At 35.6% G+C, this 973894-nt stretch overlaps 1 protein-coding gene, 2 non-coding genes and 3 pseudogenes across 3 annotated transcripts; 4 read left to right on the forward strand and 2 right to left on the reverse strand.

The window, feature by feature from the left end:
• The first annotated feature begins 218601 nt into the window (after positions 1–218601).
• UNC13C (unc-13 homolog C) lies at positions 218602–761079 on the forward strand. The gene is given in 33 exon segments (XM_038580464.1): positions 218602–221593; positions 331536–331558; positions 332143–332207; positions 403288–403366; positions 404512–404517; positions 405640–405711; positions 426013–426232; positions 437302–437529; positions 438479–438620; positions 472768–472937; positions 476067–476182; positions 478023–478186; positions 494778–494934; positions 506718–506786; positions 508429–508518; positions 513745–513873; positions 558607–558740; positions 577817–577902; positions 628836–628962; positions 639153–639249; positions 639909–640052; positions 647373–647450; positions 652341–652418; positions 665438–665526; positions 670830–670979; positions 675037–675160; positions 684512–684568; positions 688708–688731; positions 688733–688789; positions 700804–700951; positions 754143–754235; positions 755740–755899; positions 759254–761079. Coding segments are annotated over 33 exon segments (6654 nt in total). The 3' UTR covers positions 759540–761079.
• On the reverse strand, positions 306990–307332 carry LOC102152810 (annotated as a pseudogene).
• On the reverse strand, positions 315071–315182 carry LOC119866975. The gene has a single exon (XR_005381924.1). It is a non-coding gene; the product is annotated as a U6 spliceosomal RNA (small nuclear RNA).
• On the forward strand, positions 464854–464959 carry LOC119866978. Its single transcript, XR_005381927.1, has one exon. It is a non-coding gene; the product is annotated as a U6 spliceosomal RNA (small nuclear RNA).
• Positions 761080–846555: 85476 nt separating the features above from the next.
• On the forward strand, positions 846556–847642 carry LOC119866852 (annotated as a pseudogene).
• A 6760-nt stretch (positions 847643–854402) lies between these two features.
• LOC119877758 lies at positions 854403–854506 on the forward strand (annotated as a pseudogene).
• Positions 854507–973894: the final 119388 nt, after the last annotated feature.

Here is a 973894-nt window from a genome sequence, read left to right on the forward strand (position 1 = left end):
AATGGGTGGGAAATTCAGTGTTTCATTGAAAACCAGAAGTCACACGTGAAACCAGCGTTCTAACCTGAAATGAATGGACCAAGTACCACAACTGACTGGATTTTTTTTTTTTAATAACATTTTATCTATTTATTCATGAAAGACACAGAAAGAGAACAGAGAAGCAGGGAACTTGGTGTGAGATTGTATCCCAGGACCCTGGGATCACTACCTGAGCTGAAGGCAGATGCTCACTCCCTGAGCCACCCAGGCTTTTCCTTTTAATTAATTTTGCAAAGTACTGTTCACCAGGAACATGATTTTCTCTTCCTTGTTACTCTCAATCAAAGCCAAACAGAGCCCACTGACTGGATGTTTTAAACGAAAGGGACGGTTTGTGTTTTCTGAGGATTCTCAGTCATTTTGATTTTACTTATGAAAATCCTGTGGGCAACTAAGTCCTGAATTCTAAGGCTCCAGGAAGCAGGCGGGGAAAGATTCTAACCACACTTTCTTTTCACTGATACTTGGCTTCCCAAGAACTAAGGCTGTTGGGTCAGGCCTCCACGAGACCACAAGTTGTAGGTCTCCCTTGAGGGCAAGCTTCAGATATCCTGGAGCTGCCTGTGTGAAGCCCCTTTGACTAGGATGGTTCTCTCCCCTCCATCATCCTCTGCATCTCGTTAGTTCCGCCATTCATGGTCCATCCAGAATGTCACTTCCTGCATGCTGGTTAGGAGTTCCTGCTCTGCCTTCCCAAGACGCCTCACTTCCTCTGTCTTAACACTTGTTACAACTAACTGCAGTTGTTTGTTGCATTGGCCTCTCCTGCTTCATTGAAAGTCAATAAAGGTGGGGACAGGTGGGAACAGGAAAGGTGGTGTAGTAAATATAAGTATATAATAAGTCAGACAAAGACAAATACTGGATGCTTTCACTTACATGTGGAATCTAAAAAACAAACGAACAAACAAAACAAACAGACTCATAGATATGGGACACTGTTGGTTACCAGAGCAAGGACGGATTAAGTGTTGAATGAAATAGATGAAGGAGATTTAGAGGTACAAACTTCCAGTTATGAAATAAATAAGTCATGGGTGTGTCATGTGCAGCGTAGAGAATATAGTCAATGATATTGTAATAACTGTGGTAGCACCCTGGGCCGAAGGCAGGTGCTAGGTATAGTTGGTGATCAGACTGGCGGGGATCATTTTGTAATGTATTTTTTTAAATATTTTATTTATTTATTCATGAGAAGCAGAGAGAGAGAGAAGCAGGCTCCATGCAGGGAGCCTGACATGGGACTCCATCCTGGGTCTCCAGGATCACGCCCTGGGCTGAAGTGGGTGCTAAACCGCTGAGCCACCTGGGCTGCCCTGTAATGTATTAAACTATCAAATCACTATGATAGTTTAATACACAAATCACTATGATACACCAGAAACTATTAAGATACTAGTATGGCCATTGTACCTTTATTACTTTGTTAAGTTAAAATTTTTTTTAAAGTTGTTTAAAATAAATAAATATTGGCTGATGACATGAATGTAACAGTTGAATGTTAAGATGCCCTCAGACCCCAGTTTTTTAATGAACTTCTCTCACCTATCCCTACCTTTTAAATCTACAGGATTTTTCTTCAGAGTTAATAACCCCATCCCTATCCCTAGCCACAAGTTGTCATTTTATCTCTTGAACAGAGCCTTCTCTTTCAGTCTTCTTAGGGGTGCAGGTGTGGTTCCTTTATCAGCTCTTCTTTAACTAGCTCAGTAAACTTAAAGGCTGTTGACCATGCTAAGTCTCAAATTAGGGCCCTTGATATTTTTAGGACCGATGAAAATGGGGGGAAAAAACCTTTAAAGTTGAAGAAAGTTTTGGTAATATATAATACTAATTTATTGGTCTTTATGCCGATGCAGTCAATGACACTGTTGAACTTTCCAAAGCCTGTAATCCTGGAAAACAGTAAAAGTACCCTTTCCACTTCTTTGTTTTCCAGAAAATGGGAAATGGTTTACTGCAAAGAATCTTCTTTCCCGAATGACTTATAAGACTTACCTTACCGATAAGACTTACCTTATTTATCTGTGACAGAGCTGGACACAGATCCTCCACATTCCCATTCTTTGCAGTTTAAGTGATTTGCTGAACTGTTTGTGCTCACTAACCAATCTGGACAAACTATCTACTATCTTGACCTGATCAAGCTTTGGTTAGGCTTCTCTTTTTCTCCCAGGCCCTAAACTTTGACCTACTCTCAGCCTGAACCAGCATAAAACCCTGCTTAACTGAAAATACACTGACCTCTGGATAAAACTTTCTCTTTTTCACTGCAAGATCATGCCACTCCGGCTCGTCCCACTTCTACTTCCTCACTTTCTGTTTTTTCAAGCATTATGTATCCCTCCCTAGAACAGAAAGGACATTTTTTTCACCTAACTTTTTTTTCTAAAGATTTTATTTGTTTATTCCCAAGAGACAGAGAGGCAGAGATGCAGGCAGAGAGTGAAGCAGACTCCATGCAGGGAGCCAGATGTGGGACTCAATCCCGGCACTCCAGGATCACACCCTGTGCCGAAGGCAGGTGCTAAACCCCTGAGCCACCCAGGTGTCCCATTTTTCACCTAACTTTTGAAAGGCTTGCCAATTTAGGGATTAAGTCACTCTCCCGTGGGTGCCTTGGTGGCTCAGTCGGTTCAGCATCTGCCTTTGGCTCAGGTCAAGATCCTGGGGTCCTGAGATTAAGCCCAGCATCCAGTTCCCTGATCAGTGGGCTGCTTCTCCCTCTGTACCTTCCCCTACGGCTCTATTTGAGATAGATCTCAAATAAATAAAATCTTAAAAAGTTTCTAAAATAAAAAATAAAGCATTCTCCCTATTGCAGTTTGTCCCTTGTAAAATCGTTTTGGATAAAGTCTCTCCAAATTTTTATTTTATCTTGCAAAATATAATTTTAATATTGTTTATGGAAAAGGGGGTCCTGAAAGTTAAAAGTGCCTTTCCTCAGGTGTCTGTCTATAAAATGGAAAAGTTGGATTAGATAGACCAAGATCATTTTTTGGCTCCAAAACTAATGAATTCAGAAGCAGAATGCCCCCCCACCCTCCAAAAAAGAAAAAAGTAAGACCATATAGAATCAGCAGGAAGAGTAAGCTGGGAGCTGGGAGCCAAACTGAAAGCTTCAAGTATTTTCTTTGGCTGGCCTGGTATTATTGCTGTTTGCTTGTTTGTTTTTAATTGAATTTGAAGTCTGATCCTCACCACTCCCTATAGTCTTCACATTTTTATTATCCGTTTGGCCACCAAAAACATTTAAATTTGAGTCCCTAGAATATTTCTGTGCCCTCACAAAAATGAGAATTACAAAATTCCCTTTCCTCTTACCACATCAATAAGGATAGCCAGGCACCGATGTCTGTTAATCTTTATACTGTACAATTCAAGTGTTTGAATTAAAGGACAAATATTTCATTTACAGTTGAAATGTGTTTCTTTGGTGATAAGATGCTATCCAATGCAACACTCTCTCCTTTTTTAAGCACTGAAAGGTTTCTACCAGATAAAATAAATTCCCTGGTGGGTATGTGATAATTTAACTTCAAATCAGAATAGATTCTCTGACATATTGTAATATGAATATGAACAGAGAGAATATGTAAAGAAATTGGTTTGGCTAATTGCGTGAAATAATCAAAAATATCTTGTGATGGCTTTAACGCATGTCTGAAACTTCTGATACTTCTTCCTTTTGATGAATCCTAATTACTCTCCCCTTGAGTTTTGGCTGTATTTAGTGACTGGCTTCTAACAAAAAACAATGTGATAGGAATGGTGGAGAGTAAATATCAAATGTACATCATAAAATGACATAATCTTCACCTTATTCTCACTGTCCCTTGAATCACAGAAGCCATCTGACATGTTGTTAGGGTATTTAAGCAACTCTATAGAAGAGTGCTATAGTCCTATGTGATTAGGACTGAAGTCTGCAAATAGCCTGAAGAGCTGAAGCCATTTTTAGAGTTGGCATTTTTATTTATTTTTTATTTTTTAAAAGATTTTATTTAATCTGAGAGAGACACAGAGAGAGGCAGAGACATAGTTAGAGGGAGAAGCAGGCTCCCTGCAGGGAGCCTGTTGTAGGACTCCATCCCAGGACCCTGGGATCATGACCTGAGCCAAAGGCAGACACCACTTAGCCACCCAGGTACCCCTAGAGTTGGCATTTTTAGATCAGGCATTTTTAGAGTTGTGTTTTTGTTTGTTTTGGTTTTTGCATTATAATGTCTTATACATCTTTCCAAACCCTTTTGATAACCTCAACTATGTGGACATTTATCTTTCTTTTTAACTATCCAGTACTTGCCTGTTTCCTATGTTTTGGAGAATCCCACGCTTCTTATAAGGCAGAGCCTATGTCTCTTTGAAAGAGCTATGAAACCGTGCCATTGCATACTGTTTGGTTTTCCATTATACATAGGCATGGACACATGCTGTTGGCTGGGCCAGTCAGATTCAGAGGCCCAGACAAAATGTATCCTGATGTAGGAGGTGGCAGCAATGCAGCTTCTCCAAGCAGCATTCAGTGACCAACAGTAGAGGTATCAAGATCTGTGTCCGCTGTTGGTGGCAGTGATGCCTCTCTGGGAAAGTGCTGCAGTATGATTTTGGATTTTGTCATGACTGCATAATATCTAAACTTAGTTTTTCATTTTCTGAGAGAGATCTAATATCCTTTTACAGAATCCTTTTCTGCCTGGATTACCAATTATTATTTTTCTTGCACACAATGAAAAACCCGGACTGATGCAGGCAGATACTATCTCTATTTTATAGATGAGAATGTTGAGGACCAGAGTTGTTAAATGATATGTCACTAGATAGTTTATACAGAAGCTGTATAAATAATCAATGAAACAGAATTACTAGTATAGATTGAGTTAAGCAAACATTTAAATTTAGCATTTAAAAGATAAAGGGCTTAGATACTTAAAAAAAATGATTTTCTTTAAACCAGACGAAAAGCTGGCTTTCCACCCTGACCCAACATTATAGCATTGAACCTGTAATTGCTACAAAATGACCATGCTCTTCCAAACTTCCTTGATACTGTACAGATACTTCTTACAAATGATTTTCTCTGTCCATCTTTGCTTTCCACACATTTCAATCAATTTGCTTCTTACTTTGAAACCCAGATTTACTGATGATTCCACTTTGCAGCCTCATCTGAGCCCTTAGGAAGAGGTAATTATTCTCACCCATTTTTTCATATTCTCCCAGAGTTCTGTCTCTATCCATGATAAAATTCTTATTAAGCTTGATTACCTCTCTCAACAACCCTACCCCCTCCGAACAAAAGAAAAAGAACTACTCCAGACTCTGCCCAACTAACAAAAGACTCCTGAAAAATAAAGGCCTTAAGACAAAAAAAATCTACTTATTGAACAGGATTCCAGTGCTTTATTGCCATCAGGAATAGGAATGGTGACAGCTAGTTAGATCACCTCATGCAGGACACTAGAGACATTTTCTCAAAATAAAATTGATTCTAGAAAAAGACCTCAAGAAAATTCATATGCAAATTTCTCAAGTAAATCATTGAGTATTCATCTATGAATGTCACTACTTGACAAATCTAACCCTTATGGAGAGTGTCACTTAGATTTTAGTATCGTTACTTTTTAATGAAAAACAGAGGATCATCAGAGTTTTATAGAAAGTCTCTAACATGAAAGAGATTAAAACATGCCAATTGTAAAAGGGGAAAAGAAGAAACACAATTAAGGGAACATAATAAAATTTCAAGTGAAATATTCTCAGGAAGAGGAGGAAGTAAATCCATTAAGAAAGACTAAGATACTATATTTATTTATTTTTAAAGATCTATTTATTTATTTTAGAGAGAGAACAGAAGTGCAGGCAGAGGGAGCAGGAGAGGAAGAGAATCCTTAAGCAGACACCCTGCTGAGTGGGGAGCCTGATGCAGGCCTCCTTTCCAGGACCCTGAGATCATGACCTGAGCTGAAATCAAGAGCCAGTCAGCCGCTCAACTGACTGAACCACGCAGGTGCCCCCTAAGATACTATATTTTAAAAAGAAACAAATAGAGAATGAGGACGTTCGTTTAAATTAAAATAACACTAAAAAGTATACATTAAACATTTTTTAATTCCAATATAGTTAGATACAGTGGTATCTAATATTAGTTTCAGATGTACAATATAGTGATTCAACAATTCTATACATTATTCAGTGCTTATCACGAGAAGTGTACTCTTAATGCCTTTCACCTATCTTACCCATACCCGCACCCACCTCCCTTCTGGCCACCTCAGTTTATCCTCTATACTTTAGAATCTGTTTCTTGGTTTGTCTCTTTTTTCCTTTGTTTGTTTTGCTTCCTAAATTCCACATATGAGTGAAGTCATATGATACTTGTCTTTCTCTGACTGGCTTATTTCACTGAGCATTCATTATACTCTAGCTTTATCCATGTTGTTGCAAATGGCAAGATTTCATTGTTTTATGGCTGAGTAATGTTCCATTATATATGTATTTCTATCTATAGATATATTTATGTACGTATATCTGTATCTGTGTATCTATTTCTATATATCTCTACCACATCTTCTTCATCCAATCATCTATCAATGAACACTTAGACTGCTTCCATAGTTTGGCCGTTGTAAGTAATGCTGCAATAAACGTATGTGTGCATATATCTTTTTGAATTAGTATTTTTTTTTCTCTTAGGGTAAATACCCAGTATTGGAATTATTGGATCATAGGATAGTTCTGTTTTTAATTTTTTCGGGTACCTCCATCCTGTTTTCTATAATAGCTACATCAGTTTGCATTCCCACCAACAGGGTACAAGGGTTCTTTTTCTCCATAACCTTGGCAACACTTGTTGTTTCTTGTGTTTTTTATTTTAGCCATTCTGAGGTGTGAGGTGATAGCTCATTGTGGTTTTGATTTGCATTTCCCTAGTGATAAGTGATGTTGAGCATCTTTTCATGTGTCTGTTGGCCATCTGTATGTCTTTGGAGAGATGTCTGCTCATGTCTTCTGCCCATTTTTTCTTTGGATTTTTGTTGTTGTTGTTGTTGTTGTTGTTGTTGAGTTGTATCAGTTCTTTATATATTTTGGATACTAACCTTTAATTGAATATGTCATTTCCAAATATCTTCTCCCATTCCATTCTCCTCTCCCCCATGATGTTTTAGATGTTTTAGGTATATGGTGTCATACTTTATATCCTTTTATTTTGTGAATCCCTTGACTGATTTTTATCTATACACTTAATTTCTTGTTTTTGTGCTTTTGATTTTTCCTACTTATACTTATGGTGTCTCTTTTCTACTCGCAGAGTCCCTTTTCACATTTCTTATAGGACTGGTTTAGGGGTGTTGAATTCCTTTAACCTTGTTTCAGGGACTATTTGTCTTCCTATTCTGAGTGATAGCCTTGTTAGTCTATTCTTGGTTGTAGAATTGGTTTGTTTGTTTGTTTTTCAGCAAATATGACTTCAAATATGTCATACCACTCCTCTGGCCTTCAAAGTTACTGCTAAAAACTCAGCTGATGGCAGTATGGGGCTTCCCTTTTATGTAACTGTTTTCCCTGTTGCTCTTAAAAAATCTCTCTTTATCACTACATTTTGCCATTTTAATTATTGTGTGGCTTGATGTGGACTTCCTTGGGTTGATTTTGTCGGGGGCTGTTTGTGCCTCCTGAATGTAGATTTCTGTTTCATTCTCCAGATTCAGGAAGCTTTCAGCTATTACTTTTTCTTTTTTTTTTTTTTTAAAGATTTTTATTTATTTATTCATAAGAGACACACATACACACAGATACAGAGAGACACAGGCAGAGGGAGAAGCAGGCCCCATGCAGGGAGCCCGACGTGGGACTTGATCCTGGAACTCCAGGATCACGCCCTGGGCCAAAGGCAGGCTCTAAACCGCTGAGCCACCCAGGGATCCCTATTACTTTTTCAAATACATTTTCTTTCCCCCTTTCTCTCTCTTTTCCTTCTGGGAACCCTATAATGCAAATGTTATTACACTTGATGGTGTCACTGAGTTACCAAGGTCTATTTTCATTTTCATTTTTTTTTCTTCCTCTTGTTCAGCTTGATGGTTTTCCATTACTTTGTCCTCCATGTCACCTATCTGTTCTTCTGCTTCCTCTAGTCTACTATTTATTCCATTTAGTATATTTTTAATTTGAGTAATTTATCTCTGAGTTGTTCTTTTTTACATTTTCTGTCTTTTTTTGGAGGTCTCACTGAAGTCTTCCCCTCTTTTCTTCAGCCCTTTATGACCATTAATTTAAATTCTGTATCAGGCATATTACACGTCTCCATTTCATTTAACTGTCTTTCTGTGATTTTGTCCTCTTATCTGATTTGGAACATATTCCTCTGTCTTCTCAATGTGTCTAACTCTCTGTGTCTGTTTCTATGTATTAGAAAAGTCAGCCGTATCTCTTGCTTTTGAAAGTGGTGGCCTTATGAAGAAGATGTGCTATAGTGCCCTGTTCATCCTGGTGCTTCAGGGGTGTCCTATATGTGTGATGTGTACAGCTTGCTGTTATGTCTGACATGTTTTTGCCTTCAATCTAGTTATCTGCAATAGCTCTCTCTATATGTTGTGATTAAAAGTTTAGTGCCTATGTTGTTAGTTGGCCAGTCTGAGGATACTTTGGCCATGAGTTGAATCAGACCAGGTGTTTATCAGAGATCCAGTAGTACTGTACTACATGTTTTTCTCCCTGTGTTATCTCTTGAGAAGTTTTTGTTGGTGGGCAGGGCCTATAGTCAGGCCAGATATCTTCCCCCAGACCACTGCCTGGGCCACAGTTGGACTGGTGTGTGTGGTTATCTTCCCCTCTCCCTGGGGCAAGAGTCACTTTGGTGTGGAGCTGACTCCTTCAGGGCTTCTTGCACACTGCCAGGCTTATGACACCAATTTGAATGGGCTTTGGCCAAGGACGTATTGGAGGGGACAGGTCCACTGGATAGTGCAGGGGTAGGGCATGTGGTGTTAGTAGATTTTTGCAGGTTTATTGTGGGAGGATATCTGGAGTTGCTTTAGAACACCCCTGCTACAGGGATGGAGGGGTGAGTCTGCAGTAGAGTGGGGGGATTAGGATCTTGTTGCAGGATACCTGTAAAGTCCATGCTGATCTGCTGTGGCAGGGGACCTACAGTCCCCCTTATGGAGCCTTGCTATGTTGGAGGGGCAGAGCATGCTGTTAGCAATTTAGATGGAAAATATTGACGATGAGCTTGTCCCTGTGTCTAGGTTGGGAGGTGGAAGAGGGATATAGAATTGACCAATTCCTTTATTCCTGGAGAAGTATCCTAAAGATCCTTGCCCCTCCAAGACATGCTCTGAGATTAGTAAATAAATCTTCCTATATATCCCAGGTGTTTGTCAAACTCTTTGTCAAACTGTTATCCTGTATCTTGATAGGGCTATTTATTTTACTGTCTCTTTAAGGGCAGAGACTCAGATTCCTATCACTCTCCAGCCTCTGGACAGCTAAGCCAACTGATTTTTAAAGTTCCAGTTGTTAAGCCTTACTGATTGTAAGAACTTGCAAAATTAGGCCCCTCTGGTTTCAAAGCCAAATGCTATGGGGATTAATCTTGCCTGAGGTGCTTAGTGTGAGGTCTCTCTCCTCTCTCTGTGTCTGCAAACCTCCTATGGATAGTCCCACAGCTCCAGTTAGTTCCTGAAGGCTCACCTCTGTCCTGCTTACCCTTTTTGATGTGGCCTCTTCTCTATAGTTTGTTGTAGAGAGTCTGTTCTGCCAGTCTTCAGGTTGTTTAATGGGTTATTTGCACTGCTGTGGATGTTATCTAGTTATATCCATGGACCAAGTGAGCTTAGGATCTGTCTACTCTCCCATCTTCCTCAGAAGTCCTAAAATGTATACATTTTAATAGAAAGTTTGAAAAACAAAGTTAAGTCAGTCTTTCTGAAAGTAAATGTAAAAGATAATGAAAGTGACATTGAGAATGAAAAAACAAAGCTAGGAGTTAATTCAGAAGTTCCAACATATTACCAATCATTCTGAGAAGAAAGAACAGTGAAAAATGTAGACTGAGATTGATAGATCCAAAAAATAACCAAAGAAAATCTAACAGAAATAAAGGACATATATCTTTGATGAAAAAGCCTTCTGAATGCCCAGGAAAATAAAAATAAAATCCTGTATGCAAATATTTATTGCAGCTTTATTTATAATTAAAAATAACTCAAATGTCCTCAACTAATGAATATACAAACTCTGATATAGCCATGTATGCATACATCTAGGGAAAGACGCAATATTGTAAAAATTCTCCCAAATTATAGTTTCCATGTAATCCCAATCAAATTTGCAGAAATATTCCCATACAAAATGGCAAACTGATTCAAAAAATTATATGAAACGTCAAAGGAACTAGAATTCAACAATTTTAAAAAAGAAGAACAAATTTGGAAGACTCAGGTTCATTGATTTCAAAACTTATTATCAAACTATAGTAACACACTGTACTGTAGTGGTAGTCGTGAAAGGAAAGACAGAGACATCAGTGAAGTGAAGTACAGGGTACAGAAACAGAACTGCAGATACACAGTCAACTGATTTTTTTTTCTTTTTAAGGTACAAGGCAATTAAATAGAGAAAGGATAGTCTTTTCATTAAATGGTCCTAGAACTATTGTCATCCCTGTATTAAATGAATAAATGAATGAATGAGTGAATAGATAAATAGGTAAGTGAGTGAACTTCAACCCATGCCATGCACTTTATACAAAGATTAATTCAGAAATTAGATCTAAATCTAAAACACTAAACTATAAATCTTGAAGAAAAGGTAGGGGAGAAATTTTTGCAATCTTGGATTAGGCAAAAGTTTCTAGATATGACACCAAAAGCATGATCCTTAAAAAAAAAAAAAGATGGAAAAGTTGGATATCAAATTTAAGAACTTCTGGTCTCTAATGAATACTATTAAGAGAAAATAAAAGTCACAGGTTGGGAACATTTTCAAATTATGTATCTGATGGAGTTCTTGTATCTAGAATATAAAATGAACTCTCCAAACATTAATATGTAAAGTAACAACTGAATAAAAAAAGTGCCAAAAGATCTGGCCACTTTACCAGAAGAAAAAAATTTACATGTGGAAAATGAATACATGAAACATATGCTTGACAGCAATATTATTAAAGAAATGAAAATTAAGCCACCATGGGATATCTCTAAAATCCTATTAAAATAATAAAATTAAAAAAAAAAGAAATTGACATTGCTAAATGCTGGTGAAGGTACAGAGAGTGTGAAATTCTCCTCTGTTTCTGGTGGGATTGTGAAATGGTGCAGAGCTTTGGAAAATGGTTTATCAGTGTCTTAGAAAGTTATACACTTACTTTATGATGTAGCAATCTTATTCCTTGATATTCAGCAGGGTTGAGAGTTCTGCTGCCTGTGCCCAACAGCTATGACATACATCTCCACACTGCAGTCCTAAACTTGTAGTAGCTGTACTTGGCAGTGTCCACAATATACTTTAATGAATTAATTTTCAGCTGAAATATCTAGAGTGTGTTACTGTCATTTACAAGTAAACACAGCAATGGATAATAAGAATTTAGCATTTACTATTGACTTTTCACTTGCATCCTTTTACTAGATTAAAATCCCCTAAACCTAGACTACATGAGTTGAGAACTGTGGTAACACTTGGAATGGCAAAAATGTGTAGAGACTGAAACACTGGGAAGGGAAATCTGGGACTTGGAATTTTATGCAATTCAGTTAAAACTCTTAACAATTAAGGAATTTTATACATTATCAAGTCCAATATGACATTTTAACTGGGAAAATGGAAACTTTAAAACGTTAAGGGATTCACTCAAGGTTGTGCATTTGTTATGTCAGAGCTGGACTCAAATATCAACTTTAGTTCAGTGATCATTCCACCAGCTCACATCATCTCTGCAGAGATTTAGATCATACTAGTAACTTCTTGCTCATTACTCATATCAAACACTTAATGTTTGGGGGGAAAATGTGTTAGAAAAATAAAATTGAATAGATAGCCAGTTGTCTCTCTGTGGGGAGGCTGTATATGTGTGGGTGTGTGTGCATGTACGTGCTTTTCTGAAATGGAAATTAGATTGAAGATCCTTCAGTAACTTAAAAAAGTTACAAACCTATGAAACTAGAAGGTTGAAAAAATGATGACAGATCCTTGATTATAGTAATTCCACTGAGCAACCTTTAATATAATATTTTAGATGAAAAGGTAATATTTAGACAGGTTATTTTTCTAACACTTGATCTCAAGGTCAAATATATTTCTTCTTCCGGTTTTAGAAGTGTCTACATTGAAAGCAAAATGAGAAAGGACACATAAATATATTTTTATAATAGAATTCTTGATCTTAAAAAATATATATATTGAAGCAATTTGGAGTTCTTACTACAGCAGTAATCAAATTTAGTTATTTTCCATGCTCTAAGTGCTTGATACAAAAGCAGAATAATCAACTGAGACTGTGTTATAAAATGAATGACCCAGATGCAGTTTGGATTTTGCAGTCTTCTTGTGTGTTCTGCTCAGGTGTCTATATAAATGATTGTAACATTGTGTACTTAATCATCAGCAAATGGAAGTTTCCAGAAGAAAAACTGTCCCATAGATTTTAGCACAGTCTGACACGAAGGGAAGGTTCTTTCCCAGAACCTAATTATGTTAACATCCCAGAAAGGGTCAAGGAACAGAATGATCTAGAGTTAGTATCCTGGTACTATAGATGTTATTCTGAGAAAATTTATAAGTTAGTACTGAGATCCAATTTATAAAAGCAGTACCTTATGTTTGGATAGTGCTTCTTTAAGAAAATTTCATACATATGAATGTTTATGATATGTGGATAGTGCTTAAGAAACTTTAATAATATATATTTTTAATGTACCATTTTATTATATAATAGTTTTATTTATTTTTTGTTCATCTTTAATTATTTTATATGAGTATAGTTGGGATACAATATTACATTAGTTTCAGGTGTAAAACATAGTGATTCCATAGCTCTATATGTTATGCTTTGCTCATCACAAATGTAGCTACCGTTACCATACAACACTAATATAATATCATTGACTATATTACGTATGCTCTGTCTTTTATTCCCTTGACTTTTTAATTCCATAGCTGGAAGCTTGTATCTCCCATTCCCCTTCACCCATTTTACCCATCCCCTCTCCTTTCCTTCTGGCAATCATCAGGACTGATTTTTTTTTTTTTTTGCTTATTCATTTGTTTTGTTTTTTAGATTCCACAAATGAGTAAAATCTTATAATATTTGTCTTCCTCAGTCTGATTTATTTTACTTAGCTCAATATCTATCCATGTCTATCCATGTTGTCACAAATGGCAAGATCTCATCCTTTTCTAACACCATACTCACAAATAAACTCAAAATGGATTAAAGACCTATATTTGAGACCTGAAACCAGAAAAGTCCTAGAAGAGAAAAAAGGCAGTAACTTCTTTGACATTGGCTGTAGCAACATTATTCTAGATATTTCCTAAGGTAAGGGAAACAAAAGCAAAAATAATGAGTACTGTATCAGACTAAAAAGCTTTTGCACAAAAAGGAAACCGTCAACAAAACAAAAAGGCAACCTACTGAACAGGAGAAGATATTTATAAATGATATATCAAATCACATGTATATTTTAACTGATAAGATATAAGGAGATGTTCAAATAACAGAAAAAGGACATGACTTAGAAATCATTTGCTTTTGGCTTTGTATTGCATTTGGAAATTCTGCATGATATCATTTTGAAGTGAATCCTAGTTATCCTAAGCAATTGTTTCCTTTAGATTATCTTTCATGTCTTGGCCCCTTTAATTGAATCCACCTCAATCCATGCAAGGTACAAATTTCCTTCATTTCTTAACTTTCCGTCCTTAGAAATAATCCAGATCACTTCTGATTTGCCTATTCTCATCTGTTGATACATTCTTTCACTTTCTGTGGTTCTTTAGTCTTCTCTACTTTCACCCATGACACTCTGTTTGGTTCTAAGTTTCTCCTTCACTCTACTGTTTACTTCCCTGTCCTCACTTTTTTCCTTTAATGGCACATACCAATCTGTGATTATACATCCATTTCCTTGTTTATTTGTTTCTCCTCTTTGGGTTATTGTAAGATCCATGATGGTAGTGATTCAATCAGTTACTTTCACTACTACACATTTAGTTACCACCAGAGTGCTTAACACATATAGGTGCTTAATAAAATCTGTTGAATAATTAAATAAATAACTAAACTTATATTATTCTAGTTAATTGCTTGTAGGGATATTAAAGTTATATTCTAACTCACATCTTACAAAATAAATTATCAATGAATTAAAATTTTAACTTTAGGGACACCTGGGTGGCTCAGCAGTTGAGGGCCTGCCTTCGGCCCAGGGTATGATCCTGGAGTCCTGGAATCGAGTCCCACATTGGCTCCCTGCATGGAGCCTGCTTCTTCTCTCTGACTGTGTCTCTGTCTCTGTCTCTCTCAGTGTCTCTCATGAATAAATAAAATGTTTAAAAATAAATAAATGTATAATTTTAACTTAATTTAAACTGCAGAATATTCTGAGTTAGATAGTAGTAAATATTTTAAAACTTTGGTGTGGCTTTTCTTTGTGATATTTCTTCCTCTTCCACCTCTTCTACTTTTTCATCTTCCCCTCCTCCTCATACTTCTTCTCTTTCTTTTTGTTCTATTTTTAGATTGGAAACCTAAAACTTATACACATTTATTGTCTTTTAAAAATACAAAAATGCTGTCAAGAAAATGAAGGTTTATTTGTATTCCATCCAATCATTTACTTCCACACCCCATACAAACCATGATAATATATTTTTTAAGATTTTATTTATTTAATCATGAGACACACAGAGAGAGAGAGGCAGAGATACAGGCAGAGGGAGAAGCAGGCTCCATGCAGGGAGCCTGACGTGGGACTCGATCCCGGGTCTCCAGGATCATGCCCTGGGCTGAAGGTGGCGCTTAACCCCTGAGCCATCAGGGCTGCCCCCCATGATAATATTTTAATTTGTTTTTCATTTGAGAAAAGCAATCTGTATATGGGCCAGAAGCTGAAATCATCTACAAAAATACTGATAAATTTTACTTTGTAGAATTTAAAATCAACTATGCATCAGACCCATTATAAGCATACTTAAAAGGCAAATGACAAACTTAGAAAAATATTTTAAAGTCATGTTAAAACCATTATGATGTGTGGTAGACTAAATATGGCAGTACACTCTGTCACTTTTACATTAAAAGAGAATTTATTTCCCACTATCTTGAATATGATTCAACTCTATGATTTCCTAACAAATAGGAGGTGACACAAGTGCCACTGTACCAATTTGGACCTAAGCCTTAAGAAGAAGGCCTGGTAGCTTCTACACTTGTGTGCCTTGGAGAGTATTGAGCTTCTATGGAAACATGTAATTACTTTGCTGGAGAGATACATGAAGAGACTACCTGGAGAAGCCATGTGGAAAGGAGAGACTCTGAGATCTGATGCTACAGTGAGAGGAAGAGAGGGCCAATTTCAGAGTCTAAATGACTTTAAGACAACATCTGATGGCATCCTTGTGAAGGATCCCAAGCAAAAGTAGTAGAATTATTCTTTGGAGCACAGTCAACCCCAAATTCAGGGCCATAATAAAATGATTGACATTTAAGGCAGCAATCAACAACTGAAATTAAATTAAGTAGCTCTTAGTCTACGTGGGCTCCTTGGGTGGTTTCTAAAGAACAGACATTTATTTCTCACAGTTCTGGAGGCTGAGATATCCAAGATCACATGGATCAATGCCAGGTGAAGACCCACTTCCTGGTTCATAAACCCTGCCCTCTAGCTGTAACCTCCCATGGTGGAAAGTGTTAGGAAGCTCTGAGAATCCTTTCTGAGTACAAATTTCATTCATGAGCTGCACCCTTATGACCTGATCATCTCCCAAAGACCATCGATTTGGGAATTAGGTTTCAATGTATGAATCTGGGAAGGAAACAAACATTCAGTCCATAGCAGTAGCTAAAAATGCTACTGAATCAAAAACCTAAAACAAGTGGTGTTGGCCTTGAGACTGGATTAGAGGCCAAAGTTGGATTGACCTCAGTGAGACTGTAAGGGGACGCCTGGGTGGCTCGGTTGAGCGTCTGCCTTTGGCTCAGGGCATGATCCCAGTCTGGGGATCAAGTCCCGCATCAGTCTCCCTGGGTGGCGCATGCTTCATCTTCTGTCTATGTTTCTGCCTGTCTCTGTGTCTCTCATGACTAAATAAAATATTTTAAAAAAGGAGACTGTAATAGTTGGTTGATCATAAACTGAACTGTATCCCCACACGTAGCCCAGTGTTCAGAAAATCATATAGTTGTAAATTAATATCTGATGAATAGACAAATGAGGTCTTATAAACAAGTAAAACAAATACCCCAATTTAAAAATGGGCAAAGTGAATAAATAGACATTTTACCTAGAGCACAGATATCAGTAGATATATGAAAACTTGCTCAATTTCATTAATATTTAAAGAAATGTTAATTGGAATAGTATCCTGGCTGGGTGTTTGTTCGCCTGTCAAATTGACCAAAAATATAATGACACTAGGAAGGCATGTGCTCTTATATTTGCTAGCATGAGTGAACATTGATAAGATTTTTGGAGGGCAGTTAGCAATATGCATTAAATGCTTCAAAAATGCATATGTTTTTTGACCCAGTAACTTAATTTTTAGAAAAACTTCCTGAAAGACTAATTAAGAATTGTACAAAGCTTTAGAAATAAAGATGATCTCAATGCAACATTTTTATCGTAATAAAAATCTATTTATGATTATTTGACTCGAGGAGATGAATTAAATTGTGGTGTAGCAAAATGATGTTGCAAAATTATATTATTGGCTTGAAAAGATGTTCATGATATATTTCCTTTTTTAAAAATATTTATTTATTTTAGAGAGAGAGAGAGAGAGAGAGAGAAAGCACAAGAAGGAGAGGGGAGGAGCAGAGGGAAAGAGAAAATCCTCAAACAGAATTCCTTCTGAGCAAGGAGCCTGACTCAGGGCTCAATCCCAGGACCCTGAGATCATAACCTAAGCTGAAGCCAAGAGTTGGCTACTCAACTGACTAAGCCACCCAGGCATCCCTCATGATACATTTCTGAGTAAAAAAAAGCAGGTCACATGATGATGGGTTTGGTATCATCCTATTGTTTAAAAAGATTATATAATTATATAAAATTATATATAATTTTAAACTTTTTCATATATATGACAGATATCATATGTCATGTATATGACATCATGTATGTGATACATATCATGATGTAAAAAAGCCTGAGAAAGCAGCCTTCGGGAGTGTTATTAGGTAAACTGCATAGTGCAAGTGAGGCAAGAGAAGCATGCAGGTATTATTCAAGGCCTTTAATTTCTAATAGAAATTTGGTTATTTTCCCAACAACAGGATGGCACCATTGTAAGATTTTAAAGCAGAGTAAAAATAAGATCTGGTTGTAAAGATTGCTATATGGAATATTTTGGAGGTGAACAAAAGAAACAACTGTAACAGTGACTGAGAACTTGGACCCCAGAACAAGAGAATCTGGAGTTGAATTCAAGTTACCTCATTTAATAGCCATATAACCTTGGGCAGTGGCCCCAGGTTTCCTCTTCTATAAAATGATGAGGATAATAGTGCTTACCTCCCAGGAAGGTTATGAGGATTAAGTAATACTGTATAAAGTGTTCAGAGTAGGACTTAGCAACTGCTGAGCTCTATATATTATTGTATGCCCCCTCCCTTTTAAAATAAGGAGACTTGCAGTAGTTAAATAACTTGCTTAAGGCTATGCAACTGTAATTTTGCAGTAGCAGTGTAGCTTCAGTTGATGATGAGGTGGAATGATCACATGTTCCCAGGTTGTAGTATGGCTCACTATATCACCAATTAGTATCCCAAAGGGAGAGGACCTCTGTCGAAGATGTGATGATAAATCATGATGGTACTTGCATATACATTCTTGATTCCAAGTACATTAAGATATATAAGACATGAGTGGAGTTCTATTTTTTTGAGATAACTGTAAATATTACATATTTTTCATCAAGGTAAAAACTAAATACAAAGACAAACTACGTGTTCTATATCCTGGAAGTTTTTGCTTAATCTATCTGATTAGCACCTTCCAATGGAATATGTCTGCTCTTGAAGTGGGGAGAGAAGGGATGGATCTCAAATGGGGGAAGGAAACACGGTGACGTATACTCCTTCTGTGGGATTTAATACGTCATCTGCCTAACTGTGAAGTTTATGCTTAGTCCATTGATTCATAGGCTTTGTCGTCGTCTTCTCCTTCTTCTCCTTCTTCTCCTTCTCCTCCTTCTCCTCCTTCTCCTCCTTCTCCTCCTTCTCCTCCTTCTCCTCCTTCTCCTCCTTCTCCTCCTCCTCCTCCTCCTCCTCCTCCTCCTCCTCCTTCTTCTTCTTCTTCTTCTTCTTCTTTGACTTTCTCTTATGTTAAAATGCATTGCTGTTGTTGATTTAGAGCTCCCTAGATAACGTTAATGAGCATCTCAAATCTCTTTGGTAACCACAAAGTGACACTGCCCAAGATGGTTTACTAACAGGTCTGGCTGCTGACAAACCTGTCAAGTGGGAAAAGTTGGGGACCCGGACCCTTCAGGAACTTTCAGCCAGTTTATTTGTTCTGGCTCTCACTTCAACTTCTTACTTCCCTGAGGGCATACTTATTCCTAACTTTCCTCCCCTAAATTTCACTTCATCAGAAAGGGCATTACGACCTAATTTATCAAATTAACCTGTGCTGATGAGTCAGTGATGCTGATGGGCTATCCCATATTGTTGTGCATTCAAATTCAACAATCAAGAAATGTTTAGGCTCTTATTATTCGCTCAATAAATATGTAGTGAACATATGTTATATTTTAGGTGCTGGGGGGGGGGGGCGGTGGAAGCAATCCATAAGACCTCAGTGCTATGTTGTAGACTTCGATACCTTTTTTTCAAATAGAGAGTGTGAACACCTAGGAAGAATTTCTCCCAAGTCAACTTGATTCTAGTGCTTCTTTCTTCTTCCTTCCCTAGTACTTGCGCTCTCTCTCTCTCTCTCTCTCTCTCTCTCTCTCTCTCTCTTTCTCTTTATTTTTATTATTATTCCCCATTATGTGTCATAGGAAAGGCCAGAGGTATTGGAAGTTTTTTTGTATCCCAGTGGATTAAGGTATTTTTAGCTGGTACACTAATTGATCACTGTGCTTACTATGTTTATCTCTCTTCCTTAGAAATATTTTAATTCTCAAAACCTTATCACGATCTTCTCAATTTTAGGCTATATTTCATTATTGATTAGTTCTTCCTTCTCTACTCATTTCCAGATAATGGCTAAACCTCACTTAAGACATTAATTTGGGTCTTTCAGGGATCTAGTGTATGTGCAAGAGTCCTAAAATGTCATTTTTAAAACCCAGAATGTATTGGTGAAATTTCAGATATCCTAACAGGTCCAAATAATGAGAAAGATTCACATTCAGAAAAGGAATCCAATTGTCTGAACCTACTGAGATCTCTCCTGGAAACAAATAAAAGTAATGGTCATAAAAGTCTAGTGAACTTAGGAAGCCTCTGCTTCTTTTGTAGGATGATAGCATAGCGAAGGGTCTGGAAAGATCATAAGCGCTGCTGGGGGCAGTGCTACCACTTAGGGGTATTTTTTATGTGATCCCCAATGCCTAGGGTTGCTTCTGGCATTTAGTTTCAGGGGCCCAGAATGCCCACAGCACATTGCTTACCACAGTAGTATAAGCAACACTATTAGTTCGTTTCTTTGCCAAGGGGACAGAAACACATGGTGGAATAGTTTCCCCACGGTCATATGCCCCAGCTAGTGCCACAGCTAGAGACAGCTTGGAACTCCACTCTAGGATTTTTCTCACTAGACCAACTTTTGTATGTAACTGCTCCTCATACAGCCAAAGGAAAATTGTCCCATTCAAAATAGTTTGTCTAAAGTGTAATATTCTCATTCTCCGCAGATGTATTCCTCACATTCTAAATCCATTGTGATGACGTTCAGTGATATCTCAAAAACTACATGAGAAAATCAGTCTCATTCTATAGCAGTAACTTTTTAAAATATATATTTTTGGGGGTGGGAGGTAAGTTATGTTGTTTATCCCCTCAAAAGTGCTTTTATTAAACTTAGTCATTTACTTTTTTCTCTACTTAACCCAGAAATATGTTGACTATTTTAGGAGATCAAACCTATCTCAAATACATATAATGTGCTGTTTTTAACCACTGAAAGGGATGAACGGGTAGTTCTCATTTAACATATGGCATTCATTGCAAGTGTAGCATGTCCCAGATGTTGTGTTAGGTTCTATGGATGCAGGAGATACACTGTGAAAAGAAAAGAAAAGCAATGATTCTTCCCTCAGGCATGGGAGAAGGTGAGTCCAATATAGTAGTTACAGTGACATTATGGGGTGCTATATGAATATTGAGAAAGGGCACTTAAATTCCAGTGTTGGCGGTCAGAAAAGCCTTCTAGAGGGTTGATGTCCCAGTTTAGAATTGAGGGGTAGCAGGTGATAATCAGACAAGTGGTAGTAAGGAGGTTGGGGTAAGAAGAATAGGAAATGGAAATCTAGACAAACAATAGTATCTGAAAAGTTTGAGTTAAACAGGGAAATGTGTTGCATCTGTAGAAAAGCAAATAGCTTATGTTGGCAGAAACATAGATAAGCTTCTTTGTCAGTTGAGAAATGGAATGGAAGGGGTAAAAAGGCAAAGATGAGACTGGGCAGATAAGCCAGGCCAAGGAGTTTGGGTTCTATCTTGAGGGAAATAAGTAACCATTGAATGGTTTTAAGAAGAGAATTGGTAATTGTAAAACTAGAATTTTCAATAAATCAATAGTTTTTAAAAATCAGAGCTTCAAACGATACACCCATAAGATGCAATGTATTCTGGTTGACATTCTTGTTGAAATCATCTCTGCCACTCTCATCGATGTTGTAAATGTGTTTCTGGTTCTGGAGTGAGTTTGGCACAGATCCTATCCTTCTACTCTCAGTGGCTAGTCCCTGCTCCCAACCAGTACTCCTAATTAGTGTTCATTATTGCTGGGGAGAGATGTTGTCTTAGTAAAGAATGAGGAGATGTTAGTTCAGAGTGCACAAGGACAGTGTCAAAGAGGGAGGATTGCATTATCGTACACACAACCCAATTAAATATTAATTAAAAATGCCACTTTTCCTATCATTACCAGGATTTTGTTTTTTATTTATTTATTTATTTATTTAAACATTTATTTTTTTAAAGATTTATTTATGATAGACAGAGAGAGAGAGAGAGAGAGAGAGCGAGGCAGAGACACAGGAGGAGAGAGAAGCAGGCTCCGTGCCGGGAGCCCAACGCAGAACTCGATCCCGGGACTCCAGGATCACTCCCTGGGCCAAAGGCAGGCGCCAAACCGCTGAGCCACCCAGGGATCCCCCAGGTTTTTGTTTTGCAAAGATAATCTATTAAACCAAATGGTGGGAGATATATAGCATTACTTCTATCTGAATGAATGCTGGAGATGTAATTAACAATGTTTTTAAAAATGTGTTTCACAAATTACTGAAGGATAGGTAGGCAAGAATGTGTTTCACAAATTACTAAAGGATAGGTAGGCAAGAAGTGTCCACTGTATATACATGCAACAATCACAGAGGCATTTTGAATGCTGACCAATGAATTTTTTTACAATAGTAGCACTTTATTGACATTTTTCTACATCAAATTAAAGCACCAACTTTACTCAAATGTTTACTTTGTAAGAGTTGTCAAATTTCACATACTGATATAAAAGCAAAAATTCAGTTTGAGCCTCAATAAAATGGAAGTAAAACATTCTTCAGAAGGTTGGCTATGAAAAAAAGTAATAAACATGGTAGGAGTGAAAGAATGAAGGTTTTCCCAAGATAGAAGACCCTTGTACTCATTTAAGATCAGATGGCAAGAAGACAGGTGGCAAGAGATTAAAGATACTGGAAAAAGGAAAAGAAACACGACATTTGTTTTTTTCCTGAGACAACATGAAGGAATGAAAGAAATAAAATTGAGACATGAGAACATAGAGGCAAATGGGTGAGAAACAAAATCATTGTTTGTTTACACCTTTTCTATTTTTTTAAAATTTTATTTATTTATTCATGAGAAACACAGAAGAGACAGGCAGAGATGTAGGCAGAGGGGAAAAGCAGGCTCCAGGCAGGAAGCTTGATGTGGGACTCGACCCTGAGACCTCAGGATCACACTCTGAGCCAAAGGCAGGTGCTCAACCGCTGAGCCACCCAGGTGTCCCACCTTCTCTATTTTCTAAAAGAATTTTATTTTGAGGCAGCTTATAATAAAGGACAAAGGAATAATAAAGTTAACTAACAGGAAAAAAAATCCCTTGAGAACTTAGAAAGCAGGAAGCAGCAAATATGATATCATGAGGTTTATTTATTTATTTTAAAAAGATTTTATTTATTTATTCATGAGAGACAGAGAGAGAGAGAGAGAGAGAGAGAGAGACAGAGAGAGAGGCAAAGACACAGGCAGAGGGAGAAGCAAGAGAGAGAGGCAAAGACACAGGCAGAAGGAGAAGCAGGCTCCGTGCAGAGAACCCAATGCAGGACTCTATCCCGGAATGCGGGGATCACACCCTGAGCCAAAGGCAGATGCTCCACCACTGAACTACCCAGGCGTCCCTAATGAGGTTTAATATAATTTGAGTGATTGAGCGTCAGATTTGGGTCTGAAGTTTTTGGCAGTTGAAGAAAAGGGAAAAAGTGATGTTTCCAGTTATTTTGCTACATAGCAAGCCACCTCACTCTAGTGACTTACAACATTACCAGTCGTTTATGATTATCTCTTATGGTTCTGTGTAAGTTCTTATAGTTCAACAGGGACTTTTCTGGCTCTTGGTCTCTTATGCAACTGTAGTCAGTTGCTGGAGTTTGAATCATCTGAAGACTTGCACATTCACATACCTGGTGCCTGGACTGGGAAGACTCAATCAGATGGGCTGGAATAGCTAAAGCTCCTCAGGTGTCTTCATCTCTATGTGGGTTCTCTAGTATAGCTGCTTCAGGATGCTTCCAAAGGCACAAGGTCCAAAAAGAGGCAAGCAGAAGCTCTATTCCCTTTTGACCTAGCCTTGGAAGTCACTCAGCATCACTTTCTCTGCAGGTCTTTAGAAGCAAATATCTAAAGCTGATTCACGCTCATGTAGAGGGGAATTAGACTTACCTTTGTGAAGAGAGGAAATGCCAAATAAGCATTTTTATATATGCTATATAGATATAAGCATATATACTGCTATATTTTATTATAGCATGTTGTAAAACTATCACATGATGCAACAGAATTCTCGTTGTCAAAAAGGCATTAGTGTGTCAATTGTTCTTGCCAGTTGTCAGTTTGTTGTCAGTTTGTCAGTGTGTCAGTTGTCCTTGTCAGTTGTCAGTTGTCAGTTTGTTGTCAGTTTGTCAGACATAGTAAGGGAGAAGATCACCAATGGTAAGAGTAGAGATGAACAAAGAGTAATATTAAAGAGAAAGGTGTGGGTTTGGAATTTCTCTACATAGGAAGCATGTGACCCCAGCACAGTAGAGCCTTGCTTCTCAAAGCATGATCTAGGACCTGTAGCATCTGCATACATAGAGTTTGTTAGCAATGCAGAGTCTTGGCCTCTACATCAGACCTACTGAATTGGAATTGCATCTTAACAAGACCACAGGGGATTCCTTTACAGAATAAAGTTTGAAAAGCACTGCTCAAGAAATCAAGTAGAATTGTTGAGTCATGGGGAAGAACAGGTTATTAAAAAAAAAAAAAAAAAAAAGAACAGGTTATTCCTGTACTCACTTAGAACAGGCTATGCATCCTTCTTTATGGGACAGTAACAGAATATGAGTGGGATAAAAATACTAAATAGAAGTCATCTGAGTTTGAGAATTCCACACATTTTTGACCATTATGTTTAGGATGGATGTTAGATATCTGGGTGGAATTGAAATGGGAATAAGATCTAAATGGATTGGCAGAGGAGAGGTTAGTTATGGAGGATAAAAGCTGAAATAAGGCTGGGGAGCAGAAATGGGGAGACAGGGCAGACAACCAGCAGAGTGGTATCAAATATTAGCAAATTTCAGTCCATCATAACTGATATTTCAGACTGTGGTTTGTATTAAGAGTGAGGAGCTTGGAAAATGTAGAGATACTTGAAAAAAAATGGCTGATACCAATTCTGGGCCAGGAAATGCATAAAATATGTCTGGAATACCTTGTCATATTGAAGGACAAGGGGGTTATTAAAGACAAGTGGGTTCATATCTAATGGACACCAGAGCCAATTTGTAGTGGTTGCACTTGCCAATGATGGGATAATATTAGCAACAAAAAGAATAATAATGATAATGGATTTAGACACATCAAATATATTAAAATCCATTAGTTCTTAATGATACTTGCACACAAAAACTCTCATTAGTCACCTTTGAATATGAGATGGAACCAATACTTTATTCTGAAAACTGGTAAATGAAGTGAAACAATCAAGCATTTATATCACATTTCTTGTACAAATAGTATTTAAAGGTGCCAAGTAGTTAATTAGGGAAAGACTTTCTAAAAGAATTTCTGTGAATAAATATGGAAGCAATGGCAGAATTAGAATATCACCATTGAACTCCTAATGAAATAATGGATTTAGGCCATGATCATCAGTGGCTATTAAAACTATTAGGTGACTTGCTTATAGGGAGCTTTGTAATGGTGGGGCAAGCTGATAACTGCAAACCCACTGCACAGTCTTAATGTCACAAAATGAACTAGATATTATGTGTCTCCTAATGGAACTATACAACACTCTTATAAAATAGTCATGCCATAAATCTGGGCTGAATCTGATCAAGCCTTTTGCTTCCCAGAAAATATAAGAGCCAGAAGAATGTGTGAAGAGTTCCCAGAGGGAGAGAGTCAGCAAAGTTTAGAAGGTGGGAATCTACTTTCTTCAACAAATAAATTATGAAGGAAGAAAAACAGGGAAAATTTATAGATTGAAAGATATGTAAGAGATACTTTGGGTTTCAGTTCTGACAAGCAGAGAGCTAGGAAATCATCACTCTCATGCTTACAACAAGACAAAAATGCTAAAAAAAAAAAGGCCTATTAGAGAGCTGAGTTTATAGGGCAGCTGTCACCCCCAAATCTGGAGAGACAGGTGAATACAGAGAATCTTCACTGGATCAACTTACATGGAGCCCAGACCACTGGAACCATAAAAGCACCTAAGTGGTAATTGTGATGAATTCCTGAAGGCTCATTGTGGACAAGGAAAAGAGTTGAGAAATTCCCATCATCCTAGGCTTAGGGTGTCCCCAAACATTTGGGGGTTTTACTTCCAGAAATTGATCAGGTTTTCTATGTATAGATCTCAGGAAAGAAACATTTTGGGTAGGAAGAGGGTAAATTAATTTTTTGAATTATGCCTATGGGAAAAGTAACCATTTGATATACTCCCAGAGTAAACTCCATATAAAGGGTTGCCCTCCTTAATTGAAGCAAAATAAAATACTTTATCAGGCTTTCATTTGATCCAGGGGCAAGGAAATAAGCCAACATTAGTCCCTCTAGCTTTCCTTTCTCACCTAAAAGGAGAAAAAAAAAGACTAAGAAACATTTATGAAGGCCACAGCTCAGGGACATATATTTTAAAAAGACCCCTAAAAATACTAAAAGCCTGAGATATAATAATTAGATTATAGAACACTACCCCTTCCCATACCTTACCATCATATCAACAGGGCATCATATAGTAACAGTGGATTACAAGTGGGAAACCTGGAAGATCCTGAATTAATTTAAGAAATTGTACTTAAAGAATCACCTCTTCCCCCCAAAAGAGAAGAGGGTAACTTAGAAGACATTAGAAGAAACCAAAGCCTTTGTCGACTACAGCTATAACAAACTTTTAGCAGATCTCTCTACTTACATTACTCACCTTTTCTTTCATGCTGTCTTCTGCTTCCACTGGACCACATCACAGATTAATCAATGAACATAGTTATTTTAAATTCCCTATCTGATATTTCTAAAATCTGTGCTATATCAGAGCCTGGTTCTAATATTTGCTTTATTTCTTCAGACTGTTCTTTTTCTTGCCTCTTAGAATGCTTTGCAATTTCTTGTTGACAGCAGGTCATGATATGCTGAAAAATGGGAATTGAAATAAACAGGCCTGTAATGTGAGGTTTTTTGTTGATCTAGCAAGGAGTGGGACTGTGCTGAAAGTAAAAATAGAAAGGAAATGTTAGAAATCAAAAACACTGAGAGAGGGATCCCGGGGTGGCGCAGCGGTTTGACGCCTGCCTTTGGCCCAGGGCGCGATCCTGGAGACCTGGGATCGAATCCCACGTCGGGCTCCCGGTGCATGGAGCCTGCTTCTCCCTCTGCCTGTGTCTCTGCCTCTCTCTCTCTCTCTTTCTGTGTGTGTGTGACTGTCATAAATAAATAAAAATTTTTTTTAAAAAAAGGAATATAAAAACACTGAGAGAAATGAAGAACACCCTTCAAGGGCTCATCAAACTGGACATAGCCAAGGAAAAGATAAGTGAGCTTGAATGGAAATTGTTAAAATTTCCCAAATTGAAATGCAAAGAAAAGAAAAAATAATGAATAAACAAAATATCCAAGAACTATGGGACAGTTACAAGTGATATAACATATGCATAATTGGAATACTAAAAGAAGAGATAGAAGAGCAAGAAATATTTGAAGTAATGGTTAAGGTTTTTTTGTTTTGTTTGTTTTTTTGTTTTTTTGTTTTTAAATTCATGACAGGAAAACTGCTACAAATCCAGGAAACATAGAGAAAACTAAGCAGGATACACACACACACACACGCAGGACGTATCATATCAAGTGGCATAAAATCAAAGATAAGAATATTTTGAAAGAAGTCAGAGGAAAACAAAATACCTTACCACTAAATAAACAATGATCAGAATTACAGTGGTATAAACCAGAAACCATATAAGCAAAAAGAGATTGGAGTAAAATATTTAGCATGGTGAATGAATAAAAACCACCAACCTCAAATACTATATTCAACAAATTTATCCTTCAAAAGTGAAAGATAAATAAGCACTTTCTTAGAAAACTAAAAGCTAAGGAAATTTATCAACAGTACATTTATTCTGCAAAAACTGTAAAAGAAGTCCTTCAGAGGAAGGGAAAATGGTATAGGCCAGAAACTTGATTCTACATGAAGAGCCAATGGATTGGAGAAGGAATAAGCGAAAGTAAAGTAATACAATGTTTTTCTTATTCTTAATTGATCTAACAATTAATTGTTCAAAATAATAAATGTAACATTAAATGATTATGGAAAACGGATAAGTAAAATGAATGAAGCAGTATTATAAGGGATGGGAGTGAGGCCTTAGGGAAACTCTTATAAAGCTACCTGTGCAACCTGTAAAGTAGCAATAGTGTTATTTGAAAAGTAAACTTAGATGAACTGTAAATGTATATATATTGAACACTGTAGGGGGGAACCACTAAAAAAGTACAAAAGAAACATAATTTATTTGCTGACAGAAAATGAAATCATGTGAAATGGTCAATTAAAAACACAGAAGGGAGAAAAAGATTTTAAGAAAGGAGCAAAGAACAAATGTCACATATAGAAATCAGTTGAAAACATGATATATATTAGTTCAACTATATATAGTCGCTTTAAATGTGAATGTTCTAAATATACCAATTAAATGATAGAGACTGTTACGGTGGATAAAAGCACAAGGCCCAACTATATGTTGTCTACAAGAAATGTACTTCAATTAAAGAGACACAGATAGATTAAAGATAAAGAATGTGAAAGGACATACCATAATAACACTAATAAGAAAAAGATGGGTAGTTATTGTTAATTTCAGACAATCCTGACTTAAGAACAAGGAAAATTACTAGGAATAAAGAGGACATTACATAATGATAAATCATTCAACTCTCTAAGAAGACATAACAATACTTGACATGTTTGCTTCTTACAACAGTGCATCAAAATATATAAGGCAAAACTGATACAATTACAAGGAAATATAGACATCTATAATTAAAGTTGGAAATTTCCACATCCTTTTTTCAGTAAGTGATAGATCCAACAGGCAGAAAATCAATAAGTATATAATTGAACAAAACAGTATAATCAAATGCATCTAATTGATATTTATAGAATATTTACTCTAATAGCATTATACATATTCTCAGGCTGATTGAGAATTCACCAAAATAGGTCATGTTCTAGACCATGAAACACACTTTAAATTTTTAAACCATAGAAATCATCCAAATTATGTTGTCAGACCAAATGGAATCAAACTGAAAATCAATGAAAGCAATACAAATATAGATTAAACAACACATTTCTAAATAAATAACACATATCAAAGAAGTGTCTTAGAGATATTAAAATATTTTAAACTAAATGAAAATAAAAAATCTTATCAAAATTTGTGGGTTACAGGAAAAATAATGCTTAGAGGGAAATTTATAGCACTGAATGCACATATTTGGGAAAATAATGTACACTAAAATCAATTTAAACTTCCACTTAGGAAAGTATAGAAAGAAGAATAATATAAGTCTAATCCAAGTAGAAGATAAGAAATAATAAAAATTAAAGATGTCAAATTGAAATTATAAACAGTGGTTTAATAAAGAAAATTCTTATAAAATAAAAGCTGATTCTTTGGAAAAAGCAATAAAATTGATAAATCTCTAGCCAAACAGAGTAACCAAGAAAAAAGAGATGATGTATATTACTAATATCAGAATGAAAGAGGGGATATCACTACTGATATCATGGATATTACATGGATAGTAAACAAATATGAAGAACTCAATGCCCACAATTTTGATAACGTAGATGAAATGGACCAATTACTTGAAAGGTACTGTAGAGGAGGAAAAATAATTTACTCATTTTAGATTTTCAGCTATAACACAACACAGATTAACAAGAGAAAAGCATTTTTTCACATGTATACCTCATATTTACAGGGGAAAAACTCAGAGATGAATAGCTTGAAGTGTTTTATATAACTCTGGCTTATATAACATTTTAACCAAAGAACGATACATCTTGAGAGGAAAAGACAAAGGAAAATAGTTTTAGGCTTCCAATGGTGGCAAACTATGGGAAGGTAAATTTACAGGGGAAGCTAATGGAGTAAGGTTTTTCTTCTGACTCCTCTGGTGCCATTCTGGGCTGATCAGAGTCTAGGTTCATTTTCAAAAAAGGCATATATATATATATATATATATATATATATATATATATATATTCTGCCTTTAAGGAGAAAAAAAGAGCATAGAGAGAGCTTGTCTTATGCTTCTCACTTGCCTTCAGCTCAAAATAATTTCTATGTCAAAGACGCATGTTCTGATTTTCTTGAATACAAACTACCAAAATGCATACAAGGAGAAATTGATAATCTAAATAGGCCTATATTAATGAAATTGTGTCCAGAATTTATAACCTACAAAAAGGAAAGCACCAGGCCCAGTTGGTTTCACCAGTGAATTCTACCAACTATGTAAGGGAGAAATGATACATTTTCTTTTAGAAATAAGCTGCAGAAGGAATAATTTTTGGTTTATTATATAAGGCCAGCATTATCCTAATATCAAAATTACATAATGACATTACAGAAAGAAGATTGCAGACCGATATTTCTCATAAACAAAGATGTGAAAATTCTCAACAAAATGTTAGCAAATTGGATCTAACAATGTTTAAAAAGAAATTTACACCATGATTAAGCAGGATGTATTCTAGTTATACAAGGCTAGTTCAACATTCAAATATCAATTAATGCAATCTACCATATTAGCAGGCAAAGGAAGAAAAATGTTATATCAATGATGCAGAAGAAACATTTGACAAAATCTTATACCCATTCGTGATAAAACTTCTTCAACTATGGTTGAGGGAGTTTTTTTCAACTTGGTAAAAAACATCTGAAAAACCTATGATTAACATCACACTTTATTGGTGAGAAACTGAATACTTTACCCTAAAGTTAATAATAAGGCAAGCATGTCTCTTCTCACCACTCCTGTTCAACACTGTGCTGGAAGTCATAACAAGTACAATAAAAAAAGAAAAGGAAATTACTATGCAGATTAAGAGGAAGGAATAAAACAAATTGTTTTGGTTTGCAGATGATATAATAATTGTCTGCCTAAAAAGTCATAAATCGACAAAAGAATATCCCGGAACTAACTGGTTATAGCAAGGTCATATGACATAAGGCTGATACACAAAAGTCAATTGCTTTCCTATATACCAGCAACAAATAGGTGGAATTTGAAATTAAAAATGTAATAGTGAAAAAAAAAATGTAATAGTGTTTCCATTAGCACCAAAATAAATAAATAAATAAAATTAAGTATTTGGCATACATATAATATCCAAACGAGAAAACTACAAAACTGTTATGAAAGAAATCAAAGATCTAAATAAATGGAAAGATATTTCATGTTTATGAATAAGAAGGCTTAATATTGTTAAGATGTCAGTTCTTCTCAACTTGATCTATAGATTCAATTTCATCCCAACTAAAGTTTTAGTATGTTATTTTTTGGCCATTGGCAAACTGATTCTAAAGTTTATATTGAAAGGCAGAGACCCAGAATAGCCAATACAATACTAAAGAAGGACAAAATTGGAGAACTGACACTATCCAACTTCAAGACTTATTATAAACCTACAATAATCAAGACTATGTGTAATATTAGTGAAAATATAAACAAACAGATCAATGGATGAATATAGGGAGTGAAGAAATAGACGCACACAAGTGTTGTCGGCTGATTTTTTACAAAGGGGCAAGAGAATTCAAGAGATAAAGAGTAATCTTTTCAACAAATGTTGCTGAGACAAGTGGATATTCACATGCAAAATAATCTAGACACCTTGCATATTTCAACAAAATGGATTATAGACCTGTATGTAAAACATAAAACTAGAAAATATCTGAAAAATCTTTCTCCTCAAAACCTATCAACCTTGCCTAATCAGGATTAAACCTTAAGGTAATTTCTTTCTTTTCTTTTTTTTTTTTTTAAGATTTTTTGTTTATTTATTCATGTGAGACACAGAGACAGAGAGAGGCAGAGATATAGGCAGAAGGAGAACCAGGCTCCCTGCGGAGAGCCCGATGCAGGACTTGATCCCAGGACCCCGGGATCACACCCTGAGCAGAAGGCAGATGCTTAACCACTGAGCCACCCACACATCCTGCTTAAGATAATTTCTAATAGAGAGGCATTGTACAATATACCTGACCATTACTCTTGAAAATTGGCAGAGTTAAATAAAAAACAAACAAAACAAAACAAAAAAAAAGGGATCCCTGGGTGGTGCAGTGGTTTGGCGCCTGCCTTTGGCCCAGGGCGCGATCCTGGAGACCCGGGATCGAATCCCACATCGGGCTCCCAGTGCATGGAGCCTGCTTCTCCCTCTGCCTGTGTCTCTGCCTCTCTCTCTCTCTCTCTCTCTCTCTGTGACTATCATAAATAAATAAAAATAAAAATAAAAATAAAAAAATAAAAAATAAAATTGGCAGAGTTGTAAAAACCAGGGAAGGCTGAGAATGTTATAGCCAAGAAGAGCAATTTTTGTTTAGTGTTGCCTTTTATTTACATGTGTTACTTCAAATAAAACTATTTCTCCTAGTGTAACTTTCTGTGTCATCCCCATTTGGACTTCCTTGACTTCATACCCAAGCTCATACTCATACTCTGTCCCCTCCGCAGTTAATAACTGACATTCCCTAAGATCTTTGATTTTCAGGCCCTCAGGTTTTGTTTTATTTTAGGGGAGGTTTTGTTTTTGTTTTTGTTTTTGTTTTGTTTCATTTTGTTTTTACTAATTCCTCTGGTCTCTCCTGTAAATGTGAGTTTAGTGGTCAGCCAACACTTCAGGTCAATATTGGTTACAATATAGGGGACTTGTTCCCTATGTGGTTCTTCCCTTCTAAGCTCTCTTCTGTAACTTTCTGTTCGCTCTTCAGACCCTGAACTCTGGCCTCCTATCCTTCAGAACAGTGAAGCTTTGGCATTCTGCTGCACTAAATTGCTGTGTAGATTGGGAATTATCCTCAGGCAAGAAGCTACAAATTCCCCAATGTCACTAGGTACAATTCCTGTTTTGCCAGAGTAGATTTTCTTCCAGTTTCTACCTGTTTTTGATTGTTCTCCAGTATCTCCAAATGGGTTTTCTTCTTGAATAATTTTGTTCAAATTTTGAAACTTTAATCTCTGGATCATTTGGTCTATCCAAACTACTCTACCATTATCAGATCAAAGAGCCAGTCAATGAACTCCTTTTGGAAGTTCTGTCAAGTTTACCCTACTTTAAAGTGAGAACTCTGCCCTATTTTCTTGCTCATTTTTATTTCATAAGCATTTATTTAGTGCTTACTAAGTATCAGGAACTTTTCTTTTTTTTATTTATTTATTTATTTATTTATTTATTTATTTATTTATTTATTTAAATTTATGATAGTCACAGAGAGAGAGAGAGAGAGGCAAAGACACAGGCAGAGGGAGTGCAGGCTCCATGCACCAGGAGCCCGACGTGGGATTCGATCCCGGGTCTGCAGGATCGCACCCTGGGCCAAAGGCAGGCGCCCAACCGCTGTGCCACCCAGGGATCCCTCAGGAACTTTTCTAAGTTCTTTGCAAATACTCATTTATTTCTTAAGCCCTATGGACATTGCTACTGTTATTTCCATTTGCCAACAAAAAACTTAAATAAAGAGAAATTGTTACTTGCCAGTGTTTACACAGCAAGCAAATGGGGCTAATTGCTGAAGCCAGTCCACTATTTAGCCAGAGCTCATTCTTCTCTATTAAAGAAAACCAGGGCAGCCCGGGTCGCTCAGCGGTTTAGCACCGCCTTCAGCCCAGGGTGTGATCCTGGAGACTCAGGATCGAGTCCCACGTCAGGCTCCCTGCATGGAGCCTGCTTCTCCCTCTGCCTGTGTCTCTGCCTCTCTCTCTGTGTGTCTCTCATGAATAAATAAATTTTAAAAATCTTAAAAAAAAAACACCAAAGGTTGATGCAGGGATTCTTTTTTTTTTTTTTTTTTTTTATTTATTTATTTTTTTTAATTTTTTTTTTTGATGATGCAGGGATTCTGAATGCCCCTCAAATCATGCCATCACGCTGCCCTTTATAATATATGGAAGTAAATAAAATAGAAGCCTATATCAAGATATCCTGATATAGGGCTGGATCTTCTGCTAATTTTACACATGACTTTGATATATCATGTCTCTTATCTCTCAGCCCCAGTTTTCTTATCTATAAAGTGGAGTGGTAGTAAATTTAACTCTAGCAGTGTGCTCCAAAACATCAGAAGACAGTGTCATCCACCTGTATATTTCCTCTTTGTCTTCAGTAGAGGAGGGAAGTGATACCAGATAGTTGTGGTTAAAAGAACTGAAAAAAACTCCCGTGTAAAAGTTATCTTTTAATTTTTTTCTGACTATGTAATACTATTCACTACAAAAAATGTAGGACATATGGAAAAGCATAAGTAGAAAAAAACCACCTAAAATACCACTGTTGTGACCATTTTTTATTCCATTTGGCTGTCTTAACTACTGGACTCCCTTCATTGTAGAGGTAGAAGGCTGGTTTCTAAACTCTCCCTTTCAGCTGAGGTGAGTACACAAGACTCAGTCTCTGCCCTAGGTGGAGGTCTGAAGACACAAAAAAAGCAAAAAAAGCATTCTTTCCTTTTCTAGGAAAGAATCCAGATTGGTAGGAACGCCAGCCCCAGAGTGTTAGCTCCTCGTACTTCTGAGGCAAAAATGTCAGTGACACAAGGGACACTGATAAAGGCAGCTCCTGTCCACTTTTCAGTTTAACCAGGTACTGGAATTTATTGAATGTCTTGAATCTATACATTGATGTCTTTCAGTACATTGAAGGACTTTTCACAAAATGGCTGTGGCTATGGGGACTTCGCTGAACTGGTTTTGGGATGATTTTTAACATTGCTTCTTGCTTCTTAGTTGGCTTTTTTAGCCTTATATGCTCCCCACTCTTAAAATTCAATGAACTATGTAAAATCTTTTAAAAAGAGTAACTTTTTTTGTTTAAAATGACTAGAATTTTTTTTCTATTGCTTGTCACTATAAAACTTACCTGAAGCACCCTCTTCCAGAGACAACTCCTGTTGCTATTTGGTGAATTTTGAGGGATTTTAAGGGTTAAATTTTTTTTTTTTAATTTATTTATGATAGTCACAGAGAGAGAGAGAGAGAGAGGCAGAGACACAGGCAGAGGGAGAAGCAGGCTCCATGCACCGGGAGCCTGATGTGGGATTCGATCCCGGGTCTCCAGGATCGTGCCCTGGGCCAAAGGCAGGCGCCAAACCGCTGTGCCACCCAGGGATCCCGGGTTAAAATTTTTTAATTAATTAATCACAATAATTTAATATATTGAAAATCAATTGATAAGGCAACTGATATTGATAAAGACCTCTCCTGGAAACCCCAAATTTCTTTACCAAGTCAGCCAGGACCTTTGTGGAAATAGTGTCAGCCTTACAGATTATACACTGAATGACTTCACTAAGGTCTTATGACCTAGCAAATACTTTCCTAGACCTTTTCCAGACTTCTGAATCATCTGGGGGAATTTGTTAAAAAGAGAACTATCTGGTCCCCAGACACGTTTCCCAGATGTAGTTTTAAATGTTTCCCAGGTAATTATGAGATCCTGATATACAATGTGTTTGGAGGACCTTTCATCCTTTAGATATCTCCACTTAAGTGTTCTTTTCCATGGATTTTGTCCCAAACTGAGTCCATCCTCTCTACATAAATATCTGCTTTGTCTCCTGGATACTCCCTCTGCCTCCCCCCTTTTTTGTGTGAATGAGAGCTTTTAGATCTTTAAGTCAGATACCTTGGAGTCATTTTTGCCTATTGTCTTTCCTTCACATTCTACATTTTTTGGCTACTGTATTATCTGGAATGTAGCTGGAATTTCAGCTGATTTAGAACTGGATTCTAATGTGGATAGTGGTTACAGGTAGTCTTTCCCTTATCTTCTCCATCTCTAATTATTCTAATTGCCCAATTTCGATGAGTGCTGAGAACCTGATAGATGTAAGGCATGAACTCTCTCCACATTTGGAGTTCAGGCAGAATAGTTCAGGCAGAATACCAGATAGAGAATGAGAGTGCAGGCAGGGAGAGAATACCTTCAGAAAAAAAAAATTATTCTAAGCAGAGAAATTATCGAGGATGGGCCTTTCAACTCGACAAGAGGGACTCAAGGCTGGAGTGCAAGGTTCAGGGTGCAAGGTTCAAGATAGTGACTGCCTGTGGACTCATGCCAACCCAGCCAGAGTGGTAGCATGTGTGCTACCTGGGGAAAAATGGATGGTATGTGTCCTGGAGACCTCTCTCACTACAGCTATAGCACATCATTGCTCAGTCTACCTTGCTTTGGACATCTTGCAATTAAATACAAGACTGGAAGGGGTTGTCAGTCGGACACTCCTTCTCAGTTCATAAGGTGTTGTGGAGCTTCTGCTATACTTTAACACTGAGTGCACAGGTGGTCAGGGAAAACTGGCATATTTCTGGATTTTAGAGCAAAAGACTCTGGTGGAACATGGCACCCTGAAATGTTTACTGTTCTCACACTCAGAAATATTTTGCAAGAATGTACAGAAAAGGGGGAAAAAGGGAAGCTCTTGAGCAAGTGAGGCTTGGAGCTAGCAAGATTGGAATATGAGTTGGTATGGCTTAATCTGCCCTCACACACATATGAGGTTTGGAGGTATCCACTTTTCATAGATGTCTCTTTGATTTGTCTCCTTCTCTGTCCCCCTCATGCCACTTCCTTCTTCATTTTTCACCTGGACTACCATGCCAACATCTTACCCTGAATCCTGCAATCTGTCTTTCTCAAGTTCCAGTCCACATGCCTGCCAGATTGATTTTCTGTGGTGGAAATTTGATTATGTCACTCTTCTACTAAAAAATCTCAATGGTACGCCATTTTTCTTTGGAAAAGCATTTTATCTGCTGTAGTGACTTAGAAGATTTTTTTTTTCCTAATTTGACTTCAGTCATCTTGCATAGATCTTTGATTCACCCTTCCCATCTTGCACCTTGTGGTCTAGTCACATTTAACTGCTGGCAATTTTATGAATGGACCATGCATTTTATTTTGTGCATTTCATTATATTCCTTATCTTTAGGTCCAAGTGCTTAGTACAATGTCTGTGCATACGATAGGTACCCAATTCACTGAAAAATGAATGAACAGTACATGTTCACATGTTTTCTGAGATTGAATCAAGAGTGAAAAATTGCAAGACTCAGACATTTCCAAAAGGTGATGAAATTCAAGGTTATAATAATACTAATAATGATAGCAATACTATTACTAACACTACTGGTAATAATGAAATTTATTGAGCACTGTATCAGGAACTCTTGCCATAAGATACCTTGTAGTATCTCTTTAACCCTCACCACAATCCTGTGAGGAAAGTACTATTATATCCATTTAACAGGAAAGAAATCTGAGGCACAGTATATTTCAGTAACTTGCTTAAATTAGCCTGACCAGCAAAAGATCAGACCAAAATTTGAACACAACCAAACCGACACCAAAGCCTGCATGTTATACTACTCTGGATTATACCCTAGGTGGAGAACTCTTGTGACATGAAAGTGAAGGTCACTGGTTTTGAGAATTTTGAAGAGTTGTAATGTCAAGGTGATAAACGGAATATTGACCTGATTTTTAAAGTGCCTTTTAATTATCTTCATTCCCTTACTAGAAGGAAAACACCATTGGACAGCAGAATCTGTCTTTCATATGTCATACCTACTGCTTAGAAAGCATATATCAATAGTGGGTATTCCATAAATATTTATGGAAAGAAGTAAGGAAGAAAGGAACTACAAAGGATCTTTCAGAATTATAAAAGAACTATTTTAGGCTTTACCCTTATTTTCTCAAATGTATTTTAAGTTCCTTAAGTATATGTGACTTTCTTTTCTTTTCTCCTTAGTTATTCTGGCGTTGTGTGTAATTGGTGTTTAATAAGTAATTATTGGTTGAAGAGTGTCAGAAAAGTTAATGAAAGACTTTGAAAATGGGTACTCATTCTAGTTGTCTCTACCTTTCAATATATTTGGTTGTTATACAACACAATGAGTTATATAAAATTAATAGTAGTACAAATGATTTTGTCCATAGAAATGAAAATTAATTGTGTCTGGTGTAATGTAATTAAGTGTCAATCCATTTTATTTTGGCATTCCTTATCTGATTATACATATATGTTCTTTGAATTCTTCTTTGAATGGATTATAAGAATTTATTGGTTTTCTCAATGATTAATGAATTAAGTAATATCTTTAACACAGAATCATTTTATATCTGTATGAGTCCTAATTATACTCTCTTTTAGCAATTATCCTTTAACAAAATAAAACACACAATTTGATTTTTTTTTTTTCATTCACAACCACAGTTCTCCATAGAAATGAGCATTAACACTTTGTGGTATCTCTAGATCTAATCATTCAATTATGAGGACCCACCTTGAATAGTCCTTGAATAGTTTGTGTTTGGGATCAAGCATTGCATTTATGCCCAATTGAGGCACAACTTCCTTTTTACATTTCAACTCTTTCACAACCTTTTTATTTTTATTTATTTATTCATGAGAGACACAGAGAGAGGCAGAGACACAGGCAGAGGGAGAAGTAGGCTTCCTGCAAGGACCCGATGTGCGACTGGATGTGGGGACTCGATGTGGGACTGGATCCCAGCATCACGCTCTGAGCCGAAAGCAGACGCTCAACCACTGAGCCACCCAGGCTTCCCTTTCACAACTTTTTTTAAAAAATAAATTTATTTTTTATTGGTGTTCAGTTTGCCAACATATAGAATAACACCCAGTGCTCATCCCATCAAGTGCCCCACTCAGTGACCGTCACCCAGTCATCCCCACCCCCCGCCCACCTCCTCTTCCACCACCCCTAGTTTGTTTCCTAGAGTTAGGAGTCTCTCATGTTCTGTCTCCCTTTCTGATATTTCCCACTCATTTTTTCTCCTTTCCCCTTTATTCCCTTTCACTATTTTTTGTATTCCCCAAATGAATGAGAACATATAATGTTTGTCCTTCTCCAATTGACTTATTTCACTCAGCATAATACCCTCTAGTTCCATCCACGTTGAAGCAAATGATGGGTATTTGTCGTTTCTAATGGCCGAGTAATATTCCATTGTATTCATAAACCACATCTTTATCCATTCATCTTTCGATGGACACCGAGGCTCCTTCCACAGTTTGGCTATTGTGGACATTGCTGCTACAAACATCGGGGTGCAGGTGTCCCGGCGTTTCATTGCATCTGTATCTTTGGGGTAAATCCCCAGCAGTGCAATTGCTTGGTCGTAGGGCACAACTTTTAAAGATGTGGGGAGACAGGTAGAAATTTACGCTACCTTGCTAAACGTCTTAAGACTCTCTGTCCACCAGATGTCGCCCTTACATCTTAGGCTCCATAGAAAACAAAAGAGCTAACTTGCCTTTTATAAGTAGGTTATTTTTTAATAGCACATATATAAACCGGTGGTATTTAATTTCTTAATATAGGGGCTGAGGCAGGCAGGATTGGAAACAAAACTCAGGTCTTTTTTTTCTTAAGAGTTTGTTTATTCATGAGAGACACAGAGAGAGAAAAAGAGAGAGAGAGAGAGGGGGGCCAAGAGAGACACAGGCTCCATGCAGGGAGCCTGACATGCAGGGAGCCTGACATGGGACTCAATCCCCGGTCTCCAGGATCACAACCTGGGCTGAAGGCGGTGCTAAACCGCTAAGCCACCAGGACTGCCCAGGTCTTGATGTTTCTCCACTGCTTACCTGACATACAATTTTCCATATAACACTGCAAATTTTTCTCTCACTACTTAGTTACGACATACCCTTTTATAAAAGTACTCTCTTAATTAAAGTATGTTTATTAACAAAAAAGTCTAAAATGCATGGTATGCATGGTTATTTTCTAGATCATGTAAGAGTCCTCTAAATTCCTGAGTGGTATTCATTTAGACATCATCCATGTTGACAGTTTTTGAGGATTATAATGAAGACTCTTCTGGATCAAACATTAGTCAGACTCTTCTGAACCATCTTTTCAACTAGGCCTTGTCTTTGTCCCATCTAGTCCATTTATAGTAAGAATCCTACAAACTTAGTTTAGTGGCAATCCCCCACCCTTGATATCTGATCATCTTGACTTGCCTTCAGCAAGAATCCTGTTATTTGGTTTAGCAAAAATCCCCCTAACCATGATGCCTCCTCTTAGAAATTTTTTATCCACTGACACCTCATTCTGCTCCTTTGCTATAAATTTCCAGTTTTCCTTGCTATTATTTGGGGTTGAGCCCAATATCTCTCCCATTTTGTTGTAGTCTTCATACCTATTACGATAGTACTAAAATATATATTTTAACAAGACTGTTTGCTCTATAATGAGAAACTAAGATTGGCCTTCCTCAACAGCCTTTTTCCATCATTTTCCAAAATTCGTATTTCAGCATTTTAATTTTTTTACATTAATTTTCTGGTTTTTCAAGGCAAATGATACAAAAGATAAACAAATACATTTATTTATTAGTGTTCATTTATTAGGAAAAAAGAAAGGCATATGGACAGAGAACCAAAATCTCCATAGCATCTAATACATGTCAGGTACTTTACATGTGTAATTTTTATGTTAAATTCTCTTGAGTTTTTTGCAATTTGCTTGAGATGTTAAAAAACCCTGTGCTATGCACAATAAGGAGTTATTGTCTGAGGATTCTTGTTGGGGGACAGTCCTAGGTATCACTCACATTTTCTTTTCATCGCCTCTGGCACTATCGTCCTCAATTTTTTTATGTTTTTATTTAAATTATATGTAGTTAACATGCAGTATAATATTAGTATCAAATGTATGGTTTAATGATCCAACACTTACATATAACATCCAGTGCTCCTGAATTCTTGATCTTACTTGTATTTTTCTTTCTATGATTATCCTTCTCTATGGTCTCTAAAGACCCAGTATGGAACACAAAACATTTTCTTTTATTTCCCTTCAAACGCCAGTCATAAAGAGATTCAGAAAGTTTAAGAATTTGCTTAAAATACAGTGATAGAGCAAATATATCTTCAATGTTGTCTGCCTTCAAAACCAGAGCTATCTCTATTCACTTTTCTTTCTGAAATATTTGCCAACTTGATATGGTGGGCAGGAAACTAATAACATAAAATTGATTTGACTTATTGTGAGATAGGAAACCATATGAATATATATTACTAGACTGCACGCCCAGCATGGAGCCCCACATGGGGCTTGAACTTAAGATTTTGAGATCAAGACCTGAGTGGAGATCAAGAGTCAGACACAACCAACTGAACTACCCAAGCACCTCATATAAATTTGTATTTCAAAGGGAAACTTCTTTTGTTTAAAGCAGTGATTGCCATTTCAGTATCCATTAATTGATGTGGTTATTCTTACTATAGGTTTTGTAATAGTTAATTGTATATGAAATAATCTAACATTCAAACATGTGCAAAGTAACTCGGTAGTCCTGCAATTCCCTAAGAATCGGTCACCTTTCTACCAATGACTATACCAGAATGGGCCACTAGGTGTCATTCTGGCACAGAAATTATCTAAAAAGGCCCTCAGAAAACATGTGAGCTCACTTTTCAAGATAGAAAGATGCTTTATTTTGACGCTTTTGTGTCCATTCAGCCCTGGATATCCATCTGCCCTAGGGAAAGATTAAAATTATTTCACTGAAGTAAAATTATTTTACTGTCAAAAGAATTGTAATAGATAGCTTTTGATATTCAAAGTAGGGTTATTCCTAATAGATTTAATAATAAAGAAAAATCTCTTTTGGAGTAGTAACAAAAAAGACAATATACTAGGGAATAAACCTAACAAGAATGTGCAAAACCCATATGAGAAAATCTTCATAGCAGTCTTGAAAGACACAATAGACTTGAGCAAATTAAAAGGCATCCTTTCTTTATGAGTAGGATGTGTCAATAACATGTAGATGTCAGTTCTCTTCAAGTTAGCACTTATATTTAATGCTATCCCAATTGAAATACCACAAGTATTTCTGGAGCAAGAGAAATTGATTCTAAGTTTCATATAAGAAAATAAGCTTGCAAGAATAGTTGTGAAAGCCTGTTTAAATAAAACGAGTCAAAAAAAGATGAGGGATCTAGCCCCATCAGATGTTAAAACATGCTATAAGGCCTCTGTAATTGAAACATCATGGTATTGGTGAATAATAGAGGCTAGTGGAGAGAATATCAAATCCATAAATATACCAAAGTATATATAGATGTATATTATATAATACACGTGGCAGCTCAAATCCCTGAGTGAAAGATGGGCTTTTAAATAAATTACAGTGTGGCAGTGTAAAAGTCATTGGGTCACCATATATCATATGAAGAATGAACTCCAAATGAATCAAAGGTATCAATGTAAAAATATCACTTAAACTAGAAGGAAAGAATAAGTTAGAGTAAAATATAAGAAAAAAACTACCCTAAAGAATTTTACCCTGAAGTGCTTATCTATTAATATGAAATAAAATATACACATGGTTATTTGTTCCAGCATTACTTCTAAGCACAAAAGATTAGAAAGAACTTTAATGTCCATCATAAGAGAGTTACTAAAAAAGTAGGGCACATCTACACAACAGAGTTATTTGTGATGAAAAGATAAAATGAGGAAGACATCTAGAAATGGAAAATCTCTGATATGGAGTATATCCAGACATATTTTTAAGTTGGGAAAAGAAGTATAAAGAATATATATAGCATACCAACTGTTGTATAAGAAAGAAGGGGATATAAAGATAAATACACCTATTTTTTTGTAAAAAGGAGGAGGAGGAAAAGGAGGAGAAATTATACAGGAATTATAAACTAGAAACTCTTTTAAAAAATGGTTACCTAAATGGGAAGAGTGGGAACATGATGGCAATGAAACTTATCTTTGTTTCCTTTTTTTTTTTTTTTAATTATAGTTTAGGCCCGTGACCAAATTTTTGCAAAACAATTGATCTAGACTCAAAAAATATTAACGTCATAAAAGACAAAAACAGTTGGGGAACTATTCTAGCATAAAGGAAACTAAAGAACTTTTTTTTTTAAGTGCATGAATTATAAAGAAAGGCTGTGCACTTTTGATGTGTGCACTTCAATGAAACTTTCAAAGTTGTCAGTTCTTTATGATGCCTCCAGAGAATACTGTGAAAGAGCATGAGTAACCTTCCTATGTCCCACCTCATTTTGCTGATATTTTTGAGTAGTCATCAGTTCTGTATTAGCATTAGAAGACATAGAAAATAATCCTCCAGTATGAAAAGAAAAAAAGCTTGCTGTTGCTGTAAGATGTCACATGTCCTCTTTTCAAATTTGATCTCAAATCTCTGGAATTCAGTAGATTAACCTAGTTTTTAGAAGGCAGGTTGTTTCATTTAAACATAAAAATCATGTTGAAATCATTGCTTAAATTGAGAAAAGAAGAGGTCTCTGGGTTTTAGGAAACAACACATTTAGTTACTTTAATTAAAGTACCTGTGAAAATTTTTGAGTTTCCTCAAGTGAAAAAATATATTTCTGTGTAAAAGTTGGAAGTGAAAACCTATTACTGCAAAATAATTTGAGCCTATATTATTTGTTTGTTAAGCTACAGATAGTATTACCTGATATTTTTGCCTATGACTTGAGGTAAGACTAAGCTTGTAAGATGATATTTGTGAAAGAAAATTGCTATTTTAGGAGAGTATGAGAAATCAATGTATTAAGTACTGCTACACAATCCTGCATCATCATAAGATAGATCATTTTCAGTTATCTAGTCCATCAAATTAAATTTAAGAAAAATTTTGTTCTTTATTAGTCATATTAGGATCCAAAAATGAAAAGCATAAATCCATTGAAGAGTTCAAATTATATATTAATATTTATTGTGGTAAATTTCAACATGTACACAAGTAAAAGGAATGATAAGATGAATAATAATTTTAATCCCATATCTAATCTTGTTTTATTTATACTGACCTCTGTGTCCCTCCTCTGAATTATTTTGAAGCAAATCACAGGCCTCAAATCATTTTAAGATTATATTATATATATACATATATATATATATATTGCACTCAATATATATATATATATATATATATTGCACTCAATATATATATATATATATATATTGCACTCAATATATATATATATCATTAGGATCTCTATAGCTATTCCTGTTATTATAAAATGGGTACATCTAAGATATTAGCATTAGTAGACCTAAAACACAGAATGATACATTGTGTTTCTATAGATTTTTATTAAACTGTACTAGTACCTTGTGGCATATGTCACATGAACTTGACAGCTTTGCATAACCTATTTTTTTTAAATGAGATCATTTTCTATAACAACAAATATAATTTGTTTTATTGTATAATAAAACATCAATTTTGGGACATCTGCAATAGTTTTATGAACAAATAGTTTACAAATGATAAATGTATGGTAATACAAAGTCATGCATGAGTAAAGGATCCGTTCAAAATACAAGATAGATGATTGAATTTTAACGCAATGAATATGAAAAGTTCAGTGACATGGCTTCATACTCCACATTGCAACTAGCCTAAAATACTGCCATCTATTGAGATTTGATACAGTGTCAAAGTATAGTAGAATATTTATAATTATCTGAAAGACAATTAAAATGCTGCTCCCTCTTCCAGCTACATATCTGTGTGAGGCCAGATTTTCTTTTTATACTTCAGCCAAAACAGCATATTAAAACAGATCAAATGCAGAAGCAGATGTGAGAATTTAATTGTCTTCTGTTAAGCCTGATATTAAAGAGTTTTCAAAATTGTAAAACAATGTCACAATGTTTTTATTTACTATTTTTTTAAAATAAAGGTAATTAAAAAGATTTTTCAATGTTAAAATGTATTATTATTGTTACTTTAATATAAATAAGTATTTTTAAACTCAATTTATTTCCTTAATAAGGTAAATATTGATAGTTATAACTCATATCAACAAAAATTCTTTGTGGTCGGTCCTCCATTAGTTTTAGGTGTAAAGGATTCTTGAGACCAAAAAGATTTAGAATTACTTATCTAGGTTATCTCTCATTTGAGAGAATGGAAAGAAATGGATATAGGCATACTTTATTTCATTTTGCTTTGCAGATAATTGCACTTTTTACAGATGGAAGGTTTTTGGAAACTCTCCATTGAGTAAGTCTGTCGGTGCCACTTTTCCAACAGCATTTGTTCACATTGCATCTCTCGGTCACATTTTGGTAGGTCACCTAATATTTCACACTTTTTCATTATTATATTTGTTATGATAATCTGTGATCAGAAATCTATTATACTTGATTTAAAGCACAATGAGCCATGCCCATGTAAGATGGAGAACTTAATCAACAAATGTTTGTGTTCTGACTGTTCTATCAACTGGCTGTTTCCCTGTCTCTCTCCCCCTCCTCTGGCATCCTTCTTCCCTGAGACACAACAATATTGAAATTGGGCCAGTTGATAATCCTACAATGCCCTCCAAGTATTCAAGTGAAAGAAGAGCTACATGACTCTCACTTTAAATTACAGGCTAGAAATGGTGAAGCTTAGCAAGGAAGGAATGTTGAAAGTTGAGATAGGCCAAAAGTTGGTCCTTAGCATCAGTTTGGCAAGTTGTGAATGCAAAGGAAAAGTTCTTTTTTTTTTTTTAAATTTTTATTTATTTATGATAGTCACAGAGAGAGAGAGAGAGAGAGAGAGAGAGAGGCAGAGACATAGGCAGAGGGAGAAGCAGGCTCCATGCACCGGGAGACCGACGTGGGATTCGATCCCGGGTCTCCAGGATCGCGCCCTGGTCTAAAGGCAGGCACTAAACCGCTACGCCACACAGGGATCCCAAAGGAAAAGTTTTTGAAGGAAATTACAAGTGCTACTCCAATGAACCCACAAATGATAAGCCAAACAGCTTTGTTGTTAATAGAAAGTTTTAGCCATGTGGCTAGATTAAACAAGCCACATATCCTCTTAAGCCAAAGCCTAATTCAGAGCAAAGTCCTAACTGTCCTCAATTTTATGAAAACTGAGGGAAGTGAGGTGAGAAGAAAAGTTTGAAGCTAGAAGAAATTGGTTTAGGAGTTTTAAGAAAAGAAACCCTCTCCATAATATAAACGTGCAAGAAGAAGCAGCGAGTGCTGATGTAGCAAGTTATCCAGGAGATCTAGCTAAGATAAATAATGAAGGTGGCCACACTAAACAACAGATTTTCAATGTAGCTGAAACATATTTATATTGGAAGAAGATGCCATCTGGGACTTCCGTAGCTGGAGAGAAGTCAATGCCTGGCTTTAAGGCTTCCGAGGACAGGCTGACTCTTTTGTTAGGGGCTAATGCAACTGGTGACTTTTAGTTGAATCAATGCTTATTAACCATTCTGCTAAATCTACTTTACTTGTGCTCTATGAATGGAACAACCAAACCTGGATGACAACACATGTGATTTACTAAATATTTTAAGCCCACTGTTGTCACCTACTGCACAGAAAAAATACATATATTTATTTCAAAATATTACTGCTCACTGATACTGCATCTGGTCACCCAAGAGCTCTGATGAACTGCACAATGAGATTAATATTTTCTAACATCCCTGCAGACCATGGATCATGTAAAAATTTTGACTTCGAAGCCTCATTATTTAAGGAATACATATCATAAAGCTATAGCTGCCATAGATGGCAATTCCTTTGGTGGATCTTGGCAAAGTGAACTTAAAACTTTCTAGAAAATATTCACTGTTCTAGATGTCATTAGGAACATTTATGATTCATGAGAAGAGGTAGAAATATCACATGAACAGGAGTTTGGAAGAAGTTGATTGTAACCTTTATGAATGACTTTGAAAGGGGTCAAGACTTCAGTGGAGGAAGTAATGACAGATTTGGTGGAAATAGCAAGAGAACTCAAATTACAAATGGAGCCTGAAGATGTGACCAAATTGCTGCAAGGTTATGATAAAATTTTAACGGATAAGGAGCTATTTTTTATGGCTGAACAAGAAAGTGGTTTCTTGACATGGCACTAACTCCTGGTGAAGATGTTGTGAAGATTGTTGAAAAGATAACAAAGGATTTAGAATATTACATAAACTTAGTTGATAAGGTAACATCAGGGTTTGAAGGAATTGATTCCAATTTTGAAAGAAATTCTACTGCGGGTAAAATGTTATCAAACAGCACCTTATGCTACAGAGAAATTGTTCATAAAAGGAAGAGCCAATCTACACAGTCAACTTTATTGTTGCCTTACTTTAAGAAATTGCTACAGCCATCCTGTTCTTCAGCAACTACTACCCTAATCAGTCAACAACCATCAACACGGAGGCAGGACCTTCCAGCAGCCAAACGATTACGACTTTCTAAAAGCTCATGTATTTTCAAATATGACTCTGTTCTTTTTTTTAATTTTTCTAGTTTTTATTTAAATTCAAGTTACTTAACATACAGTGTAATATTAGTTTCAGGTATATAATTTAATGATTCTTCACTTATATACAATACCCAGTGCTCATCACAACAGGTGTCCTTTTTAATACCCATCACACATTTAACCCATTCCCCCCACCCTCCTCTCCTCGGGCAATTCTCAGTTCGTTTTCTGTAGTTAAGACTCTGCTTTCTGGTTTGTCTCTCTTGTTTTCCCCTTATGTTCACTTGTTTTGTTTCTTAGATTCCACATATCAGGGGAATTGTATGGTATTTGTCTTTCTCTGACTTATTTTGCTTAGCATAATACTCTCTAGCCATTTTCACGTCTTTGCAAATGACAAGATTTAATTCTTTTTTATGGCTGAGTAAAATATATATATATATATCATATCTTCTTTATCCATCTGTTGATGAACATCTGGGCTCTTTCCATAATTTGGGTATTGTTGATAATGCTGTAAACATCAGGATGTGTGTATTTCTTTGAATCAGTATTTTTGTATCCTTTGGGTAAATATCTAGTAGTGCCACTGTTGGATCATAGGGTAGTTATATTTTTTATCTTTTTGAGGAACCTCCATCCTATTTTCCAGAGTGGCTGTACCAGTTTGCACTCTTGATTTAAAATAAATCCTGTTTGGGCAGCGCCTGAGTGGCTCAGTTGGTTAAGCATCCAACTCTTGATTTTGGCTCAGGTCATGTGATCTCAGGCTTATGAGATCAAGCCCTACCTCAGGCTGTATGCTAGGTATGGAGACTGCTTAAGACTCTCTCCCTCCCTATTTATCCCCCCCGCCAAAAAAAAAAAAAAAATCCTGTTTCAAGTAGGAATTCAATTTGGTTGACTGCGTTTTGGGGCCAGGAGAATAAATAGAAGACCCAGATAGAACTTTAGTTTTATTTCCATCCATTCCTTGCCATAATTTATGGGCTACAGATTGAATTTGACCTGCCTTGGAATATTTTTTTTTTCATTCTTCCCATTAGGAAGATCTACTGACTCTTGTTCAAGATGGTTACTTATTAAAAAACATTCTCCTTCATAACTTGGACACAAAGAAACCTTTAAATTTTAAATTCCTACTCACAGCTTAGTGTTTTGGACTCCCTTCTCATCATAATCAGAAAAACACATAGAATGTGAAAGGAAAACAAAATGACTGAAACAGTCATCATAATCAGAAAAACACATAGAATGTGAAAGGAAAACAAAATGACTGAAACAGTCATAGATGGAATTAGAAATCATCCATTTAGGAATTAAGACATTTCTACTTGGAATTAAGACATTCCTACTTGTTACTATTAATGAACACAAAATTAATTAAAGATGCAAGAGTTTCTTGGGGGACCTGGGTGGCTCAGTGGTTGAGGGTCTACCTTTGGCTTACATTGTGATCCTAGGATCCTGGGATCGAGTCTAGCATCAAGCTCCCCATGAGGAGCTTGATTCTCCCTCTGCCTATGTTTCTGCCTCTCTATGTGTGTCTCTCAGGAATAAACAAATGAAATCTTTTTTTTTTAAAAGATGCAAGGTTCTCTTCTCAGTGAGACTCTTTGGAATTGCAGCTGCCTTATTCTGTTTGGTTAGCCTGTTGCTTACTCAGCAAATGAAACACAGAAATTACTTAATTCCTATTTGTTTTGTTTTTTTTTTTCTATTTGTTTAATTGTAGAATAAAATTGACTTTAAGGTGTACTTTTCCTCTAATTTAAAAGCCTTTTTATGCTATATAATTTATCTCATTATATAGCATAGATACTAACTACCAAGTTACATAATGTATAATTTTGAAAAAAATAATAAGGTCAGGATTGATGCATTGAAAATCCAAAGAGTCTCCTTGTACATAATTTACGTTTTCTAACAGTTTTTAATCCCCCCTTATTATTTGGTAAGAATAGGAGAATTTTTGTTATTAATTTTAATTAAGGGAGATGGTTAATTTAAGTGGTGAATGGGTATTGTTGGGGAAATATAAATACAATCTCCTCTAACCTAGAAATCCTCTTCACAAAGTTAGCTTAAAATGAAGACACTTTACTATTGAATAAGCATTAAAACAGTGTGGTGTGCATGTTAGTTGATCAGCTAAGAGACTGCAAAGACAGAAACCTATCCTCTACCCACTTTTATATAGTCATGCAGACGCAACCCATTATATACATGTTCTCAAGATAAACAATAACTAGTCCTCAAGTAGGGGGACTTGACAGCGCAATTTGTTATACACAGTTTCCTAACCTTACTTAGAAATTGGGGTGACCGTCTGTGCTACCTAATTAGTCTTATCCAGAGGAAAACCAAACTTTTCATGTCTTTATGACTAGAGATAGTTTTTGCAATGTGGAGCAAGTGCGCAGGGAAGTTACTCTTCCACAGAAACTGAGAAATAGTGGTGCTATCTTCCTTGATTTTTACATTTTGAACAGATGGCTCCATGTCCTGGAGAAAACATTCCTAGATCATAAAGCCAACAAAATGTTGATCTAGTCTTTAAAGGAATTTATATACGTTTCAAAGTAAATAGTACTTAAAGTTATAATTTTTCTGAAGTAAAATGCTCAAAGAAAAAGGAGTTTAGGGAAATATCTTCCTTTGTTTTCAACAGAGAATTAAGCCTTTTAGTTTTCATTTGTATTTGTCCCTATAGTACCTACTGTCTGGTTACTTCATGCCGATGTTTATGGCAGGTGAGTGGGGTGGTGAAGAGAAGGAAGTAGCACTACTCTCACTACTCTCATCTCTTTCATACCCTGTTTTGTTTGCCTTTGCTTGTTTGTCTTTTTTTCTCATGTTTCTGAATGTTAAACTTGGCACTTGTTGGCTAAGCCATGACTTGAAGTGACTACAGCTCTGCCAGTGAAAAAGATACCATTAAATTTGTTCCTCAAGATCCTGGCATGCTGACACATCTGGAAATAGCTTTCTCAACTTCCTCTTCCTTGATCTCAGGCTCAGAACCCCCCAAATTAACCTGTGGTTAATAAATGCCAGGTTAGTAAATAAAGGGATTAAATTGTCTTTTTAGCCATTATCCAAATTATTTCTCTTTTTTTCCTCCTTTTACAAAATCATTTTTGTGTTTCTTATTTAAAAATTTTTTTGCATTGCAGGTATGAGCCACTAAAATACATGGTTCAGATAATCATGTTAGTCAATGTGTCTAAAAAGCTTTCTTCTCTTCCTCTTGTGATTTGTGCTCACCTGGTTTTCCTCCTGTGTCACTAGTAACTTCTTGGTCTCCTTACAGGCTAGTCTTCCTCTCCTTGACACCCAAAGGAATGAGAGCATCTGAATAGAGTCAAACATTCTCTCTTTCTTCTTTATTATGTCATAGGTGGTTTCTTCTCGTCCCATAGATTTAATACCATCTGATATTGATGAATCTAAGTTTATATCTCCAGCTCTTATATCTCCTATTAGTTTTATATCCAGTAGCTTACTTGAATACTCAACTAAATAGCTGAAAAGCAACCCATACTTTACACATAGAAGTAGAATCTTTTTTTCTTTAAGATTTTAAAAGATTTTTATATATTCATGAGAGACACAAAGAGAGGCAGAGACATAGGCAGAGAGAGAAGCAGGCTCCCTGCAGGGAGTCATATGCAGGACTCGATCCCAGGATCCTGAGATCATGACCTGAGCTAAAGGCACACACTCAACCACTGACCTACCCATTTTGCTCCCTAGAAGTAGAATCTTGATGTCTTCCCAGTTTTACCCTTCCTCCAGTCTTAAATCAATAAATGACACCATTATTTATTCAATTGGTCAAGAAAAACACAAAACAAAGCAAACACCTAAGAGTCATTCCACTGACTTACATGGTTTATCATAAATTCAGTTAATTCTACTTCTAAAATGTATTTCAGGGCAGCCCTGGTGGCTTAGCAGTTTAGTGCCGTCGTTAGCCCAGGGCGTGATCCTGGAGACACGGGATCCAGTTCCACGTCAGGCTCCCTGCATGGAGCCTGCTTCTCCCTCTGCCTGTGTCTCTGCCTCTCTTTCTCACTGTGTCTCTCACAAATAAATCAATAAAATCGTAAATAAATAAATAAATAATAAAGTATTTCATATCACCTTCCTCTCTGAATTCTTATGGCAATCAACCCCAGTCCACATACCATCTTTTCTCAGGAGAGAATGAAAAACTACCTTTCAATCAGTTTCTCAGCTTTCACTGTTTAACCTCTTTCCTCATATATTAACCACCATGATATTTTGAATGTGAATCTTATTACTTTGATAATTTTATCACAAACTTTTAAGAGCTTTCTATTCACTTAAATTAATTCATTTTTAAAAGTTTTTATTTAAATACAGTGTTATAATAGTTTTGTGTGTGCAATACAGTGATTTGACACTTCCATACTATACTTGCTGCTCACCACAATAAATGCACTCCTTAATCCCTATCACCTATTTAATTTACAGCCCCAATCCATTCCCCTCTGATAGCCATCAGTTTGTTCTCAGTAGTTAAGTGTCTGTTTCTTAGTTTGCCTCTCCCTTTTTTTCCCGCCTTTTCCTTTGGCATTCAGAGAAAGACAAATACCATATGATTTTACTCATGTGGAATTTAAGAAACAAAAAAAACTAAAATTCTTCAGTGGAATATTCTTACTTTTTATTCAAGTATCCCTAGGTATTTAAAAGTGGACAACTAAGAGTAAATATTGGAGAAAATTTACTTGCTTTAAAAATGTAAAAATTAGAAAAGGTTACATAATTCTAAATATATTTAACTACTCAGTTATTAAATCCAACAAGCAAAATTACTTTGTAAAATCATCCCTTGGTGAGATAACACATGGCGATTTTCTTCAACTGGATCATATTTATGTGGGTTGTAGCATTTTTTTACAACTAGAATAAGATAGGATTCAAGATTCAACATTAGTTCTATTCTTATTGTATACTTTAGGACTTTTTTGCATAGCTAAATTTTGATTGTATAGGCATTCAGATGCACCTTCATAAGTGTGATAGATAGATGTACCCCTAAGAATTATTGTATATGGCTACATTTCATTTCATGTAATTTCATTTCATGGTTAAAATTATTCATTTATAATTATGTATTTGATGGAACAAGTGCATCCCATCAACATCTGAGAGGGAGGAATCCATCCTAATTGACCAAAGGTGGTTTACTATAGTTCAGAACATGTAATTTGAGAACATTTTGTTCTACACCCAGACTTAAATGAATATTATGAGTGCAATTTAATCAACTCTCTACAAATTAACAGCAGAAAGAAGAGACAGTATTAGTCATTATTAAGTGTGTGCTTGCAAAATGTGTACTATTTACCAGAGAGTTTGTAACATTCTTGTTAATTTAAATCTAATAAATGAATCGCAAGAATATATAAAATACTGGATAAGTGGCTGAGTGACAACAAGCAGGAGGCTTTCAACCGAGTAAAGTAAGTATGGCTTTGTAGTACTCAGTGATATTTTGGCAAAAGTTAATAAGTTATATATTTTTCAACTCTGAATAAATATTAAAATAATTTTTTAAACTGCTATCTTATTTCCAATGTATGTATATTTTTCTTCATAATATGATGTTTATTGAAAGTAAACTCAAAATATCTTTGACTTTGGGGTGCCTGGGTGACTCAGTCAGTTAAGTGTTCCACTCTTGGTTTCAGCTGAGGTTATAATCTCAGGGCTATGGAATCAGCTCGTTGCTCAGCTTGGAGTCAGCTTGAGTTTCTCTCTCCCTTTGCCCCTCCCCTTCCTCTCATTCTCTCTGGCTCTCTGCCTCTCTCTCTAAAATAAATAAATACAACTTAAAAAAAAATCTTTGACCTCCTCTTTAAGATCATGCAAAACATGCAGCCGAGACACTGGATGGTAGCAGTATATAATATCACTTTGGCTGTATTACCAGACTCACCCAAAATTATGGTCTTTCTTAGACCTGGATCTAAACTGATTCTTGTGTAAAAATGGAACTTACAGTCACTGATTCTGCCTGTATATATCATATACATATTTCAGTATACTCCTTTCTCTGTGGAATTCTTTCCAAAAAGGCTTATCGTTATTGAGTTTCAATTGATATCACAATGTCTTGTTTAATTTTTCCTACTTAAAGATTGATATTTTTTCAGAAAAAATGTAACATTTAAAAATCCATACTTTTTAAATGATAAATTTTCCCTGGAAAAATATTAAAATTAAAATAGAATTGGTTAATGATTTTAAAAAGATAAAGTGGCTTAACCATTATTATTTTTTCCAAATCACATACTTCATGGGACTGTAGTTTTCTTTTTCTAGCTTAATTCTTTTGAAAATTGTGATTTAGGCTGCAGATGTAGTCACAGCAGGCTATCTTTCCAAGGTATGGGTCATTCTATCAGGACATATGCGGTTGCCTGTTCTTTAAAAACAGTCTCAGCAAGAAATAGGCAATGGAATTTTATTTATGCAAGGCAGAATTCTATAAAACAGGTTGTAATTTAAGGATATATTTTGTACATCACCTTTAATTTGGTATATTGATCTTTTAATACTATTTTATTTTTCCATATGACAAACAAGAAATATGGATAACCTTAATTTTATTTCATTGTTAAAGTAAAGCATGCTTATTGTATAAAAAGAGGGGAAACCAAAGGAATAAAATACCACATTTTTGACAATATGTATGGTAGGAACCAGCTTTTAGTGTCTAATTGGCTATCAGGTTCAAATCCAACTGTGTCACCAACTAACTATATGATGCTGGGAGTGTTACTTTACTTGTCTGTGCCTCAGTTTCTTTATTTGTAAAATAAAGATGATGTTAACAGAACTGAGCTTTAGAGTTGCCGTGAAATGAAATGAGCCATTCAGATAAACCATCTGATTCTAGTTATTCAGTATTAGATAACATCGTCCTAGACGGCCACTTTTGATGATTTGCTATTATGCTTTTTTCTCATGTCTTTTCAACATTTGTTATAATAATAATAATAATAATAAATGTATGTGTATATGTATATCCTGCTTTTCATTAGAAATTAATTTTGAATAATTTTTATAACTATAAAATTATTACACACTCTTTGTGGTAAAAAATACATATAACACATTGACTCGAATATTGTTCTGATCATGGAAGCCATTTAAAATGCTTTTTCTAAAGTATCTTAGAACGCTGATATAAACAGCCCTCCTCATCTGTGAGAAAGCATAATATAACTGAAAATTAGATGCTTGTCTCAAGGGAAATTAAACATCCTTCCCCACAATGTCTTCAGAGGGCTCTTATAATGGGGTCCTTATGCTGGCTGCCTTAGTGATAGATATGTGACTAGAGCCACTGTCTCCAAGGGAAACAGTCCCATTTACTACTCATCACCAGTTGCTATCTTGTTTCACTCAGGACAGAGTTCCCAGGTGACTCCTTCATCAGGAAAGTAGCTCTAACATTTTGGGGAACCGAAATACCAGACGATTCCTACCTTACTCAGCTCAGGTGCTATAACAAAATACCACAGGCTGGGTGGCTTAAACAACAGAAATTTACTTTTCAGATTTCTAGGGCCTGGAAGTCTAAGATCAAGATTATGACAGATTTGGTTTGTGGTAAGAATTCTCTTCTTGACTGGCAGATGGCTACCTTTTTCTTCACATGGTAAAGAAATAGAGACAGAGAAGCAGAGGGACCCAGAGAGCTATCACTTCCTCTTTTTAAAAGACTATCCTCCTATCTGATTAGGGCTCCACCATTATGATCTTGTTTAATCTTAATTGCCCCCTAAAAACCTTATCTCCAAATATAGTTATATTGGGGGTTAGGGCTTCGGTGTATGAACTTTGGGAGGACAGCAATTCAGTTCATTGTAGCTCCCATCTACTGTGCAGGTGAAGTGGAATTCAGGGAATGTCAGTCCTACACCCTGGATGAGTGCATTTTCCTTGCCCTATCATGTGACAGAAAAGGACTTTCTCTGTTTTATTTACTATCTATCATCATCATGAAAACATTTAATGAACATCTTCCTGTGTGTTAGGAAGCACACAGTGTGCTTTGTCCTGGAGCTTGAATTGTTTTTCAGAAAATCTATTGCCTCTATTTGCAAACTCATGATATGTTTGAAGACTCTTGATGACTTTTACTTCATCCATTTGGCCAAACTTACCTCTCATATATTCCAGTATGAACCACTCACTGTACTTCATTTCTTCATTCTACAAATGCTTCTGAGTATTAATCACATGCAGGGTATGTTGTAGGCATTGTGGATACAGAGGCAATGTAAACTAAGTTTCTGCTTTCAAGGATTTTAAAGCTAGTATGGGGTTCAGAAAATGAACAAACAAAATAACATGCTATCAGTTAGTAACCCTTATTGTGAAGAAATAATAATAGGCAGATAGAGAGCAATTTAGGTGAATATGTGTGCTATTTTGGATAAGGTGGTTACGGAAGTTTTCTTGGATCATGAGGTCTTTGAATAGGGACTTGAGAAATTGAGGGAAGAAGTTGTGTGACTATTTAAGGAAAGGACATTTCAGGCAGAGGGTAGAGCAAGTGCAAAGCTGTTGAAGTGGTAACATGCTTGAGGTATTTGCAAAATAGTAGCTGACCAAAGGGGATGAGTGAAGTAAACTAGGGAAAAGAAAGATTGAGAAATTTAATTGAAGAGATAGCCAAGCACCAGAGCATGCAGTATTGGGGGTAGGGCATGATAAGTCTTTTGAGTTTCAAGTAGGTAGGAAACCCTTTGAGTAGAGGAGGAAGGCTCATGACTGTTGAGAATAGGAAGTGGCAGGCAAGTGTGGAGAGAAGTGGTATTCTTGGTTTAGCAGTCGTCCAGTCTAGAAGACCTATCTCTACCACACTGGTATGCATCACTGTATTCCTGTTTCCTCATCTTTACTCTGATATCCTTATTCAGCATCATTCCACTTCTTTCCACTTACTCAGTCCTTTGTGATCCTTAGCTCATCTCATTGACTGATTTAATTCATGTTCAACATGTTTTATATTTTATTTAATTATTGCAGGTGACTTCACATCTTTCAAATACTTTAACATTCTCGGTTTCTGCCAACTAAATCCGTTCTTTTGACGATGTAAATTTGTATTATTCTATCTTACTAAAGTAATGTTTTTCTTACTTGGAGATTTCTGACTCCAAAGTCTTATCTAAATGGAATGTGCAAGGGAATCCAGAAAAATAAGCTTCTGGGCTGCCACAAATGATACCCCAAATCCATGCCCTAAAGTCGCATGTTTTCCTCTTACAATTTCATCTCCACAAATGACCATCAGACGAGATATGTAATAAATGTCCATAGCACATGGTGACAGGAGGTTTCCCTCTTTTTCTGTTTTTAGGAATCCCACTTATTATCCCACTGAGTGTAAAGGAGAATTTGTTTTTCCTTAGCTAACAGTATAGACCATTCAGCTCCCTCAGCATGATGTAGGATAAAGTCAGACCCATGTATCTAAACCACTACATCAGTAGGAAGTAGTGTGGATACCCAAAGGAACTGAATAGGACATTTTTCCCAGAAGAAGGAAGGATGTACCTGACATTTTTTAAAGTTTAGAAATGAGGTATCCTAGGAGAGCTATAGTTTACAAATTCAAAAGCATTTCTAACTCTTCAGTGTTCTATTATTCTCCTCCACTCCCATTTCTTTCCACTATCTACCTTGCACTTTATTTAACTCATTTCCATCTCTCTACCTGGGGGAAAAGAGAATAGACTTTGCATATCAGTCTATGTAATCAGTTTGTTATTTAAGAACTAGAGAGAAATTCCTGGAAATAGTGAAAAAATAGACAAAATACTTAGAAGTGTCTCAGGAATTCCTGCTAAAACATCAGTCTTTGTAATGGCAACTGCATAATACATTAATTTCAGTTTAGCATCTATTTTTTATGTTGAATAGTTGCTATCTGAATTAATCAAGAATAATAAGCTGAGCTGGCCCTGAAAATAATGAGCAGTGTCTAAACAACTGTGGCATAGGTTTTCAATGAATGTCTCTTGAAGTGAATTCCATTTCAATACTGATCTGTCCCATTAAATGAATTATATAAATCCTGAGAAAGACAACTTACATATCCAGCTCATAATTATCACAGCTGTGAAACATAGGAAGGCCCTTGGTAGATTCCTTAAAGAGAGTGAAATGAATGTTATATTCAAGTTTCCAAGAGGCTCCTCTAAACAAAAGATTCATGGCTGCCGTACTCAGTTTTGAAGGGGATAAAACCACTTTATTGATGTTATAAAAATCTAGTAGAATCAGAAAGAAGAAAAGGGAAATCTGTATGTAGATGAGGGCAATAGTAAGTGGTAAAGAAGAATAAGATAATTTCATCAAATCGGGTACTTACATCCAGCTTCACTATCTGAGGAAGCCCCAGGGAGACAGCCAGGTTAGAATCCTCATGCAGAGGCCTGTGCATCCCCCCCCCCACTCAGGTGAAGCATCTAACTGACCATGCCCAAGGGCCATATTTATAGGGCAAATAACAGGATATGAAGCTAAACATTTGTTTGCTTATGTGCAGTTTGGAGCAAGCTGCATTTCTGTTATCATGTCTCATATATTCAAGCCTGGGCTAGGTGGGCTTGCCTACCCTCCCAGATTCCATTCTGGGTGGCCAGCTGAACCTGGAGCCAGAAGGGATGCAAGACAAAACTTATAGCTCTTAGCGTCCAGACAAGAAGGGCCAATTCTGACTTGGAGCCCAGCTGATGTCAACTAAACAGGCTGCCAAGGTCACTTATGCAGCACAAGTCTCACAAACAACATTCTTTTTTTTTTTTTTTTTTTTACAAACAACATTCTTTAACCAGCCTGTGTAGGTGCAGGTCTGGGTGGTCGGTTATGCAGGACAAATAACAGAAACCTCCATCCATACAATACAGAGGCCCCTGAGCTTAAAGAGATCTGGCTTGAAACTTGCTACTACCAGTTATCAGTTGCATGAGGCATATTTTTTCTAAGTATTTTCTTATCTATACAATGGTAATAATGATTGATACCTCTCTTAGACTTTTACAAGAGAGATCCCTGGCCTGGGCCCCACCCCAGACCTTATCTGACTATGACCCTCCACAGGTGTGAAGAGTTAACAGGGCCAAAGAGCTGTGTCTACCCAAAGGCTGCAGTGCCCCAATTCTGCCCCACGGCCCAGCTTTGAGTATTGAGGCCTCCAGAATTTCAAGCTTGTGGAGCTCAAAGCCTGCCTGAGATGACCAAGGAGGGGTTGCTTCAGAGGTGGAAGAGGTATGGATGGAGCTTGTATGTTCTACTGGGGATCCATAATGTGCATTTTAGGCATCCTGTGCAGGGTAAGTGGAGCCTGAGGCAAGAAAAGAGGAGTGTACCTGGCATGGGTACCCTAGAGTAAAAAACCCCAAGGAGTAAAGAGAGTATGAAAATGGAACCTGGAATTCTAGGTAGTTTTGAAGCATATTTTTTAAGGTAGGGGATAGACTATATTGTATTTAGCATATTGTTAGCTTGATTCATTATTATTTTTAAAGATTATTTGTAATTTGAGAATTACAGATTCACATGAAGATGTAAGAAATAATACAGAGGGATCTCTTGTATGCTTTGCCTAGTTTCCTCCAAAGGTGACATTTGGCAAAACATAGCATAATATCATAACCAAGATATTGACATTTATACAATCCAAAGATCGATTTGCCTCATTTTACTTGTACTCATTGTTATGTATGTGTGTATTAAGTTCTGTACATTCTATCACCTACATAGGTGTATTTGCTATCACAGTCAAGACACTTCTCCTATCACAAGGACTCCTTGTGGATTTATTATTTTTAAATATACAGACAGGTAGACTGTCCCATCAAATGAAGGGAAGTAGTATTAAAAGTAAATGTTTGGACTAAATTAAGAGTAAAGTAAAAGATCAGAATGGAGAATACTTTTGAAAGGAAAAATGCTTCCTGAGACAAAATGCTACTGTGAACCCTGTCATTTTTTTCTCCCACCTACATTCAGAGATGGGATTGTAGGAAGATTGTACTTGAAACTGCTGCCTCTGGGCAGCCTGGGTGGCTCAGTGGTTTAGTGCCGCCTTCAGCCCAGGGCATGATCCTGGAGACCCACGTCAGGCTCCCTGCATGAAGCCTGCTTCTCCTTTGGCCTGTGTCTCTGTCTCTGTCTCTGTCTCTCTCTCTCTCTCTCTTTCTCTCTCTGTGTCTCTCATGAATAAATAAATAAAATCTTTTAAAAAACTGCTGCCTCTGATTCTTAGGACAGGCTGTTTGTCCATTCCTTATTGCTCAACACCCCACATCTGTAAATTGTTTGCTCAAAAATCTTTTTATTCTTTATTGTTCAATACTCTGCATCCATGAACACAGGAAAGCTGACACTATAACCCTCATATTTCAGCAAAGCTCTTGGGCTTCCTAGGAACTCTGATTTTCAGTTTATTTTATTATTTTTTGTATATATTTTTTTATTGGAGTTCGATATGCCAACACATAGCATAACACCCAGTGCTCATCCTGTCAAGTGTCCCCCTCTGTGCCTGTCACCCAGTCACTCCAACCCCCTGCCCACCTCCCTTTCCACCACCCCTTGTTTGTTTCCCAGAGTTCGGTATCTCTCATGTTCTGTCACCCTCACTGATATTTCCTACTCATTTCCTCTCCTTTCCTCTTTATTCCCTTTCACTATTTTTTATATTCCCCAAATGAATGAGACCATATAATGTTTGTCCTTCTCCAGTTGACCTACTTCACTCAGCATCATACCCTCCAGTTCCATCCACATTGAAGCAAATGGTGGGTATTTGTCATTTCTGATGGCTGAGTAATATTCCATTACGTACATAGACCACATCTTTTTTATCCATTCCTCTTTCAGTGGACACCGACGCTCCTTCCACAATTTGTCCATAGAGTTTTTAGAAGAGTTGAGGACCATCCTGCTAATCTTATAAGGACTTATAAACTTCTCAGGCCTACATTCTACCTGAATATAGGTTTTTAAGGCAACTCATAAAGCATAACTAATAAGGCTAACTCATGTTCTACTGGGGCTATTAAACAAGGCAGAAAGGAATTTTATTACCTGTTAATAGTGAGAGTTACTGTTGAAAAGTTTAGAAAAGGAGAAAACACTATGAGAGGAAGAGATAAAAGGTAAGACCCTCATGGAACATAATCAAGTGAAAAGAACTGGACTTAGATTATGTCAGGACTCAGGTTTGGAATAGTTCAACCCTTGAACTCCTTGTACCTTGTCCCAGATGTTCTGTGGTCTATCCTGAAATCCCTGTGATGGTTGGCAGGAGCTCCCCTCCACGAGATACAACTTGTTGGATAGCTGACAGGCTGGCTCATTCTTCAAGCTCTTCTTTTCCAGTCCTTTGGCTTCTAAGTCTACATTTTCAGCGTTGGTTGACTTCTAGCAGAAGCCAAGACCTAATCTGGGAATTAAGCCAGAACCCAGGGCATCCAAAAGGCAAAAATTGGCTGTGAAAATAAATTTAGTGTTTCCCTGGGGACTCCAGTATGTTAACAATGTTATAGAAAGAACCTGTTATTTATTTTGGGGTCTGAAGTTTTATACATGCACACACACAAGTTTATATATATATGAAGTAAAAGAAGTTTAGGAAAGATAATTTCTTTTTTTTTTTTAGAAAGATAATTTCTGATCTTCTAGAGAAGGAGCTCAATAGATAATGTCTAAAATTATGAAATCAAGAAGTAGCAGCACTGTGAGTTATAAATAGGGCCTCCCTTATGGTATGTAGGCTTATAGGATAATACTTTCACGGTGCCTTTTTATAATATAAATAATTCAATTTAATATATGTGATAAAGTTCATGGGCCCATGTGAGATATCCAGATTTGATTAATTGCAGATGTAGAGAAAAGAAGAGGTATTTACATTTAACATTGTATTTTGTCAACTGTGACATACTTGCCTAATTTCCTATCTCCCCAAACCCCTAAGAAAAAAGATAGCAATGCTGTTACTACTCATAATCCATTATTTTTTCAGAATATGTTTGTATTGAAATAATATAGATCATGCTTTATAGTTCCCTAATTCTACTTATTTGATGCTGGTTAAACCATTACTTTCTGCGAATGCTGGTTTCCAATGACTGTGAAAAGTTGCTAGTGTGTTACATTGATAGTGATCACAAATGCAGGTCTTACCTAAAGGACACAGGAGTATGTAAATGAAAAGTAATTTTATGGTTTTGTTAAAATTACAATTCAGAATTTTATAAGGTAAATGTGTAACAACATCCTTCCAACTGTCTTCCCTGAAATGCTTTAAACTGTAATGCCTTTGTTCCTCAGATGTGACCTATTTTTATGTTGGCCACATCTCTACTTTCTATCTACCATCACAAGTAAAAGGTAAATAAGGGGAGTTTCATGGAGGAAGAAGAATAGTCCCATTCATAAAAGGACTGACTGCCTGTCTCTTGTCTATCACAGCTTATGTCTGATCCTGGGGCATGATATCTCTTCACCCATTAGAGGCAATTAGAGAAAATTGGTATGGGGGGCTATTGGAATTATGGAGCAATAGTGTCAAGGAATCTGGAGGAGATGGTGCAGCACTCCTGCAGGACTTCCTGACAGTGGACACTACCAGTGGCAAGGGGCATACAGGCTAAAGAATTCCTGCCATCACTACCAACACTACACACCCCACATTTGGATGCTATAGACCTGAGGTGGTAGGATAATCAGAAGATGGATAGGTGAGATCCCTAGAACAGGCCTATATATGTGGCTCTAGGCCAAGGGCCAACAGTGCAAAGTTGGTAGTTCAGGGTCTGAACTCATCCTGTATCTGATATAAATGAAAAGCAAGTAAGCACCATCTTGATTCATCAAATCTTATAAGATCCCAAGAAAGAAATACTTGTGTTGTCCAGCAGGAGTGATCTGATGTTAGGCTGCTGTCCTAGAAGTAGATCCATGCCTGTTCTAGTGGTGGTAGTGGTCTGAAACATGAAGTCAAATGCAAGAAGAAACAAAGAATTTAAGTATTCTTTATTTCTGATTTATACTTAGAGAAGAGCTAGGGAGGAAGAAAGGTAGAGTCAAGGGATTACTGTATTTCAGAACAAATTTTTTACTAGTATATTACTTTTTAAGTTCTACATGTATTACTTCCAAAAATAAAAATTAAAAAGAATATATAAAAACAAAACAAATTTGAGTTATAGTATGGAGGCTTTTTTATAACCTGCCTTTTCTGTCTAATGACATATCTCAAACATTTCCCCATATATAAAATTATAATTTTATAAATTTATAAATTTATAAATTATAAAATGTGACTTGATTAAATCATAATCTACCACACAGATGTGCCATAACTGACTTAATAGTTTTCTTACTTTGGATTTTTAAATGATTTCCAGTTTATCATTGTGGAATGGAAATCAGCAAGAATTCAGCACTTCCACATTCAGTGTCAGATGGACTTGCTAAAAATGACTTTTCATTCTGTCTATTGCTTCCAGACCTTGCTGTTTCTGGAAACTTGCTGTATCAAACCTCTCCCCTTTTTCCATTAAGTGCATAGATCTTATCATACAGCGATGTAGTTAAGAGGGTGGCTGCAGCAAGGCCAGGTGGGCCTGGGTTCAAATCATAAACCTCCCATTTTTCAGCTCTCAAAGACTCAGTTATCTTATATTTAAAATAGGATTACCATAAGGATTGCATGAAACACTATATCTAAACTTTTGGAGCTACTTAGTTGATAATAAACTTTTGGAGCTATTTATTGCAGTTGATAATAGTATCATTTATTGACTCTTCCTTGACACCTATTTATTGAGTGTTTTTAATGTGGCAGGCTTTGTGATAGATGCTGAAGATGCTAAAGTTGCAAAGATGGGAGAAATAAGCAAGCCCTGGCCTGTGGCTTTACAGTGTTACATTATAGAAAATTACCAAAACATCATGTTTTAAAATTTTCAAAATTGGGGAAGCCTGGGTGGTTCAGTGGTTGAACGCCTTTGGCTCAGGGCATCATCCTGGGGTTGGGGCTCGAGTCCTGCATTAGGCTTCTTGCAGGGAGCCTGCTTCTCCCTCTGCCTATGTCTCTGTCCCCTAGCCCCCCCCCCCCCGTGTCTCTCATGAATAACTAAATAAAATCTTTAAAAATTTTTTTCAAAATTGCAGCTATGCCAAATGCCAAGAGAGAGACCTTGTGCAACAAGTACCTGTCAGAGGAGATTTGATATAATCAGAGAAGGACCTTGTGTTCTCACAGAGGTATTACTTTGCCCTGTGATTCTGGACAAGAATAGAGGGCTGCAGGAAGATTGGCATCCATGAGAAGATAGCATTTGGTCTAAGATTTCCTTTTTTTTTTTTTTTTTTTTTATTTGGTCTTCACTCACATATGAACTGAAACTCTATGAATGTGACTTTGCAATGAAGCACTGTAGGCTGGGACCAGCAGGACATGTCATCAACTCTTTCTTGCCCTTGGTGCATGCCCTCTGGTCATCTTTCCTTTTTACAGCATCTATGCTTTCATAGTTTTTTCACATGCCTCCACAATGGACCATTGTAATGTGCTTCTTTGACAATGGTCTGTTGTCTTCCAGCTTCTTTACTGTGCCACCCTAGCAGTCTTTGTATCACCAGGGCTTAGCAGGATACCTGACACACAATAGTTCCTCACAATATGCAAAGCAGGTTGATGTTAATATATTTCAGGGCAGGACAGACAATACGTGCCTAGGAAGATGTAGGGAGGAAAGAAGGGACTTCTGGTGCATGATTATACTAGAGCCCTAAGACAATTAAGTGTGAAAAGGAGTGAAAGGTAAATATCAAGAGGCAGCTGCTAGAAAGGGTTCAGTGGAAAAGATGGGAAGGGAATTCCAAATAGGAAGATATGAGGTACATAGGGAAGAAAGGACAGGCTACATTGTCTACCATAGGAGTATCAACTTATGACTGTGCCAGAACCAGGGAGAGGCTGAGGAAAGGCTGTTAGGTAGATCAGTAGAAGATGGCACTGGGAAAGTAGTTGGAGCTGAGTTCTGAAATACCTTCTGTCATTAATATTAGAAACAAATTTTTACATACAGGCTGGAAAAAAGCAGAGAGCTTTAAAAAGAATTTAAGTAGTGCTAATTATCTGACAGCACAGAAAAATAACACAGAGCAAAACAAATCCTCCCCGCTGTGACTAGCATGCTTAAGGATCTTGAACTTCACACGACCCTCAGGAACTGAAACTTCCAGGATCTAATATCCTTGTTCTTGACCTTGCAATTCCAGAGTTAATATCATCTTCAGTGTATGAAGGTAAAGAGATCTTTAGACTTGAAGAATATTGCATCTTATTTTTTTTTAATTTGTGGTTAATTTTTCTATCTTTATTTTTAAAACATGTAGACAATAAGATTTTTTAACTTGATGAGTAAATTCCTCATTTTTAACATATTTCTTCAATACACCAAGAACTTAGAAAGCTTATTTGTATAAACTTTCAAATTTATGCAAGAAAGTAAGAAATCTGTTACTGGAATAAATAGGGGTTTAATATGCTTGATTCCATTGCATGGTCTGTGGTGTTATGTGAACATATTCCTGTGCCTTTAACTGTGGATCCCAAGAACTCACTTCATTACCTGTCGTCCTAATTTCTTGAAATACACATTTGTGTTTATATTGGCTGCTAACTACCTAATTCTTGTCCCTTCTCTGAGGATTCAGAATTCAAGACCTCGAACAGAACAGGTTAAACCAACCAGTAGACAGTCATAGAGATTTTGCCATCAAACATTCTAATTTGGTTCAAGTCTGCAAAAACAAACAAATGAACGAATGAACAAACTAGCGAAAGAAAGAAAGAAAGAAAGAAAGAAAGAAAGAAAGAAAGAAAGAAAGAAAGAAAGAAAGAAAGAAAGAAGAAAGGAAGGAAGGAAGGAAAGAAGAAGAAAGAAAAAAAGAAAGAAAAGAAAGAAAAAAAAAAAGAAAGAAAGAAAGAAAGAAAGAAAGAAAGAAAGAAAGAAAGAAAGAGAAAGAAAGAAAGAGAAAGAAAGAAGGAAGGAAGGAAGGAAGGAAGGAAGGAAAGAAGAAAGAAAAAGAAAGAAAAGAAAGAAAAGAAAAGAAAAGATTAAATCAGTCCTAAAAACAAGTCACAACTCAAATTAGGATTATTTGACAAAGGTTTATTTATGAGGGCCTAATTACAAAAGTTCAAAGGACTGAAAGTCATATAAGAATTTCTAAGAGTCAAGTAAGTCCTTTAATGCCCAGCTTTGCATATCATTGTCTATTTGGAACATAAAATGCAATGAACCACTATGCATCTATCAATTATCTTACATACAATTAGAATGAATTAAGGAACAGAAAATTAAGGAAACCTGTCATAGCAGTCAGAATGTGTTGAAACAAATCATGATTCTTTAGTTTAGAGTATTTTGCCTTAAGTGGGAGCACAGTTCTGGAGAAAAGTAGCAAGCTCTTCTTGTTTACATGCACACCTGTCTGCTGTTGCTGGAACATACCGATGACATCTTCATTCTCCCTTTCCAGCTCAGCTCTGTGTCTGCTTTATTTTTTTTTTTTTTAAGATTTTATTTATTTGAGAGAAAGAGAGAGAGCACACGCGGGGGTGGGGGCACAGAGGGAGAAGCAGACTGCCCACTGAGCAGGGAGCCTGATATGGACTCCATCCCAGGACCCCGAGATCATGACCTGAGCTAACGGCAGATGCTTACCCGACTGAGCCACCCAGGTGCCCCATGTCTGCTTTATTGATTGGCTGCCCACCAAACCAAGAGTTGATCTGCCTTATTGAAAAACCCAAGTGTTCACAATATGTTTTCATATTTACTGAGTTTACTAAGTGGTATTAACATTTTAATCTTAACCAGCACTATATAGTGCCTGCCCTGGCATTTCAAGTTAACTTCATTCTTGTTCTCAGTCCTGACACTGGGCTTTTCATCCACTAAAGTGAATGCTATAATTTTGGCTGCCTTGTTTTAAAAAGAAGTGCCATGTAGCACAGACTAGCACACAGTGAAGATTAGGAGACAGTGGGAGAGGGAGGCGACAATCTCTTCTGAAAGTTTTAATGTTTTGTTTTTGTAAAAGTAAATTTACATGTCTGGTGTTACTGGCTTTTGTTTAAAATGTGAGGTAGGGATCTGATTTCACTTTTTTTAAATGAAAATTTTCCCTAGCATCATTTATTGAATAGTCCACACTTTCCCCACTGATTTGCAATGTCACTTTATTAGAGATCACTTTTCTTTGTATGTGCTGGTGAGATTCTGAGCTCTGGATTGTGTTCTACTGGTTGTTTTATTTCTAAATCAGTGCATTCCTATCAACTCTCTAAACTAATTTGGCTTAGTAAACTTTGCTATTTTGTTAGGTGATGTTTCCTCCTTTAATCATCAGATTTTTGCAGTATTTTTGTATTCTAAAAAAATATTAAATTGGCTTATAATTTTCCCTGAAAAAATAGTTTTAGGAAGTTTTCATCGCAGTTTTACATAAATTTATAGGCCAGTTTGGAAAGATCAATATCCTTAAATATTATCTTCCTATTATAAGCATGATATATCTATTTATCAATATCTTCTTTAATACTTAACAAAAATTTTACAATTTTTTTATAATTTTTTTTAATTTTTATTTATTTATGATAGTCACAGAGAGAGAGAGAGAGAGAGAGAGAGGCAGAGACATAGGCAGAGGGAGAAGCAGGCTCCATGCACCGGGAGCCCGATGTGGGATTCGATCCTGGGTCTCCAGAATCGCGCCCTGGGCCAAAGGCAGGCGCCAAACTGCTGCGCCACCCAGGGATCCCAAAATTTTACAATTTTCTTCATAAAATTGTCACACATATTCATTCATTTGCTTATTTTTTTTAGAAGGCTTACTTTTCAAGTCAACAAATTTACTAGCATAAATGTGTCATTCATGATTTTAAAGATGTGTTGCTTTTTAAAAAAATCATTACTAGTGATGTTTACTGTAGGTTTTTTTAGCTATGTTTTTATCAAGTTAAGTAAAATTCCCTTTTAGACTTAATTTTTAATATGAATAGATGTTAAATGTTATTGAATTCTCTAATCTGTTGAGATGGCTATATGGTTTTCTTTATCAGGTAAAAAATTATGCTAATAATTGATTTTCTAATATTAAACTATTCTAACATTTCTAATATACATTTAAGTTAATTATTATGAACCATTTTAATATATTTATGTTTATCTTGACATTTTATTTCAGATATATGTATTATTTTGTAAGAGACATTATCCTAAACTTTTTCATTCTCATACTGTTCTTATCTGATTTTAAGTCAAGATTTTGCTATTCTCATAAAAAATTTAATAAAGATTTGCTCATTCTTTGTCCTTTGGAAAAATTTATAAAATCATTTGAACATTCGATATAAATTACTAGTAAGTAATTTTATAGGAAATTTAAAATTTGTCTAAGTTTTCAAAATCATTGGCATAGTAATTAGAAACATCTTGTTATCTTCTAAATGTGATTATATCTCTGCTCTGATCTTTTTGGATTCCAAATATTTGATATGTGTCCACTTTTTTCATGATTTTAAAATATGTGTATGAGATATGTATATGCATGTCTATATGGGCATGCATATACATGTGTACATGTATACTTGTGTGGTTTCTGTGTGGTTGGATGTGTGTTCTACTGTGAACAACCTGGCTTCCAACAATACCACATTTACTTGATTCTATAATACATCTAAAGTGATATTAGAACTGCTTCACTATACTCTCTAGTGACAATTTTTATTAGTAAGAATACTTTTGTTCTTTTTTTTTTAAGATTTTATTTATTTATTCCTGAGAGACACAGAGAGGCAGAGACATAGGTAGAGGGAGAAGCAGGCTCCCTGCAGGAAGCCTGATGCTGGACTCAATTCTGGAACTCTGGGATCATGCCCTGAGCCTAATACAGAAGCTTAATTGCTGAGCCACCCAGGCATCCCAAATACTTTGGTTCTTAAAGATGGTTATGTCTGCAGGTGACTGGGTGGCTCAGTAGGTTAAGTGTCTGCCTTCTCTGCATTGGGCTTCCTGCTCAATGGGGAGTGTGTTTCTCCTTCTCCCTCTGCTCCTCCCTGCCTCTGCTCCCTCTCTCCCTCTCAAATAAATAAATGAAATCCTAAGACAAAGATGATTTTGTCTGACAAAATATAGCTTTGCCAACTTTAATACTTTTTCTGCACCCTTTCAGTGTCTTTATGTTTTAGCTTTGACTCCCATAAACAGCTTGTGAATTGTGTTATCTACTGTGACAATCTCTGTTTTGAATCTGTTATTTTAGCTCATTTGCATTTATTAAGATTATTGTATTTGGACTTATTTCTAATATCTTATATGGTGCTTATGGTGCTTCTTATTTATTCTTTTTTTTCCCCCTATTTCTCCCTCTCCTATTTCAACTTCATTGAACTGATATTCTTTGCTCTTCTTGTTTGGAAGTTACATATATTATTTTTTGTTTTTTTTTTAGAGGTTGCTAGCCAAATTTATATATATATATATATATATATGTATATATATATACACACACTTTAATAATGTCTAATATTAATTAATAACTCTGCATGAGATCTTGAGAACACTTAACTCTAATCAGCTTCTCATTTTATTTTTTTTTAAAGATTTTATTTATTTGTTCATGAGAGACACAGAGAGAGAGAGAGGCAGAGACACAGGCAGAGGGAGAAGCAGGCTCCATGCAGGGAGCCCGACGTGGGACTCGATCCTGGGTCTCCAGGATCACACCCTGGGCTGAAGGCGGCGCTAAACCGCTGTGCCACCAGGACCTCACTCAGCTTTTCATTTTAAAGTGTTATTGCTAGCGAGTAGTTTATTTCTGTCCTGTCTTCTGTTTCTTCCCATCTATTAAGACTCATATCTCTAGTTTATGAAAATTTCAAGTATTTCCTTTGATTATTACTTGCAACCAAATGAACTTTTAAAAGATGAAAGAGCAGTCTGTCCAAGTTCACAATTGGGTGTCTCTGCTAAGGTCCCACTCCCTCAACACTAGGTAAAAACCAGTAATTTATATTATTATTTCTATTATTAGGCATACAGAATTATTTTGAATAATGAAATTATATTCAGAGGAAAAAATGCGTGTTCAATATTTTAGCTATAAGGATACCAACTATATTCATGAAAACTCTTCCTCTTATTCTAAAGTTCAGAGAATTCTCTCATTAGAATTTCAGTTCTACCAAAGAGAGATGATGTGCTGAACTAAGTAATTTATTGATAGCTTGTTGTGAAGTAATTTAGCAGTATTCTGTGGAAAGCCGTAAAGTGAGATCTGCTTTTAACCAGGTGAACTCTAGATCTACAGTCATACTGAAAAAAGCCTGGAATAGAAACTTGTTAGACTTGAACAGACATAACACAAGGTAATAGGCACCAAAGGTGGATCCTGAGGACAGGGTTCAAAATGGTGATGAGCAGCAAATGGTTAACATAACCTCATCTTCCCTGATGTCTAGGTCTTAAGCACTTGTGTGATTCTTCCATTAGCATGTATGGGTCCCTTTTGGCTATGAATCAAGGCATTGAGGAAGTGTTAGTGTGAGCCCTCAAAGCTGGGATGGGAGGGAAAGAGGAACAAATTTGAATAAGCAGGAGCTGTAATCTGTGAGCAGAGTAGTGTAGAGGGCATAGCCTGGCCCAGCAAAACATATTTCTGGATGCCAATCTTCCAGTGCAGTATTCTTAAGTGTCAGATTCAGAGGGTGAGTCCAGGCTCAAGCCATCAGAAGTGTGCAAGAAGTCCAGGAGCTCAGGTGTTGGTGAAAACAAAGTACAGATGGTCTCACAAACAATGATGGTTTGTGTTCCTTTGCCTTTTTTGACCACCTAGTGCATGCCAAGCAATTCATATATATTATCTCTAATGTTCTGAGGAATTCATATATATTATCTCTAATGTTCTGAGGAAAATTGGGATATTTCCAATACCTATTCTACATGAAGAAACTGACATTAAAAGACATTAAGAGACTTGATCATTTTACATCTATCCATCAGAAGAACTAGGATTTTTTTTTTTTTTTTTAGAACTAGAGTTTAAATACTAGTTTATTTCACTCCAGAGTCCGCTTTTCCACTACCCTCCACCATGTCTCAATGAAATGAACTCCTGTTCTTTTCACCTGGGTCTTGACAGTTCCAATCATAGATTAGACTGAAAAATGCACATTTTTCTTTTTTTAAAATATATTGTGGATGGATTTTCTTTTTCTACACTCATTTCACATCCTGTTTCTCAAGACATTTTTATTATGCATAAATCTGGAGGCAATTAATAGACACCTAAAAAGTGAGGTCAAAATATAAGATAGCTTAGAACCAATGTGTGGGAAGACTACCTACTGTATTCAATTTAAAAAAAAAAAAGTTAATAGCACATGTGATAAATAGGTACTTTCCACAAGATGTGCTAGGAATAGGTTTGTGATTTTGGTTTGGGGAAAATTATTTTCCTAATAAGATCCGTGGTCTTATTTAATGGAAACAAGTGCTGGAAGATTGTCACAGTTCTTATGTAGATTTGCACCACTTGCCAGAGAGAGTAAATAAGATTGTCACTGCAGCTGATTAATTTTCAGGACAAAATTTGCATCTCCTCTCTTCAGGGATATTGTTGCCATGGTGATGTTATGACATCAAGCTTTGCAAAGCTTACTTATATAGACTTTGGCCTGTGCTGCATAGGAAGAATTTCTGGACCATTCGGTGAAATTTTTTGTATATGTTAAAGATAGGGTAAGGGTAGAGAAATGTCCATTAAGATGTGGACTCAGTGACTATTGTAATACCTTTTTCTATTTTGATATCCATTGTAGTATTCTGAACATCAAATAAGTGAGAATATCAAACTATATACTTGTCTTTGCATAAACTTAAGCTTCCAGTAAGGTGTTTTCTTTTATACTCTGGAAAATGTCATCTCATTTGTAGGAGAATTGGAATCATTGCACACTGGAAAAAGTATTGAGTTTAGGGTAGGAGATGGAAATTAAAGTCTAATATTACTTTTTACATGTGACTTCTAATTTAATCCCCCTGAATTTTGTTTTGTTCATTTACAAAGTGTGAATAATTTTTGTTGTTGAAAAGATAAAAAACCACTTTCCAGGTATAAAGTATCATCATAGGTGAATTTTCTGACAACACATCACCCTGATTTACTGTTAGGAAATCTATTCTTAATGTATGATGTTCAGATGAAGCTGACAATTTCCACAGCCCTTGATGAGATTGTGACTCAGAACTGGCCAATTAATAGTACTAATATACTTGATCATAGTAAATGGCTCAGGATGGACTCATGACAGAAGCCAAGCCGTTGAAAATCCTTCTTGAAACTTCTGTTTGCTCTATCAAAAGAACTATGCTCTGTTTCAGACATAATTGCTTAGCTGGATATAAGCCTGAGTTAATAGATATCTCTGTTACCAGTTGGAGATACTCGGTCTAAAAATTAAGTTGACATAGAAAAACAGCTGAGAGAGAAGATGACGCATTTTGACCAGTTGAACCCAATAACATCTGCTCCTTAACTTAAAAAAAAATATTTTATTTATTCATTTTAGAGAGAGACAGAGAGAGTACAAACAGGGAGAGAGGCAAAGGGAGAGGGAGAAGCAGACTCCCTGCTGTGCTGGGAGCCTGACATGGGGCTTGATCTCAGCCCCTAGAGATCATGACCTTGAGCTGAAGGCAGAGGCTTAACCATCTGAGCAACTCAGGCACTCCTGCTATTTAACTTTTCAAAAATTATGTGAAGTGACTTATTGTTTAAGCCAATTTGAATTGAGTTTCTCTTGCTTGAAACTGAAGAAATTCTGAATACTAGAATCATCAATCTACTCATACATATATACAGGTTATTTTTAATTAAAAATTTTGCTAAACACCTAGAATTTTGCTCATAACTAAAATGATCAGAGATCAGCCATTTCTGACTTTGATGTCCTATCCCTTTAGATGTTTCTCAGTTGATTTTTTTTATTTTTGCTATTTTAATATTTCTAGTTTAGAGAAATGAATTGGGTCAGTTATTTGTTAAGTATGGCTTTTCTCTCTCTCTTTTTTTTTTTTTTTTTTGCTGTGTTTTTTGGATTTCACTGATTTTTTTTTCAATAAGTAATGAAACAAAGAGACTATGATATTGTTCATGGAGAGACCAATGGGTGGGAAGAGGAAAACTGGTATCAGTTTTTTTTTTCCATATCCATATATGGAGAAAAAAGAGACCACAAAGGAGAATGAAAATGAAGCCAAAGCATATATTCTCAGAGTCAAGAGAGTCAATGAAAAATTTCAGGAATAAGTTAAAATTTCAGGAATAAGTTAAAAGTCATTTAAATACAACACAGGGTCTCAATAATGTGAGCTGAAAAATTTCCCTTGGGATTAGCATTTAGGAAATTATTAGTAACAAGAGCAATTCCATAAGATTTGTTGAAGACTGTATTTCAGTGAAGTGAGAAATGAGTGGATATCAAAAATTGGAAGTTGAAAGCAGAGATCACTACTGAAAAATCATGGATAGAAAGAGGAGAGAAATCTGATAGCATTAGGAGCAAAACATAGGACCAGGGAGAATTTAAAATCTTTTCAAAATGGAAGACCCTGAGCCTACTTATGTTGATAGGCTAAGAACAAACTAGTTTAAAGATGTGGTATATATAAAAAAGGAGAATTGACAAAGGTAGGCCCCTGCTGAGGGAAAAAATCAATGAACACTAGAGCATATGTATATGTGTTGGCCTAGAACAGGAAAGACATCACTTCTAAAATCAGAAGAAAGAAGGCAAAAGTGTTTGTCAATGCACACAAGTGTGTTGACTAGGAATCAAAAACTGAACGAAGTCAACACTGATAATTTAAATTTTCTTTGTGGAGTAGAAGGCAAGTTATATGTGAGACAGGAAAGTTTTGCCACTATAAAATAAAAATAGCTGGCCTTTTGTTAAAGGTGGCAAGATAGATTTTATTCAGGCTACTGCAGTAGGGGAGAGACTTCAATGTTAACTGAACTCATCTCTGCTAATACAAAAGATGGAGGCTTTTTAAAGGCTGGAGTATCCTAAAATAAAAGTGCTGAAAGGTATAGGTTGGGGTGGGGGAGGTTGATCTGCATGATTAAGCCAGCTGTGTTTTTTCTTGATGATTGCATCTCAAAATCATGGCTCTCAAGTCTTTGGAAAGACATTCCTGGGTTATAGAAGATAATCTCAAAAGGATAGAGAAAAGATTTACAATTGCAAATTTTCTAAAGTAAATGCTTTAAGGAAAAGGAGGTCAGGAGCCCATAGTCCTGGTTTGGCTAGAATAAACAGTAAATTATTTTGGTAGCATTGGTCGTTCTTAGGCATTTTGAGGAGACTGGGGTCATCATCCTAGGAACATGGCTGAGTTAGACGTCTTGCTAGAGTTTGGCCAAGAGGAATGTTAGTCACCATATTGGTGTTTGACTTTTTCAAGATCATACTGATTTGGATCATTCAGGTGTGAATACATGTGATGAAATAGTGACTCTGATAAATAAGGTTTAAGCAATTTCAGAGAAAGCTCTCTAAACTGATCATATAAAAATTGATGAGAGAATGTTCAGTTTAGAGCAGTGTGGAGAACTGAAACAGAAAAATAGGTTAAAAAATACACAACTACAAAACTACCATTATTAAAGAAGGGACAATGAAGCAGAGCTAGAAGACAGGCACACCCCTCCCACTTTGCCTGTAACCTTCAACAATGTCTTGTAATATAGAGTTTTGTTTTTTTTTTAATTATCAGAGCATATTAATTCCTCATACACTTAATGTTCTGATCATTCATGAGATTTATTGAATGCTTACTATATGCCAAGGACTGGTCTGGCGATGAAAAGCTCAATATAATTGTAACTGTTTATTAATTATATTTATATTCATGCTTAATATCACTGTCAGTAAATTGTATGTGATTCAGTCCATGAAGTGATAAAGTTCTATTAATGAATCTTATAAGGGACTCTTTTTTTTGGTTTGTTTACTTGCATTTTATTTAGTGTTAAAGTAACTAATGAATCCATGATATTAGTGATAACACAAACTTAGTTTGAATTTTAACAATCTTTGAACTTGAGCAAGTTAACATATTTACAAAAAGAGAGATTTAGTATTTACCTTATATAATTGTGTGGAAATTAAATGAAATAGTATTTTAGGTTGCTAAAATACTGAATAGCCAGGCATATTCATATATTAATATGTTGATATTGATAGTTACTTGCTTTAAACTGCTTTTAGGAAGTTTTAAAGAATGACCTTTTTTTTTTTTTTTTTTTTTTTTGGTAAATGTACAGCATGTGCTGTATGGAATAGGTGGTACCAAAAAAAAAAAAAACAAAAACAAAACAAAAAGGAATACGTGGTACCTTATATTCTTTACATCCTAATCCAATTTATTTTCAGAAATAATGTTTCTAGGGATTCTAAGTTCTTTTAGGGAGAGCCTTTAGTTATGCTTGATAATATATAATAACCAGGCTATGAAAGAGAGTCAGAAATATCTCAGAACATCTTCTCAGGAGAGCAAGGCTCAGTGACTGTGAATATGTGAGCTAGCTCCAGAGAAGTCCAATCTCATAGGGTAGGCTTAACTATAGAGCTGAGGGTTGAGAATAGTAATACTGGAAAGACCTAGGCAGAGCCATGGTCCTAGCCTATGGAGACTTGAGTGCAATATTGGGCCATGATATGAGGACCAAAGTAAATGCCCAAGAAAGGTGTACTTGGACCCAAAGTCAAAAAAAAAAAAAAAAAAAAAAAAATGGCTGAAGAGACCTCATGCTAAAACATTTTATTTTATTTTTTTTTATTTTTTTATTTTTTGCTAAAACATTTTAATTGCTTCATTTTCTAGTCACCAAGTTCAAGATTGATCTTAGAATTTGGAGCAGAGATGGATTTGTGGGATTTTAACTTTTCAGCTGTTATCAATTTGTGTCAAGAACTATGGAACATGTCAAATGACCTTGGCTCGCAAAAAAAGAGAAAGATCATAGAGCAAGAACTAGGCAAAGGATTTCATTGGCTAATTTTCTACATTTTTCCCTGGAGGCATGAATAGAGAAATTGACTTAAAGACTGGTACCCGATAGTACAAATGGAAAAGATGAAATGGTAAGGTTAAACATGGATCATGTGGTAAGGTTAACATGTGTTGTCTTTACCTACTCAGTACCTTTCTGGTATTCCTAATCCATGTAGTTTGAGTGAATCTGAACCTCCAGTGAAAGAAGTAAAGATGTAATCAAAAGATCAAAGGTGGACCAATTGAAACACTTCATAGCCTTAAAGTGATTGATGGAGTATGGGCACATCACATTTCATCTAGGTTGTCATATTAATAGTCATAATGCTATTTATAATTTATCAGTCTTTTGGTATCTGTAGGATCTCTAGTGATATTCTCTCATTTCATTCTTGATGGTAATTTGTGTTCTCTTTCCCAATCTCTCTCTCTGTCTCTGTTGTCCCTTTCTCTCTCCCTGCTTATCCTCTCACCTCCATTCCTTTTTTCTTTTTTTAATATATTTTTTAAATTTTTATTTATTTATGATAGTCACACACAGAGAGAGAGAGAGAGGCAGAGACATAGGCAGAGGGAGAAGCAGGCTCCATGCACTGGGAGCTCGAACGTGGGATTCGATCCCAGGTCTCCAGGATCACGCCCTGGGCCAAAGGCAGGCGCCAAACCGCTGCGCCACCCAGGGATCCCCATTCCTTTTTTCTTAATCAGAGTCTTGTAAGAGGTTTTTAACCATCTTTTGGATTGATTTCCTCTATTATATTCCTTGTTTCTGTTTCATTGGCTCTGTTCTTATGTTTATTCTTTTCTTCTAATTGCCTTGAGTTTAATTTGTTCTTTTACTAACTTCTTCAAGTAGAAGCTTAAGTTACTATTTTCAGTCTACAGCTATGCCCCCTCATATTATCTTGGGCTTTAATTTTCATTTGTTTAAAATATTTTCTTCTGGTACTTCTTTGTGATTGAAAGTGGAAACCAATTTACCTGTTTTCTGGGTACTTAATGGTGAAATAGAGAAAAGAATATTGTATATATCTGAGTAAATTGTTGGAAAACTCATTGGATCTAAAGGAGTCTTTTTGAGAGAGGGAAGTAAACCATAAAAAACTCTTAAGGATAGAGAACAAACTGGTTGATGGAGGGAGGTAGGTGGGAGATGGGCTAAGTGGGTCATAGATATTAAGGAAGGCATGTATTATGATGAGAACTGGGTATTATATATAAGTGACGGATCACTAAATTCTACTTCTGAGACCAATATTACACTATATGTTAACTAGAATTTAAATTAAAAATTGAAAAAATAAATAAAGGGCAATCTTTTAATACCTGATTTGCCGTACAATCCATTGGGTTAGCATATAAGGGAAAGGTAAAAATATTTGATTAAGATGAACACACATACCTAGCACATCCAGGCTCATGAACCTTGAATTCTTGAACCTTATATGTTGTGATTTGGCTTATGCCTCCAGCTTCCTCGGACATGTGTATTTGGTAGGAGCTACTTGCCAGGAGTCGCTTCCATAGAATTTATCCCTCATCATGGTCATGCAGCAGGGGATTTTGAATTACAGCAATTTAAAGTTTTATTAAACCAAGTAATTTTGAATTTTAGATGGGAGCCTTTAAACTGAGAAACACCTTTGAGCCCTAAATGATTTACTTTGATGTTGCTTTTATAGTTACTGTCATAGGCAATGTTGTTAAGAGGAATTTGAACTAATCTGAATTGAAGCTAGAATGGAGGGTGAAACAGCTTGGTGGGAGGCTAGAGCCCAGGTTATGGATTTTTAAAAATCAGGAGCAGTGATAAGAAGGAAGGAAGAGGGAAAGGATAAGGGAGGAGGAGGTATTTGAGAAAGAAAACTCCCAAATATTGAATGTTGTGTTTCTGTGATGTAAATATCTCCAATATCTCAAATCCTTAGTAGAGATTGCTAGACACAAAAGTAAACGAATGAGTAAATTTTGAGGAAACTAAGGGAGAGTGTTGATTTCCACATCTGCATTGGCACCAAGCAGAACATAAATAGCATGCATGAGGTGGAAACTGAGCTAAAATTAGGAGTAGAAGCTTCGAGTCAGATTTGGGAATATAAAGTCCTGGGAATTTTCAGAAATCTGAAAGAAGGTATTAAACTTTTCAAACTCCATGGAAGAGCTATCTAGCAAAATATTATTGTAGACTTATAGAGCAGAATGACCCTAAGTGGCCTCTGTGTTAACCTCAGGCCCTGTGCTGCCAAACACCAGTAATACTCTGTCACTGAGCATCTATTATTAACCTACTGCTGCTGGCAATGGCAGTCTGCTGGGGGAAAACTATGCAGAGTAAACGTTCCATTTCTTTCTCAGATTTTGGCAGAGGATTAAGAGGAAAATTATGTGGAAAAATGAAACTATTTCATTAAAATGTTATATGATAAACCAGCTTTTCGAGGTGATACATTATCAGGCTGAAAGTACATGACATGAAGGTTTTCTTCAACCTATTTAAAATTGTGAATGCAAAGTTATTTTTAAAACAACTTAGTCACCCAGAATTTATTTTATTCCCAAAGACAGTTCACAAATTAAGATTTACACTTAACATGCTGCTTTCTTAATTTGGAACATGTTAATATAAGAAAATGACACACATTATTTTGGGACTTCTAACTTAGTTCTTGCAGAAATGCTGTTTTTATGCTTTATATGAGTGTTATATATCATATTTTCTTGTTTAATGTCTTCATTTTTGATATGTACATCTGTAATATTGGTAGTTATATAGATATTAGATGAGGCAATATATTTTCTAGTATCTTATCAATCAGAACTCTTATAGCATGTTTACACAGTGAAAATTAAAGATAATAATATAAATAAAATATGTGATTTGAATCATTTACTTAAGAATATTATTAAGTTATGCTTGAATTCATCTTAGTATTTTGATATGACTGATAAAATTTTCAATGGTTAAAAAAACAACACAGTTGTATATCTTCCATTGTCTTATTTTTTTCTCATAATGAAATTTGGAAACAGTTTCAGAAAAATAATGCTTGTCTGTGGTATAATGACTGATACACTGCCTCTTAAATTGTACAAGTGTATATATGCATAGATCTGATATTCATGATTTATTTGTATCCTCAAAAGAATTGATGTATTAGTTTGAATAAGTACCCAGCCGGGCTCAGTCAGAGTTTACGATTCAAACTGTAATTTTATGCTGTAGATATATTTTATTTAAGATTGAAATATTATAAGAAGTTCTTATATGCATTTAGAAATTTCTGTTGGTAATGTTTAATATTTGAAGTCTGCTAAATTTAAATATTGAAAATTATTAACTGATTTTTTCTTTTTCTTTGTATTCTATAAATGAGTATATACTACTCACAGAACAATAAAGCCAGTTACCATGCATTCACCAACACAGTTAATAAGCACAGAAAAGCAACGACAACAACAAAAGAATTTTAGTCAGTCTTTATACTATTTTAATGTTATTTTAAGAATTTGAACATTTAGAGGTGCCTGGGTGGCTCAGTCAGTTAAGTGTCTGACTCCTAATCTCAGCTCATGATCTCAGGGTCATGAATTAAAGCTCCAGATTGGGCTCCACACTGGGTGTGGGAACCTACCTAAAAAAAAAAAAAAAAAAAAGAATATTTAAACATTAATAAGGTTATGCCATATAAATTAATTTGTAGTTATTGATTTCATTTGCCAAATTATTTTATTTTTTTCTTTTTTCAATTCAAACTTAATATCACTCTGACTGCCTCACAAAATCAAATTGCAAACACGAATAGATGTTCTGAGCTGGTTGTTTCCAGATTTTTAAATTTCACAGACTAGTGAAATTAAAAAGAAAACAAATGAAGAGATTGGCTCAAGTTTGTTAGTATTTCCTATTGCCAGTGACAGTATTAAACAAAAGAAAACAAAATTATTTATAATTACCATTATTTCATGAGAGAGAGTATATACAAACAGCCCCCCCTAAAAAGGAACAAAAAGTACAGTTATAATCCTCATACAGAAGTTGTCTTTGAGAGTAGTTCATAAAACAAATTCTCTCACATATTTATTTTTCATTTTTCATGCTATGAACTTCTAATCTCATATTCAGAAAAGTATCTAAATAGGTATCAAGGAAACATATTTCTCAGCTATTACCCAAAACTGCTTTATCTCCCTGGCCAGATTCTTGGCTCCAGACTTCATTCCTGATACCTGTTTGTGTTGTTTTCTATTGCATAATGACTGACTTTTAATTTCTACTTCCGGCTTTGACGACGTATGCCTTCTGTAAATGTTTTGGGCTATGCACATTCCCTTGGTTTTATCATTCTCTGCTGCTTTGGGGTAAGAAAGCCCTGTGCTAGGCTCCTGCCCTTTGGAATTCCCATCGTAGCTGTGATAGCCTCAGCTTTGATAAAAAAGTCAGATATATTTTCCCAACCTAAATCCAATTTCAGTTCTGTTAGTTATAGCAGCACGGTGCTTCTTCTCTTCCTGGATATTAATTATTCCTTGTTGCCAAACAAGGAAAATAAGGAAACATTTAAAATAAGAACATACTTTGTTCAATTGTATAATATAGTTGTCTTAAACTTTGAAAATGTATGTTTTTTTAAATAAATATTATTATTTTTCTTTTTATAGAGGGGTTGAGAGAGAAGATAGGAAGAGAGAGAGGGAGAGAGAGAGAATCTAAAGCAGGCTCCCTGTCTATGAGCTCAGTGTGGGGCTCAATCACATGAACTTGAGTGAGCTGAAACTAAGAGTCAGAGCTTAACCAACTAAGCCACCCAGGTGCCCCTATAATGTTTTTTGTTTGTTTGTTTTTAAACACAATTTACTGAGGTGAGATTCACATGACGATATGTTTTAAATGATATTTTAAAGGTTGTTTGTATGACCTGAAATTTTCAAAATGTCAAAATAAAGAAGGGCGTTTTGAGGATTATTCAGCAGGTAACTTAGAGGTCATGTTCCACCATTCCACACATAATGCAGAGTAATGATGTCCAAATTAAATGGTCATCCAACCTGTATTTGGACACTTCTAGTCAGGGAGAGGTCATTGCCATGTAAGTTAACTTTCTGTTTTTGGGCATCATCATTGGAAATTTCTTGCTTAGAATGACCTGAAATCTGCAATTCTGAATCTATTTTCTAATAATAGCCCTTCAGCTATTTACAGATAATTATTATCAATTCCCTCATGGGGCTTTGCTTCTCTAGGTTAAATATTCTTAATCCTTTCAACCATTCACTTTTCATACAGTGTATTTTTTGGACCTTAATCTTTTAGACTGATTTTTTTTTAAATAAATTAACCGTTTTCAAAGTGTTTTGATTCATGTCAGCTCTTAGAGCTGGTCATCACATTCCTGAAGAAAATCTTACAAAACAGATCATGGTTGACTATTTCTTTTGGATCACTTGGATAAAAGTACCCCTATTAACACAGTATAAGACTGGGTTAGATCTTCAAAAGTGTTCACATGGATTTTGTAATAAAAAATATCCCTAGATTTAATCTTTGCTACTGAAATAAGTTCTTTCTATCCATTTTTTGTTTGAATTTCTGAACCAAAATGTAAGACTTCAGATTTGTCTTTGTTAAAATTAACATTGCGAATACATTTTAGTACTCACTGTAAGATGGAGACACTTTACATTATTTAAGTAAATATCACATTAAATCTTATTTTTATTATTTAAAATTATGTATTTCTCCATTTCCTCCTATTTGCACATTCAGCTAAGTTTTTTAAAAAACAAATATGCGTCAGTGATAAACAACATGATGAATCTGCTCAAGGACTCTATATTTGAGACTCCTTTTTTTTTTTTTTAAGATTTTATTTATTTATTCCATGATAGTCACAGAGAGAGAGAGAGAGAGAGAGAGAGAGGCAGAGGGAGAAACAGGCTCCATGCACCGGGAGCCCGACGTGGGACTCGATCCTGGGTCTCCAGGATCGCACCCTGGGCCAAAGGCCGGCGCTAAACCGCTGCGCCACCCAGGGATCCCCCTATATTTGAGACTCCTCATCAAGTTTTACTCTGTCATTAATTCACATTTATTGGATATAGTTTTCTAAAAGCCATGAATACAATTAAATATATTTATAAATATATTTTCTCGTATATTTTATTATTCAGCCCATGTTTTATTCAAGGATATAATTGGAAACTTTATTGTTGTATAGCTGTTCATAATATGTTTTTAAAATCGTTTGTATTTCCTTGGTGTTGGTAGTGATCTCTTTCTCATTCATGATTTTATTAATTTGAGTCTTCTCTCTCTTCTTTTTAATAAGGCTGGCTAATGGTTTATCTATCTTGTTAATTCTTTCAAAGAACCAACTCCTGGTTCTGTTGATCTGTTCCACAGTTCTTCTGGTCTCGATTTCGTTGAGTTCTGCTCGAATCTTTATTAACTCCCTTCTTCTCTTGGGTGTAGGATCTATTTGCTGTTTTTTCTCTAGCTCCTTTATGTGTAAGGTTAGCTTTTGTATTTGAGTTCTTTCCAGTTTTTGAATGGATGCTTGTATTGCGATGTATTTCCCCCTTAGGACTGCTTTTGCTGCATCCCAAAGATTTTGAACGGTTGTATCTTCATTCTCATTAGTTTCCATGAATCTTTTTAATTCTTCCTTAATTTCCTGGTTGACCCTTTTATCTTTTAGCAGGATGGTCCTTAACCTCCACGTGTTTGAGGTCCTTCCAAACTTCTTGTTGTGATTTAGTTCTAATTTCAAGGCATTATGGTCTGAGAATATGCAGGGGACAATCCCAATCTTTTGGTATCGGTTCAGACCCGATTTGTGACCCAATATGTGGTCTATTCTGGAGAAAGTTCCATGTGCGCTTGAGAAGAATGTGTATTCAGTTGAGTTTGGATGTAAAGTTCTGTAGATATCTGTGAAATCCATCTGGTCCAGTGTATCATTTAAAGCTCTCGTTTCTTTGGAGATGTTGTGCTTAGAAGACCTATCGAGTATAGAAAGAGCTAGATTGAAGTCACCAAGTATAAGTGTATTATTATCTAAGTATTTCTTCACTTTGGTTAATAATTGATTGATATATTTGGCAGCTCCCACATTCGGGGCATATATATTGAGGATTGTTAAGTCCTCTTGTTGAATAGATCCTTTAAGTATGATATAGTGTCCCTCTTCATCTCTCACTACAGTCTTTGGGGGTAAATTTTAGTATATCTGATATAAGGATGGCTACCCCTGCTTTCTTTTGAGGACCATTCGAATGGTAAATGGTTCTCCAACCTTTTATTTTCAGGCTGTAGGTGTCCTTCTGTCTAAAATGAGTCTCTTGTAGACAGCAAATAGATGGGTCCTGCTTTTTTATCCAGTCTGAAACCCTGCGCCTTTTGATGGGGTCATTAAGCCCATTCACATTCAGAGTTACTATTGAGAGATATGAGTTTAGTGTCATCATGATATCTATTCAGTCCTTGTTAGGCAATCTAGAAGAAATGGACGCATTCCTGGAAAGCCACAAACTACCAAAACTGGAACAGGAAGAAATAGAAAACCTGAACAGGCCAATAACCAGGGAGGAAATTGAAGCAGTCATCAAAAACCTCCCAAGACACAAGAGTCCAGGGCCAGATGGCTTCCCAGGGGAATTTTATCAAACGTTTAAAGAAGAAACCATACCTATTCTCCTAAAGCTGTTTGGAAAGATAGAAAGAGATGGAGTACTTCCAAATTCGTTCTATGAGGCCAGCATCACCTTAATTCCAAAACCAGACAAAGACCCCACCAAAAAGGAGAATTACAGACCAATATCCCTGATGAACATGGATGCAAAAATTCTCAACAAGATACTGGCCAATAGGATCCAACAGTACATTAAAAAAATTATTCACCATGACCAAGTAGGATTTATCCCTGGGACACAAGGCTGGTTCAACACCTGTAAAACAATCAATGTGATTCATCATATCAGCAAGAGAAAAACCAAGAACCATATGATCCTCTCATTGGATGCAGAGAAAGCATTTGACAAAATACAGCATCCATTCCTGATCAAAACTCTTCAGAGTGTAGGGATAGAGGGAACATTCCTCGACATCTTAAAAGCCATCTATGAAAAGCCCACAGCAAATATCATTCTCAGTGGGGAAGCACTGGGAGCCTTTCCCCTAAGATCAGGAACAAGACAGGGATGTCCACTCTCTCCACTGCTGTTCAACATAGTACTGGAAGTCCTAACCTCAGCAATCAGACAACAAAAAGACATTAAAGGCATTCAAATTGGCAAAGAAGAAGTCAAACTCTCCCTCTTCGCCGATGACATGATACTCTACATAGAAAACCCAAAAGTCTCCACCCCAAGATTGCTAGAACTCATACAGCAATTCGGTAGCGTGGCAGGATACAAAATCAATGCCTAGAAGTCAGTGGCATTTCTATACACTAACAATGAGACTGAAGAAAGAGAAATTAAGGAGTCAATCCCATTTACAATTGCACCCAAAAGCATAAGATACCTAGGAATAAACCTAACCAAAGATGTAAAGGATCTATACCCTCAAAACTATAGAACACTTCTGAAAGAAATTGAGGAAGACACAAAGAGATGGAAAAATATTCCATGCTCATGGATTGGCAGAATTAATATTGTGAAAATGTCAATGTTACCCAGGGCAATATACACGTTTAATGCAATCCCTATCAAAATACCATGGACTTTCTTCAGAGAGTTAGAACAAATAATTTTAAGATTTGTGTGGAATCAGAAAAGACCCCGAATAGCCAGGGGAATTTTAAAAAAGAAAACCATATCTGGGGGCATCACAATGCCAGATTTCAGGTTGTACTACAAAGCTGTGGTCATCAAGACAGTGTGGTACTGGCACAAAAACAGACACATAGATCAGTGGAACAGAATAGAGAATCCAGAAGTGGACCGTAAACTTTATGGGCAACTAATATTCGATAAAGGAGGAAAGACTATCCATTGGAAGAAAGACAGTCTCTTCAATAAATGGTGCTGGGAAAATTGGACATCCACATGCAGAAGAATGAAACTAGACCACTCTCTTTCACCATACACAAAGATAAACTCAAAATGGATGAAAGATCTAAATGTGAGACAAGATTCCATCAAAATCCTAGAGGAGAACAGAGGCAACACCCTTTTTGAACTCGGCCATAGTAACTTCTTGCAAGATACATCCACGAAGGCAAAAGAAACAAAAGCAAAAATGAACTATTGGGACTTCATCAAGATAAGAAGCTTTTGCACAGCAAAGGATACAGTCAACAAAACTCAAAGACAACCTACAGAATGGGAGAAGATATTTGCAAATGACATATCAGATAAAGGGCTAGTTTCCAAGATCTATAAAGAACTTATCAAACTCAACACCAAAGAAACAAACAATCCAATCATGAAATGGGCAAAAGACATGAACAGAAATCTCACAGAGGAAGACATAGACATGGCCAACACGCACATGAGAAAATGCTCTGCATCACTTGCCATCAGGGAAATACAAATCAAAACCACAATGAGATACCACCTCACACCAGTGAGAATGGGGAAAATTAACAAGACAGGAAACAACCAATGTTGGAGAGGATGTGGAGAAAAGGGAACCCTCATACACTGTTGGTGGGAATGTGAACTGGTGCAGCCACTCTGGAAAACTGTGTGGAGGTTCCTCAAAGAGTTAAAAATAGACCTGCCCTACGACCCAGCAATTGCACTGTTGGGGATTTACCCCAAAGATACAAATGCAATGAAACGCCGGGACACCTGCACCCCGATGTTTCTAGCAGCAATGGCCACAATAGCCAAACTGTGGAAGGAGCCTCGGTGTCCAACGAAAGATGAATGGATAAAGAAGATGTGGTTTATGTATACAATGGAATATTACTCAGCTATTAGAAATGACAAATACCCACCATTTGCTTCAACGTGGATGGAACTGGAGGGTATTATGCTGAGTGAAGTAAGCCAGTCGGAGAAGGACAAACATTATATGTTCTCATTCATTTGGGGAATATAAATAATAGTGAAAGGGAATATAAGGGAAGGGGGAAGAAATGTGTGGGAAATATCAGAAAGGGAGACAGAACATAAAGACTGCTAACTCTGGGAAACGAACTAGGGGTGGTAGAAGGGGAGGAGGGCGGGGGGTGGGAGTGAATGGGTGACGGGCACTGGGGGTTATTCTGTATGTTAGTAAATTGAACACCAATAAAAAAAAATTAAAAAAAAAAAAGAGAGAGGAAATAAAAGAAGTGAGGCAAGGAGAGATGTGGAACAGAGTGAGTGGAACAGAGGCAGTAGGCTGCTCAGTGGGCATGTTTGCTTAACATTCAGCACTTCCCAGAAGATTTTAAGGAGGAATCCCACCGTAGATTAGTCCATGGAAGAGAGTTAAAAGGGGGAAATAGATCTTCCTCACTTTGTGCTGCCTCCTGCTTTGCATCAGTCAAGGTTCACTCACATTAACTCTCCCTAACTTACCAGCTCAGCTATCTTGTCCTGCCAGTGTTGTTCTCAGCTGGTACATCTGTGCCTGCCAGTACACATTAAATTAGATACATTAGTCTACTCAGGCCACCCACCATAGACTGGGTGGCCTAAACAACTGATTTCTCATAGTTCTGGAGGCTGGGAAGTCCAGGATTGGAGTCCAACATGGTCAGGTTCTGGTGAGAGGTCTCCTGCTGACATACAGATAGCTACTTTCTTCCTGTATCCTCACATAGCAGAGAGAGACAGACAGCTCTTTGATGTCTTTTCTTATAAGGGTACTAATCCTATCATGAAGATCCCACCCTCAGGGCTTCAGTGTATGGATTTTTATGGAACACAATTCAGTCTATAGCACTTACTCCCTAAAATTAATGTCCTTCTTACACAAAAAATAAATTCACTCCATCCCAACAGCCCCAGTACTTAAAAAAAATTTTTTTTTGTTTATTTATTTGAGAGAGAGCGTACAAGCAGAGGGAGAGGAAGAGGTTGAGCAGGGAGCCCACCCCCAACATGAGGCTTGATCCCAGGACCCTGGGATCATGACCTAAGCCAAAGGCAGATGCTTAACTGACTGAGCCACCCAGGTGCCCCAACACCAAAAAATTTAACTCATTCTACCATCAAGTCTAAAGTCTAGAGTCCAAAGTCTTATCTAAACATCCTTGAAAGCAGATATGGGTGAGATTCAAGATTCATCCTAAGAAAAAATTCTTTTCTACCTGTGAAAGTACAGGTTCCAAAATACAGTGCTTCTAAAATACAGTGGTATTCCCATTCCAAAAGGTAGAAATGGGAAGGTAGAAAGGGGTGACAAGTCACAAGCAAGTCTAAAACCTAGCAAGGCAAACAAATTATATTAGGTCTCCAGGTAGGAGAAAAATCTTCTGGTTTGATGCTCTGTACTCTGCATCCACTAGAGTGGCAGCACACCCACCACACCATCACCACCATGACCCTTTGGGGCAACCCTGTCCCTTTTACTCAATAATGGATAGGAAACAATAGAAATAAAACACATTGTATTTGTGTAAATTAATGTAATCTTTCTAGGGAATAACTTCATGATGCAAATCCAAAGCCATAAAATTTTGCTATCCTTTGGAACAGGGATTGCAAGTCTAGCTAATTATGATAATAATATTTCTATAGTTACACAAAATACTTCAAGAATGTTTATCACAATTTGTATATTACGTTTTAAAGATTTTATTATTTATTTATTTTTTGAAAGAGAGAGCATGTGAGCAGGGAGGGGTGGCGAGGGGCAGGGAAAAGGAGAGAGAATCTTAAGCAGACTCCTCACTGAGTATGGAGCCTGATACAGGGCTCCATCCCATGACCATGAGATCATGACCTGAGCCGAAACCAAGAGTTGTTTGCTCAACGGACTGAGCCACCTAGGTTCACAATTTGTATATTATAATGAAACTTGTGGAAACCCCAAATGTCAACAGAGATTGATGTAGTTACTCAATAGCTTTATATGCAGACAAAGAAATGACCATTAACATCTTACTCAGACCATTTAATGTCATATAAGAAATCCAAGGTATAATAAATAAATGAAGCAGGTTATCAAATAGCATGTGGATTTTAGATGCCACAGCCATGTACCTTCACCTTCACTATTTCAGTGTATGCATGCTATACTTCCAGTTGCCAGCATCTACTTCTGTTTACCTGAGGGTTTTTTTGATTCATGTGCTTAGCAGGCTGGAAGTGCTAAAGAATACTGCTCCTGGGTGGGCACTCACCCAGTAATCGATGAGATTCATGTATGGACAAGAACAGTCTTCTGTATTGACTCCCAGAGTTCCTCATTGGCATCAGCTACAGGGATCCACGGCGATTACTTCCCAGTTAATGTACCCTCTATTGGCTGCTTTCTTTTCCCTGTCTCACTTTTCTACTCTTCTACTTGTGTTTCCTGAGGTCATTTCTCAAGTGAACTATTAGCACTTGAATCCTTGTCTCAAGGTCTTCTAGGGATATTCAACCTAAAATACCAATTCAAATAATTTCAGTGAAAAATTATGTGTGTGTGTGTGTTTGTGTGTATATCTGATTGCAAATAATATACATTGAATTAACAATATTGGTTATTACTGGGGATGGTGAGATTATAGATGGATATTTTCTTCCTTTTTATCTAGTTAAATTATCTTTAATGAACCTGGAAGAAGCAAAAAGTAATAAAAGTTATTTTAAACAGGAAAAAACAACAAATGCGTTTTCTCTCATTCACTCTTTCTTAATCCCATTCTCATTTCAGTCCCTTCAAAGGAAAGCTACTTAATATGAATTCCATTGATTTATAGTGCAAGGACTTATTGTGTAATTATATAATGGCTTTTAGTCAAAGGAATATTAAATGTAATAGGCCTCAGGCAGTTCCTGTAGCAAGTGAATTTCAATTTTAAGCTTTCAATATTCTCTCTGCCTTGGCCACATTTTTAAATATTTCAGAGCTAAGAAATTCTGTTTTCCACCAGAAGAGGATTGACCTGTATAAATGAATAGTGTTTTCAGAATTGTAGGTATAGATATGCCTGAAAAATACCCTCTTCCTCGATTGTGTTATTTTAAAATAATCCTGATTCTTTTTAGATGAAAAGGTATCAGACCTTAGAACTTCAGAAATGTCCATTTCCATAAAGCTTAAAGATCAATTGTTTGTTTATCATGCAATTCTATTTGTAGGGTTGGAGAGAAAAGTAAATTCTTTAGACAAATGAGTAGTGTAGTGAGTGATAAATGACATTGAACCAAGAGTTAAGAGACCTGCATTCATAGCCTTGGACCAGCTAGTAACCTGTTTGTTCAGCTGTGGATTTGATAAACTTTAAACAGAGAGAAAAGGATGTGCAAATTAGAGAAATGAGTTAGTGTCTGTTGGGAACAGACAAGTTACATAAGTAAAGTGATCTATTTGGGACCATTTTTTAAATGTTTGTTAAGATATGAGTACTGAGAAATAATTTTTACCCTAAGAAAAGCAGTGGTTTCAGTTGTGACTGATAAATGTAAATTCACTTGGCCTGAGTTATGGGAACTGTGATCTGTGGTTAATTGTATTACTTTGCTAGCACTGCCATAATATCATGAAGTGGGTGGCTTAAACAATAGAAACTATTTTCTTCTAATACGGCAGGTGGAAGTCCAAGATCAAGACTTCTGCAGGTGTGGTTTCTCCTGAGGCCTCTCTCCTAGTCTTGCAGATGGCCCATCTTCTCATTAGGTGCTCTTATGGCCTTTCCTTTGGGGATACACACCTGGTATCTCTTCTTGTAAGGACACGAGTCCTACTGGATTAGAACCCTTCTCTAAGAGACTCATTTTAACTTCATCATCTTTTTAAAGGCCTTATCTCCAAATAGGGCTACATTCTGAGGTACTAATGGTTGGGACTTCAACTTTTGAATTTGGGGGGATACGATTAGGTGTAAAACAGTGATGTAGGTAGGAAGATGTAAGAATGATGAAGGCTCAGATTTTGGGACCCCTGAACTCCCTAATTTAATGATATATCAAAATCTGCTTTGAATCTCCAGCTATATTTTTCTTGATATAGCTTTGAAAATCTGTTTTTAAAATATATTTCTATTTATCTCTTTTGTTTCATTTGAATTATAAATATAGAAAATTGCTGGAAGTTGAAGTTGGCTTCACTTAAAAGTAAGCTGATCATGAAACATTCATACGCAAAAAATTGATTACATATTAAGGCTAAAGAAAAATGCTAATAATTCCCTAAAGTGGAATTCCTGAAACTACAGAAATAGAACAGGAAATCAATGACTAAAATATGACAAAAACAAAACCAACAAAGTAAAGGAAGATAGTAAAATAACCACAATGAAATTATGTTTTTTTTAAATATTTTGTTTATTTATTTATTTGAGAGAGAGAGGGAGCGGGAGTGGGAGAAGCAGTCTCCTGCTGAATGCAGAGCTTGATGCAGGGATCCATCCCATGACCTGAACCAAAATCAAAAATTGGGTGCTTAACTGACTGAGCCACCCTGGTGCCCTGAAATCATTTTTAAAAATGAACTCTATGGGATCCCTGGGTGGCTCAGTGGTTTGGTGCCTGCCTTTGGCACAAGGCGCGATCCTGGAGTCCCGGGATCGAGTCCCACATCGGTCTCCCGGCATGGAGACTGCTTCTCCCTCCTCCTGTATCTCTGCCTCTCTCTCTCTCTCTCTCTCTCTATGTTTATCATTAATTAAAAAAAATTAAAAATGAACTCTTCTAAAGACTCAGCCTAAAGAGGAAAGTAAAAAACCTATGTGGTAGACAAGGGTAGTAATAAAACTTTTCAATTATTCTTCTTCAGTTCTCTGAAATTATGATGTCATTAAATATTATAATGTTATTAAATCACAAATTAATGTTTATAAATAAATAGCAGTAAAAAATAAAACATTAGAACTTCATATTTTTTGAAAGCAAAAAAATTCCAAAATGTGTATGCTATACATTCCAATTTAGAAGTAAGGTAAGTTGCAATACTAAAGAAATAGGAATAAAGGAATTAATGACTACAAGAGCATAAATTAATGAAATAGAAAGGAAAATATTAGTCTGCAGAGCTATTTTTTCTTTTTTTCAGAGCTATTTCTTTAAAAAGATCATCTAGACAACACAAATAAATATGCAACATCAATTATGAGGAGGTACTTTCTCAACTAATGAAGACATTTAACCATTTTAAATGAATACTGACTAGACATTTATATCAAAAAATTTGAAAGTATAGATCAAATGAATAACTTTCCTGTAAAAATTAGTAATTTGGGCTCAAGAATAGTTGGAAATTCTTTTTTTTTTTCTTTTTTTTTAGTTGGAAATTATAACTAAAAGAACTATGAAGAATAGTTAGAAATTATAAATCTCGCCCTCTTTACCCCCAACCTGTAGGTATTAGATCCAAATGTTTGAGCAGTAAGTCCAATCCCATTTTAAGGCACAAAAAATTGAGATAAAGTTATTGCAAAACTTAAAGATAAACAAATTAGTAATTCATATTGTGTAAATGTAATGTTAACTACTTCCAAATAAGTTGGAGGATAACATCGAAAGAGAAGTTTGCAGACTTATCCCATATGTGAACTTAGAAACAAAAATATTAAAAATAGCCATCTAATTCAGCCTAGTACGCTATTAAAACAACACTGTGGCATGCTTCAGAAATACAAAGATGGCTTAGCATTTGGAAATCTATTGAAGTAGTTCACTACATCAATAATTAGGAGAGAGAGTATATGATAGATGCTAGAAAGCCTATCTGATGAAGTTTAACATCCATTTCTAAGCAACATCTTTAGTAACTTGGAAATCAAAGGGAATGTGCTTAATTTTAATGTTATTTTTTAATCAGTAGTAAAGAGTAGAAATCATACTCATTGATAAATGATAAGAGGATTTTCTATAAATTTACGAAAAAGACACGGATGCCCACTCATTACTGTTATTTACCATCAGACTAAAGATCAAAGGACACGAATAGACAGTTACAGAAGAAGACATGTAAATGAACAATAAACAATAAACCTGAGAAAACATGCTCATCTGTAGTAATAGTAGGAATAAAAACTAAAACTACAATAAGATATAATTTTCACTTATCAGATAAAACAGTAATAATGCTTGATTTTGATACAGTTGCTCTTATTATGTAAGCCTTCTTATGTTCCTTCCTTTCTTAGTGCCCCCACTTCTCTGAGGATTAACCAAGATCACTTTACAATTACTCTTTTTTTTTTTTTTTTTTACTTTACAATTACTCTTTACTAATTCCCAAACCTCAAGGCATCCACTGAAAGTCAATGGTTTTCTCTTCTGGAAAAAAAAAAAAAAAAAAAAAAGGGATCCCTGGGTGGCGCAGTGGTTTGGCGCCTGCCTTTGGCCCAGGGCGCGATCCTGGAGACCAGGGATTGAATCCCACATCAGGCTCCCGGTGCATGGAGCCTGCTTCTTCCTCTGCCTGTGTCTCTGCCCCTCTCTCTCTCTCTCTCTCTCTCTCTCTCTCTCTCTCTCTATCATAAGTAAAAAAATAAAAAATAAATTTAAAAAAATAATTAAAAAAAAATGCAGACAGCAAAGATCTGAGTAGTTGAGGGAGGGGCGGGATGGAGTGGGGAGAGAGCTTTGGTCCTGTGGATGGTGGTTGTTTTTTTCTAAATTGTCTAAGAATAAATACACCTTGCCACTGTGAGGATTTATTTCCTCCCTGCCCATTAACATAACTTGAATCCTGCTTCCTGTAAAATAATAACCCTTATGTTATAAAGGTGGAGGCTTTTCTTCCTTGTTCAAGGTTATATTACAAACCTTTATCTCATTAATCTATCTATGAATAGAAAATGGCCAACTTGCTGCTCTCTAATCCCCAGAAATCTCCATTGACCACCTGACTGGATTTGCAATAGGCAGGGAAAGGTGGAGGACATTTCAATGCACTCTCACCTCACTAGCAATTGGAGAAAATAATATATTACATGATGGGACTGATCAACAAAAAATGCAGCCAGAGGCCATTTGGACTGGTAGTCTAAGGTTCTTAATAACAAAAGGACTAATTTAAATGAAGAAAGGAAGTATAAAGATTCATCCAAGCCTCTGAGTTATCCTTTCTGGATCTGGATACTGAATGCTGGACTTGTGTTGTTAACTGTGCTGCAGGGGTCAGAAGAAGGATGCTCAGGGAAACCGTATAGCTTGTGCATCCTGCCCCCTCAGGGTTCTTCTCTCTGCCTGATGTACAAGGTATTCTTGCTTGGGAAGGTGTTTTGTCCACAAAAAGTCATATATCTTTTGTTATTGAAACCACAGGTAGTTAGGATTGTTGATTTTTGCTTTTGGCCAAACCATAAAGAGCTAAAAATGACCCATATAGTCTGGAGGGATGAAAATAAGATAAATTCTGAGTTACAGACTCAATTCCATTATTCAGGGATGTAAAAAAAGTGAGGTTTTCCATAGAGACTTCACTGAGAGCTAGATTTAATAACAAGCATTATCATCAGGACAGAAAGCTATCTGATAGCTCACCAAATTGGATCAGAGAGAGATCCTGGATCAGAGTTTAGGGTTTGAAAAGTAGAAATCTTTATGCCAGTGGATAGTTCCTGCAGTCACAGAGGACTACCACATGGGGGCGGCAAACCTTTGTAATCATGAAGTGCCCAGCACCGCTCGGAAGTTGGGAGTCTCAAGTGAGATCACATACCTCAGTCATGGGCTACCAAAAAGCAATTGTTCATACACTGGTATAAACATGCATGATTTGTGTGTGTGTGTGTGTGTGTGTGTGTGTGTGTGTGAGGATATTTTCTGAGTTGGAGAAAATCATTAATATTTTCCTCCATGATGTTGTGTATTGCTTTGTAAAAAGACAAATTCATAGAGACTCTGTCGTGAACTTACTCATTTTTATCTCAATATTAGAATATATTTCCCCCTCCCCTGAAAACAGTTCATTTAGCATATGTGGGAGTTCCTATAGCTTTGTTACAGATATGTTACCTGATTCTCTCAATATCCTTGTTATATGGAGATCAAATCTTTTGAGTTCTTCATTATCTTTATATAACATAGTTTTGTCCAAATCCTTTTCCTTCAGTAAAACATTGGAGATATTTTGTGTCTTAAATTCACCAAGGCTCACCCACAAGAAATTATTTTTTCCTACTTTCTTCTTCATTTTAGCAGTTATTTTCTATCTTTACAACATTGACATACACTGAATATTGTTGGCTGCTAACTGTCCCCTGATAATGCACCTCCCCTTTTTTATAGTGACATAACTCTTACATTTCAGCTGTACATGCTGTTCCTTTTCACCTTTCTTTCTTCTTTTTTTTCCCATTAGCTGAAATGGGGATGTCATGGGCCTTGTGCATGAGTGCATCACCTCACTGATAGCAGAACAATGAGATGGAGGAGCCCTTGGCCATCCACGCTGCTAGGACTGTTTACACCTGAATCTAAAAAAAAAATGCATTCTATTGTATTTAAATCACCATGGTTTGGGAGCTTCTTTTCTAGCAAGTGTGCCTATATCCTAACTAATGCCAGCCTCTGATACATGCCAGGTGATAATGGAACACATTGTGTGCATTATCATATTTAATCTTCATAACTACTCTATAAGGCAGTTCTTATCATTATTGCCATTTTACAAATGAGTGCCTCAAGGGACAGGGACTTAGGAAGTTTGGCCAAAATCATACAGCTAATAATGTGGGAGAACTAAAGCCTCTGCTCTGAACCACCATGCCATGCAGATACTCCAGGATGACTCCATCCTTTCCCTCATTTCTCACATGTAATTAAGACTAAGGGCTGCAAATCACTCTTGATACTAGTGTTGGAATCTATTCCTTTCTTCTCAGCTCCACCATCACAAGCCATTTTGATTCTTCCCAGGTCGTTTCCCCGTTGCCAATCATATTCTCCTTAATTCATTCTCATTTAACTTCCAAAGTCATCTGCCCCCCAAATAGAATCAACTGGTTGAATTCCTTGTCAAATCCTTTTACAAAGGCCTTCATTTATGATATGGCTTCTGAAATGTCTTTTTTTTTTTACTACTATGTCTTTTTTAAAAATTTTATATAAATTTTAGTTAACAGTGCAATATTGGTTTCAGGAGTAGAATTTAGTGATTCATTGCTTACACACCAAATAAACATACAACACCCAGTGCTCATCATAACAAGTGCTCTCCTTAATACCCATCATCCATTGAGTCCATCCTCCACCTACCTACTTCCATCATCCCTTAGTTTGTTCTCTATCCCTAAGATTCTCTCATGGTGGTTTGTTTCCCTCTTCCCTTTCCCCTCTCCTTCCCATATGTTCATCTGTTTTGTTTCTTAAATTCTACAAACTGGTGAAATCATATGGTATTTTTTTTCCAATTGACTTACTTCACTTAGCACAATATGTTTTAGCTCTATCCATGTCATTGCAAATGGCAAGACTTCATTCTTTTTGATTAATAATCCTGGAATGTCTTTTTGACTTCCTTATTTTTGCCCCACTTCCTCTGCCATCCCCCACCCCCTCCTTTCTCTAGTACCTATTGATCTAATTGACTTTCCATGCTCATGCCATGTTCAGCCATATTTATTCTTGCCTTAGAGCTCTTGCATGTGCTTGAAATATTAATTCTTGATTCCCCCTGACTGATTCCCTCTTCTGCCTCAGGTTCAGTTTATGTCTGAATTTTAGAAAGTATTCTCTGATTCTTTGAGTCTGCACTGGCTAACCACTTCCATAACAACCTCTGGTCATTTGTATCAGATATAACGCTTTGCCTTATGTCTTTGATGCATTCCTGACAGGCCTAGGAACTCTTTGAGGGCAAATTGATTTTGTTTATTGCTATATCCAATTGAGATCACAGTACCTTACACAAAATGGGCCTTTAATAAATATATTTTGAATGATTGAATAAATGGATGAAATTGGGAGATGGCAGCATTATGTCCTTGAGTCTCCCTCGATCTGAGCCTGTGGCCTTGGTTCAGGTTTGAAATTGTGAATTCTGGAAGTTGGAAACATTGATTTTGTGTGATTTCCCCTTCACCTAGCATCTTGACTAAAGCAAGCACTTAAAATGGCCTACTCCAACATCAACCTATTAGGTTGGGAGAGTGATTATTATGAAAGTAAGTGCTTATGCTTTAACTTTTCAACTTGTAATTATGCATCCCCTAACCCACCAAAAAAATACATGAAGGGAAATATTCTCTGCTTTTGGTTTCTGGAGCTGGTGGTGTTGGAAATGTCCATCCAGTGGACATATGTGAAGTGGATGAAGCCAAAAGAACCCACAGAGAGCTACTATTAGGATGTGCTACAGTGATCTCTGATCTAGGCTTCAGGAAATCTGGCTCATTGTTCATGTTTCTGAACTCACAGTCAAATGTCCTAGAGAGCAGTGTGTCTTCTTTATTTCTGCATTAGCATTCATTATGTTCCACCATACTACACCATACTAGGCCTGCCTCGACCCTGAAGGCTTTGGATTGAGGAGGTGGCAAGAAGATGTTGGTAAGATGGCTGGAAGGTCAATGTTATGTCAGGGTAGAGATTTTTCAAACAAACAAGTCATGGGGGGGGGGGGGGGCTTGAGTTTTGGGAAAAAAAGGTAATGTGATTGAAATTGCACTTTGAGATGGTGGGTCTGGCAGTGGTGTGTGAGATTGAGCAAAAAGATGTGGGGTTCAAGAAATCAAGATTCCATGTGTTCCCATGAAGCCTATGGTATAGGTAGTTCTACCTCTCCAGCAGTCCTTGTGGTCTATGTCACAGTTAGGCCCTGTCCTCTATTTCCTATTGTCTTCTGTTGCAGCATTCTTTACTCAAGCACTGGCGATCTGGGGTTGTGTCTTGTATCTCTCAAATACCTGAGTATAGAATGTGTGTTCCAAAATGTCTTTGTTTTGTGCTAGTCCAACGTAATGACCTTTGATGCTAAATAATCTTTCCTGTTCAATATAAAATATCTTTCTTTTTCAAGTCTGACATACATATGATCTGAATTATTCATGATTGTGTAAGCTCATGTTGCATTTTGAAGTCTAATATGCAGAGACATTTTGACATAATGTGGTCTAAACTCACTCATTAATACATTGGAGTCTTCTCCTAATTCAGTGGAAAGTTAAAACCTATAACCTCAAGTCCCAAAACTTCTGTTGAGTCTCAGGCAGGCACGTTCTCATTTGAGTTCTTCTCAAAATCAAACCTTCCTATTTCAATACTGTAATTAAAAATGAAGGCTTGGGGGCACCTGGGTACCTCAGTGGCTTAAACATCTGTGTTTGGCTCAAGTAATGATCTCAGGGTCCTGGGATCAAGGCCCATATCCTGCTCCCTGCTCAGCGGGGAGTCTGCTTTTTCCTCTCCCTCTGCCCCTCCCCCTCACTCATGCACTCTCTCTCTCTCTCAAATAAATAAATAAAATCTTTATTTAAAAAATGGAGGTCCAAAGGACTGACTCAGTGGTATGCTGATCTTTGTTGGATGCTGGACAGGACTCATAGTATAGCTGCCCCATGTTATCTACCACACTGTAAAACTAGAATGTTATGATATTAAGAAAATGCTGTCGACATAAATTGGTTTCTTCTATAAAAAGATTCAAGTCTCATAATGTTCACACAATACCTGCTCTTGGACACCAAATAAGAAGCACAGGAACTGCTGTCAGGGCCAGGTTTTATTTTTGTTTGTTTGTTTGTTTTTCCAAATGGCTTTTATTTTTATTATTTTTATTATTTTTAAAGATTTTATTTATTCGTGAGAGGCACAGAGAGAGAGAGAGAGAGAGAAGCAGAGACACTGGCAGAGGGAGAAGCAGGCGCCATGCAGGGAGCCTGACACGGGACTCGATCCTCGGTCTCCAGGATCATGCCTTGGGCGGAAGGCAGCGCTAAACCGCTGAGCCACCGGGGTTGCCCATCAAATGGCTTTTATAACACTATCTTGGACAAGTTTCTCCAGGTTTATGTTTTTCATGAAGTATGAGCAACAAAGTTATAATTTCCTATTTACCTCTGTTCTTTTTATCCTAGAAGTATTTTTATTGTATCTTTAGACGTTTTGTAATTATAGAAACAATATGCTAATTGTAAAAAACAAAACAACAGAGGTGAATAGGATAGAGTAGGCTTCCTGTGATTCCTGTCCTGAGAGACAACCACTGCCAACTGTTTCCTTTTTTGATGTCAAATAGGATAGGCAGCTAGATAAGTGGGATTCTTTGTCCTTAGACCAGAAGAGTAAATAATGGTGTTTCTGTAAGTCCAACTATGGCATAGTTTTCAGGAATCATTGAGGCAATTTATTTAATATTTGGATTTTATCTTGCTCTAAGGTCCAACAAATTCCATGGAAGATGTTTCTTACTCCATGACTGTGGAAGGATGACTCACTGACTAGAGTTTAGATCTGTTAAACTCCTCTGTGCAATAATTTAAATCAGTGGTTGAATAAGCCTGATGGATAACTTGCTGGATCCTAGAGATTCTGGAAGTAGTTTCCGTGGATAATTTAGGAAGTAGTCAGGATACGATCCTTCTGGGATAACATAGCAACATGCCAAAAGTCCAGCTTAAAAAAGTCATTTTAAGATAATTATCCAACTTAGATGAATCATGCAAATGTTTCAGTGATCCACAGGTAGTTTGTAGCAGAGCTAGAAAGAGTCCTGTTCTCCTTTTACCTTACTCTTTCAAATATTTCCTGTGCCATCAATCTCTTCAATCCAGTGGAGTTCTGAAATCATTTAAGTAAAAAATAACTTTTGTGTAAGTGTCCTGTTGCATTGCTGAACACCTACTACTGTTTTGTTCATGGAATCAGCCAATAAATGAGCCTCTGGAGCAATTTATTTATGCAAACTGTTTGGTATCTGGAGGAGTGATATTCTTTCAAAAATTTATAATGTTATGAGCCCTTTAACTTTGATTTTAAAATAATTTTTGCTTTTGAACAATTAAATCAAATCTGGAGATGGTTCTCATTGAAAAGCATTGCCTCCAAACTCTATAAAGAAGTTATGTCTTGTACATTTTGATTGCCTTATATATTGAAAACTAACAAAACAAAACAAAACAAAAAATCCTTCCATGATTTTAAATAGGTTTCATCTTTCTAATTTTTTAAAAAATTATTTTTTAAAATTCTAGTATGATTAACATAGTGTTAATTTCAGGTGTGCAGTATAGTGATTCAACAAATCTGTACATTACTCATTGCTCATCATGAGGAGTGTGCTCTAATCCCCTTCCCCTATTTTACCCAACCCCTATCTACCTCTCCTCTAGTAAGCATGTTTGTTCTCATACTTAAGAAAACATTTATTGTCTCTTTTTTTCTTTGTTTGCTTGTTTTGTTTCTTAAATTCCACATATGAGTGAAATCCTATGGTATTTGTCTTTCTCTGTTATTGCACTTAGCACTGCATCCATGTTGTTGCAAATGGCAAGATTTCATTCTTTTTTTTATGACTAATATTCTTTTGTACATATCTATATCACATTTTCTTTATCCACTCATCTATAGATGGACACTTAAGTTGCTTCCATGTCTTGGCTAGTATAAATAATGCTATAATAAACATAGGGGTGCTTATAACTTTTCAAATTAGAGTTTTTGTTTTCTTTGGTAAAACTCAGTAATGGTATTACTAGGTTATAGGGTGGTTCTATTCTTAACTTTTTGAGGAACCTCCATGAGGTTTTCCACTGGCTGTATCAGTCTGCATTCCCACCAGCAGTGCACCAGGGTTCCTTTGTCTCCACATCCTTGCCAACACGTGTTGTTTCTTGTGGTTTTGATCTTAGCTATTCTGACAGGGGTGAGATGATATCTCACTGTTGTTTTGACTTTCATTTCTCTGATGAGTGATGTTGAACATCTTTTCATGGGTCTGTTGGACTTCTGTGTGTCTTCTTTGGAGAAATGACTGTTCATGTCCTCTGTCCATTATTAATTGGAGTAATTTTTATTAAAATAATGTGGGGAAATATCATATATGTTAATGGTTACTTATAGACTCCCTGAATAGATCAGGAGCTTTGCCCTTGTAGCTCTTTAAAGTATACCTGTGACTTTATTGAAGTAAATTCTGATTTTTTAAATTAAAAACATATATTCAGGTTATATAATCTAATGTATAAAGTATGACAAAAATTTTAAATTTCTTATGCTGTGTATGTAATTTTTCTTTTTCATTTGTTTTTAGACAGCACATTTTATCAAGGATGACTGGCATTTTTGCTTAAACTGTGCAGTTACTCTATAAAACTCTGTGGGTAAATAGGACAAATACTGTGCTCATTTTACAGATGGGAAGGTGACCGACCCTTCAATATGAAATTTCTAGAAAGATGTGAGGTTGGAACTAAAATTCAGCTTCCTCTGAGACAGACATTTGCCAGTATTCTCTCTGCTGTACTTTTTTTGTTTGTTTGGTTTTGCTTGTCTTTTTTAGTTTTGGTATAGTAACTCAAGAAAATAATCAGGAGCAAAGTCAAGAACAAAAAGAGTCTACAAATGTCATAATGAGAGTTCTGGATGAATGGCATTTTTACTCAGATCTGAGAATTAGAAAGCTGGCCGAAAAATTGTATTTATAAAGATTGAATAAACTAGATGGCAAATCAATATTCCTTCAGAATAAACTTTATTGGCCAATTACTTAAATTTCAAAGAAGTTAATTAGTATTGCAGGAGCACCTTTGCAACTGTTTTCTGAAGAACTGAAGAAATAGTCTCATAATGTTGGAACTGCATGTTTGGTTTTCAGAGAACATTGTGAGCAGTACTTTAGAGTCCACCTGCAGGTCAGTATTTTGGTGACAGCATAAAAGGGCTTTAGCCTCAGGAAGCTTCCGTGAGGTCAATTAGGGGTTCTTCTGGGACCAAATCCTGATCTAGGATTAGGATAACCCACTCTGCTCCTGAAATGAGATTTCTAACAGGAATTAAACACAGCTTCTTCTTCCTCTCTTTTAAAAGCAAGCAGCTTTGTCATCCTTCTCTTACTGAAATCATCACAAAAAAGAGTTTTGAGAATTTTCCATTTATGACATTGCAGCAGACTACACAAAATCAGATGTAGGCAATTGCTCACTGTCCCCTCCCAACACCAATGCTTCTTACTCCCTTTAGAGATTACCAAGTGTGTTTTAGGATAACAATGGCTTAGCTATAATGTTCATGAATAAAACAAGGAGCCTGTGAGTGAGAGTCTGAATTTGGAAAGTAATAAAGAAACATATCAAGAGAGAAACGAGACTTGGGGCGGAATCAGAAGCAGAATATAGAAGAAGCAATCTTTCTTCTGTATAGCCGCCAGTAATGTTGGCCCTGTCAGATGCATCACAGCTTTTACGTCACACTGCCACATAGTCTGTCAAAATACAGGGAGAGCTGTATTAACTTCTCTAAGCCAGTTGGAGACATTGTGTCTGTGCATGCAAATTTACAACTAATTGGTTTTGTTTTGCTCTGTGCAGGGGAAGGAGTGATACTTATTAAGTGTCTCTGTTCTTTTAAGCCTCAAAGTAGCCAGGCCAATTGGAGAGATTTCTGCTTACCCAAGTCTCCATCATTAGGGAATGTTAGAGTTGAAAATCGCATCCAAGCCTGTGCCAGTGTACTGCATCCCTATCCCATGGCCATAGTGGTCATTTTAAATATTTGAAAATTACAAAGTTTCATCTTATACTGGGAACACAACTTCTGATTTGAAGACATTTGAAATGGAATTCATGTAAATTTTGAAGATATTTTGCTCAGCCATCCATCACTTCCAGCCACTTTAAACCAGATTAGCATGAATGAGAAATAATATAGAATGTCCTTTAGAGGATGGATAGGGGTTGCCGAATTCTTCATCCTCTTCCCTGGTCACAGTTTAATTATCCAGCAGTGGGCATCTGACTCAAGCCACCAAACTGAGCTTTTAACCAGCTGATTAGAACCTCTGTAGTCAGTTTTCCTGGTCATGGAGATTGTGAGATTTGAAAGTTGATTTTGTCCCTTGCAATCAGAGTTCTGATCAATACATTCATTTGTTTGGAGAGTATTCAGAAGGCTATGTTCTCAAAAGCCTTTCAGTAGCTTCCAATAAGTGAATTATTATTCCTACATTCATTAGATAAAATCATAAAGGGCCTTGTTAAAATACAAATATTATTGAGAAGGACTGCACATCAAGCCTCTAGCCTCTGTGATTTCTTTAACACATGCGATCTTTCTGATTATTCAGCAGCCTCCTCAAGTCTTTTTTTTTTTTTTTTTTTCCTCCTCAAGTCTTAATAGAAAAGTTAGCACAGGTCATTTTCAAAGGGAAAGAAAGACCAGAAACAAACATCATAGGAGGTAGGGAAAAGACACCTTTGGTGTGAAGATGCCCAGAATGTGCATAATGGTGGGAATTTAACCTCTGTTAAATGAGTATAAATAGTATTTAGCTCTGAGAGTTATATGAAATTAATTGGAATAATGCATTTTAAGATATTGAATAAGGCGCCGACTCCTTACTTTATGTTCATCAAATGTCAGCTATTGCTATTAGAATAAAATATTAAATACTTAATTGAATATGTTTTTAATTTATGAAGTACTTGAAAATCTTCCATTATCTCATAGTTATTTTATTTTTATTATACAGTTCTCTATAAAAATAGAGTATTATATTTCAGATTTGCAAGTCTGGAAAGTATTTTTTTCTATAGTACTTTTGTTTATGATAGTTTTGTATATATATAAGGTTATCATACTATAACTTATTATTCCTGTGACCCAGAGTCATTACTTCTATCTCTGTTCATGTATTTGTGTAGAATTAATTTTATAATATATCAAACTTATTATATATATCATGAAAGGGAATTGGAATTATTCATATTGACAAGCTATGATGATTTGTATGGCCCTTTGAGAAAAGACATATCAACACTTTTTTTTTTTTCCACATTTCTACACTTTTTCAGCATTTAAGAATCTAACAGTTAGGGGATCCCTGGGTGGCGCAGCAGTTTGACGCCTGCCTTTGGCCCAGGGCTCAATCCTGGAGACGTGGGATCGAGTCCCACGTTGGGCTCCCGGTGCATGGAGCCTGCTTCTCCCTCTGCCTGTGTCTCTGCCTCTCTCTCTCTCTCTCTCTCTCTCTCTGTGTGACTATCATAAATAAATAAATAAGTAAATAAATAAATAAATAAATAAATAAATAAATAAATTAAGAATCTAACAGTTAAGTGAAGCATGATTACATTTGTTAAAAATGGATTTGGTGATGGTGGGCCACTCTTTTCCTTAATTTCCTAAAATTTTGTCTAATCAATATGTCTGAGAAACAGTTTCGGTGGAGAGGTCCTGATTCCAGATTATATATTGGTTGATCTTTACAAAATTGTTAGGCATTAAATGGTTTGAACACTCTATTCTCTACTGATATTATTGTTATTAATTATTATTATTATTTTAGTAGACAACTCTGGTTCTTTTGTTTCATTACCCAGAGAATCTGGGAAGAGCTATGTATCTTTAGCATCTTAGAAAACCTATATTATAGGAAAATATGTAGTGGAGAGCCAGCAATTGACTTTCTTTTAACTTAAAGTGACATAAATTTATTATCTTACCATAAGTGGATGCCAGCCTTAGAAAAGGGTAAGGTAGCTGGTGTGGTGTTCTGGGTTGTAGGCTATAAATCTGGGAGACTCAAAAATGAGCAATTTGTTTCTTTTCACTTCTGACATTAAATATTGTTGCTGTTTGGTTATTTTTCCTTGGTGTCAATCATAACCTGCAAGGGCCGACAAGTAGAGCATATTTCTCAGTTTTTTGGGTGGAGTTACAAGCAGAACTCTTAAAAGATAACTGTCTTTTTTGCATGAGATTCAAGAGTTTAATTTTCTTAAACCAAAAAGAGAGAACCAAATGCCAGTTTGGCTCTATCAAATGCCCTTTCATAAGCTGTTGGTAATACAATTAAATGCATAAATGACAGAGATGATAGATACAGGTTCTGTTATTGCTATTTCATGCAGACAGAGTATGTTTCCCCAAGATTAGATTTTTATGACGATTTTTTTTAGTCATAATACAGAACTGTTATTTGTCAAAGAAGTTCTATTTGTTTTTAGCTGTTGGTGAAATCTCAAAGGAAAAATTTCCAGCTCCATTTTACTTTTAAGAAGTACATAAACCTGAAGAGTAAATTTTTTTCTTTCAAAATAGGTTTTGTTTTGACTTTAAAAGCCTCAGACTTTCACAAAGCATTGTAATGTTTGGAATAAGCATAGAAAATATTTCAGGGTATTGGTATTTTTTTTTAGGGTATTGGTATTTATCTTCTTTCATAATTCTGGGCAAAAATTCCTAGGGTAAATTAGAAGATAGACTTTTTCACTTTCTCTCTACTATTTCCAGTTTTCCAGGTTGCCTTGATGCTGAAGTTTGGGGGAAATGCTTCAGGTCCAAAGCATAGCCAAGTCTAGGTGTGCACAAGACCAGTCGATAACCTCATTATTGTTATTGTGTTTAACACAAGAGATGCACACAGTGCTTCAGGCTGGAAGAGATTGTCCAAATCAACTCTATAATCCTATCATTTTTCAAATGGGAAACTGAGGCCCATGGAGATAAAGGGACCTGTCAAGTTTCAGCTGATCAGCTAGTGTCAGTGTTTGGATCCAGGTGAACTGACACTCCGCTTAGCAATTTTTTCTCAGTAATTTCCCACGATTCTTTTAAAATTCACTCTTGATTTGCTTCTGTTCCATTCCATCCAACTGGTCCCTGATCTTGACCTGGCTGCTGTCTGAACTTCAATCCTGCTCTCTGGCTGTATTTGTCTAAGATTTCCCCACTAGGAATCTTGGCATTCTCTCAGTGTTTCGAACTTAGACTTACTCATCCAGAGGTTTTAGTTCTTCCCGCAGGCTTTGTGAAGGACTCTTCTTCACCTCTTGGCCTCGACTACCTCTGCTGCTGCTGTTCCATACCACCACAGCTTTTTCATGTCCTGCTTCCTGTCAGGCATTGTGCTTGGCAATTTATAAAACAAGTTCATGTACTTATTTTATAAAGCTCATTAAGGTGGATATTTTATCACCTTGCAGTTGAGGAACCAAAGCTCAGGAATCAAATCACATCTGCATCACCTTACAGTTGTTGTGCAGACTGAGCAGACTGAGATTAAAACCCACGAATGTCCAAATCCCATTTTCTTCCCATGACACCTCTCAGTTCCAGTCTGAAATGCTTAAAGCTCAGATCTTGAGTAACAAATTGTCGTAAACTGCCCTGCCTGGAAGACTCTGGCTCCCATTAATTTGTTCTGTGAAACATCTTTAACTATGTACTGACTCATGAACCTTCTCTGTGTGGGCTTGTCTGATGGTAAGACTTCCCAGCTTTCTGATCTTAGAGCTCTGTTTTTCCATATTCTGTCTTGTTATAGGTTCTGGATGTGGGAATGGGAACAGTTTAATGTCACTCTAATGGCTGAAAGGGTAACTTCCTGATTGAAACTCCAGCTGAAAACAGACCCTCCAAATGGCAAGATCATAGAGTACCCTGATATGTTTGATAGAACACTACTGAACATTTCCACCTGCTTCTCTTCCTCCCACTTCTGCAATTTAAGGAACACATTCACTATCATGGTCAGAAAGGGACTGTAGCAGGATCGATTCCAACAGCTGCCAAAAGACGTGAGCTGCCTTAGCAATTTATATCTAGTTTGCCCTTCCTTGTTGCAGTTCCTTAGATTTAAAGATACTTAGAAGGCCCTCATGTGATAGCCTTACATTAAGTATTTCCTGGTAGGATACCTCACTGCAGGAATGGAAAGGAGGGGGAAATATTCACTGAGTGCTTATTATGCACATAAAGATTTGTTAGAAATTTTCACATGTATTACCTCAACTGATCCCCACAATAAGTAGTACATGAGGTATGGAATTTATTCTCATTTTAGAGAGAGTTTAAATGGCTTATTTGAGATCACATGATTAGAAATGAGTACGACTGGCACTTGAATCTAGGTGAGACTGACTTTATGTATATTACCAGTCTATCCCTAAATACTCCAAAAGTCAGGTCCCCATCATCCTATCTACCATTACTCACCCTATGTGGATTAGATAGGGACCATGATCTCAGTAGTCCTAACAAGAATCTTCACTAATCTTTGAAATTTTTGTCTCCATTTACACAGAAACTAAATTACAAATCTAAAGTTTTCATTTTCCCTACACCATTCAGTGACTAGACCGTTTTTGGTGAAGAATGATATTTCTTGTTGCTATGTGCCCCTGGGAGGTATGGGAGGGTGACACTTTTTCTGCCTTGGCAAAGTTTCCCAGCACATCCTTCCACCTGGTGGCTTGATAAAAAACCAAGGTAATATCTGTTTTATCTATGTGTTGAGTCACTAATGGAGAAAAATCCACTTGACTAGAGTAGCTAATTCTTCTTTTTCTGGATTGATAGCTGCAAACCTGAACTTGGAAAGAAAGTGAATCCATTTTTAACCACTATAACATTCACTTGTGTTTTTTTTTTTCTTTCTTTCTTTTTCTTTCTTTCTTTCTTTCTTTCTTTCTTTCTTTCTTTCTTTCTTTCTTTCTTTCTTTTCTTTTCTTTTCTTTTCTTTCTTTTCTTTCTTTCTCCTTGTCTCTCCTGCTTTCATCTCCTCTGGCTAGCTCTTTACCCAACTCAGCAACACCTTAGGCCCACACATGGTAATATGCACTGACTCTGACTCTTCTTTTTAAAAGACATTCTTTCCTACGAAGCTGAAGATAATTTATTTTATTTTTATAATTCAGGTCACCTATCTAAACTTGAATTTCTTTTTTTCTGAAAAATGAGGGGATTAAGCTGGAAATATTTTAGGATTCAATATATTTGCCAAAATGGTTAAAATGAATGAATCTTAATGAGCATTTTAAAATTTATCCTGTATGAGGAAAGTTTTAGCAGTGGGCCTTACCAGCCACAGATGACTTCCTCTATCGAGTGCTGTGAGGCAGAGATTTGTGACTGTTTCTCTGCAGTTCTGTCGGTACAGAGCCTCCTTCTTTCCACCTCCTCCCCATGGACATCCCATTCTCTCTACAGTCGTCTTATTTGTTTCTCAGTCATTCACCAGTGCTCTCTGCCTCTGCCTTAAGGGCTTTACCAAAGGCAGGGTATTTGTCCCTAGATTTCCCTTGACACCCCAATTAAGTTTGTTCCTGTCCATACTTGTTACAAATTTCATCAGACCACATTCAGTTCAACAAATGTTTGTCCAGTGCCAATCATGTGCAAGCCTGTGATGGTTGTTTGCATTCTAGGGGTACAACCTCACCAAGGAGCAAGTTTTATAGAAAGAAGAACCTAGAGTCCCTTTTGAAATACTTGTATTTTTTTCAATATTCAAATACAAAATGATTTAAGAAATAAGCTTTTTTCTATAAGAATCTTGATAAGATAAGATATGTATGACATGTTACTTACACAGTTTAAGGTTTCCAAAAGGGAGATATAATATACTTATCTACTGGGTTCTATATCTTACACATTGTTTTCAAGAGTATCCATGTCTTACTCATGAGCATAAGAATTTTAAAAGCCTCCACTTTGTGTTTAAGGAATTTGATAAGTTATGGGAAAAATGGGATCAGATAATTCTGGTTACTTATGAATTATGAATGTATTTATCAATATATTTTATTTCCACTAAAATGAAATAGTAAAGGCAGCCTATTAAAGAAAAAGAAAGTCAATAATAGTTTATATATCTTAAATTAGTAGTAATGGATAATATACTATTCCTTGCTTAAAGAAACTCATTTTAGGATTTTACCCCTCCAAATTTTAATGAGATACTTATTAATTTATTTAGTGTTTTTGTGTATTATGTGGGCTTATCCTCCCAAATTGGTATTTGTTCCAAAAGAAATTGGATTGGAAGTGTTAACTTGTACCTTTCAGGTCTGCACAGTGATTGGAGAAACACACAGTAATTAATGAATGAGATGAAACAAATACAGCATCAGGGATTCTTCAGCATAGCTAAGGAAACATTTCTCAACCCTAATAGATTATTCCTCTTATTCTTTTTATGACCACTTTAGGCCAAAGCACATTCTAGAAGCTCCTCTTCCATAAGACCTCTCTTTTTCTACTGAAAGACCCTTAAATACAGCTTTAAAGCTTGGTGTTACTTTCCCTCTGATTTCTTTGTTAATCTTTGGAATTATTATAGCTCCTTCACCCCTCCAATTGGATGTTACTTCTTACATGAAAACATTCCTGAGCTTGGAAATTTGGAAATTTCCTTTTTTGGAATCCCACTCATTCTAACTTCTGGTACAATTACTTTGGTAGTTGTCTTATTCATCTTCATTATATTGTAAGCTTGTCAAACTCTATATTCCCTCATCTTTGTTTACCCAGCAGCATCTATCTGGGAACCTGTTGAGAGTGGCTACTCAACAAACATTGGCTGAAATGAATTATTGAGTTACTGTTTGGTACCATTGTGTAAGCAGTGGAAAGCTAATATTTATTGTTCAGAAAAGAATGACCAAAGCATGCCCTTTGTCTAATGTGTGATTGTTTCTTTTCAACTTTATACTGTATTAGATTGAACCATATTAAATTGTCATTTTGTAGTTCAAAATTGGCAAAAGTTGAAAATATTTTTTTTTTTTTTTTTTTTTTTTTATTTTTTTTAAAAGTTGAAAATATTGACAATTTCATATACTTCAGTTTATATCATTAATTTATTTTCAAATGTTTCACAGGCAGTGATATAATTTTTGAGTACTTGGATAACAACCATTAATTTTTCAGATTCTAAGGAGATTTTTATAGTATAGAATCTAATTTTGTAAGGATTCAAACTATCTGAATACTCTCCATTTTTTTCCTTTAGTTTTTTTTTTCCCCAAACAAGCTCAGTTTCTTTATAGTGATTAACATAATTCTCAAAATTTCAGAAGCATTTGGAATTTTAAGTAAATAGAATGGAATTTTACGTGAACTCATTGTCATTCAGTTATTTTTTTCCCTTTTTTGCCTATAATAGAGATTTATTTGGAAAAAAATTATATGGGTATCAGACTTTTGTGGCTATCCAGCTCAACATACAATCTCTGTTAGCAGTCTGAAGATCCATATATCAAAAACTGAACTCATGACCTGCTCCTCCCCAAAACCTTTCTCATGTCAACTAAGAGCAACTTCATCATTCAAAATGAGCAGACCAAAAAGCATGGGATCACCACTGGGTCCTCTTGTTTTCATAATGATCAGAAACTCCCTTGTGATTCTACCTTCACTTCCACTTCTCCCCACCGTGGCTCACCCACCATTATTTCTTATCTGCTACAACTACAGTGACCTCCAAAAGCCTCTCCTTGCTTCAATCCTTTTTATGTTCTTGAAAACTAGTCAAAGTAACACTTTTAAAACATGAGTCAGATCATGTTACTCGTCTGCTGAAAACCTTACTATGGTTCTCCATTTCACTCAGAGAGAAGGCCAGAATCCTTGCAATGATCTGTGAGGCTTTACATGATCTGCCTCCTCCTCCTAAAACCACCCCCAGTCCTGCCCCATCACCTCTTTGACCTTCTTTCCTCTCTCATTCTGACTCAGCCACTTAGCCTTCTTATTTTTACTTGAACATGCCGAGCACTCTCATACTAAGAACAAAAATCCAAACAAGTGCACAGCACATAAGGAAAACATCATTTTGGCTTCTCTGATGGCCAGTGTAAGAATATATGTTTATTTTTGTCTATGCTTGAAGTGCTTCACCTGGAACATTAAGTTTCTTAATTTATGAAGTTAGTGTTCCCTAAGGACATTATGAGTAATACTCAGAAATGCATTGCTTTTAAAATTTTTATAGTAATGACCAACAATTTGTTCATAATAACTATGTTTAATTATTAGTACATCTTCCAATTAAGGTAGACAAATGCATTTCTTGATTAAAAATTTTCATTTATAGCATAAAAGATTTGGTTATGTTTATTTTTTGTTAAAAAAAACAATCTCTATTAGGCTTGAGCAAGATTTTTATACCTAAGTTAGAAATATCACTAGTGACTAAAATACTTGGTAAAAAAATTTTGAATTTATAAATAAAATTTGTCAGTAAACACATCTAATTCTATATCTTTTTAAAATATTTAGATGAGTTGGTATTTTGTAGGCTTCAAGAAACTGTGAAGATCTAATGATTTTTGAGAAAAGTGAAAATATAGGCATTAATCTTATTTAAATGTAGGCCATACATGCCAAGATTTTAAAATTACAACAACAGCAAAAAAGTTTGCATATTGATTTAAATGTATCCCGAGTAAGGTTTAAGAACCCCATTTATGAATTGTACTGAGAAAAATAATGAAATTTGATAAATCTCACACGGTACAAAGCCCTCTATCATAAGTAAATGATCAGTTTCTGGTTTTAACTTTGACATATAAAAAGCTTGGAAGTCATCAATCAATACTCACAAGAAAAAACACAGTGAAAATAAATGACTATTCTTCAATCCATCAGATAATTTAGTTTATAGGGTAAACTGCGCTTTGAAATCTGGGGAAAAAAGAAAATCACAGAAGCAATCACTTACCTGGAGCAGAAGTCACTAGAACCATAAACTTGTATCTTGCCAGTCTCTCCTGGTAATGATCCAAGAAAATCCTCTTGTTTCTGGCAGAGTGAGGGAAAAAGTAACCATTATGAAATATGCCCAGAGGTAAGAAACACTTGTGAAGGTCACAGCACAAGGACACAGGCCCATTAAAAGTCTGAGATTGAATCATAAGATTACAGAAAACCTTTCCTCTCCAACACCTTACCAATATAATAGCAGTGGATTACAGCTGAGAGCTGCAAGATGCAGATGCTGTTTAAGAAGTTCTTAGAGAAACAAAACCAACAGAAGAGACAAAAAAAAATCACCAGAGGAAACAGAGGCTTCTGACACCTGTAGCAACATTAAACACAGACCAACTCCTATCCAGATTAACTGAAACATCATTGTCTTTGTCTTCTTAGTTAGAAACTACCATAACAAAAATAATTTACACTGAGTGGTTTAAATAACAAAAGTTGATTTCCACTCACAGTTCTGAAGGCTGGGAAGTCTAAGATCAGAGTGCCAGCATGGTTCATGGGCAGTTTCTGTTAAGAGTTCTTTTCTTGGCTTGCAGAGGGCTCCCTTATTGCTATATCTTCATATGGCCTTTCTTCTGTGTGTGTGCAGAAGGTGGGGGTAGGGGGACAGAGAGAGAAGATGGGTAAGAGGGAGAGAAAGAGAGATCTCATCTTACAAAGACACCAAGCCTCATTCCTATCAGATTAAGACATTACCCTATGACCTCATTTAACATTATCTCTCTAAAGCCCCTAGTCCAAAGTAGAGTCAGATTGGAGATTAGAGTTTCAACATATAAATCGTGGGGGTCACAACTTAGTACAAAGCAATCACGATAAAGGCACTTTTATATTTTATCCTATTACCCAATGCATTATGTCTGATATTTAACAAAAAACTTCAAGGCATACTAAAAGACAGGAAACCTTACAGACTGAAAAGACAAAGCAAGTATCAAAACCAAACTCAAATTCAACACAGATTTTGGAATTATCAAATAGGAAATTTGAAATAACTATGAATAATATGTCAAAGGTTCTAATGGAAAAAATAAACAATACAGAAGAATAGGTGGGTAATGTAAGCAGAAAAGTGGGAATTCTAAGAAAGAACCAAAAGGAAATGCTAGAAATTAAGAGCTGTAAAGGAAATTCAGAATGTCTTTAATGGGTTCATCGGTAAACTAGACAAGATCAAGGAAAGAATCAGTGATCTTGAAGATATGTGAATAGAAACTGACAGAACTAAGATGAAAAGAAAAAGAAAAGCCCAGAACAGAGTATCCAAGAGCTGAGAACAAGAGTCTAAATGCAACAAAAGATGTTCCCATTGCTCTTATGGCTTAGGAAACTCCAAAGATTTTGGAAGCTGTGAGCCAGAAAACATGGACAAGGACCAAAATATACAAATCACAATATCATAAAAAATATACAGATTGAGGAGGAAGAAATAAAACTGTTTTTTTTTTTTTGACAAGATTGTTTATGAAGAACCTCACACAGTTAAAAAACCAAACCTTCCTTGAATAAGTATCACAATATCACAGGATACAAGGTTGATATACAAAAGCCAATTGTTTTTATATATGCCAGCAGTGAATAATTGCATTTTTAAGTTAAAAACATACTGTTTATATTAGCACCAAAAAAATTGACATACATAGCTATATGTCTTACACAATGTGTAAAGGATCTATATGTGGAAGAAATTCAAAATTCTCATGTAAGAAATCTAAGAAGAGCCAAGTAAATGGATAGATTTTTTTATTTTCAGGTATAGGAAGACTCAATGTTGTTCAGATGTCAGTTCTTCCCAACATGATCTATAGATTCAGCACAATCCCAATCAAAATCCCACAAGCTATTTTGTGGACATTGACAAACTAATACTAAAGTTTTTATGAAAGGCGAAAAGCTCGGAATAGCCAACAGAAGACTAAGGAGAATGAAGTAGGAGGACTGATATTAACCGACTTTAAGACTTCCTATAGAGCTACAGTAATCAAGACAGTGTAGTACTGGGAAAACAATAGGCACAAAGATCAATAGAAGACAATATATGAGAAAATTTGGGTGACCTTGAGCTTGGTGCTGAGTTTTTAGATGCAACACCAAAAATACAATCCATGAAAGAGATATTAATAAGTTCTACATTACTAAAATTAAGAACCTGTGCTCTGTGAGAAGACACTATTAACAAATTGAAATAATAAGTCACAGACTAGGATAAAATATTCGTTAGACATAGATCTTATGAAGTTGTATCCAAAATATACAATTTCTAAAACTCAAAATAATAATTAAAGAAACTCCACACTTAAAGATCTAAAAAGATCTCAATAGACATCTCACCAAAGAAGATACACAGATAGTAAATAAGCATACAAAAAGACTATCAACATCATTTAGTATTTGGAATTATAAATTAAAACAACAGTGAGATGTCACTAAACACATATTAAAGTGGCTAAGTTCCCAAAACTTATGCTAGCAAGGATCGAGACAAACAGGAACTCTCATTCATTGTCAGTAGGAATACAAATTGGGGGATCCCTGGGTGGCGCAGTGGTTTGGCGCCTGCCTTTGGCCCAGGGCGCGATCCTGGAGACCCGGGATCGAATCCCACGTCAGGCTCCCGGTGCATGGAGCCTGCTTCTTCTCCCTCTGCCTATGTCTCTGCCTCTCTCTCTCTCACTCTCTCTGTATGACTATCATAAATCAATAAAAAAAAATAAAAATAAAAATAAAAAAATAAAAAAAATTAAAAAAAGGAATACAAATTGGTACACCTACTTTAGAAGACAGGCAGTTTCTTACAAAGCTAAACATAGTCTTACCATATGACCCAGTAATTGTGCTTCTAGGTACTTATCCAACTGATTTGAAAACTTATAGCCATGCAAAAGCCTACAGCAAATGTTTATAGCACCTTTATTATTAAACATGAAAAAATGAAAATAATCAAGATACCCTTCAATTAAGTGAATGGATGAAGAAATTCTGTTACATCTGTGCAATAAAAATTGATAAACTATCAAGCCATGAAAAGATGTATATAAACCTATAATGCAATTCTAAGTGAAATAAGCTAATTGTAACAGATTATATATTGTAAGGTTCCAATTATACGACATTCTGAAAAGGAAAAGCTGTAGACAAAAAGATCAGTGGCTGCCAAGAGTTCAGGAAGAGAGAGAGAGAGGGAGGGATGAATAGGTGAAGTTAGATTTTTTTAAGGCATAAAACTATTCATGTGTGATGCTATAATAGTGGAGTCATGAGATCATGCATCTGTCAAAACCTATAGACCTTTATAACACAAAGAGTACACCTTAATATATAAGTAATTTATTTTTATTAAAAATCATTTAGAAAGTTATGGGATTCCAGGAAGCAATGTGGACTGTGACAAAAGAATAGAAATGTACCATAAATGTATGAAACAATCTCTCTGATGGGGATGAGAGGAAAGGTGCTGATACAAGTAAATTTGGAAGTTAGTGGAGTCTAACACCAAATACACAAAGAAAAGCACATAAGAACTGTAGTCTCATTAATAAAGGTTTTTTCCATCAAATGCAGGTTAACAAATATGATATTGCTCTACCTGTAAATTGCAATTGAATGATTATATGAATAAATGATGGGTGGGGGGAGGCAAGTTTCTCACTGTTGGGTTGACAATTTATAGATAATTAAGGAGAGGAGGCTAGAATGATCTATATGATAATGGATAAGAGTTGGAAACATAAGTAAGAATTCATGTTTAAATGGTTATGTATAGATGTATTTCTAGATCTGCATATATACATTTATCTCCTTGCCCTGTCAGCAGAGAGGGCCTGAAAACAGAAAAAAACAAACAAACAAACAAACAAAAATACAGCCTAGCACTAATGAGTGCATCTAATACCCAGTTGTGATTTCTAATACCAGCCAGGTAGGAATACTTGATATTTTCTAATACCAAAGCTCCTTAGAGAAATAGCTATTCCTAGGGGAAAAATATATTCAAGATGAGGTTGGAGCTCATCTTTGTAAGGGTGGGGAGACAAATCTCTCATGCAGAAATTTTATTAATTTATGAATACATGTCATTCTAAAGAAGAGGCAGTGTAATTCCTTAAGAATGGCTATGTATAGTAGTCACATTCTCTCAAAGAATACAGTATCTTAAGTGAGGGAGGAGTGACTATACAGTGAAGAAAACTAAAAAACATTATTTGAGCCAGATGATCAAGGTCAGCATCACCAGTCATAAACCAGGTTGATAGGATGTACCATTGGTATGATGTGATGAAATTGACACTGTACCTCAGATTTTCCTCCCCAAACCCATAACTCTAGTCTAATCATGAGAAAAACATCAGAAAAATTGCAATATGGAAACTCTTTGTACTATCTTCTCAATTTTCTAAATCTAAAACTCTTCTAAACTGTTCTAAATCAAGTTTGCTTAAAACTTGACTACAGGGGCACCTGGGTGGCTCAGCGGGTGAGCATCTGCCTTTGGCTTAGGGCGTGATCCTGGGGCCCTGGGATTGAGTCCTGCATCAGGCTCCCCAGAGGGAGTCTGCTTCTCCCTCTGCCTATTTCTGCCTCTCTCTGTGTCTCTAATGAATAAATAAACAAAATCTCAAAAATAAAATAAAATAAAAATAAATAAAGCTTGACTACATTAAAAAATGCCCAATATTATCTATATCCTTGTAATTCTTTATTCTTTAATATGTTTATTTTCACTATTTTCTGCAGTTTTACATTAATAATGATAATGCTTCCAAATTAAGTATGTATGAATGAACCTCTTCATGAATAAAGCTTTTTCTTTTTTTAAAATTTCTTTTTCTTTCTTTCTTTCTTTCTTTCTTTCTTTCTTTCTTTCTCTTTCTTTCTCTTTCTTTCTTTCTTTCTTTCTTTCTTTCTTTCTTTCTCTCTCTCTCTCTCTCTCTCTCTCTCTCTCTCTCTCTCTCAGAGAAAGAGGAGGGAGAGGGGCAAAGGGAGAGGAGAGGAGAAAGAGAATCTTAAGCAGGGGGCATTGTGGGGCTTGAGCTCAGGATCACCTGAGCCGAAACCAAGAGTTGGATGCTTGACAGACTCAGCCATCCAAGTGCCCCAAAGCTTTTCTCTATTATTAGGATTATTTCTTTAAAGTATTTTTTTAGAAGTGAAATGATCAAGTTAATAGGTAATGGTCTTCATCTTTTGAAAGATATGTTGTAGAAATTTTAGGCTTGATATGATACCATTTAAATCTTAAATGAAGTAATTGAATATTCATAAATTGACAAAATAAAAATATTTTCTGTAAAATGTATTTTGGAATGCTTCTATAAACATAATTAAAATATATCCCAGCCTAAATAAGCTGTATATCTAACTAGTAATACCTATAATCCCTTGTAGATGAGTTTTGTTTTCTCCAGATGTCTGTGAGATTAGAATGTGTTCAGATAGCTGAAGAATGAATACTGCTCTTTGTGTTTTTTAGGAGTTTCTTGGGAGTTACAGATGAGAAGGATTTACCCATCTCAGGATTCATTATACCATTAATATTTCCACTAGGTTTATAATGTCTACTCCTAATTCTTAAAAGGTTTGAGAAATTACTGTCTTTTGATAAGAATTAATTTGAATTGCCAATGTAATGTACTTCTGTGGAGTTCCAAGAATAGCACTTTTCCATTCATCTACAAAATATATTGGAGTATCTTATAAAGTTGTAGATTGAAGAACACATAAATCTCATCGCTCCATTTTGTGTTTAATTTTTAACTTACTTGTGATAAAAGTGAGAAATATGACAAACTTGACAACGTGACAAACTTAAGTGACAGTCTAGATATACTAGTCAGTTGTGTTTTAGTCTTTCATTGTATTTTCTGCCCCTGGATGCCGCCGAGTAAGCATCATTAAAGTCTCCTCTCCCACCGCTGTCATATCTAAGTCAGAGTCTCCCAAAGAGCCTGAGCAGCTGTGGAGGCTCTTCATCGGAGGTTTGAGCTTTGAAAAAACCGATGAGAGTCTGGGGGAGCCATTTTGAGCAATGGGGAACGCTTATGGACTGTGTGGTAATGAGAGACCCAAACACCAAGCACTCCAGAGGCTTTGGGTTCCTCATATTCGCCACCGTGTAGGAGGTGGATGCAGCCATGAACGCAAGGCCACACAAGGTGGATGGAAGAGTTGTGGAACCAAAGAGGGCTGTCTCACGAGAAGATTCTCAAAGACCTGGTGCCCACTTAACTGTGAAAAAGATTTTTGTTGGTGGCATTAAAGAAGACACTGAAGGGATCCCTGGGTGGCGCAGCAGTTTAGCACCTGCCTTTGGCCCAGGGCGCGATCCTGGAGACCCGGGATCGAATCCCACGTTGGGCTCCCGGTGCATGGGGCCTGCTTCTCCCTCTGCCTGTGTCTCTGCCTCTCTCTCTCTCTGTGACTATCATAAATTAAAAAAAAAAAAAAAAAAAGACACTGAAGAACATCATCTAAGAGATTATTTTGAACAGTATGGGAAAATTGAAGTGATTGAGATCATGACTGACCGAGGGAATGGCAAAAAGAGAGGTTTTGCTTTTGTGACATTTGATGACCATGACTCTGTAGACAAGGTTGTCATTCAAAAATACCATACTGTGAATGGTCACAACTAGTAAGTAAGGAAAGCCCTACCGAAGCAAGAGATGACTAGTGCTTCATCTAGCCAAAGAGGCCGAAGTGGTTCTAGAAACTTTGGTGGTGGTCATGGAGGTGGTTTTGGTGGGAATGACAACTTTGGTCATGGAGGGAACTTCAGTGGTCGAGGTGGCTTCGGTGGCGGTCGAGGTGGTGGTGGATATAGTGGCAGTGGGGATGGCTATAACGGATTTGGTAATGATGGAAGCAACTTTTGAGGTGGCGGAAGCTATAACGATTTTGGCAATTACAACAATCAATCCTCAAATTTTGGACCCATGAAAGGAGGAAATTTTGGAGGCAGAAGCTCTGGCCCCTGTGGTGGTGGAGGCCAATACTTTGCCAAACCATGAAACCAAGGTGGCTATGGCAGTTCCAGCAGCAGCAGCAGCTATGGCAGTGGCAGAAAGTTTTAATTATTGCCAGGAAACAAAGCTTAGCAGGAGAGGAGAGCCAGAGAAGTGACAGGGAAGCTACAGGTTACAACAGATTTGTGAAATCAGCCAAACACAGTGGTGGCAGGGCCTAGCTGCTACAAAGAAAACAAGTTTTAGACAATATTCATGTGTATGGGCAAAAAAACTCAAGGACTACTCAAGGAAACTTGAGGACTGTATTTGTGACTAATTGTGTAACAGGTTATTTTAGTTTCTGTTCTGTGGAAAGTGTAAAGCATTCCAACAAAGGGTTTTAATGTAGATATTTTTTTTTGCACCCATGCTGTTGATTGCTAAATGTAATAGTCTGATCATGGTGCTGAATAAATGTGTCTTTAAAAAAAAAATCTTTCATTGTAGTTTTAACATTTACTCTTAAGTTGGTTGCTACTTTGCTCTTCTGGTTCAGGTTAGTGGAAGGTTTCTCTGATCTTTCATGGATTGTTCTTTTTCCAAAAGTATCATTTGTAAATACTTTTGTATGAATCAATATTTTACTCTTAATGCTGGATACCAGTATGAATATTGTTATTGAAATATTCAATATTATTATTGCTATAATAATACTTTGGATGCTGAAGTAGACATATATTTAGACTCTAAGCATTATGGCATACTACTAGCTAACTCAACTTCTACTCAACCCTTCTTCCTTAAATGAACCAGATTCAGGGCAACTGAATATTTTTAGCAGAAACAGTCAACTGAAAAAATATTCATGTTTCCCAGCCTCCCTAAAGATGCAAGGGGTTTCTGGTGGGGATTTCTAGGGAAGTCACTTTCCTAATGCAGACACTATTCTGTGTTCCTTCTTTCCTTGCTACCCCTGGAACATGAATGTGAGACAGCTCTTTTTGCACGAATGGCCATGAACGTAACATTAAAAATACCCAGGACCCTAGTGAAATCATTAAACTACTCCACCAGTCCTAAATTGCCTTCCTCCTGTCTTCTTACTAAATGAGAAAAATAAACTTCATTTGGGGGAGCCAAATAGTTAATTTATTTGGGACTTACTTTGTCACATACAATTACTTAAAAACTATGAAGATTACTGATGGAGTCCAGCTTCCTCATCTTGCAGAGAAAGTAACTAAGCCTAACTCTCCTCCTTTACTTTGTAACACCCTATTCCAACTTTCTTCTTCTTCATGTTGTCTAAAATCAGCTGAAATTATATATTTATTTGCTGCCTGTCTTCCATACTAGAATGTAAGTTCCATGAGGTTAAGAATTAGTTCTTTCTTGTTCATTGCTATATCCTTAGCACCTGGAACAGCATTTCAGACAGCAGAGACATTCAGTGTTCACTGAATAAGTGAATCAGTGAGACCTCAGAGGGGTTCAGTGACTAGATCAAGAAGGTGATTGAAATAGGAATTAAAATCCAATCTCCTGATAACCAGTTAAGTGATCCCTCATTATACTACTTGATGCTGTCTTAAGTCCTTGGATAGCAATGATAATTCAGTACACAAAATTAAACAGCAACACATTACAATTCTATTGAATCTACTCTTTATCTTATCAAACGTTTGTAGCATCATCTCTTCAGACTTGTCCATCATATAATGCTATTATTGCCACTTTTCCTGAATAGCCTTGACTAGAAGCTATCTCTTCAAGGGCTTTATACACAGATCCCTTCCTTGGAAAATCACAAAGCATGTTAGCATATTAAAGATCCTGATATCTATTATAATAAAAAAGTCCACTTAACTTTACCTTAACACTTTCCAAATTTATTTTCCTTTAGAATGACCTCCCTATCTTCATTGTGTGGCTAATCTCTACTAAAAGTTTTGAGGAATTAATGTTACATTTTAAAAAACTGTGGGTCTTGACCACTGTAGTTCAGGACCCCAAACAATCAAATTTTAAATTTCTCCTCTTTCTCCTTATTTTCGACATCCAATCTATTAATAAGTCCTATGAGTACTTCTTCCAAAATATATTCAAACGTGACAGCTTGAAACCACCTGCAACTGATAAATCCTGATCTAAGCCACTTTTATTTTTTTCTGGACTATTTTCTGTTGGCCTTCTTATGGATCTCTTGAGTCCATTGTCCTCTCATGTTCCATTCTTCATATAACCAAAGCAGTCTTTCCAAAGGTTAATCCTGCTGCTTAAAGCTCTTCAGTGGCTTCATAGGTCAGTGACAAAAATATTGACATCCTTATTATGGCTAGCAAGTCCCTACATAAGCTGGTTCCTACTTATCTCTGACTATACCTCCTATCCTTTTTTTAAAAAAAAAATTTATTTATTTATTCATGAGAAACACATACAGAGAGAGGCAGAAACACAGGCAAAGGGAGAAGTAGGCTGTGGGGAGCCTGATGCGGGACTTGATCCCAGGATCCTGAGATCACGCCCTGAGTCGAAGGCAGATGCTCCATCCCTGAGCCACCACCCAGGAGCCCCCACATATCCTATCGTAATGTTAATACTGACTACTATATTTCTGCAACCTTGTGTTTGTTTGTTTGTTTTTTCTTTCTTTCTTTTCTTTTCTTTTTTTTTCTTTTTTTTTTTTCTTTTTTGTCCCTTAAACATACCATACTCATTTCCTCATGGGATCTTTCCACTTCTTCCTCTGACTGTGATATCTTCTCATGTACAATCTTATGGTCATCACTGAAGACTCAAGTCAGTGTCACTTCTCAGAGAAGTCTCCTCTGGTCACATTAACTTCAGTAGGATCCTGTACACACAAATCACTCTATTCTGTAGCACTGCTGTGCCTACTTATAAACATGTACACTATCTGTGTATGTCTGCTGGAATATATCTTTGAGGTCAAGGAATTTGATTATTACATATCCCCAGTGCCTAACAGAGAGCCTCTCATAACAAGTGTTCTATAAGAACTTGTTGACTGTGAATAAATATGTATTGGTACAAACACCTAGTTATTATCTTTGTCTCTAATCTCTTCCTACAAAAAAACATTCCTTCCAAATTAAGTTTCTTGAAACATCGACTTGTATTCAAGAGCACAAATAGTTTCCTCAAAGATTAAAGTCCCAAATTCCTCTTCATTAATTTCAAAGTACTAATTTTCTTAACCCATTTTTCTTTCTTTTTTTTTTAATTTTTTTTATTTATTTATGATAGTCACAGAGAGAGAGAAAGAAGCAGAGACACAGGCAGAGGGAGAAGCAGGCTCCATGCACCGGGAGCCCGACGTGGGATTCGATCCCGGGTCTCCAGGATCGCGCCCTGGGCCAAAGGCAGGCGCCAAACCGCTGCGCCACCCAGGGATCCCTCTTAACCCATTTTTCTTATGTGAAGTTTTTAATCACTCTTTCCCAAAATGAACCTCTGCTCTAACACTAATTCCCTGAGAAAGTTTCTCTCCAGTCTCTTAACTTTACTATTCCTCTCCCAATAGGGATTCTCACTCAATTTCACACAGTTCAACTTTTCTTCAAACAAACATTAGTCCAGCCTATAAAAAGCTCTTCTTTTTCTGCTGTGTGTTTTGTACTGCTGTATATTTCTGCTATATTGTTTTTTATATTGTCATGAGGTTAGTATAGTATGTCCTTATCCTATTTTATTTATGTGTGGGTAATCCCCTGAAAGTAAAGACTAATATTACAATGCCCCCTTCATCTTCTAATACAGTATTCTACAGATAGTACATGTATTTGATTCCAGTTTCACTAGACATGGGTGACAAAAAAAAAAAGTTATTTGCTGTAAACACTTACTGTAAAATAAATAACTAAAATATAATAAAATAATAATATAAATATAATTTATATTTGTAAAGCAAGGATGATGAACAAAAAGCAACTGACATTTAATTTTATTGTCAGGGAAACAAGGGAATATGGCGGTGAGGATTATGGATAACTGCAGTCACATAATTCACCTGAGGAGGGCAGCCATAGCACATGTCCAGGGGCCTATTACTGTATTAAAATGGAGGCCCAGTGTTCATTGAACTTCTGTTTTACTTTTTTTCAAGAAGAACCAGAAATGCATATCTTTTATGTTAAATCATGCAATTTTTAAATGTTCAACATATCTGAGGCCCAAATCTGCAATCTTTATTTTGAACTTTTGCAACGCTGACTTAGAAAATGTCCAGTGTTGTTAATTAATTGAATTACAGGAGTGTGCATTTTATTTTATCCACTTTGTCATTTCTATTTTCACTTAGAAACTATTCTTTTTTTTTCTCCTCTCCAACATTAATCTTAACAATTTACCCAAAGATTTAAAAGAAATATTTGGGGGTTGCCTGGGTGGCTCAGATGGTTAAGCGTCTGCCTTTCGCTCAGATCATGATCCCAAAGTCCTGGAATGGAGCCCCACCTCTGGCTCCCTGCTCATTAGGGAATCTGCTTCTCTGGCCCTTGCTCATGTGCATGTGCACATTCTCTCTCTCTCAAGTGAATAAATAAAATTTTTTTAAAAAAGAAATATTTGGTATGTGCTTTCTGTTGATGGCAGTAATATACATCTCTGTAGAAAACTTGGAAAATACTAAAAAATATTTACAAAAATGTAAGAATAATTCTATATATTGCTATCATTTTATATATTTTCTTTCTATATTTAGTCTATGATATATTTAGTTACCATAATAAAGTCATTAGATTTACTTTTCATGAAAGAAATTCTCCATGAAATTAAAAATTCTTGATAAGCATTATTTAAATGTCTACATAGATTTGGATTGCATGGACATACCATGATTAATTAATTTAATTAATAAAATTTGATTTATTTGTTTATAATTAATTAAAATTATTTAATTTACTTATAGAGCCATGTCTCTATCATTGGACAATTAGGCTCTTTCCAATTCTTTCCCCATAATGAGTAATTTTGCAGTGAACATTTTTGTACATAAACTGTCTATATTTTGAATTATTAGAAATAAAGTCAGTAGAATCAGAATCAAGTATATAAATATTTTTGAGGCCAAATAGATTTCCAAAAACACTTTGCCATACTGCCAGCAATTTGAGAGTGTATATTTTACTGTATCCAGAACATTTGGATAATCTCATTAAAAAAAAACAAACTTAAGGTAATTGATGATTCTGTCTCTACCTTCTCATTTCTTCTCTTTTGCTACTAATTTTAGCATATGACCTTTACTTCTATTTGAAAAGAAAATTGAAGATTCTTATCCCTCTACCTGTAGTTACATATTCATTCTTATTCCTTTCCACTTGCTTCAATAAAATAAATTAGGCTAATAACTTCCACTTGTGCTGTAGCACTCATGTCTTTCTATGTCCTCCAAGACCATGCATTCACAGCTATACCCCTGCCTTCAGTGTCTTCAATATTTTCCTCTCTTGGGTTCTTTCCTCATAACTTATAACAATACTTGAATTTGGTTTATTAAAAAAGCCTTTCTTCATCCTAGTTTCCTCTTCTAGTTGCACTCTTATTTCTCTTCTTTCTTTTACAACCAAGTTTCTTTACATGGTCTTAATTCCCTACCTTTAATTTCTCCACTTCTAACATTACATTTTTCTGAGCACCAATGTCCTTACTTTTCTGGAACAAGTCTTGCTCAGATCACCAGTGATCTACTATATGTAAATCCCATCTAGGTGTACTTTTCTACAGCTAAGGGACAGACCAATCAAAGGAAGTTGCAGCTGAATTTTGACCTCAACAAGATGGCCAGTTGTGGCCAAGGATTGGCAGAAATGGCAGAGAAAGAAGACTGATATGGTCAGAAAGTGCACTGAAGAAAGTAATAATGTTATCAGCTAGTGACTATGAACCACAAGGACCTAACATGAGTAGTTTGGGGCAGCAGAAACCTAATATATTAGCAGAAGGACTAATTAGGGAGAGAAGAGACCACTGTAATACCACATAGGGGAGAAGAAAATAGCTGAGATTAACAAGTTTGACTTATCCATTCATTTATTTAATTAACTCATATTAAATACTTTGTACATGCCAAACAGGGAATATAGTTTTCAAGGGGTAGGTAATTCATTGTTGATATCAGCAGAAGCAAGAAATGTGTAGTTATAGAGGCTGATGCAGAAATAGTTTGGTTACTGGTCTTCAGGGGACTTAGTCACTGCATAGTGACTGTGGCATAAATGGTTCCCAGTATCATCAGCAACAGAGAAGGTAACTGAAACTCATTTTGGAATAATATAAGGTATGGAAGAAGGAAATAATGATGTTAATGGAAATAAGGGGTCATAGGAGAGAGAGGGGGAAAATCAGAAGCAGTGGACATTTCAAAGGTGGTAGTGATAGGTTAGAATGCTGAGACATTTATTCTAATAAAACTTCCTTTGGAAAATGCCGATGGAAATTACAGCCGATCCGAAGTTTTATTCTCTTAAAAATAAAGACAAATAATGTTGAGACAATCATTTGTTTGCTTTAAAAGTATTCTCTTAATACAGGGGATAAGGTCTTCATAAAATATTCAAATAAGTAATGTTGATATATAGATACTAGTTTCCAATTTGGAGCTGTAAAGCTAATACAGACTGCATGACATCAGATCAACTCAGAATTCAAGATTTCTTTGACCCCAACAGATGTAACACATTAGAATATCCTAGTGTAAATACAGGAATCCAGACATATTGTTCTACATCACAAGATTTCTTGATGGAGCCTATCGAAATAAATCAGAAGCACATCCATCAAATGTCACTTGAAATATTTCAGAGTATAATCTCTCAAGAGAAAATAATTTCCATTCTAATTAAGTTTCCTGAATTTGAAATCCAGCCAGAGCAAGACAAATCTGATCAGAGTCTTCTTCATTAATTTAACATTTGTGTTGATATCTCCAAGTGGAACTGGATGGCCACAAGGCTGACCAGATGATTTTGCCTTCTTTCAATCCCATTGCCTCCAGCTAAATCAAGAGAGTGGCAATTCTCACCAATCTCCAAGCTATCCACAATGATCAGACTGGGTACACTGCTCTCCAGTAGCTTTTTTCTGTAGCCTGAGAGTAGGCTTATGGAAGCAGGCAGTAGGCATGATCTGGTATTGGCAAACTGGAAGTTGAAGGGCTGTTTGAAGTATAGGTCAGGCAGGAAGTCATATGTGCAGCCTAATTGGCTGTAAATGAGAAGGGATTTAGTGACTGAAGACCTCTCTGAGAGCTGCTTTGGTGATTAGGGGGTAGTGAAAAAGTTAGATGATGAAGTTTCAGTCTGAGGTAGGGAATGCTTAGTATTTAGACTTGGAAGCACCTAAGAAAGGAAAGATAATGTGAAATAGAGATGACCTTGTACAGTGACATAAAAGGTCAAAAAAACCTTTGAAACTCACTGGGTCTTTAACATGGGTATCCACATATCTAATGATTCTTAATTGATTGGCTAACTGATTGATTGGTCTGCTTGGCCAAATTCAAGCTTCAGAATTATTATTTTAAATCTTGAAGGTTCAATAAGAAGACCTTTGGGGCAAATTGAACTTTTCCTGCTGAGATGGTGGACCATGCTTTGTTCCGTTTCCAGTTTGAAATAGTGCCATATTTATCAAATAATACTTTTAGGTATCATTTGAGGAATTTGTGGGATCTTCACTTTTCTTATTTATAAATGATGAAACCTTTAATATATCCAAAAGAATTTATACAAATAAATGCACATTTTAAGGCATTTAATTTGGAATATAAATACAATGAAAAATCTTTTTTTAAAGATTTTATTTATTTATCCATGAGAGACAGAGAGAGAGAGAGAGAGAGAGAGAGAGAGGCAGAGACACAGGCAGAGGGAGAAGCAGGCTCCATGCAGGAGCCTGATATGGGACTTGATCCCAGAACCCCAGGATCACACCTGGGGCCAAAGGCAGGTGCTAAACCGCTGAGCCATGCAGGCATCCCTACAATGAAAAATCTAATTTTAATTTTTATCCATATGAACTATCACCTTACAATGTATAAACACAAGAATATATCTTCATGTAAATATTTTCAATAAAAATGAACAAAACCATTCTTTCACTGTTTGCTGGATTACTCTAATAACTCTAAATTATTTTTTTGCCTTCAGGTCATTAAGCATATTACCACATTAATTTCACAAAGTAACATTCTAATTTACAGAATTTAAAATGTATTCACAAAATAGGTTACTCTGAACTTTATAGGAGAATCTTAAAATCCTGAAATCTTATTCTAAAAGCAAATGTTCTTCTCACCTACCTCAAATCAGATCATTGAGAAAAGACTCTATGTTTTCTTGGTAATGAGCATAAATTTTGGAATCAGCTTATAATTGGGTTTATACCCTAGATCTACTTATTAGTTATGATACATTGGGCACATTACTTAACCTTTATGATGCCTCATTTTGATCAGGGGAAGAGTAGTTTTATAATAGTAATTCCAACCTATAAGATAAGTGTTGCTGCGAGAATTAATGAAATCAAGAAAACATTAAAATAGCAACTTACCTAGTAAGTGTTAGATATTCTTATAAAAATATCTCAAAAGGAAATAGATATTCCCAGGACCTTAGAACTGAAGTATGCCTAGAGTGGAAGCCATAACAGAAATTATTCATATTTGTTGGACAATGAATGAATGGTACATGGAATTCCCGGCTTCAGGGTAGAGATTTAAAAAATAGAGGCATGCTGCTACCCTGGACACATTAAGCAGATTGAAATTGCAAATACTCTAATAAATATAAGTATCCATTGTCCCCAGCTCTTGCTAGAGTGAAATGTCTAGAGCTTGGGAGAGCCCTAGGAGACCATTTAAAGTCTCTATAATGGAGTTCTTTGAATAGTCCTATTACCACCCCTGGTGTGTCAATCCAACAAGGACCATTTACATTGCTCTATCTAAATTTCCACAAAATTCTGATGTTCAACATTGACTTTATCAACACCTGGTTAGGGCAGCCCCGGTGGCCCAGCGGTTTAGTGCTGCCTGCAGCCCAGGGCATGATCCTGGAGACCCGGGATCGAATCCCACGTCAGGCTCTCTGCATGGAGCGTGCTTCTCCATCTGCCTGTGTCTCTGCCTCTCTCTCTCTCTCTCTCTCTGCATCTCTATGAATAAATAAATAAAATCTTTAAAAAAAAACACCTGATTAGCTGGAATATGATGATTCTTCTGGTAAGTATTCTCCATTCTTCTAGTAATGAAGTCTTCCCTTCTTCTTGGCATGTAGATGGACTAGTCAGTCAAGATGTCCCATTCTTCTCCCGCCAAGAGATCAATGAGGATCCCCTGGAGAAGCTTGTAGTTCTGACTTAGTTATGTATAAAAACCTAAAGCATCAATGTAGAGCCCTCTGGAATTTGGTATGGTTGGAACCTGAGTGAAATGAGTTGCTGCTGCAATTACTAGCATTATGCTGGCCAGTGCAAAGGAGAGGGATTCCTTCTCCCTGCTATCTAGCCTCACCTCATGGTTGTTCCCTAGTGTGCCAACCTCAGAGGGGAGTGGCTCCAAGGCAATGACACTAGGGACTGTGGAGAGTCCAGGCCAACTCTGCTAAAAGTTGTTCAATTCTGGGCCTGAGCCCTGGGGCCCAGGTCAGCTCAGTTCACCAATCAGTGCTCCAGAGGCACTTTTCACAAAATCACTCTACCTAATTAGGCAAGATATTTTGCAAGCTGAAAAATCTGTGGGGATATTGCTTTTTTCGAACACATTGGGGAGATAATCAGTGTGTGTGTGTGTGTGTGTGTGTGTGTGTGTGTGTGTGTAGTAACACCTTGCTTTCCTCCTAAGCCAAATCAACTCACCCATGACAGATGTCATAAGTTCTATCTGAAAGCTCCATCTATCTACTTCCCACAAAACAGCTACCCTTCTTTATGGAGACTTTTCTGAGTATCTTTAGCATAACACCACTTAAATTTACTTATAACTGTGAATTTAGAGGTATACCATCTTTATGTTAGAGTACTAGAGTTTATCACAGTAAGAATTTGAAACATTGAAAGTATTTAATAAACCTAATGGATCCTGACTTCAACTTATTCTGTAAAAATAATTTTGAGAACATTCTTGGTATCAGTCTCTATGCTGAAATTAGGGCCAGCAGGGTGACTGGGCAGAGTGAGTGATTAATAGAGTAGTGTTTCTACCCTAAGGAGATCAGACTCAAGCAAGGAATCCAACCCATGCATGATTAGCTATAATACAGAGGACACCCTTTAATGCTCACTTAATCCTACTGGGTTTTAAAAGAGGAATACAATAACTGTGCTGTAGAGAAGACAGTGTCTTGGGTATTATAAAGGCCTAAGGAGAAATTTGAGATGAATGCAAACTCTATCTTAAATTCTAGTAGATTAAATGAAAATTAGGGAAAAAACAACTGTATATTTATCAAACATCTGGAGAGGAAATAATTCTATATGCCAAGTTAAAAAAAAAAGCAGATGATAAATAAAAACATTTACAAACGGAACTACTTAACATGATTTTTAAAATGTTCAACTGTATGAAACATTTTAAACCACCAAAGTAAAAATACAGACTACAAGACTGAGAAAATAATTTAGCAATTATGATCAACAAAGAATTAACAATTTTTATATGTAAAGTGTTTATAAACAAAAAGTCACAAAGGCTTCAAAAGACATATGGACAAAGGATTTAAGTGGATATTTAATAAATAATGGAATACAATTAATAACCAACTATTGGAAAATCATGTTCAACTTCACTAGCAATAAATGTAAAAATTAGGGATCCCTGGGTGGCGCGGTGGTTTGGCGCCTGCCTTTGGCCCAGGGCGTGATCCTGGAGACCCGGGATCGAATCCCACGTCCGGCTCCCGGTGCATGGAGCCTGCTTCTCCCTCTGCCTGTGTCTCTGCCTCTCTCTCTCTCTCTCTGTGTGACTATCATAAATAACTAAAAAAAAAAAAAAAAAAAAAAAAAAAAAAAATTAAATCACAAAGTTATATCACATTTTGCTGATTACAGCAAACGTTTTAAAAGAATATACATCAGTAGTGTCACACTGTAGTATATTAAATATTTGTTAATGAATAAAGAGATAAGTTAGTGAATATTAGGGGGAATATAAGATACAAGTTATTTTGTACTATGATTGAATCTATCCATGTGAACAAAGGTACATATGTGAAAAAATACAGTTGGAATGCTCTTCATTGTTCTTTATCCCAGTTTTCTAAGTTGTAAAATGGAGAAAAAGGAGTGTATTACTTACAATATTCTTTCCTTCTTTATTTATTTACTTATTTATTTATTTATTATTTACTTATTTATTTTAAATTTTTATTTATTTATGATAGCCACAGAGAGAGAAAGAGAGAGGCAGAGACATAGGCAGAGGGAGAAGCAGGCTCCATGCACCAGGAGCCCGATGTGGGATTCGATCCCGGGTCTCCAGGATCGCGCCCTGGGCCAAAGGCCCGCGCCAAACTGCTGCGCCACCCAGGGATCCCTCCTTATTTATTTTCATAAGTTTTATTTCCCTCCCAAATTTCTATTATGATATGAATAATGCTTTTGAAGTGCAAGTCTGTAAAATAAGGCTTCAAAGTAAACAAAACAAAACCAAAATAGAAACACAAAAAAAACCAACTTATTTTAAATATAGATTATTGTACAAGAGGGAGCAGTATAGCAGGGTAGTCTGAGATCAGGACTAGTCACAGTTCAGGGAATGGTAATGGAAGAGCTGGCAGCTAGGGCCAGGGACCACCAAGACAGCTTAGGGCATTAGCTGTGCCTAGGTTTGGAGAGCCGATTAGGGGGAGCTAGTTCTAAGAATATGACCCAACTCAGGATTGGTGGCAAAACATTCAGGTCAGTTGAGGGTGGTACAATGTTATTTATCTGAGAAGGATGTCCTGAACAATGAGATTCCTACTTGTGATCTCAATCTACCATAGCTGCATTTTCCATGAAAAAATTTGAATCTCCAATGAAGTTTTTTTTCTGCACTTGAATCTAAAGAGTAGGCTGTCCTGGAATGGAAGCACTTGGCAGGAGTTTAAGGGGTGTGGGGTGTGTGTAGAGGGGGAAGAGCCCTGGGGAAGGCACCACAGAAAGAATAGGAAAAGTCATGGCTTGGAAGGTAAGACTGAGAAGAGCTGGGGAGTAGAGCTGCCTGCATTGTACAATACACCAAAACTATGCAGTGCTGTGAGCAGTGTGCTCCTGTTTCAGAATTACTGGAGCTGCTTTCTAAAAGTACAGTTTACTGTAGCCCCAATAGTTTATTTTTGCTTTTGTTTCCCTGGCCTGAGGAGCCATATCTAGAAAAATGTTGCTATGACTGCTGTCAGAGAAATTACTGCTTATGTTCTCTTTTTTTAAATTGAGTGTTATGGTTTTAGGTCTCATATTTAGGTCTTAATCCATTTTGAGTTTGATTCTGTGTATTGTGTAAAAGGGGCCTCGTTTTATACTGTTGCAAGTAGCTGCCCAGTTTTCCCAGCACCATTTACCGAAGAGACTGTCTTTTCCCAATTGTATATTCTTATTTTTAAAAGATTTTATTTATTTATTCGAGAGAGAGAGAGAGAGAGAGAGAGAGGCAGAGACACAGGCAGAGGGAGAAGCAGGCTCCACGCAGGGAGCCCGACATGGGACTCAATCCCGGGACTCCAGGATTATGCTTTGGGCCAAAGGCAAGTGTTAATCTGCTGAGCCACCCAGGGATCCCCCCAATTTATATTCCTATCTCCTTTATCACAGACCATTTAAGCATAGAGGAAAAAGGTACCCTTGTGCTCTGTTGGTACAGCTGGAAAACAGTATGGAGGTTCCTCAAAAAATTAAAATTGAAATGACATATGATCCAGTAATTCCACTACTGGGTATTTACTCAAAGAAAACAAACATGCTAATTAGAAATGATATATGCACTTCTTTGTTTATTGCAACATTATTTATAATAGCCAAGACATGGAAACAAACCAAGTGTCCATTTACAGATGAATGGAAAAAGAAGAGGTGGTACATATAATAAAGAAGAGGTGGTAATCTGTGTATAATAGAAGTTTGGTTCTTTTTACTTTGTTTTTTTTTTTTAATATTTTATTTACTTATTCATGAGACACAGAGAGAGAGAGAGAGGCAGAGACACAGGCAGAGAAGCAGGCTCCATGCAGGGAGACTGACGTGGGACTCGATCCAGGGTCTCCAGGATCACACCCTGGGCTGAAGGCGGTGCTAAACTGCTGAGCCACCCAGGCTGCCCGGTTTTTTGTTTTCTGTTTTTTTTTTTTTTTTTTACTTTGAAGTTATACACACACACACACACACACACACACATACACATACACAATATTACTCAGCCATAAAGAAAGATAAGATTTTGACATTTGTGTCAACATGGATAGACCTAGAGAATATTATGCTAAGTGAAATAAGTTAGACAAAGAAAGACAAATGCCATATGATTTCACTTATATGTAGATTCTAAAAAAAAAAAAAAAGAATGAACAAACAGAATAACAGATTCAGACCTATAAATACAGAGAACAAACTGATGATTGCCAGGCATGGAGGAGAATGAGGAGGTTGGGCACAATAGGTGAAGGGGAGTGGAGATTACAGGCTTGCAGTTATAGAGTGAGTAAGTCACAGGAATAAAAGGTACAGCACAGAAAATACAGTCAGTGATATTGTGATAGTGTTGCATGGTGACAGATGGTAGCTACACTTGTGGTGAGCACAGCATAAGGTATAGAGTTGTTGAATCACGATATTGTACACCTGAAACATTTGTGTGTCAATTATACTCAAGAAACAGAAAAAAAGGAAAGAAAAGAGAATCTAAATAAGTTAAAAAAAAAAAAAAAGCAGATAGGGAGTCTCATCCAGAATCATTGAATCCTAGTCCAAAGATAGGCAATTTATGCATCTTCTCAACATGATTCTCATGCACTTTAAAGTTTGAGAACCTTTCAAACATCAGCATATTTAAGAAACATCAGGAGGATTATAAAGAAACTATGCACTGCTGGATCCCATCCTAGTGATTCTTAGGCACTGTGCCTGGGGTACTGTCAAGTTATCTGGATCTGCATTTTTTTAGCAAGCATCTTGGGCCTTTGAGGCAGGTGATTCACATATTGGATTTAAGGTGACGGGCACTGAGGGGGGCACTTCATGGGATGAGCACTGGGTGTTATTCTATATTTTGGCAAATTGAGCACCAATAAAAAATAAATTTATAAAAAAGAAAGGAAACAATGTTACACAGGCTCTTTGGAAAAAGCTAAAAAATGGCAGGAAAAAAAAAAAAGAAGCACATGACCTGACTTTGATTAGATAAATATTAAGCAGAGCATCAGAATGTCATCCTAGTCTTTGTTTGATACTCTAGTCCTGGTGAATTCAATATTTACACATAATATGAAGACTTTGCAAGAAAATCTTGTCCTTTCTTATTCTCACACCATCATTACTGGTTATCATGCAGGTTGTGAGCATGCAAAGGGGGTGACTTCTGTAAGTTCACTTCTTGAATGTGAGAAGTGATTTCACCTAATTGAGCCTCCTGAAATTCTTTCACTGGTGGCTGTGGCTAATCCCTGAGGTAGATGTAGCCAGGCCCACGGCACCCAACACCCCCTTCCATCTGGCTATGCCTATAAGACTGGAGATGGGAATAAAGTGGGAAGGCACTAGGCTCCCAGAGATTTCAATAAATACAAGGGGGAAGGAAAAGAAGAAAGCAAAGAGAAAGTTGAGTTCTCTTACTGTCTCAGGAGGGAACTTGTACAAATGAGTATACCAGTTCTTAGATATAAGTGTACCTCAATTGTCATTTGTTTGAAGGCACGCTTGATGTTGATGGAGATTCAGGACAACCAGCATCCCAAGACTCTTACAAGGAAAACTAGGTTTAAAGCAGCATAACAAAGTGGTAATTCAGACTATGGTGAGAAATATGACACACAAGGTATGGAGGCCTCTTCACTCCTTAACACACATAGAAGTTCATACACATTTTAGTTGTTATTCTTTAGAAGATAGGAAAGCACCCCGGGTAAGATACAAAGCAGAACCAGCTTTTTCAGCTTAGAATAATAGGATTGGGTGCTGTGTAAAGTTTTTTGGCCACTTCCCTGACTATATTGGAGAATTTTATTTTTAAATGATTTGCTAGCTACTTTCATTGATTTTGCTTGAGAAATAGTTGTGTTCTGTTTTAGTTTTTCATTTGATTACCATTTCCTTTTTGGCCCCCTGCCCATCTTAGAGGGAAGAGAAAGAATGGCGGTGTTTTTGTAAAATATGGTTTCATTTCACAGGTTTCAGGGGAGTAAGAACTTAGAGGGGGGCTTGGGTATGCTGGTAGTAGTAGGATCAAAAGAAGAGAACCCAGAAGGAGATGTGAGGCTAGGAGAAAAAGTTGGGGATACTTTGTATAAGAAAAGCTCCCCCATGGGGATCCCTGGGTGGCTCAGGGGTTTAGCGCCTGCCTTTGGTCCAAGGCCTGATTCTGGAGTCCCAGAATCCAGTCCCACATCTGGCTCCCTGCATGGGGCCTGCTTCTCCCTCTGCCTCTCTCTCTCTCTCTCTCTCTCTCTCTCTCTCTCTCTCTCTCGTCTATCATAAATAAATAAATAAAATCTTAAAGAAAGAAAAGAAAAGAAAAAAAAGAAAAGAAAAGAAAAGAAAAGAAAAGAAAAGAAAAGCTCCTCTTGCATCCAGCCAGAGGGAGGCTCCTGCCAGAATTCTAGTTGCTGACAAGTTGGATGGCTTTTAAATTCTGTTTTAATGAGGTCAATTGATTATCTACTTTCAATCCTAATTCATGTTTTTCTGCTTGTTTTTGCTTCAGAAAGCCCTTCAATTGCTGTTGTCACAGGTCACACTAATTAATAGCCTTTTGGGTTGAGGCTGAGGTGAAAAGAGTCTCTCAACCTTCAACCTTTCATAGCTGGTAAATGATCTTCCATCTCCCTCAGAGGAGCATTGGTCTGTGACACTGATGTTTTTGTCCCTGTTTGGTGAGTCTTTGCTGTGTCGGGTCCCTGCTGTGACAGCTGAGTCCATGCTGAGCAGATAGACTGTCCCGGTCCTCGCAGTTCTCACAGCTGCTATTACACGCCATCTGGGGTGCTGGAGATGGCACACTCCCATTGCCTGGTGACGGCTGGACCCACAGGGACTAGCAAACTGGCTGTTTTCCAAACCCAACACTAGTAGTAAAGGAAGGATCGTCAGCTAGATGCTCCTTCCCGCAAGTGCCTGTCATCGGAGAGCCTCTGGCCCACGTACCATGGAATTTACTTGGTAGTATTAATTATGCACTTGTGAATTTGGGACATTATATAATGCTTTAGAGTACTTTTAGAAAAGATGGGGACACAAGGGATTTTCCTACGGTCACAATCACGGTACGTATGCTTCCCTGACTCTGCAGGAGGGAGAAGTGAACAATGGGATGTCTTCTCTTCTCCAAATTTAGTTTGCTTCTTATGAGATGTGGAGGTATAAGCAGCTCTATAATTCATGTGAATTTAACCATATAGAATTGAAGCAGGCATTTTCTAGCTTGACATTTTTTTTTCTTGAAGTTTTGCAAATCTCTCATTTTCATGATAGCATGTGTAGTGGTTAAATGTGTGAGCTCTGGGTTCTGTTCCTGGCTTGGATACTCACTGGCTCTGTGACCTTGCATTGGTTATGTAAGCATTATGGTATCTCAATTCCTTTTGTTAAAAAGTGGGGGTTAATAATAATGCCTTATCTGCAGAGTTGTGAGGGTGAAATGGAGTAGAATGGTTGGCATACGCAGAGACCTGTCTGGCGCATCACAAACATACCAGCATGCCTACCAGAAGAGAGTGTTTTCCTAGGAGACTGTGCATGCCTCAGTGAACCAGTGCTGTTAGGGTACAGCCTCCCAGGTAGGATAATGAATTAACTCCCTGACTGGAATCAGAGAGGGATTCTCAAAGGATGGATCCTTGTAGCTGCTTGGGTGCTGATTTCTAAACAAAATTTAAATAAGCTCATCTACATTCCAGGCTGGCACATAGCCATCACCAATACCATCATGTGAGTGGAGGCACACTGGAATATTCCAAGAAGCTGACAGAATCTTCTGTTGGAATGGTGTTAATTTCAGATTCTAGCCAAGTAGACTTAATAGTTGTAAATCTCAGAGTTTCTGAGAGGAAGACTGGATGTCTGTGAGTACTTAGTCTACTCAAAGGCATAACCCAGTTGTCCTTTATACTGGAAAATATGCTACATATAACAAGATACAGTATTCTCAAGTATTTAAAGTTTTGGTAAAAAAGATTCTACAGCAAGCCTGAGTATTACTATATATATATATATATATATATATATACACACTTTTAAATGATTATCTTGATACAAATAGTACTTTAAAAAATAAAGTTTTTCATTTTAATCTTACCACCCTTATTATATGGTTGTATATGACAGTCTTATATCACATTGCTTTTCTTTTCCATGTTCTTTTTAAATCTTTATACCTAAACATATGCTTTGTATATATTATACAGTATAATATATAATTTTGTGTTTCATTCTTATTTAGTCCTGCTGAACATTTTTTTCCTTTTGTAATAAAATCCTTAAAGTTATTAATTTTAATGTATAGATAGCATTCTGCTGGATAAGTGCATCATGTTTTATTATTATCTTCTTGTTGGATATGAAGGTTATTTTTGTATTATTGTTAAGATAACCCTAGAGCATATTACTTTGTGCATAACCTCCTTCCTTTTCTTTGGGATTTTTTTTCTCTATCCATCAATTTACAAAGTAATAACAGTGCATGATTATTAGCTGGATTGTCTTATTATTTTTTTTAAGATTTTATTTATTCATGAGAGACAGAGAGAGAAAGACAGACAGAGAGAGAGAGAGAGAGATTGAGAAAGGTAGAGGCAGAGGGAGAAGTAGGCTCCCTGCTCTAATGCGAGACTTGATCCCAGAACCTCAGATCATGACCTGAGCCAAAGGCAGACACTCAGCCTCTTAGCCACCCAAGGACCCCTAGATTGTCTTATTCTCATAAACTATTAGCTTATTTGTATATAAGATTCTTTCAGAATAGACCTCAGACATTAAGTTGAAGCATGTAAATGAGAATGGTTGGAGTCTTCTCTAGGAGAGAGCCATTTGTTAACTCTCAAAAAAAAAAAAAAAAAAAGTATTTTACATGTTCCAGGTACTCTGTTAGGCTCTGAGGATATTATGAGCAAAAAAATATGGTCTTTGTCCTCTTAGACATTGCATCTAGTGAGAGAGTCATCTTTAATTAAATAATGCAAAAATAAATCACACTTCTAACAAATAGCTGCAACAATAAAATGTGTATATGCTGTGAGGGATTTATTATGGAGAAGAACTAAGGCAAGGACTCAGGGTAATTGTCTGAAGAAGTAATATTTGAGCTTTGTTGTGAAAGATGAACAGAAACTAAATTAAGGGGCCAGGGTGTTTTCTAGGTAGTGGGAAGAACATTTGAACCAGCCCTGTGGCAGGAGGGAAAAAGATCATTGGAGATGGGAAATGCTATGCCAGGGTAGCTGGAGCACAGATACTGAGGTGTCTTCCATTTTCTGGGACAAGAAACCGCATTGCTCTAAAATATTTACTCTGAGTGAGAATGGGTGAATGGATTGATTGCTTTTATTACTTTTTTATTCCACAAACTTCTCATTGCTACTGTAAAAACTGGCTCTAATATTGGTAAAAGCCTTCAAAATTGCTTGGTGTTCTCCATATTCTTATTAAAAATAATATTTCATTTATAATATATCAGAAAAGGTTGTTATATTATTTATATAGTTTAAGAAAGGAAATTTAGATTTGTGATTTTATGTTGATAAAAAGCGTTTCATTTTTTAATGGACTTCTGAGCCAAGCCAAGCAAATATAAATATTCTGGTTGACATTAAAGTTGGCTAAATCTCTGTAGAGATAATATATTGCATGTGAAAGGAAGTCAAATTGCTTAAATATCTATTTATTATTCTCATAGCTCTCCAATCTAATAACTTCTTCAGTGGTGTATCAACTTTCTAAATGTCAGAACAAATATGGCTATTTATGACTTAATCTTTCTCTGAGCTATAAAAGACTCAAAATGCCTGCACTTTCACTCTGGCATATAGGCAGTGATGGGTGGAATTTGTAGTGCTTTGAGTCCATACAGATGGATAGATACGAATAATGGCATGCTATGGCCACCTTCTATCCTCTCGGCACTTTACCTTTTCTAAAGAATTTTAATATCCCTTATTGTATTAAAAATCCAGTTTTAGAATCAGAATGGACTTTAAGATTTTGTCTAAAGGTGATTTTAGCAGAAAAGGCAACAGGCTTAGAGAACTATGTTCAAACTGAAGCTCTGTGATCTACCAGATAAGTGGCTTTGGGCAAGTCATGTAAACTCCCTGTAATGCAGTCTCCTCCTTTCTACACTGGTATTAACTAGTACCAAATATGTGAGATTGGACTGAGTAATAATTGAGGTCATAAATGAGAAAGATTCCCAGGAGATTTTTAACCTATATAAATACTTTTAGCAATACAACACTTGGTCACGCCCAAACTAATATAGACAAACATACAAGTATATGGTTTCTAGCCAAGTACTACTGACTCGATTTTACAGATGATGAGATGGAATCAGATAGGGACAAGCTGCTTCTTCAAGAGACTTATCAAGAATGAAGCACAACAAAATGCAGGTCTCCTGACTCTCGGTCTATAATATTTACCTCCATTCTCCTTCACCTTTGGAATTTCTTTCCCTGCCCCATTTGGAGATTTATTCCTTTTCATATTAGGCAGAAAATAAATAGCAACATCTATGGGTTTTATTAACATGACCCTCTGACCTCAAACTACTACTGTGATGTCTTACAAAAGACATCTCTGACCATAAGCTAATGGCTTACAGTGACAGAGAATGCAATATTGCAGAAAGAAACCAAGCTGGACATTGCAGTGAGTAACTGTATGATTTTTAAATAAGATGCTTAACCTTTCTATGCCTTATCAGAAAAAAAAGATATTGTACTGGGATAGAGCTATGAACTTTCTGCCCTTAATATTTGTAGAGTCTATGCATAGAAGTAATAATTAAAGTGACCATTACTTACCAGAGAAGTTATCAGCAGTGAAATGCTTGAGGTGCATTTCTGTAGTTAGTATTTACTAAGCCATTCTATACATTGTTCTAGAGGTTTCTTCTATTAAAGTATTTCAACACTAGGCTGGTGAGGACTTCCCATGAGAACTGATGTATTCACTTTGTATTTATATGTTTGTGAACCACAATAAGAATAAAATAGTGTCTTTTCTACTCCTTGATTACTGAAATACTACTTAACATACAAGAACCAGATCAAATGACAATTTTTATGATGCCTTTCCATTCACCCAAGTGGAAACATTGACACTCAAAAACACGTGGTTATACCACCCAGCAGGAAGCAGTGTGATTGTTTGTATGTCTGTCTCCTATGTGGGACTGATATATTTTCAGAATCTAGTCTAGAGCCTGGCACATAATAGATGCTTGATAATCATTTACTAGATAGAAGACTCCAGAAAAATTTAGTAAGTCTACACGTGTCTGTCACTGAGTGTACTAAACAGAACACATTTCAGATTATTCTAGGTTATCTTCATTGTGTATTTGATACTATGTGGTGTTTATGGCAAAAACAAAAATGAAGAGGGTTGTGACAATTCAAGTATACAACCCTGAAGAGTTACAGAAATTGCCCCTGTGACCCTTGATTGATACTTAGAAGTGACTGTAAAACGCTTATAGAGGTTCTACTTACAGAGTTCACATGTTGATTTGTTTTCTGGTGGAAACTATTAAAAGGTGGAACTTCAGAGAGTAGCATGTGATTGGAAAGAGATAAGCACACAGAAAACCTGGAGCATATTGAGGGAGAGTGTGGTTCTTCCTTGAAGTGGAAATACCACCCTGAAAATCTCTTGGTTTTTAAGTGCACCACAGCTGCTTCTCAGGAACACTCCAGCCATGGCTACCAGATTTGTAGAATTAATGCTAGAGTTACTTTGCAGCAGCAGACTAGCAACCAGTTGTACTTTGGGTGCTGGATGGATTATTCTATATAACAGTAAAATTTATTCAGGAGAGGTAGTATGGTGCGATTCAGTGCCAATAGACTGGATTTGTATCCAATTCTGCCATTTACCAGCTGGATGACCTTGCAGAAGCCCTGTCTTCTGTTTGAGACTCAGCTTCTCTTTGTCAAAGGTATTAATGACCCTTTTCTTTCTCTTTCATAGAATTGTTGTGAAACTCAATTTAGAAAATTAAAAAATTAGTGTTTGGAAAAATAGAAGATGTTATTATTTACCTCTTCAGTTTATATTTTACTTTCATGAATTAAGAAAATAATGACAGACTCCACTGTATTATTAGCTTGTGACTAGGGGTAAATTTTAGCTTGGGACAATTTGGGCAATTACACTGGTTTATGATCTTGTGCAAATTTAGATGACTTTGGTTTGCCATGCATACAGGTTTTTAGTCAGAAAATTAAAAAGCAAGAGATCTCCTTTCCTAATCCCAAGAAAGCCTTTGTTTCTTTTGACTAAATCATAGGCTGTTGAACACTGAATTATCTGAATATACCACAATCAAAATTTGTGCAAAATATTTTTAAACACAAATAAATAAACACTGTTGATTTCAAAAATTAGTGTTTCCCCTTGAAGATGGAATGTTTATAAGCTGTGTTGATGGTATACAGCTATATGTGTTTGCTGGCCTGCTTATAACTAAGAATCCCAAGGTGAGATGGGAATTAGCTATCAAGAGAAAATTGTGCTTTCACAGCTGTTCTAGACCAAATATTGAATCAGAGTATTGTTTCAGTCAGTGGTTTTTATAAAGAGAAAGTAGCACTTCGTTTCATGGAGAATGTCCCAGAACAAAGAGAATTTGTTTGCATTATTCTGCTTTTTCAATGGAGGGGATAAATGTCACTCAGTGATTCGATTGGGTATTCATGGACTTTTATAGCAATTACATTAGATTCTTATTTCAGATAGTTTCTCAAAGGGTAGAAATTTTTCTAAAAAAATAAAATAGACCATGTTGTATTATATCTATAATTTTTTGTAATGTAAAAACACTGTAGTTTATGAAGAGGAGACAAAAACAAGGTACTTTTGTTTGGGGCCTGTCAAGATTTCAAACCCCAAATGGTCTGTTTGGCAATACAGCCTCTCTTCCCCAAGGGAAAGGCTTGCTTTCTCTGTGGCAATTAGCATTTGCCACACACCTGAAATTGGAAGGCCTTCAGAGGTGAAGAAAAAAGTGTAAGAGCTTTAGTCGTGTAAGAGCTTTAGTATAAAGCCCCTTAGTCAAGCAAGACAGAAGGGTTTTTGCATTTTAAATTCTGGCTTTTCTTAAACTCTTTGGAAAGGTAGGCTAGCCTAGCCCTCTTGTTTAGATTTTAAACATACAGTTCTCCTGGTAAAATTGTAGGGCCTGGGAGTCTGGCTGCCTCATTTAATTTGTAGTGTCAGGAGAAACAATCCCCAGTGAAAATGTAAACACAAGACTATTATTTACCAGTGACACTGGCTCTGAGCCTAATCTTCAGGTGTCTCCAAAGCTATTTTTTAAAGAAAGATCTTCCTTGTTTAGATCTGATGAAAAATTTCCATGCCTGACCAGATGCTTTGTTTTTGTGACCATTCCTGTCTGGTTCTGTAATATATGAAATGACATTGCAGACGAGGCCTCCTTATCTGGTTTCAAGGACTTGGTGCCCTTGGATAAGACACATAGATTTTGCTATCATCCTCATGTGAACACGAAGGAATTTACAAGACATATTTGTGAGAAATGAATGCATTTGGCTAAGAACAACACTATTCTTGTTGATTAAAACACAATAGTTTAGTTTTCTCTTTGTGAATCTCACATTAAAACAGAGGTATTTTGTGAAGAAGGTATAGGGGATGGTATCATTAATTTCCCAGTGTAACTAGTACAAAATGATCAAGTAAAAGGTAGAATCTGATTGTAAGGGGTGGTGGCGGGGGAAACATATTTGAAATTATAAGCCCTGGATGGCTAATGGCTGCATGATCCCAGGGAACCCACATAACTCCTGAGACCTCAGTTTTATCAGCATATCAGCAGTAAAATTTGCATATATTTTGCCTTTTATTGTGTGGTTCAAAATAATATATTGTGTCCCAAAGTGCTTCATGAATATTAGAGTGGTAAGATATTACTACTACTACTACTGCTACTACTGCTACTATTAATATTGTTTAAATCAAGATTCAATTGAGTAAATTTGAAGATCTAGGTGGCTTTATTAAATAATTGGGCAGCTTTCCATCTAGCAAGTAGAGGGGAACTTGCAGGAATTGTACAAAATGGCAGGTTTTTATAAGAAGGAGGGTGAGGTAAGAACTTTATTAGCAAAAGGAAAGGATTTTTCCAGGCAAAGTTGCTTTCCAAAGGGAAAGGAAAGGATCTTATCATGCAGATTATCTCATCTTTCTTTGAGGGATGGAGAGAGCCTGTATGGCAGATGACTTCACTGGAACTATTAAAACTGCATTTCTGGGGAGATTGAAACCCCAATTAGATTACACATTAAGTCCGTTTGGGGACTTTGCCTATGTGGTTCCATTCTGGGCCTGTGGTTGTCGTCGTCGTCGTCTTCGTCTTCTTCTTCTTCTTCTTCTTCTTCTTCTTCATCGTCGCCATCATCGTCATTGTCTTCCTCTTTTTTTTTTTCTTGTCTAGATCAACCAAACTGACTCCACAAAGTCACTCTTACATATAGTAGGTGCTCACTAAACTCAATTCATGTGGATGACACTGCTTTGGGAAAGTATTCTTAGAAGCAATGAATCAATGTCTAGATTATCAATACATTGTGGGCAGGAGCCATCTATTCTATCTTAGACCTTATATTTTTTAATAAGCCTTGCACAAAGCAGGGATGCTGCATTCTTTTGGTTTTTTTACACATTTTTTATATTTCATTTTTGTTATTGAGTTGTAATTAACATATTATGTTCTATTAATTTCAGATATACAACATACTGATTCAGCAGTTCTATATACTACTCAGTGCTCACCACAGTCAGTATAGTCATCTGTCACCATTCGTTATTAGATTATTATTGATTATATTCCCTAAGGTACACTTTTCATCTCTGACTTATTACATGGCTGGAACTTTGTATCTCTTAATACCCTTTATCTATTTCACTCATCCTCCATCCACCTTCCCTTTGGAAACCATCAGTTTGTTCTTTGTATTTATGAGTTAGTTTGTTTTGTTTATTTAGATTCAACATATAAGTGAAGTCATATGGTATTTGCCTTTCTCTATCTGACTTATGTTCCATAGTATAAGACCCTCTAAGTCCATCTATGTTGTTGTAAATGGTAAGATCTCATTTGTTTTTTATGGCTGAGTAATATTACATTGTGTGTGTGTGTGTGTGTGTGTGTGTGTGTATGTATCTTCTTTATTCATTCATCTATCAATGGACACAGGTTGTTTCTATATCTTGGCTATTGTAAATAATACTGCAGTAAACATAGGGGTGCACGTATCTTTTCAAATCAGGGTTCTGATTTTCTTTGAGCAAACACCTAGTAGTGGAATTACTGAATTGTATGGTATTTCTACTTCTCATTTTTTAAGTAACTTCCATACTGTTTTCCCTATATTCCCACCAACAGTGCACCATAGTTCCCTTTTCTCCACATCTTCACCAACGCTTATTATTTATTGTCTTTTTTATTTTAGCCATTATGACAGATATAAAGTGTTATCTCCCTATGGTTTGATTTGATTTCCCTGATGATTAGCGATATTGAGCATCATGCATCTGTTGGCCATCTGTATGTGTTCTTTGGAAAAATGTCTATTCTAATTCTCATCTATTTTTAGTCAGAGTGTTTGTTTTTGTTTTGTTTGGTTTGGTCTTGGGTTGTGTAGGTTCTTTATATATTTTAGATATGATCCCCTTATCAGATATATCATTTGCAAATATCTTCTGCCTTCTTATTTTGATGATGGTTTCCTTTACTGGGCAAAAGATTTTCTTTTTAGTATAGTCCTAATAGTTTATTTTTGTTTCTATTTCACTTGCCTGAGGAGACATACCTAAAACATTGCTAAGGGCAATGTCTAAGAGATTACTACCTTTGTTTTCTTTGAGGAATTTTATGGTTTCAGGTCTCACATTTAGGTTTTTATCCATTTTGAGCTTATTTTTGTGTGTGGTATAGGAAAGTGGTCCAGTTTCATTCTTTTGCATGTAGCTGCCTAGTTTTCCCAGTAGTGTGGTTTTTCTTTTTAACAATACTATTGGGAGAGGAAGGAGAGAGCCTAAGAAAATAAATAGAAACATTTGTTTTATCCTATATTCTGTCATAGATATTGTGCTATTCATTACAGATATAAGAACACATGATACAGTCTTTGACCTGGAAGTATAAGCCTGGTAGGAGATGTAGGTTTGTCAAAAATATAACCGTAAGCAGTGTGGTAAATGAAATAGTTGAGAAACCTATTGTATCCCAGAATAAAATTAAAGGAAGTGAGTAGTTTGGCTTGACTGAGTGTAGAAGAACTTCCAAAGGAAAAAGACATCTAATTGTTTGATGCTTCAAGGATTGGTAAGATTTTACTCTTCTCCCATGCAGAAGAGGGCACTTCAGAAAGAAGGGCATGGAAGAATGAAATATCAAGGCAAGTGCAGGAATCTGCCAGTAACTTGCTATGTCTGGCATTCTGCCCTTCTTTGGGATAAATGGAGTGAGCTGAGGCTAGACAGGTTAGCAGGTGGCACATATGGAAGGTTACTTTCCCAGAATAAGACTTTCCTCTGGGAAAAGGTTTTAGGCAGACAAGTGGCATCCATTTATTTAGCAGATACTTACATTGAACTTTCTACAGGCACTGTTCTAAAAGCTTTATAAATGTTCATTCATTTCATCTTCCTAACAATCAGGTGAAGTAGATGTTTTTATTTCCATTTAACTCTGGGGTAAGTGAGCATAAACAGGTTAAGTAGCATTCCCAAGATGACATAGTTAGTGAGTGATGGAACCAAAATTCCTCCCAGCCTCTGGAGTCCACATTCTTGACCACTCCACTATTCTACCACTCTGGATTAGTTACATGTTTTAGAAAGATCACCCTGGCTACTGGGCAGGGAATGGATTGGAGAGGAAGCAGAGATATAGGTAGGGAGACCAGATGGGTACAGATGCAAAGTCCAGGCACGAAATGATGTATTAGCGAGGTATGAGGGAGGAAATGGATGGGTTCAAAGAATGTGTTTGGAAGAAGATTTGATAGTAATTAATCTGGGCTGACTTTGGAATATAAAGTAGTTAAGAATCTCAGGTTTGGGGATAGGTAGTAATTAAGTTAACAAGACGGGAAGTTTTGGATTAAGAATAATTGTTTATATGGATCTTAAAGCAGCTATGGAATATGCAGGTGGTCAAATACAGAAGGCAGATGGTTATACAGAGCTGGAATTCAAACGGAAGTTCTAAGTCTGAAATTTAGATTTGGAAGTCATCACTGGAAACTGTAGGTACATACATGATTGCCCAGGGAAATTATAAACAGATCCCTCCTGATTTGATCTGGCTTGGAGATGTAGATATTTAAGTTTGCCCTTTTTGGTATGAAGTAAGAAGAGCAAAGGGTTTGAATAGGACTCTAGGGAGAGCCAGCCATCATGATCTCTTTAAGAATGATTGAGTGAGCAAATTATATTAGTGTATTCTGCCAACTATTATTATTATTTTTTAAGGATTTTATTTATTTATTCATGAGAGACACACAGAGGGAGAGAGAGGCAGAAGCACAGGCAGAGGGAAGAGAAGCAAGCTCCATGCAGGGAGCCCGATGTAGGACTCGATCCCAGGTCTCCAGGATCACGCCCTGGGCTGAAGGTGGTGCTAAACTGCTGAGCCACCCAGGTGTCCCTGCCAGCTATTTAAAATAGGCTATTTGAAATGTTCAACTAGAATTTAACAACTATAGAAATAATAATTTATAAAAAAAGGAGGAATAAAACATGGGTACATGTTGGGCCAGAGGTAGTAGAATATTTGGCTATTCAAAAGGATTTTGTTTGGATTCCCTTGGGAAGACACTACTTTTAGCTTTGTTAGGAGGAAGTATCACTGTAGGCTCTCGCAGTTGGAATTTATAACATAGGGTAATTTATGGTGAACAGCTTTCCAGAGACTGGCTAGGCAACATTCCCGGAAGCACTGTTGCTTTCACAGAGTACTGGCAGGTCTAATTTACTATTTTACCCATTGTATCCTAATGTACAAAAGATAATTTATGGCAGTGGAAGAGTCAATTTCAGAGGTGGGCCGTGCCCTTTCTTGTCTCTTTGGGAAGACTTTATATTGATATTCAGCCAAAAGAAAGAGATGAAGATTACATCATGGCAGGAGTCATTGAAGAAAAAGATCATAATTAGTGTTCACTAAGATGTTTTATACAGAATTTACCTTATTGTGCCAGGTTATTTTGAAATGCTATTAAGTAAAATGATGTTGCCAGAGACTTGATGAATGTATCTACCCTAAGTAGTTTTAATACTGAAATTTAGAGTGATTAGAAAAAAATATAATATTTAGATATGTAGTTAACCATATAAAGGATCAGCTTAGACCTAAAGGATTTTTTTAGGTGCATGTAGTGGGGACAGGCTACATTAAATTTGGGCTTTGAGCTTGTGCTGACTACTTAAATATGAGCAGAATTTTATGAGTAAAACTTCTGAGTATTCGAATATTTCAAGTTTAGTGAATTTGTTTATAAGCACTTTAGGGACAGATTGTCTCCATTATAATAAAAGTCATGTTGTCTGGCACTGGACCCACTGAAAAGTTATAGAAACCAGCATTTTCCAAGTGTGGCTCTTTATTCTTGAAAATGGTTTCAACACTACAGTTAAACGAAACAGAGGAGAGTTTCTATGAAAACAGGGAGAAGTGGAATGTCATTGATTTTAGTTACCTAATACTATGGAACAAGATACTCAAAGGAGGGAATTAAAACAATGGTTTCTTTAAGATTTAGCAAAATTCTCCAGTGAAACAATATGGGTACACCTGCAGTGTTTTCCCAGAGATTGGTATATTTCATTAAAGCTGTCAAATTTATAGTGAAAAGTTAATCAAAGTGTACTCTAACTACTCTTTACTCTTTTGATGTCTGTAGAGTCTATGATGATAGCCCCTGTTTTTTTTCCTAATGTTGGTAATTTATGTCTTCTCTCTTTTTTTAGTTTGTCAGTCTTACTTGAGATTTGCCAATTTTACTGATGTTTTTAAAGAACAAACACTTCATCTCACTGATTTTTCTCTGTTTTCACTGATTGTTTTCCTGTTTTCGATTTTATTGATTCTACTCTTCTCTTTACTATTTCCATATTTCTGCTGTGGGCTTATTCTAGGTTCATGAAGTGAGAGCGTAAATGATTGATTTGAGCCTTCTTTTTGATTATATGCATTTACTGCTTTAAATTACTTTCTCAACACTACTATAGTGTTTTTACTTAGTTCTATGTACTTTTTAAATTTCCTTTGAGATTTCTTCTGTGACCCACTAACTATTTTTCTAAATAAATGGTTTATTTATTTAGAATATGGTTTAAATTCTAAATAAATAAACATGTGGTTTAGTCTCCCAGTGTTTGGAAAATTTCCTGTTATCTTTCTGTTTTTGATTTCTAGCTGTGATTTATTGTGGATGGAAAATATATGTGTTTTCTACTGTTATTGGAGGATTGTTCTTCAAATGTCAACCAAGTTTTGTTGGTTGGTGCTATCGTTGAATTCTTCTTATCTTTGCTCTATTACCTAGTTGCTCTATTCGTTGTTGATAGAGGATTGATGAAAGTTTGCAACTAAAAATGTGAATTTGTCTACCTTTGCTTTCAATTTTATCAGTTGTGTGACATATTATGCAGATCTGTATTTGATGTAAGTACATTTAGTATTCCTGGTGGATTGACCCTTTTATCTCTCCTTGTAATCTCTCTTTCAGTGTGTGATAATTTTCATTGCTCTAAAGTCAATAGTCTTATCTGATACTAATATAGTCACTCCTGCTTTCTCTTAATGTTTAAACATTAAACTATCGTTATCCTTTTACTTTCAACATGACTATATTGTTATATTTGAAGTGAATTTCTTATAGATAGCATATAATAGGATCATGCTTTACTATACTCTGTCAATATCTGTCTTCCAATCGATATATTTAGATGATTTACATTTAATATAATTATTTGTATTTAAGTATAATAAATATAAACTGGCTTATCCTAAGATGGCTCCAGGCTTTCTAATTGTTGCTGTTGTTTCTTTAAGTCATAAAAAAATATTTATTTTATTATTTTGAAAATTTACTTCGTTTGGCTCAATTTTTAAAAAGTTTTTAGTAGAAAGCTTAACAGGTTGTAATAAAAGTTCTAATTTGGTATATTTGGATTGTGGGCAAATAAATGGAATAGCAATATTTTCTCTATTTTTGCAAATAGAGAAATATTTGCAAATGTAAATAGAAAAGTTCTTCCCTATATTTGCAAATGTAAATAGAAAAGTTGGTCCCAAACCTCCAGTGATAAGTTATGCACAGTCAATAACAATCCATATGGCCTGCTGTGGAAACTTTAATTTATGCTCTGATGAGTTCTAGGATTTGAAAAAAAAAAAAAAGAAAAAAAAAGCAGTAATGAAGTAGATTCAGGATTTTAAACTCTAAGCTCCATTAAAGCAGAGTTGTGTATTTTTTGTTCACCACTTTATACTTAAAGCCTAGTATAGTAGGTGCCATAGAAAACATGTGATTAATGTTTGTCAAATGAATGAATTGACAAATGAAATAGAGAACTGATTTATTAATCCTCAGCTCAAGAATAGTCCTCAATTGTTAGAATATCCTTTCTTGAGTTTTATTTTATTTTTTAAATTTTATTTAATTCTAGTATAGTTCACATACATGTTATATTAGTTTCAGGTATACAACATAGTTAGATCAATAATTTTATACATTACTCAGTGCTTACCATGATAAGTGTACTCTTAACACCCTTCACCTACTTCACCATGTCTTCACCTACCTCCCATCTGGTAACCATCAGTTTGTTTTCTATAGTTGAGTGTTTTTTTATTTGTCTCATATTTTCTTTGTTCATTTGTTTTGTTTCTTAAATTTCACATTTTTCTCCATATCCTCACCAACACTTGTTTCTTGTATTTTTTATTTTAGCAACATACTGACAGACGTGAGGTGATAGCTTATTATAGTTTTGATCTGCATTTCCCTGATAATGAGTGATGTTGAACATCTTTTCATGTGTCTGTTGGCCGTCTGTATGTGTTCTTTGGAGAAATGTTTGTCCATGTCTTCAGTCCTTTTAAAAATTGGATTACTTGTTTTTAGGTGTTGAGTTGTATAAGTTCTTTATATATTTTGGATACTAACACTTTATTGGGTGTTTCATTTGCAAATGTCTTCTTCCATTCAGTAGATTGTCTTTTAGTTTTGTTGATTGTTTCCCTAACTATGCAGGTGCTTTTTATTTTGATTTAGTCCCAATAGTTTATTTTTACCTTTATTTACCTTGCCTTAGGGGACATATCTAGAAAAATGTTGCTCTATCCAATGTCAGAGAAATTACTGCCTGCACTTTCCTATGGCATGTTTATGATTTCAGGTCTCATATTTAGGTCTTTAATCCATTTTTGGAGTGGTGCATGCCCCTGTAGGGGCTGCTTGCACATTGACTGGCTTGTGGCACTGCTTGGATGGGCCCTGGCCAAGGGCATTTTGGAGAATTTGTCTACAGGAGACCTCAGGAATGAATGCACAGTGCCAGCAATGTCCTTGCTGGTCTGCTTTGAGAGGGAATCTGTAGCCATCTGAGAAAATTCCTACAGAGGCCTGGCAGGGTTGGAGGGGTTGGATCTGCAGAACGGTATGGGGGTGGGATGCACTGTTAGCAAGCTGTTGGAGGGTGTTGGTATTGAGATGGTTCCCACTCTTATCTGTGTATCTAGGCTGGGGAGCATGGGAGGGAAATGGTGCCAGCTAGGTCTTTGGTTCTTAGAGGAGTCTCCTGTAGAATCTTTCCCCTCTAGCATGCACTCTGAGACAAGTAAATAAATATCCTTCCCATATACCCCAGGCATTTTTTTTAAACTGCTATTTCTATGCTGTATCTCAGTAGGGCTATTTATTGTGCTGTCCTCTTTAAAGGATGGGACTCCACTCTCTTAGCTCTCTCAGGGCTGAGCCCACCGATTTTTAAAGTTCCAAGTGTTAAGCCTCGCTGACTTTTAGGCCTCTGGTTTTCAAAGCCAAATGTTATGTGGATTCATCTTCCCCATGTGGGTTCCCTGTGCCTGAGATGCCTGGTGGGATTTGCTGCTCTCCTCTCTCTGTACTCCTGGGTCCTTTCCCCTTATGGTTGGTCTCTTGGGTGTCTTTGGCTCTGGGTTGCATCTTTGCCTTTCCTACTCTCTTTGATGTGGCCTCTTTTCTTTTTAGCTTTGAAGAATCTGTTCTCCCAGACTCGCATCATTTTCTGATTTTTTACACCGATATGGGGTATTAGTTGTACCCAAAGGACAAAGTGAGTTTTAGGATCCTCCTTTTCTGCCATCTTCCCAGGAAATCTGGACTATCCTTTCTTTCATCTTCTCCTGTCCACACCAAATCCCCATCCTCAAAGACATAGCATAAAGTCTAAGTTTTTCACAATATTTCCTGAATCCTCTTTCCAACAGAAGTAGTCTCTCTCTTTCTTTAAATTCTACAGTACTTATAATGACACTGATCACTTTATGTCTCTTTTGAGAGATGTGTCTTAATATCTCTACAGCTCTTTATTTCCTGAAAGGGGCATCTGTGTCTCCTCAATCTTGTCACCACAGCCCTTAATATAGTGTTTTGTACTTATTAGAGGCCTTTTTTGAATGTCTACTGCAAAAGGCTGAGTACATGAGGTGGTTGTTGCTCTTGTCTGGGAGTCCTTCAATGATGATGGTGAAGGATTGGCAAGGTTAGAAGATGACCCTTCAGTCTTCACTGCAGAGAAACAGATGGGCAGAAAAAAACATCTAGAATCAAAACTCATTCATGGTGTCAAAATGGCTTTGTTTTTAGAACTATATTATGACAAATTTTGGAAAGTAACCATATCTTTTGAATAAAAAGCTTAACTTTGTCAACAGTATTGATTTGCTATGTAATTCAGTAGTGAAAATAGGTGACTATATTCTAAAGGTAAATGAGTAAGAAGTGAAAATAACAAAAAGAGTAGACTAAGGGTATAGTTCAAAACTAAGATCTTGATTTAAAATATTCCCCATCTCAAAAACTACCCAGATAAGGACTACTTAGACTTTCTAACTTAATAATTTCTGTTGTTTACTCTTTTTAGTTTTTTTTAAAGTGCCAGTTCACTGAATATTATTTTTTGAAGGTGGTTCTCATGGAGACTTAGAAGACAGAAGGAAAAAAAAGATACTGCTTTCAGACAAAAGTGCTCTATTGAGAAAGCTTTCCCACAAGAAGGAGCTTTCATAAGTGTCAAAGACCAACAGAAATTTACTTATTACATTCTAGCAGCGAAGGACCCTTGTGCTCTTACATTAAAAATAAAGGAAGGAAACTAGAAATGACTTTAGAAAGATGTGTAGGAATTAGTCAGGTGAAAAAATAGACTTTCAAGTAGAGGAAATGGGGTGAGCTAAGCCACATCGTGGATTCAGAGTATGATGTATAGAGGAGCTTAGCATGAACTAAAGACAGGGAAATAGTAAAAAATAAGACTAGACATAGCCAGAGCCTTAGATATTATGCTTAAGAGCTTGGGATTTATTCTTTATGTGGGATAAGCTGCTAAAGGTATTTCCCGTTAATCCATTCACAACTATTTATCATACTTGGTGCTATTTTAGGCATTGGGGTGATGGCATTGGGCAAGACACAGTGCCTTTCCTCAAGGGATATATGGTTGAGGGATAAAGAAAAATAGATAGAAAATTGAAATATAACAAATGCTTTATATTTGTCTGAATTAGAGAGGCTTGGCACCTTTTAAGGAGTTAGGGATATTTTAGATTGCTTACTCTTGGTGCCATTTGGAGATGGCTTTAGGTGGACAAAGTGTGAGATGCATATGTTATTTAGGTAAAATACCTACTGCTATTAGCAGATATTTAGTTATTGTCCTAAATTCTAGGCCATTTCCTACTTATTAGAAGGGAGATTGGCTTCTTTTTCTTCTTTTTTTTAATGCACTTGACAGGAGTTATTTATTGAGGTACCAGGAAATCCATGTGGTTTTTGTTTTTGTATTTTTGTTTGTTTGTTTGTTTTTTTTTTTGGTTTTGTGTTGTGTTTGTTTTTTTAAGAGAGAAATAAGAAAGAAAGCTGCAGATCATTTAAAGTGATTTGTGGAGAATAATTTCTCAAAGATGTGTTTTATTATTTTCTGGAATACGTAGTCATTTTTCCCGATAGTACTCTTTATAGACCTTCATTAGTATTTACTGCAGTACTGTAATACATCTTCTCATTACATATACCAGGGTTGGAGGTTTGTGAACATTCAAGGACTCTAAATTGAGTCCTAAGCAGATCACCTGTAATGTCAAAGAGATACGTTTCTCAAAGCATCATCCCAGTACTATTTAAGGGGTATGAAAAAAAAACGCAGATTCTTGGAGCTCGCTCCAGACTTAATCAGATTTTATTAGGAGGGCTTGAGAATTTACATTTTAAATATAGTTCTCAGAAAATTCTTAGGCATAGCTGAAGTTTGAGAATCATTTAATAAAGGCAATAAAATGTTGATTATGAGCTGATATTCAAGCACTTACTCTCTTTGAGTGAAGAAGGTATATTATAATAAATTTGGGTTTACCTAAAATTATGTTTCATCTTAAAAATCTCCACTATCTATTTTTTGCCACTTTTCATATTTTTGGAACTGCTATCCTCAATATCAGAAACACATGTAGGAAAAAGATAACTGTTAATACACAGGAATTCCTTCTAAAAAAATCTGTTACACTCTTTTTTTACCTTAGTATATTATATCAGTACGTATGAGGAGGACATATTAGGCCCAGGTAGGCAACTGAAAATCATCTCTGTGGCAGATTATAAATTGAAAATATAAGATCATCTTAACTGGGTTGATGATCAGGTACTGAGAGACCATGAATTATATTTATGAATTTGTTTTCACAACAGCCATGCAAAGTAGATTTTAATTCCATTTTATAGACAGGTAATTGATACTTTGAGAGGTCAAGTGATTTTCCCAGAGAATATCTTTATTGTTGTTGTTTTTATTTCATTTTATTAAATAAGTCGAAATTTTTCCATTTTGCTTTTTTCCTTTGCCTGTTTAAAAAAGTATCACCAATGACAAAAATAGAAGCTAACAAATATTTTTGCCTCTGTAGGATTTGATGTTTAAGAGCTAATTTGATACCAGCCTTTTCTCATATAAATCTGCAGTATCCTAACATTGTAGTAATTTCTCATCTTTGGCAATAGAAGATAATAGTTGGGAAATCAAAAGTTTCAGCTGATAGTCTAGGTTTTTATGTTTCAATCTGGATTACAGTTAACTGAGCATTGTTCTGAATGCTTCTGTAACATAGGAAACTGATGGGAGAAGGTCATATCTCATTCTATACTTGGGACCTAAGACAGCAACTGAATAGCAGCCAGTGACTATGTATTTTTCTCTTAGCTGAGAGAGCAAACTCAAGATTAGCATTAGGCTACAACACTTTGTTATGCTTAGCTGAGGCATGTTTGTATTCAAAGAGACTTCTAGAAAACCAGCAAAGGTAAGAATATTCCCTTTGTAAACATATTCTCAGAAGTTTTAGTTTTTAATGTAATGACATTTTTGATATATTGCAAAAAGAAGTATAATAATTTGATGGAAAGACCCCTGGAATTTACTCCAATCTTGAATACTCATGGTGAGAAGAATATGGGAAGATTTTTCTCTGATCTTTCCTAAACTATAAAATATGGGCAGTGGATTGGATAATTTCTAAAGTCTCTTTTGTGAAGAGAAACTCTATATAATGATGGTTTATATATGTCTGTAACAATGTAAAAATGTCTTTCTTTTCTCTAAATCCCAGTTCAACTCTCTGTAACTCAATAAACTGATATTAATGGATGACTTGGCACAAGAAATGTCCTGTCAAGGTATTGACATACAAGCTGAATTGGGAGGAATGTATTCCAACTTGGCTCAGGTCAATGTTTTACTCTGATTTCACATCTGTCTTATCTATAAAAGCTGTCTATGGTATTTGACACTGTACTGTGAATAATCAAGCAATTTTTGTTGATGCCCACTAATTAGGTTGACTATTATCCAAGTTTGACAGGGAGAGACCTTGTTTAACTCTACTATAGATTCATTAAAACCTATCAATGATTGTAGTGACCCATTTTCACTTTCAAAATTATCCTGGTTTGAGTGATAAGTTATGTGGTCACCCTTTTCCTCACAACATCTTTCTAAAGTCTGTATTGGTCTCTTGTATTGGTAGCTGGCTTTAAGAGATTAAGGATTTGCTTAAACTAATAAGAAGTAGAGCCAGGTTGAGAATTCAGTTCTGTCTGATGCCAAAACTAATGTCTTTAACCACTGTCCTTCAAGGATTACTTTTCCTACCAAATGCCAGGACATATTACTTAAAACATAATGCAGAAAATGTTATTACATCCTCATTTTTCTTTCTTTAAGTGCAAATAACCTTCACTCCTGGAACATTTTTCCTTATATTAAATCCATCTTGTTGCAAGTTCAAATGATTCCTTTGGCTGGAAGAGCTCTACACCAGCTGGACATGAGGATTTTGTATTTGTTCAAGATGTATTTATCCCTTAAGTCTCAATAAATTGAAAACTTCAGCTGCAAAGAATAAAGTATAAAAATCACACATGATGATATTCTCTTTGGGTCTCATATCCACTGTAGGACCATGTGGGAGCTTCAGCAATGTTGAGGGTTGTATTGTTAGGCCAAGGTGATATTTTGAAGGCAAATGATAGAGTAAACCATTCCTTGAGCAGTCATTGTCCTGAAAAGACAAGAATAACCTTTCCTAGAGTGTAAGGATTCTGACCTTGGATGCGTAGCCTATAGAAGCATGGTAGTGCCCTAAAGTTGTGCAGATTTGAAACAAAGCAGGAGCTCCATAAGGTGATTAAGAAGTAAATTTGGTAATGGTGATTAAGATGAAGATGATGGTGTTACTTGTTAGGACATATTTTTATTTTGTTCACATAAAAAATGAAGTAAGAAAAAAAAAAGAAAAAAATGAAGTAAGTTGTATGAATTTATAACTCACTTGCCCAATGGCACACAGAAATAAATAAGCTAGATCTAGAACTCAGGACTTCTAACTAAGTCATTGTGCATTCATATTCTCTTCCCTCATCAATCTACCTCCCCACTCATCAATTTATTTTATACCGTGATTTTTTATCAAATATTTATTGAATACCAACTTAGTGCTAGGCTTATGCTAGGCTAGTGGTTCTAAATGTTGATGCCACTTTAACACTCTTTTAAAAGTACTGATTTCTGCCTGGCTGACAACTTAGAAATGCTGATTTAATTGGTGGGCTCTAACCTGGGCATTGGGATTGTTAAAAGCTTCACAGATAATTCTAATGTGTAACCAAATTGGGAATCCACTGTGAAAGGCACTTGGTTAGGAGCTAGGAATAAATGACCTGGGCAAGCTGACACTCTTTCAAAAAATGCACATTTACAGAGAAGCCGTTAAACACAGGCACCAAGATGTTCATAATATTCAGAGCATATGTAATAAAAAGTTGTGAAATTTTACAATCTCTTAGAATGTCATTTTTGTTTTTGTTTTGAGAAGTTTGGTGAAGAACATAGCAAAATGAAAATCAGATTGCTAAAGTGCCTTGTATTTATTTGAAGTGCAAAATGTGAAATGTGTTACTCTATGTTTAAAACATTAAGTAAAATAGATATGAATAAAGCAAATTGTTACTGAATTAACACCTCATAACAGCTGCTCTCAAGGGGTAATTTAGACTTCTTTTTATATTGTGTTTCAGACTTTGATGTGATGAGAGGATTTTGAAATGCATTTTGAGAGTTCTTCTTTTCCTCAGGTTCACATGGTTAAATGATCAGAGATTACATTTTATTTCTATGTGGAAAACCTCTATTAATTTGATACAAAGAAGGCACTCTTAAATCCTGAGGGAAATGAGAAATTGATGGCTTTCCTTCTAAGAACATGATGGTAGTCAGGAGGTAGGTTGTGCATGCTCCAGGGCTTCCCCTTAGAAGGGCCTGAAAAGTCAAGGCACATTAGCAATGAATCTCTAGCTTCTGTCCAGCTCAACCCTGAGGAATCTTTAGACTCTGGCATATTTCTGGAGTGGCAATATTTTGGCATCACCCAAGAGTATCATAGGACAAGGAAAAATGAAGATTCTTCTTTTTGGACTTGGTTAAATCTTAAAAAGTTTAGTCTAAAAATGAATGCATTACAAATTGGGGGCAGTTGTTCTGGCAGGGACTGGGGGCAATGACTCAGAGTCAGAACAAATACATAGATACAATCTATGTGTCCCATAGCATTTGTAATTACACTTGCTAACACATTAGTTATTGAGTTTGCTTGTGGAATTTTAGGATTGAAAGGGATATGGGAAGATCTTAGGGTTTTCTGGTTTTTTGCCAAATTGCCTTGAAGCTGAATGATAGATTTCCCCATCACAAATCTCTCCTTGCTCTTATATCCGCTGGAAGCAGTATCAGAACAGAATCCAGAACTTCTGGTTAACTAGCCAGCATCTGCAATATGCAATTGAGTGTGAACAGACATGTGTTGTGACTCTAAGGGGACACACAATAGTTAGGAAAGTATACGTGACTCTGATCTTCAAACAGAAGCAGCAGAGGAAGGGGAAACTCTTCTTTTGCCCACCATTGTTTCTTTTCTTTCTCATTCATCATTTATTACCAATTGTTTAAAGAGCCTAAATTTCTTGTAGTGAAGGGTTGTAGGAAGAATAACTACACTGTGTCTGTCGTTTTATATATGCCATCTCATTTAACTCAAGTAACCTGTCAGAAGCTATCATCATCATTTCCTTACCCAGTCTAGGCAAGGTGTTTCTCTGCTGCATTATCATATATACTCTATGTCTAAATCTGTATTGACACAACGTTTTAATTGTCTATTTATCTCACTAGACTGTGTTTCTTGAGGGTAAATGCAGTGTTTCTCTTTGAACTATAGCTACTTAGTATAGTAATTTCAAGTAATAGGTGTTTAGATACTTAGAAATTTATTGTAAATTAGTGACTAATATTGGCAAAGGAAGTATTAATGTAATAAATAAAGAAAACTAAAGTCCACAACGTTTCAAAAGTAGTTTGCACAATGTTACACACAGGTATAAATTGACCAACCTGGTATTTTTAGATGAGGTTATGAAATCCAGAATTAGGTGTCACCATACATTTTCACAACTTGCTATTGATTGAACCTTCTGGATATTGTCTTATAACTTTAATGAAGTGAAATTTATGCTTCAAGTGGAAGTTATGAGTTACATTGTTTGTTATAGAAATATAATCTTATTTTATTAATTATTTTTAAAATTTATTTTAGAGAGAGAGAAAGCATGAGAGGGGGAGGGGCAGAGGGGGAGAGAGAGAGAGAGAGAGAGAGAGAGAGAGAAGTAGACTCTCCACTGAGTGTGGAGCCCAACATGAGTTTTGATCTCAGGACTCTGAGATAATGACGTGAGCCTGAATCAAGAGTCAGCCACTTAACCAACTGAACCAGAGAGATGTCCCCAGAAATATAACTATAAATGGCTCCTAGGACAAGTTTATGAAAGAATGGTCTGGTTTCTACTCAATGTTTTGGTTTATTTTTAAGAGATAAGGCATTCTCACTTTCTCAAACTTAAGGAAGAAAATTTATAAAAACTACAAAATGCTATGGCTAAGTTTATATTTCAAAAAATTACAATAAGTAACCTTTCTACCCTTACATGGAGTGTCAGTGTATTATCATTTTGTTACTTGAAGCCTCACATAACATATGGTGATACCAAAGTCAAGGTAAAAGGTCAATGCTATAGTCAAAAGGATCAAGAAATCAGCGTACTTTCATGTTCTACTTATAATCCTAAAATGAGCTGGCTAGGACATTTTGAAATTCAACTTCCTGGGATCCCTGGGTGGCGCAGCGGTTTAGCGCCTACCTTTGGCCCAGGGCGCGATCCTGGAGACCCGGGATTCGAATCCCACGTCGGGCTCCCGGTGCATGGAGCCTGCTTCTCCCTCTGCCTATGTCTCTGCCTCTCTCTCTCTCTCTCTCTCTGTGTGACTATCATAAATAAATAAAAATTTAAAAAAAAATTCAACTTCTTGATTCTACTTCTGGCATTTTGGCAAATATATACAGAGAATTAAAGCATATAGGTTCAGTCACAGAGGCAACAAAATATAGTACCATTGAATGCAAGGTAATTGGGGATCCCTGGGTGGCTCAGTGGTTTGGCTCCTGCCTTTGGCCCAGAGCGCAATCCTGGAGTCCCTGGATTGAGTCCCGCATTGGCCCCGGCATGGAGCCTGCTTCTCCCTCCTCCTGTGTCTCTGCCTCTCTCTCGATCATAAATAAATAAATAAATAAATAAATAAATAAATAAATAAATAAATCTTTAAAAAAATGCAAGGTAGTTTCAGGTGGATATATATTTTGAGTGTTAATTATCTAGATAATATCTTCAAGTATCTACAATATATCTCCTGTGTAGACAGAGACTCTCAACTGCTCTCCAAAGACTTATTTTTATACAATGGGATTAAAATTATGATTTTTTTCTAAGAGTAATATATATCAAACCTAGCAAAAAAGTCATTATGGGAAAAGAGAAAGCTAGAAATAATCTTTAATACTGAACATGCTGAATTAAGGAATACAAAATTATAAGAGACAAGGTTAGTAAGATACATGATTTTTCAGTTGCTGTATTCCTGTTATTTCATTAGAACGAAAGGAACTACGAAATGAGAAAAATTGAAACTGCTCCAACTAAAATGATGTGGGTAATTAGAGCAATCTACGTTTGGCTGAAATACAATCAAAGTGACAGGGCTGCTGAAATTCCATCACCAAAACATTAAAATACAGTTAGAGTATTCTCTACAGAAATTAGGGGCAGTCATGATGTGGTGGGGTATAAGTAGATGGTGGCAGAAGCTCAAGAATACATGGAAGGTGTAGTGCATGGAGAGAGAGAGAGAGAGAGAGAGAGAGAGAGAGAAGTAGTTGGTACTAAAAATCCTGAGGCTTTATACATGGAGAGTCGGCTAGGTGGTAGGTGGTCTGGCACTATCACAACCACCTACCTGCCCCATCCTGCTGCCTCTTCATGCTGGTCATTTTAATCAGATTTCTTCCATTTAAGAATATTAAGGGATGGAATGTTCACACAGAAAATGCATGCTTATTGCCTACAACATGTGGGCACTAGGCTAGGTGCTCAGAATGCTCAGTGATCAAAAACAGACATACACCATCTTGCTCCAGATTCCTCTTCTTAGCTATCATCTTAGTGATCTTGTCTTAGATGGGATTTGTCTACAAGGCAAAAACTAAAGAAGGTTAGGCTTTAGCAACAGGATGTTATTGAAATGATAGGTCTTAGAATTTAAGCTGTATAATTTGGCAACTGACAAAAAGGGAAAATTTGTGGATTGGGATAAAATTGGAGGCTCAAAGGGATGGGTAGCTTACTGAGTTTGCAGATTGGTCACATTGGGAGGAGTTGAACAAGAAAACTGATTGAAGCTTTGAGCATAAAATCATTGTGGAGGAAGTATGGATGATAAAAATGTCATATGGTCCAGGGGATGGATAGTAGAAGTAGAATGGAGGAAAAGATCATCAGAGTTGGACAGGTCATAGAGTGAGCAGCAGCATTGTTGGCCGGGTTATTCATGGGACTGATAAAGTTACATTGCATAGTGTGATTGTTGCATGTGTATATGTAAAACATGGACACCCTTCACCTCTGTTTGTAAAGTAGTTCAGGAACTGCTGGGTACTACCCATAAAGCTCAAAATACTCTGATATTGCCTTCACAGGAATATTTTATCACTAAAATAAGTGCCAAAGTATATATACTATTAGTATATATATATATTCATTATGACAACACTTACTCTGAAATTCTAATGTATGCAAAGTGGGGATTTACAGAAATGAGACTGTTCTCAAAGTTGTGTTTTTTTTTTAAAGATTCTATTTATTTATTCGTGAGAGACACGGACAGAGAGAGAAGCAGGCTTGCTGTGGGGAGCCTATGCGGGACTCGGTCCTAGGACCCTGGGATCATGACCTGAGCCAAAGGCCAATACTCAACCACTGAACCACCCAGGTGCCCCTCAAAGTTGTGTTTTTAAAGAGAGTAGTTCTGTTCTTTGTTAATACTTTATTTATTAAACTTTAAATATAATTTAAAAAATCCTCACAACACTATGAATGTACTAAATGTTGTGCAGTGTAAATTCGTTATATGTATGGTACTACAATTTAAAAAATCCTTCCCACTCCAAGCAAATTTTTATTTTATAGTTCAATGATTCTGACACTTAATATAAATACCAATTCTTTTCTGTGGTTATTGTTCAACATTCAATTACAGAATATTAAATGAGTAAGGAAAAAAGAACTTGACCTTGTTTTAAATTTGGTTTAAGTCAGCACATTTATTGAACTTCCACTGTTTCCACATGCCAGAAACAGTGCTAAGCCTTGTGTGGAAGGCAGCAGCAAACACCCAATAGTCCCTGGAGCTCATAGTCTAGTGGGAAAGAAAGAAGCGTCAATAAGCAGATCTCGCAGGAAAGAAACTACAGTCAAAGATTACAACATGGGCTCAAGCAGTTTGTGCTGGTGGGTGGAGAAGGAGGAGACTGAGGGTGATCTTGCTCTTCATTTTCAGAGCACTTACAAAGCAGTAGTCCTGGTACTGCTAAGTTAGGTTTCCCAAATAAATTAGTTGATGCATGACGATTTACTGCTGCTTAAAGAGAACTGATGTGCTGTGTATAATTTTTGTACAAGGTTTGTCATTCAATCTCCTTTCATCATCCTAACATTAACAATGTTTAATGGATTGGGGTTAGTTTCTAGAGTCAGAACCACTTCACTATTGGACAGTTCTTACAGATATATCACAATGTCTTTTCCCCCAAAAGTTCACTCTAAATTTCAAATGCACTCAGCCTCAGGGTTCCACATGACTGCTTAATTTAGAATTTTTTGTCTCCTTGTTTTCTTCGCTGCCAAGATCAGAGTGAAATGAATGCCTGTGTTCACTGTTCTCACCTGTTCCTAAAGCTTTTGTGTGGCCTTACCTTCAGAGACTGAGCTAATAATCGGGAAATCAGAATGCTAATGCATATGCTCAACTTACTGATGAAAAAAGAGCTCTTGACTTGTTTAAAGTTGTCTGATCTTTTGATGAGTTTTAAGACTGGGTTTTTGATCCTCATCACAGGCTCCTCTTGTTGCCCCTGGCTTATATCTTCTTTCTTACCCAGTGGTTTTCATGCTGGTGGCCATCTTCATTTGACCCACCTCTATCTAGTAGCTTCCCCATAGTTTTGTAGGGTCGAGGATATGCTTTTGGATTTCAGGGCTCAAACAAAGATTTTCTAACCTAGTGTGATAAATTATCATATGTGGTGTTACTTGAGAGGGGTTTCATGGCTATGCTTTGTAGGTTAAGCCTCACAATGGAAAACTCCCTGGATAAGCATTGTCTACTCCCACCACTCACCTTTAATTTTTTTTTTTTTTTTTTTTTTTTTTTTTTTTTTTTTTTTTTTTTTTTTTTTACATCTTATACTTACAGAGAACATTGAGATCACTCCTTTGCCCTGGCTAACTGCAGAAACTAAGGAGGTGAGCTATCCCTAAGTAGTATCCCTAAGTATCCATTTTCACCCATTTCATGTAGTTATTAAAGGGCCATTTGCATTTGAGTAGAATTAGATCTGGGTTGACATCTCCACTCTGCCATTTGTATTTTATTTTATTATTTTTTAATAATAAATTTATTTTTTATTGGTGTTCAATTTGCCAACATACAGAATAATACCCAGTGCTCATCCCGTCAAGTGCCCCCCTCAGTGCCCGTCACCCATTCACCCCCACCCCCTGCCCTCCTCCTGTTCCACCACCCCTAGTTCGTTTCCCAGAGTTAGGAGTCTTCATGTTCTGTCTCCCTTTCTGATATTTCCTACCCATGTCTTCTCCCTTCCTTTCTATTCCCTTTCACTATTATTTATATTCCCCAAATGAATGAGACCATATAATGTTTGTCCTTCTCCGATTGACTTATTTCACTCAGCATAATACCCTCCAGTTCCATCCACGTTAAAGCAAATGGTGGGTATTTCTCGTTTCTAATAGCTGAGTAATATTCCATTGTATACACAAACCACATCTTCTTTATCCCTTCATCTTTTGTTGGACACCGAGGCTCCTCCCACAGTTTGGCTACTGTGGACATTGCTGCTATAAACATCAGGGTGCAGGTGTCCCGGCGTTTCATTGCATCTGCATCTTTGGGGTAAATCCCCAGCAGTGCAATTGCTGGGTCATAGGGCAGGTCTATTTTTAACTCTTTGAGGAATCTCCACACAATTTTCCAGAGTGGCTGCACCAGTTCACATTCCCACCAACAGTGTAAGAGGGTTCCCTTTTCTCCGCATCCTCTCCAACATTTGTGGTTTCCTGCCTTGTTAATTTTCCCCATTCTCACTGGTGTGAGGTGGTATCTCATTGTGGTTTTGATTTGTACTTCCCTGATGGCAAGTGATGCGGAGCATTTTCTCATGTGCATGTTGGCCATGTCTATGTCTTCGTCTGTGAGATTTCTCTTCATGTCTTTTGCCCATTTCATGATTGGATTGTTTGTTTCTTTGGTGTTGAGTTTAATAAGTTCCTTATAGATCTTGGAAACTAGCCCTTTATCTGATATGTCATTTGCAAATATCTTCTCCCATTCTATAGGTTGTCTTTTAGTTTTGTTGACTGTATCCTTTGCTGTGCAAAAACTTCTTATCTTGATGAAGTCCCAATTTTTGCTTTTGTTTCTTTTGCCTTCGTGGATGTATCTTGCAAGAACTTACTGTGGCTGAGTTCAAAAAGGGTGTTGCCTGTGTTCTCCTCTAGGATTTTGATGGAATCTTGTCTCACATTTAGATCTTTCATCCATTTTGAGTTTATCTTTGTGTATGGTGCAAGAGAGTGGTCTAGTTTCATTCTTCTGCATGTGGATGTCCAATTTTCCCAACACCATTTATTAAAGAGACTGTCTTTCTTCCAGTGGATAGTCTTTTCTCCTTTGTTGAATATTAGTTGACCATAAAGTTGAGAGTCCACTTCTGGATTCTGTAGTCTGTTCCATTGATCTATGTGTCTGTTTTTGTGCCAGTACCACACTGTCTTGATGACCACAGCTTTGTAGTACAACCTGAAATCTGGCATTGTGATGCCCCCAGATATGGTTTTCTTTTTTAAAATTCCCCTGGCTATTCGGGGTCTTTTCTGATTCCACACAAATCTTAAAATAATTTGTTCTAACTCTCTGAAGAAAGTCCATGGTATTTTGATAAGGATTGCATTAAACGTGTAAATTGCCCTGGGTAACATTGACATTTTCACAATATTAATTCTGCCAATCCATGAGCATGGAATATTTTTCCATCTCTTTGTGTCTTCCTCAATTTCTTTCAGAAGGGTTCTATAGTTTTTAGGGTATAGATCCTTTACCTCTTTGGTTAAGTTTATTCCTAGGTATCTTATGCTTTTGGGTGCAATTGTAAATGGGATGGAGTCCTTAATTTCTCTTTCTTCAGTCTCACTGTTAGTGTATAGAAATGCCACTGATTTCTGGGCATTGATTTTGTATCCTGCCACGCTGCCAAATTGCTGTATGAGTTCTAGCAATCTTGGGGTGGAGGCTTTTGGGTTTTCTATGTAGAGTATCATGTCATCGGCGAAGAGGGAGAATTTGACTTCTTCTTTGCCAATTTGAATGCCTTTAATGTCTTTTTGTTGTCTGATTGCTGAGGCTAGGACTTCCAGTACTATGTTGAATAGCAGTGGTGAGAGTGGACATCCCTGTCTTGTTCCTGATCTTAGGGGAAAGGCTCCCAGTGCTTCTCCATTGAGAATGATATTTGCCGTGGGCTTTTCATAGATGGCTTTTAAGATGTTGAGGAATGTTCCCTCTATCCCTACACTCTGAAGAGTTTTGATCAGGAATGGATGCTGTATTTTGTCAAATGCTTTCTCTGCATCTAATGAGAGGATCATATGGTTCTTGGTTTTTCTCTTGCTGATATGATGAATCACATTGATTGTTTTATGAGTGTTGAACCAGCCTTATGTCCCGGGGATAAATCCTACTTGGTCATGGTGAATAATTTTCTTAATGTACTGTTGGATCCTATTGGCTAGTATCTTGTTGAGAATTTTTGCATCCATGTTCATCAGGGATATTGGTCTGTAATTCTTCTTTTTGGTGGGGTCTTTGTCTGGTTTTGGAATTAAGGTGATGCTGGCCTCATAGAACGAATTTGGAAGTACTCCATCTCTTTCTATCTTTCTAAACAGCTTTAGTAGAATAGGTATGGTTTCTTCTTTAAACGTTTGATAGAATTCCCCAGGGAAGCCATCTGGCCCTGGACTTCTGTGTCTTGGGAGGTTTTTGATGACTACTTCAATTTCCTCCCTGGTTATTGGCCTGTTCAGGTTTTCTATTTCTTCCTGTTCCAGTTTTGGTAGTTTGTGGCTTTCCAGGAATGCGTCCATTTCTTCTAGATTGCCTAATTTATTGGTGTATAGCTGTTCATAATATGTTTTGCCATTTGCATTTTAGCAGATAACTAACTAACTAACTAAATAAATAATAAATAATAAGTCTTAGATTTTTGTATTGTTTTTGTTTTTGTTTTGCCTGTATAATGAGGTAAAAACTACCTTAGAGGGTAGTTGTAAGAACTGTATAAGATTCTATGGTATGCTACCATGTGTGGAGCCTACCACATTATATCTCTTCCCTCTAAATGGTAGCTTGGGTTTTACAGGGTTACAGGAATGGCACCAGAGTGTCCATATTCTTTTGTGTTCAAAGTTTGACTATCTTAGTCCACTAGTGTACCATTTAAGAAAAGCTTTTGTACGTAAGAGGCCCGAGAGCTAAACACTGGATGTAAAAATAAACTGTGACAAAAATGAAACTCTTGAAATTACCATGAACATGTATCCATTCAGTGTGAAATAAGAATGTGGTTTGGAAATGACTCTGATTGCTAGCTCAATAGTAATTAACCACTTAACAATTCAGATCCCAAAGTAGATTAATTATAGGTAATGGGACATAACTTGTCCAGTTTTATCATTTTAATAGTCAACCCTTTCATATCTATTTTAGCTAATCCTAATGGCAAATCATCTGTCCAAATTCTATGTAATATGTACTCTCACCCTTTGTGCAGCCAACTTCTCACCCTCTTTCCAACTTTGCACATCCTATTTTTCTTCCCCACACATCTGAGTTTTCGTTAGTGTTTTCAGTGTATTCTTCCCAGCTTTACTGAGATATTACACATAACACATGTAAATTTAAGGTATACAACATGAAGATTTGATACACACTGATAATGTAAACCTTATTACCACAATAGGTTAGTTAACACCTCCATCTTCTCATATAATGACCATTTGAGTGTACGTGTGTGTATGTGGTGATAGCATTTAAGATCTACTCTCTTAACAACTTTCAATATATAATACAGCACTATTAATTATAGTCACCAGAACTTAGTTATCTTATAGTTGGAAGTTTGTACCCTTTGACCAATACCTCCACATTTTCCTCACCCCTAGCCCCCAGCAACCATCATTCTCTCTATTTCTAAGGTCAGCTTTTTAAATTTCCACATGTAAGTGATATTTCCTAGTTTTATGGAGTATAGAACATGCAGAGAAAGCAATACAGATGTTTTAAAATCATTTAAAATCTTAAAAAAATCATTTAAAACAATTATTTAAAATCATTAAAACTTTAGTGATGGGTACATTAAAAATTACAGAAAAAAGTTCAGAAGTGTGTGTGTGTGTGTGTGTGTGTGTGTGTCTTCTATCTAATTGTACAGATCTTCTCCCTTTTCCTTATCCCTGAGGCTTTGTTACAGCCAGCAGTCACTAAACAATTCCCTGGAGCTCTCTGGGGTGCTCCAGACAAAGGAGCATGGCTCAGCAAAGGGATGCAGGTTCCTGCCAAGTCCTGCCCACTCACCCAACACCTGGCCATGAATCCTCTGAGGCTTTGGTTCTATTCTTTGTGCCCCAGTGGAGTCTGCTCCGGCAGGTATCGCCTCTGAATCATTTGCCCTCAGTACATTGACCTGTTTGCTAAGAGTTGCTATAGTTCTATCTCTTTTGTCTGAGAAACACTGTCCTCACTTCTTCATAATGAAGGATGAATACATAAATGAACATGGGGATGCTTTTATCACTAGGGCCTCCGGGAAATAGCACACAGTTGTTAAGAACACGTTTAGAAACTGCATTTGAATCCTGATTTTGATACTGTGTGATCTCCCTAAGCCTTCATTTCCCTAATAGTAAAACAGAGAAAAAAATGAGGTTATTGGAAGTATTAAATTGGTTAATGTATGCAAGTTGCCTAACATAAGAAACCATTTTTATAATTGGGTAATGTTATAACAAAATATTATAGCACCTGTTATAACAAAACCAGTGTTTCTGAAAATCTTATCACTAGCCTATTCACTGCAAACATATGAGATAATGTTCCTTATACAAATATGCACTGTAGCAGAATAAACTGTATTTCCAATGATGTATCATCAAGAGGAGTCTACAGATTAATCTCAAAGTGTCAAGAATTTGGGGTAAGAAGGCACAAAAATTATAAACTCATCTTTTACTCTTCATTTATTCCTCTTTCTTATTTTCAATGCCTTCACTTATTTCTTCACTTTTGTTTTTATTATCACCCTTGAGGAGTAATCTTTGATTCCTGCTTGCATTTTGTCTAAATTCTGGTATCTATCTAATATCTTGCAACGCTAAGCATTTTGCTGGATTAAGAAATATTTTCCATAGTAACAACTTTAATGAAGAGATCAGACAAATGTATGGATCATTCATTATATGAGAAATGAAACAGGAAGCTCAGATTGAAAGTTACTAATTTGCTAATCCTTTTTTTAGATGTTGCTCTTTAAAAATGCTTATGGTATTTAAGCAAATATTTTGATATATTCATCATTTTATTATAAGTATATGATTTAATTCAAGTGTGTGATTTGATATTTTAAATTTTATTTTACAGTGTATTTGTGTGATTACATTCTGAGCCCATCTCAATTTTTTGTAGATCACATGTCTGATGGATTCTCTTAGCTCCAGTGGAGACCTTAGCAAACTTAGTGACCATTATCTGTTACAAGAAGCAGACAAACTCATAAGATGCTGACTGCTCCATTTCTGGGTTTTAGCATTCATCAGGTAACTCTTGGAAAAAGAATACTGCATTATTAAAGAGAGGAGAGGAATGGATTGGAGCAAGGTTTTTAGTGTCTTTTTTTTTTTTTTCTACAGACATAAAATGAAATCACAGAGGTGAGCTTCTGCTCTAATTAATTCTTCCCTTGGTTAGAATAGCAGCCTTCTCTTCTCCACTGCTCTCATCAGAACTACCTGAAGGGAATAGCTAATAAGAGTTCATCTGCCATCTTTTGTAAATGACAAAATTCTGACTGCCTAGAAATCATGGGTAGCAAGTTATCACCATCTGCAAAAAAAGTCATAATAAAGCCTTTTGTGTAGTTCTTACCACCACATGATTTTTCACAGTGGCCTCTGGAGATGAGAAGGCTGATGTTGCTGTCCTAATTCTAAGCTGACAGAAACTAAGTTATGTTTTAAAAATCTTACAGAAGGGTTCTAGTATGCCTTTGAAACAAAAATTAGGTACACCAGCAGGGGGCGAGCATTAGCCATGAGAAAGGCTCAGATGTAACCATCGTTGATAGAGACAAACACTCCCCTATATACACTCACACACTTGTACTTGATTATTTGGGGGCTTTTAAAACCTCAAAATTCATATTATATTTCCTCTGTTATCAATGAAGACCCTCAACTGATTTCTTTATAGTGTACTAAAATTATACCCAGATTTTGCTGTAAAAATGCTTCCGGTTTTGGGGAAGACAGCCTTGCATAACAAGATGCACCCAGCTTTGAGATAAATCAAACCTGTTTATGTTTGATCCTCTGGGAGCTGTGTGACCTGAAGCAAATTCTGTGACTTCTCTGAGCTTCAGTTTCCTCATTAGAGAAATAGGATTGATAAGGGTATTTCCCCTCTTGTGCTGTTGATATACGTATATGAAATAATACATGTAAAGGATTTAACTCTATCAGCCATGTGGTAAAATCCTGGTATTATATATCATCAGCAATGAGTACAGATTCTGGGAAAGAGTAGACACACAAAAATAGGAATAATACCCATTGAGAAGCCCTGCTAAGAGTAGATTTGGAAAGGCTTATTACAGGATGAGTCAGCAGAACTGAAGGACAGACCAAATGCTCAAGAAGTGTGATATATATTTCAGTTAGCAGAGGTGAATCTACATAGGAGTATGGAGCAAATGACTAAAGTTCACGGTTCACAAACCTAAAATGACTAAGAAATTGTGAGGGGAATTGAGTGCTGCACATGGAAATGGAAATAAAACAGCCTGGATGGTTTTATATCTAGAAACATAATTTACAGTTAAGCAATTGTGTCGGGACAGAGGGATTTTCTGCATCTATTTTAGCACCCCAGCCCTTTCTGGCAGGATTCGGGGAAGAACATATCTTTTGGAGTTTGGCAAATCACAAACAGGCCCATCTGTTGTGGAAGGAAATAGTCTTTACCCATTGCTCTTTTATAGTTTGGAGTCTTGTCAGATGAAAGATGTGAGCTTGGGAACCAAAAATGGGTTACAATCACAGGAAATAAAATCAGAAAGGACCAACATGTTTATGAAGTTGAATGAGCCCTGAGAAGTCTCCCAGGAAAGACCATATCTACCTCTTCATCCTGAACTATGTATTCAGGGAACCACTAAATCAAACAGCTTGATAAAAAGAGTTTGGAAACAAATTGACAATTTTGCAGGGACGTTCATTTCCTTGCTGAAAAGAGAAATTGAAAAGAGTTAATCTGTCTTCCTAAATCCTGAACACTCTGTAGAAGTAGTATTTTAAGACTAAGAATTATATTTAGTGCAAACACTATATTTTTGCAGCTATTTTACAGAGCTATCCCAATGGTATATATGAAAAGTAGATAAAAATGACCTTTCTTCAAATAATTACTGAGTATCATTCCGTATTTCTCTACATTCTGAGACCTGTAATGTATCTCACTCAGGCAAAATAAATTCTGAAGTGATGCTTAAGTATTCTTCTGAGATATTTAAATACACATCTAAATAAAACAGGTCTGAGTACTTACCTGAGCTAGAAATTATAGATGATATATATAGGAAATGTCATTTTTTTTCTCGAACACTAATGTTTTAGAAATAACAACTCATCTAGGGTTAGCCGGTTAGCCTGTGGTGAAGACTTGACAAGCAACAAATTTACCACCCTTTGGGTCCTCAGGGGCTCTGACAGAAATCAGTATCACTGACAGGAACATAGCTTAAAACCACATTGTCAGCCACAATCATACACATGTGTTACATGCTAAGGTGATTTCTGAATTTCCATACTTTCTGTGGAGGTAGCACCTTGGAAAAAAGACTCCCCACCCCCACAGAGGATTAGGTCTTTTTTTTTTTCCTTATGAAATTTATTGGTTAAAGAAAACCGCTGAAGGGTTACTTGTTTTATAGAGTTTTTACCTTCCGGATTTTGTTGGTCTAATCCCTGTGGGATAGTTAACACATTCTATGATTTATATATCCTATAGATCAGTACTTGAACCTATTGGCTTGATTAGGCTCAGGTTCAATCATCTTTGGTAGGATTATTTCATAAGTGGTTGCATATACCTTTCCATAAGAAGACACATGGTATCTGATTGTGTCTCTTTTGTGATGTTAACAATTGATGGTCGATACTACCAATTTTTTATACCATATCCCCATTCATTTTGATTATCTGAAGTTCTTTTATAGTGCATTTTTCAGGGTAAGATCACAAGAATAATATCTGGAGTTTTTATATGTTGAAAGCTTTATATGTGTTTATAATGTTTTATATGTTTTTATATGTTTGTACTTCAAAATACAGGATTATATTATTTTCAGGTGTATAATATAGTGATTCATCAGTTCTATACATTACTCAGTGATCATCACAATAAACATACTTTGACTTGCCTTCACCTGTTTCATTCATTCCCCCCACCCACCTCCCCTCATAACCAGTTTGTTTTCTGTACCTAAGAGTCTGTTTTTGGTTTTTGTTTTCTTTCTTTGTTCATTTGTTTCTTAAATTCAACATATGAATGAAATCATAAGGTATTTGTCTTTCTTGAATTATTGTGCTTATAGTATTATACCTTCTGGATCCATTTACATTGTTGCAAATGCAAGATTTCATCCTTTTTATAGTTCAGTAATATTCTATTCTACACATACACACACACACACACACAACACTTCTTCTATCAGTAGACACCTGGGTTGCTTCCATAATTCGGCTATTATAAATAATGCTATAATACACATAGGGGTGCATATATCTTTTTGAAAGAATATTTTCATATTCTTTAGGTAAATACTTAATTGTGGAATTACTGGACCATATGATAATTATATTCTTAATTTACTGTGGAATCTCCATCCCGTTTTCCACAGTGGCTGCATCAACTTTCATTCCCACCAACAGTCACTAGAGTTCCTTTTTCTTCATATCCTCACCAACACTTGTTCCTGTTTTTTTGATTTTAGCCATTCTGACAACCTTGCTGCCATTCTCATTGTGATTTTGATTGGCATTTCCTTAATGATTAAGGCTCAGGAGCCCTTTTCATGAACCTATTGGCCATCTGTATGTCTTTTTGGAGAAATGTCTATTCATGCCTTCTGTTCATTTTTAATTGGATTATTTGTTTTTTTGTATATGTTGAGTTGTGTAAATTCTTTATATAGTTTGAATATTAACCCCTTATTTTCTCTCATTGGTAAGTTGCTTTTTGTTGAAGTTTTTGTTTTGTTTTGTTTGTTTTTTTGCTGTGCAAAAGCTTTTTATTTTGGAGTAGTCCCAATAGTTTAAATTTACTTTTGTTTCCCTTGCCCAACGAGACATATCTAGAAAAAAAATGCTTCTATGGCTAATGTCAAAAAGATTAAGATCCATGTTTTCTTCTTGGGATTTTATGATTTCAGGTCCATATTTATATCTTTAATCAATTGTTATTTTATTTTCTGTATGGTGTAAGGAAGTGGTTCTGTCTCATTCTTTTGCATGTAGCTGTTCCATTTTCCCAACATCATTTGTTGAAGAGACTGTCTTTTTTCCAATTGTGTAGACAAATTACCAAAAATTTGTCTCCTTTTTCATAGATTAACTGACTATTTAAATGTGGGTGTATTTCTGGGCTCTCTATTCTATTCTATTGATGTGTCTATTTTTGTGCCAGTACCCCACTGTTTTGATTACCATAGATTTGTGGTATATTTTGAAATATGGGATTATGATACCTCCAATTTTGTCTTTTTCAAGATGCTTTGGCTCTTCAGGGACTTATGTGGTGCCATACAAATTTTATAATTATTTGTTCTAGTTCTGTGAGAAATGCTTTTGGTATTTGTTTTGGGAGTGCACTAAATCTTTGGATAGTATGCTTTGGATAGTATGACATTTTAACAGTATTTTTTCTCCCAATTTGTGTGTATGGAATATTTCCATTTGTTTATGTTGTCTTCAATTTCTTTTATCGAGAACTTTGTATTCATTATTCTTCAAAATGTTTTTATATGAATATCAAAATCATGGCTTTTATTTTCATTCCTTAAGTATTGTAAATTTGTTAGTCCATTACTTTCTGACAAATGTGTCAGAAATTCTAAAAACAATCTTTTTTTTTTCCCTTATAAGTAACATGGTCATTTTGTCTGGATGTGCAAATTATTTGCTACGATATCTGCTGGTATTGATTTTTATGGATTAATTTTTCCAGGTATGCAATATAACCCCCTCTAAACCACATATTTCAATTTTTTGTTGCTTTAAATTTGAAGAATTTTTCCTTCATTTAAATTTTTACTCTTTTTTTTCTTCAGGTACTCCTATTACATGTATATTATATTTTCTTTGCCTAGCTTTTAGTTTTAATTTATCTTGCATTATCTTTACTATTTTATACCTTTTTACTTAGAAAAAATAAAAATTGCATTTCGTTTAAAATAATTTCAGTCGTGTTTATGCACTTAATGTTGTTTCATTTCTGAAATAATTTTGCTTTATGTTGTGCCCAAGATCGCGAATCCGAGAAACCACCAAGGAGCCGACACCGATGCAATCACAGCGGGTTTATTTACAAGCTCGAGCCTCGGCCCAAGTATACCCGCCGCAGCGGAGCAGGGACTTGGACCCTGACGCTAAGAGGCTTAGCAACTTTATAGGGGCCAGTGGCCAATGGGATACGCAGAAAGTTGCACAGTCATGCTGGTCGGCTGAGCTGGATTTCCCGTTAGGGTGTGTCCTGGTCTTTGATTAGGGCGGGGCAGTGCCCTAAGTAATAAGCAGGTCAGCACGAGGCGGGTGTAGCCCAAAATAGAGTCCGTCCTGCTCTGCTTGTTCAGGGGTAGGGGCTTTGTTCAATTTCCTGGGTCCCACGCTTTATTTCTAACTTTTTCTGACTTTTAACCTTATTTATGGTTTTTCTAATTATAATTTATGCTACTCTTTCATATATTGTATCATTATCTTAAATTTTTTTAACTTCTTTGAAATGTTAGCTTACTGCTTTTTTATTTAGTGTATTTATTTATTTTTAGGTTACTTTTAAAAATCTGTTTTGTGGGGTTGTTTTCATGTCATAGTTTTACTCTCTAGAGGTATGTTCTGCTTCATATACATATTTTTAAAAAATTTTGTTTTGTAACAACTTGGGGAATTGTATTTATTTTATTCTCACTGTTTTCACAAAATTAGTTTTCAAGAACATAGATTTTTGCAATCATTGTGAGTTGAAGTATGCAATTGCTGTTCTCAAATAATTGACTGTTTTTGAGAAAGTGCCTTAAGTAAGTTCATTTTTGGGTTCTCCTCTAAACAGGGCTTTTTTTTTTGTTTGTTTGTTTGTTTGTTTGTTTTTAATTCATGAGAGAACATAGAGGCAGAGACATAGCCAGAGGTAGAAGCTGGCTCCCTGAAGGGAGCCCTATGCAGGACTCCATCCCATGACCCCTGGATTCATGCCCAGAGCCCAAAGCACTCAACTATTGAGCCACCCAGGTGCCCTTGTTCTCAGATCTTTTGTGTGTTGCTTCCTTCTCTCTCTGCTCATACAATAGCTGATACTAGGTGCATCTTATAAGCTGTTAATATTTTGGGATGAATATATTTTGTCAACTGTTTTTCTTTGCTGGCTGTTTGTAGGATTTTGGTTTTGCTCTCCAGTTACTCTGTTTTCAGTGCTATTCTCCTGAACTAATCTCGAAGGACAGCTCATCATAAAGATTAAGGTGGAGGTAGGAGGGGAAGGAGAAACATAAATTATATTAAATTCTTTTACTTTGCCTTTCTTGAAGATAAATAATTATTTTTGGCACAAGTCAGTTTTTTGATACTGGTTTTGTGGTTTCATGTATATAGTAATATATGGGGCAATATCAATTGTGAGGAGTTATTTAAAGAAAATCTATCATAGATCAGCAGATTCTATAAAGTATTTGTTCTTAGATAGGTAACTTCATTTTTTTTCCCGTAACCTCCATATCTCAAAATATTTTACATATTTAACTTGGAGAAACTTCTGAGGATGAATAAACATACTTGGATTTTTATTTGTGCGTGCATTCTGTGAACAATGGGGAATGTATCTAATGGTAAAATGGGATTGTTTTCATGGCTTTGGAAACTTGGCTTTGGATACTAAGAGGAAAAATATCCTTACACTCTGGGCCAGGGACGAATGTGACCAATTCACTGAATATCAGAAGGTTATAAGTTCATTTCTCTAGGCAGCCCTGGTGGGTTCTGATTATTCCTGTGAGAACTGGTTCCTCAACTAATTTTAAAATTTAGCTCGTAGTTGCCTTTAGTGAATTAGGCAGGGGCCCCTGATATTGAAAGGCTTCTATCAATCTAAGAGTAAGACTCCAGTAAGAACTGGAAACTTGGAAGATATCAGGATAAGGAAGAACCTAAGGAATACAGTGTGAGCATGCAGAAATGCTCAGGACATTAAGTGACAAAGGAAAGAAAGTTTCAGTATAATCACTGAAACTCTGTGTGAGAAGCTTTTGGTATCAAAGCCTGTTAACTAACAATAGCTTGTGAAAGCCATTGATATCAAGAAGAAGCACCAGAAACAGTGTTGGGCTAAGGAAACATCTTAAGACCCAAAGTCTCATAAGGTCCCATATTTGAGTTTCTCTATAAGAAAAGCAGAGTCAGTCTTGTTTTTGTATGTAATCTGGGATTGGAAGAAGATCTGAATTTCTTATCTTTTTGAGCTTTATAGTAAGAAGCAAAAACTGGTGGCCAATAAGTAAAGAACTCATAGATTTTTGTTTTGTTTTGTTTTGTTTTGTTTGCATTTTGTTTTTACATGAAGATTATTTTAAGAATTGCAAGAATTTACACAAAGTTCCAGATTTCTGGTTTATTTTGAAAAACAAGCAGACTTTATTGTTTGGTGCTCCTATCATTAGGCAGCTATCCCTTTTATACAGGTCTTGTACTTTGTGGTGTCCTATAGTCCCCATATGTTTGAATTTTGTCACACTTAACTGACTCAAACCAGTCAAACCAATGACATGAACTTCTTGACAGTTTTAAGTATTTGTGTTTGCAACCTGTGTCTTGAAGGAGAAAGAGAATATATATTCCAAATACTTGGATTGAGTTTGCCATCCAGAAGCTCTGGAGTTGTAGAGATCTCAGATTATTATAGTAGAAGATACAGCCAAGGCGAAATGTCTGCAAGTTGATAAAGAGGAAGTGAAGAAGAGTCAGAGCAGAACAACTGATCATTGGAAACAAGCCTAAAAGAGATGACAGTAGGGAGAGAGAGCACCTGAGAAATCTGAGGCACCTTAGCCCCTGTTTCTGCTTTTAAGGAGCTTAAGTTGGAGGCAGTTCCAGCATTCTGTTCTTTACTTCGAGCAAGAACTTGATAAACTAATTTCTGAATGTTAATATGTAGTTTTACATAATATCCCCTTCACTTAGCAGTATTTTTGAAAAATTGCAAAAACCCATAACAAAATTTATCTTCATCATTTTGAAGTATATAGTTCGGTAATGTTAAGTATATTCATATTGTTATACAACAGATATTAGAACTTTATCTCATGAAACCGAAACCCCATATCCATTGAATATCTTCTTACTTTCCTTCCTCCAGCCTCTGGCAATCACCATTCTAATATTTTACAATTTTTCAAAGTAATTTGGCTACTTTAGTTAATTCATATAAGTGGCATTTTACAGTATTTGTCTTTTTATGACTGGCTTACCTCACTTAACATAATGTCCTCTGGTTTATCCATTTCATAGCATGTGACAGGATTTCTTCACTTTTTAAGGTTGAATGGTATTCTATTGTATGTGTATACTACATTTCCTTTATCTCTTTCCGTTGATGGGCTTTGGGGTTGCTTCTACCTCTTGGCTATTATGAAAAATACTGCAATGAACACGGGTTCACAAATATACTTTTGAGATCTTGCTTTCAATTATTTTGGATTTATATCAATTTATATCCAGAAGTGAGATTGCTGAGTTATATGGTAATTCTATTTTAATTTTTTTGAGAAAACTGCATAGTGGCTGCACCATTGTACATTCCTACCAATGGTGCAGAAGAGTTACAGTTTGTCCGTATCCCCATTAATGTTTGTTATTATTTCTTTTTGGCTAATGGCCGTCCTAATGTAAGGTGATGTTTCATTGTGGCTTTACTTTGCATCTCTCTAATGATTAGTGACACTGAGTATATTTTTATATGTTTGCCATTTGTATGTGTTTCACATATTTGCCATTTTTATACGTTGGCCATGTTTTTTTAAAGATTTTATTTATTTATTCATGAGAGAGAGAAAGAGAGAGAGATAGAGGCAGAGACACAGGCAGAGGGAGAAGCAGGCTCCATCAGGGAGCCCAACATGGGACTCGATCCTGGGTCACCAGGATCGCTCCCTGGGCTGAAGGTGGCGCTAAACCACTGAGCCACCAGGGCTACCCAATATGTTGGCCATTTGTATATCTTCTTAGAAAAGTGCCTTTTCAAGTACTTTGCCCAATTTAAATGGAGTTATTTGTTTTTCATTGCTGAGTTGTAGGAGTTCTATATATATTCTGAATATTAACCCTCTATCAGATAAAGACATAGACCAATGGAATAGAATAGAGAGGTCAGAAGCAAACTCACATATATGGTCAAATGACAAGTGACAAGTGCCAACAGTGCCAGGACACAGGAGAAACAACAGTCTCTTCAACAAATGGTCTAGGAAAACTAGATAACACGTGTAAAAGAGTGAAACTGGACATTTACCATACAACATATACAAAAATTAACTAAAAATGGATTAAAGGTCTTAAACATGAAACCTAAAATTCTAAAATTCCTAGAAGAAAACATAGAGGGAAAACTTCAAAACTTTGGATTTGGCAATGCTTTCTTGAATATAACACCTAAAGCACGGGCAACAAAAAAAAAAAGACCATGAAACTACATCAGACTTAAAAACATCTGGACATCAAAATAAACAAAAGTGAAAAGGCAACATACAGAATGGTAGAAAGTATTTGCAGGTAGCTGTATTTTTAATATTGGATGATCTATTAGTGAAGAAAGGGTCTCTACTAGCTGCTGGAATTACAGGTGTTGTTAAGAGGATAATGCTTTTAAGCAGACTACCTTTCTGGAATTCTTTTAAAATGCTTATTTTGTTTCAAGGTATATACTTGGGAACTGGCAAAAAGTTCATCTGCATGAAGAAAATTTTTATTATCTCTCTTTTAATTCTTATATGATACTATCAGATACTGCTTTTGTCTACCACTTCCAGAGGTGCCGTCCATAAAAAAATGAACAATGATAATGATGATAACAGTAATGACTCTGATACTCAGTCAAGCCCTTTGTATTTTTCATGTACTTAATTTTTAAAACAAATACATGAATGGGTAGGTGGTCTTTATATCACCTCTTTTTATAGATGTCCCATAAATCAAAATTACCAACTGTACCTAAGCGCTATGATGTCAGAATTACTCTAAAAAGACTATGAGTTCATTGCTTTCATTTTCTCTTCCTCCAAGTGACATACTTGATTGATTTACAACATAGCCTTGGTTACTTACCAGAATCTTTCCTCAATAGAATATCCAGAGTAACCAGAGAGTTGCTGAAGAAGCAATTAAAAAAGGGCAAAGACATGGAAAGTGAAGAGCTCTAAAGACCAACTTGATGTAGTTCACTGTTGACCTAGAGCCAACACTTCTGTTGATAGTTACCAGAGGGTCTTTCTCCTTGGCTACAAACCAGAAAGCATGGTTTTGGTTTTGCCTTTTCCCTTCTAGGCTCTGCAGAGGGTGTAGATGTGCTTTCTGGAGAAATACAACTAGGAAACAGCAGAATATGAAATGCCATGAAAAAGAAGAATATTATATCCAGTACTATTAAATAAAGTGTTCTAAGTGAATCTTTTTTTGATACAAGAATCTTTGACTATTTCAAAGAAATATGTTGTTGAATTGCTTCATGGTTTGTATATATCCTAGACAGTTATTAATTTAGGTGGAAAAGATCATTAGTATGAATCATGGATCATTGCTTATAACCAGAAACTGGGAAATTAAAATCACTTTAATACCCAATATGGGTTTAAGACTGTTAGACAAAGGACATATCTTCATGAATTTTGAATCTGTGCAGTTTCTGGTCAATAATGATACTCATCCAGTCATCATGGATCTTCTATTGAGGTCATTTTCATTGCTCTTGGAATCATCAGCACATACTGAATAACTCCCAAAATACTGGCAAGTAATATTGTGATTCATAATTAGACTCCTTAATTTTCATGAGAAGAAAAGAAATCATTGCTGTTCTTGGAAGGAAGGGGAATCTAAAAATCATTTGGTTATCACTGTGTACATAAATATTTTATCTGAGACATTTCTTCTAATGTTGGGCAAGATAAGTTCTATTTATATATGAACTTTATTATCAAGCATATAAAAGGTCTAGTGGGCATACAATGTTTAGCAAGCAAATATAAGCCATTAAAATCATTTTTGCTTTTGTCAAACTCGGTTGAAATATGCATATGAGAATCCAGAAAAGATACAAAAGGAAAAATGGAACATAATTATTGAACACATAGCACACATAAACACAGGAAACTGAGGCTCAAGGAGTTTACGTAACTGGTATATGACCATATAGAGAAAAACCAGTAAAGCTATGAATCAAAGGTAGGGTCTTTGGCATTATTTGGTATTGATATTTCAAAAAAAATTCTTAGTAAAAATAAGAATTCCACTGAAAAGTCAGCAGGATGAATGGGGGTCAGGTTAGTAATAGTAGGAAATAATGACAATAATACCTGGTAAAAAATTTGATAATTATTCATTATTACTAGATAATGGTTATTGAGTACCTAGTACATGTTCAAGAATATACTAAAATGCTTTACACAGACTTTGTCATTTGATTCACTAGCAAGAGGATAAATAAGAATTAGTTTATACTGTTTTACAGATGAAGTAACTATGGCTTAGAGCATTTACCAAAGATAGATATTTCATGCTAGGACAAAGCTTGGAAACCAGGCACCTGCTTTCCGAGGCTAGGCTTTTCAGTCCTGTGTTGTATCTTTAAATCATAGTTTCCTGAATGAAGAAAAGTTGAAAGAATAAGGGAATGGAAATCATTTTGCTTGATACTATCCAAATGTTGTGTCTTTCTAGCAATTAGAACCCCTTTAAAAAAACTCTTCATCTGATGATTTGCTTGAGTACAGTGCTGACATGAGTTTTACAGAAGCAAAGAAGAAAATAACAGAATGGAGGTTTATAGATGCTTTACAACAAACAGCATTCAACATCGCCTGATGGTTACCCAAAGTCAACCCAAGTAGACATATTCTAAAAGAGCATCTGCTTAAGTAATTTACTCTTTATTAAAATTTTTAAAAGATTACAAATTTTGACATTGATTATGATGTTTAACTAAATACCTGTCAGCTATGTGGTGGAACCAATTTTAAAGTAAAAGTTGAATGCCTGATTTCTCATTTACTTTCCACCACTTATTAGTTCTGTATAGTCAAGTAAGTCATGCAGCCTTTTGGAGGCTCTGGTTCATTATTATAGTAGGGAGCAGTCACAAGACCATTATAATATCTTGCAGGTTTTTAAAGATAAATATCAAATGAGAAAAGATATTTAAAAACACTTTGTAAGAGGGTTAAATTTTAGACAGTATTATTGTGTTACTGGCTTACCACTGTTGGAAAATGTAGTTAGGTGGTTTGTTCTGGCACACATTTGTGAGACAGCTGGTGAGAACCAAGGGTGCCATTTGGACCAAGAAAAGAAACAAAGCTAATTGGCTACACAGGACTCAACCCATGTCCTATCATTAGCTCTGTGCTCTACTAACTAAACACACTGTTTCTCAACCTACCTTTCATGAGTCTGGCTTTCAGCTGGGCATTGGTGATATAAAGATGAATGAACTATGGTCTCTGTCCTCAAGGACATCACAGTCTAGCACAGAAAGGCTTAGGTAAATGAGTAAATTAATAGTTAAAATACCTTATACTAAACTAATACTACCATAGAGGTTTATCAAAGTGCTAAGATCACACAGAGAAGAGAATTATCAGTACTGGCTAGGAGAGTGTGACATTCTCCTCTTGTTCCTAAATTTGTTGAACCCAAAGCTTTTACATCTTTTTTTTAAAGTTTTATTTTAATTCTAGTTAGTTAACTTACAGCATTATATTAATTTTAGGTGTACAATATACTGATTCAACGATTCCATACATCACCCAATGCTCATCATGACAAGTGCACTTCTTAATCCCCATCAGCTATTTCACCCATCCTCTCATTCCCCTCCCCTCTGGTAATTATCATTTTGTTCTCTATAGTTAGGAGTCTTTTTCTTGGTTTGTCTCTCTTTTTTCTCTTTGCTCATTTGCTTGTTTCTTAAATTCCACAAGTGAAATGAAATGGTATTTGTCTTTCTCTGATAGTTGAATAATATCCCTAAAAACAAATATATCTATATCTATATCTATATCTATATCTATATCTATCTATCTATCTATTTATTTATTTATTTATTTATTTATTTATTTATTTATTTATTTATTTATTTATAACACAGCTTTATCTGTTCATTAGTCACCAGATGCTTGTGCTGCTTCCATATCCTGGCTATTGTAAATAATGCTGCTATCAACATAGGGGTGCATGTATCCCTTTGAATTAGTAAACCTTTTACATTTTAAGACACTTAAGTGTACTTAAATCCACAAGCTGTAGAATAATCCATATAATTTCTCATTTGGAAATTCTAACAGTATTTTTTTTTTTTTACAGTGAACATTTATTATTAGCTGAATGTTTGTGCTTTAGGGTTTCTCAGGTGGTTTCATTCAGCATGTCAGCAGGGGCTGTCATCCTCTCAAAGCTTGAATGTGGGTAGAAAGTCAGCTTCTAAAATGTCTTTTTCACATGATTGTTGGAGGAAGTCTCAGTTCCTATCTGTCTAAGAAGAGGGGACCTTAGTTACTTGCTCTGTGGGCCAAAGAGAAAGCTGCAGTACCTTGTATGACCTAGTCTCCAAAGCTACACACTGTTACTTCCTTTCAAAGCTATGATTTTTACATGACTCATAATTTAATGGAAAACTTTAGAACAGAGCTTAGTGTATGCTTTACTATTATGAAATCAACATTTTGCAAATCTTTCCAGATTCCATATGATAGTTTATTCCCAAATATGTGTTCCCCAATATATTATTCAGTTACACAAAGCTAGAAACAACAACTTGCTATCTTTGATGTAATCATGTTTTTGTTTTTGATTATCTTGACAATAATTCATTTTACCAATTCATTTAAATGGATACTGGGAGCCAATGATTGTTCAGCTTTGTTTTTTTTGTTTTTTTGTTTTTTTTAAATGTGAGATCCAATGATTGGTTGCCAATTCCCTAAAATAAAGAGCAAGGTTTTCTAGACAGTTAAAAATACAATTCAATACATGTAAGGTTCAATAACTGCTTTTTCATAAATTTTTATATTGCTTAAAGCCAAATGCATAGGCAGTAACAATTATACAAGAACATTCCTTTTGCTTGATCTTTTTGGTTTAGTTAGGCTTTACTACCAATAAAAAAAGACCAGTGACCCAGACATCTTGCTCTTCTCCCACCTGAATCAATGAGACGAATAATCTGGCCCACCTTATGTCTTGGGATATGGGAGCTAAATGTACCCTAGAGGTTTATTCCCCCTTGAAATTATGCTGAAAGATTTAAAGGAGAAATTGTCTTATTGTCTTAATCAATCTGTAAGTAAGTACGTATCTCTAGTGGTATAAGTATATAAATGGAAATCACGCATTTTCTATCGTGTGTTGTTTTACGTTACTAATTTAAGAATTAGAAAAGTTCTTTGGAAAAAGGGAATGTGTCTTATTGATAAGAATGTGTAGAAATCTAACCAATTGCTGTATTCATATGGTTGTGATCATATGTTATTCAGATCAGGTACTTAGCAGGTGAAAACTACCCATCAAGAGCCATGGAAATTTTGTTAGGGATTTTGGTGTCCCTGCAGGTCAATAAAGTCATAAAGCTCTGTCACTCTCTCCAGTAGTGACATATTTCATTAGCAGCTGGTGTCCCTCAGATACATGATTTCCTGCCACTCTCATAGATGTAAATAGTTTCTATTTTGAAATATATACCCAGAATACTGATGATTATAGCTAAGCAGTGCATTTATCAGAACACACATGTTGACTTTGGAGTATTCATGAAACATTTCTTCTTAAAAAGTTTGATGATCACTACCTCTGTTATTTCCTCAGTGAGAGTATTTGAATTAGACCAATACTCACACACTTCTTTTCGTCACAGTACATACACGTTCTGAGAATCACACAGTAATAGGATCACTTTATTTGTATTTCATTCTATAGGTTTTAACATTTAAACCACTGACATTATATCCTAATTTACTGAGGACTCCTCTGTATTGCCCTGTTCTGGGTGCTGGGGGCTCTCAGCTGAGCATAGCTTCAGCACTTTGTTCTGGGCATTGCACACTAAAAAAAGAAGAACAAGCCCTGTAAATAGGTGTTCTTCCCTCTGTGTATTGAAGGGCATTCTTCAAAACAGTGTACTGGCTAGCCTGAATTTTTTCTGTATAAAAAGTCAAGTTTTGCCCTATCATCTACTTTTAGGTCTGACAGTTTTCCTATGCTACTCTTGAGTGCTTACAGCCGGGGGCAGCAGAGGTTTGTCCTGCTTACCACTCTGGTGCTGTTGAAGGCAGGGATAGCACTGCCCCAGTGTGAACCCCTGATGCAGCTCATTAGACCTTGAGCAGCTGTTCAAGTCCATTAACAGTCACTTGAGCAGCAGGTTGAGGAAACTGTGCTGCTGGGAGCTCAAGGTGGGGCTGAGAGCCGGGAATGGGTGGGTGGGGTGTGCTCAGCTATTGGCACCTGGCACATATATTGTGTTAAATTGGGGACAATTATTTTTAATCATAGAGGTGATTATTTATTGGTTGTCACATACAGTAGGTGGAATGTGTTTTGTCACAAGTTTTTACCTAAAATGCTGTATCAGGCTTAGCTGTTCACTTTGCTGTCAGCTATTATATAGTGAATGTTTAGGTAAGGTAGAGTCAATTCTAAAGTTGGTCAAGGCACATTCATCCTTTCATGTACTGAAAAATGTCACACAAATCTATGCATATGTTTCTTCTACTGTTTGATCTCAACTAATAATAGTTGATTCTTCTTCAGTCCTGGAAATATCCGTCTATTTTCTAAAAGATGAGGAAAAGTAGGTAGAAGAAAGCCAACAGACCAGATGCAGCCTAAAATCTATAAATTATTCCAGGACTTGAGCTTCTTTAAGGCTCTATTTTAAGATCCAGTACTTTTTTTGTTTGTTTCAACAGGAGGGTTAGAGGAAAGAAAATGCTTTATTGATAGAAAGTGGGAGCTGTTACTCCCTCCACCTCCTCGACTCAGCAAAACTAAAAAAGCAAGCCCATCCAACTCCTAGTCAGATCTTTAGAACATTAACATCAAATGGAAAGACATTGTTTCTAAGTGAGAAGCAAAACCTTTTTATCACAGTAAGTTTGTCACCATTTCCTACTTTGATTTGTGGATGTGTCTTTAATTTTAAATTTATTTATTTATTATTTATTTATTTTTATTTTTTTAAGAATCACCTTCAAATGGCTTTCCACACGTTAAAAAGAAGAAAACCATCCGGGATGAGATACCAGCCTCTCTTCCCTCTCTATACGGGGTCCTGTTAGCTGCCTCTCAGTGGCTATTTGGGAATTATACTGTGTGCAGTGTACTTTTCATGATTCCAAGCACAGCCAACTGCATGTAAACCAGTAATTATTAAATGATCCGTGTTATCAAAGAGGTTGCAAACAGGGCGGCTAGTAGAAGCCGTACAATGGTCTCCGAGGTCATCCCTCGGCGATAAAGAAAAAAAAAAAAAAGGCTGAGGAGCTCGGGCATCCAGGCGTTTCCGCCAGCGATGGAGCTGCGTCCCCCAGTTAGTTGTCAGTGCGGTGGTGACGCGGGCCACACCTGGCAGCGGCCACGGTGCACCTCCCGCGAGCAGGGGCGGCGGGGCCCAGCCCGGAGGCGCTGCTCGGTGCAGCAGGAGGGGCGGCCGCGCAGGGAGCAGAGCGAGGCCGGGGATCGCGGCGTCCGTGCTGCATTCCCCGAAGCCGCCGCCGCCGCCGCCGCCGTGGCCCGCGCTCTGTGAAGTTCCCTGCGCGCACTCAGCCGCGATGCTCCTCACCCTCAATTATTGATGAACCCCGGCGCTCGTCGACGCACGGGAGACAACCCACTTTGCGTTCTTAGAGACAGTGATGAGGAATGAGCTGCCGAAGGAATTTGGCAAGGAGGGGAGCGAGAGGCAGTTTCACGCCAAGCCGCTAAGTTGTAGGGTTGCTTTGGAGGCTGCTGCCTGGGGAGCACCGTAGAACTGACAAGAACAGACCCCGTTGCAGACCAAAGGCATGCCTGGTTGCACTTGAGGCACATCCCTGGGATGCAGCCTCCTCTCCTGCTCGAACTATTTGTGGCTGAATAAAAGAAAGGAGACTGGAAACGGAATTCCAAGTGGTATTCCTGAAAGGAAAACCCATACTCTCCAAAAGGAGGGAAGAAACAGCCCAGCTGGTGTGTACATTTTTTTTTTTTTTTTTTTAAGGAGAATCCCTCAGGTATGTTCTCTTTTCCCTGTATGCGCTGCCCCATCTGCATGTGATTTCGTGTCTGTATTTTCTTGCTTCTTTTTGTTTGCACTTTGAATCACAACCATGGGGCTTCTCCCAATGTAGTAGATGGCATTTGTAAATGCTCAGCTCTTGGATGTTTATAATGTGGGTGGCTCTGTGTAGGATCATGGACTTCTCAATCACTGCTTTATTTTAAATGCAGAATGATAAATGATTGCTTAGTTTCCACTCAACTTTCAGGGGAATATCGGCTTAGGGACAAACAAGGCTGGGATAAAAGGCTGGGATATTTCCTAATCCCTTGGGCTTTCCGGGGCAAAATTAGAGCCAAAACAGAAAAGTTGAGGGCTTCTAAGAAGGGGTTAAAAGCCAAAATGCCATAGACTAGCACTATGCCATTCAAGTGTTTTTCCAGCTCAGCATCAGTCTGGAGCAAATTGAGGTTTACTAGTGGTTCTGCATCTCGAGCTCTTGATCAGTCCTTCAAGATGAAGATCCTGCAGATTTGCTTTCAAGAGATGAATTGCTTCAATTGTGCACTTGGTTCTGTTTTACAATGGTTCTATGGTGCTGAAGGAGGCAGTCTAAAAAATTCCTTTTGCTCCAACAGCTCGAGTAAACCCTAACTTCTGCAATTACATCATCGATATACTTGTATAATAAAGAGAAAGACAGATATGGCAACAATAGTAATGTTGGCTGCCTTTAGTGCCTTAGGCTGAAATGACAAAGCTTACAGTCAATTTTCCTCATTAGGCTTTTTTTTTTTTTTTTTTTTTTTTTTTTTAAATTTTTTTTATTTATTTATGATAGGCTTTAAAGACAAAAAGGAAAGAGGTGGGTGGATAGCACACATAAAATGAGTTTTTGGAAATACTCTGCATTTCTTAAAAGCTAAGAATAGAAGTTTATTTTCAAATTAATAGTAAATGTGCTTTTAAAAATCTTGCTGTCTTTTACACTTCAATACATTACTTTAATAAAGTGGGTACAATTGGGAATAAATTACACATACATGTTTTTAAATTCAATGAGCTTTACTGGAGGGGAGAAATAAGAGAATGAGAAAGTTTGCTGCTTTTTTATATATATCAAAATACAGATTTTTAAAGTATAAACACAAAGAGTTAATGCCAAAGCTCTAGAAACCTGACTTTAAATTATTGTTGGTACTATTTTCTTATGATTTAAAAGTCCAGATGGAGTAGAAGTAAATGAAATTTAAATTGTAATTTATTCATGCTCTAAAGTAAATCACCATCCTGCTCTTTTAAGACTAAAACCTCATTTTTACCAAACGTTAGTGACCCAGAGCACTAAATTGGGCCATACAAAAAAAAAAAAAAAAAGGGTAAATCAGGTGTTTCAAAATTCCACACATTACTATGATAACAATATCAAATATTTTAAGTAACTATAAGCAATTCCTGGGTGAGAAGAGTAATTCAGAAGATGGGCAAAAAGTTGAGTTTGCATTTTTTAGCAGAGTGTGGAAAAAAATGGTGTATTTTTTCTATGTTGACATGTGACGTGAAAAGTGTTACAATATCTGTAAATGAAACACCATAATAAGGACACCACAGTTATTTTACTGAATATATTAAATTATCAATTTTCAAACTGTTGAATAAACTGATGATAATTTAAAAGACTATTTGAAACTCTCATAATTGAAGTTGCCTGTTTAGACCACAATGGAATTCTGCTAAGAGTGTAACTTCAGTAGAATTGTGAACTTGGATTCGAAGGTAAAAAAGCAGATATGGGTTTATTTCCTAGCATGATTATTTGTTATCAGGCTTCCATTATAGAGATTTGGAAAGTTATTCCAGAAATTGTCATCACCATGTGCACATGTTAAATATGAGATAAACATCTTAGATAAGCCTAGAAAATTCACTTCCCACGTATTTTTTTAATTAACAAGGTAAACTGTTTCTCTTCCTTGGCCATATAATACTTTTCTAGCTAGTCTTTAAATATGAAGCAGTGAAGTGTATGATACACAGAACTACTTATTTAAGAACCCATGGATCATGGTAAACAGGTGACAACTGTGGTGATTCCCCTTTCAAAGACAAATTATACGATGTGTGTGTGTGTGTATGTGTATGTAAAAGTCAGTTGAGAAAGGAATGTCCTTTGTATCTTTTCTGATTTAGGGCAAATCTGTGATTTTGAGTATCAGTAAACTTTTGGTATAATACTGTCTTTTTCCCAATGCTTCATGCACTTTCAGTTCTATTGACATATGCAGCTAATGTAATGTTAAGTCCCTACCATAAGTTTTCTGAGACGTTTTGCCACCTGTACATTGTCTTCCAGTTTTAATACCATCAGCTTTTTTTGTTCTTCATTCTTTCCATCCCACCCATAGTCTTTACTATGGAAGAACTTTCCCCAGAATTTTTGAAACTCGAGAATCATGTTCTTACATGAGAAAAATACTCCTGCTTTTCACCTGGAATTTTTTGGAATTTTAAATACACGCCAAATTTGTTTCTAAAACACACTCTTACATATAAAAAGCCACTTTCTCACTGGTCTATATCTAATATCAACTTATTTGATAATACCTTTAAGATAATATCACATAAGCAATAATTGCAAAGTCAAGAAATTAAATTTGCATCATTTGTTGTAATTTTTATTATTACAAATACTTTCTGGATCTTAAGTGTCCTCTGCTTATGGCTAAGCTCCAGTTTCCTTCCAGCTTAAAAAGGGGATATTTATTAATAGCCCTCTCAATTTGTAATTTTGAGTGTGCAGAAGACCGAGTGCTCAGTTCTATGGTCTCTGTAGAGGTAATGGATGCCACAGCAGTGTTTGCACTGTTTGTAGTATTTGAAGGCATAGGTGGTCTTCTAACCTCTGTATCAGTAGTCCTCCAGAGGAGAAGTAGAAATGAAGACACATTGAATCATTTCTCCTTCTCTTGTGAAAATGGCTGTGATCCAAGAGGCATAAATGTTTCCCGTCTCTTGCATATCCTCATTAAGTAGTTTAGCCTCAGCATATAGAAAATACTATAATTTGATGTGGGAAATATTTTATATTATTTGTCCTGCGTTAGTGAGTTAAAGGATTTTGTGGAAATAAATAATGGTTAGCAAGATATAAACTTAAAATTATGAATAACACTCAGGGTTTGGAAAGTAGTTTTAAAAAGTGATCAGAGAATATGGATTTTCCTCTAAAATATTTTCTTGTCTCCCTTAGAGTTTTACAACTTCACCTTCAGCCTGTCTCTATTCTCAACAGCCAGTCTCCCTGAGTCCATGTCCTGTGTTCAAGGTAAGATATGCTTTTTTCCCTGAGTATTCTGGTTTTTGAGAAGCTAAGTGCAATGTGTCTTCTTGAGAAACAAAAAAAAAAAATTTTGAACGAAAATACTTTGCTTCATGTGTTTCATAATTTGAAATAACATAACCCAGAAGTAGCTTTTCCAGGCACATTAAACCTAAGGGGAAAAAAAAAGCAAAAGAGTAGTTTTCAAATAGGGGTGATGATTTCTGTTTTATAGATGGAAGAACTGAAGACTTGGGCACAATCACTGAGGTATGTTTCTGAGCGGGGACAATGTTGAACTGATCCTAGAAACACTGGAGACAGAAGGGCCATGTTTTAAATCATGTCATTGTTAAGAGGCACATAGCTAAAAACATTTTTTAAAAAAACTTTAAATAATTGCTTTATTTGTGAGTACCATTTAGTAAAAATTGCCAGTCAGATAAAAATAGAGAATTAATGCATGCATTCTAACCAGAGTCCCATGCTTTTTTGTTGTCTAGTAGAAAATACTATAGTTAGTTGAATCCTGGTTCATTCTCCAACTGGCTGGATAAACTGGGGCTGTCGTTTTCTAAGCATTAATTTTCTCATCTGTGAAAAACTTTGATGCTCATGAAGACATAGTTCTTAGACTCAGAAATTCTATAAAATATACATATGCAGACTCCATGGAGTTTGACTCTATTTGAAATGTAGCTACAGAATTACTTGATTCTGGTTTGCTTATCCTGAGGCTAGCGATTTATAAATATCAATTCCTGCCTGACAAACTGAAGAAGCAGTTTTGATACTTTTAGGACTTTTACAAAATTTGTCAACTTGTTTTCCTTCTCATACAAGGCAATGATAAGTATTGGCTTGATCATATTCCATGAAACTGTATATTTTGTATACAAAATATAAAACATTTGCTGCAACTTTGATAGATGTTAAAGTGCTGTCATTTTGTTACAAGAAACAAATGGTATTCAGGTACTTAGTTGCTCACTTTATTAGCATCATTCGTAGAACAATTTTATTGAGACTCAGCTTTTAAAAATAAAGTGTATGTGCATACTCAGTCATTTGAGTGGATTTGTTCTCTCTTCTTTCAGCTGTCTTCCCCTCTGGATGGGCACACTTGTAAAAATATGCTAGAAAGGGATTTCAGGGCCGTCTCATGACTGAAGGGACAAACTTAACTAGGGAAAGTATTTCATTTTTAATTTCAAAGAAGGTTGATTGACAAGAGGCCAAATCTGGAGATTAACTTCCAATATATAAAAAATTAAAATTTAATTCTAGTTACTTCTTGGAAAATAATTGACAGGATTAGAAGATTATGCTAAATACCCAGTGAATCATCATAGTGTTAGTGGATAGTAGGTGAAGAATGGCTTTTAAAAAAAAATAGTAAATAAGACATAAATGAAGCTTGATAAATATAAAAAACTATACTAAATGCATATATCAGTTTCTGTTTTCCTCTATTTAGTTTAGCCTTGAGTAGGAGCATTCTTTTGATTCTCTGTCTACTCTTTGTCCTGGTGAACTGGATTTCTTCCGTGGCCTATAATACCTCATAAAGGGGATTTACATTATATGTCTCATCAAAGTGGAGAGATTCAACCTTCTAGTTTCTCCCAAACTGCTTCTTTTCCTGATCTCCCGTCTTCCAGGCTCAAATCTTAAGACATTTGCACTGCCTTGTTCTTCCTCATAACACATATTCAATGACTAAATCTTGTTTTCTCTTTCATACATCATTTCCAGCCATGCCTTCCTTCCTCCTCCTATTGTACCACCTTAACTCAAGTTCTTATCTCTTTATGAGTAAAATACTACTTCAAGCTTCCAATTGTTCTATCTTTATGAACCTCTCCTCTGAGCATCTGCTCTACATACTATTGCCAGATTCATTGTCCTAAAAAAATGCCTTGATCATGGCACATGACATTTTCATTTCAAAAACTTTCAAGGGCACCACACTGTATATAAAATCCTAAATTACTTAGGGTGGAAAAAAAATAAAACAACTGTTTTACAACCAGGTTCTGGACTGCCTTTCCAGTTTTACTTTCTTTCAGTTACTTACCCAATCTCTGACCCAATTAAACAGATTATTCACAGTTTCCAAATGCTGAAATTTTATACAATACTGTAGTACTGAATTATTTGAAGAGTTCATTTGCTAATGTATCATAGACTTTCTTATGAGATTCCTCTTTTTGTCTTGACCTATAGTTTAAACATTTATTATTCCACATAATGTTAAAAAATGTCTTAGCAAATCTCTAAACAAATTAACTATGTGATCTGAATAAACTTTGGCAAGTTACTCAAAATTTCTACGTCTTAACTTCTCAGTCAGAAAATAATGGCACCATAATAAGCATTGCTTCAAAGAGTTTTTATGAGAATTAAGCAAAATAATACAAAGTACCTAAGGAATACTCGCTATCATTAATCATAGTTATTTATGTTCCTATTCCTCACTACTTTATGTATAGAAGGTGAGTGCTCAGTAAATGTTTACTTTTATATTTAATGTGAAATCTATAATATTATTGGGTATTAGAGGAAAGACTACTAAGGAACGGAGGGAGACCAGTATACAAAGTAAGAAATAACAAAAAAGAAAAAATGTCAGAATGAAAAACATTAGATGCTACTGTGACATAAGACAGTAATTACCTTAGCAAGAGCATTCAGAACAAATTAGAATAGCTTTGAACACCCTATTTTTAATGAAATTAAGGGCCTTGAAATTCCAATATTCTCATGTGTGTTTTTCATAGAATTATGAAGCAACAAATCTTAATGACTTTTAGTATTACTGCCGATAGGGGTTTTGTGAAGAGTACTACTGCAAAACGTTTCTGGGAACAAGCAGAGAGATTATAGTATGACCAGTGATCCCTGATTTATTCTAATTTTTCAGAGCTCTGACTTCAGGAGGCCCCCAACAGCTCTATAGCAAATGTCAGGATCTAGTGCCCATGTACCTCATGAATAGAACCACTAAAAGGTAGAAGTATAGCTTCAAGAAAGGTGGAAGATAAATAATTAATAACAGAGAAGATTCCTGCCTGCTTTTACCGAAGTCAGAACCATGTCGCTCTCATTATAGATCCATGTCAATTTGGTCTGGTGTACATCTTCCTGTTCTTTGATATTTCTAGTAACAATATTTTCCTCATTAGCTCTGGGTCTCATATCCTCCCCACCTTTGATCCAAATCTTCCCCAATAATCTAGAATGTGGTCTGTGACTCCCCTATTTTACTACTGCAGCACATCCCACTTGTGTCCACTTTATTAGTTTTTATCACCCTGATTTCTGCTTTGTGTTTCTAGTTTCCAAAGGATCCAGCAATAGCCACAATTATGGAATGAAATCCAGGGAATTTCCAATGGTATTTTTTAGTTTTTGAAAGGAATTCTTAGAGCATCTGTTTATTCTGACACAGGAGGAAATATGGCTAATTACAATCAGGTGCTTTCACCTGCAATATTTCATTTTGGAGGAAAATTTCCCAAAAAAGAGTGAATGAGGAGTCTGAGCAAAAACTGCCTTAATTCTTTGGATGTGCTTAAAATCTTTAAATTTCTCAGTAACAATAGTAAGGAAAGAGACTGCCTATTAGGGGCAAAGTATGGTCAACTCTAGAAACAATTGACTTGAGCCTAGCTTTGTAAGTATTCTTTGTGAGTTTCTGTGTTCCTTGTTAACTTTTTCTTAATGTACTTGACACTATAAGCCTTGATGAGTTTCTCTTAGTTGGTTCCAGTTGTCTGCACTTCAGGCCCTACCTGAAAGATGCTATTTGCTGATTGTTGTGTTTAGAATTTAGAGCTTCGTTCCACGAGAATGAAGATGTTTCTTAGTTTGTGGAAAACTGTAAAAGTTCATAAGATGTGACATAAATTTCAAATGTCAAATCAGGATTATAAAATTCTAGATAATGGTTTTAAAAAAATAACAGGAGCACCAAAAAGGTACATATCATAGTAATTATAGTTTCTGGATGTCGGGTTTTCAACTATTTTTCAGTGAATCTACATATTGTCTCCGTTTTTATTATGAACTCAATTTCTGAGTTTGGTTATCTGAAACTTGTAAGACAATTTACTGTACTGCTTAATACTAGTTGGAAATGGACCAAAAAGTAAAGCCTTTTTCATATTTTTATGCAAAGATATTTGTTACTACATATCTGTAAATATTAATGAATGAGAAAACCAAGCAATTTGAAAACTTATGGAGAGATACTATGAACTTCTATTTATCATAAATTAAAACATTAGTGAATAATTAACTAATTTGTGCCAGTAGCTTTGAAACAAGAATAAATGCAATAGATATTTGTTGGTGGTGATATTACTTAAAGATTAAGATGTCATCTTGTGTCTACAGTACTATATAGTGATAAATATTCTTTACAGCAGCTTAGAAGATTTCCAAGGCTTCCCCTTAGCACTTTTCACATTGTAACATATTAAGTTATGTTCAGCATAATTGATCTTTATTTAATACTTTCTAATTATTTTGGAAGTAGGTATTTGGGATAACTTTTCACATTGTAACATATTATGTTCAGCATAATTGATCTTTATTTAATACTTTCTAATTATTTTGGAAGTAGGTATTTGGGATAAATAGGCATTTCATATTTAGTTAAATAACACAATGTTAATGATGAGAGGTGGCTGGGTAATTAGAATTCTATTTATTTGTTTTGAGGCATAGTAGAAATGACCTTTGGAAAGTAAGTTAATTCTTATATGGATTGATTGTTAGCATTAAGGGAAATACTCTGTACTGAGATCACAGACTGGCTCCTAACACATCATATTGTAAGACCAATTGTAGGCAAACAATTGGTCATTAAGAGGAATAGAAAAGGAATTAATGTTATGCAAAATCCATCTCTCTTTCCAGAAGAGCAATTCAAAGCCAGAATCCTACTGATGGGAAACTTGGATATCAGCTCTATGCATGAAAGATAGTACATTGTTAATATTTCTGAATATTAGCAGGTTTATATTAATTACATTTTGTTTAGTTCACTACTGAAAATTCATCTGAGGGTCCTGAGGCCTCAACAGATGGGTACATACAGTGGGGCTGAAGTGTCACAAACAATAAGAGAAAGTCAAGCTTGGATTTGAAATATGTCTGCAAAATTCATGTTTCAGAAATCCCAGCATGCCAAAATGATTGTGTTTATATTTTCTGTTCTTGCTGTATGCCTTAGGCTGCCTGAGGGACATCTCCTGTACCTTTCTGACTGAGAAGTGTATATCCTGCTTTTGAGCTGCTGCCTTTGTCCTAATTAGATGAGCTATAAAACATTTGGAGTCTAGGGGATTCCTTCTGGGTTAATTACAGAGCTGTAAGCAGCTTTTGCAGAAGAAGAAAAGCAAATTCAATTTTAGACAAGATGTGTCCGTGTGGCGTTAATGTGTGGTTGTCTGTGCAGAGGCCAAAAGGTTTGGCTTTTTGGATGCCTGTCTCCCTCACCACTTAATCTGGTCTTAACTGGTAGTGCCTGTACCTGTCTTATTTTTTATTCTTCACTAGATTATGAGTTCTGTGAGAGCAAGATGTATGCTATTGTTCTCACTGCCAAAGTGGTAGAATGCTCACATATATTTTATTAGTTGAAGAGAAAAAACCCTGGTGAATTAAAATTATTCTGATGGTTACAATACAACAATTTCCTGTGTTTTACATTATTAATAGCAAAATATAATGCTTAAAAGAGTTTTTATTGATATTTAAAGAAGAGGGGACAATGTAGACTATGATTATTGGTAGACAGAATATTCCAGGCAGAGGGAATACTTGTGGGGCAAAAGGAATTAACAAAATTGTGAATGGAGAGCAGGAAGCTGTTTTTGTTGATATTTAAGACACTTTGGGGGACTTGGCTAGGATCTATAAAAAGAATGAGGAGGGAGCCCTGGTGGCTTAGCGGTTTAGCACCTGCCTTTGGCCCCGGGCGTGATCCTGGGATCAAGTCCCACATCAGGCTCCCTGCATGGAGCCTGCTTCTCCCTCTGCCTGTGTCTCTGCCTCTCTCTCCTTCTGTGTCTCTCATGAATAAGTAAATAAAATCTTTAAAAAGAAAAGAATGAGGAAATGAATACAAAAGGGACTTGCCACCAAAAGGTCTTACATCTACTGGGAGAGGGAAACATGCACACAAATTATTATATAAGATGTGGATTAAGGGGGGCGGGTTGACAAAGTAGTGAATGTGAGCTAAATAGGAACTATAAATTGAAGGAATGAATTATAAAATTCCACACTGAGACAATTATGGTCTGGGGAAGTGGAAATGAAAGCACACTCTCTTTAAGTAAAGAGGTAAAGATATGTCTTGGAGGAGCAGAGAATATATAGTGAGGAGTAGGACTGTTGATAAGTCTGAATTTTACAGTGTAGGCATCAATAAGTCACTTTTTGATGGAAATAGTTGGAAAGAAAATACTGTTGTTTATTGAAATTGCTTGCTTAAGTAACTTTCTCTGTTTATATTGATCTTACAGAGAGCAATTGGGGATACCATTGTATCCCCCAAACTTGGTGTAAGTCACAATACCTAGCTGGTGCTCAATAAATATTTTTTGAGTGCATGAATAAAATATTGATAAATCCATACTGTCAGTATTTTTTTAAGTTTTTGAATTCAAATTCAAATTTATGGCTAGTTAGATTCCTCCTGAATATATCTGCCACTTTTTCATCTTCTCTGGTAACCAATTCTTTGCAGATCACTGTGGAGGTGCCAGGGCTACACAGAATTGTCTTTCAAAGGTGAGGCTTATAGCTTTATTAGGGAAAGAAGATGCAGACACATAACATGCTTGGTGTAAGTGAGAACGTTACAGAGTAAATTGAGCTGTTCCTCTAATGTCAGCATATAGTTCAATATTTTCTATGTTAAATAAATACTTCCCTTCCAAATTGTGATCAGATATTTCTCACCTGAACACTATGGCTCAATTTGCATTTGTCAATGGAGGCAAGGTTATGTAACCTCAATTACACTCTTGGAAAACTGTCAACAAATTCTGATTAATAAGTACTGCTTAATTGTTAAAAAAAATATTAAGCAATCTTTCTTGGTTTCTGCCTGAAATAATAGCCTGGGAGAAAATTCAGAGATAAAAATAGAAAAAAAAAAAAAAAACAAAAACAAAAACAAAGAAAGAAACAAGACATTAGTTCAGACAATTCTAAAAGGCAGGACAAAGGTCTTAAATTAAAACTGCAAATCCTTATGCCATTAAATCTACAGGTTTTTTTCTTTGGCTAGTATAGGATCTTGTGTTTTGCTTACCATGCCATGTTGAACCTGTTTCTTGTACTATTATAAACACAGCCAAATACAAACCAGAGGGAAGATTATTTCTGATTATGTGTCTAGGTATTTCTTAATTTATACACCATCTGTGTTTCCAAAATATCTGCAAGCTAATATCAATGTTAAATTCTCTAGAGAACTGGCTTTTTATTTTTGTGAAATTTGCTAAATACTTTTATAAAGCAAGTGTCACCCCATTGAGCTCCCTATTTTTTGAATGTAAACATACTTATCCTGATTCATAATTGATTTTTTTAAACAATGGACAATATGGTCATTCTGTCTTCCACAGTTAAAAAGACCTGTCCTCGGTGCTGACATGTAACACTGCAATAACTCTGCATCTCAATTTCAGCAGAGATCTCTGGCACTGTTGTAAAATGGAAATTAGAGGAAGAATTGGGCAGAGAAGTCTAAGATTATATTCTTGTTTCTTTTAGTGATTCTGCCTATGATTCCTAATTAGGATAATGAGGTAGGAATTATTTCAATGGGGAAGAACTCATAAAGGGAGAATAGGCCAGCTTGTCCAAAAGGTAAATAAGCCATGAAAAATATGAGTATATGAGTACTTGTTTTCTCACCTTAACCCAATTTCCCATCCTGAGGGGTGTGTGTGTGTGTGTGTGTGTGTGTGTGTGTAGATTCTTCTTCCTATTAAAACACACCTGTTTTGTGTCTCATCCCCTTACTTTTTTGGAACTCTTCAAATTATTCCAAACATGCAGATACTTATTCCACCTATCCACAAGGTCATCTATGAAAAAGAGAACATTAAATAAAGAAAAAAACAATTACAACACTTTCAAGAGAATACAGCAAATGATTAGGAAGATTAAATGAAGAACAGTAGAGTAGGGAACTGTCTTGTTTTCCTGCTGGCCAAACAACTGGTGATGCAATTCTAGCTTCAATTTTCTTACTCATATCTATGTATAAAGGACATATTAGAGTCATGACTAAGTGTTATATGATAAAGTTTTTAAATCTTTTATTTTTTAAAAGTTTTAGTAGCAGTAGATGCAAATATTTTTCCTACTTCATACTCCCTTCCAAAAATTATAAATTTTCTTTAGTTTCCTTTTTATTGTGTAAGTAGATTTAATTTTTACTACTAGTAAAGTTTGAGCCTGTAGAGAAGGAAAAAATCGTTTCATGGAAAATACACTAGATATGTAAGAAGTAGGAAAATAGTTTTTGTTTATTTGGTAAGATTTCAGGGCCATGAAGTTCTTATGTCTGGAAATAAGAACAAAAATAGCTATTTTTCTCCCCCCCCCCTCTCAGAATACTGATGCTTTAATTGGTACTCTAACATTCTTCCAAAAATCCCAGAAAAGTAAATAAGTTAGGCTTCACTGGTTATTAATATCTATAGTCATCAGGTTCTTTCCTGAAAGTTGCAGTAGATAAGGTAACACCTGAGTAAGTGGACACTTGAGGCAGAGAAAGGAATCATTAGGTGGAACAGAAATAGTGAACAGAGAGGAGGCCAGGTTGTGGGGAACAAAATTTATTTACTTCACGGACTTTGTATTTATAAGGGTTAGGTATTTCTGTGCCCCTCACCTTCAAGACTCAGAGCAAATAGCTAAGAGCACTAGTAGATGCTAGGAAACCTTCGATTTGTAGCTAGAAGTTTGAGTCTCATGACTCCTTTCACTTTCTGTGTTCATCCTCCCAACCCCACTCTCTTCTGGGAACTATCACCTTGTTTTTTGTATCTGTAAGTTTAGTTTTGTCTCTTCATTCGTTTTGGTTTTTAGATTCCATGTAAAAGTGAAATCGCGTAGTATTTGTCTAATATATTTCACTTAGCATACTACTCTCTAGGTCCATCCATGTGATTGCAAATGGCAAGATTTCATTCTTTTCTAATGGCTGAGTCATATTCCATTGTGCACACTGACATATCTTTATCCATTCATCCAATGATGAACACTTAGCTTCTTTCCACATCTTGGCTATTGTAAATAATATGATAAAGATAGGGATACATTTTTAAAAATTACTGTTTCTCTCTCTGTTTCTCTCTCTCTCTCTCTCACAAGTACTCAGAAGTGGATCTGCTAGACCATATGGTAGTTCTATTGTTAATTTTTTTATTATCACCATATTGTTTTCCATAGTGGCTATATCAGTTCACACTCCTACCAACAGTGTGCAAGGGTCCTCTTTTTCCATGTCCCCACCAACATTTGTTATTTCTTGTTTTTGTGATGATAGCCATTCTAACAAGAGTGGGGTGATATCTCATTGTAGTTTTGATTTGTATTGCCCTGATTATCAGTGATATTGAACATTTTTTCTTCTTTTTAGTTTTAAGATTTTATTTGAGAGAGAGAGAGAGAGAGAGAGAACTAGAGTAAGAGAGAGCACAAGCAGTAGGGAGGGACAGAATGGAGAGGAAGAAGCAGAATCCCCACTGACCAGGGAGGCTCATGTGGGGCTCAATCTCAGGAACCCAGGATCATGACCTGAGCCTAAGGCAGATGCATAACTGACTGAGCCACTCAGGTGAACTAATGAACATCCTTTCATGTGACTATTGGCCATCGGTAGGTCTTCTTTGGAAAAAAGCCTGTTCCTGTTATCTACTTATTTTTTAAAACTCAAATTGCTATTTTTGCTATAGAATTTAATGAGTTTTTAAATATAGTTTGAGTATTACTCTTTTGTCAGATATATGATTGGAAAATATATTCTCCCATTCAGTAGGTTATCTTTTCATTTTGTTGATGTCTTTCTTTGCTGTATAGAAGCATTTTAGTTTGATGTAGTCCCACTTCTTTATTTTTGCTTTTGTTGTCAGATCCAAATATTATATTCATCAGCAAGGCCAATGTCAAGTAGCTTACATCCCATGTTTTCTTCTAGGTGTTTTATAACTTTAGGTCTTACATTCAAATCTTTAATAATTTTGAAATAATTTTTGTGTGTGGTATAAGATAGTGGTCTAGTTTCAGTCTTTTATATGTGGCTGTTCAGTTTTCCCAACACCATTTATTGAAGAGACTGTCCTTTTCCAGTTGTATATTTTTGCCTTTTTTTGTTGTAAACTAGTTGATCATATATATGTGTGTTTATTTCTGGGCTCTCTGTTCTGATTCACTGATTTTATACATGTCTGATTTTATATTGCTGACAACTATTGCTTTTTAATATAGTTTAAATAGAGATCATGATGCAGCTTTGTATCTTTATCAAAACTGCTTTGGCTATTTGGGGTCTTTTGTGGTTCCCTACAAATTTTAGGATTGCTCTATGAAAGATACCACTGGAATTCTGATAGGGATTGCATTAAATCTGTATTTTTCTTGGATAATATAGACATTTTAGTAATATTAATTATTCAAAACCATGTAAAATATAGTATCTTTCTATTTATTTGTGGCTTCTTCAATTTCTTTAATCAGTGACTTTTAGTTTTCAGGGTACAGGCCTTTGACCTCTTTGCTTAAGTTTTTTCCTAGGTAGTTTATTCTTTTTGATGTAAATATAAATGAAATTGTTTTCTTGATTTCTCTTTGTAATAGTTTGTTACTAGTACATAGTTACACAACTGTATATTGATTTTTTTACCCTGCTATTTTCCTGAATTTATTTATTCTAACAGTTTTGGGGGTGTGTGTGTATGTGTGTGTGTTGTGTGTGTGTCATCCTCAGAGTTTTCCTTACATAAAATAATGTCATTCACAAAGTTGACAATTTTATTTCTTCCTTTTCAATTTGGACTTTTTTTCCTTGCCTAATTGCTCTGGCAATGGCTTCTAATACTATGTTGAATAAAAGTGGGAAAAGTGGGAATCCTTGTCTTGTTTCTATTATTCTTGTTATTATGTTGAGGTATATGCTATCTACATTTACTTAGCTAAGAATTGTTACCATAGGGACACCTGAGAGGCTAAGCGGTTGGGCATCTCCCTTCAGCTCAGGGTGTGATCCCAGGTCTAGGGATCGAGTTCCACATCAGACTCCCTGCAAGGAGCCTGCTTCTCCCTCTGCCTATGTCTCTGCCTCTCTCTCCCTCTCTCTCTTTTTGTCACTCATGAATAAATAAATAAAATCTTAAAAAAAGAATTGTTACCATAAATGGATGTAGAATTTTCTCAAATGTTTTTTATGCATATACTGAGATGATCATATAATTTTTATCCTTCATTTTGTTAATGTGGTATATTATGTTGATTGATTTGCAGATACTGAATCATCCTTGCATCTCTAGAATAAATCTTACTTGGTCATAGTGTATGATCCCTTTAATGTATAGTTGACTTCAATTTGCTAATATTTTGTTGAGATTTTTTCATCTATGTTCATCATGGATATTGTCCTGTAATTTTTTTTTTTAAAGATTTTATTTATTTATTCATGACAGTCACAGAGAGAGAGAGAGAGGCAGAGACACAGGCAGAGGGAGAAGCAGGCTCCATGCAGGGAGCCCGACGTGGGATTCGATCCCGGGTCTCCAGGATCGCGCCCTGGGCCAAAGGCAGGCGCCAAACCGCTGCGCCACCCAGGGATCCCAGTCCTGTAATTTTTTTGAGTTTGTGATGTGCTTGTTTACTTTTGATATTAGACTAATGCTGTCTTTGTAAAATGAGTTTGAAAATGTTTTTTTCTCTTCAATTTTCTTGAATTTTGAGGAGGATAGATATTAAAGTGTTTGGTAGAATTCACCAGTAAAACCATTTTGTCTCCTTACTAGTATTGGTCTATTCAAATTTTCCATTTCTTCCTGATTGTCTTAGAATATTATATGATCGTAAGAATCTATGTATTTCTTCTAGGATGTCCAACTTTTTGGCATATAATTGTTCATAGTTTCTTAAATGATCCTTTGTATTTCTGTGGTATCAGTTGTAACTTCTCTTTCCTGATTTTATTTTTTGAGCCCTTCCTCTCTTTTTTGTTGGTGAGACTAGCCAAACATTTGTCAATTTTCCTTGTCTTTCCAAAGAACCAGCTCTTAGTTTCATTGATCTTTTCTATTGTGTTTTATTTTATTTATTTCTACTCTGGTCTTTATTATTTATTTCCTTCTACTAACTATGGGCTTTTTTTGTCCTTATTTGTATAGTCCCCTTAGGTGTAAAGTTAGGTTGTTTGAAACTTTTCTTGTATTTTTGAGGTAGGCCTATATTGTTATGACCTTCCCTCTTAGATCATTTTTTGTTGCATTTTATAGATTTTAGTATGTTGTATATCCATTTTCATTTGTATCTAGGTATTTTTTTAAATTTCCTTTGTTTTTGTTATTGACTCAATGGGTTGTTCAATAGCATGCTGTTTAACCTCCACATATTAGGATATTTCCAGTTTTATTCCTGTAATTGATTTCAACGTGTACCTTTATGATCCAGAAAGATGCTTGATATGATTTCAGTCCTTCTTAAATTTATTGAAACTTGTTTTGTATCCTAATATGTGATCTATCCTAGAGAATATTTCATGGCCACTTAAGAATATGTATTCTGTTGCTTTTGGATGAAGTCTTCTGTACATATCTATTAAGTCTATCTTATCTATCTCATCTAAAGTGTTATTTAAGGCCAATATTTCTTTTTTGAATTTTGTCTGGATGATATGTCCATTGATGTAAGTGGGGTGTTAAAGACCCCTAATCTCTTTAGGTCTTGAAATTTGCTTTATATAGTTAGGTGTTTTTATGTTGGGTGCATATATATTTACAAATGTTATATCTTCTTGTTCAATTGATTTTTTAATAATTATGTAATACCCAATGTCCATCTTTGTCTCTTACTACAGTCTATATTTTGTCTAATATGAGTATAGCTACACCAGGTTTCTTTTCATTTCTACTGGCATGAAATACCTTTTTCTATCCCTTCACTTTTAGTCTGTGTGTGTCCTTACATCTGAAATGAGTTTCTATAGGCAGCATATAAATGAGCCTTTTTAAAAATCCATGCAGCCACTCTGTCTTTTGATCAGAGAATTTAGTCCATTTACATTTAAAGTAAAAGTAGGGATCCCTGGGTGGCGCAGCGGTTTGGCGCCTGCCTTTGGCCCAGGGCGCGATCCTGGAGACCCGGGATCGAATCCCACGTCGGGCTCCTGGTGCGTGGAGCCTGCTTCTCCCTCTGCCTGTCTCTGCCACTCTCTCTCACTGTGTGCCTATCATAAATAAATAAGAAAAAATTTAAAAAAAGTAAAAGTAATAATTGATAGGTATATACTATTGTCATTGTGTTAATTGTTTTCTGTCTGTTTTTGTAGTGTCTCTTTGTTCCTTTTTTCTTATTCTCTTAAAGTTTGATGATTTTCTTTAGATTTAGAGTCCTTTCTCATTTTCTATTGTGAATCTACTAAAGGATTTTGCCTTGTGGTTCACATATAGCATCTTATATGTATAACAGTTGATTTCAAGTTGACTACAACTTGAGTTTGAATGCACTCTAAAACTCTCCATTTTTAATCCTTTCCCATGGCTTATGTTTTAGATGTCACATTCTATGTCTTTTATTTTATGTATCCTTTAACTAATTATTGTAGCTTTAGTTAATATTATTACTTTTATCTTTTAACCTTCATATCAGCTTTATATTTTAGTATATGTGCTGCCAAGGTGACCACTCATACTAGCTTTATAAATGATTAATTCACTATCTTTACTATAAATTTATATTTACTAGTGAGATTTATTTTTTTACTTTTGTACATTTTCTTATCATTAATTAGTGCCATCACTTCAGCTTAAAGAAGTCCTCTAACACTTCTACTAAGGCTAGTTTAATGTGACAAATTCCTTTAACTTTTGTTTGTCTGGAAACTTAATTTCCCTTTTAATTCTAAATGATATCTTGCTGAGTAGAACATTCTTAGTTGGCAGGGCGTTTTTTTTTTTTTTTTTCCCTTCTACACTTTAAATATATTGTGCCTCTCTCTTCTAGCCTACAAAGTTTGTGCTGAAAATTCTGCTAATGGTCTTATGGGACTTTCTTTCTATATAACAAGATTTTTTTCTCTCTTATTGCTTTTAATAATCTCTTCTTGCCTTTAAGTTTTGACATGTTAATTATAATGTGTTGTGTGTCTCTGTTTTCTGTCTTACTGCAACTCTCTGGGCTTTCTGGATCTGGATGTATTTTTTCTTCCCCAGGTTAGGGAAGTTTTCAGCAAAAATTTCTTCAAGTAAGATTTCTATCCTTTTTGCTTTCTCTTCCCCTGAGAATCAAATGATGAGAATGTTAGTTCACTTGATGTTTTATAAGTTCCTTAAGCTATCTTCTTTTTTTCATTATTTTTTTCTCTTTTTTGCTCTGATTATGTGTGTTCCACTGTGCCGTCTTTAAGTTGACTTATCCTTTTTTCTCCTTCATCTAATTTACTATTGAACACTTCCATTGTATTTTTCAGGACAGTCATTATTATTTAGCTCTGTAAGTTCTGTTTGGTACTTTCTTGTATTGTGTATGTCTTTGTTGAATTTACTGTATTCATCCGTTCTCCCAAATTTAGCAAGCATCTTTCATTGCCAGTACTTTGAATCCTTTATCAGGTAGATTACCTCTCTGTATTTCATTAAGATCTTTTTCTGAGGTTTTATTGTTTTTGTTTGTTTAGAACATATTCCTCTATTTCTTCAGTTTGCTAGGCTCTCTGTGTTTCTTTGTATTAGCAAAACATCTACCTTAAGAATAGTTTCTGAAATTCTGTACAATATACCTATATTCTGAATTTCTATGCAATATGTCTTTTCGATAGAATAATTACTAGATTTATATTTAGTATATTTAATAATATATTTAAATGTATATACAGGCAGTTTAAATTCAAATAATTTTTCCCTGGTATAAGTATGTACTTTTTACATTTTGCAGATTGTCTGTATAATATAGTGATATAAGGTGAAGGCTTTTGGTATTTTATATCCTGTGTTCAAATGTAGGCACTACCACTTCCTGCAATTATGGTGTTAAGAATGGTGCTTAATTGTGCCATAGTTTTCTCCTATCTGCAATTGGGATAGTATAATACTTTTTTTTGATGACTGTTGTCATGATTAAATGAGATTAATTAAAAAAATATTCCAGCATAGTGCTGGGACACAGAGCAGACAAATATTAAATGGCAAGTACTACATTATTCTGTGTTACTCATTAACTTTTGATATACTGTGCTGTTTATGATATATTGTGAAAATAAAGATCATATATTTTGTAGATGTTGAGTCACATAACCTAAAGGTCAAAACTAGGGCATTTTCAGGGACAGTATGGAAAAGTTGTGAACTGGTGTTTCACAAATATTCCCTTCAGTTGAGGGCCATTCCCAAAACTTGGCTCGGGGGACTAAGTACCTTGGTCTTGAAGGTATCCATCCTAGCATCCATTATAGTCTGCTCTGGGTATCACTCAAATCCACTGGCTTCAAATGACAGATTAACATCATTTGGAATAGTTGTCTTTTCTCTTTTTGTGGAGAAACTTAAATGAAGCTTACTGGAATAACTAGAGCACTTTTAATTGCACTACTCTCAAGACCACAACACATTATCTTCTTCTGTACCTTCCATTATATATCTCTCCTTCCCATAGCTAGCACCTCTGTTTATCCAGTCTAGATAGTTTAACTGGTGGGGTGACTGAGATTATAATCCCTAAAGGGTCTGAGTCCTTTGTCATTTTACCATGCTTATTCACTTACCATCAAATTGGGCAGGGGAATTATGAGGAGTTTCCTTAGTGAGTTTTCTTGGTGCCATACATATTCTTCCTTGTCCCCATAGTGTAATTTCAGCCCTACACTCTCCTAATGATCAGAGTCAGTTCTTCCTGCCATAAATTAGAGTGACCAGTTGGCAACCATATTTTAAGACTCATGGTACTTTCACTGTGTTCTCATAGAAACAGTCTTCCTCTGGGACCAGGTGCTCTTGTAATCATAGAGAATAAAATTGTAGGGATAGGAAGTACAAATACTCCAAGTGGGATATTGAAAATTATAATAAGTAGGACCACTACTTGGTTCCCAGACACATCTATTATGTCTACTGGGGACAGAATACCATGTGATGATCATAGATTTAGTACATATACTACATTCTGAAGTATGATGTTCCATCCTATTAAGGTGTCCCATCCTATCAAGGTATCATTTCTAAGATGGCACTTCAAATATTTCTTCAAAGGCTATGTTTAAATTTTATTAGCCTATGCATAGTCATGAGCCCACTGCTGCATATCCAGTATATGAAGTAATCCTCTTGATCTAGGATGAGATTGTGTGGGTAGGAAAGGCAAATTGATATCTGGAATTGTGTTGATTTCAGTTGAAATAAAGATTCTCCCTTTATAGAGTCGAAATTTAATGTAATCAATTGTTACCAAGTGGCTTATTGATCTTAAAAGGTGTATTAGGTGCTCAGCATTGTTCTCTGTTCCTGGCAGGTTGAACATTCAGCAGCAGCAGTACCTAAATCAACATAGATAATAACAACCCCTGCTGAATCCATGCATTATCTCTATTTCAGCTACAATTGGCCAAATCATTCTCTTTATGTGGTTATTTATTGCTTCTTTCATGCAGATGCACTCTGGTGGGCATCAATGTACAAAATAAGTTTTCATACTTTATGTCCTTTTCCTTAAACTATCTCCATGCTCTTTCCTGGTCCTTTTTGACTTTGATATTCCAATTTTTCTTTTTGCAGGTTCCTGAGAAATTACCCAAGTGATATTCACAATTGCTGGTGAGTCCACATATATTCTTACTGTGGGCCACTTCTCTTTCCACACAAAATGGGTGATCAGATAAATGACCTAAAATTCTGCCCATTGGGAGGATTTTCCTTCACTGCTGTCACTCAGTGCCATGATGGTGTAGCAATAGTCCATTTTCCTGGACTTCCCACATATTGAGACCCCCACATGCTGAGACAACCCATCCATACACTAAGGTCAGATTGTTTTCTTCTTCCCTTACTTGTCCTTATGAGATATCTTACAATAAGTAGAGGCATTGGTGTAATAGTAGTAGATGACAAAGATCTATACTATACTCATGAAACTTACTTGTGCCCTGTGACACTGTTCGTGCCTGATAATCCCAGGTATACCATTTCCATTTTATAGTGGATTACTACTGGGTCCATCCCATCTTATGATTTGATGAGTCCAAAAGAACTAAGCTCATGATAAGTAGTTCTGGCAGCATGGTCAGTTGATGCCACATATTCAAGTGCTCTGCATGTATTTGGGCCCAGTTGTAGATTGGAGAATAATTTTTTGCATAGTGCATAGGTCTCCATTGCAGATGGTATGAACTTTCTCCAGAATCAGGGAGTGAATATTGTGATTCTCCTATTGCGTCTGACCATAATTCCACAAAGTGACTTTTTTTTTTTTAACCACAGATATCTCTGTCCATAGTGTCTGAACCATGTCAGACTTTGATATTACCAGCATATGGACTATAGGAATATGTTGCTTCCAGAACCCACCAAGGCCACTACATTTTGAGGCAATAGTTTATTTTTTATTTTGGAAAGAATGTCTGGGTATCCTCTAAACCACTTACTCTGAAAAACTGCATTGTTGTGGACTTCTGAATTATCATAGGATTAATTTTCCTCTAGAGCTCATATGTCTTATTCAGGCCTTCTTGTTCACCTTCTTGCCACTTTTTGCTCTCTGATCCAATTAACAGGCTATCATCAATGTAGTGATATTCTTCTGAATACTCAGATGGTATAGGTCTCAGTGGGGGAATTAACACAATCCCTGGGCAAGACTATATATTCTTGTCTGCCCCACTTGAATGTGATCTGCTTCTGAACTATTTTCCTGATATGTATAAAGAAGAATGACCTTGCCAGTTTAATGACCATATGCCATGTATCTGATGCTGTATTAATCTGCTCCAGCAAAAATATCACATCTGTGAACCAACTGCAATTGGGCTGGCCTACCTAGTTGAGTTTATGGTAGTCAACTTTCATCTTCTAGGATCTCTTTGGCTTTTGTAGGAGCAAACCTGGTAAATGAAAGGAGATAAATATAAGTATGATGGACACCATGACTCTGCATCACTCAAATCTTTATGTGTAGTACTGATCTCTGCATTCCCCAGAGTATGATAATGTTTTTTATCAACTTTCTTGGCCTTCTCTACTATGATAGCTCTTATCCCAAAGGCCAACTAATCAATGTGGAATTTCTGCCAACTACCACATATATTCATTCCAATTATACATTTAAAGATTGAAGAAATTATTAGTGGGTGAGTTTACAGACTCAATGGATCACTGAGAATCATATCTGAACAAAGACTATATTTAGTATATATTCTCCTAATGCCCTTACTCTAAAAGAAGGATATAGTGGTGTTCAGGTCACTTAGTATCAGTGTCAACTCAGACTTATGTTTCACAGTCCTCAGAATGTCTCTTCCCTAGAATATGATTATACAGGTAGGTCCCTTTGGTGAAGGTCTATGAGAAATCTTGAGAAATAATTACCATATTTATTTGTTATGATTTAGTGAGGTCCAAACTTCATTGAGACCTGGTACCTCCTTCAGTCAATAGGTTCTGGATTGGAGTATTGGCTCAGGTTCAAAAACTGGGTAGGAGATATATCTTTTTATTGGTGAGGCCTCAATCTCCTGATTATCTAGCCAATGTTTCTTTGGCTTTTCTAAATTAAACATTATCTGTGGAAGAGTGTACATCTAATTTTACCTCTAGGAACTGCATTATACTAGTTATTTCTTCAGCTCTAAGTTGCCTCATGGTTGCCATTCCTAACATTGCAACTTATTGTGATAATTGTACCTACTATGTTTCTGATAGTTAAATGCTACCACTTAACTTTATTTGTTCTGCAATTCTATCATTGCCATTATTATTAGAGCCTAGTTCTATAAATCCCTTGCCTATAGAGTGCAGTCATCACTGAGATGTTCAGTGATGCCTCTGAGAAACTTACAGTTGAATGATGTATCCTCCCATGCAACATTTTTGGCTGATGAGTTTTCTGGCTTTATGTAGTATATCCACTCTAGAACATCCAGTTCTCTGAGACTTATTATCCCTTTCTCTACTGTTTGCCATATTATTTCTACTTAGTGCAGACTATAATTTTTTCCAAGCTTATAAGAACCACTGTAGTTCTGTGTTACACTGTCCTCTTGTCCCTGTGAGGTGATAAATTCAGTGTCATAGGAGAGTGCTTCCATAGCAATACATTCTTCCTTATTTAACTTTTTATACCTTTCCATTGATCTGGTACTGACAGATTCTAGTTAATAAGTACTCTCTCAGTTCCTATGAGTACATATGAGGGCATAAATGTTGGTGAGGTCTCACAGTTCTTCAACATCTAGTCTCTTTCCTCTCTTAACAGATCCCACATTTACTCAGCTGAATTATGTCATGACTTTAGCTTAGTTATCGATCTGAAGGTTATGAGAGTATTTGTAGTAGGTCTTGATGGAGAGTGCAGATTTTCCTGCAAGTTAGAGACCTCTGCATTGTCTTCAAGCAATGATGGAACACAAGCTGCTAATAGGGAGTGGGCCAGTTTTGCAGTCTTGGAGAGTCCAAGAGAATATAAAGATTCAAGAGTTTCAAGTGAATTGACTCAGAAGTCCCCATCTCATGACTCACAGTCCCATTTTTTTCCTAATTAAGGCCTTGACTTGGAATAGCCAACCTGCCTAAGTTGAGAATTAAAACTTCTCTGGAACTCTGCCACTCTTATGATATATTCCTGGGTCTGGTGTTCAGCTTTTTCTGTATCTGCTGCAAAAGGTGAGAATTTATTTATCTGATGACATGGACATCCGTTGTATTTACATTTAGCCCTACATTGGTGATTAATCATGTTTAACTTTTGATTATGTTTCTTTACTGCATCCAGAGGCCCTCACATCAGCTGTCCTATTCCATTGCTTCCTCTACTTAACCTCTCAAATATCTTGAGATATTGCACGTATGAATTCATTTCCTTCTGCAGGTATCACACCGCAGTCTACCACTAGTGAATATTTTAACAATTGCACTGCTACAGTATGCCACAGGCTATCAGTTTTCCATATAGCATTAGTCATTAGATTCTCATTGCCAGTCCAACAGAGAAAAATCTGGATAAATATGTCAGTTAGAATCACTTCTTCATTGTTTCCTTGGTTCCAACTTTAGTTAATCAGATTCCCTGGGGAATAGACTATGAAAAAGATATATATGCAGAACTCTTTTTGGATTTGTAAGAATGAGAAGCTGAACTGTAATATATTTGTGACAGAGGCTGTAGCTAATTCCACAGGAAGCTCTGATGCTGGAATGGCACCTGTAGTACAGCACAGGGGCTAGGTATTTTAACACTCACATCAATTAGTCATTGATTATGGGTTGCGCTAGAGGAGAGGCAATAACTCCTTGGCCATAGGCCATTCTCAGGGAGTGACTGAATCACATGCCTTTGGCAATGCACACAATACTCTTGGCAATTGAGAGAATAAGTGATTTAGTCCTGAAGGGGGTATCTCTGTGGTATATCACAACTGTGCCATGCTTATCTTTTCATTAGTTCTGAGAGTAGATTCAGATGGGAGGCTGGAGTGCAAATATTATGATTGTGATTGATTGATACATTGATTTTAATTTCAAAGGTATACAGAGGGTGTATGTTCTCTGGGATACCTTTTTTATGTCCTTTCTCTGAAGGCATAGAAGTTTACTTGGAAGGCTTTCTCATTGATTATTTTTTAAATTATTTTTTATTTATATTTCTTTTTAAATTTTTTTTAAACATCTTTTTTTAAAAGATCTTATTTATCTGTTCATGAGAGACATAGAGAGAGAGGCAGAGACACAGACAGGGGGAGAAGTAGGCTCCATGCAGAGAGTGTGACACGGGACTCTATCCCAGGTCACCAGGGCAAAGGCAGCGCTAAACTGCTGAGCCACCTAGGCTACCCACATGTTTTAGTTTTAAACTGAAGAGACTTTACATGTACAATTTAGTAATCCATAATAAAAAGTATAAGACATTTTAAAGAAATCCCTTGATATTTTGAGTTCTTTATTGGTGGCATCTATTATCTATTATTATATAGAACATGCTCTATCTAAAAATCTAAAGCATGTCTTGCTCTTAGTAATTTTTTTTTTTTTTTTTTTTAGTAATTTTGAAATAATTTCTTTATGGCTTTTCTTAAAAGCCACCTTGTGATACAGGAAAAGGATAAAAGTGCAGGTCTGTTTAGTGAGAAACTAAATTTATTTTAGTTTAAGTGCCACACCCATTTTGCTTGCATGCTTTGAAGCATAAGTAATTGATTTTCACCTAAGAGTTAGAATCAAATGAAGTTCCATTGTGTCAAGAAAATTGCACTGCATCTAATACTCTAAAAGGGAAAGGAGCAAGGATATTAATTATGAAAGCATCTAAGTTTTGGTCTGTTGCCATGTTGTGCCATTTGTTAAAATTTAAAATTCTCACTTTTACTACAGAACAAAGTTGCATCTAGAGTTATGCACAATTGCTGAGATGAGAACGGCTAGGAAGTCTTATCAATAGTCAAGTATGAAAGTCTCTGGTGAAGATTAAGTGAATTATGTTTTTTTAATGTGTATGGTATAATAACTGGAATATATTAGGACCTATAAAAATACTTAAGTTTTTGTGAATTCTTGTTTTCTAAAAGAAGATATATTGACCTAACATGAACACTGATGAGGGCCTGACCAAGATGCTGGCCCTGGAATGTGGAAAGGAGTTATGGAGAATGACAGAAATTATAAAGTTAAGGACCATAAGATCTAGAACTGGCTAGAAGTTTGGGACAAAGAAAGAGAGGAATTAAAGGCCCTGAAGCTCTAGTCTGTATAACTAAGAGAATGTTGATTTTGTTAATTAGTACTGTATGAAAAATTTAGATAATATAGTTTATGGATAAAGATGAACTGGAAAATATTAAACCCAAGATGTTAATGGTCATTCAGACCGCACTGGCCAACACATAACTAGGAATTAATGCAAAGAGGAGAAGCTAGATGCAGATATATTAATTTGGTAGTTAGAAGAAAGAGGAATAAAAATCCGAAAAGAGAAAGAAAGGCCAGTGAAGGACTTCATTCAGGTTTCTTTGTAAAGGAGAACACTTACTGAAGCTGATATCTCATCATACCTTAGACAAAACTCATAATGGCCCCAGACCTAGGCACAGAGAACGGTCAGAAACACAGGTATTTTCTCCCTCTGTGGCCATATGTTTTCTCATTTCTGCATTCTTTCTTTCTTTCTTTTTTCGTTTTTTAAATAAGTCTTCATTGCTCATTTTTTCACAAGCTTTAGAAGTTGACTGCTCAGGTCACCACTTTAAGTCACTTCCTCGTTGAAATGACTAAAACCATCTGACAAACTTGAGGTTCCAATGCTCAATTCCCAAGAGAGGCCCTGATTGGCCTGTTTCTATCATGTGATAACTGATCAAAATAGCTATGTCCAGAGAGAGACCAGTTGGCCATGATGTCATGTAAATACATAGAATGATTTAAAGAAAGGCCAAGTGGCTAATGGCTTCAGATTCAGAAGATAGTTGTAGAAGATTTACATCTTATACAATCATTTATGCCCAATAAAAGAGAATTTTAGTAGAGTTCTGGGACTGGAACCAGATAGCCAAGAAGTTGAAGATGAATGTACTCCAGAAGTAGAGACCACAAGTCTCCTCTATTCTTTGGAAGACATTGGTGGAAGGTGCAGTAGCATGAGGAGGTAACAACATTAATTCTGATCTTTTTAAATTTGAGCCATTTTTTTCTCTATAAAATGACATATCATTTTGTTTTTTAATTTGCACTTTTATGATAATTAATGCTATTGAACAAATTCCATATGCTTATTGGCCAGTTAGAAATAAATCTGAAAGTGTCACTAATTACTAATCCGTTATACTACTTTTAAAGATGTGCTCTTGGCATTAGAATGCATTTTTGGATAGGTCAAAAGTAATAAAACCAAGCAAAATGAGCTGGCAGCACCTAATCATCTATGAAAAACATTTTGTGAACAGATTTTTATTGAGACACTTAAGGTATAGAGATCTTTAGATTTCATTAATTAGACAAGTGGACATCTAATCAATGTACCAGTTAGCGTAAGACATAGTTTTGGCTGAAATACTTAATTGTATAGAGAGTTCTTGTAGAAACACAGTAATATCTTACAAAATTGAACCTTATTCTTTCAATGGGTGATAATTATTTCATCTAGGAAAGTATTAAATTTGTATTAAGAGGAGGATAACTCTTTTCCTCTTCTACTCTACAAACATTTAGGTTAACTTCTATTCATGGTTGAGCAGATTAATAATAATAAATTATTTATTTTATTTCTAATGAAAATTAATTAACTAGCTATTAAATATCAGGCATTTGATATATTCCATTAGGGGAAACATGCAAAAATGAGGGATTATATTACCTCATGATATGTGCTTAATACATGTAATGCAATGTAGAAGAAGTGTACGTGTATTTCAGAGAATGTATCCATGATGTCCAAATAAGCCCATGACACAGCTGGAGGAACACATTAACTCCTGCCTGGGCCATCAGGGAGACCTCTACAGGGCTGTATTGCCTTACCTGGACATAGACTCCAGCTACCCAAGTAAGAAATTCAAGACACTCTACCTGTCTTCATGAGTTTTGGTTTAAATAACCTTTTGTTAGGGCAGCCCCGGTGGCCCAGCGGTTTAGCACTGCCTTCAGCTGGGGGTGTGATCCTGGAGACCCGGGATCTAGTCCCATGTTGGGATCCCTGCATTGGAGCCTGCTTCTCCCTCTGCCTGTGTCTCTGCCTCTCTCTCTCTGTATCCGTCATGAATGAATAAAATATTTTTAAAAAATAACATTTTGTTAGAATAAGGAAGGGAGTGAATAAAAAGAATATTAATAAAACCAAACAATGCCTCCCACCAAGAAATATTATAGATGTGTCATTTTTTTAAAATAAATGTGTCATTATCACATTATCCCACACATCTTGCAAACATTCCAATGAAATAGGTCATATTATTTGTGGTCCATACATGAGACACATTAAGTTTCTGTGGTCCAAATCCCGTTTTCTGAAATGTTAAAATGTATGTCTTAGAACTAATAAAGTACAATAAAACCATTGTGAGTTTCTTAGAGTATGCAACATTTTAAGAGAATTAACTTTTAGCTAGGTAGAATAGTGCAAATTTTTATCTTCCTCACAAACCTTTAGAACTAGTGTGATTCTTACTTTACCTTGAAAAAATATTGGGCCATCTGCATTAGTTAAATGAACACAGGAGAAAGGTGATGTTACTATGGAGTTTTCTTGGCTGCCCTACAGTTGGGCAAAGAGTAGGAAGAGGGAAAAAATGTCTGCTCAGATGAAAATCTTATTTTTACTTATTAATAACAATAATATGTTGAATACTTCTGATATTCCAAGAGCTGCCCTGAATTTTATTTAATTCTTACAGCAACATGAGGATGAGGTACCATTATCTCATTTGTCAGATACAGAAACTGAGAAACAGAGAGGTTTCACTGAATTTATTGTGCCTGGCTGGTGTGTGGCAGAGCCATGACTCGGAGAAAGCTATCTGACCAAAGCCTCCACCCTATGCTCTTTTCCTAAAGTAGTGAATGGTGTATGTTGGAACTCAGCTGGGCACCAAGTAAAATATACCCCTTACTCACCAAGGACAGAGGTGTGCCCTGATAGAATTGATGGAACCCTGCTTGGACAATGTGATGTGATATGTTTTGGAACTATGCAGAAATTGTTGAAATTTTAGCCCTATTGCTTGAGTAACTGTTGAGTAAATGACTTAGGATCTCTGAGTCTTGTTTTTTGTTTCTGTTTTGTTTTGTTTTTTAAATGAGAGTAAAAGGGGCACCTGGATGGCTCAGTGGTTGAGCATCTGCCTTTGGCTCAGGTCATGATCCTGGGGTTCTGGGATTTAGTCTCACATCGGGCTCCCCACGGGAAGTTTGCTTCTCCCTCTGTCTATGCTTCTACCTCTCTTTGTGTCTCTCATGAATAAATAAAACATATTTTAAAAAATGGTAATATTTTACCTTGTGAGGTTATTTTGAGGACAAAGTATTTTAGCATATTGAAGACCAAGTAGACCTTGCCAAAAACTGTTTGGAAAGCACAGGTGTGTGTGTGTGTGTGTGTGTGTGTGTGTGTGTGTGAGGTGGTTTGTCTTACAGGAATCTGGGACCCTGCCTAGGCATAGGCCCCTAGGATGATAATGTATACATTCAACCTAGTGGGACAGAGATGTGCAAAACATTAGAAGTAGTAGTAGCTTTTTTCCAGAAAGGGTATTCCTCTTCAGTGACCTTACCTTTATTCAGCTAAATCTCTAGGAAAAATTCCAACCATGTAAAAATTGCTCACAAGATTTTCTTTTAGACATCAAGGGATTTCCAGTTCCAAAAAAATTGCAGACATTACCTGCAGAAATCAAGGTAAATGTCAAATTATTTAGGATACAGTTAGATTATCATATCAGAGAACATTGGGCACAGTAGGAAGGTGCCAAACCCTTGGATGAGATTGCTTAAGGAGGCAGCATAGTGTAGGGAGAGAAAAACAAAACAAAACAAAACAAATGTAAAAAACAGTGGTGAAATCAGGGCAGGAGACCTGCATTTTTGTGTGAACTCAGGCTAGTGTTTTGACCTTTCTGGGTTTTCATTTTATGCTGTGCCCAATTTGAGGATTAGTGTGTCTGTAGCTGTATTTCCCAAGCCCTAGGGTCCTGTAGAGAGGCTATAATGGCTGTAGCTCATGTGGAAGCATCAGGTAATGTGGGATTCCAGCTGTATTCCTTTAAGTCAACCCAAGGAACTCTGCTTTATTAATTTTATCACTGAGTTTCCACATCTAACTTTGTTTGGAAAAAAAAAAAAAAAAGGATGGATTTTAAGGATAAAACAAAAACGCATAACTTGGTGCCGGGATGATAGCATTCCAAGTTGCTCATCTATAAGCCAGGGCACCTATGCTCCACTGTCTTTGCATGTAAATGGGCAGAAGTTGCAAAGACTGAAATAGACATAGTTTTTATCCTTAAGCAGTGTAGCTGGGAATAGGGCAAGGCCATGGGCAAATAGTGAATCAGCAAAGCTTATTGTAGGTTTCTCAGTCTCTCCTTTCTGACCTGCCCTCGTATTTGTCTCCTTTGGTAGTGATTCTTTCCATACTCAAGCTTTTCTGTGTTCTCTCTCTTTGTGATCTGCCTCCTATTCTTGAGGAATATTCACATAATCCCTTTATACCAAGATACAGAATGACTGATAAGCCTTAAAACATACAGTGAATTTTGATACATAAATAACCATAAAGTGGTGAGATTTTTCATTTCAGCAAGAACCAAAATCTTAAATAAAGGGAGTAAAGCACTAATAGTAGTAGAAACTGGTATAGACTCTTCTTGAGGGACAGTTCTTCCTTAAGCATAGTACATAGAAAACCACCTTTTTCTCTAAGGTTGGTCCTTATGGGCTTAACAGTACAGCATAGTGTTTTTTAATAAGGACTCTGAAGCCAGTCAGTTTGGTTTACAATTCTAGCTATGTAACTTCCTAGCTGGGTGGCTTTGGGCTAGCTAGCTACTCAGGTTCCCAGTTTCTCAGTTTCTTCATCTGTAAAATGGGGATTAATAACAGTATCTATTGCAGAGCTAACAATCAAACATGAATGTAGTAATTTAGACAAAGCACTCAAGACAGAGTATGACATAAAATAAGCATTTAAAATGGAAAACATGTAAAAGAGCTATGTGATGAATAGAGGATAATTAAAGACTAAATATCATGGTTCAGATTATAAAAATTACGTGAAAAAGAGATGTTAAGAGAAAGTTTTGTGGAAAAGATTAGTCTTGATCTATCCTTTAAATGATTGAGATCAGTATAGCTGGACGGCATTCTAGGCAGGGTGAAGAATAAGCTTAGTGATCCATGGAACCATAAAGTGGCCTAGTGTAAAGGATATGTCGTAGTCTGTAGTAGGAGACTAAGAAGAAAAAAAAAGTATTTAGGGAAGTGTGCATGGAAATCAGTTCAGAGCATGGTTTCGATTGGTGAGGTATATTACTCTAGAGGTCAGTAAGCTATTGCAATATTACTTGTCTTAAGTAAGGAGAATGTACATTGTTATAATGAAGGAACCAAGTTTTGGTTGCAGGCAATTACTTTAGCAAGAGACTTACCATCATTAAATGTGAACTGCAGGTAATAACTTTACTAGGCTACCATGCAGATCATGTGAGTTGATACACACAAAAGTACTTTATGGATTCCAAAGCTCTTATAGAATTATCAGTACTAGAGATCATCATTTACTCCTAAAGTGGCAGTAATGGGAGTGAGTAAAAAATGTAGATGGGTTATAGTTGGATGAAGAAATTCACAAAATATCTACTTACCAAGAATAAAGAAGACACAATTCATTTGACCTTCATTCTTGGGAAATGGACTTTTCTGTTTATTTTGTAAAGGTTATTTATTAGCTTAGGATAAGCCTCTTAATCACTTTCTGGCTTGATCATTTTTGTTGAAAGAATTTTGATACATAAATAACCAGTTCACCTACTTTAGTGCATTTAGTAAGAAACATAAAATTGTTTATTGATCTGAAAATGCTTTAACTTAATTCTGGTAAGGATTTAGCAATAAATTACTGTTTAAAGGTTCATTAGCTCTTTTAGCCCAGTGGGGCACCCAGCTTTATAGTGATATTAAATAGCTCTCTTACAAAATGATTTTAACATACCTGCAAAAAATATCTTACTTCCCATTCAACCCTAATAACTGTTTCAGAGTTTATACACTTGCAGTCCAACTCTGGGGTTGGAGTCAGGTTGTGTTTCTTGTTAATTCCATGACCGGTCAAATTTCCTAAAAACTTGGAAGTGTGGGATCCCTGGGTGGTGCAGTGGTTTGGCGCCTGCCTTTGGCCCAGGGCGCGATCCTGGAGACCTGGGATCGAATCCCACGTCGGGCTCCCGGCGCATGGAGCCTGCTTCTCCCTCTGCCTGTGTCTCTGCCTCTCTCTCTCTCTCTGTGTGACTATCATAAATAATAAATAAAAATTAAAAAAAAAAACCTTGAAAGTGCAGCTTTTTAATCTGGAAAATAATAGTACATATTTTACACAATTATGGGAATGAAATGAAATGAGGTAAATTTTAGAAAACTACACACATGTGGTGCTTGGCACATAGTAACAATTAAATACTATTACTAGCCTTTCCATAACAACATAGTTTAGTTTTTTAATCTTTCTCAGATCTTCTCAAACCCCTTAATTTTACCCCCAAACTTTATTACCAACATAAATGTGTGGCTATGTTATTAATACAGGCAACACAAATGATGGGTACCTGTAATATTTTGAATAGAAGTAATTGAGAATCATATGATGATATCTTGATCTCTCTCCATGTCCTTGACCCCCCTTCCTCATAAATGGAACTTCTCAACCTAAGTCTCAAAATTTGTCACATTCTGTTACCATTTTGCCCATCCAGGTTCCTCTCCCTCTTCCTCCAGGTGGATGTTTCTCCCTCTTTGGACAGAATATTAATGTTTGTGATATATGCCTTCTGCTCAGACTGCTTCTCTTTCTCTGGATTGTTTAAGGCTCAGCTACCTCAGGCTCCTTGGGTCTCTTTTGTTTATCTGTTAACTCATGGACTTATTATATGTCTATTCATGCATTTGTTTAGATACTTACTCATTCGTCCAACAAACATCATGGGTCTACTATGTAATAAGCAAAATAGATATTTAAGGTTAAAAAAAAAAAAAAACCACATGGCCTTAGCTCTCCAAGAGTTCACAGCCCTATTTGAGAGATAGAGACATAGGTCGCATATTTTAAATAGTTACTGTAAGAATTACCACAACAAAGATACATTTAAGGCTTATGGGAGCATACAGGAAGAAGTGCAAACTTTGAGGAGGTCAAACAGGTTGATGTTGATCTCTGCTGGAGCTAGGATATATAGATATTCTAGAAATGTTCATGAGAGAGATATGTGGAGGTAGAGGAAAGGAGAGAGGATTGGACACAATGAACAAGATGGAAAAAGACACATTGGTGAGGCAACAGTATGGTACTCAGAAAACTTACTACCTCAGTGTGACTGGGGCAGACGTGCTTGTGGGAGTGACAAAGAATGCACCTGCTAAAACTTTCAATGTTTTTAGTAGGAGGATTTATATCTTTTACTAATTTTAGAGAGTAGTATTTGAGAAAAGGGACAAGTTAGAGTCAGGAAGACCATCTAGAGTACAGTGGTAATAGTTTGGTTGAGAAATTATGGAGTTCAGAACTAAGGTATTACTAGCTGAATGAGGTGACACATTTACATCAGTGTGGACACGTGCAAGGTAGAATGACTCCTAGGTATATGTCCTAAGGAAGTGGATAATTATGATAATAATTGAGATTACTACTTCAAGAAAATGACTAGGTTAGATGGAGTTTAATTTTGGGCAACCAAGTGAAGATATTTAGTAAGTGGCTGAAATGGAGACCAATTCTTTTTTATTTAAAATTAGTTTAAAATAAGTATATATTTGTGAAACCATCACCACAGTCCATGCCATAAACATATCCATCATCTCCAAAGGTTTCCACCCACCTTTTTAAATTACTATTTTGTGATATGAACACTTAACATAAGATCTACCCTCTTGGCAAACATTTTAAGTATACAATACAATATAATTAACTATTGGCACTATGCTATATAGCTGATCTCTAAGATTTATTCATCCTGCATAACTGGAACTTTGCACCCGTAGGTCAATTCTTCAGTAAACATTTATTGAGAGTTTATCATGTATGCTGAGACAATATATAGCTTTTACCCTTAAAAAGAACATAGTGAGTGGAGAAAGGAACGAGATTGTAATATAGAAGAGTTCTAATTGCCTATGAACTGAGTTGTGGGAGAGGATGGCAAAGAGAGAGAAAAAAGCTTAGTTTGTATGGTTGGTGAAGTCTTCACAGGACAAATGATTCTGGAGTTTAAATACAATTGCCACAGACAGAGTGGTGAGATACAAATGATATTCTAGGTAGAGACCAGAAAAGCTACCGAGGTATGAAGGAGCATAGACCCCTTAGTGAACAGCAAGTCACTCTGTGTGGCTGGAATATAGAGCAAATGAGTTTGTAGGTTCAACAGTGGACACATGCCCTTGGGTTCATATTTTTTGAGACAGGACTTCACTTCAGTTTGAACTTTCCTGCTCAAAAATTGTCCAATAATTATTGCTTAGAACAATAGTTCTGAACAAATAATGCAGGTCAGGAAATGTAGAACAATTTCATGAAATATCAGAGGCATTGACAAAATTGTTGCTCTCATTTAAACAAGAAGTATTTGTTTTGAGGTTTGATAGACTCAGGATCTTAGAACAGGATAATCTCAGGATTAGTTTATTGTGTGAACAGTTTATTGTGTGAAAATCCTTTCCTTACTGTCACTTAACTTTCCAAAGTCTTCTCTCCAGAAGGAGAGGTTGTGTAGGGGTACAATAAATATTTTAAATTTAATTCAGGAGTCAATTTCTTGATATTTATGTTAGTAGAAAACAGGTCCTGGCTTGTAATTATAAATGAATACCAACTTGTTTTACATAAGAGGAATTAGATTCTAACAGTTTATGAAACCCAAAGACAAGGACTTCTGTCTCTTTCTCTTCTCCATCTTTATGTCTCCCCTTCTCATTTACATTGCCCTGTTTCTTGTGAAGTTTGGCTCCTGGCCAGAGCATGTTTTCTCCCAAGTCCCTGCAGAATGTGAGTGAAGTAAAGATGGCAGATTTCCAATTAGAGGGAGCTTATCAAGAGTCAGCCAGCTCCTAAAACCATATGCAGTTTCTGATGTTACTCTTTAAAGAATTGCCTAGATTATTTACCTATCTAAATATATAGCTCAATGTTAGCAAAGGCTTTCGGCTGTTACCATTATTCTGTGGTATCTTTCAACTGTAAAATAGTTAAGTTCAATTGAATTTTATTTCAATACGTACGACATACAAAGCATGGTGATGGTGAACCAGGAAAATGGATGTAAACTTTCTTCTCTTCCTTTTCTGTTTTCCTCTTCTGCTATTTCATGTAATTCAAGATAGTAACCATCATATAGATTAGGTGCTGGTGTGTCACATGTGTTATAAAATATGAAATGATTGGATGAATTATATCTGACCAGTTTTTGATTATCTGTAGATATATCTTATTTGTAGCAAAATTTCCCTTTGTAATTTGGTACTCAACCTCCAGTCATAATTCTACCCTGGGGACGCGTTCCCTGTCATCTGTCACAGGGCTGTACCACTTAATTGGGATGGCTCAACTCTTTCAAGTCATGTCCTCTCAAAACTTAGATATATTATCTGAATTTTCAAATATATTTTCTCTTGATATTTATTTCATTATATGAAATATTTCTCAGTTGGATGACTTTATTTATTTAAGAAATTTCCAGTCATTGAATATCTAGGAAAGTAAAACGTTATTTGAATAAGAAAAGGTCTTAAATACATGAATAATATTAATTTGATAAGTTTTAAATGCCTAGGATAGGGAGAAAATTTAATTTTAGATGCTTATGTTTGTATAAAAAATGTACTTTTAGGAAAGGAAAGAAAGTGGAAATGATAATATTGTGTAGTCAATGTAGCTTCTAAATTTGCCTATTATCTTACATAGCCTTTCCTAAATAACCATTATTACCTACTATTTCAGTTCATATATTCAGTTTAGTTGTGTCCACCCATAAATGATTTAGGAAGACAAATATAATTTAAACATAGTAATGGGTACAGATTTGCTTTATAGTTATTTTAAAAGTAACTGTACTGAAATTCAGATATTCCGCTGCCCCTTCTATAATTTGCCACACACTGTGTATCTCGAATACTTCAGAAAAATGTTAGAAATAGGATAAATCTAGAATTGATTTCTGATACTCATTTTAACCTTCCTTTCTTTTAGATACTCTGTGAAGTTATGTGGAAATGAGAGAGATTCATGGAACCTCTTCTCCAGGAGAGAATGTCTTTCATAAATGGAGCTTTGCTTCTGGTTTTCACAGGACATTGACACTGCAGCAGAGCCCCTCCTGCTATTTTCAATAATTCACAGAACATCTGAACAGAGATGCTCGCCTTGGATTTACAGATTTTCATCCTGAAACCTTGTTTACTTCCTTCAGGCAGAAAAGTATGTACTAATTGCTCTCCATGGTGGCTAATCTTTTCAAGAGCCTGATCTTACCTTACATACATAAGCTTTGCAAAGGAATGTTTACAAAGAAATTGGGAAATACAACCAAAAAAAAGGAAAATCGTCAGCAGAAAAAGGATCAAGATTTTCCTACTGCTGGCCAGACCAAAACCCCCAAATTTTCTAATACCTTAAAAAGCACTGTAAAGAAGATAGCAAAGTGTTCATCTACACGCAACTTATCCACTGAAGAGGAAGAGGCTAATAGAGAATTTTCCCTCTCACCAACATTCAGTTACCGAGTAGCTATTGCCAATGGCCTACAAAAGAATATTAATCTAACCAACAGTGATAATGAGGATCTGCCTCAAGAATTATCTTCAATTGAGAGTTCCTATACAGAATCACTCAATGAACTAAGGAGTAGTGCAGAAAACCAGGCACAATCAACACACACAATGCCAGTTAGACGCAATAGAAAGAGTTCAAGCAGCCTGGCCCCCTCTGAGGGCAGCTCTGATGGAGAACGCACTCTACATAGCTTAAAACTAGGAGCATTACGAAAACTGAGAAAATGGAAAAAGAGTCAGGAGTGTGTCTCATCAGATTCAGAGTTGAGCACAATGAAGAAAACCTGGGGAATTAGAAGTAAATCTTTGGACAGAACTGCACGAAACCCAAAGACAAATGCTCTGGAGCCAGGATTCAGTTCCTCTGGCTGCATTAGCCAAACACATGATGTCATGGAAATGATCTTTAAGGAACTTCAGGGTATAAGTCAGATTGAAACAGAACTTTGTGAACTACGAGGACATGTCAATGCTCTCAAGCATTCCATCGATGAGATCTCCAGCAGTGTGGAGGTCGTGCAGAGTGAAATTGAACAGTTACGCACAGGGTTTGTCCAGTCTCGGAGGGAAACCAGAGACATCCATGATTATATTAAACATTTAGGTCATATGGGTAGCAAGGCAAGCCTGAGATTTCTAAATGTGCCTGAAGAAAGATTTGAATACGTTGAAAGTGTGGTATACCAAATTCTAATAGATAAAATGGGCTTTTTGGATGCACCAAATGCTATTAAAATTGAATTTGCTCAAAGGATAGGACACCAGAGGGACTGCCCAAATGCAAAGCCTCGACCCATACTTGTGTACTTTGAAACCCCTCAGCAACGGGACTCTGTCTTAAAAAAATCATACAAACTCAAAGGAACAGGAATTGGAATCTCAACAGATATTCTTACTCATGACATAAGAGAAAGAAAAGAGAGAGGGATACCATCCTCCCAGACATATGAAAGCATGGATATAAAGCTGTCTACTCCAGAGCCCAGAAGCAAGAAGAATAACTGGCAGTCACCGGATGACAGTGATGGAGAGCTGGAATCTGACCTCAATAGAAACAGTTATGCTGTGCTTTCCAAGTCAGAGTTTCCAACAAAAGGAAGTACTTCCAAGTCATGTTCAAAATCACACAATGCTAGAGCCAAGAATAAAACTGCTAGTAGCAGCAGAATTTCAAATAAATCTGATTATGATAAAATTTCCTCACGATTGCCAGAATCAGATAATTTGGAAAAACAAACTACAACCAATTATGCAGATGCTACACCCCTCTGGCATTCACAGAGTGATTTTTTCAGTGCTAAACTTAGTCGTTCTGAATCAGATTTTTCCAAACTGTGTCAGTCTTACTCAGAGGATTTTTCAGAAAATCAGTTTTTCAGTAGAACTAATGGAAGCTCCCTCCTGTCATCTTCAGACCGGGAACTTTGGCAGAGGAAACAGGAAGGAACACCCACCTTGTATGACAGTTTGCAGGATCAACATTTGAATGAGGTTGTTCAGGGTGTCCAAGGGCAGAGTGAAATTGAGAACACAGAAACTGTGGAGAGTGGAATGAGTAATGGCATGGTGTGCGCATCTGGTGACCAAAGTCATTACAGTGATTCTCAGCTCTCTTTACATGAGGATGTTTCTCCATGGAAGGATTGGAATCAAGTAGAAGAAAAAGCTGACTTAGGTTTAGATTCATCCACCCAGGAAGCTTTTGACTATGACACAAACAGCCTATCTGATACACAACTAGACGTTTATAATAAAGACCTAGAAGACTTGGGAAAGTGCCACAGTGACCTTCAGGATGACTCTGAGAGCTATGATTTCACCCAAGATGACAACTCATCTCCATGCCCTGGGTTGGATAATGAACCACAAGGCCAGTGGGTTGGCCAATATGATTCTTATCAGGAAGCTAATTCTAATGAGCTGTACCAAAATCAAAACCAATTGCCCATAAGGTACCGAAGTCAAAGTGAATTGCAAAGTGATGACTCAGAGGATGCCCCACCCAAATCTTGGCATAGTCGATTAAGCATTGACCTTTCTGATAAGGCTTTCAGCTTCCCAAAATTTGGATCTACATTACAAAGGGCTAAATCAGCCTTGGAAGTGGTATGGAACAAAAGTACACAGAGTCTCAGTGGATATGAAGACAGTGGCTCTTCCTTAATGGGGAGATTTCGGACATTATCTCAATCAACTGCAAATGAATCAAGTACCACGCTTGACTCTGATGTCTACACAGAGCCTTTTTATTACAAAGCAGAGGATGAGGAGGACTATAGTGAACCAGTGGCTGATAATGAGACAGATTATGTTGAAGTGATGGAACAAGTCCTCGCTAAATTAGAAAACAGGACTAGTCTAACTGAAACAGATGAACAAATGCAGGTATATGATCACCCTTCATATGAAACACCCTATGAAACCCCACAAGATGAGGGTTATGATGGGCAGGGAGATGATGTGGTCAGTGAAGGGGGATTGGAACCATTAAATGAAACATCAGCTGAAATGGAAATAAAAGAAGATGAAAACCAAAACATCCCTGAACAGCCAGCGGAAATTACAAAGCCAAAGAGAATCCGTCCCTCTTTCAAAGAAGCAGCTTTAAAAGCCTATAAGCAGCAAATGGCAGAATTGGAAGAGAAGATCCTGGCTGGAGGTACTCATGTTTTCATGCTACATTTTGAGATAGTTGTGTTTTAACATTGGGTGGTGATTCTTTGGAGCATGTTCTGTGTTGACTTTTGGGAGAAAGAATGTATTTGCACAAAATTTTCATGTTTATTTTGAGAAGGGTGTTGTTTTACTCTGCTGCTCCAACAAGTTGGGCTTGATAATTTAAAATCAAAGTGTTTTCAAATAGTACATACTAAAATGAGGTGTGGATCAAGATTTCTCTGTTAGCATTGGTACTAACCCCATTTCATATTAACCAACTTTGTTGCATCCATTATGAAAAAAAAAGGTGAGTAAAGTCAAAGAGCAGCCTGGGATTGTTCCTTGGTTCTCCTAGGTTTATAGGGATGAGGAAATGTTGTAGTTAATCTTAAAGAATTAGAAAGCATGGATCTCCCAGACTTACCACTTCCTTTACCATCAAATCTATAGTTTGGAGCTTGCCAGTAGGAAGAGGTGGGTCTGCACAACCAACCCTAACCAGTCCCATAAAAGAGCATTACCTCCTTCACTGCTTATTGACGCAGCTGAGGGAGTATAATAGAGCCCAAACCCTAGGCCATGTCTGAATGGTCATGAGTCACTCTTTGAGTAAGAGTCAATATTGAGTAGAGTCAGCTTCCCCTCTAAAGAGTGGAATTCTCTTCCCCCTTATGGAAATGAAAAGAGTAGTTTATTTACAATTTTATTTGATTTTCTCAGGGAACAATTTTGGATCATACACCTGTAAAAATGAGCCACTATAAATAAAAACATTTTTTTTACTTTTTATTTTTAACTGAACTTCACCCACACTTACCCCAATCCCTTACCATTTATTTTATTTGCATGCTTATCACTTTACATCCCTGGGATAGTTTGATATTATCTCAGTTGTAATGAATTATGTATTTTACAGTTTTCCTTATTTATGGCACTGTAATCTTTAAAGTATTTGCATAATATCTCATAAAGGTATATATATTTGTGTGATCAACTGGTACTTGCCATTATGAAATAATATAACAATTTCTGAAGGCAGCAGCTGATTATATCATTTTGTCCTGAACAGAATTGTGATAATACACTACTCCATACTGGTCGTTTTCTCATTGATGGGGTGGATTCTTGAATAGTCAGAAAACTTTATTGTTAAACTGTTTCAGGACCTAAGGCAGTTGGAATAACAAGATTGTCTGCTCTAAAAAAACCCAAAAAAACAAAATAACCTCTGTCTATATAAAACAACACACCTTATGTAATTAAAGAACAACCTAAATCAAAGGGATCTTGGGTGCGTTGGCTGTGACTTTGTTATTATTTTCAGGAGGCAATTTTCAACTATATTTAAAACCGATGTGAAAGTGCAGAGTAGTCAAAATTTTATGGAAATAATAATTCATATTGGAATAATAACTATCTTATTTAAGAGTGATGTTTAATAGTTAAATATCCTTATTACTGAAACTCAGTTAATGTTTCTTGGGATAAAGACCAGCAGTTTGGCATTGTATTTTTATTTGCATTTTATTTGTATTTTATTATTTTTATTTGTATTTTATTTGTATTTTATTTGCTGTGGGCAAATAAAATACAGAGGGCATAGTAAGACTAACCAGTATGTGTGCATGTGTGTCTGTTCTGATGCAATAGATGTTTCAATGCCAAGTGGTTAAAGAATCTGAAATATTAGGCAGCATTATAAAAATTACAAAAAAAGTATCTTCATTAACTTTTAAAAATTTCAAATTAGTGTCTACAAAATAGATTACCATTAGTATTGACCCTTCGAGTAGTTAACAACCTTAGTAACAAACAGTGACACTTAATCTTAGAGAACAGAAATACACTTAGTTGACTACACATTACCAATTTAAGAATCCTAAAATAGGTAAAACAGCGTTGTATCATGTACCTGACATACTAGCCCTGGCTAATCAGGACCTCGACCCCTTCCATCATCTTGGAACTAGGCTTGTTATCCTTGAGCCAGCTTTGAATGGAATCTGTTGGGGATCATCTATCTAAAGGAAATCAGACACACATCTTTAAGATGCTCTCTGGTTGCTTGAAAGGCACCAGATTGACTACCCAGGAGGCCGCAGTAGCCTAGATTTTAAAGGCCATCTTTTCTCCCTTTGGCAGGAGCCAGGCAGTTGTCTCCCTCCTGTGCTACCAATATGCCTCAGGAGGAAGGGCAGCCAAAGAAGGGCATTTTCAGGCCCCTTCACTGCTCAGAGCATCCCAATGAGGTGCCAATTGTCATGATGGATTTTGTGCCTATGGCCATCTGCTTTCTGGGCTTTGGGCAGATGCCAATAGATTTTCCTCTCCGTGACTACCTAGTCAGCATTAGGTTGCAGTGCTGTCTTTTCTCCATTACTAATCTGGCAAGATTAGACTGTAGAGCTCTTGCTGTAAAACTCCATGGGATGCTGTTTCCCTGATAGAGCTTTATGGAATTTTAAGCTCACAAATGTAAATTATTTCAACTTTTGTCTTCAGGGTCCTTGTAAAGAGGAATTTTAAAGACCCTAGTGTTTATACATATAAATATTTGATCATAATGTTCTTGAGAGCCTTCACCTTGAATAGCATGCTGGTGGGAAAGAGATTTTGGAACATGTGTAGCCAGAAACTTCAGGAGGTCATTTTCTTCCCTTGTTGCTGAACCCTGCTGAGTGGTGCCCTTTGTGTAGCTGGCCTGAACTCCACACCCTGATAGCGACTCCGATCCCCCACTTCTAGCCCTGTACCACCCGTCAACTGGAATTAACTGTTGTCTCTTCTGAATTCCCAGATACTTGCCTCTTATGGCATAATCTCAGTTTGTGCACATTTCTCATTTTCTCTTCTAAACTGTAATCTGGAGATGAGAGGTTTGTCTTTTTAATTCTTTCATTTGTACTATCCCCAGATCAGTGCTTTATACAGAATTGGCACTGAGTTAATGTGTTGAATTAAAGCCTGAATTAAGGGAAACAGGATAATAAATAAAAAAACACAACAAGCCTCAAAGTCAAATCAAAATCTAAACTGTGGCCTTAATTGCTAAGACTATGACTTTATCTTTTGAGAGTTCAGAAGTATGGTGAGAAATAAAAATCATCATTATTATTATATTAATTTTTTTAATTTGATTATAGTTGACATACATTCTTACATTGTTTTCAGGTGTACAACATAATGATTTGACAAGTCTATACATTATGCTATGCTTACCACAAGTATAAATACCATCTGTCACCATACAGTGCTATTACAGTACCGTTAACTATGTTCCCTATGCTGTGCCTTTTATTTCCATGACTTACTTATTCCATAACTGAAAGCTGATATCTCCCACTCCCCTTCACCCATTTTATCTAACCCTCTCTGCTCTTGTGAACATCAGTTTGTTCTCTGTATTTGTAGGTCTGATCTGCTTTTTGTTTGTGTATTCATTTTTTTTAGATTCCCCTTATCAGTGGAATCCTATGGTATTTGTCTTTCTCATTCTGACTTATTTCACTGATTTATTTCTTCATTCTTTTTCATTGTCACAAATGGCAAGATCTCATCATTTTTTATGGCTGTCTAGTATTTGTGTGTGTGTGTTTGTGTGTGTGCACATGCCCACAAATCCCCCACATTTTCCTTATCCATAGATTGCTTCTATATTTTGACTATTATAAATAATGTTACAATAAGCAGAGGGGTGTATTTATCTTTTTGAATTCTTATTGAGCACTACTATATACCAGATACTGTCCAAGCAGTTTATCTGTTTTTATTTTTTTCTTACAATACCACTATGAATTTGATTCCATTATTATTCCATTTTACCAGTGAGGAAACCAAGCTGCAGAAAACTTGCATAATTTACTCCGTGTCATACAGATAGTAAGGGTTGGATTTAGAGTTAAGCAGATGGTTATTTTGGTTAGAAAAGCTATATGCTTACTCACTTCAGAGATTGTTTATTCATGTTTTAAGGTGGAAAAACATGATGAATAAGGGATAGCATTAGCCACAGGTTTATTACAACTAAAATTTTCATTAAAAAACAGTAATCATATGAAAGGCACTGAAGTTTTGATATAAAATAGTTCATTCTCAGTTTTTCTGCTTCAAGTCTCCAGTACATATTATAAATCAAGGCTTGTCGAGCTCAATAAATACAGTATAATAGCAGCTTGAAGGATGATGTATTTGAAGTCTGAGTATACTTGATCTGGAATTAAGAGGCTAACAGCAATTTGAAGTAAATTTTCTTTAGCAGAACAAATCTTGTTCTGTTTTGAAATGTCTCCCAGTCTGTGGATTCTGAAAGAGTCTATGACATCTGTAATTAGCATAATAAATGATATTTCTACCATGGTGTGCATTTTGTTTTCTGATAGTGGTAGAACTTTGTGGAAATATTTTGGCTTCAAAAATATGAAATTGAATGTAAAATATTTTCCTAATGTTGAGATTTTATTACATTAGACCAGTGGTTTCTAGTCTGGCCAATTATTAGAATAATCTGGGGACTTTTTGTAGTACTTGTTGTATCCAACAAGAATTGCTGTAAAATTATTAATTATTAGGATCTGGTCACTAAATGTGTTGATTTTGTGCTTCTGTATTGGGGCCTATGGATATTTATCCAAAACTGTAGGTGCTATTGATGGATTATGTGTACCCTTATAAATAACACCACACACACACACACAAAATAAAATAAAATCCAGAAAATTCCAAAGTGAAAAGTAAAATTAACAGCTTTCTTCAGAGAAAGATAATTTGTTCCTGACACTCTATAAACACACATACCTCCCTTTTCTTTTTAAGTTTAATGTAAATGGTATTACATTTCATATATTCATGTTCTGCACCTTGCTTTTTTTACATGAAAATATATGTTATATAATAATATAATATGTAATAATAATATAATATGTATTTCATGAATATATATATTTGAAAGATCTTATTATGCTGTTACCTGCTATATTATTTTCAGTAACACAGAGATTTCCACTATAGTTATTGCATAATTTATTGAGTTGGTGCCCTATCATTGAACAGTGAAGTTTCTTATAAACTCACAAAAAAATGCAGACTTACTAGCTGTCTTTGAGCAAATGAGATAACATGTACAATTTGCTACATGTGAAAATTACTTGGTTAATAATGGACTTCCTCCAGCTTTGGAGAGTTAGGAACTCAGGAATTCTAGGTCAATTCATAGCACCTATTATAATTGTAAATTTATGTTTATGTATATAATTATTTGATTAATGTAGATTTCTGCTACTGCACTAGCTGGTAGAGTCAATGAGTGGATTTTTCTTTCTGTTGCTATTATAATGCTAGAACCTAGGTCAGTGGCTAAGAGTAAATAATAAATATTTGTTTACTAGATAAATATACACTAGCCTATGTTGCTGGACTACCTAGTTTCACATATGGTGGATAACTCATAAAATTCAAATACACTTCAGTGTTTTTTTTTTCAATCAAAAGGGCATTTTAAAATTATGTATATTTTAACATAATATAATAGGCAAAGCATGATTAAGAATGAAAGCATTACTTCTCCTCCTTTTGCTTAATCACATCTGTGAGAAGGCTAGCTATTCTATGATGCTATAACCTATACATCTACATAAACTTAGTTGAATTTACTCAAATTCCAGGCTTAATGTTTAAGAAGAATAAATATTACAACTAAGTTTTGGGGCTCTTCGGGCCCAAATCTATCAAGAGGTGCCTCTCAAACTTTAGGGTCCAGGTCAGGAGGGATGGGGTCTGCCTTTTTAATATTCCCCATAGGTACTTTTAGTGCAGGTGATCATCAGAACACATTTAAAGAGTGATACTAAACACTATGTAGCAAATATTTCATGTGCCCACACAAATATTTCACCTTCTCTTCTTTTCAGATTAGAAGAGATAGAATCGGCATAAGAAAGCACAGGAACAATTTTCTTTTTTCAAAAAAAGATTTTATTTATTTATTCATGAGAGACACAGAGAGAGAGGCAAGAGACACAGGCAGAGGGAGAAGCAGGCTCCATGCAGGGAGCCTGATGTGGGACTCAATCCCAGATCCTGGGATCACACCCTGAGCTGAAGGCAGACGCTCAACCACTGAGCCAGCCAGGAATCCAAGGAATAATTTTAATAACTTAAAAACAGATATAGAATGATTTCCTAGTTCTTCAGAGCAGTAGGTTATTATATTTATAAAAAGATTTTGGTACCATCTATACATTAAAGCATAGGAAAGTAATAGATATATTCCTTGAAAGGTGTGTGTAAACTGTAAGTTTTAGAAATCATCTATTTCGAAAGTTCTAGGAGATTTTGCTGTAGAAACCATTCAATGCATATTTTATCTACAGATAAATTACCATCATCCTACATGTCCCACATTGTATCTATTTTTGCAAGTTTGAGGTTTGTTTATTATTATTTTAGTAGTAATAGTAGTAGTAGTAATAGTAGTAGTAGTAGATCTTTACTCAAAGTAAGCATAGCAGTACTGATCATAGTAGAGAGCAACCCGTTTGTAAAATGTTCCATCAAAAAGTTATGCATAGCAATAAACTTTTAGTTTAGTATTTTTTGCTTTTTTAGTAATTTAGGATTACCTATAATATAAAGTGGTTGTTTTGGTTTTTGAAATAAACTATGATCTAGAAAGGAGACTTGTGAAGAGTGAAGTGGGCAAGGGCCCCTAGAAGCAGCAGAATCAGCTGGCATCTCTACTTCTTGCTAGACCTAAAGCCCAAATGCACAAGGGGAAATTCTTCTGCATCTTTCTAGAATACAGGACTGGGAACTCAAAGAACATTTGAGGAGGGAGACATAATGGTGGTGTATATAAGATTAGTTCCAAATGGAGCTGAAAGTTTTCTTTTGTTTTTCTTTTCCTTTGTTCCTTTTCTTTGTTTGTTTTTTAGCTTTTGGTTTTATTATTATTTATTTATTTTTTAAAAAGATTTTATTTATTTATTCATGAGAGACACAGAGAGAGAGAGAGAGAGAGGCAGAGACACAGGCAGAGGGAGAAGCAGGCTCCTCACAGGGAGCCTGATGCGGGACTCGATCCCTGCACCCCAGGATCACACCCTGAGCTGAAGGCAGATGCTGAGCCGCTGAGCCACCCAGGCGTCCCTTATTTTTAGTTTCTTTTTTTTTTTTTTTGTAAATTTTTATTTATTTATGATAGTCACACACACAGAGAGAGAGAGAGAGAGGCAGAGACACAGGCAGAGGGAGAAGCAGGCTCCATGCACCGGGAGCCCGACGTGGGATCGATCCCGAGTCTCCAGGATCGCGCCCTGGGCCAAAGGCAGGCGCTAAACCGCTGCGCCACCCAGGGATCCCTTATTTTTAGTTTCTTAAGTGAAGCTGAAGGTTTCAAAGTATATTTGGTGTGAGATAGAACTAAGAGAAAATTAACCAATACATACTTAATATCTTCCTAACAAATTCAATTCTAGAAGTTTTAAGGACATACCTAATTCTCGCTATAATCTTGGGAAGATTTTATATATATTCACATGCTATTATCTATCTATCTATCTATCTATCTATCTATCTATCTATCTATCTATCTAATCTCCACACTTTAAAAAATGAGATGACTGAAAGAGAAGCAAAACCAGGTCTAGGTCATACAGCTAATAAGAATGTTGATGGAATCCGATGTATATCTGACAGAATCAAAGTCTGATGGTATTTCTGTGACATCCCATTACATTTGTGGGAAATTCTTAGGAAAGGGCATGGCCCATGTGCTTCTTGGTCAGCCAGTTTTGTGTTTTTGTGTTAGGTGCTATAGTAGTGATATCTGTTAACACAAAATGAGTAATAATGATCTGGGGTAAGAGGTAGTATCACATTTTTAAGAAGTTTAGAAATCTAGAAGGGTGACCCTTGTCATATTAAAAGACTTTATTAGGGGTAAAGAGGTGCTAATAACTAGTTTTTGCGGAATGAAACCATTCTATAGGAGGTATGGAAGAAATACACAAGGATACACAAAGGCCATTTATTAATAGGAATAATAAAAATGTGGAGTTCAAAGATTTTGTTTAATTATGATTATTAATGGCTCCCAAACTACATACCTGGAATGCTTATCTTTGTGAAGAAGCTAAAAATGGAACACATTTTTCAAGAAAATATTAACTGACAATGAAAAATGGTGATTTCCAGATTGTATTAGGAGACTGCAGTACAAATTTCTGAATTCCAGAGATTCAAGAGTGTTATGTCAAAATCTCAGCTAAATAGGTTTTTCTTTGTTTCTGCTGATGTCATTGTCCATGTTCTTCCTGCAAGTTCAAAATGAGAGAGATATTCTACAGAAATTGTTACTCAATTGTGAGCTTTCTACATGGAATGAAATAAATTCTGAGCCTGATGTAAGACACAGTAATGTATAGCCTAATCAGTTGTTATGGATTAGATTAAAATGGGAAATACCAGGACCTAGAATAGATGTACCCATTGAGGTAATTCAGGATCTGAAGCTCAGGAGCAAGTGAGGGGAGAAGTCCAATGTGGCAGAGAAAATCTGCCACCTAGAGATAATATTTTGGATAATGGGTGACTACTGAACATCATCTGGGAGTCTAACTCTGGGTGTCAGTTAAGGAGGTAGAGAACTGCTAGGAGCAAAGAGTATTGAGGACTGAGTGAGGTGGGCAGGAAGTCGCTTTTTGCTGATAGGGCCTTGGTTACTTGGTTAGGGACTAAGGACTAGGGTGTTGGGAGGGCTTTAAACATCCCAGAATGTGCACTCTTAAGAGAAAAGCAAATCCCAGAGGGACCTATATACTAGACAAGTTATTAAGAAGTGACCTACTTACCTGAACGAGGGTTCAAAGTCAGGAATGAGTCTCTAAAATAGATTACAAAATAGAAAAAAGCTTTATTTTCTCTGCTGGCATCCAAAGACTGAGTCTGATTTGTAGGCAGAATGACTTGAGGCTGAGTCCCAGGTTCCTGGGATACCCTGACCCCAAATAGAACTATTCTTCATGTTTAAGTTATTAACTTAAGTTGCCTCCATAGACTCTAAGTTCAGATAGAACTACATGCATTAACAGACTTTTTTTTTTAAGATTTTTATTTATTTATTCATGAGAGACACACACAGAGAGAGAGAGAGAGAGAGAGAGAGAGAGAGAAGCAGAGGGAAAAGCAGGCTCCATGCAGGCAGCCTGATGTGGGCCTTGATCCCGAGACTCCAGGGTCACGCCCTGGGCCGAAGGCAGGTGCTAAACTGCTGAGCCACCCAGGGATCCCCTATTAACGGACTTCTTATGTCTTATTTCAATTTATAGCATGCTGCTGCTTCTCCTTTTTAAAGGAAAATATGTTACAGAATCTTGTCAACTACTTCATTCATCAAACTTGGTTCATGCTGGCTCTCAGCTAATCCTCGAAATAAAAGAAATCTTAAAAAAAAAAAAAGAAATCTTCAGAGGATAAAGTAGCTACCATTTAGCAGATTCAAACAACTGTGCTGTGACTCTGTAGGCAATCCCAAAGGGTCCTAAAAATATATTAAGCAATGCCATTTTATAGGAATGTATCTTTCCCTACTCCTCTAACAATCCTTACTGTCCTCAACTTACCCTCACTTTTTCCCCAGGTCAAGGATGGTTACTACTTTAAAAAGGGTAGTACTGGGATCCCTGGGTGGCGCAGCGGTTTGGCGCCTGCCTTTGGCCCAGGGCGTGATCCTGGAGAACCGGGATCGAATCCCACATCGGGCTCCCGGTGCATGGAGCCTGCTTCTCCCTCTGCCTGTGTCTCTGCCTCTCTGTCTCTCTCTGTGACTATCATAAATAAATAAAAATTAAAAAAAAAATAAAAAAAAAAAATAAAAAGGGTAGTACTTATTTTGAAGTATGTAATTTGATGTTTTTGTGGGTATATTTTTAAAATGTAGTATCGATACACACAAGCACACAAGTAAGTTTTCTTAAGAACCCTATAAGGTAGGTAGTTTAATAATGGATAACATTTATTGAGTTCTTTGCTGTGTCCCAGACACTATTCTAGATATTTTATGCTGTAGTCATGTAACCCTCAAAATAACCATATTAGATGGGTACTATTATCTCCATTTTATAAATGAGAAGCAGACATAAGTAAGGGGAGGAAAAAAAAAAGTAGCAGAACCAGAATTTAGAATGAACTGTTTCTCTTCCAGATTCTGTGTGTTTACCTACTGCAGCCTAGTTTAGGATTTTGGAAATTAAATGTTGGTATTCAACCAAATAAGATGGAGACCTGAGGTGATAAAATGTTGATTTACCTGACAGCACTGACTTGTCAGCAGACCTGTAATTACAAACTGTTCTCTCAGATCATAGGCTAGCACCCAAGCTACCGGATCATTCTCCCATTTAACATAATATTATTACCAGCAACATGATTATCCAAGTGTCATTTCTGTGTAACTTGTGATAAAAGGAATTGTTGACTGCATGTAACAGTGGCAACAATAAATGACATTGAAAATGATCTTATTTCTCAGAGATGTAATTTAAGCTGCTTCTCTTCTTAATGCCTTTTCGGATACTTAGTGATGTCTTGTGAAAAGTCCAGGATTTTAGCCATCTAATTCTGTTCTTTAGTGATTATAATTAAAGATACACACACTCTCGGGCAGCCCGGGTGGCTCAGCAGTTTAGCGCCACCTTTGGCCTGGTTTGTGATCCTGGAGAGCCGGGATCCAGTCCTGCATTGGGCTCCCTTCAGGGAGCGGGCTTCTCCCTCTGCTTGTATCTCTGCCTGTCTCTCTCTCTCTCTCCCCCTGTCTTTCAAATAAATAAATAATAAATAAATAAATAAATAAATAAATAAACCTTTAAAAAAAAAGATACACACACTCTCATGGGCAGACACACAACACAGAAAATGTGAATTCACTGAATGCTTGGTGTGGTATTTACTTTCTGAGGGAAACCAATAGGAAATTCCCAAGTTGGTCAGCATTCCTTTTGGCTTCTCTAAACACATAAAGCAATTTTAATATTTTTAAAAGTTAGCTATCACATATATTTAATCCTTATAGAACATCAGTGAGATAGATTATAGCCAACCTCCTTAAGTCTCTAACCTCAAGGTAATTAGCAGTAGTTATATAGTTATATAGCAAGTGATGGGACCAGGTATCAACCTAGGACTTCTGTATCCTTCTTTTGTGCTCTTTGTACAACAAAACTTTCTTAGCTAATTGTGTGGGTTGTGCTTCTTTCTCCTGGATGTTAGAGCATCTGATCTATAAAAACCTCTGGGGTTATGTCAAGGTATTTCTCTGCCAGTTCTTAAAGTTGGTTATTGTCAGATTTTAGAATGCAAAAAAAATCACCTGGGAGTACTCAGTTAAAAAATGTGAATTATTTGATCCAATTTCTGTTGATTCCAATTCAGGAAGATCCTGAATTGAGAAATGCTTACTGGCTAATAGTTAACAGATCCTAAGTGCTCTCCGGCCTTCATTCTTTCTTAAGTGATTTCATTTGCTTCTTTGTCTTGAGTTCATATCTGTATGCTAATGGTCCTAAATCAGTGTCTGTGGGCTAACCCTCCAAGACTAGTCCACTATACACATTAATTCTATCATCACTTCACCTGCTAGTGAATTAATTCTTCAGTAAATATCAAATTGCCTGGCTGGGCATTGGGATAAAGTGGTGGCAAATCTTTGTCAAGTGGGTGAGGTGAATTTAAATTAAAAAAATTACAGTAATATATCATTTTGCTAAGAGAGCATATTCTAGTTTTGAGGTTAGCAAAGACTTCCTATAGTAAATGATATTTGATCTGAGAACTGAAGATTATACTGAACTAAGCTAAGAGGATAGAAAAAGAGCATTCCAGGCAGAGAAGATAGCATGGACCAGGGTCCTATGGCAGAAGACAGCTTGATATGTTTGAGGAACCTCAAGAAAGCCAGGTGTGGCTGACATACATTAAGCAAGTCAAATAATGAAGTGACACAAAACTGGTATAATAATCAGAGACCAGATTTTTCTAAATCTTGTGGATCACTTAGGCATTTTGTTGTGTTTTCTCTTAGTAACCATGGAAAGCCATGAAAGGGATTGCTAAATGAATATAGGACTTCCATTGAACAGGATCTCTCTCAAGCCTCATGCCTAGCACTGAACTCTTTTCTTCTTCTGTGTCCTAATGTTGCTTCTTCTCCTGGGTTTCCTATCTCAGTAAATGACACCATGATCCTCTTGTTTGCTCACCATGATCCTCTTGTTTGGCTCCTTCCTTGTCACTCTATAGTGGACATTTGCTTATTTTCTAACCCATAAATAATCTGAATTTCATTCCTATTGGTATTCCTGAGTATGTGAGCCCTTAGAGGGAAGGAGTGCCCTTTATCTTACTGCAGAAACTGAAGGGAGCTGGAACTTCCTTCTCCCCATGCCTGGCAGTCTTGGCTTGAGCACATACATGACTGAGAACTGGCTGATGGGAAACTTCTGCCAAGGACTTTGAGTTTGAATCCATCATTTCACAAGCCCTGGCATTTTTTTTTTAAGATTTTATTTATTTATTTATTTATTTAAGAGAGCATGTGTGCACGAGAGAGAGAGAGAGGGCGAGCACAAGCAAGGAGGAGGGGAAGAGGGAGAGGGAGAAGCAGACTCCCCACTGAGCAGGGAGCCCAATGTGGGACTCAATCCCAGGACTCTGGGATCATGACCTGTGCCAAAGGCAGACACCTAACCGACTAAGCCAACCAGGTGCCCCAAGCCCTGACATTTTTGCCACATGATTATCTCTCAAATACAGTTCTCTTATCTCCATTGTCTCTACCCTCGTTCTAGCAACTGCCATCTCTTGTGTGGACTATGTTAGAGCTTCCTAACTAGTCTTTCTGTCTCTTTGTCCTGTTACCCCTTGCCGTCCCTCAATCTGTCATCTCTCTGCATCCAAAGATACATATAAATCTGCAAAACTACAAAAAGAAGTAATTGTAGTTACTTTTAGGATGAAGTCCAAACAAACAGTAAACCCATTGTATTGGAGATGCCTGTTTGCTTACTGTTCTCCTCACACGAGGTTATAAGCTCACAGGAAGTAGAGGCTGTGCGGTGTACCCTGGCATTTCTTAGGATGCCTACCATGACCAGCAGTGAAAAGCAGAATATTGTGGTTAGGAGCATGATCTCTGGAGTCAGCCTGCAATTGTGCAATCTTAACCAAGTTGTTTAATTTTTCTGTGATTCACTTTACTTACTGAGAAAATGAAGAGATCATAAGAGTATCTTTGTGAGAATAAAACAAAAATAAGATGGACTTTCAGCTGAACCAATAGGTAATCAGTAGGGAGCCAATCTACCTAAGAAGCATAAAGACTTCTTTCTATGATCTTAAATAATTTCTAAGAAACATGAGCCCAAAGCCAAATGCTACAATTACCTTCCTATATATTTTTTAACTGAACTAAAATTACCATCCAGCATGCATTTTGGGAAGTGATCAATTATGTGATTATTTTTGTGGTTTGAATCCTTGAAAGACTCTGGGCACAAGCTGCTCCACACAGTATTAATAGCTAGTTATTGATGTTTTCATGAAACACAAAAACATGCAACTGCCTGAACTCCCTGGCTTGTTAACTGTTTTGCCTTAGGGCAGCTTCAACATAGAGAACTAAGTAAGTCCATCAACATTTATTGAGTGCTTAGAAGTGTGATGAGCTCAAAATTAGGACTCTGGGAGGAGAGAAAACAGGATGCAAAGACATAGATTCTTTCCTTGATGAGGTTACAGTCTTGTTTAGATCACTTAAGCATTATTTCTTGAGATAACTATTGTGAGAAGTCTTGTGGCTTATAACTAAATATTACATCATTAATTGTTCATTCACAAAACAAACAAACAAACAAAAAAACACAACAACTGAATAGCATGTACCTGAATGTATACTGTCAGGGTCACCATAGCAGAGTCGACACAGAAAAGATAATTTATAAATAGATGACTAATGACAATTACTTTTTAGTTAGTAATTATTATTTAATTCATAGCCGTTAATTATTACTATTAATAAGCTTGAGGATAAAAAGGAGTCATAACATTCAAAATAATAACTGACATTTATCCAACCCAAAGTATGTATTAGAGGTAAACACTTTGTATATGCTTACTCAACTGAAGCACTTGAGAGGTGCAGCAGATGTCTCTGGAATTTCATGTCACCCTCCTGAGACTTCCTCTGATTTCAGCTGTGGCTGTGGTGGACCATCCTGTGGAAGCTCAGTTTCATCCTTCACTGATAACCTACCACCTCAGCAGGTGCCTTCATTCTTTCGGATTTCTGCTTTGAAATCTCCCTGACATTCAGGGATTCTCTTAGGCACCCTCAACAAGGGTGTTTGGTGGTTCTTAGGTATATGCAGCAGACTTCTGCTCTGTAGGAGACCACACCTCTGGAGGTCCCGAGTGGAGCCCCTATTGTCTGCAATAAAGCACCCTTAAGTTGGTGTTTCCTCCTCCTCTGCATCATTCTCCCTGTTCCTCATTCCTGCTTCTAGATCACCTCCCAAAGAAACTTCCTATCCTCAAAAAAAAAAAAAAAAAGAAAGAAAAAGAAAAAAGAAACTTCCTATCCTCATGTCTTTGCCCCAGCCTCTGCTGGGGAATCCAAACCAAGAAGTGAGGCTAAGGCTATATTCTCATTTTATCAATGGGACGACAAAGCCTTGGACCATTGAGCTGAGTGTCACTTACCTAGCTGACTCACCTTAAGCAGAACCAGTGTTTGAATATCTTTTCTTAATTATTACCCCCTCCTCTTGTGAACAATAAAAAGGTACTTGCAAAAAAGATAAAAATGCCTAGGTTGCAGGGACCTTTGATCTCAGGAAGTGAGGTGAATTGGGTTAGAAATTTTTGTTAGTGACAGTAGTAAGTGAGCAAAAACACTTCTGTATCATTGAAAAATATCATGGCAAAATTGTGTAGAAGTCAGTGGGGCTTCCATCATCCTCTTTCCCCCTGCCTCCCCACCTTCCCACCCCAATCTCCTGGGCTGCCGTGTGGTGTCTTCTGATGATTAAATGTCCTGTGGACACCTGCTCTCTGCTTCATCCTCTCTTGCCTTCTCAACATTCCTTTGTACAATGACTCTGATTTTTATTATTATTGATTTTTGGTTAATAAGCTGCACCTCCTGGGAGTGTTTGCATTTTTAAGCCTTTTCTCTTCTGTTACACAATGCCAAATTTGATGAAGGCATTTTGGGCCATGGCAAATAGGTTGGGTATAGTTTTTGGATAGCAGAGCTTGTCCAGATATCCTGAAATCATACCATTTTAGCAATGAAGCACACAAAAGGCTAGGCTTGAGTGGAATCATCTTTGAACAATTTGAAGGTTCTACATTTTGAGGTAGAAGGACTGATCAAAAGAAATGGAAAGAAACAGCAATCTTTCTAGCCACTTACTTGGGAGGGACACAAATGTATGCATTTGCCTGTGTGAATATGCATGTGTGCATGATGACCTAAATGCAGGTCTCTGGACACATGATGTTCATTGATGACTTCTATAGACAATGTAGAAATAAAGATCAAATATAGTAAAACTCTGATCTGGCTGCATAAAATTAACCATGATCATAGTCAAATATGTTCTCAGCCTCCTATGGTCACATTATTTTTAAAACAAATTTTTAAGCAAAACTAATATTTTGATGTCACTCATGAACTTTGTCATAAATGTTGCTTGTTACAACACTAAATTTTTACATGGGTGCTTGACACTTATGGCCTCCTGCTTGGGTAACTCATTTTCTGCTCACAACTTAAACAGATAGTGAAGTATTAATTAGAGGGATTTCCTTCTCTTATGGAAAAGACTCTATATGTCTTAAAGCCTAAGGAAGAGTTACATCAAATTTATAGTTCAGGATCTGATGATTGCTTTGTGCTTAGTATTATTGGGTTATGATGTAATCATTTATTTCTGTAGTTGGATTCTGTTGGTGGCTTTGATTACCCTGGCATTGTTCAATGTGAGTGTAAGTGATTTAGAAAGAAGTAGTTTGGGGAAAGGGAGTCATTCCCATGTCAAGGTAAATCAAATCATGTTGATAAGAAAACAGTTTGATTACAAGACTGAATAAACATGAGGAATGCTTGAACAAGCCTAGAAGAGAACTCTTCAGAGAAACTTCGTCCACCTTGTTGTCCTTCCCCATTGCATTGGGGGATGATGACTCAAGTTTGAAGTGGAAATTCCTTTCAGAGAATTGTTTGTCATATTCCCTGTGCCACAAGGTATCTGAAGTTTTGACAACTCATGCTCACTCTTTTTAAAGTCAACAGCAGAGCAGCCTGGGTGGCTCAGTGGTTTAGCGTCACCTTCGGCCCAGGGTGTGATCCTGGAGGCCCGGGATCGAGTCTGAAGTCTGGGCTCCCTGCATGGAGCCTGCTTCTCCCTCTGGCTGTGTCTCTGCCTCTCTCTTTCTGTGTCTCTCATTAATTAATAAATAAAATCTTTAAAAAAATAAAGTCAATAGCAGGAAACAAAAGAAGGCATGTGGATTTAATGTGGCATTTCTTAGACTCATGGGTTTCTAGGCTATTAGGAACCTTTTAAATCATTTAGGCTAGTTCTGTCATTTAACAGTTGAGGGAAATGAGGGTCTAGAGGTCAAGTGGGGTTTTTTGTTTGTTTTGTTTTATTTTTGTCCAAGTTCACGCAGTAGTTGCGCTCAAAAATTTATTAGAAACCGATTCTCCTAAAAAAAAAAAAAAAAAAAAAAGAAACCAATTCTCCTGATACAGTCAATGTAAAACTGTATGCGGCATTGCAATAGAAGGATGCTGCTAATCAGATAGCTGCTTCCTTAATGATAACATAGATGCAATTAATGACTAATCGCTTCAGAGTCCACTACCTAATTTGTAGAAATACAAATAAATGCAAAATACTCAATGCACTTCTATTTACCAATATTGGAATGAAAATCTGAAAATACAAAAAAATAAAAATATAAGTAAATGTTAAAACATTTTTGAATGAAGTTAGAGAAACATTACTTTTGATACCTCTTAATTCCTAATTTTCTCTATCACGTGATAAAAATGATTCTTTCGGTTAACTTTCTAACTTTATATTGTTGTCGTTGAATTTTAGGGCTGAAATGGCTGCAATGGGTCTTGTAAATTTTGAGTACATTGTTCACAAGCCCAGATGTGTGCCAACATCACTTGCATGTATTTTACATACAAAGGTTCCAGGGTCACACTCCTGAGGATTCTGAGTTAGTAGGTCTGGAGAAGGACCTGGGGATTTGTATTGCCACTAGGATTCCTTAAGTTTCTGAAGACCAGCCAGGTTGGAGAGCTAACCCAATCCCCTTGTTTCATATATGTAAAAAGCTTAAAACTCAGATATTAATATGCCTGGGTCTTTTTTGGGGGGATGGAGGGTCAGCGCATTGAGTGATGAGAGAGGGAGCACATTCTTTAGAAAGCTGATCCAAGTTTCAACTTCATGAAAGCTCTCACACTGAGCTGCTTGAGCACATATAACCTATATTTCCTTTTACTGTTTATTTTTGCAGTCTAGAAAAAGCATCTAAAAGGAATGAGCTCTTTAGTAAAATCCCTTATTATATACAATACAATGTCATCAGAGGGTCATTGAATTAGTTCCACTCTTCGGGAAGAGTGAGAGGGAGAGAGAGGCGAAGGGAGAGAGAAATTTAAATAGTGCCAATGATGCTTCTTGCCAATTCATTCAAAGAGCTTTTGACCCTGAGTGGACTTCTCTGGTTTGCTCTCTGCCCCAGGAATCTGACCTCTGCCTACTGTATCCAGTCTCCTTTGCCAGCAGGCTTCTGGTTGGGTTTGCAGGAGGTCAGATGGAAGAAGGGAAAGGAGGTCAGGATATCTCTTCTCTCTTTCTGCTTCAGTGCCTTAGCTCTGGCTAGCTGTATCTCCCGTGTTCATGGCTCTGTTGGCCACCATAGCAGTTCTCCCCGAGTACTGGTCACACTTGGTCCTAAGCTAAACCCCAGACACAGTAAGCATTTCCCACAATATCTAGACTCTAAGACCTTATCATCCTCTTTTTGTTCCCTTAACCTAGCTCTCATTCTGTGATTGGTCCTTTTATTCTTCATTTGAATCACTGGCATTAATTCTGTTTCCCACAGGCACTTAGATTAATAAAAGAAGGGAAAAAAATAAAAATAAAAGAAGGGAATAGAATTGTTTAGTCATTCTAAAGTTCCTTTATAGTGCCAATATCTCCTTGAAGAAAAAAATGATTTATCTTTAAGAATACAATGATGTGAAATTCTCCTTTGCAAAACTACTTGATTTGCATTGCATATTATTATACATTTTTATCATTTTTGAATACGTATTTTTAAAATATTTTATTTATTTATTTGAGAGAGAGCATGGGAAGGAGAGGGAGAAGCAGGCTCCCTGCTGAGCAGAGATCCCTATGCAATGTGTGATGGGGGGCTTGATCCTAGGACCCTGGGATCATTACCTGAGGTAAGGCAGATGCTTAAGTGACTCAGCCACCCAGGTACTCCTTGAATACATAGTAATGCACAAATTTGTTGATGGAAAAGTATACAAACTGTACTTTGTGGACTATTTAAGATGTTTTCAAAGGTAATTTGATGACAGAGGCTTTCCTTCTTAGATCCTGATTTAAGAACTGCCTTCCATGGTTGAGTGCAACTTCACTGTCCATATCATAACAAAATTTAAAGCTGGAAGGGAGATCATAGAGCAAGAGAACCAAGGTAGAAAAAAAAAATCAATTTATCTAACTCCATAAACTACACTTCTGTGTTCCAGAAGTCTGAAACAAACCCTTCAAAATACCCTAAAGGGGAGTATAAATTGGTATAACCACTTTCAAGGACAATTTGGCAATATCTACCAGAGTACCAAATAAATATATCCTTCCTTTCATTGTTTTTCCCTTTTATGAATAATGCTTTGGATATGTAAGACTTCATCTCAGCATTGTCCTATGTAATACAGCATATAACCTAGACATCCATTGTCAGATGTAACTTAGTATACAAACTAAATATTCAGTGTCATGAAACACAGTGTATAGGTTAAAACTCCATCAAAGGAGACTTGTTAAAAATGTATAATGTATTCAGACAATGGATGAGTCTCCGGACCTTGTAAATAATGAGAAGTATCTTGATGTTTGAGGTATATTAACATGGAAAAAACTCCAAGATGCAGACAGCATGTTATGTCACCCTGCTTGTGAAATATGTCCTTTTTTTCTTTTTAAAATCATAAGCATGTATTATTTGTATAATAAAACAAACCATATGCCATGGTGATGATGATGATAACTTAGAGACACTTACTGCTAATTAACTGACTTCATAGTGACTAATTATCTCCAATTAAGAGATACCCCTTCAAATTCTACTCCCTTATTCCAAACACTTTCAATCTAAAACGCATTGCTGGGTATCTATACCTTTGTCATCTGAGAAGGGACTTAAGCTCTGACTTCATTTACAAAGAAATTCCTGTTTGGACCATCACTTGGGAATGTGGAAGCTGATTTCTGCAGGGTGATGAGAAAGTTTTTATCATCCAAAATGTCAGCATCACAAATGAGATAGGAGAGTGTTATGCCAGGAAGTGGGGAGAGTCCGGGACCACTGGACAGGATTCCAAAAGCCCGAGCAACCCATAGAGAGGTTTCACATAGAGGAAGGGTGTTAAGTCAAAGAGAGCACAGTTTATATTCTTTTTTTTTAATAATTAATTATTATTTTTTTAAATTTTATTTATTTATGATAGTCACACACACAGAGAGAGAGAGAGACAGGCAGAGGGAGAAGCAGGCTCCATGCACCGGGAGCCTGATGTGGGATTCGATCCCGGGTCTCCAGGATCGCGCCCAGGGCCAAAGGCAGGCGCCAAACTGCTGCACCACCCAGGGATCCTGACAGTTTATATTCTTAGATGAAGACATCAGCTGCCAGAAAGAGATGGAATAAGATGACTATGTAGTCATAAATTCCTTTATCTTATAAAGGCAGTTTGGGTAGTAATACTTCAGCGATTTTGTAGGCTGGCCATCTGGGACTTGAGGTTGTGAAGAATTATTGCCATGCTAGGGACTTGCAAGCCAAGTTGAAAGGTTTGCCTCCAGACCACAGTCTCTTTCCTTTCCAGAACATGTCTCTACCTATCTTCAACCTTTTATTCATTCCCAGAGAAACTTCGAACAGTAAGCATTTGTCTCTAAATGCTAAGTAGAACCCTTTCAGGGGAAGGCATGGGAATGTCTTTTATAAATTGGACAACCATCTTTTAAAGTGGACACTACATTAAAAAACAGGCCAAACTAATTTCTAATGTGAGAAGTCAGGTTAGTGGTTGCTCTACCCAATAGACAATCTGCTACTATATTTCAAATGTATGTAGATGCTAACATAATTAATACATTATAAACTCATTTCAATGTGTAATTGAATTAAAAGTTGCTATTGCTACAATCAATAGATGCTAAAAAAGGGAAATAAATATTATTGACATTTTCTGATTGCTTACTCAATGGCAAGCATTGTCATTATCTTTTTAGTTGTATATTGAGATAAATATATGTGTGTATATGTGTGTGTGTGTGTATATATATATATATTCATTTGCACAATGATCCAATGAGGAAAATACAATTATTACTTTCATTATATAACTGAGGAAGGCAGAGAATAGAGAGTTTAAACTACTTGCCTAGAGCACATTATGCAGAAACTCTGAGTGAAACACTTTGGTCTTTTTGACCACAAAACACTTTTATCCACTTCACTGCAGTGTCCAAAAGTACAACTACTATTGAAAGGGAAACCTGAAAAATTATGTGAATGCTAAAAAGAGCAACCAGTACTCAAAATAGCTGGAAAAGGTGATGTTAAACTCAAACCAGCTATTTTTCTTTCAAGAGCATCAGGCTTGGGATGCTTTTAAATGGATAGCACAGAGAGTACTAGGACAGGTCTCTGCTAAATGTTAGCTCCTTTGGTTAGCCCGAGCAATATAAAATATATCACGTTTAGCCTTCACACCAGGCTCAATTTCTTAGCGGTTCTGCCTTTCATGTGGGCAGAGTGGTCTGCTTCCAGTATGTAAAGTAAGGGCAGAAGGTTCATTAGTTTAGTGATTCTCTTTACTGTACCCAGGATCCTCTGATCTGAATCATTGGAGTTTTTCCAAGTTTGTGCAGTCATAGAAATTTAGAGGTAAAAGAATTTTGAAAGTTCTTCATTTTGTTCTGGTGTAACACCTCACATTACCACTTGGAAAAGTATTTTGGGGGCATACATCCAGCAATTTGTTTCACTTGTGGTTTTTTGTGTGTCCTGTTAATTTTTTTTCCCAAAAAACCTCATATACATTTATTATATGCAATTTGACAAATGCAAGAGCATCTATTCTTTTACCCCAAAATAGGAAATATAAGTAAGCCAGTTTTGTGTGCATGTGTATGTCTCTGTGTGTTTGAGGACAACTTTTGAGCAAGAAAATCCTATTTACATACATTGTTTTAGAATTAATATTCAATTCATTAGTTATAATAAAAAAACAGTTTTTCTTGTGCTTTTGAATTCAACCTGTGTATCTTATTCTATTTATAGATAAAGTAAAATTTTAAAAATCACTTATTAGAATCAAAGAGATTTTTGAATTAATGTTATCTTCCGTTTACAAATGAGGTTAACTATATAACTGTAAATGTTTAAAATTGCACTTATACATTAAAATAGTTAGTGCACTGGGTGTTATACTATATGCTGACAAATCGAACTCCAATAGAAAAATATACATATTAAAAGATAATTAAAAATAAATAAATAAATATAAAACAGTTTTATCTTTGAGCATTTTAATAGCCTAACATATAGAACCTTCCCAAGTGACTAAGTAGTTCTTTAATATATAATAAGTTAAACTTATAAATAAGGTGAGTATTAGTTCTCTTACACATCCCAACAATGTTTAGAAACTTAACTAAAGGGACACCTGGGTGCCTGAGTTGGTTGAGTCAGACTCTTGGTTTTGCCTCAGGTCATGATCTTGGGGTTCTGGGCTGTGAGCCCAGCATGGAGTCCACTTTTCCTTCTCCCTATTCTCTGCTCCCCACTCACATTCTGCCGCTCACTCTCCTTGTCTCTGTCTCTGTCATAAATAAATAAATAAATAAATAAATAAATAAATAAATATTTAAAAAAGGAAACTTATTAAATTCTCTTTGAATAACTAAGATCACAAGTCCAAAATTAATTATGTTTAAATTTAGAATCCTAAGTCTTATATATATATAAGCTTAATAAATGCTTTTAAATGTTTCTGATAGTTTACTAAATACAGATTGTTTCCATTTTTACAAAATCATTTTCCTAAACTTAACACTTTTTTCTAATTATAGATTTATCATCTCCATGCTAAATTCTCAACATTACTGTTTAAGGCCAGTTGAGATTACAAATCAGTGGGCAGTTTGGGACCTGGATGCAATATCTCATCTCCCTGTGTTCCTTACCTACACACTGACCTGCTTGTTATAGTTGCTATAACAACAGAGACTACAGGTCCTTTAGAGGACATTGTCATCTCCTGGGGTTCAGACTATTGTTATGTAATATTCCTGTCTCCTCCTATTGAGCTCATTTATAATTCTCTTCATGGCTTGCTTAGGTTTCATACTTGCTTGATTCTCTTAACACATTTTAATGTTTTCCCTAGCTCAAAACATTTTTGCTTTGTATGCCATCGAATATTTCGCACACATATGTAATACATTTGAAATCTCATTTAACTTTATTGCTCTTTTATATTGTTGAAATTTTGTATTCTTAAAAATATTGTTCCTGTGGCAAAGCCACAATGAGACAGAATAGCATGGCATTGGATACTGTATGTCCTTCTAGTCTTCGGCTCCACAGAAATAACACTGAAGTCTAGCTAATGACAGTAAGAAAAAATAATCATCACCTAGAATCCCTCTGCACAGTCACGGCTACTGTTGACTTTGAGCTCATTGCCTTTCAGTATTTGTATGGTTTAAGTGTTTCAGGGCTCAGTTCTTAGGCTCTTTTTATGCCCCTGCTTACACTTGCCTTTTAAGCATCCCATTCAGTTCACGGATTTTAAATGCCACATATATGCTGATGACAGCCTCTTTTATGTCTCTGACTACAGAGCCCTTTCCCAAACTCTAGACTGTTATAATCCAACCTTTATTTGACTATTAGAATCAAACTAAAGTCTAGTCTAGAATCTAACTTCTTCTCACATAGCCACTGCCAGCCATCCTTACCCCCTACTGTGTGCCTCCATCATCTCTGCCCTGGGTTACTACTGTGGCCTCCAAACTGACCTCATTGCTTCTGCCTTTGACCCTCACTAGTAGCCAGGATGAGGCTATTAATCTTAGAGTATGTCAGATATCATCCTCTGCTAAAAACTCTACAATGACCCCTCAATGTATTGTGGGTCAGAGCCAATACCCTTACAGTGGCCCTATATCATCTTTTCCCATTACCTATCCAAACTCTTTCCCTGCTGCTGAGCCCCTCACTTACTCTGCTTCAGCCACACTGGATTCTTTCTCTAGTTCACCTGGGGCACTCCAGTATAGGCTTGTCTTCTCAGTCCTTAAGACAAAGTGAATGCAGTGAGGTTTTTTTTTTGGTTTGTTTTGTTTTGTTTTGTTTTGTTTAGTTTTTAATGGTGCCAAGTTAACACTGTGAAAGAGAAGAAATAAGTCAGAGATGAGAAGGAAGCCAATAAAGGGTGTGCCTCTGTTGTGGTCAAGTGGATCCAGCTGTTCTGAATAACTTTAGAATCTCACTACTTCATGCATGGACTGTGAATCAGCAGCATTGGTATCACCCAGGAGTTTGTTAAAATGAAAATCTCAGACTCTACTCCAGACCTACTGGATCAGTGTCTGCATCTGGACAAGGACTCCAGGTGACAAATATGTCCTAACTGATGTCTGAGAAATGCTGCTTTAGGAACTAATGTAGAACATGCCTCAGAGTTATCCCACTGAAGGGCAGGGAATCAGGGGGTGTTTGTTTATTGGCTCCTCGGTTGTCATTGGTCGAGTCCTGATTTCAGAGCCATTAATTTCCAGACTCATGTGCTGACTGAACCTGCTACTGAGACTTTGTGCTAGTTGTGCTGTGAGCCTGAAATGCTCTTCCTTCAGGTATTCACTTGGCTAACTCTTCTACCTCCTCTAAGTTTTTGCTCATATCTTACTTTCAGTGAGGCTTTCCTCTATTAATTTTGTGACCTGCATGCACCAACCTGGAATTCCATTTTTTGTTGGTCTGTTCTCCCCTTTAAAAAATAATCCAAAAAATTCAATTGTACTTATCCTTCTAATTCACTGTATAATCCATTTACTTGCTGTATTCAATGTTTGCCTGCTCCACTAGAAAGTTAGCTTCACCACAGCAGGGAATTTTTTTTGCTTGTTTATTTGAAGAAATAAATTTCTGTATTTTTAAATATAAATAAGATAGTATTAGACATAAATTTTACATTCTGCATTTTGTTGGGCATTATATCATAAATCTCGTATTGTGAAAACTCTTAATAAATGTCATTTTTATTGGCTGTCAAATATTCCATTGCTTCTATAAATCATAATTAAACATTCTTTTTTGTTGTTTTGTTTTGTTTTTAATTTAAACATTCTTATAATAGTTGGCATTTAGGTTGTTTCCTATATTCTTTGACTAATTATATATAATGCTTTCATGAGTTTCTCTGTGTATAAGTCTGTTTCATAAGAAATACTATTTCTTTCTAATGGATTCTTAAAGATCAGAATATTGAGACAAAGGCTAAAAATAACTGTGAAGACTTTTGATAAATACATACAAAATTAACCTCTAATCAGCAATGAATGAATGTATATGAATTGCATATCGTTTCCATCAACCTGAAGCAGCATAGTATAGTGGTTAAGAGCATGTGTCTGGAGATAAACTGGCTTGGCTTGAATATCACTTGATCTTAGCCAAAAGGCTGAGAAGCGATTGAATATCAATCATAAGCTAGTTCTCTGACTTATGACAAGTTGTGCGACTTTGGACAAGTTACTTAACTTATCTGTGCCTCACTTTCTTTACTTGTTAAGTGGGAATGATAAAAACAATATTATTTACCAAATAAGGTTGTTGTGAAAGTGAAATTACTTAGTATAGGTAACACATGTGGATGAGAAGCTGATACACGTAAGGACTATGTAGTCATCACCTAGGGTTGTATTTAACCCCTTTTAAATTGGGTAAGTGAATCAACGGTACTTTGCTTTTGCTTTATTTCCATTTTGAGGTTGCATCCTGAAGAAGTTGAAAATTTCTTTTTATATTTGGCATTTATATTTTTTGAGAATTTTGTGTTTTCCTACTGTTTTCTAATGAGTTTACATAGTAAAGATATTATTCTGTTATATTTGGGGCAAATATTTTAATAACTAAATAACTAAATAAAATAAATATTTAATAACTAAATATTTTAATAACAAATATTTTAATAACTATTTTAATAACTAAACATAACTGTTTGTTTATGTTTGATACCTATAAATTATATATCTTAATATATATGGTAATATGTTAATATCTCCATATCTTCATTTTTAAGTGTAGAAGATTTTCCTCATTCAGAAATCAGAGAGATGTTTGCTTACATTTTAGATTTTATTTGTATCATTATTGGTTTATTTTTGATTCTTTTATCTTCCTAAAATGCATTTCAGTGTTTTTTAGGAACTAAATTCTCACTTGGTTTTTATTTCCAAATTAGTCTACTATTTCTGAGGAAGTTGAATAAGAGCAGAAAAGAAATTGGGCCAATTCTCTAATTCTGGCACAAGAAGCTGTGGTGACTTGAACTTTCATAGGAGAGCTCTCAACATTTTCAGAGGAGTTCCCCGCCTGCTTCTTGGAGTTACTATGCAAAATTTCCCATAACATGCTAACTAGCAGTGGGATTAACTATGCCTTTCTCATAGTTGAGAAGGTAGTGCCCAGCGAGTTTTAACTTGAGGGTATGTTCTGGAAGAGTCTATGGAACAGGCATTCTCAAATGCATATAAAACATCTGGGATCATATGAATAATTTGATGTCATCAGTCAAAGGAGGCCGTTGCTGGGCACAGTTCTGGGTAATGGACTATTTCCAACACTTCATCCCTATTGATGCTTGTCTGTTTGGGGAGTGTAGTGTTGTCACTGGTGAAAGAGATTATTGGTAAGATTTATGGAGACTTAAATGTTTCAAAAACCTAGTTCTTTACTTTTCAATTTAGCATGACAAAAGTTGGGGCTTGCCATTATAGGAAATCTCAATACTACAGAACCAGGCTTCTGAGCCCTAGATCCAAATAATTGCTAGAAAAAGTTTTCTTATTTTCCGGAACTTTCACTATTGATAGGAAAAGATTAATGAAAATACATTGGAACTTATTGATAAATAATGAATTTATCACTGAAAATTCAAGTCTGTAGGTAAAGCCTTAACCATGATTTTTACCAGTGACATATGAGGGTGCCTATTTTGTAAGAGCCTCAGCATCAGGGTGTGTTGTCAAGCATATTTTTTGCCAATCCATAGGTATGACATATTTCATGGTCATTTTAATTTGCATCTCAATGTCATTTAAATTTGTATTTCTCTTATTGTGAATAAATACAAACAGCTTTTCACATATTTAAGTGTCATCTACCTTTCTGTTTTTGTAAAGTCCCTAGTCATACTTTTTGTCTTTTTTCTTTTGCCTTCAGTCTTTAAGGGCATTCCTTATGTTGATTTTTAGTTCTTTAGCTGTGCTTTAGGTTGCAAATATTTTCTTTCAGTTTTCTAATTTTTTAAAATTTTGCTTATTGTGCTTTTGTTTACTGTCAGGATTTCACACTTCTTCAAGTTTATCAATCTTTTATTGTATCTGGATTTCAATCATGTTAGAAAAGATTTCCTCATGCCCAGATTCTAAAGGAATAGACTCATATTTTCTTCTGGTAGTTTTATGATTTCATGCATTCCATTTATATTTTGGATCCATTTAGTGTTTATTCTGGTGTGTGGTATAAGGAAGTGATCCAATTTCATCATTTTTCAATGTCTATTTAGTGTCTAATTACTAATTATTTAAGAGTGTATATGTATTTTTACTTAGTGGATTAGTTTAGCATACTATACCAAACTTTTATATATATTGGGACTCCCCTGACCCCCCTACTGTTTAGTCTATGTGCTGTATCACAGTTTGTCAATCATCGAGGCTTTGGCTTATATTTTGGTCCCTGGAAAGGTTTGTTGCTGACCAGGTAGCTGTGTACTCCATGGTTTGACTTTTTCTGGCTTTCTTTTCTATTTCTACCTTTTTTTTCATAAGGACTTTAAAGCCAGCTTGTTGTCAATCAACAATATATGTCAAAAAAAAATAAAATAAAAAAAAACAATATATGTCAAGAGATGATAAATGACATGTTAATGGTGGTGTGATTACTATACAAAAAGAAAGGATGCTTTTCTGTTTGTTAAAGTCTATTTTAGATTTTTATATTTAAATAGTTACATGTTAAAAGTTCATTTTATGGGTTATTTCCTTTCTTGGATTGTAAAGATTATGTTCTACCACCACTTCCTGCCTTTTTGTTTTCTTTTCTTTCCTTTTTTTTTTCTTTTTGTTTGCTTTCACTTACCATCTAGGACAATGTCTTCAATATAATTGCTTAATCAATATTATAGTTATCCAGTGACAGAAACAGGATGCTCAGTGAAGTGGTTACTGTCTAAATAAAAGGATACAGAAAATGAAATTTTGGAACCAATTGACTCTTAAAATCTTGCATCTGGGGACTGGACTGTGTGTTAGAAATTTCTGAATGGGATGCCTGGGTGGCTCAGTGGCTAAGTGTCTGTCTTAGGCTCAGGTCCTGATCCCACGGTCCTGGGATCAAGTCCCACTTCCGGCTCCCTGCGGGGAGCCTGCTTCTCCCTCTGCCTGTGCCTCTGCCTCTCTCTGTGCGTCTCTCATGAATAAATAAATAAAATCTTTTTAAAAAGAAATTTCTGACTGATCAGTACAAAAATACAAATATGAACCCCACAGGAACATTTAGCTTGAGTATTACATCCTTTATAAAGCTTTCAGAAGCATGTGCTTTCCTGTCCACCTATGATTTTATGGCTCCCTTCTCTGCACCTCCACTTACCTTATAGATATTTCCCTGAGAGTTCCCGCCCACTCTTTTACTCTTGTCAGTCACTCTCTGAAATTGTAAGCTTCTGGATGCCAATGACCATGACTGATATGTCTCTATATTTCCTATCACAATGCTTGTCTTAGGACTGGACCTATTATATATTTAATTGTGTGATTTGGTGTAGAGTTTTGTAAATAGACTTAAACATTATTAATCTAAGAGTTTGTGTTTTAAAAGTTCTTTTACTTTTGCAGAATCAAGAAGCTTAGTCATTAAACTGGATGTTTAGCATCCACTCTTTAAAATTTAAATATGGATTCAAATTTGACAGATCCAAATTTGACAGATTTTCTTTGCTCCTTAATAACTTTCCATTGATACTCTGCCAGTTTTACAATGTTCTAAGTAAAGTATTTTCAGTCATAAAGGCATATCACAATATCAATTATTTATTTCAAATATGTATTTTCCTTTTATAGGCTGCCAACTAGATGAGTGTCCAAATGAGATTTTCATGAAGATATTTATTTTTTGGTTTTCATTTTATCTTGTTGGCTCTTAATGAATGCTAGGCATAAACTCAATTAACTTCTGCACAATTGACTTTTATTTTTCTTTAATGCTCATGATGTCTCCTGCCCAGTGATTTGGATCAACTCTTGCAACATCTGAACCAACTGTGGCCTGTACTGTTTGATCAAAATCACTGGATTGTTTTATTTATTTTCATGTTTTATAACTACAGTCTACAGATAAATGGGAATTATTTTAGGGGTACAGTTTGCTTTTGCTATGTTCTACATTACAAGAATCACTATCCCTACAAAAACAAAATGCCTTGATTAAATTCATTAAAATAGGATACCATCTCATTGATTTATTATAACAAAATATTCATGCCGTGCTTCTAAGTTGATTAAAACATATCATTGGTAGTATGTGAACAAAAGACAAATGGAAAAATTGCATTTCTGTATATTTGGGTTTCCTTGAACACTAAATTAGCTTCTTAGGAGTTCATCCTTACCAACTTGATTATTATATTTTGTCCTTTTTTGTCATTTCTCTGGTATAGTTATGCCTTACCAACTTGATTATTATATTTTGTCCTTTTTTGTCATTTCTCTGGTATAGTTATGCCAAACTAACCATTCAATTATACTTTGGTAAGTGTTTTCTTTGGGGAAATATTATTTCTTAAGATTTTATTTCTTGCATGTACATCTTTTGATATGTACTGCTACAAAACACACAAGTACTATTGTTGTAGTGATGACTGAGATTTATTTGGTGTTTTAAGCTGATCAACTGAGGTATTTTAGTCTGTAATCATGTCTAGACAAAATGCAAATGTGAGTATTTGATTTTTTTTCTTACTGTCAGTAAACATTTGGAAAGTACTAAGCATAGTTCTCTGAGTTAATTGTTTTATGGAACATCTTTGTATTAGATGGTGTTTCATTTTTCCGGATGAACTTATTCCTACATACATTTTATAGGGAAACATTGATAGAGTCAATCAAATAACAGTATGGGACAGAATTAAGGTGACACTAATAGAAATTGAAAGGATATGAAACAGAAATATTTGCTTTGCTTCCAGGAAGTACAATTTATAATTGACACCAAGGCATTTTAGGGCAACTAAATGATGGAAGAGGTGAAATCTACAAAATAATTGTAGGAGAGGTGTGGGTGCTCTCCTCGCCCCACTGGATACCTTTCATCAGCTTCTGAGGACCTCTAGATGGGATTTCTTTGGTTGAAGGAGCATATATGGTCCATCCAAGGACAAACTAGAAATGTTAGGGAGTTTGTATCTTGGGAGCAGCCCTTCACTAATGTCTAGAGGGAGTTGGCACCTATGTCCCCCCCACTTCTGTGTACTTTGGTGGGACAACTCTGAGGTGTGCTCTATACCATTGTCTGGAGTTCCCAGCAGTTTTGAAACCCAGTTCCCCCTGGGGCTAGCTCTTCTGTGTTGGCTTTTTTCCTTTCCCTTTCTCACTTTCCCAGCCCTCTGCCACTGCTTTCTAGGATTGCCCACCAAATAAACTGCTGGCACTAACAGCCTACTTCAGGGTCTGATTTTGAGAGAACTCAATCTAAAATGGTGACTGATGACTGTGTTCCCTTGGAATCCAGGTTGCTGGAAGAAAAATAATACTCTACCAAGTACACTTTGGTTGTATAAACAGAGGAAACTCTTTCTGCTCTAAGAACATTGCTTACCTTTATCCTAGACAAGAGATTTTTCCCTCACTAATTGGACCACTGCTCAATTTCCCTTAATACCGGATCTCTCTCTAGTAAAGCTGGGTTGAAGCCCAAAGATCAGCCTAAAGGCCTCTGGGAAAGTATACAGTTCTCTACATCTATGTCCAGATCTTGCAATCCCACCTCCTTTATTAGTGGAATGATACAGTAAGCCCCTTAGACATGCATAAATGAGAAAAAAATAAGAGGAGGAAGGTAGTGAAGAAGAAAAAGAGTGAAGAAGAAAAGAGTGTATGAGTGCCCCAACATGGGGACAAGAGAATGTAAAAGAATTTCATTCCACAAAACTTTTCATGCACAGTCACCTTGTTCAGTATAAATACAGCCTAGATATGAGTCTGAAATGCCTTTGTCCCACCCAGACATACTGAGAAATTCTGGAAATCCCTAGCAATCTGTGTTTTTTGTTTTGCTTTATTTTTTGCAATCTGTGTTTTAACAAGCCCTTCAGGTGATTCTGATACACCATAAAATTTGAGGAGTACTTTTTATTAACTATGACAACTACAAATATTGGGAACTGAGACCAAGGAGGTCCTGCTGTAGTTTGGTATAAGGCTAGACATCCCAGTAGTTCTACTCCAATCCCCGTTAAAAGAGACAAGATTATAATTAGGAAAGCTCACTCATCCCAATTCAGGAAGTTAGTGAGTAGGAGAGAAGGAATACATGTGTACACACACAAAACACACACACACACACATACACATTTATTCCTATCAGGGAAAGGTATGGAGAATTGTGGTGGAGATGGATGAAGAGGGAATGTGCAGTTTTTGGTTTTTCCTTTCCTAGAAAAGAGAGAATGATGCCTTCCTATCCCAAAATATCTCCACTGAAATTTCACCAATTAGAGTTAATAAGAAAACATTCCTGAGTGGGTTAAAGAGTATATGGGAAAATGATTAGTCATAAACTTAATGTGAATTAGCTTAATTAGCTTTCATTCTAATTTGGCTGAGATGCCTAAAGAAGATGAGAGTTTTGATTTAGGGGAAAGGTAATTTCAAAACAAGACATACATGAAGATGAGTAGGAGGTATAGTCCTTCATAAGGGGGAGGAAAGGTGATGGGGAAGGATTTAGATAGGGGCCTTGTTGATTTTGCAGAGGGCACCCAGAGGGAGGAGGAAAGTATTGAAGTATTTACTAAAGCAAATACTACCTGTTTCATAATTTCATTTCTCACTTTTTTTTTAGATTCTTCTAGGGAGGCATCAGTTTCAGTCAAGGATGGGTGCTTTATTTTTTGTTCTTTGTTTTGCTTTTTAAAAATATCCCTACTAACTTTCCCATCACTCATTTCATTTTACTGGATTCAAGAGACAAGAGTGTATGGAAGCAAATTCATATTTTTCTGGCAGGAGCATAGATGAAAAACATCAGAGGAAGCTCTCTCATGAATGAATTCCAGGTACCTAGTAAATGCTACAAGAATGACTTGACCTTTACAAAATGACCACTCTTCGTATTAAGTATATGGAAGAAATTCTATGCTTCCACTGAGTTCTACATTTTGTGGTGTGTGTGTGTGTGTGTGTGTGTGTGTGTGTGTGCAGAAAAATGCTAATGGGACCCACCATAGGTAACAGGAATACCAAGATAAAGGGCATCTTCTCTTTTCTCTGTCATCAAGGAGAAGGGGAAAGTGATAACAGACAAATAACTGTACTACAATCTGAAAATAAAGGATTTTAGGAGGAGCAACAGGCAATAGGAGTTTAATAGAAAGAATGATCATTGTTGCCTTCTGTGAATTCCTGAGATCTAATCCAGAGCCAGGTGCAAAAGGAGCTAGATGGAAAGGATGTGATAGCTTTTATGTCTAACTTCTCGCCATCTCCCTGCCTCAGTTTCCCTCCTTCCTTTAGATTCTTAAGATATATGACCTTTTGTGTCTAACTTTAGTGAAATTGCTCTCACAATAGATTCTTAGCCTACAAAGGTAAGGGACAGAGAATTATTTAGGTATACTACCTCATGGTCCTAGGGCTATTTCATAGTGACAGAGAACCATGGCTTCATGGTCTACCCATAATTTCATTTCTGTTATTTCCACCTATAAGTAGACTTACTGATTCTGCATTAATGTGGTCAATTTGTTGCTAACAAGATTTTAAAGAAAAGATCACATCCTTGAAACCTCAATAAAATGTCCATAGTTCATTTAAGGAGACAGTGGTGAGTCTTTTTCTCCTCACTTTAGAGTTCAGTGTAGGGGGCTGGCAGGTCAATGCCTCAACTTTCCATTGTGCTGTGCTTAGTTGAGATCAGTAGAGAATGGATTAGTATTGAAACTGCATAGTATCATTCAATATGCAGGTGGGAATAGTGAAACAAATTCAGTGTGGCTGATTTCCCAAGAGATGATGCTAACATGAACCAGAAGCTTATTCAGAGGAATTAAATGGAAATCTTCCAAATACATATTTACTCACATCCTTCACTTCCCTCTCTTATTTCCTGTGCTTCTTGCTCCTCTGCACTCAGTTTATCAGCAGGAATCACCACCTAAAGATCTTGTTAGGAGCAGTTAAATAGGAACAACCAGAGGTACTGTTTAATTTACCTTTAGGAAACAGGCTGTAACTGAAGTGTCCCAATCTCTTTGGATGTGCTTGCCAGAACCTTAGAGGTTTTAATTTGCTGTTTTAGACCATCACCAGGCTACAAAGCTTTCATTGAAGAAAGTCTTATCTTTAGGTCTCAAAGTTGGAGAGGGGTAAGAATATTTGAGAATTGAAATATGTAAATAAATTCATTCTGCAGGGATTTCTAGCTGACTAATACTTTTATATTAGAAAACAGCTGAGGTTTAGGATGCATTCACTCCAATTTTATACTACCTTTGAAATTCTGAGCTAATATTTAGGCCTCCAAATTAGATGTGCAAACCACAGTGTCTTTCTCCACGTGCTGGACCTATTGCAGTATACATGTCAACTGACCTGGCTATACAGGAGCTCACCTTCTAGCCTGGATCAGAGACCTAAACACCGGGTACAGTCAGGAAAATCCTTAGGGGCTCTTCTCCCTGTTGGTGGCCTACCTAACAAAGAAGCCAGCTCGAAGATATGTTCTACAACTCTCCATAGTCCTCTACTGTTTCTGCCTTTGATTTTTTTCAATAGTCTTGACCTAGGTTCTCAACACCACACTCTGTTTTGCTTGTTCTGCATTACATGATTTATGCTGCCAACCCTCACTGTTCACCATTTCTTCATTGCTCCCTTTAGATCTAAGACTTTTTTTCTGTAAAGATGAGCAAAGCTAGGATGACTCAGAATATTGGTTTTGAGTGAGCCTTTTCCTCAATGTCTGGTTAATGCTGGTAAGCTGCTATAACAAACAGTGCCAAAATTTGAATGGCTTTACATAAAGGTTTTTTTCTTGTTCAAATGAGAATTTAATACAGTTTAGAAGGGTATATTCCAAGTTGGACACAGGCATCTGGCAGTATTTTAGGGTGGCTTCACCATCTTGGAGTCCTTTGCAGTTAGTGAAGTAAAATAAAGGGTTCTTAGGAGTAACTTTTAGGAGTTAGTCTGTTAATCTCAAGGCCCCAATTTAATTGCAAATGAGACTAGGAAATGTGCTCTTTCTGTGTGCCTAGGAAGAGAAAATCAATCAACATCAACTACTCTCTACCACACCTGTCACTGAATGATTTATTGACTTCCAATAAGGGAAACCATATTAAGTGATTGTAATACCAGCCAAAGGGACAAAAAGCAAACACAGTTTGAAATTATTTTCCCTTGAATGATTAATTAACCATACCCACAAATTTTACTCTCTATTTGCATAAACACCCATGTAAATTTCTGAAGATCTGAATTTCCTTATCTCTAACTTTAATGCTACTTAAGTCCATCTCAAGCATATAGAAAAAAGGGCCAAAAAAAAAAAACCCTTAACCCAGTCAGCAAATCCAACCCCAGAGCAGCTTTGGGAATACTTTATTCCACTTTTTAAGGTTAGTGTCAGTAAAAGATACTCACAGATCATCTAATTTAATAAGTAAGTAGTTGTAGATTTATGAACGTTTTATGTAAGACTTTTCTGTCTCCTGTCACAATGGACAACAGCCTAGTATATAATAGGTACTAGATGAAAGTTCATTTCTTTCCCTTCATCATTTAATGAATCTGAGTTAGTCTTGTAATCCTTTCCTAGCGGCATTGGGACTTATATTTATTTAGAATCAGTTTATCTTGTACCACAAATTCAAATGTTTTTTCTAGGTTTGGAAGATCCTGTTCAAATGCAATGTTATCTGCACACTTACTATGTTAAATACTCACAGAGAGGTGCTGTGAGCCAGTGATCTCATTCAGCCTCCTGACTTCAGACCCACCACAGAACTCTCAGCAGAAACAGAGGCCTACTGCACTGAGATTTGAGATTTTGAGGGGATCACTCTCTAAACCTTCATTTCCAGGAAGATGTTGACCAAATTAACAGGTTATTTTTTTCCTCTGAAAAGTGAAAACCAGAAATGAGGCCAATGGGGATATTTGAACACTGAAAATTAAGGAACGGTAAAAGAAGTCCTAGACCTGTTAGGGTCAGGACATCCAACAAGTTTTGTCCAGCATAGTATTCCAGAAGGCAGATCCTTTCCCACAGAAATATCTAAGTTTGATCTCTGGAATCTAGGCATTAATATTAAAGAGGAATATAGAACTTTGCATTCAGTTATTTTAAAGCTACAAAGAATAGATATTGCCATGCTAATTCAAGGTGTTACCATACTCATTCCATTGAATGCTTGCTTATGCTTATGTTAACAGTCTTTTTTTTTTTTTAGTTTCAGAGTTGTTTTTTTTTCAGTTTCAGAGGTGATGTCCATCATCCAATTATCCCTTTGCTTCCCTCTAGCAACCCTCAGTTTGTTTTGTAGAGTTCAGTGTCTCTTATGGTTTGCCTCCCTCTCAATTTTCATCTTATTTTATTTTTCTTTCCCTTCCTCTATGTTCATTTGTTTTGTTTCTTAAATTGTAAATATAGGTGAAATCATATGATATTTGTCTATCTCTGCCTGACTTATTTTGTTTAGCAAATGGCAAGATTTCATTCTTGTTGATGGTTAATATTCCATTTTGTGTGTGTGTGTATATATATATATACATATGTGTACATATATATGTATATATATACACACACACACACACACACATATGTCACATCTTCTTTATCCATTCATCTGTCGATGGATATTGGGCTCTTTCCATATTTTGGCTATTGTGGGCATTTCTGCTATAAACATTAGGGTGCAGGTGCCCCTTTGAGTCACTATGTTTGTATCCTTTGGATAAATATCTAGCAGTGCAATTGCTGGGTTGGAGGGTAGCTCTATTTTTGACTTTTTTCTTTTAAGATTTTATTTATTTGAGAGAGAGAAAGCACAAGCAGGATGGAGGTATAGAGGGAGAGGGAGGAGCAGGCTCCCCACTGAGCAGAGAGCCCAATGTGGGGCTTCATCCCAGCACCCCAGGATCATGACCTGAGTGGAAGGCAGACACTTAACTGACTGAGCCACACAGGTGTCCCTGTTTTTAAATTTTGAGGAACCTCCGTTCTGTTTTCCAGAGTGGCTACACCAGTTTGCATTCCTATCAACAGTGTAAGAAGGTTCCCCTTTCTCTGCTCTTCACCAACATCTGTTGTTTCCTGAATTATTCATTATAGCCATCCTGACTGGTGCAAAGTTGTATCTCATTGGTATTGATTTGTATTTCCCTGATGTCCAGTGATATTGAACATTTTTTTCATGTGTCTGTTGATCATTTGTATGTCTGCTTTTGGAGAAATGTCCCCTCATGTCTTCTGCCCATTGCTTGACTGGATTTTTGTTTTTTGGGTGTTGAGTTTGGTAAGTTCTTTATAGATCTTGGATACTAGCCCTTTATCTGGTTAGACATTTGCAAATATCGTCTCTCATTCGGTAGGTTGCCTTTTAATTTAGTTGACTGTTTACTTTCCAAGAGCTTTTTATCTTGATGAAGTCTCAATAGCTTATTTTTGCTTTTGTTTCTTTTGCCTTTGGAGATGTGTTTGTTTGTTTGTTTGTTTGTTTGTTTGTTTATTGTGGGGGGTATGTGGTTAGCAAGAAGTTGCTGCAGCCAGGACCATAGAGGTTGCTGCTTGCATTCTCCTCTAGCATTTTGATGGATTCCTGTCTCACATTTAGGTCTTTCATCCATTTTGAGTTTATTTTTGGGTATGGTGTAAGAAAGTGGTCCAGTTTCATTCTTCTGTATGTGGCTGTCCAGTTTTCCCAACACTATTTGTTGAAGAAACTGTCTTTTTTCCATTGGATATTCTTCCCTGCTTTGTTGAAGATGAGTTGACCACAGAGTTAAGGGTCCATTTCTGGGTTCTCTATTCTGTTCCATTGATCAATGTGTCTGTTTTTAGGCCAGTACCATACTGTCTTTATGATCACAGCTTGGCTTGAAGTCCAGAACTGTGATGCCTCCAGCTTTGGTTTTCTTTCTCAACATTACTTTGTCTATTCGGGGTCTTTTCTGGTTCCATACAATTTTGGGATTATTTATTCCAACTGTGAAAAATGCTGATGGATTTTGATAGAGATTGCATTGAGTGTGTAGATTGTATAGAAAAGACATTTTAACAATATTTGTTCTTCCAATCCATGATCATGCATGGAATGTTTTTCCATTTATTTGTATATTTGTCAATTTCTTTCTGAGTACAGATCCTTAACCTCTTTGGTTAGATTTATGCCTAGGCATCTTATGTATTTTGTGCAATTATAAATGGGATTATTTCCTTGATTTCTTTCTTCTACCTCATTGTTAGTGTTAATGAATTCTGTGCATTGATTGTATATCTTGCCATTTTGCTGAACCTGTATGAGTTCTAGCAATTTTTGGTTTGAGTCTTTGGGGTTTTCTACATAGAGTATCATATCATCTGCAAAGAGTGAAATTTTGACTTATTTGACAATTTAGATGCCTTTATTTCTTTTTGTTGTTTGATTGCTGAGGCTAGGACTTCTAGTACTGTGTAGAACAACAGTGGTGAGAGTGGACATCTCTGTTGCGTTCCTGACCTGAGGGGAAAAAGCTTTCATTTTCCCCATTGAGGATGATACTCGCTGTGTTTTTTTCATATGGGACTTTTATGATATTGAGGCATGTTCCTTCTTTCCCAAAACTGTGTAGAGTGGTTATCAAGAAAGGATGCTGTATTTTGCCAAATGCTTGCTCTACATCTATTGAGAGAATCATATGATTCTTGTCCTTTCTTAAAGATATTTTTTTAATTTTTATTTATTTATGATAGTCACACACAGAGAGAGAGAGAGAGAGAGAGAGGCAGAGACACAGGCAGAGGGAGAAGCAGGCTCCATGCACCGGGAGCCCGATGTGGGATTCAATCCCGGGTCTCCAGGATCGCGCCCCGGGCCAAAGGCAGGCGCCAAACCGCTGTGCCACCCAGGGATCCCATTGTCCTTTCTTTTATTAACGTGGTATATCACATTGATTGATTTGTGGATATTGAACCACCCCTGCAGCCCAGGAATAAATCCCACTTGGTTGTGGTGGAAAATCCTTCTAATGTAGTGTTTGATCCTATTAGTTAGTATATTGGTGAGAATTTTGTATCCATGTTCATCAGGAATATTGGCTTATAATTCTCCTATTTGGTGGGGTCTTTGGTTTGGGGATCAAAGTAATGGTGGCCTAAGAATGAGTTTGGAAGTTTTCCTTCTATTTCTGTTTTAGAAACAATTTCATAAGAATAGATATTAATTCTTTAAATGTTTTGTAGAATTCCACTGGGAGGCCATCCAGCCCTGAACTCTTATTTGTTGGGAAATTTTTGATTACTGATTCAATTTCTTTGCTGGTTATGGGTTTGTTTAGGTTTTCTATTTCTTCCTGTTTCCATTTTGGTGTTTATAAGTTTCTAGGAATGCATCCATTTCTTCTAGATTGCCTAATATGTTGGCATATAATTGTTCATAATATCCTCTTATAATTGTTTGGTGATCACAGCATACATTGGTATATCTTTGGTGTTGGTTGTGATCTCTCTTTCATTTGTAATTTTTTTTTATTTGGGTCCTTTCTCTTTTCTTTTTGATAAGTCTGGCTAGGGGTTAATCAATCTTATTAATTCTTTTTTTTAAAGATTTATTTATTTATTTATTTATTTATTTATGATAGACACAGAGAGAGAGAGAGAGAGGCAGAGACACAGGAGGAGGGAGAAGCAGGCTCCATGCGGGGAGCCCGATGCGGGACTCGATCCTGGGACTCCAGGATCATGCCCTGGGCCAAAAGCAGGCACTAAACCGCTGAGTCACCCAGGGATCCCCCAATCTTATTAATTCTTTTAGATAACCAGCTTCTAGTTTTGTTGATCTGTTCTAGTGTTGTGGGTTTTTTAAAATTTCTCCTCTAATCTTTAATATTTCTCTTCTCCTGCTGTATTTAGCCTCTATTTGTGTTCTTTTTCCAGCTCCTTTAGGTATAAGGTTAGGTTGTATATTTGAGACTTTTCTTATTTCTTAGGAAAGGCCTGATTTCTATGTACTTCCCTCTTAGGATGGCCTTTGGTGCTTCTCAAAGGTTCTGAACTGTTGTGTTTTCATTTTCATTTGCTTCCATGTATTTTTAAAGTTTATCTTTACATTCCTGGTTGACTCATTCATTCTTTAGTAGGATGCTCTTTAACCTCCATATATTTGTGTTCCTTCCAAATTTTTTCTTGTAATTCAGTTCAAGTTTTAAAGCATTATGGTCTGAAAATATGCATGGTATGATCTCAATCTTTTTGTACTGGTTGAGACCTAATTTGTGACCCAGTATATGATCTAATGTGGAGAATGTTCCTGTGCACTCGAGAAAAAGTGTGTTCTGTTGCTGTGGATGAAATGCTCTGAATATGTCTGTTAAGTCTGCCTGGTCCACTGTCATTCAAAGCTGTTGTTTCTGTGCTGACCTTCTGCTTAGGTGATCTGTCCATTGCTCTGAGTAGGGTGTTAAAATACCCTACTATTGTTGTATGATTATCAGCGTGTTTCTTTAATTTTATTATTAACTGGCTTATATATTTGGCTGCTCACAAGTTAAAGGCATAAACATTTACAACTATTAGGTCTTCTTGTTGGATAGACCCTTTTATTATGATATAGTGTCATCCTTCATCTCTTATTACAGACTTTAGTTTAAAATCTAGCTTGTCTGATATAAGGATTGCTACTCCAGCTTTCTTTTGATATCCATTTGTCATGATAAATGGTTCTCCACTTGTCACTTTCAATCTGAGTATGTCTTTGGGTCTAGAAATAGTCTCTTGCAGACAATATATTGATGGGTCTCATTTTTTTGAATTCAGTCTGATACCTATGTCTTTTGATTGGAGCATTTAGTTGATTTACATTCAGAGTAGTTATTGAAAGATATGGATTTAGTGCCATAGGTACAGGTAATAACCTGTAAAGTCACTGTTTCTGTAGATTGTCTCTGTTCCTTTCTGGTCTTTGTTACTTCTGTGCTCTTCCTACATTCAAAGGATCCCATTTAATATCTCTTACAGGGCTGGTTTAGTGTTCACAAATTCCTTTAGTTTTTGTTTGTCATGGAAACTCTATCTCTCCTACTCTGAATGACATCCTTGCTGGGCGAAGTATTCTTGGTGGCATATTTTTCCCATTTAGCACATTGAATATATAATGCCAGTCCCTTCTGGCCTTCCAAGTCTCTGTGGACAGGTCTGCTGCCAGCCTTATGTTTCTTTTTCCCTTGTTGTTTAAGGTCTTGAGCTGTTTTCATGATTTTCTCTTTATCTCTGAAATTTGCAAGCTTCAGTATTATATGTGAAGGTATTGACCTATTTTTATTGATTTTGAACTGGCTTTTCTGTGCCTTCTGGACTTGAATGTCTGGTTCCTTCCCCAGATTAGGGAAGTTCTCAGCTATAATTTGCTCAAATAAACCTTCTGCCCACCCCACCTTCTCCTTCTTCTGGATCCTCTATTATCTGGATATTATTTCACTTTATAACATTTCGAAGTGTTCAAAGTGTCCCTTTGTGTTTAGTAGCTGTCTTTCTCTCTTTTTTTCAGCTTCTTTATTTTCCATCACTTTGTCTTTTCTATCACTGACTCTCTCTTCTGTCTCATTTATACTTGCTATTAAAGCCTCCATTTGTGCCTGCATCTCAGTAATAGCATTTTTAATTTTGGCCTGATTCTATTTTAGTTCTGTTATTTCTGTGGTAAGGGATTTTCTAGTGTCTTCTATGCTTTTGTGAAGCCCAGCTTGTATCTTTAAAATTGTTTTAAATGCTGGTTCTGGGATTCCTGGGTGGCTCAGCAGTTGAGCCTCTGCCTTTGGCCCAGGGCATGATCCTGGAGTCCTGGGATCGAGTCCCACATTGGGCTCCCTGCATGGAGCCTGCTTCTCCCCTTGCCTATGTCTCTGCCTCTCTGTCTCTGTCTCTCATGAATAAATAAATAAAATCTTTTGAAAAAATTAATTCTGGTTCAGATATCTTACTATATCCATATTGATTAAATCATTGGCAGTTAATATTACCTTTGTTATTTATTTTGGGGTAAAGTTCTCTGTCTCATCATTATGTCCAGAAAAGAATAGAAGAGGGAGAAAAGACAACAATAACAACAACAGAAAAAAAATATAAGAAAAAAAAAATGAGCAAGAAACAAAACAGGAAAGTAGGCCCTGGGTGTATTTGATTTGTTTGTTAAAAGAAAATAGGTCCTAAAATAGGAAAGAAGGAAATACACACACACACACACACACACACACACACATATACACACACACACACAAAAAAAATAGAATAAAATAACATACCTCCTCTTCTGGAGGAGAGGCTTGTTGCACTGATTTGCTGGCACCTTTGTATTTGTGGAAATGCACCTTCCTTGCCAGGGCCCTGGGCTCAGGTTAAGTGGCTGGAATTGCACTATGGGTGCTGTTTTGCTCCATGAAGCCTTTTAGCACCGATGGGTGGGAGGAAAATGGCGGTGCCCTGCTCTCTAGCCCCAGAGAAGGGGGTGCCCCTACTCTTCAGTGAGCCCTCACAGAAAAGCAGTCAATCACTTTTGCCTCCTTGGTTTCCATCCAAACTGTGTTCACCCAGCCTGTGATGCAGCATTTTGATCTCAGGCATGCAACTGAGTTTCAAGTCCCCAAATTTTATGGACTCCTGCAGTGTGCACCCATTCTACTTCTCTCAGGGAAAGGAGGGTGTTTAACCCTGCTGAGAAAGTGATCACAACATTATGCCAAAGTTCATGGTTTATGGCAACCCAGAGCTGAGAGCCCAGTCCTGGGCTCACTGATTGCCTTTGGCTTCCCCACTCTGAATGATGGGAACTCTGCTACACTTGGGCACTCCCATTCTTTCTGTGACGTCTGGGATCCTGAGACCACTCTGTCCCACCTGGGACTCTGCCCCACTTCACCACCTGAGCACCTTTAAGCCAGGGACATCCCACACTATAGCAGACTTCTAAAAATTCTGATTTTTGAGCTCCACTATTTATAATACTTTGTGGTAGTCTGCTTAAGCCAGCTCTCTCCTGACTGCCCTATCCTTCAATATATAACCCTGGATTCAAGTCTCTGCACCTCCTACCTTCCAATAAGTGGTTGTTTTTCTATTTGTAGAATTGCAGCATTTCTTTTTTCAGATCTCTGATTGATTTCACAGGTGTTCAGAATGATTTGATAACTATCCAGCTGAATTTCAGGGACCAAACTTAGGGTCTCCTTTGTCTTTTTTTTTTTTAAGATGTATTTATTTATTTGATTGGGAGAGAGAGTGAGACGGGGGGAGAGAGAGAGAGAATGTACACATGAGTGGGGGAGGGGCAGAGGAAGAGGAAGAGAGTGAATCTCAAGCAGACTCCCCAGCTAAACGTGAAGCCTGACTCTGGGCTCAATTCCACAACCCCATGAGATCACAGCCTGAGCTGAAATCATGAGTCAGATACTTAACTGACTGAGCCACCTAGACGCCCCTCTTTTGACAGACTTTTTAAGCTTATAGTCCTGGCTGATGCTGATATTTCTCAAGGTAAATGAGTTTCTAAGATTATTAAGACAGTAATTCTTCCCTATACCCTTGTTTAATTCAATTTGATGACTGTTCTCTTAATTGTGGCTGAGTATTCCTAAAAGTAATATTGTCTCAAGTAATTACTTTTACCTCAAGGAAAATTGGAGTGTCTTCACATAAACATTATTGAATATTTATGTCAATGCCATATTTAAAATGCCTTTCCATCATTTACTTCTGAAAGAACAAGTATATCTGTTAGGTTGTCTTTAGGGCAACACACTCCACACCTAATTTTGGATTCTCTATTCTCAGATTTAATTAATGTGTTATAAAATTGTTAAATATTTGACTTTCTTCAATTGTTTAAAAAAATTGTCCTTTCTCCCAGAGTAGGAGAATTCATTATTTCGGTCAATAAGTCATGCTGTGACAAGTAATGTTTGGGCCAATGAGGACTTGTTTGAATATTATATTAGGAAATAGCCATAAACCATGTATACAAAATGAGAAAAAGAGAAACTGAACTTTTATACTTTTGACAGATATGTCTTTATGAAAGTTGATAGAAATTGCACAATGAATTCAATGTTTATATATGTCTGGAAATACTAGGGGATAATCACGCTTATCTCTGACCTTGGGTAATTCATAAGCCCTTGCACTACTGCTTTTCCTTGATGAGAATGACAATGCTTCCTACACCCAACAGGCGGAGCACTGTGAGACAATAAAATTAATACACATAAAAATACATCTGTCAAAGTACCTGCAGTTTGACTCTTTTCTCAAATTAAGGAATTGGAGTAATGCTGCCATGTGAAATACAGGATATTCAGTTAAATTGCATGTAAAGAACATATAATCAATGCTTGCTAAATCTGCTATCCCTAGATTGAGGTTCTTGTGAAGCTGCAAAAGGCAGTCTCTGTTATTTTCCAAGAGGAAGATAAGTTTTCTATCCCTTCCTGTTACCTACGTTGGTGACTGATATTCTAGTGGGGGGCTTTGAGGAGCTCATTTGGGCAGTCTTAAGGAAAGCCTTGATAAGCCATTTTGAATGTAGCAGTGGTGCAACATGAATAATTCAATAGCCACGACTGTTTGAGAGATTTTGGCAAATGGCTCATAGATATTTTGAATTTGAAGTTCAACTAAAAATCATCTAATATGCTCTGGTTAGAGGCGAAGACTCCAGCCCAAAGTAGTGAAGTGATTGCTTCCCTTCATCTGGTAGCCAGAGGGAGGACCACAGCTAAAACTCCTTTCTCCTGACTCCCGGGCCAGTGTTTTTCCCACTCCGACATGCTGTTTCTAAGGGCTAAATTCAGACACCTATCTGTTTTTGTGAATAAAGTTTTATTTGGAACACCACCGTGACCATTTTACATATTGTTTGTGGCTTCTCTCGCTTTGCTATGGCAGAACTGAGTAGCTGTGACAGAAACTGTGTGGCCAGCAAAACTTGTTATATTTATCATCTGGCTCTTGACAAGAAGTCTGTTGAGAGTTGCTGGAGAAAGTATTGTCTTCAGCACAGGGTTTTAAAGATATAACTGGGTTTGCTCTTCTGATTATCACAGGCCAATCATACTAAGTGTATGATTTTCTTTTTAGAAATGACAAAGCATAAGCTGCACATAGCATGAGTGAATACATGAATTACTTTATCTGGAGTAGTGACTGAATTTCAGTAAGGTGCTCTAGGATTATCAGAACTGAAATGTTTTTCCCCTACAGTTTTGGTCTCGTAATTTATGGGCAAATGATTAGTGAATTAATAACATTGAGAGGTCATTGTGCACAAGGTGTTAGGTCTGTTTTAGGCATTCTAAAATAAGGCACACTACATGAGTTTTGTCTTCAAGATGACATGTAAAAAAATGTACTAGTCTTACACTATAATTCTATCACATCTTAACTAATTCCTGGAACACACTGGGATATACTGTATCTGCATGCAAAGTTGGGTGCTTACACATTGAAGTAACCTGTGTATCTGTAAGACCAGACTAGGGGACAAGAGGAAGAAGCACTAAGGAAGCTGATGTTGTCTCAGCTTTGTTCCTCTCAATATGACAGTTCATCACGGGAAAGAGCAAGTTCCCCTTCACTTGTAAGCATGTAAGCAGCTCCAGGATGACCATCAAGAAGTTAAAGAGATAAGAGCTGGAATAAGTGGCTATTAAAACCCTTTCTGTGTTGAGATTCTGTGGTTAACAGCCCATGACATTTTAGGAGTCCTGTTTATGGTCTCCTTTCTATCAGTTACTGGCAATCTTTGTTCATGCAGCCCATGTTGATAGACATTAATAACATCACAGATGTGTCTATGAATACTGAACCACAGCACATGCTTTCCTAATGAGACTATTTTACAAATTTATTACTTACTGCAAAAATAATGCTGGAGACCAAATCCTTGACTAAACTATCTGATGCATATATTGAAAATCACATGTGGCTTTATGCTTTGCCAATTTTGCCTCAAACTTTTTTTTTTGTTGTTGAAACTGTGAATATCTTCTTGTCACAGGACTTGCACTTGCAGAAGTATTTTGATTGCTTTCATAGAAAAAATGATTTTTCAGGGCAACTCAGAAAATCATCGCTGATTTGAAATCACACAGATAACACTGTGAAGTTAGATCACGTCTTGAGCTACCATGAAGGGTATCTAACCCTTGGGGATTCCACAGCAATTGTTAGACTTGATTTTCTGTTGATGATGAAGAACTATATGAGGGGTAGTCTTCAGTCTTCTGTAAGAATCTTTTCCTTTCCTTGGCCACATAAGCAAGAGAATTGATAGTAATGGACATCTGTTCCATGCTGCATACTTTATACAATATTTCATTGAACCCACAGAAGTGTCATTAACCTTCCAACTTACAAATGAGGAAATTGATTCTCAGATAAATGATGTGATAAGCTCAAGGTCATATAGCTTGAGGCAGAGATGCTGGCATTCTGGCTCAGGGTGGCTAGGTTCCAAAGCCCCTGTTAGGTAATTTTACCAGTGTCTCCCACTAGCAGTGGGAATCTAAGTATCTCAGACTTGGAGCTGTTCTGATTTAGCCTTAGCTATTTATAGCCTGTTTTAACATCAATCCAAATGTTTTAATTAAGTCCTTGCTGTGTTCAAGGCACTGTGCCAGTTGTTACAGAAATTCAGAGATATATTGCCACCCTCAAGGACCCTCAAGGATCTTATAATCTAGTTAAGAATAAAAGACATGATAATATGAAAAGATAACAAAAATGGAAGGCAACCCATGCTAACAGCTGACTAAGTGGAATGTGTAAATTTTTATAGGATTAGAGATAGATGGGTCACTTCCAGCTGCAGGTACAAGCATAAGAGAAAGGACTTGGGATTGTCAATGTAGGAAAAGGCATTACTACAGCTCATCCATCAGTTGAGGCTTGCAGCATGGAAATCACATTTAGCCTACAGATCTGTTTTGTTGGATTGCATTTTTTTTTCACTTGAGGTCAGTTCATATAAAAATCTGATTTGGGGGGTTTTCTGAAGAGATTTTTAGGAAAATCTGAGTCATGCATGTTCTCGGTAGCAAAGATTGAGCCTGTATTTCCCAATTTGCTGCCCCTCTGCCCTCCCAGAAGCTATTGCTACTCTGCTTTTCCCATAGCATGTCTTATCTGGCCTGATGAGCATGTAAGTTTATAACTGCTTGTCAAGATGAGGAAACTGAGACCCAGGAAGTGTGAAATAAGTTTCCTAAGTTCTCAAGTAATTAGTAACAGGATTGATTTGCCTCAAAGACTCCTGACTATTAATCTAGTTTTCCTCTTAGGAGACCACACTATCATTTATGAGAATCAGTTCATACTTTCAGAGAGAATATGGATTTGGAAGAGGTATACTGTTCATTCTCAAACATCTGTGGACCACATATGTTTAGAAAATCAGAATATTTTAAACGTTTAGGAACAACTTCAGCTGGGTCTGAGGCTATAGCCTAAATTAAACAAAGTAATACTTCTGCCATGAAACGTATAAGTATTAACTTTAAGTGGGACAAATAAAAATTTTGCACAACTACATGTCAATTCAGGTCAGGTTTTGCTATCAAATCAGTTCAGGTCAGATTTTATTTATTTTTTTTTTTCTATTTCTAAACACTTAGGATTTTAGAATTACAGATATGAGCTTATGCAATAGTTGTTTTAGTACTCTTATATTTATTGTATCAGTTTTCTTGTCTATGAAATGGGGATGATAATAGTTCCTACTTTAAGATAGACTTAACATATGTAAAGAACAGTGCCTGAAACATAGTTAGATATATATAAGTAATGGTTACTACTATTTTTAAATCAGTATTTCTGTTTAAAACATTTTTTATCATAAATCAGACTCTTGGTTTATTTTTCTATAACCACCTGGTAAGTGTCCACTTTTAAGCACACCAAGGCACTCTGTACAGTCAATTCTGAATGGTTTACCCTGAACAGGAAGAAGCAATCCATGGACAAGATGTGGCCTTGTGCCTCTTTGTAGGTCCCATGACTTAAGTATGTTTTTTATGCTTCAAAATGGATGAAACCAAGGGCTCCTGAGTGGCTCACTTGGTTGAGCGTGAGACTCTTGGTTTCAGCTCAGGTCGGATTTCAGGGTTGTGAGATTGAGCCCCGTGTTGGGTTCTGTGCTCAGCATGGAGTTTGCTTGTGTGTCTCTCTTCCTCTCTCTTTGCTCCTTCCCGATGTACACTGTCTTTCTAAAATAAATAAAATAAATCTATATAAAAAAAAAATGAATGAAAACAGGGGCTCCTGGGAGACTCAGTTGGTTAAGTGTCCAACTCTTGGTTTCAACTCTGATCATGATCTCTGAGTTATGAGACTGAGTCCTGCATTGGGCTACTTGAGATTCCCTCTCTCCCTCTCCCCCTCCCCATCCTTGCATGCTGTCTTTCTCCAAAATAAATAAATTAATAAAAAAATTAAAAATAAAATGGATGAAAATAAAAATCAAAAGAACAATATTTTGTAACATGTGAAAGTTATATAAAATTCAAATTTCAGTGTATATGTATAAGATTTAATAGAAACACAGCCAAACTCATTTATTTTCATGTTTTTTATAGCTGTTATAATGGCAGAGTTGAGTAGCTGCATCAGAGACCATATGTCCTGCAAAGCCTAAAATATTTATAATACTACAGATTACAGAACAAGTTGGCCAACCTTTGCTCTGACCTATTCCTGATCACACATTCTCCGTTGCTTGCAGTTTCTCTGGCTACTGACTTGGTTGCTCTTCTTCTATATCTTGCCCTGCTAAGCAAACCCATATCACTGTGCCTGCTTACATAAGATGACCTGGGACTTGCTTTAATTATGATTTGAGGTATCTTTCTTCCCTTTTACAGAATTTGACCCTCATCTTTCTTCCCTTATCACTTCTATCCTGAAATTTCTGTTCTGGGATAATGTAGTCTGCAATTTCAGTTGTTATTTCAAGCATGTCAAAATCTAAGCCCAGAAAAATCCTGGTAGATCCCTTTTTGAATATCTGTACTCCCCACACTAGATATTTTGCCCCCTAGTCTATGTGTAGAAAAAAAAAAATTGATGGTAAATGCAAATCCAGGGCAACCTGAAATCTCCATCAGAATGGTTAGAAAAACCCTGGTAACACTTGAGGCTGTACTTTACACCCATCTCTTAAATGGAGTCAATAGAGCATGAGAAAGGGAAAATTGTGCCTGCCACCCAAACAGTTTGGGTGTTTGCCATGTCACTATTACATGAGTCTTGATTTGCATAGACAACACAAAGTCTTTTTATTCTCCCTGTCTTTTGAACCAATACATTTTCTTTTTTCATACTGCAGTGATTTTAATGGAAAGTTCAGTTTGGGGGTAGGCAGTGGTAAATTGAGAAGAGATTTGAATCTAGGAACTCTTAACAAGAGAGCTTTGTCCTCATTTCTTTTGGGTAATGTGCACTTCCAAGTCTTTCAGGCTGATATGTATAAAAGAACATTCTACTACTTGTAGGTGTAATTATATAACTGAATAATGAATTTACTAACTAAACCTTAAATGCTTGCCAACAATTTAAATTGCAGTAGATCTACAGCCTTTACCTATTCACAGTTCTTTAAGAATTGGTCACTTCAAAGGATTGTCTTTTTGGGGATGTAAGTTTTTAGTATCATCTGTACTGTATAGTTGGAGTCAGGCAGACCTCTGTTCCAACATTTATTAGTGGCCAGAAACTCAATTTCCTCATCTGTCAATGCCTTAATGCCTCACAGAGTAATGAAAGGCTTATGGGTAGGCATAAACTGCTTTGCCTAGCATCTCAGATTTAGTCAGTTTTCCATAAATGATAGGTACTACTATTGAGAGTATTGAGCAACCATTGTGGACTGTCAGACCGGCCAATTGTACTATAATTTATTATTTCAAATAACTCATGGGTAATTAATCACTTAAAAGAAGCATTATTGTATATTATTGGTTGTATCATCATTCATGATTTCAGTGTGCACATATCTAAAACCATTCCCTGTATAACTACTATCTCCGGATATAATATTGTCAGATAACAATTTCCAAACATTGGAAACATAAACATGTAAATTATAATTATTTTTTAAATCTAAAAACTGAAGAGGAACTTAGAAACCGTCTAGTTAATCGTCTTCATATTATAGATGAGAGTGTTTAGTAATTCTCTCAAAGTCACACGGTTAGTTCATGGCAGAGCTTGGTTCAGAGTATAGTCTTCTAAGGTACTTCTTTGTGCTTCTTCACTCAGATTCTTGCATTTAATTTCATTTCCTTAAATGCTTCCTCCTCTTTCATTTATTATGTAGAAAAATATTTATTTATTTATTTATTTTAAAATATTTTATTTATTTATTCATGAGAGATGCAGAGAGAGAGCCAGAGACACAGGCAGAGGGAGAAGCAGGCTCCATGCAGGGAGCCCGATGTGGGACTTGGGATCACGTCCTGAGCCGAAGGCATATGCTTAACTGCTGAACCACACAGGTGTCCCAGTGTAGAAAATATTTAGATAAATTATTTTTTCAATGTTTATACCTGCCTGGAAAATGCCACATTTATTGAGTCATAGAAATATAAGTTGTTCAGTTTTCTACCAGGTGCCCAAGAGGCTGACAGAGTAAAGGGAAAGTCTCTATTTTTAATTCATAATGAGTTTGCTTCAACATCAGGAAACTATGAGTTGCAATAGTGATCATTTCCTCCCAGTTGAACACATACTAAATGCACACATAACTGTAACTTTACTGCCATGTTCTTAGGTCAAATCTATGTGAGGATATTTTAGGTCAAATCTATGTGAGGATATTTTTTGCTATGAAGTAGGGGTGTAGAGGAAAGAGATGTTTATAGCTGAAAAATATTTCTGCTTGCTTTCTACAAACATTGAACTTATGATTAGAGTGATTTACATAAGTGATTATAAAAGCTAACTTTGCATCATGATCTTTACAAATTATTTTATTTATTTATTTATTATTTATTTATTTATTTATTATTTATTTATTTTTAAATGTATGATAGTCACAGAGAGAGACAGAGAGAGGCAGAGACACAGGCAGAGGGAGAAGCAGGCTCCATGCACCGGAAGCCCGATGTGGGATTCAATCCCGGGTCTTCAGGATTGCGCCCTGGGCCAAAGGCAGGCGCTAAACCGCTGCGCCACCCAGGGATCCCACAAATTATCTTAATATATGTTTGTAATGTGTAGAATGGACATTTTATCCCTAGATGTATGCATAAGAAAAAACATCTGAGAGATGAATGATTTATCAAGGTCACATGCCCAGTCAGGGTTAAACCAGGTGTCAGATTTTGGTCTTTAGGCAGTAAGTCTAGGGTCATCCTGAAAAGACCACGAGTCTTTTTCTACCTGTATTCATGCATCTTAGCCTTGGTGATAAAGGAAAAGAAAGAACAAGAAAACTCCCCAACATGAAGAGGCTATTTCTTACTGAATACATTGCTTAGAGATATTAAATATACATTCTTAAAACATTATTAAACGTTTTCTTTCTTATGATATATTTTAATTGCATTCTTATTTGCAAATTATATTTCTTCACCAAGATTTAATCTTAAAATATCAGTTTAGTAATTGACACAAATATTACTGCCTTATTGGTTCCATTGTATCTTATTAAATTTAATAGCAATAATTACAAGTCAACTTGCTAAATAAGAAATTATTACCTGGTCTTATAATTTTATTCTTTCATCACCTTTTTTTTCTTAGTTTATATTTATTCCATTATTCTATTCCTTTTAGTTAGATGGATCTAAGTTCCTCATTTGTAGCAGAATGAGTGGGCTTTCCATCTCTCAAATATCCCTTTTACTATCACATTTTATGGATTCATGAATCGTCCTTCTAACTCAGGAACAATGAATGTGGATGGAGGCATATCCATTTTCCTTTTTTCTTAAATTAAATATTTCATTTTAACTATTGATTTCTGGCTTTATAGATTTCCAACCTCATGTCTAAATTTTTTTCCACCTAATTTCCTACTTTCAGGGGTCCTGGGTCTGAACCTGCCCCTCTACTGCCATTGTCATCTTTCAGACATGTGGTCTTGGATGTGTTATTTAACTTCTCTGAACTTTATTTTTCTTATTAGTAAAAGACCGTTAATAATATCCACTTCAAGGGACCCTGGGTGGCAGAATGGGTTGGGCATCTGACTCTTGGTTTCAGCTTAGGTCATGATCTCAGGGTCATGAGATCAAGCCCTACATGGAGCTCCCCACCCACCAGGGAGTCTGCTTCTGTCCTTCTACCTCTCCATCTTCCTCAGCCCCTCCCCCAACTTGCACACACACGGGTGTGCTCATGAGTGTGAGTGTTCTCTCTCTAAAATAAATTAATAAATCTTTTAAAAAACCTACTTCAAATATATATAATATATATTAAATATGATAGTATTCATAACAACATATACATGAGTACAGGAGTACTACAGCATATTAAGGTCATATACTAAAGAATCTATTATCTTCTTTTTTGGAAGGAATCTCCCCTCATACACATGAGATGCTAATGCCATTTAATCACTCTTTTTTTGTTACTTAAAATCAGGATCTTTAGGTTTTAATATCACATTTGCAAGAATTAAGAAAAGATGATGCTTTATTTGGGATTCAAAAACAATGGTATTTTTGAATAATAACAGAACATGATTATTATTTAGGGATAATTTTGATATGTGAAAGGTATACCCTATTATAGATTAATTTATTAAAAGTTGATTTTTTATAAAGCTAAACAGTTTGCCTAAATTATTATTATAAATAGACTCTTGGGTGTCAGTTATGGAGATTTCTACTGCCCTTATTGGTGGATTAATAATTTGTATTAATTCTCTTTATGAGCACAAATAAAAAATCTGGGCAAAATTATTTAAATACATTAGAGAACCAGGTATTAGAGGTTTACAGGGCTAAGATCCCAGGGGAGACAAAAATCCATAGAAATGTGCTCAAAATTTGGGGTTATTTTCTCATGGCACATTTGTTGATTTCAGAGGAATCAGCCCAAGGTGAGGTTTAACTGCACTGTTGCCAGTGGAATACAAAAATTGTAGTTTAGTGTCTTACCACTAGAGCCGCTGATATAGGTCTTCAGCCTAGTCGGTTGAGATCTCTCAGAATTTGGCTCAGGACAGACTTCCAAGGTGCTTTCAATCATCTCAATCAGTGACTTTGGATTAAGAAGATTCTGGATTGCCTGTGCCTGAATGCCTAGCAAAAACAAAAATATTCTCTAAAAGAAGATATACCATCCTTGGCCTCAAATTATTTCTACTTTTTTTTTCTAAATGCAATATTTAACACACAATAAAAAATAACCAGGCACATGAGGAAACAAGACAATATGAACCAATATGTGAAAAAAAAATCAACAAAATAAAACATACTCTTTGTAATTTCAGATATTAGAGTTATTAGACATAGATATAGGAATGTTTTTATTGTCAAGAAAATAAAAGGCAAGATTGAGAACTGGAGTATAACAAAGCAACAAATAATATTGAAAAGGGACCAAGTGAAAAATCTAGAATTAAAAATACATGAAATAAGTCAGGTTTTATCTATCAAAGTTAAAAGGCTTGTACCCTATGACCTCATAATTCTGATGTTAGATGTGCCTAAGTACATTTAAGGGCTTAGACATGAATAAGAATATTCAGAACAGTATTACTTGTAATAGCTTCAAACTGGAAGCAACCCAATGTTCACCAACAGTAGAATGAATAAATTATGATATAGTCATACAGTGAAACATTGTACATTTGTGATTCTCAACAGGGTACAGTTTGGACCCCTGTTTAGCAATGTCCAGGAATATTTTTGGCTATGACAACCAAGTATGGGGGAGAATGCCACTGACACTTGGTTAATAGAGGCCAGGGATGCTGCTAAATATCCTACAATGCACAGAATAACTCCTCAGAGGAAAGAATCATCTGGCCCAAGATGCCAGTAGTGCCAAGGTTAAGAAACTTGTTTTATGGTGATAAAATGAGAGAAAAGCAACTATACAAACAACTGGGATGAAATTCATAAACATAATTTCGAGAGGAAAAAAAGGCCAATCTCAAAAGGATACATATGATTTCATTTATAGAGTTAAAAAAATAATCTAAATTATATGATTTAGGATTAACAGCTCATGTAGTAAAACAAGAAAAGTAAGTGAGTAGTATAGAAGTCTGGATGCTAGTTACCTTTCAGCTAGTAATTTAGACAGGGCACAAGATAAGTTGCAAGAGTACTGGCAATGTTGTTTCCTGACCTGTGTGAAGAGATACATTGGTATTTACACCATGACATATTTTCATTCCATATTTTATTTCATGCAGTACACTTTTCTGTCTGCATAATTAGAAATGCTTAGAAAGAAAATAAATATTATGAAATTATTTTGGAGAGCTTTGGAGAGTAGTTTAGAACTCTCTCTTTTCTTTTTTTTTTTTTTTTGTTCTTGTTTATGTTTTTGCATCCCAAATGAAAAGTTTTTGCACAGCAAAACCATTAACAAAACAAAAAGGCAACCTACTGAATGAAAGAAGCTATTTGCAAATAATAAACCTAATAAGGGGTTAATATCCAAAATCTGTGAAGAACTTACATAACTCAGCACCAGGAAGAACAAAAATCCAATTTAAAAAATGGGCAGAGGACCTGAATAAATGTTTTTTTGTTTTTTTTTTAAAGACATATAAATGGCTAACAGACGTAAAAAGATGCTCAGCATCACTAATGATCAGGGAAATGCAAATCAAAACCACAACGAGATGTCTCATTACACTTGTGAAAATGGCTAGAATCAAAAAGAAAAGAAATAAGTGTTGGTGAAGATTTGGAGAAAAAGACAACTTCATGCACTGTTCATCCAAATAAGATGTTTTGTCTTAATGGACAAAAAAATGTCCAAAAAACATTTGTTAAAGAGATTCATGTCTAAGATTCTCAGAAATGACACTTCTTATCTCCTTGAGGGTCATATAGCATAACCCAAAATTTCTCAGGAAAGTGATAAAATCAAGGTTTCTAGGCCACTCAAAATGTAAATCAGAGGGCCTGGAGATGAGTGGATTTGATACACCTCTATCAAAAGAACATAAATCTCTTCTTAGTTGTTGTATTTGTTTTGTAACCTCTCTAAAAGGAGAGTTCAAATGAGAGAAAGTGAGGTTAAAAACATGCAAAAAAGGAATCACAAATCTGTTTAAATGCAGCAGTATGCTGTCATGGTAATTGTCTTCTTTGTTGTAGGTTTGAAACATTACCATTGACTTCACTTGTACCACAGGAGCTGCTAATTTTCTGCCTCGGTGCTTGTCAGTTGCTGGAAGCACTATTTCCTTTTCTCCTAGCAACGTAAATTGAACTTACCTGATTCAGACAAGTGTCCTTCACCTCCTCTGATATATTTTTCTTATTGCTCCCATTTCAAGCACTATTTTTATAAATTCTGTACCAGACAGTAGAGCAGGTTTAAAGTCTGGTTATCTCTGTGCTAAATATTGTAATGTTAATTCTAACTTCTGGAGGTGGATCATTTGTCTTAGCATGTGCTATGCTCCGGGGAAAGAGGAAGAAATCATATATTTTTTAATAGAATCAAAGAATCTTGCATTTTAGAGAACCCATGGAAATCCTCTAGTTCATCAGATATGACAGGTGGATTTCTAGCTTGTACCTGAACACTGCTGGTGTCAGGGAGCTCATTATCTTATGAAAGTCTCTCTTAGCATTTTTGCAAAGCTCTATTTACGAGATAGTTATTTTCTGTATTAAGTTGAAATATACAGCCATGAATTTTCCACTCCATTCTTATCCCCTTTCTTCTATCCTAATTATAACATTCGTGATAATTTTAATATCTATTTTTCTCAGTAATGAACATATGCTAATTAGTGTATACAGATTGTCAAAGATTCCCTCAAATCTACAGCTGTACAGGCCACAGACTTAAATTTGATGACTTAAATTCACCGCAAGTGAATTTCCTGTGCTCAACTACTTCAGTTACCACTGAGAGAGATGCCTACAGAGCAGTTGCTTTAGGCAGAGCCCTGTCTAGGCACAAGGGAGAGTCATTATAGATTAGCCCCAGCACCTAAGAAGCTGAATTGAAAAGAACTTTCTATTTCATATTCTTCAAGCTCATTTTCTCAAGGGCCCAAATCCCTCATCTGTACCCAGGGACTTTCCTGACTGGGGAAATTCTCACATAATTTCTGAATATAATCTATTCTGGAACTTGGATATTGAGAGGGAAGGAACTTAGAGATAATTTCCAATGGTATTTATAATAAAACTAGTCAAAATGTAGATGAAATGGAAAGAATGTAATTTGATTAATTTAAAATTGCATCCAATATTTAAGAATACATCTATTGTTCTAAAGACACTACTAAAATGTATATAGATGAAATTCATGTAGCTTAGGAATCCAGAATATTACATCTCATGATTTTAAAATGGTCTTAAAATGGGCTTCTACGGATTTGTCCTTTAATGCATGCACACACATGCACACGTACACGCACACACACATACACACACACACACAGCATCACTTAAGAAGCAGATGTAAACTTTTTCTTTTTCTTTTTTTTAGATGTAAACTTTTTCTTGTTTTCTTTATTCAATCCCTAAAATTTTCTACTTCCCTGCCCCTAATTCTTAGGATCTAAGCCCGGGATCACCTTCCATCCCTATCCTTACCTGTTTCCCCAACCTTCAGTTTGAAGGAAGTCAGTCTTTGACTCTGGAAAAGTTAGGCAGTGAAAAAAAGGGGCATGTGATTTTGACTGCAGAGGGGGTTAGCATTCTTAGATGGCACCAGTCAAAATGTAAGTGTGGATGAGGTTCCAAACAATAAATGCTCTTAAGTGGACAGGATGCTGTGCTGATTGATTGGAATTTGATTTTTTTTCTCACAAAACACTTTTGTTGTTGTTTTGTGCTGTTGTTGATACTGTTGTTGTTTTAATCAGAGCTCAGCTACAAACAGGTTTACCTACTCCTACACTTTAGCTCATACCAGCGCTTGCTGCTTCTTTTCTCCAAAATATTCTTTTAAGGTTAAATTTGACAAAAGCGTTAGGATCATGGGTTGAGAGGAAATAAATTTCCTCAGTTTTTCTTTTACTTTTTTTTTTAGAGATTTATTTATTTTAAAGAGAGAGAAAGAGAAGGAGAGCAAATAGGGGGAGGAGCAGAAGGAGAGGAAAGAGAGAATCCCAAGCAGACTGTGAGTGTGGAGCTTGAGGCCAGGCTTGATTCTGGGACCCATAAGCCAAAACTGAGTCAGAGGCTTAACCAGCTGAGCCACCCAGGCACCCCTCTCTTTAACTCTTTAATTTCTAAGCATACAGATAGAGTGGAGACAATGTCATGTACAGTTTGACTCAGCACTCATATTCCAAGTAATAAATGAGGATTTAAACATTTTCTGCTTTTATCATGAGCAATTTACTCACCATTCCTTCAGTGCTGGAGGGAAGAGAAGAAGGAACTAATTTCATACCAGTGAAAAGGAGAAAATTCAACATTGCCCTCACCCGGCTTTGGGGCCAGATAGCTAGAATGAAACATCACAGAAGTTCCAGAAAGCGGATGCTGGGTTTGCAGTATGCTTGCATTGTATACCACATCTTCATGCCCTCCAGCCTTCTCAGCAGCATTGTTCCACCCTTCTATGCTTCATCAAAATGCCTGCCTTTGCTATGTCCTTTCTGCTCCTGTAGGAGTGGGGCTTTCACAGGCAGTTGGACTTCTAAATGCAGTGCTTCAGTTCTGAGTGGAATGTAGGAGAGGGAACATGGAGCACAGCAAAGCCCTGACCCGTATTACTGGGAAGGGCTTTGGCCCAGACACAAACAGCCTGGGGCTCACATGTGTCTCCTTTGCTGATGTACAGGAGAGGTCTGACATTGGTTAAAGTTCTTTCTCTGAGGGTATATATCACCTGCAAATGTCAAGTGATAATTTTGTGCTAGCCAAAGGGAATCAGCTCACTGAAAATAGAACCAGTTCAGGATTGCAGGGCAAGAATACATTCTAGATGGGCCTTCTCTTGGGGCTTTGTATGCCATTATGAAAGATTTCTTTAGATACGGTTTTGAAAAAATGATTTGTCATTTGTCAGTTGTCAGTTAGGATGCTGCCATTTCTGTAGAAAAAAAAAAATGTTGTCAAAAAGGCTTATGGATGAAGGGACTAGAAGCTCTGTCTACCCAACACTAAGTGCCCTATTTAAAATAAGCAAATGCTTTTATAGAACTTTATATAATAAGCATGCTTCTAAATGCTTTTTAATTTTGATTATGATTCTCATAGCATTCTTACAAGATATTAACCCCAGTTTACCCAAGATAGACTTAGAGAAATTGTGACCATCCATGTTTAGAAAGTTGTAGAGTTGGGCGTCAGACCCATACACTCTGGCCCAAGTTCATGCTCTTAACAAATTAGTCACTATTTGGCCAGGCATCGAGAAGTTGATTCTGCACACTTCCAAATATTGAAATGTTTGAAAAATTCTGAAGGATAGGAGCTATAGCCTCCTTTTTTCCATTTGGATATTGATAGTCTACAGAGATGGTGGGTGACACAGCTTTTGAAAGCTCCCTGTGGAGAGGCTCTCAGCCTGGAAGCGTGCATCATGGGGTAAAGCCACCTGGGGCTTAGGCAGGTGCACCAACTCTGGGAAGCATTAACATGGTTCTGGCCCTCCATGATGGACAGCGTGCTATGTAACTGGCACATGTGTGTAGGGACCTGGCACATATTGGTAGGTAGACTGGTAGGTACTCAGGATTTGGAGCCTATGAGCAGGGGTGTGAGAATGCTGCTGGTGCTTGGTTAGCCTCTATTCCATCAGCTTTAACAGTCATCCCCGAATGCCCGAAAATCACACAGCTTCCACAAAGGCCAGTAGGGCTTACCCCAGAAGCCTCGACAGCCCTTCTCACTGGGGCTTTTCTGACTTCCTCTGACTCACTCTGAACTCTTGCTTTGTGCTACTGGTTTGATCTCGCCTCTGTATTCCAGTTTGGAATGTGCACTTGTCCCTCCTGCTCTTAGAATTTCCTTCTTCCCTAAATGGCCCTCCCGTCTCTCTAGCTCTTCTTAGCTTGTACTGTCTCAGGTAAAATCTCTTCCTAGTTCTGTCCTTGTACTGCCTCAATACCATTTCTTTCTTGACTATTTTTTCCATTTATTCTTCCAGATGAATTTCAGAGTCTTTTCATAGGTTCTAAATAATCCATTCCAATTTATATTGGAGCTGCTTTAAACTTACAGGTTAATTTGGGAAGAGTTGTTATATTTGTAATGGTTAATCCTCTTATCTCTACCATTCTGCATTTTTACATTTATTTGAGGCTTATTTTCTATCACTGTATAAATCTTTGTAGCTTTTAAATGTAGTTCCTCTGTATCTATTGATATCTTTATTTCTATAGGTTTTATATTTTTATTGCTCTTATAAATGGGGAATTTTTTTCAGTATTTCTTCTGGTATCTTCAGTATTTTTTCTGGATATTACTGGTATATAGAGAATCTATCAATGTCTGCATATTTGTAATTTGCCCTCTTTCTGAAACTTTCTATTTACCTTAAATTTTTTCAGTGGGTAGACTTTTCAGGAGGCATAATTTCATTGTGTTTCTGTTGAAAAACACTTGAGATGTTCCATTTGCCCTGGTTTCTTCTACTAGCATTTTCCTCTTGAGATTATTCTTTAATTTTTAGGGTTCCCATCATTGGCAAACCTTGTTTATTATACATCCAGCTATGTTTCTTTCCTTATCTATCAGAAATTTTATATCAATATTGGCTTATATTGGATGCAAACTTACTGTGCCTCTGAGATGTAGGAATTTGGATGTGGAGCCTCTCTCTTAGAAGCTGGGAGGGGCGTTGCTGTGTCTTTTAAATTTCTTCCTATCACATTTCCATCCTTTGAGGCCTTGACTGTGATTTGCTAGCCTCACTGGCAAGACTTGAGATCCCAGAAACCTCCCCTGAGGTTGTACAGTTTAGGATGCTACCTGAACAAATGATTGAGAGATTACAGGATATGATAACATGAATTCAGGTATTTAACATCATTTATGCTTATTGTAAACCTCTATAATCTTTGAAATTAAGGACTATTACTGGGCTGATGGAGTCACAAAACACATTCATTCAAAAATATTTATAGTTCCTGCTGTAATTTTAAAAATTATAATAATGATAGTGATAAATTAGTAACATTTTATAATAGCTGTATCTGGTACTATCTAAATCTTTACATACATTCTTCCATTTGTGCTCACACCAACACTGAGGTAGTGTTATAATTCCTCTTTTAAACTGTCTTGAAGAGTTTTACTAACTTGCTTAAGGAAACACATTTAGTATTGGAGCCAAGATTTGAACCTAGAAAAATCCTTCTCTAAATTACCAAGAACATTGCTAGTTGCTGGTGATATAAAGAAGTTGAGAAATGCTGAAATTCTTCAATATATTTAGAAGTCTACTGGGGAGAAGTGCCTAGGTGGCTCAGTTGGTTAAGCATCTGACTCTTGATTTCAGCTTAGGTCATGATCTCAGGGTCATAGCATCCAGCCTTATATAGGGCTCTGAGCTCGGCAGGGAGTCTTTTTGAGATTCTCCCTCTCTCTCAGCCCCTCTCTGCTGTGCTTTCTCTCTCTAAAATAAATAAATCAATAATTTAAAAAATAAGTGTTTTGGGGAGATAAATATTTAAATAATATATAACATGTAAAATGTAAATATGCTGCAAATGGAAGTATATATAAGATGTAATGGGATTATAGAGAGGATATTTACCTATAATATCATCATGGATTTATTAGTACAGATTTTGACATTACTTCATTGGAAACCTCAATAAAAATAGCTTTTAAATTTCCAGTTACTCTAGGAGAAACAGGAAAATTTTTTCTTTGCTTAGAGTGTAAATATCTGACAATGTCTTCCTCTCTGAGAAAGATGAAATGATCTTGGAAGAACCCCCCTAGCTTCTGAGATTACAGTGTCCAGGCTCCTTTTTGCCTGTAATCATTCATGCTGCATGACAGTCAGTTCCTTAGGAGTCTGTTCTTATTGGGCATCTCTTCTTGATTACCAGTGTACTCCAAATTATATTTATGCTGCCATTATTCATCCCTAAAGCTATGTTTACAGGATGCTAAAAATTGTGACTAAAATGTTTTTTAAAAATATGTCAATCTTGGCTATTTTGACAATACCATCAAAGGCAGTTTCCAAACAAATAGTTGAGTCAGTAAAATATGACTTCTTATTGCATAGATAAAATGAGTTAATATTTCACTTTCCCCAGAGCCTTTTAGTTTTATGTTCATTTATGTAGATATGGCTAAAGGGTTATACTCGTGTTTGCTTTGTATCAGTTTTCTTACCTTTTTTTTTTTTTTTTTTTTTTTTTTTGCTTTTGTGTGAAGGTGTAATTTGATGATTAGCACCTAATAAAAAGCATGGGTCATAACCTTCGCCAAGCTGTATATTAGTGATGCTTTTTTAAAATAAACAGTTTAATAAGAGCATCTTTTGTTTTTAAGTGAGTTTTTATGCTGAGATATTGTTCATATCTGTAAATAATTATCAGATGCTACAGAGGTTACTGCAGTGACCTGACTTAGCTTGATCTGAGAGTCCTTGGAAATCCATACTTAATTTATTCCTGATATAATTTAGATATCTTCTGGACTCAGTGTGACTGCCTCTTGCTGTTGTTGAGTATATGCCCATATTAATAAAACCTTTTCAATTCTGATGAAGAGGAATAGTCACATTCAGCTTTATAAATACATTGTCCAAGAGTGGTTCAATAACAGCTTCTGAAAATATGACATTATGAGCCATGGTTCATCCTCAGAATGCTGTTTTCTCAGTTCAACTTCTCATGGCAAAACAAAGTAAATAAATTAAAAATCTGCATAACTACTCTATGAGTTATGAGAATCTACCTCCCTGATCTCTGTGAGGACCTTAATTGACCTACAGCCCCAGCTGCTGTGCTCTGAAATTCATTCTGCATTTCTGCTGAGGCCAAGCTTCCTGTTGGCTATGCCAGCCAATGACAGGGCAGGGCAGAGATGCAAAGGCAGACCTGCATCCTGAGTGACATAGGACTCCTCTGACTGGTGACTTTGATGTAAGGACTCTCCAACATCTCTGCCGAGTTCTCAGAACTACACTGCTATCTAAGACACTTCCACCCAAACTTCCTTTTCTCTCTCCTTCATTCACGGTCAGGGTCAGTTCTGCATCTCCACCTGACAGCAATCTCAACTTCTCCTCTTTCCTTCTTTATTTTCCCTAACAAATGTTGCTCCTAATAAATCTTATGTAGCTAATCAATCTTATCTTGACACCTGTTTCCCAGAGGACCCGATTAACATCATCACCTTGAGTGAGGGTAGCATCAAGGCTTAATTTTCAGGCTGATAGAACTCATTAGTTTGCATGTTGTATCATGCTTTGAGGTGACTGTGTAAGTATGTCCTCCAAATCCCACTCTTGACCATTCTAACCTTTCTTGCACACTAGAGGAGCATTTTCTGCTCCATATTACTAAATTAGTGTTAAGAAACCTTCCCTGCTTTTGGGGTCCCACTTTAGAATGTGGGAATAGTTGGCATCTATTCAATAGACTGATGGTACCAGTAACATCTACACGTGTAAGCTTGTAAGAATGTTGAATCTCAAATCCTACCTCAGGCCTGCTGAATCAGAATATGCATTTTAATCTGGTCCCCAGGTGATTTATACTTAGAGTAACTTTTGAGAAGCACTAGCCTAGACTCCTCAGCTGAAACAGAGGTAAGAAGTTTCCTATTTTACCATTCTGCTACAACTGCAGTTATGATTTATTCAACAAATATTTATTGACCTCTATTAGGTACCGGACATATTCAAAAGGCTTCATTAGAGTCCTGAAAGGAAGGTGAAACATGCTTATACATAAAATGCAAAGAATCAGATTAAAGTGCTAAGAGAATAATACAATTCCACACAATTTTAGAGGAGGACAGATTACATTTTGGCTGGAGATTCTGAAATTCTCCAGATTCTCAGTTGACTTGAGCCTTGAAAGATACATAGCACTTGATCACATGGAGTTGAGACATTGTGGAGAGATTAAATAAAGGCACAGAGGGGTAAATCGTAGGAAAATGCACAGAGACTAGCTGCATTTGACTGGAAGAGAAAGTATGGGAAAGCATACTGGGACCACGCTAAGGAAGATAGAGAGGAGCCTTGAATGCTGAGTTGGAGTTTATACTTCATTTAGAAATGAAGTGAAGGTGTTACTCTTGTGGTATAGAAAATTATTTTCCTTAGCTTCTACTCTCTTCAGCAGCTACTAGTGTGTTAGAGGAATAGCTTAAAGCTTTAATTCAGTTCCACACATCAAGAAATCCTCTGCAACACCATCTGAGCATCCTATAATTCAATTAAATTCGACACATCAGATCCCACAAGGTGAGGGCTCAGTCCTACAAGACTGATCCCACATCAGATACCATTTGTAATTCCCAGGTCATCGCCTGTACTTCTGACAGCCTAGCTGTATATTGAAGCTCCCACACCATTTCCTTGGGTTCAATAATTTGCTAAAACGGCTCACAGAACTTAGGGAAACATGTTTACTGGTTTATTATAAGGGATATAACGAAGAATGTGAATGAACAGCCAGATGTCCCAGAGATAATGGAACCTTCTTCTTCTGTGTCCTCATACTATTGTGGTTATAGCTCTACTCTAACATTGCATTTATTCTACAAATGTTTATGAAAGACCCAGTATACATGTAGCTGGCTAAGATAGTCACTGCCCCTTCCTTGAAGAAGATCACTTTGCATAATTGTTTTTAGTATCTCTCTTAAAATGATTTTTATGTATACTATTTGTTTTTCTTCATTTTCATTTTAACAACATAGCTTAAAGTTCTTCCTTTTACAGGAGATATAAATCTACCTTAATTTTTTTTACCAATGTGTAAGAAAATTTGTTATTTTAATGAGGAACTTGGAATAAATATAACAAAGAATATTTTGAGATGCTGACAAATTACGATGTCTGGTATTTTGTGTAGCTTGATGTCTTTCATAAACTTTTTCATTTTTTCCTTCTATAACTTGTAAAGGAATCTTGGGCCTAAAGTAATGCATTGCTCTCTGGGCAGAAAATCTTGGAGGCCCAGAAATTTAAATAGCTCATTTATTCTCATTGCAGATTCTAGGAGTAGACCTATTGGCCTCAAGTCTATCCGCAGTTCATCTGGTGGTTGATCTGCCTGTCTATCCTTCTTGGTCTACTAAGGATTTGAAGTAGTTGATTGTATCTAGCAATGAGACTGATAGTCATAGATGACTGACAAACCATTTCTAGGAGGAGCTCATCAAAATAACATTAAAATCGTTGTTGGAAGAACTTGCTTGCAAAATGAGTGTTGTGAAGGGACCAACACTTATTAATATGTAGAGACAGAAATTTTAATAATAAGTGAGTCTCTCTCCTATAGAACTACATTTCATATATGCTAAATGGCTATGAAAGACTTTCTACTGTCTTGGTTTAAATTTGCACCATCTATTTTGTAACAATGTAGTTGAATGTGTTTTTACCAGTACAGAGGTCAGTAATGATGCTTGACAGATTCAGTGGTCTCAGCCAAGTGGAGTGGATAAGGAAGGTCCTTCTAGGGAGAGCTGGATCAAGTGACTCCTTCTACCTATATTTCTATCTTCTCAACTTCCTAGAACTGCAAGAAACACCAAATCTCCGGTCTTGCATATGCCTCCATGTTCTTTCCAAGGATAAAGATCTTACATGTTTATTTCACATGGGTGTCTTTCGGTGGATTATAAAGAAAAGAATGGTATGTTAGCATACAATAGGTACAGATGTCATAAAAAATTATACTTTTCCAATTCATATCACAGCAGGCAAATAATGTACACTGTTGAACCTTTCCATAGGCCCATTGTAAAAAACTCACTTCATTAGGAAACATCTGTAACCAAGAAATTTGGTGTTTTATTTTTTGATAATTTGCAAGTAATTATCTTCCTAATACAGATTTCCATCTTCATCAAATGCCAGTGAATCTCTAAAGGACATTTATGACAATCCCACAGCTAACATCATACTCAGTGGTGAAAACCAGAAAACTTCCTCTCAGATCAGGAATAAAACAAGGACACCCATTCTCAATACTTATATTCAACATAGTATTAGGAATCCTGGTCAGAGCAATTGGGCAAAGAAAAGAAATAAGAGGCTACAAATCAGAAATGAACAAGTAAAATTGTGTTCATTTGCAGATGACATGATATTATATATAAAAAACCCTGAAGACTCCACCAAAAATATGTTTAAACTACTAAACAAATTCAGTAAAGTTGCAGGATGCAAAATCAACATACAAAAATGAATTTTGTCTCTATATACTAGTAACAAATTATTTAAAAATTAAGAAAAAATCATTTTACAATAGCATTAATAAGAATAAAATAGAAATAAATTTATCCAAAAAAATGAAAGATCTATATACTGAAAACTATAAAACCTTGATGAAAAAAAATGAAGAATACACAAATAAATGAAAGTATATTCCATGTTGATGAGATAGAAGAATTCTTATTGTTAAAATGTCCAAACTACCCAAATAACTAACAGACTCAATGCAATCCCTATCAAAATTTCAATGGCATTTTTCACAGAAATAGAAAAAAATCCCTTAAATTTATATAGAACCACAGAAGATACTGAATAGCTGAAGTAATCTTGATGAGAATAATAAAGCTGGAGGCATCAGAGTTCCAGGTTTAAATTATATTACAAAGCTGTAGTGATCAAAACAGAATTGTACTGGCATATAAACAGACACATAGACCAATGCAGCAGAACAGAGGTCTCAGTATTCTTTTGCTATCCCCTGTTCCTGAACCCAAATACTAAATATTGGTGCCTTTTAGGACTCAGATGTGGGTACTCTTCTTCATTTATACTCTCTCCCTATGTGATTTTATTTGATCTTATGGTTTTCTTTAAATACAGTTTTGTTTTTGTTTCTTATTGAAACCTTAATTTATACATTTAGCCAAGATCTTCACTATAACCTTCATACTTGTGTATCCAGTTGTCTAGATAGCAAATGTTTCACTGACTTCTCAAACTGAACATTCCAAAAAACTCAAAATCAAAATCTCTCTAAACTTGAAAATTCATCAGCAGTCACATTAACATTATTTCAAACTTTTTTCACTTATCACTTTCTTCCTCACTACCATCTGATCCATGCCATCATCTCTTTGTGGGGCTGTCTATCTTTTAAACTGAACTTCCTGATTTTACTTTTGTCCACCCCTCTCATCACCTGCCCCAGCCCATTTTTCTACACAGCAAGAGGAATAACCTAAAAATATATTTATAAGGATGTGACATATGATGCACATAGAGTGAAATGTGTGAAAATTAAGTATATACCCAAATAATTAGCATCTAAATTAAAAATAGAACATTATTAGCACCTCAAATGCTGATATTTTTTGTTAAATTCACCTGTTTACTTTTTTGGTAATTTTTAATTCTAGGATTTCATTTGATTTGTTTTATATAGGTTTATGTTATATTATGAAATTCTTCATCTCATCATGTATTTCTTTCAACATATTTATCATGTTTTAAAAAACAGTCTGTCTTGAGAACCCCGATGTCTGGATAACCTGTTGATTTCTTCCCATTGTTTTTTGTTCTTTTTATAGTTATTTGGTCCTGTCTCCTGGAATGCTTGGTTGTTTTTGATTGAATCATTGTTACTATGTATGAAAGACTGTACAGGTTCTAGATGATCTTATCATTGTCTACCAATAATTCATTTTTCTTACAGGATACATTAAAGTAGGTTCAGGTCATTTTGCTCTATTAGAAATTGGTCTATTTTCATTTTTACTCTACTCCTAAGAATAGATTTCTTCAGGGATTTCAGTAGAAAACCTACAGCTCTTAGCAGTTGTATTCGTAACTTTGGGCTGTTATAGCAAATTACCATAGACCGGGTGATTAAACAACAAACATCTATTTTTCATGTTTCAGAAAGATGAAAATCCAAGATCAAGGCACTGGGAGATTTGGTATCTGGGAAGGGTGGCTGTTTCCTGGTTCACGGGTGGCTTTTTTTGTTTGTTTGTTTGGTTTTTGGTTTTTGTTTTTTGCTATATATCTACCTGTTGGAGAGCAGAAAGCAGGAGCAAGCTGTTTCTTGACTCTTATAAGGACATTGATGCCATACATAGGGCTTCATCTTTATGATCTCATCTAATCCTAACTGCCTTCCCAAGACTACTCCTAATATCAGCACATTGGGGAATAGGGTTTAACATAGGAACGTTGAGGAAACACACACAGCAGTGTTCCCTTCCTTTGAAGGTTCCTGGATTTTAATTTTTATCTACCCAGAACCACAGAAATAGTGAAACATCTGCTTAGCTTTTTAGTCTCTTTGCTGCTTTCTGTTTGGTTTCTTGGTGTCTCGCCCACAAATGTGCAACTTAGAAATTGACAAATACCTGTAGGGGAAATTGCATAAAGAATTTTGGGCTTCCTATAATGTTTCTCCTTCTGTCTGGAATCTTTTTCCCTTGAATCCCAATATTTTGGTCATTACCTAATGCCTTCATATAGTTCTTCTTTTTTAAAACCCAAATTTTATATTTGTTCCTGGTGGGAGGGTTAATCTAATATTAGCTACTCTGTCATAGGCAGAGATAACACTTTCCTCTGGTTTAAATGTAGAAGTCAGAGCACATCACTCATTTGCTTTAAAGTTTCCAACAACTGTCCATTGCACTTAGTATAATCAGTACAGGTCCATACCATGACATTTTTTCCAGGACTAAAATTAATTTTGAAACTAGAGAATACTTCCTTCATGTTACATGTATGGAAACTGAGGTTTGTATAGGTTAAATATACTTGGCTGGTAGTATAGGGGAAAACTAGAAACCCAGTTTCCTGGTTCATAATTACTTACTATTTTTGCCATCCTTCTTTGCTATGTTGTTGTATTAGAATAGAGGTTTTTTCCCCCTTTGATCTGTTCTCTGAGTGAGAATCCCCATTTTTTATTATTGTAATTCATAAATATTTTTAAAGCAGAACAACATATATTTTTCCTAAATAGAGTAAAACTAAATTAACATAACTAAAATCTTATTTGTAATTCTAATATATAGACAAGTGAAGTGGAGTTAATTCAGATTGAGTGCAGGTGCCACATGGATTCCTTGCCATCTGGTCTTCCTCATTCTCTTGCCCACAAGTCCACTTCTCAGTAACTAGTGAACTAAGGAACAGAATTTGAAAAATCCTGGTAGAGTGAGTCAATTAAATTATTGAACCATCTGCCTTTGCTTAGTAATTTTGCATTACAGAATTTTTGTGCATATTTATCTCTTCTGATGCCCATTGCATTCTGGGTGAGGTGTCTAAGACATGGAATTTTAGTATGTCCCTTTAATAGGTGAGAAAATCAAGACTGAGTTCAAACAAATTTCTGTAAATTATGAAAATAAAGAAATGAATGAAGTGACATGAAAGTATTATGGCTTTGAGTACAGTATTCTTCCTTCCACATATAAGTGCAATGCATATCAGCTTTTACCAGACCCTTCCTAAATAATTACCTGGAAACTAGAGGCCAAGTCTAAGAGAGTTTATGGTACAGTATTTTTATTAAAATTCAGTTTTCCGACTTTTGAAGAAGATGTCAAAGGGTGTCCAGAAGCACCTTGAGAACGTCGTGTTTTGGCTGGAGGATTTTCAAGTTGAAAACTTCAGTATTATTGTGGAACTTGTTCTTGTACATCACTCTCATGATGCATAGTCATTACTTGCCTGCTTGCTTCCCCTTACCTCTTGAATCATATCGGGACACCTGTGAATATACTGCCATAAAGAAAGACTCTAACCTTTGGTGAGTGCAAGAGCAAAACAAATTATTTTTTAAAAATTACAATAAATGCAATTTCATTTCTTTATTATTGGAAAGAATGAAGCAACATTGTTTTTATTAAAAGAAGACATAATGTATGTGGGAAATCCTACAAAATTGATTTAAAATAATTTAACAAACTAATAAGCAAATATAGCAAGATCTCAGGATACAAGGCCAACACACAAAAATCAATTTTATTTCTGTATTCTAGAAACAAATAATTAGAAAATTAACTCTAGGGACACCTGAGTGGCTCAGTGGTTGAGTGTCTGCCTTCGGCTCAGGGCACAATCTCTGGTCTGGGGATCAAGTGCCACATCAGGCTTCCTGTGAGGAGCCTGCTTCTTGTTTGCCTGTGCCTCTGCCTCTCTCTCTGTGTGTCTCTCATGAATAAATAAATAAATAAATTTTAATTAACTAATTTATTTATTTATTCATGAGAGACAGAGAGAGAGAGAGGCAGAGACACAGGAGAAGGGAGAAGCAGGCTCCATGCCAGGAGCCTGACATGGGACTCAATCCCTGGTCTCCCTGGTCATGCCACAGGCTGAAGGCAGGCACTAAATTGCTGAGCCACCCAGGGATCCCCAATAAAATCTTTAAAAAAAGGAAAATGAACTTTAAAAACATGTATAATACTATTAAAATATAATATCTTGGAATTCATTTTTAATTTAATTTTTTAAATACAGGTACTTTTATTATATTTTGTTTTATTTTACTTTACCTATTTGAGTATAGTTGACATACAATGCTACATAAAGAACACATACAGCTCAACACCAAGAAAACAAGCCATCTGGGCAGGAAGACTGAATAGACATTTTTCCAAAAAATGCATACAGCTGGCTAACAGACACACAAAAAGATGCTCAACATCACTAGTTATCCGGGAAATGTAAATTAAAACCACGATGAGATATCCCCTTAAAATTGTCAGAATGGCTATCATAAAAAATAAAAGAGATAATAAGTGCTAATGAGGATGTGGAGAAAAAGAAACTCCTGTACACTGTTGATGGGAATGCAAATTGGTATAGCCACAATGGAATACAGTATTGAGGTTCCTCAAAAAATTAAAAATGGAAATACCAAATGATCCAATAATTCTACTCCTGAGTATTTGCCAAAAGAAAATTAAGACATTAATTTGAAAAGATAAATGTACCATGTGTTTTTTCTGCATTATTTACAATATAGAAGCAACCCAAGTATTCATTGATATATGAATGGATAAAGAATAGTGATAGAATATTACATAGTCATAAAAAGGATGAAAGCTTGCCATTGTTGGCAACATGAATGGACCTTCAGGGTATTATGCTAAGTGAAATAAGTCAGAGAAAAACAAATACATTAGATTTTACTCAGATGTGGAATCTAAAGTATAAATTAATAAATAAAAAGGAGAATCAGCTCTATAAAGACAGAGAACAAACTGATAGTTACCAGAAAGGTGAAGGGTTGAGGGGATGGGCAAATGAGTAAAAGGGAGTGGGAAATACAGGCTTCCAGTTATGGAATGAATAAGTCATAGGAATAAAAGGTACAACATAGGGCATATAGTGAATTATATTGTAATAGTGCTAGTGTCACCATAATGGTGACCGATGGTAGCTACCCTCATGGTGAACATAGCATAGAGTTGCTGTGAGCATATAGAATTGTTGAGTTAGAAACTATGTTACATACCTGTAATATTGTGTGTCAGCTATAATAAATATGTGTTCTGTGTATATCTGATATTTTCTACTTTCTCAGCTTGGAGTATTAAATAAAAGCACATCATTTTAAATGTTTAAATTAAACACTTGATTGTCCATTCTACTCTAAAGAAAAATGTCTTTCCTTCTTTACATCTCTCTTCTCTGCTCTCTTCATGTGCTTAAAACAAGAATCACGGGAGTGTTCATTCAGTCCTGGTGATTCTTGCCTCATAGAAGGGAAATAAAGAAAATCTGGTTAGTTCTCCTAAAGAGCAGTATTCTCTGCTGCTGTTGTTGCCATAGCCCTTATGTCACTATTGGAGACAAGAGATCCCTTGGCCAGATGCAGTACTAGAATCTTGCTGGAAGATTCTTTATCTTGCTGGAAGATGGCTTTAGCAGATCAATACTCCTAGCCATGGCACCTGTTGTTCTGGAAAGAAGGCAAATCCTGTGCTCTGTGACTGAAGTTCATGGTCTGGCAGTTTCTCAGGGTACCAGTCTGAGAAAGATCTTTCCATCAGTGTTTTGTTTAGCAGTGATTATTTCATGCCCATCACAGACCTGGGGTCCAACCATGATGGCTATTTAATGACTCACTTGTACATACACTAATATAACACATTCACACAGTGACACACACATGCAATTGTACAGTCTCTCTCTCTCTCTCTCTCTCTCTCTCTCTCTCACACACACACACACACACACACACACACACACACTTACCCTGACACACACTTTTCCCTAGGGATGCAGCAGGGTGACTGAGCATAACCCACTTTTATCAACTTAAAATTTAAGCCTTTCAAACCTGAAATCTTATCTTGTTGGACCCAAAGCAAACTCTATTTCCTGATCAAAGTGAATAATATTTCTTTCAAGAAAAAAACATATCTGTGCTTATTGTATAGAACATCATATAGTTTTGTATGTATTTATTATTTTATTTAAAAACAAAATAACATTTTTATAGATTAAAAATACTCAGGGGCATTAAGGGATATTGCCCAAGGGCATGCCACTTTTATAAGACAAACCTCTCCCTCTTTCTTATATATACTCCAATTTGGGGTTCTTTAATTTAAAAATATTATAAATTATTCTAATGTAAAAATTATTCATACATAAAATGTAAAAGAAGAATGTAATGAGTATCCACACACCTACGATCCAGTTTATTTTATTTTATTTTTTTTTAATTTTTATTTATTTATGATAGTCACAGAGAGAGAGAGAGGCGCAGAGACACAGGCAGAGGGAGAAGCAGGCTCCATGCACCGGGAGCCCGATGTGGGATTCAATCCCGGGTCTCCAGGATCGCGCCCTGGGCCAAAGGCAGGCGCCAAACCGCTGCGCCACCCAGGGATCCCTACGATCCAGTTTAAATAATAAAATACTGCAGATAGAATTGAAGCCTGTGTGTGTCTCCATCCATCCACTTTCATCTCCCTTCCTGGTAAGCAACCATTATTCTCTATTTAATACTTATCTTTTTCTTATATTTCTTTAATTTTTACTGCTTATGTATGTATTCTACAAACATTCTTGTACATGTCTCCATAGAAGAAATCCTCTAAGGGATATATGAAAGAATGTGACTGTTCAGTCATGGAAATTCACATCTTCAATCTAACCTGATATTGTCAAATCACATCCTAAAGTTTAACCCAGTTACACTTCACTGGAAGCATATAAAACTGCATAAGTAGATGCCAACTTTTTAAATAGTTCTCTTATGCCAGTCTGATGGAATACTTAATTCACATATTTTGTCCTTTTTGTAATAGACTATTTGTTTTATCTATGAGTTGCAGAAATTTGTATTATACTTTGGATTATACTTCGGATTATAATCCTTCATCATTTAAATTAGCTAATTATATCTTTTCTTACTCTGACATTTCTTTCCACTTTTTGGGGGTGACTTTTGTTAAGTTTTGCATTTACTGTAGTATAATTTAACATTTTCTTCCTTTACGAGATGTAGTAGGGCCATATCATCCCTTAAATTTTCTTCTAAAAGTTTTAGAATTTTAATTTTTTTTTTTTAGAATTTTAATTTTTATAAGTCCCTAATTTTTATAAACTTTTAAAGGAATAACATCAAATGGAAATCCAATTTTATTTTTTATATATGTATATAATTGTCTCAGCATAAGTTATTCAATCTTCCATTCTTTCCTTATTGATTTGTGATGCTATTCTGTCTTAAACCATGTATGTTTATACGGGTTCTGTTGAAGGCTCTCTCTTCTGTTCCACTGGGGTTATTTGTCTCTGAAACAAATCCACAATCTTACTTTATCTTAACTATTACATGAAGTAATATTTATTATAGTTTTTGGTTTTTGTTGGATATTTTTAACCCTTTGCTCTTATGTAAAAATGTGAGAATCTGTTCAAATTCAATGAAAAAGACTATGGATATTTTGATCATCATATTATTTCCATCACTCTGTATTGCCCTTTTTCTGCAATAAAATCCTTCATTCTTTTTATCTATTTTGTATCCAATTTAAGATAATATGATTTTGGTCTCCTTGAGGAGGTCCATTTTGGATCTAGATTTGTGTGTGCATGTGTGCACCCGTGTGTGTGTGTGTGTGTGTGTGTGTGTATGTGTGTGTGTGTGTTGGGGGCTAATATATCCAGTAAGTGATAGAGCCTCAGATATTTGCCTTAAGAAGCAGGGTGTGGGTTTCAGAATTTAGGTAACTAAAAATGACCCTCCCATCAGCACTTTAGAATTAACTAAAAAGCCAAAGACATAATTCTATTTCAGTGGCTAAATATCAGAAGGTTAAGTTACATACTAAGAACTATTATCCTCTTAGTATCATTCATACTCCATCTTTGCTGCAATAGCACACAGTGGGATGCTATTGAAAGAACACTGACTTTATAATTACTTGCATCTTCTTCAGACACAGACTTTGCCACTTACAGGTTGATGGGGAATCACCTATTTGAGCTTTTGTTTCTTATCTGTAAATGAAGATAATACCACACAGCTTACAAGGTCTAGGTAAAAATAAATGAGATAGTAACCGTGAAATGCTGTCTCCTATTTCGTAGGTGTATAATAAAACATTAATTTCCTTCCACTTTAGAAGAACTCAATTCAGGATATTGTACCCAAATCTTTGCTGAGAAACAAGAAGAAACATTATTTTCAGGTGATTTAACTACCTCAACTACCTGTTGAGGTAATGACAGTAGTGGTTCAATTAATTTTTAGTGGCTAAAGGATGATTTCTTTTACATTATGTAAAAATTTTAGGTGAAATTAAAAAGACTTTGGAATAAGAGAGTTCTCTCTTAGAATCCTGACTTCACTCTTTTACTAGGTATGTGATCTTAGGAGAACTCAGGTTTCTTATTAAAGATATTGAGAGGGATGCCTGGGTGGTTCGGCAGTTGAACATCTGCCTTTGGTTCAGGGTGTGATCCTGGAGTCCTGGGATTGAGTCCTGCATCAGGCTCCCTGCGTGGAGACTGCTTCTGCCTCTGCCTATGTTTCTCCCTCCCTCTCTCTCTCTCTCTCTCTCTGTGTCTCTCATGACTAAATAAATAAATAAAATCTTTTAAAAAGATATTGAGATAATTTCCTTAAGGTCTTTATAAAAATTAAAGAATTTTTTTGAAAAGTACGTTCAACTCTGCACTGCATTGTCTGCTAGAGTAAGTGCTTAATAATTAGTAGCTGCTATTTTTATCATTTTATGAGACTGAGCTTTCAAATGCATTGACATGGAGGAAGAACTTCTAAATCTTCCTGCCTGCTTGAGAACAATCTCATTGAGATATGTGCCAATAAACAATAACTCATTTTTTGCTTTGTAATAAATTGAGCCCTAATACCTGAAATTTTTCATTGTACCTTCAACAGAGTCATCATTCAATAAATACACATAGGACAATGGGATAATGGAAAATAGGTATTTGTTTATCTCAATTATTGCTGTCAGAGGTATGGTTGACAAATTATAATCTTATCAGGACACCTGAAAAGATTAGCAAATAAATCATTAATAAAACACTTTCAGCTCTGGGTTTCTAGTGGCATAGAACAAAGGAAAAGGGATCCTGGACCTCCTCAGGGTTAAATTGGAGGGAAATTTTTATGAACGAGCACCATTAAAAGAAAGTCAAGAAAGGACAGGTACACATTTTCATAATCTCTTCCACAAAGAATCAAAAGGATTTAAATTTTTTTTAAATCTGCCACAAATATTCCCTTTTGGCAAAGCACAAGAAACATGAAGAAAGCTATATCAAAGAACACCATAAGCAAATTGAACAACACAAATGAGCAATTTTTTGTAAGTTTATTGTATTATATTTTGTATTTAAGTGGAGTATGTGGTGATTGGAGGAAGACTATAAACAATATAATTGGTAGTGTTTTTTTCGCCAAAACGCAGCTTTTAGATCTTTCTTTCTTCTGTGTTAGGTATTCCAGGACCCGTAAATATTGCCAATAGCTCTTCTCCCTTGTGCTCCCCACCCCCTACCCCACGCACACGTGTGCATACACTTGTAGCCTGATGCCCTGTTGATGACTGGGGCTCCCACTCCCAATCTTCCCTGTGCCAGGCCAGATCTCAGTTTGCTCGCTCCCACTTGAGACCCTGCCTCTGCCTTCCCCTGCTCCGTCTTCTGCGCTTTAGCATCCAGGCATTGCAAGCTAGAGCTATGGCCCTCCAGCCCAAGCACCTGTGGATAACTGGGCTGATGAGGAAAGCTCTAGAAATCCGCGAGGAAGCATGAGTGGATGGAGAAACTAAAACCGTGGGAGGCCCTGAGGAGGTAGGTGAGAATGGGCTCTGAGACCTTAGGGAAGTCTTAGGGAGAGAGGAAGTGGAGGCTGGGGGTGGGGGGAGCTGAGGAGCCTAGATGAGCACAGAGGAGGTGGGGAGCTGGCTACCAGACAGGGACAGAAGGGAGTCTGTTGTCACAAGAGGTTCTCTGAGGAAGACTTGGCCACTCCCCGAGGCCAGCAGGCCACTCACTCCGCCAGCTCTGGAGGGAGCATGAAAGCCCCTTCTTTCTACCTGCGTACCCCAAATGACCCTCAAGTATCTAAGTGACTAAACTTGGTTCCCTCTGAAGGCTGGGCTCCCCAGAAGTGGTGAGGTTCAAGGGCGATGGGACTCGCCCCCCACCTGCATTTGCTGATGACTGAAATCTTAATTTAAGCAAATAAGACCTTCCACTTCCATATGCAGAAGACTGAAATTATAGCACAAGGGACAAAAGATCCCTGACCCCAAGCATATTCATAGTAACTTGTGACTGAAATAAGATCTATTCCAACACTGACAGAGGTGCAGAAAAGGGACATGTCCTCTAGTGACATGAGATGAGACACTGTGGTCCTAAAAGACCCATATCCCCAGTCTGGCCAATTTCTCCTAGGCTCTGTTTCCCCAAAATCAACCTCAGAGTCAGAGAAACAGCTGGGGCAGAGTTCCTGGTGTGAGCAATGGTGGTGGTGTTAGCTGCAGTATGGACCACTCAATGATTTCAGCTGCCTGAAATCTCACTTGAGGCTTCTGTATAGACGTATTTCACAAATCTCTGTGCTGCAAAATATTCCCAAGTATTGAGTTCCTCAGAAAATAATATTCATGGCCATGAACTCAGAAAATATGTCCCAAAAGGGACAGGCATAAAAATGAAGCCTTTAATTACATTGGTTCTGTAATTAAATATAACACTATTTTTCTGAGTCCTACCGAATCTTTTCCAGAATGACCCTTTTTCCCTCTGATGCAACCTCTTCATCTTCTCGGCTTCCCCTGCCAGCTCTGTGGGGATGGCCTCATCCTGAACCCTGTTGGCCAGGTTATGGGGACTTGGAAATCTCTTCAACTGGTGGAACACAGATTTTTTTTTCCAGCCCCTTTAAAATGGTCATGTACATACATACAACCATGGTCAGAACAGTGACTCAGCCACTGAAAATATTTTTGTTCCGTGACAAATGTGTCTGAAAGCTGTCTAATTGTTCCCTCTCTTCCTAATTAGGACACTGGCATGTGCTGGAAAACAGAGTGCAATCAACCCATTCTAGAGTCCCTTATATTTATAGTGTTTTTAATTCTCTTTAATATATTTTCATGTTTATTGTCTTATTTTATTCAATTCTAGTAGAGTAGCACAGGTGTCATTTTCCTTAGATAGATAAAAAGTAAAACAAAACTATATAGCAAGGGTTTATTTTTGGTCATAGAGTAAATTAGCAGACTTGAATCTAAAAGTGAGGTCAGCCTCTTTGGATGGTCCTCTGACCCAAGATAGATACAATTTCAAAACTTTGTGTCTAGACCTGCTGAACTCACCTGAATCTCACTACTTCTGACCTACAGGTGATTTTTGGAGACACTCCCTGGCCTATCAGGAGTATCAGAGAGCCAGTAGAATGGGTGCAGATAGACTAGCTGCAGTCTGTCTATCTCTGAACCTGGGGTTAATGGGCAGTAGGAACTAATCAAATTTGCACTTTCTCATATAACCATTTTGGGTTCTCAATCTGGTACTTGTAATAAACAGTATTTTCAAAATAACTTAAGTATCAGCAATGGATAAAGTTTTCTAAAGAAATGTGACAACTAATTAGAAATCTAATGTATCCAGGTGCTTTTGGCTTAGAATACCACTCTTCATAGGACGCTTGCTAAAGGTTCTTTAGCGAGGGTGGCTATGTTTTGTTTTGTCCCTCAGACCTTATTCTGTGTCTTGATCAATTATTTTCTGTCATCCTCTGTACTAGGTATGTATGTATGTATGTATGGGAAAGCAAAAAGGTTGGGTGTGTATATGTAAATTTTTATCAATATATCCAGAGTCTGGTTATTCCATTACAGAGGCTACAAAACTTACTATTTTTTTCTTCTCCACTCTATCCTGAAAGATTTTTATCTCAGATCATTGACTCTGCTGCTTATATCAAGCAGCAAGTTCAAGAAGAGAGAAGCTGTTTGTCTTTCAAGAAATGTTATAGTTTAGGTGGTAAAGATCTGGCTCCCTGCAGAGCCCAGAGAAGAAGATCTAAGAAAGAAAACAGTCCTGTATTTCTGGCATTTTCTGGCTGCCCAAAGCATCCCTCTACAGCTGACATTGATAAAATTTCATCAGAGGCATTGGTCAGACTGCAGGTTTTTTTTTTTTTTTTTTTTTAAAGCTATAGGAGTCATATTAGCATTTAAGATATGTCTTTTTTTATGCAGAATATGTGGTGTATATTATCTCTGTTTTGCATGTTATATTACTATAAACTCATGCAGGCCCCAAAATAAAATTTAAAATGTAGTTTGACATTCCTGACAGACCCAAATATTTTTTAACAAAAAAGCATTTTGTAGTCGAATGCTCTACCCACGAGCTATACCCCCAGGCATCAAAAAAGCATTTTGAATAAAAAGATACTTCCCATTCTTGCATAGAGTGACTCAAAATAATAAAGATTTCATCTTCCCTCAGTTGATATATTTGAATTTTTATTTAAAATTTTTTTGATATATAATTGACATATAACACTGTGTAAGCAGTATGGCATAATAACTTGGCTTTCATATAAAGTGAAATGATTACCAAAAAATTAGTTAACATCCAGTATTTCATATATGTACCAAAAAACTCCTCAGGATTTCCTCTTAAAGATTTTCATATAAACCATACAGTGGTGTTAACTATAGTCATCGTATATTACCTCCCTTGTACTTATTAAAACAAAGTTTTGACCACCTTCATCCATATGTCTTCTGTAGTGGCTGTATCAATTTATTTTCCTACCCACAGGTAATAAGGGTACATTTTCCTCCCTGTCCTCACCAGTGTTGGCTATCACTTATCTTTTTGAGAACTATTCTAACATATGTGAGTTGATACTTCATTATGATTTTTGATTTGCATTTCCCTGGTGATTAGCGATATTGAGCACCTCTTCATGTACTTGTTAGCCATTTGTATATCTTCTTGGGAAAAATGTTTTTCCTTTTCTCTTACTAACACTAGTTATTTACTGTCTTTTTTGATAATAGCCATTGTAACAGGTTTGAGGTGATGTCTCATGTGGTTTTGATTTGCATTTTCCTGGTGATAAGTGATGTTAAGAATCATCATGTGTCTGTGGCTGTCTGTTGGTCTTTAAAGGAATGATGGGCACTTGGGTGGTTCAGTGGTTGAGCCTTTGGTTCAGGTCATGATCCTGGGGTCCTGGTACAGTCCTACATCAGGCTTCCTGCAGGAAGCCTGCTTCTCCCCTCTGCCTATGTCTTTCCTCCCTCAGTATGTGTCTCATGAATAAATAAATAAAATCTTAAATGACTATTTAGGTCTTCTGCCCAATTTTAATTGGGTAGTTTGTGGGAGGTTTCGCTATCATGTTGTGTGCATTCTTTATATCACTGTATGTTCTTCTTTTGTCAAAGATATACTGACTATATAAACATGGATTTCTTTCTGGGCTTTCTATTTTGTTCTATTGATCTATGTCTCTCTGTGTCACTACCATACTGTTTTGATTACTGTATTTTGTATTAGAGTTTGACATCTTCAGCTTTGTTCCACTTTCTAAAGATATCTTTGCCCTTCAGGGCTTGTTATGGTTTTATACAAATATTAGGATTATTCTAGTTCTTTGATAAATCCCATTGATATTTTGATAGGAAATGTATGAATCTGTAGATTGCTTTTGGGTAGTATGGACATTTTAATGATATTGTTCGAGTCCATGAACATGGTATAACTTAGTGTTTATTTGTGTTGTTTTCAATGTCTTTCATCACTATCTCATAGTTTTCAAGCCATAGGTCTTTAACCTCTGTATTTAAGTTTATTTCTAGGTATTTTGATGCAATTGTAAATATGATTGTTCTCTTAATTTCTCTTCTACTTCATTATTGATGGAAATGTAACAGATCTCTGTGTATTAATTTTGTATCCTGGTATTTCACTGAGCTCATTTATTCTAACAGTCTTTTTGATGGAATCTCCAGGGTTTTCTGTATCTAGTGTCATGCCATCTGCAAATAGTAACAGTTATATTCCCCCCCCCCCCAATTTGGATGCCTTTTCTTCTTCTTGTCTAATTTCTATGACTAGGACTTCTATTACTATGTTGAATAACAGTGGTAAGAGTGAACATCCTTGTCTTGTTCCTGATTTTACAGAAAAACTTTCAGCTGTTCACTGTTGGTTATGACAATAGCTATGATTTTGTCATATATGGTCTTTAATGTTTGAAGTGTGTTCCTGCTGTACCATCTTGAGAGGTTTTATCATAAATGAAGGTTAAATTTTATCAAATTCATTTTTTGCATCTGTTGACAGGGTTAATGATTTTAATCCTCCTCTTTGTTAATCCGGTATATCATATTGATTGACTTGCAGATAGTGAACCATCCTTGTATCCCTGGAATAAATCCTACTTGATTGTGGTGTATGATCTTTTTAATGTATTTTTCAATTTGGTTTGCTAATATCTTGTTCAGGATTTTTACATTGGTGTTCATCAGGGGATATTGGCCTGCAATTTTCTTTATTTTGTTTTGCTTGTTCTTTCTTTCTTTCTTTCTTTCTTTCTTTCTTTCTTTCTTTCTTTCTTTCTTTCTTTCTTTCATTCATTCATTCATTCATTCATTCATTATTTGGTGTCTTTATCTACTTTTGTTACCAGGGTAATGCTGATCTCATAGAATGAGTTTAGAAGCATCACTTCCTCTTGAACTTTTTAAAATAGTTTAAGAAGCATATGCATTAAATCTTTCAAAGTTTAAAACTTACCTATGAAGCCATCTGGTCCTGGACTTTGGGGAGTTTTTGGATTGATGATTCAATTTCATTACTAATCATTCTATTCCAATTTTCTGTTGTTTATTCAGTCTTGAAAGATTGTATGTTTCTAGGAATTATTCACTTTTGGGTTGTCTCATTGGTTGACATATCATTGTAGTAATATCTTACTACCCTGTGCATTTCTGTGGTATCAGTTTTGACTTTTTTATATTTCTTATTTTATTTGGAACCTCCCTTATTTTGTGATGAGTTTGGGTAAAAGTTTGTTCATTTTGTTTTCAGAAAAAAAGCAGCTTTTAGTTTCAATGATCTTTTCAATTTTTGTCCTTTATTTCTGCTCTGATCTTTACTTTTTTCTACTAACTTTGGATTTTGTTACTTCTGATTTCAGTCTTCAATTTATTGAGACAGATTTTGTGGCCTAACATGTGATCTGTCCTGGAGAATGCCCGGTGTGCACTTGAAAGAATGTGTTGTGTGTTGTTCTTAGATGGAATGCTCTGTATATATTAAATCTATCTAGTCTGCTGTGTCATTTAAGGCTGCTGTTTTGTTTTTTTGTTTTGTTTTTATTTATTTATTTTTTACAGATTTGTCTGCCTGGATGATCATTACTTCCATTAATGAAAGTGGAGTGTTTAAAGTCCCCTTACTATTTTATACTGTCCATTTCTCTTTATAGCAATATTTTCTTTATGTATTTAGATGCCCCAGTGTTGTGTATATAGATAATTATCTATATGTTAAATCTTCTAGGATTGATTTATCATTAGGTAATGCCCTTCTTTGTTTCTTGGTAGTATTTGTTTTAAAGTCTATTCTGTCATGTGTATTACTGTCTCAGCTTTTTTTTGTTTGTTTCTTTTTCTATTGCTTTATCTTCTTTCTGTATGTGTCTTTATATCTGAAGTGAGTCTCTTGTAAGCAGCATATAAATGAGTCTTCTTAAAATTCAACCGCCCTATGTTTTTTGATGGGAGCATTTAGTCCATTTCCATTTAAAGTAGTTATTAATAGATACATACTTATTGCCATTTTGTTGCGTTCTGATTGTTTTTGTAGTTATGTTTCTTTCCTGTTCTCTTCCCTTAGAATTTGGTGATTTAGTGTTCTATCTATATTCCTTTATTTATATTTTTGTGTGTGTATATCTATTACCGGTATATTTGGTTTGTGGTCATTATGAGGTTTATATATAATATCCTATATATAGCAGTCTATTTTAGGTTGATGGTTGTGTAAGTCCAAGTGCATTTTAAAAGCACCACATTTTTATTCCCCCTCCCTCCACCATGGTTTATATTTTTGATATCCTGTTTTAGATGTTATTTTGTTATTTTGTGTATCACTTAACTAATTGCCATAGGTCTAAATGATTTTTACTACTTTTGTTTTCTAACCTTCATAGTAGCTTTGTTCGTGATTGGTCTACTATATTTAACATATGCTCATCTTTACTAGTGATACTTCTTTTTTTCATAATTTTCTAATATCTAATTATGATCTTTTTTTTCCTGTTTAAAGGAGTATATTTAACATTTGTTGAGGCTGAATTGGCGTTGATGAAATTGTAGCTTTTCTTTGAGAAACTCTTTCATCCCTCCATTTAATTCTGATAACCTTGACAGATTTAGTACCTTTGGTTGACAGTTTTCTTTCTTGTGCTCTTGCTCTCTGGCACTTTGCACCTTTTCTTGAAAATAAGAAATTATTATTTCAGAGAGCAAGCAGGGGAAGGGACAGAGGTATAAGCAGGCTCCTCACTCAGTGGGGAGCATGATTTGATCCCAGGAGCCTGAGATCATGACCTGAGCTGAAGTCAGACACTTGACTAAGTCACCCAGGTGGCCCACTACTTTGCACTTTTTTTTAAGATTTTTTAAAAATTTATTTATTCACGATAGACATAGAGAGAGAGAGGCAGAGATACAGGCAGAGATACAGGCAGAGGGAGAAGTAGGCTCCATGCGGGGAGCCTGACGCAGGACTCAAACCCAGGACTCCAAGGATCGTGCCCTGGGCCAAAGGCAGGCGCCAAACTGCTGAGCCACCCAGGGATCCCCTACTTTGTACTTTTAATATATCCTACCACTCTCTTCTGGCCTGTAAACTTTCTGCTAAAATATCACCTGAGAATCTTATGGTAGTTCCCTTGTATATTATAACTAGTTTTTTTCTTGGTTGCTTTTAATATTTTCTCTTTAACTATTGGCACATTGATTATAATGTGCCTTGCTATAGGTCTCTTTTGGGTTCATCTTATTTTGGACTCTGCTTTCTAGGCTTGGGTGTCTGTTTCCTTCATCAGGTTATGGAATTTTTTAAAAAGATTTTACTTATTTGAGAGCAAGAGAGTGTGAGGGAGCACAAGCAGGGGAGAGAGAGAGGGAGAAGCAAACTCCCTACTGAGCAGGGAGCCTAATGTCGGGCTCAATCCCAAGACCCTAGGATCATGACGTGAGCCAAAAGCAGATGCTTAACTGCTGATGACTGAGCCACCCAGGTGCCCTAGGTAAGGGAATTTTTCAGCTATTTTTTTCCAGATAGGCTTTTAACCCCTTGCTATTTTTCTTCCCTTTTTGAAACCTCTATAAATTTAATGTTATGTTATCCAGAGTTCCCTTAAAATACCCTCATAAAAGTTTTTAGCTGTTCTTATAGCTTTTAGCTTATTTGTTGATTTCTACTGTTGCCTTGAAGATTGCCAATCTGATCTGCTATTGATTCCCTCTAGGACATTGTATAGTTATTGTATTTTATAGCCCTTACTGGTTCTTTTTTATATTTTCTGTCTTTGTTGAAGTTCTCACTATATTGGTACATTCTTGAGTTCATTGAGCATCTTTATGACCATTACTTTGAACTATTTATATGGTATGCCCATCTCCATTTCATTTTGTTCTTTTCTTAGATTTTTCTTTTATTCTTTTATTTGGGCATATTCCTCATTGTGCCTAATTCTCTTTCTGTGATTTAGGGAGATAAATTAGATGCCCCAGGCTTGAAGGACTGGCTTTATGCAGAAGGTATCCTATGGGGCCCAATAGTACAAATCCACCTGCTTACCTGAGCCAGGACCTCAGGATTGTCCCCTGTGTGACCTGTGTACACTCTTCTATTGTGGCTGGTTCATGATTGATAGGGAATCTGGTATGCAGAGCTGTTTTCTGGCATGGCTGTCTGCAAGGTCTAGCCATAACTGTGGCCATGCTTGTGAGCAGAACTGACAACTGGCCCATCTAGCTGAGAGACCTGGCTGAAACTATGTAGGCATACTGAACAGCTTGCCATGAGATGTGGCTGTGACTTTGATAGGTGTTTTATAGTGTGGTGCTGGCTCCGCAGGATGATGGTGCTTGGGATGGGCTTTGGTGGCAGCTAAGGCTATCTACCAGGAGCACTAGAGTGGGGAGCCACTTAGGAGGGTCTCTGGTTCTGGTTGAGGATGCCTGCCAAGAGTGCTGGGGAAGGGGGCTGCTTGGAAGGGGCTTTGGTGCTGGGTAAATGGTGCTAGCACAGTAGATGGCAAGTGTCAAAAATGTTGCTCACCAGTGCTAGGCCAGCTAGATAAAAGGGGAGTGGGGCGGAAGAAGATGCCTGCGAGTGCTTCTGTCCCTGAAGATTATTCCAACATATCACTATCCTGGCATATACCCTAAAATTAGTCAATGGATCTTCTTCAGATGTATCCAAGGTACTTTTCAAAATGCTGCCTGTGTACTGGGACTCAGAGCAAGTGGAATTGTATGCACATTTCATAAGAGTGGAGTCTCCATTTCCTACTGCCTTCTAGCTCTCCTGAACAAAATCTCAACTGGTTTTCAAGACAGACTTTATAGATGTTTGCCTTACAGTGCCTCTCCAGAGGGCCTTGAAGACCAATTTAGACCTTGGGACTCTTCTTCTTCAGGGAGGCCCTCGTCCTTGTGTGTTGTCACACCAGAGGTGTGGGTCCTAGCAAAACTGTCTTTGCCTCTTCTACTCATCTCAATGTGGCTTTTTCTTTATATCCTTAATTGGTTTGAATCAATTCCTCTAGAATTTGTTCTCAGAGATGGTTCTACATGTCATTGTAGGTTATGTCCCTGTGAGCTCAGGATCCCCCCACACAATCTTGATTTTTTTTTTTTTGTCCATTTTTAAATTGATTGCTTTTTGCTATTGAGTTGTAGGAGTTCTTTATAAAGTTTGGGTATTAACCCTTATTGTATACATTGTTTGCAAATATTTCCACATAGGTTTTCTTTTCATTTTGTTTGTAGTTTCTTTTTGATGTGCAAAAGTTTTTAGTTTGATATACTTGTACTTTTTGTTATTTTGTTACTTGTGCTCTGGGTGTCCTATCCAAAAAAAGCCTTTTAGACCAGTGTCCAGAAGATTTTTTTCTTCAGTTTTCTTTTAGTTTTATGGGTTTTGAGTTCACATTTAAGTCTTTAATCCATTTTGAGTTTATTTTTTTGTGGGTGCTTTAAGATAGTGGTCTAGTTTCATTGTTTTAGATGCAAATATCCCATTTTCCCAGCACCATTTATTGAAGAGACTCTTTTCTCCATTAAGTACTCTTGGCTTTCTTCTTATATATTGTCAACTAATATTTACCATATATGCATGGGTTTATTCCTGGGCTTTTGATTCTGTTCTATTAGTCTATTTGTCTGTTTTTATGCTACCACTATACTATTTTGATTACTCTAGCTTTATAATAGTAGCCTGAAATCATCTTTCTCAGGATTGTGTTGGTTATTTGGGGTCTTTTATGGTTACGTATGATTTTGGTTGTTTTTTATACTTCTGAAAAAAAATCTTAAAAGCAGCTAGAGCGTAAAAGACATTAGGAAACGCCAATCAAAGAAATGTTCAAGGAAGTATTTTAGGAAACAGCAAAATCATACCAGAGAGAAATAGAAATCTACACAAAAGGAATGAAGAGTGATGGAAATATTGACTACATGGGAAACATGTAAGATGTTGCCTCTGCATATAAAATCTTTAAATCTATTAGGGAAATAAAACATCTTGGTTAACCAATTTATAACTCAACAAAGTTGTACTAATTTATCATTAAAATAACATATTCAGAGAATGTATTTTATTTTTTTTCTCTGAAATGTCAGTTTTATTCCTCTGGCTAAGAGATCCAGAGATAACTTGAGGTTTACATTTTTTTTTTTTTTTTAAATAGTTCTTCCATCAAGAGTTTAGGTGCCTCCATTGCGGTAATAAGCTGATAGCAAATTATTTGACTCTTATAAAGCCTTAATTTTGTGTATGTGTGTGACACATATTCATGAAAAAATCCATATAAGTGAAAGGAACTCGCATGACACAGAAATAAGCACTTAAGTTTTTGACACATATACACATATGTGTATATGTACCCACGATTTGAGATTTAATCCTACATATGTGAGCTGATACTAAATATACTGCTTTGCAGCCTGTTATGTTTTACTTTGCAACATAGAATGAATATAATTTCATGCATATGTGTGTGAAACTTTCCAATTGAAAAACTCTCAAAGAATGTGTCAAAATACAGTATCTGATGAGATTCTGATAATGAGGAAACTCCCTAAGATATAATTTCACCAGATGATTAAAAGTAAAATGAAAGTCAAAGATAAACCAGAAAATACTAACAGAAAGAAAGCAAGAGCCAGATTTTAATATCAGACCAAGAAAAAAAAAATTCAAAGCCTAAAGCACACAGGATAAGGATGACTGCATGAATGTCTTTGTTTCTACTGCATCATCACAAACTTATTTCTTTTTTCTCTTCACTAAGCCTTTCTAACTCCTCTCTACCTCTTATCATTTCTTCAGCTCAAATGCCTCATGAGAATGTCCTCTTATAACCCCTGATCAGATCTGGTCAGCCCTCTTAAGAATTCCTTCTGATTCTGAGCTTACACCTTCTTTGGAAGGTTGAGAATTTCTTTCTGCCTCCTGTGGTACCTCTTCCAAAGGGCAGTCTCCCTCAGCTTTGAGCATATTCTGTGGTTTTCCTTCATTTTCTTCAAAAGACTTTTGCATGTTGTGTATTTTTCTGTTATTTCGTTTGAATAAATTAATCCTGTAGCGATCCAGGGGATTTTTCCTCCCTCATCCTTCACTTGATTTATGTCATGTACAAAAGATCAAGAGTCCTGAAAGGATCTAGGGCACTTTTCTTTTTCTCCAGCACTATGGAGCTCAAGAATGTATTGTATTAATCCATGATCTAAAAGACATGTAATGGAATTAGACTAGACCTTATTTTCTCTCTTTTAATAACTTAATTTCACAGAAATCTCTCAAAAGTATCTTGGCTTTCATATACCACAATAATGGTTTATAATGCTGTCCCTTGGTTCTCAATATTAATTAGTATCTAATAGTTTTTATAGTAGATAAGCATTAAACTCAACATATTTCTCCTCTACTCACCTTTCCATTGCTGTATATTTCACATTTTAATTAAAATAGTTCTCACTTATGTTTATCATGATATGAATATAGTTTTTACTACAAACCCAAGAGAATTCTATTAAGTTTATTTACTTGAACATCTTTCATTTTACTTAGAATTATCAATTGCTTTATTCATTCATTTGCTTAAACTTTTATGTCCCAATCATTTCTTCCCTATAGGTACCATTATACCTATAAGACAACTATCAGTATTATTGGTCCTGGGCTTATTGCTCTGGAACCCTGGTCCATCACTTTTCCTAGGATTTCCATTGGCAACCATCCTAGGAATTCCCTTTACTCTCATATGCTGCCTGGATTCGATCTCTTTTAGGAATTAGTTCTTTGTAATCATGGAGATCAATAACTTCCTGAGAAGGAATCCATATGACAGTCACTTTTTAAAATTTTTTTTTTGGGGGGTGGGGGGCAGTGGGAAGGAGGGAATATATTCATATTTGGAAATGTTTTTGTCTGTAGTAACTTTTGTTTCCCCTAAAGTTCTTGAATTGATTTATTTTCCACAAATTTTGTTCCTTTCTGTGGAATTGTTTTAACTTGAGAGTGGACATGTAGGATTGGTCTCTAAATTTATCTTTTTGTTGCCCTTTTCTTCCTGTTCTGACTTCTGGGAAATTTTTCTCACCTATATTTCTCAACACATTAACTGAATAGCTTTTAAGAGGCATTGCCTACTTTTGTGGCTGTAGAAGTAGATTGAGTAAGCAGTCTGATAGTTCAATAGTTCATATTAGGATTTTATTTAACTTTGCTGTTTTTATCTCATGCTCACTATTTTCCTGGAGTTTTGGAGTCCATACCTCTCAGATTTAATCTCTCATGAGAATAAACCTTGTGTCTCCTTCCTGAAACAGTGACAGTTTAACTGTGTATGGTGGTGAATGGGACCTATTGTATTCAGATAGTAAATCATCCTCTTGCTTTCAGCTCCTTTCTCTTGGCATAGTCCTTGCTGCCCTTCCGCACTCCTGCTCCCAACACTTTTCAGTCTGGAATCTGTGAAGCATTCTTCAGAATAAGTTTACTGTCCACTTTAGGTTCTTTCATGTTGCTTCCTTGATTCTGAAGGTTTTGTTTTTATTTTTTAAATATATATATATATTTTTATTCATGAGAGACACAGAGAAAGAGGCAGAGACACAGACAGAAGGAGAAGTAGGCTCCCTGCAGGGAGCCTGGGACCCTGGGATCACACCCTGAGCCAAAGGCAGACATTCAACCACTGAGCCACCCAGGCATCCCTATTCTGAAGTTTTTATATATTTTAATCTTTTATTATCACCTATGTGACAAAAAGGAGAAGAGATACATGCTTTTGGATGATTCATTTTTAAACATAAGTTTAATGTATCGTAAAGCCCCCACATGGGTAAGGAATAGTAAGTTTTAAATTAAACACCCCCTACTACAAACAACAAAAGACACTTCTATCAGTTTGTGATGAAAATTCAAAGGGAAGAAAATCATACTATTTCAGAAATCATGGAAATCTGAACTATGGCAGTGATAGGATTAGGTAGAAGAGTGTGAATATGAGAGGGATTTAGGAGATGGTTCAACCAAATTTAGTGACAAGCTGAATTGGAGGTGAATGGAATGAATAGAATAGAAAGTTGAGGGTGACTTCAGAGCTTTGACTTCATGACCGGATAGAAGCCATTACTATCCTTTTCTCAAAGAGAATGCAGGAATAAGATTAGCAGAACAATAGTTTACTTCTATTTTAAAATTTACTGAATATGAGATGCCTGGGGCTCACCCAAGTAGCGATGATCACCAAGTAGATACTTTGTTCTTAAATGCAATAATGACAGCAAGTACTAGGTACTAGGTACTTCATGATATAGTTGTAATGAGCTATAATAATTCTATTTGTTGATATAGCAGTATTTTCAGATCCCTTGGCTCAGCAGATATAAGTAATGTAGTGAATCCATCTCAGAATCATTTGCCTTCATTTGAAATGAGAAAGAATTATAAGACCTCTGAGATTCATGTTTATAGCATTAGGAGATAATATATAGAGAGCAGAATCTGAAGCCTAGAATTTGGGTTTATCAGAGTGGATAATTTCCTTTCTTATAAAAATGAATTATTACTGGTCCTCCAATCATCTGGAAGTGAATAAATATTAAAACAAGAACTCTGAATACCCCCCTAGGACCACCTAAACTCTTCTAACCTCTAAATATATCAAGTAAAAATATTTTCAGGTTTGCTGCTGATGTGTTTAAGATTTGAAAGCTTAACAGAATGGCTTGTGATGGGCTTGCTTAGAAGAAAAGTAGCATGTAAGCATCTTGTTGCACATCCTTTTTCTCTTATTTTCTTTAGTTTCAGCAAAAAAGTCATCCTTTTATCCTTTCAAATAAAGTTATTCTTTGCTGTTTTATATGTCTTCATATATTTTTACCCAACAAATTTGTTTTTCCAGTCATTCTTTTCTTCCATTCATCCTCTGACAAGACATTTTATAGATAACCACCATATGACTCAGGGTTAGTCTGGCCAGAATATCAAATCAGCATGTGTATTGTTGGTTTGCAACCCTCTTGGGAGCTATCCCAATTTGGAATTGGCCCCTGTACTCAGGGCAGGGGAGATTAAAGATAGAGACAGGCCATTCCAGGTTGGTAGGTGAGAGTTGTCTTGTGTTTATTCAGATTTCATTAGCACATCACTATCTCAAAATTATGACCTTGGAGTAGCCTCTGGGAGCAGGAAAGGTAAGTGGAATCCACACTCTAAGGACAGGGAAGAATGTGAGGGGCCTCTAAATGCCCTTGTCCAGTTCACAGGTGAGACAGCTTTCATGTCTTTTTAATGACATTCCCCAACATGTGTTTAATGGCAATTAGAGCAGTGAAAGTTGAATCAAGGGTGATACTGACAGTAGCAGGCAAGACAGAAAAGACAGAAAAAGCGTTTTCCTTGCTTTTTTTCATCATAAATGTTACTATACTGTATAATGAAAGATACTTTAAGAATGATGTTGCAGGGATCCCTGGGTGGCGCAGCGGTTTAGCGCCTGCCTTTGGCCCAGGGTGCGATCCTGGAGACCCGGGATCGAATCCCATATCGGGCTCCTGGTGCATGGAGCCTGCTTCTCCCTCTGCCTATGTCTCCGCCTCTCTCTCTCTCTCTCTCTCTCTCTCTCAATGTGTGACTATCATAAATAAATAAAAATTTTAAAAAAAAGAATGATGTTGCATTCCTAGAAAAATGAATTCTCCGTAGCAGCTTCACAGATTAGTAGACATAGAAATCAATTGACCGTGTTGAAATTAGTTTTTTAATAAACAATATCAAAGTTAGCCAATCTATTACTAAAATACTTATTTTCATTGATAGAAAATTGACTATTTTTATTTTCTTTGTTTTATATATTTCCCATATCAATTAAATGCCAACCCATGTTCTGACTTCCTGATTTTTTTTCAAATATTAATTTGTTTTAGAGGGGGGGAGAGAGAGAGAGAGAGAGAGAGAGAGAATGAATGAGTAGGACTAGGGGCAGAAGGAAAGAATCGCAGACTCCACTCTTAAGCATGGAGCCCAACGTGGGTCACCATCCCACAACCCTGAGATCATGCCTCAGCTGAAATCAAGAGTTGGACGATTAACCTATTGAGCTACCCAGGCATCCAACTTTTTTATTTTACTTTTTTTTTGAAATAGCAGTCATTGAATAGAATAAGGCTGAAAAGGACTATCTGGTACAAGGATAGGGGGTAGGTTATAACAAAAGAGAACTTGTATTTTAAATGATAATCATTCAAATAACAATATAAACCTTTCCAAATCGGTTAAACCCAGTTTCTGACACACTTGCCATACTTTCATGTATGGCTTGATATATACAAGTATGTGCCAGGCATGGAGTTAGAATGTAGAGTTGGTTATAAAGATAATCACTGGTTCCCATTTTTGAAGGAGCTCACAATCTGCAGAGAGGTAATAAAATAAGGCAGTCTTTAAAATTTATGGTATTAATCTGACTTTGGAACCCACTGATAACTAGAAGAGAATTGGCTTTCAGTGGCACTGCTCTCCTACAGAATGAGAACTCAGCTATTAGTTTAAAGGGTATTAGACTGATATACAACACTTATGGAAGTACTTTTCTCAAACTTCTATATTAAATAGCGTTATTCCCATTACTTTCAAGTGCTTTTGCCATCTACTTTTAAGGAAACGTGAGAATTGTTTAGACCATCTCTTAAGGCCTCTTTATTTTCATTCTAGAATTACATAAAAAGAGCAATGCATAATTTGAAATGAAACTTCTCATTAGAAGATTTGAATTGAATCTTGAGAGGATTGAAATTTTAATCTTTTATACTGAGATACTGAGAACTAGTATAAGCAAAAGAAAGAATGATGTTTCTGTGACTCTGTGTGCTCTGCTACACTTTATAAAACAGTAAAACATACTTCAGAAAATTTTTTCAAGAGTATTTTGGTTTTGATTCTGTAAAAAGTTTTTGAAGTTTTTCTGTTATTTCTACAAAAAAATGTTTTTAAATCTTTTAAAATCTCAATGTAGGTAAAGAAAAAAATAGTATGTAGTAGATGTGATGTCAAGTTTCAAATTTCCTCTCCCAACCCCCAAAGAGTATAGATTTTCCTCCAAAACTGGGTAAGAATTATTGATGATCAAAGGAGAGGGGCTTGTCTTTCACTTACTTGTAACTTGATGTTTCTCTCCATTTCTATTATTTTGACTAAAGACTAGGGGCAATAGATTAAAGCTGTAAAAATATATGGTTATTTGGATTTCTCTCCATGGTTTGACTCCGTGATTACAGGAGAAGAGTCTACAGTTGGGAATATTACAAAGTCAAGCAACTCTGTAGACAGCAGATTCAGAAGAGGAAGCAAATTCAGAAGAGGAAGCATTCCATGTGGCTGTTTGATACTGGGGTGGTTTACTTTTATATATTTGGCTGGGAGGAAATCTGATATATGGAATGAGAGAGTCAGAACCTGGCATGGGTCCAGACTTTCAGTTCATTTCCTGTCTTTTCCACCTGTTTATGGGGCTACCCCAACCACCTTTTCTGTCTTCTGTACCCCTGCATTGACAGATGTTTCCTAGGATTAGAAATCTTTTCCGTATATTGCTGTCTCAGCCTCCAACTAAAGGTTTACAAAACTGAGAGTTAAAAATATCAACTTCTTTGCCAGGGGAGACAAAATTTTTACAAACTATATACTCTGACTAATAATTTTATAATTAATCTCCATTCAGAATTCTCCAGATCCCCTTAGCTCTGTGTATACAGACACTCCTTGGTAAGAGGTAGAACCATGAGATAATGTGGATTGTAACTCGCAGGGGTGGGGATGGAAATACTATGGGTGAGTATTCCCTCTCCTGCCAAATCTGTTCAGACAGATTGTGAAAACAATTTCCTATCAAAGTCCCTCTACTTTATGGCTGCACCATCTTCCCTAGGCATTAGCAACGAAGAAGAGATCTATTTTAAACATCATCTCTAAGTATGGTTGCAGGTATTCTAAAGTAGAATTATTAGTAGATAATTCTGAATTTTGGAAATTCTAAGAGACAATTTTCAAAAATTCTTTATCAGGATGAGTAGGAAAAAATGTCATTATTCTGTTAGGTGGAATGAGATCTGAATGCAAAATCAACTTCTGTGTTTTTAGGGTATATCCTGGGAAGTGAAATTGCTGTCCATGTTTGGAAGACTTGTAGCGAAGATATTACAGGAATAAAATAATGCATTTTGTGGTAATTGGTTTCAAAATGATTAAAAGTGGCTTTCGCTCATTAGAAAATGTGTAATATTATTTGAACATTACAGCTCTAGCCATATGACATCTTTTGTGAGAATTAATGATTATTAGTTTTTCAGACCATTAAGCAGAGCCTGGAGCAAAGATCAAAGTTGTTTTGTTGTGAATTTTCTTCCTCATGAACTTTGGTGCCTAATATAATTATCCGTTTTTGTGATTTCCTTGAAGAGAACTTATTAGTTTCATGAATGACTTCCATTAGAGGTTACCTAGCTAATGACAGGGTTGGAAAGCTTGACTTCTTCTTCCTTCTTCAACTTCATACTAGACTAAACAATTGCTTCCTCAAAGCTCACACCCCATTGCATGTTCTTTAACACATAATGCTTATTTACAGGGTTACACTAGGTTAAATGAATCCAAGAGTTGAGGAGGACTCATTCTTCTCACTGAGAGAGCAGGGAGCGATGCACACTGCCTAATTTGAGGGAGCAAATTCTATCTTCTCCTTCTCCCTGAATTTATACCACAGTTGCTGTGTTGGTACATTAACATAATTATCACTTCATTTTGACTTGACACTTGGAAAAGCACCCTCCTTGTTTATATGTTATGATGAGCTCCCATGTACCTTCCTGAGCGGTTTCCCATTGCACCGAGAATTCTCTAAATATCAAATCAGTTAAACATAGAAGAGTTATGTGACCTTACTAGAAAATGGCTCATTATGTTCTTAAAAAAATAAAATTAATGACTAAACTTAGGGGTTTTCATCCTCCTTCTTAAGAGCACTGCTTTCAGAAACACAGCCTTCAGACCCAGTTATAAAGCAGATAAAGTCAGAACCTCTGCACTTGAATCAGAGGTAGTGGGTGCAGAGTCCTAGCTGCCAAGCCCTTCCTCACCCAGTGAAGCTCTCTTAGGAGCTCTAGGGCTTCTCAGAACACAATTTTGAAGCCCACTAGGCAACATGATCTCTAGAAGCCTTTGTGTTCTGAGATACTAGGATTCCAACAAGCCATTTTTGTTTGCATGCTATTTGCTCTATACTCTGCAGTCCCGTGTGCAACTTTTTTTTTTTTTAAAGTTTATTTATTTATTCATGAAAACACACAGAGAGAGAGAGAGGGGCAGAGACACAGGTAGAGGGAGAAACAGGCTCCTTGCAGGAAGCTCAATGTGGGACTCGATCCCGGGACTCTGGGATCAGGCCCTGAGCCGAAGGCAGACAGACGTTCAACCGTTGAGCCACCCAGGCGTCCCTGTCCCGTGTGTAATGGATGGGATATCATGAAAGTATGATAAGATTTGGTAACCAGAGAAACCAAAGAATATCTGATGGCTCAAGGAGCCAGTCACTGGAGGCAGAGAGGAATGTTTTTTCTTAGTAAATAGATGCGAAAGGAGCTACTGCTCTTCTTTTAAAGGTTATTTTGCTCTCTGGTCTTTTCTTCCTTTCTTAGGGACAATCACTATAAAAAAAAAATCTCCTGTATATATTCTTCTAGGATATACTATAATTTTCCAGAAATAATTATCCATAAATCTAGAAATGATGCCATGCTAGATAATTCTGTCATCCTTGTGCAGGGGCCATGCTAGTTTTCTCTGTATCATTCCAACTTTAGTCTATGTGCTGCCAAAATGAGCATTCCATACTAGATAATTCTGCAACTTGCTTTTTAAACTCAATGTTATATTAAAAACTACTAGCATTGATGTCTATTTGTCTAACTAATTTATTTAAATACATTTTACCATACAAATATATCAAAATTATTCCCTATCAATAGGAAAAATATGGTAGAGTATTCCGTTACAAATAATGTTGTAGTAAACATCTTTTTATGTGTAATCTGCTATATAAGTGTAAGATTCTCTTCATTTTTTTATAATAAATTTATTTTTTATTGGTGTTCAATTTACCAACATACAGAATATCACCCAGTGCTCATCCCATCAAGTGCCCCCCTCAGTGCCCGTCACCCATTCACCCCCACCCCCCGCCCTCCTCCCCTTCTACCACCCCTAGTTCGTTTCCCAGAGTTAGGAGTCCTCATGTTCTGACTCCCTTTCTGATATTTCCCACACGTTTCTTCTCCCTTCCCTTATATTCCCTTTCACTATTATTTATATTCCCCAAATGAATGAGAACATACAATATTTGTCCTTCTCCAATTGACTTACTTCACTCAGCATAATACCCTCCAGTTCCATCCACGTTGAAGCAAATGGTGGGTATTTGTCGTTTCTAATGGCTGAGGAATATTCCATTGTATACATAGACCACATCTTCTTTATCCATTCATCTTTCGATGGACACCGAGGCTCCTTCCACAGTTTGGCTGTTGTGGACATTGCTGCTATAAACATCGGGGTGCAGGTGTCTCGGCGTTTCATTGCATCTGAAATAAGATTCTCTTCATGTTACATACCTAACAAATTTGTTGAGCAATTGGGTGAGCAAATTTCCACCTTACTAGAAACTGCAATTTCATTTTCAAAAGTGGCCCTATAAATTTTTAACAGTTCTTCATGGAGTTTCCATCCATAACAACCTGACAGTCTCAGATATTTCTTTTTTTTTTTTTTTCCGTTTCAGTGGTTGTGAAATAAAATATCGGTGCTTAATATTAACTTTCACAATCCCCATAGTCAAACAGTTTGATCACCTTTTCCTTTGTTAATTTCCTCTTAGGAAATGCACTTAAACATGCAATTTATTTTTCTGTTTTTCTTCAAATTCTTTTTATGGAGGCTAAGCTAATCCTCTCTTGTATGTTGCAAATACATTTTCCTGCTCTCTCTCTTTACTTCTGATGTGATATATTTGTCATTCCTATTCTTGATAATTTGTGCTTTGGATCTTATGGCAATTTATACATAGAACATATATCTATATCTATGTAGATATAACATATTCTATATATATTTGAAGTTTGTCCACATTTAGGTTTTAATGTACTATGTTTAGATTTTTTTCAGGGTGGCTTTTTAAAAATTTTAATTCTTTAAATTCAATTTAATTAACATATGCTATATTACTAGTTTCAGAGGTAGGATTTAGTGATTCATTACTTTGCATATAACACCTTTTGCTCATTACTTCAAGTGCCCCCTTAATGCCCATCACCCAGTTACCACATTCCCCCCACACCCTCCTCTCCAGTAACCCTCAGTTTGTTTCCTAGAGTTGAGTCTCTTACGATTTGCCTCACTCTATTTTCCTTATTTTACCTTCTCCTCCCCTATGTTCATCTGTTTTATTTCTTAAATCCATATAAGAGTGAAATAATACAGTATTTGTCTTTCTCTAACTTATTTTGCTTAGCATAATACCCTCTTGTTCCATCCATGCCATTGCAAATGGTAGGATTTCATTCTTTTTGATGACTAAGTAGTATTCCAGTGTGGGTGTAGGTGTCTGTATAAACTTGCATCTTCTTTATCTATTTAACGGTTGATGGACATCTGAGATCTTTCCATATTTTGATACCATGTTTAAATTTTTAAGAAATAACTGTTTTCCAATGTGACTGTAGCATTTTACATTCTCAGGGTAAGCAAGTTTGAGTTGCTTCACATAGTTATCAGCACTGTTTTATGTCTTTAATTTCAACCATTCCACAGTATATATCATAGTATCTAAAGTAGTAAATTTTATTTCCCAAATGATGACATGACAAGCTTCTTTTTTGTCCTTTTTGGCCATTTATGCATTTTTCTTTTGTGAAGTGTCCAAATTTTTTTGTTCAACTTTGAGTTGGATTGTCTACTTAGTATTTTAGATGAAATTTTATAAATGTATACATAAATTTCATATTTTAATGTTTTAATTTTGTACCTATTTTATTTTTTATGGTGTCTTTAAAGAACAGAACTTTTAACTTTTGGTTAAATATAACTAATTTTAAAAAATTTTTTAACTGCTTAATTAAAAAAATATATATACATTAACAGGATATTGAAAGGATAATATAAAGATCACATATACCCTTCCCTCCATTCCCCCCAATGGTTACATGATATATAATTGGAGTACAATAAAGACTAGTAATTTGTACACAATTTGTACAATGTGTACACATAATTGTCATTTCATGTAGACTGTCTAACCATAGCTACAGTCCAAATACAGAACTATGCCATCATGCTTTGTGCTATCATTGTGTAATCATTGTGTAGTCTCTCATCTATCTCTCCCATGCTTAACCTTGCATAACCTCTGGGAGCCACTAATCTGTTTTTCATATGTATAATTTTATAACAATGGAATTGTATCTGTCATCTGGATATTGGCTATTTTTCCACTAAAAATAATGCCCTTGGGATATAAATTGCTGTGTATATCAGCTTATTTTTACTGTTGATTAGTATTCCTTGAGAGGGATATATCACAGTTTAGCTGTTCCCCTATTGAGGGACACCTTTGTTGTTTCTAGTTTGATGCTATTAAAATCTGTTAATAAAAGTCATTTGTAATTTTTTATGTGGATGTGTTATTTTTCCAGGCTGAATTGTAGATGTATATTTAATTTTATATGAAATTGTCAAACTCTTTGAGAATTATTGTATTTTACATTTGCACTAACCATGTATGAGAGCCAGTTTCTCTGAAGCCTTTCTAGCACTTAGTATTATCAATGTTTTTGCTATTTAGCTCTTCTAATAGGTACATAGAAACATTTCATTATGGCTCTAATTTGCACTTCCTGAATATCTAGTGACATTAATCATCTTTTCATGGACTTGTCATTCATATGTTCTCTTCAGTAAAATGTCTCTACATCTCTTGCCCATTTTTTGATTTTGTGTATGAATGTTGTTGCTGTTGAGTTTTGAGAGTTCTTTATATATTGTAGATACCACTCCTTCCTTCAATATGTGGTTTGCAAATATTTTCTTCCAGTGTATAGCTTTTATTTACATCCTTTTTACATGAGCTTTCAAAGAGTAGAGTTTTTTAAGACAAGATCACTGGCTTTTCATTTTTTTGTATCATGCTTTTAATGTCATGATTAATAACTCAAGTTTTATGTCTTGAAGACTTCCTGAGTTAAGATTTTTATAATTTTTATTTCATATTTAAATATGATTCATTTTAAGATAATTTTTGCATTAGAATGTGAGGTTTAGGTTGAGGGTGTGCTTCTGCTTATAAATATTCAGTTGCTTTGAGCATCATTTAAAAGTCTATCATCCACTGAGTTGCTTTTGCATCCTTATAAAAAAATGAGTTGTGTAGGTCTTTATCTGGGTTCTCTATTTTGTTGCATTTGTCGATGTTTTATTCTATCTACTGATATCACAGTCTTGGTTATTAGAACTATAAAATTATGAAAAAAAAAAAAAAAAGGGATCCCTGGATGGCTCAGTGGTTTAGCACCTGCCTTTGGCCCAGGGCGCGATCCTGGAGTCTGGGGATCGAGTCCCACGTTGGGCTCCCAGCATGGAGCCTGCTTCTCCCTCCTCCTGTGTCTCTGCCTCTCCCTCTCTCTCTATCATGAATAAATAAATAAATAAAGATTTAAATATATATATATAAATTAATTAAAGATTTAAATATATATATTTAAAGATTATATATAATTTGGAGAAAATCAACATTTTGGTATCTCAAGGGTCTCAGTTCATGAACATGGCATAACTTTGCATGTATTAATATTTTCTTTGATTATTCTCATCACTGTAGGGTGCGGATTTAAGTAACCTAAAATAATTGTGAATTTGTCTACTTTTCAGTTACATTAGCTTTTGTTTCACAGGCTTTGCAGCTCTGCATTTGGTTCATACTCATTTTGAATTGTTATGTCTTCCTGGTGGATTCACCTTTATATCCTTATACAATGTGTCTCTTTATTAGTTTTCTTTTGTTCTGAAGTCCACATTATCAGTTATTTAGCTACTACTATTTTCTTTTGATTGTATAGTATCTTTTTCCATTTGTTTATTTTTAATCTGCCTATATCATTACATTTAAATTGAATTCCTCAGCATATAGGTAGGTCATGATGTTTTGTTTTTATCCATTCCATTAAGTCTTTTTATTTGATATATTTAGACCATATACATTTCATGCAATTATTGATAAGGCTTAAATCTGCCACTTTATTCTTTGTCTTCTGTTTGTATTTTCTAGTTTTTATCTTTTCTGCATTTCTATAGATTATTGTACATTGTAAGTTTTTCAATATGTCTCTTTGTATAACTTTTGTAGTGGCTACTCTAAGTATTGCATTATGTATTTTTTTATTGCCTCCTTAAAAAATGTCAAAACTAATAGTTTTTTTTTTTTTTTTTTTTTGTAAAATCTTGAAGGTGAAAGATCTGTTACAGGTTCACTGGACTAAACTCAAGGTAACAGTACAGCTATGTATTCCCTTCTGGAGGCTTAGGGAAGAATAGGTTTTGAAGATTTTTCCAGCTTTTAGTTACACTCAGATTTTTTGGCTCATAGACATTTTCCCTGTCTTCAAAACCAGCAGCTGTGTGTTGAGCATTTTTAAAAAGATTTATTTATTACTTGAGAAGAGGGACAGAAGGAGAATCCAGTAAGACCCCCTGCTGAACACGGAGCATGACCCAGGACTCAATCCCAAGACCCTGAAATCAAAACAAGCTGAAACCAAGATTTGGATGCTCAACTGACTGAGCCACCCACGCACCACTGTGTGGTGAGCTTTTTAATATTACACTACTCTGACCTCACTTTTCTACCTTCCTCTTCCACTTTGAGGTCCTTCTGGACCCACCAGATACCCTGGATAATAAATAATCCAATATTAAGTCAGCTGATAAGGAAACTTAGTTCTATCAGCAACTTTAATTTCCTTTTCCATGTTAAATAAATTATTGAGGTTCCAAGTATATAGCATGGTTGTCTCTGGGGGCCATTAACTTGCCCACTATGCATTACATATACATAATTTGTCAAAGTTGGCTGGGGTATACATTTTACAAGTTCAAATGAAGTACAGAAACCTTATCTACCACTATATTCCTTTATTCTCTCACATTTAAAGTCAAATTGTCTTAAATATGTCCTCTCTATATATATTGAGAACCACATTACATAGTGTTAAACTTATTGTTTCAACCATCAAACATAATGTAGAGAACTCAGGAGGAAAAGGAAAGGATACTGTCTACACCCATAGTTTTGCTCTTATCATTCATTCTCTTTTCTTGATGTTTCAGGATTCCTTCTTTTTCCATTTCCTTTCTGTTTAGAAAAAAAAATTTTAGCCAATCATTTAAAGTAAGTTAACTGATTATAAAGTCTCATAGTTTTCCCTCATTTGAGTATGTCTTGATTGCCTCTTCATTCCTAAGGATGTATTTGCACTGAATATGGAATCTTGGGTTGATCATTTTCTTCTTTCAGCACTTAAAAAGTGTTACGTCATCTCTTTCTGCCTCTTTGGTTCTGATAGGAATTCCATTCTCATTCAAATTGTTTCTCCCTTATAGATAATGTGCCATTTCTCTTACTACTTCAACATTTTTTTTTTCTTTTAGTTTTCAGGAGTTTATGATGTGTCTTGACATGAATTTTTCTGTTTGTCCTGTTTATGGTTTATCAGCTTATTCTTCAGATTTGTGTTTTAATTTTTGCCAAACTTGGATAATTTAGTCATTTTTTGTTGGATACACTTCCAGCTCTGTTATAGACTGAATGTGCTGTCCCCAAATTCAAATATTGAAATGCTAACTTCTAATGTGATTGAATTTGAACATGGAAACTTTGATAATTAGTTAGGTTTAGATGAGGTCATGAGGGTAGGGCCCAATGGTGGGATCAGTTTATCAGAATAGGAAGAGAGACCAGAGCTCAGTATGTCATGTGAGGACACAGTGAGAAGGTAGATCTCTGCAACCCAGGAAGAGAACCTTTACCAAGAATCAAATCTGTTAGTAACTTGATCTTGGACTTTCCACTCTCCAGGACTGTAAGAAGTAAATACCTGTTGCTTAAGCTACTCAGTCAATGATATTTTGTTAAAGCATTTTGCATAGACCGAGAATTCTATTCTTTTTTTCCTGTCTTTCTAGGACTCCAATGAGATTAATATTATATTTTTAAATATTTTTATCATAATCTCACATGTTCCTAACACTTCTTTATGGGATCTGTAGTTCAGACTATGTAATTTCTACTGTTTTATATTTCAAGTTCACTGATTTTTCTCTCTAGTGGCTGTTGAGTCCATCCACTTGGGAATATTTCAGTCACTATATTTTTTATTTCTAAAATTTCTATTTGCTTTTCCTATCTTCAGTTTGAGAGTGTCTACTCCTTGCGGGATCCCTGGGTGGCTCAGTGGTTTGGTGCCTGCCTTCGGCCCAGGGCATGATCCTGGAGTCCCGGGATGGAGTCCCGCATTGGGCTCCCTGCATGGAGCCTACTTCCTCCTCTGCCTGTGTCTCTGCCTCTCTCTCTGTGTGTCTCTCATGAATAAATAAATAAAAATCTTTAGAAAAACAGAGTGTCTATTCCTTCAGTAATACTTCCTATTCATTGGTTCCAGGTGTATTTATAATTGTTGAAAAAAAAAATTTTGGCTGCTTTAAAATCCTTGTCAGATCTAACATCTGGATTATCACATTGGCATCTGTTGTCTTCCTCATTCAGTTTAAAGTCCCTGGTATGACAAATGATTTTAATATGGACATTTTGAGTATCATGTTATAAGACTGGATCTCAAGTCTTGTATTTTATTTTGTCTGACAGTGCTCCAGTGCTTGAATGAAGACTCATTTTTTTCAAGGTGGAGATGGAAATTTAGGTTTTTGTTTTTTTTTTCCCCTTGGTTTCCATAGATACCCAGGAGGAGGAATTTTGTGTTATTGCTGTAGGCATGACTGGAAGTTGAGGCTTCCCTCTGGGTCTCTGCTTATACCACCCTAGCTTAGAAGGGAACAGGTGCCTAATTGCTGCTTCCTGTGTCGCCACCAATCACATTGAGGGGGTGATTTTGTTAGAGCTGAGTAGTGATAAAAGTCCTGACTTGCCACTAGGCCTTTTCTAATACCATTCCTGTAAGAAGGGAAAGGGAATCTCATTATTACTTCTGTAGGGGAAAAGTTCAGGCTGTGTGATTTACAACTCCCTACTTGGCCTTCTCTGACAGCACTCCAGCCTATATGGGGGACTGAAGTACCTCATTACAGTCTGGCAAGGGGAAAAGTCTAGTCACTCCTTTTGACCTTCACCGCTGGGAGTAGAAAACAGTGGCCACAGGGTTTTGTGTGTTTGACTTTTGGCTAGAGTGGGTTAATTATTATCTAAGGTTTCTGTCTTAGTGGCCTGTCCCTTCTTGTTTCTCCTGCTAAAGAGTTTTCCTTGGAGCCTTTCCTTGTCTGCACCATTGAGATCTCTGGGTTGCAGTTCAGGATATTTGAGGCAAACAGAAAACCCAAAAAACTCACCACTGTATTATACTTTGAGTTCAAAGTTACTAGCCAGTATGCCATCTCTCCAACTTTCAGAACTTTATATGTGTTTATTTTATATATTATGTCCAAAGTTTTTAGGTGTATTTAATTAGAGTAATAGGGAGAGTAAATACATCCTTTTTTTTTCCCCTGGAAGCAAAAATCTGATATATTTTTACATTGATAAAGCAATATTTTATTTTGGGAATAAACCCGACTTGGATAAGTGTACTCACACTACATCAAATGCAAAAATTTTCTTTAGGAATTTGCTTATGAGCCCTCCTATATGATGCTATCTAATCTTAGTTTGTACTATCATTTTCTGATTTTAATAATAAGCTTATACTAGCCTTAGAAAATGTACCTCTTTTTGCATTCTGTGTGTTCACTTTACTTCTATAGTCAAATTTGTGTTATTGATATTATTTACTTATACTTGATAAAACTTTAAAAAATTATCTAGTGTTCTTATGATTTTCCTACTGGATAAAGTTCCTTAGTAATAGCTTTAGTTTTTTCTATTTTTGTAAAATATTATTTTTAGAAATTATATTTTTAATATTTTTGGAAAATTATCTTTAAGTATTAGCATTAATTGACATAAAGATATTTATAGCATACCTGTAACTTTTTAAAAAATTCACAGCATCTTCAGTTTTATCTTCTTTACATAATGATATTGTTCATACGTACATTCCCTCTTTTTAACCAGTCGTCATAAAGCATTATACTTCACCCTCCTCCCCTGTAGCCACCATCAGTTTGTTCTCTGCATTTATAGGTCTGATTTTGCTTTTTGTTCATTTCTTCTGTTTTTTAGATTCTATGTATGAGTGAAACCATATGGTATTGGTCTTTCTCAGTTTGAGTTATTTCACTTAGCATTATGCCCGCTAGATCCATTTATGTTGTCACAAATGGCAAGATCTCATCCTTTTTATGGCTGAGTAATATTCCATTATATATATAAAATAATATATAATATACATATTATATATATGTAATGACTGGGTATATAGTTTATTTTATAGCTGAGTAATATTCCATTATATATATAAAATAAGTTATATATATTATATATAATAAATTTAATCTTTTCCAATTTATGAATCTATGGACACTTTAGTTGCTTCCATACCTTGGCTATTTTAAGTTATGCTGTAATAAAAACAGAAGGGTGCATATATATTTTTTAAATTGGTGTTTTTCATTTTTTTTGGGTAAATACCCAGAAGTAGAATTATTGAACCCACATGGTATTTCTATTTATAATTTTTTGAGGAACTTCTATACTTCTTGCCCTAATGACTGTACCAATTTACATGCCTTACCAACAGTGTAGAAGGATTCTTTTTCTTCATACCTTCACCGACATTTGTTATTTCTTATCTCTTTGGTTCTAGGATAAAAAAAAAAAATTCTACCTTAGATCAGTGGAACAGAATAGGTTTACTTCTGGTTCTCTGTTTATACAGTCAATCTATTGCAAAGGAAGCAAGAATACACAATGGGAAAAAGTCTCTTCAACAAATGGTGTTGGGAAAACTGGACAGCTGCATACAAATGAATGAAACTGGACCACTTTCTTATACCACACACAAAATGAACTCAAGATGGACTAAAGACCAAAATGTGAGACCTGAAACCATAAAACTCCTAGAAGGAAACACAGGCAGTAATTCTTTTATATCAGCCATAGCAGCATTTTTCTAGAGATGTCTTAAGACAAGGAAAACAAAAGCAAAAATAAACTGTTGGAACTACATCAAAATAAAAAGCTTTTGCACAGAAAAGGAAACCATCAATAAAAAAGGCAACCTAAATGGGAGAAAATATTTGCAAATAATATACCAAATAAGGGGTTCATATCCAGACTATATAAATAACTCCTACAACTCAATACTGAAAAAGTCCCAAATAATCTGATTAAAAAATGAGCATAGGACCTGAGTAGATATTTCTCCAAAAAAGACCTAGATGACCAAGAGACACATGAAGAGCTGCTCACCATCACTCATCACCAGAGAAATGCAAATTAAAACCACAATTAGATATCACCTAACATTTCTCAAACTTATTTTTTCAGAAAATAATTTTACATAATTATTTTGCATCTTTACTATCCTGATTTTTACTATTAATTTATTCTATGATTCTTGAGTTGAATTGTGATATAGAGGAGCCAGAGAGCAGAATCTTTGTGTATCATCTTATTCTGCCTTATTGTCCAGAGGACTGGCCTAGATTTTTAAAAACAAAATAAAATTCATGTTACATGTCAGTCTTGTTTGAAAATAGTCTGTGGTTCTACACTATAATTAGAGTATAATTTAAATTCCTTAATGGAATCTATCAAGATTTTTATGCAATAAACTCTATTCATCTATATTTTATTTCATATAATTCTTTAGTGTCACGCTCTCATGTTTCAGTTCCTAATACTCTATACTGTTTCAAGCTTCGGTGCCTTTGCAAATTTTTTTCCTCTAAGAATGGCTCATTGAACTGACAAATGCCCATTCATAAATCATTGCCCCCATGAATTGTTTACAAACCCAGTGTCCTCTCTGGCTGCAGAGTTAAGAGATCTTTTCTCTATGCTCCCATATCAACTTGTTCATATCTTTCATATATCTTTATTGTATAGTCATTGTTTTGCAATTTTCCATGTTACCTCTCCCAGCCCATAATTGAACAAAAAAGTATGAGATATGGGCATTAATATCTCACTCAGCACCCAACTCCTTATGTCCAGAATTCCAACAGAAATGTGAGCCAGCCTGGCAAGATCTATTGAATACTGAGAGCCTCACGAGAAAGTTGACAAGATTGAATAAAACAACAGGTAAAATACTATGCAAAATACCTAACATGTAGTAGGTACTCTGTAAAGGTCAATGGCAATTCAAAAACCCTCTGATTATAATACAGGCTTTTCTCTAGTTTGTTTTCAGCTCCCATCTCATGACTTTCAGGCATAGTACACATGCCTTAAAAGTCAAATGTATTTTGATATGCTGGAAAATAAAGCAAACCTATTTCCTAAGTGTATAGTGAACAATATTATCACTAGTGGGAGATTTATATTATCCTACTAGAGAGCAAAGAAAGGCATTAGAGCAATGAAGTTTAAGGAAATTCCTAAGCTAGATTGGCCTCCAGATATCAAATTCTTTATAAACTTTGAGAACTCTTCCATCTAAATTGTCTTTGAAAACTGTTATAGCAAGGTTAAAATACCAAGAGAGGAAACACAATACAACAATCTTTACTTTTATCTTAGATTATGAGATAATTATATCTCAAATTTCAGTGGTAGGTATTAAAATTTTGGGTGGTAACTAGTGAGTAAATAATTCTCATTACACTGAAAATTACATCTGGAGGAACACAATTACAGAATTCAGAGCTAGAAACTTTAGATATATGCTGGCCAAACCCTCTTACTTCACTTACATAGGAGGAAAAACTGAGTGCTCAGGAGGTCATGTGTTGCTGTAAGTCACATTCAGAATTCCTTCCTGAGGATGTTCACATGAGTAACATTGATTTTAATACTCAAGATACACACTTATTAAGCGTATAAGAATATATATATCTTTTCAGGTCCCTAAGCAGCATGGTTGAATAGAATGATATTCACCTAGTAAATATTTTATAAGTTAAAAAATTTTTAAACACTTTATGGAATTTTGAGACATTAAAAAAATGTACAAAACCTTCACTTTAATCCTATTTATAGAGGAGGTTTCACTATAAAGTAGATGGATGCATTGTGATCTTATATTAAGGACATTAAGTCACTGAACTGCAAAATGACCTTGCACAATGATAGGACTTTTGAGACAAGGGGCATTGGGAACAGCCTTATAAGGAGCATCCAGCATGTAATTACAGAGGTTTGTTTGTTTGTAATTATAGAGGCTTAATCAGAATTTGACTAAGCAAAAAGAACTACTTGTAGAACAACAGGCAATTTGTCAGGGAACAAAGCCATTGTGAATGTGTGTGTGTATATGTACTGGTTATCAGTATATGATAAGTTTATGATGTATATTAAACCTATATTTGTAAATATATGAGTATTTTTTACATTTTTGTATAATATTTAAGTGTGTTTATATTAATGGTCACAAATTATTGAATCAAGGTCATATAATATAATTTTCAACATATATTTCTATACTTGATCATATATGTTTTTCCAGGGGTTTTGTGTGTATGTGTGTGAATAATGAAAGTGCAGATCTTTACACGTTATTTTTTTCATGACTTATATTAGTTTGCTAGATCTGATATAACAAAGTACCATAAACCAAGTGAGTTAGGGCAATAGAAACCTTGTCAGTTCTGGAAGCTAGATGGTCTGAGATCAAGGTAGGCTGAGAGGGCAATGCTCCCCTCTGAAATTTCTAGGGGAAAGATCTGTTCAGGCCTCTCTCCTAGCATCTGGTAGATATCCTTGGCTGTGGCAGTGGAGCTGCAGTCTTCAGATGGCATTTTTCTTGTGTAGTACATCTGTTTTCAAAGGTCTCCTTTTTATAGACAGTCATACTGGACTGGGAACCACCCTACTCCAGTATGACCTTATCTAAACTGCAATGACTCTATTTCCAAAGAAGGCTATATTCTGAGATTAGGACCTCAGCATGTGAATTTTGGGGAATATAATTCAATCTGTAACAAAAAAATATTCTGAGCATCAACTTCAAAAGAATATTTCTCATCAAAACAGTATGCTAGACATCATTAAAAAATTTTCTAAAAATTTAATTAGTTTTCACTGCCATCAATCATGCATCAGAGTGTCAGATTAATGACACCCTCAACAGTATTTGGTATTATTTTAATATTATTAAAATGTGATTATCCTGATTTTTACTAATTTTGTAATCTGATGAGGCATAGTTTTAATAAATAGTATCATTTTTTCATGCTTATTTACCATTGTTGCACTCTATTTGTGAGTTACCTAGTCACATTCTTGACCAATTTTGGGGAGGTATTAGGGTCATTTTTTTTTTTTTTTGAGACCTGTAAGAGTTCTTTACATACTGAACATATTAATGTGCTTTTAGCAAATACGTTTCATTTTCTTTTTGTTTTTATATACAAATTACTACATGGGTATAACAAACTTAATAAACTTTACCTCTATCTATAAATGTATCCTCTTATTCCATAGAGTTAATAAATATTCCTTCATATTTTTACTTGTTTTTCTTTACATTTGATTATTTAGTATATCTGCAAAGTTATGGGCTATGTGTGAGATGAGGATGTAAATAAATATTACAGATACTTGAACTTTGTTCTAAGCATAATTTATAGACCAGTATGTCTCTTTGTATTTGATAATAATCCATCCTTCCTTATTTGTTAAATTCTTAAGTACAAGGGTTTGTTACTTGGCTAATTTTGTTGAATTTATCTTTCGATCTATTTTGCCAGGACAATAATGTTCATTAGTATAGATTTTTAATATTCTTACAAGCTTCCCTCATAATTCTCCTTTTAAAAGGTCTTAGATCTTTTGACTTATTAATCCAGTTATACTTGAAGTGTTCTTTATCCTGCAACAACTTGCCATTAGGATTTTAACTATTAAATCTATAAATATGTTATAAAATAATTTTCCCTGGGATGCCTGGGTGGCTCAGCAGTTGAGCATCTGCCTTTGGCTCAGGGCATGATCCTGGAGTTCTGGGATTGAGTCCCATATCGGGCTTCCTGCATGGAGCCTGCTTCTCTCTGCCTGTGTCTCTGCCTCTTTCTTTATCTCTCGCTAATAAATAAATAAAATCTTTATAAAAAATAAAATAAGTAAAATAATTTTCCCTGTACAAGAAGATGAAATAAATTTCATTTGGATTTTTAGATACTTCCATAAAGTGTTGTAGCTTATTTAAAACTGTTCACTCAATGTTCAGCAAAAATGTATTGTTCGTCTGCTATATTTCAGAAATGTAGTAGAACTTAGAAAAAGGAGATTGAAGATAGATAAAATCAAGGAGCTTTTATCTGGACTGCAGATGAAGAAACTGACAAAAGATGAGGATTAACTGGGAGGAATGTAGTGTGCAGGGCTCATGCATGCAAGCCATGAATCCCTGAGAGATTACAGGTTTCCAGGAGAGGGGGTTATGCTTTGAGTGAAAATTTGGATTTTGGAGTCTGATAGATAGCTAGATGAAGAAGGGGAACACTTGTTTTAAGGGAATGGAACTGAAAATTCAAAGGCACCCAGATTTCAAGGAGTACACCACGAAGATGAAATGGCAAGAACTTAATTGTGATCAAAGTGTAGAATGTGAATGAAGACTCATGAGCCTGCAGTAAATATAGATCTGTTTGTTCTCTTGTGGGCACTGGGAAGCATTAATGTATTTTATCCAGGGAAGGGGAGTGGTGTGATTTTACCTGTGTTTAGAAAGGTTTACAGGGGGACAGTATAGCAGGTAGACAAGAAAGGAGTAGGAGTGAACAAAAATATTTGTTGATAATTAATAAAAATATTTATTCAGTTAAGGAATGAATGAAACATTGAATAATGAATGAAAAAGTTGAAATGTATTAGATTTAGCAGCTGAAAAGTTGTTGACTTTAAGATTACCTTTACTCAGTGGAATGGTTGATATAGAATCTAATTATTAATAGTGTCAAAGTAATGCATATTTGAAATCCAATTCATGCCAGTGTTTTTCAAGCTGGTTATTGTGATTTTGTAGAAAATTATTGTTTTTTGTTTAGTTTATAAATTGCATTATATCCTCACTTCTACCTATTTTATTAACCTTAATAGTTTTGCAGGTGATTTGTCTTTTGAGTATAAAATTATAATGCCTGAAAAGAACAGCTTTGGGTCCTGTTTTCTAAAATTTATATTGTTTATTTTTGCTTCATTTGGTCTGCCTTAATCTATTGATCACAATTTCAGGAAATACATTAAAATGTTGGTTGTAAACATTTTTGTTTTGCTTTGAGTAGTAATGGGAATGCCCTAGTATTTCACACTGAAATTTATGTTTCTGGAGGTAACATTTTTTTTAAGATATTAAAATCAAGATTCATTCCAGCTAATTTAAATATGTTTAAAAATTATTTAGGGGGTTTTGAAATTTTATCAAATACTTTTTGGTACCTATTAAAATGTAGGTGCATATTGTCTGACCAATTGGTATCTCAAATTATTCTATGATTTTAAATTATGCTTGTGACAATCTTGATGGATATGATATATTCTTAATTAATGCTGAATTTTCTATGTTGCATACAGTACCTTAAAATTTTTATGACCAAAACAAGATTGTTTTTTATTACTTAAAATTTTATTCTGTTTTCTATTACTCTGTAATTTTGTTCAAAGTCTTAACTCTGAGATACCGTGAAGTATCTAAAATTTGCCAAAAATAGTTACAGTAATTAATCAAGCCATACTTAATGAGTCAAAAAACCAATACATTTCACATTTTTATCAATAAAGGTTGCCATTGAGCCTACAGACCTAGATAAATCTTTATATTGCTTGGGCTCATCCATAAAAATGAAAGGTTTTGAGAATGAACCCCAAGGTCATTTTAACTCTAGCTGTCTGACAACTTGAATTCATAGAGTAGTCCTTCCAGCTTTATACTAATAGGCAAAATGGAATTAATAAGTTTAAAAGCAATACTACTATGTAAGGTAGAAATGGACCATGCCATGAGGACCCTGGCAGATTCAGACCTGGGTTAAAAAAAAAAAATCCATTGTTCATCATTGTTTATCTTGATTCAAGAGCAGTTGAAACTGAGATGTTTACCCTGTGATGTATCTTAAATTGCACTGGAGAACTGCGGACCAGTAACTTGCTTTCTGTTTTGTTCAACTTACCTGAAATATGGGATGTAAAAAGCAACAGATGGAGGATGAGGGGCCCTGGAATTTCCCATTTCTGCCAAGCTTTGTGATCTAAGTCATTTAACTTCTTTCAGGCATCAGATATTTTGTTTTTGTTTTTTGTTTTTTATTTGTAAAGCAGAATATATTTGATTAATCTTTTAGCTCATGAGTTCTATGACAAGCCATAAATAAATAATCCCTTAATAAAACATGCTAAATGTATATAGTCACCTGAGGTTTACTTTGACACGTATCCATCTCAGTTGATTTTTTGAAGAGTGTTTAGAGGCCAATAAGCAAAGTATTCATGACCTTTTTGTAGAGTTGGGTCTAGACTTCAGACTCCAGAGAATTTAGTGTTTGCCCCATGTGCTTACTAAGTGCCAGAGCCCCAGCTGGATCTTAGGACTTCTGATTCTTCAACTGTGTTCTTTTCTTTATATGACACATTATCTTTCATTAAGCTCTTTAATCACCCTTTGATACTTTTCAAGCATTTCACTATATTTTCCAGCTCTTTAAATTATGAGGACCAACTATCCCCCTTCCCTTGGGGTTCAGCCTTGAAATTCTGTTTATTGATGATTTTTAACAATGAAAATAGTAACACTTTGTGTATATGTTTAAATGATTTCTTAAAGTACTCCATCTAACATTTATTCCTTCTTTTCCTGATTCTCTTTCAGATAGCAGTTCTGTGGATGAAAAGGTTTTAAATCATACTTTTTCTTTTCTCCTGAGGGATCTTGTCTCTTGTACATGTTTGTTTGTGACATATTAGACCTGTTTGGGTTCCTCTGTTTTAGTTGTGAAATGTGCATGTTATCCCAGCTTTCCATTCTTTGGTTGTCCTTTAAGTGTGCCCCCAATATGTTGCATTTATGAAGAGGTTATACTTTGCCAGCTGCGCTTCCTTTAGCTTACTCTTGCCTACGTAGGGGTCGGCTACGGTCAAACTCAGCATCTGTTCTTAAGTCTGGCTAATCATGATCTCCCTGACTGATTCATGATGTTCACTGCACATAGCAAGTTTTAAGGGCAAATAGTATTGGGAATGATATATTTTCCTGGACTGTGCCAGTGCTTTTGTTTAAATGCTGACGGCTAATTTCAAAACCTCCACTCACAAAAACATATAGTAGCTTTGACTTGGAGCTGACCCTGCTTAGCATCTGTCATCCTGGGTGTTACATGTCTAGTGCAGTTGACTTGTGTCCCAAATTCACGTGTATGTAGCTATAGTATGCTAAAAGCCTGTTGTTTTTCTTGTTTTTTTCTTGTTTTTCACTTCAGGCTCGAATAGTAAGTGGCAGTGATTTGGATGCTTCCAAATTCTCTGGACTCCAGACGATTGGTGGGTGAGTACATTCATAATCTTTTTAATTCATTCCATTCATCAATGGTATTTGGCTGTGCTCTCACCATACACATTTTGAATGCAGGATGCTGCATGATATAATTAACTAGGCTTACTGTTGCTTTTTTTTTTTTTTTAGAAAAAGTAGCTTTTATAGTTTTTTATAAATGTAATGTATAATTGCATGTGCATGTATATAATTATGCTTACATGTATTTGTATACAAAAAAGTCAAAATCACCTAAATGAATCAGTTAAGATTGTCATTCTGTATACAAATACACATAATTTTTCATAAATGAGTTCACATTAATACAATTAATACTATCTTTTGATCTGCTAATTTGCAGTTGATAAAATGTACATGAATGTTTTTCTATCTTCCTAAGTCACTGAATGTAAACTTCATTACTTTGTATTGCTATTTAATGGTTAGATGAAAGTATTTAAAATTTAATCACAAAATAATGTATGAATCATATCTTGCCTGTAAAATACTCAAAACGCAAAGGATCTCACTTAATGCCTATAATTACATGTTGGTATGAGTTTGGCATGTATGCTCATAGGCCTTTCTGTGTCACTTGCATACATGTCTATGTTCCCATAGAATAAGTAGTTGTATTGTCTATCTTTACCATAAACTGGGCCATTCTACATACAAATAAATAAGCACTAATTTAGTAATGACATTGTAGTAAGTATTATCACAGTTATTTCTTATATAATGACTGATCCGATCCTTAAAATGGCCCTCTGATGTAAGTACTAACTTGACCTTCATTTTACAAATTAAGGAAATGTTATATGAAACAGTTTTAAAAAAACCTTTCCCTTCATACAGCTAGTAAGTGGCAAAATCAGTATCCAAACTCAGCTAGTCTGGTTCTAGAATCTGTGACCTTTCTCAATAGGCTATCCTGCCTCTGCAACTTGTGGTTTTTTTTTTTTTTTTTTTTTTTTTTTTTATTTTCTCTTTGCCATTTAGCAACATGCCCTAGAAAACTTTCCACTTCATTTTTTCTAAGTGAAGTAAATATTTTAAACATTTATAGAAAATTTATTTATCTTCTGTTAATGGATTTTCAAGAATATTTCTAGGTACCAGTATTACAAATGGTACTATAGCAAACATAATAGATTTTTAAAGTGAAATTGTCAACCAGAGCTTATGCACAGTATAGACATACACAAAGATAGATAAGTTTTCTAAGTGTTGACATTTGAACACTTGTATACAATATAAATAGAAGCAACATTTAGATAATGTATTAGGTATTATTTAGACAAAGAAATAGTTTTACAGTTATGTTTTATAATACTCTCACTATTTGAAAATCTTGTGTTAAATACATCCACATGTTACTTTAAATTAAACATATAAATTTTCAAATTTTAAGTATGGGCCTCCTGGAAAATAATATACACCATTTTTGGTTTGATATTTTTCAAATAAAAGCTTGATTTTTGTCAAATAACTCATATCTTCATTACTTTTATATCTGTAAACTCTTCAATGTTCTTAAAATACGTGAAGAACTACTCACATCCCTACTATAATGTGAACTTAGAAAATAATTAGATTGGATTCCAATTTTATTATGAAAATATGTGTGTCATGATCTTGGATTTATCTCAGTTTATAATCTGAGAGTTCCTGCAACTCCTCCCCATGGCATCCAATACTTAATAACAACTTGTTTTCCTATTCAAAGCAGCAGAGTTAATCTACAACCATGTATTAAGTGCAAGCTGTGTAAAATGGTTAGATAGATTATCCTTGCATTTTGAACAAATCCCTTCCATTTCACTTTTCCAGAAACTTCTTTTCAAAGAGACTTTTGCATTATGATGGTATGGGAAAGGGGTGATAATTTTCAATCAAGAGAATATGCCATTATCTGAATGCTTATTTCCTCTTGAAGAAACAGAAGGGTACATTTAAATATAGCCTTCAGTTACAACCTCTTTAGCAAGATTTACTTATTTTACTTTTCTGTAAATATTTTACATTTCCAATAACATTTTACTTTTTCTATAAGTATTTTAAAACATATTGTTATAGAATGAAACATTACTATAAATCTAAATATTTTAACTTCTCTTGTCCTGGAAAACAGATTGGAGCAGATTTTCAGAATGGAGTCACCACTTCATGACAGTTCTCCATCCCTGACTTCTCTATCTTCAACATTTCTAGCTAGTTTAGAGCCAAACCATATCAATCCTTCCCTCCCCCTTCTTAAGTGTCAATGAAGGAATAATCTATACACACTGAGACCAGATAATATAGTTAACAGTGCTCCTGTGATTTCTACTCCTCTCTCTGTAGAGTCTCTTGTAAGTGTTGCTAGAAAACACATAGCAAACTTATTTTTCTCATCTCTCAAAAAAATTCAGGCAGACTCTGAAAAGAAAATGGGAGAGAGAAAAGATCAGAACAAAGGAAGGGAGAAAGCTAGAAAAAATATATACTTCAGTGATAGTATTTAACATTTTATTTCTCCCAGTTGTTTTACAAGAATTTGGTCACTATTTTCATATTTGTAAGCTAAGAGTCCTACCAGAAGCACACACCAAGATATTAGAAGTATAAGAGCTTTTTCAGAGGAGATATCTCTGAGATAAATGGAGAGAGAGCACAAGTAGATGAGAGAAGCCTTAGGACCATGACATGGGTCTGACATCTGTAGGAGGAGAGAGATAAGGAAGGAGAACTAGGCATTAAAAGCCTTACACTGACCAATGAGGCTACAAGGAAGTGCCAGACCAATGGGAAACCCTTGGCTTACTGTTAGAAGAGTCCCACATTGTGCAAATGTGACCATCTGTATTACTTCTGCCATGCTGAGTTATTGGTTTGGGTCATCTTGATGAGTGTGGCATTGGGGTGAATACTGCAGTGGATTCTGTGAAAATGTGGTGGTTGAAGATTGTCATCCAACTATACCTTTCGCAGAAAGGTTTAATTTAAAGATTTTTTATTTCTTCATGAGAGACACAGAGAGAGGCAGAGACATAGATAGAGGGAAAAACAGGCTCCCTGTGAGGACCCTGATGTGGGAATCAATCCAGGTTCCCGGGATTACGCCCTGAGCAGAAGGCAGATGCTCAACCACTGCACACCCAGGTGTCCCCCTCAGAGGGGTTTTAAATGACACATGCCCATAGCTACCTAACTTCTGATAAGTGAATTTGGTGAAACTACTTTAATAAATGATAGTGAATGAAGTCATGCCAGTACTTTCTACAAATATGAATCACTTTTTAAAATCAGAATGACCTTCCCTTGGTTCTTTGATTGCATATAACTTAAGTTCCCCCTTGACTAAACATCTAGTTAGTTCCTTTGGTTGCATGATGAGAAGCATTTCGAGGCTTTTGTATATTCTTTCTAGTCTTAAGGTGTACTAGCTTTGTCTGCACTAGAATTCAGGGAAGTCCACAAAACAGTGGTGAGAATAAGGAGAAAGATAGTTTGGGAGAGGAGATTCTTATTTTCTCTAGTTCTCTAAATTCTCTACATGATAGCTCTCCTGGAAATAAGTTCCTTAAGCTTATGTGAAGGAAGGTTTATTCTCTGTCATGGTTCTGAATGAGGCTGCCACTGCTTTCTTAATCCCAGGAATCTGGTGGTGACTTGGCAACCACTACCAGGATTATTGAACCTTGGCAGGAAATAGGTGCTATTGAGAGAGGTGAGAAAAAGAGATTGTTGAGCAGGACACTGAGAGATAGCCAAATAGAAAAAGAGAAGCTTCCATTTTGACCTAACTCTTAAATAGGTACAATTACAGAAAAAAGAAGAAAAAAGTGTATGTGTATGTGTGTGTATATGTATATGTGTGTATACATGTACATATATAAAAATTTTTGCTGAAATTTTCAAGGAAGTTCAATTATTGACATAAATGAATAATGTGGTGAATATGAGCAAGCAGTTGTCAGCTAGAGTTTTAAATAATTCCTTTGCTTTTAAATTTACCTTGATTAAAATAGTGATTTTTTTTTTGTTGTTACTGTTATAAAACCTGACATGAGTTAGGTTGCACGATATGTGGATATAGGTGGTTTAATATACTTCTGATATTTGTCAGGCTTCTAACATTGCTTTTGTACTTCTCTCTAAAGTTGAAAAGGTTGTATACTATCCGGATGCCCTATTTTCCACTCCCGGCCTTGACATTCATATTTGGCCAATGCCTAAAATCATTTAAGTTGGTAGCTAAGGTTGTTCTTACTCTTCAGAAGCTCTTAACTCCTCTTTTCTCATTCTCCTTCTCTTGGGTAGCTGAGAATTTTTTGCTTAATTTTTCCTACCTAGCCTATAAATGAAATTCTCTCTTATCCCCTCATTTAACTTCCTTACTTTTAAGGAAAGCCCCAGGAATTCTCTTACCTAGACGATGGCTGTTTCCACTTCTACAATCCCTTCCTTGGGTCAGTGGTTCGTGCTACACAAATACACCTGTATGCTCTGAACCAAGTGTGTCAAGTATTAAGAAAATGACAGACCCCATGTAAGTGTGTTTCAGTAACAATGGGAGACTACTCTTTGAAGAGAAATGGAAGCCTTTGTCTTTTACTTTTCAGTTAGCTGTTTTTTTGTAAGAGTTCCTTTCCTTTCAGTGGATTTTGTATAGAAGGAGTTCTTATAGATTTAAGTAAAAATGAATTTGGATTAGAACTTATTAATTATTATAAGAGCTAGCAGATGCGGACAGCTCTGCATTCCTAATTCATTATTGGATAGCAATTCAAATCACCATTCCCATAATTTTTCAACTTATTTTTACTTATATTGCCATTAATCTAGTTTTAATCCTCAATCCCTTTTACCTAGGTGAATGCAAACTGATCTTCCTTCATTAATTCTTCCACATTAAGTTCAATCTATACACTGTCAAAGATTAATCTCCTCAAAGCACAGTCATTTCTACTTAAATGTGTTTAATGGTTCCTCAGTTCTGCAGTATAAAGTATGGATCTTTCTGTATGGCTTTGAATATATTGATTTCTATTTCTCTATATAATAAGGAATTATTATCTCCCCTTTCTGTTCACATTTGTGTCATTCTTATGGTACATATGAGTTTAAATTGCATAAATTAACAAAATTTTAATCTTCCAACTTGATTTTAAACTCTTTAAAGGCTTAGGGTTGGTCTTTTTCACTTAGATTTTCTTCCACAAAGTATATAATAGTGCCTTGCCCATATGAGGACCTCACTTCTAAATTAATCTTGTCTTGGATTTGGCAGTCTCTTAGATGAGTTACTTTCTTAAAAGATTATTTCTTTTCTTTTTATTTTTTTTAAAGATTATTTCTTAAAAGATTCAGATCTGCTACATTTTAGGAAAAATGATAATCCTGAAGCTATCATGGATTCATGGTAAGTCCTACATGAGAAGTACGGAGAGTACTAAAAACAGCTGGTCCTACCCCTCCCCCCAAACTCTGTGTTACTAAATCCCTACAGAAAAAAGAAAAACACAAAAACAAAAACAAAACAAGGGACTTTTCTCAAACTAGATTTAACCCCAGTTAATCAGAAAGCTACTTTGCTTTTCATCTTGAATCCCCGTTTCTCTATTTGGGAGAAGCTTGTGAAGGTTGGGTTGAACGAATCCATAAAAATACTACTCTAATTATGCTTAGATATAAAATTTGCCCCTTTATTCTCCCATCTGAAAACCTTAGCACTTTAGAACACCCTAGATATAAAATCACACTGGATTAAAGATTTCCTTTAATAAGTTCCATTACTCCAAGAAGGAGACCATTTGTAATTAATAATTGAATGACCCTTTTTACCTTGCTCTTTATAAAAGTAATAAAGTGAGTTGTCTTGCTTAATCCATTAAAGGTTGAATGAAACCTGGCATCTCTTAGCTAATGTCAGATGCAGTCATGCTCCAGGGAGTTAAATGAGCCAGAAAAGAATCTCACGCAAAGCTAGGGGAAGTCTCAACCCTACCATGGACTCTTGATATTACCAGGCCCACTAGGCCCCAGCATTCTGCCTGCAGTCATCCTACTGGGCAGACACATTATATCCTTTATACCAAGGTTTGGCCTAAACAAAGAACCTCTTAATTGGGAAAGCTGACAACAATAAGGCAACCAACTTTCTAAAACCCATGTATTAAGAGCTGGTTACTAAGCTTCCATTAGCTTCCTTGCCCTCTTCTCCCCTTAACTACCTGGCCAAAAAAAAAAGCTTATCTAATTTTGGCTTACTACAGGCAATCAGTTCTCTAGTTCAGGGTCAGCTAAATGCTTCCCAAGGCTCTCTTAGAAATTACCCAGGAACAACTTAGTATCTTTTTTATTTAGAAAATCATGGAGTGATTAGAGTATATCATGACACTAGTCACAAAGGCCTGCTGTAAGCCTGAACTCCTTCAATGTGTGGACCCTACAAGACCACAGCCATGACCCTGTGGGAACCATGGAAAACACATTTTGGCATGGGATCTATGGAAGTAAGATTGAAGTTACTGCCATCTAAGTCAGCTTTATAAACTTCATAGTGTTTGTGGAGTGGATTATAAACCATTTTCTATAGGCATATTGTTTTCCTACACAGACATGGCAAAGTACTTACAGTACTCAATCAAAGGATTAAGAAAATGAAGCTATTAAGCTCAGGCAAGTAATAGCTTACAGTTGACAAAGTTAGAGATTGACACATTATCATCATCTCATATTCAGGCCTGAGTTTGTAGACTAAAAACACAGAAAGAACCTGTAAGTATTACCCACAGTCAATCCAGGGATATTCTAGAAGATCCCCAGTTCCAATCCCCAATGATAGTGTTGAACAGTCTGTCCACCTTTATACATCTACAAGAAACCTGATTTATACCATTATAGAAGCCTTATTCTGTGCTTAGATGGCTGGCCATAGAAAATCCATTTTTATTTTTGTTACTTAATACTTAAGGATTAAAAAATATATTCAGTAACATCCTGGAATGCAGTCAAGGGCAACTCCAAATTTTACTCATTGTATAAAGGCCTCTCTTTTATTCTTAGAGATAGATTTGTGTTTTAGATTCAGAGAATGTATACAACCCCTCTTATGTATCAACCCAAGATACGAATAATGTTTTCATTTCAGGTAAGGAAACCACAGCCACTATCAACTCTGAAAATTTTCCTTTAGCTATTTCCTTGCACTGGAGCTTTCCATAATTGTGCACTGCATTTGTTGGCTCCTCAGAAAAGGCTGGCTTTTCCATGACTAGCAGTTGAAAAATACACCTAACACCTGCCTTTCTTTAGTTTCTAAGATCACTAACTCTACTTCATAGTACCTGAGACATACTTTAAAGGAATCCCAAATCATACATTTTCCAAAGATTAGTATTTGTTAATGTCACCTTAGTTTTAGTGATAGAGGTTGTGTCCTATATCCAGCCCCCGAGGCCACATGTTTTCTCAGTTGGAAAAGTAAGGCAACCAACATAAGTTTAAGCGTGGTACTACTGCTACCTTCTCACCTTTGTGACCCTTACTCAAGTTTTTTTTTCACCATTCTGGGATCTATCTCAAAAAGAAAACATCTCTCAAGCTAGTGCTTGTAATAATATCTCTGTATTCTGAACATCATGGGAGGACCCATCTATTTAATCAAGCAGCTGCTGAGGACAATCTGATCTCAGAAAAATAAATTTCCTAGTTATGAAATTTGAGAACATATTTGTTAAGGGGGGAAAAAGGCTTTGTAGAAGTACATTTTTCTAAAGCCTTCTCTGTGTTCAATTTGCTTATTGAACATTTGCATGTTACTTATTTCCTGTTCTTTCAAACAGATCTTTAATTATGATGTCTAAGTCTCTGTCTTGGCTTAAATTTATTAATCAGTGTATCTTTAGGGATATACCATACAGAACCAAGTTTAATCCTCTAATGCTTTCCAGATAGTTTGTCTTTGAGGAGTAGCAAATTAAAATCACTGATAGATCCTTTACAAAGAGAATATTCAAGTAGTCAGTCTTAAAATAGTGCCAGGTCAGTAACTATGGGAAATATTTGTTACACTGAGCAGAATAATCACTTGTGTTAGAAAGGTTAGATTACTTATGTACTCACCAGTTTTAGTAAAAAAAAAAAAAAATGCTGTAAATAATCCTGTTAGATAAAGATGGCAATTTTATAATGAATATCATCATTCCTAAGCCTGCTAATTCTTTCCACAATGTAATTAATATGGCTATTGAGTATATTGAACATACATAAAACACCTTAAGAAAAGAGGAGCACTGACTGTATTGCTTTTCCAAGGAAAGCATATTTTGAGTGTGTTTTTAAGTATTTTATAAATGAATACCATATTCCATAAAGATAGATGTTTCCTATCATAGGCAGACTATATAGTACAATAGAACAATAATCACTGCCAGCAAAATTGGTATTTTTCCATAACCTTATAATTACTGAAAATAACAGGTTTTAGAGGTGCCTGAGGGGCTCAGTTAGTTAAGCATCCAATTCTTGATTTCTGCTCAGGACATGATCTCAGGGTGGTGAGATCAAGCCATGTGTGGGGCTCCAGCTGGGTGTGGAGCCTGCCTAAGATTTTCTCTCCCCCTTCCACTGCCCTTCAGGTTTGTTTAATCTGCAGTTCTTTATTAAATACAAAATAGCCTGCTGCCAGAATCATGCCACAATTCTCCGTTATTGACTTTTAGACTTCCTTAGCATTTAGAAACAGTGTAGGGTATAGAGTAAAAAGAAACATTTCAATATCATTTTAAAAATGGGATACGTTCTCATTTCCCAAATTTCCCATCAAATTCATAATTATTATAAATACATAATAACTAATACCTTTTGAAATGTTATATAACAGGCCCACATCTAAGTATTATTTGTGCATTACCTCCTTTAATCCTCATCACGATGTTTTGAGGTAAATGTCATTCCATTTTTCAGGTAACGTAAGTGAGGTGTTTTTTTTTTTTTTGATATAAAATCTTAATATGATTAGAGAAATCCCAACATTATTCATTATATAAGTAACAGCACTACTGTAGGATACAGTACACTAAAGGAAAAGAAACAATGTGAACTTGGAATAAATTATTTCATGTAAGCTAACTCCTTCAAAATGAAGGTGGAAGCAGAATGGGGGGTAGTGGAGAGGACAGAGGGAACCAAACAGGAGGAAGAATGGGGGGTGGGGAGGGATGTCAGATAGGATGTAAAAAATTATTCCTAGCATAAAAAATACAGAACTAGGATGCAGATCTGGGGACTGCTGTTTCAACTATTTTCCAGTACTAAGAGGCTCGAGACCGCTCTGGAGAGAGAAGAATGGCAGGTCTACTTTAGGACCAACTTCCTAAACCATTATTGTTTCCAGGTTAATTTAGAAAGCATATATTTTACCTTAGAATCTGTGACTTGGTTATTTGCCTTTTGCTTTAAAACGTTAGGGGTAAAATAATGAAAAAACTACAAAATCATACAATAACTAATGTAATAACAGAAAAATATATAGTGGCATTAAATATGGCCAAACAGTGGCATTAAATATGGCCAAACAGTGACTGTCAGAGCTGAGATGTGAACTGGGTCTACTTGACTTCAGAGCTTGCTGCTTCACTGTTAGATCAAATTAATAAATTTGCAAATAAATTATACTTATTTCTGCTTTAGTTTTTTTTTTAATTAAATATTCTATTTTCAACTAAATGTCTCATTATGTATTGGTCTCATAAGATTTCTAAGTAGACATATCAATTAAATATTGTAGATCTATTTCTACCTAGATCCCAGAAAGGCATTTGCTAAGGATTTTCAGAATAACCCCTCAACAATGACCCAGATGAATTAATAATGAATTGAATGATTAGACCCAAAGTATGATAATTAATGAATAATTTCGTATCCAGGTAGGCTCTTATGGAATGCTTCAGGAATCACCTGCAGACAGACTACTTTCAATTGAGATGGAAATATGAAGGATTTGATTATACACTTTGGAGGTAATATAAAACTAGTGTTTTAGATGATGTAATTAATATCCAAAAGATCTTAACATAATACAACAATCTGAATATAACAAGAAGTATAAATAGTGTACCAGTCAGGTTATGCTAGGTTAAAATATAGTAACATTTACCAAATCTCTGCATATTAATCAAATAAAGGTTTGTCACTCCTGCTACAATCTTAATGCATATAAATACACAGGAGAAGGATGCACTTTCCTCTTCATGGTCTCTTGGGGTACCAGACTGGCAGAGGTTTGTTTCAATACATGCTTTCATGAGTGTGCTGCAGAGGAACTAGAATATGGCAAGCGGGGCTCAAATTCTAAAAACTTAACATATAGATGTGATCTACCTCCCTTCTGCCTATATTGCAGTGGACAAAGCAAATAACAGGGCAGTAACTAGGTTTGAAGGGAAGATTGAAGTGCAATTCCACCATTTCTGGAATGCTTTCTGTCTGAGAGCAGAAAAGAACTGGAATGTTCTTTTAGTCTGTAGAAGAAAGGAAAATATGTAACGTCAACACATGAAAAGATTTAAATATCCATTGTGTCTGGTGACGGATCAAGTAAGATTGTGTTCATAGTGCAGTGGTCTGGCAAGGAAAACAGCCTTAGAGTGCACAAAGTGCCACATCCAGAGTAGAGGCAAGATCTGCTGTTTATAGAGCCTGCTACTTCTCAGGACCTCTCTACTTGATTCAGGACACAACAGAGGAACAGATGCAGACAAAAGAGAAAGCTTGCAGATCAAACAAGCAGACTGAAAAGAGATCTTAAATCATACCATAGGAGAAACCACCAGAGAATCAGGGATGCCACATCTGGAGGAGAGAAGGTTCATGTGAGAGCGTGTTAGAGGTCTTCAAATATTGAGGAGTGTAGGTGTGGAAAAGGGATTAAATTGTCTTGAGCTTCCCACAGGGCAAAATATAGCAGACAGACTTCTGCTCAGTATGAGGAGAAATTTCCAAAGTGAGAGCTGCCTTTGTGAAAACTAAGTTCCTCATTTCTAGAGCTATTTAAATAGCTTCTGTGATTACTTGTTAGAAACGTTGTAAAGGGAAATTTAAATATCAGATGCCTGATTTTTTAAAGCTTCTTCCAATCTCAAGATTCTATTATATCTTATACTAATATTATATCCCAACATGATCCCTGTATCAGATGAATGTTGCTATGTAACAAATCACCCCTAAAACTCAGTGGCTTAAAACAATGAATCCCTGGATTTTCTCTGCATTCACTTAAACAAGTGTGGTCAGCTGGATAGGGGCTGCCTCTCATATGTCTGTGAGTATCTGGCTATTGTCTGGGCAATAGAAGGGATTGGACTATCTGCTACTCATTGTCCTGCTGACAAGACCAAGTTTGTTTATATGAGTGGCAAGATTCTAGGGAAACAAGTGGAAGAACACAAGGCCACTTGAAGCCAAAGCTGGAACTGACAACCATCCATTTATCTACATTTTATTGTCCAAAGCAAGTGACAAATCCATATTCAAGGAACATGGACATGGACCCTGACTCTTCAAGGGAAGAGTGAAGAACCAAGGCCATGTTTTTTATGATCAACTGTAAGCATATGTACCTATAATTAAATGTTTTTCAAAATTACTTATTTCTCATAATTTGAAGAATATAGAATGTTAGTTCATATATTTACCTCCACTTATGACATCCTCTGTATGTGGAATGATAGAAAAATAGCAATTGCTGTGAAAGCATCAGAATCTCATTTTGGGCATTTACCCAATTATCTCATCTACAGTACAGGGGTGAATTACTTTCTCTCAGATAAAGTGCTCCAAAAATTTAAGAAAGGAAGATATTCCTGATTTGGAGTTTTCAAGGCAGATTTTATGGAGAAGATAACATTGAATTCAAATTTGTTTTTTTTTTTTTTTTTTTAAAGATTTTATTTATTTATTCATGATAGTCACAGAGAGAGAGAGAGGCAGAGACATAGGCAGAGGGAGAAGCAGGCTCCATGCAGGGAGCCCGATGTGGGATTCGATCCAGGGTCTCCAGGATCATGCCCTGGGCCAAAGGCAGGCACCAAACCGCTGCGCCACCCAGGGATCCCTTGAATTCAAATTTGAAATTTGAAGTTAAATTGTTATAGGTGCATATGGAAAAGAAAAGGCAGAGCAGTATAAAAATTTGAATAGTTTCACAGGCAAGAAAATACATTGGAGAATAATGTGTCAGAGTATATCAAGGAGTGCAATAGAAGGTATAGTTGGACAAGTTGAAACTTTGAATTTCTGACTAAAGGTATTAAACATACTAATCTTTTGAATGTTGTATCTATAATTTTGAATACCTGCATCTTGTGAAAATGAATCAGGTGTTCTGGAAACATAGTGCCTGAAAAATAACAATTAGATAATGACAACAAGAAAAGAAGCTGTGAATTTCTATTCAAAAGATAGTATACTTTTCATTAATTAGAGCAGAGTTATCTGCCAAAAGTATAAAAAACTTAATTTTTAGATAGACATTAGTCTCCATAAGCAAGTGCACTCAGGCATAGCAGACATCTCTTTTGCTCTGAGTACTTCTACATAACTCTGTCAACCATAATAAACATCACTGTAACTCTAGCTCATTATATTGGTGTTCAGGCTCTAAGGTTGCAGGTAGGAAAGGCCAAAGCATGAGATTGGTAGAAGCCATCACTAGACAGATGACACCATCTGCCAGATAAGGTTTACTTATAAATATCCCTTCAGGAAACTGTACTCCAAGTGATTGTTCCAGACTCAGAGTGGCAACTACAGAAACTCAGCTTTTTGAAGATTTCCCAAGTTTAATAAGAAGGTGCATCTATTTTTTATCAAGTCTGGGAAGTACCAAAGCTCTAGAGTGAATGAAACCATGGGTTGGCATACCACAGAGTACCCTGAGTCTGAGCTGAGACTCAGATTTGTCCAATGTGATGAGATCTGTAAAAACTCTTCCCAGTGTATATATTTGTCTCCAGTTTATGCAGAATCTGAAGAGAGTACGTGGACAGTATCACAGTTGGGGTTTAGATTAAGACCTATTTTGTGAAAGACTGGGTTAGCAGTCATGAAATTGATGGACCACAGAATTCAGGAAGAACATGGAGTTTCTGTGAGAAGTCTTATGACAGGGAGAAGAGAACCTGACATGACAATTCAGACTCAGTAAGATCTTGAACATCCGGGGAAAGGAATTCTGGCGTGTGTGTGTGTGTGTGTGTGTGTGTGTGTGTGTGTATTTGTATCATGTCGTATAAGTAACTTTTAAGGAGAAACAAACTATGATATTGAGCTGTTTCTTTGGGAAGCAGTTCTGAAATCCCTCCTTGCCAATTGGGTGCAAACAACTCAAAGGGTACCAATTAGATACAAATCACTAAGTAAGGGCAGATAACATCTTCACTTCTTCCACTTGGTTATTGGGACCTAATGAAGGGAATATTCTAGATAATCTCTGAAAAAACGACTTTCCTCTTCCTTGGGATATTATTTCATTAGCATAATTTATCCTTTTTAAGTAAAACACCAGTGTGAGAGAATCAGGAGCCAGGGGAGGCATTTAAATAGCAAGTTAAAAATAAATATATTTTTGTACAATGTTACATATAAGTGGAAGTTATATATGATATATACCAGAAACCAGACAATTGAAAGCCTTTTGGAGTATTGACAGAAGGAAAGCATAGGGGACTACTTTATCAGTATAATTGATGTCTTTAGCTTTAGGCATCTTCAACTTGGAGAAAATATAGAATGGATGGTCAAACAGAAATGCTGGGTGGACCACTAGAAGTGAGGGGCTAGACCTTGGATGACAGTTTAACACTGGCCCAGATTTTTGAGATTTAACTCCATGCAAGTGCTAGCTAGATAGAAATGGCACAGGAAGGGAGACTATAGAAACCTAGGTTAAATGTTAAGAAAAAAAGGATGTTGATAAGCCCTCATAACAAAGCATACACCTTCTTTCTTCCCTATATCAAGTAGCACAAACTTAAGGTAACTGCTTGTGTCTTAAAAACTGTGGCAAGCTATTGATCGATCACTCTAGTATATCCTTAAATTATTAACACTTGTGTTCCAAGACTAACTTAAAGATCTGGAGTCATTCATTCTCTTTTTTGCTTTAGAAATGGAATTCTTGAGCTTTGAATCTGGCGTATGATTCTGATGTCTAAAATTAAATCCTAGCTAAATAGCTATTCAGCAGTATAACCACATGCAAGTTGCCAAATTTCTATAAAACCATTTTTCACCAGTATCAGGGAAAAAGTCCAATTTCTGCCTCATTCTGTTGTATTAAATGAATCAACATAGACATTTCACACAATGTATAGTTCAGTGTTTGTTACAAGCTGGTCACTAATTATTCCCTGTTTTCAAACGTGTTTTCATATTTATATCTCTGATAGTTTTTTAATAGTTTAGATTTTAAAGACCAAGCTATATTTCCACGAGAATTTAAGTGCTCACATCAGTGAAAACCCTTTGTAATGTGAAAAATACCCAGATCGGCACATTCAAATGGGACTAGGGTGCATCTGTCTAAGATAAGCTAAGAAAAGCCAATGTGAGTAACAGGACAACCCCACAACTAAAAGAACTCAGCTGGTCCACACTCAATGGCTTGTTATAAATAGCTCTTTGGTTTATATTTAATCTCTGTGTCATTCTATAAATTGAATAATAAACAAGAGTAAATAATCTGGCCAATTTGGGCACAGGATGGAAATCTAGGCTAGCATTAGTCATAAAGCCATAATTTGCTACCTGGCACATGTGCCTGGTTGAATGGTGGTACAAGGCTTTCTGAGGTCAATGGTTTTGTCAAGGGAAACTGCAACTGGGAGATTTAATTATTTATGAATATTTCAGTGAACTGGGAGAATTAATAACACTACCACAGTTTCTCTTACAGTGGTACTAAACATCTCAATATTTTTAGAAATTCAGAGTTTTCTTTGTTTTGGTATTTTTATGTTTTGTTTTATATTTGATACAGTAGGCTTTTTGTAAATTAGCAAGCAAATTGCTTTTTCTAAGCAACTCCATGTCCCTGCCATAGATGGATTTGTGATTTTGCTAAAGCACAGATTTTATGTTGTTGGTCATCTAAAATTCTCATTTCCATTCTGCTTTGCCCTCTAGTTATTAGGAAATTACATATGATAGAATCATTTTGTATAAGTAAATCTCTATGTGTGAGTGTGTATATGAGAGAGAATGGAAGTATCTACTGCTCGAGAGGTTTTGTTTTGTTTTGTTTTGTTTTCTCATTTAGCAGATTACAACCTATAATTCTAAAAGGGCTAAGGTGATCTCAGACAAGTGGCTTGAATATAATCCTTGTTAATTTCATTAGGAAGATAAAGACACATCCATTTTTCTGTTGGTTCATTCTGGGCCTCATCCCCTCTAGTGGCATAATTTAGGGACCCAACACCCTTGATTTATGCCATTATGTAATAATGGGTGAACTAACCAAAAGACATTTAGAGAGATCACCTGGGCCAGCCTTTGTGATCAGAGAGAGATATTTGAACTGTTGTGTCTCCATGCTAATAGATAGCCTAGCAAGAATATTTCAAGACCTCTCTCCCTTTAAAACATTCTGATATTTTACCACCTTCACTATCTGATTAAGGGTCTTTTTTGTCAAAACCAGAGTCCTTTTAAATCAGTTTTCTCATGTCCTTTAAACTTTTTATTTTATTTTTAAAATATTTTATTTGAGGTAGACTGAGAGAGCAGGGGGAAGAAGCAGGGGGAGAAGGAGAAGCAGACTCCCCACTGAGCAGGGATCCTGATGCAAGACTCAGTCCCTAACTCCAGGATCATGACCTGAACTGAAGGCAGACACCCCTCCTCTGACCTTTTAGACCACTTCCAGAATACTGATATTTTCTGGATTATTAGTGAGCAAGTTCTCTTGGGAGTCTCTGGACTCAAGAATCTTTCCTCATGCCTTTCCATTGCATCTAAAGCAAAGCAGTTAATATTCTGTTTAACATGTTTTTTAGTTTCCACTTGATTTATCAGCTCTCTAATCTTGTATAGAGCTGTGTTTTAAAAATTCTCAGTTTAAAATAATCCCTAAATAATCCTTTTTCAAATCCTACCAGCTAAAGTATAAAGAGAAAATCTAGAGAAAACATATGTTGAACAATCCAAATCATTGAGTTTAGTTTTAACTTTCCAAACAATGTTCCCTAATCAGGTGAGAGACGAGACCTTTTGATAAAGTAAAATTATGCCATATTTTGGGATTTTCTTGTTTTTCTCTGTCTCCCTATATAAATATATATTATGATATATAATAAAATAACAGCCCTGCAAATATCTCCACATCTTAATCCCTAAAATCTGTGAATATATTACTTCATTTGGGCAAAAGGAATACAGTGGTTGTGATTAAATCAGGATCTTGAAGTGGGGAGATTATTCTGAGTTATCTATAATTATGTAATTATAAGAGTTTTTATAAGAGAAGCAGGAGGGTTAGAGAAAGAGATGCGACAATGGACAGGAAACAAAGGTCTGAGTGATGCAGTGATAGGACCAGAAACCAAGGAATGCAGGTAGCTTCAGCCCCAGAGGCTGGAAAAGGCAAGGAAATGGATTTTCCCCTAAAGTCACCAGTAGGAACATAGCCTGCTGAAACCTTTATTTTATGACTTCTTACCAGAATGTTAAGATAATAAACTTGTGTTACTTTAAGCCACTAAATTCGTGGTACTTCGTTATAGCAGCCAATAGGAAACTAACTCTCTCTCTCTCTCTGTATGTGTATGTGTATATATATATATGTGTATGTGTGTGTGTGTGTGTGTGTGTATATATATATATATGTGTGTGTGTGTGTGTGTGTGTGTGTATATATATATATATATATATATATATATATATATATATATAATAAACTAATGGGTCTAAATCACCTTTAAACCTTGCTACCAGAGCACTTTGCATCTTCTGGAACACTTACTGGTCTTTTCCGTTGGTCATTTACTCTGTGGCCTTGAACTATGCCTCAATTTCCTTATCTGTAAGGTGGTCATTAAGAATTGAGACAATGAGATAAAAAATAGCAATATCTGGCGCATAGTGCTTATTGCAGTTTAGTTTTTAACACTCTTCCAGAAATATTCTTTTTTTTTTTTTTTAAGATTTTATTTATTTATTCATGAGAGACAGAGAGAGGCAGAGACACAGACAGAGGGAGAAGCAGGCTCCATGCAGGGAGCCTGACATGGGACTCCATCCCGGATCTCCCGGATCAGGCCCTGGGCTGAAGGTGGCGCTAAACCGCTGAGCCACCTGGGCTGCCCCTTCCAGAAATATTCTAAATACATGCATGTAATTATTGTTATACATTTAAGTGCAAATAGTTTTTAAATATTACACTAGACACGATCACATTCTTGTTGAAAACCCTAAATAGGGAAGCATCTGTATTTTTAACTTCTAGCTTTCATATGTCCTATAACAAAAGTCTATCACTGCCCCTATTAACATTAGATGGAGAGAATTTTTTTCAGTCATTTTGTTCTTGGACAGCTCAGGCTGTGGCTTGCTTTCTGTGCTTGTTCATTTTTGAGGTAGTTTATGAATTCTATAACCCCAACATGTCTGTTAAATAGAAGCGTGAGTGCCAAAACATGAAGAACTTCAGGAAGTAGAGTTCTAGGATTAAACTGAAAATGAAAGAGAAAATTATACAAAATATTGAAATATTATATGAAATAAAATGGCAAGCCAAATACTTGAAGGATGTGGATAAGTCTTGCAACACATAGCAGTGCGTATGCAATCAACATTGATTGAGAATCAATAAAAATGATTAGTGAAATGGAAAAATATTAAAAGATGTGGCTGGAATGTTTATGTCAATTTGGTCACCCATTAACCGAATGTTAATTTAGAAGAAGTTGAAGCATAGTAGAGTCCTGCTGACGAAACAGATGTTGGCCATAGGTTGGATAGGCTAATGGCCCATCCACAGAGGCACAACATCAAAATGAAAGATGATAAGGAAGCTGTTGCAGGTAACTTAGCTATTGAAGTAGAACTTGTCAGAGATCATCCAAGGAGGTGGGCATTTGCTTAAAACTTTTAAACATAGATGAAAACTGTCTCTTTTAAAAAGCCTGAGAAAATGTTTAGAAGACTATGTCTGGTTAAACAGCTTTTTCACCCTGCTTATTTTTAAATTCCAGTCTAGTTAGCATGCAGTGTTATATTAGTTTCAAATGTACAACATAATGATTCTGCAGTTGTGTACATTGCTCAGTGATCATCAAGGTAAGTGGATTCTTAACCTCCTTCATCTATTTCACCCATCCCCATCCACCTCCCTTTGGCAACCACCAGTTTGTTCTGTAGTTAAGAGTCTTGTGTGTTTTTGTTTTTGTTTTGGGGTGGGGTTTTTTTTTTTTTTTTGGTCTTTTTTCTTTGTATGTTTTGCTTCTTAAATTCCACATTTGAGTGAAACTATATGGTATTTATCTTTCTCTGACTGAACTTATTGCACTTAGCATTAAATAGTTTTAATGAATTAATTCTCAAGCCGTTTTGGTGAAAATACATGTCATGAGCATAAGCTTAAATTTCTCTTAGTCATTTTTCATTTATATTACTGGAATTACAAATAACTTTTCAGAACCCAACTTCTTCCTAAGTATGGGATTTTCTCTGTGTAGAAAAGCTATTGATTTTTTAGCATTTTGCCTATTACTGGCCATCTTACCGAGCTCTCTTGTCAATTTTGATAGTTGCTCAATTGACTACTTCTCTTTCCAGAGTCATTCTCTGTAAATAATGGCATCCCATTCCACTTAGTATTAAAGTGCAATATGCTGAACGTGACTGTAAGCCCCAGGGTGCCTCCTCATTCTGTCTGCTGCCCCTCTTTTCTTCTGTCACTCCACTGCCCACCATTCTGGCCTGTTTTATTTCCTTGAATGTGATGATTCTATTTCCAAGGGTTGGGGCTTTAAGCTTGCTGTTCTCATTACCTTAAGTGCTCTCTGACATTTCCTATACCTCTCTTCACCACCTCCTGTCCATATCTTAGATCTCTTTTTCTGGTACCATTCTTCCAAAAAGCATTCCCCTGCCCTATAGTTTATATTAGGTCACCCTGTTCTCTCTCATAGTGGCAGTGCTTTTCCTTCCAGGAATATTTCACAGTTTATGAATCTCTATCTTTTATGTGATGTGTTTGATGTCTATCTCCTCTCCCACAAGGTTGTAAGCCTCATATCAGCAAGGAAGGTTTTTTGTTTTGTTTTGTGTTTTGCCAGTCACTATACTCCTACACCAGGCAGGGTACATGTTATATGTTAGAAGCTCTATAGATACTGTTTAAAAATTGGATGCTATCAAAATGGGTTCCTGTTTCAGATAAGGCCTTGCTCTCACCTATCTGTTTAGAAAGAAAGAAGAAAAGCTTGTCACTAACATAATATGCATGTCTGATAGTGACTTAATAGATTTATACTTGAGAAGCAGTTGTATTTGAGAAGTATACAACATGTTAATGGAGAGTTTTTCTAACGATAGAATTCTCAGACATAAAGCTATGGGTGCTAAAAGAAGAAAAATAGGAAAAACAAAATCATTTAGCTCATAGCCACACACACAAGTGACTGTTCCAAGTTCACATTTGGCAAAAGGTAAGATCTCCTGATATATAAACAGTAGAGAGGGAGTAGAAATATATGAAAGAATATGATCTATATACTTTGGGGTATTAAAAATGCTGTTGACATCATATGTGGTACTGAGAGATTGTTTTTAGAATAAATACATGGGTAAGGGTTTTTTAAATTGCCTTTTACCTTACAATGTCATATTTTTCTGAGAAAGAGCCATTTTATTTGAAGTTACAGAATTTTATGTGTTCTAACATACATCCTGTACATTAAGTTCTTTGGACTTTAGAGGTGATGCTTGGAAGTCTCAGTACTCTGCTAGAGGGATCTCTGCAAACAGTACTCCACAGGTGAGCCTTTTTTGCTAGGCATTTTTTTTTTCTTTTTGACAACAAGACACTTCAGGAATCCCCCTTCTTTCCCTTCTTTCACAGATATCTAATGAGTAAACAAGCCTAAGGATCTAAGCCACTATTTTAATCAGGGTCTGAGAAGGAAGCAGACAATATTGCAAAACAGGATAGTTGAAGAGATTTGTTTATAGAAGAGACTGCTTAGAAAGTGTGGATAGAGGAATACCACAAGGATGAGCATATACATTATATATGATAGTACAAACCCATTTGAAGTGTACAACTCAAAGAATTCTGTCAAATGGACACATACTTGTGTAACCAATTCAAAAATGTAGAATATCTCCATCATTGCAAAACATTATCTCCTGTCCTGTTATAATTGATCCCTAACCCTAAGCTGTGGGCAATCACTGAGCAACTTTTACTATGGATGAATTGTACCTGATATATATATATATATATATATATATAGAGAGAGAGAGAGAGAGAGAGAGAAGTCAAAGTACTCTAGCTTCTTTGGACTCTAGCTTCTTTGGCTCGTGATAATGTTGTTGACTCTATCAGCAGTTATTTCTTTTTATTGCTGAGTAGTATTTTTTTAAGCTATTCTAGGTCCTTTGAATTTCCATTTCTACAAATCCTACTTAAAAATGTCTGCTAGGAATTAAGCAGCATTTAAATCCTACTTAAAATGTCTGCTTCTTAAGATATTGAATCTCTTGATCAGTTGCTGGTTGGTTGTCAGCTTAAAAATAATGGGGGATCCCTGGGTGGCTCAGTGGTTTAGCACCTACCTTCAGCCCAGGGCATGATCCCAGGGTCCCAGGATCGAGCCCCATGTTGGGCTCCCTGCATGGAGCCTGCTTCTCCTTCTGCCTGTGTCTCTGCCTCTCTCTCTCTGTCTCTGTCTCTCTCTGTCTCTCTCCCTGTGTCTCTCATGGATAAGTAAATAAAATCTTAAAAAAAAAAAAATAATGAGCGTTCTCATCAAAGGACATGAAATATCTCTCCATTTAGGCTTTCTTAATTTCTCTTTGTATTTATTTATTATTTGTAATTTGTAGTGTATGGGTTGTGCAAGTATTTGTTAAACTCATTTCTAAGCATTTGATGGTTTTGAATGCTATTATAAATTGTACTTTAGAAAATTTTACTTTCTAAATTTTTGTTTCTCAGAATTAAGAGATTGAATTTATTTTTGAAATACTGATTTTATATTCTGTGACCTTGTCAGCATCATTAGTTTTTATATCTATAGCTTGCTTAGGATTTTCTATGTATACAACCTTGCTGTTTATATAAATAGTTTTATGCTTCCTTTCCATATAAGGCTGTTGCATAGAGGATAAGGAAATACTATTTCTATTTTTGTGACCTTATTTTGGATATCTGGGTTATTATATTTAAAAATAATAAGAAAATAAATTATTGCAACATGAAATACAATTACATCTTCTCCAGGAATATGGGCGATTCTACTACTAGAATCACCTAGTAGTGGCTTATTTATCTAATCAACTCTCATTTATTTGCATATAGATTATTCATAGAAAAGTCTTTTAATTTTTAATCAGATCCCTTCTATTTTAATTCATATCAAAATTCAGCAAATGGTTTGGTTCATGTGTGCTATAACCATATTCTCTAATGTATAATGCCAAGAAATAAAACTAAAACACTGAGATTAAAACCAACTTGCACTTATAACAAACCAACTTCTTAAATAAACTATAATTCCACCTTAGTCTCAAATTCTTAAAGCAAAGTGAAGCCTGAACCATACATTAATTCCATAATTATTTTTGGACCTTGGTCTCAAGGAGCAAATAGACTAATAGAGGAGATGGACTCACAAACAACTAATGAAAGTAGCTTTAATAAAAGAGCAGACCTAAGAAGGGGCAGGAGGGAGGGCTATATTCCAAAAGTGGTAATAAAGATGTGCTCTTGTGAGCTGGGTCTAGAGGAATGAATGGGGATTTCCACAGACTAGAGGAAAATTTTTCAATGCCAGAAACATAGGATTTTTAAAGAGAGAAGGTATAAACAGACACAGTGAATCTGGGAAACTACAGGAATTTCAGCATGGAGATAATAAAGTGAATATGTGCATGCACAAATACAAGGTGGGGGTGTAGGTGAGTCTACATTGTGAATGGTGTACCATGCTTAGGAGCATGGGTTTTATACAGAAAGCTTTTTAAAACTCATGTTTTAGAATTTACACAGATTGAATTGTTTCTAAGCATGAAGAGAGGGAAAGCAGTTAGAATGCTGTTGTAAAATGGGTAAGGGAAAAACCAAAATGAGGGTCTAAAAAAAAAAGTAGCAGTGAGAATAGAGAAGAGGATAAATTCTCTACTTATTTAGAGAGAGCATGGGGCAAAGCTAGGTTTAAATTCCATGTGGCAATAGATGAAGAAAGGAAGAGAACAATTAACATATATTTAGAAGGGTTTCAGCAACTACTGTCAAAATCATATACCCTAGAACTCCCATGCTTACTCAAGGACAGTGGATCAAAATCGTGATTTAAATACAGAGATCTTTATAATAGCAGAAAAGATAGCTAGGTCTCTGCAGGTTTCTGTGTATACCACATCCTACAGTGCCTATAGGATGTCACTAATTCATCAGTTCTATGAGATAAATATTATCACCCACATTTTAAAAGGAGTTTCTCAGAGAGATTAGTTATCTACCCAAAATCACTCACCCAGTAGACAACAGAACCCAAATGGGAACCCAGCTCTGTTGAAATTCATGTAATTCACAGGACTCAAAAAGAGATTAAGTGGTATGAGAATTGAGTGCAGGACGGAAATAACAACTGTGTTGGATTTATAATGTTAGAAATAAAATGATGCCTTGATATCATTTGATTTTTGGTTTTGTCCTCTGATATTTTCCGTGAGTATAATCCATCACCCCAAACTTGATCTAGAATCTTGTTATGAAGTCAATAATATAAACCTTTATTCCTAAAGGCTATATAGGTTTATAAGGTGGCCACATGTAAGACTTATGAGGGATATTATTAACTAGTATGATTTGAACATTATTAATAGTATACCCCATTCACTTTCAGAAGAATTTCCAATTTGGGTGTTATATTTTATAGTTACCCTAAAAAGTTTATTTTTAAGACTTAGAAATTTGGCTGTCCATCATTATTTAATAATGTGACTTGTAAGAGGTTTAACACAGATTTCCTCAAGGTGGTTTGAATTTTAAGTAAAGTCAGGCTATTTCCCCAAATTTAAGATTTAATGTAATTTTCCATAATCTTATATCTCATAGCTAATAAACTTCCTGCTGTGGTACAACTAAATTATTGAATGAATGCAAAATTGATAAATCTCTTTAGACTTCAGGGTGCAATTTAAATTGCATTTACTTTTAATAACTTAATTCCAACAAGTGTTCATTTAGGAGTTTGGCTCCGTATGGGGCTCCTACTGCTGTAATTTTGAGGGATTTCAATTATGCAGAATTGTTCTTGTCACTTTGTAAGTTTGTAAAGGTAAGACAAGCTTATTCAGGGAAGCTTAATCCCTATGATAACTGGGCCATGCTATACAAATTTATCAGAAACTGATTTATTCTGGAAAATTGGAATATATACTTATAATTAAACTACTTAGGTCATTTACTTTCTCACATCGTGAGATATAAAATAGTCAAAAGATGGAATAGAAAACAAAATGAGTAAAATGAGGTGGCTGGTCTGGATTTTATTGTTAAATACAGTAGTCATTAGCCACAAATGAGTATCAAACATTTGAAATATTAGTCCAAATAGAGATGTGCTAGAAGTATAAAATATATTCAATTTCAAATAATTGGTATGATAAAAATGCAAAATCTTATTAATATCTATATTATGTGTTAAATATAATACATTGTGTTAATTAAATACATTTTTACTTTATTAATACAGCTTTTACATTGTACTCCTGTTGAACAATGCTAAGGTCTAAAGATAAGGTCATTAGCTTTTGTGAAAGCTTGGTTAATTATCTCTGCCACATGAGGGGTAGAGGTGAGATTTTAATGATTTCTGGGGATAAAGGAATGTTGTGATCTTTCCTTGCCAAACATCCCTCTTTATTCCCCTCTCTATTTACAATATTAAAGCAATTATAGGAATTAAGTTCTATTGTAGAAAGAACTGCCTGGTACCCAGTAACCCCCAATGCAGACCTTTCAGTGAAAAAGCTCAATTAGGGAACATTGCTGAGGCCTTGCTGTTAAAATGAGGCAACATAACAACAGTGATAATTAACATTTATAGTATAGGAGGACTATCCTAAGAGTTTGAATAGATCAAATCATTTTTTTAATCCTCACAGTAACCCTACAAGAGAACAATGAGCATCTCCATTTTACAGTGGTATAAAATGAGGCACAGGGAGGTTAAATAAATTGCCCAAGCTTATCAAATAGTTTCAGAGTTAAAGATATGAATCCACAATGTCTGACTCCCAAATCTGGTCTCTTAACCTCCATACTGTATTTTGTCCCAAGGCCAAATGTGAAATTTTAGGGCTATACTGAGGCCAGACTTCAAAGAGTCCATGAGAAAAACAGGAGGAATTGTGCCACTTGTTCCAGAAAGCTGGACCTAGCTGAATTAATCCAGCAAGCTATATGAAAGAAAATTGGGAATTTATTAGAACATGGATTCTTGGCTTTTAGTACATTTTGACTATGCCCATTGGTACACATAAATGTTTTAAATTTTAACCAGTCTAAGCAGGTTAGTAGCATCTCTTCCTAAAGTGAAATGGTGGACATGGCCTTGGGGGAGGGGGAGTGTATAACAGAAGAAATATCCTGATGTTTTAAAGGGGGAAAACAGTCTCCTTTCCTTACATTCTTCCACTCCTTTTTCTCTCAATCCAGTGGGCTGAAGTCTAAGTTTACAGTTACTAAGGGTGTCCAACTCTCACATTTAGAAGACTACTTTCCCAATATATACTCTAGCTCTACTACATCCTAATAAACCAGTGTGATTCATTATACTGAGTTAACTTCACGGCCATTTTGTACTGTAGACCAACAATTCATTCATATCAATAATTCTCAACTATGTTATCTGACTATATTATTAATCAGAGTATAACACAGAAAAGACTGAATGATAACCTGACTACAAATCCTAAAAGTGCAGCAATATAAAAATATCCCACATTTGACTAGTATAAACTCTTATTATTAAATTCTATCAGAGAGTAAAATAAAAACTAATTTTCTTCATAGAAACTGAATTCTCCAAATTATTAAAATTTAAAATTCTTTGATTTTCTTTTTTATATTTTTCACTGGTCACATGATATGCAGTCTGAGAGGCTTTAATACAATCTTGATTCCTTGCTTCAGGATCAGTAGTCCAGGATATTGTTCATGGGAATAGGTGAGCTCCTTTTAGCATCTCTAGAATGCAGTTAACCCAGGGCTCTATCCTTCCAGAGTCCCACTTGTTCAAAGCACTAATGAGTCAACCGGACATAAAGCCTGTCCTTTATGGACACCACCAGCTCCAAACGCACACAATTCAGAACCCATTATTTTCTCTGAAGTAACAGCACTTCTTAACCAAATGTATATTCCTCTGTTGTTGTCGTTGTTGTTGTTGTTGTTGTTGTTTTCTAGTTAAGCAGTTTGGGTATATACACAGAAAAAGCAGATGATAATAGTCCCAGTGGTCTTGATTTTGGTTTCACTAATAACAATCATCCAAGGTTCACACACTCTGAATTTAAATTCATTCAGAAGAAATCTCACATGAGATTAAATTTTCCAAATATTTAAAAATCCTTTTGCCAAGATCAAGCCTATTGACACCACATTCTTCTACGTATACTTTTCAAGTTGTGAATCTAGTGAGAAGCAGGCTTATCTGTGCCTTTATCTTCACTTACCTCCTTAACACTCCGGGATTTGGCTGACTTTCATTATTCTAATGGGGCCAAAATATTTCCTTTCTACAACTTGGTTTTTTGGGGGTTTTTTTGTTTGTTTGTTTTTTGTTTTTTTGTTTGTTTTTGTTTTTTGTTTTTTGTTTTTTGTTTTTTGTTTTTTTTGGTTTTTGGGGTTTGTTTCGCAGCAGAAATTATCTTACCTTGGAAAAGCATGCTATTGATCATCCCTAAACGAGAAATCAAACTAAAGGAGGAAAAAAACTTCAAAACAAGCACAAAAGTAATAGAATCTCTAATCAGTCTAACATCAATAGCTACATCATATTTACCCTACTCGTGCTCATAAACCAAAGATTTGTAGTTTTGAAATGAGTTTCCTTTGGTGAGTCTCTTCTATGCATCTATTAGCAGCTGTTGTCTTAAGTAGCTTAACTTAGAGCCTGATTGTCTCAATAAGACTTAGCTCCAAATGCTGGCTTATCATGTGAACTATCAAAACTCCTCCTTTTTTATTTTGTTTTAAAATTATTTTCGATGGCAAATGATCAATAATCTTTTTTGGGGGGAGGAGGGGAGAATCTCATGGTGTTCAGATCTCACAACCCTGAGATCATGACCTGAGCCAAAATCAAGAGTTGGAGACTTAAACGACTGAGCCAACCAGGTGCCCCGTGACGAGTAATCTTTGAAGTTCCTAAACCTCATCTCTCCATCAGCTTCTTTATGAGGAATTCCAAGTTTTCAATACAAACAAAATAGTACTTAGTATCTAATTAGTGTTTGATACCTTAATGTAGGATTCTCCTGAAAATCTGATACAAAGCCTGTAGCTTAGGACAGAGACCTAAGTGCATCTCATCTTCCTTGTAAAGTCTGAGTAAAAATATCAAAATCCTACTATTACTGGCTTCAGACAGGTTGGGCATTTAACTGAAGAGGAGATGATAGCACCAGCTGGGTAGGACTTGAGTTTACCAAACCATCCACTTTCTTGAAGTAGAAGTTTAGGGGGAGAGCCGAGAACAGAGGCAGAGGGAGAAGAGAAGGAAAAATAAGATCATTACCTAAGTGTATAACCACTACATGGAAGCCATATTTTAGTGTGAAATGATACTAGTCTGTTATAAATAGTGCCAACCTGACATCTGGAATTTGACCAATTAGAATAAGATTCTATCCTCTTGTGAAAAACTGAGGATAGAGTTGAACAGAGAAAAGGTTAGAAGAAAATAGGCAGCTCGTTCTCCCAAACCCTGCTGTGGTCCAAGTACTGTTACCATTTCACAAAATGTACAGAAGCTGAGAGTATGGGACACCTGGGTGGCTCAGCAGTTGAGCGTCTGCCTTCAGCTCAGGATGTGATCCCGGAGTTCTGGGATTGAGTCCCATATCAGGCTCCTCACAGGGAGCCTGCTTCTCCCTTTGCCTATGTCTCTGCCTCTTTGTGTGTATCATGAATAAATAAATAAAATCTTTTTTTTTTTTTAAAGAAGCTGAGAGCAAGGATTTAGAAAATGCTATTACTCCAACAATCAAATCCATCATCAGCAGACTCATCTGATTAAATAGGGGTAGAAATTGTGTGGTGTGAACTGCATAGTGGTCTATCATGGATAGAAATTTTAAAGGTGAAATCCTGCCCTTCATCATAGTTTGTTTGAAAAGCACTACTACGGAACATATTTTTAGTGCCTAAAACATGTTTGCCATGTAAGGGATTTCTCTTCCCCCACTCCTTAGACAAAATATCTGCCCTTTAGATTCAGTGTAGATGTCCATTCAGTACTTAGATTTTGTTTAATATCCTTTGTATTTCAACCCCATAGAATCATAGGTCAATCCTGTCATAAATCAATCCTAGATCATCCTGAAAAGAATCGGAAAGGACAGGCAATCCAGCTTCTTTTTCAGCCACAATCTTTGAAGTTGTAGATTTTTTTCCTCTTAACTTTTCTGATGGTTCTTTCCAATGATGTATAAGAAAGCGTTCTCCACTTTTTAGTAGATTTCTAAATCACAGAGTGGAACAGTGCCTTCTGGAAGATAAGAGCCAATTCCAGTGAAGGCATTTGGGTTATTATCTTTCATTAAAGAAACTATATGCCATTTCACTTGGGTTGTCTGTTCTGGCTTTCTGCCTCAATCTTTGTTAAGTTTTGAGATCTGGCTTACCTTGGCCTTATAACCTACAATTACCTTTTTATAGAACTTCTATTTAGCTTTTATAATAATGTTTCTATAAATATTGCATATCAAAAAATGCAGTCGGATCAATTGTTGAGAGACTTAAGCCCTTTAAAAAGTTCTTAGGGAGAAAATTAAAATAATAATAATTTATATCCATAATAAGACCAGAGAATTTAAAAAGTTAAGCCTATAGATCTTTCATAAATTTAACATTTAATGATAGATTTAATTTAAATAGATTTAATATTTAATATTCAAATAGGACCTTAAAAGCACAAATATGATATGGGTTTAATATTTCAGGACTAAGATATCAGATCTAAAATTAAATTTTTGATTTACCACACAGTCATGATTTCCACCTTGTTCTATGAAGCAAAAAGAGGGACAGTGTATAGGAGATGTTTTACAGTGCTATAAAAGAAGCATAGATGCTACCAATAACAAAATCAAGTAAAGGTGAAGAAAGGTTAATATTCTCTATCAAGTGAACACCAGTAGCGTTGAGACTGATACTACTAAACTCTGTTTAGGCAGTTAAATTAGGTGATTGAGTTGCCTAACAATTCATGTCCCAGATAATCAAAGGCATTTGGAAGGGTGATCTTAAAAAGTATATCTAGAAATATGGACACATATTTTAGGAATGCACTACTCACTCATCTAAGGGTTAACACAGAGAATTGCTTCTATAAAGTTACTATTCTATAAAATCCTGCCACTACAAGCCAAACCACCAACAGTAATAAAAAATTGATAGTTATGGTAATAGTTATCAGAGGCACTGCAGGTAGAGACTGAGATAATGACACCGGTCATTTGGGTTCTTTAATATGTGAACAGGCTCTTTATAATTCAGGGTTTCATAAGTGCATGCTCTCTGCCACATACACAAATGGACCATGATGACTTCCCATACTCTGGGAAAGGACTATATGCTACAACTTCTATTAATATAAACAGATATGTAGTAAACACATACAGATAAAACTAGATTTAAGTTATGGCATGGGCCAACAATCTGTCCTTACTAAAAGGCCAAAGACAGACCACCCACAAATTCAGAGGAAAAGCAGAATAAAACAAGCAGACCCTTATTTTCCCCACTTTTGTTCCTGTATGTACTATCCTCTATAAATTTGTTTCCTGATGATTTAACTTAGAAATAAGTTTTTATCTAGGCATCATGTGGAATGATATATTATTAAATAAATCTTGGGAATAGTGTTGCCCACCCCATACCACACAGTCTCCTGAGTTATGGGGTATTTTATTGGCCAGAGGTCCTGGGTAGAGTTTACTTAGAGGGTCTTATACTATTTCTTCGGCTTCTTGATAGATAGGTGGCAAAAGTGGAGGTTTCTCCTTTAGGAAAGCTTAAAGACCATTTACATATCTCTATCTCGTGAGCCCGTGAAAATATAAATGCAGTCTTCCTTTGAAAACACTTCCCTTTTATCTTGCAAAATTCAGACATGCAGAAGCATTTTTTTTATAGTCAGGATAAATTAATATTTTAAGCTTTTATATTATAGAGTTGATTGTATGACAGATTATGCAAACAACATCCATTTTTTAAGAATCTCTCATAGGAAATTCAATTACTGTATTTTCATCCTCTTCTTGAGTTAGTAAAGTATAATAGCCGTGTTAGTTCATTCCCAAGAAAATAATTTATTATAACAGATAAAATCCCATTTCATTCATTATATGTAGGTAGGATTATTAAACATTCTCTTCTTTTTTTGCCATTTTTTAAAATAGTTGGTGGCCTGTGAACCTGTTGAGATTTATAATGCTGAAATTTTTGCTTATGCCATTATTCTTTTTGCAGACTATTTTGGTAAAGTACATATACTTTACTTTTCTTCATCTTTCCTGTTAATTTCTGCCATATATTGTTTTTAAAGAGTTCATTCTTATTTGAGAGAGATCATGAGCAGGGGGAAGGGCAATTAGAAAAGCAGACTCCCCACTGAGCAGGGAAGTTCACTTAGAGGGTCACTTTGAGTGAACTCCCAGGACCCAGGATCATGACCTGAGCCAAAGGCAGATGCTTAACCAACTGAGCCACCCAGGTGCCCTCTACCATATATATATTTTAAGATTTATTTTACAGAGAGGGAGAGAGAGTGTGTGAGGGGAAAGGTCAGAGGGACAGGGAGAAAAGAATTCTAAGCTGACTCCATGCTGAGTGAGGAGCCCTATGCAGGGCTAGATCTCACAACTCTGAGATCATGACTTGAGCCAAAATCAAGAGTCAGACACTCAGGATCCCTGGGTGGCGCAGCGGTTTAGCACCTGCCTTTGGCCCAGGGCGTGATCCTGGAGACCCGGGATCGAATCTCACATCGGGCTCCAGGTGCATGGAGCCTGCTTCTCCCTCTGCCTATGTCTCTGCCTCTCTCTCTCTCTGTGACTATCATAAATAAATTAATTAATTAAAAAAAAATAAAAGAGTCAGACACTCAACCAACTGAGCCATCCAGGTACCCCTACCACTATTTTTTGTTTTCTTTAAGCAGAAAAAATATACTGATTTTCAGCTATGGCAAGCCAATTAATGTGGTCATCAGACATGGTTTTCAAGCTATAGAATACTGTATTAAATAGCTCATTGGAAATAAATTGAATTTCTAAAGCCATTTAAAACGTCTATTTTGTTCAAAGTGGAATTTAGAAACCTCTTTGGGGAGACAGAGGCTCCTTTCTCACCATAGCTTTTCTCTCCCCAAGTCAGGATAGGTTTGATAAGCATCTAAAGCAACTCAGAAATAGATTAGGGTGCTGGATTTAAGGTATCCCCAAATTTCAAAACAAAAGGTATCTGCAAATACAGAGGAGACTAACTCTTTAGAGACTTAAATCACCTGTGTTTAATAAGTAGTTCCTAAAAAGAGAGATCTGTGGAAACAAAGAGGATTACATAAACAAAAAATCCAAGAGAGATGGACAAGCCTTTCTAAGGTGCAAAGTTGAACACCTGTTGTTTTCTTTCCTGAGAGTAATTACCAGTTCTCAGTATGAGTTAAGGATCAGGCTGTGCTCACATAAAGAAAGTAAAATTAGCAAATTCTACATAGAACTTGAACAACATGTTAGAAATTCTAGAGACCCTAAAATTCTACCTGTTTTTCCTATGGCCTATTTGCTGAATTTAGGGCCACATTGAAGGCAAGAGGTTTTATAGAGGTGTCTAACATTTTCCCATAGTTTCACAAAATTGCGGAAACAAAGTTCCACTTGAAGACTAGGTCTGACTCCAACATACAGTTTGTCTTCTTAAGATGTTTATTAAATTTGAAGGCAACAATGGAGTGGAAGGGCAAACAGCAAAACTCAAAACCTACAAAGGCTGACTGAATCTATCTTAGTGTTTTAAGGATAAGATTGTAGAAACCTGTTTATCTCTTGGGCAATACCCTGGGAAAATGAAAGAATCAGAAATAAACAAATTCTTGTTAAAAAAAAACAACCTCGGGCAGCCTGGGTGGCTCAGCAGTTTAGCACCGCCTTCAGCCCAGAGCCTGATCCTGAAGACCCGGGATCGAGTCCCACGTCAGGCTCGCTGCATGGAGCCTGCTTCTCCCTCTGCCTGTGTCTCTGCCTCTCTCTCTCTCTCTCTCTCTCTCTCTCTCTGTATCTCATGAATAAATAAATAAAATCTTAAAAAAAAAAGAAACACCAACCTAGCCAATAACCCACCTCAATCCATGATTGAGTGGAAGCAATTAACCACCCTTCCAACCCTCTCTCACTTACAGAAGAAAAAGGGAACTCTATCCACGACAAAATATACACATGCACACCCACCCCAACCAGAGCCTTTATGCTTCCTTTATATGTAATATACACATAAAATAAAAAATTATTAGACATGTGAATAGGCAGGAAAATGTAACAAATAACAAAAATTAAGCAGACCAATAAACAATACAATATCATATTGAGGAAATACAGACTTTCAAATAACTACTTTCAATTTATTAAAGAATAAAAAATATATATAAAAGAATAGAAGAAAAGGTACATAAACATGTGACTAGATGGTAAATTTCACTAGAAAATTGAAATATGTAAAAATGAAACCAGTTGACATCTTAGGAGATACACAGAATAATAAATCATCAGATGGGTTTATAAATGGAGAGGCATGGAGAAGATGCTATTATAAGGGTGTTCAAAGATAAGCTGATTGAAAAGATCTAAATGAAACTGAGGGGAAAAAAATAAAACCATAAGAAAAATGTAAGCTACAGTGAGAAGCTTTATTTGCAATTGGAATCTCAGAAGAAGAGAGATGTTCAATCTGTGGAAAATCAATATTGAAAAAAGAAAATAACCACAGTATTTCCAAAAAATGATAAATGGCATCTAATCACAAAATCCAAAAGCACCAAAGTAGGTTAGTTAAATAGAGAATCTCACCGAAGTACATTGTAGTCCAATTGTTCAATACCAAAGAAAAGAATAATTCTTTAAAGCAGTCAGATACATTATTTTAAAAGAGAAGCAATAAGATTTAAAGTTGATTTTTCAACAGAAACCATGGACACTAGAAGAAATTAAAATGACATCTTTAAGTGCAACATTTGATGTGTTTTAAATGTCAACCTAGAATTGTATTCTGTAGAACTATATAAGCAAGAAAAATATCCTTTAACAAAAACTAAAAGAATTAAGCATACTTTTATTTCAACAAATACAAAGTATAAAGAACTTTAGAAAGAAAGAAAAATAATTCCAAATCAAAGCATGGACACTTAGAAAAGACTAGAGAGCACCAGAAAGTGAAAATATGTACAAAAACATAAAAGGTAAATAAAATACCATGTTTGGTCTACAACATATGTAATAATAAGTGCCACATATACTGTGTAAATAAGGTTAAAATATTTTTTCCTTATAGTTCAAAACATAAAATTACTAATTGTTAGTAAGTTATAATTGTTGTAAGTTGACTTTATTAAAGATACAATATTAAGATATAGAATAACCACTAAAATAATATACAACACATAGAAGCTAATAAGGAGAAAAACAGAGTAACAAACACTTCATCCAAAAGAAGGTAAAAAAGGTAGACTAAAGGAACAAAAGAGAGATGACAATGAGTACCACATATTAATACATCTTATAAAAATATCAACGTGAAGTTTATTTTATAAATACACTTAAATGAAAAAAAGTAAGTTTTATTTAAAGAAAAATAATAAAAGTGGTACAGGGGTGCTTTGGGTGGCTCTGTCAGTTAAGTGTCTGACTTCGGCTGAGGTCATGACCTTGGGGTCCTGGGATCCACCCCTGTGATGGGCTCCCCACTCAACAGGGAGTCTGCTTGTCCTTCTGCCCCTACCCTCACTTGTGTTTTTTCTCTCTCCCCCTCTCTCACTCTCAAATAAATAAATAAAATCTTTAAAAAAAAAAAGTGGTACTGATTGTATGTAGATGTTAGAAATCTGGAAAATATCAGCATTAAATATTATAGAGAGCTAAGGAGGCTACTTTCTGAATTTAGGCAAACTGGATCCAGTACTAACTATGCTATTTACTATTTGTATAGCCAGTAGATAGCAAGTTGTCTTAACATAACTTTTAAATACTTTTCTTTAATATTTATGGTTCTTAAGTCATCTTTTTCCTGAGGAAATGTGTACTACTATTTTACTTACCTACATATTTACATAAGAAATGACAAGGGGTTACTGAGGGCCAATGGATATGCTAAAAATTAGAAATATATCTACATAGAGGATTTATGCAATTGAGGGAATAAGTTATTGAAATGACATTCTGGAGAATATGAACCACGACTTGAAATTCAGTCATTCGCGCAATGAATATTTATTGAGCACCTGATGTATACTAGTTTTTGTCACAGGCACAAGACATAATGAGATGGTAAAACATTTTAGTCTTTTTCTGGTGGAAAACCATCACTCCAGACAGTGATAAGTATGGGAAAACAAATGTCCCACATTGAGGAGGGACACAAAGAGAAGAAATGATTTTGTTAGAGCAACACGTGGAAGTTGTCACAAAGGACTAGGCACATTAGCTGTTTTTTAAATTAACTGAGTTCAGTTGATGAAGGGATATTTAACCAGTCTTGGAAAAAAATTGCAAGTAGGCTTTTAACTTTAAAAAAGTATAAACATTCTCTTAAAATATATGATATTTTTTCTGCATTATAGTCTATGAAATACAGACCAGGCTTTTCCATCACAATGTGTGATATTTGATTTATTTGGTTTCTTTTGTCTTGTTTCTTAAGTAAAAGATGCTAATAAGAAAGTTAACAAGAAAGCAAGTCAAGGTGTTTTCCTATGGGGACTTTTTAAACATTTCTCTATTTGATTCAGTATGCATTTGCTTTGTGGCTTAAATTTCTTTCATTGGAAGTAGATGGAGAAAATAAATTCTGTTATATACTTGACACTTGAAAAATTATGTCTTAAGCTGCAGAATAATTGTGTGGGATCAGTCAAGTAGAGCAATACTAAAATATTCTCTCCTCAATTATGCGCTGTATTTTAGGATTCTAAAAACAAATTTATCTCCTAACTTTATATTATACAATATAACTTTTCTCAAGGCAAATAACTTATGATTCTTATAACTGAGAACAAATTCACACCCACTGTGGGGAAAAAATTTATTTTAAATTAGTAGTAAGGATGGATCAATACTATCTCAATGTAAGAACAACTTACTACCTTCGGGCTTTTGGAGAAAATATTATGTGGTTGAGAAAAGAGTGTGTCTTTGACTTAAAAATTACTTAATGTGCATTGTACTTACTAAACTATTGTAATATATAGCACATACACAAATAGCTGACATAGTATTTATGTATTTAAGATATATACATAAAAGAATATATAACCTTGTGAGGATAGTTTTCAGATTAAAACAAAATTCTAATTATCTTTTGGATCTGTTTCTCTCCATTACCACTCCTCTACTCTACCTAGACTTCAATCAGTGTCTTCTATGTGGCATCCCTGAGTCCATTCTTGCCTCACACTCAGATGGTTCCCTTACCATGGCTAGAGTGGACTTTTCAAAATGCCATTGTGAACAGGTCATTCTCCTCTTTAAAATTCCTTACTGACTTGCCCTTAAAGATCAAAACCATCTATAAAATGGCCTTACACTTTACCAAAATTCTATAGTCCTGCTCTTTGCATTCCAGTCACACTGAATTTTCAGTTTCTAAAATATGTCTAGCCCCCTCTACCATGGTATTTTGTGTCTGATGCCCCCTTTGGGAAGAATAGCCTGTTTTTCTCTCTGCACAGTTAATTCCTATTCATCCCTCAAATCCCAGTCATCATGTCCTCAAGGAGAGCCTTTCTGGCATCTGTGATAAGATTTTCTTCAATAATAATTTCTAACAGCACCATGTATGTCTCTTTTACATCACTTAGCCAGCTGTATTTGTCCCTTTATCAGCATAATGATTTGATAAATCTCTCTCCACTACATAGTGACGGCCACAAAGATGCAGACTTTGTGTTTCTATCTTCCACTAGTTCCCCAAGATCTGGTCAGAGTTCCTGATACATAGTAGGACTCAATAAACAACTGATTAATGTTCTTAAATTATTTAAACCAAGTAGAAAGTCATTATGATGGAAGTCCATTCCAGTGGTATAAAAAGACATACACTGATCTTATTTTGGATAAAATTGAAATTTAATTTTCCAGTGGTGATGTATAGAAAAGCAAAATACTTATGGAGCTTTTATCTCATTCATGTACTGGAAAAGGGAAAATAGGAATTCTGTAAGAAGGGATTTTATTTATCATTGTCAAAAGCTATGCAAATTTAATAGAAGAATTGAATAAAATGATCTTATGATGATGATGGAATACAGTCAACTACATTTATTTGGAATTCATTCTGTGAGTGGAATCTACTAAACTGTTCTCAAGAATTTGTTCACTTCTCACAAGTGCAACTGTGAATGAATCAGGTTGCCTTCCTCCATAGCTTATGCTCTTAATGATACTACTGCTTTCCTGTAGCAATTTTATGTATATGATATTATCCATCTTTTGTTAAGCATCTCTTATGTCTCAGGCACTCTGCTGAGGGCTTTGTGTACATGATCTTACTTGAACCTCATTGCCAGATAGGTATGAATTATCATCCCTATTTATTAGATGTCCTCTTTGTGTAGTTATATGTATTGGAAATTTTAAAATTGACTATCCTAAATTAGGGAAATTACTAATGCTAAACTATCACTGCCTTTTCCAAATAGGAGCCTTTATCAGGAAGAATTGAAAGTTCACTCTTCCATTGTTAGAGTTTACAAATTTTCCAGCAGCAGACATAAACTTACATAATACTATTTTGATAAAACTGTATTAAAGATCAGGAGTGTTGTTGATTTGTAACTTGGTTTGGGCTAAATGATATTCCCCCAAAATCAGTCATTCCTAGAAAATTTAGAGATTTCTCTACCAAAATATTTGTATATCGGGTATTCCATTGACTAGTATGAATACTGGTCATCTACTCTTTATATATTAAAAGCTCATTTTCCTTTGCCTGCAGATCAGGGTGTAGAATCAGGATAGAATGTATAAAAGTGACTCAGGAAAATTTCTTTTCTCCTAACCCAGAAAATAAACATTCCCTCAGCACACAAGGCAGAAAGAAGTTGGAAGATGTGGGTGTTCAGCTTGCCTGTTCATATTCTGTTTAGAATTTCTTTTTTTGTAAAGTGAGCTCTCTGATGTTACCATTTTAAAAAATTCAATTTATTTTAATAGCAATTTCAAGAAAAACAGTGCCATCATAGCACCAGTAGCCTACTGAATCTTTTATAACTATTAGGAAAATGAGCTCCATAAGTAGTGACTACTTCAATAGAAGTTATTAGGAAATTTTAAGAGTATCTTAGGGTGTGTGGAGCTGTGTCAACAGAGGCAGAATGAAGAAGACAATTGAAGCAATATTCTAGATAATTTGAGCAAATAGAAGCAAGATAATTAAGAAAAAATTGAATTATTGAACTCAGAGGGCTTCTTGGTGACAAGTCAATATTGCAGCAAAGGTTATAAGACCATGTGCAAATGGAGTTTTGAATGCCATCCATGGCTGCCTTGTAACATCATTATTATTTTTTGATGCCACTGGATACCCATTTCAGTAAAGAAAAATCCTACTTAGAAAAGAAATGGTACTACAAAGAAAGAATTGGCTTAGATAATTTGGGAAAAAATCATAAATGTGTTGTGACATTTCAGATAACTATTTTTTGTTCTCATTGTTAAGTTTTTGCATTTGCAAGAAGGTTTTAAGGGACAGAACTGATACCAAAATTCTATGAAAATGTCCAGTGTTTCCTCCTTAAAGTTGTAGAGTAATGTATAAGGCCAATAAGGCTAAGGTTCCCAGTATTCAGGCCCCTGCAGTTGGCTAAAACAACTACCTTTGTGAATATATATTTATATAAATAGAAATACATTAACCAACCATATGCATTAATATTATTACGCTCTGCAATAGACTGAATATTTGTGTCCTCCCACTCCTCCAAATTTGTATGTTGAAACCTTATCCCCATTGTGAGGGTATGTGAAAGTGGTGATTTAGAGAGAGGATTAGATCCTGAGGGCAGAGCCCTCCTAATGCCATTAGTGCCCTTATTGAGCCCAAAGAGAACTCCCACCATATGGGATAACAGCAACAACTTGACTGTGTATGAACTCAGAATCTGCTAGTGCCTTGATCTTGGACTTAACCAACCTCCAGAACTATGAGAAAGAAATTTCTGTTGTCTGTAAGCCACTCAGCAGCCCAACCTCACTAAAATACCTCCATTGCAATGATAAACTTCTGCATAACAACTAAGTCCCCAAGCCAAGTTTCCAACTTAAAACCTACCAACTTGAAAGCTTTTGCTTTAAAAAAAGAAAAAGTCTACTTAAAAAATAGTCAATACACATACACAAAAATTCAAATGGCAGCGAAAGTACATAGCAATAAGGACATCTCTTAAACCCCTACTCCTGGCCACCTGTTCCTTTTCCTTGGAGACAGCCACAGTTACTCATTTACTTATGTATCCTTCTAGTGATCATCTTCTTTTATGTATACCATTATGTGTGTGAAACTTATGGTAAAATACCATATAAGATATCCTGCACATTTTTTAACTTTAAATATCATAGAGCTTCTTCCATACTAATAGATATAGGGCTGCCTTAAATTTTCTAGAAGCCATGTAGTAGTCCATTCTATGATGTATATTATCCGTGAAGGATGTTTAGGCTGTTTCCAGTTTTTATTACTTAAAATGCTGCAAAGATTTATTTTAATATATGCCATTGAGTAATTCTGCTTTTGGTGTATCTTTATGCATGTAATAGTGTTAAATTCTGCTTTTTGACTTAGTGTTATACTATCAAAACCATTTATATTTATTGATTTTTAGCTGGCCTAGTTTCATCTTTTATCATTTTATGTTTTCTCTCTTTGTAACCTATGATTTCTTTCTTTTGGCAGTCTGTTTATATATTTCTTTAGTAATCTGTTAATTTTACATTTTGGGGGTATAATGATATATAATGTTACATTGGTTTCAGGCATGCAACTTAGTGATTTGACAAGTTTATAAGTTCTGTGATGTTCACAAGTATAACTACCATCTGTCTCATTACATCATTATTACAATATCATTGACTGTATTCCTTATGTTCTTTTTATTCCTCTGATCTACTTATTATATAAGTGGAGGCCTGTATCTACCACTCTCCTTCACACATTGGTTTGCTGTTTGTATTTATAGTTCTGATTCTACTTTTTCTCTATACATTTTTTAAAGCTTCAATTTAAGAATGGAATCATATGGTGTTTGTCTTTCTCAGTCTGACTTATTTCATTTGGCATTATACCTTCTAAGTTCATCCATGTTGTCTCAAGTGGCACAATGTCAGCCTTTTTAAGGCTGTGTAATAGTCCATCATGTATATACACCACATTTTCGCTATCCATCTATTGGTGGACACTTGGGCTGGTTCCATGTCTTGGCAATTATAAATAATGCTGCAGTAAACATAGGAGTGCATATATCTTTTCAAGTTAGTGTTTTTGTTTTCTCTGGGTAAAGACTCAGTAGTAGAATTACTGGATCATATGGTGTTTCTACTTTTAACTTTTTGAGGAACCACTATACTGTTTTCCACAGTGGCTGTACCAGTTTACATTCCTACCATCAGTGCCCAAGGGTTCCTTTTTCTCCACATCCTTGCTAAGACTTGTTGTTTCTTGTAAGTTTATCTTTTTAATCTGTAATTGGTCCTCTAGTTTTTGAAATACCATTATCTATGTATTTCTTATGATAAACAATGATAGAGTAGCTTAAATCCCATTAGTTTAAATGTAATTTTATTATTTATTTCTTAAAATATACTTCTGAACTTGTACTTTAAATGTTAGCCTTGCCCAAGATTATAAAAATAAAGAGTTCAGCTAACTTAAACCACTTCTCTCCTTCTGTTTCCCTTCCCCTTGCAACTTTTGTCAGTTATATCCTTCTGTATCATCAGGGATTATATTTACATTCTCTTTTGCAATTTCAATGCTTATTCCTATTGTAGTTGACTTTGTGTAACAGTTAAAATGACCCCGTGCTCCTTCCTATTCCTTTTGCCATCATTTCTCCATTCACTTCTTGGTTCATTAAGATTCATCTCCTACTATTTCCATGAAGAGCTCGTAATTTAACTGTTTTCTCTGAATTCTCAACATTTAAAAACAATTGGCTTGTTGCCTTCATAACTGAACAATAATTTAACTGGTTTATTAATCAGAACTAGGTGTAGGAAACAAAAATCACCAGGAGTATTGTAAATATTCTTCAGAAATGTCTTGCAAACAATTCAGAATTCATTCAACAGTAGAGTTATCACCTCGGAGGCAACCACTGCAAATGCTGAATTTGATCCATAAACCTATTGCTGTCACTGAGGGTTTAGGAAGCCAGAATTAAGAAGTTGCCAGTGTTGGGGCTCAGTCAGTTAAGCGCTGGACCCTTGGTTTCAGTTCAGGGTGGCGAGATCCAGTTGCACGTTGGGCTCAGTGCTGGGCGGGCAGTATGCTTGAAGATTCTCTCCCTCTTCTTCTGCCCCTCCCCCCCCAAGCACTTCTTTCTCTCTCTCTCTGTCTCTCTCTCTCTCTCTCTCTTTCTCCCCGCCCCAGTAAATAAATCTTGAAAAAAAGTTTCCATTGCTGTTTAATATTATCACACCTCCCTTTGAAACTGGAAACCTGAAGAATGAAAAATGTAATGTTGCACATAAAAAGCTGTAGCCATGCTTGATGAAAAGAGATAGGGAATAAACCCTGCCATACTTATGCCTTCTAAATCTCACTTGAGTGAATATCATTGATGGATCCTAATTTAATGTCCATCTCTGCTTGTGAATCTGGGAAATGGAGATTTACTTCACTCATTGACAATCCTGGAATTACATACTAAACAGAAGATGGTATGAAGATCAAATTAACCAACAATATCAAACAGTTCCCAATATCAGGGTGATAAAACATTTTGGGGTCATATTTTCTTTTCTTGAGAAACTTATAGACAATTATATGTTCTGAATGCTGCTGTGAAGGAATCTAGGGATAACTACTTTTCCCCCTTTATCTGTATGTTAGTATCTTTGCCTATTTACTCCAAGAATTCTTCAGATTTCAGTAATTTAAAAAAATATTTATGTTATTTAAATAATATTCCGAGGTTTTTGAAATTAGGAACATAATGCACTTTCAATGTATTTTGAAGCTTCACTTATTTCTGAAATATTTTAATCTATTTTAAAATATATAATTATTGTTGTTATTTAATCCTTTACCTTTGGAGCATTGACTATGCATGGATAGGATCTCTCCTTATTGTTCCTCCTATCTATCTTTTTATAGACTTTTAAAAAGATTTTATTTATTTATTTGAGAAAGAAGAGAGAGCAGGAGGAGAGAGAACCTGAAGCAGACTTCACTGAGCACCAAGTCCAGCACAGGGCTCAGTCCCATGACCTTGAGATCATGACATGAGCCAAAATCAAGAGTTGGATGCTTCACTGATGGAACCACCCAGATGTCCCTCTTTCTATTATTTTTTTAATTTTATTTATTTATTCATGAGAGACACACACACACAGAGGGGCAGAGGCATAGGTAGAAGGAGAAGCAGGCTCCCCACGGGGAACCCGATGCATCACCCTGGGATCACGCCCTGAGCCGAAGGCAGACTCAACCACTGAGCCACCGAGCATCCCTCTATTATTTTTTATACTGAATTTATTTCCTACATAATTTGGTCACTCTCAATCTTATCCTCTTTGTCTCTTTTCAGGAGTGTCTGTTCTCATTTTAATCTAGTCCTTGATTTCTGTAATGTTTTTACTTCCACTTTTTAGTACTGTCTTCTAATGATTTGTCTCTAGCTGCTATACCTGTATGTTCTTTGAACTTTTGTATGTTTCCTGTGAAATCTCATTTTACAGAAGCAATTGTTTCATTATATTTCTTAAATTATCTCTTACATGCAGTTCTTATTTCTTCAGGGGAAATCTTGTATACCTTGGTAGCATTCTTTCCTGGCATATTGTTTTCCTGTTCCTTTTCCTGTTCCTTTTTACTATATTTATATAATATCTTTGTGTCAATCCTCTGTTTTCTCTTACTGTTGTTATTGTTATTCAGTTATTTTTAAAAAGATCTGAGTTCTTCTTGAATCTTTTACCAGTAGAGATGCGTCTCACAGGGAAATGGATTCTACATGATTTAAAGTGGCACCTGGTAACACAGAACTGGGTATGCATGATTTCTTTTAGCTTTGACCTCACTCCCAACAACTGAGGCTAAAAGCTCCCTGACTACTCACACTGTAGCCTTCTTCACTTTATTTCTCATTATTACATCTGGATAATTCCTCTTTTTGACTTTATCACCATATAGCATGCAGGATGTATCTTTTTTTCACCATTACAGTGGATTATTTGCTTTCTTATTTGGAGTGGGATGTCTGTTTTTGCTTATTGTGTTCTGAGAGCTTTAGCCATAGAACTACTCTTTTAGCTCCTTTCTGTACGTTACTTGACCTTCACTGCATTTGGCAGATCTTTCTCATATACTGTGATCTGGATTACAAATATCTTCTGGTTTTATCTAAGATCAAATTTGCTTCTCCTTCTTTCTCTCATTAATTTCAGAGGAAAGGGGGAAAGAGGCAGTGCTATTTCCTTATTTCTTTATCTACTTTCAAGATAGAAACCCGTGCAACTCAAAGCTCATATTTTCAATTCCTTTGCTGCACTACATGCTCCACAACTATTTTTCTAAATACTCTATCATCTTACATTCTTTCTAAATACTCTATCATCTTACATTCATGATCATTAAAATTGGGGATCCAGGTATTTACACATTGTTTTCTTCTCCTTTATAAAGTACTAAATGAGATGACATTTAATATATGGCAAGTGAGAAAGAAGTTAAGGTTTGGGGCTTTTAGGCTTTTTAGAATCTTCACATGCCTCTTTGGGAATCAGAAATTCGGCTTCAGTATGCATGGTCCCTAATGACTACATGATTTGCTATCATGATAACCTACACTTCATGACTCTATTCTCTATAAAGTCAAGTATATAAGGCACACATTTCCTACCATTACCCAGTACATGTAGACAACTACTCATAGAGGAAATCACCCTTTGTTTCAAAGCTTACCCTTTTTATTTTTATTTTTTCCTGTAGCCCATCACTTCTCACTATCCCTCTTCCTTTTCCCCAATTACTACTTATATATTTTTAAGATTTTATTTATTTATTCATGAGAAACACATAGACATAGGAAGAGGGATAAGCAGGCTCCATTCAGGGAGCCTGATGTAGGACTCAATCCCAGGACCCTGGGGTCACAACCTAAGCCAAAGGCAGATGCTCAACTATTCAGCCACCAAGGTGCCCCTTCCCCATCTGCTTCTATCCCAGAAGCTTCCATCTATGTTGAGGTAACTTTTTAATGTTTTCTCCCATATCAAATACCAAAATATACCTGTACTCACATCTTCTGACCTTTAAATCTACACTGCCATTTTTATTTTACTGTTTACAAATAAACAGTTAAAAGCTAGGCAACCTAGTGGTGTCTATCTTTATTTCCATTTTGGTGATAAGGGAACTGAAGTAGGAAGAGGTAAAGTGACCTAGCCTTAACTCAATATAAGGCTTTATCTCTTTTTAAAAAATATTTTATTGATTCATTTATTTTAGAGAGATTGAGAGAGAGCGTGCATGAGTGGGAGGAGGGGCAGAGAGAAAGGAAGAGGCAGAGAATCTTAAGCAGACTTCATGCTGAGCATGGAGTCCCAACATTGGCCTTGGTTTCATGACCCTGAAATTATGATCTAAGCAGAAACCAAGAGTTGGATGCTTCACCAACTGAACCACCCAGGGGTCGCTCAATATAAGGCTTCATCCTAAGGAAAGTTCATTCTAAGGAAAGAAAATCTTTCCATGAAGATTACTCTATTACCTGTATAATATCATTTCCTAAATGTGCATATCTGACTTGATTTTTCCTTTCCACTTAGGTCTCTTTTATGTTTAGTGAATTAAAAATGAAGATTTTTTTAAAAGAAGATTTTACTTATTTAGAGAGCACACAAGCAGAAAAGTGGAAGAGGGAAAAGGAGAGAGAATCTCAAGCAGACTCTGTGCTGAACGCAGAGCCTGATATGGGGCTAAGTCTCATGACTTTGAGATAATGCCCCAAGCCAAAATCAATAGTCAGGTGCTTAACTGACTGAGCCACCCTGGTGTCCCCCAAATGAATTTTATTATACAAATGAAAGTTAAATATTTAAAAATATATTATTTTTTCTTCTTTATTTCATACAAAAATAGTTTTTAGTTTTTCTCTAAAAGTTACTATCCTGCTTACTTGTTTCCTAAGTCTTAAAACTCTGATAATACTGTTAAACTCTTCCATCTTTGCTACATGACAGTATAAATTCTCTGAATGGTCTATCTTCGTTTAAATCCAGTTTAATAATGTAATTCACCATAGACTTCTGCTAGGCTTCATATTTTGTATTTACTAAGTCTAAACATATTTTTATACAAGGGTTATGTATATGTGAACAATGTATTATATCAGTTCCTTGCTCAGAAGTTACAGTTATTCTCTACTAAACGTAGGAGAATATTTCATTCATTCATTCATCCAAAAACAGTTATTTACCTCCTACAATGCTTCATGCATGGTTTTAGGCTCTGATGTAGCTGTCACAAGACAAAATCTCATGTTCATGGAACTTTAATGTACAGGGAGAATTAAATACATAAATCAGGAACTAACAGATGATGCTATATGCCACGGAGGAAATAAAACAAGATAACATGCTAGAGAGTGCCAGGGTAACCTGTTGCATTGTTTTTCAATATAACCTGTGAATTAATACCTGGATAATGAGATTTAGAGCCTTAAAGGCGCTAGCAAAGAGAACAGAGGTGAGATGAGACTAGGCAAATAGGGGAATAGAACAAGAAATAATGGGGTCCAAATATAGTAAATCAAGAGAAAGAATGTTTGAAGATGAGTTTGGAAAGGCAGACTAGATCACTGAGGGTTAGACTAGAACATACACAGTATGGGCTTTATTCTAAGTTTAATGCAAAGCCTTAAGGAGATTTTAATTAGGGAATCTGATACGAGTAGTGATCACTGTGGCAGCTCTGTGTAGAACAGTTAAGAGATTGTACAATAACCCACACTAGAGGGAAAGATGGTTTAAAGTAATGATAGATGTAACTGATCGTATTTTGAAGATTCTTTAAGTTTATCCATCAAGTCCTGCTTCATGAAGCTCACTTCATGTTTTCCCTGACATGCCCTTAGTTTTCATCCTTATGCAGAGGGATGGTTTATATCTTATGATAATGACATCATCTTCCACTGGTTGAGTATTTTTTTTATATTTCAAAATTCTTTGGCATTTTTCGTGGCAAGAATAATATTGATCCATAATTTTTAAAAGATTTTATTTATTTATTCATGAGAGACACAAAGAGAAAGAGGCACAGGCAGAGAGAGAAGCAGGTTCCTTGCAGGGAGCCTGGTGCAGGACTCTATCCCAGATCCTGGAATCATGTCCTGAGAAAGGTAGAAGCTCAACCATTGAGCCACCCAGGAGTCCCATATTCACCCATAATTTAATCATAACCTTTTTAGTGTTGAAAGATAGAAACTTTAAAATTGAAACTTTTAGATTATCATTTATAATGAAGAATGAGGCTTTAATGTACTTTTCTATGTTGACTGCCATGTAGAATTTTGTATTTTGCGCAGTTCTATGGATTAAAATGAAAGAATGAAAAACTCCTTTGAATTCAAATAGTTTGAAAGCTTGTTTGTGAAAATACAATGTAAAGTCTGGGTAAAATGCCATGAGGTACATTTACCACTGTATTGGGAGGGAATCAGGTATAAGGTGTGGAACAGGATACTGCCTAGGAACAGAAGCCATCCACACACTCCCACATTTTGGAGAAAGGACATTCCTGCTTAGTAAACCTCAAATTAGCCCCATTGGCATGCTTGTCTACACACACAGCTGAGGCCTCTGAGTCGGTTTCTGTTCATGAGATTAGATAGAAAAAAAAAGTAACTTCAGAAACTGGACACATTTATTGAGACAAAGGATAAAAGAAGAAACCATCATACAAAATCTTCAGTGAAAGACAAACAGGAAATGATGATAGAATTCATAGTTTAATGTTCCTCTACATGTAATCTGCTATCCTCAGCCAAAGATTGTGATTCACTGCTGGCATTCCATGTAGAGAATATTGAGTTCAGTTAGTATATCAGGATTTTTGTGTGTGTTTATGATTTTTTGATTCTTCCCTCAAAATCTCTGATAGTGAACATACAAAGAAAGTAGAATTTCAATCTTAATTATTCTCCTATTGTTAACTACTCCATAAACAACTCTGCTGGAAAAAAGAAAAAGCCTGTGCCCCTAGTAGGAGGCAAGTTTATATTCTACATTACTATTTAAATATAAGTCTAGCTGGCAGACAAAATGTAGGTGCAAAGAATAGTCATTTGATAATTTTTACAGTGCAAACAAATACTACCATTCCAGGCTACCATTCCACTGTAGCTTTGATACTGACCCAGTGCATAATAAATGACAATGATTTTGAAGAGAGCCACGGGCATACTAATTCATTTGCTGAATATTATTGAGTAGCCAACTTTCACTTTTTTCTTTTTTAAAAAGATTTTATTTATTTATTAGAGAGCACATGAGGGGGAGGGGCAAAAGGAGAAACAGAAGCAGAATCCCCTCTGACCAGGGAGCCCAACATGGGGCTCAGTCCCAGGACCCTGGGATCATGACCTGAGTGAAGGCAGACACTTAACCAACTGAGCCACCCGGGCACCCCCAACTTTGCACTTTTTGATCAAAGAATATTGGAAGGAGGATAGAAGTAGCCCCTGTGTACCACAGATAGACCAATAGAAAGAGCATTAATATGACAAAGATTCACAAGTACAAAGTTTGTCAACTTTACATAATCCAAGCTCCTCTGATTATTCAAAATCTTCTACTCCTTGCTCTTCAGTCTCCATACTCTTAGAAAATCAATGTATCATTCTATTTGTATTTTCTTTTCAGGGATGTTTATCAATATTGTTTTAAGTGACAAAGTATGAGAAGGTTTCAGGAAAGTAAAGCCAAAGGATGTAGTGCTGATGACCATAGAGAGTTTCTACTTGCTGCAGTTGGCTAAAATTGCCCAAATTAGCCTGTTGCTCTATAATAAACTGAAGTTGACTATTTTTTCTTATAAAGGAGATATCATTTTTGCTATATTAAAATATAGTCAATGACATCCTCTAAGACCCATTTCATATCACTTTCTGAAATTTTCCCCTTACTCTTTTCTCCCAAACACATTCTAGAACATTGTCCAGAATTCCCATCCCATAAAAACTCTCATCTTAACATATAGGGTTTTTTTCTCAATTATAAAAGATATATAGTGGGGAAAAGATGATCTCTTTAATAAATAGTTCTGGAAAACCTGGACAGCCACCTGCAAAAGAATGAAACTGGACCGCCATCTTATACTATACACACAAATAAGTTTAATGGATTCAGGACCTAAATGTGAGACCTAAAACCATAAAAATCCTGAAGAGAACATAGGCAGTAATTTATTTGACATCAGCCATAGCAATGTTTTTCTAGATATATCTCCTAAGACAAGAAAAACAAAAGCAAAAACAAACTGTTAGGACTAATATCCAAATAAAAAGCTTTTGCTCAGCAAAGGAAACCATCAACAAAACACAAAGGCAACCTACTGGATAGAAGGAGATACTTGTAAATGATATACCTGATAAGGGGTTAATATCCATAATATATAGAACTCTTACAATTCAACAAAAAAATCAATTAAAAAATGAACAAACAAAAGTTGTAGAAGGGGATGTGGGTGGGGGGAGAGGGTAACTAGATGACAGGCATTAAGAAGGGCACATGATGAGATGAACACTGGGTGTTATACTATATGCTGGCAAATTGAATTTAAATAAAATAAAAATACATAAATAAAAATTGGCAGAGGACCCGAATAGGTATTTTTCCAAAGAACGCATACAGATGGCCATCAGATACATTAAAAGATGCTCAACATTCAGGGAAATGCAAATCAAAGCCACAATGAGCTATCACCTCACACCTATTAGAATGGCTAGAATCAAAAGACAAGAAATAGCAAGGGTTGGCAAGGATGTAGAGAAAAAGGAATCCTCGTGCACTATTGATGGGAATATAAATTTGTATAGCCACTGAGGAAAACAGTATGAATGTTCCTCAAAAACTTACAAATAAAAATGCCGGGATCCCTGGGTGGCGCAGCGGTTTGGCGCCTGCCTTTGGCCCAGGGCGTGATCCTGGAGACCCGGGATCGAATCCCACATCAGGCTCCCGGTGCATGGAGCCTGCTTCTCCCTCTGCCTGTGTCTCTGCCCCTCTCTCTCTCTCTGTGACTATCATAAATAAATAAAAATTAAAAAAAAATAAATAAAAATAAAAATGCCATATGATCCAGTAATTCCACAGCTGGGTATATTTACCCAAGGAAAACAAAAACAGTAATTTAAAAACATACATATACAGCACTATGTTTATTGCAGCATTATTTACAATATCTAAGATGTGGAAGTAGACCATGTGTCCATCAATAGATAAATGGATAAAAAAGTTGTGGTACATACACACACACACACACACACACACACACACACACAATGGGATACTATTCAGCCATAAAAAAAATGAGATCTTGCCATTTACAACAACATGGATGGCCCTAGAGGGTATTACACTAAGTGCAATAAGTCAGGAGCTGAATTAATTTAAAATAAGCTATAGAGTTTGCATACCACTGCTTCATCTTATTTTGTCTAATTACTAATGACACCTTGTAGATACATATGCTCTCCTTCTTTCGTAAGTACTACATGGTCATACCCATCTTCTTTGTTTCATCCCAAATTCACCAATTCTATGAATATGTTCCTATAGTCATTCAAGCAAATTATATTTGAAGGTTAGAAAGCTCTCCTGTAAATAAGATAGGGTTTTTCTTTCTCTTCACTAAAGGTATAATACATACTCATTTCCTAAATAAAAGATAAAAGTCAACCTCTTAAATATATGGCTGTGCTTACAAGAAAGCAAGGAAAATCCTCATAATGACCTGATAGTGCAAATCCAGACAGATAAGCAATAATAAAGTATCACCTATCCTGGAGGCATCTGCTAATCTCAGAAGACTAGATTTTTAAATTTAGCCATATGCAGGCAACAAGAAAACAGGACCAAGGACCTCGAAAAACGAATTTTTGTAGTAGAGCTTCCTACAAAAAGCAGACCTTAGGAAGGCCCACCCTGTATTCATTTTTACAGATAATAAAAAAAGAGGAAAAACTCTCCCTTATTTATGGAGCTAGAATAACCTTGATAAGCAATTCAGACCAGTCAAATAAGCAAGAAAGTTACAGGCCATGTTCACTTACGTGTGTAGATTGAAATCACTAGAGGCAATATTTAATAGCATCCAGTAATGTATAAAAGGATGACATATCATGGCTGAGTTAGGTTTATCCCAGGAATGAAAGTATGATTTAACAGTAGGTAATCTATTTTATCTGAGCTGATTAAAAGAGAAAAATTACATGACCATTTCAACAGATGGTGAAAAATCATTCAGTAAGATTCAAAACACATTAGTGGTTTTTGAAAAAAAAAAAATCTTAGTGCATTAGAAAAAGAAATGTCCTAACCTAAGGAATTTATATAACAACGTCATGCCTAATAGTAAAAAAATTTCACTTTAAGACCAGGAATGAGAAAACATCTATTTTACTATCTCTATTCAGAACTGTTTTAGGGTTTCTAAACAGCACCATAAGAAAAGCAAAAGAAATAAAAGCTGTAACGTTTGAACATAGAAAACAAAACTTTCATTATTTGCAGATTATACTCTCTCTCTCTCTCTCCCCCCCCTTTTAAAACTAAAATTTCAAACAGATTATTAGCTTTAATAAGCCAGTTTAGAAAGAATACCAGAAAATCTTGATAAACAAAATTGCATTTCTCTATTTACCACGTTAATAAGAGTGCAAGGACTATAGGAACACTCTAGTGGGTAGGTGTGCCATTTTTGGAGAAATACAAAACTTAATTGAGAACATTTCAAAATGTATAAATAAATGGAGAGATATGCAACATTTATGGACAGGATTCCTCAATGTAAAGATAATGAACTCTCAGTAAACTGATCTATAGGTTCAATATAATTAAAATCTCAATAGGTTTTTAAATTTAATTGAAAAGACCTAAAACTTTTATGGAAGACAAAGGAAAAAATAGCTAGCACAATTTTTTAAGGAAATGAACAAGGAAGAGGCACTTACCTTCCAGATAAATAACTTATTTTTAAATTCTTGCACTGTTGGGGAATTTACCCCAAAGATACAGATGCAATGAAACGCTGCGACACCTGCACCCCAATGTTTCTAGCAGCAATGTCCACAATAGCCAAACTGTGAAAGGAGCCTTGGTGTGCATCGAAAGATGAATGGATAAAGGAGATGTGGTCTATGTATACAATGGAATATTACTCAGCCATTAGAAATGACAAATACCCACCATTTGCTTCAACGTGGATGGAACTGGAGGGTATTATGCTGAGTTAAGTAAGTCAATCGGAGAAGGACAAACATTATATGTTCTCATTCATTTGGGGAATATAAATAATAGTGGAAGGGAATATAAGGGAAGGGAGAAGAAATGTGTGGGAAATATCAGAAAGGGAGACAGAACATAAAGACTCCTAACTCTGGGAAACGAACTAGGGGTGGTGGAAGGGGAGGAGGGTGGGGGTTGGGGGTGACTGGGTGCCGGGCACTGAGGGGGGCACTTGACGGGATGAGCACTGGGTGTTATTCTGTATGTTGGTAAATTGAACACCAATAAAAAATAAATTTATTAAAAAAATTCTAGTAATTAAAACAGTAGTGTTGAGGAAAGCAAAGGAATTTCTAAAACCTCAGAATAATTGCTCTGGAAGAAGAGAATACAACTTAGGAGAGTTGAATAATACTGGAAATATTTATTTGAACTGAGTAGTAAATCTAAGAATGTTTATATCACATATATGTCACATTATTACACAAATAAGTTATTTCATCTTAAAACAAGTAACATATAAAATTTTATTTCTTTTAAAGATTTTATTTATTTGACAGCGAGCATAAGCAGGGGGAGCAGCAGGCAGAGGGAGAGGGAGAAGCAGGCTCTCTGCTGAGCAAGGAGTCTTATGTGGGGCTCCATCCCAGCGCCCTGGGATCATGGCCTGAGCCAAAGGCAGATGCTTAACACACTGAGCCACCCAGGAGCCCCTGAAATAATTTTAATCCTAAAATAGGCCTTATTTTTTTAATATTTTCTCTGAATTCTTCAATCTTAGAAATGGTAGATATTAGAAGTGATAGTTCCTAAATCTGATTCATCAGAGTATTGAAGGACTTTTTACAACATAGATGTCATTGTTCTCTGTAGATGTCTCTCTCTCTCTCTCTCTCCCCCCCTCCCCTCCCCTCTCCCCTCTCCCCTCTCCCCTCTCCCCTCTCCCCACTTTTGTTACAAAGGCATTTAGTTTATTCTCATCAGTATCCATAGATCTCTTAATCAGAGAGATTAAGAGAAACCTAAACCTTGGGTCAGGAGAATATGGTAAAAGCAGTGATGATTGGTAGTGGAATACTCTTAAACATCTACTTCCATTTTTTTAATTCTGTAGATTATGATGATGATCAACCACTGAATGGAACTATGTTTTTTAATTTATCCTCTCCCACCAAAGTAATATTTTTTCTACACTATCGTACTAGATAGTCAAAATGTCTCCGCTTGTTTATTTCTGTTGGTAAGGAAATCTTTAAGCAATTCTTCCAAGAACATTTTCCATTTTCCCTGTGGATCAGGATAGAGGGCCAGGAGGATCCTGCAGACATGTGATTCTTTCTCACTGGTTAGGGAACCCCAAACAAAGGGTGCTAGCAGTTTTATTGACCTTGAGGTATGTTTAGGTGAGGAGGCAAGAGAGACACATTAGGAGTGGAAAAGCACTGAATACTGGGTCAGAATGGGGAAGAGTGTCTTCTGGGTTTGTCTTTCCAACCCCCATTCTCCTGAGAGTGTGTTGTGGGGTACAGCAACACAGGGAGACAGTATATGGTGGAATCATCAAAATTGGATCACCAGTGAGATGACAAAGAATTAAGTCACTTGAAATTACAGCTGTGCATCTGAGAATTTATGACTGATGAAGGATTAAACTATGCATATCTAAGGAAAGTTCTAGCAAAACTATTAAGTTCTTATTTGATGAATCATGGTAAAATTTTTTATGGTATAATTTTAGATCAAGTATTTACTCTCATCTAAGATAACAAAATATAAAACAAGGATATTAAAGTATTAATGCATAACAAATCAGATTTGTAGTAAATGATCAATTTTTAAGGGCACCAATTTTCCTGACGTTCTACTCTTTACCAAAATTTTAAAAATCACCTTTCTAAAAATATTTATAGATGGTTTTTCTGTTTTTGGTTTGGTGGGGTTTTTTGTTTTGTTTCGTTTTATATATTTTGTTTGTTTTTTAAAGATTTTATTTATTCATGAGAGAGAGAGAGAGGCAGAGACACAGGCAGAGGAGGAGCAGGCTCCATGAAGGGAGCCTGATGTGGGACTCGATTCCAGGACTCCAGGATTATGCTCTAGGCCAAAGGCAAGCACTAAACTGCTGAGCCACCCAGGGATCCCTGTTTGCTTTTTATCCTGTAATAGTATCTCTCCTTCTCATTGCACTATTCATTTACCACCCACTTGCCGTGCCTAAATCAATCTTCATAAGATTCCTACGCCTCATTCTCAACTTAAGTGTCTATTTACATGAATAGAAGTTTCCATAATAGCAAAAGGATTTTTTTCATTGGAAAAAAATATTCTGAACTCAGTTCTACTTTTTTAAGCAGTTCAGAGCAACCTAACATTCCCTTTTTTCCACCCAAGTTTTTATTTAAATTCTAGTTAACATATATGGTAAAATTGGTTTCATATGTAGAATATAGTAAGTCATCACTTTTGTATACCACCCAGTGCTCATCAAAACAGGTGTCTTCCCTAATGCCCACCACCCATTTAGTCCATTCCCTGCCTACCTCCCTCCACCAGCATCCCTTTAAAAAATATATATATTTACTTGACAGAGAGAGCACATGCAGAGGGAGTGGGAGCAGGAGAGGCAGAAAGACTCCTCACTGAGCAGGGAGCCCAATGTGAGGATGGATCTCAGGGCCCAGGGTCATGACCTTAGCCAAAGGCAGACGCTTAACCAACTGAGCCACCCAAGTGCCCCTCTATCAGTATTCTTCACAGAAAATGGTTCACAAATTAGATTATTGTCTCTGGTTAGAGACAGCTATTAAAGTATGGGGCATGAATCAATGTCCACAATATTTAAGGACTCTCTCACTTTGCTTCTACTTCCTAAGGTAAATCAGATCATCCTCACAGTTGGACAGTAAATGAGGAGCAGGTGAAGGAAATGTTGTCAGGATGCTGTCTAGATCAGACAGTAAATTGTGTTAAAGGTATTTGTGGCACTTTTTAGCAAGTGTAATGTAAAAATGGGAACCTCGTGGCGCTTCTAATAGATGAAGTGATTATAAGTAGTCAACTCTTACTGTGGTCAAATGATCACAATATGGAAAATTACAACAAAGTGAAATTGCAAAGCAAGAGCTCTTGGCTTATGAAATTGCTCTGGCAACACAGTTCATGAGTGTCAGAAGTCTATAATGTGGTGACCTCCAGTTATGTTTATAACTCGCAACATATAAAGCATTATGCTGGTATTGTTAAAATATAACCCACTTCCAGTGGGAAATAAAACTTAAGGTCTCTGAAGTAGCAAGAATAATGCGGGCCTTCAATAGAAGTTTTGACTAAAATTCTGCATTGCACAGTATTAGAGGAAGCATTCTTACACAGGGCAATGACCCAATTTATGATAGCAGTGACTTTGGTAGTGGTGATGATGGTGATGATAATGATTAGAGAAGAAGGACAGGATTGGAGCAGGAGAGAGAAGAATTAGGGGAGGGAGAGAGGGAAAGAAATTATCGAAATAGAGATATGCCCTCTGGAATTGTAGAATTATCCAAATATGTGAGGGAATGGGATAACCCATATAAATTAATTACCTAGATAACTGAAGTGCCCATTAAAGATGCCTAAATAATTTATTACAATAATTTTGATGTTTCTTTCTAAAATGTAATACATACATTTCTGCCTTCTTAAAACATTCAGAACCTATTTGTCTTTTCTTAAAATGGCTCTGGTTTTTATAATGAATATTGATCACTGATGTGGTAGGTAGGAAGATTGGATTTGAAACCAAACTTCCTGGGTTTTAACTCAGCTATGTAATTATTAGTAGTATGATTTTGAAGGAAGATACTTAATATCCCTGTATTTCAGTATGCTGACTTCTAAAATAAATATTTTCATCTCACAGATTTATTGTATAGATTGAATGAGTTAATGTGTGGAAAGTACTGTAACAGTGTCTGGCAATAGTGAGATCTCAAAAGATAACATTGAACAGTTAATTGCTGTTTACTAATTTATTCCCATAATATATATTGAGCGATTATGTGCCAAGCATCATTCAAACCACATGGAAACAAAAGAAAGATTTGTTCTCTTTGTGAAGTTTGAATTCTGGTAGGGATGACAGGTAATAATAAACACAACTAAGATATACAATGCATAAGATGGTCATAAGAATTCTAGAAATAGAAAAAAAGTAGAGCAGGATGAAGGAGATTGAAAGTGCTGAAGTGGGGGATGAGTTTTCGAGGGGCAATAGGGACAGGACACAGGTTATAGTCTGCATAGAGCAGTAGAGTGGGTAAGGTTAAGTAAGTCTTATTGAGAAGAAGAGATTTGTTGTTTTTTAAAGATTTTACTCATTTATTTATGAGAGACACAGAGAGAGGGAGAAGCAGGCTCCCTGTGGGGAGCCTGGTATGGAATTCAGTCCCAGGACCTTGGGATCATGACCCGAGCTGACGGCACTTAACCACTGCGCCACCCAGGTGCCCTGAGAAGAAGAGATTTAAACAATAATCTATATATAATAGTTCTAAACTATAATATCTTTGAGTTCATGTATACATTTTTTCATGGAAAAAATAAAATCACATCTTGATTCTTGTGTATTATTTTAGCCCCAATATATTTGTGCTTACCAGTGTTTGTCTACATGGTCACACCAAAATGGAGCAAGAACTCTTGCTTTGTGTGTTTCAAAGTCTCCAAGAGAGAGTCTTTATGCAAGGTGAATCCATGGTTAGCTATGCAAGTTCTTGGACTTTGAACACCTTGTCCTTGTCTTCCTCATGGCTCAGGGGTCCCATGCTAAAAGCGAATGCCCTTGGGATACTGAACATTGGTCTTAAGCCTTTGTCTTCAACACCTCTGCCTTGTCCTATTCCATTCTGAATGTTAGACCTATGGAGAAATAAGTGCCTGAGAAGGAAGAGCTTCAGGGTTGAATTGGAGGTACAGTGGGGTAAATGTCCCAGAAACCCAAAGAAGAAAAGAAGATATTTGCTAATTCTCCCATTTGTGGTTCCTTACTTACTTTAGTTGAAATCTGATAGGACATTATAAACAATTGGGAGCCCCAGCTCTACACTCCAATTATAAACTATCCTAAATGCTCCAGAGAGAGTATAGAGTCTGGCACATGTTAATCAATGTGCTTGTTTTATTAAAAGTATGTATAAGACATCGTGTTTCCAAACTACTTGACTAATATTTGAAGCAATTTCCTGCTACTTAGTAGCTGTATTAATTTTGAATAAATTATTTATCTTCTCTGAACCCCAATTTTCTCTTCTATAAAATAGAAATAGTAATTTCTACTTGACAAGTTACTGTATTATAAAGAATACTTATAAAGAGCCTAGTGTACTACCTGACATATAATTGATATTCAACAAATTGATGGAATGTTTAATATCATTTATTTTATTAAGCAAGAAAAACTTACAAAACTGTATTTCTTTTCTGTCTAGCAAAATATGTTAATTTTTCTAATCAGTGATTTATTGAAAGTCATTTCTATCTTGGTTTTTTAAATTAGTTATTTTGTCACTAATTGGATGATTAATGCTCTTATCTAACAACATGATCATGATTAAGTGTTGTGTGGCATAAGATACGTATTCTTTTTATAATGAAATGCAATGCTATACCATAAATTTCTTCATGTGAGAAATTCAAACATTTATATTACAAATATTTGCCCTTTTAAACTACTCGATATAGTTTTATATATTTTGGTTATATTAAATTCAGTGCTTTACACTGAATTACATGTGTTCATACATCATCACATATCTCAACAAAGTTTACATGCATCTTTAAGGCAAAGAATAAACTTATCATGTGTCCTCCATGTTAGAAACTGTAAGTGTCTAATACTTTACCCTACTTACTAGCTGACAAAATAGGTTACCACATTTTCATAGATGCTGGCAGAAGACAGGAGACCACTAGGTCAGAAACAGGTCGTTATTATTCAAGACACAGGTAGTATGAGCTTTGTGTCTGCATCAGTTTCTATTGCCTGTTAGGCCCCAAGGGAACACTGTGGAGGTGGACCTAGGTAGATGCAAAGTACACAGTGGATTTGCATCCATTTTTGAGCTCAGGAAACCCCAATGTTTTGAAAGCAAACCAAGTCAAATTTTGCCCCAGAGGGAGACATTACATTTATTTTACTGAAGAATCATCTCTCAACACTGCACAGCAGTTAGTAGTCTAGATATATGTTAAGGAGCTCAATAAATGTTAAGGTGAATTAAGTTGACCAGAGAATCATGAAGTCATTGCTGCAAATTACATGATTATTTATGTTTATTCTTTACTGACTTACTGTTCAATTGAATTTCTAAGGAAGATATTAAGAACTCAGTCGTTTGTACAAAGATGATGTAGATAGATACTAAGGATCCATACCAACCAAAAATAGAGATGAATGGGAACAAAGGAGTTCAGTTAGTGAAGTGACAAAGTATAGGAGCCTCTTACTGGGAATATTAGCAAGAGTAGTGATTAGTGATAGGCCGGTAAATGTTTTACAGCTGGCTCTCCATTAAAAATAACAACAAAAAACAAAAACCCCAAAACTAATTTATACTGTTTGCCTATTTTCCTGGTCTAAGTTATTCTGTCATGGCCAATTTCAAGCTATCAATGTGACATCTCTGAATGTGGAATTCAGAAAAGATGTGCACAGTCTGCTCCTCAGAATCATGAGACTAGCTCCAGTGCACCACTGTTTACATTGGACAAAATGGCAGTAATAGTACCAGTAATAAATGCCCATTCTGCCAACTCCCACTCTTTGTCAGTTTTCTCTCTCAATTTACAAGGGATTATAGTGCAATGCTAGTGGGACTTCTGGGATATACCATATTGCCATATTTAGTCTTAGTTGCCTTTACTAGAAAAAATAAAAGGGGATGAGTTTGCATGGCAGATCCTTCACCTATAAGCAAGCAGGACTCAGGTATGGTTGCAATCTTAGCTCCCATCCTCTGCAACATTATTATCAGTAACAAAATCCTACTCTTCCCTCATACATTACCCCTAGGTTATAAAGTTAAGAGCCAGTCAATTACTTTTCACTGGCTTACTCTTATGACCCATTTATTTTATATGGCGTCCTACATATCATTGGCCCAAATGCTTTAGCTTGCATAGGGAGGCAAAATAACCAACTTATGATAATAGGAACTAATATAGTCTGTGACTAGCTCTTGCTAACTGGTAAAAGGTTGCTACCTTTGTTCTGTTATTGTATTGCTTCATTTTACAAACAAACTTGACATATATTCTCTTTCTCTCATTTCTCATGGTGAAATAAAGACAATAAGGTAGGTAAGTAGCTAAGATCTCACTGTGCCAAACATCAGAGGAGAGATCTACGTGATAGGCAAATGTCAGGCAGGCATGCACCCAAAGGAAAAATTCAGGTAGATCTTTGTGTCATTTTTGTATTAATGACCATATCAGAAACATACCCATTTTCAAGTAACTATACTTATACACCACTGGCCAGATGATTCTTGTGCAAATCCAGAGAATCATGCAGTCACTGAAAGCCAGCTCTATATCAACATGCCTTGAGAGATTGCTGACTTTTCATATAAGATGCTCCTCATAGCAGTCGAGCAGAATAAACAAGGTCTTTCCTCTCTCTACTTCCCAGTCACAGCCAGATCCCCAAAATCTGCATAGTTTGGTTCCTTCCTTCGCCCTTCCATTCTAATTAGATTTATGTTTGTTTGTTTTAAATACCGTGTTTCTAGAAAACTAGTTTGACAGTCTGCTAGCAGAGTTGATTGCACATTAAGCTAAACATAGATGGATTTGTCTTGGTCTAAACAACTGTAATTATCTTTTGGTTGTGTGTGTGTATTTTTAAAGCTTCATTTCAACTACAGTAACTGTACCTGAAATTGCAAGGCATTTCCATTAGTAACAAACAATACTTATTCTCTGTTTAACCTCTGATTGTATTGAGGAGGCAAAATGTTCCTATATTAATAGTAAGAACAACATTTTGGATTACATAAATGATCTGTTCTTCAATTTTCAGAAAAGCGTACCTGTTAGCGTAATCATCTTTGTTTCAAATCCTGAGACAGATGAAAAGTCTAGAACAATTTTAAAATTTCTAATTACTCAAGATTCTAAATGCATGTGTATATTTGCTCCTGCAAGGAGTGCCTAAAAAATAACTGAAAGGAGTTCTTCCAATCATTAATTTTCCTTTTATTTACTAAGTAATATGTTTACCAATACTAATAAGTGTCAAGTCCTACACTAAACACTAGAGATTAAAAATAAATTGTATAGGGAGACCTGGATGGCTCAGTGGTTTAACCCCTGCCTTCGGCTGAGGGCATGATCCTGGAGTCCCGGGATGGAGTCTCTCGTCGGGCTCCCTGCATGTAGCCTGCTTCTCCCTCTGCCTGTGTCTCTGCCTTTCTCTCTCTGTTTCTTTCATGAATAAATAAAATTAAAAAGAATAAATTATATATAGTTCCTACTTCGAGGATTCTATAATCTAGGGGAAAGTCCAATATAGGCAAATAATTATAACACAGTGTTTAATGTGCATTATAAATAGAATAAATTGAGTATGATGGTAGCATGGTCAAATTGGTCCCAGGCTATTCTAAAAGTTAAAGATCATGCAGTTGAGTTAAAAACTTTGTTAGCTTCTGATCATTTGCACAACACTGGGCAGTCACTCCTCTGAATATCTTCATGGGTTGCAGAGAAATGATTTGCAGCAGATGCCCAGATAAGGGAAGCCACTTGTTAACTTGCTCAGCATAACCAGTAGTTGTGCTTAAAGCTTTCAGAGGTATGAAAACATTCTCTAGTTCAATGGCACCAGAAGTCAGCCTGCCATAGGACTTGAGTTCCTATAGCCAGGGAGTCAGAACACATATGGAACTGCTGAGGGAGAGAAGGAATGGACTGGGAATCAGTGGTTAAGAAAAATTTCCTTAAAAAAAATATAGTCAGCATTACAATATTATTATATTCTATCACTGCATGTTTAATTCAGTTGAAATCCCTTCAACACCTACCCCCTTGGTTGGCGATTCATCAAAAACAGTGGTATATATATTTATTGTTTTTCAAAAATTAGATTTTAATTCTGCCTTAATTCTGTAAATTCCTTAAAATAACAGGAAAACCATGGAATAATATACAACCAGGGCTTGACTCAGTGGTTTTGTTTTTGTTGTTGTTGGTTTTCTGTTTTTTTTTTTGTTTTTTTTTTTTTTTTTTTGACTCTGGTTTTGTCTGTGAGTGGGATACTTTCTGAGATGCACAGAGCATGAGTTTTTTTTTGTTTTTTGTTTTTTTTTCTATCCTTCATTCTTTATCCTTTGAGGTGAGTTGGGTTTCAAGGCCTTTCTTGGTACTACCTATTGAAGCTAGACAATAGGGTTGAATGTTTCTCTATTCTCAGCTAAAGGCTGGGTCATGCTTTGTGTTTCTGTTAGCATTGCATAAGGAAATGGTTTAAAAGGACACAAAACATTGTCTAATAATAAGAAGGGCCTGAGTTACAAGAGGCAACCAGCAGATGACATTAGTCTCTGCTATTGGGGACTATGAATTTTCATTAGTAATAGGAGAAGGATTGTGCAAAATTTCAGGGGATTAACCATGCAGCCTATGTATAAAGAACAATGTAATTAAAAGGAATCTAGAATATCAGCTTTGATAAACGTAGCTTCTTTGCTATTGGATATTTGATTCTATTTAATGGTATCTAAGTAAAGTATATTAAGAAGTTGATCTTTCATGACTATAGTTTAGAAACTATGTATAGATGGATGCTGAGATTTTCCAGAGAGATTTTACTAAGAAAATTAGCTTCAAAACAAGGAGTATTAATATGCACAATGTCATATTTATTACAGCTTTGGGCCACGGAAGCATGGTTTTGGAGTTTAAAAACTAACACTCTAAATTGAGACCCTTTGTAGCATGAGTTTTAATTAAATGGAAATTTTTTCCTAACAATAATAGCTGCTGAACTATTAGAAAGTTTGGGGTTGAATTTTTTACTTCCTGGTCTGTAGCCTGTCATAATATCTGAGGTTAATTTAGCTGCAGCGAATACTGTGGAAGAAGAAAGATTTTTGTTTCGTTACAGGGAATTGTAAGTCTTAAGAAAGGCTATATTGTCCACTTGATAAACAATCTGTGAAGGAATATGAGCCCTAGAAGGTACATCTGTAATTGAGTTGTTAGAAGTTAGTCCCCAACACCTACATTTGTTCCCTCAAGCCTAAACTCCAGGGGAATGTTTTAACAGCTGAATTTTACGTTTTCACTTCTGCAACTCATTGTAATAAGACCTGGGACCATTTGATTATTTTTGCTATGGAAAAAAAAAATTATTAATCACTGGAAGTACAAAATGTCACACCAGGATAGTAAACCTTTCACTTCTCATTTTTCTCTTTAAAAAGTTAAAAATGGCATGAGCTTAAAAAAATAATGCAAAGATAAATAATGAAGTAGTCAGCTCTTCTGAAAACTATGTTTCAAAGGAACAAGGGTTTGAAAGAAAGAGCCTGCTTATAGTGGTAAAGAGCATTATGGAGCATTAAGAGGTCAAATGCCTAGGAAAGAAGAAAGTAATTTAGTGGAATACAAAGGCTCTCTTTGACAACTAGGCTATTTGCTCTTTAAAATATTATAGAGGTTTGAATTGGGAATTCTACTGGAGTTCATTAAGTCAAATGAAGGGGTTGGAAAAAAAAAAGTGGTGAAATCACCTCAGTCAAGACCTTCATTAAGGAATCCATTAAAAAAAAAAAAAAAAAGGAATCCATTAAAGAACCTAGGATAACTTCAACAGTCTTTTTATACCATCTCTGTCTCCTTTACCCGTCCTCTAATCCATCAGGAGCAGCACTGCCCTACTGGTTTTACAACATTCTTTGGTCATGTTAGCCTCATGGCCCAGGGCTACGAGCAAGGAGATGGGGAAATTGGTCATTACAGAGTCCATGAGAAGAATTCTGGGCCTAACAATAAAATTTACAACAAAATTGTGATCCAGATATAAAGAAAGGTGCAAATGAGTAGAGGAGATGAGGATGATAGAAAAGAGAGAGGGATGAGAAAGAAAATGGACCAGGACAGCTGAGTGACTCAGTGATTGAGCATGTGCCTTCGGCTCAGGGTATGATCCTGGAGTTCCCAGATGAGTCCCAAGTCGGGCTCCCTGCAGGGAGCCTGCTTTTCCCTCTGCCTATGTCTCTGCCTCTCTCTCTTTCTCTCTGTGTTTTTCATGAATAAATAAATAAATCTTTTTAAAAAAAGAGAAAGAAAATGGACCAAACTTGATACCTCTTGGATATTAGATGCAAAGAAGGAAGGATTGCTGTGAGGGTCTGGAACCCTGAGTGTTTCTAGCTTCCTGCCAACCATCTGGGTATCCTATATAAGCATTTGTATTCTTTGATGCTTGGTTTCCACATCCCTAAGGTACAAGAGTGTGGGAATATGTCTTTTTTTTTTTTTTTTTTTTTTAGGTTGCTTTGAGTCTTAAAATTTGGATTAGCCATTATTTAGGATTTTAAACCTCTGTGACTGGCCAAATGGTAAGAATATAAAAAAAACAGTGAAATCAAAAAAAGACATCCAAAAAAATTTGCTGGGATAATAATTGTTTCTAAAATGGATGTGTTGGCTTAAAAGTGATGACAGGTTTGTGGAAATATTCAAGAACATTTAAAACCTATCTATTGATACCCACTGTGTTCCAGGCACTCAGTAGAATAAACATGATGCTTGCCTACTTCAGTGGAATCACTTTGTATACAAATTTACTGCCTGAACTAGAGAAAGAGCAGAAGAATGAAAGCAGGCTGGTGAAAGAGATAGCACTTAAAAATGATAGGGAATTCAACATGCCAATTCATTTTCTTGATATATGCCAGCATGAGCAAGATGGAAGAGATGAGTATTCTGTACCCTGTTTCTCATTTTCCTCTTCTCAAATGTTAACAGTATCATCTCACTGTATGTAATTTCATATATTTGTCATACAACCATGTCCTCTAAACTCAAGCCAGTTATTTCATCTCTGCTCAACCAAAGAATTAGTGATAACTCCAAGGCAGGAGGAAATATGGCTGCAGTGGTTTTATTGAGAGACATGTTGGTGTCGAACATCATTCCCTCCAAAGAGTCCATCAAGGGTAGTTTAGAGGACTGTATGTGATTTCCAGTAAAGACAAACATTCTACTTTATGGCCACAGTTAAGAGAATCCAGGAAGCAATGAAGATGGAGAAGTCTGGAATGATTAGTACTAAGGAGCTTTATGCTTTCAGTTTTATTTCCATTTTGAGACAAGGCTTGGAAAATTGAGAAGATAAAAGCAGTGTTTTTCAAAGATTAGAGTTTAAAAACTAAAAAGAACTTGGGGCATCTGTGAGACCCTTGTCTGACAGAAAGCTGAATAGCTGGGACCAGTAATGTAGATAAGCATGAGACGAGAAATAATCTCAGGCAACATGTATCATCATCAGAGCTGAGGTGCTAAACAGAACGGAATCAGCAGAAGAAAGAAGTCTAGACCAAAACTGAGTCCAAAGAGAAGGTTAATAGAGCTCAGAGTAAAGCATAGAGTAAAATCACAACTTTGGCTGTCTGCCCTTCTTTTTCTTTAATTCTTCAAATAGACAGCTACCTAAAATTTCATGTCTCCCAGAAACTGTGCTACTAATTTGTTCCTTAGTTTGGAAGACTATAAATAGCCCTAGGGCAGCAGTAAGGCAGGGTATATTTGATCAACTTCAATAATGCCACTGTCTACACAAGCCTATAATAAATTAATTACTACCAATAATACATAAACCATTTAAATATCTTATCTCGAAGCTCCCAAAAACACTGCATGGAGGATAATTACTCCATTTTCCATATGAAATCACTGAGATTAATAAAGGTCAAAAAAATATTTACTGGTCTAGTAGTGAGGCTCTCGTGTCCTTCCTGTGACAAAGCCCCTGACTGCTAACTCACTTCACTGTGAGGTCATTGACTTTCTTCCCAGTCTTCTAGCTTTGGTCTTGCTCTTTCTACTATTTCAAAGATAAGAATCTTAATTTTTAAGCCAAGACAATGTTTTATTTAATGTCTAATCTCTGTGGTGTCAAGGCCTATTCACTTGAACCTTTAATTTTTATTTTTCCCTGCTACATGCCAGAGTTGACTCTGGGGAGGTAGGCATGAGTAAGATTTGTCATATTTTGGTAACATATATCCTAGCAGGGACAGCCATGTAAACAAATAAAGAGATGACAGTTTTACAGAGGTTATGACAAAACTTAGAACAACTGTTCTCAAAAGTTTTTCTGATTTGCACCTATGTTGAGAGCAGCATTATGTACAATAGCCAAATTACAGAAGCAGCCAAAGTGTCCGTCGATAGATGAATGGATAAAGAAAATGTATATATATATATATATATATATATATATATATATATATATACACACACACACACACACACTAGAATATTATCTCAGCACAAAAAGAGTGAAATCTTGCCATTTGCAATAATATGAATGGAGCTAGAAAGTACAAGAAGTAAAATAAGCCAGTCAGAGAAAGACAGATACCATATGATCTCACTCAGATGTGGAATTTAAGAAACTAAAATAAGCAAAGGAAAAATAAAAAAGACGTAAGCCAAAAAACGCAGAATCCTAAGTATAGAGAACAAATTAGTGGTTCCCAGAGGGGAGGTGGGTGAGGGATGTGTGAAATCAGTGAAAGGAATTAAAAGTACACTTACCTTGATGAGCACTGAGTAATACATGGAACTTGCATTACTGTATTGTACACATGAAACAAAACTAATATAACACTATACATTAACTACACTGGAATTAAAAAATTTTAAAAGGTTTTTTTTCTGCTCCAGTTCAACTTAAAAGTATGCTATCTCTGTTAGTAACAAATATTTCCCTTTGAATCCACAGAGCTGCTGATAAGCCCACCAAAGAGGCCAGGAGCCATGATTTCCCTCTCTCCTGCTCCACTAACTCCCCAGCTCCTCCCCCCAAGGATTCCTGATGTTGAGCTTACATAGAGGTGCAGTTATTTGAGATGGGGAGGAGGTACCTTAAAAGGCCATGAGTGTCACACTCAAATTTTACTTAAGAGAGATAACTGTGAGCCTGTGCCACTCAGCAAGGAGGCCAGTACCAGTAGAGGAAATAGCGAAGTAGAAACAGATGAGCGGGGGCGGGGGAAGAAACAGATGAGCGGAGAACCAGTGTGAGGTCCCTGGGAATCTACAAAGGCATTCAGAATGACTGGAATGAGAAAGTAGAGGGAGAAGTTAGAGGAGATAAGACCAAAGGGGCAATCAGACCTTACTAAATTGGAAAGGAATTTGTTCTATATCTTGTAAGCAATAAGAGATGTTGAATATGAAAATGATTTCTTTAGATTTGTATTTTAGAAAAAAAAAACTGTTGGCAATTAAAAAAAAAAGGGCTGGCAAAAAAAATCTAAGAGATTAGCTAAAATAGTAAGGCCTGGAATAGAGCACTATCAATGTGGGGGTTCAGAAAGGAGATGCTGACTGAAAGTGCTATATTTTATCAATTCTACAACATATGTTTTTATGAATTATATATCAAGATGCATTTAATCAATGGTGTCTTAAAAACATTGGTAACCAAGCAGCAATTATAAGAGTTTCATTGTCTGTACATTTATAAGCTTGGTTAAAATTGTCCTGGGAGAGTGTTGTAATTTTGTTGTTATTGCTGATGTTATAGGGTGGACAATTGCATTTTCTTAACATTCTAGTCCAGAAGAAAATTAGGATGATTTGAGGAAGGGTAGGAGTCCTGTTTATCAACTTTGAAGCTTTTGGTGAGGTTGAAAGCTGACCAACATGAGTATCTGCAGCAGAGCTGCCTACTTCTTGGAATAAAAGAAATAATAATGAAGCACTATTTTAATGCTATATCACTGTTGCTCTTGATGGCTTAAAAGACAGTAATTTGGGCAAAGTCCAAGACATTGACAATTCTGGGTTGAAAAGTAATTCTAAGAAGCTGGACTCTAAATGAGAAACTTAAGGAATAACAATTTATTTTGTTGATATTTTTCTTTTCACATACAGAAAAATATGATTGATATGACAAATCTATGCCATAGAGGAAGTAAGTTAAAGGGAGCTTTTTGAATAAATACATAATTTAAATTCTACTTGCTAAAAAAGCAGTGTCAGAGATTAATTTGACTCCCCCCCCCATATAAATATATAATACTGTATCTTACAACATATGGTGTGTTAATTGTGATGAAATATAGAATAAAAAAATCTTTAGGAATTGGTGATTAATTGGATGTGGGGAGTGAATCATCCACTTAACAGACACAAATACTCATTCAGTGTTGACAATAATAAAAAGGTGAAAGAAAAAAAAAAAAGAATATCCTGAATAATATATCCTAATAAGGAGCAGTGAGTTATTAAAGGTTATAATGATCATCAGGAAAATTGTTAAAATGTGTGTAAAATACAGAACAGCAAAAAAAAAAAAAAAAAAAAAGGCAAAGTAAATTACTGTATGTTTACCATTAAGTAACTAAATAAATACAGAGCTGTTTTTAAGTCTGAGAGAGAAGACAGCTGTATTACAGGAGAGGGATTTAAAATGATTCATTATTAATCTTTTACATTGCCTTAGCGTTCCATAATGCTAAAAAAGATTAATTACATAGCCTTGCTCAATAATTGTCTTTGAAACAGAAATAAACAGAAGTGCTGTGATTTGTTTCTTTAGGCTTATAGTCTTCAATTAATTTAACAACTCCTTTGCATATAAAGAGTCTACTAATTTTCTGATTTCTAATGGATATAAGCTAGTCTATGAATATTGCCAATTAACCATCAACCACCCCCTTGTGGAAACAGCACAACTTTATTCCATAATCAGAAAGTCCTACCTTTGGAAAATCTGTTTGATAGTTTCCACATGATATTCTTGGTGCCTTTTCAGTTCTTTTTCAATCAATATATATTCAGTATGTTATCAGACCAATTTTGAATTAAGATAATTATTAATATATATAAAAATCAGCTCTTACCTTTTCTACCTTAGATATCAGATTCTTTAACAATTATAGAATATATATCCCTTAGATAATTTGTATTGTTTGTTCTGTAACAAGAGGGATAACTGAATCTGAGTCAACGTATACAGCAATATACTTTCATATCTCCAATTTTGTTAAACTTGGTAAACTCTTTATTTACACAAAGAACTAAGAAAACTGTGAAAAATATTGACTATGTAATATAAAACAAATACTGAATTAGAATGCATCACAATTCATGAAATTTAATCCTTTTTTTTTTTTTTTTTTTTTTTTTTTTTTAGTTTTATTGTTTGTTTAAGTAGGCTCCATGCCCAGCATGGAGCACAACATAGTACTTGAACTCAAAACCCTGAGACCAAGACCTGGGCTGAGATCAAGAGTCAGATGCTTAGGGGCATCTGGGTGTCTCAGTCCATTAAGCATCTGCCTTCAGCTCTGGTCATGATCCTGGAATCCTAAGATGATCCCCATGTCGTGTTGGGCTCCCTGTGTAACAGGGAGTCTGCTTCTCCCTCTGCTCCTCCCCCTGTTCATGTTCTCTCTATCATTCTCTTCAAATAAACGAATAACATGTTAAAAGAAAGAAAAAAAACTAATGCTTAATGGACTGAACTACTGAGACACCCCCATTTTCTCAACTTTATATGGTGATTGACTCTCCCGATATATCCGTAGACCTGATATTTTCATTCCATTTGTAATTCCTATAGTCTAAAAGCCTCCGGAATAGTTGAAGAGGGGAACATTGGGACTATTTTGTACAATAATACAGGGTTTCTGATATGAGGATAATACTGTCTTGAAATATAGTGAAAACAGTTAAAATAGTAGTAACAACTCTAGATCAACTGGGATAGACCTTTTATATCTTCCTAAAAAAAAAAAAAAAAAGCATATGCATGTGTGCATGTATGTGTATATATACATATAAGGAATGTGAGCTTTAGGGTAACAATGTCCTTCAGTTGAACTCAAACTCTGTCATAGATTTCTAGGCCTGGATAAGCTGATGAACTTTTGTTTCATTAAAACTGAAATAAGATTAATTGTAAGCCTCAGTTCATATTATTGCTGTAAATATGGATGATCCAATCATGGAAGCAGTAGTAGGAAATGATAAGTCCTAGAGCTTGGGTTCAAATCCAGAGACTGCTATCTATGATTTAGACAGTAATTGTGGGAATGATCTAAACAACCCTTTCATCCATTTCCTCCTCAAATAAGTATACCTATACTTTATTGATTTTTTTGAGAATAAAATGAGAAATATATGTAAAAGTTGGCTATAAATGTTAGCATTACATCTGGCTCCTGGTAAACACCATATAAATATTAAATATTGTTACCTAGTTTGCAGTTTATGGTTAGCAACAGCTTTTAGTCACATCAGCTATTCTGAAAGGGGCTGAAATCAGACTGCTTCTTCCCTAAAATCAGATCTCACTTTCAGAGTTTGTCTGTGGTTGCCTGTCTTGATGACTCCCCCGGAAGCTCTTCACCATTGAGGCTAGGTATTTTCTAGATTTTAACTGATCTCTTTGAACTTGACTTCTTGCCTAGAAAGTCAGTGATTTATTTATATATTGATACTTCTAGTCTTCACCATTTTTAAATTAATATCTCCCATATGTCTCTTGGTTAGGAACACTTTGAATAAATATTACAAAAATGTTTTACATTTGTATAGAGCTTTATAGTGTTTACCATGCACTTCTCCACTCTTGAGGTAAGGCCATTAGGGAAACCATTTCTTTCTCTTTTTTTTTTTTTTTTTTTCTAAGACTCAGATTTGCAATAAAAGTTTTACTATTACTTGATGCATAAGGAAATGCAGGTATATATTTATACAAATGTCTTATAGTAATAACGTAAAGATAAAACTAAGGAAACACAACATGATTTTGAGCACTTTTAAGGCTGTAAAGATTAAGAGAACATTTTTATTGCATTTCAGTTTTACAAATTACAAAATATGGGTTTGATGAAATTAATGACAAACTCAGGACAGAGATAAATTTTGGATTTGTGTCTTCTAAGTTGGGCTCATTATTTTATAATGCTGAGGTTTGGCCTGGGTCCTTGGCTATCTCTGTTCTGATGAGACAAGCAAAGGAGTGACATATAAGACCCAAGAAAATAAGTGTGTGTGACTGATTCCTGAATTTGTGAGTATATAAGTTTGCTCAAAATTCTAGGTGCTCTTGGGAATTTGAATTTAATTCTGTGAGAAGGAAAACAAATCATTTAGTGAGGAAAAGCACACAGCCCACCTATATATTAGATTTTGTAGTTTGTAAATCACTTTCTCAATCATTATCACACTTGAATGTTTATCTTTACATAGTTATTAAAGTCACATTGTTTAGCAGTCAAGACATTTCAGAACACTAGAAGGCAGCTAGTTAGTATGACTGCCATGAAGTGTGGTAGAAAAACATTAATTACACTTTATGTCATTATTAATTCTCTTCACAGGGGGCAGAAAATAGAAACTACTTAGATTCAGAGCCTTAGATTGGAGTAAATGAAACTCAAAAGATTCTTCTAGAAATGTACTTACACAACCCTTTTCCCATGAATTTGATGTTTGGAATATGACTGAGTGAAGCATTTATTACTGAAATTGATTCTCACTCTCCTTTTTATTTTTTTAAATAAGATTTTGTTTGTTCATTTATGAGATATGGAGAAAGAGGGAGGCAGAGGGAGAAGCAGGCTCCCCACGGAGCAGGGAACCCGATGCAGGACTCAATCCGAGGACTCTGGGATCATGACCTGAGCCACAGGCAGAAACTTAACCAACGGAGCCACCCAGATACCCAATCCTCACTTTCAAACATATAAGTTACAACATTAATATTTATCAACAATCTATCCTTATTAATATTTTGCTTTTATTATTATTTCACATGAGTTGTATGAGTGAATTATTTCAAGATGATCAAGCTAGTGATTGATACAACTAGAAGTATTAGAGTTAAGACTATGGCTACTAAGAAACATCCAATAAGGAAAAATGTTCCCTTTATTAAGCTAAGTAGCAGGAGAAAAGAGGCCATCTCTGTGTCAGAGAAAAACTGGCCTGTGAGATGCTGACAACATATTCTCAGCTGTTGCAGTCTGATGTAGCAGAGGTGCCTAGAGAACACTCAGGCCTCTCAGTTGAGTGTACCTGCTGAAAAAAGTTGACTCTAAGCTAAAGTTAAGCAGGAGTTTTGTAGGTCGAGTGAGCGTAGGAGAAGCAGGTCATCAGTGACTTGAGCATCTTTTTAGTTGTATAACCAAACCTACCTTAGATGGAACAAAAATCAAATTCAATGTATTAAACTCATTTTAATATAGATGAATCTATTTTAAGATTATTTTAAATTGCAAAAATGGCAATGCTTAGTATAAAAAAACATTGACTATTACCAAATTTAGAACAGTGAGAATCTTCCCTTTTTCTTCTACCCATTATCACTCCATAAAGGTAACTCTAGTTATCAATTTAATGAATATCTTTCTAGATATTTTCTGTGCATATATAAACACATGCACATTGTATATTAAACTTACCAATATGCAAACTTGCTTTTCTCACTTAATGCATTGTGAATGTTTTTCATCTATTCACATACGTATTTAATTCATTCACTTTAATTATTATGATCTTCCCATTGGACAATATAACTCATTCAATAAACATTTAGGTTACCTAGCTTTTATTGCTATTATAAAAAGAAATATTGGGGTGCCTGGGTGGCTCAGTTAAGCATCTGCCTTCAGCTCAGGTCATGATCCCAGGGTCCTGGGTTTTAACCCCCCATGGAGCCCCCACATCCATTAGGCTCCCTGCCTAGCAGGGAGTCCTCTTCTCCCTCTTCCTCTGCCTGCCACTCCCCCTGTTTGTGCTCTCGATGTCAAATAAATTAATAAAGACTCTTAAAAATGTCATAGCGAATATCCTTGTACAAGAAATTAATCTCTTGTTGCCATTTCTCCTTAGAATAAGTTCAGGTAGGTAAAAATTCTGGTATAAGGATTACTACAAATATTTTAAATGCAGCTTTGGCTCTTTGAGATACCACTTTGGGGTTTAAATGCGAAGAGGCAACACATCCAAAAAAGAATGATATTTTTACAAATACATGTTTTTTTGTTTTGTTTCGTTTTGTTTTTACCGTTGCAGATCAAACTTCCACCATTAATGGTTTAGTTCTATTTCTTCCTGGAGATACAAAACTTCATATAACAATTCTATCTTCTCCGTGATAATGACAGGAAAACTGTGTGTCAAACCAGCCCAGGTATATTTTGAAGTTTCAGTGTATAGAACTATGTAGGAATACAAGTGATCACTTTGGTAACTAGTTTTTCGCCTCTTCACTGGGTAAGGTCCTAGAGGCTTGAATCTTTCCTATTGTGAACCAGTTGAAATGGTATACATTTAATCTTTTTCACAGCGTTTTTCCATGAGCAGGAGATTTTTTTTCTTAAAGTCTGGTTTCCATTGAAATCATTCCTGTTTTTCCTTTTAGGGCTGGACGAGGACTTTACGGAATTGACAGTATGCCAGATCTCCGCAGGAAGAAAACTTTGCCTATTGTACGAGATGTGGTAAGTCACTCCTGGTTAATTCTCTTTGATTGCATGTGTCACCTTTTTCTTCATTAGATGTCATTTTGGCCTTCATATTAAGTGCCTTGCCTGTATTTCATAGAATAAAATATATAAGAAACTGGATTATACCAAGTATTGCACTTATCATTTCTTTAAAATCTATTAGATGAATGAAATAACTGTAACCTGACAACTTTTTTTTTTTTTTAAAGTGTTCTCCCCTCTACCAAAGTCCCTGTGGGGCTTGAACTTATGACCCCAAACCAAGAGTTGCAGGCCCTACTGACCACCCAGACAGGCACCCCTTAACAGCATTTTATGTTGTTGAAATTACAAACAGTTAAAACCCCAAAAAGTCACACATCTCACACAGCATGCCAAGTGAGCTGCTGCATTTGGGCTTTGATGTGTACAATGTTGCAAATGACCACAAGTTTAATACAGGCTTTGAGTCTTGATCTGAACTTCCTCACCTTAAAGCAGTCAATTTTCTACTTTAAAAAGCAGCACATAATATTAACCAATTATTTATTAAGATCTAATTACATTTTTTTTTATCTAATTACATTAAAAAGTGATTCAACTATCTTGTGGCTCCCAAGTTATCAAAACCTTTATGAAGCCTACACATAACTTTCAGTAACTCAAAATCTCCTATAACAAAATATGCTGGGGACCACCTACAGATAAAAAGAATTGATAGTGGTCTGCATTAGGTTATAAAAATAAATAGCCTATCAGCATGAAACAAAGTGTTTTCTATTATCTAAATTGTCTTCACATTTTTTTCTGGAGGCATATTCTTAGTAGTTTATGACATGAAAATATGTTTTATCTAAGAGAAATAGAAATTTCCCTTTCAGCAACAATGTACACAGTTTTTTATATCAGCAATTTTTAATTTTACAATGGAAACTGTCATCTGAAAACCATCATGGTGGTTTTAAATTAGGAAAGTTAAAACCTTGATTGGAAAGATCTTATACTGAAAAGCATGACATGTCTGAACAGCTCATATTTCTGCCATTGTAAAGTGACATTATTTTAAAGTGTTAGGTTTATTTTAACATCATTTTGCTCTTTTCTCACCTTTCTTATGTCTAATTATTTACATTTTGTTTCCTCTGACTTGGAATCTTCAGGCCATGGTAAGTGTAATATTTTCCATATTTCTCAGTATTTACTGCACTTACTCTTGAGATAAAAGAGGGCAAGATGGGGAAATAAAAAGAAAATAATGTATAAGGAATAAGAAATTTGGGTTCTCCAGGAATTTACAATCTAGTTCAGTTCTGAAAGATACACCAAATTATATATACAACAGATGCTGATAGACTAAAATAGAATTCAGATATAATTTTAAGGATAATAGGTGTCAGAGTTGGAAGATCATCTTGGATGAGTCCTTGGAGGTAAGCCCTCGAAAGGTTTACATAGTAGAGATGGAGATGGGTGGACATTGACTTTCTCAGAATAGTGCTGAATTTTTATCTGAGTTTATGGCTTTGTAGCTCCAAAAAGAAACATTGAAGCCTGAGTACATAATTCTACTATGACTTTCCCTTTGCTCCTAATGGGATAACATATTGAGCATTCCCATATAAAACTTCTGATTTCCAAAGTTCTCTACAGCACTGCTGAGTGCATTAAAGCACATACATTTCAGGTGGGAGCAATGTAATGGTTCTATTTTATAGTAGGGAAACTAAAGGGACTTGACTTTTAATTAATCACCTAAATTATCAGTGTTGATATTGGAAAACCAATCTGGCTATAATGGTTTTCATCTATAAAACGAATACTTAGAAAAATAACCTGGTTAGATATGAAAAAATATTATGAGGAACTGTGAACAACTCAAAGATCATCTAACATGACTTTTGTATCAGTGACATCGCACAGACCATCTGGCTCTGTACCAGTGGCTATGTTTTATAAAGGAATGTTCATATGTTTTTCCTTGGGGAAAAGCAAAGTTATAGAAGCCTCTTGCTAGCCTAGAAACCCACGGGTGATCATTTTGCCTTGCTGAGCCTCAGTTTTGTCATCTGCAAAATGTAGGGATTGGGATACATGGGGACTTTTTTCATTTTTGATGTTCTATGATTCCACATTTTGGATGAACTAGCTGACTACTGAAAATAGCCGATCCCTATTGACTAAAGAAAAACTAATTATAGTTTGCATTCTTACATTTTCATGTGCTGCTGAGCAATATATTCATGGCAGCCACCTCACATGCCAGTAACTCCTAATTCTGTTAATTTTAGACTTTGGCTGCCCGGAAATCTGGACTCTCCCTGGCTATGGTGATTAGGACATCACTAAACAATGAGGAACTGGTAGGTGCAGAGTCAATGACTATGTATTGTTCATAGTCCAGGGGAAAATGATTCTGCTTAAGCCACTCAGTTGTAATATTGATTCCGAAGTTCCAGAAATAACTAGGAATATGGGGAAAGTATGACGTCAACAAATTTCCTCAGGGCCTTAGTTTCACTATCATACAGATTCTCCTCTGCTGATCAAATATGCATGTGCCTATCCATTTTTATAAATGCTATTCCATCCTCACACAGTTTATCTGTAATTCCCCCCCCTGAAAAAAATCTTACTACCTTTTTTTTGTATGGTTCAAGTTTTGCCTCCTTTATGAGGCTGTCCCAAACATTTTCCTCCTCTTCTGACTGAATATTTTGTTTCCTCCTCTGGGCTTTTGTAGCATTTAATCATGACCTCTATAGTGTAATATGGCAAGAATGAAGGTTGCTTGGGGTGAGTTGCATCTGTACGCTAAACTAGCATTGTTATATCTAGCAAGTTATCTAACTTCCTTGAGTCTGATTTTCCTTCATCTGTAAAGTGAGATAATAAGAAAAATTATTAAGGGAGTGGAAATGTGTTTAACACTTGGCATAGCTTAGAGTATAGTAAAAAAAAAAAAACGCAAGTTGCTGGTTTTATTATTTTTGTAAGCTATTTTATTATTTTGCATAAATCTTTCCTTTATTTTTTTGGATATTTTTTATTGGAGTTTGATTTGCCAACATATAGCATATCACCCAGTGGTCATCCCGTCAAGTGCCCTCCTCAGTGCTCGTCACCCAGTCACCCCAACCGCCCACCCACCTCCCCTTCCACTACCCCTTGTTCATTTCCCAGAGTTAGGAGTCTCTTGTGTTCTGTTACCCTCACTGATATTTCTCACTCATTTTCTCCCCTTTCCCCTTTAATCCCTTTCACTATTTTTTATATTCCCCAAATGAATGAGAACATATAATGTTTGTCCTTCTCCGATTGACTTATTTCACTCAGCATAATACCCTCCAGTTCCATCCACATTGAAGCAAATGGTGGGTATTCGTCATTTCTATGGCTGAGTAATATTCCATTGTATACACAGACCACATCTTCTTTATCCATTCATCTTTCGATGGACACCGAGGCTCCTTCCACAGTTTGGCTATTGTGGACATTGCTGCTATAAACATCGGGGTGCAGGTGTCCCGGCATTTCACTGCATCTGTATCTTTGGGGTAAACCCCCAGCAGTGCAATTGCTGGGTCGTAGGGCAGGTCTATTTTTAACTCTTTGAGGAACCTCCACTCAGTTTTCCAGAGTGGCTGCAGTTCACATTCCCACCAACAGTGCAAGAGGGTTCCCCTTTCTCCACATCCTCTCCAACATTTGTTGTCTCCTGTCTTGTTAATGTTCCCCATTCCCACTGGTGTGAGGTGGTATCTCATTGTGGTTTTGATTTGTATTTCCCTGATGGCCAGTGATGCGGAGCATTTTCTCATGTGCTTGTTGGCCATGTCTATGTCTTCTTTGGTGAAATTTCTGTTCATGTCTTTTGCCCATTTAATGATTGGATTGTTTGTTTCTTTGCTGTTGAGTTTAATAAGTTCTTTGGATACTAGCCCTTTATCTGATATGTCATTTGCAAATATCTTCTCCCATTCTATAGATTGTCTTTTAGTTTTGTTGACTGTTTCTTTTGCTGTGCAGAAGCTTTTAATCTTGATTAAGTTCCAATAGTTCATTTTTGCTTTTGTTTCCCTTGCCTTCATAGGTCTATCTTGCAAGATGTTGATGTGGCCAAGTTCAGAAATGGTGTTACCTGTCTTTTCCTCTAGGATTTTGATGGATTCTTGTCTCACATTTAGATCTTTCATCCATTTTGAGTTTATCTTTGTGTAGGGTGTAAGAGAATGGTCTAGTTTCATTCTTCTGCATGTAGATGTCCAATTTTCCCAGCACCATTTATTGAAGATACTGTCCTTTTTCCAGCAGATAGTCTTTCCTGCTTTGTCGAATATTAATCGACCATAGAGTTGAGGGCCCATTTCTGGGTTCTCTATTGTGTTCCTTTGATCTATGTGTCTGTTTTTGTGCCAGTCCCACACTGTCTTGATGACCACAGCTTTGTAGTACAACCTGAAATCTGGCATTGTGATGCCCCCAGCTCTGGTTTTCTTTTTCAATATTCCCCTGGCTATTCGGGGTCTTTTCTGATTCCACACAAATCTTAAAATGATTTGTTCCAACTCTCTGAAGAAAGTCCATGGTATTTTGATAGGGATTGCATTGAATGTGTAAATTTCCCTGGGAGCATTGACATTTTCACAATATTAATTCTTCCAATCCATAGGCATGGAATATTTTTCCATCTCTTTGTGTCTTCCTCAATTTCTTTCAGAAGTGTTCTGTAGTTTTTAGGGTGTAGATCCTTTACCTCTTTTTTTTAATTTTTATTTATTTATGATAGTCACACACACAGAGAGAGAGAGAGAGAGAGAGAGAGAGGCAGAGACACAGGCAGAGGGAGAAGCAGGCTCCATGGACCGGGAGCCCAACATGGGATTTGATCCCAGGTCTCCAGGATCGTGCCCTGGGCCAAAGGCAGGCGCCAAACCGCTGCACCACCCAAGGATCCCTCCTTTACCTCTTTGTAAACCTTTCCTTTAGATGCTAATATTCTTAAGGGTAGCACTGCATCTTTGTTGTTCCTGTGAAATACTTTGATCCCTATTGCTTAGTATGAGGTCTGGCATGAAGTAGATACTTTGTAAATTCTTGTTGAATGAAAGACCCAACATGATTAGAAAATACAAGTAGGCTGCAAATATCTAGGTCAGGGATTCTTAAATTTGGCTCATTAGAATCACCTGTGGGAGCTTTAAACCATGCAGATGCCTGGGTCTCACTCCCAGTGATTCTGATTTAATTGGCTTCAGATGTGGTCTGGGTATAAGGGGTTTTTAAAAAACTATCCGGCAATTCTGATGTGCAGTGGATGTTGTGACCGGGTAACTCCTTCCTGCCCAGCCAGTCTACTGTAGTTTGGATATAAGAAAAATTAAACATCCTCTGGTGTAAGAGAAAGCACCATATTGCTTGCTGAATCTTGAAGTATCTAGTCTTTTGTTTTTGAAGGGGTAATCAAGATTGAGGGTTTTTATCATTAAACTCATATTATTCCTTCTTTCAAAAAAATTTAAAATATGGTATTTGGTCTGAAGTACAAATTTTTATTCCTATGAAAAGTTTATAGGAAAGAGATAGAAATTAGAAGAGCTACTCCACTCTCTGAGGCCCTGAATGGGGAGCACACCCTCACTTTATGGTTAAATTAGTTATTGATTTACTTTTCATCCACTTAAAAATACATTGTATTTCTTCAGTTTCAGAAGACCTATGTAAAAGACTTTTCTGTATGTGTGTTGGGTGGATGAAAGGAGTCCATCAGCTCCCTCTCAAATTCCTAAAGCCCATTTCCCTGGGGCCCATGTCTCAAAAAGTAAATGAAATATGACTTCTACACAACAGGCGTATCAAATGTCACCCTTGACAAGCTGTCACATTAAGTCATTACATGGGCAACTAACATAAATGCTGAAGCAAATAATTTCCACTTTACCATGCTGTAAGTCTTCCTAGGCACTCTCAATGTGAAAGCATGAAATATGTGTCTTTACCTGAAGGAAAACAGCTTGGCCATGTGGAAAATATCAAACAGTAACACATCTGTTTTAATTAAAGAGATGTATGGTAAAAAGTTCAGTCAGCTCTTCCAAGGCAGGAAAGGGCTCTAAAGTCTGATGTAAGGTGACAGTGGGTTAGCCAGAACCACCCCCGTTGACACTCTGTGAGCCGTGGGTGAAGCACTGCCATGTGCCCCCATCCATCACCAATTCTATTTCACCCACAGGGAGCTATTGGGGCTGATCAGAAATCTCAGTCTAAAAAGCCCTTAAGGACCATAATTGCTGAACATTTCTATCTGGCCTAGTAACACAAGAAAGAATAATAATCTGGTGTCCATAGATCACAATAGTAGTGTGCCTGACACTATATTATCCAGTTTTGTGCTTGATTTCATAAAGTGATAGTTTCCTAGGTATAGCCCCAACAGTGGGGCAATCCAAGTAAAACCATTCAATAAGTCAAATATTAATTGAGTGTCTACTATGTGTCAGGCATTGTCTCAGATTCTGGAAATGAGACAGTGAACAACTAGCTATAAATCCCTGCCATCATGAGGCTTATAATAGAGTGAGTGGGGAGCTGAAACACTGTGTTCTGCACTCCTATTGCTACAGGTCATAATGAAGGCTTCCAACAGGTGAGAGTATTTAAATTGACAGTGCCAAATGAGGATTTTTGGAAACTCAAGTAAAGTGAGGAACCCCCAAACCTGAAAGGGATTCTAGAATGCTGTGTATCTGTCTAGTTAATTTGTATCTTACTGTGGCTGGGGGGCTGATCTAAAGGCTTACTTCCAGAAAGTGTCAATTCTCAGTCAAGCTTGCTTTATCCAGGAGAGAAGAGGCCCGCCTTCTAATACTAAAGGCCTGATGAAAGGGATTTACAATAATTATGCATGGGAATAATTTGATCAGACCCGGGCCCTGTCCCTAGCATAATACTAGAAAGGTGACATGGAAACAGGTCAGAACATCTGTCTGGTGCCTAGGGTCAGTCAGGATGCTGCTGGCTCACCATACACCTCTTAACCTTGGACTTCTCCTCAAGAACAGGAACTATTTCAAACCACGTGATGTAATTGAAGTGATATGGCCTGAATTTGAATTTCAGCTCTACCTCTTACTCCTTCCAGGACTCGATACTTTTTGCCTCCCTGAGACTTCTTCATCTCATCTGTATAAGGAAGGTAGTCGTACTTCTCTCACAGTTTGTGGGAATTAAAAAGAAAATTGCCTCACCAGGCAGAGCAGGTGGCTGTCTGGGAAGTGGGGAAGAGAGCCGCAATGAGGTATCCAGAGTATATGCTGAATCCAGTGCCTCTGGGTCACCTTTGCAGCGGAGAGTCAGATTCCAGTGTGCACTGATATGGGACTCCATCTAATCACAAATTTAAATAATTTTCTCTTGTTTACAAGTATTGTTATTGGTCCTACTTCTATTTTGCTTCAAGAGCAGTCTTGTCTTCAAGAGCACAGATAGATATATGTCCAGCTCCACTATTTACTAGTTGGGGGAACTTGGACCAGTTACTGAAACTCTCTTGACCTTGATTTTCTTACATGTTTGCTAATTATATAAGATTTTGCATTGGTGGCCTATGGTTTACTGTCTTTGAGCAATCTTGGCATCAATAAACTAGCTTTGTAAAATAAGTTGGGAAGCTGTCCTTTTTATCACTTTTCTGGAATATTTTGTATAAAGTTAAAGTTGTTTCTCTGCCTTGAAGGATGGGCAAACTTGCCTCTAACCCCATCTTGTGGGAGCACCTGGGTGGCTTAGTTGGTTAAGTGTTTGCCTTCAGCTTGTATATTATCCTAGAAGTTCGAGCCCCATGTTGGGTTCCCTGCTCATTGGGGAGCCTGCTTCTCCCTTGCCCTCTGCCTGCCTCTCCCCCTGCTTGTGCTCTCTCTGTGTCAAATAAATAAAATCTTAAAAAATAAATAAAAAGAAAAAATAAAACTGTCTTGTAATTTTTTTCAGAGTAGTTGTTTGACTACCTTCAAATTTAGTGTAATAATCACATCCATGTTCTTTAAATACTTGTTCTTGAGTCAATTTTGATAATTTATATTTTTCTCCAGAACATTGTTTTTTTTCCTAAAATTTCATTAAATTGTTTATATAATTATACAGTTTATAAATTTTGCTGTTTTCGCCTGATTTGTACTTTTTCTTCTTCTTTTTTTTTTAAATCAGTACTTCAAGAGATTTCTCTGGTGTTTTTGACTTCATATTGTTTGTTTTCTATTTTATTTCTTTTCTTATTTAGACTCATCTTCTGCCATCTTTGTATTCACCATGAAGCTACTTTTCTAACATTCTGAGTTGAATATTCTGAGTTTTAAAAATTTTTATTATTATTGCATACACAGAAAAGAATACTTACAACATAAGAAACTGTTATCCATAAAAGCTTTAGAAAGAGAAAAATATTTAATAAGTGACGTTATTATTTTGACTCTTCAATTTAGAGTGTTTATTCTCTCAAAGACAAACCAAATGAACTTTATTATTGTTACTACATTGTATTCAGAGGACATATATTGTATATTCAGTGATTAGCATTTAATGGACTAATTTGTGGCTTAGTTGATTATCAGTTTTGTAGATACCCCATATGAGCTTTTTTTGTTGGGTACATGTTTTGGGACTTCTGTATTCCTGATAAATTGTTTCTTTCAACTTTGCTAATAATCCTATTAATTTCTTAAATGCTTTTTACTTAAAATAGTTTCTCTATACTACTAATACTCCTCTACCAAATTGATATAATCACTATTTCCGTGATAGAACTTTCTCTAGCTCCTTCTGTAAGTCTTAATGTGTTTTATGTGTATCTCACATAGCTTTTCTTTCTTTTTTCTTTCTTTTTTTTTTTTTTTTCCTCCCAGAGAGGGAAAGAAGGTGTGAAGGGCAGAGGAAGAGGGACAGAGAGAATCTCAAGCAGGCTCCACACCCAGCACAGAGCTCAACTTGGGGCTATATCTCACATAGCTGACCTGAGCATCAGCTACTTAACCAACTGAGCCATCCAGGCACCCTGTGTATATCATGTAGCTTAATTTTATTTATTTTTAAGATTTTATTTAATTATTTGTGAGAGAGATCTTGCAGGAGCAGGGGGAGAGGCAGTAGGAGAGGGAGAAGCAAGTTCCCCACTGAGCAGGGAGTCCAATGTAGAACTTTATCCCAGACCCTGGGATCATGACCTGATTGGAAGGCAGACATTTAACCAACTGAGCCACCCAGGTGCTCTCCATATAGCTTAGTTTTAAATTCAGTCTGAGAATTTGCCTTTCTACAGGTGAATTTAGTCAACTTATACTTACCATAATATATTTGAGCTTAGCTCTATTACTTTTTAAAAATATACTGTGTTTTCTTTTTACTTTCTTTTCCAAGTTTCATTTGTGAAGATTGACTTGTGTTTTCCCTCTTCTTCAACAAATGGATTAAAATGCTCTAGACCGTTTATTTTAATATAGTGGATGTTTCCTAAATGTTTAATGAAAATACGACTTCTTTTATTGAAGTATAATTAACACAGTGTTATATTAGTTTCAGGGGTATAACATTAATTTGGCAATTCTATGCATTGCTTGGGGTTTACCATGGTAAGTGTAGTCACCATCTGTTCCTATACAATGTTATTACAATATTATTGAATATATTCCCTATGCTGTATTTTTCATCTCTGATTTATTTTATAACTGAAAGTTTTTATTTCTTAATACCCTTTATCTGTTTCACTCATTTCCCCCCCACCTCCATTTAGGCAATCACCAGTTTATTGTCTTTAAGTCTTATTTGTATATTCACCTGTTTTTCATTGTTTTTATTTTTTAAAATGTTTATTTAAATTCTAGTTAACATACAGTATTATACTAGTTTCAGATGTACAATACACAGATTCAACACTCCCATACCATACCTGGTGCTTATCATGTCATGTGCCCTCCTTCATCCCCATCACCTATCCCACCCATTCTACCTACCTCCGTTCTGGTCACCATAAGATTTTTCTTTATAATTAAGGGTCTGTTTCTTGTTTGCCTCTCTCTCTTGTTCCTTTGCTTGTTTGTTTAATTTCTTAAATTGCACATATGCATGAAATCATACGCTTTTTGTCTTTCTCTGACTTAATTCACTTACCATAAGCTGTTTAAGTCCATTCTTTTATCACAAATGGCTAGATCTCATTCTTTTTTATGGACAAGTAATATTCCACTGTGCATGTGTGCCTCTGTGTGTATACCACTCCTTCTTTGTCCATTCATCTATCGATGGACACCTGTGTTGCTTTCATATCTTGACTATTATAAAGAATGCAGCAATAAATATAAGGGTACATATAAAATTTTCAAATTAATGTGTTCATTTTCGTTGGGTAAATATTCTCTAGTAGAATTACTGGATTGTATGGTTCTTCTATTTTTAATTTTTTGAGGAACCTCCATACTGTTTTCCACAGTGGTTGTAGAACTTACATTCCCACCAACCGTGCATGGTGATTCCCTTTCTCCACATCCTCACCCATACTTGTTATCTTATTTTTGATATTCATCATTCGGATTGGTGTGAAGTGATATCTCATTGTGGTTTAGATTAGTATTTACCTGATGGATAGTGTTATTGGACATCTTTTCATGTGTCTGTTGGCCATCTGTATGTTTTCTTTGGAAAAATGTCTATATAGATCCAATTATTTTTTAACTGGATTGCTTATTTTTGGTGTTGAATTATATAAGTTCTTCATCTATTTTGGACATTAATCCCATATCAGATATATCATTTGCAAATATATTCTCCCATTCAGTGAGTTGTCATTATGTTTTGTTGATAGTTTTCTTTGCTGTGCAAAACCTTTTTATTTTGGTATCGTCCCAATAATTTATTTTTGCTTTTGTTTCTTTTGCCTCAGGAGACATATCCAGAAACATGTTAAGTTCATGCCTTATCTTTTCTTTCAGGAGGCTTATGGTTTCAAGTGTGACATCTAGGTCTTTAATCATGTTTTAAAAGATTTTCTTTATTTATTCACGAGAGAGAGAGAGAGAGAGAGGCAGAGACACAGGCAGAGGGAGAAGCAGGCTCCATGCAGGGAGCCTGATGTGGGACTCGATCCCGGGTCTCCAGGAACATGCCCTGAGCTGAAGGCGGCGCTAAACCGCTGAGCCACCAGGGCTGCCCGGTATGTAATCATTTTGAGTTTGTGTGTTTGGTATATTAAAAAGTAGTTCACTTTTTCCATCATCATTTACTGAAGAGATTTTCTCTTCCATTGGATATTCTTACCCCTTATGTCGTATTAATTGACTATACTGGTGTGGGTTTATCTTAGGTCTCTCTATCCTGTTCTATTGATCTCTGTCTAGTGTTGTGCCATTACCATACTGTTTTGATTACTACAGTTTTGTAGTATATCTTAAAGTGTAGGCTTCTGATACCTCCAGCTTTATTCTTTCTCAAGATTGCTTTGGCTATTTGAGGTCTTTTGTAGTTCCATACAAATTTTAGGATTATTTGTTCTAGTTCTGTGAAGAATGCTATCACTATTTTGATAGGGACTACACTGAACCTGTAGTTTGCTTTGGGAAGTGTGGACATTTTAACAATATTCTTATAACATATGAGCATGATGCACCTTTCTACTTCTGTCATCTTCAATTTCTCTGAACAACATAGTTTTTAGAATATAGTTTTTTTACTTTCTTGATTAAATTTATTCTTAGGTATTTTATTATTTTTGGTTCAATTGTAAATGAGTTGTTTTCTTAATTTCTCTTTTTAACTGCTTCATTGTCAGTGTATAGAAACACAACAAACTTGTGTTTATTAATTTTGTGTCCTATAACTTTCACCAAATTATCAGTGCTAATAGTTGTTTTGGTGGAGACATTAGGGTTTTCTATATGCAGTATCATGGTATCTATAAATAGTGACAGCCTTACTTCTTCCTTACCAATTTGGATGCTTTTTATTTTTGTGTGTGTGTCTGATTGCTGCAGCTAGAATTTCCAGTACTATGTTGAATCAAAGTGCCAAGATTGGACATCCTTGTCTTGTTCCTGCTCTTAGACGAAAAGCTTTCAGCTTTCCACCATTGAGTATGATGTTAGCTGTGAGTTTTTCATATATGGCCTTTATTATGTTGAGGTATGTTCCCTCTAAACCTACTTTGTTAAAAGGTTTTTTTTTATCGTGAATGGGTTTTGTGTTTTATCAAATGCTTTTCCTACATCTATTGAGATGATTATATATATGTATATATATATGTAATTATATATAAATATATATATATATAAAATTCTCTTGTTAATGTGATGTATTACATTGATTTGTGAATATTAAACCACCCTTATGTCCCTGGAATAAGTCATATTTGGCCATTTAACCATGGAGCATGATTTTTTTTTAAATTTTCATTTATTTATGATAGTCACACAGAGAGAGAGAGGCAGAGACACAGGCAGAGGGAGAAGCAGGCTCCATGCACCGGGAGCCCGACGTGGGACTTGATCCCGGGTCTCCAGGATCGCGCCCTGGGCCAAAGGCAGGCGCCAAACCACTGTGCCACCCAGGGATCCCATGGAGCATGATTTTTAAAAAATGTGCTAATTTCTAAAATTTGTTGACGATATTTGCATCTGTGTTCATTGAAGATGCTGGCCTGCAATTTTCTTTTTTGTAGTATCTTTGTCTTCAGACTTTAAAGCTAGTAATTCTGTCCTAAAAAATTATCTACAAATGTTTAATGTCTCATTACTACCCTCAATCCCCATATTAAGTAAAAGGCAAGTCTAAATGTCACATCTGAGAATAGCCTGAAAACCTCAAGTTTGTAGCCCATGGAGTTTAATTGGATCCCAAAGACAACCTTTGGGTTTCCATCAAATCAGCTTTCACGTTTCTGACAGTAAGCTCCTTTCCCCCTAACACCCCTACCCCTGCCCAACTGGAGAATCTATTTCTTTTGGGCTCTTTTACATATTAAAATATTTTTTCCAACACTTCTCTAGTAGACTATATCAACTTAGTCGGCCATGTTGCCAGATCAGTTTTCCAATGTGTAAAATAAATATATCAATACTGCTAGAGTACTTTTGGGGACATCAGTGAGATAACAAATGGAAAGATGTAAGGTGATATGACTTGGTTTTGATTTGCATTTCTTTGATGATTGGTAATAGTGAATATCTTTTCATTTGCCTTTTTAGCCATACCTATGTCTTTTGTTGAAACTGTGTATTCAGGTCTTCTGCCCATTTTTAAATCAGGTTGTTTGTTTTCTAGCTTTTGAGTTTTATGAGTTCATGATATATTTTGCATATTAGTCTCTTATCAGATATATGATTTTCAAATATATTCTTCCATTCAGCAGGTTGTATTTTCATTTTGTTGATGGTTTCCCTTACTCTGCAGCAGCTTTTTAGTTTAATGTAGTCCCACTTACTTATTTATTGCTTTTGTTGCCTCTTCTTTTTGTGTCAAATCCAGAAAAAAAAAAAAAAAAAAAAATCATCGCCATGACCAGTGTCAAGGAACTTACCACCTATGTTTTCTTCTAGGAGTCTGATTCACTTCTTATTATTCAAGTCTTTAATTAATTTCTTATTAATTTTTTGTGAGGTCCATTTGATTCTTTTGCATGTAGCTGTTCAGTTTCCCTAACATATTTCTTGAAAAGACACTGTCCTTTTCCCATTGTATATCTTTAATTCCTTTATCATAATTTATTAGTCATATGTGTGTGGTTTTATTTCTGAATTCTATTTTGTTATATTGATCTATGTGTCTGTTTCTTTTTTTTTTTTTTTTTTTTTTTTTATTTTTTTTTTATGTGTCTGTTTCTATGCAGTAAATACTGTTGTGATTGTTATTATTTTTTTAATAAATTTTTATTTATGATAGTCACAGGGAGAGAGAGAGAGAGAGAGAGAGAGAGAGGCAGAGACACAGGCAGAGGGAGAAGCAGGCTCCACACACTGGGAGCCCGACATGGGATTCGATCCCGGGTCTCCAGGATCGCGCCCTGGGCCAAAGGCAGGCGCCAAACCACTGTGCCACCCAGGGATCTCCTGTTGTGATAATTATATCTTTGAAATAAAGTTTGAAATCAGGGAGTGTAATGCCTGCAGTTTTTGTTTTAAGATTGCATTGTCTATTTGGAATTTTGTGGTTCCATGAAAATTTTAAGATTGGTTATTGTATTTTTGTGAAAATTGCCTTTGGAATTTTCATAGGGAATGCACTGAGTCTATATGTGGTTTTGGGTAGTTTGAGCATTTTAATGATACTCTTATAACTTGTGAGCATGGCATATCTTTTATTGTGTCTTCTCTAATTTCTTTCATTAATATCTTAAACTTTTCAGTGTATAGATCTTTCATCTCATTAGTTAAATTTGTCCCTAGGTTTTTATTCTTTTTTGATGTGTGTAAATTAAATTTCTTAATTTCTCTGATAATTTGTTATTCATGTGTAGAAATGTACCACATCTTTGTGTATTGATGCTATATCATGAAAATTTACTAAGTTTATTTTATTCTGTTTTTTTTTTTTTTTTTTTTTTTTTTTGGTGGAGTCTTTAGAGCTGTATAAACATATTTTCATTTAAAGTTTGAATTGGAGTAAAAGCGGCACATATAGTACATGACAAATCTACCCTAATTTGTTTCCAGAACATATTTTCTGTCATAACAAGTATATCCTATATTGTACTCTTCTTGAATTATTGAATCATCATCTTTATCATTTTCACTCTCTTTATTTGGACTTACTGAGTAAGTTACTTAGGTCAGTGATAATTAGTGTTGGTTAACAAACAGTATAAGTAAAAACAAAGTACTTACACTTTTCCAAAGATAGGCATATAATTTTTGGTCTCTCTTGACATTTTCAGATACAAAACTTTACCTGAATAACTTTATCTTTTACAGCCATTCTCATGTGATGATTATTCTCATGAGTAAATTGGACCTGAAACTGAGCAATTTTTTTATGATTTACTTATTTTAGACAGAGAGAGCATGAGTGGTGAGGGGAGAAGACTGGGGTGGGAAAAAGAGAGAGAGAGAGAGAAGCAGACTCCCCCACTGAACAGAGAGCCCAATCCAGGGCTCAATCTCACAAGATCATGACCTGAGCTGAAATCAAGAATCAGAATCAAATGGTAAACCGAGTTGCTCAGGTGCCCTAAAATTAAGCTGTTTTATACTTAAGAACTTATTATACCATTGTTCTGTCTTCATGTTTATAACAAATTTCAAAGGTCACATATACCTGATCTTTGTTCTGCAAATCTTTCTGGTGCTTATGTCTACAAATTGTGTGAAATTGTACTTACAGGATAGCAAATAGATTTTTTAAAAATGTATTATTTATTTCTTTAGAGACACAGTACATGAGGATAGGGAGGGGCATAGAAAGAAGGGAGAGAGAGAATCCCAAGGAGACTCTGTGCTGAGCTAAGAGTCCTGACACAGGGCTCAGTCTCACAACCCTGAGCTCATGAGCTGAACTGAAACCAAGACTCAAAGCTGAACCAACTAAGCCACCCAGGCACCCCTAGGTTTTATTTTTTTCCTAAAAAACACATATCAAGGTACATGAAAAATGCTTCAAAACAAGAAGCATATTTTTTTTGTAATTACCAAAATGTGGGGTTTTTCTTTTATTATAGGAAAGTCATAGTTTACATACTCCCATGAGGAAAACTCACAGGATGATGAGAAAAATAGAACTTCATTAGTTGTATCACTGGTTAAATAGTAGAGAAAAAAGAGAAAAGGCATGGCAAATGGAGGCAGACATGCTTTGTTCCTATAGTATTAACAGTTGATTGATTGGAATATTGATGGTCTAAAAATACTAGTCATCACCTTTGGCAGGAAGCCTGATTGCTTTATTTCTTGGGTTCATTTTAATTTTCTCTTATAGTTATGAATAGAGAAGGCATTTCATTTTTTTCTGTGTCCTAATTGTTCAAAAAGTGACATATTAGAGCATTTTACCTTAGATTCCAATTTCCTAGAGGAGGAATTTTAAACAAAATAATTGTTTAGGATATGAACATCTTCCCTTTTGTAATCTAGAAACTGTACATGGCTAAAGAGGCTTATCAGAGTCAAAGCATTCCTTACCCTCATTTCTTGTTTTTTTTAAATAAATTTATTTTTTATTGGTGTTCAATTTACCAACATATAGAATAACACCCAGTGCTCATCCCGTCAACTCCCCATCACCCAGTCACCAGTGCCCCTCACCCAGTCACCCCCACCCCCCGCCTACCTCCCCCTCAGTGGCCATCACCCAGTCACCCCCCTCAGTGACCATCACCCAGTCACCCCCACCCCCCGCCCACCTCCCCTTCCACCACCCCTAGTTCATTTCCCAGAGTTAGGAGTCTTTCATGTTCTGTCTCCCTTTCTGATATTTCCCATTCATTTTTTCTCCTTTCCCCTTTATTACCTTTCACTATTTTTTATATTCCCCAAATGAATGAGAATGTTTGTCCTTCTCTGATTGACTTACTTCACTCAGCATAATACCCTCCAGTTCCATCCACGTTGAAGCATTTGTCGTTTCTAATGGCTGAGTAATATTCCATTGTATACATAAACCACATCTTCTTTATCCATTCATCTTTCTTTTTTTTTTTTTTTTTTTTTTTTTTAAAGATTTTATTTATTTATTCATGACAGTCACAGAGAGAGAGAGAGAGAGGCAGAGACATAGGCAGAGGGAGAAGCAGGCTCCATGCAGGGAACCCGACGTGGGATTCGATCCCGGGTCTCCAGGATCGCGCCCTGGGCCAAAGGCAGGCGCCAAACCGCTGCGCCACCCAGGGATCCCCCATTCATCTTTCGATGGACACCGAGGCTCCTTCCACAGTTTGGCTTGTGGACATTGCTGCTATAAACATCGGGGTACAGGTGTCCCAGCGTTTCATTGCATTTGTTTCTTTGGGGTAAATCCCCAGCAGTGCAATTGCTGGGTTGTAGAGCAGATCTATTTTTAACTCTTTGAGGAACCTCCACTCAGTTTTCCAGAGTGGCTGCACCAGTTCACATCCCCACCAACAGTGCAGGAGGTTTCCCTTTTCTCTGAATCCTCTCCAACATTTGTGATTTCCTGCCTTGTTAATTTTCCCCATTCTCACTGGTGTGAGATGGTATCTCATTGTGGTTTTGATTTGTATTTCCCTGATGGCCAGTGATGCGGAGCATTTTCTCATGTGCTTGTTGGCCATGTCTATGTTTTCCTCTGTGAGATTTCTGTTCATGTCTTTTGCCCATTTCATGATTGGATTGTTTGTTTCTTTGGTGTTGAGTTTAATTAGTTCTTTATAGATCTCGGAAACTAGCCCTTTATCTGATACGTCATTTGCAAATATCTTCTCCCATTCTGTAGATTGTCTTTTAGTTTTGTTGACTGTATCTTTTGCTGTGCAAAAGCTTCTTATCTTGATAAAGTCCCAATAGTTCATTTTTGCTTTTGTTTCTCTTGCCTTCATGGATGTATCTTGGAAGAAGTTACTGTGGCCAAGTTCAAAAAGGGTGTTGCCTGTGTTCTCCTCTAAGAGTTTGATGGAATCTTGACTCACATTTAGATCTTTCATCCATTTTGAGTTTATCTTTGTGTATGATGCAAGAGAGTCTTACCCTCGTTTCTACAAATAAAACAGTATCTCCACAAAATTAAAATTGCCTTTTTTTCTGCAGTCACTTCACTAATATAAAACTGATGTTTATCAGTTTTATTCCTAATTGTGCTAAGTCTTACGTTCCGTCTATAAATAGAAAAAATCCTGAAAGAACACAAATCAAAACATGACTTTGAAAAATTAAACTGAGTAACTTTATAAAAAAATGTTAGTGCTTTTCCTGTTTTATAAATTATTTTTACAGTGAGCATGCATTTCATTATAATCAGAAAATACATACTAGAGAGGAAAGTGACATATAAGATTGGTTTTCTTGTTTGCTTTGTTTTGTTTTTATTTAGACTGAGGAAAAGCCAGGATTAATGTTTGCCAATGAGAATCATTTTACTTTGCAAGTCACTTCCATAAGTGTTGAGCATGATTTAGAAAAGCTTTATGATTCTTAAAAGAGGGAAAGAAAAAGATAGAACATATATACACATCTATAAATACCAGTATCATTTGTCTTCTGAGATGTATAAACAGGAAGCTCCTATACAGTGTGAAATGCAACTTTATCTATAGCTACTAAAAGGGTATTAAAAAAATAAGAATACATTTTAGAAAGTACTCTGTGTTTGTTGGGGAGATTTGGAAATTTTAGAAACCTTAAAAATAGATTATCAGTAATTCTTCCATATTGCTGAATATATTCTGTCCTTGAGTGCTAATACCAGTAGATGAGGGCTCTATTTTTTCTTGGGACCACCTTCTTGATCTGTCTGGCTTCTGGTTTACCTAGGCCAGAGATTCTCTCTGGATAACACACCCAGTCCCATCCTTTCATATCAGAAAGGATCATATTAACTGTAATGTTATCTTTCTAGTAAAAACTACTACATATATATATAAATATATATACATATATATATTCAATACATATATATATGTATATATTCAATCCAACTCCTAACTGTGAGTTAGATTCCCATTTTCCATGATTCCCATTTTCCATTTTAATGACTAATTTGGGGGTTTCTCCTTATTTTCTTCCACTTTGTTTTATTCTATGCTCCTTAACCTGTCTTTTTTGACTTATTCCACAAAACTCAACTCTTGGCCTCTCTTAAAATCTTGTTTGAATCTGGTCTTGTTTTGTTGCTAAGAAAGTACCTTATTTTCTCAGGATGCAGTATTTTCCCAAGAAAATACTTTCCTAACTATTTACTTCCTGAGCTTCTAAACTGACCATCCTTGCATCTTATACTTTGCTTCAGTAAGAAAAGTTGCCATATGTCATTTATTTTTTAATGACTTACGTATGTATGTATGTATGTATGTATGTATGTATTTATTTGAGAGAGAGAGAGGATGTACAAGTGTGAGGAAGGGGCAGAAAGAGGATCCTCAAGCAGACTCCCCACTGAGTGTGGAGCCCAACCCTTGGCTCAATCTCACAATCCATAAGATCACAAACTGAGCTGAAACCAAGAGTCAGACGTTTAACTGAGCTACCCAGACATCCTTCCGTATCTCATTTTTTTTAATGTTCAGCTTTGATAGACAATGCTCATATCTCAAAAATCACAAATGAAAAAGATGTAAATTATCATTTCCCGAAGACTGTAGATATATACCCTCTAGTGAACTATCCAAGTTTTTCCCATCTTCTTTAGCTTTTAAATGTTAGATTTATTTTAATACCCCACTCAGTTGATTCTCAGTGTGCTATCTAGTAAATTTTCCATGTTTCCTCCTTTTTAAAAAAAAGTAACTTCACTCTCTTTTTATAAAATGGATCATAGCTCTTTAAACCCAACCAAACAAAACATTTCAATGAAAACTTCTTAGCTGTCTGTTCAGAACTCTTTTTTTTTCTCTAGCATGTTGAATTTTTTAGGAACTATTTCTTATATTTATTACTTCTACTATAACATAAGGATTTAGAAGCCAACTAAATATCACTTGAATTCAATAAAAAGAAAATATACACATAGGGAGTTAGAGAAAATGTATGAATTGTTTACTTAATCCTGAAATATGTGGATAAATTCATATTCAAACAACTCTTTCCCTACCCTGCTTTCTAAATTGATATATATTTTACTCTTCTTGGGTTCATTAACCAGTTCTTCTCAACTAGTGTTCTATTGGGTTAGAATACAAACAACAAATTACCTGATGTAATTACAAATATAACTAAATTCTCTACTTATTTATTTTTTGTCTAAACAAAAATGCTATATTACACACTCCCAGATACACACACACATGCCTCAGCCCAGCTAGGACAGGAAACTGTCTATGGATGGCTGACCGAAAATCTATTATGCCAAGAATTGTTCAATTGACTTTAATGGTATTGAAGATATCCACTCTGCTAAGCAATACAGAGGAAGGAAAGATGAATAATAAATAGTTTTAATTCTAAAAGAACTCTTAACAGTCTTTTTTTTTTTTAAAGATTTATTTATTTATTCATGAGAGACAGAGAGAGAGAGAGAGAGAGAGAGAGAGGAGAGACACAGGCAGAGGGAAAAGCAGGCTCCGTGCAGGGAGCCCGATGTGGGACTCGATCCAGGGACTCCAGGATCATGCCCTGGGCTGAAAGCAGTGCTAAACCGCTAAGCCACCCGGGCTGCCCTCTTAACAGTTTTTTGCAAGATGTCTTCATTATGAAATGAAGCTAAAAGATTTACTTGGCTTTGGCTATATTTATTGGAGAGGATGGATTCAATTGTTTGTATAAACCTTAATATGGGGGTCTCCCACTTGAATAATTCCTGTATTTGATCATATTGCTGCTCTGTAGACTCACATGAAGTATTAAAAACTTTGACCAGGGGATCCCTGGGTGGCTCAGCGGTTTGGCGCCTGCCTTTGGCCCAGGGCATGATCCAGTCCCGTGTTGGGCTCCTGGCATGGAGCCTGCTTCTCCCTCTGCCTGTGTCTCTGCCTCTCTCTCTCTCTCTCTCTCTCTCTCTCTCTATGTCTATCATGAGCGAATGAATGAATGAATGAATGAATGAATAAATAAATAAATAAATAAATAAATAAATAAATAAATATCTTAAAAAAAAAAACTTTGACCAGATATTCATGTAATAGCAAGGCTGTATCTTGCTGTTTAAAAGTTTAAAAAAATTGTAGTGTAGCTTAACTCCCTGCAGGGAATCTTCCAGTACCATTACCAAACATATTCTGGGAAAACATGTGGTGAGAGGAATGTACTAATAAAGGGAAATATGCTGTTACCATACTGTGGAATTGAAAAATTGTGAAAAGTTGGTCTTCAACATTGTGAAGATACTCTGAAATGAGATTTAAGATATTCAGAAATGAGATTTAAGGATTATTAATGCAAAATATAATTGTTTTATGTAAATGCTAAGCTCCTACAGGATTTGTGTAAATATTCATTAATTTTGAATATTGTATGAAATATCTGTAACTGTAATTTCAGAGTGATGGTCTTTCTTTCAAGAAATCATATGCAGGCACACCTGGGTGGCTCAGTAGTTAAGTGTTTGACTTCAGCTTAAGTCATGATCTCAGGGTCCTGGAATTAAGTCTCATGTAGGGCTTCACATTCTGTAGGGAGTCCGCTTCTTGTCCTCTCAGTCTACCCCTCCCCCAGATCATGTTCTCTCTCAAATAAATAAAATCTTTAAAAAAAGAGAAAAAAGAAGTCACCTACATAGTTTGATTTGAAAAGCACAGAAAAGGACTCATCCAGACAAGTCTCTTTCCTATAAACCTACAGTGGGTTCTGGAAAATCCACTGTGAGTGCTAATACTTAGTATTTATTTACTATTTTGAAGTCTATGGAATAGGTTCATTACCATCACAATTTGACCTTCAAAATAATACTACAGGTAAGTAGGTAGGTAGGTAGGTAGACGACAGCAAAGCTTAGAGACCGGAAGTTTCTGTGGACTATAAGACGCCTCAGTGGCAGAACATTGACTCCACAAAATATGTGTTATACCCCTACTATGTGTCAGGGACAATAATAGCCACTGTGAGACACTAAAGAAGAGAAATATGGAACATTGGCCGTAAATATGGCCTGAAGAAACCCATATTAAATGTCATGTGATTGGTCCAATGCTAGGGAACTCAGGTCTTCTGGTTACTCATTCAGTGAATTTTTCTACCCGACCAGTGGCTTATCATTGAAAGTGAACTACAAAACTTCCATGAACTACAAAAATTTATCTCCCTTTAAAATATTACCATTACCTTGGCCACATTTAGCCTTTACCTACTACTAGTGATCCCTTCTGAATTAGTTGATGAGCTCCTGCCTAAAGGAAGCAATGAAAGCAGTCCTCTGCAGAAGGAATTGTAGAATGAGCATATTTTGGAGCTGGGAAGGGTTCAAGTGTCAGGAAGGGTACAGAGTTAGGAAAGAGAGGCCCTAGTAGGATACAAGAGAGGATGGGGATATTTCTGGAGGGTTAGGGTCAGCCTTGAGAATAGTTTCCATCTACTTTACAATTTTACCAAGAACCAGTTTAGACCAAGGAGATGTGTGTGTGTGTGTGTATTTCTGCATGTATGTGTGTGTATATGCATACACATTTTTTAAATTAATGTTCCCTAAACACCATTATCAAGTCATAGACTAGGTTAAGCTCTAATGACTGATAAAGCAATGAGCAAGATTTTCATGATCCTTGGCCTCATAAGAGTCTACAGTATAGGGATGTGGACATTATCAAGTAATTAGAGCTTGTTGCTACTCTGAAAGAAGGTTGCACAACAGTGGAACCCAGTCTGGTCTGGAAGGTTAGCAAGTTCTTTTGTTCAAATGAGTGAATTGGGCCCTAGAATGCTGAGAGAAGAATAAGTGAGCAGAATGACTGTGCTTACTATCATTACTTAAGTCAGTAATTAAGAGGCTCTTTCAAAATAGCATTTTCAGGGAAAAGTGATAACATAGTTTTATGCTGAAATTCTCCAAATCCACTGACTTGGCTGGCATTGTAATTTATTTCATCTTTACAGAAAATACATGTCTTCAAGAAGACCTTACAGGCACTGATCTACCCCATGTCCTCCACCACCCCCCACAATTTTGAAGTCTGGACGGCAACAACACCCACCTACTGTTATGAGTGTGAAGGGCTCCTGTGGGGCATTGCCCGGCAAGGCATGAAGTGTTTGGAGTGTGGAGTGAAGTGCCATGAAAAGTGTCAGGATCTCTTAAATGCTGACTGTTTGCAGAGTGAGTACCTGTTTGGGCTAAAGATATATAAGCAGAGCCTGCCTTATCCTACATGTTTTCGGATTAGACCTCTTCAGTTCCTTCTGGTTTTCAGTAATTCCAACCCCCCACCCCTCCTATTGCACAAAGATTCACATATCACCCATGAAGTCATCTCCTTGATGATGTGTTCCCACGGTGTGGGGCTCTGACTTAGATTCCTCAGAATAAGCAATGACATGCTCACCAAGTAGAAAGCTTGAAAGTGACTTTTGAACTGTTTGGTCACTTCTGTCTCATAATAGCCCTGTGTGGAAGTGGGAATGTGGAAAGTCATGTTCCTCAAACAAGGACTAATGCTTAAGGCACACCCTTGTGATTACAGCAATCTGAATTCCTTCCCAAGCTTATTTGGTGTCTGCCTGACAGAGTCATATTCTTGGAATTGGGACGTTTTGTGTTTGAATATCAAAGACACATCTAACTTACCAGATATGTGACCTTGGATAAGTTTTTTAACTTCTCAGGGCTTTCATTTTTCTCCACCAAATGAACAGGAATAATAAAATTTACCTCAGAGGGTTATGGGGAAGACTAAATGAAATAGTCTCTGCTAAAAGTCTGGCACATAGTAGATGCTCAATGAATATTAATAGCTTCCCCATCTTTTTACTTCTGAATAGGTACATGTCACTTCGACCTTTGTGACAAGTTATCTTAAATTTTCCATTTCCAAAAAAATTCTTTATACTGCTTCTTTAGATTAGGTCCAAAAATGCCAAAAAACATCACAGTCTAAAATACATATTATTGACTTTTCACTGCTGCATTGATTTGGTTGTGGCTGTGACCCTTAAATTACTTAAAAAAAAAAAAAAAAGCCAAAGAAATCTATTTAAACAGGGACTTTCATTTGCAAATCCTTCTTTTCACATGTAAACATTGTCCCTTCTGTTTATTGTTTATATGAATACAGTGAATGCATAACATCCATGGGTTGCATAAAATTGAGGAGGATCAGAGGAAAATGTCAAAATAAAGATTAAATCAGAAATGCTGTCAGCTGGTTTTGTAGTAAATCATACACGTTTTCTCTACTTTATTAATATTCTCCCTACACCATCAGATCAGAAGGAGGCTATTAATGGTAATAAATGCGTTTTTTTTTTCAAAATAGGTAGTGTCTCTTCTCTAAAAAATAAAAATATATTCAGGAATAACTGCTTAGGAGGAAGGGGGATTGACTGAATACTACTCAGCTAATTTACATAATCTCATAATCCAATTAGATTCAGTCTATTTATTTAAAAAATGAATTGTAAACAGGTAGTGACATTTGAAAAAACAAGAAAAAATATTGCCATCTAGAAACAAATGGCTTGAATCCATTAAGGAAAAAAAATGATGTAGATTATATTTTAGAAATGAGCTGATTCTTCTCTGTGTTTTAGAGACTAAAGATGTCACACTTTCATTCAACTTTAGAAACATTTTTATAGTATCTATTTCTGTTTCTTAAGATACGTTGATGGATGTTGGTTGAAATTAAGCAACTTTTTTGAGGTTTTTCATTAAAATCCACATGTAAACTGAAAGAATCAAAAATTGTTGAGAAAAATGAGGATGGGTATGAATGCCCCAGGAAGGGAATATATTCTTTAGTAATACCTCCTTATTGTTTTCCTAAAATCCACACTTGTGTTGAACAGAAAGAGGCTTTGCAAGTGTATGAATTTAACTTCACTTTCCACAATAACTATCAATAAAATTTGAAATTGTCCCTACAGAATCAATGACATTTCCTTAAGAAATTTCTCTTCCCATTGACTTCAGCAAGAAGTTTGCAATGGTGACACACCTTGTATAAAATACTTCCACATATGCCTATATTAGAAGAAAAGGAGAGCATAAAAATAGGAAATCAGAATTGGAAGGTATAGCTAATTCAGCCAGCCTCCTGTAAAAATGAGGAGGTTCTATGATTTTTTTTCTCAAAATTGTCACTCTTTGTTTGAACACCTCTAGGAAAATGCAACAATTCATCATTAGAAAATGACAGTGTGTAAATTACAATTTGAACCAAGCCCTGCCTCCTGGTAACTTCTATTCTTTGAACTTCTATCCTGGGGAAAATATTAATAAATGGACTTCCTTTGTGTATTAGGTTTTACTAATACTTGTCTTTTTCAAATAATAGTCTTCAGGTTTTTAGAACCCTTATTATTTTACTAATCTTTTTCTGAAGACCTTGCTGTCTGTCATCATATAAACACATACACTCAGAATAAAAGCAAAAAATATATATACTTTACATGTGGTCTGACCCTTGATCCATGCCAAAGAGAGTAGGTAAAGTTACTTAAAGTCAGTTTGAGTTTGGCATATCGCTCCTGTCAAATCTTGGGACTGTGATCTATATACACTAGTAGTCAAGTGGGATTAGATCAGGTAATTGAAAACCCTGCTCATGAATCCAGTAATCCCTCACAGGTGCAGAGATTCCTAGAAATGTCAAATAAGTTCCCCCGAACTACTGCACCTCAGGTCCTGGCGAGGCAATTTTACTTGGTGCTGGTTCCTATGCTTTGCTGCCTTCTTGGCCCAAAGCTGCAAGCCATGTGGTATGGCAGATAGAAACAGAGACCAAAGAGAAGCAGATCAATCCTTGAGAAAAAAGACCTGATTTATTCTTCCTCTCTCAGTTTCAAGCCAGTGTCAGTGGCCAGAGTCCACCTGTTGTTTCTTTAATAACTCATGAGTGGCCTGCTGTTTCAAAAAGGCATTTCATTTTTGTTTTGGAAACAACATTTGGTGGTGAAAGAATTGAACTATTGCTACTGGAGGAGCAGCTGGTGACCCTAAGTGAAGTTAATATATAACCTGTAAGGAATTTGCCATGACAATTACAGTGATAGTTTTAAACTGATAACAAAAAAATATGTATGTTGCCTGGGTTGAAGTTGTGTGCAGACTGAGACATAAGTAGAAGAGAGATCACATGTAAAGTATTTTTCTTGATTATCTTTTTGAAGTAGAAAAGAGACAACTTTAAAAATTGGAAAAATATACAAATAATCATGGTACCTAATCTATTGGCTTATACTTCCTTACACATTTCCAAGGAAAAAAATCCCAGAATTCCACTGAATACGCATTCTGCCTACTTTTAATTCTTAACTGGAAATTTTAATTACCTCCTTAAGGATAGAAAGTATTTGCCAAAAGTTCAGAAAAGTAGCATCTTGTGAGCTCTTCTCTTGATCTGTGTGTTTCCTACTGACATGTGTTCTATTAGCCATTACAAATTCACAGCATTAACAAAATTTGGCTAGAGTATTCCTATCTACAAACTACATACTGATTCTCTTACTTTTGTATTTCTGTTACCACATTTTGCAACTGTGATATCTTAAGATGGTCAGTTATTTGTGTATATTAATTAGCTACTGTGGGTAGGAGCTTTCAGAGCTCAAGAAAAAGTAACCAGTATTCCCTGGACTCAGACATATTTTCTAAAACTGAGATGAACAGATGTGAACACATATCTTGGACTCTTTGAACATTCTACTCTTTTAACGATGATTACACGAGATAATACTTCTATAATAAGTACTCAAGAAGCTTAGAAGTAGGATTCTGTATATCCACTGCTCTAGGATGGAGGTTGTCCTCTTCATTTCTCCAGAATTTAGCACACGTTGTAGCATAGTTAGTTGCTTAATAATTATTGCTTATGCAACAAACGAGGGCATGAGAATTGCAGTTAGAAATAGCATGTTATAGTTTAAAGATCATTTTTTGTGGAATCACAGACTTTTAGGGGAGCCTTTGAGATCAAGGAATTGGGGAACCCAATCTACTGATTTTACTGAGTTCACATAATCTAGTTTCTTGTCAAAAAGAATCAAGTGGATAATATAGATAGGGTTAGAACTGAGGTCTCTGAACTCCCAGTCTAGTGTTCTGTCCTAATTTATAAAGAAACATGCAAAGTTTATAAGGGAAAACATGGAAAGTTGATTAATTTTACTGTGCTTTTCCACCCTCCCATGAGTACCCCTGACTTTTAGGCAAACTATGCTGCCCAGATGTTGGCCCCACATTATGATAACTCAAAGCCTGTCCTCTGTGGTCAACCCATCAAGTTTGGAGTATATCCCTATTACAACTTACCTACTGCATTGACTTTTCTTTTTTTCTTTTTTTCTTTTTTTTTTTTTTTTTATGATAGTCACAGAGAGAGAGAGAGGCAGAGACACAGGCAGAGGGAGAAGCAGGCTCCATGCACTGGGAGCCTGACATGGGACTCGATCCCGGGTCTCCAGGATCGCACCCTGGGCCAAAGGCAGGCGCTAAACTGCTGCGCCACCCAGAGATCCCCTGCATTGGCTTTTCAACAACACTAAAGAGAAAGTCATCTAATAAATTAATTTGGGTAAAAGTGGAATTAATAATTACTGTAATGCAATGATCATTTTCTTAACCTCAAGGAATAAACTAATAACAGAGCATCTTCAGGTTTGAGATAGGCTGCTATAGGGGAACGAAAATGGTGAGTATGCCTTACATGATGCGATACAGATATTCAACATAAATAAGCAATGGATATATATAGATATATATCTAGATTTCATAGTCCTCAGTTACTTGAGAAAGATCTGGTTTCTAATACTGCTGCTACTGGAATTTTTCAAAACCTGAGCATCGTTTCTACATACATGAAAAGTTAATGATAATTATTAATGCCCCTCAGTTAAAGCCACCAAAAACACATTCATAGTTTTATTTTATTTGAATTCAATTAATTAATATAAAATGTATTATTAGTTTCAGAGGTAGAGGTCAGTGATTTATCAGTTGTAAATAACACATGGCTCATTACGCCACGTGTCCTCCTTAATGTCCATCACCCAGTTACCCCATCCCCTCACCCACATACCCTTCAGCAACCTATAGTTGTTTGGAAGTGAGGACAATTTGTGTAGGTTAAAAAAATCTTATCTACCAGGAGGACATATAAGAGTGAGAGTAATATCTGTACTTAGCAAAGTAACAGTAGTCACTAATTCATTTTGTATTTTCTGGTTTGTATAGTGACCTTGTTTTCAAGTTTATTCATGTTCAAGAGGAGAACAGCATAGCCTAGCTATGAATGCCAGGCTAGCTTCTGATAACACTATGAACTAGTTGTTCAGCCAACTTCCATTCAGAGGCTACTTTAGAAAGAGAAATAGAAAGAAAACTTGTTTAAAATTCTGTTTTCTTTTTTCTCATTTTTTTAAAGACATGAAAAAAAAACTTGTGAAAAGTGGTAAGAACAAAAAATATCTTTCCTCTTTCCATCTCTCCCTTATTTTTTTTTCCTTACATAGTAAAGATGCTTTTGGAGTTGAGCACTGTGTTTTCCTTTGTTGAAATTAGTTTTTCCCCTAAGCTACATAACTTTTGACTCTTAAATAATTGGGAAATCTCAAGGAAGTTAATATCTAAATAATGCTCATTTGATGTAATAGCTTTGACATACAATTTTGAGAGTGCATTCCTGACTTTGTCTTCTTTTAATATGCAAATATTTCTGAACTTGTTCTCAAAGTTTGTATTTATCAATAATGGTGTGATTGGATATGGTAGAGGTAAGCGAGGTGGGGAAGAAAGGCTGATTTTTGTTTTTGGACCCATGCTCAACAGAAGTAAAACTACTCCATAGAAAGTGGCGGTTCCTTGAAAGGCGGGGGGAGGGGGGGAGGTGCGGGGGGGGCTCTCTGCCCACATTCTCCCAGTCTGTGAGGAGTAACCTATGAGAATAGGAGATGATGCTATGCTAGGTCTGTGATCCTCCAGTTATCCTTCTATTAATAGTCAATTCTTTGTTGTATTCCCCAAATTGTGTAGAGTATGTAGCTTTGCTTGTATAAAGGAAAGGAGACAAGTGGTTTGAAGACTGGAGGAGTTGTCCATCTGCTCCTTGGAGAGATTGGAGGCATGTTAAAAGAAGAGGATTGTCTTGGCTGTAAAACAACTGAAGGAAAAATTGTAGAAAATACCAGCTCCATGCCCATCTATAAGATTTCATGAGAAAGACAGAGGCACCAAGAGCAGGCTGACCAATAAGTTTTTACAGGGAAAGGTGAAAAAGCAATAAAGTCTCTTAGACTAGAGACTCCTAGTGAGATACATGCCACAGTATCAGACCTGCATGTTTTCCATGCATATTAACCATTTACCTCCTCTGGGTTCACCAGCCTCAAATGCAGACAAAAATTTATGGATATGAAGCAAAAAATATAATAGTTTCTTCCAATTTCTTTTTTTTTTAATTTTTATTTATTTATGATAGTCACAGAGAGAGAGAGAGAGAGCAGAGACACAGGCAGAGGGAGAAGCAGGCTCCATGCACCGGGAGCCCAACGTGGGATTCGATCCTGGGTCTCCAGGATCACGCCCTGGGCCAAAGGCAGGCGCCAAACCGCTGCGCCACCCAGGGATCCCTCTTCCAATTTCTTTGAGCTTTATTTTCTTAAATCTTCAAGTGTTTCATTGGCTCCCATCTAGCAAGTACATACAGAGCATTAAGCGCAAGGCAGACATTGAATGCAGCACTGTTCCATGGGGAGAGCTTTTAAGGAGTTGCTTTATAAGTCAAGTAATCATAAAGCTAAAATCCCAAATTCCATGTTAGTATAAAATTCTTTAATACATGCTTGTATCTTCACCTTGTGACCTCTGGACCTTATACTTGCTCAATTACTAGTATTGAAACTTTTATACGAAACTTATTTAATTCTTACAATGACTCTGTTAAGAAAGATACTATTATTTCCTTTTGTTTTTCAGACGAGAGAATTAAGGTTTACAGAGACCAAGTAGCCTAATTTCAGATGGTTAGTAAGTGGCAAGTTAGGATTCACAAAGGACTGTCTCCTTGTCATATAAGCAAAGCATCATGAGCCACTATGTTCCTTTGCCTTACTTAAGAGTTATTTTCTTGATGTATTTATTCCATTTATATTTGGACTTATGCCCTTTTTTTGTGCTGACTATAAGTGCATGAAGTATTATATAGGCCAACTAGTTTCTGCTTTCTAATGATGGACCCAGCCTTTGTTTTCTGAAAATTCCAAACCTGAAGCCAAGTTCCCAGAATATTTTGTCTTTTCATAAGATTCCACAACATGCATATCATTTTACATTGAATTTAGTTTTGTTTTATTCCAGCATCATGGCCTTAGGGTGAGAGCTTTCACAAAGTTCCTAACACATAAAATTGAATCCAGAGCCAAACTAAACACTCAAATATGGCAATCATTTTATTTTAGGTTTTTCCCAAGAAATATTTTATCTTCTCTATTTGTTGAATGCATTCTGTTTTCTAAACAGCATGCTTGACACTTGGAACACACATTTGATTAAGGTTGGCCTTCCAGGCTAGCAATGGACGTACAGGCAGCCAGGCCAGAGGTGATGGATAAATGTTTAAGAATTTTGCAAGGCAGTTACTTAGAATCAGCCATGTTAGAGGTATTTACACCATAGAAATCTGCTAATATTACAGGTCAGGTTTGATTTTGTTGTTGTTGCTGTTTCTTTGTTTTAGTAGGGGAAGGGAGAAAATATGACCACTGAGTTAGGGAAGCATCTATTCCTGTTAAGGAAGAGATAAGATATTATGCTCAGAATGGAGGTTTAATGGGGTGAAGTAAGTGACTTGAAGAAAGTAGAAATGTTTTGGAATAGCTCTTGAGAAAAAATTGGAAAGAGGAGCGATTGGGACCAAGAGAGACTGTTGCAGCTGTTAGATGTGCACAGATAATAATCTGAAAGAAACACTAAAATTGTAAATTGCCATGAAAGGTGGTAAAATTGGGAATTTCACATGAAATATATGTGTTTTGGGTAATTATAGAGAAAGTGAGGGTTCTGATTAAGTGGCTATCCCATTAAATTATGTAGAAGGGAACCATGTTGGATAAGTTTGCCTCTGCTTAAGGATGAATTCTCTTGTACCTCTTGCAAAGAAGAATTTTGTTTTGCACAATTGTATCATTTGATCTGTCAATTAAGTATTTTTAAAAGTAACAATGATGCATTCCATTTGGATAATGTATTACATTTTACAAAGTGCTTTCATTGTACATTATCTCTTTTGATCTCATTTACTGTTGATCCCTGGTTGACCTATTACTCACTGTATTTCAGTGAAACTACTAGACCTTCTGTCATACACTTTGAAGGAAGAGTCATATAAATGCAAATTTAAGTTTATCTCTGTTGACTTTGAGATAAACAGACCAAGCTTGAAGGAAAATAATAAACCCAAAGAGTTGGAAATTCATGGCAAATTGCAGCTACCTCAAAAATGTTTTCATCAGAAAAATCAGATGAGATATGTGGGTTCAATAAACAATAGGCAGTGGAAAGTGCTCGTAGATTGGTGTCTCTGTATCTCCTACATGGAATTAAGTTAAATAATTTCCCTCAGATCAAAACATGTAAAAGTAGAATTTTTTAAATGCCTCATATCTTTTCCTAGAAATAACAGATAAAAGATTTAAACATAAACCTCTGTTAACTTGCTCTCCCCAGAATAGTGGTTTCACAGTTGATGGGTTGTCTGTTGTTCACAAATTAGTTTTCTACTCCAACATCAAGAGCATTGGTGAAGGATTTCACAGCTGATTGTCAAGCATTCCTAATTGATTCTTTTAAAAAATTCAAGAGGCGGTTGTTAAGTACAGAGATTGGATTCCTTTAGTTAAAAAAAAAAAATTCTTAACACCAAATTTAGATTAAAAATTTCTTGATATTTAAATCACACCTTTGAATTTGGTGTGATTGCTTGAAAGAACATTTTTATGTGGGTGGTGGTCATCTGGCTCCTCCTGAATCTAGAAAAATAATCCAAAATACATGTAATTTTCAAGGACTTTAACACTTTCTTCTCTAGCTTTTGGGAGCATTAATAGCAAAACAGTAATATTTACTTAGAAATTTGGGAGAGAGTTGCATTTTATGGCACTTCTCACTGACTGAATGTTCATTCTTAGGATGGCTGTCAAATACCAGACTTTTGGGGGCACTTTGAATTTTGAATCAAATTTTTCAAGTTACCACTGTTTGTTCTTTCTTTTTAATGAACATTTCAGTACTTGAAGTAAAACTCTTTGGTAGCTGGAACTATTCAATGTAGCCTAAGCTAGTTTTACTGTATAAAAATTATGCACTGTGCAGTTAAACCATTGTTGATAAATTACAGACATGCTTAATTGTTTAAGGATATGCAATTTACAAATGTGTAGCTGTTCTACGGTCTGTTTTAACAGATGACTAGGGCATTTAGAATATCCTTTCAAATTAACTCAAATGTAATGCATTCATTTTTAGTATTCTCTTAAATGTGACTTAAGGCCTCAAAGCTTTGTTCTGTTTTGTTTTTGTTAAGATAAAGACAGGGAATCTGCTCTTTTTACCATTAGTATACTCATCCCTTTAACTTCCTCTAATTGCACCTTGGTTATTATGAATGAATTTTTTTCCACTTAGGAAACAAATGCTATACTTTCAAATAAATCAAGATTTTCACTAAAGTACTACTGTTGAATTGAATATGAATTTATTATAAAGAAAGCTAACAGCTGACCTTTTGCTCTTTTTCTTAGCTTCTTTGCTTAAATTGCACTTAACATTCAAAGACTTAGATTCAGAGAACATTACTGAGGCTTTCCTTTGTGGTAGAAATCATGCAGATAAATTATCTTTTTAATATCTGAACATTCTACCAGATATTAGAATGCCTATTTAGAAATATATTTCAAAAAATCCTAAGTTGGAATATTTACAGTCATGTGGATAAAAATTGGAACTGTTACTAGCCATGAACATGAGTTTTGTTTTTTATTCTGAAACTACATCTCATTTGTTCAGCACCAAAACCTATTTCGTATCAGCAGTGTCAGTTCTTGCAGCACTGGTACATGGGGTTTTGCTTTCTCATTTCAAACTAACTAAGAAGCCATGAGAGTTGGAATCATGGTTCAATGTCAGCTTGTTGTATAAACATTGCATAGCCCTGAAGCCACACAGAGCACTGAAAATATCTGGCTGGTAGTTACAGAAGGTGAGGGATCCAGGAATGGACTTTTAGTAATCTCTCACTGCCAAAAGGATTTGCATTATGAACAAAAATACCCAGAAAGTTGAGACCAGTCATAAAAAAAATTAATTTAATTTAAAAATCCTGGAAATCAAAAAGGATTTTGAGTAGAAAGAACTTAGCCTATTTTTTTTTAATTTTTATTTATTTATGATAGTCACAGAGAGAGAAAGAGAGAGAGGCAGAGACATAGGCAGAGGGAGAAGCAGGCTCCATGCACCGGAAGCCCGATGTGGGATTCGATCCCGGGTCTCCAGGATCGCGCCCTGGGCCAAAGGCAGGCGCCAAACCGCTGCGCCACCCAGGGATCCCAGAACTTAGCCTATTGAAAACTATGGCCATATCACAAAATGAGAGTTCAGGTCACGTGTTTAGATTAGCGGTCATCTAGCACAGTGGTTTCCAAATCCTTTTTTTAAATAGCAGAATCACTTAAATTCTAAGTAAATGTATAACAGAAAGTGTTGGTATTTATTTCACAAGAAGAATTTAAGCACTTAAATGATAAATTCCATCATTAAAAATAATTAAGCACTTTGAACACCGGTATTCGAAATACTGTTTTGGGGGGGACATTTGCCATATATATCCTATTTTTTAATTTTGTTTTGCATGTGGTATATACCATATTTGAGTGCATTCGTTTTGTTTTTGGAAATTCAAGCCACATATTTGCACAATACTTGATTTAACCAAATAATACAACTGAAAAAACTGGGAATCATGGAAGTCCATTTACTTGCCATTAACACAAAGGCTGGTTCGGAATCTCAGCCTAGATATTTTGTCCAGCAACATTTATGTTCCATGAACAAGGTACCCTGACTCCTCAGAATGAAAGCATTTATTCATTCTCCTATTCCTTCTTTTTCTCCCTTTCTTGAGCTGTCAAAAACTAACTTTATATGCATTGATGTCACCATTGATTTTTCCATTATAGGAGCAGCAGAAAAGAGTTCTAAGCATGGTGCCGAAGACAAGACTCAGACCATTATTACAGCTATGAAAGAAAGAATGAAGATTAGGGAGAAAAACAGGCCAGAGGTATTTGAAGTAATTCAGGAAATGTTTCAGATTTCTAAAGAAGATTTTGTGCAGTACACAAAAGCGGCCAAGCAGAGTGTACTAGATGGGACATCTAAGTGGTCAGCCAAAATAACCATTACAGGTAAAAATAGTTGCCTTTAAAATTTTGATTCCACATTGAGATTTTTATGTCTTAGAAATCACTGCTAATAATAATGATTATAGGTAAAATAAGTACAATTCTTAAATCTGGTCAATATTGACAAGAAGTATAGTTGGTACTTCAAATTTCTAAAATATATACTAGATAATTGAAGTAATTTCAGTCTGTTTGTTGTTCTAATTGAAAGCTCTTCTAGAGGAAGAAGTTCTCTTTTACAATATACTCATCAATACCCTGAAGTTTACGGGAGATTAGTTTTGAGCTGCCTGCCACTGATAAATTACAAGAGTAGTCACAAATCTCTTTAGTCAGTTTTTCTTAATGAGAAAACACATCATTTTACTTAATCCTTGATCAATATTCCCCAGACATTTGATTCTTGAGTCAGGACAATTTGAGCTTAGTGATGTCTAATAATATGTACCTCTGGAATTGCTTATTACAACAGCAAGTGCACATATGTGTGTTAATGTTTACCAAGCCTCTTAACTTACTCATATGGTACTTACAAGAAAAAATAAAGATGCATTTTTTTTAACTAGGTTGAGTTGATGAACAGTAACAGCAAACTCATCAATAGAAATTTTAAATCATAGACCTCTGATTGTGTTGGATAACTTTTTTGCATATTGTATGTGCATCTTTATTTCTCTATAATGTAAACAGTAATACGTATATAAGTACGTAGCTAGTATGTGTATAGAAGTGTATGTATATAGCTACTACTTATTATAGGTGAAAGCAAATATTCAAGGAATGTTTTAATATTCAGTGTTTTCATTCTTTCATTAAATATTTTTAAGTCCTAATATTCATGACAATAAAAGCAAACCATGGGTGAAAAGTATTAGAAAATCTGTCTTTCATTATTGCTTTTTTTGTTTGAGGAAATATTTATATTAAAAATGTCTATTTTCATTTACTTCAGTGGTTTCAGCACAAGGTTTACAAGCAAAAGACAAAACAGGGTCAAGTGACCCATATGTTACTGTTCAAGTAGGAAAGAACAAAAGAAGAACTAAAACCATTTTTGGAAACTTGAACCCAGTATGGGATGAGAAGTTTTATTTGTAAGTATATAATGTGAAACTATAACAAGTATTGATATATGTGGGAATAAATTTAAGACAGGCATGCAAAATATAGAAGCAATAATTATCTCCTATTTAATACTATCTAAGCAGAAATTATGAAAAGTGAAATTAATGTTATAAAGACACTTAATATTCATATTTACTATTCTTTATCTTTGGAAGCAAGTGAATAAAAAGAATGTTTCAAACAAAAGGTGGCATGGTTGGGGTGACTTTACAGGAGAAAAAAGATTAAAAATACTATCTGTAATTTCAGTTGACCCAACATAACTTGGAATTTACTGGCTTGATTCAGTAATATCTTAACATCTGAAGATTTAGGACTAAAGACAGTAGAAAGATTTTGGGCATCACCTGGCCCATCACACCCAAACCATGATGAAATGGTTGATGATAACTTTTACAACCTCTCATTTCTTGAGAATTTATTTCTTTTTAAACCTCTTATATTTTGTACCGAACAGCAAGAAATTATTTTTCTGGCATAGGTTCTTTTCTTCCTAGAGACCTAAGAAGCCTTCCAATTAGCATTTGATAGAAATGAAAATTCCTAACCCTGAGTGCTTTCTTTTTCTTCCCTCCTTTCTATACCAATGGTGTAAACAAGGATCTTGTTAACATGCCCAAGAGAGCAAACCCAACACATAAGCTTGTTTGGGAATGTAGGCAACAGTGAGTAAGAAATATAGAGCTTTGTATATATGGGCTGATGAAAGGAGTATTCAGAAATAGGTCTGGGAAATCAGTTGGGACCAAATAATGGGATACCATAGAATGAGTTTGGCTAGTTCCTGCCTTTACGCTGATGGAAGATACTATTTTAACATTTTTGTTTGTTTGTTTGTTAACAGAAGTCAAGAAATCAATTGATGGTCATAAATTCAAATTTCTAAAGCAGTCAAATAAATGAATCAAGAAGGTTAAGGGTAACAGAAAAGGACAGGACTATGGCAAGCTTAGAGCAAGTGACTCTTGGAAAAATAAAGCTTCCATGGCCACATAATTATGCAGATGCAATGCAGCTAGAGCTCCCAGTTTCTCAGGAGAAGATAGAAGTTTGAAAATTTAAAATCAGGCTTATTGAAGTAAAATTGACAAAATGTAAGTCAATTTTAGTTAATAGATAAAACTTAATAGATAGTATTAAGTTTTGGCCTGCAGATACCTCCATGAAGCCATCACCACTGACAATATAATGAACATATCCCTAACCTTGTATTGCTCTTAACTCTCTCCAAAATGAGACAATCACTGATTGCCTTTATGATGCTGTAGAATACTTTTCATTTTGCATTTTGAAGATTTTAATATAAATAGAGCATGCAGTATGCATTCTTCTTTTGTGTCGTTTGATTCATTCAGTGTAATTATTTTGAAATCTATCCATGTAACAGGACTTAGCATTAGATCATTTCTTTTTATTGCTAGGTAGCATTTCATTGTAATAAAATATATTTTTAAAGGTTTTATTAATTTATTCATGAGAGACACAGAGAGGCAGAGACATAGGCAGAGGGAAAAGCAGCCTCCCTGTGAGGAGCCCAATGTGGGACTTGATTCCAGGACCACAGGATTACATCCTGAGCCAAAGACAGATGCTCAAACACTGAGCCACTCAGGCATCCCTCATTGTAATAAAATATTAAAGTTTGTTTATGCATTCACCTTTTGAGGGATATTTGTTTGTTTCTAGTTTTTAACTATTAAAAAAATAAAGCTGTTTGAAAATGTGTAAACATATGTTATGAATAGATTTAATTTTTAAGATAATTTTTCTGACGCCAGTGTATAAAAGTTCCAGTCTTCTTATCCTCCTAACACTTTGTAAGTTGTCTTTTAAGTTTGTGTAATTCTTACATATGTGTAGTGTAGTGGTTTTATTTTGCATTTCTCTGATGATTAATGGTTTCAAGAATCTTTCATGCACTGTCCATGTATCTTTTTTAGTTAAGTGTTTATTTTGCCCATTTTTATTGTTTTTGTGTTTTGTATTTATATAAGTTTTTATAGTTTTATATTTTACATTCAGGTCATCTTACATTTTTGAGGTAATTTTTAATATGGTAGAAGAAGTTATAGACCTAAGTTTATTATTTTGCATACGGATATCAGTGGTTCCTGCACCATTTTTTGAAAGCACTATCCTTTCTTTACTACAAAATTGCATTTGCACCTTTAGTAAAATTGAGCTATCCATATGGATGTTGATCAGTCTATTTCTAGATTGCTCTAATTATCTATTTATCAATATGTGTGCCAATACCACACAGTCAGGATTACTGCAATTTTACATTATTATCAGTCTTAAAATTAGATTTAGTCTCTCAACTTTTTTTTTCAGTTATTTTGTCTATTTAGAACCTTTGAATTATTTCCAAATGAATTTTAGAATCTGCTATCATTTTTCACACAAAAAGAAACCTGATACAGTTTTGATTGTCCTATTGCCCTGGCTAAGATTTCTAATATGATACCAAGTAGAAGTGATAGAAGCACACATCCTTGGCCTTATTCTTAGATGGAACACATTCCTTTCTTGATTAACTATGGAATGAGCTGTAGGCTTTTGGTAGATGCCATTTATCCAGTTGAGACCGTCATCTTTTATTTCCAGTATGTGCAGTTTTGATCAGAAACAGATGTTGTAGTTTGTCTAGTGCTTTTACTGCATTTTTTAGATGATTGTATGATTCTGAATGTTATTTTTAATTACTTTGAAGATATTTCTCCATCATATCTGTGTTTACCTGTTTTTCTTGCATCGTTTCTCTCATCTGTCACTCTGTGCAGGTCTTTTTCCTTCCTAGTTGCTATTAAGACGATGTTTTCTTTATCAGTTGCACAGTACGACTATGTTGTACCATGACGAGGTTTTCTTTGTGCTTCTTGTGTGTCGGATTTATTGAATCAATTGGGTCTGTGAGTCTGCAGTTTTCTTCAAATTTGGAAACATTTTGGCTATTTCCCTAAATATTCTTTCTCCTTTTACCTTTTGGAGCTCCCACTAATACATATATTAGACCTTCTGAGTTGTTCCACAACCCACTGATGGTATGTTTATTTATTTTTATTATTATTATTTTTTTTTTAATTTTTATTTATGATAGTCACACACAGAGAGAGAGAGAGGCAGAGACACAGGCAGAGGGAGAAGCAGGCTCCATGCACTGGGAGCCCGACGTGGGACTCGATCCCAGGTCTCCAGGATCATGCCCTGGGCCAAAGGCAGGCACCAAACCGCTGTGCCACCCAGGGACCCTTTATTTTTATTATTTATCTCTCTCTTTCCTTTTTTTCTGTGTTTCACTTTGGATTATTTCTATTGGTATGTGTTTCAATCCATTTACCTTTTCCTCTGTCATGTCTAATGTGTTTTTAATCCAAGATAATGTATTTTTTATCTCAGATGTTTCAGTTTCCATCTCAGGAAATTCAAGTTAGGTCTTTGTATCTTCTGTGTCTCTACTTAACATTTTTTTTAAATTAAGACTTCATTTTCTTAGAGAAGTTTTAAGTTCACACAGAAATCGAGGGGAAGGTGTAGTGATTTCCTCAGCACTTTCCAACCTCCCACATATCCATAGCCTCCCGTTATTACTAACATCTCCCCCCACCACTATAGCGGTATGTTGTTTTTATAATTGATAAACCTACACTGACATTATCACCCAAAGACCATGTTTAATTATGGTTACTGTTGGTGGTTTATATTTTATGGGTATGGACAAATAATGATATATGTCCATCATTATGGTATCCTACAGAGTATTTTACCTTAAAAATCATATATTACGGGATCCCTGGGTGGCGCAGCGGTTTGGCGCCTGCCTTTGGCCCAGGGCGCGATCCTGGAGACCCGGGATCGAATCCCACATCAGGCTCCCGGTGCATGGAGCCTGCTTCTCCCTCTGCCTGTGTCTCTGCCTCTCTCTCTCTGTGACTATCATAAATAAATAAAAATTTAAAAAAAAAAAAAAAAAAAAAAAAAAAAAAAAAAAAAAAAAAAAAAAAAAAATCATATATTACACCTATTCATTCCCGCTTCTCCCTGAATCTCTGACAACCACTGATCTTTCTATTGTCTCTGTAGTTTTGTCTTTTGAAGAACATCATACCGTTGGAATTATACAGTGTATAACCTTTTCATTTTGGCTTTTTTCCTTAGTAATATGCATTAAGTTTCTTCCTTGTCTTTTATCTGGCTTGATAGTTCATTTCTTTTTAGTACTGAATAATGTTCTGTTGTCTAGATATGTCACAGTTTATTTATCTATTGACCTACTGAAGAACATCTTAGTTGCTTCCAAGTTTTGGCAATTAAGCATAAAGCTGCTATAAACATCCATATGCAAGTTTTTGTGTGAACATAAATTTTCAATTTCTTTGGGTAAATGCCAAGAAACATAATTGCTGAATTGTATGGTAAAAGTTTATTTTGCTTTGTAAGAAACTGTCAAACTGTCTTTTAAAGCGGCTGTACCACTTTGAGTTCCCCCTAGCAATGAATGAGAATTCCTGTTGCTCTGAATCCTCTTTAGCATTTGGTATTGTCTGTGTTCTAGATTTTGACCATTCTAAGAGGTGCGTAGTGGTGTATTGTTTTAATTGGCATTTCCCTGAAGACATTTGATGTGTAGCGTCTTTTCAAATACTCAATAGCCGTCTGTATGTCTTCTTCAGTGAGGTTTTCAAGAAGAATTTTTTTAAGAAGGTTTTTTTTTTCTTGTTGAGTTGCAAGTCTTTTGAATGTTTTGGATAACAGTCCTTTATTACTGTGCCTTTTGAAAATGTATTCTCCCCATCTGTGACTTGTCTTCTTATTCCCTTGACACTTTCTCTACCTTGCTTTTTGGACACATGCAAAACTTGTAACTGTTTTGATGTCCTTGACTGCCAATTCTAATATCTGGGTCACTTTTGACTGATAAGTTTTTCTCTTCGTTATGTGTCATATTTTCCTGCTGCTTCACATGCCTGGTATTTTATACTGGATGCCAGACATTGCAAATATCACCTGATTAGTTGACGGGTATTATTAGCATCCTATAAACATTATTGATCATTGCTCTGAAACATAGTTAAATTACATGGAAACAGTTTGGTTTTTGGATTTTGGATGTTGCTTTTAGGATTTGTTGAGTGGAAATGAAATAGTGCTCAGCTTCGCACTGATTCTTCCTCAACACCGAAGCAAGATCTGCTGTGTATTATTCTGCCTTCTGACTCACAAATGATACATTTTTCAGGTCTTCCAGGTAGAAGCAAGCACGATTTCTGGTCTTTGTGAGCACAGAGCACTTCTGAATCTAATCCTTTTGATGCATCTTCACCAGGTCTTGAGGCGTTTCAGTGTGTGCGCTTACCATGACTCGCTTGCTTGCTCAAGAGGAACCCTCTGCAGATTGTCAAAGTTTTCCTTCTGTTCAGTTATCTTCTTTTTGACATTATGCCTTTGGCCTTTAGCTGCCTGGGTCTTCCTGGATTTTGGCTCTGTCTTACCATCCAGAGTCCAGTGGACTCCACCTGAATTCCTTTTCCTTGGACAGTGGCCCGGAAACTACCTCAAGGCAGTTAGCTGAAGTAATCATAATGCTCACCTTGTTTTTTGTTTGTTTGTTTGTTTGTTTGTTTGTTTCCCTGGGATCAGTGTCCTTCCTTGACAGACCTCCAGTATACTGAAAAGCATATACTTTGCTCACTTCGAGATTTTTCATGTGGGAGGATATTTCCAGTCCATTATTGTCTGTGGACTACAATTAGAAAGTCTGAAAAATCTGAATGTAATAAAATGAAATAAAACAATATGAGAACCATACAAGGTATGTCAAGCAACATCCAGCTTCTAGAGATGTTTGATCCATAGGTTGCCAGTTACTTGTGTTTAGATAAAACATCCATCCAAAGGGACACAGTAGCAGAAATACTTTAAAATTTTAATCCTGTAAAGGGTTCCTTTGAGAAATCAGCTGAATAATGAGAAGTGTATGTATGTGAGGAAACCACCCACGAACAAGGTAGGGGCCACCCAAAAGATCTAGGTATGACAGTACCTGGGGCTCATCTAGGTCACAAATAGTATTTATTCCCACCAAACAAGATAGAAAGCCTTATAATTATTAGGACAAGTACACAAGAGTATAGTGGAATGGATGGCTAAAATAGGGATTATCTGTATTTTGGGGCAGTTTTCATATAATTTACCATATGCCTCTGTTTTTCTTTTGACAGCAGACATTATCTACAATGGCAATGACAATATATCTATTTTTTAAGTAACACTGTTTTCAAGGAAAAAGAAATTCAAATTCAAACCCATTGTGCTCTGCTGTTCATGTAAAATATATATATATAATTTGCATAATTTTTGCACAATATTTTTTACTTACTGACAAAATATGTGTGACTGTTAAGTTACACTCAACATATTTTCTATTTATCCCCTCTAGAATACCAAAAACAAATGCCTAAATTTTAACAGTAACTCTTTTTGTTGTCAGTTTCTAGAACTCTGATTCCATTCTTAATATTGAGATTCTACATCACTGGTTCCAGAAATACTATTTTGAATCTACCTTGAATGCTTTCATTTTACCATGAAATGGCATGAGAATTGAGAATTTATCTTCTTTTATAAGGATTTTTCTTTGCAGGAGAAAATGAGTTCATGGTGAATTTATGTGCAGATTTTGAAAAATGCATACATGTCATACATGAACTCACCCGTGCCTCCCACTACCTTGACAGTTCTGCCCTGTGAGCTGGAGTGTAAAACAGTATCCTGACATTCTGAAAATAAGTTATATTATTAATAGTATAACTATAGTTTGCATTTTGGTGAATTAAATTCTGATCTTTAGTTTTTCCAATATGAAAAATTGGGATAATGATGCATACTTCACACGATTGTTATATTGAGATAATATATATAGATTTCATAGTACTTGGTAAGCATTAAAAATGGGAGAATTATTATTAGCATTAGTAACATGATGACATCCTTTGTGGTAAGATTTAGGACTTTACAGAAAACATGGTGGTGATGTTTTCATGTTAAAAAAAAGTTCTAATCTGAATAGTGAGGTCAAGAAAAGACTAATGAACAAAGATGCTCTAATAGGAAAGTATTACTGAAATAAGAATTACAGAACTGAAATTGGCACAGGATCTGAGAGATTGCGTTATTCAACTCCTTCATTTTACTGATAAAACACTTGAATCTCAGGTAGGTTGTAGGAGAGCTGAGACTATAAAGCATCCCCTATTCTGAAGCCACAAAGAAGATGCAAATAAAAATAAAGAAGGATTTTTTTTCCAACACCTAAAATATCATCTTAGAAAAAATGCTGTGACCTGAACAAAGCAGGCAGTTGCAAAGCTATAAGATGAAAATTCAAATGAAATATTTAAAAATTTTTGAAAGCCTAATAATCACCCCATTAATGGCAATTTGATATCCTCAAAAGATTAATGCTAAGTCATTTCACTTTTAATTTTACCTCTCTTAACATAAGTTAAAAAAAAAAAAAGAAAACCTTTGACATTTTCATCTTCAAAAGACCAAGATGTTGTGTGATTTTAAGAATGGGGCACTCTGGAGAGTGTTTGCCAAGAACAAAGGTGTGACCATTTGCGCTCTGGCAGAAATATGGGTTAAGAGGGGTTGTAAACACACATAACTTTTAAAGCATCATATGTGTATTAATTAAGGTATATGAAAGTGCTTTGAGATGATAAAGTATTAAATAAATCTAAGGTACTTGTTATTTTTGATCCTAGTAAATTATATATTTGATCATTTCATAATTATGACATTTGATTTTATTTTCCTATGCTATAGTTAATGAAATGGTTATCATAAACCATTGCCTCAGGAGGAAAAGGAGTAAATTTCTTCCAGTGAGTTTTAGAGAGAAAATAGCAATATAGTCTGTCTATTTGAATGAGAAATTTTGGAGCTAGGAAGTTTACATTTATATGATGTAGATACTATTCTTTCTAGAAGACCATATAGTTGATGGTACTTTGTTTTTGCTAACTTATGAAATAAAACCTTCATGCTGATTCTCTCCTAGAGGGAATCTGGTAGGCATGCATTATTTCTTTATTTTTTTTAAGATTTACTTAAATTCCAATTAGTTAATATACAGCATAGTATTAGTTTCAGGTGTACAGCATAGTGATTCAATACTTCTATGTGATGCCTAGTATTCATCATAGCAATTGCCTTCCTTAATCCCTATCACCTGTTTTACCCATCCCCCCATCAATCTCCCCTCTAGTAACCATCAGTTTGTTCTCTGTAGTTAAGAGTCTGTTTCTTGGTTTGCCTCTCTTGCTCTCTCCCTTTGTTCATTTGTTTCATTTCTTAAATCTCACATACGAGTGAAATCATGGTATCTGTCTTTTCTCTGACTGATTTATTTTGCTTAGTGTAATACTCTCGCTCCATCCATGTCATTGTAAATGGCAAGATTTCATTCTTTTTTGTGGCTGAGTAATATTTCAGTCTACTATGTGTATGTATATGTATACATCTTCTTTATCCATTCACTAGTCAATGGACCGTTGGGCTATTTCCATAATTCAGCGATTGTAGATAATGCTTCTAAATATCAGGGTACATGTACCCTTTTGAGTTAGTACTGTTGTATTCTTTTGGTAAATACCTAGTAGTGCTATTGCTGGATCGTAGGATAATTGTGTTTTTAACTTTTTGAGGAACCTCCATACTATTTTCCAGAATGGTTTTACTAGTTTGTATTCCCAACAGGGCAAGAGGGTGTCCCTCTGTTAATTATATTTTTAATTTGCATTAAAGAATTATTTTAATAACAAAGGCTAGTCAATGCAATACCTATAAGAGTACAGACATACTCTCATTTATTTATGGTGGTATTGAATAGCCACAGCAGTGGTGTTTAAACACCTTACTTATGTAATTGACTGGACAACCACCTCCACTTGCTTTGTGGGTATCAATTAAATTCTACCCACATTTCCTGAGGGCCCATTTTATGCAAATCCCTGTACTTACAAAGTCCATGGAAAGTACTGACTTGAAGAGCGACTTCACATTATACTAATAAGCTTTTTGGCCTACTAGTTTATAAACTTAAGTTCCATTACTTTTCTGGATTGACATGTTTTTTGACCTCCAGAAAACCTTTTAGCCTCTGTGAATCTGTCTCACAGTGGGCAGTGCAGGGAAAATAATTACTCTCCACTTTGACTCAATAAAATTTTTATTAAGTGGCAGTATACATGCAAACTCTTAACATATAAGCACCAGAAACTTGTAAAATTGTTGTTTATAGAAACATAATTGCATTGGCCCTTTCGAAGAATGTTGCCCATGTTTAATTCACAGCTAACCAAATGCATGGCACACACAGAGCCAGGCCCATGGCTCTCGACCATGCTGTGTGCTGTTCAGCCTAGGACTGAGCACGAATTAAGCATAAACTAAACTCTATAGGAGATAGCTTATTTAAATACTGTAACTAAATTCTAATATCTCCTAGTGTAGCAGATTAATATTTTAAAATGACAGCCTGAATGTAATCAAGTGATTTGATTTATTGCCTAGATTACTAGCATAGGCCTTTTCTGGGTTACATGGAAAGGAAGTATTTCCTCAGTTGTCTGAGCTAGATTACAAGGATGGTATTAGCATCAGAAAGTCATTTGTCAGGAAGATTGTTCCACAATTGTCTAGAGCAAGGAGTTTAGTCACACTTTGTGGGGTTAGAATATGTTTACTAATCATTGTCTACATTATGAATATGCCTGGCAATGGGGAGATATAATAACCAATACAGCCTTTCACTTAGTAAATGAGATTGAGCCATTATACATCCCCACACAGCAGAACCAGTAGAATAGAAGAAATTTACTTTATCACTGCTTCATCCCAGAAAAAAAAGCTGTCTTATTACAAGGAGAGGAAGGGTATATGGAAGGAGGTCTGGGCTGAATTAACTAAACTTATGGCCCCCAAAGAGAATTGATTGCCAGTAAACAAATCGTAAAATTTCAGATCAGCACATATCCTAGGAGATGGCATTGTGATGTTCCATAGGCCAAGCTACGGAAGGCCTTTTACTTAGTTTCAAAGTGAGAATTAAATAAAATTCAAATAAAACTCCCAAATTTTGAGGGAGCAGTTAGATTACAAACAGCAAACCTTTGGGGCAATGAGAACTATTCTGTAAGGATGCCACTTGGTGGGAAGAAAAAAAACAAACACATTTAAACTGGACCATGGAAAAGGGATTTTTACGTGGACACAGAAAGTCCTTGCAAGAATCCAAGAAAAAGTAAATAAGAACTCTAAAATGGCAGAAATTAGGCCCTGTCATTCCTCTCTATTTTTCTCTGACAGTTTGTTCATCTGTATCTGTTTTTCCCTTTCTCTCGTTCTTATTTCTCCTCTCCCTCTCTTTCTCCTATCATTTGATCTCTCCTGCCCTCCTTCCTAGTGCTCTTTCTTCTTCCCTCTCTCCTCCATACTCTGGTTTGATTCCTGATCATTACTCAGTAACTTTGCATATCACTAGTCCCCATGTGGCCCATAATAGATAGCCTCAGTCCTGTGACCATATGTCTTTCAACTCTAGCATCACAGATTTCTGCCAGGAAGATTCTCTGAATTTTAACCTGTTCTTCCAGTTCATCCTTATAAAGTACCAGGCAGGCTGTGATAAGAACACCTTACACCTATACCCATCAGTTGTGCTCTGTGTGAGAAAAGGAGAGGAGGGAAATCCTGGTGGTCTTCTGGTGACTTATTTGACCCTATAGGTCAAAGCAGTTGTCTCTGAGTGGAATATATCTAGTCAAGGCACTAAAATGATCTGGATCTGTCCAGCATTCTCAAGACACAAATCTTAAAATTCTAAACAGCCTCTGTTTGGTTCATCCTCCCACCTCTTGGGTATACCACATGTGTGGACAACCATTTTAAAGGCAGGAAAAGGAGATCAATATGCTAGTCCTATATCTAGCCAAACTGGAATTTTACAGATCTCCAGTGACCCAGAAAAATAAAGTGTAAAATCCAATTTTCTGGCCTTTTTTTTTTTTTTTAGTACTAGTTCTATCTTTAGAATAATAATTCATTTGGCAAATATTTATTTGTGAGACAGTCTTCTATGTGCTACAGACACTGAGGTAATTATGAAAGATGATTGCTTCCCTTTACAGAGCTGTGGGGGTTTTTGTTTTCTGATTTTTCCTAATTGTAGTAGAAATGTTGCTTGAGGCTTCTATCATCAGCTGGGGAGGGAGATCCAATCCCCAGAAATTAGGAGAGGGAGGGGCAGTTCAGCTTGGTGCTGCCATCTTGGCTGGGCTTGACAATAGGATAGCTATTTATTTCTATATAGAGGGTGTTTAAAGCATTATAACATTTGCATGATGAGCAAAAGAAGTTCTAGATAGGCAAGTGCCTTATTGAAGAAATATAAATGTCTAGGAAGGAAAGTCTAAAACCCAAATAATTGCAAATATCATAATTATAGGCACTGATATTTGTGTGACTATTTATAGTACCTCAATTCCGATCACATGTATTATACTTCACAGTGCTTCACAAAGCATTGTTGCTGTCATTGACAGATGAGAAAGTTCAAGCTCAGGGAGGTCAACAGATTGTTTCTAAAGAATTCATCCAACAAATAAAGCAAAGAAGCAGGACTAATTTTTTCTATTGGCACAGTAAAGGCTCTTTCCACACAAATTCACCCACTAGTGCCACTTGTTCAAACCAACCACCCAAAGAGAACCATGGCAAAGTCAGTACAAAACAACCCCACTTGAGAAAAAGGTTAAATGGAGGCAAGAAGCTATTGAAAATAAACAACTGACCTTCAGCTTCTAGAAATGAAACATACGATATGTAAAACAAAAAGTACACTAGTTAGGAGTGACAACAGATTAGATATTGCAGAAGAAAAGATAATTAAAGATATAATATTAGAAAAATATGAAATGTAGATAATTTTTAAAAAAAGAATACAGACCACTTCAAGCATGTAATTGAAGTCTTATAAAGGAGAAAAATGAAGGATGAGTACAGAAAAAATATAAAATATTTGAGCAGATAATAGCCTTTTTTTGCAAGTTTTATCAAAATTAGAAACCCACAGACTCAAGAAGCTTTAACTTCAAGCATAAGAAAGTGGAAAAAATGACACCAAGGTGTACATCATCATCATGCTCAAAACCGAGGAAGAAGAGAAGGTTGTGAAAGCTTTAAGAGAAAAAGGAACAATATATACAGAGTAAAACAAGATGGCTGCAGACTTCTCATAAGAAATGATATTAGCAATAATATAGTTGGACAACTTCTTTAAATTGTTGAAACAAAAACTGTCAGACTAGAATTCTATACTTAGGGGAAATACTTTCAAAATTTAAGGCAACAAAATAATTTTTAACAAATTAATTTTTAAGGCAAAAAGATGCTTTTTCATACATAAGTTGAAAGAATTCCTTTCCTTCTGAACTGCAGTATAAGAAATGTCAATGAAAGTCTCTTAAACAGAAGAAAAGTGATACCAGAGGAAAATGTAGATTTATATAAATGAATAAAAAGAAATGAAGAACATTGGCGATACTATCTACATTAACAAATAAAATAAACTATTATTTTGATTTATTTCAAAGATTACTCAATATTTTAAACACAATAACAACTAGTCCTTATGTAATAACTAAAAAAAAAGTAACAATTGCAGAAAGGTCTGGAGGACAGTCCTGGAAATATACTGTTGTAAGGTTCTTATACTGTGCACAAAGGAAATGATATTGTTTGTAGATTATGACAGTTTAAAGCTGTGTACTATAAAAAAGATGTGTACTATAAACACTAATCACTAAAAACAAAAATATCATAGCAACAAAATAGATAAATTTTAATTATTAAAAAATACTCAATAAATCCAAAACAGAAAAAAAGATAAAGGAGGTTTAAAAAAACAAACAGGGAAATTAAATAATAGCAAGATGATAGATTAAAACCTAAACACATCAATAATCACATTCAATGTTGAAAGTCTAATACCAGGTTTAAAAGGCAGAGATGATCATATTGAACAAAAATACAAGATCCAACAATATCCAGCCTACAAGAAATAAGAAGACACAAGTAGGTCTATTACTTTTAGGTCTGCTACTTAGAACACTTCACCAAGAACAACAGGGCTCCCATTAATTAATTTGAGGTGCACACAAAACATTTGCATTGACGGCAAAATAACATATGAAAGCATATTCAGTGTCATTAATCATTTAGGAAGGCAAAACTACAATGAAACACCATTCCATAATTAGTAGGATAAGTTATTTGTCTCTTTTTTCTTCTCTGCATTTTTTTCTTGTACCAATCATTATATCTGATATACTTTGAATTATATCTCATTTTGTTATTTCAGTAGTTGCTTTAGGATAGTATTGTATATATCATAAAATTATCACAGTCAACTTATCAGTGATATTATACTTCACACATAGTATTAAAACTTCTGGTTGTCCCCTTTAGACTTTTATGCTTTTATTGCCAGGTATTGGCAAGGAACACTATGGCAGGTTAAGAATATAAGCTGGTAAAACCACTTCAGAAAACTGCTGGTCTCTTAAAAAGAAAATATGTGCCTATATGAAGATATATAGCAGATTGCTTTGCAATAGATAAAGACTGAGCACCCAAATGTTCATCAGTATGTAAATAGATAGGCAGGTTCTGGCATATGGATAGTACTACTCAGTAGTAGAAAGAAATGAAATATTGGTATGTACAACATGAGTAGATCTTAAGCTAAGTGAAGGAATATATAGTTTACGTCTTAAACTAAGTGAAGCTAAGTGAAGGAAGTATATAGTTTACGTCCATTTATATAAAATTATAGAAAAAGAAAATAAACTAACAGTAAACTAAAAATGTAATATATCAGATCAGTGGTTGCCTGGGGAATGAGAAAGGGAAAGGATAAGAGGAAGTGATTGCAAAAAGTCCAAGTAAACTTTGGGAGGTGATTGATAGGTTAATTATATTGATTGTGGTGGTGCTTACATGGATGAATATGTGTGCTCAGACCTGGTAAATTACACATTTTAAATATATGCAGTTATTTATATGCCAGTTATACCTCAATAAACTAAGTAAAACGTCATTGAAAAAAGTTGATTTCCTCACTCTATTAACGGTACTACATTAATTATGCGTTTACACTTATAAACTCGTGATACAGAATTGCTTTTATAAGATGACGATGTTGGTGATGACAACCACAGCAGTGGTGTTGTCCATGACCTCTATCATTACCACCCCTTGTGTTCTGTCAGTATTACAATGTTCTACACATTTAATAGCATTAAAATTCTAAAGAAACTCAATGTCATAGACATTTCTAACTTCACATTTGCAGCCAAAAAAATGAGTCTCAGACTTTCCTAAAGTTATAGGTTTGGTATAAACCCTAGCCTCTGCCACATTCTTTAAGTACTTGACTCTAACTAGAGTCTGCTGGAGGGGCTCATTAGTACGTAATAGTGTTGTAAATTTTTCATTGCCTATTGATTTGTATATATAATAAGGCGTTACTCAAAAGAATGTGACATCTACCTTCACTGATGTTTTTTTGCCCCAGTAGTTACACAACATTTTAGGTGTCTTTTGTTTTATTCCATAATGATTTTCATGTCTTTTATGTACATTAGTGTTGTACTAAGTTTTGAGCTTTTTGAGGGAGAGAACCTCCTAAAATAATGTTCGGTAAAAAGTTAGCGTAGAACTATATTTAATAATTATTTTTTAAAATTTGTAAAGTTAATTTCTACCAGTGAAAATGTCTTTTATAAACTTTATTTTTCATTTCCACTATTGTTTAGCCCGGTTTCTCCCTTCTTTCTATTCCTTCAATGACATTTTTTTCTCCAAGAAATTCCAACAACAGATCTTTCTTTTCTGTGTATGCTACTAGAGCATCATTTGGTGAACTCAAACATTTATTTTTTATTAGCATCTGTAGTATCTGTTTTCCTGCCTGATGAAAGTTCTATAGATGCCTTTAGTCTTCATGATAGGCTTGTGGGTTTTTTTTTTTTCAGTTATATTTCTACCTGAAAAACTTTGCTTCTTTTGATTAGAATTGGACCTGAAGGGACAAAAAGGACAAAATGTATTTTGATTTGGTTAAAGCACTAAAATAAGCAGTAAATGTAACCTCTTGAGCATTTTTATTATGATAAGATTGTGTCATCCTTTTTCACTTTGTCCACATAGTACTAAGGATAAAACTCAGGTCAAATCAATCAAATTTAGTAGATCTTGAAGATCTCTCTGGCTTCCTCAATTTCATTATTAAATTATTTGGTATTTAATTTGCCCTCCCATACCATTTGTCAGTATCTTGATTAATAATCTGGCAAGTTTTTGTGAATGCACTAGTTGTCATTGTTCTAATGTAATGGAATTTCATTCTTTTTTTTTAAGATTTTATTTATTTGAGAAAAAGAGCGAGAGAGAGAGAGAGCGCACGAGTGGGGGGGAGGGGCAGAGGGAGAGAGAGAAGCAGGTGCCACACTGAGCAAGGAGCCTAACCCTGGGATCATGACCTGAGCTGAAGACGGACCCTTAACTGACTGAGCCACCCAGGTGCTCCTCTAATGGAATGTCTTGTACTTGCCAAGTACAAACTAGGACACAGACAAAACTTGGTTATATAAAATTGGTTATTAGTAGGTTGAGTCATATGAAATTGCTGATATTCAACTCTGCTGACCTATAGAAATGGCAACTTCATATGATTCAATTTAAAATAATATTTTCCATTAAAATTTTACCTGAATGATCAATCTTAACTTTTTATCTGGTCGATAGTGGTTGTTTTGTACTTTTTCTGCTAATCTAAATTATGTGCACAGTTGATCAAATTGAGTTGTTTTATATTTATTACTCAGACTTTGGAAAGTTTGAAAACAGTCAGATGCTTGGCTCAATTTTTCTTCTAGCTTTTTGTAATTACATAAATTCCACTTAGTTTCAAGACACTTGAGTTTTCATTTTAGTGATAAAGGTTAGCTAGTGTAGATGCCAAAATATCGTGGATGCTGTCAGGTGTTTTGTTTGTGCAATAGCATGGTATTTTATTTTTCTTTTTGGATTTCATCTCTTGACATTTTCTGTATTATCCAGCTCAAAAGGGTTCCAGAGAGGACTGCAGTATAATCAATGTTAGTATTTATGAATTCTTAAACCTGGTTACTCCATTCCAGATAATTGATTGAAGCTTAGATTTAAGTAGAAAAGTTAATTGGAATGTAAGATTTCCTAACATCTCTTCTCTTTTTTAACAATTCCTTGGTGATCACTGCAAAAGTCTTCCATAAGCTGTGCTGTATTGCTGATATTTGGAATGAGAGGTCTGTTAGCTAGTATCATTTACCTTTATGATTGTTATTACTACCCGAGGATAGTGTTCAGATAAAGTCTGATCAGACAGTTGTTGTAACTGCAACATGTTACTGACATTTTCATCATTGCTTTAAAGTTTTTTGGGAGTACAGCAACTCTTCTCTTCTAGCAAAGAGTAAGGGAGAATCTAAGAGAAAGGCAAGTTAGGTGCCATAGAAACTATGATGACTGATTCTGTTATCTTCCCAGAGATAAATTCTGGCTATTTAGTTGAATCCTTTTTCTCTGTCCAGAAGTAGTCATAAGCTCTTGAGGGATTTCTTCAATATGCAGGAGGGAGGGGGAGGATAAGGTGGGTGTAGAAAAAGACACTTTTTATTAGTTCTTTGTCTTTGTCTTTTTCTTCCTTTTCAGATGGACTAGTATGGGAAGGAGGAATGCAATGCACAAATACTGTATATACACATTTCATTTAATGTATAATATAAATATGCTCCTTAAAGTCAATATAATATAAAAAGGTAGGTTTCACCTATCTGATTAGCAAAGATTTAAAAGTGACGATACTCAGCGTTTGTGAGAGTATAGAAAGAGTTACAAGTGTAAACACATACATGCTTTCTGGAGGATATTTTAGTAATACAGGAGTGATTTATGTGTATCTATATGCAGATGTGTATGTGATTAATATACACACCTTCCAACCTAGAAAATGCACTCTTAATAATTTGTCAGACTAAACTATTTTTTACAAGTTCATGAAAATATACATACAAAGTGTTCTGTGTAGTGCAGTAACAGTAGACGAGAAACTACGTAAATGCCCATATACTATCTATAGGGGTGCATAAACTGAATAGATTAGGGCACATCCATATAATGCAGTATATCACATCACTAAAAAGAATGCAATCATGTGTGTATGTCTAGATGTACATGATATATTAAGTTTGAGAGTCAAGATGCCAAATGGTATGTATAGTATAATCCCACGTTTGTAACAATTCAAGTTAGATACACTTATATAGAGAAAATAATGTGCCAGATCTTTTAAAAGTAAACACTAATAGTAAATAATGTTTGCATTAAAATACTGACAATGACATTTAATAAGTAATATACTGAATACAAATATATAATAACATGAATTGTGTTCATTGCAGTGAAAATTGGTAAAGGGGTACTCAATCTTTTCTTAAAAGTCTGTAAAGCATCTATCTACTTATAAAGAATGACTATAGAGGGGATCCCTGGGTGGCTCAGCGGTTTAGCGCCTGCCTTTGGCCCAGGGCGCGATCCTGGAGTCCTGGGATCGAGTCCCACATCGGGCTCCTGGCATGGAGCCTGCTTCTCCCTCCTCCTGTGTCTCTGCCTCTCTCTCTCTGTCTCTCTCTCTATGTCTATCATGAATAAATGAATAAAATCTTTAAAAAAAAAAGAATGACTATAGAATATTAGTGATGATAAAAATGGTTCATATTTATAAAGCACTATTATTTTTTCCAAAGTATTTTTTCTTTTTTTTCAAAGTATTTTTATATCATAATTTTCTTTACAAATCATTCATTGTGCTACCTAGTATAAAAATGTTTATCACTTCTTTTCCTGAAGTAAGAAAGTTGGATAACACTTAGAAAAATGCTTTTAGCATAAGAGTTTTAACTCTCAAGATGCAAATGCTAGGCCTCTCAGAGAAGATCAAAGAAGTTCTGAAAGGAGTAAGAATGAGAACCACAGAAGTACTTCTAGCTAAGTATGTAGTTTTACATATGTCTCTATGGTACTTTCTAACCTAAGTTTGGCATAAGTGCTGGCCTGTTTGCTCTTCCATTTATTCCCTGACGTTTACTCTGTATCTCAGGGCATTAAACTCCAAAGGTTACATTTCCCAGATGTTCTTGCTCACTAGGTTTAGATGTGAGAAGGCTCTTGGATAAGATCAGAGGTGGGAGGACAGGAGAAGCCTACTATTTTTTTTTTTTTTTACTTCTCTCTCTGCCTTGGACAGCACCACCATTATTTGAGCCTCCTCCATGATTCAAGCTCCTTTTGGATGGGACCCCCTCTCTGTAGTCCCTGTTCCTATCTGTCCTTTCCTATTGTGTAGCAGTGGCATCCTTGTCAGTGAACCTTTCTACACAGCTGGCGGGAATGCAAAATAGTGCAGCCACTATGGAAAACAGTATGGATTTTTCTTAACAAATTGAGAATAGAACTACCATACGATCCAGCAATCCCACTTCTGGGTATTTACCTTAAAATAAAAAATTGAAATCAGAATCTCAAAGATGTTATTAGAACTCTCATGTTCATTGTAGCATTTTGGTAGTAGCCAGGCTGTGGAAAGAACCTAAATGTCCATCAATAGGTGAATGAACAAAGGTGTAATATATACATGATGGAATATCATTCAAACTTATAAAAGAAGAAAATTTTGCAATATGCACCAACATGGATGAACTTTGAGAACATTATGCAAAGTGAAATAAGTTAGTTACACAAAGACATTGTTTGATTCCACTTAAATGAGGTATCCAAAGTAGTCAAATTCATAGAATCACACCCTAGAATGGTAGTTTCCAGGAGCTAGGAAGAGGAGGACTTGGCAAATTACTAAACAAGAGGCACAAGGTTTCAATTAAGCAAGAGAAATAAATTCTAGACATCTCTTCCACAACATTACACCTATAGACAACAATAGTATATACCATATGCTTAAAAATTTGTTACGGGTGTAAAACAAATTACAGAGCTACAGTAATGAAAATAGTATGACAGTGTCATAAAGACATATAGATTAACAGAATAGAGAGCCCCCAAATAAAACCTCACCTAAAACAGTATTTTTCTTTTTTTAAATTTTTAAAGATTAATTAATTAATTAATTTATTTATTTATCTATGATAGACATAGAGAGAGAGAGGGGGGCAGAGACACAGGAGGAGGGAGAAGCAGGCTCCATGCCGGGAGCCTGATGTGGGACTCGATCCCGGGACTCCAGGATTGCGCCCCGGGCCAAAGGCAGGTACTAAACCGCTGTGTGACCCAGGGATCCCTAAAACAGGAATTTTAATAATTGAATGAAATTTTATCACATTAGCATACATCAATTAATCAATTTCCTGTTTTGATAACTAGACTAAAATTTTTACTGTTTCCTGTATCTGCAGTAACTTGTTCTTTACTGTTAAAGGCAAATGATATTTATGTTTGAGTGATAAAGCTAGCTACATTAGTTAGCTATAATTAAAAACCTAAATGCCCACTACCCTTCTAAATGTTACATATGTAATCATTTTTAAAAGATAATTATTGCAATTCTAACTTTATAGATTTGAAATAGAGACTAAATGTAACTGCATAACTTGCCCAAAGTCATGCTGCTAGTAAGTGGCTCAAATAAAATTTGAATCAGGCAGATATTTTCCAAGCCTGTTCTATTACTCCATCATACCTGGTACACCTTACCCTTGAAAGTAAAATGAAAAGCATAGCTTTGGGACACCTGAGTGGCTCAGTCAGTTAAGTGTCTGGCTTCAGCTTAGGTCATGATCTCAGGGTTCTGGGATTGAGCCCTGTATCTGGCTCCCTGCTCAGCTTCTCCCTCTCCTTCTGCCCCTCTCCAACCTGTTTGTGCTTTCTTTCGGTCAAACAAAAAAGTCATTTTTTAAAAAGAAAAGAAAATGGCATAACTTCAATGAATCACAGATCTTGACTCTTAATACTTAAATTTTACTTTAGAGGTCATTGGCATACAACTTTTTTATTTCATGGACAAGTTTAAGAAGAAAAAAAATGCATGTCACCACTTAAAGTCTGACTTGGGAAAATAATGTCTTTATTCAAATGTCAAATAAATGTCAAACACACCAAATAGACTATTTCTCACTTCAAACAACTGGTTCAATTTCAGTTACCTAATTATACCATTAATTGGAACATGCATTTTTGTTACTATTTAATGAACAACAAAAAGAAGAGTGTGATTACTCTTATCTATAATATTTATTATTTTTTTATTTAAGTGTAGTTGACATGCAATGTTACATTAATTTCAGGGGTACGACATAGTGATTCAACAACTCTATATGTTATGCTATGCCCACCAGAAGTGTGGCTACCATCTGTCATCATACAATGCTATTACAATAGTATTGTACTGTACCTTTTGTTCCCGTGACTTCTTCATTCCATAACTGAAGCCTTAAACTCTCACTCCTCTTCCTCATTTGCTCGTCTTCCCGCACCCCTTTCCTCTAGCAGCCATCAGATCTCCGTATTTACATATCTGATTCTTGTTTGTTTATTCATTTGTTTTTTAGATTCCACATATGAGTAAAACCATATGGTATTTGTTTTCCTCAGTCCAATTTATTTCACTTAGCATAATACCCTCTACATCCATACATGTTATCTCAAATGGCATGATCTCATCCTTTTGTAGGACTATGTAATATTCCAGTGTTTGTGTGCGTGTGTGTGTGTGTGTACGTCTATATCTTCTTTTCCATTCGTCTATCATTGAATACTTAGGTTGTTTCCATATCTTGGCTATTATAAATAATGCTTCAGTGAACACAGGGGTACATATAGTTTTTTGAATTACTGTTTGTTTTCTTTGTGTACATACCCAGTAGTGGAATTATTGTATCATATGGTATTTCTATCTCTTATTTTTTGAGGAACCTACATACTGTTTTCCACAGTAGATGTACCAGTTTACATTCCCACCAACAGTACACAGGGTTCCTTTTTCTTCCATATCCTTGCCAACGCAAAATAGAAAGCTTTTGCATAGCAAAAGAAACTATCAACAAAAGCAACCTACTGATTGGGAGAAGATATTTGCACATAATATATCTGATAAGGGCTTATATCCAATATAAAGAATTTATAAACCTCTACACCAAAAAAACTCCCACATGTTAAAAAAAAAAGTAAGCAGACTACTTGAATGGACAATTTTCCAAAGATGATCTGAAAATGGCCAACAGACACACAAGAAAGGTACTCAACATCCCTAATCATCAGGGAAATATAAATCAAAACCACAATGAGATATAGCTTGAACCTGTCAGAATGGCAAATCAAAAAGATAAGAAATAAGTATCGGTAAGAACATAGAGAGAAGAATGATGTGATATTTCCTTTATTTTTTTAATAAGCAATATTGAATATCTACTTGCTATAGGTACTAGGGATTGAAAAATGAAAAACAATAAAAACAAAACCAACTCCCAGGGAAGTTTCATTCAGAGGTGATATTTTATCTGGGTCTTGAAAGGCAGGTAAATGTTCATTTGGTGGAGGAGTAGGGAAAAGAAATCCTTGTCCTAAGAAACACAATGAAGAATGTGTCAGAGTTGAAAAAATATATGGTCAAATAAATGGTGAATAGAAACCACACACATCTTGCATACATGCTCTTACACACCTTATGCATATCTCCTGTTTTTGAGAGAGCCATTTGATCCTCCAGTTTTCTACCTGCTATTTTTATTTGAAATATATCTGAGATATAACACCATATGAGTTTAAGGTGTACAAAACCTCAATTTGATACCTTTATATATTGTAATATTACTATTGTGCCTCTATCATATCACGTAATTATTTCTTTTTTTGTGGTGGGAATAATTAAGATCTAGTCTCTCAGCATATTAGATGATTATTATAATCTTATCTATATTCACCATGCTGTGCATTAGCTCTGCAGGCCTTATATATCTACTAAGTGCAAGTGTTTGCCCTTAAACAAAACCTGTCCTGTTCTCTCAGCTCTAGCTTCTGATAGTCACCATTTTACTCTCTTTTTACTAGTTTGGTTTTGTAGACTCCACATATAAGTGATACTGTATAGATCTCCTAATCTCTGTCTTTGGAAGTGGTCTCTCATTTCACAGTAAAATGGACACTGACGTATTTGTCGAAAGGTTTTTTACCTTTATTATTTTAACATCATTAATTTTGATTAATGCTAATTTTAATACTATTTAATAATTCTTAAGATGGCTATTAAAATAATTCTGCACATTACTTTCTGTGAAGAAAATACTAGATATAAAGATAAAATATAAGACTTTGAGGTATTCATAATCTAATTGGGGGGCTTGAAGGCAGGGCAGGCAAACATGTCTGTCTTACAAGGAATTGCTTTGCCCTTTGGTTCTCTGATCCGTTACAGTACAAAGTCTTCTTTCAGCCAGCCCTTAAATGCCAGTGCCTGAATTCCTCCTCACCTCCTGTCCTTTTTCAAAAGTGCCACTAAGAATATAATTGATACCTTGTTCTTGTTTTTACCATCTTCTTTGTCATTAATTTATAATTGCCCAATTACTATAAAGGAAAACCTCGAGAAAACCTAATAGTGAAATACTGGGGACTGTGTTTTTTTTTTTTTTTTTTATCCTGATACCCAAAACTAAATTGTCCTTAAAAATACAGGTGGGAATAGTTGCTGTGCACTGTCCCTGGGTTTTGAACTTAGAGTTTGTTCATCTGCTGTAATAGAATTCAAAGGTGAATAGGGGGATCCCTGGGTGGCGCAGCGGTTTAGCGCCTGCCTTTGGCCCAGGGCGCGATCCTGGAGATCCGGGATCGAATCCCACGTCAGGCTCCGGTGCATGGAGCCTGCTTCTCCCTCTGCCTGTGTCTCTGCCTCTCTCTCTCTCTCACTGTGTGCCTATCATAAATAAATAAAAAAAAAATTAAAAAAAAAAAAAAAAAAAGGTGAATAGGGTTGGGATCTTAATTCAGGAACAAATGAAACATCAATATGGCAAAGGAAGTAGGTTACATAATTCATAATAAATCACTAAAAGGAAATGTGAACACTGAGTGTCTCGCAGTATTTCCATTTGATGGGTCAGAGTTTAAGGAATTAAGCTGTAACTAGAGAATTTAATTACTGTTTAAAAAGCTGCTGCTACTGCTTTGCCTGAGGATGGTTCTTACCGGTGTCTGGCTGCTGATTTTCTTAGTCAATATTCTGACTTGAAGCCTGAGTTGAAATGGGATTATTTACAATTACCTCAAATACACGTTTGAGGTTGTAACATAAACATGAAGAATAAAATAGCAAATCTTTACTAATTCTGTCACCTACATTTCAGTATATATCCTTATAGCTTGTTTCAATGCGTGCATACACACACACACGCGCGCGCGCATTTATTCATGTGTTTTTAATCACTCAATGTTAACCAAACCCAGTATGATACTATTTAAAATTTGGAATTCTCATTTGTTTCACTTAAAATGTGTGGCTACAATTTTATATAATTTTAATAGACATTTTTTGGTAAAGATTTTATTGATTCATTCATAGAGAGAGGCAGAGGCATAGACGGAGGGAGAAGCAGGCTCCCTGAAGGAGCCTGATGCGAGACTTGATCCCAGAGCCCCAGGATCACTACCTGAGCCAAAGGCAGACACCACCTAGGTGCTTAGATGTGATTTTTAATATAACATCACTTCCTTTTGGCTTTAATTCCTGACAGAGTTGCCCCGTAAGATGTATTTTACTTCATAAGATCTCAGTATAGGTGCAGTTTTCATTCTTCAACAACTGTTAATATGCTACATTAGTAATGACTTCCCATCAGAGTATGATTACTTGGGTAAGGGCTTCTTTCTCTCCATCGCATTCTGGCTTTATGGACTTTATGAATTTATGGGCATCTTTCAATGTAAAGCAATTTTTCTCAGAATGGGTTGAACTCTGATAACTTGGGTAAGGTGTGGGTTTTATTTTGTTTTGTTTTCTTGTTTTGTGTTTTTGCTTTAATCATTGGAGATAGTAAATTGTAAATCCAAAAATATTTGCGTTGAGACCATTTGCAAAGTTGGAATAAATAATTATAAAGAAATTAGTCATTTGGATGGCTGCCAAAAAGAAATTGGCCAAATAGTAATTGGTTCTATAGAGATTACAGTTCCTATGAATTAAAGACAAAACACAGACACGCACAAAAATCCTGAGTCCTTTAGGGAAGGCAAATGTTCTCCTTTAATTTGGGAAGAAATAAGATATTTTATTTCTTCTCTTATTTCTATGGAAACAAAACCTATCTTTAACAGTAAAAAAACATAAAATTAGACACATGAACCACTCTCTAAGAGGGGAATTATTTTTACGTACAGGAAAACTAGAATGCAAATGGTTCTAACAATATTTATTTATCAAGAGTTCATGCAGTAAAATATCTTATTCTCTACTGTTAAAAAAAAAAAAGAAGCCGGGTTCACAAACTGGTAAACTAACCCAGAAGTCTTGGTTAGCTAACTTAACCAAGTTGAATATGATCTAGGAAAGGAAGATTTAATGGGACTATGTTTTTTCTATTGTACATGACAGATTTTTTTCTTATATATGAGGATATTTCTCTTGCTGTCAAATTTTGTTTCCTATGTGAACCTATCATTTCCCACCTGAAATGCAAAACTTTGTTTTTTATTTTTTTTTTTTTTTATGATAGTCACAGAGAGAGAGAGAGAGAGGCAGAGACACAGGCAGAGCGAGAAGCAGGCTCCATGCACTGGGAGCCCGACGTGGGATTCAATCCCGGGTCTCCAGGATCGCGCCCTGGGCCAAAGGCAAGCGCCAAACCGCTGCGCCACCAGGGATCCCAAAAACTTTGTTTTTTAATAAAACTCAGGGTTTATGAAACATGTTAAATAGTTAAGTGACATAAAACGCAGGAAGTATAAAAAGAGTAATAGCTCATAAATTAAACATTTTAAATTATTTTATATACAATCAAGCAAAATGAATTTCATAGTTTATTATTTTCCTACTTGGTTTTATTAGAATTTCATTCACTTTCACATTAAGACGTATTTCTTTATTAATAAAAAGCAGTTTACTTCTTCAACAAGAATTCCAGGTATAAGAATTCCGGTATAAGCTAGTACAGTAACTGAATTATTCCATCAAAGAACAGAGCTTTTCTGTTCTAATTTTCCTGTTTTAATGTCTTTAGTGAAAGCTGTCTTCTATCCTTATTGCAGAGAGATAAAAGAGGAAAACATAAGAGATAAGACTAGAAGACTTTGGCTTATATATTTTATCAGCAGAATTATGTCAAGTGGTCATGTTCAGTTACACGGAAGGCTGAAATACTGCCTAAAAGTAGAAAAGGAAAAGGAGAGGTTGAAAGGTTGTTGAGGGAATACATTTACAGTGTCTGCTACCTTCCACCTCATTGACTATTCAACATTTTATACAACCTTCCTATCTCTATATTTAATTTAAATAAAATTAATTCATCCTCTCTGGTCCCAGGTAGGCCATTCCAAAACTTTTTCCAGTTACTGCATTTAGCAGTAACTAATCATTTTAGTCCATGATTTTTGGATAGTCTCTCCATCAGCTCCAGGTTTGGTTCTTTGTGATCTTGGGACTCTAAATTAAAGACAGGTTGTCATCTTCCCAAATTCCCAATGTATTATTATGACGAGTGAAGAAGATAGGGTAACAGCAATTTAAAAGCCTCATTCAGTAATCAGGTAAGTGGGAAAGACATGACCATTATTGGTACATTAGTAAATATAGACTCCAACTAGACAGGTATACTCAGGACTTTCTGATCCTAGCAGCAGGAGTCACAGTGACTTGGCTAATCAATCTGCAGGCCCTTGTACTTTCCAGATGAATTTCTTCTCTCCATTTTCCTCCAGGTACTGGGTTCAATGTCTGGGGAGACCTTCCTTGCCCAATTTGTCAGTGCCCTCACTCTAAGCAGATTCTCTGGAAAGTGAAAGCAAATGAAAGAGGGCTCTAAAAATAATTAAAAGGTACTCACTTTGCAGGACCTATAGTAAAATCAGAACAATACAGAGAATATTAGCATGACGCCTGCATGAGAATGACCTACAAATTAGTGAAGCATTCCTTATAAGATGATGATGACAAGAAGAAGCATTAAGAATAAGACATTTAGGGGTGCCTGGGTGGCTCAGCTGGTAAGCATCAACTCTTGATTTCAGCTCGTCATAATCTCAAGGTTGCAAGATTGAGGCCTGCATCGGGCACACATGCTGGGCCTGGAGTCAGCTTGGGATTCTCTCTCTCTTCCCTCTGCCGACCACCTACCTCTTAGGTAGGGGGAGGGAGCATTAGTACAGCTGTGGCAAGCCTGAGGTACATTTGACAATACTGTTCCCTGGAAAATTTACCAAGATTCCAGGAATTGGGCTTTAAGACAATTTTATGAATAACCATATAAGCCTGAAAACTTTCTCTACTGCTGGATCCTCGGTTCTTATTTCTTTCGTTTGACCTGATGGTTGCTGCCTCAGCTTCTGCAAAATAGTAAGCATGCTAAGGTGTGAATGAATGCCACACCCCGATCTCATCTTTGCCATTGAAATGCCTTCATTGTCACTCAGAGACTTCCTGAAGGAAAGTGTTTGAAAAACCCAGGGACAACAATTACCTTTTTGAAGTTGCCCTTAGAAATCCTTGCTTGTTACATGTATATTACACTTTTGTATACAGAGGCAGCTGGCTTTTCTCAACCTTGCAGGGTTCCAAATAATCATATCCTCAGTCAATTTATATCACAGGACACAAGCAGAGTGAGCTTCTTTGGGCATAGCTGTGCTCCCTTGCATGTCTGCTTACAGACTGTCTGGATTTAGTTTGAGTGCATCTCCACTGCAGTGCATTTTTGAAAGCAGCAAAACATAATAAACACATGGAAACATTCTAAATTTTATTCCAGTCATTCACATAATAAAGCTTTGCTTGGCAAGTGCTCAGAGTTCCAAGGTATAGCAAGCAACAGTGTGACCAACTGTTCTGCTATCGCACTTAGAAATGAACTGGCTTTCTAGCCTGAGGTCATTAAATCTTGGCTTTCTGCCCCCATCATGTCCTCCATAGTCAGTTCCACATAAGCCCTGCTATCGAAGCTCCTTTGTTGCTTCAAAGTTACGACATTTGTTAAAATCCTTAGTTCCAAATGAACTAGAGTTCACTCTAATTAGTTGGTACAGAAAAAGATTATTTCATACACTGTTAGTTGCTTAAGACTTTTTGGAGAGGTCAGAGTGCCTGCCCTTGAAGCCTCTGTAGAGAAACAATGTCCAATTATATCACAGGGTTTCTTTAGAGCAAACAACATTGCCATCATTAATCAATACTTTTGCTACTCAAGACTAAATAGCAGACACTCTGCATCAAAATACTAAAGGCTCCTCCACCACTGTTGCCAAAAGAGCAAATTCTCAGAATAGAACTGCTGCTTCACTTTGTTGAATTTTGAGTTCAGATCTTGCTTGAATGCAAGTCAAATCTCTGGGCCGTCACTACAAAGGAATAGGGGAATGTGAGCTATCTAGCTTCAGTCTTGAAAAGATGAGGAACATAAGGAGGAATATAGTCAAAATGGAAGGAGGTGTTCATAGATGCTGAGCATCCATATGTGATGATTCTTCACCACACTGTCTTGAACTAATTTTCTGGTTTTATATGCATTGCAAAATCCTCATGTCATTTCCAGTATTTGCAATACTAGTCCCATTACTGTCTTTACTCTGCAAAGATAAAAATATGTTTCTGACAGCTTAAACCTGATACATAATAGCAAACATTGTCTATTTTTAAATATTCCTTACAAAAAGCTCTTTGGGAAAGATAAAGTAAGAACTGGCATATCTTTATGAGAAAAAAAAGAACCGATGTTAGTAATGTGAGATGTTAATAATAGAGGAATCTGGCTGGGGGACCTATAGGGACTCTTATGTCTTTACAATGTCTCTCTAACTCTATACTATCTAACTCTATAATTATTCTAAATTTAAAAATTTATTTAAGAAATGAAAGAATAGAATCAATGAGAAATAGAGATATTCAAATTCCTTTCAGTAAAATCACAAGAACATTATTGATTATATTTGTTCTAAATCCATTAATATCACATACACTTAATTTTGACATTAAAAAAGGAAGAGTATGCTTGGTTGAATTATAGAACCTCACAAAGTCTTGATCTTGTCTATATGTTAATGGGTGCTCAAAAAATAACTGCTAAGTGGGTGAATGAGTAGATAGGTATATGGGTGAAGAAATGAACTCTTGATGGCATAACCAAAAATATAAACCAAATTAATTAAAAAAATAATGGAAATGTGAGCAGGTATTTGGAAGGTTTACTTCCATCTGGTACAAAGGAGTCATTTCTAATAGGAATTTGAAAAGAGTTATTACAGTATTGTCTCACTCTCCATTTGACATATGTATATACATACACATAGAAACACAATGTGTATGTGAACATATACATTTATGAATTACAAGGAAAGGTTATACATGTATCCATATATTATATATACAAACACATATATATGTTATTACTGTCTTGTGTGGATTATTATTTGTGTGTATGTGTGTGTGTATGTATATATGTGTGTGTATATATATACACACATAAGTTCCACCTTAAATTTATAACAAAAACTAGGGCCTCAAATATTCCTAAAAACTAGACAGGATGTTTTGATTTTATTAAATAATAGATTCTAGAAATATTTACCAATCTTTATTATCTAGAGTTTGCTATTTATTGCACCTGTTATTTGCAAGTAAAAATTACATCACATATCTGTCTCCTAGGACCTACATGAACTGGTGATTTATCAAAAGGTGACAAAAAAAGGATTAATTTCTGATTTTGTGTTATTTTGCATTTTAAGTTTATGGCAATGCTAACTATTTTTATTGATATTCTAAGTTTTTCAATTTTCTAAGAATAATGCAAATGGGCTGGGAGATGGTTTTTTGTTTCAATGCTGATTTCTTTTTTTTTTTTTTGAATTTCTTTTTTTCTTTTTGACAGCAAATAAATTAAAATCTAAGCAATTTTAAATAAAATTTTGGGTTAAATACCAAGCATCTCTCTACCTCAATATCCTCACTACTTTAATTTCAGGTGTGTTTTCTTTGGAATTCTGAGTTAGATAGGAGACAGTTGTGCTGTCATTTATTCTAATTGCTCTCCTTGGCTGAAAGTGGTTTTGTTTGCTGTGATGGACACAGTGTCATAGATTATTTTTCCTTCCCCACTATTTCTACCACATTTTAATAATAAAATAGCTATCAATTGAAAGAAAATTGGAGAAAATTGGAGAATTTATTTGATATACATGATATTTCTAAGAATGATAACATTATTTTTCCTTCAAATATAATAAAGAGAATTTTATTTTGGCAAAACTTTGCAGATTTTTAAATAAATATTTTTTGAATACTAGATGCATGCCAGAAATTGCGTTAAGAATAGAGATATTAACAAACTTAGATCTTCACTTCAAGAATAACTTATGTAATGAGGACATTATATTAATGACTACTATAGATCAAATGCTTAAGTGTGTGTCACTGTACTAACTGCTGTAAGATATTATTTCACTAAATTTCTATAAATATCTTCTAAGACAGGTAACATTAACCCCATTTTATAGATAAAGAAGCCAAGATTCAAAGAGGCTAAGTCAGGTAGAAGTAGTTAGTAGTTCTCAACCCTATTAGACCTAATGACCCCCTTTATATAAAGTAATTCATGATAACTTTTTTATGCTGAAACAATATGTAATTTCATCTATTAATATGATTTCAAAATAATCAGCACAATGTTCCAACTATAACATAAAGAAAAATGGGATGTTTTATTATTTTATTATTATTTTTAAAAGATTTTATTTATTTTTTTCATGAGAGACACAGAGAGAGAGAGGCAGAGACACAGGCAGAGGGAGAAGCAGGCTCCATGCAGGGATCCTGACGTGGGACTCCATCCCATGTCTCCAGGCTCATGCCCTGGGCTGAAGGCGGCGCTAAACCACTGAGCCACCCAGGCGTCCCTGACATATATTTTAACATAAAAGAGTAAACAACTACCCTGGGATACATAATTTAGTAGTTACATGCTTTCATCTATTGGTAGAATTAACATATATGTGATTCTCAACTGCAAACTGATACGAATACTTAGATTCAAATACTTGGAGTGATTATTTTGACATTGGTAGTATAATCTCTCAAAGTGAAAAACAGCTCTTAGTAAAGTTCTGAACAGCAACAATAACCAAAGTTTCCTTTGATTAGTTATTTAGATATTAGCTATTTTCTAAGAAACTTCAATATCTTAAAATACGCAAAAGAGTTAATGTTTTTATGTAAAAAAAAAAAGTCTCAAACTGAATTTTCAATGCATTTTGCATTGTTATTAATGCCTTCGCATCATTTCAAATCAGGTAGGCTGTCTAGTAGATGGTAGGTGTCCAAATCCCTGGCCTACCTCACCTAATGTCACTAGTGCCTCTAAATGTTTATAAGAACAAAAAATAAAAGTAATTTTTTAAAAATCCCACAAATTGCCAAAGCACTCTATGTAGAAAGCTCTTGCATTGCATAGAAATAGTGGGGCTTTAATTTTCACATTGTCATGTCATATTGCAAACCTTATTCTTAAATGTGCTGTATTATTCTTGTCTTATAGGTTAATGGGAGAGAGAGAACTCTGTCAATAGTTCTTAAGTATTTTTTATGCCATGAATTCATTTGGCAATCTGGTGAGAACCATGGACACTTTTCAAAATCATATATTTGTAAATGCCTAAAATAAAATATGTAGAATTGACAGTAAAATCAATTATTTTGAAGAATATTTTTAGTACAGTGATAGTTACAAATATTACAACTTTCATAACAATGATAATAATACATATAAATATCTTAGTATTAGTGGTGACAAAATCTTCCAGGTACTCATAATACAGCGGTTGTTTATTGTTTATATTCATAATTGAAGGAAAATTAAAATGAAGTTATTTTATTATTTTTTCCTTTTTTCAAGTTTTTACTTAAATTCCAGTTAACATACAATGTAATACTAGTTTCAGGTGTAGAATTTAGTGATTCATCAGTTGCATATAACACCCAGTGCTCATCCCAACAAGTACCTTCCCTTAATGCCCATCTCCCATTTAGCCCATCTGCCCCACTTCCTTCCAACAACCCTCAGGTGGTTTTCTGTAGTTCAGAGTCTCTTATAGTTTGCCTCCTTCTGTGTTTTTATCTTATTACATTTTTCCTTCCTTTCCCCTACATTCATCTGTTTTGTTTCTTAAATTCCACATGTGAGTAAAACCGTATGGTATCTTTCTTTCTGACTTAATTCACTTAGCAAGATATCCTCTAGTTCCATCCACATCATCACAAATGGCAAGATTTCATTCTTTTTGATAGATGAATAATATTCCATTGTGTGTGTGTATATATATATATATATATATACACACACACACACACACACTATGTATATAGTATCAGTATATATAAGTATCATTATATATATATATATATACTCACACACCACATATATATATACGTACACACTCTATATATATATAGTATTAGTATATATCAGTATCATTATATATATATATACTCACCACATTTTTTTTTTCACATTTCTTTATCCATGTATCTCATGATAGACATCTGGGCTTTTTCCATATTTTGGCTATTGTGGACATTGCTGCTATAAACACTGAGGTGTGTGCACCCCTTCAAATCACTGTGTTTGTATCCTTTGGATAAATAGCTAGTAGTGCATTTTCTGGGTTGAAGGGTATCTCTCTTTTTAACTTTTTGAGGAACCTCCATACTCTTTCCCAGAGTAAACTGCACCAGTTTAATTTCCCACTAGCAGTGTAAGAGGATTCCCATTTCTCCGCATCCTTGCCAACATCTGTTGTTTCTTCTGTAGTTCATTTTAGACTTTTTTGACTGGTGTGAGATGGTATCTCATTGTGGTTTTAATTTGTATTTCCCTGATGCCAAGTGATATTGAGCATTTTTTCATGTGTCTGTTGGCCATTTGTATGTCATCTTTGAAGAAGCTTCTGTTCATGTCTTCTGCCCATTTCTTAACTGGACTATTTTGGAGGGAGGGGATTACATTTAAGTTCTTTATAGATTTTGGATACTAGCCCTTTATATGATATGTCATTTTCGAATATCTTCTCCCATTCCATAGATTGCCTATTAGTTTTGTTGATTGTTTCCTTTGCTGTGCAAAAGCTTTTTATCCTAATGAAGTCCCAGTAGTTCATTTTTGCTTTTGTTTCCCTTGCCTCTGGAGACATGTCTAGTGAGAAGTTGCTGTAGGTGAGGTTAAAGGGGTTGTTCCTTGTTCTCTTCTAGGATTTTGATGGATTCCCGTTTCACATTTAGGTCTTTCATCCATTTTGAATTTTTTTGGCATGTATGTATGGTGTAAGAAAGAGGTCCAGTTTCATTCTTCTGCATATGCAATTGCTGGATCATAGGGTAGTTCTATTTTTAACTTTTGGAGGAACCTCCACACTGTTTCCCAGAGTGGCTGCATGAGTTTGCATTCCTGCTAGTAGTGTAAGAGGGTTCCCCTCTCTCTGCATCCTCACCAACATCTGTTGTTAATTTTAGCCATTTGAACTGGTGTAAGGTGATATATCATCGTAGTTTTTATTTTTATTTCCTTAATTATAAGTGATGTCGAACATCTTTTTTTGTGTGCGTCTGTTAGCTATCTTTATGGCTTCTTTGGAAAAATGTTCATGTCTTCTGCCCATTTAACTGGATTATTTGGTTTTGGGGTATTGGGTTTTACAAGTTCTTTATATATTTTGGATGTTCTGAATTCATCCACTGACCCCATGTTGAAGATCCTTATACTAGAGTGAATGAATGTTCAGAGCAAATTAGAGCTCATCATTGATCTTCCTAACTGTCTCAATAGCTACAAAAAAAAAAAAAAAAGTTAGAACAGGCGATGACCCGATGCTTAAAGAATGATTGATTAGCATGCAGAGAAGCATGGAGCAGAATGTATACAAAAGCCACAGGGTCGGGAAACACCATAATAGGTGTGGGCAATGCTAACATAGTATGTGTGGCTTCAACAAGAGTAGGTGGAGAAAACTTGAAAATGAAAAATAAATTAATGCGTGCAGTTTATTCTTAAAAACAGAAGGATTTTGTTCGGGCAGCCTGTGTGGCTCAGCGGTTTAGCACCACCTTCCTCCCAGGGTGTAATCCTGGAGACCTGGGATCAAGTCCCATGTCGGATCCCCTGCATGGAGCCTGCTTTTCCCTCTCCCTGTGTTTCTGCCCCCACCACCCTGTCTCTCATGAATAAATAAAATCTTTTTTTTTAAAAAAGGATTTTGTTCTAATTCTAATTGATTTAACAGTATCTTACATACTTACTGAGATTTTTAGTTTATTAAGTACTAGCACATAACTGCATTATCTTTTACACTCTGTGACATCCATAGCAATAAAATTAGCTTTATGTTTATGGTGCAGTATTTTCTGAGCATGGCTACGTTGCTCTAGATAACCATTGCAAATAGGAAATATATCAAAGAGAAAATACACTAAAGATTTTTGACCCATATTTGATTATATACAGTTCAGTAAAAGGAAATATGAAGGAATAGGGTGTGGTTATCCCTTATTAACATTGCTTAACTAACACAACATTTTTCAATATCCCTGACACCTGTAACATCCTATAGATAGAAAGGATCAGTGGGAACTCTCATTGATTAGATAGTATACTATGCCTTTCTGGGTTAGACAGATTTAGAATAAGTTGCTAACACCAAATGCCATTTAGAGCAGTTACCAATGGTTGTTAACTTATCCACATTTACTTTCAGTGAATGCCACAACTCCACAGATCGTATCAAAGTTAGAGTGTGGGATGAAGATGATGACATTAAATCCAGAGTCAAGCAACATTTCAAAAAGGAGTCAGATGATTTTTTGGGACAAACGATTGTAGAAGTGAGGACCCTGAGTGGAGAGATGGATGTCTGGTACAACCTAGGTGACTATTTTTAAATTTACTTGAAAAATAGTTAAATAAAATTTCAGAATATCTGTGGCCTTTGTTGTATTACCATATAAGTCAAAATAATGTCTTTCTACAACATTCTGCTGAAATAGTTATTCAAACTCAGTATTATTGAAAGATGTTGGTAAATTTGAGATGAAAAGAGAAAGCCTTTCAAAAATCAACTGGGTGTCTTTTAGGAGAAAAATACCCCATTCTTTGTATAGTTTCAAAAACTTTGCCAAATGTATAGGAAAAAAATAACATATGACTTTATGCTCTTTGACATATTTCCTTTTGGTCCATTAATGAAATTTTAGCAATAAAGGAAAAGTTTATTTTGAATATCTTTTGAATGATGATATAAAAGTAGGATTTAGGTGCCAAAGCCATATATATGTGGACTTACGTTTATTCTGGTGATAAAGATATTGAGAATATCTTTAGTTGGCATGACTTTTTAAATGAAATTTTATTATGAAATCAAGAATTAAATAAGTTTTATTCTGACTTTTACAGTAATTGAAAAATAATCTAGAATCTTCAGTGCTGATTTAATAATAGTAAATATATATGGATCAGTTCAGTTTCTTTTTCTTTTTTTTCAGCTCAGTTTCTATAGACATGACCCAAAACATCTTCTTAAAAATGTATTTGCGAGTAGTTGATATACAATGTTCCTTTAGTTTCAGGTGTACAACGTAGTGATCAAATCTCTATGTTAAGCTATGGTCACACAGGTATAACTACCATCCATCACCATGCAACACTATTACAATTTTTTTACTATATTCCCTATGCTGTACTTTTTATTCCCGTGACTTATTCCATAACTGAAAGCCTGTTTCTCACACTCCCCTTCACCTATTTTGCCCATTCCTCCAACCCCATTCACTCATATGTGGAATCTAAAATACAAAACAAATAAGTAAACAAAAACCAGAATCAGATCTATAAATACAGAGAGCAAACTGATAATTGCCAAATTCTTTTAGTCATGTCATCTGAAATGTTTTAATTAAATTCTAAGGGCCAATTGTAAATCATGAAAGTGTTTACCCAGTCCCAGGATTACGAAGAGTTTCCATTTTAGGATATCAATATAATGTAGCAAATTAAAAAATGCTTTTGGCTTTTTGAAAACCCACATACTTCAAATAATGTATTTGACAAAGTAAACGGATAAAGTCACAGAATTAATGAAACTCTAAATTATACAGTAATTTGAACAAAGGAAAGATATATAATTTACTTAGAAACAAATGATTCAAACTACACTGAGAACCCAATATCAAAATATATTTTAAAGAAATTTTCCTTAAAGAAAATTGGGGCCTCTACATTATTGATGCAATTTTTAGTTCAGTTATAGTGATCATTCTCCTGTATCTTGTTTATACTATGAGACAACTTTCTATATGAAAACAGAGATGTTAGGTAAGAGTAAATTTCAGACCATTAGCTCTGTGCAATATCATAAATTGTGTTTAAAGTGGGTTACTTACAGACTTTTTTTTGTAGTAGTAGTATGTTAGCATGTCCTTGAATCAAGGCAGTTAGAATTCAAAACAGAAATTCCTTAAAACATTCTTTTGACAAAAGAACAATTCTTTTGATGTTCTTTGCTTCCTGACAAATGTTTTTTGATGTGAGTATATTCAGTTTGCCAAGAAGATTGAATGAGCTATTAGTAAAATCAGTACAAATCAGCTATTCAGCTCTTATGCTGAAATGATCCTTCCATTATGGGGAGGAAAATATGATGCAACAGGACGGGGAAATATTTCCCTGCTCACCAACAGTTTTTATGTTTGCACTCTCTTTGCTGATATTGGGAGTTTTAGGGGAAAGAAGAGAGAAGGAGGGAGACTGGGAAGGACCAGTTTTAGATTTGCATAAAATCCCTCAGTAGGTTAAACCCATATAGATTCCATATTTGTACTCTTTTTATAGTGTTTTGTCCTTCATCACATAGAATTCATTCCACCATACAGAGGAGGACTTGGCCAAAAGCTCTGGTCATCTAAGTGAGGCCTGTGTCCCATAGATCTATGGGGATGATGATAGTTAAAATCAAAGAACCAGTAATGCTCCCTGGGACTTTGGACAGAGATCTGTGACAAGAAGATCCCAGGACTTGCTTTTTTTTTTTTTTTTTCTGGCCCCAGCAGAGAACTTTAATATTTTTTGGGAATCAACTATCTCCCAGCCAATAGGAGAAACTCTCAGGATCCTGGCACTCCTCAGGGGATAATCTTAGAACATAATGACTATCAAATATTAACATGAAGAATCAGCAGACATTCCACAAGAAGAAAGCAGACTTCATGATTTAACTGCATCTTTTATGACTATAAATACAGTTATACTTAGAAGAGGGTCAATAAGTTTTTACCACCTTCTCTGTCACTCTACCTCCTTGTGTTTTATTTGTGAAATGGGTCAGGTTGCTTCTTTATTTCATCTATGAAGCAGATATCAAATGTGAGTCCCCTATGTACATTCAAATTCTAGGGACTTAGTGATTATGCTTTTTTTTCTTTTAAAACTACTTATTAGTTCATACTGAACACACATATACATTATTTGATTGAATTGACTACATATTGATTTTGTCCAAATATACAGTTAATTCAACACATTAGTAAACCCAGGCCATAGACTGTAGGTCTTTAAGAATCACTGGTAAAGAAAACTATGAACAATTTTTGTTGTTATCATTGTTAGAGCTTTGACTCCTCTTTTCAAGCATAGAAAGAGAAGTGAAAGCTTTTAGATAAAATAGTTTTCTGGGTAATTGTATTTTTAAGTTATCTTTCTTTTAATTGCCTGAGCAATTTCATTGATAAACTGATCAAGTACACAGAAATTTGTATCAGAATGGCAAGGTCTCCTGATGAAGCTTTTTCATTTGAAGTATCTGTAATGCAATTTGAGGATTAGTGACATAATAGGCACATTATTTTAAATTGTGTTTACCAGGGTCTTAATGGCTAGTTAATAATCAAACCTGATCTAGAAAAGTGGCTTTTAGCAATGTAAGCCTTTTTTAAAGCTTTTGAGAAATTCTATAAGAAATATGGTATTTTCAAAAATGACCAATTACTTTTTTTGTTTTATCAGAGAAACGGACAGATAAGTCAGCTGTGTCTGGAGCCATTAGATTGAAAATCAATGTGGAAATAAAAGGAGAGGAGAAGGTTGCCCCATATCATATACAATATACATGTTTACATGAGGTAAGTGAATTGAATTGTATTAATAATAAAATCTAGAAAAGAAATAGGTCTTTATGGATCATACAACAAGCTTTTGGTTTAGAAGTATAATTGAATTAGGTTTGTAGAGTTGTTCCTAGAGTTCTGATCCTGTAATATAGCATGTGATATCATACAGCCTATGTATTACTCTCTGAAGAGTGAGCAGATGTCTTCTACTGAGAGTCAGAACAGACACGTGAGGCAGGTATTAACAAAAATGGCAATAAGATGATGATGAATAAGTAGACTGAGGAGGAAGAAAAACATCAAAGGCATTTGTTAAAAAAATAAGCCATGACAAATATTTTGGAAGCATTAAACATATAGTATGTTAGTAATGCAGGAACGTATCCAAATATTATTTTTGAGAACAGTGAGTTAGTGTTCAGATTTTATTGAAGATATAGTTGGGAGTATTAGAAATACAAAAATGTTGATATTGCATCAATGTTTTTTGGTAGCCAGTGTAAAAGCAATGATTGCTTTTTTTTTCTTTTTCTAGAGTAACAAAGAGCTTCATACATACTGAACCATCCTCCATTTTAATTACTGATTCCACAAACATGTTGGGAATGGAGAGTATCAAAATGTCCTTACTACCAAGGATAGTAGAGAATGTATTCACCCCAAAAGTAGGGCTTGGTTGGCTTAGTGTTTGAGACTACCCAATTTGAATCCAAAGGGCAGATTCACCTCAGTGTAGATATACTGAGAAATATAATCTTGGGTTTCTATTGAATGCTTTGCATCTCAGAGCTTAGAGTTGTCCACAAAGCCTTTCTCTTTGATACAAATGACACTTGTCGCATGTATCAGAAAATATGAAGTAAAGCTGAAGAATGTACCTTTCCCCATGTTCAGAGAGGTAAAGAAGAAAGTATCTTCCCAAAATAGAAAAAGATAACAGAGAATATTTGCTCTTTGCATGCAATTTTCCCTAAATGTATCTATGAAAATGTATATGTGGAATTATTTGCACTTCCATTTTACTAAAGGGGGAAAGGGGAACAGTATTTAAATCATATATACATTGCACATAATTAGATATAGGACCTAGACTTAATTTCCTGACTCCAATTTAGCCAGTGATATTATTCCTTTAGAAAAGGTCGTTCAGTTTTCAAATCAGTGAACTCCCTGAGCTGGCGAGATGGAGAGCCAACTCTGGTCTTTCAGTTTGGGCAGAAAATATTTGGGATCAGAGGAACAGCATTATTCTTTGCTTTTTAGAATCCTTTTCTGCTAGTCCAAGAACCAAAAAGAATAAAACCTGAGAAAGGACCCAGGCTGCATCCATGTAGCAGTTCCCAAACTTGTTATTTCCCAATACTTCCCAATATTCCTAAACAAGAAATTGTATGTAGTGATTTTTATTTCATTACAAACTTCTCATTCACTTGTAATCTCAATTCATTGTCCCGACTTCTACCATTTCACAGTCAAAGCCCTTTACACACTAAAATTCTGTATTAACATAGCTAAAAACACATTACTCATCCAGGGCCCTATAATTTTCTCTGAGCCCATGAGTGCAAAAATGTTCTAGCATGTAGAAATGCAAAAACTTCCTACTACAATGAATTGATAAATATGAAACATTTGAATCATTGATTCTTTGTATGCCTAGGCAGAAATAAAACCAATTTGCATAAATATGAGGTGAGTTAGAATAAAAACCCAATATATTCCTATTGCTTCTATATGCTGATGAAACATTAGATGCAATCACAATGCAAATATAAATTACCAAGAGTTACATTTACATATTTCTGGCCTATTCTGAGGAATTACTGAACAATTGAAAACCACTTACTTTTAGAATCTGTTCCATTACTTGACTGAAGTGAAGTCTAATGGTGGAGTGAAAATCCCAGAGGTCAAAGGGGAGGAATCCTGGAAAGTTTTCTTTGATGATGCTTCCCAAGAAATAGTTGATGAATTTGCCATGCGTTACGGGATTGAATCCATTTATCAAGCTATGACGTAAGTACTCTAGAACATGTACATATTCAAAAATCTCTGTTGAAATCTAAAGAAAATGTAAGAAAAGCATTCATCTCCATTCTTCTAATTCAAATGAAATTTTAATTATAAAGTCAGTTACATATGAATGAACCTATTTATTCTGGCTACTCTCTCACACAGCTCTAAAGTGTTAAGGATTTGACAATTCACTACTACCATCTTCCCCAACCTTACTTTGTTCTTAGAGTGTTCTCTATTGGGAAACAGTGTTAGCAATACCTTGGAACTTAAAATTGCAAAATCTCTATCCTACCTACCCCAAACCTACTGAGTCAGAAATTCTCAAAGTGGGTCCCAGTGATCTGTGTTTTAATCAGTCCTCCCGATGGGTCTCATAAACTCTAAAGTTTGAGAACCAATGCCCTACTTGATATCTGAGAAAACTAAAACCTGATGATTGAAGTGCACTGCCCAACTTCACAGTCTGTTAATGTCAGAGATATATCCAAAGCTATTACAGTGTCTTGACCCAAACCATAGGATATATTCTTCCTTTCTATATTTCTATCAGTGCTGCTAATTCAGCAAAACTAAGATTTATTGAGAACATACATTCTGCAGTAAATGTGGTTCTTTTTTTTTTTTAAGATTTTATTTATTTATTCATGAGAGACACACAGAGAGAGGCAGAGGCACAGGCAGAGGGAGAAGCAGGCTCCATGCAGGGAGCCTGCCATGGGACTCGATCCTACGTCTCCGGGATCATGCCCTGGGCCGAAGGCGTAGACGCTCAACTGCTGAGCCACCCAGGTGCCCCAGTAAATGTGGTTCTATAGAAGTGACTATACAGACCTTTACTGAGGAGTTTCAGTAAGGGTTTAGAATTGGGTTGTACCTTGCCCACAGTATACTGTTTGAAACCTAGTCTAAGTGTATAAATGCATACTGTTCAGTTATATACCATATATAATATGTAAACTACTTATGTATATATATTAGAAAACTGTACTTTCATATTAATGATCGGATCATATTTTCATGTCAATCAAAGATGCAGACCCAGATCATGAGTCATTTGCAACCATCTGAATGATGGATGTGGATTGGACCAAAATCAATGCTCTTCTTCCAAGTTTACTGTTCTTAGCATTTAATCACTAGTTATAATTCTAGAGCAGAATATGTAAGACTACATTTAGATTTTTTTATGAATTGTATGCTTTTTTGGTTGACAGTGTCCTAAATCTAAATAATAAAGACTTAGAGATTATAGAGGTAAAAAGAAAGTTAGAGGTCATGTAGTTGAACCTCTCTCCAAATCAGAAACCCTATTGCTGCATCCATTACTGTGGTCATCATCCCTCTGCTTATTTGCATGCAGCAACAGCATATTGCTTTTCAGGCAACCTATTTTGTAATTGGACAGCCATAATGGAGTCTGTGACTTTGTCATCTCCCCTGTCCCATGTCAATGGCTATAATTCAGACTACCTAGTATCAGATTTGAGCACAGTAAAAATGCAACTATGATTAACAGTCTAAAATAAATGAACTATTCTGTGAGAAGGAAGCTATGTTAAAAACGACAACAACCAAACAACAGCAACAAGAAGACTGCTTCTGGAAATAGTGCCAATAAAAGAAATGATCAAGTTAAATTTATCCCAAAATATCTCTATGAGCTGATGTCACATTACTTCTTTGCCATGCTTCCTATATTCTGAGAAGCATAATCATGTTAATATAGAAAAAGGATTAACTGTATGACAGTTTAAAAGAGAAGAATCATCCTTCATTCATTTATCACTTGTATTTTTCTCTTGCCTTTAACCTAAGTAAACAGTAACAATAAAATACTTTTGGATACTTCCTTGGTATCAAGTGACCTGCATGTGAACTCATAATTACAAAGGGCCTTACAATAAGTATTTTTAGCTTTGTGGGGCCTATAGTCTCTGACACAACTGCTCATCCTGCACTCCAAGTGTAAAAACAGCCATAGGTATTAAGTAAACAAATGGGCATGGCTATATACTGACAAAAACAAAAGCAAAAACAAAAGCAACACACATACAAAAACAATAGGCTGGGCTTGGCTATGGCCTTAGATGGCTAACTTTTGGTCTAAAGAATGAGAGCAAGGCAGATAGGCATAAGAGGGGAAAATGTCTTCTATCTTGGTGATAAATTGAGAAATGCACTTTGATGATGACAAAATGCAGTAGATTATATAGTTGACCCATTGAGGGTCTACTTCTAGATTATAGTTTTTTGTTGTTGTTGTTTTTTTTTTTTTTTTTTTTTTTTACGTACTGTAAACGTATTTCTTCTCTTCCTTATGATTTTCTCAGATTTTCTCTAGCTTATTCTAAGGGCACATATACATCAAACACACAAAATGTGTGTTTATGACTATTGATATGACTGGTAAATAAGGCTCCCAGTCAATTGTAGGCTTGTGGTTAAGTTTTTTAGAGTCAAAAGTTATATGTGGATTTTTGACTGTGCAGGAGTCAGTGACTCTAAGCCCTGTATTGTTCAAGGACCAACTATATCATATCTACTTCTGGTTATACATTTGATTTTATATTGATATTTTTATTTGTTAAATATTTCTTTCAGCTTTTGAGTACTGACCGAGATGGCCTTAACATTTCCCTCAACTTGATAAAACTTTACAGACTCTTTCTTGCCTCTAGGCCCCTAACCTCCCTCTCACCTTGACCCTTACAGAATCCAGAAGGGTTAAACCCAGAGGTCCCTGACCTCCCTTTTCTTATAGCATTTACTTTAGAAAACTTGTAATGGTAAATTCTTTGAATTATAAATTTTTCAAAAGCCTCTTGTCAGTTTTACAACCCAGGAGTAGCTTTCTCAAGGACCTGGGAGGCATCTCTCTCAAATACAATAATCAAGGAGGAGTATAGGCCCCTGGTCCCAGTCTCTGTAGGTGGGGCGGGGTAGGGGTTAGGAGCCTAACTTGGACAGGTGCCTTTCTCCAAGTTGTAATACTATTTCAGGGTATGAGTACAAGAGAAAATGTATCTTTTCTTTGGTTAACGTCAATTAGCAAACACAGGTAACTAGGATTCTCCCAACTCCAGTTCTTAAAACCTCCACTTCATCCCCCTTCCAATTTAGCACTTAAAAATATCCCCATCTGTCATTTCAGTGGAGTTGAGTTTGGACTGAATTCTGATTTCTCTTCCCTATTGCACACCCTTGAATAAAATTTTTCTGGCCTATTTCATGATGTCCAGTGCAATTTTGTTTTGATAGTACGAGTTTTAGCATCTCACCAGAATAAAAAATATTTCTGTTGTTTGACAGTTGGATAACTCCTAAAAAAAATTTGACTACAAACATAAATATGATCTCTTCATTTATTATTATTATTTTTTTAAAATTTTTATTTATTTATGATAGTCACAGAGAGAGAAAGAGAGAGAGGCAGAGACATAGGCAGAGGGAGAAGCAGGCTCCATGCACCGGGAGCCTGATGTGGGATTCGATCCCAGGTCTCCAGGATCGCGCCCTGGGCCAAAGGCAGGAGCCAAACCGCTGCGCCACCTAGGGATCCCTCTTCATTTATTATTAATTGATGATCATTAGTTATTGAAACAGTTTTTATAGAAAACTATGCGCATACTCATTTTATATCAAAATGCAAATATTATAATTACACGTGTAATCTAGTTTGAGAGAGATAATAGACTGGTGTCACTTAGAGAGGTGCTTGAATTCAGTTCAAAGATTTCAAATTGCTATCTTGAATACAATAGCTATATGTTTATTACTGCCTTATAAAAAATTCTAGGTGCATGATAGAAACTCTGTACATATTTTTAATTGAGTGAATCAGAAGTAGAAGCTCTTTATTCTCAACTTCTCCTGGCACATTTCTTCATGTCAGAAGTTCGCAATTGCCAGGGCTCCTGGGTGGCTGTCAGTGAAATGTCCTACTCTTGGTTTTAGCTCAGGTCATAGTCTCTGGGTCTTAATCCAGCCCAGCATAGGACTCCACATTCAGCGGAGAGTCTGCTTGGGATTCTCTCTCTCCTTCTCCCACCCCTCATTCACACACATTCTCTCCCTCAATCTCTCTCTCCCTCAAATAAATAAATCTTAAAAAAAAAAAAGTTCACAATTGCCAAAAGCATAAAAAATGGAACTTGAAAGATTAAGCTGGTGTAGGTATCTATTTTACCTTGTAAGTGTTTTAAAGCATACCATATTGATTATTTATAATAATTTGGAGAAATTTCAGAGTACTGACATTCTTCTGTTAGGTGTTGAAATATAACTTTCAGAGATTTTTTTTCTACCATACTTTCCAATTGATCGTCCTGTAATTGAATTATAATATGACTCCTATTGCTGACCAATGAATAACATAATTTTTAAAAAAGAGTTTATGAATAACCAACTATATCTTCAAATTTTAGTTGGTTGCCTGTTGAATCAGTAGTATTTACCTGTTATCTTGAAACTTTGCTTCAGGGGATGGAGAAAACTAACCAAGCAATAACAACAAAACCTAGAACTACACATGTCAAACTTACCTCAGAAGTATTTCCCTTAATTTTAAAAACACAAGATTAGGGAACTAAGCTTCAAAGAAGAAACGGATATCCTGTCTACCTAGTAAGGACATTTGCAAATTTGGGAAAGGACAAAACTGCTTAATTTCTGTGGGCTTTCCTAGATACGATTTGATCAAAAAAAAAAATCAAAGCTCAGTTTCTTTTGATATTTAAAGACTCCTTTTGCTTAGCCAAATCCCCAGGTAACCTTATAATCTTCCTGTTTTTAGTAGAGATTGCCTGGTTTCTTTTAAGCATACTCCCATTTCTTTGAAGATGGATTTGGAGCAGATGGATTTGGGAACTGTGTATTAAGCCAGAGAGTCTGGATGTACATTATTAAATTTTCTTCTTGTGTATTTCTCATCATAAGAAGGAGGCTGAATCTATTCTGCTGGTAAATAATCTGAACATTAATACTGAACTTCCCAGTCCTCTAAGGTACCTCCTGCTTATTACAAGTGCTCTCTCCTTTTTACCACAAAACATTTTCTGTGAGGGTACAATTTATTAGCCCTATTTGTTGCATTAAAAAATGTACTTTTTGTTTGGGAACATTCATGAGAAAGGCGATCACAGTTTTCCTATTTGGACAAGCGATTGATCAAGGACCAGGAGGATTTGTTCCCACATGGTAAATTCAACCATCCATCTAAAAAAAAAAAAAAAAAAAGGTAATTTTCTGATATATGACAGTAGTAATGAAAGTGTTTCCTTTCCAAAGAAGTTCATCATTTTATATATTTTGCATCATGATGCTGAGCATAGAGTCTGTTGTTAAGTTTTTTTAGTAACTAGATGGAAATGAGACCGCCAAGGCAAGCGAGGGTCCAAGAACAGATTTTATTGCAGGCACCCTCGGGCGAGGTTCCACGACTCACGGGGGAAAGAGAGTGAGTCGAGGAAGTCGCGCCAAGACAAGGTGGTAGGGGGTTTACATAACGTTGTAAGGCAGAACGGTTTCCTATTGGTTGGCTCATATGCAAAGGAAGGATTGCAATCCAGCCAGTCAGAGTGACCCTCACTATGCAAAGGAAGGATTGCAATTCGACCAAAGGTGACTTCCTCCTCTGGGGTTTGAAGGGCATTGGGTTCGGTTGGGGAAGTCCAAAGGAGAAGTGTAAGGGTCTGCTCAAGCTGTCAGCAGGTCATTGGTCCATTGGCGTCCCAAGTGGAGGTGGTGACAGGAACCTCAGCCATTTTGGCGTATCCACCATCTTGAGGAGTTTCCCTTCCCGCCTGGCCCCAACATCTATGTTCATCATAAGAATTTTGGGAGTCCTTCTATGCAAAAATATACACTCTTAAAAATGTTCTGACATACCTACCATTCACCCCTAAACACGTGCAGGGAATTCCATGTCAGCATCAGGGATTAAATTGTCCTTTGGAGGTAATTTCTGTCAAACAAATATATTTTAACTGGGTGTTTAATGAGTCTTTCATTTATTATAAAATGAAACTCCAGGAGTCTTACCAAGTCTAAGATTTTGTTAGACTATGGTCATGCATCCGTAATACCAAATGAGAAAAGCATTAAGTCAGTACTTTTCACTTTGGTGTCCTTAACAACCTTTACTTTGGTACTGGCGCTCTCAATTGAATTTATATTTGAACTAGAACTATGGGGATACAGTTTATTTTAAAGGCACTAGTCTATGCTTGAATCATGATCCTGCTTTCTGAGGAGAGTGCTGCTTAATTGATGAATGAATCACTCATTCCTGCAAGAAATATTTATTGAGGACCTCCCATGTGCCAAGGAGTTTTCTAGGCACTAAGGGATACATTACCAAAGAAGAAGGCAAGATCTGGTGTTTCAGGGAGTCCCTATTCCAGAAGATACAATTCATTTATTTGATAGACATTCTGAGTATTTAAGTATGAGGACTTATACAGGGCTTTGGGATACAGCAGTAGAAGATACCTCTTGCTTCAGTGAGCTAATCGAGATCACAGAGGAAGAAGAAATAACAAAAAGACAGCATAATCGAGATATACATGGGTACTGTAAGAGCACAGACATAAAGCGACCAAACCCAGACATAGATGAGGAGAGGTGTCAGAGAAAGCTAATGGTCAGCCTAAGGGTCCCAGCCTTACCTGTTCTTCAACTTCCACCATTCCTCCAAACCTTGTGCGTTTCATTACTTTCCTGTCTCCCACCGCTGCCTTCACATTCAAAGCCTCTACAGCTGAGTTCAAGTAATCCATAGCATCCGTGAAAAATTATGATGCTTTTTGCCAAAAGTGGATCCTTAAATGTTTGACCCTTTTAGGTGACAAGCATGTGTGCCATCACTGAAATGCATGCTACTTTGAATTCTAGGGAGCAAACGTAATAAATGCTATTTTAGTGTATTTCTACCATTTGGAATACGGATAATCTTTCCTTTCATCTTGTATGGTTTCTCTGCCATCTCCAAAGGTTCTAAAAACTATTGTCATCTTTATGGTACTTCTTTCCAATCATTTATTTTTATTAAGAAAAAAAAATGATCTTGAAATCTTTTAAATCAAAGGCATTTTAATCCCTTGAAAACCACAAGATGATGTGATTCCAGAGTGTCACTGAAAAGGCAGATGAGTTAGGTGATTGTCCTTCCCCTCCCCCTCCACATTGATGTCTACAAAACAATAGCAAGTAAGCTGAATCCAGATGTATTATTTGAAATACATGTGACTCCCCAACATTTTGCCAATAATCTTTGAGAATTAATGGTTGATAATATTGTAGCAATTGCTTTAGCTGAAAACATGCCAGTAACTGTGTCATTATTGGCAATTTAAGCATCATCATTTTTAAGTCTGTTACTCTAACTTTTCCCACAAAGCTGAAATTCCATTTGTTAAATTGGTTTGACACTAACCCCATTTTCTTCAAAAAGTAGTCAGGTGATTTAAACATTATTAATCCATTGTTTTCAATTGTGTCTGTGTGGGAAATGTTAGCAGTTTCAGAGATTACAATAGCACTTTTCGACCTATTTTATTTGAAGGTGTACTTTTTGAAGGAATTGTTTGCAACAAAGATCTATTCAGTCACTTTAAATTGCTAAATGTACTTTAAATCCTGTTTTCCCTCTCCCTCCTAGAACAATATAAGTAGCACTGAAACTACAGCCTTTAAAAGGAATTGATTTTCAAGGAGATGGTTAGAAGCAAGAAACTTTGTCTTGGCAATTACCACACATAAAGTGAGAGGGAGGTACTTTGCAAATTGAAGAATGTGTAGAAGCCTGTTAGCTAAAAACTCCCAAAGAGCAAAGGATGCCTGCAGATGACTCCCTGTTCCCTGCTTTCTGGACATCCCTATTAACCAGGGGCTCCAGTAGAATCAAATGTTGATGGTGAGAGGAAGTAATGTTTATGGCTGGACACAACCTGTTATCTGTATTCAGAAACGCGTAGCACATTAAAGCTTGGAAGGGTTAGATCTCTTCACTTCAAAGATGGAGAAACTGAATCTAAGAGTGATAAAATTACTTTTCTAAGATCACAGAACAGGATTAGAGTGAATTATGCCTATGCCATGGCACCTGTAACTCTAAATTAGCCACCCAGAATTCCTCCATCTACCCCACATACCTAAAAAAAATTGTTTACCATATTTTCAAGGCTTCCAAGAAATATAGCCACTAATCCTGATTAAAACTTCTCCTTCTTTGAAATTTCTCTTTTTTTCCCTTTTCCTCTTTCCATCATCTAAGAAATGTGTACATTAATGCATACTATTATCTTGATTATACTGACTGCCTAATCATTTATCATTTAGGTTAAAAGTTAACGTGAAATGGCAAGTTCAAAGTAGACTATTGTTTGGTACCAGAGGTACCATGTGTACCTCTTGTGTACCATGATCCTAGTCACAGTTTCTAGAAAAGGACAGGTAGGGACTCCTGGATGACTCAGTTGGTTTAGTTGATTAGTTGGTTTAGTTGATTTCTGCTCAGGTCATGATCTCAGAGTTGTAATACTGAGGCCCACTTCTGGTTCTGTGCTGGGTGTGGAGTCCACTTAAGATATTCATTATCTCTCTCCCTCCTTCTCTCCCCCTCTCTCCCCTTCTTCCTCCCTCCCTCCCCCCTTCCACTCTCCTCCCTTCTTAAAAGAAAAAAAAAAAAGAAAAAGAAAAAAGAAGACCGGTATTTTTACCAATCAGGGAAGAGGTTAAATTCATAAGAGTGACCTGGAAATTCTGAATTTCAGTGTTTTATTTTTAAAATTAATATCAAATGCTTAAACTTTTTTCCCCAAATGCCTAAACTTTTAATTTTATTATTACAACTCCTGATTAATTCCCCAGTCACTAATTTTAAGAAGATCATTTTAATGTAAGTTCTAAGAGGGCGCATCATTGTATCTTAAATTTTTAGACATATTGAGACATGTTCAATTAATTCTGGTCAATTAAGGAAATCATTTTTATGACTTGAATCTATATACCTTTTTCAAAGGTATAGGTAACAAACAATGAAACTTTTATTGCTTACAATTTTAATTATTTCCTAAGAAAAATGCCATTGTAAGGCTAATTTGATATCACAACTGATATAAAGGCCTAATGGAATGAAAAGTATCATTAAGTGACCTGCCAGGTTTTTCTCATTGTCCTTCTTTGGTTTCCACAACTTCACTATTCTCATCCCTGTTTTGCCTTAGAAATTATAAGTGAAAAATCATTCCATTAATACCGTCAAAATTAAGTCTCAATATATTTTTGTTAAGTGAATTCAAAGTGGTATATATTTTATATTAATTGTATAGTAAATTTTTTGCAACTTTGCATTAACCAGAAACTGGTAAGGTCTATGATAAACTTTGAAAGTAAAAACATTTTGTGGGTGATTCATTATTGACTTCTTTTATAAAAATCTTGTTTAATGATGTTTTAAAGAATAATATAGTTTATATACTTTTACATTATGTAGTACTTTAAAGTTACTTCTTTAGAAAAAAAAACATGAAGAAATTTTGTCTTTAGTCAAAGAGAAATTTTAAAGGATGTTAGATTACTTTGTTTCATGCTGAATGTTACAAAGAGACTTGTAAAATCAACAATAGGGCGAAAGTTGAATCAACATTTAAAATCTGTTTTATATAGATTTTTCTATATTAGGATAGATTAGGATAATAAAGCATGCTAATGGTAAATTATTTTAAAAATACAAAATGTATTTTCTAAATAACAAAAATCTCTAGCCCTACATGGAGATAACTTTGTGACCTTTTTAGTTAATAAGTATTTCCTGCCAGATTTTTGGTTGTTTCTGCTTTATACCTACATGTGCATGTGTGTGCATGCAAGTGTGTATGTTAAAATAATATGTAAAGATGTTTACATCTTAATTGTTTGGCAACTTACAGGGTTCCTTTGAATCAGTATTTGTTGACCACCTGGGTTAATTATCAGCATTCACCTGAAGACCTTAATCTGAAATCTGAGCCTCTAAAAGTGTTCCACTCTTTCCCATGACTTTATTTAAATACAGCTTTCCTTTAGATTGGAGAAAGATACTTAACCTGCTTCTATTGATGGGTTTTCCAAATATAAGAGCTGGATTCCGCCTCCTCCCCTCCCCCGCCCATCTAATCTAAACTAGCTGTGAATTCTTATCTTGCTGGATATCCCCAGGATATACTGTTGCCAGTGTTCTTTCTGCCCTTTTTTTTCTAACTAGCTTCAAATCCCATTGCCTATTCCATTGCTGTCTTACAATCTTGAGAGTTATATACCCTTTAATATAGTGAGTTGGTGCGGGAAATAAGAGACAGCTCTTTACTGTCTTGAGAAGCCATTAGTGTGGATTAGGAAAGTGGCTGACAGCCTTACTGGCCAGCAGCCTAGGTCCCAATCTCAGATATAGCATAAAAAGTGTGATGTTGCTAGAAATATCTCCCCATTTCCTCTCTAGTCAGGTTAATATTTTAGGAGCTAAAACACTAGTCAGCCACTGAACATCTCTCAATCTAGCAGGCTGCCCTAAAATTAGGCAAAGTCCTCCTGGATACTGGGAAATCTTTGACTAGTACTCTAATTTCAAATGCTTTTATGACTTGACATTCTTTTTTGTTTTTCCTGGATATGTCCAGGAAGTTTTGAGTGGAAGTTTTGAGTGAGTGAATCATATGTAGCTACCTACCTTTAATAATACCCAAGAAATCGGGCAGCCCGGGTGGCTCTGCGGTTTAGCACCGCCTTCAGCCCAGGGCCTGATCCTGGAGACCAGAGATCGAGTCCCACTTCAGGCTCCCTGCATGGAGCCTGTTTCTCCTTCTGCCTGTGTCTCTGCTTCAATCTCTCTCATGAATAAATAAATAAAATATTTAAAAATAATATTAATACCCAAGAAATCATCTCAATTAAATTTAAATCAGAAAGCAAAATAATTGTCTATCCTCTAAGATGAATATATGCCTAATGCTCTAGAAAATTTAAAATATACAGCGGTTATAAGCAGAATGTTATTAACCTTCAAAGTTATTGTTATCATTACTATTAACTGCTATGCACTTCAACAAATGTTTATAAAGCAACTATATGTTTTGATAAACTGCCACACTCAAGGTATCCAACCACATGCCCTGTATACTCTAACTCAACATAAATACCGTTGGCTCACATTGTTTTGTTTTCATTAATAAACATTGGTCAACTCCTGTGTGGAAGAAAATACTATGCTACTGGAAGGCTGAATAAGATAATAACCAAGCATGAACTAAACACATGCTGAAGGAAGCAGATGCATGTATAAGTAATACACAACACTGTAGAGAAGAGGAGGATAAGTTAAGTGAAATATAGAGAGATGGTTTTGAACGTAAATTGCCTGAACTCCAATCCTGAATCACCTTACTTGCTCTGTGACTTTAAGAAAGAAAAACTATTAGGGGGTGCCTGGGTGGCTCAGTCATTTGAGTGTCTGACTCTTGATTTTGGCTCAGGTCATGATCTCAGGGTCATAAGATCGAGCTCCATGTCCTGCTCTGTGCTCAGCGAGGAGTCTGCTAGGGATTCTCTCTCTCCCTCTTCCACTGTCCTTGTGTCCCTGCATTTCTTCTCTCTCAATCTCTTTCTCTCCCTAATAGAAATAAATCTTCTATTTATTCCTTTTAAGGAAAAAAAAATAGAAAAGAAAAAATGTTTAATTACAGCAAGCAGGGAGGGAGTCAGACTTCAAAGCACTAACAAAACAAAGCAAAAACATAACATACCTAAGATGACCTAGTTTCCATGGAATTCTTGTGCTGTTCTTGGTGGGACACTAAACTGGTGTTCATATTTTAAGAGGTCATAATAAATTTTCAGATATAACATGAGTAAAATCAAGTTCAAGATTGTTTTGTTAGAAACTTTAGGTTTCAGAAAAATATTTGAGGTTTTTTTTTTTTTAATCTTGGAGCTCAAAAACAGTGTGATTCTGTGAGTTTTAGATTATCTCAAGATGCGTGTGAGTTTTAGACTATCTCAAGATTATTTTCTCCTTCTGACTGTGGTGTGTGAAGTGCTTAGTCATTTTGGAAGCAAGGCAGAAGTGTCATTTTTTGCTCCTATATCTTCCCAAATTGTTTTTTCCTGCTTCCAATACCTACTCATTTCAACTTATCTTTATACCACTTCAGAGTCATCTTCCCAAATTTTTCTGATAATGTCAGTCCCCTCTGCAAGAATCTCCACAACTTCATATAGTCCATGTGAGAATGTGGAAACTCCTTAGCTTGTGACCAACAGAATCTGGCCTTGACCAGCACTTTACCTGGGTGGCCCCCAGCACCTCCTCACTTTTCATCCTGTTTCCTCTTCATGCAAACTCCTGTCATTCCACTAACATCTTGTGAAGGTCACAGTGATGTGTGTTTGTCAAGTCTAACAGTTTGTTTTCTGTCCTCCTAAGATTTTCTCACTGCACCCAACAACATCAATCACCCTTTATGTACAAATCTCCCATTCTCATGGTTTCTCTGATTCCAGTAGCCTGCCTTTCCTTTTACCCATCTGGCTTTTTTTTTTTTTTTTTTTTTCCATTTGGCCTCAGTCATAGAATTCACTCTTTTTTTTTTTTTTCTTTCACTAGTCCCTTGCATATTGGTGTTTCCAGGTTCCACACCCTGGCATTTCTCTTTTCTGGCTACATAATCTTCCTGGACGATGTTATCCTTCCTCCTGGTTTTGACTGACTCTGACATGTTGGTGACCCCCACATCTAAGTGTCCAGTTCAGATATCCAGTAACCTGGCAGACATTCCTATGTAAAAGCTCTGCAAGCTACCTTGGGTTCAACCCAACCGAACACATGATCCCTACCTCATAATTTCTTTCTCCTTTTTAGGTCCTAGCTCATTTGGCAAAGGTACCAGTTACCCAAACTGAAACCTTGGAACTTAACCATTTCTCTTCCCGACTTCTCATTCCTCACCAGTCACCAAGTCCTGGCAGTTTCTCTTCTCTCAGTGTTTTCAAATTCATTCCCTCCTCCATATTTCTGTAGTCACTGCCCTAGTTCAGACACCCACCATCTCTTCCCTAGATAGCCTCCTAACTGGACTCTCCAGTCTCACCTTCTTTCAAACCATCCTTCTAAAGTCTGCTCCCCACCAAGTTAATCTATTTAAAATTCAACTCTGTTGATGGTACTTTCTATCCATATAAACAGCTAGAGTTCCTTGAAGATATATATATTTTTTTCCTACATTGACTCTTAAGATTTTGGGTTTTGTTTGAAAATAATCTGATCTACAATATAGGTCCAATTTGCCTAACATATTTCATGAGACTCTCCTACACACTCTCTAACCCTGTCTTTGGTCTGACCAAGAATAGAATATTCTCTGGGAAATCTGGGCTCTACCAACCTAAAATTGCTAGGGTTCACTGTACACAATATTTTATTTTCCACATTGTGCCTTGGTTTTTATTATTCTATTCCCCAGAATACATCTTTTACCTATTGGTGACAATAAGCCCTGTGCTTGGTTTGGCTATTTCTGAGTCATGCATCAACCCTTAACACAGCCCTGCTTTGAGATCCATCAGGGCACAATATGCACACTCTAACTTACTCTTCCTTGGCACTCTGTTTGGCTTTTCTTTCTCATAACTTTTGTATAACTGTATTACATTTCTTCTGTGACTGATTCTCCCATTAGTCTGTAAATAGATTCATTACTAAACACCTAATGCCTAACATAGTATCTCACATTTAGACATGTTAAATAAATATTTATTGAACCAAAATCTAGCGACACTAAACTCTTGACTCTTCCATGGCCATTACATGAACTCTAATCCTCAAGACCTTGACTCAGACATTTCCCTCTGATTTCTCCTCTGTGGGCTTATTATTAGCAGATTCAAATCAGCCTTTGAACCTGTGTCCTCCAGACCTCCTAACTTCCTCTAGCCAATGGACACCTTTGTAATAGCACTTTCTCTTACATGGGAAAATTAGTGTTTAATGTGTGTCCTCTTAGAGTATGCATATTTTATACCAGGAACATTAAATCAAGTCTAGATTCCTGCCATGAAAAATAGTTCCAGAGAGATAGCAAAAATGTAGTTATTGCAAGGAGAGTACTCTAGCCAGATGTGTTTAATATAAAAATGGATGAAAAGTTTAAAAAAAAAAAAAGACACTACAGTGAATTCTAATTCTGTTTCTAATCAGTTCTAATAAGAGAAAGTATTATAATCTTACCATTTAGCTATAAATTGAAATTGTTTTCTGAAGAAAACTTTAAAGTATAAAAACCAGGGGTGCCTAGGTGGCTCAGTCAGTTAAGCATCTGCCTTTGGCTCAAGTCCAGATCCCAGTGTCCTGGGATGGAGCACCATGTCAGGTTCCCTGCTTAAGAGGGAGCCTGCTTCTCCCTCTCCCACTGCCTACAGCTCTGCTTGCTTGTACTCTTTCTCTCCTTCTCTCTGTAAAATAAATAAGACCTTTAAATAAAAAATAAAGCATACAACCCAGTTTATTTTACTGTTTTTCTAATTTTATGAATATGTATTAACATTAATGATAAGTACATAGCAAGGATTGCATTAAACTAGGTAACTCAAATTATGTCTCTCATTCTGGTTTTAAAACATTGCTTTGGGGCCCCCAAAGCCACAATTTCATAGGGCATTTTCATCATTAAAACATTAGCTTGCCAACTCAAAGTGTAAAAGAGGCAAAACTTGCTTGTTTATATCCCCAGCCTTCCCACACTACGTTCATTTTCTCCTCAGATGGCCTATAAGCGGTGAACAGTGTTCAATAATTGCATCATCTTCATTATAAAACTTTCAGTTTCACCTACAGACTTTACATGATAAGCCCCTTCAGAATCTGTATTATGTTTCTCCATGATTTCTACTCAAAGTCCCTGCTAAACTGTTACCGCCCTTGTTGGGCACCAAAAATCAGAAGATGGCAGCTACTAAATTTACTATGTAACTTGGGGGCACTAGGGAGACATGGATCATTTTTTAAAAACCAAGAGCAAGATTAGTCATCCTGTTGACCTCCAGTATCCCTTTAAATATATAATGCATGCTCAGGATAATAAACTTCTGGTCTTTGGGTTTCTTACCACTTTATTTTGACAACTAATGTTTCTATATCCCTTGTTCCCCCTAGGTATGTATATTTTCCTTGTGCCATCCCCTGAACCATTGCATTTAGGTATTGCGTATTCCATAACTCTTAACCTCTAACACGGATCTAACAAATTTCATTATTTGTGAATTGCAAAAAAAAAAAAAAAAAGAAAAAAAGAAATCTAGTGTTAGTTTTTAAATTTCTATATCTTTATATTATTTGTGATATTCTTAATAGATATTATAATTAATTTAGTGTATAATGAAGTCAAAATAGATATCATTTACCTAAAAGAAGCAATCAGTTATAATGTCTTTCTAGGGTTAAATAGCAAAACCTCATGTAAACTCCCATGGCATGCTTTGTTATTCGTAATCCTCAGAGATCCATGTTTAAAAGTTTAACCTACTTTTATCAGCGAGTATCCTGACAAGCTACATGAATGGCCTGGCTGAGTTCTAAGACAAGCCACCATTTCCAGGACCATAATCCATTTCTTTTGAGGTGTCATTCAGGGCATTTATTTATGTTTGTACAATCTGTGTTTGAGTTCAAGAATACAGAATTCAGATATGCCTAAGTGGAGGATAAATTACTGATGTTTAAGAGCAAAATAGGATCAGATTACATACTGAAAATGTCTTTCCTCCCTGAGTATTTTATCTTTTCACTTTTATCGTAAGCTGTGCTTTCAATTTTCAAGTCTTTTGTTATAGTTCAAATGAAACAGGTTTTCTTGAGAGAAGTAACAGAACTTGAACGCTGGATGCTTCTGATGTCTGTGAATGATACTATTATTCAGGGTTTAAAAGAAATGGTCTTTAAGCATAAAGCTGGCATAATTCAATCTGTCCTCACTATTCATCTGTTTGCTTTTATTAAATCCTGATTGTAGCAAAATGCTAGGAAAACAAAATTGCTTACGGAAACTATTTTTATGACAAACGTCCAGAAACTGGACTCCAGTCAGATGTTAAGTTCACTTGTTCAGTACATGTACAATGAAAGGAGAGCCTCCTGCTGCATCAGTGTGATAGGAATGCAAGAATGAAAGGGCATTCTGGTTGAAATATGGCATTTCAGGAACTGACTAAGTGACAGCCTGGTTACTGGAGAAGGGGGGACTCCTGTGTAATTGCTTTCCGACAGTGCTGGATTCCACTGGAAATTGCACTTAAGGTGTGTACACACAACACTCCCCTGGTTGAAAGGAGTTATGTGCTCATCCCTGTGACAAATCACAGGTTGTAATTAAACCACTTCACCTTTGTGAATGAGAAATTTTTAAAAGCTGAGATTGCTTTCTTTTCACTTAGTAGAGATTGTGGGAGTTTTCTCTATTTTTTATAGATGTAGTTGGGAATTAATTGCTGACATTAGAAGGTATGTTGTTATATGAATTAATTGGTTTATGTTTTGAAAGTGCTTTATGGTTTTGTCTTATAGGCACTTTTCATGTCTGTCTTCTAAATACATGTGCCCTGGTGTCCCTGCTGTCATGAGCACCTTGTTGGCGAATATAAATGCTTTCTATGCTCACACAACAGTTTCAACGAATGTACAGGTTTCTGCCTCAGATCGATTTGCCGCTACCAACTTTGGTGTAAGTATTTTCGGACTTTCAAATTTCTACTAGCTTATGGAGGTTAGACTTTGGATTCTAGGTATTCTTGGAATTTTATCTGCAGGAGGCACATCTTGAGGAATATCTTTTAGTATAATGGGCAAAAGCTCAAAGTTCATTGGAAACATATCCTGTAAAATAACTTCGACAATCAATAGACATCTTCATTGAATTAAATCTCCCTATCTGGAATAACCTCTTCCAATGAGGAAATACATAAATATTGTGAAAGAGTACTGGGATTTCATAGGACTTTATGTATGCAGATTTAGGATTTGCCATTTCAGATGCTATTCACTGATAAAAGGGGGTTTGGTAGTTCTCTGGAGTCTATTAGACTCCATTTCTACCTACTATTGGCTTTTACTGGTATTGATAGATACCAGCATATCTTCTAAGTGAAACATAGTAGGTGTATAAACAGTCTAAGAACTATTTGTACCTAATTAAGAACATCCACCTGAAATATTCAAATGCATCAAGGATGTGTTGAAAAGTAGAAATGCATGTATCCCAAGGAAATTCAAGTATTTAGCTGATGTACCTGTCAATGTAGCTCATTCTCTGTAAGCCTCATTAAATTGAAATTGCCAAGACCAGAAATAGGATAGAAATTAATAGTAACTGGCTGGTAAAATGGTGAAGATCTAAGTTAAGACAAAATTAGTGAAGATGGAGAAGGAAGGACAAACTGTAGAGCTTTTCATGGCATAGATTCAACAATACGTAGTGTTTTTGAGGATGTGGACAGTTGAGGAAAAAGAAAGCTGTCTGGATAGATTCCCAAGATTTTGACTAGGGCACCTGGTAGGCAGTAGCTCTGTTTAATAATCCTATGAGACAGGTATTTTTATTCTCGTGTGTGTGTGTATATACATGAAACTAAGATCCATTGTAGGAAAATAATTTCATGACAACATAGTTATTTTCCACTGTACTTCCAAATTCGTTCCCTGAATAGATTTTTGTTATTGATTATGTTGTTAGAAATTAAATTTTGGGTTATGTGTCATAGAATAGAAACAAAAGAGACTTGGCAAAAAAAGTATGTGAAGCCAGGAGACAGGGGAAATATGCTGTTGTGTATCCTCTTTCTCTCTCCTTTTCATCTAAAAGAAAATGCACGTGAGGCATGTGAATTGAGTTGGAATGAATCAAAGGAAAAAGTAATTGTTATTTAATGACAAATAGAATTAAGTACTAGTACGAGAAAACACTATCTGGGTTAGGAGTCATGGGATTTGGGTTTGTATTCAAATTTAGCAAGGCAGTCCTGTCATTCGAGCCTCGGTTCTCAATCTGTTCAATGAAGATAACAACTACCTGTCTAATGTGTTTCTCAAACTGAAGATGAAAAGCAAATGAGGTAAAATGTATGTAAGCCAATTTGTAAAAGTTGAAAATGCTCCACAAATATCAGATTTGAGGATTTCATCTCTCCTGCCCTACCTCCAGTACAAATAGCGTACCACAGATACTTCTCTTAGACACATTGAGTCTTATAAGAGCCAGGACCAAAGAACATTCCCTGGCCAGCTCAACAAAATACTACTATAACCAATAACAGACCATCAGAACAGTTTTGTTTTAAAAACCTCATCGTGATAACATGATTGTCTTGAGATTTTACCTATAACATACAGCACTCAGTGCTATGAAATTGTTTTGCTTTTAATATTTGCCTGGGCATCTTGTAGAGAATGATCCAACCTTATGGAACACTGAGCTTCATAGCTCTGAAAAAGAATATGTGTCTATATGATTAATATCCATCATAAAAGCTACCTGGAAGAAAATGAGATAGAACTTCATGCTGGCCCAAAGAAAGAAACCAAATTGATTACTTTGCAGGGACAACATGATTATAAAAAAGTTTATTTTGTAAATCAAATAACTTACTGTAGAAGATAGCCAAAACAAGAATTTTTTTCCTCAAACTACAATTTGATAAATTGATGATTTAGTATATAAATGTGACTGTATTATTCTTTACCTACTGAAAGTAATGTTCTTTGCTCAGTCAGATATATCTAAGTATAATGTCTCCCATCTCCAATTTAGGGCCTAGGGTTCTTAGTTACCTGAAATCTGAATTTGACCTGTTGCTTCTGACTCCAGAATGCCATTATATTGGCCCTTCTTTATCCTTCTCAAGGATGTAACCCAGACATTTTGAGTATCCAACTTTTCTTACGAGGATTGTAAACAAACACATATTTTAGAAAAGAAAACCATCACTCTTACAGTTCAGACATTTTTGTGTACAATTGTAATTTCTACTCATGATTTAAATGTAAAAAGGCTTCAAAAATGATGTGAGAAGGACAGAATACTTGTTGCGAAGAAGCATAACAAACCTTGCAGAGGAAAATGGTTAGAGAAATTGGATGAAAATGATAATAGTGTTGTATTATGAAAGACAAAGGAAAGCTATTTCAAAAAAAAGGAATCTATATGACACTGTCAGCTGTTGCAAAAAGTTCAAGTAAGATGGGGAAATACTTATCGGGAAATTGGAGGTAATTATTTAGTGAAGCAGTTGACATAGACACCTAATTTCATTGGGTCCTTTAGTGAATGCCATAGATGAATAGTTGTGTAAATTAGGTTCATTTATTCACTAAAATATAATGCAATCACTAAAAATCATGTTTTTAAAGAAAAGTTTATAAAGTTGAGCACTGTCCATGATATAATTATAAGTGAAAAAAAATACAAAATTCTATAAGCAATCTAATTCCAACATTAAAAACAACACATACAACTGGTTTAGAAATAAGACTTGGAGGGAATGTGCCAAGATGCCAATGATACAGCCACCTGGTGGGATGACAGCTCATATTTTGTTGTTTTGCTTTGTATTCATCTTTATACTGAAATTATAAAACTTTCCTATATTAATTTTGTAATAAACATGTGAATCAAAGGGTGAATATGGCTGAGGAAACAGACTATTCTTTTAAGGAACTTGAATGAAACGGGAAAGATTGGTCAAGGGAAGATTTTGCCATGAAAATATTTTTACTGGCTGGTTGGGTAGGAACTTTTTTTAATTTAATAAGGTAAATTGAAACATGTTTATAGATTATCAGGAAAGGGATTAGTTGTGAGAGTAAAGTTACAGATTTATCAGATGGAGAGTAGGTGATACAGTGAAATCCCAGAAGAGAAGGAAGAAAAAATAGTCAAGAGATAAAAGGCGGGACATTCTTCAGAATAAGAAAGGACAAATTCCCTTCTGAAATTTCAGGAATAGTGTAAGTGTCCTTGTGGAGAATGCTGACCTTTTGATATAGGAGTGAAAAGCTGGGGGATCACACCTCGTTTCTCTAATCTTCTCTGTGGTTGTCTACAAGGATAGTAAATGCTCATCTACAAGACAGGTGCTGTGATACAGATGCAGGAGGTGAAGGAGGTTGTGAAAGGTTTAGATAAGTTACCAAAGGGAATAGGAAGAGAAATACTTCAGGGTCATGTCAGAGGATTCCTAATAAAGCTGAAGGTCTCCTCTGATGTTGAGAAGCATAAATTTACTCTCATGACAATGCTCGTGGGTCTGAGCTTTTCTCAGAATTTTTTTTAGCATTCTGATGCTCATGTAACAGATATTGGCAGATGACTGGATTGACTCTAGGTTGAAATTTCATAGAAAAAAAGGAATGAAAGGGTGAATGAATTCGTATATAGACGAGGCTGGCGAGAGAGAATAGTTGAAGTGATTGACCATGGGGTCTAGGTTTGAGAAGTTGCACCAGGGGAGACAGAGAGACAAAGGATTTGGGTAGGAACATTATACATTTCAGTTAGAATTTCAAAGGAGAAGTCTTGGGTCCAAGATGTAGCTCTGAAAGTAGATTGTTGAAAATTGAGTATAAAACAGTTATAGTTTACTTAAACCTACTCACAGGCAGTGACTGCTGAATTTTCAAGAATATTCAAGTTAGTTGTTGAACATAGCCATCCTTGAAGCCAGAAGAAGTATTGAGAATACTAATATCATGGAAACTGGCAAATGCTAAAAATCAAGGCATTTTTCTTTTGAAGACATGACTTAGCATACCATTGAGTGTAAAGGTTGCTTGGAGTCAAGAAGATTAAAGAACTTTTTTTGAAAAAAAAAAAAATCCCCTTGGGTATGGAAAACACCATGAGTAGATCAAGGGTTGGAAAGGAAGGAAACTCCATGAATTGGGACTCAATATCTTAACTTTAAAGAAAAGTCTTTAGAAAATTTATCTAGTGAATTATATTAGAACATAAATATACAAATTATTAGTAAATAAATTATTAGTAAAATTCATATTTATCTAGTTCATTTTTTTATAACATGTATACCCTCTTTGCCTCAGCCAGTGTTGGGCAAAAATAAATAAGCTAATATTTCATTGCCATTATATATGTAATATATATATATATATATATATTTGTCCACTTGTTCATTCAATATGGATTCATGCAATTCCTCATGTAAGGCACCATGGCAGATAGCGGAGGGATTGAAAGATATGTGTTGACCTCTACTCTCTGAAATTTATGTTCTTTTTTATATAAAAAGATTTTCTTTATTTATTCATGAGAGAGGCAGAGACATAGGCAGAGGGAGAAGCAGGTTCCCTGCGGAAGCCCAATGCAGGACTCGATCCCATGACCCCAGGATCACAACCTAAGCCAATGGTAGATGGTCAATCACTGAGCCACCTAGGTGCCCCTGAAATTTATGTTCTGATGGGATGATCAAATAACCATATGTAACAATAACCAAAACTCACAATATGATTAGTGTCAAAGGAGGTTATACTTATAAATTTGCTTTGAGATTGAAAAGGAGCAAGAGATTGATTCTTTTCAGGGATTCATGAAAGTTTGACAAAGGAAATAGGGCTTTAAGGGATGAGTAGTATTTTCCAAGGTCTAGGAAATAGTATGGAAACTACCTTAGATCTGGAAAAACATTTGAGTAAAGTCAAAATAAGATACAAAGTAAGTCCAAAGTGTGTGGAAGGTAGCCTGCCTACTGAGTAGGGCAAATAAAATAAAAGATGTTAGTATAAGAAGAATCTGTGCTCTATTGGATTGATACTGGATTGTTAAGGGCCTTTAAACCCTACTAAGATGTTTGGACATCATTCATGAAGTGTAGGGTATAATCTGATAGAATCTTTGATTTAGAAAGAAAACTCGGTATAGGAAATGTTGCAGAGAGAAAAGAGAGAATATGTATCAGACACAGTTCAGTTGTAATAGAAACCATCCTAGAAACTTTAAGGAGAAAAGGATTCAGCACAGGGGATTAGGTACTTATAATATCACTTGAAGGACTGGAGGAAGATTCTCATGTAATAATTCTCAAAATATCACAGTGAAACTGATTTGAACCTAAAGCTTACTTACAGTCAGGAAGGTGAGGAATCAGAAGTCCGCTTCAACTGCTAATGCAGCTATCTTTTTGAAATCACAAAACTGATGACCAGAGAACGGGAAATGAATGTTTCCAGGACTTGACTTAGCAGCAGGAGGAAACGGAGAAGCAAAAAGTGGGCCTCAATCTCTTTTCTGCTTTCCAAATGTAGCAGCATACATGCATCTAAGAGGCAGAAACTAAGGTAACTGCATAAACCTATCTGCAAAGGAGTTTGGCAAATATGGTGCTTAGTTTTCCAGTCTCAGACTATAGGTAGCCACACTGAAGAAAGGAGGAGTTAGTAAACCAGTTCTGTTTTGAGCACAGGTGGTCTAGATGGAAATTAGTGATAGGGTTGATATGCTAGTCTTGACAGGGCAAAGTGGGACAGGGGCTTAGAGAAAATGAAGTTGATGTGGCAAAGGAGAAAATGGATGTGGGAAACATTTTAGAAGAGATTGTTTCTTTTATGACTTGACAAATGATTAGTTCTGGGAAGAGATAGATCTAGGTTTTATGCTTCCTAGACCTTATATAATTCAATGAGACTTTTTTTTTTTTAAAGATATTATTTATTTGGGCAGCCCTGGTGGCGCAGTGGTTTGGCGCCGCCTGCAGCCTGGGGTGTGATCCTGGAGACCCGGGATCGAGTCCCGCATCGGGCTCCCTGTATGGAGCCTGCTTCTCCCTCTGCCTGTGTCTCTGCCTCTCTCTCTCTCTGTGTCTATGAATAAATAAATAAAATCTTAAAAACAAAGATTTTTGTTTTTAATTTAACAGGGGGGGGAAAAAAGCACAAACGAGGGAGTAGGAGAAAGGGAAACAGACTCCCACTGAACAGGGTGCGATGAGGGGCTTGACTTGAAGCTTGGGGCTTGATCCCAGGACCCTGGGATTATGACCTGAGCTGAAGACAGATGCTTAACCAACTGAGCCATTCAGGGGCCCCTGATGAGACTTTTATTAAGAAGAATGCAAATTATCAATAAAAAAGTAATATTAATTTTTAAATTATTTTTTAAAGATTTTATTTATTTATTCATGAGAGACAGAGACAGAGAAAGAGGGGCAGAGACACAGGCAGAGGGAGAAGCAGGCTCCATGCAGGAAGCCTGATGTGGGACTTGATCCCAGGTCTCCAGGATCACGCCCTGGGCTGAAGGTGGCGCTAAACCTCTGAGCCACCCGGGTTGCCCATAATATTCATTTCTAATAAAAAATGAATCCCAGTGAATTATAAATTACTATGACACCAAAAACATTACAAATTTCACAAAAACAATATAATATTTTCATTAATTAGCTTTCTGATACATCTCTTTAAAAGTTTTTCTAGAGTTTTTGACTGCAGGTTCATTGATCATTTCTTCATATAGTGAAAATCCTGAAATATATTTTTTTATTGAAGAAAGGTAATCCAGTCTTTAGAAGAGTTGATCATACTTTTTTTTAGTTGATCAAACATTTTAATTTGATATTTTAGAGAAGTTTCCATTAACTTCACAATTCATTGACAATGCCACACATTTTAATGATTTCCATCAAGTTTCAGAAAACATTTATTATGTTTCTTTCATATGCGATGTCGAAACAAAAATTGTACCCAGGAGAGTTAAACAGGCAATGAAAACTTAATTTGAGGGTGCACCTGGGTGGTTCAGTGGTTGCCAAAGCATTTGTGTTTGGCTCAGGTCCTGATCCCAGAGTTCTGGGATTGGGTCTCTGCATAGGGCTCCCCATAGGAAGCCAGCTTCTCTCTTTGCCTGTGTTTCTGCCTCTGTCTCTTATGAAGAAATAAAATCTTACAAAAAAAGAAAAAGAAAGAAAGAAAGGAAAGAAAGAGAGAGAGAGAGAGAGAGAGAGAGAGAGAACTTAATTTGAGGCTATTGCCAGAGCGGGAGAGGCTAGGGTTCACCCTGAGCTCAGCTATACTAAGACAAATGTTGAGTTTTTAAGGGCTGGAATAAGCTGGAAAAAAAAAAAAAAAAAAGCTGGGCAGCCCGGGTGGCTTAGCGGTTTAGCGCCGCCTTCAGCCCAGGGCCTGATCCTGGAGACTCAGGATCCAGTCCCAAGTCCCAAGTCCCACGTCGTCGGGTTCCCTGCATGGAGCCTGCTTCTCCCTCTGCCTGTGTCTCTGCCTCTCTCTCTCTCTCTCTCTGTGTCTCTCATGAATAAATAAATAAAATCTTTTTTTTTTTTTAAAGCTGAGGATATTAAGGGGAAGGTTAAGTGGCATGTGACCAGCATTAACTTTTCGATGGGTATGCAAATATCTTTTTCTGTGATGAGGCTGTCTGTGTTTACTACTTGACACATACCAAAATTAGTCTCCTACATTCCCCACAGAGGCTGGGACAAGCCTGTCCCTTTGATAGCTCCCAAATACTTAAGGAAGACATTCCTGGGTTGTAAAGCAACCTGGCAAGAGGCTTTTTAAAAGATTTACATTTCAAAAAAAGATTTACATTTCAAAGGGACAGAGAAAGAATTTACAGTTTTTTAGAGAGAATGCTCTAAAAATTAAAAAAAAAAAAAAAGATTCGGGTCTAGAGTCAGGGAGAAACCTGTTTAAAGTTTAGTCAAACTGAGAGAAATATTGAGGCTCTCTTGGTCACTGGACAGTATCATCTCAGGGCTTTTCTAGCTTGCCTATGAAGTGACTCCTTAAATACTCCTTTAATTGATCACATTTATTAGTTTGTCACTGATACCATCATTGTAGTGAATTTTATTATTTTATGATACCTGCTGATATCAGTATTGATCTCAACTCCACAAGAAATGTAAACATATTTTCAATATGTTCCCATGATTAAATTTTCAAAAAAATATCGAGGTAGGTTATGTATTATTTCTATTTGAAATGCTCTGTTCTTTTTAATGAATTACTACTTTTGATGATACTATCTGGAAAAGTTCTTACAATTAGGTAGTCCAAGTCAGAATATTTTCAATCCTATTTTTACAAAGTTTACGAAAACCTGAGATCATGCGAACACATAGCTAGGGCTCCTCCTAGGGAAGCTGAAGCATCATCATCAGCTTCGAATTAAATCACTCCCTGCTTCTGGAGTTGAGATACTGAGAAACAAAGAAATGGAAGAGAGAAGTCAAGGGTGATGCACGGTTTTTACGTCCCTTCCTTATAAGAGCTTTCCCTTCTACAGTTCCCAGGATCCCGGGGCAATATGTTGACATTTCTTGTTGATTTGAATCCACTTGTGGAGTAGCAACTGCCTACCTCTACTCAAAATCTCCCCTGTGCCCTTGGGCCAAAACCAACCCACTAGTTGGTTTTGTATGGGTCCGGGACGTGAGAATGGTTTCCACATTTTAAATGATTAAAAAATATCAAAAGAAGACTATGATTTTACGACACATGAAAATTACAAGAATTTCAAATTTCACTGTTCAGTGGGCACCTGGGTGGCCCAGTTGGTTAAGTGCCTGCCTTGGGCTGAGGTCATGATCCTAGGACCTGACATGAGTCCCTAGAGCTCTCTGCTCAGAGGGGATCCTCCTTCTCCCTCTCCCTTTGCCCTTCCTCCTTCTTATGCACACATGCTCTCTCTCTCTTAGATAAATAAAATCTTTAAAAAATTCCCTTGTCCAGTAAACACAATTTTATTGGGGAATAGCCATTCCCATTTGTATATATATGGTCTATGGGAGCTACTGTGTTTCAGTGGTGGAGTTTAATGGTTGTGACAGGACAGGTGACAGGCTGAAAATATTTACTATCTGGCTCTTTACAGTTTTCTGACCCCTGGTCTAGAGTTATTCTTATCAACTAATTAAACCTAAGTTTTTGATAACTGATAGCAGTTGGTATTATGATTGATGTGGCCTGCTACCAAATACTAGGTATGTGTAGACCTTACCTGACATGGAGAGCTGAGTGACATAGTGGTTTCAGATGTTGTGGACACACCCCCTCAGGAGAATCATTTTTTAATCACCCACTCTTTTGTTATTCTTCAAATCACACCATGCAAGAAATAGGCCTCCTCAGCTCTGGCAAAGGCAATCTCACTCTAGTTAAATAGAAATACGATAAATAAAATTAAATTTCAAGCTGCCCTGCTGTTTAAAGAATCTCTATGAAAATTCAATCAGTAGCACACTTTTAATTTCACATCATCTGATAGTGTCTGGGATTTAGCGACAACAAGCCTGGTGGTATTCTCCACAGTGTTCTGTGTTCCTTGAATGTAAATTTTCCAGCTGGGTGCTGAAGACTTCGGTGGGAAGCCCACATGTGTGATCCCTATCAGTCAGAATTCTGTTTGGCTGCATGAAACAAACTAAACAAACTTAAGTAAATCATATTTTTTTCCCCATGTAACTCAAGTCCAAAGGTAATAAGGAATTCAGAGCTAGTGTAGCTGCTAAGGATTGTAATTTTTTGAAAGGGGTAGGCAGACAATGCTAAAGGGAGGGGGGATGGCTCCCAACTCCCTGCTCCACTGGGTATAATTGCTTGTTTCGCTTTTCATCTGGGAGTCACAGGACTGTTTTACCTTCTTTTGTCTGATCTGAATTTCAGGTGGGAGAAAGGAGAAAAACACAGAGCAGATGGAGAGAAAGCCTGACAAAGAATTATATAGCAAACACGTTAATACAATGGTGTTTGCCAAAGTCTCTTTTAGAATCTTTTCAAATAATAATTCATTCATAATATGTTCTCTGAGTCCATCCCCTTTATAAACTCTGTATATCTCACTAGCCTAAATCATACTGCATGGCCATTCCTAGAGAAAAAAGGTTTGGGAAGGTAGGTATTTCATAATGGACACATTTGTCTCCTAAGGTTCTATTAATAAGGAAGAATGGGAAAATGGATATCAAGTAGAGAACCAGAACAGTCAGTCCCAGTATATAAGAAGGCCAGTGATTTAGGCATTAGCATGGATGACTAGGGTCATGGCAGCTGTCTTGATGATTTGTACCAATCACAGAGGTCAGATGAAGCATCCCAAGACATGAACATGTTAACTTTTACAATCATTGAATGATTAACTGTACCATGGCCTACACTGATGATGGTAGTGGCTCTTAAATTTTTCTGCTTCGATTGAGAGCTACTGATCCAGGTGGTTGCAGGATGGGCGTTAATAAAAGGACAGAATAGTTCACCTTCTTCCCCTAGGAAAGAACGGTGAAGTGTGGGAAAGAAAAAAATCTAAGACCTTCAACTCATCTGTATTTTTCAATAGCTTTACTGGAGAGTCTTCTCTGCCTAGCAAGACGGCAAGCATGTTGAAGGCAAGGTACATTTCTTGGGCTCTGTCATTGCCCCTGCAGGGCTTTAACACAAAGGTAATATCAAGCTTTATTGTATGACATATAAACCTGAAAAAGGCAGTTTATTCAGAAAATTGGAGTTTCAACTTAGGAACAATTCATCAACTCCTGTTAATATTCAGCTCACTTCATCAAAATAAGTGACTTCAAGGGATGAGTTATAACCCCATAAATCCACCTTGTTCATGAAAGTATTAGGAAAAGGTTACTTTGGCCAATATCTTCCAAAGTGCACTTTGTTATTTACAGAATAGTAATGCAGGCAGAGAGACCTTACTGTTACTTACTTCCACTTCCCTATCTTTTTTTTCATTTTTGATTAGACTCCAAATGGAGGATTGTCTACCTATAAAGTTTGTGTGACTTGGATGTTTTCATCTTATCTAATTTATTTACTTTATTAATCAACACAACTTCATCCTTATAAGCAAACATCTTATGAAGAGGTCACCCAACACTGATACAACCTCAGAGGAAAGCATCAATTTTTTTTGGTTTGATATTTTATACTTTTTTTAAAAACACTGAATCATGAACAACATTAAAGGTGATCGATATTTTCAGAGTATGAAGTTTGTACTTGTTACCAAAAGGAAAATGCTTTTTGAAATTGTTCTTGATGAGAACAATAGCAATTCCCACTTGCTTAGGTAGAAGAAATTTAAAAAACAATACTTTATTTCTGGGGAGGTACTGTGGTGTGGGGATAGTAAGAGGGGTAGGCCACGTTTTTTCTTGCTGACTCATATTGTTGTGAATTAGTACAGTGGAAATTCAGTTTTCTGGACTCTTTCTGCACTCCACAACTTTCTGGATATTTTCTTATTTGTCACAGAGAGGCCCTGTGGCTTATTGTGAAAAGCCTGGATTTGATGTCCAAGAGATCTGCATTTAAATCATTGTTATGTCACGTACTAGCTCTATCATCTTAGATAATCATTGACATCTTTGAACCTTCTTTCTATAAAATGAGGACAATAACTCAAAGATTTGTTGTGAGGATACATTTAGAATGGCCATTTATTTCCATTGTTCTACTTTGTGCTTGTTTATACAGAGGGAAAAATTCATAAAACTACTGGACCAGTTGCATAACTCTTTAAGGATTGACCTGTCAAAGTATAGGGTATGTACAAAATTATCTGCCTGAAGGTAAAATATCATGTTTGTCTGAGATGCTTTCCTGTCATATTGTAGAAAATCATCCTCTGTATAATGGAAAAGTAAAAATATTGATCTTGGGAACTAAGGTTCTGTCACACTGGAAAAAGTCCCCTAAGTAAGCAAGCTGATGCCCCTTGTTCAGGGACCTTGCCCCAAATAAGCCTACAATAGTAACATATGTCTCTGTGTGTATATGTGTGTGTGTGTGTGTGTGTGTGTGTGTGTGTGTGTGTGTAGCTTTAATTTTATAATTATAATGACTATCAGATTGAGTCACAATGAACTAATCCATGAAGTAGACATGTGACAGAGTCCTCATTCTGAAAGCTCACCCCTTGATACTGAGACATCCTACTGATATTTCCCTAGCTTTTAAGATACTTACTTGGACTCACTGCTTAATTCACTCTTTCTAGATCAGTACAATGTGATCTTTTGTAGCTGTCCAAACTTGTTGTCAACTCTTCTGTACTTCACCTCCAGGTGAAATACACACACACACAAATATATCCATATATATTGTGTTTGTAAATACACATATGATTTTAGTTACAAAAAATCTTAGTTACAAACCATTTAAAGTTTTATTTACAAAAGAATCTGTAGCAATAACTGTTGCATTCTTTAGCAATTTTTTCTAAACATCATTCCATATCTGCACATATGTATATCTTCTGCATTCATGTTTTAGTTCATTTTGATGGATATCTGAATTTCATATTTCTGTAAATTATGATACCACGTTTTGTCAAATTCACCCTTCCTGTTGGAACTAGGGGCCAACACTGGTAGAAGGTAACTGCTACACAGGCAATGAGAAAGGTATATGAGATCCAAAAGGGCCTGGAAGCCACCTCATTTATCATCATTTGGATACCTTAACTCTATGTGAGTTCATGAATATCTAAAAGTTACCTATGTTTTTTCTGATTGCTCTTTAAAAAGTCAATTTGAAAACACGTAAAAATGAGAAATTTCTCAATGTTAAAATTATTCCTTAGATCAAACATTTTCATAATTATATCTTCTCTTTACTTCAAAATTCTGAACATTTTTATTTTTATATCACATTTCCACCAAATCTCACCAACAGACTTTTTTTGAAATCCATAGTACTTCCAGGAGAAACTCTGCAGTGTAGTCTTATTTTTCTTTAAACTTTTAAAAGTTTCGTTGTAACTAGAAGTAAATGTAGCACATGTAAAAGTTCCCAAAGTTTTACTTTTGGAAAAAATTACCCATCTTGAGAAAATTATAAAAAAAATATTCCAAATACATGTTGTCCCCTCCACTTTTAGCTGCAAAACTACTATATGAACAAAGTTGAATAATAACTATGCATGAATGATATTATTTTGTATATTTTTATTGCACTGTGGAAATAAATAGAAAGATATGGCTTTCTAAGACTAAAGATAATTTTCCAATTGTTTACTTTTTATAATGTTTTATGATAAAATATTTTAAGAATGCTATAGGGATATTTTTGTAATTTTACATAGTTCACTTCCCATTTTCTTTCCCAGATGGTTAGTCTTAGTTTATTTTCCCATTACAAGTTTAAGGCTGATAATTTACCCATTTTCTATTTCTTAATTAACCAGGAAAACTTTCCTGCCAGCAATACTGAAAGACTGCAAGACCTGAAATCAACTGTTGACCTGCTAACAAGTATCACCTTTTTTAGGATGAAGGTACCTCATTTTATTTGTCGCTATCCTGGTGTGTCATAACACACTCATTCCCCATTAAAGTCATCTCTTGATCGCTACCATTCAACCCTAGCAATTATGCTGTGATTCCTTTTGCAGTGCTAAATCATGTGTGAAAAGGGATTATCCTAAACACCTAAAATATTCTGATATGTTTGGCTCAAATGTAGTTTTAAATTAAATCCATCTTACATAAACATAGCACTTACTAAAATAAAAAAGTCCCTAAGAATGCTAAATGGAAATGAGTTTACTTCTTATTTTAGTTTAACTCAGATGTCTTGCTGACTTTTTCATCCCAAGAGAGTAGCTGGTTCTTTTAAGTTTGCCCCAGTTGTGGCAACTCTCATTTTCAGCCCTGGAACTGTCTTTATAGGAATAGATTAGATTGCTTAAACTATTAGTATAACTAACTATTCTCTACCAAACTGTGCAGGCACTTCTTTTTAGATAGATCTACTCTGCTGCAACAGCAAGCTCTCTGCAATCATAATTTGGCTAGCGGGACAATTCATGTAAAGTGTCTCCTAAAACTACCTGTCAGACTATGGGCTAAAAACATTTTGCTCTTTGAAAGAAAGTTTTATGATGTTTATTCAGAAAATTTCTGTACAGAAAAAAAATAAAATTTTCAGTTGCCCATGGTTGTTTTCCCTAGAAGCACTAAAAATGGTACTATATGAGAGAGAGAGAGAAAGAGAGAGACAGAGAGAAAACAAAACCATACTGTATCAGCAATCATTTGGATTTTTTAAAGTTCAAATAAAATTCATTTGGCTTCAAATCACAGCCACATTGAGTGACTGGGATAAATGGAATTTATGTCCATTCTGGTATCTTGGCAGCAGCTGTTGGAACAGTGTGCAGAGAATGATTGTTAGCCTCCAACCAGGCTCAGAGGGAAAGGTTACTTTATTGCCAGGTGATACCTGCCATCCACACTGAAGTGGGGAAATGGAAGTGAGGGTAAGGGGTGCCTTTATAAGTGCCACATATCTGCCATTCCTCAGTCATCAGTCTTGTAGTGTTAAGAAACAAAGTCTCAAACTTCTAGCACATCCTCCACCCTCCTCACTACCAGCTGAGTACTTTGCTTCCTATTGCACTGAAAAAACAAAAACCAAAAACCAAAACCAAAAACACAAAACAAAACAGGAGCAAAGGTCTGGAGAGCTTCCTCAAGCTCAGACCACATGCTCCTGCTACCCACCCCACGTATCTACTTACCTGCATCTGTGTCCATATACTCTTCCTTGTTTTTTAGTACTATTGATTAGCTGTCTGTTCTCCTAGAAAAGGCCACCAATTCCACCTGTGCAATTGATTTCATCCCCTCCTAAGTACTAAAACTCTGTTGCATCAGTCCTCCCCACTCTCTTCAATGATGGACTCTACTTCCTTCTCCAAGGAACTCCAAGGAACTCCTTCTCCGCTACTATACCCTAATTCCTCTTTTCCTTTTTTTTTTCTTTTTTTTTTTTTTTGACATTTTGTTTATTTATTTATTTGTGAGAGAGAGAGAGAGAGAGAGAACACAAGCAGGGAGGAGGGACAAAGGAAGAAGGAGAAGCCAAACTCCCCACTTAGCAGAACGCCCAATCTGAGTCTCAATCCCAGGACTCTGGGATCATGACCTTGGCCAAAGGCAGACACTTTGCCAACTGAACCACCCAGGTGCCCCCTCTTTTCCTTTAATACCAAAGCCCTTCAAAATCATCCTCTTCATGTTTTCTTCCCAATTTCTATTCTCTCAGTATCTTTTGAACAAGTTTCTCCTCCCATTTTTTTTTTTCTTTTCCCATTACAGACAGTAAAATCTGTTCCTTTGTTGTACAGATCTGTTAGTTTTGGTAAATGTGTAGTTGTGTAACCACCACTACAGCCAGCTGATAAAACAGTGCCATAGTTCTCCAGAATTCCCTATTGCTTCCCCTTTACACTCAAATCTTTGCCCACAGTGTTTGGTGACCACTGATCTGTTGTTGTCTCCCTATAGTTTTGCCTTTTCCTTTTTTTAAAAAAATATTTTATTTAAATTCAGTTGCCAACATAGAGTATAACACCCCATGCTCATCTCATCAAGTTAGTTTTGCCTTTTCCAGAATATCATGTAAATGAAATAATATGCTTTATAGCATGACACATGGGCTATTCATCCATCTTGTTGAGTGTATCAACTGTTTATTCTTTTTTGTTGCTGGGTAATAATTCTCGGTTATGTATACACAACAGGTATTTGAATTGTCCCTTAGCTGGGGTTATAAACAATACTGTTACAAATATTTACATACATATTATTAGTGTAAACATAAGCTTTTACTTGCCTTGAAGGGAAGTTCCTGGATCATTTGATAAATGTATGATTAACTTTACAAGTAATGGCAAATTATTTTTTCAAAGCAGTTGTACAGTTTTGTATTCCTAGCAGCAATGCACAAGAGTTCCAATTGCTCTACATCATCTGGTGAAACCCTTGATATTTTCTGTGGTTGAAATTATTATTACTATTTTTTAGCCATTCTAATAGTGAAGTATCATATTATGGTCTTAATTTTATTTCTCAATTAATAGTGATCATCCTTTTTTAAAAAAGATTTTATTTATTCATTCATGAGAGACAGAGAGAGAGACGCAGAGACATAAGCAGAGGGAGAAGCAGGTTCCCCATAGAGAGCCCAATACGGGACTCGATTCCAAAATCCCAGGATCGCGCCCTGGGCAAGACAGACACTTAACTGTTGAACCACCCAGGCGTCCCATGATCATCCTTTCTTGGGCTGATTTGCCATCTGAATTTCTTTAATGAATAATCTGTTGGAATGTTTTGCTCATTTTTATGTGTTTTGGATTTTTGTTTGTTTGTTTGTTTTTGTTTGTTTTTGTTTTTGAGTATTAAGAGTTCTTTGGGGCACCCAGCTGATTCAGTTGGAAGGGCATGTGACTCCATCTTGGTGCCATGAATTCAAGCCCCACGTTTTACAGATTACTAAAAATAATGTTTTAAGACTTTAGAAATAGACTGTAAAAATAACTATTCTTTAAGCTAATCATTTCTACATCTATATCTCTATATATAGTCTGGATACAAGATTTTCATCAGATACTTTATTTGTTAGCATTTTCTCCCTATCTGCTTTGTCTTTTAATTTTCAAATAGTACATTTGTATAGCAAAGGTGCATAATTTTGATGTTTACTTTGTCAGTTTTTTTATTTGTAGATGGTGCTTCTGGCTAAATGAAGGTCACAAAGAGATTTTCCTGTGCTTCTTCTAAAAGTTTTATTTTATCTTATATGTTTAGTCCTGTGTTTTGAGAGGTTTTGTTGGTTTTTTTTGTTTTGTTTTCTAGTGTGGTATGAGGTATGGGTCAAAGATAGCTTTTTTCCTTTGATTATCCTTTATTCATTGAATTAACTTTGCATCATTATTAAAAATAAATCACTTGTCCATATTGTTTGAGTCTATTTCTGGACTGCATACTGTTCAGTTGTCTATACTTTCACCATTAACATACTCCCTTGATTACTATAGCCTTATAGCAAATCTTTTTTTTAAGGATTTTTATTAAGACTTTATTTATTCATGATAGACAGAGAGAGAGAGACAGAGGCAGAGACACAGACAGAGAGAAGCAGGCTTCATGCAGGGAGCCCGACGTGGGTCTCGATCCCAGGTCTCCAGGATCAAGCCCTGGGCTGAAGGCGGTGCTAAACCGCTGAGCCACCCGGGCTGCCCCCTTATAGCAAATATTAAAATTAGATCTTAAAATCTTAAAATCAGATAGAGCAGATCTTAAGAACATCCTTCTTTTTCAGAATTATTTAGGTGTTATTAGTTCTTGCTGGGATGTTGATTGGGATTGGATTAAATCTAAAGATTCATCTGGAGAGAACTGAAATTTTAACAATATTAATCTTCAAAATCACCTGGAATGTTGAACTCACTCCAGTCAAACTTTTACTCCATCATTTTTCCAAGAATGATCTTATCAAAATCGCCAATGACCATTGTTTGTGAATTCTAGTGGTCACCTATCAATCCTTATCCTATAATGTTCAGTATCAATATATTTCATCAATCAGGAGACCCTTTCTTCTCTGGATTTCCCAGACACCGTTGTTTAGTTTTTCCTTCTTTAAGCTAATCATTTCTACATTTTTATCTCTAGCCCCGGACATCTGCATGAGTCTAGACTCATATCCAAATGTCTACTTGAAATCTACTTCTATGCATAGCCACCTGATCAATCTTAACCGACCTGAAACTGAGTTACCAGTTTCCTGTGCACAGCTTTGCTCATTTCAATTGACCTACCTCCACTGTACCAGTTACTTAGGCTGACACCATGGGGTCCTAACCGATCTCTTTTTTTCACATCATCCAATCTGTTAGCAGATTCTGTTCGCTCTTCCTTCTCAAATTAGACATAATATGATTTATTTTAACAGCCCCTAGCTTACTTAACAACATAGAGCAAGCACTATATTGACTGAATTATTGTGCTATTCTCATCACTGGTCTTTCTACTTTTTTCATAGCCCACCTTAAGTAGCTGAAGGGAACCTTTCAAAAGATAGTTCAGTTAGGTCACTTTGCTCTTCTGCTGAGACAGTCCAGTTCCTTCCCACCTTAATCAAAGCTAAGGTTTGTAAAATAGTCTAGATATAGATAGTTTCCCTGGTTCCATCCTCTTACTTCTCTGAATTCACCTACTATTGTATTCTCTGTGTTCATTTTATTCCACTGAAACACTTTCCATCCCTTCTTCTCTGCTTTACTTTTCTTTTTAATGTGCATCATCAATATAATATATTTTACTGATTTATTTTGTTATATACTAGAATTTAGGTCCATGAGGAAAGGGATTTTTTTATTTCTTTTATTCATTGCAATTGCAATATAATAATGGTCAGACATACAGTAGATGATAAATAATTGTTGAATTATTAAATAGTATGAGTGGATGAATAATGTTGTAATTGGTCACTCTCAGTGTTTCCATTTGAATATTTACAACTATGATGATTTTCACTGAGTTGTCATATCAAGAAGATAAAGTAAGTATTTATACACTTAAAACATTGCTAAGACCACAATTTCACTGAACATAGAAAAATCAACCAAAAACATTTATTGAGGTTGTTTAAGTTATTTATACTGGATTGCAATCTTCTCTTTTTGAATTTAAGAAAATAATTTGTTTGTCAGGTTCTGGAGCTGCAAAGCCCCCCAAAGGCCAGCATGGTGGTGAAGGACTGTGTTAGAGCGTGCCTGGATTCTACATACAAGTATATTTTTGACAATTGTCATGAACTCTATTCCCAGCTGATAGATCCGGTAAGAAAAGATACATTCTCCTTTCTGTTTCTAATGCCTGTTTCTTTAAGTTTAGAATGACACTAAATGGTAAAATACGTCCAATGAATTTCACATTAAATGTGGGATTTGAGAATTACCAATATCTTTTCTTCACATATGAACATAACTTTCATTTACATGAAACAATTCAGTCCTTAAAATAACTTTGTGTGGTAAAGGTAGATACTGTTGTGTTTTTTTTCTTTTGGGTTTTTTTGTTTTGTTTTGTTTTGTTTTGTTACATTTTTCAGATGAGTGAGTTTCAGAACAATAAGTGATTTGCTAAAAGTCTCAAAGTGATCAACTGGCAGATTTGGGACTGTTCAGAATTTAGGATTCCAACTTGACTCTTATGTTCTTCCTCTAACTCATAACTGCCTCCCTTCTCGTTTTGTCTCATAAACATGATAGATGGGGGAATATTTGTGTAACAGGATGGTAAAATCATTATATGTAAAAATTTATTAAGGAATATTTCAAAAATGCAGGAGAAAATACAGAAAACAAACCAAATATACATGCAATTACCACCCATATCACCCAATGTTAGCATTTAGTAATATTTGTTCTGTTATTTACTGTCTAAAGGCATTAAATGTTACAAAGTGGCATTTCCTTTTGTGCTTTTTCCAAATGCAATTTTCCTCCTTCCTCTTCCCTCAAAGATAAACACTGAGAGCGGTCCATTTGAACATATTTTCACATATGCTCAATAAACACTACAGTTTTATTTTCCGTGAATTTCCTATTAAACCTCTGCTGATTTTTCTATGGGCTTGTCTTTTATTTATTAATTTGTAAACAAACTCTAAACTATGTTCTGGACACTAATCCTTTTCGGTTATGTGATTTCATAAACATTATTTCCCTCTTTATGTGTAATATGTCTTTTTATTGCATTGAAGTTTTATAATATATGCTATGATTTATGCATTGCCATCATTCCTGTAAAACTGGTGTTTGGGGATGACTCTTTAATATGTATCTATTGCCTATCCACTTTCCTGAAGAAAACAGTCACTCTACTTGATGCTGAAAACTACACAATTGCCTCTGGAATTTCTTGGTTACTTGAGTGGGGCAGATTCTAGATAGTATATATTAGATGAAAGCAACTTGGATTCTTTAAAGTTAGGTTTCAAGCTGGGCTTCCTACAGTAGTAAAACTTTCTGACTTCCTTAGCCTAGTAGGAGAAAAAAAAATCAAAGCTGGAGTTTATCATTGTATAAAAAATAATGTATAACCACATAATTGCTTATAACGTTAGCTTATTATTCCTGCTAGATGTGCTCATGTTTAGAAACTTAGTTCTCTTGGATTCCCAATGATTAAATTGTCTCTCAACTTTGCTTCTTCTATTGGGTAGCTTTCTAATTGCTTCCTATTGTCTTTTCTCTATCTTTCTCTTGTAAGGCTCTTCAACTCTTTTACATTTCAACATCATTGTCTTTATTTTAGCCTAAAGGTAAAATTGAAACTTGCAGTTATACTAGATATGTTATCCACACATAACTTCATAATCAATCTTACCAAACCTTACCAGCCCCAGTTTCTTACTCCTTGTAACTCCAAACCCACTGTCCCTCTCATGAACCCTAAATTCTGTTATTTTCATGAATTGGTCATCTTCTTTTTATATTCATGTATTTATTTGTCCTGTTCTATATGCCTAAAATCTTCCTCTCCCATTCTCTGCCTTCATCAAAATTCAGCTTAAATATGACCTACGGTTCTACTAATTCACACCCAGTGAATGAACCAAATCACCAGAATGGCATACCTTATTTAACTACTACTAATAATTGATAAATAACATAAACAGTTTTATTTTTACAAGAGACATAGAAATATGGGCAGGTCCCAGAAAGGAAGCATGCCCTTAACAAAAAGTAAATGAAGTGTCACATCAAAATGAATCTAGCATAGCTTAATATTTCCTGATTTGGCTTTAAAAAGAAAGATATTTATATAGTTTGCCAACCAGTTGGTTTTATTTTTACATAGAGAGATCTATACAGATTATATAAGAAATCTTGTCAACATGGGAAAATGGAATATTTGGAGGTAAGCTTTCCATCTAAGAAAAAAACTTTTCCGTAAACATTGTTATTCTTTGAAGTTCTAAAGGAAGCACCTATTGGATCTGACTAATTTAGAACACTAATATTCTAAAGCCCTTCTGAACCCATCTCACAAGTTTTAATGGTAAAGGTACATCTCCCATCAGTGGACTGCAGTGCTCTCCTCCTGGGAGTTCAAGACCTTTTACCTCATACCACATGTCTAAATCGTCCTCAAGTTCTGATAACTTTATCTTCAAACCTTAGCTTCACAATATATCAGGATTCTAACCACTTTTTAGCAGCCCCATGCTTCCATCCTGAGCTGAGCCCCCACCATTGCTCATTTGGGTTACTATATAATTTCTTTGTAGAGATAATGCTTACACCCTACCATCCAAGTCTAGTCTCAGTAGAGCAGCAAGAAGAATCCTTTTTTTAAAAAATAAGTCAGTTCATGTCCCTCTATTGCATAGAATGTTCTAAGTCCCTTCTTTTCAGTCAAAATCAAGTCCTCACAGCTGCCTCTAAGATGCAGAATTGGCCCATATTACACCTTCCACTCCACTTACTCTTACTTTGTCCTTTGCACATTTCATTGTGTAAATGAAAAGCCAAATAAGAATTTACCCACAGGAACAATGTGAATGCCTGGATCATAGTACGTGCTCAAAAAAGAATGTGTTGAGTGAATTGAATACATGAATAACAATAATTTTTCTCAAACAGTACAATAATAATTTATAGGTATTTTTGGCCTCTTACAAGAAAGAGAAAGGAGTGCTCTATTCTGTAGTAGACACTCAAGTGATTGCCTAAAGCCTCTTGGAGTTGTGCTGGTTCATGCCACAGGGCCCGGGATGGTGAGATATGAGAGAAATTGATGAATGCCATATCCGATCCCTGTGCTTGAAAACATCCCACAATATCCTCCAGCTCTCTCTCTCCTTTGCCACAGTAATCTGAAAGTACACACATTTTAGATGGTATAGCTACCAGGTAGGGGAGGGCTATCCAGCCAGCTTTACTTTGGATATTTAAGAAATAATCCATTACTGCATTAACTCATTGAGATTTGAAGATTATTTGTTACCAAAGCATAACTTAGCTTTTTTTGACTAATAGACTTTTGAATCAGTTTCCAACCTGCCACCTAAACTATCTATTTAAAATATATCCATGTTTTTGTTACTGTCCTATCTATGAATCTATAATCTCCATTCACTTATGGGATTAAATCCAAACGGTTTGCCATTTATCCAAAGGCCCTCCAGGATCTGAGCTCTGTCTTTCCTTAATTCAACCTCATTTCACCTCATGTTTTTTTATTCAACTCGCTAAACTCCTGATGACTTAGTCTGTTCTCTTTACCTACCTAGAGTTGTTTAACCTCCCCAAAACCCCTTCATGGCTAACTCTAGCTTGTTTGGCTGAAAGTTTTTAGAGCCTCTCCTAGGTAAATTACATGTTCCTGCTCTCTGCTTTCATCATATCCTGGCATGTTCGCATCAGTGCACTTATCAGGCTGAATTTAGTATGCACAAAATAATGTAATACCTGTTTGGCCTGTCTTCCCCACTAGGCTATGAATTTCATCTTTGTAGCTCCAGTATTCAAGGCTGTGCCTGACAAAGAGTAGGGTTGATAATTAATAAAAAAAAAAAAAAACTTTATAAAAACAGCGTTATGTTAGTTAGCTATTTATAGACTCTTTTGGTGATTCCGCTTCAAAAACTATGGTCAAGAACATGGTCTCTGATGTCAGAACTATTGAGTTAAAATCCTAGCTTTCTTAATTATTATTTTTTTGTAGCCTTAGATGCACCACTGACCCTCTTCGTGCCTTAGTTTCTCCATCAAGACATATTTTTAATATTCATACTACTTTTATCTGAGTTCTCTTTAGAAGAAATAATGCCTAAAACCAAAAAAAAAGAAAAAAAAAAAAACAAGAATTTCAGGGTTGTTAGACATAGTATAATCCTGATTATTTAAATGTGGAAGCACACTTTCTTTCTCTAAAGAGGTTTTGGATAACCAGATGAAAATAATGCTTGGAATAAAAATGGAAAATAGATTTAAGGGAAAAGTCAAAGCAGCTACAGTTAGAAGAACAAGATAGAAGTGCGCTCTCCAGAGGCTGGTTGCACACTCAAGGAATAGGCTTCACCTTGGCTGAATCACTGAGTTTTGTTGTCATTCAGCTTAGCCTAAGAACTCAAATATGGCATTGTAGACATAGATGGTTTATCTCTTACATAAAGACACATGAGATAATCTATAAATTCGCCCAGTGTTCTAGATATATTTCTTTGAGTTTAAGAATCTTCTCATAAGTTTTTTATTAGCTTTTTGAGTAGTTTTCTAAATTAGCTGTTTGTATCTTGTGCCTATTTTTTAAATAGAATTTTTGTGTTTTTCTGGTTAATATTCTGGAGTTTCTTAGTCCTTTGTCAGCTTTTGACATTGCAAAGATTTTTTCCATAATCTGTGATCTTTATCTTTGTCACAGTGTACACTTACAAGAAAGTCTCAATTTTAATATACTTAAGTGGATATTTTTCTATTTAAATTTGAAAGTTGGAGTTTTAAAATGTTCTACCCATCCCACAAATATAGGACCTCCTTATATGGACTTTAATAAATGGGTGTTTTCTTGCTTGGTGATATGATTATTAAAATCATTGAGTTAATTTTCCCTGCTGTTGTTTCATGATCCTAAGGCAGCCTTCAGATTACAGATTGTCTTGTATATAGATGTTCTTCCAGGAAAGGATAAGCCAAGAATTCTCAAGTCTGAAAAAAACATTGTGAAATCTGTTTGAAATGTTTGTATTTTATTGAAAAAAAAAAAAAACCCTATCATTTTTCCCCCTGAAGTGAGCTTAGACTTACGTTAGTGCCTAATATATAATAGTACTGAATGAATAGCTACCTACCTAGCTAGCTACCTACCTTCCACTTACTACCTACTTTCCTATTTTTGAAAAAAATCACATAGAGATGGTCTCCATCTTATGATGGTTCAACTTACGATTTCTTGACTTTACAATGATGTGAAAGTGACAGGCATTCAGTAGAAACTGTACTTGAAATTTTGAATTTTGATCTTTTCCTGAACTAGCAATATGTGGTATGATCCTCTCTCATGATGCTGGGCAGTGGCAGTGAGCCACAGCAATTTCACCCACACGATCACAAGGGTAAACAGCTGATTGAACCATTCTGTACCCATACAACCATTCTATTTTTCACTTTCAGTACATTATTCAATAAATTTCATGAGACATTGAATACTTTATTATAAAATCTTCATGTTAGATGCTTTTGCCTAATTGTATGCTAATGTGAGTGTTCTGAGTATATTTAAGGTAGGCTATGCTAAGCTGAGACATATGGTTGGTTAGGTGTGTTAAATGATTTTTTACTTATATATTCAGTTTATGATGAGTTTATTGGGACATAATCCCATCATAAATGTATGAAAAAATGTATATATGATTCGAGTTCCTTTGTTTCTCTCCCAAATCAAAGTACCCTGCCTCTTGCTTCTGAGGCATCTCTGTTATAAATTTGACACTAGCTTTCTGATACATTTTTGTGTACAATTAATATATATGTCTATTACCCATTTTGTAGTACCATCAGTCTCTCATATGGTACAATCCTATGGTTAAATGTGCTAACTCCAGAACTAGACCGCCTAAATGTTATTTGTTAAGAATTCTGCAATTTTTAAAGCTCAATATTACTTTCTGAGAACTGTCTATGCTGATACATTTAGAAACAGTTTCTTATTTTTTTACAGCTACCTAGCATATAAATGTACAATGTACATATCAATTTTAGTGTTTCACTCTTATAAACAATAGTGCAATGACTATTTCTGTGATGAAAATTACATTTGTAACTTGCAGTCTGTGGTCTTAAAGAACAGGAACATGCTCTTCTTTTTTTTTTTTTAAGATTTTATTTATTTATTCATGAGAGAGACAGAGAGATAGAGAGGCAAAGACACAGGCAGAGGGAGAAGCAGGCTCCACGCAGGGAGCCCATCGTGGGGCTCGATCCTGGATCTCCATGATCACGCCCTGGGCTGAAGGCGGCACTAAACCACTGAGCCACCCGGGCTGCCCAAGGAACATGCCCTTCTTTACTTGTCCAGTTTTACTAAGAAAATGTAAACTTCATTGTAAGACATCTGGCACTATGTGGTCAAAAGCAATCTCTTTTTTCATGTATTAAAATGTCCTTTTATTTGTCTGATTTCCAGTGTACACATTGAGTTTATGGAGAACAAAAAAATCTGTCTTATTTAGTATTGAATCTACAGCACATAACACTATGTGTTACACAGAGTAGCAGAAATCAACAAAAACTTGTTTATTTGATAGACCATGTATACAAAAACGACTGTTTGTATGTATGCAGCATGTAATAAGTATCCTGCTATTTATTTAAAAGTTGTGACCAAGATATCTTCTGAAAACTCCTTGGGACAGAGAATACCCTCCAAGAATACTTTAAACTGGGAACTTACATGAACTTAAAGGTATCAAATTTCAAAAAGTCTAGCCTTGAGCTCTAAGTATATACTTTTCCAATTAGTTTCACCAAAGAAGTTGCTTTAGTTATGTTTTTTTAGTTTTGTTGTGTTGCTTTTGTTTTTGCCCTAACCAATTCTAAATAACTCAGTAATAAAAGTAAACTTAAAAATAAAATATAACTTTGAAAATTTCAAATAGAAAAATTCTAATTCTTTAACTTTTAATTTGAGATATTACTTAAATAGCGATTATTAAGGAGCTGGCTAGAAAATATCCCTGGCTTTTCTTAAGTTTTATTGTTGTTTTGTTTTGTTTCAAAGTGATGGACTTTTCTTATGCTATCAGTAGCATTAGTTTAGGGAATGCTGTTCATTCTGCACATTAAGTGCCTTTTCACTACCTCATGTAATTATTGTATTAGCACTAGGTCTAACTGGCTACACATTTAAAATCTAATTTTCTTTTAAAGTTTGTTGTAAAACATGTAGGAGAAAAGTTATGAATATGAAATTTATTCTTAAATGCCAACTTCATTAGTAATATACAAATTCTTATAAAAAATAATTGCTCAAAATGAATTATTGACATATTTGATGTATTGATTAGGAAGAAACATGAAAATTCAAAGCCTAAAACATTATTAGACCGTTGTTCTCATTAATATGTATTTCAGTTTTTCTAACAAAGTAAAATAAATTAAGTCACAAATGAAAACTTAATGAATTCTAAATAATAGAATATGTTGTGACAATGAAACCAGTATAATCTTGATTCTAAAAAAATGGATTATGACAATGCATGCAAGGGAAGTGATAAATCCATTGTGTTTAATAAATACTGATGAAAAGTTTTCAAAATAAAATATCAAGTGGCATATTTAAAATACAAGCAGACCAAGAAATTTGATCCCAGACATGAAAGGATGGTTCAACATTAAAAAAAAAAAAACTATCAATATAATTCACTATAGCACTTAACTAAAAGAAAAATATTATATATTTATTCAAAATAAGCAGAAAAAGCATATGTTGAAATTTGATGCCTCCTTCTTATTTAGAAAATGCTCAGAAAACTAGGATGGAACAGAATTTTTTTATTTGGTTAAAGTTACATTAAAAAAAATACCTATAGCTAACGTTAAAAGTTAAACAAATGAAGTTTAGGTGCATATATTTCAGAAATATGGATAATTATCCTATTAATACTGCTATATATCATAATATTTGAAGAAATAAGAGAATAAGTATTAGGAAAAGAAAAAACTGTTACAATTTATGGATGATATGACTATATATGTAGAAAACTAACAGTCTCCCTGAGCTATTAGTTCACATAAGAAGAAATCTCATTAAACAAATACAAAAACACAGAAAAATGTTTACACCAGAAATTGTACACATACTGTTAGGGAAAGGAACAGTGGTTAGTATAGAGTGTTAAGAAAATCATATGAAGACTCATATGAAGATAGGGGAAAATAGAACTGGATTCTCATAAAACACTATATACAATGTGTACTCCAAAGGATGAAAGAGATGAGTGTAAATGTAAAAATAGTGATAGTATAGGAAAATACCTTTCTAGTGCAGGATAAGAAAGATTTCTTAAAACTCCAAAACACAAACTGTATGTATGTATGTATAATTAACATGCAGTCTTATATCAGTTTCAGGTGTACAACATTCTATTCAACTCTGTATATTACTCAGTCCTCAGAACAATAAGTATAGTCACCATCTGCCACCATTAAATGTTATTACAATATTATTATCACCGCTGGCAACCACCATTTTGTTCTTTGCATTGGAGTCTTTCTGTTTGCTTTATTTTGTTTAGATTTGACATATAAATAAAATTATATGGTATTTTTCTTATTCTGTCTTATTGTACTTAGCATAATGTCTTCTAGGAACATACATGCTGTCAAAAATGGCAAGACCTCATTCATTTTTTTATGACGACTATTCCACCAAATATATGTACTACACATTTTTTTGTACTATACATTCTATATCAATTCTTTTATCACTGGACACTTGAATTACTTTCATATCTTACATAATGTAAATAATTCTATAATAAACATTCTTCAATAAACATTGAAAATATATCTTTTCAAAGTTCTATTTTCATTTTTCAGGGTATAAATATGCTGTAGTGGAATTACTGATCATATGGCATATCTATTTTTAATTTTTTGTGGAATCTCCATACTGTTTTCCACAGTGGTTGTACTTGTATTCCTGCAAAGGCAAACCAAATTCTCAGGGATTCCCTTCCTCCACTTCCTTGCCAACACTTGTTTCTTGTCTTTTTGATGTTAACCATGTCACTGGTGAGAAGTGATATCTCATTGTGCTTTTGATTTGCATTTCCCTGATGATCAGTGATGTCATGTGTCTGTTAGCCATTGTGTATCTTCTTTGGAAAAATGACTACTCAGCACCTCTGCCCATTTTTTAATTGGATTTTTTGTTCTTTTGGTGTTAGGCTTACATGTTCTTCATACATTTTGGATAGTAACCCCTTATCAGAAAAATCAATTGCAAATATCTTCTCCCATTCAGTATGTTGACTTTTTGTTCTGTAGATGATTTCCTTCATTGTGCAAAAGCTTATTATTTTGGTGTAACCTAAATAGTTCATTGCTTTTGTGTCCCTTGCCTCAGGAGACATATCCATAAATACGTTGCTAAAGCTGATGTTCTCAAGATTACTCCCTCTGTTTTCTTTGAAGTGTTTTATGATTTCAAGTCTCACATTTAGGTATTTAATCTTGAATTTGTTTTTGTGAACAGTAGAAGAAAGTGGTCCAGTTTCATTTTTTTGTATGTAACTGTCCATTTTTTCCATCACTATTTACTGAGAGACTCTCTTTTCCCCATTGTGTATTCTTGTCTCCTTTTTCATAAATTAATTGACTGTGTAGGTGTGGATCTAATTTGGGGCTCTCTATCCAATTCTATTGATCTATGTATCTTTTGTTTGTGCCAGGGCTACATTATTTTGATTACTGTAACTTTATGTATAACCTGAACTCTGGAATTTTGATATTTCCAGATTTATTCTTCTTTCTCAAGATGCTTTCCTGTTTCAGGTCTTCTGTGGTTCTACACAAATTTTAGTATTATTTGTTCCAGTTCTGTGAAAAATGCTGTTGGTATTTAGATAGGGATTGCATTTAATTTAAAGATTGATTTGAGTAGGGGCATTTTAACAATATTAATTCTTCCAGTCCATGAACATGGAATATCTTTAAATTTGTGCCATCTTCAATTTCTTTCACTCATGTCTTATATTTTATAGAGTACAGGTCTTTCACCTTCATGGTTAAATTTATCCCTAACTGTTTTATTTGGGGGGGGGGGGGGCAGTTGTAAATGAGATTATTTTCTTAATTTCTATCTCTGCTACTTAATAATTAGTATATAGAAATGCAGATTTCTGTATATTAACTTTATATTCTAAAACTCTCCTGAATTCATTGACCATTTCTAATAGTTTTGTTTTGGTGGAGTCTTTAGGGCTTTCTATATATAGTATGTCATCTGAAAATAATGAAAATTTTATCTTCACTGCCAATTTTGATGCCTTTTATTTCTTTTTCTTATCTGATTGCTGCAGCTAGGACTTCCTGTACTGTGTTGAATAAAAGTGGTAAGAGTGGACACGCTTGTCTTATTACTGATTTTAGAGGAAAAGCTTTCTTTTCTTTCTTTCTTTTTCTTTTTTTTTTTCTTTTTTCTTTCTTTCTTTTTTTTTTTTTTTTTTTTTTTTTTTGCTATTGAGTATGATACCAGCTGCGGGTTTTTCATATATGGCCTTTATTTTCTTGATCTATGTTACTTCTAAATCTACTTTGTTGAGTTTTTTCATGAATGAATGTTGTATCTTGTCAAATGCTTTTTCTGCATCTATTGAGATGACTGGGTTCTTTTTTCAGTTCCTCTTGTTAATGTGATGTGTCACATTGATTTGCAAATACTGAACCATTTTTACATCTCAGGAATAAATCTCACTTGATTGTGGTGAATGATTTTTTAAAATATATTGTTGGATTCAGTTTGCTAATATGTTGTTGGGAATTTTTGCATCTAAGTTCATCAGAGAAGTTGTACTGTAGTTTCTTTTTTTTCTTTTTTTGTAATGTCTTTGGTTTTTGTGTCAGGGTAATACTGGCCTGATGTGATTTGGATATTTCTTCCTCTACCCTTTTTTGGAATAAGAAATTATTAAGAAGAATAGTTTGAGAAAAAGTAATATTGACTCTTCTTTAAATGTTTGATGTAAATCTCCTGTGAAGCCATGTGATCTTGAACTTCAGCTTTGGGGATTGATTGAATTTCACTGCTGTTCTGTTCAAAATTTCTATTTCTTCCTGATTCAGTTTTTGGAAGTTATATGTTTCTAGAAATATACATTTTCATATGTCTGTTAACCATCTTTATGCTTCTTTGGAGGAATGTCTGTTCTTCTACCCTTTTTAATTGGAGTGTGTGTGTGTGTAGTTGTATTAATTCTTTATATGCTTTGGATAATAGCCCCTAATCAGACATGTCATCTACAAATATCTTCTCCCATTTAGTATGTTGTCTTTTAGTGTTATTGATAATTTCCTTTGCTGTGCAGAAGCCTTTTGTTTTGATATAGTCCCAAAAGCTTATTTTTTGCTTTTATTTCCTTTGCCTCAGAGTCATATCTAGAAAAATGTTGCTACTGCTGATGTCAGAGATATTAGTGTGTTCTCTTCTAGGAATTTTAGTTTCAGGTCTCACATTTAGGTCTTTAATCCACTTGGAGTTTATTTTTGTGTATAAGAGAGTGGCTCAGGATCATTCTTTTGCATGTAGCTGTCCAGTTTTCTCAACACCATTTGTTGAAGAGACTGTCCTTTTCGCATTGGATATTCTTTCCTGCTTTATCAAAGATTACTGACCATAAAACCACAGGTTTTTTTCAGGCTTTCAATCATGTCCTATTGATCTATTTATTTTTGTGTCAGTACCACATTGTTCCAATTACTACAGCTTTGTAATAAAACTTGAAATTGGGAATTGTGACCTCCAGCTTTGTTTTTCTATTTCAAGATTGTTTTAACTATTCAAAGTCATTTGTCATTCTATACAAATTTGGGGATTATTTGTCCTGCTTCTGTGAAAAATGCTTTTGGTATTTTGATAGGGATTAAATCTGTAGTTTGCTCTAGGTAGTATGGACATTTTAAGAGTATTTGTTCTTCCAATACATGAGCAGAGACTGTCTTTCCATTTATTTGTATCATCTTCAATTTCTTTCATCACTGTTGTATAGTATTCAGAGTAGAGGTCTTTTACCTCCTTAGTATATTCCTTGGTATTTTATTATTTTTGGTGTAATTGCAAATGGTATTTCTTAATTTCTATTTCTGTTGTTTCATCATTAGTGTGTAGAAATGCAATGGACTTCTGTACATTGATTTTGTATTCTGTGACCTTAATGAAATAATTTATCAGTTCTAGTACTTTTTGGTGGAGCCTTTAGGATTTTCAATATACAGTATCATGTAATCTTCAATTAGTGAAAGTTTCACTTCTTCTTTACTAATTTAGATATATTTTATTCCTTTCTCTTGTCTAATTGCTGTGCTAGGACTTCCAGTACTATGTTGATTAAGAGTTGTGAGAGTGGACACCTCGTTCCTGATTTAGTGGGAAAGCTTTCAGTTTTCACCATTAGGTATGATGTTAGCTGTGGATTTTTCATATATGGTCTTTATTATTATATTGTAGTATATTCCCTCTAAAATTTCTTTTTTATTTAGGACAGTCACAGAGAGAGAGAGAGAGAGAGAGAGAGAGAATGGCAGAGACATAGGCAGAGGGAGAAGCAGGCTCCATGCACTGGGAGCCCGATGTGGGATTCGATCCTGGGTCTCCAGGATCGCGCCCTGGGCCAAAGGCAGGCGCTAAACCGCTGCGCCACCCAGGGATCCCTAAAAATGTTTTGTTAAGGTTTTTTTTTTTTTTATCATGAATGGATGCTATATTTTGTCACCTGCTTTTTCTGTATCTACCGAAATGATCATATGGTTCTTATCCTTTCTCTTGTTGATGTGATGTATCAGATTGATTGATTTACAAATATTGAACCAATTTTGCATCCTGGGAATAAATTCCATTTGATTGTGGTGAATGGGTTTTCTAATGTGTTGTTGGATTCAGTTTGGTAATATCTTGTTGAAGATTTCTGCATCTATGTTCATCAGATATCTTGGCTCATAGTTCTCTTTTTTATAGTGTCTTTATCTGGTTTTGGTATCAGGGTAATGTAGGGCTCATAGAATGAACTTGGAAGCTTTTCTTCCTCTTCTCTTTTTGGAATAATTTCAGAAGAATCAGCATTAACTGTTCTGTAAATGTTTGGTAGAATTCTCCTGTGAAGCCATCTTGTCGTGAACTTTTATTTCTTGGGAGTTTTTTGATGACGGACTCAATCTCATTGCTGGCAATTTTGTGTGTTCAAATTTTCTATTTCTCCCTGATTTGGTAGATATATGTTTCTGGGAATTTGGCCATTTCTTCTAGTTTGGCCTATTTGTTGGCATGTCAAGTTTCACAGTATTCTCTTATATTCCTTTGCATTTCTGTGGTCTTGGTTGTTATTTCTCCTCTTTCATTTCTGATTTTGTTTATTTGAATGCTCCCTCTTTTTTTTAATTCTAGCTAAAGATTTATCAATTTTGTTGATCTTTTCTAAAAAGTTACTCCTGGTTTCATTAATTTGCTCTAATGTTTTTTAGTGTTTATTTCATTTATTTCTGCTCTAATCTTTATTATTTCCATCCTTCTACTGGTTTGGATTTTGTTTGTCCTTTTCCTAGCTCCTTTAGGTGTAAGGTTAGGTTGTTTGAGATTTTTATTGTTTCTTGGGACAGGCTTGCATTGCTATAAAGAACCACTTTTGCTCTGTCCTAAAAATTTGGAACAATGTATTTCCATTTTCTTTTGTCTCTATGTGTTTTTATATTTCCTCCATTTTCTTGGTTTGCCCATTGTTGTTTATTAGCATGTTGCTTAGCCTCCATGTGTCAGTGTTTTTCCCAGCTTTTTCTTAAAATTTGTTTCTAGTTTCATACTGTTGTAGTCAGAAAATATACTTGACATGATGTCAGTCTTATTAACCTTACTGAGACTTTTTTTGTGGATTTAAAATGATCTATAGTGGAGAATATTTCATGTGCACTTCAAAAGAATGTGTATTACTCTATTTTTGAAGAATGATCAGTATATATCTGTCCTATCCTGTCTAATATGTCACTCGAATCTACTGTTTCCTTGTTGATTTTCTGTCTGGATGATCCGTTGATGTAAAATGGGTATTAGTTGTTGTTTTCAGTTTCTCCCTTTAGTAGTGCCTTGTTTTAGGTGCTTTAATGTTGGGGACATAGATATTTACAATTGTTATATCCTCTTGTTGGATTGATCCCTTTATCATTTTGTCATGCCCTCCTTTGTCTCTTGGTATAGTCATCATTTTAAAGTCTGTTTTGTCTGATACAGGTTTACAAACCCAAGCTTTTTTTTTCTTTCTTTCTTTCTTTTTTTTTTTTTTTCCTCAACTTCCATGTTTAGGGTATATCTTTTCTCAAAATCCCTTCACTTTCAGTCTGTATGTGCCTTGGGTCTGAAGTGAGTGTCTTGTAGGCAGAATATAAATAGGTCTTGGTTTTTTATCCTTTCAGGATAAAGGGTCTTTGATTGAATTGTTTTGATTGAAGTATTTAGTTAATTTATATTTAAAGCAATTATTAATAGATATATACATATTGACATTTTGTCACTTGTTTTCTGGGTTTTTGTTCCTTTCTTTTTCTCTTACTCTCCTCCATTATGATTTAATGCCTTTTTAAGTAATATGCATGGATTTCTTTCTCTTTATTCTTTGTATCTATTATAGGTTTTTGATTTGTGGTTACAGTTAGGTTCCTATATAGCATCTTATATGTATAGCAGTCTCTATTAAATTGATGGTTGCTTAAATTCTAAAACATTCTAAAAGTACTATATTTTTATTACCCCCTCCACGTTTTATGTGTGTGATATCATATTTTACCTATTTTAATTTTGTTTATTTTTTGACTAATTTTTGCTGATATAATTGATTTTCCTGGTTTTGTGTATTAACCTCTATACTGGCTTTATTTTAATTTTTTAAGATTTATTAATTTATTTAAGAGACTGAGTGGGGAGAGGGGGGCTAAAGTAGATGGAGAGAGACTCTTAAACAAACTCTCTGCTGAGCACAGAGTCTGACGCTAGGCTTGATCTCAAAACCCTGAGCTGAAATCAAGAGTTGGATGTTAACCAACTGAGCCACCCAGGTACCCTATACTGGCTTTATAAGTGATTGATCTACTTACTACCTTTACTATAGGTTTGCTTTTACCTGTGTTTTTTTTTTTTTTTTTTCATAATTTTATTTCTAGTTGTGGCCTTTTTTACCTCTTAAATAATTTCCTTTACATTTCTTATAAGGCTAGTTTAGCAGTGAAGAACTCCTTTAATTTTTATTTTTCCTGTTCTGAGTAATAAACTTACTGAGTATTCTAGATTGTAGATTTTTTTTCCTTTCAGCACTTTGAAAATATAATGCTACTCTCTTTGTGTCTGTAGAATTTATTCTGAAAAATCAGCTGATCACTTTATGGGCTATTTCCCTTGGTGTTACTGTTTTTTACTTGCTGCTTTTAAAATTCTATCTTTGTCATTACACTTTGCTACTTCAGTTCTTATGTGTCTGAGCATGGATCTCCTTGGGTTAATCTTATTAGAATCTCTCTGTGCTTCCTGGATGTAGATATCTGTTTTCTTTCTCTGAATAGGGAAGTTTTCAGCTATTATTTCTTCAAATTTACACCCTTCTTCTCTTTTTCTTCTAGGATCCCTATAATACAATGTTATTACACTTGATAATGTCTGAGTCCCTTAACCTAATCTTCTTTTTTTTAACCTATCCTTATTTCTTATAATTTTTTCCACTCACTGTTCAGCTTGATTGCTTTCCATTGTTCTGTCTTCCAGATTACTGATTCTTTCTTCTGTATCTTCTAATCTGTTGATTTCCTCTAGTGTATGTTTTATTTTAGCTATTGAATTCTTCAGCTCCAGTTGTTTATTTTCTATCTCTTCTTTGAAGTTTTCAAAGAGTTCATTGTTTTCTTAAGTTGAGTAAGTATCTTTATGACCATTACTCTGAATTCATTTCAGGCATATTGCTTATTTCTGTTTCATTTAGCACTTTTACTATGATTTTGTCTTGTTTCATTCAGGACATACTCCTCTGTCTCTTCTTTTGTCTAACTCTCTGTGTTTCTATGTATTAGGTATGACAGCTACATCCCCAGTCTTGAAATAGTGCCGTTGAATAGAAGAGGTTCTGTGGTGCCCTTTAGCAGAATCCCCCAATTTTTAAAGATTCTTTAGTTAACTTCATGCTGGTTTTCAAAGGTAAATGTTTTGGGACTCATCTTCCCAGTGTGGGTCCCCAGTGCCAGGAGTGCTTATATATGGCCTGATTCCCTCACTTCTCCTTGCTGATGTTGTTTCTCTCATTTGTGATTAGTCATGCTGAGGGTTTGGTTCCCAATTAAGTCTCTGCCTCTTCCCTTTCAGTGTGGCTTTCTCACTATTAGTAGTTGTAGGACATCTGTTCTGTCTTAGGACATTTTCAGAGTTAGTGACATAAATATAACTGTTACCTTAGTGTGTTCATGGGTCAAAGTGAGCTTAGGATACTCTTATTCTACCATCGTCCCTGAGCCCTTCCTGTGTTCTAAATATTTTTTTCTTTTTGAGAAGTATCTAGATAAAATGTGGAAGAGCTATATAGTATGTAAGAAATTTGTTTAAAGGCTATTCTCGCAGAATAGTATATATTATTTTTTATGGCTTAGACTCCTCTTTCCCAACTTCCCAGGATTTATAGAAGTCTTTATATTTTAGAGAAAGTTAGGTAGATGTTAGTGACATTACTGAATCATTAGTAAAATATTAAAAACAAGATCATTGAGGAGACAATATAGTGGAACAAATTGTAAACCATTAGAGTAGAAATCTTGTCTCTCTTGCTCACCAATGAATTCTTCATATATGGTATAGCATTCATACACAATAGGCATTCCAAGAATATTGGGTATAATAGCAATGATTTTTGTTCATAATACATGAATATTAATATTATATGGCTTTTGTTTCAATTTGTGATTTTACTACTTAGCAAAGAAATTACTCATTAGCCTCACATTTTCATCTCTAAAACAAATGTGATATTTTTCCTTTCTAGTCCAGAAACTAACAAATTTTGATTAATATATATTTATGAATGAATGAGTGACTTTTGAGTCCTTAAAATAAAAAAAGATATATTTAAAAGGACCTCAACAAATTAGGAAAAGAAAGAAAAAATTCATTCACAAAAATAGAGTAGTTAAAATTTGTTGAATTCTTATCATGTACTGAATATGGATACTGTTAGAGTAAGAAAAGGAACAGTAAGCAAGACAGACACAGCTATCATCCTCGTGGGACTCACAGTGTAGCCCCAGAGACAAACATTAAAAAAATAATCACAGATATAACTGAAATAGTGTTAAGTGCTAGGAAGGAAAAGGTGCTATTAGAATAAAGAGGAAGGACCATCTTAATCTTTGATGTAGGGAAGAATAGAACATAGAATAATAGGATTTCTGTTTGAAATCCATTGTGGAAATCCTTTCTGATGGTATTAATTCTGAAAGTATGTTTTCAGAAAGACCAGGGAAATGTTACAAAACAAACAACAAACAAACCAATAAATGAAACATTCTCTTACCAGTATTTAGAACTGTGGTATGGTAGGCAGTACCTGGAATACTAAAAGAAGTTTTGGTTTTTTGAAGAAAAGAGGTAAAGTAAATCTACCTCAGTTGTGCTTCAGTTACCTGCCTCTATGTAACTGTCTTAACTAGATCACGAGTTACTCAGATTTTGCCTAAACTAATAATTGGTTCTCTGGCCTCATTTTACTCAGCCTCTCAGTAGGATTTGTAACTGTTGACCACTTCTTCTTCCCTGAAATAACTTTATTTTCTAAGCATTTGCCATCTTTATCTGGTGTTCTCCAACCTTACTGACTGCTCACTTTTGGACTTTTCTAGCAATCTGTCTCCCCTACCAGACCTTTAAATGTTGGAATATCCAGGGCTCTGTTCTTGGTTGTTCCCCTAACTACACTTAGTGATTTAGTCTAGTGCTTCAAACAAGGTAGTCTCATAAAAATCCTGGGAAGACCTCAACCTATTGGAAAATGGGTAGGGGTGGTATCTGGGGCAGGATATAGGAGCGAGATCCTCTTTTTTTTTTTTTTTTTCCATTTCTGGGAACAGCCCTCACAAATTTAGAAGAAGATTAAGTAGTCCTGCCTGTTTCATGTCAATAAATATGTTCCATTTTGTCAAGCAGGGGACCTTTATCTTAAGAAAAGATAAAGTTTTGAAGTCAGATGCATCTGGATTCAAATAGACTCTCTTCCCACTGCACCCACCCACCAGCACCACCAGTTAACTAGAAAGATATTAAATCATGGACAAATAATTAATTTCTCTAACCCTCGGTTTCTTAATTTGGTAAAAGGGATAACTAGAATTACCTTGTAAGATTGCAGTGCAAATTAGATTAATTCATATTTGTGAAACAGCCTACTTTCAGATATTCAGAAGGTCCTCCATTTCTTTAACATTTGGCTTGTTTTGTGCTAAATTCACTGGTGGGGCAGCAGTTTGTGCTACAGGACCATGAAGTAAAACAAATTCTTTTTTGTTAATTGCCTCTTATAGTAATTCTATTAGCCCAATAAGGAAGAAAGGGATTATAATACACGAGATACACAGTTTTTTGGACCCATTAGGCTTACCCTGAAATGTATATACTGTTTCTCTCTGCTCACAAAGCATCTTTCAGGTATTTGAAAGCACTGAAATATGCTCTGTAATTAAATGTGGTGTTGGAATCCCATCTAAATTGCAAGCTGGAAATGTACTTCACTATCCTTTCCTTCTTTGGGTGGTGTTAGCTGCTGATGTAGGTTTCTATCAGAGCTGGTTATAGGATGAAAACTGTTCGAGTTAAAGAAGCATTCTCAACTCACGGAAAATCCCAATGCTGCTGTTACTCACAGAAAACAACTAAAAGATCAATAACCAAATATTCTGTATAATATACAACTTAGAATAAAAAATATATGGGAATTGTTGACTCCAGTATCAAAGGGAGGCAACAGTTGAATATATCTTAGGGGCACCTGGGTGGCTCAGTCAGTCAAGTGTCTGATTCTTGGTTTCAGTTCAGATCATGATCTCAGGGTCATGGGATTGAGCCCCATGTGGCACTCCAAGCTCAACAGGGAATCTGATTGAGATTCTCTCTCTCCCTCTTCTTCTGCCTTTCCCCCACCTCTCTCTTTCTCTCTAAAAATAAACAAATAAATCATTACGAAATTATTTTCACCATTATTCAACCAAGGAAACATGTTTGATTATTTCTAAATTGATGTTGATTTCTGATTTCATTTTGCTTTTCATCCAAATTGTATGTATTTTTATTCATACATTGACTACATACACTCATTGACTATATAACTGAAAAGGTGTTTTTTTTTTTAAAAAAAGTATATAAAAAAATAATTATCTTGCTTACCCTGTCCCTAAGTACCCTATTCACCGCTTACCCTCCCTAGAAGTAAACAATTTGTCATTTTCTTATATATCATTTCAAGGATATTATATTCACATAGCATATATGCCTTCCAGATAAACATATAGTTATTGATGTATATATACGGATACACACATGCACATACATATGCATCATCCACTTTTTTACACAAATAGTAGCATGCTGTACTCTTCTGTACTTTGTTTCACTGAACAATATTATTTATCTTTGAGATGGCTTTATATCAATCCATTAAATATTCACATTTTTTTATTTGCACAGAATTCCATTAAATGGATATTTCATAATTTATGTAGTCTGTCCCACTGGTTGAAATCTGTCCCACTGGTTATATTATTATAAACAATACTGGAAAAGAACCTTAGATATAAGGTAATTATGTCTTTGTAATTTGTAAAAGTACATCCATTGGATAAAAAAGTTCAAGAGGTATAATTGATAGAACAAAAGACATATAGATTTGTAATTTTAATAGACAAGGGAAGATTATTGTCCAAAGAGGTTCTATTAATTTTCAGTTTCTCTAGCAATATATAAATGTGCCTTTTCCCTACATCTCAATAATATACTGTTCTACTAAAGTTGTTTTCATCATTTTTTCCCTTGATTTGATAAACAAAAAATAATCACTAAGGAGTTTCCATTTAAATTTGTCTTATACTGATGAATTTAAACACTTTCCATATGTTAAAGAAACCAATTCACGGCCTGATCATTTTGTTAATTTTTTTATTGGTCTGTGGAATTTTGATTTGTAGGATATCATTCTGTATTAAGGAAATTGGACCTTTGTCTTGATAAAGGTTACAAACATAATTTTTGTCCTATCAACTTCTTTGATTTTATTTATAGCAGTTTTTTCTCTGTGTATTTTTTTAATTACATTGTCAGTTGTTTCAGTTTATAGCTTCTAGAGTTTGTGTCATACTGAGAAATACCTTCCTTACTTTGGGATTATTTTAAAAATCTGATCTTGTCTTTTTATCTATAATTTTTATGTTTTTTTTATGTTTAAACGTGTGCCTCATTGGGAATTTGTTTTGATGTAAGGTGTCATGGAAGCATTGCTTTAAAGTAATGTTTTACAGCAACTTGGAAATAAAAAGTATAAATTATAGTACAGAATCAAATCAACCAATAGTGTTTTACTTCATATTCCATTTCTTTCTAAAATACAGCCTGGAGTACTATAAAAAACAAAAGCAAAAACAAAACACCTTGTTTTCTTAGAGCATCTAATAGGCTTTCTGTTGTTTTTGTGAAATAGTAAATGTGAATAGAGCTGTTAAACTCAGCCTTAGAAATAATTTTTTTTTTTTACTTCCATGCTAACCTCATTACCTGATATTCTTAAAAAAAAAAAAAAAAGGCAACTAAAAAGCCCAACCCCCAAGCCCTAATATTTACCATTTTTTAATTACTACATAATTCCTTAAAGCTTTTTGTACACTACTAAATATTTTAAAAGACAAAGCAGAAATTAAAATAGGTTTCCTCAAGTCCATATTTTTTTAAAAAAATTGAAGCCTACGAAGTAGGCTTTAAACAAAGTAATGTTTAAAAATAAATTAGCAGATGTAAACTTTTTTTTAATGATTTTATTTATTTGAGAGAGAGAGAGCATGAGCCAGAGGAGGGGCAGGGGGAAGGGGAAGAGACAGAAGCAGAAGCTGACTCCCCGCTGAGCAGGCGGCCCAAGGCTGGGCTCCATCTCAGGACCCTGGGAGCCTAACCTCAGCTAAAGGCAGATGCTTAACAGGCTGAGCCACCAGGCACCCCTGCAGTTGTAAACTCTTTAGGAGAAAATGACTTAGGGAGTAAATGAGAAATCTGGGTGGGGGGGTGGGGGTGGAGGTAGGGTTGGGGAGGGAATACAAACAAACTGAAACAAATGCTTTAATGCTTTCAGTAAACTATTCTGTGGTTTTTCCATATAAACTGTCCTTGTTCTTGGAAACACATTTTTTAAAAAACACATTTTGCCCTTTCTTAAAAACACATTTTGTCTTTTAAAAATAATTTTAGTCTTCTCAGTTATTATTAGAAGCCATCTGGGCTTGTCTATGCTAGTTATGGTTTTGTTCAAAGATATCTGACTCTTAGTTTTAAAAAAATCAAGGGTATTCTGTATTTAATCAATGTGCAATCTAGATTATTCTTATAATCTACTCAAATGTTGAAGATTTTACCATGTGAAAAAATAGTGGTAATAGTGGTAGATGTGGAAATACTAGAAAATCTGGTGAATGTGGAGCTGGGGAAGCCCCAAAGATAATTTTTTATCTTACCTCACCATTATCTCTATATGTAAGGTAGTTTAAGTCCTCTAAATCTGCCAATCCATGCAATAAAAACTTGTGTATAAGGCATTAGGATGTGCCAAGATAAATATCTCAAAGCCTTGCTTTCAAAGTTTATCTTCTTCTTTCTTTCTCTTATTTATTTGAGAGAGAGAGAGAGAGAGAGAGAGAGAGAATGAATGAGCGCGTGCACCTGCACACAGGGATGTACATATGCCAGGGTTGGGGGAGCAGGGGGTTGAAGGATGGAAAGAATCTTAAACTCCATGCTCAGCATGGAGCTGACATGGAGCTCGATCTCACAACCCTGAATTATGACCTGAGCTGAAAGCAAGAGTCAGACATTTAACCTATGGAGCCACCCAGGTGTCTTTCAAAGTTTATTTTCTACTACACAGTTAACAGAGTCATAGACTTGTAGCAACAACATCACCTGGGAACTTAGAAATGTACATCAGAGCCTCCCATACCCACATGCACAAAGGAGCTGCTCGATCAGAAATTCTGAGGGTGGGTGAAGCAATCTGTATTTTAATCGTCAGGTGATTCTGATACATACTCTGGTTTGAGAAATTCACTGATCTACCTCAAAACTCAAAGTAAAGTGTAATTACCATATGCATGGAAAGGACTGTAAGAAAGAAAAGATGAGATGTTTTATGAACACATAGGAGGCTCCAAAAATGCCCTGCTGGGAGTAAGAAGGTATCAAGGGAGACTTTGAGGAAGGAGCAACTTTAAAGAACCCATATAAAGAATAAGAAAGAATGTAAAGAATAAGAAAGAATATAAAGAATAAATAAGAGCTAAGCAAGCTGGGTGTATTAGGAAAAAGAAGAATGGGGTATGGTGAGGGACAGAAGACAAGAGAGATCATTAGAAAATTCAGGAGGACCCCACATATAGTAAACCTTAAAGGCTTAGGGTTTGTTTGATCCCTCCCAGACCGAAGGCTTGACCAACCGTGACCAGCTACAGTGCCAAACTGGTTGAGAGGCTTAATCACAAATCTTTTAAGACTAATAATAGTGAAAGTAGAACTGCTGAAATCAGATAAGACTGAAGGGAAAAACAGATGCCTTGTAAGCTAAGGAGTTTAGATTTATTCTGAAGGAAATGTAGTGCTTCTACAGATATTAATTAGAAACATGGCATGATCAGATTTGTGTTTTATAAAGATGGGTCTGGCTGCAGAATAGAGAATTAATTGGAGGGGTGACACTGGAAGCAAGGAGAGCAGCTAGTAGGCTATTTCGGTAATCTAGCTAAGTTAATTTCCTAATAGAATCAGACTTGTTCTTGCTAAAATAACTTATTTTCAAAAATATACCCTAGATCTTCAGTGTATGTCGATTAAGAATAATGCGGATGGAAAGATTAAAATCTTATCTTTTAAATAAAGGCTTCCAACTTGGGGATCCTGGATAAATATAGGTGTTTATAAAAAGTAAGGGGAAATGAAGTGCATTTTCAGTGTAGTAAGAAGTCCAATAGGAATCATACATTTGTATAAAGGCAAATTAAAAATTTATATTTCTTCCCTTTTGGCTGTAGTTACGTCAACTCAGTATATTCTGGTCCCTAAATGCTGATTAGAAACTCCAGCTTGATCTCACATATCACTGGAGAACAAAAACATGAGAAAAAGCTTTTTGCTTAACTGATAGGGTATGAAAGAAGTGATAAGATTCATGGGAGAAAACTAAATACATGTATCTTGATATTTAAAGATTATAAACCATGACATTATGCATTTGGTATAGCTGGACTCAAGTGAGTTAGGTGACTCCTCAAGTGTTAGACAGAAAACTGACCTGAAATGAAAAGAAATTAAAATTAAGTTGCATGAAAATGCTTCAGTATTTGAGATAAAAATCATCTTTTATTTGTAAGTAATTACACTCAGAGACACTATGAGAGGGAAAGGCATCAGCTTCCATGAAAGCCCTGTGGTCTTGGTATTTGAGTAAGGCCTGAATGCAGTGTTCATGTCACTCAAGCATGGGGAGCCTGCTGAGTTTTAATGCCATTTTGTTTGCATTCGGATTCCATTCCTCTCATCTTCTGAGTGGCAGGTGCTTTTGTAATCTGATTGAGCTGATGACAGTTTGTACTTTTAGTGCTGGACAGTATGAATTCAATTTAGTCACTTCTTTTATGGGAGCAAACTGATACGAAACTAAATAAAAAGTCTAAAACTTTTATGGAAAATAGATGTATCAGATCCAAGGTTCACCTCAAGGCATTAGAAATGTAATGCAGTACTGATTGTACTTACTGTGTTCCTCATTAAATGACTCAATGGACCTTATTTAATGTAATTTGTGTCTAGAAAGTGCTGGTAACACACTTATCTAGTGATTGATTCTCACTGGTCCGCAGCTGTGTGCACTAAGAAACCATAAATGAGTTTAATAGTAGCAAACCAGAACTGCTTTTGGTTGGATGCAAGAACAGTCTAACCACAATGCAGACTACTACAGTTCCACGCACTGTCGCTGACACCAGCACCATCTCTGGAGCAGTAGTTCTGATTGAATTGCAAAGAATCTAGCCACTTGAGATGGTGCAGCCCCTTCATTTGAAATTTGACTATTTCCTTTTTTTTATTTTTTATTTTTTTTTGCCCAGCAGAGGAGATCCCATCCAGAGAGTTAAACTCTTCCCCGTGAGAGTTGCAGAACCAGCTCCCAGCCCTGGGCTTTTTTAATGACCCACCCAGTCCTTCCCTAGCCTGCTCTGCTCCTGACTTCACTGAACGCAGTGACCTGACTGAGCTCCTTCCCTCTGCACCCTTCTTCCTCCTTTGGTTGGTTCCCCTCCAGAAGTTAAGCTTACTGTGCCCACCAGAAGTCTCTGCCTCATTTTCATAATATCTTTGGGGAAGGGCAGTTCTCTGGGCACTGCTCATAGGCCCTGCACTATTGAAGTAGTTTTTCTTTTTATTTGCTCAAATTTCTTTCTTTCTTTCTTTCTTTCTCTTCTTTCTTTCTTTCTTTCTTTCTTTCTTTCTTTCTTTCTTTCTTTCTCTCTCTCTCTCTCTCTCTCTTTTTTCTCTTTCTTTCTTTCTTTCTTTCTTTCTTTCTTTCTTTCTTTCTTTCTTTCTTTCATCTCTTTTTTATTTTATTATTTTTTTATTGGAGTTCAATTTGCCAACATATAGCATAATACCCAGTGCTCATCCCATCAAGTGCCCCCCTCAGTGCCCGTTACCCAGTCACCCCATCAGTCTGCCCACCTCTCTCTATTTCTTCCTTCTTTCTTTCTTTCTTTCTTTCTTTCTTTCTTTCTTTCTTTCTTTCTTTCTTTCTTTCTTTCTTTCTTCTTTCTTTCTTTCTTCTTTCCTTTCTTTCTTTCTTTATTTCTTTCTTCCTTCTTTCTTTTCTTTCTTTCTTTCTTTCTTATTTATTTTATTTTATTTTATTATTTTATTATTATTTTATTTATCTCACAGAGAGAGAGCACATGCAGGGGGAGTGGCAGGCAGAGGGAGAAGGAGAAGCAAGCTCCTGCTGAGCAGGGAGACCAATGCAGATCTCCATCCCAGGACTCTGGGATCATGATCTGAGCTGAAGGCAGACACCTAATGACTGAGCCACCCTGGCTCCTCAAATTTGTTTCTCACATTTGCAAGATATCCTTTGCATTACATAGGAGTTTGAGATAACCTGCAAGTCCATATTGATTTAGGATTTTGCATGTGTTAGCTGTAAGTAGTGGGAGACTCAGGCTTTATGATAGAAGAGTATCTTTCTGGTCGGTACTCAGGTCACAAATTTCTGAGGTTTCCATCTGTCTTCTTGCTCACACTTGACTCCCAGATGCTGTCCCATTGATGCGAACACTACAAAATATTCTTTAGAACTTCTTCAGTTACACTGTTTTCTGAAGGCTTAGTACTTGGACTACTCATCTTATTCAGGTGTAAAAATATCATATATTTTTATAAAGAAAAAAAATGAACCAGTTTCAGTTCTGCATTTGGAAGACATTTAGAATTGTGTTAACTTTTCTCACCTTTAAAGCACTGTATGTCAAAGTGTTCCAGGAGGATTTAACTAGCTGTTCCATTTTATTTTCTATTTTTATTAATGGCTCCCTTTGAGATCAAACATTTCTCCCTCATATACAAAGACCTCACTTTTAATTTAGAAGCATCTTTTAATTATGATTTATTCTGTTATTGAGAATTAGTTATTAATATTTTGTCTACATATAATTTTGTTGATGCATTTTCTACCTGCTATACAGCAGATTTTGTTCCATAACATGGCAAAATGTTAGAAAGAGGCTGACAGCTTAGGGTACTTATATTTAGCCCTTCCAGATTTCCCTTATGGCTTTACAGATGTGGATTTTAATCCTGCTTTGTATTTTCTCTGAGATTTATTCCCTAGCTGCAAGTTAGATCCCTGGGATAAAAAGCATTCTGGTCTAAAAACATTTCATTATATTTTACTTATGTGCACATGGACATGCACACAAACACACACATATCCTTCTCTACATGGTACCTGTCGTGTTTTTGTTGTTTTTTTTGATAGCTTGGCTCTACATGGTTTGTGTGCTAGAATTATAAATTTATCTGTTAATTGGTATGAAAATGATTAACTGTTTGACCCAGGATACTGGCAGTAATTCTAATTCTATTTTGCTGGAAGAAACAAGTTCGACACATTGTTCAGAAGAGGAAGTCTCTCGGTGATGACTCTGTTAAACATCATCTCAAAAACGGATGGTATTTTATTGTGGCATAGTGCCTGAGCACTCACAAATATTTTACAGAAAATCCATAGAAGATATTTTTCTTCATTTGTCTGAAAAATGGCTACTCTGTCTTTAAGACGTATTTGGACAGCCCTCTATTATATGGGTAAAATACATTCAGCTATCCTAGGGCTGCAAGGCACTGAAGTTAACCATAAAACAGAATAGGACTCCATTCCCTAAGACTCACTTAGACCAAGAATTACTGCATTCTAACACTGCTGTTATCTCATAGGAAAACGGTATGTCATTGAACCTCAGCTGCTAAAAATGACCTTAGAATTCATGGAATTTAATTATGCATGAGATCAACTATAAGTAACATAAAAATCACTTATTAACTACAGCTATTGATAGTGAATATTTATATTAAAATTATTTCTTAGAGGTTATCAGAACAGAAATTACCAACAAGACATAAGAAAGCATACCAACTCCCTAACACCTTACATTCAAAGCAAACCAAACAGATCCTCTCATACTGGTTCACATTTTCTTCCTGCTTGCCTTTTTAAAAATACAGCTTTCCTGCTACTATCTTCACATTTTCCAGCTCTACCTTCCCCCCCCCCCCCAGTCTGAATTCCTACTTGAGAATTTGTTCTACTTCATATTCTTCTTCTTCTTTTTTTTTTTTTGCAAGTCTTAACTCACCTATTATACCATAGCACCTTTGAAGGAAGGATTTGCATCTGATGATTCATCTCTGAGAATCCTTTCCTTTCTCTTCCTCTGCCTACGCACACACAGCACAGTGCTCTATAGTTGTTATCTGCTCACTAAATACTGGTAGAATGAATGAATTCAAAATAAATATTTAAAAGTTTCTCAAGGGAAAATGCAAATTACCCAACAAATTATAGCTATTGTGGCCAGAGCCATTGAAGAACCAAAATTTAATTTTATTTAAATTGAAATAGCCATATTTGACTAGTGGCTTCCGTGTTGAAAGAACAGCTCTGAAACTGAGAGCAACTGTTGAAATCCACACTGTTTACAACACTTCATTTGGGCCAGGACCTGGCTGTACTAGGATGAGATCCCCTGGATTGTGCAAGTGTAGGGCTGACTCTTCATTTCGTACTCAAGGCTTTTCTCACCTTTGTGCCAGACATGCATTTCCGGGGCTATTAACAAGAGTTTCTTACCATTGACACATTGCCTTATATTGTTGAATCTCCATTAAGCCACAGATGGCACTAGGGCATCATTACTTGAAACTCTGATTGCTTGAAACTCATTATTTGAGAAGAATACCATGTATAAAATGGTTATTGTTCACTGATCTAAGAAATGTCCTTTACTGTTCTAGGAATCAAGACGTGTTTGCTTTTACTTTACTCCTGTCCCTTGGTAGCTTCTTCACTATCAGATCCTCCTTATATAATCAAATCAAATGTAGTCTCTTCTGTGAACTGATACTTGGTGCTTTGTGTATTTACTTCTCCTGATAAAATTACATTTGAACAGTGGGTAAGCCATGTTACCTGAACAAGTTATTTAACTTTCCTAAGCCTCAATTCCTCTTCCAACACCTCCCCTCAAAACATAATGATGCTAGCAACTAATTCAGATTATTTTCTTTAAAACTCTTTAATGAGTGCTTGCTGTATACATGGTATTTGCATTCAATGCAGATCATTCTTACAGCAGGGGAGATTTGGCTTTTTTTTATACAAAATAGCTCTATGTCAGTAATTACACAAGCAGTTGTGATAAGTGTCTGTCATGATTACAAAGTTCCTGTTTTAGAATCTGAAACAGGGCAGGCTGGGTGGTTCAGCGGTTTAGTGCCACCTTCAACCCAGGACCTGATCCTGGAGACCTGGGATCGAGTCCCATGTCCGGCTCCCTTCATGGAGCCTGCTTCTCCCTCTGCTTGTGTCTCTGCCTCTCTCTCTCTCTGTGTCTCTCATGAATAAATGAATAAAATCTTAAAAAAAAAAGAATCTGAAACAACAGGCATTTGATAAACAGTACTTTTTAATATTATTCTTTCTATTATTATTAAGCCTGAGAGTCCAGAGAGTGTTTTAGTATAATATTACTGTGCTAAACAACTATAGATTTATTTCACTGTAGTTTGTTAATTAAAAGCAAACAAACAAAAACAAAAACAGAATCCTCCATTTACCATTAGAATCATCTCTTTCATGGAGCTCTTGGGTGACTCAGTGGTTGAGCATCTGGCTTTGGCTCAGGGCATGATACTGGGGTCCTGGGATCGAGTCCTGCATCAAGCTCACTGCAGGGAGCCTACTTCTCCTTCTGACTATATCTCTGTGACTCTCATGAATACATAAGTAAAATATTAAAAAGAATCATCTCCTTCATGAAACATGGTTTGCTCAAATATACTTTACAAGGCCCGATCAGAGCTACAAATGAAGAAAAAACGAGTTTTGTCTAATCACCGCAAGTGATAAAGTTGCACACCATTGTGTTTTTACATCCACAAGTAAATTACATAAATAGACTGTGTGGGTTAAAGGATTGGTAACCAAAGAAAAGTTAAATTTTGAATGTTGGTGTCCACCAGCTGAATGGTAGGGTATTGCCTTTTTATTTCATTTTAATGTTGGTAGTTGCAAACTGCAATAATTTGAGGTGAGGTTAATTTGGAGATTTTTCTCCCTTGACAGAAATAATGACTTTGCTGAACCCTTTCTTTTCTTTACTTGCTTATTGCAATCCTGCATAACAGCCACATTTACAACTAAATTGGTAATTGACTATTTGGATCACTGTTCCCTATGCAACACTAAATCCGTAAGTAATGATTCAGGCATTAATAAGAAGCCATATAATTTAAAAATGCACCACCAATTTTATGTTTACCCAATGAATTGATAAATCCAGAAGGAAATACTAGATGGGTGCTATCAGCTGTAAAATTAAAGATAGGATATGAAAAAAGTGTAGTATCCTTTTGGTTATTTGCAGATGAATTATCTAGTTTGAAAGATTCTTAGATTTCCCTATTCTATTTTTTGCTAATGAAAATTTCACTGATTTATTATTTCACTAATGCGTGGATAAACAATGAAGAAAAGTGACCCTCAGATCAGTCAACTTGGATGCCTAAAAGGGGAGATAAAGGGGAGAATCAAAGGGATATGGGAGGGATCCCTGGGTGGCGCAGCAGTTTGGCGCCTGCCTTTGGCCCAGGGCGCGATCCTGGAGACCCGGGATCGAATCCCACGTCGGGCTCCCGGTGCATGGAGCCTGCTTCTCCCTCTGCCTGTGTCTCTGCCTCTCTCTCTGTGTGTGACTATCATAAATAAATAAAAATTTTTTTAAAAAAAGGGATATGGGAATCTTGGGTTGGAAGCTTTTGGGTTTTCTATGTAGAGTATCATGTCATCGGCGAAGAGGGAGAATTTGACTTCTTCTTTGCCAATTTGAATGCCTTTAATGTCTTTTTGTTGTCTGATTGCTGAGGCTAGGACTTCCAGTACTATGTTGAATAGCAGTGGTGAGAGTGGACATCCCTGTCTTGTTCCTGATCTTAGGGGAAAGGCTCCCAGTGCTTCCCCATTGAGAATGATATTTGCTGTGGGCTTTTTGTAGATGGCTTTTAAGATGTTGAGGAATGTTCCCTCTATCCCTACACTCTGAAGAGTTTTGATCAGGAATGGATGCTGTATTTTGTCAAATGCTTTCTCTGCATCTAATGAGAGGATCATATGGTTCTTGGTTTTTCTCTTGCTGAATCACATTGACGGGCACTGAGGGGGGCACTTGACGGGATGAGGACTGGGTGTTATTCTGTATGTTGGCAAATTGAACATTTCACCAATAAAAAATAAATTTATTATAAAAAAAGGGATATGGGAGCTGTCTGTTCTTTCCCTCTTAACATAACGCTGTTTTATAAAGAAAAATGAGAGTTGGAATCTCTGGTTAGTCAGAGATCCTCAGTGTTGACTGCATACTCTCCCTGTGGTTTTCAGGATGATAAGAAATAATAGACAACATTTGTTACTTATGGACTCATTGATTTTACCGAATATCATTGTTGAGTCTTTCTATGCCATTATCGTTGGTGTGTTCTGGCACTGCTGTAGAGCTAACACTTGGCATTTCTATAAACTTAATATTTATTTAGTGCTTTCATTAACTACTCTCATCTCCTTCTATGCACAAATGGGGGAAAAAAACAGTAGGAGATGGAAGTCAACTGATATCCAGTCTTTTTACTGACCCCATTTAGTATGGCCATTAAACATTGAGAAATAATCAACTTTAGACAAACAACACCCTAATGATTGTCTGTTTTTGCTAAGTATGACATAAATTTTGGAAACTTGAATTACCCTCAAGCAATTTAATACATGACATATAATCAATAAATTCCTTATAAGGAAATGTAGGCATTTAGGCTTACAGATAAAGTTTGCTTACTTGCACTAAACCTAGAGAAAAAATAGCATTTAAAATCTTTAAGGCTCCTTTCAATTCTACCACTCTGATTATGAGCAGTCTGGCAGTTACATTATATCATGACAGTATCTGCAGGTACCTCAGTGCTAATTCTCAAATTACCTGAACCTGCATCTTGACTTTCAGTCTACTTTCGACAAAACAGGAATTTGGTGTTCATTCTAATATCTAAACTGACATCTTGTCATCTTTTAATTTATAGATTTCAGTTTACAAGGCAGCACTCCAAAGACTACTTACAGCTTCCTAGCTTTTGGTGCCTAGTAAGAGTTTTTCACCTTAGTAGTTGGCTAAGGTATAAACACCTAAATTTCTCATAAGTAGCATAAGAAATCTAAAAATTTTTTGAAACCCACTGATAGAAGTTTAAAAAAACAAATACCAGTCTTCATTTAAATGTGAATCTTCACTAATCAGTAACCTTTTAATTTGGAAGGATTATCAAGCAGGAAATGTATATAATAGATGCTTAGGTCAAGTGAAATATATGCACTACTCATCAGTCTTGTCATCAACATGGCACCTTTTTAAGTTCTAAGTTGAATAAATATATCCAACTCATCTCAAAACTTTTTGATGCTCTGAAGCTTATTAGTAGTTCTTAGGTAGCTAGTCTGTTATGGATAAGACATCTTATAGAAAGTTTTAATGTGATGTTATTAAATTATAGGCCTTACATTTTTGTTTGATGCCCCTAATCTTATTTCCATGGGCGATTATTGGATTCTCAGGATTAACTTGTGGTTTTGCTACAGCTATATTTAAAAGAAGAGTCCTTAATAATGGTAATGTGTCATATTAGTGGGTTTTATCTTACTTACACTTGTTCTCTAGTAATAATAACCTCCTTTCTTTTAGAGCCCAGATTACTTTTTATTTTTTTAGAGGTTTCTTTTCTTTTCTTTTCTTTTCTTTTTTTTTTGAGAGAGAGAGAGAGAGGATGAGTGGGGAAGGGGGTAGAGAGAGAGGAAAGCAGACTCCCTGCTGAGTAGGGAGCCCTATAATTCAGGGCCAATCCCAGGACCCTGAGATCATGACTTGAGCTGAGGGCAGATGCTTAACCAACTGAGCCACCTAGGCAACCCCAGATTACTTTTAAAATTCTAATTTTGAAGGGTGCCTGGGTAGCTCAGTGGTTGAGCATCTGCCTTTGGCTCAGGTCATGATCCCAGGGTCCTTGAATCGAGTCCCATATCGGGCTTCCCACAGGGAGAAGCAGCGGCCTGCTTCTTCCTCTGCCTATGTCTCTGTCTCTCTCTCTCTCTCTCTCTCTCTCTGTTTCTCATGAATAAATAAATAAAATCTTAAAAAAAATAAATTCTTGTTTTGAAAAATGTCCTAAGGAAAATCTTAAAAAAATAAATTCTTGTTTTGAAAAATGTCCTAAGGAAAAAGTGTAAACACTTATGCTTTAAAAAATAATACTGAAATGAACACTTAAGTACTAATAACCAAGATTTAGAAAGGCAACATCTGGTTCCTCAGAAATAACCAGTTTAATGAACCTTATGCTAGTGATCCTTTTGCTTTTCATTATAGTTTTACCATGTATAAACATTTATTTAAATTACTTACTATTTAATTTTATTTGTTTTTAAATTGATATAAGTGGAATCATACTGAATGTGTTCTTCTGTGTCATGATCTTTTTGTCCTAAGCATTATGTGTTTGAGATTCATATGTGGTGCTATATGTAATAGTTTGTTTTAGGTTGAGTCCTCTGGACACAAGATTTTGAGGTGGAGAATTACAAGCCCAAGTTTCACTTTAGAGTGTTTTAAAGCAGTGCTGTCCAATAGAACTTAATGTAAATAAAGTGGAGAGTTGGGTTATTTTCAGTTTGGGGAAGTGTGAATATTGTAAACAATATTTCTGTATGCATTTCTGTATATGTCTCCTGGTGAATGAATGGAACAGTGTCTCCAGGATATATCCAATAAGCAGAATTACTGGGAGTTAGAAAATGTGTATAGCTGACTTCACAAAATAATGTCAATCCATGTTCTAAAATGCTTATATAGTTTACAGATTACAACTCTTCTTCAATATCTCAGTTGTGTCAACTGAGAGGCTTACTCAGAATATTCAACCATTCATCGGACAAACTTGGGCTTTTTAATATCATCCTCTTTCTCACTCCGGGTAAAGTGTTAAAATAACTTTTACCCTGCAGCGGTTAGCAGGATTCTAAAACAGCTCTCAGTGAGTCATGCTTCTATATAATGCTTTTCCCTAAAGTGTGGGGAGAACCTCTGACTTACTTCTAGTAAACAGAATATGACAAAACAAAACAAAACCAAAAACAAACCAAAAACAAACGTTTAAACCCATGATTAGATTAGATTACATGGTAAAGACAAAGGACTTTTACAGATTAATTAAGGTCCCTAATCAGTTTGACTATGAATTAATGAAAAGAGAGATTAAACTGAGTAGTATTGACTTAATCCGGTGACTGTTTAAGAGGAAACTTGAACCTTTATTGAGGTCAGAGATACTGTCCTATTTGTCTTGAAATAATCAAGTTTCTCTGGGTTCTATAGGCACAAATAAATTAATTCTTCCAACAATCACATAGACTTGCCATCCCTGGCTAGCACCTTGATTACAGCCTGGTGGGACATGGAGCAGAGTGCCCAATAATGCCAAGCCTGGATGCCGGACCCATAGAAGCTGTGAGACAATAAATGTCTATATAAAACTACTAAAAATGTGGTAATTTTCAGAAAGCAACAGAAAATAAATACACCTGCTTAGCAGCAAAGTTTCTGTTTATTTCTATTACAGCATCTTATTTCCTCCATCTATTTCATTTTCTTGGGTCTTTTCCTATTTGGAGTGAGAGACTTTATTATTTCTATATTTAGGAGAATTTTTAATCCATTGAAAAAAGAGACACTGAGGTCAACTGGGTGGCTCAGTGGTTAAGCATCTGCCTACTTGGGATGACTTATCTCTGCTCCATATAGCATTAACCAAAGTGGCTCAGGGTTGAGGTGCCCACTTCCAAGATGGCTCACACACATGACTAGAAAGTTGGTAACAATTGTCATCTGAAAGCTTAATTGAAGGTGATATCTTCGAAGCTGAGTTTAGGTCCATGTGGGCCTCTCCAAGGATTCATTATATTTGTCTCAAGTGCAAATTGTACTCACTCCCAACACCTTACAAAATTCTTGTCCTATTACAGTTTCAGGCTCATACTTGAGGTTCAGGATCACTCTAAATCATGTCCAGATGGAGATGAAGCTCCATGGGTCCCATTTCTGAAATATGATTCCTCTTGATCTAAATATCTGGAAACTACAGAGTCAAATTGTTAGCTCCTCCCACATAACCAATATATAGTGGTGAGATAGAAATATTATAATTGAAACAGATGATTCTATTCAAAAATAGGAGACACACGATAGTCACTTGTCCATAAAAATTCTAAAATCTAGCTGGGAACATGTTGTCAGTTCTTAATTGCAGCTGAGTCCTGCTCTCTAGGAATTATTTTCTGTGACTCATGGCTCCATTTGCTGGGCTTTTAGCCTTGCCCTTAGGTCATTTACCCTGTTCCATAAGAAACAGCTCCTTGTTACAACTGAGTAGCCTTCTAGTCGGCTTCCTGCCCATAGAAGTTTGGAGAGTCAAGGTCATCTTTTCATTTTATACTAACTTAATTCCTTTCTATCCAAACTGATATAATTTATTTTGAGTATCTGCAGGCATTCCGTTAGACAAAAACAGTACTCATGTTTCTTACTGAGACAGACTTCTTTACCGTGGATGGAAAATCATAGGATATAGGACAATGCACTTAAGGTTCTTAGAAGTCTATCTAGTTGAAAGGTACTGCAAGGCAGAAGAAACTATGAGATTATTAAGAGCTTTCTTTTTTTTTTTTTCTAGCAGAAAAATTCAAAGAGGAACTTCTTAAGATTCTTAGGAACTCTATTAGGTATATTTTAAATATTCAGAAAGCTCATAAAGAAAACCTGCTCTGGACCTAGAGATCTTGCGTGATCTTAGAGTCATACCAGTAAAGCACTCTGGATTTGATAAGTTCCCTGAAGCGATTTCCCACATTTAAAGCCTTACCTCCTGAAAAAACTAAGGATGAGAAAGCTTTACTTTTGAACCCAGGAAGTCCTAGTTTCTCTATATTTCCTATAAATTTTGCTCGGAAAATGTGTGTGTGTGTGTGTGTGTGTGTGTTTTTAGCTCCCTTCTCTCTCCACCTATATCTTATTCTATCCACATGGCTATAAGAAATTACTTGCCATTTCATTATGCTGCTAAATCCACCAGCTCACATTATATTTTCTACTTTCTGTATTTATTGTAGGTGACAATGTTGACAAATTTTCCCCACTAAATATCAAGAGTCATCTTTTACCTGACCTAAAATAATGATTTCTTCACTTGTTCACTATCCTTCAAGTTCTCACTGACAAGTCCTCTGATTTCATTAATTACCTTCTTGAAACCCTTCTAGCTTTTGCCTGCCACCAGTCAGTCCCATATCATTGCTGCATGTTTTAAGTTTGTATTACATGAATGCCCCACTTCCAGTAACAAATTCTGTTCTAATTGTCTATTGTTGAATTTTAACCTACCTCAAAACTTAATGGTTTAAGATAGAAACGATAGCTTACTTTGCTCACATATATGCAATTTGAGCAGGGTTGAGTGGTGAAGTCTCATTTCTGCTCTATGTGGCTTCAGCTGATGTGGTTTGACCAGAGTTGGAAGGTCTGCTTCTGACATGATTACTCACATGGCTAGCATGTTGTGTTGGCTGTCAGCTGGAACCTTTACCAGATCCTTTGGTTGGTTTTTTTCCCATATGGACCTCTCCACAAGGCTACTTGGGCATTTTCAGTTTAGTGGTTGGATTTTAAGAGCAGATGGTCCAAGAGACAGGAATTGGAAATTGCCAATTTCTTAACTCCTCAGCCTGAAAACTGACGTAGGTCACTTCTGTCATATTCTGTTGGTCAGAGTCACCCATATTCAAGGGAAGGAAATATAAACACACCTTTTAATGGAAAGATTATCAAAGAATTTAAAGTCATACTTAATTTTCCACAGTAATGTAGCTGTTTACTCAAGGAAAAGGAAAACGGATTTGGGAAACAGCTATCCAGTTTCTGACATATTTATTCCAGCCATTTAAAATAGTATCTATATAGCACCTGGTTGTCTTTGTTGGTTAAGCATCCAGTTCTTGATTTCGACTCAGATCATGATCTGAGGGTGGTGAGATTGAGCTCCATATCTGACTCCATGCTGAGTGTGGAGCCTGCTTAAGATTCATTCATTCTCTCTCCCTCTCTCCCTCTCTCCCTCTCCCCTCCACTCTTTGCACTCTAAAAATTTATAAAAGGGATGCTTGGGTAGCTCAGTCAGTTAAGCATCTAATTTAGGTCATCATCTCAGGGTTTGGGGATGGAGCCCTGTCTCAAGCTCCATGCTCAGCAGGGAATCCCTTTGAGAATTCTTCCCCCCCCCCCCCCGGCCCCACCCCCAACTCAGGCTTGCAGACACATATGCAGTCTCTCAAATCTTTAAAAAAATAATTAAAAATTAAAAAAAATTAAAATTAAACAGTACCCGTATGTTCAGGAGTTATGAAGTTATAGTTACACAAGATGAATTAAGTTCTAGATACCTGCTGTACAACACAGTGCCTATAGTTAACAATACAGTGTCATTTAAAAATGTATTAAGAGGGTAGATTTCATGGTAAGTGTCTTATAAGTAGGACAAGGGGAGAAAGCAAAGAGACAAATTTGGAGGGTGATGGATAGGTTTATTACCTTGTTTATCCAAGGTATATATCCAAACTTAACAAACTGTATACATTAAGTATATGCAATTTTTATTTATTAATTTATACTTCAATAAAACTAAAAATGGTAACCATGTATTTTTAAATTAAGATCATATCAAGTGCTTAAAACTTATGGGTCATGTTTTCTTCTCTATAAATTTAGTTGCAGGCATATAATCATAGAAAATATATTAAAGAGAAACTCAACATGTGGTCAATTTTTAGGTACAGTGTAGACAAGGGATTTCCTATTTGCCTCTTAACATCTGGGAGTTTATAACATTTGGAGAGATGGGCAGCCTGGGTGGCTCAGTGGTTTAGCGCAGCCTTCAGCCCAAAGCCTGATCCTGGAGACCTGGGATCCAGTCCCATGTCAGGCTCCCTGCGTGGAGCCTGCTTCTCCCTCTGCCTATGTCTCTGCCTCTCTCTCTATCTCTAATAAATAATAAAATAAAATCTTAAAAAAAATAACATTTGGAGAGATCTGATACTTAGAAAATTTTTCCTTATACTGTACTAAAGTCTTCTGTATTGAAAATTTTACTCATAGGTACTAGTTTCTTCTTGACCACAAGACAAATTTATCTTTTAATCTCTTCTTATAACAAAGCCCATCATGTATTTGAAGTCAGCGATCATGGTACTCCTGAGTTTGATTTAAGCACTGCTAAATTTTTTTTAAGGTGTAGTATCTTAAATGGAAAATAAATGCCAGTTACACGGTAACCTACTAAATTTTTCATTTTTGTTCTAAGTTTAATTTATATAAAGAGAAAAGGGCAAAATTATTAGTTTAGTCACTGAAATAGTTTTATATTTAAGAAACTTTCTTAAATATAAACTTTCTTAAATATAACTCTCTTGGGATTCTTTTTTTTTTTTTTAAGATTTTATTTACTTATTCATGAGACACAGAGAGAAAGGGAGAGAGAGAGAGAGAGAGAGAGAGAGAGAGAGGCAAAAACACAGGCAGAAGGAGAAGCAGGCTCCATGCAGGGAGCTTGATGTGGGACTCAATCCCAGGACTCCAGAATCATGCCCTGGGCCAAAGGCAGGTGTTAAACTGCTGAGCCACCCAGGGATCCCTCTCTTGGGATTCTAATAAGAATTTTATCAATTGGTAGACCATATGCCATATGCCATAAATTTAATTAAAGGCAAGTATTCAATAAGAGGACAGAAACAAATATCCTCTAATTGAAGATATTGTACTTATATACTTGCTAGAATTATCAGAAACAGAGGATTTGGCATATATAATCCTATTTCAGTATTAGAAATCTGAAGTTGAAAAAAATCATTTTCCAAATTGTGCAAGTTAATGTTAAGCTGAGAACAAAATGAAGATTTCTGATTCTGTGTTCAATGATTACTTATTCGATTACACCATGCTGTTAAGTAATTTGTATATTTAAATCTACATTCAGAATTATCACAATTTATAGTTATGTATAGATCATTTAACCATGTACAGTCTATTCAGATTCAAGGAACCATTTAGTACTGTGAAAAGCCACTAAGAATGTCCAAACAGTTTGAAATGTCATTTTGGCAATCTAAGTATCAAGATATCTAGGAGTAACTGAAGCTGAAAGGACCCAGTAAAGATTCTTTAAATATTTTTGCTGTAGCAGAAATGAATTATTCTAATATATGCAATTTTTTCTCTCTAACTATATTAGCATATTTTTAATTTTCCATAATTACTCTTATTTAATAATTATTCTTATTTACTTTATTACTCTTATTTTAATAATTATTTATTTATTACTGGTTTAATTTTTATTCGCAATTAGCAATATATATTATTTGAATAGAACAGTAATTTCCTAATGACTGTTAATTTAAAAAATAATGTTTTACAAAGAGATCTAACATAGGAGTTTATTAACACTTGGAAGAGGCATCACATAAATATCCAGAAAAACATTCCATCTCCTCTTAAAATTAAGGAACTGTGTGTAGTTGAAAATTTCTCAGATGAAGGTGAAACAGAAGTCTTTTTAAATTATGACAAAACACAAAATCTAGCAAATCCATGGCTGATATTGGTATCTAGGAAGAACTATATCACTCTTCTTCCTTTAAAAAATGTCTATTTTTACCTGACTTAATTATGAGTCAGGACTCATGTTCTGACTCTTCCTATGAATATGAGGATTTCAGGAGAGCAGAGCTGTATGTGTAAGTCCAGATTTCTAAGTCGTATCTCCATTTACCCTGATTTCGTAGGTCTGCAACAGAGGCTCTCAAGTGAAATGTATTTCTCATAAGCAACCTGGGTAATTCTGATGTGCGTGATATATGGGCCAGACTTAGGAAAGCATTGGTCAGTGGCTGCTTTGAGTATAGTTCCAAATTTCACTCCTTAATGTGTAACTTTTAGATTCTCAGTGTTGCCATTCACATTGCCTGGAGGCACTTTTGCTATGGATTTAAAAAGTCAATTGTATAACATATCACGGAATCAATATATGAACTCTGCCCCAGCTGTCCCAGAAAGACAAAGATGGCACAGCTTTATTTGCATTGAAAGATTAGAATTTTATGATACATGGTATGGCCAGAATACTAAGGGTTATTCATCAAATGTGTGATCAAAATCCAGTTCATTCATTCCTGACCCCCCTGAATCTCTCCCATTTATATCCAAAGTTAAGTGACTAACTATATGCCAGTAAAATTCAGTGGGACAAGAAGGCATCTCTGACAGTGGCATCAAGAATCATAGTGGAAAAAACTTTTTTTAAAAAGACTTTATTTATTCATTCATGAGAGAGAGAGGCAGAGAGGCAGAGAGGCAGGCAGAGAGGCAGGCAGAGGGAGAAGCAGGCTCCATGCAGGGAGCCCAACATGGGACTCGATCCTGGGTCTCCAGGATCCCACCCTGGGCTGAAGGCAGCGCCAAACCACTGAGTCACCAGGGCTGCCTGAGAAAACTTTTAAAGCAGATAGATCAAAGGTGTTGAACTTGTAAAACAATCTAAGTAAATGATGAACTGAACTTTGCCAGAGGCAAAAAAGAGCAATAGTAATGGGAAGTGTTGATACCACCTTCAAAAGGATGCCCCATTTATATATAAGGAAACTTAGATCATCAATTAAAATTATTAATGTTTCCACTTAGCAGTGGCTCTCAAACTTTTTAATTAAAGTAAATGTCATAAGCCCTATTAATTAGTAGCTTAATTTGTTTCTTTATGACTTAGGAAACAAAATCCAGCTCTATTTAACTTGAATAATTTTTAACTTGAGGAGAAGGGAGGTAGAGCAAAAGAGGTTCTCTTGAGAGCATGAAATTTTCAAGGTCTGGGTGTTCTGACTTTTAGGACCTTATGTGACTTTGGATGGGCCACTTTAAACCATAGCAGCCATAGTTTTCTCATCAGTAGAACGCATAAATTACAGTAATTGTCCGTAGCCTTTTCAGCACTGTAATGGGATCAGGGAAGAAAGTAAAGATGTATAATGACTTGAGGGGTGGAGTATCTATGTGCTCTTGGCAAAAGTTGAAAGAAGTGAAACAAAAAAGATTTGCATTTACTTATGCCTTTCTGTTTCTCTTCTTCCTTCCTCTGGACCAAACTAAATATTTGTTCCAGCACTTCAACCACTCCTGTCAAACATTTAAATCTCTTTAGCTTTTACTGTACTTTAGTAGCAAATCCAACACCATTTCCTTCACTTCTAAATCCACTCCTGGAGAAAACTCATTATCCAGAGTAGTGACCACTGTAAGCTCAGGGGCCTACTCTCAACAAAGCTTCCAAGCTCTCTGGTCATGTCAATGTGGGTCCAGTTTAGGCTGTCTGTCATTCTTTGTGGGATTTGCTTCAAATCTTTACTACTTACTCCTCTCTCAGGATAGAAACTCGTAGCTATTCTTTTTCACCATCAGCAAGACATCTCCAAGACTCCATTGCGTGACTCAGAAGAACCCATGTTCTTCATTTATTTGAGACCAATTCTCCCATGTGCACTCTGGATCCATTCTCTCCCATTTCAACTGTCTCCCCCATTTATGTCTCTGTTTCATAAAATTGTATTATTTTCTTTATTCATATTTTCCCCAATGTCTTGCCTCTGGCCATATATTCTCCCTCTCTTTGAGTAATCTTATTTACTCCATAATTTCAACTACCACTTATATCCTGGAATTCTTCTAGTTACATCAGCAGTCCAGAATGTTGCTTTGAACTCCAGACTTATCTATGTAATTACCTTCTGGATTGTTCCACTTGATTTCTCTCTCTCTCTTCTTTCTTACCACTTAGGCAATGAGTTCTATCACTTCACTTATTAACCATTGCATAAGTATTTTCATGAGCCTATCAATTTTCCTTATTAACTATTTCATTAGTTTAACTTCAATTAAACTTCCTGCTACTGCCAAATCATTTAAAACAAAAATGTAATTAAGTGGTCTCATGTTTGAAATCCTCTAATGGTCCTCATCAAATATAGTTTAGATGTTAATTCCTTGATGAGATACACAATTTAATAAAGGATTTGACTCCTGCATCTATCTCTGTAGCCTTTTGTTTTCCAAAGCAAGTTCAGAGGAAGATTATTTTGTGGAAAGTTGTGCATGATGGGATACAGGGAATAGGAAGGGAATGGAGGGCTTTGTCAAGTCCAAATACATTTGAGAAACCACTGCTCCTTTTTTTACTCTCAGAGTAGTGGTTTTCAAACTAGTCCCTGAGCTAGTAGCACCAACATTATTAGGTCCTTCATTATATATGCCAATTTTCAGGCCTCACTCTAGACCTGGTCAATCAGGCCCTCTGATAGGGACTGCCAGTGTGCTATCCAGCAAGCCTTCCTAACAATGCTGCTAAACACTAAAATTTGAGAACCACCATCTTAGAGAATCACAGTGCGCATTAGTATATTACTCCAGGAATCTAGAAATAACCTGTTTAACTTTGTTTTAAGCAAACATTCTCTCAATTTGTTTGAGCATGGACTGTGTGTGTGTATGTGTGTGTGTGTGTAAATAATACTAATATCCACTAGAACCAATCATAGAGAAATACACATTGTCAAAAGTTTGTAGGCTCACAATGCTAGTAGTAATTCCCCGGTTATGTATCTGTTGTGTACTTTTGCATTTCAGTATCCCCTTGCTTTACTAAATTCCTTCTTCCAACCTTTCTCTGGCCAACTCTTTAGAGGAAATGTTTCAAAATTATGTACTTATTAAACAAATACATGGAATGCTGCACATTTTATAACAGACTTAGAAATGTTGCTTAAGTCCCATGTTAACATGAAGATGGCATCTGTTATTTTGATACTTATTTTTTCATGTAATGGTTTTCTCTTTATGGAATATCTTCATATTTTCTCATTTGATATTATAAAGGTGTAGTGCATATCTGCTCAGCTTGTCTGTAAAAACTTTTCTGTATTGAAATATCCTTTATAAACATGACCATTGAAAACTTTCTCTGGCTGATCCTACAGCCTGGCAACTTTTACGCATTCAAAAATTCTCTCCTGTTACACTCTCACAGCTTTTCTAGTCCCTTTCTTCAATAATGTATTAAGGAAATAGTGTTTCGTCACTGTAATTCTAATGACCATAATGAAAATCGATCTGCTAAGTTATAGTTTTATAAACTGAATTCCCATTTGTTCATTGTCATTAATCATGATGTATTAAACTTATAGAGTATAAGCATAAATTATAAGGTATATTTTTATTATGATAAATATTAATTTGTAAGGGTTTCAGTAAATATTAGTGTACTTATGACTAGCTTCCTATATTTCTACTACCATTATCTTAATTTTTCTGACCATAAGATCAAATGCCCTAAGACTTCAAAGATATTAATAAAGTGTTGCTTACAAAAATATTAATCTTTAAGAAATCTGGTATGTGTTTAAATATTCATGATTGTATCCCATCCTTTTAAGTATGCAAGCTATTGAAGTGCACTATTAAATTAGGGAAAACTCGATTTATTATGATGTCATGTGGTATGTAAAAACTTAATGATTCAACATCCAGTTTGGTTTATTCTGGGGCAACATACAGAACTTGATGAAAAATGGTACCATCTACAATCCTCCAATGCCATAAAAAAGAGTAATGAAAGTAGAATTTGTGACAACTAAGGGATTTTGGAATTAATACGTATTCAATTACTTTGTTCTCTCCTTCTTTCCATATTACTTTTTGCAGATGACAATAAGTGACTCTGATGCTAGACATGTCATCTAGAATCATTTGCTTTCATTTAATCTCATTACTTGAAATAAGTTAGACACATAATTTGGCTGTATATATGTCATGATGGTTAATGACAGTTTTAATCAAGTTCAGATACATTTGAGAAACAAATGCTGTGGCCATCAGAACTAATTTTATTTACAACCTTTATAATATACCAGGTTTTCCTGATTTCTAAATACATCATAGAGGAAGGAATCTATTGAACTTAAGATAATAAGTAAATAATCACATTATTGTGGCAATAATAAAATCTTGTTCACCAAAGAAAGATAAATTTAAACTGAAAATGTAACTTGAAAGTAGGCAAAGCTGGATACTTGTAAGCCTGTATTGCTGCCTAATTTTCTTCTTGAAGATCTTCTGATGTGCCTTGATATACCTTAGGAATAAAAAGAGGAAACCTACCAAGAAGTTTCAAGTGGTTCTTCAGGACCACATATACAAGGTTCCTAAGAACCTCTGGAGAGTGGTAATCTGAAATAATTTGTGCCAGCCACTATTTTTGGACTAATTTAGCTCTCCAACACTTAATATCTATTGTATTTTGAACATAAAGGTAAATTAGCACTTGGAAGCACCCTAGGAAAATACATGTCCCTAAAGGTATGTTATAGTCTGTGTATGAAGGTTTCTAATAGTAAGTGGATTCAATATAAGGCTATGTTTTAACTGTAACGCGGTGACGACTCACTCAGATCAGGTTACATGTCTTAGCATTAGAAGATATGTATGCAACCATTCTGCAGAGGGTGGCTGATCTTTGGAGGAGACATCATTGGAAATGGCAATAATTTGGGCCAAATAAAATCTAATCCACCTTTTCTACCAGAAAACCCATGAATTTCCTGAGCCACAAACTGAAGTTTTCAGATATCCTGGACCTATAAGCTTATAAATCATTTGGCAAAAATAATGATGGGAGCCATATGCTTCCTACCTATTTGTATACTTGAATGAAAATTGTTTCTGCCTTTATCTTTTTTTGCCTAATTGTTTATAAAGTAAATGTAAAGGAAGTGCTCTAAGAAGAATACCCACCAAACAAAAGAATTGTATGTATTGAGTATGATGTTGATCTGTGAAACATACAAGATCCTTATTGTACTCTGTTCATCTCAATGTAAACTTAGATTATCCTGGACTATACTCTCAGAGTGAAAGCTGGAGAATTCATGAAACATAATAATCAAGGATTCAAATATGATTTAAATACACATACACACACAAGAAAGATAGGTAACTTTTAGTTAACTAGATGCATTTGTGGTCTAGGCCATTCTTGGAACATTTATATACTGTAGAATTTAGCGATAGACTTTGTAACCAGGCAGTCTTGAGTTCTGCCCACTTACCATAAATGTGACTGTGGACAAAATATTTAGGCAAGATAAATTATAAACACGCACACACTCATTAGGCAGGCTAAATTATAAACACATACACGCACACACACACACATCTTGTACACACAGAATTCAACCTCCCTCCAAAGGGATAATTTCTACAATAATTCCTAAGATCATCAACTGCAATTAAGAAAGAGCAACTTCCAACTCAAAATCAAAGGATGTAGAAATGAAAGCCGGGCTTGGCCATTGTGACTTTATATTATGGAATGTCATTCAATGAAGAAAGGAAACCTGAATTTAATAGCGTTGGCTCACATGATGTAAGAATGTTTCCATAACCATTTTTCTTTGATCCTTCCATTTCACAGTGACAAACTAAAGTCATACCATTTAATCTTTTCTTTTACATGTTGTGTGACCTTGTGAGCAGAGTAAGAAACATGACATTCCTCGAGACGATCAGGGACCAACCACCAAGAATTTGGATTTTTGGCCCCAACTTATTACACTGATGGTCACTATTATTGATGAGGATAAAACTGCCTACACACCTGTCCTGAATCAGTAAGTACACTGTCTTGGAAATGAATGGATTTTATTCCATTAAAGTTATGAAAACATAAAGTATTTGAAGCATGATTTATCCTCTCATGGTTTATACTTTCATTGGAAAAGTTTGTTTTCCAAAATTAAGTTATGTAAAGCAGCATTTTTCTACTTTCATCAGTAAATATCAATTTAATGGTGTTATGATTTTTTAGTTTAAGCCCCATTGAGTGAGATTGTTTGGGTATAGAGACAAATATTTCCCCAAATTTATTTTTATTTGATGTAGAGTTTCTTCTTTGGTTCCTTTCATAACTATCTCCTGTCTCAAAAAAAAAAAAACAAAACAAAAAAAACACTCTAAAAAACTATCCCATTGCATTTCCCCTAAAACTAAGAAGAATGTTGAAAGGTTAGTATTGAACATATTTCTTTGTGACTTTGTAATAATAAAGATTTGTCAAGAGAAAACCTGCTTTCAAAATAGTTCTATACCATGTATTTATTACGATATTTAATGGAATGAATCAATTTCTCAAATAACAATGTAAGCCTGTGCCTCCATGCATATAATTTACAATTTATGAGCAGATAGACAAGTGGATGAATTAAAATTCATAGCTATTCTAGAATAACAGATTATAGAAGAGTCTAAAATTATTAATCTATTAAAATGCCACTTGCTAGGAGACCTTGGGCGCATTATCTAATTACCCTGGGTCTCGGTTTCCTCCTAGATTTCTAGATAATATCCAAGACCCAGTCCAACTTTAGTGTTGCATGTTTAGGATTTATTTTATGCCTACATGTTGAGGGCTCTACAGCAAACACAAAATAACATCTGAATCTGCCAACCAGGCGCTTGCAATGTGATTAATAGAGCATCCTGACATATTGGTAATACCTGAAATACTCTGGGCAACAGGGATAGCAGATAGACAAACCATGTAGTAAAGTGTGAAGTAGACTCAGACTTACTATAGAAAACTGATTTTATTAATTCTCTATAATGGTCAAGACAGGGTCAAATAGCTTACTTCGAATCCAATTGTAATTTCAATTACAGAAGGAATAAATTTAAGATCCCCAAATTTTCATCCTTGCCTTGCTTCTTAACCATTGATTTTCACCTGCCTCCAGTTCCTAATTGTGGAGAAATTGGTCCTCTTTGGTATGCAACCATGATAGCATCATTAGGTTTATGTTTATACTTTCTTCTCCCTTTCCCTGTTATACTCACCCAATATGCCTGAAGACCAGTGTCTCCTGATGACCATCTATGGAGACTGTGCTGTTTTATTTTTCTTCTGATAGCTTAGGATCATATCTTCTCTTTTACTTTTTTACTATTTTTAAAGGTTTTAAGTATGTATGTAGAGAAAGTGAGAGAAAGCACAAGCAGGGGAAGGGGCAGTGGAAAGGGGAGTGAGAATCTCAGGGAGACTTCTCCCTGAGCTTTGAGCCCCATGTCAGGCTCAGTCCTATGACCCTGAGATCATGACCTGGGCTGAAATCAAGACTCAGATGCTTAACTGACTGAGCCACCCAGCTGCCTTTCTCTTTTTTTTTTTTTTTTTTTTTGCCTTCTCTTTTAATATATGCAAATTCACTGTTCATTCTGGTCAGCTTTATGGAACATATATGTTTTCTCTATTTTTTTTTAAATATTTTATTTATTTATTCATGAGAAACACAGAAAGAGTGGCAGAGACACAGGCAGAGGAGGAAACTGGCTTCCTTTGGGAGTGTGATGCAGGACTTGATCCCAGACCCCAGGGGTCATTCCCTGAGCCAAAGGCAGACACTCAACCATTGAACGACCTAGGTGTCCCCCTTCATTTTTTTAAAGATTTTATTTATTAGAAAGATAGAGAGATAGTGAGCAGAGGTCGGGGAGAGGAAGAAGCAGGCTCCCTGCTCAGCAGGAAGGGCTTGATCCCAGGACTCTGGGATCATGACCTGAGCTGAAGGCAGACTCTCAACCAACTGAGCCACCCAGGGGCCCCTCTTTCATTCTTTGAACCTTCTTTAAGACAGAAGAGATTCCCTAAAGATAAGGAGATCCATACTTACTTTGTGCCCTTGAGCTAGGTTAGGCCATTTGGTAAATGACTATTGAATGAAAACAAACATCTTAAAAAAGCTAATTAAAAGTTATATGACAAGATTTTATTTTAATCAAAGAAATTCTTTACATTTACCAAATATCAGAAATCCAGGTATAACTAGTAAAAGATACATCATAAAATCATGGAATCAATTAAAGTTTATCAGAATTATTTTTAGTCATATTCTTTGAAACATATACAAAGATTTTATTTGACTTTTTGGAAATACATTAAAAGAAATGGAGAAAATACATTTAGTTATGGCAGAAATAAAATTTAAATTATGAACTAAATTAAGTCTACTAAGTATAAAAAAGAACAGTGAGACAAGGAAAAGAATATGTTTGTTTTGTTTTTTATTTTTGTTTTTAATGCCAGAGTTTAGAGTCTTTTTTTTTTAATATATATATGAAAACCAAACCCTAAAAAAGTCTTGAATGCCTTCCCTGTATTTGGAATCTATGTTTTATGATTGTATTTGCTCAGATTTTGAGGATGTTTTAAAGACTTATTCAAATTTTATGACAATTTATAATAATTATAGAAGGAAGAATTAAGAAGAGGGTTTTGTTATACTAATATATATTCCAGGCATATATATTGGTTGAATGAATGAAGAAATTAAAGTAAACCTGTATATGTAATTGACATTTGTTCTTTCTATTCCGACTTCATTTTAAATTGGTGCCCTAGATTATTTAAGCAATATTTATTCATATATTAAAAATTTTACAAAGTAGCTTTCTAGATGCTAATAGAAAATTCACTATTTTATTGAGATTGAAAACCATTAATTAAAGTATTTTCAGATCTTTAGGTGTGGTTCTCTCTCCTTTCTTAACATTTATTGTAGTATAATTGAATACAATAAAACTACAAATTTGAATTATACAATTTGATTAGTTTTGACATACGTATCTAGCTGCAAAACCCTCACCACAATCAAGATAATGAAGTTATTTATCACCCTAGTAAGTTTCCATGTGCCTTTTGTAACCTACCGCAGGCAACCATTGCTCTGCCTTCTTGATACTGTGAATTAGTTTAGAAATTTTACCCCTTTGTAAAAGAGTCATATGTACATTTTTTTTTTGTCAGACTTCTTTCACTCATTACCACTATTCTGAGATTCAAACAGGTTGTTGTGCATAGCAATACTTTGTCTCTTTTTATTTCTGAGTAATATTCCACTGTAAGATATACCCCAAAGTGTCCATCCATTTGTCTTTTAGGATTAGGGTTAGGGTCACAATTTGTTATTGTTTTTCTAAATTAGGTTTTTTGTGAATATTTGTTTATAAGTTTCTGCATAGACATATTCTTTCCTTTGGGTCATGTGGTAGGTACATGATTAGTATTTCTTAAAATTGCCAAACTACTTTCCGAAGTGGTTGTGCATTGCCAAAACTTAGTATGGTTAGAATTTTAATTTTAGCCATTCAAATAGGTATGAATAGTGGCATCTCAGTGTGGTTTTAATTTGCATTTTCCTAAATGCTGATATCAACCATCATTTCATGTGCTTAATTACAATCTATGTATCTTTGATGAAGTATCACAGATACTCTTTAAAATCTTTCTGCCATTTCCAAGTTGGGATGTTTATCTTTTTATTAGTGAGCTATAATGGCTCTTTATATATACTAAATAATTGTCCATTGTCAGATATAAATGTTGCAATATTTTCTCCTAGGTTGTGACTCTCCATTTTTTACTAGTATCTTTTGAAGAACTTTTTAAAAAAAATTGATGGAGTAGTCTAATTCTTTGATTTATAATTTGAGCTTTTTGTATCCTATTTAAGAAATCTTTTTAACAATCATAAGTCAACTTTTAATAACTTTTTTCTTCTAGATGTCCTATATGGAGGTCTATGATTCATTTCAAGTTATTCTTTGTGTGTAGTATGATATAGAGTTTAAGATTCTTTTTTTTTTAAGATTTTATTTATTTATTCATGAGAGACACAGAGAGAGGCAGAGACACAGGCAGAGGGAGAAAGGCTTCATGCAGGGAGGGACTAGATCCCGGGACTCCAGGATCACGCCTTGAGCCAAAGACAGATGCTTAACTGCTGAGCCACCCTGGCATCCCTAGAGTTTAAGATTCTTTGGGATTTTCTTTTGTGTGCTTATCTTTCCAGCTCCACTTGTTAGAAAAATTATTCTTTCTCCATTGAATTAATTTGGGAACTTTGTCAAAAAATCAATTAACTATACTTATTAGAGTCTAGTTCTGTACTCTGTTTCATTGCTTTATTGATCTGTATATCTCTCAGTTTAGGGATGATGAACTTTTTCAGCTTTTGTTTATCTGGGAAACTCTATCTCTTTCAATTCTGAAGGACAGTTTTGCCAACTAGAGTACTCTTGGTTGGCAGTTACATATTTTTTTTTCCTTTCAGCATTTTGGATATATCATCTCACTCCCTTCTAGGCCACAGAGTTTCCTCTGAAAATCCACAATAGTCTTATGGGGGTACCCCTGTGTGTAACAAGTTATTTTCTCTTCTGTCTGTTAAGATTCTCTTTAATTTTTTCTCTTTCTTGAAGTTCTCACTTTGTTCATGTGTTGATCTCTTGACCTCAGTGAGCATCTTTACAACCATTATTTCGAATTCTCTGTTGGGTAAATCTCTTACCTCCATTTCATTAAAATCAGTTCCTGGTGATTTAACTTATTTTTTGTGTGCTTGTTTATTACATATTCCCCTGTTTCTTCATTTTCCTTTGCTCTCTGTGTTGGTTTCTCCACATTTGATAAAACAGCCACCTTTCTCAGTCTTGACAGACTGGTTTCATCAGTCATGCCAGCTTGAGCTCCAGGTTGTCTTTCAAACATTTATGATTGTCCAAGCCACCAGCTTTGTCTTTGTGTCTCCCGTAGTTGTAGTTGAGAGTTTGTTAAGATTTGGCAATATCCCAAAAGAAGGGTGGGGATAGCAGTCAGCACCTAGATACAGGCTAATGAGAAGCCAGTCCCTTAGGCAACCACTGAGAAAATATGCAGTTAAGCCCCTTCCTAGGGAGAAACTGAAAAATGGACGTTTTTGCCCATTTCCTCTGCACTGAGCCCTGGTGTATATCCATGGATTTGGGGGAGGCAGGGGGAGTTCCTGCACCTGTTGAAAAGCTGGTGCTTTATTTGTTATAGTCTTGTGGGACTCATGAATGCAAAACCCATTGGCTATCAGATGTAGATTATCTGGGGACCCATCCCTGGGTAACAGCCATAAATTGGGATACCAAATATGCAGTAAAATCCTTTCAGGGAAATACTGGCAATTTGTTTTTGTTTTTGAAGCAATCCAGAGGGAGAACATGGGAGAAGTGCCCACCAGTTCCACCAAGCTTTGAGAAAGATCTCAGCCAGCTCCTGGATGCATGCTAAATTAACAGCCAGACCCTCAGGCTCATAAAGTATACAGTCAAGCCCTTTCCAGAAGACTGAGAGATGGGCATTTTTGCCTTTTCTTTTGGGCTGAGCCTTGAAAGGATAGCCATAGGGAGTGCTCACAAGACCTTTAACAACTGCTTCTTTATTTGCTATAATCCTGTGAGTCTTGAGGATTCAAGCCCCCAATTGGCTTTCAGAGCTAGGTGTTTTGAGGACTCCTCCCTCAGGTGGGAGTCTTAAAAGTTGGAGAACTAGGTGTACAGTCCAAACTCTTTGCTCCTCAGAGAGAAGATGGCAGTTGGGGGTTTCCTCTTGATTGTATGGTGTTGTGTCATGAGTGGAGTTTATGACAAGACCATGTCGCAGTCTTTCCTACCCATTTTGATATGGCTCTTATCTCATTCACCGGATGTGTAGGAGTCACTAAGATACTTTCCAGGTTTCTCTCAGAGGAAATTGCTCCATGTGTAGTTGTACACTCAGTCATCCATGGGTAAAGGGAAGTTCAGGATCTTCCTCTGTTGCCATCTTGGCCCTCTCAAACATACTTGTTCTCAACTGAGCATCGGAGTTTGTGTTTTTCAGAGAATTTTTACATTTAATCTAAGCAGTCAAATTTGCAATCGTATATTGCTCATGACATTTCCTTATTATCTTTTTAATGTCTACAAAACCAAAAGTCATTTCCCCCCTCATTCTTAATATTGCTATTTTGTATCTTTTCTCTTTTTTACTGGCTAGACAGTTATGAATTTTAATTAGTCTCTGAAAAAAAGATTTTGGTTTTATTAAATTCCTATATTGTTTTTAGTTTCAAAGTAAATTTGTTTCTTTATTATATTCTTTCTTTTGTGAGGGAGATAACTGGTAAGTAGCTACAGCAGTGAACCAGTGAAGAGATATGAGGGCCCTGTATAAAATGATGGAAAGGTAGGATCAGATTTGAGAAATATTAAGGAAATTAGGTATCTTTTGGACTAATTGCATTGAGTGGAGTGTTAAGAAAGAATGCAGAGCCTATGAAGATGATGTATTTATGGGGCACCATTAATTGAGTTAATAAATTCAGATGAAAGTATCTATTTAAGGAAGTACATAGTGAATTATATTTGGGTATGTGGAGATTTGGCTATCTGTCATTTCCATGAATTAAAAGAATTAGGCAGCTGTGTACTTAGATGTGAAAATCCTTTAGATTGTCATCCAGTAAATGTACAATGTGTGTGTGGGGGGATTTACTATATGTATTGAAAAGTAAGGAATATTATTTATTTTTAATTATTCATAAAATTTTACTCCCAATTTATTTAAAGTATTGTGACTTTACACGTCATTTTGTTTTTATAATGCTCCCCAAAATATAAGCCAAAATATGTTTCCTCTATTCTGTGATCCTATGTGTTTTTATTTTCTTTTCTGTGATTTTTTTAGCTTCCTTCAAAAGCATACATATATTGAAGGTTGAGGTTTTTTTCTATATTAAGAGTATATATCAGGACCTAATGTGTTGAGTAGAAAATGGACTGGTTTACAAAGATCTATTTGATATGCAAGGATAAAGGATGCTGCTTTTATTTTCCCAAGGCTGTGGGATGAACTAGAACATTATTTGCGAATTATTATTATTTTTAAAATTTTTATTTATTTATGATAGTCAGAGAGAGAGAGAGAGAGACATAGGCAGAGGGAGAAGCAGGCTCCATGCACCGGGAGCCCGATGTAGGATTCGATCCCAGGTCTCCAGGATCGCACCCTGGGCCAAAGGCAGGCGCCAAACTGCTGTGCCACCCAGGGATCCCTATTTTCAAATTATTTTAAAAATTGAATATTTGCTGTAATATATTTATCATAAATATTTATTTTTAAGCTACTTTAAACAAGGACTTGCATCTTGTTCTTTCTGTTTTGGAGTTAATGCTGTTCAAAATATTAAAGCTGTTGATTTATTTGTTTGCACTGTGGCTTCCATTTGCAGTAACATGGATGAACCTTGTGGGTATTAGGTTAAGTGAAAAAAGGCAGACTATGAAAAGCAAATACCATTGATTCCACTCATAAGTAGAATCTTAAAAAGAAAGAATAAACAAAAAGCAGAATCAGACTTATAAATACAAAGGAAAAAAACTGATTTTGCTAGAGAGGAGGAGGATAAGGGAAATAGGCAAAATGGCTGAAGAGAGTGAGAATTACAAGCTTCTAGTATCAGAATGAATAAGTCGTGAGAATGAAAGGCACAGCACAGAGAATATAGTCAATATTTTAATAGCATTGTGTGGTGACAGATGGTAGCTACACTTGTGGTGAACGTAGCGTAACATATAGAGATATTGAATCACTGTGTTGTACATCTGAAACTAATGTGTCAACTATATTCAAAAAAATTTTAATAATAAGTTTAAAAGGTCTTCCAAAAATGTTCATCATTCTAAAAAGTAGAGAGGCTATATAATGCAGCCTTATATCCATCACTCACTTTGAAAAATTACTAAGATTTTGTCATATTTTCTTCATATATACCTTGAGCTTTTTTTTGTTTGCTTAGTTATTGTCCAGCATCAAGATCTCAGATATTACATTATTTCATCTCTACATACTGCAGTATTCATCTCTACAATTGATGGCTATTTTCTTGCATATCACAATGTCATTATCACAACCAGAAACATTACCAGTGTTGTCATGGCATTGTGTACTCTGTTCCACAATTAAATACTATTTTTTTAAGTGCCTTCTTACATTTGTTTTAATCAGGTCCAAATAAGGCTCACAGACTATATTTGGTAATTATGTAGCATAACTCTTTTATTCTAGTTCAGCTCTCTTTTCTTTTATCCATGCCACTGACTTTTTTTTTTTTAAAGATTTTTTATTTATTTATTAGAGACACAGAAAGAGAGAGAGGCAGAGACACAGGCTGAGGGAGAAGCAGTCTCCATGCAGGGAGCCTAATGCGGGACTCGATCCCAGGACTCCAGGATCACGCCTTGGGCTGAAGGCTGCACTAAACTGCTGAGCCACCCAGGCATCCTGTCACTGACTTCTTATAGAAGCCATGTTCATTGTCCTTTAGAATGGTGCACTTTCTGAATTTTTTTGCTTCTTTGTTATATTTAACTTGTTCCTCAATTTATGATACTCCCCATATTTGAACATGAGCTCCAAAAGCTCTTTCAGGTTCCTTTTATTTATCTTTTTCAAGATATCAAATAGGTGGCTCTGTGTACTTCATGCTCCATCAAGTCAAGGATCACATTAAGTCTGGTTGTTGCCTCTGTGGTGATGTGATGCTAAGATTAGGCAGTGCTGGCAACCTCATCCCTCCACTCCAAAGTTCTGTATTCATTTCTCCTCTAATACTTTTATGTATTTATAATAATTTCAAAATCAGTATTCCATTAAGGACTACAAAATTGTGGTTTTATATTACTCCTTCAATATTTATTAGTTAGATTTTTTCTGTAAAGAAGAACTTCCCTTTATCAACTAGGGCTACTTACTCGATTATCCTGAAATAGAATAAGGACAGAAAACATAGGGTATTTTTTAATTTTTTTCTTTTAGCTTGAAGATTTTTATTCCATTTTTTATTTCTTGTTCTATTTACTTTTATTACTTTTCATTAACATTCTCATTTACATTTAACAAATACATATTAAATACTCAATATATGTCAGGCACTAGGTAGAGTTGGAGCCCTGAAGATTTAATTGGAAAAGAGATATGTGCAAAATTAAACACTGGTCTTCATTGGTTAATCATTGTGCCTGCCACATCACAAGTCATTCTGGAATTAAATTCTTCCCTGCATAGCCCCTTGTTGAGATAACCTAATGAGAAAAACTTGGTTTGTTTTCTGGAGCTAGGCTAAGAAATTCAGAGAATGAGACAGTTGACAAGGAGAATAGACATTGAAAGGTTACAGTTTGGGGAATAAGTGTAGTAAGTGATCTAAAATTAGGAATAAATCTAAATGACATATAAACAGACGACAGGAGATAAACAACATGTAAGGGGAATAAGGCAATTGTCAGTGAAAGAGGAAAAAGGATACTTGGAAAGAAAAGCAGCAATTATAAGAGTAACAGAGTCATGGTATTGGTGGATTTCTTGAGTGAGGATCTCATCTTTGGTCATGTACTGCACTCCTCTGACTGCCTTCAACTCTGAAGGAGATACTTGTCCATGGTTCTATGAGGACTGACTCTACTAGTCATTGTTCTATCTGTTAAACTGAGTTCACCTTTCCTTGGGTTTCAATAAATATGGCAATGCAGTTTATATTATTTCTCTTTTATGCAAATTATGATTACAAAAATTACCTGTTAATTATTTCCAGTTAACTTGAGTCTCTGATTCTTATAACCAAAGTAGCATAACATGGAATGACACATGTATTCCACTGTAGGCACAGTTAGGTTGCTGCTGAAGTGTAAAGCAGTGCTTCAATTTGAATTGTCAGAAAATGAGCGAACAATTTATTTCCTATAAGGAATTTATTTCCTATAAGGAATCAGCTCTGCAAAGCTGGGGTTTACAGTGTGGAGAATATATATAAGAAAATCCAAAAATCTGAGCTAAAAGTATCTGACTAAAGGTACAAAAGAAGCTATTTTGAAAGTTTTTATTCATGCTAATTACAGTCAGTTTGAATTTTAAAACAGATCAGGTGTTGCTCTGCAAATTCCCCAAACCATATATTATCTGAGAAGATTAAGAATAGTTTTCTAAAAGTAAAATGGTTTTCTAAGTAAAAATGCTTACTACGAGTTGTACTAATTCAATCACTTGTGAAGATTTCAATTTTCTATCTCTCTGCATGCACATCATAAAGAAAAGGTTCATCTTGGATTTCAAAGGTTTATTATGCTTACCAGATAATTTAGTTTCTATATGTTCTAAATATTACCATTATCATGTAGGGAACTACACGGAATTAAATGGAGCCAGGTGCTATAATAAGCATTTTTACAGTTTAACGATTGAGTTAATCCTAAACTAATTTCCAATGATATCAGTACTATTATCATCCCCAAATTGTGGATGATAGAAACTAAAGCCCCACAGAGGCTAAGTAACTTTCTAGATCACACAACTAGTAAGTGGCAGAACCAGAATCTCAATGACTCTTTGAATTAACAACAGGATTAATTGTAAAGTAAAAATCCCATGAAGAAAATGATGAGTATTAATCCCTCAGTTCAACCCAAACATTTCTGATGTTTTCATGATTAATCTAGATCTGGGCACAATAAACCTGTATCAATAATGACTCACAAAAAGTTTGAAGTGCAACATATGCCACATGGCACCAATTGCAGTTGTACATAAACCAATAAAAAAGTATACACAATGTGTTATTTATCAGAGGAAAATGTTAATAAATAGTGTGTACTTACTAGTACCCTAAGGAGAAACTATGAAATTTTCCCCCCTCAATTGACTGCTTAAAAGAACTTTGCTTCCTGAACAATTGAGATAGATAAAAATGATCAATTTTTCACTGTGGATTAGGTGCCAAAACTGTTAGAACTGAGGTCCACATTTAATACCTATAGAACCTAACAGCATACATTTCTATGTCTAATCTCATTTTATTTTTATAGCTTCATTTTTCCTTTCTCTACTTTCAAGGCAAATCACACTTTACTAATCTTGTAAACTGTCTTAATATTTTTGAATGAGATAAATACATGATAAGTAAACAAAAAAGGACTGTGTTTTAAGTATTCAGAGAAAAAGATGGCTTGAGTGGTTTAGTGGTCTAATATTTTTTGAGACAGAGGAGCCATGAGAAATTAGAAAAGTTTTGCTGTCTTTCAGTCTGATTTACACATTTCAAAATTTGGGAGGTGAAACTTAAAACATAGGGCCATTATCAGGATTTGAGGAGATACTGTATATAAAGTGGTTAGCCTGGAGCCTGGCATTGCGTAGATGCTCCATAGATGTGAATCTCTGTTCTACTGCCTCAAGCTTCCTGCCCTACAATGCAAATATGTGGAGTTGCTCTTCTCCAGGTCTCTAACCTGGAGGTACCAGGGGAGCTTGAGGAACAATTATCTGGACTCAGTAAATTCCATTTATTACTCCCCACCACCCCACACATATACACACACACATAGCCCAAGGTTGTAGGTCATTTCTGGCCATTTTCACCACCTCTCTGCTGAGAGGTGGCATTTTCATTGCTTTACAAAATGTTAATAGTTAACCTAGATCTAACTTTACTTTTCATATTTAAATGAAATATGTATTTAAAGATCTTAGTTCATTAAAATAATGCCTTAGGTTGTAAATGTAAATAAAGAGAAAAAAGATAAAAGGGTAATTGGGTTTTAACAGTGTTGGTGATCTATTTGGTTTTGGTACAGGAGAATTTAAGTACAAAAGGAAAAACTTTCCTTTCCTTCCTGTCACCCAAGGAAATGTTCAATTAGATGAGTTTGCTCTCTGAATACTTAAGCTGACTTTGATCCTTAACTGCAATATTCTGATATGTTTTAGATTCCCTTTAATACAACTTTAACTTGTAAGGCTAGTTGATAATTTACTGGTAAAGTCCTGCTCAATTAAGTTCATTCCTCTTGGCTGTTCCTTCTCTTCATAATGATGGCCGTTAATTGCACTAATGTATGCCAAGTATTCTTAAATGGAGAACATATTAACAAAAGCTGATTTTTTTAAATAATGTGAAAAGAGCGCAGCAAAGTAAATGTCTCATGAATTCTGACAGTGATAATGAAGTTTCAGTTGCATGTATGACATGCAGTAACAGAACCATTGCTTACTCATTTGTAACAAAGAATACTTTTCTTCAAAGACAACCTTTGCATATCAAAATAAGAATTCGCGTTTAATGGAGTCTAATCTTGTCTGTTGTGACTAATGAATCGGTATTATCAAATTTGGCAGTAGTAGATTGTTTTTCTTATTTCACTAAGAGATTTGCAGATAATAAATTGGGTTATTAAATTACATCTCATGGGATTCAAGATTTAAAACATTTATGTTTTTTATTAATTGCTACAAATTAAAACAGGAGACATTCTAATAATGTTGGAATAGATCAGCTGTTTCATTAAGCCTCCTTTTAGAAATGATAGACTAAGTTAAGTTATAACTGCTTTGAAAATGAAGATGTGGAGCTATATATTAGAGAATTTAATTTGTGTACAGCAAAACCTCACAAATTCAGATCAGTATGAGGAGAGCCAATTATATTTTTAAAATATGAATAATGAAATATGAAAGGGTAATATGTCATATGTGTGTTTGTTTTAACTTTTAAGTATATATAATACTTGGGAAGTTAGGGAATGGTTGTGGAAGTCAAAACCTCTTCCAAACTACTTGTTTCAGAGTTTGGAATTTGTGATTAGCATATAAATCATTAGAGTCTACTGGTGATTTCTGAAGTTTGTGAAACCAGTTTACTCCTGTGAGTACTAAGAATTTCCCTCCGCAATCAAGTTTATTGCTGTTAATCTTATTAGCAACTTGTTTTTTTTCTGGAGACTAAAAACTAGCAAATTCAAATGTAAACTTCCATTTGGTTTCTTTTTTTTTTTTCCATTTGGTTTCTATGATAATTTTGTTCACATTAGAAATCAACGGAACTTAAATAGTGTTTTCATCTGTTTCATTTATAGTTAAAATTTTATTATCAGCAAACCTTTATTGAGTGCTCACCATATGCCAGTGGCCATACAGAGTATTTTTTTTTAAAGATTTGTTTATTTATGATAGAGAGAGAGAGAGAGGCGCAGAGACACAGGAGGAGGGAGAGGCAGGCTCCATGCTGGGAGCCTGATGTGGGACTCGATCCTGGGACTCTAGGATCATGCCCTGGGCAAAGGCAGATGCTCAACTGCTGAGCCACTCAGGCTTCCCTAGGACACATTTCTTAATCTCTAATGTTCTTGAATCTAAAATGAATATCATCAGAGTTACCTTTATATCTCTTCTAAGTATAAAAAAAGAAAGAAAGAAGAGAAACATCATTAAATATCTTCTGCTTTATTGGAGAGATCATGAACTCTGGGAAAATAGCTCAGTGCTGAAATTCTGAGCACCAATCACTTACTTGTCAAATGAGAACATTAATAATCAAATACAGATTTGTGAGAAATAAAAATTTTAAAAATATATACTTGGTAGAATTCCTATTGATTTTATTTCAAAAGAGAAGTGATTTAAAAATTTTGTGGTAAAAAATATATGTGTGTATATATATATATATATATATATAAATTCTGTGGTTATAAAAAATATCTTATTCAGCTTCACAGAGCCATAAGGCAGAAAATAAAAGTTCTTATGTTTATGCATCATTTTTGTAAAGAAAATAAAAAAATATAAGAACCCACCTCACTTAAGCCTTATACATTTTCAGTAGTTGGGTATATTTTTTTCTAGCTCATGTTGTCTGTACATATAAGCATTAAGATTGATTTAATGTTTATTATGCACATATTAAATATATATAAATTATATTTGTTTTGCAATATATTGATCGTATTATGTATACTTACTTGTAATTTGCTTTGTTATGTAACACTGCCTGATAGGCATCTTTTTGTGTCAATACAAGTAAATCTATCCTGTTCTTTTTGATAGTTGCATATTATTCTGTGATTTCATATAACATCAGGATGATGTAGCCCAGAGAGGGGACTCCTGGAATACAGGACAGAAGGGAATGGGAGTAACAAGGTATTGGAATTGCATGAGCATTGGAAGCCCATAGAGTGTCATTAGAAGACCTTTAAAAAACAGGCTCGAAGTCCTAATTTTTTTTTTACCATATATTTTTTTAATTTGTATTTATTTATGATAGTCACACAGAGAGAGAGAGAGAGAAAGAGAGAGAGGTAGAGACATAGGCAGAGAAGGAGCAGGCTCCATGCACCGGGAGCCCGACGTGGGATTTGATCCCGGGTCTCCAGGATCACGCCCCGGGCCAAAGGCAGGTGCTAAACCGCTGCGCCACCCAGGGATCCCTTTTTTTTTTTTACCATATTTTAATGTTTTCTAATCTCAAATTTTTTCAGTTAAAAATGTTCACTATTTTATGAAAATTTCATTATTATAAAGGTTTAAATATCTCTTTTCCTATGTTTTTTAAGCTTTTGTGTTCCTCTTTTTAAAGCAACCATTCATTCCATTAGCCATTTTTTCTAATATTCATCTTTTTCCTGTTGATTTGTAACAGTTTCTTTTATATTAATACAATCCCTTTGCTTTTTATATATATTGTATATGTTTTCCTAGTGTGTTGTTTTTATTTTAAATGGTGGCTTGGTTTGGTTTAGGTTTTGCCATGTTGAAGATTTAATACTAGTGATAAGATCCTTTAACCCACAGTTTTTCAGGAATGAAAATTACACTTGACATTGATGGATTATGCAACTGAGAAAGTCTTGAGATAAACAGCTAATTTTTAGATTTCTTGTTTTGAAGTAATCTCATTAAAGCATCCATATTAAAGGAAAAAATATTTTAGGATACGTTTGGAGTCTTTTTTTTTCTGGTAATTACAACCATTAACTGGGTTACAGAGCTTATCTCTTCCATCAATTGATATTTTTTTATCTCAGTGAATTTCTTATGATATACACATGTGTTTACTAGGAAAGCATGTTGGATATGTGATGACCCTCTCCCTCAGAAGCATTAACTAGTTTAGAAATTGATGAAATAAAAACCACATAGTTATATAACTAATCAGCATTAAGATATAAAATATGTTTATTACCCCAAAAGTTTCTTCATACTCCTTTATAATCAACTGTTCTTCACACAAGCCACTGGCAACTGCTGATATATTTTCTGCTGCTTTTTGTCTTTTCAATGTATTGGAATCATGGTACGTAGGCTTTCAAATCCAATTTCTTTCATTCAGCATTATTCATTGAGTACTCATCTGCATTGTTACATGTATTGATATTTTATCCCTTTTTATTGCTTGTTAAATTACATTCTGTGAATCTATGAATCTACTCCTGCTGATTTATCCATTCATCAGTTGAAGGACATTGATGTTTGCAGTTTTTGGTGATTAAGAATTAAGCAACATGTACAATTTTTGCTATAAATATAGTTTCATTTCTCTTGGATAATACCTAGGGGGGACTGCTGGTTAAATGTAAGTTTAACTTTATAAGAAATTGCCAAATTGCTTTCCAGTCTGATTCTAACATTTTCTCAGCCAAAAATGTATGAGCACTCTAGCTCTCTGCAACCTTGCTAGCCCTTGGTATTGTCAGGATTTGTTTTGTTTCATTTTGTTTTTAAGCTGTTCTAGTAGACGTATAGTGGTATCACATTATAGTTTTAATTTGAAAGTACCTAATGGTAATGTTGAACACATTTTCACATGCTTATTTTTCATCTAATTATCTTCCTTGCTGAAGTGTCATTCAGATTCTTTGCCCGCTTTTGAATTTGGTAATTTTTTTTTGTTATAGAGATTAGGGAATAATTTATATATCCTCGGTAAAATTCCTTTATCAGATATGTGTTTTGCAAGCTGTTTGCTCCTATACCATTGCTTATGTTATCATTTTCTCAACAGTACTTTTGAAAAACAGATTTTAATTTTCATAAGGTCCAGTTTATCAGTATTTTATAATTTGAACTTTTTTGCATCACATCTAAGCAACCATTGCCTAATACAAAATCATAAAGATTTGCTACCATGTTTTGTTTTAGAAGGTTTTATAGTTTAAGGTTTTATATTTAGGTATGTAATCCATTTTGAGTTAATTTTTATATTTTGTAAAGTATGGGTCAATGTCTATTTTTTTGCGTATGATTACCAAATTAGTCTAGGATAATTTGTTGAAAGCTACCATTTCCCCCATTGAATCAGTGGGACATCTTACTGAAAATTAACTAACCTTGAATTTGAAGATGCATCATCTTAATTACTATATCTTATAGTAAGCTATGAACACAGGTGATGTAATGCTTTAGCTTTTTTTTTCTTTTAACAACACTTTTCTTCATCTTTTGCTTTACCATGTAAATTTTAGAATCACTTTGTCAGGTTCCACCAAAAAAGAATCCTACTGAAATTCTGATTGAGATTCATTGAATCTTTAAATCAACTAGGGAAAATTTGACATACTAAGAATACTGAGTATATCCATTCACAAGTACAATATATTTTTTTTTTCATTTATTTAGGGGTTTTTTTGGTATCTCTCAGTACTTTGTAGTTTGCTTCATATAAATCTTGTACATATTTTCTCAGATTTATACCTAAGTATTTTATAGCTTCTGGTGCTATTATGAATGATACTATTATTTAAATTTCAAACTCCAATGGTTCATTGCTAGTGTATAGAAATACAATTATTTTGTATATTGACTTCATATTCCATGACCCTGCTGGACCAAGTTAGTGGCTTAATTTTTAGTTTTTAGGTTTTTTTTTTTTTCCCTGAGGATTCCCTACATAAATAATTGTCTGCAAATAGAATTTTATTCCTTCTTTTGCTATCTATATGCCCCGTCTTATTTGTTTTTCTTGTCTTTTCTTAATCTCTAGGAATGCCAGTATAATGTCTAATAGGAGTAGTGATATAAATATAACTACTATGATCCCGGACTTAGTATGAGACCATTAAGTATAATGTTAGTTGTAGGTTTTTGTACATTCTCTTTGTAAGGTTGACTACCCTCTAACTTCTAGTTTTCAGAGTTTTTATTTGTTTGTTTATCATGAATGAATGTTAAGCTTTGTCAGATACTTATTCTGTGCCTACTGAGATGACAACAAGTTTTTCTCTTTTTGTCCATTAATACAATAAATTACACTGCTTCATTTTTGAATGTTGAACCAACATTGCATTTTTGGGATAACTCTCTCTTGATCATGATGTATAATCCTTTTTATATATTGTAGGATCTTATTTGCCATTTTTATTGAGGAATTTTTCAACTATTTTTATGAGAGATATTATTCAGTTTTCTTTTTACATAATGTCTGTGTTTTTCTAATATCAGATCATTATAAAGTGACTTAATATGTTCTTTATTCCTGATTTAAAAATTAAAATAACCAATTTCCTCCTTTTATGAGCTTAAAGCCCTCTCGTTATGTTCTATCACTTATAATTTTGTTGCTACATAATTGTTACATAAAAATTAATATGCTACATATTGTGTGATATTAGTGGCTATCCACAATGAAAACTGTTGAAATAAATTGCTTGCCTAAGGTTATTTTTATATCCATAGAGTAAACTTTAATATTGAAAACTAATTTGCATATATTCGGGTTATATTAATTTTCCCATCATAGAAAGTATTCTGAGTTTAAATACTTGATAAATGTACAGATTCTGCATTTAAGCTTTGAAATATCAATTGACATTATTAGACAAATTGATGGCAGTTGGTAAGGGATATCTGATGAAACACTTGCTTTCAGTGAAAAGTTGGGCTAGAATAGTTTTTTTCTGTGTCAGTGTTTTGTTTTTCTTACTTGAGGTCATATTGAGGTCCTGTTAATTAGGCAACACTTCCTACTGCATTCAGAATTGTATTACTCTTTTTTTGATTTAAACTCAAAAATATAAAAGAATGTGAGAGCTATTTTTGTTTCTTAACATATTTTAGTATATATTATTTTTTGTATATATGTATATATTAAATATTTGTTAGAACAGAAAATGCTTTCAGTCTTAACATAAAGTTAAGACAACCCTCTGCCATCAAAATGCTTCAGTTGTTCTTTCTGAGGATTTAGATTCCTTAAAAATGTGGAACTGGTACAGTTCTGAAAGTCCTAAATTTATTGTGTGTAAAAGTAAGGCTGATTCATGTTTTTCAAAATGTATCACCGGAGTGATAGATAACCTGTAGCAATGTTTTTGGTTATTGGCATGTGGTATTTTCAGTATAATGAAAAGACTTAGTCATTGTATCCATTGGGTTTATATTACTAGGAGACTTATCCTAAGACTGAAAACACATACAAACAGAATGCATATTTAGTAGCAGTAGGAATCTTAATCCTAAAGTTTATTTGATCTAAAACACAGACATGCTCGGGATTTCTCGAGTCTTGATTAATGGGTCCTCAGTGGGCCATTTTACCAGGGCAGTGAGGAGCCTTCTCAAAAAGTTTATTTTAAGCAAATAAAGAATGGAAGCACTCAAGTGTGCTTTAAGGAAAATGGCTAACAGATGAATGTAAGGTGTTGTTTTGGGTATTACCTGGTGTCTGGTACTCAGAGTATTATGCTCTATCTTCAAAATTGAGATATATGAAAATAGAGTGCTTGGTAAAACTAAAGGGACTCTTTAGAACAAATGCATAGCCTAAGACATCCATCAGAAGCCCCAGGTATCACTACTTCAGATTCATGTTAGGGTATCTATTTTCCCAGCACCAAATAACTGTGTTTATTTCCACACTCTGGTACGTAGCTTTTCCTCTACCTGTGAAAGTCTATGAAGAAAAATCTAATAAATAAAAGTATGAACTATATAACAATTACTGTGGCATATATGTCAAGCGACATATTTCATTTTTTAGGCACATTTCTCATTTTGATGTACTAATATATATGTTTGTTTTAGATTTCCTCAAGAACTGAACATGGGAAAAATAAGTGCTGAAATTATGTGGACCCTTTTTGCTCAAGATATGAAATATGCACTGGAAGGTAATTATAAATATCCATATGTCTTAGAACACGTGTTTTAGGTAAATTGTGATTTTTTTGTTCTTGATTTTAAATGTAAAGAATTGATGCATTAAAATGCTGTGATTAATTCTAAAATTTATTTCCACATTGTAGGCAAATAGACGTCTCTGAGTATATAAAAGCCCTAAAAAACATACATGTTTAATCAAATCATCTAAGTTGCACGATCATAAGTATTTCACTCATAGTATAATACTCAGATGTATGCGTACCATATGGCAGTTCATTTACCAAAGCAAGCCATATTGAAGCGTGAGTAACTAATATTAGTCCAGAAATTTGTCTACATAGAGTTGAAAATTGTATCCATGGCTATGAAAGTTAAAATCTGACCAAAGTTTTCAAAAAGACAATGGCAAGGCTCTTTGCCAGAAACTTTGTTCTCAATAAGTCCAAATCTCATCAGGGAAATAGAGATCTTAAAATAGAACTCTAGGGGCACCTGGGTTGCTCAGTAGATTAATTTTATAACTCTTTTGGTTTGGGCTCAGGTCATGATCTCAGGGTGGTGAGATCCAGCCCCCTATCCAGAGTGGTCAGCTGTGCACTCCGCATGGGGTCTGCATGGGATTCTTTCCCCATTCCTCTCACTCCCTTTGGGCTCCTCTCCCTGCTCACATGCATGCATGCATGTGAGTGCACACATTCTCTCTCTCTCTCCAAATAAATAAATAAATAAATATATACACATATGCATATATACATATGTATATATATTTAAGATATATATCTTAAATAAATAATCTTTAAAAAATAAAATAGAATTCTAAGTTAAAATATTTTGTCAAATATCCTTTGAGCTCTCACATTGTTTAGCGTTAGAGAAGCAGAAGCCAGCCTAGGTTTCCTGTCCTCTAGCAACTTACAGTCTAGAGGAAAACTTTCTTTCCATTTGTTCAACAATATATATTGAGCCCCTAAATGCTAAATATCCATCCTTGTACTCAGGGTGGAGGATAGAGCAGTGAACAAGATGTCCATGGTCCCTGCCCTCAACAAAATTATGGAGGGAAGCCACAGTTGATATGAGGTGATTGAGGTTAATGATAATAGAATGTCTGGAGGAAAAGCATCTAACTCAGATTTGGGACAGGAGGACAATGCAGACTTTCTAGAGGAACTTCCTCTGAAAAAGTGTTATTATTCTGACAAAGATCTGAAGTACAAGTAGGAGTTAGTTCTGGGAAGAGATGAGCAAGAAGCATCTTTGTGCTGTCCTGGCAGAGGACAGAGCATTGGCGATTAGAGTGAGCACAAGGTACATTTGAGAAAAGTGCAGGCAGTCCTGTGAGCAAGAGGTAGCAAGAAGAGAGGCTGGAGAAATTGTCAGGGACCAGCATGCAGGACCTGGTGGGCCATGGTGAGGAGTTTGACTCTCTGCTAAGAAAACAAGAAACAGGGATGCCTGGGTGGCTCAGTGGTTGAGAGCTTGCCTTTGGCCCAGGGCGTGATCCTGGAGACCCAGGATCGAGTCCCACATCGGGGTCCTTGCATGGAGCCTGCTTCTCTCTCTGCATGTGTCTCTGCCTCTCTCCCTCTCTGTGTCTCTCCTGAATAAATAAATAAAATCTTAAAAAAAAAAAAAAAGAAAACAAGAAACAGTAAAGGGATTTCAGAGGTACATATCTTGTTCAGATTTGCAACTTAGAATAAGCATTTTGACTGTAATATGAAAATAGATTAATAGGTAAGACTGGTTCAGAGTTCGTGCTCATTGTATCACTGTTTTGTTTGTTTGTTTTACCGTTGCTAAAATGTAAACATCATGTATCAACCCCATTCTCTTTGGTTTTTTTTTTTTTTTGCCTCCCACCAACCACATCCTTTCACACCACTCTGCTTCAGTTCTCTCTCTGAAATCTAGGAGACTCTTAAGTCAAATGGCAAGCACCAGTACACTAGGCCAATACGTTTCTTCAACTAGCATGTGCTCCCTTGGTTCTATTCCTTACACTCCCCCATCCTTCTCAAATGTCTTTCTGGCATCTCAAACTTTATAAAATCGACAAAGAATTCTTAATTTCCCCTGTCAAAACCCACTTCTTCCTCCTGCACATATTGCAGTACTGACGTGACCATTTATTCAGTTGCTCAAGTCAAACATGTATGGTTTTTGTGGATTCCTTTCTTTTCCACATCACATTCTAAGTTCTTTGGGCTTTCCCACCAGCTGCCTTATTTCCTTGACTTCTCTTCCCAGCAGTCTTCAGCAGTAGCCATGTGGGGCTCAGTTTAGTGTCATTTCTTCTCAGGATCCAAAGTCACTGCCAGGAAAAACCTTATTACTTTAATCGGTTGTATAGCAAGCAATTACTATCTTTTATTTGTGTCTGTGAGTGTACATTTTATTGCTTCTGAACAGTCTGTCTTCTTCACCACAACATAATTTTTTTGCCTATAGTGATACCTACAAAATAGGAAAATAGTACAGTAACTCCTTGTTAAATAAAGACTTTACTGGGGAATCCTAGCTCATTGGAGTAGGAAGCAGAGGAGGAGAGACTTCCACTTGTGATCTTTTACTGTGTGATGTTGAGAACATTCCAAGAAGTCAGCAACTTTGTGTGTCATCACTCTGACCTGTAACGTGAAACATTCACATTGGATCAGAGGGGTGGGCAATGGACAGGGAGACTCCTGCCCACATTTTGGAAGAATCTGATTATTTTAAACCATTCCAAGGTGGCACTACTTTCCAGTACACATTTTATTTAGGCAAGTCCTCTCTTTGCTCATGTAGAAACATTTGTGTAACTAATGGATGTTTTATGTTACATTTATGTTACATTTACTTTTAAAAATAAGTAGTTACTTTAGAAAATTAAACATAGTATTTCTGTTAAGGAATTTAACCTCAAAAATTCAATATTTGTTCAAAACATCAAGGAAAATAGGAATGCTACAGATAAAGTGTCTATAACTTTGATTAGATGCTTACTGATTATAGATTAAAAATTTTGTATAAGCAGAGTATCCCAAAATGCTGAGATTGTATCATCAAAAATCAGATCCAAGATCAAGAGTTAATAATCTTGCAATTACCTTAGCTTTTTTTTGAGACAAGAGTCTCCTTTTTAAATTTTATTTTTTAAATAGCAGTTTAATTAATTAATTAATTAATTTTAAATAGCAGTTTTAGTAATGAGTAATTCATATACCATACAGTTCAACCAACTTAAAGTGTACAACTCAATAGTTATTACATTTGCACATTCACACAGATTTTCAAGAAGGCATAATAAATATAGAAAGGGAGTAACATGGATTGCAGTTTATGATTTACGCATCTACTTCTTACACCAGAAGAGAAGACTTTTGAGTTCAAAGATTGTTTTCCTTCATCTTTGTACTTATTGAACCGTAATAGAAACTCACTATGTGTTTGTTTACTTGAAGTGAATTGCAAATGGGACAATCCTATAGATGGCACCTTGGAGACAAGGATAGAATACCTGCCATGTTCAAACTAAACATTTGTGGAATTGCAAGTTGGGAAGCAACAAGATATCTGAGTCTGGGAAACCTAACTTCAGAAAGCTTTATCATGCTCTGCAACCTTGGGCAATTATGCTCCTTCAAACCTTGATTTTCTTTTCTATGAAAAAGGCCATAGGAGTCCCCAGGTTGGTGAGAGGATTGCACAATATGTTAAATGTACTTTTCAAACAAAAGCACTATGCTAATGGGATGAGACTATCACTGTTTTTATATAAAGAGGAAAAGATCTGTCAAATTCTCAAAGCAGTCTCCTTCAGGGGTCATTTAAGGTTTAAACCCCTAGGAGAGTATTCATGTGAATCTACTCACTTTCTCTCCCTTCTTTCTTTTCAGTATTTCAGTCTAATAGGTGGCCTCAAGAAAGGTACTCTACCCTTTTAAAAAATGTGGCATGAATAATAATTACTAGAGAAAATGAGGACTAAGAATGCCTCATAGGTAGAGAGCATATACTTAAAACACTTATCTGGAAGGCTCTTTTGCACATTGATAGTAATGTCTGACTCTTCCTATTTGCCTTCTAGAACATTGTTAATATTGACTATGGAGTAATGCTTTGGACTGTTGATCTAGAAAGATTCTGTTATTACATAATTTGGGCTACATAGTTCGTCTTGTGACTAAAGTAACAGCCCAACTTGTGAAAGGCTGTGATGAAGTCAGGTCAGCAGAGAGGAGCCAGTTAGAACTTCAGGACTTGTAGCTCTTTGGAGCTTTTTGCTCTACTTCATGAACTTCATGAACTGCTATAAAAGAAGTAATCTAATTTAAAATGAAACAGCTTTTCCCAAACTTTACTCAATCTGTATGCGCCAACTTATTTTGTTAACATTTGACATTGGCCACCTTACAAGTGTGATAGTAATTCATTTGATCACATGGTGATAACTTACTGAATAAAACCAGCATAAATTTTACAAATTAAAAGAAGATGTACTTTATGTGGAAAAGGGAGCACAGGAAGGGAGAAAAATGTGAAACAAAGTTGGTTTATGGAATTTTTTCTAAATAATTTATTCTAAAAACTCTTGTAGTCTTTACTCTGGCAGGTACAAATGTAGGCTTTGCAGTAATTTAGACCAAGGTCTGAGTTCAGTCTTTGCTACTTTCCATTAACTTCTTGGCTCTTATTTTGTACAATTTATTAAACTCAACAAGCCTTACTTTCCACATGTATTAACAAGGGACAAAAATACCTACCTTATAAATTATTGTAAGGAGAAATAATAAGACAGAGAGAGATGGGTGTGAACGGGGATGATATCCTAGCACATAATAAATACTCAACAAATATTAGCCATTATGACAGATTTGAAGATTATAATTTAGTAAACAAGAACTTGGAAATGATTTATAATACCACCAAAATGTCTAGATGCCTATAAGTGACTAAAATGTTTAATTGGTTATTCCAGTTGACTGCAGACATTGAGCTTGTCATCTTGATATCCACAGAATTTGGTTGCCTGCCAATTCTCAAATCAGGACAGTCCTGTTCAGGGCACTTGATTGTGTAACATATGTCTGTGTCTTCAAAGTCTTCATTATGAGCAAACCCTGCTAGGCCTCAAGATAGCAGCCAGATGGTAGACTGGGTCCACAAGAATTCAGGTGGTTTCTAATTAATAGTTCTGTAAGAGTGTTTGGGATTCTTTTAAACACTGATTCTTAAATTGGGATTTGTGGCTGATCTTCAAGTCCTATCCTGAAATGGCATCCACATTGAGGAAGGGGTGGGATGGGAGACAGGTGTCTAAGGCATTTGTCACATTCTTAAATGAATCTTTGAATAGAAAAACAGTCAGTGAAAATCAATTGGTGAAAAATTAGTTTTACTTTAATCACTTAGGCCAAGATAAAATTAATTACAATATGTAACACACAATTGTCTTTCACCTAGCATTAGTAAAGTCTCCCATATCAGTGCTCCTCAAGCTTTAGTTTCCCCACTTGTCTCCTGGTAATCTTGCTAAAACATGGATTGAATAGATTTTGGGGGGAGATAGTATACTTTTAATTTTTAAGAAAATCCGAGATGATACCAGGCAGCTGGTTGGTGCACCACCTACTGAGCATAGCAAGGCTTCAATGCTGTTGTTGAAGTAACATGATATTCTGAACAGTTTGCCTTTTTATGACTGATCTTTGTTGTCTGCTATTTAGTTATCATGTTGGACCTCACCAATAGAAGAAAATTCTCAGACTGCTTTTGTAGTTTTTCAACATACCATCATCCTAGTAAACACATCTATGGCCATTAATTTTTCTTCACACTTTCCCTGTGCTATCTAATCTTAACTTATAATTCAAATATTTTTATATTAAATATCTTTGAGTGTTCTTCACTCTCTTCATATTTATTGTTTAGGTCTTCTCTCAAAGAAGTATGATCTCTCTCTATTGCTCGTCACCCAAATGCAGGTGTCAGGCCACCCTGATGTTTAAGAACATTGTTCTTGAAGTTGTAACCACAAAGAAAATGAGAACACGAGGGCGTGATTACCTCTTCACCCATCTTATTGACTACCTTGCCTACACCAACAGAATTGACTTATTGCCCCATCAATTTCTCTAGCGTCATTTAAAGTATTCTCATACTTAATGTCTTTCTGATCTATCTCATACTTGGTCTAGCTCAAATTATTTCACACTTGTCATCTTTCTGGTCTACTGGTCAGCAAATTGCTGATTTTCAAGTCTGCCCTCACAAATCACTAGTTGTAAATTGATTTCAGTCCTCATTTTTTAGTAAACAAGAGTAGTTTTTTACTAATTTCTACAATGAACAAAAACTCCCATGAGTAACAGGAATGTTGGTGTTTCTTAACAAGAAGGGATGGCAGGTGGCTTTCCCTCACCCTAATATGAATTACCAGTATTCCAGAAACAGACAACTTTTCAGTGATTCAAAGAAGTAGTACAGTATATATTTGTGAAAGTATTAGCTTTTAATGGATAATGTCTTGTACCTGAAAATAAAATTTCTATCCTGTATTTCATATGACTAATAAGTTATTTTCCTATTCTAAAAGCTGTTAAGATTTAGGTACTCTGACAATGACTACTGGAATACCACAGAGACAGTTAAACAGTGCTTGAGGACACTTTTACTTTCCTTATATTATAAAATAGCATAGTAATCATTCTAGGTACCTAAACTAAATATTGGGAAGTCATGGTCGACTTCTTTCTTTCCTCAGCATCCAATTAGCAAATATATAGTATAAGCTCTCTATCTAAATTCTCCTCCATAATTTTCTGTTTCTTACTATTGTCCTTGTTTGGACATACATCTTTCCTGCTACCTTCATCGATAGGGTTCTTCCTTTGTATATGTTTCCTTGACCACTGGATAAAATCCAAATTTCTTAGCATAGCCTGCACTGGTACCTTACTCTCCTTTCTGTATCTAATTTTAGTCCTAGTGTTTAGTACCTTCCCCATACATAGACTATATGCTCTAGCTTATTCCAACTATTTGACATTTCTCTGAAATCTTCTTATAAGTTTCTGTCTCAGGGCAATGTGCATAATGCCCCCGTCACTGCTCAAGCTTTTCTCTACTTGCTATCCCTAGCAAAGACTCATGTATTCTTCAAAGTTTAATTCAAAGTTCTTACATTAAGTTTTTCCTGAGATTCTCGGAAAGAAATAAGTACTTCGTCCCTATTCTCCCATAATACTTTCTATTATAACATTTGTTCTTCTGTTACACTTCACAAATCTATCATTCACTATACCTTGAACTCTTACTCAACTTTGTTCAAATCTCTCAGCTCTTCCCTTTCTTTGACACTTAATACAAATGCTCTGAACCAATGAATGCATATATAAATATATACCTATGTTTACATACAGGCAAAAGAATAGCTATGTTTCATTCCCATTTTTTAGTATGTGTGCTGCTGAAGCGAGCACAATATATGTTTAATTCCCAAATGTTCATTTCCAGCCACAATTCAGTATAATCACACAAATCTGATGCAATCACTTACACAAAGGAGAACATTTCCCAAAAATTATTTTCACCACATGTTGTGGTTTTAGCAGTTCTACGAAGTATTTAATAATTATAAATGTGAAAAAAGCCCTAAATACTTTATTTACCTACAGAAATTCAGTATATGTATGTGTGTGTATTGCCCATGCATGTGTTTGAATGTTAAGGGAAGATTGTATGTTTGCAATGACATTCAAGCTATACTTCCATGATAAATTGTAAAATATTTCTTGCAGTCATACTCTGTTTATTAGCCCCACCTTCATTTTTGTGACATCTTCCTAATTTTGGAATTCCAAATCTAGATTAACAGACAACAAATGAAAAAACTACAACAAATGATCACTAATTCTTGATGTTCATTACTGCAAAGACACAGTTCTATTCATTTAAATTTTCAGTGGCAGTTCACATGACTCACCCCAAAACAGAGATTGGATTTTTGGATTAATATATCAGTTTAGATGGAGCAGTTTGAGATATCATGTGTTATATTTGCCCTTCAATTCCCCTAAATAAAGGCAAGAACAAAATACATTATATTTTATGTTTTTCTCCACTCCCCCAAATAAGGGCAAGAACAAAGTGTATTTATTGATATTTAAGTTCTGGATTCACTAGGGAAGTTGTTCTCAAAATATGGGGCCCAGCAGTCTGTTTTTTAAATAAGACCTCTAGGTGATTCTGATGCATGCTACAGTTTGAGACTATCATTTTTTTTTATTTATGAGAAAGAAGAATAGGAGAAAAATTAAAATAATAGTAAAAAGGAGAAGAGAATTAAAAAAAAATAATTCTCAAGGAAGTGGAAGGAGAAAGTCCAAGTCAAATTCATTAGCTAAAACTCAATAGGAGAAAAGTGACATGGAAGATATGGATAATTTAGCCAAGAAGGCATAGCAAAATGAACCTCTATTATAAACAAATGAAAAACTTGCTTATTTTGTTTAATCTCCTATCCAAAAGAAAAATAGAAACATATTACATTCATGGCAAGCCTTTCTTCTTTCTTTCTTTCTTTCTTTCTTTCTTTCTTTCTTTCTTTCTTTCTTTCTTTCTTTCTTTTTCTTTCTTTTCTTTCTTTCTTTCTTCTTTTCTTTCTTTCTTTCTTTCTTTCTTTCTTTCTTTCTTTCTTTCTTTTTTTCTTTCTTTCTTTCTTTCTTTCTTTCTTTCTTTCTTTCTTTCTTTCTTTCTTTCTTTCACTTGGAGTCATATTCCAATAAGAGCAAATAAATTTCCTCTAATATTTACATCTTTATTACTTTGCATAGAACAAAACTCAGTGCATTTTGAAATAGTTCATGCTTTCAGGAAACACATTACAATTAAAAGTTGAGAGGAGTGGGAATGGGAAATAAATCCTTCTTACAAGGTAAGCTGGGAGTAGCCACGTGGGCACAAATATAAAAGGAAATAAAATGGAAACTGGAAATGTTCTTATAATCCCTTTGCTTTTACCTTCTAAATGTAGTATTTCTCAGACATTTTGGAATTATCCCCTATCAATGTTCAAATGACCTAAACTGGGAAGCAAGGAGCCCCTTTCACACCTACAGTAAATGCATTTCAGTTTCCTCTTCTCTGGTTAGCACCCTCTCCCCCAACGATTAAGTTGTAACTACGTGTTTTGTATTTCTGGAGAAGACCGAGAGTGTAAACTGTATGTGTAATTAATCTAGAACATGCTGACTGAAATATTTAGCTTCAAAATAACAAGAAAGAAAAATAGGCATTCAGGAGTGTTTGTAATGCTATTATTCATCTTAACCTTTAACCGTCTACTAACTTGCCTTATAATCTCTTTCAGTAAAAGGTAATTAAAATATGTTGACCTGAGTAATATACTGAGTTCCTTTGATAGAAATGAGTATTAGAGTAAAACCTAATTAAATGGTCCACCACTTTCTCTGGGTTCCTAATTCTCCAACTCAAAAAGTAATCACATAGCAAAAACAGGTCTAAAGTAACTTAGACTGTGGTGTGGCCTCACCACAGTGGATTCATTTGCCAAATGCACCCCACGTGTGCTCTGAAATTAAGTTCAGTAGCTGTTAAGTCTGTCTTTTAACTTTAGTAAAATCCTGGGTAAATGGAAATGATTCCCCAAAAGCCCAGTGACTGTTTTTTATTTTTTAGAATGAACAGATGGAACATCACCAGTTCAGGTATTTTAAATTGTTACATAGCCATATGTAAGTAGCAATAAGGATCTCTCTCTACCCAGATGCAGGCTCCAATAAGAAAATTCTAGTAGTATTTCACTTAATCCTGTTATTTACTTGGTATTGAAATAAAGAACAGTCATCCACACTAACAATTCAGGGGTTCAAAGGGCAACCTGAGCTTTATCACATTTTTCTTACCGTAGTATTTGAATTTAAATTTTTTGCTGACTCAATTCAGGGTCTTGTCATGAGCATAGCTGCCCTCTAGCTGTTCAGATTGGTACAAGTTGACTCTTCTGATTTATTTCTTTTTTTAACTTCTGAATGTAAGTCCTCAGAAAAAATATAAGGCAAAACACTGGGTTCTCTTTCCCTCATAGAGCACTACTACTTCACTAGCTAATCATTTATTTATATATTAGATGAATATAAAGAATAAAATGATCAGATCACCTGCAATAGCACCAAAATAGCAAAAGGGAAACTTTCAGGCAGTTATCTAAAAAATATAAAGCTTAGGATTAGTACATCAGTTATCTATTGCTGTGTAACAAATTGTCTTAAAACTGTGTATTAAGCCCCAAAGTGTTTTAATATATATCCATGATTGAATACCACTACTCTTAATGTTAATTAAATTTTGATGGCCTTTGAGAATCTGATGAAATAGGCAGGCTCTATTAGCAAAAGATTCATGTAGCATATACCTACAAAATGTGCATATTTCCTTCCAGGAAAGAGTATATAAGTATATAAGTACCCCATTCGCAGACTTCCTCTGGCAACCTATGAACCTTTGCTTTGCTAGAGTACTGGTTTTCCTTGGATCAGCATCACTACCATTACCTGGGAGGGAAGTTGTTAGAAATGCAAACTCTCATGTCCCACCTAGACCTACTAAGTCAGAAACTCTAAGAAGAGGGTTCAGCAATCCCAGCTTTAACAAGACCTCAAAATGAAACCAATATGTGCTAAAGTTTGAGAACCACTGCTCTAGAAGGCTGGTGTCTAGAAGCATTTGATCAACTAGTGACTGACCCAGGTTCACGGTTCTGGATAGATATCTCACTGTTCTTGTTTCATCATCATTTGAGTAGAAATTCTCTTTTGTTAAAACTTAATTCTTTGGGGAAAAAATGATCACTAAAATAAACCTGATCACTGGTATTCATTCAGGTATTCATTAAACCAAAATATATGCCATTTATTCAATAGATATACACTGAATGCTTGCTCTGTGTCAGGCATGCAAGGCTTGATATAACACACAAAATATGCAAGAGTCCTGACCACTGCCTCAAGGAACTTTTTTTTTAGGAATTTTTTACAGTAAGGAAATAATTACCCAAATAAATATATAATTAGAAAATTTAACCAGTGCTGTGAATGAAACATGTGCCTATGAGACATCTTGAATATACAGGTTAAAAATAAATGTCTAGGACTAAAACCTTGCTAATCAAATCCTATTCCTATCCTGTCCTTTCCCATTTCAGCAGAGGATGCCACCATCGTGTAGTGTTTGGACATCATCTTGGATTCCTTTCTCTTATTCTACCACCATCTCCAAACATACAAAATACACAAATTTGTAAATAAATGATAGCTGTTCTAGTTCCAAAACCTCTCTACCTCTCTACCTTTCTCCATCTCTACTACCTCCAACTAGTTGTAGCCACACACACACTTTTGCTTTGATAGCTGTAATAGCTCCCTAAATGGTTTACACACTTTCATTATGCTCATAGCTTCCAGACTGACCTGCACAAACTTAAAGATTTTGTTTTTAGGGACACCTGGGTGGCTCAGTGGTTGAGCATCTGCCTTTGGCTCAGGGTGTGATCCCGGAGTCCTGGGATAGAGTCCCATCTCGAGCTTCCTGCATGGAGCCTGCTTCTCCCTCTGCCTGTATCTCTGCCTTTCTCTCTCCTTCTCTCTGTGCCTCTCATGAATAAGTAGATAAAATCTTTTAAGAAAGAGATTGTATTTTTATTTATTTATTCGTGAGAGACACAGAATGAGAGGCCAGACATAGGCAGAGGGAGAAGCAGGCTCCCTGTGGGGAGCCTAATGGGACTATCCCAGGACTCTGGGGTCACACCCTGAGCCAAAGGCAGATGCTCAACCACTGAGCCACCCAGGTATCCCACAAACTTAAATTAGATCAAGGCATTCTCTGGCATATAAAAGCTTCCCAAATCTGCCCCTTTCAATAGACCAAAATCCATTTTTTTTAATCATGGTTTCTAATGCACTATGTAATCTACCCATCCCTTCAACTTCATTTATTTACATTCTTCTCACTTATCTCTAGCCACACTGTCTTCATACCTAGACCTCAACTGGGCCACATTTTTTTAAACATCAGAACATTCATGCTTGTTCTTCCACCTATAAAGCTCTTTCCTACTCTCTATATGACAGGGTCTTTCCCATCATACAGATCTTACTTCCCATATCATCTCTTTTCATAACCAGTCCTGACCATCCTGTCTCTCACTACATTTCTACAAATCATCCCTATTTCCCCTGCAACACCTACTGTATCTAAATTTAGCCTAGTTATTTATTCATATGTTTACTAATTTTTTCTCTTTGTCCTATAGCACTGTTTGTAAGTGTTTGGGTCATAGTCCAAAGTAAAAACTACATTTTTGCAGTGACACAGTATACATACACACATACACACACACACACACACACACACACACACACACACACACATACAGATACACAAAAGTTTCATGAAATGTGGATTCTTAACAGGAATAGAGGTGAAAAACTCTAAAAATTTCTTATTCTATTTTTTCAATTCCATATATATTATATATAATTATATATAATATTTTATATATTTCATTCAAAAATATAAGTGTATAGAATGTTTATATATAAGCATTTATTTGAATTCTAGTTATAATTCTCTAAATTGATTTCATTACCTACTGATGATTTGGGGCCAGCAGTTTAAAAACACTGCTCTTAAAATAAGCCCGAAGGAGTCAGAAATTTTAATCCCATTTACACTTGTATCCTCATTACTAGGCCATGGTGGATAATCAAATAATAATAATCTTTCAATCATTTAATAATACTTTGTGCAGTAAGTCTTAGGTCCCACAAAAGAATGTCAGATATATTTTCTAATTCGTGAATTTTCATTTGCCAATAGAGCATATATGAAATCTCACCTATACTGTTAGGGAATTTGACACAACTTGGGGCTGACCTTCGTGTACTGAGTTCTCTTAAATATCTATAATGAGAATGATTTATTTAGGCATCAACTTTTTTTCCCCTTAAGACTATTTAAGATATTCCTAGCCAGGGATCCCTGGGTGGCGCAGCGGTTTGGCGCCTGCCTTTGGCCCAGGGCACGATCCTGGAGACCCGGGATCGAATCCCACGTCGGGCTCCCGGTGCATGGAGCCTGCTTCTCCCTCTGCCTGTGTCTCTGCCTCTCTCTCTCTCTCTGTGTGTGACTATCATAAATAAGTAAAAAATTAAAAAAAAAGATATTCCTAGCCAATTATGACACCTCTTGGGCAAAATATTTGAATGGAGCACTTGAATGTGGAAGTCTGTAGTAGGTCATAATTACCAGGAGGAAAATGTAGTAAGAATACAATCAAGAAAATAGAGTTGGCATTTGCAGAAAACAAAGCAATACTTTTGTATATGTCAGTATCATAAATGGTAAATTATTTACTTATATGAAAAATCTATATTTAGCTCTTTAATTTTTGTCTTCCTACTATAAACCTTTTAGCCATATCTCATCTGCAGGAGGTGAAAAAAAGAAAAGCAAAGAAGTGATAAAATCTTGATTAGATTTTCCTTCCTTATTAGTAGCATTTGAGAATAAAAAGCTTAGAGAAATAAAAGTAATTGTTAAAAACTACTTTAGAAAAACCCAATTCTGGGGCATCTGGGTGGCTCAGTCAGTTGTGTCTGACTTCAGCTCAGGTCATGATCTCAGGGTCCTGGGATCAAGCCCTGCATTGGGCTCTCTGTTCAGTGGGGAGTCTGCTTCTCCCTGTCCCTCTCTCTCACATAAATAAATAAAATCTTTAAAAAAAAAAAAAAGAAAGGAAAAAGAAAAGCTCAACTCAAACAGGCAATATAAATACTTAAATATCATGCTCTTAGATGCTGATTTCTGACTTGCTGCCCCTGGTAGGTATTAAAGTAGACAAAATGTTTTAAGAGTGAATGAACATTATTTAAACTGCTTGACTGGGATCCCTGGGTGGCGCAGTGGTTTAGCGCCTGCCTTTGGCCCAGGGCGCGATCCTGGAGATCCGGGATCGAATCCCACGTCAGGCTCCCAGTGCATGGAGCCTGCTTCTCCCTCTGTCTGTGTCTCTGCCTCTCTCTCTCTCACTGTGTGCCTACCATAAATAAATAAAAAAAAAAATTTAAACTGCTTGACTTTAACTGTAGAACTTATAAATTTAACCTTATAATTAAATCAATATAAATCAATCACAAGTGCAGCCATGCAGGCACATATACAGAGGGAACCAAAAAATGTAAATATCTGTAACTTTTTGGTAATATTTTGGCCAGGAATCTGTCTTGTTTGGAGATTGCAATACTCAGTAAGTGAAAACGTTTTGGCAGGAAAGAAAATCTGCAAAGTAGATGATAATTGGTATAAAATCAGGTTTCTAAAAACTTTCCTATTAAGGAGCCCTAAAAACTCTGCTTTGCCATGTTTTTATTTGTAGATCTTCTAGAGAAATCTCTGAAGACATGATCTCCTGTGGATTCTTTTTGGGTGATGGCCAATCATATAGACTATAAGTAATATGTATAGATGTGACCTGGTTTTAACTCGAGGAGAAAGGGAAGGGCTCTGGCTAAAACCCCTTTATTCTTTTTTTTTTTTTTATGGTTTAAGGTTTGTTTGTTTGTTTTTGGAGAGAGAAAAAGAGAGTCCATGCAAGTGGGAGGAAGGGCAGAGGGAGAGGGAGTCAAATTCTCAAGCAGACTCCCCAGAGTGTGGACCCCTACACAAGGCTCCATCCCATCACCCATGAGATCATGACCTGAGCTGAAACCAAAAGTTGGACATTCAACTGATTTGAGCCACCCAGGCACCCCAAGCCCCCTTTTTTTAAACCAGAGCTTTGGAAGCATGTCACACAACCTGTGCATATATTTTACTGTATTAAGAGACTACCTGTGAGTGGCTTGATGATGGTGTAAGCTCAGACTCATTTCAGTCCCATAACAATATTCAAGATAGCAAAAAGAGATGAATTAAGAGGCAATAAGAGGGCATTTTTAGAAGCTTAGTTGGAAAGGAAGACAGAGATTATACCTGATGACAGTCTGATGCTGGAGAAACAGAGCTGGTTAGAGCATGGGGGCAATTTGGAGAGAGAACAGAAATATCTAATGAGGAAAGTATACATTCTGCTGTGCTTTATAGTAATCCTCTCCTCCATCTTCCCAAAAGACTTCAATGTGTTGTAAGCTACTTACCATCAGAAGGGTTCTTTAGGAATTCTCTAAAATGCTAATCCTCACTTCAAAGTAGTTCCAATAGAGCTGAGTCTGACAAGCTACACATGCCATGTGCTACAGGAAAACACAGCCTTTTATCTCCCAGCAGGAACCACTTTATCATATAACAGAGTGTGAATGGCATTCTTTTATTATACATTAACATAATATATTATTTATTTCAAATTATAATACAATACTTTAAATAAGTTTATTTTTTTATGAAAACCGTAAATTATCTCTAAGCTTCAGTACCATCACTACAATGAACAAAAACTTCATTGAGGCACATCTGACAACTCACTGTGTAGATGGCAATGTGCCACAACACCAAGGCCAAAATTCACTGCTCTGGCTTAGAGGAATATGAAGGCAGAAAGTTAAAAGAAAAAAAAAAAAAAAAAGCTGGGCACAAGGTAATAGGGTGGAGGTATGTGTAAAGATTCTACAGATGCAGAGAGGTAACCAGTCGTAAGTAGTTTGTAAGCAGGAAACTCCCAGTATAGGAGAATCACAATTCAAGCATAAAGCCTAAGTCAAATCCCGGGCTCCATGTAAGAAAAACTTACAGGTACCAGTAGGCGTGAGAAATAGTATTAACAGACCCAAATGCAAACAAGGACTCCAATACTTGGTTATTCTTTTCTCAATGATTGTAGTCTCTCTTACTGATACTATTTAGAAAAGTTTCTGCATCTCTTGAGAAGTTAATGTAGATCAATTGCCTTCACATTTGCTCTATGGGATACTAGGTTGAAACTTCAGAGACTACTTTGTGGTCTGTGTTAATAAAGGCAGTTGTGTAGGTCAGAAGTCTAATGTGAATGTCTAGGCACAATTATGGTATTGGCAAGACTGCCTTTTTTTCTGGAGGCTCTAGGGGAAAATCCATTTCTGTGACTTTTAGAAGCTTCCTGATTTTAGAAGCTTCCCACATTTCTTGGCTTATGGCCACCTTCCATCTTGAAAGTCAGCAATATGTATTCAAGTCTGTCTCACACCCAATCACTCTGACACTGACTCTTCTCCTTCCTTTTCCACATTTAAGTACCCTGGCAATTACATTAGGCCTATCTTTAAGTCCAAGATAATTTCCTTGCCTTAAGGTCAGCTTATTAAGAGACTTAATTCTAACTACAAACTCATTTTTGTTTGCCATATAACAGAACATATAGGTTCTGAGGATTAGGATATGAATATTTTTCCCATTTGAGGAGAGTATGGAATTATTTTGCTGAACACAGTAATCTGGGCATGGCTCAATTGGGTCCTCTGACTTTGGAGTCTCTTACAAGGCTGATATCCAGGTATCATTCAAGACTGTGGTCACATCTGAAGGTTCTACTCTGCTTCCACACTCTTTCATGTAGTAGTTGGCAGAATTTAGTTTTTCAGAAGTTATTACACTGATGGCCTAACTACTTTCTTGGCAGTTGGCCAGTGACCATTTTTAGTTCCTGGCCAGGTGGGCCTCTCCAACACGACCTCTTTCTTCATCAAAGTGTGGAAGCCAAGAAAGCCATAAAGAGAGGTTGTTACGGATTGAAATTCATAATCTCTTATAACCCAATCACAAAAGTGATATATCTCATAACTTTCATTGTAGTCTACTTACAAAGTAAATAAATCACTAGCTTTAGTCTAGAGTCAAAGAGAAGGGATTACCCAATTGTGTGAATATCAGAATGTGGGGATGTCTTGGGGTTGTTTTAGAGGATGTCTTCCACTTAATAGCAAAGAACACTAGCTTTACTCAGATGGAGTATAAAAACTGTCACCACTACTTACTATCCTTATGACATTGAACAGTTGTCATGTCAACTCTGTTCATCAACTTACTTAACTAAGAAATTATATCATTGTGAAGATTGAATGGATGTTATAAGCAAAGTGGTTAGACAGTTGCTTGGCACTTAGGAATAACTACTTGATGAATATTAGCTTTGGTGATGATTAGTCTTCATTTAAACAGAGGGTTCAATGTGAAACATGAGTTGTTTAGATATATTATAAAGCCTTATGTAAATTAAGAATCTATATATTTCTTTAATGACCTAAAAACTCATTTTTTCTCCTAGTAAAATCTAGAGAAAATATGGAATATAAGATTTTATTTAACACCAGAGGATATTACAGAATAATTTATTCTTTCTCCGTTGAAATAGTATTATTTTTTTATTGAAAAAAGTAATTATAGGGGATCCCTGGGTGGCTCAGTGGTTTGGCGCAGCCTTTGGCCCAGGGCGTGATCCTGGAGACCCGGGATCAAGTCCCATGTTAGGCTCCCTGCATGGAGCCTGCTTCTCCCTCTGCCTGTCTCTCTCTCTCTCTTTCTCTCTCTCTCTCTCTGTGTCTCTGTCATGAATAAATAAATAAAATCTTTAAAAAAAAAGAAAAAAGTAATTATAGAAATTTGGAAGATATAAAGAAACACAGAAAAAAAAATTAAAGTCACTCAGTCCTATTATTCAGAAATTCTATGTATAAACATGTAAATAGAGTACATATATACACATTTATGTATAGTTTCACAAATTTGTCATATGAAAACTTTCTTTAATTTTTATATTACAACTAACCAAAATACTTTTGTTAAAGATTTCATTTATTTATTCATGAGAGACACAGAGAAAGAGACAGAGACATAGGCAGAAGGAGAAGCAGGCTCCATGCAGGAAGCCTGGCATGGGACTCGATCCCAGGTCTCCAGGATCGCACCCTGGGCTGAAGGCAGTGCTAAACCACTGAGCCACCTGGGCTGCCCTCAAAATTCTTTTTATGTGAAAATATCCTATTACTTTATTTTTAGGTGTTTTGTTTTGTTTTTGTTTTTGTTTTTACAATGTCATCCCTGATCTTGGTTATTTGCAGGATATATCTGCAAATATCATTAGAAAGTGTACATGGTTATATATTTTAAGCCCTTGCATGTCTGAAGATATCTCCATGTTGAACTTCAATGACAACTTCACCCAGTATGTAATTCTTGGGTCATACTTTGTTTTCTTTCAGAACTCTATAGACATTTCTCTATTAGCTCATGGTGTTCAGGGTTATCGTAAAGGAATGTAAGACCAGAATAGTTTTTTTTTTTTCTTTGCAAACAATCTGTTGTGTTTTGTTTTAGCCTAGATGCTTATGATTTTAAACATTTATTTCCAAGTTTGAAAATATGTTGAAGGGTTGCTTTCATTGTTAATTTTGCCTGGTATTCAACAAGATCTTAAATTTCTTTACTTAGTTATTTCTTCAATTCTGAAAACATCGTTCTATTGTCTCTTTGCTTTGAATTGACAAAAATCAAATCACATCACTCTTAAGACTCATAACCCTCCTCACACTCAGAATGAAATCTCAAGCCCTTACCCTGGACATAAGGCTCTACACAGTTGCTGGTAGCTTCTCTCTGAACTCATCTCTGTCCACCCTCAGCTGGTTCCTTCTCCTCAGCCATTCTGACCCCCTCGCCCTTCCCAATTATATCAAATAGATCTCTCCCTCAGGTTCTCTGCATGTACTATTCCTTCTGCCTGCAGTGCTTTTATCCTCAATATCCACTTCAGGTATCTGAAAAGGAAGTCCTTGCCACTTATAAAACAGGAAAACAGAACCACTTCCAATATATCACATAAACATGATTGTTTGTTTATTGCCCATTTCCCCTGTGGAATATAAGCTTCATGAGACCAGGGACTCCTCTGTTTTTTTTGCTGCTATAAATCTAGCATCTACAAAATTACCTTGGCACATGGATGCTAAGTACTTAACAAATGTATGTTTTATGAATTATTCCTCAATTTAGTTTCTTGGCATTCTGTCTATGCCAGATCTAAAGTGGACAGAAGCAAGCATATTTGCAGGATCCTCAGGCAGTGTATTCTTTTAGCCCTGTGTGTGGTTCCCAAAAGATTGATGGAGCCCAAGTACACCCTTACTACTCCATAGGTCTCTTGCCTCTTGTCCCACCTCTTCTGGGTTGTGTGGTTAATCAATCAAGTATTGATGGGTTGCTACCTCTCTGTTAACAATTGTTACCTCATATGCCTCCTTCCTTTCACTTAGTCCCATATTTCTCAAGTCTTGTATAATTTCTTAAAATTTCTGGCATATGAATACTATCATTCCCTGAAGTCTATCATTCCCTGGAGTCCCTGAAAGTTTTCAAAAGCAATGAAATGAAATAAGGGTCAAAATGCTTTAGTATATTTATAGTGTTGTACAACCATCCTCATGATTTAGAACATTTTCATAATTGCAAAAAAGAAAGCTCATGCTCTTGGCAGTGATTCACCTTCCCCAACCCACTTTGGATTGTACACATTGAATAGATGAACTCTGTGCAGTGTGAATTGTATCTCAATGAAGTTGCACTAAAAAGTGATTTTTAAAAATATTTTAATTAAATTCAGTTTGCCAACATATAGTATAACACCCAGTGCTCATCCCATCAAGTGCCCTCCTTAGTGCCTATCACCCAATTACCCCAGCCCCTTACCCTCCTCCCCTTCTGCAACCCTTTGTTTGTTTCCCAGAGTTAGGAGTCTCTCATGATTTGTCTTCCACTCTAATTAAAAAGTGATTTATAAACGAGAGTATTATGTAAATGTTTTTAATTCTGATGATGAGAAAAAGCATAGGAAAGTCTCTGAGGGTAACTGGTTAAAGCCTTATTCCTTTATAAGCTTCTTATATGTTCCATCCTTTCCCTTTAAAAAAAGGCAATGGTTTATAGCTTTAACACATTGTCCATTATTTCTCTCAAATCATAACACTTCTTTCTTATGCATCATAATAGGTGGTTCCATGTAAGCAAATATGGAAACATAGAATTATATTTAGGCTTAACACATTAATTATACTTAGTAATTTCTCCATTATTTCTTTCTCAAATTCATTCACATAGACATATAAATTTCCTTTACTAATAGATATATTATTTATAAATATTTATTCACTTTCAATTTCATTAGTTTTTTCCTGAGTTGAATTTTACTCAAGTTCATTAATTTCAGATTTTATCATATACTAAATATTATACTTCAGGAAAATTGATATTGAAACTTTGAAGTCAATGTACTGACAGTGTTGCCATTTTGCTATTCTTGTAATTTATTTCTATTTGACTAAGGAGAAATAGGTCATGTGACTTTAAAAGTAAGGATCAGGGATGCCTGGGTGGCTCAGTGGTTGAGCATCTGCCATCAGCTCAGGGCATGATCCCAGGGTGCTGGGATCGAGTCCTGTATTGGGTTCCCTGTGGGGAGCCTGCTTCTCCCTCTGCCTGTGTGTCTACCTCTCTGTGTCTCTCATGAATAAATAAATAAAATCTTTAAAAAATAAATAAAAGTTAAGGATCAGAAAATGAAAAGTAATAAAGTTCTGTATTAAATGTATGAGATTTGATTTAGATAGTAAAAATGAAATTTTAATGGCATTTTTTATAGTTAAAGGCGTATGATATACTGAGACGTATACTTGTGTAATGAAATACTTTATTATAATAAGGCTATTTGGGAGTATGAATCTATGAACAAATGTGTAATTGACTACCACTTTTTAGAGATACTTCATATTCAGGCATATCTTTAACCATAAAACAATCTCTAACAGCATATTGAAATATTTGATAAGGGAAAGTCTCAGATTTCATACTCACTTTTCTTGTAAACAAGGAAAAATAAACTACCTGTTTACCCTCCTAAATTATGATGTATCAACTCTTACTCCACTTAGGGTGAGAAAGCATTATTACATGCAGTTTTAGAATCTTCAAATTATGGTAATGTCATATATTTTGGTTGCTACTTGATAACCAGATCCAACTGGCATCAGCTACTATATGTGTTAAAATATAAAGCAGTCCTAAAATCATATTACTAGTCTTTAAATGCTTCTTTCTTATTGAATACTGCTTTTCACATATACGTTTCAACATTTTAAAATGTGCTACTTGCTCATACTCATTAGAGTATTATACTTCTCAATATTCTATAAGGTAAATCAGTATTAAATATTAATAGAAATTAAGATCAACAGAGGTTAAATGACTTATCAACTTGTCAAATCATATTTTCTATGCCATAGCTTTTAAAAGAGTTCTCTTGCTTAAATTTATGCTAATTGAATAAGATTGTTTGCATGGGAATTTGAATCACACTTTCTTTCCACTAATGGATGAGAGACCTCATGAGATCAATAACTACACTAAATACTATCTCAGGAAATTTGAAGAAGCAGAATGAGCCTGCTGGGTAATGGAGGTCTTTCATTCATTTATTCCCATGAGATGTTCTGGAATTTGGCAACTATGTTCAATAGCTGATGTAACCAACGGAACAGTTGGTATGTGGGTTTGGGCAGATTTTGCCTAATTTGTGAACTGTCTTCCCCTGGGAAATTTCAGAGATCATGAACCATGTTGCAAATTATCTTCAGAGAAAACCTGGGCAGAAGATGATAACACCCAAAGCAGTAACATTAACATTTTTGTTTCCCATTGCTGTTGCACACAAAGTAATTTGTTAACTCACTGCTCAGGAAGGTACATTCAGAATAATTATTGCTAATGGAGTACTGGATTTGAGGATTTATTTTGGTGAATGTTTGTTTTTGCTAAATTACATATTCAAGAAAAGTAATGTATAAAGCTGACTACATTCAGCTTTGCACAATGAGAATTTCCTGGGATAATTAAAATTTTTTAATCTGAAATCTCCTTAAATGTTGTGTCTTCATATTGAGGAACGTATCCAATACTTTTCCTTTTCTTTATAGCAGTCTCAGAACTTATTCCCTTTTTCTATAACATCTATTTCAAATGTGTAATAGAGAATCGAATATGCAATGTCACATCTTGTCGGCACATGCCACTATTTTAAAATGTATATCCATCTGGCTTTATTTATTTTAAACTTTAAAGTTTGGCAAAATGAATTTTGATTGTTTCACCATTCTTGTAAGGTTCACATTCTGTAAAACACATCTTCTTAAAACATGTGCTGTAATCTTATGTAATATGAATTGATTGCAACTAAGCAAGTGCTTTCTGAAGACTGTTGGCTTTATGCAAATAACTTTCTTAGCATTTTATGGAATTCAGAATATCCTATAGTTGTGTTGACTATTTCCTCTAACAAAAATAACAAGACACATGGTCTGACAACTAAGAGAGTATTTTCATATAATGTAGAACAACATATTTGGACTGAAACAATCTCAGAGAACCCAGACTATATAATCTCCATAGCTATAATACTGGAAGTATCAAGTGGTCATTCTGTAAGGTCATTTTTAAAAGTCTACTATAAAAATATTCTTAAGATGTGACCTGCCATTTGTATTTAAGTGCATTCTATAGTCCACAAAAAAATGTTACCCATTTATTCTACCACTTTATAAGCTAATATTTCAATGTCTATCCTATATCAGGCACTGCATTAAGTATTTGAGACCAAAAAGAAAGTCTGTGCCCTGCCCTTATGGAGGTCATAATCTTGTTAAGAAGGTAGATATTTATCAAATATTCATGCTTATTTAAGTAAAAGTAACTGTAGTATTGATACTGGAGAGCTTGGCTCTTATCTCACGGAGTCAAAGAATGAATCTCTTGGACAACACAGAGTGAGCAAAGCAATAGAATTTTATTAAGCAGAGATACAGAGAAAGCTCTCAAAAGTGAGAGGGGTTCCTACAGGGTTGCCACTGAGGGCTTTTATGGTCTGTCTTTTATAGGAGACTGGGGTGGGGGGGACTTGGTAAATTTCTTGTCAATATCAGGGTAGATTTGTAAATATCACATCTATATTTAGAACAAACATGCTGGACTTGTAACTATCATAATAACAAAGAAGATGTTCTTGTAAATATCATGGGCCCAAATAAGGTATTCCATTCTCTCTGGTTAATACCTCCTTCAAAATATTTCTCTACATCTGGGATTTCTGTGAGCCGAGTCAGGTAGCCCATGGCCTTGAGTTCTTGTGCTATCTTGGTTAGAGCAGGGACTATTGATAACACCTTAATTTCATATTTCTGTGATTACATAGTAGCCATTAAAGGAGGATACTCCCTAACATTTTGGAGCTAGGGAGCCAGGTTCATTTTTTCTATTTTTTTTTACTGTCTTATCTCTGTTTTCTTGGGATGGGTAAGAGCCTGACTCTGGGTCCTTTACCTTATCTGGCTAGCCCTGTCTGCCCCTACTCGTTCCTACAACAATATCTTCTCTAAAGGATGAGTATATTGTACTATAAGAACATTTGAGGGCAGCAGGGGTGGCTCAGCGGTTTAGTGCAGCCTTCAGCCCAGGGCGTGATCCTGGAGTCCCAAGATCGAGTCCCACATCAGGCTCCCTGCATGGAGCCTGCTTCTCCCTCTGCCTGTGTCTCTGCCTCTCTCTCTCTGTCTCTCATGAATAAATAAATAAAATCTAAAAAACAAAACATTTGAAAGGAGCATTTTATTTTGTGAGGTAATTTGGAAATTTGTTCCCCTAAGGAAGTGGTTTACACACTGAGATCTCAAGAACAAACAGGAGTTAACCAGTTGAAAAGGGATGGGAAGAGTGTGGTAATGAAAAAAATTTGAGCCAGTAAATATATAGCAAAATATTTCCTTTAAAATACTGCTTATAAATACTACCACTGACCCTGTAAGTTGATAGCTTCTGAAATTTAAAATTTACATTTCTCTGTTGATAGCAATGGGAGTACTTGGTTTATGCGCATATACATTCACCAATTTGTCATGTCTGGTAACAAATCTGCTTTTTCCCATTGTAAAATTAGCCTCCCTTTGGGTAATTGCTCTCATTGGTTACCACTTAGCCTCAGATATTTGTGTGTGTGTGTGTGCTGGCAAGTCCCCAAAAAGTTCCAAAAGAGGAAATGTATGTCCATCTTTAGCTATTTGATTATGTGTATGGTATTTTAGTCACGAAATAATTTCCAGCTGGCAAGCCTGGCATACATATTCAACAGCAAGCATCTAAATATTGTTGTTGCATCTATTACATAAGCTGCAAAGAAACTCAACAGATGCTCCAAAATTTATAAAACTTGTAATTCTCAAAACATTTGGTGTTTCTATCATAAAGTCTGAGTCTTATTTATGACTGATCTGATTGTTCACATAACAACCCTTCCTTCCCCCAAATCTATATAGTTTATTTTCTGGACTCTCATGTGTTCTCTTTCTTTAGAATTAGGCCATCTTCCCAGAAGTCAGGCCAAGGGAGAAGTTGAATGATAGGGAAGCTTTTATAAAGAGAACCACGCCAATTAGAATTTAAGACATATCAGAAGGAGGTTGGTTAGTGCAATTCTGCTTTCCTGCAAACAAGAGCAATGGTAACAAGGAACATCAGATAATTGTTCAAGGTCACACAGGTGGTGAGAACACAGCTGAAGGATAGGAGCCCCTTCTCTAGCCTCTGTCTCATATAGTTTGTATTATACATTTTATAGGCTAATGTTTCAAATCAACTTTTGAGACTCATGAAATTAAAAATAGTTTTTGACTAAGCTACTTATAGGCAGCTCAAGGAATTGCTACAGTTTTGGCTATATGATGAAAGTGATTACTTCTGTGTCCTTACATTCCTTATATTTGTTGACTAAAATTCATAAATTTATCTAGTTAGCTGGGTGTGTGTGTTCATAAATGGAAATATGGTAGACTAAATTTTAAGCAATCACCAGTTTAGTCCCTTAACAAAATATTTGATGGGGTTTACTCTTAAAGAAGGCCTATAGACATTCCTAGGGGAAAACAAAAACAAAAAGAAAGACCCTTCATTATTGGCTCAACCCAAGTCAGTTTTTCAGGTCAAATCACCTGGCCAGCAGTTAGATGAGTTAAATTCTAAGCTGTACAGAGTTTATGACTAAATCTTTACAAATTCAAAATGATTCCCCAAGTGTATCTCCTAAGGGTCATGGTTCTTCTACTGAAAGATGGATGAAAGGGGATGGCAATAAAAAGGATGCTCGTTTGTTTGTTTCTCTTTTAGTAGAAAATGCCATATCTACAAAATAATTGTATTTTAAACATCTTGTTCTCTTATTTCTGTAGCTTTGTGTAAAAATGTAAGTTTAATGTGGCTTACCTCTCTACTTTAGTCAACATAAGGAGTCCTCTTTCTAAGTTCCTGGTTTCATATGACTAGAATCTTCTCAACTCTAAAATGATATATAGAAAATATTTTAATGCTTATGTCCTTGCCTTAAAGACACAAAATCTCTGATTTGCTACCTAGGTACAATCTCTCAATCTATCTTTTCAACTGCCTTGATTTATATATCTGTGAGTTGCAATTAGACTCTCTTGAAGATGGGTGGTAAGGAATATCTTTAAAATCCCAAAAGCACATCAAGAATTTATCCTTTTTTCTAAGGCTGTTTTTCCTGCATTCCCTATTGTTCTTGACAGGATTGCTTTGAGCCCAGTAACACGAGTAATAGTTCAGGTCAGACTAGGTTCTTCATCTCCCTTACTTCACACTTGGGTAGTCAAAGCTTTGTCAGCTTTCATTATAAGTATCTCCTTTCCCCCTTTGTACACACACCCCCTTACGACTACCCTAGTTCTTGATAACATCATTTTCCCCACCGATTGCTTCCAAGGTACTAGGTTCTCAAATTGCCTCTCTCCTGTTACATGAGATCTTTCTAATTTTAAACATGATATATATAAACTATATATATATACATATGTATATACACATATATATATAAAAACTATATATATATGTTTATAGTTAATAGGTTTGAGTATAGTTAACACAGGATGTTATATTAGTTTTAGGTGACAACATAGATTCAACAAGTTTATGCATTATGCTCTGCTCACCACAAGTACAGCTACCATCTGTCCCATTACATCACTATTACAATATAATTGACTATATGTCTTTTATTCCCATGACATTCATTCCAAAACTGGAGGACTGGATCTCCCGCTCCCCTTTACCCATTTTTGCCTAAACCCCTATCTCCCTTCTCTCTGGCAACCATTAGTTTGTTCTCTGGATTTTTAGGCCTGATTCTGCTTTTTGTCTGTTTATTCATTTGTTGTTGCTGTTTAGATTCTACTTTGGAATGAAATCATGTGACATTTGTCTTGTTCTGTCTTATTTCACTTAGCACAATACCCTCTATTATTCATATTGTCTCAAATGATATGATCTCATCCTTTTACATGACTGTGTAAGATTCCCTTATATAGGTGTGCATGTGTGTGTATACACACACCACATCTTATCCATTCATCTTTTGATAGGCATTTGAGTTGCTTCCATAATGTAGCTATTGTCAATAATGCTGCAGTAAATATAGGGGTTCATATATTTTTTTCAAATTAGTGCTTTCACTTTTTAAAAATATTTTTATTTAAATTCTAGTTAGTTAACTTATAGTGTAATACTGGTTTTAGGAGAATTTAGTGATTCATCACTTACATATAACACCCAGTGCTCAAAAGGAATGCCCTCCTTAATATCCATCACCCATTTAGCCAATACCCCTCCCACCTCCCCTCCAGCCACCCTCAGTTTGTTCTCTATGATTGAGTCCCTTATGGTTTGCTTCCCTCTCTTTTTTTCCTTCCCTTGTGTCCATCTGTTTTGTTCCTTAAATTCCACATGTGAATGAAATCATATGGTATTTTTCTTTCTCTCACTTATTTTGCTTAACAAATTATACTCTAGCCGCATCCACATTATTGGAAATGATAAGATTTCATTCTTTTTAATGGCTGAGTAATATTCCAGTGTGTTGTGTGTGTACGTATACACACATACAAACATGACATCTTCTTTATTTATTCATCAGTCATTGGACATTTGGGCTCTGTACATAATTTGGCCATTGTTGATAATGTTGCTATAAACATCACGGGGCATGTGTCCCTTCAAATTAGTATTTTTGTATCCTTTGGGTAACTACCTAAGAGTGCAATTGCTGGGTCATAGGGTAGTTCTATTTTTATCATTTTGAGGAATTTGTTTCCCGGAGGGGCTGCACCAGTTTGTATTCCCACTAACCAACATCTGTTGTTTTCTGTGTTGTTAATTTTAGCCATTCTAACAGGTGTGAGGGGGTATTTCATTGTGATTTTAATTTATAGTTCCCTGATGATAAGTGATGTTGAGCATCTTTTCATGTGTCTGTTGGCCATCTGTATGTCTTCTTTAGAAAAATGCGTATTTAGGTTGTCCATTTTTTATTGATATTGTGTGTGTGTGTTAAGTTATATAAATTTTTCGTATATTTTGGATATTAAACCCTTATCAGGTATATCATTTGCAAATGTCTTCTATTAAGTAGATTGCCTTTTTGTTTTGTTGATTGTTACTTTTGCTATACAAAAGCTTTTTATTTTGGTGTGGTCCTAATTACTTTTCCCTTACATTTAAGTCTTTAGTCTATTTTGATTTATTTTTGTGTAAGTTATGAGTAAGTTGTCCAGTTTCATTATTTTGCATGTAGCTGTCTAGTTTTCCCAACACATTTATTGAAGAGACTGTCTTTTTCTGATTCCTGCTTCCTTTGCCATAGATTGATTATATAAGAGTGGGTTTATTTACAAACTATTTTGTTACATTGATGTCTGTGTCTATTTTTGTGCCAGTATCATAGTGGTTTGATTAATACAGCTTTGTAGTATATTTTAAAATCTGGGATTGTGATACCTCCAGTTTGCTCTTCTTAATTCTCAAGATAGCTTTTTCTATTCGAGGTTTTTTGTGGTTTCTTAAAAATTTTAGGATTATTTTTTCTAGTTCTGTGAAAAATGCTGTTGGTGTTTTAATAAGAATTACGCTAATGTGTATATTGCTTTGGGTAGTATAGATATCATAATGATATGAACTATTACTGTCCATAAACATGGTGTATCTTTCCATTTATTTGTTTTGTCTTTAATTTCTTTCTTCAATGTTTTATACTTTTCAGAGTATAGGTGTTTCATTTCCTTGGTTAAATTTATTCCTAGGTATCTTATTCTTTTTTGGTACAATTATAAATGGCATTCTTTTATTAAATTCTCTTTCTGTTACTTTGTTATCAGTGTATAGAAATGCAACAAACTCCTCTATATTTATTTTGTGTCCTGAAATTTAGTGAAATCATTTATTAGTTATGATAGTTTCTTGTGGGGCACCTGGGTGGCTTAGTAGTTGAGAGTCTGCCTTTGACTCAGGTCATGGTCTCTGGGTCCTAGGATCAATTCCCACATCAGGCTCTCCACAGGGAGCCTACCTCTCCCTATGCTTATGTCTCTGCCTCTCTCCCTGTGAGTCTCTTATGATTAAATAAATAAAATCTTTTTAAAAATCTTTTTGTGGAGGCTTTAGGGGTGTTTATAATATCATGTTATCTGCAAATAGTGACAGTTATACTTCTTCCTCACCAATTTAGATGCCTTTTATTTCTTACTCTTGTCTGATTGCAACAGCTAGATCTCCCAGTACTATGTTGAATAAAAGTAGTGAGAGTAGACATTCTTGTTTTGTTCCTGATCTAAGAAAATCCTTTAGTTTTTCACCACTGAGTATGATATATAAGCTGTGGGTTTTAATGTGTGGTCTTTTTGATGTTGATGTATGTTCCTTCAAAACAAATTTTGTTGAAATTTATTAATATAAAAAGATGTATATTGTAAAATGTATTTTCTGGATCCATTGAGATGATCATATGGTTTTTACCCATTTTGTTAATATGATGTATCACATGGATTAATTTGTGAGTATTGAACCATCCTTGTACCCCTAGAATAAGTCTTACCTGATCATGGTTAAAAATCCTTTTAACATATTGTTGGATTCAGTTTACTAATATTTTGTTAAGGATTTTTACATCTACCTTTATCTAAGATATTGGAACATAGTTCTTTTTATATAGTATCTTTATCTGGTTTGGTATCAGGGTAATGGTGGCCTCATAGGATAAATTTGGAAATTTATTTTTCTATTTTTGGGATAGTTTATGATGAAGAGGTATTCACTCTTCTTAAATGCTTGGTAGAATTCACCTGTGAAGCCACCTGGTCCTGGACTTTTGTTTGTTGGAAATTTTTATTACTGGTTGAATTTTGTTACTAGTAATTAGTCTATTCATATTGCCTATTATAATTTGATTCAGTTGGCAGTTTTTCTAGGAATTTATCCATTTTTTCTAGTTCTTTCAACATGTTGGCATGTAATTTTTCATAATATTCTCATAATTCTTTGTTATTCACATGGTGTCAGTTGTTATTTCTTCTCTTCTGTTTCTGATTTTATTTATTTGAAGCTTTTCTCTTTTTTTCTGGTGAGCCTAGCTAGAGTTTGATTAATTTTATCTTTTTAAAGAACCAGTTCTTGATTTCATCAATCATTTCTATTGTTTTTCAGTTTCTATTTTATTTATTTCCACTCTCATGTTTATTTTTATAAGATTTTATTTATTCATGAGAGAGGCAGAGACACAAGCAAAGGGAAAAGCAGGCTCCATGCAGGGAGCCCAATGTGGGACTCAAGCGTGGGACTCCAGGATCACGCCCTGGGCTGAAGGCAGGCACTAAACCACTGAGCCACCCAGGTGTCCCAGCTCTCATGTTTATTATCTCCTTCCTTTTACTAGCTTTCTGCTTTGCTTGTTCTTCTTTTTTCTAGTTCCTTTTGGTGTAAGGTTAGGTAGTTTATATGCAATTTTTGTTGTTTCTTGAGGTAGGCTTGTATTGCTATAAACTTCTCTCTTGGAACACTTTTGCTGTGTCCCATAGATTTTGATCTGTTGTGTTTTAATTTTTATTTGTCTCCATATGTTTTTAAATTTCCTCCTTGAGGGATCCCTGGGTGGTGCAGCGGTTTAGCGCCTGCCTTTGGCCCGGGGCATGATCCTGGAGACCCGGGATCGAATCCCATGTCGGGCTCCCGGTGCATGGAGCCTTCTTCTCCCTCTGCCTGTGTCTCTGCTTCTCTCTCTCTCTGTGTGTGACTATCATAAATAAATAAAAAAATTAAAAAAAAATTTCCTCCTTGATTTCTCTGTTGACCCACTGGTCTACAATTCCATATTTTACAGCTACATATGCATATAAGATTTCATACAATTACAATAACAGCATAGGGCAGCCCCGGTGGCACAGCAGTTTAGCGCCGCCTGCAGCCCAGGGCGTGATCCTAGAGACCCTGGATGGAGTCCTATGTCAGGCTCTCTGCATGGAGCCTGCTTCTCCCTCTGCCTGTCTCTCTGCCTCTCTCTCTTTCTCTCTCTCTCTGCATTTTTATGAATAAATAAATAAAATCTTTAAAAAAAACAATACAGCATAGATACAGTTCTGTATTTTCATATTTTTTTATTTTGGCATATTCATACAGAATTTCAGCATTGTTTTAATAATCACATAATAATCTACCAAATCCACTAGCCTCAGCTTTTAAACCAACCCTCTCTTTTGGGACAATCAGTTCTTAGCATTCTTCAAAGTATTATGAATAATGCTGCAATGGAAATATTCTTGTATCATGCCTTTTCCTTATTTTGTTTATGTCCTTGTGGCACATTAGCAGTAGAATTACTGAGTCAAAGCTGATTATGTCTCTAAATTTTATTGCCAAATTATGTCAAAAAATTTTTAATAGTGGACACTGTCACCAGTGGTGGGTGGATGTTCTTGTTTCAGTATATCTTTGACACCATAGAATGTTGTGATGGTTTTAAGTTTGTTATTATACTAGTTGTAAAATTGTGCCTCATTGTCAGTTTACACTTTCAATTTTTTTCATAACTAAGGAGTTGAACTTTTAAAAATATGTTCATTGACTAATTTTACTCATGTATATTTGATTCTTGTCCTTTCCCTTTAAATCTTGGTCTTTTATTCAATGAATCCTGTTTGAATTTTTATATCTAAATGGCTTCTTTATAAAATATAACTGTTAATTTTAAAACAATAATGCATATTTTTTCTTAAGGTGTTTTCCATATAAGTTACATTATTTTGTTGTAAGAGTTTATTATATAATCTTTCTAATTTCTTTTCACTTTGGTGTTATCTAGCAAAATATTTAGCTGATCTTTAATTTGATTTTTTAATTCCTTAATCTCTTTGCTCTTTATTTCAGTAGCAAAAATCCATTTAAAACTAGGAAAATGTCGTATGTTTCTTTATGATTATGGGAATAATTCAGTTGGACAGAGAAAAAAAATGATAAAGCAGAATAAATAAAGCACAGTTGCAACAGCCAAGTCTTTGAGTGGGAGAAATTAAGTACGATTCAGTTCTCTGTGGACTGGTTAGCTCAAATAGTAGTATGGGTAATTTAGACAAGAGGCAAAGTATAAGGCTTTAGAAAAGGCAGTTTGCTAAAGGTAGCAGGGGAAATATGGAATCTAAGTGATCAATTGAGAGTGAGGAGAGGAAAGAGGTTCTTGGATTTGTGTGAAAAGAGAAGAACACTAGTATGAAATAATATCAGAGCATAGGAGACAAAGCACTTAGTAAAATGTAGAGATCACTGTCAGTACTAAGGGCCCTTCTGAACTTTGTTGCAGTCTCTTAAGATAACAATAAACAGCACAGTTGCATTTTTTCCTGTCATACTGGATCACTAGGATAATGGCACAAATAGATAGGTAATTGGATTTATCCCAGTTAGGCCTTTACCAGGTGAGTATGACACAGACAAGGAGAGGCCAAGTAGTTGAGGGTATATGTAAAAGAGACCATCAACTCTCTGTTAGATAAGGACATAGTAAAGTTATGAAGGTGGTCATTTATAGAGAAAATGTGGGGCTTAGTGTATGCAAGAGGGAGTGAGATGAGGTAGTAGTGAAAGAGTAGGAGGATTTTGTAAGAGGAGAGTGCTTGAAATTGAGATTTCGGAGGGAATGTCATTGCTGGTAATGACATGACCTAGGGTAAGACCATGGAAAGCATGGATGTGATTTAGGGTTGGCAAGTCCATTGAAGAAGTGTAGCTTAGAGGCTCATAACCAGGGCACTAAATAGGGCATCTAAATAGTTATTGAGATCATGAAAAATGAGCACAGGGGTGATGATAAGGGGAGAGAAGTAGTGGGCTAAGGAATGTAGGTCCAATATTGGTAGTAATTTTCAATACCTTCATATCATTAAAGATTCCCATTAATGAGATTTAAAAGTGTTTTGTTCCCCATATCTTGTCAATACCAGTTTTGCAATATCCTTAACCCTTATCACTCTCCTAGGTGAAAAAGAATTCTCGAAGTTGGATTGTCATTGACTAATGATGAGTACAACTGATCATAGTTTTCCATATAGTCAGCTTGCATTGCCTTTTCCATTCGTGACCTTTTCCCATTTTTCTGAGCTATTTTTTTTGTTAGCTATTCAAAATAGATCTTCCTATAATAGAGAAACTCCCTCTGAGCTATCAACTGCCTTGCAAGTGTTTTCCAATTATTTTTATATTGATATTTTAGTGAAGTATTAATAATTTTCCATTCTCAAAAACAAGTGTAATTATAATTAATGTATATATTTACTAATTAACTGATTGTAGGTAAAGCATCAAGTTGAGGTACTCCTTTATTTGGATTTCATAATTATTGTTTTTTCTTCTAGAGGAAGAAAACTCATATGAGTGAAACATAGTTTTGAAATATCTATAGTGACTGTATTCAGCACAGGGGAATGGACATATCTTATCAAAATTTTATTTGACTAGCTTAGGTTCTCAATAGCAAACATACAAATCTTATAAGGTAGTACTGCTTCAGATAAATTTGTTGGCTTTTTCAGTATAAAATAAAGGTAAATCAATGTAATGCTAAGAGTTATACAATTTTATTGACTATTTTCCTGACTGATGAAAAGATATTAAAGACTCACAAATGGAGCTCTTTTTAAAAATAAATAACTTCAGAGGTATCCACACATTGATTTTCTCTATATTTTAGAACATTTGCAATAATGCGCTTTACTAAAATTTTCATTTATTGTCTGGCTTCAAGGATAATGGAAACTGACTTGCTATACAGAATTTTTCTTTGTGTTAAATTGGTAATACATATCTGATAGCAGCATTCAGTATCATGTAATTTCAATATACATTGATGCTGTTACCTGCTTTTGTGATTTGTCTGTGAAGTACTTCAACTGGATAGAAGCAATACATGAAATAAAAGGAGACAACTAAGGAGATAATAAAGACAATAGGGGGACACCTGGGTGACTCAATGGTTGAGTGTCTGCCTTGGGCTCAGGGCATGATCCCAGAATTCCCCTGGGATCCATCAGGCTCTCCTTGAGTAGCCTACTTCTCCCTCTACTTTTGTCTCTGCCCCTCTCTCTGTTTCTCTCATGAATAAATAAATAAATAAAATCTTAAGAAAAAAGACAAAAGGGTAAATTCTTAGATTTACCCGAAATGTAAGGATACAACTTAGTACCCTTGTTCTTAGTACAACTCTCAAAGGAGTTGTACTATTTTGTGACTGTATTTATCATTGAATTATCCTATTTATGCTGTCATCAAGTATACATCAGAAGATAATTTGTTCTATGTTATGGCATACATACTTTATTTAGCCAATCCTTCGGCCCTTGATTGATTCATTTATTCAAAACTCTTTGAGCTCCTACTCTTTGCAAACACTGATTTACACATGTTGACATGATCAATATACGGCTCTCAGCATTATAGCTTGTTTAGGGTAAGAGTTAATAAAAAAAAACACAAGGAGCCATTAACATGACTCCCCAGATGAGTAAGAAGTCAGTATGGAATAGTGCTAGCAGGTGATAACTTCAAATATGTGCAATTGGCATCCTGAAAAAGAGACAATAAAACAAAGAAATAGAATTTATATTGAAAGCTATAATAAAAGAAGATTTTATGGAAAGAAAAGGACTTCAGGGTATGTATTGAGAAGGCCCACTTGATACTAGAAAAATCAACCTAGAGCTGTCAACTCTGAAACAGATCCTGGTAAAATTATTAGATTTTAAAGATAAAAAAAGTATCCAGAGGGATCTAGGCACAAAGAACAAATGAAAAGGGAAAAAATTGGTTATCACAAGATGCCTCAAGGAATATATAAATATGGCAACATTAATAAAGCAGTATTTTGAAGAATCTCAAGAGAAGGAACTATAAACCAAGTATTTTATATCCATGAGCTCTTTATGAGTAATTTACTAGTAAAGGAGCTTTATCCATCAAGAGATAACAGAAAAAAACTCTAAAGAATTTATGGTGAGCACTTAATGATTAAAATGTAGAGCTAAGATTAAAAGTTGACCAAGAGAGAACCAAGGGAAAGACAAAATATAAATGTTACATGTTATGACAAAGAATAATATACAAATGATATACACATGATCACATATTAGACCACATAAAAGCATTAGAAATTCCATATAGTAGAAATATGAAAAAACACTCTGATCAAACTCAATTAACAGTGAAGAAAGAAGAAATGAAGAAATTAATAATGAAATAAGATCCCAACTTAAAGAAATATCTATTCTTGGATGAAAGAAGAAATAAAAACTCAAATTACAGAATTTAGAAAAAAACAATGATAATAAAAATACAACATGGATTTACAGGCTATATTTTCTGCACTGATCAGAGGAAAATACATTGTTCCAAACACTTAGATCAATAAAAATATAAAATGGAAAATAAAGGAGTTGTATTCTCAACTTTAACATCTAGAAGAAAAACCGCAAAGTAAACCAAAAGAGTAATAAGTACGAAGATAATAAAGATAAAAACAAATAAATGAGGTAGAAAATGAAAAGACAATAAATAAAAATTCTAGGTTTTGAAATATTAGAATAGCTTCTAGCTAAATTAATAAAAAGAGGATAAAGCATAATTATATCAAATAAGAAATTATAAGTGAAAAATAGCCACTGAAAATTTCTTGAAAAAGAAATTTTAAAAATTCAGAAGAGACTACTGTGTAAAAACTATATACAAGTAAATTTGAAAAATTAAATGAAATTGATAATTTCCTAGAGCAGTGCACTATGTCAGGTTTCTCTGTTTATTCTGTGCAAACAGATCTATTTAAGCTTTTCCTTTTTTTAAGGGTCAGATTCTACATATTGATGATGAAGCATTAAATTAAATACTAGCAGACAAATTCCAAAGCCATATTGCAAAAGTAATTCATCATGGTCAGATAGAATTTAGTACAACAGTGAAAGGCACATGATCTGAATGTTCGAAGCTATCAAATTTTGTATGTTGAAACCTCATGCCTAACATGATGGTGTTTGAGGTGGGGCTTTGGGTTGGTAATTAGGTCATGAGGGTAGAGTTCTAGTGATTGTGATTATGACCCTTATAATAAAAAGGGGAAAAAAATAAAAACCACTAAGAAACCGCCTTGTTCCTTCAATCCTTCAAAAGGATACAAAAAAAATCAGCGGTCTGCAAACCAGAAAGGCCTTCACCAGAGCATGACCATGTTGGTGTCTTGATTTTGGATTTCCCAGCCTCCAGAACTGTGAGAAATGTTGTTGTTTATATAATATCTATATGATCACTCTGAACAGACCAAGACAAAGGCTAATTAATATTAGGAAACCTATTAATATCATATAACATATTAATAGATATAGAAGGAAAAAGCATAGCATATGATAATCTCCACAGATACTAAAAAAGAACATGACAAAAATATATATATTGTTGAAAAAATAGTCAAGAAAATAGAATTTTATGGACTTTTTTAAACATATTTCATAAAAAAACCATATGTATGTTTATGTGTGAATGTATTAAATATATGGAATATATGATATAAATGTGAATTAGAGACATAATGAAATTTTGGCAAAATGAGTAAAGAATATATAAAAGTCCACTGTACTATTTGTGCAACTTTTCTGTTAATTTTTGTATTATTTTTTAAGGATTTTAATTATTTGAAAGAAAGAAAGTGAGAACGAGCAGTGGGGTGGGACAGAGGAAAAGGGCTCAATCCCAGGATCAGAAGGTCATTACTGAGCTGAAAGCAGGCATCCAACCAACTGAGCTACCCAGGTGCCCTGTAATTTTTGTGTACATCAAAGTAAAATATTACAAATTTCATTATTTCTGAGTAATGGAGATAAAGAATGTACTAAACAGCGTCATTTCCTGCCACCATCATATCTAGTTCATGCTTTTAATCCTTTTTAACCAAGTTAACAGTCTTTCAACCAAGTTAACCAAGTTCTAACTTCTAACCAAGTCTAACCAAGTTAACAGTCTTCTCTCATGGTCATGTTTCTTACAACCACAATAACTATTACTGCAATTTATGAAGTATATTTCTGTAGTGGCATTTATATAATGTTATATCACTGGGTTCCTCCCCTCCCCAGTAAAAAAACAAAACAAACACAAAAACTGAAAGGAAAGTAGAATTTTGGTTCTGTTTTATTTAAAATAAAATTGAGACTTCTAGGGGCAAAATGGTTTGCCCAAACTCACAAAGCCAGTAATTGATATAGCCAAGACTGAAGTTCATCTCTTCAGGCTCCCTTGCTCTCAGGAGTCTGTCCTCTAATGTATCCATTTAACCCAAGGGACAGATTAGTCTTTCTACATGCTGTTGTTTAAATATGAGGACCCTATCCTAAGTCTTTGTATTCTAAGCATGTAGAATAGTGGTTTGCAGTCAGAATCAGTAGTACTTGTTGAGTCGAATTAAATTACAATGTAATATGAATAAATTGAAAGAGAAAGGAAAGAAGAAAAGTCTGAGCTTAATTAGTACTCTAAATTTATTTATTCTATTTGTTTGAACTTTAACCTAAAGAGTAAAATATGTTAGCTGACACAATTATAAAGTTAGATAAATGAATATAAGTGGAAGATTAATTATATAAAAGTAATGTTGAAGATGTAATTAAAAGATACAAAATATTTTACTAGTTTTTTTTTTCTGTACTAATCATCTTTAATTGGATGTTAATTTTCAGTAAGGATATGAACAGACTCAAGGGTGCCAGGCAAAGGTCATGGTCAGGAATCCAGAATGTGCCTCCACACTGGGCCCTCCTCAGTGGTAGTTGCCAGATGCTCATGTTTGAGCTCCTTGTAACAATGACAGTAGTTGAGGGGTGCTTGGGTGGCTCAGTTGGTTAAGTCTCTGACTTTTGATTTTGGCTCAGGTCATGATCACACAGTCCTGAGATGGAGCCCCACCTTGGCATCGGGGCTAAATGCTAAGTGCTGAGCATGGAGCCTGGATTCTCTTTCTCCCTCTCCCCTTACCATTCCCCTGCAAAAAAATAATAGTAGTTGAAAAGCACATAAACTACCAGCACCATACAAATCCCAGCAACATGCCTTTCTTCACGTTGACAACTTGTTGTAATACCAGTAGTAACATCTTTGAAACACTCCAGCCATGCCTTCAGGGGTGAAATCCCATATCAGTATCCAGCTTGGTAGTTCTAGTTTGATATCCATGAGCTGATCCTTCTTTGGTCTGGATGACACCATTCTTGGAGTCCTGAGTGTCCATTATGATGGGTCGTGCGAGAACTCTTTACTAGTATTTTTAACTTTCAGGTGGTAATTCTGTTAATGTTAAGTTCTAAAGAGGGGAAATATGCCAAGGTATTTGTGTCTTTCACACTAGTCTAGTGTGACATCATGCAATTGACATCATGCAATTTCGTTTTCATAAATCTTCAAGTACATGAAGTACTTTAAATCATGAACCATTTTCTAAAGGATGGAGTTTATTTTTACTAAGTAAACATTTTATTGAACTATAGGATACATAAAGTACATAAAACATAAGTCTTCAGCTGGATAAATTTTCACATGCTGAATTTACCTGTTGACCTCGGAAGCCCCTGTTGTCTCCTTTCCACTCAATACCTAATCCCTCTAATAAAGTTACTCATTACTTTGACTTCTAAAACCATATAATAGTTCTGCTTGTTTTAGAACTTTATTTAGATCGAATCATTGGGCATATTCTGTTTTGTGTGCTAAGCATTCTTTTTGGGGGGAGATTTTACACATAAAAATGTTTGATGCATGCTTTTGCATCCAATTATAGTTCATTCCTGTTATTCTGTTCCAATGAACAAATAAGCAACTATTTATGCATTTTACTGTTGACATATATTTGCATAGCTTCTTATTTTAGGCTATTAAGAATTATGCTACTATGAGTGTTTTTTCAGTGAACGTATATACATATATCTGTCATGGATCTACCCAAGGAGTGAACTTACTAGGTGTGTATATGGTCAGTTTAGTAGATATTGCAAAACAGTTTTCGAAAGTGATTATGCTAGTTACCTCTCCCACTAACAGTGTATAAAAGGTTTCATTTATTCCACATCTTCACCAACTTGGAATTGTCTTTTTCTTTCTAGCCATTTTAGTAGGTATGTAATAGTGGTTAATTAAAATTATGGTTTAATTTCTGCTTTCCTGATAAATAATAAAGTGAACTATCTTCTCATAGGCTTATTGGGCATTTAGATATTTTTTATGAACTATCTTTTCGATATTTTGCCCCATGTTTTCATTGAGTTGCCTGACATTTTCTTAATATTTAAATTTTTTATATATTATAGATATTACTCTTGTTGCATATTTGTATTGCAAATATTTTCTCTTAGTCTATGGCTTTCTTATTCTTAATATCTTTAGATAAATAGAAATTCTTAATTGTAACCACAATTTATGATAACTTCCTTTCTTGTTAGTGCTGTTTTTGTCCTATTAAGTAATCTTTGTCTACCCAAGATTGTGAAAAATAATCCCCCATGTTTTCTTCTCAAAGAAAATTGTTTTACCTTTACATTTTAGATCTACAGTCCATTTGAAACTCATTTTTTGTGTGTGCACCAAACCACCCTTAAGTTGTGACATAATGGAAAGAGCTTAGACTCTGAAGTCAGATCTAAAAAATAATAACAGAAATATATAAAGTGCATGCCCAATAATAGACAAAGCATAGTTTCTTGGAATTATTTTAAATGATGATGCAAATATAGTTTTATTGGCATGGAAAATGTTGAGTGAAAGGAATGGGTTATATAACAAAGTGTTTACACAAATTGTATACATAATTCATAAAGCATCATCTTGGAGGGTATACAGTCATAGTTTAATAGCAAACCTGTGAATCATGGTATTTCTGATACTCTTCATTTCTTCTTTGAATTTTCCTGTACTGTTTGAATTATTTTTAAATGAACATGTATCTTTATTTCCAAAATAAACATGAAAAATTATTCTTATTAAAATACAAAAAAATACAATACAATACAAATAAGTATTTAGAGGAAGAGAATCATCCAGAGATAACCACAATAATCTTTTAGATCTGTCCATTCTACCTTTTCCTTGGCATAGGTAGGTGGTGGCTCTTTCTTTTTAGGCTTCTGAGGCCTATATACGTCTAACCTGACAGAGAGGCTTTGACATAGGAACTCCTGTGTCCAGTAGATAGATATATTTCTATATATAATTAAAAATAAGGATTCATGATAAAATGTATGGTTTTTAAGCTTTATCCCCATGTTGTTAGGAAAGAAGGAACCAATTATTCCGCATCATTGTGTGTTTATTAGTGGTACCAGATGGCTTAGGCTGTATGTGCTTTGCCTCCCTGTCAAAAATAAGACTGAATATATAATTCTTTAATACTTGGCAGGTTTTTCTCTCATGACTCTGTAGATGTTTTGTTATCACATAGCTTCTGCTGAATGGAAGAGACACAGCCAGCCTGTTGTAACTGTATATGTTTGTTTTTCTCTTTAGAAACCTGTAAGATTTTTTTTATTTTGTCCTTCAGCCATTTTGGCAAATGTGTCTATTCACTAATATTCATTAATATCTAGATTATGAGGATCTTTTCACTAGTGGAGAATTCCTTAACTTCATACTTACTTTCCTCTCTCCCTTTCACATTGCAAAATAATTTTCTTTAATTTTCCCTTTTATTATTCTGTTCAACTTGTTTACTTTTTTATATTATGTTGGGCCTCTAGAATTAGAAGTCTCTCTGATTTCCATTTCAATCATTCATTCTCAAATTTTCTGCTCTAAGAATCATCCTGCATTCTGGAAGATTTTATTAAGCTATTCCTCAAATTACCCATTTGTTTTCCTACATTTTCTATTTTGCTCTTACTATTTCTAGTTGTATTTTTAAATCAGGTGTTTGTTTTTGAAAATGTAAGATTTATATGGTTAAAATAATCCATATAAAAGAATATTCTGTGAAAAGTTCCCTTTCATACCAGACCAGTCTTCTTCCCCAAAGATGATTAAAATTTCATTTTCTTGTGTATTTCTAGAAATATTCTAAGCCTACACATGTATATATTATATACATATCTTATTCTTTTTTCACTCAATTGGTAATATATATCCATACTTTCCCACACCTTACTATTTTATTTAGCAATACAATTTGGGGCTCATACTATGTAAACATATTTAGATTTAGTTCATTTTTTGCTATAATTTTATTGTTTTCAGTGGAATGAATATATAAAACATATTTCTTCCTCTATCAATAAATATTTTAACTATTTTTAATGTTTTGCTAAGAGAAATACCTGCAAACCCATACTTTTTTGTTTGCATGTACACATATATTTGTAAGTAGAATTCTAAAAAAGGGAATTGCCAGAAAAGCCCATGTATTTAAAATTTCAACATAAATTGCCAATTTTGCCCCAAAGGCAAAACTTCATATATTTTGTATATTGTGTGTCTCTCTCTCTCTCTCTCTCTATATATATATATATATAAATTTATATGTTTTGTATTTTTTGCAAACTGCTTGATAAATATAATCTCATTAAATTTTTATTTAAGTATGAATGAAATTATGCATTTTCTACATTTGAAGAGTAATGTCTTTTTTGAGAATTATCAAATAAATTAATTTGTTTAAAGATTTTATTTATTAATTCATGAGAGCCACACAGAGAGAGAGAGAGAGAGAGGCAGAGACACAGGCAGAGGGAGAAGCAGGCTCCATGCAGGGAGCTCAATGCAGGACTCGATCCCGGGTCTCCAGGATCACACCCTGGGCTTAAGGCAGTGCTAAACTGCTGAGCCACCTGGGCTGCCCATCAAATAAATTATTAATAAAGTTTTAAAAAGTCACCACCAATAATAAAATGAAAACTAATCAAATATTTAGAACATTTTAACCACTTTTATCTAAAATAAAACTTAACTGAAGCTGTTTGTTCTCCTCTGTTCATGAGGTATAAATTAGCTATATATTCTTTATAAATAATAAAGAGATCATGGTAACTCAGAAAGGTGAGGGAAAAAATAGCTTAGTTGAAATCTATGAAAAAGAAAATCCCTACTCTTTAGTTTTGTATATTGATAGAAACTGATAGAAATCAATTTTATCCTAAAAAAGAATCCCAACTACAAGTTATAAGTAATGATAAAATGTACAGGAACTCTAAAAAATAAAATACATGAATATCCAAGTCTTTTAATAAAAAGCAATGATAATTCATTAAATTTCTGAGAATTACATGAAACTGATTATTTGTGAGTGGCTTATATGAGCTATGTATGTGGGAGGAAAATCGTTTATATTTCATGGATAATTCCTAATTTAAAAATTTATTGACATAAATAGAGCCTTTTATTTTAATACAGATAATTGGACCTTTTAAGACACATCACTAACTCTTCCCCCCATGAGAAGCTATAAAGTGGCAAACTTATAGACCAAGTCCAATGTTGAGCAGGTTCTCTAACAGTCTGATTCATGAATTATTCTATTCTCGGAAAGACTGATGAGAAAATGAGGGAATAGACAAAGCAAAAGAACCAGATACAATCTTCACATTATTTTATCCATCAGTGTGTCCATCCATCCATCCATCCATCCCCATCCATCCATCCATCCATCCATCCATCCATAGTTCTAAGCACACAAGGTAGTACAGGGAAATCAAAATTTTTAACAAGTTGGCATATCTGTTCCTGGAGAGTTTATCTAGGAAGGGAAGAGGTCACAGGCATGGTTATGTGATGTCAAAACAGACAACCAGGATCCCTGGGTGGCTCAGCGGTTTGGCATGTGCCTTTGGCCCAGGGTGTGATCCTGGAGTCCCGGGATTGAGTCCTACATCGGGCTCCCTGAATGCAGCCTGCTTCTCTCTCTGCCTGTGTCTCTGTCTCTGTCTCTCTCTCTCTCTCATAAATAAAATTTTGTTTAAAAAAAAGGAAAGACAGACAACCAAGATTAGACCCCATGCCTCACCACTTCCACCAGAATCATCACTGTTACCACCCACTCATTGCTTGTTCGACTTCAGTAGCCTCCTCTATACCCTCCTGCTGTCTCCAGACAGCAATCAAAATGTATTTTACAAATGTAAATTAGACCAGAATCCTCCAGTGTTATTGCATAACTCTTAGGAGAAGAGGTCCTTATTATAGGCTACAAGATCCTGACTTGGCCTTGGCTTTTCTCTGAAATCAGCTCTCACCATTCTCACTCACTCACTCTGCTTTAGCCACACTAGCCTTCTTGCATCTCTTTGAGCTTGTCAACCACACTCTTTTGTTTGAAAGCCCCTTCAGTTATGTGAACTGTTCTTCCAAGAGATAGATTCCTGGTTTGATCTCTGACTTCGTTCAGTTCTGCTGTCATGTCACATTACTAGAGATCGTCCCTGAGCACCTTATTGAAAGAGGCACTCAGCTCATGTGCTCCCTTGCCTTGAATTATTTTTTTCCAGAACACTCTACTTCATATTATATTGGATGTTTTTTCATTGTCTTTCTCTCCTCTCTATATTATAAATTCCAAGATGGCAGAAATACTCTGTTTTCTTCTTTGCTGTACTCTCAGTATATAGAATAGTACCTGTTTCATAGTAGATAATAGATATATGTTGCATAAATAAATGAAATCCACATTTCAGATCTCAGCTTTCTCATGAAAACACTCTATACTAAATCTCTTGCTGGGGCTCTGATTAAAAATACAATATAAATCTGGTTTGGGTTTCTTTTTTTATCACTTTGCTCCATGACTTGTCAACTCCAGTAGCTTTTTGAAGTACGAAAAATTTTATTGTTTTGTTCCAGCCTTTTGGTGATCTCTGATTTTGATTACCTTTTCTCATCTCATCCCATTTTTCCCCTTACAACCATTCATCTCTAGATTCCTACCATCAGATTATGTAGTCTTGCCTTCATACTGCTTCCTGATTTTCCAAGGTCATGAAATTATATGTTCTTCCTTCTGGGTGTTATGGAAGCATAGCTTCACATTCTGAGTTGGATGTAAAACACTTCACAGATGTAGAAATTGATATTACAGATGGGGATGATACAGGAGGAAATGTTGATGCTGTGGTATTTAAATTCGGCAAAGAAAATTTTAAAGTAAAAAAAAAGATAATCAAATTGCACAGCTCATTTGTGAATGAATTTTTTATCCTGAAGTAGAGAAAGTTCAAGTTTGGATGACATTGACAGGGTTTCAGGAAGTTTGGGTTTCACTAGAAAAAACTAGTCTTATTTTAGGTTTGTGGGTTGATCTATGTCTAAATTCTAAGACAATGTGTCAGATAGTGTGTCTATGAAGTATGTCTGATTCTATATCATTCCTGATTTAATGAACCCAGAGAGCCTAGATTCATTCTGGGATTCTGCTGAGAGATTGGTTACATTTATGAATAGAACTGTCAGCTACTCCTCTCAAGGGTAAAACTGCTCCTAGTATTAATTGTGGTGGCCATGGAGTAAGATAACATTTTACTAGTTTTTGTTGGATTTTCTTTTTCCTTTCCTAGTGTTTTGCTAAGGCTAAGTTATCAGATACGTATCATGAAAGAAACTGACATTTTTTCTTACCCTACAAAAATTAATATTTGTATAGAGTCTTTGAATCTAAGAAAGTTGATTATAATAATTTACTATTATGCATAATCTTTTCTCTTGTTGGCTTATTTTCATCCCTGGGCTTCCAGGGTCCAAATCACATTGGTCCAAATTACTTTTTGCCAACATATTATATATTTTCTTTCATTTTTATTTTATTATTCCAAACTTTTTAATACCATAGCTTGCTCTGATAGCCAGAATTTTAGATAATTTCTCCCTCCAAAGATGTGTTGATATTACATGGCCTTTATAGAGCTGCATAAGCTCTAAAGATAACCATAAATTCATATTAAGCCATGTACTTAGAAATAAAAAAGTATAACTTATAGTTTTCCATTTTATTTTTATTTTTTAAGATATGCTTTTTTTTTTTTTTTTAGATTTTTATTTATTTACTCATGAGAGACACACACACAGAGAGGCAGAGACACAGGCAGAGGGAGAAGCAGGCTCCATGCAGGAAGCCTGACGTGGGACTCGATCCCGGGTCTCCAGGATCAGGCCCTGGGCTGAAGGCAGCACTAAACCACTGAGCCACCCGGGCTGCCCATAGTTTTCCATTTTAAATACATGTTTCTATGTCTATGATATATAAAAGTTTGATACATACTTACGTTTAGAACCAAAGGCTCTGAATGATGTAGTTTTAGATTTGTCAGCACACAATATCTCACAAAACATCATGTCATTGGGCCCCTAATAACTGGTTTATTATTTGATATTTCTTCCAGAGTTTCCGTATCATCACCTCTTAAGGTAGAGTGTCAAATATTCAGAGGGATGTTTAGGATAGGTCTAAAATACTGTATTGCTACCAACTACAGGACAAAACAGCATTTATGCAATAAAACCATGTATACATAAAAACCCATGCATAAACACTTTCAGGAAAAGAAAATATTCTTTTCACATAAATGCTAGTAAATACCACCTAAAGAAAAACAGGCATATACTTTCAATTTGCCAAGATTTTTTTTTTTTTTAAGTAGGCTCCATGCCCAGCGTGGAGCCCAGTGCAGGGCTTAAAGTCATGACCCTGGGATCAACACTTTAGCTGAGATCATGAGGTCAGACACTTAACTGGCTGAGCCACCCAGGCACCCTGCCAAGCTCCTTCTTTGTATACTTTTAGCAAAGCATTTTTATACTCGTAGTAAAATATTCATATTTATCATTGAAATTCAAATATTAAATATTATACAAAATTATTGTACTGCAGTTTGGAAAACTAATTAAATGTTTTCTTTGTAAATGTAATGAGCTAGTTAAATCTTTGTTGCCAAAATTAAAATGTAGGAGGATTGATGGCTAAATAAATTCTAAGTCATTTACATTCTATGAGATAAATGCAACTTTGTCACCATGGTCTACCACTAAGCAGAGGATAATTTAATAGAATTAAAGATAATTTGAAGAATATATTTGAATTTGATATAATCTCTTAACATTGATATTTGGTAGGTGGTAGTTAAGACGGTAATTGTAGTTTATTTGAGATGTCTCCTTATAATATATAATCACATTATGGGAGGAATATATAAAGACACAAAAACAGGCATATGGATTTTGGGACAATAACAGCTCACTTTTTATAGAATCATTTAAGTGGTAATAATAACTACTCAAAATATAGCTGAGAGCCCACAAGTATGAAATAAGACTGGCAGAAAAGTAAAAAGTGGTATTAATCTATCTGCAAAGGCTTTGTATTTTACTCCTATGATTTTTCCTCTCTCAGAGTCTATTTATCATTTTCTGAACATAACAAGTTTGATTAACTGATTTGCTATGTGATGGTGAATCAAGTCACAGTGGGATCTGCAAGAGGTAGTATTGCTGGCATAGTCCACAAAGCAAGGGGGATGCCTGAATACACATACCTGTGTATACAAAGATATGTATATACATACATAAAAGAAACAGGAACTTAGAAAGCAGAATGGTATGGAGCTTAATTAGCAGGTGCGTCTCAATCTTTGAAAACCTTTCAGTGATGCAAGAGAAAACAATCCCACGTAGCATAATTCTATAATATACAATTTAACAAAGTATCAATTTATTCATTTCTTACTTGTATAAATCAAAGTGGGTGTTTCTGACTGGGCAATCCTCTTCTGAGAATTGGCTCAGGGACCCAGGTCTCTATCCACTAGTAGGTCTGTGATTCCCTAGAGTCTTAAAATTCTGACTAAATCTTCTGCATCTGGCCAGCAAACATGGGAATAGAGGGTTATTTCACATTAAGTGTTTCAGGGAGAGACTGAAAATGGCATACATTGCTTTGGTCTGAAATTTAGTTGTAGGGCAGGCCTATTACAAGAAAAGTTGGAAAATGTGGTCTAGTTGTGTGCCTAGGAGAGAAAGGACATTGGTAACCAGTTAATTCCACCACAAATACTGAGGTTTATGATGATTACAAGTCACTGCTAAAAAAAAGTTTAAATTATAATTAATACTTGCAACTTAAAAAGAGACATCACAGATGGGCCTTATACAGGAGCATACTCCTTCCAATTCTGTTTGTATTTTCCTCAAGATCAAACCTATGTCACCAACTAATTCAATAAACTGAAAACCTCTTGTTGTATCAGCTGAAGTGCATAATGCATGTAAAGATGGCAGTTATTCTTATTGAATTGGCAAAATATGAAAACAGATGGTACTGGTCTCCTGTTTCTGTCCACAGACAGCAGTATATATCAGTTGATAGTGCATGAGAAATATAGGACTTCAAGGGATGGAAACAAATTCCAAGGGATGGAAAGGCAATTCTATAAGGATGGAACTAATAGTAATCTTCTAAGTTTATTAGAACTAATAGTAATAGTAAGGATGGAACTAATAGTAATCTTCTAAGTTTATTTTCTGCAAAAGAGGCTGATAAAATCCTAATATGCAATCTATCCTATCAGATACATTCTTAGGAACTAGAACGGATGGTCTCTGAACTAGAGCAATACCAGATTTCATTTTACAAAAGGGTAATTGGTATTCTTTCTGTCTCCTTTCCCAAACTGATCCAACATGGAGAGACTTGGAAAGTGGGGAAGAAGGGAGAGTAGCATGGGCACTGTGTAGCTACAGAAAATTAGACATATAGAGGTGATTCTTCCCTGGAACTGTGGGAACAACAGGAATGAGAGGAACATAGAAATGCAGGGAGCTTGCAGAGTCCAGGAAAATGAATTTGGCATGATCTGTGTGTTCTGAGCAGAACATCCAAATAGGGAGGGAAGAAAGACTTTTGTAATCATGAAGAGGGAAGTGTACATGGATTATGCAAATAAGCTGAAGGTTTTACCTGAAGAACTGACTGGGACACTGCTCACAGCTGGCTTTTGCCTGCTTTGCAAAGTATAGAGATGACTTCATCATAAGGAGCAAAGATGGGTAAATGTTTTATTTTTATGGTATGACATAAATTCAAGGTTCACTCTAGCTCACAACTAAAACATGTAAAAACGTGAGTAGAGAGAAGGAAAAACAAAACCAAAGTCTTATTTGGAGACACACAATTTCATAAAAGAGACACACATATATTACATAGTATTTCTTTAAAGTAAAAATAAAAAACCTTCTTTATATGATATGTGTCTTTTGACTCAAATTCCTCTTTGGGCACTGAGCCACTACTCACAAATCATTTCTCTGTTGCTCACCTAAGGCACAAAGTTGGGGCTACATTCATCTCCTCCAGGAAATACCATCCTCCTGTGCATATCAAATCGTGCCATTGGCCGTGTTGTATTAAATGTACTATCATATGTCACCCTTCCTACGCTCTGTGTACTTCATCTTTATATCCACAGTGACTCCCACATGACCTAGCACAAGATAAATGTTCAGTGAACATTTTTGGTGTGAGCTGGAAACTGGGTTATCCTTAATGTGCAAACACTCTTGGAAGAGGTAACATATCACCTCAGACTCACCCCCAACATTTGCAAAGTCAAGAGCACAAATGGAGGACCACATACTATAGACCTAAATATTTATAATTTCTAAATCAAGCTAACAAACTGTTACATAAAACGTAGTTCTATCTTCCTACCTTAACAAATAAATGTGCTTTTATATTGATGAGATTTTAAAAATGTGCAATAGTTCTTTTTTAATATGCTGAAAGCTGGCAAAATATCAAAGATAATACAATTTAATTACCAATATGTATATTTAGGTGTCCTGGGTGGCAGTGTTTAGGTTTTCAAAGTAAAGATATGCATGTCATAAATTATTATATTTTTCTTTCTGACAATGCATATTTTTCTTTATTTCAGTGTGGTTACAAACTATGCAGTTATAATAAAATATTTTAAATGTTTTGCATTCTATTTACAATCATGCCATATAATACAACCTTCCCCAAGTTACATGATGTCTGTTCTCTTTTTTTTCCTGGTTTAAAAATTTTAAGTGTACCTTGTCATTGAACTTTTTTCTATTGCTTTTAAGCATTATTTTTTCTCTTCTGAGGTCCACTTATAGTTTACACACCTTCTTAATCCTTAAAGGATTGAAAATTAAAATGTTACTCAAAATTGACATGATTTGAATAAAGATGTAATTTAAACTATAAATACAAAAAATTAAATTGATTTCTGTGTCCTTTTTATATAGTTCACATATAGTTTACAGAAAGTTATTTTCTTCTAAGATATTTAAAAATATTTGTTAAAATGGGGACAAATTCAACTAGCCTCTCAGATTTTTATATAAATCATTTAAATAAAGCTACAGTTTAATGAGTTAGAATTCATAAATTGAAATTTCAAAAATAAAACTGATAAAATAATAACTAATAAAACTAATCCTAGAATTCAGTAGGTATCTAGTTGGCAAGGAATATTAGGCTTCATGTATATTACATCTAGAACTATACTTATATAAACTTTGAGAGTAATATGAATCACTTAGTATTCAAAATATTCCCCAACCAGCAAGTGCACCTGCCTTGCATGCTGCATTGATTCATGAGTGCCTTCCAAAGCATAAATTGAAACCAAATAAGATGGGTGCTTATTAAAACTTGAAAATAATACTTTTATGCAATAAATTATTGCATTTATGCCATCTAGAAAAAGAACCTGGTGAGTTAGTTTGCCCATTCTCTTAGTTAAATGCTTCCATAGCTCAAATTTCTTCCCATACTCCAAAGCAGTATCTATTTCTGTTGTTAGCAACAGCAGTCTGCAAACCTAAGTAGCATTTAGACACAGTCACCTTTTGTTTTTAGGATACAGAATGAAAGATGGTCCAGAGTGTTTCTGTGGGGCTTACAGGGTGTTAATCATAAGAGCAGGTGGCGTTAGTCACAAGAGCAGATGTTTAGGGTTCTGATTTACTCTGCCAGCACCAAGAGTGAGATCCCAAGTGACAGAGGAATCTACAATCTATTTAATTTTTGAGTTTGAATTTGTGATGAGTCGAGCCCTCTTAGTGTATAGGTCCTAGGGCAAGGGTCTTTTCCTTCTGGGTTTCTGGGTAGTATTGAATTACTTTCCATATTTATCAAATAAATGTCTCCTCTTAAGGTGTGGAGGGATACTAGACATCTAAGGAGAGGGGTAGGGGAAAACTAACATTAAAAGAGAGGATGAAAGCAATGAATTTGGAGGGAGTTGAAGCAAAACATCACCTAGTTCATGATTTTGTTTGGGAGTTTGGTATAGAAGTACTAGTTTATTCTTGTTTCTGTGTATATAAGTGTCTTTCTCTCTCTGCTCTACAAATTGTGTTGAGTTAATCATTGTTTAGATACTTTGAAAATGTTTGATTTGGGGTTGCGTTCCCTCTTGTGTTTATCATTGGGATTTAAGTCCCTGTATAGTCAGGTTTTGGAAAGCAAAGATGCCCTCAATTTGTTTTTAACAATTTAATTGCTTCAGTGAGTATTTTCAGCCTGGAATATAAAATAGAGGATATTTCTACTATAAATCAAAGCCCTTGGCTTTGATCTTTAAAAAAGATCCACAGGCCTCAACCAGAACTTCTTAGAGGACACTTCAACATAAATATAGTCTGGGATATTTGCGGTTTGGTTCTGTCTGTGCTTATGGCATAGAATTGACAAAGATGTTAATATTGGGGACGGTGGAGGAGCAGAGATAAATATGTTCAGTAATATTATTACTTGCCTCTGTTCCCAGTTACTATATATCCAGATTAAAGGGGGGAGGGAAGAAACAATTTTAAGCCACACTTTCTAAGAGAGAGGAAAAAATGTCACATATTAGGAAATCCTACTAAAGAAGTGTCTCAAAAGCCATAGGGTGCAAAATAATTTTAGCTGTACTTAAAAGGGGAAGAAGAAATCACCTGGCTTAGAATTCAGATATATCTCCTTTCCTTTTCAACTCTTAACTCTTTAAGTGTCAAATATCCAGGCCAGAAATATGACCTACTATTTCATATTTCTGATATTTATCAAGGATTATTTCCTCTAGTTTGATTCATGTTTTATCCATTCTTATAGGTGTAATTCTTTCTTGAACTTCGTTAGCAATAGGCTAAAAGTAGCCAAAATATAAAGGTTTGAAAATAAATAGAAAATTTTCAGCATATTATCACTCTTTACATGAGAATTCTCACCCTTTTCAGTAAGGCACATTAGAACGTTCAAGTTACTGCCCATTACTGCTTGATCTGTTCTACACAGGACCTATGATACTTTCTGGATTGGATTTTGTAAAATTTCAGGTCTGCCTTTAACAATTCACTTTGCTTTTACCTGGAACACACCATTCTCTTCCTTTTTAAAATACGACTGATAAAAGTAGATTGGGATACAGCAGCATTGTTGGCAAACCAAACTTTATTAAATGTTTGATTTTATCTGTTATAGAACATGAGAAGCAGCGGTTATGCAAGAGTACCGATTATATGAATTTGCATTTCAAAGTGAAATGGTTTTATAATGAATATGTGCGAGAACTTCCTGCCTTCAAGGATGCTGTTCCTGAATACTCCCTGTAAGTAGTGATTTTCACCCCCAAGTTTTCAGTTCAGAGTCCTGTAAAAATTATACCTGAATTATGCAGCCTTAAAATCTCTTCTCCTAGTCTTTGCTTGAATGCAGACATTTCTATTATAAAATTAATATTATAATACTTGCATTTCCTTGGGACTATATTTAATTGAACTGTGTTACATTTTCAACTGTTCTTACTTAGATATTCAACTCAAAGAATAAAGAATACAAAACAGGATATGGTTCACATAATGAATTTATCTTCTGTGAAAATGCTTGAACTCAGATTTTCTTGAGAAAATGAGAATATTTATATACTGAGCTTTATAATCAGATTTTCCCTTTAATCCAAACAAAAAATATCTTAGAAATTCATATTTCTAGGGACGCCTGGGTGGCTTAGCGGTTAAGCGTCTGTCAGGGCGTGATCCTGGAGTCCCAGGATTGAGTCCCACTTCGGGCTCCCTACATGGAGCCTGCTTCTCCCTCTGCCTGTGTCTCTGCCCCCCTCTCTCTGCGTCTCTAATGAATAAATAAATAAAATATTAAAAAAAAGAAATTCATATTTCTAAAATAGAAGTCATCATTAAACAGGTAACATTTTCATAAACATGTCTGTGTCAAATACATTTCTAAGCACGCAGACTTGTAATACTCTGCATCTGACATTTATTAGAATTCTATTTAATTCTGTTGAGGAGGGTCTTCCATATGCCAGGCATTGTTACAAATGCTATAGGACAGTAGAGAATAAGATAAAGACCTCACCCTTAAAGAAGCTTATACTTGATGAGATACTGATAAGTACAAAAATGATGATAAAGCAAGGCAAAATTAAATAAGTCCCAATCCAGGAAGCACAAGCAAAGTGCAGTGGGTTTTCATAGAAGAGAGATATTCATTACCCCTATTTGGGGACTCTACATAATCTTATGGATGGAGTAGCATTGATGTAGACTTTGAAAATTTGGTCAGTTTATGGCAAGAAAAGCATTTAGATTGAGAGGAAAGTTATGGGCATTATTACGGAAGTAGGAATATATGGACTATGGTCCATGGGAAATGTCATTATAGTGGGGTATAGGGTATGTTTACAAAATGAGCAAGTAGGAAAAGTAGTTTTGAACTAGATTATTATAAATAAATGCTATGAGGCTTGCCCAAACTTCATGAGGCATTGTAGGCATTGGAAGAGGCAGAGAATGGGCAACAGGAAAGAGATGTAGAAGACAGTAATATTATGGTGACATTAGAACTTCCCTTTAATATGACTCTTCCTGTAGAAGTTTACAAGATGCAGTGGGATACTGCAACCAGTTAAAAGTCTCTACATGTCAGAGAGTGATGGTAGTCAGAATGTTAAGGCTGAGTATATGTGGGAGAGAAATTTCAAAGATAAAATTCACATAATTTTTTAACTGATACATATAGGATAAAATAAAGAGGAAAGAATTAATGATGAGGCATATGTGCCTGAGAAGCTTGTAATATTGACTTGGAATAGGGAAGGGAAAAAAAGATGCTATTAGCTAGACTTCTGCTTTGACTCTAGACTAACTACTCTAACTAAAATCAGACTGACATGCCCACCAAACACCAATAGGAAACCTGAATAAAATTAAACAACATCAGAGAGCAATAAAGGCAAGCAAGAATTGATGAACTATGGTCCCTGAGAAAAGAGAACTGCATTGAGGTGAATCCTGTACTTGCTGTATTTTTTTTTCTTCATCCTCCCTGCTCCCATGCATTTGTTAATTTGCAATGCAGGTCATTGTGACCAGAGAACAGTAGCTTAGTTTATAGCAATCTCCATGGAGTAGAGAAATAAACGTTGCTATTTCAGTACTATAAAGGCTGCTTGGACTTGTATTACCAAAGTCCTAGAGAAATGGGAACCACAGAAAAGTAAGCACAGCACCTTGCTTTCAGTTTTCTCCCTGAGGTATGTTCTGATTCCTCATCTGCGCATTTATGAGACTGAGGAAGAAGCAGGCAAGTATAGAAAGCAGGTACTAAGAGATCAAAACTTAAGTAAACATTTCAGCAGACTTCCAATGCTTGGGAGACAAGAATTTTGAGGTGAAGTCTTCCTAAGGAACAAGATTTCCCAGACTTTCAGGTGAGATCCTTTAGGGCTCTGCCCTAGAAATAAGAGCTAGAAATAGCCCAGACTAAAACTTAGCCTTGTCTACATTATGATTATCACCCTGTAAAAAAGGAAAAATGTGGATTTTTTCTAGAGAAAATGATTAAATGTTTCATATTTTTTCATAGGACATGTATGATATTCAACAAAAAAAATTAAAGACTGCCAGGCAACAGGACCAAATGACTAAAATCCAAGAGAAAAAATAGATATTAGACTTATTAGACATAGACTTTGATCTAAACTTTAAAATGTAAGAGAATTTCCACAGAAAAATAGGATGTATAAGGAAAAATAAAATAAAACTATAGAACTGAAAAAGGATATAATTAGGAATATAATAAATCACCTTAATGACAGATTATACATAGCAGAAGAGGGGATGAAAGAAATGGAAGCAAATTTAGAGAATATATCCACATAAAAACAGAGGGAGAAACTAAAAAAAATGCAAAATATAGAAGAGAGAATCAAACAAGGGATATATGGGACAAACTGTGAAGGTCTAGCATGCAAAGAATTAAGTCCCAGAAAAGGAGAAGAGAGAAGGAATAGTACCAGAGCAATGTTTGATAAGATACTACATGTGGATTTTGCAAAATGATTGGAAAACATGAAGCCCACAGATCAAGAATTTCTATAAACCCTGCAGGCTATTGAAATGTGAGGAAAACTATCTGTCATTACATCATAAAAGATTGCTTAAAACCAGAAAAGAATATAAAAAATCTTTCCATTTATTGGAGTCAAGGAAGATAAGACACTTTACTCTCCAAGGAGCTGCAATAATCCTCTTGGATGATTGTTCAATTGGAGTGACTGACACCAGATACACCGCCATGACATCTTTTAAGTACTGAAAGAAAACACCTAACAACTTAGAATTCTAGAAGCATCAAAAACATCCTTTTAAAACAAGGTGAAATAAGTATATTTATATAACTGATAAGCTGAAAAAAAATTTCAGTAGACCTTCACCAAAAATATATAAGCCATGCTGCAGCTAGAAGGAAAATGACTGAAGATAAAAATTCAGTAATGTAGTAAATAATACAATGCATTAGAAAAAGCAAACAAAGACGGATAATTAAAAATGCATTAACTATTTAGAATAAAAAATCTGTAGAAGAAAGTAATACATAGAATTAAAATATAAGACAACAGTAGCATAAAAACATATATATAATTTATAGAGTTATATAATTATAACTCTATAATTCTACTTGGAGATTATACTTTTTTTCAGCAACTGAAGAATCAGACAAAATCAATAAAAATACAGAAGTTTCAACAACATGAATAACACACTTAAAGATATTTATCTATCTGTATCTGGTCACCCAGAGGTTCCATAATTTTTTGTGGGAATTGTTTATACACACACACATACCTGTCTACAATTTATGACCAACAATGATAAAACACACATTGTTATCATGTACACATTGTACATATACCAAAATAGACTACTTGCTGAACCATAAAACAGGTCTAATGGATTTTAAAAGATTGAAATATATACTATATGTTCTTAGACCACTGTGGAATTAAGCTAGAAACCAACTCCAGAAGATAAGTAGAAAATGAGCAGATAGGCAAATTAAACAGAATGTTCTAATTCCTAAGTAAAAAAGAAATCAGTGTAAATTACAAAATATTTTGAACTAAGTGATAATATAGCATATTGAAACTTGTGGATTGCAGCTAAATTACCTTTTACATGTAGCTGTATAGTTCTCCTAACACCATTTATTTGAGAGGCTGTCTTTTCTCCATTGTATACTTTTGCCTCCTTTGTCATGGATCAAGTTAATGTATAAACATGGGTTTATTTCTAGACTCTCTACTCTGTTCTGTTGATCTGTGTGTTTTGTGTGTGTTTGTGTGTGTGCATGCCAAAACCACATTGTTTTGATTTCTATAGCTTTGTAGGATAGTTATAAATTGAAAAGAGTGATACCTAAAGCTTTGTTCTTATTTCTTCAGATGCTTCAGCCATTTGGGCTCTTTTGTGATTCCATAGAATTTTCAGGATTATTTGCTCTAGTCTTTAAAAAATAACATTGGAATTTTGATAGATATTTCACTGAATCTGTAGATTGCTTTGGGTAATATAGACATTTTAACCACCTCAATCTTCAAATCCACAAACATGGTATATAGGTATATATTTCCACTTATTTGTATCACCTTCAGTTTCTTTGATCATTGTATTATTTTCAGAGTACAGTTCTTTTGCCTTCTTGGCTAAATTTATTCCTAGGTATTTTTTGATGCAATTGCAATAAAAAAAAACTTTGTTATGTCATAGAAGATTGCTTAAAACCAGAAAACAATATAAAAAATCTTTCCACTTATTGGAGCCAAGGAAGGTAAGACCCTTTATTCTCCAAGGAGCTCCAATAATACTCTTGGATGATTGTTCAGTCGGAGTGACGGACACCAGATACACCACAATGACATCTTTTAAGTGCTGAAAGAAACACCGACAACTTAGAATTCTATAAGCGTAGAATTCTAGTTTCCCCTTAGTTTATTACAGTGGTTTCTCTTTCTGATAGTTCATTTTTAGTGTGTAAAAGGGATACTTGATATGGTTTTAGTCTTCTTCAATTTACTAAGACTTGTTCTGTGGCCTAACATGTGCTCTACCCTGAAAAATATTTATATGTGCTTTAAAAGAATGTGTATTCTTCTGCTTTTGGATGGAGTGTTGTGTATATTAATTCCTTTGTTCTATGATGCTGTTCAAGGCCTGTGTTTACTGATTTTCTCTCTAGATGATCATTCCATTGATGTAAGTGAAGTGTTAAAGGTCCCTACTATTATTGTATTACCATGAATTTCTCCTTTGTCTATTAAAATTTGCTTTATGTATTTCGGTGCTTCTGTGTTGGGTACATAGCTATTTACAAGTATTATATCCCCTTGTTGGATTGAATCCTTTATCATAATGTAATGCCCTTTCTATCTTGTTACAGCCTTTCTTTTAAAGCTGATTTTGTCTAAGTATTGCTACTACAACTTTATTTTTGTTTCTCTTTGCAAGGAATAGATTTTTCTTCAGTTTCAGTTTATTTGTATCTCTAGATCTGAAGTGTATCTATCATAGGCAGCATGTGTGTGTGTGTGTGTATATATATATACACACACACACACACACACACGACCTGTTCTTGATTTTGTTTTTTTATCCATTTAACCACCCTCTTGCCTTTTGACTGGAGCATTAAGTCCATTTACATTTAAGGTAACCATTGATAGATATGTACTTCTTGCCATTTTATGGTTGTTTTCTTTTCAACCATTTTATTTTTGTTTTTGTAGTTTTTCTCTGTTTCTTACACAATTCTCGGGTGATTTGGTGACATTCCTTAGAGTTATGTTTGTATTTCTTTCTCTTTAATTTAGATATTTGGCCTGTGGTTACCACAAAGTTCATATACAATATCCTATGTATATAGCAATCTATTTTTTTATAGCAATCTATTTTAAGTTGATAGTTGCTTAGGTTCAAGCATGTTCTAAAAGAACTATATTTTTACTCTTCCCTTAATTTTTTGTTTTTGACATCATACTTTACATGTCATTGTTTTGTGTAACCTTTGACTAATTATTGTAGGTCTAAATGATTTCACTATTGTCTTTTAACCTTCATTCTACCTATGTAGACGATTGAAGCCACACCTTTTACCACTACCAGTGAGATCTTTTTTCTTTTATTATTTTCTTGTTTGTTACTTATAGCTTTTTTATGTTTAAAGAAGTTCCTTTAACATTTCTTGTAAAGCCAGTTTGTTGTCAGTGAACTCCTTTCACTTTTGCTTGTTTGGGAAATCCTTATGCTTCATTCAGTTCTGAGTGATAATCTTGCCATGTATAGTATTCTTGGTTGTAATTGTTTTTCCCTTCAGCACTAGAATATATTGTGCCACTATTTCTGGCATGTGGGTTTTCTGCTGAAAAATCAGCTGATAGTCTTGTTGGGTTTTGCTTGTACTTAAGTAGTTGTTTTTTCTTTCTGCTTTAAGAATTGCTATCTTTAACTCTGGACACTTGAAATATAATGTTTGTTGGTGTGGCTCTCTTTGGATTCACCTTTTTAAAAAAATATTTTATTTATTTATTCATGAGAGACACAGGCAGAGGGAGAAACAGGCTCCATGCAGGGATCCCAATGCAGGACTTAATCCTGGGACTCCAGAATCATACCCTGGGCCGAAGGCAGGCACTAAACTGCTGAACCACCCAGGGATTTCCTGTACTCATCTTTTTGGAGATTCTGTGTGATTCCTGGACTTGGAGGTCTGTTTCCTTTACCAGGTTAGGGATATTTTTAGCCATTATTTTTTCAAATAGGTTTTCTGACCCTTCTATCTTTTCTCCTTCTGTGACCATTATAATGTGGATGTTAGTATGCTTGAGGTCCTAGGGGGTCCCTTAAACTATCCTTATTTATTTATTTATTTATTTATTTATTTATTTATTTGAGATTGATTGATTGATTTTAGAAAGAGAGAGCACATGCAAGGGGAGGGTAGAGGGATAGATAGAACCTCAAGCAGACTCTGTGCTGACTGAGCACAGAATGTGATGCAAGACTTGATCTCACAATCCTGAGATCATGAACTGAGCCAAAACCAATAGTCAGACACTCAACTGACTAAGCAAACCCTGGCACCCCCACTGTCCTCATTTTTTAATTTCTTTCTCTTTTTGATGTTTGGTTTGGATGATTTCCACTACCATGTCTTCCAGATCACTGATCCATTCTTCTATATCATCTAATGTTCTGTTGATTTTCTGTAGTCCAGTTTTTTTTTTTTAAGATTTTATTTATTTATTCATGAGAGACAGTGACAGAGAGAGAGAATGGCAGAGGCAGAGGCAAAGAGAAGCAGGCTCCCCATTGAGCAGGGAGCCCAACACAGGATATGATCCCAGTACTCTGAGATCATGACTTGAGCCCAAAGCAGATGCTTAGCTGATTAGTCACCCAGGGACCCCACAGTTTTCATTTTAGTTATTGTAGTCTTCAGTTCTGATTGATTCTTTGGAATATTTTCTTTCATTGTTGAAGTTCTCAAAGTATTCATCCATTCTTCACCTGAGTTCAGTAGGCACCTTTATGCCCATTTCTTTGAACTGTTTATCTGGTAAGTCACTTATTTTCATTTCATCTAGTTCTTTTTGGGGGGTTTTGTCTTCTGTATTTATGTGATATTTTTTGACATATTCTTGTCTCCTCCTTTTGTCTCTTTGTGTTTGGTTTTATGTATTAAATAGATCAGCTAATTCTCCTGGTCTTGAAGGAGTTTTATGCAGAAAGTATGCTGTGGGGCCTGGTCATCTGCCAGGTGCCCCAAGGGTTTCCTCTGCGTGGGCTGTATGCACCCTCCTGTTGTGGCTAGAGGTTGTTGTTGTAGTTTTTATTGTGTTTTTTGGTACACAATTGCTTGTGTAGGGGGCTGTCCCTTGGCAAGCTGTCTGCTAGGCCCCACTACAACTGCTATGGGCATGCTGGTGAGTGGGGTTGACTCTGCCCTGTGTGGCCAAGGGACCTGGATTTGACTGCTTCAGGGGTGCTGGTGTGCAGAGTTGGCCCTTGCATGGTTACAAGGCCCAAGGGAGGTCAGGTCTCTGGTTGGATAACTGTAAGGCCTGTTTGTCTGTGAGTTCTGGCTGCAACTGTCACAGGGACTCTATTGGACAGGCATATCCCTAGTCCTCAGAAGCATTGCTTGCAGGAGCCCCACTGCTGGTCACCATGTATGGTGGAGCAGGAGATCGATCGGAAGGGGCCCCACTACTGGCTGAGATCTCCAGCCTTGCGTGGCAGTGTGGGAAGCTACTTGAGAGGAGGGTCAGGGCAGGGGATTGGTTGGGAGAGTCTGCAGGGAAATGCCAGAGTGGGGCAATTGGTGCTAGTATAGTAAATGGAGAGAGTCAGAAAGGGTGCCCAACTAAATAAAAGGGAAGTAAAAAGAACATGGTTTCTACCAGGCTTCTTTTCCCAGAGAATGTTCCAACAGATCCCTGCCCTTGTATCACATGCTGTAAAATTAGTCAATGGATCTCCTTCACAGGTAACTCAGATGCATTTCAAACTGCTGCCTCCATGCTGGGATGCAAAATGAGTGAGATTGAGTGCATGTCCTTTAAGAGTGGAGTTTCCATTTTCTGTTGCACTCTGGCTCTCCTGGTTATAAGCCCTGTCGGTTTCCAAAGACAGATGCTGTGGGCAATCATCTTCCTGGTGCAGGTTCTCTGAGCTATGGAGCCCAATGTGGGTCTCAGACCCCTTATTACCCAGGAAAGGCCTCTACGCTGGTGGGTCATTGCAGTGGAGGGTACTGGTCCTGACGAGACCACCTCTCCACCTATCTTAACTGTCTGCATGTGGCTTTATCTTTATATCTTTAGTTGTATAAGATCTGTTCTGTTAGTCTTCACTTCATTCTCTGAGATAATTCTGTATATAATTGTATATTTTGGTATGTCTATGAGAGGACAAAAGCTCAAGATCTTCCTACTCTGCCATCTTGGTCTCCTCTCTAAACATTATGTTTATAGAGTGATTCAGTAGGTTAAGTGTCTGCCTTCAGCTCAGGTCATGAGCCCATGGTCCTGGGATCAAGCCCTGCATCAAGAAGCTCCTGCTCTCCCTCTGCTTGCTTCTCCCCCTGCTTATGCTCTCTCTTTCTGTCAAATAAATAAATACAATCTTTGGGGGGAAAAAGAAGCTATAGGACAACTAATAGAATTTAAAAAGTAAATATAGGGGCTCCTGGGTGGCTCAGTTGGTTAGGTGCCTGACTTTTGATTTTGTCTCAGGACATGATCTCAGGGTCATGAGATGGAGCCCTGGGTTGGGCTCCAAGCTAGGGGTGGAGCCTGCTTAATATTCTCTCTTTGCCCCTCCCTTTCTCACATGCTTTCTCTCTCTCTTTCTCACAAAAAAATGAATATGATAAGTCTGTATAAAAATTAAATGTCTATGTAGTAGCCACAACCAATTACAAAATTATACACAAACCTTAGCATTTAAATAGAATTAAACTATGAGAAACAAATGGTGATGAAAGATGTGCAAGCCCTCTACTCAGGCAACTATAAAATGTTACTAAGAGAAATTTACGATGAATTAAAATAAAATAGACAGTGTTCCTAAAAAGATGCATTATTGAAAAGATAGTAATTCTCCTCCCATTGACCTATAGATTTAATGCAATCTCAAAAATTCCAGCAGATATTTTTGTTCAAATTGACAAATTCACTCAAAAAAATTTAAATAGAAATGCAAAGGGCTAAGAATAGCAAAGGTAATCTTGAATCTTGAAGTGGAGAAAAAAAAAAAAAACCCTGGAGAGCTGCATTATTAGTTATCAGGACTCGTTTAAAAGATACAGCTATTAAAAGAATGTGTTGTTAGTGCATGACAAACAGACCAATAGGACAAAGTAGTCTGGAGACAAATCCATATATACCATTGCTTGATTTGTACCAAAGATGCCAATTGGAGGCTGTGGGGGAAAGGATGCTCTTCTGAATAAATGGTGCTATACAGTTGTACCTCCACATGGAAAAAAGAACTTTGAAACTTAGACCATTCTCAAAACCCAATTGCAGATGGATTGTAGATCGTAACAAGCCAGAGGTAAGCACCCAGGATCATTTACAGGAGATGATCAGTATGGATGGAAGCCCAGCAATAAAGTACTAAAAAGTGAGAGAATGGCATGATAGGGAGCAGCACACAAGATCTATATTTTATAGGATTTTGAATTGCTGTGGGGATTGAGTACTAAGCATATTTAAAATAGCATGGGAGGCGCCAAAAAAGAGATGGACACTGAAAGTAAATAATCAGGGATGTATTTGATGAAGTAAAGCTAAAGGTCTCTGAGGAAGCAGAACTGCCCAAAAGGGAATGAAAAGAGATTTCTGGTCCTGAATTCTCTCATATAAGAAAAGAGCAACATTCACTGCTAATTATATGCAAATTATATCCTTTATAGTATGTAACATTATTAATTTTTTAGGTGGTTTGAGCCTTTTGTCATGCAGTGGCTGGATGAAAATGAAGATGTATCAATGGAGTTCCTTCATGGAGCACTGGGAAGAGACAAAAAAGATGGAGTGAGTTTAAATTACTTTAAGACTGCTTATTGTCAAGATTCAGTCATGCTACTCACTTTTAAGATAATGGGAATTGTTAGGCTCATTATTATTAATTAAGGTTTATTTTAATCCTCTAATGACCAAAATAAATGTAAAACACAACTTTACAGGACTGATAGGAACTCAAGGGAATTGTTTAAATTAGCAACAAAAAAATCAATCACCTTCTTGCTCTAAGATTCCTTCACCTCTTGAACTGATCAGAGTCTAAAAGTTCGGTAGACTTCTGCAAAACTCCCTTGTCCTGAAATCTTTCCAGGATTTCGAGATTGGGAGCAGACCCCATCCAGATCCCTCTAGAACAACTTAAACATGTTGAGCCACAATATCTTTCTAAACCATCCTCATATCTGTGGGAAATGGGAAATAAAAAGAACCAGACCCTGAAGGTAGCAATGGAGAAACCAATTAATAGCAGCCTGCCCCATGATATTAGTTCTAATACATTTTCCAGAAAAGGATATGAATGATTTTGAGATGGGTAAGCATTTTATTAAATGAGAAGGCACACATGAAATAAGGGTACATGTTAGAGATCGAGTGATTTATGTGAAATGACTCTTTCTCCACACTCCCTCTAATGTGCTTTTGGATGGTTTTGCCTTCTCTCCCCTCAGTTCCAGCAGACATCTGATCATGCCCTCTTCTCTTGTTCTGTGGTTGATGTCTTTGCTCAGCTTAACCAGAGCTTTGAGATTATTAAGAAACTAGAATGCCCTAATCCTGAAGCATTATCTCACTTAATGAGAAGATTTGCAAAGGTAAGTTAAAGGAAACAAATCCTTTCTTGTCTGGGATTGTGGCATGTTGTTATTTTCTTTCACAGAGCCTAACTAATGTTGTTTGTAGTTTTCTCTGACACCAGTACCCCAATTTCATTTAAAATTCTTGTACCAATAGGTTTGGTTTCCAGGTTTGTCATCTTTCTTTCTGCCCTTCTTGTTTCTTAAAATGGATTTATCATTCTTTAAAAACCTATCTGTTATTCACATTGGTGACTCAGTCGTTTGTAACTGAAGAGACTAACTACTACGGGTGGCAAAATTATTTATTTCAGATGAAAATAAGCCTTGGCATTTCCTATTTAAATTGCAGGTATTCTTAACACACAGTATACTACAATGAAAAGTATATTAGAATTGGAGTAATGAAAACAGAGTTCTGATTTCAAATCAGCCAATAACGATAGTATGAGTCTGAGCAGTTCATTTCATTTTTATGAAATGTAGTTTTCTTAGTTGACAGATTGATTTTGATCAACCAGATTACATTCTTAAGATCTCTTCCCCCTCTAAAAGTCTAAAAAGGCTTTCAAAGTACTTACTGCTTTGCCAAAAGTTTCAAGGGAAATACAAGAATTAAAAGACGTAGTCCCTGCCCTTCAAATCTTAAAATAAAAAACCTCCTATAATAATCAAGGCCGCAGCACATGAACTAGTTAGAAAAGAGCATGAAGAAGGATACAATTTGGACTCAAGCATAGTGGGATCTACAGTTAAGTTGGGCACGAGGAAAACCAATGAGGGCTGAAATAGACAAAGATTTCACAAGAAAAGCAGACCTCAGTCAGCCTAAAAAGCCGTAGTTTAAAAAGTATCCTAAGCCTTGGGGGTAGCAGGAATAAAAGGAGAGGTAAAACAGAGCTTGACATGTGAAGAGTAAGGCGAAGCAATATTTTGGAGAAAAATAAAACAAAACCCAACCAAAAACAAAAATGTGCAGTGGGAAAGTAAAGATAGGTCTAGATCTTGCAGAGCCCTGCTGTCTGGAGTATGAAGTTTAGACTTAATCTTCTGAACAACCTAAGTAACACTGGACATCTTCTGAACAACCTAAGTAACACTGAAATGGATTGTTTAAACAATCCATTTAAACAGGGTAGTGGCATGACAAACGCAGTAATGTAGGGGAAGTGACTGGCATGGTCCTCTGTCTGACTGCCCTATGATTGAGTATGGCTCGATGGTTTGGATGATGGTGGAGGTCTCCACTGTTCATCCAACAGATACTTACTCATTACCTCACTCACACACTTTACTAGCCACTTTGAGAGATGTAGCCATGAATAGGCATTTTCTCTGACCTCATAAAAGCTTATAATGGGAGTGCCAAATCTATGACAAAGTCCAATGCTATAAATGTCATCTCAGAAGTGAAAAGATACACAATACATATAACCTTTAACATGTTAAAAAATAAGGAAATGCCAAAACTCAGTTAAGTTGTATATTAATTTTCTAGGGCTGCCATAATTAAATATTACCAGAAAATGGTGGCTTAAAAAGTAGAAATATATTTTTTCACAGTTCTGGAGGCTAGATGTCTGAGATCAAGATATTGGCAGATTTAATTTCTCCTGAGGCTTCTCCCCTTGGCTTAAGGATGGCAGCCTTCGAACTGGGTTTTTACACGGTTCTTCCTCTGTGTATATGCTCCCCTGGTGTTTCTGTGCATGCCCAAATTGGCTTTTCTTATAAAGTCAGTTTACTCAGGGAGGCACTTCAAGGGGATCTGGGATCATTCCAGGGAGGAAGCCCTGAGCTGTTACAAGCTGTTACTGTTTTGTTCAAGTCTTGATATACCAAGGTTGCGAATAGGGCTGGGAGGTGCCTGGCTGGAGTTTAGTCAAGGAGAGAGTCTTTGTCACCCTCTATCATTCTGTGACTTGAATTCTAGACTGAGAGATCCTAAAGAAGAGAGAGCATAGGATTAGTAGAGAGCTGATGGAACTACAGTTGGAAAGTTAGGTCCTCTATGAAGAACAGGCAAAGTGGCCAGACATCTTTAACAGAAAATTAGGAGCCATAATTTAAAAAAAAACAATAAAAAGGCTGAAAAAAAATGAGGAGCCAATGAAGCTTTAAGGTACATAAAGTGTCGGCCTAAACCATATTCTTAGTTTACTATCAAATTTTTTGAACTCTAGTCTTTACATGTTAATTAGGAAAACAAAAGTAACCTCCCACTTTTAAAGTTAATAGCTAAAAATCATTGATTTTGATAATCTCCAGAGGGAACTTTCTTGGTAGCAGCTGATTTCAACTTCCCAATGTGGTGAATCCTGCAAGTAAGCTCTGCAGGAGAATTATTCTAAAAAATTCTCTTTTCTTGACAAGCAGCTGTGTTTTGGGTGACGGCCAAGAGAACAATGAAATGGGGTCATTAGGGATACTGTTGAAGAAAGTGTGTCACATGCTATTCTTGGAACTCTGTGGAACTCATGGAAGCAGGGTCATAGGAGAAATCAGTAATCTCAGAGTTAATATATTTAGTAACATACTATTTTAATTGTGAACGATATTAGAAAGGTAACTAGAATTCACCCTCAGGGTAGTCAGGTAGCAGGTTATGTAAGGTGGAGGCAGGGAAGCACCGAGAAAGCAGGAAAGCTGCCCTGGGCTGGAGGTGCTGGGCTCCAGGTCACCCTCCCCTCCTTGGCAGTATGGACCTTGCTGTAGCTGTGAAGCTGGACCCTGCCATGTTTAGACTGCCGGAAGTGTAAGCAAGTGGGCTGGAGGAAATTATAAACAGGTGGGAGGATGCAATAAGGCTTATGTCAGAATCACACTCAGGAAAGCACATTCCTTGAAGTGTGGAGAAAAGAACTAGGCTCCACATGTCATTAAGGGAATGTAAGCTTTTATTGGCACACACACACAAAAATGTTAAATACCTAAAATATTTTTAATCCATGTAAATTCAATACTACCCAATTATTATCACAAGGAAATAATGTAAGGAAAAAACGTGTTTTCTGGGGAAGCAGAAACTGGCAATTTACAATGAAAGACAAATTCTATTTTGTCAGGATGGTTTTTAAAAATCATAAAAATAAATATAGGACTTTGTGGTTAATATCATTAGCCATTTCACAGTAACTTCAGACTATTAGAATTTGTTTTGTTTCATCAGATGTGACCATTAGTCTTAAAAACCCTATCCTTCTTGGGATTGGGATCCTTATAACAGAGTATTGAAATCATATTCTTTTCCTGGGACTTATATTGATTTATATTGATTTGTCTCTCAGAGAAAAGACATAATTAATGATATCTGCAAACATTTGGGAAGAGTTAGCATTCTAAAGTGGGACTTAAAGGGATGATTTGTTTTTACTAAAGCGTATATAAGGCTGAATATATCAAACAAATCTTCACATTTCATAGCTGTGAGAGGTGAGGAGTGCACATGGGTAGTGAATATTTCTATGGCTATACTGCTGCTTTTGTTAAGTATGAGTAGTTTAAATAAAAAAGTGATATAAAGTAGTGATACCTTCATTAATTATTAAAAACAAACCAACAATATTAATGGAGTCCTGGCTATGAATCTGTTTTTTGTTTGTTTTGTTTTGTTTTGTTTTGTTTATTAAGTGTCCAGGGACTGGAGATACTATGGTGAATGAGATACACATATTTCTTGTTCTTTGAGAACATAATCCTAATTTGCAAAAGCATAGATGCTTAATTGAACATTGCTATGTGCTAATCACTTTACATATATTGTCTTACTTATTCTTCACTACAATCCCATAACATAAATACTGTTATTTTTCCTAATTATTCAAATGATGAAACAATCTTAGAAAGTTTCAATAACTCAAAGAAAGCACTCAAATAACTCAAATGAAATGCTTTTAATCACTAAGTTATACTCCCTTCCCAGTCTGGTGTCCTCACAAATCACTTAGTAAGTCGAAGAGCAGAATCTCAACATTTATTTTTACTCTTTGAGCCAAGCCTAGGCAACTAAGGGGGATTCTATCTTCTGCGTGGGTTAAAATACAGTGCTAGAAAGCTCCTAAGTGACATTTCTAATGTCACTTAACAGATACTACATTTCTTATCCTCCATGTATTCACTAATACTAAATATTTCAATGAATAGCATGGGGCTGAAAAGATGGATTTTTGAACTGGGGTTCTTATCTTACTGATTGCAAGAGTCATACCCTAGAGGGACCTAGTATTGACAGGATATTTAATCCACATCCAATAGCGTGGCATTAGCTCAGGAGATCATACTGACTGATTGATAGCTATCGCACTCAGTAACAAGAGTAGCCACACACCTCATGAGAGTAGACTGAGGATGGGAGATATTTTGGTCATCCTGCTTGATCTTTTAAATGCAGAGAATCCTTGGTTTCAAGGCCATAATCCTGTTTGAATTTTATTTAAAATGGAGCTCTTTGAATGGTAGTTCCTTTGCTGCATCCATAAATGAATCATCAGTACCTCATGACTCTCTCTTCATAAAACTCTACTTTGTTATAGAACATGATGCAAACAGCTTCTGTCAGGCTCTGGCCTCTCTCTGTGTGCTGTCCCCACTTCTTAAGCCCAAGAGTCCCACAGACATACGTTAGCTAGGTCCACACACTCAGGAAATTCTATCTTCCAGGCTTTGCTAGCTAATTCTTCCATCAACAAGTTCTCTCTGAAGAGTTAACCTCCCCCCTGCTGTGTATTAGTTAGGACTGTGGTTTTCAAACTTTAGCTTGCATCAGAATCATCTTGAAGCTTTCACCAAAATTGCTGTCAGCAGACCTGGGTTAGGACCAGAGAATTTGAACTTCCAAGAAGTTCCTAGGTGATGTACTAGGGGCTATCATGTGTACTAGGTAATGCTTATGATGCAGTTGGAGATGTGTCTTAGGCAGGTATGTCTCAAGTAACTGCTTGCTAGTATTAAAGAACTAATGTCCAATAGGGTTTGACTTTGTTGAATAAATTAAAGTGAAATTGAGTTGCCCTTAAAGTGTAAGTGCACACTTTCATTCAGGTATACTTTGTACATTAGTAGAGACATGGGTGGTCTTAGAGCCATTGTATCCACAAAACTTACGAGCACAAGGCCTTAAACCATATCCTACATGACTGAGCTCTTAACCTTACCCACAACTCATAACCACTTCCTAACCATTGGCATTTGTAGGTTAGTGGATGTGAGATCCTAAAATGTGTTAATTGTTCTCCAGCAGAAATTCAACAGACTAGGGTTTTCCTGTGAAATACAATCAACTCTTGGGCCTTGGGGCATACCTTGAGAATAATCAGAAGTGAATGTCTGGATTCCCCTCCCCAGACTTTATCTGAGGCAAGTTATAATCTCTTAGTTATAACAAGCTCCTAAATCAGACTTTGCTTTGTTTTTGTTTTTATAACAAAGTGAAATGATTCTTTGAGTTTACACTGTAAACTGAAAGTCGTGCTCATATGTACAAGTGAATTGGTACTTTTTAGGTAAGTCCCTAAGTAATTTCCAGCATTATATCTGAAGCCAAATTTGAACAGCTGCATTTGGAAGATATTTCAGTCTGATCAGCCATCTGTTTTCTAGATTTACTGGTCTTCTGCTTGATAAGATTTGGATTTTCCAAGGCCAACTTTCTATTTAAACCGATGCATATTACCACCATACTTTGTACTTCCACAAAATATCAGTTTTCTTTCTGCATTTTATCCCTACTTTCAGGTTTTCCCTTTGATCTTAAATGTCTTTGAAACAAGTTCATAGTTAGATTTGGTGAATTCAGGTTTGTTGGTTAAGAAGCTAAAGGAGAGATGTTTAGAGTGTCTCCTCAGTTGATCTGAGCCACAAAGAAAATTCAGATGAATATGTTATACAAAAAAGGGATACGAATTTTTTGTCCTAGCTTTTCTGTGAAAAGAGATAGTCTTTATCTACAGCTATTGTTGTTTTCTGTCTTCTGAGAAAATCATATCTGCATTTGGCTTATGATAATTCAAGCTATGTAAGTAAAAGTAGTAGGATAAAAATTCATCAACATATCTTTAAGTAGTTGAAATTAAATTTAATAAAATGTATTTGTTTTTCCTAATTTTACATAATTAATGGAAGCAGAAGGCATCCTTTAGCTCAGAAATAGTAAATGGAGAAGGAAAAATATAGAATTAGGATGAAGAGGACAGAACAAAGGCAAAAATTAGGAAAAATATTTTTAGATAATAATGCACCAGTAACTAATTTAGTAAATTAAAGGTAAATGTATTGAGACAGTATGATACAACAAAAGTCTTAGGGATGGGGGATCCCTGGGTGGCGCAGCGGTTTAGCGCCTGCCTTTGGCCCAGGGCGCGATCCTGGAGACCCAGGATCGAATCCCACGTCGGGCTCCCGGGGCATGGAGCCTGCTTCTCCCTCTGCCTGTGTCTCTGCCTCTCTCTCTCTCTGTGTGCCTATCATAAATAAATAATAAAAAAAAAAAAATTTAAAAAAAAAAAAAAAAAAAGTCTTAGGGATGGTCTTTGATATTAATAAGGTTCCTTATCATAGAAAATTACTGAAAATATTTCTTACTAAGGAATATATACAGGAATGCTCTGACACTACTTATAATTCTACAAGGTATTTAGAAACACTGTAAATAGTTGAGAAATGGGATCCCTGGGTGGCTCAGTGGTTTAGCGCCTGCCTTTGGCCCAGGGCATGATCCTGGAAACCCAGGATTGAGTCCTGTGTCAGGCTCCCTGCATGGAGCCTGCTTCCCCCTCTGCCTGTGTCTCTGCCTCTCTCTCTCTCCCTCTCTCTCTCTCTCTCTTTCTCTCATGAATAAATAAATAAAATCTAAAAAAAAAAAAAGAAAGTTGAGAAAGTTACCACCACATATATATGTGTGGTGAGGATGAGAGGAGAGTAGGAACTAGAAACCGTGAAATAGGAGTCAAAGCATAAGATTAGTTGTCTGGGGGGCAGGGGGAGCATTAGTATCATTAAGTAGTAAGTATGTAAGCATAGAGGAGGTTGCCACAAAATCACATATCTTCTGAGTGTTTGGTAAAGTTTGAAATAAAAAAAAGTTGTATGATGGGGCAGATATGTTCAAAGGGAATTAATTCATGTGGAATATCTCACATGTACTCAGAAATATTACAAATTGTCATCTAAACATAATAGTTTGAGATCCTTCTTTTGGCAAGGGTACAGATTTAATCACTGCATCTGGCCCCCTTTTAGCTGAATAAAACATGAAAAGTTTTCCCGGATTAGCATTAAACTGGCTAGTGTGTGTAAAACTGGATACATTTAACTGGATACATTTCACATTTTTTCCTCTAGACTATCAATAAAGTACTGCTTCAGTATGCTGCGATTGTATCGAGTGACTTCAGTTCATATTGTGATAAAGAAAATGTGGTAAGTAAAACTGTCTCTGCTTTCAAGTATTCTTCAGCTGAGATCCACTTTTTTAAATGAATAAGTAAGTAAGAGAATTGTTTTTCTTTCTGTTTTCAAGGAAAATAGGGAATAGGTATTTAAAGAAATTATTTGAATACTTCTCTAGGTATCCTGACCTAGTTACAATATAGAATTCAGAGGAAGGTTGAGAGCATCTCAGCCAACTTGTGGTTTTCCATGATGATAAGAAACAAGACTCACATAAACAATTAACAACCCACATAATCATAAGACATTGAAGCTGAGATCTAGGAATTAAAGCTTGTTTATGTTAACACCAATAGCATAGTTTGGACACTGGTACAAAGTGAGCACAATTTATCCTTCAGTTTTCAAATAAATTAAAATAGTTAATGCAAGAAAAAGTGCTGGTTTCAACTTTAATTCATTAACTTAGCCTTTTACCTTTTGGATGATTAAGAAAATCTTTATAAAATTCAAGCCAGCATTGGAACTTAAGGCACAAAGAGAAATAAGATATACTGATTATACTCCAAATCACTTTAGTTTTAGTCTCTGGTGGAAGGTGAGATCTTTCCTATTTACCAAATGTATTATTAGGAGAAATACATTGGTAACATTAAGGAATTTTTTTAAAACGCTGAAAAAATATATTACAGAAATTAGTACTAGATTGTTAAAGAGGATAATCAGTTTTCTCCTCTTAAAAAATTAGTTCCCACGATCAGGCAAGTCTAAAAGAGAACTCTCACTGAAACCTCATTGACCTCTTGCTAACAGCTCATTAATATAAGTCAGACTTAATGGTTCTCAAGGGTCTCAGAAGATGCTTCTTTCCCTTCAATTAATATGCTGCCTAGAAATTTTATTACAACTCCCAGGTATCTCAGCAGTGATTTTTAACTGCTGCTGATTATACTCTAATAGGCAAGATAGAATACTTATTTACTGAAAGCATGTATTTTCAATTAAATTTATAATACATTTGCAAAGTATTATGTTGAAAATCAAAACAGCACCAGATAATTTCAGGAAAAATTCTGACCACACTAGGATAGCCAACGTGAAAAAATTGTAAAGGCAGCTATGAATTACCAAGGATAATTCTTGTCATTCAGAAAAGAAAATCAGCCTTAAAAAGACCCCCGCAGACTTTCACTGATATGTTATACATTACATTAACTATACATTAGCATTTTACAGTTTATTTTTATTTTTTAAAACATTAAAAAATGTTTTAAAAATGTTTTTAAAAATATAAGTTAACATTCTACATTTTATTTTTAAAACATTGGAGAAAAATTGTAAATCAATGCTCATAATTAATAAATAAACAATATATTATTCTTTGTATTTTGTTTGTGTGTTTTATACTTTTCCAAATAAAGAAAGAAAACACCCTTGCAAATATTACAGCTCAGGAACTTCTCCTCAGTAGTTTTCTTTCCTAGTTCTTAATATCTTAATGAGTCGTAGACTCTCACTCAAATGCCAAGCATTGTTTCAGCTTTTCCATGAGAGAATAACAATTAACAGCTTAGTTTATGCTTTTAGCTGAGATAAACTGAAGAGATTGTTTTGTACATTTATTTAACTACTATTGATTTCTTTCAGTATCAAGAACATTAAAAGTTTTTTTCTCAGTATATCTATGGCCAATATACTTATTACATATGCAAATTGATCTATAAACCTTTAGAGAGAGACATCCTGTAAGAGATAAACATAACTTTGCTTTCCTAGGGGTCAGAATTACAGATGACAGTTAAAATATCTGTGAAAGAATGATTATTATTTTCTGTGATGTTTCACATAGAAAATGGATCACAAGTTTTTTAATCCCTTTTTCCCATACTCCAAAATATAGCAAAGAAACATATATAAATCAGAATTACTTGATTTTGAATACTTAAAAAAATATTTTTCAACTCAGAAACTGACTTTGTCATGGAGAAATAACCCTAGTCCCAACAGAACTAATTTTCATATTCATTATAGTTTCAGTTCCTAACTTTTTTCCAGATTTAGATCAGATGAAATGTATCATGATATTTTTAGGGAAAAAGCCAAATTATATACAAATAAAAAGATGACAACTTCCACATAGGTTATTTTATCTACCAAAACTCATCAACAAATGATACTTCTAGGGGATCCCTGGGTGGCTCAGCAGTTTAGCGCCTGTATTCGGCCCAGGGTGTGATCCTGGAGTCCCGGGATGGAGTCCCACATTGGCTCCCTGCATGGAGCCTGCTTCTCCCTCTGCCTGTGTCTCTTCTCTCTCTCTCTCTCTCTCTCTCTCTGTGTCTCTCATGAATAAGTAAATAAAATCTTAAAAAAAAATTCTCACAATCCTCCCACGTGAGTACCATTAAAAAAAATACTTCTAAATTAAGTTAATGTTCTCTTTACTGTGTGTGCTATTTGTTTTGTTTTCAATGACTATAGAAGTGCTTAAAATAAAAGCCATTTCCAGATTAGGTTTAAGGTAGATTCATGTAATTCAGTCTTCAGTAGTAGTTTGATAAATTGATATTTCAACATTTCAAAGGCAGAGAAAACTTAATGAAAGAAGAGAGTCTTGTGTTTATTTTTACCTCTCTCTGGATAACTGAATCTCTCTCTCTCTCTTTTTTTTTTTTTTTTTAAATATGTAGCCTTACCTGGAGTCCATAGCAATCCATGCCAAGTGAGCTCATAGTTCATTTTGTTTCTTAGTTCTTATTTTCCATTGGAAATAGTCATATTAAAAGGGCTTGGAAGTTGGTGTTTATACAGTTGGTACTATAGTACTGTTACATGTGCCAAAAAAGATAAACTTAATATCCAATAATAATAGAAGAGTCTACCTAGCTAACTTAGAGCCAGGGTTACAGAGTGATACCACCTTTTACCCATGACTCTTCCTGCCTCTCATTAAGAGTCATGGTCTTCCTTTGACCTTCATTTTCTCTCTGGTAAGTTGTCAAATTCAAGCTAAATCATCCCCATCTCTGATGGAAAAAAGAAAAGAAGAAGAAGAAAGAAAAGAAAAAAGAAAAGAAAAGAAAATGAAAAGAAAAGAAAAGAAAAGAAAGAGCAACCAAGTGAGAGAAAGGGAGCAAGATAGGAAGGAAGGAAGCAAGAGGAGGAAGGGAGGGAGGAAGGAAAGAAGAAAAACCCCAATGACCCAGCCCCTAGTGAGGGTTCAGTTTGTTGCCTTTGGGTCAAGATGCTAAATGCCTAGAGAGTCTTGACCATATGTACCTTGGAAAGGATAAGCCCTGATCAAGGGGCTCTCAGTCACAGCTGGGGATCACAGTCATTAGTGGAATATTGGGTTCAGCTACCTGAACAATATCTATGGCAGATGTATCTCAGGTATCTGTGTTAGAGAAATAAAATATTTATGCGACCAGAATCAAAGAAATGGAATCCAAGTTTAAAATTGTATTCATAAATCGAACTTAGGATGTGGTCACTTTAAGAATCAAGTAGGAAGTTTTTCAAAGGTCAGTAATGTGGTTAAAGTAATAATAAAATCTTTCCACTGATGAGTGCTAACACCTCTCTGATGCCTTGTAAACACTCTCTATGCCTCTCTAATTCATTATTGGCTCATCTCCCAGAAACTTGGAAGATATATCCATTTTCCTTTCACTATTTTCCTCCTCCAAATCAACTGGCTTTTTGGAATCAGAATACAACAAATATTATTCTGTAACTATTCTCAATTCTATTTTCCAATTATAAATTACTATTATTCTAAGTCCACATCTAGTCCTGTCACAGAGCTTTCCATCTCTATGCTATTGTTCTATTTCTGCCTCCTTGGAAACACTGAGTCAAAAAAACATTTTTAAACATGTATTCTGTGGAAGGCTCTGTGCAGTACTCTTGGGAGTAAGACAAAGCAGAAGACATAGCACATATGGTGTATTTAAGGTCAGTGGGTGAGATAGTGAAAAGCAATATAAATGTAAAGCTAAATAAATGTCAAGTGAGTACAGAAGAATATAGACCAGGAAAGAGAAAGCTCAAACCTGGAATGATGGATATGATTCAGATAGGCAAAGAGGTTCAAGTGAAGAGGCCACACGCCAAGCCAAGTCAGCATCAAGAAAGCCCAGGTGTTTTGGAGAGAATAAGCTGCTTAAAGGGGAAAGTTACTTATAGTGCAGTAGACAGAGTAGACAGAGATGGGAAGGGAAAACTAGTTTGGAGCCAGATAATTAAACATCTTGAATACCAGTGTGCAAACTTTATCTATAGCCAAAGAGAATACATTAAAGGTGTCTTCCCCCTGCCTTGTATTTTTATTTTTATTTTTTAAAAGACTTTATTTATTTAAGAAAAAGTGTGTGTGCACAAGCAGGGGTGGGGATAGAGGGAGAGGGAGAAGCACACTCCCCCAATGAGCAAGGAGCCCCATGAGGGACTTAATGCCAGGACCCTGAGATCATGACCTGAGGCAAAGGCAGATGCTCAACCAGTGAGCCACCCAGGTATCCCCCACCCCCTTAGTATTTTTAAAATTCAGATGGTGTTTTGGTTTTTTAAATGGTGAAATAGTGGAAAAGTTAAACCATTATCTTTTTCTTAAAGTGTATCTTTAAAAACAGAATTTGGCTCAATGTTAAGAATAAAAGAAATATTAGTAGTAAGTCCCAATGATTTATTGTCTGGGTTTATTATTAAATTGCATTCCCCAAAGTGGTAATATTTCCCTCTTCCGTTCTTAACTCTTAGAAAGTATAATGAAAATAACAGAATTATTTTGTTTGCCAAATATAATAGGACTTCAGTGATAGTTGTATACTTACCACATTTAAGGTATACTCATTCAATAATTTAATGTATGAAGGATTCTCACACCACCTTTTTTGTTGTTGTTTGCTTAATTTAAAGCCCTGTATATTGATGAACAATATTCAGCAATTGCGGGTCCAACTGGAAAAAATGTTTGAATCCATGGGAGGAAAAGAGGTGAGTATATTTTTATGCCTGCATTTGCAAAATGTCTACTTAGAGATTATTAGCAGCATATCTTTTTGCTATGGAAAGTGTCATAATTAAGTTTTTTACATGGGTTAACTAAAGAACAGAAAGTGATATTATTCTAAAATACCATTAACAACTAAGGTGATCATTAACCACAACAAAATACTGATAGTAAATGCATCAGAAGTGTGAATGTGAGGAGGGAGATGGTCAGTAGCCTTTTGTAGTGTGTATCATCATATATACACAAATATATATATGCTAATGATCTATAAAGTTCTTCAAACTACAGATTTTTTTTCACCATATTACACAGTGTCAAGTTGATATCAACATTTTTGTTCTGAAATGTGCTTTGTGGCACTAGCAGTTTTTGAGGTATCAGTGGTTTATTATTCACATCTGAAACTCTGTCAAAATGTGTTGCGTGCTGTGTCTGTAATGTGTTGTGTCTTTGTCCAACATCTTTGACTTGCAATTCCCCGAGAAGAAGAAGGAAGGAGAAAGATTCTTTTATGAGGTTTGTGTTAGTAAGCATTTTATCCTTTACCTGGCTGTTTCCTCCAAACCTAAAGACCATTGCACTTCTTATTTATTCTCATTTGCTTGTTTGAATCAGGCAAACAGTGAAATATTAGCTGTGCACCTGCCTCCTGCTCTTGCCACAGTATTTCACAAACCAACATGAGCATCCAGGGACCTGGGGACTGGAGTCAGTGCCAGAGGGAACGTCACATGGCTGGCACCCTCCCACCCCCATCCTTCCCTAAAACAACCCCAAGGGCAGCAGGGATGTAGAAATATTTCTGTTAAAGATTTTAGTTACAGTGTTCCTTACTGTGGTAAGTGTATGAGATGTATGTAAAGCCAGGTCGGATTTCAAAGCAAAGATCCCTTTTAATTGTAAATTTACAAGGCTGCAAATTTTTTTTTTTTTTTTAATACCTGACTTCTGAAGAAGTCAGGGGATGTTGCTGTTAACTCCAAGGAGACATTCATACGTTTCCCTTCCTACAATGTCTTTTTTGCTCTTAGAGCCTCACTCTTTTGAAAACTAAACCTATTTAGTATCCTACAAATGGGAAACACTAGGATAGGTGTTGAAGGTGCAACACTTCAAAACGAGCTTTCATGAGCTGTGCTTCCACTGCAGTATCAGTTTATTTTGTCTAAAATAAGGCTCCATTCCCTATGGTGTGTTAGTGGTTTTTGCACAGTATAAGGGCATAAATCTCCTTTCGAATTCTTTTGCTGAATTAGGGGAGCACTGGCAATTGGGGATCATGTTGGAGAGTCCCTTTTTAATTTTAGTGATGTTTTATATTCAGACTTTAAGTGCACTTACTGTTTGAAGAGCCATGAAGATATCATAATTTCTTGTGGGAGATTTTGCCTCCTTTTGCTGAATTTTAAAGACCACAAATCATGTAAGGATAAAGTTATATTTTAAATGCCATATTTTCAGAAATTTATCCTAATGCTACTTCTGTTTCCTTACTATTCCATGGTTAGACTCTAATGTGAGTAATATGTTGCTGAGCTGAATATCAATAAGACAAATCTGACCTTCATTAAAGGAACCTGTGTGTGCCAAGCCACTCAACTAACCAAAAATGTTGTGGGGCATCTTGTTACCCAGTAGAAATGGATTCTTTACCTCGCATAAAATTGTCAGTTTGAAATGTGTGGAATTCACATTATAATTTAGTTACAGTTCAATAGCTAAATCATAGAACTTCTTTCTGGAGAAAGTAATGAAGAAATACTGACATGGATGCCTTCTCCCCTTATGATTCTTGCAGGATCAGTTGCTAAATTCCTTCTACATAATTTAAAGGGAAAACTCAATTCAATCAATGCAATGAATGTCCAGTTTCTAACAATGTAATTTGTTAGGGGACAGCATGGACCCTAGCTCCTTTCTTTCCCTGCTTTTGAATCTTCTACATCCCTTCCCTCTTTATCATCTTTTGATATTCTGTTTCCTTTCTATGCACAGTTTCTTTTATCTGATTATTTTCTACTTTTGCCTCATCATGTGTTATCAGAAAAGTGTTTGGCAGGCCCAGTCAGCCCTGGCATGGGGATTGATGAAACAGCAGGAGGAAGCAAGACCTGAACCCAAGTCTGGGTGTCTCAGTCAGCCTCCATAGAGAAAGAACTGTGATTAATAGAGATTTATGTTAGAGTTGCTACATTCACCTTCCTCCAGGCCCCAGAATCTCAAAATAATAGGCTGAGCCTTTCCAATCCAGTTATGTATGTATGACACTATCTATGTGAGTTCCCTAACTTGAGGCTTTTATAAAGATGAAAAAGCATTTTATTGAGAATGACAGAATTTACCCTTTGACATGAGAAGTTTATAGGGACTTAATGCAGGCATGTGCGATGGTCTTTAAAGGGAGTGTAGAAGAACCAGTTCTTCTCTCCCAATGGAACAGGCTATAAAACCTTGACTGGTATTGTTGAGGAAAGCTTCCCAGTCTAGTTCTTCAGTTTCTTATATTTTTGTCCCCTATCACCTGTGCTAGGATATGCACTTCTTGCTACAAAAATTTAATTAGCAAATGATTAATTGCTTGAGTACTTGCTCCAAATAGTTTTTGATGCTATGTATTTATCAGTTGGCTCCTAACAGCAGCATGGCTTGCCTCTCATACTGTCTGCAGAGTGCTGACCACTTGCAGGCCGGTTGCATGATGCTGTAGCTCTCTGCTGCTTGAACCCACCACTGTTGGGCCAGCTGTTCTCTCCTTATAGATCAACCTCTTTTCCCTCTGGAAACAGAAATAATTTTTAAAGCCTTTTCTTTAGGTGGAAAAAAAAAAAAAAACCTACTCTCTTTCTGGAGTCCAAGTTGGCCTAACACTTTGACAGTCCAGGGATGATGCTGTTTGCCCTCAATGGCTTCAATAAAAAACAGTGTTTGAGCAGACACTGTTACTAACTGCATGCACAATATCCTGGAAACCATCTGGGCACTTCTTCTTCTTCTTTTTCTTAATCTAGCACCTATTTAGAAAGAAAAGGGAAGATCAAATCACTAAGTATCTTCTCCTATATTGTGACTTTCCAACATAATTCCTTGCATAAAAATTAAGAGCATGTTTTGGCATAACAACACTCTGATTACTATAAAGAATATAAAAAATATAATAAGTCACACAAGCCATGAAGCAAACATAACCTTAGAAATTAAGGCCAGAGTCTGTGTTGGAAAAAAAGCATCTCATGTGATTTTTCATGTGCATATTGTTTTGGGATACACTAAAATAGATAAAGTAGCCAATCCACAGTATGGGTTGACTTGTGCTAGAAGTTAAAATATGTGCACCTCTATCCCCATACTGCATTACTGTTCCCCTTATGACAAAGTAGCAACAAGGTGATTGTCAGGATGCCAGGTAATAATTTTCATCATTAGTGAATGATCATTTTATCATCCTAAAACAGCTCAAATACCTCAAAAGTGAAACAGATATACTTTGGCTTACATTATTTCAATAGTTTGTTAAATTCAGTATAACTTAGTATGATTCAGTGTAAAACATTGCAAACAAATATATACACTGTATTCATTTTTTCATAAAAATGTATTACTACAGCCTATGAAAAGGACTCAGTTGCATTTCCTTGATCTGCAATCTAATTTATACAAGTACATGAAAAAGAAAATCAGATAATCCAAAATTTAATTTCATTTCAGGAAGTCATGAGATACTGGTTATGAAGCTCTGGAGAGTTTGTAGTAATTTATTTAAAAGAATTCTGACTGTGCTGTGTAAGCAGAAGAGGCATTACTCCTTCATAATATTGCATTGGTACAAACATCCTGAATAGTAGAATCCATAATTATCAATAACTCTGCTAACTTACTGACAGTACTCCAGATGCTAAAAGTTAACCATCATTAAGACATTTAGGGGAAATGGAGGCATTTGTTTGCTTAGCTAAATTCTCATATTCTGCTGGCCACAAAGCAAACTAATTAGATATAATGGTAATATTATTTTTATTGGTACATCTCAAAAAGAATTGAATCTTGACTGATTTCATTGTCGTAAACTTTCCTGAACAGGGCTGACCAAGAATTCTGGAAAATAACCTCATCTATCCTAAATATGTGTATATTTTAATGAGTAGAAGAGCATTGTCTATATCCTCTTTTCATTTTTTAATGTTGAATTTGAAGAGTTAGAAACTGCATCTGACCCAAAAGTGTACACATGTAACTGATTGAAATTCACTGTAAAACCTATTAGCTGTAAGGACTTAGTCTTCAGCTAAGCAAATCCTTACCAGAGAGAACAGAAGTTGACCCCTATTATATTTTACTTAGCATTATCCTTTTAACTTTATACTTGCTGGCAACAGGGGATTGAAGAACACTTGTTTAAAGGAAATAATACTTTATGCTAGTAGTTCTCGAACTTCAGTATGCATCAGAACTACCTGGGTAGCTGATTAAAACACACATTGCTGAATTCCATCCCTAGACTTTTTGATCTTGGGAAGGGCCTGATGATTTGCATTCTGAACAGATTCCCAGCTGATACTGATCAACTGCTCAAGAGACCACATTCTGAGGGTTACCCCTCTTTGCTTTTAGGACAGCAACTAGGTAATTAGGATATGTCTCAGAATGCCCCTTTGTCTTATATGTGCAACACGTTTAACCAATCTGCTTGATATGTTTTAATCTGGAGAACACAAAGGATTCAATGTGTTTTAATGGACTTTGAGACAGCATGCTGTAGTACAGGCAAATGTACTATTGTATTACGGAATGTAGTAATCCAGAAATATAGGTGACCAATTTCTAGTGATAAATATTTTTTTAACATTCTAGACTTTATGCTTGTGTTTTATGTATAATTTTATCAAAAGGTTGTGGTGGTGTATGGAAGCTGAGCTTTATGTTCAGGTTTCTGATCTGTCTTCACCTTTTCTTTTTAATGTACATAGAGATATAACTCACAAGTTAATACATTAATGAGAATCAATCTCTTTTTCAGCAATCACAAAGCAAAGTATAAAATATTAGATGTCTTAGATAATAAAATAGACAATTTAAACTCGTTATATCTTCCTTTTAGTTCTAAAATTGTTTCTGAAGGCAATTTGCAAAGTTTTTTTCTATTTAATAGAAGAGTCTATTGTTGCCAGTTATATTTACTGGATCTGTAGAGCAGCAGGCATTGAGTTAGGAGGTTTATTAATGGAGTCAGAACAATTAAAGTAATAAGGTTTGGGAATGGAACCCCCCCAACACTTTCTAAATTTGAAAATATCTCTTAAATGAAAGTTGTAATTGTTATGTCTCACCCTGCAACAATTGAAAACATAAACTGAAACCTCTAGCTTTTTAATGTGTAAATAGAGCTTAAAGGTGGGATGTCATTTGGATGAATTCAGTAGAAGCAAGCAGCTATTTTTAGATATGGCAGTAGATAACAAGGAGAACTGAATGTTTGAGGCAGTGGCCTTTCATTTTGGCAGCATGCAGCTCTTGCAGGGTTTCTTTTTCCTCTGAGCCATCTCTACAATTATAGTTAACAAATCGGACTTAGTATAAAATCGAAAGAATAATGAAGCCCAGTCGGGAAAATTGCATTGAGGTAATTTAATAAATATGATTATGAATTTAGCGCTAACACCACAGAAAGCTCAGCTAAGTGCTAAGCTTGTGAAATTAAGAAAAGGTGCTAGCTAGGAGGCTGAGAAGTTTCTGAGCGGGTGACCCAGGTCAGGATGAAATAAAGACTCAAGCAGGTGCTGCTGGTCAACTACATTGCCTGGAGCATTCCCAGGAGATCACAGGGTCACTCTTGTGCCATCAAGTCTCTTTTGAAACTAACCTTTCTCTGAACCTTACAAAAACTTGAGAGAATACAAGCCACAGCCAGGAGGGAGGAAAAAAAGAATTTAACTACCATTTTCCATAATAGATCTATTTTACTGTTTTGTGATCCTCCTCGATTGTTTATGCCTGCCTTCACAAACCATAAATCAATGTAACCAGGCAAACTTCTCTAATCCAGCCTGACTCCTTCTTCTACTTGATTGAGGAGCCTGCAGGCATCTCATGCAAATGGCTCACTGATGAATTATGTCCCCATGGATTAATGTTCAACAGGTACTTAGTTCAGCTTATTGAACAGACTATATTCACATCACCCAGCAGTAGATGGATGCAGTAGTGTGAACAGCAGAGTTGAAAGACAGACTGAGACAGGGCATAAAGGCAATTTTTACAGAATAAATTCTGAATTAAATTATGTGCCTTGTTTCTTCTCCTTAATCCTACTCTGTTAGTTTCATGGTTAGTCAGTCAACAGATGGAGCTAAATAAGCCCAAATTTCCTTCTCAGTCAAGATATTGAACTTATTTTTTAATGAAGATTTTCAGATGAGACTTTCCTTAAAAAAATAACTTCTTAGCTGCTTCTCCATCCTCATGTGTCCCCCAGATATGTCAGGGAGCATGGCACATGGTCTAGGCCTTGGTTTTCCCACTTTTAAGAAAGAGGAAATGGTACTGTATGATTTCTGAAGTTCATTCTAATTCCAAAACTCTGGTTATAAGGACAACAACCTTGTTAGCAATCCACAGAGTAAAGGTCTAGTCTATGTGTTGTAGGTGAGAAGGAAAAAAACCTGTTTAAAGTAAGAGGAAAGATGTCATGTCACTCATATAAGGTTTGAAGGTATAATTTTTTTAAAAGTACAGAGAAGAAAAGCCCTTTCCCCCCCTTTCAGTTGTCTAGGCTGAAGAACGGAACTTAACATATCTCAAAGGCATTTTAGTTGATTTGAAGCACAATGACAGTTGGATTTACTGCATACTCTCCTTAATTAGGATGAGAGACAGCTGCTGATGTTCAGCTTTTGAAGCCAGAAGTTAGAAGCATGAATTTATATAACTGATACTTGAGCATAACAGTTCATGCAAATCCGAACGGCATAAAGAAAGTGTCATAGTCTATCTCTTAAAATGGTTTTGTGAATTGTTAGGGAAGGTCTCTTCAAGAGGACTAAAACAGGAAACAAATGACAGGGTAGCATTGGTGGAGCTAGGACAGATTTTTATTTTTGTAATGCAGAAGACCTATATGTTTTTAAATTTCAGACAACATATCACAGTACCCATGTTGGATGCCATAGCTGCAAAAAGTAATTAGGGCATTTCAAGGAGAGCAATTTCCTACTGGATTCACTAGGGAATGTTCAGTGATTTCTCAATCATATATTTTAAGTTGAGCTAGCCATTTTAGGATGGATAAATTTTGGTTAAATAGAAGGTTGGAGAGAAGTGATATTTAAAAAACAAAACAAACAAACAAAAGAATAGCCCAGATAAGCTTACCATAAATTACTTGAAGCATTTCCCTTGTTGAAAACCAACTAGCAGGGTCAGTAAGTTTAGCCTTTATTAAAACAACTTTAGGAATGGCAGGAGAATAAAATAGAAGAGGGAATAAGAACACAACTTTGAGATGCTTGCATTATAGTCTAAATGAAAATAATTCTGCATCCGAAATTGAAGAGGATAGGACAGATGGAGAAAATATTTCAGAGATATTATCAATCATATTTGGTATCCAAGTAAATGGATAGAATCCAAAGGTAGAAGGCAAAGAGGAGTCAAAGATGATTTTCATATTTCTGCCTTAAGCAACTGTATGCTAGCAATCAAGTCAGGGATATAAAGATGAGCAGGTAATAAGTTCACTTTTTGATATGTTGACATTTAGATCATCCAAGTAGAAAAGGCCAATAGGCACATTATGAGAATATAAATATAGGCATATTATGAGAATATAGACATGATGCTCAGGCATCTTGTTAAAGCTATAGATATTGATTCAGGGGGTCATTAGTGTAGGGGTGGGAGTTAAAGACATAGGCATGGATGTGATTGCTCAAGAAGAGAGGATAGAGTGAAAAAAAGATGAGGAAGAGAAAAATGGACATCAATTAAGATCTAAGGAGTATACAGAGGAAGGGAAGTCAGCAAATGAGACAGATGATAGGCAGAAAAATAGGAGAGCTAGGAGAAGGTAGTCTCTGGAGAAAGCAACAGTGAATGCAGGATGAGTATGTTGAATAAAGTTATTGGAGATCACATTTAAGAAATCACTGCTGATCTATATGTGAACATTTCCGTGGAGTACCCAGAGCAGCAACTATACTAGAGGTGATGCATATTTAAGAAATGAGGTAATAATTCTTACTTTTATGTTGTAAATAGTTTGATGGTCAAGAAAAGAAAAAAATATTAGCATGATGGTGATGAGAAGATAGTACCAAATACTTGGACTTTTTTTCTTCCATTTGTTCCATTTTTTTAAACAAAATGTTGTTTGAGCACATATATAGGATGGGGTAAAGAAGATAATGATGGAGAGACAGAAGACAGAAAGGGATATTTGATGGAACAAAATCTAAAAGAAGCAACCAAGTTGAACAATGCTTTTCTTAGAAATGAGACTTTCTTTTTTCATAGAAAGAGTTATGAAATTTACATTTATTAGAGGATTTTTTCTGCAAAAATCTTCAAGGTATGAAATCCACCAGTCTAACAATCAAATATTGGACCCTGTGTAGATGAGGACCACAGAATAATCATCCTCCCCAATTGGCACTTACTCAGCTAAGCAAATAATGGAACTTTAATACTGATGAGCTGAACAGGAGGAAAAATAGCCTAGTAGACTGAAAAGAACAGAAAAGAAATTAGATAGTAATAAACAATGGAGAAAAAGAATAAAACACAAAATTTCTTCCCATGAAGCCTTTATTTTTCAAGAGTAGGTATTGAGCTCTTGAAAGGGTTTAAATGCCACCTTCAACTGACTCTATCTCCAGCAAGTGCCTGATAGTTGGGTTAACAATTGCCATTTTAAAAGGGTGAAATAACATGTACTCCCTTCACATCCCTTAGGGAAAGAATCTATTGCTGGTGAAAAATGAAAAAACAAACAAAACATACAGAGTGGGTATGGTAACCATATTTTTGGAACCAAACGAATATCAGGGCATAATCTGACATGGTCTGACAATGAGATAAAAATTTGAAATCATGACTAAGTTTGTAACTCCAGAATATATGGTTGCTAAGGAATGAGAGATTTCAAATGCAGAAGTATTCTATTAATAGTCAATGCAAATTATCACTCCAAGGAGAAGGAGGACTCTGCATATCAGGATTTCCTTTGAGGGAAAATTTTCATGCTTCTTTCTGCCCTCACCTCCTGCCTCAAATACTTAGTAAATGCCTAGGCATGCGGCAGCAGACACCCAGAATGGACAGCTAGGTAAGATAGATTTCAGTGGAACAGACAGATTAAAAGGAGAACAATTTAAAGAGAGAGTTTTATAGACCCTTGCAGTAAATAGCACAATTAGTACAAGCTCCTAACTGTGTGGGGCCAGAAACATGGGGAGGGGGGAGAATTGAGGTGATAAGTAAATTGTCTTTTAAAGGAAAAGTAGAAGTGGGCCTTAAGGAAGAAGAACTTAAAAGATAACTTGCATGCTAGCTATCTCTTCCAGACAGGTTATTTATATTATCACAGCTCAGTGGTGTAAAATATCACAGTGGTGTAAAAAGTCCAGATGGTACCTATGTATGACTATGGTTCATTCTGATCATTAGAACCACACTTTGCCAGCCTTGATTTTGGAATTCTAAAACCTTTCATGGAGTGTGGGTAAGATCAGTTTTGAAAGCTTTACCATAAATTCAGAATTTGACTCTGTATTCTTAAATTTTTCTCTATCTATGGAGCCATTTATTGTTTATTTTTTGCCAGCCAAGTTGCTTAGGTACACATGATAATTCAGTTTCCAATTAGAATAAATTTATTAACTGTGACTTTTGAATGCTTCATTTCTTTCTTTTTTTGTTTTTAATAATAACAATACAAAAATGCAAGTTATTTTTGATATTTGATGTCATATCGATGTTAGAACAGGCTAAATTTTAAATCTTGGGGGGAAAAATTCACAACTGATATATTTCCTTAAGGCCCACTTCTACTTTTCCTTTAAAAGACAATTTTCCTGTCATCTATTACCTTTTCAAAGTAGCCAATAATTTTTAAGATGTACTATTGGTAATTTAAGCAATAAAGGCTGAAAGCCCAAGTTGTTATTCCATATAAACTTGAGGAAGTTTGTGGTAGTAAAGAAAATTTCTTCAATATGGGCACATAAAAAAATGCAGAACTCAAGAAATGGTTAATTTTCTGCCTAAAGGGATTGTTTTAAAGCTGGATGAATATGATATTTATGATAATTATTATTAAAAAGACTGGTAATTGAGCCTCATAATTACTGTTTCTGTTTTAATGGCATGATTTGGATCAGATAAACATCAAGTACTTAAACTAAACCTTTTCTTCTTTTGCCTGGTTACATGACAGAGGCATTTGTCTGCACCCACTTAGAAATTTAAGCTTCCGTCAGGAAATGAAAACTGTCATCCAATATTTAAATTGCTATAGATTTGACAGTTTCATTTATTCAAGCAACAGCCAATTATTTGATAAGAAATTTCCATTCACAAAATACCAAAGGTGGACTAAAATAATTTTTGAGAAAATAGCATAATTTTATCCAACTGACCTATCTAACCACTGTATATGACTTTAAAGTCATTATCTTAGCAGGTGAAAAAAACTTCAATATGTATAACAAACTAATATGAAGACAAAAATACACATTTTAAATAAGAAGCAACCCCATTTCCTGAAGAAAATTCTCCTCTCACTGCCATTTCCTGGGAAGTGGCAGGTGTGTAGGTAGGGAACTACCACCTATCACCCCAAGTGGCTTATCAAAGAGTGGGGAGCCTGAAGAAAACCAGAGAGGGGCTTCTTTATCATTGCCATTCCCCAGCCATCTTATCCAAATGAAATCAGGTTAAAATTGGTATTAGGTCGATGGCAAAAAATATAATAAAAAAATTCAGCCTGCATGGTTCCCTAAGATTTGGACAGGCAATTCACAAATATTTTCTTGGTTAAAGTTTGAGGAGTTGTGGTTTATTAGGATATTTGCACTTTAATGCCTATTAGTGTCTTTTTAAAAAAATAAGTAATTGTCTTTCTGAATCATTGCTTTATAATCAGCTATAGTTTAATGGAACTCTCAGAAAGCATGAGACTCAAGGATATTCCATTTTTCCAACTCCTAGAGAAATTTATATTTGCTATACTAGCTCATGTGTCTGTGGGTAAGAGCCATGAGCCTGTCTGTTGATAGGGACAGAAAAAAGATAAAGTCTGGAAGAATTACATTGGCTCTATAGAAGGGCAGCAAAAACTAATGCTGAAACCACCAGAATTTGAGTCAAAGTTAACATCAAGGATTGATCTAATATCAATAGTCAGATATACCAAATGAAATTTATTTCCATTCAAGTACTTTTAGTCATGTTAATACAAGCCAGAGCTACCCAGCATGTTGAGATATATAATATATTTCTCTCTAACAATTTCTTAGTACTGGAAAATGCTCTTGAAACATTATAGTACTTAATGGCGAGGACTCCTGACTCCCAGGAGTTTAAATTGATATTGATATTGGATCCTGTATTTTCTGGTGTCTTTCTTGGGTTCTCCTTTTTACACTAAGTTCTCCTTTAATTTGTTTTACTCCCAAAAGTTACTTTTATCCTATTCCTGCTTTTCAATAGTAGATCAGCTTGTGTAAGAATTATAGATACTAATGGCAGGAAACTAATTTCTAAAGATTCAAAGGAAGGTTGACTTAAATTTCAGAGAATATTCTAGATTACATGAATCCCTATCAACTTGAGGCAGTATATCTATTACAAGTCATTCTTTTCTGAAAATTGGCTTGCAAAAAAACATAATGAACAGAGTAAGTTTCAAAAATGCTAATAAAGCTTGTGTTGACCCTGAACTTTAATTACAGAAAATATTGTGTCATATAATAGGTTGATGTATTTGTTTATGTTTATGTATAGTATAGATTTTATGGTAATAGTTAACATTTTCAGAAATACAACCAAATAAAAAGAATAGTTGACTTTTAAAGTTTGCATTGGAGGCAGCCTGGGTGGCTCAGTGGTTTAGCACCACCTTCAGCCCAGGGAGTGATCCTGGAGACCCAGAATCGAGTCCTGCGTTGGGCTTCCTGCATGGGGCCTGCTTCTCCCTCTGCCTGTGTCTCTCTGCTTCTCTCTATATATATATATCTCTCATGAATAAATAAATAAAATATTTAATAAATAAAGCTTGCATTGGAAAAGCAAACTTTGAATATAAGTTATCTTAATTTAATTATTTTTCTTTTGACCCAAATTTGGTCAGTAGCTTAACTTCAATTTATAAATATTTGAATACTTAAAGAAAAATGAAAATAAGATCATAAACATTGGATCTTGAACTCTGAGCTGCAAAATGGCATCTAGGAAGAAAAGTCAGGCCTATCACCTCATAGAAACATTGGAGTGCTTGGATAAATTATTTTCCGTATTCTTTTAATTCCACAATTAGAAAAAGATAAAAATACCTTCAAATAGGCTACAATGCATTACTCAAAATTAATTTATCTTACTGATTTGAATTTTCAATAGGCTTGTTTATTTACAGGGATATTAAAGATTGAAATTTTGAAGCAACATACATATTCAACTAATGTATAACATGATATATTTTTGAGGTTATAAAGTTACCATGTTCTGGAGATTATCTTGTCATGCCTTGCATCCCATTGCTGTAACCAACAAAGGCTTTGCTACCTAGCTCTTATTTGTATGCATGCCATGCATTTCAATCAATTTTTTCATATATATTTAGAATTTCCTAGATTTTGCACTTGAAGTCAGAGGTTATAAAAAAGGAAAAGAAAGAGGATGTGTGTGTTGTGTTGTTTGAAGTTTGCCTTATAACAAGCAAATTGCCTGTAAGAGAAACAAAAACATGCTTTCTCAGAACTCCAAAGTAATATTGTTTATGGTCTCTCTGCAGCTAGACCCTGAAGCTAGTACTATTCTAAAAGAACTTCAAGTTAAACTCAATGGGGTTCTGGATGAGCTCAGCATCACTTATGGTGAAAGGTAAGTGGCCTAAGTAGTTATTATCAAACTGTGTTAGGTTTCAGCTACTAGTAATCATACTTCCAAGCTGTTTCTCTCCTCTTACTGGCTAAATCCATTTAACTTCAAGAATCAATTCAAGCATTATCTCCTCTCAACAGTTATTCAGGACTCAACAATTGAACAGTGGTGTCTTGCTACATGTTTCCCAGAACCTTGTATAATCCTTCTTTGGGTAGCATGTTAAACAGTATGCTTTCAGTTCTGGTTTACTTGCCTATCTCCAGTAAGCCATGCATTCCTGGTAGAAACCACATATCTCATCCCTACTTGAAATTCTGGTGTTTAGAGCTCAGCAATTTGTTGTTGAAAGAATGGAGGGTGGGAGAAAGGCAAGGAGAAAATCTTTACATACAAAAGAAGACTGAGGTGCACGTATGCCATTTATATCAATGTAGTTGCACTTTCAAATAACTGAATCCAACCCCATAACCTAATTAAGTCAGGATTCTAGATTTTAGGGTTTAGAATTTTTAATTACCCCATGAAATAGTAATGGCAAATTTTTCCCCCTATTTAAAAAAAATAAATTAACTCTATTTGTCTATAGTGTGGCTCTAAAGAAAGAACAATTCATCCTAGATAAACTTCACTTTGGTCCTATAGAAAAGGTCATTATATCCTTATCAAATGTTAAAATAGAAAATCAAACACATCTTTGAAGAGGTTCATTAACTTCATACAGAATTTGCTTTAAATATTGGTTCAATAAATGTTGATTTATTGTGTTCAGTTCTCAAATGACCCTATAAAAATCACTCTATTGGCTAATATCTTGTTTAGAATTTCTGCATCCATGTTCATCAGGGATATTGGTCTATAATTCTCCTTTTTGGTAGGGTCTTTGTCTGGTTTTGGAATTAAGGTGATGCTGGCCTCATAGAATGAGTTTGGAAGTATTCCATCCCTTTCTATCTTTTGGAACAGCTTTAGTAGAATAGGTATTGTTTCTTCTTTAAATGTTTGATAGAGTTCCCCTTGGAAACCATCTGGCCCTGGACTCTTGTGTTTTGATAAAAATCACTCTAATGGTGAAGACTAGGTATCCCTTTGGACCCCACTCATCGCTTACTTTTGGATTTTGGAAAGATACATAATAAACATTCATTGATTAAATATGATATTTTATATCAGACTGAAAAGAAAAAGACACTAAAAGGGTCATATATTTTTTTCAAATATAGCAATGATGCAAAGTAAAGTCCCATATTGCCCTTCTCTTTATTTTCATGATTATGTTCATTGTCTTTATACAGCCCATATTCACAGCTCAGGTGCTGATCAAGAGATAGCCTTGCTGTATTGAGCGCAGGGTGATTGCTCTGCCTTCTGTTTTGTGTTGTTAGCTGACCTGGATGATTCTGCTTATTTGGCCTAGATGTTAGTAAGCAACTTGGGGATTCTGTTTACCTGGAGTTGGAGATGTAGACAATGTCCCAGAGACGTCAGGCCTCATCGGCTCTGACTTGAGTGACACTTAGTTGATGGGGACCTTCAGTCAGCCATGTTAGGCTTAATGCAGGCTTCATTGTAGTTGTGAATTAATATGTGGTTAGCAAAGACCATTGCCTTCAGCTGGGAAGGAAAAAGAATATTTAGCAAAATCAGGTAAAATAAAATGGTGTCAGGGAGAGCAAGGGGTGTTCAGGGCCTTATAGGAAATAAGATGAGTAAACAGGATAGAAATCAGAATAGGAAGATAAAAAGTACATTAAAATTACTTTCTGTACTACAGCCAATTCATCCTTATGAATAAATACTTTTTAAATTTTGTTTTGTTCTGTTTTGTTTGATGGAGGGGGTAGAATTCAGTTTATGAAGACTATAATATAAATTATAATTTTAAAAATGTGAGCAAACTTTAGTTATGAAATAAAGAGTGATGTTCTTAGAAGGGCACTGGAAGTATTTTGTTCATATGAAGCCAGCTATTTTAACCTAGATATTGAAACTCCTGGTTATCTGGTACCATTTCTTCTTAATTTTTTTTAAATATAGGGAAGAATTCACTATTTTGTGCACTTAGGGCTAGGATTATTAGAATAAACAACTCACATGTCATGCTTTTCTTATAAAAAGAATGATTATTATATATCTGTTGGTTTGAATTTATTTCTCACATGGTCAACCAGATCATATACACTGGTGGGTGGGGAGCCTATAATGATCAGGGTGACCATGCTGTGAAGTCAAACTGGATCATTTTAATCTGAATGTACCCTCTTTAAGAGTCTTAATTAGCAGTTTAGAGGTTTAAAATTAAGTGTGTAATTAATTGTCCCAAATCTATTTTATCTGGTGTTATTAAAACCCACAATTAAATAATTCTAGTATATGGAGCTGGTAGGATGATTACACATCACAGTAAAGGCGGCTCAGAGCCAAATCACACATCTGAAGTCCCGGTTCATAGGTTCTTGACATGCTCGCAGGGAACCCACTCATGACCGAAACAAAGTGATATCATTTCAGTGATATCTCAAAGATGTTCTTACATGTTTCAAAACTTGTTCTGCTTAGATTTCTCCTTACATTTTGGACTTTGGCTCTTGGTTTACTGCATTCCTTTTAATGATGCCTTTGGTACCAGTGACTAGCTGGATTGAGTAAAGAATTCAGGAACATTTCCTGGGAATTCTCCTGTTAGTATTTGGCTTCATGAGTACTCACAAAATCCATCATTATTAACTGGTGCCTTGTTTTTTCACGCTGATTACTATAGACTTCTCTAACCAAAAAATGGATAGAGAAAAAACATTTGGGGCAAATTTACCAAAAAAAAATCAATAGAAAAAAAATCAATAGAAACAAAAAATTTTAGGTGAAATGCAGGTGTTGGTTCACCCTGGATCAATGCTAAGATAAAATGTCATTATCTCTGACACATTGCTAACCCTTCCTCCACATGCTTGATCTCACACACCTGGCTTCTGGTGGGAGTTCACCACATGGATCTATTGTGGGAGAACTCACTTAAACATTGTAACCTGACTATCATACCTCTTTGCTCCATCTATCTCCACCTTGGTACACTGATTTGAGAACCATGCAAAAGTAAGTAGCTATTTCAAAGGTAGTTATTACTATAGTCAGCAGGATCAGTCAGCCAGTGGTAATCAACTAGTTCAAACTTTCCAACATTATTTACCTTTCTTTTCTATTGCCCCAAGTATACCACCTCTACCCTCACTAAATACACACACCACCATCTTCATCACTTAACTTTCTCACCTTCTCCACCATGTACACCACTACCTTCCTCCATAACCACTACCTGACAAAAGTCCAAAGACAGGTCTAGCCAGATAAAAGCCATTTGTTCACACATCTGAATTCCTTTGGACTTGAGTCTGAAAGAGACACATAGTATTTTCAATATTTGTAGAATGCATGCATGCATTGATTACATACTCTTATTCTTTCTATGTAATTAATAATGGAAGCATTATATAGTAAAAATTTCTAAACTTCTCTATAAAATTTTAGGACTTGGTACAGTTGGATACCTTTCAAATAATATGGACCCTATAACCTTTGTGTGTGGAGGAAGAAGAGGAAAGGGACAGACTTGATTGCAATACTTTTAAGATGGTCTCTTTCCTTCTAATCATCACCATACCAGTGACAGGACCATTTTCCAAGATTTCATTTAATCCCATTCTCCTAAATGTTTTCATCTTGCCTGCTTCTATATCTGTTATAATTACTCTTCTTGTTGGAAATGTGAAAATGACAGACAAAATAGAAGAATGGTGGTGATGATGAGTCTCCGTTACTTAAATGTCTTATTTTGTGCCATTTACTTTAATAAGGGATATAAAGAATGAAAAATAATGCTAAAGATTACTCTTCACAGACTTCTTTAAGTTCTTAGAGTGGTGAGGTAATAGAAGTGGGTGTAAGGAGGAGGGTCCTTGATACAGTCAACAAATTTTTTTTTTGAGCCATCTTTTTCTGCTCTGGTTCCATGGTGTGGGTATATAACACCAAAAAAAAAAAAAAAAAAAAAAAAAGGTCCCTGCCCTCATGAAGCTTAAATTCTATTTGGAGCAACAGGGAATAAACAAATAAAAAGTATGTAGTGTATGAAATAATAGTAATAATATACATATGTAAAATATTATTGTAATTAAGAAAAAAAGAACTGCAAGGTAATGGAGAATGATAGAAATGTCATTTCAGGTTAGTGTTCAAAAAGACTTCTCAAAGGACCTCACATTTGGCATATTCCTGAAATAAGTTAGGTCAAGAGACCCATGAGAAATTTCATGGGGGAGGGAACATAGCAGTAGCCATGAGAGAAGAGTGTCCTCAGAGACTTCTAAAAACACTAAGGTTTAGGATACTTAATAAATAATTGTTAATGAATATTGGGTAGGAGAGAAATTCATTTGACTTCTAAGTGGAAAAGTTTCATAGGAATAGAGAGAAAAAAAAAAGGAATGGAGAACACATTAGAAATCAGGTCAAAAAAAAAAAAAAAAAAAGAAATCAGGTCTGCTGATGTGTATTGGAATTACCAGTATACTGATCATGTAAAAGCCATGAAATGAGATACAATTGCCAAAAAAAAAAAAAAAAGCTATATTTGATGGAGAAATGGAGTAATCCAAGGATCAAGCATAGATGATTACAATGTAGGATTGCCAGATATGATATAGGATATACACAATTAAATTTGGATTTCAGATAAACAATGGGTGTATTTAGTATACATATGTCTGAAATACTGCATGGAGCATACTTGTACTAAAAAATGATTCACTCTCTGAAATTGAAATTACCTGGGTATCCTGTCTTTTTATTTGCTAAGTCTGGCCACCCTACTCCAATTGTTAGAGGTAAGGTAATTGAGAAAGGAGCATAGGCATTGAGGTTAGGGGAAAGCCAAGAGGGTGTGGAGTCCGAGATGCCAAGTGACGAAGGTGTACCCACATGTCAAGAGTCCTTCAAGTACAGTCATTACTCCAAACAATGCTCAGAAGAACTCTCAGCTATTACTGTGAGATATGGGGCCAAATGAACCCCCACTCAAATTAATTTAACCTGAAGAGTGTTACTTTTATCTGCTTTATGTAAATGGGTCCCAAATAAGCTTTCATTGCAACAAAATTTTTTGCAGCTGAACAAGAAGTTTGAAGACTAATGAGCAAGGGAATTCACACCATTTGAAACAGATCAGACTCCTCAGAGTTGAATTAAACAGACACAGACAAAGGAGTCATAAAGGCTTTTATTTCAGAATTAATATTCCTTATTTTTAGTTTCCAGCTTATCATTGAAGAGTGTATAAAACAGATGAGTTTTGAACTAAACCAAATGAGAACAAATGGAAATATTGCATCTAATAAAAACAGTGCAGCAATGGATGCAGAGATTGTACTAAGACCTCTCATGGACTTCTTGGACAAAACGTAAGTTTTCCACTTGGTTTTCTCTTTAACCATTGCCCTAAATTTGATTGATATGGGTTTAAGGGAAAAAATTGTTTTCCTCTACATAGGACAGCTTTAAAAAAGGCTTCTATGGAAGTACATTAATTTCACTAAAAAGGAAAAGACTTTCAGTTCATTACCAGATGTAAACAAAAGCAGGGATGGCTTTATGCAGGAAAGAAAAAATGGAGAAGAAATAAATCTTCGTAACTAAGGAGTTTGGTGTTCTGAGGGGAAAGAGCATTAGGATTTTATGCTCCTCAGATCAGACATTGTTTTGCCTCCTCTTGTATACCTAAAAAGCCTGGGTTGAGTCTAGAATGTCTGATTTCATGTCAGAAACCTGAAGAAGAGAATAACACAAATATGACTGGAATTAATTCAGCTCAGAGGCAAGTAGACTGCTGCCTGACCCAACCTTCAATAATTTATTGAGCACCTAACTTTATCAAACTTTATTCTAGGCACTAGGTAGTGATGAAAAAGAGTCAAAATCCCTGACTCCATGGAAATGATGGTCTCATTTTGATGGGAGTTGAAGTCTTTGTGACTAAGACAGTGTTCTTAACTAAAAAGTCTTATTTTTAAAAACATTTATTTATTTATTTTAAGATTTTATTTATTTATTCATAGAGACACACAGAGGGAGAGAGAGAGAGAGAGAGAGAGAGAGAGAGAGAGAGAGAGAGGCAGAGACACAGGCAGAGGGAGAAGCAGGCTCCATGCAGGGAGCCTGATGTGGGACTCCATCCCCGGGCTTCAGGACCATGCCCTGGACTGAAGGTGGCGCTAAACCGCTGAGCCACCCGGGCTGCCCAGAAGTCTTGGTTTTTAATGCTCCTGCTAAATCCCTACTCTTACTAGTTCTAATTTTATAAGTTTGGAGTAGAGTCAAAGCAACTATATTTTAAAATGTGTCTACATTTATCTAAAACAACCAGAGACATGATGTCTTAAATAGTGATATTTAACATCAAACTGAAGGTAGAAAAGTAAAAAATATTTCTGAATGCCTATCAAGGGACCAGTGTTATGCCTGGTCGTTTGCATATGTTTACCCCATTTAATATTGCTGCAGCAAATTAATTAATACCAAAGAGACCAAGATAAATAAGGCCACAATACCTTTCTTTAAAGAAAGAATTAGTAGGGAGGAACTCCTTCTATATAACTTATATTTTAATTCCATTTCCCTTTCCTTAAAATCTTATCACATAAGCAAGACTAATGTCCTTATCACTTTAATATTTGATAGACAAATTAAATCTTATTTTCTGTTCTTTATGAGGAAATATCTAGGAGATAGTTTAGCAGGAGGGAGGTAGGCAAGTGATGTAGAAGAAAGAAGAAAGGGAAGAAAGACGGAAAGCCTTCTTCATTTCTTTAGTTTCTTAATGTAGACTTTTACATTCTAATTTCCTACACAATCTCTTGATGTTTTATCATATAGATGGCTCTTTTCCGTGGCCAATATGGAATCAATCACATAAACACACCACCATTCTGTCATGAGTGTGGTAGTTAATGGAGAGCAGGACAAAGCAGTCTTAATTCTCTTAAACCTCCTACTGGAATGCCTTCTGGCTTTAGACCTCTAGCCAGCAGTTTGAAGATATGTCATTTATCATTAGCAAAACTTTTAATATATATATATACTGTATAAAGTATATAAAAGTGTATAAATATATATATATATATATACTGTAACCAAATGTTGTAGAACATACAGAAAGTTCTAAGTTATCCTAATACTGTTAACTACTAGCTGACAGAACTTGAATCCATTTCACCATCTGCAAAATGGGGCCAATACATAAAGTTGGTGGAATGTACTTTTCAGCACACTTCAATTATTTTATTGTCTTGATTTTATACTTAGAATTATACATCATTATATCATCTTCTATATATTTTTTTCTAATTCCTACTAGAAAAGGACAGTATATAAGGATACAAACAAAAACCAGAAGCTTTAAAAATTTGTGAAAGTTTAAAATCTTTGGAAAGAGATAAGAGGTATATGAAGAGTTGCAGAAATTCTCAGAGCTAATAAAAAATGTGTAACCATAAAGCCATTTGTTTGGGGAGATTTTTAAAAGTCAGGTATTCTGTTCTCAGGGAGCCAACAGGTTAGACAGGAAAAATAAGGTACACAAACACAAAGGGTATAAATTAATAATTCCTTATTCAGACCATCAGTAGAAATTCCATTTGGGTTAGATCTTTCAAGATGGATAGGACTTAGAGGTATGGAAGTGAAGGATAGGCATTCAAGGGAGGGAGAACAGCTGATATAGTTTACATGAAAATGTGACCAACTGTAAGACAGTAAATGTCTATTGCCAACTTGTATACACGGCATTTTAAAAATTGTCTGGTTAATTGGTCTGTGGTCAACCAATCTAGATAATTCAGTTTCCAAAATATAGGCTTTTCAGCTTGCATTCATTATAAAGTTGGTTAACTGACTAAATTAAGGAAGCAGTTGCTAGATCTCCTGTTTGTTCATTTAAAATGAACAATAGAGGGTTGGAAGTCTTCAAGGTAGCTATGAGGAAATCCCCTTAGAAGTAGTGTTATGTTATAAATGTATAGACTCTCTAAATAAAACATCTTATTTCTTTATGTTTCATCTTCTTCACCAAGACCTCACCACTCTAAAAAACGAAGTGTAAACTCTCTTCCCAGCTGGCAGAAATCCCATGCAGAGCTGCAAACATCAAGAATTTTATACCTATTCATTAGTTTCCAGTCTAAGTAGAGTTAGTTGGCATGCCAAGTATGTGGGCTAACCATATATACAAGGTCAATTCTTAAACCCAAACCTTTTGAAAATGGAAATAACACATCTGTTATAAAACTGGCATATTTGTTTTGTCTCAAAGTAGCCTATGAATGTCTCCAAGGTTAGGTACTGTCATTCTGCCATGACCATCTGCTGGTTTCTTCCCTGTGTCTGTATCATGAATGCTACCCTCCAACAATGGTTTCCAAAAGAGTAGGGCTACAGATTCCATAGCTGTGCACAGAGGCTCCAATTTTCCTCTTCATGCAAAGGTTTTCTAATGTATTTTCATATATTAGGTATCTGCATATAGTAGTGTTAGGAGAAATAATTCTACATAAATGTGCATTTGGGAAATCTGCAGACAAGGTTTTCAAACTAAGGTGATTTAAATAATAGATGTTATCATCATTCTGTCCATGAGAAGAATTTGTAAGAAATACAAATCTAAACCTATTAACGTTGGTAAATTTGGGATCTTCCAAAACTGAACTTAGAGAAACAAAACAGATTGGTAGTTGCCAGAGGTGGGGGAGGAGGGATAATGGGTAAAAGTGGTCAAAAGATACAAACTTCCAGTTATAAGTAAGTCTTATGAATGTAATGTACAGTACAATGACAATAGGTAACAATATTTTATTCTACATTTAAAAATTGCAGAGGGTATAATAGATCTTACAAAAAATGTTAACTCTCTGAGGTAATGGATGTTAACTAACATTGTGGCAATTTTGCAATATGTATACATATCAAATCATTATGGTATACACCGTAAATTTACACAATGTCATACGTTTATTGCATCTCAGTAAAACTGAAAAATAAATAAAGTTGGTAAATATTGGTTTTTGAGTAAAATTATAGGTGTCTTTGTTATGTTGGAGCAGTACCAGGTAGCAATAATAGTTTGTTTCTTTGGTATTTGGCCTGCGTCATGAACGTGAGGCATGTTGTAAAAATAAGAATGTGGATGAAAATCATGGACTTTGGGGGACTTGATGTTAACTTAGGCAACAATTTAAGGGAAAAGATATCCTGATTTCATTTTCTACCAAGTATATATTATCTAATATATATGTTGAAATACATTTTTGATATTTTTTCAGTAAATAAAATTTAGCACTTGAAAATTATAAAGGCCTATTCATATGTTTAAATCTCAGTGTTAAAAACATGAATTTCTGATGAATAAAATAATTTGATACTTTGAAATGAGACTTACAAGTGATTATATGTTTTGTTTTATTTCAGATTAAGTCTTTCAGCAAAAATCTGTGAGAAAACAGTTCTGAAGCGAGTTTTGAAGGAGTTATGGAAGCTAGTTCTTAACAAAATAGAAAAACAAATTGTTCTCCCTCCTCTGACAGATCAAACAGTAAGTATTTGAAACCATGATTTGATTATACTTTTTGTTTTATGATTTAAGTATAGTTGACATACAACATTAAATTAGTTTCAGTTGAACAACAGTGATTTGACATTGTTACCATACAAGGTTATTAAAATATTATTAATTGTATTCCCTATGCTATACTTATCATCTCCATGACTTATTTCATTACGGGAAGTTTGTACCTCTTAATCACCTTCACCTATTTTGCCCTTCTCCCACCCACCTCCCTTTTGGCAAACACCACTTTGTTTTCTGTATTTATGAGTCTGTTTGTTTTTCTGTTTATTTGATTTGGATTTAGATTCCACCTATGAGTGAAATCTCCTAGTATTTGTCCTTCTCTGACTTAATACCCACAAGATCTATCCATGTTGTCACAGATGGCAAGATCTCATTCTTTTTATGACTGAATAATATTACATTGTGTGTACACACACACACACACACACTACATCTTTCTGATCCATTCATCTATTGGTGGACACTTGGGCTGCTTCCATATCTTGGCTATTATAAATAATGCTGCAATAAACATAGAGGTGCATTTATCTTTTTGACTTAGTGCTTTCATATTCTTTGGGTAAATACTCAGCAGTAAAATTACTGAATCAAATGATATATCTATTTTTAATTTTTTGAAGAACATCCATACTGTTTTCCATAGTGGTGCCACCAATTTACATTCCCAAGAAGGAAAATCAAGTGCATAAGGGTTCCCTTTTCTCCACATTCTCACCAGTATTTGTTACTTCTTGTATTTTTTATTCTAGCCATTGTGACTAGAGTGAGGTGATATTTCATCCTGGTTTTAATTTGCATTTTCCTGATGATTGGTGATGTTGAGCATCTTTTCATCTGTCTGTTGGTTGTCTGTCTTCTTTGGAAAAATGTCTATTCAGGTCTTTTGACCACTTTTTAATCAGATTATGCAGGGTTATTTTGTTGTTGTTGTTTTGAGGATTTTTGGTATTAAACTGTGTAAGTTCTTCATGTATTTTAGATATTAACTTCTTATCAGATATATTTGCAAATAGCTTCTCCCATTCATTAGGTTGCCTTTGCATTTTGTTGATTTGTATTGCTGTGGAAAAGCTTTTTATTATAGTATAGTCCCAGTAGTTTATATTTGTTTTGTTTACCTTGCCTAAAGAGACAGATCTTTAAAAAATAAAATAATATAAGATAGACAGATCCATAAATATGTTGCTAAGGCCGTTGCCCAAAAGATTACTTCCTGTTGTCTTCTAGGGACTTTATGGATTAAGGTCTCACACTTAGGATTTAATCCATTTTGAGTTTACTTTTTTCAAAGATTTCATTATTTATTTGAGAGAGAGAGTGTGTGCATACAAGTTAGGGGAGGGGCAAAGAGAGAGAGACAAGAAGACTCATCATTGAGCAGGGAGCCTAACATGGGGCTCCATCCCAGGACCCTGGAATCATGACCTGAGCTGAAGGCAGATACTTAATCCACTGAGCCACCCAGGTACCCCATTTTGAGTTTATTTTTGTTTATGGTGTAAGACAGTGGTCCGTTTTCATTCTTTTGCTTGTGGCTATCTAGTGTTCCTATCTTTTCTTGCAAAGCAAGGTCTTCCAAAACTGTGTTGAATAAAAGTGGTGAGAGTAGACATTCTTCTCTTGTTCCGGATTGTAAAGGAAAAGCTTTTATTTTTTCCCCATTGAGTGTGGTATTAGCTGTGGGTTTTTCATATATGGCCTTTATTATGTTGTATTTTGTCAAATGCATTTTCTGCAGCTATTGAGATGATCACATGGTTTCTATCCTTCCCCCTTATAATGTGATGTATCAGTCAATTGATTTGCAAATAATGAAAACTTCCTTGCATCCCTGGAATAAATCCTACTTGATTGTGGAGATTTTTTTTAAAGATTTATTTATTTATTTGAGAAGGAGAGGGAAAGAATCTCAAGCAGACTCCCCACTGAGCATGGAGCCCAGTGTGGGCCTCAATCTCATGACCCTGAGATTATGATCTGAACTAAAACTAAGAGTCATACGTTTAACCAGCTAACTATGTGATTTTTTGATTTTTTAAATATATGGTTGAATTCAGTTTGCTAATGTTTAGCTGAGGATTTTTATGTCCATATTCATCAGGGATATTTGGTCCTTTTTTTTTTTTTTTTTTTTTGAGTGTCTTTATCTGGTTTTAGTATCAGGGTAATGCTGGCCTCTTAGAATGAATTTGAAAGTTTTCTTTCCTCTTTTATTTTTTGGAATAGTTTGAAAAGAATAGATATTACCTCTTCTTTATTTTTTGTTAGTATTTTTTATTTATTTATTTGAGAGAGAGCATGAGCAGGGGGGAGGAGCAGAGGAAGAGGAAGAAACAGACTCCTCCCCGCTGAGCAGGGAGCCTGATGTGGGGCTCAATCTCAGTACCCCAAGATCATGACCTGAGCCGAAGGCAGACGCTTAACCAAATGAGCCACCCAGGCACTCTAACTCTAATTTAAATGTTTGTTGAATTCCTTTGTGAAGACATCCAATTCTGGACTTTCAATTGTTGGGAGTTTTCTTGATACTGATTCAATTTCATTACTAGTCTGTTCATTACTTGGTCTATTCAAATTTTCTTTTTTTTTTTTTAAGATTTTATTTATTTATTCATGAGAGACACAGAGAGAAGCAGAGACATAGGCAGAGGGAGAAGCAGGCTCCATGCAGGGAGCCTGACGTGGGACTTGATCCCGGGTCTCCAGGATCATGCCCTGGACTGAAGGCAGTTCTAAACCGCTGAGCCACCCAGGCTGCCCAAGTCTATTCAAATTTTCTATTTCCTCCTGATTCAGTTTTAGAAAATTGAATGTTTCTAAGAATTTATCCATTTTTTTCTAGGTTGTTCAATTTGTGGGCAAATAATGTTTCACAGTATTCTCATAATCCTTTGTATTTCTGTAGTGTCTGTTATTTTTCTTTCTTCACTTCTGATTTTGAGTCCTTTTTCTTGATGAGTCTGGCTAAAGGTTTATCAATTTTGCTTATCTTTTTAAGGAACTAGTTTTTGGTTTTAATGATTGTTTCTATTTTTTAGATTCTATTTCATTTATTTCTACTCTGATATTTATTATTTCATTCCTACTAACTTTTGGCTTTGTTCTTTTTCTAGTTCCTTCAAGTGTAATAGTATATCATTTATTTGAGATTATCCTTGTTTCTTGATGTAGGTTTGTATTGCTATAAACCTAGAACTGCTTTTGTTGTGTTCCAAAGATTTTGGACTGTTGTATTTCCCTTTTCATTTGTTTCCATGTATTTTTAAACCTCTTCTTTGATTTCTCTGTTGACACATTGTTGTTAATTAGCATGCTTTTAGCTTTCATGGGATTTTTTTCATTTTTGTCCATAGTAATTAATTTCTAGTTTCATACTACTGTAGTTTGAAAAGTTGCTTAATAATGATATCAGTCTTCTTAAATTTATCGAGACTGGGTTTGTGGCCTACCATGTGATCTATCTGTCCTGGAGAATATTCCATATGTACTTGGAAAAATATATATATATATATTCTGCTGTTTTGAAATGGAATGTTCTATATATATCAGTTAAATATATATGGTCTAATGGGTTCTTCAAAGCCACTGTATCCTTTGATTTGCTGGCTGGATAATTTATTTATGTAAGTGGGCTATGCAAATTCCCTATTATTATTGCATTACTGTTAATTTCTTTATGTCTGTTAATGTTTGCTTTATATGTTTACATGCTCCTATGTTGGATGCATGGATATATACAAGTGTTATACCTTCTTGTTGGATTGATCTTTTTGTCTTTATGTAATGCCTTCCTTTCACTCTTGCTGCAATCTTTGTTTAAGACTCCATTCCATCTGATAAAAGTATTGCTACTCGAAATTGTTGCTTCCGTTTGCATGGAATATCTTTTTTTTTTTTTTTCATCCTTTCTCTTTCAATCTTTATGTGTCTTTAGGTCTGGAGTGAGTCTCTTCAGTGAGTCTCTTGAGATATCTTGTATCATTGATTGGAGTATTGAGTCCATTTACTTCTAAAGTAAAGTAATTATTGAGAGGTATATCCTTTTGTCATTTGGCTGTTTTCTGGTTGTCTTTGTAGTTCTTCTTTGTTCCTTTCTTCTTTTGCTCTCTTGTGGTTCAATGGCTTTCTTTAGTGTAATGCTTGAATTTCCTTTTATTATTTGTATATCTTATACGTTTTAATTTGTGGTTATCATTGGGTTCATATATAACATCCTATATATATATAGCAATTGTTAAGTTGGTGGTCACTCAAATTTGAACACATTCTAAAAGCATTAAATTTTAATTCCACCTCCACATTTTTGTTTATGATGTCATATTTTAAACCTTTTTATTTTGTGTATCCCTTGACCAATTTTGGTAGATATGACTGATTTTGCTATATTTGTGTTTTAACCCCCATACTGGTTTTATAGGTGATTAATCTACTACCTTTACTATAGTTTTGCTATTACCTGTGAATTTTTTTCCTTTCATAATTTTCTTCTAGGTATGCCTTCCACTTACATAATTTAACATGTCTTCAACATTTCAATATTTCTTGTAAGGCTGGTTTTGTGGTGATAAACTCCTTTAACTTTTGTTTGCTGGGGAAACTCTCTCTCTTTCATTCCAAATGATAACTTATCAGATAGAATATTTTTCTTTGTTTTTAATTTTTATTTATTTATGATAGTCACAGAGAGAGAGAGAGGGAGAGACATAGGCAGAAGGAGAAGCAGGCTCCATGCACCGGGAGCCCGATGTGGGATTCGATCCCGGGTCTCCAGGATCGCGCCCTGGGCCAAAGGCAGGCGCCAAACTGCTGCGCCACCCAGGGATCCCAATAGAATATTTTTCATTGTAGGTTTTTTTCTTTCAGCCTACAGTTGCCATGGAAAAATCAGCTGATAGCCTTATAGTGTTTCCCTTGTATGTAACTGTTCTCTTTCCTCATGATGCCTTTTAAGATTCTCTCTTGGGACTCCTGGGTGGCTCAGTGGTTGAGCATCTGCCTTTGGCATAGAGTATGATCCCACAGTCCCGGGATGAAATCCCACTTGGGCTTCCTGCCTGGAGCCTGCTTCACTCTCTGCCTGTGTCTCTGCCTCTCTCTGTGTGTCCCTCATGAATAAATAAATAAAATATTAAGGGATCCCTGGGTGGCACAGCAGTTTGGCGCCTGCCTTTGGCCCAGGGCACGATCCTGGAGACCCCGGATCGAATCCCATGTCGGGCTTCCGGTGCATGGAGCCTGCTTCTCCCTCTGTCTATGTCTCTGTCTCTCTCTCTCTCTCTCTGTGACTATCATAAATAAATTTAAAAAAATAAAAAAAATAAAAAAAATAGGATTCTCTCTTTACATTTTGCCATTTTAATTATGTGTCATTGTGTGAACTTCCTTGGTTTCATCTTGTTAGGTAGGGCCTTCTGTGTTTCCTAGACCTGGATGTCTGTTTTCTTCCCAAATTAGGAAATTTTTCAACCCCTTTCCCTCTCTTTTCTCTTTCTGGCATGCCTAAAATTCAAATGTTATTACTCTTGATGATGTTATTGTCCGGTATTACTTTATGCTGTTCAGCCTGGATGCTTTCCGTGACACCATCTACCAGATTGCTAATCCATTCTTCTGATGTATTTTTCATTTCAGTTATTGTATTCTTCAGCTCTGACTGGTTCTTTCTTATATTTTCTATTTCGTTTTTGAAGTCCTCACTGAGTTCAGTTACTCGTTTCTCAAATCTGGTGAGAATCTTTATGACCATTAGTTTGAACATTTTTTAGGCATATGAATAATTAGTTTAGAGCTTTTTCTGTGATGTTCTCTTATTCTTTCATTTGGGACATATGTTTTTGTCTCCTCATTTTGTCTAACTCTGTGCTTGTTTTTATGTAGTAACTAGGTCAACTCTACTTCCTGGTCTTGACAGTAGTGCCTTTGTATAGAAGAATTTCCACGGTACCCTGTAGCACAGTCTCTTCTGATCACCAGAACCAGACGCTTCAGGGTTGTTCCCTATGTGGGCAGTATGTGCCCTTCTGTTGTGGCTGAGCTGTGACTGCCGTGAGCTCAACTGTTTGGTGTGGCCAACACTCAGCCTAGCTGTCTACAGTTGGATTCAGCTACTTGCACATCAGAGGGCAGCTGTTGCTCCCTGTGCAGCCATTTAGAGGCCTAGTTGCAGGAAATATGAGCATGCTGATATGTGGGGTAATCTCCTATTCTGAGGGCAAGAGTCAACCTAGAGAGGCACTGGGCCAGGGCATGCATTGCTGGCAGTGTAGATAGAGAATGTTAGTATTGACTCTCACAAGTGTCGGCTATTCAGTCTGGGGAGGGCAAGAAAAATTGCACCTGACAGCACTTTTGTTTCCAGAGAACTCTCCTGCAGATTGCTGACCTTCCTGGCACTCTAAAATTAGCCAATCAATCTTCACATAAAACCCTGGGCACTTTTCAAACTACTGCTTCTGTGGTTCTGGCCAAGTTATTTGGCTTGCTGCTCTGTAAGAGCAAGGGCTTGGTTTCCTATCACTCTCCAGCTTGCCTAGGGTTAACCTTTGCTAATTTTCAAAGCCAGATATTATGGGAACTTCTCTTCCCAATGTGGGTATCAAGGGCCAGGAGTGCCCAGTGTAGGGTCCAATCCCCTCACTTCTCTGGTCTGTGATGTCCCTCCTATTTGTAGTGAGTCACACCAGGTGTTTGGTTCCTAGTTGTTTCTCTACCCTTCTATTCTTTTTGATATGTACTTCTCTCCATAAAACGGAAGATCTGTCCTGCCAGTCTTCAGGTTGTTTACAAAGTTAGTTATGTAGATGTAGTTGTTTCCTTGGTGTGTCCATGGAATGAGGTGATCTTAGGATCCTCATGTTTCATCTTGTCCCTCTCTCCCTTGATTATACTTTCAGTAACCCATCTAATTATACTTCGTTTAAGTGAGTGACTCTCATCCAGCCAAATTAATGATTAAATCAATTTTGAGAAAAAGTCTTTGGTAAACACTATCTAAATAATCATTCAAATGACATTTTTCTATACAAATGAGTTTTGAATAATGTCAACAGTCAAAATTCACACTTCCTTAACATTCAGAACTTCATTTTTTGAAAAAAGTATGAAAGTTTTCAACTTACAGCATTATCTGCTCTATACACATAATTTTTAAATTTATTTTTACTGTGAAACCCCAGAGAAATAAATTTAGGGTAAAATACCATCACTGTGGTTTTTTTTTTTTTTTTTCCTAAAACATTACAGCTCAAGAAGATAAATCCAAAACTATTTGGAATATTTTTCTCCTTCCCATTTTACTTTCTTTTTTTTTTTTTCTTTTTTTCCATTTTACTTTCATCTATTACCTTCCCACTTGGAGTTAAGAGGAGACACCTTAACGTCACGTCCTTTGAATCCACTGAATCATACACAGTGAAATAAAAAAGAACCAGAATGATCACTGGGCAGCAGAGTTAGAGAATGGTCAAGTCCTATGTCTCAGGTCATATCCTGAGACAAAATAATAGAAAAAAAAAATAGATAACCTTAGCATGCACCTATTATGAAGCAACTTTTTTTTTCTGTGCTTAAGGAAGGCAAGTTGATGCAAATAATGAATAATTATGAACTAACCTGTTTTGACACCATTAATCATGTATACTCAATCTATATGTACCCAATGAAATTATATAGAAAATGTATTCTTATAAAGTATTCCAAGATGCTATGATTCATATCTTTTGATTTCCTGCCAGCAACTGATAAAATTCTTTATAACCTCTATATATGGAAAGCCAAATTATATATAAAAACATGCATGCATACTTTATTCTGCTACAATACATATGCATTTCTATAACACTGTTAGCTATCATGTAATTGGTAAACAGGGGAATGATGCCAGTAAAATCTGGAAGTTGAGTTGGTTTATGTATAAATTTTCCTAGGTGGGAGGCTCTGAAATGTAATATAAGACTATAAAAGAAAGAGCACTCAGTTACTACTACATAGGGGTGAAAGGCACACTTGTACATAGTTTTTCTATCCAAAGAGATGAAGCTTGTATGGCACTCACACAGGACAGGCTACTCACCTCCCTGGGCTGAGCATTCCCCTTACTGTATGGGAATTGCCACAACCCATATTTGTATTCTGTTGTTTTGTTGTTGTTTGTTTGGATTGTTTATTATTTTGCATTTTTAATACCCCTTGTGGCACCAACTGGCCTCCCTGAGTTCCTTGTGTGCTATACAAGCTGTCTCCCAAAGTAGCACTTACTGTGTTTGATCATTGGTTATAAAATTGCATGAGCTTTGACTGTGCTGCCCACTGCTATTTTCCCCATGAGCCCTATTATTTCTAGAGCACAATTTTGGAGATTGAGGTTTTCAAAAATACATACATCATGCTATAGCAGAAACTATTTGTAACATTTCATTTTTTCTATAAGGTCTTCCCTAGGAAAGCTTACTATAACATCAATTTTTCTCTAGCATTGAGTTCTTAAAGTATGAAGCAATATCTGTCATTCATACATTTATTCACTCACTATGTGTTCTTTGAGATTCTGGTATGTGGTGGGCACCACAGTGGGGATAAAAATAAGAGCAAATTAGACGCTGTTTTCATAAACTTTGTAGTCCTTCATTTCCCAATAAATTCATAGCATCCACTAAAAAATGAAGATTATTATTCCAGGATAGTTGATTTTCCCTCCTGAGAAAATATTCTAGGGTACTAATGAACTTAGTACCAAAGTTAGTTCTTTCCTGCCATTTTACCAATAGACATACCTCTAGTTTTTCATTCTAGTAGTGCTTTGGATGGTTTATTCCTCTGTTTTTCAAACTTTTCCCAGGACCTTGGAGTTCTAGAAAGAGCATCTAGCTGAGGGAAGAGTTAAGAGGGCAGACTCTGATAGACTGGGAAGCATCTGAGGAATAGCAGCTTCACCTGCCTCAGCTCTGTTTCTTGAAAGTTTGCATAGATTTATTTGGGGGCCAAGTGGAGTGAGGGAACTGCCCTTACTAAAAATAAATAATAAATATTAAGGATCATTGATTTAATCCATATGCTACATTAAAGTGGTTACATTAGTAGTAACCCATGCATTAACTCAGACTTAAAACTTTCTGGAGTGGGATGCCTATGAGGACAATTGCCAGCAGTACTAGGTATCTTTGACCTAATCTGTAAAACAGACTAATTAAGTGTGTATGGCATAAAAGTCACAAATATAAGAAGGGAAGTAAAGCAAATTTTCTATTGACTACGTTTCTACTGTTACTGAAATTCTAAGGACTGACTATTCTCTCTTCTTTTCTGTGTCTCTAGGGACCTCAGATGATTTTCATAGCAGCTAAAGATCTTGGACAATTATCCAAATTGAAGGTAATAAGAATAAAGAGAGTATTTACTGTCTGTGAAATGTAATGAGCTAACTACAGCTCTACAAGAAACCATCCTTTTACAAGTGATGGTAGCTATTGAGGCAGGATCAAGAAATATCTCACAATCTGCTTTAAGGATGTATCGGGTCAGGCAGGGTCTCAATTTTCTAATATTTTCCAATTGGGAGGGAAACTGTAAAATTTTTATTTGTGTTACAGCTTTCAGGATTACTGCTTTGGGGTAAATTAGATAACATTTTCTTTCAAATATTAAACACACTTTGTATGGATAAAGGCAAAATGGAGTGCTTCATAGAAATCTAGTAAAGTCTAGAGAAATCTTAAAGGCAAGCAAGCTAGTATGGAAAAATGAAACTCATCAAAGCAGACCTTGAGCTTGTCAATATATTCAAGCATATATAAATGAGGATTTCCTGACTAAATAACCCTACCCTTTATTATTGCAGTTGTGCAGGGAACCTCATTTTCTGTCCTTCTAGAATAGGTTAAAGTACATATTGTGCTGCTTTGACTTTTTCACTTTGAATAATGCCCTTCACATTCTTCCATTCTGTTGCATATGGGTGGATTTCCTTCTGCTTAAGAGCCAAATAAGATTACCACATTTTCTTCTCCCATTCATTCATCAATGGATAACTTACAGGCCAACATTATGCCTATAGTAGAAATATGTGTTGTTTTAGTTCCATTTCTATCTTTTAGGATATAATGTGTATCATGGGGATGAGTTCCAGACACAAACCCTGTGGTTCAAATTCTACCTCATTTGCTTCCAACTGTGTGTCGTTGGCCAAAGTATTTAAACTTTTTAATTTTCAGATTTGGCACTTGCAAAGTACAGAAAATTTTAACACTTGGCTTATAGGATTGTTGTGAGGATAAATGAGATAATGCATACATTATCTTTGCATGATGATTGCGAAGAGTATGTCACCTCCCACTCACAGAAGCTGGCAGCTCAGAGTTAGGTATCACTGGGATTGTTTTGTGTGTATAATACAGGGGAAGAATAATCTATTTGGCTGCATAATTACTTACTGAGATAAAACAGGTGTCATATATTATCCCCTTGCTCAGAAAAAAAAATTTAAAAGCCAATAATCCATTTAAAAGATATCCACCTAAAATTGCTTCTCACAGGTATTATGTTAATAGTTTGGAGGAAAGGTAAAAGGTAGATGTTACTTCCACACTATTGTTTTGGATCTTAGATCTTAATCCCTTCCTTTACTCCCTCTTATTATTTTCCTGGGAATTCTACTATGGAGTTATCGAGGGTTGAAATTTCTCATACAAAACCATGAAGGTGAAAGCATAGTATCTCATTACAAAGAAATGGCCCTGGTCATGCTTCTAGTATCTGTGTGATATTAGGAAACACACTCCACCTCCCATAGCTTCAGTTTCCTGAGTTGGAAGTTATATCAGCCAGACTGTTTTCAGTTCCAAGTGATGGAAAGCATAACATAAGCAAGGAAGGAATTTATTGCTACATGAAATTTTATTGTCCTAGATGACTCTGCTTTCTGTCACTACTTGATTAGGAACCCAAAGGAATGTAATGGAACCCAACTCTGTTCCTTCCTTGTTTGATGTACGGCTATAACAAGCCTACCTTCCTATTTGTAAGATGGTCGTCTCTGTTCTATATCTAATATCCTTTGAACTTGAAATATTGTAGAAAAGAATACCCAACTTGATGTGAGAAATTCCAGCAAATCCCACCAGCACATCTTGGGCTCTGATAATGTTATCACCCCTCCAAAGCTAACTGCTGACAGAGGCTTAACTCATATATCAACCTCTGATCTGGGAATGCTCTGCCTAAAACTTATGAATTCTGAGTGGGATAGAGAGAGCTCCCGAGGGGACATATGTATATATGCGAGGTGGGAAAAATCAGAGTTCACATGAAACATAACACCGTAGGTCCCTTTGCAATTTCCAAACTTCTCCAAGACTGTAAAAAACTAAAAACAAATTATTAATAAAATGTCCTAAAAGGATTATTATTACTCGAATTACAGAACAATAAGGCCTCTACAATATTATGCAAAATTAAAACTCTGGCCATAATAAAGAACTTCAAATTTTACAAAACTGTTATATTTTACTAAAATGTCACTTTTATTTTTATTTTTATTTTTATTTTATTAAACACTGGGTCTTTGCAATTTTTATATATTAGCATGAAAGCAGATTTGGATATATTCAGAAATCTTATATGGAAATACTAACAAATTATTTCAGATAACGCAGAGTCAGACAATGAGGGAAATTATTTCTCTGCATTTGGTTACAAGTTAGGATTAATCCATTAAAGAAATATTTATTCAGCTATATGACATTACTTCATGCTCTGGAACTTCATAATGTAGATATATTATGTATGCCCAACTTATTACTATTTAATGGGATCAGATTTATTTGGCATATTTTTTGAAAAAATAAATTTTCATGGACAGGTGATGCAATATCAAAACCAATTAGTGTTAGTATAAGTGACTGCAAGTTTACTGCAAGCAAGCAGTGACTCATTGTCAGTCTTTTTCAGAGACTTCATTCTTTGAAAGAGCTATTTTTAAATCTCAAAAAATTATCTCTTGCAAAAATTATATTTTTCTATGACATAGAAAGGGTTGAAGCCAGAGAAATGTGTACTTACTTACCCTAAAACATTTCCACCTATAATTTAGTAAACATTTCCCATTACTGTTTGTTTGAGTTTCAATGGGTAGTTAATATTCTTATTTTTTTAAATGTTAAATGGACATGCTTGTGTTGAAAAACTCTGTATCAGACAAAGATGTAGTGACATACGGGAGTATATATCATGGATCCATGGAGCATTGTATACCATTTTTTCAAAAATATTCAAAGAAGTATGATTTCATTCAAATGTATTGAATGCTACAACATAATGCTAAAAGAAACATAATTCATTTACCAAAAATATACTGAAGGCCTAGGTTATAATTGCCAAGATAGGTAACTGGAAGACTGGAAACACGAGTAAGACTTAGATGGAGATTATCTTCAGGAAATCATGGCATCTACCAAATAAGAATAAGAAAGGGCTATAACAGGCAAGCCACTGGAGATTGCACAGTTTGTGCACTGCACAAAAAGTGCCTGGCTAAGGGAGCAAATGACCACTGAAATAGAGCCCATGTGCCACCTGCCAAGCCATATGAATTGATGCAGAGCTGTGCCCTGTAGAAAAAGAGGCACCTATTATTACCAAGGAAAGGCACTGATTGATCCATTAGTCAAGCCTTGGGTTCTCAGAGCTCTGTCCATCCACATGGGTTTTCCTCTAATTCACATAATGGACCTATAGTAGTCAGCTTCAGTTAAGCTTCAGAACATAAGTCTTTCTTTTACTGAACAACATATCACAATTACCTAGGACAGCTCAGGCATGTAATAAGCACTCAATAAATATCTGTTGAATGTTGGCATAGTGGCAGCACTGGGAAACTGTCAACTTTGGAGGGTAGGGAGGTCAGGAATTTTTTTTAAATTTCTCTTGGATTTCTTTTTGCTTTATGGTTGTCTTCAACCATTTTCCTAAAGAAGTTTTGAATGAGGGACTGAGACAGTCCATAGTGAACAATGAGGAAAATCTGTAAATATGGAAATCGGCTTTAAAATATTGAAAAATTTTAAAATATTGAAAATCTGCAGAGCCAAAACGAGTGAACTCCTGGGGACTTTTCTTCATAAGAACTAAACATTAAGGAGATCCAAGAAAGAAAATAAACTGGGGTCATTGGAATAGACTTTATCAACAGTAATTGAAAGGGACTAAAATTCACCTCCTAAATCCTTGTCATGATTGATCTTCCTCACTGTGACAGAACATAAGGTGAAAAAGCTTTGACACATATTTCAAGGTTTCTCTCTTTTTTTTCCTAACGTAAACTTGTAAGTGAAAAGTAAAGCCACATGTGAATCAAAGTTCAGCATTTCTTCTTTTTGGAAAAGGGGATATTTATTAAATATATGACAAAATAATCTCAAGTGTGTCCATGTGGGGATTATGCAGATTCTGTTTGAAAATAATTGTTAAATGAATGAAGTGGTTAATTTATAAGTAACTGTTAATATGTTCTCTAGGAGCACATGATTCGGGACGATGCCAAGAGGTCTAACACCAAGACAGTGTGCTGTAATGGAGGTGGTCCTGGCTACCATCAAGGTAAGTTACAGTACTGATATGCATCCAGAGTCCTCTGTGTACCCTCAGAGAAAAGGTGCCCCATAGATACAGAGGAAAGTTGTATGGGCATATTCCCAGAGTGTGTCAGATTGAGCCTGCACTATCTCCCATATTATCCATGCTAGTTCTGTCCTTATACTTGATTCCTTTGTCTGTCTCTAAAAAATGTGTGTGAAACCTATGTTGTAACATGTGTTTTCAAAGAAAGACATGTACCTTCCCTCCACCCAAAGTCCAATTAAATAGATGCTTCAAGGAGGTTTGGGGTTAACAATTTCTTTTTATGTTTTCTATGCTTGTTGAAATGGCTTTTAAAAGATCAATCTTCTCCTCTCTCTTAGTAAATGCAATAATTTAATTTTCTGCTGAAAACCCAAAGGCATTGTGTTGTGCGCATCATTTTTTCATAGCCAAAGGTTGACCACAAGTTATTGTGGTGTGGGCTAAATATGGACAGACCTAAAATGTAACTTAGAAGTTGTTTCCATATAATTCCTACATGTATTTCATTTTATATTTCATTTCATATACATGCTTTTTGTATTTTTATGTGAAAGCTTATTAAAGAGTGAAAGTTAATTTATCATCTAAATTTAAACCATGTCCATTGCCTGCACACTTCACTGGACGAAGCCTCTCTTACCTAGCGTGCATGAACAGTATAGCAAAAAACTGCTAGCTGCCACGAGCCATTTTCAGAGCACAGAATTGTCTTACAGGATAGAAACAGACACTACAATGGTATTCATTAAAATAGACTTTTAAAACAACTGGGCACCTTCGCAAAATTGTTACCTCAGAGCTTTTGTTTTATACTTTCAGCATTTAATCAGAGGCCATCTTTTCTTGCTTCAGTGTCTGAGACTGCAAAATGAAAGTTGTGAGGTGGGAATTTTGTGACACCTGGTGAAAACTAGAGAGTGTGGATTTAGTCAGTGAGACTATAGCAATGGAGCTTCTAAAGCTGCAGCTAGAGTGTTATCTGCAAGTTTGGAAATTTTGCATAATCATATTGAGGGAAGAAAGGAGAAAACATAAAAAACAAAACAAAACAAACAAACAAAAAAACAGGGCAGCCGGGATGGCTCAGCGGTTTAGCACTGCCTCCGGCCCAGGGCCTGATCCTGGAGTCCTGGGATCGAGTCCCATGTCAGGCTCCCTGCATGGAGCCTGCTTCTCCCTCTCTCTCTGTGTATGTTTCTCATGAATAAATAAATAATTTTTTTTAAAGAAAAGATTGACTTTTGGAGTTCCAGCAGAACAAATGGCTATAAATGAGGAAATGCTAGGTATAAAAAATAAGAACTTTGGAGTGTACCATAGAGAGGAAAAAAAAAAAAAGTAAGATTTTTAGAATCTGAATGCAGCCCTTCATGGATTTTATTAAGTTGATGCATGACTTTAAGAGAGGAAGGAAAATGTATTCTGTGAAAAGAGAATGGCATTCAGACCTGGATCCTGTCCCCAACACCAACATTTCTCATCTTCTTGGTTGGGACACATGATCACCATCTAGTTAGCCCAATGTCTGGGACATGTCTGATCTCCAACCAAATTCCCCTCTTTTACATCTTGACAGTTCAACTAACCTGTCTTCCTATACAGGTCATCTGGAATGATCTTTTAATTCAGTCTCAGACACTTCTACTAACTGGTACCTAAGATCCAGTAAATGGGTCCATTTCATTATCTTGTTCCTCCAGGATTCGGGTCTGACCCTGTTAGTAATTGGCAGAGGTCCTCCTGAACCTCAGAGTCTAAGGTCAGGTCTCCACATGCTGTGCCTGTTATGAGACTTTTTATCCCTGTGGTCTGCCAAACTGCCAAGACATGCATCTGGGTGTTCATTTTTGTGGCTCTGTCATCAGTTTGCCAAACCTGGGACTTACTTTACCTTATCTGATTCTGAGATTTGCCCCAACTGATTGTCCTACCAAGCACTAATTCTGATGTTGACTACAAAGGAAGTCAGGAAACAGAGGAATACTATTTAAAAGAATTGTAGCCCCAACAGCTACAAGGTCTGCTTGGAATCCAGCAGAGGGAACCCTGTAATGCAGGCAGAGCTCTCATGAGAAAGATGTTCTTATGCAGAAGTGCCAGATGCTACCCAGGCTCACTCACAAAGGCTGCCAAAGACAGGATCCTGGTTCCTCTTTAACTCAGTTGAGGCAAATAGGATGGAAGTAAAAAGTGGAGGAGAATGCTATAGAGTTTATAGACTGAAATAGTGCTTTACATTCTTTCAAATATCATCTATGTATGTACATTGCCTCACCTGATGCTTATAAACATCTGGCTATTAGGTACGTCAAGAGTGATCATTCACATTTCACAACAGAGGCTGACAGGTTTAAATTACTGTCAAAGGCTAGAGAGTTGCTAGTAATTGTCAGAGCTGAGAAAGGACTCTAAAATCACTGTCCCTACTTTTATGTCACATTATTTCACTAATTGTTAAAGTGTTGGTAAAATGCAGCAGGCCAAAATGGACAATATTTCTTCAGAGGGATTAGTTATTTCTAGATTAAAATACCAGATTTCAATTATTTAGATAATTTTCTAAAGATGATTTAAAATCGGGATGCCTGGGTGGCTCAGTGGTTAAGCATCTGCCTTTGGCTCGGGGTATGATCCTGGAGTCCTGGAATCAAGCCCCGCATCAGGCTCCCTGCATGGAGCCTGCTTCTCCCTCTGCCTATGTCTCTGCCTCTCTTTCTCTGTGTGTCTCTCATGAATAAATAAATAAAATCTTTTTTAAAAAAGATGATTTAAAAACATCCAACCCCTACACAAGTATTGATGAAAATAGTAACTCTCTTAAATACTAAAATTTTAATTGGACTGGACTATTTTGTCATATCAGTCCCATGTGGTTTCAAGTGTAAGTTAAAAGGGTAGACTATGGCACAAGTGTTAGAAATTATAGTGATCTGCTACAACTAGCATGAGTGGCTTTTGACACATTTCATTCATTTATCTGCCAACAAGCAACCATATCAATAGTATTTGAAAATGAAAATATAACAGTGACAGCTTTGAGGCAGATAGCCAAAAATTTAATCAGTATGTGTCAGTTAATAGGCCAGTAGGGAAACCCTAGTTCTTGTTCAGCTTTTGAGTCTCAGACCCATGTCCCAGGAAGAAGTTGGACTGCTATGGGTTCCCTGAAATGTGAGTTTCTTTCAGAGAAAAACAGGAGACCTTTCTCCAACAACAGGTACTCTTGACCTGAGCATGAATCACAACTTAAGGAAATTCTTAAGTCTTGAGTAGTCCTCAGGTTATTTTCTAATGAAGCTTGAAAATTGAAAAACCTAGGAAAAAAGCTTGCTGATATTATTTTCGCCCAGCCTTCCAAATTGCCCTGGAATACTTGTTTGGACCCAAACATGATATTCTACAATGTTTGTTGCAAATGTCTGACATCGTATAGGGACAATATAGAGATTTCCCTAAAAACAATAACCATGTGAATTAGGGACCTTCTAGAAATCAGAATTGCTTTGTATAAAGAAGATAATTTGGACTATGAATGTATATCTATTCAAATATAGCTTTGGAGTTTACTTATTGCTTATTTAATCCTAAACAACACCATTTCTGATCATTTGGATTCCAGAAAAATAACAAGATATGTGATGTTATGCCTCTAAGGCTCTTACCCTGACTGAGGTCCTACCCTATCCTGCTATCCATTATTCATGAAGCAATTTTGGTGGCTGCTTCTTAGCATCTTTTTTTTTTATTATTATAAGTATAGTTTTTGCATTATTTAAAATTCAGCTGCTTATGAGAAGAGCAAAATAACTTACCTAGTTTGGAATATTGCATTTTGAAAATAATTACTTGAGAGCTTACTTATATGTAGAAAATAGAGTGAGCAATGAAGAGGTGGCTGAAGAGAAGAGCAATCTTGCTCTAGAAGTATGAACTTAGACCTCTACAACTGATAAAATAAGAGGTGTGGACAAAGTGCTGGGGAGTGCAGAGAGGGTGATTATATATATATTCTCTGTGTCTAGGGGAAAGCTTCCTGGAGAGGAGAGTTTTGGGGTTTAGAGGCTGACATGGGGGAAAGCATGGAAGAAAGTCATTTTAAGGCCATAGAGAAAAGTCCTGAGTGAAATGCGAGAAGGGGTGGGTCAGTCTGAAAACTTCAAGTAGTGTACTGCAGGAGGAACAGATCATGACTGGTTGAGTATTGTAAGGAACAAAAGAGAAACATTGTGTTGGAGCCAAAATGCTGACACTTACTTACACTGAGGTCAAAGGGAGAGAGAGAGAATAGCATATCTTTATCTGATATGTGTAAAAAGAGGACTTCAGTTGTGGTAGAAAATAATTTATAAAAATTTTATCAAATAATTCCTTTAAAAAAAAGTAGTAAACCTTAGTTGTTAAAGGCAAATTATATCTAAGTTTGCAAAGTGAATTGTCTGCATGGATTTTTCCAAAAATATGATAAAGATATTGGAAGGAAAAAAAATGTGATGATGGGAAATTGCTACCAAAATAGTACATGAAACCAAGAAGAAAATTCTTCCTGCAAACTTGTAAAGAAACATTAGCATGTTCCCATCAGTCAGTAAAAATAGATTGCAAAAGTTCTTCAAATATATGACAAATTTAAAGAATTAGAGGAATTTAGAATTTTTATTGGGATTATAAAAAGAATGGCTTGCTAAGCATGCAGACAATATTTATCCTGATTTTTAATTTGGCAGTACTATTTTTTTTCTCACAAATCACAACCAGGTCTGAAGTGCTTTAATTTTTGTAGTTTTATGAAGAATATAATAAACAGAACAAAATCTCTGGTTGTTCTTCAAGATAAAGAAAATGATACTTATACATAGATCTTTCAGCCTCCATTCAGATGTAATAATAGCTTCCCTCACCATCCACCCTTACGTTACTAAATCTGGTGTATCACTATATTAGGGTGTAAGCCTCTGCAAATATCAGAATATATATTTAAATTCAGATGTAAACAAAATATTTGGAACCACATGGGGAATTATACCACTGGCAATGATTACAGTATCAGGATAGTAAGTGATTAAGAGAGAAAGAAACTAGAATGTGTAAATCACTGTCCACTCCTATGGGAATAATAGGGCTTAAGGAATTAACGTCTGAAAATTAAATGTAAAACAATTAAAGCAGCTCCTGTCATACAGAAAGCTCTTAATAAATGTAATTATCAAATCACCTGAAAACTAGTTTATTTTTGAATGAGCTTCTTTCTACTCTTAAACCCACGATCCCACATATTCTAGTGCAGTCAGGTTTTCCCCCAACTCCTTCCCTAATCTCTTGATTCTCTCTCAGTGAAGCTAATGATTAAATCTGACTCTGCTCCAAGCAATAGTCAAAGTCCTTATGGCTTTGCCCTCTGGCCTTCTGGTTTTCTGTGCTCAGCATTCTTTCTCTATAAGGACACAAATGCCATAGGATTCTTGACTGCTCCTTGAGACTCTCCTCTGGGAAGCAGTGCTGTTTTGTTTTTGTTTTTCCAAGGAGTTTCTAGTGCAGATTAAAATATGAAAAAGACACATTAAAATTAAATAATTATATATGTTAACTTACAAAAAAAAACAGTGTAAGATATGTAACGGGCTACAGATGCCAATTAAGGGGCACAAATAAAAAGTGGTAAAGATTCAGAAGAGGGAACAATCAGTGTGAGTTTGAGGAATCAGGAAAAGCTAGAAGAATGTTCTTGAAGGACAGATGGGAATTCACAGGATGGATAGGAAAGACAATAGTTTTTCTTGAAGGAAGATTCAGTACTTGAACATAATCAAGGGAAAAGAACTTAAGAACTTCATGGAAAGGCACAAGACCAGAGGGCTGGGAGTCAATGATGAAACTATTCCCTGATGGTCTGGGTTTAACTGGAGGTTTGGACAATGAAGCCATGTAAAATGAAGCTTCAGAAAGTGTTTGAATTGAAAATATGGAGATCCTTTTGCAACCTCAGTGTATTCTATAACAGAAGAACCATTGATGATTTTGTAAATATGTGGCATACTAAAACTGCCATGTTAGCCATGGAAATCTTACAGAAATGTGCAAAATGTATGGAATAGTTCAAGATTTAGTCACAGAGATCAGTTACAGTAGTTCAATGCATAGTATGATGAGGGCTATCATTAGGATGGTAGCTTTAGGAATAGAAGGAAAGCTGGATATTAATGACACAAGAAGGGGAGCCTCACTGGAATTAGCAACCCAAAGTGGGGCACGGGTGAGGTGACTCTGAGTTTTCAACCGAGAGGTTGGAAAAGCATGGTTTCACTGAGAAAAACAGCAACTCAAGCAGGAGGGCTGTTTTTCACTGCCACAATGAAGTTAGATATGGTGGCAGGAGCATAGAAATAAATAGCTAGTAAATTGCTGGAGACAAGGACTGTGCTTAGGAAACAAAGCAGGGCTCAAGTCTGGGCGGTTATTCTGCCAATTAAGCATATCTTCTCACAAGGAGAATCCCACAGTTCACAAAGCTCTTCCAGATTGAATAATTCATCTCATGATTACAATACCAGAGTCAGGCAGGGTGGATGTTTCTGCTCCTGTTCTGCAAATGAATGGATCTATACTCTCTGAAGTTTCATAATCTATGCACAGATCACATTGCATAGAGGAAAGAGAATGAATAAAGTAAAAAGGAGAGAGTTGAAGGGGGGCAAAAGATTCCAAAATATCATAATTCGAAACATAAGCCAACCACTCCCTTTTCCTGCTCATATAGAAGGACATCATCTACAATGTTGTTGGCCTATAGTCTACTTAATGATGGCCAGTTATGGGACCTTACTATCTCACAAGTAGCAGCTTCAATTTTTAAGATGTACTTATTATTGGAAAAGTTGTCTATCTTTATATCAAACTAGTATCTGTTTCCCTGGTACTTTTAGTTCTGCATTGGTCCTTCTGTCCTTTGAAAATATAATTCTACTTCCTTTTCCACATGATAGCCTTTCATACATTGAAGAAAGCTATCATGCCTCCCCAATTTATCCATGGCCTTTTATTGAATGACATGCCTTCTAGACCTTACAAAATCCTAGCCCTCTACCTTTGGATGCCCTTTACTTTTTCATATTACTTATAAACGACGAAGCCTAGGATTAAATTTGTAATGACCATAATATTTCGCCTATGTTCTAATTGTCAGAGAATGTTGTTGCTCTATCACACTCTTCATCTTGATCTGTCTACGTATATTGATACATGATCAGAATTCAGTATCTTTGGTAGCTGCCCAGTCATGTTATTAAATCATGTTAAATCTGAGAATAAAATGAAGCTTTATGGATTTTAAATTTTTTACTGATATTAAGCCAGTAACACATTCTGTACTTTGCAGTAAACTTTTTATCATAAATATAGGTCTTTTCCCTTTTTTTTTTTTTTTGTCATCCCATCCTGTAAATGTGGACCTGTGATTTCAGGCTGCCCAGATCTTTTCTGAAGCCACATTCTGGCATTCAAAGTAATAACATCAAGCTTTGGCTCAACTCTACATTTTAAAAACATGATTTCTGCCTTTGTCCAAGACATGGTGAACATATCAGCCTGGACAGGGCTCAAGGTAGAGAGAATAACATCCAGTTCACCTCCTTATCCTTCACGGCTGTGAACCGCCAATTTGTCTGCAGTTCTCATAAAAACCCCTTTCTTGAAAGAAAATGGCTAGTCCTAACTTATTTTGCTAATTGCTGTCTGCTAATTTGTATTAATCTAAGTAAACATCAGAATAAATTAAACTGGAGCTTCTCTGCTATCAGCAGCGGAACAACATGAAACTGATTCTCAATTTGTTGTTGTTGTTGTTGTTGTTGTTTAGAACCAATGGGGAAAAACACTTTTTATATTCATGAGGGAATCTAGAAGGCTATAAAATCCCTATATACAAATTCTTCTCTAGCGTATAATCCCCCTGACTGAATGCTTACTATAATCAAGAGAAATCAACTAGGCTATACTGAGCTGTGGATAGTGGGGTTTGTTTAATAGCTAAGACATTCTCTCCTACACACTAGCTTCCTGTTTATATCCTTCAAACCTAAGCCTCAGCAAAATACAAATTCTACTCTTGTGTTTCTTTTAGGGTCTCTTGTAGAGTCAAAACTGAATGTGAAATCTCCGAATGCCAAGATCTATGCAGTAATTGCAGCCCCCTTTCTTATTATCTGTGCCAGTGAAATAAATAGACCCATGTTCCAAGAGTGGTCACCCAGGTTCTGAACACTGTGTGAAAAGGGTTCCATTAAATAACATTTTCATCAAGTTTGCATTTGCATGCATAGAAGTTTCCTCTGCTCTGTTATAGGCCTGTGTTATTTATCTGTGCTTAGTGAATGGAAGCTAGTTCTTTCTTAGGATCTTGCAACTTATTTTCTCTCTGAAAATTGCTAACTTCTGTCCAGGGTTTGTCTTGCAATGTCTCCTAGTATACAATGCACTCAAAAGACAAAAAGCATCGTTTCCTTACACATCTTCTGTTCACTTATGATCCTGCTAGAGCCTTTAGAAGAATGACTCATAATAACCGATGGCTACAAAGGAGAAAGTCAAGTCAGTTCAGTATCATAAACAAAAACTCCTCTAGGGGGCCTTTAGGCTTTTCCCAGGAACAAACTCATTCATTGTTTATTTTTTCACCTCATGTTAGTTCTCCATGTCCCAGAGGCCTACAAAATAATACTCTTGAGAGTAAAAACATGTCCGTCTATACAATTATGAGGGTTCAAGAATAAATACACCATCTAGGCCTTCAGAGCCTGATTCTAATTCTCTTCTTCCATGAAGCCTTCTAGAGCCTTAGAAATATCTCCATTCTTAATCAAGTCTAGTCACCTTATTCCCTCCTAGGGTTTCCTAAATCATATCTCATGGAACACTTCAGTCCCCTGAGTGTAATAGATGTCATATGTGATAGGTGTCCTGAAGCCAAATAATTTTATCTTTTAAGCCAAATAATTTTTTTAAAAAGTATGTTAATGAAAGGTGAAGCTGACTTCTTTCCCAGTCAGTGGGTCCCAGTGCCTTTCACATGTTAATGAACCTTGTGAATCTTTAGAGGTACAAAGTCATCTCAACTTCTCCAGACCCTCTACTTCCTAGAGGCAATTTCTAGTTCCCAGACTCCATAAGTTTAGTGATGAGAACAGAGTTACGTAGCAAACAGTGTATTTTAAACTATACCAAGGCACTGTATTATGAGAACTACGACTTCAATTCTTCTTGAGTTGAGACTCCCACAGTTTCCCGTGGTTACATAAATGGGGCTGTCCTCTTTCTCTTGTACCACAGATGATCTAGCGGCTGATGAATTTAAAAATGGCAGTGCTAAAAAACGGATAAACGCCAAAGATGACACCTTGTTGGAAGCCTTTACTGACTCCTTTCCCACTAGAAATGTTTGCCGCCCCCATTATCTGTATTTTCAAACTGTTTTTCTGATACCTGCAACATTATTGGAATCATTCATTGACATTTTGGTTACATATCCTACTAGATTATAATTCTTTGAGAACAACCTCTGCACCTCTTTGGCTTCATGTCTTTGGCATTCAGCACAAGGTCTGGTTTACAATGCAGATTTAATAAATATTTGTTAAGGGACAGGGGCAGAGTTAACAGGCAGGAAGGCAGACCCCACCACTGATGCTGTTAGTGTAAGCCCATAGTTCTATCCTCACAAACTGCCCAGTAAAATCTGTGCCCATCCACGTGGATGTGGTCACCATGGTGCTTTATATACACCATTAAAGAACAGTTTTTAAAACAGAGTCGAATTGTGACATTCACGCAGTTATAAAACTTGTCAAAAATGTTATTTAACTCATCAATGAATGAGGATACCATGAAGGTATTACAACTAGCTTATAGGAGAACTCCAAGAACCACAGAGAAGGATAAGCAATAGGAAAACTGAAATCAACTTACAAATAGAAGCAAAAAGAATCTACCCACAAAAAGATAATGAGTTGCATCCCACCAAAAATAGTTTGCATTTCTGTGGACAAGAGTCATTTACATGATTATCCACTTTCTATCATTTATAGTTTTAAAATAGCTCAAAGACAATTTAAAACAAAGATAACCCAGGCAGACACACTAGACATAACACCTACTCATGTTTTTTGTCCCTTTCAAAATCTGTTGCAGTTTTTCCTAACAACTCTCCATAGTCCTGAAAGATAGCAAAACGTTTTTCTTGTATTTCTTTTTATCATAATCTTCTAGCACTTTTGCTCAGGTTTGACAAGAATGAGGCTTGTCTGAAAATGTTGAGAAGCAAAATGTGTTCCCACACATGCCCAGGGATCGTGCCTATTTCTGATTCAGTTTACCCCCCTGCTACACTATACAATGAGGGTGAGTTATTTCATCTTATGGCTCCTTGGTTCATTACATAAACAGACCTCTAGGGAGCCCTCTTCCTTCCCTCGTAGGGGTGAACTTTTCTCTCTCAGTACATCCATTTCATATGCTTCATAGTTTCACCTTAAATATCTTATCATGTTTCCTGAAGTCAGGAGCTATCACATTTTTGGATCCATCAAGGCACCTGAAACAATTCTGGACTCACCATCGTAAATAACTACTTTCTGCATATGAAAGTATTTTAACATTTTTTTGGAAGATCAAGGTATAGGGACAATTTTAAGTATTATATCTCATCATCTCTTAAAAAGGAACAGACTTTTGCCATTTTTCTATGCCTCCTTATCATAAACAGATTGCTTTCGGCACAGCATGTGTTCAAAATGTACCTAGCTGGAATCAGTTAAGGCACTTTTAAGGGTGTTTCTTCAGATTCTATCCCCATTGCCTACTTTCTCTGGCTTATGCCCTGAATCTTCTCTACTTCACACTCTGAAAGTGCATCAGCTACCTAGAAATGCCCAGAATATTTTTCTGCATCTCCCCTTGAATTAGGGAGAAAACTGAAATATTTATGAGTTTTCAATTCATTGAATTGTTTTACCTCAAAACTTTTAATGAGTGTGATAAAGAGATGACACATAGCCAGTCAGGAGAGTGCATCAGAATCATTAGTTGAGCTTTCTCAAAATATGTCATTCTGTGAGAATCCTAGACCACAGGTTGCAGTGAGCGTATAGTTTAGTACTGTCAGTACCAGGAGAGAGGGAGAACCATTTGTCTAACCTTAAAAGTACACTGTAAATATGTGATCATCTATAAATAATTGGGAAAAAGTATCTTTTGTTCTGTTACCTATTTGTATATATTTTGCCTTCCAAGTGATGTCTGTACATAATACAGCATGAAAAATGCTAACAACCCTCAATGACTGTATTTATTACTAAAGAGCATGTATCTTCCTTAGTAGCTTAGCTATAGATATTGTAATATTTTGATTGCATTTATCAGATACAAGGTTCATGGGATGTTGCATTTTCAAAGACCACTCTGCATCCTTGGTTTGGGCTATATCTGCACTATTGTGTGTTTAAAGTGGGGAACATGGAACAGTGGGCACCTGGCCTAGTATCTGGACAATACGTGACCAGGTACTACCTTCCTTGTGAAATTTTGACAGCCCTGGATATATATATATATATTTTTTTATGTTCTGGAAACAAGCCAATAACCAATTGTTGACAATTGTTACCTAAACCTGTCATTCTGTAAGCCTTCCGACCCCTGCATCTTCGTGATCCCATATGCTTATGAGAGGAAAAAACTTAAGCTTTAGGGAGCTGGGGTCTGTGATGTAAAGCATCAATTCAGAGATAGTGGAGGGACCTGAATTATAGGTTTATGACTTAGTAATAGGAAACTGTAGGACTATCCCTTTTCACTATTTCACATTGATCATATTGTATTATCCCATTTAAGCATCACTATTACAGCAATAAAATCCTTCCTTCAGTACTTCTTTATGAATCCTTCTGCTTACATTATTATTATTATTATTATTATTATTATTATTATTTTATTTTTTTTTTTAGCAATACTTTCATGCCGGAGGAAATGGCCTGAAAAAGAATTTCTTGGAGAAAAGCCCAGATCTTCAGTCTCTGAGATATGCTCTTGGTCTTTATACCCAAACTACTGATGCCTTGATAAAGAAATTCATAGACACTCAGACCTCACAGAGTAAGTAACACATTGGATGTGAGAATAGAGTAAGCTTCACACAACTAAAATTTGATGTAAGATTATTAAAAATATTATTAATAATTTTTACAAAAAATTAAGTCATAAATAAGAATTGATTATGAGCAATAGAAAATTATCAAAGTGTTTAGCCCTCATGAATTACAATTTTATAAATAACTTCAATAACATTAAGATATGCTTAATACTCAAGCTGTATAGAGTGGTTGACTCTTGGTGATTCTAACTTCAAAAACCTAGTCTTGAATGTCCACAGTTGTGATAGTCTCTCTTCAATTCAGTAGATGGATGTAGTGTTTGCTGCTCTTGGTAATTTCCAAAGTATGATGATAATTCCCCAAATCTTGACTTTAAATATAAAATCTCCTGCTTTGGTATTTCCAGAAGGGAAATCTCATTTTACATGAAAGAAATTATAACTTTTACTTTGAAATGGACCAAAAGACAAGCATTTTATTGGAAACTCTGATCTGTTCCATGTGGCAAACTTCCCATCTCATATGCTTTTAGGATATTACTGGTAAGCAGCCTGTCTTTCAAGTTGCTTTGTGATTTATCATATTTTGGTAATTATATGCATTTAAGATCCAGCATTTCTGAAAGATTATTGAAAATGTCAGTATGAGTCACAAAGAGCCAAATGCAAGCTCAAACTCTAGAACATAATAAATTGTGCCACAGAAATAATAAAAATGAATATGAGAATACTGTCTTCATTCATGAGGAATCCTCAGAAAAGAAAGCATACAGATTTTTTTTGTTCCTGGGATACAAATGCTCCAGACTTGTCTGTGTTTCTTCATGGATATTTGAACTTTTCTAACTACATCAAAGGTAGGTGCTTTGCCTTAATACCAAGGTATGTACTAGGTAGGTCCTTCACCTGTCTTTAACACTGTGGTCTCTGAGAGTTCCCAAGTAAATGCTACAAATATTCCTTTCAATGTGCTGTGCTAACCCAGGTTACATCTTGGGATAATTCGAGAAAGGAAAAAAAGAGTTGAGCTCATGAGGGGTTGTCAAGAGATACAGAAATATTCAAAACATTACTTACTTGAATCCATCATCCCTCAAGATGTTCCAGACTTTAAAATATGAATATAATTCAAATACATCATATAGAGTTGCAGTTCTATTCCCAGAAATTTGAGTGTATGAAACCTTTGGTTTACTTTTATAGGTATACATGAATGTGTGTATACATACTCATATGCACACAGCCCATCTTCTAGCATAGATGTCACAGCGCACAAAATATGTATGTTATCAATCTTGGTGTGAGCATAAATGGGAAAACAGTTGGTATTTACTAAAGTAGAGGATTTGCCTTCCCCATGACCTAGCAATTCAACTCCTAGGTGCAAATCCAAAAGAAACGTGTGTGCATGTGTACCAGAAGACACATATAACAAAAGTCACAGGAAAAAAAAATTGTCCATTAACAGCTGAACAGTAAAATAAATTGTGGCATATTCATATAATGAAATCCTATTTACCTATAAACCTACACAGCTACAGTTACACACAACATGGATGAATCAGAACAAACAAAATGTTCAATAAAAGCAACCAGATACTACAGAATATATATTGAATGATTAAATTTGTAAAAATTCCAAAAGCTAAACTGTAGTGTTTAGGGATACACAGTAAAACACCACCACACAGCAAGGAAAGGATTTCTGTGAAGTAAAGAGAGCAGCTCTCTCTGGGGAGTAGGAACTAAGGACTTCTGAGGGGCTGGCAGTTGGCTGTATCTTGACCTGGTGGTGGTTACCCAGATGTTCTCTATATGATATCTGACCAACATTTCACTTTTTATGTGCTTAAAAACTGTTACAGGAATAAAAGGGTTTTTTAAAAAAATTACATCAAAATCAAAAACAAAATTGTATATCTTAATTCAACTTTATCTTTTTTAAAAAAGATTTATTTATTTATTCCTGAGAGACACAGAGAGAAGCTGAGACATAAACAAAGGGAGAAGTAGGCTCCCCTCAGGAGCCCATGGTGAGACTTGATCCCGGATCCCAGGATCATGCCCTGAGCTGAAGACAGATGTTCAACTGCTGAGCCACCCAGTCATCCCTTAATTCAATTTTGTCTTAAATAGATTTTATAAGTATAGTATAATCTACTGTGTCTTGCTCACTTCTTTCCTTCCTATCTCTTTTTTCCTTTTATCCTTTCTCTCCCATTTTCACCTTCATTTCCTTCTTCTTTGTCTTGGAATAAATTTAGATGTCATCTTTCTCTAGTAATAAAAAAGAAGAAAAAACTGCTAGAGATTGAGTCCCATTAGAAATTTATGAACCACAGAGTTCAAATGAGAACTATCAATTTGGAAAAACACTGTCTTCTCTTTCTATTCCAAAGATTGGAAAATAAGCCGATCCAAAATGGATATAGAACTATTAAGTCCTCAAGTGAAACTGATAGTTCATTTTATAAGAATAGCATGTTTATTATTCTAGCAATGAACTACAGTAGTGAAGCACCAGCTTATTCTGTATTCACTTTATAAATATTTCCTGAATATCACCTCTGAATGAAGTTTCATGCATTGAAGCATATATTCAAAACTGAACATGATGTTATATATACCAGTTGCTCTAACATGGCAATTTTCCAGCAGGGTAGTTTGGCTCCCTAAGGACATTTGACAATATCTGGAGAGTTTTGGTTGTCTTGCTGGTATCTAGTGAGTGGAGGCCAGGGAAGTTGCTAAATATGGTGCACAGAAAAGCTTTCTACAACAAAAATTCATCTATCTCACAATGGCAGTAATATTGAGGCTGAAAAGTGAGAAATATTGTAATGTAGGTCATGTCAGAAGGGGGAAGAAGGAGCACCTGGGTGACCCAGTGGTTAAGTGTCTGCGTTTGACTCGGGTAATGATCCCAGGGTCCTGGGATTGAGCCCCACATTAGGCTCTCTGCTTAGCAGGGAGCCTGCTTCTCCTTCCCCCTCTGCCTGCTATTCCCTCAGTTTGTGCGCGCTCTCTCTCTCTCTCTTTCTCTCTCTCTCTCTGTCAAACAAATGAAATATTTTAAAAAATAAGAGGGAAAAATTTTAACATGAGAAGACAGGAAAGGCAGAAAGGCCAGTGAGTAAACTGAGTCATGAGGTGGTAGAAAGAGGAAGGTATTCTGGATATAAAAACTGTCCAGCAAAATATCTACCTGTGCTGTTAATTTAAAAATCCCACTATGTTGGGATGCCCAGGTGGCTCAGTGGTTTAGTGCCTGCCTTCAGCCCAGGGCCTGATCCTGGAGTCCTGGGATCCAGTCCCACGTCGGGGTCCCTTAATGGAGCGTGCTTCTCCCTCTGCCTGTCTCTGCCTCTCTTTCTCTCTCTCTGTGGTCTCTCAGGAATAAATAAAATCTTTAAAAAAATTTTTAAATAAAAAAATAAAAATGTCAAGAACACCCATGGTTCATTTTTATTAGTAAAAAAAAATATTTTGCTTTTATTTATTTTTTTTAATTTTTTATTTATTTATGATAGTCACACACACAGAGAGAGAGAGAGGCAGAGACACAGGCAGAGGGAGAAGCAGGCTCCATGCACCGGGAGCCTGACATGGGATTCGATCCCGGGTCTCCAGGATCGCGCCCTGGGCCAAAGGCAGGCGCCAAACCGCTGGGCCACCCAGGGATTCCCAATATTTTGCTTTTAAAACAAAATTCATATCACTACCAATTTTTGATCAATATATATAGTTGAAAATGCCTTAGATTTCTCTGTACCATTAACATATACAGAAATATTGTAATAGGTTTGTGTAATAATCAGAACAGAACAGAATTTCTAATAATATTAGAAACTATTTTAATATTTGTAATAGTACCTATTCTTCCTCTTACAGTTGATACAGTGGTTTAGATTGGGTAGTTAGCTTAAAAAATTCTATTTTTGCTGCTGTTGTTTTTTAGGGATATATTACTTACAGTTTTAGAAGCTGGTACAAAATTCTCTCCTTGCATCTTGATTACAGTAGTAAGAAAAACTTTTCTAAGAACTATTTCATTATATCAAGGGCTCTTTGAATATTTCATGCAGTACCAGACAGTGAAAAATGTATAAAAGTTTAACATATTAAGCAGAATTTTTTTCAATGGATAATACAATTTGGAATGAGGCACAGCATGATTAATTGCTGAGCTACTCTGTGTCATATTCTGTTTCCTTATCTAAGCTTTTATAAGAGCTTGAGAAACCTGAATCTCAAAAACTTTACAGACAAAAGGATATTTATGTCTAAGTTACAACTGGCTCATAAAGAAAAAATTAAATCTAATGACTATGTGAATTAAAATATATGAAATATTTTATTCTATGATCTGTCCTATTAACATTTTATAAGCAACATGTTTGAGACCCTGCTTATTTAAAAAGTCAGATCCTTTTGATCATTTTAATGACCTGCTTCCTGCAAAAGTAGAGTATAATGTATTTAAATCTGAAATGGAAATCAGATCGCTACTGATTCACATTTGGAATCTGTGAATATGCTTCAATATATACATTATGTATAAGGCATTAATTATCTCTAATTAGGTTTTACAGACTATGGAAGTTATGTCCATAAGTAGAAAAGAAACTCTTCTGAAATGGCTCATTGTAGAAAGGATCTTATCAGAAATGTAGAACTTAACATTAATAATATTTACTTCACAAAATAAGTGGTTTCAGAATAAAGAAATGACTTACTGGGGGCAGCCTGGGTGGCTTAGCAGTTTAGTGCCACCTTTGGCCCAGGGCCTGATCCTGGGGACCCAGGATCGAGTCCCATGTCGGGCTCCCTGCATGGAGCCTGCCTCTCCCTCTGCCTGCCTCTCTCTCTCTCTCTCTCTCTCTCTCTCTCTGTCTCTCGTGAATAAATAAAATCTTTAACAACAAGAAAAAAGAAAAAAAAAAAAAAGAAATGACTTACTGGATGTCACCTGTGGGTGAAAACACCAAGAGATAGCCTCAGCTTACATGGGGAAGTAACATTAAAATCCACTTGGCCATCTTCAATTTAATACTGCTTGGAAAGCACAGTCAGAGATGGTTTCTCATTTTAGCTGACAAGCCTTTCAGAGGTAGCCAGAGATCTGGAATCCCATCTAAAAGATTTATGCAACTGTTTTATCCCAGAGACAGTGGAATTCAACTAGCTAGTGCTGCCTTCCAAGAGGAGATGTTAGCATGTTTTAGTAGTGCAGGGGAAAAAATGAGAATGTATGACACTTGGCTCTTCAGATGTTATAGTTGGTCTGATAACATTCAAAGCTGGATGAGGCTCTTCAGCCCAGCTGTACACAAATAACTTTAATAGGAATGGTGATGTGATATGGTTCTGAGTATGCTGAATCCTTTCCCAAAGTAGAAATGGCAAATGTCAGGTAAGGTCACTATAATGCTGAGCAATATTATGTAGCCAGTAAGTTGTCTACCACTATATAGTTATTTCCAAGAATTCTCTGAAGCCAGTAACATTTAAGAAATAGGGTCACAAGTAAGGACACATGGGTGGCTCAGTGGTTGAGCATCTGCCTTCAGCTCAGGGTGTGATCCTGGGGTCCTGGGATCTAGTCCCACATTAGGCTCCCTATGGGGAGACTGCTTCTCCCTCTGCCTATGTCTCTGCCTCTCTCTGTGTCTCTCATGAATAAATAAATAAAATCTTCAAAAGAAAAAGAAATGGAGTCACAAGTAGATTAAAAAACTTGAAGTCCTGTAGATAAGAGGCAGAAATGATGCGCTTCCCACTATCTCATACTTAATCAGAAAAGAAATCAGAATATATATTACTTTCTAGAGTCCATGCTTTCTTCTCTCTAGTTTTAAATAACTGAGTTTACTTCAGGCTTCTTCCTTTTAATTTAAGTATGACTAAATCTCCCTTCTCTACAGGAAATAATATTTTTTTCATATCCACAACCAACTGTTGCCAAACTTCTAACTTCTTCCTTTGCTTGCCAGTTTGTCCTCATTCTGGTTGCAATTACCGGGCATGCTCAATGTCCAGAACCCCTTTTATTTTTTTTATTTTATTTTTTTAAAATATTTATTTATTTATTCATAGAGACATAGCGAGAGCGAGAGAGAGGCAGAGACACAGGCAGAGGGAGAAGCAGGCCCCATGCAGGGAACCCCATGCTGGACTCGATCCCGGGTCTTCAGGATCATACCCCGGGCTGCAGGCGGCGCTAAACCACAGTGCCACCAGGGCTGCCCCAGAACCCCTTTTAAATATTAATTGGAAGTAATTACATTGGAAAAATTCAAGTTGAATATAAGAAAATGCATACAGCTTTCAGAAATCCCTTTCCAATATAGCCTGATTTCATTCCTCTAGAATTTACTGTGTCTGGGTGTAGGATATTGTGGCTTTGAATTAACTTCCCTATTCTAATCTTCAATGCCCTTGTTCCCCATCCATAAGAAATATCATTTTTAACACTCCCTAGCACACTGAGTCATATCATGATTGCTAGTTTATATTTCTATCCCAGTGTAAGCTGTAGGAGGACAGAGACCTTGCTTACTCATCCTTAAAAATCTATGTGCTTAAACAATGCTAGATACAAAATAGATGCTCAGTGAATTTCAGAACATTGAATGGTAGAAAATTAAATGCAGGAAATTAAAAAATATGTAATATGATATAGTCCTCATATACAAACCTTTCAACAAACTTTTACTAAAAGAATGTTCACAGCCCTGTGCTAGACATTGCAGAGTACCCAAAGTTTGTGTGCAGGTATGTGTGTCCCCACTTAGGAAAAAAGCTTACAGTTTTATGGCTGATACTGTTCAATAGTTTTCATACAAAGTAAAAGGTACTAAGTGTCCCTAGAGATATACAAAGTGAGGTGTAAAGTTAGATGGAGAGAATAGAATTACTAATTTTCATTAAAGTATTGAAATCATGTTTTATTTAATCCATTTCATAAAACTCAAAAGCAACCAGGAAAAAAATATCAAAATATGACTGCTTTTAGTTTAGGCCAGTAACAGATTCACATATGCTTTCATATATTGATTCATTTTTAGGAGGATTTACATCTCACCCTTTGTGCTAGATGCTCAATGAACTGCAATGAGAGGCTGAGCTAAATGTTTTCCATTTGCCCCTCCAAATATACCCTATTCTTCCCAGAAGGCTGGGTTCTACAGGTTACAGCTATGAACTTTCTTACTCCTTGTTTCCCATTGGGTCAGCCAATAGGGAGCTCCTCTAAAGCTCCATAGGAGAAAGAGTTAAGCCAAATATTCATTCTCCAGGCTCCCTTTGGGCATGGTCTGTTCAGGCTGTGTTCTTTCAAAGTAACTTTCCTTAGAGAATTCTGTTCTAGATCCCAGTAGCTACTTCTGTCCCTCATATTTTATGGACTATTGGTGTTAAAAGCTCCACTACTCTTGTCTTCTCTAAATTCCCACCTAAACCTTCATAAACACTTTCTTAAACTATCCAAAATTACTGTTTGCTATTGATGCTTTGGCTGATACAAAGGCAAAATTTCATGGCTTTGCTAGGTTTTTCTTTTATGGTGACTCTCCTTTGGGTCATCAAAGATTAATACATTAAAATAATTCTCTTTAGAGACAAAATATCACATTTCGATGACTGAGCTGTCTAGAATGAAAAAAAAATAGCATATTAGTTTTTCATCCCCAGGAATATTTCCATTACACTCTGGCCAGGGCATCAGAGTCCCAGATCTCTATTTCTCAAAATGCAATTTATCTTGCCCAGCATCTCAACTTTTCTGGAAACCTGATGTCAAATTGAGACAAGTGGGAGTCATTGGTAAAATAATTTGCAAAATTAGAGAGCTCTCACAGTTCAGAATAAGCAGGTATTTGTTGTAAGTCTTGCAATGGGGAAATTGTTATTCTTAGTGCACTAATAATTTATGTATTTGTACATCAGAACAGATGAACTTTCATTGTTTCTTCGTTTGTTTTTTTTTAACATGAATAGTTGAAAGATATTGTCCTCATAATACTCATATAAAATCAACAACTGTGTTTGTGTGGTCCATCTTTTCATTTCTGTTAGGTGAGAACCAGATCTCATTCCAAGGCCATGAAGAATATCAGTAGTATTAGAACCTTGTTTTCTAACATTAAGTGTTCTCTGTTACTTGCCTTTCAAAGGCCTATATTTTTTAAAATGAATCTGGTAGTAATGTATATTTTTCTAAAATTAAACAAAATTAACCTTTTTTTTGTTTTGCTATGTGAAGCAAAACACTTGACATTTGGCATTACATTCAAAAATTTAAATAATAAGTACTCACACTTGGAGTTTACTACAGATTTTAGGCATCTTCAAATACCTTTTTCTCACTTGTGTCTCAGAACAATGCTGCAAAGCCAAACAGAGATCTTCAAATTATTGGTCTGATATTCCACAGTGCCTCTGGGTATTCTTTTGAGACATTCATTTTGCCCAAGAGCAATAGATGATGCCACTGAGATGATTTGAGCAAGGGGGCAATGTGAAAAGTACAATGTTTTTCTGACATCTCAGAAAAAAGACTAAAGGGAGATAAGAAGGAAGCAGACAGACAATTTGGAAGCTGGGCTGAACAGTGATGGAGAGACACAAGTAGATTCACAATGTAGTTCAGCAGTACAATGGGCATGGGCTAGTGAAAGAAACCTTGTTAAATTAGTAAAGATTTAGGATAATAAATTTCTTTTTTAAGATTCCAAAATAAAGCAGCATTTACTTCTGTGTGGTAAAATTATGGTGGACTTTTTTCCTACCTGCTTATAATTCTCTGCACTTTTAAATTGTCCAAAAATGTCCCAGTATTTCTTTTTGAATCATATGAAGAACTACTAAAACTCAACACCAAAAACTAATAATCCTATTAAAAAATAGAAGACATGAATAGACATTTTCCTAAAGAAGACATACAGATGGCTAACAGACACATGAAAAGATGCTCAACATCACTCATCATCAGGGAAATGCAAATCAAACTGCAATAAGATACCACCTCACACCTGTCAGAATGGCTAAAATCAACGTAAGAACCAACAGGTGTTGTCAAGGATGTGGATAAAGGGGAACCCTCTTGCACCCATTGGTGGGAATGCAAATGATGTAGCCACTCTGAAAAACAGTATGGAGTTTCCTCAAAAAAATTAAAAATAGAACTACCCTTTGATCTAGCACTCACACTACTAGGTATTTACCCAAAGAAAGCAAAAAGTACTAATTCAGAGGGATACATGCACTCCAGTGTTTATAGCTGTGTTATCTACAGTAGCCAAATTATGGCAACAGTCAAGTGCCCATCAACTGATGAACATATAGAAGATGTGGTATATACTATATATATATATATATATATATATATATATATATATATATACACACACACAATATATATATACATACATACACACACACACACACACACACACACACACACACACACAATGGAATGTTAGGCACCAAAAAGAATTAGATCTTTCCATTTGCAATCACATGGATGGAGCTAGAGAGGATTATGCTATAGGAAATGTCAGTCAGAGAAAGACAATTATCATATGATTTCATTCATAAGTGGAATTTAAGAGACCAAACAAAGGGAAGAAATAGGCAAACCACAAAACAGACGTTTAACTCTAGAGAATAAGCTGATGTTTACCCTAGGGGTGGTGGGTGCAGGGATGAGTAAAATAGGTGATGAGGATTAAGGAGTGCACTTGTGATGAGGTCCAGGTGTTGTATGGAAGTGTTAAATCACCATATTGTACACCTGAAACTAATATTACACTGTGTTAACTGGAATTTAAATAAAAACTTAAAAGAAATATGAAGAACTATGTAAAGTAAATTAGTTTAATTGAATTCCAAAGCATAATTAACCCAAGGTGGTAGATTTTGAAGTCTATCAGGGCCTTGGATTGAAATCTGTGTGCTAAAATAAACAGCCCATTTAAACTTCCTCCTCAGGTTTCAAAAGATCTCAAAATAGCTCTGGGGATAGGATAATTAGAGTGGGAACTACACACACACACACACACACACATACACACACAAGCACCTTACATTTACATACATATAAATGTTATATGTGTATATGCAATTGAATAATTTATAAAACTTATTTAATGAAGAAATTTATCAGAGTAATTGTGTAATGCATTGATTAAAATCAAGCAAATGCTAAGCCAATGATAAAACAGGTATTTTTTTCCTTTTTTTAATAAAACGGGTATTTTCAAAATAATCTAACACTTTATTATAGGTAACTATGATATTTTTCAATGTATTTTGTTATTGCTATTATTTTTGTTTAAGGTCTGATTGGAAAGTAAAACAGAAGTTAGAATTAGTTGGGAAGTTTATGGAAATGCTGACAAACTAAGATGTCAGAAAAACATTTTACAAATCACCGAGTCAAAAAAACAAAATGCAATACAATATCTCTGTACCAAGCCATAACGTCTGTTTTTTATTTACTGATAACAGGTTTTGTGACCAATGGGATCAGTGGCATTAATAGAAAAACCACAGACTATTGCCTCACAAGCTCCATATGCCCTTTATAACTAACTTCTGAGAAAAGATGTGGGATATTATCTTCTTCAGTTACCCCTTGGTACTAGAAATTAAGCCTGTTATTAAGTATTTGGTTTAGCTTAGAAAAAGAAATATGAACTGTGTTATATGGCATGGAAATAGTGACTAAATTCTAAAGGTTGGAGGTCAAGCTTGTATGAACCTCTGGCATATAGTGCTCTCATTCATGGAGAAAAGCGGACAAAGAACTGAGAGGTTGATTAAGACAGGAGTAACCATGCAGTCACAGCCCAAGCATCTCCTTTGCCTCTGCTTGGCTACATGACCTTAGGATCAATCACTTAATCTAAGTCTGTTTTCCCATCTGGAAAATGGCTAGCATAGTAATTCCTAAGTCCATTGGGTTGCTGGGAGGATCACAGATGGAAATACATATGAAACAGTGCACAGCAAACTCTCAACGAATGTCAATTCTTACTGCATCATCATCATTATTAGATGTTCTGTCTAGAAAGTACTGCTTTCTTCTCCAGACATGAACAAGAACTCTTTAAATGCAGCAATGTAAAGAAACCAATAAACACATTTCCCTGTGAACTGCAGCTTTGCATTACCAAGAGGCTCACAGAGGGTTAGAGAAAACCTATGACACAGACACCTGAAGGAAACACACCTGCAGTTCCTATGAACTTCTCCATATATGCCATGATTGCCGAATAATAATACATCTCACTCTTGCCATGGCAAAGCACTATGCTGGGTGTGAGACATGGGAAAAAGTATCTATCCTGAGGAAAGCTTACAGTGAAGCTATAACAACTACATAAAGGGAAAAATAATCATACAAGTTAGTTTATGCTAAATATCCGGTAGATCTAAAGGCAAAGTACTAGGGGCTTTTAGAGGAGGGAGAAATTACTGTGGGCAGGAGAGCTGAGAGGCTTCAGAGAAGAAGCATGGCCCAAAATATAAGTATTTTTTTCTATAAGTATGGGCTTTTAAGGATGTCTAAATTTTGAGTATAGGAAGGAGAGGAAAGCATGTCAGCAAGGCACGCAAGCCAGGTTGGCAAGGAGACCCATCAGGAGGACTGCAGAAATGCTTCTCGAAGTATAGTTCCTGAAGCAGCAGCATCAGGATCTCCTGCTGTGTCCGTAAGCTCAGACCAGTGTAACAGAATACCATGGACTAGGTGGCATAAACAACAGCAATTTATTTTCATACAGTTCTGGAGGCTGAAGGCATTGACTGATTCAGTTTCTGGTGACAGCCTTCTTACCTGCCTTACAAATGTCTGCCATCTCATGGTGTCCTCCCCTGGTAGAGAGGAAGTCTCTGGTGCCTGTTCTTAAAAGGACATGTCCAAAAAAACAAACAAACAAACAAAAAAGGACATGTCGTATCAGGTCAGGACCCCACTCATTTGACTTTAATTACTTCCTCAGAGGCCCTGTCTCCAAACAGAGTCACACTGGAAATTAGGGCTTCAATAAATGAAAATTGAGAGGGAGAGGCATAAGCAGTTTATCCATTATACTTGAGAACTTATTCATAATGCAAAATTTTAGGCCTCATCCCAAGACCTACTGAGTTAGAAACTCCAGGAGTAGGATCCAAAAATCTGTGTTTTAACCAGCCCTCTAGGTGACATTAAGAACTACCAGAGTAGGGATCCCTGGGTGGCGCAGCGGTTTAGCTCCTGCCTTTGGCCCAGGGCGCGATCCTGGAGACCCGGGATCGAATCCCACATCGGGCTCCCGGTGCATGGAGCCTGCTTCTCCCTCTGCCTGTGTCTCTGCCTCTCTTTCTCTCTCTCTCTCTGTATGACTATCATAAATAAATAAAAAATTAAAAAAAAAAAAAGAACTACCAGAGTAAAGAGTCTGTAGGGAGGAGTAAATGAAGGAGAGATGAAAGAAGTTGGCTGTGATCAGAACTTGGAGAGCTTTGAATGTCAGGCCCAGGAGTGTGGAGATTGATCTGCAGGCAATGGGAGGTACAAAAGGAGTGGAAGTCAAACAGGTTAATTTAAAATGCTCCTGCTATGCTAATTTTGCATAGGAAGGAAGGAAGGAAGGAAGGAAGGAAGGAAGGAAGGAAGGAAGGAAGGAAGGAAGGAAGGAAGGAAGGAAGTCTTTAGAAAAACAGTTTTGCATTTTAAATACTTACAATCTAAATATAGCAATAGCAGAAATAGATGAAGGATGAATATGAGAAGTATCGTGAAGGAAGAATCTGTAGGTTATTATAAGATAAAGCAAGCAAAGGACAAAGAGTGGTAAACTTAGGTAATGCAGATCTGAGCCACCTACCAGTGACCAAAATGTGGAAGTGTAGATGGATAGCTATTTTGAGACATATGATAAATGCATTTGTATTTATTTCTATAAGTATTTTTTTCTATAAGTATTTTTTTCTATAAGTATTAATAATAGAACATAAGGTGGCTATATTCACTGGGAATATGGAAAATATCTTCCATGGGAAGATGGAAAATATGAAGAGATCAGTCAGTTCTGAAACTACATTCAGGAGGTAATTATTGAATCTAGGAAAGTGGGTGCAAGCTCTGAGAAAAGACATGCAGTAAAGGAGAATGAGCAAAGTCACAATATAAGCCACCATTCAAAAGAAAGGAATGTCCTGGAAATACAGGGTGAATACCAGAGCAGGGTAAATATCAATACCATTTAAACACGGTCTACTAAATCCCCAAAAGGTCTCTGAGTCTGAGCACTTCCAAAGGGATATATTTGTACCTTATTGTGAGTCCTCTGGGTAAACATTATGTTCGTGAATGGGGCCAACTAGAAAAATGTGAATTATGTCTGTCACCACTTTTAGCCTGACCCATTGTTAAATAGATAATGGCCATCAGCACCATCTGAAGTACCTAAGATGGTAGCTATTTATATGTAATTAAGAAACATGTCCCTTCATGAAAGATCTTCATGCTAAAAACTGTAAGACACTAATAAAAGAAATTGAAGATGACACACATAAATGGAAGGATATCTCATGTTCATGGATTGGAAGAATCGATATTGTTAAAATGCCAATACTACCAAAAGCCATCTTAAAATTCAATGCAATCTCTATCAAGATACCAGTAGCATTTTTATAAAGTAGAAAAAACAGTCCTAAAATTTATATGGAACCCCAAGAGACTCTGAATAGTCAAAGAAATCCTGGGCAAGAACAAAACAGAAGGCTTTGCACTCCCTGATTTCAAGCTTATACTATAAAACTATACTAACTGAAACAGTGCTGGCATAGAAACAGACATATAGACCAATGCAACAGAATCAAGAGCCCAGAAATGAATCCAAGTGTACAATGCCAATTAATGTTTGACAAGAAAGCCAAAAAAAATCAATGGAGAAAAGACAGTCTCTTCAATAAATGAGGCTAGGATAATTGGATATTCACCTGTAAAAAAATGAAAGTGGAGCCCCTTCTTACACAACTCAAAAATTAATTCAAAATCTATTTAAGACTTAACTGTAAAACCTGAAACCATGAAACACTTAGAAGAAAACATAGGAATAAAACTTGATGTGGACATTGAAAATAATTATGATACCTAAAGCACAAGCAACAAAATAAAAATAAGTGGGACTACATCAAATTAGCTTCTGTACAGCAAAAGAAACCATCAATGAAATGAAATGACAACTTATGGAATGGGCAAAAAGTATTTGCAAACCATGTATCTGATAAGAGGTTAATATCCAAAATATATAAAGAACTCACACAAACAGCAAAATAAAACAAAAATAAATAAAAACTAGACAAAGGACTTGAACAAACATATTTCCAAAGACAATAAGGCCAACAGATACATGAAAAAGATGCTCGACATCGTTAGGGAAAGGCAAATTCAAGTACAATGAATACTAGAATGGCCATCATCAAGAAGACAAAAGGTAACAAATGTTGGTGTAGATGTGGAGAAAAGAGAACCTTTGTGTACTCTTTGTGGGAATGTAAAGTGCTACAGCCACTATGGAAAACAGGAGGATACTCAAAAAATTAAAAATAGAAAAACCATGTGATCCAGCGATCTCACTTCTGGGAATATATCCAAAGAAAACAAAAGTTGAAGTTGAAAAGATATATATACACCCCCAGGTTCATAGCAGCATTATTAACAATAGGCAAGCCATGGAAACAACCTAAGTGTCTATCCATGGATGAATGGGTAAAGAATTTATGAACGCAATGGAATGTTATTCAGCCATAAAAAAGATGAGGAAATACTCAGATTTGCAACAACATGGATAGATCTTGAAGGCATTATGCTGTGTCAAAGAAGTCAGGGAAAGACAAATACTGTATGATCTACTTATATGGGGAATTTAGGATGAACCAAAACTCATGGAAAAAGAGATCAGACTTGTGGTTATCAGAGGCTGGTAGGGTCAAAGGCACAAATTTCCAGTTATAAGTACTAGGGATGTAAAGCACATGATGACTATAGCTAACACTGCTGTAGAATATTTAAGAAAGGTGTTAAGAGAGTAGATCCTAAGAGTTCTCATCACAAAAAAAATGTGTTGTTTTTTTTTTTTTTCATTTTTTTCTACTTCACATTGTATCTATCTGAGGTTATGGCTGTTAGCTAAACCTATTGCAGTATCTTTTCACAATATATATAAATCAAGCCATCATGCTGTACACCTTAAACTTACAGTGTTCTATGTTAAGTATCTCTCAATAAAAGGAAGGGGAGAAATGTGTCACCTCATTTAGGGTTTCTATAACCACAAACTTGTAGTTCCTAAACTTTAATGCATATCAGAATCACCTGTGGAGGGAAGCCCAACTAGATCAGCATTTTAGCTCTGCCTTCAGCCCAGGGCGTGACCCTGGAGACGCAGGATTGAGTCCCACATCGGGCTCCCTGCGTGGAGCCTGCTTCTTCCTCTGCCTAGGTCTCTGCCTCTCTCTTTGTCTCTCTCTCTCTTTCTCTTTGTGTTTTCATGAATAAATAAATTTTTAAAAATCTAAAAAAAAAAAAAAAAATCACCTGTGGACTCCATTGAGCATAGCTGATTCATTAGGGCTGGGGTGTATGGAGTCAGAATTTACATTTATGGCAAATTCCTGGGAGTTACCAGTGCTGCTGGTCCAGGAACCCCACTTGGTGAACCACAATTAAGCCATACACAGGGATACTCCCTATAATGAGAGCTACCTATAGCTAATTCATGGTGTTGACTATAAACTATAATTGCAGGCATTGTGTGTGTGTGTGTGGGGGGGGGGTAATGTATTTCTAGGCTGAAACCTCTAGATAAAATGAATACTTGAGAAGCATTCGATCAGAGTACAAAGTCAATAAAAATGTTCTCTTCCAAATGAGAGTATGTTTTTACAGCCTTCTAGGAAGATCTTCATGTAGGCTGCACCAAAACCAAACAAAACTGAAAGCTAAAATGAAGGAAGCCCTTTATGAAACAAAAACAAATCCACTTTCACACTTGCCAAAGTTAATGTTTGGGTCTATGTATTTTCCTCAGGTTTTTCCCTGGATTTTAGCTTCCGGTTAAAAGGACATTTGCCTTTTTAACATACAAAAGACCTAAATATTCGATTCCTGCCTGCTATTCCAAACAAAGGGAGTATCTTTTATTACTTTTGGTTTAGTTTTTGTTCACAAATAATGTTATGTAAGTGATTTAAAGACAGTTTCTGTGGGAAGGCTTAGCTGTTTACATGTATGTTTACAATGTAAAATTTTATGATTTTGAACACATTAGATTCATTTTAGCTCTAAACTGCATTGCTGTTTTGTAGTTTGCAGTTATGCCTCGTTTCATTTTATTTTCCACTTGAAGTCATTTCATTCCCTTGGTTTACAAACACCTTAAAATCTCTTTAACTGAAAAGGCAAGGTAACTTAATAGAGCATCCCCCTCAGTAATAACAACCCCCAAGGTAGAACCAAATTAAACAGAGCAAAACTATAAGTAACATGTCCTACATCATTAAAAAAAGGAAAGAAAGTGCTGTTGTGGAAAGGCAGCAAAGACACTGTCAAGAAATTCAAGAGAAGGGAAGAATAGTGAAATGCCCAGGGAATGGAAAAGGAAGTCATTTTTTCTTTTCTTTTGGAGTAAGACAATTTGGAAATTAGCAGGTGAGTGTTACAGCTATTTAAATGGTAAGGTTAGTGAATTCTAGGCAAACATGGTCTAAATGTCTGTCCATTATATAAAGCACACCCATGTATTCCACTTGATCTTGATCTATAGGAGGAACATGAGATTATGCCCATTTTCAGATGGAAAGAGGCTTCAGGATAACATTGGTGACTTACAAGAGTTACATCAATAAGGTTGCAACTGGGCTCAAATCTAAATTCTTCCAAATACAAACACAGGACATTTTCCACTAACCAATACTCAGAGAAGGCTAATTTTCCAAACACTTTGAGTGATTCTATGGACATGTGAATTGGAATAAAACCAATTTTGGTCTACAGTCATTATTCTTTGTCATCAGCCTGCCACTGGTTATCTGGTATGAGTAGCAGAATTAAGATATAATAAAGTCTAATAGAACCTCTTATTCTTTGTGTGGATATGATAGTAACAGAGATAGGAAACTAAGGATGTTAATTCAACAGATGTTTATATCTTTCTTCGTATTTGCCCTGGCATTGGGGAATGTTTGAGAAATATAGCTGAAAACAGCATTTTCTCCCGATCTTTGGAAAGAGAGGAACTGCAAAAGTGGATGTGTAAAAGTAGAAATATATATATATATATAAGTTAGAGATAAAACTAGGTTGTACAGACTATTCAAGACATCAATCAGTACTAATTTACCAGCACCCAGTCATTCATTCCTTAATTCACTTATTTGTTCACTCAAAACTTTGTCATTCATAGATTCATTTTACACACTAGCATGGCTAGAAGTTACCCAGATAATGTGTTTCCTTCCAGAAATCATTTACTACCATTATAGGTTTTATAAGACTACTGATTGGGACTCAAACTTATATTTCAATTTCAGACTGTTGTGTCATGTGGATTTGACATAAATATCTATGAAGTGACGTGGCAGGTTGTCAGATGGCAGATGTCTCCTACCCGATACAATTCAAAATCCCATGAAACATTTATAGAGCCTGATGCTTCCTTCAGGCTCAGAGTCTGCTATGGGAAACAGAATTCTACATCCCTTCCTAATTCTTAAAAAAATAAATAAATAAATAAAACCACCACACAAGTAATACAACTTACTCAAAATGGTATAAAAGGCAATCTAGACAGAGTATGGATTTACAATATTTTTAAAGATTATGTAGTTTTACAACTTACACATTTAAGTAGTAATTGACAACTAAAGAGTTTGGCATTATTCCTCAAGGCCTCTATACCACCCCTTTTCTCAATCTATAGGCACTGATATTAGGGTAAGGTTCACCCTTAGAAGTAATAATACCTGGACCCTGCCCTCAGACAACCAAGCTTGGAAGGAGGGTATGTAAAGGCAAGATGATACTAAGCCTCCTCCATAAAGTTTCCCATTTCCTACTTCTCTACCTGCACAACACCTGTATATGCAATTGAAGACATCTTTTTACTTTAGTCAGGTAAAAGAATAGACAACTTCATGTAAAATATTAATATATTTAATAATAAAATCTTAAAAGGAGAGTCCAATTGGACATATTTTCATGACGGAGTTACCATTTTTCTTTAAGGAAATAAAAAGAGATGATTCATTGTTAATTTGTTATACTAAGTTTCAGAAGACAATAAAATTGGTCCTGGTACTGACTGTGGGTGACACACTTTAGTCTCAGGAAAATAGATTGTGTACCAATTCCTGGATCAGGCAGGATCAAAGGGTAGAAAGTGGAGATCCCTAGGTATGATGGTTTATCCAATAGCCCTGGAATCCAAAGAATTATCTGCTCTTTAAATACAAAGGAAATCCTAATCCATTTTAAATTTATTTTTTTCAAATAAATTGAATTTTCATTTATAAATATGGTCATATTATTGATTTCTTCAGGTCTTGACTGCTACTTATTAAATATGTAACATTAGGTAAGCTATTTGCTTCTCTATACCTCAATTCTTTCATCTGTAAAATGAAGATAAATAGTACTCCCAAATGTGCATGGGGAGAAGATTAAATAAATATATGTAAAACTCTTAAAACAATGCCTAGTAACCTAGTAAGTACTTTGTAACCAGATTCTTAAATATGAAATTAGTGATATTTTATTGTTTTTGTTTAAAAAAAGGTAATATAACCACTCTTCACCTCTTATTCTGCTATGAAAACTATGTGGAAATGCATTTCCAATCATTCAAGCTAAGAGTGGTTTTAGTGATGTAGGCATATAACATTTTTCTCCAGCAATAATTTAAAATTCTTGACAGTTTCTATTTGATTCATTCTTTGGCTCATTTGAACAGACTCACTTTTTGAATGACTTGATATTGTACAGGAATGTAGCCAAATAATTGAAAAATTATCTCTTACTCATTTTATTAATCACTCGATCTCTTGAAAAATAAAGCTAAATGAAGTAGCTGATTTCCTCACAGTATAATAAATGTTAAGTGTGAAAATGACTAAAAACTTTCAATGAAAATAATTCCTTCACTAGCAGTTATAACTGTCTGTTTAGGTTTTGGGTTGAATGTTTTGACTGAATTAACAAGTAATTTTGGTCAAACATCCAACATGACTTAAGTCTAGCTGAATTGGACTGGAGTTGAGCTGCTTAGTCTAAAAGTTAAAATATGTATAAGTTCTATTTTTACATATTATATTTACCAAAAAGTTATGTTTTTAATGGCATATGAGATATGAGATACTGGCTGGAGGAGAAAACCTCCTCCACCTTCAGGACCCAGGTTCCTCTGTTAGAAAGATACACAGTGCCTCCAGGCCACAGTTGCTGCTGGGTAAGGCTTTCCACACTAACAGGGTTTGTTTTAGCCCAGGGCTTGGAGTCCTCTGACCCCAAGATGAATCTGGGGGAAGATGTATGGAAGGAGAGGGAGAATTATTAAGCCTAGAGAATCATCTCGTCACTGGGGCATTGTAGAAGGAGGCCAGCGAGTACCAGTTGTATGAAATGTAATAATTACAACGAAAAATTGGACTTTGATCTTCTCAGAACTGATAACTTATTGCCTAACACATAACTCAAAATATTATTTGATTAAATAAATTAGTGTATCAGTATTAAGACATTATATCAGAGATATCACAGGGGGTATGAACATTAAAGATATCAAGGAATGGTTTAGTAAAGTTTTCTTAAAAGACTTCAATTTATGCTGATTTAGCCCAAAAACTGTAAAAATTGAGTCCATTTCTGTTGATTTGATATAAATTTTACTATATTTCCTCATTTTTCCTCTCTACTTTTAGAAAGATTTGGCTGCTCCCATGTCAGACACTATTTTTTATTTTTTTAAAGATTTTATTTATTTATTCATGAGAGACACACAGAGAGAGAGAGAGGCAGAGACACAGGCAGAGGGAGAAGCAGGCTCCATGCAGGGAGCCTGATGTGGGACTCGATCCTGAGACTCCAAGATCACACCCCAGGCGAAAGGCAGGTGCTAAACTGCTGAGCCACCCAGGGATCCCCGGACACTACTTTAAACATCAAAATTCAGCTCCTAAAGTTTATGTCAAAACATTCATACAGCATTTGTCATGAAACAAGCACCCAGTAAATGTTTTTAGTGAGGCCAGCCTTTGAGAGGATGCCCATATGTATGTCCACATATATGCATAAGTTATTAGGCTGTTATGCTAAATAGAATGGCAGAGTCATTCTACTTAAGAGCTACCAGGGGGATGCCTGGGTGGCTCAGTGGTTGAGCGCCTGCCTTCAGGTCAGGGCGTGATCCTGGAGTCCCTGGATCAAGTCCCACATCAGCCTTCCTGCATGGAGCCTGCTTCTCCCTCTGCCTATGTCTCTGCCTCTCTCTCTGTCTCTCTCATGAATAAATAAATAAAATCTTGAAAAAAAAAAAAAAGAGCTACCAGGTAAAGAAGAGCTCATTGTTTCCCAGTTGTTCTTGTGGGTGATATAGAGAATATAAGGGGGAAAGTACAGAACTACAATATAGGCTCTGTGGTCAAACTCATTTAGGGGCAGCTTAAAATTGGAAGTTACAGTTTCTCCTAATTTTTAATTTTCTAATGTGCCCTGTTAGGAGGACATGGTATAAGATATTTCCACATATATTTATGGAAATCTCATATTTGAAAGACCCTTTTGGTGTAGGTGATTCCATAATGCCATGTATAAGTATTGATTAGTCTAAAACATATGCATGTACTCATGAGCTTGAAGTAGGAGTTGGTTTCCTTCAAAAGTGACAGTAGGGGCATTTGCCTATTTGTTCACTTCTGTACCCCTGGTGCCTGGTGCTCAATAAATATTTAATGCATTAAAATAATCAGCAATTGTGATATTGCCAAAACAAAAACCAAAAAACCCCAAATAGTCTGTTCTACTGTTCTTCTCACCTTCCCACTTCTTCCTAATTAATCCCCTCATAATAATGATCAGACCTTACATAAAAGCAGATTTTATTTATTTTTTAAAGCAGATTTTAGAGTTTATCAAATATATCTGTATTCTTGATCCTATTTATCATGACAGAAACACAGGTAGAGAAATATTATCATTTTCATCTTATTAGAAAGGTTAGACTCACTCAAAGTCCCATCATTACTAACTATGACACAAATCCCTCTTTAAAGATTCCACGTCCAGGACTTTCTCTCCTAAACATGATCATTTATGCCAGCCTCAGAGATACAATCAAGAAAAGATAAAGCCCAAGAAGTTTCCTGTGCATTTGACTTCTTTTGCTCTGACTTGATATCTTTTATAAATCTGTGATGTAATTTATATTTCCTCAGTATCTCCTTGCAAACATTGTTACTATTCTTATTTATAATAGTATAAAACATGAGAATCTTTCCTCTAATTCTGCTAATGGTCCAAATTTTGAAAAATAAGATTCTCCAATGATATTTGACCTCTGTGGATCCAGGATCCTGGAAGAACCTCAAGAGAGCAATTGTTCCTACAGTAGTCAAATGTTTAAACCATCTAAAAACATGGTTGTCTACACTGCTTTTTTAAAATCTCCTTTAGGTAGTCAGTGTTTAATCACTTATACAGTAAGGACTTCCTCCCCACATCTAGTCAAGTTCTCTAGGCATGTGTTAACTCTATTTCATTTATGTTTCTACCTTCTGTGGAAATGAAGCACGTCTTATATTTTCTTCCTGTTACCTAAGTACTAAAGAAAAATACTGTTTTCCTCTCACTCTTCTTTCTTTCCTGCCTCTCCCCAACCATTGCAAGTAAACCTGGAGAGAAGAATAATTATCTACACTATTTAAAAATTAGAGACCTTGAAAAGATTAACTTTCTCTCCTGCTTTTAATATGATTATTTTTGTTTTTAAAAAGAGATTGCAAAAAAAAAAAAAGAGAGATTGCATAGGTGTAACTCAGCAAGCACATGATCATTTATTAACTCCTTCTTCTACTAAGTGCTTTAGCCACAAAGAACAATCGGTACCATTCCTACTCCAAAGTAGTCCTGATCTAAGTCGCCAGAGCATAACAGGTAAGTATGGGACTATAAAAGTGTCATTTCAAAGCAGCACATATTAGTGTGGGAACATAGCAAGTTTTGGACTGTTCCTTGATCTGGTTAGAGTGAAATCTTTATGAATCCCCAAAGAATATAGTTGTTATCCATGCAATACTATGCAATAAAGCAAAGTCTAGGGAGGGATTTCATAGAAGACTATAATATAGAGAAGAAAAAGGGATCTTCTGTGGACCTAAAATGGTATCACCAAAGGCAAAGGGGGTAGAAACAAGCAGGCTATGTTCAGGACAAGAGGCAGTAGGCCAGATAGGCTGAGATAGAAGCTCTACTTTGAGAATAAGATGAGCTGAGGTAGATGAGGCTAGATCATAGGAGGCCTTTTAGATTTCTTTGTCCATATAGTACTTTCACATTGCTGAATGAATAGTAATTGTAACCTCTGAATACTCACTACAATTCACTTTTTTGGTGCCTAATTTTTTTTCACATGTTTATTGATAAATAACATTTCTGAGTTATGGAACATCCTTCTCACCTAATTGGGTTTTTATTTTCTTATTATACAAAAGAAGTATTTGTTTTTCTAAAAAAATATTATTTTAAACTTTAAGATATTCCATAGTTAGATCATTATTCATTCTTGGGACTAATGCAAGCTAAGTGTTTAATGAACCAAGTACTGCACTAGATGTTGGTGACACAGCATGAATTCTTCAGCCCCTACTCTCAGGTAATCTACAGTCTAATGGGTTAGGTTAGATTAGAATGAACTACTGCTTTCTTCCCAGCAATTGATTCTTCAGTTCCAAAAAACACTTGGCATGTCATGCAAGGGATAGGAGTAAAATCAGTCAAATAAGTAACAAACATATTTTGATTATTTCAATATGAAGAACCCTGCTAGATGCTACAGGGAAGCTAAAGAGCAGTGTAACAGGGTTTCTAACATCAAGGAGAAGAAAAACTCCTGGGGAAATTGACCACAAACAAAATTGCTGGACAGTCCACAAGAGGCCTATCAGAGCATTACAGGACAGAAAGAAAAGACAAATAGTAGGCAGAGTGGTGTTGCAACTGTCTGATTGATACCAGTGTCTTCTACAGGCAGCTCATAAAAACTAACTTTGACTTTCACTGACTTGGTCAACAGGAAAATGTATTTAAGTTTTAATAATCACAGAGAGAATGAGACTTCCCATTTCATTCTGGGAGCATGGTTGGACAACCAAAACATTTATCTCACTTCCCTCCTACCTCCACACCCTAAAGGAGTTTTGTCAGTGCTGCTGAATTTAACAATAGGCAGAAGGAAATAAAATCATCCAGGTATCAGCCTTAGGCCTCCACCATTCATCAAAGACCCTGATCTCCTTCTAAATAGAGAAGTGGGAGTAGAAAAAGGCAAGGAAAGACTAAGGCTGAGAATGACCTGGTCTTTAAAAATTATTGCATTGATTTCTAGTCCTCCCTCCCACTGCCCCTTCTGAGAAAAACAAGAGGACTGACTTGCACCCTTTCCCCATCTCTGTCCTCCTATGACCAAATAGCCGCCATCTCCACCCCCTTGTATTTCTGCCCTCTTCACTAGCATCTTTTTTTTTTTTTTTTTTTTTATCATCTTCCTTCACTGGTTCACTCTGGCTTACCCTCAATAGGAAACCCTTTTTCCATCAATTAACAGCTATTGAGAAGAGATCAGCTTCTTACTCCCTCAGAGGAACAAGAAAGCATACAAAGGAAGCAATTCTATAAATGGTTTCCATGGAGTTTTGCAACCTGAAGGTATAGGCGATAATTTTATTTTTGAAACACCTTATTATTTAATTATCATAATAGCTCTTTAACACACTACTCAGAGTAATAAACACAATTGTTTCTAGTTTCCATGCAAATAGATTAATTTCACTGGACTGAAAGGGAGAAGGTTAAAATGCAGGTTAAGAGTAGGAAGGGAATGCTACTACCCCTAGCCAACCTCATAGAAATGAGACAGCATCATTCTAACGTCAAGTAGGTAGAGTATTTTAATATTTTTATTTTTAGAATTATTATCAATGGATTTTACAGTTTTTAAGTATTTTTTTGTTTACCTTTTTACTATAAAAGAGATACAGAGAACTGCATTAAATAATGGAAGGACAGTATCAAGGTCAACAAAGAGAATTTGCCAGCCACTGCAGAGGCTTCTCCATGTGCCCTATCCCAACTATACCCCCATCCTCCTTCCAAAGGTAACCACTGTCCTTATTTTTATAATCGCTCCTTTGCATGTCTTTATAGTTTTATACCCAAGACTACCTTTAGACAGAGTTTCATCTTGTCGTTCTTTTTAAGATGATGGCTTTTAAGTCCCTTTAATTTATAAGTTCCTCTTCGATCTCTTTCGTGTCTTTACAATTTATCATTTGAAGAACATGGGTTGCCTGATTGTAGAATCTTCCAGTCTGAATTTTCCTGATTGAGGATGCAGACTGTGATTCAGCATATCCTTCTATGTTCCTGCAAATTGGCCACTGGGTCCAGAGGCTTGTCTGGACTTGAGTTCCATTTCTTAGGTCAAAGGACCAGTGAATTAGGGTGGAGAGTGCATAGGGGTAGGTTGCTCCTGACCTTTGGTCCTTACTCTGTTCCTCATGCACTCACCTGTTCTTGGATTGAGAAATCCCCTTCAAATTCAAGCTGCTATCTCAAGTTGGCCCTGAGGACTTCCCATAAGGACCTGTTGGCTGTGTTGGGGTTCTCTGGTTCTTAAGTCTGTCAGATGTTCCCACACTTCTTCAGTTACACAGAGGCTTCATGGCTGTTTGTGATGCCTCCTGCATCCATCCTTACATTTCAGGGTTCATAGGGCTACCTTGGCATCTGTTTCATGGCAACTGTTTTTCTTAGGTTTTTGGTTTCAGCTCTTAGGTCTTTTGTGGATTTAGGAAGTCCCCAAAACTAGGCTGCCACTTTCTCAACCACCTTCTCTGAATTCTCTTTTTGTTTTATCATAGTGACTATATTTTTGAAGGAATAGATTCTTGAATTTTTAATGAGAAAAATAGTTCATATTCAGAGAGTCACTTTGCTGGCAACTTTGAAAGAACATGCCTATTCTATATATTGAGAGATGCTTTTCTGGTTGTTTATCATTCCACAGTTAAATTGTTGCCAATAGCATTGTTCTCTTTCTTAGCTATATACAGAAAGTCACATATTCCAGTCCAGATCTATGGTCAATGCCACTCCAAACTCCTTCATACATGGATGGTAAAGATACAAAGAAATTTTCTGTTTAAACAGACCTTGTTGAAACTTCACTCCTGAATATGACTTTTTTCTACCTGACTTCCTGAACATAGCATTTCCATTGTCTTTATTACCAAATTTAAGTGCTTATCCCCTACTTATTCTAAACTTTGATCTCCTCTTGCCACAGAGCTTCATACCCAGGTTTCTAGACCTTTGATCTACTTCTGATGACTTAATCCTCAGCTTATTGATCTGAGACCTGGAGCCTTGCCCATCTCTTTATGAAGTTGGCTTTTTCTTAATCCTGTACTGGACTGGCTGGCCCCCATTGTCTTTAATGTCCTGGCATTGTATATGCCATATTGTATATTATAGTGTTGTCTGATTTTTTTCTAAAAACATTATATAACACCCTCATGCATCACCAGACATCTCTAAAGGTATAAATCTTAAAGAAATGCATAGTTTCCCATCATATAGATGGGCTACACTGTATTTAACCATGTGTCTAAAACTTGTAGTAGGATATTTTCAAATTTTTTCCAATAAATTGAATTAAAAGTTTGAAATTGCATTAATTCTTAAACCAGAAAAAAAGTCATGGTGGTAGCACCTCCAAGTTTTTTAGGTGCAGATTTGCTGGCAGACACTTTATTTTGAAGGGGCTAGTAGGAAAAAAAAGAAATGAAGGGGCTAGTAGAAGTCTTTGGAATCACTACTATCTCTATCCTTTAGGGATTCCCCTGACTCTCCAATTCCCTGGAAGAAGCTCTAATTCTAAATCTTGATTCCAGAAAATAAAAAGCCACTCCTGTGAGAGCAGACTTCTTTCTGATCTTTCATCTCAAAAATCCCTCCTTATTTCTGGACATTAACATGTCCTAACAGTGCCAGCACAGGCAGTCTCATGGCAGCAGTGTCTTGGAGGACATTGAGTTGCTGCATACAGACATTATTGTTTTTGAGAGGTCATTGAAAAAGAATGCCATTATAATAAAATAATAAATATCAAACAAAATAGAGACTTTACTATGCCTTAAGAAAAAGTAAAGGCTAAAGCCTAATAAATGATCCAAACCTAAGACCTACTTAAATCTGAAACAGCTTTCTTCTCTATGTTGATGACTAATGTCTTCATCTCCAAAAGATGCTGCATCAGTAGGGAAACTTGTCAGGGTTTTTCTTCCCAGCTGGGGTTAGGACTCACTGCCTGAGACACAGACCACAGCACCTGCTGGGTAGTGAAGCTGGAAGGAGAGGCCATCAGTGGGAAACTCACAGAGACCCAAGGAAGGGTCAAACGATCCATATCCAGTGCTTGTCAGCAAGGCATCATCTTCCATGCTTAGTCTGGATCAGATCGCTGAGATCTAATAGGGCTGTTATTAGGAAAAGGGCAGCTAAATGGTGCAGAATAAGATCACTGAAATTGGACTTTGATGTTCACCTTCTGAACCAGGTACTACATGAAGCTTTCCCTTTTGAGCCAGTTCACCCCTACTCTAAGTGTCCCCTTGTGTGCTTCCCCAAGTTCCCTATCTTTCTTAATGTGCACAAATCTCACTAGCTTGTGATTAACTACTTTTCCTCTCCTTGAGCCTGTGAGCTCCTACAAAGGTTTGTGTTTCTCACTTGGGAGCAACTATATCTATAGTTCCCAAACTTGGCAGAACCAAAACCACCTACAGAACTTTTACAAAAAACATAAATGCTGGAGCTGCACCCCAGAGATTCTATTGTCTTGGAATAGAGTCTATATATTTTTAAAAGTTCTCAGATGTTTCTAACGTACAGCACAATGGGTGGGAATCATGAACTAACTACTTTTAGTGCCTGACATATATGTTTCATGAATGCCTGAATGAGTAAATGAATGACTCAATGCTAGTTTCAATCAAATAAAATGCAGCTAGAACAGGGTAGGAATTGGCCAGACCCATGTAACTCCAAGACTTAAATACTGTGCAAATAAAATACTTTACATGCTCCTCTTTCTCCTGATTAAGGGGCAAAATTCAAGAGTATTTCTGCTGTGTGTAAACATTATTCATGGACACTGGCTCATTATTGCCTGAAACTGCTGGTAACAAGTTTTTGACAATAAGGGGCATAAACCAGACCTGGTTGCCATACCTTAAGCTAAGAGTGGACTCTCTTCTTTGGGAAGCAAAGTGTATCTGCCTGTAAGACCACTGCATGTTTGTTGCAGGGCTACCTGTTTCTCCTGTTGTGAAAACATTTTATTTTACTATAAAATATGAGCACATTTATTAAGCAAATATATTCCATTGTTATTTGGCATTATAACAGAAAGTGTGGTCTTCCCAGACCACAGATTTCATTTCTCTGATTCTCTCTCTTTCACACCATGTGGTTGAATAATCTTCCTTTCAGCACAAATCCAAGCAAGGACCTAAGGCTTACAATTTTATTCAGAATGAGAATATGATATGACAAACCTTATAAAGTTTTGCAAGTGTTCACGAGATATTATAATTTGAAAGAGTTTGTTTACAAATTTAAGAATGCATGTATTCCATGTTCTGTCAATAGAGCATGTCAAAGGTTGTATGTCACTCAAATATTACAATAGGAATTACCATGGGATATACTGTAGGAATCTTATGAACCATTTGTAGTTTCCTCATGGGAACCTAGGGAGTCAAACTTTGTCATTTTGTCAGCTTTAATTTTTTTTTTTTTAACAAGGCAAACTTTAACTACTCAAATGCCTCTAGACCTAGAGTTCTGAATGTGTATACTTTTGAAGAGACTGTACTTTAGAGAAAATGTTAGCCACTAGCATTTACTGAGAATTTATTATGTGCTAGGCACTCCACAAAATGTTTTACATTTTTCAATCTTTACAATAACACTATGAAATAAATGCTAATATTATCCCATTTTTTTTCAGATGAGGAACCAAGAATAGAGAGGTTAAAGATCTGCTCAAAATCACACCCTAAGTTAGGAGCTGGCTTGTTCTGGCATCTAATTCCAGAGCTTGTACTTTCTCTGTGTTCCATTACTGAGCCCCTACCAAGTTCATGGCATTGGGAGAGGCACAGGAGTTATACAGAGGAATGAATTTAAGTATCTTTTCCTTAGGAAGTTTATAGTTTACTGAATTGGAAATACAAGCAGTTTGTAGTTTGTATTCAAGTAGCTATAAACAAAGTAAAAAAATATTAAGAGCTTTAAAAGAATTGCAAATGAAGTTGTATCAGAAAAGAAACTTTCTTGGTAGAGGGATCAGGGAGGGCTTCATGTGGAAGATGGCATTTGACGTCAGCTTCAGATCCTAGATGGATGGATGCATGGATGGATTGATTTTTAGGGCAGTGGTGTCCAGTTTTATGGCAAATTCTACATTATGAAGGCAACTAGTAATTGGCTCTGAAAGAAGTCTAATCCTAAATATTTTTTTAATTTTTATTTATTTATGATAGTCACAGAGAGAGAGAGAGAGAGAGAGAGAGAGAGGCAGAGACATAGGCAGAGGGAGAAGCAGGCTCCATGCACCGAGAGCCCGATGTGGGATTCGATCCCGGGTCTCCAGGATCGTGCCCTGGGCCAAAGGCAGGTGCTAAACCGCTGCGCCACCCAGGGATCCCTAATCCTAAATATTTTAAACAAAAGTGGGAATGAATTATAAGAATGCTAGCAAGTCTCAAGTTAGAACCAAGCCACAGGGCACAGGGAGGTACTGGGCCATGGAAATGACTAGAAGCCAGTACTTAAACTCCTTCAGAACAGTTTCTTCTCTGTGTTTCTCCATACATGCTTGCCCTTTATCAGAGTCAGATTTAATATTTTATTTAGAAATAAAAATAAGCTTTAATGTTGTACCCAACCTGGGAGTTCCTCAGCATTGTTGGAACTTACAGTTTTCAGAGTGATATAGTTGTACGAATACAGTTTAGGGTATCTCTAAAGCTCTTTGTTCCTGATACCTTCAGACAAAAAGTTGATTTTGTATTTTTATGTATGTTTCCTTCAAAACTTAAAATCCCCTTAAAAATATGCATTCTTTCTTCATTCTTTAGAGAAAAAAAAAATCTCTTCACTTGTCAGATGAAATTCAAGGTTTTGGAAGAAAATAACATTACCAAAGAATTCTGCTTAAATCTAAGGCTTAATAGGGATGCCTGGGTGGCTCAATGGTTCAGAGTCTGCCTTTGGTTTAGGTCATGATCCCCCGGGGTCCTGGGATCGAGTCCCACATTGGGCTAACCACGGGAAGCCTGCCTCTTCCTCAGCCTATGTCTCTGCCTCTCTCGGATTCTTTATAAAAAAAAAAAAAAAGTTCTGGGGTGCCTGGGTGGCTCAGCCAGTTAAGTGTCTGCCTTCAGCTCAGGTCATGATCCCAGGATCCTGTGATTGAACTCCATACGTATTGGGCTCCTTGCTCAGCAGAGAGTCTGCTTCTCCCTCTCCTCTGCCTCCTGCTACCCTGCTTGTGCAAAATGAGGTAACACTGACTAAACTCACTGTCTAACATATTAGGTGCTTATAAATGTTAATTTTTTATGTTCTTTCATTTTAATTTGGGTTAAATGATCTGTTTACTTTTTGTTTTAAAAACTCATTTAGAGCAAAAATTGAGTCGCAAATATCTGGAATACATTGATTTGATTTTAGCTTTAGATTTAAGCAGAATTATTAAGTCTTAGATTTAAAAAAAATCGGATCATGACCTGAGCCAAAGGCAGATGCTCAACCATTAAGCCACCCAGGGATTCCCAGGACTTTGCTTTTTAAAAAGATTTTATGTATTAGAGAACATGAGTGGGCGGTGGCGGGGGTGGGGTGCGGTGGAGGGTAGAGGGAGAGGGAGAAGCAAGGCTCCCTGCTGAGCAGGGAGCCCAACATGGGACTCCATCCCAGGACCCTAGGATCAGAACCTGAGCCAAAGGCAGATGCTTAACCACCTGAACCACCCAGGTGCCCTTCAAATATAGTTATTTAAGTATATATTTTATTCCAGTTATCTGAAGGTGGAGAATGCAATGGATTCATTCCATGGACTATTCCCCCCCATGACACCTAGTAGGGTAGGAGGTTTTAATAAATTAATTACCAAATGAAGAAATTATTTTTAAAATCTGTATTGTAACTCAGCTTTTACACATTCCAGATTTCCAAGTTCAAAGTCATATTCAGTACTGTGTAATGATGAATAAGCAAAAAAAAAAAAAAAAGAGAAAAAAAAAGAAAAGCCTAGAAGAAAAGGAATCACAGTGAGTGGGGGGATTCTTCAATTAAATTCCTTATGTTCACTGTATCTGTTGAGAAGTGGAACCCTAAGTATTCTCTTACTTCTATTTTGACAAATGCTATTTATTCTGTCCTTTAAAGTTCCTTCTATCTTGTTTGTTATGTTATCCTTGCTGCATTACATTAGATTAGACCAGTTCCTGATGGAAAGGTCAGAGTCATGCATTACCAAGTCCTGTTGCCTTTTCTGCAAAGGAGTTAATTTGTGTACACCCGCCTCCTGCAGAGTAGCTGCTCCAATGTGGTAGTGAAGTCTAATTCTGCTCTTTCAACACTAAACTCTAGTTCTTCAGTTTTTTGGCCTGCAGTATAGTCTTCTTATTAAATGAACCCTCAGCTGTGACCTATTATTGGTAACCTATGGTCATTTGTTGGATATTTCTATTATCCCTTACAAAACTGATTTTTAATGGCTTTTACTGCTGCTTGAGAATATTCTGCTGGGTGAGCATTCTTGACTGATTACCCAAAGGAAGTGAGCTCTGTGTTCTGCTGTCATCCAGGTATCTATTACTGGATCACTGCAAACACGGGTCCATCTACTCATCAATGCATATTACTAATTTTCCTCTCAACGCCATTCAATTACTTGCTCACAGCTGCATTCAGCAATTTGTTCAAGATATCTGCTTGGCAGGAGTGGATAACATCCTGGTCAATATGACAGCCACATCAGTAAAGCGTGTACTCTCATTGTTAAGGACAGCACAGGACTCTAAGTCAGTGAACCAAACTCATCATCTACATTTTCCTACTCTACATTTCTGGTTCTTTTTATATATGGAAACATTTTAATTAACAAGTGATAGATGCTTACTAAAATAAAATCAGATAATTTGAAAGTGCATGATTGAAGAGCTAATACACTTCACTAATTCCATCCCTGTTATGGACACTTTTATGTTCATTCACCCAGATATTTGATCATGCACATATAAAACTTATATTCTTCTTTCTTCCTCCCATGTAATTGGATAGCATGCATACTTTTAGGCTATTTGATTTTTCATACATATATTTTCATAATTTATACAGATTTCTTTCACTCTTTTAGTGTGGATTCCTATTTCATAATATAAAATATATGATGATTATACTCCTCATTTTACTACTTATGCATCTAATTTTTTGACCATTGTAAAAATGTTGCCATTAACATCTTTAGTCATACATGTCTTTGAATATTTATGCAAGTATTTATGTTTGACAGATTCATAGATGAATAGAAATTGAAGATTTCTTCAATAGAAAAAAAAAGAAATTGCTAGGTCAAAGGAGATGACCGGCATAATATTTTAAGAAACAACCACAGTAATTGGAAAGACTTTCTATATGCAGGTGATAATGCATTTAATCTTTGTAGCATTTGAATGAGGCAAGTACAGATATTATTTCTGTTTTATGAATGAAGTAATTGAAGCACAGAGAGACTAAGTAACTTGCCCAAGGTCACCCAGCTTATATGTGGTGGAGTCTGCCTTCAAGTCCATGCAGCATGGCCCAGAGACTGAGCTCCTATCTTCTATGCACACTGCCTCGTAACAGAATCACATCATCAAAACTTACCAATTAACATTTTTTGCCTTCAAAAATCCTACCTGCTTTGTCAATAGCAGATATTTAATCAAACATTTTAGACAATTATTTTTTAAATTTAATATTGAAGCTACTTTAATATTGGTGCAAGACACAATAAATTTTGATTGGCAGGAGAAAATATAGGAATACATCATTATCAGTTGCCAAAATGGGTGATATGAATAAGAGTGCAGAAGTGGCCCAAATGACAATAAATAACATAGACTGGAGTGACTGGGCAAGCCATGGAGGGATGGCAGAGCTTAGAGGGGACAGGATGTGAATATATGGAATAAAGGCTTGTGAAAAGGGATATTGCTAATTGTACTAAGAGATAAATTTGATTATAATTAATGGAGATAGGACTTCTAAAGCCAAAGGTTACTTAAGGAATTTGGAATTTCCTGTAAAAGCAAAAGGAGCCTTGGTTTTCAGAGGAGAAGTGTAACAGGATGGAATTTGTATCCTGGGAAGCTTAGTCCTGCTAAGTTATACAAAATGCAATAGAATTACATGAAAGCAAGGTGACTTAGAAGGTAACATAGCTATCTAGATGTGGTGAGAAGGTCCTAAACTAACAGAGTAGCATGTTGAAGCAGAGATTGAATCGAATAAACTATGTAAAGAATAACAGACAAGATTTAAGGATGCCTGGGTGGCTTAGCAGTTGAGAGTGTGCCTTTGGCTCAAGTCGTAATCCTGGGGTCCTTGGATTGAGTCCTGAATCAGGCTTCCTGCAGGGAGCCTGTGTTTCCCTCTGCCTGTGTCTCTGCCTCTCTCTGTATCTCTCATAAATAAATAAATAAAATCTTAAAAAAATAAAAAAAAGACATGATTTAGTTATTAGGATCAGCAAATAAAGCGTGTGGGTAAGTCCTATGGAGTTTTCAATGATTTGAGCTTAGATGGCAGGAAGAATGGTGTTATTAAGGTTGGAAATGGAGGGATGCCTGGGTGGCTCAGTTAAGCATCAGCCTTCATCAGGGTCCTGGGATCGAGACCTATGTTGGGCTCCCGGCTCAGCAGGAAGTCTGCTTCTCCCTCTCCCTCTGCACTTCATCCCTGCTTGTAATCTCTCTCATTCTGCAATCTCTCTCTCAAATAAATAAATAAAATCTTAAACAAAGTTAGAAATGAAGAGTTGTCAACTGGAGGAGGTGTGGGAACACCATAAGTTAATTTTGGGACTTGATGAGGTTAAGTGAAGGAGAAAATATCAAGCAGGAGATCCATTAGACAATTGGGAAAAGGAGTTCAGCTGAAAGATCAGACTTGGAAATTAATGTGATGAAAATTAGAGTAGAAACTAGATAGCTAAGTATTAGGATGAGAGGAGAGAGCCAAGGGATGATATGGAGAGCGACACACAACAAAGAGCTGAAAGAAAAAGGAGGCTACAAAGATGACTGAGACAGAGTAAGCCAGAGAAGTAAGTAGTGAACCAAGAAAGTAGACAGCAAAGAAGGCCAAGGGGGAAAGGACTGTAAGAGGGCAGCCAACCATATCAAGGCCAAAGACAGCAAAGAGCAAAGGACTGGGAAAAATACATGTCTGGTTAATAAAGACATCATTGAAACTCTCAAAATTTCTGTGGAATTATGCTGCAAGCTGAGATGATAGCAAACTAAGAGAAATAAGTGAGCAAATATAGATAAGACAGCCAAGAAATTTGAGAATCAAATATGAGAAATAAGATAGCATCTAAAGAACTCAGAAGGCCAGTATAAAGGCTGGTTGAGTTTTTAAAATATACTTATAGGAATCCTGAAAGATTCAGTTATTTATAATCTCTGTCAAACTCTTCTGTAAATATATGGATGTATTATTTCAAACCTCTATAATAGGGAATTTAAGATTCCTATTTATTGGCAAGCTTTGTGTTTTAACCAATATTAAGTCAAAATCCCTTGATAGGAGTTTTAAAGCCTTGTTTTAACTAGTTTTATTTTATTTGGATTATAAAGGTAACATATGCATATTAGAAAACAATAGAAAATATAGATCAGCATAAAAAAAGGAAAGGTTACTTAGAAACTATTAAACTTTTGATATTCATCTTATATTTCTTAGAAATACTTCAGAAGCTTTATATACATTTCTGTATCCTTTCCATATAATATTTCAAACTAAATATTTTACATTGTATTATCGGCTTTTTATCAATGTCATACTCCTAGCCAATCACATAGAGATTTCATAATTTGCTTTTTCCCCAATTACAAAATACTTAAATTTATTTCTCAATTTTCAATTAATATTTTAAACATTTAACATACTCATGTAAAGTTTTTTGCATATTTAGACTTACATTTTGGATAGAATTCCATTATGAAAATACTAAGCCCAAAGCTGTGAATATCTAGAAAGCATGTAATACCCAAGTATTTTTCCAATGATAGTTTGTTCTAACTTCCATTTCCATCAAAAGCAATTAGAATTTTAGATTTTTCACTAAATCTCTAGCACTAGGTTGTTGTATTTAACATATTTGCTAATTCAATAGCTAATACTAGATATTTCAGTGCTCATTAACTTGATTATTAAAAAGTTAAATATTTTCAAGGTGCTTGGGTGGCACCATATCCGTTGATATCTGATTTTGGCTCAGGTCATGATTTCAGGGTCCTGGGACTGCATCTCCTACTGGGCTCCACACTCAGCAGGGAATCTGCTTCTCCTTCTCCCTCTGCCCCTCTCCCGACTCCTGCTATTTCTCTAATAAATAAAATATATATTTTTTAAAAAGTCAAACATTTTCATTATTAACTAGTTGAATTTCTCTTTGTGAATTGTCTGGTTATGACCTATATTCAGTTATTTCTTGGCATCTTAGAGTTATTTATTTATTTACTGGCATCTCATAGTTTATGAATTTGTATGATTGCTTTATAAATTAAGGAGAATAACTCTCTGTAACATTGTTGCAACCTTTTCTCAGTTGATTACTTGCCTATGATGTCTTTTGACCTACAAATTATTTTTCATGTGTTTTCACTTGTGATTTTAAGTCCAAGGAGTCTTTCCCCAAGCAAATATCAACTAAAAACTTGTCTATGTTATATTCTTCTTTTAGTTTGATTTTTCAATTTTGACTTTTTTAATATATTAGAACTTGTCTTTGGTGTATGATATATCAGTATGATATCATACTGATGTATGTTTAATATATCATAAATTGTCTTTGGTGTATGACATATCAGTATGATATCATACTGAGGTATGATATACAGTGATGATGTAAATTAAAATTCTTCCCCCAGTAGTAGCCAATTTTTCACCAATTATTGAGTCTCTTCCCCTTTCCCACTAATGGTCCCTTTGCCATCAATATCTTAATTATACTGGAATTTTGTTTCTGGACCTCTTATCCTATTCTGTTTGACCATTTACAGTCCAGAATTAGACCAATTTAATTACTGTTGCTTAATAAGATGTTTTAATATTTTATAAGAAAAAATTTTCATCTTTCTTTTTTAATATGTTATTTCACTTAATAAGTTGTGGTAAGATCTTAATTCCCTTTAATAAGTTCTGCTTTTAATAAGTCCCTAGTTTCTGTTAGAAACGCATTTTTTAATGGGCTTTGGATCCTGTAAAAAATGTATTTTAAAAGCCTTTGGGATTCTGATTAGAATTGAAGTAAATCGGGATCCCTGGGTGGCGCAGCGGTTTGGCGCCTGCCTTTGGCCCAGGGCGCAATCCTGGAGACCTGGGATCGAATCCCACGTCGGGCTCCCGGTGCATGGAGCCTGCTTCTCTCTCTGCCTGTGTCTCTGCCTCTCTCTCTCTCTGTGTGACTATCATAAGTAAATAAAAATTAAAAAAAAAAAAAAAAGAATTGAAGTAAATCTATAAGTAAATATTCAAATAAGTGATGTTCTGAATGTATTTTATCTTAACGTTAGAGATATATTTTTCTTTTATTTATAATTATCCTTTTATGCTTGAATCAAATTTCATGGTTTTATCGCATTTTAATTAGGTTTATTTCAGGGAATATATGTTACACACACACAACGTATACATACATCTATTTTGCTGCTTTGATATATTGTCATCCAAAATCATGTAACTATTTTTTTTATGATTTTTATCTCTCATCAAGGTAATTCAAGAAACTCTCTTAAAGCAAATACTTTTTTAATTATGTTAGTTTTTTTTACAAGCATAGTGCTGCAAAAAATAAAATTGTTGCCATTTCTAAGAGCCAAACTCTACTTTAAATTTTTAAATCATCACCTTCATATAAATTTTCAGACCACTGATTTTATACTGTCCCTATTTATTTATTTATTTAAAGATTTTATTTATTTATTCATGAGAGACAGAGAGAGGCAGAGAGAGAAGCAGGCTCCATGCAGAGAGCCCAATGTGGGACTCGATTCCAGGTCTCCAGGACCACACCCCGGGCCAAAGGCGGTGCTAAACAACTGAGCCACTTGGGCTGCCCAACCCAATTTTTAAAAAAGGCTTCTAATAATTAACATGTGGGTACAGTATTGGTTATTGTTTTAAAAGAAATATACTTTAACACATTCAGAAACCAATGCCTAAAACCTGAATTATTTAAGTTTCTATCATGAATGGGCACTAAAATTTATCAAAGGTTTTTATTTAGAATTTATGAGTTAATTTTTTAGTTATGATTAAAATGAACTGTATTTGGTGAAAGGGTTGCATTTTATCAATATCAATATCGCATTTAGCTTTTATCATTATATGTACAAACTAGTTTGGTGGGGTTCTCTTTACATACCTTCCTCTATATTTTAAGATTTTATTTATTTATTTGTTAGAGAACAGAGAGGCAGAGACATAGGCAGAGGGAGAAGCAGGCTCCTCACAGAGAGCCCTATGTGGGACTCAATCCTGGGACCGTGGGATCACCACCTGAGATGAAGGCAGATGTGCAACCACTGAGCTACCCAGGTGTCCCTCTTTATATACTTTCCATGTTAAGTTTTTGTCTCAAGGTTATAGACACATAAAATTAATTAGGGAGATTATGTTCTTCTCTACTCAAAAACAGAATTGAAAAAGAAAAGAAAAACCTTACAAGCAGACATTATTTACATAGAAGGCATAAGCAAATCTGTAAACTACTAGAATAAGTAGTTTTAACAGGATAGCTCCTTACAAAATAAACATACAACTGCAATAGTATTTCTTTGCACAATGAATAGCCAATTAGACAATGAAAAAGAAAAAATCATTTAAAATGACAAAAACAAAATACCTACAAGTAAATTTAGCAAAATATGTATTAAACCTCGAAGGAAAAGTTGAAATTTTGTTCAAAGTAAAACATAAATGAATAAGTGAATAAACGGAGAAGTACCATGCTCATGGACTGCTCAACATCATCATCAAGGTCCCAATAAATCTATAAGTTCAATGCTGATCAAAATCTCAACAGGAGACAAAAAAATGGCTATTGAAGCTATTGATATTTTGTTGCTTCATTTGCTACAGTAAAATATTGGCAACAACCTAAATAATCATTAATGGGGAGTACATGAATGAATAATGATCTATTCATAAAATGATACAGAGATTATAAATGAATGAACTATAGCAACATTTATTAAACCTCTAAATTGAGTGAAGTAAAGCAAGGTATAAAATTATACTCAGAGTACTTTATAAGTATCTTTAAATGTATTAAATAATACATATAAGATTTATAAATGCATATTTATGGATTGATCAATACAAGTATAAAACATTTAAGGAATAAGCTCTAAGTCCATGATAATGGAGAATGAGGACAGGGAGAAGTATTCTTGGGATCTCAACTGTTTTTATAATACTTTATCTCTTATTTAAAAGCTGCAAAGTCAAAAGAGAGATGTAAATCATGATAAAACTCCAAGGTTTTATATATATATATATATATATATATATATATATATATATATATATATATATATATAAAATCATTTATAATTATTCCTTAGAACCTCAAACTTGCACTTTAAGCATTATTCTTAACCTTTTTAAAATTTTTGTAAATATGTATATTTGGCAAAAATTTATTGAGTACCTCCCATGTATTGGGCATTATGTTAGGCACTAAATATCTGTGACCAGGACAAAAATCATTTCCTCACAGAGTTTATATTTTGGTGGGCAAGACAAACTAGAAGCACATAAATAATGTAATGCAACATTAAAGGAGTGCTGTAACAAAGTGAGGGGAGGTAAAAAGTCTATCACAATTTCCTAGTGTTCTAGCTGTTTTACCAATGAAAGCAGTTCCCCAGAGAGACTTGATGGGGAGTGGTTGTTAACTAATTAGCATGTTGCTCTGTTTATTTCTTATATTTAATAATTTTCATGTTTTTCCTTTTATGAATCCTCACCCAGGTGAACTTCAGACCTAGTTTTGTAGACTTTCTCTATAATTTTAAGTGTTTCTTCCCAGGACTTGTCTCTTTTTAAAAATTTTTTAAGATTTTATTTATTTGTTCATGAGAAACACAGAGAGGCAGAGACAGGCAGAGGGAGAAGCAGTCTTTCCACGGGGAGCCTGATGCAGGACTCCATTCCAGGACCCAGGGATCATAACCTGAACCAAAGGCAGACTCTCAACCACTGAGACACCCAGGTGCCCCCACCCCAGGATTTTTCTTTTTATTCTTCTTTCATTATTGCTTGTGTCTTGTCATTTTAACACAATATTAAATAGAACTTGCCAATTCGACAAACCCAAACTCGCAAAATCTTTATAATTAAGAAACTTCCATGAGCATCTTTAAGCTCCAAACTACAAAGCATATTTTGCACTCCATCTATTCACAGAATTGTTTTTAACTATTCAAAATCATGATTTTCCTGCAAAGATGGCAACTGGTCTCTGTAGCTATTATATTACAAGAAAGTACTTCTCTATATTAGAAGCCAGGCATAGATCAATACCCATTTAGTTTGAAAAGGAAAATCTCCAGTGAGTGTGTCCATAATTTCATTTCACCACTGATTCACTTACCCAATATTCCAACATTAGAACCAAGAGAACAAAGCTTTCAAAGTTACATTCCCATTACATAGTTCATCCCTTCTTAATACCTGCCTTCCTGTTCAATCCATACAGCATCCAAATTCCTACTCTTCTACCTCTTTATGGAGCTTCTTCATTGTGTCAGGCACAGAGGCAGGCACTGTGAATATAAAACTAAGAAGACTATGCCTGCCCTCATAAACTCAAATCTAATTAATAAGGGATATGTATCCATTTGATACTCACCTGGCAGTTACAATAAAATACATTGTCATATTTAAATGGCACCAGTGCTCATTGCCATGCTTTATACAACACAACTTCTTTAGTCTCCTCTGGGGGTAAAAAAAAAAAAAAAAAAATATATATATATATATATATATATAATATAAACATATATGTATAATATAAACATTAAAAATTTTTTTTAGCTCTTGAATTTTTGGAAATTACTTTGTTTCTTTCATGGATGAGAAATAACTTGGCTGCATTTAAAATTCTAAGATCATAGAATCTCTCCCTCATAACTTTGTAGGCATTGTTCCATTTCCTTCTGAATTTTATTTTGTGAGAAAATTATAGACCAGCTGAAATTGTATTTTGCTTTTCTTTTTGGATATATTCCTTCTTCCTTTACTTCCTCCTTTCTTACCCTCTTTACTCCCCTCTTCCTTTCTTCTCTTCTTCACCTAAATATATGTATATATTTTATTATTTATATAAAATATTTATATATGTTATTATATATAAGGATAATTTTGTGCCTTATTAATTTTTCCAAAACAAACTAAATTATTTAAAAATTCAGAATTCATAGCTCAAAATATTTGCTTATAGTGTACATTTATTATGGCTCCATTTTTTATTCTGATTTCTTCAGGAACATCGTTTCTAGGAATAGGCTTTCTCCCTTGAATCCTTGAGATATTGTTATTCTTTTCTTGTGCTGTAGATTTTGTTTTTCAGAAGCCCTGTATTTACTCATCCTCAAGGAAGATGATCTATTCAGACAATACTTTGAGGTAAATTGGTAAGATAAACAGTTACTTCTCAACAGTCTTTGGTGACTGATAGATCCAATCATTTGAAGTGAGGGGTGCATAGCCCCAAGCCTGACTTTGCTCATCTGAACTAGCTAGGCTCCTACTACTATGTTTACTGACTTCAGTGACAAGAAGAAAAAACGTGTTCTGAAACTCTCCTCCCTCAAAATGCATCATTCCCTAGTCTCTTCCTATCAATAATGAGTTAACTGGTGTGAATACATGCTGCCATGTGGAAATTATCCATCTCCTCCTTTTCCCTCATAGGCACTCTTGTTTGTTAGTAATTGTAGTGCATGAATAGACTTTGGAAGAGAGATTTTTGACAGGTCACGTGAAACAGCTAATGACTGACTTCATTAGAAATAGGTCTCAGATACTAGTAAGTGTTTAAAGTCAGCGTTGAAGTTGAAAATTTTCTGATTTTTTTAAGTACTGAATTTCCAGGTAAGAAAAAACAGCAGTGACTGACCATATTCACATCCTACCAACCTCAGTTTTTTTTTTTTTTTTTTTTTTGATGGTCTGTCCCATCAGGTGGATTTTAAAAGCCTTTTCAGAGGCAAGATAGCTTGTCAGTTGAAAGAGACCATAACTGAAAATAAGGAAACCTACCAATGATATTAATTTGTTTAAGACATTTAGCTTCCAATAAGAGATTGGTCAAATAGTTTCCAAGGCCCTGTTTAGTTCTAAAATACTTTCATTCTGAAAACTATATTTTTCAATCCTAAACTACTTCAAATTAAGATAACTAAACTTTCCAGTACAATTCTAAAAGGATATCCAATTAGCACAGTGACTTAATTCAAAGATTTGACACATCTTAAATCTTATTAATCACTAATTTCGCAGCAACACTATGAAGGATGTTTCATGGCATGCTATAGCCATGAAAACTCAGTGATGTAAAATAGCAATCTATTTCAGTCCATAAAGTGGTGTGTGTGTTTGTGTGTGTTTAATAGGATACTACTCAGCCATCAAAAAGAATGAAATCTTGCCATTTGCAATAACATGGACAGAACCAATGCTAAGCAAAATAAGTCAGAAAAAGACAAATATCATATGATTTCATTCATATGCGGAATTAAAGAAACAAAAATGATGAACATAGGGGAAGAGAAGGAAACATAAAATAAAAACAGAGAGGGAGGCAAACCATAAGAGACTCTTAACTATAGAGAACAAACTGAGGATTGCTGGAGGGGAGGGGAGGTGAGGAATCCAGTAAATGTGTGATGGGCATTAAGGAAGGCACTTGTTGGGATGAGCACTGAGTATTACATGTAAGTGATGAATCACTGTATTCTACTCCTGAAACTAATGCTATCCTATATGTTAACTAACATGAATTATGAAAAATTTGCAAGAAATAAAAGATATTTCAATCAGTAGTAAGTTTAGGACTAAAGCACAGAGATCTAAGAAACCATATTTTTCCAGGAGGCAAAATTAATTTAAACATATATTTGAGTGATAACTGTGGTGTTTATGTTTAATATAAAAAGTTGCAAATGCGGGGATCCCTGGGTGGCTCAATGGTTTGGCGCCTGCCTTTGGCCCAGGGCGCCGTCCTGGAGTCCCAGGATCAAGTCCTGCATGGGGATCCCAGCGTGGAGCCTGCTTCTCCCTCTGCCTGTGTCTCTGCCTCGCTCTCTTTCTCTCTCTCTCTTTCTATCATGAATAAATATGTCTTTTTAAAAAAGTTGCAAATGCAAGCTAAGTGTTATCACATAAAAACATAATCTTAAGGTATCCAGATGCTCTCTATGTAGTACGATGTTTATCTTTGATTTCAGATCTTTTTTCCATTTTAGTTCAGCAAGATTTTAAATGCCAAAAAAGAAAATAAAACACCAAGATGGAGTTTGCTTTTTCCTCTTTGATGTGAAAGTGGGAGCTGGGAGAAAAGCTATTTAATTAGCATCACTGCATGGTATATACTGTATCTTCTATACCAGAGATCCAAGATCAGGCCCCAGCTTTTCCCTTTAGTGACTTGGACAGGTAACATTTAGGCCCCAGTCTCACCATCTGCAAAATGTACACATTCCTTTTTCTAATATCAAAGCAAGATCTCATAATTAAAGCACTTAGCACAATGCCTGCCACACATAAGTGGTCAAAAATTGTAACCATTCATGACTACCGTGAGTTCCTTCAAATATGTATTAAATAGTTGGAGATAATGAGCAAAGAACAGGTGAGAATCAGGAGGAAAGCACAAGAAGGTCTATAAGAGGAGGAAAAGAGTTCAAGTCAATAAGACACTTCCTGGTTTATTCTACCTACAATCTTTGATGATGTCTAACAACTTAGAGAACTTAATGGAGGTAGGTTACTCCCACTTGGAGTTGTAGATCTTCCAGCTATGATTTTCAACTGTGACATTGCCAGAATGGTTGTCTCGCATGAAGCCATGCCTACTTTTAGAGGGTCCCAGCAAAGATCCATGGAACCAGATTCAAATCCCCTTGTCAGAGGCTTAAGCAGTCTGGCTAAAATGTAGGAGTTACTGGAGAAGTTGTAATAGTTTTCATCTGATATTTTACAGAATGCTTATTGAGGTCTTAAGGGTAATTACCAACTTGAAACATTACATGAATAATCATTACTAAATGTTTATAATATTATTCCCTCACAGAGTGTGCTAAAATTATGGAGGATGAGAAACTAACTCTATTAGTGTGCTTATATAATGGTATATCATAATCTGATAGTAATCAGGATCTATTATCCTCAAAAGCTGCTCTTCTAAAAAGGACTTAAAATAAAGCAATCAGTTCTTTCATCCTGCACCATTTGCCAATGTTTATTCACATAAGCAGTTCTCATTCCTGAAGGAGAAAGTTTGGTAAGCCTCGGCTACTAACGTTGGTGACAAAAGACACATTTCAGAGGCCCAGGTGTTGATTTGAGACACAACTATCTAATTCCAATGGATTTTGAATAAAAAAGATTATATAACAGGCATAGCCTCTGATTAAATTTTCATTCCGTTTTACAAAAATTGATAAATGCATTAAAAAGCACCATATTAGGTGATTTTCATATTCTGTTCCATGGGAAGTGGAATCTCTTATATGTTGCCTTTCTCTTTTGGGAAATAACTGCCTGATCGATATATATTTTCTCAAATGCTTTTGTTCAATTCCTTTTTTTTTTTTAATTTTTTTTTTTTTTTTTTTTTTACCCTGGGATAGGCAATGAACAGATTCCACCATGTACAAAGGCTGGTAATCCGATTCAAAGCTATAGCCAACCAAACCTGCTAGATGGGAGGAAAAATATCTAACACAGTATAACACACATGTATCTAACTCACATCTGACTTAAGTAAGCAGCTTCCATAGTTTCAGCACCTGCAAAAGTAGTAAATGAATCAACTCAGATATATGTACCCAGTGCTCACTTTGCACAGTAATGCAGAGTAAAAATAACCAAGCAAACCACAATTGTACAAAGGCAATTTTGCTAAGTAATAGGAAAAAAAGTAGGATTTTTTTCTCTTGGAAACATTGTCAAAAGAAACAAGGCCTTTTATTGTCAGTTATAAATCTATAGGCAAATAAATAGAACATTTAATACATTGTAATTGGAAATACTAAAAACATTGAAAATTAAAGTGTTTAATTTCTTTTTAAAATCGTATCAAGAGTAGTTTGAATAGTACTTGCCTTTTTCTTATCATGTAACTATAAAGGGCAAACATCTTTTGTATGCCTTGATGGAATGTCATCCTCCTTCCAAAGTTTGGGTCAATTACTGGCATTTTCTCCTTTCTCCTTTCAATATCATAACATATCTCAAGGTTTCTTAAATGTGAAGATTTTCCTCCAATGTCACCTCTGCTAGGACATCTTCATCTTCTTCTTCATCTATTGCCAATCAGTTCACTTCTATGGAGGTCCCCAGCTATTCTTTAGTCTCTCCATTTGTAGGAGTGTCAAATTCCCAAGCTCAGTAATCATGTCAATTAACTCATTTACATTCCATGCAAATTCCACTCTAATCTTATCACTTGTTTCTTTGCTGCACTTGCATTTTTGCTGGTCAGTTCCTTCTTTTGATCATCCATGTTTGAAAATGTTACATCGGTTTATCAATGGGAAACAAGGCATCAACACAACTACACACTTCACTGTGTGTAAACCGAACAGATGGATACCAACAGACTTTGAAAGAAGCAATGTAGTTGATCACTAATGATATATCTGTTACTACAAGTAGTGATTTGTGGACTAAAAATCTAGTAGCAAAGTTTGTACTTTGTGGAACCATACACATAGTACACCATTGTAACTGAAATCTAAACCTGTCTGTTGGGACACAGGCGTTACTTAACTAAACTGTGGAAGATGAAATCTGGGCATATCACACCATGTAAAGTAAGGACTGCTTGCACATTGAACCAATGAATTGGTCATTTAGTATCTATCAAAGAATATGTGTATTATATAATTGGATATAAAATTATGAATTATTAATGTTTCTCATCATTATAAAATGTAGTTAGGAAGAAAAAAAATCTCCGTAATTAACTATGATACCAGCCATAATGTGGCTACCACGGAGTGGTGTAAACACTTACCATGCTAGCAGGACCTGGAGTTGGCAATTGCAAATAGCATGACTATTAAAGCAATAATGGCTATGATAAATGCTTTTAAACTACTCCCTAATTCTACTTGTTTAGGGTTGTAACACATTAAGAAGTCAGTTCTCAAGGCTATGCTTGAGTTGATTGAGCAGTAAATTTCACATTTTGTGTTAGGGAAATGTGTATCTTTAGAGTCTAGTAAATGTATCCACTCAGGCAATTTCACAAAAGTGTTCAAGCACTGCTGAGTACATAAGTATAATTTTTAATGTTTTTCTTTTCCCATTGCAACTGTCTGTATCTCTTTAGGAAACACACATACTCCTACATACACAGACAGCAGGTACATGTAGAAGACTGCAAAAAAGCAATTTGTAAAAGGGGAAAACATGTATCTGTGCATTTAAACAATAGCTTTTAAATGGTTTTAGGCAAGTCTCTTAAGCTGTTATTTGTTTTAAAAGAGTGTAAAATTTTTCCTCCAATGTAAGGGCAGCAAACAAATCCACAGTTTCCTAACTAGAGTTTTATATTTTCTACCATAAAAATCTCTCAAATTCTGTAACAACACAATTAAAAACTTTAACCTGGTGATTAGAAACGCAAATGAAGAAGTGACATCTCCAAGTGAGTGTCCTGATGGAAGGCTCTTCTCAGTTATAAACACATCAAATCAATTACTTGCCTGGCCATCATTTCATGATGTTTACTCTGGGCAGAACCCAGCCACTGCTATATCACTGCTCCTAGAATACATATAGGACAATCCAGACAAGTTTTAACCACAAACCCAAGCACTGAACAAGCTCTGATCCTTAGTAAAATAACAATGACAAATATGCAACCTGGATGCATTTTCACTTCACTTAGAGGCCTTTTCCCATCAACTGTGATTTCAACAAAAACAAAACAATACTGTTAATCAAGAAGACTCATTTTACCAGATACTTGATTAATAAAAGATTTTACATTATAAAGGAGGAGTTTTCTCTATTAGACATTTGAGGGCTCTAAAAATCTGCCATCTCTATTCTACACAACCCAGAAAGTCTTAGTGAAGAAAGTAGAATTCCAAGGTTTTGAGCAGAACATCCATCATTCTGAAGTTATCTTCTTACAGTCTTTGATCTAGATAACCATAATGTCCATAGTATTTTTCATAATTTTTATATGTGGGCATTATGCATGAATCTTCAAGGAATTTAATAACTTTTAAATATTCCCTTATTAAGAATTGAATTATTATCATAATAAACTTGGAACCATTTCCTAGCAGTCATTAAATGCAAGACTCAAAATACTCTGCATATTTTTAAATTATCTCTTTTTACCCTCACCACAGTGCTGCCAAGTAGGTGGTTTTATCCCTACTTTAAAAATAAGAAAGGATGCCTGGATGGCTCAGCGGTTAAGCATCTGATTTAGGCTCAGGGTGTGATCCTGGAGTTCCGAGATCGAGTCCCACATCAGGCTTTGAAAGCCTGCATGGAGCTGCATGGAGCCTTCTCCTCTCTCTGCCTGTGTCTCTGCCTCTCTCTCTCTCTCTCTCTCTCTCTCTCTGTGTGTGTGTGTGTGTCTCTCATGAATAAATAAATAAAATCTTTAAAGAAAATAAAACAAATAAAAATAAGAATATGAATATTCATAGAGTTTTAATTATGTTAGTGAGTAACTGAGAACATCTTCATAATCAAAGCAGAATGAGTCCATTGTCCAGGATTTTCAGTATTTGACAAAATCAAGAATATAGTTGCAGATTATTTATAGGATAAAAAATGTAAGTATTTTTATAGTAGAGGTATCTGGACAGGGCTTCATAGGTTAACCAAGAAAAGATGTTCCCAAAACGTGGTTTGTCTTGGAAAACATGAAGAAAGTTTTTAAGAATTAGGCTAATGAAAACATCATGGACCAACAACACACATGAAGTAAAAGGTCTTCGGAAGCATTCTAGGAAAGTGCTGGATTTTAGGACTTCATTCATGGTACAGTGAGAGGCAAGTGTTCCCAGAAGAGAATGGAGTGATGAGAATGATCCATCTTTTACACAAATGAGAGGAATTATTTAGAAATAAATCTGACTCTGCCATTCATAGCCAAAAACTTAAGAAACTACTAAGAAACTCTGGGATAATGTCTAAACACTTCTAAATAGCATTTAAGATGCCAAGATTTTCTTAATGGTTTCCTCTTGCTACTCTCTCATCTGTGCTCCATCCATAGGGAACTACTTCCAGTTTCCAGGATGTACCATTCTGTCTGATGAATGTACACTCACACTATTTCCTTGACCTCCTTTGTCTCAAAGATGAACTCCAACTCAGCCTTGAAGAGTCCCCTTAAGGATTTTCTTTTCTGTGAAATCCATAACAATTGCTAAGAATTCATATCTATATTTTAAGCCCTGCTCCTCCCCCGAGACTGTCTCATTGTTCCACAAAACAGTGTATTGGGAAAATACTAGAAGCATTTTCATTAAACTTTTGAGCAAATCAGAAACATGAATTCTGTTAACTGAAGTCCTAGCAGGTACATTTCCCAGATGGCACACTTCAAATTAAGATTATTTGGAAAGGATTTAATAAAGAAACTATGTGGAAAGTATGGACAGGGAATATAAGGAAACTAGAAGGAATAGTGAACTATTGACCTGTTGACCATAACAAGGGAGGAAGAAGCAACTAGAACCTGGAAAAATACTGTCACTAGTGAGAGCTGCTTGAAGGAAATTATGATGTTTGGTTGCAAGATTTGGTCAGCACAAGGTAAGCCCATAGGAAGAAGACTAAAGAAAGAAATACCTGACCTGATGCTCTTCCTTCCTTCTAATCTCTTGCCAGGGCTTCCCTTTGGCTAGACCCAAATAGACACTAGTGTATACAAGACAACACTAAAATTATAGATAGCCTCTGGGGACAGAAGGCAGAGTGGAGAAGAAAATGAACTTAGCCAAATGGAGGATAACAAGCACATCTACTTTAAATACTGTCATGTAATGTAGAAGTACAAGTCAATAAAATTAGCCAAGGCAAACGAGAAGTATAAAAACTGTAAAGGAAAAGTGAAATGTTTAATTAATTAAAGATGATTATGTATGTGCAACACTCAGAAGAATTAGGTGCAAATCTTTCATTAAAAAATTCAGTTGGTGGGGGCTCCTGGGTGGCTCAGACAGTTAAGCATCAGATTCTCGATTTCAGCTCAGGTCATGATCTCAGGGTCGTGGGAAAAGCCTCATGTTGGCGGGGCTTGGGCATGGAGCCTGCTTAAGATCCTCTCTCTCCTTCTCCAGTTACTCCTCCACCCTCCTTTCTTTCTCTTGCTCTCTCTCAAAAAATCCAACTGGATGGATAAAAATATTCATACACAATCATCACTCCCCTTCCTATTATCAATATAATGGAAGAAGTGGTCCCGTTTAAAATACGATAAAATACCTGGGATAAGCTTTTAAAAATATGCCACATTCTGGAACACCTGCGTGATGCAGTCAATTAAGCAATTGACTCATCATCATGAGATCAAGCCCCACATTGGGCTCTGTGCCCAGGAAGAACTCCACTTGAGACACTCTCTCTCTCTCTCTCTCTGTCTCTCTCTCTTTCACTCTCTCTCTTTCTCCCACTCATGTTCTCTTTCTCTCTAAAATAAATAAATAGGGACGCTTGAGTAGCTCAGCGGTTGAGAGTCTGCCTTTGGCTCAGGGCATGATCCTGGAGGCCCAGGATCCAGTCCTACATTGGGCTCCCTGCATGGAGCCTACTTCCCCCTCTGCCTGTGTCTCTGCCTCTCTCTCTCTCTCTCTCTCTCTCTCTCTGTCTCTCTCTCTCTCTGTGTCTCATGAATAAATAAATAAAATCTTAATAAAATAAATAAAATTTAAAATAAATATTTTAAAGGTCTTTAAAAATATGTCATTCACATAAAGAAAAATATAAAACATAATTGAAGTATATAAAAGACAACTTGTATAATAGGAAGACATATTATATTCTTGAATAGGAAGACTTTGTACCAATTTAGTGATGACATAAAACTATCCTATTTTCCAAAAAAAAAAGTTCTCGCCTTTGCTTGTGACCACACTTTGTGTTGCACAGATGCCTCCGTTACTGATTTCACAGTCCACATCTGTACTGTATTAGTTACTTGCACCATTAGAAAGTTATTCAGATTTTTAAGACCTGTTGTTGCTCACATTAATCATTTATTAGATTCAAAGCTCTCCTTATTTCCCCAGAAGGTGAAAATGGTGATGCTAGCAGTAGGAAGGATAGGAGAAGGAAGGTGTGGGCTTTTCTTGCCTTATCTTTCTTCTCCTGGTGGTAGTTTTTATGTTATGGAGGAGAAAGCAAAGAGAAGGAAAAGACTATTTCAGCTTCAGTGGTGATCATTTGTAGTCATTGTTTATTTAAGGGATCATTGTTAATGGTTAATGCTATAGGCTGTTCCAGTTCGTTCTCTTTGGGGAAGCAGATGCTTGCTAGACATGACTGGCTGGTGTGAGACTTATTTCCAAATAGTCACTCAAGGCATTAATGGATTCTTCCAAAGCTTCAGACTTGCCCTCTTATTCCTGATGCACCTCACCTGTTTCATCACTCCACATTCCTCTGAGGTGCCTGCACCTTTGCCCCATCTATGACAATTCCTGACAAGGCCAAAGCCCACAACCACATCTTCCCTTTCTTGTCCCCAACTCTGGCACTTCAAAACCATTCAGAAACCATTTCTCATCTTCAAGCAGCCATGGATTTAAGGAGGTAGTCCTGGCATACTCTGTGGCTGGTTGTCCCCTAATTGGCTCAGGTCTTATTGTCTGCTAAGTAAACAACTAATTCAAACCTGAAATTACCATCTTGCTGGTATTTCTAAGGATTAGGAGTATATCTCTTGGATTTTTCTTCCCTTTACCTCAGGTTTAAGAAAAAAGAAAAGAAAAGAGAAAAAGCATTTCCTATCCTCCCTTCACTTTCTATCTTTCAAACCTTTTATCATCAAATGACTGGGATTGGGCAGGGGGGTCCTTGTGGTGAACTGGCTCTTAGCAGGTCTTGCTGAGAGGTTCTGACCCAGATCAGTGATTTCCTGAAGGTAGAAATTGGGAACCTTTTATTTTCAGCTTTGGCCATTAGTCATTTAGTCATTCAAAAAAATAAGATTTTTGTTAGTCTCATATATTGCATATAAATTGTTAAGATCTCTGTGGGAAAGCTCACGGAAGAACAAATAGTGTTAAAATATGCATACTACACAAAGTAATCTATAGATTTAATGCAATGTCTATCAAAATACTAATAGCATTTATCACAGAACTAGAACAAATAAACCTAAAATTTCTATGGAACCACAAAAGACCCTGAATAGCCAAAGCAATCTTGAAAAGGAAGAACAAAACTGGAAGTATCACAATCCCAGATTTCAAGATATGACTACAAAGCCAGCATAATCAAAACAGGATGGTACTGGCATAATAATAGACAAACAGATCAATGGAACAGAATAGAAAACCCAGACATAGGGAAGAATATTCCATTGGGAAAAGTCTCTTCAACAAATAATGTTGGGAAAACTGGACAGCTACATAGAAAAGAATGAAACTGGACCACTTTATTACACCATACACAGAAATGAACTCAAAATGTATTAAAGACCTAAATATGAGGCCTGAAATCATAAAAATCCTAGAAAATATTACAGGCAGTAATTTTTCTGACATGACCATAGCATTTTTTTCCAAATATGTCTCCTGATGCTAGGGAAACAAGAAAAAATAAACTATTGGGACTACATCATAATAAAAAATTCTTCACAGTGAATGAAACAATCAACAAAATGCAAAGGCACCCTACTTAATGGGAGAAGATATTTATAAATGACATATCTTATAAAGGGTTAGTATCCAAAATATGTAAAGAATTTACACAAGTCAACACTAAAAACAAAACCAAAAAAAATAAAAACAAATAATCCAATTTAAAAATGGCCAGAAGATATGAGCAGACATTTCTCAAAAAAATACATACAGATGGGCAATAGACACATGGAAAGATGCTCAACATCACTCATCATCAGGGAAATATACATCAAAACCACAATGAGATATTACTTCACACCTGTCAGAGTGGCTAAAATTAAAAACACAAGAAGCAACAAGTGTTAGCAAATATGTGAAGAAAAAGGAGCCTGTGCACTGTTGGTAGGGATTCAAACTGATTGAGCCAACCTGGAAAGCAATATTGAGGTTTCTAAAAAAAGTTAAAAATAGAACTACTCTTAAAAAAAAAAAAATAGAACTACCCTATGTTACAGTAATCGCATTACTGGGTATTTACCAAAAAAATGCGAGCACAGTAATTCAAAGAGATCATTCACCCTGATGTTCATAGCAGCATTATTTACAATAGCCAAGTTATGGAAGAAGCCCAAGCGTCTATCAACTGATGAATGGATAAAGAAGATATAGTATGTATATACAAGGAATATTGCTTAGCCACAAAAAAGAATGAGATCTTGCCATTTGCAACAACTTGGATGGATCTAGAGGGTATAATGGTAAATGGGATAAGTCAATCAGAGAAAGACAAACACTATATGGTTTTACTCATATGTAGAATTTATGAAATAGAACAAATGAACAAAGAAAAAAAGAAACAAACTGAAAAATGAACTTTTAACTACAGAGAACAGAGTGATGGCTACCAGAGGGGATGAGGGGGGTTGGGTGAAATAGGTGAAGGGGATTAAAAGTACACTTATGATGTAGTGTAGTGTAGTGAGCAGTGTAGTAGTATTGATGAAGCACTATATTGTATACTTGAAACTAATATAATCCTATATGTTAATTAAACTGGAATTTTAAAAACTTTTAAATAAAAGAAGTAAGAATCATCTTTTAAAAATCTCTATGGGACAAAATTAAAATTCCACCTACATTTCATAAGTAAATTTTACTTCCTGAAATTATACTATAAACTTGTAAATATGAGTAATAAGCACTCATTATAGTTTGTTCATAATAGCAAAAGTTTGAAAACCAAAATATGGTTAAATAAATTATGGTATATTCATATAATGGAATAAATGCCAAACATTATTTTAACTCGTTTTAAATATTTTAATGTTTTAACTATTTATAAACATCTCGGGCAGCCCCAGTGGCGCAGCGGTTTAGTGCTGCCTGCAGCCTGGGGTGTGATCCTGGAGGCCTGGGATCGAGTCCCACGTCGGGCTTCCTGTATGGAGCCTGCTTCTCCTCTGCCTGTGTCTCTGCCTCTCTCTCTCTCTCTGTCTCTATGAATAAATAAAATATTTTTTTAAAACCTCAGTGATTCATTTCATGCAAGTATTTATTGAACATTTGTTTGTAGTTAGTGCTGTGATAGACCAGGCTATCTTAAAGAAAAAGGGATAGCTTTATACAGAGTGAAATGGAATGATTATTATAATATAGTTTTGGGTGAAAAGATAAAAGGTAAAGGATAGTTAGAACATATGCTCCTATTTGTAGAAAAAAATATGAATGTTGATAGATGTTAATACATGTGTATATATTAAGAGATTGGTGTTATTATTCCTATGTTTCAAATAAGAAAATAAACTTGAAAATATGACAAGATCTAATCAGAGAATGGTGTAACTATGATTTGAATTTAAATGTATTTAACCCCAAACCACAGGCACTTTCCAAAACAGTATGTTAACCCTTGACTAAACTTTACCAGGGGAGAGTTGACTATGCCTTTTTATGACATCAGTAGACCTTGTAAATATACATTATAGAACTTATCACACTGTATTTCAGCAATTCATAGGCTGGTCTCTCTTGGCCTACTGTGGGCTTCATGAAGGGAGATATTCTACAGAACCATCTCTGTGGCCCCAGTGCTTTGATATAGTGCATTTAGAAAAACTCTTTTATGAATGAAAGGCAATAGCACACCTTTGCACATAAGCAATTAATAGAACTTAATTAAGCACCTAGTAAGGCAACTGCAAGTTCTTTTCACCATACTACTACTAACAGGGTGTCTTATGAGCCCTGGGACCATACGAAATTTTCGTTCAGTGGACTAAATGATTATACCAAGGCCTAAAACCTGCGTAGCAAATTTAAGTTAGTGAACATTTATCAATACCTATTATATGCTATTGATGAAAAGAACCATTCACTTCCATGAACTCACCTTAAAGTCCCTTATGCAGAAAATGTACATGTCTATTATTAAAGCAGCCTGAAAGTTTGAGCCAGTAAATGTCTGCTTATTTGCAGGTCGCCCCTCCAAAGATTCAGTGGGTCAGATCTCCGTTCATGTGGACATCACTGCTATCCCAGGAACTGGAGAGCATAAAGTCACTGTAAAAGGTATATATCAAGTCCAGATAGATCAAACGGCCTCCTAGACTTTAAGCCTGAGCAATAATATAAAAAAGTAATTGTTTCTTAGATCTGTTTTGTTAAATGTTTAATTATTTTAGAATATGCTCATATTTTTTTCATGAAACCAGAACTTTTTATCTAAAACTGAAAAAAAAAAATCAATGGCACAGATATTTAACCTATATTATCTGAAATATCCAATTGGTTTAAATACATTGGTGATTACATTTCAAAACAATATAGTTTGAACATTTTCTCTCATTGATGCTAGGATATACATTGAACGTTAGTGCTATGGTTGGCTCCGTTACTTCTCAAATTTTGTATGTTAAGTCAGTATGTTCTTACTATTCACATTATCTACCTACCTACATATTTACTTCCTTTCTATGTGATTTTCAACAACTGGCTTGATTTTTTTGTTTGTTTGTTTTTAATGACTAGTTCAATCTATTGGTTTTAGATTACAAAAAAACCCTCTCAATGCTGCGGGCATTTTGAAGGTGAAATTTAATGGTTAAGTTCTATATTAACTATTTTAATTATATTTTTAACATTATCAAAGGATGAGAAAAAGTGTACATATGAGCATGTGCATTTATGGGGATCCCTGGGTGGCTCAGTGGTTTAGTGCCTGCCTTCGGCCCAGGGCATGATCCTGGAGGCCAGGGATCAAGTCCTGTGTTGGGCTCCCTGCATGGGGTCTGCTTCTCCCTCTGCCTCTCTCTCTCTCTCTCTCAGTCTCTCTCTCTCTCATCAATGAGAGAAATGAAATAAAATGAATGAAATAAAATCTTTTAAAAAAAGAATGTACATTTAAAAATTCTTTATGATGCCTGAAATTAGGAAACAGCCATAATATTTAACATGAAGTGACTAGTTAAATATAGGATAGAATATCTGTAAAGTAGAATATTTGCAATTGGAAAATATATAATGAAGTAGAAAGATAACCATGATGGACTTCAAAAACATAACTGTTTATCATAACTATGATATATTGATCCCATTCTATATATAAAGTAATTAAATATTGAAAGCATACATACCAGAATATTGTCATTTCCCCTGATAAAATTATAGATTTTATCTTAATCTATTTTCTGTATATTTTCTAGGTATTTCATGATGAATATATCTTCATTTTTTATATGAAAATATCACATTTTTACTTAAACAAGGATAACTTTTTATCAGTAACAAATGTCATTTCAGTTACAGCTAACTCACCACATCAATGTCACACAGCTTAGAACTGAAAGCCTATTCAAGTATGCATTCCAAGGCGTAAACTGTTTTTTTCTTCAAGGATATTCTTTTTTTAATCAATGGAGTTAGGATGCTATCTGGGGCAAATTATGGCTTCATAAATCATTTTTAAAAAATTAACTCTAAAAATATAATTAACTCTAAGGACCAAAGGGAAGGCTATGAATTTCACATATTTGTTTGCTAACTCTCTGTATTCCTTTCCGTCTCTGGTTTTTAGTGATTGCTATCAATGACCTACACTGGCAGACCACTGCAATGTTCCGGCCGTTTGTGGAAGTTTGTATACTGGGACCCAACCTTGGAGACAAGAAGAGAAAACAAGGCACAAAGACAAAAAGCAACACATGGTCACCAAAGTACAATGAAACATTCCAGTTGTAAGTCATGACCCGATTCACCTACTCAACCAGGTCATAGCTACTGTACAGCTTAAATTTACTGAGGGGTTCACGGTAGGAATGGCACTGGGCTTTGCTAAGGAAAGCAAAACCTATAGATTGAAGTATTCCTGTTCATCCCTGATCCCAGGCAAATTAAGACAGCTATGTTTTTAGTTCCTTTCCATTGTTCAAGAGCTGTTCAGTGCCTACCATACATCAGACATCATTATTTGGTACATATAACAGAAGGTCTCTGCTCTCACAGAAGTTACTTTCTAGAAATGAGGAACATCAAAATCGCAAACAAAAATTTATCATAGGATAGTACTATACAGAGAATTAAAATAGGCTGATGGAATAGATTATTTGATTGGCTGCTTAGACTGGGTGCTCAGAAAAGCCTCTCTGAGCATGTGACTTTTAAATTGAAATCTAAAGAGGAAAGAAAAAAAGAACCAGTAATGCATGGAAAACAGTTGAGAGCATCTCAGACCAAGAAAAATGGCTAATGCAGAGACTAAGGCAGGAGCATACTTGGCGTATTTAAGAAATATTATGTAGTGGACAAGAGAGTGAGATGAAATGAAATTGAAGAAGTAGCCAGAGTATGGGTACAAAGTAGAGGTGCACAGAATTTTGCAGTCAGGGTCAAGGAGACAAGATTACATTCGAAGTTCAATAGAAGGCCTTGAAGAATTTTCAGATAAGAACATGAATGATCTAATGTATATCCTTAAATGATTATTCTATTTGCTGTATAAAAAATTATAGGAAAACAAGAGCCAACATGTAAAGATAAGTTAGAAGTCTATTGCAGAGGCCAGGCAAGAGATAATACTGACTCACAGAGGGTTGTAGGGAAATAGAAATAAATACTAGAGATGGAAAGAAGTGGAAAGGATTCCAGATATGTACTGGAAGTAGATTCTATAGAACTTGCAATCAATGACTATAGCACATGAAAGAAAGAATATTTAAGTTAGGCATCTGAAAACACTTAATTTAGGATATTTCAGGACAGATTTGCTTACAAAGGAATTTACTAGGATGTGAGACTTGAAGGACTATATGCAATAGTGATGTAAACTGGAGCTGGTAGTGGTTAGGCTATTACCCCTACTGTGCATGTAGGAGAAGAAAATGAGTTACTAAAATTGAGGGGAAAAAAACTTCATGTGTCATCAGTCACCTCAAAAAGAGCAGTGGCCTTCCATGGAGGGAAACATTATTATAAGGGCAGCATCACACACAAGAAGCCAGAGAAATAGACTCTGACCTCATTCTCATCATTACTTCTGACTTTCTGAAAGTGCTCCCTGTTGACCAAAACCAACTGGAAGACACGGTATGAAGAATTTAATTGATTACAGTCCTTCCAGGTCCATATTCTATTGCAAAGTATGAGGAGAATGATGAAAAGTATATCCATTTGAGGCAAATGGAAGTTGTCTGGCACTGAATGAAATCAAAGATGGCCTCTAGGTTTCTGGCATAAGCAATTGGGTATATAGTGATTTCCTGAGGTTGGGGGAATTGGGACAAAAGATGAGATCAAAGATTGTTCTAAATCTATTGATTTGGAAATGTCTAAGTTACATTCCAGAAGGGATATCAAATATAGAGTTAGATCTAACTTGAGAATTATCTGCATATAGATGTAATTGCATAAATCTAGATGAGCTGAATTGGGGGTAGAGAAGAAAAGACGACCCAGGATCAAGCCTTTGGGGTTTAGACATGCACACACACTTAGCTTACCAAAACAGTTTTCTCACTGGTTTGGTTCTTTGCTTGTTGGTTTTGCATTCTTATTTTCCCAGAGACTTTTCAGCACACTAAGTTCTGAATACTAAACTCTGTTACCACTCATTAAAACTTAACCATCCTACCAAATCTCTTAAAATGGCTGTAATAGATTAACATATTCATAATCCATGCTAATAAACCAGCTCACAAGATTCCATGTATCTGTCCTCTAAATTACACACAAAAAAAATTGATCCAGTTAAAATGTCTTCTAAAAGTTTCTAGGAATTACTTGAATCATGCAAAATTCAGATATAATACTGTGAGGTACAAAGACCAAGCATGATTCTGGGAAAAGGAAGCATTTTGATGCATTTTATTTTTTTAAGATTTTTTAATTTATTTATTCATGAGAGACAGACTGAGAGAGAGAGAGAGAGGCAGGCACAGGCAGAGGAAGAAGCAGGCTCCATGCAGGGAGCCCGATGTGGGACTCGATCCCAGGACTCCAGGATCATGCCCTGGGCTGAAGGCAGGCGCTAAACCACCGAGCCACCCAGGGATCCCCTTGATGCATTTTAATTCACAAGATCTGGCTCCTATTATATTTCGCTGTTCTGTTCTTACCCATCATGCTTCCATCTTCTTTCACATTATCTCAGGTTGTCTCTAAAATAAGTAAGTACACACTTCAGTTATCAGTGTTGCCCAGAAACAAAATGTGACTGCAAAATGTTTGATCTAAAAATGTCACTTAGAAAAGGAAGGGATTTTGAAGCTTGTACTGCTGAGGAACAGATGTGCATTCATTAGAAAGTCAAGGATATCTGAGGATGAAGTAAAATAAGGGGCAGGAGAGGATTATTCTCAGTGTTGACCTCTCAGCCTTCTTCATTATACTCAGTTCTGCACTGCCAGGTTGTTGTTAGTAGAGGCCATCCTCAGCCCCACACTTGACAGGTGTCTAACTGTTGCCATCAGAAAGAATCGGCATTGAAGCACCACACTCTACTGGAACTGATTCACTCTGGGGATTTGTATCTAATTTGGCATTTTTGAATAGTCTTGTTGTCTGTGTTAGCTTGATAGTCTGTAGTGTGTATTCCCTCGAGAAAAAGGCTCCTAGATTTAATAGCATATCCAAGAGTCTGAGATAAAGAAAAGAGTATGTAATAATTGATGTTGAAATGGCATAGAAATTCTTGCAAGAACTACCCCTTGCCTTGGCCTAGCCCCCACAATTCCTGCCAAACCCATCTCACCCCTATATCAGTGGGAAGACCACACCTCCAAGAAGTGTAACATATTTTAATTAAAGTTTCTATTAGTATGCTTAATATCAAGACAGTAAAGCATATTCAGATTGATTTCCTATTTCTTTCTAGGCAAAGACATTTTTAAATTAGATTGCTAAGTAATATCTATATAAAAACAACTTAAATAAAATGTGAATGATATTTGCATCAGAGCTAAAATACATCATACTCCATTTTGCCAAATAACATTCTGAGTAATGTAGAAACATTTTAACAGTATTTTAGAACCATATTGATCCCTAGGTGAAGTAAAAGTTTTGCTCAAAATTCTTATTTTTAATCCACACAGCATTCTGGGTAATGAAAACCGGCCAGGGGCCTATGAACTTCATCTCTCAGTTAAAGATTACTGCTTTGCCAGAGAAGATAGAATTATCGGAATGACAGTAATTCAACTACAGAACATAGCAGACAAGGGAAGCTATGGAGCATGGTATCCCCTTCTGAAAAATGTCTCTATGGATGAAACTGGCTTGACGATCCTTAGAATACTCTCTCAGAGGACCGGCGATGACGTGGCTAAAGAATTCGTAAGACTGAAATCTGAGACGAGATCTGCCGAAGAGAGCGCTTGAAACAAATACTGCAAGATATCATCTTTGACAATTCATAAATTCCGACTACTGCATGCGTGTGCAAATACATGGGAATGTTTAGTTCACCACGTGTCAGTGTTTGCCAGTAATCCAGTACAATGTCGACAAAGTATGTGGAAAACCTCCTGAACTTTTATACCAGTTCTGGTCTTTGGGAAATAAATGTTCCATGAAGTGCCAAAATTATGATGTAAAGTGAAATATCCAGAGTATCTTTTAAAATGTTTCATTTCATTACCAACTTCTCATCCTTTAAACATACTAAAATATACAATTCTTTTGGTTTATCCATTGTCTTTGTTAAATTAGCTTATATTGCTCATAGATCAGAAAGCATTTGTTACCAATTCTGTTTTATTTAGACTTACCTCATTGTAGATGTCATACAAATAACCTTTTCTATCATAACTAGAAATACAGTCACTTCTAGAAAGTGTTTGTAATTTTATAGTTGCAGATCTATTGTGATGATTTTTGCATACAAATTAAAATAGAAAAGGTGGGAAATATTTTATGCTGACCAGTTTCCAACCTTTCTGAAATATCACTGTGAAGAAATGCTATTAAAGCAAACTTATACAAAGCAATGCTAAATAGAGTTTGTTAACAATGTTTGATATATTGACAAAACTTTGTTCTTTAAAACTGCCAAGGTCACATCACATTTGTAAAAAAAAAAAAGATAAGTTGATACATTTACCATCTAGCATTATGTCTTGCCTTTACCAAATTTCATTCTTTAGAAAGTCATAGGATTAAGGGTTTAGAGACGCAGTGGAAGGTTTGTTTCTTCAAATTACCTATAATAAGTAACTCTACTGTTAGGGTTTTCCCTCTGACAGTTATGACTATCTCCTTATTTACTTAGCACTTTAATCAGTTAAATGTTTTTTTTTCTTTTTAAAAATATTCAATGATTTACACTGAATGCAGCATTACTATATATTGCACTGGAGCAAAAAGACATGTCTTCATCTATTTAGTGAAAAATGTAAAATAAGATCTGAAGAAACTGCTTATTATTTTGTAATTTATATTATTTATAAGCCCCAAATGCATCAGATACAATAGAAAAACAAGTTAATACAGCTTGGTACATTAAAATATAACTAGATTGGATTTTGAATATGAAGTAGTTTATGAATATTTGCATTTTCTGTATTTTTATGGTTTGATTTTTTAGAGTCTGTAATCTAAATACTTGGCTGTAGAGCAGTACCTTGTAATTGTAACTTATGGTCATAACTGTTAGTGGACAACGTACACATACAGAAACAAGAACCTGTCGCAATGATTATGTTTTGTGAACAAGCTGGTCTGCTATGTTAAGGACAGATATGACTAGTATCATGACTCTCAGAATCATTTTGCTACTGGGTGTGAAAACAGACCAGTGAGATCCACTAATTCATGTTAAATTGTTAGGCAATTGCTTTGTTAATGACTTCTCCAAACGCATAGTACAATGCTATCCTCTGGCATATGCATTAATAAATGGATGTATATTGAACCCATGCAACACTGTTGTATTTTCTGCCTTTTTAATTTATACAGCAGAATTCATTACTTAGGAATAAAAACCCCAGATTCTTTTTTACTGGACAGAACACTTTTTACATTATTTGGTTCTAATGTCTCATTAAAACTGGAGAAGATTTTTTCAGGCATTGTGTTCATGGAAACAGCTACCCATTACAAGATAATGACATTGAACATAAGGAAGAACTTCCATATCCACCTCTATGTCCCTGAATACTGTTCAGCCCCAAGAGGGAAATACAACATTTAACAGATAAACAGGAAATAGTCTTTAATTCTAGATTCATCTTATAATTGAATCAGAACACTGACTTAGGCTCTATAGGAGCACATTGTCATCAAGCATGCTACAGTTGAAGAACTGGCAGTTTGGGTTCACATTGATCACTTCAAAAAATTATGAGCTAAGCGTTTTTTTTCCAGCATTTACTTAGATCTATTCTCCCTTTTTTTTTAATACCATAGTATACAACATATATCAAATGCTAATAGTGGCATTGTGAATCGAGTCTATTAATATTGAAAAATACAGGTAATAACTTAGAAATAGTTCTAAATTCTGCAGGCTTTGTTGTTTCTCCCAAAACACAAGTCTTTCTGTTATCTCCAAAACAGAGCCTATTATGTTTATATACCCAAATTAGTAATCACGCAGTTCACAGCTACCACTGTCAACTGTAGGATCCATTAAAATGTATGGTAACTTAGCTTATTCTAGATAAGATGCACAAAGACAAAGCTCTGTTATTCATCTACAGATAAACCTCACATAAGAAGTTCTTAAAAAAAAACACACACACACATGAAAATCAAATTTGGCTAAAATGAAGTACTTAAAACCATAGCAGAGCACTTACTATTTAAAGGAACTCTGATGAATGATCATTTATGTAATCAGATGTCCCCATCACAACCTGTTCCAATTCATCTATTTCTAGGATAATTTATATATTGAATTTCCCTTAAATGAGGCACATTTATAAATGACAATTCTGGCTTAATGTTTTTCATTTGGCTTTTTTAAAAAAATGCTTGAAGTAAGCTTTACTTTCTCCTTTTAATTTCTCTAACATATAAAGATGACTGCACTACCTTTTTCATGAAATAATAGAATAACTTCAATCTTTACATTTGAATAATAAAAAATAATCATTTATAAGGAGTCAGAAACTATCTGTGTAGGGATAGCCGATTCCCACATACCCCTGCAGAATTCTTGGACACAGGGAGGAGACTGCCTTCCCTGGCATTACCTGTGCTTACATTCAATCCAGCCCTTTGAAACAGCTGGCCCTTGCTCCCTGACTTCCATCCCTCCAAGGATTGGTGATCTCTCTGGTTGAGGCTTCTGTATTTTTTTTTATCAAAAACTAAGATATATGGCTACAGGAGAATAAATTTCAATTTGTGAATATCACATTAGATATATTTTAAATTGTCCTTTTTTCCCACATCATTATAACTTTGAAATCAGGATATATTTTATAAACTTTGGCACATTATAGTTTGATGTTTCTCTCCTTAATAGTATATTAAAAATAGTTCATATTGCAATGAATCACTTCTTAGTATATTTACAAAGACTTATAAATGTAGAAAACATAATGGTTAGCTATCTATTTAACACATTATATATCTTAAATTACATATACTCTGTGGGTATACATTTGTGTTTTGACAGATTCATAGAATCGTGTTTGTTGAATATTTTTACATGTATATTCAGGAGCTATATTGATCCCTGGTTCTCTTTTCCTGTATTTCTTATGTCTTATTTTGGTATCAGGATATTTATGGCCTCCTAAAATGTACTGGGACTTGTTCCCTACATTTCTACTTTCTGGGAGAGATTATTTAGAAGTTATTTAAATGCCCCCTTAAAATTTGGTACAATTCAACTCTGAAAACATGTGGACCTAGATTTCTTCTTCGTTGAGAGGTTTGAAACACCAAATTCAACTACCTTAATAAACATAAAACTATTAAAGGTATCTATTTCTCCTTCAGTGAGTTTAAATTTGTGTCTTTTAAGGAATGGCTCCCTTTCATTGCCTTGATCAAATTTATGAACATTAAGTTTCTGTAGTATTCCTTAATTATCCTTTAATGCCTGTAGGATCTGTGCTGATTTTCCCTCTTTTAATTTTATATTGATATTTTATATTTTGCCTCTATTTATTGGTCAATCTAGCTAAGGACTTAACCTAGTTCATTCATCTTTTAAAACAACTAGCTTTGATTTCATTGATTTTTTAAAATTTTTCTGCTTTGAATTTCAATGTCTTCTGTATTATTTTCTTATCTCTGCTGATGAGGTCTTTTCTACTTCTAATTTACTAAATTGGGAGCTTAGATTGATTTGATACCCTTTGTCTTTTAAAATTTAGGCATTAATGCCACAAATTTTCTTTTAAGCAAGGCTTTAGCTTTATTTCCCAAATTTGGTATGTTGTATTTTATTTTTATTAAGTTAAAAATATTTTCTAATTTCCCCATAGCATCTTCTTTGATGCATGAGTTACATATTAAATGTCTTATTATATGTCCAAATACTTGGGAAATTTTTCAAGTATTCTTCTGTTACTCATTCTAGTTTGATTCCATTATAGTAAAAAATATATGCTTTTATGATTTAACTTTTTACAGTTTAGTATGATTTATTTTATGACCCAAGATATGCATGGTGAGTGTTCTATATGCACAGGGAAAGAGTGTATTTTGCTGCTGTTGGTAAGAAGTTCTACAAACAAGTGAAATTTGTTGGTAGTGTTCTTCAAATCTTCAATATTTTACTGATTCTTCGCCTCTTTGTTCTATCAATTACTGTGAGAAAGATGAAATCTTCAAATATAATTGAGTCTATTTATCTTTTCATTTCTGTTTTGCTCTGTATATTTTGAAATTCTGTTGTTAGGTATATACACATTGAGGAATGTGAGGTTATCTTGGTGAATTAACTGTTACCACTATATGATGGTGTCACTCTTTTTTCCTGGTTATTTCCCATAATCTAAATCTATAATAACTTATATTAGCATAGCTTTCTTTTAATTAGTGTTTAAGTGGTATGCTTTTTTCCCTTTGTTTTTCTTTTAAACAATTTCACAATCTTTAAAGTATGACACTTGTAGATAGCACATATCTGCATCATTTTTTAATCCAGTTTGACAATCTCTACTTAATTATTGTACTTACCATTTTACAAAGGTAATTAATTGGATTTTTTTTATGGCCAAAAACCTGAACTGAGAAAGCTAAAAGGAAAAGACTCATGATGCATTGGTCTTTTGCTTCCTTTACAGAAAGGCAGTTAGGCTACAAAAGTTTGAAAGATTATATATATTCAAGCTGTAAACGCATCTTACTGTTACATCTGGAAAAAAGATATGATAGATCATAACCTTTAAGAACTGAGAGGAATAGTGTAGATCATTTTATCAAAATTCTTCATTTAGAGTAAGCAACTGAGAATATGAGAGATGTAATGACTAGCCTAATATCAGCCTAATATCCTAGTCTAAGAGAAACCTGAAACACAGAAGAGCTAATTTTCCTAAAGCTATTTTCCCTATCCCACTCCAGTACACTGTCTGAGGCACTTCTTATGACTGAGATTAGTCCTCAAGTGGTGGCCTTCATAAAGCAAAAGAATTAACTTGGTCCAAATTATGTTTATAGATCAAGGTGGTATCTAAATTAATTACATATTCTTTTACCTATGATATTAGATTTTTGAGTAGTCTATCTTTAAAATGGAGCATTATAGAATCATACGGTATTTCTAGATTTAATTTTTTGAGGAACCTCCTGGATTTTTTTTTTGAAGATTTATTTATTTTATTAGAGAGAGTGAGCCAAGTGTGTGAGCATGCACAGGGGGAGGGGCAGAAGGAAAGGGAAGAGAGAAGCAGACTCCCCCCTGAGCTTGGAGCACTACATGGGGCTCATCTCATGACCATAAGATCATGACCTGAGCCAAAATTAAGATTTAGGTCCTTAAACAACTGAGCCACCCAGGTGCCTCCTGTTATTCACAGTGGCTGCACCAACTTACATTCCCTTCAACAGTGCACAGGGCTACTTTTTCTTCACATTATCATGAGCACTTGTCCTTTCTTGTTTTTTTATGTTAGCCATTCTGACAGGTGTCAGGTGATACCTATTGTTATTTTGATTTGTATTTTCCTAATGATTAGTGATGTTGAGCACTTTTTCATGTGTCTATTTGCCGTCTATATGCCTTCTTTGGAAAAATATCTCTTAAGATCTCATCCCTATTTTTAATTGGATTGTTTCTTTGATGAGTTGTATAAGATCTTTATGTATATTAATTCCTTATTATATATATATCATTTGCAAATATCTTCTTCCATTCAGAAGATTGTTTTTTCATTTTGTTGATGATTTCCTTTACTGTATAAAAGCTATTTATTTTGGTGTAGTCACAACAGTTTAGTTTTATTTTTGTTTCCCTTGCCTCTTGAGCCATGTCTAGAAAAAATGTTGCTACGGCCAATGTCAGAGAAATTGTTACATATGTTCTAATAGTTTTATGGTTTAAGGTCTCACATTTAGCTCTTTAATCCATTTTGGGTTTATTTTTATGTATGGTACAAGAAAGTGGTCCTGTTTCATTCTTTTTCCATGTAGCTATACAGTTTTCCCAGCACCATTTGAAGAGACTGTCTTTTCCCTATTGTATATTATTGTCTGCTTTGTCACAGATTAACTGTCCATATAAGCATGGGTTTATTTCTGCGCCCTCTATTTTTTTCCAATGATCTATTTGTCTATTTTTGTGCCAGTACCATATTGTTTACTACAGCTTTGTAGTATATCTTGAAATCTGGAATTGTGATACCTCTGTCTTTGTTCTTCTATTGAGTATTTAGCCAAAGAAAATGAAAACACTAATTTGAAAAGATACATGCACCCCTATGTTTATTGCAGCATTATATACAATAGCCAAGATATTGAAGCAGCCCAACTATCCATCGATAGATGAGTGGATAAAGATGTGGTATACATGCGCACACATACAGACACACACACACACAAATATTACTTATCCATAAAAACATATTTCTTGCCATTTGCAACAACATGTATAGACCTAGAGTGTAGTATGCTAATTAAAATACATCAGATAGATGAAATCATATGTCTTTTCCTTCTCAGTGTGTGGAATCCAAAAAAAATCCCAAAACAAACAAAAAGTAGAATCAGAGAACAAACATGGTTGTCAGAGGGAAGTGGGGGTGAGGAAACGGGGTAAATGAGTGAAGGGGAGTTGGAGACACAGACTTCCAGTTATGGAATGAATAAGTCATGGGAATAAAAGGTACAGCACAGAGAATATAGGCAGTGGTATTAGAATCGCTTTGTGTAAAGAAAAAAAAAAAAGAATCGCTTTGTGTGGTGACAGATGGCAGCTACACTTGTGATGGGTATAGCATAACATATAGAATCATTATGTTGTATACTTGAAACTAATATAACACTGTGTATTAACTATACTCTAAAAAAAATTGGCATTGTAGGAAGAAAATAAAATATGCATAAGATGCAAAAAACAGCATACATTGTAATGATGATGGCAACAAAGAGAGGTAAATAATGAGAGAAAATACTGCATTTGGAGTAGGATAATCCTCTGTTTGTAGAGAGCTGTCTTGTGCATTGTAGGATGTTTAGCAGCATCCATAGCCTCTACCCTAGGTCAATATAATTATGATCTTCACCTTAGAAACTGGCAAGAACCACCCAGCACTCTGAAGGCTAGTTTAATACTGTTAAACCAGGTATAAACAGGTTAGCTTCATGACAAATCTCTCTTCTGTCCCCCACCCTTCTAAACTCCCAGGGCTTAAAAATTGCAACCTAAACAAACTGGTTCCCGCCAGTGTTACTTCTGAGAGTTCAGAGATAAACCTCTCACAACCAAAAGTTTCTTGTTGGGGCACTGCCCTGTAGAACTTGGTAACAGTGACTCTTTAGTGCCAAAGATTGTCCTGGGGCTCATCTCTCCCTTCTTTAACACACAGGGAGGCACTGAGTATGTTTTGTTAGAGTTTATCTTCTACAATAATTTGCAGGAAAAAATATTCCATTTAAAGTTCTAGTGATTATAGTTTTTTTCCCCAAATAGTCAAGAAATTTGACACATTTATTTCTTGGGGATTTTGTTTTGTCTGTTGATTGGTTTGGTTTATTTTTCAGTCTACTGATCTTTCTTAGACTGCCATTTTTTGTTTTGTTTTGTTTGTTTTCCTGGAGCGATGAGCCCTGTTATTTAAAATATGAAAATTTTCAAGGTCAAAATAATTTTATGCTATCATTATAATCCTGTTTAATCAAATACTTGAATTTGCTATGTCAACATTTCTCCCACAAGTGGTTCATTATGTTATTCAACTCTTCTTTGTGGTTTATTGGCCTCAATACCTGATAACTAATCACTGCCATTAGTTGAGTGATAGAATATGCCAGCCACTATTCTAAACACTTTAAATGCATCAACTTATTTAACCTTCACAATATCATTATGAGATTGGTATTATAATGACCATTGTAAAATTAAGAAAATTGTGGCTTAGAAAGACTAAGTAAATTGTCCTATGTCATGAAAGAATGTTTTCAGGAAATCAAGATTTAAACTCAATCCAATCCCAATTTAAATTAAAGGCAAAAGAAAATCTCTAAGAACAAAGAGGAACAATGATATAAGTACCATGAACATTCACCTAACAGTACAGATATATATCAAAATATATTTAAGCAACAACCTACAAACCAAGAAAAAAACCAGAAAATACAGTTTGAAAATTTAATGGTACCATCCCAGAAATTCATAAACCCTCCAAAATAGTCTTAGATATCAATGATATCAACAATGTAATTAGTGAGTCCATGCTATTAAATACATATAGAGAATTCTATATCATACAAGTGGGAAATATAAATTGCTCTTCAGCAGAAGCAGAACATTTGGGAAAATAGCTAATAGGCTACAAAGGCAAACTCAATACATTCTAAAGGATCAATAATACATGGACTGTGTTCATTAACCATAAAATAAAGCTATAAATTAATAACAAAAAGAGAGCTACAAATTATATATTTGAAAACTAGTGTATTATCAAATAACCTGATTATGGAAGAAAGAAGAACAAGGAATATTTGAAGCTGAATTATCATAAAAACATATGTCAGAGTGTGTGTGAAAGCAATATGTAAGAGTAATTCTATAGCCCTAAATGCATTTATTTTAAAAACAAGAAATGATATTACTTGTTGGATTTAAGTATCCAACCCAAGAAGTTGAAATATAAGTAGGAGAGTAGTCCAAAGATGCAACAAAGAACAAAGTACTAAAATTAAGGTTTAAAAAATTAGAGACCTCAGAGGTTTCCTGCAAAAGAAAATCCCTATAGTTTAACAAAATCAAAACCTAGGATGCCTGAGTGGCTCACTGGTTGAGCATCTGCCTTTAGCTCAGGGCATGATCCAGGAGTCCTGGGATTGAGTCCCTCATCTGGATCCTTGTGGGAGCCTGCTTCTCCCTCTGCCTATGTCTCTGTCTCTCTCTGTGTGTCTCTCATGAATAAATAAATAAAATCTTAAAAAAATCAAAACCTAGTTCCCGGAGACGATTTATATGATAGATAAATCTTTGACCAGACTAACCAAGAAAAACAAGAGAGGAGATATTGCTGGGTGAAATATAGAATGAAAAGAGGAACTATGGACACAATAGAAATATGGTAATAATAAAGGGAATAATAAAAATAATCTAATGGATAAATGAAATGGATAAATTCCTAGAAAAAATATAAAATGCTAAAACTGGCTGAAACATATATAAAACCTCAAACTCTTAAGCATTTAAAAATTTTGAAAAATTTATCAAATTTACCTCCTAAAAATTCCAGTGAGTGGTAAACTGGTATAGGCACTTGAAAAAGTAAGTGGTCCACTCCATGGGCTTTATATCCCAAAGAAGCTCTCACACAGGTCTAAATATATAAGACTAATTATATGAACATGCCACACAGGGATAGAGTGTAAAACACATTATGTTTTTTTTTTTAAGTATGAAACAAAATCTAGAACTTGTTATTTATATTAATAAAGAAACCTCATGCGGTTAATTAAAAATACATATTTTAAAATGGCACATGTGAAAAAAACAAAAAAAATATCTTGAGATGGTTGCAATTCAGAGGATTAGGGTCCATTATGGCAATGGAGACTAGAGATTAAGTAAACTTTAAAAATCTTTTAGAAAGTATTTGGGAAAAACTTTAAAGATTCTTCTTTCTAACCATATATTTCTATTTGAATCACCATACATACTCTAGATATCAGATTTCCACTAAAAGGAAAATCGCATTATACTAGTGTTTCAATTTTAGGATTACTGTTCCTGAAAAAAAATTTTAATTTTGGTATAATGCTATTACTCTTATATCTGAAAATAGTTTTGTTCTCAAATATTAATCAATTCTAAGCAACATAAATGCTAATGACTTCCTTTACTACATTGTCATTATTTTGGAAAATTTTCAAATGTCACAAAAGTCTATTACCGGAGTTCATAACTTATTCACCTATTCCCACTGTTTCTCTCTCATGGACCCCTCCTTACAATGTGGAAAAGTCTAGGCACACAATTAAATCATTGCTATTGTTGCAGTTCTTATTGTCACCACAGCTAGCATGTCAGAGATCAGTATTATTACTTATATATTACTTTTAAATTTATTTTTAATTAAATGTCACTAAAGAAATTGGGTATTTTTTATTGTTGTTTGTTTATGAAATGGTAATACATTTAGTTTGGGAGGCTAAACTATTGTTGTTCTGATCTCTATTTCATTTATTTCCACTCTACTCTTTAGTACTTTCCTTGTGCTAATTTTGGGTTTAGCCAAAGCAGCTATGAAAAGGAACAAAACTAAAATCACCACATTTCATAATTTCAAACCCCACTACCAGAGGATAGCAATTAAAACAGTATGATAGTGTATAAAAATCATCATATAAATCAATGGAACAGAATAGAGAGTTAAAGCCCTGCATATGTGGTCAATTAATAATTGATGACAAAAAAGTCAAGAACAGTCAATATAGAAAAAAGAGTCTCTTCAACAAATGGTTGCTGAAAAAAACCTGAAGAAACACATACAGAAAAATGACATTGGACCTTTATCTTACACTGATTGCAAAAATTAACTTAAAATGGATCAAAGACCAGACATAAACCTGGGATCATAAAATTCCCAGAAGAAAATGTAGGAAGAAGCTCCTTGAAATTGATCTTAACATTGATTTTTTTGGATAGGACACCATAACACAAATCAACAAAATTAAAAATCAACAAAAAGGACTGTATCTAATGTAAAACCTTCTGCACTGCAAAAGAAATACTCAAAAAAAAAAAAAAAAAAAGAAAAGCCAACATACTGAATGGGAGAAAGTATTTGCAAAAAATACATAAGATAAGGGGTTAACAACCAAAATATATAAAGTACTCATACAACTCAATAAAAAAATTCCAATTTAAAAATATGCAGAGAAATTAAATAGATATTTTTCTAAATGAGATATCCAAATGGCCAACAGATACATAAAAGTGTTCAGTATTACCATCATCAGTGAAATGTAAATCAAAACCACAATGACATAACCACCTCACACTACTTAGAATAGCTATCCTCAAAAAGACAAGAGATAACAAGTGTTGGCAAGGATGTGGAGAAAAGGGAATCTTTGTGAATTATTGTTGTGAATGTAATTAGTACATCCACTATGGAAAACAATGTGCAAGTACTTCAAAAGTTAAAAAGAGAACTACCATATGACCCAGCAATTCCACTTTTGGGTATATACTCAAGGGATGTGAAAATAAGATGTTGAAGAAAGATACGCACTCCCATGTTTACTATAGCATTATTCACAATAACCCAGATAAGTAAACAGCTTAAATTCCCAATGACAGTTGAACAGATACAGCAGATATGTGTGCACGTGTGCGTATGCGTGTGTGTGTGTATAAAACACACACATACATACACACATACACACACACACACACACACAATGGAGTATTATTCAGCCATGAGCAAGAAGGAATCCCTGCCATTTGCAATAACATGGATGGACCTTGTGGAAATTATGCTAGGTGAGATAAGTCAGAGAAAAACAAATACTATATGATATCACTTATATTTGATGTAGAATCTAAAAAATGCTAAAGTCATAAAAATAGAGAAAAATGGTGGTTAATAGGAGCTGGTGAATGGGGAAATAAGAGAAATATTGTTTAAGGGTACAAACTTACTAGTAGGTAAGTATATTCTGGAGATTTAATGCACAGTATATTGATTATAGACAACAATATTGTATTATAAACACCAAACTTATTGAGAGACTAGATCTAATTCTCACCACAAAAAAGAAATGATAATTATGTGATAGAAGTACTAACTGATGCTATAATGACAATCATAATGCAATATATGGATGTCTCAAATCAACATGTTATACACCTTAAACTTACGCAATGTTATCTGTCAAATATATCTCAATTAAAAATATTATATGAGTAAATCCAAGACACAAGAATAAAGACTGAAACCAAACACGGTTGAAATTTAAAAAGATATTGACACACCAAATAGAATGGAAAATAATAACCAGCTTAATAATGTCCTTAACTAGAAATAATTGATAAGTCACTCTTAAAAATCTGTAAATATTATAAATAGTGCACATATTTTCTCAAGCCTATAGAGAACATTTAAAAATATTAATCAAATAATCTGCCACGAGGAGAATATTATTAACTAGGTAGGAAGGGAGGAGAAAGGAAGGAAGGAAGGAAGGAAGGAAGGAAGGAAGGAAGGAAGGAAGGAAGGAAGGAAGAAAGAAAGAAAGAAAGAAAGAAAGAAAGAAAGAAAGAAAGAAAGAAAGGAAAGAAAGAAAGAAAGAAAGAAAGAAAGAAAGAAAGGAAAGAAAGGAAAGAAAGAAAGAAAGAAAGAAAGAAAGAAAGAAAGAAAGAAAGAAAGAAAGAAAGAAAGAAAGAAAGAAAGACAGGCTCACACTAAAAGGTAGTAAAATATTTAATAAAGTTAACTCATCTTCAGCAAAGTTAAAGATGAAAATCTAGGCAAAATTGAGAATTAAAAAGGTACTTTTTTTAAAAAAGGAAAACATTACAAAGACAAAATTTTAAGAAATGTATAACCCCATGCTAATAAAATTAGTGTGAATAAAATGTCCACTTCTGTGGCAAACTTTCATTTACTAAATATATTAGTCGGTAAATAATGCTTCAGTAGCAAATAATTTGTTTCAGTAGCAAATCATCTCAGTGGTTCAAAAGGATAAAGATTGGGCAGCCCCAGGGGGCTCAGTGGTTTAGTGCCACCATTAGCCCAGGGCATGATCCTGGAGATCCTGGATCGAGTCCCACGTCAGCCTCCCTGCGTGGAGCCTGCTTCTCTCTCTCTCTCTCTCTCTCTCTCGAATAAATTTTTAAAAATCTTAAAAAAAAAAAAAAAAGATAAAGATTTCTTACTCACGGCAAACCCAATGTGGGTAGGTTGGTTGACTCCAGTGTAGGTTTTCTTCGACTGTGACTTTGACATTCTTCCTCTACTTCAGTCATCTAGACAAAAGAGAAGATAACCATGAAAATCAGTTGATAGCCATGAAATCAGAAGATAACCATGAAAATCATATGGACCATTTTAAAGCAGTCATGGACGTTACATACATCGTTTCCACATACACATTCCACTGGCCTCACTGCAAGGGAGGATGAACAAGGGAGGCTCAGGCATGCTGTGTTGCCTAAAAGAAACCCAGCATTACTGAGCATGTAGCCAATTTCTGCCAAATCAATATTGACTTAAAATGAATCGAGAAAGATGGTTGAGCTGCAACTATGAATGACATTGATATTATTATAAAAGAATCTTGTCCCCAAAAGTTCTGAAGGAATTTGGTTTTATTGATGAGTTCACTGAAATGTTCAAGAAGCAGTTCATCTCTGTACCCTACAAAATATTACAAAGTTTTTATAAAGGAAACTACTGAGAAAAAAATTTTTGGAAACTATTCAATTTAGTTTATGAAGCTCACTGATTTCCACTGTGATCAACATATTGTCTCATCTATCTCATCTGCAAAGTAGGGATAATAATATTCCCAATGGTAAAGTTATTGAGAAGACTAAATGAATTATGTAAAATGGCACAGAGTAAAAAAAAATATGTTCCTATTATTATGATATAAGTAAATAATACATCAATCTCCATCTTAGGTAAAATTTCAAGTGTAAGTAAAATTATTGCAAGCTGAAGTATATAGCATTTTAAGAAAATTATCAGAATAAATTTATTCTAGGACTGCAAATATCTAACATTAGGAAATCCATAAATTAGATGTTTCACTGATACACAAAATTAAAATCATCTCATTAGATGCTACAAACTGAAATTTGACAAATATGCTAGATAAAACTTTAAAGACAATAAGGAGTAAATCAAGAGCTCCCATCACAAGAAACTATACCCTTTTTTTTAAGATTTTATTTATTTATTCATGACAGACATAGAGAGAGAGAGAGAGAGAGAGAGAGAGAGGCAGAGACACAGGCAGAGGGAGAAGCAGGCTCCATGCAGGGAGCCTGATGTGGGACTCGATCCCAGGTCTCCAGGATCACACTCTGGGCTGAAGGCAGCACTAAATCGCTGGGCTACTGGGGCTGCCCGAAAGTACCATTTTAAAATGAGAGAAAAGACAAAATTTCTTTGCAGCACTATTTAACATTTTTTTTAATTTTAAAAGAATTTAATAATGCATGAATCAAAGAAGAAAAGCAAGCTCTCTACTTCACTCATAAAAATTATTGAAAGAGCAGATTTACAAATAATGATTTTGTTGTTTTATATGCCACCAAAATTGATGACTAGAAGTATTATATGAAAACATGGGCCAATTTCCGGTCTCCTGGGTGGCTCAGTGGTTGAGCACCTGCCTTAGGCTCGGGGCATGATCCCGCATCAGGCTCCTTGCAGGGAGCCTGCTTCTCCCTCTTGCTCTCTCTCTCTCTCTTTCTCTCCCTCTCTCTCTCCCTCTCTATGTCTGTGTGTGTCTCTCATGAATAAATAAATAAAACCTATTAAAAAAGGAGACAATTTGAAGAATCTAATAGGAAAGCAAGATATAAAATTATATTTCAAAGAGCTATAGAAAAGGAATACTCATACATTTAAAAGAATAACTTCTTTCTAGAACCATAATTTTGAAATCCAAGTAGTTTTTCAATATTTATAACAAAAACTGAACTACTTTTCAAATACCCACAGAGCTAATCACTTTGGAATTAATAGCAATAGCTAACATCGTATCACATTTACAAAACATCTTTTTCACTTACAGTATACTGCTTATTCCGCAGAGGGGTTTTTTCCCCCAAGTTATTTAAATTCTAGTTAGTTAACACACACTATATATATTAGTTTTAGCTGTAGAATTTAGTGATTAATCACTTATTCCTCACAGAGTGGTTTTTAAAGGTAACAAAGCCCATTAGCAGCAATGCTCGGGATTAGACCCCCATCTCCATATGTTTGTCACAGAAAGATCTAGTTGCCTGCCCATATTCCTTCTCCCCTTTTTCCTCACTAAGATAGGGGAAGAAAAGACATTATTTCAAAGTGGCCTATCAAAACAGGATATTTCTCAGTTTCTCTTGTAGCTGCAGGTAGGTAAACGATGCCCTTCTATTCTGCTTTGTATCTGCTTCAGAATACTGATTTAATGGTTAAAGATGTAGCAGCCATCCTGGAGCACAAGGCAACCTTTAGGTCCCAATTCATGTTCTAAGCCTGGAAATCTGATGACTGTGGAGACACTACACTGATGCCCAGAGAGCAATCTTAGACTCCACTGACATGAAGAAAAATAGTCCATTAGATGTTTAAGTCACTGTTTAGATAGAGTAGGACCTAATTCTAACTGATACATGCTATTTCCTCTATACCACAGGGGAGACAATAAAATTTCTGTATAGGACAAAAATATTTTAAAATATTTAAAGCAACCTTAATCACCTTAGTCCTATACCTAACCTTCAGTGTTTGAAGAAGAGTTTTATCTCTTAAAAATACCTATGGGAAAAAAATTAAACTGTATCTGATCATAAGCTTATGAGACATTCTTCTTTTGGCACCATCACTTTAAGTGAGAAACTATATAAAATAAAGAAGAAAATTTCCAGTGGTGCACATTTATCATACTCATACCTTCAATTACTGCTTAGCCCCAAGTCACCAAATACATTTTATCAGCATAGACCATGCCTGTGGACCATGATCATCTCACCCAAATGCTTACTGATATGTCAACACACATGTCTGAAGTAGTAAACTCAATATTGCCAAAGCTAATTTCAAAAGCTTCCTTTCAAACCTGGCTGCCTTAACTCTTTCCTATAACAGTGATCATCTTCTGTGGAGTTACACCAGCCATAATTTAGGGGTCAACTTAAAGGGATCTAACTTCCCACACTAAATTCATGACTGAGTATTTTCTGTTTAAGTTCCTAAATAGCTCTCAAATTGGCGTACCTTTTCTTTTTCTTCACTGCACTGAGGTCTACACATCTGTCATAGCTCTTATATTCTATTACCACAGCCTCCAAATCGTTCTACCTGAATCCATTTTGGCCTCTCCTTTAATCTGTTTGGATCCAGAGTAACTTTTTAAAAGTTGACCTCATCATGCCAGTCCTTTGCTTAAAACAATATAATGGTTTCCCATTGTCTTATGATAAAGATCAAAATCAATTACAATCTAAAAGAATCTATTTTTCCTCTAGTACTTCTTCAACAATATATTCGATGCTCCAGGTTCTCTGAACTTCTTTCATTTTATTTATAATTTAAATATAGTTGACATACAATATATTAGTTTCAGATGTGCAACCTACTGATTTGACAGTTCTATACATTACTCAGTGCTCACCATAATAAGTGTAGCCACCATCTGTCAGTATGTATTATAATACTATTCACTAAGTTCCCTATGCTGTATTTTTCAACCCCACATCTTCTTTTATAACTGTAAGGTTGTACATCCTAAACCCCTTTACCTATTTCCCCATTCTCCTGCCCAGCTCCCCTCTGACAATCACCAGTTTGTCCTCTGTATTTATGAGTCTGTTGGTTTTTTGTTTGCTCATTTGATTTTAAGATTCCACAGATAGGTGACATTAAATTATATTTGTCTTTCTCTAACTTATGTCACTTAGCATGATATTCTCTAGGTCCATCATTATTGTCCCAAATGGCAACATCTCATCTTTTTTATGGCTGAGTAATATCCCATTGTGTGTATTTATATATAACTTCTTTATCCATTCATCTATCAATAATACTTAGGTTGCCCCCATTTCTTGGCTATTATAAATAATACTAATAAACATAGAGGTGGATATCAAATTAGTGTTTTTATTTCCCTTGGGCAAATACCCATAAATGGAATTACTGGACCATATGGTACTTTCTTTTAAATTTTTTGGAGAACTTCCATACTGTTTTCCATAGTGGCTGCACCAATCTGTATTCCCACCAACAGTGCACAAAGGATGATTTTCTCTACATCCTCACTAACACGTGGTATTTCTTGTTTCTTAATACTAGGCATGTGATATCTCATTGTGGTTTTGATTTGCATTTCCCTGGTGATTAGTGATGTTGAGCATCTTTTCAAGTGTCTGTTGGCCATCTGTATGTTTTTGGAAAAATGTCTATTCAGGTTCTGTGCCCTTTTTAAAATCAGATTATGTGGGCTTTTTGGTGTTGAGTTATAGGAGTTCCTTATATATTTTGGATATTAATCATTATCAGATATATTACTTGGGAATTCATTCAGTAGGTTTTTCATTTATCAATGAGATAAAAGACCTACACTCTGAAAACTATAACACAATGATGTAAGAAATTGAAGATGACACAAACAAATGGAAAGACATAAGATACTCATGGATTGGAAGAATATTGTAAAATACTCATACTGCCCAAAGCAGTCTACAAATTCAAAGCAGTCTCTATCAAAGTACCAATAGTATTTTTCACACAACTCAAACAAAACATTCTAAAATTTATATGGAATCACAAAAGATCACAAATAACCAACACAAACTTTAGAAAAAGGAACAAAGCTGGAGCTATCACAATCCCAGATTTCAAGATACACTAAAAACTATAGTACTCAAAACAGTATGGTAGTGGCACAAAAATAGACACATAGATCATTAAAATAGAATTGAGAGACCAGAAATAAACTCATGATTATATAGCCCGCTAGTTTATGACAAAAGAGGCAAAAATATACAATGAGGAAAAAACAGTCTCTCCAATAAATGGTGTTAGGTAAACTGGACAGCTACATGCAAAAGAATAAAACTGGGCCACTTTCTTAGACTATACACAAAAACAAACTCAAGATGGATTAAAGACCTAAATGTAATACCTGAAACTACACAACTTTTAAAAGAAAACAAAAGCAGTAATCTCTTGGACGTCAACCTTAGCAACATTTTTCTGAATATTTCTCTCCAGGTAAGGACAACAAAAATAAAAACAAACAATTGGGACTACATCAACTAAAAAGTTTTCACACAGCAAAAGAAACTATCAACAAAAAAAGGGGGGGGGAACCTACTAAATGAGAGAAAATATTTGCAAATGATATATCCAATAAGAGGTTAAAACCTGACCTTCTTTATTCACTGAATATACCCTCTGTGTTCCCCCTCTCGGCTCTTCCCTTTGTCTGGGATTTCTTTCCTTGCCACTCTTTTTACTCCACATTTCTTCCCTATTTCTTCCCTATTTTTTTGTTCAGCCTTGAGATCTTTTCTAATATTCTTTACCAAAGAACTCATCTGATAAAATAGTTTCCTTATATCTCATTGTATCATTTTTTTAAAATTTCTGGTTATCTGATAATTTTATGGTATCTCATTATGTCATATAATTTTCTCCACAGCAATAAATGGCAGTTATTATTTGTGTGATTATTTGGTTAATATTTCTGCCCTCAAAATACACATTAGATGCTATGAAAACATGAATTATATTTGTTATACTCACCATTGCATTCTTATGCAGTACTTGACACTGAATAGGTGTTGATAAAGATGCATATGTGGAGGAAGATATAGATAGTAAATACTCTAAAATATTAGTTATGAGTGATAAGGTTATGATACTTTCCATATTTTACTCTTCTGTGTTTCTCATTTCCTAAAACTAGTATTAATAATTTTTAAAGGTACTTTTTAAAAAATCTTAAAAAACAGATAAATTATTCTGTCAAGTAGGTAATAATTCTTAATTAAACCAATAACATTCTTTTTCCTTGGTAGTGGTGGTTTTCGTGAAGACTAAAGTTTTCATGGAATAAATGACCAGAATAGTCCACAAAAATTTATTTTCCCAGGTTAAAAATCATCTGTTAGCCTAGTCTTGAGATGGAAATAGAGAACCCTAAGTTTCCTTAAGCAAGTCATCAGTATCTACGCATGTCCCATAAATTCATCTTCATCCAACATCACCATTAAAAAAAAAAAGAAAAAAGAAAAAGGACTCAGAAAGAAGAGGACCATAACAATGCTTTAATACGGTAATAGTGAGATTTCAAGACCTTGTCTGATTATACAGTTCAATGCCCCCTTACTTAACCCTGTCTCAATGCTTATTTTACATGAAACTTTCTTTTAAAGTCAAACAGCCTTGTCTTTTTTAATGTATGGGGCTCCTGTGCTAAGATTTTGTTGCTGATTTTGACCTTTGCTTTTCTATTCTGATCCTTTGTCTTACTCTCTGCACTGTGGTCTTGCCATAAAAAGCACCTATCCTAGATACTCAGGAAATGCTTTTTAAACACTTATTAGCACAATATTCCATCATTCACTTAAGAGGAATAAAAAAAAATCCTAGAAAAGTGCTTAATTTTCCTCTGTGTCCATAATCGCTGTGAGGATTTTCACCATTTGTGATTCTTATTAAACATGATGAGAGTTACAGGAAATGTTATAATGCCCAATAATTACATAAATCCTGGTGAAGAAAACTAATTGATTCAAAAACCCTCTACCTTTTTGAATCTTGTATGTGTTGTTTTAATTGTTTGTTGTTTTAATTGTTTAATTGTTGTGTTTAACACACAATCTTTTGTTTCTAAAATTAGATAAAGTCCTACCACTTGTTGGTATTTTAAAAACTGGACAAAACATCTCAAATTACATACTTTGTCAGAAGGGATAAAGATTTATGTTAGGCTGGTCTTTTTGTTGTCACTGTTTTGTGTTTGATTTTAGTGATTTTGAGGTGCTAGATACTAAATTAGTTGTGTCCTGAAACATAAATCTATATAAATACTTCTCTTTGCTTTTGCAGGGTCCATTACTCCTTAATGGTTTGGGATTCCCTCCTATTGACAAAATCTAAGAGGAACAGGGAAGAACTTTGGCAAAATGCAGATTCCTCCCAGATCCTCCCTCAGCATTATCTGTATAACCTTGAATAACTGTTTTACCTCTGAATTTCAACTTCCACTTTTGTAAACAGAGAATAATTGCCTCATGAGTTTGTTTTGAGAATTGATTAGAAAAAAATACACATCATGCCCCAGCACAAAATAGGCACTCAATAAATAATAGCTTCCTTCCCCATTTTTCAGAAACTACATTACACTCTCTGAATAGCATTTAAATAAAGAATTTTATGAGGTGTTTAACCAGAGATTTCAACAAGTTTCTGGTTTTTGTTTTATGAAAAACTGTTTGGGCTCATCATCTAATAAATTTTTCATTGAATAAATACAAACATACCTTTATTTTCATGTTGGAAATATGAGGTCTTTTTTGTTGATTTTTTAATGGCTCCTAGTGCTGATCAATGTGTGGCTCTGGTGTATTTTCCACGTATCATTATTACTTAGAGGAGAAGTTACACTGAAATTTGACACTATGCAAGGAAGAGAATATAAAGTTGTAAGATAGGTGTCTTTTATCAAAGATTACTTTTTCTGGATTCTGATTGCTTAGTGAAGACACTTTATTTAGAAGACAGAATCACTTATATTTCTCACTAAACAGCTAACTTCCTATCAGCATTTATACCTCTCTGATGGGTGAGGAATTCCACATATCCTCACCAAGTAAACACACTGCCTCCTTTGAAACATATACAACCTGGGTGATTTAAGAGATTTACAGCAAGCGCTCTTTAAACCTTTCCTCCCACTTCAAGAAAGTCCTCCATCACTATTAATGAACCTAATGACGCTTCAGATTCACCAATTCCTCCAATTTCCTGGAGGGCATAGTCACACTAAGTGTTTCAAGGAGCTCTTCTCCTTCAGGCAGTTTCTGGCACTGTCAGCTGTCACCTGAAGCCACAACTCACATATTTTTTAATAAAAGAAAAAGAAAGCTTTCAGGGAGCAAAATGCCTTTCAAATGCTCTGATGATAATGTAAACATCTCTCTGAACTGATAAAACAAAATGTCCAAGTAGGGATTGACGTCAAGCATTATCCTCTGCCTAGAACACCCTTGCCTTCATCCTTTCTCATCCAGCTAGCTCCTCTGTCTAGCCTTCCCTTAAGTCCAGAAGTCACATTTTAATGAGAATGTATCTCTCTTTGCACCCCCTTTCCTGAAACACAGATGCTCCCTTCCTATCCTATGCACCTGTTTACTTATCTCTTTCCACAATAAAACCTTTACTTCTGCATCCTGAAAGCTTGAGAGCCTGAAGCTTCTTAAATGTATGAGCAAACAATTTATGCAACAAACCAGAAACCTGCTCACCTATATCTACATAGAGGACAGAACTCAGTCCCAGAGATTCACACTTGCCCTTGTCTATAGCATCCAGAAGTGACCTGACAAATGTCCTCTCCCTGAGAAATGTCCTAAGACTATTTGGCAGCCAGTTACACAAAACTCTAATATGAGTCATATGTTTCAAGTTTTATCTCTTTATTACATCCACGATTCTTTAGCCAAGTCTAGTTCATTCTAATCCCTCGCTGCCAATTTAGTAACATTTTGATTCCAAGTGTGTGACCTATAGTCCTTGAGGATGATTTCTCTCACCAGAGTGAGAAGTCTGAGAGCTAAGGAGACCTTTGGCATCTGAAGTCCAGTTGGAGTGAGGGAGTAAGTGGGAGATAAAGAAAACCAACATACCTGCCTACCTACCTTCCTTCCTTCCTTCCCTCTTCCCCCCACTTCACCTCATCCTTCCCTCCTCGCCCCCCTTCCTTTCTCCTTCCCCCTTCCCTCCCTCTGCACTCCACTTCCATTCTTCCTTCTCTTCTTTCTTCCTTCTCTCGCTCCCTTCCTTCCTTCTTAGCTAGCTGCAAGTAGGCTGTCCAGTATGTGGTCTGTATTGGGTATAATAACGCATACTCCATGGACTAGCCACTTCCCCAATAACACCTTATTTATCATATTGATGTTTAATCTCCAAATCACAATAACTATCTTATTGATGAGCAAATCTATCTAATAAATACAATGGGGTACATGGTACATATTATGACTTTGGTAATATATGAACTATTGTTTTCTCTTTTTATTAATAGCTTTGAAGTTTGCCTTGTCTTTTCAAGTCACGTTCTCATTACTTTTAGCTTAGAATATGATAATAGTACTACAATGGTCTCCACAGATTATGATTTCCATTCCATCCTGAGAGACCACCTATAACCCCATGTCAAAATTCTTTGTTCGCAATTCAGTCATGGTAAAAATCTGGCACTACCTTGGTCAAAAGTTCATTTTTTTTAACACATTTATTGTTTGCTTTAACCAGGCTGATCTCATTGTTCTCCCACTATCTGTAAGTCATGATGCATTGCCCTCCTTCTGAGCCTTTGTTCAAAGTGCTATCTCGGCTGGTAGCATCATCTGTCTTTATTTATTTGGATCAAGTTTCCACCCACTTGGCTTAACCTGATCCAGCCATGTTCAGTCTAAGTGTACTGATTCCATAGTGGTAGTAACCAGGATGAAGTTAGAACATTCAGAGAAGCTGCAACAGAGCTTAGAAAATGTTCTCTATGCACAAAGGACATTGGTAGGTTTGCCTGTCATGAGTTTGTAAACTCATTTTGGCATTCCAAGAGAGAAGTCAAACTTACTCCCTCACACAACAGTTTCAATCTATATACTGCATTCTCATCTAACAGGCACAATTCCTGCCAAAGGGCAAAATTCTCAATGTCTAAAACAAATGCAGAACAAATATTATGAATCTAGATAACCTGATAGGAATGGGTTTGAGAGGAGCCAATGTCGTTAGGACAGGTGGATACTACAAACGTATGAGGCAGCCCTGCTTCTGTGAACTGGCAGCTGCCAACTGTGGAGTCAGAATAAACACAGGGGAGCCCACCTTTCCCTTGAAAGTGTGTCCAGGAAACCACATTCAGCTGATTAATGTAATGTTCTCCACCCAATAAATAATACATTATTTGGCAGTGAGTTTCATTTATAAATCTAATAGGAGTCAGAAATCTGGAGGATTTTATTTCTTTATTATGTCCATGACATTTTTGTTCTGGCCATGCTTCTTAGAAGCTATAAACCTTGGGTGAGATATTTACTTTCTCCCTGAATCAATTTTACTTTCACCTCTGAATTGAAACATGTGATAATGGGACACAGTCCCCTCAGGGGCAAAAATGTTATTCCTTCTCTTAGATTGTTACATCAACCAGTATCAACTCTACGAAATCATATCCGATCACAAATCATGATGGAAGCTCTCTACACGTCATACCTTTCCAAAGACTACCTCCATCACCTGGAATGAATGACAAAGTTAACTAGTCTGCCTAGTAAAGATGTTTCATAGTATTCTACTTTCACTCACTATAAAGACATGATCTTAACATTACATTCATGTATAAAATAGGTGACTTTAGTCTTATTTTTTGAGACATAGCTAACAGTTTTAAAGTATTATTTTTTATTTTTATGGTAAACCATGCTAACCACCTGACCTCCCCACAAAGACAAAACAAAACAAAAAACAAATTTAAAAACTGCATGATGAATTTTTTTACTCTTACCAGTGCACTTGCTGGTATACTGAAATTCTGTTTTTCTTGTCTCCAAAGCTCTTAAGCCTACATTTTTTCTATTTTGAAAACTTACAACTCCAATAATCTTCCAGCAACATCTTGAATGACTATTCTACTTTGAGAGTATGAAGTTAAATGCCCAATTATAAGAGTTAATCCTAATGAGAAATGGAAGTTCTGGATCATAACCTAGGAAAGTCAAAATTTTGCAAGGTTTTGTCTACATCTTAAACCAATGCATTTCCATGACAAACAGTGGTAAGGGAAGTCCTGACAGCCTGGACCAACATAATGTAAGTTAGAAACCATTTTATCTGCAAGAATCAGTCCTAAATTTTGACTAGTGAATTCTAAAAAGTAAATGCATTTCCCATCATCTTCAGAAATATCCCTCTGCCTCTAGAAACAGATATTCAGAGTCCAATTCATGATAGAAAGCAACCTTAGTATAGTCCTCTATAACACATTTTTCACCTTTTCACACAGCTACTGAAATAAGTTAATGTTCCTATCTTGATGGATTATTTGCTACAGAAAGGGCACAATGTAGATTGATCTACATAAAGTATATCATGTTTGTGGCATTGAACTGTTCATTTTCCTTCTTTTATTATAATTGTTGTTTTAAATAACACCCACCAACCATTGAATTGTAGCTGACATTTTGTGTCATGGTGCTAAAAATTCAAGGGAAATAAGAGATCATCTTTACTGAGTGCATACAGTATACAAAGTGTTAGATGCATTATTGTATTGAAATTGAAAAGCAAATCTATAATCAGTATTAGTTATGTTTTATAGATAATTCATTCTTTCACTTATCAGATACTGGTGTGTTTTTGATGTGAGAGGCATCATTCTAGACTCTACATCAGTGAACTGGACAGATAAGAACCACTCACCTGGGCAGGTGTTACATTTTTAGGTTTATTTTATTTTACTTTAAACTTGGGGCTCAAACTCATGACCCAGAGATCAAGAGTGGCATGCTCTTCCAACTGAGACAGTCAGGTGCACTGGATTTTACACTCTAGTGTGGCATAATGCAAATATTGAAACTCAGAAGTGCCATGCAACCCAGGATAATTAAGATTTTAACAGTGTTTTTTTTTGTTTGTTTGTTTGTTTGTTTGTTTTTAACCATGGGTCAATGAAGTGCTTGGGTAGCTCAGTCAATTAAGCCTTCAACACTTGATTTCTGCTCAGGTCATGACACTGAGCCCTGTGGAGGGATCTATGCTGGATGGAGCCTGCTTAAGATTCTCTCTCTTTCTGCCCCACCTCAAAAAAAAAAAAAAAAAAAGTGTGGGTCCATTAATATCTGTTTTAATGTCCCAGAGTATGATTGCTTAAAGGTGGAAAATACTGGATTCATTTCTAAATCTTGAGAGGTGGGTAGGTCCCAGGAATTTGCATTTTTAAAAAAGAACCTTTGTTTCCTTATCCACAGAGATGTTTCAAAGCCATGAGCAAATAATGGAAGGCATTTAGAGTCATGCTTATGTCCATCTAGATTTCTATCTCAAAGCAACAAAAAGCATAAGTATATAAAATACATGTAGAAAGATGTTTAGAGCAGCATAGTTTGTGACAGAAAAGACCAAAACAAATCAAATGCTCATTAATGAGCAAATGGTTGAATAAATTGTGGTTCATGCATACTGTAAAATACTCTGTAGCCACGAGAAGCAATTTCACACACACACCACACATTAGGAAGATGTTCACTTTTTACTGTTAAATTAAAAAGTTGCTGAATACTACATAAAGTATGATTACCTATTAACCTACTATGTAGACAAATTATATATATGTGTATGTTTCTATAGACATAGGAAAGAATATATAGTGAACCATTAATGGTGTTTACATCATCAAGGAAAACAGAAAGGGCAAAATTATCATTTTTTATTTGCATACTTTATTTCTTAATTGTAATAAGCACACACCATTTTAATTTATTTTTTAAGATTTTATTTATTTGTTCATGAGAGGCATAGAGAGAGAGAGAGAGAAATAGACACAGGCAGAGGGAGAAGCAGGCTCCATGCCGGGAGCCTGACGCAGGACTCCATCCTGGGTCTCCAGGATCACGCCCTGGGCCGAAGGCAGGCGCTAAACCACTGAGCCACCCAGGGATCCCACACACACCATTTTTATAGTAAAACAGATAAAGAATAGTTCTGCAAAGAAAAATATTTAAAATATGGATGCAAAAACAATTACATCGCAGTAAAATCCTCCTTTAGTAGGAGGGCAAATTTTGATTGACATAGATAGATACCAAAAAAAAGTCTTGAATCATAGGTGAGAAGCACAAATGTATCCAAAAGATTTCAGGCATCAGGAACATATGAGCAAAGAAGACTAAATAACTGGTCTGTAAGACTCATAGAAATCTTATAAAGGAACTCCACCTAGTTATTTAAAGTTATTTGTATCTCTTCGCATCATGAAAATATGCCCTGCTTTTTTTTACTGTTCCAAACTCCCTTAAAAAAAAAAAAAAAAAAACCTATAAATTGTAAAGTAAACTTTGTTAATCAGCAAAATCCATCATGACTGCAAAAACTTTATTTTCTTAGAAGGGTAAAGTGTTTCTCAGTTTAAAAGAAAAATCTATGTTTCGCCATAGTGTGGTTTGTTCCCTAGACATATTAAGGGTACAGTATGATGAGTTTCAACAAATGTATACAGTCAATGTGACAAGACCACAAAAAAAAGATATAAAACCCTACCATCAACCCAAAAAGTTACCTTTTACTCATCTCTCTTGTCAATCCTGCCATTCCTGCCTCTGGTCTCAAGTCCATTTATATCCTCTATATTTTTTAAAGATTTTTATTTATTTATTCATGAGAGACAGAGAGAGAGAGAGAGAGAGGCAGAGACACAGGCAGAGGGAGAAGCAGGCTCCACGCAGGGAGCCTGACGTGGGACTGCATCCTAGGTCTCCAGGATCACACCCCCCAGCTGCAGGTGTGCTAAACCGCTGAACTACCCAGCCTGCCCTATATCCTCTATTTACCTATCAATTAGATTTGCCTTTGTTAGAATTTTATAGAGCTGGAATATATAGTATGCAACTTGACTGTAACTTATTGACTGTATTCATTCAACTCAGTATTTTTTGACATTAACCCACATTTTTGAATATATCCGTACTTTGCTCATTTTCATTGAGTAGTTATTCCACCAAATGGAACTTATGTGTCCTTTTACTTGCTGATAACACTTAAATTGCCTCCAGTTTTTGACTACCGTAAGTCATGATGCCATGAATAAGAAGGTCCACGTTTTGAATAGTTGCATATTTCCTCTCTCTTGAATAAATCCCTAAAAATGGAATTACTAGAGTTTATGGTGAATGTACATTTATTTAATTGTACTAAAAATTTCCAGAATCTTTTCCAAACTTGTTGCTTTGTCATTTGTCACATGTTTATTTGACACTTTCAAAAATAGGACACCTGGGTGGCTCAGTGGTTGAGTGTCTGCCTTTGGCTCAAGCCATGATTCTGGGGTCCTGGGACTGAGTCTCACATCAGGCTCCCTGCAGGGAATTTGTCTCTCCCTCTACCTATGTCTCTGCCTCTCTCTGTGTGTCTCTCATGAATAAATAAAATCTTAAAAGATAAAAATTAAAAAAATAAAAACAGTATATGAGCATTCCAGTTGTTCCATATCCCTTCCAAAACTTATTAGTATCAGTATTTCTAGTTTTACCCCTTCTAAAGTGTGTGTAGTCATAGGATATTGAAGACTTAATTTGTTTTTCCTAATAGTAAGTGATAGTGAGCATACTTACATGTGTGTATTAGCCATTTGTATATCCCAACATGTGAAAGATCTTTTCAAATATGTTGCCCTTTTTTAACTGGTTGTCTTATTAATGGGGTATACACACACACACATACTCAATTTCATCCTAGTGTTCTCTGTTATGCCTATCCATTTTCTCAGTTATTTTTTGAGGAGCAAAAGTTTTATTCAGACTAGTCCAATTATCACCTTTTTCTTTCATAATTCATGTTTTGCATCCTGAAAGATCTTTTATGCCAAGGTTAAAAAGATTCTATTACTTTTATCCTACGCTTTCTTTGACAAGTTTTATCATTTTAACTTTTATATTTAAGCCTTTGATACATTTTGAATTATTTTTTGTGTATAGATTAAGAATTGAGATACTTTTGAAACGTGTATCTGTTTCTGGACTTTCTATTATGTTTCTGATAAAGTAGTCAGTTAGCCAGACACAAGCAGGGAACAGGTGTTTTCCAACTGTTAAGGGTAGAAACCAAGTTTCAAATAGCCAGGAAAAACCCTGGAGAACCCTGGAGAACAAGTTCTCCCCTAAGACTTCTGCCCTAAGGTAAGCTATAGCTTCATTATAATACAATTACATTGTGGTTTTGAACCCCCTTGCCTGGGATAGCTGCCAGGCCAGTTCTGATAAGGACCAAAAACCACCTCCCACCCTGTAGGGGGAGATCCTTAGATAATGGGAGGCACCCCCATTCAGAGACCCCTCTGGCTCTGACCCACAACCCTTGCAAGCAGTAAAGGGAAAGAGGATCCTGACCTCCCGTGCTGTTTGCCACCTCTGGACTTTGCTCTCCCACCTTAAGACTGTACTTTGACTTTAACTGCTGTTAAACTTTTGCTTACTTAAGAAGTTGTCTCTGACATCTTTCTCTACCTAACTCAAAACCAGAGGTAGAGGTAGGGGGAAGGAGAGGAATGGGACATGCTGATGTTTCTATTTTGTTTTGTTTATTCTTATGCTAAATTTACACTATCTTGATTAATATGACTATATAAATCCTTAAAATCAAGTATATGTCTTCCAACTTTGTTTTTCTCTTTAGAGATGATTTAGAATATTCTAATTCCCTTGTATTTTCTCTTTATATTTTCATGTAAGTTTCAGGAGCAGCTCAATTTCTACAAAAAAAAAAAAAAAGACTACAAGATTTCTAACTGGCATCGTGAATCTGGAAAGTATTAAAGGAGGAGAACTAACATCTCAAGAGCACTGAATCTTCTGATTTATGAACATTTATGTAAGTCGTTAATTTCAACAATGTTTGTAGCTTTCAGGATATAAGTCAAACACATATTTTGTTAAATGCATCCCTAATTATTTCTTGTTTTTTGTTGACACTTTAAACGGTAATTTTTTAAAATTTTATTTTCTAATTGTTCTTTGCTAAAATATAGAAATACAATTTTTATATAGTAACTTGCATCCTACATTAAACTTACATCATGAATTTTATCTTTTGTTTTCATTTTAATTCAGTTCAAAATATTTTCAATTTACCTCATGTTTTCTTTCTTGCCCTGATGGGTTATTCAGAAATACATTAATTTCCAAATATGTATTATCTTTCTCAAGTCTATGTTTGCACACTGCCCAGTACTTGAGGGCTCAATTCTCTCAGGCTGCAAGCCAATATTTAGGGATATATAGAGGCTGAGGTCCCTAAATTCCATTTCTAACAGCATTTACTGAAAGCTGCTAGAATTCTAGGGTTTCACCAAGCCACTCTTTCTTCCATCCTCAACTGCTTTAGAAAAAATGTCACAGCAGGAAACAGCTCGCTCAAAAGGGAGGATTGCAGAGTTGAATAAAGAGACTATTCACACAGGTAGACACAGGATAGGGAAACCACAAAAGATGAGGAAACATCTTGAGGCAAACAAGAGCAGAAAGAAACAAAGGGAATGGTTACTTGGAATGAAAGTAAAAGAAAGGGCCATCTGACAGGAACTTCAGTGTCAAGCAGAGAGATACAGGAAGAGCTCCAAAAAATAAACACTCCAACTTCTTTTTCTTCCCATCCTCCAATCTCCTTTTGATTCCTCCCATTGGCCATTCAACCCAAAAGCTGAAAGGCAAAAGAGCCTGATTTAGATAATACTTGGAGGTCAACCTTCTAGCACACAGAGCAAGATAGGGCTGGAGAGTAAAACCTGAGGCAGAGTGAGAATATTCCGGAATGACAGCACACTGTGAATTCCCATACAGCAAGTTCCAGTTCTTTTTTTTTTTCCTTTTTTTTTTTTTTAAGTTCCAGTTCTTAACAGTGAAGTCACCAGCTTTGAAAGGACAAAATAAGATCACTTCCACAGATATGTCTTCTCTATGACAGAACCCACAAATAAAAGATACTGTTCCCCCAAACACTAAAAACATCTATTTCTCCTGCCCAGCTTTGTTCTCAGAGCCCTGTTGAACCTGGCTGATTGACACACAGATCTGAAATGTAATCCTAAATGCCATTTACTCTTCTTTTCAAGGCTGCCTAGCTCTGGTCTGTAGAGCTATTAACTCACTCTGGTTTCACTAAAGAAACAAATAAATGCCAGAAGATAGCCAAACTTCTAAAAAACAGTTTCATAACTATATACAAGTGTTTTTCAGGATATCAGGAAACCATGATTGAACAGGTCAGTGGACATCTGGCCTTGAGGATAGCTTTCTGTATGCTCCAAATGGAGAGTTTTCAGGCAGCTGCTAGCACATACTCAGGAAATACTGGTCTGTGGTCATAGCACCCCCTTAGGATCATCTTATCATTGACTACTCTAGTATTATGTCGAATCCATCTGTCTACTGACAATTAAATTCCTGTCTGGGAGCCACTGAGCAATTGTGCAATGAGAAGAGGTATACTTGTAACTACCGTAAATCAAGTTTTTTCCAGTAATTGGTGTTGATCAACCATGACTTTTCTTTAAGATAGATGGGTATTAATTGACTACCAGGAGTCAATCTAGCTATATCTTGAGGCAGTCTCTTTTCAAATATTTCATTATTCCTATTGACTTCAGCAATTTTTGAAAAAAAAAAATAAGTATTGGGGATTTGCAAGGTATTTTCTTTCTAGCTATCAACATCATTTACTGGGATGGAAGACTGTGTGATTATTTTACAGGCTACTATAAACACAGAGGCTGGGAAATCTTTTAGAAGACTGAGATATTTTCTCACCCTAGCAATAATTGCTCCTGTTTGAGGACCACCTACCATATGCCAGAAACTATGCTCAGTTTTTAGGCACTTTATATTATGAATGCTGATGACAAAGGCATGAAATAAACAGCATTATCATCTTTCATCAGATGGGATTAAGATGCAGGTCAGCCTGATTCTGACACCCATATTCCTATCTGCCCTGATATTGGTTTACCTAGCAAAACATCTGAGAAAGTACCAATCTCTTAGCCCCACGAGACTGGATTAGCTGTGCATAATCCAGCTAATTATGGATTATGTAGGTTGTAACACACCAGCCATATATTAGGTATGGTTATTCTCTTCTTATGGCAAAGCCTTAATTAATTTTCCTGATTCTCAGGACTCACTAAGAGTGGTGAACTCACAGTAAGAACTGAATTTTTTAAATCTGTCTTTGAGGGATTCCTTGTGTTTTCTTTGGTCATTTTGGGATCATCATCATCATGAATGTCCCCAACAGCTGTCAGCCACTTAGCTAGGAGGAAACAGGACCGAGGGTTGCTCAAGGTGCAGAGAGATGATACTATATCATTTTTCTCTCAATGCATTTCCTTTCAGTAAGAAATACTAAAGTACAAGGAAAGTCAGTTTCTAGGTGACTGACTAAACCTTTGTAGAACAAGCATGAAGTTCAGAATGAAGTTAAATTGAAATGCTAATTTAAGAGCTGGACTATTTACAACGAGAGTAAGAAACTCTACTTGTATCAGACACTGTTAACTAGATCCTCAAGGATCTCAGGACTTAATGTGTGAGCAAACTAAAAAAATAGTCATTGACAACAATGGTCTTGTAAATTTACAGACTATGTGCTGGTATAATTCTCCATGCCTCAAAGAATGCAGTACTGAATCAATTCCTGAATATAATTTTAAAATTAATAAAAAAGTCACTCTATACTTTGTATATCATTTTAATGATAATCAATCATCCTTTAATGATAAAGAATCATCCTAGAAGCCAGTAGCTTTCCAGAAATCTCTAAGTTAGAATGCTCTGGAGTTCATGTCAGATCCAGTATTTACTGGATCAAGAGATAGCAGGGAGAAGAGAATGACAAATCCATAATTTCAGTTAAAATGCACAAAAAACACACAGAAAGATAGACTAATTTCCACTATTTCAGAAACTCCTTTAGGAAAGCATCATCCATATCAGGGCTAGTTTCCTGGCCACTGACAAACTTGAATAAGTTAGAATCCCCCCAAACAACGTTCTATGGCTAGCTTGTAGACACCACTAAAACTGCCAGTAATAGTAAAAAATCTCTTTCAAGACAAACATTACAGAAATACACTTAGATGGGCTGGGCCAGAACATTCCACAGTGCTGTCTAAGAAACAGAAATGAAAAGAGGCCCAGGATCCAGGGTAGAGATCAATAGTGCCAGGTCATCAGGACTGGACCATTACAGTGCTTAAAATATCTTCACCATATTCCGACATTAACATTTAATGTAACATATGGGTAAATATATTACTTTTTAAAGTCTGGACTGGGAGGGCAGACTGCTCAGCTCTTCTCCCAGACTATCAGTGACAACAAAGAGAACTTAACCTTTTTCAGTCCATTTCACTCAGATTTTGTCCCTCATCCTAAACAAATAAGTAAACCTGCAAATAGCAGAGCTAGAATTCACATACCAGTCTGACTCCAAAATCTAAGTTATTAAGTATCATGCTCTGCTGCTTCTACTGAGTTTATTGGAAAAACATGTGTTTGGTATAAATTTGAGTTTTCATCCCTGTTCTTATTCATAATTCCCCTAAAAAAGACAATTTGTGGACATGAATGGGAATTTAATATTTCAATGTATTTGGGAGCCATTCCTGCAAATAAACAGAAGCATTTTGAGTCATTTAAAAAACATAAGGAATGATACAAACCTGTTCATCAACTCTTAGTCACACAACGGTGAGGGTTGTTAATTGTTGACAAAAAGCAGTAGTTACTTTCAGTACAAAATAAAATAGAAAAATCTCGAGGAGTCTGGTAGAGGGAAACAGTGTGTCACTTAGTTATCCCAAGGTCACTTAAATATTCAATTACAGAATTGGAATTCAAATATAGGTTTGTCTTATTTTCAAGTCTGTTCTAAAATTCTGAATAAGCCATTAATTTAACTTGTTTCTATAACAGCTTAACTGACATGTCAGTATATCATTACAAATTGTTAATGCCTAATTTATATTCTAAAGAATTATAAAAACTCAATTTTATCTAAAATGTATATGTATATTACATAGCAGAATAAAGGAATATTAGATCTACAAGTCACATCCTCAGAAGATAGAGAAGTATCAACAATTTAAAATTTCAAGGGCCTCTTATTGCAATGTCCAAATCTTAATTGTGAATGCAAGTGTTATAATAACATTGAGTACAATCAAACAGAAAAACTTTGAGTATGACCCTTAGCGTATTCTATACTCAGTATGTAATTTTATATTCTCAAAGCATTATAGAGTTGACAGGGCATAGATTTGCTGACAGCTTTTCAATAGCACCTGTTAATTGATATAGAACATTCAATCCAACCTTTCCTAGGCCTATGACAGCCTTTTGTGCACAGAAGTGTGGCAAGAACAATGTCCTATACAACATGTAAAATCGAAGTTGGGATTTTTTTTAAGATTTTTATTATTTACTTGAGTGAGTGAGAGAGAGAGAGAGAGAGAGAGAGAGAGAGAGAGAGAGTGCACAAGCTCGAGGGAGGGCAGGCAGAGAGGGAGAAAGAAGCAGACTCCCCACTGAATAGAGACCCCACACACATGGGGCTCCGTCCCAGGACCCCGAGACCATGACCTAGGGAGAAGGCAGATGCTTAACCAAACTGAGCCACCCAGGCTCCCGCTAAGTTCGGATTTTTGACACTTGACATAAATGCATAGTAGTCACTCTGTGATCTATTTAGTTAAGCTATAAATCATGTACTATCAAAGAAGATAAAGCTCTAAAGAAAAATAGGCATCAGGATCTTCTTCTCCTGCTTTTTTGCTATATGGGTTAAAATGGAAATGGGAGACAAATCCACTTGAGAAACAAGAAATACTACATTATTTTACTTATAAGATCATCATGCAATTTCTCCTTTCTAAGATAGATTCTCACTGCATAGTGAGGGTCATGTAGAAACAAACAAATAAGCAATATACTTTAATTTTTCTTGTGTTATTGTACCCCTAAATCCTAAGAGCAGCTGGTTAATTGGAAGAATGATTCTAATACATGGAGAACCCAAGCCTGTTATCTACAGATGAAGTTGGGAATCAGAGATGAAGTGCTATACCACTGATGACAGAAACAGGACTGAGATCTTTACCTTTGAATTCTGAATCAAATTTACAAATTGTATCTTTCCAAAAGAAGGCCTTTTAATATTTAGAGAAATTAATTTTTTAGCTGAAATTATTTTTTAAACATTTTATTGATTTATTCATGAGAGATACAGAGAGAGGCAGAGAAACAGGAAACAGGCTGAGAGCCTGATGCCTGACTACTCAATCTAGGAACCCCCAGGATCATGCCCTGAGCTGAAGGCAGACACTCAACCTGAGCCACCCAGGCATCCCTGTAGCTGAAATTATTAATTGAAGAAATACTTATGAAGCATTTAGAATGTGTGAGGCAAGATCCTAAATACTGGGAAAATTGGTGTTAATAAGACACACAATCCCTGCCCTCATGGCTCTCTGACTCTAACGAAAAGACAATTTAAAATAATGTTTTAAAGTTTTTATTTATTTATTTATTTATTTATTTATTTATTTATTTGAGGGAGAGAGAGAGAGAGAGACAAAGACAGTGAGAGAGAGCAGGAGCAGGGGTGGAGAGAGGGAGAAGCAGGCTCCCCTTTGAGCCAGGAGCCTGACTCAGGGCTCAATCCCAGGACCCTAGGATCATTACCTGAGCTGTTGGCACACACTTAACCAAATGAGCCACCCAGGCACCCCTAAAATAATTTAATTAAAAAATAAATCTCCAAAAAATATACATAACCCTAAAATATAAGAAGTACTACAAAGAAAAACAATAGGACTTAATGCAAATGAATAGCAAGGCAGAGTTCTAGATATTATTTAGATAAAGTGATCAGAGAAAAAAAATCTCTGTAATTATGACATTTAAATAGAAATGCAAGGAATATATAGTCTTCTTAGTACATCTGCTCTAACTATTTTTCTCTAGTGCAAAAAGTCAGTAGTAGAGTGTGAGGGGAAAGTCCATTTTGCCAGAGTTTGTGGGAAAATATAGGAGCCTTATTACATAGGGCTATGTAGGATGTAATAGAGAAGCTATATTTGCGGGCACCTGGGTGGGTCAATTGGTTAAGTGTCTGCCTTCAGCTCAGATCATGATCACAGAGTCCTAGGATTGAGCCCCACATCAAGTTCCCTGATCAGTGGGGAGTCTGCTTTTCTCCTTCCCCTTCTACCCCCCTCAGTCTCAAATAAATAAATAAATCTTTTTTTAAAGTTCATTTAAATATAGAAATTAGATTTTATTCTAAGTATAATGATAAGTCATCTAAGAGGAATAACATGAACAGGAAAATTATTTAAAATATATTAATAAATTCAATAAGCTTTTTCATAAGATCAATACAGGAATGTATTTCTAGACAGCAACAAAGAACAATTAGGGAAAAAAAAAAAGATGATTTTGCAGGGGAAGATACTGAGTTTCAATTCTGGAAATAACAGGCTCAGTTAGTAGACCAAAAACCTTGCTGGAAACAATTAGAAACCTGGGGATATGTATTACAAGAATGATGTTTAACAGCAGTAGAAAGCTTCCAAGTTAGGGGGGATCCCTTGGTGGCTCAGCGGTTTAGCGCCTGCCTTTGGCCCAGGGCACGATCCTGGAGTCCTGGGATTGAGTACCACGTCGGGCTCCCGGCGTGGAGCCTGCTTCTCCCTCCTGTGTCTCTGCTTCTCTCTCTCTCTCTCATAAATAAATAAATCTTTAAAAAAATAAATAAAAATTAAAAGAAAAGAAAAGAAGAAAAGAAAAGAAAAGAAAAGCTTCTAAATTAGGGAGGAATCATGAGGCCAAGACCTGAAAGAGTACATGATCAGGGCAGTGAGCCAGCATTTGCAGCAATTTTTCTTCTCAAGGCCATTATTGATTTGAGAAACATCAGCTAAGGTACAGAGCTTACAGATTTCCTGGACTGTGTGGATAAAGACTGAAAATCATGGTTGGATAAGGGTAAGCTCCAGCAAGTTCCCCAAGGCTACATTTAGTGTAAAGAGGGTAAACCACCCCCATACCAGAATCATTCTATTCCCTGATTGGATTATGATAATCTCTAGCTGGCTCCAAGGAAGAAGAGTGACTCCAGATTATAAAAAGATTAACCAGGGCTTCAAATTACTTTGATAATTTTTCCTAAACAATGTTTAGCACACAATAAGAAATAACTAAGCCTATGCAATACATGGGGTAATCTAAAACAAAACAAAAACAGTAAATTGACTAAAAGGGAAATTAAGGGAATGGTATTATTAAAATTCAAATTTTAAAATAACAAGCAATATTATTATCAAGGAATTCTATGACCAAATTGAGATTCTTCTTAACAGAAATGCAAACTCTTAAAAAGAAACTAAATACAAATCTGGAAATGAAAGATACATGAATAAAAGAAAAAGAACTGAATGAATTCGATATTTATAGAGAGATAAATGTTGAATGAAATACAAAACTGAAGATCATTCAAGAGGAGATAGAATGAGAAATATAGAAAATAAGATGCTATATATTAAATGTTTTTAAAATACCCAATTCTATCATTTTAAATTGGAATCACAGAAGGAACTGAAGAAAATATTATTTGGAGAAATATTGCCTATGAATTTTTCAAATTTATGAATGGCACCAAGCCACAGATTCAAGATGTATTGTGAATCTCAGTAAGGATAAAGACAAAGAAATTCATCTCTTGGTAAACCTCCAGAAAATCAAGGACAAAGTTGTTTTTTTTTTTTTAAATAGACTCCAGGCACCCCAAGATTTCTTAAAGGCAGTAAGATAAAAGAGAGAATCCTCAAAATGGAAGGAAGAAATGAAGGAAGGAATGAAAAAAAATGTAGATGTGACTTACTAACTTTTGATAGAAACAATGGAATCCAGAAAGCATTCTATTGATTTAAAAAGAAAATGTTGAGGGGCAGCTGGGTGGCTCAGTTGGTTACTTGTCTGACTTTGGCTGAGGGTCATGATCCCAGGGTCCTGCGATTGAGCCCAGAGTCAGGCTCCCTGCTCCATGGGGAGTGTGCTTCTCCCTCTCCCTCTGCTTGTGTGGGTGCTCTCCCTCTCTCTCTCTCAATCTCTGTCAAATAAATAAATAAATAAATCTTAAAAAAAAGATAATGTTGAAAAAAGCCTGACAAACTAGACTTCTATACTGATTAAAAATTTCATTCAACAATGAAGGGAGAATTAAAGACATTTCCCCAAAAATAAGAGTATGTCACCAGCAGATGTGAATTAAAAGGAGTGACAGTATAAAGAAAATCACATTAAATCAAAGGCCACAGATACAGGATAGAAAAATAATGAAGAGAATAAGTACTGATTGCAAAAATTGATATTAATGTCCAGTATGAATCATATTTAATGAAAATTAAAATGAAGAACATTGATATATAACGTGAGGTATAAACTAAGTACTCTAAATTGTTTGCATTGTCCACAGAAAAAGTTTTCATCTATGTTAGATTTTAATGAAATAATGATATAAGGTAATCACTCAAAGAATAGAAAACAGATAATTATTTAGCTATAAGAGAAAGGGAAATACATTTTTGTAAAAGAATATGAAAGAAGACAAAAAAGTAAAGGAACGTTATATAATCATTATTATATTAAGTGTAAATGAAGTAAATGTTCCAATGAAATTTTTTCTAAAACTTCTCTCCAGGTTCTAATTGTTGCCTGAGGCTGAGGATGAAAGAAAGGGACACAGAGGTACATTTTGGGTGTGATGGAATTTGTTCTGTATCTTGGTTCCGATGATGGTTATACAGATGTATACATTTGTCAAAACTTTTTAAAATGTATACTTAAAATGCACACTATTGTTACAATAATATGTTTATATTTTAAAAAATTAAAAAGATAGTGATGCCAGCTTGAATGGATTTCCATTGGCCAAATATGCAAAAATTTGAGCACTAAAATGATTAATAATAATTAATAGTGGATTACAACATACTGTTAAAATGGAAATATCTAAGTTCATACTGTATAAATAAATGAATAAATAAGCAGAATGAAGGAGATCTCTTCTTTCAGGCAAAATATTAACTAAAGTGAAGAAGGAATAATACAAATAGAAAGTCACTATTCAGAACCAATACAGTGGTCACTAATTCAGTCAGGAATCATCTATAAATGCTATGGCTAGTGGGTGTGGCTGTTTGATACGGAACCAGATACTGATGCAGTCCCAGAGTATTTACCACCAAATATGGGTCAATTACAAAAGCAGGACAGTGACATTATTGTGAAGCTCCCTGGCAGAGACCAATATGCCAGGTGATCAAGGTTAACTCTACAGTGTTGAGACAAAAGTCTCTGAACCTGATATATTTGAAAAGAGCTCAGCATGATTTTTATCATAGTTCTGCTAATAACACATGACCTGAGAATGGTCATGCAGAAACCTACCTTCCTTCTTTGAGTGACATCTTAACAGACTGAGAGACCAGTGTTCTGTAAAATTCTCAAGTTATGAAAAACAAACAGCAAAGAACTGTTCAAAGGAAATTGAAGTAAACTAAAATCTGAGCAGGATACTGGATTGAATCAAGGATCACACAAAAAAGCAAATACTGTTGGGACAGTTGGTGTGATTTAAATGGGGTCTGTGAGTTAGATGCTGCCCATGCATTAATGATGATTTCCTATTTGAGTAATTGTATCGTGCTTATGAGAAAGAATAGGGGAAACAGAAAATGGAATATTCCAGGGTGATGAGGCAATATGTTTACAATTTGCTTTTAAGTGGGTCAGAAAATAACCGATTATGAGCATAAAATATTGTATGCATGTACAGATATATACTGTATGGAGAGCAATAGAGAGAAAGGGATTATAAATGATGAAGCGTAAGTGGTAAAATATTAACAATGAGGCCATCTGTGTGAAGGGAATATGGGAGTATAGAGTTTCTCTCTCTCTCTCTCTCTCTCTCTGTCTCTCTTTTTTTTTTTTACCATTATTGCAACTATAAGTTTGAAGATATTTCAAGATAAATTGTGAAATATGTAATGACGATTATCTCTATATATTAATGGAGTGATCTTCATGATATATTTAAGTGAAAATGTGTAGGTATAGTGTGCCTTATTTTTAGGAAAAAATATTAATATTATTTTTTTGCAGTTATTATATGTACAATTTGAAATAAGGGAAATAATTATGCTAGTGAAGATACATATTTTTTAAATTAAGTAAAAACCTGTATTTTTAATCCTGAATTATTATATCAACATTAACTCACAATTTATTTAAAAAAAAAACAGATTTTCTAGTACTGCCCCCTGAACTGGCCTAGATATAATGACAACCCAGGAGCAATGGACATCAGGATTGCCCAGATTATAGTCTCTAAAAAACAATCCACCAGAACCAAAGATCCTTGGAAAAACCACTAATTCCAGATCTTGGGCATGGAACATACAAAGTAAATGTGGTACATATTTTTATGCAAGAAAGAAAGAAAAATATCACAGAGTACTTATTGGGCTAGTGTCAAAAGGACACCAAAGAAATCTTGAAAAAAACACAGTGACTAAAAGAAAAACTAAGCATCAGAAAGAATAAGGACTATAATTGATTGAAACATCAAATATATTTGCTAAAATCCATGATTTTATTATGATACTTTATAAAACACAACTATTAGTTCCCCTTGGAGATTTCCAAGATGTCAGCAAGTTCTGAAAGCTGGAAAGTTCAAGGACAAAATTAAACATTGATTCTGCCTTTCTGTATGAACTATATTTTAGGTTAAACAAATACTTCTTACATCACTACACTGTTTAACCTGTGTAACTTTCTTCCTCTCTTCCTTGTTCTCCATCTATAAATAAGGACAGTGATGCCATCTCATAGAGTTATTAAGAACATTAATTAACACGTAATATATGCAAAGCATTAGTCCAGAGGATTATCTTCTCTGCGAAGAGATTTTTATACTCCTTAAAAACAATTAACCTTTTATGAACCTCTTTTGTATTTGCTAGTTCATTAGTTTAAACTTTATTGGCTCAAAGGCCTACTATAAATCAAGGACTGTGTTAGCGTTGCAATATGAAGATCAAGACATGCTCCCTGACCTCAGATAACTTTTAATCTAGTGAAACAACTACCAAGAATATAATCAAGACCGAACAGACATTTTCTGCCTGGTTTAGATTTCAGGAGCCTGCAGGTGGTTCTTTACCATGCTTATTATACTATAAAAATAAAATAGGAGGACAGCAAAAATCTCAGTACTAAATTACCAAAAAGATAATGACAGAAGAACTATATTGACAACAAAACTACAGAGGTAATAGATTTAATATAAGTCAGATTCCTGGGTAACAGTGGTAGGTGGGTATGCCTGTATTTCCATTTTAGCTGGCTGGACAACACCAGGCACCATTAAGCTATTCAGGTCACGTTAACCACATAGGACAATGGGGCAAAGAGTGAAAACTAATGAAGACAAATAGCATTTGAAATGGCAAAATCTAATTCCAGGTAAGCTGCCCTAGAGATGACAGCTGAAATTCACTCATACCCCAATACTACACCCAACAACGACTCATTATATGCATGAAATGAGATGAGAATCAATGACCCAGAGTGTGTGCATGCCTATTGGGAATCTTCCACAAGCAGGTGACAAGCTGCATGCAAAAATCTATTCCACCCTGGGTAGAAAGATTTCTATTGTTTAAAAAAGAAAAGAAAAGAAAACCACACACACACACACACACACACACACACACAGATTAGGGTAGCAGCCACTTGAAATATTGTGTAATGGTGGTAGGAAATGATTTAATGTTTCAGTGTTACCTATTATAACCAGTTGTGGGTTCATTTTTTTTATTTTTAATTACATAACTTTTCTGCAAGTACTACCAATAAACACTGGAAAGAAAGCAAAATAAAAGAAAGCAAAAACAGTGAATGCATGAACTTGCAGAAAAACCTTTAAAGATGCCAAAATTGGTTCATTAAATTATTAACTTTTGTAGTGTTTGTGCCCAGAAAATTCGAGGCCACATCTATGGTGACAAAATTGATTTCTTTGGGCAAAATTGATTTAAAAATAATTTCTCAGACCAGTGCTTCCCCATAATAGAGAAAGACACATCACAAGACACAGAAGAAATGGGAATGTTCATACAGAACTACATTACTGGAGGCAATTGACCAGGTAGCAGTGTTGTCCGCATCCTGCCCAGTTGACCCAAGAACTACAGAAGTAAAAATCTAGATGCCCCTTAATAGATTCACTATACACCTTTTGCCTTGTGCCTAGGGTTTTCAAACAGTACTGCAGACAGCCTTATGGGTTCTGAGATGAGGACAGAGGGATCTATTTACGTAGTCCTCCACATTCTTTTTTATTTTTTTCTTTTTAAGATTTTGTTTATTCATGAGAGAGACACAAAGAGAGAGGCAGAGAGACAGGCAGAGAAACAAGCAGAGGGAGAAGCAGGCTCCATGCAGGGAGCCCAATGCAGGACTTGATCCCAGACCCCAGGATCACACCCTGAGCCAAAGACAGACGCCACTCAGGCGTCCCAGTCCTCCACATTCTAACCCCAGAACATCTCCCCTTTTTCCTGCTTTGTTAAAGAAATTTTTTCCACAGGGAAAAAATAAGTTATTTGGAAAATTACTTGTTTGGTTCTAGAGCCACTGACATTGAATTGAAAAATACAAGTGAGCTTGGAGAGTAGACAGCTTATTATAGCAATGTTTCTTAATCCTGTCTGTATATCAAAATCGCCAGCAGAGGTTTTAAAAAACACAGAGCCCTGGGCCTTACATCAGTGATTCTAAATCATTCATGGTGTGTCTCAGGCATTTAAAATTGTTTAAAACCTCCCCCCCCAGTAGTTCTTGCATTTAGCCAAATTTGAGAAACATTGAATTAGACAGACATACTGGCCAGTCAGAAAAGGTCCTATATTAAGATAAGATTCAGTTGAAACCCAGATATGCTTGTCAGATGCAAGAACTTTGTGGGGGCTCTAATTTTCTTATTCATAAGACAACAGCAGTCACACTTGCAAGTTTTGATGTTTTTTCCAAACCAAGTTCTACCTGGAAAAAAGCCAAAATCAGTCAGTGATAACAAAATCTGGAGGCAAGAGTAGGAGAAAAGAGCCTTACCTTTTCTTTTTCTTTCTTAAGAAGACAGAAAAACTGAGTGCAAAAAGAAAAAAAAAATTGTTGAGAATTGGGTGTTCTGAGACTTCTTATCTGTTCCTTCTTCCCATTCCCTCAGACATTCATTAGTGAAAGTCAAGGAATCAGGGTCAGTCAAAAATGGAAACTAATAGAAAAGACAGTACAAAGCTGGAGACCTTAAAAAAGAGAGAGAGAAAATGAAAGTCAAGAGAGGCATGGGAGAGAAAATCTACAACAAAGATGTAGCTTGCCAGATTTGTTTCCTAGAAACCTAGAATTTCTGGCAAAAAAAAAAAAAAATTATAATTATAATTATACAAGTAACAGAAAGAAAATCTAAAATTTCTGTAAGAGGAGAAAAACTAGCTGCGATACTAGGTACAAAAGATACATACTTACAGCAATTTTTCAGTTGGAAAGCATCTGAAGCATGCATTGGCTGAAATCATAATACTGACCATTTAATGAACATTCTCTGTGGACCAAGATGTTGTATTAGATGTTTTACATACATTATCTGCATTATGTGTATGTGTTTATCAATGTCCTTTACATATACTATCTTGAGTTTTATTATTTCAGTATCCTGCAAAGTTTTGTTTGCATTATACAAAATAAGAAATTGAAGGCTGAGGAAACTATATATCAAGGCCTCATAATCAGAACACAAAATGGAAGTGAGTCGAATTGCATTCTGTCTGCCTCAAACATCTGATGTCTTTACAACACATAAGAATGTTTAGGAATTGGAGCTTTTGTCAAAATTTTTGGGTCAGTGGTAAATACCCTATCATTTTGGGAACTGTAGCAATAGGAAGAAAAAGCCCAAAGAGGTATTTTTATTCTTTTTGAAATAAAAATTTTATTGTAAAAGCAATAAAAAAAATTATGTAAGAAAAATCCGAGTAAAAGCTGTCAGGTTTGGATCTAGGAAAACAAATATGGAATAATATTGTGGCAGTAAAAGAAGTGATAAGCCCATGTCAGTTTTTTTTCACTTAGGGTCAGAAAAAGATAAGAGAAGCCACATTTTGTGAATCAAGAAATTAATTGAGGATACTATGTAAAATAAAAACATCACTGATTTTTTAAAACAAGCTCACTACTATTCTCATTGTAGAGAAAAAAGCAGGGATAAAATTGTGTAATTTGTATTTTAGAAAAGTACTAGCCTGTTCAAGTTGCCGAAGAACATGCAATGGAAAAGTTGGGAGGAAGATACACATGTTCAGAGCTATGAACACAGGATGGAAAAGAACAAACAGAGCAAGTGAAATTTGCTCCAATAAGTTCAGGACAATCTTCTGTGAGAAAGGAAAATCTCAAGAGGACACTTCAGAAAGAGATGAGAGAAATTAAAAATGGTGACTGGTTTATGGCATTGGATTGGGGAGAAGAAGGAAGACAGGTAATTTCAGTAGGAAAATGAAGATTACCTGGTGCAGAAAGGGAGAAAATTAGTTTCAGAAGAAAAGAGGGACCGATAATTCCTTTAGAAAAAAATTGAATAATTGACAATACAAAGGAACTTGCTGAGAGCAATGGAAATGCTTTCCTTTTATCATGAATGTTGTGGTGGCTATATAACTACATATACGCGGTTATAACTATATATATAGTTATATATAGTTATATTTATAATGTTATAGTTATATAGTTATATATAGCATATATGTGGTTGGCTCAGGTCATGATTCTGGGGTCCTCGGATCAAGTCCTGCATCAGGCTTCCACAGAGAGCCTGCTTCTCCCTCTGCCTAAGTCTCTGCCTCTGTGTGTCTCTCACGAATAAATAAAATCTTAAAAAAAACCTATCTACTTACAATTAGAGAATTTTAATATATGGAAATTATACATCTAGAAAGTAGACTGTGAAATCAATTAGGGATGAAAGTGGATGAGGATGCCTGAGTGGCTCAGTGGTTGAGCATCTGCCTTTGGCTCAGGGCATGATCCTGAGGTCCAGGGTTCAAGTCCTGCATCAGGTTCCCCATAGGGAGCTTGCTTCTCCCTCTGCCTATGTCTCTGCCTCTCTCCGTGTGTCTCTCATAAATAAATCAAATATTTTTTTTAAAAAAAGGAATGAAAGTGGATGGAAAGTATTCAGAGAAAAATCCTCAAAACATGAGAAAAACAGACCATTGCATCTGTGCTGCAAGATTCATAAGGACAACATCCAGGATAAAACCAAGAAACAGATGAGGTAGCACTGGTGGAATGAGAAGGGGAGATTCTTCAAGGATAGAAAACCTTGAAGGACTAAAATCCTTACAAAGGGGGAAAACAGGCAGAGTGATTTTTCTCTTTTCTACCAAAAAGTCTTATTATGCTAATACATGGGCCCTGCCACATATCAACTAGCAAACGCAGCAGGCCATTTGGGGTACTTCACACTAGTGCCCACAGAAAGACTATGGTGAAGCTTGATTTTTCACTTACTATCAATGGTCAGTGAATAAACAACAAACAAAGGACACAAAGTTAGAAGGTTATTATTTGTCTAATTCTTCCAGAAAAGAAAAAAAAAATGAATTGAAAATATAATATATTCCTACCTAGTACAAGATATCTTGCAGTTGGACCAGGAGAGAGTTCAAAAAAAGGAGAAAAGACCAAAGTAACCATGTGGGAATCCAAATATGACAAATATTTATATAAATTCAAAGAAATGGAACATATTTACTCAAAAACAAAGTGATCCAGTAATTCTGAGCATATGAAAATAAGCATGGGCAGGGGAAAAATGGATTAGAAAAATACTAATTTTTCTAAACATGTAGTGACAATGATTCCTTTTTTTTTCCTTTTCACTGAAAGTAGAGAAATTTTGCAGAGAGATATACTCCACATCGGAAGTAAAATTTAAAACATGAAGAGTTAAAACCTAAGAAAAACTAAATTAAAGGAGAAAACTCAGACGCTTTATGGAAGTAAATATTTACACATCTCCACCCATTTAACAGATCACACACATACAGAATTTAAAAAATGGGAAACTAGAGAAGATAGGTTAGAACATTCTTAATGAACAGAGTCATGGCATGTAAAAGAATGCAGTTGGACAAAAATACATGCTGTACTTAGCAAAACTTTACAATGACAAAGAAAAGTGGTAGCTGCTATGAAGGGACAGAAAATAGCTGATCGTTTGATCTTTAGGGAGAAAAAATCATAGAATACCAATGAGGGAAGTGAAAGGACATATTTAAAAGTTGTCAATCTAATAGATGATTTCCTATTGAGGATTTTGCAAAATAATCTTCACCTAAAAGGCTGTGGATGTTTTGATATGATAGCATCACTATGTATCCCTAACTTGAATATTGGGGGGAAAAAACCTAAAGTGAGAGTAAAAAGGTTGTTCCAGTATTCCATTGAATTCCATTGAAATTCATGGAATTTCAAGATCATTTCATGGGAAATATCTAGCAAAATTAAGAACAGTATAAATATGCATAATAAATGGGGATATCCAGGTACAGCCAATCCAGTCCTAGCTCCTGTAGTGGACGTTTCTCTGGAAATAACCAAAATATATAAAATATCTGTCAGAGAAATTGACAAAAAAAGAAATGTAAGGATAAAACTCAAAACTACAAAAATGGGTGAAAGGTAAATACAATTGAATTGAAGAAGCAAAATAAGTAAAGCCCCAAAACATTATTTATTGTCTTTTGTGGCAGGAAAGAAATGGAATTAAGGGAAGTATATTCATGGGTAATTTACTAGCTGATGGAAAATGACCATATTATCCTGGCAAACTTTTATTCCTCTATACCAGTTTTCGACAGTGCCTGCCAATAGAGTCCCTAATAACCCTATGGAAAAACAAGGTCCACCTGACCAGAGGTTCTCATGTATCTGTAAGTAGAGAAAAAGACAAGCTGAGCAAAATCCGTGCAGAGGAGTTCAATGTTTTTGTATGAAAAAAAAAGCAGAGGATGATATCAGTTGTAGATCTCGCTCCAGATTCTACTAGCCGGTTTTGAAAGACTAGAAGAACTATTTTTCACACAAGGGGAAACACCCAACCTAAGAATATAACACACAAAAAGTGAAAAAGACATGGTTGAGGACACAACCTGAGGATTTAGAGAGATAGCAAAGACTATATAAAGAAATCTTGGAGGAGTGCCCTTACCGAGATGGTAACAGCAGTCATTCTTGATTTCAATTCTCTTCAAAGGAGGAACAACTAACTACTGCTCATGAGTAAGATCCCACTGACAGAACCAGAGAATATGAGTGTGATGCTGAAGTGCCCCTGCACCTCAAAGACCAAGACAGACTGCAGTAGGAGGGTAATTGTAGCAGCCACACACAATGACTGCTTCGTCCCTCACCCATGCCAGTGCCGAGAGACCTGGGCCTCTGGTTCCTCCACTGACAAGAGAGAACCTAGGAGAAACAAGCAGTTCCTCCTCCCAGCACTGTGTGTCACTTTGAAGTAACCTCCGGTTGGATTGCACCCCATAGGGACTTCACAGGAATCTGTAGGGCCCAGCCACTGGGAATCTGTGATGGAGAAGGGAGGAGGGGCTTACACAGCATACCTGGGTGTTGGCAGACTGAATTCACACCTGCAGTGCCCAGGTAGAAATCCCAACCGGCAGTTTGGCTCATCTGCAGAACCAAGTTAGGGATGTACTCTGACCAGGAAACTTGGCAGGTTGTAGATCTGTCTGATTTGGATTCCTAAATGAAGAATTGTGCTGGTCCTGGAGCCTGGCTAGCCCACACCCAGCTGAGGAGCTGAGCCACCGTGGAGAGTATCTTCTGGTCATATCTGACTAGTGGACTGGCAAAAACACTTGGAAGCTGTGCGGCCCACTGGAATGAGGGCCAGGAGAAGGGCAGGCAGAGATGAGAGTTTGCAGACTAAAGTCAGAGACCTGTTTGGCCACAGAACTTGGGGTGTTGGTCAGTTTGAAATAAAACAACAGAACTTACTGGCTTTGTATGCTCCTCCCACTGTGCCCAGGCAGAGAAACTAATTCATAGCCCCACTTATTGGTGAATACAGCCTCTAGTTGGCCAGAGGATTCAACTAGATCACATGGAAAGCTACACAGCCCATCTAACAGACTTACTTACAGTGGCAATTAAACAGAGAACACAACCTGTGATTTCCCCCATCTGCACAGCAAAGCTGATGGCCTTGCCTGATCAAGGAATTCAGGGCACATATTTGCCTGATTTGGGTTCCCAAACAAAAATCTGTATAGGGTTCTGTCCTACTGCCTTGCCAGGGTAGGTAAGCTAATTCATAGCCCCATCTGCTACTGAATATGGTACCTAGTCCTGACCATCTAGAGAATCCAGGTATTTGTGAAGTCATCCTATGGCCTCACTTGGGTAGGGGATCAAACCAGCAGTTATATTCACATCTTAGCTATTGGAACAACCACCTATCCCCAACCTCAGAGCTTGAACAGTTAGCTCACTCCAAAATAGACCACAGTAGTAGGCAACATCTGCCCAAGACCATTACCAGAAGACATAGCCAGAAACTCAAACTGAGCTGATTGGTGAAGATTTTTCTCTGCCAAAGGAAACCTGTTTAGTCTAGGGGAGAAGTTCTATTAGCTAAATATGCAGATATTAACATAAGGAATAAAAGATTAAAAAATATGACACTACCAAAGGAAACTAATAAAGCTCCAATAACTGACCCTAAAGATATGTCCATGCATGTGCTATCAAAGAATTCAGAACAATTGACTTAAAGAAGTTTAGTGAAATACAAGAAAGAACAGATAATTATTTTTTAAATATTTTATTTATTCATTCATGAGAGACACACAGAGAAAGGTAGAGACACAGGTAGAGGGAGAAGCAGGCTCCATGCAAGGAGCCTCAATCCCAGAACCCCAGGATCATGACCTGAGCTGAAGGCAGATGCTCAACCACTAAGCCACCCAGATGCCCCAAGAACAGACAATTAAACAAAATTAGGAAAAGTCCAACAAGGAGATAGCAACCAGCAAAAAATATATGCATAGGTAAATACTCAAATGAATAAATGAAACAAATCCTAGAGATGAAAAATATAATAACTGAACTGAAGAATTCAATAGAGTTCAAAAGTAGACAAGAAGTCTCAAACAATAACCTTACACCCAAAGGAACAGAAAAAGAAAGCCCAAAGTAAGTAGAAGGAAGGCAATAGAAAGCAGAAATAAATGAAATGGAGACTAAATAAATAGAACTGATCAGTGAAGCCAAGAATAGCTATTTATTTGAAAAAAAAAGACAAAATTGATAAACCTTTAAGATGGATTAATCAAAACGAGAGGGGGAGAGAGAGAGAGAGAGGACTCAAAATCAGAAATGAAAGAGGATAAATAACAACTGACACCACAGAAACACAAAGGATTGTAAAAGAATACTATGAAAAGTTATACGCCAATAAGTTGGACAACCAAGAAAAAATGGATTACTTCTAGAAACATATAACCTTCCAAGACTGAATCAAAAAGAAATAGAACATTTGTACAGACCAATTACTAGCAATGAAATGAAACCAATGATTGAAAATTTTATTACAAACAAAAGTCCAGGACGACATGGCTTCACAGGTGAATGCTGCCAAACATTTAAAGAAAAGTTAATTTCTATTCTCCCTAAACTACTCCAAAGAGTAAAAGAGGAAGGAAACCTTCAGCAAATTCATTCTATGAAGCCAGCATTACCCTGATATGAAAATCAGATAAGGACACTACAAGAAAGAAAGAAAGAAAGAAAGAAAGAAAGAAAGAAAGAAAGAAAGAAAGAAAGAAAGAAAGAAGGAAGGAAGGAAGGAAGGAAGGAAGGAAGGAAGGAAGGAAGGAAGGAAGGAAGGAAGGAAGGAAGGAAGGAAGAAAGAAAGAAAACCAAAGGCCAATATCTGATGAATAGAGATACAAAAGTCCTCAACAAAACAACAAACCAAATCCAACAATACATTAAAAAAATTATTCATTATGATCAAGTGGGATTTGTTCCTAAGATGCAAGAATGGCTCAATATTTGAAAATCAATCAATATGAAAAATCACTTCAACAAGAATAAAAATCATATTTTTTAATAGATGCAGAAAAAGCGTTTGACAAAGTACAACAACCATTCATAAAAGAAATCCTCAACAAAGTAGATTTAAAGGGAACATGCCTCAACATAATAAAGGCTATATGTGAAAACCCACAACTAAGGGTATATACAAAAAATCCATATCCTAAATAAGGAAAAGTTGAGAGATTTTTTTCTATGGTTAGGGATGTTCACTTTAACACTGTTACCCTTAATGTAGTACTGGAGTTCCTAGCCACAGCAATGGGACAACAAAAAGAATAAAAGGCATCCAAATCAGCAAGGAAGAAGTCAAGTTTCCACTATTTGCCAATGATAAGATATTATATGTAGAAAACCCTAAAGACTCCATCAAAAACTACTAGAACTCATAAAAAAGTTCAGTAAAGTTGCAGGATGCAAAATCAATGTATAGAAAACTGTTGCATTTCTGTATACTAACAATGAAGCAGAAGAGATTAAGAAAACAGTCCAAAAACAATAAGATACCTAAAAATAAATCTAACCAAAGAGGTAAAAGGCCTCTACTCTGAAAACTGTAAAATGTTACTAAAAGAAATTAAAGATGACACAAAGATATGGAAAGACACTTCATGCTCATGGATTTGAAGAACAAATCTTGTGAAAATGTCTATACTTTTATATTTAATGCAATCCCTATCCAAATACTAACAGTATTTCTCACAGAACTAGAACAAGCAATCCTAATATTTCTATGGAACCACAAAAGACCCCAAACAGGCATAGGAAACCTTTAAAAAGAAAAAGCAAAGCAGGAGGCATCACAATTCTAGACTTCAAGTTATATTACAAAGCAGTAGTCATCAAAACAGCATGGTACTGGCACAAAAATAGACACACAGATCAACGGAACAAAATAGAAAACTCCTAAGCGAACCCACAACTATATACTCAATTAATCATTGACAAAGCAGGAAAGAATATCCAATGGGAAAAAGTCTCTTTAACAAATAATTTTGGGAAAACTGGACAGCAGCATGCAAAAGAATGAAACTGGATGACTTTCTTACACCATACATAAAAATAAACTCAAAACCTGAAACCATAAAAATCCTAGAAGAGACCACAGGCAGTAATTTCTCTGACATCAAAAATAGCAACATTTTTCTAGATAGGTCTCCTAAGGTAAGGGAAACAAAAGCAAAAATAAACTAGTGGGACTACATCAAAACAAAAAAGCTTCTGCACAGTGAAAACCAAAAGGTAACCTATGGAATGGGAGAAGATATTTGCAAATGACCTGTTTAATAAAGAGTTAGTATCAAAAATATAAAAGAACTTAGAGGGACACCTGGGTGGCTCAGCGGTTTAGCGCTGCCTTCATCTCAGGGTGTGATCCTGGAGTCCTGGGATCGAGTCTCACATCGGGCTCCCTGCATGGAACCCACTTCTCCCTCTGCCTACGTCTCTGCCTCTCTCTCTGCCTCTCTCTCTCATGAATAAATAAATAAAATCTTTTTAAAAAAAAGGACTTAGAAAATTCAACACACCCAAAACAAATAATTCAAATAAAAAATAGTTGGAGGACCTGAATAGACATTTTCCCAAAGAAGACATACAGATGGCTAACAGACACATGAAAGGATGCTCAACATCACTGATCATCAGGGAAATTCAAATTAAACTTATAATGAGATATCATCTCATATCTGTCAAAATGGCTAAAATCAATAACACAAAGGCTAACAGACATTGGCAAGAATGTGGAGAAAGGGAAACCCTCTTGTACTATTGGTGGGAATACAAACTAGTGCAGCCAGTGTGGAAAACAGCATGGAGTTTTCTCAGAAAGTTAAAAATAGAACACCTTACAATCCAGCAATCATGCTACAGGGTATTTACCCAAAGAATATAAAAATACTAATTACATCCTGATGTTTATAGCAGCATTATCTTCAATAGCCAAATTATGGAAATAACCCAAGTGTTCATCAACTGATGAATGGATAAAGAACAATGGATTATTATTCAGTCATTAAAAAAAGAATGAAATCTTGCCATTTACAACCACATGAATGGAGCTAGAGAGTATTATGCTAAGGGAAATTAGTCTGTAGGAGAAAGATAAATACCAGATGATTTCACTCATTGTAGAATTTAAGAAACTAAACAAATGAGAAAAGGGACCCCCCCCAAAAAAAAGAGGAAGGGGAAACCAAGAAACAGACTCTTAACTATAGATAACAAATTGATGGCTATCAGAATGGAGGTGGGTGGGGGGGACAAGTTAAATAGGTGATAAGGATTAAGGAGGGCACTTGGAATGAGCACCAAGTGTTGTATGGAAGTGTTGAATCACTATATTATACACCAGAAACTAATATTACACTGTATGTTATCCAACCAGAATTTAGGCAAAAACCAAAAAAAAAATATATATATATTGTTATGAATACACTTAACCAAGGAGTTGAAAGTTCTCTACTGGGTAAACTGCAAGAGATTGATGAAAGAAATAAAAACAAATACATAAATAGGAAGGTATCTGTGTTCATTTCTTTGGAAGAATATTGTTAAAATGTCAATACTACCAAAAGTCATCTATAGATTCAATGTGATTCCTATAAAGGTTTCAGTGGCATTTTTGCAGTAGAAAACACACTCATAAAATTTATATGGAACAACAAAAAACCCCAAGTATCCAAAGAAATCCTGAGAAAAAAGGAAAAAGGTAGGAGGCATTATATTTCCTGATTTTGAGCTACTATAAAGCTGTAATAATCAAAACAGTATGGTATTGGCAAAACAAACAAACAGATGGATGAATGGAACAGAATCAAGAGCCCAGAAATAAACATGAGCATATATAGTCAACTAATATTTTACAAGGGAGTCAAAAATACACAATGGAGAAAATACAGTCTTCAGTAAATGGTGCTGGTATCATTAGATATTTTATGCAGAAGAACAAATTTGGACTCTTGTCTTATAAGGCTCACAGAACTTAAAATAAATTGAAAATTTAAATGTAAGACCTGAAACCACAGAAGTCTTAGAAGAAAACATAGGAATAAAATACTTGACATGGGTCTTAGTCATTTTTTCTTCTATGTGACACCTAAAGCACAAGCAAAAAATAAGAAATAAACAAGTGGGACTTTGGCACCTGGCTGGCTCAGTCGGTTGAGCATCTGCCTTCAGCTTGAGTCATAATCTCAGGGATCAAGTCCTACATAGGCTCCCTTCTCAATGAAGAGTCTGCTTCTCCCTCCCCCTCTTTGTGTGTTCTCTCTCTCTCTTTCTCACTCTCTCCCTCTCTTAAATACATAAATTGTTAAAAAAAAAAAAAAGTAGGACTACATCCAACCTAAAAGCTTCTGTACAGCAAAAGAAACAATCAACAAAGTAAAATGCCAACCTGTGGAATGGAAAAAATGTTTGTAAATTATGTATCTGATAAGGGGTTAATATCTAAAATACATAAAGAACTCATACAACTTAATAACTAAAAACCTCCAAATAATCTACCTAAAAACTGGGCAGATAAATGAATAGACATTTTTCCAAAGAAGATACATAAAAGCCAACAGATCCATGAAAAGGTATTCAACATCACTAGTCATTAGGAAAATGCAAATTAAAACTAGGGGTGCCTGGGTGGCTCAGGTGGTTAGGTGTCTGCCTTCAGCTCAATTCATGATTCATGGTCCTGGGATCAAGCCACACATAGGGTTCCTTGCTCAGCTGGGAGCCTGCTTCTCCCTCTTCCTCTACCTGCTGTGTGCTCTTGTGAATGCACTTTCTTTCTGTCTCTATGTGTGTCAAATAGATAAAATGAAAATAAATATAGATAAAATAAAAATAAATAAAACTGCAATGAGGTGTTACCTCATTCCTTTGGAATGCCAATAATTAAAAAGACAAAAAATAAAAAATGATGGGATGGATGTAGAGAAAAGGAAACTTTTGTGCACTGTTGGTGGGATTGTAAATTAGTACAGCCACTATGAAAAACAGTATGAAGTATCCTCAAGATATTTATTTAAAATAAAGTAGCATATGATCAGGAATTCTACTTCTGGGAATATATCCAAAGCAAACAAAAATATTAAAAGCAACAAAATTCTAACAAAAAGATCTGCAGCATCACATTCATAGAAACATTGTTTCCAATAGCCAAGGCATGGAAACAACTTCCTTGTCCATTAATGGATGTGGAAGTTCTGACACACACACATCGGAATAGAATTCAGACATAAAAAATGAGGAAATCTGCCATTTGCAAAAATACAGGCAGACCCTGAAGGCATTATAGTAAGTGAAAAAAGTCAGACTGAGAAAGACAAATGCTGTATGATACCACTTATGTGTGGAATCTAAAAAACAAAAACAAAAACCAACTCATAGAAAACGATCAGACTTGTGATTACCAGAGGCTATTGGTGGAAGGAAGGAAAATGGAAGAAGATGGTAAAAGATACAAACTTCCTGTTTTAAGATAAGTAAATACTAGGGATGCCGTGCACAACAACAAGATAACTATAGTTAATGCTTCTGATAAGAAAAAAAATGTAAAAAAAGATGTCCTTCTAAGTTTATATGAATAATGCCTAGGATAGATGATTTTTTTTTTAGGATAGCTGATGTTTATACAAAGGTAAATCTGTTCTTTTTTAAAATGCACTTTCCTCTACTACCCAAATTTATTTTTTAAATTGTATTTATTTATTTGACAGAGAGAGAGAGCGCACAAGCAGGCAGAGTGCACCCAGAGGCAGAGGCAGAGGAAGAGGCAGGCTTCCTGCTGAGCAGGGAGCTCAATGTGAGGCTCCATCTTAGGCCCCTGGGATCATGACCTGAGTCAAAGAAGACACTTAACTGAACCACCCAGGTGCCCCCACTATTACCTGATTTAATAGTGAAAATAAATGAACATTTAATAGTGAAAATAAATGTACATAATCTGCTTTCCTAAAAAAATATCCTCAGACTGAAATATGCATTGTTGTTTGAGGAAATGTGATATCCAACATATTATGAAGAGGTAATATCTAAAATTACAAATAATTAAATGTACATTTCTGTGACATTAGATGCTTTCTTCTTTTTTTTAAGATTTTATTTATTCATGAGAGACACAGAGAAAACGAGAGGCACAGATAACAGGCAGAGGGAGAAGCAGGCTTCATGCAGGAGCCTGATGTGGGAGTCAATCCCGAGTGTCCAGAATCAGCCTTGGGCGGAAGGCAGACGCTAAACCACTGAACCACCCAGGGAAACCCAGATGCTTTCTTTATGTCTATTATTACTTCACTATTGTTAAGATACGGAAGTTAATTTCTAAAATGATGCCCTTTAAAAAAAAAAAAACTCCAAATTAAAGTTCTATAGAAAAGTTGACAGTATATCTTGAGTTCTCATCACAAGGAGAAAATTTTTTTACATTTCTTCTTTTATTTTTTTAAATATTTTATTTATTCATGAGAGACAGAGAGAGAGGCAGAGACACAGGCAGAGGGAGAAGCAGGCTCCACGCAGGGAGCCTCACGTGGGACTCGATTCCCCGGTCTCCAGGATCAGGCCCTTGGCTGAAGGCGGTGCTAAACCGCTGAGCCACCTGGGCTGCCCCATTCTTTTATTTTTATTACCATTTATATGGTAACGGATGTCAGCTGAACATATTATGGTAATCATTTGATAAGATATGTAAATCAAACCATTATCTGTATGTCTTAAGTTTATACTGTATATATTGTTTCTCATAAAACTGGGGAAAAAAATCTCACAAGAGGTTTTCACCACTCCTAAAATAAACATTGATTTCTTTGACTTGGCCATAGAAATATGTTTCTAATTACGTCTTCTCTGGCAAAGGAGACAAAAACGAAATTAAACTATTGGGACTACATAAAAATAAAAACCTTTTGCACAGTGAAAGAAACTGTCAACAAAAGACAACCTACTGGATAGTAGAATGTATTTGTAAATGATATACCCAATAAAGAGTTAATATCCAAAATATATTAAACATAAATTTATAACTCAACTACAAAATGGGCAGAGGACCTGAATGAATAGAGATTTTTTCCAAAAGACATACAGATGGCCAATAGATGAGAAGATGATCAACATTACCAGTTATCAGGGAAATACAAATCAAAACCACAATGAGTTATCATCTACACTGGTCAGAAAGGCTAACATCTAAAACACAAGAGATAACAAGCATCAGTGAAGATGTGGAGATAAAGGAACCCTTGGGTGTTGTTGGCAAGAATGCAAGCTTGTCCAATCACTGTGGAAAACAGTATGGAAGTTCCTCAAAACACTAGAGTATAATTATCATATGGTCTAGTGATTCCTCCTACTGGGTATTTACTCAAAGAATATGAAAACTCTAATTCCAAAAGATATATGTACTCTTGTGTTTATTGCAGCATTATTTACAATAGCTGAGGTATGGAAGCACCCAAGTGTCCATCTGTAGCTGAATGGATAAGGAAGACGTGGTGTGTGTGTGTGTGTGTGTATACATATATATATATGTATACACACACACACACACACAATGGAATATTATAATGCCAGTGAAATAATTGAAAGACAAATGCCTTATGATTTCATTAATAGGTGGAATTTAAGAAACAAAACAAATGAAACAAAAAAGGCAACAAATGATAAAACAGACTGAAATACAGAGAATAAACTGGTGGTTGCTGGAGGGGTGGCAGGTGGAGGGATGGGTGAAATATATGCATGGGATTAAAAGTGTACTTATCTTGATGAGCACTGAGAAATTTACGCAATTATTACAGTGTTCTTAGGAGCTAAAGGAAATTTAAAAGATAGTTCAGAGCAGATAGGTCACATGGAGTATATTGCTTTGAAAATTCTAGCTAAAACAAGAACAAAGCTCTGAGGTTTCAAGATGAGAAGAGAGAACATCTAGAAGAGAACAGAGTGGAGGAGATGGAATACCTAAGCACTAAGGCTCTAAAGACATCAGACTTAAAGATGAATCTGCTGACACTACAAGAGAGAAAAAAAAATACCCAACTCTAAATAATGATAAAAAGCATATGGGAGATTCTAACTTAAGTTTAGTTGATATTTAAAATATCACAATAATTAAAATCCCATGAGAGAGAATTGTCAGAATGTATCACTCTTAACACTCAAAGGAATTAGACATATATATAATGTGTATGTGTAGAGGCCTCGTATAACATTCAGGATCATAAGTCAATAGGCAAACACGTGGGGTCAGGTATCAGAATATCTAGCTTACAAAACTTTGTTCAGTTCACTGCTGTACCTTTAGAGTCTAGATAAATACCTCAGTCTGAATAAGTATTTAATGAAGGAGTAAATGAACTTACTTTTCCTAGTGACAGTGTTAGTAATAAAAGATGTCATGTTCTTTAACAACAAAAAATCACCAGGTTGACAAGTTAGCAATAGGAATGCAAAATAATAGAAATATAAAAGAAATCACTAGAGAAGAAACCATGAAGCTAAGAAACATTACCCCAAAGAAACTAACATAACTGAAGGAAAAAAATCAGCATTTTGAGAGCACTGACTTTATCAGAATCCAAAAGGCAATGTTTATGAGAACTTTGAGACAAGAGAATTATAAGGAACATATGCATGTGTAGTACTATGAAATAACTTTATTGATTATTCAGTGTACCACCTCTTGAAACACTGGATTCTCTGGAATGATCAGAGAAGTTTGTCCAGCAAATGATAAGCTGGTGAGATGTTGTGGCAAGATTACAAGAAGTAGTTTTGAAAGATAATGGGTTGTTGGGTAGCTCTATGTTGCCTTCCAATCCTTATTCTAAGGCTCTATTCTTAAATGTAAGTATACTCTTTTTTTATTAAAACAGAAAAAAAAAAAGATATGAAAGAATAAATTTGAGACCTCTCTGCATTGCGCTGAGTTGATTTCTACTGAAAAGAAGGTTGATGTTTACTTGTTTTAATGCTAAGACTTTTTTTTAATATTTTTTTTTAAAGATTTCATTTATTTATTCATGAGAGACACAGAGAGAGAGGCAGAGACACAGGCAGAGGGAGAAGCAGGCTCCATGCAAGGAGCCTGATGTGAGATTCAAACCTGGAAATCCAGGATCACACCCTGAGCCAAAGGCAGGCGCTCCACTGTTGAGCCACCCAGGGATCCCTAATGCTAAGACTTTTTAAAGAGGATGAAAGAAGAGTACATAGGGTGACTACATATGAATAAACAATGTTGAATCCATTGTTTTTAGAAAGGGCAGTAAATTTGAATATTCAAGGTGCCTTTACTCACGTATCATTTGTAAGTATGAGTTACACATATATTTTGGTTAGCTGTTTTTATCCCAAATTCCTATTCCTGTAGGAATGTGTTTATATGGACTAGGGCATAGCAGTTAAAAAGCCTGTTAGCTATTGATCCCTTATTTTTGTTTCAATTCCTAATTAACATTAGCTTTCTTGGGGGCAGTATGAAAGACATTTGTTATCTGCAAAGCAGAGCAAAGGAACACTTGAAGAAAAGTAGTAATTAAGGGAGTTAGGACATCAAAACAGAAACTCTACCACTGAAATTTTTCCTAGAATTCTAGTTGGAACCAGCCCATAGATGAATATTGATATTAGGACCAGTTTGGAAGACAATATTCCTAGATTCCTAAATTCCACATAGTCTTTGCAATTTAGGCTTATTCACATTCACAATTCCAGAACAGTGTATCATTATCCCATTCTGTTTTATTTCTCTTTTTTGTCTTTCATTTATTGTAGGTAGGATAGATTCAACTATGGAGAGAGTACCTAATGATAGGAACTAACATTTCTTAAATATCCATTACTTGTCAGTCTTTGCGATAGAGTCATGCATATATAGAATTTTTTTAAAGATTTTATTTATTTATTCATGGGAGATACAGAGAGAGAGGCAGAGACATAGGCAGAGGGAGAAGCAGGCTCTCTGCGGGGAGCAGATGTGGGACTTGTTCCCAGAACCTCAGAATCAGGATCTGAGCCAAAGGCAGATGCTCAACCACTGAGCCACCCAGGTGCCCCAATACAATTTTTTTTTAAACCCTGCCTGACAAACCCTACATAACCTGGATCCTACCTCTCTATCCTACTATCCCATTCCACTTGCCTTCTCTCCCACTTTGTTTCTGTCTGTGGCTTTCCTTTTGCTCAAAAAACTAAGCCCATTCCACTTTAGAGCCTCATACTTGCTGCTTCCTGTGCCTAGAATGCTCTTCTCTTATGACCTTCATAAGGCTTATTTTTTTTAATGCTATTCAGTTTCAAGTCAAAAGTCACCTACTCTTTTATACTGACTGCTCAGTGCAATAAAAGCTCTCATTTGACCCATTAATCTCTATTCTTGTCCTGCTTTACTTTTCTTCAAGGCACTTATTACTACCTGAACTTATTTTTTTTCTTACAAAATGATGCCATTTCTCTTACAAAGTAATTATCACTCAAAGTGGTTGTTTCCCAATGCCACCTGACAGTGACAAAACTATGGTTTCCACCTAGTATTGTCTGGCTACAAGTGCTTTTTTTAAAAAGATTTTATTTACTTATTCATGAGAGACACAGAGAGAGAGAGGCAGAGACAGGTAGAGAGAGAAGTATGTGGGACTGATGTGGGACTCAGTCCCGGGACTCAAGGATCACGCCCTGGGCCAAAGGCAGGCACTAAACCGGTGAGCCATCCAGGCATCCCCCAAGTGCAAGCTTTTAAATTCACCATAATAGGGATCCCTGGGTGGCACAGCGGTTTGGGGCCTGCCTTTGGCCCAGGGCATGATCCTGGAGACCCGGGATTGAGTCCCACGTCGGGCTCCCAGTGCATGGAGCCTGCTTCTCCCTCTGCCTGTGTCCCTGCCTCTCTCTCTCTCTCTGTGTGTGACTATCATAAAAAAATAAAAATAAATTCACCATAATACCCAGTCACATTATATCTTCTGGCTCATTCTTTTCTAAGTAACATGAGAATGTGCATAAGGGCTCAAAGTACCCAAATTGAGACTACTCATTCAGCTTTTATTGTATAAATACCTAAAACCAGGAATAAGGAAAATTGAATAGCTATACTTTCTTCTTTTTAACGTGAATGGACCAGAGGTTTCTAATAGAAAACTGCAAGAGACAAGATTCTTTCCCTAATAACAAAAATCTGAAAAATCTCCAAAATCATAAATTTTCTTGAGCTTGTCACAGAGCTGAGGTTTCAGAACTATCCATTGAAATGAATTTCAGGGCAGCCTGGGTGGCTCAGCGGTTTAGCACCGCCTTCAGCCCAGGGTGTGATCCTGGGGATCCTGGATCGGGCTCCCTGCATGGAGCCTGCTTCTCCTTCTGCCTGTGTCTCTGCCTCTTTCTCTTTGTGCTCCCTGCATGGAGCCTGCTTCTCCCTCTGCCTGTGTCTCTGCCTCTTTCTCTTTGTGTGTCTCTCATGAATAAATAAAATCTTTTTTTAAAAAAATGAAATGAGTTCCAAAAAGAGAGATTATACACCTGAACTATTTAACTTTTCATAAAACATAGTCGAGAAAGAGGATCAGCAAGATAACTTCAGGTGACTTTTTATCAAAACGAGTTTGAACTGCACAGGTCCACTCATACATGGATATTTTTTAAACAATATATTGGCAATTTTGGGGGGAAATTTTCAACAATTTGAAAAAATCTGTGGATAAACCACATAGCCTCTCAACGCTAGAAAATTTTAAAAGTATTCTTATAAGAATACAGTATATAATACATATGACAAAGATAGATGTTAATCAGCTTTATGTTTTGGTAAGGCATCCAGTCAACCGTAGGCCACTAGTAGTTAAGTCCTGGGGTAGTCTAAAGTTATACATGGAGTTTTAACTGTGGGGATGTCAGTGCCCTTAACCCCTACATTGTTCAAGAGTCAACTGTAATTAATTCTTCAAGGCTACTTATTAGTGTGACAGTTCGTGATCCCTGGGAATGCAGACACAACGGAAGCCTGTATTCACTCACAAGCTCTTTTCTCTAAGTCTCCATCAAGTACTCACAAAAAAAAAAAAAAAAAAAAAAAAAATGGGATCAGAGCAGGAGATCCAAATGAGTCCCCTCAGTAGCATAAAGGGATAAGTGTGCCCATTCTCTGAAACATTCTCCTGTGAAACAAAAGCCTTAAGCCACAGGAGATGATTAGGAAATCATACTGTCCTTAACAGAGAGAGAGAGAGAGAGAGAGAGAATAATGGCAAAGGTTGTTCACTACTGAGGGAGAAGCAGAATATAGGGAAAGATATCCATTAGGGCCCAGATATGGAAAGAGCAGGAACATTGAGAAAAACTATAGGGTCCCCCAAGGCCAAGTGCAGGTAGCAGTAGCCCACTGTTAGAAGACTGTGGCTCATTAAATCCAAGTACAACAACAAAATTCAAACCCAACTCATCAACAGACTGGATATACTTAACTCCCTACACCAATAATCTAATGGAAGAAGTGGGCCAATTTTCAGTCATAAACGCTACTTACCTCAGTCTACCATTCTTTTACACTATGCTTGGCATTCATTTGAAAAGTATGAGACCCACAAAAGGCTAAAATAAGAACAACCCAATGACCACTGAAAAAGTATTCAATGGAACTAGATCCAGAGAGGACTCAGAAGTTGGAAATTTCAGATAAAAAAGTTAAAAATATCTATGATGAATATGTTAAACTAATTAGAAAGGGTGGGCAGTATACATGAGCAAATGGGAAATCTCATCAAAGAGAATAAGCCTATGGAAAAAAAAAACAGTAAAATAAAATGCTGAAATGTGAATAGACTTTAATTTTACCAACCTGTTCCTCATTCTTTTTATGAAGCAGGAATCTGTTTAAATTTTGTCATATTTATGTATTTTAAGATTATTCTACTTAATTGCCAATATGATAGGAACTAGAGGAGGGTTTGCTTGACTTTAATTTTACTAACCTGTTTCTCATGCTTTTCATAAAATGTCAATAGATTCTACAAGTATAGTATGTATTACTTTTCAATTTTCCTTCACAAACAAAATGATAATGCTATGTATGCATGCTTCAGTTTTTACCTATCTTTAAATATACACAATAAATGTCATGTCCTCAATTTAGACTTAACAAACTTTTAAAAACCATTGCATTCACGTCTGATATTGCTGTTTATCTCAGCCACCATCAGAAGTCCAAGATCCTCCAACTCCTCCATCATGTGGATTCTAATCCTGTCCATATTTTACATATTTTGGAAAGACTCACATACCCTCCATACTCCTTCCTGAGACCGAAACAGATCAAGTTTTGGCTCAGCTACTTACTCTTTATGTGGATTTGAATGAGGTAATGTGCCTTTATGGACTTAATTTTTTTAATGAAAAATGTAATTACCAGTTCACAAGTCGTTAAAGTTATAAATACTATATGACATGTACATAGAAGACCCAACAAATGGTGGCTATCATCACTATAATTAAGCACTTATGTTCATAGTTCTCATATACCTGAAGGTGGGAAATTACTTGATCTGGTGTCTGTAGGGCAGGTTTGTCATGAAAATCAGAACCAAATGCTTCTTGATCCATGTCAGCATAATCAGAAAAGTCATATCAGGCTTCTGGACCCAAGTTTCCTCAAATATAAAATAACCAAGTCAGATAACCTCCAAGGTCTCTTGATATCCTAAAATTGTATGATTCTTAGACAAGTCCTAAAATTGTGATTTTTAGATAAGGCTAAGGAGGTTATTTTGCTTTGTCAATCAAACAAATTATTATCTCTATTATGATTTAATATATAGTATGATCAGGAGTTAGGCTAAAATCTGCTGTGAATCTGTAAATGAGTAAGTGATACAGTTATGGAAACACATGGGATTCAGTTGTACTCATTGTATCTAATAGCAGGCAACTATATTTTCTTCTGTCTTTTTTGCTTAAATTTCTATTTCTGTGTATTTTTTTTTTGTTATGTGAATTTGTATTTTTTTCTTTATAAAAGCACATAAAGGGGCATCTGGGTGACCCTGCAGTTGAGAATCAGCCCTTGGCTTGGGTCTGATCCCAGGGTCCTGGGATCAAGTCCTGTATCAGGCTCCCCAAAGGGAGCCTGCTTCTCCCTCTGCCTCTGTCTCTGCCTCTCTCTGTGTCTCTAATGAATAAATAAAATCATTTTAAATAAGTATTTAAATAACTGTAGTCATTGAGCAATCATCACCTAACAGACCTCTGAATCTCCACTAATGTTTTTCAGCCATAAAACTATTTTCTAGATTAAACCAAATAATCCTGTAGCATCTGGCTTTATTCTTAAATTACATGTGGCAAGATTAATGAAACTGAAGCAAATCACACATTGGATTAACATGAAACATTTGATGTTGCCATCAAAAAGGTTTGCTGATTATTATAAATTTGCAAATTACTCTAAGCAAGATATTCCAAAGAGGGTTGGTGTCAGAACATTCAGGTTTTTTATAGTTGCATCATTATGGCTACCGAAGCTATCCAAGAACTCTCAACTAATATCTCTTTGGATTTCATGATAATTGAAGAAAAGGTAACACAGGAAAAGTCGAAAATTATTTTTGCCATAAAGACTTTCTTTTCTCTAAGATAATAAACATCAAAATATTTGAAAATAATTGGATTTTAGGATAAAATTTTTATATTCAAATGTCATATAAGAACAGTTTCATAAAGGAAAATAATTTGATATTAAAACAGTAAAACTTCCTCCTACTCAAAAAAAGTTCTAAGCCTCAGTAATTTTTAAAATACAGCAAACTGTTTTGTAATGTAGAAAAGAAGGTCAAGGAATATTTATTTGAAAGTCAAATAACTTGAAAGTGAGAAGAGAATTCATTGTTTTTCAAAAGAAAGTATTTTAGGCCATTTTCCTCTTAGTTTAAGGGACCTAATAGACAATGCAGTAGCTTCCAATTTATACCAGGATAATATAATCAATATGCTGAATAATTTCATAGATGCAATGAGAAATCACATAAATTAAAAGAGGTCATGTTTTTCACAGACTACAAAATTTTAGAATGTAGTTGTAAGAGGACCACCTCAACGTTTTGCTCATTTATGCATTTACTGATTTGTCTTGTGTCAGGACCCATCTAGTCCCCTTAAACAGGGAGTTCTGAGACACCAATTCTTGTTTGCACTTTTTGATTCCCTAAGAGCCTAACTATATGTTTTCTACTTATGAGAGTAGGAATCAAACAATTTAATAATAGGTTAGCATATTATTATATTTTAAGCAATTATGTTTTGTAAACCATGAGAGGAAAACAGTTGATCCAGGGATTCTTGAATAGTTCTATGTTCTACATTATGGTTCTACAGTTAACAGAATTAACTTCCCTAAATTAAGAGAAAAGTTATAAGTAATGGTCCACGATCTAGAATTTCTGAGAATAGAAATGAGATAGTTGATAATCTTTTGAAAGTGAGTTCAATATTTCAAAAAAAGCCTAACAGAAAGAGTGTCAAATTATAATATGTACTTGGTAGATGAAAAAACTTCTTAGCATAGATTCCTATTATGAGAAACACTAAAATCTATCATCTAAAGTTAAAAACAAATATTCTGAGACATCTAGAAAATATCTAGACAGGGAAATTAAGGTCAAGGAAATACATGATTTTTTCCGTTCCATATCCTTCTCCTTTTTCATTTTTTCTGTAGCCTTTTACTTCCCTCCTTTCTATTTTCCTTCCTCCTATTCTCCTTTATTTTTTTGCTTTCTCTCTAACTCTACTAGCTAAAAATCAACCATCCATTTTGGATCACTGACAGACCCTGCATGAAAACTGTACCCTTGAATCTCTTACTACAAGTAAACTAATAGCCAATTACTCTGCTTCTAATAGCCCACAGGAATACATAGCAGACTCAAAGCAAAGAATGATGCTTTCACTTATAAGTTCACTTTTCTATCAGAGATTTTATAGTCTAAACAAACAAGTGACTCTTCAAAAAAAAATCATATCTCTATTGGCTTGATCCATTTCTACACAGCCTAATAGCCTGAGTGAAAGTCTTTCACTTAGACTATGCAAGAATGCAGCCCTACATTTATCTAAAAGCAACTAGATTAACCCAATAGGCTAATAGGAAACAAAGGAATAACAACAAGAAAAAGCTCAGAGTTCCTCAATTACTATGTTCTTTTATGATTAGCTTCTGGTCCTGTCCATGGTTAAGTTCAGGTCATGGGTATCACCACATGGTCCTATTATGCATCCACATTTCACTTCACTTACCGCTCATTAAATAAAATATACCAGTCATGACATGATGCTATGACATCCCCAAAGAAACTACGTAGTATTTACCAGTCAGAGTAAATCTAGGAAGTGATTAATGATACTGTGGCAAAATCCAGCTGTTCCAATGAGTATATTGCTCAATTCCTTCAGATTATTCTCAAAGAAACTTAGGTCTGCTCAGAAAATGGGTCAGACCTCTTCTCCTGGGCTTGAAGAGGATACCCTAATACTTTGCTATGCGATTGGTTCCCCCCCCCCAAAAAAAATAGTTCGAAGGTTTCACAATCTGTTGAGTGAATATTCAATGCACATGTAAAAACCAATACATCGAAAGACAGTGGTCTTATTTTGGGTAATTCTGAGACATTTTGGAAATTCACTGTTTAAACTGCCTAGTCTTATTAAGTGAAGTTACCTTAATTTTTAGGTAGTAAGTGACAGACATTTTTTGCAAGCTAGGCAGTCATCTTGTCCAAATTCTCATTTTCTTTTGACTATGTTTTTCTGTGCTGCTTCATGAATGACTAAGTTACTTGCTCACCCAATCCAAGTAGAACTTATTACATCACAATTTTTGGGTTGTTTTTTTGGTTTTTTGTTTTGTTTTGTTTTGTTTTGAAATAGGATTTCATTGTTCAAATTCAATTTATGTGATGTCAGAGATAGTTCTAATAGGTAAATACAAGCCAGTAATCTATATAAATTAGAAAGCTTTCCCACGCATTCTAATTTCAGAAAACAAATTATCAGCATGAATCCTGAGTACTCTGTATTTTTCCCTCTTATTAACTTTGCCCTTGGCTCTCTCATATATTCTCATTTTGACCAGTAATGTTTTGTCACTTTGTTGCTCACAAAGCACATTTATCTTATCCTGTTCTTCTTACAAAACTGCCTATGTCTACTCAAAGCAATAAATGTGAAAATGTGAACGGTAACAAAAAGTACATCATCTTTGCTATCAATAATTTATGGAAATGTTTAAATCCATGATTTTTCAAACCTCCCAACTCTAATGTGCCATCCAGCACTTAGCATAGAGTCTTGCTCATCTTGCTCTTCTATTTCTACATGGTACAAGATGAATAGTCTACCTTCTTTCACTGTCTTATTAGTCATCACAGAGGTTTGTGCTTTCACCTATATAGTCCTAGCACATATTCAGGCCATTGATATAAAGTGCCTAAGCAAGTATGGAATAGTTGGAAACAAATACTTCTAGAGTTCATATACATAAAGGACCAAGGACCCTCATGGGGAAAAAAAAAAACAAATCAATCCTAAGAAAGGAAAGCTAATGTACACACATTTAATCAAGTACAATGAACTAGATTGAGGAAATTCTGATTACCCTACTATTTGAACATGATCTTCCAAAAACCAAATACAATGATGCAATTAAACATGTTTTGGTTTCTAGACTCCCGAAGCTTATGTGGTAGGTGGTTACTTAGAACTAAAGGGTAAACAAACAATTATACACCAATCAATTATAATTTTGCCAGGTTTTACAACTAGAAGCATGATATCCTTAAAACCTGCTATTTCTTTTCATAAGATTAATTTATTTCCTCAATAAATATTGTGTGAGCACCTATTTAAGTTCAGTTTCTGTGTTGTTATAGTCCTCAAGCAAAGAAAAATACAAAATTGCTTCACATGAAAACATGACCACCTTCTCTTCCTTTATCTTTTGATGTCTCAGTGATGATACCAGTATGTAGAAACAGCTCCAACAGCAGTGCCATTTGCAGTGAGAATATGCAGCTTCAGTGTCCTCATTTAGATACCAGCTCTCTGGACACTGAGCCAAGACAACCTTGGCTGACAGATAACAGAATCAACTACTTTAGGCTTTAATAAAGTACTTTGGAAGGGCATCAGTGTCATGGAGGAATAGTCACTGTGAAATCTAAGAAACCAGGAATTAAGGAAAATGGCTATGGTTAGGAAGTAGACATAAAGCTTTACTTTCTAGGGGGCTACCTTTTTTTTTTTTTTTTTTTTTTTTTTTTTTAAGAGAAGACTCAATCTTATACTAAGTATGTGGGCCCAAACAGAAAGTATACAGTTTTATATACGGATTCATTTTTATATCCTGTCTGGTCTGACAGAGGCAACATAAAATATAGAAAACATCCACACATGGATTATAAAAGCATAGTTAGTAAAATAAGGTTGATTTTGTTTAGGGAATAATTCCTATGCACGGAGGCAAATATGCCTTCTCGTAATGTAAAGATCTACAATAACATCACAGCCAAAATGACAGATCTTGGAACAAGGACTTTCCTACAAATTACTCACTCTCCTCCTCTTAAAGGATACTCTTAACTGGCAAGAAATATATAGTTATTTGTCTCCTGAGAGCTCTGTGCTTGAGAAATATGTAGGTACGTTATAAAACTGTATGATCTTATATGTGGATATTTGAAAAAAAAAAATGAACTCACAGAAAGCAGAAATTAGATAGATGGTTACCTAGGCAGGAGGTGGGGATGGGTAAGTGATTGAAGGTGGTCCAAAGATATCAACTTCTAGCTATAAGATAAATAAATTTGGGGGAGGAACATCAGCATAGTGACTTGTTAACAATACTATATCATATGTTTGAAAGTTGCTAAGAGAATAGATTCTGAAAGTTCTCAAGAGAAACACTTTAACCCTATGAGATGATAGTTAACATTGCAATAATTTCACAAGGTACAAATATAACATGTGTGTACAACCTAAACTTATACAATGCTATGTCAATTTTACCTCAGTAAAACTGGGGGGAAAAGAGAAGTTAATTACCAAAATAAACAAATAAAATGAGGACCAAACCAACAGCTTTAGGAACCTCAAGATTCAGAACCAGACTCACTGGAGTTCAATGCATTTGCTGCTGGTCTTTCCCACCAAGAAGTTGTCAAGACCTGGCAAGTACAAAATTGGGTTATCTCATACACTAGCAGATGGAAAAGATACGCTGGAGCATAAGAAAATATTAGAGTTTTATTTTTTACAGTTACAGTTATACTTGTATAAAAATAAACATAAATTTCATTTAATATATGAACCAATACTCACATCTGTATGTCAGCATATTTCCAGCATTGTGGCACCCTGAAGTGGAAGAGGAATTTCCTCCACACGGAATAGACGAGAGTGCACCTTACTCATGTGCTTACTTTCAATATGTTGTAACATATTCTGTTATATGTAAAGTTGGTCAAATGGACCTTCTGTGTATATTGTTTTTATTTGTTCAAACTAACTCTGACAAAAAGAAAAGTAACTTTAAAAAACTTTTGGAAAAATAATCATTTGAGCAAGACACAAAAGCAGAATCAACACTTTTCACATTCTAAATATGAGATCTTTGTCAGCTTTGAGATTAAAAATATTAAATCACATCCTTCCAAAAGTATGCTCCAGAAACTTGGACTCATCAAGATTCTAAATATATATCTAAGTCTACATCCACCATCGTTACCAGAGAACTTTATCTTAAGTATACATTGAGATCATACCTAATGATGGATGAAGTCAACATTACACTGGAAAATACATTTGACTCTGGATACAAATATATATGTTACAGCAAGTCATGTGGTTCTTAATCCAAGGTATGACAAATTCCATGAAATGTAACAATAAGATTTCAAAAGCCTCTTTTGAAATTTATTATTTCATATTATAAGTTTAAAAAAAAATGAAGGGGACATGGCTTTGGAGCAGCACTTGATCTACCTGAAGCAATATAAGTGTCCAAAATGATATACTGAATACAATATAGTAACTAAAATGCATTTCTACCAGCTAATGCTTTCAGAGAATGCAATGATACATCATTGAAATTTTGAAAAAACAACCATTAGAGTAGATTACCTATTATAGGAGGTTTGTTACACAGTTGGATGAAAGAACAGATGATTCAGATGATTCTAACACTCAGCATATGATATTTGCTGGGTTTCATTTCAATAATGCATCAGGAACTATTTATTTCATGAGACACTAAATGAAAGGATACACACATTATCTAATAGTATCTATATTCTTTTAAAATAAATACAAATCTCTAAGGGAGAAACACAGAGTAGAATTTCTTGTTTGTTTGTTTGTTTGTTTGTTTGCAGAAGTAGAATTTCTGATGGAGTTGTACTTTGACCAGAATCTTTAAATAATATATATAGATAATTCAGATTCATCCCATTATTCATCTGTTCATTTATTCCAAGGCAATATTATGTTCTTTTACTGCATATGCAAGCAATTACACCAAAAAGGTAAGAGCCAAAAAATGTACAAAGCACTAAAGGATGTCATGATGTTACTGTGTAAGAATTAGAATTTTAAAATATAGTTGAATCTTTAAAATATCTCATGAGATGAAGAGAATGCATTTAAGTTTTATATACACGGAATTTTGCCCATGAAAAAGCACTTAGATCTATAAAACTTAGAAATGAGTTATCCATTCATCTCTCAAAGAGAACTAGTAGTCCTTAACCCTCTTTATGATCAATTTTCCCAAGCCGACTTTTTAAAGTACATACACATTTAATTTATTCCTTCAAGATAAATATATTTAATGAGAGAAGTAGTACCTTTTATTTTTATTTTTTAAAGAAGGTCATATTTCAGCAAGAATATTTTAGGAAATGATGTTTGGAAAATTTCCTAGGATCCTGTCATTTTGATACCAAGCATAATCTAAGTGTATGAACTATTTTGAAATTTGCTGTATCACTTTAAAAATTCAGAAATGGAATACTCTAACCTGATTTCAAATCTTTCAGAAAGCTTTAGTGAATTCCAGGCTAGCTTGTTAAAAAATATAAAAAGGAAGCACCTTCTGATTATTTTGTGATAGTAACTGATTGGCAGAGAAGATGGAAACTTTATACATAAGTTGAAAATATTTGCATAATATATAATTCAAAGTTGAAATATGGAGGTTCGTGGTTAAAAGGTCTCTCCTACCAGTGTACAATGAGAATTTCGAAGACTATTGGTCTGTAGAAACAAATGGTTTATTATCTCTTTCTCAGGAGATCACCTGTCATTGCATTTAGTTTGGTTTCCTACTCTATTTCATTAAATGCTACTAGTATTTATTTTATCTAAGTAGTATTAAAGATATAACAAACATCTGACCTCATTTTCACCATACTAATGATAGTAGTACTAATTATATAACAAACATCTGTACCTCATTTTCCATATGATGGAAAAGAATGATTTCCATCATACCTAAATTTCATAATTCTTCCAAGAATCAAATAATATTATGAAAAAAAATAATATTATGGATATGAAATGCCTGTGTACATGGTAAAGTGTGATACAAATATGAAATATTCATAGATTGCCCTTATCTATTTATCTTAAATTGGATTGTGTTTCCGAATACCATGAGGTTCCCTGAGATTTCACATCCTTATTTTTTTTCTTAATAGTTGGCAAACAAGTATTTACTCCTAGGAAGTAGACTCTTACTTATTTCCCTTGATCACAAATGTTAGTACAAGTAGGTATGGATGCTAGAAGTTTTTAGATCCTCAGAAAATTAGGAATCCTGCTGACTAATGACAAGAAAGGAAGAAGCACCCTCATCACTACACATTTTCCATTCTGACATTACTTTCTCCTGATCTCCTTTCAAAATCCTCACCAGAGTAATGCAAGTAATATTGCTTCTCCAATAGGATTTAACAAGGCAAATACTCAATTTGCACTCAAATATAAACCTGAATGTGCTTGGATAAATTTATCTAACAAATAATCAAACATAATGAGTATAAATCCCAAATCCATGATGGCATAGGGAAAAATAAACAAGATTTGTCATAATATCCTTTCACATCCACTCATCACAACTGGATGACTGCATGACTGTTGGCAAATTATCTAACAATACTACAATGCCCAGTATTTGGCAAATACTTTAAAAATATGCTATGTGTTAGTGTTATTACTGCAACAGTGATTAAAAAAAAACTCTCAACTTCAGTTTTACCACATTGACAAAAAGGAAAGAGAATAATACCTGCTACATCCAGTTCCCAGAACTTTTCCAAGAATCAAATAAAATTGTGCATATGAAATTTCCTCAAGGAACTGTAGTATGTTTAGACTACATAAAACTAAACATGGGTAGCCCAGTGGCTCAGCAGTTTAGCTCTGCCTTCAGCCCAGGGCATGATCCTGGAGACCCAGGATCGAGTCCCACACCCTGCATGGAGCCTGCTTCTCCCTTTGCCTGTGTCTCTGCCCCTGCCCCCTCTCTGTCTTTCATGAATAAATAAATAAAATCTTTAAAAAAAAACCTAAACATCACTGGTTTTTTTTTTTTTTTTGCATTATAAGCTAAATGGAACAATTATAATTTTAGTAACTTGGCTACAAGGAACTTTATACAAGTTAATATATTTACATATCCATTAACCATATACAGTCTCAAAATATTGGATGAGATAAGTAGGAGAATCCTTGAGAGTTTTTATTCCCAAGTGTATCGATGGATAAACTGAAGCTGTGAGCTGATGACAGATCCACAAAGAAAAGCCAGTTTTCTGATCCTAGTGCAAAGTGTCCCCCCCCCACCACCACCACACTAACTTCCACAAAGTTTCTACAGCTACTTCTCTGCAGATTTATAACAACCTATTAAGACTCTGTAAGTGTGCATAATTCAAGAAATACATTTGCTTAATTCTCTACCCATAATTACAGTAGATGAAACTTCTTCCCCTGGCTCATTTAAGTTATGATTCATGAGGCCTGTTGTAGGCTGACCATTTAGGTAGAAAATGTTTTAAGGCACGTCATTAGCAATAACAAATTCCCATCAATAGTGAAGCCATAGAAAAATTTCAAGTGACTAGGGAATATGTATAATTTATGTACCATTTGTTACATAATATAATGAATTCATGTATATGTTTTATTCACTTTGAAATGTAAAACATATGGCTCCATTTGCTCATATCTGCTCATTCTTTTCTCATCTGTAAGTTGAATGGATCAAATAAAATTATGTCTAGTATCATTTTTTCCCAAATCATCCATAAATAAAATTGAAAGTATTTTTATGTAGTCAATCTTAATAAATTTAAAAATCAAAATGTATTATTTCTGATACTATGTGATTCTTATCAATAATTAAGAAAATACAGAGAAAAATAAATCCTGTTATAGTCCTACACACAGAGAAATAAAAGCTATTAAAATTTGTTGTAACATAGGGGAAGGGAAGGAAAAAATAAGATGAAAACTGAAAAGGAGGCAAACAATAAGAGACACTGAACTCTAGGAAACAAACATTGCTGAAGGGAGGGTGGGGGGAAGGGATAATTGGGTTATGGGCATTAAAGAGGGCACTTGATATAATGAGCACTGGGTATTATATGCATCTGATGAATCACTAAATTCTACCTCTGAAACTAATTTTTAAAAGTAATACTTTACATTATTTCATTTTTCATTCTAATTCAAAGTATTAATAAAAGAATGTTGAAAGCTTTATTAACAATTTTTATAAGTTTTGAAGAGAAAACAAAGATTCAAGCACAAAGCAAAAATTTTATAACACTAAAAATAACACTATTTTGAGCTGTCCTAAAAAAATAAAGGGGGGTTATCTGTGACACTAATACTCTCATTTGACATAAGTATAAGGATGTAGCTGGCCCTCAAAAAGACTAAATCAGCACTTATAAACTATTAGGATCTCAGGTGATCTTCAACTTCCATCTTTTGTCTCTGCATAGCTGTTTCATTACTCTTACATCAGCTTTTTCTCTTTATAGGTTCATTAAATAGTGTAAGGTGATTCCATAACAACAACAAAATTTTCATATAACATATATTTAAGACATCAAATCTTGGTCCAAGGCCTGAATCTTAGTTCTGGTTCTAAATGCAGAAAGAAGCACTCTGTATCAGTCAGTGTCCCAACAGAAAACAGAAGGCTTACCTAGCTGTTATTTTTCAGCAGAATTTAATTAAGGGCATATTCATAGTGGTGGAGAAAAAAAATAAAGAACCAATAAAGGAGAAGGCACCCAAGATCTGGCAACAGAGGGAGATATTTATCACACCTAGAGTTGAGAGGCCAGAGAGAGGGAGTTTTGGGGGGTAGGATTTTCCAAAAAGAGCCATAGTTAAAGATAGACACAACCACTGTAATTACCATAGTGATGAGGAAGAAAGAGAGTAAGGAACTTGGCTACAAGGAACTTTATACAAGTTAATATATTTACATATCCATTAACCATGTACAGTCTCAAAATATAGGGGGGGAGAAATATTCAGGCTACTGTCCTCCATACTCCAAACCCAACTGGAAGCCAAAAACCAAGGAGCCAGTAATATAGTCTGGAGGGGCTGGCCACATGGGCTAGAGCAGGGCAGAGGAGGATGAAGAAGGAAAGAATTGTGGGGTATGGAGAATAGGAGTTGGGGGAAAGGCGAAGAAAAAAGCCTAGTTAGTATACACTCCAAGTGATCCACCTGGCTTGGATTCCTTACTTTCTCATTAAATCAGTTATCACCAATAGGTTAAATCATTAAAGAGTGACTTAAGAGTATCTTTATAACATCCTGCACTTATTCTTTGTATGTATATAGTTCTTACCATCATTACTTTTTAAAGTCTGCATCTCACTATGCAAGTTCCCTTAGGGCAATCACCATATTCTTTCTTTTCATTACGGTATCTCCCTTGAGTTTAGTATCAACCTCCAGTGAGCATTCAACAAATATTTGGAAATGAATGAAAATTTTTAGCAAAATTGTTCTTTTGTGTAACATGCTCAGAATTCAATTCATTCAATTATTTTTTGTAACTTTACAATTTTATATTTGGAAAAAATTTAAAAATACAGAAAAGTTACAATAATAAGACAATAATTCCTGTATACCATTTACACAGATTCACCTAATGATAACATTTGCTTCATTTACTTTATTATTTGTGCATTTGTGCTCTGGGTATATCTATTTTTTACTAAGCCATTTGAAATTAAGTTACATATATTGTGATGCTTTGCCTCTAAATAAATAAACATGCGTTTCTTAAGAATAGGGATTTTAAATGACCACAGCACAGTTCAGTTAGTTTAATGTTCTTAGAATAATTTATCATTCAGATTCCAATTTTGTCCTTTGACACGTTATCCCCCTCCAGTAAAGAATGCAGTCTAGGGTCAGGCATTGCATTCAATTTTCATGCTTCAGTCTCTATTAGTTTGAAACATTTCCACAGCCACTACTATTTGTATGAAGGTTATGAAGAGGTAAAACTAATCTATGATGGTAGAAATAAGCTTTCAGAGATTTTTTCCCCACATATTACTATTTCCCTATTCTTTTCTCTTTCTGATATTTTAATTTCACATATTCACTTTTAACTATATTATGTATGTCTCATTTTTTTTTTATTTTTCATGGCCAGATAAAAACATTTATACTTTTTCTTTTGATTTAACTTCTATTTTACTAATTCTCTCTTCAGTTGCATCTAATCTACAGTTAAAACAATTAAGTTATTACTTTCAGTTATATTTTCAGTTCTAGAATTTTTATTTGTTCCTTATCATCTTTGATTTATACAAAATTTCCACCTAAACTCTTCATTTAATCTTCTAGTTTCTTGAACATATTAATCAAAATAATCAAGCTTCTGTCAAAAACTTCATTATCTAGAGTCTGTTTGAATTACCAATTTTGACTTACAGATTTCAATATCTTGTCATTGTCTTATGTGATATTTTTTAACTTGTTTTATTTATTTGAGAGAGAATGAGTGTGAGAGAGAGCGAGAGAGCTGGGGGAGAGAGGCAGGAGAGGAGACTCCCTGCTGATAATGGAGCTAGACCTGGGGCTCCAACGCAGAACCCTGGGATCATGACTAGAGCCAAAGACAGACATTTAACCAACTGAGCCACCCAGGCACCCATTATTTGATTATTCTTTATTGAGTTCTGTACATTGTAATGAAGTGGTAGAGATACCTAAAACTCTATGTTGTTATTTTCTTCCAGAGAGAATTTACTTTTTTTAGAGATCCCATAATTGCAAATAATGTTACTTCAATTGGGAATTGAAAATATTTGAATGTGGGCTACAATCCCACATTTGAATGGCTACAATCCCATGAAAGGTGAACTATTACTAGTTTACCATTAACTATATTTATTATATAGCATTTCAAATTTTCAGAAGTCTGAGATATTTGCCAAAGACCAATCTTTTTCAAACCCTAAACTCTAATTTCTGCTTTGCTTTGGGCCTATCTTTACCATGTTTTTTATTGTCATCTGAATTTTTCTCAGTAAAATAATAAATCACTTCTGCTGCCTATTAGAACCACATTTATCAAAAAACCTCTATGTCTGTCAATGTCCTATCTCCACTCCCTAAAGCATGGTAATTGAGTAATTCTTTTTTTTATAAAAAAAAATTAATTTTTTGTTTGAGAGAGAGAGCACACAAGCACGAGGGGAGGAGCAGATGGAGAGAGAGAAACTCAAGCAGTCTCTGCACTCAGGACCTGAGTCAAACCAAGAGTCAGATGCTTAATTGACTGTGCCAACCAGGTGCCCTGGAAATCGAATAATCAAATATTTCTTATTCTATTTACTTTGCATGTTGCAGAATAAAGGCAAATTATCAATCTACTATTCGTAACATAAGAGATGTAAGAGATAGTATTTAGAAACTTTATTACTACAATGTAATAGGTGAGAATAAGGACCAGTTAGTGATATGTAATTTTTCTTTTCAATATTTTAACTGATAAAGTGCAGTTTCATAAATGAAAGGTTTTTTTTGTTTTTGTTTTTGTTTTTTTTTTTCTAATTTTCCCTTGAACAGAAAAAACAATCATCAGGGACACAGAAAAGTTTTGCTTAATTTTCTCTTGCTGTTATTTTTTCCACACTCAATTGAACTAAAAATTCTTAAAATTGGGAAGGATATGTTATTATTATTGCTTTAATCATCATCATAATTACATTCTTCATCATCATCAATTCAGAGAATTTTAAATACACAACACAATCTGGCCATTAGATTATATAAGCAAAATCCATTTTTAGAAAAATTACACACAAAACAAAAACTAATTGCAGCTTACATGATTCATTTAACTTAGCACCCACCTCACTGTCTTCAGTGCTAATATGAAGTTAATTCATGGCATTCAATTTATTCACTGAATAGTTATTAGGTACCTACTATGTGCCACAGGCAATTCTGTGTACTGAGTGTATAGTGGGGAACCCAAAGTTGCAGCCTTTATGGAATCCACATTCTTGGTAAGAGAGCCAGACAATGAATAAGTACAAAGGTAAATACAGAGTATATTTTATCAGATAATAAAATGACAAAGGCATTGGAGAAAAATAAGGTAAAAGGGATTCAGAGGAATGAGTAAGGAGGGAGTTTGTCTTGTTATCAGAATGACAAAGTGACATTTGAAAAAAAACTTGAAAGGATTAAGAGAGCTCTGCAGATATCTGAAGGAAGACCATTCAAAGCAGAGAAAAGGCAAGTGCCAAGATTCCTGAGATAGAAGCATGCCTGTATTATCAGGGAACAGCATAGAAGCCAGGATATATATGATCGAAATAAGGTTAGAATAGAAAAAGAATGCAGCCATAATGTTTAGGACCTTGGGGATTATTATAAAGACCTGGAGTTTGAAGTATGGGAGCCAGAGAGGAATTTTAAGCAGAGAAGTGATATGATCTGACTTACGCTGTTAAAGGACTACTCAGATTTACATGTCAAAACTAAATAGCAGGGTGGGAGCAGAGGGAGAAGGAAACCAAAAGACCAGTTATGAGGCTACTGCAATAGTCCAGCTACAAAAATAGGATGGTTCCTGAATTGGGGTGTTGGTCTAATAATGGTAAGATTTGGTCAGGTTCAAAATGTTTTTTTTTTTTTTTTTTTGAAAATACACGAAGAGCTTTTGCTGACAAATGGAACATGGGATGATGGATGACTTCGCAGTTTTTGCCTTAGGCAAGTGGAAAGATGAAAATATCATCAACTAAAATGTGAAAAACAGGGCAGAATAAAATTTTGTATGGTGTGGCTGAGTTTGTATTAACAAATGATATGATAAATTTTAATAGCTATTAGCACATCTGCTGAGAGATGTTGAAGATATATCATAAAGTAGATGAATCTGTATTCTGGGAAAAGGGAGAGAGATAAATCTATAACTCATCAGCTGACTGGTAGTAATTAAAATCTTTATACTAGATCAGTGCACCTAGTTAGTGAGCATGAAAACACAAGAGACTGCACCCTGGAATAGTTCAATATTCCAAGGGCTTATAAATGAGAGAAAAGCTAACTGAAAATTAACTGCCAGTGACATAGGAAAACCAGAGGTTGGTCTCCAGAAAGACAAGAGATAGATTTTTAAAATAAAATGAAGCAGTTAAGTGATTAAATCATGCTGATAAATTAGTTAAGACAAGGGCTAGAAATTGACCATTGGGTTTAACAACATAGTAATACCTTAAGACTTTCATAGAGTGGTAGAGATAAGGCCCAATTAAAGTGAATTCAAGCAAGAATGGAAACAAAAAGACTACACATACTGAGACATCAAGTATAGGCAATACTATTGAATTTTGCTAAAAGAAGCTCAGAGAAATAGGAGAAGAACTGAGGAGGAAAGTAAAGTTGAGAAAATTTTAAGTTTAATTGAGAATTACTGCTTATCTGAACAAATCAGTGAAGGGGGAAATGGATGATGCATGACAGAGAGGCAGGTCAATGACTGGAGTCATGTCCTCGGAAGGAGATGGAATCCAGTGTAAAAGCAAAGGGGTTGGCCTTCAAAAGAGGCACAGACGTTTCACTAGTAACAAGAACAAAAGCAATATATGTGGACCTAGAAGCAGTCAACATTGTTTCAGTTATGTGGAATAGAAAGAGAACTGAACTTAGCCAGGCTTGAGAATATTCTGGAAACATAATTTAGGAAGAAAGAGGCCATGAAGATTCGTACTAGGAGTTATGATAATGATAGATTATGAACATATGTGAAAGTCAAAGATATGAGGACAAAACGTATTGTATATCTGAGTTGAAATCACTATCTGAAAACACATCAGGATCCTGTAGTAAGTATTTCTCCAAGTGTAGTCCCTGGACCTGTGAGTTTGTGAGAAATACTAATTTTAGGACCCCATCCCAAACCTACGGAGTCAGAAACTCTGGGGTTAGCATCCAGCAATCTGTCTTAACAAGCCTTCTAGGTGATTCTGTTGTAGGCTCGTATCTGAGAACCCCTGATCTAAAATAAGTAGGGATAGGGTATCAGATTACTGAGAGCATGTAAGGAACAGGATAACTACCTATCACTTCCAGATTCTTTAAATTCTGACTCATATGACAATGTGTGTGTGTGTGTGTGTGTGTGTGTGTGTGTGTGTGTTTAGGTATTTGAGAATCTGGTGAGTACGAGTATGCGGGTGTAGGGATTTAGTACTAGCTACAGCTCGCTCCCTCATTCTAAGTACTTTCAGAATTACTAACTTCAGGATTTACTGAAGACTGCTGTGAAAGTCCAACAATTTTGAAACATTCATTTTACAATCTGGCCATTGTAAGAATTTATTTAGATATTTGCACAACTGTCATCCTTATGTTCTAGCCTAATAAATACATAAAGAAACAACAACTCTTACTATCTGGAACATTAAAGTTTTCATTTGCATGACAAAATATGTAACTTATAGGTGTCTTGCACATTATGAGGCTCTCAATTTTACTAGAAACCAGACTTTGCTGAATGTGACAGTATCATCGTGGGGCTGTAAGACAAGAAAACTGACATGACATTAATCTCTGACTCTATATAGGGAGCATCTTGTTATAAAAGACGTTCTTATTGCCACAGAGCTATTGCTAGGGGCAGTTAAATCTCTGACACAGCCAGTTAATCTCGTCTTTTTCAGTGAGTATTTTTTAATATTATATGAGTAACTGAATTTCATGAAAAACAGATTTTCCAAAAATTATAAGCTGAATTTCTTTCACCTATCTCCACACTTTGCAATATAAATAGAGACCATTATAAAACCACTCATTGGTCCAATACTTTTCCTCTAGCCCTAAGGGAATAATGAAAAACTAAATTTACTAGGAAAGTTGTTGTTTGAGGAAAAGTTTTTGCATCCTTTACTCATTTTGTGAGGCAGGGATGGTGAAAGCTGATGGCAGTGAAAAGCAATTAACCTCTTATATTTCTCTGCTTCTGCTAACTTTTTTTCCAGCCACTTTACAACTGCCATATCATATGTATTATCATCACATGATTTGGAAAATTTAGAGAGGTATAGTATCTCCATTTTATAGAGGAAGAAACTAAGGACCCTAAAAGTTTAACAAATAGGCATGGATAATGCTATATGTTGGGTTTAAAACTTCGATTATAACTCAGTCTATTGATTGTTACCTCTCTGACATTGCTCCAATTCTCACCCAAGCTTCTGAGTGTGTCTAGATATAGTACAGTGCCATTCTACTCAACAAACAGGTGATGATCTAGACCAAAATTCTCAAATAGTTCAGGGACAACTCTAAGATGTTATTAGTTTTTCACTTGCATTCATTCATTTGTGCACAGTGAGGTTCTCCAGAGCTCCATGATATATGGTGTGGCAACAGACTGAATACAGAAGCAGATAGGGAAATCCAGCTTTCTTCTATTAGGCTGTCATTAAAGAGATCTGTAAAACTTTAAAAAATAAAATAAAATAGCCTATCTCTTCACCAAAATAGTTGTTTCTGAAATTTTCAGGAAATTATGTTGATATATAATGTCATCATTGTTTCAAAATGAATAAATATCTCTAAAACCTCTTAGTATAATTTCTAATACAATAAATATAATCTACATTTTAAAAAGTTGTAAGAAAAGTGGTCTAAGATGGTGATGCAGAAAGACCCTGAATTCAGGATGCCTGGGTAGCTCAGTGGTTAAGCGTCTGCCTTTGGCTCATGTTGTGATCCCAGGTTCTGGGGATCCTGCATCAGGCTCCCTGCAGGGAGACTGCTTCTCTCTCTCTGCCTATGTCTCTGCCTCTTTCTCTGTGTCTCTCATGAATAAATATTTTTTTAAAAAAGACCCTGAATTCAACCCCTGCCATGGGCACACTAAACTTATACCCACAAATAGAGCAATTCCTTCTGAAGAAGAGCTGAAGTCTGACTGAACAGCTTCTGTACAACAAATGCTACAGCAACCACAGAGAGAAGGGAAGCAGAGATGGAGACATGGTGATAGTAGGAACCTCAAACTTAAATTTGTGATTTGAAGTAGGGAGGGCTATTACTATGGGGCCCTTGCACAGGCTCACTCACCACAGACCACAGGGGGGAAAAACAGCAATTTTAAGGGCAATTAGACTATATCTGAAGGAAATCTGCTTACTAAACCTAGCGAATCCCCCAAACATTCAGGGAACTGCTAGAATGCTTTTCAGGGTTGGAGGCACTAGTGATTGTAATTTTTTTTATGTTGCATCTCCACATTGATGTGTGGACAGAAGTAGGGTCCAGGTACTCCAGCTAACATCCTCGGAATGTCCAGTGCACCCTGGGCCCCTATCCCATGCCAGCTCTAGCTGCTCCTGCAAGGCACCCCTAGCAAAATGTGCTCTAAGATTCTCTGGGCCAGGCCTACACCAATTCCAGCCATGCCATCAATGTAGCCCCAGTGCACCATGATCCAGGATACCCCTACCTATGCACACTCTAGTTTCAGCCATGGTGGTTCCAACGGTTCCAACACAGCACAGCCAGGGACTACCTGCTGCAGCCAACCTTCCAAACTTGCCATGTAGATTCACTTTACACAGTAGATTCTCCCACAAAGGGCCCCTTTTTCAAGACTGGGTGAGACAGCTGTTCTGCCTCCTTCATAAAAACAAATACAGAGAGTCAAACAAAATGAAGAGACAAAGGAATAACATTCAAAGGAAAAAATCTAAAACCCCACAGGGAAAAAATCCCTAATGTAACAAATAAATAATATACCAGATAAAAAGATCAAAGTAACAGTCATTAAAAATACTCACTAAACTTGGGAGAAGAATGGAATAACAGTGAAAACTTCAAAAAAGACTTAGAAAATATAAGCAAAAAAAAAAAAAAAAAAAGATAATAACCAAAATGAAAAAAATACACTAGAGGGAATAAGCAGCAAAATAAATTATATAGAACAAGTCAGCAACCTGGAAGGTAAAACAGTGGAAAATACCAAATCCAAACAACAAAAAGAAAAAAGACCTTTAAAAAAAAAATGAGGACAGGGCAGCCCTGATGGCTCAGCGGTTTGGCGCTGCCTTCAGTCCAGGGTGTGATCCCGGAGACCCCAGATTGAGTCCCACATCGGGCTCCCTGCGTGGAGCCTGCTTCTCCCTCTGCCTGTGTCTCTGCCCACCACCCCCTCTCATTCTCTCTCTCTCTCTCTATGAATAAATAAATAAAATCTTTTAAAAAAATGAGGACAATGTAAGAGGCTTCTGGAACAATATCAAGCATACTAACATTCTAATAATATGTGTCCCAAACAAGACATACACAAAATGATCCACACCAAGACATATGATTAAAATGGCAAAAGTTAAAGATAAAAAGCAAATATTGAAGGCAGCAAGAGAAAAACAGTCACACAAAAGAAAAACTCCATACAATCATCAGCATATTTTTCAGGAGAAACTTTACAGGTCAGAAGTGAGTGGAAAATATATTTAAAATGTTGGAAAGAGCCAGCCTGGGTGGCTCAGTGGTTTAATGCCAACTTCAGTCCAGGTCGTGATCCTGGAGACCCAGGATCGAGTCCCACATCAGGCTCCCTGCATGGAGCCTGCTTCTCCCTCTGCCTGTGTTTCTGCCTCTCTCTCTCTCTCATGAATAAATAAATAAAATCTTTAAAAAAATAAAAATAAAATGTTGGAAAGAAAAAATTACAACCAAGAGTATAAGCAGGTTACCATTCAGAATTGAAGGAAAGAGAGTTTCCCAGACATGCAAAAACTAAAGGATTTCATGGCCACTAAACTAGTCTTACAGGAAATGTTAAATAGTCATTTTTAAGTGACAAAAGAATATAAATAAAAGTTGGAAATCTCTCTGGTAGAGTTAAATATATAATACAGGCAGTGAATCAGCCACTTAAAAAGCTATCAAGAAATGGGTAGGAAATATCAGAAAGGGAGACAGAACATGGAAGACTCCTAACTCTGGGAAACGAACTAGGGGTGGTAGAAGGGGAGAAGGGTGGGGGGTGGGGGTGACTGGGTGGCAGGCACTGAGAGGGGCACTTGACAGGGTGAGCACTGGGTGTTATTCTGTATGTTGGCAAATTGAACACCAATAAAAAATAAATTTATTATTAAAAAAAAGCTATCATAAATGTGGAAAAAACAAAAATAATGAATCAAATAACTATGATAAGTACCTTAGGAATACAAAAAATAAAAAGTTGTAAAATATGACATCAAAAACTTAAAACATTGGTAGGGGATAGAAATGTAGTACATTTAGAATACATTGGAACTAAAGTGAATATCAGCTTAAATGGATTGCTATATATGTAGGTTGGTAAATATAAATCACATGGTAATAAGAAACCAAAAATCTACAATAGATACATAAAAAAGAAATAAAAAAGAACACAAACACTAAAGAAAACCATAAAACTCTAAGGGAAGAGACTAAGAAAATAATAGAGAACTAAAAAACAACAAGAAAACAATTAACAAAATGGTAATATAATTACATAAGTGTAGGGCAGCCCAGGTGGCTCAGCAGTTTAGTGCCTGCCTTCAGCCCAGGGCATGATCTTGGAGTCCCAGGATCAAGTCCTACATCATGCTCCCTGCATGGAGCCTGCTTCTCCCTCTGCCTGTGTCTCTGCCTCACTTTCTCTGTGTGTCTCTCAAGAATAAATAAATAAAATCTTTTAAAAAAATTACATAAGTGTAAATGGATAAAATGTTCTAATAAAAAAAATAGAGTGGCTAAATGGATGAGAAAAACAAGACTCATCTATATGCTTCCCAGAAGAGACCACATTCAGATCTATAGACACATGCAGACTAAAAGTGAAGAGACAAAAAAAAAAAAAAAGATACTTCATGCAAATGAAGACAAAAAGAAAGCTGGAGTAGAAACACTCCTATCAGATGAATAAATACTAAAAGAAAAGAAGGGTACTATGTAATGATCAAGGGCTCAACAAAGATGATTTAATGTTTGTAATTATTTATGCACTTGATATAACAAAAGCCAAATATGTAAAGCAAATATTAACAGACATAAATGGAGAAATTGACAGCAATACAATAATACTAGGGAACATTAATACCTTACTTTTAACAGTGGAAAGATCACCCAACCAAAATCAATAAGGAAACACTGGTCTTAAATGACATATTAGACAAATGGAATTTATAGATGTAGATAGACCTATCTATCTATATGTATAACATTCCATCCTAAAACAGAAGACAAACTTTTTTCAAGTGTATATGGGACATTCTTTAGGATATGTCACATGTTAGACAAGTCTCAATAAATTCAGTAAGATTGAAATCATAGCAAGCATCTTTCCCAACTACGATGCAAGAAACTAGAAATCAATTATAAGAAAACTAGAAAAAAACAAATACATGGAGATAAACATTGTGTTACTAAACAACCAATGAATCAACAAAAAAGTTGAAAAAGAAATTTAAAAAAATGCCTCAAGACACATGAAAATGGAAATACAAAAGGCTACAATGAATGGGATAATAGCAATTTGAAGAGGGACTTCCCAATGAGAAAGGCCTACCTCAAGGAACAAGAAAAATTTCAAATAAACAAGCTAACCTTACACCTAAAGGAACTAAAAAACAAAGCCCAAAGTTACTAAGCAGAGAGAAATAATAGATAAGAGCGGAAATCAATGAAATAGACATTTAAAAAATAGAAAAGATTAATGAAACTGGAGATGGATGTATGAAAAGATAAACAAAAAGAAGTAAATCTTTTACCAGACTCAGCAAGACCTCAAGAGAGAGGGCCCAAGTTTAAAAAAACCAAAAAAAAATCAAATTAAAGGAGAGAAAATACAATTGACAGCACAGAAAAACTAAGGATCGTAAGAGATTACTACAATTTTATGCCAATAAGTTGGGAAATATAGAAAGCTTAAATTCCCTGTGGGTTTTCATGGATGACTTTTATGATGTTGATATATGTTCCCTCTTCCCTAACACTGCGGAGAATTTTAATCAAGAAAGGATGCTGGGGATCCCTGGGTGGCGCAGCGGTTTGGCGCTTGCCTTTGGCCCAGGGTGCGATCCTGGAGACCCGGGATCGAATCCCACGTCGGGCTCCGGTGCATGGAGCCTGCTTCTTCCTCTGCCTGTGTCTCTGCCTCTCTCTCTCTCTCTCTGTGTGCGTGTGTGTGTGTGTGACTATCATAAATAAATAAAAATTAAAAAAAAAGAAAGGATGCTGTATTTTGTCAAAGGCTTTTCTGTATCAATTGAGAGGATCAAATGGTTCTTGTTCTTTTTTTTATTAATGTGATGTATCACATTGATTGATTTGTGAATGTTGAACCACTCCTGCAGTCCAGGAGTAAATCCCACTTGATCATGGTGAATAATCTTTTTAATGTACTGTTGGATCCTATTGGCTAGTATGTTGGTGAGAATATTGGCATCCATGTTCATCAGGGATATTGGTCTGTAATTCTTTTTGATGGGGTCTTTGTCTGGTTTTGGGATCAAAGTAATGCTGGCTTCACGCCCACAACAAATATCATTTTCAATGGGGAAAAACTGAGAGCTTTTCCCCTAAAGGTCAGGAACATGATAGGGATGCCCACTCTCACCACTGTTATTCAACATAGTACTAGAAGTCCTAGTCTCAGCAATCAGAAAACAAGAAGAAATAAATGGCATTCCAATTGCCAAAGAAGAAGTCAAATCCTCACTCTTCACAGATGACATAATACTTTATGGGGAAAACCTAAAAGACTCCACCAAAAAATTGCTAAAATACATACAGGAATTCAGCAATGTGTCAGGATACAAAATCAAGGCACTTTAAGGAGGGTACATGATGAGATGAGCAATGGGTGTTATATGCTGGCAAATTGAATTTAAATTAAAAAAAACACAAAATCAAAGCACAGAATCAGTTGCATTTTTATACACTAACAAAGAGATTAAAGAAAGAGAAATTAAGGAATTGATACCATTTACAATTGCACCAAAAACCGTAAGGTAGCTAGGAATAACCTAACCAAAGAACTAAAGGATCTGTACTCTAAGAAAGAAATTGAGGAAGATTCAAATAAATGGAAAAACATTCCATGCTCGCGGATTGGAATAATGAATATTGTGAAAATGTCTATGCTACCCAGAACAATTCATTCAGTGGAATCCCTATCAAAATACTATGGGCATTTTTTTTTAACAGAGTTGGAACAAATAATCCTAAAATTTATATGGAGCCAGAAAAGAACAAATAATCCTAAAATTTATATGAAGCCAGAAAAGACCTTGAATAGCCAGAGAAATGTTGAAAAAGAGAACCAAAGCTGGTGGCATCATAATGTCTGACTTCAAAGTATATTACAAAGCTGTGATCACCATCATCAGCATGGTAGAGGCATAAAACAAGACACATAGATCACTGAAAGAAACAGAATAGAAAACCCAGAAATGGACCCTGAACTCCATGGTCAACTAATCTTTGTCAAAGCAGGAAAGACTATCCACTGGAAAAAAAGCCTCTTCAATAAATGGTGCTGGGAAAATTGGACATCCACATGCAGAAGGATGAAACTGGACCATTCTCTTACACCATACACAAAGAAAAACTCAAAATGGATGAAAGACCTAAACGGGAGAGAGGAATTCATCAAAATCCTAGAGGAGAACACAGGCAGCAACCTCTCTGACCTAGGCCACAGCAACTTCTTGCTCTGTAAAGGCAAGGGAAACAAAAGAGAAAAAAAAACAACTATTGGGACTTCATCAAGATTAAAAGCTTCTGCACAGGAAAAGAATGGAAAAAAATGCTCCACATCACCTGGTGTCAGGGAAATGCAAATCAAAACCACAATGAGATATCACCTTAAACCAATCAGAATGACTAAAATAAAGACAGGAAGCAACAAATGTTGGCGAGGATGTGGAGAAAGGGGAACCTTCTTATACTGTTGGTGGGAATGCAAGTTAGTACAGCCACTCTGGAAAAACAGTTTGGAGATTCTTTTAGAAGTTAAAAATATAAAAATATAAATAAAATAAAATAAAATAAAATAAAATAAAAAAATAAAATAAAATAAAAAATAAATAACATGAATAAAATAAATAAAATAAAATAAAATAAAATAAAATAAATAAATAAAATAAAATAAATAAAATAAAAAGTTAAAAATAGAGCTACCCTATCACCCAGCAATTGTACTACTAGGTATTTATCTCAAAGATACAAATGTAGTCATCCAAAAGGGCACTTGTATCCCAATATTCATAGCAGCAATGTCCACAACAGCCAAACTGTAGAAGGAGCAAAGATGTACAATGACAGATGAATGGATAAAGAAGATGTGGTACATGTATATACAATGAAATATTACTCAACCATCAGAGAAGGTGAATACCTATCATTTACATTGATGTAGATGGAACTGGAGGGTATTATGCTGAAATAAGTCAGTTGGAGAAAGACAATTATCATACATAGACTCTAAGAAGCAGTGCAGAGAATCATAGGGGACGGGAGAGAAAACGGAATGGGAAGATATTAGAGAGAGAGAGAAAAACCATGAGAGACTCTTAACTCTGGGAAACAAACTAAGGGTTGGCATGAAGGGAGGGGATAATTGGTTGATAGGTGTTAAGGAGGGCACATGATGTGATGAGCACTGGGCGTTATACACAACTGACAAATTACTGAACACTACATCTGAGATTAATGATGTAATAAATGTTGACTAATTGAATTTAAATTTTAAAAAAGCAATAAAGTACCTACAAGATTCACATAAAAAATATAATTCCGAGAAACACACAACCTTCTAAGACAATCAAGAAATAGAAAATGTGGTTTTTCACAATGGGCTTGCCACCAGAACACAGCTGTCATAAAAACTACTATTAAACCTAAATAAAAATGGGAAAGGAAAAGACCATATAAATATCATTGTCATTTAACACATATATCTGGAGAAGTCTCCACTATTGGTCATCTGATCTGTAAATGTGGCAGTGACAAAAGAACTATCAAAATCTTTGAGGAGGAGGCTGCTGCAATGGGAAAGGGTTCCTTCATGTATGGCTGGGTCTTGTATAAACTGAAAGGTGAACAAGAACATGGTATCACCACAGATATCTCCCTATGGAAATTTGAGACCAGCAAATATTATGTGACATCACTGATGCCCCAGAATACAGAAACTTCATCAAAAACATGATTATAGGCACATCTCAGGCTGACTTTGTTGTCCTGATTGTTGCTGCTGGTGCTGATGAATTTGAAGCAGGTATATCCAAGAATGGATACTGAAGCAAATATCTTCTGGTGATACTGTGAGCAAGCCCCTCTGGTTTACATACTGTGTGTGAAACAGAAATTTTTTTACATTAACAAAATGGATTCCACTGAGCCACAGTCAGAAGAGTTATGAGCAAATCATTAAGGGAGTAAACAACTAATTTATGAAAATTGGTTACAATCCCAACACAGTAGTATTTGTGCCAATTTCTGGTTGGAATGGGGACAATATGCTGGAGCCACGTGCTACCATGGCTTGGTTCAAGGGATGGAAAGTCACCCATAAAGATGGCAATGGCAGTGGAACCACATTGCTTGAAGCTCTGGATGCATTTTGCCACCAACTCATCAGTCTGACAATTCCTTGTGTCTGCCCCTCCAGGATATCTATAAAATGTGTGGCATTGGTACTGTCCCTGTGGGCTGAGTGGAGACTGGCATTCTTAAACTTAGCATGGTGGTCACCTTTACTCCAGTCAATGTTACAACTGAAGTAAAATCTGCTGAAATGCACCATGAAGCTTTAAGTGAAGCTCATCCAGAGGACAATGTGGGGTTCAATGTCAAGAACATATCTGTCAAAGGTGTTTAGTGTGGCAATGTATCTGGTGACAGTAAAAATGACTCTCCAATGGAAGCAGCTAGCTTTATGACTCAAGTGATTATTCTGAACCATCCAGGCCAAATCAATGTTGGTTATGCACCTGTGCTAGACTGTCACACAGCCCACAATGCTTGCAACTTTGCTAAGCTAAAGAAGACTGATTATTATTCTGAGAAATGGCTAGAAGATGGCCCTAAGTTCTTGAAATCTGATAATGCTGCCATCATTGACAAGCATATATGTGTTGAGAGCTTCTCTGACTATCCTCTTCTGATCCGTTTTGCTGTTCATGACGTGAGACAGATGGTTGCTGTGGGTGTCATGAAAGCAGTGGATAAGAAGGTAGCTGGAGCTGGCAAGGTCACCAGGTCTGCCCAGGAAGCTCAGAAGGCTGTATGAATATTATCCGCAATATTTGCTATCCTAGCCTTCACCAGTGGTGGAAGAACAGTCTCTGAACTGTTGTGTCAGTTGGTCATTAAAGTTTAATAGTAAAAGACTGGTTAATGACAATGGATGTATTGCAAAACCTTCAAAGGGAAAGGAGAACGTTTTGCAGACCATTGTTTTGCGTGTGTGTGTGTGTGTGTGTGTAGCAGTTTTAAGTTATTAGTTTTAAAATCGGTACTTTTCAACAGAAACTACTTGACAAAAATCTGTCATGGAATTTTGGGACCCATTAAAATAAAAATTTAATGAGAAAAAAAGAAATAGAAAATAGACCAATTACAAATAATGAAATAAGTAGTTTAAATTCCCCAAAACAAAGATCCGGGACCAGACAGCTTCACAGATGAATTACATCAAACATTTAAAAAGTTAATACCTATCTTTCTCAAATTAGTACAAAAAATTGAAGAGAAAGGAATGAGTAATCTTTTTATGAAGCCAGCATACCCTAATACCAAAAGACATCAAAAAAAAAAAAAAGACAATTACAGGCCAATATCCCTGATGAACATGGATGCAAATTATTCAACAAAACATTAGCAAACTAAATTCAACAATATATTTTAAAGATTATATACTATGATTGAGTGGGATGTACTCCAGGAATGTAAGGATGGTTCAGTATCTACTTATCAAAGAACATGCTACACCATATTAACAAAATAAAGGATAAAAATCATTAGATCACCTCAATAGAAGCAGAAAAAGCATTTGAAAAAATTCATATGATCCCATTTATCATAAAAATTCTCAACAAAGCAGGTATATAGGTAACAAACCTCAACATAACAGAGGCTATTTGTGAAAAAACCCACAGCTAACATTATACTCAATAGAGAAAAGCTGAAAGCTTTTCCTCTCAGATCAGGAATAAGAAAAGGATACCCACTCCTGCCACTTTTATTTGACATGGTTTTGGAAGTTCTGGCCACAGCAATTAGGTAAGAAAAAGAAAAAGGATCTAATTGGAAAGCAAAAATTAAAACTCACTATTTGCAGAGGACATACTACATATAAAAAACTCTCAAGATGCCACACACAGACACGAAAAACCTAGTAGAACCAATAAATTCAATGAAGCACAGGATTCAGAATTAACATATATAAATGAGTTGCATTTTATATAGTAATAATGAGTTATCAGAAAGAAATTAAGAAAATAATTCCATTCATAATTGCACCAAAAAGAATAAAATGCTTAGTAATAAACTTAATCATATTTAAAAGTAAAATACTTGTACTCTGAAAGCTACATGACACTGATGAAAGAAACTGAAAATGGCAAAAAGAAATAAATATAGACCATACTTAGACATTACAAGAATATTCTTAAAGGGGATCCCTGGGTGGCTCAGCGGTTTAGCGCCTGCCATTGGCCCAGGGTGTGATCCTGGAGTCCCGGGATCGAGTCCCACATCAGGCTCCCTGCATGGAGCCTGCTTCTCCCTCTGTCTGTGTTTCTGCCTCTCTCTCTCTCTCTCTCTCTCTCTCTCTCTCATTCTCTCTCATGATTAAATAAATAAAATCTTAAAAAAGAATATTCTTAAAATAGCCAAACTTCTTAAAGCAATCTATAGATTGAACAAAATCCCCATCAAAAAAGCAATACATTTTCATAGAACAAAAAATCCTAAAAGTTGTATTGAACTATAAAAGATACTGAATAGTCAAAGCAATTATAAGAAAGAACAAAGCTAGAGGTACCATGCTCTGATTTCAAACTATACTACAAAGCTAAAGTAATTAAAACTGTATTGTATTGGCACAGAGACATATATGTAAATCACTGGAATAGAATAGGGAGCCCAGGGGTACCTGGGTAGCTCAGTGGTTGAATGTCTGCCTTCAGCTCAGGTTGTGATCCCAGGGTCCTTGGATCGAATACCACATTGGGTTCCCTGCTTCTCCCTCTGCCTATGTCTCTGCCTCTCACTCTCTGTGTCTCTCATGAAAAATAAATAAAATATTTTTTAAAAAAAGAATAGGGAGCCCAAATATAAACCCACACATATACAGTCAATTCGCCTATGGCAAAGGAGGTAAGAATATACAAATGGGAAAAAGTTTCTTCAATAGTAAGAACTGGGAAAACTGGACAGTGACATGCAAAAGAATGAAACAGGACAACTATCTTATACCACACACAAAAATAAACGTAAGCCCTCAAATCATAAAACTTCTCAAAGAAAACATAAGGTCATAAATTCTTTGACATCAATCTTAGTAATCTGTCTTTGGACCAGTCTTCTCAGGCAAGGACAAAAAAGGCTAAAATAACAAATGAGATCACATAAAAAGCTTTTGCATTGCAAAAGAAGCTATAACAAGACAAAAGGCAGCCTAACTAGATAGAAGACACTTGTAAATCATACACGTAATGAGAGGTTAATATACAAAACATGAAAAACTTTCACATCTTAATATCAATGAAACATTTCAATAAATTAATAAAAAATGGGTAGAAGAAATGAATAGATTTTTCCAAATACATACATCTGTACATTAAAAGATACTGAGGGGATCCCTGGGTGGCGCAGCAGTTTAGCGCCTGCCTTTGGCCCAGGGTGCGATCCTGGAGACCCGGGATCGAGTCCCACATCGGGCTCCTGGTGCATGGAGCCTGCTTCTCCCTCTGCCTGTGTCTCTGCCTCTCTCCTCTCTCTCTCTCTCTGTGACTATCATAAATAAATAAAAATTAAAAAAAAAGATACTGAGCATCACTGGTCATCAGAGAAATGCAAAATCACAGTGAGTTATCACCTCACACCTGTCAGATTGGCTATCACCAAAATGACAATCAATAAGATGTGTTGGTGAGGATGTGAAGAAAAGAGAACGCTTGTACACTGTGAGAATGAAAATGGCTGTAGGCACTGTGAAAAACAGAATGGAGTTTCCTCCCAAAATAAAAAAAATAGAACTACTATACCATCCAGCAGTTCTGCTGCTTTTGGGTATATATCTGCAGAAAATGAAAAAAAAAACAGTTTGAAAAAATATATACATACCTATGTTCATTGCAGCGTTATTTACAATAGCCAAGATGCAAGTAACTCAAGTGTCCAATAGGTGAACAAATAAAGAATAGGTGGTATATATATATACAAGGAAAATTACTCAGCTAAAAATTATAACATGGATGGACCTAAAGGGCATTATGCTAATTGAAATAAGTCAGAGAAAGACAAATACTGTATCATTTCACTTGTATGTGGAATCTAAAAAAAAAAAACAAAATAAATGAATAATCAAGACAAAGCAGAAACAGACTCATAAGTACAGGAAACAAGTTGTTGGTTCCCAGAGTGGAGAGGAATTGGGAGATGGCAGAAATAGGTGAAGGGGATTAGGAGGTACAAACATCCAGTTATAAGATAAACAAGTCATGGGGATGTAATGTACAGCAGGGGAAATACAGTCAATAATATTGTAATAACTTTGACAGGTTGTAACTAAACTTATTATCAGGATTATTTCATAATGTATAAAATCATTCTAATCAAATCATTAGGATGTACACTTGAAACTAAGAGGATACTTTTGTCAATTATACTTCAATAAAACATTCATAAAATAAAAATTTATTTGGGGTCCCTCGATTAATTTTAAGAGTACAAAGGAGGCCTGAAACAAAATTTTGAGAACTGCAAGGCTAAAGCAAATAAACTTCCATGTATTAATCATGTTCTTTATTTACTCATATTCATTCTGTCTTCATTCTTCATTCGTTCTCGTATTCTATATTCAATAATTGTTTGAGCCCTATGTTGTGCAATACCAGATACACAGTGATGAACAGAATAAATCATTATTTACAGTGGGTGTATAAAACAACATCAGTACATAATACATGTTTATTACAAACTTTGATACATTTTTTAAAGAAAAAGAACAGGGTGCTATGAGCTAGAATAAAGGAGTGAGGGAAGTACAGATTAGAAAGGATAAAGAGAAATCATCATAAAATAAATGAAAGAAAAGAGACCTGACAGAGGAAACACATTTTTAAGATCTTCAGTAACTTAAGTGTAAACAGGTGGCTGGATTATAACAAGCCAAGGAGAGGCTAGAAAAGAAGCCATTGGAAAATGGGGCAGAGGGAATATCTTACAGATATTGTATGTCATAACAAAAACTTTTTATTTTATTCTGTATGTAATAGGAGATTCTTAAAATGTCAAACAATGAAGTGGCACAATCTGTGTTCAAATGGCAATACTAATTAAAATGTAAACATATTGGATGGGAAGAAGGATATTTATCAAAGTTAACCAATAGAAATAGAATTGGAGAAATTAGGAAATCTAGTGGAAAATTGAACAGTAGTCCTACTATTATCTACAAGGGATATAATTCCAAGATCCCCAGTGATTGCCTGAAATCATGGATCATACAAAACCATATATATCCCATGCTGCTCTATACATACATACCTATGATAAAATTTAATTTATAAGTTAGGCACATTATGAGATTGGCAATAATAATAACATAGACCAATTGCTATAATAACAATAGTATTAATAACATAGATCAATTATTCCAATATATACTATAATAAAAGTTATATGAAAATTCTCTCTCTCCCTCCCTCAAAATATCCTTTTATACTGTATGTAATTACCATTCTTCTTGTGATGATGTGAAATGATAAAATGCCCAAATGATCAGATGAAATGAGGTGAATGACACAAACATTGTGACATAGCATTGGGTTGTCAACCTTCTGAGGATGCATCAAAAGGACAATCATCTGCTTCTAGACTGTAGTTGACCATGCATAACTGAAACTACAGAAATCAAAACCAAAAAAGGTAAGGGGATACTATTATGCAATACCAAAACCGTACAGAAAAACAAATTATTTGTGGCCTCTATAAATTGGCCTTGTATGAGAACAAATTTAACACTTATCACTTAGGCTACTCTCTCTGCCTTTCATCCAGGAAAATTGTACCTGCTTATACATTTATATTTATATATTTAAAAGTTCACTTCAACTTCCATGTGAGAAGAGAATGGTGCTCAGGGACCAAAGATGGACAGATTCATTGAGAGGATATTATAATTTTCAAAGAGAAAGATGGTGGTAAGCTGGATAAAATGGTGATGGTGAAAATGGGAGGAATGTGTAACTGAAATAAGAAGTAGATTAAAAAAATAAAAAAAGAAGTAGATAAAAAAATTAATGGATTTTTTTGGGTGTAACCCATTGTGAAGGGTGAATAAGGGTAGAAATAAAAAAATTACTCCTGGAATTCTGGTTTGTGCAGCTGAGAATATGTTGATTCCATTCACTGAGATGAGAAAAACAAGGAAAACATGCTGAATAGTAGAGAAGAAAATTAAGACTTTGGGATATCTCAGGTTTAATTTGCTTATAAGACATCTCAGGGGCAAATGTCATTCAGGCAGTTGGGTAAAAATGTATGGAGCATATAGGCAAGGTTTAGAGTGAAATACATGATATATTGTAACACTTCTCTTTTTTTTTTTCCTGAGTAGTTTCCATGCCTCGCATGGAGCCCAACTTGGGGCTTGAACTCATGACTCTGAGACCGTGAGTCAGATGTTTAACTGACTGAGACACTCAAGCACCCCTACAATACTTACAATTGTAATATCTTTGAGTTTTATTGCCTCCAAAGACCTAACCATGAGTTTTCCTGCTCTTGCCAGATATGGCCCCTATCCAGCAGTAATGGCTTCTCAACTAGCTAGTTTCCCCATCATTTACACAAGCTGCACCTCACTTGGTATTCAACTTAAGAGGTTTTACCTCTCTGACAGCCTGCAGAATTATTCAAATAAATCAATCACATCAACCTATGGGAAGCCTGCGGTACCCTCTCACAGCCCCTGCTAGTTTACTCCATTCTCTTCTGCAACACCCATGTGGCCTTGCATGATCTCCAGTGCCTTTGTTCATCAAAGTATAAATATACTTGACTAATTAACAGTTGCCAACCTCTTCTGTCCAGTGTTTAAAGCTACTGAGATAGATAAAGTCATGCAGGCAGAAAGTTTAAAGATGACTGAGTGCATAGCAATAAGGCACAGTGATGATCCAGCAAGAAAAGCAGAGAAGTAGGTTGAGAGATAAGATGGAAACCAGTAAAATGCAGAGTCCTGAAAGCCAAGGAAAGAATATTTCTAGAAGAGAACAAAAAATCACTTTTAAGCCTAGCATAAATTTTAGAAGATAAAAATACATTAATGGATATACAATATAAAAAGAAGCAAACTTCACAAGAACACCAAGTGTTAGTGCACTGAGTGGAAAAAAAAAGTGTAGGGATTCTGTGTGTGATTAAAGTTAAGTTGATATCTACTTAAAATAGATGGTTGTAACTGCAAGTTATTTTATGCAAACCTCAAGCTAACTGCAGAAAAAAACAACCTGTAATAAATACAGAAAAGAATCAAAGCAAGTCACTAAGAAATTCTAAAATAATGAAGACAGCAATAGAGGAAGAGAGAAAAGTACAGCACAACAGACCAAATGATTAATAAAATGGCAATAGTAAGTCCTCACCTATCAATAATTATTTTAAGTATAAATGGATTAAGTGTCCCAATCAAAATGCATAGAGTGACTGAATTTTAGTTTTAAATTAAATGAGTTTAGAAACTCATTTTATTTTTAAGAACACATAGACAGAAAGCAAAGGAATGAAAAAGATATTCCATGTAAATAGTAACAAAAAGAATCGCTTCTCGGCCTTTTGGCTAAGATCAAGTGTAGTAACAAAAAGAAGCCTGGCATGGCTATAATTCTACAAGACAAAATATACTTAATGTCAAAAACTATCTCTAGGGACCAAAATAGGTCAATATATAATGATAAAAGGCCCAATTCAACAGGGAGATATAATTAATAACTATATATGCATCTAATATCACAGCACCTGAACATATAAAATAATAATTCAAAATAATCTGAAAGGAGAAACTGACAATACAACAATAGGAAAGGACTTCAATACCAACTCTCAATAATGGATACAAATTTAGACAGAAAATCATAAAGAAAGAGCTGACTTGAACAACACTGTAGATCAAATGGATCTCAACAGACATAGGCAGAACTTTCCATCCAATGGAATATACATTCTTCTCAAGAGCTCAAGAAACACCTCCAAAACAGATGACATGATAATTCATTACAAGTCATAACAAATTTAAGAATATCAAAATTATTGTAAGCATCTTTTCCAGCCATAATGGAATGAATCAAAGTATCAGTAACACTAAGAAAATGGGAAAATTCACATATATGTGGGAACTAAACAACACTAGAACCATTGGATAAAAGAAATCAAAATGAACTTTTAAAAGTATCTTGAGACAAGCAAAAATGAAATCACGACATAAAACTTGAAATGTAGTAAAGAGTACTGAGAGAATTTTATAGTGATAAATGCCTATATTAAAAATGAAGAAAGAACCCAAATAACAATGTCACTAAACTGTATCAAAGAATGAGGAAAAGAACACACTAAACTCAGAGTTAGCAGAAGGAAAGAAATAATAAAGTTTAGAGCAGAAGTAAATCAAATAGAGACAAGAAAAACTATAGAGAAACATCAATAACACTGAGAGTTGGTTTTGTGAAAAGATAAACAAGACTAACAAATCTTTAGCTAGTCTAAGGAAAAAAAGTCTCAAACAATATCATAAATGAAATAGAAGACACTATAACAGCTGTCTCATAAATATATTATGAAAAACTATGTGCCAATAAATTAAGTAACTAGAAAAAAATGGGCAAATTCCTAAAAAGATACAACCTACCAAAACTGAATCAAGAGGAAATAGAAAGCCTGAACAAACTAATAACAAACAGGGATATATTGACTCAGTAATCAAAAACCTTTCAAGGAAAACAAACTCAGGGCCTGGTGGCTCCATGGGTAAATTCTACCAAACATTCAAAGAAGAATAGTTATTCTTTTAAGCACTTACAAAAAAAAATTTATCCCAGGGATTTATTCTAGGGATGGAAGTGAGATTTATTCTATGGGTGGAAGAATGATTCAACATACAAAAATCAATGTGATACATCAAATGAACAAAATGAAAGAAATCACCTAATTATCTCAATAGATGCTAAAAGAGCATTTGACAAATTTCACCATCATTCATTATAAAACCTATAAACAAAATAGGTGCAGAAGAAATTTAACAAAATGAAGGCACTTATGGAAAGCCCACAGCCAACATCATAATCAATAGGAAACAACTGCAAGCTTTCCCTTTAGTACAACTCTTGCCACTGTAAGTAGCATTATGTAGTACTATGTATACTATTAGTACCAGAGCAATTAGAAAAAAAGAAAGGACATCCAGATAAGAAAGAAAGAAGTAAAATTATGTTTTTGCATACAACCTGACCATATATGTAGAAAACCCTAACGACTCAACTAAAAAAAAAAAACAAAACAAAACAAAAACAAAACAAAACAACCTTTTAGAATAGCCTAATTCAGTAAAATTGAAGGATGCAAAAGGAACATCCAAAAGCTAATCACATTTCTATATACAACCAACAAACTATCCAAAAAGAAAACTAAGAAAATAATTTCATTAATGATAGCAAAAAACAATAAAATATCTAGGTATAAACTTAACCAAAGAGATAAAAGACTTGTACTTCAACAGTTATAAACATTTGATGAAGGGAATTAAAGGAGGCACAGATATATGGAATATATTCATAAACAGGAAGAATATTAAAATGTCCATTCTATGCAAAGTTATCTACGGACTCAATGCAATTCATATCAAAACTCCAATGGCATTATTTACAGAAATGGTAAAAGTAATGCTAAAATTCATATGCAACTACATGGACCCCCAAAAGCCAAGGTCATCTTAAGAAAGAACAAAACTAGGGGCATCATACTTCCTGATTACAAAGGTACTGCAATCAAAACGGTATGATAGTAGCATAAATACAGATATACAGACGAAAGAACAGAAATAAAGAGCCCAGAAATAAACTCAGGTATAAAGAGGCAACTGATCTTTGACAAGGTGCAATACAAAATGAGGAAAGGATAGTATCTTCAATATACGGTGCTGGAAAACTGGATATTTACATGACAAATGAAATTGGATTCTTATCAAAATCAAAAATTGGCTCCTTATGCAAAAATTAATGGAAAATGGATCAAAAATTTAAATATAAGACCTAAGTTGGAAAACTACAAAAGATAAAACATAGGGAAGAAGCACCTTGACATAAGTCTAGGCAACATTTGTTTTTGGCAAAGCACTGTTAATGTGCATTGTTTTTTTTATTAAAGTATAGCTAACATAATATTATATTACTTTCAAGTGTGTAACATACTGATCCAATGATTCTTATACATTACCTAGTACTTACTACATACATTAAGTAGAGTCACCACCTGTCACCATGTTATTACAATATATTGACTATATTCCCTGTGCTGTACTTTTCAACCCCATGACTTATTTATTTTACAACTGAAATTGTACTTTTTAATCCCCTTCACCTATCTTACTTATCTCTCAAACCACCCCCTCTCTCTGGCAACAACCAATTTCTTCTCTGTATTTAAGAGCCAGATTTTATTTATTTGCTTTGTTTTTTAGATTCCTCACATAAGTAAAATCATATGGTATTTATCTTTCTCCAACTTATTTCACTTAACATAATACCCTTTGTCCACCTATTGTCACAAATGTCAAGATATCATTCTTTTTCATGGCTGAGTATATTTCCACATTGTGTGAGCATGTGTGTATGTATGTGTACACATCTTCTTTATCTGGAGTTATTACCTCATACTGGTCAGAATGGCTAATATCAAAAAGACAAGAAATAACCAGTGTTGGTGAGGATATGGAGGGAAAACAACCCTCATGCACTGCTGGTGGGAATGTACGTTAGTATAACCACTTTGACAAATAGTACGGAGGTTCCTCAAAAAAATAAAAATCAAAGTACCATATGGCCTAGTAATTCCACTACTGAGGATTTACCACCCCCAAAACCCACAAAAACACTAATTCAAAAAAATACAAGCACCCCTATGTTTATTGCAGCATTAGTGACAGTAGCCAAGATATGGAAGCAACCCAAGGTGTCCATCAATATATGAGCAATAATTTTTTGAACATATCAAGAACATAAACAGAAAAAACAAAAATAGGCCAGTGAGATTTCAACAAACTAAGAATCTCCTGCACAACAACAGCAAAACAATCAACAAAACAAAAAGGTCATCTATGTGAGGCACCTGGATGGCTCAGTCAGTTAAGCATCCAACTTTTGATTTCACCTCAGGTCATGATCTCAGGGCTGTGAGATGCAGCCTTGCATTGGGCTCTGCACTGAGCAGGGAGGCTGCTTCTCTCCTTTTCCCTCTCCTCTCTCTCTCTTTCTCAAATAAATAAATCTTTTTTTAAAAGGTAATCTACCCAATGGGCAGAATCTTTTATCTGTTAAGAGGTTAATATCCAAAATACATAAGGAATTCATAAATCTCAATAGCAAAAAAGAAAATTTTTCATTCAAAAATAGGTGAAGAACCTGAATAGACGTTTCTTAAACAAAGACCTATAAATGGCTAACAAGCACATGAAAAAGTGCTCAACATCACTAATCATTAGGGAAATGAAAATGAAAATCAAAGAAGTTATCACCTAGTGCCTATTAATATGGCTATTATCAAAAAGCAAAAAGTAAGTATTGGCAAGGATGTAAAGGGAACCTCTGTGCAGTGTTGGTGGGCTATAAATTTGTATAGCCATTGTGAAAAACAATATGGAAGTCCCTCTGCAAATTAAAAACAGAACTACTATATAATCTAGAAATGCCACTTCTGGGTATATGTCAAAATGAAATGAAATCACCATCTCAAAGAAATATCTGCACCTCCATGTTCATTGCAGCATTTTTCACAATAGCCAAGATATAGAAACAACTTAAATGCCCATCAATGGATAAATGAATAAAGAAGATGTGACCCATCTGTACACATACACACACACAGGAATATTATTCAGCCTTCACAAAGAAATAAATCCTACCACACAAATGAACTTGGAGGACATTATGCAAATGAAATAAGCTAGACACAAAAAGATAATGCAGTATGATTTCACTCACATATAGAATCTAAAATAGTCAAATCATCATAGAAGCAGAGGGTAGAACAGTGATTGCTAGGGGCTGAGGTAGAGATAATTGGAAGCTGTTGGGAAAAGCACACGAAGTTTTGGCTTTCCAAACAGAATCAGGGCAGCCGGGTGGCTCAGCGGTTTAGCACCTGCCTTCAGCCAAGGGCGTGATCCTGGAGACTCGGGATCGAGTCCCGCGTCGAGCTCCCTGCATGGAGCCTGCTTCTCCCTCTGCCTGTGCCTGTGCCTCTTTTCTCTCTCTCTCTGTGTCTCTCATGAATGAATAAATAAAATCTTAAAAAAAAAACAGAATCAATTCTGACGGTCTAAAGTACAGTAAAGGGACTATAATTAACAATACCATACTATATATTTGGAATTTGCTAAGAGGATAGATGTTAAATATTCTCATGAGACCTTAAAAAGTAACTATGTGAGGGGATGTATATGTTAATCAGCATGATTATGGCGATGATTTCATAATGTATATGTACATTAAAAACATCTTTGCTCATTTTAAGTATATCAGTTTTGTAAAAAAAGTCATATTTGGCATATTACTTGGCTATATTTGGCAATATGGAAGTCATTGGTGAATAAGAAATCTGGAATAAAAGAGCTTATTTGAATTCCAGTAGGAATAACCCAATAAGAAAAAATGTTGATAATTCCAGAGAAAGAAAGGATAGAAAAGAGAGGTCCTTAAAAGGCAAGGTGGAGTAGAGCACAACTGTAGAGAATGGTCTTTGAAAGAAGAACTCACCATCCTTGTGATTGTAAGAAATAAAAAAGTGAGCATAAATCCTGATATTTTCAAGATTTGGTATTAGAAGAAAAGGTTCTTTTCTGATGCTTCTATTTTCCCATTGAAGTACAGGCAAGTACAACTGAGAATAGGAGTTTGAGGAGAGAAATAGTAAAAGGAGTTAATGTGGAGAAGAGAGAGAGCCCACTTGAAAATCATGGTAAAATTTGATAGTTTGTGATTTTCAATTAAATCAGTTCTTAATTGTATGTAAATCAGAAACATGACAATAATGGCTACAATTTTATAAACTTATTTCACATGCATCATCTTTTTAATTTAAACCTTACAACAACCTTATGATGTTGAGATAATTTCCCCCACTTATATTAAAGAAATTGAAGCTCAGAAAGCTGCTGTAATTCATCAGTCTAGTAAGCGACAAGGTGCTGAAATAAATTTAATTTTATTCAATCTAAGTCAAATCCAATGTACTGTTATCCATGTTTCTAAAATATGAGTAATGCTGACACACTTTACAGGAAGCAATTCTCTTGGACTCCTAGCATTAACTGCAATTATTTTTTATTTTATTTAAATATGTACAAATGTAAAAATGAGAATAAACTCTATATTTATGGCTCTTATACAACTAAAAACCATACAAAATTTACAAATTTGCAACAAAACTATAAGACCAAGAAAATTCCAAATGCCAACATTATTTTAAAATGATATTTGTTAAAAATGGATTCATTTATAATAGATTAAAAAGAAAAATATTTTTGTGTAATATGTTTCACTTGTTAATCTTTATTTTTAACATAAACTATCATTTGAGTTGCCATCATTTTTTCTAATAATGGACTTATTTCTAACTGCTAATCATTATTTTTACAGGGCACTTAAAATACAATACTGAACAATATTAAGGAAAGTATCTTCATTGTGCATTTACTACACTTACAGCTAATGCACATTCTAAGATGATACTTATAAAGGTGATATATTTTTATAGTTTTTAGACATGATTCTGATTAGCTGTACCTAGATACAGCTTCATGAACTATCCAGGTCAAATTACACAGTTATTCCAACTACTGTGCTATGAAGTCACTTGGTCTACTCTTCACTTCAGAAGATTTATAAACTAAAATACTAATAAATGCAGGCATTAAAATTGTGTGAAAATATCTTTTATAAGGTAGTTATTCAAATTATCTAAAAGTTGTGGTATTAACCCATTTCTCTCATCCCAGCTCAACTCTATAATCCTCCCCCTACCAACACAGTCACTACACCTTTTTGAAGTAGGTGGTCAGCTCTGTGCTTGTTACTGTTAAAAAAAAAAAAAAAAAGCAACTAACATTCAACTGAAAGAATACAGAGTTCCTGTAGACTAACAGCAACTTATTAAATCTAATTTTTTTATCCATCATTCCACTACCACAGAAAGAAAGAGCAAATTACCCACAAACCACGTCAAGTATAAGCTGGAGAGACAAAGCATACAATACAACCCAATATACACATAAGTAAGGCAAATATATGAAAGTAGAAGAGACAACTTTGACTCCCCACACAGGAGTAGACAGTCAGGTAGAGACTGTACAGAATGGAGGATAGATAGTAGGGGCCAAACAGTGGGAGAATACAGATAAAAATAATGCCTGGGGAGTCACAGTGAATGGAGAAAATCATTGATAGCAAGTCTGAGTCTGTGGATCAGAGCATTAGTTCCTAGGAAATCAAAAGGACAGTGATTCAAACTGTGGGACTGAAGGTAGAAATCTTAGTGAGAAACGTTTAAGGCTTATAAAGAAGAAATAAGCAGTGGAAATATGGGACATACAGGAATAAAAGACAATCACAAAATCAGAAGATACATCGCCTCCTTTTTACTCCCCCCACCAAAACAAAATCTACTAAAAATCATTCAGCCTTAACAGAAGAGGATGCTCTTAACTAAGACATGAAGGAAACCTCCAAAATTTCAGAGTAATAGAATCATCTGTTACTGCCAATCCAGGAAAATTCAGACATTTAAAATAAATGACATTATGGTAGATGCCATCTTACAAAGCTATTATAAAAAAATTACAATAAGAACATTTTAGCTGATAAAATCTCCCCTCAAATAAGTAAATACAAAAGAAAGAAAGGCTGAAATACAATCTCTCAAGCTGAATTAAATATTTTTAGACAAGAATTTCTGGACATTAAAAAGAGGTCAATATCAAATATTTAAATCTCTGAATGTAAAAGGACAAGAAAAGCTATAAAATGAGAATTAACTCAGAAAAGAAATTGAAAGCACAAAACATATCAAAAATGACTAAATTTATTTATTTTTTAAATTTTTTAAATTTTTTATTTATTTATGATAGTCACAGAGAGAGAGAGAGAGAGAGAGAGAGAGGCAGAGACACAGGCAGAGGGAGAAGCAGGCTCCATGCACCGGGAGCCCGATGTGGGATTCGATGCCGGGTCTCCAGGATTGTGCCCTGGGCCAAAGACAGGCGCTAAACTGCTGAGCCACCCAGGGATCCCAAAAATGACTAAATTTAAATAATTTTCTCAACAGAGTAAGTATAACTTAAAATATAATAAAGGAGAATTGTAGAGATAAAAATATCCAAGAGAATTAAAATAAGATAAAGTGGTAAAAAAAAGACTATAGAAATGTTGATATAGATTAGCAAAGCTCCAACAAATTACTGGAGTTCTTGAAGGCAAAAAAAAAAAAAAAGAAAGAAAGAAAAAAGAAACAATACTTAAAAACATAATCCAAGAACTTTGCAGATATATTAGAAAATCCAAATCTACATATTAAAAGCATCTTTAAAACTGAATTTTGCCCAACTTTATTAAGATATAATTGAAAAATAACATTCTGTAAGTTTAAGGTGTACAAGGTGTTAATTTGATACACTTCTATATTGCAATATGATTGCCACCACAATGTTAGCTAACACTCCTATCAATGTCACGTAATTATCATTTCTTTTTTGTGGTAAAAACATTTAAGATCCTCTATCTTAGCAGCCTTCAACTATATAATATAGCATTGTTATCTATAATCACAATTATGTGCTTAGATCCTCAGAACATATTCATCTTCTAACTGGTAGTATATATGTTTTGATCTACATCTCCTCATTTCCCTCACCCACCAGTCAGGTAACCACCATTCTACTTAGTTTCTAGTTTGTTTCTGAGTTCAGCTTTTTTAGATTCCACATATAATTGATATCATACAATGTTTGTCTTTCTGTGTCTGACCTGCTTCACTTATTATTTTCTAGTACCATCCGTGTCATTGCAAATGGCAGGATTTCCTTCTTTCTACTGGCTGAAAAACATTCTATTGTATGTATATAGAATGCATCATCTTTATCCATTCATTCATCCATTGAAAGACACTTAGATTGTTGCCATGCCTTAACTATTGTGAATAATGCATAGAGTACAGATATCTATTTAAGATTCTGTTTTAATCTCATCGGATATATACACAAAAGTGAGATGGATTGCTAAGTCATATGTTTCTTTTTAATCTTTTGAGGAACCTCCATACTGTCTTCCATATTGGTTTCATCAATTTACACTCCCACCAAAAGTGCAGAATGATTCCCTTTTCTCCACATCCACACCAAAAACTTGTTCTCTCTTGTCGTTTTGAAGATAGCCATTCTAACAGTTGTGAGGTGTTATCTCATCGTGGTTTTGATTTGCATTTCTCAGATGATTAATGATCTCAAACACTGTTTAACATACTTGTTGGCCATTTGGGTATCTTCCTTGGAAAAATGTCTATGCAGGTCCTCTGCCCTTCTTTTAATCAAATTGTTTGTTACGATTTGTATGGGGTCTTAATATATTTTGTATATTAATCCCTTATCCAATAAATGGTTTGCAAGTATTCTTTCTCATTTGGTAGGCTTTTTACTTTTTTGGTTTCTTTTGCTGTGCAGAAGCTTTTTAGTTTGATGTTGTCCCACTTATTTCTGTCTTTGTTGCTTATGCTTTGGGGATCATCCAAAAATTTGTTGCCAAGACTTATATCAAGGAGACTTTTCCCTATGCTTTCCTCTAAGAGTTTTACAGTTTCAAGTCTTACATTTAAGCCTTTAATTCATTTCTATTAATTTTTGTAAGCAGTGTAAGGTAAGGGACTGAATTTAATTCTGCATGTGGATATACAGTTTTCCAATTATCATTGGTTGAAGAGACTAACTTTACCTCATTTTGAGTATTCTTGGAACCCTTGTCAAATATGATGGTTATTTCTGGGCTCTCAGTTCTGTTCCATTGGCCAACGTGTGTATTTTTATCCCAGTGCCATACCATTTTTTTAAGCTTTTATTTAAATTCAATTTAATTAACAAATAATGTATTATTAGTTTCAGAGGTAGAATTTAGTGGTTCACCAGTTGCGTATAACAACCAGGGCTCATTACATCACAAGCCCTCTGAAATGTTCATCATCCAGTTATCCTTCCCCACCTCCCCTCCAGCAACCCTCAGTTTGTTTCCTATAGTTAAGAGTCTCTTATGGCTGTTTTGATTACTATAGCTTTGTAATAAGGCTTGAACTCAAGTATGATGCTTTCTGCCCTGTTTTTTTCAGGACTGCTTTAGATATTTGGAGTCTTATGATTCCATACTAATTTTAGGCTTATTTTTCCCTATTTCTGTGAAAAATGACATTGGAATTTTGATGGTGATTGTATTCAATCTGTACATTGCTTTAGGTATTATGAACATCTTAATATTTGTTCTCCTGAACCATAAACGTGGGATTTTTCTTCATTTGCTTATGTCTCCCTCCATTTTTTTTAAGATTTGTTTATTTATTCATGAGAGACAGACAGAGAGAGAGAGAAGCAGAGACATAAGCAGAAGGAGACACAGGCTCCATGCAGGGAGCCTGATGTGGGACTCAATCCTGGATCCCGGGATCATGACCTCAGCTGAAGGTAGGTGCCCAACAGCTGAGCCACCCAGGAGTCCCACCCCTCCATTTTTAAAAACCAGAGTCTTGTAGTTGTAGTATAGGATTTTACCTCATTGGTTAAATTTATTTCTAAGTATTTTATTATTTTTAATGCTGTCACAAATAGGGTTGTTTTGTCTATTTATTTTACAAATATTTTGTTGTTACCATATAAAAATGAAACTGACTTTGAATTCTATTAATTTATATCCTTCAACTTTACTAAATTAATTGATTAGATTCAATAGATTTTTTTGTCTTGTCTTTAAAGTTTTCTACACATCACATAATTTGCAAATACAGATAATTTTACTTTTCCTTTCTGATTTGGATACATTTATTGCTTATTTCTTGGGTGATTGCTCTAGCTAGAATTTCATTATATTGAAAAATAGTGGTGAGAATGAGCAATCTGTCTTGTTCCTGGTGATAGAGGAAAAGCTTTAAACCTTTCACCATTGAATATAATGTCAGCTGTAGGCTGACAGTCATATACGACCTGTATTATGGTGAGGTCCATTCCCTCTATACTAAGTTTGTTGAGAGTTCTAATCGTGAAAGTACGTCATATTTTGTCAAATGCTTTTGTAAATTTTTAATATGATCACATGATTTTTAGCTTTTGTTCTTTTAATGTGATATATCACATTGAGTTTTATGTATTGAAACACAACTGCATCCCAGTGATAAATCCTACTTGATCATGATGTATGATTTTTTTAATATGCTGTTGAATTTGGTTTACTATGCTTTGGCTAGAACCAAATTTTTTATTTAAAGTTTACATAAAGCTTCATTTAAATAAGTATAGCCTGATACCTATCCTAAAAGAATGTACCAAAAAAATACAGATTCACCACAAGAATATCCTTTCAAAACTCCTATATGAAGCATTAACAAATGGAATCCAGCAACAAATTTTAAAAGAATGAACATTCTATTAATGTCAGTGTTTTTTTAACAAAAAAATAATGCATTACTATAATTCATCATATTGAATTCTAAGGTGAAAAATCCTATTATGTCCATAGATGCTGAAAAGCCTTTAGCAAAGTCAACACCTTTGTGAACTTAAAGTAAGAATTGGTAAATACTTCCTTTTTTTTTTTTTTTTGGTAAATACTTCCTTAACATGATAAAATAAACATATCTCAATTCCAAGCCAGAATCATACTTCATAAGGAAATGTCAGAGGCATTTTAGTTATGGTCAGAAACAAGGCAAAAATGCAACCAAACAAAAAATACAAGTAGAAATGTAAGAATAGGAAATGGAGAAATAAACTATATCCATTTGCATGTTATATAATAGTATTTCAGTTCAACAGAGCAAATGTATATCCAAAAAATACAGAGTTAAAAATTCAGAATAGGATATAAAACTAAGATATAAAAGTTAATAATCTATATATACCTACAATAACCAGCTAGAAGAAATGAAAGAAAAAAATCCACTTACAATGCATCAAAAATGATTATAATACTTAAGAACAAACCTAAGAAGAAATATGCAAACCTATGGTGAAGAAAACTTCCAAACCTTTATGAATTTCTTGTTCTTTAAAAGGATTGCTGAATACCACAGCAAAGCATTTTTATGGCATTTCTGCTTAAGCTAGTATATAAATGTAAGGCAATCCCCCCCCCCCAAAAAAAAAACCTGTTTTTATTTAGAATCAGATAAGTTAATTCCAAAGTTATAAGGATAAACACGTAATAATAGGTAGGAAAACACTTAAGGAAAAGGACCAACTGTGGAGACTGGTCATGCAAGATATTAAACAAGCAGAAACCCTCTATAATTAACACAGATGAATGGATAAGGAAAATGAGTGTATACATACATTAGAATATTACACATCCATAAAGATGCAATTGTACCATTTCAGACATGGATGGACCTAGAGGGTATTATGCTAAGTGAAATAAGTCAGACTGATAAAGACAAATGCCATATGATTCCACTCATAAGTGGAATCTACCAAAAAAACAAAAAACAAAAACAAAAACAAAAAAAAACAAGGCAGAATCAGACCTATAAATACAGGGAACAAAGTGATGGTTGCCAGAGGGAAGGGATGTGACTAGTGGGCAAAATCGATGAAGGAGAGAGGCAGATACAGGCTTCTAGGTACAGGATGAGTAAGTCGTAGGAATAAAAGGCACAACACAAGGAATATAGTCAATGATATTATAATGTGATATAATGGGACAGAAGGTAGCTACAGTTGTGGTGAATGCTGCATAATGTATAAACTTGTCAAAATTAGTAAGTTGTACACTGAAACTATTATAGCTTGTGTGTCAACTATACTCTAAAAAAATGTGAGATTTACATATGGAAAGAATAAAGAAACAAAATAGTTCTATTCACATATGGTTAATATATAAGAAAATCTAGTAGATTACAAGAAGTAATATATAAGAAAATCTAGTAGATTACAAGAAGTACTTTCACAAATCATCAAGGAAAAGTTAGTTTTGGGGTTAACTGGATAACCATTTCCAAAACGATAAAATTGGATCCATACCCCATACCATAAACAAGAGTCAACTCCAAATAGGTCATAGACCTAAAGGTAAAAAATTTGAAATCTTAAAAGTAGAAGAAAATGTAGTTGGTTTCTTTATATCTTTAGATACAAAGAATCCAGCTGCAATAAGAAATAAATATTGATAAATATAACCTACTTAATGGGTCAAATATTGGAAATTATATATATAAAAAGGGATTAATACCCAAAATAAATATTTTTAAAACTCCTACAACTCAAAAAAATCTAAAAAATTTGAGGATCTGAGCAAACATTTTTCCAAAGAAGACCAACAGATGGCCAACAGGTACATGAAAAGTAGCTGAACATCACTAAACTAATCATCAGGGAAATGCAAATCAAAGCCACAATGATACATTTCTTCATATTTGTTAGAATGGCTATTATCAAAAACAGAAGAGGTGTTAGTGAGGATGTGTAGAGATACATATGTGTAATGCTATTATGCATGGAAAAGGAAAATAAAAACTAAAATGTGTGCATGTATGCATGCATTCATACACATTTGCATGCACTTTAGCTATTTTTGCAAATAAAAGAAACAGGAATGATAAACCAAACATAATGAAAATGATTACTTGTGAGATGAGAAAATGAAAGAGAAATAAGTGAAAGGGATAGTGCTAAGAATAAGACTTCTCTGTGTCTTATTGTTTGATTTTGAGCTATGTAAATAGTTTCCATTTATGAAAGTAAAATTAAGGGATGTCTGGGTGACTCAGTGGTTAAGCTTTTGCTGGCTGGCTCAGGGCGTGATCCCAGGGACCCTGGGATTGAATCCTACATAGGCTGCCTGCAGGGAGACTGCTTCTTTTATTAAATTTTTTTTTTTTTTTTAATGATAGTCACAGAGAGAGAGAGAGAGAGAGAGAGGCAGAGATACAGGCAGAGGAAGAAGCAGGCTCCATGCACCGGAAGCCCGATGTGGGATTCGATCCCGGGTCTCCAGGATCGCGCCCTGGGCCAAAGGCAGGCACCAAACCGCTGCGCCACCCAGGGATCCCAGGGAGACTGCTTCTATCCCTGCCTGTGTCTCTGCCTCTCTATATATATCTTTCATGAATAAATAAATAAAATATTTTAAAAATAAATAAATAAAAGTAAAATTAAGTTTGAAAAGAAGACAAACACTAAAATTAAACAGAAACAACAAGGACAAACATTATATGTTCTCATTCATTTGGGGAATATAAATAATAGTGAAAGGGAATATAAGGGAAGGGAGAAGAAATGTGTGGGAAATATCAGAAAAGAAGACAGAACATAAAGACTCCTAACTCTGGGAAACGAACTAGGGGTGGTGGAAGGGGAGGAGGGTGGGGGGTGGGAGTGGATGGGTGATGGGCACTGAAGGGGGCACTTGACGGAATGAGCACTGGGTGTTATTCTGTATGTTGGTAAATTGAACACCAATAAAAATAAATTTATTATATTAAAAAAAACAGAAACAACAGTAACTTTACCCTAGCTATCCATTAATTTGACAACCACACAAAAATAATTCAAATAACAGTACTCTGATGGGAAACCTTAAGTAAGGTATCTTGTAATAGCTATAAAGAAATATTGAAATTTATTTTGTAGTTTTGTTGTTACTGGAGATAGTAATTCTGAAACTAGTTCGTATATACTTTAGGATACAGCAAATGATGTTGTTGAGAATCAAAATTTTTAATATGGAAAAACAACAACTTTGGAATGAGGGAAGATGAGAAATCTCACACACACACACACACACACACACACACACACACACACAAACTTCCTAGCTCTGTTACCTGGAAGTACACAAAGGCAAGGGCACATTTGGAGAAATAAGCACATGTAGTTCCTAGAGCTAGAGTTCTAAGTACCAATATCACTAAAATGAGAGTGGGTTCCTTGGAGAAATGTTCTTCCCAGGTCTGAGTAGCAAAAGGACAAAGAAGCACCCCACAAAGAAGGAGGTGGTCCAAGAGTAAAGGAGCTGTTGCTTCTATTGGACAAATTGGGAAAATGTAAGCATCAAAAAGAATCGCCATCATAATGAATTATATTACATTAAAGAAAGAATCCATGAGTCTATAATAACATGCACACACACATACACACACACGGAGGGAATGGAAAGCTCTTTAAAATCTGAAACAAAGTTCATCAAATTATTGCCCATAGTCCAAATCCTGTTGCATCTTTTTTTTCCACACTCCTTGAGCTAAGGATATTTTTTACATTTTTGGAGAAAAGAATAAACTATGCAACAGAGACCATATGTGACCCTCAGAGCCTATTATATTTACTCTCCGGCTCTTTACAGAAAAAAAATTGTGACTAACTTTCCCCCAAAACAACAGTGATTGCGATTATTTTCTAGAAACTTCGTAAAAAGTGCCACATTTGGCAGTACAAATGAGTTTGAGTGTAATAGCCCAGAGATTTCTATATAGTTGAATGTCTAAAATGGTAAAATATGCCACTGTGGTGGTTACAGTGGCTTATGTTTTCATAGTAATTCAAATGAACTCCTATTTTTGATAGTAAATGTCATTTAATAGTGTACTTGCCATTTGAGCCTCCCTGCAAAATCAGTGCAGAGGAGAAAACAATTTTTAATGTAATCTTGATTTTACCTCATATACTGTACATTCCAAAAACTCTAAACTTTTTAAAGATTATAGATACACTACCAAACATATCACCTTGAAATTGTATAAGGTTGAACTTCATACAAATGAATAAATATAATCTCATAAAAATACAAAAAAAAATGTGGCTAGCACATCTAGAAAAATGATTAAATAATTACCATTTTCAACCACCAATGTAATGCAAGATTCTTGCAAAAACTTAAACCAAAATCCATAAGCTAAAAGGTTGCTGAAAAAAGAAAAGATATTCATAAACTTTCCAGTTATTATTCACCAGATTTTTATTAATTACAAAGGTGGAAAGCTATGTTTAAAATAAAAACATCACATGTAGCTTCACCAATATTGGGACAAACTAACATCATGAACTTCCTGATGTAATGCAATGGGAAATATGTAATATCTGGCTCAGGCATTTTAACCATAATCAAATCCAAAGGAAACAATCAGACAAATCCAGTTTGAGGAACGCTCCACAAGACAATTGGTTTGAACTCTTCAAAAATGTCACTGTTTTAGAAGACAAAAATAGAGAGAGAGAGGGAGAGAGAGAAGGCATGGCATGAGCTATATTTTAAAGATATTATAAATGTAGTAAGAAAATCCAATGTAGGATTTCTGATATATATGAGGACAATTGGAGTCACTTAAATTTAGACTATATGTTATTAAATATTAATTATCAATGGCAAATGCCTTTTCTGTGATTATTGTTATAGCACATAGGAGAATGTCCTTGTTCTTAGGAAAAACACCTCAAATCTTTGGAGCATAGTGTTCTCAGGTTTGCAGCTTACTTTCAAATAAAGCAACCCACTGAAGTGTGTGTGTGTGTATGTTCGTGTATGTGTATAGGGAAGGAGAAAGAGATAGAAACACCAGAAAATGTTAATAATAGTGAACATAGGCATGAGGAGCTATGTATCCTTATCATACTACCTTTTCAACTTTTCTGTGGATTCAAAGTTTTATTAAAAGTTGGGAAATTTTAAAAGACATTTGGTTTTTTTTTTTTTTTTTAGAGTAAACATGTCTTCAAATCTATCTGCTGCAATTTTCTTCATACAGTTCCTTAAATCTTTCATATCATCTGGTTGTCTTATGACTAAAATAAACCCAGACACACATACACAATAAGCTATCTATGTAAACACAAAATAAATTTTTCCATTCAACAGAAGAGACCCTGCCATCACTTAACTTATGGTGATTTTCTTCTAAATTGTTATTCTCCTAATGTAATGTAACCAATTATTGCCTGTGTCAGCATCTACTAACAGGGAGGGAAACAAAAAGAATTTATGGCCAATTACACTAAGGAAAGGTTTTGTACTCTTAATAATAATAATACATCAAACATTAATAAGATATAGAAGGTATTTTTTCATGATTTGCAAGACAGGAAATCACATTATCTCCTTCTATTACATGATTAAATATCACAGGAAACATACATTCAGGTTTATAGTTCTAATAGACAAGTATAGAAGGTATATAAACAACCCTGTGATCCTTCATCATTACAATCAACCTAAGCTGATAAGGAGAAAAAAAAATGACACATATAGAAAGATGCGCTCACCTAACTGGCACAAAGCCCACATTATAGTGTCAGCTCTGCTTTTAAATAGCTCTATATTTTTTAGCAAATCACTTCTGCAAGTTTTAGTTTTACCATAAAATGAGGCACCTGAATGGAATTAAGATTATTGGAACTATACAATCAAGAGCTATTTATTCTTTCAGGACTTGGAGGGAAAAAGAGGCAATTTAAAATAATCATAGGAAATAAAAACTCAACCTGAAATATATATTATTCATTAGAACCCAAAGGAACAGAGAGGGGAGGAGGCCAGGATACATGTGAAACTGATGAGCCTGAAGAAAGTCAGTCACTCCCTTCTAGACAATGGGACTTCACTCTGTGGAGTAGTTCACTTAGCCAGAAGGCCAGCCTGTAGAAGGGAGGTGGCCAGAAGAAGGGTGGTAATTAGATTGGGACAGCAAGGCAGCCACTGACTGCTTATTGTCTGATATGACCTTTCTACCCAGCCAAAACAATTATTATATATTTCATGCAGTTAAATTTTTTATTATGAGATCTAGAAAAAACCTTTTACAATCAGGTAGAAAGAGAGATTATAAAATCCCTCACAAAGGGAAGATGAGTAAACTCTAAAGAATTCAAGTCAGAAATATCCAAACACTGTGAAATTGGAGTTTTAAGGAAACTGTTCCTAAACTTCTCAGGACATGGATGCTCCCAGCTGAGGTACTGATTAATTCTAATACGGTAAGACCACGAGAGTAAGTAGAATGCTTGAAAAATGGATTATCTGATTAACTGCAAGTTAATTTGGAAAACTGTCAGTCTTTTACCACTGCACTATTCAAAGTAGTTTGTTTGTTTGTTTTTTAAGTTACATTGGCAAATTTTCTTTCCTAAATAGAACAGTCTCTGAACATTACTGGATCTTGCTTGGATGATTGTAGGTCCTGTGGTACCTCTAAGTCATTATTTTAAACACCATTACCAGCCTAGGATTGAGGGATGTGCTCACATTGGACTGAAACAATGTAGGATTCATACATCTGTGGAAGATGCTTTTTTGGAGGAAAATAAATAAATATAAACCATTTCTTACTCTTTGCCTCCACTTCATGAAGTCTGTGTGTGGCAAAAAAAAAAAAAATTAATTGAGGAATTGGGGTTTCTGATTAGTTCAGGTTCATGTGTTTATTTAATCACACTCTTACTGGATTTTCCTTTAAATCAAAGTGAATCAAATTAAGATCCACATCCCTTGTAGTAAGACTTCAGACTTTCAACAAGTGATTAGAGAAATGTATCTTTGCCCATACACTTTCAAGGAAGTTCCTGAAGCTTATAACTGACAGGTTATTTTTTAAAGTACAAGAATTTGGAAACAAATTCAACTCACGTTCTAACTTGAGTTAGACATAGTTGGCAGACATAGTGTTTTAAATTCTAATTCTCCTACAGGGCAAATCTAGATTGAAGTTTAGGACTAATAAAGTATATTATTTGCACTGGGAAATTTTATTCATCAACAGAGCTTTGATACACAATGGCAGGTTCTGATTAAGATATTTATGCTCTAAGGAGCTATTTCCAGCATTCGTCCATTGGATTATTTGTACACAGAGCAGCGTCCACCATGTTTGAAAGACAGTGACATCAATTCCAGTAATGAAAAAAAAAAAAAAACTTTAAACATAGAAACATTAACAGAATGAGGATAAATTGTTTCTGAATTAGTATCTAACTTTGAGTCTTTTACAGAGAGAAGGTGCCTACTTACACCAATTCTTTGTTAAAAAAAATTAAAAAACAGCATATAAAAATGGGTAACTGCAAAAAGCAGACCCCATGTCTCTGAGATGCATTATAGAAATACTGCCCATGGGGATTTGGGACCAGCATTCTTAAAGCAGAAAAGTGGTTTAAAATTCTTAAGGTTATTCCTTGATGCAATTAACAAAAGAAGTTTAAGCCTTTAGCTTTCTTAAAAAACAATTCCACATGTTCAAGCCTGACTTGTTGGTACTATGGCAGGAATGGAGACATGCATGAACCAAATTGCATATAATCTCATTCAACAAGAAATACCTAGCTACTGCCACTGCCAAATGACGTGCCAAAGACCAATAATGAGCCTTGCTGCAGCACTATCCCATGGAGACTCAATGGTTACTTGATGGTCACCTAGCTAAAAAGGAATCTTTCTGCCCCCAGAAGGCACTGTAATTAGTTTTGACAAGAAGTAGTACATGTTCTAGATAAAACTTCATAAGCACCACTACTACCAAAGGGCTTACAGGACATTTGATCTACTGGCAGGGCACCCCACACACGCTAAGCTCAGACCAAGAAACTCACTTTACACTGAAGGAAATAAGGCATACATGGCCACTGGTCCTTACTTCACTACCCAGAAGCTGTTGGGTTAATAGCAGGGCAAAGCTTTGTGACAAAGCTGTAGGTGCTGCTGAGGCCTCAGATGAGAGGCAGTATCCTACCAGCATGGGACACCATCCTACAGAACACTAAATCAGTGATTGTAAGATGTATTATCCTCCAAAGAAAGAACATATGTGTTTCAGAACAAGGCACAGAAACAATCCTCTTCACCATCACCATTAGTGACCCACTTGGGTAACATGTGCCTTTCCATTCCCAAAATTCTGGGCTTTGCAGATTTAGAGAGAACATTTCCACCAGAAGATATAGCAAAAGTCCCATTAGGCAATTCAATATGGCTGTTACCTGGTGTCCAGGGCTTGCAAAAAGAAAGAAAGAAAGAAAGAAAGAAAGAAAGAAAGAAAGAAAGAAAGAAAGAAAGAAAGAAAGAAAGAAAGGAAGAAGAAAGGAAGAAAGGAAGGAAAAGAAAAAACAATGAACAGAAGGATCACCATCCTGATAAAGTTAGTTGACCTCATCATCAGAAGGAGGTTGAGCTGCTGGAAGTGAGGAACATGTTTAGCACTCAAGTGACTGCCTGAACTTAATATTCTCTCCACCCCGAAATATTTTTTCACCCCACAATTTTGATAAGAAATCCATAATTGGCACAGCCAGTCTGAGCAAGGTATGGTAGACAGGGACTAGAGCCCTCAATAACAAAGGTCTGGATCACCTACAAGAAAGCCTCCTCAAGCAGCAGAAGAACTAACACAGGGTAATGGATGTAAATGGATCATAAAGGAATCTAACCTCAAGCCTAGCTATAGCAGCAGGGGATGCCATTTCCCCCACTGACCTTTCTCTTATAAGTTTTCCCCCAGAACAAGGCCCAACAGAGTCCTGAAGGAACTCATGGAATTAATGTATCACCATACAATTCTTTGCCTATCAATTATTCTGATATCTGTTGCCATCATCATTCCTAGTTCATAAAGGGAACCTATGGCATCCTATATTCACATGATTTATTGAAGCAGTTATTAGTGAGGAGCCAAGCAAAACCCTTGGAATTAGATTTTTAATAAAACTCAAACTTTCAGTCCTTATAAGAAGGTCATGAGGAACCAGGAGCTCATGAGAATATAGAAAGACTATACATCTAAAGACTGAACTCTCTGAATTAATAGCAGAGACAAGAGCCATGGCAAATTACTCCAACCCTGATAGTATCCTTCACTGGCCTGGTGCTAAATAGGGACTAGAATTGGAGGAGAGTTATCAACTGCCATAGAAAGTATATTAACAAATCTATAGGTAGTCTTCATATCTGCATTTTTAAAAGTACTCTTTGGGATCTAGGCTGGAGAGACATCCATAGCCTTGAGTTTATCATTTATACCAAATACTAAGAGGTTAATCAAGTGTCTTAATACTACAAAAAAAAAAAAAAAAAGAAAGAAAAGAAAAAAAGAAAAAAAAAGTCCCTTTAGGACTAAAGAACCTATTTTCCTAGCTGAGTAAGGCCACAATTTAGTAGAGCTTCCCACCTCCACCTTCCCTAGTGAGTCTCTACCCAAGGACTGATTTTAACAGGGGCACAAAGCCCAGCCTCACTCCCCAAAATGGAATAACTCTGAAAGGGCTAAACCAGCTTCACAGCTGAGTCCTTGCCTTAAAAGCATAACAGCCCAATTTCTTCCTATGCCCTAATCATGCTTCCTTTCCTTCTCGCTACAGGTATTGATCCCAAGACTACTTCCCAACAAACTTCCTGCACACTGATTTCCATCTGAGAATCTTTGTCCTTGGGTAAACAGGCTGCAAAAATAACTTTGCCCTAGGGAAACTAGGTAAACTTGTGTACCCCCACCAGACTAAATTAAGACAGTTAATCTCACCATTTTACTAGGCCATGTGTATTTTTCTGTATCCTTGCAATATTTTTTTCTTTCTTTTATTAAGGTCTTTCAAAAATCAAAGCAGAATTTCCTCTCAGATGTATTAATTTTCTAACAAAAGCTGCATTATCCAAGATTATTTTTTAAATATTCCTTGATTCCACCAACAGAGGAATATATTTAAGATATATAAAGAAAGGGGATGAACAGGACAAAAGAATCTGATTATGACATAGAATATTTGGGTCTTTGTGGCAGAGAAATTCCTGGCAAATTTATTGTGCATGATTGGCACATAACCTTAAACTGATCAAATATATCAGAAACCAAGTGACTTTCATATTAGCAGATTGTAATACTATTTGCTAGCCCTACTCTTGTGCTTTTCCCTCCCTGTCTTTGCTCATTTCTCCATCTCTGAAATGTGTTTCAAGCCTGAAATCCCAGTAACTGTGCTCTTCTACTTGTCATTGTTTATCTCTGAAACCTGTTTATCACCTGGGACTTGCCAGACTCCTTCTATTAGTTATGTACTGACAGGAAGCGTCCCCTGCCTAGACCTGTACTATTCAGCAGTGTCCAGTGTCTACCTTAGACACCTTGTCCTGGCCAAATATATTTCTTAATTACAACACATAGGAATCACAACTTACTCCTGGGTTAGGTCCTAACATCAATCTATAAAGCAAAACTATATCATCAATATTACCCTTTAAAATCCAATAAGAGGGATTCCTGGGTGGCGCAGCGGTTTGGCGCCTGCCTTTGGCCCAGGGCGCGATCCTGGAGACCCGGGATCGAATCCCACATCGGGCTCCCAGTGTATGGAGCCTGCTTCTCCCTCTGCCTATGTCTCTGCCCCTCTCTCTCTCTCTGTGACTTTCATTAAAAAATAAATAAATAAGTAAATAAATAAATAAATAAATAAATAAATAAATAAATAAATAAAAAATAAATAAAATCCAATAAGCATAAAAAAATACATAATAAATGCATCATTGCTGTTTTTTAATTCTAGCATTTGAGCCAATCACACTGAAGTGTTTGGCTTTCTTTTAAAAGGAGACATTGCCCCTTTAAAATAATACCATATTTAAAGACTAAAGTTCCAATCAATTTAGAAAATGCTAACATCATAACAGGAATAGACACTTGAGACCCACTGAAGGAAAGGCCATTCCTGCTCTTGGAGAAAAATCACTGGTGTATTGACTTGCAAAATGTAAATGCTTATTTTTCCTTGCTCTTTGTTGTTGGTTTGTTTGTTTCTATCACTATATATACTTCTAATTGTTGTAAATTAAATGTGTGCATACAATATGACTCAATGGATTTGGCAAGGACAGGATCACCATGAAATCAACTCACCCTAGCAGCTATCCAGCCCTCACCCATGTACTATGTTGCTGAAACTCCATCTCTGGCTTTGTTTCACATGACTGTTTCAACTCTTCCAGATTATTTTAATTTACCAACACCCACCCAATAATTTCCACACATGTATGCAATTTCAATCTAACTTTGGTCCATGGCTGGTGTTCCATTTTGCTATTCTACATAAACATGGATCTCCAAAGGAGCCTCAGACCCATTTAACTACTGGATTATTACACGGAAGAGAAAAATGAACACTGAATTCACAAATGTGTTAGCTTTTTACAGATCAGACCAACCATAGTAGTGAAGTCTCACCATCTATGTCGGTTCATTAAAGTTAAAACCAAATCTGTCCCTGGGGGCAGACTCTAAACATGAAAGAAATTAACACAGTGGCATTAATGCAATCACAATGTCAATAATTTATAACATGAGGAAAAGAATTGGCAAACTACACTTTAACTAGGTGGATTCCTCTAACATTACTTATGTGATATTTAAAATTTTTTTCACGGGATCCCTGGGTGGCGCAGCGGTTTGGCGCCTGCCTTTGGCCCAGGGCGCGATCCTGGAGACCCGGGATCGAATCCCACGTCGGGCTCCCGGTGCATGGAGCCTGCTTCTCCCTCTGCCTGTGTCTCTGCCTCTCTCTCTCTCTCTCTGTGACTATCATGAATAAATAAAATCTTTAAAAAAAAATAAATAAAATAAAATAAAATTTTTTTCACTAATCAATCTGGGAAAGATGGTTTTAATAAACTGTAATAAAATACATAATAGCACCATCCTTTCTTCTCAAGCAATATTTTTTCCCTATCCTGTTGGACATTAGTAGAAATATCTCTGGGGGGTGAGGGGGGGCTGTATTTATGCCCTCCAAATTTAGCAAGCTGTATAATTGTAAATCATAATGTCTCAATGTTACCAAATGAAAGAACAAATTACACAGTAAACAAGTGGGTATCTGAAAACATTACTGGGTATTTATGAATTTCACATATGCTTCAAAGTTGCAATAAATAGTGAGGTAGAGAGTAGTTTATTAATTCAAAGTATGTTCAATTCAGGAGCACTGTTGGATAATTTCAGGGGGTATATAGTTCTAAAGATGCAAAATCATGTTACATTTGTGGAAAATTAAAAGTAAAGGCCCTAATAGCATTCAAGATTTAAAAGGAAGGTTTGTTGTTTTGTTTTGTTTTGTTTTCTATCATTTGTTTTATGGTAGGCCTCAATTCAGTTTTGTCTTTTTTTTTTTTTTTTAAGCAACAGTTATAATGATAAATCTAGCTTTAAAAGGCATAAGACAGATTCAATCCTTTGGCATTTGAAGTCATCCTGATTCTCTAACAAATTGGATATTTGAGGAGGAATGCTTCTAAGTTTTATAGACCACCAGGCTGCTCTGTTATAAAAACAAAAACAAACCACTAAACTTACACTGTTATTGCCCATTGCGGTGTACTCCCTCATGTGATAGTCTATCTGATCACTTGAAGTCAATCAAGATAGACATTATCCCAATTTTATAGTTGAGGAAATAAATGCTAGGGAGGCTTGGACTTGCTGTTGCTGGAAAGCCTCCAATGTTATCTTCAGTTTTTATAACATCACACTTTTGCAACAGTTGGAATGAAGAGAGCATGTTCTGTTAATGTTTGCATCCCTGGGGCACAGAGTAGACAGCCAGCAATTTTAGGTACATTTGATAAATGAATGATGGGTGACATGGCCCAGTGCCAAATTGCTGGGCTGTATGGGTATGGGATGACATGGCTACTCTTCGACAGGGAGTAGATGTTTTCAGCTCAATTCAGTGGCACTTGAGCTCCCAAGCTCTGATCAACTTTAAATGAGCCCTAAAACATGAACATCTAAGGGACCCAGTTGTAAGCCTTTTAAAAAATGTCTGTCCAATTCTACTGAGAAACCTATAGGGAATGTATCCTAGAAGTCCAGGCAAAATTCAGAGGAAAAAATACCCTATAATTTGGGTGGACATAATTACCAAGTCAAAAAATAATCTGCCTATGAACCAACCACTTCAGTCTCTAGCATTTCTAAAACTAAGCCACTGGGTGTCAGCTATATGCAAAACCAATTTTTGAAGAGTGAAATTTTTAAAAAATCAGCCACTAAACAACCCAAACCTGGAACTGAATTGAAGCTTAACCCATTCAGATGTGTTGTTTTGTTCATAAGTAACTGCAGAAATATTTAGGAATTAGGAGGATTTCTAGGTTCGCATAAGGTGCATTCAATAATATGGGTCTCATTAAAATGCTTCTGATTTTTTTCTCCACATATATTCAGTAAAATGTATTATGATGCAAATACTCGATAATTCAGCAGAAATACTTTTCTCCAGTTACAGTGAATTTAAGCGATATTTAAATGCCATCTAAAACAGAGTGGGCTGACTGCCAATTGCCTGCCTCGTGACATGCATCACAACTTCTGATCACATAGATCAGAAGGATGTGTAATTTTTCCTGCTCACTTCTATAACATGCATTCTAGTTACTTCTGTGAACCAGGAACAAGTAGAGCTCACTTCTATAACATGCATTCTAGTTACTTCTGTGAACCAGGAACAAGCAATGTAATGTGCTAAAAACTCTCAGAAAAACAAAGCACAGCTAAGGCAGATGGCCAGAAGAGTTGAAGCTACAAAATTGCCTGCTTGCTGTCAGAGGCTAGGAGCTTTTTCTTTCTCATCAGTATCAGCCTGTTTTCCTGACAGGTGGAGGAGGGCATTTGGGGGTAAATCACACACAGGTTAGTATAGAAGGAATGAGCTATCACTCCAGAAAAGTTTTCCAATTGGTATGAAATTAAAAAGTAAGAAGATCCATCAAGGCAAAGACCACATATGCAGTAATGATAATAAATGCCTATCAATGTCCTCATCATCACCTACTCAACTTGTCACTATGTACAAACAACAGGTTCAAGTACTTTGGACTCACCCTCACAAGATCTCTGAGCCAGGTACTCTTACGAAGTTAATTTCACAGATGAGAAAATCAGGACCTGAAGAAGTTTTAAATAAGTGGTCCAAGGTTACTACGCTAGTAACATCAGAGATTCCTCTTATTCCTTAGCCCCGGTCTCCCCAAATAAGCAGAGTAGAAATGAGAATTGCTTTTAAATGAGTACATGAGTAACATTTGGATAAGGGGATAAAATGATATAAGAATAAGAAAAAAAGAACATATTAAGGAGAAAACAAGTCAGATGTGTAGTATAATTAGGAGACCAATAAGGTTAGTGGAGCGTTAAGTATTAAGGAATGCTGGGAGGGAGGCAAACTGAACATTTACTGGAGACAAATTAGTCAAAAGTATTTGAATACTAGGCTAAACCTGGGACAATTTGAATCCATTGACCATTTTTGATCAAGGAGTCCATGCTTCATTAGATAATCCTGTGCTTATTTTTGGAAAAATAATCATGCAGACTCACGGATGTATCTTGCAAGAAGTTGCTGTGGCCGAGTTCAAAAAGGGTGTTGCCTGTGTTCTCCTCTAGGATTTTGATGGAATCTTGTCTCACATTTAGATCTTTCATCCATTTTGAGTGTATCTTTGTGTATGGTGTAAGAGAATAGTCTAGTTTCATTCTTCTGCATGTGGATGTCCAATTTTCCCAGCACCATTTATTGAAGAGACTGTCTTTCTTCCAGTGGATAGTCTTTCCTGCTTTGTCAAATATTAGCTGGCCATAATGTTGAGGGTCCATTTCTGGATTCTCTGTTGAGGGTCCATTTCTGGATTCTCTATTCTGTTCCATTGATCTGTATGTCTGTTTTTGTGCCAGTACCACACCGTCTTGATGACCAGTTTTGTAGTACAACCTGAAATCTGGCATTGTGATGCCCCCAGCTATGGTTTTCTTTTTTAATATTCCCCTGGCTATTCAGGGTCTTTTCTGATTCCACACAAATCTTAAGATGATTTGTTCCAACTCTCTGAAGAAAGTCCATGGTATTTTGATTAAATGTGTAAATTGCCCTGGGTAACATTGACATTTTCACAATATTAATTCTTCCAATCCATGAGCATGGAATATTTTTCCATCTCTTGTGTCTTCCTCAATTTCTTTTCAGTTCTGTAGTTTTTAGGGTATAGATCCTTTACCTCTTTAGTTAGGTTTATTCCTAGGTATCTTATGCTTTTGGTTGCAATTGTAAATGGGATTGACTCCTTAATTTCTCTTTCTTCAGTCTCATTGTTAGGACTCACAGAAATTTAGACCTAAAATGAATCTTAGAGATCATTTGGTTAAATATCTTTAATTTAGGGATTAGGCACTGAGAGGTGGGCTGAGGATCCCTGCTATCTGTTCCAGAATTAATTTAAAAATAAAGATAAGTGAACACCTTCTATGTAGCTGAGCAAAGAAATAAGCAATAGCTACATTTTGAACATTATCCTTTTAATCACTGTTGAGACATTTTGTTCCCTGGGAATCTGTGATCTTCTAAAATAAGTCCCTACTTTTTTGGTAGGAAATTTATAAATATCTACATTGAGTGAGGAGCAATTATTTTAACTGATAACAGCCAGAGAGAACATGAAAGTCATGCTCCCCTCCATCCCCCCCCACCACACCCCATGAGACAGTCCAGTGCCCCAAGAAGCCCAGAAGGCCACTTTTCCACTTCTGCTTGCTGACATTCTATGGCTTTCTGGCTAATATCACAAAGCTTTCTGGACAAGGAGCACAGAGAATACAGACAGGAACATGACCTGAGTCACCTAACACAGGGAATTACTTCCCTGCACAGCTCTTCTCTGACACCGTATTTTCTTAGTCATCACTTACATCCTATCACCATCCCCTTTCTAGTTTCTGACCACTGACTTCTGGAATTTCCAGTGACATGATACTGCAATAGGTACTTACACTTACAGAGGCTGCCAAAAACAGTCTCTGAGAATAGAATTTTGGTTTCATGTTTGGTATTTAGGCTGGGAAGGCAAATTCATCCTTGAAGGCCCTGCTAAATCCTCCCATCTTCCAGGAAGACTTATCCTCCTTCAGACTCCTTCAAACACAGAAATTTTATTTCTAAAAAAGGCCCCAAATAGGAAAACCATGATTGACAAGTTCAAGTTTTCCTACACAGTAGTTCAGAAAAGGATAAATGAGAAAAATGGCATTGAATACATGCATCACACATGTAAGACCAACAGATAATAAAGATATATAAATAAGAACTCTGAAGGCTATCTAATTTCAAAACAAGATAGATGGATTTTATGTTTCACCTTAAGACCTTTAAGAAATATTGTAAAAAATGTTAATATCTCCTAAAGTATGTTCTTCTGACTAATTTTGGTTCTTTTGAAAGCATTTGAAACAGTTACTTACTGGTTTTTAGTGAATACTGTATTGCATTTTTGAAAGCTTCTAGAAGTACATTCTCAAAGTCCTCCTCCCCAAAAATATATGTAACTATGTGTGATGGATGTTTAAGGCTAGACTTAGTATGATGATCATTTCATGATATACACAAATGTCAAATCATTATTTGGTAGACTTGTGACTAATGTTGTATCTCCATTATTTTTAAAATAAACAAGTAGTCTTTTGCATGAGCATTTCTCTTGTTTTGTTTCACCGAAAGAAATGTTATTGTTGTCACTATTTGATTTCTTCATCAGTTAACTCTGTGCCTTAGATTATGTTTAGCTGATTTGTATTTATATATGGAATGGGTAGACATTTCCCAGTGGACCACCCCACAGTGAGCATCCAAGGCCAAAGAATGATTGTTATATATGTGTTCACATGCACTCAGTTAAACACAGCTTATGTAAAACAGAGATGTTTATTTTTAAAAAAGATTAGAAAAGAGTTATTACAGCCAACTCCACCTCTAACTCTCTTGTCATTTACCCCCACCTTCCTTCTAGTTCAAGTCTATCAGTGTTGAACATGTAGTGTCTCATGGTTTACCATTTCTTCATATAAACTAATTTCTTCTTCTTTTTAAGAAAGATTTTATTTATTTGAGAGAGAGCAACAGGGAAAGAGAGAACAAGTCGAGGTAGGGAGGGACAAAGAGAGAGAGAAGCAGACTCTCTGCTGAGCAAGGAGCCAAACGTGGGGTTCCCTCCCAGGACCCAGGACCTTGGGATCATGACCTGAGCCTAAGGCAGGTAGGCTTTTCTTTAAGTCTTCATCTTAGAATCACTCTTTCTCCACAAGTAAAATTTATCACAGCATTATGCAAGGGCTATTTTGACTTAGTGACTTTTTTGCATATGGTTTCTTATTTCTTACAAAAACTATTTTAAAAAGAACTTAAAGTCTCATAATTCAAACATGCAACAATATGTTTACAATCTGATTGATTCCACTCTTGGAAATTTATCCCCAAAACCAAAAGATATGTGGCATTTTTAGGCCTTAAGTATTAATAATAGCAACTTTTAAAAGGAACACAATGTCCAGTAATTGACTGGTTAACTAAGTTATAATATAGCTGTATGATATAGTAATACATGCAATGTTCATTACAATGTCAAAGATCAAAGACAAAAAGCTATGTACATTATGATGTAAACTTGATATGTTTATATGTGGACATATACAAACAGCTAAAATGTGTATCACTAAATGATGGGCTTATACATGCTTTTTATCTTTACTCTTTATGTGAGATATACATACATGTTGTTTATACACATTTATACATATACTTATGTAGATACATATACAAGTGCATATGTGTATACACACATACACATATATATATAATTTGTACCAGAGTACTCATCAAAATTTTACTTTAAAGCAAGATAAAGGGGCAGCCCAGGGGGCTCAGCAGTTTAGCGCCTCCTTCAGCCCAGGGTGTGATCCTGGAGACCCAGGATCGAGTCCCATGTCGGGCTCCCTGCATGGAGGCTGCTTCTCCCTCTGCCTGTGTCTCTGCCTGTCTCTCTCTCTCTCTCTCTGTGTGTGTGTGTCTCTCACGAATAAATAAATAAAATCTTTTTTTTAAAATAAAATCTTAAAAAAAAATAAAGCAAGGAAAATAGAACTTACGTTACTATTTATGTATAACCCAGCAATTCTACTTCTAGATATGTGTCTAAGGGAAATAAAAACATAGATCCACACAAAAACTTATTCACAAATAGTTGCAGCAGTATTGTTCATAATGGCCAAAAGGGGGAAATAAGCCACATGTCCATCTGACAAATTAACAAACAAAATGTGGCATCTATATAATGGAATATTTTCTGGCCATAAAAAGGAATGGAGTGCTGACACATACCACAGCATAGATAGACCCTGAAAACATTAGCCAAACAAAAGGAGCCACCAATCAGAAACACCATGTATTATTCTATTTATATTAAATATCAAGAATATAGTCATATATAGACAAAAACTATATTAGCGGCTACGTAGGGCTGGGAGTGATAGAGACTGAAGGGTAGCAATAGATATGTGTTCTTTTTGAGGTGACAAAAATTAAAATTGATGTAGTGACAGATGCCTATATCCATGAATGTACTAAAACTCATTGCATTGTATATTTTAAATGGGTGGATTATATGATATGTGAATTAGCTCTCAAAACAGTTTTTAAAAAATAGCACTTGCACTACTAACAGTTTTGTTTCCTTTGATAACAACTTTTGTCTACTTTCAGAAGAGTATTTCAGGGAAAAAAAAAATCACAAAAACTAGGAACTTAATTGGCACAAAACAAGTATGCACCCCTTGATTTGTAAAAACTATGGAATCCCAAATCTCAATGCAGAGGCTACAAGCTGATGTATTATGTACTCTGTGTGTGAATATATTTATTTTAGCAGCACTTGCCTGGGGAAATCTAGATCCCCTTTTCCCCTAACAAATATGTATTTAGTCTGAGCTGTTGGTATTCCACAGGTCGGGTGTGAGTTTCCAAGAAGAAATGGATGTTACATTGTCAAATATCCGACATTATGAAATGAGTAAATCTTCCTCAGACAAAAGGAGAGGAGACTTGCTTCACTCTCTAGCATCTAGGAAATATGCTTCTGGGTATCCATGGTATTAGGTAGTAGATATTATTCATTGATGAAGCTGAGGTGTTCCTGACCACTAGGCAGGAACTCTGGGGTTGGGTTTGTATCTGAGCACAAAGAGAAGCTAGTGCTAACAGCAGTGAAATACAGTCCCCCTACTTTGCTCTAGGTATCAACAACCATTCACTAAAATTTTATGACATACCACAGCCTCAGCCGACATAGGATTTGGAGAAATTAAAGGACCCGTGTCCATCTTGTGAGTGAATTGATAAAGAATAATATAACCCAGAAAAGCCCTTGGAGATGGTAAAAGGTGACCAGAAAATCCCAGGGATTTGAAACAAAAAAATGGCACAAAACTATAAAATAATTTCCAAATATAACCAAAGAGTAGATTCACAGTACGTATGTTTTGGGAATTCCCAGAGATTTCTTGGACAGAGGAATGGACTTCCACCTGTGACCCAAAGGAAAAGGTCTGAAATCACCATGACATAGGTATTTAAAAAGAAGTGTTCAAATATTAAAGTTATATAACACAAAAACAAATTTCCTACACAGAAATATTAATTAGAATTATATATGAACTGTAAAGATTTTCTCTTTTCTTATTCATAGTTTATGCTTTCTAAGTTTTTCAGTATGAATTTTTATAAAAGTATAAATTGCTCTCATAATTATAAGTTATTTTTTAAAAATTTTCTATATTTAAAGTACACAGCATGGTATTTTGATGTACATATACATAGTAAAATGATTACTATAATCAAGATAATTAAACTTTTCATCTCGGACAATTACCAGTCTTAGGGAGCTGAGTGTGATAAGGGGCCTCCGAAATCTACTTTCTTAGCAAACTTCCAATAAGCAATACGTTCTTATTAACTATAGTCACCATGTCATACATTAAATTTCTAGACTTATTAATTCTACCTAACTGCAAACTTCATACCCTTTAAACATCTCCCCATTCCACTTACCTCCTCTTCCCTGGCAACCACCATTGTACTTTCTGCTTTTATGTATTTAACTTTTTGAGATTTTGCAAGTAAAATTATGCAGTATTTTTATTTCTATGCCTCGATTATTTCCCTTAACACAAGATCTCCAATTTCATTCATATTGTTGCAAATGACAAAATCTTCATTTTCAAGGGTGAAAAATTTTCCACTATGTGTGTATGTAGTATGTTTGTGTGTCTGTATGCACACATATTTCTTTATTCACTCAACCATCAATAGACTAAATTGTTTTCCCATCTTGGGTATTGTGAATAATACTGTAGTAAATATAGAAGTACAAATACCTATTTGGGGCACTGATTTTATTTTCTTTTGGTATATACCCAGAAGAGAGACTGCTGGATTATATGGTAGTTCTGTTTTTAATTTTTTGAGAAACCTACACACTGTTTTCCATAATGTCTGCACCAGTTTACATTCCTACCAACAGGGCATAAAGTTGTTCCCTTTCTCCACATCCTGAGCAATACTTTTATCTTTTTTATAATAACAATCCTGACAAGTATAATGGTACACTTAAAAATCTGGGACACCTGGGCGGCTCGGAGGTTGAGTCTCTGCCTTTGACTCAGGGTGTGATAGAGTCCCACATTGGGCTCCCTGCATGGAGCCTGCTTCTCCCTCTGTCTCTGCCTCTCTCTGTGTCTCTCATGAATAAATGAATAAAATATTTTTTTAAAAATCATATACTTTTGTAACATATAACTGTAGATATTAAATTTAAATATATAATTAGCCCCAAGATCAGAGAATAAATAAAATAACCCACTTAAATTTTGGTAAAGTTTAACATTTAGAAGATTCATGTTTATATTGAGAATAAACCTGTCCTAGGTCTAAATCTATAATCTGTAGTTTTTCCCAAACTAGTCAATAAGCCCTACTGCATTTGAAAACAAAAATATCCTTCCTGAACCACTCTACTTCAAACGAATACTTCATTTTTTTCAGATACTCCTCAGATGATATGGGTTAGAGTTCCTTCATTCAGAAGTGATACTAAAATCATTTAACATGGTATGGCACGGATACCGGCCAATCAAAACCAGAAGCCTATTAATCAGAAAACATGCAGATCTATCAGAACACATGCCAAGCAATCAGAATGGACAGAGGTGAGTGCTATAACAGGGTCCTGGAAGCCCCCCTCCTCTGCCAGGCATAATATCATCAATTGTTAAATCCAGGAGATTCACAGAAGGGGCAGAAGGCTTGAGGTAGCAACTAATAACCAATGTGTATGAAAGTATCTGAGTTCTTCAACTTGGATAACCACAACAACGCACAGTGGCTCATTATCAATACTGCCATCATCTCACTTCCTTCTGATGTTTTCTAGGGTCTTCTAGGTTCATTTCAAATATTGTAACAACAAATAAACAATAAATATTTTAACAAAGTTATGATTAAAGTGATAGCTAGCTTTGCAGAAAGGAAAAAGGTGTGGCGAAAGTGGCCATTAAGGATGATGTCATTGAGAAATATGCTGACTCAATTTTACAACTGGAAAATTTCAGACTTTGGAGACTTCCAGTGTCTCTAAAGGTGGGAGGTGGGAGAGGAATCACTGTGAAAATGAGTAATTATTTGGCAGTCTGTACAAGAGCAATTGGACTCCATGTTACCTTCCCTGACCCTATGCAACCAAACGATTTATTATTTGTTTAGTCTCTCCCAGAAGAGGACTTATTTGCTCTCTGGAGAAATAGACTCCAAGTATCTTAGAATCTGGGATCAGTGAAGCACAGTAAATATCGGGATGAGGTACCATACCAGAAACAGGAAGATCTAGTTAAAGTACTAGATCTAAAGCTTCCACACATTCCCAAATTCTGAAATACTCAGTGATAAGCCTTTGGAAGGTTAGTCTCTAAAGAAAATGTTGGCGGGAAAATAAAATGTTACAAACTACTTTGTGAAATCATTTGACAATTTCCTTTAAAAATCAAATATACATATATTGGATCCAGCCATTCTGTTCCTGGGTCCCAAAAGAAAAGCAGCACATGTTCATAAAAAGACCTTTTGTGAATGTTCATAGCAACTTTATCTGTAGTAGCCAAAAACTGGTAACAACCTGAATGTCCCTCAAGAAGTTAACAGAGCAACTGTAGCATATCTATACAATGGACTCAGTAACAGTAAGAAATGAACTATTGGTACATGCAACATAGATGAGTATCAATAATTATGCTGGGTTGGAAAAAGTCTACACAAAAAAGGAGTACATTGAGAATAAACCTGGGCAGGGAACAATGGAGAATCCCACCTAAGGATTACAGAGGGCCATGAATAAACTTTGGAAGGTGATAGATATGTTCACGATCTTTGATACACAGACATCACAAATGTGTATGTATCTAAAACATTAAATTGTGCATTTTAAACACACACATTTATCATACATTTTAAGTACACACAGTATTATATCAGCTATAACTCAAAAAATATAGCTAAAATAAATAAGAGTGAAAAGACAAGGGTCCTCCTAGACCTTTGCATCTTTAAAATTTGGATAATTCTTTTTAATCATCATAGACTTAAATTGTCCTCTTTAAATTATTTGTGAATGAGATGATGATCTTGAGGTCATTGGCATTGTTATATTTAAATTTAATTATTACAGAAATCATTTTTAGAGATATTACTAAACTTTGAAACATCAAAATATAAAATTTGAAAGTACAGAAATGAGTTTTGCCTCTATTATTTAGATAATTATAGAGCATGATAATGGTTATGTCCTAAAGTATTTACCCTCATTTAAATGTTTTGATTCTTTTTATGAAGAGAGAAATCTAAATTTGATGTATTTGTTTTGTGTCTGATTTAAAGTAAACACAGGTGTATAGTATTTGATATATCAGTTAATCATTTCTGCTGGAGGATGCAAAGGTAATTTTTATACATTCATTTGGAGAAGGTTGAAAACATCCCTGTGGATGCAGCATAATTCAGCTCTTTTACTACTTTATCAATTTCATTTTGAATAATTTATCATTGTTTGAATTGTACATCATCTTTACCATATGCCTAGTATGCTTCTATTCTTTTTTATATGCTCTCTAGAGTCATAATTTAACCTAGAGTTTAGTGCTAGTTGTATATTACAAAAGGCTATTGAAACACTGATGCCCAGACCTAATTTGCAGAGATTCTGATGTAATTGTTTCAGGCAAGACCCTGGTATAAAGATTTTTAAAAAGACTGCAGGTGATTCTCATGTGCAGCCAAGACCTACTGACTTAACACCCTTATTATATGCCAGTGTTTCTTAAACTTGTTTGAATATAACAACATTCCAACGAGGTATTTTTTTTTTCTTTAAAGACACTGCAGAAGTACTCTCTAGCCAGTGCTAGAACAAGACTAGCCACAAGCAGGAAGAAAAATTTTTGCAAAACACATCTGATAAAGTATTGTTATCCAAAATATACAAAGAACTCTTAAAACTCAACAATAAGAAAATCAACCCAGTTAAAAAAAAAAGGCCAAAGACCTTAACAGATGCCTCACCAAAGGTACATAAATGGTAAATAAGTATATGAAAAGATGTTCCACATCAATATCTTTGGGGAAGTATAGATGCAAACAAGCAGATACAACTACACACCAATTAGAATGGCCAACATCTAGAACATTATCAACACCAAACGTCTGGGGATATGAAGCAATCGGAACTCTCATTGCTAGTGCGAATGCAAAATTGGCACAGCTACGTAGGAAAACATTTTGGTCATTTCTTAGAAAACAACATACACTTAGCATAGGATCCAATAGTCACATTCCTTTGTATTTACCCAAAGGAGTTTAAAACTTATATCCACACAAAAATCTGCAAACAGTTGTTTAGAGAAGCTTTATTCATAATTGTTGAAACTTGGAAACAATCAAGATGTCCTTCAGTAAATAAATGAATAAACTGGTATATCAAGATGATGGAATCTTACCAGTGCTGAAAATAAATGAATTATTAAGCCATAAAAAGACATGGAAGAACCTTGAAAGCCTATGACTAAGTGAAAGATGTCAATCTGAAAAGGCTACATACTGTGTGATTCCACTCATAGGACAGTCCAGAAAAGGAAGAACTATGGAAACAGTAAAAAGTGCCATGGTTGCCAAGAGTTATGGGAGAGGGAGAGATGAACTGGAAGAGCACAAAGGATTTTTAAAGGGCACTGAAATTAGTCTGTATGTTATAGCAATAGATACGTGTCACTATACATTTTTTTCTAAACCCATAGAATGCAGTATTCCAGGAGTGAACTGTAATGTCAACTGTGGGCTTTGTGTGACAATGAAATATTAATGTAGGTTGCCTCAGTTGTAACAAATTCACTACAGTGGAGACTTGATAATGAGGAAGGCTGTGTGTGTGTGCTGGGGCAGGGGGCATATGGGAAATCCCTATGCCTTCCACTCAGTTTGCTATGAATCCAAAACTGCTCTAAAAAAATAAAGTTTATTTTTTAAAAAATCTTAATTCCTGAATTCCAAAGTCTCAAGGCAGACTTCCAGGACTAAGAGCTCCAGGGAAAGAAGAAGGATCAAGAGGCCCAGTGTTGTGCCCAAGATTGCAATCTGAGAAACCACCAAGGAGCCAACACCGATGCAAGCGCACGAGGGTTTATTAGCAAGCCCGAGCTTGGGTCCAAGTATACCCGACACAGCAAAGCAGGGACTTGGACCCTGAGGTGGGTTACAGCTGGGTGTTTTTGTAGGCTGGTCTAGGGGATTTTCAGAAGGGGTGGAGGAATTTCTCAAGTTCTGTTTACATTTTGATATGGGGCTTTCAAGGGCATTGAGGTCTGCTCTCATTCTAATATGGGACTTTCTACCACAGGTGTGGGCTCTGTTGTCTTTCTGATATGGGATTCCCTGCCGAGGACATTCTGCAGTTTTTCCTGTAAAATTCAGCTCTTATTCACAGGGGCCTAAGATGGCTGTACCTGTGCTAATGCTAAACTTTAGGTGGGATGGCTTTAATTTTTCTCGGCCTCCACACCCAGAATGAGAAACATGATTTTACTCTAATACTCCAGGGGACATAATAAGAGGTCTCAGAAAAAAAGTAAATAAACATGCATTGGGGACTTGAATCTCCTAACTCATCATCCCCACCTCAAATGTATCACTTAGTTTGTAATTTTACTGGCTAAATGTCTTCAAAATACCTCTACTTATTTCCATCACTTCTCATTGTCTCTTCAGTCGAAGCTCTTCACACAAGGGTCAATGCTACTGTGACAGCCTCCCATGGGAGTTTTATCTTCCAGTCTTGACTCACTCTAAAACTAGAACTAAAGTTATTGTTTGGAACATCAATCTGATCATATCACTTGGGTCTTACAATATTTCCCACAGCTTCTAGGACAAATACAAACATTTGACACAGCCTCAAACCCTTTATGGTCTGACTTCTGCTTTCTTTTCCAGCCTTGCCCTAGGCTTACCCTCCTCCTTCACCTCTGGCCTTAAATAGCTTCCTTTCAAGTCTTTCCATCCTGGGTTAAATCCCCTCTTGACACAGGCCATTTACAGAGGCTGAGCCCTCTGCCTGGAATGCTCTTCTACTCTGACTGTATCTAGTTAATTCCTATGCATTTGTCAGACTCCTGGCAACAGTCAAGTCCCAGCATTTCTCTAAACCAAAGCCAATCTCTCAACTTCAAGCTTTCTTAGTCCCATCCACAGCTACTTCCTAGAACTTACCATGATTGTAACATCACATTTCTGTGTTGATGTCATTGTTGTTTTCCTCCCTCCCCAACACTCTTGACAATGAACACAACGGGGGCAAGACATTACTTTTGCTCTCTGAGACCAGACTGCCTGGGTTCAAACTTAAATGATTTTGTGACTTTAGGCAAGTTATTTGTCCTTTCATGCCTCTGTTTACTCCTCTGTAAAATAAGGTCCATACTAGTACCTACCTCACTGGGTTGGTTTGATTATTAAATTTATACTCAGAATGTCAGAATGCTAGAATAGGGTGTTTTTTGGTTTTTGGTTTTTTGTGTGCTGTTGTTGTTGTTTTTGCATTATTACTACACACATCTCTTGGCACCACACCTAGTTGTGGTGGACAGAACAGTGGCCCCGAATCTCAGGCACCTGTGAATATATTACTTCACAGAAGGTAGAAAAGGCAGAAGGAGCTTCTGACAATTAAGTTCCAGACTTGCAGATGGGAAGATTATTTTGTACTGTCCAGGTGGGCCCAATCTAACCACATGACTCATCAAAAACAGGAATAAACCAGTGAAGTCATGGAGGAAGGAGGAGAGATTCCTTGTGTGAGAGACACTCAACCTGCCATTCCTGCCTTTGAAGATGGAAGAAGGGGGCCATCCGCCTAGGAATACAGGTGCTTCTAGAAGCTGGGGACAGCCTCCAGATGATACCCAGCAAAGAAATGGTAACTGAGTCCTACAACTGCAAATAAATGAATTCTGAAAACAACCTAAATAAATCAGCAGAGAATGGAGTCTCTCCTAGAACTTGCAGAGAGGAACACAACTTACCGACATCTTGATTTTAGCCCATGAGACTGTTCTAGGCTTCTGAGCTACTAAGCCATAAGATAATGTTTCTTCTGTTTGAAGCCACTAAGTTTGCAGTAATTTGTAATGACAGCATTTGGAAACTAACACACAGGCACACAGTAGATAGTAATAATATTAAGATTTTTGAAAATCCCTAGTTGTGCTGAAATACTGGAAATGTAAAATATTTTACGTATTATTTCATTTAATTCTCACAGATACTTTGTGAATTGATGTTAAGGTACCCATTTTTAAAAGAGATTTAGTTATTTAAGAGAGAGCATGTGTGCGAGGAGGGGAAAGAGGGAGAGGGAGAGGTAATCTCCAGCAGATTCCCCACTGAGTGAGGAGCCCAATGTGGGGCTTAATCCCAGCACTCTAAGATCATGACCTCAGGTGAAACCAAGAGTTGGATGCCCAGTTGAATGAGCCACCCAGGTGCCCCAGCTTCTCTATTTTTGGGAAGACATAAATAAGGCTAAAAGTATTTTATCAAAAGTCACCCAGCTTTTGTCCTGAAATTTCTGTCTCCAAAGCTGAAATTTTCTTCTACCACACTGCATATCTACTCACCAAAAATATCAATTCATATACTGTTTTTGAGTTTGTAAATCACTTTGTATTTACATTATCTCCTCAGTCTGTCTCCTTGTTAATCTAAAATCATTGAGCTCTGCAGAATGAAGGAAAATGTATTTTATAAAATATGTGCTACATGGGTACCTGGGCTACTCAGTCCATTGTCCCAGCTCAGCTCAGGACATGATCCCAAGACCCTGGGACTAAGCCCTGCATCATGCTCTCTGCTCAGCAAGGAGTCTGCTTCCCCTTCTCTCTCAAACAAAATCTTCAAAAAAATGAAATATGTACTACAAAGCTAAAAATAGCTTATGTAACAGCAACAACTAAAATTCACTAAACACTTACTATATGCCTGGTATCATTCTAAACACCCTATATATGTAACTCATTTAGCCCCAATACCAGTTTGACAGCAATTACTGCAATTTACTCTCCACTGTGATTTTTTTTCTTTTCTTTTTTTTTTTTTTTTTTTTTGCTTAAGAGCAGTTGCTTTTTGCAGATTTGTAGTCATGTTAAGCTAAGCCTTTGATATCATTATGGCAGAATTAGTCAAGTATTTGTATTGTTATCAAGCTTTTCAGATCAGCAATGTAACATACCTAATACAAAGTTAGCAGACTTTTTCAATTTTATCTTGTCTCTTTTCCTTTATGAGAATTGTGACTTTTTAAAAACACAACTTATATTTGAATAATAAAGTGAGATATGTTTAAGTGGTAACAGATGTCTTTAGAAGAGATATGTTGTCCAGATGTAAGGCTCCCTGGAAAGACATTAAAATTGTAAATGTTTAATCACAACTTAAGGTGTTAATTGACACAGCAAAGAATTCTTCCAAGCAAAAATGTTTTTGTTACTTTGCACTTGCATATTAAAATAGCAAGTAGCAGAGAAAATGAACACATAATTTTTTATTGGTATGCATTTAAGCGATATAAAATTATACAAGCTCTTTTAATATTCTCATACTGCTATCCTTTGATTTTGTTATTTTTAACGTATTACCTATGAACTTAGGAGCATTTTTACCATTAAATTTTAAATGAATTATTTCCATATGTGTACATATAATCACCCTAAAAATCTGCACATCTTAGAGTGAAGACAAGAGTTATCAACATTGACTATCAAAAAAAATGTGCTTTACTTGAAATATTTTCTGCCAATAGTCTTTATCCCAATTATTTGACATTCAGTAACACTCAATTCCTCCTCTTTTTCACAAACCTTTTTTGTTCCTGGCTTCCTTTACCTAACTGGACTATTCTTTTCTGTACTTGACAAATCAGAGCTCGGTGTTCTTAATCCAACTTGAATGCTGTGTTGTCGGGGGAAATGTCCAGGTACTTACCACATTTATCTCTTTATTTTTCTCTGCCAAGTAAGCAGCTAGAAGTCAGGGACCAAGAATCAGTCACTTCTGAATCCCCAGAATCTGCAGTTCTTGTGTATACACAGTATATACTTAACACAAACATTGGTCAAGTAAGTGCTTTGTGGAAGAATTAAAGTGCATAAATGTATTTATTGATTCATACTTTCATTCTTTCAATAGAAATGTACCAAGTGCTTCTCAGATGCCAAGCAATTCATGGTTTACTAAAGATACCATGAAGATAATGGTAAGGCCTTGATCTTAGGAGGTGGTTGGTCTTGGGAAACCCTATGAAATCATCACGCAGTATGACAGGTTCCTTAATGGAGGTTTACTGTTGTTTACTGGGAAAAGGAGTTTATTTAAATAAAACTGACTCTTTCCTATTAAATAACCTGGGGGAGGGTGCTTGTCCCCCCAATCTCAGGTCTTTATCTGTAATGTGTCAAAAATAAAACTACACACACACACAGTTTTATGTATTTCTCATTATATGTATGTGTGTGTAAATATAGTACTAAAAACAAAACTTAACATGCTTTAGAGATTCCATGAAGCATAAAAGACGACATTATAGGATGAACAAGAGCATCCATCCATCTCTACCATTGCTCACATCCAGCAGTAATCATGGACATCATTACAAGTGGTGTTACTGGCTGAATTTTTGAGACCTCATTAGTAGTATAAATACTTATTATCATAAATTAGTACTATGCATTTGTTAAAGAAAATTAGGGCAATTTGTAGTGCAACTCTAATGTTTTGATATCAAAAAGATTAACCCAACTAAAAGTTGCTCTTTTGAAAAAGTAAAAGTGACAAACCTTTAGCTAGACTAACCAAGGAAAAAAAGAGTAGACCCTAATCAACAAAATTATAAATGAAAAAAGAAACATTACAAGTGGTACCACAGAAATACAAAGATTAAGAGACTACCTGAACAACTACATGCCAACAAACTAGATAACTAGAAGAAATGGAAAAATTCTTAGAGACATGCAAACTACCAAGATAATCAGGAAGAAATGGAAAATCTGAACAGACCAATCATTAATAATTAGATTGAATTGGTAATCAGAAATTTCTCAACAAAGACAGCCCAGGAACAGATGGCTTCATGAGTGCATTTTATCAAAAAAATTAATGCCAATCCTTTTCAAAGTCTTCCAAAAGATCAAAGAGGAAGGAACACTCTCAAAATGAGTGTTTTACTCATTTTACAAGGCAACTGTAATCTTGATACCAAAGCCAGAGAAGTACACTACCAGAAAAGAAAAACTACAGGTTAATATCCTTGATGAATACAGATGCCAAAATTCTCAATAAAATACCAGCAAATCAAATTCAACAGCCCATCAAAGGGATTGTTTTTCTTGACCAAGTAGGATTTCTCCCTGGAGTATAATTGATGGTTCAATATTCACAAACCAATCAGCGTGATGCATCACATTAAAAGAATAGAAGGGAAAAAAAAAATCATGATCTCAACAGATGCAGGAAGGCATTTGACATATTTCAACATTTTTTATTATTAAAAACTCTTAACAAATTAGATATAGAAGGAATGTACCTAAGTATAATAAAAGCCATATACTAAAGCCCACAGGTAACATCAAACTCAGTGGTCAAAGTTTGAAGATATTTTCTCTAAAATCAGGAAAAAGACAAGGGTGCCACTCACCACACCTTTTCAAGAAAAAAGTTATACCTCATTTTATTGGGCTTACTTTATTGCACTTTGCCAATGTTGCCTTTTTATGAATTGAAAGTTTGTGGTAAGTCTATGTCAAGCAACTATATAAATGCCATTTTTCCAACAGCATTTGCTCACATTCTGTCACTGTGACATTTTGATAATTCTTGCAGTGTTTCAAACTTTTTCATTATTATTATATTTGCTATGGTGATCTGTGATCAATGACTACAATCTGCTGAAAAAAAAATCAAATGCTGGTGAACATTTTTTAGCAATTAAGTTTAGTAAATATGTACACTGTAATTTTATTTTATTTTTTTAAAGATTTTATTTTTATTTGTTCGTGAGAGACACACACAGAGAGAGAGGCAGAGACACAGGCAGAGAGAGAAGCAGGCTCCATTCAGGGATCCTGATGCAGGACTTGATCCTAGGTCCCCAGGATCAGGGCCTGGGCTGAAGGTGGTGTTAAACCGCTAAGTCACCCAGGCTGCCCTCTACACTGTAATTTTAGATTTAATGCTATTATTGGACATCTAATAAGCTACAGTACTGTGCACTGTGAAACAGAGAGAAAATCACTGCATTCACTTTATTGCAACACTTGCTTTATTGTAGTGGTCTGGAATTAGACACACAATATCTCTGAAGTATGCCTGTAACGGAAGTCCTTGACATAGCCATCAGGCAAGAAAAAGAAATAAAAGGTGTCAGAATTGGAAAGGAACAAGTAAAATTATCTCTAGTTGAGGATGACATGATTTTATATATAGACAATCCTAAAGATGTCCCCAAAATGTGTTAAATCTAAACAAAGAATCAGTAAAGTTCTATGATTGAAAATTTACATACAAAAGTCAGTCATGTTTCCATCCACTAACCATGAGTTATCTGAAAAAAGAAATAAGAAAAACAATCCCATCTACAACTGAATCAAAGATAATACTTAAGAATAAATTTTACCAACAAGGTCAAAGGTCTCTACACTGAAAATTACAAGACACTGATGAAAGAAATTGAAGAGACACAACTAAAGTGTTCATGAACCAAAAAATTAATATTGTTAAAATGCCAATAGCATGAGAAGACAATGAAATCCCTATCAAAATTCCAAAACATTGTCTACAGAAAAAAAATCCTAAAATGTATATGGAACCACCTAAAACCCCAATAGCCAAAGCAATCTTGAAGAGCAGGAGGCATCACAATTCCTGATCTCCATCTGTATTATAAGTTATAGTAATCAAAATGGTATGATATTGTTATAAAACAGACCAATGGAATATGATTGAAAGCCCAGAAATAAACCAAAGTATATATGTCAAGCTAATGTTTGATGAGTGTACCAATAATACTCAATGGAGAAAAAATAGTCTCTTCAATAAATGGTGTTGGAAAATTAGATATTCACAAGTAAAAATTACAAAAATCAACTTAAAAGAGATTAAGATTTTAAATGTAATACCTAACACCATAAAACTCCTAGGGGAAAAAAAAATTCCTTGATATGGATCTCAACAATGATTTCTTGGGTATGACACCTAAAGCACAAACAACAAATCAAAAATAAATAAGTGGGACTACAAACTAAAAGCTTTCTGCCCAGAAAAAGATAGTCAACAAAATATTTTTTAAAAACCTAGAAAATGAGGGATCCCTGGTGGCTCAGCAGGTTTGGCGCCTGCCTTTGGCCAGGGGCACGATCCTGGAGACCTGGGATCGAATCCCACATCGGGCTCCCGGTGCATGGAGCCTGCTTCTCCCTCTGCCTGCGTCTCTGTGCCTCTCTCTCTCTCTCTCTCTCTCTCTGACCATCATAAATAAATAAAAATAAAAAAATAAAAATAAATAAAAAATAAAAACCTAGAAAATGAGAAAAAAATTTGTAAGCTATATATCTGATAAATATAAAATATAAAAAATATATAAGGAATTCACACAACTCAATAGCAAAAACAATAATAACATTAATATTTTTCCAAGGAAGATACGTGAATGGCCAAAAAGTACCTAAAAAGACCTTTCACATCACCAATCATTAGGTAAATGAATATCAAGAAAACATTATTATCTCACACCTATAACCATCAAAATACAAGAGATAATAAATGATAGATAAGACATGGAGAGAAGGGAACCCTTGTGCACTGTTGTTGGGAATGTAAGTTAGTACAGCCACTGGGGAAAACATTATGGAGGATCCTCAAAAAATTAAAAATAGAACTACAATATGAGCCAGTAATTCTACTTCTGTATATATCTGAACCTAAAGTTCTTATCATAAAGAAATAATATACATAAAGAAGAAAATATATATGTATATTTTCAATGTATTTTTTCATTCTATATATATACATATATATGTATATATACATATATATGTATATATACATACATTCTATATATTTCATTTTATATATATATACACACACACACACACACACACACACACCCATAATTTTTCTCATATACATGCAAGGATGGATGTTAACTAATCATGATAATCATTTCTCAGTGTATGTGAGACAAATCACTATACTGTACAACACAGTATTGTTTGTCAATTATACTTCAATAAAACTGGGGGTAAAAAAAAAACTGGGGGTAAAAAGAATGCCTTTTATCCTTTTTTTTTTTAAAAAAAGATTTATTTATTTACTCATAAGAGACACAGAGAGAGAGAGAGAGAGAGGCAGAGACACAGGCAGAGGGAGAAGCAGGCTCCATGCAGGGAGCCCGACGTGGGACTCCTCCAGGATTAGGCCCTCGGCTGAAGGCGGCGCTAAACCGCTGAGCCACCCAGGCTGCCCATTATCCTTGATTATTGAAATTTCACAAATAAGAGCAATCATGGGCTAGGAATTTGCTGGACCTTTGCAATGTGAAAATTCCATCCTTTTGTTCTGGAAAATATCTACCATTATTTCTTTGATATTTTCATTCTCAACATTTTCTCTGACCTTCCTTTCTGAATCTCTTATCAGGTGAATGTCTGACTGCCTAAATTCGTTAAAATATTTCCTATTTTTTACCTATTAACCACATCACTTTACATCCAACTAGTCAGTAGATACACTATTTTCCCACATGTCCCCACTGAATTTCTATATTTTAGAGTTTATATTTTTAATTTTCAAGAGCCCTGTCTGGTCCTCTAACTATTCCTTCTATATAGAATAGTACTTATATCTCATTGAAGATAAGATGCTCCTTCAGTGCATATTTAATTATATGATTTAATTATATGATTCAACGTTTTTTGCCTGAGCTTTTCTTTTTTCCTACATTTTTTTTTCCCTCCACTACTGTTTACTTGATGTGATTTCTTACTTTCAGATTAAAGGCTTGTCTAATATGCCATGGACTAAAAAGCTGATTGGGAAATCTACAATGGGGTGGGTAGAACTTTTAGACTAGTCTTAAATATGCGATAAGGGTAATTCTCACTGGAATATATACACAAACATCAATTTGTGTATTTGCTTTAGAAAAGGATCTCCAGAAAAGAATCCATCCAGTCCTCTGTAAGAGGAGGGGATGAAGAGAGAAGAGAGTCAATTAAAATACATAAAAGCCACTACATCCAAGGAACCAATCAAAAGAGCCACAGCTGGAAGGGCTGGAGCAGCTTCTGCTGCTGTGCAAGCTGTTCTCCCTTTAGTTGTCAAGAACAGGAGAGGAGCCACATCAGCAAGATGGGGGAAGATCATACCAGTGTCTCTTAGCCGTTAGTCATGTAAACAAACATGACTGCTGGAATTCTGGAGATGGGTAGAAGATATGGCCCCAGGGTTTCCCAGTCAGTATGCAGACCCAATCCTATTTTCAGCATGTCATCTAGCTGCCTCTCCTCTGCCCCCAGTATTTCAAGGCTTTGCTACTCAGAAAATAAATCTCCAGTCTCCCATGGGAGTTGGAGGAGGGAATAGGTAAAACTATGTGGGTTGGAGGGTACGGGTTTTAACCTCCTATTGCCTTATATAGATTTTCTTATGATCCCAATAACTTGTCTCCACATTCCTGAATGTAAACGATCTTACTTCTGGTTAGCATGTTCATGGCTGTCAACCCTACAGGAATTTATAATTGACTTTCCTCATCTCTGTCTTCACTTACTATGATGCAAGCTTATAGGTATCAGCTTCTTTTCGTCAGGTATTTTTGCTCCTGTTTCTTATTCTGCTTATTCTTTGAAATGATTTTTAAGAAAATAGAGGGGCAGAAACTACTTTACTTCACTCTTGAAACCAGTACCCCTGTCTGAGTACCCTAAATAGACCCTGTCATAGAACTTTCCTCTCTTTACCTGGCACTAGAGTTTATGCCTATATGTTGTTTCTTTTACTAGACCTCATGTTTCTAAGAAGAGGCTATCTGAATCTCCTTCGGCACATAACACAGTGACATATACCAGGTCCTCAGTGTTTGTGAACTACATGCATATCATTAGATAATCAAAAGAGGTTTTTTTCCCTCTAATTTACTTTTTTTCTGTAAATTCTTTTTCTGTAAGGTATACAGGCTTAACTGTTTCCAATTTTTCTGGGATTTAAAAAGTATTTGACTAACATTTGCTTGATTCTAGCAGGAGAATACAAAAAGAAAAGAGACACAAGACTGAGCAAAAGCACCATCAGTGCCCTCAAGGAAATAATGATCCTTAAGGAGTTTGAAGGCTCACAATTATAGAACTAGAGAAGACCAGAAAACAGTATTAGTGAAACACTACATATTTTTCTTTTTTTTCCATATTTTTCAATAATATAACTGCAAAGATACAGTGGTCAGAACCTAGAATTTTCTAACAGATTCATAATTTCAGTTGTCTGCCTCTTTATCATAGACCCATCTCCTTTGCCAACTAATTCAAACATTTCCCAAAACTGGCCGTCCACTTAGAATTTTTCAATAATGATGTTTAGGAGTTAAGTTTTCTGAAGAAACCAGAATACATTTTCACTCTTCACTCCTTGGAATAATCATCATCTGTTTGACATCTTCATTAGATCGCATTATTTATGACTTTATAAATGCTTCCTCCTATTCCAAATTGTTCTGAATTACCATCATTAATACATCAATAAATCATGTCTATAACTCAAAAATTCTCCACAGGTATTTATTAATGGCAGGTGATTTGCTAAAGAGCCAAAAATTCAGAAATTCATGGAAGATTTAATTGTTTTCCTAAAGCTTTGAGAAAGTTACTATGTTGGTTTTAAGATTCCTTTCAGATTCAGTTTCTTGTGATTAGGCAGACATATAGACACATACACATGCATTACATATATGTGGTGTGTACATTACATGTACAAACTACATGTGACATGTGTACTGTGTGTTACATGTGTGCATTGTATATGTGAATGATGGCCATTCAACTACTTTTGAATTACTTTTATTCCTTGTAATAATTTCAGTTTATCAATTTTGAATGAACTATCAATTTTGAATGTGTCTGATATTTAAATAAATGATCTCCTTTTATTGAAAAGAGTGGTAGGTAATTTATAGAGAAATGACAGATGGACATAGACAAATTTATTAAATCTTACTGTGTAAGATCTTAGCCTCTGGAAGCAGATAGACTTGAAGTTGAATCTCAGCACTATTACTTGCTAAGTATGCAATGTTTGAAAAATCAATTTTTGGTTCTAGGCTTTAATATTACCATCTGTAAATTGAGCATGATAACATTTGCCACCAAAAGATGCTGTATTAAATGATATAATGCATATTAAGTACATAATTCTGGCACATAGTAAGTGCTCAGTAAATGTTAACTCCTTAATCAAAACTATCAAATGTTCCAAAATCCAGATCTTCATGCAAGTTTTAGATGCTCAAGGCATAGATCCCTTTTTTCCTCTATTTATCACTGATCTAAAAGGCTGAAAATGTGTCAAATATTTTTATCAGATATAAAGTGGTCTGAACTATATGTAGCATAATCTCCAATTACTCTCCCAGTAACTCTAAATTCTACCAGTCTTCCCCAAATATGTCATTATATGCTGTGCTTTCAGCTCTTTTTAAATGTTCTGACACAAATTTACTTCCCCTCTTTCTTCTCACCTATAGAAATACAAATCTTTCAAGAGATATCTCAGATACTTCCTCCTTGGTTAACCCTCTCTATCACCTAAAAAGCAGAATATATCACTCCCTCTCTGATTCCACCAAAGCTCTTGTAAATGCCTTTAACTGCTGTATATTTCAGAGTTATTTGTTCACATATTAGTCTCTCTGGCTGGTCCATGAGTTTGCTGAAGGTAGGTACAAAGTCTTAGTTATCTCTACACTGCTGATACATGGCCTGACATCAAACAAGAAAGGAGGAAATTCTGAATAACTGAACAAAATATAATATATTATAAAATGACTCAATTTCATAGATGAAAATGGTGTTAGGGAAGCTATCTTACAATGTGATATCACTAGACAGATATACCACTTAAGAATAGGTTCAATTTATGCAATAGAAACCCCCCCAAAAAAGTGGCTTAAAAAAATCTGGAGTTGCTTCTCTTATGCTCCAAGTCCACATTTAGGCACTCTAGTGCCAGTGTGGCAGTCATTGTCATCAAAAGTTAGGTTCCTTTAAACTCTGAGGGAAAAAAAAAAAACAAAAATGCTGAGCTACACCATCCCTAGGATGTGACTCTTGTATTCTTGATTTAGAATGGAAGCTAGTGTCCCAGTCATCACTTCGTCATTCTATCATATTTCAGCAGGGGAAGAGAAAAAGATGAAGGGCATACCACTCTCAAGACAACATCTTAGAAATACTACATAGCACTTTGGCTTATTAGTTAGAACTTAGTCACATGACCACACATTCTGAAGTGTTGATCAATAGTAATCAGGCATTTTCCTGTCTCGGTTCTGATACATACACATACACACTATATATATATATATATATATATATATATATATATATATATATATATATATATATATCAGTGAATGCATATTAGGAGCATTCAGCAGTCTCTATCCCAACAAGTAATCAGAGAACAACTCAACTACTTCTCTGCATGTTAGTTTATTATAGCATGAAGAGGTTGGGCCAGGAGATCTCTAAGATCCTTTGTAATTCTTTCTTATTTGTCTATTTCTGTGAAAAAAAAAATTAGAGCTACAGATAGTAGACATCAAGTGTAATACTTTTGGTCTGTGACTTGGTGATTATTTTAATCCCCCAAATCTGTATCTAAAACAGTTCCAGTGCCAAAAAGAACAAGAAAACATGAACAACAGTGGGAATAAACCTGTCTTGGATGAAAAAAATATATATTTGAAGAAAAACACTTAGGGGCCTCTGGGTGTCTCAGGTTGGTTAAGCACCTGCTTTCAGCTCAGGTCATGATCCCAGGGTCCTGGGATTGAGCACTATGTTTGCCTCCTGCTCAGTGGGGAATCTGCTTCTCCCTCCTCCTCTGCCCCTTCCTCCAAGCTTATGCTCTCTCTTTCTCTCTCAAATAAATAAATACAATCTTAAAAAAAAAAAGAAAAACCTTTAAAGACATTTTTGTAATAGTAAAGACATGCCTAAGCCTGTGTCAGCAATGGGTATTTTGCGGATTAGCCCCCTCATTATCTCCCATCACCCCAAGACCCTCAAATTAAATGCATCATTGATAAGGACCATTGAGGTTTCCTCAATCCTGTACTGAGCATGAATAAAAATAATTATAGGTATTTATTTTTATTTATCTGTATCATTAAAAGCAGTCTGCTTGTAAAACAATCATAGGTTTAGGAAAAGTTCCCAACCTTCCTGAGACTCCACCACTGCCACTGCTACCACTCTAGATGGCCAAAGCCCTACCCCCATAGAAATTCTGCAAGCAGAATAGTTTTAAACTTGAGGAGTAGGAAACTCATTGGTATTGCCAAAGCTCAAGTCATTATAAAACAAAGAATTTTTGTAGCTGTCATGAACTTTCAGCCACTTGCTGCTGCCAATCCAACATTAAAAAGACTCTTCATATCTCCAAATTTAAACACTGGTCAAAATATCAATCTGAGGTGTCTCTGTGAAATCACAAGCACATACCAGTGAATGCTCTGAGCTTGTAGCTCATCTCTTAATGCCAATTTACTGCTAAAAAAAAAAAAAAGTGAACCCATGTGAGACCATTATTTTTGTCGTTTTATCTACTTAAATGTTATCTCCATTTCAGAACAATCCAATTAGATTTCAAGTTTTGTCACATGAACACTCATCAGAAAGTTTTGAGCTCCTTTCATAACTACTATGCCTCTCACACTGCTGTCCTTATAAATTATTGATAATATAGAATTGTTTCTTTTTCCATTATTCAGCTTTAACTGGTTATAAGAAATTTAAGTGTTATTCATTGATAAAAATTCTTCTGTGTCAGCACTCAGATTGAAGACAAGACATTCCTCCAGTACAGTCAACCCCTTATTAATCTACTAGTTTAATCTCATGCCATGTCCCTAGAATCTATAAAACCATTACTATTAATATGTCTGTAAGGAGAAGAGAGGTCATAAAGTGACCTATTCCACTTCTCAGAAAGGATTTCAGCCTGAAATGGGCTAAAATAGCCCAAGGACCTGGTGTTTTATTTTGCCAGCAGCTAAACCAGCAAAAAAAATTGGGACAGTTTTGAGTTTGGGTCTAATACTAATGAAAAATAAATAGATTATACTTGTGTACGAATTGTCCAAATGGAACCAACTGTACCTATTGTCCCTTGGAGGATGATATCAATGCATTTTGCTGCCATACTGGGAACAAATAGCTCACTCCATCTTCAACTAGTATGCTTTCTTTTCTAGTGAGGAAAGTTTAATCACTATAACTTGTATTACCCCCAGATTCTCATAAACCTCCTTTCAGACTACAATCTTGTCCCAAATACTGCATTCTTCATAGAAAATCATTCACAAGATTCCTATAATGTTTAATTATATCCAAAATTTTCATTCATTATGCCCATTTTTTTGTACTTTGAGATTTGTATTTAGCACCTACATAATAGATTGTGTTAAATATACTTTAAATGCATGCTAAGCCCCTCAAAAAGAAAAATCTCCAAAAGACAAAAACAAAGAAAAATACCTGTCAGAGATGTACTCCTTACTCACACCTGTCATAATGGCTGAAATTAACAATACAGGAAACAGGTGTTGGCAAGGATGTAGAGTAAGGGGAGCCCTCTTGCATTGTTGTTGGAAAGCAAAGTGGTGCAGCAACTCTGGAAATAAGTATGGAGGTTCATCAAAAGGTTAAAAATAGAACTACCCCACAACCCAGCAATTGTACTACTAGGTATTTACCCTAAGATTACAAAAATACTGATTTGGAGGTATACATGCTCCCTGATATTTATAGCAGCATTATCAACAATAGCCAAATTATGGAAATTGCCTAAGTGTCTATCAAATGATGAATGGAGGGAATCCCTGGTTGGCTCAGCGGTTTAGCACCTGCCTTCCGCCCAGGGCGTGATCCCAGAGGCCAGGGATTGAGTCCCACACCTCAGGCTTCAGCATGGAGCCTGCTTCTCCCTCTGCCTGTGTCTCTGCTCCACCGCCCCCCCCCCCCGTTTCCCTCTCCCTCTCTCGAATAAATAAATAAAATCTTTAAAAAATGATGAAAGGATAAGATGCGGGTGTGTGTGTGTGTGTGTATATATATATATATATATATATATATATATATATATATATATGCATGCAATGGAATATTACTCAGCCGTAACAAGGAATGAAATCCTACTACTTGCAATGATGTGGATTGAGCTACAGAGTATAATGCTAAGCAAACTAAGTCAGAGAAAGACAAATACCATATGATTTCACTTATATGTGGAATTTAAGAAACAAAACACATTAACATAGAGGGGGGGAAGAGGCAAACCATAAAACAGACTCTTAACCATAGAGAACAAACTGAAGGTTGTTGGAGGGGAAGTGGGAAGGGGGATGGCTTACATGGATAATGGACATTAAGGAGCCTTGTGATGAGCAGTAAGTGATGCAATCAGTACAAGTGATGTAAGTGATCAGTCACTGAATTCTATACTTGAAACTAATTACACTGTATGTTAACTAACTGGAATTTAAATAAAAACTTGCAAAAGGGGGAAAAAAGGTAGAGAACAGGAACATAGGCATGGGTTTGTCAAAGTGTAGTACATGTAGGGGAAAGGTGCTTAAATCTGGCCCACACTTAGAGTCAAGACCCTTAAAGGGACAACATCATCAAGGAAGGCTAGAACAAAATCCACCTGCCTACAGTAATTGGAAACATGTTGTTCTCTGCTAACATTTTTTTGTGTAAAGTAACAGCAATAAATGTGGTATCTTCTGGAGCTCTTGGGTGGCTCAGTGGCCAACACTTGGTTTCATCTCCAGTCATGATCTCAATGTCCTGAGATCAAGCCCTGCATAGGGCTCCAAGTGGGGAGTCTGCTTCCTCTCTCTCTCTCTCTCTCTGCCTCACCTGCTCCTTCCCCTACTTGCTCTCTAAATCTTTTTTTTTTAAAGTGGTATCCTCTGACAATTTGTAAACATAGACCTCCCTTCACATTGATATGCAATCCAAATATACAACATCTACACAGTAGGGAGAAGTTTTACTCAAAAAATTAAAGTGGTCCAAAGAATGTCTTAGAAGGTGTCAGAGGAAAAAAATCACATAACCTACAAGGAACTAAAATTAGATTGACTGCAAACTTCACAAAACTGAGCAAAAATTGTACTACACAAAATTAAATAAAGGAAGACATTATCCAAAACAAGTGAAATAGATAACAGATCATTATTAGAATGCACTCCACACTCAACTCTGTTAAAATAAAATGTGGGAGTTTTTGGAACTGGGATGGTAGGATTATTGACCATCTGTGTTTGCTAACTGGCTTTACACCAAAGGAAAATAAACTTTATATGTTATCTTTATTATAGGAGGCAATTTTGTAGCTTGGAGAAAGGTACTCTTGAAATCAGGTTCCTACCCTCCGAGAGGACAGCTTTCTTTTTCTTTTTCTTTTCTTTTCTTTCTTTCTTTTTTTTTTTTTTTGTTTATTTGTAGCTGACACATGATAGTACATTAGTTTCAGGTATACAACATAGGGATTCAACTTCTCTATACATTATGCTATGCTCACAAGGGTAGCTACCATCTGTCACAATACAATACTATTGTAATAGCATTCACTATCTTCCCTATGCTGTCCCTTTTATTCTCATAACTTATAACTTATTCATCCCATAACTGGAAGCCTGTATTTATTTCCCACTCCCCTACATCCCTTCCTTCTGGGAAACATTAGTTTGTTCTCTGTATTTATAGGTCTGATTTTGCTTTTCTTTATTCACTCATTTCTTTTTGTTTGTTTGATTCCACATATGACTGAGATCAGGGTATTTATTTATCTTACTCAGTCTAGCTTATTTCACTTAGCATTATACTCTTACTCTCTAGGTGCAGTTATGTTGTTATAAATGGCAAGATCTCATCCTTTTTATGGCTGTGTAATATTCCACTACATCTTTCTTAGCCATTCATCTATTGATGGTTAAATTGCTTCCATATCTTGGTGATTACATTTCAAAGGAATGGCTCCCAGGTACTTGAGAAAGATACCCTAATCTGTAAAACTGGCATATGTCTTTTAAAAGATTTACATCTCAAAAAGACAGAGAAAGAATTTACAATTACGGTTGACCCTTGAACAATATGAGTTTGAACTGCATGGGTCCTCTTACATGCAGATTTTTTTCAATCAATATATTGGAAAAATTTTTGGAGATTTCAGACAATTTGAAAAAAACATCATATAAACAGCGTAACCCTGAAATATCCAAAAATTTTTAAAAAGTTAGATATGCCACAAATGCATAAAATATATGTAGTCTATTTTATTATTAACTATCATAAATATATATAAATCTATTACACAAAGTTAAAATTTATCAAAACTATTTTTGAAACCATACATGCCACTATTTGCAGTCAACAGAAATGTAAACAAATGTAAAGATGCAGTATTAAATTAAAACTGCATAAAATTAATTGTACCATTGAACAATAGGGTTTGAACTGCTTGGGTCCACTTATATGCAGACTTTTTATAGTACTGTAAATGTATTTCTCTTATGATTTAATAAACTTTTCTCTGTTACTTTATTATAAGAATACAGTATATACTACATATGACATACAAAATACATGTGAATTGACTGTGTTAGCAGTAAGGCTTCTAGTCAACAGGTTAATAGCAATTAAGTTTACTGTGATGAGACTCAAAAGTTAAATGCAGATTTTCAAGTGCATGGGAATTGGTGCCCCAACCCCCATGTTGTTCACGGGTCAACTGTATAAGTCTTCTAAAACAAATGCTATAAGGAAAAATTGGTAAGAACCTAGAGTTGGGAAAAATACTGAGTGAAGTTTAGTAAAATTGAAGCCATCTAAGCCAAGGATTATAGGTAAAACTGATAAATCCACCTTCATTGTGTGAGATTTAACATCTCTCCATAACTGATAGAGCAAAGAGGCAAATATTAAAAATAAGTAATCTAAGTAAGAGAGTTAGGATTTTGATTTATTAGAAATAAGCACATCAATTAGAGAAGGCACATTCTTTATAAAGACACATACGATAATTATAGATATAGATTACGTTGTAGACCATAAAGCAAGAAATTTCAAAGTCAATATTACACAAAATGCTTTCACAAAGCAATTATATTAGAAAACCAAAATATTTATTGTTTTGGATAACAATACTTTTGAGAATCTATTACTTCTCAATCTCTCTTGTTTGTCAAGCACCTTCTTGTGAAGAGAGGGAGAGGGAAGATTTGATAATGATGCTGAGATTTCTATTAAATAACTGGATAAATGGGAACCAATTATCCAAGATTCCTTTACTCATTTAAGAAGTTTTATTTTAGGGGTACTGGGTGGCTTAGTTAAACATCTGCCTTCAGCCGAGGTTATGATCTCAGGGTCCTGGGGTCGAGGCCCACATTGAGCTCCCTGCTCAGAAGGGAGTCTGCTTCTCCCTTCTGTCCCTCTCTCAGCTTATGCTCTCTCTCAAATAAGTAAATAAAATATTTCTTTTAAAGTTTTATTTTAGTCCTCTATTGCTCCTGGTGTATAACATTCAGAATCTTTCTACTCTAAACTGTTATTTTAGCAATGTCTATCTAACTGAACCCTTGAAATACAACTAATCCCTGTCCTACACTACAATAAAAGTTGATTCTTAATGAAGGCATCTATCTCCTGTCCCATACCCACACCCTCAGGTCACCATCAGAAATAAGTATAATTATTTCCTTCACCAAGGAGTGCCCATCAGGGGGACCTGGGAGGCTCAGGGGTTGAGAGTCTATCTTTGGCTCAGGTCATGATCCCGGGGTCCTGGGATCAAGTCCCTCATCAGGCTCTCGGCAGGGAACTTGATTCTTTCTCTGCCTATGTCTCTGCCTCTTTCTGTGTCTCTCATGAATTAAATAAATAAAATCTTTTTTTTAAAGGAGTGCCAATCAGATTCTTCAATTTTCACAAAAATATTTGACATCAGAATCATCTGGATTTTGCTTCAATTACCAGTACACAATGTCTATATGTATTAGAAGCTTTTCTCTTATACTAATTATCTTTAAATTACTGTCAAATGCACATATCCTTCCCCTTATCCTCCTGGGTCACAGCTAACTATATTTCTGAACCTCCCTTCAAGTCACCAGTAGCCAGATGACTAAGTGCTACCCAATGAAATGCATTCAAATGTGATAAAAACTTGATGTGGCCCATAACTTTGCTACAAATTTTCCTTCTCTTTCCACCCTCTGGGTAAATGGAAACAAGTTCAAAGATCAGGAGAAAGCAGAGCCACATTTCTTCCTAATATTACTACCAAATACATTGCCTACTATGCTGCTCAATGTGTACTACATGCCAATTTAGAATTTAGGAGCAGACAAAATCATGTCTCATCTAAAGAATTAGTATACTTCCATCAATCAGACCAACTCTCATGCTTACCTCTCTTTATTTTATTGCCAAGAAATTCAGAGATAAATGCAAGACTGATTTTTCATTGTTACTTAACCATTTAACATTATTTTAAGCTGTACTAATAGGCTTTTTAAAAATCTGCTTCAATTTCTTTTGGAATTGGATTAAAATAGAGTATTATGAGTGACATGAATACTATTCAGTTTATGCCTTTGTTTACGTAGTTCCCCACAACTGAAATGTCCTTTTCCCTGTCTTTGTTGAATTCTACTCAATCTTCTGGAGTCAACAAATACCACTTCTTTTATAAAGCTATCCCCCATGACTCAGGCTTGCTTTGTCCTCCTTCCTTTCTGATCTCTTAATTCATTTTCTGTCTGTAAAAATGTGTTACTGACTATACAAATGTTCCCCTACAGCCCCATTTAAGATAAAAATAATCATAATCTCACCTTGCACAATAGAACTGTGCTTCTAGCATTCCATAAAAAATAAACAATCCTATGGGCACATTACACCATTTTTTTCCACCATGCATCTATAGCCCACAAAAGGAACCACAAGTTCTTGCCACACAGTTTAGTCAGCTGACAGACCATTTTCATTCCAACTGTTACATTCTAATTCTCATATTCAAAAGAAAAACTTCAGGGATCCCTGGCTGGCTCAGCGGTTTGGCCCAGGGCACGATCCTGGAGTCCCGGGATCGAGTCCCACGTCGGGCTCCAGGATGGAGCCTGCTTCTCCCTCCTCCTATGTCTCTCTGTCTCTGTCTCTGTCTCTGTCTCTCTCATAAATAAATAAATAAGTCTTTAAAAAAAAACAACAAAAAAAGAAAAACTTCTAGAGATCTGGTGCCAAGTACTATGCCATTGTTAGGTCTTTCCAAATCCTAGGTAAAATGCTGGGCTTAAAGTATGTTCTGAAATAGCTGACAGTAATTCACAGATTGAGACATAAACTGGCCTAGATAGAATAACTCAGGAGTGGCTAAAACCAAAGCCCCAGAAATTTAATTCCTATCCAGCAGTCACTGTGCCTCAAGCCTTAAAACTGTAAAATCCTGGCTCAACTTCCTCTGTTTCATCTCAGAAGCTCTTCATCGGAGAAAGCAAGGCATAGTAAAGGAGAATGAGTTCTGGAGCCCTGGCAGAAAAATGTTTGCATTTTGGCTCTATTCAGCTCTCTGATGTGGGTTATGTTCCCTAATCTTATGTAACCTTAGCTTTCTCTTCTCTAAGATGGGAATGATAATTACTAGCCTAAAAAAGTTGTATGAGGAGCAAATAAGATATTTCCTGCAAAGCATACTGTACAATGCCTTGCACTAAGAGTCATTCAATATTTTCACTTGTCCCTTCTATAGAAATCTACTTCCCATTATCTTCACTCCCTGCTTTGCCCTTCTGTTCCCATGTTTATACACATTCAAAAGCAGTTTCAACATTTTGGGGCTACCTGTCCTATCATTATCCACTTGCAGTTAGAATCTCATAGACTATGAACCCTTACAAATTGAAAACTTTACAACATATCAAATCAAATTTTATCATCCCAGATTTTTAAGTGTTATGAAAATAAGGAAATGACAAGAAATCTTTCCTTGAATGTAACCAGTATAGGTCTGCATCTATGCTTGTCTCAACATAACTAACTGGACAATAGGTAAAAAGTCAAGAGCCCTTTGAAAGACCTCAAAGCTCTCCAGCTCAGTGAAAATTTCTTACCTTCATTCTGAAACCTACAGCAAAACCAAAAGGAGAGGGAAAATAGCCATGGAAATAAATCTTATAAAACCATTATTAAGGGTGTTACAACTCATCATTTGTCATCTGTTGAACTAGCCACCTTTGGCATAGGATCACTAATTCCTTGCACTCTCTCCCAGATGGTCTTTTGAAGTCTCTTACCTCTTAAAACTAATATGTATCTTGAATATTTGTATGCAACGATACTGATTTTCACTGTGCCTATTGTTTACTGTTCTCAAATTCAAAACTTTATACATACATTTTCAAATATGTAATTATTTTATGTTTTAAATTATTTTAAATGCTGTCAGTCTGTATGAAATACTTCTGTGTTAAGTGGGTTAGATACAGACTCCTAAAGAGCTGATATAAGTTAAAAGCCAAAGTTTATTTGCACTTTTTTTTAAAGATTTTATTTATTTATTCATGAGAGACACAGAAAAAGAGAGAGAGAGAGGCAGAGACACAGGCAGAAGGAGAACCAGGCTCCATGCAGGGAGCCTGACATGGGACTCGATCCTGGGTCTCCAGGATCACACCCTGGGCTGAAGGCTGAGCCACCTGGGCTGCCCTATTTGCACTTTTAAAGTTGGAAGTACTACTTCAAAATATAGATTTATAATTCTTGGAACATTATTGATAGAATGGTAAAAAGTTTATGGAAAGAATATGTCTTCAAAGTATCTTTCTTTTTCTTAAAGATTTTATATATTTTTTCATGAGAGACACAAAGAGAGAGAGACAGATACATAGGCAGAGGGAGAAGCAGACTCCCTGCGGGAGCCTGACATGGACTGGATCCCAGGATCCTGGGATCATGCCCTGAGCTGCAGGCAGACGGTCAACCACTGAGCCACCCACATGCCCCTCAAGGTATCTTTCTAAGATTCATGTTTCAAATCCATTTTTTTAATGAACTATACTGAGTCTTCACACATGTAATTTTACTGAGTCAAAAGAAATATACACAGTTTAAGTACAATTTCCAGTCCCAAGTAGGACTTGGCAGTTGAGACAGTATTATTAATGAAATATAAGGCCAGAGTGGGCTACCTAAGTACAGAAGGCCTCAAAATCAGTCTTTTCATATCCATTTAGTCAGGAGAGATTTTGGCTTCCAGGCAGAAAAACAAAAAAGGTAAGGATGTTAGTTACAATGAGGATTAGAGCAAAAATTATGACAAATATAAGTGGAGAACAGAAGGTTATGGGGTTGAGTGCTTAAAAATCTCTAGCCTGTTTTAAGTTACTTTGTCCTCAGGCCGCTCCCATATCCTTACCTCTTTAAACTTACTGTCAAGGTGGTGGAGGGGGGGCATTTCTCTAAGGCTCTGTTTAGTAGTTTCCTCTCTGTAGCCTATTTGCCTATTACTTTTCTCCCTTCACAAGTAGGCAGGCAATGTTTGCCAACAAAATGGTTCTTGTGTTTCTCCTGTCAGATTTGGCCAGTAGGGTAAAAGGTCTAACCCATACTCAGATCCAAACTTGCTACCAAAGGATCAACCTGCTGGCTGAATATGAAGAATCTTGAGAGAATAATTAATATACTGAGGAAGAGAATATATGGGAACTCTCAAATACTTCTTTGATCAATTTTACTCTGATTTCAAAACTGCTCTTAAAGTCCATTAAAAAAAAATTAATAGGACTCAAAAGTAGCAGCAACTCTGAAAGTACTAACAAGTAAGAAGAATCTCACTTGTTCAGACCTGAGTGAATAAATAAGTTTTTGGTAGCTGTGGTCATGAGTAATGCCTAACTGGTTATAACAACAAGAGTCCTATGTATCTTCTACAATCTAAAACCAAATATGACATAATAAATACAATATATTTTCTCCTATCCCTAGTGACTCATCATTTGCAATATTTCCACCTACTCCTTAGTTTCCACTTAATATATGGAGGCAAGAAAATGTGGTGATTCTAAATAGCCAATGGATCAAAAATGAATTAAAAAAGGAAGTCAGGAAATATCTTGATATAAACAAAAATGGAAACATAGCATACTCAAATTTTTATGGGATACAGCAAAAGTAATTCTATAGTTAGGTTTATAACATCTATATTAAGAAAAGAGCAAGATATCAAATAAACAACTTAACTTTACACCTCAGGGAACTAGGAAAAGACAAAAAAATTAAACCCAAAGTTAGAAAGAAGGAAATGAATATCAGAGCAGAAATAAATGAAATAGAGATGAAATATATAACAGATCGATGAAACTAAGAGCTGTATTTTGAGTAGTTACACAAAAATGATGTTTTTAGTGAAACAAAATTGACAAAATGTTCGACATTAGATATAAAAGACATTACAAATAGTAAGATATACCAAGGATCATAAGAAACTAATACAAATTATTAATGCCAAAAAATTGGACAACCTGGAAGAAATGAATAAGTTCCTAGAAACAGTCATGACAGATGGCTTCACTACTGAATTTTACCAAATATTTAAATAACAATGAACACCAATCCTACTCAAACATTTGAAAAAAAAAAAAAACAAAAAACAAAACTGAAATGCATGGAGTGCTTTCCAATTTGACAATGTCAGCATTATACTGATACCAAAGCCAGAATAGAACACTAGACAAAATGAAAATTATAGGCCAATATCCTTGATGAATACCCATACAGAAGTCTCAATAAAACATTAGCAAACTGTATTCAACAACACATTAAAAGGATCATACTATCCTCAACATACACAAAATCAGTGTGACACACCAGATATTTCAACATACACAAAATCAGGGTGATGATATACCACATTACAAAATGAAAGATAAAAATCATATAATTGGGCACCTGGGTGGCTCAGTTGGTTAAGTATCTACCTTCAGTCAGGTCATGATTCTAGGGTCCTGGGACTGAACCCCACATCAGTCTTGCTCAGTGGGGAGCCTGCTTTTCCCCCTCCCTCTGCCTGCTGCTCCCCCTGCTTGTGCTCTGTCAAATAAATAAATAAATAAAATCTTAAACAAAAAAGCCATATGATCATTTCAATAGATGCATAAAAAGCACTTGACAAAACTCAACATCCTTTTGTGGTAAAAACTCCTAACAAGTTAGGTATAGATGGAACGTACTTCAACATACTAAAGTCCATATATGACAAGTCTGCATTTAACAGCATACTCAACAGTGGAAAAGCTGAAGGCTTTTATCCTAAGAATGGGGGGGGGGGGCGGCAGCGAGGGGGGGCAGAATGCCCACTCTCACCATTTTTATTCAATATACTGCTTATAAATCCTAACCAGAGGAATCAAGCAAAAAAAGAAATAAAGTTCACCCAAATTGGAAAGGAATAAGTAAAACTGTCTCTAATTGCAGATAGCATGAACTTATAAATGTGTATCAATAGATAAATGGATAAAGATATGGCATACAACACATAAGCACACACACACACACACACACAATGGACTACACATTCATAAAAAAAAAAAAAGATGAGATCTTGTCTTTTGTGACATCATAGATGGACCTAGAGGGTATTATGCTAAATGATATAAAGTCAGACTGAGAAAGATAAATACCATATGATTTCACTCAATATGTGAAATCTAAATAAAATAAAATAAAATAAAATAAAATGAATAAGAATAAACAAGCAGAATCAGACCTATAAATACGGAGAATAAACTGATAGTTGACAGAGGGAAGGGGCATTGGAAATAGGTGAAGTGAGTGAAAGGGAGTGGGAGATACAGACTTCCAGTTATGAATAAATAAGTCATAATAATAAATGGTACAGCATAAGGAATATAGTCGATGATACTGTAATAGCACTGTATAGTGACAGGTGGTAGCCAGATTTATGGTGAGCACAGCATAGTGGAATCACTATGTTGTACACCTGAAAATAAGGTAACATTGTGAATCAACTATACTCAAAAAATTTAAAAACTCTCAAGACTCTATCAAATAATTAATACATGAGATCAGTAAAGGTGCAGAATACAAAGTCAAACTACAAAAATAAATTATCTCTATATACCAGTAACAAATTATTAGAAAAAAAAATAAGAAAAAGATTCCACTTACAATAGCATCAAAAAGAATAAAATACCTCGGAATAAATTTAACCAAAGAGATAAAAGGTCTGTATGCTGAAAACTACATGACATTAATGAGAGAATTTGAAGATAAAAATATATGGAAAAATATTCTGTGTTTATGTGTTGGAAGAATCAAGATTGTTAAGAAGGCCATATTCTCCGAAGCATTCTACTTAGTGCAATTTCTATAAAAACTCCAATGGTATTTTTTACAGATATAAAAGAAATAATCTAGCATTTGTATGAAACCACAAGAGATCCCGAAAAGTCAAAGCAATCTTAAAAAAGATCAAAAGGTAAAGGCACCACTCCCTCATTTCAAACTATATTACTAAGCTATAGTTATTAAAACAGCATGGGTGTTGGCATTAAAAAAAAAAAAGACACATAAATCAATGGAGACGAGAGAATCTAGAAATAAACCCAAGCATATGTAGTCAATTACTTTTCAACCAAGTCACCCAAACTATACAGTTGGGATAGGATAGTCTCTTCAATAACTGGTACAGGAAGAAAAGGATATACACATGCAGAGGAATAAAACTGGACCATTATCTTACACCACACAAAAATAAACGTGAAGACCTTTATCTTTAAGACCTGAAACCAAAAAGTCCTATAAGAAAACTTTGGGGATAAGCTCCTTGACACCAGTCTCAGTGATTTTTTGTGTTTGAAACTAAAACCAAAAACAGTAAAAGCCAAAATAAATAGGTGGTACTATATTAAACTGAAAAGCTTCCACACAGGAGAGGAAACCATCAACAACACTAAAAAAAAAAAAAACAAAACACCTACTGATTGGCAGAAGATATTTGCAAATTACATATCTGATAAAGGGTGAGTACACAAATGTGTAAAGGACATTTACACAACCCCACACCAAAATCATCACCATCATCATCCAATTAACATACAAGCAGAGGACATGAAGAGACATTTCTCCAAAAAAGACATGGATCACCAAGAGACACATGAAAAAATGCTCAACATAACTGATCATTAGGGAAATGCAATTCAAAACTACAAAGAGTTACCACCTCACACCTGTTAGATTAACTAAGATCAAAATATAAGAAACAACAGGTGTTAGTGAGCATGTGATAAAAAAAAAAAAAACCCTAGTGCACTGCTAATGGGAATGCAAATTCATGCAGCCACTGTGGAAGACAGTGTGGAGGTGCCTAAAAAAATTAAAAATAAAATTACCACATAAACCCAGTAATTCCACTACTGGACATTTACCCAGAGAATATGAAAACACTAATTCAAAAAGATACATTCATCACTATGTTTATTGTAGCATTACTTACAATAGTCAAATTATGGAAGCAACTCAAGTGTCCATCAATGGATGAGTGGATAAAGCAGCAGTGGTATACACACACACCACTTTTTATATTTATATATTACTATAAATATCAATATATTAATTATTATATAAGCATATAATTATATAATAATATATTAATACATAATTATTATACTTAATATATTAATATAATTATATATTTATATTTATATAAATACATACACACAATGGAATATTAGCCATAATGAAAAATGAAATCTTGCCAGTTGCAACAACCTGGATGGATCTAGAGGGTATAATGCTAAGTAAAGAAGTCAGGGGAAGACAAATACCATATTATTTCACTCACATGTAGAATTTTAAAAATAAAGAAAAAAGAGAAACCAAAAAATAAGTCCTCTGTAGAGAACAAATTGTTACAGGATGGGGTGGAATGGGTGGAAATATGTAAAGAAGATTAAGAGTACACTCATGATGAGCACTGAGAAATGTACAGAATTGTTAAATCGCTACCTGAAACTAATGTTTTTGTGGTTTTTTAATAATAAATTTATTTTTTATTGGTGTTCAATTTACCAACATACAGAATAACACCCAGTGCTCATCCCATCAAGTGCCCCCCTCAGTGCCTGTCATCCCTTCACCCCCACCCCCTGCCCTTCTCCCCTTCACCACCCCTAGTTCGTTTCCCAGAGTTAGGAGTCTTTATGTTCTGTCTACCCTTTCTGATATTTCCCACACATTTCTTCTCCCTTCCCTTATATTCCCTTTCACTATTATTTATATTCCCCAAATGAATGAGACCATATAATGTTTGTCCTTCTCCGATTGACTTACTTCACTCAGCATAATACCCTCCAGTTCCATCCAGGTTGAAGCAAATGGTGATGCTATATGTTCATTGTACTGGAATTCACACACACACACACACACACACACACACACAGAAATTTCTAAAACTCAATGGCAAAGTAAACCTAAAAGCCCAGTTCTAAATTGGGTAAAGCACCTTAAGAAGACCTACAAATTTCTCAAAAGAAGACCTACAACTGACCAAAATATATATATGAAAAGATACTCAAAATCATTGACCATCAGACAAATGCCAATCAAAACCACAATAAAATAAAATCATACTTGTTAGGATGTCTGGTATAAAAAAGACAAGAAATAACATACTAGGCGAGGATGAAGAGAAAATGGAACCCGTACAAGTGTACAAACTGTTGGTGGGAATGGAAACTGATATAGACACAATGAAATATAATATGAAGAATTCTCAAGAAATTCAAAATGGAAGTACCATCTGGTTCAGCAATCCACTTCTAGGAATACATATAAAGGAAACTAAACCACTACCTTGACATTTCTGTATTCTCATCTTCATTTCAGTATTTTCCATGATAGCCAAGATACAAGAAAAAGTATCCATAGATGGATGAATGGACCAAGAAAACGTGGTTTATACATACTTGCGTATGTGTATGTACACAATAAAATGTTAGCCTCAAAAAAGAAGGAAATCCTTCCATTTGCAGTAACATGGATGAAACTGGTAGGCAATATGCTAAATGAAATAAGCCAGATAGGAAAAGAAATACTCTATTTTTCGCACACACAAAAGTAACTATGTGAAGTGATGTATGTGCTAATTAACTGGATGGTGGAAATCCTTTCACTATATATATATATATATATATATATATATATATATATATATATCAAATCATGTTATACATTTTAAATATAATTTTGTAAATTCTATCACAATTAATCTGGAGCGAAATCATGTGGGGTAAACTGGGGGAGATTCTATTCCATCTTTGTTAAAATAAATACTCTTACCCAATTCAGAATATCTAGGAGTGACTGACCTAAGATCCCTTCTTTTATACACTGTAGAAACCAGAGTATTTCCCCATCCAGATCCATTAACCATAAAGATTGAGCAGTGCTGTAAATATAATGTCTGTTACTAGACATAGGTCAGTGAACAAGTTATGGTCTATATGCCCCAAAAGCTCACCCACCACCTACCAGGAGAAACAGAAGACATTCACAAATAACCATAGTACAAGACGAAAAATGACATGTACTGATGAAAAGGGGGAAAACATAATATAGGTGTCTTGAGAAGGAGGGGAAATTTTTGCTAAAGACCAAGAACTACTTCATGGATACAATGAACTTAAGAAAATACTTAAATATCAGGGTATTGTTGACAATTATGTCTGTCTTCAATTTCCCACACTGAGAAAGAATCCTATATCCCTGCTCTTTTGAATTCAGAAAGATCTGTGTGACTTGCTTTGCCACAGATTGAATTGGAAGTGCTACTTGCCTTGAATATTTCCCTTTGGTGCTTGGGACACCTACAGATGTCCGAATAGAGGCTATTATATCAGCCATCACATTTTAGGATGATGTCCACTGAGGCTTCTCTTTCCCTTCTGGCTATTCCCTAAGCTACTGCCAAGGCCATCAAGCCAGAAGAGAGAATTTTCCAAGACCACAGCTCAAGCAAAGTGAATTTTCCCCTCATTTTCACTCTCCTTACTAACAGCCCATGTTTACTACCCTCATTTTGCCAACATTTTCTCCCTGTCAGGACTGGGCTTGCCAAGTTCAGTCCTATGCAGACCCTACTCCCAACCTGCAGCCAAGGAGGCTCCCTGCTCACTGAATAAGAACGATGTAGAACTAGCAGAGAAATAACCTTTCTTGTCATAAACCACTGAGATTTGGAGACTACTGATGACTGCAGCATAATTTATTCTATTCTAGCTGATGCAGCAGGATTTGAATATGCAGCAGGAAAGAGATTACAAATAAATGGGGAGAATTCTGAAACTCTGCAAACATTTATGAAAAAGACCAATAGTTCAAAACTTATCACTTAAGGTATATAAAGTGAAGCCTGCTGTGTTTGAAACTAAACTTGAAGAAAATTTGCAAGTTCTTATACCCGGCGATATTTATTCCTAGCTCAAGTAATTTTTTTTCCTCAAATTTTCTTTGATTTCTCTACCTGCTTTTATTTAATCTAACACAAAAAAATTGACTCAATATTATTCCCTCATCTCCAGGTGACATTTAAAGATTGAATTAAATCCAGCAAACTGTGATTTATGTGGCTCTGATAAACCATGACATTTCCCAAATGAGTCTATAAAAAATGCATAGATGATAGATCTAATGTGCTAGGGGTATGATGATGATTTCTGCACTAAAGAAATACATAAATTCTTACTTTTAAATTGTCATTATATACCTATGTCTTCTTGATTTAGAGAGTAAAATGAATATATTATAAGAGAAGTGCTGCTGTTTGAAATTTACAAACTTTTCTCTGATCTGGTAAGAAATCTTTGGACAGGTAACGAGGCTCTTATAGCCATTTTCTCATCTTGTAATGGAAATACATGAAATTTACCATTATTTTACACTACTTTTATTGTAATGGAATTGCCACATATAGCCTAAAGCTATCATTCTCCTTTACTTTATAATAGATAAAATATATCTTTCATTCATATAGACTGTTACTAGTCACAAAGGGCTTTCACGTATATAAGCTCATTTAATTCTATTAACAATTCAGAATAGCATCATTATACTATGAAGATAATTTGTTAATAGCATCATTAACAAATGAGGATAGTGAGTTTCAAAGAAGTTGAGATTTTACTATGAATTGTATTCATCACAAATTTAAGTCAAAGAATTATACAAAATGGAGCAAAAACTTAAACCCCAAAATTCTGGCTCCAAGTTTTCCAGTGGGCTTCGTACCTTTTATACTGCACCTTGAACCCTCTTTCACCATGGATATCTTATTAAATGGTGCCTTGCTCTCCAGCCATGTTTTCTGCTTGTGCATCAGCCTATACTGACTCCTTTGGTCTTGCTCCCAGTTGCAGAGACTTCACTGTGCTTCAGATCTGTGTTTTAATATCTCAGAAGTTCTCGTTGGCTCCTGAACTCGTTTTTCATGAGGCAATGTCAAACCTGGCTTTTCCTCCCCTCACTCATGGCCTTGGCTTCTCAGGTAACCCCAAGCCCCAAATGCTACTCTTTGCCAAGAATTCAGCATCCTTCTTCTTTTACCATTTTATATATTCTTTTCATGCTTATATGTGTATTGCTGGCTCTTACACAAAACTGTTCTATCATACATTTTTAATATTTCATCATGTTCTATGAAATAATTCACACTTTAAATCCCAACCAGGACTCATATATATAGATACATATCTAGATGATAGATAGATAGATAGATAGATAGATAGATAGATAGATTGATTGATTTCATATTTTTCCCATCTAAATGCATTGAAATTTCTATCTTTTCTTTCTAGGTCATACACACATACTGGTCACGGTAACACGCTGCAGCCAACAACCACCTGTACTATAGGCAAGTCCCCAGCTCAACAGCAAATGTTAATACAAGGCAACAACTATAAACACCCCCTAGAGTTAAAAAATAAAGCACAATTCAGGAACAACTTGCATAAGGGGACATCAACACACTATGCCTAACAAATACAATTCTTGACAAGATACATCCCAGGCAGAACAGAAGGCAAAAGATTTGCTACAATTTATGTGGTAAATTGAAAGAAGCACACAGCAATGTAGCAATTCAATTTTTGCTAGTCAAGTTATAGTAGTCACTATCCCTGGCCCTCATCTAGGATTTAATAAGAAAATGATTTTTAAATGGTCACAATGTTCTATAAATCTGGTGGGAAAATTCAGACTGAGATGATCTGGCAAAAATGAACCTAAAGCTTTCCCAACTTGTAAAATATTACAAGAGCCAGTGCCTTTTGCTCTATTAGAGAACTTTTTGTTGTTGTTGTTCAAATATATAATCCTAAAATGACCAAGATCATGACTTCACTTCTCTCATTCTCCATAGGGTCAAGCACAATGCCAGACGCTTAGATCATGGCATGGTCAAAGACTCTTGGACTGGAAATCAAACTATAGACTATCTTCTCCAACCCTTCCCCAGACTGTTTTTAATTTTTTAATTTTTTTTTTAATTTTCCCAATCTCCACGAGTACAGAAGACGGTGTTGAAAAAGAGAATATCTTTGTTGGAGCCAGCAGGTTAACCTGGGGAATTGCTCATTGCAACAAAAAATGGGAAAAACGAAGGTGAAACAAACTGAAAGGAAAATTAGACCTGTTATTCCTATGGGCACTGGCTTTTTTTTTTTTTTTTAATCAAATCATGACAAGCCTCTTGACATTGATTCTCCCAATATCAGAAACATTTACTGTGATGAATTCAGCAGCCTACCTAACAGTGAAAGCCTGGTTGGTTTCATGAATGTCCATTAGACAATATATACCACTTTTGAGCCAAGAGCTAGTGACAGCAGATCATGTGATTTTTTTTACTAATTTCTATTACATTCCTCATCTTTAGGAAGAAGAAAAAGCTTCCTGACACAATCACCCATATGGATAGCTGTACTCTCCTCACAAACTTTTCATGAAGTTATTAATCCCAGCTCTCAATTATCTTTAGAAACTATAAAACAAATGTTAAGAAGTCAGAACATTTTCCATTGATCATATATGAGATCCTACCAGCACCTACCCACAATGTCTGTTCTTCCTCCATATTCCTGCTTCTTCCCAAGCCACTGCCATCCTCTGTTACTAAGGTGTAAAGCCTTTATGTTATTACTGAATTTTCATTTTCCTAGCCCCCAAAATGTAGTCAATTGACCGCATCTTAGTTGCAATTCCAAAATGTTTTTCATATTCACTCTGCCCTCCCCACTTCTGCTATCACTCTTCTATGTATCCCATAATTTATCTTGCCTAGATCATTGAAATAAAGTCTTATTTTTTCTCCCTACTTAATCTCTCTTTCTTCAATCCAACTTTTTTGGAATAATCTTCTCCAAGTACATGTCACAGCTCTGCTCAAAGCTTAGAAATCTTTTTTACTGCAAAATAAAGTCCAATTTCCCATAGCCTAGCATTAGAGTGCCATTGGCCTATATTTCAAAATTACGCTGTCCATAAAATACTATTTGTGGACTTAATTAACTGATAGCTAATTTTGTCACCTTGGCTGGGTCACTGTGTCCACATATTTGGTCAAACATTATTCTAGATGTTTCAGTGAAGATATTTTTTACATGACATTAACATTCAAGTCAATAGACTTTGAGTCAAGTAGATATTCTTATTTTTCTTAAGAGATTTATTTATTTGAGAGAAAGAGAGCACAAGCAGGAGAGGCAGAGAGAGGGAAAGAAAATGTCAAGCAGACCCCATGCTCAGCACAGAGCCCAACGCACGGCTGAAGCTCACGACCATGAGATCATGACCTGTGTGGAAACTAAGAATCAGATGTTTAACTGAATGAGCCATCCAGGCTCCCCAAGTAATTATTTTTTATAATGTGGATGGTCTCATTCAATCAGTTGAAGGCCTTAGGAGAATAAAGACTGACCTCCCCAGAGTAAGAGAAATTCTGCCAGCAGACTGCCTTTGAACCTCAGCTGCAATATTAGTTCCTGCCTAGGTCCCCAGCCTGCCAGCTTATCCTGTATATTTTGGTTTTTTTTTGTTTTTGTTTTTTTTTTTTAAAGTGATCTTTAACAGCAATTTTTTTTTAATTTATTTATGATAGTCACACAGAAAGAGAGAGAGAGAGAGGCAGAGACATAGGCAGAGGGAGAAGCAGGCTCCATGCACCGGGAGCCCGACGTGGGATTCGATCCCGAGTCTCCAGGATCGCGCCCTGGGCCAAAGGCAGGCGCCAAACTTCTGCGCCACCCAGGGATCCCTTATCCTGTATATTTTGAACTTGGCAGCCCCACAACTGTGCAAGCCAATTCCTTAAAAATCTCTTTCTCTGAATCCGCTACTACCACCCCCTAACACATTGGTTCTACTTTATTTAGGTAACTGTTTGGTTATAAATGATGAGACCACCACCTATAAGCATAGTTCATCTGTGAAAGGTTTGGACAGTGAGTTAAGTTGCTCTACATGTTAATTTGAAATGTGGAGTTGTGCTTTGTTATCTAAATGAGGGACTTAAGAACCTTTAGATCTGTTTGTCTAAATGAACATAGCAATGGCAGATCTAGGATTAGAACATGACTCCTATGCCATGCTGAATTCAGAAATCTGAGGATCAGACTAAACATGGAAAAGGAGGTAAAATATCAATGAAAAACAAAGAGTAGAGATCAAAAATAAAGCTCAACCAAGCAGAGTCTTGGAGAAGAGAATTATCTGCTAAGTGAAGAAGTTCACTCTAGAATAGAAGAGGAATTCACCTCTGAAATAAGAGAGAAAGAACTCAGAGGTGGAAAGGAAAGCAGCATGCTGAAACATTTTGAGGTAGAGAGAAGGGAAATTGAAGTATCATATTAAATTGCTTCATCTTCTCAGGAGAGTGGAAGTCTTAGAATGAGGAAGAAGTAGTCTTCAGATTCAGAACCTCAGTGTAAAACCTGGCTTTACCACTTGCTATTTGTGCAACCGAGAAAACTTTCTTCACTGTACTGAAGCAAAATATGGCATGTAGAAATAAATAAATGAAGGTTTGTTACCATTGGTGGTGGTGTGATGAAGCTCTAGTCTGAAAGACTGATTTAACAAAGCATTTATGTAATGCTTTCTATGCATCAAGCACTATTCAACAAGCTTTACAAATATTATCCTACTGAATCATAGCAACTCTATCAAGTAGATATGATTATTATATTCCATTTTACTAATGAGTTAATTGGGGCCAGAGAGGTTACGAATTGTTCTGAAGGTAATAGGTTGTATATTAATTAAGTAAAGAGGTTTTTCACTAGACATGCTGGAAGCCAACTATCTGTATCCTCAACTAGAGACTTACCAGATTTAGGCAGTTAATTGTACACTCACTGGTAAGCAAATTGGGGCCAGAGAGGTCAAATATCTCTCTTAATAAAAAATAACAAAATTAAAGATATTAAATAAATTATAATATTGTCTCTAAAATGCTCTCTAGAAGTCCAAATACATGGAAGGATTTCATATTTTCAACATTCTGTGAAGAGAAATCATCTTATACTAGTAATTCTATTGTTTAATTTTTAGCAGTTATGTAAGTTTACAGAAATTTATAGTATGTAAAAATAGAGGTCCTCTGTTTTGCTTACCTGTAAGACAATGAAATTTATATTTTAGGATAAAGTATATGCTCAAAATATCTTCCAAGTGTGACACCAGTGTTTTGGTTTACCTATATATAGAGAGAGGGATACAAACAGGGATCTAAAAATGTTTTAGAATTTGAGATTTACACTTGCAATGATTATAAATACTGATTTTTTTACTCCACTTTAAGTGATATAAGTACTTCCACATACGCATATTCTACTATCATTCATCCCATGATGAGAGCAGTCATGTGACATAGTAGGAAGAATAGAGCTTTGTAATCAGGGAGATTGGGTTTTAATATTTCCTCTTACTGGTGCTATCTGCTTATAATGTTGAGAAACTAAGTACTTCGTTGCTAAATTTTCTGAACTCTAAGAATGAGAAAAGGCAACTACATCAGATTCTGTATAATTATAACATTGTGTAAAAATTTCCAGCACCATGCCTGGCTTGTTTTAGGAAAAAGAGTAAACCACAATCTACTGGGAGCTGAGTTTTCCTGGTCAACTCTACTTTGTGTCTAGAATTTTAAAACATCAACTGACTCAATAAAATGCCCAAGAGAATACACAGTGATAATAAAGACATTCACATTGTTCTTGTCTTGTGATGGAAATATTGGATCCGAAAATTTTACTACTCATGAAAAAGTGTCCATTTCACACTGACTTTATGTATCATGGCTTGACATCTTTAAATATCTCTACTTCAGACTGAAACTAAAATTCAGTTTTGTTCAGAATAATAGCTGGAGAAAATAGTGGAGTAGAAGGATTCTGAGTTCATGTCATCCCACAGACACACTGATACAACAACTACTACATCTATTCAACCAACTCTGAAAACAACCTGAAGACTGGCAGAACAGATCTTCCATAGTTAGTTGTAGAAAAAAGGCCAAATTAAAAAGTGTAGGAGAGGATGGTCCTTAACCTCCATGTGTTTGAGGTCCTTCCAAACTTCTTGTTGTGATTTAGTTCTAATTTCAAGGCATTATGGTCCGAGAATATGCAGGGGACAATCCCAATCTTTTGGTATCGGTTCAGACCCGATTTGTGACCCAATATGTGGTCTATTCTGGAGAAAGTTCCATGTGCGCTTGAGAAGAAAGTGTATTCAGTTGAGTTTGGATGTAAAGTTCTGTAGATATCTGTGAAATCCATCTGGTCCAGTGTATCATTTAAAGCTCTCGTTTCTTTGGAGATGTTTTGCTTAGAAGACCTATCGAGTATAGAAAGAGCTAGATTGAAGTCACCAAGTATAAGTGTATTATTATCTAAGTATTTCTTCACTTTGGTTAATAATTGATTTATATATTTGGCAGCTCCCACATTCGGAGTATATATATTGAGGATTGTTAAGTCCTCTTGTTGAATAGATCCTTTAAGTATGAGATAGTGTCCCTCTTCATCTCTCACTACAGTCTTTGGGGTAAATTTTAGTTTATCTGATATAAGGATGGCTACCCCTGCTTTCTTTTGAGGACCATTCGAATGGTAAATGGTTCTCCAACCTTTTATTTTCAGGCTGTAGGTGTCCTTCTGTCTAAAATGAGTCTCTTGTAGACAGCAAATAGATGGGTCCTGCTTTTTTATCCAGTCTGAAACCCTGCGCCTTTTGATGGGGTCATTAAGCCCGTTCACATTCAGAGTTACTATTGAGAGATATGAGTTTAGTGTCATCATGATATCTATTCAGTCTTTGTTTTTGTGGACTGTTCCACTGAACTTCTTCTTAAAGGGGAATTTTAAGAGGCCCCCTTAAAATTTCTTGCAGAGCTGGTTTGGAGGTCACATATTCTTTTAGTTGCTGCCTGTCTTGGAAGCTCTTTATCTCTCCTTCCATTTTGAATGAGAGCCTTGCTGGATAAAGTATTCTTGGTTGCATGTTCTTCTCATTTAGGACCCTGAATATATCCTGCCAGCCCTTTCTGGCCTGCCAGGTCTCTGTGGAGAGGTCTGCTGTTACCCTAATACTCCTCCCCATAAAAGTCAGGGATTTCTTGTCTCTTGCTGCTTTAAGGATCTTCTCCTTATCTTTGGAATTTGCAAGCTTCACAATTAAATGTCGAGGTGTTGAACGGTTTTTATTGATTTTGGGGGGGGGGGATCTCTCTATTTCCTGGATCTGAATGCCTGTTTCCCTTCCCAGATTAGGAAAGTTTTCAGCTAGAATTTGTTCAAATACATATTCTGGCCCTCTGTCCCTTTCGGCGCCCTCGGGAACCCCAATTAAACGTAGGTTTTTCTTCCTCAGGCTGTCGTTTATTTCCCTTAATCTATCTTCATGGTCTTTTAATTGTTTGTCTCTTTTTTCCTCAGTTTCCCTCTTTGCTATCAACTTGTCTTCTAGGTCACTCACTCGTTCTTCCACCTCGTTAACCCTCGTCGTTAGGACTTCTAGTTTGGATTGCATCTCATTCAATTGATTTTTAATTTCTGCCTGATTAGCTCTAAATTCTGCAGTCATGAAGTCTCTTGAGTCCTTTATACTTTTTTCTAGAGCCACCAGTAGCTGTATAATAGTGCTTCTGAATTGGCTTTCTGACATTGAATTGTAATCCAGATTTTGTAACTCTGTGGGAGAGAGGACTGTTTCTGATTCTTTCTTTTGAGGTGAGGTTTTCCTTCTAGTCATTTTGCTCAGTGCAGAGTGGCCAAAAGCAAGTTGTATTGGGAAAAAGAGAAAAAGAGAGGAGAGAAAGATGGAAAGAAAAGAGAAAGAGAAAAAAAAAAGGGAAGAAAAAGAAAAAAAAAAAAGAAAAAAAAAAGAAGAAAAAGAGAAAGAAAAAGAAAGGAGAAAAAAAAGGGGGTGGGGGAAGGAAACAAATCAAAAAGCAAAACAAAACAAAAACAAAAACAAAAACAAAAACAAACAAACAAAAAAAGAACCACGGGGGAGTATCTTCTGATTCTGTGTACTTTAAGTCCCTTGGCTTCTCCTGGAAGTTGTCCGTCTAGCTGGTCTTCTGGGGGAGGGGCCTGTTGTGCTGATTTTCAGGTGTTAGCAGTTGGGGGAGCTGCTGTGCCCCTGCCTGGTGCAGGGCTCAGTGGGGGTTGTTTACCCCGTGAGGCCGCAGGAGGAACAGCCCCAGTGGCGGGGCAGCTCTGGAGCCCTGGATTCAGCTCCGGCAGGAACTCCGTCTGCAGGGCCTGGAGGCTCCGGGGCGGGGCCGCTGATGTGCTCAGCTGGGGCAGGAGCGTCCTCGCTGTCCTGGGCCCTCCCGGCCTCTGCCTGTTCCGGGGGAGGCGGGATCCTGGGCTGTGTCCCGGCGCCCTGTGCTCCGGAGCCTGCGCTGGTGGATTCGCGCTCCCGGGCCGCGCAGCCCCCTCCGCGGAGCCGCCGCCCGAGCCCCTTCGAGCTGCTCCTGGAACCGCGCAGCCCCCTCCGCACGGAGCCTCTTCCTCTGCCCGAGCCCCTCCGAGCTGCTCCCGGGGCCGCGCAGCCCCCTCCGGGGAGCCGCCGCCCGAGCCCCTTCAGCTGCTCCTGCTAAAAGATAAAAGGGTCAACCAGGAAATTAAGGAAGAATTAAAAAGATTCATGGAAACTAATGAGAATGAAGATACAACCCTTCAAAATCTTTGGGATGCAGCAAAAGCAGTCCTAAGGGGGAAATACATCGCAATACAAGCATCCATTCAAAAACTGGAAAGAACTCAAATACAAAAGCTAACCGTACACATAAAGGAGCTAGAGAAAAAACAGCAAATAGATCCTACACCCAAGAGAAGAAGGGAGTTAATAAAGATTCGAGCAGAACTCAACGAAATCGAGACCAGAAGAACTGTGGAACAGATCAACAGAACCAGGAGTTGGTTCTTTGAAAGAATTAATAAGATAGATAAACCATTAGCCAGCCTTATTAAAAAGAAGAGAGAGAAGACTCAAATTAATAAAATCATGAATGAGAAAGGAGAGATCACTACCAACACCAAGGAAATACAAACGATTTTAAAAACATATTATGAACAGCTATACGCCAATAAATTAGGCAATCTAGAAGAAATGGACGCATTCCTGGAAAGCCACAAACTACCAAAACTGGAACAGGAAGAAATAGAAAACCTGAACAGGCCAATAACCAGGGAGGAAATTGAAGCAGTCATCAAAAACCTCCCAAGACACAAGAGTCCAGGGCCAGATGGCTTCCCAGGAGAATTTTATCAAACGTTTAAAGAAGAAATCATACCTATTCTCCTAAAGCTGTTTGGAAAGATAGAAAGAGATGGAGTACTTCCAAATTCGTTCTATGAAGCCAGCATCACCTTAATTCCAAAGCCAGACAAAGACCCCGCCAAAAAGGAGAATTACAGACCAATATCCCTGATGAACATGGATGCAAAAATTCTCAACAAGATACTGGCCAATAGGATCCAACAGTACATTAAGAAAATTATTCACCATGACCAAGTAGGATTTATCCCTGGGACACAAGGCTGGTTCAACACCCGTAAAACAATCAATGTGATTCATCATATCAGCAAGAGAAAAACCAAGAACCATATGATCCTCTCATTAGATGCAGAGAAAGCATTTGACAAAATACAGCATCCATTCCTGATCAAAACTCTTCAGAGTGTAGGGATAGAGGGAACATTCCTCGACATCTTAAAAGCCATCTATGAAAAGCCCACAGCAAATATCATTCTCAATGGGGAAGCACTGGGAGCCTTTCCCCTAAGATCAGGAACAAGACAGGGATGTCCACTCTCACCACTGCTATTCAACATAGTACTGGAAGTCCTAGCCTCAGCAATCAGACAACAAAAAGACATTAAAGGCATTCAAATTGGCAAAGAAGAAGTCAAACTCTCCCTCTTCGCCGATGACATGATACTCTACATAGAAAACCCAAAAGTCTCCACCCCAAGATTGCTAGAACTCATACAGCAATTCGGTAGCGTGGCAGGATACAAAATCAATGCCCAGAAGTCAGTGGCATTTCTATACACTAACAATGAGACTGAAGAAAGAGAAATTAAGGAGTCAATCCCATTTACAATTGCACCCAAAAGCATAAGATACCTAGGAATAAACCTCACCAAAGATGTAAAGGATCTATACCCTCAAAACTATAGAACACTTCTGAAAGAAATTGAGGAAGACACAAAGAGATGGAAAAATATTCCATGCTCATGGATTGGCAGAATTAATATTGTGAAAATGTCAATGTTACCCAGGGCAATATACACGTTTAATGCAATCCCTATCAAAATACCATGGACTTTCTTCAGAGAGTTAGAACAAATTATTTTAAGATTTGTGTGGAATCAGAAAAGACCCCGAATAGCCAGGGGAATTTTAAAAAAGAAAACCATATCTGGGGGCATCACAATGCCAGATTTCAGGTTGTACTACAAAGCTGTGGTCATCAAGACAGTGTGGTACTGGCACAAAAACAGACACATAGATCAGTGGAACAGAATAGAGAATCCAGAAGTGGACCCTGAACTTTATGGGCAACTAATATTCGATAAAGGAGGAAAGACTATCCATTGGAAGAAAGACAGTCTCTTCAATAAATGGTGCTGGGAAAATTGGACATCCACATGCAGAAGAATGAAACTAGACCACTCTCTTTCACCATACACAAAGCTAAACTCAAAATGGATGAAAGATCTAAATGTGAGACAAGATTCCATCAAAATCCTAGAGAAGAACACAGGCAACACCCTTTTTGAACTCGGCCATAGTAACTTCTTGCAAGATACATCCACAAAGGCAAAAGAAACAAAAGCAAAAATGAACTATTGGGACTTCATCAAGATAAGAAGCTTTTGCACAGCAAAGGATACAGTCAACAAAACTCAAAGACAACCTACAGAATGGGAGAAGATATTTGCAAATGACATATCAGATAAAGGGCTAGTTTCCAAGATCTATAAAGAACTTATTAAACTCAACACCAAAGAAACAAACAATCCAATCATGAAATGGGCAAAAGACATGAACAGAAATCTCACAGAGGAAGACATAGACATGGCCAACATGCATATGAGAAAATGCTCTGCATCACTTGCCATCAGGGAAATACAAATCAAAACTACAATGAGATACCACCTCACACCAGTGAGAATGGGGAAAATTAACAAGGCAGGAAACAACAAATGTTGGAGAGGATGCGGAGAAAAGGGAACCCTCTTACACTGTTGGTGGGAATGTGAACTGGTGCAGCCACTCTGGAAAACTGTGTGGAGGTTCCTCAAACAGTTAAAAATATACCTGCCCTACGACCCAGCAATTGCACTGTTGGGGATTTACCCCAAAGATACAAATGCAATGAAACGCCGGGACACCTGCACCCCGATGTTTCTATCAGCAATGGCCACGATAGCCAAACTGTGGAAGGAGCCTCGGTGTCCAACGAAAGATGAATGGATAAAGAAGATGTGGTTTATGTATACAATGGAATATTACTCAGCTATTAGAAATGACAAATACCCACCATTTGCTTCAACGTGGATGGAACTGGAGGGTATTATGCTGAGTGAAGTAAGTCAGTCGGAGAAGGACAAACATTATATGTTCTCATTCATTTGGGGAATATAAATAATAGTGAAAGGGAAAATAAGGGAAGGGAGAAGAAATGTGTGGGAAATATCAGAAAGGGAGACAGAACGTAAAGACTGCTAACTCTGGGAAACGAACTAGGGGTGGTAGAAGGGGAGGAGGGCGGGGGGTGGGAGTGAATGGGTGACGGGCACTGGGTGTTATTCTGTATGTTAGTAAATTGAACACCAATAAAAATAAAAAAAAAATAAAAAAAAGTGTAGGAGAGGTAGAGATCCTGTTGCAAAATAATGCCCCAGCATGACTCACCACAAACAAGAAGGACATCACAAGTACAAAGGAATGAGGGAACCAGACCCCACATTAGGTGACCCCAGCCCTGGGAATCCATACAGGGAAGAAGAGTTCCCATAATGTTTGGCTTTGAATTGCCCTACGACACAGCAATTGCACTGCTGGGTATTTACCCCAAAGATACTGATGCAGTGAAACGCTGGAACACCTGCACCCCAATGTTTATAGCAGCAATGTCCACAATAGCCAAACTGTGGAAAGAGCCTCAGTGTCCATCAAAAGATGAATGGATAAAGAAGATGTGGTCTATGTATACAATGGAATATTACTCAGCCATTAGAAATGACAAATACCCACCATTTGCTTCCACGTGGATGGAACTGGAGGGTGTTATGCTGAGTGAAGTCAGTCAGTCGGGAAAGGACAAACATTATATGGTCTCATTCATTTGGGGAATATAAAAAAAATAGTGAAAGGGAATAAAGGGGAAAGGAGAGAAAATGAGTGAAAAGATCAGTGAGGATGACAGAACATGAGAGACTCCTAACTCTGGGAAACGAACAAGGGGTGGTGGAAGGGGAGGTGGGCGGGGGGTGGGGGTGACTGGGTGATGGGCACTGAGGGGGGCACTTGATGGGATGAGCACTGGGTGTTATTTTATATATTGGCAAATTGAACACCAATAAAAATAAATTTATTTTAAAAAAAACGAACAAGGGGTAGTGGAAAGGGAGGTAGGCGAGGGGTTGGGGTGACTCGGTGACAGGAACTGAGGGAGGCACTTGATGGGATTAGCACTGAGTGGTATGCTATATGTTGGCAAATTGAACTTCAATAAAAAAATAAAAAAGAAAAAATATTAAAAAAATAAAAAGAAAAAAAGAAAAAAAATTAGTGGGACTTAACTCTGGGAGGTTTGAACTCTAGGAGAGCTTCAGGGCAATAGGAAACCAAGCCTCCACGTTTAAAGTTCCATCAAGCTCATTTACTCAGTCCAAGGCACAGCATACAAGCAGCAGTTTAAAAAGCACCTGGGGTATAAATTAAGGCGATGTATTGACTAATCTTAGAACATGTGCTGGCAGACCAAGGATGTACAGGATGTCTCCAGAAACAAAAGTGCTGAATGGTGTCATTTTTGTCTGCCCTTCCCCAACCCAGATAAAGGGACACTTGCAGGAGCCATTTATAACACCCTCTGTCAACCTTGGCAGCACCACACACTCAACCCTAGTATTCCCTTGCAAACTCAACCACATCCCAACTGCCTTAATAGGCATCCTTTCAGAGTGGCTTCCACCTGCCCACAACCCTTATGCAACCCTGGTTGATATTGACAGTACTCCAAAGTTACTCCTGTCCTGGGGAGGTGGATGGAGTTACCTCACAAACCACACATCCACATTTCCTGCAGTTGGACCTCTTAGGGATACAGGCCTACCTAAAGAAACAAGAAAAATCATAAACAATTTAATTTTATATCTAAAACAGTAAAAAACGAACAAACAATACCCAAAATAATAATTAGAGAAGAAATAAAAAGTAGAAAAGATCAATGAGACCAAGAGCTGATTATGTGAAAAGATCAAGAAAACTGATGAACTTTTAAGCCAGACTCATGAAGGAAAAAAAAAAAAAAAAAAAGAATTCAAATAAATAAAATCATAAATGAAAGAGGAGAAATAACAAGCAACACCACAAAAATATGGAGGATTATAAGAGAATACTGTAGAAAATTATAATGCCAATATATTGGATAAATGGATAAACCCTAGCATAAAATCTTCTAAAATTAAATCAGGAAGAAATAAAAATCTGAAAAGAATGATCACTAATAACAAAATTGAATCCATAATTAAAAACAAAAAAACTCCCAACAAACAAAAGTCCAGGACCAGATGGCTTCATAGATAAATTCTAACAAATGCTTAAGGTATTAAAACCTATTATTCTAGAAAGAGAGAAAGAAAGAGAAAGAAAAAGGGGAGGGAAGGGAAGAAAAGAGGAAAGGAAGGGAAGGGAAGGGAAGGAAAGGAAAGGATCCAAATTCATTCTAGTAAGCCAGCATTACCCTAATGCCAAAATCAGATAAAGACACTATAAGAAAATTACAGGCCAGTATGTCTGATGGACATAAACACAAAAATCCTCCAGAAAATATAAGCAAATTAAACACAATGTTAAAATGATCATTCACCATGATCAAGGGGAATTTATTCCAGGTATGTAGGGTGATTCAGTATTTGAAAATCAATATGACATATCACATTAGTGAGAAAAAGGATAAAAACCATATGATCATCTCAATATGTGAAGAAAAAGACATTTGGCAGAGTAAAACAACCATTCATAATAAAACTCTCAAAAGAAAGGTTTTGAGGAAACATACTTCAACAGAATAAAGGCTGTATATGAAAAACCCACAGCTAACATCATAATCAATGATAACAAACTTGAGAACTTTCCCCCTAAAATCAGGAACAAGACAAGGATGTACACTTGTACCACTTTTATTCAGCATAGTGCTGGAAGTCCTGGCCAGAGCAATCAGACAACAACAACAACAAAAATGAAAGGCATTCAAATCAGCAAGAAGACCTAAAACTTTCACTATTTGCAGATGACATGATATTTTATAAAAGAATCCCTAAAGATTTCACCAGAACTGATGAATGAATCCAATAAGATTCTAGGATGTAAATACCCAGAAATCTGTTGCATTTCTACACAAAATCATAAAGTAGCAGAAAGAAGAATTAAGAAAACCATCCCATTTACTCTTGCACCAAAAGTGAAATACCTAGCAATGAAGTTAACCAAAGAGGTGAAAGACTTATACTCTGAAAACTATAAAACACTGATTAAATAAATTGAAACTGAAGTTAACACAAATATAAATATTCCATGCTCAGGAATTGGGATAACCAATATTGTTAAAATGTCCATTCTATCCAAAACAATCTACACATTTAAAGTGATCCCTATCAAAACACGATGTTTTTCACAGAACTAGAATAATCCCAGAATTTATATAGAATCATCAAAGACTCTAAATACCCAAAGCAATCTTGAAAAAGAAAAGTAAACCTAGAGGCATCATAATCTCTGATTTTAAGATAAACTACAAAGCTGTAGTAATCAAAATAGTATGGTAGTGACACAAAAATACACATAGATCAATGAAACAGAATTGATAATCTCAGAAATAAACTCATGATTATATGATCAATTAATGCTCAACAATGGAGGTAAGAATATGCAATGAGGAAAAGACAGTCTCTTCAACAAATAGTGTTGGGAAAACTGGACAGCTATATGAGAAGGAATGAACCTGTACCATTTTCTTACACCATACACAAAAATAAATTAAATGGATTAAAGACCTAAATGTGAGACTTAAAACCATAAAAATCCTATAAAAGAATACAAGCAGTAATTTATCTGGCATCAGCCATAGCAACATTCTTCTTGTTGTCTCCTAAAGCAAAGGATGCAAAAGTAAAAATAAACTATTGGGACTACATCAAAATAAAAAGCTTCTGCACAGCAAAGAAAACAATCATCAATCAAAAAGACAACCTAGTGAATAGGAGAAGATACTTGCAAATGACATATCTGCTAAAAGGTTAGTAGCTAAAATATATAAATAACTTACAAAACCCAACACCAAAAAAACAAAAAACAAAAAACAAAAACAAGTCACACCAAATAACTCAATTAAAAAAATGGGCCAAGAATTTGAATAGAGATTTCTCCAAAGAAATACAGATGACCAAGAAAAACATGAAAAGATGTTCAATATCACTTATCATCAGGGAAATATAAATCAAAACCACAATGAGATATCACCTAATACCTGTCAGAATGGCTAAAATAAAAAATACAGGAAACAAAATGTTTTGGCAAGGATGCCAAGGAAAAAAGAACCCTGGTGTACTGCTAGTGGGCATGCAAACTGATGCAGCCACTATGGAAAACAGCATGGGGTTTCTCAAAAAATTAAAAATAGAGGGCACCTAGTAGCTTAGTTGGTTAAGCAGCCAACTCTGTTTTGCCTCAGGTTGTGAGATCAAGTGCCTTCTAAGGCTCTGAGCTTATTGTGGAGTCTGCTTGAGATTTTCGCTCTCCCTTTTCCCTTCCCACTCTTATGCATGTGTACACACACTCTCTCTCTGAAATAAATAAATCTTAAAAAAAAAAACCCCACTAAAGATAGAATTACTCTATGATCCAGTAATTCCAGTACTAGGTATTTACCCAAAGAATACAAAAACACTAATTACTAATTCAAAAAGATATATGCACCCCTCTGTTTACTGCAGCATTACTTAAAATAGTCAAATTATGGAAGCAACCCAAGTGTCCATTGATGGATGAATGAATAAAGAAATGATACACACACAAAGACACTAGAATATCAGTCAGCCATGAGAAAGAATGAAACCTTGCCATTTGCAGCCATATGGCTGGATCTAGAAGATATAATGCTAAGTGAAATACAAATACTATATGGATTTCAAATACTAAGAGAAAGACAAATACTATATGATTTCATTCATATGTGGAATTTAGCAAAACAAATGAACAAGATAAAAGAGACAAAAAATAGACTAAGTACAAAGAATAAACTGGTGGTTGCCAGCAGGGAGGCAGGTAGGGGGATGGGTAAAATAGATGAAGGGGATTAAGAATATACTTATCTTGATGAGTACTGAGAAATGTATAGAATTGTTTAATCACCACATTGGACACCTGAATCTAATATAACATTGTATGTTAACTACATTGTAATTAAAAATTTTTAAAGATTTTTAAAAAATAAAAAAAGCAAAAATACAAAAAAAAAAGATATGCCATCCTCATGGATTGGAATATTATTAAAATGGCCATACTACCAAAAGCAATGTACAGATTCAATGTAATCCCTACCAAAATACCAACAGTATTTTTCACAGAACAAGTATAAATCAGCCTAAAATTTATATAGAACCACAGAAGACCTTGAATAACCAAAATAATTTGGCTATTTGGTTTTTTGCTACCCACAAAAAAAATGAAACTAAACCAGTTTCTTACACCAAACTCCTGAAACAAGTCATAGGCAGTAGTCTCCCTGTCATTGATCTTAGTGACATCTTGTGGATCTGACTCTAAAAGCATGGGAAGCAAAAGCAAAAATACACAAATATGATTACAGCAAACTAAAAAGCTTCTGCAAAGAAAACTAATCAAAATGAAAAAGGATTCTACTAAACAAGATATTTGCAAATCATAGATCTATAAGGGTTAGTATCCAAAATATAGAAAGAAAAAAATATAAATAACCCATACAATTCAACAACAAAATTACAAATAATCTAATTAAAAATGGGCAGAGAATCTGAACAGACATTTCTCCAAAGAAGACATACAGACGGAAATAGGCACATGAAAAGATGGTCATCATCACTAATTCTTAGGGAAATGCAAATCAGAACCACAATGAGATATCATATAAAACTTATTAGAATGGCTATTATCAAAAAGACAAGAAAAAAAAAAAAACAAGAAATAAGAAGCACTGTAGAGGATGGAGAAAGGGAACCCTCGCACACTATTAGCAAGATCATCAGTGGGTGCAGCCACTATGGAAAACAATATGGAGGCTTCTCAAAAAATTAAAAATAGAACTACCTTATGACCCCGCTATTCTATTTCTGGGTATTTATCTGAAGAGTACAAAAATTAAGTAAAAAAAAAAAAAGTATAATTTGAAAATATATATGCAGCCCTATGTTCATTGTAGCATTATTTACAACAGCCAAGATATGGAAATAACCTAATCACCCATCAATAGATAAAATGTGGTATAATTTATCTAATGGAATCCTTGTCAGTCAATAAAAAAAGAAGTCTTGCCATTGAGATAGCATAGATAGAGCTTGAAGGTATTATGCTAAGTGAAATACATCAAATGAAGAGAGACAAATACTGTATATCAATTGTATGGAATCTAAGAACATAAAACAAACCAAAAATAAAACTATAAATACAGAGAACATACTACTGGTTACCAGAAGGAAAAGGGGTTAGAAGACGAGTAAAATGGGGTTAACTTTATGGTGATGGATGATAGCTAGAGTAGTGACAGGGATAGCTTTCTAGTGTATACAGTTGTTAAATTACAAATGGGTGCACCTGAAACATAATTTTTAAAAGGAGTTTCTACATATTTTGTTATCTCAAACATCAAAAATACTTTGGTGTCTGTGGCCAGGGTGGGACCTGTATCAACAACTGCCACAAAATAAATTCCTTGAACAATTAAAAGAGACTATATTTTAAAGGCACCTAAGTTGCATATTATGTGCAGCAATACTATATGAGTTTATAAGTATATTAATGAATCAAAAAAATTCTAACAAGAAAGAGCAAAAGGAATTTAATTTCATTTTAGCCATTATCACTAAATTAAGACATGTAAAGCAACATTTCTTTTAGTTTGCTATTTTAATTGTTTTAATTTAGTAAACTCATAAAACCAGAATGATAAGGATTTTTGTAAGTTTGTTCATTTGGATCTGACCTTTTTTTCCCCCTAATCCCTGTAGTCTTTTTAACCAGCTTTGCTCCTACCTGAAGAGTTTTCAATACAACCCACAGGGGCAGGACCATGTTGGACTTAAAAAGATGCTGAGGCCAAAGTTTCTGACTTGTAACTAATGTGATGCAGTTTTTAATCTTAAGGGAAAAAATTTAAATTCTTTTTAATTCTATAGAGAAAAGATATTCACCAGGGTCACCCAATAACATTTTACATGCCACTCTTCTTGAAGAATAAAGTTTAAAAAAACTATACTAGAATTCCTTTCTATTTATGGTTGTCCACAATTTCAAATCCAGGGGTTTTTTGTTTGTTTGTTTTTGTTTTTGTGTTGTTGTTGTTTTTGTTTTTGTTTTTACCAACAAAGTGGCTCTGGCTTGATAAAAGGAAACCTATACATGTAGTCTTATGATCTAAGCTCAAAACTTAAGTCTACTTTTTTAGCTGTATGTATCCAGGGCACATTCTCCAAGCTTTCTCCAACTTTTTTTTTCCTTTAGTAGAGTTTTCTTTGTATCAAATATAAAACATTAAAACGTGACAATTATATAATTAACATATAAAAATATGGCTAGAGATGTTAAATAAGTGAGATGTGTGCTCTCCCATTCTCCCCACCCCCCAATATCTGAACAGACTGAAGAGATAATGAAAAAAAACGAGTCTAGGAAAATTCGAGATGAAATAAAGTGTAATCATAGATAAAGGAGGCTACTTTCTTTTCCTTCCTTCCTCTCATATTTAAATCACAAGCTTGAAGACAGAAAGTGTTTAAGAGGTTAGGAAATGTGAAGAGCTTAGAAGAGATGGCTTTTATTCACTTCCCTTCCCACTCTTGAGCCTCTCACTACCTATCTCCCTCCACTTTCTGCCCCCTACACCTAGGCTTCCTCTACATCCCTTCTTTTCCTTCCCTCCCTTTCTCTTTGGACAGAGATGGTCTTCTGTTTCAAACCATTTATCTCTGGAGAGTTAAGAAGATTCAGGGTTGGGATCAGAAGAAGGAAAAGAAGGAGCTTGCTTATTGGAGCCTTCTCCAGGCTGCAGGGAGAGGTAGATTTCGGAATCCGTGAGGGCTCAATTGTACTTCAAACAGAACAGAATTTAACACAGTGAAATTCAATCACTGATAAATTTTATAAATGCTGGAGAAACATAAGTTAGGGAAGTAAGTTCACTCTTCCCAGAAATTGGGAAACTGTGAGAAGCTTCAGCTAAAGCACAACTATCCACAACCCCCAAACTAGAGGTATATTGCAAGTCATGGAGCCGAAGGAAGCCATTTCTACCACCACTACAGGTACCCTCTTGGTCTGCATCCACCACAGCCAGAGAAGTAATGTCTACTTCCTGTCTTCCAAACCTCACACCAGTCTCTCTTTTTACCAGCCTGGCAAATATAGTTCTCAGGCTTGCCACACTGTGATAGAAGAGAGACTATGAAAGGAAGAGCATGATATTAAGGGCCAAGAAACAATAGCTGACATAATCCCACATTAAGCCACATTTCACTATCTTTCTGGTTATTTGTTTTTCTTTTTTTCTTTTCAGCTTACCTAAAAAGATAATGAAGTCAGAAAATCAATGCAAAAACATCTACAGCTTGGCTAGAGTGTCTCTCCATATCATGTATCTCAGGAACCTGCACATAGCAGAGAAAATACAGGAAGACCTAAACCGTGCTACACACCATTGTTAAGAATTTAACATCACGTAGCAGCTTAGTCCCATTCCTGTGTGGCTAATAAGAAAGCTCATTGTAAATGTCATCGCTCTTGAGGAAACAAAGGGGTATACTCCACTTTGTCTTAATTAGCTTTGAATCCCTAACGCCTATCATAGTTCTTGTAACCTAGTAATTGTACAATGTTTCCTGATTAAGCCTCAGGACTATGGTCCACTGGAGCTTTTGAAGTAACACTTAGCACTGAATATAGTGCCTAGCATTTAATGAAGCAGCCTATCACCACATAGCCTTTAAGTTACATTACCTTGCTCATCTGTCTATTCCACTATTCAGTGCCAGAGTGATCTTTTTGCAATATTAGATCATCTCTCTCTCTCTGCTAACAGCTCTCAAGTGACTCCCCATCTCTCTCAGAGCAAAGTTCTAAGTCTTTACAATAGTTCCCCTGTTACCTCTGACACATCTATTTTTCCCAGATGCTCACAACCCTCTAACCATATTGGCTGCTTGCTGTTCTTTTTTTAAAGATGTTTGTTTGTTTGTTTGTTTGTTTGTTTGTTTGTTTGTTTGAGTGAGTGAGAGAGAAAGCTCACATGCATTAAAGTGTGCACATGGGTAGCAGGAAAGTGCAGGAAGAGAGGGAGAAGCAGACTCCCTGACACTGGGCTCAATCCCAGGACCCCAGGATCATGACGTGAACTGAAAGCAGACACCCAGCAGACTGAGCCACCCAGGGACCCCTCCTGCTGGTCTTTGTAACATGATGGCTTTTTGGATCTATCAACTTGATGAGACTATAGCCCCCAGTTATTCAAACAAACACTCATCTAGGCACTGTTGTAAAGGGATTTCATAGACACAGTTAAAATTTCCAGTTGTTTGATCTTAAAAAGATTATCCTTGATAATCTGGTTAGCATGATTTCATCAGAAGGATTTAAAAGCAGGGCTATGGCTTTCCTGAATGAAAATTTCCACTTGTGCACAATAGCTTTGGCCCAATGACCATAGTTTGAATATCTGCTCTACAGTTTTGTACTCGCTTAAGCCAACCCCCATGATCACATCACCCAATTCCTTATAATAAATATGTGGGCATGTATGTGTGTTTGCATGCCTCTTACCGGTTCTGCTTCTCTAGTTGAACCCTCACTGATACAGATACCAACCACTTTCTCACCTCAAAAGCCATTAATACTTCCCTCTGTCTGAAACCCTCTTCCCCTAGATGGACCCAGGACTGCTTACTCTCTTACTTTCTTCCAATCTTTCCTCAAGTAGTATTTTCTCAGAGAGACTCTCTCAGGCCACTAAAACTGTAACACCTGCACCTTGATACTCCCTATCCCCATTCCCAGCTTAATTTTTCTCCATAGAATCATGTGACATAGTCTCTTTTTTTTTTTTTACTTTTTATCTTCCTCTAGTAGAATCAAAGCTCCACAGAGATAGAATTTTGTCTTATTTTCACTGCTATCCCCAATACCTGAACATAGTAGATGCTCAGCAAATATACTAAATAAATAGTGAATGAGCTTACCACTATATATTTATTACTCCAGGTAATAGAAATGATCTTTTGTCCTCATTTTCCAATTAGCTCTATAATTCCTATGGTAAGACTTAAGTCCAGCCCCAAACTCTAACCTATGTGGTTGGGCTCTCTCACCTCTGCCACTTGTCAATGCCCTATCCAAGGGACATATCCTATCCCAAATACAGTTTTGGATCCTTTCACCAGTGGATAGATTTTTCCACAAAAATGTCACCACATACTTCCACCACTTCTGAGTTCATTTACCTATTGGACCTTCCTCATGACAATGTTTGCCCAAGCAACGACTAAATTTTCTGATCAATGGATTGTCGTGGGCTACAAAGATGCTCTAATAGAGACAGATACTTTTATCTTCCCTATGCTATGCTAGTTATTACTTCTTTCTCACGGATGTCTGAGAAGTCAACATGCTTTAGTTTTAGTACATTATGAAATGTCTGATATTTTTAGGATTTTATGATGGCCGAATATATCTAGGAATAGGGACTTTTACCTATATGATACAGTTTAATTCACTTTTAAAAAACTAGATACAGGGATCCCTGGGTGGCGCTGCGGTTTAGCGCCTGCCTTTGGCCCAGGGCACGATCCTGGAGACTCGGGATCGAATCCCACATCGGGCTCCCTGCATGGAGCCTGCTTCTCCCTCTGCCTGTGTCTCTGCCTCTCTCTCTCTCTCTCTGTGTGACTTTCATGAATAAATAAAAATTTATTTAAAAAAAAAAAAAAACTAGATACAGGGATCCCTGGGTGGCGCAGCGGTTTAGCACCTGCCTTTGGCCCAGGGCACGATCCTGGAGACTCGGGATCGAATCCCACGTCGGGCTCCCTCTGCATGGAGCCTGCTTCTCCCTCTGCCTGTGTCTCTGCCTCTCTCTCTCTCACTGTGTGCCTATCATAAATAAATAAAATAAATAAATAAATAAAATAAAATAAAATAAAATAAAATAAAATAAAATAAAATAAAATAAAAAACTAGATACAGACTAGTTTTGTTCCCACACATACTGACAGAGCACGGAAAATACTATTTGCTTTATATCCTGTGGTTATGTAGCTTTTAGTAGAGTCTGAGAGCCAATTCAACATTGACACCTGACATTTTAAGTCAAACTTCTCCTAGAAAACCTAGAAATGATTTATCCTCTTTACTGATTAATATACAAACAAAAACAACCAGTTGAAAATTAATACCTAAAAGAAAGGACCTCACAGCACGAGTATTTAAAGTAATATCAAATTCTTATGCATCTCTCTAGAATTCTTTTATTCAACAATTGTTTAAAAATAGGTCAAATCGAGATTCACTGATTCAACTTATTAAATACAAAGACATTTAATTATTTCTTAGAGACAGGTGGATGATATAGTTGATAACTCTCTTTATGTCCTCTTCCCTCATATTCTATTTTTATATGTGCTAATAGAAATTCACAGGAATTTTACATATCTGAAACCGGGTTGAACTATGCGTATTTGTTTCTAATTCACTGTTATAATGGTGAATATAGTCATATTGACAAATACGTATAAGGGAAGACAGTGTCTTAAACATATCCCAGAGCAAAAGAACCATAATGAAATATATCAGTGAATTTTATTTTATCAAAATAGAAAACTTCAAAATCTACTACAAAGTTTTTAAAAATGAGAAGCTGGAAGAAGACATTTGCAATATAGATAACGTACAAACTATTTCAATGAGTTTTTAAAAGCCTTCAACTTAAAAGACAAAGATAATAACCAAATATTTAAAATGGGCAAAGATAAAAACAGGAAACCCATAGAAGAACCCAAATGACTATTAAACATCAGTTTGGCAAAAATTACAAAGACTGGTAATACTGAGTTGTGGCAAAAATTCAAAGAAATACAGATTATCTTTTTTTGTTAAAGGAGTATAAATGAAGACAATTTGTCAGTATCTATTAGTATTCTAAATGTACCTTTGTTTTGACCCAGAAATTCTAATTTTTTATCTATACATTTGGACATGTTTGCCAAGAAACCTCATTACAGTATTATTTGTAATGACTAAGGAAAAAAATATCTATCAAAAGGGAATGGTTAAATAAACTATCATTCACACACCCTATACACTCAGTATTCTCCAATAAAAAGATCTAGAATCTTTTAACTAAAAAAAAAAAAATCAAATTGCAGAAAAATTGATATGTTGTGATTCCATTTGTACTTAAATACACAAGACAGTATTTGTTTTTCTATGTTTTAAATATAGAAAAGACACAGAGATTGAGGGGATGGAGTGGTCAAAAGGAATGCTCATTTTATCTATTCTAAGTGAAATGTGCATAGTGACATAAAAATCATGCATCACTTTTCTAATTAAAAACTTTCTACAAGTCATTAAAAAATAATATAAAAAATCACAGACATAAACTATTCTCACACTAACCAGTTAGAAAAATGTGTTTGATTCTCATATTTCATTCTCTCAGTGCCCAGTCATCTCCCAATTAACAGTCCAGCTTATGGGTAACTTCATTCACAAAGCCTTTTCTGGCTGACCCCTAATCAGAGATATTTGGTTCTCAAATCCATTTTCATTCCTCTAATGTATTATTTACCCATTGAATTATATAAAAATTGACTTATTTCTTCATCTTTCCCAAAACAATGAGCCTTCCAAGGGCAAGAATTTTTTTTTTAATTTTAAGATATATTTATTTATTCCGAGAGAATGTACACACCTGCAAGCTAGAGGATTGGCAGAAGGAGAGGGGGAATACCAAGCTGAGCAAGGAACCCAATGCAGGGTTTGACCTATGACCTGAGCCAAAATTAAGAGTCAGATGCTTAACTGACTCAGCCATCCAGGCCCCTCCAAAGGCAAGATATCTTAAACCATCATCTCTAATATGAGGTCTGATCCATAAATAAAATAAATGAAGTCAGTATTTAGATCTTTATTTCACTGAAATTTAAGTAGAAGCCACCCTCATCATCATCCTTTCATACTCCTAACAAGACTTTTGACTCAAATCTTCTCTTCCTATTTCTCAAATTCACTCACCTTTTAAGCTTTAATACCCCCAGACCTAAGTAGGTCTTATTTCCTATTCTTTGCTTTCTACTTCATTGCATCGTATCTTCTTTATCTTGCTGGAGCCAAACAGAGTATTATTCGATAAGGTAGAAAGAGAGTGAGGAGGTAAAGACAACAAATAAGTCCTATGAATATTTGAATCTCCCAAATCTGTTATAGTGTCTATCACATGGTAAGTGCTTAGTGAAAGAATGAATGATAAATGACAATAGTGAACCTAAAGTAATTACAGACCTAAAGTCACTACAGTTACCACATTCCCAAAAAAGTCCTCCCTGACCCTAAGCTCACACCAACAGTCTAAAACTTTGCTTTCTGTAATGAGCTGACAGTTCCTCTTCCTGTTTAATATGTCACAACTTACATGGACTAAAATAAATGTACATTATAGAGAAACCACCCAGACTCTCACTGAAAAACTTACTTTCACTTTATGTACAATATAAGCAGTACCACATAGTAATAAAAAGTGAGTCTCAGAGTCAGACATTTGACTGAATCTTGGCTTCTCCACTTACTAATTGTGTCAGCTTCTTTGAAGGGAACTATCTGCTCACTATGCCTTCTTTTTATCATTTGGGAAAAAATGAGAATTAAGAGCATTTATCTCCAGAATTGTGCAATAGTACAGCCAAAATGACTACCATAGAACCTGACACCTGTTTGAGACACTATTGTTCTCACTCTTTCTGGATTTTCTGCCTCACAGCAGAACATTAGAAGAAAAGGAGGATAAATATGTAAGAAATCAAAGACTAAGGATAAAGTTTCCAGAATTGATAACATCTGTTTATCTATGGGCCTTTTGTGTAGATCGATGATGTAAATCAATACCCCCTTGAAGTGTTGAGAGAATTACAACTAGGTCAAATACTACTGATCACTTTAATGTCCAGGATAAAATAACCAGGATTCTGTTTACAGTATTTTAAAAAGCAGGAAAATATATGTGATAGGTTTTTTAAATATGTATTTGAGTGACTATTATAATAATTCCTCTTAGGAAGAGACTTCTACACATGAAGACATTAGTATTATTGGATGAGAGTCTACTGTAATGATATTTTAACCCCACAATCCTTCATATTAAACTAAGCTGAAGTTTTATTGTAATTCCTATAGGATATTTAAATTTAAGTTCCACCTCTGTTTTGATTTTCCATCTACATACCTTTTTCATAGCTTTAAGATATAATTGATATACAATAAAAAACTACTTATTTAATGCAAATAATTTGATGAGTTTAACATATGTTTATACTTATGACACTATCACTATAATCTAATGAATATTTCCATCACCTCAAAAAAAAAAAAAAAAAAAAAGCAAAGACTATCTCCAAATAAGGTCACATTCTTGTGTACTGGGTGTTAGGACCCCAAAATATGAATTGGTTGGGGGCAAGGAGACACAATTCAACCCATAATACAGGTGAAAACCACCTTAAAGGGAGACCAGCAACCCAGGGGTTTAAAACATACACTTAAGAAAGGATGGGAATGACATCTTTCTATTTAAGACACAGAATTAATGTGAAAGGGCTGGTTCAGACAAAAACATTCATGAGCATAATACAGAAAAACACAGATTGAGCTCAAAAATAGATATTCCTTCAACAGAACTAGTAACTACCTTGAGGAGGAAAAATTATGTTTTGGTCCTTTGCATCTTTCGTGTCTCTGAAAAGGCATAGTGCAATATTCATAATGTAATAATGCTTTGCTTGAAGGAAGTACTTCTAATTGAAACCTTTAGGGAAAGAAAATATGGAATAGATTCTTACCTTCCTTATTTTTTAAGAAGTACTTAATAAGGATTCTAAAGTTTAGTCTATTGAGGAAAAGAGTTTGTTCTTAATTGAACTGTTATTGTGGGTCACTCATCTATCATTCACTTGCCATTGGTCACTAACAGACTAGGCAAGATCTCCAAGAGTCACACTTAAAAACAATCTGATGTTTTTCAATATTCCAATCACTGTTTCTAAGAGCTAATATTAAGAAATCATGTACATTAAGCAATTTATGTGTACTAAGCATTCTATAAGTAAAGCAAGGCCATTTGTAGCCTCTTCTACCTTAAGCCAATCTTCAGCCTATGCTTTAGGTTCAATTTTCCTTTGTTTCTGAGGGTATGTTCACTATTGATTTTCTTTTGTTAAACCTCCAGGTTTAGAGGTAGTATTCATGATTCCCAATTGATGGCACATTTTCATCACTGACCTATGCATAATCTCCATTTATTTGTCTCCTCTCATCACATTACCATTTTCCATCCTTCGCCCCATGAGCAACGATTGCATTTTATTTTAACATTACTCTTCATATGTTCTGTTAGTCAAAGTTCTTCTGGAAAACAGGAGAGAGATTTTAGAGGTCTGGGTCATGCAATTGTGGAGGCTCACAAGGCTGAGATCAGTAAGCAGGCCGGCAGCCTGGTAATTCAGGTAAGAGCTGATGTAGTTTCGAGTATAAAATCTATAGACGAAACTTAGGCTTTCATGTTTCAGTTCTGAGGAAGAATTGGCTTTTTTCTTCAGGAAATCTATCTTTGCTCTTAAGTCCAACTAATTGGATGAGGCCACCCAACATCATGCAGGATAACCTGCTTTGCCTCCCCATTAACAGATTTTAAGTAGTAGTCACTTCCACAAATACCTCCACAAAAACATCCAGACTAGTGTTTTGACCTAACAACTGGATACCATAGCCAAGTTAGCACAAAGTTAACCATGACATATAGGTTCCACAAAAAGACTGTCACTGTTGTCATATATTTTTTTTAATTTATGTGAATGTTTTGTTAACCCTTCATATTCAGAGTGTAGTCCATCAGCAGGCACATCAGCATCACCTATGATTTATTTAATTTTTTTATAAATATTTTATTTATTTATTCATGAGAGACAGAGACATAGACATGGGGAGAAGTAGGCTTCCTGTGGAGAGCCTGATGTGGGACTCCATCCCAGGACCCTGGGATCATGACCTGAGCCAAAGGCAGACACTCAGCCATTGTGCCACCCAGGTGCCGCACTTGTGAATTATATATAAACATACGATCTCATGTCCATCCCAGACCTACTGAATCAGAAATATAAACAGTAAATTAACAGTAAAACTGCATTCTAATAGGAGACATCACCTTTATTTCCCACCTACCTCACAGAAATATTGAGAAGACAATAAAAAGACTATATGCAAAAGAATATGTATTCTATGATTCCATTTATAGGAACTTCAGAAAGAGTCAAAAATCAATGTGTAATATTTAAGGTGGTACCTATCTGTCATGCTAATGAGTAATGGAATTAGAAAGTGATCAGAAACAATTACATTGAAGGTTTGGGGCAGAGGGAGCTGATACTCTAGACCCAAGCAGTGATAATATCAGTATTTTTATTAATACATTAGACTGGACATTTAAGTTTTGTGCACTTTTCAGTATATGTTTTATTTTACAATGAGAGTTTAAAGGACTGAATGGAATAGTATGTACAATGCCAAAACATTCAGTAAATGCTACACCCACAAATCTCCCAAATATACTCTGCCTGGGTTAGAGTGGTTGAGCTTTAAGAATTTTTCTTGATTATGTTTAAATGTTAACATCCAAGTTTTATATTAATAAGTGTAGAAAACTTCAATTGGTAAACAGAGCAGCTTAAGTAATATTTTAATATAAAAAAAGGCAAGCCTGGGAAAAAGAGGTAAAGGACTAAATTTCTCTCAACAAGAGCACAATTCAGAAGGGTGAGCTGGCAGCTTAGGAAGTCAGAAGGTTTCAAGGAAAAAATAAAACATCTACAAGAGAATTGATATCCCCAGGACCTGGGATGGGCAAAAGATCCCTTCCTACTAGTGGAAAGATGAATTAAGGTTTCAGACAGTGTCTAATATTCAATTTTAATTTGTTGTCTGTTAACCAGACAAGCTTGTTATCTGATTATGTATTAACCAATGTTGTGCATTAGCCAGTGATCCCACCAACCAACATTTCATTAAAATTTAGCCAGATATGATAGCTTATGATAATTGGTACCATAAGGAAATGAAGGAATAAACACAATGCTTAACATGACAAAAAAAAAAAAAAAAAAACAGAAAAAGGATAGTAGTTATAGAAGAAACAGAGATCAAGAATTCCCTGGATGGAGCAGATCAGAGAAAAAGATGACAGGGGCGGGGGTTGGCGAGGGGGGGGGAACACCCTGAAGCTCCTTGAGTCTCTTGGGCCGAAATCTGGATTTCCCACAAAATGTGGGATGGGGGCTGGGGTTACTCTAGTCAAATATTTTAAGAAACAGTAATCGTAGCAGTCTGAGGACTTGAAGGTACCAGGAAATGGGCACTCTGTCACCCCTGCCTTATTAGTATTTGGCATGAGAATATAAAGTTTTTACCAAAAGCCTTACACAGGCTTCAATTAAGCATATAAATGAAGGTCATTTCAAAAAAAGACTGTGGGATTCTGAAATTAGGAGCTCTTAACACAATGACTCAAAATTAAAGATCTCCATAGTGTACTATAGTTACTCAATAGTTCTATGTATTCCCAAGGAAATATTTAGAAATTCCCAATGAAATTTCCACTCTATCTTGACAGTTCACTCATAATAATCCATATTTGATGTTGTGGAAAAGTAAATAACTCAAATTTTAATTTAAAGAATATACAAATTATCTTGGTCCCAAAGAAAAAATATCTAAAAAGCAATTTAGTGGTCTTTAAAATCCCAGGTTAAGGGCTTTCTGTTTAAGTAAGAAAACAAAGAACAAAACTGTATGTCTAGTTAAATACAAAATTGAGAAATGTCATCCATTATGCCCATCCACAATACTCATATGTGGAATTTAAGAAACCAGACAAAGAAAAAAGAGACAAACAATCCAAAAACAACAACTTACATGGAACAAACTCGTCATTGCTGAAAGGAAGATGGGGGTAGGGGTTTGGGTGAAATAGTTCAAGGATATTCAGAGTACACTTATCATATTGAACATTAACTAAATGTGTAGAATTGTTGAATTATTATATTTTGCACTGAAACTAATCTAACACCATGTATTAATTTACTTGAATTTAAAAATTAATTGGAGGGGTGCCTGGGTGGCTCAGTCAGTTAAGTGTCTGCCTTTGGTTAGGGTCAAGATCTCAGGGTCCTGACATGGAGCCCTGCATCAGGATCCCTGCTCCAGGAGGAGTCTGTTGCTCCCTCTGCCCCTCCTTCCCTACTCATGTGCTCTCTCTCAAATAAATAAAATCTTTAAAAAAATAAAATAAAAATTAATTGGAAGATATTTTCATAGAGAAAAAAAGTCAACAAAGATAGCAACTGAATTAAAAGTATTGAAATAATTACCTCCTTAAAATAGTTCAACATATTCATAACAGCTGTGGAACAAACGATAAAGGGAAGAGCAAGAAAAAAAAATATCACATGCCAAGGCCAAAATAAGGTGGGAGAGAAAACTAAAACCATTATGGAGAGATGAACATCACATTAGAAAAAACATATGGCAGAAAAATATTAAAGACAGGATAAGAGAAATGAGAAAAATAGGTAAAATGGAATGGCAATTCAAAATAAAGAAAATAAGAAATGTAAATACAAAGTAGTTTCAATACCTAAATTTTTTCCCTAAGATAATTGTAATGACAGTTCAGGAAAAATGCACACACAAATAGGTGTAGATATATAAGCAACTGTGTATTTCAGATTGTGATGAAGCAGCACTTTTTAAAATCGCAAACTATTTTGGTTGGTACTTTTATTTAAAATAACAACAATGTCATTACCATGACAAAAGGCTGTAAAAATACCTAATTGCTTACTCTTGTCCTCTGTATCTCATGGACAAACAATTCATGAAACAGCACGAGTCTACAAACCACTCTTTGATGATCTGATTTACATATAGCTGACGAAATGCCCAGAATGCAGCACAAAGACTGAAAACATGAAGAATAACAAAACAAAGAACAAAAAAACAAAAACAAAAACAAAAACCCACCTTAAGAAATAATGGTGGACAGAATACAGACAGACTACTACTACGTTTGTGAAAGAGAATCCAGTATATATATATGGGGATTATGTGAAGAAATAGTCCCTGAAAAAAATTTCAGCATTTGGGGACACATATGAATCTTCTGATAAAAATCACAAATCTGGGATCCCTGGGTGGCGCAGCGTTGTGGCGCCTGCCTTTGGCCCGGGGCGCGATCCTGGAGACCCGGGATCGAGTCCCACGTCAGGCTCCCGGTGCATGGAGCCTGCTTCTCCCTCTGCCTGTGTCTCTGCCTCTCTCTCTCTCTCTCTCTATCTGTGACTATCATAAATAAATAAAAATAAATAAATAAATAAATAAATAAATAAATAATTACAAATCTAAAGCCAAATGAAAAACAAGAAATGTATACCTAGGTATATCAGAGTGAAAAATCAGAGCACCAAAGACAAAAGAGAATATCATAAAAGCAAGCAGATATAAGGATAACTGACCTATGAAAGATCCATAATTATACTGATAAAAATATAAAATACTGTAGAGTGCCTTTAAAAAAGAAAGTGGTATCTTCAAAGGCATTGAAAGAAAAATACAATTAACTGCAAATTCTATAACTACCTTAAGTAGTAACATTATCAAAATTAAGATTTTTCAGACAAAAGCTAAGAGTTTAACATATTATTACTAAAGGCATTACTAAATATGTGTTTTTAAAAACACAAATTATTCAACACCAAAGAACTGAAATGAAAAAGAATAGTGAACAAAAATGTTCTAAATTTGTCAGTAAATGTAAACATCAACTGTATGCAAAAATAGTAAAAATGGGAAATAAAAGGAAAACAAGCTACAATTTAAATATTAGCCAAAATCATGCCAATCTTTTCTCTTTGACAGTTTAAAGTTTGCAGTTCTATTTTGTACATGTGCAAACAGATGAAATGTTTTATTTAGATTATTTCTAACAACCATTGGAAACTAATCAATAAGTAATGCAGAGGGTAGAGAGCAACACAGGTCATTCCAATAATAATCTATACTATTCATGGATATGTTCTAGAAAATGACATCAATTTCAGTTATTTAAGGCAATTGCAAATGAACAACAGTAAACACATACTGTAATTTGTAAGCATAAGTACTAGAGGTATATGCATTGGCTTTCTTGCTTTAGGTTGTTAAATTTTTTTTTTTTTTTTAGCTTTTTATTTTGAAATTATTTCAAACTTGGAAAGTTTCAAAATGCAAAGCATTTCCATTTACCTTTCACCAACATTCTCCATTGTTAACACTTTACTACTTTTATATCTTTCCCTCTGAACACTTTTTTCTGAACTAAGAGTAAATGACAGATATGAAGCCCTTTGTTCATACAATTACAGTGTGCATTTCTTAAGTATGAAGATATTATCTTACCTAATTCCTGTGTGATTACTAAAATGAAGAATCTACATTATATAAAAAAAGGATCTACATTATAACTTTATATAATCTTGCCATCTTTATTCAAATTTTGATGATAGTCACAGTAACATTCTTTTAAGTCACTTAATGGAAAAGAAAAAACCTGGTGCAAGATCACACATAGCATTTAGTTGATATGTCTCTTTGGTGTCTTTAATCTTGAATAGTTTGTCTTTTGCATTCATGATCTTGATATCCCTAAAAATAACTTTTGAAAATAAAGGACACTGATGTTTGTAGGCCAATTAGTTTAGAGAATGTCCTTCAGTTTAGATTTGTTTGATGTTTGCTGGTGATTATATTCAGGTTATGCATGTTTTGTTACAACTGAGGTTACACTGTGTCTCTCTCAATGCCTATCAGGAGCTACATAATATCAATTTGTCCCATTCCTGCTCATAATAATTTTGGTCATTTGATTACAGTTTTATCTGCCAGGTTTCACCTTTGCAAAGTTACCATTTTTCCCTTTGTAATATTATAGAGGTGTAATTTGTGAAAATCACTTTTAACATCACTTGATTTTTCTTGATTCAATTAATCCCTGGTAATAATAACCTGTATTAAGATTTTGCTGAAAGGAAAAATTTCTCCCTCATTTCCTTTTTTTTTTTGTTGTTGTTGTTGTTTTCATTTCATCAATGTTGCCTCACATATTTTTATTTTACCTAATAGGATATGGTCCATTACAAATTATGAATTATTTTGACGCCTGAGTTAATTCTCCTTAATTCATTTAGCAACTCCTTGCTTTTGCTGGAGATGTTTTAGGCTTGTTTTGCCTCAGTCCTGAAATCAGCTATGTCTGCAAGGAGAAATGATTCTTTTTACTGGAGAATGATATTTAGAAACCAAGACCTGTTGATAATGTGTTCACTGCCACTGATGTGTCCTTGCTTCTAGGACATCTCAACAAGAAGAGTTAGGCAATAAATATACACATACATACACATACATGAACAAATACAAAAGCTCATGCTACAAATTCCATACTGAAAGCTCTACTTCTAATACATCAACTATTTATCCAAATCCTCCTTTCTGAATTTATAACTTCCTTCCTCCAAAATGAGAAATCTGGTGCATAGTAACAAATATACTTAACTCATTTGCTCATTCTTAAAATGCAGAGGAAGTAGTTTTAGAATCTAATCTGTATGACTGAAAAAATAAAATTACTACACAGAGTTCAGTCTGTGAGTATCATTTCTTTTGTCATTAGCCTGAGAATATGCAGTCAAAAGACTGTTCAAACTTAGTCTTTCAGTTACTCATTTGGAGTATAATTAGGGGTGACCATTTTTATTTATAACCATTAAGAAAAATCCTTCCCATATCCTTATAGAAGTCTTATTTTGTTGCTTTTTTTTTTTGTCTGTAAGACATTAACATGTTCTAATCTAATCACATGTTCTTCTTTCTTTAAAATCCTCCTCCATTATTGCCTAACTTTGTTTCTTCTGAGAAGTCTAACTCAAGTATAATTCTCTTGGCCTTGTAAGTTACTTGATTAACATGATTTCAAAGTTAAAAATTATACAAAAAGATATTCTAAAAGAAGTAATGCCCCCTTTCCCTCTTTTCCATGCCATCCCATTCATCCACTGCAGGCAACCAACTTTATTAATTTTTATTTTTTCCTTCCTTAGACTCTTTGTTGCAAAAAAATAAGTAGATAAGACTTTCAGGGAAGATGCTGGAATAGGAGGACTCAAGATTCACCTCATCCCACAGATATAACTAGATAACACTCACAGTATAAATGACCCAGAAAATAACCCAAATACTGGCAGAATAAACTCCACAACTAAATGTGAAGAAGAATTCACATCTATGTGTAGATGAAAACTAAAGGGACTCATGAGACTGTCCCTGGGAGGGAGGGACACCTCACGCATGCAGAAGGGAGAGCAACAGAACCCCCAGAGACCCTACACAGGGAAGACAAATCCCCATAATATTTTGCTTTGAGAACCAGAGGAGCCAAATTCTGTGAGTTCTTAAACCAGCAGTACTCAAAATCTATAATTAAAAAAAAAAAAAATCAGTGGACTCTGCTCTAGGAGCACCTAGAGGGAAGAAGAAATGGAGTTCCTACCCTTAAAGAGAGCACAACATCCCCTGGAAATACAGTGTAGAAGTGGGACTTTAAGAGGTTCCTGGGGCACGCAGGAAGGGAGGTTATTTACTAATACCATAGTTTGCTCCAGAAGGTACAGCAATCACTGGAAATTCCACCAGGAACAAAAAAGCTGGCAGATGACATCTCCCTACCCCAGCCCCAGCATAAACACATGGCCACCTGCAGGACTCACTTTCTAACACCACTACCCAGCAGCACCATGCCCTGCATGCACTTATACAGACCTATACCTCTGGATATTACCTCAGTTCAGGTACTGCAGGCCTCCTCTACAGAGAAGGCGGGTGGGGTTACACAAATCTTGCTAGCACCACTGCCCTGCTGTGATGTGCTTGCAGGGATCCACAGCTCCCCAGCGAGGCCCACCTCAGCCCTGGGGCTGCAGGGTTCCTCCCACAAAGGACCAGGAGTGCAAAAAGCTTGCTAACACTTCCCTACTTCCCCCACCCATTGCTGTGCTTCTGTGCTGAGGGCTACCTCAGTCCTAGTGCTGCAGAGCCCCTCCTGAAGAGGACTAGCTGCTGGCAAAGTATGCTAGCACTGCTCCTATACTGTACCACCCCTGCCACTCTGTTTCATTGAATCTCCCCTCTCCAATACGCACTTGGCCAGCATCCATAAAGAGTGGTACTTCAGGCCTAGCAGCATACAAAGAATCCCTACGGTGGCCTGCACCACTCCAAAGTGACTCCTGCCCTGGAGAGAGGGAAAGATAAACCATATATACCAGTCAGAAGGAGACCTAGCAGTGGGCTGTAGGCAAATCCACTGCTCTGCCTACCAATCAAATCTTCTCAGGGTCAACTCAGGGAAAGTGCCCTTCAGTTTGATACTATGGCATCTCTGACAAGTACATGGTAGGACTCGACTCAAGCCCAAGGCATCCCTAGACTAGCCAACTAGAAGCACAGGGATCAAACACTGCCACAACACACAAAAGTCATTGTAGATGACTTAAGGAAAAAAGCAGCTCAATCACAACATCAGGGCACTTGAATCACATGTAGGAGAAACTCCAGAAGCACTGGATTATGGTGAAACAGGGGATGCTGCACTGCAGGGCACTACAAAACCTCTTCTTCACAAGGCCTCTACTTTTGAGTGTAGGATCTGTAGCTATCTTTCCTAACATGTAGAAACAGACACAGCAAGTCAGACAAAAATGAGAAGACAGAGGAATACACCCCAAATGAAAGGGCAGGACAAAAATCACAAGAGACCTAAGAGAAATGGAGGTAATATGCCAGATAGAGAATTTAATGATCATAAAGATACTCACTGGACTAGAGAAAGTGGAAGACATCAGTGAGACCCTTAATGAGATTTAAAAAAAAATCAGATAAACAACACAATAAATTAAATTTGAAAGTACACTAGATGGAATAAATAGAAGACTAGATGAAGTAAAATAATGAATAAGTGACCTGGAGTACAGAATAATGGAAAGTAATCAAGCTGAGCAGGTGAGAAAAATAATCACGCAAAATGAGAATAGACTTAGGGAACTCAGGGACACCACCAAGCATATTAACATTCACAGTACAGGGATCCTGGAAGAAGAGAGTGAAAAGGGGGCAGAAAATTTATTTGAAGAAATAATAGCTGAAAACTTCCCCATTATGGGGAAGGATACAGAAATCCAGATCCAGGAGTCACAGAGATCTCACAACAAAATCACACAAGGAGGACCACGCCAAGACACATAGTAATTAGATGGCAAAAAGTACTAATAAGAGAATTTTAAAAGTAACAAGAGAAAAGAAAAGTTCATACAATGGAAACCCCATAAGGCTAACAGTGGATTTTCTAGCAGAAATTTCAAAGGCCAGAAGAGAGTGTTATGATATATTCAAATCTGCAGCCCAAAATATTCTATCCAGCAAGACTATCATTCAGAATAGGGGATAAAGAGTTTCCAAGAAAAACAAAAGCTAAAGGTATTCATGATCACTAAACCAGTCCTCCAAGAAATGTTCAAGAGGACTCTAAATGGAAAGGAAAGACCATGAATAAGCAAGAATAAGGAAAGTAGGAAGCATGAAAGCAGTAAAAATAAGTATATTTGTAAAAATCAGTCAAGAGATTGGTAAAGAAAAAGATGAAAGTGTGGGATCATATATACAAATAAAACCAGGCGAGGAGTAAAGAATGGGTTCACTCAGGTGGCCACCAACTTAATATAAACTGCTATATATAGATGATCTTATATACAAGCTGAATAGTAACCACAAATCAAAAACCAGTAACAGATATGCAAAAAATAAATAAATAAAATAAAGAGAGAGAGCAAGGAGTCCAAGTATATCATTAAAGAAAGCCAACTAATCATGAGAGAAGAGAGCAAGAAAGAAATGGAAACTACAAAAAATACCATAGAGTAACAAAATGGCAATAAATACATATCAATAATTACTTTCAATGTAAATGGACTACGTGCTTCAATCAAAAGTCACTGTGTCACAAAATGGATAAAAACAAGACCCTTGTATATATGCTGTCTACAAAGGATTCATTTCAGACATAAAGACACCTACATATTAAAGTGAAGGGATAGAGAAGAGTCTATCATGTGAATGCATGTGAAAAGTAAACAGAGGTAGCAATGCTTGTATCAGACAAACATTAAAACAAAAATCTTAACAAAAGACAAAGGAGGACACTATATAATCATTCAAGGGATGAATCCAATAAGAAGATATAACAATAGTAAATATTTATGCACCAAAATGGAAACACCTAAATATTGCAAGCAGTTAATAATAAACTTAAAAGAAATAATTGACAGTAACACAAAAATAGGGGACTGTAACACCTCACTGACATCAATATACAGATCATCAAAATAGAAAATCAACAAGAAAACAGTGGCTTTGAGGGAAACATTGGACCACATGGATTTAACATATATATTCAGAACATTCTATCCTAAAACAGCAGAATACACATTCTTTTCAAGCATATATGGAACCTTCTCCAGAATAGATCACATATGAAGTCACCAAACAAGTCTCAACAACTTCAAAAAGATTGAAGTCACACCACGCATCTTTTTGGACAACACTCGTATGAAATTGGAAATTAACCACAAGAAAAAATCTGCAGAGTACAAACCCATGGAGGTTAAATAACATACTATTCGACTATGAATTGTTAAACCAAAAAATCAAAGAGGAAATGAATGACAAATGTAAAAGAAAATACAATGGTCTAGAAACTCTGGGATGCAGCAAGAGCAGTTTGAAGAGGAGCATTTATAACAATACACAAAAAAGCACGAAAAATCTCAAATGACCTAAATTTACATCTAAAGCATCTAGGAAAAGAACAAAACCCAAAACCTGTAGAAGAAAATAAGATTAGAACAGAAACTTAGAAAATTTAAAAAAGAAAAAGGAAAAATGACCAGATCAAAGAAACCAGGATCTGGTTCTTTGAAAAGATCAACGAAGTTAATAAACATATATCCAGACACATCAAGAAAGAGAATTAAAATACAATAAAAAATGAAAGAAGATAAATAACCTCTAACAGCACGGAAATACAAAGGATTATGAGTAGATTATTAAAAATTATATGCGAATATATTGAACAACCAAGAAGAAATGGAAAATTCCTAGAAACATATAACCTCCCAAAATTGAATCAGGAATAAAAAATTTGAACAGACTGATTTCTAACAATGAAATTAAATAATTAAATCAGTAATTAAAAAAAAAAAAAAAACCTTCCAAGAAATAAAAGTCCAGGACCAGATGATTTACAGGTGAATCAGTAGTAACTCTTCTTTAAATATTTGGTAGAATTCTTCTCAAACTAGTCAAAAAAATAGAAATGGAAGGAAAACTTCCAATTCATTGTACGAGGTATGCATTACCTTGATACCAAAACCAGATAAAGATACTACAAAAATAAAAAAAAGAAAGAAAGAAAGAAAGAAAGAAAGAAAGAAAGAAAGAAAGAAAAGAAAAGAAAAGAAAAGAAAAGAAAAGAAAAGAAAAGAAAAGAAAAGAAAAGAAAAGAAAAGAAAAGAAAGAAAAGAAAAGAAAAGAAAAGAAATCTAAAGGTCAATATCTCTGATCAAAACAGATGCAAAAGTCTTCAACAAAATGTTAGCAAACCAAAACCAACAATACATGTAAAATATCACAATGATCAAGTGGCATTTATTCCTGGGATACAAGACTGGCTCAATATTCACAAATCAATAAATCAAACAGTAATACATCATTGCAGTAAGAGAAAGGATAAAAACCATATGATCATTTCAATAGATGCAGAAAAAGCATTTGACAAAATACAAAACACATTTCATATATTCACATATATGAAAAACCCACAGCAGACATCATACTCAATGGTGAAAAACTGATAGCTTTCCCCCTAAGGTCAGGAGCAAGAGAAGGAGGTCCATTCTCATCACTTTTATTCAATGTAGTACTGGTAGTTCTAGTTACAGTAATCAGACAACAAAAAGGAATAAAAGGCATCGAGATTGAAGGCATCCAGATTGCTAATGAAGCAGTGTCAAACTTTCACTATTTGAAGATGACGTGATACCCTAGGTAGAAAAACCAAAGATCACCAAAAAAAACTACTAGAATTGACCAATGAATTCAGTAAGGTTGCAGGATACAAAATTAATGTACAGAAATCCATTGCATTCCTATATACTGATAATGAATCCACAAAAAGAAGTTAAGCAAACCCACTTATAATTGCACAAATAATAAAATATGTAAGAATAAGCTTACCCAAGGAGATGAAAGACCTATAATGTAGTAACTATAAAAACTGATGAAAGAAAACAAAGATGACACAAATGGAAATACATTCTACGCTCATGGATTAGAATAGTTATTGTTAAATTGTCCATACTACCCAAAGCAATCTACAGATGTAATGCAATCCCTATCAAAATGCCAACAGCATTTTTGACAGAACTAGAACAATCTGAAAATTTGAATGAAACTACAAAAGATCTTAAATAGCCAAAACAATCTTGAAAAGTAAAAACAAAACTAGAAGTATAACAATTCCTGATTTCAAGTTATAACACAAAGTTTTAGTAATCACAACAGTTTAATACTAGCACCAAATTGACACGTAGATTAATGGAACAAAATAAAAGCCTAGAAACAAACCCAGGATTATGTGGTCAATTAATCTTCCAAAAAAGAGGCAAACATAAACAAGGGGAAAAAAGACAAACTTTTCAACAAATGGTGCTGGGAAAACTGGACATCTATGTGAAAAAGATGAACTTAGATCCACTTTCTTAAACCTTACACAAAAATAAACTCAAAATAGATTAAAGAACTAAAAGTGAGACCTGAAACCATGAAAACTCCAGAAGAGAGCACAGGCAGTAATGTCTCTGACATCAGCTATAGCAACATTTTTCTAGATATTTCTCTTGAGGCAAGGGAAATACAAGCAAAAATAAACTATTCAGACTACATCAATATAAAAAGTTTCTGCACAGCACCATAAATAATCAACAAAACTGAAAACTGACCTGCTGAATGAGAGAAGGTATTTGTGAATGGCCTAAAAGAGTTAGTATCCAAAATATATAAAGAGCTTATACAACTCAACACCAAGAAAACAAATTATCAAATTAAAAATAGACAGAAGGGGGTGGCCCGGATGGCTCAGTGATTTAGCGCCGCCTTCAGCCCAGGGTGTGATCCTGGAGTCCTGGGATCTAGTCCCACATCAGGCTCCCTGCATTGAACCTGCTTCTTCCTCTGCCTGTGTCTCTGCCTCTCTCTGTGTGTGTGTGTCTCTCTCATTAATAAATAAATACAATATTAGAAAATAAAAATAAAAATAGGCAGAAGATATAGACATTTCTCCAAAGACATACAGACATGCAAAAAGATGTTCATCACTCAAAATCGGAGAAATGCACAGCTATTAAAATGGCTAGAATAAAAAACACAAGAAAAAAAGTATTAGCAAAGATGTAGAGAAAAAGAAACCCTCATGCACTATTTAGTGTAAATGCAAACTGGTGCAGCCACTATGGAAAACAGTGAACTACCTTACAATTCAGTAATCACACTACACATAGAGTACAAAAACACTAATTTAGAAGGATACACACACCTTATTTATTGCAGCACTTTTTACAACAGTCAAGTTATGGAAGAAGCCCACGTGCTGTTGATAGATTGATAAAGTGGCATATGCCACATATATGATGGAATATAATTTGGTTATAAAGAAGAATGAAATCTTGCCATTTACAACAACCTAGAGAGTAAAATGCTAAGCAAAGTAAGTCAGAGAAAGACAAATACCATATGATTTCACTCATATGTAGAATTTAAGAAACAAAACAAATGAACAAAGAGGGTAAAGGAGAGAGAGAGAGAGAGATAGAGAGAAACCAGGAAACAGACTCTTAACTATAGAGAACAAACTAATGGTTTCCAGAGGAGAGATGGGTAGGGGATGAGTAAAAAAGGTGATGAGAATTAGAGTACATTTATCATGAGCACTGAGTAATATATTGAATTGATGAATCACTACATTGTGCACCTGAAACTAATAAAACATTATCTGTTAACCATACTGGAATTAAAATTTAAAAAGTCTATGCATACATACTCTCCATTTTCTCTTCTGTCTTAGACAAAAGTCAGCATTTTAGATGTACTTTTTTCATTCTGTTTCACCTAACAACACATCTTGGAAATCATTCTAAGTTTATGGGAATTTTTCTCATTCTGTTCACACTCCTGTGATACTGTGGTTTGTTAATGTACTATAGATTATTAAACCATTCTCCTCTTTGTAGATATTTACATTGTTCCTAATATTTTTCAATTACACATAATGTTGCAATTAACACTTGTGCAGATGTGTCATGCATTTACTACTGTGGGACTATCTTTGGATAGTTTAATGCAAGCAGGATTGTTTAATCAAATGACACATACATAGCTTTCTTAAATATTGTCAAATTGTGCCTCATAAGAGTATAACTTTTTATTTCCATCAGCAATGTATCAGTGGGCTTGTTTTTCTAGTTGCTTTCTAGTCTTGATACTTGTAAAATCGATTTAACACTTCTTTTTCTTGTCTCTTGAAAATGCTGCTCCATTATCCCCTTGCTTCATTTATTGCTTCTGAGAAGTTTAATGTAAGTTTATCATTTTCCCAGGAGACCTTAAGCATATATCTCAGTCGTTAAAGTCTAACGAGTTTACTAGCATAGGCCTTAGAATTGATTATTCATGATGAATTTTCCAAGGTTACATTGTAGAGCCTTTCTATAGGTAGAGAAGGTTCTTTGATTTATACTTTTATTTCATTGTTTTATTTTACTGTTTCTTGGATTCCAATTATACATATGTTAGAACTCTTTTGCCTTGCTACCATTTCCAGCACTTTCTGATATATTTCATTTCTTTACTTCACTTATATTCTGTTGGCTTTTTTGGCTGGCTTTATTAAATTTAAATTTTCATTTATATCAGTTCTTAGGCACTTATAATTTAGCCATTTACAATGTTTTCATTATTTTATTTATTGAGTATAATTCTTATACCTTAATTACTACCTATTTCTGTTCTTAATCTTTGAATTTCTGAAGATGTATTATTTCACATGTCCATTTGGGATATTTAATTCACTTTGGTATATTATACTTGAGTTTCATGATTGGTTTTGTGAGAAATTTATCATCAGCCCACAAGTTTTGATTCTCTGCTTGTGTCTCTGCATTACATGAACAAATCTAGCATTGGAGGTGATTTACAAAGTGCCTTAGTTCAAGAATGCCTTCCTCCACTTTTTCAACATGTGGCTATTTTGAGAGATCAGGGACAAAGATTTTTTGTCCTTTCATTTTTTAGTTTTGTAAGTATTCTAAAATTTCCCTCTATTGCTTTTTTGTTTTTGCTTTTAACACTCAGTTTCCAAAGGGTGACTTATCCATTTTTAATTTTCCTCTTTCCTAAAGAATTTCCCTTTCTAAGACTTCTTCCTAAAGCCCTGCATATAGTTTTAAGTTTTAGAGTACATTTATCATGAGCACTGAGTAATATATTGAATTGATAAATCACTACATTTTGCACCTGAAACTAACAAAGTTTTAAGTCCCTTATTTATGTTAGTGCCCTAAACTCTCAGGACTGTTTCATGCCCTCTGAAGTTTTAATGCCCTCTGTATTCCAGGTATTCTGAAGGAATGAGATTTCTGTGATTTTTACTTTATCTTTGTATTGATCCATATAACTATGGAAAGTTGGGGAGAGGTATATGTAGTGAAATTCAGATTTCAACAGCTGCCATTACCTTGGCTACCCCTGCAATGACTTTTGAAAAGTGTGACCAGAAATTTTTATAATATACTACTTACAGTATCTGCTTTTATAAGATTTTACAATACATATAAACTTAGAGGTTGAAGGAAAGCCTATAGAAATCCCATCATCTAGAATTTTCTGTTGTTTTCACTTATTTAAACAATAGTTGGTATAAAAGAAAAAAAAAACTACCTCTGGTATTAGCATACAGAGGTCAACATTTTTCATGTTAGGATTTTACATATTTTTTAAAGATTTTATTTATTTATTCATGAGAGAGAGACAGAGAGAGAGAATGCATGCTGGTGAAAGCTTTTCTCGGGTCTTATCTGAAAGTCTTAATTTTTTTCACCTTCATTTAAAAATAACAGTTTTTTATTGAATATGGAAATTTAAGTATATGGTTGCTGTTTCTCCCTTAGCACCTTAAAAATATTTCATTATTTTCTTGCTGGAAGGGCTTTTTTTTTGAAATGTGATATTGTTTATTATTCATTAGGTATTCCACCCTATGTTGCTTTTATAGTTTTCTCTTTATCATTGATTTTCATCAATTTGATTATTATATGCTTTAGTGGTGGTTCTTGTGAATCCTGAGTTTTATTGAGCTTCCCGAATCTGTGAGTTTATAGTTCTCATTAAATTTAGAAAAATTTGACCATTATTAAATTGTTTCCCCTCCTTCCTTCTGGGGCTCCAGTTACATACATATTACTTTGCTTAATATGTTCTCACAGGTCATTGAGTCTCCATTATTTTTTCAGTCTTATTTTTCTCTGTGACTCCTTTTGGGTAATTTCTATTACTATATTTTCAAGTTTATGGATATTTTCTTCTGTAATCTTCAATATTTTATCTAAATCTAATAAAATTTCTCATGTATTGTAATTTTCATTTCTAGTTCATTTTGGGGGGGGTTGCATATCTTCCATTTCTTATCATATTTGTTTTCTACTAAATCCATTCTCATCATTTAGTCACATATTCTCATGGTACTTTATACTTTGTATAATATCCAGCACTATTTAAATTACTGTACTTAAAAATCTTTATTGATAGATTGTTAGGGTCATGGGGACTGTGACCAATACTTGGTCTTGTTCATTCAGATACTCTTAGAATTTAGCAGCCTCAAGAAGAGTTTAAATTCAGTAAATATTCATTGAATGAAAGAATCAGTGAATGAATGATTTTAAAGACATCTTATTTTCTATTCCTCAAGTCCTATGCCCAACATCACATGGAAACTTTATGTCATAAAGCTGCCAGAAGACCCAAGAAATAAAGTCCAAGGATGAATAAATGATTCATGGGAAGATATTTGATGCTCATGGATTGGAAGAACAAATATTGTGAAAATGTCTATGCTACACAGAGCAATTTACATATTCAAACAATCCGTATCAAAATACCATGGACTTTCTTCACAGAGCCAGCACAAATAATCCTAAGATTTGTATGGAACCAAAAAAGACCCTGAATAGGCAGAGGAATGTTGAAAAAGAAAACCAAATATGGGGGCATCACAATGCCTGACTTCAAGCTGCATTACAAAGCTGTGATCATCAAGACAGCATGGTACTGGCAAAAAACACACAGATAGATCAATGGAACAGAATAAAGAACCCAGAAATGGACCCTCAGCTCTATAGTCAACTCATCTTCAACAAAGTGGGAAAGAATATCCAATGGAAAAAAAGACAGCCACTTCAATAAAATGGTATTGGAAAATTGGACAGCCCCATACAGAAGAATAAAACTGGATCATTGTCTTACACCATAAACAAAGATAAACCCAAAACTGGTTGAAAGATCTAAATGTGAAACAAGAAAACATCAAAATATTAGGGCAGCAACCTTTTTGACCTCAGCCACAGCAACTTTTTACAAGATACACCTATAAAGGCAAGGGAAACAAGAGTAATAATGAACTATTGGGACTTCAAGATAAAGAGCTTTTGCACAACAAAGGGAAAAAAAATCAACCAAACTAAAACTAAAAGGTAATCCACAGTATGGGGAGAAGATATTTGCAAATGACATATCAGATAAAAGTCTAGTATCCAAAATATATAAAGAACTTATCAAACTCAATACCCAAAAAACAAACAATCTAGTCAAGAAATGGGCAGAAGACATGAACAGACATTTCTCCAATGAAGACCTCCACATGGCCAATAAGCACATGAAAAATCTCCACATCACTTGTTATTAGGGAAATATAAATCAAAACCACAAAGAGATACCACTTTACTCCAGTGAGAATGGCTAAAATTAACAAGAGAGGAAACAACAAATGTTGGAGAGGATGTGGAGAAAGGGGAGCCCTCTTTACACTCTTGGTGGGAATACAAGCTGATGTAATCACTCTGGAAAATAGTATGTAGGTTCCTCAAGAAGTTAAAAATAGAGCTACCCTATTACCCAGCAATTAGACTGCTGGGTATTTACCCCAAAGATACAGACATAGTGAAATGCCACCTGCACCCCAATGTTCATAGCAGCCATGTCCACAATAGTCAAACTGTGGAAGGAGCCATGATATCCTTCAACAAATGGATAAACAAGATGTGGTATATATATATATATATATATATATATATATATATATATATATATACACACACACACACACACAATGGAATATTACTCAGCCATCAGAAAAGATGGATACCCACCATTTGCTTCAATGTGAAAGGAACCAGAGGGCCTTATGCTGAGTGAAAGAAATCAGTCAGAAAAAGACAAACATCATATGGTTTCAGTCATATGTGGAATATAAGAAATAGTGAAAGGGATTATAAGGGAAAGGAGGGAAACCAAGTGGGAAAAATTGGAGAGGGAGATAAACCATAAGGGACTCCTAACTCTGGGAAATAAACAACAGTTTGTGGAAGGGGAGGTAGTGGGGGGGATGGGGCACCAAGGAGGAGATGAGCACTGGGTGTTATACTATATGTTGGCAAATTGAATTTAAATTAAAAAAACTCCCCAAGTGCTTGTCCTCATTACTAACATCGAATTTTTTTAATTATCACTTAAGGTCACACAACTTGATAAAAGATGCTAGTAGAAAGTATTATGGCAGCTGGACAAAGGACAGTTGAATTAGTAGAAAAACAGCAAAATGCCAAACTATAGCTCTTTCTCAGGCAAGGTCCACTGAAGGGGACAATCTGACAAGCTAGTTTTTCTACCACAATACTTGCACAGAAAATTCTCAAGTTGCCATTATTTCATTTGCACCTGCTTTGCCCCAGAGGCAACCATCTTGGTGAGGCTGATGATGGTATGCTGGCTGAGAGTACAGGCACTACAACCAGAGAACCCTAGATGTGAATTTTGGCTCTGTAACTTAGGAATGTGCAACCTTGTCCCAGGCATTCAAATTCTGAGCCTGTTTACTCATCCACAAAATGGAGGACATTAATACTAACGTTAGCTGTTCTTGCCAAGTTTAAATAAGATACTGAGTATAAAGAGCTTGGCATTAGTCAGCTCTGAATTTACATTTGTAGTTACATCTTTCCTGCTGCATTCTTACTTGATAGATGGATTAAAGAAGTGTTGAGAACAACACTCATTCAGAACCTACAGTGAATCAGGTATCCTTTTAGATCCTGTGTCCTTTATTTAATACTAGGAGAAAGCCTGTGCTATATTCCCTGTAAATCACATTTTGTAGTAGAGAGATTTGAGGCTAATGAGGTAATTTACCCAAACTGACATCCCTGTGAGATTAGATATTAACTCAACTTTCAGAAGAGAAAACTAAGGCTGAGAGAAGTGAAACGCATTCATATATTTCTATACTCATTCAACAAAGATATCTTGAATATACATTTGTGCCAGGTGTTCTTGAATTCCAAAGCTTTTCTTATCCCACTATTATCTGTTTGTTTCCTTAAGCTAGGAGATAAGTCTGACATCTTTCCAAGATCAGTGGGTGGCTAGAAAGGTGCTATATTTGCATGAGACATTCTCTACAAAGTCTTTGGGTCTGAAGGAAGAAGGGTTCAAACAGAACTCCTTTGGAGACATTTTAGAAAGGAAAATGTTGTTTGTTTTCAAGTCTAGCCCAGGTTGGATCGCCAGGGAGAGATCACCTGTGAAAATGAAGGCACTTGAGTTCCCAGCTGACAAAGCACAACTCAGGATTATGGAGGTGGACTTACTTTTATACATATGTGTGGAGTATGGGGAAATGTAGATGAAAAGAGAGTACATACTTTATAGCTACTTGAACAGAATATCATTCTTCTGGAGGATGTTGCCAACATTGGTACTATATTATACATCATGAGTTTGTGGTCAGTGAGCTTCAAGGGGAGAGGTGTAGGAACCTAGTGAGATTGGAAGAACTCTTGTTTGCCAAGCTATGAGGAGCCAGCTCCAGATAAAATGACTAAGTGTGTGAGATGGTAGCTTGGCTGGTGTAGAGGCCATTGTGGTTGATGCCCTGATAGCATTTCTACTCCTTGCTAATGAGATTCGGAAAATGGTTCTCAGCTCTAATGGAAGGCTTGATTGACATAAAAGAATTTTCATTCCTTTTGTCAATGACTGGTTCAGAAAATGACATATAACTTAATGAGATGCAAGAAACCTATGCTAGGGCTTCAGGGAAAGTTTTCTTCTTCAGAGGGCCTCATGAGAAATTGGTCTTTCTTTCCCTCATAAATAAATAAGGAAGCTATAGCCTCAACCTGCTACTAATTTACAACTACAAGAAGAACCAAATTAAGATGAAGCTGTGCATAGCAGTGGAGAAATAGAAAGCACATAGGTCTTGGATAATGTGGATAAAATGGTAGATCAACCTGCCTTGAACTTGTTCTACTTCTGTGGTGATTTTTTTTTTTTATTGTAGAAGCTAATGTTGAGTTTTTATTTCAGCCAAAGGCATCCTGATTTGGATAAAAAAAATCTGACAAATATTTTCCAATTTTGTTTTTGCCTTTTAGATATTAGCCTGTGCCAACACATAGACATAGGAGTAGAAAAACTAAAATATTTTACTGAATTAGAGGAGTTGAGCTTCGAACAGATTAAAGAGATAAGATGGAAGTATAAAACAAAATTTATGCTTGGAATTAAGACTGGATACTGAGGGGATGATGATCAAATTATTTACTTGGTAAATTTTGAGATTTTATTATTCACTGAAAATGAGGGATGGGGTTCAGAGGACTCTAGAAGGATGGTAAATGTTTTAACAGCTGCTATTTAGGAAAGGAAAGAAATCAATGATCAGTACTGAGAAGCAATGAGGACCCAGCTGAGGTTGGAAATTATAAATTTATAATGGAGATAATCAGTTTATTTATGAAGCTCCGTCCAGCACAGCTCTATAGACATGAAATAGAAGGAGAGTAAAAGTACAGTGGGGATACTCCAAACTGGAGTTTGAAAGAGCAGATGTAGTTCAAGGACTAGGACCAAGAGAACTGAAAGTTCCAAAAATAGAGTATTATCTTTAAGTAACTGATATCTTCAGAATTTAACTTTCAAATAAGTTTTGAAAAGTAGAATATCGTTTGATAGTTAGAATGATACTGCGAGGCAGGTTATTAATCCTAATTTATTGATGAGGACTTGGAGATCAAATTCACTCATTTACCTTACTTATTTTCTAAACTCCTCAAAAAATGTTAGGTGTATGCCAGATATGGTTTTAGGTACCAAAAATTCAGAAATGCAGGGTATGGGGGGTCCTAAGTGGCTCAGTCAAACACTTGACTTGATTTCAGCTTGGGTGGTGATCTCTTGATCCTAACACTGAGACCTGCTCAGCGGGGAATCGGCTTGAGGTGGTCTCTTTGCCCCTCCCCCATTCACATACTCTCTATCTCAAATAAATAATCTTTAAAAAAAAGAAAGAAATGCAGGTTTTAGAACCTGCCATAAATGTGTTCACTCTTTGGGCAGCCCCTGTGGCTTAGTGGTTTAGCCCGCCTTTAGCCCCGGGTGTGATCCTGGAGACCCAGGATCAAGTCCCACATTGGCCTCCCTACATGAAGCCTGCTTCTCCCTCTGCCTGTGTCTCTGCCCCTTTGTGTGTGTCTCTCATGAATAAATAAATAAAATCTTTTTTTTTTAAAGTGCACTCTTTGTTGGTAATATAGACAATGTGGTTAAAAAGAAAAAAGGTCATACAGTACAGAAGAAGCCATAACTGGATTTATGGAAACATAATGAAGGTCCCCCTCACCTAGGCTATGGAGTTAAAGAAGTTTCCCTGGGCAGGGTAACATGTGAGTGAGGTTTGAATGAAGAGTATACACTAACTACATAAAAGAAGTATGGGAGTAAAGGGATTTTGTAGAAGGAGCTGCAAGTATACAAGTATGTACTGGAAAGAGAGAAGGATGTATTCTCAGAACCATAGTGGTTCTGTGTAACTGGAAGGCAACAGTGCAGGAGGAGACAGTGTGGGAAGAATTTGGGAATTGATAATTATTTATACATTCTCTTAATTGTACCGCACTTGATACCTTAAAGGAATCCTCACACTGTGGTTCACCCTGAAAGACATTAAACTGGTATAACTAGAAATGGAGGAAAGGAACAACTTTTGTAAAGAATGATATTCCAGATAAAGACCTATTATTGTTATTAACCTATCTGATCCTTCAGGACCTTCGGTCTTGTAAGGTCATCTTGATACTTATAGGTACTGTTTTCAAATTAGCCTATTGACTATAATACCTCAGCAACCTTGTGTTCTTCAGCACCTTTGCATCTCCTACTTTCAAATCCACTTGAGAGGATTTCAGTATTGTCTGATTTGGAACATAAGAGTGCCACTATCTGTGTCAGGGTGCCTTCTCATGATATCCTCAGAGCCACTGTATTCTGTAGATAGAGGGAGATGGGGTCTCCACGAAATAGCTATGTTCTTTGATCTTATTTCGTCATCTGGTCCCAGAGCAGTAACGTAGCTAATGCCAGGGATTTAGATAGTTTCTCAGTCTCTAGCCCTAAGCCCTCTTCTCCTTGATATTGCAAACTATTTTCAAGGGCTCCATGGAGTGCATCTCCCTTTTCTGGCCTACTCTAATTTTCTGAATTAACAACCCCAAAACAAAGAGCCTCTAAGCATAACATTATATGAAAAGAGATCCCAGAGGAGTCTCCAAGTCTCCGTTAATTTTACAGAAAATCAGCTCCACTGAGACACCCTGGCCCCACTGAGTTTGGCTCACTGAAACCCCCAGTACATTTTATTTTTCTTTTTCATCTCCAACCACTATGCCTACATGTTTCCACCTATCCATACTCTTCCACTTCTGTTTTATCCTGTAGAATATACTTTGATACTGAAACCTATTTCCCCTTAAGGGGAGTACATGCCTTCTCCAGTATAGATTCCCAGGGAGAGGAGGAGTGTTGTTAGTAGTAGTCTCATCCAAAACCTCTTGGATTACTCTGTAAAGATCTTTACGATCTTCTTGGTATCTTTTGTCCCTTGGTAAAAGCTGCTAAGAAGCTGTAGCTGGTTCTCTAGTATGCCCCTGTTTCTTTCTCCTGCATATGTTGCTTTATTATGTTCAGAATGCCCAACTCATTTGTAGTCCACAGTTCATATAGTTCATAGTGTAAGGAACTCTAAGAGAAGCACCCTATTCACCCTTCTTCTATATCCTTCCTCAGTTGATACATGACTGGTCCCAGAAGGTTCCTTGGGGCCCAGAACCAGGACTCCTGAACTCCATACGAGTGTATTTACAATACATGAAAATCAGGTGAGGTGAATAAATTTGGATCCATATGGTCACACTCTAAGATACTTATAAATTCATTACATAAATGAGAAAACAGGAACAGACTTTTCCAAGTTCATATAGCGAGTTAGCAATGGAGCCAAGTTGAATCTTATTCACAGCAGTTCCCTCTGACTTAATGAAAATTTGGGAACTCTGACTTTAATACCCTAAGGCCCGTGCTACCCAAATATGTTGAGACAGATACATGATATGTAACCACCTTTTTGGGAGGAGGGCTCTTTCCTGAAATCTGGAGCTATTTCTATGAATTTGTTGAAAGAAAAATTAATTTATCCCCAAGCCTCAAAAAAAAAAAATGCCACTGGAGAAAAACCTTAATGAAAATCCATCACCTTGGCAGGAAGATATTTTATTTCTGAGAGCTCCCCTATCTGTGTTGAAAAGCTTTGAGGCTAGAGACAATGTGAATATCTAAAGTTTATCATCTCCATTTTACCAAAGCTGAGGAATTTTCTGAGTAGGTCTGGGTTTGTCTTCTATGACAGGCTGATTGACATACCTACTTATAAATATGAATTTTTATAGTTTTTCATTTTTGAAGAAAATTAGATCTGTTCCTCATGATATGGGAATGTGTGAATATATCCATCAGCACCCCCCACCCATGTAGTTACAAAATCCAACCAGTAAACATATCCTGCAAATTTAATACCTTCTAATGGGAAGGAGAATCTTTGACTTTATGCAAGCACTGTGTTATAATCCAAGTGACCCCTTCCCTAAGCCACTACCTAGGTATGTACCTTGGTCAGACTTGAGGCTCTCAAGGCTTCTAATTGTCATTTTTAAAAACTAGGTAATCTCTGAGGTCCCTTGCAGCTGTAGGACATTAAGTCTCTTGCCTTTCTGTGATATCATCTGACCATAAACTGAGAAAAGAAGGCCTGTCTTGTCTAGTTAGGGACTGCATAGTTGCTATAAAGAAAGATAAGGCAATGGAAACAAAAAACAAAAATCAACTTCTAGGACTACACAAAAATAAAAAGTTTTGCACAGTGAAGGAAACCAACACAATGAAAAGGCAACTTACTGAATGGGTAAATATATTTGTAAACAATATATCTGATAAGGGATTAATATCCAAAATATATAAACTTACACAACACAATAACAGTCTGATTTTAAAAACTGGACAGAAGACCTAAATAGACTCTTATCCAAAGAAGACAGATGGCCAACAAACGCAAAGATGTGTGTCATAATCATAAGAAAAATGCAGATCAAAAACACAATGAGAATAGCGCTTTATACCTATCAGAATGGCTAGACTAAAAAAGACAATGTGTTGGCAAGGATGTAGAGAAGCAAGAACATTGGGCACTGTTGGTGGAAATATAAATTGGGTCCAACCACTATAGAAAATATATGGAGGATCCTCAAAACTAAAACAAAAAACAACTACCAGATGATCCAATAATTACACTATAGGGTCTTTATTGTATCAGAAAACACTAATTTGAAAAGATTCATGCACCCCTATATTTATTGCAGCATTATTTTAAAAAGCAAAGATACAAAAGCAACCCAAGTGTCCATTAACATGAGTGGATAAAGATGTGCGGTGTGTGTATATACTCAGACACGTACATAAACATATCAGCCATAAAAAAATGAGATCTTGGACTTTACGACAACATGGTTGGAACTAGAGGGTATATACTAAGTGAAATAAGTAAGAGAAAGACAAATTCCATATGCTTTCAGTCATATGTGGAATTTAAGAAAGAAGATAAAAACAGACAATCCCCTAGACTCCTAAGTACAGAAACTAACAGGTGGTTGCCAGAGGGGACAGGGCGGGGAGAGGGGTTAGGTAAAATAAAGGGGATTAATAAAAAATAAAAATAAAAAAATAAAAAAAAATAAAGGGGATTAAGAGATCCAATCTTCCAGGTAGAAAATAATTCATGGAGATAAAATGTATAGCATAGGGAATATAGTGAATAAGATTGTAAAAAGGCTGTTTGGTGACAAGTGATTACTATACTTATCATGGTGAGCATTGAATAACGTATAGAATTATTGAATCATTACATTGTACACCTGGAACTAATATAACAATTACACTTCAGTAAAAATAATAAATGACATAAGTGATGTGAAAGGTCTTTGAAAACTAAAAATCATAAAACGAATGATAGGCATTATTATTTTTTAAGTACCAGGCTATTCATTTTTTCCCCCCCGTAAGTAGTAGCTAGCTACTTAAGTAACAGATTTCTTCTAAGAATTTATGTGAGATGTGATTTTTTTTTCTGTTTTGGAAGGATAAGGATTAGAAGGGACTGTATTCTACATAAAGTCTATAAAACTATGTATTTTTATTTACAAAATGATTCACGGTACTGAATGTACAGAAATAAATTCCATACCCATGGGGTCAAGTCAGTACATTCTGTGAGGCAGGACTCAGCTGGTACAACTGTAGTCTCTTTAAACCAAATATATCCTGAGCTTCCAAAATGAACAAACAATTGTGTAGGGAGATGCCCAGAGTATGTGTAAGAAGACAAAGGTTAATAATATCTATAGTGGAAGGAACCATACAGATCATCTGATCAAAGAATCATAAAATCTAATGTTTTTAGTGTTGAGTGTTAGGTCAGTGAATGAAGTGACAGTGAGTGACTGTGTGGTGCACTAATGGGGACAGCTGCAATTCATCTCCAATGATTGACACCTTGTTGGGAATGTGGGACCAGTGTTAATGATAATTGAATAAAAGCTGAAAATAGAGATTTTTTTTTTTAGGGTCAACTTTTTTAAAAGTTGTAGACTGTGCTTTGGATGAGAGTCTTAAGTGTATGGGTTACTGATTTGAGGTCTCTGATCTAGACCAAATCCTAGCACTAAAAAACCTTTTTCATTCTGTACCCATCAAATATATATTAAGTACTTAAGCATTTAGAAACTTTCCTAGCTCTGGG

This window comes from Canis lupus, chromosome 30 (assembly GCF_011100685.1).
Source record: "Canis lupus familiaris isolate Mischka breed German Shepherd chromosome 30, alternate assembly UU_Cfam_GSD_1.0, whole genome shotgun sequence".
In the NCBI taxonomy this organism is placed as follows: Eukaryota; Metazoa; Chordata; class Mammalia; order Carnivora; family Canidae; genus Canis; species Canis lupus.